The sequence below is a fragment of the Kogia breviceps genome, chromosome 11 (assembly GCF_026419965.1).
Source record: "Kogia breviceps isolate mKogBre1 chromosome 11, mKogBre1 haplotype 1, whole genome shotgun sequence".
Taxonomy (NCBI): domain Eukaryota; kingdom Metazoa; phylum Chordata; class Mammalia; order Artiodactyla; family Physeteridae; genus Kogia; species Kogia breviceps.
The window spans coordinates 5,571,823-6,508,492 of record NC_081320.1 but is presented as its reverse complement, the minus strand read 5'-3'; the positions used below and the strand labels follow the sequence as shown (position 1 = coordinate 6,508,492).

Here is a 936,670-nt window from a genome sequence, read left to right as displayed (position 1 = left end):
TTGAATGAGGTATTCAGGTAGTTCTAGAAGAAACAGGGTTTGATGAATACAAGCCAGAAGTGAGTCTATGATATCACGTAGACATGCCAGACAGTTAATTAATACAAATATTATGTCATTTTCTGAATTTTGTGATGTTTGTGGTATTTGCCAGCTTTTGAAAATTGGTAATTTGTAACTATTACTTTTTCCATTCTAAATAAATGTTCACGTTCATGCCTACTTTTATGTTCATAATTTTGTACTGTTATTTTTTTGAACTTTGTATTTTTTAATTTGGTCAAATGTCATCATAACATTTGTATAGGTTGATCTCTACTCAACACAGAAATTGTACTTTATTTCTCTTTCTTGTATGCTTACATTGTATCACTTAAAAGTTATAAGGACAGGAAATACAGCATTGTAAAATTACTATTCATACCATATCACAGCTAATGTTATTTTAAAAAACATTTATTGAACGCCTATTCTGTGTAGAAATTATTCTAGAAGATGATATATCATTTAATCTCTATAACAACATTTCTCAAAATCCCTCAAATCCCTCCCTCATTCTTATTTTTCTTTTTCCTTATAGTTTTTTTTCCAGTTTTATTGAAAAGTAATTGACATACATCACTGTATAAGTTTAAGGTGTGCAGCATGATGGTGTGATTTGCATGTATTGTGAAATGATCACTACAATAGGTCCAGCTAACATCCATCATCCCATATAGATACAATAAAAAGAAAAGAAAGAAGAAAAAAGGGAAAAAGAAAATTTATCCCTATGATGAGAACTCTAGGATTTACTTTCTTAAAGACTCTCCCATAGATCCTACAGCAATGTCAGCTGTAGTCCTCACTGTTGTATATTACATCCCTGTTACTTATTTATCTGATAACTAGAAGTCTGTATCTTTTAACCACCTTCATCCTTTCCCTTCTCCCCCTACCCTCTGCCTCTGATACCCACAAGTCTTATTTCTTTTTCTGTGAGTTTTATTGTTTGCTTTTTTAGATTACACATGTAAGTGCCTTAAAAAGAGACTCCAAGATCAAATGTGTTTCAGGCCTCACAAAACTTATCTGCCCCTAAATAAAAGTTTATCAGAGGATTCTCAATCCCAACTTTCTGTTGCTACCACTTGATCTCCATGCCCCCTTATCCTACAACAAGGTAACCACTTCATGAATTTCTGATTTCTTCTTTCTGTGAGTATTTTTGCAAAATTAAGCATATATGAATATACACACACATATATTCTTATTTAACCTTTTATTTTACATCAAAGGTGGCATGTATGTATTCACTATTTTTATGCAAATTTTTAAAATTTAATTTTTATTTTATATTAGAGTTGATTTACAATGTTGTATTAGTTTCAGGTATACAGCACAGTGATTCAGTTATACGTATACATATATCCATTCTTCTTCACATTCCTTTCCCATATAGGTTACTATAGATTATGGAGTAGAGTTCCCTGTGCTATACAATAGGTCCTTGTTAATTATCTATGTTATATATAGTAGTATGTATATGTTAATCCCCAAATCCTTATTTATCTCTCCCCCCACCTTTCCTCTTTGGTAACCATAAGTTTGTCTTCAAAGTCTGTGAGTTTGTTTCTGTTTTGTAAATAAGTTCATTTGTGTCATTTAAAAAAATATTCCACATATAAGTGATATCATATGGTATTTGTCTTTCTCTGTTTGACTTGCTTCACTTAGTATGATGATCTCTAAGTCCATCCACGTGCTGCAAATGGCATTATTTCATTCTTTTTTATGGCCGAGTAATATTCCATTGTATATATGTACCACATCTTCTTTACCCATTCCTCTGTTGATGCACATTTAGGTTGCTTACATGTCTTGACTAATGTAAATAGTGCTGGCAAATCTGTCATTTTCTAAAATTTGATTTTCTGGATTTTGAGTAATAGTTATCAAAGGCTTTTTGCATTTTTAGGTTATAAAGAAATCATCCCATGTTTTAATCTAGTACTTTTAGCTTTTAATTTTTAATCTAATATACACTGTGAAGTACATATCCAATTTTATCTATTTTCAAATGGCTATCCAACTGCCCCAATACCATTTATTAAAGAGCCCATCCCCTTACCCCAGCAGACTTGAGATGCCATCTAAAGCAAACACTAATGTTTGTATGCACTTGGCTCTATTTCCAGACTTGTTCTGAACTTGCTGCTCCATTGATCTATTTGTCTATTCCTGCATCAATACCACATTGTTTTACTATCTGGTTGGGCTAGTTGTCCCCTCAGTCTGCCATTCTTGTTGTTTATTTTATCATAAAATCTTTAGAATCAACCTGTCTAGCCTCAGAAAGTAGTTTGTTAGGTTTTTAAAGTGAGATAGTGTTAAATTTTACACATTGACTTGGGGAAAATTGATATCTCTGTGATGCTGAGTCATTCCACCCCAAAATGAGGGATTGCTTTCCATTCATTCAAGTCTACTTTTGTTATCTTCAGGCATGTTTTATAATTTTCTCATGTAGGTTTTTGTGTACTTCTTGAGTTTATTCCTAGGTGCTTATTTTTCTTTTCTGGTGTTATTGTAATTAGGGTCCATTTAATCTTCTAGTTTGTTATGATAAATACAGACTAAGGCTATTTTTGTATATTAATTTACTATCCTGCTCCTATACCGAATTCTCAGATTGTTAGTATGAATTTAAGACTTGATACTCCCAGGGTTTTCCAAGTATGCTGTCGTATCATATCACCCACAAATAGAAATCTTTTTTTCCAATTCTTTTCTCTTTCCATTCTTACAGTTCCAATTTTTTCTCCTGAGCCCTAATTATTTTCTCCAGAGCTAAGAGTGATGGAGTGATGGACAGAAGTTTCTGGGGAGGTGGGAGGGACGGCAGTCTGGAGCACAGGAGGATAGAGTCTCTGACCAAAGTGGGAGAGACACCTTTCTCTGAGAGAGGAGAAGGCAGTAGAGTTTGAGTCTTTGGCTTGTTAATCTCCTCTGGAGAGAGGATCACGGGGTGGAGGTGAGTGTCGGCCTCCGGAAGTAACAAGGCTTGGAAAGAGAAAAGGGTAAAACAGCACCTACTCTAGTGCTGTGGAGGACACTAAGCTTAGCATCGGGCCAGACCCGCTCCAAACTAGCCTGGGTCCTGACTTTTCTGGTGAAACCAGGAAAATTCATTCACAGTTTGCTGCCAAATAAATGAATAACCAAATGTTTTAAGTGACCTATAATTCTGTGGGAAGGAGTTAGGTAATCTTAAGAATCCTTATAAATGATTAAATCAAAGCTCCTTGCCTTCAAGGAGTCATTTGATTCACTTTATATCAATGGTTGTGTATATTAACAACACCTGAGGATCTTTAAGAAAACAATCAGTTCCAGGTCCCATTGCTAGAGATTTAACTTGGGGATGGAGCCCCAGGCTAGCTGCAGTTTTGGAAGGCTCCCAGGTGGTTCTAATGTAGCCAAAGTTGAGAGTCCTCGCCTACCCTACAGATGGGTCTGTGTTACCTGTGGCTGCTTAAGCTGCCAGGAGGCGGCCACCTAGCTCAGATGTGCAGGGAAGAGTACTGCTTTCTTAACTCAAATTCCGAGTGCTGCATACACAGAAGCCTGGGGCCCAGCTCCTGTATCTTACAATTCAGATTGCTGAGTCCTACTCTCCAGTGTGCCCCGCAAAGGGCTAAGCACTTCTGCAAATATGAAACGCCTGAGGCTCAACCAGGTGATGAGACTTTCACCTTTCTGTTTCAGGTAACCCTGAATCGTTTTTAGTCGTAACACTGAATCACTAAAACGCGTTTCTATTCCCGACTTCTCGGGCAGAGACCTAAGACACCTCCGGGCCTGCGGCAGACGGCCCCTCGACCCCTGGGCTCCGAGGCCAAAGACCTGCCCTAATAAGGTAGCGCCCGGGGATTGGCTCAGAGTCACACTTGTAGGCGTGTCCTGCCTCGCGCAAGCGCACAGCTTCCGCGCCAGTCTCTTGAGAAGCGGGCGCAGGCTCAGAGGAGAGAGTTCGCTTCCCGCTGGCTCCGCCCAGCTCGCTCCCGGGGGGCGGGGCGAAGGCCGGGCTGGGAGAAGAAGCGGGTTGGCTGCTGCGCGCGTGCGCGGAAGAGAGCTGAGGGGCGGATAGGCCGTCGCCTGCCGGGTTCGAGGGAGTCGTGAGAAAATGCAGGTGAGCAAGCCGCGGGGCGCGACGTCTGGAGGCTGCGGCCGCTCGTTTGCCCCGCTGGGTCCGCGCCGGCGGCGGGCTGTCCTTGCCGGACCTGTGGGAAGCGCCGGGCCCCTCAGGCACGGGGAGGCCACACGAGGCGAGGCCGGCGCAGGCGCGGTGCGGACGGGCGGGCGTGGTCCCGCGAGTCCGCGGGCTGGGCTTCCCCACGCCGTGCGTCCCACTCCGGAATCTCAGCTTTGGGGGCTGCTTCTCCTTAAGCTCGTCTCCCGTGCGGCCTGCGAAGGCCTCTCCGGGTCTTACCTGACAATTACTTCCTACTTGTTCACTCTCTTGGCGAGCGCCTGAGCAGGTGCGTTGTGGACCCCTTCGCGGGTGGAAGCTGAGGCTTGCACGAGTGGAGGGTCCCGCCTGGGGGGCGGGGTGTCCCATAACATAACCCGTGTTCTGACTCCACCTAGAGCAGGGTGAGGGATTATTACACCCGCCCCCCCAACGTTGGTGTTCAGGTTGAGGTGCGCCCCCTCTGGACTCCCTGGCGTCCAGAGCTCAGCCCGAGGGTCCCGCAGCCCAGTTACTTTCCATCTTACAATGGATAAAACCACATCCCCCAGTTTTGTTCTTGCATTGTATCAGGAATTTGCTAACGGAATTTGACTAAAACCCACGGACAAGTGGAAAACAATGACACCGTGGAAATGGATGCTTTTATGAGAAAATCTCTGGCAGCTCAGTTTGGTCAGTGTGGAAGGACCCTTCTCCAGAGGTCATCCTGCTGCCTCCCCGATCTCGCTGTGGTCAGGAATCCTGAGGGACTCGTCTCTGACTCAGTGGCAGAAGGGAGGTGGAGTTAGTACGGGTTTGGTGGGGGGCTGGAGAGGACGATCAGCTCCAAATCCAGTGCGTCTGGTGAAGCGGAAACTCAGGGCTGCCCTGGCCTCCTTTGCATTCTCTGTCGTTCAGGTCCCGGCTTAAAAACGTCACCTTCCTGACCACCCTGTGGAAAGGATTCTGTTAGTTTTTCTTTTGACGTATTTCAGCGAGACTGGGATGAGGAGCTGGGGCTGGACTTTCCACCGCTCCCCGGTTTCATATTCCAGACCAGGTCCGTTAGCAGTGTTCGTGCCAAGCAGTGCCAAACCAGGGTTTGGGCAGTTGGGTTCTGGAGCCAAGAGCCCACTTCGACACGTGTCCTTCTGACATTTGATCCTGGTAAATTTGACTTGTTCCAGCCTGGCGCTGTGGCTGTCCCAGGCCTGTGAGGATTAACTAGGTAGATACGGGTAGAGGGCTTCGCAGGGTCCCAGCACCTAGGACTCAATAAGCGTCAGCGGCTGTGAGCTCTTCCACGGGGTCTCAGCTCTTCCTCTCAGGTTTGGCCATTAGAGAGTCAGTCAGGCTCTTTTCCCTCTGATTTTCCTGCAACCACTCAGGACTTGAGGACGCTTGATCTCTGCACTCAGGCCCTTTGCACAGGCTGGCCCCTCTGCCTGGAAAGTAATTCCCTAAGTTTTCACTCCTCTTTGTGGTTTCTTCTCACCCTCCAGTCGTGGTTAGATGTCACCTCTTCTGAAAGAACGTCCTTGGCCACCCTGTGGAATGCAGGCCCCCTGGAATTCTCTGGCTCAGCAGCCTGTCGGTCATTGCATTTGCCATAATTTGTAAGATATCTCTTTGTACCTTTAATTATTCATTGCCTATCTCCTCCTCTCACCTGTAAAATAGATGACTTTGGCATTCACCATGCTTCCCTGCCATCTAGTACAATAATTTACATATAGTAGGTACTTAGTGAATATCTGCTGAGTGAGTCACTCCAAGTCATTAATGAAAATACCAGAAGCCAGGTCAGAGCCTTGCGGTCAGCACTGATGCCGATCTGCACATCATAGCCTGATTTTTACCCCAAGACAGGAAGATTGGAACAGGGGTTGTGGGTCTCTTGACGCTTTCTCAGAAATAGGCCACAGAATAATTTGGTGTGAATTCCCCTTCTCACCACTTTCCCGTTTGACCCCTCCTTACCCATGGCGCCTTCCACAGTGGACTTGGCGCTCATGGTATCCTTGGTCCACCTGCTCTAGGACCCCAATGCAGACACCGAGTGGAATGACATCTTACGCAAGAAGGGCATCTTGCCCTCAAAGGAGAGTTTGAAAGATCTGGAGAAGCAGGCGGAAGAGGAGGAGCAGCGGGCCCTTCAGCAGTCCATCGGTGAGCGTGCCGATACGCTTTGTTGCGCGTCTGTCTGCTTAGGAGACGACTTGCCGAGCCTCTGGCTGCTTTGGTAGAAGGGATCCTCTGAGCAAGAGATGGGAGGCAGGGATCGGAGTGCTGAGCTGGATGCTGCCTCTGGGATCTCAGACGGGTCACAGGGCATCTCTGGCTTCAGCTTGCTGGGCCACAGAATTAGGGGGACTTCAGAGGCCCCCTCCTTTTCCACAGTTCCTCGTCGGTGTCGGATGAGCACGTGATAACCCCGAGGAAAGTATTTCCAAGTCTTGACTTTCCAGGTCTGTGATTCACTTTGGATAATGTCATGGAAATCTGCTCAAAAGTTTTTAGTGTTTGTATTCTCATGAGGGTATACTTTATCTTTGTAGTTTGATTACGAATATTAAAATAGCTTGGTTTGGGGAAGGATAAGATGTTTGCAGTCTACAGGGTCTAGGAGAGGGGCTTTCTCACATGTAGCTGTATCACCTGAATCGGAATCCCTTGGGGTGCTTGTCCCCAAAAAACCACCCAAACAAAAAACACACAACAACACACAGACCCTAGTGAAACAGAATCTCTGGGGGTAAGGCCCAGGACTCCGCATATTAAACCAGTGCTTCAAAGAGTTTCTGATTTACACCAAAGTTTGAGAACCATTGACCACACAGGGGCTAGGCTTTTTGTCCCCTGTTGACATGTTAGAGCTAATTCAGAGAAGGATTTATTACAAAGCGTTTATCCTGCGAATGTTTACTGAAGGATTGCTGTGTGCTGGGTGTTGTTCTAGGCAGTGGGGCTTTAGCTGTGCGCGGGTTGGACAAAACCCCGTCCTCTTGGAGCTTACATTCTAGCGGGAGAGACAGACAGTACATGATACGTGAGTGAAATGTAGGAAGATAAGGCAGGAAGAGGCCGGAGGAGGGGGGGTATAATTGCAGAAAGGGTCAGAGAGGGCCCCCCTGGCAGTTGAGTAGACCTGAGAATGAGAATGAGAATGAGAAGTGGAAAGCATGTTGGAGAATCCGCCAGGAAGCCAGCAGGACTGGGAGACAGTAGTAGGAGGTTCAAAGAGTCAACTAGGGCTCGGACCATTTAGGACCTTGTAGCTTCTAGTATGGACCTTGGCTTTGCTGCCGAATGAGGTGGATGTCACTGGAGGTTTGAACAAAGGAGTGACGTGTCCTCTGTGTTGATAGCACCGTCCTCTTGTTGCCTGACTGAGTGCAGACTGTGGGAAGGCAAGGCAGGAAGTGGGGAGCCCAGTCTGGAAAAGGCTGCAGTGGTGGCATTGGCAAGTGGTGCCGTTGGCTTGGAGCAGCGTGGTGGGCGGAAGTGGTCAGAGCTGGATGTATTGTGAAGGTAGGACTGACAGGATTTGCTTCTGGATCCTGTGATGGTTGTGAGGGAAGGTGAGTCAAGGATGATTGCAGGGCCCTGGGCTCGAGCGGCCAGAAGGACGGAGTTACCACCAACTGAGGTGCGGAAGGCTCGGGGAAGAGCAGGTTTGGAGGTGAGGTCAGGAGCTCTGTTTGGGACATGGTCACTTCGAGACTTTTGTTAGACGAACAGAGCTGGTAAGGGAGCAGTTGGGGATGCTGTCCCAAACCAGAGGGATATGGGCTGGAAGCAAAACTTCGGGAGTTGTCAGCGTGTTGCTAGTGTTTAAAGCTTTGAGATGTGGTCAAGCGAGGGAGTGGGTATCGATAAGGAGGAAAAGGAGTCCAGTCAGCAAAGGGCCTGAGGGAGGGGCAGCCACAGAGGGAGGAGGAGAGGGGGCCAGAGGAAGATGGGCTTTTGGGGAGGAGCTGGTGATGGGTTGGGTCAGATGTGCTCATCCGTTGAGAAGACAGAGGTCATTATTGACCTTGATGAGAGCAGTTTTGGGTAGTGATGGGGTGGGGTCTGGGGACAAAAGCCTCATGTGATGTCAAGAAGCAAGGGTGTTTATGGCAATAAAAACAAAATACAGATTTTTTATTTTTTTATTTTTTTAATTTTATTTTATTTATTTATTTTTTTTTTTGTGGTATGCGGGCCTCTCACTGTTGTGGCCTCTCCCGTTGCGGAGCACAGGCTCCGGACGCGCAGGCCTAGCGGCCATGGCTCACGGGCTTAGGTGCTCCGCGGCATGTGGGATCTTCCCGGACCAGGGCACGAACCCGTGTCTCCTGCATCGGCAGGCGGATTCTCAACCACTGCGCCACCAGGGAAGCCCAAAATACAGATTTTTTAGCAGTTGATTAAAAGAAAAGGTAGAGCTGCCTAGCACTCACAAGAGAAGACCAGGGGATAGCCCTTTCACTCTAGGAAGGGTGTGCTGGGGAGGACCTCAGTGGGTATCCTCCCATCTCCGCAGAGGCATGAGAACTGTTATGCACCTGTCCGTGAAAGTCTGTGCTTGAAGGTCCGGCCAGGTTAGCTCAGGCAAATACAACTCTCCTCTTTTATAAACTTGGGAAACTTCCCGTTTGTATCCTTATTGTGTGCAGGTAAGAGAGCCAGGCCGGCAGCTGTCTTTTAAAAACACCCTCCCCTTCTTATTTACTAGTGTAACATCTTAAGTACTTTTTATTTGGGTTTTGGTGGGCTGGGGGTGGTCTCTCGGTGTTGCATGCACTCCTTTAGGAAAAGAGTGAAGGGAGGAAAACCAAAATGTGTGTTTGTTCATCTTTTACATTTCTGGTTTCTTGCCACCTCAATGACATTCAGTGAAAACTTATGAAGACATGACTTTGGAAGAACTGGAGGATAATGAAGACGAATTTAATGAGGAAGACGAACGTGCAGTTGCAATGTACAGGTTAGTGCCACCCAGAGGGACTGCTTGGCTTTTTGTGTGGCCCTAAAATGTGTGACCTTTGAAACACTAATAAATCCGACAAATCAGTAAATAAACCTGGACCTTTACAAAGGTTGCTGTGTGAAAGGGGTGTTGTGTGTATGTGTGTGTATGTTTGTAAGATGTCTCTCTCTTCCTTCTGTTGTGCAGGCAGCAAAGACTGGCCGAGTGGAAGGCAACCCAACTGAAGAATAAATTTGGAGAAGTTTTGGAAATCTCAGGAAAGGATTATGTTCAAGAAGTGACCAAAGCCGGTGAGGGCTTGTGGGTCATCTTGCACCTTTACAGACAAGGGTGAGCTGATCTCATGACTGTCTTTAAATGTTAATTTGAATTTATATCTTGAACATCTCAGGCTTAATCCACCCAGGAGGTTTTTTTGTTTTTTGTTTTTTTAACTAGTGTTTTTGTTGCTGATTTGCCCAAACCTTATAGCCTAATTTTTGTCTTAAGACTTTCAAATTAATATGTGACTAATAGGAATGCCTTGGTTACACTGTAGCAGAGGAGACTCTTTTTTTTTTTTTTTTTTAATTGTAAATGAATTCCTCAGTCACTTGTCCCTCTGGAGAAGCTCAGGCATTTCACAGTTCCATGTAATGAATCACTCTCCTCGATGGTGAGGGTGACCTTTGTGAGAATTGTCCATGGCGAGTGAGGCAGTGGACCCCTGGCGCTTCTCACCTCCAATTTTATTCCCATCCTGTGAAGTCTAATGCTTGGGTAGTGAGTTTCTTTCAAGCAGGAAATGCTTTCTGAATCACACATTTTAAGCCTTGAATGCTCTCGCCTATAGAAGAGCAAGACAGTTGTCTTTTACACTGGAGCTGTGTTTCTGACTTATTCTTCAGTCAAATTAAGTTGGGCTTTGGATTTTGAGTTCCTCCATTTGCCTAAACATGTTAGAAAGTTTTTTCTAAATGTTAGTTCATCTTGGCTGGAGTAGCAGAATCACTTGTGAAGTCATTATGAGGTTTTATGTAAGGCAGAAGGGTAGTTGAGATTTATTATGTACAAATGCAGAATCACAGTTGGCTTCTGTTTCTATTTTTATAGGATTCCCCTTTGTGCCCTGATAAATCAGCACTTTAGTGGACTTGCCAGGAAGTTTCCTGATGTCAAATTTATCAAAGCCATTTCAACCACCTGCATACCCAACTATCCTGATAAGAATCTGCCCACAATATTTGTGTACCTTGAAGGTGATATCAAGGCTCAATTTATTGGACCTTTGGTGTTTGGTGGCATGAACCTGACAATGGATGGTAAGGGCCTCTTTGAGGTGCACGTGGGAGGTGGAGAGGAGATGCTTCTGTTGACGAGGGTGCCTGTTTCCTAGACACACATTAGGATGACTTGTCAGATTCACCTTTGCCCCCACGCGAGTGATTGTAAAAAGGGAAGAAGCACGTTGAATCTGTCATCTTAGACAAGTCATTGGGGGCAGTTGCAGCTGGGCTCTAGTAATTCTCAGTTAAAAGGGGGCACAATGGACTTTAAAATATTTAATATTGATGTCTGATGTGTTTTATCTGTCCCTACAGTTGAATATGTTCGTTTTTACTGGCAGCTCAAGATCACATCATTCATTTCTTGTTCAGTTCACGCGGACGTTATTAGTGATGCATGCTTATATGTATCTACATGTGTACAAATGTACATATATATAAATCTATAGAAATTTTTTCTCAGTTGAATAGTAGCTTTTAAATTAAAAGTTTTTTCTCCCTCTTAACTCCTGAAAGATATGGTATTTTTTTTTCCTGCCTGTTACACAGGAGGTGTTAAAATACATATGCACACATAACATGAGAGAGAAGCTGAGGCCTGCTGGTTTCTTGATAAGTCGAATTCTTTATCTCTTTAGTGAAATAATATGTCCAGCTGTGCTTTAGTTAGTAGTCTTTAAAAATATGTGTTAAAATATGACTTTATATTCTACTTTATGTAACTCTTTATGTAAGATATTCAACTGGGAAAAGTATAAACATATACATACATACATAGACACACATATATGTTACATCAGTTATGCATTATTCCAGTGTTCAAAGGCATATGGCGTTTCAAACGAAATATGGGTTTGCTTCTTATTTTGGTCTTTTTGCACATACCATGAGGGAAGAGAGGTATACAATAATAATTATAGTTTTTATTTCTAGGAAAAGTTTCATTTGAGGATTAGTGAACTTATAATGATTACTGTATATAAATGAACAGTAACATTAAATACATTCGTTTATACAGATGTGTGAATTTAAATATATTCTTAAGAATCAGAAATCCTAAAAAAAATCATTTTTAAGAAATTTGTTGAATTTTTATCACACTGAACCAAGGTACCTAGAGCTGAACATACTGGTGGAGCACTTTGAAATAACACGACTTCAGTAAAATTGGTGTTCAGATTTTAACAGAAGTTTCCAGTGGGTAGAGCATCACTTTAACCAGGCTGTTTGTAGTAGAATCTCTCAGCTGTCCCTCAGCCCTGCCTGGGGTCTTTTCTGCAGTGGAAAAATACATCTCTTGATTGTGCTTCACAAGGTCTCACACCCATGTGGAGTTTCACTGATTACAAGAGCATAAAATACAGGAGCTGAGCCTTTAGTCACTGATTCTTTATTTTCTGGTACTTTTAAAAATTATTACTTGGAACAAATGTATCAGACCTAGGATGTCATCATACATTGAGCCTTTGACTCTAATAGGTTGAGATATTGGACATGAGGTTTAAGAATTTCCTTTTGTTAACTAAATTTAGATTTAATGATTAGAGTGCCAGCAGGACTGTGAAAAGTTATTTCCTTTACATGTTTCATGCTGATTTCTTTCCTGGGAAATTGTGCAAGCTGAGAAACTAGCTGTTAGAAGATAGATTTAGTCTGTGTTTTATTTTAGTTATCATAGAGGTTCAAATGTATGTAATATCTCATTTGATCTCATCTTCTGAAAAAGTGTTTGCAGGTATTTTTTTTCCTTCTTAAGGGTCTGATTTTTCCCTTTCTTCCAGGCACCTTATAAATATGGCCCTCAAATTAAATTGTCAGCAAATGTTGATGATCGTAGTTTCTGCTTAGAAAAGCACTGGCTTGAGGGCCCCATGCAGACTGTGTCTTCGGTGATTTGCTTTTTCTTTATCACGTAGAGTTGGAGTGGAAATTGTCTGAGTCTGGAGCAATCAAGACAAGCCTGGAGGAAAACCCTAAGAAACCCATAGAAGATGTGCTGCTTTCGTCCGTGCTGTGTTCCATCCCCGCCAGGAGGGACAGTGATTCCGAGGATGACTAAGGCTGCGGCCCTGGTAACCTGATGAGCTTTCTTGATGTGACACATCAGCTGAATTTTTTTTAAAAGGAACAAGTAGGAATGTGTACTTTGGTTTTAGCCTTTTATAATTGTTTCAAATCTCATACATCTCAGAAGTAATCATTGCTGGGAATCCTTTTAAATTTCTTGGAGCTCTCTTTTTAAATTAATAATATTTCCTTAAGGAAAAAATAAAAGCCAGATATTAGTATGGCAGGTGTCTATGTTTTCTTCACTTGTATTTTAGGTAAGCTGTAAAGATGTTCACTATTTGTTCACATAAAACTATAAAAGAAGAAATATGGAGGTTTTTTTTTTTTTTTTAGTAATGTGAATTATACAGTGGAAAATGGCAAGGTAAGCTTTGCATTTATATTATTATTTGTTTTTATTCTTTTATAGAGGTAGCAACAGGATTATTAACTAAAATAAAATAAAGGTATAATTGCTAGGAAGAAGTCTTAGTATTTATCCTATTTAGAAGAAATAGGCAATAATTTTTGGGACACCAATACTGCCTTATCAAAGCAGTAACTAAGAGATTCCAGTTTACTGCCATTTGAGGTAAAATATTTTTTCTGGTTAAAGTAATTTTTTGTCTCAGGCTGTTGAGATGTCAGTCTCAGTTACTGTAAAAGGTCACCTTAAATTCTTTTTTGGAAATAGATATAAGCACACACATAAATAGATAACATGTATCTCAATCAGTCAGTAAAAAATATAGCAAGATGTTTTCTGAACCAGAATCCTCTTAGCATTTACCACTTCTTGTCAAATTGACATTAACAGAATAATTAGGGGAACTGTTATTCCCTAATGCTTGTGTTGAGTGATGCAGTACTCAGTGCTGGTTTGAATCTTAAAAGTATGAATCAGTGAGGGCACAAAGTTCCTTCAGATTATTGTCGGGTTTTTTTTCTGTAATTTGGAAAATAAGCAGCTGTGACCCATTTGATCTGTCAGAATGATCTGTGTTAGTGACTTTTTCTATACATGAGAGCCAGCACTGCTGATGAAAACATACTCTGTGTCACAGTCTTCCTTGAAGGATTTCTCACGAAATTTTAGTTGCAGGTTGAAATAAGCTTGGTCAGTTCTCTACTGGTCCCATGGGTTAGATTTTCTGTTGTCAGCTGCCATCAGAGTGCAGTGCGGTGGTGCAAGCGTGGCTGCTGCATTGGCCTGAGGGCTGCGGTGCACACAGCTCCTGGGGGAGAGATCTGGGCCTGAATGTGGTCGGGGGCCACGTCCACCGAGACAGGGCAGCAGACTTCATTCCACTGCGGAGCCCCTACAGGGTGTGATTCTCAGCATATGCTGTGCCACTTTGATCTGTGTTCCTGTGAAATCTTGCCTCCCTGCCAGACTCGGGCACTTGGTTTGCTCTCAGAAGCTCAGGTGTCCATGGACTTGGTTGATGAGCTTTGTCTGGCCACATGGCTCCCAGGCCCCAGGAAGCTGTTCACTCGTTCTGACTGAACTTGATTTTAAAAGAGCGAGAGAGCAGCATGTCTGTCGTAGAATTAGTATCGTGATTTCGAACCTGTCATTCAGACTTCTGCAGCTTAGTTAATTCTGGGAGACTTCGCTGTGTTACTTACCATTAACTTCTTTCTGTTTCATTTGGAGCATTTGTGATGTGGTAGAGGTGATACAGCTTGGCTCTTAAGCATTGAGTTTGTCTCATTCCACAGCAGAAACACACAGTGACCAGGGAAGACCGGCAAGAAAGATCCTGAGATTCTGTCTCCTGGTGTTGGCAGGAAAGGTGTATGGGGAAGGGTGTGGAGCAGGTGCTAGGAAATCCTTTCTAGTGATTGGTCAGAAATGGTTCCAGGAAGTTGTGATAGTAAGTAACTGGGAGAAGTGAAATGGAATAAGACTCTTGCCCCTCAGCATCGGTGGGTATTGGTTCCAGGGGCCCCGTGGGGTATCCTCGGGTGTTCAGGTCCCTCGCAGCTCGCTCTCCAACCCTCAGAGTGTTTTCAGTCCGTGGTTGGTTGAATCCGCAGATGTGGAACCTGCAGATACAGAGGGCTGATTATAATCAAATACAGTTGATTCTTCTTTATTTTCCTTATTTTGTAGAGGAGAAAAAGGATACGGTTAGGTTGTATACACCTACCTCATTGCAAACCTGAATTTACACCCTCTTGTGCCGAGGTTGCAGACAGAAGGGCTTCCTGGGGCATCTTCTTCCCAAAGTGCCTCAGAGAAGTCGTCCTGGATGCAGAAGACACTTTATGAGATATGCAAAAGGGCTGCTTAGAAGGGGGTCCTCTGTTACTAATGCCTCAGTTTTTCGTCATTTATTACCTCCAGCTTTAAATTCTCTTTCCTTATATAACAAGCCCAGATTTTGTCAAAGTGCTTTTCAAGTGTGCCAGGCCAAATGTGTTTTGACTGTGTCACCTACTTTTTTTTGTTTAATTAATTTATTTATTTTTGGCTCTCTTGGGTCTTCGTTGCTGCGCATGGTCTTTCTCTAGTTGGCAGCGAGTGAGGGCTACTCTTCATTGCGGTGCGCGGGCTTCTCATTGTGGTGGCTTCTCGTTGCAGAGCACGAGCTCTAGGCGCATGGGCTTCAGTAGTTGCGGCGCACGGGCTCTAGAGCGTAGGCTCAGTAGTTGTGGCGCACGGCCTTAGTTGTTCTGTGGCATGTGGGATCTTCCTGGGCCAGGGCTCGAACCCGTGTCCCTTGTGTTGGCAGGCGGATTCTTAACCACTGCACCACCAGGGAAGTCCCCTGTGTCGCCTACTTTAGAAGCATGCTCCTATGGAGGTGGTTTTGTCCTGTTTATGGAAACCAGTTGTTCCTCATAAATAAACACAGCCTTTTCGACAGGTGTTCTTGATGTTTACGTTCACACAGCCAGTGGTCTGGGCTTTCCACCCTCTGCAGACTGCCCCCGCTCGGTGACTCCACAGGGGAACTGTCACTCATGTGCTACCAGGAGTTCCCTGGGGCCAGTCTCACCGCCCATCCCTGCAGTAGCCTCGTCTTCTCTGTGTTCAGTGTCCAGTCAAGATGGGTCTGCTCTCCATGGCTGAGCCGTACCTGTATACTTTTGACCCCGTTCTCCTCCACATTCTTTAGGACTTTGTTCTGGTAAGTCTTCGTCTATCTCAGCCTTTCCCTTGGTGTGGGGCCTCAGGCATTAAGTGTTTGGGTCCAGTGTCAGGGACTGCCAGTTGCCTGACAAGGGCCAGATTCCCCAGCTCTGCTGGAGCAGCTGCAGGACCAGCTAAGGATTGAACTCCCAGCCTCCCTTGGAGCTACGGGTTCCAAAGCGAGGTGGGCAGAAGTTGGCTGGGAGTTCTGGGCAAGCCTCTTAAGAAGGACAGACACTGTAGATGCGATTGCAGCCTACGTGGGCTGTAGGGTGTGCTTACAGAGCCAGAGCAGAGAGGAGGATATTTTTGATGCCACTGTAACCCAGCTCTTGACTGCCCTCTCTGGATTCCTCTTACTGGGAAAGAAGTAACCTCCATCTTGGCTCTCTTAGAAGCAGCTTATGCATCTCCCGTTAAAGGCCCCTGCCCTTCAGCAGTCAAAACCACAACCGATCTAAGCTTTCTACTCCGCGCTTTCAAACTACTCGACGAAGCAGAGCAGTGTCTGTCCCCTACCTCTGCTTCATCATCATTGCCCTTCAGTAACTTTATGAACCAGACCAGGACTTCCATTTCCACCTGTGAAAGACCAGATACTCTGAACAGCCCACCTGATGGTAACTCAAAATGTTGGATGGAACTTTTAAAAACTGTTCTTAAGTGTGCTACTGAGCTGTCAGGAAAGGAATTCATCCTCTGAGGCCAAAAACAAAGTGAAAGCAGAACTGCGGAAAGATGGGTGAGCCTCTGTACCCCCCAGGGGCATGTACTCTTGGTGACACCGAGCTCCTGTGAGGATGGATTGTGGGGGACAGGTGGCAGGAGATGAGCCTTCAGGGAGATTCCCTTGCAAACAGCTGGACTCCCAAAGGACTGCCTTCAGTCTTGGGGGGAGCCAGCACTGGTTGGAAAGGAGAGCACAAGCATCCCTAAGAATTCACACAGGCCTTCCCTCATGTGGGTTTAAATTCTCATGGTACATGTGATCTAAACATTTTCCCTGTGAAGTTCTTAAAGAGGTCTTAAGTTGTAATGCCGCTGGGCTCTGGACCAAAGCAACTGCATATCCACATGAGGAGAACTCAGCTTCAGATACCTTCCACAGGGACATGAGCTCAGAGTCATAAATCACAAACCCCAAAATCACAGGATGCCTTGACTTCTGAATGAAAGCCAGCAGAAAAAGAGTACATTCAGATTGCAAAGATTGAGGGTAGTGGAATTTTCCAAGACCAAAAATATGAGCACATTTAGCATGTTTAAATAAATAAAAGAGTAAAGAACAAGAGTTGCTTATATAAGTCCCTTATAAAAATAAGCATTGGGGGACTTCCCTGGTGGTCCATTGGTTAAGACTTTGCCTTCCAATGCAGTTGGATGTGGGTTCGATCCCTAGTCCAGGAGCTAAGGTCCCACATACCTCGGTGCCAAAAACCAAAACAAAACAAGCAATATTGTAACAAATTCAATAAAGACTTTAAAAATGGTCCATATAAAAAATCTTTAAAAAAATTAAATCATAAAAGTAAGCATTGGAAGAATGAATTGGTAAATTGGAGAGTAGAGGCAAATAATTACCCTGTAGGTAGCACACAGAGACAAGTAGGTGGAAATATAAGAGTTAGATGAAGAGATGTGGAGGAGAGGCTGAGAAGGTCTAATGTATCTCTTAATATCTTAAAAGGAGAGTATTGGAAATATGTAATATTTGGAAAGATGAAGGTAGATTTTCCAGAACTGATGAAAGACATCAACCCTCAGATTCAGAAAGCTATACAAATTTCACGTGAGTTAAATGAAGTAAATACACACCTTCATGTATACAGCGAAACTGCAGAATATCAGAGAAATTTGTAAGTGCAGTCAGAAAAGTCAGATTACCTACAACACAGTAACAGTACGGTGCACTGCCTTCTCAGCAGTGGCAGAGAAAGCCAGGAGACTGTAATAGTATCTGTGGGCTAAGAAGATGCATCAACAAAACAGAAGCTATCAACCAAGACTTAATACCTAGTGAAGCTCTGTTTTAGGAATGAGGATGAAATGGACATTTCAGACGTAGAATAAGTACGTTTATCATCAAAAGACTCTCCCTAAGGAAATTTAGAGGATTTACTTTGTGCAGAAGGACAATGATGAAAGCTCTGAGATTCAAGAAGGCACAGCGACCAAAAAATTTATGGGTAAATCTGAACATTGACTTTACAAAACAATACAGATAATGTCTTATTTATGACATTAAGATGAAATAGAACTCTGAAAAATAGGACAAAGCACACAAATTGAAGGGGACTTAATTGGAGTTTAAATGTTCTTAGACCCTTAAAAAGTATTCAGGGGCTTTCCTGGTGGCGCAGTGGTTGAGAGTCCGCCTGCCGATGCAGGGGACGCGGGTTCGTGCCCCGGTCTGGGAGGATCCCACGTGCCGCGGAGCGGCTGGGCCCGTGAGCCGTGGCCGCTGAGCCTGCGTGTCCGGAGCCTGTGCTCCGCAACGGGAGAGGCCACAACAGGGAGAGGCCCGCGTACTGAAAAAAAAAAAAAAAAAAAAAAAAAAAAAAAAAAAAGTATTCAAGAGGTTGGCAAAAATATGGTTAAAAAAAATTCAAGTAACAGTAAAATAAAAGCATATAACTTTTAAAATAGTGTGTGCGAGGGTGCTCAGTAATTCAATAAAAGACTAGATTGAAGAATAAAAAGAAACAGAAAAGGCGGAACCATAGAAAATAAGATGCTAGAAATCTAAACAGTGAGCACAATAAGTGGATAATACTCTTAATACTTTTCACTGTATGATTCTGCAGTCATGCTCCTAGGTACTGGAAACTAAAGTCCGCACAAACACCTGCACACAAATGTTTATAGCAGCTTTGTTCATAATGACCAGAACCCAAACAACCAAAATACCTATCAATAGATAAATGTATAAACAAATTGTAATTTCATGCAATGGAATGTAATTCAGCGATCAAAAGAAATGAGCTACCAAGCCACAAAAAGCATGGGTGCTGAGTAAAATAAGCCAGTCTGAAAAGATGGTCTACTATATGACTAATTACAGGACATTCTGGAGAAGGCAAAACTATGGAGATGTTCAAAAGATCAGTGGTTTCCAGGGGCTCAAGGGGGGGAGGGTGGGAGAGTTGAAGAGGTAAAGCACATAGGATTTTTAAAACAATGAAACTATTCGGAATGATACAAATGAAAGTGGAGGTATGACGATATGCATTTGTCAAAACCTATAGAACTTTACAGCACAAAAATTGAATCTTAATGTATGCAAATTAAAAAAAATCACTTAGAGAAGCGGGATACGTGGATGGAACACAGACCGACAAAACAATTAACTGTATTATAAATGTATGAAACAACGTCGCGGAAGGGGTTGTGGGGGATGGTGCTGACCTAAGTAACCTTGGACATGAGTGGAGTCTGTAAGATGAAGTGCCAGAGAAACTGCATAAGGACTATACTGCAGCTCATAAAGTAATTTCTCACGTTGGTGTGCGTTAACAATTCTGACACTGCTGTGATATTCTAGATTTAAACAAATAAATGGCTGGCAGATGGTGGGAGCCAGGCTTCTCACCGTTCGAGTGTTAAGGTTACATACAGATAAGCTGGGGGAAGAGCCTAGAGTGATCCACGTGTAATGGATTAGAGTTGGCGCCATCAGTATGAACTCATGCAGACACCGTGGTTACAAATTTAGACAGTGTAATACACAGGTTACTAAACACATTTCCTTGCTCTGTCAGTCGAAAGGGCTTAAAAGCAGCGACACCCCCTTTGCAAAGACCACACCTACCACTCAGATATTGGTTTCTAATAACCATTCCCTAAAAAAGGAACCAGAGCTCTTTAGAAAAGTAGCTGATTGTAAAACCGGAGCAGGAAATAGATGAGATTTGCTTGGATCATCTTGTAGTGCCAGAAAGTAAAGACATGCTCAAAACAAAACCAAAAATCACAATGTAGCAATGAGTCACAGGGATGCAGGAGTTTCCTAATGGCTGGACGGTTTGAGCAACAAAGTAAATATTGGATAACAAGGCAAAGTGTAAAGTAAATATCCACGAGTCCATACAGGCAAATGATGAGATTAGATAAACAAGTGGGGAGAAGAGACCATCTCTGGCACAGAATTCTGAATAATTTATGTGGATGCTTCACACTTCAGATATTCCACTCTTCAAGCATGGGCTGCACATGGTGACCTCCTTCCAAAGTGACCCGTGTGGAAAGGGAGGAGTAGCTTTACAGTGCAGAAAGCTGGCAAGCTCGATCAGCCAGGTGACCAAGGTCAAAGTCACCAGCGATAAGGCATGTGGCTAGTTTGGCCCCTGGATATGATGGGATGAAAATGATACAAGGTAAACTCTTTGGTCTTCCCGCCCCAAACCCATAATTGTGCACAAACATCTGACAAATCCCAGTTGAGGAACATTCTACAAAATAGCTGATCACAACTCCTCAAAACTGTCAAGATTACCAAAAACAAGGGAAATCTGAGAAAACTGTGACCCCCCCCCCCCGCCGCCAGGAGGTGCCTAAGGAGACGTGACTACCTCATATAATGACGTGTCCTGATGGGATTCTGAAAGAGAAGAATGAAAGAGTTATGCAGTATGGACGTTATTAGCTAATAGCCGTGTATCAATATTGATTCATTAGCTGTAACGCACGTGCCATATTAATGTAAGATGTAACAATAGAGGAATTGGGGGCAGGATGCATGGGTACTCTCTACTATCTTGTTAATTTTTCTGTAAATTGAACACCGTACTACAGAACAAAGTTGATTTTTTAAAATATGGTGGTTCACGAATCACATCAAACCGGAAATTGTAACTAGTGTAAAAAGGTGGTGCTTGGTTCTCGACTTTCTTCTGTGATGAAGTGCCAGGATTAAAGGGCACAGCTGTTAGTTTGGATCTGCCCAAGTGTAGAGCCTCGGCCAAGGGCTTGGGTACAGAGTGAGAGGGGGTCCAGGAGGCAGGAGTGAGGGAGCTGAGAGGGAGGCTGGAAGGGGGAAAGGCCAGCATAAGGGTGGGAATCTGTGGTCAGTGCTGCGGGCGTGGGAAGTCCATCCCTTAGGGCCATCTGAGAAGTGCGCGGCCCTGTCCACCCACAGAGGGGAGGCTGGGCCACTTATCCCTCAGTCCTGACCCCCACCGCTTGAAGCCTGCTCCCAGGGGGGTAAACTCCCGTGCACTTCTGGGCTGCGCCTAGCCAAGGGCCGAGCAGGTGTCGACCTGGGAGAAGGACCTGGACAGACAGACATGGGGTGGGATGCTGGTGACGCAAAGCCAGTCTGAGCTTGCCCGGAAGTTCATTCTACTTTATATGTTTAAAGAGCTCGCTTAGACGTATTCAAACATAGATTTTTGTCACGTATCACTCTTGTGCATACATAAAACGAAAAACAGAAGCAAAATAAATCGGTTAATTAATCCTAAAATGTCCTTCCATTAGGAGTCCAGCTCTGATGCCCTGTGCTACTAGATTTGATGCTGGCACTTCCTCGCTTCTACCAGAAGGTGGCGAGCAAAGCCAAGTTGATCCCTGTAGCTGCCTGGCCGACAGACCCTTGCAGGATGCACCCAGACCTCAGAAACGTCAAAAATGAGGGGGAACGGTGCTTAGAATTGATGAAATGAGTTAGTTATATCCTATAGTGGATGAAGAAGCCTATTTTAACTTGACCATTCTAGCTCTTAATTTTGAAAGCAGATCATAAACTCTGAAGCCGGTCACTGACATTTAAAATGTTGAAAATACCAGCTTCCTGATAGGAAAAATGCTGTTACTATTCTTTGTATACCTGTTAAAGCAAATACAGTATTTTTTTTAAAAAATTAAAGACCAGTACTTCTTTTTTTGTAGGTAACTTTCTCTGAGATGGTGATTTTTTAAAACTTCAAGAGTAATTACAAAACATATATGTATAGTTCATAAAAAGTTGTAGTTAGTAAAAAGTTGACTCAGAAATCATCCTTTGCCCTTTTGCAAATGTTACAGAAAACAATAAAAAAAACTTGCAACTGTTTGTTCTATCCCTTGGATTTGAGATCCCCAAGTAAAATAGTGTAATGAACACACACACACACACACACACACACACACACACACACACACACACACACACACACACACACAAAGAGGCACGCAAACTGGACTGGACTGGTCTATAGTACTGTAACCACAGTAACTAGATCAAAGTTGGGACAGATCTGTTAGCCCCTTGTTACTAGCCCTTACTGACTTTGTGTCCCAAAGGTTTTCTCATTCTGTTTTGGTTTCCCAGTGCTACTGGGAAGAAAATGGGTGAAGTCCAATACACTTGGCAGTTGTATTTCTTACTATAAATTAATGCAGTTCCCAAACTGTGTGCCGAGGTACTCCAGATTCCTGCAACAGGTTAATGGGGGTGGGATATCCTAAGCTGTCAAGGGAAGCACAGCAACATTGCCCATTTAACAAACATGACAGCAACTCCTACCTCCAGGGAGTTCACAGCTTTGACATAAGCTTGCACTTCCCCTCTTTTGACGGTGTCGTATCTTTCCTAAGCAGGGTTTTTAGCAGTTGCTGTGCTAAAAGCAGATACAGCTCAAAATTCAACCTGAAGCAGGAAGTGAAGGTGACAGTGTCAAATTCCAAGGCAGGGAAAGTATGCAGTGCTTGACAGGCACTCATCCCATTAATAAATAATAAACTTATTTTTTCTTTCAATTTTCTCATGTATATATATTTTCAAACAGGTAAAAGTTTTTAGGACCTGAGTCCTTCTTAAGTTGTTTGGCCCTAACTACTTAATAAAAGAAACTGGTACATGGTTTTTTTTGACTTAGGGGCACAGTGAAAAATTTACTGAGCTGTGAACTAGTGGACGTTTGGGACCCTCCAGTAAATGGGTATTCTGGTTTATAATTAAAGCTGGATTATAGTGGTTTGTACAAATCCATCCCTGAGGCTCGATTAGCTCTAACTTAAAGGAGAATCTTGATTATGTCAGGCTGAGGACTACACCCTGAAACCTGCCTGGTATGACTCCAGATTATCCAAGGGACCGACCTTCGTGGAGCAAATAGCTTCATCTTTATCACTACCTGCCCCACCTACAGTGGCTTCTCATGGTGCCGTTAAAACGTGTTTAACCTCCCTGTGCCTCAGTTTTCTCATCTGTAAAAAGGATCCAACGCAGATGGTTATTGTGAGGACTAAATGAACTGAGACTTGTAAAGTGTTTAGAACACTTTTTTGATGTCTCATTGTTGTCGAGGCCGTAATAATAGTAGTCGCCGTTGCCAGCAGCAGCAACCTGTTTTTTGAAAGCACAGAGCCTTTGGCATCATGGTGGACTCGCTCATTTGAGATGAACTGCTCGGTCCTAGTACTTGTGATTTTAAACTGGGCCTCCTATGACCCAGAAACTCGTACAGTGTTTGTCAGTACAGTTTGGGAAGAATCTTAAATTCTTATTTGGGGAACTTCATGTAGTTTTCTTTCCTTTTTTATTTCCACCATTATATAGTCCTTCTGTGTAATCTATTTTTTCCTCCGGTCTTTTAAATTTTGCTTGGACTGTTAGGAAATAACATCTCTTTCTAGATTACCCCTTACTTTCTTGGTGTCCTAGTGAGTAAAATTCTCAGTCAAAAGCATATGAGGCTTTTATGTTCTCACACTGTTTCATTTATCACTTTCCAGGACACCTCTCCTCCACATGGATTAAATGCTGGGTTTTTTTTTTGCCTTGATTTTCCTCTGTTTGAGGTCTCTACTGCATAACAGTTGATTGTGTGATCTCAGACTATTCATCCGCCCTCTTAACGGATGCAGCCTCTCAATTACAGGAAAGGCATCATCGTGGAGAGAGGGCCCCATGCTGGGCTGTGTAGCATGTGCGCCGTTCCTGTCCTCTTCCGGGATCCTACATGTGAATTCTCTGGGAATCATGTACAGCTCATAGAGGCCTGTGACCACATTCACAGACAGTAGGATGAAAGTCACTGGGCTTCAAGGCACGTTTTTCATTTTGCATCGTGTTAGAATGAGTCTGAGGGAGAGAAATGGCATCAGCCAGCAGGACATGAAGCAGAATGAAAGTTCCCCGGACTTGAGAATTCCCTCCGAGGCTTTTGTTTAATCTCCCCTCGCTGTTCCTCGGCAGATCCCTACTGCTGATATTCAGCCAGACATGCCCTTGGCAGTGAGAGGTCTTGGGAGAATGAACTTGCAGTGTTACTGAATACATTTTTATGCTTCAATCAGTGAACAGTGGATTGGGGTTGGTGGGTGGCGAATCTCTTCAAAATGAATTCTGAGTCATATTTGATCTGCTCTTCTAGTGATTTTGTTGTTGTTGTTTTGTTTTTTGTTTTTTTGCGGTACGTGGGCCTCTCACTGTTGTGGCCTCTCTCGTTGCGGAGCACAGGCTCCGGACGCGCAGGCTCAGTGGCCACGGCTCACGGGCCCAGCCGCTGCGCGGCATGTGGGATCCTCCCGGACCGGGGCAGAAACCCGCGTCCCCCGCATCAGCAGGCGGACTGTCAACCACTGCGCCACCAGGGGAGCCCCTCTTCTAGTGATTTTGTAACACGTTTTGACGTATCAGACAGATACGGTTCTTCCCACCCTCTCCCAGCTTCCACTTGTGTTTGTGACCTCTCATAGTTCTCACCCTAAACCCAATAAGAGCATCATTTAAAGAAAGAAAAAAGGAAGGGGGGAGGGAGAGAGGGAAAGAAAGTTGGAAAGGGGGTGGGAGGGAAGAATCAATGTTATTTGGAGGCCCTGTGTTGGCAAATATTTTGAAGTTAGTGAGTTTGTCCTCTTTGCAAACAGAACATTAGGTGGGTCAGAAGCTTTGCCATTCTTGTTCAGGGCTTTTAATTGTTTGGGAAGGACCATAGGGACGGTTTTGTTAATTTTCAGTTGGTACCTAGAGTTGAGGAGACTATTGCAGTGGATTTTTGTACAATCTCATGGCACCACTATAAGGGTTTGATCCCATGGTTCTAGGAAAAACTTGTAAAAAGCAGAAGTGGAGTTTAAGAAAAAGTTTTTGCTAAAAGTCCACAAAGCATTATCCTTTATTGACCAGGGTTTGCTCGTGGGAGTGTATAAGTGTTTGCAGAAGCAAAGAAATTCAACATCTAAGAGCTCCCGAAGGCCTACCAAGGCCACTACCATGCAGTGTCCTCTTTTGGAGACAGCAGGCCTGCTGAGTTAGCACACAAGAACCCAGGGAACTCAACGTGTACCCAAATAAAATGACTGTTAAGCAGGGTCTTGCAGCTCAAGAAGCAATCTCTGGTTGCATGTGTGGCTGCAACAAAGTGAATTAGCCCCTGCCTGGGCTTGCGGAAGAATCAGGTCAGGGCCAGGAGTCATTGTGAGGCTGGTCTGAACGTTACCTAATGAACTTGCCCATTCCTAGGGAGGAAGTGTCTTTCTATTAGATTTTTCTTGAGGTGTACAGAACAGGTGAGTTTCCCTGGAGCATCTGATCACAGTTTAGCAAGGCCAGGCAGAAAGAAGCAAAGGATGCTGGGGCCTGTTGGTAGAGTCGATACATGAAGTTTAGGCTACAGAGATTTGGGCAGAACCAGCGTACCTACCAAGTGGTTGAAGAGTGTGTGTTCCAGAGTTAGATCACCCCAGTCTGGAAGCTACCTTCCTGCTTGATAGCTGTGTGACTTTGGGCAAGTTACTTAACTTTTCTGAGCTTCAGTTTCCTCAACTGTAAAATATAGATGGAAATGATACGGACCTCACAGTGCTGTTACGAAGGTCAATATTATAATTATAATACAAATTAACGTCTGTATCTTGCTTAGTAGAGGGCCTTGCTCTGGTAAGTGCCAGGTAAGCGTTTATTACGTGAATTCATTCATCAGACCTGGAGTTCCAGCTGTGATTACCGCTCCACAGCCCAGCACAAACCTAGTGGCGGAACAACCACCTTTGTGTTACACTCATGAATTCTGTGAATCCAGACCCAGTGGGCCTGGCTTTCCTTTGCTCCACAATGTTGGGGCCCTCGGCGAGGAAGACTCACGCTAGAAGTAACTCAGGTGGCCCGGGCTGTGTCACCCCGAGGCTCCTTCACTCACGTGAGGGGCTGGGTCATGCCGGCTCGAGGGCTGGGCTCGCTGGGACCATCCGCCGGAGCCCACTCATGCTGTGGTCACGCCCTGGCTTTGCCCATCCTGGAAGCTGGGTTCCGAGAGGGAGTGTCCCAAGGGCATGTGAAGAGAGCCAGCAGGAAGCTGGTGGCCTGTTGTGACTGAGCCCCAGACGTCACAGGGAGTCACTCCCACTACAGTCTGCTGGGTGAAGATGTCCCCCGCAGGCTGAGATACAAGGGGATGTGACATGCACTCCACGTCTCCACGGAATTTGATCCGACAGGAGAGCCTCACCAGCCCCATCTTCTGTGGAAGTCCCACGTGCATCGCTTGAGTGGGCAGAACTGATGCCCCGGCTTCTTCCAGAGGAGCAAAAGCCTCTGGTTGACGTTGGTTCTCACTGCTGGGTGGGCCTGACCAAGAGGAACCTCAGGATCAGTGTCCCTTTTTGTAGGGACTGAGTGCAGGATCTTGGAGTGGCTTCCAAGGCCACCAAGCCAGGGTCAGACCCTTGTTCCCCACTTCCTGCTTCTGACACAGTGGCTGATGGACCCCATTACCTGAAGTCAGTGCTGAATCGCTATTCTTATTCCATGAGGTTGCCTGTGCTCCGTTGTTTTAATTACAGGCTGTTACTTCATTTAAAAAATCAGCACTAGGATTAAGGGAACTGTCATTTAAAAAGCCAGACTCCTGGCCTAAAAACTCATCAGTGAATCAGAGGACAAATGTTCCCATTGTGCTGGTTAAAAATAGGAGCTATGGAAAAAGTGACAGAATGAGATGAATGCCATTAAAGTGTAATTACATTTACTGTAAATGTGAGCCTTGGGAACGGTATTCTAGGCAGAGAAGCTCTACCAGAGCCTGTGACACGGAAAACCCAAAGTCTCAGCTGAATGCTGCTTTTATGTTTTGAATCATAATCAGTATTATAGTGTATTATTGTGGATTGTTCTTAGCGTCTGTTAGCCTTTTGGGGGGTATTTGAAAGAACGGTGTCACTCCAGAGGGAAGTAAGAACCGTGCAGTTCACCTTGAACCTCAGAATGTAGCTCTTCTGTTCTCTCAAGGCAATGTTTCTAAGCATCTGTATTCTATGTATCTATAAGTTTCCATCTATCTCTATCTCCTACCTCAGTGCTTAAGTGTGGTCACTGGATTGGACATATTTGAAAGGCAGGGCTTGTGTGTATGTTTGGGTTTTTTTTTTCCATGGAAATAGCTTGTATTTTTCTGATTTTAAAACAATACCATCTTGCCATATAAGAATCTTTTTAAATGTTTGAAGAAAGTAAACTATCCTGAATCCAGCCACACACAGATAAAGCACTGTTAACATCTTGATGAATATCGTGTCAAATCACAATCTTTTTATGGATTGAGAGATAGTTCTCACTTTTCTGTTGCTGTTGTTAAAACTCAGAAATATATTCTGGTCCTATTTTATGATAATATAGAGTTACATGATCCTGTCTAGTGGCTAATAGGATAGGATGATATAGGGTTGGTATACCATAATTTATTTAATGAAGACACTATAATCGCATAATGAGCCAATTAAAACTTTGGCTCATAGCTAAAAATTATTCTTTTCCATTATTGAAAGACAAACGTTTTCAGGTTTATACCATGTATATACCGTGGTTCAATGAACATGTTGCTTTTGCAGCTGGCCAATTATTTTCTTGTTTTCCTAGGAGTGAGATTGCTGGGTAAAAGACATACACATTTACCATTTTGTTATCTCTATTCCAGAGATTTCCCTCTGGAAACATGCCAAATTTATACTCCCACAAACACCTTTGTCAGTATTAGGTATTGTAAATCCTACCAATCAAGAAAACAGTTTCATTTTCACATTTATATAATTGGACATTTGTATGTCTTTGAAAAATTACCAGTTCTCTACCCATTTTTATTGAGGTATTCCCTTTTTATTGATATGTGACTGCTCTTTGCATATTAAGGATACTAGCACTTTGTCATGTGTTTCTTGTTTTTTCTCAGTTTATCTTTGTCTTTAACCTGTTTATTTTTGTTTTGTTTTAGTCCATTTTTGCCATATAGAAGTGTTACAATGTTTAGCATTTCATTGTTTACAACTTCTGGTAGCACACAGACCTGCCCTAGGCCCAGGTGAAAAGCATCACGTGTGTTTGTTTCTGGTATTTTAATGTTTTCATTTTGTTTGATATAATTTTAGTATAAGAAACCCACTTCTATTTTTGCTTCCCAAATGGCTATCCAATTAGGATTTCTTTAAAAGCTTGTTTGGAGAGGTAGAAGCCAAAGAGAGCATAGAAAATAGAGGCTAAAAAGCAGGACTGGGTTCTCTATCTGACCTCTTGTCTTCAGCATCCTTTCCCCTCATAGTAGGACTAAGGGAAGCCAGTGTGGCTTTAGGCGTTGACTTTCCAGGAATGTTGGCTGAAGCCAGCAATAAAATTGGGACAATACCCCGAAACTTGGAATGCAGGTTAGCTTTAAAGAGAATAATAAACAGGATGATGATAAGAGGTAGTTTGTGTGATGGAGTTTCCAGTTCCCTGAGAGGCTGCCTTCTCCACGTCGAGTCCTTGACCATCAGAGAGCAAGTGTTCTTCCCCTTCCTCCGCAGTGGTGTGATGTTAACACCAGTGCTGACGCTCTGCTGAGCAGCAGTTTGTGCCTCTCGCCCCAAACCCCTTGAGGATAGGTGCTGACACCCACCCGTGTGTCCCCTGCACTTACGCGGTCCCTGGCACACAGCTGGCGCTTTGAGGGCCTTTACCGGAACAAAAGGAAAGGCGCTATGGTAGTTCCCCAGATTTTGTTGGGTCCACAGTGGAGATGAGTTATCACCCAGAGTTATGATGAGTCGAGCAGCGTTTGGGCTCAGAGCTACAGGTTATGCTCTTACTGGATTCATTTTCATGCCTGCGTTCACTTTTCCAGCAGGCATGGGCTGAGCGTCTGCTGCATGCCGGGCCTGTGCTGGGTACTGGGAACCTGCCCTCACCGAGCTCCCGGACGCACCGAGGAGAGAACCACAGTGGGTGTGGAGACCCGAGGCAGACCCCCGGGCGTCGGGCGTCAGGAGCGGCTTCCGAGGGAGGTGGCTTCTAGAACGAGCCTTGAAGGATAAGGGCAGGTAAGAAATTCCCTTCGTTAAAAACACTTTCTCCCAGGAAGCACAGAGAGGAAGGGCGGCCTGTAAGTTGGTCCGGGTTTTGTTCTTACCGAGGATGAGCTTTTAAACCTGCCAGGAAGCTTCGGCAGAGGTTGGCTTCTAGTTCCTTTACAGCCTGGACATGTGTTGCAGTTCATACGTTTTCATGCTGTCCGTCAGACGACCGTGATGGTTCCCTCGTGGGCTCTGACCGCTGTCGGGAAGCAGGGCAGGAGGTGGGGCTGGAGGGAGCTGCGTAGTCCACCTGGCTCAGGCTGGGGCCTGGGGGACAGCGCTGGCCTGGGCCAGCATCCTGGTGATCTGGTCCCCGCAGAGTGATGGAGAGCAGGCTCCTTGGTCCTGGACACTTGGCTTATGTACTTGGCTTACATTTCCGCGAAGTTTACAGTTTTGCCAGCAGTCTGGCATGTTCGTAGGGAGCTGTGTCAGTTCAGATGTGCAGGCCTTTTAAACAGGAGCTGCTGTGAGAGCAGAAACTCCCCAAGTCACTTTTACAGTTTGATTCCTTTTACGTTATTAAGTAGCATTTGACACAGACGCAGGTACCTGTGTAACAGGTGTTACGTTCGTGTAAATGATGAGGCATAGTAATCAAACCAATGCTCGTGAACTTGCCGTGAACACCAGAACTAGAATATTGTCAATGTACCTGAAACTGCCCTGTGCCCCCCACCCCATTCCACCCCCATCTCACCCCCAGAGGTCACCCCTCTCCTGGATGCCGTTTTTTCCTTATTTTGCTCATCTGAAAGTGGCTTCACCGTCCACGTATGTACAGGTAAACAGCGCACCATGTCTTTCTGCTTGATTGTAAGCTTTATGAGCACCTTGTCTTCTGCGACTTCTCTTGCCACTCAACTGACGTTTCCAAGACCCAGCCATGTGGCTGTGTGTGGCTAGAAACACTCATTTTCACTGCAGCCTACTAGTCCTCAGGTGTCTCTGCCACGCTTTATTTATCCCTTTGTTTATTACTAATTTTTATTGGAGTCCAGTTGCTTTACAATGTTGTGTTAGTTTCTGCTGTACAGCAAAGCGAATCAGCTGTACGTATCCATAGATCCCCTCTTTTTTGGATTTCCTTCCCATGTAGGTCACCGCAGAGCACTGAGTAGAGTTCCCTGTGCTGTACGGCAGGTTCTCAGTAGTTGTCTGTTTTATACATAGTAGTGTGTGTGTATGTCCATCCCAGTCTCCCAATTCATCCTACCCCACCTTCCCCCGCTGGTATGCATACGTCTGTTTTCTATGTCTGTGGCTCTGTTTCTGCTTTGCAGATAAGTTCATCTGTATCATTTTTCTAGATTCCACCTGTAAGCAATATTACATGATATTTGTTTTTCTCTTTCTGACTTACTTCACTCTGTATGACAGTCTCTAGGTCCATTCATTCTCTGCAAACTGCACAATTTTGTTCCTTTTTATGGCTGAGTAGTATTCCATTGTATATATGTGCCACAGCTTCTTTATCTTTCTTTATAGATGAGCATTTGGGGCTAGGTATCCGTGTATTGTTCTTTTTTTTTTTTGCGGTACGCGGGCCTCTCACTGCTGCGTCCTCTCCCGTTGCGGAGCACAGGCTCCGGACGCGCAGGCTCAGCGGCCACGGCTCACGGGCCCAGCCGCTCCGCGGCACGTGGGACCCTCCCGGACCGGGGCACGAACCCGCGTCCCCTGCATCGGCAGGCGGACTCTCAACCACTGCGCCACCAGGGAAGCCCCTGTGTATTGTTTTTCTACTGCAGACCCAGGCTTCTCTGCCCTGCTTTGTAATATTGGAGTTGGAACCTGTAAACATTCTTCTTTTGCTAGCTTTGTCACTAGAAGGTTCTGGATGGACATTGCAGAAGTAAGGGGCTTCTCTACCTGGTTCTGGATGCTCTCCCCTCTTCTGGCTTGTGTGATGTGGCTGCTGGTAGTGTGTGTGACACCAGGGACTCGCACCCTCTAACAAGCTTCACGTCACCCTGGGCTTCCTGCTCGCCACCCTCCGCCTTGGCTGCGGACCAGAGGGGGCCCAGAAAACCCTGTGAACACCCTCTCCGTGAGGTCCGAGTCCCAGCCAAGTCTGCTCCCTCCTTGGACCGCTCCCTCAGCTCTCGGGCATTCTTCAGAGCTCGTATCCCTTCTCCGTAGAGAAGCCCCTGGTACTAGTTAATAGGCCTTTATGTTAATGTTACATTTTCCCTGTTCAAATTGCTGGTGTGGTTTTCATCTCCCATCTGCACCCCGGGTGATGTAATTGTACGCAGGTCCTTTGGTGCCCTGTTGGTCAGGCCAGGCCGAGGGAGGTGGCGGGTACAGTGGCCCCAGCGCACACGGTGTTAGGTCTCCCCGACTCTGGGCCGTTAGAGCCGGTGGCTGGCACCCTCAGGCTGACTCTGAGCTCCAGGCTCTCGAGAGGTACATGTTTACTGTTGCCCTTTAACCTCAGTCATTACTGCAAAAACTAAATCATTCTTGTGATCATTTTTGAATTTCGAATTCCCAGTTTTAAAAAATAACTTCCTTTGTACTAGCTAATACCTGAGACTCACAGCTCACTGGGTTTTGGTCAGTCGGCAGTGGTGTGATTCACCATGTGAGGTTGAATTCTGGAAACATCAGCGAGGGGGGGTGGGGCAGCCATGCTCAGGTCCTATCATCTTCTGGAAGAGGTACTCCTTCCCACTTCCTGCCGGGCGGGGAGAGGAGAGGATTTCCAAACAAACTCTTCTCTCAGGAGGGCCAAGGAGATGCTCTTCTGGATAGAAATCTCCTCTTGCTTTGCTTGTAAGAGTGGAGTTCTGAGGTCACCAGCTGCCCTTGAAATCTTTCATCCAGAGTTTTTGTTCCTTGTCGGCTTAAGCGCCCGGATGTCTTACGTGTAGCCCAGCACCCTTTTAGAAATAACCTGTGGTACCCAGGCTCTGCTGTCTGACAGACATTTACACCTGAGCAAGTCGAGCTGGTCTCTGAGCCCCCCTTTCCCCGGAGCAGAGCGCATAATGGGATGAGCCTTCTTGGTAACTGTGCGGAGTGCAAAGGGCTTGGGGAGCCTGGCGCCCGACTCGGCACTGGCTTGATTACGGGGGCAGCTGAGCGTGCCCGGTGGCCAGCATCCAGCCAGTTGGGAACTTCTGCCTACAGGTACCACTCTGTTACTGAATTCCTTTTACATGAGCATCTTCATTGGAAAAAGAGACAGGAAGAAAGAAGGAAGGAAAGAAAGGAAGGAAGGGAGATGGATGTGTACCAAAATGCCATTTTATATCATTATTCTAGGAATCTATCCTTCTGCATATAGGTTTGCGGAGCCTCCAGAATAACATTCACAAAAAATTATTTCTAAGTTATTTCTAGGTGGTGGGCTGTAGGGTAATTTTAACTTTTCTATTTTGTATTTTTCCATTTTTTGAATAGTTTTACAGAAATAAAGTTAAATTCAGTAACCAGAGAGAAAGAGAAATAGAAAAGCCGTTTCCTCCTGGAGGCCAAGCTAGCTGGGGCAGCAGAGTTTGGGGGTCAGCGGGAGGAGGGGCGATGGGGAGCTTCGGGACGGCGCGAGATGCTCGCTCACCCCGTGGACCCCGGGAGCCGCATCCACTGCGCTAACTTCCCGCCCCCCCCGCCCCGCGGGCGCAGCTGTCATGCGGGAAGCGGCCGCGCGAGGGCGCGATACCCCAGGGAACCGCGCCGGCCCTCAGTGCCACGTTTCGCTCTCCCGGCTGAAGAAGGGCTTTGGGGAGCTTGGGGAAGCTTGTGACTCGCGGGGAGCGCGGGCAGCATCGTTTTCAGGCGTCCTCTCTGTGCGGTTCTTGATACCCTGGGTGTGTTTCGCACAGATTGCTCATAACTGATAGTGACGCGTAAACTTAACCTCACAGTGACACCCTGCACTCAGGTGGCGCCCTGACCCCTGAACGTGCCCTCATGGCTGTACCACATTTATCACAGGCCCCTCTGGCCCTGCAAGTAAACCCCACTTTGCAAGGGAGGGAATTATTATTTTTTTTAAACATCTTTATTGGAGTATAATTGCTTTACAGTGGTGTGTTAGTTTCTGCTTTATAACAAAGTGAATCAGCTGTGCATATACATATGTTCCCATATCTCCTCCCTCTTGCGTCTCCCTCAGGGAGGGAATTATTGATACATTTCAGGGATGAAGCGTGTCGTGGGGTCCTGAGCACAGATTACCTGATGGCTCGAGCAAACAACAAAATGTTTTTCATGACGGATTTTGTTCTTTAAATCTTTTCTTTGCTCGGTTCTCTCTGCTCAGCACACTCCCCTCTCCTTCCTGCTCTCAATTCTGTCTGTTCAGAGCCCACCTCTGTAGGCCAGTCTCTCATGTCCCGTCCCTCTTGGGTTCAGGACTGTGATGCTGTGCCTTGTGAATCTGGGCTCTGCCTCTCTACCGTATGTCATCCCTGGCTGCTCTGAGCTTCCCATTTCACTCCAAGTCCTTGTGGCTGAGCTTGGAACCGAGGCCACAGTAAAACCTATTTGGGAGTGAAAGGGCCGTTCGTTCCTCCCAGGTGCGGCTGGAGCAGAATGCAGTGGGCTGTGCCCGGAGCCCCCGCCAGCATTCACGGTGCATCTGTCTAAATGCGGGTGGTTTTCCCAGCACAGGCTGCCCTGCCGATCCGCCTTTACCATGGCAACATCTCTGCGGCCATCACCGGCGTGGGAGGGCTCCACTGGTCCGGATAGTCAGGGGGGACTCTGGGCCTTGCTACCTGGGCAAGTGGAGGGAAGCAGGCACCCACCCTGACTGTGGCAACCCCGGAACCCAGAGGGGGACCCAGGCCGAGGCCCACGCCACCAAGGCCTGGGGTCTTGCTTAGAAAGTAATACCGGCCCATGAGCTCTGGGCCAGAGGGTCTGTTCCACAGAGGCTCCTGGGAGACAGAATCACTTGATGGGCAAGGAAAGGTGGCAGAGGGGTGGATTCTGCCCCCTCTCCAGGCGTCCGTCTGGAGGCACTGGGCTCCCCGGGGCCGCCTGCTCCTCTGGGCCTGCAGGGGCTCTCCAGGGATGGAGCGCTGGGTGGGAGCATGGCTGCCCTGCCTGCAGAGGGAGTGTCTGGCTGAAGCCGAGACCACTTGAGACTGTTTTCTGCTTGGGGCGGGCTGCTCAGGAGAGTGCGAGGTGCATTAGGGAAACGCTCACCCCACAGCCAGAAGCTAGGGTCACAGCGTGCCGGGGAGCCCGTGCGAGGGGACGCAGACACGTGCAAGAGCTGGTGATTGCCCAGGGACCCCTCTGATGAGTTCCTGGACTCAGAGTGTAATGGAAAATCAGCAGGACAATCTTCCCTCTGGCGTTTGAGGACAGAGGCTCAGAAAGGTGCAGTGACTTGCCCGAGGCCACTCAGGCTTGGCCAGAAATCAGGTGTCCTGATGTCGCATCCACTCCCCTTTCTGCACAGCTCTCTGCCCGCTCACCTCACCCTGCTTCCTCCACTCCCTCTAGGGGCACCAAAGCTCAGCGCCTTTCAGCCTGGGAGCAGTGTGGGGCTGAGGCCTGGGCAGCTGGTGCCAGGCAGCAGTCAGGTGGGCAGTGGCGCTGCTGTCCCAAGGGCAGCAGCCTGTGGCTGTCCCGCAGTGATCCTTAGAATTTCAGACTCCCTGTGGAGGGGCCCCGGAAGGCTTTCTGTGCAAACTCCCTCTCAAGATGCGGGAAAGGCCATCAATTCCCAGAGCTCAGAGCAGCCATCTGGTTGCCTTCAGCAAGGACAGGAACAGGCAGGCTCGTCAGACCAGAGCCTTCCCTCGAGGAAACTGCTCACCTCTGGCCTGGACCGTCTGCCAGGTGTCCCAGCGCCCTGAAGACCAGATGCTTCTCAGCGTCCACGCACCACCCCTCCCCCTCCTCCCTGCCGATGTCACATCTTCCCAATGGCCTGGCGCCTGAGCTTCCCACCGCCTGAGGGAAGAGCTCTCACGGCCTCTAACTCTCTGACGTCTGTTTGACTGCTCTCCACCCCCCCAGGCCTCCAGATGACTCAGACCCACATCCTTCTTCCCTGCTTTCCTGCCGCTTCCTTGATTGCTTTCCTCCTTCCAGTTTTGTCCCCTTGCAGTTGCGTCTCCGCAGGCCACAGGGTGAGTGTCTAACATACACTAAAATCCACCTTTCACCAGGGGCCCCCGGGGCTCCTCTCTGGAAACCGGTCCTACCTCTGTCTCCCTGCTGCTTACCCTCACCAAGTGTCACCGCCTTGTCCTTGCCCGTTTGCTTCTCTGTCTCCCCGGCAGCGAGGGCCTGGGGGGCAGGGGTGGCCCGTCTCATCCCCGTGCGCGGCACAGTGTACCTGCTCAAGGGTGTCCCCCAGAGGCGTGACGGGGCAAGCGTGGGTTCAGGAGTGAGTCCAGCTGTCGGGGCCCGGCCTGGCGCCCCCAGGCTTCTCTGGTATTTGGTGTGAGGCCTGTGCATCTCCCTCAACACCCTCCTGACGGAGCAGGCTGTCCGGCCAGCCGGCCGCTGTTGGAAGTGCACGGGTTTTTTTTTTCTTGAGCACATTTAGGGAAGGAAACAAAGAAGGAGGGAGGGAGGGATGGAGAAGGAAGGGAAAGAAAAGGTGTAAGGATTGAAAGAAGGAAGGAGATACGTTGACTTCTAAGCTCTGGCTCTCCCGCTTGCCAGGGTTTCCTGTAGTCAGAAGATTCCAGGTCTCGAGGTCCCACACGGCTTTCATAGGCCCCGGGCACTTTTGTCTTTGTGGGCTCCTTCCTCCATAAAGAAGTATTAAAAATTAGATTTCGTGACTATGTTGGTATAAAGATGAATATAATCTGGGCTGGAGTTACTGTTTTATAGTCATTATTGTTATACTCACTTTCCCCTCTGATCTTAAAATAAATTAAAGCGTGTTGTGACCCCTCTCAGCGTTGTGGGCCCAGGCACTGGGCTTCCCACGCCCGTGGAGGTCTCCAGGTGGGGAGGGTCTGAGTGCCTCTTCATCTAGGGGTTCGCTCTCCCTGGAGAAGGAGAAGCTCCCTGCCCACGCCCAGCTCTGAATGGGGTCAGAGGACGAAAAGGCAGGCCCTGCCGGAGCAAGCGTGTGTGTAAATGCTGTAAACCTAGAAACGCAGAGACTGGCGCCGTGAGACCTGCCGAACCTGGTCCATCCGGTGTCCAGGCTCCTGGCCTCTGCTGGGAGGGCGGTCACCCACGTCTCTAACTGTACCCCAGGCGGGTCACCCACACCCCTGACTGCCAGTGCTGCAGCGGCCTGTCCCACTGAGGCTCCCAGAAGCAGTCGTGGCAAGTCATGGATCCCTGCCGGGCCCAAACCACGTGGATCTGATCACACACGTGGGAGGGAACCAGTGGTGGGAGCTGCTTTGAAGACCCTTGGGGATAAAGAGTGCGTGGGCCGGAGGGGGTGCTGTAGAGGGGGCGGGAACGGAGGGGGTGCAGGCACAGGAAGTCATTAATTCTTAAGATTCCATGAGTGAAGTTATACCTTGCAATCAGTAAACTCTGGTAGTGTCTCCTGAGCTGGGCATTGGACTTGTAAAAAGGCTTCATAGAGAAGTAATTTCCTCTTCAGATGGATGTTTTGGATGAAAGGAGAGAGGATGTAAACTCCTGTGCTCCGGAGCTGTACCCAAAACCGTGCGGTGTTCAGATTTTTCTGTCGAGGGAGGGGACACTCCTGTCATCATCCACCCGCTCGAAAATCCACTGAGCACGTGTAGTAGGGGAGCAGGGGGTGGGGCTGTGTCCCTGGTGTGTCGGGGGGCCTGAAAGTCAGAATTCCAGTGAGTTCCAGTCCCTCGCTGTGTCAGTAAAGCTCTATGCCTCTGGCACCCTCGTCCCCCATTTCCGATTCAGAGATGACTAACATTAGTACCAAAAAACCCACAAATTACCAGAGTGATAAAAGAAGAAAACAGTTTTACTGGGCAAATCTCCAATTGCATCATCTTTTGGTTTCAACGAATAACTGTAGGTCCCCAACTGGCAACCTTTTTACCTGGAAACTAAGTTTGGCAATTCCAAACAACTGGCGCTCCAACGAGAAGGACGGAACCTAACTCTACTTCCTTGAGACATTTCCGAGGAACGAGGATGATATTTATCAGGTCTTCCACCGTCTGAAGCCCCTCAGGATGGAATCCTCTCCACGGAGGCCCCACGCTGGGGTGACTGCTCGAGGCCGACTCCTCGGGACCCTCTCCCTCTTGCCCCACCCAGAGCCTGACACTGCAGAGCCCAGAGGGTGCGGGGCACCCGGAGCAGATCCCGACTGCCAGCCCCGAATCAGGTGACCCTCTTGTTGAAACCAGGGCTTGTTTCAGGAGATGATCCCGTTGGCCCTTCACTCAGCCTAGTGAAGCAGCTACTCAACTCCCACGTGCCCTGGAACAGAAGTAACTCCTAGTGGACCCAGCTGAGGGTCTCATACTCCTGGGCCTGGTGCCCAGCTCACCGGCCAGCAGCGGCCCCCCTTGGCGAGTCCTCATAGACAGGCGTAGATGATGACACCACCTCCCACTTGTTGATCAGAGCCTTCCAGACCGTGGAACCAGCAGAGACTACGTCCAGTGGGGAGGGGATTGAACCGAACTATTGGCATTGCCCCAACAGGAAGCTTAGGACCTGCCCCGAAATGAAGAGATTCACGAGCGAGGAAATCGCAGACTTTCCAAGAACCTCATTCCAAAGTCAGCAAGTTCACCAAGCTATATAGGTGAGGCTGCTTTTCTTTGTGTTGCGTTGATACATGTGTGTGTGAAGAATGAGATCTCAAGATGCATTACCAATTCCACCCTGATTCCTGCACAAACTTTGAAACACACCTCATTGTAGCTGAGCTGGGTCTAACCATCAGGTCAAGGAATGCTCCTTCCGTTGAAATTTTATCGACATGAGATGGAATCTAATTTGTTTGTACCTATTCATCTGTGAAAATGTTCTCTGATGTCTGAGGATGAGGCAACCTGAATCCACCGCCATAATCATCTGCTGACATTTTCAAGGAGAGAGGCCAAGGCCATTGAAGGCAGTTTATTATGAATATCGCCATCTGGACTTAATTGGATAAAATCATTTTCTAACCTAGGAGTCCTTTGTCTCCAGAAATGGAAATCGTGGTAAGTCATTCACTTGATTTTGTGATTTTCCAGGTTGGGTCACATGCCCACCGGAGCCTGGGATAGTCAGGTTCACCCAAATCAGATGAATTGGATCCGGAGTGGGAAAGAGATGGAGCTTCAGGGCGCTGCTGCCTGAAGAAGGTGGGGAGAGGGGGCTGCTGCTGAGGCAGAGTGAGATCCACCCCGTGCCTTCCTCCTGACCCCATCCTCCAAAACCTCGCGGGAAGATGCTGTCATGACTGCCATGCCCGACTCCGAAGACATGAGCTTTGTTCCCTCGTTCATTTATTCAGCAGCCATTCACTGAGAGCTCACCCTGGACCAGGACCTGGGCTAAATACTGCTGAGGATGCAAAGTAAGTCAGATGGGGTCCTGGTTCTTTTTTGTTTGGTTGGTTGGTTTTTTTTGGTGGTACGCAGGCCTCTCACTGCTGTGGCCTCTCCCGTTGCGGAGCACAGGCTCCGGACGCGCAGACTCAGCGGCCATGGCTCACGGGCCCAGCCGCTCCGCGGCACGTGGGATCCTCCCGGACCGGGGCACGAACCCGTGTCCCCTGCATCGGCAGGCGGACTCTCAACCACCGCGCCACCAGGGAAGCCTGGGGTCCTGGTTCTTAAGGATCTGAATTTTTTGCACGGCTCCTACTCCTATTCCTGTCATGAGCCATGAGCCGGGGTGACATGATCCCTGCCTTCTTGATGGAATGACCTGATTTCCTCTTTCTGGCAAAGAGGGATGGAGAAACCCGTCCGTCACGGAGAAGGCATTTGATGTTCTCTGAGGTAGCAAATTGTCCTCATGGCTCGCGGGGAAAGGCAGCTTCAGCGATAGTGCACAAGGTGATCGTCGTCAGGGGGCCGGGGCCGGGGTGGCAGCACAGAGAACAAGCTGGCTCCTCCGGTGCCCTGGTCTGTGTATCCAGGGCCACACCTGCCCCACCGTGGGGCGGGGCCGGCAGTGGGTGAGCGTCTGCCGGGACACAGCCGGGGTTTTCCCCGACTCCTTCAGTTTTTTTCTTCCCTTCATGCCAAGCACGTTTGATTTTTAAAAAATCAACTTTTTTTCTTCCAATGAACTTATTCATGCTCTTTGAACCTCGAGATGGAAAAATCAAAGTCAGAATCCGTAAGTTTCCCAGGAGCTCCTGACCCGCTTTGGGGGAAGCCAATTCTTGTCGGAAGTACAAACAAGGGAACTGTTTCCAAAGGTTCTGCACATGAGTTGTCCGAAGCATCCCGGAGGGTGGTACCTGGGGCCCCTCTGAAAGCCAGTGCTCGGGCAGTCCTGTCCAGCCTCACTCTCAGCTGGGTTTTACCTGCACGGTGTCCAGAGCGACACTGAGGTCTCAGGAGGGACCTGCCAGGTCACTCTCCTTCTTCCCTGTTCCCATGTCTCTCCGTACCTCCAGCTCAGCCCTGGGCTCTCACCGGCCTGGGTCAGGGGACCCTGAGAGAGCTCCTCATATGGAAACAGGGACTCGGTGTCCATGCATCTTGGACCTCAGGCCTAGCAACTGGTTACCTTGCTGCCAGCCAGCTAGCTGGGTCTTTGTGCGTGAACCCTGCCTGGGTGGTCTCCCGTTCCCCCAGATTCCCGGCCCTGCCCTGCCCTCACTTCCTGCCCCAGCCCGGGTGCTGGAGCCGGCTCCTGCACCTCTGCGTCCGGGGCCTTGCCCTCCACACGGAAGCTCTGACTTGGCCTGTTCTTGGATGCCTGTCGGGGCACATCCTTCTTCTCCCAGCGCCTTCCTGTGTTCCACGGCCAAAGCCAGCGAACTGACCCGCTTCCTCGTGTTATACTGTTAATGCACTTTGTAATCCTCAATGCTTCTCTCCTGGAGAGAAAAATTAATTTTCACATTTTGTGATTTCCTTTGATAGACTTGACTGTGCATGTCTCACACACACACACGCACGCACACACACACACACACGCACTCTCCCCGCCCCCCCCACCCCTCACAGTTCGAGGTGGAGCCAGGAAACAAACTGGCCAGAGAGGTTCGTGCTTGCTCAGGACCCACAGCTCCAAAAGCCACCCTACCACTGCAATCCTAGATGGAAGTTTGCCCCACTTCATGCTCAGCGGGGGTTAAATTGTTGCTCTGAGTTAGAGTACGTTCTGCCTTCCCGAAACTTCCGGGCACTGGGTTTCTGCCTATGAGATGGAGCTGGCCCGGACTCTGAGGTGGGGATCGTGCGTGCTCTCAGATATACCTACTCCGTGGCGTTCCCGTGAGGATTAGAAGAAAACTGGAGTGATGGGGCTGGACCTGGAGCTTGGTGCCTAGTTTGTGCTCAGCGATGCTGACATTTGCTGTCATCCTCCCTGAGGTGGGCGTCCACCGGCCCGAGGGGACTCGGGGAGGCTCTACCTAGGCTCCCACAGAGCTGGCTCTCCACGTGTCCCGCGTCTCTTTGCGGATTACACCCTGCGGGCCAGGCTTCGCTCGGGGGAGCTTTCTTGGTCTTTCCTACCTGACTCTCTGCCTTATTCCAGGGGTAGGGGGCTGTCAAGGGGCAGCAGTCCCAGTCTGGTCTGCGAGGAGCCTTCCGTTTCGACACGACCCTCTCTGGGTCTGGAGAGCTGCCCCGGAGCTGGAAAGACCCGGTTCAAATCCCAGCCCCGCCCCGTCCAGCTGGGAGGCCGTGGGAATGCCTTCATTTTCCCCATCCCATCTCCCCGTCTCTGAAACGGTGACAATAGCACTGGCCTGACTGGTTCGCTGAGGTGAAGGACTGTCCGGCGTCACGCAGCACTGGATTCCGGCTCCACCCACGACAGCCGCTGTTTTCGGGTTACTGAGTGGCTTTGCCCTACACGCGCCTGTCCTTGTCATCATCTGTGACATCTCTGTGAAACCCCTTGCCGAGGAGCAAACTAAGGGAGGTCCTCGAGAGAAACCAACATTACGAAGGAAGTCACAGATCCCTCCTTAGCGGGTCTGTCGAAGCCCAGCCCCAGCCCTTGCCCGGGCCTCCTGGGTTTGCGTGAACAAGCTCGCTGGCTGCCGCACCCCGGGGCCCCGCGCCGCGCCGCCGCTCACCCCGATCACATCCTTCCCAGCCGCCTTGTTTATTCCCTCCTGTCCTCCTCCTGTAGGACTCCAGGCTCCTTGAGGACAGAACCCCTCTCGAACAAAACATCCTGTATGTAGTCCCTGTGATCCGATCTGCTCTATGTGCAGCGACCTGCATCGCTGCCCCGCTGTGCCTGCGGTAGCTGAGCGATGCTGAGCCCGAAGGGGCCCTGATGACCGGCTCAGGCTCGCCCGCGGGAAACCCTCCAGGTCCCTGGCTGGCCCCCCGCCCCTGTCAGTTGTCGTGACGATGTCCTGTCATCATCACCACCACCACCGCCGTCTGTTGATAGGGCAGCCGAGTCATTTGTCCCTCAGACTGGCACACTTGTGGACGTGCTGGTAATCCCTCCAGGGTCACAGGTGGGCCCACTGGGGACAGTCCCCCCATTTGTGGGGCAAACACTGTGGAAGACTCCCCGCTAAGCATTCTGCCTACCTCACCTCTGGTCTGTCAGAGGCTCCGTCAGGTCAGTCTGTCTCTACCTACCGTATTGGTCAGAATGCTGAGGCCCCAGAGAGGAGAGGGCCCAGACGAGGCCGCATCTCCGGTGAGGGACAGAACTGGGCTCTCTGCGCCCAGAGCCTGGGCCTGTGGCCACCTGCTGGCCTGCCTGCTGCTCACTTAATTGGGTGCCTCAAACGCATGTGGAGGAGCCGCGTTCCATGGGCACTTGGTGAGGCCGGGGGGCCGCAAGGGTAGCGCAGAATCCTGGGGCCCCGGCCAGGCTAGCAGTCGGACAGCTGTCAGGGCCCTTCGTTTATCGGGCTCTGCATGGACATGTCGGGCTAATTCACCGATCCCGGTGTGAAGCGCCGAGCGCCCTGGACCTGGGCTTTTGCAGGCGGTGGTGGCCTGGTAGCCTTCCTGCGCCTCGGGTTAGTCCAGGGGCAGTTATATCTCCCGCTCGGCGCCACGGCTGGGGAGTAGGAGGCCCTGTCCCCAGCCAGGGCAGCTGGAAACAGTGCAGGTGTTTCTCGCTCTTGTTCAAAGCAGGGATCGACACGGTGGATCCTGGTGCCACCGTGTGGGCGCTGTGTGTGTCCAGGAACAGTGATTGACAGCAGGGACGGTGTCTGCATGGGGCCGTCACAGGCGGAGGCTGCAGGGTCTCTGCACACTCACCAGAACAAAGGCTCCCGGTGAGTCCGTGGTCTCACCTGCCGTTCCCTTGTTCCTCCGGCAGCCTTCTCCCTGCTCCCTTCGGGGCCCAGACAACTGGGGGGCCCGCACCCCAGGGCCATAGGGGATGCAGGCGCTACAGGCGTCATGAATGCCCAGGAGTTTCCGGAAATGAGCTTACCCAAAGAGCCAGTGTAAGAGTAGACGACCAGGAAAGAAAGACACGATGAGATTTTACTCATCGTATAGAACTTTTGTAACCGAAGACAATCCAGAATATCATGTGCCCTTCTACTCTGTGTTACTGAAAAATTGTGGGTCGTCTGGACCATAGTGCTACAGACTGGACAAGTGGAGCTCCACCTCCCCTGTGCCTGGTGGATACGTGGCATCGAGATATACCACATGGTTTTTGCATACGCTCCTCCCTCCTAATAACATGACGGTGTTGTATTATTTTCCTCACCAGTGCTCTTTGCTAACACATGTACAGTGCTGACTGCCAGGCACTGTCCTAATCCCTCTCTATTTCCGATCATGTTGAATTCTCCCCACACCTCGGAGAAATAGGGTTTTAGTGAGGATAACTATAGCTGCTTTAAGAGAGAGATGCAGGAACACGGCAGCTCTAACCAGGTTGAAGATTCCTTCTCCCTCACGTGACAGCCTGAGTTCCAAGTTGGAAGGCGGCGTGGTCAGGCGGTTGGCTACTCTGTCTGCGTGTGCCTTCCAGAATGGCTCTGGTTGCTGCTGCTCAGCCTTCAGAAGCAGAGAACAAGAGGGTGGAGGGAGACACCTGGAAACGGCACAAGGCAGTTCCTCCTCCTGTGGGAGAGGAGGGAGTCACGTGGCCACGCTGCCAGGGAGGCTGGGGACGTACGTGGTCCAGCGCCAGCCCGGCCACAGGTGGAGGGTGATGAGGGCAGTGGTGGACGTACTGATGGGGAAACTGAGGCCAGAGGAGTCAGGGGCTCCCCCAACAGCACAGACAGTCCGTGTGGAGCTGGGATTGGTGCTCAGGCTGTCAGCCTCAAGTCCATGCTCTTGGTCGTTATGCTGTATTGCATTTATGATTCAGTGTTAATTTCAACAGATGACATAGGTCTTCACATTTGACCACCTACTGTATCCTTCAGCCCCAAAGTATCAAAGCCACCCGTTTGTCCGGAAGGTACCCCGATGCATCTGATGTCTTGCTGGAGCGCTGGGTGTTACCCAGACTCTTGAGTCCGGAGCCCTGAGGAGCTGATGGGGTGGACGGACGAGACATTGGCTGGTGGGTAGGACCGGTCCCCAAGGGCCGGGAAGGGACCTGCTGCTCAAGGCTTTGCAGGGACCGCGGCCTCGTCCTCCATCAAGTCTGGGCGGCGGGGCTGCTTCAGCAGGAGCTGCCGAGGTTGCGGCCCCAGGGCCGAGGGCAGCCAGCAGCTGCAGGTAACACTTCCTTCTGCCAGGCACCTCTCCTCCGCGGGATTTCCAGAGCCTCTTTGCATCTCAGACAGCTCATTGCTGCTCTCAGCAACTTCATTCATCACGGTCCCTTTTATAGTCCTCTTTTCTCCCTTTGGACACCAGCCTTCGGACAGGATTGGGAGATGGAGAGATTGGGAAGTCAGAAAAACAAAGCAGCAGGTGCCATTTGGTGGCAATTTCCAGTTACGGAGGCGTTTCCTGCGTGCAGCTTGGAGGCACGGAGGCCTCCAAGGTCATGGTCAGGACGGGGGAAGAGCCTGGCAGAGGTTTGGAGGCTGCGTAGAGCACCAGGCAGTTGTGGCAGGTCCCCTGCCCCAGCTCTGGTCCCCTCGCCTGGAATGCACGGCCTGCAGGCCTCTGGACTGATCACAGTGTGTTAGTCTCAGTTGGTTCACTGTCCCTGCTAGGGGTTGACAGGGACAGCACGGCGGGCGGCCTGGGTCAGTTTAAGCAAACACCCCGATCCAGCAGTTCACAGCTTCCAGGAGGTTACGAAACCAGCGTTCCCGAGGACAAGTTCTGCGTCGTCGTCACGTACCTTGGCAGCCTCTCACACACACCCTTTTAGGGTTTCCAGACACCTTGAAACCCATCCACGGGTTGCCTAGGCAAGGACCAGAACTCCTCTCCTAAACTTCTCCAACTGAATTTAATTGTTAGTCACACCTATGAGAATGGATCAACTCAATTGTTTATTGATAAGAGGGTAGTTAAGAGGGAGTAGTTAAATAATCAGGGCCAACCCGCGGCATGAAATATTTTGTAGCAATTCCAAAGTGCGAGATAGGTGCTACAAACAACAATATGGAAAAATCTCCAAGACGGTAAAGTTTGAAAAGTAAAATAGAAATTAATTTGTTTAGTTTGAGTTACACTCATTGAGCATGTGCCATGTGCTATGGCTGTAAGCAATGAACAAGCCAGAAGTCCCTCCCTGGGAGCCCACGCCTCTGAAGCCAGGGTGGGAAATAGGAAACGGGACGGAGAGACGTGCTGGGTGGGCCACACAGGGCCGCTGGTTCTGTGTGGGGGTGGTTTGAGGCGGGGAGAGCCGGTCGGGAGGCGCGACAGTAGGTCAGGGTAGGCAGAAGTGTGGCCTGACCACGACGGGGGTGCGGGTGAGAGGTGAGCAGGTTCTGGGCGGTGGAGGCCCGGGACTTGTGGCTGGTTTGCAGTGTGAAAGAAAAGAGAGAAACCGAGGAGGATCTCCACGTGGCGGGAAATGCTAGTCAGCTGGGGAGAGGAGCAGGTTCAGGGGACGCAAAACCAAGGGCTCTGCTTCGGCCCCGTCTGCACGGCCGACCAGGGGTCCAGGCTGAGCTGTCAGGCGGGCAGGTGGTGGTCCAGCTTCAGGCTGGAGGAAGATGTTGAGAGGCATCATCTTCTAAACACGATGCATGGCCGTAGGACTGGTAGAGGTCAAAGGGGAAGAGACATGGTCCAGGACCGAGCCGGGGACCGTCCCTCACTTAGAGGAGGACCCAGCCTGGGAGGCGGAGAAGGACCAGACAGTGAGCAGTGAAGTAGGAGGAGAGCCTGGAAAGGAAGATCCTCAGAAACAAGGGCAGAAAGAGCCTCACGAGGGAGGGACCAAGTCTCACAAGTGCGCCGATTCCACTCGTGTAAGATTGTACATATATATATATAATATATATATATGCATAATATTATATATGTGTGTATATATACATGTATACACACAGACCTCGGAGATATTGTGGGTTTGGTTCCAGACCACCACAATAAAGTGAATATTGCAGTAAAGCAAGTCACACACATTCTTTGGTTTCCCAGTGCACATAAAAGTTACGCTTACACTATTCTGTAGTCTGTGAAGGGAACAATAGCATCATGTCTAAAAAAGGAACAATGAAAAATACATGAGCTAAAAAATGCTAACCATGCCCTGAGCCTTCAGCCAGTCATAATCTTTTGCAATAGTAACATCAAATATCACTGATCGCCGATCACCGTACAAATATAATAACAATGAAAAAGTTTGAAATATGGTGAAAATTATCCAAATGTGTCCCAGAGACACGAAGTGAGCAAGTGCTGTTGGAAAAATGGTGCCGAAAGATTCGCTCGGCACAGGGCCGCCACGAACCTTCAATCTGTAAAAAGCGCAACATCTGCGGAGAGCAATAAACTGATGTATGCGACACCAGACGTGTAAATGCATGGGGAGTTCTGGAAGTACACACACCAAAGGGTTGGCGGCTGTGTTTGCGGGAGGGGGTAAAGGGAACTTCCTTTCACCCTCTTGTGTCAGGAGTCTCTGCGTTACTCGTGTAATTTTAAAAGAAGAACAAATTTAAAAGCAAGGGAGCATCTCCACTGGAGAGGGTCTCTCCCTGCGGGGCCTCCTGCCTGCACATGCCTTCCTGAAAGGGGCTCGAGGTGCCCTGGCCTGGACTTCTCCCGTCCACCCCTGGCGCCCACCACTTCTTGTCCCTGACCCAGGGCCGACTCCATGTCCCAGTCCTCTCAGTGCTTCCCCATCCTGAATCTTGTCTGCCTTCCTTCCTTGGCAGCTGCCTGCTTCCAGACCAGTTAACACAGGCAGCAGAAAGTAATTACACGATTGGTTGCAGTTCTCCGTGAAGGTATAAATTTTATGTGACGCTGTGACATTTGGGACAGACTGCCACATTGATTTGGTTCTGTCTGCGGTGCTTGTTTTATCAATGCGCTTTTTTTCCTGAGCAGTTTCAGACTCTGTTTTGTGCAGATGATTGAACATTCTGGAAATTTCTTTCTTTTTGAATGATCCACTCCATCCAGACATCCCAAACCTTTGAGGTGTAACAAATACAGTGCACACGGTCGCACACGCACACACACACACACACACGCACACGTGCACACACACGCACACACACACACTTTCGATCTCTGTCAGGCTGAGAGTCTCAGGGTAAATGAGCCAATTTGTTTTCATTTAAATATGAAAGTGGGAGAAGTAAGCCTAACGGACACGCATGAGCGAACACAGAGCCATAAGCTGGAAAAACACAAAGATGAATTTGTCACTTCTCTCATGATAAATGATGTCTGTGCAGTTAAACAGGCCCAGCCCGGCGGCCGTGAGCACCTTGGTGCGTTATATTTTTATCTGTAGGGCCATTACCCTCATGTTTCCTGTCATAGGCTCTAAACATCAGGGATCCGTGGAGGAGGAGTTCTCTGACCGTAGGGATGCTGAGAGTTAGGCCAAGAGCTGCACAGGAAAGTAGGCCATTGGGTTACCCGTGAAAACCGGAACAGAAAGTGAGTTTGTCTGACCCCTGCGAGCCCAGCGCTCCCCGAGCCCAGGCGGTGGCTGATGGAGCCCCTCGATGGGGGAACCTGGATGAGGGGCAGCTGCATCCCAGGGAGCAAGAAACCTCCGAGGAAGGACCGGTGTTCCGGTGGAGACGCAGGAAGAGCGAGAGGTGGGCCTGGAGGCATCCTGCTGGGGCTCACAGCTGGGGACATCTGTGGCACAGATCAGAAGAGTGCACATGTGTTTGGAGCCCAGAACAGTGGGGCTCCCACATTTGCAGGGCTTGCCCCTTATGGCTGTTGACCCCATGCACCCTGCTTGGAGCTGACTGAGAGCAAGTAGACAGACGATGACCTTTCAGTGCTCTGGGGGCGCTTGGGGTGTGGGGGGGGCATTATTGAGCTTGACCTCCTATCTTGAGCGGGAATTCCTTCCCCCAGGACCCTGGACAGAGGGCCTGAACGTCCAGCCCCACCCAAACTCAAGGAGTGGGTGGGCGCTCAAGAGTATGTGGCTTCATGGTGAAGGTTCGAGGTCCGGGTGGATGGGCTGATGCGCTGGACTGAGCGGTGGCCTGTCCTCACTCATGTGCCGTGCACGAGCTTTCTGTCCCTACGGCTTCCCATAGCGACGTCATCCTTCTTGGGACCAGTATGTGCAAGTGACTGCTCTCCCCTGTGGAAGCCAGTGACATGCTGTCAAGGCCCACTTACGTGACACCGACATCGGTTCCCCAGCCCGCCAGGTGGCCACCCGTTGGTCCCGCGTCTGCCCTGGGAACCTCAGGGGGAGCCAGCAGCAGCCCCCGGGCCTTGCCATCACTGAGCTGCGTGGGGGCGGGGTGGTGTGTTCTCCCACAGCGTGGTTTCGGGCACCTTCAGCACCCTGGTCACCTTCAGATCTGGCTGTGCCTCCTTCGAATTCCCCAGCGGTGGCCTGGGGTCGCTGGAGAGGGCGGGGAAGCGTTGCCTTTATCCAATCAGTACCTCGTAGTTGAACTCTGGGAGCTCAGATTTTAATTTTTTAAACAAGCCGGGAACATTTAAAGCTCCAGAATGGCGTTTGGACTGGGACAATGTAAGCAGTTTTCGCGATTTTCCAGGACAGGTGGAGGAAGGCTGGCAGAGTCCCAGGAGCTGGGGAGTCGTGGCTCAGAGCAGGACCGTCTTCCAGGCAGGGACACCAACAAGGGGACCAGAGGCTGGGACCGCCCTGGGCCCTGGGGGCTGCTCAGCGGCGGGGAGGCCAGCCTTGACCTCAGCTGTGATGCTCCTCGGGGCTGCTTTGTGGTCAGCTGCAGAGTCTCTAGGCCTGGGAGCGGCTCTCTCTCAACCAGGAATCGCTCTTCACTCCTGGAGAAGATGCTCCAGCTCTCGAGTCCGGGGCCTCCGGAGAACCTGCTCCCTGCATGCGGTGGCGGGACAGGGTGGGACTCCGGGCTCGTCTCCTCCTGACACCCACCTGGAGAAGAGAGCCCCAGGGTTCCTGCTCTAAGCCCGCCCTCCGCCGCTGCCAAGGGCCCAAGTCTCTGCGGATACGGGGCGGCCCCCTCTCTGCCCCCAGGCCCCTGGGCTCTGGGCAGTTACTCCTCATCCTCTGACCTACGTGCTTCCTTGGAAGGCCGTCCCAGAGCTCGCCCTGGAGGAGTCGCCTTTTCTTTGCGCTCACTTCCATGGCCCCCGCCTGCCCTCTGCGAGATTTCAGGGGGCAGAACTTAAGCGGCAGTTTCCTCACAAATGTTTTACCTGCAGTTACTGCCCCCAGTCCCCAGGGAGAGGTTGGCCTCGTGGGGGCCTCGGACCCCTCACCAGGTTTCCTGCACACCGATATCAGTCAGGAAAGCAAGTACACGGCATGCCTTTCCACTGTTAATGTTCCTTCTGAAAAATATATCTCTTTATTACTATGTGTGGACAGAATTTACTGGGACTTCAAACTGACGATGCTAAAAGTTTTTACCTCAGATTTTAAGCGATGACTGATCATGCAGAAGACGACTGACTCAGTATCTGGTGGACACCGGAACTGACCACACCGGCTCTGCCCAGTTCCAGGGTCCGAGGTGGGGCTACTAGACACAGGATTTGTACCTGGATGCCGTCTGGGCCACAGGACAGTGAATCCACGGAAGGAAGGCACGCTCTTCTGTCACAGGCCTCCGCAAAGCTGACTCAAAGCAAGGAGGAAAAAGATGCTTTGAGCTGCAAGATGCGATCTCTCTGCCTCCCTGCCACCCCCCAGCCCAGGAAACGGGGACCCTTCCTTGAGATCAGAAGCGGTAACGCACTGACACTGTTCTTACCCGAAAGCGGTGAGCTGGGAGCGAGCTGGATGCACCCGTGCCTGAAGGGGGTTGTGGTGATGATGGGTCCTCAGCCGGTCTCTCTCTGCGATCATACTTGTCCCAGGGAACCGGGGGGAGAAGTATCCCACAGGGGACCCCACATAAAACACTCCGCCTTCTGCAGCTCTGCAAACAGCCAGCGGCAAGGAAAAACCGGCAACCAGGAGGTGAGCACAGCACAGTGAGGGGGCAGAGGCGACGGGCGGACTCAGCCCACCTTGCGTTCGTCCCTGGTAAACAGCCGGTACAGAAGCCGGTGGCGGCCGTGTGACGAAGACCCGCTCTAGGCAGCGATGAAAGGCACCGCGATGACCACGAGGTGTCTGCTGGTGGCTCCCTGCGGCCTCCCGAGTGAGATCCACACGGGTCTCGTCCGGTCTGTAATAGCATGGGTCCCACGGCCCTGTGATCTGTCTGCAAGCATGTCTACCATCCCCACTGGACGGAGAGCAGCTCAAGAAGAGGACGTGTCTGGGCTTCCCTGGTGGCGCAGTGGTTGAGGGTCCGCCTGCCGATGCAGGGGACGCGGGTTCGTGCCCCGGTCCAGGAGGATCCCACGTGCCGCGGAGCGGCTGGGCCCGTGAGCCATGGCCGCTGCGCCTGCGCGTCCGGAGCATGTGCTCTGCAACGGGAGAGGCCCCAACAGTGAGAGGCCCGCGCACCGCGATGAAGAGTGGCCCCCGCTCGCCGCAACTAGAGACAGCCCTCGCACAGAAACGAGGACCCAACACAGTCAAAAATAAATAAATTTTTAAAAAAAGAGGACGTGTCTTATTCATCTTTTTTCCTACCAGCTGAATAATAATAGCCAACATTAATGAAGCAGTTGCTGTATGCCAGGCTTTGTGCTAAAGAGGTCACATACCTTTAATTCACACTGATCCTGAGTGGCTGATAGTATTTTCCTGATTCTAAAGATGGGGCACTGGCCCAAGATGACCTGCTGGTAACGGCTGAAGCCAGGATTGGGATTAGATAGGCTGATCTGCTGATCAGGCTTTTAACATCGTAGCCACAGCTCTCTCAGTAAAGCTTCTCTGCCTCTCCCCACCCCACTTTCTGAACAGGAAGTCATCTCTCCCAAGGTCCCAAGGCCCCAAAGCATCAAATCTGTCCTCATTCACAGCTCATACCAAAGCTGATCTTTTATTGCGTCATTGGCACAGAGACCCGCCGTGTGATGTTGTCAGCTGCCTGGGAGCAGGAACTCCTCTTTATTCATCTTTGTTGCCCTAGAAATCCCAGGTTAGTGCCTTGTATATAGAAAATGCCAACACTTGTTTAATTGAATCAAATGTAATCATTTCTCATCTAGGGTTATAGATGGGCCCAATATAGGGTCCTTTGAGACTAAATAACATTGTTTATTGAATGGTAACCACGATATAGTTGATAATAAGCTAAAAGGTGAACACAAGAAAGAAACATACTCCTGGCAAAAGCTGGGTTGCAAACATGAGTCATGTCTAGTGATTTGGCAGGTACACATGTGAAGTGGCTCATTGATGGTTGCTATGAGAACCGTTACTTGGGACTCCTGTCGGACCATAGTAATAACGCCATCTCTGTAGCTGTGCATGTGATGTATGTGAGTGACAAATGCAGAGCGTGTACCGAGAGCGTATGCCAGTGGCTGTTACATGGAAGATTGTCCTTGGAAAAGGTAAATACCAAATCACTGAAACTCTTCCTAGTCTCTGTTGATGAAGCTGATAATCTTTCATGCCTACTTCATCAGGTGATAACATCAATTGTAAGGGGATTCTCAGGTTTCATTGAGAAACTACTGTGTGAAGGGTTCTGGAGCTAAGTATTGTGTGAGAAATAAAGAGCCAAAGCAGGTGCCCTTGAACTTGAGAAAATTTTAGTCCTATTGAGAATCTCCTTCTATACTTTGCCATTTCCTCAATAGTAACATTTTGCAAAACTATAATATCACAACCAGTATACTGACACTGATACAATTAACTGGCTTGATCAGATTTCCCAAGTTTACCTTGTATGTGTGTGTGTGTGTGTGTGTGTGTGTGTGTGTGTGTGTGTGTGTGTGTGTTAGAACGTATGCAGTTTTATCACCAGAGTGGGTTCATGTATCCACCCCACAGTGGAGATGTTGAATAGTTGCAACGTTGTAAGTATCCTTCACATTGCCCTTTTACAATCACACCCACCTCCCCTATCCCTAACCCCCCTCCTTAACCTCTGGCAGCCACTAATTTGTCCTCCATCCCTAACACTGTGTCATTTCAAAAATTTTATGTAAGTGAATTCATACAGTATGTAACCTTTTGAGATTGGCTCTTTTTCGCTCATCATAAATCACTGGAAATTCATTTCGGTTGTTTAGTGTACTAATATTTCGTTCCTGTATACTGCTGTGTAGTATTCTGTAGTACGGATGTACCCTAGTTTGTTTAACTAGTCACCTATGAAAAGGTATGAATTTCAGTTTTTGGCTATAGCAAATAAAGCTGCTATGAACATTCATATACAGGTTTTGTGTAAACATAAGTTTTCATTTCTCTAGGATAAAAGATGAGAAGGCAATTGCTGAGTCAAATAGTAGTTGCATGTCTAGTTTCATAAGAAACTGCCAAACTGTTTTCCAGAGTGGCTGCACTGCTTGACATTACCACCAGCAATGTATGAGAAATCCAGTTTTAACTCATCCTTGCTGGTGTTTGGTATTGTCACTAATTTTTATTTTAGTCATGAGCATACCTGTGTATTAGGATCTCACTGTGGTTTTCATCTACATTTTCCTGATGGCTAATGATGTTGAACACCTTTTCATATGCTTATTTACCATCTCTAGCTCCTCTTGGGTGAAGTGCCTTTGCATGTCTTTTGCCCATTTTCTAATTGGATTTTTTGGTATTTGCTGTTGAGTTTTGTGCTTTCTTTATATATTCTAGATGTTAGTCCTTTGTCCAAAATGGGTTGCAAATCTTTTTTCCCAGTCTGTAGCTTGTTTTTTCATCCTTTAAACATGATCTCACAGGGCAAAGGTTTTTTAAATGTTGATGAGGTCCAATTTGTCAGTTTTCCCTCTTGTGCATCATACTTTTGGTGTCCAGTCTAAGACCTCTTTGCATAGTTCTAGTTCCTGAAGATTTTCTCCTACTTAATAAAAGTTTATAGTTTTGCATGTTACTTTAAAATTCTATGATCCATCTTGTGCTAATTCTGTATAAGGTCCGAGGTTTAGGTCGTGGTTCATATTTTTGACCTACAAATATCCCACTGCTATAGCATAATGTGTTGAAAACTCTGTCTTCTATTGAACTGCCTTTGCATCTTGTGAAAAATTAGTGACATATTTGTGTGGGTCTATTTCTGAGTTCACTGTTGTTCCATGGGTCCACGTGTCTATCTCTCTGCCACTACCATGCTATCTTGATTACTGCATTTATATACAGGCCTTAATGATGGGTCGAAGGATGCCTCCCACTTTATTCTTCTTTGTCAGGTTGATTTTAGCTCTTCTAGGGCCTGTGCTGTACCATATGAAATTTAGAATAAGATTGTCTTAATGATATCTCATCTACCTTGCTGGGAAAACCTTGCTTGGATTTTGAGAGCAATTGCATTAAAGCTATAGATGGGACTTCCCTGGTGGCTCAGTGGTTGAGAATCCGCCTGCCAATGCAGGGGACACGGGTTCTTCCCTGGTCCGGGAAGATCCCACATGCCACGGAGCAACTAAGCCCGTGTGCCACAACTACTGAGCCTGCACTCTAGAGGCCGCGAGCCACAACTACTGAGCCCGTGTGCCACAACTACTGAAGCCTGCGTGCCTAGAGCCCATGCTCCGCAACAAGAGAAGCCACCGGAATGAGAAGCCCGCGCACCGCAACGAAGAGTAGCCCCCGCTCGCTGCAACTAGAGGAAGCCCGTGCACAACAACGAAGACCCAACACAGCCTAAAATAAATAAATTTATACTTTTTAAAAAGCTATAGATCAGGGCTTCCCTGGTGGCGCAGTGGTTGAGAATCCGCCTGCCGATGCAGGAGACACGGGTTCGTGCCCTGGTCCGGGAAGATCCCACATGCCGCGGAGCAACCAACTAAGCCCGTGAGCCATGGCCGCTGCGCCTGCGCGTCCGGAGCCTGTGCTCCGCAACGGGAGAGGCCACAACAGTGAGAGGCCCGCATACCGCAAAAAAAAAAAAAAAAAAAAAGCTACAGATCAAGTTAGGGGGAATTGACATCTTTACTCTGTTGAGTGTTCCAATCCATGAACACAGTATGGCTCTCCATAAATTTAGGTCTTCTTTGATTTCTTTCATCAGCATTTTATAATTTTCAGCACAGAGATCCTGTACATGATTTAAGTGTACACCTAAGTATTTTATTTTCTTTGCAATGATTGTAAATGGTCTTGTATTTTTAATTTCATTTTCCACATGTTCATTGTCAGTGTATAGAAATGCAATTCATTTTTGTGTGCTGATTTTGTATCTTGTGACCTTACTGAATTTACTTGTACGTTCTAGCAGGTTTTTCTTAGATTTCCTGGGAAGTTTTTACAGAGACAGTTATATCATCTATAAATATAGTTTTATCCCTTCCTTTCCAGAATATATGCTGTTTATTTCTTGTTTTTGCCTTATTTCAGTGGGCAGAGCTTCCAGTACTATGTTGAATAGGAATGGTGAGAATAGACATCATTGTCGTGTTCCTGATTTTAGAGGGAAAACGTTTCCTTATTAAGTATGATATTTGTCATAGTTTTTTTGTAGAAACTCTTTGTCAAATTGAGGTGATTCCCTTCTATTCCTAACTTGCTAAGACTTTATTATGAATGGTGTTGAATGTTGCCAAATGCTTTTTTGTGTGTCAGTTGACACGATTATATGATATTTCTATATTAACTTATTGAAATGGAGCCTAACACTGAATGATTTTTTTGAACGTTGAACCATCTTTGCATACCTGAAAGACGTCCTACTTGTTGATGGTGTGTAATTCTTTTTATACATTATTGGATGAGGTTTGTGAATACTTTGTTGAGGACTTTAACATCTAACTTCATGAGAGTTGTTAGTCTGTAGTTGTATATGTTTGTGGTATTATTCTTCTGGTTTTAGTATTCGGGTAAAATATTGGCCTCATAAAATGAGTTGAGAAATGTTCCCACCTGTTCTACTTACTGGTGGAGATTGGGTAAAATTGGTGTTAATTCTTTAAATGTTTGGTAGAATTTTCTAGTGAAAACTTGTGGGCTTAGAGATTTCTTTGGGGGGAGTTTTCAACTACTAATGTGATTTCTTTAATGGCTATAGGGTTATTCTAATTATCAACTTCATCTTGGTTGATGTGATGGTTTGTGGTTTTCAAAGAATTAGTCCATTTCTTATAGTTTCACATATACAAGTTTAATGTTATTCATAATATTCCCTTATTATCTTTTTAATGGCTGGAGGATCCATAGCGATATACCCCGTTTCATTCTTGATATTGATGATTGGGATCTTCTTTCTTTCTTTTTTTTTTTTTTTTTTTGTCAGTCTTGCTGCAGGTTATCCATTTTATTGATTGTTTTTGAAAAACCAGCATTCATTTTAAAAATCAGTTTTCTCTATTTTCAATTACATTCATTTCTACTTCTTTCCTTTTGCTTCCTTTGTGTTTATTTTGCTTTTCTCTTTCTAGTTTCTTGAGGTAGGAACTTAAATTGTTATTTTTTTAAAGCTTTTTAAAAATAAATTTATTTATTTATTTTTGGCTGTGTTGGATCTTCATTGCTGCACGCGGGCTTTCTCCAGCTGTGGTGAGCAGGGGCTACTCTTCGTTGCGGTGCGCAGGCTTCTCATTGCCGTGGCTTCTCTTGTTGTGGAGCACGGGCTCTAGGCGTGCGGGCTTCAGTAGTTGTGGCACGTGGGCTCAGTAGTTATGGCTCGTGGGCTCTAGAGCACAGGCTCAGTAGTTGTGGCGCACAGGCTTAGTTGCTCCACGGTATGTGGGATCCTCCTGGACCAGGGCTCGAACCTGTGTCTCCTGCATTGGCAGGCAGATTCTTAACCACTGCGTCACCAGGGAAGCCCCAGGAACTTAGATTACTGATTGGAGATCTTCCTCTTCTCTAATGTAAGCATTTAGCGCCATACATTTTCTCGAAATACGCCTTTAGCTGTATCCAACAAATTTTGATACGCTAACCCAGCCTTCTTGCTCGCTCCTTCCTCCCTTTGTGAAAGAGAGAAAAGCAAGATTGCCAGCGATAATGCCTGTAAACCGCTAGGCATCATCCCGAGAGCCCAGCATGGTTACGTCTGGAAGGCAAGAGCAGCAGCAGCCGCCATTGCAGTCGGGGCCTGGGGCGTACACACCCTCCCAGGGCAGCTGGGGCCCGGGCTCACACTCGCTCACGCCCAGACTCCAGGCCTGTGCCACACTCCTTACTGCATCCCTCCTTCCTTCCAGGAAACCCTAGCTCAAGGCTGTCTTCCTCCAATGTATTAGGATTATCCAGAAAATCAGAACCAATAGGCTATCTCTCTCCATGTGTATCCCTATCTATCTATCGATCTATCAATCTATAGAGAGAAAATGGGAGATTACTTATATCTTCTTTGTTATCTAAATGATTACAGAGGCTGGCAAGTCCAAAATCTGTAGGGTGGGCCCTCGGGCTGGAGCACCAAGGCAGCTGCAGTTCAGGTCCAAAGGCCCTTGTCCGAGGAATTCCCTCTTCCGGAAGGGGAGGTCAGGTTTTTGTTCTAGTCAGACCCTCCACTGATTGGATGAGGCCTCTCCGCATTCAGGGCAATCTGCTTTCCTCGAGTCCCCTGATTTCAGCGTTCACCTCGTCTAAAACCACCCTCACAGAAACCACCAGAGTGGTGTTTTATCACATAGCTGAACTCATGGCCCAGCCAAGTTGACACAAAATTAACATTAATTCACATGCCTTACGGCCTGTCCCCTTGATCCTAATGAGCCTTGTATTTGTCCTGTGCTCGTTTCAGCTGCAAAGCTTCCGGCACGAAGCAGGTGTGTATGTTAGAGCAGAAAAAGCTGCAATGTTTCTAGAGCCTCTGACTTTCTAACCCTGGGTGGCACCTGTCCAGAGGGTCAGGCTCCCGTTGTTTTCTCTCATTCTTCCTGTCCATGTACAAGGAGTTCTCAGATTCCCTTGTCCCTGTCCAGCTGGGGATCCTCAAGGTGGCCTCGATTGTATAGGACCTGGATTTAGAGGCTGCTCATCCCACTGGGCAGAATTATCTTTTGAAAATGGAATTCTGAGGTCACGCGTCTGATGTGTGAAAGGCTCAGGGATCCGCGTCCGTCCCTAAGTCAGCTGTGACAGCGGCCATCCCTCCCCAACGTATTTCCCATTTTAAAAATCTCACGCAAGTTCAGAATAGCTTTACACAATACTAGTGCTTCTCCTGGAGATGATTTTTTCCTTGTTCCTAATCCTTGACCTACTTTTTCCTGCGCTCAATATACCTAATGAGTAATAATGACTTCAGAGAGAGTAGCGCCAGAGGAAGCCGCGTTGAAGGGGTGCCTTAAGAGAACGGCCCTGGAGCCCTGGAACTCAGCCAGCTCTGCTGTCGGGGCAGAAATGAGGGTGTCCATCCGAAGGGCAGGTTTGCTGAAGATCTCTACAGCTGTGTTGCACCCCTGTTCATTGTCGGGGTGTTGCAGAGGTGGCTGATGGTGGAGAAGGCAGAGGGGTTGCCATACACACACAGACTCACACACACAACCACATACGCACATATACACATACACACACACCACACATACACACATATATGTACGTACACACACATACACACACGTTCACACACACGCTCTCACACACCACACACATTCACTCACACATATACACATACATACACACATTCACACACACATATACACATACATACACACATATACACATTCACAAACACACACTCTCACACACTGCACACACACCACACACACATTCACACACACATATATACACATACATACACACACGCACACATATATACATACATACATACTCACACACTGTACACACACACTCACACACACAGACACACATTCACACACATATATACACATATACACACACACTGTACACACACACACACTCACACATGTACACGTTCGCAAACCCACCCCACCCACACCCAAGCTGTATGGTGCTGTAAGAAGAATGCTTCGGGGTCTGGAACATCAACTGCTCTAGAGGTGTTCTTCTAGAACGGATTCATTAATACTGTGATCTGTGCAGGAAGGGACTAGGGCCACTTCTCTGCCTCTGGAGCCATAAACCCAAATTGTACAAGGTTGTACAACAGTGCATTCAACATGTGAATTTGGGCAGGGGTGTCCTGTAGCAGCAACACTGCTCTGCACCCCCAGGGGCTCCATGGTTTCATTTTTTTCATGGGGCAAGAATCTGGGCCATCTAGAAAGTTCTGCCTTTTTCATTCCTTCTAGGTTAGGTCTGTTGTGTCATTAGGGCAAACACCAGAAAAAGAGGGAGTGAATCACGTATGTATGTGTATTTAGGGGACTTAGAAGACATCGAATAGTCCCAACCATGCTTTTTTCCAGCCGCAAATGAGGATAGGTCACTGCTAACTGACTCTTCTAGAGGGATTTCTTTGGTCCACAGATTCATGTTTCAATCCCTACCCCACCAAGACCTCCATTCCTATTATTTCTCACCCTCTTAGCATTAAATCATCCCCTGCCCCCCTACTATCTCAACCTCTTTGGGACATTCCCTTCCAAAAGGGAGGCCCCATCCCACCATGGGAATCGGCCCATATAAGAGCAAGTGACCCTCCTACCCACCTTGTCTAGACCATTTCTCTGCAACTTTTTTCTCAGCATCAAAGCAGCGCTCTCATCAGAAGATGTTCGAATGGTGCGCTCGACTTTGAAAATGCTTTCAGGCCCATTTGATCTTTGTGTCTGGGGGAGGGGGAAGGAAACAAACGCGTTGAGCTTGCTCCACGTTTCTGGCTTATTGTGAGTGGTTTCTTTAATCATCACATCAACCTGTGGCATGGCTGTGCATCAGGAAGAAAGATGTCATTACGATGTGTAAACCTGCCAACCCCAGTCTCACCCCACTGAGGGGCTGCACAGAGAGAGGGTGGGGTAGAGACCAGAGAGGCCTGAATATCAGGTTACAGTGATCTACAGAGCAAAGGGCACAGAGATCTCAGGAGGAGGAAAATATTCTTGAAGCTGGGGGGAGGGGAGGTAGAATAGAGAAGTGGATAGAGAGAGAGCTGGTCCTGTGAGAGTTTTAGAAAGTTGTGCTGGGTGTTGCTGGTGGACTCACCTCCTCGTGCTGTAAACAGCTCTAGTGCCGTCTCAGGAGGTGTCAGGAGAGCTGGGACTGGCCTTGTCTCTTTCAGGTATTGTTGCTGTGAGCACCACTGTATAAATGAGGAAATTGGGGCTCAGAGTGATTGAGTCACAGCTCATCAGTGACAGACCCACACGTTTAAATGCGGGTTTGTCCGACTGCAGTCTGGTACCTAGTTGACACTCCATTGATGCTTACGTGAGTCTGTTTACTTTTTCCCATTTGGGCCCAAATAGGAAACAGAGGCACTGCTTAAATTTGACTTTCCCCTGGCCAGCCGGCTTTCTAAAGTCATCAGAGGCGAGCAGGACCATCTCCTGCACTGCATTCAGCCTTGCACTCGCTGTGCATATTTGCACGCAGAATTCCTTACTTCCAGGTACCTGCATAGCCCCCTCGTCTTCTTGACACTGAAGAAGAGGACCTTCTTCAGTGTCAAGAAGGCTGTAACCCACTGACTTCATGCTGTAAAATTCCCAGCCTATTACTTCATATCTGTTCACATTTCCAAGTATTTCCCACTTGCTTTGTATCAACAACAATGTAATAAAACTCACCTTACCGGGTTCCATCTCTAGGGAGAAGAATGGAAGCTTTGTTTTCCTCTCACAGCTTGGCCAGAAAAAACAAGTCCTAAAGCCAGCATTCTTTAATTTCAGTGGTTATAATTTCCACTCCTTATTGGGTTTTCAAACCAAATGGTCAGGTTAAAGAGCAAAGCAAAACTGCTTTTTATCCCTAAATCCAAACGGTGTGAATTTCATATTCAGAGCCCTTCAGGAACAAAGCCTTCCGGGATAAATGATGAGGTCTCCCACACGAACGGATTAGGCTGGAGCCAGTGCTGTGAAATACTGCCTTCTGACCCTGAGCCTCGTCCTCCTCTCTCAGGCATCATGGGGAGAAAGAATGCCCAGAGATAAACCCATGCACATCTGGGCACCTAATTTATGACAAAGAAGGCAAGAACATACAATGGAGAAAAGACAGCCTCTTCAATAAGTGGTGCTGGGAAAACTGAACAGCTACATGTAAAAGAATGCAATTAGAACGCCACCTAATACCATACATAAAAATAAACTCCAAATGGATTAAAGACTTAAATGAAAGACCAGATGCTATAAAACTCTTAGAGAAAAATGTAGGAAAAACACTCTTTGACATAAACCACAGCAAGATCTTTTTTGACCCACCTCCTAGAGTAACAGAAATAAAAACAAAAATAAATAAATGGGACTTAATTAAACTTTAAAGCTTTGCACAGCAAAGGAAACCATAAACAAGACAAAAAGACAACCCTCAGAATGGTAAAAAATATTTGCAAACGAAACAACTGACGAAGGATTAATCTCCAAAATATACAAACAACTCATGGAGCTCAACATCAAAAAAGCAAACAATCCAGTTGAAAAATGGGTGGGAGACCGAAATAGACATTTCACCAAGGAAGACATACAGATGGCCAAGGGGCACATGAAAGGATGCTCAACATCACTAATCATTAGAGAAATGCAAATCAAAACTGCAATGAGATATCACCTCACACCAGTCAGAATGGCCATCACCAGAAAATCTAGAAACAATAAATGCTGGAAAGGGTGTGGTGAAAAGGGAACCCTCTTGTACTGTTGGTGGGAATGTAAATTGATACAGCTACTATGGAAAACAGTATGGAGGTTCCTTAAACAACTAAAAATAGAACTACCATATGACCCAGCAATCCCACTACTGGGCATATACCCTGAGAAAACCATAATTCAAAAAGAGTCATGTACCACAATGTTCACTGCAGCTCTATTTACAATAGCCAGGACATGGAAGCAACCTAAGTGTCCATCAGCAGATGAATGGATAAAGAAGATGTGGCACATATATGCAGTGGAATATTACTCAGACGTAAAAAGAAATGGAATTGAGTTATTTGTAGTGAGGTAGATGGACCTAGAGTCTGTCATACAGAGTGAAGTAAGTCAGAAAGAGAAAAACAAATACTGTATGCTAACACATATATAGGGAATCTAAAAAAAAAAAAGGTACTGATTGAACCTAGTTGCAGGGCAGGAATAAAGAGGTAGACATAGAGAATGGACTTGAGGACATGAGTGGGAAGGGTAAGTTGGGACGAAGTGAGAGTGGCATGGACATATATACACTACCGGATGTAAAATAGATAGCTAGTGGGAAGCAGCCGCATAGCACAGGGAGGTCAGCTCGGTGCTGTGTTACCACCTAGAGGGGTGGGATAGGGAGGGTGGGAGGGAGACGCAAGAGGGAGGGGATATGGGGACATGTATATGCATATGGCTGATTCTCTTTGTTGTGTAACAGAAACTAACAAAGTATTGTGAAGCAATTATACTCCTATAAAGATCTATTAAAAAAAATTGTACCTGGATCATAGGGTTGTTGTGGGGATGAAGGACTTGATGTATATAAAGTAATTGGAACAGCACCTGAATATGTGGATTACCTCCTGGGCACGTTTTTCCCTTTTGATAGTTACGTTTAAAAGTAAACAACATTTCTTTAATGTAAATGTTAAATTGATGAATATTCCCTTATCTCTCTCTTTTTTTTTTTTTTTCTTGGATGGGATGTCTTTGGTATCTGTTTGGTCTATATTCTCCCCTCCCCACCAAAATACCCATTGTTGATAACCTATTGAAATGACTCAGCCTAAGTCATAGAAGTCAGTAAACTTTCTCACAAGAAGCTCACAGCATTTCTGAGACTGGACAGTCTTACAGCTGCACACTGGAATTACATGGCACATCCTGTACATCTTTAATTTAATGCCTAGAGGGATGGAGCAGCAAATATTACTCTTACCCACTGCCAGACCACGTAGCAGCGCCTGCGTGACATTGGGATCGATCTCCGCCTGCTCTTACACACTCCTTGCCTGTCCCAAAGATGTGCATCTGACTTGTGAAAAAAATGGCAGAAGCTGTCCAGGTGAGAGTTTGTGGGGACAGATCTGGTCTAGTGCTATTTTTTTCGAACCATGTTCCCTCGGATCTCTGAGGTTCAGGGATAAATTTCAGGGATTCTTGAAAATGAAGCCTGATTGTGACAGACAGGACTCAAGTGTCTCATTTTACCACCACGAAACTATCCCCCAGAGCCCAGTCTATGAAGTAGGGAAAGTTTGTCCTTGGCACGTTCACACCCTCAGACCCCCTTTTTTTTACCCCCCTGGCCTGGGCAGGACAAGCTTTGGAGTGTCTGCCCCATCTACAGCCTCTTCTATGAGTTGCTCCCATGTGGGCAGCCATGTTGGAACCATGATCACATCACCCGGAAGCCACAACCGATTGGACAGAGGCGTAGCTGTAGCCGATAGCTGATTGGTAGGCAACCATAGGGGCACCAGAGGACAGACCAGCTGGGAACTGAGTGAACGTAATGGCAAAGGGCTTCTCGGGACTCCTTCTGTGACACAGTGACTGTCCCCCACCCCCAAAGGCCCTCCACTTCCTGCACTACTTTCCTGTCTCCGTGAGGCCTGGCTCTAAGAATATTTCTGCGGTTCCATTGAAGCTCGCCCATGCAGTCTGTGTTCTGGCTTCCTTTATTCCAGAACTATCCTTATAATGAAAGCAGCTAACCTGAGAGGCCTGAGGGCAGCTCAGTTTCTTGACACCTGAGACGAACACACCTGTTGTATACCCCTGTGGGCACTTCTCCTCCCCTGCTCTTGACCCGTGACCTTCACCTAAGTGCCACGCACAGCGCAGCTGTCAACTACACCCAGTCCATGATCACTTGAGATTCAACACGGGACCCTGTCTCTCAAGCTCAGTAACCTCCCATCGATGCATTATCAACTCTCTCTTCTGCCCCCTAAGCCCAGCCCTGGCCCAGTCCCCTCCGCAGCACTAGAGTGGAGCTTGGAAAGTAGCCCAATAGGAGTTTGTCCCATGGTGGCAGAAAGATGAAAGAAAAAAATCTGACCAAATGGGTAGAGGGGTGACGGAGCAGTCCTGTGCTTCTTGGCCTTTTCTTTCACTGGAGTTCGAGGCTTTCCCCTGTTTTGTGCTTCAGCTTCTCCACGGGAAATGGGAGCAGTGATGGCTGATTCACGCTGAGCTAACGCTTGCTGGGCACCTCCCATATCCAGGCACTGTCCTGAGCGTTGACTACACTCTGACCCTCACAAGAACCCTGTGAGGTTGGCCTATAGTGGCCCCACGTAGAGATGGGTTCCTTGAGGCACAGAAGGGTTAAGTAACTGTCCCCAGATTGCACAGCTGGGAAGCCACGGAACTGAGATTGGACCCTGAAGAGCCTGACTTTTACCTGCAGGGTAACTGCAGGGGCAAAGCCCTTCTCATCCAGCCACATGGTTCCCAGGTACATCGAGGAACCAGCCCCAGGGAACGCAGGTGCCGCCAGCCGGCGGGTCCTCAAAGTGCAGCAACAATCGTCGAGAGGGGGTAGGGAACGGAAAGCACCAAGGTATGGGGTCAGAAGGGCACAGACAACTGATGGTTGCAAGGCAAGTTTAATAGCAGAGCATAGCCATACATATACCCCTAAAGCGGGGACTTTGCATAGTCATTGTAAAGCAGGGACTTTGCATAGACATTGTAAAGCAGGGACTTTGCATAGACATTGTAAAGCGGAAACTTTGCATAGACATTGTTGTATAGAACTGGTCCAGCGGGTTTATCGCTTGTTCCACAGAGGCACCAACTTCCCCTCCAGGGTTGCTTTTCCTAGCTGTAGGGAACAACCAGGGACTCTCATTATCTGAGCAGGTCCCTGGAGCGATCTGGCCAAAGGCCATCTCCTTTTTTACGTTCATACCATAAAGTCCAGGATGCAGACCAAGGAGAGTACAGTCGGGCCCTGAGGCTTATGAGGGTCTTAGTGGCGCCTTCCTCAGAGGGCAATGCTCGCCACACTCAGGTGTCTTCAGAGGGAAGCAAGAGAGAGAGCCCTTTTCTCAAAGTTGTAAAAATCTGCTCCCAAACATATTTTCTCGTGGCCGACATTCCATCGCTTTAGAACCGTTTCCCTAACATGAAAGCTTCACATTATTCCCGAGTTTTCCATATTTCCCGTGGGGTCACCTTTGTGCGTGCACGGTGGTCTGCCAATCTCTCTCACTCCTCTGAGGCGGGTGACCCCCGATCAACCCCGGGATGGAGATGACTTTCCCTCCAGACTCGCTGCAGCCTCGCTGGGCCACCCGTGGGTGCGGTCCAGCACCTCCCAATCCTCCTCCGTTTGTCCGCTCTCTGCAAACACAACGCTCTGTGGAGATTCAGCAGCAGCCTTTACCTCTCAGAGATGGTTACCAGCCAGAGTACAGGCCGCCCGGCCAAATGGGATTTTCCAATAAACAAGCAGTGATTTTTACTATAAGTATGTCCCCAATATTACATAGGCTATACTTACGCTCAGATTTTTCCTCGTTTATCTGAAACTCACATGAAACGGGGCACCCTGTGTTTTTCTTTGCTCTCAGAGGGCTTTCTGCTCCCTGCAGCTTTAACCAGCTGAACACTTGGTTTCAGTTTTGTGACAAGCACGATGTGACTGGCTTTCCCTCTGCTGAAAGTGGAGCAGTGAGGAGCTGGGGCATTTCAAGAATTAAAAGGAATCATCGCTTGAGTCTCTTCACCCTGGTCTTCCTCTCGGCCTCAGAATTGCTGCTGTTCCTAACCTCGCTCTGTCCTGGCTCTGAGCTCAGATGGGTGGGAGCTTGTGGGGTTGGGAGCTTGGGTTGGCTTCCATCAGGGGTCGTTCATTGAATTCTCCCAGGTATAGCTGTCTCCCGGGTCATTGGGAGGTGGATGAGGAGAAACGTCCACGGCCCTGGTACCCCGTCCGGTGGCTCCTTGACTCTGGAGTCACAGGCCCTGCTGGTGAAGGTCAGCCAGGACGGGCGATCCTTTGGAAATCAAGGGAACAGCAGGCCTTGGAGAATGGAGGCGTTAGCATAAAGGAGGAAGGGAGGAGAGAGGACAGTGAGGCCCACTTGGTAGCCTGTCAGGTTCATTGGAAGCACAGAAGTGCCCAGAGCCCCCCGGCCCACCTGGCTTCGTGTGCGAGCTGTGTCTGTATGATCATGATACCTGAATACCCACTATATCCATTCACCTCAACACATCTCCATTGAGCACCTACTTTGTGCCACGTACACTACTGGGCTCATACTACAAAGATGAGAAAGATTCAGTCGCTGCCTTCCAAGGACCCACGTCTTCTTGTGAGGGACACGTGAAGAGGACATTTCAGCCCCCCGAGGTGGGTGCTATGAGAGGGATATGCCCGGGGCACCGTGGGCCAGGCAGCGGGGCGGGGACACACATCTGGGCTGTCCTGCCTGCCTCATGGGGTGAGACCTCCCCCGACACAGACCCCAGGAAGCAGCCAATACCTGACATTTGAAGCCATGAGGCTGTGGGGAAATACTCTTTTTTAAAAGCCCCCCTTTTCAGGAAATATCTTAGCCCAGTCTATCCAGAGGAACCCTCTGACCTTGGAAATCCAACACAGGAAGCTGTTGGTTCCAATGCTCATTACACAGAAGCACCTACCACTTTCCCGGGCTCCCTTCCCGTGCCTGGCCCTCCTCCTCTTCACCAGAAAACTCATCTGCTTGAGCTAGTTTGGGCTAATTACTGAGCAATAAAGGGTCTGATCTTTACATATTGGCTCTGCTCAGAGCTGCCCAGAACCTTCAAAGTGGGGCCGGGTGGGAGAGAGAAACATGTTTTTTCGTTATTTTACCTACAAGATTCATTTGAAGGGGGTGAAATCGGCCCGTTCGCTAACTAGCTAGTTGTATGGAAACAGATTCCTCATTAATTTTAAGTGTGTCAACTGGAGAAGGTGATTAAAGTGAGAATGGCTAATGAGTAGTGTTCCTGGGAACAGACGAAAGCACACACAGGGAATGGGACAGGGCCCAGCAGGGCCTTGGGATACACAGAGCTGCCCTCACCAGCTCTGCACGGGGAGCAGGCTCCGGAGGGCCACGGAGCTGGGGCGCCATGGCTTCTCCCTCCCATGGCGGGGTCTGGGGCTGCTGGTCAGTGGGCAGTTGCTATGCAGTGACTAGGACTGTGCTCCCATGACGTAGGGGCAGGAGAGGAAACACTGCAGGCTCTTGGCATCCACCTAAGTGGCCTTGGGAGCCTGAGCCACTTAGGGATTACGTATGGCCATCCACAGGCGAGTTGCGATGCCGTTGGCCTGTATTAACTCATTTGTCTTCTAGCCACTCTGTAAAGTAGGCATGTCTACGGTGTGTTCAGGAGAGGAGTGCTGCTTGGTTTCTTAGGGCAGCTTAGGCGACTAGCCCCTGGTACCATCCTCAGATTGTTGTATGGATTCCAGGGAAATCCTCGGCCCTTATAAAAGGGGCAAGAAGGGTGTGAGGAGGGCATATCAGCAGGAGAGGGAGCCAGTGTCAAAGGAGAGCTGGGCTACTGCCTATTATCTGGTCCCTTTGTGGGAAGACCTCCAACCTACCCCAGAGTTTCTATGGGGTCTTTTATAGCATGTTCTCTCTTCACTCAGCCTCCTCTTTGGGGACCCAGTCCTTCCCACTCTTGGTCCAGATGATTCAGTCAGGAGTGGGCATGTGACTCAGACCAGACCAATCAGAAGAGTCCATTCTCCTGGGCATGTGACTTAGCTGGACCAAACAGAATCAATCTAGGACTTTTCTGGAGGTATTGGAAGAGAGAGATGCTTTTTATGGGGTTGCTAACCTGCTGGAATGTAAGTTACTTTGCCATCATTGAGGAAGATTCTGTCTGGGACTAAAACCAATGCAAAAGAAGGCAGAGCTAAAATGAAGGAAATGGAATCTTGGCAACATGGTTTTAGTTCCTGGGTCAAGCTTTGTCTGAATCCCTTGGATTTTCAGTTACCTGAGCCAATGCCACCTTTTTCCTTAATAAGCTTGGGTTCGATTTCTGTAATTTGCAACCAATAGACTTCTGTCCAATAATCTCAAGATATAACCTTGGACAAGTTATATTTCTGAGATACAGTTTCCTCATGGGTAAAACAGGGATAATAATGCCCTATCTATAGTTATTGAAGAGGCCTGGCCATACAACTAAAGGTATAATATTTCCTTGGCCACATTAACCATTTTTGCCCTAGTTTCCCCTCGTGAAATAGGGCTCAACCTCCTAGGAGTGGGAACAATTTGGATAATGGCTATGCAAAGGAATCTGTACACTTATATGGGAATATTTTCCCCCAAGGATGATTGCACTTTTTAAAACGTTTGATTTTGAGATGATTGTAGATTCCCATGAGTTGATAAGAAGCAATACAGGGAGATTCCATATCCCCTTCACCCAGTTTCCCCAATGGTAACATCTTACATAACTGTAGTATAATATCACAGTGAGAACAGTGACACTGATGCAATGCACAGAACTTAACGCAAATTTCACCACCTCTACGTGCAGTTCTGTGCGCGCGTGTGTGTACTTAGGACTAGGCGATGTGCAGATTTGCTGACCACCATCACAGTCAGAATACAGAACAGTTCATCACAAGGATCCCTTGTGCTATCCTTTCTTATTTTTCCCCCATCACCTCTCTTTCTGCCCAACCCCTGGCAGCCACTGCTCTGTTCCATCTCTATAATTTAATAATTTCAAGAATATTATATAAATGGAATCATATGGTATGAAACCTTTGAGATGAGCTCCTTTCACTCAGCATAACTGCTGAGATCCATCCAACTCGTGTGTATCAATAGTTTCTTCCTTTTTGTTGCTGAGTAGTATTCCACGGTTGGGAAGGATAACAGCTTTCTTAACCATTCACGTACTGAAGGACATCTGGGTTTTTCCCAGTTTTTTGCCCTTAACAAATAAAGCGGCCACGAACATTTGCGTGCAAGTTTTTGTGAACGTAAGTTTTCATTTCTCTGGGATAAATGCCCAAGAGTATAACTGCTGGATAGTATGTTAAGTCCATTTTCACTTTTAAAAGAAATTGCCAGATTATTTTCCAGAATGGCTGAATCGCTTTACATGCCCACCAGCAAGGTATAAGAGATCCAATTTCTCTGCATTTTCACCAGCATTTGGTGTTATTACTATTTTTTATTTTAGCCATTCTGGCAGGCGTGTGATGGTATCTCATTGTTGTTTTAATTGGCATTTTTCTAACAGCAAATGATGTTGAATATTTTTTCATGTGCTTATTTGCCATCTGCATATTCTCTTCAGTGACATGTTTGTGCACCTGTTTTGCCATTTTTGTCCACTTTCTAATTGGATTTTTGAGTTTTGAGACTTGTTATAGATACTAGATACTCATCTTTAGTCAAATTTGTGATTTATAAACCTTTTATCCCAGTCTGTAGCTTGTTTTTTCATCCTTTAAACATGAACTCTCACAGAGCACAGGTTTTTAAATTTTGATGAGGTCCAATTTGTCAGTTTTCCCTCTTGCGCATCATACTTTTGGTGTCGGTCTAAGACCTCTTTGCATAGTTCTAGTTCCTGAAGATTTTCTCCTACTTAATAAAAGTTTATAGTTTTGTATGTTACTTTGCAAACGGAGTCCATGATCCCTTTTGTGTTAATTCTGTATAAGGTATGAGGTTTAGGTCGTGTTTAATGTTTTTGACCTACAAATGTCTAGTCGCTGTAGCGTAATTTGTTGAAAACTCTTTCTTCTATTGAATTGCCTTTGCATCTTGTCAAAGATTAATGGCATATTTGTGTGGGTCTATTTCTAAGTTCACTGTTGTTCCATGGGTCCACGTGTCTATCCCTCTGTCACTACCACACTATCTTGATTACTGTACTTATATACAGGCCTTAATGATGGATTGAAGGATTCCTCCCACTTTATTCTTCTTTGTCAGGTTGATTTTAGCTCTTCTAGGGCCTGTGCTGTACCATATGAAGTTTAGAATAAGATTGTTTTAATGATATCTCATCTACCTTGCTGGGAAAACCTTGCTTGGATTTTGAGAGCAATTGCATTAAAGCTATAGATCAAGTTAGGGAGAATTGATATCTTTACTCTGTTGAGTGTTCCAATACATGAATGCCGTATGGCCCTCCATAAATTTAGGTCTTCTTTGATTTCTTTCATCAGTATTTTGTAATTTGTGGCATAATGATCCTAGACATGTTTTGTTAGGTTTATTACTAAGTATTTCATTTTCTTCAAAGCAACTATAAATTCTGTTGCATTCTTTATTTTGCCTCCCACTTGTTTGTTGTCAGTATATAGAAACACAACTGATGTGTGTATGTGTGTGTGTGTTGATCTTGTATCCTGCAACCTTACTGAGCCCATTTCTTCGTTCTAGGAAATTTTTTGGTAAATTCCTTGGAATTTTCAAAGTAGACATATTCCATGTTTTCTGCCAGTAATGATAGTTTTATTTCTTCCTTTCTACTCTGAATGCCTTTTATTTATTTTTCTTGCCTTATTGCAGTGGGTAGAACTTCCAGCACTACGTTGAGTAAGAGTGGTGAGAGAAGACATCCATGCCTTATTCCTGATCTTAGAGAGAAAGCATTCAGTCTTTTACCATTAAGTATGATGTAAGCTCTAGGTTTTTTGTAGATGCTCTTTATGAGGTTGAGGAGGTTGCCCTCTATTCTTAATGTACTGAGAGTTTTTATCATGAATAAGTGTTGAAGTTCATCTAATGCTTTTCTGTGTCAGTTGGTATGATCCTATTTTTGTTCTTTAGCCTGTTGATATATGATGGACTACATTGATTGATTATCAAATATTGAACCAGTTTTGCAAATGTGGAATAAGGCCCATGTGGTCATGGGATTTATACATAAGTAAATATACACACACACACACACATTGGTTCTGTTTCTCTGGAGAACTCTAACTAACCCACCAGATGATATCTGTTTAATCTCCTAAGAGTCTTTGAGCCACAGAGGTCTCTAAACCTTAGGCTCCAAAGGGCCATGAGAAGGGGGTTCTGGTACCTGAACCCTGGCCTCCCCTGGCACAGCCTCGTGTTCTTTCCCCTGAAATGAGCCTCCAAAAAATTCTTATTTCGCAGGCAGCTGCTCCCTTGGAAATGAAGGTTCTGTTGTTGTAAAGCAGAAGCACTAGCCTTCAACAAGAAACGGCGTATTAGTATGGCCATCAGGGTCTCCTCACTCTATAAAGTACCAAAGACAAGATGGATAATACTCTAGAAACTTCTTTCTCTAATTTTAGAACAGTGGAAGGAGCCTGGGAAACATTTCAGAGGAGTGTGTTGGTCTAGTGCCCCAGGATGATGGGGAGGGTACCTGGAGGGAGTGAGAGTGTGCCCTTGATGTCTTTGGGCTCAGCGTGGGCACACTGTGGGGTGCAGAGGCCCAGGCTGCTGTGCTGAGCTCGGGACCCCTGTTAACAGGTGCTCTGGACGGCGATGTGGATTAAGTTTGACGAAAGCTTGTCTGCAGAAATGACAGTGAGCCCTCACGTACAACATTTCCAAAGGAGCCAGACTTAGGTTTAAGCTGATAAACAGAGATCCTGGGTTTTCATAATTATCCTATGGATACTTTAGGAACAGACTGATCACGGCACGCTAGGAAGTGAAACCCATCTTCTCCAGCTTAGTTGTCTGCGTGAGTAGCCTCTTTGGTCCCCCGGAAAAAAAAGAATTTCTTAGCACCAGCTCAAAACCACTAAGAAAACGACACATTTATGGGGGTAGTTGGGGGAGGGGATGTTTCCTTCCTGTCTTAAGGGAATTTCTTAGAATCACAGAATCCCAGATTTGGAAGTTAAAGGCCACCTAGTCTAGTGGTTCTAGACTCTGGCTGCACATGAGAATCGTCTGGGGAAACTTGTGGAAAACATCGGTGCCTGCCCCCCACCCGCAGAGATTCTGAGTTTAAATGACCACAGCTGGGGCCTGGGCTCCCGTGTGTTTGAGAAGCTCCCCTGGTGATGCCAACGGGCGGTCAGGGTCGAGGAGCCCTGATGGAGTCCAGTCTCTGCCCCATGCCTCAGCCTTAAAAGATGCAGGACACAGGATTTCTGAGCTTTTTGCTCAGCATAATAGGATGCCTGCTGTCCTCGGGAAGCTCACTACGCCCCGAGGTAGCCCCGTTCTATTTCTGGTTGCCTGTTGGAAGTACTTGCTGTGTGTTGAGATGTTCTCTGTCCCAGGAGCCCTCTGTTCTCTTCTCCCCTCCGGCATCCTGCGGAACAACCCCGGTCCTTCTTCCTCAGTCCAGCTCCTCAGATACTAAAACACTGTGCTTCCAGAACCTTCTCTCCGCTGCAGTCCTCAGGTGACTTATGGGTTCAAGGGCCTGGTGGACTTCAGTTTGTCAATATAGCCTTCTCCTAGGTCTGCCCTTGGGAATGATGTACTGGGAAGCTCAGAACTTGAGGCCAGAGGTCCTCGCTGGCCAAGCCATGATCCTGCCACCCATCCTCTGTGTCCTGGGGCAAAGCAAGCCCTTCCCTGAGCCTCCATGTCCTCATCTGTAGAAGGAAAGGAGGTGACTGAAATCGATGGGTCCTCTGCTAATACTGTGAATTTCTAACAGCTGCCTGTGGTCCGTGCTCAGGGTTGGAAAGTAAAAGCTAATAAATAATAATATCATCTTCTGTGTACGTCATGCTTTGTAGTTTTCACAAACATTTTCTCACTCTGTACTCTCACCTGCCCTCAGAAGTGGGTTCAGTGTGACTGTCCCCAGTGCAGACCTAGGGAGCTTACGTGACCTGCTTTAGGTCACCCAGGTAAACGTGGGCACAACAGAAAGGGTGATGTTATCAGTCCTTACCGTTAGTTCTTTGTTCTTAATTTAACACCTAAATAAATCACACCGCTCCTGAAAGAACTGGTTGTATCTTCTATGCCTCTAAGACCCAGGAGGACACTGAGGTCATGGGCCCACATAAATATTAGCTGAATTAACCAGTTCTTGCTATAAGACTCGGATGCCTTGCGCTGTAAGGGACCCCAAGTGGCCACAGAGTGATCCGCCTCCAGGGTGGAGGCGGGCTCCATCTCCCCATGGGAGGCGGTTTCAGGCCGAACTGCCTATGAATCCCTCAGGGAGCTTTCAAAAATACCCATGCCTGGTCCCTTACGGATAACTAAATGGGAATCCCTGTGGGCGAGGCCAGGCATTTGAACATTCTTAAATCACATCAGATGATTTTAATGTGAAGTTAGGGTTAAGGAGATCAGGGCTAAAGCTGTGGTTCTCGGCATGCTGGGGCCTCAGAATCACCTGGAAGGGCTTGTTAAAACCCAGATCACTGGGTACCTCGCACGGTTTCTGGTTCAGTAGGTCTGGGGTGAAACCTGAGAATTTGCTTTTCTAACGAGTTCCCGGGTCATGCTGATACCTCTGGTCCCAAGGCCACACTGATAATAGATGATAATATCTAGACCCTCAGAATATAAGAAAAGCCAAACTCAAGGAAGATTGATATCTTCTCCCACCTCCCCCTCTGCTCCATCTTCCTACGGCCCACGGTAGCCATCTGAGGAGATGCCTTGAGCGTGGATTGGAGCCAGGAGGGCCACCCAGAAGCTAGAGTCCCTGCCGGGCACCCGCCGGCAAGGTGCACTCACCGCTGGCACCAGCAGCCTCATTCCTGCGCCAGTTTGGTCGCTGATTCAGCAAAGATTCATCGAGAGCTTCCTCTGCCCCAGGCGCTGGTCTAACTCTGGAGCATGTAGTACACAGGACAGGCAAGACTTTGCCTCCGAAGGGGACAGAAAGAGACAAAATCATTTTAGCTGGTGATTTTTGAAGGCCTTATGAAGCAGATTTGAAATGTCAACGTTACGGTGATTAACTTCAGGGAACAATTTAAATTGGGAGGTCAGGAAAGGGCTTTCCGAAGAGGTAACAGCCGAACAGCAAAAGGAATCAGCTGTTGGAAGAACTGGGGGACGAGAGGCCTAGAGGAAACAGCCGGTGCCAAGGCTATAGCAGCGGAAGCCAGCCTGGGGTCTCCCAGGAAAGCAAGGCTTTGCCGACGTGGCTAGTGACAGTGACGTCAGAGGACGGAGAAGCGGGAAGTGGCCAGGTCGTAGGGCCGTGCGCGCACAGGGTGTGAATTGTATCGTTGGTGTAACAGGAGGCCGGGAGCGGACAAGAGCACGGTGTGATGTGGCCAGGTGGCTGGATAAGGGGCCGACCGTGGCGCCAAAGCAGAGGCCCCTGGAGCTGTGGACAAGGAAGGCGCTTGCGGACCCGGGCAGAACTCAGGCCCCGCTGCAGATGCACCTGTCTCTTTGTGGGCCTGCTGCCAGGTCCCTCTCCCGTCTCTGCTCACAAAAGCGTCTTTGCAGCCCCCTGGGAAATGTCACTTCCTTTTTGGCAGTTCTGAAGCGAGCTTGTTTGCCACTCAGCAGCTCTCTGATTTATGAACTTCACAGCTCCGCATCTTGGCACGCTTTGAGACTGTAGAGGGTGCTCTTAATGAGGTCAAGAGGGGAGGGGGCCCCGGGATGGAGTCTGGTGACGGGGGTCCTATTCCTGATGCATCCCAAGTCCCTAACCCGAAAATGCCAACCCCGTCGTTGACGATGGGCCCAGACTCCCACCGCCCTGCAGACACAGCTGTGCCCACAGCGGAGCCCAGAGGTGTATGGAGGCGGGGGTGAGGTCCCGCCGCTACTCTCTCAGGCCAGTGAGTCTTCGGAAAGTTGCTTAAACCCTGAATCTCAGCTTCCTCTCTTGGATGGGGTCTTTGAGAGGAATAATTCCGTTAACGCGTGTGGGGCATGGCACGGAAGCAGCTCTGGGTAGAATTATTATTACCGGTTTTTTTCTCAGCAACCCTAGTCAGAGTGGTCAGACGCAAGTCACAGATCAGTTGTAGGATTATAGCTCAGGGTACTTCTTCATCCCCTCCTTCCCCAGCTGCCCCTCTCGGGAGCAGTAATTAGTAGCCGTATAAGATCAGCCAGCCGTGACCTCCCCTTTCACGCTCTAAGCACTTTATACACCTCGTGTCACTTCATCTTCACACCGTATCATTGAATCTTTGCAAAAGTGTATCAATCTCATTCTGTCAGGAAGGGAACGGAGGGCTGGAGACAACCAGTAACTTGTCCAGGGTCACCTAGCTAATATGTGGCTTGAGTCTGAGGCCATCAGTTGTGACCCTGAGCAGGACATGGACGTTCTCGGGGCCCCGGGCTCCTCAGCCGAGCTTTGTAGCATTGTTGTTCGCGCTAAATGGTGCGGCGCACGCTCCTGCTGTGGGCAGGCAGAAGGCGGGACTATTCCTGGCCTCGCTTGTACGAGCAGCTCCACTTCTAGGTATCAGATACCCCTTTGCCTTGATCAGCTCGGCAGGCCTGCATTGCCAGGGCCTGTGCTAAATGCAGACGGAAGTCAGGGTGCTTCTGTGTCAGGAATCCAACAGTTCATGTCAGTGGGAGAAACTGGATCCAATGCTGGGTGAAGAGAACTTGCTAGAAAGGCTCCTATAGGCCCAGCAGTTCGGGGCACAGCCTCCCTGGCTGTTGGTCTGATTTGTCTAAAACCCCCAGGTCTGACTTTTCTGCTCGAGGCTCTTTAAGGCAATGGCTTCTCACCTTTGGGGGGGATGATGTGTCCCTAAGGACCGTCTCCCCAGAACGATGCACGAACGTGCACAATTTCAGGGCTCAGTCACCCCAAAGCTTCCCCATAGCCCGGGCTGACGTGGGGTTTTAGAGGGAAGGAAGGGAACTTTGACCCCATGACAGGGCTCAGGGGAGGGCTGCCCCAGCCCCTTTCATTTGAGGACCTGCCCTCACAGAATGGGATTCACACGAGGCGTGCATGTCTCAAACGCATCCTTCCTCTAATTTTACTTTTTTTCAGGGGGGCGTGTTAGCTTTGCAGGAGACCATTTCACATTCAGTGTAACCGTGGGGCAGCATCCAGCGGGCCTGCGGCCTCTCTCCAGCCTCGGTGGCCTTTGCCCATCCCGGGCCCCATAGCCTCCTGTGCGCCCACGCTGCCCCAGGGTTCACGACGAGCCCGTGCTGGGGCCTGGCCATAGCGCTTTTCAGCACTCCCTTCCAGAGCCCTCGCCCACATTACAACGCAGCCATGCCGGGCAAGGCTCAGACAAGCCTCCGTGACGGCCCCTCCTCCCGAACCTGAGGCAGTTCTCGATAACGTTCCACAGGACCGTGCTTCCTGAAATTCCCACCCAAGAGCCCATAGCAACAGTGAACCCCGCAGGATATGGGGAGGTCGGCCAAAGCAGCCAAAACCTCAGAGTTCTTGGAAGTCTTCTGTTTTATATTTGGAAGAGATTCAATGTTTGCGTCTCATCCCATGATACTTCCAAGTTCACTTGAACATTGAAAGAAGTAAAACGGATGCTGCAGGATGTGTGCCATGAATCACCTGTAGCTTGTCTACACCTCCACCCCATACCCTGACTCCCCACAAGAATCAGCACCCAGTTAGTAGGAGCTTCTGGCTTGGGGGTGACTCTTTATTCATTAGTCTATTCCCCGAATATTGGGGGAGAGTTGCCATGGGGAGGACGGCACAGAGTTAAGCCCTGGAGTCTGAGTCAGCTGGACTTGAGTTCAAAAATCTGTTTACTGGGGCTTCCCTGGTGGCGCAGTGGTTGAGAATCCGCCTGCCGATGCAGGGGACACAGGTTCGTGCCCCGGTCCGGGAAGATCCCACGTGCCGCGGAGCGGCTGGGCCCGTGAGCCGTGGCCGCCGAGCCTGCGCGTCCGGAGCCTGTGCTCCGCAACGGGAGAGGTCACAGCAGTGAGAGGCCCGCGTACTGCAAAAAAAAAAAAAAAAAAAAAATCTGTTTATTTACTAGCTGTGTGACTTTGGGTAAGTAACTTAACCTCTCAGTTCCAGTTGCATTTTCTGTGGCTATAACTGCATCTGTCACATTGGACTTTTGTGACAATTAACCGAAATAATGTCTACAAAGCTTTCAGTGCCTTTCAGTACATTGTCCAATACAATGCTGTTTATGTATTGGACCCCTTATATGTCCAATACATATAAGGTGGCACCTTATATGGAATTGTTCATATCTTTGCTATTTTCACATTCATGTTTCATTAATTTTGTAAGTATTGAAAGAAATTATGTAAAGGTGAGAGCAGGGACATGCAGCCAGAATGGGTTTGGGAAGAATCCCTGTGACTCTGGGTGAAGATCACCACAGCTAGTGGGGCAGAGGTAGGGGTCTAGAGACCCCACCCCAGCATTGCATGGGTGACATTGAACCCCAGGGCATGAGCACAAATGGGGGGCCACGTGCCATTCTGCTAAACACTTAAAAGTTCGAAGTCACGCTAACATGAAAGATAGTGGATCTTTCTCTCCTGACAAACGCAAAAGCCAGGTTTTCACATCAAATTCTCGGACTCACTGTTTCAGCCTGGAACACGGTGGCCTGAGAGGGCCGTCTGGAGGCCCCGGGACCAGATCTGCCACTGTTACCTTCCTACCCTCACTCCTTACCCACCGAGGGGGCCTGGCCCTGACGGCGCCATCCCAGCTCCGTCTGCACCCCCTGCAAACAGTCACCCCTGGGCCGCCTTGAGGAAGAAACCCAGAGGAGAGGCCGTGCGGACAGAAGGGCTTTGGAGCCCTGTGGGCAGCGCATGCTGGGTCTCAGGCATGCTAAGCAGGGGTCTAGCCCCGCGGTTGGCAAGTATTTCTGTAAACGCCCGTGGGTCTCTATCATAACGGCCACGTCTGTCGTCTTGTGTGAGAACAGCCACAGTCAGTGTGTAAGTGGAGGAACATGGCTGTGTTCCAGGAAAACTTTACCTACAGACACCGAAATTTGAATCTTATGTAATCTTCACGTCATTCTTCTTTTGATTTTTTTTTTCCAACCATTTAAAAATAGAGAAACCATTCTTAGCTCCTGAGTTGTATCCGGACAAGTGACAGGTGCCCTTGGCACTGGTCTAGAAGGTGAGCTGGAGCTCTGGGTGGACACGTCGCATGGAGCCCTGGACCTCTGACCTTGTGGGGTGTGGAGCAGGGCCCTCAGGGCACAGGGCCAAGGACAGGAGCCCTCCTTGCCCAGCAGCAGGCTGGCGCTGAAGCAGCCCGCCAGGCAGGAGCTGTGGCGGTGATTTGCTCAGGTTAATGAGGGAAGCTGGTTGAGGGGAGCTTGTACCGTCAGCAAGAGTGGTTTGATCGTGATGCCGGCCAGGCCTCTTCAGCAGCATCCCCGGGAGCTGTCACGCCATCACCCACCCCTCACTTTTCTCTCTCTGACCCACTGTTTCCAATATCCCAGGCCTCCTCAGGGATGTGAAATGTGTGTGGGGGGGGGTCCCTCCCTCTGATCTCTCTGATCAACAGAGCCGCACGTCATAAACTCCCCGATCTCTAGAAAACTCATTCCGGAGCCCACTGTGGAATCGCGGCTCTCATCTCAAGGCCCTGCCCCTTCCCCGGGGACACACCCAAGCAGGAATCATGGCCACAGCAGACCCAGTCCTGAGGGCACCTCTGTTGCCTTCTTCCCGCTCAGGCGAAGCGCTGACGCCAATCTGAGGACAGAGCATTACTTTTCATTTCAGTTCAGCTGCTGGATTTCGGCTGCTGTCGCAAATGCTGTTGATGCAGTTGCTGGATAATCTGTTTTCCGTTTGCTCACTTACCAGCGGTTTCTAAGGCTCTTATGGAAATCATTGTTTGTCATTCCTGTATTTAGCCTTGAGCTGAACCAATCTGCTGGCTTCAAGGCAGGAGGGGGAGGGAGGGAGGGAGGGAGGAAGAGAGAGAGAGAGAGAGAAGAAAAGAGAGGTTAAATATGGACTTTTCCACAATTTTCCCTTTTAAAAATAGCAACATACACTCCAGAGGTGGATGTGATTTTTGATAACAGATGCAGTCAAAGAAGACTATTAAAAAATCACATTGTATGTCTAACTGACCACGCGGTGATGAGCTACTTCGCCCACCGTTTGACTCAAATTACCATGGGAACAAGCTGCATCTTCAGAGAGGTGCTTCGGGAGAAGGGCTCCGGCAGCCTGTAGCTTCTGCCTCAGCCCTGCCCTCCCCCAGGAAGGTGAGAAAGGGCTCAGCTGAGCCCTTGGTTGAGTTATTCATCCAGGGTCTCAGTTGCAGCCCCCGGTGTCTAAAGGTCAGGACACTTCGGGATCCTTTTATCATTTGGTGCAGGATCCGCAGGAAGATACATCTGATTTTAGTCTTTCTCTTCCTTTAGCACCTAAGAATCCAAGCTTAAAATGGACCATCCTTCCTCCTGCCCCCCCTGCCCAGCCCCCAGCTGTCCTTTCCCCCTCTTCACAACACTGAACCCCAGACCCTTACGCCTCAGGGTGCCCTCCAGAGGAGCTGGGCCAGCCTGTGCCCCTGACCCCCTGTAACAAGGATCTCCCCGATTCGAGCAGTTTCCAAGAGTTGGCTGCATATGAGATGCACCTGGAGGGGAAACGTTCCATGCTCATGCCCAAGCCAGACCTGCAGACCGGATAAAGCAGGCGGTCCAGGGGCGGGGACTGGGCCTCAGCTATTTGTAAAGGCTGCCTGGGGACTCGCATTCTGTGGTCCCTGAGGGTGACGGCTGCTGTGATGAATGACTCGTACTTAAGTCTCACCCCAGCACACCCTGCTCCAGACCTGTGGTCCCTCCCTGCCCGCATCTCAGTGAAGAGCACAGACAATCCACGAACAAGGCATCTCTCCGGGGCCCTCCTGTTTCCACTTCTGCATCCCTCTCTAGGTGATAAAGTCCACGGGGCCAGGGGCTGTGTTGATTTTGTTCACCCAGCACAACACCTGCCGCTTAGCGAGGCCTCTGGCATTTTCTGTTGGTACCAATCACTGAGGGAAGGAGGACTTTGATGAGAAGCCATACTAGTAACCTTGAAGCACTGGATCTTAGACAGAGACGAGTTTCTGGATTCCCAAGTTGAATGGGTCAGCTGCTTGGAACAGAGCCCCTGGGAGGCTCATGTTTGCACGGGCCAGCTGAACAGGACTCTGCCCTCCAGCCTGAGTCTTCGGTTGGAGTCTGTGGTCGCCATGATTGCTCCTTGGCTCGACAGCCATCGGAGGTCCTGGCGGGACCACATCTGGGACTCTCAGAGGTGCTTGTACCCCCCTGGTGTCAGAGCCACTGGGCATTTGCTTTCTCACCTACCGTATCCACTATGTCACCTATGAGGTCCTCTCTACTGTGTCACCCATGAAGGCAGTGGCTCTCAGCTCTGGCCGCCCACTGGAATCACCTGGGAGGCTCTGAAACGTCCCGATGCCTGGACTACAGCAGATGGTTACGTGGGGGCCTCTGGGTGGGGCTCAGGCACCTGTAGCCATTAGAGCTCATCCAGGCGACTCCAAGGCGCTGCCTAAGGCTGAGACCTGCTGGGCTGAGACGAGACCCAGACATGGGGACGTTTCAGAGCTCCCCCAGATTGATTTAATTGCCAGGCAAGGCCGTGAGACTGTCTACAAAGTGAGGGTCCCTGTGTCCTGCTGGTTTCCAGGTGATGCATTTGTTAAGCATTTACTGTGTGCCAATCACTGTTCACATGTGAATTAACTCGTTCAATTTTCACAGCCGGAAAGGCTCTGATATGGGCGCTAGTCCCCGTGCTGCACTGTACTGGCTATTTAAGCTCTTTGGACCTCAGTTTTCTCATCCATAACATGAGAACAATACCACCCACCTTACTGGCCACTGAAATAATGAAATACGTTGATTTATGTCAAGTGCTGGCAAATGGTAGGTCTCCAATAAATGTTAGTTCCTTTTCCCGGGTTTCAAATATAAAACCAAAGTCTGGATCTCAGAGACACAGCGTGACATGTATTAAGGGAAGATGTAAAAGTGTAACAAAGTGACCCTTGCCTCAGGGAACAGAAGGTGGCCCCCAAAGTTCAGTTAGTGAGACCCAGAAAACTCAGAGCCCAGTTAGGAAATTAGCAACTGTTCTGAGCTATCTTAGAGACACTCCCACGACCTAAATTCATAGGTAGGATCATTTACTCTATAAAAGGATCCAGTCTTTTAAACACAGACACCGGTGAACATTGTCCGCAGGGTGAGGACTTGGGGGAAGAGGTGATTTCATTTCAGTCCTTTTCCTGCGGGGTCTTTAGTTGCCAGTGTTGATGTTGTTTTGTTGCTCTTGTTATCGTTCTTGTTTTAGTCATTTTTCTTTCATTCAAGACTATTTCCTTTTCAGTCTCTCTGGAGATTTATACAGACGATAAGCACAACATTCGTCGACTCTAGTGAACAAAATATCAATGTTGAATTTATGAAAATGGACTTAACTGGAGATTTATGTTTCAGTTATTAATGGAGCAGAGACTCAAAATGTCCCTTGTCAGAGCTAGTGTGTGGAGAAGCAGAACTTACACCCAGTCTCGTGGGGGCTGACTCACTCTGGCTGGGTGTTGGGAAAAAGGCCCCAGAAGGCACTTGACCTGCGTGGAGGATGCAGACCCTCAGGCTTGAGAAGTTAAGTAGCTGGGCTGAAGCCCAAGTTCAGGTCCAGAAGACAACGAGTGCGGGCTTCTTTATTAAAAGGACATTGTCTCTCAGGCCTGAGGGGCTCTGAGTCTGGAGAGGCTGCTGGAGCGCGTGGCCCCTCGTAGAGGACAGATCCTCTTTACGGGGCGGGCGACGGGTCTGGGGTCCTGGTGAGCTCAGGCCCCAGGAGGGTCATAGCCAAGGAGGTCCAAGGGGCTGTATATTGTCATGGTCTAGCCCTTGGTCTCTGGTCACACTGTTTGAGTTCACGTTCTCCTTGCACCTTTTCTACTTTGCTTGGCATATACAGTGTGTGCGCCCAAGGAAAGGCAGCTTTTCTGATTACCTGAAGTCAATCCAGGAGTCGTGTACACACAGCACCTGCTGTGTGTCGTGGTCAGGGCACTGGAGACTCAGAAACGGACAGGACAGACACGGTCTCTGCTCTCGTGGAAAGTGGCCAGAAAGCCGGGCGGGGAACGCTGGTTAAATAAGTAACTATAAGGCTGGTGACGGGGAAAGACGTGGATGCTGTGTGTTTTATAGTTCGGGACCCCCTTTGCAGTCTGGCGTCCAGGGCAGACCTCCGGGAGGCAGGGATGTTTGAGAGGAGACGGGAAGGATGGGCTGCCCTTGCCGGACCTCCAGGAGCCCACAGCCCCATGCGGGCAGAAGCCGGTGCTGGGCCTGTGTTCAGTGGAGGGCAGGGAGGACGGTGGTCCCCAGCAGCAGCGGTTTGGGCCCAGCTGGGGCCTCTGTCCTCAGAAGAGTTCATACCCCACACGGAGCAGTCCCTCCACAGCACCCACCCGCTCCATGAGTCTTCCATGCTCCTCCTGGCGAGACTGTCAATTGTCTGGGTTTCCCGCTGCTACCCACGAAGCAAGGGAGTTTTCTTTTTTATGGATAATGGTGTTCCATGCGATGCGGCAGCCCTGGCAGGCACTTTCCTGAGTTTGTGCATTTCTTGTGGGCAGGCTGTCTGCACTTTTATCTTTGAAAAGACTCTTCAGAGGGTTTACTGTCTAGGGGAGGGGCTCGTGGGCCTCGGTTCAGGAAGCTCTGAGTGGGCTTCCAGGTGTGTGTGTGTGTGTGTGTGTGTGTGTGTGTGTGTGTGTGAGAGAGAGAGAGAGAGAGAGAGAGAGAGAGAGAGAGAGAGAGAGAAGAGAGAGAAGGAAAACACAGCCAATAATCGTGCCCGTACTTGGTCGTGGGTACGACCTGCTTTAATTATTGGAGGGTCTGGCATCAGAGGAGATACCAGAGGCCAATGTCTCTTCACACAGATGTTGCAGTTCAAAATCATAGCAGCCCTGGGGTCTGGCAGGGCTCCTCCTGCAGTTATTTCTAAGACATTTGATTGAACTGGGCCCATCTCCTCCCTAGCCTGGCGCTGAGATGGCACAGTGACAATGGACTGGGGTCTGATGCAAAAGAGGGAGCCCCTGAAGACCAAAAGAGACCCCGGAGTGAAGGAGAGGATGCTTTGGACGCCTCCTCTCTGGGCCTCGGTTTCCTCATCTGTAAACAAAGAATAGTAGGACCCATTGCAGAGACTTGCTTTTGTTATCGCATTAAGTTGTATGGACCCTGCCAGGCCAAGGCTTTCTGCCTCCGGGCGGGAGGGTTCTTTTTTTTTTTTTCTGTTCGGGTTCCAGTAGGCGACGAATAACAAAACTGAAGCAGAGATCAACACAGCACAAGCTGTATTCAGTGGCCAAAGACTGGAGAAGCGGGAACAAAGTTCACGATCAACTTCTCACCCACGTCATCGGGAGAGGGATTTAATTTTAAAGACTAAAGGCAAAGGGAGCAGGGGTGAGGCTAATGATGGGAAGGCGTATGCATTTGTCTACGGGGCAAGGGGCAGGGCTTTTGGGGGAGTGGGGTGCTACCTCCTTTCCATCCTTTTTTTGGTCCTTAATGTCTGGTCAGGGCCACTGGTAGGTATGTCATTTAATATGCTAATGTAATAAAATCAGTGCATAATGAGACTCAAGTTCTGCTGGAGGTCAGATCCATCACCGTCTTGATCCCAGCTGGTTCCATATGGGTTTTTGTTTCTTTGTTGGTTTGTAGTTTCCTTTCTTATCTCTGGACCCTTTAACTTAAAGATTTGTGTTCTCTCTCGGTAAAGGGTGTGGGAGGTTGATGGGTTTTGAGCAAAGACCTGAAGCAGCTGTGGCACCACTTTGAAGATGAAATGAGTTAATAATACACGTAAAGTGCTCAGAAAAGGGCAGGCACTTATCAAGGGCTTGGTAAGTGCTATTATTATTGCTGCTGCTGCTGTTGTTGTTCTGCTGTAGTTGTCGCCAACTTTTCTTCTTCCTCTCCTTGCTATTAATACTCTCAAGCCTGTGGAGGGTGGTCAGTGGCCTTCATCTGAGCAGCTCCAGCCCTGGAAGGCCAGGTCAGGTGGGGAGGATTCTATAGACTCAGCCCTCTCTGAACCTCTAATGACAACACCACGTAGCCTCCAAGTCCCTCCAAGCCCAGAACAGAAGGCCTGTGCACCCTTGAAGCACATCCCAGAGCTCAGCACTCAGGGGGTGTCTGCAGCACCAGGGACCATCCATCCTCAGGGCGGCAGAGCCAGGGGAGCCCAGGAAATGGCCCTTGATGTTGGAGGAGACAGGAGATGAGCTGAATTGACACTTGCGTTTCTAAATTTCTGACGGCAAATTCTGTTTTGATTTATGCACTGCTGCCCTTAGCATCAGATTTAGCTCTCCTCCCTAACCCAGAACATTTGAGATTTACCAGTCGGAAAATGGATGGGTTTGCATCCTGAGACAGTCTTACAGCCTCTTCAATAAATTCTTCATCAGTGGCTCTAAGCTCCTAGCCACTTCCCTTGCATTTGGCTGCTCTGTGAATTATAGGTGAGTAAATCATATTTTATAGAGCTCCATTCCTGCAGATACAGTCTGCTCATTTGTCTCTCTGGAAAATACGGGCTTGTGCGTTTTGTGAAAATTAGCGGAGGAGTGTGTCATCCCCTTGGCGGGTCAGACTTTCTTGCTGGAATCCCTCCTTCCCCAGGATGCTGGAGCCTTCGCCCCCCAGCCCCCGCCCCATCACTCCGCATCTTGCCCCCTTGAGGCCCCTTCCAGCCGGCCTTCCTCTTCTTGCGGTGGGTTGCCCTCCTAGCTCCCGTAGAAGCCTGCTTTGCAGCATTTCCTGGGAAGTGAATCCCAGCTTGAAGGGGCTTTGCCTCCTGCCTTTGAGATCAGCTGGCTCAGTGGGTAGCCACCTGGGTGCAGAGAGAACTCCTTCTCCTAAATATCTCCCAAGACCCGAACTTGCCAATACACACGAAGGGTAACTCACGCCGGATGTATCAGCTTCCAAGTAGAGGGCAAGAGCCATGCAATCTAGGTACCCCCGGTTCGCTGCCTCTGCAAGCTTCCAATAAATAAAGTGCTTTCCCCCCCAAGATTAGAAGGCTCCTGTGATTCATCTCCTCAGGCCTTTTGCCAAACAGGATGGGGTGGGGGTGGGTGACAGTGTGAGGAGCCAGGGTCACCAGCCTGGCAGGGTGAGATGGGGGTTGCATCTAGAAGTGCCACTGTGGCTTCCTCTGCATTTACTCACTTTGACCGCTCTTTAACTATTCTGTCTTCTGCCGGAAGTAGTTGTTTAAAGAGTCTCAAGAAGATGCAGTCACTCTAAATGCTGCATTGCTGTAAACAGCTCTGGAATCCTCTGAAAGCCTTAACCTTTTCCTAGACACCAAAATTGCTGTACAGGGAAATGCATTTGTACTGCACTAAATAACTGTAGAGTATATTGATACGCATTCTCACGTGAGGTAGACAGGGAAGGAATGTCTTTTTTCCCCCTCATTTCTTCAATGAACTTGCGTCACTTTAATTAATCTCACCCCCTGTGTAATGTACAGATCTCAAGTGCTCCGTCAGGTGACTTTGGACAAACGCGTACAATGGTGGATCCCACGCTCCTATCAAGTTCGGGAACCACTCATCTCACCCCAGAGACTCGCTCATCTCCCCCACCCACAAGAAGCAACATGGATCATTTGTAGATTGGTTTTGGCTGTTCCGGAGCTTCGTAGAAATGGAATCATACAGGATGTGCCCTTTTGTGCCTGGCTTCTTTTGTTCAGGATCATGTTTTTGAGGTTCACTCTTGTCGTTCGGTGTGTTAGTAGTTCTTTTTATTGCTGAGTTGTATTCTTTCCTGTGGGGATCCTACAGTTTGCTTACCCCTCAGATGGATATTTCTGGTTCTTGGCTATCAAGAATAAGCTGTTATAAACATTCTGTGCAGGTGGTTTTTGGTGCACATATGGCTTTTATTTCTCTTGGTATAATACCAAGGAATGGAATGCTGGGTTATAAGAGAGATAGAGGTTTAATTTTTTTTTTTTTTTTTTTTTGCGGTATGCGGGCCTCTCACTGTTGCGGCCTCTCCCGTTGCGGAGCACAGACTCCGGACGCGCAGGCGCAGCGGCCATGGCTCACGGGCTTAGTTGCTCCGCGGCATGTGGGATCTTCCCGGACCAGGGCACGAACCCGTGTCTCCTGCATCGGCAGGCGGACTCTCAACCACTGCGCCACCACGGAAGCCCGAGGTTTAATTTTTATAAGAAACTGCCAAAGAGCTTTCCAAAGTGACTTCATCATTTTACGCTTCCTCTACTTACGAATGAAAATTCTCGTTGCTCCACATTCTCACCATATTCTCTCACTATTGGGTGTTGTCAGACTTTTAAAATTTTAGCCATTTATAGTGGGTAAGTAGTGTCATCTCACTGTGGTGTAATTTGCATTTCTCTGATTACTAATGATGTTGAACAGTTTTTCATGTGATTATTGACCATTTGTAGGTCTTTGTTAAGTATCTGTCCAAGTCTTTGGTTTCTAAAAAAGTCTGAGTTCGTTTTTTAAAAATATTGAGTCACAAAAGATTTTGTGTGTGTGTGTGTGTGTGTGTGTTTGTGGTACGCGGGCCTCTCACCGTTGTGGCCTCTCCCGTTGCGGAGCACAGGCTCCGGACGCACAGGCTCAGCGGCCACGGCTCACGGGCCCGGCCCCTCCGCGGCACGTGGGATCCTCCCGGACCGGGGCACGAACCCGCGTCCCCTGCATCGGCAGGCGGACTCTCAACCGCTGCGCCACCAGGGGAAGCTCCATAAAAGATTTTTAATAGATACTATATACAGTTCGTTGTCAGATATATGTGTTGAGAATATTTTCTCCAATCTATGGTACTTTTTTAGGACAAGTTTTTGATTTTGATGTAATTCAATTTTAAAATATCTTTGCTTATTCCCATGGTCATGATGGTAATCTTCCATGTTTTAGCCTAGAAGGTTTATAGCTTTAGTATTTATACTTGGATCTGCAATCAACTTTGAATTAATTTTTATAAATGTCGTGGGGTAGGGATCAAGGTTCATTTGTTTGTCCTGCATGAATATCCAATTTAGCTCCATTTACTGAAAAATAGGTCTTTCCCCATTGAGTTGCTTTGGTTCTTTTGTTAAAAATAAGTTGACCATATGTGTATCTGTCTATTCTTTTCTTTTCTTTTTTCTTTTTTTTTTTTAGGCTGCACTGTGCAGGATCTTAGTTCCCACAACCAGGTATCGAATCTGTGCCCCCTGCATTGAGAGTGCAGAGTCGTAACTACTGGACTTCTAGGGAAGTCCCTGTGTCTGTCTATTCTGTTTCATTGATCTATGTGTTGATTTGTATGTAGATATCATATCATTATGATTCTGTAGCTTTATAGTATGTCATGAAATCAGGCAATATGCATCCTCTGACTTGTTCTTTCTAAAAATTGTTTTGGCTATTCTAGGTCCTTTATATTTCCACATAAATTATAGAATAATTTTCTCTTATATTTTCTAGCATACTATTTTATTGATTTCTACAATAAAAGATCTGCTGGATTAGGGAGAATTGATATCTCAGTAATTTTGAGTCTTCCCACCCATGAGCCTGTTATTTCATTCTGTTTATTAAGGTCTACTCTGTCTCAGGAATCTTTGAAGATTTTAGTGTATAGGTCTTGTGCATCTTTTGTTAAGTTTATGTTGAAGTATTTTTATTTCAACAACTATTGTTAATGAAATTGTTTTTCTTAAATTTCATTTTCAATTGTTTAATGTTAATATATAAAAATAAAAATAGGGCTTCCCTGGTGGCGCAGTGGTTGAGAGTCCGCCTGCCGATGCAGGGGACGTGGGTTCGTGCCCCGGTCCGGGAGGATCCCACGTGCCGCGGAGCGGCTGGGCCCGTGAGCCGTGGCCGCTGAGCCTGCGCGTCTGGAGCCTCTGCTCCACAACGGGAGAGGCCACAACAGTGAGAGGCCCACGTACCACAAAAAATAAAATAAAAAAATTTTTTAAAATAGATTTTTATATATTGACATTTTATCCTGTGACCTCACTATTTATTCTGGTAGCTTTTCTGAAGATTCCTTTGTATTTTCTATGTACATAATCCTGCTGTCTGTGAAATGAAAACAGTTTAAGTTCCTCCTTTTCAGTTTGTATGTCTTTCTTTTTTTTTTTTTTTTTTTCTGGCTTTATTCCATTAGCTAAGAGATCTCATTCAATACAAAGCTGAATAGAAATGCAGAGAGCAGATTTCTTTTTTTTTTTTTAACCTGTTTCCAATCTTAGGAGAAGTGTTCAATCTTTCACCAGTAAGTCTGAGGTTAAGCAGAGGTTTTCCACAGATGCCTTGTATCAGGCTAAGAAAGTCCCCTTCTATTCCTAGTTTGCTGAAAGTTTTCTTTTTTCTTTTTTTTTTTTTTCACCATGAATGGATGTTGAATATTGTCAAATGTTTTTTCTGCCATTTTTTAATGAGGGTAGGATTTTTCTTTTATTCTGCTAATGTGGTGAATTACATTCTTGATTATGCTAAATTAACATTGAATTTCTATGATAAACCCCACTTGGTCATGATGTATTATCATTTTGTATATTGCTACATTCTATTTGCTAATATTTTCTTAAAGATTTTGGGTTCTATGTTCACACGTAATATTTGGCTGATATTTTTCTTCTATGTAGCATAGTTTTCAGGCTTCAACAGCCATATAAGTTGAGTCAGGAAGTGTTTACTTCTTTATTTTCTGAAAAAGTTTGTGTAATATTGGTATTATTGCATTCTTAGATGCTTGATATAATTCATCAGTGAAATCACACAGGCATGAACTTTTCTTTGAGGGGAAGTTTTTAGTTACAAGTTCAATTTCTTTAGCAAATAAGGGAAAATTCAGATCTTCTATTTCTTCTTATTTCTGTTTAATATTTGTATCTTTCATATAAGAAGTTAAATTTATTGGTATAAAATTTCCATAATATTCTTTTATTATTATTTTACCAGCTGTGAGGTTTGTAGTGATGACTCTTCTTATATTCATGGGATTGACAATTTCCTTCTCTCTCATTAGTATAGCAATGGAGTTATCAATTTTATTAATATTTTTAGAAAATCAACTAATTGATTTCCTCTATTTGTTTTCGCTTTCATTATTTTTGTTTCTTATCTTCCTTATCTTTTTCTTTCTACTTTCTTTCTGTTTAATTTGCTCTTCTCCCTAATGCCTTAAGGTGGTATATTATATCATTGGTCTTAAATCTTTCTTCTTTTCTCACATAATCACTTCATGCTGTATATTAATATCTCTCTCGCTAAGAACTCCTTTGGTTGCATTGCACAGATTTTAATATGTAGTATTTTTATTGTCATTCATTTAAAATATTTCTAATTTCCCTTGTGATTTCTTCTTTGGCTCATAGAATATTTAGAAATATGTAGCTTCATTTCTAAATATTTGGAGATTTTTAAATTTATTGTTACTGATTTCTAATTTAATCCTATTGTAGTCAGAGAAGATGCTCATTATGATTTCATTATTTTATCATCTATCTTGGTAAATGTCCCATGTATTCTTGAAATGAATGTGTGTGGTGTTGGGTATTGTGTCTTTTAAATACCAGTTAAGTTGGTTGATATCCTTTTGCCTACTATTTCTATTATACATCTAACTATGATCATGGATTTCTTCTATTCCTTTCTTTTTTTCTGAATGTATTTTGAAGCTCCCTTACTAACAGCACGTACATTGTCATGTCTTCTTGATGAATTGACCCTTTTATTATTATGAAATATATATTCCTCATTATCTCTGGTAATATTCCTTAAAGCCTATCTTGACATGTTAATATAGCTACTCAAACTTTATTATAGTTAGTGTTTCCCTGGTATATCTTTCCCTTTCTTTTGCTTTTAACTTCTCTGTATCTTTATTTTTAAAGTGTTTATCTTATAAACAGCATATAGTTGAATCTTGTATTTTTATCCAGTCTCACAAGCTCTGCTTTTTAATTGAAATGTTTAGCCAACTCTGCTATTTGCTTTCTATTTGTCCCATCTGTTCTTTGGTCATTTGCTCTCCTTTATTCCTTTCTTTTGAATTAATTGAATAATTTTTAGTATTCCAGTATAACTGCTCTATTGATTTTGAGTTTTATAGTGGTTGCTCTAGAGATTAAAATATGTATTCTTAAGTTATCATTTTTAGATAAAATTATACCATGTCGTGTAAAATGCAAAATCCTACAATAATATTCCATTTATTTCCATTCCATCCTCGTGCTATTTTTAACTACATTTTAATTCCAAATACATTGGGTTGGCCAAAAAGTTCATTGGGGTTTTTCCGTAACATAACCCCAACGAACTTTTTGGCCAACCTAATATTATAGGCCCTATAATATATTCTTAATACTTTTGTTTTAAAGAGTCAATTGTCTTTAAAGAAATTAAGAAACAAAAAGTTTACCATTACTTCTCTCTTTGTTCCTTTGTGTAGATTTTGTGATTCTATCTGATTTTATTTACCTTCACCAGATGAACCTCCTTTAATATTTCTGGTAATGCAGTACATTGATGAATTCTTTCAGTCTCTATTTAGTTTGCAAATGTTATAGTTTCACTTTATAAAAAGCATATATTTACAGAAAATAGAATTCTAAGTTGATAGGTTTTTTCATCAGCATTTTAAAGATAGCATTCTATTTCCCATTATCTTCATTGTTCTCTATCAATGTATCTTTTATATCTTCCTGGTTAAAAAATTTTCTATCATTGGTGTTTAGAAATTTTACTTACCCCAAAATGTAGTCTTCTTTTTGTTTATAATACTCAGGATTTTTTTACCTTGTTGGATTTGAACTTGGGTTGATATATTTCATCAAATTTGGAAGATTTTCCACCATTATATTTTCAGTAGTTTTTTGCTCTAATATCTCTTGCCTCTCTTTCTGAGACACGGTTACACATGTGTTAGAAATGTGTGTCAATTTCTTTTCTGAACATCCCATCTGTTTGCTTATCATGTCCACATTTTTCTTATAAATCCTTGAACAAATATGTTACAGTTGTTTTGAATTGCTTGTCTGCTAATCCCATTACTTGTGTCATCTATGTGTCTGTTTCTGTTGACTGTTTTTCTCCTAGTATTAGGTCATATTTCCTGCTTAGGTCATTTTTCTGGCTTTATTTGTCTAGTGATTTTTGAGTGTATGCTGTACATTGTGAATGTGATATTGTTGAGGGCCTTAATTATATTTCCTTCCTTTAAAGAAGGTTTCATATTTTTCTGGCTGACAGTTAATTTACTGACAGTGCAGCTTGATTTTAGACTTTGGTATGATGGGCAAAGAGTAGATAGGGTAAGAAAGAGTAGCCCTTAATAATTTAGGACATAGCTTTTCTGGGGTCTTAACTGAATGCTTAGGGCGTTAAGTGAAGTTTCTCCCCTTTGGAAACTTGGACCTCCAACATTTCCCAGCACTGTGCCATCTCTGGAATCTCCATTCAGTTCCCAGCTCCCAGTAGTTGTTCTCTGCCAGGTCTTTCAGAGTCTCACCTGTGCATGTGTAGCTTAGCATTTATCCATAGACTCAAGAGGTCCTTTATGCAGATTTCTGGGACTTTCTTTCCTGCATAGCTTCCTCTTCTTCGGTATCCTGCCTCTAAAATTCCAGCTGCCCCACCAAGAACAGACTCTCATATTTTTCCTCCACCCAATGAGAACACTGCTGTCTATTTCAGTTCCACGTCCGCGCCATGATTTAGAAAGTGTTCCCAGGCAGAAAGCTGGAAAAAATGTGAAGTTATGCCATGTGTTCTTCTTCTCACAGGGTCATAGCCCTGCACTGTTTGTTGTGGCTGAAAACATTTATTTAAAAAATTTTCCAGTTTCGTAGTTGCTTATGGTGGAAGATAAATCCAATACCCAGTATTGTGTTATGGCCTGGACCGGAAGCCTCCACGAGCCCCCATCTTACAGATGGGAGTGTGGAGGCTTATAAACTCTATATGTTTTTGCCCCATTAAGGTCACTCAGGCTATGAGTGTCAGAATCCTGAGCAGAGCCCTGATTTCTATGTCTACTTTCAAATCTCTCTGTATCACATCTCACCTTGTGTGAGAACATGGCGGTTCAGGCCATGGGAGCCTCCTGTTCTCACCTCTGGTGTGTTCTGTATTAGTGCTTCAATCTTTTGGAGACTCTGGATAGCAAAGTGTGCCAGGAGGGCTTTGGGTCTGGCAGGCCTGTGGCAGAATCAGAATCTTCACTTACCAAGGAGTTGACTTTAAACAAGTTTCTTCACATACGTATCTTCATTTCCTTATCTGTTAAAAGAGGATAAAAACACTCACCTTGCGAGAGATTTATGATGATCAAATGTTTAGAGCTCAGCATTGTGCCTGGCAAAGACACATGCTCCATAAAGGTGAGCCAGCCCCATTTAGACTCTGTGAACTGGGGGTTGATCACCAACAAATGCTGCTCTGTCTCTTTCCATGCACATGGCAAGCCCAGTTGTTTTGTTTATTCAAGCATTTTGAGGCAATAGCACTTGGCAAGTCCCAGGTGTTATTAATATCTCTGAATCACTATGTAGTTCTATAAATACCTTTCCTAGATGTTATTGTTTCCCCTTATCTCACTAAAATGTAAGTCAGCAATGAAGTTATGAATTACCAGCTCCCTTATTCTCTGCTCTGTAATTAAGGAAGTGCTAGGTGAGAGCCCTGCTGAGGAAAGGGGGTGGGTTAGTGCAAGCAGGCAGCGTGAATGCAGGAGGCTGCCTGCCACATAGGCGCTACCTGGAGAGAGAGCGCTGTGGAAACCGCTCGACTCAGAGTAGCGGAGCTTGGTACCCAAAAGGCTGAAGGGTATACTCAGTCTCAGTCCACGAGCATTCTCCCTGTTGGGCATTAGCCTTGTAAAACCCAGTTTCCCAGCCTGGCAAGCACTTTGTTTTAGGCCTTAGCATTTCATCAGCATCTCTTTTTGTTTACGCATGCCTACCAGAATCAACCAGCCCATTTCAGGTGTACCGCGTGTTCTTTATTTTAAGTTGGAGAAGGAATATCTTCAGTGGAATTTGATCTTTTACAGAAATCTAATTTCTTAGGACCCAGGGCAGGCAATCTTGTAAAACTACTCTGCCTCTAATCCCATGGATTTTGAAAGACCTTAAAAACATGAAAAATGCTCTTAGGAAGGGGGAAAAAACCCATAATTTCTGGGGGAAAAAAATCATTGCATTTATTTTCTTTGACCAACAAGATGACTTCTCCCTTAATTACCCCCAGTTCTTAGAAAGAGAGAAAGCTATAACCAGTCAGAATGGCATCATCAAAAAGCCTACAAATAATAAATGCTGGAGAGGGTGTGGAGAAATGGGAACCCTCCTACACCGTTGGTGGGAGTTTAAATTGGTGCAGCCACTATGGAGAACAGTATGGGGGTTCCTTAAAAAACTAAAAATAGAGCTACCATCTGATCCAGCCATCCCACTCCTGGGCATATATCCAAAAAAGATGAAAACTCTAATTGGAAAAGACACACGCACCCCAATGTTCATAGCAGCACTATTTACAATAGCCAAGACATAGAAACAAACTAAATGTCCATCGACAGAGGAATGGATAAAGAAGATGTGGTACATATGTACAATGGAATATTACTCAGCCATAAAAAACAAATGAAATAATGCCATTTGCAGCAACATGGATGGACCTAGAGGTTATCATACTAAGTGAAGTAAGTCAGACAGAGAAAGACAAATAACATATGATATCACTTATATGTGGAATCTAAAATTAATACAAATGAACTTATTTACACAACAGACATAGAAAACAAACTTATGGTTACCAAAGGGGGAAGGGGTGCCAGCTCCAGAATATGACTTAATGTGGCCTGTGTATCGGAGTTACTTGACGTATCCCATCCTTGACGCTAGTGAGGACCCTTTCTTTACACGGGAACAGGGTCGTGTTCCAACTTTCAGGAGATTGTCTGAATAAGAAAATAACGCAAAAGGCACGAGCTGGGAACTTCCAAAGTGTCAGAGTGAGGAGCTCAGTGGATCCTCTTCCCAACGAAACCACGTTTAACTGGAGAAAATGGAAAAACAAGAACAAGGATCCAAAAGTCTCTGAAAACCTCCATAAGGACATACAGAAAATGAAAAGATATTAATTCAAGAAATCCATGAATAGTGGATCCACTGTTCATGGATTCCTTGAACAGTGGGTGGTTCTTCCTACACCCAGCCTCATCATGCCCGGGGGCCTTCGATTCCAGGGTTCAGACCCTGAGCCACAGCTCCCACGAGTATGGTCACATCCTGGACCTTCCGCTTATCTGGAGCTACTCCTCCTCTGTTACCACCGCCACCGAGCCTTCCTCCTCCCAGTCCCACTGCACCTGTCCATCTTGCCACCTTTATGCCTCCTCAACACCGTTAAACCAGCACCTTTGAAGAGGAAACCCTGAGAGGCTGAGGGTCCACTTTACAAATCTGGGTTCCACGTCCCTGGTCAGACATTGCTTCTCACCCACTGCTTCGTCCTAGTGTCCACTTGGCCCTTGACCTCAGGCTTGGCCGCCCCGCCCCCTTGAATAAGACCACAGATTCCACCTTTTGGCTTGACTGTGATTGTCCTCTCTGTAGAGTTTTTGCATTTACCCCCAGGCTCCACTTTTCCCCACATCCCACTGCTTAACCAGACCCCCCTACATGGCCCCAGTTAGCCCTGTGAGTCTGTACAGCTGGCCTCTCTCCACGGTGGGATCAGGCAAAATCGACTCTTTTGTGTCCCGAGACCCTGATCCCCCGACCCCCCGCCTCTCAGCTCCCTTAGCGGGTCCTCATTACCTCCCACACCATCCCTAATTATCTTGCTTCCCTGTCCCTTCCGGCTGCTGCTCCACCCTTGACACTTTCTCCCTAACAAGAGATACCCCCCCCCACTTAACACAGGGGGAAGTGCGTAGCTGCCTCATGATATGTATTGTGAGAGTGGGAATGCGTGTGTGTCAGAGACTTCTGAGCAGGTCAAAGCATTGTTGTGGAAGGAAGAAGGAGCCCCGCGATGCTCATTTCTGGCAGAAGTTCCATTTCCAGGCCAGGGGCTGAAGAGATGCTACCCTTTCACAGTCCCTGCCACAGGAAGGGGAGCATAGGAGCCTGGAGCTGAAACTCAGCCTAAGACCTTGAAAGCTTCACAAGAGGAATAGAGACCATGGAACCTGGTGAGCAGGGGAGAGGTAGGCTCAGAGGCCAGCAATGTGGCATCTCAGGGACCATGATTTCTCTTGGTGGACAAATGGGCTCCTGCTGTCAGCATCTTTGGGAAATGTGCACGGGCTCCTCTGTTAGCATTGCTCACTACAGGTTTCAGAATTGTTCTCAGGTCAAGTGAGGTACAGATCGGAGGAGAGGGCCGTTCCATTTTCTGGTGCTGAACCTCAGGTCTTCGGGGCACCTGGAGACAGGAGGCTCTGGGAGCACCAGGGAACGTCATTGTCACGCCTGATGCTGGTGTTCCCGTGCAGGGTGGCATCAGGGCTCACGCAAGCGGCTGGAGAGATGTAAGCTCACTCGAAGGGCAGTAGAATCCAAGAGGAAGAGGTGGCTGCCATCGTGGGATGGACGGCGTCATTTGCTTTCTCCAGCCTCACTTTACTCCGTCCACGTTGAACCCTTCCATCCACACACCCGTGTAGCCACACACACACACACACGCACACACACACACACGCGCGCGCGCGCGCGCGGCGCCACTCACACACGCCGTCCTCAGGGCCCTGCTCCAGTTGCCACCCTCCTCTGGCACCTCCAGACTTTCCCACCGCTCAGCTCCGTTGCCTCCCCGCTACAATATAGTCCGGCCTCCCCCATCCAGGGACAGCCACCTGTCAGTATTTTCTTTCCAACGGACCATTGGCCATCCCTCATCAACACATGTCCTTTAAGAGCTGTCTTCTCTCCTCGTCCTCCACCACTGCAGCCTGAACTTTGATCCTCAGCAAAATCACACCCAACTCCGAGCGCCCGGATCCAGGGCTCTCTCCTGGGTTTTTGTCATTTCCACATCCTCGGCCGCATTTGACCGACCACTTCTTGCAGCTCCAGACACCTCCCCCTGGTTCTCTGTTTCCTAACTGCCTTTTCCTTGTCCTCCACCTGGTCTGCACAGGACACTCCCCTCCTGACATCCCATAAAAGCCTCTCGCCTCTTTTCTCTACAACCTTGACCAGAGAGCTTCCTCCCTCTTGCAGCTTGAAGTCCAATCAGAATCTCCCTTCTCAAAAGCAGCTGAGCTCCAGACACCAGATTTCTAACCGCCCTCTGCACACTTCTTCCTGGAGGCTGGGAACCATTCAGGTACCTTCAGCTCAACTTGTTCAAATGGAACTTTTCTGTACGACCCTCCAGTGAAATGATTAGGCAGAGAAGAAGGAACCCCACACCCTCCTCTCTCGCACCTCCAGAACCAGTGTGCCGTGTGGGGCTATAGGTGCATCGAGTGACAACGTCACCCATACCGTTTTCTAAGCACAGGTGAGCCACGGTGCATACCAGCCAAAATGAGACCAAAATTCTGACTGTAACTTTTATGGAAAAAAATTGACCGTGGTGAAAGGCTTTCAAACTATTCTATTCTCTAGGTAATTACATGTTATGTTACTACTAAAGATTGTCCCAATCATAAAAACAATGCTCTGGTTGGGTGAAATGTTGTCTCTGTTGTACGCCAGCTCCGTTGTACAGCCCTCTTCTCCGCCTCCACAAGCATCAGCAACTTGGCCATCCAAACCCTTCTGGCACCCTTGCCTCTCCGTCTGTGTTTCTGTACAGCACCCGAGAGCACCGAGTTATTCCTTTTTTTACTTTACCATCCGGGGTGTCAGTCACAGACAGATTACAGGCGAGCCTTCGGCATAGGTGACATTTCTGTTCTGCATCCTCACGGCGAAAGGCGTGGTTTGACTTTTGCTCTAGTTTTCTTATTGATGTCGGTGCGGGTCGGAGCATAGAAATATATCCATGTTACGAGTCACAGTGCCTCCAGCAAAAAACCACTGCAACAACAAAGGAAATTCATTTTCTCACCCTACTCATTGGGGCATGATTTGTTTACTCATGGAGAGACAAGCACACAGCGGAAAGTGAACGCCTGCAAGCCTGCCAAAGGATTTAGATGGCGTGTATATTCCCATTAAAGTTCAGTCTTAATGTCCCAGCAGGAAGGCAAAATCATAGAAGTAAATGATGTTGTTTAGAGATAATAGAGCTGCTGTGGGATGAAAGAAGGATGGACCAGGAAGGGGGAGAAGGAGGGCTTGGGGAGGCGAGAGAAAGAGGCTGGAGGGGACGGGGGTTCGTGGACAGCTGAGACCTGCAATGCTCACCCAGGCAAGCTCAGCCCCTCTGTGCTGTGTGAGTGCATTCCTGAAAGCCTTACCTTTTCCTTCAGAGAATTGTAAACCTTATGACTATGAAGAGAGCAGTGAAAACTGGGGCAGAGATGAATTCTCTAAATCTGCAGCCCCCTTGAGGTTCTCACTGGATCTCCTAGCGACTCTCTTTCCTGTGCTGTGAAATAACAGTTGTAATGAAAACAGAAGTTCCCTAACCCTCTAGAACACCTTTCCATAGGTGTTCCGTCTGTGAGTGGATGCGGAGGTGCCTCTGGTCCCTTCAAGCCTGTGAACGAGTCCACTGTCGGACGCACAGCCGGCTGACCTGCTGGAGGGGCGCCCAGGGCTCGTGTCGGGGTGGAGTCGAAGGTGGTTTGTCCGATTCATAAACTGCTAGGCGTCGACACCGCCATCAGTGCTCCTCTGGATGCTTCGAAATGAGGGAGCACCGTTGAGGTCAAAAGAGTAAGAAAGAGGTGGTGGTCAGCCAACGTTCCCACGGGTGGCCAGGGGAGGGGGGAAGCCACGGGGTCAGACGGTCTGGAGGCTGAGCTGTTCTGTCCCCTTGATTCCGGCTTCCACTGGCCCCGAGTTCAGTTCCCAGCTCCACCAGTGACTGGTTAGCACCTCTCCAGGCCTCTCTCCCCCAGTCTAGGGAATGAGAGTGACAAGGGACACATCTTGTGAGAGCGTTGATAGACTTTAAAGTGTTGTGTGTATAAAGTGCTTATCTCACCATGCCTGATGATGGACACGTGCTCAGAAAAGCGTTGGCTATTCCCGTGGTCCTTCTGGTCTCCAGTAGATGCCACCACTCCTTAGTCTCCACTTCTTTTCCTTCGCGCATCTTTCCCTCCGCGAGTGGCTCCGCTTTGCTCACCGCAGAGGTGGACACCCAACTAGCCTGGCCAATCAGCATATCCTCCCACTTCAACACAGACATAGGTCAGGTGGGCTCGGGACCCTCAGGGGCCAACGAGAGCCCTCTTCAGCCATGCCCCTGTCGAATCAAAACAGAGCACCCACAAGTTTTCTTGTAAAGAAGTCAGAGGAGGGCCATCCTATGGTCGTCTTTGTTTTACTTGGTGACACCGGGGCTCTTTGTGATAAGAATCGTGATCTTCCATTTTGATGCAAACGAAGATCTAATTATAGCATCTTAAAAGTAGGAAACCATTTCTACCAACCCTTAATTCAGGTTCACGCTGAGTCTTAGCAGTGGTTACTTTCTCCCACTGGTGTCACCCCACCAAATGTCATTTGTGTGCGGGCGCTTCCTGTTCGCAAGCCCCTCCCCCAGCCCCTGGAAGAGACCTGCCAACCCTTGCTGAACCGGTGTGTGTTGCCGTTCTCCATCCGGTGGGGACTCTCCCCACCCGCTCCCCTCTCCTCTCCAAAGGGCACTGGCGCTCCTGACAGCCTCCTTGTTCAGCCAAACCCTCCTCACGTTTGAAGGAGAAAAAAGGAAAGTCTTCTGTGCTGTCACCCTGTGTAAGATGAGGAAGGAGAAAGGATTTTGTTTCAGTTCAGGCCTGATTTGATTAGCCAGTGCTTGGAATGAATATCTTAAGGCTGGTTTTCCTTAAAACCAGCCCCAGCCATCCAGCACGTGGGACTCAGCTTCTAAGCTGAAACCTGGGGTCCACTGTTATAATTCTACACCCAGTTCCAGCGTGTGTGGCTTTTCCCCGCACAAGTAAATTCTCTGAGCCTAACTGGGTGCTGTACAATTCTACTCAGTTCTGACACTATTTACCAGAAGATGACGTCAGATCCTATAGATCAGGGGTCCCCAACCCCTGGGCCGCGGACCGGTAGCGGTCCTCGGCCTGTTAGGAACCGGGCCGCACAGCAGGAGGTGAGCTGCGGACAAGTGAGCAAAGCTGCATCTGTATATACAGCCGCGCCCCATCCCTTGCATTCCCCACCCTGCCAACCCGTCCATGGAAAAGTTGTCTTCCAAGAAACCGGTCCCTGGTGCCAAAAAGTTTGGGGACCGCTGCTCTAGATTAAGAGCTCAGTCCTACCAGACCACCCCCCAACGCCTTCAGATGCCAGTTGCAAATCCAGGTCATCACCTGTGCTTCTGACTATAGATTGGAGGTTCCAACCAGCCCCTCCTTGGGTTCAGTTAATTTGCTGGAGCTGCTCACAGAACTCAGAGAAACATTTTACTAACCAGGTTACTGGCGTGTTATCAAGGGTATAACTTCTACCCGGAACAGACAGAGGGCAACGTTTATGCATAGGGCAAGGTCTGGGGGAGAGGCTGGGAGATTCCATGCTCTCCAGTGCGTTCCTCTCCCCAAATCTCCACGTGTTCACCAGCCCAGAAGCTCTCCGCACCCAGACCTTTTGGGTTTTTCTGGAGGCTTCCTTACAGAGACTTGATTGATGAAATCATTGGCCATTGGTGACTGAACTCCAGCCCTTCCCCAGAGGTAGGGAGTTGGGACTGAACCTTCCGGCCTTCTAATTACATGTTTGGTTCCAGTGACAACCAGCTTCTCTCCTTGGGTGCTTGCAAAAGTCACCTCATTAACATAACAAGAGACACCTTGATCGCTCTTAGCACTTAGGAAATTTCCAGGGTTTTAGGAGCTCTGTGCTAGGTAGGGGACAAAGACCAACTATATATAATCACCATATCACAGGGGTCTCGCCCTCACCCCTTCAGCCTTATCCAGTCCTATGGTCAGCGCCTTCTTGCTCCAAACTCCTAGACTCCTCCACGATCGTGAACTCATGAGTGTAATTTCTAGGCACTGGCTTCAAGGGGAAGTTTCTCAAAGAGAGGTCCAGGGACTGTCCACACCCAATCCCTGGAGATGCTTGGTTTGAAAAAAAAAAAAAAGAAAAGAAAAAAAAGCCAGATCTGTATTCCTAGACCTCTCCCAGAGCAGTGGAATCAGACCCTCTGTGGAGCTGGGGCTGGGAATCTGCATTCTATGCAGCCCCCAGGGCATTCCAAGGTGCAAAGTTTGAGCATCTCTGTGGTTGGGGGGGGCCTCTGATGCTCCTCCTTTCTTCCCTCCCGTGTTAAATACTGGAATTCAGACAGCTGGGCCCCGAGCCGGGCACCGGGAGGAAGCCGGGGCCGCTGCCTGGGCTCCCCGGTGAGTGTCATGTGTTAGGAGACCAGGGCTGAAAGGCAAGAGGGAAAAATGGTTCTTCCACTAGGCTTGGCATTTTAGAAAACCGTGTTTCAAACACCCTGAATTTTGAGGCCTGAAAATAGTTATTATTTTTGCCCTCATTACCTTCTTTCCCTATTTAAAATGGAATCATTGTCAGAAGAAAACTGCAGCTCTGCACACCCGTGCCATAGCCTCACACAATAGACACTAAAAATAGGGCTCTGCCTCCGAGCTCGGCGAAACTCTCCAAAATGAAATATATATACGCAGGCGTATTACCGCAGGTCTGTCCTGTCTTGTCTACTGACATCCATTTTGCCTCCTCTTTCCCCAAAATAGCTTCTCCTTCTTTTCCGGATGACCTCCTTTTCCTGATGTGCACTGGTCAGCGGGCAGTACACGGGCCTGGACTGGCCCCCTTGGCCACTCTTCTTGGGTTTTCTATTCTGATTCCTGATCTAGTTAACTGGGGAGAGAGCCCATCCATCTGGAAGCTTCTTGGCAAACATCAGCCTTGCCCACAGCTGTGATGACACCATCCCATCCTACCCACCCTCACAAGAGCCCAGGAGGTGAAAAGCACTTGGAGATCGACTTGAACTTGGGCCTGCCCACTGGCTGCCCAGGGTCAGAGCGGGAGCCAGGTGCTGAGAGGCGGGTGGAAGGGAGGGGGCCACACAGCGACTCCCCAGAGGAGCACCCGGAAAGGCGGATTACTAACTGGGAGCCCCAGATCAACTCGGTGTCTGGAGAGCGGGAATTTCACTAGGGCAGACATATTGCTGCCTTGGCATTCTGGCAGATCCTAACACCCGAAATAGCACGACTTCTTTTCAATTCCTCCTGGCATCTGCCCACAGCACCCACACCCAGGAAATGGTGGGTGGGGTCTGTTTGGCCCCGCTGCAGTGAGCTAGAACCATTTCACTCGCTTGGGAAATGAATGCGGTGCAGCCCTGGGCAGGGCTTTCACGGAATGCGTCCATTCTCTCGGGCTTTTCCTTCTGTGACTGGGGCCCTGCTGTCGGTGTCCCATGTGCTGTCACACACACCCTGGTGGGGCTCTCCGTCCCCCACTAATGTGAAGCCCCGTCCCCATCAGCTCCACAGCTCCCTGACCCGGCGTCTAGAAGCTGACTTGTCCCTGTCCTCCCCCCGGGCCAGGGGTCCCATCACCTCCGCAGCCTCCCCTGGATCTGGACCGGGTTTTCTTGTCTCTTCAGTACCACCCTGAGCGGCTCTCGTTTGCTCTGTGAAGCGGGCTGAGCAGCCCAGGGCTGACTCCCCTGCGGTGTCTTATTCTGCTGAGAAGCCAAGGTCAGTCATGTTAGCCTCAGACTTTTCCAGCATCACCTTCTCTGGGCCCCTCTGGGTGCGCTATCTCTTGGGCACTAACAGCTGTGTTCCAGAAAAGTGACGTGTGAGAGGGATTTTCTAAATCTGACCTCGCGCTGAAAGCAAATAATGATCTTAATAGTTGCAGAAGTTCCGTTCTCGGGACTAATTCTCTTAAGCTGCAGCTCACCTGCAAATTTTTAGTGGCTTTCCAGAGACCTGCACAGTCAAATATACGCGATTCTCTCAGATACCCCTGCTGTATGAGAAGCCACTCAGATCTACTGGCTGAAAGTAACCATTTTATTATTTCTCATGACTCGGTGGGTTGACTGGGGCTCCTCTGGAAGTTTCTTCTGCTTGGGGGCTTGCATGGGGTCTCTCATGGGCTTGCAGTCAGATGGCTGGGACGTCCAGCGTGCCTCTGCTCTGGTGCTTTGCCAGGCCGGCCGGAAGGCTGGGCCCTCTCGTTGAACTCACGTGGTCTTTCCACGTGCCTGGCCTGGGTGTCTTCAGAGCATGGCGGCTGGTTCCCAGAGCAAGCCTTCCAAGAGGACGAGCCCCACTTTGCAAGCCTCTGCTTTCAGCCCTCTTGCTGACGACCCTTTGCCCAAAGCAAGTCACATGGCCAAGCCCAGGGACATCGTGGACAGTCCTGGCGGGCAGTGATCCCTTGGAGACAGAAATGTAAACTGTTCACCCCACCAGCTTTTCCACTGAGGCAGCCCCCTCAGGGATAACCAACTCTGACATACATGCACCGCCATAAGCAAATCGTGGGGTCTGCTTTTCACAGAGAGGAAACTGGAACAAATAGAGAGCCATTCAGTGTAAAAGGAGGAGCTGACCAGCTCTCCCTAACAGGCAAATTCTCATTAACGCCAAAGGAAATTGGAGCACTTTTTTGGTCTGTTTCTTTTGGTCCTTTTGGTTTTCCTAACTTTTTAAAATAACACTTTAATAATAAAAAAAAAATGCGCAGACATCATGGTTCATTGTTTACAATTCTTCCAGTCACTGGATTTCATTGATAGTAACTACATCCCCTCCAGCCCACAATCTTCCCTCACACTTCCTTCCCCTGAGAAGCAAGACCCCCGTGTTGGCTGGCAAATCCCCCGCTTCTCCTGTACGTTATGTCTCCCCCTCAGAGGGATGTCTCGACCATCAGAGGCCAGTTTTTTTTTTTTTTTTTTTTTTGCGGTACGCGGGCCTCTCACCGCTGTGGCCTCTCCCGTTGCGGAGCACAGGCTCCGGACGCGCAGGCGCAGCGGCCATGGCTCACGGGCCCAGCCGCTCCGCGGCACGTGGGATCTTCCCGGACCGGGGCACGAACCCGCGTCCCCCGCATCGGCAGGCGGACTCGCAACCACTGTGCCGCCAGGGAAGCCCTCAGAGGCCAGTTTTGCCCTCTGTGTCCACAAGACACAAAACATCTAGTTGTCCCACACGTCCCCTGCCTCGGCCATGAGTATCCGTGATGTCTAGAAACCAGCACTTTAAACACTTAAATCAGGAGGAGGGTTTGTTTTGTTTCATTTTGTTTTGAAGAGACGTGATTCACTGTTTTGGAGACCAGCAGACAGCAAGTTTGAACTTCAAAATCTCAGAAAAGTAGATTCAAGGGAAATTACTTTGAATGATAGTAATAGAAAAGAATTCAAGACATGGAGTATAACATGAAATAGCAACCGGTTTGCAAGGCAGAAATAGAGACACAGATGTAGAGAGCAAATGTATGGATACCAAGCGGGGAAAGCGGGGGGCAGGGTGGGGAGATGAATTGGGAGATTGGGATTGACATGTATACACGGATGTGTGTAAAATGGATACCTAATGAGAACCTGCTGGACAGCACAGGGAACTCCACTTCGCTGTACAGTAGAAACGAACGCAACACTAAAACAACTCTACCCCAATTAAAAAAACAAAAACACGAAATAGCACAAGAGCAAGGTGGAGCTGAAGAAGTAATTTTTAAAAAACTTTTTCTTAAGGAAAATTTGAAATATTTATGTAAGTAGCTAGAATAGTGTGATGAACTGTCTGGTGCTTGTGATTCAGCTTCAGTAATTATCACTTTGTAGCCAATCTTCGTTCACCTTCACCTCCACCTGCTGTCTCCAGTCAGGTAAGTTTGAGGCACATCCCAGACATCACATCGTTACGTCTGTAACTAGTTCAGTGAATCTCAAAATAATTATGCTGAGGGAAGGGAGCTAGACAAAAAGAATATATACTTTATGATTCTATGTATTTAAGATTCTAGAATGTGCAAACAAATTTATATTGACAGAAATTAGATCAGTTATTGGGGACAGGAATGGAGAGGAAAGGGGGGACGATTACAAAAGAACCTCAGAAACTTCTGGGGGCTGATGGATAGGCTCATTATCTTGTTTGTGCTGATGGTTTCACAGGTGGCTACATAAGTCAACTCGCCAAATTTCACATTTTAAATATGTGCTGTTTATCGTTCGTTAATTGTACCTTCATAAATGTATCTTATCACATTAGGGTTGAAGGTTGGGTTTAAAAATAAGCAGAGTTTAAAAATTGAGTTAGATGTTTAAAATCATTTGTTTTCTTCTTTCCGTTTTTATTAACATAAATATTTAAGGATATACATTTTCCTTTGAGGCTTGCTTCAGCTATAACTCACAGGTTCTGTTGTATAGTTTTTTAAAATTGTCATTGACCTAGTAGATGTTTAGGAGAGAGTTGTTTATCTTTTTTCAGATAGAAGAACCTCTTCTGTTGCTCTGTTTTGTAATCGATGTCTAGGTTGAGCATATGATCAGAGGATCTTGCCCGGTACTCTTCCTACTTTTGGGAATTCATTAAGATTTTCAGTATGGTCTATTATGATATCCGTTTTCACTGACCCTCGGAAAGAAGGTAAATCCTCCGTTTTCAGGAGATAGATTCTGACATGTATCAGTCAGACCAGCTTTCTTAATTTTTACTTATTTTTTCTACCTGATATAAATTCTGATATGAATTAATAGAATTGAAAAGTTTCCCACCACAGTGTGTTTCTATTTCTCCGTATCTCTCTTCTAACTTCTGCCTCATGGATATTGCTGCTACGTGATTTTACACATCGATCTTCATTAACTCCTCTCTCTTCATTGTGTGACGTAGCCCTTAGTGTCCTCCACCGCACATAATGATTTTTATCGTGAGTTTCCCTTTCTTTGAAGGCAGTCTGACAATACGTGCTTTCTTTTGGTTTGTGCTTGCCCAGTACACCGTGTCCATCCTCTTCATTTTGAAACGTTATGGTTCACTGTTTTAGATATGTCGTGTCTAAACAGCATAAAACTGGATTGTGCTTTATGATGTAATCCCATTTATATGAGTTAATCCCATTTATGTCTGTTGATGTGATAGACGAGTTTGGTTTTTTTTTGGCTGCGTTGGGTCTTCGTTGCTGTGCGCAGACTTTCTTCAGTTGCGGCGAGCTGGGGTTACTCTTCGTTGCGGTGCGCAGGCTTCTCATTGCGGTGACTTCCCTAGCTGCGGAGCACAGGCTCCAGGAGCGTGGGCTTCGGTAGTTGCAGCATGCAGGCTCAGTAGTTACGGCTCACAGGCTCTAGAGCACAGGATCAGTAGTTGTGGCGCACGGGCTTAGTTGCTCTGCAGCATGTGGGATCTTCCCGGACCAGGGCTCGAACCTGTGTCCCCTGCATTGGCAGGCAGATTCTTTTTTTTTTTTTTTTAACAATAATAGCCTTTATTTATTTATATTTATTCGGTACGCGGGCCTCTCACTGTTGTGGCCTCTCCCGTTGCGGGGCACAGGCTCCGGACACGCAGGCTCAGCGGCCATGGCTCACGGGACCAGCTGCTCCGCGGCATGTGGGATCTTCCCGGACCGGGGCACGAACCCGTGTCCCCTGCATCGGCAGGCGGACTCTCAACCACTGCGCCACCAGGGAAGCCCTGGCAGGTGGATTCTTAACCACTGCGCCACCAGGAAAGTCCTGTGATAGATGAGTTTTATCATATATCTGTCATATTTTTTTGTTCCCTGGATATATTGTTTTAAAATGTTTCCATATAAGGTCTATTTGTTTCCTGAGGGGTGGGGGGTCAGGGTGAGGAAAAAGAGAGGAGAAAGGGGTGGAGTAGAAAAGGCCTCAAGAGAAGAGAAGTTCTGGTATTTAGAAAGATTTGTAATGTCATTCTATTGATTATCTTTATAATCACATCATCATATAACCCCCTCGGACATCTGCTTTTTAAACAGTATTGAGCAATGATAAAATTAGTATGTACTTTCTTCCCTTTCTCCTGCCGTTCCTCCACTTCCTGACTTTACTCCATAACATTATCTATCAGTTTTTACTTTGGACTCTGTGGGATAGGGAGGGTGGGAGGGAGACAGAAGAGGGAGGAGATAGGGGGATGTATGTACATGTATAGCTGACTCACTTTGTTATACAGCAGAAACTAACACAACATTGTAAAGCAATTATACTCCAATAAAGATGTTAAAAAAAATGTATGTATCTACTATTTGATTCTTTAGCTTTAAATTCTTTCCTTTGTCTCCCTGGTTTTGTAGGTATGGCAATTATCAACTTCCTGCCATCTTTACCGGTTTCCCACCCCAGTTTTTATGATTTGTACTATTTCTGCACTGTCAGAGCACATAACCTTTACATTCTGTGTTGTTACTCTAATTGTCACATTTCATTTGCTCTTGGATCTAAACTCAATATAGTCAATGCTTACAGTGAGACTTCAGGCTAAAGTTCCCATAGTTGACTCTCGGTGGGCCGAAGTTCATTTTCTGGTGTTTTCCTCAAGAAGGGCTCATGGGAACCATGTTTTCTGAGTTCTTGAATGTTCAAGTGGTTTGCTCTAGCCTTTAGAATTGTCTAACAGCTTGGATGATATAAACTTTTTGGTTTACGCTTGCCTTAAATATCTTCTAAATGTTGCTCTATTCCCTTCTAATGTGAAATGCTGTTTTTGTGAGGTCTGAGTTCCACCTGATTTTTTCACTCCTTGTAAGCGACTTGATTTTTTATGCTTTACTGCCCAAGGGATACCTTCTTTAAGTCCAGTAACTTGAGAAGGCATGTCTTATGGGGTAACTGTCCTGGATCAGGTTTCCCTAGTAAGTGTTGTGAACATTCAATACGTAGATTCAAGTCTTGTTTTATTTTAGGAAATGTTTTGAGTTACATTTAAAAATATTTGTTACATTGCATCGCCTTGATCCCTTCAGGGACTCCAGTTTTGCGTCCGATGGTTTTCCTTAGACTTCCTGCCATCCTTGTCATTTTCTCTCTAATCCTTTTAAACTCCTTAACTCTATTTCATTTAGTTTGCATTTCACATTTCTATCCTTTGCTTCCCTTACAGTGTTTTCTGCAGTGACTCTGCTCCCTTTTTCTCCTTCCAGTTTTGTCTTCATTTGTGTGATGGCTTTATTTTTTTCTACTTCTTTTCTGAGTCTTCTAGTCCTACTTTATCACCTCACATTGCCTTGTCATCTTTTGAGTTCCTGCTTTTGTGCTTTGTGGTTTTCCTTCAGAGAGAAAATCGTTTTGTTAGGGTTTTTTTGTTCTGTTTTGCTTCTAATTCATGGCGAAATGTTTGATCATAATTTTATGTCCTCCGGGCTGTATTTTTCTGGTGCATGTTCTTCTGTTGACATGATTTGCTGCTCTTTGTCTCTTATGTTTTATCAAAAGTATCCTGTTTCCTTTTTCATTACATATGGAACATATGGGTTGAACTTTCCTAAATACAGCTTTTTTTTTTGCAAGAAGTTCTAACCAGAGGTGGGGCAAGAACAGCTTTCTAGAATTCTTAAACCCAAAGGATCCCTCTTTCTCTGTTTCCACAGAGATGGATGCTCTCTGAAAATATTGTGAGCCTCTTTAGAGGGTTCTGCCTCTTCACCTTCTCTGAATCAAACCTGGTCCACAAGGCTTCCTGCCTCCCATCTTAGGACTTCCAGTTCCTTCACCAGACAGCGCAAACAAGAGCAGATGAGCACCCCACCTGCAGAAGTGTAGTTGTGCTTGCACTTTCTAAGTCCCACTGCCACAAGCCCCTAGACACTCCTGTACCTCTTCCTGTGAGGTTTCTGCTCTTGGCAGCCCTTACACGTGTTTTAGAGGCTACAGATTGTATCCATCTCTCAATTTCAGTGCAAATTAAACCCCTTGAAGCTGTGTATGATTTCCATGAGGAGAAATAAGCAGCACCACCGTGCTCATTTCCAAATCTGATAATTTGGGGGAGTCAACGCTAAGCTTCCACGCTCTCCTTCTCGAGGCATTTAGCCAGGTGCTGCTTGAGGCATGATGGGGGGTCCAGTCTTCCTCCATCACTCTCCTTCCCCATCTCTGACTCCTGTACCCCTGTTCCAGCAGGTAATGTGGTAATGTACATTAGTGAGGAGGAGGGTAGGAGCTTTAGCAAAGTAGAGAACACACGTGTCATCCAAAAGCCTTCCATATCAGCTAAGGGGAAGCACGCACGCACGCACATGCACACGCACACAGAACACATCGGCAGGCCCTTGGTGTACCACCGGGTCTGGACTGTCTCTAGGGTCCTGCTCTGCTCTCCTGCATTAAGAACCCTCACCATGACGGCATACTGTCTTGGTGGCTTCTCTACCCCGCACCAACCCCAAGGCCGTCCTTCATGCTGACTTTCTCTGGTCACAATGAGTCTGTGAAGACACCTTGTTTTTTCCACCTACCCTACCACCCCACCTTTGGCCCTGCTCCAGTCCCATCTCATTCCCTTTAACAGGTACCCTCCTAATCACGCAAGGCCTTAACCCAAGCAGCTCTGTGCAGGCTGGAGTTGTCCTGGGTGCACGCACCACCCCAGGGGCTCTGGTTGATTCCAGAGTTAGACTGTGGCCACCCCGACCTCCCAGTGCCCAGGCCCACATGCGGAGTGAGGAGACATTGGCGTGGGCCAGCCCTGTGCAGAGAGAGAAAGCTGGGTGAGCTTCCAGAAGGGGACGGGGATGCTAACATGACAGAGTGGCCTGGGTGGGCCTGAAGGAGAGCTGAGGACAGGCCCGGGAGAGGAGGCCTGTGCCCCTGCATGTCACCTGGGGCCCTGCACGGGGACTTCCAGGCTGCTGTGAAGCTCCAGCAGCTCTGGAACAAAATTGGAATGTTGCTGGAGAACAGCCTTGTCGGGACTAGGGGCCAAGTGTTCTTGGACACTTACCAGCAATAAACAGACGGCCATGAAATAGATCAAGAATCTTTTCCAATTAGGACAGTTGTGTGGGTTTAAAAAAATTTTTTTTTTCCTGAAGTAAGAAAGGGAACAAAATGCAAAAATCTGTTCTTTTCTTCCAAAAGTCTTTAAGTAGCAAATAAGCAAGGTGTCAGGACTGGGAAAACCTTCTGTCTAGGCTCCCGAGTAAATGAACTTGCCTTTTGATAAAGAGCTTGAGTTAAAATTAAACAGATACATATGCATCGCTTGCAATAGAATGATCCTGCATGTGGCGCCTTAAAAAGAAATCTGAACATTTTTCTGAGTAGGGCAAGCACAGAGAATCAGACAACAGTCCCTCCTCCAGAAATCCATAAACAGCCCTCTTCTTCCACAGCAGAGGAAGTTTCTCAGAGCGCCCACCAAATGTCCTCCTGATCTTAAACCAGATGGCCCAGGCCTTTCCCTGGGCGCTTCCAGACAAAGGCACTTAGGGTGCTTCTAGAGACAAAGTCAACATCCAAGACAAAGTCAGGTATCTAGGACTGCTGCGCCGACCCGAGGTCCAGCCCCATCCCTGGCGGTGTCTTCAAAGTCTGCGGAAACGTCTCCAGTCCTTATACCAGTTACCTGTGTTGGCCCATTTTAACGTAAATTTGAATCCAGTCTCAAATTCCAAGTTAGATCCTGCGTTCTCAAGACATAGAATGGTGCCAGGCCCGTGGTTCATGCTCAGCGTACATCTAGAGATGATTGAGGATGTTGTTATAACTTCGCGTAGTAGATTTAGGAGAACTATGGAAACTTTGAAAGCATTTCTAACACACACGGCTTGGCTGTGGGAGATGGGTAAAGTAAAGACAATGAACCAGCATTTAGTCCAGTAGTTCTCATTGCTTTCTGGTCTTAGGATTCTTTGATACTGTTAAAAGTTATTAGCAGAGGGCTTCCCTGGTGGCGCAGTGGTTGGGAGTCCGCCTGCCGATGCGGGGGACGCGGGTTCGTGCCCCGGTCCGGGAAGATCCCACGTGCCGCAGAGCGGCTGAGCCCGTGAGCCGTGGCCTCTGCGCCTGCGCGTCCGGAGCCTGTGCTCTACAACGGGAGAGGCCACAGCAGTGAGAGGCCCGCGTACCGCAAAAAAAAAAAAAAAAAAAAGTTATTAGCAGAAACTAACACACCACTGTAAAGCAATTATACTCCAATAAAGATGTTAAAAAAAATAGTTATTGAGGACTCCAAAGAGCTTTCGCTTATAAGGGTTACATATATTGCTAATACAGAAAATAAAACTAAGAAGATTCTAAACTATTCTTAATTTATTTAAAAACGATCATGATAAACTCCAGAACATTTTTCCTTAGGAGAAATAAAACCAAAAATAGCGAGAAAAGTGGCATTGTTTTACATGTATCCAGAAAAAAAAAAAAAAAGAATGAAACTCATGCCTTGCTGCTGCATCCTGTCTTCTAACTTCCTTTCCTTTCCTCTTTCCAACCGTAGTTGACTCTGAAAACCTCATCTCAGGGAGGTCAGCTTTTTCAACATGGCCACAGGCATCGCCCAGCAGAAGGCCACCAACAACCTTAGGGAGGGCTCTTGGGGCGCTTGGGTGACGCCCCAGCTCTTCACTCTGTAGAAGAAAGGGCCCTGTCAGGTTGACTCAAGGGATACTGGCAGATACTAGAAACAGTCTGAGCAATGCAGACTCAGGAGGATAAATCACTTTTGGAGTGAACTCCTCACCGAGGGCAAGCTGTCTAGAAGTACGGTGGCAGGAGGTTGTCCATCCCTGACCCCTGGGTGAGTCACAGGGAGTGGACCACCCCGTGCATTTTTCTTTCACACACTTGCCTGTGTCATGAGCCCGGCATTCTTATTCATTGCCTGTCTAGGTAGACAGACCACTTGAACTTCACTGTAGGGTCTGGACTGACTGGGCCCAGGGAAGGGAGGTGTCCTGCAGCATCACACACGGAGGTGAGGAAGAAACCAAGCGCCCCAGGACCACTGGTGCAGAGCACAGCTTCTTTGTCCCTGAGCAGTGCCATGGAATTGGATTTTCCCCCTGAAGCGGCAGCACAGTCAGGCCCCAGAGATAAGACCATCTGCTTGACACGTGGACCCCCAATTCCATATTGTGTGCCTCCTGCCCTCAGGGGCCCCACCCTGTCCCCAACCCTTTCCCTCCGCCTTTGCCCTTTAGCATCTGGCATTTTTTTTTTTTTTTTTTTTGCGGTACGCGGGCCTCTCACCGCTGTGGCCTCTCCCGTTGCGGAGCACAGGCTCCGGACGCGCAGGCGCAGCGGCCACGGCTCACGGGCCCAGCCGCTCCGCGGCACGTGGGATCTTCCCGGACCGGGGCACGAACCCGCGTCCCCTGCATCGGCAGGCGGACCCTCAACCACTGCGCCACCAGGGAAGCCCGCATCTGGCATTTTTGCCAGTAGAAACGCCCACCAGGTGTCACAGGCACTGGCCGTCTTCTCCTCCTAGTCCCCCTTCTCAGAAGCACGGTTTGGCTCCTTTGTACTTTTCCTCTGTGTGCCGGGTGATGACTTCTCCCTCCGCGGACACCATGCTCATCCCTTCTTTGCTGTGCGTGCGGGAGTGGCCCATGGGATACGGATCTCAACTAAAACCTTTGGTCAACAGCGTGAAAGTCTGCATGTACAGGGAGGTGCTTCGCGACTAGTTGTGGGAAAACCAGAGGCCCTTTTTCAACTGCCCAAGCCTCTCCAAACGTCAGTGCAGCTCCCTGGGAAGCAACATTAACTCTTGTTCCTGGAGTACCGCGTGGGAGCTGGGTGGGATGCTGGGAGATGATAGAAAATATATATTTGTCTCTGCCCCCGGTTCCTGGCACAGAGCTCCTAAAACTCTTCTAATTTCCTACGTGATAAAAACACTAGGAGCATCTTGTTCTAATGAGGCAACTCTGAGTGGGCTCCTAGAAGGGGGCTGGTCCTGGAAAGACCAAGGCATGATTAGAACCTTGGAGTTTTCAGCCCCACCCCATCCACCAGAGAGCGGGTGGAAGTGGAGTTAATGATGGATCATGCCCGCGTGAGGAAGCCTCCATACAATCCCAATAGTAGGGGGTTCAGAGAGCTTCCAGCTTGGCGAATACATCCACGCTGGGAGGGTGATACACCCCCATTTCCCCCCACACCTCGCCCTGTGTATCTCTTCATCTGTATCCTTTATCATATCCTTTAATAGACTGGTAAACATAAATAGGCGTTTCCCTGAGTTCCGTGAGCCACTCTAGCAAATTAACTGAACCTGAGGAGAAGGTCATGCGATTCTCCGATTTGTAGCCAAATTGGACAGAAACTGGGAGAATCCTGGGGGCCTATGACTTGCAACTGGCATCTGCAGTGGGTGGGAGTGCTGAGCCTCAGGGGCGCTGAGCCCATACCTGTGGGATCTGACACTATCTCCAGGTATTGTGTCAGAACTAAGCTAAATTGTAGGACACCCAGCTGCTGTCACAGAGGATTGTTCGGTGCGGGGAAACTCTGCCACCCGCTGCTCTCAGAAGTGTCTCGAGTGTCCTGTGTGAGCAGTAAAGGAGACTCACAGAAAGAGAAACACAGGAGGACGTGGAAAACTGGGATATGCCCTACAAAGGAGACTGAGTTTTTCCTTTCTAGGTGCATTTGTGATTGGCGTGACGTGTGTCCATTTCAGAGAGATCTGCCAGGAATGTTGAGGGGACTTGATTAATTCTGACCAGGTTTGGTATTTGCTTTAAGTTCCATTAAATCTACCACCTCGAAATATAATTTTCTTAATTAGGAATCTGCAAAAGGGTTCTAAAATGGGTTTTAGTGCATTTCCAGGATGTTAATAAGGCAAGAGCTCGCAGTCACAGCAACTGCGGGCTATTTCTGACGCAGTTATTATTTCCATTGTTAAAACCCCACTCATTGTCCTCATAGGGAGACCATTCAAACCCTGCTGTGAAGGGGACACAGGGTACCATACAGTCCTCCAAGACAGAGCTTCTAAACTTTTATAACGCAGGCCCCTTCTTGTGAAGGTACAGATCTCACCCTGTTCCCACCCCACCCTCAAATCCTGAAAGGTCCCCAGCTGAAAATCACTATACATTTGCTATTTCCTTCACCCAGAAAACTTCTGTTGAGCTTTACTTTCTTTGGGTCATTTACACCGCAAGGACCAATAGCTTTTAAAATCCGCTTTATAATACTAAATGTTTCTAGGCTTTTTTCACACCAGCACACATGGCTCCTTCCGTGTCCCTGAAATCTGCCGGTGGACACCCTCCTCCTAGACAATCTCTGCCCTAAGAAACAACTTCCCGAGAGCAAAGCGTTAGGGCCTTTAGTGTTGGTTTTGCAGATGGTTAAGCCTGGACCACCGCCGCTTTCTGCGGGGAGACAGGAGGGTAAGGGAACATTGGGGCTGGACATGGGGAAGTAGCTGTTGACAACACCATCCAGAATTTCCTGGAACAGTTGAGTCAGGAAAATCATCAGCAAATTAGATACATTAGAATGGGGGCGAGTTACCCAGGGCCGCTGGACCACTCCAGCCCACCCCACTTCTCCCTGCTGCCTGGGTTTTAGTTTCAGAATGAAAGGTTAGAAACATGCTCAGATACTGTGGCATCGGCAGCCTTTTCATTGTCCGTGTTCTCATCCATATTTGCAGGGATCAGTTGTTGCCGCCCCACCAACTACCTCAACACTCAATGGCTTAAAGAGATATTGATTTACTGTTACTCACGGCTGAGTAGTCCGTGCCTTTTATTGACTGATGCTTTGATGTCTGGGGCCTCCTCGCTGACCCTGCAGGGACCGCCCCTCCCAGGGTGGCTAATTCCTAGACACAGTAGGTGACTCACCCGCATGTGTACCTTTCCAGGTGCAAACCCACCAATCCGGAGCCCACACCCTAACCACCATCTTTACGGGGCTCCCACACTCTGGGCCACTGTCCTCTGCCCTGACCACCACAGGGCCAGGTGCCAGACAACTAGGGACACAGCCCTCATGCCCCGGAGCCCGCTGAAATTATTCGAACTAGCCAACCCTAAGCCGGGTTACCCTGCCTCAATCTTTCCTTCCATGGAAACCACAGTACAGCCTCGTTCTCGCTTCACCCCCAACTCCCGGCTGACCCCGGTGCTTCCCCACGTGACCCCACCATAGCATGGCGGGCCCCCCTTCTCTTGGGGTCTGTAAGTGCAACACTCTTTCTTTTCAATGGCAGTTATCTCCCGCTCTGTTTGCCTCGCCGTACCTGAGTCACAGTACGACCTATATTTTAAATCTACAGTTTACAAATCAGTGAGGCAGCCCTTCTGCACCCACTAGAGTACCTGCAGTCAGCCATGGGTCCAGCAGGCAGCTCTGCTGGTCTTGACTGCACTGCCGTGTTTGTTTGGGGCTTAGCTGCTTTCTGGCTGTAAAATTCTAGAATGTCCATGGCCGGGCCAGCTGGGCTCTCCCTCCTATGGTGTCTCTCCCTCCAGCAGGCCAGCCTGGGCCTGGTCACAGGGCAGTGGGCAGGGAGCCAAGGAAGTAGACTGGGCAGGACCTCTTGCAGCCTCAGCTTGGAATGGGCACTTCGCACTTTCCCTGCATCCTGTTGGCCAAAGCAATCGCAAAGCAGCCTAGATTCCAGGGGGCAGGACATAGACTCTACCGTTTGAGGAAGGGGCAGCGGGGTCACGCTGAAAGCGGCCTGGACGCGGTGGAGACATTTCCCAATCGCTCCACCACCACGTGCCTCTGCTCAAAAGAGCAAATTCTCTAAATACAATTTTCCCTTGTGGGCTCAGATAAAGCTATTGACATTTTAAATTAAAAAAGAAAAAAAGGAGGAGGCGGCCTGCATGTGAACAATTCTTCAGTGTTCCATTAGAACTAGAAACTAGATGGTATTTCATCCTCTCAGTGGGTGGAATCACATAAACATGAATGATTGGGACAAAATGTGGGAATCACTTGGAACACTTGTTAAAAATGCAGGTTCCTGGCCCCCAAACATCTAATTCAGTAAAACTCAGGATGAGGTCGAGGAGTCTGTATGCTAACACACACTTCAGGGGACTCAAGGCAGGTGATCTAATTATATTTGACAAATGCTGGTGCCAAAAAATGTGTGTGTGTGTGTGTGTGTGTGTGTGTGTGTGTAATAACATCTCCATTTTACAAAAAAGGAGACTAAGGCTCTGAGGCCTAGACCTGTTTAGTGACCTGTCCAAGTTCACTTAGAAGATTAACTGCGATTACTACCCAAGTCTCTTGGCCCTTGACCTATGACGTGGGGTTCGAAGGGTGCAGAGAGCCCCCATTCCCCTTAAAACATTTCCTCTTGGGTGTCACCACAGTGCCTGGGAGTCTCCCATCCGCCCTCCTTGGGCTCCTTTTCGGTGTGAGCAGACCTCGCAGGGGGTCTAGAATTACTCAGGCACTGGGAAGGTGGGGTAACAGGGAAGGAGAACGTGTTAAAACCTGCTGCCCTAAAAGTCTCACACCTTAGCTTAAATTGGGGTGTCGTATTAGTTGCTAGCTACCAGCTTCGTCCTGGGGGAGCCTTTTTCACCCCTTGAAAGCAAGCAGTGAAAAGAGAGCAGGAGGGAGAAAGGAGGAGGAGGAGGAGCAAGGAGGACATTTCTATGTCCTCTATGTCGTCTCTCTACACAGTGACCCCCGTACTCCCATGATGACGGGGCTAGCGCTGTGCCCATTTTACAGACGGAGAAACCAGGATGCCCAGGGGCCCACCCATACTTCCCGATGGAGACGGGACCCTGCCTCTCCCGCCCTCCTCCCGGAAAATGACGATTTGACAAGTAGAAATCCCCCAAAGGCTCCGATTTGGTGTTGTTCCTCAGGACCCTGGAAGAGGTATTGATGGGTTTCTCTGGAAGGAAAGTGAGGAATCAGCTCAGCTGTAAGAGGAACTAGGTCTTCGAGCTTTGATGTGGCAAATGGCACCCGGCACATACCCCCAGCTGGGAATGTGTGCTAATAACACAGTTCTACCCCGACCGCCCTAAGACATAGCGCAGTGTCGTCAGGAAGACAAAGACGCAGCCCTGTGCCCAGGCTGCTGAGAACTGTAAGCAGCCGTGTCCGGTCACTGCTCAGACTGACGAAGGAAAACAGTCCCCATCAGTTTGGCACCGGCCTCATCTCTGAGTTGTTCCCCTGGGGCTCTGGGGCCACTTCAGATGGTGTATTAGTCACGTTCTCAAAGAGGATGTCTGTGGGTGCTACAGTATTACTTCTCAAGAGATAGACAGATAGATACATAGGTAGGTGGATAGGCAGAGAGGTAGGTGGATACATAGGTAGACAGGTGGATACATAGATGATAGATAGATAGAGGGATACATGGGTAGATAGATGGATAGGTAGATAGGTAGATAGATATAGAGAGATTTATCTTAAGAAATTGGCTCATGCCACTGTGGGGCTGACAAGTCCAAAATCTGCAGGGCAGGCTGGCTGGAGACCGAGGGAAGAGCTGATGTCGCAGTTCAAGTCTGAAGACCAATCAGCTGGCAGAATTCCTTCTTCCCCCCCAGGTACCTCAAGATTTTTTCTATTAAGACCTTCAACTGGGGCTTCCCTGGTGGCGCAGGGGTTGAGAGCCCGCCTGCCGACGCAGGGGACGCGGGTTCGTGCCCCGGTCCGGGAGGATCCCACGTGCCGCGGAGCGGCTGGGCCCGTGAGCCATGGCCGCTGAGCCTGCGCGTCCGGAGCCTGTGCTCCGCAACGGGAGGGGCCACAACAGTGAGAGGCCCACGTACCGCAAAAAAAAAGGATAAAAGTGGCAAAACCAGGATTTTCAGGACCCCTGAAAGTAAAATGACCAAGAATTCTGAACTGACGTGTGGTTACAGGGCGGACAAGCACCTATCTCCGGGACCATATCCTCTCCCCGGCAGTCTAGGGAGTGGGCTGTTCCCATGGTAACTGGATGGTTTATGAGATATTCATTCAATCTTGTTCTTACTATCAGTGCCAATAGAGTTCTTTTTTCCTTTGCCAGGCCTCTGAGTCCTGCAGATATGTGATGCCCTGGCCAAAGGAGAGAAGGATCCAGCCTTTGATTTCTAAGTCTTACGGGGCTCTTTATCTGAAAAGGGAAAGTTCTGATGAACGAGTGACACAGGGCAGAAGGTATGGCTCAATCTTGGGGGGTGGGATTAATAAGCAGTTTGGTGACGGGGGCGGTCCAAATGTGCTGGAGACCTGAGCCCCAAATATTCAGAGTGCCCATAGGGAAGGATGGCTTCTTGGAGGGCCAAGGGAGCCTGGACTCTAGGGTCTTTCTACCAAAGTGTGGTCCATGAACAGCAATGACCGTCATCTGGGGACTCATCAGAAATGCAGCATCTGGGGCCCCTACCAGACCCATCGGATCAAATCTTATCTAACTACATGGCCATGTGTCTCAAGTACACATTAGAATGTGAGAACTTCTGTAGGTTCCACTGCTTGGGGCCTTGGCAGGGAGGCCAAGACAAACTCAGAGCAAAGGAAGAAAATGGGGGCTGCATCATCAGAATGCTCCCCACTGGCCTTGGACAGGATGCCTTAGAGCGGCAGGCAGAAGCCATCCTCCAGTTTCCTGGGCTGTGAAAGCACTCGTGTCTCCTTACCGCCAAAGCGGAGGGGTCCTCCAAGACGTGACTGCGATGGAATTTCCCATCCACCCTAAAGGTGATTTAGTGAATTTACACAATGTGAAGACGCCTGATGTGTCATCCACCTGAGTGCCGTGGAGTCAATGTATAGCCTTCAGGTGGTTAAATGGATTTCCTGGCAAGTTGTGTGTGTGAAATACCTGTTCCCTACTCTCAACGCATTCAGTAGGTTTTAATTCTTTTTGTTGAAATTTCACCAAGATACGTGTAAGTAGTTTTGCTGCATAACAATCTCAAGATCTTGGTGGCTTAAAACAAATGTTCCTTTCCTTGCTCACGGCCCTCAGGCTCCCTGGCTCTGCTGGGACCGGCTGGGCTTGCCTCCGAGCCACAGGTGGAGTTCAGGTCTACTCCCCGTGTCTCCACATGGCCACAGCCATCCAAGGCATATTCTTTTTATTGCAGATGGCAGAAGCCATCTGCAGTAAAAAGCAAAATAAAAAGCATCCAAGCGGGCTTCCCTGGTGGCGCAGTGGTTGGGAGTCCGCCTGCCGATGCAGGGGACGCGGGTTCGTGCCCTGGTCCGGGAGGATCCCACATGCCGCGGAGCGGCTGAGCCCGTGAGCCATGGCCGCTGGGCCTGCGCGTCCGGAGCCTGTGCTCCGCAACGGGAGAGGCCACAACAGTGAGAGGCCCGCGTACCGCAAAAAAAAAAAAAAAAAAAAAAGCATCCAAGCAAAACCATAATGCATCTGCTAGCATCACACTTGTTCACATTTCATTGGCTGAATCAAGTCAGATGGCCACGCCCAGGTAAGTGAGGAAGTCTGCTCCACCGAGTCTACTGAGAAGCAATGCAATCGCATGGCAAGAGAGGAGAGAAACGGGAACAGAAATCCCATCTCGCACAATATCTTAGCCCATTTCCTGCCTTGGTAAACCTAATGCACCCAAGCAAGGCTGTCTGCAATGCCGAAGGCTCTGAGCAGCCAGGGTCAACCCAGGACCAAGAATGTGGGCAGGAAGAGGAGGCTGCTCTCTCCACAGAACGCTGAGGGTGTCATTTTAAATATGCCCTGCTCATTTCTTATTAACCTGATTTGAAAACAAAAAAGCCAACCCCCCCCCCCAAAAAAAAACCCAGTTAACTTTGGGATTAATTTGTGTAGTTCCGGTTAGTCAAGACTTTCCTGATTGAAAGCAAATGGATTTATTTTCTTTAAATATTCAATAATGATGAATTTTAAGGAAATTTTAGTACAAGTTCAGAACATGCTTTCTTATAAAAAAGTTTCAGATAAATAATATAGGATGGCAAAATTTATTGAATGCTTACTATGTGCTAGACGTATTTAATCCTCAACCAACCCTATAAGTTAAGTTATATTATTATCCTCATTTTACAAATGAGGAAACTGAGACTTAATTAAGTCATTTTCTCAGGGTCAGACAGCCAGCCAGCAGCAGGAAAAGGCCTTGAACTGAACATCTCTTAGCCTCATTGTTCTTGTCCATGAAATGAAAATAAGAATCCCCACCCTGGGGCTTCCCTGGTGGCGCAGTGGTTGAGAGTCCGCCTGCCGATGCAGGGGACGCGGGTTCGTGCCCCGGTCCGGGAGGATCCCACGTGCCGCGGAGCGGCTGGGCCCGTGAGCCGTGGCCGCTGCGCCTGCGCGTCCGGAGCCTGTGCTCCGCAACGGGAGAGGCCACAGCAGTGAGAGGCCCACGTACCGGAAAAAAAAAAAAGAATCCCCACCCTGATATTATTAGCTATAAAGATAAAATCTATAACAGCTAGGTATATTGTAGGCTTTCTATAAATGATGCCTGCTTTAAAGGAACACAGCTTCTTGATCTATAAGAGGAAGGAAATCCCTGCACCCCTTCCTCACTGTAGGAAACAGGCTTAACTCTTCTGAGAATCAACTCCCTAGAAGGAATAACAACAGATTACAAAATTATTATTTTCTTCCACGCTTCTCTCCAAAATGCTAAATAAGGACTTGAAAACAATATTAAGGTAAGTTGGAGGAGTTTCTAAGAGAGAAGTACCGTGCGTTCATCTCTTTCCTCTGGTGGGGGGGGGTGGTTCAAGACGAGGGTGGAAGAACTGAAGAGAGGTGGTTAAACCTGTATCAGTCTTTTCCTAGGAGCTGGCTGGTGGGATCTCTCCCAGGCTGGGGAATGGGGGCCTGACAGCAGCAAAGAGCCCACAAGCCAGAGAAATCAGCCATCACCCTACGTCTGGTATCTAGACTAAAGGTGCCATTCCTGTTGCAAATCCATTTATAATCCCTAAAGACGTATAAAATCCAAAGACCATAAGAGAATGTCACCAGCAAGTTGAGAAGTCATAAGAAGGAACTTAACATGCCTCTTTGTGGAGTGTGTTTACAAGAGAATCAACCACAGACCCCATAGCCATTGAAAGGATAATAAAGAAATACTGTGAACAAGTCCACATGCATAAGTTCAACAACTTGGATGAAATGGACCATTTCCTTGAAAACCACAAATTATCCAAACGCAACCAAGATGAAATAGACAACCTGAATGGCTCTATAACTATAAAATCAATTAAATGTATAGTTAAAAACCTCCCACAAAAGAAATCTCCAGGCCAAGATAGTTTCTCTGGCACATTCTACCAAACATGTAAGAAATAACATTAAACGCACACAATCTATTCCAGGGCATAGAAGAGGAAGGACATGTCCCAACTAATTTTATGAGGCCAGTTTTATCAAAACCAAAGACAATACAAAAAATTAAAACTGTAGACCAATATCTCATGAATTTAGGTGCAGAACTACCCAAGAAAAGATCAGCAAGTTGAGTTCAGGGTTATATAAAAGGGGCTGAGTCGGGAAGAGGGTGTGACTTGGGCAGGGCAGAACGAGAGGGTCTTTGGGGTGATGGGATTGTTCTACATCCTGTGTAGTGGAGGTTTGCAGATCAAAGGTGTGTTTAAATTCATGGAACTGTACATACAGAAAAAGTCAATTTTTTTTTTTTTTTTTTTTGCGGTATGCGGGCCTCTCACTGTTGTGGCCTCTCCCGTTGCGGAGCACAGGCTCCGGACGCGCAGGCTCAGCGGCCATGGCTCACGGGCTCACCCGCTCCGCGGCACGTGGGATCTTCCCGGACCGGGGCACAAACCCGCGTCCCCTGCATCGGCAGGCGGATTCTCAACCACTGCGCCACCAGGGAAGCCCAAAAGTCAATTTTGATGTATCTTAATTTTTAAACACACTTAAAGTCCTATTTCTTGGGGGCATAGATTTCTTAATCAGAAGAAAATACACACTATGGTAGGCATGGTTATTGTCCCCTAATATCCATTCTCCCTGTCTCCTTTGTAATAACGAGTTCTCTCTGTGGGAGTGTTGGACGGGCACACAGCTGCCCAGCTAGAGCCTGGCTCCCACCTCCCATGCAGCTACATGCAGCCCTGTAACTAACTAGGTTTTGGCTAGTGAGATATGAGTACCTCCTTGAAAAAGAAGGTTAAGTACACCCTCCTTAACCTTCCCCGTCTTCTCCTGGAGGTGGTGCTGGTGAGCTACTCTCAGCCACAGGATGAGGCCAAGAGGAGCCGGGGCCATGGGTCAAAGGACAGCCATCCGTTGACGAAGGCAGCCGTGCAGGGTAGCTGGGAAACTGGATGACTTCACGGACTGGAGCCCAACCTCCTGTGCTGGACTGGTAACGTGCGATAAAAAGAAAGTTGGAACTTGTATAGATTGATGTGTCTTGCCGTCTCTTTGTTAGAGCTGCTTAATCCTTCCCATAATTAATATACATATTCATTGTTGAACATTTTCAAGGGTGAAATAAAAGTCATCCGGAGGCCTGGACGTGGGAGACGGGATATGGGGATAGATGTCCTTTTCAGCCCTTCGATTGAAGTAACCTGCGCAGGAAACAGGACTGTCTGCAGATGCCACTGCTAACACACTAATATTTAGCACCAGAGTAAAACCAGATTTGCCACCAAGTCGTGCTGAGGCTATGTTCCTGTACCATCCCTAGTGAAAGGAATGAGTACGATCGAGTAGTTAAGAGCTTGGTCTTTGGAGCTGAAAAGCAGTGGGTTCAAGTCCTAGCTCCACTTCTTACTACCTCTGTGACCTTGGGCAGGTGCCTTAGCGTCGCAGAATTTCAGTTTCCTCTGCCCTAAAATGGGACTAAATAATAGCACTTTCCTCGTGGAGTTGTCATGAGAATTAAATGGGGTGATCGACAGAAAAGGTCCCGGCACATCGTAAGTTCTCAATAAGTGGGAACTAGTGAATCATTTCTTCACACGCTGCATGTCAACTAAGTGCCTACTGTGTGCAAGGCACATGTCTATGCACTGGGCTGCAGAGTGACACACAAAAAGGTCCCTGCACCCCTGGAGCTTACCTTCCAGTGGAGGCGACAGACGCTAGGCAACATTTTAAAACAACAGACCTGATGAAATTAAGGTAGATGGGGAGTGACGTTGTTGGTTGTAATCATCGCTCTGACTTGCGTGGGGATGTTTGGATCCAGTTTCCTCCCTGGGTTCTGTAGGTCGTGCAGAAAACTGTGCAGGTGGGTGTGGGCAGTGAGGACATTCAGGGACTCGCGCAGGAGAGCCCATGCAGTGCTCCACCGCGTGGCCCGTGCCAGGCGCCCGGCTCTGGGTGGCGTGTGCACCCTCACTGAGTGTGGCCAAAGCCTTCACCTGCCAGAGCCCTGGGCTTACATGGCAGGAGGACGAGCCTGGAATTCTAAGGACAATGGCAGGAGACAGAAGCCTCTGGTGCCGCAGCGAGGTTTCAGATCTTCCAGCCCCTCTCCTGGCAGCATAGGTGATCCCCTTCAGGGACCACCTGCAAACAAAGTTAACTTTTCCGACCTAACGGATGGCAGGCTGTTTTCTTTGAGATGAGTTTGTCTCTCGATGGATCAAGAACTGAACAGCAGTTCTCAACGCTGTTGTTCATCAGAATCACGTCTAGATCTTTAAAAAGCAGCAACCCTCAAGTCCTCACGTTCCCAGACAGTGAGCTGCGGTGCAGCTCTGGGATGAAGACTGGGTTGGCAAATGTTCCGAAGTAACTTAGATGTGCCCTCAAGGTTGGGAGCCACCCGCTCTAGATCCGATTTTCATCCCTAAACCAATCACAGGCCACCTGTTGCCCCCAGGCGAGAATGATCCAGATGCTGTGACTTTGTACGGCCGTCCCGTCAGTCTCCCCCCCTCCGAAGTTTAGAGAAAGGTGGCCATGATAGAGAAGGAGCTAGGAACGTGCCCAAGGGAGAAGCAGGCTGCTTCCCAGTGGTGAGGAGTCCTTCAGTCATGCTATCCCTATAGCCTGGAATGCCCTCCTCCATTTCTCCGCGGCCTCTCCAAGGCCCAACCAAACTTCAGGATCTGCACTTCCAAACCTCCTCTCTGGCAACAGCAGCCCACGAGAGAGCCTCTGCTTTCTTTGGCCCCTCTCAGTAGTGACTGGGTTTTACAGTTTGTAAAGAATCATTGCATATGTTATGTCATTTGATACTCTCAACACCCTGTGAGACAAATGTTATAACCATTTTACGGAGGGAGAAGCCACACATTTAGATGGTTTTTAATGAGTCGCAACTGGCAGGTCTGGAGCCCAGGTCTTCTTCCTTCACAGTGCTCTTAACTTCTACCCGACCTGGCAGATTCCTTTAGGCAGCGTCCTACCACTTGACCTCTTAATTTCTGCGGGTGTCAAGGTTGTTAGCTTAACCTTCCCGAGTACCTGATTATAAAATTTACATTTTGTTTTCCTCCTGTGCTGTCTGTTGTGATAGAATGGTTTATTCATGATAGGACCAATTCGAATAAATGTATTAAATGTATTTATTAAATATATTGTTCACCTAGTGCCTAATTGAAAATGATATTTACCGAAAAAAAATTTTTTCATTTTCTTGGAAATATTGACCACACAAAGTAAGGCACACTTTCCTAGCTTTAGTTCTAAGTTCCAGATTTTGAGAACTAACACAAGACATGGTCCAGGCTGAGCTGGTCTTCCTGATTGGTTTACTGTGAGCATAGGAGGCTCAGGGTAATGAGGGTTTGCGTGCTGTTATATCTTTACCAAGGCTCTTCTTGGAGTCACATTTTTCCCCACATCAGCTTCTGTGTGGGCGTTCACTTCGTGTAGGTGCCAGAAGGTCTCAAGATATAGCAATAAGTCACTTTTTCCGGAAGGACAGTGGCCTCATCACTTTCACATTTTCTTGCAGGAGAATTGCAAATGATTAACTGAAGGTACAGAGTCATCTGGAAGAGACATTCAAACGATATGCACATTGAATAAAAAACATTACCTTCGCCTCATCCTCAGAATGAATTTCTTTAGGGCCCATCACTGTAACATGCATTGATAGAAATGATCAGATCGCAAATCTTTAAGCAATTGTTAATTTCATTTGAATATCCCCCGGATACCAGCACCGAAGATTTGGCAAACGGCATTTCCTATTGTCCTCTCACATAGCTCAGATTTCTTCATCTTTCACAGCAGTCAAGTGAAGCAGCTCTGTTGGATGTGGAGGGAACTGGTGGGCTGCCAGCTGTGGCATTGTGTGGACCTGGAGATATTTCCAATTAGAGGAGAGTAGGAGGCTGCCTCTGAGAGAGATGACTACTCCGTTTGTGCTGTGAAAGGGAAGAGAATTTGACCCTCTGGGGAGAAAGTTCACAGTCGAGAAATAGCTACATTCCCATTAAGTTTCCCACAAGGGATCCATGCAGCAGACTAGACTGTAGACCTTCCCTCTCCATGGCTGAGCTGAAGCTGAGCGTGGCGAGACCACACTGGAGCCCTGTGGTTAAAAGAGTTCCCACAGGTGCTTCCCATCTCTGTACTTTTGCACAGTATCTCCTCCTTCCCCAGATGGGAATAGTAGTGGACTAGACACCGAAGAAGGAAATATATGAACCTGAAGGTGAATGCATAGCAAAATAAACTATCCAAAATGTATATCAGAGAGGGAAAAAACTTTTAAAAGTTAACTTTTAAAGTCATCAGTGACTTCTGGGTTAAATCAGGAAGTCTAACATACATGCAGTTGGAATCCCCAAAAAGAGGGAAAGAGGAAAAAGGAAAAAAAAAAAGAAGAAATAATATTTTCAAATTTTATAAAAACTATAAACCCAGACGTCCATGAATAGCTACAAAACTGAAGGAGGATGAACACAAAGAAAACCATATGAAATCACAGCACAATCAAATTCCTGAATCCCAATCATGGAGAGAGATCATCTTAAAGGAATCCAGACAAGAAAAGATCCAGACAAAATTTTAAATACAAAAAAAACAAAGATGAGAGTGACTAGGTTTTTCGGAAGAAATGGGAAAAACAGAAGAGAGTGGAACAAAATATTTAACATACTAAAACAAAGAAAAGGATCAACCTAGAATTATGTGCCCAGTAAATGTCTTTTAAATGAAGAAAAATGGAGACTTTTCAGACAAACAAAAGCTAAGATATTCTTTATCAGCAGACTTGTACCATGAAAAGTGGTAAATACAGTTCTTCAAGGTGAAGGAAAAAGAAACCTAATGGAAACTTGTATTTATACAAAGAAATAAAAAGCAACAGAAATTTTAAACGTGTGTAAGTATGAAAATTTTTTTAGTTAAAAAATACTCCTTAAAAGATAATTGGCTGTTTAAATCAAAAATAATAAGAATATATTGTGGGGTTTATAGTATAGAAATAAAATGCATGACAATAGCACAAAAGATGGGAGGGGAAATGGAAGTCTATTTGTAAGGTTCTTATATGTAAGAAATATCATTTAAAGGTAGGCTATTATTATTATTGTTTTTTTGCCACACCACGTGACATGTGAGATCTTAGAATTCCAACCAGGGATTGAACCCATGCCCCCTGCAGTGGAAGCACGGAGTCTTAACCACTGGACTGCCAGAGAATTCCCAAGTAGGCTTTTATTATTAAAAATGAATATGATAAACTCTAAAACACACAAACACACACACCCTAAAACAAAAGATACCGCTAATAAGCCAATGGTGGAGATAAAAAAAAAAAAGAATAATAAAGTATATTCAATACAAAATGAGGAGGAAAGGAGGGAAAAAAGAAGCAAAGAAGAGATGGAAAATATTGTTTAAAAATAGAGAACAAATAAGATGATAAACTTAAACCCAACCATATCAATAATTACATTAAATGTGAATGACCTAAACCTATGCTGTCAATACACTAACCACTAGCCACATGGGACTCTTTAAATTAATTAAAATTTTAATAAAATGAACAATTTAGTTCTTCAGTCACACTATCAATACTTCAAGTGCTTAATAGCCACCTAGTTAGTGGCTAGCCTATCAGACAGATCATTTATAACATTTCCATCATCACAGAAAGCTCTATCGGAAAAGGCTGGTCTAAATGCTCCAGTTAAAAGCAAAGATTATGAGACTGAATTTTTTTTTAAAAGCCATCTTCCAGAAGAAAATATACACACACGAACACATATATATGAGGGTGGGGTAGGGTCAAAAGTTACAAGATAGAAGAAGATTTACCGTGTAAATATTAACCGTAAGAAAGCTAGAATGGTTCTATTAACGTCAGACAAAGCAGATTTGTGAACAAGGCACATAACCAGAGATAAAGAGGACCCTTTCAAAATGATAATCGGATCATTTTACTTAGTCTTTATGATATTAGAGAAGACTTAAACATACTAAACACGTTTGTACCTCATAACAGAGATTCAAAGCCCATGAAACACTGCACTGGACATACCCTCCTGCATGAAACAACATATGAACGAAATACATGAAACAACATATGAACGAAATACATGAAACAGTGGTTTTCAAGCATTGGACATCAGACAGCAGAGGATAGGGAGCCCTGAAGGACAGGAAATGAACGAGCTGAGCCCTGTAATTGTCTCATCTACAGGCCCTGCTGCAGGGATGGGGAACTCAGGTGGAGCCTGGCGGGCTCCCCGAGTGGAGGAGACAGAGCTAGTGGTCCAAGGAGATGAAAGTGGCTGCGGATTACAGGGCAGATGCCAGAGGAAAGAGAGACTCCGGAGATGGACAGCACTCCCCATCAGTCAGTAAGCAGTGCACTGATCAGCGAAAATGTGTAAGCCTGGGGAGAGAGCCACCCATAAAGATTAGGGGAAACATTATCTGGAGCTGATACAAAACCAGGAATAGCGTCTGCTCACCAGACAGGAAAACCTCATAGCTGAGAGGGCTTTGGATAGAATCCTCAAAGGGTCTTGCCTACATAGTGTGCAAAAGCTAACCCTAAATTGATTTCACAGGGCTATACACGTGTCAAAACTGATCAGGTTGTACACTGATATGTGCACAGTTTACTTCATGTTAATGATAGCTCAAAAAGCCACTTTTAAAAAAAGATACATATGAGTGATTTTATGCCGGTAAGTCCAACAATAAGGATAAAATGAATAAATTCCTTGAAAAACATCAAATACTAAAACTGTCTCAAAAAGAAATAAACAGGGCTTCCCTGGTGGCGCAGTGGTTGAGAATCCGCCTGCCGATGCAGGAGACACGGGTTCGTGCCCCGGTCCGGGAGGATCCCACGTGCCGCGGAGCGGCTGGGCCCGTGAGCCGTGGCCGCTGCGCCTGCGCGTCCGGAGCCTGTGCTCCGCAGCGGGAGAGGCCACAACAGTGAGAGGCCCGCATACCGCAAAAAAAAAAAAAAAAAAAAAAGAAATAAACAACTGAAGAATTGGGTATGTATTTAAGAAATTGAATTCATGATTATAACAGTCTCACAAAGAAAATTATAGACATAGATGACTTCCCTGACAAATTTTCTGAAACATTTAAGGAAGGAATACACCAATCCTATTCAAATTCTTTCAGAAATTAGAGAAGGGAACACTTCCCAGCTTATTTCACGGGGCCAGCATTATCCTGATACCAAAACCAATAGGCAAATACATTACAAGAAAAGAAAATTACAGACAAACATCACTCATGAACATAAATTCAAAAATCCTTAAAGAATTTTAGGAAATCAATTCCAACTATATGTAAAAATAATAACACATCATGACCAACTGGGTTTTATCCCAGGAATGCAAGTTTCACTTAACATTGGAAAATTCATCAATGTAACTTACCATACCAGCAAACTAAATAATAATGAAAAACCAGTAGGTTCAGGAAAATCATTTGACAAAATTTAAAACCAACTTGTGTAAAAAACTCTCAGCAAACTAGGGATAGAAGAGAATGTCCTAAACCTAATAAAAGGCATCTATGAGAAATGTACAACTAACATCATCGTAAGAGTAGTGATGAATAAAGAGTATGCTGCCTCCTAAGTTTAGAAATAAGGCAGCGTGTCCATGTTTATGGCTTTTATTCAACATCATACCAGAGATCAAAGCTGGTGTAATAAGGCAAAGAAAAAAAGATATAAAAGGCACACAGATTGGAAAGGAAGAAGTTCAACTGTCATTATTTGGAGACCGTATATTTGTATACAAATAAAATCTTTAGAATCTGTAAAAAAGCTATTAGAACTGAATGAGTTTAGCAAGATCACAGGATAAAATTCACAGATCAGTAAACAAAATTAATTGTACTTCCATATACTAGCAACAATTGGAAATTGACATTTAAAAATAATACTGGGCTTCCCTGGTGGTGCAGTGGTTGGGAGTCTGCCTGCCGATGCAGGGGACGCGGGTTCGCACCCTGGCCTGGGAAGATCCCACGTGCCGCCGAGCAACTGGGCCCGTGAGCCACAATTACTGAGCCTGCGTGTCTGGAGCCTGTGCTCCGCAACAAGAGAGGCCACAATAGTGAGAGGCCAGCGCACTGAGATGAAGAGTGACCCCCGATGCTGCAACTAGAGAAAAGCCTTTGCACAGAAATGAAGACCCAACACAGCCAAAAGTAAATAAATAAATAAATTAAAAAATATAGATATACTATTTACAGTACCACCAAAACCCAGACATAGTTAGGGATAAATTTACACAAAATATTTCAAAGAAATATACAATGTATACCATGAAGCACTGCTGACAGAAATTAAAGATCACCTAAATAAATGGATAGTTATATCATGTTCACTGGAAAAAAGACTCAATATTATTAAGATGACAATTCTCCTCAAACTGATCTATAGACTTAATACAATCCCTAATTATCAACTGACTTCTTTTGTAAAGTTAGGTAATTCTGAAATTTATATAGAAATGCAAAGAATCTAGATTATCCCAAGAATTTTGATAAGCAATAAGAAAGTTAGAGTACTATAAAATTTACAGTTATCAAGACAATGTGGTATCAATGTAAGAGCAGATACATTAACCAATAGAGCCAGAAAAGTGTCTAAATATTATATACCCACATATCAATTAATTGTTAACTAAGGGGCCAAGGTTATTTAATAGGAAAAAGAGAGTCTTTTCAACTATATGGTCTATAACAACTGGATATTCATAATGAGAAAAAAAATGAAGTTCAACCCCTTCCTCCCAGCATGAGCAAATAAACTCGTAATAAAACTCAAAATGGATCACAGACCTAAATGTAAAAGCTAAAATCATAAGGCTTTTAGAAGAAAATATTGGGGAATATCTTACTGACTTGGGAGTAGAAAATGGTTTCTTACAAAAGACACAGAAAGCAATAACCATAAAAAGAAAAATTGAGATGTTACATAAAAAATTGAGACATTTAGGGGCTTCCCTGGTGGCACAGTGGTTAAGACTCCATGCTCCCAATGCAGGGGCCCCAGGTTCAATCCCTAGTCAGGGAACTAGACTCACATGCATGCTGCAACTAAGAGTTCGCATGCCACAACTAGGGAGCCCACATGCTGCAACTAAGAAGCCAGCGAGCCGCAACTAAGGAGCCCACGTGCCACAACTAAGACCTGGTACAACCAAATAAATAAATATTTTAAAATAAATAAAATAAAATATAAAATAAAAAAGATTGATGATACCAAGTGTTGGCAAGGACGTGGAGCGTGGCGGACAGACTTAAAGATGGTACCCAATGACCCCCTCTTCCTGGTGTTTCAGCCCCCGTGTACTCCTCTGCCTTTGAGTGTGGATAGGACCTATGACTTGCTTACAGCCAATAGAATATGGCAAAGGTGATGGGGTGTCACTCGTGTGTTTACATTACATAAAATTGTGATTTCCATCTTGATGGCCAGCTCTCCCTAATGACCATCTCCTTTGCTGGGTTTGATGAAGGAAGCCTCCATGGGAAGATGCCCATGGGGCAAATGACTGAGGGCAGCCACTAGCCATCATCCAGCAGGGAGCGGGAGCCTCACAGCCCACAGGGAAATGAATCCTGCCCACAACCACATGCGCTTGAAAGTGGATCCTTCCCCAGTCGAGCCTCAGATGAGCCCCAGCCTGCCAACACCTTAAGTGCAGCCTCATGAGAGATCCCGAAACAAAGGACACAGTCAACACTGCCAAAATTCCTGACTTGCACAAACTGTGTGATAACAAACGTGGTTTTTTTTGTTGTTGTTTTTTGTTTTTTTTTGCGGTACGCGGGGGTTGTGGCCTCTCCCGCTGCGGAGCACAGGCTCTGGACGCGCAGGCTCAGCGGCCATGGCTCACAGGCCCAGCCGCTCCGCAGCACGTGGGATCTTCCCAGACCGGGGCTCGAACCCGTGTCCCCTGCATCGGCAGGCGGACTCTCAACCACTGCGCCACCAGGGAAGCCCAAACATGTTGTTTTAAGCCTCTAAGTTTGTAGTAACTTGTTAGGCAGCAGTGAATGGAACAAAGGGACCCATCATACATTTTGGCGGGAGCGTAAAACGTCACCACTAAGTTTGGAAAAGAGTTTGGCAATTTCTTATAAATATGCATTTACTTGAAGACCCAGCAATTGCACTCTAGGTATCCATCCAAGACAAATTTTTTTATCAACAGCCCACTCAGGCAGGGTTATAAAAAAGGTACATAAAGTAAACCCTTCACATTTTTCTCCCGGCCCCTGCTTTCCTGGGAAATCCAAGTGTGGCAAAATAAAGGCAATCTAACTGCTTTTCCATCGCCACAGCTACTTACCACTCACCTTGGCCAAGCAAGTGAGCAGCGCTTTGTCAAGCTTACCCCAGGTATTCCTGCAGGTATGTAAGCAGGTGTGGGAGGCTGAATGTTCATCCGCCCATAGACCCTAACGTTACAGGTGGGTGGAGAAGCCAGAGTTAACAATCCAATGCTTTGTTTCCAATACAACATGAACGTTCAAAATTAGCTTTAAATATCGATCCCTCCTGCATTTAAAACAGTTCAGTAAGATTTCCATCTACCCTGTTTTCTTCTGATCGCTGAGCAGCTGCCCCATGTGGCTGGTCTGGCCCCTTCCCCATTCTGGGGTGGAAAGCTACTCATCTTTCTATCAGAGACATTGCTAAGTTTTCTTCTTCGGTGTTTGTAGAGCACAGGAAGGAAAAGAAAGCTGCTTTCGGGGTGCTGTAGGTCTGTGTGGCTCAACCTGGGAGCAAAAAAGACAGCTCGGTGGGGATGTGAAGGCTGGGGGTCGGGTCGGGGGCCGGGAACAAACACTGCTGTGCTGCTAAATCCTCCTCCTCCTTTGTTGAGTCCTCAGTGGGGACAGACACGGTACAGCCAAGGGCCACACCGGATTCAGTCACGCCTCTCACATTTTTTTTTTGCTAGCTGCAGGAAACTTACTTTATCTTTATTTATTTATTTTTTTATTGAATTACAGTTGATTTACAATATTGTATTAGTTTCAGGTGTACAGCAAAGTGATTTGGATATATATATATATTTTTTTTCAGATTCTTTTCCATTAGAGGTTATCCCAAGATATTGAATATATAGTTCCCTGTGCTATACAGTAAATCCTTGTTGTTTATCTAACACATTTTTAATAATGCTGCGAATCTCTCCCAAAGCTCAATTCAAGTCAAAATGTGGGTGTCCCCGTCTACCATCAGGGGTCCTGGATACATCAAAGGGCAGAGTGGGCTTTCTCCTGGCCCAAAATGTCTGCGTCATAAAATTTGTTTTTCTATCGACTTGCCACTTCACTCCCTTGATCTCCAGCAAGGCGCATCACACCTTTCTATAACTCAAGACCAAGGAGGGTGTCCCTTGAGGTACGCAGCAGCCGCTGAAAACGGAAAAGCCCTCACTGGGGCTCACGGAGACCCCGCGAGCAGATGGTGAAGCAGCTGTCAGAATCAAAGCCAGCTGGCACTCAGCGATCTCTTTCTCGTCTGACCCTCACATTTGCTGGGCAGCTCTCCTGACCCTGACACAGTGCCATCACTGCTGAGACGGCACAGGACAGGCAGACGCAGGCCTGCCCCGGGAAGCTTAACACTGGGATTTCCGTTTCAGAACCCGCCTGCGCCATTCAGTCCAATCTGACTGCCCTGAGAGCAGCCCCTTTCTTCTTGGTTACAACTGCACCGACCCAGCCCCATGGGCCTGTGGAGCTGGCTGCTCTGTTCCCTGGCCCCCAAGTGGCTGCCCCGCAAAAATAGCCCAGAACTGAGAGGTTTCCCAGGACGCAGGACTTTTAGTGCTAAAAGCAGAGCACCCCAGGCAAACCAGGCTGAGTCGGTCACCCTACTTCAGAATGAAACATTACCTTACAGGGAAGGAAAGGAGAGGTGGAGGAGCCTGGAGCAGCTCCCCACCTGGACCGCACAGTGGGTCCACGCACCCCGCACAAGCTGCACTTCCCTGCAGCACCTGTGTTCACACACAGATGTGGTAGAGCGGAATTTCACCAGCTGTAGCCCAGAAAAAACAGGCCTCGGTGATGGCTGTAGCCCGACTACACAGCGGTCCAGTGGACCCAGACCACAGTGGGTCCCGGTGGCCTGGCCCACACCCGCCCCCCACTCCCTGATTCTGCCCTCAGAATTACACCCATTCCACCCTCCACCCACCTGTCAGTCCCAGAGCCTGCCAGATCATTCTGGACCTCTGGATATTTGTTTGGATGGTTCCCTCTACCTGCCCTGCCAGTTCCTCATGGATACCCACTTCTTCATTTCTGCCCCTGCCTTGGCCTTCACCCCTTTTTCCCTCACTGTGCCCCCTGCCCTGGGAGGCACTAGAGGCAGTGGTTAAGAGCCCCTAGTGGGACTCAGACCCATTTGGGAAACTCAGGGGTTTCCCATATTGCTTCTTTCCAGGGGCAATTGGCGAAATTAGGCTCTTCAAGCCTCAGTTTGCTCATCTGGAAAATGGGAATCACAATGTCTACCTAAGCCCTCAACTGCCGTACACACTCATTTGTTTACAGGCCTTTATCCCTTGGTTCTTATATCCTGAGTGCCTGGCACTGAGATGTCTGTTGAACGAACAAAGTGGGCTGAAAAGATGAGGGTGTGACTTCTTCTAGAACTGGTTCCTGAGAGCACACACTCGGTAAACTTTGGAAGCTGTCGAAGTGACAGGTTTTGCCTCCTCAGCTCAGAGGGTGAGTGACCAGGACATTCTCGCGCTCCCCGCATCCAAGGGTGGAATCCAGTTTGGCACACACACACGGAACAAAAGCTTTCCAAAGAGTCCACTCGACCGTTGCACTTCTAGGAATTTTTTGCTAAGGGAATCATCGGAGATTTATACAAACGTGTCTACACAGGTTGCTAAAATCAGTGCCGTTAATCAGAACGAGGGTTATAAATAGCCTAACTAGCCACAGTGGTTGGTAATTAAGTCAATTAAACATGGCGGTGAAGAGGTGCTGCAGCCGCAGCCGAGGGACGGGGAACCCGGGTCCTGAAGCCAGACTTCCCAGGCTCCGTCCTGCTCCTGCCATGGACCAGCTTTGCAGCCCTGGGCGAGTACGTCACATTTCTGTGCCTCTGTACCCTCACGGTAAAGTGGAATGCATTCGGCTTTTGCTGTGGATTAGCTACTTTAATTGTTTCCTACCATTGAAAGTCATATGGTAGGAGGTTAATGACATGAGAAAATTTTCACAAATATATTATTAATTTTTCTAAAACAGGATACAAACGTGAATATTTAGCACAAGCCTCATTTAAATGCTAAAATGTAGCTTTTAGAACTAGAGGAATAGGTGTGGTGACCATCGGGTTATATCTCTGGGCAGTGGAGTTACAAGGGACTTTTCTTTTGGTGGTCTTCTGTGTTTTTAGTTTTCTGCAGTAAACAGTGTCTGGCCACATTCATGCTAAAATGATAAGGTGGGTAGCACGGTGACCGCAGGAAACCTTGAGTGGGGAAGGGTGCCCAGGGGCCAGCCCCTGCTCCCCGCAGCATCTGTGGGTCCGCGTGAGCCCTTCCCCTCCCTTGTGGCGTGAAAGGGGGGCAGAGGCAGGCCTCCCAAAGCCCCTCCAGCCCCGAGCTCCTCTGAAGGGTACAGTTCCTGTGCAGAGATGTGCCAGCTGCTTGTAGCGAGAGCATACAAGAGCACAGAGAGCAAGCTGGGGGGAGAAACGTTATCTTTAATTAAATGACGTGAAAGTCATTCTCCACACAAAGGCTGATTCTGACCTCTCTGTTAGTCGGACATGAAGGCCTGGGAGGAGCCTCCCACCCTCGCCTACGGGAGTTTGTAACCGATTGTTGAAGCATTTCATGAAGGCTGCTTTAAGATGACGCCAACATCTGATTCATCTGGAGGTTGGCGTTAGTTCACAGTCTTTTCTCACTCAAGTGGAGGTTCTTCTGCTTCTAGGGTGATGTCACAATGAGTGGTATTCGATTGTATTCTGGGCACGTTGTCTGCTTGGTTTGGAGATTCTGCTTCCTCGTTAACTCTTATATTTCAGTAGGCAGTCACCTGTCTGCATTTAGCAGGAGGTCCTGGCCTACTGGTAAGGGCTGTACTTCCAATGAGAGATTTTTCTGAGCATTTGGGGTGTTATTTTGACGCTTGATTTAGTAGGTGCTGCTGGGGCCACCTGTGCTGTTTGGGGGGGGCGGGTGTGGAGTTGGGTGGAGTGCCTCTGGGTAAAGGATGGAATCTTAGGCCTGTGGGGACAGAGAGGCTTCCTGAGCCAGGCTGCTTGTTGTGGTGGGTTCCCCCTTGCTGGTGTCCCCCAGAGATCCCGCCATCGCGCCGTGGGCAACTGGAGTCCCAGGCCTGATGGGGGCGAATGCCAAGGAGAAGAACTGGAGGTGAAGAAGGAGTGATTCTCGGGAGGACGCTGCAAGCAGACATGTAGGCAGCCTGCAGGTGTGAGGTTCACAGCAGCTTCCCTCCGAGGACCCCTCGCCTAAAAGTGTAGGCAGTGGACCTAGTAGGTGGCAGCTTCTGAAAATGCTGTCGGCTGAGGCGGTTGGCAGGAGCTCCCAGGGTTTCCTGGGGCTCCCAGGTGAGCTCCTAGAAGCTCTGGCTGCAGAGCTGCAGGCTGAGATCCCCTGCTCTCCCAGTGACTGCAAAAGTCCCAATTCTGTGCTAAAATTCTCTGCTGCTTCATCTTGAAGCTGTGGCTTCTGCTTTCCTGAACTGTGTTTCCATTCACCGTATGTTTCTGGTTTGGTCTTTTTCTTCTGGGCTCAAGGAAGGAATGTATGGCCATGCACTTGGGGTTGACCACTCAAATGTGAGGCAAATTGACACATGACCCTTAGAGGAAGAAGCTGGAAGAGGCACTGCACCATATTCACTACGTTCTCTTCCCTCTACATGTGCCCTGATGGTGGCTCTGTCATCCAGACCATCACTGGGCACGTAGCTCGAGTGAGAAGTAAACGTGCCACGTGCTTGAGTTTGTTACAGCAACGTAACCTCACCTATCCTGACTGATACAGAAACAATAAAGATGGAGATAGGCCAGGACCCCAGTGCAGACACTTCACATCACTGCCTGGGTTATGCAGTTGGAAGGTGACACATAATTTCAAATTACAGCCTGAATGAGAAATCTGAAGGGGAATCTGCCCGTCTGCTAAGAACAACAGCAACGTATGACTGAATCGCTTTGCTGTACACCAGAGACTAACATAACATCGTAAGTGAACTCTACTTCAAAAAAAATAAAACAAAAACAAAAACACGGTTCCTCAACTGTCTACATTTGGAAGACTGGAAGTTTTGGATTCATGAACCTTTTTTCCTCCATTCACTCAAAAAGTATTTCTTGGGCAACACCTATGAATCAAGTACAGGGGTGGATGTGAAGAGTAGAAAGATGGATAAGTACAGCTCCTGTTCTCCAAGAGCTTGTCATCTAGCTCTGCAGATGGTCTGTAGCCAAGTGGAAGACATGTGATATATGGGGAAGGAATCACATTCATCCATTTCTCCAGCATCTGCCGTGCACCAGCTCTATGTGCGTTGAAGCCTCACCACAGCCCCATTCATTGGGGGTGATGGTCCCAGTATTAGACTCGAAGGAATCGAGGCTCAGAGAGGGCAAGTAACTCATCTAAGATGACCCAGCTGTTGAGTGGCAGAGCCAGAATTCAAGCACAGATTGGTGTACCTCCCAAGCCTAAGCTCTTTCAACACTCACGGCAAGGTGAGTGTTAGAGACATGGCCCTGGTGCCAAGGGAACTGGGATTGGGTCCACTGCTCTTCTCCTATGGTTTGGGGAGTGTCAGATCAAAACACTCTGCCCTCAGACCAGCGACAGAAAGCCTTGTTGCAAGAGAAAAACTTCGCTCCTTAGGATTCCCAGAGGTCCCCAACCCTTCAAAGGTGGAGACCTGGGGCACCAGCCCTTCCTGTGGGTCTGCGTGTATCTCTCAGGGAGGGAGGCTACAGAGTGGACATTCCCTGAGAGCTAATCTTCCACCAGCCTCTCTCCAGCAGCACGGATCTGCCTTCAGTTCATGGAAATTCCAAAAGAAAGTGTCCCTCTAACACCCAAGGAAGGAAGCATGAAGGCCCTTCGGTGGCCTCACAGTAAGACACTAGGTAGCTTCCAGAAGCAAAAAAGAGAGCTGGAGGTCAAGACCCTGATGGGTCCTGAGCCAGTGGGGCTTGTTGAGTATATGTCAGCTGACCGCTTGTCAGTGGGCAGTGACACCAGGCGCGTCACGAAGCCCACACTCCTGAGAAAGTTCAAGGGGCGCCTTGTCTGCATGGTGCCTCCCGGTGTCCAAGGTGGTCAGGGCGGGCTGGTCATCCTCATTTTGCAACCCAGGAAAGCTTGCCCAGACCAGTTAAGTGGCCTGCCCTGGTCCAAGCCAGTGTGCTCGCCTCTGCACCCGGAGACGACCTCTCAGGCTTGAACCAGGGACCTGAACTTCAGAGTGAAGTTTCCATGATGGTTCAGACAAAGATGGGGTGTCCTGCGCTGGGCTTCTCGGTTCTCCCGGGTCCTTCAGGCTTTATCCATTAACGTTTAGCTAAAGAATCAGAAACGAGCATCAGTTTCCCCAGTGAGAGGGCTACGAGACCCACAGCATCCCATTTTTCAAGTCCTTGGGATCAATTAGTGAGTTGCAATGCCCAGTTTTGCATGGCCCAGACTCTAAGACTCATTAAAGGCCAAAGGGGGAATTTTCATTGTGGAAAAAACTGCTTGTACCTAGCTTGCAAGCGACTTTCAGGGACCTTGGCACAGAAAAGCCAGCCTTTCAGATACTTGTATGATTCTTGCAGCACGATTCCAATGTGGGTAGATTTGCTTCGCGATGCAATTGTATTTGCTTTATTTTTTGTTTATCCAGAAGCTGAAGAGGAGAACTTTACTGACCCTAGGGGTTTCTCCAGAGATAGTTTGGCAGCCTCTTTTATTCAAACGTTATCCATTGATTTTAAAATAAAACAAAATAAACAAACCAAAAACAAAACCGAGTTTATTAACATTCAGTAGTCACCAATCACCAATCCAAGAGTAGCCTCCCTTTATTTTCCTTGTTCTGGTTTTATAATTTTTCTATTTTTGCTGTGTTCTGTGAAAATAAAACCTGCTGGAGTTTTAACAAGACACCGTTTCCAGTAGATGGTATTGGTGTGAAGTTAAACTTCATGTTTATTTGTATTTTCTCTTTATTTTTCAAATATTTCTTATAGCACCATATGGGCTGCATTTATCACCTACTCTATCCTTTGTCTCTGACTGATTTTCTAATTCATAATCAGCAAGCTCTCCAAAAAAAAAAAAATTGTCAAGTTATAAAGGTTTTTCTTTTCAAGTCTATTTTAATTTAGTTAAGTATCATCCTTTCCAGTTTTCTCAGATATTCTCATCTAGGAATTATAAGAAAGCACTAAATGGAGTATAGTTTTATATTTGTACAGTATGTACATGTGCTACACACTCTAACGATAAAGATGCTTTCAATGCAATAATAAACTCAACTGTAGATGGCATAAACAATCAAGGAGATTCACACTCGCATATCATAGAAGTCCCAAGGTAGGGTAACTCCACGTTGGCTAATTCAGCAGCTCAGTGATATCAAAGCCATGCTCCCTCTTTGCCATCCTCCGGCTCCCCGTTGCCTTCATAATACGACCGACTCGTTCTCAAGATGACAACACCCAATAGAAGAAGAGATTGGCTCTTCCTCTGCATCTCTTCCTATGAATGAGGAAACCTCTCCAAAAATATCCCAAGCAGATATTCTCTGATATCACATCAGCCAAAATTCATTGCCAAGCCTAGACCCACCACCAGCAAGAGGAAAGGGACAAGCCAAGGAGCTTGGCAGTTATCCTGGTCTCCTAAAGTTGAAAGATTATCTGGGCTAAAGCAGGAGGAAAAAGAATGGATGTGAGTGCACACTCAGAGGGAACGGATACCCGTAACTTATTTCATTCAGTCCCCATAACGATCTTATGGGCTACCTATTGTTATCCCTATTTTAGAGATAGGAAATGAAAGCCTAGGAATTTCAGATCATTTACCTGATTACCCACACATAGAGAATATAATGGATCGGGAATTCAAGAATCGTTTTCCCAATGAATTCAAAGTCAGTTGGAACCATTTCACAACTTAGAGGTGACAGTGTTTCTCTGTCCTGGATCATTAATACAAAGTTAGGCACTCAACATATAAAAAGCTCACAGCACAAAACCCACAGAATTTTAGAGTTGAGAAGGATCTTTCGTGTCCTACCCCCTACAGCATTCATCCAAGTGGTTTTGAGCATCCACCCTGTTTGGAGCAGCACATTAGGAGCAGCTAGATGTGCCAAGATGAATAAGGTATGGCCTCTGCCCCCAGGGCTCACAGACCAACAGGAAGAATGAGAAAGGTGTGCAAATAACAATACCATATGGCAGAATATGGTAAGTGCCGGGAGAGTCACCCAAAGGCATGAGCGTACTATTCGGGGAAAAAAAAAATGTTGACCATAGTGGCAAGTTTCCTTGGAGATAACATTTCAACAAGCAAAGATAGGTGGAAGAGAAGTGGATCCCAGGATGGGAGACCCAGGCAGGAGCAGTAAACTGCAGGTCATGTGAACAAAACATCAGGAAGTTAAATCTGACTGGAGGACAGGAAACAAATTACCTTGGAAAGCAAAGCTTGATCTTGAATTGAAGAGTTTATTTTTAGTGTGTGGAACTGAGGGGGGGAAAAGGAAGGTTTTTGGTCAGGTGTGGCATGATCAAAATTGCCTTCTATAAAGATTAACCTGGAAATAGTATATATAGGAAGACGTTCTGTATATTGGGATGCTTGGTCTGCAAGCAACAGAAAACCCAACTCAACAGAGCTTGATCAACAGGGACATGTATATACACTACCAAATGTAAAATAGAGAGCTAGTGAAAAGCAGCCGCATAGCACAGGGAGATCAGCTCCGTGCTTTGTGACCCCCTAGAGGGATGGGGTAGGGAAGGTGGGAGGGAGGGAGACACAAGAGGGAAGAGAGGGCTTCCCTGGTGGCCCAGTGGTTGAGAATCCGCCTGCCAATGCAGGGGACACGGGTTCGAGCCCTGGTCTGGGAGGATCCCACATGCCGCGGAGCAACTGGGCCCGTGAGCCCAGTTGTCTCCTGCATCGGCAGGCGGGTTCTCAACCACTGCGCCACCAGGGAAGCCCTAAATAATTTTTTTTTTAAAAAAAGAGGGAGGAGATATGGGGATATATGCATATGTATGGCTGATTCACTTTGTTATAAAGCAGAAACTAACACACCATTGTAAAGCAGTTATACTCCAATAAAGATGTTAATTAAAAAAAATGCGCCCGGAAAGTTGGCTGGTTATTTCAGCAGCAGCTTTCCGTCTGTCCTTCTGCTCTCCCACTCTCAGGATGTGAGCACCGTGCTCAGCGAAGCTCCCCTCGAGAAAGATGTTGCTGCAGTTTCCAAGCCTCTCAGTTGTAATCAGTAGCATCCGGGGGAAGAAGAGACGATCCCGTCCCGTTGTCCCTCTCGGGAAGGAAGGAATCGCTCCCAGAAGACTTCCCCTCTCATCTCATTGGCCAGAGCTGAGTCACATGTCCTGACCTAAGCCAGTCACTGATAAGGAGAATGGGGCTGCCATGACAGGCTTCATCAACTAATGAACACCCAGAGGACCAGGGAGAAAAGTAGACTCCTCATCCAGATTAGGAATCTGCAAATAGGGAAGAAGAGAGGAATGGATGCTGGGGAGACAATGACTAGGGCCTCCTCTGTGTTCCATAAGAGGAACCCGAAGCAAAAGGGCCAGCTAGAAGGCTAGGGCACCATTCCAACTGAGAAAGAGTGACTACTTCGACTGAGGTCCTGTCTACGGAAGTGGGAAGCTGCTCTTGTTCGTGTAGGACATAGAATCCCTTGATTCGTCATGTGCACTGCTTGATTATCTTCAGTGATCGAGAGCTCTCAGCCTCCTGGGGCTACCATGTTCCATTATTTAACAGCCATTGGTGTTGAGCTGAAACCCTCACTCTTCATAGGAACAGTTTCCAAACCAAGAATTCCCCATATTTATGCAATTGAGGTTTTTTAAAAAAAATCTTAAATGGTCTTTACTTTTCTTACCATAAAATGTAGTTTTGCTGGTTCTAGTGCAGCATTCCAGCCTGACTTTTCAACCACCATTGGTTAACTCTCCATGGTGTGCAGGTATTGTCGCAGGCACTAGGGGTAGACAGAGAATAAGGAGCTCACAGCCTGGCGGGGAAGCGGACACACGGACAAGAAATTGTAAATCTAGTGTGACAATGCTATAACATGCAGTGCGTTGTGCAAAGTGTGAGGGTGACAATGACCGATAATGAATTATAAGATTATGACGAATGTTAGAGTAGTCTTGAGAGTGATGAAACAGCATCGTGGTCCCCTGACCCCCACCTCCCAGCCCTTAAATTCCCTTCGGAATTGTATCCCATCCGTGACTGTGACCACAATTGTCCTAAGTTTAAGTAGACACAACTGTCAGTGGTTGATTTGATCGGGGTTGGGACAGGCTGAGTCAGGCCCCAATTGATGAAATTACACTGAGCAACTTAATTTTCACTTTGCTCTGGGTGGAGCAGACAATACTCAGCTCAAGTGGTTATTTCAACCTGGAGAAGAAAGAGATGGGTTGTGGTGCGGTTGTGGATGGGTTGAGAAGGGGGTGAGGTGAAGGGTAGCTGAACAAGAGTTAGCAAAGGGCCAGAGGACCCTGGCGGGAAGAGTGGTTTTCAAAATCTTGTTTTTCGAAGAAATGGTATTTCAAGTGGCTGACCTCAAAATTTGTCCCAAGTCTCTGGTCCTTCTAAGTGCTGTGCCTTATTGAACATTTATATGGGCGTGAACCTGTAAGTTTTCCAGGCAATGAGGAGACTCGTTGTGTAATATCTCATTCAGTATATTATTGTTGATGCAGGTTTAATTGTCTGACCTCTCAGTTCATCTATTCACGGGAGGATTGAGTGGCTGGGTCAGCATCTTGTCAAACAAGTGACTGAAAAATGAAAACACAGACCCGTGAGCCGGGTTTTGTTGTCTGTGACGTTTGTTTATGTGCATGACTGAAATAATTGGCTGCTTTCTGAGTAAATGACTCATTGTCTTGGCGATGGACTCAACCTAAGAAGGCTCCAAAGAGCTGTTGGAGCTTGGTTCCTCTCTCATGTTTAGGACAGGACGACGGCAATGGACGGCCAACAGGTTAAAAAGAAAGTTAAGGCATCGGGAGAGGGGTGAACATACATGATGCTCTGAGTAAGTGGTGCACAGGGGTCCTCTTGATAGAGGTTTTTTTAATTTTAATTTTTAATTTTTAAAATTGAAATATGGTTGATTTACAGTATTGTATTAGTTTCGGGTGTACAGCAAAGTGATTTGGTTATACACGTATACATGTGTGTATACTTTTTTGGGATTCTTTTCCATTATGGTTTATTACAAGATATTGAATACGGTAGTAGAAAGACGAGTGATGCTGTGAATATGAGAGGACACGACAGACCATGTTTCCCGAAGCCTCAGTTCAGGTCACTCAACTTCCCTTGACTCTAGGCTTCCTCACCTGTAGCCCAGGAGTGAGAACACCACATTCATATCATAGCATGGTTATAAGAATATGTGTGGGAGCTTTGTAAACTGAAAAGTTCTCTCCATGTGCGAAGTGATCCACTTCCTACGAGGCCTTCTGTGGGGTTGATTTATTGCTGAGACTGCCAGAAACTACAGATGGTCCCTCTGAGTCTGCAGTGGAAGCACAAACAGGGAGGCTTTCCCTGGACCAGCCGTTAAATGAAGTGTCCCTGTGCTGGCTTGTGGCCTGCGTGGCTAAAGCTAGTTTTACCGTCATGTAAGGGGGGCAAATACAACATAGTGTTCATTCATTCAGTGCATTTCTTGTGTATCTATCATTGCCAGACACGGTGCTTGACCCCAGCCCTCATGTACTTGATCATCTAGTCGGGAAGAGAGACATTATACTCATAATTACCTGTAAGTAAGGTGGCCCTGTATCTCAGTCTGCTTGGGACCGTCCTGGTTTACTCCTGGGACTTGGTATAATTAGTCTTGAGTGTCTAGGTTTGAACAGGAAAGTATATGGTCCTCCTACCTATACATCATCGGCGTGTTATCTGATTAACAAACTCTAAGAGGCTAACATGTCTCTAAAACACACATCATTCATTCATTCAGCATACATTTTGAGTGTCTACTCTGTGCCAGGCATTTGGCACAAGGAGAATCTGGGAAGGCCACCTGGGGAGGTGAGAGCTGAGCTGAGGCTTGGGTGGGAAGGAGGGGGAGGAGACAAGCCATGCCAAGAGCTGGGGGGGGGGACCCCCTGGGGAGTGGGGCGAGCGGTGAGTACAACGGCCCCGAGATTAAAGTACAGAGAGGTCAGTGTGGCCAGAGCACGGTGACTGACGGGACAGGGGCCAGAGACGAGGTCAGAGAGTGACCAGGGGCCAGATAAACCCTGAAGGCCATCTCAAAAGGTTTTTTTCATAGTTGATTTACAGGGTCGTGTTAGTTTCTGCTGTACAGCAAAGTGATTCAGTTATACATATATACATTCTTTTCTAAAACATTCGTTTTTAAAAATTTGATTAATGAATTAAGTTTTGGCTGCGTCTCGTCTTCGTTGCTGCGCGCGGGCTTCTCACTGCGGTGGCTTCTCTTGTTGCGGAGCACGTGCTCTCAGCGCGCGGGCTTCAGTAGCTGTGGCTCGCGGGCTCTAGAGCGCAGGCTCAGTAGTTGTGGCGTACGAGTTTAGTCGCTCCGTGGCACGTGGGATCTTCCCGGACCGGGGCTCGAACCCGCGTCCCCTGCATCGGCAGGCGGACTCTCAACCACTGCGCCCCCAGGGCAGTCCTAACTATTCTTTCCCATTATGATTTATCACAGGATATTGAATCTAGTTCCCTGTGCTATTATAAGAGTTTCCAGCTGCTATAACCCCAACCTTCCACCGCATCTCTCTCCCGTCCCCCCACCCCCCTTGGCAACCCCAAGTCTGTCCTCTGTATCCGTGATTCTGTTTCTGTTGCGTAGGTAGGTCCATTTGTGTCGTATTTTAGATTCCACGTGTAAGTGACATCACGTGGTACCTGTCTTCCTCTTGCTGACTTCCTTCACGTAGTGTGACCGTCTGTAGCTGCAGGTGTGGCTTTAATCGTGCTCGCAGTGGAGAGCTGTCGGAGTGCTGTGCACAGGCTCTCTGGCTGCTGAGTGGAGAGTTGACCGCAGGGTTGAGAGTGGCCACAGAGGCGCCGATGTGATTTTCCAGGTGCCCGATGACACATGGACCAGGGCAGCACTGCACTTGCTTCTCTTTTGTTCAGATGGTAGATAGTTTATGAGCTCAACTACTTGCTTTTCATCTTTCCAGCCCTACCTCCAATGTAAAGGCCACAGAAGTTAGATTTCTGGTTACCAGTCTGAGTCTCTGTGTAACTCAGAAGTGTCAGGGGGCAGGGCAGGGTTGGGTGGTGTCAAGGAAAATCCAACAGAAGGTTCTTTTCCATGGAGTCAAAAGCAGAGTGTCTGAGGCTCAAAGAGCCGGGGCGCATCCTGGATGCCATCAATCTTGGCTTCTGACATCTGACACCGTTTCCCATGAGCCCTTTTGCATTAAAAGGGTGAAATGTCGTCTGAATAACGGTACAGTGAGGTGGACTCATTACTGGTTGGACTTCTCTACTGGAGGGTATTGATTTGTGGTTCTGGGAAGTCTTGTGGGGGGCACTGCTGCCAGTTCATCCTGGTCATCATTCTCCTTAAGGACTTGAGAGGTGTGGATGTTTGTTTATCCTTTTTGCAGACGCCTTAGGCCAGGAAAGAGGAGTCGTGTTTGGAAGACAGACTCACCATTCAAAGAGTCGCCGAAGTTCACGTCCTCCTTTGTACCAAGCTGTTCCCTCCATCTCTTAGTAGGTATCCAACATAATGTGCGTGAGAATCGACCAGAATGCGGTTTTAAACGCAGGAGTCTGGATTCCACTCCTAGTGTGTCTGGGGAGGACAGGAACATGTGATTTTTCACAAGTGCCAACAGGATGCTGAGGAAGGTGGTCTGGAGTCCACAGTCTCCTCACTACCTTCGAGCTCCTTGAAGGCAGGGATGGTCTTTTCCTTTAGCATGTGCTGCACACAGTAGGTGAGCACGCCGCTTGGCTATGAACATCCTAACACCCCCTTCATCCTGAGAAGGGGTGAGGCCCTCTGCCGGGGTTCTCCCAGCTTCCTCTCCTCCTACCTCCAAAGGGATCGTAACCTCACAGAAGACACCCGTGTCATCCCCTCTTATTTCAGAAGAAGAGTGTGGACTTCGGAAGCTTACAGGTCTGGGATCAAATCCGAAGTCTACTATTGATTATCCAGGCCAACATCTCTCAAACCGTGGCCCACGCCAATCAGCGGGGGAGCTTGTTCAAACAGATTCCGATGCAGGAGGACTGGGCTCTGCGTGTCTACGAGCTCCCAGGTGATGCTGAATCTGTCCAAGGCCACACTCTGAGGACCCCATCTCAGGGTCTCAGGCTGTGGATGACCTGCTCAAGTACCTCCATGCAACTCTCTGAGCCCATTCCTTCCACTGGGGAAAAAGAGAGGGTCATGTTGGTCAGGTCAAGTGTGCGTTGATTCCATGTAATAGGAGACGAACAGTGGAAACAATTCACGGGTCTGTTTTTCTCACTTAAAAAGCAGCTGAGGGATAGAGAGGCCGGGGCTGGTGTCCGTGCTCGTGGAACCAGGCTCCTTCACGCTCCCTGCTTTGGCAGCACACAGAGTTGGAGACTCCAGGCCATGAGACGGCAGGCAAAGGGCAAAAGCCATGTGCCAGCTGACCCTATTTTTTAAAAAATCAGAATATGTAATAACTTACCCAGAACCCCACCTGGACGACACACTGGTGAGATCTGGGTCAGAGGACACTCCTGGCAGCTCAGGAGTGTGACAAGGTGAGTATTCTAGCTGGGCACGTGGCGGCTCTGAGCAAAGTTGGGGGTTATCAGTGAGAAAGCAGGGAGGAGTGGACATTGGATGGCCTCTAGCAGAGTCCGATGCAAGTATCTATTTTGTGCCATTGTGATGGGGTTTGGTGGGGCTTAATGGGGCCCGGCCTAGCACCTGCCCCAGAGTAAAACTCAGCAAACCTGGGTTTCCTTCCTGTCTCTCCTGCGGTCCTGAGTGCATCTCCTCCAGGCATTGCTGCAGCCAGGATTGCTTCTCTCTGGTGTCCTGAAAAATCTAATGTGTTGGCTTTTTCCCTTCAGCCTTCTTGACTTACCCATCTCTCCTAGACTGAAAAACCCTCTCTTCCTGGCTTCCTCCTCCCACCTCCCCACCATTTTGCACCCCTCCCCATCTGTCACCCTGACAACCACCTTCATTTAATGGGCTTAATTGCCCATCTCGCCCCTAAAACTGCATTCTCAAAAATCAGAAATATCATCCTCCCAATGAATTCCAGCAGTCTCTGTTCACTGTTTGTCCCAGTGAACTTCCTGGCAGTATTCTAACATCACTGCACACACCTCCTGCTTGAAGCACCAGCCTCTTGTCTCTGAGGCACTCTGCTCTCTGGTTCCCCTCCTTCCTCTGGAAATGCTTCTCTTTCCTTCTCCAGCTCTTTCTCTGCCTTTTCCTTGGAAATAAACATTTCCCAAGGTCTCTTTTGCATACCAGTCACCCTACACGCTCATTTCATTCATCGCCCGTAGTCTAGAGCGGAGGTCAGCAAACTGCAGCCCGCTGGACAAATTTCACCCTCCGCCCCCCTCCCCCCAACTCCCACTCCAACTCCAGTTGTTTAAATAAAGTTTTATTGGGGCCTAACCACACCCAGCTCATTTGCATATTGTCTGTGACTGCCTTTGCACAACAATGACAGAGGTGCCACAGTGACCCTATGGTCCATAAGCCCCAAATATTTACCATCGCCCTTTACAGGAGAACCTTGCCAACGCGTGCTCCTGACTCTTGACGATGTCCAAACACACTTTGCTCCCTATAGCGTTCCCTCATGCACTCCAGACTGGACAATCCAGCAGGATCTCCTCCGGCACAGCTAGTCCAAGGCCCAAACTGTCTTCCACCTCAAACCTGTTTCTGCTCTTCTTGGCCATCAATTTCTATCAGTTACCCCATCCATGACCTACCTGTGGTGAAACTAAACCTTTGCAGCCAATTTGGGGCTTCAGGACCATGGAGGGATGAAAGACCCCCAAGTTCAGGCTTTCAATAGTATCCATCATGGACACTGAACTGGTTTTGTATGTAAAAATCAGAATGGCATTAGCAAAAAAACAAACCCCCAAAAAATGACACTTGAATTCAGCTCCTTTTTCCTTGAAATCTGCCTCTCAGTCACAGTGCGTACTCACTTTAATGAGGTCCCTTCATGACAATAGGGGAGGCAAAATTCCATAAACACGATAGTCTTTTCTCTCCATTGACCTAAAGAGCAATCATTCAACATGTAAGTGCTTCCTTCCTAACTTCTAATTGTTTGATTTGCTGCAAGACTGAATTATATGTCACTGAAGAAAATGTAAGGACCAACACGTAAACGATACCACAGTCAAGTTTGCTGAATAATTGACTTTTTCTACTTCCCCCGAAGAATGCCCTTCTCAGTGCATTCCTTCTCAAGTTATTGGAACGAAATAGAAATTATCTGGCCTATTAAATTCTGCAAAAGTATCGAGTGCACATACCAAGATCGCGGGCAATGGTGGGCGTCCCCTGTGAAAGCTCTTTGAACTTTGCTGGCTTTTTAGCAAAACGGATTCAGAAGACTTTAAAAGCATTAGCAAAGACAAAGCGCAACAGTTGCTGGCCCTTTGATTTGTCCTGTCATCTGTCAGATTCCCGTACATCTGCTATTTGTTAGACACGCGTGATGGCTGCTGGAGATGCCAAATGAATGACACGGCAGAGCCTCCCTAGAAGACGTAATTACAAGGGCTCAGTGAGCCTCGCTCACTTTGTAAAATCAAATCCACGGAGCCACAGAGCAAGTGATTCATGATATTTATAGAATAAATGAACGTAGGAATGACACTCCCTGGTTATGACTTGCCATCAATTACAGAAGGACGGAGGTGACCATTTTAGTGCCTGTTACATGACAAGTGCTGTATTATTTCCTCAGTCAGCAGTATAGGCTGGATAAAATCCTGAGCCTTGTCAGAGACTGATGGCAAGTCAAGAAATGGGTTGTAATAATCAGCTTTCTGCGCACAGGGACCATATCATCCTTTGTTATACGGTGGAAACAGTCTTCGGTGCCAATGAGCTCTTGTTTGTATTTGAATGATTGTTTGCAGTTTCAAAGCACTTTAAAGTATTCCACCCCATAAAGCTGTGGCCTATGTGTTTTCATCCCCATTTGGTAGCTGAAGAAACTAAGCGTCGGAAAGTTGCAGTGGGTTGCCCGCGCACAGCTAGTGAGTGGTGGGTCAGGCGCTGAAGCTAAGGCCCCTGCCTCTGTGTCTGTAAACCTTGTCACCTGAATTCTCCAAAGAGCCACAGAGCTCATGAGACAGCAGGGGAATCACCACCCTCAGCTCGGGCCCAAGCTACTTGCCATGTTGGAGATGGCACTTTCTCTCTTACTTTTATTTATTTGTTTTTGGCTGCGTTGGGTCTTCGCTGCTGCGCGCTGGCTTTCTCTAGTTGCGGTGAGCAGGGGCTACTCTTCTTTGCAGTACGCGGGCTTCTCATTGCAGTGGCTTCTCTTGTTGTGGAGCACAGGCTCTAGGCGTGTGGGCTTCAGTGGTTGCAGCACGTGGGCTCAGTAGTTGCGGCACGGGCTCTAGGGAGCGCGGGCCTCAGTAGTCGTGGAGTGCGGGCTCAGTAGTTGTGGCGCGCAGGCTCAGTAGTTGTGGCGCACGGGCTTAGTTGCTCCGCGGCATGTGGGATCATCCGAGGCCAGGGATCGAACCTGTGTCCCCTGCATTGGCAGGCGGATTCTTAACCACTGCGCCCCCAGAGAAGCCCCCTCTCTACTTTTAAAGTTTAAAAGTAAAGTTTGAAAATGAGATCTGTGATCCCATAGCAAATCCCTTCTTCATGGCTAGTGAGTAATAATGAAAAGGAAATAATAAAACAGTTAAGGAACAAGCAAAGCTCCAACACTGGGTGCCTTTAGGAGAGAGCTTCCCAAGGGGCTGTAGTTTGGGCCCCAGCACAACCCAGCCACAGAGCAAAGAGCAGGGGTCTTTCAGCTTGTACCTCAGGTACCACAGGCCCTAGGGACAATGCAGGCAGCTCCCCCAGCAAAGCAGCCACAGGCCAGGCAGGAGGCCAACGACCTCACAGCTGGCTTCCTTTCCCTCTCTCCTCGGAAGCAGTCCATTCTTGGCCAGATTTAATATGCTGTCCCAGAATCCAATCTCTGACTTCCTTGCACGAATCATCAGCGCTCCCTTCTCCACAAAGTGCAGCGGGGACCCTGGGGCCCTGCCCACCTGACGCAGCCATAACCCCCCAAGGCCGGAGATGCTAATGTCGGCTGCCCCGCCAGGCTTCCTGGCTAAAGGTGACTGATCCTCACATAAACTGAGACGCGTTCCTGAAAATGGAAAACAACTTCATCAAAGATAAATAACAAGGAACCTGGTCTTCGTGTCACATCCCCCACTGGAGGGAAGCGAGCGTGCAGTGATGCCCGTCTCCCGTGGGCAGGCTCCTGGATCTTCCACACCTACAAATAAGGAGTCTGCTCAATGAACTGGTCACTTAAATAGGCTTCTTCATCTGCCGAGTTTCCATTTAAAACACCGACAAAGCCATCTTTGCAAAATATTCTCTGGTATTTATCTCTTCCAATTCACTTAAATCAATTAATCTGCAATTGCTCCCAAAGCTGTGTGATGGGGAGAGTTTCTAAGAATTGAGTTTCTTCTAAGAACATGAGCTCTCTAGCTTATTTGATTTGCCAAACACAGCAAAGGAGCATTTTCTCGACACTTTCCCAAGATTTTATGGGGCCACTAATTTATTCTCTGTTAAATTGGGCATCTCTAACCTGAGAAAGTTGTTGGAAAATGAATAGAAGAGAGGGACATGTGATCATCCTCTGTCAACAGAGTTCACTTGAATTGATGGAAACTGTTAACAAAGTTTCCCCAGAATTTTAGGAATAGCGATGAACGAGCAATGGAGATGGAGAGTGAGATGATACTGCTCCCGAAAGGGTGGTTTTCTCATCTTTACGGACATGCAATCAGCAAGCTCATTCCACCTTACTGCACCCCACCAGGCAGACAGAGTCAAGTTCACGAACTCACATGTAAGGAGAAAAGAGAAGGCAAGGTTCTGGCTGTATCAACGCCAGCCACTGTCAGTGGTTTATAAGAAGAGCAGAGCTGTTGGCTCAAGCCCCCTCCATGGTGGGAAGTGGTTAAGAGCAGGAGCTTGGGAGCCAGACTGACAGGGTTCAAATCCCAGCTCCAGTTTCTCAAAAAACTAAAAATAGACCTGCCATATGACCCAGCAATCCCACTCCTGAGTATATATCCAAAAAAACCAAAAACACTAGTTTGGACAGATACATGCACCCCAATGTTCATAGCAGCATTATTTACAATTGCCAAGATATGGAAGCAACCTAAGTGTCCATCAACAGATGAATGGATAAAGAAGATGTGATCCGTATATATCCAATATGTATACACACACACACACACACACACACACACACATTACATTGAAATACTACTCAGCCATAAAAAAGAAACAAAATTTTGCCATTTGCAGCAACATGGATGGACTTGGAGGACATTACGCTAAGTGAGATAAGTCAAACAGAAAGACAAATTCTGTACGATATCACTTATATGTGGAATCTAAAAAATACAACAAACTAGTGAAGAAAACCAAAAGAAGCAGACACAAATATAGAGAACAAACTAGTGGTTTCAAGTGAGGGCAGGGAGGGGCAGTATAGGGGTGGGCGAGTGGGAGGTACAAACTACTGGGTGTAAGACAGGCTCCAGGATGTATGGTACAACACGGGGAATATAGCCAATATTTTGTAACAACCGTAAATGGAAAGTGACATTAAAATTTTTTTTTTTAATTAACACCTGAAATACAAAGACTTCATCACTTAAAAAAATAATCCAAGCTACTACTTACTGGGCAGCTCTGGACAAGTTACTCACCTCTTTATGCTTCAGCTTCCTCCATGGAAAAATGAGAATAATAACAGTCCCTGACAGGATAATTGTGAGGACTCCTTGATTAATATGTGTGAAGCTGTTAGAACAGTGGCATAAACCACCATGAGTTTGCTAGTATTCTATGCACATAGTAACAGAACAGAGATATACAAGTATTGCTAAGAAGGGGTGCTCTGAGACCCCCTTTGATGAATACATCAAGGAGAGGTCATTTTTCACATGCAGACATGACACTGCTATGATGGAGTTCTGGTGTTTTTTCTTTAAACATTTAGAAACTCTTTGGGGTTTTTTTGGAATGTATAAAAGAAATGTATTTATCACATATTTCTCTTTTTCTTAGCTTTGATGTTTTTCTTTCTTTTGTAATTTTTATTTTATATTGGAGTAGAGTTGATTTACAATGTTGTGTTAGTTTCAGGTGTACAGCAAAGTGATTCAGTTATACATATACAATATATCTATTCTTTTTCAGATTCTTTTCCCATATAGGTTATTACAGAGTATTGAATACAGTTCCCTGTGCTCTACAGTAGGTCCTTGTTGTTTATCTATTTTATATATAGTAGCGTGTATATGTTAATCCCAACCTCCTAATTTATCCCTTTCCCCTACCTTTCCCCTTTAGTAACCATAAGTTTGTTTTCTATGTCTGTGAGTCTGTCTCTGTTTTGTAAGTAAGTTCATTTGTATCATTTTTTTAGATTCCACATATTAATCGTATCATATATTTGTCTTTCTCTGTCTGACTTCACTTGCCTAGTATGATCATCTCTAGGTCCATCCATGTTGCTACAAATGACATTATTTTATTCTCTCTTTTTTTCTTTTTCTTTTTCTTTTTTTTTTTTGCGGTACGTGGGCCTCTCACTGTTGTGGCCTCTCCCGTTGCGGAGCACAGGCTCCGGACGCGCAGGCTCAGCGGCCATGGCTCACGGGCCCAGCCGCTCCGCGGCACGTGGGATCTTCCCGGACCGGGGCACGAACCCGTGTCTCCTGCATCGGCAGGCGGACTCTCAACCACTGCGCCACCAGGGAAGCCCCATATTTCATTCTCTTTTATGGCTGAGTAATATTCCATTGTATATATACACACATCATCTTTATCCATTCATCTGTTGGTGGATATTTAGGTTGCTTCCATGTCTTGGCTATTGTAAATAGAGCTGCCATAAACACTGGGGTATGTATCTTTTCGAATTATGGTCTTCTCCAGATATATGCCCAGGAGTGGGATTGCTGGATCTATGTTTAGTTTTTAAGGAAACTTCATACTGTTTTCCACAGTGGCTGCACCAATTTACATTCCCACCAACAGTGCAAGAGGGTTCCCTTTTCTCCACACCTTCTCCAGCATTTATTGTTTGTAGACTTTTTGATGATGGCCATTCTGACCAGTGTGAGGTGAAACCTCACTGTAGAAACTATTTGATATTTAAAGTAGACTAGTATGGAACTGGTTTGGATGTAAATTTACTTTGTTAACCCTGTCTCTTCATAGAAAGTGTGAAGAATCATCACAAGGTTCAAATCACCCAGTTCTGAATAATGGAAATTTTTTTAGGTTCCTATTTTACCTGGTTTACATGTAAGAAAAGATTTTGAAGCAGGGAAGGGACAGCCTCACCCCAGAAATTACCGTCTCTCCCAGGATATTTTAAAGACACATTAATTTTATTTTCATTAGAACAGTAAATATGCCCACTATAGAAAATGCAGGAAACTCAGAAAAGTAGACAGAAAAGTAGAAAAAATTTCTAGTACCAGCTTCCAGAACAATTACCACAAATATTGTAATGTGCTTCCTTCCAGTCTTTTTTCCATACATGGAATGTACAACTTTTGTTGTTTTTACACTATGTTAAATAGAAGACTTGTCCTCTTCCCTTTTACCATAAGCATGTTTCCATGTTAGGACCATGCTTCAGATCCTGTCTCATAGCTCAGGATCCCATCTCTGTCTCTACACCAAGACCTCATTGTTCCATTAGAAATAAACAGGCAGCCTGGCTCCATCCTTCTGATGTGTGTGTGGGGAAATATATAGGCTTGGGTATAATAAAACTAGATCAATAAGATGTTATCTTTAGGGTTCCTAGAACTATAAATACATTTATTAGTATTTCAACATAAGAGTTAAATACCCACAGTAATGCTCTTTTTTAACCAACTGTGGCAGTCCTAGTGTCCCAAGTGGTCAATTCCAGTGGAGATTGTATTGATTAGCTTGGGCTCCCATAACAAATTACCACAGGTTGGGGAGCTTAAACAATAGAAATGTATTTCCTCACAGTTCTGGAGGCTAGAAGTCCAAGTCCAAGGCGTGGGAAAGGGTTGGTTTCTGGTGAGGCCTCTCTTGTTGCCTTGGCGATGGCATCTTCTCCCTGTCTCTGCATGACCTTCCCTCTGCACATGTCTCTGCCCTAATCTCCTTGTCTTCTAAGAGCTCCGGGTGTGTTGGATTTGGGTTCGCCCTAATGACTTCATTTTAACTTAATTACCTCTTTAAAGACCCTGTCTCCAAATACAGTCACATTCTGAGGTACTGGGGGTTAGAACTGTGCCATATAAATTTGGGGGAGTGGGGGGCAATGTGCAATTCAGCTTATAACAAGATCTGTTAGGCCATGCTACTACACCTATGAGTTTGCATGTTTGATTGTTTCTTTTAACACAGGAATAAAATTCTTTTTAGTGATGTCAACTTCATATCTAGGCATCTGAGAGCTGAGACTGGGTCTGAGGTCACTCTTGGCTACTCAGATCTCACCACAGTGCTTGGCACTTAACAGGCAATGAAAGAGAGAAGTAAAGGGGGCAGGAAATTAAGTGCATGGACCCAATGCATGTAATCAGTCTGCTCAGGCCTTCAAAGCTAAAAGAGGAGGGAGGCTAAAATACCACTGATTTGTTTTCTAATTCAGCTCCTCACTTTATCCTCAGTCGTGAAGATATGCAATGACTCATTTGTCCAGAGTTAGGGTGAACTAAAACATACTAGTTCTTATTTAGTCTGTGGGAATATTTTCATCAATTCATGTGTGCCTTCAAAGACTTTTTCTTGTATGTGTTTAGTTTTTACATTAAAAAAAAAAGAGTAAAGAAAAAGAGAAAAAAGGAAAGGGAGGATGGAAAGGAGGGAGAGAGGGAGGAAGGAAGGGAGAGAGAGGGAAAGGAAGGGAGGGAGGGAAAATATTTGAAAAACAGAAGAGTCATTGTCTTGTATAAGTTTTTTTTTCCCACTCTTGCAGCTGTTAAGAACATAAGTATGGAGTTCATACACATTATTTCACCTTACCATCCAAAGTACCCAGTTGAGTAGATGTTTTCATCAACATTTTGCACTAGAGGACCTGAGGCTCAGAAACGTGAGGGTAACTGAACAAATCACACAATTATTAGTGGCAGAATCAGACCTTAACTTTTGTCTTCCAAACCTAAGCCAGTGCTTATTCACCTCTATCCTTGGCTCTCCCTCCAAAAATAGAGATTCACATGCTAGGCTCCCATGCCTTTTCTACTTTGAAGAACAGTAGGAAATTAGGGGAGAACCATAAACTAAAGGACATGAAAGTCAGACTCTGCATTAAACTGTTTGACTCTGAGCACATTACTTCCTGTTACCCTGGGTTCTCGTCTGAGAGAGGATACATTGCACATGAACATCTTTAAGGTCCCATTAGTTGTGTAAAGATTTATGGTGAACAGGTAGGAAGTCCACATACTGTTGGGAGGGCAGCATTTGATAATTCTTTCAGTTAATTTCTAACAGGTGTGTAGGCCTTTTGCTATGACCACATCTATCTTATCCCTACTACAGCCCCAGTGAGAGACACATCAAAGATAAGCTTTGCCTGTTTCACACTTTTGTCTCCATTCTCCTGGATCTTTGTGAAGAAACTCTGTGTAGGATATAGATGAATCTGTACTTCCTTGGAATTTTCTCCACTATTAATTTAATAAACATTTATTGGACACCTGCTACATGCCCATACTTGTCCAGGTAGAGAAGATAAAACCATGAGTTAGAAATGATTCTCACCTTCAAAATTCTCACCACTTAGTGGGGAAACATCCATGTAATGGAGAAGTGAGATGTCTTGAATGGCTAATTGAGGAACTGTAAGTTTGCCCATCCAACAAAGCAATGAAAGTGCTGTCAAAAATGGTCAAAATCAACATTTTAGAACTACAGATATTAACCAAAGACTTACAACAGTCTGAGAAACATTTGTTGAGGAAAAAACTGAACCTCTATAAGAATGGCTCAGGGTGTTGTTGACCTACTCCCATTCTTCCCTTGATCTACTCCCATCCTTCCTTCCCTAACTCCATGAAACCTTTGAAAACCAGCAGCCTCACAACCACAGTGGCTGTGAAAACCAGCAGCCTTGAAGCTACCAGACGGAGCGGATCCTGTTTGGGCACCTCAAGAAGTTTCATTCAGAGCATTGTCTCTATTTGATCTGTTTCAACATTTCCTGGAAGAGGCCCATTCACAGCGTTTTCTCATTGTTTGGCCCGACTTGCACCTTGTTCTGTGGTAAAGAGCCCTACCCTTAAAACATTTTTTGAAAATAATCAGCAACATCTACCTAACATTGCAGCTTCCTGAGGCTTCTAAGCCACTTGGGGCAAACAAGATCCTGGCTAAAAACTTAAAAGGAAGATCAGGAGCAGGATGTCTATAGGGGGTATTGAAAAGTTCTGAGGGATGTGAAACATTCTTTCTTGGGGATCTAGAAGGTTGTACCTCTACTTGGGTCTGTGTACATGCCTAGGAAAGACCTGTGAGGGCTCCAGTCTCTCACCATGGGGTGACCCAGAGACCTTGCACAAGCAGGAAGTAGAAGGCAAGGCAGAGAACAATCTAAGTATTGAAGGTATGCCTCAACACACAAAGAGCCCCTTGGCAAGGGGTGGAAGACAACGGTTCAAAGCATTTAAGGAAATCTCTGATCAGTCATTAGCTAAGCATGAAGCTAAGCAAGCAGAGACTTCAGTGACCAGACACTAGAGGGAATATAGACTTGAAATAATTAGTCCAGGAAAGTCACTAAAAATAAAAACAGGGACAACAAAACCCGGGGAAAGAGGAGATATGATTCCCAGAGTTGCCACATTATATTATCAAAAATGTCCAGTTTCTGGGGAATTCCCTGGTGGGTCCAGTGGTTAGGACTATGTGTTTCCACTGCAGGGGGCATGGGTTCGATCCCTGATTGGGGAACTATGAGCCTGCATGCTGTGTGGTGTGGCCAAAAAAAAAAAAAAAAAAAAAAAGTCCAGTTTCCAATGAAAGATTATGAGACACAAAATGAAATAGGAGAATATGGACCATGCAGAGGAAAAAACAAACAAAAAAAACACAGCCAGTAGAAACTGACCCTAAGGGGGCTCACATGCTGTACTTGGTAGTCAAAGACTTTAAATTATCTATTAGAAATATGTCCGAAGAACAAAATGAAACCATGTCTAAAAGAATGAAAGGAAAGTAAGACAGTGATGTCCCACCAAATAAAAAATATCAATAAATAGAAATTATCTAATTCTGAAGTTGAAAAGTACAGTAACTGGAAATCATAAATTCACTAGTCGTGCTCAATAGAACATTTGAGCTGACACAAGGAGGAATCAATGAATAAAGATCAATTGAAATTATCCAATCTGAAAAATAGAATGAATGAATAAAAGTGAGCAGAGCTTCAGAAATGTATGGGACTTTATCACGTATCCCAATATATCCATAATGGGAGACGAGAGAGAGAAAAGGGGGCAGAAGGAATATTTGAAGAAATAATGGCCTAAAACTTCCCAAATATGATGAAAGACATAAATCCACACATCCAAGACATTCAGTGAACTCCAAATAGACAAACTTAAGGAAGTCCACACCTAGACACAGTCACACTGTTGAAAGATGAAGACAAAGAGAGAGAATCTTGAAAACAGCATGAGAAAAATGACTAATTGTGGGAACAAGCAATCCTCAATAAGATGAATAGCTGACTTCTCACTAGAAACCATGCAAGCCTGAAGCAGCGAGATGATGTATTCAGAATATTGGGGGAAAGAGGAAGGAAGAAAAACTGTGACTCAGAAATTCCATATCCAGAGAAATTATCCTTCAAAAATGAAAAAAAAATTAAGACTTTCTCAGATGAACAAAAACAAAGAAATGTGTTGCTAGCAGACCTATTCTACAAGAAATAGTAAAGGGAGTCCTTCAGGCTGAAATAAAGGAGAGTAACCAGTCATTTGAATCCACACAAAGAAATCAAGAGCACTGGTAAGGGTAACTACAAGGTAAATATAAAAGAGAGTATAAAGTTTTTGTACCTCTTTTCTCCTCTTATCTGATATAAAAGACAACTCCATAAAGCAATAATTACAGAAATGTGTTGATGAGCTTATAATGTATAATGATGTAATATGTATGACAGTAGGGCTTTCCTGGTGGCCCAGTGGTTAAGAATCTGCCTGCCAGTGCAGGGGACACAGGCTCGAGCTCTGGTCCGGGAAGATTCCACATGCCGCAGAGCAACTAAGCCTGCACGCCACAACTACTGAAGCCTGCGCGCCTATGGCCTGTGTTCTGCAACAAGAGAAGCCACTGCAATGCGAAGCCCACGCACCACAACGAAGAGTATCCCCCGCTTGCTGCAACTAGAGAAAGTCCACGCACAGCAACAAAGACCCAATGCAGCCATAAATAAATAAATTTATTTAAAATATATATATATATGACAATAATACCACAACAGTGGAGGAATAGAATGGAGCTATATCAGAGCAAAGCTTCTGTATACTATTGAGATTAAGTTAGTATTAATATGAATAAGATATTTTTAAGATGCTAATTATAATCTCCTGGGCAACCACTAAGAAAATAATAATAGTAATAATAAATGAAAAATAATTGCATTAAAATGGCACACTAGAAAATATCTAAAAATCTGTTTAACACAAAAGAAGGCTGTGTTGTTATGTGTATATTTGTTTATAATCTTTCCGATGAATTGGCCTTCTTATGATTATATAATGTCCCTCTTTGTCTTGAGTAACATTTTCTGTGTTAAGGTCTCTTTTATCTGGTATGAGTATTGCCTCTCCAGCTCTCTTAGTTCTCTTTGGTTGCTATTTGCATGTTTTCCATTCTTTTACTTCAATCTAACTGTGTCTTTGAATCTAAAGTGAGTTTCTTGTAGATAGTGTATAGTTGGATCCTGTTGTTTATCCATTCTGCCTTTTTAAAAAAGTACTTAAATTTAGTGTAATCACCAATAAGCAGAATTTACATCTGCCATTTGCTACTTGTTTTCTTTATTTTTTATGTCTTTGTTTCTCTTTTCTTCTTTTTTATCTTATATTTCTTATATGTCTACATTTATCCTATTAGTCCTGTTTCTTTGGAGAACCCTAATATGCACTACAATGGAATTAAATTATAGATAAATGAGAGAAGGAAATTTGAGAAGCTCACAAGTAATGTGGGAAATAAGCAACACACCCTGCGTATATACCAAAGGGAAACGTTTAAAAAAAGGTGCCCCCACAAAAATTATACATGAATGTTCATAGTCATATTATTTATAATAGCCCAAGGATGGAAACAACCCAAATGTTCATCGACTGATAAAACTGATGAATAGATAAATAAAATGTGATATATCCGTACAATGGAATGTTATTCAGCAATAAAAAGGAATGAAGTTGACACACACCGCAACACGTACGACCCCTGAAAACATTATGCTAAGTGAAAGCAGGCAGACACAAAAGACCACATATTGAATGATTCCATTCGTGTGAAATGTCTAGAATAAGCAAACCTATAGAGACACAACGTAGATTCGTGGCTGTCTAAGCCTGGGGTTGGGGAATGACTGCTGATAGGTATGAGGTTTGGTTTGGTTTGGATATAATGAAAATGTTCTAAAATGACATTGTGGTAACGGTTGCACAACTTTGTGGATATACAAAATCCCTGAAGTGGTACCCTTTAAATGGGTGAATTTATGATATGTAGATTATATCAAAAGAAAGAACAGCAAACTCCGTGATAGGAAAGGAAAGGTGAGAAGGAAGAGATGCTATTTGGCTTTTTCTTCACAATTTTGCTGGGCCAACTGTATCTCTGTCCCGTGTCTACAGCCCCAGCCTGAGGAGGGCTGCGGAGAGAGGAGTGAGTGACACCCCCCCCACCCCCGAGGAAAGGAGACGAGGAGCTGGTGTTGGAGTTGGGATGTGAGGGATGCCTTGACCTAGGAGGTGGAGAACGGCAGGAAGGCTGTTCCAGGTCAGGAAAAGAGCTGCACTGAGGAACGGATGAGGCTGGGAGAGAAATGAGTCTCGAGTGGGGCAGGAGGGACGTGTGGCCAGGAGCAGGGAGAGGAGAGCTGAAGGTGTGCTGAGGAGGCCAGATTTTATCCTGGTTTGGAAGAAGCCAGCGACAACAAGAGCATCAGAGCTGCTCCTTTTTTTTTTTTTTTTTTTTAACATGTTTATTGGAGTATAATTGCTTTACAGCGGTGTGTTAGTTTCTGCTTTAGAAGATATACAGATTGCCAACAAACACGTGAAAGAATGCTCAACAGCACTAATCATTAGAGAAATGCAAATCAAAACTACAGTGGGGTATCACCTCACACCGGTCAGAAAGGCCATCATCAAAAAATCTACAAACAATAAATGCTGGAGAGGGTGTGGAGAGAAGGGAAGCCTCTTGCACTGTTGGTGGGAATGTAAATTGATACAGAGCTGCTTCTTGAAAGCTCCTCTTGGCTTCAGAGTAGATGATGCATTGGAACGGGGGAGGGGTGGAGAGACCAAATGAGCGAAACTTGCTAGAAGCCCGACGGTAACAGCCCGCGAGAGAGAGCATGGCTGTTCCGCCCTGATCACGATGCAGCATTAGAAAAATTCATTCTTCTTATTCAGGCATCCATCTGTCATCTGGAAGATTCTAGTTCGGGCTGTCAGAGGGTGGTATTCAATTCTATTACTCAAAGAGAACATCACTCCTCCGACAAAAAGATTTGAGGGCGGAAGCTGTGATGAGAACATAACAAGCTGAAAGAGAATGCACTGCTACACATCCCCTGCGTCTTATTTCACTGGATACATTGAAAAATTCTATCCTTGAAATAAGTTTCAATTCTATGATGGAAAGAAATGTCATTTTCATCACCGCTTTAATGTGGGCTCATCTTAGAGGCAGGGAGATACTTAGAAAAATGGATGAAGGAGTCTTGTTGTCTCTAATTTGGGGAGGTGGGTACGAATTTTGCAGCTATGGTCTGTGCTGTTCTATTGAACTGCTTCATTTCTAAAGCCTCTGTTTTTCTAAATGCTAAATAGATCGTGGTCTCTTATCACAAATATTAAGTAGCTTTGTGAGAATTAATAAACTTCCATTGGTCAGAAAGAGAGTGTTGGGGCCAATAAATAAAAGACCTTAGCAGACATGACCATCCTTTAGGAAATTTGGCTCCCAGAGAAACTGTCCGTTCACTGAAGGGCCCTATGGAAATTAATGGAAGCATTCTAACTGCTGTTCAACACAGAAATAGAATTCCAAATGCATTGGAAGAGAGGAAATCGACGGTCAGAAAAATACTGCTAAGTAACTAGACTCATTTTTTCCAGGAGAAGTAGTAGACATTGGGAGCCGAAGCATTAGGAACTCTGATTTTCCCATAAGAATCCGTCCAAGGGGAAAGGATCGTCCATCACACCCCATGTTTTGATTTGTTATAGCCAGAAACCATCTGAATGACCTCAAGAAATAGAGGAGTTAATAAAAAATATTATAATACTATCTAACATTTTAAAGCCCTTACCATGTTCCAGAAACTGTGCTAAGCCCCTCCTGTATCATTGAGGCCTCACAATAACCCTATGAAGTTGACAATAGTTTTCTCTCTACAATACAGCTGGAGAGATTGAAGTTCAGAGAGGTTAAGGGGCTTGCCTGAGGTCACACAGCTCCCATGAGGCAGAGTCTCCGTTCAAGTCAAAGTCTTGGAGACTCTGAGCCCCAAACTCTCAATGACTTGGTTAATGCCTCAAATCTTAAGATGCGAACGCCCTGGAGCTGGAGCAAGAAAGCCACCCAGGCCCCAGGCAGGGCTAAGGGATGTCTCTCTCTTGGCCTTCACACTTCTGTCCACACCTCCTCACCCTGTACACCCCCACTGCTGCTCCCTCACAACGTCGACTCACAAGGGGTCTGGCTCGTCCTGGCCCAGAGTCAGCCCCGCAGCACCCTGGCCGTTGGAGCCCTGCTGCCCACCGGTGCTGTCTCTTGGGACCCAATGCCAAATTCCTGTGAAAAGAACCTTCCAGGTCCAGCTCATCCTCTCATGCCGTCTCACAGGTCAGAAGCCCCTGGCTGATCTACCCAGTGCTACTCTACCCTCATGTCACCTGGTCCAGTCCGTAGGGCAAGGCAGGGTCCTGCCCAAGCAGCAGGAGGTGGGCAGGGCAGGCAGAGCTCAGAGCTCGAGAGCCCACCCGGAGGATGGAGCATTCCTCACCAGGACCTCCTCACCGCATCCAGGCTCCTGCTCAAGGAGACGTGAGCGTGAGAAACTACAGGGTCTATTTTTTAAAAATTTAGATCGGAGTAGAGTTGATTTATGATGTTGTGTTAGTTTCAGGTGCACAGCAAAGTGAATCAGTTATACATATACATATATCTGCTCTCTTTTAGATTCTTTGCCCGTATAGGTCACTGCAGAGTATGGAGTAGAGTTCCCTGTGTCGTACAGTAGGTCCTTTTTAGGTATCCATTTATACATAGGAGTGTGTCTATTGATGACAGATGACCGAGCATTAGGAAGACGGACCACTGAGGACTGGTCAGATTCATGCACACCCGACCTCACCCCAAACTCAACAACTCCATCCTGTGGACACCTTTTCCTCTCATCACTCAGACCTATACCTACAACTCTCTCTTTCCCCTCCTTCCTGGGCCTCCAAGACTAATCAAGATTATTTGTCAATTCTTTCTAGTAAATATTTCTAGAATCCACACTTGGTTTCAGAACCCAGACCCCTATCTCAGGGTGCATCCATTGAACATATAAGAGTAATGTAGCATCACAATTCTATAAGGAAGGACTGTTATTATTACTCCTTATTACAGATAAGAAAACTGAGGCCCTGGGACTTCCCTGGAGGTCTGGTGGTTAGCACTCGGTGCTCTCACTGCTGAGGGCCCAGGTTCAATCCCTGGTCAGGGAACTAAGACCCTGCAAGCCACATGGTGCAGCCAAACAAACAAATAAAACTAAGGCCCAGAGAGGCGAAGGAGCCTGTCCAAAATCACGCAGCTTGGACCCCAGCAGACACCCTTCCGTCTGCCAAGAGCCTGCATGTGCTGGGCGCTGGGTCTAGCTGGGAGCATGGCAGGTGGGGTCCTGCCTTCCTGCCGTGTACAGCCTAGTGCACAAAGCACCAGGGCTGCAGAGTTGGTCTGTGTAACCTACTGGTCTTGTGGTGATGTTGTCAGGCTTGGGCAAATGTGCAGTCTAGGTGGCCAGCTGTCCTTCTCAAAAGTATTGTCCTTTATTTTGACCTTTCATTCTTCCTCATTTTCTCTTCCCAAAGGGTGTTAAAATGTCTTTTCAAAGAATGAAATTAGAACACTCCCTAACACCATACACAAAAGTAAACTCCAAATGGATTAAAGACTTAAATATAAGGCCAGACACTATAAAACTCTTAGAGGAAAACACAGGCAGAACACTCTATGACATAAATCACAGCAAGATCCTTTCTGACCCACCTCCTAGAGAAATGGAAATAAAAACAAAAGTAAACAAATGGGACCTAATGAAACTTAAAAGCTTTTGCACAGCAAAGGAAACCATAAACAAGACGAAAAGACAACCCTCAGAATGGTAAAAAAAATATTTGCAAATGAAGCAACTGACAAAGGATTAATGTGCAAAATTTACAAGCAGCTCATGCAGCTCAATATTAAAAAAACAAATGACCCAATCCAAAAATGGGCAGAAGACCAAAATAGACATTTCTCCAAAGGAGATATACAGATTGCCAACAAACACATGAAAGGATGCTCAACATCACTAATCATTAGAGAAATGCAAATCAAAACTACCGTGAGGTATCACCTCACACCAGTCAGAATGCAAAAAATCTACAAACAATAAATGCTGGAGAGGGTGTGGAGAAAAGGGAACACTCCTGCACTGTTGGTGGGAATGTAAATTGATGCAGCCACTATGGAGAACAGTATGGAGGTTCCTTAAGAAACTACAAATAGGGGCTTCCCTGGTGGCGCAGTGGTTGAGAATCCGCCTGCCGATGCAGGAGACACGGGTTCGTGCCCTGGTCCGGGAAGATCCCACATGCCGCGGAGCAACTAAGCCCGTGAGCCATGGCCGCTGAGCCTGTGCGTCCGGAGCCTGTGCTCCGCAACGGGAGAGGCCACAACAGTGAGAGGCCCGCATACCGCAAAAAAAAAAAAAAAAAAAAAAAAAAAAGAAACTAAAAATAGAACTACCATACGACCCAGCAATCCCACTACTGGGCATATACCCTGAGAAAACCATAATTCAAAACAAGTTATGTACCACGATGTTCATTGCAGCTCTATTTACAATAGCCAGGACATGGAAACAACCTAAGTGTCTATCGACAGATGAATGGATAAAGAAGATGTGGCATATATATACAATGGAATATTACTCAGCCATAAAAAGAAATGAAATTGAGTTATTTGTAGTGAGGTGGATGGACCTAGAGTCTGTCATGCAGAGTGAAGTAAGTCAGAAAGAGAAAAACAAATACCGTATGCTAACGCATGTATATGGAATCTAAAAAAAAAAAAAAAAAAGATTCTGAAGAACCTAGGGGCAGGACAAGAATAAAGACGCAGATGTAGAGAGAGAATGGACTTGAAGCTTTAGGACACCGGGAGGGGGAAGGGTAAGCTGGGACGAAGTGAGAGAGTGGCATGGACACATATACACACTACCAAATGTAAAATAGATAGCTAGTGGGAAGCAGCCGCATGGCACAGGGAGATCAGCTCGGGGCTTTGCGACCACCTAGAGGGGTGGGATAGGGAGGGTGGGAGGGAGACACAAGAGGGAGGGGATATGGGGGTATATGTACATGTATAGCTGATTCACTTTGTTATAAAGCAGAAACTAACACACCATTGTAGAACAATTATACTCCAATAAGGATGTTAAAAAAATAAAATAAAATCCCTAAAATAATTAATTAATTAATTAATTAATGGGATGTTAAAAAATGTCTTTTCATTAACAAAAGCACTGGACTAGGTGATGGGATTAGTCATGTGTGCATGTGTCCGCACGTAGCAACATAAAGTTGGTAGCCCCCTTTCATTCCTTCCCACCCTAGACCTACTTAAAAAAAATAAAATCAATGGTCTGTGGAATCTAGAGGTCTGGTGACCACTTAGTCGGGGCCAACTCCTTAGCCTGTGTGGTGCTGTCGACCACCTTGCCTGCACCTTCCGTTACCTTCGTCCTCGCCTCCTTCTCCCCTACCCTTGACACCTTTTCTTTCTTTCCCTTGCTTTTTAACCATTTTATTGTTAAATAAAAAGTATACAGAAAACCGCCGGAATCAAACGTGCAGCTGCGTGGATTAACAGCAGATGGGCTCCTGCAACCACGCCTCACCCTGCTCCCTTCCGGCGGCCCCCCTCAGGCAACAGCAGTTCTCCAGAAGCATCTTCCTTTGTTCTGCTGTCCCCTGCGGACGCCAAGGCCACACTAGGTGCTGAGGATTCCAGCCCCGCCCCCCCACACCGAGACCGTCCTCTGTCTGAGCCTGAATTCGGCCCCCCGGGGGTCCCCCCTCCCACACTTCCCCAAGCCATCGGAGGCCGGTGGGCTGGGGGCAGGGAGCCTTGGGCACAGTCAGGGGACAGCGCCTGTGGTCCAGTGGTCGTGGCTCCCTGCCTCCCCGCCCTCGGCCCGCCTTCTCAGCTCCTCTCCCATCAGCGTACCCAGTCTCGGCGTTCAATCCCCTCTGCCGTAGCCGGACACAGTCCACCCCCTGCCCCACCCCCAGAGCCAACCCCTCCCCCCTGCCATGGCCTCCAGAGCTTCTTCACTCTCACCTCCCAACATAGGTGACACGTGTCTGGATTGACTGGGACAGTAATAGTTTGTACATTGTCCCTGCGTACGTAATCACAGATGCCTCTTCAAACTCAAAATTATCCTGGTCGGGATGCTAAGTTATGTCCACTTCATTCACACGGCAACCAGAGGGATCCTTTAAAAACACAGAGCAGGGCTTCCCTGGTGGTCCCGCGGCTAACACTCCGCGCTCCCAATGCAGGGAGCCGGGGTTCCATCCCTGGTGGGGGAACTAGATCCTGCACGCCACAGCTAAGAGTTCACATGCTGCAACTAAGAAGCCCGCATGCCACAGCTAAATATCCCACGTGCCGCAACTAAGACCCAGCACAGCCAAGTAAATAAATAAATATTTTTTTTAAACCCACACGAAGCAGGTCATGCCACCCCCCTCCTCAGACACACCCATTGGGTGGCTCTTATAAGAAACAAAAAACACAGAAAGTAACAAGTGTTGGCAAGGACGTGGAGAAGTTGGAACACTTGTGCACTGTTGGTAGGAATGTAAAATGGTGCAGCAGCCATTGTGGAGAACAGTATGGAGGTGCCTCAAAAAGTTAAACACAGAATTACCTTATGATCCAGCAATCCCGCTTCTGGGTATAGACCCAAAAGAATTAAAAGCAGGATCTTGAAGACATATTTGCACACCCATGTTCACGGCAGCCTTATTCACAATAGCCAAGAGGTAGAAGCAACTCAAGCGTCCTTCAACAGATGGGTAGACAAGCAAAGTGTGGTCTGTACGTATACTAGAATGTGATTCAGCCTTCAAAAAGAAGGAGATTCTGACACAGGTTACTGCACGGATGAACCTTGAGGACATTATGCTGAGTGAAATAACAGACGCAGAAAGGCAACTACTATATGATTCCACTTACGTGAGATCCCAACAGAAGTAAAATTCAGGGGCGGAAAGTAGAACAGCGGTTGCCAGGGGGTGGGGGAGGGGACATGGAGAGCAAGCGTTTCATGGGGACAGAGTTTCAGTTTTACAAGATGAAGAAAGTTCTTCTGCTAAAGGTTATGTGGCAGCCTGGATAGGAGGGGAGTTTGGGGGAGAATGGGTACATATGGATGTCTGGCTGAGTCGCTTTGCTGCGCTCCCGAAACTATCACAACATTGTTAGTCGGCTATACTTCAACATAAAATAAAAAGTTTTTTTTTTTTTTTTAAAAAAGAAGGCTAATACTTGGGAAAAAAGAAAAAGATGAAAAAATTTCCAGAGGTGGATGGTGGTAACAGTTGCACAATAATGTGAACGTACTTACTGCCAGTGAATTCTCTTCTTCAAAGTGGTTATAGGGACTTCCCTGGTGGCGTAGTGGTTAGGAATCTGCCTGCCAATGCAGGGGACACAGGTTCGAACCCTTGGTCCAGGAGGATCCCACACGCCGTGGAGCAACTAAGCCCGCGCGCCACAACTACTGAGCCTGCGCTCTAGAGCCCGTGAGCCACAACTACTGAAGCCCGCACGCCTAGAGCCCGTGCTCCGCAACAAGAGAAGCCACTGCAATGAGAAGCCCGCGCATCGCAACGAAGAGTAGCCCCCGCTCACCGCAGCTAGAGAAAAGCCCACGTGCAGCAACGAAGACCCAACGCAGCCAAAAATAAATAAATTTATTTTTTTTTAAAAGTGATTGTAAAGGTACGTTGTATGCTGTTTCTATTTTACCACCATTTAAAAAAACTTTCCAAAGGCCTTTCATCGAAACTGGAGTAAAATCCACGAATGAAGGCCTGAAGGGCCTGCACTAGCGGCCAGCCTGTCTCTCGGGAGCGTACCCACCCCACCTCCCTCACCGCAGGCCCCTCGGCCTCTGCTGTGACACGTAGGCCGTCCCTGGTCACCCCCTCCCTTATTTCTAGCTTCATTTGTTTCTAACTGAATTGTGTGAAAATTGCCTGTGTTACAGGAGTTTCGGGGTACATGGTCCAAGGCCCTCTTGGGGGTGGGGAGATGGGATTGATCCCACGCCGGGGGCAGGGGGTGATGGAGAGGAGAATGAACTGGGAGGTGGGGGTGGGGGAAGGGAGTGGGGAAACTGGGAGGTCCGTGGGGCGTGTACTCACTAACCTGCCTTGGTTGTGACTATAAAAATTACTCAGAACACAGCAGACGCCCTTGCTTGGTTTTGTTCATCTGACTTCAAATTCTCGGTTTTCTGCGTAGCCTATCCAAAATAACTAAAGAAACAGTTTTCAGTCCCAGAGCCAGAAATAACCTTCCGGGGAGCATGGGTCTCCTTGTAGGCTCCCTTCTTGGAAGGAGGGCGGGAGGGAGGGGTGACACCTGGCGAGAAAGGGTCTGGGATGCAGGTCCAGGAAAGGATGGAAGGGTCTGGGTCCTCCAGGGCTGACAGTCACCCACGGTCACCGTCTCGCGTGTCGGCTGCTCTTTTACCCTTGTTCTGAAGGTCGGCCTGGCCCATAGCCTCTGAGCTGCTCACCCCTAGGAATGGTTTGTGATTTTTTTCCCCTTTGTTTACTTTTTTATTGAAGTACAGTTGATTTACAATGTTGTGTGTGTTTCAGGTATACAGCAAAGAATATATATATAAATCTATTCTTTTTTCAGATTCTTTTCTTTATAGGTTTTTGCTGAATATTCACTATAGTTCCCTGTGTCCAGGAATAGGTTTTTGGGGTTTTTTTTAAAAAAACATCTTTATTGGAGTATAATTGCTTTACAATGGTGTGTTAGTTTCTGCTGCATAACAAAGTGAGGCAGCTATAGGCATACATATATCCCCATATCCCCTCCCTCTTGCGTCTCCCTCCCACCTTCCCTATCCGTCCCCTCTAGGTGGTCGCAAAGCCCCGAGCTGATCTCCCTGTGCCATGCGGCCGGTTTTGATCAACTCCCAGTTGCCCTCTCTTCCTGTGGTTCTTCGGGGTCAGCGTCTTGTCGGATCTAATGACTAATCTGGAACATAAAGAACATGAGGGGGAAACCTTGCCCAACTGGGTATCAAGCACTGCAACGTTTGCTTCGCAGTCAGAGCTGGAAACCATTTGACCTCCAGAAACCAAAAAGCAGCTTGAGAAAGAACAGTAATAACAGGCGTTGTCAAGCCTCCGTTTTCTCATTGCGTGAAACCCTTGCTACTTGAGGGTTATTGATGCTGCTTATGGATCAGGGGACTGAGGCGTGGAGGGTTCACAGACTTGCCCGAGTTCTTACCCCAGTGTTTCCTTCTGGCTCTGGCCCAGATCCTGGCCTCACGACGGAGGCCGTCTATTAAAATCACACACTCAGCCCCTTCTGGTCCTTGAGATAGAAATAACCAAAATAACGAACTGTGGCGGTTGATTTCTAACTTCTTGAGTGTGACTCAGCTGAGAGGCCTAGGCCAGGCCTTAGGAGCAGGTGCAACGGCAGGGAAGGTGTTCACTGGGCGTTCGCTCTGGGTGGGGCCCTTGCCCTGCACACCCAGCGGCTACCCTGTCCTGTGGCTGGTGAGGCCGGGACTGTCAATCACGCTGTCCCAGGTGCCAGGCCGGGCTGGCTCTGCCCTTGGCCCGGATGTGCCATGAACTTCATCTGAGCCTCAGCTGCTTTCCCCACAGACTAGGCCCCGCCTGTCTCACGGGGCCACCGGGAGATAAAACGAGGCACCAGAGGTGACAGCACTGCAAAGTAGAAAGCATGTGACAGTCCTGAAATGATAGTGTAATTCATGACTGCAAGACGCTGCCTTCTGCTGAATTGCCAGTCTTGTTTGGTTCTGGTCTGAGCCAAGCGCTGTGGACATTACAGACCAGACCCCCGCGCGCTGAACCCCTGGTTTGTGCCACAGCCACCTGGACGATCTCGTTTAATCGGCGCAAGAGCTCTATGGCCTGGGGACTCCTGTGATGATCCCTGTTTATCCAATGAGGAGACTCAGAGGCAGAGACTCTATGTCGCTTGTTTCTGGTCCCAGAGCTGCGACGGGGCAGTGGATCCGTCATCCCAGAACCCACACTGAGCCACCAGGATCCAAGATCTTGGAAGAAGCAGCTGCCTGAGGACTGGGAGGTGCGGGACGTTTTTTAACCCACTGGACACGTCAGCCCTAAGGCAGGCCCGGGCCCCCTTGCCCTGGGAGCTTGCTAGAGAGGAATCCTCCCGGGCAGGAGTGGTTCTCCAAACACAACACCGCAGATGAGCAAAGGACACCTGGATTTAGTAAAGCAAAACTCACCTTGTTTCTATCTCCTCCCAAACCCCAGGGTTGGGTGTGAACAGTGACCCTCACTTAGCGACAGAGACACCAAGGCTGCCTGGCTGGCACGATCTTCTCAGGTTACTCAAAAACTATTCTGTGTGTGACACCTTAGATGTCTGGTTTTGCTTTCAAGCTGAGTACAGTTTGGGGGCCGGATTATTTTATAGCCCTCACAGGTAAATGCCATTTTCCCATTAATGAAAGGTAATCTGCTGTCGGAACCGTCCCGCAAGGCTCCTCCCTGTGTGCTGGGTCCCTTCTTCCTGCCTGAATCCGCTCAGCTATAGAAAGATTCCCCCTGGGCTTCGAAAAAAAATCAAGTTGATATTTTGCCGAATTTGAATAGCAACCAGAAAAGAAGGTCAAGTTTTAAAAGAAGCAGCAGGGGAGGGGAGTGTAATTAAATCCGCTCTGGGCTGGGTACGGATGATTCATCTCACATAACATTCTGGAAACCACGTGACCGAAGGTATTTTTCTAAATAACCTCAAGTGCTAGTCAAGTTATTTTTTAAATTGTACGCCAGCGACGTCTCCCAACTGGTATTTTGCTTGGCAGGCGCGGAGCCTCTGCCACAGCCCGGATTTTCCTGCAGGCAGAGGCCGGCCTTGTTTTGACAGTTGTTTCTGCGGCTTTCCACTTCTGCCTGGAAGGGTGACACAGCCGCACAGGCCCGGGCGGGGGGTGGGGGGGGCACACACTGGGCTCCAGAAAGACAAAGGCACCTCTGCTTGGGTCGGAGGAGCTGGTCAGGGCCCTCAGTGTGGGTAGGCTGAAGCCTTAGGTCTTTTCCAAATGATGGCACTGCTGAAATTCCCCTTCCAGGAAAAGCTTCGACGGAAACAGAGAGGAGCCCCCTGGCGACTGTCTGCTCAGAACCTCCTCTGCCAGCAAGCGACCCCTCCCATCGCACCACGCCTGCCATCCAGAGGGTTCCAGAGGTTTCTCTGGTTAGTATATGGTGATGCAGCTCTGGGTAGGTCCTGGGCTAGCAGCCTGAGCCCAGCTGAGCCCATCAGAATCCTTTCTTTCTTTCTTTTTTTAAATCGAAGTATACTTTAATTGACAATGTTGTGTTAGTTTCTGGGGTACAGCAAAATGATTCAGTTATACATCTATATATCTATTCTTTTTCCTATTCCTTTCCATTATGATTTATTACAGGATAGACTATAGTTCCCTGGGCTACACAGTAGGACCTTGGTGTTTGCCTATTTTATATATATAGTGGTTTGTATCTGCTAATTCCATATTCCTAATTTATGCCCCCCGCTTCTTTCACCTTTGGTAACCGTCAGTTCTCTATGTCTGGGAGTATTTTTCTATCTCGTAAGTAAGTTCATTTGTGCCATATTTTAGATTCCACGTGTAAGCGATATCATATGTTATTTGTCTTTCTTTGCCTGACTTGCTTCAGTTAGTATGATCGTCTCTAGCTCCGTCCATGTTGCTGCAAATGGCATTATTTCATTCTTTTTTATGGCTGAATAATATTCCATTCTGTATATACACCACATCTTCTTTATCCATTCCTCTGTCGATGGACAGTTAGGTTGCTTCCATGTCGTGGCTATCGTGAATAGTGCTGCTGTGAACATAGGGGTACATGTATCTTTTTGAATAGTAGTTTTGTCTGGATATATGCCCTGGAGTGGGATTCCTGGATCATATGGCAATTCTACTTTTAGATTTTTAAGGAACCTCCATACTGTTCTCCGTAGTGGCTGCACCAATTTACATTCCCACCAACAGTGTAGGAGGGGTTCCCTTTTCTCCACACCCTCTCCAGCGTTTGTTATTTATCGACTTTTTAATGTTGGCCATCATGACAGTCCTTTCAAAACCAGGCTCCATCTTGGCCACAAAAGTGGGGAAAGCTGATCTCAAGAAGGGGGCTATGGGACTTCCTTGGTGGCGTAGTGGTTAAGAATCCACCTGCCAATGCAGGGGACGCAGGTTCAAGCCCTGGTCCTGGAAGATCACACATGCCATGGAGCAACTAAGCCCGTGTGCCACAACTACTGAAGCCCACACATCTAGAGCCTGTGCTCCGCAACAAGAGAAGCCACCGCAATGAGAAGCCCGTGCACCTCAACGAAGAGTAGCCCGTGCTCACCACAACTAGAGAAAGCCCACGCACAGCAATGAAGACCCAATGCAGCCAAAAAAAAAAAAAAAAAGAAGAAGAAGGTGGGTGGGGGTGGATTGGTCAAATATGCAGAGAGGAGCAGCACTAAAGCAGAGGGAGTGTGTTTGGATGGTGTCTAGGCGCCAGGTCCCAATTCTCCCTGAAGCTTAGCTATCCGGAAATCCTGGCAGCAGAATAACCTTAAAATTAATTTCCTTTTCCTTTAGGCTAGTCCAAGTGGAGCTTCTGTCACTTGCAACCGAAAGATTCGTCTTGCACTCATGACCTCACTGTGAGGGCCATGAGGGAAGGATGTCATCTAGTCCTCTTGTAAATGTTGGTCTTCTCCCTGGGCCTCTTCATAGTCTCTTCCTTCTGTGTGTGTCTCTGTTCAAATTTCCCCTTTTTATAAGGACACCAGTCATTTTGGATTAGGGCCCCACCCTCATGACCTCACTTTGACTTGACTGTCTCTGTGAAGACCCTGTCTTCAAATGAGGTCACGTTCTAAGTTACTAGGAGTTGGGACTCCAACATATCTTTTGGGGGGAAGATACAATGCAACCCATAACCCCATACAATGGAATACTATGCAGTCAGGACAAAGAAGGAGGTGTATCTGTATGTGCTGAGACCACACATATGTGAAAAAGCCAGTCTATATGTCTGTATCTTTTTTTGTTGTTGAAGTATAGTTGATTTACAATGTTGTGTCAATTTCTGCTGTACGGCAAAGTGGTTCAGTTAAACATATACACATTCTTATTCATATTCTTTTTCATTGTGGTTTATCACAGGATATGAATATAGTTCCCTGTGCTCTACAGTAGGATCCGCTAATCCCAAACTCCCACTCCATCCCTTCCCCACCAACCCCCTTGGCAGCCACAAGTCTGTTCTCTATATCTGTGAGTCTCTTTCTGTTTCATAGATAGGTTCATTTGTTTCATATTTTAGATTCTACATATAAGTGGAATCATATAGTATTTGTCTTTGTCTGAATTACTTTAATTAGTATGATCATCTCTAGGTCCATCCATGTTGCTGCAAATGGCATTATTTCATTCCTTTTTATGGCTGAATAATATTCCATTCTGTATATACACCACATCTTCTTTATCCATTCCTCTGTCGATGGACATTAAGGTTGTTTCCTTGTCTTGGCTATCGTGAATCGTGCTGCTATGAACATTGGGGTGCATGTATCTTTTAGAATTAGAGTTTTGTCTGGATATATGCCCAGGAGTGGGATTGCTGGATCATATGGTAGTTCTATTTTTAGCTTTTTGAGGAATCTCCACACTGTTTTCCATAGTGGCTGCACCAACTTACATTCCCACCAACAGGGTAGGAGGGTTCCCTTTTCTCCACACCCTCTCCAGCATTTGTTATTTATAGTACGTCTGTATATTTTGACCCCTCTATAAATTGTGTACATGTGAGCGTGTGAGCACTGACATTAACACTGACACATATAGGTGTATTTCTTTAATTTCTGGAAGGAATCAAGGCAAGTTGACAGTAGTAACCTTGTTGAAGAGAGACCTGATAAAGAAAGGAAAGAGGCTTTGACTTTTCCTTCATATTTTTGACTTTCTATTTCTATATTGTCTGAATCTCATGTAGAGATACACATACATGTGTGTTTGTGAGTGTGTATATATACATATATATATATAGACTTCTTTTCTTTCTTATGCTTTTCTATATTCTATTAACAATGTAAGCTATGTATTGTCTTAAAGTTGTGAGTTGATTTACACATACGTTCTCAGGAATAGGTTTTATATGCGAAGCATAACCTACGTTCTGTGTATCTGTCTGTACTTGTGAGCTCTTAAAAGCTTGTGTTTGCCCTTGCCCTCATATGTGGTACGTAGCATGATCAGCCAGGAAATCAGGTCCTTTCTAGTGTTCTGGAGTCGGTGATGGGGAGGGAGTGACGGGGAGGAGGACGGTAAAGAAAACAAGGTTGGTCATGGCTTGGCGTTTGGCTAGAACTGCTTCCTTGGATGACGAAAGGCTTTTTTTTTTGTTTTTAAATACCAGAGATTCATCAGGCAAGGCCTTGGACACACCACAGGCTCTCACTCTATTCTGATACCTGTGGTATTTCTGTAGGTCTGGGAGAAATGTCTTCGGAAGGAATGAGAAGGCTGAGATTCAGTGCATCCTTTTTTCTTTTTAGAGAAGTCTCTTTAGGTCAGTCTTTCTCAACCGCAGTTCCAGAGCCCTAAGGTCCTGAGACACCCACTGAGCATAATCAGTTCACTTTTCCCACAGGTACCTAGAGCGGTTCTAGACACGCGCTGCTCTTGGGAACATTAAGGGAACAAGCGCTCCCACTGTATTCTCTGGGGTCTAATTCTCTTGCAGAATCCAGTTTTAAAAGGATGCCTTAGAACCTGCCACCTCCTTGCAATGATCCCATCCCACAGAATCAAACATCAACTTCCAAGAAGGAACCAGGACTCACTGTGGCCCATGTAACAGATAATAGCCAGGCCAGGCCCTCTGGAGGGTTCCAGCCCCGTCCAGAAGGCAGGGAACTGTGTGGCAACCCCGACTCTGGGACCTAGAATCTAGCCTGTGCTGTTCAAAATGGTAGCCACGTGGCTACTTGGACTTACATTCAAAATTCAGTTCCTAAGTCGCACTAGCCCCGTGTCAAGTGTTCAGTGGCCACCCTATTGAACAGCGCACATTGGAGGACATTTCCATGACCCCAGGAAGTTTTACTGGAGACGCTGACAGACTATGATTGTAAGAAGGGCCCAGAACCATACCTCAAGGGGGTCCTTGCTCCAGACACCACGAAGTACACACGGGGAATCCCTGAGAACATCCAAGCCCACAGCATGGAATGAGAGCTCGACCCAGCTGATCCAATAGTTCTAATAATAAATAATGATAACATAATAATAAGTAGTTAACCTAAGCATAGATGTGAATGCCAGGAATTATAAATAGTCCGTGGAGAGAAATCACTCAGTATTAACTCCCCACCTCTGAACCGTGAGTGGGTATGTGTTCCCTGACGGTTCTAGCACATTTGTCTCCCCTCACCCCTCTGTCCCCAGCCCAGCAGCTCTTTCCCTTCCTCTCCATCTTCATGGGAAGGACTCTTTCTCATGCACACTTTAGAGAGAGTCTGTTGGTCTCTCTTTTCCCAATCGCTCAAAGTGATTTTTCTCTCGCCTTCATTTGTCAAAGAAATCTGGTAAGTGTTTTGTAGAAATGTGCACACTCTAGCTCTTCCTGAAGACATCCATATTTTTTTTCCAATTTTCTTTCTTTCTTTCTTTCTTTTTTTTTTGCGGTACGCGGGCCTCTCACCGTCGCGGCCTCTCCCGTTGCGGAGCACAGGCTCCGGACGCGCAGGCTCGGCGGCCACGGCTCACGGGCCCAGTTGCTCCGCGGCACGTGGGATCTTCCCGGACCGGGGCACGAACCCGCGTCCCCCGCATCGGCAGGCGGACTCCCAACCACTGCGCCACCAGGGAAGCCCTCCAATTTCCTTTATTGTGGTAAAATACACCTAACATCAAATTTTACCATTTGGACCATTTTTAAGTGGTATTAAGTACATTCACACTGTTGTGCTACCATCACCGTCACCCGCCTCCAGAACGCTTTTCATCTTGCAACGCTGAGACTCTGCACCCATTAAACACTACCTCCCCCTCCCCTCCTCCCCGCAGCCCCTGGCAACAATCCTTCTACTACCTGATCACTCCCGGGACCTCCTACGAGTGGAATCGTCCAGTATTTGTCCTTTTACATCTGGCTTATTTCATAGCACAGTGTCCTCAAGCTTCATCCATATTATAGCGTATGTCAGAATTTCCTCCCTTTTGAAGGCTGAATATTTCATTGTATGTATGTGAAAAAGTTATATTCTTAAAGCAAAAATGTATTTATGAATTCATAGACAGACCATAGGAACATCGCAGCTCATCAGAGACCTCTCTCTACTTGCTGTTACCCGTTTCCCCAAAAGACCCAGCTCCTTCAGGGTCCATCCAAGGAGTCAGGCTCTAGCAGTGACTGCTCCCAGCCAGGGGACAAGTCAGCCAAAGCCTGTAGCAAGTTCCGGGGCCATCGGGGAAGCCGTGACCACGTTTAAGATGAGCAAAGGGCATTCTCTGCACTGCCATCCAGGACACTCATGGGACTTGACATTTTGTCCACCCTTGGACAGCTCGCAGTTCCTCAGAGTTTATGGGTTCCTGACTCGCTGGAGCTTGGGAGCATTGGTTTCACCCATTAAGACCCGGCACGTTGTCTGTCACTGCCTGTGGGCCAGGAATGGCCCCTCTGCTGGTACATTTCCTAATCTGTGACACGAGCTGCCTGCCTCTCAGTCTCACGGTGGAAGACGCATCGTGGTTCTGGCATCTTTACAGGAAGCGATCCACTTCTGAGCGGAGCTGACCCCACCTACTCTCCCAGTCAAAAACAATCGGCATATATCCAGAAAAGACGAAAACTCTAATTCGAAAAGAGACATATCCCCCAGTGTTCACTGCAGCTCTATTTGCAATAGCCAGGAGATGGAAGCAACCTAAGTGTCCATCGACAGGTGAATGGATAAAGAAGATGTGGTACATATATACAATGGAATATTACTCAGCCATAAAAAAGAAATAATGCCATTTGCAGTAACATGCATGGACCTAGAGATTATCATACTAAGTGAAGGAAGTCAGACAGAGAAAGACAAATATCATATGATATCACTTACATGTAGAATCTTAAAAAAAAAGATACAAGTGAATGTATTTATGAAACAGAAACAGACTCACGGACAGAGAGAACAAACTTATGGTTACCGAAGGGGAAAAGGGTGGGGAGGGATAAATTAGGAGTTTGGGATTAATAGATACACACTACTATGTATAAGATAGATGAACAACGAGGTCCTACTGTATAGCACAGGGAATTCTATTCAGTATCTTATAATAACCTATCGTGGAAAATAACATATATATATATATATATACACACATATATATACATATATATATATACACATATATATACACACATATACACAACTGAATCACTTTGCTATACACCTGAAACTAACACAACATTGTAAATCAACTCTACTTCAATAAGATAAATAACAGCCCCCCACTGTGCGGAAGTTAAGGGCTCTCTGAATGCCGGGTTGAGGGGCCCCAACTCAGTCGCTCACTGCAACCCTGCACTCCCTGTCTCTGTGACCCCACGCCCCGCCCAGCTGCAAGCCAACATCACAGGGGTGTCCTTCACCCTCTTCTCCACCTCCAGGACTATTACATCCAACTCAGACGATGGCCCCAGGCCCCGCCCCGCCCCATGGCTGCCCCGTTCATCAACCTATCATAATAACTGGGTGCCCTCTGTGTAGCTGACACTGGGCTGTGTCCTGAGGAGTGTGAGCAAATACCATTTTTCTGAAAACTGACTCAGAAACGGGCCATTTCATTGTGGCTAATGCTCTGGCAGGCTAGGAGGGGGAGGAGGGCTTCCTGGAGGAGGTGACAGCCAAGCTGAGATCAGAGGGGTCATCAGGAGTTCTCCAGACAGAGCAAGATTTGGCAGGGGGGGCAAGTTGGGGGCGGAGTGGAGAGGGATGCTTGGGCTGAAGAAACGGTCAAGGCAAAGGCCCAGCAGCAAGTGGAGCTGCAGATGGTGGCTGGAGCTGGTGCTGGAGAGCCCGTGCAGAGGAGGCCCAGGGAAAAGGGTGGGACAGGAGGGGCCGCGTCCTGCACACAGCGGAGGATTCTGAGCGCCAGGCCTCGGAGAGGGGCAACACGTGAAGATGGTTATCTTGGAGAGACCAACTGCATCCGTTCCCTAGGCCTGCTGTAACAATTACCTCAAACTGGGTGACTTGAAAACAACAGAAATATATCTCTATATATACCGGACTTATACTTCGAGGGGCCAGAGTCTCTCCAAGGGCTCCAGGCGAGGATCCTTCCTGCCTCTTCCAGTTTCTGGCGGCTGCAGGCACTCATGGCTTGGGGACTGCAGGCCTCCAATCTCTGCCCCATCTTCACATGCGCCACTGCCCCCCTCCCCGATTCTGCCTTCTCCCCCCTCTTCTCTTAGGATACTGTCAGCGGATTTAGGCCTCACCCCAATCCAGGATGATCTCACCTTGAGATCCTTAATTGCGTTCCATTTGCAAAGGCCCTCTTCCCAAATAACGTCACGGTCACATGGATACGTCTCTCTCGGGAGCTGCCACCGAGCCCACTCCAGTCTCTCAAGCAGCAACAGGAAGAAATGAACTGCTGAGGGGACCAGGTCCCTCCCCAGCTTGAGCCTGTCCAGCGGCCCCCCAGCTGTTGGGACACAGCCTCAGGGTCTTTCTGGCCTCTCGAGGTCCTTCAGGACCCCGCCCCACACCCGCTCTCTGCTCTAATCTGTCAGGCACTGGATGCCACCCTCGCCCACTGCCTGCTGGCACAGGCTGTATGCATCCCTGCTCCCCGTCCTGCGTCCCTGGAAATGTGGCTTCCTTGGGAAAAGCCCTCAGACTCCTTCTCATGCCCTCCCCGGCCCGTCCACGTGAGGGGCGCGCCTCAGAGCACCTGGGACCCCGGCGGTCAGCCTTCTTGTTACTGATCTGTCTCCACTGTGTTTTATTTACACCTGTCCCAGAGCAAATGCACACAGTTCCTGCGTGTTGAATTCATCAAGTGAAGTGTAACTATCCCAGTGATTAAGTAGGTTAGTACATCTGCCCCCTTCATGTTCCCCCTTGGGGCTGATGTGTGTTTTTGTTTTTGTTTTTGTGGGTTTTTGCGGTACGCGGGCCTCTCACCGCTGTGGCCTCTCCCGTTGCGGAGCACAGGCTCCGGACGCGCAGGCGCAGCGGCCACGGCTCACGGGCCCAGCCGCTCCGCGGCACGTGGGATCCTCCCGGACCGGGGCACGAACCCGCGTCCCCCGCATCGGCAGGCGGACTCTCAACCACTGCGCCATCAGGGAAGCCCGGGGGCTGATGTCTGTAAACACCGTCTCCACTGGAGGCCCTTGCTGGTCAGTCCTCCCATTCACAGGGCTGCCTCTTTCCTCTTGGCCGCCCCAATCCCATCCTTCAGGTAAGTCCCAGAACAAGTCTGAGACAGACCTGGGACCTGGGACCCTTTACTGCAGTGCTTGCACCTGGACAAACTCTCCTCTAGCAACAAAATACAAAGAAACTCTAAGGGACTAAAAATAACTGCACGCATGCGCAGTTGGGGCAAAGGCTACAGAAAGATAAAAACAACAACAACAAAAACTAACCAACTGCCAATTCTGAAGAGCCAGGAGCACAAACTTAGCACGTGCCCTGCACACCACACACAACCAAAGCTTGACGAGACTGGTGGCCAAAACAGCGGTAGCAGCAAAAGCAAAGCAAACAGGCTTGCTCCCCAAGTCTTTGAAGCGCGAACAAGATCTTTTGGGTGAAACATGAAATACTTCGGGAAGAGAGGAGTGGACGGCAAAGATATCCATCCATCCATCCCTCCCTCCATCCATCCATTCCTTTTGGAGCTCAGGTGCACAGGGCTGAGTTAATCACATTACTCGGCTCAGGGGGTACCGCCAGCGCAGCCCGGGGGAGGGGCCGCTCTTGTTCAATTCATTAATGCCCTTTATCCCTTTTCCACACTCCCATCCCCTTCTCCCTCCTAACCTGACATGACCATTCTATTTAAAATGTGTGCACTTGGGCTTCCCTGGTGGCGCAGTGGTTGAGAATCCGCCTGCCGATGCAGGGGACGCGGGTTCGTGCCCCGGTCCGGGAAGATCCCACGTGCCGCAGAGCGGCTGGGCCCGTGAGCCGTGGCCGCTGAGCCTGCGCGTCCGGAGCCTGTGCTCCGCAATGGGAGAGGCCACGACAGTAAGAGGCCCGCGTACCACAAAAAAAAAAAAAAAATGTGTGCACTTGTTTGCACGGGCCCTTGAAGGTAGAAGATATGAACTGGTATTGACCCAAGACAGGCCAAGAACCGAAGGCTGACAAAGGATGGAACTTCCCTGAGGAGGCAAGGATGATTTCGAGAACAGAAGCAGGTGCCCGAGCTGCACAGCTTCCACGGTTCTCCTCCACCTGGGGCCTGGCCTCCTGGGCACACAACACAAATGCCAGCCTGTCAGGGAACGTGCCTGGGCTGTCGAGCCAGTGGGAGTTTCGGTCAGGTTATCGCATCATTTCTGTCCACTCTTCCTTCTCTATCTCGGTCATCCTCCTTCCTGCAGAGAATTGTTCAAGCCTCACCATGCCTGTCTCATCCTCTTCTTGTCCCATCCCGGGCGTGGCCCTTTCCAGGTTTAGGGGACAATCCTCCTGGCCCTGCTCTGATTCTGTGTCCCTGGCTTAAAAATCGAGTTACTGATTTACCCAGGTGGCCAAGCTCCCCTAGTTCCACTGACTAGGCTCCCTCTGCAGTTAACTGAATCACTGTTTACCAACACCAGGTGCCCCTATCTAAGAGAAGATCTTCCCTGCTGTGTTGAATTCAGGCAGTGCCACGCGACAGCGGCCAGTGAAATGTGAGCCAAAGTGACATGTGCTACTTCAGGGCAGAAGCTGTAAAAGCCACCATGCTCTTTGCCAAGCGCTCTTTTCCCGCTTCCACCATGACCACCAGAGGCTTGGGGTCCAGAATGAAGATGACGTAGGTAGAGCCACAACCAACCCATGATGCACCTGCCGCTGGAGTGAAAAATAGACCTTTGTTATTGTAAGTCACTGAGGTTTGGGGTTGTTTGTTACTGCAGCATATCCCAGTCCAGCCTGACTGATACAACCTCCACCCAAGTCTTACCTTCATGGCCATGTGAGTGCGACTGAGACTGCTGTTGCTAACAGCTAACGTCCACTGAGCACCCACTCTGTCCTTGCCTAGGCCCTTTACATACTTCCTCATGGTCAATGCCATTTCATACTGTGTCGTCATTTTGCAGATGAGGAAACTAAATGCCAGCTAATTGAACTATCAATAAATTGTCCAAGGTCACAAACACAGTAGAGCTGGTTTTGGAACACAGATCTGACTCTAGACAGTCAAATCTGCTGCTTGAATTTCTTCCAAGACTGACCACGTGCCTTCCTCTCACCAGTTTCCATCCAGCATGATGCCTTCAACCATCATCCCAAGCATCTGATTCCTGCCTCCCGGCAGCAGCCACGCCTGGGGTACCAAACCCTGCTTTAACTCAGTTCTCGCAGACCTGCAGGATACTGAGAATCCCCTGCTCTCCCATCCCTGTCCTCCCTCCCTTTCTGCAGCTGGGGACATCCCCAAGCCCTGTCCTCATGGGGGGCCCGAGAGCTATGTCTGATCTCCAGGACTTGGACACCTTGTCTGGGTTGCTTGCCACTGGCAGGGCTCTAGCCCAGATACCACTCTTCACCCCATCTCATCCTTCCCCTCTGACCCCCCACTTTCCCTACCATCCCCTAAATGTGGACAGTTTCCACTGGTCTGTGTTCAGCCCACTTCTTTTCTCTCCGTGTACAAACTCCCTCAACAATTTCAGCAAATCTATCATTTCAACTATTACTTCCATGTGAATGCCTCCCAAACTAGAATTCCATGCTGACCTCGCTCCTGAGCCCTGGCCTTGCTTTTCCCCCTCCTGGAGCCGTCTTTCAGGAGACTCAAGATCGGGATCTCCAAAATGAGGCTCACTTCTTCTACCCCTTTCTGGTGCAGTCCATTTCTCCTGCCTTCTCCATTTCCAGCAAGAGCACCTGCAACCGCGTGCACTGCATTACCGCTCATTCATTCACCCAGCCTCTCCTGAGCACCCACGTTCTATGACCCCCCCTTTGTCCCCTCTCCCACTCCCTACAGCCCGACGGCTGCCACATCCCGTGGCAGCTCATCACTGTTTTCAGAATACATCCCCTAGTCATCCATCATTCTGTGCCTTTGAAAGGAACTCTCTTCACAACTGCACTCAAAAGAATTTCAGCTCTCTCTTTCAGAAAGGAGAATCTGAAATCAGAAATAGGAGTCTCTACTGAAGAAGGCAATTTGCTTTCAGTTAAATGGAAATGACAAAATAAGTCACTTAAATGGAAAAGCACTTCACTTATTTGGATTCTGCTAAAGTTTCTGTATCTTACTTTTAAGGAAGCTGAATATATAATCTAGTGAATGAAAGTGCTGTGTTTAGCCAAGTAAGCAGTCTGAAACACAGGACTTTCAATCCGATTAAATGCCCTTTTCACCATCACGAGTGATGGATTTTCCTCCGTTGTTTCTTCCGTTCAACGTCAAGCGATAAGGACTGTCTTGCTAGCAAATTATTTTTTACGAGACTATGTCTATCTGCCTGCGTTAATAATCATATTGCTACAGATGTCAAGATTCTTGAGACACACTTTAGGCAACTGTGGCGAGTCCTAAAACACAATGTATTCATGTTCTGGTTCATCATCACCCATCCCTGAACTTAACATGAACTCACAGCGTATGTTTGCTTTTTCTTGTCTGCGGCTAATACCTCTCATCCTTTTCTTCACTAAAATCTCCAGTCTGATTTCCCACGTTTGAAACTGCCCCTTTGCACTCCTCACTGTGCTTGGACACTCAGAAAACTTTCTGTTGAACTGTGTCCCCCTAAAAAGCTATGTTGACCTCCTAAGCCCCAGGACTTGTGAATGTGACCTTATTTGGAAAGGCGGTCTTTGCAGATGGAATCAAGTTAAAACGAGGTCATACTGGATTAGGATGGGCCTAATCCAGTGGCTGGTGTTTTTATAAGAGAAAAGAGAGAGAGATTTGGACACAGAGACACACGGGGAAAATGCCATGTGACCGGAGAGGCACAGATTGCAGTGATGCGTCTGCAAACAAAGAACACTCCAGCAGAAGCTAGGAAGAGGTGAGGGAGGGTCCTCCACCAGAGCCATCGGAGGGAGCGTGGCCCTGCTGACGGCGTGACTTTGGACTTCTGGCCTCCAGAACCGGAGGACAAGAGAGTTCTGGTTTTTTAAGCCACCCAGTTTGTGGTCATTTATTACTTCAGCTCTAGGAAACGAATACAGTTGTTGCTATTTTCCGAGCGTCTCTCAATGTAAAATACAACGTCAAGGGTTTTTTAAGTACTTCAACACTCCCCACTCTACTCTCCCAACCCCACCTGACTTTGCAGGCTCCACCCGGCACCTGCCATTTTCCTGACTGTTGTCGAATTCTGCCTCCTATCTTAGAGCATCAGGGGAATTGTCAACCTCAGTCATTCCCTGGGTACCTAACACAGACGTGAGGGTCTCTTGTGCCCCCTCTTCTTGGTGGTGGGGAAAGATTCACCCTCACATTCCACCTTCGATCAGCAGGGGGTCAGGTCCATGCCACAGGCCCAGGACACTGTATTTTGCGCAAGCCTGTGGCCGGAACGTGACCTTCCTCTGACCTACCCTCCCGGGTGCCTCAGAGCCTGGTGTTACTGACCAGGGTTCTTGGCCTTCTTAATCAACAGAAACTGACAAGAGGCCAGACAAGAAATTCAGGCAGGGCTTCCCTGGTGGCGCAGTGGTTGGGAGTTCACCTGCCGATGTAGGGGACGCGGGGTTCGTGCCCCGGTCCGGGAGGATCCCATGTGCCGCGGAGCGGCTGGGCCCGTGAGCCGTGGCCGCTGCGCCTGCGCGTCCGGAGCCTGTGCTCCGCAACGGGAGAGGCCACAACAGTGAGAGGCCCGAGTACCGCAAAGAAACAAACAAAAAAGAAATTCAGGCAAGGCCTGATTGGGGTCTCTGCTGCAGTAGAGGGGGTGAGAACAAACACCAGCTGCCCTTGCTTGCTCTCTGATGGGGGGGCGAGCTGATTCCTTAAGTGGGGTGAGGGTAGGGGTGTGTCCAGCGGTCGGACTGGAGGAGGGGCTTAGGTGGTGTGCCCACCCCCTCGGTGGTGCCGTGCGCAGGGATCGTGCTCAGGACCCGGCTTTTGCTTCCAGCTCCTCAGAAGCGGCGGTTGGGTTTTTGGTCTTTTTGTACCTTGTTGTCCATAACGTGCCCCAGTTACTTTAGTCCCTTATAGTGTCTCTGTATTCTGTTGCTGGAGGAGACATTTGTCCAGGGACAAGCACTGCAGCAAAGGGTCCCAGGTCCCAGCCTGTCTCACTGGGAGGGGTCATTCCTCCCACGTGGCTCAGTGCCGTGGCTTCCTCCTGAGGCCACACACAGAGGACCGGCGGAGAGCGAAAAGCCAGCAGAGAATTTTTGCAGGAGGGGATAGCGGGAGGGGACACGACACGGGGAAGCCACAGCTGCTGGGCACGGAGACTTAGGAGAGCAGCAAGCCTCACCTGAAGTGGGCCAGGAAGGGGTGCTGGGTGCCATGTCAGGGGGAGGGAACTCCTGGTCACTGCTGGGGAAATAAAACCTTATATCTCACCTACAGTGCTTTCACTGTTTTCCTCTCCCTCCCATGAATACAGTCTACTTCTGGCTTGAAACCATCATTATTAAAATAAAGAGTGTTGGTATGCAGGGCAGGAAGAATATGTTTGAGTCTGACTTCTCTGAGCCTTAGAGACTCTCCCTAGGAAATGATCACCTGCCCACTCCTCCTGCCTCGGGAAATTGTGCCTAAGAAACCAGGCACTGCAGGTGAAAATGCTTTGTAGGTATAGAATGTTACACACGTGGACTTGTTATTTATTATCGTTGTTGTTATCCAGCTGTTAATTAATAGAAGCTCCTCCCAAGCAGGAAGAGCTGGCTATGGGGTGATGCAGGGGGCAGCACGGTGTCCTGTGTGTCACTGGCACGTGGTACAGAAGAAAGCTGCACGAGCGGGTGAATTTTGCCAAGAGTCAGCCTCCCCCTGGTCCACTCCACAGCCTCCCGACATGCCCGCTGAGGCTTCCCTTCCGACTCTGCCCCCTGTTTCCGGGGACCAGCCCTTCTCAGGAACCCAGGCTGGAGTCCACCCCTCTGGGTCCAGGCAGGACCAGAGAGATCCACCGGGGCTACCCACTTACCGAAGGGCCTTGGGCCAACCTCGCCGTCCCCTTCTTCATTTCATTCACCCACTCTATGAGGTGACAAAGAGAAATGCCGGCCCCGGGTTGGTGTACGGCAAAGTCAGGGCATCTTCATTCTCGTAGACAGATGCTGCCTAGTGTCTGACCTCGTGGGGGGCTGATCAGCGTTTTCTAGTTCCCTGGACCATCAACTCTCTACAGGCGTCTTGCCAATCAGCCCCATGTGGCAAATGAAAATCATGTGTCCCATCCTGGCCTGAATCCCCCCACTACCCTGGCTTTGTAAAGTAGAACAGGGGATAACTGTGGTATAAACTGCTAAGTTGTAAGATCTCAATTGAAAAATGCCACATCCTAGCTGCCATGCGCTGTAGGTGACGTATACACATTTATGTAAAAATTCATAAAATCTGCATGAGCACTTCACACACACACGCAACACTCACCCCAAAACCAAACCTCCCACCTCCAGCTACTTTTTTTTTTTTTTTTTTTTTTTGCGGTACACGGGCCTCTCACTGTTGTGGCCTCTCCCGTTGCGGAGCACAGGCTCTGGATGCGCCGGCTCAGTGGCGACGGCTCATGGGCCCAGCCGCTCCGCGGCACGTGGGATCTTCCCGGACTGGGGCACAAACCCGTGTCCCCTGCATCGGCAGGTGGACTCTCAACCACTGCGCCACCAGGGAAGCCCCTCCATCTACTCTTGTTTGTATCTTTATGCCCAAAGAGTAAGATATGTGGATAAAGAACCTCTTCCTTGAGAGTCACCAGACCAGAGTTGCTGTGTTACCTTAAGCAAATCACTTAACCTCTCTGAACTTCAGTTTTCCCATCATAAATTGAGGATAATTCAACCTAGCCCACAGGATGGTTATATATATGTAGTACAGAAGCACAGGCATAGTAAAAATCTAATGATGTCATTGCTATTACTTGCCTCTTTCAAATAGATCCATAATTCTCTTAAAACCTTGGGATTTTTATGAAAGCCAAATAAGAAGAAATAAGCAAAGAAAACATAAAAGGAGTAGCTGTACCATCACAACGTGGCTTTCTCAAGCTGCATGTGGAAACAAGCGAGTCTGACCTTGTACATTGCACTTGAGACCCTGAGGTAGCACCCACAGGGGTGCAGCTTGGAGTAGAAGCAGCTGCCACCTTCCCAGAGCCAGGGCCACCCAGGGGAAGGCCTGGGCACAGAGGAGGCAGAGAAGGTGGTGGGGGCATTCCAGAAGCCCCCAGATCCTTTGCGGGTTGGGGGAGAAGAGTGCTCTCCAGACAGAAGACCCAGGCGCTGAAGCCATCCTCTGGCCTTCCTGCAGCTTTGCTTGGGAAATGGGCCCAGAGGGGTGCCAGGTGGCCAGTAGGCACCACTAGTTAGACTCCTTCAGGGTGCCAGGACCAGGGACCAATGCCAGCTTCTCCACCAACTAGTTTATACCAAACTGCCTAAGCCAGGCAATGTGAGCTGGAAGACTGAGCTGCAAGTTGTTTCTTTTGGTTCCTCCCCCTCCTCCCCACATGGCAGTCTGTTTCACACGTGGTCGCTACTGTGAGCTGACTTCAAACTCCACTCCTGTCTCGTTCGAATGTGCCTTCCAGCGCGGAAGGCGCTGGAAAGTTTACATTTCCCAGACTTCTTGGCAACTAGGGTTCAGGCTAAGACTTGGGACCTAAGGGTCAGATGGAGACCCAGGCAACTGGATTGTGAACAGAGTTACACGGAGAGGGGGCACAGGTGCCTGCAAGTACCGAAGGAGGCAAAGGTGACAAGGTGCTGGGCCCAGCAGCTGAGGCAGCATCTTCCTGGTCAGGAAAGGAGCATCAGCTTCCTTGGCAGCCTGTTCTGTGTATGATTTTAAATATTATTCCTGTTAGTTTATTGCACAGCAATTTTTCACCCTTCCCAGTGATTCTGAAGGCTACCTTTACCCCTGCGTAAATCTCCTCGCGCTCAGAGTGGACTCTGTTATCTGCAACTAAGAGTGTGGACCAATACGGTCAATTACATTTCGCAGACCCTGAGATAAAACACACGCTTCAGGGTGCCAGGGAAGCTCTTGCTTATGCTTTTCTTTAAAAGAAACATAACCTGGCATCAGCAGATTGATATATTAGGACATGTCTAGTGCCCAGTGTAAATACAGTAAGTCCCCTACATACGAATGAGTTCCATTCCGAGAGAGCGTGTCCGTAAGTCCAATTTGTTCGTAAGTCCAACGAAGTTAGCCTAGCTACCCAACCAACACAATCAGCTCTATAGTAGCGTACTGTAATAGGTTTATAATAATTTTCACACGCATAATAATACATAAAAAACAAACACAAAAAATTTTTTAAAACTATTTTTAATCTCACAGTACAGTACCTTGAAAAGTACAGTAGTACAGTACGAGAGCTGGCATACGGGGGGTGGCACTGAGTGAAGAGGCAAGAAATAAAGATCTCTGTTCAGTACTGTACACAAAAGCACAGCCCAGCCTCTTGTAGAGGATGCAGGCACGTGACAACGTACGCCAGACACGTGAACTAACGTACACGACTGGACGTGTGAACGCACGTTCGCATCTCTGAAAGTTCACAACTTGAAGGGTCGTATGTAGGGGACTTACTGTAAGTAAAACCAAGACTTCCAAAAAGCATCATTTGCCTCAGCCGGCAAGCTGAAAATAGTTTAATTCACAGAAGCAAGTGGGAAAGAAAGAAGTCACAAAAGTGAAGGGTTGCACAAAATAGCCTCTGAAGAGACTGGTTTTCATTTACCTTTTATATTAGGTGGTCATTCAGGCTAGACCTGTAAGTTGCCTTTCATAAAAGAGACTTCACAATTCCGATTGGAGAGAGTTGCAAATCATTTAGGCCCTCATGTCAGACATCCAAATTTGCATCATTTCCAGAGCTAATATCATCTTTACGATCATCTGCCTTATTTCGATTAAGTACATGCACATAATTTCTTCTGCTGTCAATACCAACCACAAGAGGGAAAACAAGTGATACTAAATAAGTTTTGAAAGAGTCTTCTTTGATATTTTTGGGAAAAAGGCATTTTGAATATTTTAAGTTGTGTGAGACAGCCTGCTGTCGGGTGGGGAAGGGAGCCTTGCTTGCGTGAAATCCATCCCTGCATGGAAAAAAGGGTTCTATCCTCGGCCTGGCTGCATCTACCTTGGCAACGCTGACGCACAGAGTGTTATTGGAAAAGGTAACCTGAGTAAGCTTAGCGTCTGGGTCTCTGAACCGTGAGAATGACATGCCCATTAGGGAGCCTTTGCACCTGTAACCCTCGGTCTTTGATGAACCTGATGCCACGTATGAAAAGATGCGATGACTCAGACAGAGATGTCTATTCACTATGAATAAACAGAGAAGAAATAACGACTTCCTCTCTGAAAACTTAACCGGTCTTACCGACTGAAAACCAGACGAAATTCTGCTGACCGTTCGGAATTTAATGTCAGAAATGGCCTCGCCGCTGACCATCATAACAGAAAATTTCCATACGGAGAAGTTATCAACGTGTCCTTTTGGGAAGCAGGAAATCACTGCAACATGTTCAAGCATCAAAAAATCCATTAAACATGTTTCTGGGCATTTTTCCTCCCATCGGGGTGAGAATAGCATTCCCATTAACGACAGAGTGAACTGTTCTTGTTCTCAGAATGGGCTGATCGCAGAGGAGGGATATAAATCCCGCTCAAGAGCCCAGGCCCGGCTCCCATGCCCACACAGGCCCGTTCTTGTGGCTTCAGGTACTCAGATGGGGGCCTTACTTCTTTATTCCAGAAGCCTTAGGGGGTTAGTCCAGGGCCCACACATCAAGGGGCTGGATAACTATAATTTGCCAGCAGTTTCGGTAACCTTCTCCCAGATCCGACTGTTAGGGAGTGGGAGGTGCAAGCGGTTGTGTTGGGTGCGTGTCAAGATTTCAGTCAAGTCTCACTTCTTTAAACTGGCCTTATTTTCTTTCTATGGCACCAGTGCCCTGCAGGTTACTTGGATCTATCTTTGCAACAACCGTAGGTTAAGGGGCAGAGGTGTGATACCTAATAATTGCCTAACGGGGCCTCCATCAGAAGAGAGAGGCTCAGTGGGGGGAGAGGCTGGGGAACGAAGGCACACACGCCAGTCCCCCGAGAGCCCCAGAGCCCAGGGTGCGGGGTGTGTTCCGGGGTTCTCGGGGTGGCGGGCGGGGCCGTGGCCGTGACAGCCCGTGGCTGCTGCGGGGACGGGCGCTCTGCTCTTCCTGGTTCCTGCGATGTTCTCCATTTCACTTCTATTCCAATGAAAATGTGCGGAATTTCCCTGATCTTTCCCCCACGGGGCTACAAACGCAGCGGGGAGAGAAGATTGTTGGGGAACTCTGGGGAACAAAGACAGGAGAGGGCCCAGAGCGGGGTTCTCAGTGGAAAAGTTCTCCAGCTGCTAGGTCAGAACAGACGGCAGATAACTGACATCTGATGGCAAAGCCGTGTCCCAAGAGCCAGGGTCCCAACTCCAGGTACCAGCTGGGGCTGCTGGGCTTGGAGCCAAGAACAGAGCCTGGGCTGCGATTCACCCCCAGATGCCTCTTCTTGGGGCCGGGCATCCCGGGCGTGCACACCGCCCAAACCTCTGATGTCCTGAGTCTGTGACTCCTTAACCACAATGCACGAGGATTCTCTGAGCCAGTTGCAGGCTGCTCTGCGTTCCTGTCTTTCTTTCTGGCGAGAATTCAGAAAGCATTTGATGAAAACAAAATTAAAGAAGAGGAGGGTAGGGGAAGGAAGGAGGAAGAAACAATCTTATTCTAGGAAGTAGGGTATTACAATGCGTCCAGACCAAAAAAAAAAAAAAAAGGTTAAAATGGTATATTTTATGTTATGCATATTTTACCATGATAATATATATGTGTGTGTGTGTGTGTGTGTGTGTGTGTGTATATATATATATATATATATAAAACATTTGTACCTGCCTGAAGCCCTTTGCATTTGGATTTGGGTGGTAAGGGATCTTTAGCTGGGTCACTGACCCCCTTCCCGGCTAAGGAAAGGTAGAAGGATGCAGGAAGCCACAGGCCTGACAACTAGCCAATAGGCCCCCTGGGCACAGAGGGTCAAGGAGGAACCTCCCATCATCCCTTTTACAGACTCAGAGAAGTTAAGTAACCTGCCTGGTGACCCAGCTACTAAGTGGTGGTATGGTGACAATGGGACCTGGTCTGGTCTGCTTCCAAAGCCCTGGATCTTGCCACGGGCTCTATTTGTCCCCTCCTGCAACATATATCACCCCCCTCCCAAATCCTCTTGCAGAGTTACCCACTTGCCATCATTTGCATCATCTCCCTAAGGGCTTCCTGAGTTCAAGTGCATTTTTCATGAATCAGTAGTCTGTGTGACTACAGGCCCCGAGTTGTGCAGTGCACGACCTGCACAGCTGAACGCTGGACCGTTGATAATACTTGATGTTACCTGAGAAAGGTAATATACTAGTTAACCAACGTTACCAGCATTCCTTGACTGCAGAAGCTTCTCCTCTGGTAGAAAACAGGGCCTGCCTTAAATGGGATGCCCCATGGCCTCAGTGCCCGCTTTTAGATCTGACACGACACGCCTCAAGTGGCCTCTTGTGCCCCTTTGCTCTACCTCACCCCCACTTGCTTCTCTTTTGCTCAGTAACGAAAGCAGGATTTAGGTGCTGCTTCAGGGATTTCTCAGTTCCTTCATTCGATTTCAACACCATTTCCAAAAGTTCTCAATCCGTGTCTGCCAAAATCCCAGCGTTAGGAACCCTGAACCAGGACAGCCCCCATCTCACCAAATGATTCTGGGGGCGACCTGGGTGGAACCAGACATGGAGGGCCCGTGGCTGGACCCCAGCTCCTCTTACAAGGAAAACGAACCTCCCTGGAGACAAATAAGCAGGTCGATGCTCTGTGGAGGTTCTCGGGCTGAGGGGGTCAATTGAGCTGATGCCACCAAGCCCCCCAGCCCCAGAGGCTCCAGGAGGAGAGAGGAAGGCAGTGGGTGAGCAGCCTGGGGGTGGGATGCTGTCCCCCAGGGAATCAGGGACCAGAACTCAGGGAGGCTGAGTGCATAAGTCACGTACAGCTCGTGATGCCTCCTGGTCTCCTGCGTACGCGGGGGTTAGACTGGGAAATGACTTCACCTCTCCGAGCCTCAGTTTCTCGTCAACAAAAGGAGAAATGCCTACTGCAAGAGGTAGGAGGAGTATTCAGTGAGAATATCCTAACACCTGGCATGTAGTAAGAACTCAGGAGTTCTTAAAACAGTCTCTGGGTCTCCTCCAAAAACCAATAATCATGCGTATAGCGCTCCAGGCCATGGACTAACCAGGCAGCTCCATAGGAGAGGAAGTCATCCATGACTCCTCTGACCCTGAGATGCTGGAACAGGTCATTGAACCTAAACAAACTCTAGAATCCGCAACTCCGTGTCTGGGATATGACATGTGAGCTCTGGTCCACTGGGAACCCCACGAGAGAGTGCTGGCATTTTTTCCCCTCTTGTTCCAACAGAGCATTGATTTTTACAAGAAACATCCAGAATCTGCTAGCCAGTTCAGGAGAGCTACAACAGTCCCTACTTAAAAAAAAAAAAAAAAATAGAAGCTGTTGAAATAAAACGTTTCGCTCTCAGACAGGGTACAGCTTACAACCCAAAGCACATGAGGTTTAATTTAAGACAAGACATTTAAGTATGAGGTGCAGCAGGAGAGGCTGTGAATTCTGCATCTATTGGATGCCATCCTCCCGCTGCCTAAGTTAGGATTCAGGAAGTTTCCTTTGCCAAGTAGGCAAAGGGGGTAGATAAGCCTGGAGTCGCCCACCTGGGAGCCATCGGCCTACGGAGTGGACAGGACTCACAGCCACGAGGCCGTGTGGTGGCTACAAGGGAGATGCAAGTTTGGGGAAGCAGAGTTTTTTCTGTTCCTACATCCAAAGGAACCCTAATTGATACAACAACTTGAAGGTACTGGGCTATAAAAATTGAATGTAATAATACACTCAATTATATATATATAAAAATATATACACATAAAATAAAAATATATTAAATACATATATAATAACATGCATGAAATATACATGGATATGTATAAAAATATAAATATTATACATGCATATGTATAATAATATAAATATTATTTTTTATGTACCTGAAAATAATCAATGAGGAAGGAAACATTCACACCCGGCCAAAGGGCTCTAGGATGACTTCTTGATAGCATATGAGCAAGACCCCGGGAAAGAGAATTTCAGCAGAGTAAGGAGGGAAAGGCGAAAGCAGAACTTGACGCGGGCCAGCACGTGTCACATGCGTGGAATGCAGTGTGAGGAGTTATGGAAAATAGACTTGGAGAGCTAGGCTGTGGCTGGATTAAGGTGGGTCCTGGGGATACCAAGGAGTGTGGGCTTGATTTGGCGGCCACTGGAAAAGCACCGAAGTTGAGACCAGGTGGTTATAGAGTCAGAGCCATGTGATAGCACAGCCCCCAGCAGGGTTTCTCACCATCCCTGTGTGGTGGGGAGTTTCAGGCAGTCCTGGGGGAGCAGCAGGGAGATGGGGGGGGGCAGTCGGTGGGCTCGGGACAGTGGCTGCTTAGCAACGAGCACAGACATATTTTATTTTTAGTACATCCACCACGGGCCTGGCTGTACCGGTGTCCACTGGCTCAATACGAGTGAGGCCTGTCGCGGGCTCTCTGAGCCCATCCCCCGCGGCATATGTGTCAATTTCCCCTGAGATGACCTGCTTCCTTAGCTCATGGGTTTCTTTCCAGGCCCTTGGGTTTCATCTTCTTTCGTACAACTCTCTTACAAAATCTCCTGCATGGAGTTCAGGGCACAGAGTTTTGAAGCCCTTCCTTAGGTCACGACTATGTTCCTTTTCTTCCACAATTCATATTCTGTAGTTACCTCTGGCCACTTAGAATGCTAGTGAGCCCCCCTCCTTCGGGCTGAACAGCAGAAGAGAGAGACAACGGGCGCGGGAAGGAAGAGGGGAGTGAACGAAACACCAGGAGACAGGCGTCTATCAGCCTCGGCTGCAGAATGACAAGGGCAGACGAGAGAGGAAGCGTTTAAAAGGAGAATTCAGCTTTCAAAGCGCAGGTAAGCGGAAGAAAAGTTACATCATTCATGGGACTAGGGCAGTTGGGAGAATGAGCTGGGGTGGGGAGAAAAGGCAAAAGGAGAAAACAAACTGGGTTTAGACAAGTGAAGTGGGAGACATCCGCGTGGAAATCTCGGCGGGCGCTTGGCAACATGGGAGGAGAGCCGTCCCAGAACCAGAGATAAAGATTTGAAAGGCTTTGGCATAAGAACCACAGGACTGGATTCTCCCAAGAAAGAAGGAAAAGAGCCGGAGGCTGAGGGGAGAGCCGTGGGAGTGTGTTCACTTCCGGAGCAGCCGGAAGCTTGGATGGAAGAAGGAAGGGGGAGGGGCACGGCGGGGAGGAGGAGGTAGGTCAGGCCCTTGGTGTGAAAGAGGCAGGATGCTGCACGAATGGAGGAGGCTTCCAACGGGAAGACACGGGCAGGTATGGGGCCCTTAATGGACTTTTCTCATTTTTCTGTTAACAGTCTTCTGCCGACAGCGCTCACATCCGGTACAATTAACCCACTTCCCGGGTACAACTCAGTGGTTTTTAGCATATTCACAGCGTTATACAGTCATCACCACGATCAATTTTAGAACATGTCATCACCCAAAAAACCCTATACTCTTTATCCATCACATCCCAAACCTAAATGCCCCCAGCAGTAGGCAACTATAATCTACTTTCCATCTCTATAGACTTGCCAGATTTGGAGTTTCCTATAAATGAAATCCTCAGTTATTAGTCTTTTTTAAAAAATAAATTTATTTATTTTATTTATATTTACTTTTGGCTGTGTTGGGTCTTCGTTGCTGAGCGTGGGCTTTCTCTAGTTGCGGCGAGCGGGGGCTATTCTTTGTTACGGTGCATAGGCTTCTCACTGCAGTGGCTTCTCTTGTTGTGGAGCACGGGCTCTAGGCATGCGGGCTTCAGTAGTTGTGGCACGTGGGCTCAGTAGCTGTGGCTCGCGGGCTCTGGAGTGCAGGCTCAGTAGATGTGGCGCACGGGCTTAGTTGCTCTGCGGCGTGTGGGATCTTCCCAGACCAGGGCTCGAGCCCGTGTCCCCTGCATCGGCAGACGGATTCTTAACCACTGCACCACCAGGGAAGCCCCAAGTTTTTACTTTAAAAAAAAAAATTTTATTTATTCATTTATTTAGTTTTGGCTGCCTCGGGCCTTTGTTGCTGAGCGCAGGCTTTCTCTAGTTGTGGTGAGCAGGGGCTACTCTGTTGCGGTGCGCGGGCTTCTCATCGTGGTGGCTTCTCTTGTTGCAGAGCACAGGCTCTAGGCGCATGGGCTTCAGTAGTTGTGGCACGTGTGCTCATTAGTTGTGGCTCGCAGGCTCTAGAGCGCTGGCTCAGTAGTTGTGGTGCACGGGCTTAGTTGTTCCACGCCAGGTGGGATCTTCCTGGAACAGGGCTCGAACCCGTGTCCCCTGCACTAGCAGGCGGATTCTTAACCACTGCACCACCAGGGAAGTCCCAAGTTTTTACTTTTGATGAAGTCCAACTTGTCTATTTCCCAGCCTTCAGTTGTTTCTACTTTTGGTATCATGTGTAAGAATCCTTGGACAAATCCAAGGTCATGAAGATTTACCCCTATGTTTTCTTCTAAGAGTTTTATAGTTTTAACTCTTACATGTATGCGTTCGATCCATTTCAGGTTAATGTGGTTTTTGTTTGTTTGTTTGTTTGTTTTGTGGTACGCGGGCCTCTCACTGCTGTGGCCTCTCCCGTTGCGGAGCACAGGCTCCGGATGCGCAGGCTCAGCGGCCATGGCCCACGGGCCCAGCCACTCCGCGGCATGTGGGATCATCCCGGACCGGGGCACGAACCCGTGTCCCCTGCATCGGCAGACGGACTCTCAACCACTGCGCCACCAGGGAAGCCCCAGGTTAATGTTTTATATAGTGTGAGGTTGGGGTCCAACTTCATTCTTTTGCGTATTGATATCCATTGTCCCAGCACGATTTGTTACAAAAGACTATTCTTTCCCCATTGAATTATCTTGGCATCCTTGTCGAAATCAATTGACCATAATTGTGAGGGTTTATTTCTAAGCTCTCAGTTCTATTTCTTTAATGTTTTATACTTGCCATCCATGTACTATCCTCACGTTTTAATTTTTATGTTAATTTAGAGTATGAACGTCTATTTCTTGACTTGTTGGCTTAGGTCAGTATCTTAGACCTTAGACCTCTAGCTCTCTGTGAGTTCAAACAATGCCTACAGAACCCACCTTGCACAGCATAGGTACAGCTTGCTGTGTCTAATAAACCCCCCTGGGTAATATGCCTTTTAACTTAATATCCCTCCCTGCCAGCTTCACTTTCTCTGAAGACCACAGTCAAGCCAACTGGCTCTCAACACAGCCTGAAGTCACCAGATACTGGCCCAGCTCTATGCTTTAGCCTTGGCCAGACTGGACTCTGATGAAGAGCTGAATGAGAACAATGTGAAAGATGGGCTGTAATATTTTAAAGCAGTTCATTTCCATGGAGCAGGAGGAGGGGGGAGGGAGAGAGTGAGAACAAGAGCAAAGAAATGACTAGAAGATACTGAGAGAAAGAGAAGGAATAAAGAAATCGGAAAATAGGGAGAAGAATTGAGGAAGGGGGCTTATTAAATTCTTATCAGTCACCTGGCCAGGTGTGCCCATGGCCAGCAAAAGTGCAGGGTGGTCAAAGCATCAGCTTGGACCGCAGAAAGAGCCCCGTCTCCATCCTGCCTCTCCTCCCTGCTGGCACCGTCCCCTGTACCAGTAACGTAACCCCTCCAGATCCCATTCTGTCATCTGCCAAAGGGGCTAATAACAAAACCATCCTCAAAGGGTGATCGTGAAGATTGAATAAGTGAATGCCCGCTTGCTCTTAACCCAGGGGCTAGCACAGGAACAGCAATAAACTTAGCTCAAACCATATCATTGGGGAACAGTCCCCTACCTGCAACATCACCAATGGTCTAAATCAGTAGTTCTCAAATGTTATATACATTAGAATCCCCTGGAAGTCTTCTTGACCCACTTTGCTGGGGCCCATTGCCAGGGTTTCTGATTCAGCAGTTCTGGGTGGGGCTTGAGAATTTGTATTTCTAGCAAGTTCCCAGGTGAAGCTGATACCGTTGGCCCGAGGAACACACTTTGAGAACCACTGGTCTGAATCATTCAGGGCCAAGGAAACAAAATGCCACCCACTGGCATCTCAGATTCACAAGTGAAAACTCTTTAAAGAAAAGCCCTAGTATTCAGTCAATCCCAGACATAGACACTTTGCCCCATCTGAACCTCGCTAGTATCATAAAAAGGAAAAGTGGCTTTAATTAGAAACTTCTGGAATGCAAAAATACAGTCAAGCCCCGTTGCCATGAGGAAAGCATCTTTCATTTCAGGGCAATCCCTCCTTTGCCTTGAAAGGAAGAAATCTAGAGAAACAGGCAATAGCACATGTTACAAACATCGAATGAGGTTGTCTTTATTAGAGAAGCATGTTCACTGTCAGTGCAAGTGTTAGAACCAAGCCATTGAGAAAAGCTCTTTCTCACCAAAACCTTGTAACAAAGCTTACTGAGAAAATAATGCTTGTCCATACAGGAAATGCATCTCCTCTGCCTACTTAGGAGGGGTTATAAATAGCTCCTTGGAGAACATTTTTCTATCATTAGCTGTTCACTTCAAGTGAACTGTGTGTAATGAATCTTGGATCACTAAATGTTGTTCCTGGGCAAAGTACATGGTAGATTATGCATCTGTTAGTATAGAAACTTAACTAGTCGAACAGCATTGCTCCCAAGTCAGAGAATTTTAAAACGAGACAGAAATGGAAACCACTCTGAGAAAGGAGCTGAAAATGCCCATTTTAAACAAACAGACACACACAAATACAGTAAGTGGCCTCTTCTTAGTTGAGTTCAATAGGACCTGAGCTGAGAGCAGCAAAAGACAGCAGCCACGTGTGTGTCAACACAGCCGTCTTTCTGCTCTGTGTTCAAAGGGTGCTTCTTGTGCAGGTTGGAAAAGCGCATGTCTCTGTAGCTGGCCAGTCCCTTCGTGTATGCAGGCTAGGAGCAAATGCCTTACAGAGTGGCAGTGATTTCTTCTATACTGTATGTGCTTTAGCTCTGACTCTACAATTGCTTCTGAAATCTGCTCAGCTAATCGCAGGAGCTGAGAGACACCCCATCCTCCTGGCACATTTACAGCCCACCCACGTCTGCATCCCAAGGACCTTCCTTCCTCCATCTCTTGGCATCCTGTACACAAAAGACTTTTCCTCCATTCAGTTTTCTGCATGCTTTGAAGGCACGGTTCCTTCCACATTTCACAGTCTCACCACTTTCTACAGGCTGTGAAAGGTGGGGTTGCTTAAATACTTCCTGGGAGCAAATCTGAGCTGAGCATCTCCCCAAGCAAACAGTCTGGTTCCAGTGAGGAAAGGCTACATCCCCGGCCACAGCCTTAACCAGAAGGATGGCCAGAGGCCACAGCTGAGCAAGGCGTCCTTCTTGGGCTGGCCCATCCTGGTCCCACTCTCGTGGGCCAAGAGAGGACAGCCTGACTGTCACGCAAACTTTCCCTTTCAAGGGAGGCTTCCTTTCCCAACCTGTGACCTAGAGCCGGTTTGAAGATCACAGATGTTGACAAAAGGACACTTCCATCCAGGCCATCACCAAAGTCCAAACAGTGCCCTTGGCAAGATGCTGATATGCCAATAACACACTGTATCGACCCAGTGATTTTATTTCCTTCTGTGGTTTATCAGGACTAAGTGTTGCTCTTTTGCCAACCCCAAGCCTTCATCCTGGAATTCTATTTCAAGTGCTTGGAAGAGAGCTGATTCAAGAATGGAGTAAAGATATTAATAACTGATGTATTGAGAGGAGAACAAGAGAAAACAGAGACAAGAAATGTGCATCCACAGAGCAGCACATGCCTGCTTTGGCGCTAGTTCATTATCCAGCAAGATCTCATGGCGAGTGAATGATGCCATGAATAGCTCTGTGTTGGCATCTGACACAGCTGAGTGCTGGACCAGGTGGGAGGGCGGGAGCACAGGAGCAGTGGTCTTCAAGCAAAGATCAAACCTCGGTCTGCCATGCATCTGCCAAGAGACTGAAGGTACCTTGGGCCTAAGTCAGATTCCTTATCTGTCACCTGGAAATCCTAAATCACTTTTCTTTGGGGACTTCTGAAGAGGAAATGAGGTCATGTAAATACCTGGCATGTAAGGATTACACAAATATTACCTGTTACTACTGAAAGCATTACTTACTGAAATATCACCTTAAAAACCCTCTTATCCAGACCATGGAATATTATTCTGTGCTAAAAAGAAATGAGCTCTATGAAAAGACATGGTGAAAACATAAATGCATTTTAATAAGTGAAAGAAGCCAATCTGAAAAGCTAGATACTGTGTGATTCCAATTATATGACATTCTGGAAAAGGCAAAATTGTGGAGACAGTAAAAAGATCAGGGATTGCCCGGGGTTTAGTGGAGAGGGCGGATGAATTGGTGGAGCACAGAGGATTTTTAGGGCAGTGAAAATACTCTTGTGTGATACGATGATGGCAGATGCAAGTCATTATACTTTTATCCAAACCTACTGAAGTATAACCCCAAGAGTCAACCCTAATGGAAACTAGAAATCTGGGTGATAGCGATGTGTCAGTGGAGGTTCATGGACTGTAACAGACGTACCACTCTGGTTGGGCAGGGGTCCGGGAGTATATGGGAACTCAGTACTTTCTGATGAATTTGGTGCTCACCTAAAAGTGCTCTAAAATGAAAGACTATTTTTTTTTTGGAAACTAGCTAAATTAATTATATTGCATATACACAATAAAATACCATGAAGAAAGCAAACACACATATAGTCTTTGGTTGAACCATATACCATTCTAAGTGCTCTAGATTACATATACTATCTCACATAATTTCCCAACAATACTACTACTATCCCATTTTACATATGAGACAAGAAGTTAAGTAACATGCCCAAGATGACACACATATATATATATATATATATATATTTTTTTTTTAAAGATTCTCTTAGAAGAGAAATAAATGGGACCTAAAATCAAACTTTATTAGAGAAAAGGTATATGAAGGGACTTCCTCAGGCAGCTTAACTATAAGGAAAGATTTTTCTCAAGTGCCTATATTGTCAATAATCTTGCCACCTCTTTTTCCAGTGTGTGTGTGTGTGTGTGTGTGTGTGTGTCTGTGTGTGTGTGTGTGTGTGTGTGTGTGTCTGTGTGTGTCTGTGTCTGTGTGTGTGTGTGTGTGTGTGTGTGTGTGTGTCTGTGTGTGTGTCTGTGTGTGTGTGTGTGTGTGTGTGTCTGTGTGTGTCCTCAGAAGCACTGCAATTAACTATTGGGGATTAGGTGAGGCTTTAAGGCTTTGTCACCTCCAGACTCCACCAGCCCAGATTTCTCCCTGGGCCCTCCATGCCAGCTTTGTAAGGAAATCTTACTTCATTCTTTGGTTTCCAGCCACATGATCTAACAGGCACCAATGCCAAGTCCAGTCCTCACTCTCCCAGGCAAGCTGCACAAGGCCTTGATTCTCTCCTGGTAGCATCCTCAGGCCCAGCCTGCTGCAGTGACCGAATCCCTATCCCGTACTTTTCTCTCGCTATGAAGCTTCTGCAGAACCAAGGCATTCAAATTCTAACCTCGGTTATTTCAAAGGCAAGTGGACATTCTTTTTTTTTTGCGGTACGCGGGCCTCTCACTGTCGTGGCCTCTCCCTTTGCGGAGCACAGGCTCCGGACCCACAGGCTCAGCGGCCACGGCTCACGGGCCCAGCCGCTCCGCAGCACGTGGGATCTTCCCGGACCGGGGCACAAACCCGCGTCCCCTGCATCGGCAGGCGGACTCTCAACCACTGTGCCACCAGGGAAGCCCCTGGGTGGACATTCTTGAGTCTTTCTTCTCTCGGTGCTCATCAGCCCTGGCCTCTGAGTATTTAGTCTCCAGTTAATGGGCTCTGAGGTCTCTTCTTCATCCTTATTCTAACCCAACTTTCCCTTCTGCCTCAGTTGCAACAATTTTCTTCCCTAGCGTGATGTTATTCTACTTAATGATGCATAGAATTGTGGGTACTTTTCTTTTTAAGTGAAAACCACTACTCAGAGGTAAGACTCCATAAAAGGACTTCGGGGCATTCGTACAAAAAAAACAAAAAACAACAACAACAACAAAAAAAACGAAGAAGAAGGCTCTTCTATCTTAAAATTAGTAAAAAAAAAAAAAAAAAAAAAAAAAACCACGAGATGACGTCATCCAGCATAGAACACTGTCCTTGCAGTTTCTCCTAAAGTGTGTGTTTAATTTACCAACTATACCTGCCTAATATGGATCCCTGAGCTAGTGCTGTAGTTCTTGCAACCATCCACACATTCTCACCTGTGTGTAGCACTATATATGGACACTTCTACTGTACATATTTTGAGAATTTAATTGGCTAAATATTTTTAATTAGGATATACCACAACTTCTATGAGGGAAAAGAATATCTGATTAGACTGAAAAAACTTTCAGTTGTTTCTCTGCTATCTTCATAGATTGACATAACCGACTAGAGTGAAACAGTTTGATCCTCCCCTCCATAAATATTTACTCTTTGAAAAATAGCTGCGGTTCCTGGACATATCACTGCACCATACACTCAATAAAGCCATGTTCTTTTAAAGGACGAACCACATGAAACTTCAGAATTTCCCCAAACTGGCAATGCAGTTTTGAGATGGTTCCTTTGTTCCATGCTGTACATTTTGAGTAATGCACAGATTTTGATCCCATGAGACTTTGTTATCTGGTCGATGAAAAATTCTAGCAGCAATGTCACCTCCTCCAGGAAGCCCATCCTGATTCTTCTGGCCTCATCTTTATCCCTGCCTTTACATTGTAAACCCTTCTTGTACAGACATAAACTGCTATCAAATTTCCCTCCATCCCTCACAGGCCAAGCCCAGCCTGATTCATGACAAGCCTTCAACAAATGCCAATAAAAGGAACTGAACTGCCAAATGCAAAGAATGAACAGGAGGTAAACTTCCCACTTTGACTCTTGTCTACATTCGGGGAAAGGGCATGATGTGCTCTGGTCCTGACTGGGTTCTCTGCTGCAGACTCCACTCCCCCTTATGGTCAGACAGGTGTCCTACCCCAGAGGAATTAACATTAGGAGATGGGATGGCATCTGAAATAAGTACAACTACGTATACAACATCTCCATGATCAAAAGGCAGGAACCACACACTTAATAGGATATCCTACCAGGCAACAGGTAAAAACAGACCATAGCAAAAATATCTGTTGCACTGTGGCATTACTTGCTGTGTTATTTCTGTAGGCCATTTGTTTCCTAAAAGATCGTTTAACAATTGTTCAACTAGTTCCCAAAAGGGAGAAGGAGGAGGGAGCTGGAATCGTTTTCAAAGCAAGAAAGGAAGGGAGGTGGCTTTAAATTCTGCATTAAATCCGGTTAAAGGCACACAACTTTATCCTTTCGTAGATATTAGTCATGGCCATGCTTTAAGGGCAGGGCAAAACATACTTGCCCGAAGTAAAGGGAGGGGGTAAAAGAACAAAGCAAAATAAAGTTTTAAAATGTTCTCCTTTTGGAAAGGGAGGTACTTCAAGACCACAACGTGCCAAATGCGTCCTCCTCCTTCTTGAAAAGCCCTCCAAGTCAGAAGCAAAGCCTAAGAATAACAGCTTCTCAGGATGCGCAAAGCTCCTGCAGCTGATTATTTTTCAGGAGGAGAATTAGACAAAAATAATACAAGAGGGAAATAAAGAGAATGACCTACTTTACAGGGGGGAAAAAGGAGCTCTGTGTGAGCGTTTTGATCTAATTGACAGTGCGGCGCTGCATGCCCAAATAAGGCGTTGTGGGTCGGGTCTGCGCGGTAGAGGGTTTGTCTTGAACTCGAGCGAGGAGAGAATAAAGCCAGGGCCCTGGAACCGAGTTGGGGGCCCCGTCTGCTGTTCAGAGGAAAGGCCCTAGGAGATTCCTTCTGGCCGCAAAGCAGGAGTCCGACGGAAAAGGACCGGTGGGGGCGCTTTCCTCTCCGGGGCTCCTGGCAGGGATGTGCGAAGGACCCAGGGACATCCGAAAAAAGGCTGCTGGGCGCAGAGCGCTGCGCCAGGCACTGTACCTCTAGTGATGTCTGGGAAGGGGGACCTCCCGGGGGTAGGAGACCTCGCCCCTCCTTTGGCCTTCTCGCCAGGCGCGTCCACGTGGGGAACGCCGCCGCCGAGGATGGAGTGGGGTCTGCTAGACTAGGGGAAGCTTGTCACCGTTCCGGGCCTCGGCGGGGCGCGGGGTCTCCCCTTCCCACCCGACTCTGTCTCGGAGCCCAGCAGACTATGGAACAGCAGCTCTTGGCTCCTGGGACTATTTATGTGCACGTGTCTGTGTTCGGTGAAAGCTTCCCTGTCTCCTCGCGCGCGCGCCGCTCCAGCTTCTCCTTTTCTTGGATTCTCGCCTGTCTCCTCCCACAGAGGGAAAAAAAAAAAGGTCACGTATGTTTGGAAAAATATGTAGGTCAGTGGAACATTTCCTGCACTGGTGCAAAAGGAGAGGAGGGCAGCGGGGGAGGGGAGCGAGCGGCCGCGTGGAGCTCCGGGTGCGCGCTCCTGGCCACGGTCCCCCACCCCTCGGGCCTCTGCTTAGGAGGGGGGCATTGAGCCCGCTCCTTTCCATCCTTGACCCATTTTCCGGACCAGCTACGTTCGCCTTGGAAAAAACAGCGATCGTTCCTCCCCAGCAGGCGCCGCGGTCCTCCGCGAACCGCGCTCGCCGGCGTCTACCCGACCCTCGCTGCCTCTCATTGCGAAAGTGCAGTGGTCGGCGCGCAAAGACGCGCCCGGTGCCCTGGCTGGGGCTCCGCGAGCAGGCCCGCCCCGCGAGGACGGCGTGCAGGGGACCGCGGTGGCGCGCTTGCCCCCCAGCGCACGGGACAGCGGGGTGGACGCGGGCAGGGCGAGGGTCGGCACGGGGCAGGGGAGGAAGATTCCCCGCCACCCCCACTGATAACTTTGACGGGACCTCAACCGGCGGCCCCGCATCTGCTGGCCTTCCCTCTGGCCAGTGTCCCTCTAAGCACACCCCGCCCCCGCCCCGCGCCCAGTCCCGACCCCGCGCCCCCGGCCGGACCCCGCCGCGCGTCCCCGGCAGCCCAGCGGAGGCGGTGGCGGCCTCGGGGCGCGGGTGTCTGAGCCGCCCAGGGAAGCTGGGGGGTCCGGGGCTCCGTCTGCCCTTACGGCGCGCAGGGTGCGTGGCCCAGGCTGGGTCGCGGCCAAGGCCCGGCGTGCGGCCAGGAGAGACCCGGCCGGCGGCGGCGGCAGCGGCGGCGGCAGAGGGAAGGAGGAGGAGGAGGTGGAGGAGGAGGAGGAGGACCGCGAGGAGGCGGGAGGAGGGAGGGGAGGAGGCAGAGGCGGCTGCGGCTCTCCCCGCCGGCTCTGCGTGCGGAAGAGTTTGCCGCGCGAGCAGCGGGCCTCCCGCAGGAGCCGAGGGAACCCGCGGCGGCGGCGGCCCGGGAGCCGCGGCCGCGTAGCTCCGAGACCCGCAGCCGCGGCGGCGGCGGCGGCGGCGGCGGCTCGAGCAGCGCCTCCCGCCGCCGCCCGGGAGGAGCTCGCCGCGCCCGCTCGCCGCCTCGGCTCCCAGCGGCGGCGGCGGGAGGCGCGTCTCCCCGGCCCAGTCCGCGCCCGGCCCCGCGGGGCCGCCCCGGCCCGCTCCGAGGTAAGGGCCGCACCCCGGGACGCGGGTGGCCCGGGTGGGAGGACGTGCGCGCAGGGTCGCGGGACTCGGTCACCTGCTCGCCGGCGCGGTGGACACGCGGGGTGGGGAGGGACGCTTGGGCCCGGGGCTGCGCGGCGCGGGGGTCGGGGGCGCGGGGCGGTTGGGTCCCCAGTCCCGGGTCCCGCTGCGGGGACATCGTGTTCTGCGGGACCGCAGCGGCGGCCGGGCGGGTGGGCGCCGGGCGCGTCTGGCCAAAGAGGCAGAGGACGAGACATCCCCGAACCGCAGGATCTGGGGTGCTCTGAGAGTACCTTCGGGGTGGGCGGAGGCCGTGCCCGGGTAGCAGCCTCGAGGGTCGCCCATTGGCCTCCCCGAGCCCCACCGCGCGCCTCCCCCCCCCCGGAGCGTGGGGCGCCGCGGACCCCCGGAGAGAGTGCCGTGCGCGCCCCGGGCACCACCTAGGTCGGAATTGGTTCCGGGCCGGAATGGGTGCCGAGCGTGCCCCCTGGACGCCCGGAGAGCGCGTGGCCCGGCCCCTCGCGCCGCCGTGCCAACCGGAGCTCCTCAGGTTGGATGCCAGGGGCTTGTTTTGTTGGGAGGTGTGCCCCCTCCCAGAGCCGAGGAGGGAGGCTTACCTTTGACCTTTCCGTAGAGCGCCGCGGGGTCGGTAACGAGGGGGGTTGTGGTGGAGGGGGGTAGGGACGGGTACCAAGGGGCCAAATTAAAAACCAGCCCCTCTCCTCTGCCTGCCCCTCCTTAACTGCTCAAGGTAAGAAAGTTTGTTTTCTGCCCTGTGGTTCATAAATAATTAGTAACCAGTTTTGTCGATGAAGCAAGATGGAAACCTTAAAAATACGTACGCACTTCCAGAAAGTCTAAAAGCTCCCAAGGTTATATCCGGGAGGCTTTAGTTCGGAAAGTTAAAAGCCCCTGAGTTCAACAGGTGTTCAGAAGGGGTCCGAAAGGGGAGAGCTTGGCGAGTTTCGTCTTTTTAGTACGTGCTCCTTTGACTCATTAAATTGATTGGCCTATTTCTTTAAGGTAAAATATTGAGTAGTTATTAACTTAATTAGCAGAGACGAGCTGGTCATTCTTGGTTATTTAGAACCCAAACCTTCTTTTCCTCAACAGAAGGGTTTTCCCCATTTGGACTTCCCAGATAATTAGCTCTGAGGCAGTTCCTGGCAGGGTTCGGCCCCGTCCATCCCTCTGTCTGTGGGACAGTAGCTAACTCAGTCCCTGATCCGTCAATTGACCAACTTATTATGACTTGCATGAAAACACAGCAAGTTTTAATTGCTCTTCCTTGGGAAGTGCTAGTTCAAAATTCAAGGGCAAGTAGTAGCTGTGTCTTTCTGCCCAGAAGATTTCTTGAAGGAGAAGTTTGCCAAAAATAACCCCCAAATGTATTTTAGAATAACTCCCCAATACATATGATGTTTAAATGAGCTATTCAGACTTGGGCCACTATTTTGCAAAAGCAGAAAATCTGTTTGACTGCACAGCTAAACCAAGACTGGTAGAAGTATTGGCATTTCTCAGCAGTCTACCTAAAGATTTAGTTAAAAATAAAGTGTGCACCGTAAAGGTTTTCAATAATTGTCTTCCATCTCACAGAGAGATGTGGAGCGTGGATTAGAAGAATTGTAAATATGCCGTTTTTAGCCATTTTCTTCTTGGAAATGGATGCCTCTGTTTATTTGCTGATCTGTCCCACTGTAGCAGAGGTGGAATCAGCTTTATTCTCACTGCTCCCCGTACTGACTCCCATGGAGGCCAGAGAAGGGAATATATTCCAGAGGAAATATGTTATTAATGAAACGTTACCCCCCAAAGAGTTAAACATGCCAAGAAAATAACCAAGTGAGGCTTCACTAATTAGTGTGATGAAAAAAATTCCCTGATTGGAGAAATGAGTGTTCAGATGGTGACTCGACAATTCATCTTTTTGTAGCAAATGACAATTGTTTTTAAGCTCGTTTGATTCTTGTAAGCGTTTGGGCCCCTTTTGACTATTTCTGGATATTTAATTTTGAAAACGATTTTAAAAATAGTAAAAGTAGTTTAAAATGACGACATCATCTGATGTGTGTCGTTATGAAGTTGAATTCATCTTATTTTTGAAACAATCTTTCTTGACTCTTGGTAATCGCTTTATACCTGGCTCTTAGCACTGCTACTAGTTTTTAGGTTAAACATTCAAAATTAGTGATTTCTTTCAGATTAAAATAATAACGCATGCATGTGCTCTTTATATCACCACCTTTATAGTAATTGTTCATAAGTTTGGCTTTTGAAGCTTAAGCCTCCAGAGGGCTAAGTCCTTTTTCTTAATTTCTAAAACAAGTATGTATTTTATTCTTTCCGTGAAAAGTCAGTTTTTCCATGGTGATCCAGGCGCCGACCGTCCCATGCCAATGCCATGCACAGGGTGGCATCTCTTTCCCAAGAGAGGTCAGATTATGAGGCGTCGAAAATAGCACAGTGACACCGTATTCCTGGCTTTCTTACAGCAACAGTATAATTGGCTGCATCAAAGAAGCATCTAACTGAGTTTTGCATTTAAACAGTGGAAATGACACGCATTATTTGCTTACAGAAATATTTGATTAGCATGTTCCTGATCTTCCTTCTATGGGTAGCAAAGAGATAGGAGGTCAGGGGCTGCCACATTCATACCCGCCCCCCCCAGCATCTCATCCTTCCGAGGCCTGGTTCATCATCAGTGCTCAGTAATAAGTAGGTGTAGGAAATGAGCTGACTTGTCGATGACAGTTATCCAAAGGGTAGGAATTGCTGAATGCTAAGCGGGTACTCAACTCTGAGTAATTCTAGTTTAAATCTGAAGATGATTCATAGCACCTTAGAGCACTAAATAAACACTTATTAAATGTGAACATATTTAAAGGGGGAATTTTTTTTTAATGCAGTCTTTATCTAAGGCACTCCTGTTTCTCACTGAATTCTTTGAGGCTGGGGACCACTTGGCATTTTAAGCAAAGTAATGTCTTGGGTAACGTTCCCCCAGAGATCACTTGACCTTTGGTGGGTCACAAGACAATGTGTGGTTTCCATACGATGACTCGGAGTAGAAACGAAAGTTTATCTTCTACGTTGGTGTGAACAAACAAACAAACAAAGGTATATTTAAAAAAAAAGTGGAGGGTGCAGAACATCACGTGTCAAACTTTATAGCGCGTGGCATTGATTGTCTGGGGACCTTGGGTCTGGGTTGGGACCTGAGATTCTGCATTTCTGATACAAGATCCCAGGTGCTCCGGAGGCTGTGACACACTAGAAGTTTCTGGAATATTCTTAATTCAGTTCAGCCTGTGTTGACCAAGCATCTGTTGCGTAGTAGGCCCAGGTGACAGGGAAAGAAAGCACATGGGTCCTCCCTGCCCTCAAGGAGCTAAGATGAGGAACGGAGATTCTTTCTAGACTGAAATGAGGCCCTGGAACACCACTCTTCAGCGGTGTGGCCCGAGAGGGACCGAGGAAAGGGGACTTTTCTGGTAGGGCTCTCACATCGGTCATCCTTGATCTCTAGTGTTCTTTAAATGGAAAGCTCTGTGACTTGCCAGGAAAGAAAATGCAGATATTGAAATCAGACAGACCTGGCGTAGCCTCCCTGCTCAGCTACTGTGTGACTGGGGGCAACTTTTTTTAACCTCCCTGAGCCTCAGCGTCCTGGTCAGAAGAAGAATGGGAATAATGCTTGCCTGGTCCAGTTGGTAGGATGACCAGTGAAGGACACATGTAAGGCATAACAAAAGAGATTGCTTTTATTACTGCTGATGGCTGCAAGGCAAGGAGGAAGAAGAGGTTCCTGAAAATATTTTTGTGCGTATTTCACCAATTAGAGATTCCATTTGGTTAATCAACAAACCCCAGGTGGGCAGTAGAGAACCCCGCCTGGAGATGGAGGGCGGGCAGCTGTGCAAGTTAGTGGGATGCAGAATGGAATGATGGGAAGCACCCACATCTCCACTCTTGTCCTGCAGGGCCCTGGCTTCTGGCAAGCCTTGATGACACTCTTCTAGCAATATATTTACCCGAGGCTGTTCCTGGTCCTCACCCTGTAGGTTCTGTTGATCAAGACCTACTGGTGTTTGTGGCAATCAGGCACGCCTTCAAAATATGTTTTGGAGGGAAGGGCATTGGTGTGTCCCTGGCCAGGCCCTTTTAAGGGTCAGAGCCATCCATCAGCCCTCTTCAGTTTAATCTGAGTTCCCTGAAGGCAGTGCGGGGCGGGTGGGAATTCACCACCCAGTGCTTTATACTTCATGCTCTGAGGTGACTGCTTCCTCCTGACGTCTGGGGAAGATGGCTGTTCCAAGGTAGCGGTCTCCTTCCCCCCGATTTTAGGAGGGGTAATCTGGGTAGCCCTCTAAGTGCTTCAGCCCACGTTGCTCTTTTGTGTATGCCTGAGAGTTCCACTTATCATTTGCAAAGGAGATTTCTCTGCTTCCACTCCTACTCCATGCCCTGCCCAAATAAACCTTGAAAACCAAGTGCAAGAGAATGGCAACGGCCTGTGTGACCCTGTGATATGCGTGAGGGAAGGGCAAGTAGAGCAGTGATTGGAGCCCAAGCAACCTGGGGGGAGGGGTACGGTAACAAGGGAGAGAAGGCCGGGGCAGGGCGCATCTGAACGCTTAAAATGGAGATAAAATATTTTCTCCCATTCTGAGGGTTGTCTTGTGGTCTTGTTTATGGTTTCCTTTGCTGTGCAAAAGCCTTTAGGGGCGCGAGGGTAGGAGGTGGGACCCACGGCCCTGACTTTATGCATTTCGCTACTTTGCTGAAGGCCGTGGAGGGTTATGTCCCAGGTCACTGAAAATCGTCTGGGCTTCCGGTGGACACAAGCCCTCCTAAAGGAAGGCAGGTGACAGAGCCGAGCTGCGCGATACTTCCAGCCTCTTGTGAACCAAAAGTGGCGCTGTGCAATGTCTCGAGGGATATTTGCGCCCCTTTGAAAGTCAAAATACTGAGAACTGGAGAACATTGTAAAAGTTATTTTTCTGTTATAAAAGTATACTTAATTTTTGGCAAATGTAGAAAAGACTGAAGAAAATGAAATTACCCACAATCTCGAGGTATGTTTCCCTTCAGTCTTTTTTCTATGCATTAGAATTATTTTTTTAATGTTAGATTTTTTTAAAAATAATATATTAAAATTTTCAAATAATCCACAACTACTTCTTCGTAAAAAGAAAAAGATCTGCTTTGCTGTCTGATCCTACCTAACCATCACCCGCTTTTTTCTGCTGGGTAGAAACCTGATTTTGCTCAGGAGTCAACCCTAGTCCACGTGTCTCAGGGGTAAATCCTGATTGGCTGAGCAACCATGGGGCGGGGCCTGTTGTCCTCGCCAGTGATTGGCTTGAGGTGAGCAGATGGCCCTCATCCTGGCCAATCAAACGTGAAGGTGGGTTACTGGGGGGCTTCCCTGACTCTTAAAAAGAGGCGTGGGAGGAAGTGGCAGCTTTTCTTCTTATGGACACAATGCCTGTAAGTGGGGCAGCCGTCAGCCACCAGAGCAGGCTGGGCCAGGTCCCAACTGACCTGGGGAAGAATGCAAAGGTGAAGAATGGGGCCTCCACAGTGCCCTTGACCTTCTGAATTACCCAAGAGGAGTCTCTGATTTAGGACGTTTGGGAGATCCTGAAACCTTCCTGACCCTTTAAAGCAGGTCGAGTTGGGTTTTTTGTTAGTTGTAGCCAAAAGCATCCTAACTGACGTATCCCACAGCTCTCCACCCCTCTCAGGAGGTGATTGCTGTTAGCCATGTGGGTGTAACCTGCTAGTCATTTTCGCTGCATTTACATATATACCCATATATGCATTTTCTTTTTAAACCAACAGAACTAATTCTATGCGTTTTATTTAGTGACTTTTTTGTGTGTGGCATGAGGTGTTTTTTATGGTCATTTCTTATATCTATTCTTTTTAAAGGTTACATAGTAATATTCAAAAGTATGGCTGACACATAATTCATTTAACCCATTCCCTGCTGTTAAACATTTATGGGGCTTTGCTTCCACTTCTTGACTATTGCAAACATTGTTTGTATTAACCTCCTGATCTGTATATCTTCAGGTACATTTCAGATTTTTCTCAGGGACTACCAGTGGAGGATTCCTGGGTGAAGGGGCTCACCTCTTTGAAAGATTGATAGATGCTCTAGGTGTATGGCTAAAATAGTGTGGAAGGGTGCTGTGCCTCCATGTCTTAACCAAACTCCAGTTCATTGAACATTCAGGGTAAACATGATTTTAATGGCTGTGTAATAGTCCACGATAATTGTTTGTGGAGTGTTTCAGTGGTTTGTGAGGACACACAAGAGAATATCTGAAATGGAGGCTCTCCATGAAAGCTAACTAGACATGATCAACCTTGCAGTAATCTCCAAAGAGTCCTGAAGTGGTGTTAGGAGACACACCCCTCCAGTGATCTGTTTCCAAGAAAACTTGGAGGAGACAGCCTACCAGACCCTCCTCAATCCAGTCAGACAGTGGGCTGCCCAAGCGTTTCTAAGAAGCTTTGTTGTTTCTGGGATCCACAGAGTTTTTACTCTGACGGACGTTCTATCTCTGAATATACAGGAGTCATTTAAACAAAGACTTCATGCATTTCATGAAGCAGAACTGAAATATGAGTTTGCTGTATGAAATTTTCCAATTCTGCAAGAGAAGACAGGAAAGCAAATGGGATGGATGAAACACATAAAACATGTTAATCACATTTTTTTCGCCTTAATTCAGAGAAGAAAATCTAATGTTTCGAGGAAGTTCCCAGGGACAGGGTAATTCCATTTCGAGTCTGGTGCCCAATCATTGATCCTCACCAATAGTCCATTTCAGTGAAATTCAGATTTATCTTAAGTGCTATCTACAGAATACCAGTATTATTTCAATTTCAGAACTAGAAGGCTTCAATTTTTCCTCTGTTTCGTTTTGCAAGGTTAAGGCCTATTTAGAAATAGGCAGCATGGGAATTCCCTGGTGGCGCAGTGGTTGGGAGTCCGCCTGCCAACGCAGGGACGTGGGTTCAATCCCTGGTCCTGGAGGATCCCACGTGCCTTGGAGCAACGAAGCCCATGCGCCACAACTACTGAGCCTGCTCTCTAGAGCCCGTGAGCCACAGCTACTGAGCCCACGTGCCACAATCGCTGAAGCCCACGCGCCTAGAGCCCGTGCTCCACAACAAGAGAAGCCACCACAGTGAGAAGCCCGCGCACCACAACAAAGAGTAGTCCCCGCTCGCTGCAACCAGAGAAAGCCCGCACGCAGCAACGAAGACCCAACGCAGCCAAAAAATTAATTAATTAAAAAAAACCTGTATGCCCTTAAAAAAAAAGAAAGAAAGAAATAGGCAGCATGATAGATGTACACATCACAGTGTGAACAGTCAGCCTGTGTGTTGTCACAGTGGGGGAAGGGTTAGACGTTGCCTCACAGCCTGAGAAGTTTTGGGGAGGAGGTGGGTTTTGGGGAGGAGGTGGGTTGTGGTGAGACAGGGAAGAGCTCATCCGGCTGCTGAGTTGATCCAACAAATCATGGATTTTCCACATCAACACTCCCATTTGTACCATCTATAAGAGACGTGGCCTGAGGGGAAGGGTCCAGGGAGGGATAGATTGGGAGTTTGGGATTGACATGTACACACTACTATATATAAAATAGATGACCAACAAGGAACTCTGTTCAATATTCTATAATAACCTAAATGGGAAAAGAACTTGAAAAACAGTAGATACTTGGGGACTTCCCTGGCAGTCCAGTGGTTAAGACTCTGCGCTACCACTGCAGGGACATGGGTTCAATCCCTGGTCAGGGAACTAGGATCCCGCATGCCAAGCTCCAGAAAAAAAAGAAAAAAAAAAAAGAATAGCTACATGTATATGTATAACTGAATCACTTTGCTGTACGCTTGAAACTAACACAACATTGTTAATCAACTCAACTCCAATATGAAATTTGGAGTGTAGTTGGCTTTGGGCTTCTCACCGCGGTGGCTTCTCTTGTTGCAGGAAAAGAAAGGAAACTAAAAAAAAAAAATAAAAGAGAATTCCTTAACAAATTTTTAAAAAAGACATGGCCCATGGTATCATCATCATTTGCTACATGAGATGCCTGTTTCCCTGGAGATCATGTTCTACTAAAACTATGAAAACAGTTTAAAACCTCCAGTATTGGTGTGTGTTTGTGGTGGGGTGGCATGTTGCCAAGAACAAATTGTTGTGTCGCTGTGGACTCTCAGTTCCTCCAAAGACCCAAAGCAGAGATTACTCTTGACCTCACCACGGCGTTCTTAATGGTCAGGGAGGATTTTATTTCTAAAATCCTCCCTTCCCCTTTTCATTGATTGTCAGAGAGAGAAACTCATTCACAGCAAATTTGCATGGGGCTTTTGTCGAGGTTTTACTATCTCTCCAGCTAGAGAACTTTCTTCTATTGCCGATGCTGTGTAGGAGCCCTTGGCTGATGATAATCACTTGGATTTATGGCTCAAGACAAACTGATTTCATTCGAGGTAAGAGAGCTTCTGATTTTTGAGCTACTTTTGGGACTTCCCTGCAGTGTGTCCACTCCAGCCTCTGCCTCTCAGCTCTCGACCCCGAGGGGCCGAGGCGGCCTCCTCCTCCTGCCTGGTCCTGGGATCCTGGAAGCACTTGTCACCCGCCACAGTCCCTCTTTGGGAAGTCTGTCACTCACTCCACACACCAGGTTTACCAACATGGGGTGGCAGCTCAGAAAAAAACCTCTGCCCTGTGAGTGTCAGCTTTACTTTCATTGGATCTGGAAAGGCTCCACTTTTGGAGGCTGTGTCCAGGGGAAGCATAAGACCCCTCGACTTTAGAGTTAAATGAAGGTGGCCTTGATGAACACAGACCCCCTCCCCTGCATCTCACATCCCAGTCCTGACTTCTCCACTAGCTCAGGTTTGCGTTTTCACCTTCTTGGCCGTCATTCACCCCTCAGCAGGCTGACTCTTTTTATTTTTATTTTTTTTTTTGCGGTACGCGAGTCTCTCACTGTTGTGGCCTCTCCCGTTGCGGAGCGCAGGCTCCGGATGCGCAGGCTCAGCGGCCACGGCTCACGGGCCCAGCCGCTCCGCGGCACGTGGGATCTTCCCGGACCGGGGCACGAACCCGCGTCCCCTGCATCAGCAGGCAGACTCTCAACCACTGCGCCGCCAGGGAAGCCCTGTGTCATATTTTAGATTCCACATATAAGTGATATCATATGAGATTTGTCTTTCTCTGTCTGACTGACTTTGCTTAGTATGATAATCCCTAGGTCCATCCACGTAGCTGCAAATGGCATTATTTCAGTGTTTTTTATGGTGAGTCAGCAGCATTTGACAATAACTTAGTGAAGACAGCTTGTGGCCCGCAGCGGAAAGCCCTGACACCCTGACACGGTCGCTGTAGCCAAGTGACCTCGGCAAGTCACATACACACCAAAACTTAAATCACTTCATCTTAGGGGAGGTATTGATACTGAAGGGGGAAACCAAGAGGAGAGAATGTTTGTGAACGAGTTCCATAAAACTGAAGAATTGTAGTACTCTTCTTATTGTTTGCTGTCGTGACTAGCTCGTCATTCAAGCTCCTCCACACCCAGCTGGGTAAACGCCAGCCCCAAGGTGACTTCTTTCTGAATGAAGTACTTGGTTTTCTTTCACACAAGGTACATGCTAGCAATTAAAAGCACAATATAGGCCAGTGTTCTCTTGAAAGCTAACGTCATGGGAAAAAGTGAAATCCTTCAACTATAGAAGCCAAACACTTAGAACATCTTGGCAGTAGCTTGGGGTTGCAGTTTGCTTTCGAAAGCTTTTGCCATTTATAAGAACAAAGTAGCCTGATAACATTTGGTGTCTGAAAATTCAAACTAAATCAAATAGACTCAGCATATTCCATGAATTCTAAGATTTTATGGGACGTGTGGGGCATTTCGCCATGATAAACGTGATGTGCTATTTCTTGTGACCTTTTGTTTCTTTCTAAAGAGGGCTGGCCTGTGAAATTGGGTCTCAGCTCTGACCACCCTGGAAGAATCCTGTGACTTTCCTCCTGTGTCAGAATTCCTTACAGAGCCAGGATCTCCTGATTTTCAGTGGAACCAGGAGTTTAGTCTTTGGACTGGACACACACAAATATGCCGATTCTGGTTAATAAGTTGGTTTTCATTGTGGAGAACTGTGTGGAGGTTCCTTAAAACACTAAAAATAGAGCTACCATATGATCCAGCAATCCCACTCCTGGGCATATATCCAGAGAAAACCATAATTCAAAAAGATACATGCACCCCAATGCTCATAGCAACACCATTTACAATAGTCAGGACATGGAAGCAACCTAAATGTCCATTAACAGATGAATGGTTAAAGAAGATGTGGTGTATATATATATATATATATATATATATATATATATACAGTGGAATACTACTCAGCCATTAAAAAGAATGAAATAATGCCATTTGCAGCAACATGGATAGACCTAGAGATTATCCTATTGAGTGAAGTAAGTCAGACAAAGATAAATATATGATATCCCTTATATGTGGAATCTTTTCTTCTTGTAAAAGATTTAATTTTATTTATTTTTGGCTGTGTTGGGTCTTCGTTGCTGTGCGTGGGCTTTCTCTAGTTGTGGCGAGCTGGGGTTACTCTTTGTTGTGGTGCGCGGGCTTCTCATTGCGGTGGCTTCTCTTGTTGCGGAGCACGGGCTCTAGGCACGCAGGCTTCAGTAGTTGTGTGCGGGCTCAGTAGTTGTGGTGCACAGGCCTAGTTGCTCTGCGGCATGTGGAATCTTCCCTGACCAGGGGTCGAACCCATGTCCCCTGCATTGGCAGGCGGATTCTTATCCACTGCGCCACCAGGGAAGTCCCATGGCATCTTAAAAAGTGGTACAAATGAACTTATTTACAAAACAGAAATAGAATCACAGATGTAGAAAACAAACTTATGGTTACCAAGGGGGAAAGGGCAGGGGAGGGATAAACTGGGAGACTGGGATGGACATATACACACTACTATATATAAAATAGATAACTAACAAGGACCCACTGTATAGCACAGGAAACTCTACTCAGTACTCTGTAATGACCTGTATGCGCAAAGAATCTAAAAGAAAAAAAATGGATATATGTATATATGTGACTGATTCATTTTGCTGTACACCTGAAACTAACACAACATTGTAAATCACCTATACGCCAATGAAAATTAATTTTAAAAATAAGTTGGTTTTGAGATGGAAGGAAAGGAAGGGCCTACAATGGACTTAATATTTGTGCCTCCTCAAGAATTCATATGTTGAAACCCTGATCCCAATGTGATGGTGTTTGGATGTGGGACTTTGGGAGGTGATTAGGTCATGTGGGTGGGGCTCTCGTGGATGGGATTAGTACCCTATGAAGAGGCCAGAGAGCTCGGTAGCCCTCCTTCCACCATGTGAGGACACAACAAGAAGGCCCCCACCTGCAGGTGGCAAGTGAATCCTAACCAGAACTGACCACGCTGGCACCTTGATCTTGGATGTCCGGCCTCCCGAACCGTGAGAAGTAAATTCTGTCGTTTAAGCCCCTCAGCCTCTGGTCATTTGTTATAGCCGCCAGAATGGACTGAGATAGGACCTCAGAGATCATCCAGCACAAGGTAGCTCACCTGTTCCAGATGAAAATTAGAGGTTCAGAAAGCAAAGGGGCCTCTCCCTGCTCCTGGAGCCCCAGGTCCCGCAGCCAGGCAGACCTGCTGACCCTTCCAGGAGGTTCTGTGCTTCCCTTTTCCCCTGAGACCTGAGGATGTTGTTTCTCAGCTGAAATCCAGCCCGTGCAAGGATGAGGCTTTCCCCAGCCTCGGCCAGTACCCTCAGGCCCAGAAGTACTGGGAGGGGGAATGCCTGCAGCTTGGACAGTCAGCCTCCCGGGACCCAGATCCGTCCTGTCTCTTGGAGCACCACGCGGTCTGCTCTTCCGCGTGACAGATAAGGGAGTCAGAGTCCCCGGGTTGCTGGGAATGGAGGAACAAGCACAGGCAGGACACAGACTGTCCACTTTCACTTCTGGAACCCACTGGCTCTTGGAGCTGCTGACATCCGACTTCCTTCCAGAGAAACAAAATAAAAGCACAGAACTCGCTCCCTTCCAGGATGAAGCATGAAATGCCTCTTTACTTGAACAACCTCCCAAAGTGCTTCTCACAGCTGGGGGGCCGGGGGCCGCGGTAGGACTTTCCCACCTGCGCGTCTTTTATGCCTTAACTTTGTCCCCGGCGCCGCCTGGGCCTCTCTTTATCCTGTTTCCTTAACAAATGAGGCAAAAGGTGAACTATCATCGGGTCCGGGGTCAGGGCTGTGTCCACTGTCCCTGCAACACACATTAGCGCCTTGGATTCGACAGCAGTCCCTGGAGGGAAGCGCTGTTTTATCCCCGTTTTGTGTACAAGACGCCAAGGCTCAGAGAGGTTAGGAGACTATCGCAGGGACATTCAGAGCAGGAATTTGGATGCAGCTCTTTAAAGAAGGACCAAAAATAGAACAGCCGGTTTTATTTACTTTTTCTGAAATGCCACTTCTGAGAAGCTAGGATACGTATAAGACGAATTAAGCGTCTTACATGTGACTTTTTTTTTTTTTTTTTTAAGTGGGTTTTCTCGAGGATGAGGTTATCATGGGGCCGCTGGAGTAGAAAACAGCTCCTATCTGGGGTCCGTCTTCAATGCAGCTCTTTGGGGGAGGAGGCTGTGTGCGAGAGGGAACGAAGGGGAAGCCTGGCAGGAAAATCTTTTTTAGGGCAAAATCATTATTCTGTTCCTCGCCATCTTTTAGTAGCGAACCCGCTTTTCAGGATGGTTTCTTTTGCTGTAATAAGGACTCTTAAATCAGGACACCCCTTCCGCCTCTGCTCGTTTTGTCTGGACTCGGGGACATCTTTCTTTGGCCGGACTCAACATAGAGTCAGCACGAAAAGGTAGGGGCCGCCTGGCACCACATTTGCGAAAACACTTTCACGTGAGCCTCGTCATCCTGGACCTAGAAAACCAGCAGCTGCCTTATTGACGCACGAGCCTCCTGGAAGTCACCTGGGTTACCCTGAAGTGTGCCCCTCTGCCACACACACACACACACACACACACACACACACACACACACAGAGGCAGGAACCTCAGCACCCAGCAGATGCCAAAGAAAATAGATGCAGGAAAGGTATTAAAGACTGTTAAAGGCTCCTCTAAGTTGTTTCTTCTTGATTTGACTCCAGGGGAGGTATCTGCAAAGCCCGTGCACTTAACTTACGAAGGGCGATTCAGAAAACCCCAGCCTCCCACCTTCCTCCAGCTTTGGGCAGCTGTGGGCAGAGAGCCTGGGCTTGCCACGTGGGCTGGGTCAGATCAGTTCTGTCCTCGCCTGTCCCCACCATTTAGGGAAACAGAAGCAAAGCCCCAACACGCACATCCGTCCGCTAATTCGGTCTGTCCTAGGGTTGGCACACATAGGCACAGGCAAAAGCAAATGTGTTCCAGCCGCTGCGCTCAGATTTGTACCACACTCACTCCAAAGAGGAAGGGTTAGCCATCCAGCACCTTCTCAGAATGAGTGCGTGACCCTACCCGAGAAATGTCTGTCTTTCTCCACGATCCTTTAATAACATCCATCTGAATTATTCTGGGCTGTGTATCAGTTCAGAGAGTTCTACAAACAAACTGATTTAGCATTCTTTTTTTTTTTTTTGGTGGGATCCTAGTTCCCTGACCAGGGATCGAACCCGTGCCCCCTGCAGTGGAAGAACAGTCTTAACCACTGGGCCGCCAGGGAAGTCCCTAAAAACAAACTGATTTTCGTGTGCCTCGGACGATGAGGATGGAGATTGTGGGCTTGGGATTACTTGCTATCGGGACCAACCATGAGCCAACAGGGCCAGGAGTTAACTCTGACTCAGGGGGTTCTGCGTTGTACCAGTTATGCAAAGGGTGGGCTATACCAGGTAAATTCCCTTTTTCATCAGTTCCCCACACACAGAACTTTTGGCATCTTGGTTTCAACGCTTTCCTGCTGCTTTGGTCTTGCCTTTTGCTCCTATCGTGAAGGTGGGTCTCCTACCCCAAGCACGGTGTCAGGGGAAAGAGGTATACAGGGTTCGGGAGGAAGGGTTCACCCCAGCTTTCCCAGAGGGTGAAAAGTTTGATCCAAACTATGAAAAAAAACTTTGCAAAGAACATGAGATGAGGTCAGTGAAATGTGGGGCTTCTCTTAGTTCTGGGGCAGATTTTTCAGGATCCAGAATTAAAACCAAGAACACCTTTGAGCCCTTTAGTGTACGCTTGCCTGGTGGCAGCCCTTGTGTTGCTATTTCTAGGAAATTATGATGCTTCCAAACACCTGAGTCATTCAACAGTTGGTCTCCATCCTTCCAGAATTAATGAATGTTCTAGGGCAAACCTCGTATCCCAAAGAGTTGTGTGGTTTTTCCCAGCCCAAGAAGAAGCTGGAATTCATTTTAATTTAGGCAGAATGAAGAATTCATTCAGATAACTTGAGGCCCACAGTGGATCTATTTTATCTCCTGTCTAAAAGTTAGATTGTCAACTGCCGCCTTTATCCTACTATCCTAGTCTCTTCGTTATACCTAACCGCGGGTTGCTGTTTTTTAAGACAGTTTACATTTGACTTCAGCAATTTCGGCTCTCAGTAACTATCCGGAAACTTCTGGGAACTATCTGGGGTTAGCTTCTAATCTGAGTGAAGATAAATTACATTCCCTTCAAACTGGTCCTTTTCTTCTCTTCAAGCTGAACTGAAGAAAAACTGGGCGTGTGTAGAGAAGATGGTGTGGAAGGGACTTGGATTCTTCTGGCAGAGTCTCCCCGGGAATTTGTCCTCCAAAGAGGAGAGTCGGGGGCAATAGACCTGGAGGGAACCTCAGAGTCTCAGGCCACCAGCACCGTCACGTCACAGGTGGGGAAACTGGGCAGTGGCAGGGTCCAGCGTGGAAGCAGGTCTCAGCCCCGTGTTCTGAGGTCATCGTCTGCTTCCCTTCACCTCCCTCCCCTTTCTTGCCCACCTGCCTTTCAGGGTACACGTTGATCATTTTTACAAAAAGGAACGGGATTACAGCTGTGAAAGGAAAGACTAATACTGCCTAGTTTAAGTCCCCAGATCGCCACCGTTGGTTTAGCCCATTTGTACGATTCCCATAAGTTGGATGGATAACAAGAAACATTTTAAATTTGCTTTCTCATGACTGCAATGCACTGATTTAACTTCTTCTCCTTGACAATTAATTTGCATACTCAGTGAGTTGAGACAGAAGGCGTAGTGGCCCCAGGGCCAGCAGACCCCTGGTCTAGCCCCCTTTTTCCCGTGGGGAAGTTTGTTATGTCTCTGCATCCTCTGAGAAGTTGAGGATACAAGGCCCACCTTCCGACAGGAAGACAGTCTTTGAACAGCAGTTAAAACAGCTATTGAACGTTTAAATAACACCTTTTTCTTCTTGATGGAATTTAGGATTTATTGAGAACTGTGCAATGTTAGTACATGCAAAGGATACTAAGGCAAACTGTTCTCGTCTGTATCTGGGGTGTCTATATTTTGATATTTTACATGAAAAACAAACGTTAATGGCCTTATTTTGTTCACCTCTCCAGACCCCCAGGCCTTTGCCCGTGCTGTTTCCCCCCTACCTGGAACACCCTTCCTGCCTTTATCACCTGCTGACTCCTGTTCACCCTTTTGGACTCAGCTCTGGCCTCCAGGATCCTTCCCTGAGGGGGTCTAATGGCTGTGCTCCGGAGTCTTACAGGACCTCTTGCGTGTCTTTTTCGTGGCAGGATCTAGATTTTACAGTTTGGAAGTTACCAGCTTCTCCGGCTAGTAGACTGTGGGTCCCTGGGAGTAGAGATCAGAATTTCCCCTTTGTCTTGCAGGAGCTGCTGTGTAGCAGACATGCTCCATCAGTGTTTACTGAACTGAACCGAAGGACAGAAAACCGCTCATTTGAACTGGGTCGCGGGACCCACTTTAATAAAGTTACGTCGTTTAGTCTGGGGTAGAATGGATACATGTGTATGTATGGCTGAATCGCTTTGCTGTGCACCCGAAACTATCCAACATTGTTAATCACTATACTCCAATATAAAATAAAAAGTTAAAACAAATAAGTAAAGTTACATCCTTTAGTCATTTTAGGTCCTTGAGATCCTGTGTCGTATTAAGTGCTCTCCTCAGCCAAGGGCTAATCCTACACTTGTGTTTACAGGCCCTGGTTCCTCAAAACGCAATCATCTACCTTCTGGTGGCCACTAGACCATCTTTCCGCTGCAGCCTTTCTTCCTGTCTTAATCCTTTCCAGCCCAATCTCCCTGAGGCTTTAGGGTTCAGAATCTGGAATTCCACATCTGGTATCTCAGAGAACATCAGGTGCCTGTGAAGCCGCATGTCCCATCCCGGTGGGGCGAGGAACCCTGCAAACCGCGTGCATCGGGGAAGGTCACAAAGGCTGGGTGAAGAGAGCACGTGACAACGGATGGTCTGATTCCACTCCAGTTAGAACATGGAAAGATGAAAGGAGTGATCTCGCTGCCCAACTGAAGTGTGGGGAGGTGGTAGAACACAGGGCTTACAGGTCATGGGGATGGTGTGTAGGCTGCCTGGGTTCAAATCCAGCTCTGCTCCTGGCCAGCTGTGCAGCTTGGGAGAGTGGCGTACACCCAGAGCCTCCGTGTCTTCCTCTGTCCAGTGGGGCTGTGGCGGTGCCTAGTCTATGCTGTTGTTCTGAGGATCAGCTGAGGTGCTATATGCGGAGCCCCTAGGATTGTGCTGGCCATACAGGAAGCAAGCAGTGGTCACTCTTCTGTTCTCTACAGTGAACATGTTTGCCCCGGCCAATTATACCTATGAAAATTTTGGAAAAAGTATGCAATGTTTGGAGAAAGCCAGCCAGCATAATCCCTACCTGCGTGGCTGGCACTGCTACAGGGCTGTGTAGTAGAATAGGAGACAGGCCGGACCAGTGACTGATTGCTGTGTGCAGTGACTCAGTCAATAGCCAGACTGACCCTGCAGAATTACACACACGCACGCACACGCGCGCGCGCACACACACACACAGGCTCGCGGAGTTAAGCCCCCAGGCGGCAGGAAAACTGGAGTGTAGTCTCCCTGGGTATCTACACGCCCAAAGGGATGAAGCCCAGACTCTGGAAACATCTCAAGGTCATAAAAACCCAGACACAGGAGACTCTCTGACTTCCAGAGATATTTTATTTACATTCCAAAAGGTCAAGGTGAGAACCCAGGGTCCTTTCCCTCCCATCTCAAAGGAGCAAAGGTTCCTCTCCTTCCTTTCTAGACGGGGAGGGAGGCACCTGCTTCTCTCCTGCACAAAAGCAGACAGAATCCTTTGTTTTCCATCCCGCGTCTCTGGGGCGTCATCGGCACGCGTAGAAAGTTCCCATCACCGCGCCCAGGGATCTGGGTCTGGGGGGCGCACACGGCAGGCTCGCTCTGGCTGCCTCGTGTTTCTGCAGTGCTCATTTATATAAAGCATATAACTGTGAGTTGGCGACGTCTCAGACCTTGCACGATTTGACAAACAGGCCCGTATAACGGGGTGTTTTCCTGGCCCAGAGAACCCTGGGTCCCTGTCTGTAGGGCATGTCTGCGGACCGAGGGAGCTGGGTGAGCACAGCACCCGGGGTGCATCGGCAGGACCAGGTGACTGCAGGTGACCCCACTGGCATTCCTTCTTTTACCAGAGAGACCCCGTACATCAGTAAACAGCCAATTTGTACAAATCGTAGCTGGATTCTTTGATAGTAAAGTACACTTCTAATGAAATGACTCTGCCCCAAGCTGTTCCTGAAAGGAGTGAAAAAATGCTGCGGTCTCCTGGTGTTACCACGTTTGATCAGCCTCATCTGGGAATTTAATACATTTTCTGATCAAAGTCCTAAGTCTCTGCTTTGCTGCAGCTTTAATCTTTGCCTATAAAGCGTCCTTCTGTTACACACACACACACACACACACACACACACACACACACACACACACACACATCAGGTTACAGCCAAACGGGGGTTGGAGGGGGTGGGTAGGGAATACATATCTAGATAAAAGAGGTAATCAGTGCCTTCATTATGGGAAGGTGCTTGGACAGTTCAGGTAAATGTTAACAATTTTTTCAATGTAACCTTTCAGTATGTTCGAGATATTTTCTTCTATATACTGAATTTTGTTCATTGTTGAAATGGTGCTAAGCCATGTTCTGTTATTTTTTGATGTTTATGTCAAGAAAAAGAAGAAAAATAATTTAAATTCAAATGCTTTTTGAACTCCAGTATTTAACTTATTTTTTTAAAATTTTTATTCAAATATAGTTGATTTACAATGTTGTATTAGTTTCAGGTGTACAGCAAAGTGCTACAGTTATACATATATATAAATATGTCTTCTTTTTTCCATTCTCTCCCACAATAGGTTATTACAAGATATTGATTATAGTTCCCTGTGCTATACAGTACGTCCTTGTTGGTTATATCTATTTTATATATAGCAGTGTGTATATGGTAACCTCAAACTCCTAATTTATCCCTCCCCCACCCCCCTTTCCCCTTTGGTAATCATAAGTTTGTTTTCTATGTCTGTGAGTCTGTTTCTGTTTTGTAAATAAGCTCATCTGTATCTTTTTTTTTAGATTCCACATGTAAGCGATATCATATGATATTTGTCTTTCTCTGTTGGCTTATTTCACTTAATATGACAATCTCTGGATCCATCCATGTTGCTGCAAATGGCATTATTTCATTCTTTTTCATGGCTGAGTATATGTGTACCACATCTTCTTTATCCATTCATCTGTCAATAGACACTTAGGTTGCTTCCATGTCTTGGCTATTGTAAATCGTGCTGCAATGAACATTGGGGTGCATGTGTCTTTTCAAAGTATGGTTTTCTCTGGATATATATGCAGGAGTGGGATGGCTGGATCATATGGTAGCTCTATTTTTAGTTTTTTAAGGAACGTCCATACTGTTCTCCACAGTGGCTGCAGCCATTTACATTCCCACCAACAGCGTAGGAGGGTTCCCTTGTCTCCACACCCTCTCCAGCATTTATTACTTGTAGACATTTCGATGATGGCCATTCTGACTGGTGTCAGGTGATACCTCATGGTAGTTTTGATTTGCATTTCTCTGATAATTAGCGATGCATCGCTAATTATTAGAGACATGCTCAACATGAAAACATGCTTAACTTCTTTTTAATTACAAAAAAAACCGTCTCTGTGTCTGTTAAGGAAATAGAGGACATTTATCAAGGAGTCTAGAGGATCCCTTTATCAAGGAAAATGGATGGGCTTCTGAAGGGGTCCTGTGTTTATGAAATCGCTCTCAGAACATCCTTTGTCTCCCCCATCAATGAATTGTGCAGCGAGGTGGCAAGATGGGGTCCTGTGAAGCCACACCAGAACTAAGCAGGTCCAGCCCCAATGTCCTACATTCCCCAGAGGGAGACACAGGTGGGCGATTCAGGAGGTTAGATACCCCCGAACAGAAAAGAGAAAGAGGCCCGCCCGGTCTGGTTCGGCCTGATCCGGCCCTGACATTCACGGAGAAGTTCACGTCAGCTTCCCTGTCTTGCCAGAGCCTTGCCTTAAAGATCGTTTTTTTTTTTTCTTTAGCTCTGACCTAGTTAACCTATGGTTTGTGTCATTAGGTCCGTAGTCAGTAAAGTAGTTTACCCAACCCACCCAGCATTTCCCGGGTTCCCACGGTGCCGGGCCCTGCGCTGTTGCTGGGACGCCGCTGAGGATAAGCACCCGGATGGGGAGGCTTGGTGCTTGGAGGAGCCCGAGGGCCCTTTCACCCAGGATGCTTGGAGACTCGGGGGCTCAGACCAGCAAGTGTTTTGATAATTCTCCTTAAGCACATACTTCATAATCGGAACACCAGTTTTCGGAGAATTAGAAGCATTGGGTGCGCGCAGACGCTACTGAAAAGCTCACCTGTCTTCACTCTCTCGATCTCCAGCGGGGCTGAGGACCTGATGGTTATGGACCGCGTTCTGCGTGATTCCCTGTTGGCTCTACAGGTAGAAGTTGCGGGGCACAGTACAGATCCGCTCAGGCCCAAAGGTGCATTGTGAAACGACTCCTTACTATCTTCCCTTTTCATTTAGCTCTCATACTTGATGAGTATAGAGGAGCTTCCGGTGGCTCCAATTCAAGCGAGTGAGAATTCACCATTGATGCTGTGTGGGAAAGTCACATACACGACTTGGAAGTAAGGAGGGACTGTCTTGTGATTCTCTGTGTTGGTTCTGTAGATGCACCATTTTCCAGAGCAGTGGACGACCCCTTCGTGGAAAGGCATTCATTCTCCTGATGCCGCTTTGATTGGAGAAGGAGATAGGGAGGCATGGATGGGGAAGGCATGGGAGACCCTGGACTGTGGAAATCAATGAAGACCCGCCAGATGAGGACAGCCGAGGCTATTTACTCCGAGCTGGCAAAGCGAGGCAGTCAGCCACCATCACTCGGGTTTCGGCAGAGCCTCAAAGGCAGGCGGAGGGGTGGGAAGAATTTAGGGTGGAAAGAAGGCAAAGCCTCCGGGGCTGCCCTGGTTGGAGGCTGTTAGGGCAGCTGGAGATGGGCTCAGGAGAAGCTGGCCACCCTATGTGAACGGCTAGCGGTATGTATTTTATTTTTTAATTTAATTTAATTTATATTTTATTTATTATTTATTTTATTTTAATTTATTTTATTTGATTTACAATGTTGGGCCAATCTCTGCTGTACAAGAAAGTGACTCCGTTATACACATATAGACACTCTGTTTTTTATCTTCTTTTCCATGATGGTTTATCACAGGATATTGAATATAGTCTCCTGTGCTCTACAGTAGGACCTTGTTGTTTTTCCATCCTATGTGTACTAGTTTGCAGCCGCTAAGCCCAAACCCCCACCCACTCCATCCCTCTCCCAGCACCTCCCCCTTGGCAACCACCAGTCTGTTCTCTGTGTCTGGGAATCTGTTTCTGTTTTGTAGATAGGTTCATTTGTGCCATGTTTTAGATTCTACATGTAAATGATATCATATGGTATTTGTCTTTCTCTGTCTGACTTACTTCACTTAGTACGATCATCTCTAGGTCCATCCATGTTGCTGCAAATGGCATTATTTCGTTCTTTTTCATGGCTGAGTAATATTCCATTGTATATACGTACCACATCTTCTTTATCCATTCCTCTGTCGATGGCCATTTAGGTTGTTTCCATGACTTGTCGATTGTGAATAGTGCTACTATGAACGTAGGGGTACATGTATCTTTTCGAATTATAGTTTTGTCTGGGTATATGCCCAGGAGTGGAATTGCTGGATCATATGGTAGTTCTATTTTTAGTTTTCTGAGGGACCTCCACACTGTTCTCCATAGTGGCTGCACCAACTTACATTCCCACCAACAGCGTAGGAGGGTTCCCTTTTCTCCAGGGGTGTGTATTTTAGCTTTCTCTGGTAGTTCCTAAATTGGAAGTGGGGGGTTGGAAATTAGGGGCACTGTCAGTTGTTAATCAAATCCTAGCCATTTGGGGCCACTTGTTATAGGGGTTGTTTGACTTTTTGGATTTTTGCTAAAGATCACGGTCTGACCTCCTACAAGGGATAGCGGGCTGGCTTCCTGGGCTGGTTACTATAGATGATGGGTCAGTTTCCCGGGCAGATTTGCTGCTGGTTGTGGGTCAGAGTTCTGTTTTTACATATTGTCTGGCCATTGTTGGTTTGTACATTTAGTAGCTCGGTACCAAACTAACGCTGGCTAACGACAAGTAAGAGACCCAACGCACCCGTTGGTCCGGGGCTCTCGGGCTGACCAGCTTCCGCCAGGCAGCAGCATCCAGACGCCACCAGTGGTCGCTGGACAGGGCCACACTGTGACCACACTGAGATCAGCCTGGTGAGCGGCTGAGTCCTTGGTCCCGGGGCCGTAGACACTGCGGCATTTGCATGCCGTGTCTTAAACTTGGGGTTGACGTCAGCGAGCTGTTTCTCTGAGGGGCTCACGGTTCGTCGGGCCAGGGCCAGCCCCATCCCAGCTTTTACCCGCTTTGGTAGTGACTGGCCGAGTCCCCTGACAGTAGAAGACTCTCTTACGTGTCATTTCACCCCTGCTCTCAGCCATGACACGGCAGAGGCTTCTCAGGTCAGGAGTGGAGTATTCCAGATGGTTCTGGAATTTCTTTAGCAATCTCCTCCTTCTTTAGTCAATGTCTTGCCACTCCTGGAAGTTTGGTGCCGTGGCCTCCCTACTGTGCGCGCTGCGTCTGGCCTGAGGAGGATGGGTGCTGCCCCAGGTGGCTCGGCAGGGTCCGTGCCAGCGCTCGGTGCCACCACTGCATCCTGGCAGACCACGTGGGGCCTTCTGAGGTGCTTCCCCACCCACCCCCCAGTTTTGTTTTCTTTTTTCCCAGTTTCCATTTTCCTCTTTTTTTTTAAAAAACATCTTTATCGGAGTATAATTGCTTTACAATGGTGTGTTAGTTTCTGCTGTACAGCAAAGTGAATCAGCTATACGTATTTTTTTGTTTATATGTTTGGTGTGTGTTTTGTTTGGGCATTTACTGAAAATTCCTAGGTGGTGACATCATGGATAGCCAGTGACGATCCTGGAATCTTTGACTTTTCTAGAATTTAAAGAAAAAAGTGTTCAGAGTCTATAACGTTAAGTTTTATATCAAATGTGCCTAAAGTATTTAAGTTTATAAAGAGACTCAAAATATTACGTAGGGTTTTGAAAGACATCTGCAAGTTCTGAAGAAGAGATAGTTTTTTAAAGGCATCTCTTCTCTTGCCTTTGTGTGTGTTTGCGCTTTTGCAATTAAACGACATCCTCTGAGTGTAGGAGTTTAGTCAAAGCTGTCAAGTTTTTCCTCTCTCCTAATAACAACTCTTGTGCCATTGACTACCAAGAATAACAATAAGCCTTTTCTTAAGTTGAAAAAGAGTATTTATTTTTGTCACTGAAAGAACAACAATTATCCATGTCCTTAAGTTATTTAAAGTATTTTTGTGAGTTCTGAGAATAAGTTATTTGGAAGTTCAGCCACACAAAATAAAAATGCTTTAAACATATAAGTCTTCCACCTGAAATGTTTTGGTTGGTGGGTCTTGGCCTTTCAATAATAGTTAACTATTTAGGGAGGACTAGTGTGTGACATTCACTGTTGGAAATGCTTTAAATATATTCACTCCTCTGCCTCTCATATTACCCTCACTTTATAGCTTGCACACTGAGGCCCAGAGAGGTTCAGCTACTTGCCCAAGGTCACACAGCCACGATTTGGACCTGGGCCATCAGACATCTATGGCCAGCCTGCGTTGACCCTAGAAGGTTCCACCTGCACGCTGTCAAGGCATTTAGTTTCTCTGTGGTTTTCCCCCAAAACATAACCTTAGAAAGGTGAAGAAATATTTCCTATGAGTGTATCTAGCTCAGAACCCTTCAAGCTTTTGGAGTTTAAGAAATAATGATCATTGGACCCTCTCCTGAAATTTGGCCAAACTATTGCATATATGGTTGCTGCTGCTGCTTTACTATTCCTAGAGCTAAATCTGAGGAAAGACAAGTGAAAAAAACAGGGAGGATGATGGTGGTAAAAATAATTTATGATCACCTTCTTATCTTGGAGTTCTTTTTTTAAAATACATTTTTAGCAGACTTGCTTTTTTTTTTATTGTGGCAAAATACTTAATGCCACTTAACTGTGCACTTAAAATGGTTAAAGTGGTCAATCTGTGTTATATATTTTTACCACAGTAAATAAATCAGTAGGTTTAAAAAACTGTTTAATCCAGTGAGCTCATGGGTGACTCCTCAGTAAAGCGTGATGTCTGTAGGTCTCGCAGCTTAGATTGGCCGGTGTGAGATTTTCCTCAGTTTGTTACTGCTGTGCCTTGATCTCACAAGGAATGAGAAAGCCTTAGTAGGATATGAAGACTTTTAGAAAAAAGCCAAGAATAGTGTAGAAGTACCTTCTTTTGGAGCAAGAAATAGCTGATTTAGTAGCTTCAAGAACCACTTTATTTCCTGCTGTGTTTGGAGAGCTGTAAGTGCAAAGACACTGGGAAGACATGTCCTCCTTGTGCTTACAAGAAGGAAAACAAAGGCTTGCTGAAGAAGGGGACCCCTGAGCCAGATTTTTAATCTTGATGGATCTAGTCTCTTTAAAAAGTGAATGTCTTTAAGCACTTTCCTCCCCAAGGAAGAAGCACAAACTCCGGGAGGAAGCCTGTACAGGTGGGGGACCGCGATGCCTCCCATGGGCCCGGCACACTCAGCTGGGCTCACGTTCTTACGAGGATTTTTGTGGATTTTGCGAGATTCTAGTTACAAAGTCACACGTGTCCTTAATAGTCTGCTCCAAACCTATTTTTTTCATAAGTCGTGGTTTTTCTTTGGGTGCATTTTTTCAGCATCACATAGATCATGTTCTAGAAGAAACACCTGCATCACACTGAGGAAGGTAATGCCCTGAAAAGTTCTTATAGTAACAGGGAATGGTCAAGATCTGAATCAGAGCTTGAGCCGTTGCCATTCTGGGCTCCAAGCGAACTCAACAGACAGTGAAAAGAGAATTTGCAGAGCCTTGAATTCCCCCTCCCACCCCCCAGTTTGGCAAAGAGCTAATAAGTCAGGTCACCTTATCGTGGTCACTTCCATATCTAGACCACAAGCATCCTGGCAAATGATAGGCGTACACACATGCTGTCCTGGGTTGAAACAGTGATCTTTTGCTTAAATATGTGGCTGTTTGAGAGAGCTCCTTGCATCATCAGACACCGCAGAGCTGGAGACACCTCAAGCGACAGTTCCCTCTACTCAGTGAACACGTAGAGCTAGAGCTGGGAATTATTTTAGTTTAACATTCACGTGGTCAAGAAATGTGCCCATAGGTCCAATAAGACTTTCTCTACTTAACTTTAGACTGGATACTGGTAAAAAATAATTCTGTTTGCGGAAAAGCTTGTTGTTTGTTCCGAACTGCCTTGACACTTATACTTCTGCCTTGAGCCACTTGGCCACAAGTCCGTGGGCCAGGCAGACGGTCAGCACACAGGGCCATCCGTGGCAGCTCATCTGACAGCCTTTCCCGTGTGTCTGTCTCAGGAATATGAGTTTCCTCCCACATTTTAATCTAGGCGCAACCTGAGTTTAGAGACTTACTGGGGAGAGGAACGCAGTCAGTTTCCTTCCCCAATAGCTGTTACATGATGCATCTCCTCTAGGTGGATTCTTCTAGATGCATTTCTTCTAGGTGGATTCTTCTAGAAGCATTTCTTCTAGATGCATGTCTTCCAGGTGGATTCTTCGAGAAGCATTTCTTCTAGACCAATTGGGTGCATCAGCTGAAAACCAGCTCTCCTTTCTCTGGTTTGGAGGGTAGTTGGGTGTTTTGGTTTTGTGTAGCTGAGAGCCTGAACAGAAGTAATTAAGACACCATAACTAGTGTCTTTAAATACACGGTCACCTCCTGCTTAATTGTGACCACCAGTAAACCCTGGAAAGGAGAGGACGGTGACAGCGTGTCAGGGGTGGGAACACAGTCGTAAGCAGGGACCAGCTGTGAATTCCAGCCCTGCCTCCCACTGGCTGCAGGAACTTGAGCAGCGGGTTTTATGTCTCTGGGCATCAACTTCCTCATAGGGACTGAACTACAGGTAGATGATCCCAAGGGTCTCTTCAGCTTTAAAAACCTCTGCCTCGGGGCTTCCCTGGTGGCGCAGTGGTTGAGAGTCCGCCTGCCGATGCAGGGGACGCGGGTTCGTGCCCCGGTCCGGGAGGATCCCACGTGCCGCGGAGCGGCTGGGCCCGTGAGCCGTGGCCGCTGAGCCTGCGCGTCCGGAGCCTGTGCTCCGCAACGGGAGAGGCCACGACAGTGAGAGGCCCACGTACCACAAAACAAAACGAAAAAAAAAAAAAAAAAAAAAAAATCTCTGCCTCAACTATAATTCAAATCACAAGATTCTTAGAAAGTGATAAATATGACTTTATAATCCCTAATATAACAGAGTATCTTTAAAAAGCATGGTTACATATTATAATGCATTTCCTAATCATCTGTAGGAAGAAATTAAAATTGTTAAATTCTTAACTTTGCTTTAAAGCAAGGTTGCAGAAGGCTTCGGGTGCTAGGAGTTTTCTCAAGGCTGAAGTGCGGGGCAAAGAGGTTTTGAAAGCCTGGAGAGAGGCGGGGGAGAAGGAGAGCACACAGGGCATGGTTCTGCCCTTGTCCGAGGCCCCACTGCCCGTTTAGGGTAAAGGGAGGATGTAAACTTCCAATTTTGTTTTCCAAAATGTCTAACTACTTTCTCTGACCCACACAGGATAATCTGTCCCTCCCTCAATGTCTCTTGATACCTCTTTTTGCCTCCATCCAATTTTTGCTGACAGTAGTTAGACATTTTGGAAAACAAAATTGAAAGTTTACATCCTCCCTTTACCCTAAAGAGCCAATTGAAATTCCAAATAAACAGTGAAGCTTTTTTGAGAAGCAGGAGAAAAATAGAAAAAGGAATATTCGCAAAACTCTGAGAGTAAAGAATTTCTAAGCTGAGAAGAACAAAAAGAGATCGCAAAAGAAAATATTGACAGCTTAGACTTAAACTCCTGTACTTCATTAAAAAGTGATCCAGATGTAAAGATGGCTACATCTAGAGAGGATATTTGCCGAAAAGAATGAAATCTTCAGCATAAGAAAAACCCTAGGAACAGATTTTAAAACTAACCCTCTAACCCAGAATTTTTCCAATTCTGGCCCAGGAAGCACTTGCATCAGCACTAATTAAAAACATAGATTCCCGTCATCTGCCAAACGCTTCCACCAATTTCCAGTGCACTAAAGGAGTCCATTGCCGTGCACAAAAAGGAATGGCACACGGTCAATGGGAAAACAGTCTCTTGAGAATCGAGGAAGTGCAAATAAAAATGATAAGATCATTTTCCTCAATTAAGTTATCAAAAAAGTACTAAAAGGTGATCCCTAGGGATGTGAAAAGGGCTTCCATGGCGTCGCTTGTGGGGGTGAATGCAAGGAAAGCCACCTGCAGGACGTGTCAAGAGCCATTTCCATCCTCACACTTTGAGCCCCGTAACCCTTCCGGAACCTCTTGTAAGGGAATAAGCCCGACTGAAGAAAAGGCCATGCCCACCACAGTGCCGCTGTGCTGGTAAGAAGTTGGAAACCGAGATGTCTGGAAAGCTGGGTGTGGTTCGGTCAACCCCGAGAAAACACCGGGTGGACTAAAACGCAGCTATTACGAGGATTGTTTCTGGCGATGACAGAGTAAGATGGGAAAACGCGTATCATGTTAAGTGAGAAAAGGATGCTACCAAGTGATATCCACAGCATGATCTCAACTCCAGAAAATGTACCCACACTTAGGAAAGGAAACACAAATTGTTCATCGTGGTTATTGTGGGTCGTGAGTCAGTGGAAGAGTTGAAATTTTTATTTCTCTACTTTTCTGGGTCCTCCAGGTTTTTGAACGAGTATTCTTATTTCTGTGGGAGGAGGTGGGAACACCCTCAAAAAGACATTCACTGAAGGTAAAGGAGCGATGACCTGCTGCCCGCAGGTCAGTAGAGCAGGCAGTTCAGGGGATCCTGCGTTATCTCGGGTGGTCCTTGGGGCTGCTGAACCAGGGAGATACGACTGTGCTCCCACTTTGAAGATGAGAAACTGAGGTTCAGGCAGGGTAGATAACTTGCCTTGGGCTCCTCAGCAAGAAAGCGTTTTGTTATTCCCCCACAAGAAGGGATGCCCTTGCCATTTGGAGGAAAGAACTTTTCCCAATGGTCTCTACAAACCAGCGTAAGAACAGAACCCAACTGGACAGATGATCGCAACTTCAGAGATCTCAGAGCAGCACAGGGTAGCCCGTCAGTGCCGCAATCCTGTCCTCTCACTAATGTAGGGAAGCAGGGAGCCTGTGATGGGACAAGGCAGGAGGACATGCAAGCCCCCAAATTGCAGCTGCAGTGGGGAGTTGGGAGGGCTGCTCCTGGCCTGTGTCTGCCCCACCGTTCACGTCCGAAGGAGGATGGTATGCAGGACAGAAAGAGCGACCGTTTGTGGCCTTCACTCTCCAGAAGCCTCAGACCTGGTTAGCGCTGGTTCCTGGCAGGGGAGTTCAGTGGTGAAAAAAAGCACTAGTGGCTCGATATGAATTTCTCTCATGATTTCTGCATATCACTTAAAACATTAAGCACACTGAAGCACTCATTAGCTTGTGGAACTTCCGTCAAGGAACAGGAATAATCTGAACCGTGGATTTTAATCACCTATCTGTAAACTTGCTGCCACGCAGGGTGGAGAGAAGAGGCCCCATCTACCTCCCTGTGGACTTCATGGGGCTGGTTCCGATTTCCTAAGACTATGGCGGTAACTGCGGTGAGTGGACTGCTGTCGTTTGAACCAAGTGGTCCAGCGCCTGAAGGGAAGGCCCTCAGCTTTCTCTGAAACTTTCTTGGGAAAGAATAAAACCTAATCCGGGGGGACAGTTAATAAATACTTAGCTTAGCCCCGAAGTCTAGTAGAATTGATCACACTAAAACTCGCGTAGTATGTCAACTTAACTTTACATTTCTTAGAATCCGCTCAGTAATTCATTCTCTACAATGGGGTCAAGACCAGGCTGGGCTTCATCCTCACAGTCCCCCAAGGGGCTGCTCACCGGGACCCTAGGTGGCTACTTCCTGATGAACGTGTCTGCTGTCAGTGCTGGGAGTATGCGTGCAAACCCCATGCATACGCAGAGGACAAGACTGTCGTCTCTGTGTTTATAACCTCGGGCCTGGAACAGTCTCCTGTTGTGCTCGGTTGATTCTAAAAGGTCAGTGCTTCAGAATAGGCCTTCATGCAGTTCACGAGGAGGCCAGTGAGATCCTGGCGTGGAAAGGCAAACTCAGGGTACCATTCTGCTTCTGGAGGCGGGATGCACAAAGGGGGACAGGAAGTGAGACGCAGACTCGTGGGGGAGCACAGGCTTCTGTAGCAAAGCGGGGCAGCTCAGCTGCCTGGCGCACATCTGTGCCCCGGGTGGAGGTGTAAGGGTGAAACCCAGGTGACCCAGGGAGGGAACAAGAGCTCCAAAGCACTGATGAGGTTTAAAAGATGAAAGTCCACCTCTCAGGTCTGGCCCGTGGGCCCTCTGTGTCCTGGAATGCTGTCTCTGAGACGGCCCTAGATGCATGGCGGGAGAATATGGCAGTGGGCCGGCGTTGTGGCTTGGCCTGAATCATGACTCTGTCTAATGAGAGTGGCTGAAACACAACTCAAATTAGCAGAAGCAAGTGAGAGCAAGTACTGAGAGGATGTGGGGTAGATGCAGTATCCATGAGAGAGAGACCCCAAACCAGGGTCTCAGGGCTGGCATTCACGGCCCCATCCTGAGACAGGCTCTCCCTGTGATGGGGAGAACCCCCAAATCACACCCAAGCAGCACCAGGGGAAAGAGAAAGCCCTTTTCCCTGGCTTCTGGATACTGGTCCCAGAGAAGATTCTGATTGGCCTGGCTTGGTCATGTGCCCTCCTCTTGGACTATGGCAGTGACGTGAATTCTGATTGGAAAACCAGGGTCATGGGCTCAGCCTGGGGGTCAGGGGTCAGGGATTACTATGAGTTAAGTCTCCTCAAAACCATAGGGCAGGAACCCCAAGGAAGTAGGAGTAGACCAGAATGACTGGAGCCCCGCAATGGGGTGTGCTCCAGACCTGCTTCTTCAGTTGAGGCCCACTGTTTATCCATCTGTCCTGCTGGACCTGTGCTGACAGTGCATGGCCATTAGCTACATGTGGCTATTGAGCCCCTAGAATGTGGTGAGTCCAGACTGAGATGTGCTGTGACTGTAAAATACATCCTAGATGTCAAAGATTTAATAGGGCAAAGAGAATATACATTATCCTATGAATAACTTTTTAAAATGTATTACATGTTCTCATGATAATATTTTGTGTATATTGGGTTAAACAATGTATATTATCAAAATTACCTCTCTCGTTTTACTTTTCTTTAAATTGAAGTACAGTTGTTGTACAATATTATATAAGTTACAGGTGTATAATGTAGTGATTCACAATTTTTAAAGGTTATATTCCATTTATAGTTATTGTAAAATATTGGCTATATTCCCCCATGTACAGTATATCCTTGTAGCTTGTTTTATACCTGATAGTTTGTACTTCTTACTCCTCTCCCCATATATTGCCTCTCCCCCCTTCCCTCTTCTCACAGGTAACCACTCGTTTGTTCTCTATATCTGTGAGTCTGCTTCTTTGTTGTTATATTTACTAGTTTGTTGTATTCGTTTTACTTTTTTAATGTGGCTACTAGACACTTTAAATTATGCAGGTGGCTCATGTTATATTTCTCTTGATGGCACTGTTGCCCACTATGTTCCTGTTTCTATCTTGGGGGGGAGTTCATGGAGCAAAACAGCAGTTAATCCTTACATTTACTACCCACTGGGTCATGTACTTTTATTTTCCTTGACCTCATCTCCTGAAACGTCAGTGTGTGCTCCCTGTTGAAATGTTTGAGGATTTTAGTAAGTAAGTCATTGTTTGCCCTGCGTGATTTGTAGACAGAAGTCTCCCAAGTTGTTTAGGCTGTCTCCCCAAGGCCCAGAGTGTAGAGGAAGCTGGGACCGCATCGGATTCAGGGAGAGAGCAGTGACGGACAGATGTCACAACTCAGGTGTGGAATCTCATTCTTGGATCCCATCAGCGAAGGCTTGCATCTCCATGAAAACCACTAGCATTCAGAGTTGCTTTGTTCCCACTCTTACAGATTTTTTTTAACCTCCTTTGTTGAGTCACCATGTATTTAGTCTGTAATCCAGATGTGAGAAAATGTTTCAGAGCTTAATCACAGTGGGAGCTCTCTGCCCACTTGTAGGCCTCATTTTTGCCTCCATCCATCCTTCCACCCTCCACCCATCCATTTCTCCATTCACAGGTGGTCACACCCCTGGCGTGCGCCCAGGCGCCGGGCAGGCTGCTGGCAAGAGCAGTGAGCCAACCAGGCCATCCCCCGCCTCTGTGTTCCTTCACATCTGGTGAATCAGTGGCTCGAAGCCGATTTCCCCCAAAACTCTTGCAGAAAAAGTATAATGTCTCTTATGGAAGGTCTCAGAATAGCTCAGCTTGAGTAGGGAAGGTGGGGAAAGGGCAGAGGTCTGGGCCGCTCCCCTCTTCAAGGGCGCCTCTGAAAACCCCTGCTCTAAATCACCCTTCTCTCTCCAAGCACGTTTTAGTTATTATGTCTTCCCATAATATATTTTGATTAGATGGATTAGAGCTCAGATCCCTACTTAATCAAGTAAAATTAAGGAGCGTTCCTGAAATTGACATATTGAGAGAAATGCATCCCAAAACAAAGAAAAATGGATCCAGGTCTGTCTGGGTTCTTAGGAATCTTTTCTCTACGACAGGAAGTAGATTTCAGGTAATTCTCCCTCTGAGCTGTAAATAGCCAATAAAAATCAGGTAAGGCTATAAGTTAGGATTTCTTTTAAGTGACACACAGTTCGTTTTTTGCTTGCTAATTACTCATCTTTCTTCTCCTGAATTAAACACATAGTTAATTTGCTCAAGTGATGGTAACTGATTCATTAAGCTGTTGCCGACTTGCTGAGCAAAAGCTTCCAGTGCTGTGCGCTCTGCCTCCTTTCCCACGGGCCCTGGTCAGCTGTGCAGATCCCATCACAGGGCAACCTTTCACCTGCTGCTGGAAGGGGACTCCTTTGATGAGCATTTAAATACATCCCATTTAGACCTTAATGAAATTAAATTCATGAAGACTTGGGGTGATGAAAAAAAGGAAAGAAAACATTTTCCCCTTTCTTTCCCTTTAAGACTATCTGAAACTGATTTTTTCTTTTTTTGCGGTACGCGGGCCTCTCAGTGTTGCGGCCCCTCCCCCTTTGCGGAGCACAGGCTCCGGACGCGCAGGCTCAGCGGCCACGGCTCACGGGCCCAGCCGCTCCGCGGCACGTGGGATCTTCCCGGACCGGGGCACGAACCCGCGTCCCCCGCATCGGCAGGCGGACTCTCCACCGCTGCGCCACCAGGGAAGCCCGGATTTTTTTTTAATCTAACGTTTTCAAAGAAAAAAATGGAAATAATAACGCTCAGCAGAATTAAGCCCGTTTAGCACGCTCTTTAGCAACTCAGTGTATTGTGTCTGCTTAACTACCAGGACATCAGAAGCAACATAGAAAGAACCTGTGGATGTGCCTGGGGAAGGGGTGTCAGAATCATGATTAATTTGAATCAAAAGGAAGCCTCCGAGGGAGACGGGTCCATACTGCACGGCGGCTGGACTACTGCACCCTGACCTTTGTGGTTTCGTTTTGAGTCATTTAAAAATTTCAGAGCTGGGAGTAAGAAGACACCTGGGCAAATAGGCATTGCAGGTGCTGGCAGGTGCTGGGGTGCCTTGTGGCTGGAATTAGGACGGCATGGGGTAGAAAGAGCAGGACATCCAAGCACAAGCTTAAGATATTGTCCTTTCCTGGGAGGCCCCTGAGTTTTCATTCATTGGAGTCGTTTGCTAAGCCGTACTGGAGACCGAGTGGCCAGGACGTAGACATGAGAAACTCGGCCTGTGTTCTCAAGGAACGGGCTAGAGGGATGGGGCAGCCGTGTAGACTGTCCCTCACGAGGCAGCTGCCCTCTGATGTGGCCGCTGGGCTTCCTGGGTCCACGCCTATCAAGGCGGGACAGGCCCAAGCCGCCCACCGCCATGACTTGGTAAACTGCGGGCAGGGGTAGTGGAAACGCGGCCACGTAGGAGTATGTGCTACCACACGCCTGTGTGTGTTCCTGCACACCGGTGTCTGCTCCAGACTTCACCCTGCAGGTCGGCTCTCCTTGGTCCCCCTGACACAACCACCTGTGCGCGAGTATCTTGTTCTCTCTGTTACATCTTTTTTGGAGAATTCAAGCTGTCCCCCTCCCTGCGTTGGAGAGCCAGCATGTTGCCCTAATATTGTGTATTTGGCCGTTACCTGTTCCAGCTGGGTTGGAAAGTTGGTTCTTTTCTGTAGGAATCTCCAGGAAAAAGTTGTTACTCAAGAAGAGGAAACAACGTAGTTTTTAAAGAAGTCACGATTTGCCCGGTGTTAACCCACGTTTGCATTACGGGCAAGAGTCGGGGGTTGAGGCATGGGGACAGGGGGACGGGGCTTGTTTGCTGTCTGTCAGAGCTTTTGCTGCAACTGACAGTACTTCTCACCATGAAAGCCACAGGTCATCGGCCTCGGCCTCTGTCTTGCAGGGCTCAGGGTGCTGTCCACATTTAAAAGCCATGACCTAGGGCTTCCCTGGTGGCGCAGTGGTTGAGAATCCACCTGCCGATGCAGGGGACATGGGTTCGTGCCCCGGTCCGGGAAGATCCCACGTGCCGCGGAGCAGCTGGGCCCGTGAGCCATGGCCACGGAGCCTGTGCGTCTGGAGCCTGTGCTCCGCAACGGGAGAGGCCACAACAGTGAGAGGCCCGCGTATCACAAAAAAAAAAAAAAAAAAAAAAGAAAAACCATGACCTAGAGAAAATGAGATCTGGAGAAAGGACGTGATTTTCCAGGCTACCAAAGTGGTGGCAGTCATGAGTCTTGAACTTGGATCTTTTGCCCTTCTGTTTATTGAACACTGTCTTTCTCCCTTGCGTCCTCCCCTTTCGACTTTTTAAAAATGCAGAGAAAAACCCACGATTTCCCAAATATGCTCTTGCGTGTTTTAATTACCTAGTTTCCTCTCTGAGGAAAGAAAGCATTGTCACACTAAAGTTCTGCTGCATGGGTAGCTGTTTCCAGTTCTTTGTTTCCCCTTTGTTTACAGGGAAGGCTGGCCTGATGGATGTAGACAGGATGGAAGTGTTAGGCTCAGGGATCAAGGAGTAATTCCAGAGAAGGTGACGGGGAGCCCCGAGGATTCACATAAAAATTAATTACAGGAAAATACATCATTAACGGCAGCTCTCACAGTAGGTCCCAGGGCGGCTATTATGTGAAGTTAATTAGTGCTTAAGTTTTTTTTAAGTCACCTTCTCTGTACTATGAAAAGAGTCCTAATTACTGACATGGGTTGTTTTAAGTCATTAAGGGTCATCATTCTACATGTCCCTGTACTCATTCAGTCCTGTTTATTTGGATTCAAAGAGCCCCTTAAGCTCTGTGGGCTGGTTTCCCTGTGCAGTAACTTGTTTGGTAAAACGAAGTAAGGCTGGCAAGATTGAGGTCTCTAGAAAACAAGGTGTAGGGGGTCAAATAACAAAAACCCACTCATTTGTTGTTGAGTGGCTCCTTTTCTCCAGACACTGTGCGTGGACCCTGGGCAAGGAAGGGGAGGAAAACCAGTAGAACCCAGAGCTTATTGACTGGTGGGGAGTCGGGGGGGGGGGTATTAAACGGACGATCCCTAAAACCAGCGTAGGGTATCTCATAGTGATGGTGAACTTGATCCAGTCTAAGGACAGGGATAGCCTTTCTGAGGAAGTGACGTTTAAACCGAGACCTGAATGGGGCCGTGACACAGAGAGGGGGTGTTTCCAAGCAGAAAGAACAACATATACAGTGGGCTGGGGTGGGGGGAGACGGAAATGTGATTTATGGGGCGGTTAGACTTACGCAGGGACCAGATTACCAACGGCCTGCTGGTACTTCTTTACCATTTTGTCCCGCGTTTAATGGGCAAGTCATGAAAGTTTGTGTTTGAATTTTTTATTCTGAATAATTTCAAACTTAGAGAAAAGTTGCAAAAACCGTCCAGCTAGCTTCCTCAGAGCCTGCACTAAGAATTCCTGCCAATGTTTTATCACACCTACCTTACTGTGCTCTCTATGTACGTAGGACTATTTTTTACTAAAGCATTTGGAGGTGAGTTGCTGATATGGTGCCGAAGGACACATTCCTCTCTGTCCATTGTACAATCATCCAACTAAGGCAACTAACATTAATACAGTAGGGCCCTCAGAGCCTCAGACCCCCGCTGAAATTTTGCAGACTCTCCCACTCATGTCCCTGATGGTCTAGAGTCCAATCCGGGGGTCCCATCTTGCATGTCCTTGTCCCTTCCACCTGGGACGGTTCCTAAGTCTTCACTTGTTTTTTTTTTTTTTTTTTTTTTGCGGTATGCGGGCCTCTCACTGTTGTGGCCTCTCCCGTTGCGGAGCACAGGCTCCGGACGCGCAGGCCTAGCGGCCATGGCTCACGGGCTTAGTTGCTCCGCGGCATGTGGGATCTTCCCGGACCAGGGCACGAACCCGTGTCTCCTGCATCGGCAGGCGGATTCTCAACCACTGCGCCACCAGGGAAGCCCCTTCACTTGTTTTTTATGGCCTAGACATTTTGGAAGATGACAGGTCGTTTACTTTCTAGAATGACCCTCCATTTGGGTTCGGCTGATGTGTCCTAATGGTCTGATTCAGATGATGTATTTTGGGCAGGAATACACAGAGTGATACAACACAGCAAAAGGCCGGGCCATCCATCAGCCCCATTTTACTAGTGACATTAACTTTGATCGCTCAACGAAGGCTGTGTTGCCGGGTTTCTCCACGGAACTCTTTTGTCCTTTTAACTAATAAGTATTGAAAGCTATTTTGAGGCTAGCTAAACACACTGTCTCTTATGAAGTGTTCACTCACTAGGTTTAGTAGTATCCATTGATGCGTCTTGCTGGAAACAGTGATTACTAGGGCGGTTGCCAGGTGGTGAGTTTCAAATTCCTCCATCCCTTCTACGTGTAGCAGTTGACAATCTACTTGGAGGAGGAGCTCTCCTTCTGCCTTGTTCATGCCTTCATTTGTTCATCTGTTTCTTTGTTTGCCCAGTCCTTTGTATCAGTAAGATTTCATGGATTCCTGCTTTATTCAATAAATTATGACTTGGACGTTCAGATTGCCCCTGGTTTGGTCAGTGAGAGCCCTCTCTAGCTGGTTTTGGGCACGTCCCCGTCCATCTGTGAGTACGTCTTACTTTCTGACACAATAAGCTGTTCCAGGCCCACCCTGTCCTTTCCCTGCTCCGGCCCTGCAATCAGCCTGCTGCTGTTTAGCGAGGTCCATCCTGCTGAAGGGCTCTGAGCTGGAGAGTGACCTGATCGGATGCGCATTTTTTAAATGTTACTGTGGCTGCCTTTGAGGGGTGCCATGAAGGCACAGGCAAGAGAATCGGGGAGGCCACGGGGAGGCTGTTTGCTGTCGCTCAGTCCAGTGGCTCGGGCGAGATCGTGATGACATTGCAGATGGAAGGTGGGGATGCATTGAAGGAAGACTTTAAAGCTAGAGCTGACAGGTGATGGTGAGATGCGGGGAGTGACCGAGTGGGAGAATGGAGGTGTCCCTTCCTGGAATAAGAAAAATGGGGCAGGGCAGGTCACGAGCTCCCGTTTGGGGTCTGCGACCCTCGAGAGCTCTGGGCAGCCGGGCAGCCAGGGAAGGGGGGCAGGTGGACACAGGAGCCCGGAGCTCAGAAGAGAGACCTGGGCTGGAGCTGTGGACCCGAGACTCGTGAGCTTTGGCCACGTATATGAGGGCCTCGTGGGCAGGCTTTGTATCAGCCCTTCCTGGCTGTAACAGCTTCTTCCTCACGCTTGCAACCCGCCTTGTCTTCTTCCTGCAGCTCTTGGCAAGCGCTTGGCATTTTCACAACAGAGTTCAAAGCCTGGGGGCCCGTTTTCTGAACTCACCTTTGATCCATTTAATCAAGGAGGAGGAGTGTAAACAGATTGCCTCCCTGCGTTACTCGTGACAACCCAACCCCAGCAGACTGGAAAGACCTCGACAGTAATTGTCACACTTTGCGTGTTAGGGATTCTGTACCGAACTGTACATGTGTTTTAAAAAATGTGTGTGCACGTACGTGTACATACATGTGTAATATGCAGTACCTAAAATGATTGCCGTCAAAAAACCCATTTTCTCAAAATTAAGGTTGACAAGGGATTACTGAAAACAGAATGGAGATAAAGAATCCCTAATAAGAAGACTTCTAATCATGGCTTTCCTACAGCCCATCAGAGGGTGAAAGGAAAATACTGGAAGCAGAATGCCTGCCAACCCCAGAAGGCCGGCATCCGATCTGCTGCTATGTAGATGCTTAGTGAGCAAACACACAGTGGTTTTGTCACCCAAGACTTGCTCCTCAGACAAGCCATGAGACAGGGCTCCGGCTTTCATGCACTAAGTTCAGTCATCGCAGTAGAGATGGATGTTGTTTGCTTTGGCAGTTTTGCTAATGTTTACGGAGTGATTTTTGCCTCTACATCAGAAACGGCCAGTTTTACTGCTGTTCGTGGGGCTGCTTTTAACTTTGGCTTTTGTCTGAAAAGCAAAGTTGAGAACTTGCAGCGCCTCTTAAGTTAAATTTTATTTAAAAATCAAGGACCGGCATTAACTCTAGCCAGGAAGCTGGGAGGCCAACCGGAAAGCTAGTGCCGTGCCAGGGCTGGTGCCATGGCCAGACGGTGGTCCATGTAGAACGCATGGTAGTGGAGGGGGTCCCGGGGATGCTGCAGCCCACGGCCCAACAGTCACATCCCAATGCTTCCTTATCGTGACCCTCCTGAATCCTTGGGAGACTAGGAAGGAGGGTTTCAGATTTTGCTCAGAGCTTTTACATTGTCCACAGGCATCCTTTTTTCAGCAAGTCCCCTGTCACTGTTCCTGTTCATCACGCCTGAACCGTGTGTAGGGTCTGGTTTCTACGCATCGCCAGTTTGGCTGAAGGTCTGTGGGGAAGGCTGTAGACGTTGCGCCGCTTACCCTTAACGAGAGCCTTCCTTGACAGGGGTCACCATGTAGAGCTCCCATTTTGTGCCCTCACGACCCGAGGAAAGGTAGCTGTCTGAGACCTGTGTGACTGTCTCCTCGCACCAGCTTTTAGCGGCATTAGTAACAGCTTCTTGTCGAGCTGTTAGTGAAACGGTGTTGTTGGGTCACAAGGGAGAGAGCCCAGCCTTGGGATGGGAGCAGCGCCTGCTCCCCGCTACTGGAGAAAGCCCGCGACCAGCAGCAGCGAAGACCCAACGCAGCCAAAGCTAAATAAATTAAATAAATTAAAACAAACAGAAACGAATGGCATGTGAAGAACTTTAAATAGCTTTTCTGTCTTTCCTCCTGCAAGTCTAAACGCAGGAGTGGGAAATTATGGACGCTAGGGTGTTGCATATTTAAATACAGCTGGACCATTTTCATCCAACAGTGATGAAACGCTTATGGTGCACGTATTTTATATCTTTGCCATTTTGCCTATATCCTTGTGTGAATCTCTTCCATCTGTGAGCTCTAATAGCTCCTACTAAGTATCTGATTCATGCAGAGCTCCCTAGGTTTCACTTTGTAATGTGATCATTGCTGTACGGCTCTCTCTCGTAGACTCTACCCTCCCTGAACGCACACTTTGGCCCTAAAGCAAATCTTAATTTGTTACCCTCCCTACCCTGAGCTGAATACAACCCAGCACTGAGGAGTTGCAAGAAATGAATGAATGAAAACATTTCTACTGCATTAAGACTGGTCTTGTGAAAATGCTTTGCTGAGATGTTGTCAAGATGGGATGCGTATTGCACTTGAAATATCAGAAGCTAGACGCTTAGTTGGGAATTTTGTTGACTTACGTTATTATGACTTAGCATCATATTTCTTTGGAAGTTACAAATAATTCGGAGCACACGTGGGATTCCTTTTATCTTTTCTGGCTTGTTCATTTGTGGGTAGTTTTTTTAAAAAAATTAATTAATTTTATTAATTTATTTAATTTTGGCTGTGTTGGGTCTTCGTTGCTGCGCACAGACTTTCTCTAGCTGTGGCGAGCGGGGGCTACCCTTCGTTGCGGTGCGCGGGCTTCTCGTTGCAGTGGCTTCTCTTGTTGCGGAGCACAGGTTCTAGGCGCGTGGGCTTCAGTAGCTGTGGCACGCGGGCTCAGTAGTTGTGGCTCGCGGGCTAAGTTGCTCTGTGGCATGTGGGATCTTCCTGGACCAGAGATCGAACCCATGTCCTCTGCATTGGCAGGCGGATTCTTAACCACTGCACCACCAGGGAAGTCCTTTGTGGGTAGTTATTGGTCCGAATAAAATATGAAAAGAGGAACGAGGTCTTATCTGAATGTCAACCCAACATTTTGTGGTTATTGTTTAGTAATTGTCAAGTTACCTTAAATCCTAGAGTCAGTGGTCCATCGAGATAAAACATTAGGAGTATATCTGAATGGCTCATAAACTTCCTTGATATTTTCCAAAATATTGTGATATAGTAAGATTCTCTGCTTCCGAAGAAGATATAAATAAAACCTCTACAGCGTCTGATGGTGATGAGTTGAGAATTAATTTCCCATATGACCAGCTAGCAACTCCCTGGAATAAATAATTCCCCAGGGACCTTGCTTTAGAACAGAGGCCAAGCCATTTCTGAGGCAGAAGGAAAATGACATTGAAAAATGGTTGCCGAGTCATTTATAGTGTTCGTTCATCTACATAACAAAAAAATGTAGCATAGCACTACTTCATGCTGTAAAGAGACTGCTAAGTGTTTCGGGTAACTGTCAAGGCTTGTAAATGGGGTTTACAGTGAAGATAAAGAGCAGAAGTTCTCAAATTTATTGATCTTGGGACCCCTTTACAGGCTTGAAAACTGTTGCGAATCCCCTAGTTTTTGTTTATGTGGCTTGTGTCCATGGATACTTACCATCTTGGAAATTAAAACTGAGAAACATTTAAAATAATTTTTTTTTTTTTTTCTGTACGCGGGCCTCTTACTGTTGTGGCCTCTCCCGTTGCAGAGCACAGGCTCCGGACGCACAGGCTCAGCGGCCATGGCTCACGGGCCCAGCCGCTCCACGGCATGTGGGATCCTCCCGGACCGGGGCACGAACCCGTGTCCCCTGCATCGGCAGGTGGACTCTCAACCACTGCGCCTCCAGGGAAGACCCTAAAATAATTTTTAATTCATCAAAAAATAGTGAACCTGAGAAAACCATCATTCAAAAAGAGTCATGGGGTTTCCCTGGTGGCGCAGTGGTTGAGAGTCCGCCTCCTGATGCAGGGGACACGGGTTCGTGCCCCGGTCCGGGAGGATCCCACATGCCGTGGAGCGGCTGGGCCCGTGAGCCATGGCCGCTGAGCCTGCGTGTCCGGAGCCTGTGCTCTGCAACGGGAGAGGCCACAGCAGTGAGAGGCCCGCGTACCACCAAAAAAAAAAAAAAAAAAGAGTCATGTACCAAAATGTTCACTGCAGCTCTGTTTACAATAGCCAGGACATGGAAGCAACCTAAGTGTCCACAGACAGATGAATGGATAAAGAAGATGTGGCACATACATACAATGGAATATTACTCAGCCATAAAAGTAAATGAAATTGAGTTATTTGTAGTGAGGTGGATGGACCTAGAGACTGTCATACGAATTAAGTCAGTCAGAAAGAGAAAAACAAATACCATATGCTAACGCATATATATGGAACCTAAAAATAAAAAATAAAAAATGGTTCTGAAGAACCTAGGGGCAGGACATGAGTAAAGATGCAAATGTAGGAATGGACTTGAGGACACAGGGAGGGGGAAGGGGGAGCTGGGACGAAGTGAGAGAGTGGCATGGACATATTTACACTACCAAATGTAAAATAGATAGCTAGTGGGAAGCAGCCACATAGCACAGGGAGGTCAGCTCGGGGCTTTGTGACCACCTAGAGGGGTGGGATAGGGAGGGTGGGAGCGAGGGAGACGCAAGAGGGAGGGGATATGGGGATATATGTACATGTATAGCTGATTCACTTTGAACTAACACTGTTAGCAGAAACTAACACAACATTGTAAAGCAATTATACTCCAATAAAGATGTAAAAAAAAAAAATAGTGAAAAGTGCATTGCATTCTAACATAAAAATACTGTGTTTCCTCAAACAGTATAATTTAGTGAGAAGGGTGGCATTGTTTGAATTTTTGCAAATCTTTTTATTGTCCGGCTTACCAGAAGGGAGCTATCACCTGTTAATATCCTCTGAAAGACCCCACTGCACACTCTTGAGAAAATGAGATTGAAAAAGACAAATAATGTCTTTGTATTATTATAAAATAGCTTTGACTCTGGCTCTTCTGAAAAGGTCATGAGCACCCCAGGGGTCACTGGTCCACTCTTTGAAAACTGCTAACGTGGAGCAGTTAGTTGAACCAGGATATTCTTGAACGTAAGAACCCTGAACTCAACGAAAAATCTGTTCTCCGTGCCAAGGTGTGGACAGTCCCTGTGAGGAAGTGTGCTATGCCACCTGCCCAAGCTGGTGTGATCCTTTGGCCACCTTCAACCTTCCCTCTGTCCTGGGGACACAGTCTGGCCTCCTGTCTGCTTAGATGGCGTGAAAGCTCTACTGACCTGCTCTTGCCCTCTGGGCAGCTCACATGGTTCCCTGACCAGGGGTCACTGACACGTTCTACTTGCTACGACACCTCTGCTCAACCCGGGCGACCTAGTCACACCGACCACCACCACAACACCAATGAAAAGAAGAAGGCGAGCTCTTGAACAAACAGAACCCTAGTCAAAAACCCAACCCTTTGGCCCCGTCTCAGAGAAGCATTTAGAAGAGGGGCCGTTCCAGGAGCTTGGTGCTGTTGACTGAATCTTCAACCACACGCACCACGTCATGCTTCCACGGACTTGGCAACCAAGGGCACTCTGTACAGGAAGGACAATTGGCATTTGAGGAACAAGGGTCTCCTGTTTGGACCGAGACTTCGTGCGTTTTAGAAGGCTGGAACCTGGAGCAGTGCCGCAGAGGGAAATCTTGAGCTGACTCCAGATAGAACTGTTGACCTGCCCAAGTGCTTGCTTAGGCTCTGGCCCTGATACCTGCTTATTCCTGCCTCTGTACCGACTTTGACTCCAGCCAGTGACCCAACCCCCAGCCTGACCCCCCCCCAGTGTCCCCTCCACCCCCTCATTTGTGTTCACACTCAGCTCTTCCCCTTATGAATGCAGTGTTTCTCTCCTCATTGCCTGGCATCGATCCCTGCTGTCTAAACACACACTCAGCTGGAACCGGGCTGTGCCATCAGTTAGGGCTGGAAGATTGGACCTGGAGTGAGCAGCGTGACAAAGGAGTCGAGGCCAGAAAGGATAAAAGAGAACAATCGATTGGTGCAAAGGATTCCTGTCTACCTTCCGCTTTTCTCTTTGAATGCTCCTGACACAGTGTGTCAAGAGCAGGCCTCTCCTGAGTCACTTGTTTACTGTGTGATTTCATTCCCCTCCCTGGAAAAAGAAATACTAGGGAAGTAGAGCTGAGTTCATTTTCCTCCTGTCCAGCCCCCTTTCTGCTTTTTTCCAGCAAAGCTTACCCCCAGCCGCAGGCCCAGAGATTTCCATCAAGGAACCTCTACGTCCAGCAGTCTCAGAGTTAACCTGGCACGTTGAGATGAACACAGATGCTGGTGCTTTCTTTTCGCAAATCGCGTCTGAACCTGAATGCAGGATGATTAGGCTACACTCGCTTGCCAAGTAGGACATACGCCACAAAATGTTCAGAATTATTACAGTGCCCCAAGGAAAGGCAAGAGGACACCTAGTAGTAGGGGTATCGTTTTTGTTCATGTATGCATCCCATCATTCAGGCATAGTTACTGAGTGCTGTAATGTGCTGCCAGACATTGATATATCTGTAAACAAAACAAAGATTTTTGCTCTCATTGTACTTACATTCTAGACAGTAACAAGTCATCATCCGTCCAAAATTCTGGATGAAATTAGTCTTTTCTCTAGATTCTCGGTGGTCACTTTGGTTGTTGTAGCTTCTATACTGTTTCTTGTTTGCCTTGGGGGAGATGTCCAGGGAGCTGAGTATGAGTGAGGAAAACAGAGCTTGTTCTCTTTGATGATATCAGGCACACTGTTCTAAAGGCAATAGTTTACAGATTAAGTTATTTTGTAACCAGCATGATATCTGGTCACCTTACAACTAGTTGAATTTGAAATAGTTGCTCCAAATCCTCTGTTAGGAACACTGAAAAATAGTGTACTCTGACCTAAAAAAGCAACTTTCTAGATGGTCAATATTTGTTTTCTGTATGCTTGAAAAGAGTGTTTAGTCTTCCATTATTGGGTGCAATATGTCATGTATGTCCATTAGATCTCTGCCGTTCGATTTTATATATACTAATTGTTGTATTGCCTGATATATCATTTATGAGATGAGATATGTCAAACATGTGAGTGTGATAGAAGAGTTGTCAGTTTCTCCTTATAGTTCATTACTTTTTGCTTTATATATTTTGATGCTCTGTTGTTAGGTGCATACAAGTTTAGGGTTCTTTTCTCTTCCAGGTGAATTGAAACTTATAATATTCTGTGACCCTCTCTTATTTCTAGTTGTGCTTATTGCCTTAAAGTCTATCTATCTGATATTAATAGAGGTACACCATATTTCTTTTGTTAGTATTTATCTGGGATTTGTTTTTTCTCCTTTTATTTTTTAGTTCTCTGTCCTTACATTCAGAAATGTTTCTGGTAAACAACATTTGCTGGTTTCTTAATAAGCATGTCTGGTGATCACTTTTTTAAACTGGAGAGAATAGTCCATATCTTTATTATGATTACTGAGATATTTTAATTAATTTATTTTTTAAGAACTCTTTTTTTTTTAAACTCTTTTTTTTTCTTTTTTTGTGGGACCTTCCCGGACCGGGGCACAAACCCCTGCATCAGCAGGTGGACTCTCAACCACTGTGCCACCAGGGAAGCCCAGAACTCTTTTTTTAAAAAGTATTTATTTGGCTGCACCGGGTCTTAGTTGAGGCATGCGAGATCTTCGTAGCCTTGTGTGGGATCTTTAGTTGTGGCATGTGGGACCTTTAGTTGCAGCATGTGGGATTTAGTTCCCTGACCAGGGATCGAACCTGGGCCCCCTGCATTGGTAATGCGGCGTCTTAGCCACTGGACCACCAGGACAGTCCCTTTAATTTATTTTTAATCATTTTATAATATACTTGATATTTGTCCCACTTTTTCTGCTTCCTTTTTTCTCTTTTTCTTCCTCCTTTTGGATTTTTCTTTTTTGCTTCATTACATTTTCCCTCTAATTTGCATTTATAATGTCTATGCCTCTGAGTTTAATAACTACCCTAGTATTTTAACATGAATACCAGAGTTCAATATTAATAATATTTTTCTTCTTCCCACCAAACACAAGGACCTTAGAATGATTTATTACGTACATGCTGTTGTTATCCACCATTTTATTTCCATCTTTTTGCTCCCTAAATTGGTCATTATTATTAGTGTAAAGCACAATATCTTTTCCCACCATTTCTTCTTGCCTCTTAGAACTCCCACCTGGGATAATTTCCCTTTTTCTGAAGGATATCAGTTAGAATTTAGTTTGCTGAGAGCTTGTTAGCGGAAACTCCTTTCTCTCCTGCATCTGAAATCTCAATTTTATCTCAATTCTTGAAAGACATTTTTGTTGGGTAAACAACTCTAGAATGATGGTTATGTTCTCTCATCACGTTGAAGTTAGTATTTTCCTGTTATCTGGCTTCCACCGTTGTGCTTGCAAAGTCTGGCACCAATCCAGTTGTTGTTCCTTTTAGGTGATCAATGTTTTCTCTGTCTGGCTTCATGTAAGATCATCTCTCTGCCTTCGGTGGTCTGCAGTTTCATGGTGATTGTCTCTAGGAGTAGATACATTTTTATTTATTCTACTTAGGATTGTTGGGCTTTCTGAATCTAAAGATTCATGTTTTTCATAAATTTTGGAAATTTTTCTTTTGAATATTTCCTGTTCACCGTTCTCTCCAGTATCTCTCACTAGAACCAGTTTGACATGTATTAGGTCTCTGTCTGTTAGACCTCATTGCCCTCTGTATCTCTTAAATTACCTTTTCTGTTTTCCATCGTTTTGTCTCTCTATTCTGCAATCCAGATAATTTCTTCAAATCTGTCTTAAACTTTACTGATTCTTGCTCTACCTGTGTCTCAACTTAATTTTAACCAATCCATTGGGTAATTTAAGTTATTATATTCTTATTCTTTCTTCCTTTGTCAAAATTTCAAAATGTTTTGTCTTTCTTTTTTAGTAGTTCCTTGTTCCTTGCTTTTATCTTCAAGCCTCTTGTGTATATCTTTATACATTGTAAACATACTCATTTTATAGTTTAGGTGTGATCCTTCCAATATTTGGAATCACTGCAAATCTGATTGTGCTCTTTATTGTTTCTGCAAGTGTCCTTTTTCCTTGCACATTTTGTAAATTTTGACTGGGCTCATATTCCTTGGAACTTGATCTGTGAAAATTTTTTGAAGCTTGGGTTAAGGTTACTTTCCTCTAAAGAGGATTTGGGTTTGTTCTGCTCTGCACCTGAGTCCTGTCAACCTGAAGCCACTTAAGTTCTCTTATAGCTTTTCAAATCGCACAAGTGGAATCTGGGCCTGAAACCTATGTGAAGACCATCTTGTGATTATGACTGTTTGGGAGAGATGATTCTTCTCCTTGGGATTGAAAAATGCAAATTCCTTCCTGTCCCTTCTGTGTAATCCTTCTCATTCCCATCCACACTGATAATAGCCCTCCTTTGAGATCGAGCTTTATGCAAGGGTCTCCTATTGGTTTCCCAACATGGACAGGCTTTGTCTCTTTCCTTCTGCCTCATCCTACACAGTGTCATATCAAAGGTCAAGGTCACCAGGATTCGCCTCCTAGGAGAACCTAGCTTCAACCTCATTTACTCCCAGGACCCTGGACTCCACTCTGTGTTTGGCCTGTACAGACTCCTGTTTTCTTATCAGCTCAGTAGTGATTCGGATTTTTTTTTTATTCTTTTATCCTTCCTTTTTAGTTGACTTCAGCAGAGGGTTGTCCAAAGTATCTGGAATTAGAACCATGTACAGTTAATCCGCATTCTCTGTTTTGAAGGCCAAGGGTCGCCATCTTGTCTCTCGCAGATGCCACCTCTTCCATCCAGTTGCTCAACCGAAGGGTGGCTTGGACAGGCCCCGTCTTCTTCCACATCTTTTGTCCTTCAACACCCCTGGCCCGGCCATCACTCTAGTGTGAGGGGCTGTACGGATACCAGCAGACATGGATGTGGCAAAGGCTGATGCTGTAGACTCTCCTCCAGGTGATGATTCCCGTAGGGGCTCGGTGCTTCCTTTTATGCCTCTGAATTGAGCTGTGTGACCCTTAGTGGCACCTTGGACTTTGGGTCAGGTCAGGGTCACGTCCTGTATCACTCAGGCCCGAGATCAATGACTCTTGGCTCTTTGTCACTGCTGTTCTGGCAGCCTCCTCCCAGGAGAGGCTAGTGTCCTGCCACACTGCCCCAGGCATCCTGTCACCCCTTTTCAGCCCCCTGGCTCTAAGGCAGGGGCCGGCATACAGCCTGCAGCTGCATCTCACTCACAGCCTGTTTTTGTAAATAAAGTTTTATTGGGACACAGCCCTGACCATTTGTTTTGCACTGTAATGTCCCACCCACAAAATTGAAAATATTTACTATCTATCCCTTTACAGAAAGCATTTGCTGGCCCTGCTCTGGGGCCTCACTAGGCTACTCTCCACTCCTTCAGCTCCTCTCTGGAGCATCCTGTATCCAGATGCCCCTTCTGCATTACCTGCACTCACAACCCCACCAGCTCAAGCCTTGCTCCCCCGATGGCTCCCTCCTTTCCTAAGCCTGGTCCTCATTTGCCCTTTGAAACACTAGAAATGCATCTCTGCTTTGTTAAAAGACAGTGAGTGGGGCTTCCCTGGTGGCGCAGTGGTTGAGAGTCCGCCTGCCGATGCAGGAGACACGGGTTCGTGCCCCGATCCGGGAAGATCCCACGTGCCGCGGAGCGGCTGGGCCCGTGAGCCGTGGCCGCTGAGCCTGCGCGTCCGGAGCCTGTGCTCCGCAACGGGAGAGGCCACAGCAGTGAGAGGCCCGCGTACCGCAAAAAAAAAAAAAAAAAAAAAAAAAAAAAAGACAGTGAGTGATGTGCCCTGAGAGACCCTCCCTTAATGAAGTTAGACTCTGATAGTCTCCGTGCCCCACCGGGAACCTTCCTCCACCCTGGAGTGGGTCTTCAATTTCAGACCTCTTGGGGAAGACAGGTATCTTGCCTCCATCTATTTACATATTCACGGCAAATACACGTTTCAAGCAGCAGACGTAGTCTTGGAAACAAGACAACAACAAACACGTAAAACACTGTTTTAGTGAGACGTTAAATAGCCCTTAATGGCATTAGAGGAGCTTTTCTTTTAAAGCAAAATCTTGAACAGTGGAGAATTAGTTTATACCGAAAACAATGCCTGTTTAGCAGAAGAGGCTCCTCTATGGCTGAAGGGACACAGGCCGTTGATGGCCTCATGGCCCGGAGCACGGACTGTGGAGCCAGACCGCTTGGTGGCGGTGCCACTCACTAACGGTGACCGTGGACAAGCCACTTAGTCTTGCTGTGCCTCGGTTTCCTCATCTGGGTAAAGGGGTCAGAGGGCCACTAGCATGATAAAATGAGATCAAATGTTTTAAAGTACCTAGAACAGTGCCTGGAACCTAGGAGGTCTTCACGTGTTAGCCATGATCACGTTATTTAATTTTTCTGAGCTTGTGTTTCCTCATCTGTAAAATGGACATCACAATAACAAACTTCTGTTTTGTTTGAGGAGTAACCGTGATGGGTTCAAAGCACCAAAACAGGGCAAATAAATGGTAGACAGATACTATTTTTTCAGGTTTCATTAATATTGATAATTGTCCCATATCTCTTTTTCCCTGCTGAGGCTATCTGTAAGTTCCTTTTTTAAAAAAATGGTTTCTTGGGCTTCCCTGGTGGCGCAGTGGTTGAGAGTCCGCCTGCCGATGCAGGGGACGCGGGTTCGTGCCCTGGTCCGGGAAGATCCCACATGCCGCGGAGCGGCTGGGCCCGTGAGCCGTGGCCGCTGAGCCTGCGCATCCGGAGCCTGTGCTCCGCAACGGGAGAGGCCACAGCAGTGAGAGGCCCGCGTACCACAAAAAAAAAAAAAAAAAAAAATGGTTTCTAGAAACATCCTCAATATGGTGGGCCTTCAGTGACTGCTTTTGGCTTGTTCTGTGGCTGAACACTGCATGAGAAGCCCAGAAAGGTGACTGTTATCTTTTCTACCAACTCTGTTTACCCAACACTCAGCCACCACCTCCAGGAAGCCATCCCAGATTTCTAAGCCCCACCACCTTGGCTCTTCTGTTACATCACACAATGACTTTATCTGTCTGCAGAGACAGAGACAGAGTTATTTGTCTGCCTATCTGTTGTGACTGGCAGACTGTTTGGTTCCAATAGGTACCAAAGACCTACTGGTTCTGCGCACACAAAAATAATTAACAAATAAACAGATGCCAATTAAAACTTCTTTGAGAATACACAATGAATATACCTATCTTAAGAATTGTTCATTATGTCTCATTTTCTCAACACGATTTCAGTCTCACAAGAGTACTCTATAAATAGATGCCTTTTTTTCTACCTGGCTCCAAATTGCAGAGTTAATGGAAATACGCACGCAAGATCACCAACGATATATGCCAATTCAGCCACGTTGTCCTTCAAGCTTCTGTGTTTTCTCCTATTCTTTACATTTTGTTCAAATGCCATTTCACTTATTAATGTCACCTCTAAATATTTTAGAATTATATTATTAAATGTTTAATTTTATAATAAGTCAATGGGGATTTGTTTGGTTTACACAATAAGCAGGGTTGCTGGACCCATGTCATGGAAGGTCTAAGTAAGCTCATAATCCCAATCACCACGCTTTATACAGGTGTTGTGTCTTCTCTGTTGCTCCTTGTTGGAACTTTCTACAGCTTTATAGAGCTTCAGAAGTGCTTAAGGACAGAAAGTAGCTTTACAGTTCAGTGAACCTGAAAAAATGGGAGGGGCTACTGGATGCTTTTTATCAGAGGGCGGTTTAAAATACGTAATCAAGTCTTGATTGTCTAGCAAGTAGAGAAGAGTAGTGGAATAAAACCCACACAATGGAATGTGACAAAGATTGATTACACTTGAACTTGTCATGTGCTGAGCACCCCACCTTGCCTCACCCAGGCTGGAGGCTTGGTTTCTGCTTCAACAGAGAAACTGGGAATTCTTATACAGCAATTACGATTTTAAGAGATAAAAATAAAGTAAGACATCAGTTTTCTACAAGCTTTCTTACAGCCCTGCAGTGTGGTAAAGGCAGGGAACGCCCAGAACCCGGGGGCTCTTCACCACAGGCTGGCTGCTAACCTGGAATTTCGGGTGCTCTAATACCGGGTTCCGGGCCGCAGCCTCAAGTGGGATGGATAGACTCTTGTGACCATGCAGTGGGCCTCCTGCTGGATAATTTGTTTGTCAAGTTTGTAGTTATTGAAACTGAGTTTGGAATCCTGGACATGTTGGCAGGTTGAAAAGAGTTCTTTTCATCATTTGTAGAATCAAAAGCTTAAGCACGCATGGCATATACACACACACACGGGACTATTTTGCAGCCATGAAAAGGAAGGAAATTCTGACACATGCTGCAACATGGATGAACCATGAAGACATTGTGCATTTTGAATGATGGTTTTCTCAGGGTTTATGCCCAGTAGTGGGATTGCGGGGTCATATGGTAGGTCTATTTTTAGTTTTTTAAGGAACCTCCATACTGCTCTCCGTAGTGGCTGTATCAATTTACATTCCCACCAACAGTGCAAGAGGGTTCCCTTTTCTCCACACCCTCTCCGGCATTTATTGTAGAATTTTTGATGATGGCCATTCTGACTGGTGTGAGGTGATACCTCATGGTAGTTTTGATTTGCATTTCTCTAATGATTAGTGATGTTGAGCATCTTTTCATGTGCCTCTTGGCCATCTGTATGTCTTCTTTGGAGAAATGTCTGTTTAGGTCTTCTGCCCATTTTTGGATTGGGTTCTTTGTTTTTTTAATATTGAGCTGCATGAGCTGTTTATATATTTTGGAGATTAATCCTTTGTCCGTTGATTCATTTGCAAATGTTTTCTCCCATTCTGAGGGTTGTCTTTTCATTTTGTTTATGGTTTCCTTTGCTGTGCAAAAGCTTTTAAGTTTCATTAGGTCCCATTTTCTTACTTTTGTTTTTATTTTCATTACTCTAGGAGGTGGGTCATAGTTCAAAAAGTCACATGCACCCCAGTGTTCACTGAAGCACTTTTTACAATAGCCAGAACATGGGAACAACCTAAATGTCCATCGACAGATGAATGGATAAAGAAGATGTGGTACATATATATATATAATGGAATATTACTCAGCCATAAAAAGAAACGAAATTGGGTCATTCGTAGAGACGTGGATGGACCTAGAGTCTGTCATACAGAGTGAAGTAAGTCAGAAAGATAAAAACAGATATCATATATTAATGCATATATGTGGTATCTAGAAAAAATGCTACAGATGAGCCTATTTGCAGGACAGGAATAGAAACGCAGAGGTGGAGAACGTACATGTGGACACGGGGGTGAGAGGGGAGGGTGGGATAAATTGGGAGATTAGGATTGACATGAATACACTACCCTGTGTAAAACAGCCAGCTAGTGGGAACCTGCTGTACAGCGCAGGGAGCTCAGCTCGGTGCTCTGTGGTGACCTAGATGGGTGCGATGCGGGGATGGGCGGGAGGTCCAAGTGGGAGGGGATATATGTACACATATAGCTGACTCACTCCATCGTACAGCAGAAACTAACACAACATCGTAAAGCAATTATACTCAAAAAAAAAAAAAAAAAGACATTGTGCTGAGTGAAAGAAGCCAGACACAAAAGGACAGTATTGCACAATCTCACCTGTACAAGGTTCCCAAGGTTTGTCAGATTCGTAAAAACAGGAAGTAAGATGGTGGTGGCCGGTGGCCCGTGGGGAGTGAGTGCTTAATGGCTACAGAGTTTCAGCTGGGGGGAGACGGGTGGTGGCGACGGTCACACAACACTGTGAGTGTGTTTAATGCCACTGAAGTGTACACTTAAAAAAGGCTAAGATGGGGCTTCCCTGGTGGCGCACTGGTTGAGAGTCCGCCTGCCGATGCAGGGGACGCGGGTTCGTGCCCCGGTCCGGGAGGATCCCACGTGCCGCGGAGCGGCTGGGCCCGTGAGCCGTGGCCGCTGAGCCTGTGCGTCCAGAGCCTGTGCTCTGCAACGGGAGAGGCCACAACAGCGAGAGGCCCGCGTACTGGAAAGAAAAAAAAAAAAAGAAAAAAAAAAAAAAAAAAGGCTAAGATGGTAAACTGTATGTTATGTATATTTTACCGCAGTTGGAAAAAAAAAAAAAAAGCTTAAGAGAACACATACCCGGCACTGGGGGGTCATGCAGATGTGGTTCTGAAGCCTCGTTACTTGGGCTCTCAGAAGGGTGCGAAGGGGCAGCTCCTTTCCCGAAGCTGGACAGAACCAGACCTGTGTGGTCCCTGGAAGCTTACACTTGTTGAGACCTGAAAGTGTGGGCAGGGCTGTGTTCTGCTGGCTTTGTAGACCGGAGGTGATTTACTTTGGCATTTTTAACAAAGATTTAAAGCTTGTGGAATTTGCCAGTCGGCCTGGCGTTAATGCCCCGGTTAAGCGGCGTATACTCTTTTACTTAAATACAGAGCAATAGCAGGCGGCATAAAAGCTTTCCCAGGGCTTTTTTTCCCCTTGAAGTAAAACACAAAGGGAGATGTGGATGAGGCCAAAAACACCCACGTGGAATCAAATACTCCGCAGAAAAAGCAAATTTCAAACCACACGATGTTAGCACAGAAGGGAAACGGAGACAGGTGAAAACGGTGCGCAGTGCACAGGGTTCGCAAGTGAGGGCTCTTGAGGTATTTTTAGCATCAACAACGCTATAAATCCTGTTTTCCCGGGACACTCCGGTGAATTGAATTATTTGCGTTTCTCTGCTCTTGCCACACGAATTGTTGGGTTTGATGGAACCAGGGCAGGCCTGCCTGAGCGGCGGCTGACCTCAGACAGAGAGGCCTACTTTGGGGTCAACTGGGCATTGCTGTTTCGTTGATCTGGCCCTTGTGGTGACACACTGGAGCCACAGATGCACTTCTCAGCATTTCTCCGGGGCAGACAGGACAATTGAAATGTTTGAACCGAAGCTCGTGGCTGGTACCATTTTGGGGGGCCAGAATGCGCTGCGTGGAGAAGTGTGTGGTCCCAGGCCGGCCTCTCGGGGCACCTCCACCGCTCCGGACACGCGGTCAGCGGGTGTCACCGCTGCGCTCCCTCCTGCTGGGCCCTCGGGGCACATGACCTCAGGTGTCGGCCTCTTCCTTTGGACCCGGCTTCCTGGCGAGGCTGTGTGTCTGAATCTCTCAGGGCTCCAGGGCTCTGTATTTTAGTGGCTCTCCGGCTTCGTTCAGCCACCCAGGCGGATCTGGGAACCACAGCTTTCCTCAGTTCTCTTCCATCAGTGGTAGCAAATAAAGAGCTTAAGTGGGAAGCTGGTGCATGATGGGTGGAGAGGCTGGGAGGGAGTGGCTGTTACTAGGGGCAAAGGGCCTGCGTGCCGGTGGCACAGCTCAGCTCTCGGGAAAGCCACACGGCGCCGACACCCATCTCCTCGGCGATCTCGCCTGCCTGGAACACGCAGCCAGACAGGGCACAGGACCACCCCCGCTGAGCTCCTCAGGCCTTGGAGGAGGAGGAGGAGGTCACCTGCTCTCCGGGGCTCAGGGAAGAAGTGCTGTGAAGGTGGGCAGGTAGCCCCAGTGACCAGAGAAGCTGCTGGCAGAATAAAGAGGCTTGGCATTCCAGGTGCACTTGACTTTGTACCCAGTCCGCCGTCAGGAGCCCCTCACCCCGAACGTCACTCATCACTATCATCTTGATGACCCTGAACCGCCAGGCAGAGGGGAGAGTTATGTTCACTTCACTCCGCGGAGGCAGACAGGGAGGTGCGAGGTCGCTGTGGGAATTGCTACAAACAACACGGAGAAAATAATTAGAGAACCTTCTGGACCACTTTGGCTCTGAGAACGATTTGTTCTCCTACACAGCTGAGCCACGTAAGGGCTGGCACAGCTGAAATTCATCAGCCCGCCCCTGGGTGGGCCCTGCAGCCCCGCGCCTTCCCCGGGACTCTCAGTTGAGAACAAGTGCGGCGACCCTCTCACTATCTCGCAGGGCCCCGCGTCCGCGTTTTCTGACGCTTTTGCACTCTGTGGTCGTCGCTGCAACCTTCAGCGGTGAATATGCCATGAGTCTTGGTTCAGCACCCTTCCTAACGTGTCTCAGGGCGTGCCATCGTTTTACTAAGATGCAGCTTTATCTTCAGTTGGTGAACCCTCCTGATTTTACTCCAGCCTGTAAGAACAGTACAGCACCAGAGACCAAGGAAAACAGATTTATCAAACAGGACTGAAACACGGTGGAATGTCTGAAAACTCTTATACAGCCTGGAGACTTCAGAATTTGTAAATTACCGGTGGTAGAGCTGAGCCCAGAACGCCGTGTGTTTGTGGACCCTCTGGACTCCTATGCTGATTGCAAAAAGTGGTGGCGACTCGGAGTTACCCAGCGTCCGTGGAAGGTTCTTTGGCAGCAGCTGAGATGGGCGGCTGGCAACAGAGGACAGTCTCCAAGAACTGGCTCAGTGCACGTGGCCGTGCAGGGGTCAGTGGCCCCCGGGCTCCAGATGCCAAGGAAGGCTGAGCAGGAGGAAGAAAGAATCTAGAGGGCTGTCCCAGGAGCTCAGCAAGGAGACGGAGGCAAGAGGGAGGAAGTTTTCCCTGATATTCATGCCTAATCAGGACTTCTACGGGCCGAGAGGAGATGGCGTCCCCATAACAAAATAGGCATGCTTTGGAAACAGCTGAGAACCCAGAAGACTAGTGGCTCATCTTAACAGCGTTGGGTGAGAACATGAGAAAGATCCACAGCCATAAGCTAGGGAAAAAAACACCTACCTGAGCAAAGAAATGAGAGAGAGATTTGGCTGCTTCATTTCTCCTTTAAAAGGATCACCTGGCTTGAGCCATCATCGGAAATGTACATTCGGCTCAATAGGAATACACACCTACAGTGATCTGCCAACAGTATCCAGGTAACAGCCTTGCTTTGTTGCAAGAAATGTTTGCTAATGTGGTTGGTGTTGAGTTCGTGGATTCTCACTGATACCCAGCTCTGATGGCGTGATGTTTACTTGTCTGAAATTTATCTGAGTTCAAATAATACAACCTGGGTTTTAAATGCTCACCACTGATTTTTTAAAAAAGCTATTGTGAATTTTTTAGAGGAAAACGCCCTCTCACCCTTTTCATGGAAGTCAGGAGAAAGTCTGGGGCACATATGGGTAGATAGGAATAATTTGCTTCTTTGATAATATTGGAATGCTGACGATGTTGTGGATCACGCTTTACTTGAAGTGACCTTAAAGTGAAGTTAAGTGAATTTCACCTCAATTTAAATGATAATCTGACCTGAGGGCTGTCATTCTGTGTAGCCCTTGGACACATGAGAAGAAATGGGTAAAAGGACCAGGAGGAGAGATGGGGGGACAGTAGTATTCTGGCTCAATAGGGAGAATTTTCTAGTAAGTTCAGCTAACAGGAACTAGAAGAGGCTGCCAGAGAAAGCCGTGCGTGCCCTCTCCGTGGAGACGGACCCCTCACTGGCTGGGACGCCGTGGGTGACATCCAGGCTCCAGAGCAGGGGTTCCCCATCAGCAGTGGTTCTGGGTGGACGGGAGTCACCTGGGGGTGTAAAGAGTCAGGCTGGTCCCACCCCCAGAGCTGCTAATGCCACTGGTCTAGGACACAGCCTGGGATTCTGGTCAAAGGCGCCCGGTGTCCATCCGCTTTAGGTGGAAGCAGGGGACACTTAGCATCCTGTCTGCCACCCATGCCTAGCAATCCTTGTCTACCTGCAGCTTTGTGCCACCAGGCGCTGCTTAGAAATGCGGGGTCTCAGCCCCGCCCCAGACCCACCCGCTCAGAATCGCACTGTAACCAGATCCCAAGGTGATTGGTGTGTCCGCTGGCGTTTGAGAAGCACTGCTGTAGACCTTTATTTGTCAAACACTTTGAACGGCTTCTTCTCATTTTATCTTGCGAACCATTGAGAGTAGCCACCAGGGCAGGCCACAGTCGCTGTTGCCAGATCAGATGTGTTTGCAGCTGGGGAAGTCGAGGCCCCGAGGGCATCTCTCCCTCCAGGCGATGCGAATCTCCTGATGCCTAATCCAGGCACAAGTCCTGCGATGCCCTGCCCTCGGCGCCCCGAGGGCGTCTCTCCCTCCAGGCCATGCCAATCTCCTGATGCCTAATCCAGGCACACATCCTGCGATGCCCTGCCCTCGGCGCCCCGAGGGCATCTCTCCATCCAGGCCATGCCAATCTCCTGATGCCTAATCCAGGCACACGTCCTGCGATGCCCTGCCCTCGGCGCAGGCTGGGTAAATATTTGATGTGCTGAGAAGGGAGAGACAAAGCGTGGAGGAACCTCGGGGGGCACTTCTGTATCAGGCTCTCAGGCCAGAGGCGCCTGAGCTTACCCTGAGCCCAGCTGCCTGTTTCCTGATCTCAGTTCCGTGCTCGGGGCTCTGGGTTGTGATGTGAGGGTCCCGATGAGGCTGAGGATGGGAGTGTGTGCACACGGTGTCTCCCTCAGAGGTGAGAAAGGATGGAGGCGCATCCTCGGCCGGGGCCGGAGAGCGTCTTGTTTCTGAAGCGCTCGAGTGGGGACCCAGGGCCCCTTTCCAAGTACTGGCACCCCTGCTTGGGGAAGTATTGTTACTAGCTAACATCTAGGAAACATTTTCATGGTATGTGACCTTCTCAACCCCTCTCTGCTCTGGCTTCCTCGTTGGTAAAATGGTGAGCATTCCCATAGAGCCCTCTGGGGCCCAAGACGCAAGGGGAGAAGGCCTGGGGGGGCTGGTGGCCGGCCAAGCACCCCCAAATGAAACCAGTTCCTTTCCCTGCAGGAACTCACTGAAGAATCACGAGGGCGCTAGAGGCTGCCCTGCAGGGGAGTGGGCGGGGAAGGGTACCTAGAAGAGGGGCCTGGGAGGAGGCCCTGGCGGCCCGACGGTCACCAGGCTTCTGCCCTTACGGTGTAAGCCGTTTGCCCTCCACGTGTGAATTTGCAGCAGCGCTGGTTTGCCAAGTTAGCCTTTGAGAGTCTGCAGGTGCTGGCGTGCTGGGTCAAACCAGGAGGGGGAAGGTCAGTCCGTGGAACAGGCAGCAAAGGCCTGGCCGGGCCCCAGATCTCGGGGTACGGCCTTTCTCACCCGTGTTCACGGCGTCCGGCATCCGCAAGTAGAGCGACAGATGTGGGCATCTCAGTCCTCCCCCCACCACCACCGAGGGGTTCTTGCCTAAAGGAGCTGCAGGGTTCTTCCGGGGGCCGAACCTGCTGGAGGAGGGGGCTGGAGGGACAGGGGGAGCCCGGCCCAGCCTTGGGGCTCAAAGCTCTGCGGGTCCTCTCTGCTCCTGTTGTCATTTGCTGTTTCCTTCCTTTTTTTTTTTTTTTTTTCCCCTAAACTTGTTATTTTTGAAATAATAATGGGCTCCTAGGAAGTTGCAAAGAACTGAGTTCTGTGTGCCCGGCACCCTTTCCGCCCCACCCCCCGCCCCCGGCGGTTAATCTTGCATCTCTAGGATACAATGCCAAAGCCAGGAAATGGCCCCGGCACAATGTGTGTGTCTAGTTCTGTCATTTTACCACATGGGGAACTTAGTGTGACCACCCTCGTTCCCTTGATTTTTTTTTGTTGTTGTTGTTGTTTTTAAGAATAGTTGTGGGATCCTGACAAACTCCAAAAAGACGGATTTCCCGGTGGCGGGAAGGAGCTATGTACATTTCAGATGAAGGAGACACAGTTCACGTTGTGTCCTGGAGTTGTGTGGTGCAGCCACGCTCTGCCTGGCCTACGTGAAGTCACGCACTTAGACACACACACACACACACTGTGCACACACAGATGCGTGCTTTGTCTGTGGAAGACGTGGATGTGTTTGGCAGTCTTGTCCTAAGGCTGCTCCCTCCTTGGAATGGAGAGGAGCCTGCTCTGTTGACCTGTCTTCCTTTTTAGAGGAGAAATCACGAGGTCAGAGAGCGATAGAAACGGAAGTCGCTTTCACGTGTAAGGAAAAGCGACCCCACCCCACCATCGGGAAATGACTTGGAATCATTTGTGTCCTACACTTCCAAACACAGACATAGCCCTCAAGGACCCGGAGTCTGCAGTGAATCGGAATCTAAACTAGAGGAAGCATTTGCACCCAGAAACCATAGAGCAGACAACGCCCAAGTACTGCCATTTTACCTGTTTAAATTTCGGATAGAGGGGTTAATTTTGTTTTAACCGCAGTCCAGAAAGCAAAGGCTGGGGCCCACTGGGGCCAGATGTTGTCCTCAGTGACTGAGTTTATACCAGACCATCAGCAGACTCAGTCGCAGCTGGTGCGGATGAGGTCCCGGGGTCTCAACGGGTTCATGGCCACTGACAGCATCGGTACCTGACAGGAGACCGGAAGGCAGGTCCTTGACCCACATCTGACTCACTTGCTTGCAGACAGGCATGTCAGAGCCACAAACGTGGACTTCAGGCACCACATGCTCCAGCATACTAAGGATTTCCGTGCTCACTGTTAAGAGCAGAGCAAGCTAGCACAGATGGCCCTGATTGACACCATGGCACAATCGTGGATGGAGAATGCTCTGTCGTGGCCAGGCTTTCCTCCTCCTGCCTCCTTGTCACCTGTCTGGACACCTGGGCAGGTAGTTCTCACCCAGAAGGGTACACGGGCTAAATGGCCATCTTCAAATAGTTAGAAGACCACATTTTTTAAATTGAAGTAGAGTTGATTTACAATGTTGTGTTACTTCCTGCTGTACAGCAAAGTGATTGAGTTATATGCATACATTCTTTTGCATATTCTTTGCCATGATGGTTTAACACAGGATATTGCATATAGTTCCCTGTGCTCTACAGTAGGATCTTGTTGTTTATCCATTTTATATATAATAATTTGCATCTGCTAACCCCGAACTCCCACTCCATCCCTCCCCCAGCCCCTCCCCTTGGCAACCACAAGTCTGTTCTCTATGTCTGTGAGTCTGTTTCATAGATAGGTTCATTTGTGTCATATTTTAGATTCCACGTATAAGCAATATCATTTGTCTTTGGCTTAGTATGATCATCTCTAGGTCCATCCACATTGCTGCAAATGGCATTATTTCATTCATTCTTTGTATGGCTGAGTAATATTCCTGTGTGTGTGTGTGTGTGTGTGTGTGTGTGTGTGTGTGTGTGTGTGTGTGTGTGTGTGTACACCACATCGTCTTTATCCATCCATCTATTGATGGACATTTGGGTTGTTTCCATGTAGAAGACCACATTTTACACAGCATTTTAGAGTTTACGAAGTTATTTCTTATTCCACCAAAGGAAGAAACCACAGTCCGAAAACAGTGGGTGAGTCCCCCAAGCTCATTGTGGGCGCCATAGGCCACTGCATCCTCTGATTCCACGTTCCCACTGATAGAGGCCCGTCCCTCACAGAGCAGTCCTCCTGTTTGGCCCTGGAGAGTGGCACGCAGCCCTGCAGCATTTTGTGAGCTTGTGGGAGATAGAGGAGCAGCGCCTGCTTCCATGGGGAGCCCCGCTCTGGACTCATCTCTGCTCATCCTGCCCCTTCCAGGTCCCCCAAGGGCAGGCAGGGGCTTGACAGAGCTTGACCCTGGTTCTGGATTCTGGCTTCCAAACCCAGCTCTGGCTACAGCTCCGTGGGGCATCTGTCAAGATGTTTGCTTTTGAGTAAAACCATGATATTTTTCAGTATTTTAAAGTTTCCTTGAGGCTGTTCTTCCCGAATTCAGTTCCTTCCTCTTTGTCTAAATCCAAGCCATGCCCTCGCCTTCTCCCTGTGGCCGTTTGAGGGCACTTAGGAGCTTATCAGAAAGCAAACAGGACCTTGGGAAGACAGAAAAGTCATTCATTGCACTGGTTGCATCTTTTTCTGCAACCAAGGTAAGAGACAACGGAAAGAGGAAAGCATAGGCTTTGTACGACTCACCATGACCCCACCTCTGATGCAGATGTGTTCTTCCTGCCCCTGGGATTCTGGGTGTGGATTCTTCTCCACACCCTCTTGGCCCCTGGGATACTTGGTGGTATAAATCCTCCAGTGTTGCTGTCTTACTGTGTTGCCATGCAACACTTACGAGCACGCGGCACACACACACACACACACACACACAACCATACGTTGTTAAAATCGTAGCTAAGCCTTTGATGTTTTTCATATAATTTTTCATGACCTCAAAATGTTTGCATGCATAGGGCCACAGACAGACCACTCCTCGGGGTGAGCTGACCTGGTGTCATTCTGACATAGACATGAACTTAACTTGTACTCTGGAACGAGGCAGAATAAACAGTTTAAATCATGTGAAGGAGGAAAGCAACTCAAGTGAGCAATTCAGTGAGAGTATAGGTAAAAAAGAGAGAAAATATTTCTAGAAGAAAGAGTTAGGAAGGACTTAATATTCCTTACTGCCATATAATTTTTTACAATAATATATATTAATAAGTATAGGGACATCCCTGGCAGGCCAGTGGTTGACTTCGCCTTCCATTGTCTGGGGTGTGGGTTCGATCCCCGGTCAGGGAGCTAAGATCCCACATGCCTCGCGGCCAGAAAACTGAAACATAAAACAGAAGCAATGGTGTAACAATTTCAATAAAGACTTTAAAAGTGGTCCACATCAAAAAAATCTTTAATAATTATATATGATATCTATAATAGAGAACTTGACTTTGCCTAATGAAACATAGCCTAAGATCTTGACCTTTTCATTCTGAATGAAAGAAGGAAGAAATTAGAATGAATACGTATTGCTTCTCCCTCTGAAAACAATGAGATAACTTGTTTTTAAGGTTCTGATCTTTTTTATTTTTTTAACATCTTTATTGGAGTATAATTGCTTTACATTGGTGTTAGTTTCTGCTGTATAACAAAGTGAATCAGCTATACATGTACATATATCCCCATATCCCCTCCCTCTTGCGTCTCCCACCCTCCCTATCCCACCCATCTAGGTGGTCACAAAGCACCGAGCTGATCTCCCTGTGCTATGCGGCTGCTTCCCACTAGCTATCTGTTTTACATTTGGTACTGTATATATGTCCATGCCACTCTCTCACTTCGTCCCAACTTACCCTTCTCCCTCCCCGTGTCCTCAAGTCCATTCTCTATGTCTGTGTCTTTATTACTGCCCTGCCCCTAGGTTTTTCAGAACCAATTTTTTTTTTTTAGCTTCCATGTATATGTGTTAGCATACAGTATTTGTTTTTCTCTTTCTGACTTACTTCACTCTGTATGACAGACTCTAGGTCCATCCACCTCACTACAAATAACTCAATTTCATTTCTTTTTATGGCTGAGTAATATTCCATCGTATATAGGTGCCACATCTTCTTTATCCATTCATCTGTCGATGGACACTTAGGTTGCTTCCATGTCCTGGCTGTTGTAAATAGAGCTGCAATGAACACTGTGGTACATGACTCTTTTTGAATTATGGTTTTCTCGGAGTATATGCCCTGTAGTGGGATTGCTGGGTCATGTGGTAGTTCTATTTTTAGTTTTTTAAGGAACCTCCATACTGTTCTCCATAGTGGCTGCATCAATTTACATTCCCATCAACAGTGCAAGAGGGTTCCCTTTTCTCCACACCCTCTCCAGGATTTATTGTTTGTAGATTTTTTGATGATGGCCATTCTGACCAGTGTGAGATGATATCTCATGGTAGTTTTGATTTGCATTTCTCTAATGATTAATGATGTTGAGCATTCTTTCATGTGTTTGTTGGCAATCTGTATATCTCCTTTGGAGAAATGTCTATTTAGGTCTTCTGCCTATTTTTGGATTGGGTTGTTTGTTTTTTTGAGATTGAGCTGCATGAGCTGCTTGTAAATTTTGGAGATTGATCCTTTGTCAGTTGCTTCATTTGCAAATATTTTCTCCCATTCTGAGGGTTGTCTTTTCGTCTTGTTTATGGTTTCCTTTGCTGTGCAAAAGCTTTTAAGTTTCATTAGGTCCCATTTGTTTATTTTTGTTTTTATTTCCATTTCTCTAGGAGGTGGGTCAAAAAGGATCTTGCTGTGAGATAAATTTTTAATATTTTCATTTAAACCAGACCATCTCGTTTTGTTTTATTTATTGGTAGGTTTCCTTTCCTTTCAAAGAAGTTTGTGGAAATGAAATGTACTTCTGTTTACGTTCATAACATCCAAAAATCTGAGCATGGCCATGGAATGATTTCATTCTGTCCTAAAGAATCTGATAGCTTTTTCACAGACTCGAGAATTTAGCATATTCTAAGGATTGAAGACTGCATGACTTTTTGAGGCAAAGATAAGAATATAACCCCATTATAGGAAAGGAATCTGAAAAAGAATATATATATATATATATATATATATATATATATATATAAGTGAATCACTTTGCTGTACACCTGAAACTAACACAACATTGTAAATCAACTCTACTTCAATATAAAATAATTTTTTTTTTTTTTTTTTTTTGCCGGACGCGGACCTCTCACTGTCGTGGCCCCTCCCGTTAGGGAGCACAGGTTCCAGACGCGCAGGCTCAGCGGCCACGGCTCACGGGCCCGGCCGCTCCGCGGCACGTGGGATCTTCCCGGACCGGGGCACGAACCCGCGTCCCCTGCATCGGCAGGCGGACTCTCAACCACTGCACCACCAGGGAAGCCCTAAAATAAAAATTTTTAGATAAACAGTGCCTCTAAAAAAAAAAGAATATTAACACCATTAAATACACTGAGTTGCTTAGTTAAGTAATCAGGTAACTGGACCATGCTTTGAGGTAATGCTGCATTAATTAATAAATGCATTGAAGAGTAGATTGGACTGGCAGAGTCAACTGCTTTTAACAGCATTTCACTTTCACCTTTGCTAAATTTGGCTAAACGTATAAAATTAATTATTTAAAAATTTAAAAAAGAATCCAAACTTCCTCCCATTTTACCTAGAATTTCAAAGTTAAAAAAAAAAGTAGTTAGTTGTGGCCTCATGGAAACCAGGTGTATGATAGTCTGTTAAGCAGACTCACGGGTGGTGAGGAGCTTTGCTTTGCAGAAGGATCCAGAGGGAGGGTGGGATTCTGAGCTCCTCCAGTGGGTGGGCCGTGAGCCGCTCACACATGTAAAGTATGATTCAGTTCCCAGAAATGTTGTTTATCACCAGCTCTTCCGGAAAATTCTGTTATGCAAGCTGACGCCCCCTGTACAGGAACCTTTCGGATTGCAAGGGAAGTTTAAAAGGGCTTGCCTTGCAGGCTCCCTGCTTGCTGGTAAATATCTTTGGAATTTGAAAATGAAGCTGATTGACGTCCATGGTTAGCATCTGTTACTGAAATGAGAACCTTGTGAAGGGTTCCTGGATCGCTCTAATAATCCCAACCACCTGAGCTAACAGTCGTTGAACTTTTACCCTGTGGCTCTCAGTCTAGGTGCTTGACAGGCATTATGTCCTTAAATCGCAGCCACCCTGTGAAGGTGAAAGACGGGGCAGAGGGAGGTTCAGTAACTTGCCTGAGGTCACTCAGCTAGTCAGACGACAGAGTCGCAATTTGAATGTGTTGGATCTTCCTGGACCGTTGCCTTTTCGTCAGTGGTGGGGGTACCCAGGGCATAACATGTGTGCTGAATAAGCATGTGAACAAAGGAGGAGGAGGAAGGAAGGCTTGCTGTCGAGGCCCAGGGATGCCCTGGCCTCTGCCTTTTCGTTCTTGAAAATGCCAAGGAGAAAACTTTTCAGAGAAGGTCGTGGCTGAAAGAGGCTGGGTGAACATTCCCAAACTTGGGGGGTTTTAGATCTGAACACATCTCCATGTTTTATTGTCAAAGCCTTCTGATACCTTTGTTACATAAATGAAATACAGGGGAAACAGCGTCCAGCATCTTACACATCTGCGTTTTTAGACTCGGTCACTGTGGCCTGGCCAGGGCCACAAGGCCACCGCTCTCTTGGGAAATTTCTGTGGGGCTTCAGGCTGACTTGGGTCTGCTCCTGCCTCCAGGGGCACCGGTGAGCTCTTTGAGGGGTTGAGCTAGGGGCCCTGTCACTCCTGGGAGCCCGGGGGGAGCAGGACCTGGGCCCCAGCGACCCCAGCATCAGCCTCCAGGTTTGTGCTGGGCCCTCCTGAGACCTGATTTCAGACACGGGCTCCTGGAAGTAGGTTAAATCACTCAGGCCTCGGGGGAGACTCCCTCAAGGTGTCTGGTGCTTTGCTCGACTTCTGGGCCCGACAGGCCGGAAGGGGTGGGCTTTCTATCTGCACAGCTGCGAGCACAGGCATCGAGGGGACAGTGCGGCAACTTCCCCTCCAGGCCGGGGGCCCTGGGACGTGCCAGACCTCTGACTCAAGTCCGTCCTTGCCCCAGCAAGCACCCAGTTACTACCAGTAGTCAAGGCTGGAGGGAGCCTGCGAGCTGGGAAGCAGCTCCACGGATGGCTTGCAGTATCCGTGCACATTGTCAGGAGGGCACACCTTCGCAAGAGCAGCCGGTGACTTCACCGCCATAAAGACACTAACTGGTTTGTCTTTGAAGACAGGGAAATGGCAGAGGGCGTCTACACTCTTTACTTCCTGCAGTTTGCTTTTTTTTTTTTTTTTTTTTTAAGAACCATTTCCCCACACTTTCTTTGAGTTTTCCTCATTCCCTGGGTCCTCTGTCTGCCCCCGAAGGCTGCCTGAGCCCCCCAGGCTGGGGCCAGAGCCTCCGAAGGCCGGAGTGGTGGGGGAACTAGGGGTGAGAGGGGACCGCCCCCTCCCCCGCCGGCCCTGCCTTCACGTCGTTAGTTCATCACCGGGGAAGAACCGTGCTGCGGAGATGACCTACTTTTCCTGTTTGCCCGCAGCAGGCTAAGCCCGTTTAGCATTGTCCAGAGGGGCCGGGCAGAGCAAGGAGCTTTCCGAGTCGTACAGATGGCAGTCTTCGGAGGGCACGCGATTTAATCTGGTTGCCCTGTTTTCCGTGAGGCTAACGGGTTAGGACCCGGGGCCCGAGGTGACCCGGGGGCACGATCCAAGCGCGGGGGCCGCCCGGCTCCCAGGGCAGCCTCCCCGCCGGGGAGCCTGCGTTACGGCGAATGACTGCTGGAACCAGAGGCCCGGGCTTCTCCCTAAACTTTACAAACAGATTCCTAAATCTAAGCTCTCGCACTAGGCATCTTCTCTACTGGGAATCTGCACTGAGCCCAGAATGTCTGCGGAGATGCAGAGGGCGGGCGCCGTGCTGGCCTTTGAGGAGGTTACCATCCAGTCGGGGTGGAGGCTGGACAGCCGAGGCCAAGGCGGCAGAAACAGACGAATGTTACAATGAGGCGAGAATGGCGGAGGTGGGGCAGGCGGTAGGACCCAGACCTTGGGTGGCAAGGGGAGGGCTGGAGGGATGAAGAGGGTGGTGATGCTGGTGGAAACGGGAGGATGTCACGGCAGTGCAGATGTTGGGGGGCACGGAGGGGGTGGGAGTAGCTGAAGTCACAAAGGCAGCTCGTTGCTGAGGGCTTTGGATGCTGTGCTTGGGGGTTCACATGTGTCCTGGAAGCCGAGGGGTGCCTACCAGTAAGTGTACGCGCTACACACACTTTTATTCTTTTTTTAAACTTTCTTTTGCTGAACTATACTTGGTTTACAATGTTGTGTTAAGTTCTGCTGTACAGCAAGGTGATTCAGTTACACATATATATATACATTCTTTTTCACATTCTCTTCCATGATGGTTTATCACAGGATTTTTTTTTTTTTTTTTTTTTTTTTTTTTTGCGGTACGCGGGCCTCTCACTGTCGTGGCCTCTCCCGTTGCGGAGCACAGGCTCCGAACGCGCAGGCTCAGCGGCCACGGCTCACGGGCCCAGCCGCTCCGCGGCACGTGGGATCCTCCCGGACCGGGAAACGAACCCGCGTCCCCTGCATCGGCAGGCGGCCTCTCAACTGCTGTGCCACCAGGGAAGCCCTATCACAGGATATTGAATAGAGTTCCCTGTGCTCTACAGTAGGACCTTGTGGTTTATCCATTCTGTATATAACTGTTTGTATCTGCTAAGCCCAACCTCCCCCTGCATCCTTCCCCCAACCCCCTCCCACTTGGCAACCACAAGTCTGCTCTCTATGTCTATGAGTCTGTTTCTGTTTTGTAGATAAGTTCACCTGTGTCGTATTTTAGATTCCACATATAAGTGATATCATGTGGTATGTCTTTCTCTGTCTGACTTACTTCACTTAGTATGATAATTTCTAGGTCCATCCATGTTGCTGCAAATGGCATTATTTCTTTCTTTTTAATGGCTGAGTAGTATTCCAGTGTGTGTGTGTGTGTGTGTGTGTGTGTGTGTGTGTGTGTGTGTGTGTGTGTATGTACCACATCTTTATCCATTCATCTGTTGTCGATGGACATCTAGGTTGTTTCCATGTCTTAGCCATCGTAAATAGTGCTGCAGTGAACTTTGGGTTGCATGTATCTTTTCGAATTAGAGGTTTTTTTCCGGATATATGCCCAGGACTGGGATTGCTGGATCAGATGGTAGTTCTAATTTTAGTTCTTTAAGGAACCTTCATACTGTTCTCCATAGTGGCTGCACCAACTTACATTCCCACCAACAGTGTAGGAGGGTTCCCTTTTCTCCACACCCTCTCCAGCGTTTGCTATTTGTAGATTTTTTAATGATGGCCGTCCTGACGGGTACACACACTGTTATTCTTAGCTGGATGTCTCTGCATTGCTGCTTGTGGGTGCAGGATAATGTTTGTTAGAGCAGGGAACACACATAGGATGAGATAGTCATGATTGAATAAGCTGATATGGGAAAACAGAAGCTGAGCTTTACCTGTAGTTTGTTTCACTAATTCATGTATTGTGGGCCCAGCACGTGCCTCCTGGAAGGTGTTCTGGGCCTGCGCTTTCTCAGCCCTGGCTGAGCGTCTTGATGAGGGGTCACGTCTTGCACGCTCCCTGACATCCTGAGGCCTCCACCCGGGCTTCAGAGCTGGCGTAGAAGGGGTGTCGGGCCAGTGGGCGAATTGTGCATTGATTAGGGTCACCTCAGGATACGTTTGTAGGAGGAGAGAGCTCAGTCTCTTTTTACAAAGAAAATATACCCTTCTCGCTCCCCTTGGGTTTCTGCAGTGCTGTCCAGGGGTGGATGTGAGTGAGGAGAGAGGTCTTCTAAGATATCTTTAACTTACACCATGAATATCTGAAGGTACAAAATGGGGAAACTGGACATTTCCAGTCCTGCCGGGTTGACCTTTAAAGGTGTGAAAACCAGACATTTCTGGACCTGCTGATGCTCTGCTTCCTTGATGAACAGGACTGGGTCTCAGTCGGTGGCTTTCTTTCTGCCCGTGGCCGGCTCTTCCTGGTAGAGACAATTCAAGTCCCCGCTCCCGGGGGAGGGTGCTGGGGGCTTCCTGCCCTACATGCTGTTTGCATCTGGTCTGTATCTCATCTCCCCTTTGTGTCCGGAGGGCAGGCCTTTCTTCACACTTCGTGCGAAGGGTCTGCGAGTGTTTCTTGAGGAGAAAGGCCAGCTTCCAGGACATTTAGGGCCCACCTGCGACCCCCTGTCCTGCAGACCCCGCTGTGCATTTGACAGTGGCAGCCAGGGATGGGGAGGCAGAGTACAGGATGCTGCTGGGAAACCCCAGGGAGACTCGGGCCACTGGTGCCCTTACCGTGGGGACGCTTGGAGGGCGGGCATCCGGTGGGAGAGGGGAGAACTGTTGTAAACTGTCCCCTACCCAGAGCCCATGGCGCATCCCAAGATGTGACCCTGGTTCTGGGGCCTTTGATGGGTCCTTAGGCTCATGAGTGCGGTCGTTCTCTGGTGGTTGGTACCCCCTCCCCTCATCAGGGGCTGCTTCCCGCTGGGTGGGGCTGGGCCCCTCGTTGAGGCCCCTGGGGGGTAGCACGTTGAGCGCAGCAGTGACCTGGAGTGGGGACACAGCACTCTGCACAAGGAGCCCACCTCTTTTTTTTCAGCACAGATAGGTCCGGGAATCAGCCACCAAGGCCGGTTTCCCAACAATGGGCTCCAGGTCAACCCAGACTCTCATGTCATGTGAGGGGGTGTGTCCAGGCAGCTTGGGTGGACCTTCCAGCCTCACCCCACCCGGGGCAGCCCCCGCTTCCCCCAGGGGAACTGAGCTCAGCTGAATTGTATGTAGGGAGTGTGTAGCATAATCTAACTTCATGGGCACCTGGGAGAAGTGAGCATGGAAAGTTGCGGTAGAGTTGGAAGCGTGAGGAAGAGCGTGCTAGGGGCCCCTGCAGCCCCTGAGCTCTGAGCAGAGGTGGCAGGCTGGAGCTCTTTGCGGGGAGGGCCGTGCTCTCTGTTTAAACGGTAAAGAAAAGAGGTGATTGCACTGATGGGAGAGGAGGGAAGGCAACGCTTGGTGCCAACCAGGTGTGCAGCGGTAGGTAAGTCACCTGCTCACTGCACCACGGAAAGGAGGCAGTTCGCCTTTCTTGCCCAGCCCGCCCTCTGCTACGTGCTTTACGCAGATGAGCTGTCCTGTTGGGTTCTCAGGAGGGTGGTGGAAAGTGGGGGTCGTGCCCCGTTTACAGATGAGCTCAGCATTCCCCGGGCTCTGTCTGGACCACCGCCCTGAGGGAAGGAAAGAGGCAGGACACACAAACCTAGATCTCATCCGCTTGCAAACTAATTTTGCTGCGTCCCACCGTTAGCAGTTACAGAAGCGTCCCACATTTTTACCAAATGTTATTTGAAGCTCTGATATTAAAGCACAGACTCCACAGCCTGGGTGTCCCAAACAAACTGACCTCTCATCTCGAGGACATCTTCTTTTTCTTGTGCTCTCTTTGCAAACTTGAGCCCATTAGGATGAGCTCCCACGCGCAAAAGAGCGTTAGGACCAGTGGTTAGGTGGCCGGAGATGCCGGCCTGCAGCAGCGACTTACGGATCCGTCTCGGTTTGTCTGTGGCAGCCGAACGGCGGCTCCCAACAAAGGCCTGCACTGACTCAGTTCCGAGTATGATGACTCATAAATCTCCTTTTCCCCCTCTTGCTGATTTTTACAGGCGTCTGTTGTCCACATCCTGGCCACGTGCTGTCACCCGTCAGATTCTCTAGTTGATTCGGTTTACACTGTGCAGTCTACATCCTTTACAAAGGGGCCACCAAAAGGAATCGTGTTTGGAACATAAGTTCCACAGGTTGCAAGAATCACATGTCATGTTAGATGACCCGTCGATCAGGATATGGTAACGATTTCTATTTTGGAAATTCTTTGCCGACCAAGACGATGTCACTGCAAATTCACTTAATACCAAATTTTTAACTCTCTCCTTCCATTCCTTCATTGCTTATGTCACTGTTTCCCTGAGTAATGAAAATCATCAGACCCTTGGGAAAAGGAAAGCATGAAGGGGGCATTGTGATCTTAACACAGGCAGATAAAGCCTCAGCCTTGACCTTGGAGATGCTTGTGGGGTAATTCTCATAGGGTCACGGAAGTTTGCTGTGTGAGGGTCTCTCTTTGGTTTCTCCTGGGAGTCTGGCTCTGAGAGTCCCCAGCCAGCCGGGGGGAGGGGGGAGGGGCAAGCTTTGGTAAAGCTTCGGTGAAGGATGGACCCATCCACCTTGACTTTCCCAGTTTGCAGAATGTGGGAGATCATGCTGCGAATTCCCCAGGTGGAGGGGGAAAGGGTTGCAGGAGCGGGCAGCTCTCAGGTTGGCTCTGTCCATTTCCTTTAGAAGAACTATTATTTTTCCCAGTGAATGAATCATTGCAATCAAAATGATGTGCCCTGGAGAGGAAGAATTAAAATGTGGAAGTTGTTTCCTAGCCTCCCCCAAAGGACAAAGGGGAGACAAGTCAGCCCTGTATCTCATCAGTGACTCTTTTTCAAAGCCTTTTTATTTCTTAAATATAATCAGGAAAAATCATTATCGAGCTCCCACGTGGGAGATCCAGATGTTAATCCAAAGCGACATGAGGTGCCTTCGCCACGGACAGGCTGGGAGGGCGGAAGGCACACTCGCTGTTGACAAATAAATAAGCCCCAGCCGACTGGGGAGATATCTGCCCGGCGGTGCCCCCCTTTGGATTTCCATTTGCTCTTGTTTTGCAGTATTTTTTCTTTTTCATGATCGAAAGTCACCAGGTTTGGTCGGTACGGTGAGGAGGAATATTCAGATTTTCCAGCTACCTTGGGGCCTGTGATTCAAACCATTTCTCCACCAATTTTAAAAGGTCATGATTTTAGTTTGAAAAAACATGGGCCTTGCAATACAATAGGCTTAGGGTAGTCATTTCAGGGGAAATTCATGATGGTGTGGAGTGACCCACTGGGCCTCCTTAGGCTGTACAAAAAGTTCAAGATTTAAAAAGACACTGAAGAGGAAGGCTGAGCCCTGATTCTAGTGACTCTTTCCGGCCCCCATCTTGTCTTTACAAATAAAGTTTTATCGACACAGCCATACACGCTCGCTGACACACCATCTGTGGCTTCTTTCACACTGTGGTGGTGGAGTTGAGTGGTTACAGCAGAGGCTGGATGGCCTGCATCTAAACTACTCAGCAGCAAATTTAAAAAAATAATAATAACAACAACAACAAAAATAAATAAAATACTCAGCAGGTGGCCCTTTAGAGAAAACTGTTGCCAGCCCCTGCTTTAGGAGAATGACATACCTTTCCATGTAGGTTGCGTTAACCTTCTCTGGAGCCCCAGGAGTGAGCTGCCAGTTCCCCAGGGGGGGGTCCCTGTCCCCTGTAGGGTACATTAATCTCTTGTCTCCCTGCTGACACACTGTGCTACCCACAGGGCAGACGTGGCATGAGAAAACGGTCACACTGCCACTTGCTGGTCCCTGTTCAAGGGCCAGAGCTGTGATCCATGGTGTAGTAGGTGCCTGTGAGAGAGAGAGCCCTTGGGGGTGGAAATGTCACTCAGGCAATGGGGATGTCATTTGCCGACCTCATTTGGGTCTTTCCATTCAGTTAGGTCACTGGATGCTCATCGAGGACGTCCTCGGTCATTTCAACCTGTGTTTCTTTCACCCCCTCCCTCCCTCCCTCCCTCCCATCCTCACAAGGACCAAGTTTCTATTATCACTAGATGCTGCAGGCAGCAGCCCCTGGGCATGTGTGTCTGTCTGTCTTTCCACCATACACACACACACACACACACACACACACACACACACACACACACGTGTTCGAGGCTGACTAGCAGGCGGGAACAGTAACCGCACTCCGCCCAAAGACCTATTATAGGCTTTAGTAGCAGTTTCTACTGCCCATTGCCACTAATGGTATTGTGATTAATAGTAGCTAAAATCTTCCCGTGCCCCTTTTGCGCCAGGGTCAAATGAGTGAGGGACTCCACAGCAGCCCTGCTGGCCGGCAGCCATCGGTGGTCTCTGGAGGTGGGACGGGAGCACGTGTCTGGTGCCTCTGCTGGAAAAGCTTCCCCCCCCCCCACGCAAAAAAAGAACAGCCCTTTCTTCCCTGGTCAGGAGTGTCCTCTGAAACCTGAGGTCTGTGGCACCCCGTTCACCCATGGTGACCTTCTCACTGAGCAGAGAGTGTGTGCGTTGAAATTTAAGGCAGACAAGGATAACAGATGAGGCTGGACGCACCTGCCTCCCGGAGGCTCAGGACCACAGAGGGCATACAGAGGGGAGGGTGCTTACACAGGGCAGAAGTGGGGTGAACGGGGGGGGGTCTCTGTGCTGTAGGGGGCGCCCCGGCCCTCCTTGCACACATGCACCCTGTCACGGACGCCTTACATGCTCTCTGCCTGGTGACGTCGTGGAGTCTAAGGGATCTGCTTCAGGTCAAATGGAACAAGTGGGTCGGAATTGAAATGGAAATCGGGCTGCCTCTGAGGTCAGGAGCCCACACATCCCGAGCAGGCAGTGGGTCAGCTCAGCCCGAGGAGACGCAGTCCAGGGTGGGCTCCATCCGCAGGGCCGGGGGTCCCTGGGCAGCTCAGGGACCCGTTATTAAGGGGAGGAGACTGTGGCCCATTCCACCCGCAGAATGGATGGAGAGGGAAAAGGAGATGATGCTTTTCCGGAACGCAGCGGCGGCCGAGGGTTGGTGAGGGAGCCGTTGGCTTCTCCCGAAGGTGCTGTTCAAAGTGGGTTTTCCCTTCAGCCAATAGCTCCGGCACACATGGCAATTTCTGTTTTAACTTTTGGTCATCAGCACGTCACTGTACCTTCGCATGTACCTCGTAGGTACTGGTGCCCTGGATTAACCGTGATCGTTGAGGGGTTCGTGGGAGTCGGTATTAGTCCGTACTGTGGGAATTCAGACAGGGGTTTGGTCCTGGCTGTGTCCCCTCTCTTCCTCCCTCCCTTCCCTCCTTCATGCCTCATATGTTTATGGAGCCCCCGACACGGGTAAGGAGCTGGGCTAGACATCGTGGCCTGGGTAACGGGTAAAGACGCCTCGTACCTAATCCCTGCCATCCCACTGGGGAACCGGATGTGGAGTGTCTGCCAGGCTCACGCCGGTGCTGTCGTATGTGCCGACTTAATTAAGCTCATCTGAAAGGCCCGGCTGTCCTTGGAGGTAGGTCTCCATCACGCCTCCGATCCAAACCTGCAGTGCTTTCCCGTCTCACTCCGAGCAAAGGCCAGACTCCATCCAGTCTCCCTGGCGTGTCTCCCCCTCTCTAACCCCACCCGCCACGCCGGCCTCTTGGCTGTTTCTGGCTCTTGTTGCCGTCTGTACACTCACGCCCCCTCTTCTCTCAGGCTGTGGCTCGCATATCGCCTGATCCGTGAGGCCTGCGGTGCTCTTGAAGCACCAGAGCACCGCCCCAGCCCGCCAGCGCACTCCCTGTTCCCCCAGGTTCTCCTGTATCTTTCTCCACACCACTTAGAACCAAAGACAAGCCATATGTTTACCTTACTGACGTGCTTGTGGCTTGCCCTCACCGCCTGCCCGCCCGCTACCACCGAAGCGCCATGCGAGCAGGGGCGTTGCCCAGGCTCCCAGGGAGCATCTCTTGAATCATAGAACATCGCGTGTGGATGTCACCTTAGTGCTTCGGTGACTATACCTCGGTGTCTCTTCACAGAAAGACAATCCCAATAAACCTCACAGCAGGCATTTTTATAGAAATTGACAATGTCAGTTCTAAAACTTACTTGGAAACGCAAAGACCTAAAGTAGCCAGGAATCTTGAGAAAGAAGAACAAAGTTGGAAGGCTTACACTCCGTTGATGTCAAGAATTCCTACAAAACTCCAGGAGTTGGGCTTCCCTGGTGGCGCAGTGGTTGAGAGTCCGCCTGCCGATGCAGGGGACGCGGGTTCGTGCCCCGGTCCGGGAAGATCCCACGTGCCACGGAGCGGCTGGGCCCGTGAGCCGTGGCCGCTGAGCCTGCGCGTCCGGAGCCTGTGCCCCGCAACGGGAGAGGCCACAACAGTGAGAGGCCCGCGTACCACAAAAAAAAAAAAAAAACAAAACACTCCAGGAGTTAAGATAGTGTGGTTCTGGCATAGAAATAGACAAATACAAGATGCTGCAGGATCAGGAAACTTATATAAGGTAACTTCACCTAAACAGCAGGTTGGTTACGTTTGCAAATAAAATGCTCAGTGTGTTTCCAGGTGACGTACCTCTCAGTGTAAACATAGGTCCAACTGTTAACCTGATCAGAGTTCAGTAATTATATCTCAAAACACAGGGAAAATCGTGCATTTTGTGTACTTGTTTTGAGACTAGTAATTGGACCTGCCATTTTCAGTTTAGAGATTCTTCATCTGAAAACAGGATACTTGGAAGTTGAAGAAAAAACACGTTGTGTATCTATTATGTGTAAATGTAACTACGGTACGATTTGAAGGTAAGTTTATCGCTACTTCCGCAGGTGACTGTAGTCAACAGTGATGCAGCCTCTTAATAGCCTTGAGATACTGTGCTGAGAATGGTACTTTCGGACTTCCCTGGCGGTCCAGTGGTTAAGACTCCGTGCTTCCAATGCGGCGGGTGTAGGTTTGATCCCTGGTCAGGGAACTAAGATCCCACATGCTGTGCGGCCAAAAAAGAAAAAAAAAAAAAAAAGAATGATACTTCACCTCTGTGGGCTTTCTCCTAAAAACCCATCTGCCCAATCTGGGAACAACATCAGACAAACCCAAACTGAGAGACAATCTACAAGTATTCCTCAAAATGGTCAAGGTCGTAAAAAACAAGGAAAGTCTGAGAAACTGTCATAGCCAAGAGGAGCCTAAGGAGACATGACAGCTAGAAGGAGTGTGGTTTCCTAGATGGGATACTGGGACAGAGCAAGGACATTCGATTAAAAGCTAAGAAAATATAAATGAAGTGTGGACTTTACTTAATAATAATGTATCAGTATCAGTATTGGTTCATTAATTGTGACAAATACACCATAGTAGTGTAAGGTATCTATAGCAGGGGAAACTGGGTGCGGGATATGTGGGAACTCTCAATACTGTCTTTGCATTTTCTATAAATCTAAAATTGTTCTAAAAAATAAAGTGTATTTTTAAAAATAAGTTTAGGGAATTCCCTGGCAGTCCAGTGGTTAGGAGTCCGTGCTCTCACTGCCGAGGGCCCAGGTTCAATCCTTGGCTGGGGAACTAAGATTGCACAAGCTCTGTGGCATGGCTAAATAAATAAAAAATAAATAAGTCAACTGTAGTTCAATATACTAGCAATGAGTACCCCAAAAATGAAATTAAGAAAAAAGTTGTATTTAAGAAAAATGTTTATCCTATGTGTCTGAACTTTAAGGACACCCTATAGATAAATAGAACTGAACAGAGATTCTGTAAATACACACACATATAGGCTCACACAAGATATTTGACAAAGTGACAATGCAATTGGGAAAGAAATATCTTTTTAGTAAATGATCCTGGAACAAGTGAGTATACAGATGGGGGGAAAAAAGGTGATCCTTGACTGCTATCTTACACCACACATAAGATTTAATTTGCCATGGAGTGTAAATCAATGTAAAAGCTAACATGATAAAGCTTCTAGAAGAAAACGTAGGATAATTCTTCATGACACCGAGGTGGCAAAGACTTCTTAGGACACAAAAATAAAAAATATATAAATTCATCAAAATTAAAAACCGTTCATCAAAAGACGTCATCAAAAAAGTTAAAAGACCAGCCACAGGCTGGGAGAAAATGTTCACAATACATATGTCTGGCAGAGTACTTATATCCAAAAGAGAGAAGCGTCTACAGATTAGTATGATGAAGATAAACAGCCCAATTTCTTTAAAAAAGAAGAAGAAAAAGAAAGAAAAGTGGGCAAAACACTTGAACAGACACATCACAGAAGAAGCTGTCTAGACAGCAAATAAGTCCATGCAAAGATGCTCGACATCATTAATCATCAGGGCAATGCAAAGTCAAATCCCGATGAGATCCCAAGACATACCCACTAGAATGACTAAAATTAAGAAGACATACCAAGCGTTGGGTGAGGATGTGGAGCCTCTGGAACTCTCGTGTGCTACTGGTGCAAATATAAACTTGTACAGTCACTTTGGGAAACAGTTGGGCAGTTTGTAATATAGTAAGCGTATGGCTATACTGTGATCCAGCAGGTACACTCTTAGTTGTGTATTTCCACCGAAACACTTGGATTTAACTTATCCTGGTGATGTTAATTTTGACCCTGGGTGAAGGTGGTGTCTGCCAATCTTCTCTACTTACAAAGTTACTATTTTTTTTTTTATAATTAATATCCCGAGGGAGATACTTGGAACTATGCAAATAACCTGATTCTCCTCAAACTTTCACCCATTCATTCCAGCATCCATCAGTGGATTTTGCCTGCAACACTTATTACTTTGGTGTACTGATGCTGATCTTCGATTTCCCTTCTTCCTTCTACATTTATTAATTGAAATTCTTCTGTAAGGGAAACCTGTGCCCTCCTCCATTTATTCATTCATTTAATTATGTACCAATGGACTCATGAATATTTAGTTTATTCTCTGGGTTACAATCTATCATTACAGATTTTGTTGTTCCAATAGTTCCGGGCTCTCTTTTCCTCAGCCTCTCATCATTCTCATTGGTTATTATTTCTTGAGTGTTTAGTTAGTAGATGCAGATGCCTATACTTGAAATTTGGGGAGATGTTACAAGGTGTAAAAAGACTCCAAATAGTTTGTGTTCCAGAAAAAGCCAAGAAACCCAGAACTGGAAGAGCCCCCAAGAAATGAAATGTACTGGGTGTGCTGGGTCTCCTCCCTGTACCCCTTTCCCCGTCCCCGCCATTCTGTCTGCCCCGGAGGCTCCCCTGTGAGGATGTCGTAAGTAGCCTCCCTCTCTGTCTTCCGGGTGGTGTGGCCAACAGGAGGCACAAGTGGGATACTGGGGAGGGCGGACAAGGAGGTGAGGTATTTATCCCCTCGGCTCCCTTCTTACAAGGTTTCTTCAGGCTGACACAGCATCCCTCCACCAAATGCCACCTCTCCTATACGACACACTCCTTCCAGGTCCAGGTAACCATTTCCCTCTTGTCCCTTGATGCACAGAGGTGTCAACAGCTCTGCTGACACCAACCCTAGGTACCTGCACCATCTCTCCTGGTTTCCCTAGCCACCCCACCTCCACACACCTTTACAAACAGCCTCCTTGCAATTAGGTCCTGTTTCCTGTTGGGACTGTGGCAAAGAAACCCCTAAATGTCTAGCCCATCTAGGCTGTGTGGTTATCTGGAGTAAAAATACTAGAGCTTTCGACCGTTGTTCACTTTGGGGGTTAATCATATCAACAGTTATTTTCTCAGCTCTAAACGGAATCTCCTTTGCCTTCACTGCAGCTCATTTTCTCTCCCTGGCCTTCTGTGGTCATTAAAAAAAAAAAAAAAAAAACTGCTCAAAATCCTTTTTAATTGGAAATTCTTTTTTAAAAAAAATTTTGTTGAAATATAGTTGATTTATAATGTGTTAGCTTCAGTTATACAGTAAAGTGATTCAGATTATAGATCTATATAGATATATGTATTCTTCTTTTACATTCTCTTCCATTATAGTTATTACAAGACATTGAGTATAGTTACCTGTGCTACACAGTCGGTCCTTGTTGGTTATCTATTTCATATATAGGAATGTGTATCTTTTAATCCCAAACTCCTAATTTATTCCTCTCCCCTCCTCTCTTAACTGGAAACTCTTTATACAACTGGGAAAAGTCGCCGTCACCCCTTAAACTTCTCTGTTGTTCCTTTAACCCAGCCTCACAGGACTGCTTTTCTTCCCCTTTCCCCTCTTTCTTGTGTGCTTTGGGCCCCTCCAGCTCCTCCACATCATGAATTAAAAGAGTGACTCAAAGCTACGAGGGGGGAGGGACCCCCATGTTCCTCATAAATAGTCAAAAGGTGGAAGCAACCCAGGGTCCATCAGCAGAGGATGGATAAACAAAAGGTGGTCCATACATACAGTGGAATATGATTCAGCCTCGCAAAGGAAGGAAGTTCTGACACATGCCAAGACATGACGAGCGTTGGGGCGTTATGCTAAATGACACAAACCCATTACAAAAGGACAAATCCTGTATAATTCCACCTATATGAGGGCCCTAGAGTCATCAGAATTGTAGAGACAGAAAGTAGAATGGTGGTCATCAGGGGTTGGATGAAGGAAAGTGGGGAGTCAGTGTTTAATGGGGACAGAGTTTCAGTGTTGCAAGATAAAAACTCTGGAGATGGATGGTGCCGATGGTTGCACCACAATATGAATGCTTAATGCTTCTGAGCTGTAGAGTTAAAAATGGTAAAGTTTATGTTATGTGTACATTACCACAAGTGTTTTTTTATGTGCACTTTTTAAATTTTTAATTTAATTTTTATTTTATATTGGAGTCTAGTTGATTTAAAATGTTGTGTTAGTTTTAGGTGTACAACAAAGTGAATCAGTTATACATACACACATATCCATTCTTTTTCCGATTCTTTTCCCGTATAGGTTATTACAGAATACTGAGTAGAGTTTCTTGTGCTGTATTGTAGGTCCTTGTTGTTTATCTATTTTATGTATAGTAGTGTGCATATGTTAATCCCAAACTCCTAATTTACCCCTCCCCCCAACCTTTCCCCTTCGGTAACCGTAAGTTTGTTTTTGAAGTCTGCGAGTCTATTTCTGTTTTGCAGATAAGTTCACTTGTATCATTTTTTGAGATCCCACATATAAGTGGTATTGTAGGATATTTGTTTTTCTCTGTCTGACTTACTTCACTCAGTATGATCATCTCTAGGTCCACCCATGTTGCTGCACATGGCATCATTTCGTTCTTTTATATGGCTGAGTAGTACTCCGCTGCATATATGTACCACATCTTCTTTATCCATTCCTCTGTTGATGGGCATGAGGAAGGCATGGGAGACAACAGGTGTGACAAAACAGGACATCGGTGTGAAGCTTCTGGGGCAGGTGCTCCTGGAGAGCACAGCTCAGGTGTGCTCTCTTCCCTCAGGTGCAGTGGAGCAGAGGGACTTAGGGCTCAAGTGAGAGGAATCGGGCAAGGACACGGGAGGGATGGGAAAGAAGAGAAAGTGAGTGTAGAACATCAGGGCTTCGTGGATTCAGGAAGCGTTTAAGAACAGAGAGGGAGAGGAATCAGGGCTGCCGCAGTGGATACAGAGTAGCTATTAGTCATCTGTAGGTGTTGCCACAACATTTCATATATGACAAAGCACCCCCCGTCATCCAAACAGGATTCCAGATCCTCAGCAAAGCAGGCCGCAGCCCACATCCTCCCGTAAACGTGCTCTGTCCAGGGGTACCTGGTAAGGGGCATGGCTTTTACCCGTTTACCGTGGCTGGATCCTGGCTTGTGCCCTCAGCACACGGGTAGCCACCGCTTTCCATGGAGTGCAGACCTGGGATAGCACATCATTAAATGAATGGACTGCATTTTTCATGTCTTAAAGCTTTGAACAGATTCCATCTGGAAAACATTAAGCAGATGCCTGTTTGCAGATATGCTAACCCCATTTTAATTATGAAACAAGCCTCAACTGCTGAATGGTGTTTCTTGCGAATCTATCACTAAAATATGCCTGCTCTTTACCGAATGGGGCTTGTAAGTAAACAGGGGCTGTGACTGCAGAATGCCTTTTCCTCTTGGGCTCAGACTCATGCCTGGGCTCACAGCAGACTAAAAATCACAAAACAAAATTATCTCAGAGAAAAGACTCATTTGTCCCATTAAAAATTCTTACCTAATGTTACAATTTTTGTGTATGGTTCTATTGGTTTTGCTGTTTGGCTGAGAATTCTTATATTCATGTTCGTGAAGGAGATTGACCTATAATTATTCTTTCTGTTGATATCCTTGTCTACTTTTGTTACAAAATTCATACTGGCCTTTTCATAAAATGAGTTCTTTTCATTAAGAAAAATTGTGATCGGGAACTTGGAGTTTTGAGAGTAAAAGGTTAGTGCATTTGCAAAGTGTTCATTCTGGAGTTCTGATGTCAGGCCCTCTGTTTAGAAACCAGAAGCGCGTGGGTCACGGTGATTCCATTTCTCTGTGGTCCCCACCCTTATCTCCACCACACTTGGCCTCCAGTTCCCCCAACTCTGGCCTCAGGGACACCTTGAAAGTCTTTCTTCATGGAGGGGCTGGAGGGGGACCCCCGCCCCCCAGACAGATGGGACTCTGGGAAACGTGTGAAGGAAGAGTAATCGGGGATGTGACTCTGAGGGGTGAAGGGTCACAGGCCTGCGTGTAGCAGGGGACACTGGGTCAGTGGGCCCAAGAGCCTTTGAGCCGGTGGCCTAGGAGAGTTAGAGGCCCAGGCGATGAGGTTTGGGGCTGTGAGAACATTCCTGGATTACTTCATTTTTCACATCTGTGTACCTTGACTATCTAGGGGGTGTATGTGCCTTAAAGATAGGAGAGCAGTTATACTCCTTTGGGGCCCCGACCCCTCCAGGCTGCCTAAGAGGAGTTTGTGTATTTAAATGAACAGATAAACAAAGAAATGCTCTCCTTTAGAACGTCCCGGGCAGCTTGCAGGTTTGAAATAAACAGACGCTTTGTTGCGCTGGGTCCGGAAAGCAGTTCCCAAAGTGTAAGTGTGATCTAGGGGGCCAGGGGGGGTCCTTGAGGTCCAAACAGTTTTCCTAATGTTAACGTATCATTTGCCTGTTTACTCTCCTGAGTATACAGTGGTCTCTTCCAGAAGCTCTTGGAGTTCTGTTGATGGCATCTCTCTGATGCTTAATGGAATATTGTATATTTAAGATTTCGCAGTTTTCACCCACATACACAAGAGGTCTTCAGAGTCCTCAGTCATTTTTGAGAGGGTGCAAAGAGTGGCTGGAACCAGAAAGTTTGAGACCCTGTGGATTAAGGCATGTGATTGAGATCAGACCAAAATGATGGTAGCCGGAAAGACCTGTGAGAAAGTTCGAGAATCAGAGGGTCATCATCTGTTCTTCTTTGGTTTTTTTGCAGGAAAAACTGCAGAGACAATCTAATGGATGAAGATGAGAAAGACAGGGCAAAGAGGTAAGAGGGGGCGACTTGGCCGCCCTGGCAGTGTCGTGTGGTCTGCCGTCTGGACCCTCCTGTCCTCACTCTACAGCGGAAAAGCTCAGCCAGGCAGGCGGCTCGTGTACTCCTTGATATACGGCATCGCTTTGCTCAAAAATTTCAAACCAGTTCCCTCAATTTTGTTCCTTACCCAGAAATTACTGATTGTTTGGGACTTGCCACGTGGTTTATAGTTTTCACATGTCCATGTGGTGACCCTGTGGCCCGGGGCCTCCTTTCAGAAGCCTCCAGTTACTGCATTTCCAGGATGGACCCTGCTTGGCAAGGCAGCCTGATTGGAGCCAGGCCAGCCTGGGTTGAAATCCTGGATGTGCTGTCAGGGAGCTGTTGGCCCCGGACAATAATTGGAATAATCGTCAGTGCGCACTGAACATGGAATAACCATCCTCACTGGGCTAAGCTGTTCCGTATATGGTATCTCAGCTTCCTCGTCGGAAAGTGGAGGTATCACAGCTGCTTGGCCCTGTTGTCAAGTTGACCAGAAAGCCTAGCCTGGTCACTGGCAGGTCTGCACTATTAGAACCATGTCCATGCTTATTCCTTCACTGGACATTTATTGAACACCTGCCGTATATGAGGTGGGGTCATAAAGTAGATATTTTGTATTTATTTTATTTTACTTTTTGGCCTCACCGCGGGGCACGCGGGATCTTAGTTCCCTGACCAGGGATTGATCCCGTGCCCCCTGCGTTGGAAGTGTGGAGTCTTAACTACTGGACCGCCAGGGAGGTCCCCCATCAAGTGGATATTTTGAAGGTAGAGGCCAGTCGGATGTTATCTATCTCGCACGATCAGACCGAGTTGGCCGTGACCACACCAGGCTCTGGGGAAATAAAGATGAATAAGAGGCGTGCCCATGAGGAGGGGCCACGTGAATGGTGGTGATGTGGGTAGGTGACCACCGATCATTAGGCTGCAGGTGACAGGCCCAGCCGTGGTGTCCTGGGGCGACACAGGATGTCCTGTCTCAGGAAGGCCTTGGCTCAGGCCCGGAGCACTAGCCTCCTCCCTCCGGGCTCTGTCCTCTCCGCCGCCGCCACTGTCTGTGCCTGGCAGCTCCCCCCGCCCTCTGACAGCCTCTATCTTTTTCTTTTTTTAAATTTTTTGCATTACGCGGGCCTCTCACTGTCGTGGCCTCTCCCGTTGCGGAGCACAGGCTCCGGACGCGCAGGCGCAGCGGCCACGGCTCACGGGCCCAGCCGCTCCGCGGCACGTGGGATCCTCCCGGACCGGGGCACGAACCCACGTCCCCTGCATCGGCAGGCGGACTCCCAACCACTGCGCCACGAGGGAAGCCCTGACAGCCTCTTAAACACCTACAGGGCTGAAGCGTTTGCCCACCTCCCTTCACAGAGCCCACCTACAGAATCCTCCACTTTCGAATGACGGAGCCCTCCGAAGTCGCCCGGTTCAGCAGCCCCGGGGGTGTCTGTCCTTCCACGTCACCTGGTGCGGGGGCAGCCATGAGAACAGTAAATCCCCAGCCACTCAGACCTATGAGACCTGAATCTCCCCCTGTGGGGCGCACGGGGAGTGTGCACCGGTTGTTAATTTCCCAAATATTTCCTTAAGAATATCAGGGAGCTGGGGCAATGCCGGAGGGGTAGCAAACCAGGTTGGTGTGGAGTGAGGACCGGCACTGGCGGTTCATCACACTCTAAACCTCTACTTTTCCATAGGTTTGCAAATATTCCGTGATAACAAGGTAAACAATAATACGAGGAACTCCCCGGGTTATTCTGGACTAACAGGCCCATCACTTGGCACTGGGGACCATGGCTCCCTTAGGCCACCACCTACAAGGGCTGTAAGAGCCACGTGGGTCCCAAGCAACATGCAAACGAATAGATCAGACGAGACCAAACTGGAACGGAGTCCTTATACCCTCTCTCCCTGGCGGGCTTCCAGCTCTCTGCTCTGGGCCATCTCGCCTCTTGGTTGCCTGCCAGGTCGCTGTGGAGACAGGGCAGGAGGCAGAGGCCTGAGCTGCATTCCTGGCTGGCCCTGTCCTACCTGATGGATTCCAATAAGCCCCTTCACCTCGCTAAGCCTCCACCTTCTCGGCTGCAACACGAGGCTCATCATTTCTGCCCTGCCCTCCTCTCGGGCTATTTTGGGAACAGCCACAAAATACACCAAGAAGCTTTTTATTTTTTAAGTATTAATCGCTGCCCGTATGTGAAGATGCAGGACATTTTCCGTTAACACATTTATAAGCTATTCCCATTAGCAATAACGAAAAGGTCAGTGGTGCCGGCCAGTGGTCACTGGGCGTGTCCTGTGTGCCCTGGTAACTTTCGGGTGCACAGTACAAGGCTAAGTACTTTTCTCTGCATTATCTCATATCAAGTCCTCCACATTCCTCTGAGGTGTGTATCATCGTTATTCCCATTTTACAGGTGAGGAAACTAAGGCCCAATAAGGTTAAGTAGCTTGTCAAACACCCTAAAGCTCTAACAAGTAGCAGAAGTGGAAGATAAATACAGGCTTCCTAAACCTTGGACTCTTGTTCTTATTCTCCAGACCACACACATATCTCTTCACATGAGAACTAATTCGGTCTCTCCGGCAGGTCCAGACCGTGTCCTGATGTGACTTTGAGTCCATAGGAGTTTGGCTTTTGCCATGGCATCATCTTTAATGTCACCCCCAGGCCCACAGTCTTAGCCCTGTCTTTTTACTGCACGGCTTACCTCCAAATCAAGAAGAGGTAAAATGCATGTTTAGGCTCTACCATACTCAGAGATCATCCAATATAGATATGCCAATAAAATCTTGGCTAAAAATTCTTAGAAATCCAATTGTATGCACTTCCTTTCCATTTATTCCCATCCCCATTTGCTGGGCACCCATGCCGCCAAATTGCCTATTTGGAAACCTCCCAGCACAGACACCGGGCAGTGAGGCTGCTTGGACCTCACTCCCCTCCTGTCCTCAGATGGGGAAATGGGTTTTAGAATGTTTAGGAATACCCAGATCTCTTTGCCAGAATAGTAGCAATAATGCAGTATTCTTCCTAACACTTGGGGGGAAAAAAACAAGGACAAAACGAACACAATCCTAAAATTGTATCACTTCCAAAGCCTCTAGCTATGTGGGTTTTATAGCAGCAACATGGGAGGCCCTTCCTCTAATCCCACCTGGAGGTCTGATATGAATTGTTTTCACTCTTGGTGTTTTTGATGAGATTAGAAATGTTTAGCTTCAGATCAGATCTCTCGTTGTCTCCAGAAAACATGAGCTATATTAGACAAGGTTGTCAAAGCTTTGGGGAATTCATGGTTTATTTGGATTGTTTGATCAAGTATTCTAATCCAGGACACGGATCCACTTTCTGCTGTGAATTTCCATGTAAATCCAGTGAGTATTGAGTGCCCTATTGTGTGTACAGGACTATGTGCTTTTTCTTTAGGGAAGATGTAAAAACATGGTCCTTGTACTCCGAAAAGAAACAGTTTGATTGAGAGACATTTGGATCCCTAGATAATGAGGCACAGTTTACCAGTCATAAGCACATTTTTTCTAATTCTGATGTGACACTGTTTGGCGGTGTGTGTGTGTCATCCAGGAAGTAGTGTGGTGTGGCAGGAAGTGCATGGGCTTAGAATCAGACAGTCCCAGCTTTGATTCTTGCCACTTTTACTTTCCATCCTTAGACGAGCTAAAAAAACCTCTCCTAGCCTCAGTTTCCTACTCTGTAAAATGGGGGTGTTGATAGCAGCACCCTCTTCCTAGGGTTATTGCAGGAACTCAGTGGAGCTCAGTATAAGACCCTAGCACAGTGCAGTGTACACAGTGCTAATAAGAAAAGCTAACACTTCCGGGGCACACACTGTGTGTCTGCAGCGTTTTACGTGCATTAACGCTAAACCTCGACATAGGTTATTTTTAGTCGCATTTTACAGTGGAGAAACCGGAGGCTGAGGGGTCACGCAGGCAGGCAGGGGCAGGCAGGGATTCACATTCAGGCATCAGTTCCTAAAGTCTGGGCTCCTGACAACTTCTCATGACATGATTCACCCACGTGCCCACGGGGTAGGGACAGAAAGCACTGGTAAGAATCTTCACTTTCCAAAGAAAGCAAGCTTCTGTAACTGGACAGTATTATAAAATACAGCTCACTCCATTTCTTGATAGAACTGAATGCTAAGAAGAAAGTCTTTCATGTGAGCCCCCTTTAATCCAATATTAAATGGTCAGTTCATTGGCATTAATTAAAATTACATTATCTCTTACCAGTGAAGGTCTATTTCCATAACCTCGTGCATTTTCATGGAGGGAGGGAGGATGGGTGGTGAGTTTAAAATTGTGCTGCCCCTTGCAGGACATTTGGTCCTGTCCAAAATGTCCATGAGACACTTGGTCCATAAGATATTTGGTCCACGCCCAAAGGCCCTTGAAATTTGGTCCTATCCAAAACATCCATGAACATATTTGGTCCATGCCAAATGGTTTTGGACAGGACCAAAATGTCAAGGACCTTTTTGGCATGGACCAGATGTCTCCCTGGAAGTTTTGGATAGGACCAAATTTCAAGGATATTTTGGCGTGGACCAAGCATCTTATGGACCAGATGTCTTATGGATGTTTTGGACAGGACCAAATGTTTGCTAACCATGTCTCCTTTTTTAAAAATCATTGTATAGTTGATTTCCAATGTTGTGTTAGTTTCAGGTGTACAGCAAAGTGACTCAGTTATACATACATATATATCCATAATACATACATATTTTTTTCAGATTTGTTTCCCGTTTTCAGATTCTTTTCCATTTTAGGTTATTACAAGATATTGAGTATAATTCCCTGTGCTATACGGTAAATCCTGTTGTTTATTTTATATATAGTAGTTTGTATATGTTAATTCCAAATTCCTAGTGTATCCCTCCCCCGCTTCCCCTTTGGTAACCGTAAGTTTGTTTTCTGTCTGTGAGTCTGTTTCTGTTCTGTAAATAAGTTCACTTATATCATTTTTGAGATACCACATATAAGTGATATCATATGGTGTTTGTCTTTCTCGTATGACTGACTTCACTTAGTGTGATAACCTCTAACCTTCATCCATGTTGCTGCAAATGGCAAAATTTCATTCTTTTTTGTGGCCTTTTGTCAATAAGGATCAAGAGTGTCAGGCAAGAGTAGCTGCTTCTTGGAGTTCTCTACTGGGCGAGTGCTGGTTCTGAAACACAGGCTAGACCATTATATTATTCTTTGACCCTAATCCTTAGTCTCAACACCAGTGAAATGGTTCAGGCAAGAGGGAGGGGTTAAAACACAACAAATAAGAAGCTTATACATGCAGGTTTTTTAAGAAATTTATTTATTTATGGCTGCGTTGGATCTTCGTTTCTGTGCACGGGTTTTCTCTAGTTGCGGCAAAAGGGGTCTATTCTTCAGTGCGGTGTGCAGGTTTCTCGTTGTGGTGGCTCCTCTTGTTGGGGAGCACGGGCTTCAGTAGTTGTGGCACGCAGGCTCAGTAGTTGTGGCACACAGTCTCAGTAGTTGTGGCTCGTGGGCTCTAGAGTGCAGGCTCAGTAGTTGTGGCACACAGGCTTAGCTGCTCCACAGCATGTGGGATCTTCCTGGACCAGGGCTCGAACCCGTGTCCCCTGGATTGGCAGGCGGATTCTTTTTATTTTATTTATTTATTTATTATTTTGGTATTCGGGCCTCCCAGTGTAGTGGCCTCTCGCGTCGTGGAGCACAGGCTCCGGACGCGCAGGCGCAGCAGCCATGACTCACGGGCCCAGCCTCTCCGCGGCATGTGGGATCCTCCCAGACCGGGGCTCGAACCCGTGTCCCCTGCATTGGCAGGCGGACTCTTAACCACTGTGCCACCATGTGAGTCTCTACGTGCGGTTTTGCAGAAGCAGGCATTGCAGAAGGAAAAGCTTCAGCATTGGGAGGCTGGTTGTTACTTCCGGTTCCTCCTGGGGGTGTTGGTTGATGTGGACCAATGACAGCTGCCGTTCCATCACCCTCGCATCAGGATTGGTTAACTGAGCATGTGAGCAAGTGTAAGACACCGAAGGGGATACGTAGCATTACCCCGCCCTCCAAGAGCTTTTAGGCAAGTTGGAGGCATCCTCCAAGCATAAAGGGGAAAGAACATACCCGAGGGGTCTGTGTTGGGCAGAGCAGAGGATGATCAGAATTTGTGGCTCTGCTTTCTCAGCCGGGTGTCCTTTCGTGGAGCGGGACTTGGTTAAGAGGAGAGACTGACCCCATTGTTTCATTTCTCTGTTGTAAATTATGTAGGTGTAACAGGAAAGGCCGGCCTGCACCGTGAAGGTTGTAGCCCACTTGGAGGACTTCTGCCCTGGGCACACTTGCCGATGCCCCCGTGTCAGGCTCAGTGCGAGTGAAAAAGCCTGGCCCTGGGCAGTGCATGTCGCTGTTCCCAGCTGGAGCCCATGCTAATTTTGCTGTGTTTTTCTTTCTTAGGCTCCTGACTGGGTGTTACCTACATCATCATAAGCCCACACACAGGGAAAAAACGGCAGTAAAAAATTTGAGACTCCTTTCTGTCTGTTTTATTTGGTGATTAAGGCGGCAGCAGGCATTGCGAGAACATAGTGGTATCAGGACACACGATTCATTCCTATTACCCTGTAGTTTCCAGATGAGTGACTCTGCATTCAAAGCAAAGGGGAGGGTAGCAGTATACTTGCAGGCAGAATGCTAATTCTTACTGTGGCCCAGTAAACAGAGATGGGAACGGTGCCTCCTTCTGTTTGGGGCTCTTGGCTTTCACCCTAGTGGGGTCCCTCGGTTGACAAGAAGACTTGTCAGAAGGAGAAGTGTTTTCCTGGTGGGCCTAGAAACTTGGGACTGTCCCAGCTCAGGGAGACCTGGTACCTTCCTGGGGACATCTGAGGCAAAGGGCAATTTCCTAAACTCCCTTTCCATCATTTACATTTTACGTTTCTAATTTTCATTTTATACTGGAGTATAGTGGATGAACAATGTTCAGTTGCAGGTGTACAGCAAAGTGATTCAGTTATACATATACATGTATCTACTCTTTTTTTTTTTGGCTGCATTGGGTCTTGGTTGCTTCGTGTGGGCTTTCTCTAGTTGCGGCGAGCGGGGATTATTCTTCGTTATGGTGCATGGACTTCTCATTTCAGTGGCTTCTCTTGTTGCAGAGCACAGGCTCTAGGCACTTGGGCTTCAGTAGTTGTGGCGTGCAGGCTCAGGAGTTGTGGCTCGCGGGCTCTAGAGCGCAGGCTCAGTAATTGTGGTGCATGGGCTTAGTTGCTTCACGGCATATGGGATCTTCCTGGACCAGGCATCGAACCCGTGTCCCCTGCACTGGCAGGCGGTTTCTTAACCACTGTGCCACCAGGGAAGTGCCGTACCTACTCTTTTTCAAGTTCTTTTCCCATTTAGGTTATTACAGAATATTGAGCAGAGTTCCCTGTGCTATACAGTAGGTTAGGGTTGGTTATCTATTTTATAAATATAGCAGTGTGTACATGTCAACCCCAAACTCCCAGTCTATTTTTTTTCTGAATGCTTTATTTTTTTTTCAATTGGGGTATAATTGATTTACAATGTTGTTAGTTTCAGGTATACAGCAAAGTGAATCTGTTATAAAAATACATATATCCACGCTTTTTTTTAGATTCTTTTCCCATATAGGCCATTACAGAGTATTGAGTAGAGTTCCCTGTGCTATACAATAGGTCCTTATTAGTTATTTACTTCATATATAGTGGTGTGTATGTATCAGTCCCAATCGTCCAATTTATCCGTACCCCCCTTCCCCGCTTATCCCTCAGTAACCATAAGTTTGTTTTCTACATCTGTAACTCTGTTCTGGTTTTGTAGATAAGTTCATTTGTAGCCCTTTCTTAGACTCCACATATAAGCAGTATCATATAATATTTGTCTTTCTCTATCCGACTTACTTCACTCAGTATGATAATCTCTAGGTCCATCCATGTTGCAGCAAATGGCATTATTTCGTTCTTTTTTATGGCTGTGTAATATTCCATTGTATGTACGTACCACATCTTCTTTATTCATCCCGCTGTTGATGGACATTTAGGTTGCTTCCATGTCCTGGCTATTGTGAATAGTGCTGCAGTGAACATTGGGGTACATGTATCTTTTCAAATTATGGTTTTCTCCTGATATATGCCCAGGAGTGGAATTGCTGGATCGTATGGTAGCTCTATTTTCAGTTTTTTAAGGAACCTCCATACTGCTCTCCATAGTGGCTGCACCAGTTTACATTCCCACCAACAGTGTAGGAGGGTTCCCTTTTCTCCACACCCTCTCCAGCATTTATTGTTTGTAGACTTTTTGTTGATGGCCATTCTGACTGGTGTGAGGTTATACCTCATTGTAGTTTTGATTTGCATTTCTCTAATAATTAGTGATGTTGAGCATCTTTTCATGTGCTTTTTAACCATTGTCTTTGGAGAAATGTCTATTTAGATCTTCTGCCCATTTTCTGATTGGGTTGTTTGGTTTTTTTTGATATTGAGCTGCATGAGCTGTTTGTATATTTTGGAGATTAATCCCTTGTCGGTTGCTTCGTTTGCAAATATTTTCTCCCATTCTGAGGGTTTTCTTTTTCATTTTGTTTATGGTTTCCTTCGTTGTGCAAAAGCTTTTAAGTTTAATTGGGTCCCATTTGTTTATTTTTGTTTTTATTTCATTATTCTGGGAGGTGGATTGAAAAAGATCTTGCTGCGATTTATGTCAGAGAGTATTCTCCCTATGTTTTCCTCTAAACGTTTTATAGTATCGGCCTTACATTTAGGTCTTTAATCCATTTTGAGTTTAATTTTGTGTATGGTGTTAAGGGGTGTTCTATTTTCATTCTTTTCCATGTAGCTGTCCAGTTTTCCCAGCACCCCTTATTAAAGAGACTGTCTTTTCTCCATTGTATATTCTTGCCCCCTCTGTCATAGATTAGGTGACCATAAGTGTGTGGGTTTCTCCCCACCTATTTTATTTTATTTATTTTATTTTATTTTATTTTATTTTTTTCGGTATGCAGGCCTCTCACTGTTGTGGCCTCCCGCATTGCGGAGTAGGCTCCGGACGCGCAGGCGTAGCGGCCACGGCTCACGGGCCCGGCCGCTCCGCGGCATGTGGGATCCTCCCGGACCGGGGCACGAACCCGCGTCCCCTGCATCGGCAGGCGGACCCTCAACCACTGCACCACCAGGGAAGCCCTCCCCACCTGTTTTAAATTGAAAAAGGATGCTCAGAAGTCCACCATCTTGAAAATGCAGCCTTCCTTCAGAAAAGTCTAAACATTTCTCTTAGAATTTTGGTAACAAGTTCCTAAGGATTGTGCTCCCATGAAATCCTCCCCCCACCAGGTAAACATTAAGTAAGAATCACTAGGAAGTGAGGCCAGCTTCCCATTTAAGCCTCAGCATTTTCTGATAACCCTGGTTAAGAGTCAAGGTGTCCCCGTCGCATCTCACGAGAGAAGAACAGGCTCAGTGGAGCTCATTCGTGCCCCAAGTGCTTCGTCGGGGCTGTGCAGTAGACAACAGACTGAGTTGCCGGGTGTTTCTGAGATGAGGGTGGCACCAGCCTGACCCATCTTGGTCCCTGTGGGGTGACTCTTCCCCTCCCCCCACCCCGCCACACGGATGACGTTCTCTCTCTCTCTCTCTCTCTCTCTCTCTCTCTCTGTTTTTGTTTTCTCTTCTGATATTCTCTCCTTGAACCAAGCTGCTGAAGGCTCCTGGGTTCGGTGGTGCCCACAAACCCCGCTGCCTTGGTGTGCAGGGATGCTGCATGGTTATGGAAATGAGGAGGGGTGAGCCGGGCCTTAAATGGACCTTGCTTTACGCGAGAGTTTCCCAAAATGTATTCTAGGAAAACTCCAATCCCAGGACGTGCCCTCAAAAACACGTTTGAGCCGTGCTGTTTACTGTTTCCCCCCCTTTTGGAAAGTTTCAGGGCGTCTTAGCACATGAAAGGTACTATGGCTACAATTAGCACATAAGCAAACCAAACCTTGTTCCATTTTATGTCACCCTGCATTGAAAAAAAATTATCTGGAAAATATTTTAAAAAATAGTAACAACAAAACCAACTTCTCTGTCTACAGTCCTTCCCCTTTCTCCAAATAATACTTCATGATTTTCCATGGAAGGCCCTTAGCCCAATACTGTCTTATGCAGTAGGCATGTCAACTTTATTCCCATCATTTTAGGTATGTTTTCTTATACATAAACAATACCAAAACAACACTTGAAAAATCCTGAAATGTTGGGACTTCTCTGGTGGCACAGAGGCTGAGAATCCGCCTACCAATGCAGGGGATACGGGTTCGAGCCCTGGTCCAGGAAGATCCCACATGCCGCGAAGCAACTAAGCCCGTGTGCCATAACTACTGAGCCTGTGCTCTAGAGCCCATGAGCCGCAACCACTGAGCCCACGCATCACAGCTACTGAAGCCCACATGCCTAGAGCCCATGCTCTGCAACAAGAGAAGCCACCACAATGAGAAGTCCGCACATCGCAGTGAAGTTTTTTAAGAAAGAAAAATACTGAAATGTTTGAAGAAGTAAACAAAGTTGATTTATAATCATACCACCTAGAGATACAGACACTGTTAATGTTTTGACATATTTCCCATCATGTTTTTCTACATTTCCATCAAATTCTAACAGGAACACTCTTTTTAAAATTTATTTTATTGAAGTATAGTTGATTTACAGTGTTGTTAATTTCTGCTGTGTAGTAAAGTGACTCAGTTATATGTATATATACATTCTTTTTCATATTCTTTTCCATTATGGTTTATCACCAGATATTGAACATAGTTCCCTGTGTAGGACCTTGTTGTTTATCCATTCTATATATAATAATAGTTTGCATTTGCTAACCCCAAACTCCCACTCCATCCCTCCCCCACCCTCCCATCCCCCTGGCAACCACCAGTCTGTTCTCTGTCTCTGAGTCTCTTTCTGTTTCACAGATAAGTTCATTTGTGTCATATTTTAGATTCCACATCTAAGTGATATCATATGGTATTTGTCTTTCTCTTTCTGACTTACTTAGTATGATAATCTCTAGGTCCATCTGTGTTGCTGCAAATGGCATTATTTCATTCTTTTTATAGCTGAGTAATATTCCATTGTATATGTACCACACCTTCTTTATCCTTTCATCTTTTGATGGACACTTAAGGTGTTTCCATGTCATGGCTATTGTAAATATTTCTGCTATGAACATAGGGGTGCATGTATCACTTTGAATTATAGTTTTGTCTGGATATATGCCCAGGAGTGGGATTGATGGATCATATGGTAACTCTATTTTCAGTTTTCCGAGGAACTTCCATACTGTTTTCGGTAGTGGCTGCACCAATTTACGTAACAGGAATATTCTTTTTTTTTAATTTAAAAAAAATTTTTAATTTTATTTAATTATTTTTTTATACAGCAGGTTCTTATTAGTCATCAATTTTATACACATTAGTGTATACATGTCAATCCCAATCGCCCAATCCATCACACCCCCACCCCCACACCCCCTGCGGTTTTTCCCCCTTGGTGTCCATACGTTTTTTCTCTACATCTGTGTCTCAGCTTCTGCCCTGCAAACCGGTTCATCTGTACCATTTTTCTAGGTTCCACATACATGCGTTAATATACGATATTTGTTTTCTCTTTCTGACTTACTTCACTCTGTATGACAGTCTCTAGATCCATCCACGTCTCCACAAATGACTCAATTTCATTCCTTTTTATGGCTGAGTAATATTCCATTGTATATATGTACCACATCTTCTTTATCCATTCATCTGTCGATGGGCATTTAGGTTGCTTCCATGACCTGGCTATTGTAATGAGTGCTGAAATGAATGTTGGGGTGCATGTGTCTTTTTGAATTATGGTTTTCTCTGGGTATATGCCCAGTAGTGGGATTGCTGGATCATATGGTAATTCTATTTGTAGTTTTTTAAGGAACCTCCATACTGTTCTCCGTAGTGGCTGTATCAATCTGCATGCCCACCAACAGTGCAAGAGGGTTCCCTTTTCTCCACACCCTCTCCAGCATTTGTTGTTTGTAGATTTTTTGATGATGGCCATTTTGACTGGTGTGAGGTGATACCTCATGGTAGTTTTGTTTTGCATTTCTCTAATAATTAGTGATGTTGGGCAGCTTTTCATGTACTTCTTGGCCATCTGTATGTCTTCTTTGGAGAAATGTCTATTTAGGTCTTCTGCCCATTTTTGGATTGGGTTGTTTGTTTCTTTAACATTGAGCTGCATGAGCTGTTTATATATTTTGGAGATTAATCCTTTGTCCATTGATTCGTTTGCAAATATTTTCTTTTTTTTAGGATTTTTTTTTTTAACATCTTTATTGGAGTATAACTGTTTTACAATGGTGAGTTAGTTTCTGCTTTACAACAAAGTGAATCAGTTATACATATACATATGTTCTCATATCTCTTCCCTCCTGCGTCTCCCTCCCTCCCACCCTCCCTATCCCACCCCTCTAGGTGATCACAAAGCACCGAGCTGATCTCCCTGTGCTATGCGGCTGCTTCCCACTAGCTATCTATTTTACATTTGGTAGTGTATATATGTCCATGCCCCTCTCTCACTTTGTCACACCTTACCCTCCCCCCCCCATATCCTCAAGTCCATGCTCTAGTAGGTCTGTGTTTTATTTCCGTCCTACCACTAATCTCTTCATGACATTTTCTTTTCTTAGATTCCATATATATGTGTTAGCATACGGTATTTGTTTTTCTCCTTCTGACTTACTTCACTCTGTATGACAGACTCCAGGTCTATCTACCTCATTACAAATAACTCAGTTTCATTTCCTTTTATGGCTGAGTAATATTCCATTGTATATAGGTGCCACATCTTCTTTTTTTTTTTTTTTTTTTTTGTGGTATGCGGGCCTCTCACTGTTGTGGCCTCTCCCGTTGCGGAGCACAGGCTCCGGACGCGCAGGCTCAGCGGCCATGGCTCACGGGCCCAGCTGCTCCGCGGCATGTGGGATCTTCCCGGACCGGGGCACGAACCCGTATCCCCTGCATCGGCAGGCGGATTCTCAACCACTGCGCCACCAGGGAAGCCCCACATCTTCTTTATCCATTCATCTGTTGATGGACACTTAAGTTGCTTCCATGTCCTTCTATTGTAAATAGAGCTGCAGTGAACATTTTGGCACATGACTCTTTTTGAATTATGGTTTTCTCAGGGTATATGCCCAGTAGTGGGATTGCGGGGTCGTATGGTAGTTCTATTTGTAGTTTTTAAAGGAACCTCCATACTGTTCTCCATAGTGGCTGTATCAATTTACATTCCCACCAGCAGTGCAAGAGGGTTCCCTTTTCTCCACACCCTCTCCAGCATTTATTGTTTCTAGAGTTTTTGATGATGGCCATTCTGACTGGTGTGAGATGATATCTCATTGTAGTTTTGATTTGCATTTCTCTAATGATTAATGATGTTAAGCATTCTTTCATGTGTTTGTTGACAATCTGTATATCTTCTTTGGAGAAATGTCTATTTAGTTCTTCTGCCCATTTTTGGATTGGGTTGTTTGTTTTTTTGTTATTGAGCTACATGAGTTGCTTATAAATTTTGGAGATTGATCTTTGTCAGTTGCTTCATTTGCAAATATTTTCTCCCATTCTGAGGGTTGTCTTTTAGTCTTGTTTATGGTTTCCTTTGCTGTGCAAAATCTTTGAAGTTTCGTTAGGTCCCATTTGTTTATTTTTATTTTTATTTCCATTACTCTAGGAGGTGGATCAAAAAGGATCTTGCTGTGATTTATGTCAAAGAGTGTTCTTCCTATGTTTTCCTCTAAGAGTTTTATAGCGTCTGGTTTTACATTTAGGTCTTTAATCCATTTTGAGTTTATTTTTGTGTATGGTGTTAGGGAGTGTTCTAATTTCATTCTTTTATATGTAGCTGTCCAGTTTTCCCAGCACCACTTACTGAAGAGACTTTCTTTTCTCCATTGTATATCCTTGCCTCCTTTGTCATAGATTAGTTGACCATAGGTGTGTGGGTTTGTTTCTGGGCTTTCTATCTCGTTCCATTGATCTTTGTTTCTGTTCTTATGCCAATACTATATTGTCTTGATTACTGTAGCTTTGTAGTATAGTCTGAAGTCAGGGAGTCGGATTCGTCCAGCTCTGTTTTTTTCCCCTCAAGACTGCTTTGGCTATTCAGGGTCTTTTGTGTCTCCATACAAATTTTAAGATTATCTGTTCTAGTTCTGTAAAAAAAAATGCCATTGGTAATTTGATAGGGATTGCATTGAATCTGTAGATTGCTTTGGGTAGTATAGTCATTTTCACAATATTGATTCTTCCAAGCCAAGAACATGATATATCTCTCCATCTGTTTGCATCATCTTTAATTTCTTTCATCAGTGTCTTACAGTTTTCTGCATACAGGTCTTTTGTCTCATTAGTTAGGTTTATTCCTAGGTATTTTATTCTTTTTGTTGCAGTGGTAAATGGGAGCGTTTCCTTATTTTCTCTTTCATATTTTTCATTGTTAGTGTATAGGAATGCAAGAGATTTCTGTGCATTAATTTTGTATCCTGCAAGTTTACCAAATTCACTGATTAGCTCTAGTAGTTTTCTGGTGGCATTTTTTAGGATTCTCTATGCTTAGTATCATGTCATCTGCAAACAGTGACACTTTTACATCTTCTTTTCCAATTTTTATTCCTTTTCTTTTTCTTCTCTGATTGCCATGGCTAGGACTTCCAAAACTATGTTGAATAATAGTGGTGAGAGTGGACATCCTTGTCTTGTTCCTGATCTTAGAGGAAATGCTTTCAGTTTTTCACCATTGAGAATGATGTTTGCTGTGGGTTTGTCATATATGGCCTTTATTATGTTGAGGTAGGTTCCCCCAATGCCCACTTTCTGAAGAGTTTTTTTTATCATAAATGAGTGTTGAATTTTGTCAAAAGCTTTTTCTGCATCTATTGTGATGATCATATGGTTTTTATTCAATTTGTTAATATGGTGTATCACATTGATTGATTTATGTATATTGAAGAATCCTTGCATCCCTGGGATAAATCCCACTTGATCATGGTGTGTGATCCTTTTAATGTGCTGTTGGATTCTGTTTGCTAGTATTTTGTTGAGGATCTTTGCATCTATATTCATCAGTGATACTGGTCTGTAATTTTCTTTTTTTGTAGTGTCTTTGTCTGGTTTTGGTATCAGGGTGATGGTAGTCTCATAGAATGCATTTGGGAGTGTTCCTTCCTCTGCAGTTTTTTGGAAGAGTTTGAGAAGGATGGGTGTTAGTTCTTCTCTAAGTGTTTGATAGAATTCACCTGTGAAGGCATCTGGTCCTGGGCTTTTGTTTGTTGGAAGATTTAAAATCACAGTTTCAATTTCATTACTTGTGATTGGTCTGTTCATATTTTCTATTTCTTCCTGCTTCAGTCTTGGAAGGTTATACCTTTCTAAGACTTTGTCCATTTCTTCGTGGTTGTCCATTTTATTGGCATAGAGTTGCTTGTAGTAGTCTCTTATGATGCTTTGTATTTCTGCAGTGTTGTAACTTCTCATTTTTCATTTCTAATTTTATTGATTTGAGTCCTCTCCCTCTTTCTCTTGATGAGTCTGGCTAAAGATTTATCAATTTTGTTTATCTTTTCAAAGAACCAGGTTTTAGTTTTATTGATCTTTGCTATTGTTTTTTTGTTTCTATTTCATTTATTTCTTCTCTGAACTTTATGATTTCTTTCCTTCTGCTAACTTTGGGTTTTGTTTGTTCTTCTTTCTCTAGTTCCTTTAGGTGTAAGGTTAGATTGTTTATTTGAGATTTTTATTGTTCCTTGAGGTAGGCTTGTATGACTATAAACTTTCCTCTTAGAACTGCTTTTGCTGCATCCCATAGGTTTTGGATCATCGTGTTTTCATTGTCATTTGTCTCTATGTATTTTTTGATTTCCTCTTTGATTTCTTCAGTGATCTCTTGATTATTTAGTAACGTATTGTTTAACCTCCATGTGTTTGTGTTTTTCACGTTTTTTTCCCAGTATTTCATTTCTAATCTCATAGTGTTGTGGTCAGAAAAGATGCTTGATATGATTTCAGTTTTCTTAAATTTACTGAGGCTTGATTTGTGACCCAAGATGTGATCTATCCTGGAGAATGTCCCATGCGCATTTGAGAAGAAAGTGTAATATGCTGTTTTTGGATGGAAGGTCCTGTAAATATCAATTAAATCTATCAGGTCTATTGTGTCACTTAAAGCTTCTGTTTCCTTATTTATTTTCATTTTGGATAATCTGTCCATTGGTGTAAGTGAGGTGTTAAAGTCCCTCACTATTATTGTGTTACTGTTGATTTCCTCTTTTATAGCTGTTAGCAGTTACCTTATGTATTCAGGTGCTCCTATGTTGGGTGCATATATATTTATAATTGTTATATTTTCTCCTTGGATTGATCCCTTGATCATTATGTAGAGTCCTTCCTTGTCTCTTGTAACATTCTTTATTTTAAAGTCTATTTTATCTTTATAGGAGTATTGCCACTCCAGCTTTCTTTTGATTTCTATTTGCATGGAATATCTTTTTCCATCCCCTCACTTTCAGTCTGTATGTGTCCCTAGGTCTGAAGTGGGTCTCTTGTGGACAGCATATATATCGGTCTTGTTTCTGTATCCATTCAGCAAGCCTGTGTCTTTTGGTTGGAGCATTTAATCCATTCACGTTTAAGGTAATTATCGATATGTGTGTTCCTGTGACCATTTTCTTAATCGTTTTGCGTTTGTTTTTGTAGGTCCTTTTCTTCTCTTGTGTTTCCCACTTAGAGAAATTCCTTTAGCATTTGTTGTAGAGCTGGTTTGGTAGTGCTGAATTCTCTTAGCTTTTGCTTGCCTGTAAAGCTTTTGATTTCTCCATCAAATCTGAATGAGATCCTTGCTGGGTAGAGTCATCTTGGTTGTAGGTTCTTCCCTTTCATCACTTTAAGTATATCATGCCACTCCCTTCTGGCTTGAAGAGTTTCTGCTGAGAAATCAGCTGTTAACCTTATGGGAGTTCCCTTGTATATTATTCGTCGTTTTTCCCTTGTTGCTTTCAGTAATTTTTCTTTGTCTTTAATTTTTGCCAATTTGATTACTATGTGTCTCAGCGTGTTTCTCCTTGGGTTTATCCTGTATGGGACTTGCTGCGTTTCCTGGACTTGGGTGGCTATTTCCTTTCCCATGTTAGGGAAGTTTTCAACTATAACATCTTCAGATATTTTCTCTGGTCCTTTTTTTCTCTCTTCTCCTTCTGGGACCCCTACAATGCTAATGTTGTTGCATTTAATGTTGTCCCAGAGGTCTCTTAGGCTGTCTTCATTTCTTTTCATTCTTTTTTCTTTATTCTGTTCTGCAGCAGTGAATTCCACCATTCTGTCTTCCACGTCACTTATCCGTTCTTCTGCCTCAGTTATTCTGCTATTGATTCCTTCTAGTGTATTTTCATTCCAGTTATTGTGTTGTTCATCTCTGTTTATTTGTTCTTTAATTCTTCTAAATCTTTGTTAAACATCTTGCGTCTTCTTGATCTTTGCCTCCATTCTTTTTCCAAGGTCCTGGATCATCTTCACTATCATTATTCTGAATTATTTTTCTGGAAAGTTGCCTATCTCTACTTCATTTCGTTGTTTTTCTGGGGTTTTATCTTGTTCCTTCATCTGGTACATAGCTCTGTGCCTTTTCATCTTGTCTATCTTTCTGGGAGTGTGGTTTTTGTTCCATGGGCTGCAGGATTGTAGTTCCAGGAATATTTTTATAAGCTCTCAGTTAATGTGGTTGATCAGACTCTTATTTATCCTTCACGGAAGTTCTTTCATGGACAGGACTATCTTCGTGTAGAGGACACTTGAAATTTATGTTGTGTCTGAACGTTGCACGTCACAGTTGTCTCTCTGGACATTGATAATGAGCCCCCACTTGGCATATTTCAGTTCTACATGAAATTTGAGTTCCTTCTACAACCATCCCCTCTGCTTCAGGGGCTACAAAGGACTTTTGTGGAGGCTACAAAAGAAGCAAATCTAATCCAGATAACCTTCTCAGACAGGTTCCTTCTGCTTGCGTTTATAACACTCAGATTTGGGAGGCCTAGTCTGCACTCTTATCAGTTTCTGTCTCATCCTGTAATGTGGCACCAGTTAATCCCTTTAAGACATGTCAGAATTCCCGCCTGGAAGGAATGTGGGCCTCAGTGAGCCTGTGTTTTAAGCATTAGCTATCCTGGGTGTCTGTTGCTGTGTAACAAACCCCTCCAGAATTGACGGGATTGAAGCAAAGACATTTATTTGCTCATGGATCTTCAGGTTGGGTGGGGCTTGGCAGGGAATGCTTGTCCCTGTTCTATGTAGTCTCAGCTAGAGTGGCTCAGAGATGATGGGCAGAGCCATCTGAAGACACACCCCCATGGCTGGCCGTGACATTAGCTGTCAGCTGGCACTGTGGCTTTCCACATGGAGGTGTGACCTCACAACACATGACTGGGTTCGAGGGTGAGCATCATGAGGGAGAACTGGGGGAGGAGGGGGAGCCGTGTGTCCCATTAGTACCTGGTCTTGGAAGTCAGGCAGGGTCACTTCTGCCACATTCAACCCACTAGAAGCAAATCACTAAGGCCAGCCAGCCATTCTCAAAGGGAAAGGAGTTACGACTCAATCTTTCCATGGGGGGAGTTTCAGAGAATTTTTAATTCTCTGGTTTACAATGACCCTATCAACTCTACTCAGTAGTCTGTAATAACCCCTATTGGAAAGGAATCTGAAAAAGAGTGGGTATATGTATAACTGAATCACTTTGCTGTACACCTGAATCTAACACAACATTGTAAATCAACTATACCCCCAATATAAAATAAAAATTAAATTTTAAAAATAATTTTTTTAAGCGACCCTAACAATATCATCACTATTTTACAAGAGGAACCCGAGGCCTGTGGAAGGGGGATTGCCTTGCCCACTCTCTCCTGGTACAGGTGGCAGAACCAGGGTGAGAACTTGAATCTTCTGTCTGATGCCCCTGCAGCTAAGCTGCACTATCCCGATTCTGCTGCTCCCCAAACACTCTTCAGCTTGCAGTGGTGACTGTAAATGTGAAAATCACATGCCTCATCAAATGGCTTTAGCTCCTCACCATGGAGACCCTCCGCAGGTAAAACGCCACTCTTCATGGAACTGCATACTTACAGACTCAGTTTTACACTTATCATTCAAAGCCCCAGCTGCTCTTGGCAGCCATGGAAGCCCACTGGTGCCTCCGTCACCAGTTCTGTCCTTTGCTTTCCAAATTTTATTAGGAAGTATTTGATGTTACCAGCTTTTACTCCATTTAACCAAGTGCACTGGAGTCCAAGAGCATCTTCTGTTTCCCCACCAGCTTTGTTCTATTGACTCCTGAACAACTAGAGTTATTGGGGCCAGTTTAAAAGATGGCAGCCTTGGGATTGAAGATCAGAAAAAGATCCTAGTATGAAAGTCTCTGAGGAGTCATGGATGTTTTCCCACTGGATGCTGGGGAGGGTTGAGCTGACACATCGCCAGCCCGGCTGGTCTGCACATGAAGTGGATTAAAAGGAAGTGCCCACTTGTGATAATAGTTAATTTTTCCTCTTTTCATGAACTTTATCCTCACTCCTGATCTGACTCAAAGATCAGGAGTTCTGATACAGTGATTTTTAATTTCTCCCCTAGGGACGTGGGATTTGGGGTGACGTTTAAAAATGCACCTGCACCACTGTCACGTGCCCATGTGCTTTTCAGGAGGAGAGAGGCCGAGCACACAGACTTGGGGGTGCACAGTTGCATTCACCTGCTCACTGAAACTCCCTATTCTTACCTCGGGGCCTCGCCCAGAAGGATGGGAGATGAGCATCACCCTTCCTGGTCTATGCCTGCAGGCTCCTCAGAGGGACCGTATACCCACCCCAGTGACAGCCATGCTTCCTGAGTAGTTGGGTGAAGCCCAGTCTTGCATGCTACGAGTACATGCCTCTGACCATTTCCCCACCAAGAATGAGAGGCATTGACCATGGTTTATTAATACATGTCTGTCTCATGAAATCCACCAACAGAAGGGCCTTCAAGGGTCTACCTGTTGGAGAAACCCAAGGGCTGTGTGTGTGTACGCACATACGCACATTTCCCCTCCACAACACTTGGCCTTGGAACCATGGTCCTCTCCCGCCTTACTTTCTGCAGCGCCTTTCCTTCCCTGAGTCCTCCTGACACACCATAAACACGGTCGCCTTGTAAGAACACAGGCGGCTGTACTAAATCTCACTTAGATCCTGAGCTACACGCACAACCGTCCTCTGGAATCCCGCAGCTCTGGGGGCCCCACCCCTCTCCCCTCACCCCAGATGCGCCAGCTAGACCAGGAGGGGTGCCCTAATCTACCCTCGGTGGGTAGGGAAGCATGGGGGAGTAGTTTTATCGGTTTAATAGAACCCCATGGTGATTTACAGTGACAGTTTCTATTTGATGCTTTTTTTTTTTTTTGCGGTACGCGGACCTCTCACTGTTGTGGCCTCTCCCGTTGCGGAGCACAGGCTCCGGACGCGCAGGCTCAGCGGCCACGGCTCACGGGCCCAGCCGCTCCGCGGCACGTGGGATCTTCCCGGACCGGGGCACGAACCCGTATCCCCTGCATCGGCAGGCGGATTCTCAACCACTGCGCCATCAGGGAAGCCCTATTTGATGCTTTTTTAATGTTAGGTCATACCAGAGTGATACATTCATGCCCAGGGAAGGAGGACCTGCCCAATTTATCTGTTCCCAAGAACCACCCAGAAATATGTCTCCTCAAAAGTCTGTTGTGACCATTGTCCAGCTCAGCCCTATATGCTTTCCTGCAAGAGGGCCTTATTTACGGACCCTGCCATCAGGTTTTCAGAATCCGTGTTCCCACCTTTTGATTCCTATGGGTCTCTTACATACTCATTTAAAAAGTGTGAAAAAAGAACAAAAGAATGCCATTTGCAGCAACATGGATGGACCTAGAGATTGTCATGCTGAGTGAAGTCAGAGAAAGACAAATATCATAACGATATCACTTATATGTGGAATCTAAAAAAAATAGTACAAATGAACCTATTTACAAAACAGAAATAGGGTCACAGATGTAGAAAACAAATGTATGGGCACCAAGGGGGAAAGGGGGGGGGAAGGATAAATTGTGAGATTGGGATTGACATATCCACACTACTGTATATAAAACAGATAACTAAGAAGGACCTACTGTAGAGCACAGGGAACTCTACCCAATACTCTGTAATGACCTATATGGGAAAAGAATCTAAAGAGTGGATATATGTATATGTGTAACTGATTCACTTAGCTGTACAGCGGAAACTAACACAACATTATAAGTCAACTATACTCCAATAAAAATTAATTTTAAAAAATGAATAAATAAGTCTGAAAAAACATATGGGGGTTTTGGATTGGGGTAAGAGGAAGTCAGCCTACTCCATCCTGTCTGTCATACTGAATACATCCTTCACACCTGCATCTGGGAAGAATGCATGGAACAGCTATTTGAGGACCCTGAGAAGTCAATAGTAGGGGGCAGGTTGGGGAAGTATCAGAATCTGAGGTACCACTGAACTGGTGATGAGCTCAGCATTTTCTTCCCTTCAGCATCCTCTAGTCTAGACTCAAGGCAACTCCAAACCCAGAAGCAGGCATCTGTGCCATTGGAGAGAGGACCAGGAGAAGCCCTCTAGTACTGCGTGAGGAACAGAAACAGGGTCTCTAATGCTCAGATTGAGGGGGAATCTGTCTTTTTTTAGTTCTTTTCTCCATTTTCTTGCACCCTGTAAGCAATCCTCTGATAGTGGCAACAGCAAGTGCCAAAAGGAATCCACAGGAACCTAAAATGCTGAGGGAGGGGGACCCATCTCTCCGAGCAGAGGAGCTCTAGTTCTAAGGGGATGGGATGAACCCTGTGGCTTTTATTTTCCTCTGTATCTTCCTACTGCCCCAGATGAAGATGCAGCTGTAGGGAGCTTGAGACTGAACAGAAGAAATAAAGAACCAGCTTTCTGACCAGAGGAAGAAAAGGGAGCCTTGGGAACCAGAGAATACCAGGCAGAGATCTCAGAGAGGGAGGAGCTCAGGAAAGTGAACCTGTAAAGAAGTTGGTGAGTCCCTGAGCTCACCACTGAGCTGAATATGCATGCATCTGACCTTAATGTGTACCATAGACTTTCGGATCTGAAATTCAGGCTAGACCACCACCCAAGGTCCAAGACTAGCCACATGGGATAAATTTAAATGGCACCAAGGATTTCTTTTTTTTTTTTTTTTAACATCTTTATTAGAGTATAATTGCTTTACAGTGGTGTGTTAGTTTCTGCTTTACAACAAAGTGAATCAGTTATACATATACATATGTCCCCATATCTCTTCTCTCTTGCGTCTCCCTCCCTCCCACCCTCCCTATCCCACCCCTCTAGGTGGTCACAAAGCACCGAGCTGATCTCCCTGTGCTATGTGGCTGCTTCCCACTAGCTATCCACCCTACGTTTGGTAGTGTATATATGTCCATGCCACTCTCTCACTTTGTCCCAGCTTCCCCTTCCCCTTCCCAGTGTCCTCAAGTTCATTCTCTAGTAGGTCTGCTTCTTTATTCCTGTCTTGCCCCTAGGTTCTTCTGACCTTTATATTTTTTCTTTTTTTAGATTCCGTATATATGTGACGGCATTTGTTTTTCTCTTTCTGATTTACTTCACTCTGTATGACAGACTCTAGGTCCATCCACCTCACTAAAAATAACAGTTTCATTCCATTTTATGGCTGAGTAATATTCCATCGTATATATGTGTCACATCTTCTTTATCCATTCATCTGTTGATGGACACTTAGGTTGCTTCCATGTCCTGGCTATTGTAAATAGAGCTGCAGTGAACATTGGGTACATGACTCTTTTTGAATTAAGGTTTTCTCAGGGTATATGCCCAGTAGTGAGATTGCTGGGTCTTATGGTAGTTCTATTTTTAGTTTTTTAAGGAACCTCCCTGCTGTTCGCCATAGTGACTGTATCAATTTACATTCCCACCAACAGTGCAAGAGGGTTCCCTTTTCTCCGCACCCTTTCCAGCATTTATTGTTTGTAGATTTTTTGATGATGGCCATTCTGACCAGTGTGAGATGATATCTCATTGTAGTTTTGATTTGCATTTGTCTAATGATTAATGATGTTGAGCATTCTTTCATGTGTTTGCTGGCAATCTGTATATCTTTGGAGAAATGTCTGTTTAGTTCTTCTGCCCATTTTTGGATTGGGTTGTTTGTTTTTTTGATATTGAGCTGCATGAGTTGCTTGTATGTTTGGGAGATAAATCCTTTGTCAGTTGCTTCATTTGCAAATATTTTCTTCCATTCTGAGGGTTGTCTTTTCGTCTTGTTTATGGTTTCCTTTGCTGTGCAAAACCTTTTAAGTTTCATTAGGTCCCATATGTTTATTTTTGTTTTTATTTCCATTTTTCTAGGAGGTGGGTCAAAAAGGATCTTGCTGTGATTTATGTCATAGCGTGTTCTGCCTATGTTTTCCTCAAAGAGTTTGATCGTGTCTGGCCTTACATTTAGGTCTTTTTTTGGTTTTTTGCGGTATGCAGGTCTCTCACTGTTGTGGCCTCTCCCGTTGTGGAGTGCAGGCTCAGCGGCCATGGCTCACAGGCCTAGCCACTCCGTGGCATGTGGGATCTTCCCGGACCGGGGCACGAACCCATGTCCCCTGCATCACCATGTGGACTCTCAACCACTTCGCCACCAGCGAAGCCCTGCATTTAGGTCTTTAATCCATTTTGAGTTTATTTTTGTGTATGTTGTTAGGGAATGTTCTAATTTCATTCTTTTACATGTAGCTGTTCAGTTTTCCCAGTACCACTTATTGAAGAGGCTGTCTTTCTCCACTGTATATTCTTGCCTCCTTTATTAAAGATAAGGTGACCATATGTGCGTGGGCTTATCTCTGGGCTTTCTATCCTGTTCCATTGATCTCTATTTCTGGTTTTGTGCCAGTACCATACTGTCTTGATTACTGTAGCTTTGTAGTATGGTCTGAAGTCCGAGAGCCTGATTCGTCCAGCTCTGTTTTTTCCCCCTCAAGATTGCTTTGGCTATTCGGGGTCTTTTGTGTTTCCATACAAATTGTGAAATGTTTTGTTCTAGTTTTGTGAAAAATGCCAGTGGTAGTTTGATAGGGATTGTACTGAATCTGTAGATTGCTTTGGGTAGTATAGTCATTTTCATAATGTTGATTCTTCCAATCCAAGAACATGGTATATCTCTCCATCTATTTGTATCATCTTTAATTTCTTTCATCAGTGTCTTATAATTTTCTGCATACAGGTCTTTTGTCTCATTAGTTAGGTTTATTCCTAGATATTTTATTCTTTTTGTTGCAATGGTAAATGGGAGTATTTTCTTAATTTCACTTTCAGATTTTTCATCATTAGTGTATAGGAATGCAGGAGATTTCTGTGCATTAATTTTGTATCCTGCTACTTTACCAAATTCATTGATTAGCTCTAGTAGTTTTCTGGTAGCATCTTTGGGATTCTCTGTGTATAGTATCAAGTCATCTGCAAACAGTGACAGCTTTACTTTTTCTTTTCCAATTTGGATTCCTTTTATTTATTTTTCTTCTCTGATGTGGCTAAAACTTCCGAAACTATGTTGAATAAGAGTGGTGAGAGTGGGCACCCTTGTCTTGTTCCTGATCTTAGTGGAAATGGTTGGTTTTTCACCATTGAGGATGATGTTGGCTGTGGGTTTGTTATATATAGCCTTTATTATGTGGAAGAAAGTTCCCTCTATGCCTACTTTCTGGAGGGTTTTTATCATAAATGGGTATTGAATTTTGTCAAAAGCTTTCTCTGCATTTATTGAGATGATCATATGGTTTTTCTCTTTCAGTTTGATAATATAGTGTATCACATTGATTGATTTGCATATATTGAAGAATCCTTTCCTTCCTGGGATAAACCCCACTTGATCATAGTGTCTGATCCTTTTAATGTGCTGTTGGATTCTGTTTGCTAGTATTTTGTTGAGGATTTTTGCGTCTCTGTTCATCAGTGATATTGGGCTGTAGTTTTCTTTCTTTGTGACATCTTTGCCTGGTTTTGGTATCAGAGTGATGGTGGCCTTGTAAATTAGTTTGGGAATGTTCCTCCGTCTGCTATATTGTGGAAGAGTTTGAGAAGGATAGGTGTTAGCTCTTCTCTAAATGTTTGATAGAATTCGCCTGTGAAGCCATCTGGTCCTGGGCTTTTGTTTGTTGGAATATTTTTAATCACAGTTTCAATTTCAGTGCTTGTGACTGGTCTGGTTCACATTTTCTATTTCTTCCTGGTTCAGTCTCGGAAGGTTGTGCATTTCTAAGAATTTGTCCATTTCTTCCAGGTTGTCCATTTTAGTGGCATATTGTTGCTTGTAGTAATCTCTCTTGATCCTTTGTATTTCTGCAGTGTCAGTTGTTACTTCTCCTTTTTCATTTCTAATTCTATTGATTTGAGTCTTCTCCCTTTTTTTCTTGATAAGTCTAGCTAATGGTTTATCAATTTTGTTTATCTTCTCAAAGAACCAGCTTTTAGTTTTATTGATCTTTGCTATCGTTTCCTTCATTTCTTTTTCATTTATTTCTGATCTGATCTTTATGATTTCTTTCCTTCTGCTAACTTTGGGGGGGGTTTTGTTCTTCTTTCTCTAATTGCTTTAGGTGTAAGGTTAGGTTGTTTATTTGACACGTTTCTTAAGGTAGGCTTGTATAGCTATAAACTTCCCTCTTAGAACTGTTTTTACTGCATCCCATAGGTTTTGGGTCTTCGTGTTTTCATTGTCATTTCTTTCTAGGTATTTTTTAATTTCCTCTCTGATTTCTTCAGTGATCTCTTGGTTATTAGGTAGTGTATTCTTTAGCCTCCATGTGTTTGTATTTCTTACAGATTTTTTTTCCTGTAATTGATATCTAGTCTCATAGCGTTGTGGTCGGAAAAGATACTTGATAAGATTTCAGTTTTCTTAAATTTACCAAGGCTAGATTTGTGACCCAAGATATGGTCTATCCTGTAGAATGTTCCATGAGCACTTGAGAAGAATGTGTATTCTGTTGTTTTGAGATGGAACGTCCTATAAATATCAATTAAGTCCATCTTGTTTAATGTATCATTTAAAGCTTGTGTTTCCTTATTTATTTTCATTTTGGATGATCTGTCCATTGGTGAAAGTGGGGTGTTAAAGTCACCTACTATGATTGTGTTACTGTCAATTTCCCCTTTTATGGCTGTTAGTATTTGCCTTATGTATTGAGGTGCTCCTATGTTGGGTGCATACTTATTTACAATTGTTATATCTTCTTCTTGGATTGATCCCTTGATCATTATGTAGTGTCCTTCTTTGTCTCTTGTAATAGTCTTTGTTTTAAAGTCTATTTTGTCTGATATGAGTATTGCTACTCCAGCTCTCTTTTGATTTCCATTTGCATGGAATATCTTTTTCCCTCCCCTTACTTTCAGTCTGTATGTGTCCCTAGGTCTGAAGTGGGTCTCTTGTAAACAGCATATATGTGTGTCTTGTTTTTGTACCCATTCAGCAAGCCTGTGTCTTTTGGTTGGAGCATTTAATCCATTCACCTTTAAGGTAATTATCGATATGTATGTTCCTATGACCATTTTTAAAATCATTTTTGGTTTGTTTTTGTAGGTCCTTTTCTTCTCTTGTGCTTCCCACTTAGAGAAGTTCATTTAGCATTTGTTGTAAAGCTGGTTTGGTGGTGCTGAATTCTCTTAGCTTTTGCTTGTCTGTAAAGTTTTTAATTTCTCTGTCAAATCTGAATGAGATCCTTGCTGGGTAGAGTAATCTTGGTTGTAGGTTTTTCCCCTTTATGACATTAAATATGTCCTGCCACTTCCTTCTGGCTTGCAGAGTTTCTGCTGAAAGATCAGCTGTTAATCTTATGGGGACACAGGCTCCCGGGAGGGGAGGTGTGGAGAGTGACCTGTGCTTGCACACAGGATTCTTGGTGGTGGCAGCAGCAGCCTTAGCGTCTCATGCCCGTCTCTGGGGTCCGTGCTGATCACAGCAGCTCCACACCTGTTTCTGGAGCTCCTTTAAGTGGCTCTCTTAATCCCCTCTCCTCGCGCCCCAGGGAAGCAAAGAGGGAAGAAAAAGTTCTCTTGCCTCTTCAGCAGCTCCAGACCCTTTCCCGGACTCCCTCCCAGCCAGCCGTGGTGCACTAACCCCCTTCAGTCTGTGTTCACACCACCAACCCCAGTCCTCTCCCTGCGATCCGATCGAAGCCCGAGCCTCAGCTCCCAGGCCCCGCCCGCCGCGGCGGGCGAGCAGACAAGCCTCTCGGGCTGGTGAGTGCCGGGCGGCACCGATCCTCTGTGCGGGAATCTCTCCGCTTTGCCCTCCGCACCCTGTGGCTGCGCTCTCCTCCGTGGCTCCGGAGCTTCCCCCCTCTGCCACCCGCAGTCTCTGCCCGCGAAGGGGCTTCTAGTGTGTGAAAACCTTTCCTCCTTCACGGCTCCCTCCCACTGGTGCAGGTCCCGTCCCTATTCTTTTGTCTCTGTTTATTTCTTTTGTCTTTTGCCCTACCCAGATATGTGGGGTGTTTCTTGCCTTTTGGGAGGTCTGAGGTCTTCTGCCAGCGTTCATTAGGTGTTCTGTAGGAGTTGTTCCACGTGTAGATGTATTTCTGATGTATCTGTGGGGAGGAAGGTGATCTCTGCATCTTACTCTTCCGCCATCTTGAAGCTCCTTCGTCGCACCATGGATTTCTCACCAGAAACCATGGGAGCCTTCTAGTAGTGGCAGGATATTTTTTAAATGTCAAAAGGAAAGAACCATTAGCCCAGAATTCTATATCCAGTGAAAATATCCTTCAGAAATAAAGGTAAATGAAGATATTCTCAAATGCAGGAAACCTAAGAAAGCTTCTTGTCAAGAGACCTGCTCTGAAAGAATTGCTAAAGGATTTTTTTTTTAACAGAAAGGCAGTGAACCAGACAGAAACTTGGGATATGAAATAGGAAGATTAACAGAAATGGTAAATATCTGCCTAAGTATAATATTAATAGATAGTCTGACATTTGGGGAAAAAAGTAATCTGATCTGATTCAGTGTATGTAGATCTGATTCAGCATATATAACATAACTGCAACATAAAGATGGGGAGGGTAAAGGGAACTATTAGGAGTAAAGTTTCCACCTTCCACTTGAAATGGCCAAATATTCTAAGTAGGCCCTGAAAAGATGTTTTTCTATTATAATCCTTAATTACTAAAAACTACACAAAGAAATATAGTAAATAAAAACACAGTGGATACTTTTTTTAATTGAGGTATAGTTGGTTTACAATGTGTTCATTACTGCTGTACAGCAAAGTGACTCAGTTATATATACATTCCTTTTTTTAATATTCTTTTCCATTATGGTTTATCATAGGATATTGTATATAGTTGCCTGTGCTACATAGTAGGACCTTGTTTATCCATCATATATATAAAAGCTTACATCTGCTAACTCCAACCATCCCTCCCCCAACACCTTCCCCCTTGGCAACCACCACTCTGTTCTCTGTGTCTAGGAGTTTGTTTCTGTTTCAGAGATGGGTTCATTTGTGTCATATTTTAGATTTCCCATATAAGTGGTATCATGTGGTATTTGTCTTTGACTTACTTCACTTAATATGATAATCTCTAATTGCGTCCATGTTGCTGCAAATGGCATTATTTCATTCTTTTTTATGGCTGAGTAGTATTCCGTTGTGTATATGTACCATATCTTCTTTAACCATTCATCTGTCAATGGACATTTCGGGTGTTTCCATGTCTTGGCTATTGTAAATAGTGCTGCTATGAACATAGGGGTGCATGTATCATTTTGAATTATAGTTTTGTCTGGATATATGCCCACGAGTGGGATTGCTGGATCATATGGTAATTCTATTTTTAGTTTTCTGAGGAACCTCCATACTGTTTTCCACAGTGGCTACACCAACTTATATTCCCACCAACAGTGTAGGAGGGTTTCCTTTACTGCACACCTTCTCCAGTATTTGTTATTTGTAGACTTTTTGACGATGGCCATTCTGACTGGTATGAGGTGGTCCCTTGTAGCTTTGGTTTGCATTTCTCTAATAATTAGTGATGTTGAGCATCTCTTCATGTGCCTATTGGCCACCTGTATTTCTTCTTTGGAGAAATGTCTATTTAGGTCTTCTGCCTATTTTTTGATTGGGTTTGTTTTTTTGTTGTTGAGTTGTATGAGCTGTTTGTATATTTTGGAAATTAAGCCCTTGTCAGTTGCATCATTTGCAAATATTTTCTCCCATTCTGTAGGTTGTCTTTTCATCTTGTTTATGGTTTCCTTTGCTGTGCAGAAACTTGTATGTTTGATTAGGTTCCATTTGTTTTTGTTTTTATTTCTATTGCCTTGGGAGACTGACCTAAGAAAACATTATTATGATTTATGTCAGAGAATGTTTTGCCTGTGATCTCTTCTAGGAGTTTTATGGTGTCATGTCTTACGCTTAAGTCTTTAAGCCATTTTGAGTTTATTTTTGTGTATGGTGTGAGGGTTTGTTCTAACTTCATTGATTTACAAGCGGCGGTCCAACTTTCCCAGCACTACTGGCTGAAGAGAATGATTTTTCCCATTGTATATTCCTGCCTCCTTTGTCAAAGATTAATTGACTGTAGCTGCATGGGTTAGATAAATTTAAATGGAATAAACCCAAAAGAAGGCAAGAAAGGAGAAACAGGAACAACAACAAAAAAATGAACAAACAAAATTGAAAAAACAGAAAACAGATGGTAAGATGGTGTACCTAAATCCAAACATATAAATAATTACATTAAATGCAATGGCCTAAACATGCCAACTAAAAGATCTTCAGAATGGATATTTTTAAATGACATGACATTCACTTTATATATGATGATATAGATAGGTTAGAAGTAAAACTATGGAAAATGATATACCACATAAGTTAATTAAAAGAAAGCCAGAGTGGCTATAAAATACTATAAAGTAAAGTGTACTTCATAGCAAAGAAAATTGCCAGGAATAAAGAGTGATATTACATAATGATAAAGAGTCAGTATACTAAGAACACATAACAATTCTATATGTGTATACACCTAACAACAGGGCTTCAAAATACATAAAGCACAACCTAAAGAACTGTGACAAGAACTTAATATGCCTTTCTCAGTAATAGAACTAGTGGATAGAAATTCAGTAAGGATATAGAAGAATTAAAAAATGCTGTCAACCAGGCTTCCCTGGTGGCGCAGTGGTTGAGAGTCTGCCTGCCGATGCAGGGGACACGGGTTCATGCCACGGTCCGGGAAGATCCCACATGCCATGGAACAGCTAGGCCCGCGAGCCATGGCCGCTGAGCCTGCGCGTCCAGAGGCTGTGCTCCGCAACGGGAGAGGCCACAACGGTGAGAGGCCTACGTACCGCAAAAGTAAAAACAATAAAAATAAAAAAATATTATCAACCAAAAAGATATGCTTGACATTTGTAGAAAACTCCACCCAACAGTAGCAGAATACACATTATTTTCAAGTACATGTTGAATGTTCAATAAGATAAATCAAATCCTGCTTCACAAAGCAAATGTAAAAAAGTCTAATGAACTGAAATTAAATTAGAAACAAATATAGTGGGGGAGAGAAAAAGATAGCACTTTTTTCACAGTACATTTTTAAGAAATCCAAGGGTCAAAGAGGAAGTCTCAAGGAATATTAGAAAGTATTATGAACTGAACAAGAGTAAAATTATAACATAGCAAAATCTGTGGGTTGCCTCTAAAGCAGCACTTAGAGGGAAAGCTATAGCATTAAGTGTTCATAATAGAAAAGAGAAAAGGTCTTAAATCAAGACCTTAAGCTTCCACTGTAAGAAACTAGAAACGAAAGAGCAAAGTAAGCTCAAAACAAGAAGAAGAATGGAAATTATAGATATAAGAGCAGAAATCAATAAGAGTGAAAACAAAAATAATAGAGAAAAATCAGTGAAACCAAAAGGTGATTTTTTAAAAATCAGTAAAGTTGGTAAGCCTATTGCAAGAATGACAAAAAAAGAAGACATAAATTACCAATAACAGGAATTTTATAAAGGAGATGTCACTGCACCACCCTTCAGACATTAAAAGGACCATAAGGGAATTCTTTGAACAACGGAACCTATTGAACCTAAGTTCTGTTCAACCTAAGTTGAACAGAACCTAAGTTCTGTTGAACCTAAGTTCAACAACTTAGATGGGAGAAACCAATTACTCAAAAACTATAAACTACCAAAACTCATACAAGAAGAAATAGAAAGCCTAGAATCCAATAACTAATAAGGAAATTGAATTTGTAGTTTAAAATCTTGTGAAAGAGAAGTGTCCATACCCAGATGGTTCCACTAATGAATTCTTTCATTCATTAAAAGAAGAATTATCACCAATTTTACACAGTCTCCTCCAGGAAATACTTCCCAACTTATTTTGTGAGACCAGCATTACGCAGAAAAAGACAGTACAAGAAAAGAAAACTATAGACCAATATTCTTCATGAACATAGATGCAGAAATCCTCAACCAAACATTAGCAAATCATATCCATCCGTCTGTCTGTATCTATCTGCCTATCAAATACGTCATGACCAAGCGGAGTTTTATCCAGGGAAAATAAGGCTATTCAATATTTGAAAACCAATCAGTGTATCAGTGTAACCCACCAAATTTGAAAGCTATGGAAGAAAAACCAAACCACATGATTATATTAATTGATGCAGAAAAGGAATTTGACAAAATTCAACTTCTATTCATGATATAAACTCTCAGCAAACTAGGAGTAGGAGGGAATTTCCTCCTATTTATACATTTACATAAAAGGCATAAGGGCATTTACATAAAACCTATGGCTAATATACTTAATGGCGAAAGACTGAATGTTTTCCTCCTAAAATGGTAAACAAGGTAAAAGTATCTGCTCTCATGACTTTTTTTTTTTTTTGTGATATGCGGGCCTCTCACTGTTGTGGCCTCTCCCGTTGCGAAGCACAGGCTCCGGACGCGCAGGCTCAGCGGCCACGGCTCACGGGCCCAGCCGCTCCGCGGCACATGGGATCTTCCCCGACCGGGGCACGAACCCGCGTCCCGTGCATCGGCAGGCGGACTCTCAACCACTGCGCCACCAGGGAAGCCCCTGCTCTCATGACTTTTATTCAATGTCATGCTGCTAGTTCTGGCCAGAGTAGTGAGACAGTAAAAGAAATCAAAGGTATATTGATTGGAAAAAAAAGAAACACCACTTTCCTTATTCACAGATGACATGATTGTGTATATAAAACATCTGGAGAGACGTACCAGAAAAAACAAATCTCCTATAACTAATAAGTGAATTTAGCAAGGTCACAGGGTACAAAGTTAAAACACGCAAATCAATCATCTTTCTATAGGTTAGCTATGAAAACTATTAGAAACTGATATTAAAAACATAATTTATAATCAATCCCCCAAAATGAAATAGTTAGGTATAAATCTAATAAAACATGTATGAAATATGTATGTAAAAACTGCAAAATGCTGATAACAGAAATCAATGAAGACCTCAATAAATGGAAAGACATTGTATTTATGGATTGGAAGACTCAACAGAGTAAAGATATCAATTTTCCCCAAATTGGTCCATAGATTTAAAAGAATTCCTATCAAAATCCCAGCAGAACTCTTTGTAGATAAAAGCAAGTTACTTGTAGAATGTAATGGAAAGGCATAGGCACCAGAATGGTCAAATTAAAAAAGAATGAAATAATGCCATTTGCAGCGACATGGATGGACCTAGAGATGATCATACTAAGTGAAGCAAGCCAGACAGGGAAAGACAATATAATATCACTTATATGTGGAAACTGGGGGGAAAAAATGATACAAACGAACTTATTTACAAAATAGAAACAGACTCACAGACTTAGAAAACAAATTTATGGTTACCAAAGGGGAAAGGTGGAGGAGAGGGATAAATTAGGAGTTTGGGATTAACATATACACACTCCTATATATAAAATAGATAATCAACATGGACCTATTTTATAGCATAGGGAACCCTACTCATTACTCTGCAATATCCTATATGGGAAAAGAATCTGAAAGAGAATAGATGTATGTATATGTATAACTGAATCACTTTGCTGTACACCTGAAACTAACACAACATTGGAAATCAACCATACTCCAATATAAAATATATTTTTTTAATTTAATGGAAAGGCATAAGCACTAGAATGGTCAAAATAATTTTGAAAAAGAAGAATAAAGTTAGAGGAATCACATTATTAATTTTAAGACTTACTACAGTAATTGCACAGTATGGTACTGGTGGAGGGAAAGCTCCACATATCCCTGGAACAAACAGAGAATAGATAATCCAGAAACTGAATCACATAAAGTTGACCAATTGATTTAAAAAATTTTTTTAAATTAATTAATTTATCTGTTTTTGTCTGTGTTGGGTCTTCGTTTCTGTGGGAGGGCTTTCTCTAATTGTGGCGAGCGGGGGCCACTCTTCATCGCGGTGCGCGGGCCTCTCACTATCGCAGCCTCTCTTGTTGCGGAGCACAGGCTCCAGACGCGCAGGCTCAGTAGTTGTGGCTCACGGGCCTAGTTGCTCCATGGCATGTGGGATCTTCCCAGACCAGGGCTTGAACCCGTGTCCCCTGCATTAGCAGGCAGATTTTCAACCACTGCACCACCAGGGAAGCCCCTGATTTTTTACAAAGGTGCAAAGGTAATTCAGTGTAGAAATGTCATTTCAAAAAAGTGGAGTTGGGGGGCTTCCCTGGTGGCGCAGTGGTTAAGAATCCGCCTGCCAATGCAGGGGACACGGGTTCGAGCCCTGGTCCGGGAAGATCCCACATGCCGCGGGGCAACTGGGCCCGTGAGCCACAACTACTGAGCCTGCGCGTCTGGAGCCTGAGCTCCGCAACAAGAGAGGCCGCGACAGTGAGAGGCCCGCGCACCGCGATGAAGAGTGGCCCCCGCCCGCCACAACTAGAGAAAGCCCTTGCACAGAAACGAAGACCCAACACAGCCATAAATAAATAAATAAAAATAAATTTATATAAAAAAAAAAAAAGTGGAGTTGGAACAACTGGACCACCATATACAAACAAACTTTCACCTCAACCTTACATGTTATAAAAATAACTCAAAATGGATCATAAGTCTAAAGGTAAAATGTGTAAAACTCTTAGAAGAAAACACAGGAGAAAATCTTCGTGGCCTGAGGTTAGGCCAAGGGTTCTTAGATCTGACACCAAAGCACAATCCATAAAAAGCAAAAAATGGTTAACTTGGGCTTCATCAAAATTTAAAACTTTTACTCTGTGAAAGACACTTATTAAGAGGATAAAAAGGCAAGCTGGAAAAATACTGACAAATCACATGTCTGACAAAGGATTGTATCAGAATATACAACGAACTCTCAAACCTCAACAGTAAGGAAACAAACAGCCCCATTTTAAAATGCCGAAGGGCATGAACGGATGCTTCACCAAAGAGGATATACAGATGGCATAAAAGTACATGAAAAGATGTTCAACATCATTAACGATTAGAAAAATGCAAATGAAAGCCCAGTGAGATAGCACTGCACATCTCTTAGATGAGCTAAAATAAAAAGTACTGACAATACTAACTCTCCTTGAGGATGTGGAACATCTGGATCTCTCCTACATTGCTAGCAAGAGATAAAATGGTACCGCCACCCTGGAAAACAGTCTGGCGGTTTCTTAGAAAGTTAAACATACACTTTCCACATGATCCAGTCATCCTCTTCCCAGGCTACTTACTTCAGAGAGCTGATAACTTATGTTCACACAAAAACCTGTACACAAATGTTTACAGTATCTCTACTTATGAACAAAAATGGGAAACAACCCAAATCTCCTTCAGCAGGAGACTGGATAAGCCAGCTGTGTTACATCCATGCAATAGAAAACTACTCAGCAATGAGAAGGGGAAGGTGTTGGTAGGTGCAGCAACCTGGACGAACCTGAAAGCCATCGTGCTGGGTAGAAGCCAGCTCAGAAGTTTACATGCTGTCTGATTCTGTTTATATGACATTCTCAAAAAGAGAACACAATGATGGAGAACAGAACCGGGGCTTCTGGGGGTTACAGATGCAGAGAGAATGAGGGAGTTGTAGATGGAGGTGGGAGAGTGCAGTGCTTCGTAGCATGGGCACCTGAGGTGGCCTTCTCCACCACTTCCTAGTCCTGTGACGTCAGGGGTTATACAGCCTCTCGGTGCCTCAGCTTCACCTGTGAAATGGGAATGATAACAGTACCTACCTTCAAGGGTCATTGTGAGGATTAAAGGAATGAATACATGTAGGGCACTTGAAATAGTGCTATTACATGGTAAGTGCCCAGCAAGTGTTATCTGTGTCACCAGTGTCCCGTGGGAGACATCAGAAAAGATAGCCTGGGGCTCTTTGAGCCCTGCATTCAAAGTCAAAGGCTGAGGCTTGTATCAATGTATGTTTAAAACACACACACACACACACACACCCCTTCCCTTCCTCCTAGACCTCCTTTCTCTTTCTTTCTCTCTCTTAAACTCAATAAAAAGAAGACAAACAACCCAATTGAAAAATGGGCAGAAGATTTGAACAGACACTTCACAAAAGAAGATAAACGAAAGAGGCGTAAGCATGTGAAAAGATGCTGACATCACTCATCATGAGAAAAATGCCAATTAAAACCACAACGAGATAACGCTACCGTGGCTAAAGTGAAGAAAGGCTGACAATGCCAAGTGTTTGCAAGGATGTGGAGCAACAGGAACTCTCATACGTTGCAAGTGGAAATGCAGCAACAGGACAGCCGTTTTGTATAACTGTACAGTACTGTCCTACAATGTTAAACATACTCTTGTGATATGACCCAGCAATTTCGTACCTTTTGTATTTACTCCTGTGTCTACACAAAGACAAGGAAATGAATACTCAGAGCAGTGGTATTCTTTTTATTTTAATTTTTTATATAAATTTTAAAGGTTACTTTCCATTTACAATTATTCCACAATATTGGCTACATTCCCCGTGTTGTATAATAAGGGCAGCATTATTCTTAATACCCCCGAAGTAGAAAGAAACCAACTGAACACTAGTCAGCAGTCAAAAGGAGTGAAGTATGAACATATGTAACAGCGTGTATGAATCGCCGAAACTTTACGCTAAATAAAAGTCAAAGACTGTGCTTTCTGATTCCATTTATATGAAATCCTCGAAGAGACAAAACTACAGTGACAGCAGACCAGTGGTTTCCCGGGGCTGTGGTACAGGGGAGATCAACAGCAAAGATGCAGGAGAAAACGTTTTAGGATTGGAGGAGCTATTTTACAGCTCAGTTTGGGTGGTGGTTCCACGCTTACCAAGATTCATCAAACTACACACATAAAAAGGATGAGTTTCACTGAACACAAATAATGCCTTAAAGGAAAAAACAAACCCAAAGGCTGATTGTTTTAAGTGTCTTTCAACCTGTTTTCCCAGTGCCTTAGGCATGGTGGTCCCGGGGCCTGCTGAGCAGACCTCCTTATCAGAAATAAGGTCATTTAAGGCTTTTTTTTTTTTTTTCCTTCTTGGCTCAGAGCTGTGGATTCAGCTGACACTGACCAGTTTCCAGTGGGCACCATCATGTGTCCCAGGCGGAGGCTGACAGAAACAAGCTTGTGTTCCTGTCACTAATGATATAAGCCTTCATCATTGTCTCTGCCAGGCCGGGTTCATTGTCAATTATACCCACTGAAGAAGAGAACAGAGTCATAATGAGCTGGGTGTTATCTGCTCACCAATAATTTATAATGGGCAAACTAGGACAGGAACAGAGCTTTTTTTGACTAAGGAGGTTGCATGTCACTCTTCAAATCTAGGCCAAAAAATTATTTATAATGCATAGACCGTCGCTCAGAAAGTTAAAAGGTTCCTTTCTTCTCTCCCATGCGTTTGAACAGTATGCGTTTTACCTTGAACTAGCACAAAGGCACCTCGGCGTCTTACTGCTACACCTGCAGCCAGACCGTGGGAGAGATTGGGAGAGAGTATACTTGAGGATAGTGACTGGCCTGGGAATGAGGCCTTTGTAGAAATGCCTTGAGGATTTCAGGTCCTCCCCCAAATCCAAGGAGACAGAGGAAGGAGGGAAAAGTCGGGAAAAGGAAGAGACCCTTAGGTAAGGGTAGCTACCACGTGCTTTAGGTGAGCCTTGAAGAATTACCTCAGATGTTATCAGGAAACCCCCCAAACTGAGACGAAATCAGCAAAAGATGACTTGCAAATGGGTGGGTTGAAGCCGAGACGGGTCGTGTGCAGTTAGGCGGTGACAAGTGGAATGGTTGTGCGGCCATCACAGCGTCTAGGGAAAGGGTGTTTGGGGGGGGGGGGGGCGTGCCTCTGTTTCTAAGGGCTGTTTGGGGAAGCTGAATCTGTGGTGATACTGACACCTGTGGATATTGGTACCTACCCTAGGGGGAGGTGAACCCCTCTGAGGGGGACCTGCTGAGGGGTCACAAGCCACCAGCATCCTGTCCTGACCACCCATTGGCCAGTGGCCTCCTGGTGGGTGATTTGCTGCTCCAGGCACCTTGACCCCGGGCCCCAGGGGGTCTGGACCAGCAAGTTCAATGGACCCTGCAGCTGTGGCCCTTGTTCTCTCTCGGTGAGCTGACTTTCTGCAACGAATCCATCTGGGGTGAATTTGGGAGGGGTGGGTCAGCTTTCCCGGCCCTGGATCAGCTTTGAGGAAGCTGGCTGTGGAGGAGCACCTGGCCTGTGGTGTGTCTAAGGATCAAGGCCTCTGGGGTGCCACAGCTTCTCAGACTTCTTCAGGCTATGGGGGGCGGGGTGGTCCCTTGTCTAGTAGAGCAGCCCCTGCAGCCGCGATTTCCTATCCGAGTTCCTGGGCTCCTAGGCTTCCTCAGTGCCCCAGTGGCTCAGAGCAGATCCCCTCCCCTCAAACTGAGCAGCTCCACTTTGATCTCTTCTGTAGGCGTGCAGTGTAGCATGTCATTTAAAAAAAAATCAACTCTATTTTTAGAGCAGTTTTAAGTGCCCAGCAAAATTGAGTGGAAGGTACAGAGATTTTCCATATGCTCTCTGTCGCTATATATGCACAGCCTCCCCGTTAACAAACACCCCACCAAGACTGGTCCATTTGCTGCAACTGATGAAGCTACGTCGACACATCATTGTCCCCGAAAGACCGTAGTCTACTTTAGGGTTCCCTCTTGGGGTTGTACATCCTCTGGGTTTGGCCAAATATATGACACATGTCTGTCATTATAGTATCACATAGAATAGTTTCACAGCCCTAAAAATCCTCTGTGTCCACCTCTTCATTTCCCCACCACCTCAACCCCTGGCAGCCACTGATGTTTTTACCGTTGCCGTAGTTTTTTCTTTTCACACCGCCTCTGGACCATGCGTGGCTTGCAGACGGTTTTGTGTGGGGTGTGCCTGGGCTCCCCAACAGGATGATGAGATCTGACGTGTGCCCTGGGTGGCACTGGCTCTCGACTGGGCACTCAGGATGCCCGGCTATCCCTCGGGACTTGGCATCAGGGGCTAGGCGCTCTGGGTTGGAGGGGACCTGGTTTGGGCCTGAGGACAGACTGTCAGAGCAAACCCCTCGGGGCTGTTTATCTTGATAATCAGCATGTCGTTTGTTCTCTGGAATCAGAGCATCTGGCTGCAGAGCCGATCTGTCAGATTTTGCATCTGAGTCGGGACTCACTGATACTGTCTTTCTTTGTGGCCAGGAGCCTAAGGTCTCTGTTACTCAGCTCGGACATGTGGCGCATGTTTCTTTCCTTGAAAAGTTTTGATTAGATGATCTCAGCAGAACACACTCTGACCGAAAGTGCCTCCGTCCCGTAAGGAAGGCTTCCCGAAGTGGAATGTTCCAGTAACCTGTGTATTTTGCGTTGACAGAGCTTCTCGAAACAAGTCTGAGAAGAAGCGCCGGGACCAGTTCAATGTTCTCATCAAAGAGCTCAGCTCCATGCTGCCTGGCAACACGCGGAAGATGGACAAGACCACGGTGCTGGAGAAGGTCATCGGGTTCCTGCAGAAACACAATGGTAATGGTGACGCCTCTCTCCGTTCTTACTCCGTTCCTGCCATTTCCATGTGGCAGTGGCTTCATCCAGTTGGTCTTCCTGCTTGGTTCTCTCTCCCCGGCAAACCCGATCTCCTCCGTCATAGGTTTCCTCTTTCCAAGGCACTCCGCCCTCTGGAAAAACCCTATCCCCAGCAGGTTTGGGACAGGACACTCACCTCCCAAATTGCTTTCTCAGCCAGAGGAGGGAATCCAGAGCAGACTCACAGGTCGCACCCAACCCAAGCAGGGCGGCGCTAACAATGGGCGCTTCTTGATTAAAAATGTCTGGAGCAGGCCTTTGCGTCTAGCCCTGCCATGCCCAGGTATTCATTTTCCAGTGGATCAGACAGTACTGGTGTCTCCATCCATTGCTGCCACCGCCCCTAAACTCTTTGGCCTTCTACCAAAGAGTTTAGGTAGAAGGAAAAAATTAATACCATGGAAAAAAATTAATCAAAAATAATTAATTGCCGGGCTTCCCTGGTGGCGCAGTGGTTGAGAATCCGCCTGCCCATGCAGGGAGCGCGGGTTCGTGCCCCGGTCCGGGAGGATCCCACGTGCCGCGGAGCGGCTGGGCCCGTGAGCCATGGCCGCTGGGCCTGTGCGTCCGGAGCCTGTGCTCCGCAACGGGAGAGGCCGCAGCGGTGAGAGGCCCGCGTACCACAAAAATAAATAAATAAAAATAAAATGTATTAAAAAAAAATAATTAATTGCCTTCATATCAAATCCATTTTTTAATTGAGACGTAACTCACATAGCATAAAATCCACTACTTTTAAAGTTTATAGTGCTCTGGCTTTTAGTATACTCACAGGTTGTGCAACCATAGACACTATCTAATTTTATCGTCCCCCAAAGCAACCCTGTACCCCACTAACAGTGAAATCCTGTTTCCACCTTCCCTCCAAGTCTTGGCAACCACTGAACTATTGAATACTTTCTGTCTCTATAGATTTGCCTGTTCTGGGCATCGCATACAAATGGAATCATACAATATGTGGTCTTTTGTTTCTGGCTTCTTTCACTTAGCGTCCTTATTTTAGCAAGTATCTGTGTTTCATTTCTTTTTATGGCCAAATAATATTCTGTTGTGAGGATATACCACTTCACTTATCTGTTTATCAGTTGACAGATATTTGGGCTATTTTCTTTTTTTTTTTTGGCTGTTAAATAATGCTGCTGTGAACATTCCTATATAAGTCTTTGACTGGATATACATTTTCAGTTCTCTTGGGTATACCTAGGAGTGGAATTGCTTGGTCACATGGTAACTTGGTGTTTAAATGTTTGAGAAACTGCCAGACTGTTTTCCATAGCAGTGGTAGCATTTTTACATTCCCAGCAGCAATGTATGAAGATTCCAGTTTGTCCACATCCTCACCAACACTTGTTATTGTCTGATTGTGTGTGTGTGTTTATTATAGCCTTCCTGGTTGATAAGTGATATTTCATTGTGGTTTTGATTTCCATTTCCCTAATATCTAATGATGTTGAGCTTTTCATGGGCTTATTGGCACATGGCAAATTTGTATGTCTTCTTTAGAGACTGTCTATTCAAATCCTTTGCCCATTTTTAATTGGATTATTTATGTTTTTGCTGTTGAGTTGTAAGATTTCTGGAGACTAGACCCTTATCAGATATATAATTTGCAAATACATTCCTCATTCCGTGGGTTGTCTTTTCACTTTCTTAATGATGTCCTTTGACATAGGAAAGTTTCAAGTTTGATGATATCCAATTTATCTTTTTGTTGGTCGTGGTGGTTTCTTGTGCTTTAGGTATCATATCTAAGAAACTGTTGTCAATGAAGGTCATGAAGATGTAAATCTATATTTTCCTCTAATAGTTTTATAATTTTAAGCTATAATTTAAGCAGTTAGATATAAGCCATTGGTTAAACATTTAGATATTTGATCCACTTTGAGTTAATTTTTTGTATATGGAGTGAGGTAGGGAGTCAAAATTCATCCTTTTACATGTGACTATCTAGTTATTCCAGCACTCCACTCTTTTTTTTGAACTTTTCAATACTTTATAAAGGTATATCACTCATACAGAAAATAGATCATAACTGTACAGTTGAATTAGTAATGACAGAGTGAATACAGCCAGGAAACCAACACCCAGGTCAAGAAATAGAAGCTTCCCCAACAGTTGCCCCTTCCTATTTCTTTTTCTTTCTTTTTTTTTTTTTCTTTTGTGGTATGCGGGCCTCACTGTTGTGGCCTCTCCCATTGCGGAGCACAGGCTCCGGACGTGCAGGCTCAGCGGCCATGGCTCACGGGCCCAGCCACTCCGTGGCATGTGGGATCTTCCCAGACCGGGGCACGAACCCGTATCCCCTGCATCGGCAGGCAGACTCCCAACCACTGCGCCACCAGGGAAGCCCCTCTGGCTGACTTCTAATACCAGAGATTGATTTCGTCTGTTGGGCCCTTACTCAGATGAAATCATACATGATGAACATGATGTTTGTGTGACTAATCTGTGTTCTTCCAGTGCAGTGGCTAATTCATTTTCATTGATACCTAGTATTCCATTATATGAATTTATTATTTGAATCCATCCTTGAACTTATGTCTTTCTCAAATCATCCTGTCTCCATTTTACTCTCCTTCCAACCCTTTTACCTCTTAGCACAGCCCATCCTGCACTACTGCTCCCCTGTGGATGGTACCAAAAAATTGAAGAAGAGTTAGGAGAGTTCAGGAGCTACTAACAAGCAAGAACAGAATTCTTTTTTTTTTTCCTTAGCCATGACACCAAACATATTAAAGTCAGAAATGTCAGATTACTGAGGAGATAATTACAGTTCTTCTGTGCTTACCATGATGCTTCTCCTTCACTGAACATTTTCCTAGACGAGATGATTTCATGGAAGAGGGCACAGCAGGAAAACTAGAAAGTTTCATTATACTTGTTATTCTTTTATTATTTCTGTAATAATTGTATATACCTATTACAAATGTGACAGTAATGATTGATATATCTCCTTTTTTACCCCAAAGCTGCCCAGGGGAGAGTAAAGAATATTTTAACTGCTTTTGTTAAAAGTCAGGGAAGAACAATCAAGCCAGGAACAAGAACAATAAAGTATTTGCAGCAATATTTGATTGCCCCCAATAATTTACGCAGAATGGTTATATTTCCTAAATGATGATTTAGCTAAATGAAAGAGCAGGTTGTTTTGATTACCAAGGTATTGTGTGCAAATTACTCAAACTAGGTCAGTGCCACTGAGAAATAGGACAGCTGAGATCAAGTTCATCAGTGTGACATTTATGCTGGGCTCTGTCCACTGTGGAATTACAGAATTGTCAAATCTGGGACCTGGAAAGGATCAGTCAGCAGAAATGCAGCCTCCTACCACCAGGAGTGCCTGTGTCCATCTCACCTTTTTCTTGAGACTAAGGCCTACTCCACACAGCCCCCTGAAATGCAACCAGGATCAACCCCAGATCTCCCTCATCCTTATTCCACATTCAAAAGAAAATAGAAAATCCAAGACAGATTTTATTGAGAAACATAATGGTTGGACCAAAATTTAGATTAAAGCAAAAAACAAAAACAAACAATAACTTAACTTATAATCCAAATGGACATGAACTCCACAAGCATCTGCAGTGGAGTGGAGGATAGCATGGTTAGCATTAATTCAGGGCTCACCTTGAGCCAGGCAGGCATTGTTCTAAGGGCTCCATAGAGTAACTCACTGGAGTGTAACTCATCTGAGCCTTACAGTGGCCCTTTGGGTTGGTACCTTTTCACAGATGAGGCAACCGAGGCACAGAGATGTTAGGCCACTATTATCAGACAGCCAGGAAGGTACAGAATCTAAACCAGGCATTCTGTCTCCAGAGCCCAAGTTTTTAACATTACATCGTACTGCTTCTCCGCAAGACATGATTTATGGGACTCTTATAGATAGAGACATCATAGCTGCACTATAGCTGTTTATTAGTGTGGCCATTTAGACTACTGGCTCTCACCCTTGGTGGCCCCTTAGAATCACCTGAGGAGCTTTTAAAACTACATGTAACTGGGTCACACCTCACAGGCCAACACCTCAGAATTTCTAGGGGTAGAACCCGGGTTGTGAGCTGGAGCTGGCTCGAACCAGCTTGCAAAAGGTGATTGTTAAATTTTCAAGAGTTTTACAAGCCAGTTGACATCAAGTTGGCAGCTTGAAATCAGCCAGGGTCTGAGTATTTACACCATAAAGACAGGCAAAGACTATTGTTGTGGGTGTGGAGAGCCTTTTACCAGCTCACCCCTGGGTCAGGCCTAAGCATCAGTATTTTTAAAGCTGCCCAGGTGATTCCGGCATGCAGCCAGGGTTGAGAGCTGTGGATTTAGACGTGCTTTCTGCCTTTACGCTGAAGGTAGGCCACGTGATACGTCAGGCGTGATGATTAGGTGCAGGTAGTCGTTATAATTATTTAGCTCTTTCCTCAATAATCTGTCAATCATCCCTATTTTCTCAGCTTGGGAGACACACCTTGATCCTGAAATGCATACTTTTTCTCTTTGAAGTAATCCAAATCAAAATGAGAATCTGACCGTGTTTCTCTGTAGGGAAATGTGTCATCGGTATCTATTACCGGAGAGAAACCCCTAAACTATGTAAATAGCAAGGCGTATTGGGTAGCCTGATCCACACCCGTCGAAATGTTACTTCTACAAGAGCAGGCTGACCTGTGTGCTTTCCTCTTCCTGTGTGAGTCTCAGCTGATTCCATGTCATTTTCTCCCAACGTCAAATCCTAGTCCTCACCCTTGCCCCTTCAATACGTCTGCCTTAGTGAGCAGGGGTGGGTGGAGATGGCAGCAGAACAAGGGAAAACGTCCCTGTTGGACAGGGTAATAGTTACCCCATCCAGCCTGTCTTGTGCCCCATTTTCCAGACTCTTCCTTGACCATATATAACCCAAAGTCGTACCTGCTTGTTCATGCAGAGCAGGAGCTATTGGGAGGTGAGCGTTCTAGGGCACAAGTACAACTTAAACTGCGGTAGACTTTGGGGGTTCAGCTTCTGATTGCAATGTTTCCCTGCCAAATTGCTCCCAGCTGGTTGTGCGTCCCTTGCTGTTTAGAAACCACTCTGACGATATTGCTTTGCTAATCCTGCCCTGTCACCTATAGCTTGTAATATTGTTCCCATAAAATGCCAGTAGAGATGTGATTATAACACTGAATTAGATTTCCCAGTTTAACTTGCTTGGAGACATTTTATCTGTATATTTTTTTAACATGCTATGGATGGAGCCTTAACTTGCAACGGATGTAATCAGATTATTGAAAATCAAAGTGAATGAAATGGCAGCTTTCACTATTATTATGCTGTTGTTTTAGAAAGTATCTAGTCATACTGAATGATCTAAAAGAAATGGGTCTTTCATTTCCTTTACCATTAAGTTGGGTTGTCCTTGTCTATATCAGATTTGGGCTGCTAGAAAGACTCTTCTCCTAGACAAATGATTAATCTACAGTTTGATCCTAATGGTCGAGGAATTTTACAGATGAGCGTATGTGCTGGGAAAAGGGGGAGGGTATTTACGGGTTAGTTGATGAGCATAGCTGCAGTCCATCTCTTTTCTAAGTGGTGAAAGGGTCGCAGTCGTTGATCTGAGGAACTGGGAGTTTCACCCTCTCCTCTTTGGCTCAGCCGGGACCCCAGCACAATAACTGGCCCAGATGTGTGTGTAGCGCCCGGCCTCTGCTTCCCAGGATGCCTTTCACCGGGCACAGCCTGTGGCCACGGTGGCATCAGCTGAGAGGGGTCCCCATACTGGTCCCCGCTGGTGGCCCTTCAGTGCTGTTGGCTGACTACCTGTCCACCGCGGTTTCCTTTCCTGGGTTTCTTCCTGTGTTCAGTGACCAACAGCTGTTAGTGGCTCTCTTGTGCTCCTTTCAGATCATGAAAGACAAAACTTCAGTTGTGTGCAGGAGCAGCAGATATTCTTTCAGAAATCAAGAAGGGAGATCTCTTCCCTGCAGGGAGTGTGGGGTGACTGAACTTGGGAAGGTTGACAGAGTCACATGTGTAACTCACCCTTCACAGCATCTTCATTCAGGAGGAACCACTGAGTTCATTCACATCCATTCACTCAGATGGCAGGATGGACTTGCCAAACTCCCTGCGGAGAAACTACCAACAACACAGCGTCAAAGGAGAAGGCCTTTAAATGTCTCTCCTCGTTTAAGTTTATAGATTATCTGCCTGGACAATTTGCATTTTCTAGGAAGTTGTTGAACAGAATATGATTCTCTCTGAGGTAAAGAGATAAATCATAGCTACGTGGGGTTTTTCTTAGCACCAAGAAAATAACCCCTAAAGCAACCTCTTACTACATAAAGTGGAGCAAAACATTGGTTAAAGATGGAGGATAAACTGAAGGAAAAACAAATATATTCAGTATAGCATTTGAGCTCCCTGTAATAATCAGAGATATTTTATTAATAAAGCACCCTCTTTCAAAAAGGCAGAAACCAGACATGGAAACAACCTAAGTGTTCAACGACAGATGAATGGATAAAGAAGATATGGTATCTATATGCAGTGGAATATTACTCGGCCATAAAAAAGAATGAAATAATGTCATTTGCAGCAATATGGATGGACTTGGAGGGCATTATGCTAAGCGAAATAAGTCAGACAGAGAAAGATAAATACTGTGTGCTATCACTTATATGTAGAATCTAAAAAATACAACAAACTAGTGAATATAACAAAAAAGAAGCAGATTCACAGATACAGAGAACAAACTAGTGGTTACCGGTGGCGGTGGGAGGGGATAGACAATACAGGGCTGGGGGAGTGAGAGACACAGACTATTGGATGTAAGATAGGCTCCAGGATGTACTGTACAACACAGGGCATAGAGCCAATATTTTATAAGAACTGTAAATGGAAAGTAACCTTTAAAAATTGTATAAAAATAAAAATTAAAAAACAAAACAAAAAAAAGAGCTTTGAAGATTAGTCAGTAAACCAAGAAAAAGTGAAATGCCCTGAAATCTTACAGTTTTTACAGGAAAGAAACTTGATTGGTGTTTTCCCAAACTTGACAAAAATCCTAAGAATTTACATGAAGTTACCGAGTTGTGAGGCAGAAGGAAATTATTCTAAGTCATGAATAGTAAAAACCAATTTCAGTCAACTATGATAAAGAAAAGAAAAGACAAGGGCAGGAGATAGAGTGTTTAAGGAGTCCTGTGTAGACCAATGACTATTAAATTTACAAATATGAAAAACATCTTCCAAACAAGGTAGGTACTTGAAACGGGCAAAGTACAGATTAACCCAAAAACGTTTTGGGAAGAGTAAATTCTGGCCTTAAAAGCAACTAAGTAACATGTATTTGTATAGCACATTATACTTCAGGAACTGGAAATGCTGAAAAATACATTACAGTCTGCACAGACACAGTAGGTTAGATACTATGCACCTAAGATGTTTCTGGAATTTTGAAAATACCAGCTGGCTAAAGCATTTTGTTTCACCTTGACCATGAAGAAGCAGCTTAAGGATGTGACCCTGCACCCCCGTCCTTGTTCCTGTTGCCTTGAGAGGTGGCAACCACCTAACTCCAACCGCTGATGCTGGGCTTTGTCATGTAGAAATTGGAGGGCACGGTGCCACCTGCTAATTGTAGGCACTGCACTCAGTGCAGAGGGTGGGGCTGTCTCCACACAGAAGCCTCATTAAAGGGGTGTGAAAACGTAGAGAGGTGTTTTTAAGACCATTGTATCCAAAGCACCCAGTCCTCAGAAATCAGAGTGACCTATGTCCTTATATCAGCTCCTTTCATTAAACCACACATTTACACAAAATCACATAGAGATAATGTGTGCTTCATCTGTTAATTCCAATTTCTAGGTGCCTTCCCATCTAAAAGCTTGTTTATGCTTTTTTTTTTTCAGAAGTCTCAGCGCAAACGGAAATCTGTGACATTCAGCAGGACTGGAAGCCTTCATTCCTCAGTAATGAAGAATTCACCCAGCTGATGTTGGAGGTGAAATGCTCTTTCCAATTAGCTTAATGGGTTGCAAATTAAAATGTAACTGCTTTCTCCAGATAAGACCCTGTGCCCAAAGTAAACAACTGTTCTTGACCCTGCAGAGAGGGCTGGGAACAGACAGGCTCTTGAAAAATCTGCCTGCTCTTGCTTATGTTTTGGCTACCGAGTTGGGTGGTGCAAGCAAAGATATCCAAACTCAATGCAAGTGTGTACCGTTGCCATGGTGACTGCCGGGGCGGGGTGGGGGGGGCCCTCACATCTCCCAACCAGAGGATACCTAGTAGGGGAGCCAGGCAGGAACAGAGTTGGAGGTAGGGAGAGTGAGGGGATTACGTCTCTGCCCTGTATTCATGTAGAATATAATGCAGCAATTCTATATTTTTCCCTTAGTAGGACACATTTTGAAAGCAAAAGTCTTCTTTTATAATAATGCTTTTAACCTGAGCTCCTATTCCATCAACATGGCGTGTGGATATCAGCCATGCGTGGCTACGCCCTCCCCACCCAGCACGTGGTCTCTCTGTGCCAAGAAGGATGCCCACATTTCTTCCTCCGGAAAGTTAAGGGCCCACGCCCATCTGCTGGGCTGGATTTGAGGAAATCTGACTGATCTGAGTGCCTGGCCTTCTTCAGCATCACGTTTCTCTATGGGTGAAACTTCTCAGTACAGATGAGGATAAGTCACTGCAAAAACATCCAGATGGCGCTGACTTCTGAACTGGGGATAAGACTGGGAGTGTTTGGATACAATGGTGGACAGAGAGAAAGCCCCAGACATGGCATGTCTGGGCCCTTGAATTAGAAGAAGAAACCTGGGATGGATGGCTTCAGCCAGAGGAAGTTAGACACTGGCTGTGTCAGTGGTTCCTGGCAGGGTTTTAGAGAATGGCTCTTTGGGATCTGTCTGTCTAGATCTCATCTTATGTGCCTATGTAAGACTGATGTAAACGTTAATTTACATAGATTAACTGCGCAGAAAACAGAAAGTTACTGGAGTAAGAAAATGCCAGAATGAAGATGTCCAAATATTATGAAATATAAAAGCATTAATGTACATTTGCATGAAATGAAAGATACTTAAATCTGCATGTGAACTATATTTAAAGAAAATACAGAACTTTCTCCAGAAGCAATGCATTTTAAGTATGTTAAATTTAGAGGAGCTTGTGAAATATCATGTTGAATTAATGCATCATTATGCTACTTCACAGAAATCATTTTATCTTTTAATTCTTAGGGAAAAGTAATTAAAACACATAACCCTCTAGCATATAACCCTCTTAAAAAGTCTGTAGCACAACCTTTTCCCCCCCAAGAAGTTTCAGGGTATCAAAAGTATTTGAGGGAACGGGACTTTTATAAGGTTAACAATGTATAATAGTTGCTTGTAGTAGTCTCTTAAGGTCATTTGTATTTCTGTAGTGTTGGTTGTAACTTCTCCTTTTTCATTTCTAATTTTACTGATTTGGGCCCTCTCCCTTTTTTTACTTGCTGAGTCTGGCTAAAGGCTTATCAATTTTGTTTATCTTTTCAAAATACTAACTTTTAGTTTCATTTAGCTTTTCTGTTGTTTTCTTAGTCTCTATTTTATTTCTGCTCTGATCTTTATGATTTCTTTCCTTCTGCTAACTTCGGGTGTTGTTTGTTCTTTCTCTGGTTGCTTTAGGTGTAAGGTTAGGTTTTTTATTTGAGATTTTTCTTGCTTCCTGAGGTAAGTTTGCATCGCTGTAAACTTCTCTCTTAGAACTGCTTTTGCTGCGTCCCGTAGGTTTTAGATCATCGTGTTTTCATTTTTATTTGTCTTTAGGTATTTTTTGATCTCCTCGGATGTTTTTCAGTGATCCATTGGTTGTTGAGTAGCATATTGTTTAGCCTCTGAAACACGTGTTTGTGTTTTTTGCAGTTTCTTTTTTCCTTGTAGCTGATTTCTAATCTCATAGCGTTGTGGTCAGAAAAGATGCTTGATATGATTTCAATTTCCTTGAATTTACCGAGGCTTGCTTTGTGGCCCAGCATGTGATCTAACCTGGAGAATGTTCCATGTGCACTTGAAAAGAATGAGTATTCTACTGCTTTCAGATGGAATACTCTATAAATATCAATTAGGTCCATCTGGCCTAATATGTCATTTAAGGCCTGTGTTTCCTTGTTGATTTTCTGTATGGATGATCTGTTGATGTAAGTGAGGTGTTAAAGTCCCCCACTATTACTGTCAATTTCTCCTTTTATGTCTGTTAACATTTGCCTTATGTATTGAGGTGCTCCTATGTTGGGTGCATATATGTTTACAATTGTTGTATCTTCTTGGATTGACTCCTTGATCATTATGTAGTGTCCTTCTTTGACTCTTGTAACAGTCTTTATTTTAAAGACAAAAATTGGGGCTGAACTGAGACTTAGGAGACTGGAATTTCTGAAAAAGAAGATTTTAGATTTGTATGGATATGCTTTATGCACTTTCCTCTGCTCCCAGTGTAGACTCCCTAAAGCCAGTCTAAAGGAAATCATGCTAGATGAGTGAATTGGACCCCAAATTAAGCCTATACCACAAGTGGACCTTCTGGGTGAATTGCATCTTTGAGGCATATGGGAAACCCACCGACTAGAACTTTTGACTTATCTCTGACTGTTTTAGCCTCCTCTTCTACCCTCTTGCCCCTCAGTAGACACACACCACTTGATGGGTGACTGGAGCCTCCTGTACCTTCCCCATGATGGTTCCCACAGGGTGATGCTCTCATTTTCCAGGATGCAACTTCTCCATAGTGTGTGTCCCATTCCAGCTGCATATCCCCCTCCTTTGTTCAGAGCCATTTCAGGGAGCATGAGGAATCAGATGCCATGTCTTCATAACCAGGAGGTTCCTTTTTAAATGAAGATGAAACCCAGGACAGAACCCATCAGGCCCCAGGGAACTGCACTGCTGGTGCCGTCTGGATGTGACTCCCTCCTTCTTCCCTCTTCTCCCAAGAAAGCCCCAAACCAGACTCCATGAGAACCCATACAGTTATGGAATTTGAAAGAACAAAATGACTTGGTCGCAGACCAGCCAAGCTGGTTGAGTGTAAACTGGCCAAGATGGTGGCTATAAGCACTGGAACATGTAAACTCAAAAAAGGGAAAGCTCTTATTGACTGGCAAATAGGGAGTGTGTGGTATTTCTGAATTTTGTTCAGAAAAGCTACAGCCATCTTTTCTCTTAGCCCAGATGTTGTCCCAGAGAAGACAAAAAACATTCTATCAGAGCCAGGAATTGGCAGGAAGGGGTGGTTTCATTTCCTTCTGGTGTGTGACAGGTATGAAACTCGGGCCATTATGGCATCTCTGGCGTCCCTGAAGCTCCTGCCCAAGTCCCCATTGCAATAAGAGGGGCACAGCGCTTTTCAATCACGTTCTATTGAGTCCCTCTCAAATGCTGCTGATGGGACTTCTACAGCCATCGCGAGCATTCTTAAAGCAGTGACTCGGGGTAATTCTTGTGCATTTGATGGAAAACGCCAATGGGCTGATGAGCGTTATCTTCCATCTATAAATACCTTCAGCTTTTTAACACCCACTTGCTTTACAAATTCAAGAGGGCATGGGCTCCCCGTGCAAGAAGAGAATTTATGTTGCTCCTGCTTTTCCCGATATTCTAATCTACTTTTTCTAAAATGGTCCAGATGACGTCATCAACAGTGCCTCCACCTCTTCAAAAAAATTCACTTCCAGGAGCACTGCTAATATGATTTTTTTTTTTAATTTAGAAAAATACTTAAGGGAAGAAGAAATAAAGTTCACTGGGATGTACCTCGGTGTTCACCATGAGCCATAAATCGGATCCAGGATCTCTCCAGCTCAGCACTATGGGCATTTCGGACCTGATAATTCTTTGTTGTAGGGACATCCTGTGTGTCGTAGATGGGATGTTTCAAAGAATCCTTGGCCTCTACCCGCTAGAAGCCAGGAGCATCCACCCCAGAATTGACAACCAAAAATGTCTCCAGACATTGCCAGATATCCCCAGGGGGGCAAAGTTGCTCCCAGTTGAAAACCACAGATAAATTCCAAGAGGATGAGGTCCACCACTTAAGAAATGTGCTTTAATATATTTTTCAGTCTTTTTTTTTTTTTTTTTTTTGCGGTACGCGGGCCTCTCACTGTTGTGGCCTCTCCCGCTGCGGAGCACAGGCTCCGGACGCGCAGGCGCAGCGGCCATGGCTCACGGGCTTAGTTGCTCCGCGGCATGTGGGATCTTCCCGGACCAGGGCACGAACCCGTGTCTCCTGCATCGGCAGGCGGATTCTCAACCACTGCGCCACCAGGGAAGCCCTATTTTTCAGTCTTAAATCCTACAGTACGTAAGTGTTAAACAGTAAATGACCCACATGTTAATTTTCCTGGTGAAAAGAACTCTTTCCCACTTTGGTGCGTGGTGATGGTGGGTGCCCTTCTCTGCACACTTACTGGACTATTTCCACTTACTGCTGCCGTGCGCTTGGCCACATCCTCCTACCCTGAAGGAATCCATGTCCTTTGGCTGTGCAGAGGCTCAGTAACACCCTAGGAGGATATAGCTGAGTGCATACAAAATGTTTCCAGAACTTTCTAAGCACATATTTCAGTTTGGGGGGGTTTTTTTCCCCCCAAAGTGGAAAAATTCCCATATTCGCAGAAGATGCTATTTTAACAATACAGTCAGTGAGGCAACAGTGATAGTTGACAGGGATGGTCTGCCTGAGCGTATTACGTCCTCAAAAATTTGTTTTGGGGGAGGTGGACTTTGTTTTTAATCTCCTCCATCTCATCAATGTGCCCATGGAGCCAGTAACCAGGATGACCCCATTCTCTGCTGAATAGGGTCTGAATTTTAGAAATCACCTTTCTCATGTGTCTTATGAGAACATCTGATAAGGAATCTGAAAACAAAACAGTCAGTGAGTCTGTGAGAAAACATGGATGGCCTATATCCTTTCTCTCATGAAACACCCGGAGCAGTGCATCTAGCATAGAGCAGGCACTCAGTAAGAACCTCTAAACAAATGGATTTTCCAGTTATTTTGAAATACAGTGGGCCCTCCGTGTCCGTGGGTTCCGCATCGAGTTTGGTTGAATCTGAGAATGTAGAGCCCACGGGTATGGGGGCAGCTCTCAGGGACTTGAGCATTCGTGGATTTTGGTGTCTGTGGGGGTCCTGGGACCAATCCGCCACGGATACCGAGGGACAGCTGTTCTCATGGATCTGGTTGAGTTACACAGCACTTCCCCATCGTCCTTCCCTTTCACGTTGGTGGATTCATGTGACTGTTCTTTACAAACAGTTCCTTCCGGAGGTATGGCAGTGGATGTAAGCAGAGGTCTACACCAACCAGCAGGCACAGTTTTTCTTTTTTTTTATACCTCTGTGAGGTCTGGTATCTTTTAGTCAATGTTTACCAGTGAACTCAAAGTGATATTGGTGGTAGGAGGACAAGGACTGTAAAATATCGCTGACATCTTTTAACGGGTAATTGTGATATTTCTGATTCGGCCCAAAGGTACGCTTATCATTAAAACTACTTAGGTACAGGGCCGTTCAGAGGCCGCCGCGATGCTCCCCTCCTCGCAGGAATCGCTGGATGGGGATGAGAAGGCGCTAGAGAGCAGCGAGGGGGGGGGGGGGGCCCACCGAGGAGCGCAGACTCAAGCCACTGCCCAGCAGCCGCTGCTGTGTCTACAGCTACCGTGGAAGCAAATTGGTACAGCAGCACAGCGGACGGTGATGGTGGAAGCCCAAGTGGCGCGGCTGCGGAAACTCCCCCTGGTGATGATTTCAGCCTCTCCTTGGCGGATCCTAATCTACCCTCTGCAGTGGAGCCAGGGCTGCACGGTCTCATTGCTAAGCGTCTTTCTAAGCGAGCAGTCTTGGAAGGGCTGGGTAATGTTGCACGTGTGGAACTGAGAAGTCCAGGTTGCAGAGTCAGTTGTTACCACTGCCTCTTCCACGAGAAAAACTGCTTCCCTAAACAGCAACAGCGGGCCCCAAACATAACTCTCGAGTAGTATACGGTCTGCTTTTTAGGAGGGTCTGAAAAAGGACTTGAGCTTTTCAGGCTTGAATTGGACAAGTATATTCCAGGGCTGAAAAATAACATGGATTGTGAGGAAACGGGTGGGGAGAACCACAGAGAGTCCTCCCCGAGCAGCTGTTTTGAGGATGTCGTAGGCCCGATCCAAAGGGTGGTTCATCTCTTTCAGAAGAAGCTTACCTTTCTGCTACATGCCGCTCCGAGTTATACTCCTGTTGAGGTTAAAGAATCAGATGAAAAAGCAAAGAGAGACATTCACAGGTCTCTGAGTGTGGCCAGTCTCCAAGGCCTGATTCACGAAGCCACCGTGACGTCTCTGCGTGGCCACGAAGCAGCGGCCTAAGTCCGTGATCATTGACCGTAGTAGCTCCCAGACTCAGTTCCACGGCGCAGGAAGCAACCGGCCTCGCGAGGATGGATTGCAGGCTTTTTTGAATGGTGCTGACGGAGGTAACCCTTTTCTTTTGCGACAAGTCCTGGAAAACTTTAAACTAAAGGCCCTACAAGACACAGATGATTTGAAGAGATTTATCTGGCAGACTGAAATGAATCATTACGCTTTGCTTCAGTGTTTCATGTGCCTAAAGAACTGTGGTAGTGGAGATGTCCTTCTGGAGATTGTTAAAGTGGAACACGAAGAAATGCCCAAAGCCAAGAGTGTGGTAACTATCCTCAAAGGAGCTGTGAAAGAGGCTCCCGCCCAAAGTTTTTGATCACATGTTTTGAGATGATTATATTGTGAAGTTATGCAAGCCTTGGTGTTTGAAATTGCAGTTGTTGTAACTGTCATAAGATTGCTATTTCAGATTATTTGAAACACATTCTAGATTTTTTTCATTTTGTACTTTTAAGCCTAATTAGACATTTAAAAAAAAAAAAAACAAAAGTTAGGTCATTTCCATGGCTAAATTCTGTTTCATGGTCCCAGTAGGTCCCATTTCTCACCAAGCCTTTTTTTTTTTTTTTTTTTTTTTTTTTGCGGTACGCGGGCCTCTCACTGCTGTGGCCTCTCCCGTTGCGGAGCACAGGCTCCGGACGCGCAGGCTCAGCGGCCATGGCTCACGGGCTTAGTTGCTCCGCGGCATGTGGGATCTTCCCGGACCGGGGCACGAACCCGTGTCTCCTGCATCGGCAGGCGGATTCTCAACCACTGCGCCACCAGGGAAGCCCTCACCAAGCCTTTTTGTGCTTTGCAAGCAGTTTGCCTGGGCTAGACAAATTCTGTGTAAGAAACCGCCTTATGTGCCAGACAGGAGAGTGCTGTGAGGTTAGTCGTGAAAATATTTGAAGGGTTATGAAATAAAGGCGGCCTCCTAACCCGGGGTCCTTGGATCCGGTGACCCTCTCGTCCATAAAAGAGTGACTGAGGAGCCCTCACCTGTTGTGTTTTCCGCAGGCGTTAGACGGCTTCATCATTGCTGTGACGACGGACGGCAGCATCCTGTACGTTTCTGACAGCATCACGCCTCTCCTCGGGCATTTACCGGTGAGTTTCTGTTCTGATGGCCTTTGCCAGCACGTGGGGCCCTCTTTCCTCGAGAACCATTCAGATCTCAGAGGCGGGGCGCTGCAGGTGTGCGGGAGTCTGTGTGTGAGGAGGGTCGAGGAGTGCCCTCCACCAGGCTGCGGCCAAGCCTCGGAGGCTTCCTGAGGGAGGCGGGTGCAGGCCTGTGTCATCCTGGAACAAGCAAGACCTGCAACGGGGGCTGTGGTGCAGGTCCTCGCCCCCCGGTGCCCCAGAAACTGCCCAGGAGCCGTGAGCCGACGGCACGGTTAGCAGAGCTCAGAGCCTTTACGGAGGCTGACAGACACCTGCAAAGAAAGATGAGGTCCCCTGAGGGCTGGTGGAGGGGTGTGCACCAGACAGCTGGGGACAGAAGGGGGTTTGGGGGTCGCTGGAGATGTAACTGAGATGCAGTAGGTTGTGGCGCTTGCTGGTGGTAAGGGTTCAGTGCCAGGGATGATGGCGGGAGGCGGGGCAGTGAAATACTCTGGGAAGATGTTGTTGGACCAGGAAGGACTTGAGGAACAAGGAGGGTTTGGGCAGGAGGGCAAGCTCTGCTGTCCTGTCCCGTGGAGCCAGGTGGGGTGCGGAGGAGGGCGAGTGCTGTGTGGTCCCGGGCTCCCCCTCCCTCCCCCTCCCCCTTCCTCCCTCTCTCCCCTCCCCCTTCCTCCCTCTCTCCCCTCCCCCTCCCCTCCCCCTCCCTCCCTCCCTCCCCCCCTCCCCTCCCCCTCCTCCCCCTCCCTCCCCCCTCTCCCTCCCCCCTCCCATCTTCCATCACACTCTCTCCTCTCAGCCTGAGCCTCGCTGGCTCCCTGGTACCCCCATCAGGATGCTCTGACTCACAGAGCAGCACCTGACTGGTGGAGGGTCCACCTTGGAGGGCCCCTCGGAGGCGTCTGGCCAGCCTTCCATTTCCCGCCACACCATCGTTTATTCCCACAGAGACCGACCTGGAAGGAAGCTGTACCAGGAGCACCTGTGGGACTGATTGGGCTAAAACGTCCTCTCTTCTCTCTCCTCCCCCAAAGCCCCGCCAGACAGCTGAGCCCACCCCCGCCCCCCGACTCCCACACGTGGGTGGATGCGCGGCCAGGACACAGATGAGGAGGGTGGCAGCTGCCCTGGGTGCCTGCTCGTAGGGCACCGCTGGCCGGGTGATGCCGGAGGACCATGGCGGCCTCCCCCTAGCCGCACCCGCCCGGGAGCGCTGTGGCCTTGCTGTGTGGGCAGCTCAGCCCCCTCCGCCGGCGGTGATGACCCCAGCTTCCCTAATGGCCCAGGGTTCCACACCGTCCTGGGTCATTCTTTTCCTCAGAAGCCACTCCCCGCTCCCGTTGCGTCTGCAGACGATGCTGTGTGTAGACCAAAACCACCGTCCACGTTTTTCCTTCGTGGGCCACTGTGTGTTGTAGCCCAGAAAAGCAGTTTTTACTTTGCAAGGCAGATACCTTCGCATGACTCTGAACGCATCTGAGCTTTGTGGTTCAGCCCATTTCCAGGGTGCACGAGGCTGGGGCTTCTCTCCTCTGAGAGCCGTCAGAAGAGGCTGGTTCTCACTCAGCCCTAAGGAGTCGGGAAAGCAGTTTCATCTCGATTCTCGTCTCATGCTGCAGTAGTGACGAGACCCCCATCGAATCGGCACGGCTTCTTTGGGCTGATCTGAGGAGGTGGGGGGCTTCTTTGGAGGGGGTTGGGTTTTGCACTGGGTGGCATTGCGAGGTGCTGATGGAAAGCAAACAGGTGTCAACTCCAGGGTGGCCCAGAGCGGTGTGGGGAGACAGGATTTGCACTGTTCTGATTTCTACTCTTGGAATGACCTGATGACCCAGGTGCCACACGTAGCAGAGCGGACTGAGTGAGGTGGGAATTTGGATCTGAAATTCTGGAGCACCTTAGGATCACCTTTATGGATTATTTCCTTACTCTGGAAGGGCCAGAAATGACCCCAACTCTCATCTGTCAATGCCCGGCCCATTTGCATGCTTATGAAGTGCCTTTCCGTGGACCCAGACACACACCGAGTCTGCCCTCACGCTCCCCAGCGGAGGTGAGGCCGGGATGGACAGTCTCCACATTTAACTTCTATTTACTCGTAGCCGGCATCGTCCGGTTTTTACCCAAGTCGTCGTCATCGTCCCCCTTTTCCCTTTGCGTTCGCTGTATCCCCGCTGGCGGGTGGACGAGAAGCTTCCCCGGTGCCCATCACACAGCTGCCCCGTCACCTCCACTTGACAGAGGATGAGACCACGGCGGCCCAGCCGGCGAGGAGCAGAGCAGGGCCGAGGCCAGGCCCGCTGAGCGCAGAGCCCAGACTCGCCGCCACGCTGCCTACCGCTTGTCTGATGCTCAGGATTCGGGTTACCATTTACGAATTCTGCTTCCGGTTTAGTGTACTTCAATTCAAACCTCCTTGTTACTAGTACAAGCCCAGGACCTGCCCACAGACAATGCAGTGACTCAAATGGCCCATATGAGCTTCTTTTTTTTTTTTTTGATTTCTATTGGAGTATAGTTATTTACAATGCTGTGTTAGTTGCAGGTGTACAGCAAAGTGATTCAGTTAAACGTACACATATAACCACTTCTTTAGATTCTATCCCCATATAGATCATTGGGGAGCACTGAGCAGAGTTCCCTGTGCTCTACAGCAGGTTCTTATTAGTTACCTATTTTATATATAGTGGTGTGGATATGTCCATCCCAGTCCCCCAGTGTATCCCTCCCCCACCCTTTCCCCCTTGGTGACCATAAGTTTGTTTTCTACATCAGTGACTCTATTTCTGTTTTGTAGTTAAGTTCATTTGTACCAGTTTTTTAGACTCCGCATGTAAGTGATATCATATGATATTTGTCTTTCTCTGTCAGACTTCACTCAGTATTACTGACAGTCTCTGGGTCCATCCATGTCGCTGCAAATGGCATTCTTTCATTCTTTTTTTATGACTGAGTAGCGTTGCAGTGTATATATACCACATCTTCTTTAACCATTCCTCTGTGGATGGACATTTAAATTGTTTCCAGGTCTTGGCTATTGTAGATAGTGGGGCAGTGAACATTGGGGTGCGTGTATCTTTTCAAATTATACTTTTATCCGGACGTATGCCCAGGAGTGGGATTGCTGGGTCAAGTGGTAGTTCTATTTTTAGATTTTTAAAGGAGCCTCCATACTGTTCTCCACAGTAGCTGTACCAATTTACATTCCCACCAACAGTGTAGGAGGGTTCCCTTTTCTCCACACCCTCTCCAGCATTTGTTGTTTGTAGATTTTTCTGATGATGGCCATTCTGACTGGTGTGAGGTGATACCTCATTGTAGTTTTGATTTGCATTTCTCTAATAATTAGTGATGTTGAGTATCTTTTCATGTGTCTCTTGGCCATCTGTGTGTCTTCTTTGGAGAAATGTCTGTTTAGATCTTCTGCCCATTTTTTGATTGGGTTGTTTGGTTTTTTGAGATTGAGTTGCATGAACTGTTTGTATATTTTGGAGATTAATCCCTTGTCAGTCGCTTCATTTGCAAATCCGTATGAGATTCTTTAAACCTTAAGGGTTTGCAACTTTGTTGAGAGATTTCATCTGTTAAGCCATTAACGACTCATAAAAAAGGTAGCCAATATTTATTGAGCATTTACTATGTACCAGGCACTAGGAAGAGTCCCTTCTATGCATTAATATGGTTAAAGCACTTGGAAGGTCCATTCTCCTTTGGTCCTTATGATGACTCTATGAAATAGGTACTTACTCCTGTTCACAGATGAGCAGACCGAGGCCCAGAGCAGCTGAGGTCCCACAGCCGGCACGTGGCGGGGCTGGGATTTGAACCCGGACACTTTGAGCCCAGAGCTTGGTGCTTACCCACCGCTCGGACATCTGCATGTGACCGAGTGAAGCTGAATGCTCTCTGGTGGGCTGGGTGTTGAGCAGAGGTAGGATGAGGACCGGGGAGGCAATGTCCTGTCTCGGGGAGGAGGCAGCCATCAATCGAGGCATGGCCAGCAGAGACAGCGGGCTGGGGCCAGGAGGCCAAGGGCCTCACAGTAACAGGGACGCCCCCTGTCAGCATCACGGGCTGGCGTGCCAGGCGTTGGGTCCCACCGCGCCCCGGGTGGCCTGGGTTTGGGGGAACCATTGGCGATTGGGGGGCGGGGGGAAGAGCAGCGAGAACTCCTTTCTTCTTCTAAGTCTGTCAAAAGTCTCAGTATCTGTGTGTCCTTCCTACCGCTAGAAACTCAGACACTCCAAAACTCACACGATAGATTTTTGTACAGCAGTTTCCTGATGAAAGATCCTAGAACTTTCTTTTCCAGTTGGACAGAGAAAAGAAAGAAGAAAATAGCTCAAAGCAGAAAATGATTTTAAGGGAAAGTCAAAACTTTTCCGTGGTGGTGACGCCCGCACATTTTGGCATCTAGAATTAACAGAGGCGGTCAAGGAAGAGACCCGGGCTGGCAGATGAGCATGCTGACGGAGGACCGGGGGCCCAAGGGGCTTCTGCATGAAAACCTTTCAGGAAAAAGATCCAAGGGACTAGCATCACATGCCTTGGACAAAATTGGGAAAGAGTATGGCTGAGGCAAAGCCAAATGACACCCACTGCGGGCACAGTCCGTGTTTCCTGTTTGGACGTTGACGTTTTAGAAAATTTAACTTCCCGGATTGCTTTTCCGATCTGCTGATGAACGTGCTGTTGGCCTAAGGGGCTGGATCACCCTTCGCTCGTCAGGCAGAAGCCCTGTCCCCGGCCCCGGGCAGACACCCTAGTGCCCGGATGCTCACTGAATGAGGGACTGGGTTTGCAAGTGGGGCTCCTGCATCGAGAGCGGTTGCAAACAGCTTGGCACCGGTGGGCAGTGCCTCAGAAAGTGAGAAATACAGGCGTGGATAACACAACTCCCCCCCGCCCCCCCCCCAAAAAAAATCTAAGGCACAGAGTGACTCTAACTTTGGAGAAATCTACTCACCAGAAGAATACCTCTGTGTAATGCTGTTTCTCCAAGTGAAAGCTCTGGCTGGAAGTACAAGGTCAAAGGAGACAGTGGGCCAAGTTCCTGGGGCAGGGGTCACAGCAGGGAGAAGAGGCCACAGAGGAGGAAGACAGAGCGCCTGGCTTATGATGCCATGAAATGCAGCAGCAAGCCCCTGGCCGCGCAGGGCTTTCCAGGAAGCATCCATCTACCCTCTGTCACCCACCTGTCCTCACCTGCTGGGAGAACCCACCTGGTCCAGGTCAGCTTGTCGGAGGTGGCTTCATGTCAGGGCGGACCCGGCTGGATGCTGTGTCTAGGAGGGGCCCCGACAGGGAGGTGTGGCTGCAGCTCAGAGCTGATCCCGGGTTAAAAGGGTCCAGGTTGCCAGTTAGATTTGTTTGATTTTTATGTGCCTTTAGATCTTCCTGTATCGTACCTGCAGAACTATGTGTAAAACATAGGTTCCATTTTAAAACTAACGATAAGGTGAGCGCAAGCGTACATGTAGCTGTCACCAAGGGGATGAAACGGAGCGTGACCAGGCCCGCAGAAGCTCCTGTCTGCTCCTTTCCCATCACACCACCCCCTTCCACACCTAGAGATGACCAGTAACACATCATCGTGTCCTTGTTTCTCTCTGCAGTTCTGCCAGCTTTGCATTCATCCTCAATCACTGTAGTCTAGTGTGACCTTTGGTTTAGCTTTATGTAAACAGAGTCATAGGAAGTGTAGCCTGGTGGCCGCTCCTCTCGCTCAGCTCTGCTGAGGGATTTGCCATCTCACACCGTCCAGAGTAGCTGTCGTTGGTTTGTCCTCATTGCTGTAGGCACATGCTACAGTCCCTGCCCCCCGGCCAGTGTGGAACTCTGAGAGGGTGTGTCTGTGGATGTCTGCATGTATTTCCTGATGGACATTTGCAAGCATCCTTCAGAGGGCTGACTGTGTGTAAGATCGCTGGGTTGCGGGGTAGGTACCCGTCGCCCTTACTAGGTGATACCCAGTGGTTTCCATGGTGATGGCACCACCCCACCATCCAGCAGCGGGGTGGAGGGTTCCAGCTCCTCCATTTCACCAGAACCTGGTATTGTCAGAATTGTCAGTTTTTGTCAGCCCAGCATGCGAAGGCATGTCATGGAGGCTCGATAGGCTTTTCTCCCCAGTTGCTGGCGTGACTGGGTGTCTTTGCGTAGCTTGCCGGCCATTTGGATTTCCTTTTTCTATGAAATGCTCTTCCAGGTATTTTGCCGTTTTCCTACTGGATTGTCTGGTCTTTTGTGTGATGATTTGTAAGCGTTCTTTCCACGCTAGCCCTCTGTCGGGTACGGTTTTAATCACCTCCCCGTCACTCTGCCGTAGGGTGACAGGGATGGCCAAACGCACAACAGCCGATACTGGACAGGTGAGACGGTGTATTGACTGACGGTGGATTAACCACATGTACTTACAGCCCCAGGGAGGAGCGTGCCGCGGGCCGTGCAGGGCTGCACGGGGGCTGCACTTGGGAACAGAGTGAACAAGCAGGGGGGGGGGGTGCCCCCTGGTTCCCACAGAGGATGTGATTGGCTGGGCACTGAAACCCGCTTGCAGGATGAACAGAGACTGCGCCTGGTTCTCTCTACCCCCAACAGTAAGGAGGCTTGTTCAGCTAGGGGACCTTATCGGTGGCAAGAAGGAACGTTCCGTTGGAGTGGGGAGGAGGATTTTGGTTGCTGCAGTCAAGGCCCTCTCGATTTTGCCAAAAGACAAGGCAGCGTATCCCACTGACCCTTCGTTCCGGGCTCATACCACAGGTCTCTGTGTCGCCAGTATCTGATCTCGCCTTGTGGTTTGCCTTTCCCTCTCTTTAGGGTCTTTTGATGAACAGGGAGAGTCTTTAGAGTTGGTCCCTTTTCTACCTGAATTCATTCTTCCCTGCCCCCGGGTCGAAGCGCTTCTCTGTGCTGTCTTCGGAAAGCATTGCTCTTTGGCCGTCAGTTTGAGTCTGCGTCTAAACGGAATCCAAGCAGATCACGTGTGCCTCCCATGCCCTGGTCGTTGGGGAGCCCGAGGCCCTCTCTGCTTGCCAAGCCCAGTCCTGCCTCTTCTCAACATGAGGCTTCTCACCGATCCCCCCTTCTAACTGGGGCCGACACGGATCTCCGGTCGGAACTGCCGGGGCCCCTTGGGGACGTCCTGGACTGGATGTCCACACAGGCCGCCTCCAGCTCAGCCGGCCCGTCTGGGGACTCCCGTGCAGGCTCATTTCACTTTGCTGACGCTACTGCGCTGGTGCTGTGGGTTCAAAAGGCAGAGAGAGGAGTACGCTTCCTCCCCGGGCTGTCCCAGGGCCTCCAGAGAAAAGGTAGGAGAAGTGCTGTCGGGGACGGAGAGCAGGCATTTAGTGCGAAACTCGGCAAAGGGCCAGATTCTTGACAAAGCAGCCAAGGGCGTAGCAATAAGTTTGGGTGGAGCAGCTCCCGCCTCCAACAGGTAAATGATGTTGCTGATAAGGTGATTCAGCTGTGAGGATGGTGCCTTCCCTCCCTTGTCTCTGTAATTGCCATGCTTTTCATGAGCAGAGCTCGGCGCATTCAAGGGACAGCTCAGGTGCAGATACAATTTACTCTCCTGTAAGCACTAGGGTGTAAATTCTCAAAATACCGTCGTCCGTGCTGGTTTCCAGCACGCGGAAGCGGCCTCACAGGAGCATAAGAGCAAAAGGCATAGAGAGAGCTTGCGCTTCGCCCAGTGTGTCCTGGGCCCCCTCCTCGCGCGTCCACTCATACTCCTCACGACCCCCACCTCCCTCCAGTGTTCGTCTTGATTCTGGGCAGAACCGGTCACCCGAGGCGCCCCGTGACCTGCCAATCGTGTCCCACAGGAGCAGCGAGGCCAGGCGGCGGCCCAGCCCGCGCCCTGCCACCCCCTCCATCAGGGAGGTGGGCTCCTGACCGGCCCTCCGAGAAAAGACCATGTGGTGACGGAGTTAGCATTTTGAAGCATCTGAAATGTCTTTGAGAAGAGAGAGTACTGTCATGTGTGAGCATTAGTCATGTTCTAAAAAACTAAAGGGATGGGGCTTAAAATAAAGTCAAGAACATCAGAAGGAACTTGGAGAAAGCCAGAATGAGAAAATGGTAGCACAGCTAGTGGGGCGGGGGCGGGGGGGGCGGATAGCAGAGCCTTTGTCCACAGAGATCAAAACAGGTGCATCCAAGTGGGGAGCCTAGGGACCCCCAGAGTCCCTCCCTCCACTCCTGCCCGGCCCCTTCCTCGGCCACCAAGCACACGCCACAGTCCTGGAACCCTTTGCTGTGCTTCCCTCCGGTGCCGGAAGCCGCGGTCGGCACACGGCGCCCTGCGTTGGTGGCAGTTGGATGCTGGTGTTGGCTGAGTCGGCTGGACGCGCCCCCTTCCCTGGGCCTGTTCAGACTTCGACCACCTCCAGCCTGGTTCCTGCGCTCCCTTCCTCCCCAGGCCGCTAGAGGGTCCGAGATACAAGCACAGCCCTGCCCGCCTTACGCCACGTACCCCAGCGGGTCCCCTGGCACACGAGCTCAGCCTTGACTCCTCTGTGGGCTGCTGGCCCCGAGCCCTGCTGTCCTCCCCCGCTGCTCCGCCACCCACTGTGCTGTCGGGGCTCCCACCCTCGCCCCCACCTCTGTGTGGGCTGTGCCCCTGCCTGGCACCCCCAGGCTGCCACCGCCTTGTCCGCAGACGCCCCCACCGCAAGGACCCCTCCCCACCCCGTCACCTTGGGTTCCGACCCCATGCTCAGAGGCCCCCAGGCGCCTGGTGTTTACTTCCATCACAGCACTTGCCATGTTGTTCTTTCAGTTCATCATGTTTTTCTTGAAGGCCGAGCACCATCCGATGTCAGGGGTACCGGGGTGAGGCAGGCAGGGGACACACGTTACCACGGGCAGGAACAAAAGCTGGAGTTGTTTCCTACGTGGTTAGTGAACCCCTGTGACGCCTGGCGTTTGCCGTGTGCCCTTGTATTGGCAGCGGACTCAAAGCAGCTCTCGGGTCACCCTCACAGCGTCGTCACCTTCCGGTCGAGCAGAGTGCACCTTGGAGGGCACAGCCGGCTCTCAGCTGCCTCGCCGGCCCTCCCGGGGGGCCGCACCTGGGAGGTCACAGATGCGCCCTTCCCCAGCGGGTGCAGGTGACACGGCCGCAGCGGCCAGAGGAGCAGGGGCAGTGATCCTGTTCTGGGTGAGGGGCTGTCATGGATGCTTTCTCCGAGGAAGTGACATCAAAGCCGGGACCTGAAGGACGCACGGGAGTTCCTGAGCACAGGAGGGGGTGCCCAGTGCTCCAGCCTGAGGGTGCAGCCGGAGGGAGAGTAAAGCTGGCCATCGGAGAAAAGGCAGTGTGGAGGGCTGGAGACGCGCTGGAAGCGGAGGCTGTGCTGCGTGGAGCCCGACTAGTGAGCTCGGGAGCTTAGCCTTCATCCCAGGAGCAGCTAGAAGCCCACGAAAGCTTGTGTTTTTAAAATATTTGGTTTATATTGGAGTAGAGCTGATTTGCAATGCTGTGTTCGTTGGCAAGATGGTGACTTGGTCTGATACGAGGCTGCTGGCGGAGAGCAAATTGGACAGAGGCGAAAGGTGATGTGGGAAGGCCAGTTTGGCCAGTTCACTGCCCAGAGGACATGATGGCCTGGACTAGGGTAGAGGCCAGAGGAAAAGAAGTGAATGGATCTGAGAGAGTTCGAGGGAGGAAAATCTCACAGCACTGGGACACTGTTTGGATGTGAAGACCACAGGGAGAGGTCAAGGACGCCAGCTGGGTGTCGGGTATGGGCGGGTGACCGCTTGACAGCACCACACGTGGGGACAGAGAGCACAGCGGGGGGAGGAGGTAATGAGGACATTGGAGGTGTATGTGGATCTGGGGTCCCCAAGTACATCCGGGAGGCAGATGGGATGCGAAGCCGGGACACCCAAGAGCCAGTTGCCTTGGCGTGCAGATGAAAGGGTGTGCACAGACGGTGTTTGAAGCTGTAGGAGGGGGTGAGTTTATTGAGGGATAGAAAAGTGCCTGTCTCCTCTCTCTCCCCACCATGATCTCCAACCTGCACTGTCCAGTATGGGAGCCACCGGCCACACGTGGTGATTTAAATTTCAATTAAAATAATTAAAATTAAATACAATTAAAAATTCTGTCTTCAGGGACTTCCCTGGCAGTCCCGTGGTTAGGACTCGGTGCTTCCACTCTCGGGGCCCAGGTTCAATCCCTGATGGGGAAACCAAGAATCCTACAAGCTGTGCGGTGCGGCAAAAAACAAAAAAAAAAAAAAAAAAAAATTCTGTCTTCACTCACGTGAGCCCTGTTTCAGGTGCTCCGAAGCCACGTGGCTGGTGGCTTCCCTAATGGCCTGTGCGGGTTACAGACCATTTCCATCATCACAGACCGTTCTGTTGGACGACACTGAGTCTAGACTCCATTGTATTTATTTTGTGTCCACGGGTGCCCAGGTCCTCAGAAAAAAAATACAATTCCTTTGATTAGAGACCTTCAGAAGTAAACAGTCAGCCATTTGCTGGCCTAGAGGTCGGAAAAGGAACCCATGGGCTCTTCAGGGGCCTTCACTGCGTGGTTGGCCTCGAGCTGGGGCTCCCCGCCAGCCACGCCACCCCAGCCAGAACACGGGGGTGTTGTCAGCACACGGGGCTCCAATGCGTGTTTGTCTGGCTTGAGTCTTGGTTCCTTCTCAGGCCCACAGGCAATAGCGCGTTTGCATTTGAGCAGGTAAACCCTTTTAGATTACAGTTCAAAATTAGAGTCTTCACAGAAAGTCAGATCTGGAACTTGTCATTTCAGAAACCAGTTCTGAATTGTCACGAAGTTTCAGGTTTTGCTTTTGCTTTTATTTTTCGTCTTTGTGGAATGTGTGCCTTGGTTCTTTCTTTTCTTTTCCAGTCGGATGTCACGGATCAGAATTTGTTACGTTTCCTTCCAGAACAAGAACACTCAGAAGTCTACAAAATGCTTTCTTCCCATATGCTTGTGACGGACTCCCCCTCCCCAGAACACTTAAAATGTAAGTTTAACTTCACTGGTTTTATGAGATAGAAAGATGAGAATGTCACTTTTGAAAGGAGGTTAGAATGAATTAAGAAGGGAGGACTAATTTTAAAAATAATTTTCCTTGTGACTCAGAACATTTCCAAGATCCTTAGAGGTATATTTTAAGTTCAAAGCTAAAACCGGAGTTTGGAATATGTAAGACGTTGAACTTTTATGCGGAAAATTTTAAAGCACAGAGCTTAAGAATAATAACTTGTTTTGCATGTAATACAAGAGATCCCTGTTTTTTTTTTCCACATGAGAGCCTTTTAGTAATAAAGGGTACAAAAATAAGTGAATAATCTGCTTATTTTGGAGGACATTATGAGGCTAGATTTGTATTTATGATACTAAGTAACCAACGAAAAACTGAATAATTAGGTCAAAACTCCAAATTCTCTTCTGAGGCTGTCATCTGGTTATTTATATACATTTGCAGGTTTTACGGAATTTTAAAGTTTTTGTCAAAATTGGCAACCTGGATAGAAAGCTGGTCTGGTCACTTAATGAAGCATGTGTTTTGATGGCAGTAGCAAAGGTGCCTTGTACTTATTCGAGCCTTAGTCCATTTTCCGTGAATAATGTGTCCCCTTGTACATCTGATTTTCCTTCAGAGCAAAGTGGAAAGATTAAATTAAAGAGAGCAGCTCTATCTGAGCGGCTTTATTTTAATACACAGTATGAAAATAACCAGAACTAATTAAGGCCGACAGAACCAACCACAGACATCTGCGAGCAAATTAGCACTAATCGGGTCCGAGTATGGAATGCGAAACATCTATAAACTACGGAGGGGAAAAACCTGTGTTGCAAAGGTTATGAAACCGTGTCCGCAAGTCAGTCATAATGAGAGAAATAGCCCGGCCATGTGTTGACCAAACCCTGTGAGTTTCACAAGATGCGGCTTGTTTAGTCTAGAATCGGTGTAATGCTCTCATTCCCTGTTTCTCCTTTTTTTCCTTTAATGGCCCAGCTGACAACGATTTAGAGTTTTATTGCCATCTTCTCAGAGGCAGCTTGAACCCAAAGGAATTTCCAACTTATGAATACATAAAATTTGTAGGAAATTTTCGCTCCTACAACAATGGTAAGCATTCATTGTCATATAATTGTGGCAGTGGCTTTTCTCATGCAAACGTGCACGTAGGGGCGGGAGGGAGGGGCAGCATATGTGCTTTCCATATCTGCGTTTGGATTTCTGTGTTCCCAAGATGTGGTTTTTTTTGTGCTCCTAAATGGTATCTCCCGTTCGGGAAGAACACACATCCTCACCTGTTTATGCCAGCACATGAAGTCCCACTGAGAGGCACCTTATTCATTTATTTATTTTCAGGCTAATGGACTAGTTCTATGCTGTCAGAAACAACTTACGGTTAATAGAGAACAGGCCCAGCCTACACACAGCCAAACAGGGCTTCGTTGTGACATGAAGATCCCTAACCTTGGTTTCTGCATTTTTATCCTCCTTTTTACGGAACTGCTGGGAGCCTGTTTCCATAGCTCTAGCCCATGGCCTTTCTGCTAAGTCTGGCCCTCATGCACAGGACATGGTCCTTTTCTGAGGAGCCAGCCATCTCCATTAGATGAATTAGCAGGCAGCATAAGCCAAGCAGTAAATCTTTAATTACCCAGATAACTAATTGTCCAAGCCCATCCTGCAACTCTCAAGCAGACTGAAACAGTCCGTTTTACTTTGGATCCAGGCAAAATGGGGATATGCGGGCCTGATGCCAGAGATTCAGAAACACCAGTCCCAACACGCAGCCCCTCTGGGGAGCCCGGCACGGAGTGGCCGGTCCTCAAAACCCAACACAAAACACCTAACTTTGAAAGCTCCAGGGCTTCCCTGGTGGCGCAGTGGTTGAGAATCCGCCTGCCGGTGCAGGGGATACGGGTTCGTGCCCCGGTCCGGGAGGATCCCACGTGCCGCGGAGCGGCTGGGCCCGTGAGCCGTGGCCGCTGCGCCTGCGCGTCCGGAGCCTGTGCTCTGCAATGGGAGAGGCCACAGCAGTGAGAGGGCCGCGTACCGCAAAAAAAAAAAAAAAAAGAAAGAAAGAAAGCTCCAACGTTTCATAAAATAGCAAAGATGGGGCGGGGCGAATAGAAGGAAGTGTTGACAGGGAATGGTAGAGAGAGAGAAGAGGGAAGGAGAGAAAATGGCAAAGGGAAACAAATACAGAAAGGTGAGCCACGGGAAGGAGGGGGGGGGCCGGTGGGTGACACAGGGGAGCGGATGCTGGCAGCTGACCTGTGCTGCTTCGCTTGCTGTTGTTTAACTCTGGACCCACGGTCCAGTCTATTACCCCCGTTGAATGAGTCCCAGAGTTTCCATTAGAAGCAGCCAAAGTAATGGCACTGAGTCCTAATGACGGTCCGGTCCCTGTGGTGTGTTATTTGCGTAAATATACACGCTTTGCTTAAGAGGCTCCAACGGTTTGCTAAAGAGCATGATCCTCCAGGCCCAGAGTTCAGGGCTGACGCCTGGATGATGGGCTCCGTGGCCAACTCGGGGCCCTTAGCGGAAGCTCCCCACCTAGGGCTCGGGGTGCCCGAGTGGTTGGGAGTGGTGGAAGGTCAGCCTTCCCAAGGGGGCCCCTAAATCTGGGCAAAGCGGGCTGAAGCCAAGACCTGCCCGTGTCTAATCCGACTCGTCTGAGAGGCTTTCCTGAACCTCACGGGACACGTGGGTAGTGAACCACACAACTAAGTAAAGAAACTGACCTACGGGGCACCTCGTGGGAAACTCAACATGGTGCCAGCCCGGCGCTGCGGTTCCCTGGGTGAGGCAGCCTGTTACAACAGGCAGATTCTCAGATGTCCCTGGAAGATTCTAGCGCAGCACACCTGACGGCGCGCCTGGGACTGAGCAGTTGCAAAAGAACCTAGGGGCTCTGATGCCAAGGGTCAGGGACTTTGAGAAACGCTGCCCCGTTGTAATACCACATGGCGTTCCATAGGAATTTTCATGGCACCCCTCTTGCTTATGGTACCAGGCACCTCTATCCTTGAATTAATAATAAGCAGTGGTTTGGAATTGGCATAAAATGTGTGCCCTGGCCATAATGGCAGCTGCGGGGGTGGCAGCCTATCCCAGTTGGCCTCATGCAAGGAAGGGTCCCCGGAGTGTCGAGACTGGGAATTATGGGATGCTGCTCCCACGTGTCTCCGTGACAACAGCACACACACTTAATGAAGGGTACCGGGTTGTGATTGGCTGGTGAGCGGCGTTATCCTGTGAATGTATATTTCCACGGCTCTCATTAAGATGCTACTGGACGTTACTTTGAAGCTTCCGGTCGTTTATCACGGTTTAGAGCATTTCAAGGAAGTAGGCAGGCTTCATTGTGAATACCTGAGACGTTTTTTTTTAACCAGCAAGGCTTTATTTTCTCTTCAAGTTGAGACAATGTTTATTGGCCCGAAAGAATGTGTGGAAGATATGTGTGATTTTTTTTTTTTTTTTTTTGGTGGGGGGAACTGTTACTGCTATAAACACACAGCATTGAAAGTGGAAATTTTAAAACCAAGAGTTTAAAACCAGAGTGTCTTTGCAGAGCCTGCTAAACAAACCAAAGTTAGGGGAGCTTTCTTGAGACAAGAGTCTCCAAATGTGATTGTGGAAAAACTGAAATATAATTCTCACTTGGATTAAAACAGCACAAAATGTCAGACAAATGAATTTCTAAGATGGAACCCTGTGAAGTCACCAACATTCAGCCATTTGTGGCCGCTAAAGTAAGGTTTAACATAAGAAATCATTCAGATTTGATTCTGTAGCTTTATTTCTCAATGAACACGGAATGATGGGATCATAAAAATAGCTCACCTTAGGAGTGTTTCCTCAGTACCCGGCCCTGGGCTCAGTCCTGACACTGGTTGTCTCGTTGAATCCTGGCAGCAATATCATGAGATGGTCCTAATAGTATCATCCCATCCTTTTTTTTCTTCTTTAATTGAAGTAAAGTTGATTTACAACGTTGTGTTAGTTTCAGGTGTACAGCGCAGTGATTCAGTTTTATATATATATATATATATATGTATGTATATATATATGTATATATGTGTATATATATGAATATATATTTTTTTCAGATTCTTTTCTCTTATAGGTTATTACAAAATATTGAGTATCGTTCTCTGTGCTGTACAGTAGGTCCTGGTTGGTTATCTATGTTACATACAATAGTGTGTGTCTATTAATCCCCATCTCCTAATTTATCCCTCCCCCACCCCTCACCCCTTTCTCCTTTGGTAGCCATACGTTTGTTTGCTATGTCTGTGAGTCTGTTTCTGTTTTGTAAATAAGTTCATTTGTATCTTTTTTTTTAGATTCCACATATAAGTGATACCATATGATATTTGTCTTTCTCTGTTTGACTTACTTCACTCAGTATGAGAATCTCTAGGTCCATCCATGTTGCTGCAAATGGCATCATTTCATTCTTTTTTATGGCTGAGTAATATTCCATTGTGTAAATATACCACATCTTTGTTACCTAGTCATCTGCCAATGGACATTTACGTTACTTCCAGGTCCTGGCTATTGTAAATAGTGCTGCTATGAGCATTGGGGTGCAGGTATCTTTTCAAATTATTGTTTTCTCTAGATATATGGCATCATTCTATTTTTTTTTGAATTTTTGAATTTTATTTTTTTATACAGCAGGTTCTTATTAGTTATCCATTTTATACATATTAGTATATACGTGTCAATCCCAATCTCCCAATTCATCACACCCACCCCCCAGCCCCTCCACTTTCCCGACCTTGGTGCCCATACGTTTGTTCTCCACATCTGTATCTCCATTTCTGCCCTGCAAACCGGTTCATCTGTACCATTTTTCTAGGTTCCACATATAAGACCTCATTCCATCTTAACAGAGGAGGAAATTGATGCATAAAAGAGTTCAGTCTCAAGTGCACAGGTGGGATGTGAGGGCCCCAGATTCAGAGCCATTCTGACCCTGAACTCGTACTCTTAACCTCATGCTTTGCTGCTTCCCACAAGTCGAGGCGGCGATTACACATTTAGATGCAAACACAGGCCTCTGCCCGGCGCGTGGCATCCTGTTGGTCCATGACGTTTGCACCTGTGCACATCACGTGTCCTGCACCCATATACCAGGCTGTTTTAAGAGTACCCTAGATTTGTTTTTTTTTTTTTTTCAGTATAACCACAGCAATTTTATTATTACATTTGAAAGCAATACAGGCAACATATCAAACAGCAGAATGATTTAACTAGCACATGGAAAAATCCTGAAAGCTCTTAGTATTAGTTCATTTATTTGTATCCCCTTTTAACAATAGCACGCCATGAAAAAACTTAGCATACCATCATAGCCATTTTAAAGGTAAAACTTTACTTTTGCATGGTGTCTGGCTGTGTCAACTACTGATAAAAAGAACACAGTATTCAGCCAGGCCTCCTAGATTTGTTTTAAATCAAATATGGTAAGACACACAGGCATGGAAAGGACTGAGATGAAGGAAGAGGCTCACAGATCCCTAGAAACGGTCACAGCGCGCTGTGCAGGGCCACACACAGGGGCACTAGGACAGGCCGGAGCAGCGGAAGCTCGGGAGACATGGGCAGGGCCTCCATTATGGTTTCTGCAGAAAAGAGCAGGCGAGGTAGAGTCAGCAGGCTTGGGTCTGGCTGGTGTGAATGATTACAGCAGGCTCTCGGGTGTAAGGGCTGCCCCTGGCTGTCTGGTCCTGGCCCTGGGGGCGTTAGGGCAGGTGGGTAGTGGCTCAGAGTGTGAGAGCCGGGTAGAGGAGAGGGTGCGGGCTGTGAGCTCTGGATGGGTTGGTTTTGCCTCTGAAACGTACACTGGAAGTGAGTTGTTTACTATCTCTAGGAGTTGTCTGACCCTGAGAGGAGCAGTCCCTCTAGAGTCAGCAAGGCCCCAAATGCCAAAGCATCAAATACAGAAACGTGACGATTGCACAAGCCACCCCATGCAGCTGCCCCAAGGTCCCAGGCAGGCACAGGGTAAGGAGCAATGTGTAACGGATAGAAAATAGGACCGTGAACATCACTTTTATTTTCTTTTTTTTAAGACTCTTTTTTATACAGCAGGTCCTTATTAGTTATCTATTTTATACATATTAGTGTATACATGTCCATCCCAATCTCTCCCAGTTCATCCCACCACCACCCACCCCCGCTTTCCGCCCCCCCTTGATGTCCATACATTTGCTCTCTACATCTGTGTCTCTATTTCTGCCTTGCAAATCAGTTTTATTTTCATAAAATACCTGCTCATCCTTCAGAGGACTATGCAGAAAACCCTACTTTGGTCCGTTACCATGAAAAGGCCCGTCATTTCTGTAGGGCTGATGAGTTTGAGGAGTGTTGTCTGATGCCTGTCAAGAGGAAATAATGGATTGGAAGGGGTGGGGAGCTTTACTCACCTGTGGACTCATTACACCCCTTCCCGGGCCCACACGGTCTGTGCCTGGCGTATAAATAAGTGCCCAGCGGAGTCAGGTTGACCTACCCTGAGGCTCAGTCCTCAGCCCTGGGTGCCCAGGTGCAAGGGGGCAGATCCAGGGTTCAGGCCGAAGACTTCTGACCTGTGGGGAAATAACGCCCTTCCCTGGGAGCTGAGGACGGAGCGTGCCTTGACTGAGCCCAGAGCACGCCCCCGGGAAGGAGTAGCGGCTTCCTGGAGGGGCTCCCGCCACTTCTTTGTCCCTAAATCCACTTTCGTACACACTGGGTAAACTGGGGTGTGTTACTTTCTGCTGCCCTGTGAGCTGCCTGCGCTGGCCTGCCTCTGGAGCAGTGCTGAGCCGTCAGAGAAGTTGACCCCTGGCCTCCATTCACTCCCCACTGACCCCCTCCCACCTGGGGTCTCGGGGTGCTGGGAGGCCAGTGGCCCCCTTCCTGATGTCCTTCCCAGGCCCCTCACTCGGGAGCCCCCCAAGAACTGTCCTCGACACCCTCTCCCAGCCTAGAGCTCATCTCGGCAACCCATCTGATAGACAGAAGGAACCCAGGCTGATAGGTGCTGCTGGCTGCTACCCCAAACTTACATCCATGGGAACCCTTGGGCCTTAAGCCGAAAGGCCCCAAGTGAAACGTGTAGGCTGCAGGGCAGGGAAGAGAGGGTGGGACGGAGCCAGAGAGGAGACGCTTACACCACGTAGGTGAAGATGCCATCGGCTTCACCTGCTCGGATCCCTCTGGCCCTATGACCCCGGGAGGCCGGGGCAGGGGAGGACAAAGCACCTTTGCCCTTGTTGATGGGCTTAAACTCTCTAACTGGATGTTTCCAGATTCACCCATCAATTGTGCCGCCTTACCCCACCCCCCCACTCCTGGCCACTGGGACAAACGCAGCAACCATTGCCTGAATGCTCGAGCAACATGGAATTTCCCTACATCCGTATCCTCACGTCTTGGTCACTCCTTAGGACTCCATCATTTGCCACAGATGTTCTAGGGGGCAGGAGGGCAGACAGGACTTCCCATCTTTAACCTAGATTTTTAATCACTGTGAAGACGTATGTGTCAGGAAATGGGATGAGAAAGTAGTTTTCTTCGAATTGTTTCACTTCGGGACACTTTCTGTCCTGCTCTGTGAGAAGCTTCCTGTAGGAATCTAAGCTGGGATGTAGAATCGCATGTCTCATCCTGTCCCCATAAAAAAGCCCACTCTGACCCCAGCCTTGCGGCCTGGAGTTCCGGGGTGGACCACTGGTTAGAGCAGCCCCTGGGCCACCTCTGCCCTGCCCACTGTTTCCAGAATAGAGTTGAAACAAAATTACTTTATTTGGGGCTATGCTTGCCTGCTGACAGATTTTTTTTTTAAGCTTTCGAATAAATACACCCCCAACCCAAGTCAGGTAGCCCTACCAGCCCTACAGTCTGATTGGGAAGGAACCGTCCAGATGATATTCAAAGAAGGCATAATGAACAGCCCTAAGAAGGGGCAGCTTGAAGGGGTCCTAAGAAGCAGGTTCCCCACTCCTCGGAGAACTTGGTGTCTGGAAGCAGGCTGTCCTCTCTGTGAGCTGACCTCCACCCCCAGACTTGGATTTAAGTGTGCATCTGACTGAAATCCAGAAAACAGTATTTCAAAAGTGGCTGGTGTGGTTCCAAATAGGTCACCCTCAGCAAACATTCCGCTCTGGGCTTTCCAGAAACCACACACCAGAGGATAAAAGTTTCCCTGCCCTCATTTTACCTACTCACCTCTAACCACGCAGCCAGATTTGAAAAGCTGGCGGAAGTGGACGCTCTCCAGCTTTCAACACTTGATGCCGTATGTTCTGTGGGATTTCTGTAGGTTGCCTCACTTTACGGCTTTGGCGTTTTTTTTGTTGTTTTTTTTGGTTTTTTTCCCTGAGCTGAACTAATTGAGACGTCTCAGTGAAAGGAACCAACGCACGCCCACCAGACCTCACCGGGAGTGGGGACGTGAGTTTCGCACAGAAGGACGGCTTCATGGAGGGAAGTGTGATCGGTGGGTCCCAGGCCTCCAAGAGTAAGAAGCAGAGTCTCCCTGCCACCCGGACGGCGATGCACCGCGTCCTTCTCCAGCACCGGTCATTGCTGCCAGATTAGATTGCAAAGGGATCGCGATCGCGATCAAGAACAAATTGTTACCCGAGGGCATCGTCCCGCGTGAGCAGCTATCAAAACGGAGTGGCGAGGAATGGTCAGACCTCTATCAACCCCATCTTTCTGCTTGTTTCAGCCCCGGAGCGGGAAACTTTTGTCCGGGTTGTCGGATAATTGTGAGAAAAATGTGCACAAGGTATCCACTTGGAGGAGGGGACGAGGGCCTGTAGGAAGTTCACTCTGCTGACCATCCAGGAGTCAGGCCCTGTGGACACCAGCCATCGGGGGAGATCTTATCTGTGCCCTCACAAGCTTCTGGCCCCGACAAGTACTCACTTTAATAGACGAATGCCAGGGGAAAGAAGAAATTCAAGTGAGACATGTATTTTCCCATTAGGGTGATTTTTTTTTTTTTTTTTTTCAGTCCAGCACATTGCAAACCCCCAGCTCCTCCGTATGGCTCCCAGCCTTTCTCCGACATTGGTTTTTTCCAAATGCCAAACAGAAGTAGCGGATAGGAAAGAAGAACCGTGTGTCACCCCAGCAAGATGGGTGGTGGCCCAGGCTAAAAACTGCGTGGGATTATTTTGCTGCCGCTCTCCTAAGAGACCAGTCACCTGGCTGGCTTTTCACAACACACTGGGGGAAGGATGCTGCGAAGACAGAGAGAGAGAGTCTGAAAAGAGTGCGTCATTAGCGAGAGGTGATTTCTCATGAAGGTGCAGAAAATTACTTTTCCCTCCACATTCTAACTCTCCACCTCAAACGTTTTGGACAGTTAGCACCAATGAAATGCAGGGACTTTATTCTTCCTTTAACAAACCTCCTCCGCGACTGTTTCACGTCTTCCCAGACACCTACCGGATTTGTTTCTCGTTTGTTCCAAGAAGTGCAGAGAAAGCTATCTGTCACTCTCCCTGTGGACTCAGTGTGCTTTCCTACAGCTGTTGCGACTAATTTATTAGCCGGCCATCTCTGATCAGAATACTCCATTGTGTGGGCCTGATGGCTGAACCGATGCTGAGGAGAAAAAGTTGCCTCTTTCTCCATTTATTCCCGGTTTGTGCTGTTGGCTGAGCTTCCCTGTCGCCAACCCTGCCTCTCCCTCCGTCTTTCCTGTCCCTCTGGAAGCACGTTCTCATACCCGCTGGGGTCTCCCTGCCCCCATGGCATCCTTATCTCCTCGTCATGACTGATTTGGGAGCTCACCTCTGGCATCAGGCAGACTTGGAAGCCAGCCCCGGATGCCAGGTGAGACAGACCTCATCATTCTTCTCCTCCAGAGAACCTTTGGGATCTCTTGGTTTTGCAATCCTAAGAATGCCAGCCCAGGCAAAGTTCTTTCCGGATCTCTGAAACCAGAGGCTTCAGTGACAAACGCTCTGGGAGTAAAGAAGGGAATCCATAACCCCGTAGACCCTTTTAACATCATGCATCTCTGCAAGCACGAGGCCCACGACGGGCGCTTGACTGTTTTCCACGGAGTGGTGATGGCCGCGTGCTGGTTCGCAGCTCATCTCGCGCAGGTGTCCTTCTGACCGCTGTCGGTGCTTCACAGGGCAGCGAGTCAGCCTGAGCCCCAGTGGAAGCCGCACCGTGTCCGTGGGCCACCCTCCCGCAGCGCGCCAGCCGCCGGCAGCAACAGGCTGGGCTGTGGAAGGGAAGCCACCTTGGGGTGTTCAGCTCTGCGTGGTGGCTGCTGGCGAGGATCAGGCGGTCTCCTCCCGAACTAGGCTTTAAGCTGTGAGGTGGAAGGTCATCTCGTGAGAGCATCATTCAGTAAACACAGGTTGGACGCCTGCTTTGGGTAAGACGCCCACTCAGAGCCGGAGACAGAAGCCTCGCCCCTGTCCCGCGTGGGGAAGGCTAGCTCTTTGGCTTTGGGAAGACAAGGGCACTTCTTCTTTTGGATACTATAAAAGCTATTTATTCACTCTACACAGAGCGTGTCCCCTGTAAAATGTACATGTAAATCACTAAAAAGTATAGTTTGGTGAACATTTCCTCCATTCCAGAACATACTAGATCAGTTGGGAACAACAGCTCTCTGTCTGCCTCGAAATAATCTAATTATGGCACCCAGAGTCTCCTTTACATCTGATGCAAAGTTAAATGCTTATTCTGGGGATTGTGTCCTAATATCTGTTTGAGGAAGGCAGAGGTAACAGTGAAATATATCTCTAGTGTATTGCAGTCCCTGCAGGATAAATCAGTTTATTACAGTTTAAAACAGATCGTCTTTCATTATTTGTATGAATGGGATGCAGACAAATACTGGATCCTTTTACATGGCAAATAACCACAAAATTACTTATCTTTGATAGTATATTGGGTTTTATAATTCCACAAGATATAAATGTTGTAAAATATCGTTATGAATAATACACCTTAAAACAGTCAGGTCGCACTGTAATGATTCACTAGGCTGTGCTCAGATCACTTTTGAGTAACTGTGGGGCGGGGATGGGGAGTGTATCGATAGCAAAAGCGTTCATACTTTCGTTGGTTGTGAGTGCCGTGTGTGCGCGTGCGTGCGCACGTACGTACGCGCGTGCGTGCGCACGTACGCCTGCTGGGTGGCGGGGAAAGGAAAAGTCTGGAAGCAGTCAGAGATCTGGTAAGATGGGGCTATGCTGCAGTGAGTGGTTAATCTTTCTGAGAGGCTAGGGAGGCCAGTTGTAATTAGATCTATTTTTTCCTGTGACTTAAATCGAAACAACTAATTAAATCCTTAATTAATGTTTTTAAACCACCTCGGGATAACAAGTGCCAGAGAAGTTACTCTAAGTATCCCCTGTTACCGGGAGGTCCCAGGGCACAGCCCGCTCTGGTTGACTCTAGGATTTGTGAGGGGCTCCTGCTGAGAGTACAAGTCATTTCACATGCAACTGTGGCCAAAGGTTGAAAGTGTCCTCTTGCCCCTGGTTTTCCCCTTTGCCCTCTGTTACCTCTTTCAGCTTTGATTCACTTTCGCTTTTGATCACGCCTTCATCTGCTTCAGCTTTTGTGGGGGGAGAAGCTCGTTTAGAAGGAATTTGCTCAGTTCCAGGCCCCTCTGGAAAATATCTGGCTTATCAAGTGCAGACTATAAGCCGTCATGAAATTTCCCTCCTGGGTGCATTTCCATCTTTAAAGCCTTCGAAGTTATCAAAGGACTGATAAAACCATCTCGGGAGACACCCAGGCCAATGGCAAGGTCTGCAAAACATCCACTTAATGTCCATGATCTGAGGCTCTGCCCCTTGAAGAAGTGGTCGGCGGCTGGTGTACCCGACCTTGTCCTCCTCACTGTAAATCACTGAGGAAGGCGCTTCCTGACAGCACGTGAATTTTGCAGCCGAAAGGATCAAACCAGCTCATGGTTTAGAGACGGATTAAAGAGACTTTCTCTTAAATTCCTGGGAAGTCCTCAGATGTTTACTTGGAAGGCCTTGCTGTCCTGAAAGAGAGAATTTTATTAGGTTGTTTTCTGGCGGGAGATGTCTGTTAGATTCAAGCAGAGAGGATATTTCACATCTGGGGAATTTTAAATGTCTTTTTATTATGCAGATGTTCACATCTGCAGGCCCTTCCCTTATGTGGACTTATTTTCCTTTCCCTTGATGACTTCCTTGGCTCACCCTACAAATTAATCTGTTGAACCCAACAACTGACAGATGTAAACTCTCTCGGGCCCACGATTTTTTATTTTACCCACTTTATATTCATGTTTGGAAACCTTTATTAGTATTTATGTGAATGCATTCAGAGACTATGTTTGGTAAAAAGAATTTATTCATGTTAGTGGGTAGAAGACCACTATAGATAGAAGACCCATTATAGATAGAATCACTTGGAAACCTGTAAACACAGAAAACAAAAGATTACTGGAAAGCCAAAGTCCAAAGAGAGTCACGCAGATTTCATTTCAGAACGCAGTTAGTTTTCTGACGCTTTATATGTTCTCAGATTGGAAAACATGACTCTTGCCTTAATCTACAAGTTCAGAAATGTACAGGATATAATCAAATACATTTTAAAAAGAAAGAGGTGGTATAGTTTATCTCGAATAATAATCCTCAACCCTGGCTGCATGTTAGTAAATCTGGGGGGCTTTTTTTTTTTTCGTTTTTTTGCGGTACGCGGGCCTCTCACCGCTGTGGCCTCTCCCGTTGCGGAGCACAGGCTCCGGACGCGCAGGCCCAGCGGCCACGGCTCACGGGCCCAGCCGCTCCGCGGCACGTGGGATCCTCCCGGACCGGGGCACGAACCCGCGTCCCCCGCATCGGCAGGCGGACTCTCAACCCCTGCGCCACCAGGGAAGCCCCTGGGGAGCTTTTAAAAGTGCCGATACCTGGGCTTCACCCCGAGTTTCTGAATTAGCTGACCTGGGATGGGGGCAGTCACGTAGAAGGTTCTGGGGAATCTGGAGAGAATTCAGTGAGTTTTCTCATATTGAACAGGGCTCTTCTTCCCACCTAGCAAACTCCACCTAAAACAGCAGCATTTTTCTCTGGCCTGGAAGGTAAAGCAGTTTTTCACAGGCACCATGAAGACAGGTATTCAGCTCCCAGGGAAACTGCTGCTAATGCCAAGTGGTACTTCCCCCAGGTCTCTGGGGGCCTGGTCTCAGCATCCTGGTAGACAGGAGCCCAGAACAGCCCCCTCTTGGGAGTCCCAAGACCTGGGTGGAGGCGCGGCTGCATCATTTCCACTCTTGAGTCACCTCAGTTAATATACACAGGCTTCCTGGCCCTCAGTATCCTCATTAGTAGAATAAAGGGAAGTCACACCTTCCCAAGACTTGTAAGAATACATAAGACACAGTGAGCAGGTTTTGTCGCCTGTGCAGTGAGTTTTGTTGTGGATGCTGTGTGCCTGTTGGGGCCGTCCTGAATCTTGAGTCGATCTCCTCAGTCAAGCCCCTGCATCAGCATGGGCTCCCGGGGATGGGGAGATGGGGGGTTTCAGGACAGAAGCCCTAGAATCCCAAGTGGGCCGCCCCAGGGCCAGGGGCAGAGGTGGGGTCACCGTGTGTCAAGACCCGCTGCTTCCCCTGAGCCCATCAGTATCAGAAACACCGCCTGACGATGCAGCTCATCCTTTAGGACGCTGGCTGATGTGCGCTTCCAGGCTCTGCTGCAGCTTGGGGCCGGCTGCTCGGTTGGCAGAGAATTTTCCCCGGCACGGTGGCCGCCGTGGCTGCAGGACCGTGGCATTGGGGGCCGGAGCACTGGGTTGCCCGCTGGAATCCCAGCTCTGTTTGGCCTTGTGCGAGTTGCTTCCCCGTCTGAGCCTCGGTTTCCTGTGCAGTGGGGATGAGGGTACCACCTAGGTCCCCGAGTCGCCGTGAAAATGAGGTAGTTGATGGACCTGAGGCCTCTCGGTTAGTGGCCAGGGGGGCTTGGCTCTGCAGCAGCCGGGGCTGACCTGTGTCTCTTCCCCTCTGCCCAGCGCCCAGCCCCTCCTGTAACGGCTTTGACAGCGCCCTTTCGAGGCCCTGCCGAATGCCCCTGGGAAAGGAGGTCTGCTTCATTGCCACCGTTCGCCTGGCAACACCACAATTCTTAAAGGCAAGTACCCGGAGAGAATTTATCATGCAGAGCGAGTACCACTGAGTCACACCGAGTGACGGGTAATTCATTGTCTTTCTGGGAAAGAATAAGATTTCAACGAGCTCGTCACTGATGCTGCGAATGTTAAATGTCTGATTTCTGTATGGTGACAGCCCCACAAGCTCTTTCCCCGAACTTTGGTTCCCTGCGAGCCATTTTGTTGGAAGGCAGCATGCCTTGCCGGTCAGCCTGCAGAGATGCTCTTCTAGAACTCTGTAAGCCTCCCTACCCTTCACGTCCGTGTTGACACCACTCAGGGCAGGCGGAGGTAAAATCTGAGTCAGATTGAGGGCTGGCCTGTGCTCTCTTATCTGTGATTGCTTTCACATCAGAATTTAACATCATGAATTCAACGTTGCAAATTCAACATTGCGTGAATGTTGAGTTAAATTAGTAATTCAAATTCAGATGAAAAGCCATTTCCCACATAGTTACCACACGTCTAGATAATAGGAAGGGAGTGGTGTGACATTTTGGCTCTTAGGTATTTTTCCCCAGCTTGTGAAATGAATTTAGCCTCATCTAATACCAAAATTAGCTACAGATGCGGAGTTGCAGTCCAACACAACTTGGAGACTTGCTCTAAACGATTTTAACTTCTGTTGCTGACCATGCATTCTTGAACGAACTGGGGGTGAGCATCTGGCACCCCAAGTAATATCTTTCTCCCTCTTTAATACAGGAAATGTGCATCGTTGACAAACCTTTAGAGGAATTCACTTCAAGACATAGCTTGGAATGGAAATTTTTATTTCTGGATCACAGGTTTGTGAAAAGAAAAACATATTTGGGTTGGGTGCTTTTCAAGTGCTTGTTTCCATGAGCCAGGCTCTCCTTGGGGCAGGAAAGTCAGGCCTGGTCTCTGCAAGAAGGGCTCTCTGGCAGTGGGGAAGGCGCTTCCCAGCCCGGGCCAGGAGGTTTCCCTCCACTGCATTTGCCCCCTCTGAGGATATGTCCTGGGTGTGGGTCAGAGCATCTCAGGAGACCCAAGCATCAGAGCCCGGGACGTCTTCGGGATACCCTCACCCGCCACCCGACTCAGGACCCTCTCCAGCTCCCATCAGGCGGGACCAGATATGAGGGAAACTCTCATCTTATTTCTTTCACCACCCTTCTGTCCCTTTAACCCAATCTTCTGACTTTCTTCCGTGACATTTTTCACAGTTTAAGAACAAGAAATCTCCCCTTCCCACCCTTTGATTTTTTGTATTACACTTTGGGGTTGGGCTGACCCAATCTATAGCTGTTTTTAATTATTCAGTAGTGGCAACATTTATGATTATCGGGGCCAGGTCAGGCCAAGGGAGCTGAGTATCTCAATGCCAAAAACAATTTGAGCGCTTTGGAAAACACAGCGTCTCCGGTGTTGACCATTGCAAAATTATTTTCCTGCTCTTATTCTCGAGAAATGAGGCCCCCGGGTTGATCATTACACATGCAAACTGCCCCGACGGCAAGCCCTGCGGTACTGCCTCTCTGATGAATGACCCCCCTGTGCTCGGCAGAGCTCCTCCCATCATAGGATACCTGCCTTTTGAAGTTCTGGGAACCTCGGGCTACGATTACTACCACGTGGATGATCTGGAGCTCCTGGCCAGGTGCCACCAACACCGTGAGTACCTCGCTCCAGCCCCAGCCAAAGGGCCCCCCACTCTCTCCCCGGAGCCCTGACAGCAGGACTCCTAGGCTTTGGAAGTCAGCTTATTACTTGGTTTCTTCTGAGGTGGAGAACTTTGCCTTCCCTGAGATGATCTACGAGTAGGTGGAGGTCCCTATCTGGCTTCCCCCATGTTTCGCTTTCCCCCGGAATTGACTTTGGTCTGTCTGCTCCCACCTCCAGCCCCCCCCCGCCAGCACCCCTGAGATATGCAAGCTATTTGATCTTAAGAAACTAAGGTGACGCTGCTCTGTGTTTTTTTTCCTACGTGTTATGCAATACGTTGCAAAGACAAAATACCGAATTCACTGCGCTCTTCTTCAGTCAGCAGACATGTGTGGGTCACAGGCAACAGGTCAGATACTGAGCGAGGCCCACAACAGAAAGATGACCAGAACCTCCTTCCTGCCCTGCAGGAGCAAGGTTTGATGGAAAAGCACAGTGACTTGATGGGATGTTGGTGTCTGGAAGGGGCTGTGCGCAGGGTATCGAGGGGCTCAGAGGCGGGTGCCTCGCCCCGCTGGGGGACGGGGTCAGGGAAGGCAATCTGCCACAGACCAGGGGAACACACTGGCGACGGGATGGGGGGGCGAGGCTCACGGTGGGACGGAGGGGAGACCACAAGCGTATCTGGGTTCTCACTTAGCAAGAGGGGTCAAGAATTCACCATCTAAAGCCACGGTTTTGGTGCCACGTTCTACCTTTGAGTAGGAACGTTTGTAGTAATACTGACCTACGGCTCCTGCTACACGGCTTGACCACCAACACTGCATTTTGCCAGATGCCCGTCTCTCGGACCCGCCGTAATCTCGTTGACACGAGAACAGGCGTGAGTTCCATCAGGAGCCGCTCTTAGGTGTTAAGCCTCACCTTTAAAACGTTAACCCCTTGCTTCTCCAAGGTGGTCCTCCGGCAGAGCGTGGGTGCCAAAAGGAGTTGGTTAGACGTGTAGACCCTGAGGTTCCCCGCCGCCAGGCCTGTGGGATCAGAGCACTCATTTCAACAGGGTCCGCTAGCGCTCCGCGGGCCCGCGAAATGTGAGAAGCACGGCTGCTTGCAGCCTGGGCCGCTTCTGACTCTTCCAAGGGAGAAAGGCCAGCCTGGGTGTAGAGCCACCTTCAGCGTCTGAAGGACTGGGCAAGACACTCTCAGTTTGCCGGGCCCCTACCCTTACCCGCCCTGCCTTTTGAAGTTCCCTCCTTTTTTTTTTTTTTTTTTTTTTTAAGCTTTAGAACACTTTCTTAATTACGACGATCAGGCCTTTTAAAATGACCTCAAGATATCAGTCTCCTAGAGAAACAGAACAAAGGGTTTTGACGAGGACAAACTATCCATTGAAGAGGTTTTTCTAGGCACCGTGGAAGACAGTAAACAGTATGATTCCTGTAAAATATCAGGAAACTGTTTTCTGAGCACGCTGGGATATATTTTAGGTAGTCGAAAAAGTCCTTCCTATTGTGTTGAGGAGAGACGGAAGGCATCTTGAGTTTAATGATCCAGTTGGATCTTCGTGTGAGTAACTTTGTTGTCTACCTGAGTCTCCCAACTGTCCCCTTAGCAACGTCTTGGTACAATCTTCGTTTAATCATGTGTCAGGCTCAAAGAATTTACTGCAAATATTATTTTATTGGTAGATTCAGTGCCTCCTTTTGTCGCTTGAGTCTCCTAGTTAGGCTTTCTCTTGACCGTTTGCATAAATAGGAGCTAAATTCCGGGCACTGAGGCAATCAGCTCGGTGCTTTGCGACCACCTAGAGGGCTGGGATAGGGAGGGTGGGAGGGAGACGCAAGAGGGAGGGGATATGGGGATGTATGTATACACATAGCTGAGTCACTTTGTTATACAGCAGAAACTAAACACCATTGTAAAGCAATTATACTCCAATAAAGATGTTAAAATATATATATATACACACACACATACCCAACTGCTGGGACTCCCCTGGTGGCGCAGCGGAGAAGACTCCGCGCTCCCAATGCAGGGGACCCGGGTTCGACCCCTGGTCAGGGAACTAGATCCCTCGTGCGTGCTGCAACTAAGAGTTCCCATGCCACAACTAAGGAGCCCCCCTGCCGCCACTGAGATCTGGTGCAACCAAATAAACAAATAAAAATAAAGCCCAACTGCTCCTCTTCCTGGGACCCACGGCCCAGCTTTGTGACCTGCCCAGGCTTAAACCGGCAGCGTCCGTGTGTGCGTGCTGGGCGCCCCCAGGGAAGCCCGAGGAGACTTAACCGAAGGGGCTCCACGCCGCCCTGCACGGGGGAGCCGTGGTGGAAGGCACCTGTGGCCGATTCTCTATTTAGAACCGCGTAGAAGGAGGGCACACAGCAGACGGGCAGCCACGGGATCGGTCCAGAGGCTGCTGGCTGGCACGTCTATTTTCAGTCTAGTTCTCCCGGCGTCTGGACTGCCTTTCCCACGCTGGGCTCCTGGGGCTCCACCTGTAGCAGGAGGATGAGCCCCAGGAAAGCCAGGGCCTCTCTTGAATGCAATTCCAGTTGGAGAATCTGCCCTGATTTAAGGCTCTCTTAAGCCTTTGAGCGTTGGGGAAAGCAGGCGAAGCGTTCCTCCGCTGTTTCAGAATTCGTTACCATTTACCGTGACCTTGGTAATGACTTGAAATCCATCACAACTGGGGAAGTGAGCAACGTGTGGCGCTGTCGTTTTGAAAGCTGGTGTTTTTAGCGGTAACTCTGGGGCAAAGGGATCCGTTTCGTCTTAACGTTGGTGACGTGCAGGCTCCATCTTCCGTTCACAGTGATGCAGTTTGGCAAAGGGAAGTCGTGTTGCTACCGGTTTCTGACGAAAGGCCAGCAGTGGATTTGGCTGCAGACTCACTACTACATCACCTACCACCAGTGGAACTCCAAGCCCGAGTTCATCGTGTGCACGCACTCCGTGGTCAGGTGCGGGCGGGCGGGGGGCTGGGAGGGCGGGCCAGGTCCGCGGCAGCTCCGTCGGGGCCCCATCATCCTCAGGGGACCCCGTTTCTGAGGAGCGAGCCACGGGCTTGAATCCTTCGGCGGGGCCTGGGCTGTGCTCTGCAGCGAACAGGATAATGCGCAGAGCTCAGATCCCTTCCGGCTCCACACCCAGCCCTGTTCTCCCAGGGCTGAGACTTCCTCCCAGCGCCCCGTCAGGCCCCTCTGAAAGCCTCGTTGAGCTCTTCCAGGCGGCCGGCATGTGCCTCAGTAAGTTACTGCTTCGGTGACCTACTTACATATTTTCCCCTCATCTCCATCCGGCCCCCAGCCTTCCCTTGTTGCTGTTTGGAGAAGAAGATTAAAATTTTGCCTCTAAATAACTCAGAGACATAGTCCCTTTTCTTTTGAACACTTAAAAAAAAAAAACCCTGCTGGCAACCGAGGCAGGGTTGGTACAAGAGCCAGGCTGCGGGTGGCCTCGGGGGCGGTCCCGTGGCCTCGGGGGCGGTCCCAGCCCAGCGTGGGTGGGCGGCGCTTCCAAGGGAGGCAGCACACCGGCCTTCCCTGGACGCTGCCGTGCGGGTCACAGTCCCTCCCAGAGGTAAAGGAGAGGGGCTATTTGGGGGTTTCCCAACTACAAAAATTTTAAGAACGTAGATCGGTTTTAAACTGGTCTAGAGGAGAGCATTGGAGGAGAGCAAAGAAAGAAAGATTAGAAGGACTGCATTTTGTATGTGTGCATAACAGATAGATGATAGATAACAGAGAGATGATAACAGTTAGATACATACCTACTGCATTATATACACGTACATAAGAGGTGGATGGTTGATAGCAGATAATGGTAGGTAGGTAGGTGGAGAGATGGATGGATGGATAGATAATAAATAGATGATGGATAGATAATATATGGATAGGTAGATAATCTATGGATAGATAGATGATGGATGGATAGATAATGGATGGATAGATGATGGATGGATGGATAGATACATAGATAATAGATGGATAGATAATAGATGATGGATGGATGGTTAGATAGATGGATAGATAATAGATGGATAGATAGGTAGATAATAGATAGATAATAGATACATGGATAGATAATAGATGATGGGTGGATGGATGGATAGATAATGGATAGACAGGTAGATAGATAATAGATACATGGATAGATAGATAATAGATGATGGATGGATAGATAGATGGATAGATAATAGATGGATAGTTAGGTAGATAATAGATACATGGATAGATAGATGATGGATGGATAGGTAGGTAGATAGATGATGGATAGATACTATACACACACACGCACTCACACGTGCACACGTGCGCACGCGCGCGCACACACACACACACATGTAAATCCCTCTTCTTTAGTAAGTGGGGAAAGAGGAGAGATAAGAAACACAGGTATTTCTTGGCCAGTGACCACGATCGTCACGCTGCGGGGCCCACTCTCAGGGACCTGATCCTGGCTTCCCAGCCTACCCTGGGCACGTCAGCAGCCAGTGGTTTCTGGTTCCATGGCCAGGCCCCCCGTCTCTGCCTGGGCCCTTGCCAGAGGGTCCCTTTGCGCCCAGGGAAGGCTGGACATCATCAGCACCTTTCTCCTCAGACCTGCCCTTGACCCTGTTCTTCCTCTCCATCTCCTACCTCCCAGATCCCAGATTTTCAGAGAAAGTAGGGAGTGACCTAGTGAGTAAACGAGGTCACAAGCCTTCTATAGGCCCAAGACCCCTCGCCCAGCCTGCGTCTCCACATGAGGCAAAAGCCACAGCTGAGTCACTCAGCCATCACCACGGTGAACTGATTTACCCACGCTATTCAAAGAGTGGGTCCATAGACTCATCGACAGTCTGGGTCTGGTTAGTTCTAGGTTTGGTGGAAAGAAAGCTTCCGACCGTTTCGTAGTCTGTAATTACTAAAAAAAAAAAAAAGTTATGTGTCACTTCCTCCTATGCATAGTCCAAACAGAGTAGGTCTTAAGAAAGTCTTCTAATTATTTGAAGGCTGGGGCTCATTCTATAGAGGAAAATAGGTTTCTAAAGACAATTATGTTTGGGGGTTTGGGGGTGAGGGTGGGTAGAGATCAGTAAAGGAGAAGGAAATAAAAGCATCCTGGAAAGGAAGATAATTCTGAATGTCACAGTGGAAGTGACTGCAGTGGAATTGAGGCCCAGGAAGAAACTCCATCCTCAAACAAGTAACAGGGCTAAGCTCCTTGCCGGTGGCTGTTCTGGGAGGGCCATCACCGGGGAACCTGGACCTGTCACACTAGCCCTCTTTGCTGGTGTCGTCCTGGAACGTCCCCCCTCCAGCTGTGCTCTCTTGATTTCCTGAGCAGTTACGCGGAGGTCCGGGTGGAAAGAAGGCAAGAGCTGGCCCTGGAGGACCCGCTTCTGGAGACCGTCCACCCTTCGGCACTGAAGGTATTCCGATGCCCGGCAGGGGATAAAGGCAAAGTCTGGCTAAGTAGAATCTTCCATGAGTTGTGATCATACAAGCAGTCATACTGAAAATGGCAGGTCGTATTTATTGAGCTCTTGCCACGTTCCCAGTACTATTCAATGTAACTTTGGGGTATTTGCCTGTCTCCCCCTTGTGAGGTTCCTGGGAGGCGGGCACTGTCACCGTCCTTCTTCAGGTGAGACAGCAGCACACAGAGGATGTAGCTAACGTACCCAGAGCCACCGAGGCTAGGAACTCACAGAGCTGTGCAAGAAACAGCCTCTGGACTCGGAGCAGGGTTTGGCACTTTGCAGCCTTACGAGAACGGCCGTGCAGACACACCTCAGAGATACTGTGGGTTCCAGTCCACCGCAATAAAGCAAATGTCGCGATAAAAGCTAGTCACACAAATTGTTTTTGGTTTCCCAGTGCATGTAAAAGATCTGTTTATACTGTATCCTATTTAGTGTGCAATAGTACTAGGTTTTTTAAAATTGTACATACCTTAATTTAAAAATACTCCATTGCTAAAAAAAACATGCTAAGCATCATCTGACAAGGCAGGGTTGCCACAAACCTTCCATTTGTACCAAATCACACTCCCTGCGAAGTGTGATAAGGTGACATGTGATGAAACAAGGTCTGCCTGTAGTACCTCCATTTTGTGTCTGTCCCACAGATGAAGAGTTCGGGGTTACTCCGTCGCCCCATCGAGGCAGGGAATAGTCTGAGTGCCCTGCCCTCCCCTTAGCCTAAGGCTGATACTCTGCCTACAAAAGAGCGTCCCACACGCACGCCGCCCCTCTCACACCCTCTGTGGCTTCAGTAGCAGGGTGTACTTTCCATTGCTGTGTCTGGGGCTCTGAGTTGACAGCCTTGTTGGAGGCAGATTTGCATCAGGGAGCTCCGAGAGGTGTGGGGAGGCATTTCTCTTCCCGAAGCCCAGACCTCCTTCCTCGCCCAGCCTGAACTCTCTGGACCCCTCTGCCTGGGCTGCCCCCCGTCTCTGCCCCTGGCGTGTCAGACAACTGGAAGGGAACTTGCAAGTAGACGAGAGCTCTGTTTCTCAAAGGTCATTCTTCAAGCAAACACAAATGCTGGGAGAAAAAGAGAGAAAGCAAGAAAGGGAGTGTTGTATTTCATCAAAGCTAAGAAGCCATCAATTAATTGTAAGGTCTACCATTATTTTATCTCCACTGAGAAAGAGAAAATGCTGCCAATCTGTGAAGTCAGGATTTCTTATCATTAGTTGAAGGACACATCCCAATTTCAGATATGTCAAAATGTGAGAGGGAAAGGGCCTCGTAGAGCTGATGAGATAGGGTTCAAGTTCCAGCCTGCCCGTGACCTAGAATCCAGAGTCTCTGGCCAGAAACTGACGCAGCAGCAGTGGTCCAACAGAAGCATCTCTGATCCACTGAGAACTCAGTTAGGAAGAGGGAGAAATCCCCTTTAAAACCCAGACAGCGGTTGCCTCTTTGCTGAGCCTCCCCTGCTGGCAGGCTACGTGGTGACGCGTTGTGCAGTGATTCATGGGCAGCACGCTGATGCAACACCCCTGTCATCGTTTATGGATGTGTTTATCGCCCAGCTGTGTCCACTAATGCATCATGTATCACGTCCAAGGGTGGAATTAAGCTGTTAATAGGCAGGTGTTAGACACACCGTACGCCACAGCTGAAGATCGGGCAGAGTGTATATCATCCAGTCGGAAGCTGATCATTGAGGTTTCCGATCCTTTGGGAATATTAGAGCCCAACAGAACTTCTCATCGACCTGCACTTATGTATAAGCACACAAATACAATCTCAGGCTGCCAGATTAAGAAGCCCCTTTGAAAGGAAAAGCTCCAGGACCATGCTTTTCAAACTCTCAGCGGTAATGGACCATTTGGTTTTTTAATCTCAAACCTGTCACTGATGGACGCTTTTTAAAAATGCAGATCCCCCTGCTTGGCTGGGATGTGTGGCTACGTCAAATGGCTGTAAAAGTTTCTCAGCTCCTACTCTCACTTCCTGTACTTACTTCTCCGCTGACCAGGAGCATGCAATTCGCCCGCAGCCATGGGCCAGGGACCCCACTCTCAGGGGTGTGATCTGGGGGAGACACTGACCAAGCGGCAGGACCTCAAAACGGATATTTAGCACAGCAAACCCGGGCACGTCACGCGTTTCTGTTTTGCACAGAGGGCCCGTAGGCCTCGTAGCAATCGTTTCAGCCGTACTCGGGCACACGCGGTGTCCACCCTCACTGGAGCCACGACTCAAAATACAGAACAGCCATGTGGAGTCACACACAGAGATTTAGGAACTGAGACCAGGAGACGTCAAGCAGCCCAGGAATCTCACCACCCTTCTGAGACGAGGTAGAAGCCTAGCCCAGGAGAGTAAGCATTATGTTTTCTTCTTTAGTTTAAAAATCATTGTAATCCCTGTTTTCTTAGGCTTGTGACACCCACACCAATGCAGGATGGAAAGATGGTTCCTCAGGGTTGGAAAGTCACCGCTGCTTTCTCACCATTCTGTGCTCAAGGCAGAGGCATTCTGGGGGCCCAGCATCAGCTGGAATCCAGGGGTCAAGAACTGGAGACCGTTGGCCCTTTGCCTGTTCTCCCCTCGGGGGCCCTGAGGTTGCAGAGGAAGAGCAGTGAGGAGATAGTGTCCGGAAGAGTTCAAAGGCGTTTGATTCACGGGAGTATGAATAATCCAGCACCACCAGCAACCTTATTTCCAGAACCGGCCTCTCCACCTGCTTCTGGGAAAGCCGAGATTCTGGGCATGAGGTGACAATTTTAAGGAAAAAGCAAAATGCCGAATCCCTTATGAAAATCTAAACTATCAGACTACAAGGCGAGAAAGTATAATAAACACCGCGTACAGGCTACCAGCCTCCCAAAGATGGTGGATTACGTCTTTGTATAAATAGTCCACACGAACGTGTTTGGAATTATCTCCAAATAGTTACAGTATTTCTGTCAATACCCTTCAAAGTTTCCTAAATATTTAGAACACAACTGAAGTCACCTAGTTCGTTGCCATGATCTCGATGCTGACAGGTGGAGCTCTGTGTGCGTGTGCGTACGTGTGTGTGTCTGTGTGTTTCAGCACAAGGGCTCCAGCCTGGAAGCTCAGCAGCACTTCAGTGTACTCGACGTGGGCACCTCGGGCCTTAACACCAGCCACTCACCCTCGGCGTCCTCAAGAAGCTCCCACAAGTCCTCGCGCACGGCCGTGTCCGAACCCACCTGTGAGTGTGACACCGCGGAGGGAAGGGGTGGGCGCCTGTTGGGCTGGGGTGTGTGTGGGGGGGTATACAGAGAGTCCCACGAGGGGCCCCCGAGCTTGAGGAGAAGCAGGGCAGTCCGCGGTCTGAAGCAGAAGTTGCCATTCGGTTCCCATGCCTTCCCTTCCATCCCGCTGGTCTCCTCCTCTCCCCGCCCCGGCTCCACGGGTCTCCTCGCCCCCCTCCCCGGTTCCACGGGTCTCCTCGCCCCCCTCCCCGGCTCCACGGGCCTCCTCGCCCCTCCTCGCCCCGGCTCCACGGGTCTCCTCGCCCCCCCCGCCCTGGCTCCACGGGCCTCCTCGCCCCCCCCCCCCGCCCCGGCTCCACGGGCCTCCTCGCCCCCCCCCGCCCCGGCTCCACGGGCCTCCTCGCCCCCCCCCGCCCCGGCTCCACGGGCCTCCTCGCCCCCCGCCCCGGCTCCATGGGCCTCCTCGCCCCCCGCCCCGGCTCCACGGGCCTCCTCGCCCCTCCTCGCCCCGGCTCCACGGGCCTCCTCGCCCCCCTCCCCGGCTCCACGGGCCTCCTCGCCCCGGCTCCACGGGCCTCCTCACCCCCCCCGCCCCGGCTCCACGCTCCGGTCCCTCCACTGGCACGCACGCTGCCGACATAAAGCCGGCGACGTGCAGACCCGGTGAGGTATGTGATCAGGCAGCTGGCTGAACCATGTGGCGGACATAAAGCTCGTGGATGCTCGGCTGTCATCCACCTGCCCCCAGGTGATGCTGCACGCGGGCAGAGCCTCCGTGGTTCTCAAAACCACCAGCACTTCCGCTGGGCTTCCTTTTTCAGATTCCAGCCAGGCCCGTGTTTCGTGCACACCGTGGTCACTGCTCCCCTCTTTGGATAAGAAAGCTGTAAAGTGTGTGCAAGTCTGAAAGGTGATGTGTTTCTTGCAGCTACTCCAGGCAAGCTGAGGGCAGAGGCCGGCACCACGGCTTTGCCAAGATCGGCCCAAGAGCTCCCCGCGCTAGGGCTCAGCCAGGCAGCCACGATGCCGGTAAGTGAGTGACCCCAAACTTCTCACCCAGCCTGTGCTACGGCGTCGCAGGGGCCTGCAGGGCCACAGGACTGCATGCTGCATCTTCGCAGAGAACCAGCCGTGCTTAGAGATTGCTGGTGGCAGGTGGGGGTGGGAAGCTAAGGTGTTTGATTGGCAACAAGTGTGAAATATTTTCATTCCAAAATTAACATGGATGTATATCCGTAGAATTCAAAATCCAAAAGAGTTTTAAAGATAAAGGTCAAAACTTCAAATTTGGGGTTACACCCCCAGAGCCTCTGGGGGTACGTGATTAGGACCCTCCTATTTTAGATCCCATTTCACTCCAGTGCAAATGTCTGAGAAGCTTGAGGTCAACAAGAAGGTCCCCCTGCATATATCAGGCAGTGTCCCTCATATATGCCAGGTCTCTCCAGAACATCAGGGAACGTGTGGCCTCCTAGAAAGCACGCTGGCTGGATGCAAAGTCAGTGATGTACCTACCACGCTCCCGTTATCCATCGCCATGGAACAAACCACACCAAACTCAGCGGCATAAAGCAACAGTCATGGGGCTTCCCTGGTGACGCAGTGGTTAAGAGTCCGCCTGCCAATGCGGGGGACACGGGTTCGAGCCCCGGTCCGGGAAGGTCCCACATGACGTGGAGCAACTAAGTCCGTGCGCCACAACTACCGAGCCCGCGTGCTGCAACTACTGGAACCTGTGTGCCTAGAGCCCGTGCTCCGCAACAAGAGAAGCCACTGCAATGAGAAGCCCGCGCACCACAATGAAGAGTAGCCCCCGCTCGCCACAACTAGAGAAAGCCCGTGCACAGCAACGAAAACCCAGTGCAGCCAAAAATAAAATAAATACATTTTAAAAACAGGAAAAAAAAGAAAGCAAGCAACAGTGATTTTCCATGTTCATGGATTCTGGGTCAAGAATTCAGAAAAGGCACAGTGGGAGTGACTCCTCTTTGCTGCCTGGTGTCAGAAGCCTCCCTGATCAGGGCTGGGAGGTCCACATCCCCAGTGTGTCTGCACCCCCGGCTGATGGGCTCAGCTCAGAGCATCCTCTGTTGACTTGCGTGGACCTCTCCATGCCATCCTCCCGGCATGCTCCTGGGTTCCAAGAGGAAATATCTGGAGAGGGACTTGCATGAGAGCCAGGCAGAACTGCGTGGCTTTCTGTGACCTTGCCTTAAAAGTCCCACAATGTCGGGGCTTCCCTGGTGGCGCAGCGGTTGAGAGTCCGCCTGCCGATGCAGGGGACGCGGGTTCGAGCCCTGGTCCGGGAGGATCCCACGTGCCGCGGAGCGGCTGGGCCCGTGAGCCGTGGCCGCTGCGCCTGCGCGTCCGGAGCCTGTGCTCCGCAGCGGGAGAGGCCACAACAGTGAGAGGCCCGCCTACCGCAAAAAAAAAAAAAAAGAAAAAAAGCAGGTCTCCTGCTGTCTCTGCTCCTGATGTTGTTCTGGGGACAGCTTTCCAGTGGGGCTGCTTTTTGTAGTCCCCAGGGCCTGGGGCAGCTTTGGGATAACTTCAGAAGAAGCTTTTCACTTTTCTTTTTAAAACTCTCAAGAGCCTGGTGAAGCTGAGGGCTGCCTTTCTTGTTTCTCCACATTGTCCCGCCCCACGCCTGCTCCCCTGACCCCCTGTGTGATCAGGGCACAGAGGCTCGGACTCAGCTGACCTTGCAGCACTCTCTCCACCAGATTGCAGGCAGAGTCTGGCGAAACTGCGGCCACATTCACTGCCTGGGTGGGTCAGCGGGTAGAGACGTGCGGGGGCCTGTCCGTCTGCATTAGCGTTGAGCAGGAAGGCCACGCAGAGCAGACGTGGGTTATGCGTTCCCATTCTTCGTGCTGGAAGAAGTATTGATCTGGGAAAAGAGCAACCAGATCCACCAAGAACGGAACCTAGAACAGGAGGCGAGGCAGGGTGGGGTGGAGATGCCCAGCCCCGGCCGGTGGCAGCGGCTCTGCAGAGCACACCGTGACGGAAGGCATCGGGCCCGAGCGCCCCCCGTGCCCCCCACCCTTCACCAACCGTGTGACTCCGTGCCCTGCAAGGGCAGCAACCTGTGGCCCCACCTTTCCTGGGGAAAGTATGCCTTCCAGAAGTAAGCCATCCACTCGAGAGCAGAAGGGCCTCCTTGAGGCCAGAGGACCCAGCTGGCTGAGAGGCAGCACCCGGTCCTTTCTGTAGCGGCCCAGAAGCTGCATTTGACAGCAAGGCCCCTTTCCTTCCCCCAGGCTCCCCTGCCCGCCCCGGCGTCCTGTGACATCACACAGCAGCTCCTGCCTCAGACCATCTTGCAAAGCCCACCTGCCCCCGTGACACAGGTGAGTCTGGGACTCAGGGCAAGGGAAACCCGGGGCAGCACTTCCCCGAGACAGGATGCGGGGGTCCTCTGGAGGGTGTGGGTGCCCTGGTGCCGACCTACAGGCTCCACACCAAGGCCCCCAGACGGGACTGTTTCTCCCCACGCGGGTGCAGGTGGGGCGTGTGGAGCTGTGGACGTTGCCCCTCCCCCGTCCTCACCTCCGTCCATCCTCTCCCACTGCTCTTGTCTGGCGTCTGTTTCTCAATCCTTTTAACAATCTTTCTTCATCTCTCCGCCACTTTTCCGTGTTCCTCTCATTTTTCATGACTCCTAATTGGTCACGATATTTTAGAAAAGGTCTGAAGGAAGCCAAATGTTACAGGAAGGCTTTGCAAGGGTTTAAAAGCTCTGAGTCCAGTATTATAAATACCACATTTTAAAAATAAAGGATCAGGGCTTGGCTGAGTAATTCCTTCTATGTTGCAACAACATTCAGCGAGTTACTGTTTGGGTCAGTCAGGAAGTGAGTGTGAAGGATGTGAGGATGCTTGTGGCGCAGCCCTCGCTTTTGGGCTTGGAGTTCAAGGGCGAGATGGGCATATAAACAGAGAAACCGCCACGGCAGGACGTGTGTTTTTATAGAACCAGTAAGAAAATATTCTGTCTACCGAAGTCCAAGGGCAGTTGAGCTGACAGGCCAGACCTCTGATTTCCATTCCTTTATGAGATACTGAGCTTTGCCCCCTTTCTGGCCGCAGCGGGGGGGGGGGGTCCCAGGGGGGCAGTTCACCAAGATGTGTCCCTGGCCACACACTTGCCAAAGTGTGGACGTCTGTCTTGGTGCAAGTCCGTCGCCATTGGTGAAAACTCTTTCAGAACATACATCCTTCCCACTAACAGTGGCCTCACATGTTTTCCTGGAATAAGAAAGACACATGCTGCTAGCACGTGCTTCTTGCCAGAGTTAGGCTTAGGTAAGGATATGAAGCCTCCCCAGCCGGAGTTGACTAATGCAAATGATCTATATTCATCCCCGTTAGGAAAAAAAAGAAAAAGAAGAATTCTTTTTCTCTTCAAATTTCCAAGGCACATTGGGTATGAAATGAGTAACTCCTTCAGTCCAAAGGCCCGTGAAATGAGAATTCCTTCATCTTGTGGGTCTTGCACTGTAATAAGTCATGGTGTGATAAAGGCCCCTTTGGAATTCTAGTTTTTTATATATTGATCTTCATTTTAATTAAGTTACAGTTCTTAGTCTCTTAGGCAGATTATACTTAATAAGAACCATATTTTTTTTATCGGAGTCCAGTTGCTTTACAATGTTGTGTTAGTTTCTGCTGTACAGCAAAGTGAATCAGCTCTACGTATACACAGATCCCCTCTTTTTTTGGATTTCCTTCCCATTTAAGTCACCGCAGAGCATTGAGTAGAGTTCCCTGTGCTGTACGGCAGGTGCTCATTCGTACTCTATTTTATACATAGTACCAATATATGTGTATATATGTCAATCCCCATCTCCCAATTCATCCCCCACCCCCCTTCCCCCTTGGTATCCACACGTTTGTGCTCTGTGTCTGTGTCTGTATTTCTGCTTTGCAAGTAAGATCATCTGTACCAATTTTTAGATTCCACATATATGCATTAGTAATATGATATTTGTTTTTCTCTTTCTGACTTACTTCACTCTGTATGACAGTCTCTAGGTCCATCCACCTCACTACAAATAACTCAGTTTCGTTCCTTTTTATGGCTGAGTAATATTCCATTGTATATATGTACCGCACCTTCTTTATCCATTCCTCTGTCGATGGGCATTAAGGTTGCTTCCATGTCCTGGCTATTGTATATAGTGCTGCAATGAACAGTAACCGTCTTCTTTAAGACGTTCTTGTGTAATGCTGGCCTTTCAAATCAGATGGTTCTCATACCCACTCACGTGAAATAATGAGATTCTACAATTTTCTCTCTTTCCCCTCACTGATGTTATCACTGTGGTACCCTATCAAGGGAAAGGGGAAAAGAAAAAATCCAAAATCTGGGCAATGGTTATCTGGCTAAGTGATGGTTTTGCTTCATAGTGTGTTGCTAACGTGTCTCTAAGTTAGGGGAGATCTCTTTATCAGAAAGGTCACAATCAAGAATATAACAAGAGACTCATGCTTGGGTGTCCTGGAAGGCCTTGGGAAAATAAGAATAAATAAATAGAGGAACTAACACTCGTGAAGCTCGCTGCGGGCGCCTTGCCGACCACCGGCCCCCTCACTGGTTCCCTTGGGAGCCAAGGGACAGCCCAGTGCATCTGCCCCTGGATGTGGATGTCATAGCCTGAACTGTCTCCAGACTTGGTAGAACCCAGCACAGATGCTTTTGTCTTTTGTTATTTTAATTGAATACCTGATACAGCTTTTCTTTCTCAATCGAATTCTCTTTCAAAATCCCAGCTGGTACTTTGATGAGTGAGATTCTGATCGAGACTTTTGGGATACAGTCTGGTATAGGTCTTTTTTTTTTTTTTTTTGCGTTATGCGGGCCTCTCACTGTTGTGGCCTCTCCCACTGCAGAGCACAGGCTCCGGATGCGCAGGCCTAGCGGCCATGGCTCACGGGCCCAGCCGCTCCGCGGCATGTGGGATCTTCCCGGACCGGGGCACGAACCCGTGTCTCCTGCATCGGCAGGCGGACTCTCAACCGCTGCGCCACCAGGGAAGCCCTGGTATAGGTATTTTTAAGCCCATGTTTAGCAGCAGGATTTTTCAGTGAAGTCTGAGGTCAAAGCCGCTCTGATTGGGGGGTGGGGAGGTGTCATTGGCAAAGTGTCTTGGCCTCTCCCACCTCCTGAGACTCTGGGTTCACACTGGGGCCGCCCCCCACCTTGCTGTGGACCTGGAGCCAGTCGCAACCTCTCTGCGTGGCGTGGGCGTGTTGCAAGGAGGTACGGGGTCCCGCTTTGCTGACTTGGCAAGGGTAGGTCTCCACAAGTGGTGGCACCTGCCACTAGTATTCTTCCTGGTTCTTTTTCTTATTATTCTGCTGCTACAAAACTGCAGTCGGTGTGATTCCATCCTCCGGTTTATCCTGCCTGTATTCTAACCTCTCCCAGGCTCCCTGCGCTTCCATGGATGGGAGGGCAAAGGGCAAAAGAAAAGAGACAATCTCTGGAGGTGTTTGCAAAAGACAACGGGCTAGAAACGACTCAGGAGGTTGTCGGAGATAGAGATTGAGGGAATGCAGATTACGTCACTGTAAAAAGAAAAAAAAAAAAAAATAGGTGGGGGGTGGCAGGGGACAAAATAAAGAACAGAAGCCCCAGCCCAGCAAACTCACTTTCCTCAATAAGCAGGAGTCACCGACAGCCCCAAATTGCCCAGAGCAGGGCGGGCAGCCCACGGAGTGTCAGCTTCACCTCCCATCTCATGACCTCCCCCCTCCCCTCCACATTTCCTGCAAGGAAAGAACCTTGTGTCAAGGTAGACAGGTGACACAGGGCAGAGATCAGCTGGGAAATCTTCCTAAAGCCAGCCTCTGTCCCAGGAAGGAGTCACAAGGCAGGAGGAAGGGGACGCTTGGGCTCTTGCACACAGCAGACGTCAGTGCTCCTGCAAGGCCACCTCCACCAGCGGTACCCCCCGGGGTGCACATAAGGCGATTGGACTGTTTGTCTCCTTAGCTCTTTTTTACGCAGATTTCCAAGAAGTGCAGGGACAGCCTGCAAGTGAGCCTGAGGGAGTGAGGGAGGGTGATGAGGCTTCCATGGCCCTAGGAGGGTTTAGAGTACCATGAGATCCAAGCTTGGGAATTCCCTGGCCATCCAGTGGTTGGGACTCCGTGCTTCCACTGCAGGGGGGCACAGGTTCAACCCCCGGTCAGGGAACCAGAGTCCCGCATGGCGCATGGTGCAGCCAAAAAAAAAAAAAACGATCCAAGCTTGTTTGTGAATTGTTCCAGAAGAGCCCTGCTCTCTAGGATCAGTTTTAGGATAACGATAGGATCCCAAATTGCATGTGAAGCTGCCCCATGCAAATCGTCATGCCCTAGATGAGAGAAAAAAGAGAAGGGGGCTCTCTGATGCCTTGCTTTTTTTTTTTTTGAGATATAGTTGCTGAACAATATTGTATAAGCTACAGGTATACAACACGGTGATTCACAATTTTTAAAGGTTATACTCTGTTCATAGTTATTATAAAATATTGGCTATATTGCCTTTGCTGTACAATATATCGTTGTAGCTTATTTATTTTATACTATGATTATACCACTGAATCCCCTCCCCCTATCTCGCCCCTCCCCCTTCCCTCTCCCCGCTGTTAAATTAACCACTAGTTTTAACCACTAAATTAGCCACTATATCTGTGAGTCTGTTGCCTTTTTGTTGTAATCACTAGTCTGTTTTATTTTTTAGATTCCACCTATAAATGATCTCATACAGTATTTGTCTTTCTCTGACGTATTTCTCTTAGCATCATGCCCTCCAAGTCCATCACGATGTTGCAGATTCTCATGCCCTGCTTTTGACATTCCTCTCCAAAACCATTTGTCCGTCTAACCGAATTTAGAATATGAGTTTGTGAGCACGGCACTGCTTACAAAATCGTGTCCCGGTTCTGTGGCCCTCCCAGACTCCAGCGCAATAAATGAGACCTGCAGGTTCCCGTGGGCCTAAGACAAGCTCACGGGGGGTTGGCGGGGGTGGGCAGGGGGCCCTGGGCCACCCAGCCCTGAGCCAGAACCCCTGCTCCCTGGAGAGCTCCTCAACAGTGGGTCACTCACTGCAGCAGTGGGTCGGGGATGCTGCAAAGGGTGGGTAAAGGGCCAGAAGCGAAAGTGTGCAGGGCCGCTCACAGCAGCAACATCTGTCTGCAAGGCTGAAATAACTCTTTCATCGGGTTCTGTGTTTTGACCCCGCCTTCAAGTTTTCAGCACAGCTCAGCATGTTCCAGACCATCAAAGACCAGCTGGAGCAGAGGACGAGGGTCCTGCAAGCCAACATCCGGTGGCAGCAGGAGGAGCTCCACAAGATCCAGGAGCAGCTCTGCCTGGTCCAGGACTCCAACGTCCAGGTGATGCCCCTTCCTGGGCCGGTGGTGCGCTGAGCCCTGTCCTCCCCGATGCTCTGTGATGTGTCCTTATCCACCCTTGCAGGGGCAGGCGGGACTTCCTCCAAAGTCCTCTGTGCTGCCTTACGGAGCCCTGCCTCCTAAACAGATCGAAACCTCCACCAATGAAGGGCGAGGAACGAATCCTACCTCCTTCATCCCCAGCTCCAGGCCAAACCTGAAATGCACACGACATCCTCTTCACTCACGCCTCACTCTGTTGGGCACATGTTTCCTGCATCACATGCACTTTCTTTCACGTGTTTGGTGGTTGGTCGCCCTGCCCTGACTCCGGCCTCCCTCCTGTGGGGATTTAAACTCCCAGCACACGTGTAACTACTTTCTGAGCCCCCAGCGCAGGCTGCTGACAGAGAGATGGAAGCAGGTCTGCTCTTTCCTCTCATCCAAAGCATGAATGCAGGGAGATATGGGAAATGATCTGTGCTGTGCACCCTGCACCCTGCGGGGGGCGGCCGAGGAGGTGGGAGCTGGAGGTCAGCACCCTGGCACCCCCGGGCCACCGCACTGCGGCATAGCGATTGGGGCACCATTCCGCGTGCTCTGACAGCAGCTACTTTTAACTGTGACCCCACCCCACCCCACCCCAGATGTCACGTCTTTGAAGGCTTTCGACAGATTCTTTCTGGAGGAAAAACTTTATGCGTTGGATCTCTTTCAAGGATAAATTATTTTCACTTAAATTAGTCCAGGACTATTTTTCTTCCCAAGTGCATGCCCTTGGTTGTAAATGTAGCCAACCTTGGAGTCTGCCCTGAGAGAGGTAAGCATTGGCAGCCACTTGGGGAGACAGAAGGAAGAAGAAGTCACCCTTGGGGGAAACGGCTGGAGCACTGGCCCTGCTGCCCCCTGTCCCAGCATCCACACAGCCCCTCGTGTGGACACAGTAACACCCCGACGGGCACAGCCCTGAGTGGAGATGAACGCAGGATAGTGTAGAGGTGCCGCCTACAGCCGGCCATCCTGCCTCCCTGGCCCCCGTAGGTGCTCCCAGCGGGCTCTCCAGAAGCTCAGGGACCCCAAGCAGCCTTCTCTGTCCAGTGGGGACCCTCCCCTCCCCAAGGCAGGGGAGCCCAGTCAGGTGCACCTGCACAGAGCCCTGGGCGCCAAGCCCCGCCCACAGCCCTGCTTCACCCCGCCCACCTCCTCTGCGACACCCCCAAACTACCTAGGGGCAAGACTGCAGCATTTAGGTGAAAACGCATGGAGTCATCAAGGTGTCAGTCCCTTGTTATGTATTCATTCCCAGCAGTCTTATTTTCTCACTGATCCAGTGTCCGATGGCTAGAACTCGTGACTCCAATTACTTGAATGGAATTTTTACATTAACAGGGAGGGGGCCCTGAGCTAGAAGCTGCTAAAAGCAAGGTAGGCGGGTAAACAGCCGCCTCACAGCCTGGACTTTTCTATTTTCAACTTTAAAGCTGAACTCTTATTAAATAACCGGGACACAAGGCTATCTCTTTCACTCCTTGACATGAAGGGTTATTGCTTTTCTTCCTCCTGACAGTGCATTTTGGTGACCCCCAACGTCTAGCACCTGAGCTTTGTTAAGGGATGACGTGGGAACCAAGCCTCCTGCGTGTACCTCTCGTGGTTCCTTCCCTGTGACCTTATCTTTGCGGTGGAATTTTCCAATGAACTTGGAAATCCACAGAGAGTCAAACCAGAGAATGATTCCTCAAGGAGTCTTTCTTCATGTATTTTTGCAAGTCTAAGGACTTAAAGAAATACGTTCTGAAATGTTTAGCCAAAATGTGACGTTTAAAAACACAAACACGTGAGTCAAGCATAAAGGATAAGCAAGTAAAAATTACTCCACTCCTCCCCCCAAGAAAAGTGGGGGGATAGATTAACTAAGAGCAAAACGTTGATAATTGCTGAAGCCTAGTGACGATACATATGGGACTTCATTATACAATATCTATTTTCTGTACTTCTGAAATGTCCTGTAATAATAAGTATTTGTAAAGCTAAGCATATAAGAACAATGACAAACCATATGTGAGCGTAGGATTGGTTTGTTCTGGAAAATGAGAAGTATTTTTTTCCTCTAATGACTTTTTCCACTTGAATTCGGGAACTGTTTTTCTCGTGCTTTCTATAAAACTGACCCCAGAGCCTAGTTAAGAAGTCATCTTCTTAAGCTATAAATTATCCTTTATTGTCGCTAAAGCAGAGGCAGGAATGTGTACCCAGTAGCGATCCCCCTCGCCCTTCCCCCCCCCCCCCCCCCCCCCGCCCAAGTCCTTTATCCCAAGTTCAGCGGACTTTCCTACCTAGTCCGTTGGCTCGGAGCTTTCATGGAGGCTATACTAGGTGTGCCTGAGATGCTTGCTAAGTATGATTTTTTTTTTTTTTCCAAAAAAGATCGGGTTATGAGGGAGAGGGTCTCAGGGTGTTGTGTTTGCACCTAGATGGGGTCATGAAGGGCGCTACACAGAGAGCTGTTCTGTTGAAAAGTTGTCACCCCTTGGCGTCCGTGGGAGGCCGCTTCTTAATTTATTTTTGAGAGAGCATTCTCGCCCTCTACTGGCGGTTGAAAGAAATACCGAGAAAGACACCTGTGACAGTGGTGTCTTTGATTGGTTCTTTAACCTATCCTTCCACCCGTCCATCCTTCCACCTTTCCTTCCATCCCTCTATCCACTCACCATCCATCTATCCACCATCCATCCATCCATCCACGCACCCCCACACCCACCCACCCCTCCATCCATCCACCCATCTGGCAGACACCCAGTATGTACCAGGCCCTTGATTAGGTACTGTGGGGATACAGAGACACACAGGACAGGGTTTCTGCCTTCAGAGAGCATACATCAGTGGGACAGAGTAGCAGACCAAGCAGTCTCTGCCATAACACAAGCATAAACAGTTTCCCTTCTTTGAGCAAAAGCTTAATTTGTTGATTCATTTGTTGATTTATTTGTTGATTCATTTATTTATTCTATTCATTCCTCAGATAGTTTTTATATGCCCAGAGAGGCAAAGGAGCTCCTTTTTTATTTTAGTATTATTGTTATTGTCTAACATTTATTGAGCACTTAGTACTATGCCTCAGCATAAATCCCATTTAATCTTTTATGAGGTCCGTACTGTTAATGTCACTGTTTTATTAGTGAGGAAACTAACAGTGACTTTGAAAAGTTTTGAAAATTGCCCAAGGTGATACCACTAGTACATAGTGGGGTTGCAATTTGAACTAAAGTCTGTCCGATTTAAGCTAGATTATACTGCCTGTCATACATAAAGGTTGCATTTATTTGAACTCTAATTAGAAGGTAAATTGTATCCCACCAGAAAAATGCAAGTTATTTAGTTTGCATATTGGGTTTTTGCTGAAGTGTAAATTACCCTGTGTGCGGGCTTCCCTGGTGGCGCAGTGGTTGAGAATCCGCCTGCCGATGCAGGAGACACGGGTTCGTGCCCTGGTCCGGGAAGATCCCACATGCCGCGGAGCAACTAAGCCCGTGAGCCATGGCCGCTGAGCCTGTGCGTCCGGAGCCTGTGCTCCGCAACGGGAGAGGCCACAACAGTGAGAGGCCCACATACCGCAAAAAAAAAAAAAAAAAAAAAAAATTACCCTGTGTGCTATAAACAAGCCAGGTCGCTGAGATTGCATAAGGCACTAATCCTAAAGGTTTGGGTGTTGGATCTGAGAGGATGGAGACCCAGAATATTCTTCTTCACTTCTAAAGTGACAAAGAGCCCTCATTCAAAACTGCAGGCTTTTCTGGTGGGGGTGGGGTATGAAGGAAGGGAGGGAGACCTGGTGATGTGGCAGGAAGGGCGCTAGATGGGAACCTCACTCAGGTCTCTGGGAGATGACTTGACACCCGCTACGGAGCGGATGCTTGAACTAACTGCCTGGCGTGATTTCACATCTGTTTTTCCAAAACCACTCTGTCACTCGGGAAATGTTGGCATGTCAGTTCCATACTGGGTATGAGGTTATGCTAGACCGAGTACAGGAATCGGGGTTAAAGCTCCAGATGCTTGGAAGGAGAGAGCCTTAGCTGTCAAAGCTAAGGGCCTAAAATGGAGTGGAACATTGCTTGTCAAGAGTCTGGTACAGATAATACCAGTTTTTAACACCCAAGGGGAGCTTTTGTTAAAAGAGCTAGCGACAGGCCTTAGGTTTAAATTATTATTGAAATTACTGAAGTTGTTTTTCTTAAGCCTTTAGCATCAATTCACAGACTGTATTTTATTCCCAAACCTACTGATTTGGCTGAAAATAGCAATGCTTTTACTTGTGTTTGTTCACGTTCAATCGGTTTATAAATTTAACAAATGGTAAATAATCAACATTCTCTGCCAAAACCATTAACTTACAGATTTAATATATCTGAACATTTCAAACATTTAATGTACCTAACAAGGCAGACTTATAAACCTAAGAAGTAAAATCTTTCTGGGAACTTAAGGAATTCTTTTAAATTGAATAAACCAAACTTATAAACAAGGTGGATCAAGATTCTCAGAACCACTTAAACACTCTTTATAAACGGGATCAAATTCTCTTACACCCTTTCCCATTAAAACAACCAGGCTGATATATCGCAGCCTGTTGAATGCGTGAGACATCTTAGATAACAAATAGAGATTAGCGTGGTGATTGTAAAACGTATTCTTAAACATCATTTTAAAGTACATGGGCTTGATGTTATGTCATCCTTTGGATTTATTTGCTTTCCTGGGAATGCAGAGGCAACTAATTAACCAGAGCAGATCTGCCCTCTCAGCTGGAAGCTGGGGTAGAAGATGCTAATCGTAGGATGGGTACAGACCATGGTCACGGTCAGAGGTTCCAGACCAGGCACAGGTCCTACTGCCAGGACGATGTGTCCCACACCAGGGGTCAGCCAGCCCTCTGCCACTGTGATTGCATCATTCCCTCCCTTCACAAGATGTTTTTCCTTCTAATAAGAAATGGATAAGCCAACCCAGACTAAACAAGCATATCAAGTGACATGTCTGGGTCTCAGCATCTTTCACACTGTCAGAACCCCAGTCGCTCAACCGGAACCTTCTTGAGGGCAGGGTCAGCACCCGTCTGACCCACTCCCCCTCTCTGGGCCGTGCACTCTGCTGGTGGCACCCCGGGCACTCAGTCCAGTGGGCAAACCTCCCCAGGCAGGTCATAGAGAGCGAGAAAGCTGCCATCTTGCCGTGGACAGGCCATGCAAAGAAGGTGCAGGCCTGTGAAGGCACCGTGATCCCAGCCTAAAAAGCGTTTTGCTTCTGTTTCCAGATGTTTCTGCAGCAGCCAGATGTATCCTTGAGCTTCAGCAGTGCCCAGCGGCCCGAGGCTCAGCAGCAACTGCAGCAGAGGTCGGGCCCAGGCCCCCAGCCCCAGCTCGTGGCCAGCCCTCAGCTTCTGGGGCAGATGGCCTCTGCCCAGGTCACAAGCCAGCACCTGCTCAGAGACTCGAGTGTGATATCAACCCAGGTAAACATGCTCGTCTCCAGACTCAGTCCTTGCCACCAGCACAGCAGTCTTTGTGAACCAGAAAACTGCTTCCCCTATGACCGGAGCTGGATGATGACGGTGGGGTTTTTCTTTTCTTTATTGTGTCACTTTGAAGCCCCAAGTTCTATTGGTTTCCTTCTGTGTTTTATCAGTATATTAAAATACCTTAAAGGTATCATGCAGGGAATTCCCTGGTAGTCCAGTGGTTAGCACTCTATGCTTTCGTGCTTTCACTGCCGAGGGTGTAGGTTCGATCCCTGGTCAGGGAACTAAGATCCCGCAAGCCGTGCGGTGCAGGGGAATTAAATAAGTAAATAAAATGAACAACTTTATTTAAAAAAAAAAAAAAAAAAAAAAGGTATCATGCAGCTGAAACTTTCAGCTCTGATCCTGAGCTGGGCTGGAGGTGGATATGGCCATCCCAGACACGCGCGCTGAAAGCCACACGCCCCCACGTGCATGTCCTTGGTACCCGTCAGCGGCCGCTGGTTTTAGCCGGTATCCGTGTGAGAGCACAGCCGTCCACTTCCGCTCACCATCCCTTTCCCCAGGGCCACCACCAAGCTTCTCCCGGTGCCCCAGATTCCCTGTCGAGCCCCGTCCTCACAGCCAGTACCACTTACTGCAAGCCACCCAGTGACCTTACAGTCTGACAGGGTCACCCGTCAGTCAGTGGCACTGAATCCAGTGGAATCGAGTTCTGAGCCCTCGTTTCCAGACCATCAGAGCTTGGAAGGCAGGATACAGCCTCTCCTGAAGCCTCTTATATTTACATGGATTCAGTGACATCTGCTGGGCTCCCAGGGGAACAAAGATAAATGAGAGCTGTCCTTGACCCCAAGGAGTTTCTAGTCTATCAGGGGTTCTGGGACGTAAACGTGGACGTACAATAAAATATGGAGAAGTCTATGTATAAGAGAGTTCCTCCCTCTTTGCCCAGACTTAAGGGTTTTACGTTAAAATGCAGCCTTTTGGTTCTAAAGGTTAACAGGAAAATTAATGGATGAGACTAGCCAAGAACATTCTGGAGAAGAAAAAAACTGAGCTAGGATTTACACCACGTTCAAAGATTTTGTAAAAGCTCTGAGAATGTGGCGGTACCATCATTTTAACGGTGTCAGTGAAACAGAGTGGAAAACCCAAAAAGCAAAAGCACATGCTAGCTCATTCCCTCATTCATTTACAATTTCACTCAACAAATGCGTGCCAGGCACGAAGTCCTGAGCCCTGAGGGTGCGGCAGTGAACAAAAATGAAAAGGAAAAAAATCTCTGATCCAAGTGGGGAGAGAGAGAAACAAACAAGTGACAATTAACAGTGTGACAGTTGGTGATGTGAGACAGCTTAGGAAGGTGGGCAAGGGGCTGGAGGCTCACTGAGGAGGGGCTGGAGGTTCACTGAGAAGGTAATATGTGAGCAAAGAACTGAGCTGGTGAGAGAAGGAGGCATACTGGTACCAAGGAGAAGAGCATTCCACGTAGAGGAAGTGCAAAGGCCCTGGGGCAGGGGTGGGCCTGGTGACTTAGAGAGTCTGCAAGGAGACCCACGAGCCGGAAGTGGAATCTATGGAGCAGAAAGTAGTTCCTAGTTCCGTTCAATGCACGTCGGTTGCTTGCCTGCCGCAAGCCCGGCACCGTCCTAGCCCCAAAGGATTTAAAGAATTCTTGAGATGCTTACAATCCAACGGGGAAGACAAGTTCACAACAACTCAATCAATAGTCATCGGGTCGGTCCTAAGCGAGTACAAAGGCCAAAGTGGGTAAAAGACAGAGGTTCTGGGGAGGTGATACCTGAGTTGACTTGAAGGTTTACCTTTCTCGCTGCAATGGCTGCTCCAGGGTCCAAAACCATTGAGGAGCCCGCAGATGATGCAGGGGAACAGCCTGACGCCCCAGTTCAGCAGCACCTCCGCTGTGCTCCCACCGGCTCTGAGCCTGACCACGCCTGCTTCCGCCTCCCAGGAGGCCAGCCAGGGCCAGCCCAGCCCGGACTTCAGCCACGATCGGCAGCTCAGGTGCGGAGACTGTCCTTGTTGGAAAGATAACTGAGACGTAGTTTCATACCATTTGTTTCCGGTCGTCTTTCTGCCCGAGATGGAGGCAAAGCTCAGACCATTAGCCTTTAAAGCCTCTGCAGCTGATCTCGGCTCAGGAAGTGGCAGGACAGGGCTAGGGTCTTGATGGCCAGAGGAAGTGACCTGCTGCCTCAAGGATCCTCTGAGGACAGAGCAGGCCCAGTGGGCATCCGGGTCAGCCAGAAAGGGCGCAGGCAGGCTGGGCAGGCGCTGGGTCGGCCGGTGGGTCTGCAGCGTGGGCACTGCTCTCAGCCGCCCGTTTATCTCTTCCTCTGCTCGAAGGCTGCTGCTGAGTCAGCCCATCCAGCCCATGATGCCCGGGCCCTGCGACGCGAGGCGGCCCTCAGAGGTCGGCAGGCCTGGACGGCAAGTCAGGTAGGTGGCCCGGGGGGCGGAGGGAGGAAGAGAGCCGCACCGGGCGGTCTCCGGCTGCCAGGCTTTCACCTGCCTGGACCAGCTGCACCCCTTGTGAGTCTGGCGCCCCAGACAGGGTCCAGGTGTGCCCACACCCTGGGAAAGGACTCCTCCTCTCAGCTTTTCTTCCTCCATATTCCCCGTGGCGGGAGAGGAAACTCCGTGGGCAGCCCATGCCGAGAACAGGACTCAGGGGAAAACTATCAGTTATACATCGGGTTTGTCACCACCTTCCGATCTTTGCAGGTCTAAGTAGTAACATCCCAGGTAGGTGGAGCCTCCCCCACCTTCCCGAGGGCGGCCCCGCAGCCCCAGCTGAGCAGCAGACGCTGGCAGATTCCAGGGGCACACCCAGCTCGCCTGCTCTGTGCTGCCGGCGCCCTGCCGGCGACTGGAACCCCCTGCAGATGTGGGACCCTCCTGCCCTCCCAGACACGCAAGCTTCTCTCTCTCTTCTCTCCCCGGGCTCTTTGCTTGCAACCCTCGGGACCCGGAAGAAGCAGCTTTGCTTTGCCGTTGAATTGTTAGGGACAGAGGTTTCTAAAGACAGAGGAGGGAAGACTTGAAAAGCTCCTGGAAAATAGTTTCTAGCCCTTTGAAGTGAAGCAGACACCATTGTCGTGTAAACCCTGGTTTCATTTGTGTCAGAAGTTCACTGGGACGGTGCTAGCTAATGAGGCCTGCCCGCCCCCGTGCGGGGGGCCTTGCAGCCATGCCCTGGGGCCGTGCCCTCCGCTTCCTTCCTCCTGTGTCCTCCTTCAGCCAGCAATAATAGTAACATCGGGGGGTTCCTGCGTCTTCTGAGGGTGGGGGCCTGTACCTACATCCATGAAAACCCTGTGATGGTAGAGGCAGGCAGGGGCTGGGCACCGCCGAGAAACCACCTTCAGATTCTCTGCTGATGCTCTCAGTCAGGCAGGGGTTGCGGGGAATGTTGGGTTTGGCTTCTGACTGTTGTTTCCGAGTGATCCAGAGAAGGGGAAACAAAAAAGTCTTGTGACATCGCTGTCCAGAGATGCTTCAAATGAAGTGAACTAGGCAAAGCTGGAAATTGTTTCCTCTGGGAACTCTAGAGGAAAACTGCCATCTTCAGTGAACCCAATAATTTATACCGTGTCCCCACCTTCCCCACCGTTTCCTCCAGACATGACCTAACGCTCCATCTTCCGGGGCGGGTCAGAGTCTGCCCGCCACACACAGAGGCCCCTTCCGGGGAATTCTGGAACCCCCAACGCCTGTTCGCAAATGACGCATACAGAGATAGAACATTTCTAAAAATACAATGCTAAATGGACTTCTCTGGAGTGTCTTTAAATATCTGTTCCTGGTCTGGGCTCTTCCAGAGCTTTCCCAAACAGCCCTCCCCTTGTTATTGGACCGTTTTCATTAACTACTCTTTCTTTAAAAAAAAAAAGTATATTCTACGTAACAGGAAATTTACCATTTTATCTGGTTTTGAGGGGCATTAAGTACGTGCACGTTGTTTTGCAACCATCACCACTGTCCGTCTTTAGAACTTTTTCATCATCTCACACTGAAGCTCTGTCCCCGTTAAGCCCTAATTCCCTATTCGCTCTTCGCCAGCACCTGGCAGCCGCCCTTCCGCCTTCTGTCTCTGTGAATCTGTCTCCTCTAGGTGCCTCATCTAAGTGGAATCGTACAGGATTTGTATTTTGTGACGGGCTTATTTCACTCAGTGTAATGTCCTCAAGGCTCACCCATGTTGCAGCAGGTGACAGAATTTCCTTCCTTCCTAAGGCTGAATAACAGTCCACTGTCTGTATAGACCACATTTTGTTTATCCATCATCCGTCGACAGACACTTGGGTTGCTTCCACTTTTTGGTTATTGTAAAAAAAAAAAATGCTGCTATGATCATGGATGTACAAATACCTGTTTTAGTCCCTGCTTTCACTTTTGGGGGGCAGATACCCAGAAGTGGAATTGCTGGATCAGATGGTAATGCTAAGTTTAATTTTTTGAGGAAACGTCATACTGTTTTGCACAGCAGCTGCACCATTTTACTTTCCCACCAACAGTGCACAAGGGTTCCAGTTTCTCCACATCCTTGCCAACCCTTGTCATGTTCTGGTTTTTCTCATAATAGCATTGTAATGGGTGAGAAGTGGTATCTCATTTTGATTTTGATTTCCATTTCCCTGATGATGAATGACACTGAACATCTCTTCACGTGCTTATTGGCCATTTGTAGCTTTTCTTTACAGCGATGTCTGTTCAAGCCCTTTGCCCATTTTTTAATCAGGTTGTTTGCAGTTGTTGTGATTGCTGAGTTATAGGAATTGTACTTATAGTCTGGATATCGATCTCTTATTAGATATATGATTTGCAAAGGTTTTTCTGGCAGCCTTTTCCCTGCATGGATAGAGTGACGCACACGTCTTTAATTGTGATGAAGTCCCGTCTCTCTCTTTCTCCTCTTGTTGCCCATGTTCTTGGTGTCATGTCAATAGCTTTTTTTGTTTAAAGGTCTTTCTTACGTGTCACCAAACAGGTATCCACAGAGCCAGGCCGTGTGTCCAAACCCAGACGTGCACACCACCACCAGCAGCACCTCGACCCCTGTCCTGCTGATGGGGCTTCACCCCCACTTCCCCACCTCCCAGCCGTCGCCGCTGAAGCCCGCGCAGACCCAGCAGCAACCTCCGTGCTTCCTGCAGGTGGGGCCGGGCTGCACCCGGGGCGGGGGAGACGGGGCCGAGCCCCAGGCCCAGGCCTGACAAGCCCTCCCTTCCGGGCTTTCAGTAGGGCTCTGGTCCTCAGTATCAAAATAAGCCCCAGACAGATTCATAGTTGAATCTTCATAGTTTCCAAAGTTTCAATGCTCAAAGTTGGTAAAGTCTATGTAGATACAGTGTGAGAAATTTAGGAGCAGCTCTTATGCGTCACGTGGTTATGTGCTAAAAGGTCCATTTTTTTTTAAGTGATTTTTATTATGGTGTCTGGAGTTTTTAGAGCAAAAATCAGACACTGATTGCTATGTTTGTTGGACTTGTTAGTGTGTTTATATTGCAGAGTCTCACACAAATATAAAATTAAATCATGTTTAAAGATTCATCAAACTTCCTTTAAATGAATGAGATGATATGGCGTGGAATTGGGGCTGTCCAGAAAAAATGGGGGGCATGTTTCCTTGTGGTCACTTCTTACTTCCAGCAAGTGCCACGTACACTGGAAGGAAGGAGAGGGAGAGCCAGTGGCTGGGGGTTCAGATGGGACAGAAGTGTCTGCTGGGGCTCTGGCCTTCCCTCCCGCACCTGCGCGGGTGCCCCTTCCTGCCCCAGCCCGACCCTGTCATGTGGGGCATCCTCCCCGGCCTCCAGCCCCTGACCGCACCCTACTCCCGGCTTGGGCCCCTTCAAAGCCACAGGGGCCGAGCAAGGTGACTGCAGTGCAGAGTCTTCCTTGACGTCTAGAATGTAATTGAATTCCAAAGCTGCTCAACTATGGTATCGTGTTCAAGTCTCCCTGACGCCAGGCCTAGTGGGTTCAAGTCTCCCTGACGCCAGGCCTAGTGGGTTCAAGTCTCCCTAACGCCAGGCCTAGTGGGAGTCAACTCAAGGCGTCAGCTTTGCCTGTCCCGTCAGCCCGCAGGACCCTCGAGGGATCTGGGCTGGGAACCGATGGGGTGTGGGAAGGCAGGGAGCGTCTGGGGGTGAGTTAGAGGCCACCCATATATTCCTTCATCGGGAGTGACAGATGGCGTTGGCAGGGCTCAGGGTACAAAGGGCGCTCGGGGGCCTTGAGCGCAGGGGGACAGGGGACATCGCAGAGGGCGCCCAGGCCTGGGTCCGTGTGGGTGGAGCACTGTGGCTGGGGCGGCCGGGCGGTCCAGTGGTTACGACTCCGCGCTGCCACTGCCGGGGGCACAGGTTCGGTCCCTGCTCGGGGAACTAGGATCCCTGCATGATGTGCTGCCGGCTTGGCCAAAAAAAGGGGGGGTGGGAGAGGAGCTGGTGGAGAAGGGATGGGGGCTGGGGGATGCTCCAAGGCGGGGACGGCTGAGTGGGGGCGGAGAGGACAGTGTTCCAGCAGGTTGCCAGAGTCGGGGAGCAGCCGTGCCGGGGTGGCTTGGGAAGCAGGGCAGACCAGATCGCTTGGCAGAGGAGATTTCATGGATGGGGACCGTGGGAGGTGAGATGGAAGGAGTCAGAGTTAACGTTTGACCAGTTGAAGGTCGTGAGCTGCAAATTAGGGTGCTTCCTGGTGGATGCCGGCCAGCGACAGTATTGGGAAGTAGTTCTGGGATCAGGGGCCACGGTGAAAAGTAGGCAGAGGGCACGTGGGCTCAGACGCTGCCCCATCCATTATGTGCGTGTGGTCTCAGGTTACAACATCCCCAAACCCACAGGCGACCGTCCCCCGGCAGCCTAGGCCCCGCCGCGGGGCCAGGAGGAACCCCTAGCGCTGGCAGAGCTGGGCTTCAGAATTCACACCCTTCTGGCAAAGCCTCAGCTTCCTCTCTCCGCACCGGGCGCTCCCCCAGGCCCCGGCCGGGAGGAGGGTCTTCATTCTGACCACATGACCGCCCCAGCCGTGCGTCCGAGGGAGGAGTCCCTGAACTGCAGAACCTCCCTGGAGCCGTTTCCTTTCTTTCCAGGCGCAGGCACCAACCTCTTTGCACAGTGAGCCGCAGGACTCGCTCCTTCTCTCCACCTACCCGCAGCAGCCAGGGACCCTGGGCTACCCACCTCCCGCACCCTCGCGCCCTCCCCGAAGGGTCAGCAGCCTGTCTGAGTCCTCAGGCCTCCAGCAGCTACCCCGGTAGTGCCCTGGCGCCTCAGTTGGGTCACATCAGCTTTAACCAATGGACGGTCGAGGGGGGATGGCCAGGGAGTCGGGGAGAAGAGTTTAAAGGACACCCCGGCTTTCGTGCGCACCGCATCCGTTTCAGAGCTCCTGAACGGTGACAACGTCTGAGCACAGCGGCCGGCCCCTGGAAGTGGGCAGGGACACTGGCCGCGTTTCCCTGTCCCTGCACTTCACGGCCCCAGTCTACAGCCATACCTGGAAGGGACCGCGGTCCCCACGGGAGTGCATCGCTTAATTCACCTTAGTGATGGCTCATCTCGCTGCATCCTGCCCCGCCCCCCGGGGCGCGCCGCCGCCGCTCACCGCTGCCGCCCGTGCGCACGTGCTCATTGGCCTGCGCTCTCTCGACTCTCTTTCCTCTTGCATTGCAGAAGCACCGGGTCAGGGATTTGTTGAAGAGAGAGAATAAAGAGATTATTTTTTCTTTATTTTTAGATGATTGCTTCTGTTTTAATTTGCACAGCTGCACAAGGAGATAACTTAGGCACCTTCCTTTCTTAAAAATACTGTTGTCTCCTCTCATGACTTCATTTGGAGACCCCAGTAACAAAAACAGCCCACCGATCAGATGGCACGATCAGACGGCAAAGCTGGTGGTCAGTCACCAGGCTGCAGCGCCACACCCTCCGGCCTGACCCTAATGGAATAAGGCTTTTCACCCCACACCGTTCCGGTGGGGTTTGCTTTGGTTTGGTTTGGTTTTGGTTTCTTTTTTTGCCCCTGGATATAACACTGGACTGTTTCCTTTTTACTTCGGCGATTACAACCACGAAGGCGGACTCAAAGCAAAGCACAATCCCGCAGCTGACGTTCTGGAATTCTAGCTGAGGACTTGAGGACTGGGAAGGCTTTACCAGCCAGACGGGTCTGTGGAGCGGCGGGTCCCCAGGAAGCCCCACCACGCGCTGGCCCTTTGAGTGAGAATGCTGCATCTTTCTACGTATCTTTCCTGATAAGACCGAGGATTGGATTTTCCTTTTCAAAATGCACTTTGCTTTTTTTGTATGTTTTGTTATGTTGAGATGTTTCTAAAGAAAAGATTTTATGTAATTATAAGACGAAGTGTAGTGAATTGTACAGCTGTTGTAATAAGGACCTATTTCTATATAAAATAAAATTGTATGGATTATGTGTAAATTATTTTGTATCTGAGATACCAGTTCCTTTCCCAAATATAAGAGGATAAAAGTTTTCTTGTGTATTTCTGTGAGTGGACATTTTGTAATAAATTAACAAATTTGTATGATTTCCTTTGGAGGCAGTTTCTGTCCCTTGTTCTAGATGCATACATCTTTTCATCAATAAACTTTTTAATTTCAAGATGTTTTTAAGGATAATCAAAGATATGGAAAAGGTGGGAGCAAGCAACAAGTAAGCCGGGTAATGACCTTAGGTTTTTTGATTTCAACATGTGCTTCAGCCTGTCGGGATCCTGATCTTCATTTGAGAGATTGAGCCAGAGGAAAACAACAGTTCATTGTAGAAATGACAGCAAAACAAAGTGACCAAACCAGAGAAAGTTCCTGGAAACATCTCCACCTTAGAGACACAGGTAATCCATGGAGATGAGCAAGCTGTTATCCACCAAAGCAGGCATAGCCCATAATTAAACTCACCTGGGCTGGAGTTGCATGGGCTCTGCCTGCTAGCACTTAGGTATCAGTGATGTGCCCAGGGTTTGTGGGTCTGTGTGGGAGATGTGTGCCCACGTCATGTGGACGGGGGAGATACAGCAATAACAGACATCCCCCCCCCTTTCCCATAAGGCTTCAGCACGCTGGAGTGAGGGTACCCTGGCACACTGTGATTGAGAATCACTGAGGTGGCCATGCTCAGCAGAGCCCTTTCTACAAGCATTGGCCCAAGAGCACTAAGCTCCTTTCCTTGCTCCATCACTGGAGTTCCGTGCTTCTACCTGCTTCCCTGTAAAATAGGGGAAACTCCTCTCCGTTCTCTGGCCAGGATCAGTTTTCAGTGGCATCAGAGGCTGCCAGGTAAATACATCAAAAGGAGTTTTATTATTCACACAACTGCAACGTTCCTGAAAACAGGTAAGTCTAAATATTTTGCATGTATTAGGATCATTTACTCTTTAAAGGAACCCTCTTTTTAAAAAGTCTGTGTGACACTGGATTATCTTTTTTGTAATTCAACTGTTTTGTAAATTCACAGGTTTACAGATCTGATTTTTCTGTAAAAGAATGTGTATTTTAATTGGTTGTCAGACTCTGCACTTCTAAGTGGAACAACTTTTTTAATGGAAACAGCGTATTTTCCTAGGATTTTCTAGCTGGAAGCCATTAGAAAAGGGTGGAGTATGTCACGCTACTAATTTAATTTAGTATTGCTTAAACCTTACACATGTTCAGAGTCTGGATAAACTCAGAAAACTCTTATTGGGTAATATTTCTTTAAACCCACATAACATCAGGGGAAGTTTAATCCCTTAGCTTTTGATTCATTTAATTTTGCTGTTTAAAAGACAATCCTGTTCTGTTTCGAGAAAAGTCATTACCTTTCTATTTGGAAAACTATAAAGTCTTGGCTCATGAGAAGTGACTGAAATATGAACTCCGGAATACACCAAGTTTTAGAATATTTTAAACTAACTCAATTAAAATGTAGTATCTTCTGTCTCTAATGGCAACTAACGTCCATTAAATTAAAATTTTTGTTTATACAGGCAACACGGTGAACTGATCAACTAGGAGATCATTCTAAGTCGTGACATGTTGGACTCTTGGCAAAATTATCTGGTAAAATGTGGGTGTTGGGTAGAAAATTGCTTCAACTTCTCTCTTCACTTTATGTGAAGCTGGAAAGTTTTTAAGTCATCCCTTAATCTAGACAAATAACTAATGTGGATCCTCCAGAGACATGACATATGTGGCTTTTGGACACAGACGTGTGAACTTCATACAATGCCTATGCGCGATAGTACAGACGATAGCATACTTCTGTAAGCATAACATGGTTGACTAAATAGCTGAAATATACAGTCTCATGGTATCTGTGAAGCAGTTGTGTTTTTTTTTTCCGGGTGAAAAAAGCTCATCAGAAAGAAAAAAAAAATTTCCTTTAGGATTATTTCCTAACCAGCCAATGTCTAGTTATGGGAGAAGCAGGGTACCCGTCAGCACATTCACTGAAATAATACAGGCCTTAAAATATATACTCCAATGTTGGGTTACCACTTTATACACACTTAAAAGGTCCTGAATTTAATTCAGTATGTGACTCAACTTCCTTCAAAACCATCTGCCCCTCCCGGAGTCCCCACCTCTTTCAGTGGAGCCACGATCCCACCCATCGACATAAACTGAAAAACTTTATCCTGCATGCTGGTAAATTCCTTTCTGTCAGAGGGGATTTTGTACGTGGAAAGATAGTCACCACTAACTGTAAGTCATTTAATGTCCAACTGACTAATTATAAATTTATCGATTAGCATTCTTTTAACCACTAAATAGTCAACATTTCCCTTATTAATCACATACTGCTTAAACAACAAATGAGTCAATATTTAGGAGTTTACCCCCCAAATTTCCCCAATTATGAAGAGATTACAAATAATAAACCCTTGTACGAATTAAAATCTCAAGTCTGATACAGCTTTCTTAAAAGTTCCAAAAGGATCCACAAAATATAACAATATATATGTATATAAAGATATATCTTTACATCAAAACTGGTTGCAAAATGTGAATATCACAGATTTAACGTGTTTTGTATGTTACTCCATGCTCGTTCTCACACCTTCTCAGCGCTCCAGTTTTAACATACCGTTCTAGGGTTTCAATAACTCACTCAGTAAAGTTTTTACACCTCCCTAGGTTTAAGGATCTTATCATGCCCTCGCCCCCTCCAAAAGAGAATGCAATTTCTGATCAGCAGACTGAAGGTCCAGAGTCGTGAACCCGCGGGTTTAGCATGGGGGACGCGGGACTTGGCTCTGTAGTCTGTCAATTCACAGCCGACCTCCTGGCGTCAGGTTCCTCCCGTTTCATTCTCAAGGTACGTATCTTACATCAGGTGTTGGATAAAAGTGCTGCTTCTGTTGCTATTATTGGGCCATTTTGTTGTGATAGAGCGAAAAACAGGTATGTCTTTGTCATGAAATCACATTGATTTCTCCAATATAATAGATTGTATATAGTATTTTACTCTCCCTTTCTAAGGTGATTTTGTCAACTACTAACAGTCTCCTAAACTGACAGTTCATATAGTCAGTTACAAACTGGCGATTTTGATTTCGAAACACTTCTTGTGCAGGCCTCTGCTCTGCCCCCCTCCTGGCCCCTAGCCCAGGTCCCTCTGCGGCTGATCGCGGCCCCCCACCCAACCCCGAGAGGCTCCCCGGTCCGGGCAGCGAGGACGCCCTTCTCGCGAGCCCGCTCTGCCCGACCGGAGCCCCTCCAGGGCGGCAGCCGCGTCAGTCATCTCCGGGCCTCCAGCCGGGAACACAGGGTCAGACACCGCTGGCCGAATCACTGAGCGAGTGGGAAAAACAGAAGAGCCACTTCCCTCTCCGCCCTGCTCTCCTCCACCTGGACCAAAGTCCGGTTTCCTCTGAAGAGTAAGACCGCAGGCGCAAGCCCCTCCCACACTCGTTCGCGCGCAGGCGGCGGGGACGCGCGGCAGGAAGCCGGGCGCAGAGAGCGCGACGCTCCAGGTCCCGCGCCCGAGGCCCGCTCCCTTTTCCCTCCCGGCGCGCGCCGCTTACGTCACAGCCTCGCCTCTTCCCTCCTCTCACCCGCCCCCTCCACCCGCCTCCAGGTGACCCGGAAGTTGTACTTGCGACCCTGCTTTCCTTTTCCCACAATCCCTCCCGCTCTTCCTTTCTCACCCCGGCCGGGCAAGGTGAGTATGTGCGCTGGGTGCCGGCTTCAGGAATCCGGCGGCATCCTCGTCCCGGATTGTGCCGACTAAGACAGCGGGCTCTCTCCTGACCCGGCCCGGGGCCCCGCGTTCCGAGGGCACGGGAATCTGCGCTGCGTTTAAGAGCTCCCGGAGACTGGGAGAGAGAGTGGCCAAGCTTAGGGGAACCCGGGCCGCAGGGGTTTCCGGGGCGGGGGCACCTAAGGGGCGCGGGTACTTGGGCCGCGCGGGGTGGCCGGCTTGGCTTTGCCCAGACCTGGGGCTTCAGGGGCCTGGCCGGACCCTCTCCGAGGACGGCTGCGTGAGGCCGGGCCGGGCGGGAGGTCTTGGCTTGGGTTTGTCCCACTCGCTCTGAGCCTCCTTGTCGCCTGGGCTTAGATGGCTCCCGCAAAGAAGGGCGGCGAGAAGAAGAAGGGCCGGTCCGCCATCAACGAGGTGGTGACCAGAGAATACACCATCAACATTCACAAGCGCATCCATGGAGTGTGAGTACCCCTGCGGTCGTCGATGCCTTGCTGATGGGGGCTCCCGAGATGGCGGTCTGGTTGTCCCTGGGGTCAGCCTGGTCGTCTGGATGCTGTGTGATCTAGAAATTACGCATTTCTTCAAAAGCTCGTCTGTATTCCGTGGACCCTGTTTAAGGCTTACAGGGGTTAAAGCGTTATGCTCAGAGGTTAATACCTAGACAGATTAGGTTTCTGGGAGAGCCTACTTGGTGAAATACGGTAATGATAAAATCGTTTCACTCTGCTTCGCAGATACACCTTGGCAGGCCTGAAGGGTGAAAGATGTGTATATGAGGGAAAGCAAACTTTGTCGATGTGTCTAGGCCTCAGTAAAGGTAACCAGTTAACTAAAGCTGTGCCCGGCCCAGAATACGAACACTCCGATGGGCTTCCTTTAGTTCTCTGACCTCCACAGATGCGCCGTAACATCGGTAAAGCTGTAATGCCGGAAGTGCAGCTGCTGGAGGGACCAGAAAAGAGCCTATCGGTGGGGTTATAGGGCAGTGTTTGTGCAGGGGACACCTGGAGGTTGTGGATTTGTGAGGTACGGGAATATTGGGAATGATTTACGAACGTGCTGGTTCTTGGTTTTCGTCTCTGGGGTTTGGTTTTTTTCTCTTCTTAAGCTTGGTGAGGCTTCCCCTTTTTTCTGCACATGGTGCTTACTAGTGATAATGGAGACCAAATCTCTTCTTGAATAGTGTTACTTGGGGTATTTTTGATAGCAAATGTTGCCCTGCAAAATATTCAGGCACCAGTCCGTGGAGCAGAATTTCGTGGGCTTGCTTGGGCAGGCTCGTATCTGGACAGCCGATTTTGGGAGGGAGTTAAATGTGCAGCAGCGTCCGCGTTGGGCCTGGCGTTTCCGGGCAGGTGTTGACCATGTGTGAGCCAAGGAGTATCGTGTACGTGGGGTCTCTGGAGGCTTTTGGGTCAAAAGTCCAGTTCCTTTTTTGTACATAGATGCTGCTTGTAACCGTGTTCTCTTCCCCTCACCCCTTAATTTGGGGGGCGTGCGTATATTCATTTGGGGAGCATATCGGGCACTCACTGTGTCCTGGGCTCTGTGGATTCAACAGGGAGCCCAAGAGCCTGCCTTCCTTCCTAGTTAACTTAGTAGGGGAAGTGAGACAAGCCCCCAGATATAAAATGGTGAAAAGTGCCAGGTGGAAAGTAAGTCACAAGGTGAAAGGGGTGGTGTTTAAAAGGCCACATAGTTAAGCGGACATTAGAAGAGTGGGTGTGAGCCACTGCGGGCGGGCAAGTTTTTCAGGCATTTTGGGCTTTGTTACAGAAGCCCTAAGTGAAGAGCTTCACGGTACTAAAACCTTTGGTCATACTTGATGGGCAGCAACTGGCAGCTCTTGGTCCATTCTCCGTTTTACTTCCAAGGATCCCACAGCGGTGTTTTTGGCGCTTTTGCAGCTGCTGCCCAGGCCCTCTCTACTATGCTTGGTAATAGCAACGAGCCTTAGGGTCTCGTGTATCCAGCTGCTACTAACCTGTATGCTTGGGTGTTTCAATGGGTATCTCGAAAACTGTACATGGCCCCAAACCAAACTCCTAGCGTCCGTCTCCACCCCTGACCTTCCCATTTCCCTGGGGCCTGCCCGGTTTCAGCTTGCTGGAAGTGAGTGCGTCCTCTTGGCTCTGCCGTCCCCAGCCGGGTTGCACTGGCCCCAGCAGCGTTCTCCTGACGTCGTGGTTGGCGTCGCAGTTAGCGGCTCCTGCTCCCGGTTCCCTCTTCCACCGCCGACCCCCGGGCTGCTCTCGGGCCCTCCATTAGCTTCCCACCTTAACTCAGATGAGAAGCCAAAGCTCTGGCTGTGATTCCACGTGGGTTGGCCACTTTCTTTCCTTGTCAAAGCAGGCAAGTACCTCATTCAAGCTCGCAGTTTGGTTTTAGCTTTACCTTTTTTCCCTGCCGTAATGCTTTTTCTATCAGGTAGGTAAATAGTCGCCCCCGTCATCTTTGGGTCTGGACTTCAGTATCTCAGTGGCCATCTTACTTTAAACCTGCAGCCCCCTTCCGTCCCTAATGCTCCCTCTTTTCCCTGGTTTATTTTTCTCTGTGGCGCTTGATACCATCTGACATACTCCATGTGTCAACTACGAAAAGCTACGTGGGAAACGGGCTTTTGTCTGTTAAACCTACTGCTGTTATCTCCGGTGCCTTTTATTTCTAGGTGGTTAAATATTTAAGTGAACGAAGCGAGCTTGCTTGATGGATTCGAGGAGGCTGGTGAGGGGTAGAACAAGGGGGACGTGGTAACTGGCGTGGCTCCTCTGACATTCACAGCCCTGGGCGGGCTGGGGGAGGACACCTCTTTAGGCTTCGGTCTCTGCCCGGCTTGCAGTAACCTTTGCTAATCCAAATGCTTGACCATTTCAGCCGGTAGTCAAGTTTGGCTTTTTCACATTTTGTATTTAACTGAAAGCGTGAAATTCAAAGGAATTTACGTATCCTCATCTAAACAACAGGTTAATGGTGCCTAACACATGCCAAGAGATCCGTAGCATTAACTTTTGCCCTTGTTTCTTGAGAGGGAATTGGTACATTTCAGGCCCCTGCTCTTTAAGCATAGACCAAGTTATTAAATCCATGTCTTAAGATGTGGCAAATAATCTAATAATATTTTGACCCGAGGACACGGTATTTACTTCAGTGTTGTGTACTTTATGTTCAAGCTTATTCTAACATCATTCTTAGATTATATTCTCCCTGGCAGATGGTATTAGACCTTGGGGGTGTTTTTGTTTTATCGGGAAAGGGTTGGCCAGTGTATACATTAGCATCTCTTAAGGATCGGATGCGGAGTCCTTGTTCTACATTACTGAAAGGAGATTGTGTGTCTTCTGTGTCCCAAGTATTCTAGTAGTTGCTGGGCATTTCAAAGTGGTGGAGGAAAGAATTGCTCCTGCCCTGTTCAAGCTTTAGTTTAGATGTGTTTTATGAAAATAGGACATGGCATATTGTGTATTTCATTTAACTTTGTACTTGATTGATTGATTTGCTTACGTTTGAATCTCAGGGGTTTCAAGAAGCGCGCCCCTCGGGCACTCAAGGAGATCCGGAAATTTGCCGTGAAGGAGATGGGCACCCCGGACGTGCGCATCGACACCAGGCTCAACAAGGCCGTCTGGGCCAAAGGAATAAGGTGCGCACGTCGTCCGTGTCACAGGGTGAACTTTCACAACTCCGCCAGCTAATGCGCGTGGAGGTCGAAAGAAAATAACCGGCTCAGAGAGTGGGGTAGTGTCTGCAGGGAAGCCCTTTGAACTGAGACCCAAATGACGTAGGAGCCAGCGGTGTGGGGGTCGGGTGCGAGCATCACGCAAAGCGAGAACAACTTCACGTGACTTGGGGACAGGTTGGTGAAGGTGGAGCAGTTGTACGGCTTGAGAACAGTGAGGATGGAGAGTTGGGCGGGGGCAGATCTTGTAGAGGTGGTGGCACAGAGTTTGGATTTCTGTCTGGACATACTGGGAAGCCGCTGGAGCAGAGTTGCTGGGGGGCGGGGGCGTTTTGGTTGTCGGTAGTGGGGGGTGGTCACGGGCCAAAGATTCTGCTAAACGTTGTACCGCGCACAAGGCAGGCCACCCACATACACGCAAAAGCAAGTAGCCAGCCCAAGTATCAGTGGTGGCAAGGTTAAGACCTGCTTATAAGCAGGGAGCTGGTTTTGCTGTGGAGGACGGTGGAAGTGGGACCGGCCACGGGGCGTGGAGCTGGTGGGGACCAGGTGAGGTGTGAGACGAGTGGGGGGTGGGGGAGTGTCTTAACATTGGAGTCTGATGCGATGACAGGGACCAGAGATTCAGCCCTGCAGTCGGCTGGCATGGGTGCCTGTGAGCTCCCTTGAGATAGGGGAGGTGTGGTATCGCATGAGCCGAGAGAAGTTTCAGGACACCTTCTGTCCTTGGATCAATAAAAGGAGGGGGTGCAGTGGCCTGCGATGCTGCTGAGAGGTTGGGGGAGCGGGGAGGAGGAGTTGTGTGTGAGGTGGGGGGGCCGAACGTTCAACAGTTGCGCGTGCTCAGTATATCCCGCAGAGTCGGTGCTGCTCCGGCGTGGCGGTGGTGGCTGCCTACTGAGACCAGCACGTCCTGACAGCAGACGTTTCCATGTTTCAGGAATGTCCCGTACCGTATCCGTGTGCGGTTGTCCAGAAAACGGAACGAAGATGAAGATTCACCAAACAAGCTCTATACGTTGGTTACCTATGTACCTGTCACCACTTTCAAAAGTAAGTAGGTTGTCCTGCATCCCACAAAGCTGTTTAGATTTTTTTTTAAGTCCTCAGCCTTTTTATAACCTGAATTCATTTGTTCAACAAATATTGTGCACCTATATCCCTGGCATCCTTCCAGTAGGGGATATAAGTTCAGGTAACCTTTTTTAAATTGTGTCACCGTGTGGGAAAATGCAAAAGGATACAGAATAGGTCTGTTATCTGGGTTGTGAAAGGTCACGTGGCATAGTAACGTTTACCGAAACCCTTGAAGAAGAGGTTCTTGGAGTGTGAAAGTATGAGACGGGGTGTGGGTGTGGAAGGTGACGGGCCCGTCTTCTTTTGCAGATCTACAGACGGTGAATGTGGATGAGAACTAACTGCTGATTGTCAATAAAGTTATAGAGCTGCCGCCTTCGCACCTTGACTTTCCTTTTCTAGTTGCAGGTAAAATAGGCTTGTCTGTTTTAAAGCACTTCCCAGTTACCGGAACCTTTGGCGAGCGTTTCCTAACTACTGTGCCTGGGCCCCTTCTCCCCGTTCCCTGGACTGTCTGAATATTTGCACAGGGCCTAGGCAGGTGTTCTAAGGTGGTTTTGAAATGCATCCTGGCTTGGTAACGGCTGTTCAGGTGGTTGGGACGTGGGGGGTGTGCTGTGAATGCTTTTACATGTGTGTCTTGTGACTTCTAAGATAACATTTTTCCAGACGCTGGCATGTAGAACTTGATTGCCATTTTTCACATTTTAACATGCTAAAATGGTACGCTTTTGACACTCTTAGATTTAATGAAGTGTGCACACTTCCTTTTTAGCTCACTTATTTGTGGCGGCCTCATGAGGTGTTTCTAGTCCTGGCTTACGTGGAGTTAAAAGCTCGGGGGTAACCCTCCTTAAAAGGTTGCTAACAAAGTCTGCTAAATTCAGCCTGAAAGCAAGGTGTTGCAGGGATCATATTTCATCAGTGCTTGTACCACTGATACGAATTAAATGCCAGCAAGAGGTTCCCTTTTGAAGCCCTGCTGGTGACAGTAGTGGGGCTGGGGGCCACCTGCAGTGTAGTGTACTATCCTCCGTGAACATGGGGGGACAGAGGAATCTCCAGGTTATCCATTCACCGGCACAGCCCAGACCTCAGACACTGCAATAAGCAAAGATACAGTACAATACAAAAATTTCTTATTAAAAAAACTTGGAGACCAACATTGGAAGCGTGGTTGTACACATTTTTTGGAAGGACACAAAGTGAATACAACAAATATATTAAAATGGTTTCAATTACCAGCATTGAAACGAAATTAGTGCAAAAAAGCCAAATACAATTGCACAGATAGTGGCTCGTAAATCTTGAAAGTGAACTTGATTCTCAATCCCGCCCATGTGAAGTGAAGGACGAGTGCTTGGGCTTTTCTCCTCTCTGGGTTAGTATCATACATTTGACTTTCTCATATTCCGTCTGAGAACAAAATACTAGCATCACAGCAGAAGGGCCCTTTATAGCAAATCTGGTAACAGTGAGTTGCAAGTCACAGCATCAAGGGAACTGATGGGAGACACTCTCTAGCACTGACAGTGTCCAACTGAATTCTTTTAAAGAATAAATAGAAATGCTGGAGGGTTGCATCAGTTCCCCTGGCCACAGGTGTGGCTGTCCGGTTGCTAATCCAGATGCTCAGCTTGTAACATGCACTCAAAATGGGCTGACAGCCCACAAACCTGGACTGTGCTTTGGTATGGAGACCCGTCTCAGCCAACCACTGCCCTGCTACGGGCTACTCACCTTGAGTCCAGGCTGTGATTGGCGGCTCATTTCACAAGCTTTGAGGCTGTACTGATTGATCTTGGCATTTTCAAGTTTGGATTTAAGGTCCAGTGGCTTTTCAAAAAAGTTGACTAGTGACTGTTCAGTCAGAAGTGAAGCTAAAATATGTTCAAGGGAGACAGTCCAGCCCCCTTGTGCCTCTTCAGGAAATGCCTGGGACTCTCGGGGACTCTTACCAGTGTGGGTGTCGGCAAAGACTGAGTCCTGCTCAGGAGAAGGAGCCGACGCCTGCGGCTCCTCCCCTCCTTCCTGGGAGCAGCTTCCAGAGCTGCGGCCTCGCTGGCCCACTTCCCCGATCTGCAGCAGCAAAGTGGTGACCGTGGCGATGGCCTGACACAGGTCATTCTCTTCTGGGTCTTCATGGAACATACTATACAGGGTTTTACAGAACTGGATAAATTCTCTCTGGAATTGAGAAAAAAGAAGCCTGCATGTAGCAGCATAACAAGAATAGAAGCATATCGTGGGCTTTTTTCAAACTTAACACCTAGTTCTTTGAAAAAAACCACATAGTACTTTCTGAAGCAGAAAATAGGAGGCATTCTCTGCCCTTCCACTCTGAAGGCACACCATTAATAGTCCAGGGGATTTCAGCACACATGTAGCCTCGTGCTGTCTATACAGAAGTGTTAGACCCTTTAACCCAGCAGGGCAACTAATGTATTCAAAAGCTGTGCACAGAGATTTGTTTATAAGGATGTTTAGGCTAGGGTTTAGTACAGCCAAAGGTTGGAAACAGCCTAAATATTAAGCTTGAGCGAGATGATTTTGGTAATCTGGTGGGAAGGCCAAGCAGCGACTAAAGAAGGCCGTTAAATGAAGCAGAACAGTGACGCCCGACGCGCTGTCAGGCCGCCCAAACTGAGCATCTGTGTCGCGTGACAGAGGTGCCTCAGGCGGAACTCAGCTGCGCAGTTACTCCAGGAGCAGGAAAAAGGTTGAGCCACTAATTTAGTATTTAATGACTTGGGAGAAATATCGACTGTTAACTGAGGTATGACTGACAAACAACACTGAGATTTTACTGACTTTCTATCCAAAGAGTAGAATATTTGACAGCAACTCAACAGAGTTGAGCAACACTTCTTTGTTTTGTGGAAAAACAAAACAAAACAAAAAAACCCTGCTAAAGGGATTTAAGTCCTATAATAAAGGGACGTTTTCAACTTGAAGCCTTATCAGGACAGTATAATATGTAGTCAGCGATTTTCAAGAAACTGGAAAGAGTGCACTATTACGTGAAGAATGCTGTACACACGATCCCCCAAATAGCTTCCATCACTCTAGGGAATAAACCTGCATCGCAACCTGGGTAAATGAATTTGATATAAAAACTTCAGGGACTTCCCTGGTGGTCCAGTGCAGGAGGTCCCTGAAGTGACTCCACGCTCCCAATGCAGGGGGCCCAGGTTCGATCCCTGGTCAGGGAACTAGATCCCGTGTGCCACAACGAAGATCCCGCGTGGAGGCAAATTTTTTTTTTAATTCTCTTAATTTAAAAAAAAAAAAAAAAAAAAAAAAAAAAAAAACCTTCAAAGAATGAAATGTGTGGCAGCCTCCTGAAGAGCTCTGAATATTTGGACAGCTGAACGGATCACAATTTAAATATTTCCCATTTCAACATCACAATGTTCAGCTCCCAGGACTTACAAGATCTTTCTTTGATTATAGCTTTGGAGGTAATGGGGGAGGGGGTGCAGCTGAATTAAAAAGCCTACCTCTGAACCAGTCACTTGGCAAAATGGTGAATTCTCTGCACAGAATACAGTCCATACCTGGCTCATTTTGGGCAACTCCTTCTCAGTTTTGTCTTTCTCTTTGGCTAAATCTTTAATCATCTGCTTCAGCTGTTTCTGATAATCAACTGTATCACCTTGAGACAAAGGAAACACAACATATACTTTAGTCGAAGTAAATTCTATGAAAGCAAAAGGAAAATAGGTGGAAAGGAATGGTGAGGGGGTGAGGAATTCCACTAAGCAAATTCCGTATACAAACTGAAAAGCAGAGATGAGAAGTCTCTGTTACAAAAAGTGGCCACAAATAGATGATGGTAGCCGAGTTACCTCTTGGTACAAGAGGAGCCCTGAAAGATGAAGAGGAATAAAGTGGCGGTGGTGTTGAAGGCAGTTTGGAAGGTTTCTGGCCTCTGAAAGCAGTGGTCTCAGTGTTAAAACTCCCAGGCGGGAGGGAATCGATTAGTCTGCTTCTAAGAAGAGCCGTGAAATCCACTGCCTGCCCACTGCAGCGGTGTGCCTGACAGAAGATAATGAAAAGAGGTATGTACCATTGGACTTGCCAATAACCAGGGGTCTTGACGTCGACAACAGAGGATTCTTCAGTGGTGACTGGCTGTCTCGGTCATTTTCAGTGAGTGCTTTTTAAAACAAACAATAAAAAATTTTTTTAAATTAAATTGAAGAAATTATTGTGTCTTCACCAAAACTGACAGTAATTTAGCTTTTAAGGTAAGAAAACTAAAGGTGAAGCTAGGAGCCCCCAGCCCCATGGCTGCAGGGTCTTTCCAGGGTCTATGAACCTTGTGTACTTCAAGAAAATATCACACACCAGTAATGCCTTTTCCCAGATGTCTGCAGATGTTGTAATGATGTACAGATTCACAGGACATTGCTGACACTGACCTAGAAAAGTGTATGTGTGGTAAAATCCCATTTTGTCAAACGAATATAAGTATGTATATACATACACATACGGAATTCTAGAAATAAATACACTTAGATTTCTGGATGGTGAATTAACAAGTAATTGCTTTAAACTGAGGGTATTTTTTTTTTCAGTAATTAGCACATACTGCTTTACTTACATAACTCCTAACAAAAATTGAAAAAAGCTTAACTGAAAGCATGTTACCATTACGAGTGCTCTTGAAATATACAAGAGTACAATTACATCAGAACCCTCACACACTGCGGGTGGGAATAAGTCTGGCGGATCCTCAAAAAGTTGCCATTTTAACGCAGAAATTCCACTCCTAGGTATATATCAAAGGGAAATGAAAACATATCCACTCAGAACCTGTACACAAATGTTCACAGCAGTTCCAAAGAGCCAAAAAGGTGAAAACAAACCCCAATATTCATTAAGTGATGCATAAATTGGGATGCCCACCGGAGGAGTATCACTTCAGCCGTAATAAAAGGAGTAAAAGCACCGACACGCTACAGCACGGGCGAGCCCTGAAGACATCCTAAGAGAAGGCAGTGAGACACAAAAGGGCTCATACGGCGCGACTTCATACAGTGTGAAAAGTCCGGAACAGGCAAGTCTACAGACAGAAAGCAGGGGCGGGGAATGTGTGGACTGGGGACGACAGCCACAGGGCACAGGCTGGCTTTCTGGTGTGGTGAAGATGCTCTAAAATTGTGATGGTGGCTGCATAACTGGATATACTAAACACCATTAGACTGGATTATAGATCAGTAAAGCTGTTACCAAAATTGTAAAAGGGATTGCAGATGAAGGATCCTCATTTTTAAAAGGTTGAAGCTTAAGAGCCAGTCACTGAGAATAATATCCACAAGATGGCGCCAAAGCCTTGATTAATCTACCCTCCTTCCTACTTGGGAAGTAGGTTCCTGCTGTTTGGAAGGTGGGAGGCTGTTTAGGATTGTTTTGTTTTTCCTGTTGGTCCTTTTTTTTAAACAAAGTTATTGAGTCGTTTTTTTCCAACTTTACCCAAAACAAATTCTATGCAGTGGGCACATGTGAGAATCCACTCAAGCTGAATAGGAGGAAAATTACAAACCCTGGATGGTACTTGGGGCAGTCGCAATAGAAATGGCTTCCCAAGTAATAGCCTCTGGGATGTCTAGCGGATACTGGGTCCCTATCCTCAAAGAGCTCAGCGTATCAAACAGAAACGTGTATACAAGTCACTCTAAGAAGATGCTCTAACAGAAGAACCAATACACACAAATATCATGAGAGCACAGAGAGGAACGATTAATTCAAGGGGTGGGTGAGTATCCAGAAAGGAGGCAGGTCAAGTGTCCACAGTGACAAGGAGCCAGAAAGCCAGCCAACCTCTCTCCAGTCCCTGCACACAGCACCAGCATCCGGACTGGACACGGGACAGTGGAGGAGTCTTGGCGCTCACTGGAAAACACTCATGCTGCTATCTATTCCTATCAGAAATGTAAGATACAGTGCATAAGGAAAAACAGCAAACACTGAGTCTATACCACCTTTGAATGTACTTTCAACCTTTTAAAATGAGATATTTGAGCTTTCATAAATGTAACATTTTGACCTTCCAATATATGTGTAATTCACAATTCAAGACTATAAATGGATTGAGAGTTCTATTGAAGCTTTCACCGTGTCTCACTTCAAATTCTGCACATGTTAAAACTGGATGAAGGGGCTTCCCTGGTGGCACAGTGGCTGGGGGTCTGCCTGCCGATGCAGGGGACACGGGTTCGTGCCCCGGTCCGGGAATATCCCACGTGCCGCGGAGCGGCTGGGCCCGTGAGCCATGGCCGCTGAGCCTGCGCGTCCGGAGCCTGCGCTCCGCAGGGGGAGAGGCCACAGCAGTGAGAGGCCCGCGTACCATTAAAAAAAAAAAAAAAAAAAAAAAAGAAAGAAAGAAACTGGATGAAGGATTTGTATTTGGTGATCTGAAGCTCCCAATCTCACGTCTGTGTGACTGATGGGTAAGTACATCGCTTCAACAGACACAAGCACGACACCCTCCTCGCGGCTTCACGCACTTCCATCAGTTGGTGCACATGTTCCTTCCCTGTAACACTGTCTCGACACTTTCTAAATGGGATGCTGGTGGAGGGAAAATCCAGTTCCACTCAAAGTTGCTTCTCGGGCAGAAGAGTACATAGACTGCCTTCAACACAATTTGGCCTTCAGACACAGTTGACACCACAGTCATCAAAATAATACCATTTTCCAATATGCTTTCTTCTTGGAAAAGCCATACAGTTCCCCCCTTCTACCCCTCCAATGTTGGCTAGAAACAGCAATCCATTTCTAAGGGAACAGACTTGGATTTGGATTAATTAGGAATTCCGATATAACCAAGTCATTGATAGGAAAATCAACCAAAGTTTCCAACTTGTGTCTCAGATATCTACTATAAGAAAACCACTTGAGCTGCAACACGTACTGGATGCTGGGACTGTAAATCCCATTTTAGTGGCTTCTTGACGATTTGGACGATACAGGGGATCTTTTTTTTTTTTTTTTTCCGGTACGCGGCCTCTCACCGTTGTGGCCTCTCCCGTTGCGGAGCACAGGCTCCGGACGCGCAGGCCCAGCGGCCACGGCTCACGGGCCCAGCCACTCCGCGGCACGTGGGATCTTCCCGGACCGGGGCACGAACCCGCGTCCCCTGCATCGGCAGGTGGACTCCCAACCACTGCGCCACCAGGGAAGCCCCGATACTAGGGGATCTTAAGCACCTAGCTTTTCTCTTTTAAAAAGCTCAGTGCAATCTTCTAATTTCACAAAATGTTTCTCAGGAGGTTTATATTTTACACTTTTCATATTTTGTAAAACCCTCAAGTGACATTTTCAACTCGGGACCCCAGTACAAAGAACAGACTTTCATCTAGCCTAAGCTGTCTCTCACCAAATCAAATGTGCCTGGTATCATTTCTGATGCAGCTGACATCAGTACTGCCTAAGTTATCAGATGTCAACTATCATTTTTGGGTCCTGTGAGAAGTTGACCTTTGCTCGAATTTTATTAGATTCAGCATTTTAAGAACGTCACTTACCATGGACCCAGACGAGGAGGGACACCGTTTGGGGAGCTGCTCTGCAAGTCCAACAACATATTTCCTAAGTCCCAGAGTTTCCGGGGTGGGGGGGGGAGGGCAGAACTGTGCTATCAGCTCTGCTCACAGTAATGCTGTCTTTACAGGAAGCCTCCAGTGCCGCACGCGTTTGTGTCAATTTACCAATTCTGATATGTCGTTCTTGGTAGCTTGTTTTGATGCTTCTTCCTAATGAATCTAATGTTCTTCCGGGAAATGGTCTTCCGGATGTCCAGTTAGTGTAATTAGCTGAGTGAAATGACCGATACTTAGAGATTTAGCGATTTTCAGTGAAAACTGCTGATTCAGTAATCTAGAATACTGTTCATCCGTCCATCACCTAATCTGCTAGCGAATCATCTGGAATATTTCTCTTCTATTTGCTAAACAGTGCTGTAGTTACCATGGAGCCAATAAACTGAGCTCTTCAAAAACCGCGAGGCCTTTGCTTCCCGAGATGCATCAGATACCTTTGTAAGTGATCTGACACAGCCCTCTGCCTCCTGCGTGACCCCCCTCTGCACAAGGCGGGTGTTTGAGGCCAGAGGCTGACGTGCTTTGTTTGGTTTTCCACCTCCCTTCAGGGAAATAAGACCTCACTCTTCAGGCACAAATTCAAACCTGTAATCCTCAGCGCACTTCCTAATTAGTGACATAAGCCTTTTTCCCCACTACTGTGTGTGTTCCACCTTTAATCAAAATGTTACTCATGAGGGTGGAAAGTAAATCTTTGTTAAATCTATTTAAATGAAAAGTGCCTAAATGTACTGTGGATCTTCATGGCCCTGTCAAATTGATGCATTTAAATAGAGGTTTTAGGTTGTCTGCATTAAGACTTTTTTTTAACTGCATCAAAAATTCAAATACTAAATATAGGTAAGCAAGGGAATGTAAATTGCTATAGTCACTATGGAGGTTCCTTAACCTAAAACTAGAGTTACCATATGATCCAGCAATCCTACCCTTGGCATATATATCTGGAAAAGACAAAAAGTATAATTCGAAAAGATACATGCAACCCCAATGTTCATAGCAGCACTATTTACAGTAGCCAAGAAGACATGGAAGCAACCTAAATGTCCATCAATAAATGAATGGATAAAGAAGGTGTGGTGTGTACGTATGTGTGCGTGTGTGTGTGTGTGTGTGTGTGTGTGTAGACACACATGCACTGGAATATTAGCCATAAAGAATGAAATAGCATTTGCAGCAACATGGATGGACCTAGAGATTATCATACTAAGTGAAGTAAGCCAGATATCACTTATATGTGGAATCTCAAAAAATAATACAAATGAACTTATTTACAAAACAGAAACAGACTCACAGACATAGAAAACAAACTTACGGTTCCAACAGGGAAAAAGGAGGGGGGGGGTGAATTGAGATTTGGCGATGAACAGATACACACACCACTACAGTGTATATAAACCAGACAGACAACAGTGATTTACTGTAGAGCGCAGGGAACTATATTCACTATCTTGTAATAACCTACAATGGAAAAGAATCTGAAAGAGACTGTGTGTGTGTGTGTGTGTGTGTGTGTGTGTGTATGCAAATTAAGTGAAAAACAAAACTCAATAAAAGGCAAGGAACTTAATGACGCTCAAGCGTCTGCACTGAAGTAATGAGTCCACGAGAGAGCAGAGGAGGAGCTGTGTGTGGCTGCCAGAGGGTGTTTCCATGAGCATCGCGTGCACAACAGATGCCAGCTCCGTAACGGCTGAGCTCTACTCAAAGCCCACAAATCACGTCCACACGCATTTTCAACTTCTGTATAGCTGTGAGTTTTAGAAGCCACCAGGATCCCGTGGACCTGAAAACCTCACAGCTCGCCACCTCCCCAGGGGTCCCTTGTTAGAAGGTTCTATCAGAGAAACCGTCCAACACCAGATCCATGGCACTGGGGTCCAGAGACCCTCTGGGATTCCTAATCTACCTCTGTCAGTTTCAGAGATCCAAGGAATACCTTAAGGGAAACGCCAAGCCTGATCTCACAGGTTTCGAAACTGCTTTCTCTGTGTCTGGTTACCACTGCCTAGATTTGGAGGAAGCAGGGTCTTAACACGCTGGGCAGATGACATGTTCCTTCAAAACCAGTAGCTGGGGCTGCCGAGGAGCCAGAAACTGTGTCTCGTTGGCACAAAACCAGGTCACAGAGCTTGAACCTACTCAGATTGGGGGGTGGCGGTGGGGGGGCAAAATCCAAGATGGTAGCACAGAAAGTTCCTGGACCCACCTCCTCCCATGGACTCACCAAAACTACAGCTACATACAGAGCAATCACTGCTGAAAAAGAACAGCACTAGCTGAGCAGCTCCTCCACAGCAAGAGGTAAAAGGGCTACATGGAGATGGGTAGGAGAGGCAGACACAGAGTCTCACCAAAATCGCACCCCCGGCCAGGCAACCCTCAACAGGGTGGAGTCTCAAAGGTCCAGAGCTATTCCCTGAGGAGCAAGACGTTTGAGCCTCACATCACGAATTGAAGGAGAGGGGGCTTCCCTGGTGGTGCAGTGGTTAAGAATCAACCTGCCAATGCAGGGGACACGGGTTCGAGCCCTGGTCTGGGAAGATCCCACATGCCACGGAGCAACTAAGCCCATGTGTTGCAGCTACTGCACCTGCACTCCAGAGCCCGCACGCCACAACTACTGAAGCTTGCATGCCTAGAGCCCATGCTCTGCCACAAGAGAAGCCACCGCAATGAGAAGCCCGCGCACCGCAATTAAGAGTAGCCCCTGCTCGCTGCAACAACAGAAAGCCCACGCACAGCAACAAAGACCCAATGCAGCCAAAAATTAATTAAAAATAATTAAATACAAAGAAAGAACATTTGAATAGTCCTATGTCAACTGAAATGAATTTTTAAAAAAGAAAAGAATTGAAGGAGAGATAAAGAGTTTTAAAACAAGCAAAAGCTAAAGGCATTTATCACCACTGAACCAGCCTTCCAGGAATGTTAAATGGACTTCTTTAAGAGAAAAAGAAAAACCCCTAGCTAGCAATAAGAAAACATGAAAGTCAAAATGTCACTGATAAAGGCAATATAAAGGTAAATCTAGATCAACCACTTACAAAGCTAGTATAAAGGTTAAAAGACAAAAGTATTGCGTTGGCCAAAAAGCTCGTTTGGGGCTTCCCTGGTGGCGCAGTGGTTGAGAGTCTACCTGCCATTGCAGGGGACACGGGTTTGTGCCCCAGTCCGGGAAGATCCCACATGCGGCAGAGCGGCTGGGCCCATGAGCCATGGCCGCTGAGCCTGCACGTCCGGAGCCTGTGCTCCACAAAGGGAGAGGCCACGACAGTGAGAGGCTCGCGTACCGCAGAAAAAAAGAAAAAAAAAAAAAAAAGTTTGGAGTTTTCTGCAACATTTTTCAGAAGAACCTGAACGAACTTTTTGGCCAAACCAACAGTACAATTAACTACACCATAATTGGTTAAGAGATATACAAAATAGAAATATGTAAACTATCACAGCAAAAACAAAACGTAGGGGGAGGGAATAAAAATAGAGTTTTTAGGATACACTTAAGTTGCTATCAACAAATAGACTGCTATATATATAGGCTGTCATATAGTGAACCTTGTGATAACCACATAGCAAAAACCTACACAAAAGATAATTAGAGAGGAATCTAAATATAACACTGAAGAATGTCATCAAACCACAAGGGAAGCGAAAAAAGAGAAAAAGAACAGAGAGGAACTACAAAAAAACAACAAAATAGCAATAAGTGTATACCTCTCAATAATTCCTTTAAGTGTAAATAGACTAAATTCTCCAATCAAAAGACAGAGTGGCTGAATAGATGAAAAACCAAGACTCATCTATATGCTGCCTACAAGAGACTCACTTCTGATGGAAGGACACAAACTGAAAGTGAAGGGATGGAAAAGACAGTCCCTGCAAATGAAAACAAAAAGAAATCTGGGGTGGCTATACTTTTATTGGGCAAAATAGACTTTAAAACAAAAACTGTAATAAAAGACAAAGAAGAGCATTACATAATGATAAAAGGATCAATCCAACAAGAAGACATAACATTTGTAAATATTTATACACCCAAGAGAGGCACACCTAAATAAATAAAGCAAATATTAACTGGCCTAAAGGGATATAAACTGACAGCAATACAGTACTAGTAGGGGACTTTAATAATACCCCACTTACATTAATGGATAGAACATCCAGACAGAAAATCAATAATGAAGCATCAGCCTTAAACCACATATATACACAAAACATTCCATCCAAAAGTAGCAGAATACATATTCTCAAGTGCACAAGGAACATTCTCCAAGATAAATCACATGTTAGGCCACAAAACAAGTCTCAATAAATTTAAGAAGACTGAAATCATATCAAGCATCTTTTCCAAACACAATGGTATGAAACTAGAAATCAATTACTGGAAAACTGGAAAAATCACAAATTATGTGAAGATTAAACAACATGCTACTGAACAACCAATGGGTCAACAAAGAAATCAAAGAGAAAATCAAAAAATACCTTGAGACAAACGAAAATGGAAATTCCAAACTCTATAGGATGCAGCAAAAGCAGTTCTAAGAGGGAAATTAATCGCGATAAATGAAATAGAGACTAAAAAGACAATAGAAAAGGTCAATGAAACTAAGAACTGGTTCTTTGAAAAGATAAACAAAATTGACAAGCCTTTAGCTAGTCTCACCAAGAAAAAGAGAGCTCAAATAAAGTCAGAAATGAGAGAAGTTACAACGTACAACAGACAAAAGATCACAGGAAACTCATATGAACAATTATACACCAATGAAACGAACAAGGTAGAGGAAAAAGAAAAATACCTAGAAACATACAGTCTTCCAAGACTAAATCATGAAGAAACAGAAAATCTCAATAGACCAATTACTAGTAAGGATATTGACTCAGGAATTAAACACGTCCCAACAAACAAAACCCCAGGACCAGATGGCTTCACTAGTGAATCCTACCAAACCTAAACTTCTCAGACTCAAAAAACTGAAGAGGAGGGAATGCTTCCAAACTCATTTTACAAGGCCCAAATTACCCTCATACCACAACCAAACAAGGATACAATAAAACAAAATTATAGGTCCATATCCCTGATAAAAATAGATGCTAATACTTTGAGGGTTGTTAAAAATTTAATTCAACAATACATTAAAAGGATTATATACCATGACCAAGTGGGATTTATTACAGGGATGTAATAAGGATGATTCGGCATCCACAAATCAACATGATACACCACATTAACAAAATGAAGGAGAAAAAACACACAACTGTCTCAACAGATGCAGAAAAAGCACTGGACAAAATTCAACATCCACTTATGATTTAAAACTCTCATCCAAGTGGTTATTTAGGGACCGTATCTCAACGTAATGAAGGCCATATGACAAACTCACAGCTAACATTATACTCAATGGTGACAAGCTAAAAGCTTTTCCTCTGAGATCAGGAACAAGACAGGGATGCCTACTCTTGCCACTTTTATTCAACACAGTATTGGAAGTGTTAGCCTGAACAATTAGGCAAGAAAAAGAAATAAAAGGGAAGGAAGAAGTAAAACCGTCAGATACCATACATATAGCAAACCTTAAAGGCTCCACCAAAAACTCTTGGAATAAATGAATTCAGTAAAGTTGCACACACACACATACATACACACAGTGGAATACTGCTTAGCCATAAAAAAGAAGGAAATCTTGCCATTTGCAACAATACAGATGGACCTTGAGGGCATTATGCTAAGCAAAGTAAGTCAGAGAAAAACAAATACTGTATGATTTCAGTCATATATGCAATCTAAAAAATGAAACGAATGAACAAGTAAAACAACACCCATCGACTCTTGGTTACCAGAGGGGAAAGGCGTTGGGGGATGGGCAAAATGGGTGAAGGGGGTCAATTTTATGGGGACAAACGGTAACTAGATTTACTGTGGTGATCACTTTGTAGTGTATACAAAGATTGAACTATCATGTTTTACATCTGAAACTAGTATAATGTTATATACCAATTTTACCTCAATTTTTCCAAAACCAGTCAGCTAAAATAACCATCTGCTAAGGCAACCAGGGTTTGTCTTCCCCCACATTCCACAGGCCCATGGTTCTCAAAGTGTGGTCCTCAGACCTCGCGGATTAGAAACTGGGGTGGGCCAGGTACCCTGTATTATAACAAGCCGTCCAGATGACCCTGATGCACACTCGAGCCTGGGAACCCCTGCCATAGGCCATACAATGTGGTACTCAAAATCTGTCATCAGCCACCCCAAACTAGAAACATCTGTTGCCTCAAGTCTAAATAAATTTAAAAAGAGAGGAACCTCAAGGTCATGCACAAAGCTGATTTATGTCAAGGCAGAACAGAGCCTAACTTTTCTACTTGGAATTTCTTACCTGGAGGGATATGAAGCCTATATAGCAGTTTAATTTTCTCATTCATTTCTCCATTATACATAATATCTGCAAAATTAAAAGAGAGAGAGAGAGAGTGACTGAGTACATGCAAATGGTTAAAGTACATGTGTCAGGACACAAAGTCACTGTAGAGAGAACGTAGTAAAGGTCAGTGTCTGTTGACCTGACACTTCATCTGCTGCTACCCAGACAGTGTGTGTCTGAAAGGAAAATGTGAAGGGTAGTGACTGGTGACTGCTAAGCAGCAAGATAACCTCAGGAATTTTGTGTGGCCTCATACCTTCTGAAAGGTTTTAATTTCAGCTGTAAGAGTTAGGAATGTGCGGACGGGGAGGGATAAATTAGGAGGCTAGGATTAACATATACACACGACTACGCATAAAATAGACAACCAACAAGGACCTAAGCACAAGGAACTATCCTCAATAGTGTGTAATAACCTATAAGGGAAAAGAATCTGAAAAAGAATATATACACACACACACACACACGTATGTATAACTGAATCTCTGTGCTGTATACCTGAAATTTACACGATGTTGTAAATCAACTATACTTCAATTTTAAATTTTTTTTTTTTTAAATGTGTCTCAGGACACATTCCTAACAAGACACCACCACACCCTGGGTGCCCAGGAGAACGAGGTCAACAACCATGTATGCTGAGAGCCTGGGCTGCCCTCCCCACCACCCCCTTAGGAAGCATAACAGTGGTCACGGGAGGAGCCTGCAGAGGGAATTTTGAAATCCCCAAATCACGTCAGGCGAGCCCCAAACCCATTTCGTTGAGCGGATGTGCCTGCCTGACGGGCTACTTGTCCTGGGTTCACAGACTCACAACCCCGAATGAGCTCGCTGCAGGGAAGACCCACAGAGCCATACCGAGACAGCTCACGAATGCTTTGAATTCGATCAGATGGTCCATGTTTTCATCCAGGAGCCTGAAAGTCCTTTCAGCGAGGATTTCTGTGTGGGCCCCGCAGGTCCACGGCGAGACGAGCTGAAACAGGCGCGCAAACTGCCGGGCGTCTATGCGGTACTGCTCCGCGTAGGGCCTGCTGGGGTCATGGCGCAGGGCCACGGGCCTGGGCTGCTCCCAGTAGCAGCTCATCATGTGTTCTCTCTAACAGGGGAGCAAGAGGGGTCTGTGAGGGGTGGCAGCCCCCATGGGAGGCCGCCCACGTAAAGGCCAAAGCCAACACAGCCTTCTCTCCTGACTTGCTTTGCCTCGTAAAATTAAGTATTGAATAAGCAACATTATAAAACAAACAAATGAAAAAATTAACTCACAATCTCACCACTCCAACCAGAAATGTAGTTACAGGTAACTCTGTAGTAACAAGCAAAAACTTTTTCCTTTTTATGAAGGTTTCTTTTTTCATTGTAGCAGAATATACATAACAAAATTTACCATTTTAACAATTTTTAAATGTTCAGTTCAGCTGCCATAGTTTTGTTTTAATTTTGGCCACACTGCACAGCTTATGGGATCTTAGTTCCCTGACCAGGGATTGAACCTGGACCCACAGCAGTGAGAGCACAGAGTCCTAACCACTGGACCGCCAGGGAACTCCCCTGCCAAAGTTTTAATTATTGAAATCATACAATTTTTATTCTGATATTTTTTCTTAAATCATATTATTTGAAAGTCAGAAAGTACTAGACGAATCTGTAGGATACAGAAGAAACTATTTACCCTGGTAACCTGTGAGGATGGAAAACGGGGGCAAGGACCCAGATGGAGAAACAAGCCTTTTTACTGTGTGCTTTTTCATATGTTCTGAATTTTGAACCACATGAATATATTAACAATTCAAAAAAATTAAAAGTAAAAAAAGCTAAGGCAATTTGAAGTCTTGGGAAGAGACTGAAAACTAAAGCAATCAAAACTGGCCCTGTCGCCTAGGACCAGGTTAGCCTCTTTAGAATGTTTCTTTTACACCTGTACTAAATCACCTCTTGGGACATCTCAACTCACTTGAAATAGTTCCCAATGACTGCAGGGTTCTTCACGACTTCAATGCCCTCTGCCCATAAGGATGGCACAGAAACAAGTACAGATGCTATAATATCCAAGTGCCTATCCTTGGATGGAAGCCAAAATGCCATTTATAATTTTACTGCATATTATCTGGAGCCGTGTTCCTTAAATAGCCTTTGCAGAATCATGAAAAGTACCATAAGAACGTTCAAGTGTGAAACAAAAGGTCTGATAAGTTCCCATTCCTCAAACCCAAGACACACTGTGAATTTGCGTGTATATTTGCCATCCTGTGGTGCTAGAGGCCCTCAGAATCCTACCCAGAAGAAAACAGTTATAAAGGCCAAGGACTAGTACAACCCGTTTACACACAGAATCCTACAGAAAAACAAGTCAATATAAAAACAGGCAAAGGATATGAAGAGGTGATACAAGAAAGTATATGATTAGCCAATAAACTTATGAAAGGGCAACTCAACCTCACTAATGAGTAAACAAATGTAAGTTAAAATGAAATGCAGTTTTCTACACAACTAGTAAAATTTTAAAAGATCCATAATGTTAAATGCTGGGTGAGCGTGGAACATAGGAAATGAGCACTCTTAGACATCATCAGTAGAACTGAAATTTGAAAAATCTAAAACGCTTTAGCAATAGTGACTAAAATTTGGTTTGTGCATTCCTAAGGAACCCATCCTACAGAAACGGCAGCACAGGTGTCCCGAGAAAGGCACAAGGATGTTTGCTACAGCACTGTTTATAAAGCAGAAAAAATTGGAAATGAGATCAATGTCCCTCAGCAGGTGAATGGTTAATAAAGTATGGTTAAGCCCTACCATCAAATTCTGCAGCCATTAAAAAAGAATGAGAGGGCTTCCCTGGTGGCGCATGGTTGAGAGTCCGCCTGCCGATGCAGGGGACGCGGGTTCGTGCCCCGGTCCGGGAAGATCCCACATGCCGCAGAGCGGCTGGGCCCGTGGGCCATGGCCGCTGGGCCTGTGCGTCCGGAGCCTGTGCTCCGCAACGGGAGAGGCCACAACAGTGAGAGGCCCGCATACCGAAAAAAAAAAAAAAAAAAAAAAAAAGAATGAGAAAAGATCTGTAGATACTGAATCTACAAAAATGTCCATGATAAAAACTGCAGACCACTGTGTGTAGCACAATCTCACTTTTTTTTTTTTTTTTTTTTTTTTTTTTTTTTTTTTTCAGTACGCGGGCCTCTCACTGTTGTGGCCTCTCCTGTTGCGGAGCACAGGCTCCGGACGCGCAGGCTCAGCGGCCACGGCTCACGGGCCCAGCCGCTCCGCGGCATGTGGGATCTTCCCGGACCGGGGCACGAACCCGTGTCCCCTGCATCGGCAGGCGGACTCTCAACCATGCGCCACCAGGGAAGCCCACAATCTCACTTTTATATGGAAAAGAAAAGAGTAAGAGTACGTTGCCTTTGTGTGTGTCTGCAGAGAGATATAGTATAAGGAGAAAGAAATCAGGAAAGACATTCACCATACTGTTAACAGTAATTACTGCACAAAGTGGAATTGCAGGTGCTGACAGGATAAGACCCTTCAAATTTTGCTTAAGATGGTTATTTTTCTTCTTTTAATGGTGATAGTAGGTATAATCTTGTATATTTTTGTTTTGTTTTGTGTTTTTAAATTAAATTTTGAAAATAAAAGTCTTAACTAGTACATGGAGGCAAGCGAAACAATATTAAAGAAAAAAGCAAACGCTGCCTAGGGCCTGATAATCCAGCAACAGTGAATAAATTTAGCTGATCATTAACAAGAGCAGGTTTATGGAATACATAAGGCACTGTTTCAGGTCCTGAGTATTTCCAAAAGTAGCCTATGACATAAAGTGTGTATTATATTGTTCCCATCTTACTTGAAGAGAGAAGACTAATGAAGCTGTTTTCAATTTCAGAGGATAAGGGACAGACATCGCAAATCTGAATTTATGTAATTTAAAACATTGCTTTATAACCTGCATGGACCTCAAGGACATTTTGGTAAGTGAAATAAGTCAGAGAAATACTATATGATCTCATATGTGTAATCTAAAAAAAAAAAAAAAAGCAACATGGGCTTCCCTGGTGGTGCAGTGGTTAAGAATCCACCAGCCAATGCAGGGGACGCGGGTTCAAGCCCCTGGTCCGGGAAGATCCCACATGCCGCAGAGCCACTAAGCCCGTGTGCCACAACTACTGAGCCTGTGCTCTAGAGCCTGCGAGCCACAACTACTGAGCCCGCATGCCACAACTACTGAAGCCCGCGCGCCTAGAGCCTGTGCTCGACAACAAGAGAAGCCACCGCAATAAGAAACCTGTGCACCACAACGAAGAGTAGCTCCCATTCGCTGCAACTAGAGAAAGCCCTCGTGCAGCAACAGAGACCCGACGCAGCCAAAAATAAAATAAATTCAAACAAACAGACAAACAAACCCAAAGTCATAGAAAAGGATCAGATTCGTGGTTACCAGAGGCTGGGGCTGCCAGTGGGGACGGGTTACAGAACAGGATGAAGGGGGGGTCAAAAGATACAAATCTCCAGTTATAAGTCCTGGGGGTGTACGTACAACATGACAACTACAGTTATCACTGCTGTGTGGTGTATATGAAAGTTGCTAAGCGAGTAGATCCTAAAAGTTCTCGTCACAAGAAAAAAATCATTTTTGTTCTTTTTTTTTTTTTGTATCTATCAATATATGACATGATGGATGTTAACTTACTGCGGATCATTTCGCAATACATGTAAGTCATTATGTTGTACACCTTAACTTAGTGCTGTAGGTCAATTATACATCAATAAAACTGAAAGAAAAGAAAGAATCGCATTAAGGCATAAAAGAAAGATTGCTGGGGCTTCCCTGGTGGCGCAGTGGTTGAGAATCCGCCTGCCGATGCGGGAGACACGGGTTCGTGCCCCGGTCCGGGAAGATCCCACGTGCCGCGGAGCGGCTGGGCCCGTGAGCCATGGCCGCTGAGCCTGTGCGTCCGGAGCCTGTGCTCCGCAACGTGAGAGGCCACAGCAGTGAGAGGCCCGCATACCGCAAAAAAAAAAAAAAAAAGAAAGATTGCTTTCCATTCAGAATAAAAATAGACTTCATTAAGTACACACTGTTCATCTTTAATAGGAAAGAGTATGCAAAGAAGACAGAGCAGACTATCTCTTGTTAACACAGAGAATGGTCACACGTGTACGTTCCAGGCTTAGGGAAGGAGGCAATGAAGTTAAGGAATGGACTCCTTAATAAGACCCTATCACATATTTATACAACAATGTAAGGGTATCTCTTTGTGGCCCTTTCCCTTGGGAAAACGAATTTCCGATTCAAGAGACAAGAGATGCATGTGAAACCCAACTAGGGACCATTACACCTCCACAGTACCTAAAGGAGCATTAAAATATAAGAGGTCAGGGCTTCCCTGGTGGCGCAGTGGTTGGGAGTCCGCCGGCCGATGCAGGGGACGCGGGTTCGTGCCCCGGTCTGGGAGGATCCCACGTGCCGCGGAGCGGCTGGGCCCGTGAGCCGTGGCCGCTGCGCCTGCGCGTCCGGAGCCTGTGGTCCACAGCGGGAGAGGCCACAGCAGTGAGAGGCCCGGGTACCGAAAAAAAAAAAAAAAAAAAAAAAAAAAAAAATATATATATATATATATAAAAAAGAGGTCAGACTGTGAAAGCCGAGGAAATTCAGGGAAGGTAAGCGGCAGGCGGGCGGAGGGGAGGACAGCCTGAGGGGGCCTCTGGGCACATAAAGGAGGTACCTCAGGTTGTACGACGGAATTAGACACCACGATGATGACGCTATTTTACTGGAATTTCTTTTGGAAGTGCAGTTTGAAATTGGTCTTGTATTTATAGTTGAAGTTTACAATCACAGTTAGCCCTACACAAATGAAAGGCCTGCAGAGCTAAAAACAAATACGAAAATAAATTTCACCCACATTGTTCACAGAAAAGATAGAAATAGGACACAGGAAATAGCTGTCTGTCTTCTTTAAATACTCCTTGCATGAAAGATTAATGATATAGTTAGTACTCAACGAAACTTATTTTTATGATGAATTTCAGGCAATCTCTTAAGTCATATAAATTCAGACGTGAGACGTGTCTTATTCTCTCAAATTGAGAAGTCAGCCCTAAATAAATGAAAGACTTTTTATGCTAAACACCACGTTTGTTTACCTGCTTTTGTGTTTCTAGTATCCCCTGTTTTTTCCTCCTTGAAAGTCAAAGAGAGGTGGCGGTGTGGGACTCTAAGTCACCTTTGGCTTCATATTTTCTCTTCATGCAACAGAGGAAACTACAAAACTTGAAACCCGGTGATGTTTACAGGAGACGGAGCCTGAGGACCCGTCACGCATCCTGCTGACCGGGCGTGAGGAGTGCCAGGAACCTACTAAGCGAGCCACCCGTGTCAGTGACCACAGGGAGATGTGACACGACAGCCACACCAAGGGTCAGACGGTCTCTGCGGCTCTGCTCGGGAAACCTAAGCGCTGCTTAGGACTATGTGGAGCGTGCAGCAATTTGAGTGCAGAAGTGCTGGCGGCCCAGAGTCCCCAGCAGAACAGCTCCGGCGGCCAACTCCTCAAGGCGGGCCTGCTCTCTGCGACTGTCTTCACCCCCTTCACGGCCAGGCTGTCAGGAGTGGGGCCACTGTCTGCCTCTCTTCCCCATTTTTATTGACTGTTTCAAGCAAGAAAACTCCTAGGACGGCACTTGAAAATGGTCTTTGCAGGGTGATTTAATTCAGCAAGGCTTCCACCTAAATATCCCAATAGTCGTATGTTAAGTGTTACCAACGTGACAGGTTTTAAATGATTTAAAAATGAGTAAGACCATAGGGCAACATGAAAAAGTGTTAATGACAGCATCAAGGGAAAACAGAACATAAAGTAGCAGGCAGACCAGCCACACAAACACAAGAATATGTACACACGTCGTGTGGGTGAGGTTATGATTAAAAAGTATTTGAGGTGATACAGGGAACTGTACTCAATATCATGTAAAAACCTATAATGAAAAACAATATACATATTGGACTTCCCTGGTGGTCCAGTGGCTAAGACTCCACGCCCCCCATGCAGGGGGCCCAGGTTCGATCCCTGCTCAGGGAACTAGATCCCACGTGCATCCGCAACTAAAGATCCCGCATGTGGCAACTAGAAAAAAAGAAGATCCCACACGCCGCAACGAAGACCCCACACACGGCAACGACAAAGATCCCGCGTGCCGCAACTAAGACCAGCCACAGCCAAATAAATAAGTAAATTTTTTTTAAGAAAAGTATATACGTATAACTGAATCACTGTGCTGTATACCAGAAACTAACACAACATTGTGAATTAACTATACTTCAATAAAAAATAATAATAGAAAAAAGTATACGAGGTGATCATTTCAGTAAGGGTCACTGTTGCATCCACTATTTTTTTTTGTATTTTTTAAAATAAATTTATTTATTTTTGGCTGCGTCGGGTCTCTGTTGCTGCGCGCGGGCTTTCTCTAGTCGCGGTGAGCGGGGGCTACCCTTCGTTGTGGTGTGCGGGCTTCTCATTGCGGTGGCTTTTCTTGTTGCGGAGCGCGGGCTCTAGGCGCGCGGGCTTCAGTAGTTGTGGCTCGTGGGCTCAGCGGCCGTGGCTCACGGGCTTAGCTGCTCCACGGCATGTGGGATCTTCCTGGACCAGGGATCGAACCCAGGTCCCCTGCACTGGCAGGTGGATTCTTAACCACTGCACCACCAGGGAAGTCCCTGAATCCACTACTGACTGGGGACTCGGCCTAGGGCAGTGCATGTCACCAGCACTGAGGGCCTCTCAGCCGAGCGCAACAGCATCCGTGCTCGGGCCAAGCCAGAGCTGGCCGGGGGGCCGGCTCCAGCCTCGCTGCCGCCCAACAGGCACATGCTGACCCCTCCAGCTTCTGCACCCTCCTGCACGCAGGCGATGACATCAGCTGGGGCCTGGCTCGGGGCCTGTCACTCCCTCTTCCTCCCAGATTTTCCTACCTTGAATAAATCGTAGAGTTCCTCTAGGTCTTCTGGAAGGACCGAGACTTCTGGGATAACGACTCGGAGCTTGAGGAAAGAACAAGCGGTCATGGTAGAGCGAACTCTCTGCCTGCCCCGGGGAGGACCAGAGGCCGAGAGGGTGCGTCCCGCTGGGGTGGACGCCAGGCGCCCAGCTCCTCCCGGGACAGTCCGTTCCCAACACAGAGATCACTTTACGGCGACTCCCTCAGGGCTTTATCCTCAATTTTTCTGACTCACACACGTCCGTGACTCAGGACAAGCATTTAAGTCCTAATGGGAGTAAACAGTAGCAAGGCTAGAGCTTGGGCAGGAAGTTCCTCCTGCATAACCATCAACACCACAGGCCCTCGGTGCCGGGCATGTTCTGTATTGTCCCTCATTTAAGCCCATACGGTGGGCGGTGTTATCCTCATTTTACAATCGGGGAGGCCGAGGCCCACGGCGGTTGGTTTGCTCACAATCTGCCTGACTCTCAAACTAAACCCACGCTCTTTCTCCACCGGCTCACCCTGTCAGGTTGTTAATTCAATGCAGAAAAAAAGCTGGCTTTCTCCTGTCAGGAGACCAGCAGGGGACCCAGCCCAGGTCAGCACCCGGCCGCCAGGAGCAGTGGTTCTCAGGAGGCCTCTACTCACCACATTCTGCTTTGTGGTGTCTTCGTGGCCCTGGAGGACCCTGATCCTGTGCTTGCAGCGCATGTGCTCTATCTGCGCCACAGACTGGTCTCCGAATTTCTGCAGGGAAGGAAGGGACCACTCGCTCACAGAACCCCTTAGGCGTCCAAACAGGAAACAGAAGCAGCCCGGAGAGCCTCCCTGGAAGTCCATCTCCCAAGAGAGCTGGGATGGGGCAGGGATGGGGTCCAGGTACCTCGTAGGAGTCCCGGATCAGGTCGGCAATGTCGGTCATAGGACAGGGCTCCTGGTCATCCGAGAAAAAGGCATGGTGGCTGCTTAGCGGGGGTCCAGGGCTATCCTCGTTCTTGATGCGATCCAGAAACCTGGGCACACCGTCCACCGGAAAAGCACAGGTTCACCCTCCCCTGGGCACCACGCGACACCTGCCACCCTCACAGGGGCCCCTGGACACGTGGCAGCAACTGTCCAACCAGCTCGTCTGCCTCCAAACACTGGGAGGAGTGCCAGGCAGCAACTGCTACGCCCATTTTAGAGAAAACGAGAGGCGTGCGTGAAGCCAGACTTGTGGACCTGGGCGCCACGGGAAGGTTTCCAGGGGTCTGTGACTCTCCAGTGACATAAATACAAAATCCTGTGCATATACTGCAATTTTAGGCTTCCACAGTATTCTGAAAAGGAACTTTTCATTTGTCATCCAACTTTCCCTCAAGCTCCGAGGGACCCAGGTTCCCGTCCTCAGCTTCGCGGGACTCTGCCTTCCCTGCAACACACCATCCCCTGCACACGAAACGTCCAAACCCTCCAGCTGGCGGCCCGAGGCCCGCGTTTCCCCGTGTCCGCCTGCCCGCCCCCGCTCAAGGCCGCTGTGAGTCCCTCTAGACTCAGGACACTCGAACCTGCTCAGAGGGAGGCGCCAATACCCTCGCCCCTCCTGCCTCTCACTTGGGGGAGGGGAGCGAGGGAAGGCGGACTCCTCACCGCACACGGGTGACGGGGCTGCCTGATGACCTGGCCCCGGGTGGCGGCGGGGGGTGGCGCAAGGGGTGGCGGGTGGCAGAGTGGAAGAAGTCCCACAGCGACAGCCCGGCCGCCGGGACCCGCCGCCTGGCTCCTGGAGTCCCGCCGCTGTGTCCCTCCACCCCGGGCGGTCCCCACCTGCTGAGGACCATCAAGGCCTGGCTGTCGTCCTTGCTGCTGCACAGGTCCTCGGCGTTGGCCTCCAGCACGGCCAGCCCCAGCTGGAAGATGGCCTTGATGCCATCGTAGAAGAAGCAGTCGACCACGTTCACCGCGCTCTCCAGGGGCATGATGCTGAGGAAGAGCGTCAGGAACCAGGAGAGGGAGATGGACGCCAGGGCCGAGAGGTCGCGCATGTGCTCCGCCAGCTCGGGGAGCTGCTCCTTGATGAGCTCCTCGAAGACCGACTGGTCCACCTGGGCCCCTGGGAAAGGAGGCCACAGAGACGTGGCTGGGGAGAGAGTCACTCCCTCCAAAGTCAGCCCCCAATTAAAACGACTCTGAGATACACGCAACGATGAAACGGGGCTGGAGGCCAGAAAAGGACTCACACTTAGTTCACTGGTTTTTGATGTTCTGACCAAGGCAAAACATCAAAACCTATGGGGAGAGGACAGTGTTCTCGAAAAATAGCTGTGAACTGGGAATTCCCCTGGCGGTCCAGTGGTTAGGACTCGGCGCTTTCACTGCTGTGGGCCCGGGTCCGATCCCTGGTCAGGGAACTCAGGTCCTGCAAGCCGCACGGCATGGACAAAAAAAAAAGAAAATCATGCCGACTCAAGTGGATATCTGCATGGCGTGGGGAAGAAAGAACCTTACCTCCTACTACACACCATACAGAAGAATACATTTGAAATGTGTCATGGACTTAAGTATAAAAGCTAATGCTAAAAAAATGTCTAAAAGAAAATACAGGGAAAAGGCAAAATTTCTTAGGACACAGAAGCATTCACCATAGAAAAATATTATAAATTGGACTTCATCAAGATTAACGACTGGTGTTCTTCAAAAGAGACCATTAATAAAATGAAAGTGCAAACTTCAAGCGTGGAGGAAATATTTGTGATACACATACCTGACAGAGGTTTTGTAATCACAATAAAGAACTGATGCAACTTAGTCGTAAGAAATCAATAACCAAATCTTTTTCTAAAAAGAGGTAAAATTTGGACACTTCAAAAGTGACGATAAACAAATGGCCAGTAGGCACAGAAAAATAGGTTCAACGCCATTAACAATTATCAGAGAAATGCAAATTAAAACCATCATGACGTTCCACTTCTTACCCACTGGGATGGCTAAAATTAAGAAGACAATTCCAAGTGCTCACAGGGATGTGGAGCAACTGGAACTCTCACACACTGCTGGCGTGAGATAATATGAAGGCATTTCATCCACTTTGGAAAACTGACAGTTTCTTACAAAGTTAAGCATACTTCTAACTATGACCCAGGAATTCTACTCCTGGGTAAAGACGAAGAAAACTGACAGTATACATTCCAAAAAGACTCATACATGAATGTTCATTGCAACTCTACTTACAAGAAGAAGAAACTGGAAACTCAAATGTCTATCAACAGGTGACTGGATGAACAAATCATGGTATGAATGTAGTGAAATACTACTCAGCAATGAAAAGGAACTGCTGATGCACCAACAACGTCACGTTATGCGAAGGAAGCCAGAACATTCTCTACTATTGTGTTTATTCCAAGTTCAAAAATAGGCCAAGCTCATCGGTGGTGACAGAAGTCAGAACCGAGTGTTGCATGTGGTGGGGAAGAGGCAGAAGGGAACTCTGTGGGTTACAGAAACGTTCCAAATGTTCTACCCTGTATTGCGGTGGTGGTCACATTATCATGGAGGGTCTAGCGATCACTGTTGAGTACCATCTGCCCCACAGCAACACTCCTCACCTAATGAGGGCCTGGACAACATGTTTCCCAATGACCGCGAGGTTCTGGTTATTCCTTGCTGCTCTGTACAACACTAAATACCTCACGCGATGTGAGGTGAAAAGGGACGGAAACCAATTAACCACTCAGACACAGGAAGGGGGCCGAGGCAGACAGTCAGAGGCCACCAAAAGGCCACCTCCTTCCCAGCCAAGCCCCACCCCACCTTCCTCCCAATGGTGGTCACACTCCCTTGGTTCTTAAGACTTCAGCCTTCAAGCATCTTCTTCCTGCCTTGTCCCTACATCCACTCCTTTGCCAAATTCCATCTCCAATTGGTTCTTCTGTTTCTGTTCCCATGGCTGCCGCCCTAATTTTAGGCCATCTCCAGCTCTCACTCTGGATGACTAAAAAGTGTCCCTAAGAGTATCACCAGGCCAGAGCAGTTTTCATGTCCTTTTCTCCACAAGGGGGCTGCTGGACCACAGAGAGGATGCAAATTCCAATCTCAACCGCACGAAGGACAGCGGCTCAAGTGCTTGAGCACTGATGGGTCAAACACAGGTTCGCCCAGAGCCCTGGCAGCCACAAATGTGCTTTCTTACGATCAAGCTGTAAGTGAGGGGTTCTCCTCCTCTGCCCTTCACGTCGGCCCTCAAGGGTCTCCAGTATCACTCTACTCCCCTCCTCTCCTGTCTGCACAAACTCCCTGGGTACCAGGAGAAGACCCCCTCCCCTTTCCAGGCCTCAGCCTCAGTGAAAAACCTCTTTGGTTTTCACTTTTTGATTTGCTTTTTGAGCCTAGGTTTTTCTTTCCTCAAGTTCAGCTATCCACGTAACTCAATTGTTCTTTATCCGAAATCTGCAAGAGTTTGTGGCAAGAATGTGGCAATCAGGTTGCCACATTCCACCCTTTTGCCAAAACTGTGCAGAGAATTACACCAGTTAGTTTTGCAAATTCAAGAGTCAAAACAGTGCTTGTGCAGAGACTAGCCGAGCGGCACGGGGGACTTTATAACCAGGACTGGTGATCCGCATCTCTGCCCCGGCTCCGTCACCACCCCCGGGTACAGAGGGGGAGGAAGGAGGCAGTTACCAATGACTCGGTGGTTGAAGTAGTCGGGCAGCATCCGCTCACACACGGCGACCAGCAACCAGAAGGCTTCCTCCTCCTCGGCGTAGAGCAGCAGAAGGGAGGTCAGGATGTTCATGGACTGCTCGGGGGGTTCGCAGGGGAGGGGACCGTTACTGACAAGGCCACACAGTGCCACAGAGACATTCAACAACACACAGGCCCAAGTGATCCGCAGAAGTCAAGACTGCACGATGAGAGACCCAGCGTACCCACCCCCGGCGACACCGAGCTGGAACGGCCACGGCGTCACCGTGGCCTCACAGGACACACCAGGCTGAGCGACCAGCCACCGCTCCACCCCTGAGCCCATAATGTAGTGCTGGACTGGGCGGTGGAGCACGCCTCAGGCTCAGATCCCACCCAGCTGTCTCTGTGTCTACGTTCGCACAGAGACACACACACCCACACTCACCCGCTAATTTCGCTTATGCACAGGAAACAAAGTTTAAAATCCTCTGTTTCTGAGGGTCAGTAGCTTCTCTCACCCAGCCTCGTGCCGGGGTTCTGTTTTGTGCTTGTTTACCACTCGGAGGGTGTCTTACCTCCACTTGTGCATATGCTGGAGGAAAGTGATCCACCCCCAAACAGCTTTCTCCTCCCCAAACAGCACTTTAAAAAGAATCGCTATGGCTTCTGTACGGTCTGCAGGGAGAGAGCTCCACGGCAGCTTCATCGATACCGTGCTGCAGTGGAGGCCTGGAGACCGCGAAGACTGCGCGGCCTCCCGCGGACAGAGGCCCAGCCTGGGCAACGCTCTCCCCGGGCACCGGGTAACGTTGCTCCTCCTGCATCATCAGCCTGACTACACGAGGTGGATTCCCTCCACACGACAGTCCTCGGTACAGACGGCTGAGAATACAGCACCCGAGGCGTGGGTGGTAGCCCGGGACGGGGGCTATGACCTCCACCCCGCAGCGCACAGCTCACCTGGCAGTACCCGATTCTGGGATTCCGGTGGGCATAGGCCGTCAGGACTCTCCTCAAAGCAGCGATCCCCGTTTCGTTTTGGAAGGCAGGGTGCTCCGGTAAGGAGCGATGCAGGTCCCGTTCTATCTCCTCTGTCACCAGGCAACACTTTCCCATGGACTCCTCCACCAGGTTGCCGTAGTAACCGGGATGCGAGGTGAGGTCAGTGACGGCATCTGATGATTTAAAAGTAACGTTTCAAGGGGGACTGATTACCAGGAGAGAGTCCACGTGGGGAGGGAGGGGCCTGTCCGGTCAGAGGATCTCAGCGGGGTCCTGCTACCTGAGGGACATAAAAAATAGTTTGGGACCACACACAACCAAAAGGAACTTCAGTTCTGCTAAGAAAAAAGAAAAAAAGAAATAACATGGCTTTTCTAAGAATAACCTTACAGAGAGGGGGGAAGAGTTCACGCTAGAAATAGCTTTATTACTATGCTTTTAATCAGTTGTATTCCCTGGCAACAGAACTCTGTGTGTGTGTGTGTGTGTGTGTGTGTGTGTGTGTGTGTGTGTGTGTGTGTGTGTGTGTGTGTGTGTGTGCATGCGCACGTGCGTGCACGTTCAATAAAGAGACCTAGAGGACGTCATGTCAGTGGCAACAGCAGGTGTCAACTTTAGGTGGTGGGATTCTGGGCCGTGTCACTTTCTTTGCTTGCTGTTCCATATGAATATGGACTTTTTACTAAACACAAAAATACTGGGAGGATGCTTTTTATAAGTCCCCCGTATTTTATGAAATACAAAAATACCCTCATCTGACAGAGGACGAGTTTCACCGGCATGCTGTTGCTGGGCAGTGAGAGAGACAGGCCGGCAGGCAGCGGGGAGACTCGGCCTGTGGAACGAGGTGAACGCAGGGAGGAGAAGGACCAGTAAACACCCACTCAGTAGCACCACCGCCCAGGAGCTGGGCAGCATCGGGCCTGGGGCTGGGCCTCTCGGGCAGCAGAGGAGAGGGGCTGGGCGACTGCAGGGAGAGACGGGCAGGATGGGGGAGAGAGGTGACCGAGGGGGAGGCCGACTGAGGAGGAACGGGGACAGGCAGCGGGGAGGATGGGTCCCCAGGCCTAGCCTCCGGGAGAGCACGGCGGAGCCCCCGGGGAAGGCGGAGCCCTGGCCACCCTGCCCCTAGCACCCCGAAAGGGGCGGCAGTCACGCTGTCCCGGACCGCAGGGCCTTCCCTTCTTGCTGGCAGGGCCCCAGCTGCTCCCCTGCGTGGCACCAAACGGCGGCCAGAGAAATGCCTGCTTGGAACGCCTCTGGGGACCTCGGCCCCAGTCTCAGCTCATCCGTCGGCCAGTGTCCCGATGAGACACGCAGCAGCAGCAGCAGCAGCAGCAGCAGAGCCCCCGGCCCAGCGGTGCAGGAGGAGGACGCGGGCAGGACCTCGTGGGGCCGCTGTGTGTCCCCCCGCCAGGGGAGCGGCCGAGAGGAAGTGTGCATTGAGGGGTTCACTACAACGCACGCACTGAACAACTTCTGAAGGTGTTTTCGTTTCGTCTACTTCAGGACTCACGTCCTAGAAAGACACTGCACGTCAAGGACGTCCTGAACAGAATTCCGAGGACAGCGAAGAGACTCGCAAAGTCATTTCTAAAGGAGAGGCGATCACTTGGCCAGACCTCGCACCGACCCAGGACACCACAGCCAACATGGGAAGGTCCTGAGGTCCCCGGTCGGACGCGTCCCAGGCAGAGGGGACCCGTCTGCACACACACACACTGCCCGGGTCGGGGCCTCTGTCCCGTGTCTGCTCCAGAAATAAAAGTTGCCCTGGAGACCCCGGAAACGCTCACCCGAGAAAAGGAGCCAGAGTTTGCCGCGTAACGACTCGGGGATCCCCATGGCCACCAGCTTCCGGATCTTCTCCGTACGGAACATGCACACGGTCCTGCCGTACTCCACGAAGTGGTCGTTCCACAGTCTCAGCTTGACCTGTTCTCTGGACTGCAAGTGGAAACACGCTGCATGTACAGAGAAGGTCGCCCGCACCTTCCACAACCCGTCACGGGGAGACGCTCCTGCTCACGGACGGACCAACAGCGACAGGCAATTCGCTCAGCAGATACTTCTGAACCTCCACCAGGCACAGAGCTCGTAAAGGTCACCAGCCCTTCAGGGGTTCAGGGCCCAGTGGGAGCGCTGACACAAATATTGATGAATCGCCCAGGGCAGCTGGGAGGGTGGGGCAGGGCGGGGTGGGGAAGCCTCTCCGGATGGATGGCTGACGCCAAGCCAGCTGCCCAAAGAGGCCAGCTCAGAGGGCAAAGGGGAGCAAGGGCTCTCATGATTTGCCTGGAGCTCCCTGCCGGCCGGGGGAAAAGCTGCCAAAAACTTCCACTGTTCTCACTAGCAGAGATGAAAAAGACACGACGTCTCTAGGTGACTGAAAATCTTTCAAATTATGGATTTTTAAAATCCTTTAGAATTCCTAGCTGGCAGGAATTTCTAGTGCCTTTTGTGTGTGTGTGTGTGTGTGTGGTATGCGGGCCTCTCACTGTTGTGGCCTCTCCCGTTGCGGAGCACAGGCTCCGGACGCGCAGCCGCAGCGGCCACGGCTCACGGGCCCAGCCGCTCCGCGGCATGTGGGATCCTCCCGGACCGGGGCACGAACCCGTGTCCCCTGCATCGGCAGGCGGACTCTCAACCACTGCGCCACCAGGAAAGCCCTCTAGTGCCTTTTAAACGAGATGTTTATAGGTGCTTTTAATTATCTGTATTCTCTAGTAATGGGAGACGTTTACAGAATATTGACATTACATACCGTCAACATTCTTACGTGCTTCATCGAGCGTTCGTTGAGCAGCTCTGTAAAGTCATCAGAAGGCTCAGTTCTCAATGAACAAAGCTAACGATCTATGATACACGAGCCATTAAGTGGCCAAGGGGCAGCAGCCATGTTCACGGCCACCCTGGTACTCATGGTCCTAACACAGCACCCCTCCTGCCAGGGCACCATCTCAGAGCATGATTTCTAGTCTATTTACCATACAGGCACTGCCCTCAGACTCTCCCTACAGAGGAGAAAACTACAGAAATGTGACAAAAGTATTTTTAGTTCAGTAAAACTAGAAGACAGCCAGGGTACAAAAAAGAAACACTGTACCAAAGAGCCACGCAGACACCACTGGAAAAAAGGAGATCGACTTGTTCTGCACCTGGAAACCCCACAAGGGCGGCAAGGACAGATGCCACCGGAGGGGCAGGCGGGGAGAGCCATGGCCCTCGGACGTCCCACCACATCCATCACCCACCGGGACACGCCCAGGCCACTAGCCACTAGCACCACTGACCACTTCCCCTTTCTGCCAATGAGGAAAAGAGGGAGGAAAAGAGGGAGGCAAAGCAGGCGCATCACGTGTCCCCAGGTTGCCTGGTAACCTGTGCCACGCCAGGCCCGCCCTCCAGGGCCTGCGGGAAGCCACGCCCCTGACACCTCCGCCTGTGCCCCGCGGTGGCGAGGGCGGAGCCTCATCACCCACCAGTCTCGAGTCGGGGCTCTGGCTGCCTGACCGCCGGAAACCAGCGACCAGGGCCTCGCGGTGCAGATGCGGGCTCATCTCTTTCTCCCCTTCCTCGCTATTTTGAGAAGACACCATCTCAATACGCCCAAACCTGTGGTCACTGCACATGCTTGTTGAATGAAACACAGATGAAGTCTGCATGGGGAGAGAAAAAGAAAAAATGAGAGAGAAGTCACTGCCTTCGTTATAAGAGACAGTCTTTGTTTTGCCTTTGGACGCATGAGCGTTTTAACAAACTTCAACACGCCTCTCTGTTTAGGACTTACGGGAAAAACAGACTAACACTAGACCCAAGAGGTTCGATCCTCAGTAAGGAATACGGTCCACACAGCGCTTTCCCGGCGAGGCTGCTCACGGCACACAGAGTACAGCCCCAGTGGGGCTGGGAAAGCACCATCACGCCCTCAGCTTCCAGAACTGAGGGGGGCCATCTCGAGAAAACTGCTCTCAGGTACTGAGAGACTTTCCCTCCTTTCCTCCCGTCACTACTCGGATGAAAAGAGGTCCAGAAAGAAGGGGGATGGGTGTGAAAGAATTAGGGACTAGGTCCCAGCAGATCCAGGTCTATTTTTGCAGCTGTCCCATCTTAACGACAATGCAACAGCTCTTTTGGCAACTTACATCTGCTCCCAAATAACATCATCCCCTCCAACCTCGGGGGGTGGGGGGGGCAGGGGATGGGGAGGGGGCCCTGACCTCTCTAACTAGTAAAGAGGGTGTCCACTCACCTGTGGGTTGACTCCCCATCAAACCCTCCAACCTCTGAGGGGGTGGCCTGTCAATCCCTCTGACACATGGGTACAGCCCATCTATCCCTGTAACCTGTCGGGGGGACATCCTCCCACCTGTGGCTGAGTCCCCATCAACCCTCCAACCCAGCCACACCCACTCAGGACACCGGTGCATCAGAGGTGACGCCACACCGTCTGCTACATGGACCCAATCATCGCTTACATTTTTCTGGTACCCAAGTGGATCATCGTTACGTGCACACCCCTCTGGAGACCCCTGCCCTCGAGGTGCCGAAGAAAACGGGATTTTCAATGTACGGGCTCCCACAGCGTCCAGGAATCATACCAGGTCCTCGTCCCGTGCGGTGTCATAGTGCACGGGGTGGTCGGCGTGCACCTGCTTCAGCCTCGCCAGCAGACTCTCCACCAGGCTGTCGCGACCCGTGAGCTCAATGAACTGGAAGGCCATCTTGCTCCTGATGCTGACGATGATGGGGTTCGGCAGCAGACTCGTGTCCTCCATCTTCTCAATGCTCACGACCTGTTACACGCAGCCACGCACACGAAGGCACAGCAAGAGAGAAGACGGGCCAGCATTCGATCGCATACTCGGAAAATATCCCGAGAGAGCAGGCAAAACCCGTAACTGCAATAAGGAACTGGCACGAAGTCAGAAAGGCCGGGACGCGGCATACGCACCACGGCGCAAAGCGGGAGTTAACTCAGGGGCCCCTGGATGAACGCATGAATGGACAACCAAAACGTGAGCTCTGCACACAGCGGAATATTATTCAGCCTTAAAAGGGATGGATGTTCTGGCAGGTTAGCTACAGTCTGGATTCACCTTGAGGACGTTACGCTAAGTGACATAAGCCAGTCACAAAAGGGCAAATACTGTAGGATTTCACTGATACGAGGGACCTAAAGGAGTCAGATTCATCGAGACAGAAAGCAGAGTGGTGGGTCCCCAGGGCTGGGGGAGGGGCACAGGAAGCTACTGCTTAACGGGGATAGTGCTTCAGTTTGGAAAGACGAAAAAATTCTCATGCAGCTTGCACAACAGTGTGGATGTACCTAATACCAGTGAACTGCAACAGTTAAAAATGGTTAAAATGGTAAATGTTATGTATACGTTACCACAGTTCAAAAAAAAAAAAAACTACATAAGGCAAAATCCAAGATTTCTTGCTCCACTCATAAGTAGGACTATTTGTAAAATGAAGACACCTGCTGCAGAAAAATGGAGGTCAATCACATGAATGAAAAAATTGAGTTTTTCTGAATAGTGCTTAGTTCATATGTTATAATAGCAAGAATCTGGAAGTCTTGACATGTGACAGAGCCGTGGGTCCTGTCACAGCCGACATGCCCTGAAACCACAGTACTGACTGAGCTCGTCAGATGTGGAAGCAGACTCCACTTCCAAGAAGAGAACTGCAGACTTTCACAGTTGAAAGGAAGCATTTTTCTAAATGTTTACCTAAAGTTCCAGGAGGGTCTAAAAACCAAGCAATTTGACATTTATTTTCAAAAGATGATGCTTTAAGTCCCCTTTTTTTCTTTTCCCTTTTGTGGGTGGAAGGGAAGGATTCATCCCTAAGGGCTGTTGGAAGAGCTTTCATTGCTAAGCAGGTACTTTATAATAACAGCTTTACCGATAACGCGGAGGCCAGGGTGCCCTGTTCTCACCATTCACTTCTATGCAAATTTCAGGTTGCCAGGCAACAACAGAACAAGCAAAGGCCCCTGGTCAATTCAGGCCATGCATCTCTCCAGACCCGCCCACCCTCGGTGGCAGAGCCTTGCACTGTGAGCATCCAGCCCCGCCCACGCCCCGTCTCACAGCAACCAGGCCCCCCCCCCCCCGTCTCACAGCAACCAGGGCCCCCCCCCCCTCGACAGGAGGAAGGCAGGCCTACCTCTCGGAGCGGGAGAATGACTTTGCAGCAGCCAGCTTCCTTGCTGGCAAAGCAGATGTAACTGTCGGAGGTGAACATCCGCCCGGCGGTGTGACAGCGGCTGAACGGCGTCCAGAGGGAACAGTCCAGGACGGCGTGCAGCTTCTCCCGCCTCGGCAGCCTGAAGAAGGCCCGGAAGAACTCGTTCTGTGCCCTGGCTTCCAGGTCCCTGGCAAAGGAGGGAGGGGAGAGAGAGAGGCAGGAACGGTGACTGAACACACTAGGTTATAGAGGAAAACACTCGTAACCCCCCGGCACAACCTGTCATAGAAGGGTCTGCAGAAAGGTCCTCCCCGGGGCACCCCCCATACCCTGAATCTTGGCTCAAACCCAATCTAGCAACAAGGCAGCCAAATCACAACATTTAAAAATACCAATGAATTTATGTCATAAACCAGAATTTTAGGAGAGGAAAAATTCCAAAGAACAGAAGTAAAAATTTGTCTTTGTCACATGGAATAAGCGTTCTAGATTTATCTGACAGAATTAGACTTTGCTCAGAGTCAAAATACGACCTTGTGGCTTCCTTAGTAACTGTGCAACCCTGGATGAGACTTGGTGTCTCATCCTGACATCTGCAAAATGGACGGAAGTAACACCTAAACTTTCTGCTGCAGGGGATCCCTGTGAATATAAAATGATGTCCACAGTATTGTAAAAGAGAAAAAGCAGGTTAGAAATAGCATCTACAGTATGATCCCATTTATATAAATGCTAGAAAGTTTGCAGAAAGTGACACGTAGAAAGACTTGCCCTAAAATGTTAACAGTGGTTATCTCCGCATAGTGGGATTTCTGCTTTCCACTCTGATTCTGCTTAAATTTTCCACCTGACCACATATTAGCTTTAAAGAAAAAATTAAGGTATTTTCTTCTAGGAAAAGAACAAATCTTCAAACGTTGTGTAAATGCAAGATATTAAACTCCACACCCTGGACTCTGCACGGCAGGCCAAGTGATTTTTTAGACACAATCTGGTCGTGGAGCCCCTGAGATGGGACCTCACCTCCTTCCCACACAGATGCCTATTCCGCCCTAGCTCTCACTTCCAACCCAGACCTCATTTCAGACCCTCACGCAAGTGCCTTCCCAGGAGACGTCATACAGAGATGCGGCAGTCCACGGAATTTACCCTCCAAGCCTCACAAAGAGAAGATATACACATGTCCAGAAAGCCCTCTGGGCATAGAGAGAAATGATACAAATTCCACAGATCAAGGTGGGTCCAGTCACTACGCTCCGAAGCTGCAGCTCCTTAAATACCTGCTACAACGTGGATGGCTGTTTCCAAAGGGGCCTGAGAGGTGATGGATGAGTTAAGGAACTTGACTGTGATAATTATTTCACAGTGTATGCAAGTATCAAATCTTCGTGTTTCTAACTTAAATATATGCAGTTTTATTTGCAACTTAGAGCTCAATAAAGCAAGAAGAAAAAAAAAAAACTTCAGAACTTCTGACTCAATCTATAAATAGCTTAAAAAAAACCCTATCTTTTAGCTTAAAAAAAAACTTCTATATGAAAAACTGGAAGATAATCTTTGTGAATTGGTTTACACAAATACTTCCCAGGAGAACCTGAAACACAAACAAAAAAATTCAAAATTGAATTGCATCAAAAATTAAATTTCTGACATATGTATGCATATCATTGATTCCCTTTGTTGTACAATAGAAACTAACAGCCTTGTGAAGCAATTATACTCCAATGAAGATGTATAAAAATAAATAAATAAAAATAAAGACAAAAAAATTAAATTTCTGCTTTTGAAAAGTGATGTTAAGATAATGAAAAGACAAGCCACAGGCCATAAAAACTATTGTCAAAAGACACATCTGGAAAAAGGACTTGTATCTATAGCAAGATCTTTTACGATGCAATAGAAAGTGGGCAAACAATTCAGTTTGTTTTTTAATGGACAGAAGATGTGAACAGATATGAGGCCCCCAGAAAAGAGATACAACAAATAAGTAAATAAAAATGTGTTCAATACCATTAAGAAAAAAAGGGGAGGAGGGGGTGGCCTGAGCATCTTCCAGAGAGGAGCTGGGAGAACACAGGAAAGCACCGTGGATGCCCTAGAAGTCTGTGCTCTGGGAGAACAGAAGGCAAGGCCCCTCCAGGTGAGCCCCGACCCCTGAGAGCAGACCTCCGTCCAGCACGTTTGACTGGAAAACTTACACCCTTGTCCTCACAGTATGCGGCTCTGGTGGAAGTGAGGCCAGTGCTCCCACCAGTACACGTCTGGCACACGTAGCTGCAGCCACTGCCAAATCCAGCTGCTGGCTTTTTCTTCTGGAAGCACATCCCCGCCTCCTGGGGAGATGGCTGGAGCCGAGGTGAGAACAGGGCAAGTAACACGGATCACGGCAGCTTGTGTGGAGCTACAGGGACGTCAGCTCGGTTCAGCCCCCTTCTCTGCGGCCTCGGCACAGCTACGCGCAGCGTCTGTTCTCCTTTCGGGGCTGTTCTCCCTTCCCTGTAGAGGTCTGTCTCTCCCACACTCAGTAGCCCGAGCCCAGTGACCTCAAGTTACCAAAAGGAAAGCAGCAGGGGAGGAACTCTCCTAAATTATCTTCCTTCCTCCCTACTAGAAAGCTCTCTTCCAATCCCGCCTTGAAATATGACTTATATGTGATATTTAATGTTCTAATGTAGCTGAGATGACGACACGACACCTTGAGAGGTGGGGGACCCACGAGCCCCAACCCCGCACCCCTGCCAGCCCTGAGGGCCCTTTCCCAGTGGGTGGTCGTTTTGACGCTAAGTATATCACCTCCTCTTTCTGAACAGCATCAGAAACAAAGCCCACTGGTCACAACTGGCCTTTCGGACCTTGCAACGCTCAGTAAATATCTCCACTCTTCCTCCATACAGACCACCAGACGCGGGTCATGACCTAACCCGCAGAAAGTGGCAGCCAATCCCAGGCGTGTGGCCCCGGCGGAAGCGCCCTGCGAGGGTGGAGTGGGCGGAGCCAGCAGCCCCAGAGACACGCCCCGCCCGTGCTGCTCACTGCCGGGGGCGGCGGGCACAGGCCCCGGAACAGCAGGGGGAGGGGCCACGAGTCATCCCACCTGGATACATGCCGTGTTAGGAACCGGGAACCACGGGGGCTGACCAGAATACAGAGCAGTGGACACCAAGTTTGCTGTCGAAGACGAAACTAACGTGTGCAATCGGACATGACAACTATGCAGAAAACTCTAGGCTACCTGCACACGTTTAAACAACTCAGGGCACTTCCCTGGCGGCGCAGCGGTTAAGACTCCGCACTCCCAACGCGGGGGGCCGGGTTCAATCCCTGGTCCGGGAACCAGATCCCACACGCGTGCCACAACTAAGAGTTCGCATGCCACAACTAAGGAGCCCATGTGCCGCAACTAAGAAGCCGGCCTGCCGCAACTAAGACCCGAGGCAACCAAATAAATAAATAAATAGATTTTCTTTTTTAAAGTTCAGGTTCCAGTCCTAAGACCTCAGACCCGAGAAGTTAAGCAGTAGGTAGTTCTTCTGTTTCTCTGCATAACGTAGAATGAGACTTCTCTTTCCTGGATTAGGTACAGATGGATCAGAAACAGGTGTGGCTCTCTCTCTCCCCTCATAACCTTTTCTGGGGGAAGAACTGTGTCGGGCCTCACGCCAACTCTCACTCCCTCACATCGTTTATCCCACACAAAGACAAACCTATGGGAGTCTGCAGACCTACAGCTGCTTCAAGGCCCCATGCTTTCCCAAACTCAGGCTAAGAGACGGGCTGGGGAGGCGTGAAAGGACGTCCCATCCCTGAAGCCACCTCCTGCCTTTCTGGAACACTCAGGGCTCTGCAGCCAGGCTGCCTCATGAAGAAACACAGAGACTGCAGAGGCTCTCAGTTACGTGTCTGCCTGTGCATTTCAAACTCCGGGAACTACCAGGTACCAGCAATGTAGAAACAAGGCAGAAAGGCCAGACACGTGCCTCTCCTTCCCACCCAAGTCTGCACAGAAAACACTGCCTTTCTCAAATGTGTGTTTATTCAAAACATCTTTCCCCTGATGCCCCACAAGCACCAATGAAATGACGGCAGCCGTTGCCATGCGGCGTCCTGCACGGAGCACACGGCAGCCCAGGACCTCAGGGGGCGGGAGGCCGGCCTGGCCCTCAGACGACGGGCAGCCGTGTGAAGGACTCAGCTGGCTCCACGGTCCCCCCATTTTCCCTTGAAAATCCACCCCTGGGGCCCTGACAGACCAGGACTCAACAGGCCTGGACATCTATGAGGCTCTTCCAGCTGAGAAGAGTCTCCTGTCGCCATCCTCTGCTCTCCGTCCTGCCCCAGAGAGAGCCAGAGCCCCCCCGCCGAGCCCGAAGCAGCAAGGGCCCTGCAGGGAGCGGGGCGCGGACGTCCCCCCGGAACGCGGGCTGGGACCTCTGGGACCGCAGATGCCCCTGGAGAGGACTCTGAGCCAGAAGCGGGACGCAAAGTCGACTACGTCACACTCGCAAGCCTGGGCCTTCCTGGAGGGATCACAAGGAGAAGAGCAGGAAAAGGGGTGAATCTGGGTGGGAAAGGCCCCGGAGGGTCTGCAAAGCCAGTCCCGAGAGTGAAGGGTCAGCCAGGTGACGGGGAGGAGGGGTTTCCACCGAGGACATCGGCCCCCAAGGCCACCACGGTTCACCTTTAGATACTGACAGCCTGGGAAAGGGAGTCCATTTACTGCACTGCCTCCAGTCTCCCTGTGGCATTCTCAGCCTGTCAGAATGAATTTCAACGAAGATTACTGCGTTAACCGAGTCTTCGTGCAGCATCCTCAGCCAGTCGAAATACATTTCAATGAAGATGTTATTGAATTCAGACTCAGGGAAGCCCATCACCTCTCCCTTCTCACCCCCCTAAAACAGTGGGCTACACTTTTCTCACCCCATGCTTCACACCTTCAGAATCGATATTTCCTGGTTGAAGTATCAGGGCCAACCAATCTGTCCCCTCACTCCCTCCAATCTCCCTCCAGGAGACCCCTCCCCAGCCTCAGCGCCCCTGCCCCCCCGGATCCTGTGGCTGCAGCTGGAGGGTCCCCGGCCAAGGGCGTCCTCTGGGGAGTCCCGCCAGCCCTAACGTGCCTGCTGGGCCACGGTGAGCGTGCCCTGGTTCACCATCCCTGCTCTCCCGGGAGGTCTGAGCTTGGTCTGCTCTGTGCCCCTAAGTCCCAGGGAGGCGACCAAGCTGCAGGCATAACTAATCCGTAATCAGACCCCAAGGCACCTTTTAAAAGCAGTTACCTGACACTTCCCTGGTGGCAGAGTGGTTAAGAATCCGCCTGCCAATGCAGGGGACACGGGTTCGATCCGTGGTCCGGGAAGAACCCACGTGCCGCGGAGCGGCTAAGCCCGTGCGCCACAACTACCGAGCCTGCGCTCTAGAGCCCGCGAGCCACAACGACTGAGCCTGCGTGCCACAACTACTGAAGCCCGCACGCCACAACTACTAAAGCCTGCACGCCTAGAGCCGGTGCTCTGTAACAAGAGAAGCCACCGCAATGAGAAATCCATGCACCACAATGAAGAGTAGCCCCGGCTCACCGCAAAGCCTGCGCACAGCAACGAAGACCCAACGCAGCCATAAATAAATAAACAAATGTATTATTTTTTTTAAAGTGGTTATCTGGGAAGGGAAGTAAAAATACATCAACAAAACGGGGCCGGAGGAACATTCCAGACCCTGTGATTGTACCCTTAGCATGAAGAGACTGCTTTCCTCAACGTTCAACCTGGGCTATCTTGGCAGGAGGTCAAGTTGACTGAGTCATTACCTGTTTATGTCCACAGGCCAATGTCTCCAGGACAGAAAGCTTCAAGCGAGAACCCGCCAGGAACTGGCGGGAATGGCACGCCTTTCACTTGTGGAGGAAGTCACTCAAAGTGCTGTGACCAGTAAAACATGCCACGGACCAGGACTCTGCCATCCGCCTTGGGGCCCCAGGCACCCATGGGCCAGGCAGCTCCACCACTGGCCATCACTGGGGTCCTTTTTGCCCTTTCTCTCCTCCCCTTTCTACAAGTGTCCAAGGCTGGGGGCGGGGGGTGGACAGCCTTGTAGAATTCACCTGTTTCTGGAAGATTCCCAACACTGCTGAGTGTTCTTCCAAAATGGATGACTTTTCCCAAAGGGTCTGAAGTGCTACAGACCTTCCACTTTACTCTCCTTTCCTCACTTCTAGCCCAAATTAAAAATGCCACATCTGGAAGTACAGCTGTGCTAGAACATCAGGAAATTTGTGAAGAATCACCTGAGATCCCCAAGCCCAGGGGACTGACCAGAACACAACAGCTATGAGCTGGCCTCCCCTTCCAAAAGCCACTTGGTTACAATTCCCTCACCTACACATCTACGTGCAAACACGGTGAAAGAAGTCAAAGCTCTAACTGGTAGTTTCCATAAGCCCTTTTAACAGCCTATACAATGGAGATGGGTTTCTTCATCTTTTTTTTTTTGCGGTACGCGGGCCTCTCACCGCTGTGGCCTCTCCCGTTGCGGAGCACAGGCTCCGGACGCGCAGGCGCAGCGGCCACGGCTCACGGGCCCAGCCGCTCCGCGGCACGTGGGATCCTCCCGGACCGGGGCACGAACCCGCGTCCCCTGCATCGGCAGGCGGACTCCCAACCACTGTGCCACCAGGGAAGCCTGGGTTTCTTCATCTTTAACAGATCTTTGTAAGCTGGACTAAAAGCACGGAGGTACCAAACTATGTAGAGACAGCTGAAGAAATATGGGCAAGAGTGGCTCCCTTGTACTGGGTTGTCTTCTTGAGGCAGGAAGTAGCTGGGCCCCAGGCTGAGCAACTGCAGTCGCTCCCCTGTGGACAGACACTCCCAAATGGCAGGCTCAAGAGAAGAGCTGAGCCCCGCCCGGATGAGAGTTAAAGAGACCACATATTCCTCATTCTCAGTCAAGGAGACCTTCCCGACTACACATGCATAGAAAGGCTCCCTGGAGGGCAGAAAGGGAGTGATGTCAACCTACCCATAGGCCTCTTTGCTAGAATCCATCTTGGCTGAGAGATGTGCACGTACACAGATGGGAGGACCCTGAGATAAACCAAATATGGACTCAGAATCAAGCAAAGCAAGATGATTGGCCAAAGGAAACCTGGAAGAAACGCCCTATAAAAGTGATTCAAACTACCACGAGGGCAAGACTCTCTCTCTGAGCCCCCCCATGTGTCTAGCCACATGTACACTTCTTCCTCCTAATAAACACTTTACTTGTTTCACTACTTTCCATCTCTTTGTGGGAATTCATTTCTGCAAAGCTGAAGGACCAGGGCATTGTCACTGGCCACTGGTCTAGTGGCTAGGATTCAGCACTCTCACTGCCGTGGCCTGACTTCAATCTCTGGCCAGGAACCGAAAGCCTGCTTCAAGCCACTGCAGGCCAAGGGCACCCGAGATCATTCTCAGCCCTGAGATGAAGCCAGAGACAGTGATGGGGAGCCTGGGGCCGGAGGTACAGGGAGGAGCTGGGGACTGGGAGTCGTAAGACCAAAGGCAGCGCTGGCCCTGGGGTCCCCTCTCATAGGAGTGGTGAGCAGCAGCCCCAGCCTACAAAGGAACTCTCAGGTTACCAGAGATGACGCAAAACCAAGTGACATTCCGTGGAGTTTTACCCCAAACTCCACTTATATACATGATCGATTTAAAATATACACTCACAGCAGGGAGGGTCTTTGAACTCTTTCTGAATGCATGAAAACTCTTAGACACTGCCATTCAGAGAACATTAGTTAGAAAGACACACATTCCCCTAAATGTTCAGAGAAGGCAGTAGACATGTTTAAGGAATAATAGGAATGGTAAAATAGATGAATGAATTTTAAAAAAAGTTTTAATGACTAGTGGTTCCTAAAAACTTAAACTAGAAACACCATAAGATCCAGCAATTCTAATTCTGGGCATGTGACCAAAAGAATGGAAAGCAGAGTCTCAAAGAGATATCTGCACACCCACGTTCACAGCACCATTATTCACAACAGCCAAAGGCAGAAGGAACACAGTGTCCACTGATGGATACACAGGTAAGCAAAGTGCAGTATAAACATACATTGGAATATTATTCAGTCTTAAAAAGGAGGAAGATTCTGACAATCTACAGCGTGGGTGAACCTTGAGGACATCAGGTCAAGCAAAGTAAGCCAGTCACAAAAAAGACAAATACTGTAGGATTTCACTAGAGGAGGCAGATTCAAAGAGACAGAAAGGAGCAGGGTGGGTGCCAGGGGCTGGGGAAGCAGTGGGGAGTTAGTGTGAGTGCAGACCGAGTTTCAGTTTTGAAAGATAAGAGCTCTAAAGATGGATGGTGGTGATGGTTACACAACAACACGAATGTACTTAATACCACCAAACCACAGGCTTAAAAATGACTGCTAATCATCGGGAAAATGCAAATAAAAACCACAATGAGATATCACCTCGCACATGTCAGAATGGCCATCATCAAAAAGAATACAAATAATAAATGTTGGCGAGGATGTGGAGAAAAAGGGACCCTCGTACCTACCCTCCTACACTGTTAGTGGGAATGTTAATTGGTGCAGCCAATATGGAAAACAGTGTGGAGATTCCTCAAAAAACTAAAAACAGAATGACCATATGACCTAGCAATTCCACTCCTGGCTATATATCTGAAAAAAAAAAAAAACAGACACACTAATTCGAAAAGATACATGCACCCCAATGTTCATAGCAGTGTTATTTACAATTTCCGATACGGAAATAACCTAAGTGTCCATCAACAGATAAGTGGGTAAAGATGTGGTGTATGTATACAACAGAATACTACAAGAGTGAAATTTCGGCTCGTCCTCCACACGGCGCAGGCCACGTGCCAGGGGCGTGTGTGTCACAACACAGGAACCTGCAGCACCATCCTCCTCCCGGAGGGGGCCTTCTCCTTCCAGTGTGAACATCCACTCCATTTCGCCACCCGGTTCTGTGAACTAGCCGTGTGGCTGACACGGCCTTTGTGCTCCGGCCAGGTGTCAGGCCTGAGCCTCTGAGGGGGGAGAGCCAAGTTCAGGACACTGGACCACCAGAGACCTCCCAGCCGCACGTAATATCAATCAGCGAGAGCTCTCCCAGAGAATTCCGTCTCAACGCCAAGACCCAGGTCCACCCAATGGCCAGCAATCTCCAGTGCTGGACACCCTATGCCAAACAACTAGCAAGACAGGAACACAACCCCACGTATTAGCAGAGAGGCTGCCTAAAACCATAATAAGTTCACAGACACCCCAAAACACACCACCGGACACGGCCCTTCCCACCAGAAAGAAAAGATACAGCCCCACCCATCAGAACACAGGCACCAGTCCCCACGACTGGGAAGCCTACACAACCCACTGAACCAACCTTACCCACAGGGGGCAGACACCAAAAACAACAGGAACTACGAACCTGCAGCCCGTGAAAAGGAGACCCCAAACACAGTAAGTTAAGCAAAATGAGAAGACAGAGAAGTATACAGCAGATGAAGGAGCAAGGTAAAAACCCACCAGACCAAAAAAATGAAGAGGAAATAGGCAGTCTACCTGAAAAAGAATTCAGAGTAATGGTAGAAAAGATGATCCAAAATCTCAGAAATAGAATGAGAAAATACAAGAAACGTTTAACAAAACAAGGACCTAGAAGAACTAAAAAGCAAACAAACAATGATGAACAACACAATAAATGAAATTTAAAATTATCTTAAAGGAATCAATAGCAGAATAACTGAGGGAGAAGAATGGATAAGTGACCTGGAAGATAAAATAGTGGAAATAATTACCACATAGCAGAATAAAGAAAAAAGAATGAAAAGAACTGAGGACAGTCTCAGAGACATCTGGGACAACATTAAACGCACCAACATTCGAATTATAGGGGTCCCAGAAGAAAAAGAGAAAAAGAAAGGTTCTGAGAAAATACTTGAAGGGATTATAGTTTAAAACTTCCCTAACATGGGAAAGGAAATAGTCAATCAAGTCCAGGAAGTGCAGAGTCCAAAACAGGATAAATCCAAGGAGAAACACACCAAGACACAGATTAATCAAACTATCAAAAATTAAATACAAAGAAACAATATTAAAAGCAGCAAGGGAAGAGCAACAAATAACATATAAGGGAATCCCCATAAGGTTAACAGCTGATCTTTCAGCAGAAACTCTGCAAGCCAGAAGGGAGTGGTTGGGCATATTTAAAGTGATGAAAGGGAAAAACCTACAGCCAAGATTACTCTACCTAGCAAGGATCTCATTCAGATTTGATGGAGAAATTAAAACCTTTACAGACAAGCCAAAGTTAAGAGAATTCAGCACGACCAAACCAGCTTTACAACAAATTCTAAAGGAACTTCTCTAGGCAGGAAACACAAGAAAAGGAAAAGACCTACAAAAACAAACACAAAACAATTAAGAAAATGGTAATAGGAACATACATTTCGATAATTACCTTAAACGTGAATGGATTAAATGCTCCAACCAAAAGACACAGACTGGCTGAATGGATACAAAAACAAGACCCATATATATGCTGTCTACAAGAGACCCAATTCAGATCTAGAGACACATACAAACTGAAAGTAAGGGGATGGAAAAAGATATTCCATGCAAATCGAAATCAAAAGAAAGCTGGGGGCTTCCCTGGTGGCGCAGTGGTTGAGAGTCCACCTGCCGATGCAGGGGACACAGGTTCGTGCCCCGGTCCGGGAAGTTCCCACATGCCGCAGAGCAGCTGGGCCCATGAGCCATGGCCGCTGAGCTGCGCGTCCGGAGCCTGTGCTCTGCAAGGGGAGAGGCCACAACAGTGAGAAGCCCACGTACCGCAAAAAAAAAAAAAAAAAAAAAAGAAAGCTGGAGTAGCAATTCTCATATCAGACAAAATAGACTTTAAAATAAAGACTATTGGGCTTCCCTGGTGGCGCAGTGGTTGGGAGTCCGCCTGCCGATGCAGGAGACGCGGGTTCGTGCCCTGGTCCGGGAGGATCCCACATGCCGCGGAGCGACTGGGCCCGTGAGCCGTGGCCGCTGAGCCTGTGCGTCCGGAGCCTGTGCTCCACAGCGGGAGAGGCCACAACAGTGAGAGGCCCGCATAACGAAAAAAAAAAAAAAAAAAAAAAAAAAAAAAAAAATAAAGACTATTACAAGAGACAAAGAAGGACACTGCATAATGATCAAGAGATCAATCCAAGAAGAAGATATAACAATTGAAAATATTTATGCACCCAACATAGGAGCACCTCAATACATAAGGCAAATGCTAACAGCCATAAAAGGGGAAATTGACAGTAACACAATATTGTAGGGGAAGTTAACACCCCACTTTCACCAATGGACAGATCATCCAAAATGAAAATAAATAAGGAAACACAAGCTTTAAATGACATATTAAACAAGATGGACTTAATTGATATTTATAGGGCATTCCATCCAAAACCAACAGAATGCACTTTCTTCTCAAGTGCTCATGGAACATTCTCCAGGATAGATCATATCTTGGGTCACAAATCAGGCCTTGGTAAATTTAAGAAAACTGAAATCATATCAAGTATCTTTTCTGACCACAATGCTTTGAGACTAGATATAAATTACAAGAAAAAAACTGAAAAAATACAAACACATGGAGGCTAAACAATACACTACTTAATAATCAAAGGATCACTGAAGAAATCAAAGTGGAAATCAAAAAATACCTAGAAACAAATAACAGTGAAAACACGACCCAAAACCTATGGGATGCAGAAAAAGCAGTTCTAAGAGGGAAGTTTATAGCAATACAATCCTACCTCAAGAAACAAGAAACATCTCAAATAAACAACCTAACATTACACCTAAAGCAATTAGGGAAAGAAGAACAAAAACCCTCAAAGTCAGCAGAAGGAAAGAAATCATAAAGATCAGATCAGAAATAAATGAAAAAGAAATGAAGGAACCAGTAGCAAAGATCAATAAAACCAAAAGCTGGTCTTTGAGAAGATAAACAAAATTGATAAACCATTAGCCAGACTCACCAAGAAAAAAAGGGAGAAGACTCAAATCAATAGAATTAGAAATGAAAAAGGAGAAGTAACACTGGCACTGCAGAAATACAAAGGATGACGACAGACTACTAGAAGCAACTATATGCCAATAAAATGGACAACCTGGAAGCAATGGACAAATTCTTAGAAAAGCACAACCTTCCGAGACTGAACCAGGAAGAAACAAAATAGAAACAGACCAATCACAAGCACTGAAATTGAAACTGTGATTAAAAATCTTCCAACAAACAAATGCCCAGGACCAGATGGCTTCACAGGCAAATTCTATCAAATATTTAGAGAAGAGCTGACACCCATCCTTCTCAAACGCTTCCAAAATATAACAGACAAAGGAACCCTCCCAAACTCATTCTACGAGGCCACTATCACCCTGATACCAAAACCAGACAAAGATGTCACAGAAAAAGAAAACTACAGGCCAATATCACTGATGAACATAAATGAAAAAATCCTCAACAAAATACTAGCAAACAGAATCTAACAGCACATTAAAAGGATTATACACCATGATCAAGTGGGGTTTACCCCAGGAATGCAAGGATTTGTCAATATACACAAATCAATCAATGTGATACACCATATTAACAAACTGAAGGATAAAACCATATGATCATCTCAATAGATGCAGCAAAAGCTTTCATAAAAATTCAACATGCATTTATGATAAAAACTATCCAGAAAGTAGGCATAGAGGGAACCTACCTGTTGGCTGTGACAAACCCACAGCCAACATCATTCTCAGTGGTGAAAAACTGAAACCAGTTCCTCTAAGATCAGGAACAAGACAAGGTTGCCCACTCTCACCACTATTATTCAACATAGTTTTGGAAGTTTTAGCCACAGCAATCAGAGAAGAAAAAGAAATAAAAGGAATCAAATCTGAAAAGAAAGCAAAACCATCACTATTTGCAGATGACATTATACTATACATAGAGAATCCTAAAGATGCTACCAAAAAACTATCAGAGCTAATCAATGAATCTCATAAAGTTTCAGGATGTAAAATTAATGCACAGAAATCTCTTGCATTCCTATACACTAACAATGAAAAATATGAAAGAGAAATTAAGGAAACACTCCCACTTACCACTGCAACAAAAAGAATAAAATACCTAGGAATAAACCTACCTAAGGAGACAAAAGACCTGTACACAGAAAACTATAAGACACTGATGAAAGAAATCAAAGATGATACCAACAGATGGAGAGATATACTATGTTCTTGGATTGGAAGAATCAACGTTGTGAAAATGACTATACTATCCAAAGCAATCTACAGATTCAATGCAATCCCTATCAAACTACCAATGGCATTTTTCACAGAACTAGAGCAAAAAATTTCACAATTTGTATGGAAACACAAAAGACCCCGAATAGCCAAAGCAATCTTGAGAAAGAAAAACGGAGCTGGAGGAATCAGGCTCCCTGACTTCAGACAATACTACAAAGCTACAGTAATCATGACAGCATGGTACTGGCACAAAAACAGAAATATAGATCAATGGAACAGGATAGAAGGCCCAGAGATAAACCCACACACATATGGTCACCTTATCTTTTTTTTTTTTTTTTTTTTTTAAATTTATTTATTTATTTTATTTTTGGCTGCGTTGGGTCTTTGTTGCTGCTCTCGGGCTTTCTCTAGTTGTGGCGAGCAGGGGCTACTCTTGGTTGCGGTGCACGGGCTTCTCATTGTGGTGGCTTCTCTTGTTGTGGAGCACGGGCTCTAGGCACGTGGGCTTCAGTAGTTGTGGCTCACGGGTTCTAGAGCGCAGGCTCAGTAGTTGTGGCACACGGGCTCAGTTGCTCCGTGGCATGTGGGATCTTCCTGGACCAGGGATCGAACCCGTGTCCCCTACATTGGCAGGCGGATTCTTAACCACTGCGCCACCAGGGAAGTCCTGGTCACCTTATCTTTGATAAAGGAGGCAAGAATATACAATAGAGAAAAGACAGCCTCTTCAATAAGTGGTGCTGGGAAAACTGGACAGCTACATGTAAAAGAATGAAATTAGAACACTCCCTAACACCATATACAAAAATAAACTCAAAGTGGATTAAAGACCTAAATGTAAGGCCAGACACTATAAAACTCTTAGAGGAAAACATAGGCAGAACACTCTATGACATAAATCACAGCAAGATCCTTTTTGACCCACCTCCTAGAGAAATGGAAATAAAAACAAAAATAAACAAATGGGACCTAATGAAACTTAAAAGCTTTTGCACAGCAAAGGAAAACATAAATAAGATGAAAAGACAACCCTCAGAATGGGAGAAAATAGTTGCAAATGAAGCAACTAACAAAGGATTAGTCTCCAAAATATACAAGCAGTTCATGCAGCTCAATATCAAAAAAACAAACAACCCAATCCAAAAATGGGCAGAAGACCTATATAGACATTTCTCCAAAGAAGATATACAGATTGCCAACAAACACATGAAAGAATGCTCAACATCACTAATCGTTAGAGAAATGCAAATCAAAACTACAATGATGTATCACCTCACACCTGTCAGAATGGCCATCATCAAAAAATCTACAAACAATAAATGCTGGAGAGGGTGTAGAGAAAAGGGAACCCTCTTGCACTGTTGGTGGGAATGTAAATTGATACAGCCACTATGGAGAACAGTACGCAGGTTCCTTAAAAAACTACAAATAGAACTACCATATGACCCAGCAATCCCACTACTAGGCATATACTCTGAGAAAACCATAGTTCAAAAAGAGTCATGTACCACAATGTTCACTGTAGCTCTATTTACAATAGCCAGGACATGGAAGCAACCTAAGTGCCCATCGACAGATGAATGGATAAAGAAGATGTGCACATATATACAATGGAATATTAGCCATAAAAAGAACAAAATTGAGTTATTTGTAGTGAGGTGGATGGACCTAGAGTCTGTCATACAGAGTGAAGTAAGTCAGAAAGAGAAAAACAAATACCGTATGCCAACACATATATATGGAACCTTAAAAAAAAAAAAAAGGTTCTGAAGAACCTAGGGGGCAGGACAGGAATAAAGATGCAGACGTAGAGAATGGATTTGAGGACACGGGGAGGGGAAGGGGAAGCTGGGGCAAAGTGAGAGAGTGGCATGGACATATCTACACTACCAGATGTAAAACAGATAACTAGTGGGAAGCAGCCGCATAGCACAGGGAGATCAGCTCGGGGCTTTGTGACCACCTAGAGGTGTGGGATAGGGAGGGTGGGAGGGAGGCTCAAGAGGGAGGGGATATGGGGATATATGTATATGTATAACTGATTCACTTTGTTACACAGCAGAAACTAACACACCATTGTAAAGCAATTATACACCAATAAAGATGTAAAAAATAAATAAATAGAAAATAAAAGAGTGAAATTTTGCCATTTGCAGCAACAAGGATGCTTGGAGGGCATTTCTCAGACAGAGAAAGACAAATACCATATGATATCACTTATATGTGGAATCTAAAAAATACAACAAACTAGTGAATAAAACAAAAAAGCAGCAGACTCAGAGAACAAACTACTGGTCACCAGCGGGGAGAGGGATAGGGAGAGGGGTAATATAGGAGTAAGGGATTTTTAAAAAGGGTTATTGTGGGATTATATGAAATCATGTGTGTGAAGCTTTTGAAAATTGTAAAGCAGTATAGAATTTAAAGAATCTTTCATTCTATTAAAAAAGTTTTTAAAAAATAAAATAAAAATGGTTAAGATGGCAAATTTTATGTTATGTGTATTTTACCACCAAAAAAAAGTTTTTTAATGACAAGTAGTATGCAGATTAGCAGTGGTGATTCTGTAACTACATCAAAAACATCCAGCCAGGGCAGCACTTGATGGATAAAGTGTTTTTCAAAGGATACAAAGGTGAACTTTTACAAAGGCATCAGCTCTGCAGTCACCCAGTTTGAACCACGAAGCCAGAAATCACAGTCAAGCTCAAACACCACAGTTAGAATTTTAGGTAATAAAATTGAACTGCTTTAAAGTGGCAAATAATTCAAGCAACTACCTCATGACCAGTATCAACTGCGGGCAAACAACAAAGAATGCTGACTTACTATCAGTAAGGCACATTTCTTATGACAAACTGGTACCAAAAATATATCCAGTGCTCCTGAAAAAGTCTTCTACAAAGTAATGTGATATGAAAAAACAACATTTCTCAGTGTGTACTAATAAAGCCCCATGCTGAATAGAATTCTATCATGAGGCTACCTGTATTGTATTTTCTGGAAGTTTGGGTTTTTTTGGCCACACTGCGTGGCTTGTGGGACCTTAGTTCCCCCACCAGGGATCAAACCCAGGGCCATGGCAGTGAAAGTGTGGAGTCCTAACCTCTGGACCACCAGGGAATTTCCTGGAAGCATTTTCTTTTTTTTTCTTTTTATGAAAACTTTGAAATACTTTCTGGAAAAAAAAAAAGGGGAAATTGTATCCAGGAATCAAAGCCTAGTGCATAAAGGAAATGAATAACCATCATTGCCAATTATTATCTCTCTGTTATGATTAACGACATAGGAAAATCTGGATTACGCCACGAGGGAAATTTCAAACTAATACGGTGAGGTTAAAACAAAGCACATGTCCGGGACTTCCCTGGTGGTCCAGTGGGTAAGACTCCGTGCTCCCAATGCAGGGGGCCTGGGTTCGATCCCTGGTCGGGGAACTAGATCCCGCATGCACGCCACAACTAAGACTTTGCACGCCTTAACTTAGAAGTCCGTATGCCTCAACTAAAGATCCCACATGCCACAACTAGGACCAGCGCAGCCAAAATAAATAAATATTTTTTTAAAGTACACTTATAAAAACAAAAAGAAACCCGAAACACATGTCCATGAAGGTGGCACACGGGCCGTGGTCCCCTGTGAGGTTCGGGACACCTGTGTATGGAGGTTCCTACCTCTTGGTGATCTGGCTGGGCTCCTGCAGACCTGGGTCCAGGTCAAAGCCCTCATTATCCAGCAGCCTTCGGAGCGTCACGTCAGCCAGCTGCTCCATGATCCTGAACACCTCATCTAGGTTCAGAAACATGGAGAAGTCCCGCTCCTTATTCTGTGTGGTGATGCGGATGGTATCCGTCAGAAAGACGTTGGATGTCCTCTCCAACTTCTGGATGTCAACCCAAGGCACTACGAGTTTAACTAGAAGAGAAAAAAGGGCAAATACAGATTTTAACCTCAAATGTAACCCAAACTTGGATGCACCAGCAACAGTGCGCAGCTTTTCCCGCAGCTGAAATGCAAATCGCTTTCAAACCAGAGCAGGAAAGAGGAAACACAGGAACTGCTTCACAGCTGTTCGTTAGAACCCAACCCGCGTGCTAACAATTATCTTAAGATGTAAGTAAAACTTCCCAAGTTGCTGGCTACCGCACACACACAAGGGACATCATTCGGCCATACCAAGTTAACAATGTGAAAACTTTCCCCCAAACAGTTGAACTTAAATATTTGCAAAATACGCAGATGTTTTTTGATCCACATAAATTCTGGTTTCAATAGCAGCATTCATGGCATAAACTATGAAAAAACAGAGGTCAAAAGAGGATTCGTGATCTGGTTTAGAGGCACGGGCCTAACATTTAGATTACGTCAAGTGACAGTTGCTCAAATCTTAGAAAACAGAGCACAAGTAGTTTTTATTGAAGTACTATGGTACTAACTGCACAGTTTATAAACTAGCGTTCTGTTCTCAGAAGTGTTTCCAGTGCAGCGGTAATTAGGCTAGCGGGCTGGTGCAGAGCAAATGGGGAGGGACGTATGTAACAAGTTCAAATGATAAATGTTATCAAATATTAGGAATCATTTCTTTTTTCCAAGTTTTATCAACTTAACAAAATCAGGTTTAGTGATGATGAGTGATAAATATCAGAAAATAACTCATTTTCCTTTTCAAGTGAAAAAGGGAATGGTGAACTGTTTTTTTTTTTTTTTTTTTTTTTTTGCGGTACGCGGGCCTCTCACTGCTGTGGCCTCTCCCTTTGCGGAGCACAGGCTCCGGACGCGCAGGCTCAGCGACCATGGTTCACGGGCCCAGCCGCTCCGCGGCACGTGGGATCTTCCCGGACCGGGGCACGAACCCGTGTCCCCTGCATCCGCAGGCGGATTCTCAACCACTGTGCCACTAGGGAAGCCCTGATGAACTGTTTTTATTTCTATCATGTCTCTCCATTTATTTTGCAATAATGTCTCCAGTGCTTTAATCATTTAAAAGTCCACATTTCTACATTAGGCATGAGAATAAGCTTCTTCAGCTACCTCTAGTTGCTTTCCCATAGTTTTTTTTCACACACACCGACACACTCCATCTATGCTTTCTCTCATTAAGCATCTACCTTGTGAAGAGCCCTGCACTTAAGAAGCGCGCCTACAATAGGAAAAACAGACACGTAAACAAAGAAGCAACCAGGGACTTGACAGGACCCAAAACAGATGCAGAGAGAGGACAAATTACAAGCGGACCAGGGAAGGCTTCCTGGAGGTGAAAAAAATGTGAACTGAATTTTAAAGGATGAACAGGAGTTCCCAAATGGGCCTAAGAACGGGGAAGGCCAAGGAGAGACAGGGGGTTCATTTTGCGAAGCATTTCAGAAAGCAGAAGAGCAAGGATGGCAAGGGTTAGGTAAGAGCACGTTCCAAGGGTGAGGGAGGCTGTGCACACAGGCGGCATGCGCTGGGGTGTCTGAGCCCAGGCTGGTGGCGTAGGGCCAGACAAGGGGTGACCAGGTGCAGGACGCCGGCCACAGCAGAGTGCAAGAGGAGCCCCGCCCACAGGTTCCACGTGAAATATAAACAAACGCAGGAAGAAAAAAATATATACTTAAATATATAAACACAGACACAGCACATACACCGCCCTGTGTGGGCCCTTGCAACAATATTTGTTACGGAACAAGTTTCAACGGTAATGACTTTGAGTGTTTCAATATACAACTGACCCTGTGGCTTCCCTTTCTCACCCTGGAATCCCATTTGCCCAGAACGATGATGATGGAAAAATGTGTGAGAAGTGAATCCCTGCCTGGATCTCGGGGGGGGGGGGGTCCCACGTGAGGAACCCCCTTCTAGGAACAACTGCTAGTCTCCCAGGAGCAGTCGGGACCTTCAGGCCTGAGAATTCTCTAAAAGGCCCCCCCTGGATTCAGAAGCACAACCTTTCCCATACCTTTAGAACTCCTGGGCCATCAGTTATAACACTGTTTTCAAAGTAGTAGACAATATAGTAGCAAAAACCCTTCAGTACGGTTTTTGCATGAAGGGAGTTACACAGAAAGGATCCTTAAGGCAGGACGAGGAAGGAATTCCCGCAAAACCAAACCTCCTTAGACTGGGACTGATGTGTACACACTCCAATATATAAAATGGATAATAACGAGGACCTACTGTAGAGCACGGGGAACTGTACTCGATACGCTGCAATGACCTCTATGGGAAAAGACTCTAAAAAGGAGGGGATAGATGTATATGTATAACTGATTCACTTTGCTGTAGAGCAGAAACTAACACAACACTGTAAATCAGCTATGTTCCAATACAAACTTAAAAAAGAAAATCAAACCTCCTTAGTGGCGGTAGTATAGGTAATACAATATGGTCGTCTGCATAGGGCATTTGGAAATTAATTGTGTGTGACCTGCTATGTCCCAACCACTTATTCACATCTTTTGTCGTCTAACTAGTCACGTCACGAGTGGCCTCAGGACCAGCGCTGAGCATCCCAGGGGCCAGCACCACCTGGGAGGGACCCAATCGCCCCTCACTTACGCTCCTTGCCCAGGAAGAAGGAGTAGAAGCAGAGGTGGTTGATGCTGAGATAGAGCCAGCCTTGACGGGGCACCCTGCCCTTCCAGCAGCAGCACGAGTAATAGGTGACCAGCTTCTCGGCCTCCGGGAAGTTGAACCTGGCCTCGAACTTCACCAAGGCCTCTCGGAACTTCTCCGGCTCCTCCTCCTGCCTGGCCAGCCTGCCGCTTGTCTCCTCGGCGATCAGAGCCTGACGCACAGAGAGAAGGGTCCCCGGGTCAGGAGAAGGGCGAGGACAACCGCGCATGGGCAGCCGGGGAGCCAGCCCCGCTCCGACAGACCCACGGGGTGGAGGAGGAGCCCACGCACCCCCCAAGAAACGCGTCCCCGGGGGGAGAAAGCAAGCCGGTGGTGGGGGGAACCTCAGCACCAGTCTCTCTCTTGGCCACTCTCCAGCCATCAGGCTTTGGAAATCTCTGACTCCCAAGCCCCAGTTCTCAAACACGTTACTATTTTATAATCTCTCCCTGCTCCTCCCTCCAGAGACACGAGTCAGAGAGAGAGTCAAGTGACTGTCTCGGGCGTGTGAACTCAATGCATCGACCCTGAAGAACCACCCAAGTTGGAGTTTAAAAGTTGGTCTTTTTACAGAAATGAACCCATCTGCGAAACAGAAACGGAATCATGGACGTAGGGAACAGACTGGGGGAGGCGGGTGGGGGAAGGATGGAGTGGGAGTTTGGGGTTAGCACATGCAACCCATTACATATAGGATGGGTCAACAACAAGGTCCTACTGTATAGCACAGGGGACTGTACGTCCAATATCCTTGATACACCATCATGGAAAAGAATATCTTTTAAAAATGTACATATAACTGAATCATTGTGCCGTATGGCAGAAACTAACACAACATTCTAAATCAACTAGACTTCAATAAGAATAAGTATATAAATAAATAAGTGTTGGTCTTTAAAAAAAAAAAAAACCAACAACTCACAAATGTCTTCCTCACTGGGTTCAAAAATTGGGTGTAAAGCCAATAATGCCTGCCTGTGTGACCCCTGATACATTCCACCACCACTGTATCACCTCTGGTCCTCTGAGCCAGAAAAGGGGCAGGGTGGCCAAGGTTCCTGAGGTACCTCCCAAGCACTTCGGTATGCGGGGAGGCAAGATGGGAGAGAAGAATCCGAATCTACAGTTGTTTTGTTGATGACAAAGAACAGTGAGCATCCTCTCTAAATCTGGGGCGAGGGCGTAGACGTGCCTAGAATGTAAGCTGTGGCCCGATCCGAAGGGTGACGGCACAGTGACAGTATCAGAATTCTGATTCCCATTCCTGAGAGCTCACTGTACATTTTTTTTCACCCAGAATTTCTTCTGTCCAAGAACTCCCCGGCCTCAGGCCTTACATGTGCTACTCGATTTTTAAAATACACTGTAATTCTATCTTTTTATTTATTTTTATTAGCATCTTCCTTTCTATTCTTGTATGGGTGGTTTCACAAAAGGCTAATAAGATAAGGCCACTTTGGGGGGAATTGCTACCCAATCTGCATTGCAGAAGCGGTTTTACAAAACATCCTGGGCATTACCATTGAAATAAAAATGTAATTTAATGGGCTTCCCTGGTGGCGCAGTGGTTGGGAGTCCGCCTGCCGATGCAGGGGACGCGGGTTCGTGCCCCGGTCCGGGAGGATCCCACATGCCGCGGAGCGGCTGGGCCCGTGGGCCATGGCCGCTGGGCCTGCGCGTCCGGAGCCTGTGCCCCGCAGCGGGAGAGGCCGCAGCGGTGAGAGGCCCGCATACCACAAAAAAAAAAAAAAAAAAAAAAAAAAAAAATGTAATTTAAAATTACTTTAAAAGTCAATCTGAAATTTCAAGTGATTTGCATTTCCCTCATTATGTTTTTCTTCCTCTTCCAAATTTTATTTAACAAGACGTTATAAAATATGAATGTTATACAATTAAGAGAGGAGGTATTTTTTTAAAGCATGTCTAATATATAGTAAATGCTCTGCACCTTGAAACGCGAAGGGGATTTTTTAAAATTTTTATCTCATTTTTTTCACCGCACCACACAGCGTGTGGGATCTGAGTTCCCCAACCATGGATCTAACTCGCACCCCCTGCATCGGAAGCATGCAGTCTTAACCACTGGACCGCCAGGGAAGTCCCCAAAGGGGAGTTTTTAAGAAGCCTCTACAGCAAACAGTCACGGCTCCAGACAAGGGTGGCCACACAGACTGCTGGCTTCCTTGTCTGCTGGGTCTGGTTACAGCACAGCTCAAAGCAGGAGGGTTCCTTTAAAGCTCCACAGAGCAGGAGATGGTCAGGTTTTGAGTAGGAAAGCCCCAATTCCCAGACCCTTCAAATCTGCCCAGGGCAAAGGGGGAACCAGTGCCACGTGGTGGCCCCAAACGCTCGACCAGCCTCCGACCAGACAGACCCCCCGATCCCCGGCCCCCGCCCCAGGCCAGCAGCCTCCCTGGGAAGTAAAAGGCATGTTCACTATGAAGGGTTAAGGGATCAGACTATGCCACCCCATAATATGCCGCTCTGGTATAAGAATTATTTTGAGCTAAAGACACTTGACAAACGGCAGATGCCAAAAAAGCTCTCTGCCCTCCCCCACTGTTTGCCTAAAAACAGGACACAAATGCCCATTTCTAAAGGTGTCTCCCCATCCTGTGCCAGAAAGAGGAAAGCAGCTCTGAAACTCTCTGAATCACCAGAGACAACTCTGGACTCTGACCAACTCCAGAGGCACCAGCAGGAACCTACAGGATGAACCCGACTGGAGCAGTCAGTCTCACTCCAGTACCCAGGGTGCGGCAGTTTGCTGCCCTAAAAGGCCACACTCCTGTTCCTTTGACTCCTTACTTCTCTACAAATGCACTGCTCTTCGTTACCATGCTGCCCAAGCCCCAAGTCCTAAGCATCCCCTTGAGTTACTCATCAGAGTTTCTCCTACCTGTCTGTGGGCCGCAAAGGCTGATAAACTCTCTTTTTCTCATTAATCTGTCTTCTGTCACTTTAATTTCCAGGCCCCTGGCACAGAACCTAAGAGGGTAAATGAAAAGTTTTTCCCTCCCCTACAGAAGCTTTCTGAAAGCCACTGCAGCAGAAATGCATTTCCTTGCTCCCAACTAAGAGGAGAAACACCTAAATCAAAGAACCACCACAGGGCTTCCCTGGTGGCGCAGTGGTTAAGAATCCGCCTGCCGATGCAGGGGACGCGGGTTCGTGCCCCAGTCCGGGAAGATCCCACGTGCCGCGGAGCGGCTGGGCCCGTGAGCCGTGGCCGCTGAGCCCGCGCGTCCGGAGCCTGTGCTCCGCAACGAGAGAGGCTGCGACAGTGAGAGGCCCGCGTACAGCAAAAAAAAAAAAGAACCACCACAACCAATGTGAGACCAAGAAAAGGGGGTAAATGTGAAAAATAACTGTGAACCGGGAATTTCTGTTGCTAAGCCCCAGTGCAGCCTGACCCAAGTTACCAAGTTGGACCAGGCTGTGGCTGTAACACACGAGACGGACAAGACCCGCCAGGCCTTGCGCCCACGTGCTAACCCCACAGGCCAGAGGCAACAGCAGGAGACATCAGACAACGCTGTCATTCCACCTGGACTCAGAAGACTGGTCTTCTACCTGATCCCACAAGTATCCCCAACCCCCAAAGGAAAAAGGTGTTCTTGTGTTGTCCTTTTAAATTCGAGAATTCACTGTAAGACCCTTTACTAAAAGCCAAAGCACATGGGGTGCTGGAAAGGCACACTTTGGGGAAGAAAAAACAACACTCTAGAATGTTTTACCCTAAGGGATGAAAACTGTATTACAGGCTCATGTGTTAAAGTGTTTAGTAAGACAGTTAAATTTAGAATGAGAAACGGTCTCTCCCTGCCTGAGAGGGTTTTTAAAGCACCGGTTACCAATCATGCTTTTGCAGTGAGACCTGTCACATAAGACATAGCTCACAGCAGGTATGTAGGGAGACCTCCCCAAATAGTCCTCTCTTTTCTCAAAACTTATTTGGTTTTAATTCTTCACTTAACATATTTTAAGAATAAATATCCACTTTCAGAAGGAGGAAAGTGCTAGGTCCAACAAAATAAAAGAGGGACAAGATGTCACAGCTGCAAAAAAATTAACTAACTTCAGGAGTCAAATGACATTGTTGCAAAAACATGAATCTTAGCATTTTTTTTTTTTCCCTGAGATAAAAAAGGACCTTCACTTCTGTAAAGGGTAACGAAACCTCAGGCCTGAGAATGGGGCTTTTGTTGGGTTGGTTTTTTTTTTTAATTTCGGGAGAATTTTGTCAGACTGACTCTGCAAATTTTTTTTTTTTTTTTTTTTTTTTTTTTTTTGTGTTACGCGGGCCTCTCACTGTCGCAGCCTCTCCCGTTGCGGAGCACAGGCTCCGCACGCGCAGGCTCAGCGGCCACGGCTCACGGGCCCAGCCGCTCCGCGGCACGTGGGATCTTCCCGGACCGGGGCACGAACCCGCGTCCCCCGCATCAGCAGGCGGACTCTCAACCACTGCGCCACCAGGGAAGCCCCTGACTCTGCAAAATTTGACTGATGACACGTCAAACTCATTTTGCTTGAGGTGTTAAGCTAAGAAGTTCAATTATAGTGGAGAACACTGTTAAAGGAAAAGAATATGATTAAAAACGCTGCAGTGTCTAGCGTGCTGTAAGGATGTGATAAGAAAGATGGGGAAACGGGGAGAAACATCACAGTCCAGGGACCTACCTTCACCTTCCCTTTGACAAAACTGGCAATGTCATCTTTGTTATCAAAGACGGACAAGGTGTGGAGGAGATTTTGCTCCAGCCAGTCCCAGTGCTGGTTTATTTCCTCTAACGTGGCACCTGGGTTACAACAGAAGAAGACACAGAAGTTAAGAGACAAAAGCAATTCCTAGAATATGAACTCACTTTCCAAATACGAGTCCTGCATTTATGTCATTAAAACATTCCGGTTTCTCACGTCCCAGTCTGCCGGCTGACAAGGCAGGCACCCTCCACTGGGGCCCTGGTCCCGCTCACCACAGTACTGGGGTTTGGGGACACCTATCCCTCCGCCACATGGATGGGCCGGCCAACCAGCCAAGTCCTCCCCGGGACCTCTCTGTGGACGTCCTGCCAGCCTCACCAACGTGTGGAATTCTGACCACCTCCACTCAAGTGACGGAAACATCTACAATTATACAGCCATTCCAGGGGAAACAAGCCCCAGGGTGACCAATTCTGAACATTCTCACAGAATTTACCCTCAAAAGGGACCTCAGCCCAAGTTCACAGAGAGAAGACCTCTTGAGATGGCTCTGCCAGGGGCCCGAGGGCATTGCCACTAGGACACTTCCAGGTTTATCAATCTGTACTTCATATCTTTTATTTAAAAATCCCTTAAAACAGATATAAAAAAGAGGTTTTATTGTACATGTTAAAACAAAACCACAGAAACATTAAGTGGTACCCAGTAAGTTAATTTCTTTCAAAGTCAACTAAAACCACAATCAACCTATTAGTGAAGCATTAAGCAACATTGTTACCAAAAAGCTTAGACATCTTAGTTGTCATTATTTCCTCCTAGTCCTCCCCACTGGACATGGACACCTTGGCACGGGGACTGTGCCGGCTCCAAGTGGTGTGACAGAGGTTTGATCAAGTCCATGACTTGAAGCAAGCATGATCCCGCACAAGAAGAGGCGTGTGTACATCGGGTATGTCTAGCGTGGAAATAGGTGAACGCCCGGCTAGGAGGGCCAGGTTTCCCAAGTGGAAAGGCGAAGATACTCTCACCCCAAAGGGCTGGCGGACAAGCAACAGTGCAGAATAATGTAGCCAACGTGAGAGGCATAATGACCAACAGTCACGTACCACTTACAGAGAAGCCAGACGTGCATTATGCTACCTCTGAGCTTTCTCTCTCTCTGCTACCTGCAGCGTTCCTCTCCCCAGAGTGTGAACGTACGTGAGGACCTTATAAATAGCCCCCACATAGAAATGCCAGAGAACTCACCTTGGACCTGTGGATTTGGGGTGAATATGGAGAACATCTGTAGTAGGACTATTGTTCAGATGGGCACTTTGGGAAGGAGTAAAAAGAAGAATCTAAGAGAACTCTCATTTTTCCTCATAAGGAAAAATGAGAGTTTAAAACAATGGTATTTATTTCCCCGTATTCTCCAATTTTTAGGCATGGCATTGCCAAAGCAATGTCCTTTGGTCATCACTACAGCAGACTTCTCGTCCGCCTGATAAGGGCACTAATCCCATCGGGGGGGGCCCCACCCTCATGACCTCATCTAAACCTAATCACCTCCCAAAGGTCCCACCTCCAAATACCACCACACTGGGGGTGAGGGCTTCAACATTTGAGTCTGGGGAGTTGAGGGGGACACCATTCAGTCCATAACAACCAGTGACCCTACCCAGTTCTCCATGAGTCCTACCTCCTCTGTCTTGCTCTTTTGGAATCATAAACCCAAGAAGCAACCCACCTGGGGTAAGTGGCCACGAACTCGATCTACTTACCATCCACCTAGGAGGGTCCTGCAGTCTCAGGAAGCCCCTGGCCCTTCAGGCTCCCTACCCCTCTTATGGGAGGGAGAGATCATTTTGAAACAACGGCCTCACACCACAAGTTTCCAGGCTCCACAGCAGGGCTCTCTGGAAGTTTCCAAACAATGTCTCCCTGAACTGAGGACCCACACCGTCTGCTCCTCATGTTCAGCACTGACGTGGCTGAGGTGGGCACCTAATTTACCTGCCTCTGGCTTAATTCTCCTTGCCCGTTCAGTGTCCTCGGGTGGCAGCTACATAAGTGTCAGTCACCAGGACACCCCCTAAATCTCGTTGGTCAGCAATGGTTTCTTTGCAGGGTGGGTGGAGGGACAGCACATCACACGGTTCATCTCAGGAGAGAGTCTCTGGGCCCCTGAAGCCAATAAGTTTGCACAGGCTCCTTGGGGTGGGCAGCTCTCTGCTCTTCTCCGGCACTTTAAGGTTTCCTCTCTCTAGATCTTTTCTTTTAAATTTAACTTTTATTTTATATTGGAGTATAGTTGATTTACAATGTTGTGTTAGTTTCACGTGTACAGCAAAGGATTCAGTTATACATGTACATATATCCATTCTTTTTCAGATTCTTTTCTCATATAGGTTATACAGAGTATTTAGTAGAGTTCCCTGTGCTGTACAGTAGGTCCTTGTTGATTATCTTTTTTATATATAGTAGTGTGTGTATGTTAACCCCAAACTCCTAATTTAACCCTCCTCCCTCCATAGATCGTTATCCTTTATTATGCATCATAATAAAACCAACTGGTCAGATTTTTTTTTTTTTTTTTAAAGGGCAAGGAATACGTGGAAAAAAGAATATCTGTATCGGTCTTCAATCTTTTGCCATATGTTTTCATATACTTCCTAATTTACCAAAAAAAAAAAAGACTTGGAGGACTGAGGAGGAACAGAGAGGGGACAGGATTCACTCTGTGACCTTTCTGTCCCAGACGTGGTCTCACTGATGTGAAATGAAGGCTGAGTGAGGAAAGGGGGCCTCAGATACATCTCCAAGGTCACTTGTATCGAGTAAAAGGCAAACCAGGGTGTGAGCTCATTCTCTATGACCTTGAAGTGCCCTGGGGTCCTCCCATAGAAGCTGCATTTCAATTTTCAAGTAACACTTACATAATCCAGTCCAGCGGCTCAGTCCAGTAGTTCCTAGGGCTTGACACTAAAAAAGCTACTTTGTGCCTGCCGGTAGAGCACCCACTCTCCCCGCCATCGCACTTTCCTGAGGGCATCTTCCTGGATGACGTGAGACAGCTTTTCATTGATCCTGTTCCTAAGCTCACAGGGCCAACAGTTAGCTGTGAAACCACGTGTGCCTTCTCCACCTGCGAACTACAGACGCTGTGAATAAAATTCCAACCGAGCCGCACCACAGTATCTCATGTGGAATTAAGACCTGAGATCACATCATCCAAAAACTTGACTTTTATCCTTTAAGAAATTCTTCTACCTCCTGGGGAGGAGCCTTAAAATAGGGGGAAACCACCCTAGAACAAAAGTAAGCTCACACCTTGAGAGAGAAAATCAACACACGTGTAAAATCGATCACTGAGCCGCAGTTAGGGGAGGCTGTAATGAAACCCATCACCCTGTCCTGAACCTGACGTGGCTGTGTGCCTCTCCCAGCAAAGACAATCACCGTGACGGAACTTTCCCTCTCGACTGTCTTCTACTTCCTATGAAAGTTGCCAAATGGCAGGGAAATTTTCCAAACTATAATTTCCTCTGCAGGGAAGTCTTATGATGGGCTTCAAAAACACCGTAAATCAGTGCAAGCCGACTGCACACCGATGACTCAAAGGACCAGAAAGGAAAGTCATGGGCTTCCCTGGTGGCGCAGTGGTTGAGAGTCCGCCTGCCGATGCAGGGGACGCGGGTTCGTGCCCCGGTCCGGGAAGATCCCACGTGCCGCGGAGCGGCTGGGCCCGTGAGCCGTGGCCGCTGAGCCTGCGCGTCCGGAGCCTGTGCTCCGCAACGGGAGAGGCCACAACAGTGAGAGGCCCGCGTAACACAAAAAAAAAAAAAAAAAAAGAAAGTCATGAAACACAGATCACACATTGAAGCTCTGAACCCACATGGCAGCCACGTTTCTCAGCTACATGAAGTAGCCCACCAGAAAAGAGCTGTTTTTTAAAAAATGAAATATTTAGAAAATACATGCCACTTTATAAGGGCAATGACTGACTTATGAAATATTTGTTACGAGTTATGCACACATAACTCATAATTCTGCCTGTGGGTCACGGTCAAAATGTTTGAAAGCCACCACATTACAGACATACAAGTGGTGAAAAATGAAAGAGGAGAAAATAAGAAAGTGAGAATGTGTCATCCATTGAAGGGACAGAATGATAAAAAGGCTACACATTGACTCAACACTATAGCAACATTCCCACTGCTTCTGCTGTGGGCGTTCCAAAGCCAAGATGGAGGAGAACTGTTATGGCCTGAATTGGGTCCCCCCAAATTCATATGATGAAGCCCTAACCCCCAATGTGACCATATTTGAAGATTAGGCCCTCTAAGGAAGTAACGAAGGTTAAATTAGGTCATGGGGGGGGGGGATCATTATAAGGACTGGTGTCCCTGTAAGAAGAGGAGGAAACACCAGGGATGCACCATGTGAGGACCCAGCAAGAGGGCAGCCGTCTGCACACCAAGGAGAGAGGCCTCAGGAGAAACCAACCCTGCCGGCACCTTGATCTTAGACTTCCGGACTCCAGAACTATGAGAAAATAAATTTCTGTTGTTTAAGCCATCTAGTCTGCTGTATTTTGTTAAGGCAGCCCTAGCAGGTTAATACAGCTTTCTAAAACCAAAATGTACAGGCTTATTGTGGATTGTAACAGAAGTCCAATTAGCAAAATTACATCGATACTTTGTTTCACTAAGGCCCCTAATTTTTCCTGAAAAAGACTTCCCTCTTTTCTAATAAAATTCAAGTTCAGTGGATCTTACACATTACCCACACAAGAAGTCAAAAATCAAATTTGTAGGGTTTCCCTGGTGGCGCAGTGGTCGAGAGTTCGCCTGCCGATGCAGGGGGCGTGGGTTTGTGCCCCAGTCTGGGAGGATCCCACATGCTGCGGAGCGGCTGGGCCCGTGAGCCATGGCCGCCGAGTCTGCACGTCCGGAGCCTGTGCTCCGCAACGGGAGAGGCCACAACAGTGAGAGACTCGCGTACCGCAAAAAAAAAAAAAATCAACTTTGTAAATGGCAATGCAAAACTAAAATACAGTATTAGAAACATCAGTTATGACCACAAAACAAAGCACACTGATGGATTTATAAATAACCAACTTGATGGTCTAAGAAAGAACTGCCAGAGGTGCAGGCATAGGACATTTTCTGAAGCCAGGCATTTTGTTAGGTATGTTGTACACTTAACCTTGTTTATCTTCATGAAAAGCATCACAAGATAGGTATAGTTATTTCCATCTCCTAGGTGGGAAATCTGAAGTGCAGACAAGAGCCAACCTTGAGGCCTGTTCTTCTGGCTCTTTCTGTAACGCAGGGTGGAGACTGGAGCCTGGGGTGTAGGGTGGGGTGGGGGGCAGCTCCCAACAGCTGAGTCACTTTGAAACACACACAGTATTTATTATCTTAGGTTTTCCCCAGAGGTATTTTCAGGAAATAAAACAAGCATCTCATTGTCTATACTTACAGCTTCTGCTCGGAAAACAGTCATACATAACTTGATCCCAGCTTCAGTTTTAAAAAGCAACTGTTTCTCTCTGCATAGTAAATATCCAACTGAATTAAGTATCTTCTCCTGATACCTAGATCCTACTTTACAATGACATGGGCATTGCATGTGCATCCTTCAGATCTGTTCCTTTGCAATAGTCAACGTTTCTCTACTGTCCAAACACTAAAAGGCTTCTGTCTAAATGCCTGGACTAAAAGCCACACAGACCACAAAAGGACTAATTAAAAGTTTAACAGTCAAGGCAGTATCATTCCTAAATTCCACTCAACATTCATCCTACACCGAGAAACACTGAGGCAAAGAAGCTAGTAAAAATTACAAATGACAGGGCAAAGGGTTGGACCAAAGCTTTAATTTTCAGAAATCTCGCATTCTTCAAGTGGATACTCTAACATCTAATCTATATTGTCGGAAGCAGTATCTTTACAGGAACATGTAAAAGTTCAGTATCAACATCACATCATCATGCTTTTGTTTTTTAAACCTGTGTATACTTCTCACTACATAGTTTAAGAAAATAAGTTCTAAACATTTCCTTTTACATAATTTATCCTTCTTTGCCTTCACATTAGAATGAGTCCCTAAAATTATTTGCGATAAGTGAAAAACAAACTCAACTTCCTTGACACTGAAAGTAAAATAGATTTTTAATTTATAATTGACGTAGTCATTAAAATGTCCTTGTACTAGTGCCATTAGAAACACTTCTCAGAAACAGAAGCAGGGATGGTAGCAGAGATGTAGGAAATTTTGACCTACGTAAACAAAACAAAAATCAATCAATAGAAACAGAACCAGATATGATGCAGATAAAATGACAAAGACATACAACAGCTGTTATAAATATACTCCATGTGTTCAAAAAGTGGAGGAAAGCAAGAGGATGGTGAGGAAGTAAATGGAAGACATTTAAAAAATTCCAAATCAAAATTTTAGGGATGAAAAAGAGTGTCTGAAATCAAAAGTATACTGATACGATTAAAAGTAAATTGGACATTGCAGAGAAGAGGGCACTTGATAGCGATAAAAACTCTGAAATAAAAAACAGAAGAAACAGGATGAACAAAACAGAAAGGACAGAGCATCAGTGAACTGTGGGACAGTAAAAAGCAGCTTGTAATCTGTGTAACTGAGGTCCCAGGAAAAGGGGACGGGGGAACCAGAGAACAGAAAGAAAACTTTTCTTAAGTATATGTGCTACCAAAGTGAGAACAGAACATTTTTTTTGAAGAAATAATCGTTGAAATTGTTTTCAAGTTTGATGAACACTATAAACTCACAGATTCAAGATTCTCAACGAACACCAAGTGGAAAAACCTTTAAAGAAAATTACAGGAAATCATATCATAAGCAAACTAGTGAAAACCAGTGATAAAGAAGGAAAAAAAAAACCACAATATTTACAGTGGAACAAAGATAAGAATGATAGTAGACTTCCTATCAGAAACGATGCAAGCCAGAAGACATGGAACGACAGCTTTAAAGTACTGAAAGAAACTTAATTTCCAAGTAATTGAAGAAAACATGAGTGGATTCCTGGGTAACTCAGGAGTGAGAAAACCTTACAACCATAACTCAAAAATCACAAACTATAAAAGAAAGGTGTGCTAAATCCCACCACATGACAAACTGGGGAAAGATTTTGTAATTTCACACCTCAAATAAAGGGCTAAAATTCCTAATATACAGACAGCACCTAAAAATTGAGGAGAAAAAAGAAGCACCCAATAAAAAACTAGGCAAATGATAGGAATAAAGAGTTTCTGAAGATGGTCCTTAAATATGAAAGATGTTCAACTTCCTCAAAACAAAAGGAATGAGAATTAAAACTATGGAAACACACCATGTCTTACCTATCAGTTTGGCAAAAATCCAAAAATTTGACAATAGATCTGATGACAAGTCTGAGAAAACAGGCATTTTTCATCCATTGCTGATTGGAATTAAAAAAAATAATACAACGCCAATGGAGAGAAGGGAATTTAATACTATCTAATTAACACTTTGATGCAACAATCCCACTTCTAGGAATCTACCAGGTTATTCGTTGGGGCATTTTTGTCATGGTAAAGTCTGAAAACAACAGAAATACCCATCAGTAGAGAACTGGTTAAATAAACTATGGTACTTCTAGGCAATGAAAGAATAAAAAACGAAAGAGCAGGAGAAAGCAAAAAAGGAGGAGGAAGAGTATCTCTCCTCTCTGATGTGGAATGATTTCCAGGATACGCTGATACGTAAAAAAGGCAAGGCATAGAGCAGAATATATGTGATCTTTGTGAAAAAGAAAGTGGGTGTGGGGGGGAAGGATGGCTTCTCTACAAATATTTTGTTTTTATAGATTTTATAAATTTGATTAATCATGACAGTGTTTTGTATTTTTTGAGTCAAATCAATAAGGGAAAAAATATCCTTAACAATTAAAAATTAACTTTATTAGGTTATTAAAATAATTACCAACATAATTACAAAGAGAAAATAACTGTTTTAAACAGTATTTTGACTATACCTCCATAGTTAAATATATTCTAAGGCCAAATAGAGCTGTAAAAACTTTACTCTCTTTCACTACTCATTCTTTTTTTACATCTTTTTTTTTTTTTTTTAATCTTTTGGCTGCACCACGCAGCATGTGGGACCTTAGTTCCCCAACCAAGGATTGAACCCAAGCCCCCCTGCATTGGAAGCACAGAGTCTTAACCACTGGACCACCAGGGAAGTCCACTACTCTTACTCTTAATAGCAGTATTGATATTATTTAGAGACAATATGTTTGTGTGCACATACATTAGAGAACAATTATGTGAATATTGTTAGAAACCAAGATTTTCAGTGAATAAAAGGAGATAAATATAATATCAAAGCTAAATTATAACTACGTAGTTTTACAGCCAAATTAGAAAGCTAAGTATGAACTCATGATTTATTTTTCTTTTTCATACCTCTTTTTTCTTTTCTTTCACATACTTCTTAGCTCATACCTATTTGAAGAACCTCAGAGGCAATGACAACCCAGTAACAATAAGCAACCCCACACCCCAGACAGTGGTCGCTAAATACCATTACCCACACAAAGGAACCAGGGCTACTTGGAGGAATGGCTGATTCCAGATAGGAGGCAGGAAGTGCACAAGATGAGCACTGAACATCTTACTGGCAGAGAGCAAGCAATCACTCAAAGATGAATGAAAGTGAGACAAAGTCACAGAAGGCACAGGAAGGGGTTCTTGTAGGCAGAAGGTGGCATGATCTGCGTAACAAAAAGGACAGCAATTAACTGAGACACAGTGAACGTATAAAAACCCCGGGCTTAGAGTGTTCACTGTACAATCCTTTCAACTTCTCTGCATGTTTGGAAAATCTCATAATAAAGTGTTGGGAGTGGGGAACAGGGACATTGAAATGATACTGAAAAGGGAGGGAGGAGGAAAAGAGAAAACTAAAACAAGACCAAAAATAACTCACTTGTCACCACGGCAGACAACCAGGGAACCAGCTACTTACACAAACCACAGGCAACTAAAAGGCAGAAGCGAGCATTCTCTCCCTCCCTTTCCTAAATGTTCTCGGGGTGACCAGACAGCCCTAGGTGATAAGGTAAAGTTCTTTACAGACAAGATCAAGATCAAGCTGACAGCGGTGAAAGTACTGATCAAATTATAAAATCACCACTTTGCAGTATGCAGAGAAAAATTATTCAGGCAATATCGAAATGGGTAAAACCATTAGATGAAAGGTTGACAAGGGGAGAATGCAATGGAAGCTGTCACCTGAGCTTATCAACTAATCTAAGCATCACTAAGAGTCAGACACCAGAGGACACATGTCCCCCAGGCAGGATACAGGCCAACCACCTGTTCAGTATTCTTCTTTACAAACCTGGATTCAACTGAACCTTTGTAATTACTGCCCAGTTTTCAGGAAATATGAGGAACCATGTAATGGGTGAGATGATACCTTGAGGAAGGAAACAGACAAGTGTCAGTGGGACATTCTGCATAAAAACTGACCCCGTTTCTTCATCCAGTGAATGATGTGGGGGAAAACAGTAGGGTGGGAGTGGAGGGATGGAGATTTTCTTGACTAAAAAAGACATAAGCCATGCACAATCAAATGAGCGGTGTGTTTCTGGTTGAACACGGATGAGAACAACCAGATCCATGAAGGATCTTGAAAGCAGCCAGAAGCCCATGTCTGCACCAAGTGCAAGTGACGGCACGGAGTCCGGTTACCTCTAGCAGTTTAATGATGCTACTGCAGTTACAAAGAATGGCCCTGGATTCAGAGACGTTCACCAAAATATGTGGGGGTGAAATATCATAATTTCTTGGATTTGCTTTAAAATACATTAGTGGGGGGGGGGGGAAGACTCAGAGAGTAAGAGATAAAGCAAGGTGGGCAAAACCTTGATCCTAACGTACCTGCGTAAGGACCCAGGAGGATTTCATTACACCGTCCTCACTACTTTGAGGTATGTTTGAAAATCTTCATAGTGAAAAAAATTTTTTAATGTTCTTAACGGAAAAGGCGTGGCAGAAGACTTAAATAGACATTTCTCCAAAGAAGACATACACACGGCCAACAGACACACGAAAAGATGCTCCACATTGCTAACTATTAGAGAAATGCAAATGAAAACTTCAGCGAGGTACCACCTCACACTGGTCAGAATGGACATCATCCAAAAGTCTACAAATAATAATGCTGGAGAGAGTGTGGAAAAAAGGGAACCATCCTTTTTTCCTACATTGTTGGCGGAAATGTAAATTGGTGCAGCCACTACGGAAAACAGTATGGAGGTTCCTTAAAAAAAAAACTAAAGGTAGGACTTCCCTGGTGGCGCAGTGGTTAAGAATCCACCTGCCAAGGCAGGGGACACGGGTTCAAGCCCTGGTCCAGGAAGATCCCACATGCCGCGGAGCAACTAAGCCCATGCGCCACAACTACTGAGCCTGCGCTCTAGAGCCTGCGAGCCACAACTACTAAGCCCACATGCCACAACTACTGAAGCCTGCATGCCAAGATCCTGTGCTCCACAACAAAGAGAAGTCACCACAATGAGAAGCCTGTGCACCGCAACGAAGAGTAGCCCCCGGTCGCCGCAACTGGAGAAAGCCCGCGTGCAGCAACGAAGACCCAACGCAGTCAAAAGTAAAAATAAATAAATAAATAAATAAATTTATTTTTTAAAAAACCCCAAAAAACTAAAGATAGAGCTACCATACAATCCAGCAATCCCACTGCTGGGCATATATCCAGAGAAAACCATAATCCAAAAAGATACATGCACCCCTATGTTCACAGCAGCACTACTTAACAATAGCCAAGACATGGAAACAATCTAAGCATCCATCAACAGATGAACGGATAAAGAAGATGTGGCACATGTACACAGTGGAATACTACTCAGCCATAGAATGAAAAGAATGAAATGATGCCATTTGCAGCAACATGGGTGGACCTAGAGATTACCATTCTAAGTGCAGTAAGTCAGAGAAAGACAAATCTCATATGTTAACACTTATATGTGGAATCTAAAAAAAGGATACAAATGAACTTATTTACAAAACAGAAACAGACTCACAGACTTTGAAAACAAACTTACAGTTACCAAAAGGGGAAGGGGGGGCTAAATTAGGAATTTGGGATTAGTAGATACACACTACTATGTATAAAACAGATAACCAACAAGGACCTACTGTATAGCACAGGGAACTATATTCAATATCTTGTAATAACCGATAATGGAAAAGAATCTGAAAAAGAATATATATATATGTATTAACTGAATCACTCTGCTGTACACATGAATCCCTGTCAATCAACTATACTTCAATTTTTTTTTAAAAGGCATAAACCTGGATAATTAACCTCCACTTATGTGAACATGTTGTAAAGTCAGAAGTGAAAGCAGGATAAGAACATGAAGCAGAGAATTTCACACTCCCTGAATTTCCTTCTTATTTTTTAAATGCAGATCACTCCCCAGCCCAGGGCCACTCGGGCATGCAAGGTTCTAGCAGATGTCAGAGAAGTGAGGGACGGCGACAGCTTCAGTCGTGGAAGTCAGCGTGACCTGAGGATGAGGACACACCCAGACCCCGCAAGTCCAGCAGGGAAGGAGGGCTCTGGACACCACGTGAGTCAGGACGCCTCATGACACTCTGCCTTCATCCACTGACCGCTAAGGAGTCAATTAGTAAAAAGTCACTGTGTTCTGAAACCCAGCTGCGTTAGTCACTCTCTCATCTTCTAAAATGGAAGGGACAGAACGGGATGTTTGCTAAAATCCCCTCCAGACGGTTTCTTTTGTCAAAGAAGCCACGCTCTGTGCAGAAGTGAGGCAACCCGTAAGATACTAGAGAAAAGTTTGATTCCCAGCTTTCAAACTTTATGGTTTTGTTTAGGTTATATTTATTCTGAAGCATGTCAAATAAAAAAACAAATCGGGATTTGTAAGGTAAGGAGAGACTTTATGCAAAAGGATTATTACAAGAGGGAGAAAAGGGGCAAGTTTTTTCCTCCCAGTTTTATTGAGATATAACTGACATAAAGCACTGTATAAACTTAAGGTGCACAGCAATACTGATCTGACTTACATACGTCATGAAATGATTATCACAATGAGTTTGGTAAACATCCTTCATCTCATACAGACACAAAATTAAAGAAATAGAAAACAAAATTTTTTCCTTTTAATGAGAACTCAGGATTTACTGTCTTAAAAACTTTCATCTATTTATATATTTTTATATACATTTCATATATTATCATATATAATGATAATACATTTCATATATATTTCATACATAACACACAGCAGTGTGAATTATATTTATCATGTTGTACATTACATCCCTAGTACTTAGTTATCTTATAACTGGAAGTTTGTACTTTTTTTTTTTTTTTTTTTTTTTTTTTAATGCGGTACGCGGGCCTCTCACCGTCGTGGCCTCTCTCCCTGCGGAGCACAGGCTCCGGACGCGCAGGCTCAGCGGCCACGGCTCACGGGCCCAGCCGCTCCGCGGCACGTGGGATCTTCCCGGACCGGGGCTCGAACCCGCATCCCCTGCATCGGCAGGCGGACTCTCAACCACTGCGCCACCAGGGAAGCCCAAGTTTGTACTTTTTGACCCTCTTCATCTAATTCCCTCTCCTCTCCACCTCCCCCCACCTTCCATAACCACAAATCTGGTCTCTTTTTCTATGAGTTTGTTTGTTTTTGAAGTATAACTGACCTACAACACCGTTAGTTCCTGTCACACAACATAGTGATTTGCTATTTCTATTTGTTTCAGAAAAGGGACTATTGCAACAGAGAGAACTCAGACCGTGGGGTCTTCAACAATCTCCCCAGTTTAAAAGCATTTTACAAAAATGACTCGTGACCTTCAAATTCACCAAGTCTGAAAGTTAGACTCAGCACTTGCCTGCTTTTTTTTCGGTTTGTTTGTTTTTTGCGGTCCGCGGGCCTCTCACCGTCGTGGCCTCTCCCGTTGCGGAGCGCAGGCTCCGGACGCGCAGGCGCAGCGGCCACGGCTCACGGGCCCAGCCGCTCCGCGGCACGTGGGATCTTCCCGGACCGGGGCACGAACCCGCGTCCCCCGCATCGGCAGGCGGACCCTCAACCACTGCGCCACCAGGGAAGCCCTTGCCTGCTTTTTAAGTAACTACAAGCACCATCGCTAATGCAAGAACACCTTCAGTGAGTTTAATTATTTGAGCATATGCAAAATTACTTTACTGAAAACAGTAAGAGCCTGGTGAGGGAAACATCCTAATAGAAAAGAAAGGTCAACCACGGTCCCCCTCCGTAACTTCCAAGTGTAAATCCACGTGGAAAATGCCAGCCAGTGTTGTTCTGAGGAATCCCAAGCAACCAAAAACAAGTGTGACCACTCATACTGAGTGATCTTAGAAGTGCTCACAAAAACGTTCTAACTTTCCTCCTGCAGGGCTGCCTCCCAGACTTTCCCTGAAGTGCACAGAAAGTTCTGTTCTTGCAAAAGGATCTGGCTGGCACGTCCTTTGCTGCCCTGGCACAAAGGTCACCAAGACACCAATCTGATCCACCCTGGAACATTTCCTCCCGTAATAAAACTCTCTCTCCAAAGACAAAGCAAACTGTGATGCAGAAAACAAGAAACTAAAACACCAGCCACGGTCAAGGGCAGAGATAAGGGATGACACAGCAGAAAGCACAGTCTGACAGAACGTTCCATTCCGTAAGAACCCTCACCTGGGCCACCAGGGAGGTCCCCCTGACGCAAGATGTGCCCTTGGCAAGTCGTGAGGAACCTGTACGTTGCTTCTTTCCTCTCCAGGGCCAATAATTACTTACACGTTGCTGAGAGGCTCAAACAAGGAAAGTACAGGAAAGGAAGGGATTTTTTAAACTGGAAAGCATAACTCCTGTGATTCTCACTTTTAAAAAAAGATATCCCACATGTTGTTAGCAAAACTATCATAGCTTCCTTCAACGACCCTTGAAATTTCAAAATGTTTTTTCATTTTCCAAATCTAAGATATTAACAAAGTTTTATTCGAACTATACACATACCTGCTGCCAAGATGCAGATGTGCTTCTGCCCGTCCAGGCTGTATCTCCCCCTGGTCTGCAGGAAATCCACACTCTGCTGCCAGGGAGGGCTGTCACGGCATCACTCTCACCTGCTACCATTTGGCTCTTTTTTTTTTTTTTTTTTTTCTGTTTTCCTGCTCTCCCTCATTTCACTCAAGACCAGAGACAGACCTTGCTAGGAACACTAAAACCTTGCACAACACTGTCATAAACAGTCACAAAACTAGACGGGCAGGGGCTTCCCTGGTGGCGCAGTGGTTGAGAATCCGCCTGCCGATGCAGAGGGTGCGGGTTCGTGCCCCGGTCCGGGAAGATCCCACGTGCCGCGGAGCGGCTGGGCCCGTGAGCCATGGCCGCTGAGCCTGCGCGTCCGGAGCCTGTGCTCCGCAACGGGAGAGGCCACAGCAGTGAGAGGCCCGCGTACCACAAAAAAAAAACTAGCCGGCAAAATGACTCCGGAGTCCAAACGCAGACCATAAGGATATGAGCATTATTAAAAGGCCACCTGGATAAAGATTGTATGAGCTTGGGCTTCCCTGATGGTGCAGTGGTTAAGAATCTGCCTGCCAAGGCAGGGGACACGGGTTCATGCCCCGGTCCGGGAAGATCCCACATGCCGCGGAGCAACTAAGCCCATGCGCCACAACTACTGAGCCTGCGCTCTAGAGCCCATGCGCCACAACTACTGAAGCCCGCGTGCCTAGAGCCCGTGCTCTGCAAAGAGAAGCCACCGCAGTTAGAAGCTTGCGCACCGCAATGAAGAGTAACCCCTATTCACCGCAACCGGAGAAAGGCCACGCACAGCAACAAAGACCCAGTGCAGCCAAAAATAAATAAATAAAAATTAAAAAAAAAAAATATATATATATATATATGCTTCTTTAAAAAAAAAATTTTTTTGATCTTCTCCTGAAGCTTCTGCTCTCTTGGCCATGTTCTTCACAGGACACCACCCTGGATGCCTCTAAGCATGGCAAGTCCTCTGTCTGTAACCAGAAAAGACAGCCCACCCCCCATCTCAATGAACTGACATGAAAGGGACTCAAATTATCGCATGATCAATTCAACTCCTGCAATAAATAGTCCAGGCAGATAATCCAGAGTCTTGCCTCGGTATTTTCTGCTTCCTAAAAGCAGGCAAAGAAAAAACAACTATCTCACTGTTTGGGACCACGGTCAAGAATAAAATGTATGTGTGGATAACACAGCAATAGCTCTGAGCATCCCCTACCAACAGGAACACGAAATAACACATCAGTAACTCGCCGCGTGGCACGGCCTGGACTCGACTGCAGGACAAAGCACAGCTGAGGCCACCAGACACAGAGAGACGGTGACACCGTCCTGTTCCTCCAGGGCCCCAAAGAGCTCTTGGCAGGCTAGGCGTCAACTCAGTCAAAGGCCGCCCTCCCCCACCCCCGCAGGCTGGAGCCCCGTCCCTGATCCCCTCTCCCTGCTCTTTTCCCCTCCCCTCCTGTCCCTGACTAGGGGTTGCCTCCCAGGAGTCTCCTTTCCTGGTTCTACACACTGTGTGCTTGGTTTCTACTCACGCACCAATCACTGCATATCTGATTTCAAAAAGAAAGCAGACACACATTATTCAGCCTTAAAAGGAAAGAAATTCTGACACACGCCATGACATGGATGAACCTTTTTTTTTTTTGAACTTTTTAATCATTTGCATATTATTTCCTAATTTGTCTCCAGCTTCTGACATGGGTGAACCTTGAGGACATTACGCTAAGTGAAATAAGCCACAGCCACAAGAGGACAGACACTGCAAGATTCCACTTACAGGAGGCTCATAAGGTCATCAAAGTTAGAGAGACAGGAAGCAGAGGGTGGTTTTCAGGGCCTGGGGGAGGGAGGAATGGGCAGTTAGTGTTTAATGGGTACAGAGTTCCCATTTGTGAAGGTGAAAATTCTAGAGATGGATGGTGGTGATGGTAGCAAAACAGTGTGAATGTGCTTCACGCCTCTGAATTATACACTTAAAAATGGTTAAGCTGGACTATTCACAATAGCCAAGACATGGAAGCAACCTAAGTGTCCATCGACAGAGGAATGGATAAAGAAGATATGGCACATATACACAATGGAATATTACTCAGCCATAAAAAAAATTGCAATAGCGCCATTTGCAGCAACATGGATGGACCTAGAGATTATCATACTAAGTGAGGTAAGCCAGAGAAAGACAAATATCATCTAAAAATCTACCTGGAATCTAAAAAAAAAATGATTAAAAAAATAAATAAATAATAAATGATAAAAATGAGCTTATTTACAAAACAGAAGCAGACTCACAGACACAGAGAACAGACTTGTGGTTGCCAAGGGTGAGGAAGGTAGAGGAGGGATAGATCAGGAGTTTGGGATTAGCAGATACACAACAAAGGTTCTACTGTATAACACAGGGACTTATATTCAATATCCTATAATAAACCGTAATGGAAAAGAAAAAGAAAAAAAGAAAGGAAAAAATGGTTAAGCTGGTCAATCTTATATTTCACCACAATTTTAAAAATTTTATTTTTTTAAAGAAAGCAAGTAAGACCCTGGCTTTGCAAGTTCTTCTACTGTTCAGTGGCCCTGGTGGCTGGTGACAGGGCTCAGACTCAGACCCTGCACAGCCCCGGGCTATCCCTGGCCCTGGTTTCCCAGAAAAGGGCTCATGAAGTCTTATCTGTGATTACACGCACCACCTTCCTTCCCCTTCTTACAAACAGGAGTCTTGACTGCTGAGCCCTTGACCTTCTCTTGCACACTTTACCCCTCATTCACCCGCCGCTATTTACTGAGCTGACCACACTCCAGGCTCTGCCCTGGGCCCTGGAGGGTCAGCAGTGAGCACGACTCAGAGAACACGTGGATTTTCACGAGGCAGGTAAGCATTTACATAAAAGGGAAACCTTCAAACGGCCTCCTCCGCTCTGGCCCTTGCCTCCTTCCAGTACTCAGCTCTACTAATGTTTCCCTTTTACAAAGCCTTGGGATTCTTTGGTCCATGTCAGTTAACAAAATACTAGTAATGGCAACTTCCCTCCCCCTCCCACCCCAGCCACCCACAGATCTGATCTCTGTTGCCAAATAATAATCATGTTCACCCACGAAATTATCTCCTCAGCTCTTCCACCTCTGCTTCAAAAGAAACAGAAGACGTGTTCCTGGATATGCTCCCCTTACCGCCGCGTGAGCAGCCAGAGAGACAAGTGAAGATATACATCATTCCCGCGGGCCACGCTTCCTGTTCCTACCACGTCCCGGTGCCGCCCAGGACCTTCCTACAGCTCCTGTTTGTGCTTTATCGGAGACGCGAAACCCTGGGCAGGGAGCCTTTCGCGATGCTCAAGACACAATAAAATACTAAGTGTGGTGAGTCAATATCACTGTGCAAGATGCCCAGGTGACTCCCAGAAGAGGGCTAAGTACCTAAGTCAATACCACAAGCCTGAGGCACAAATCCCCTTCCTGTCCTCTCTTCCCTAACCCAAGAAAAGAGGGACTGGAACAAACAGTTGCCGACTCGGACCTTCTGCGGGCAAGAGGACAGAGGAAAATGAAGCATCTGCAGACCTGCCATGGGTCAGGTCCAAGGCAAGCACCTACTCAAGTGGAAACCACAGGAAGCAGATCTCTTTAATTTATTTTCTAAGGGGAGTCTAGTTGACTTACAATGTTGTGTTAATTTCAAGTGTACAGCAAAGTGATACAGTTATACATATAGGTATGTATCTATTCTTTTCAGATTCTTTTCCCTTATAGGTTATTACAAGATATTGAATGTAGTTCCCTGTGCTTTACAGTAGGTCCTTGTTGCTTATCTATTTTTTTTTTTTTTTTTTTTTTGCGGTACACGGGCCTCTCACTGTTGTGGCCTCTCCCGTCGCGGAGCACAGGCTCCGGACGCGCAGGCTCAGCGGCCACGGCTCACGGGCCCAGCCGCTCCGCGGCATGTGGGATCTTCCCGGACCGGGGCACGAACCCGCGTCCCCTGCATCGGCAGGCGGACTCTCAACCACTGCGCCACCAGGGAAGCCCCTGCTTATCTATTTTATATATAGCAGTGTGTATATGTTAATCCCAAACTCCCAATTTATCCCTCCCACACCCCCTTTCCCCCTTGGTAACCATAAGTTTGTTTTCTATGTCTGTGAGTCTGTTTCTGTTTTGTAAATAAGTTCACGTGCATCATTTTTTTAGATTCCACATGTAAGCAGTATCATATATTTGCCTTTGTCTGGCTTACTGCATTTAGTATGATAATCTCTAGGTCCATCCATGTTGATGGAAGTGACTTTATTTCATTCTTTTCATGGTTCAAGGAAGCAGATCTTGGTTCAACAGAAAGAACGGTCCAGGAATTAAATGTGCTGAGAACAGCTACACTTCCGGGGGTGGTGGGGGTTCAGTGTAAGCTGCTGCAGCCTTTACGGAAGGCAGTTGGGCAATATACATATCAATGGTCTTATAAACGTACATCCATTGGATGCAACAACTCCCTATTACAGGCACACCCCAGAGATACCGTGGGCTGGGTTCAGATAGCTGCAATAAAGCAGATATCACAATAAAGCGAGTCCAAAATTTTTTTTTATTTTCCGGGGCCTATAAAAGTTATGTTTACACTATCCTACAGTCTGTTAAGTGTGCAATAGCATTACGTCTAAATAAACAATGAATATTGGTTCAAGATGGCAGAGTAGGACGTGTGCTCGCTCCCTCTTGCGAGAGCACCGTAATCACAACTAAATGCTGAACAATTATCAACAGGAAGACAGTGGAACTCACCAAAAAAGATACGCCACGTCCAAAGACAAAGGAGAAGCCACAGTGAGATGGTAGGAGAGGGGCAATCACAGTGAAATCAAATCCCATAACTGCTGGGTGGGTGACTCACAAACTGGAAAACAAGTATACCACAGAAGTCCACCCACTGGAGAGAAGGTTCTGAGCCTCACGTCAGGCTTCCCAACCCAGGGTTCTGGCAACGGGAGGAGGAATTCCCAGAGAATCAGACTTTGAAGGCTAGCGGGATTTGACTGCAGGACTTTGACAGGACCGAGGAAAACAGAGACTCCACTCTTGGGGGACACACACAAAATAGTGTGCCCATCGGGACCCAGAAGAAGGAGCAGTGACCCCACAGGAGACTGAACCCGACCTACTTGCTAGTGTTGGAGGGTCTCCTGCAGAGGCAAGGGGGGGGGGGCATCTGTGGCTCACTGCAGGGACAAGGACACTGGCAGCACAAGTTACTGCTTGGTGTGAGCCCTCCCGGAGGCGCCATTAACCCCACCAAAGAGCCTGTAGGCTCCAGTGCTGAGTCACCTCAGGGCAAACAACCAACAGGGAGGGAACTCAGACCCACCCATCAGCAGACAAGCCTATTACAGTTTTACTGAACTCTGCCCACCAGAGCAAAACCCAGCTCTACCCACCAGTCCCTCCCATCAGGAAGCTTGCACAAGCCTTTTAGATAGCCTCATCCACCAGAGGACAGACAGCAGAAGCAAGAACTACAATTCTGCAGCCTGTGGAAGGAAAACCACATTCACAGAAAGACAGACAAAATGAAAAGGCAGAGGGCTATGTACCAGATGAAGGAACAAGATAAAACCCCAGAAAAACAACTAAATGAAGTCGAAATAGGCAACCTTCCAGAAAAAGAATTCAGAATAATGATAGTGAAGATGATCCAGGACCTCAAAAAAAGAATGGAGGGAAAGATCTAGAAGATGCAAGAAGTGCTTAACAAAGACCTAGACGAATTAAAGAACAAACAGAGATGAACAATACAATAACTGAAATGAAAACTACACTAGAAGGAATCAATAGCAGAATAACTGAGGCAGAAGAACGGATAAGTGACCTGGAAGACAGAATGGTGGAATTCACTGCTGCAGAACAGACTAAAGAAAAAAGAATGAAAAGAAATGAAGACAGCCTAAGAGACCTCTGGGACAACATTAAACGCAACAACATTCGCATTGTAGGGGTCCCAGAAGGAGAAGAGAGAGAGAAAGGACCTGAGAAAATATTTGAGGAGATTACAGTCGAAAACATCCCTAACATGGGAAAGGAAATAGCCACCCAAGTGAAGGAAATGCAGAGAGTGCCAGGCAGGATAAATCCAAGGAGAAACACACCGAGACACATAGTAATCAAATTGACAAAAATTAAAGACAAAGAAAAACTATTAAAACCGACAAAGGAAAAACAACAAATAACATACAAGGGAACTCCCATAAGGTTAAGAGCTGATTTCTCAGCAGAAACTCTACAAGAAGGGAATGGCATGATATACTTAGAGGGATGAAAGGGAAGAACCTACAACCAAGATGACTCTACCCGGCAAGGATCTCATTCAGATTCGATGGAGAAATCAAAAGCTTTACAGACAAGCAAAAGCTAAGAGAATTCAGCACCACCAAACCAGCTCTATAACAAATGCTAAAGGAACTTCTCTAAGTGGGAAACACAAGAGAATTAAAGGACCTACAAAAACAAACCAAAAACAATTAAGAAAATGGTCACAGGAACATACATATCAATAATTATCTTAAATGTAAATGGATTAAGTGCTCCAACCAAGAGACAAAGGCTTGCTGAATGGATACAAAACCAAGACCCATATATATGCTGTCTACAAGAGACCCACTTCAGACCTAGGGACACATACAGACTGAAAGTGAGGGGATGGAAAAAGATATTCCATGAAAATGGAAATCAAAAGAAAGCTGGAGTAGCAATTCTCATATCAGATAAAATAGGCTTTAGAATAAAGCATGCTACAAGAGACAAGGAAGGACACTACATAATGATCAAGAGATCAATCCAAGAAGAAGATATAACGATTATAAATATATATGCACCCAACATAGGAACACCTCAATACATAAAGCAAATGGTAAAAGCTATAAAAGAGGAAATCGACAGTAACATAATAATGGAAAGGGATTTTAACACCTCACTTACACCAATGGACAGATCAACCAAACAGAAAATTAATAAGGAAACGCAGGCTTTAAATGACACAACAGACCAGATAGATTTAATTGATATTTACAGGACATTCCATCTGAAAACAGCAGATTTCTTCTCAAGTGCACATAGAACATTCTCCAGGATAGGTCACATCTTGGGTCACAAATCAAGCCTCAGGAAATTTAAGAAAATTGAAATCATATCAAGCATCTTTCCCAACCACAATGCTAAGAGATTAGAAATCAATTACAGGGGAAAAAAACGTAAAAAACACGAACACAGGGAGGCTAAACAATATGTTACTAAATAACCAAGACATCACTGAAGAAATCAAAGAGGAAATCAGAAAATATCTAGAGACAAATGACAAAGAAAATATTATGATCCAAAACCTATGGGATGCAGCAAAAGCAATTCTAAGAAGGAAGTTTATAGCAATACAATCCTACCTCAAGAAAGAAGAAAAATCTCAAACAAACTAACCTTAGAGCTAAAGGAACTAGAAAAATAAGAACAAACAAAACCCAAAGTTAGTAGAAGGAAAGAAATCATAAAGATCAGAGCAGAAATAAATGAAATAGAAAGAAAGAAACAATAGTAAAGATCAATAAAACTAAAAGCTGGTTCTTTGAGAAGATAAACAAAATTGATAAACCTTTAGCCAGACTCATCAACAAAAAGAGGTAGAGGACTCAAATCAATAAAATTAGAAATGAAAAAGGAGAAGTGACAACAGACACTGCAGAAATACAAAGCATCCTAAGAGACTACTACAAGCAACTCTATGCCAATAAAATGGAAAACCTGGAAGAAATGGACAAATTCTTAGAAATGTATCACCTTCCACGACTGAACCAGGAAGAAATAGATAATATGAACAGACCAATCACAAGTAATGAAATTGAAACTGTGATTAAAACTCTTCCTACAAACAAAAGTCCAGGACCAGATGGCTTCACAGGTGAATTCTATCAAACATTTAGAGAAGAGCTGACACCCATCCTTCTCAAACGCTTCCAAAATATAACAGACAAAGGAACCCTCCCAAACTCATTCTATGAGGCCACCATCACCCTGATACCAAACCAGACAAAGATACTACAAAAAAAGAAAATTACAGACCAGTATCACTGATGAATATCGATGCAAAAATCTTCAACAAAATACTAGCAAACAGAATCCAACAGCACATTAAAATGATCATACACCATGATCAAGTGGGATTTATCCCTGGGATGCAAGGATTCTTCAATACATGCAAATCAATCAATGTGATACACCGTATTAACCAACTGAAGGATAAAAACCATATGATCAACTCAATAGATGCAGAAAAAGCTTTTGACAAAATTCAACACCCATTTATGATAAAAACTCTCCAGAAAGTGGGCACAGAGGGAGCCTACCTTGATATAATAAAGGCCATACACGACAAACCCACAGCAAACATCATTCTCAATGGTGAAAAACTGAAAGCATTTCCTCTAAGATCAGGAACAAGGCAAGAATGTCCACTCTCACCACTATTATTCAACACAGTTTTGGAAGTCCTAGCCACAACAATCAGAGTAGAAAAAGAAATAAAAGAAATACAGATTGGAAAAGAAGAAGTAAAACTGTCACTGTTTGCAGATGACATGATACTATACATAGAGAATCCTAAACATGCCACCAGAAAACTACTAGAGGTAATCAATAAATTTGGTAAAGTTGCAGGATACAGAATTAATGCACAGAAATCTCTTGCATACCTATACACTAACAACGGAAGATCAGAAAGAGAAACTAAGGAAACAATCCCATTCCCCACTACAACAAAAAGAATAAAATACCTAGGAATAAACCTACCTAAGGAGGTAAAAGACCTGTACTCAGAAAACTATAAGACAATGATAAAAGAACTCAACGATGACATGAACAGATGGAGAGATATACCATGTTCTTGCATTAGAAAAATCAATACTGTGAAAATGACTATACTACCCAAAGCAATCTACAGATTGATTCAATGCAATCCCTATCAAATTACCAATTGCATTTTTTACAGAACTAGAACAAGAAAATCTTAAAATTTGTATGGAGACACAAAAGACCCCAAATAGCCAAAGCAATCTTGAGGGAAAGAAATCTGGAGGAATCAGACTCCCTGACTTCAGACTATACTACAAATCCTACAACAGAAATATAATAGAAATAATACTACAACAGAAATATAGATCAACTGAACAGGATAGAAAGCCCAGAGATAAACCCACACACCTACGGTCAACTAATATATGACAAAGGAGGCAAGCATATACAATGGAGAAAAGACAGCCTCTTCAATAAGTGGTGCTGGGAAAACTGGACAGCTACATGTAAAAGAATGAAATTAGAACACTCCCTAACACCATACACAAAAATAAGCTCAAAATGGATTAAAGATCTAGGGACTTCCCGGGTGGCGCAGTGGTTAAGAATCTGCCTGCCAATGCAGGGGACACAGGTTTGAGACCTGGTCCGGGAAGATCCCACGTGCCACAGAGCAACTAAGCCCATGCATCACAACTACTGAGCCTGCGCTCTAGAGCCCACAAGCCACAGCTACTGAGCCTGCATGTCACAACTACTGAAGCCCACATGCCTAGAGCCCGTGCTCCGCAACAAGAGAAGCCACCGCAACGAGAAGCCTGTGCTATGCAATGAAGAGTAGCCCCCGCTTGCCGCAACTAGAGAAAGCCCATGCGGAGCAGCAAAGACCCAACACAGCCAAAATAAACAAATAAATAAATAAGGTGTTTTTTTTTAAGTGGATTAAAGACCTAAATGTAAGACCAGACACTATAAAACTCTTAGAGGAAAATATAGGGAAAACACTCTTTGACATAAATCACAGCAAGATTTTTTTTGACCCACCTCCTAGAGTAATGGAAATAGAAACAAAAATAAACAAATGGGACCTAATGAAATTTAAAAGCATTTGCACAGCAAAGGAAACTATAAACAAGATGAAAAGACAACCCTCAGAATGGGAGAAAATATTTGCAAACGAATTAACAAAGAATTAATCTCCAAAATATATAAACAGCTCCTGCAGCTCAATATTAAAAAAACAAACAACCCAATCAAAAAGTGGGCAGAAGACCTAAATAGACATTTCTGCAAAGACAACATAGAGATGACCAAGAGGCACATGAAAAGCTGCTCAACATCACTAATTGTTAGAGAAATGCAAATCAAAACTACAATAAGGTATCACCTCACACCAGTTAGAATGGGCATCATCAGAAAATCTACAAACAGCAAATGCTGGAGAGGGTGTGGAGAAAAGGGAACCCTCTTGCCCATCAAACATGACACTGTGTCGCCGTGGAGCCCGGACTGGCTCCCGTGGGCCTGCGGGCTGCGTGGACTCAGGACCCGAGCAGGCTTGTATACTAATTCCTCTCAGCTGCCGACTCCCCAGAAGCCCATCTAGCGAGGAGACAAAAATCCAAATATTCTCATCAAAAGCCTCAAATCCTGAGCGAGCCCACCTCCCTTGCCCGGGGCAGAGGAGAGAAGAGGAATCCGGGGAGAAACTGGAGAGAAGACAGGGTCCTGCCCCTCCCATCCCACGTCCCAGCCAGCAGCATGCCAGCCCTCCGTGCTCTGTCCCCAAAATACGCGTCAAAAAAACAGTTATCCCCACAAAAAGCACATCACCCACAATGGCGGGGGCAGGAATCAAACCAGCCTGAGATTTCTCCCTTTGCCACTTAAGTACTGAAAGACCCCGAAGTGATGGCCACCAAGCTCCAGTCTGGCCAGAGCCCATCATACCCAGCCAAGGTGTCATTCGAGTCCAAAAGCAAGGCACAAACACTTGCAAATATGAGACGTTATTAGGAGAAGAAAACAGGAATGTAGCCAACTAAGAGAGGAACCAAAATAAAACACTCTGTGTTGGGAAAGCTGTACCTGATGGAAGCATTAAATCAATTTACACAGAGAACTGAGCCAAATAATAGTGCAAAGTGTGGTTACAGAAGAGAATGGAAATTACAATGTACAATGAATAGTAAGACTTAAAAATTACAATGTACAATGAATAGTAAGACTTAAAAATTACAATGTACAATGAATAGTAAGACTTAAAAATGAGAGCCTGATGGACATATATACACTACCAAATGGAAAATCGATAGCTAGTGGGAAGCAGCCTCTTAGCACAGGGAGGTCAGCTCGGTGGTTTGTGACCACCTAGAGGGGTGGGATAGGGAGGGTGGGAGGGAGATGCAAGAGGGAGGGGATATGGGGATATATGTGTAGCTGGTTCACTTTGTTACACAGCAGAAACTAACACACCATTGTAAAGCAATTATACTCCAATGAAGACGCTAGGAAAAAAAAAAAAAAAGAGAGCCCGGGGAAGCAGGGAAGGGATGAGAACACTGGCATCCCTGTCCTTCAGGAACGGAGTCAATGACCATCGCCAGACGGAAACACTGTCTTCAAAAGCCACAATTCTGATCTTGTCATGCTTTTAAACATCTCTCCTCTTGACCTTAAGTGAACCTTTTAGAAAGTAAGTGCTCGGTGTTTATTTGAAGTTTAACAGTTCTTTCGTTTCACGTCAGCATCTTTCCTTTTATTGAAATCCACTAAAAACAATATTTTTATTATAAACTAGCACTGTCAGACAAGCTGCACTTTTAGAAAGCATGTCTATCCTTCTTCATAACTATCCCTGGACTTGTCTAAATACATTAGAAAGTTGTGTTGGGAATTCCCTGGCGGTCCAGTGGTTAGGACTCAGCGCTTTCACTGCCGCGGTCCCAGGTGCAATCCCTGGTCAGGGAACTAATATCCCCAAGCCACGCGGTCTGGCCAAAGAAATACAAAAAAAAAAGAAAAAAAAAAAGTTGTCTGGATGATGTGACCCCAGTGTCACTGGAGGTACCTTTGGGTGCCTAGGATGTGGGGCGAGATATATTTTCTTCTCTGTACCTTCCAGTATTAACTGGTTATATCGAGCAGGCATCATTTCATCACTTAATGCAAATAGAGAATGATTTGTTCAAACAAACAAAACAAAACAGACTGGAAAAAACATGCCAAGATGTGAAGAGTTGTTAGTAATGGTGGGTATGGATGACAATTTTCTTCTTTAAACTTTCCTGTATTTTTTCCAGGGAAAAAAAAAAAAAGTCATCAAGTGTTGTTCAAGAATGTGAGGTGACAATGAAAGTTTATGGTAGTTAGTAAAATGTTAAGAGGGAAAAAACACAACTAAAAACCTCTGTGGATAGGCAGACACAAGAGTGATTAGCACCAGATAAAAGGTTATATAGGTGATTTCTTTCTCCTCCTTTCTTACCTATTTTCTAATTTCTGGAGGGTGAACATTTATTACTTGCATAATTAAAAAGACACATCTTGGTTTTTCTTTTTTGCTGTACGCGGGCCTCTCACCGCTGTGGCCTCTCCCGTTGCGGAGCCCAGGCTCCGGACGCGCAGGCTCAGCGGCCACGGCTCATGGGCCCAGCCGCTCCGCGGCACGTGGGATCCTCCCGGACCGGGGCACGAACCCGCGTCCCCTGAATCGGCAGGTAGATTCTTAACCACTGTGCCACCAGGGAAGTCCCTTGGTTTTGTTTTTTAATAGAAGGGGCTTCTCAGGGTACAACGATTCCCAGCCCCAGAGGAGCCAGAGTGACAAGGCAGAGTATTGGACAGTGCATGCGAGGAACTGAAGCTCCGCTGGAGAGGATGCGAAGGTGATTTCTAAATTCCCGTAGGACTCAGCCGTCCAGTGATTCAGTGCACGCATGGAACAAGGGTGAAGGCTGGCCTAAGACAGACCCAGCCCCAGACGTCTCCCCTGCCCTGTTACGGTGTACGCACACGCCCCGGACTCGTGTGTCATGTCAGACGCACGGTGAAGAAAACAGCTGGATTCACAGCCCCCTGGACCAACACACCACTTGAAAGCCTGGATGCCCAAGCTTAGAGCCTCTGCACGCTTCCAGTGGTTGGAAAAAAAGAAAAAAATGAAAAAAAGAAAGGAAGAACAAAGAGCTCATGGCAGCAGATGAGGTTCTAGAAGCAGTTACCTTCCAGCGTCACGACCATGCAGGCTCTCATGCTCAGACCTCAAGAGGGGGAACACTCCACCGGCAACAAAACTCACCCGTGGCCAGGGCCCAGTAAACGTCCGATCCACTCAGTAACTCACCACATGCTATGGGAGAATACACCTGGGAGCCGGGGACCTGGAGCAGAATTCGAAACGGAGCAACCCGGGCGTTGGAATCCAGCACCGCGTCCAGGGCACCCACCAGGCGACCTTCAAGAGACAAGAGGACAACGCACGCGTGAGCACAGGAGCAGACAGGCCAGCAGTCCACGCGCAGCCACCCGCTCCCCGCGCACGCGCCCTGCATCTAGGCTCGACCCCCAGGCAGCAGGCCTGGTGTCCAGCTCGCGAAGCCCAGAGATCCAGCTGCCTTGTCCCGTTTCAGAGCATCTGGAACAGAGCCTGGTGTCTGCGGCCACTCAGTGCAGATTTGCAGAGTCAATGAGTAAGTGAACAAGGGGCCCCCGACAAGCCACCCAAACGAGCTGAGTCTTTGACTCCCCCAGTGGCACGGTACAGGAGGCCACAGCATGCAGTAAATAAAGGCTAGGGATCCAGGGTCCGACAGCCTGACTTGAATTGCTCCACTACTTTCCGGCTGTGTGACCCTGGTCAAGTTGTTTAACTTCTCTGTGCCTCAGTTTCCCTGTTTGTAAAATGGACTAACCACAGTGGATCTTCCTCACAAGGTAACTGTGAGAATTAAACCAGTTAATGTATGCAGCATTCAGAGGGCTCAGACTCTCACCTGGCCGTGAGAAGTATTACCTAAATGTTGCCCTTTATTATTATTATATCGTCTTCGCAAGGGTAGAAGCATAACCCAGCAGGGAACTGTGAGAAGCAAATAAGAAAACATACTGAGGGACTTCCCTGGCGGTCCAGTGGCTAAGACTCCACGTTCCCAATGCAGGGGGCCCAGGTTCCGTCCCCGGTCGGGGAACTAGATCCCACACGTGTGCCGCAACTAAGGAGCCTGCCTGCCGCAACTAAGGAGAATGCGTGCTGCAACAAAGACCTGGCACAGCCAAATAAATAAATAAAATAAATATTTTTTTTTTAAAAAAAGAAAACATATCCAAGTCCTTCACAGACCATGAAGCACACAAACGTTTACCATCCTGTTGTCATGAAAAGCACCATGAATCGACGGCAGAGGGAAAAAATGACACCACCTGCTCCTGCCTGATCTTCTATTGCCCGGAACTCAAGACGGCTGAGAGGATTTAGACCCTCTAATTCTTACATAACAGGCCCTGAGGAAGGGCCACAAGTTTCCGCAGAATGTCCCATAGTTTGGTTTTGTCCGGTGCTTTATCATAATTAGAGCATAATTCGATTCAGGTTCTACATCTTGGCAATGAGTCACAGAAGTGACGTGGTATCCCTTTTGTCCCATCCTATCAGGTGCCAGGCGATTCTGTTTTGTCCCATCACCGGTAACACTTCTTTGACCAGTGGATGAAGAGCGTCTGTCAAACTTCCGTCCTGCGTGGTATCCCCTTTCTCTCTGTCATTAACAAGCGCTCCGTGCAGAACTGCTCTGAAACTCTGCTTCTCATTAACTTTTCAACTTATTCATTTAGCCACATCGGTCTGGGTTCACGTTTCCCTCCTTCATCCAGTGGGTTTGAGGCAGGAGGGAAGGGGGCAGGGCACAACCCTTAAAGAAGGACACAGCCCTTGAGAAAAAGTAGATACAACACAAACTGGTCGCTACCGCTGTCCCCTCCCTGGCAGATGCCCTCCTCATTCTAACCAGGCTGCAGCTGCCCACGCACCCCACCCCTCCACTCACCATGATCTGTCCCACTTAATGGCTTGAGGGGAAGAAGGGAGAAAGGGTGTGTGGGTGTTTAGGGCAATTATTCCTTAGGCTGCCCACAATTTTTGCCTCCTTACTGGTTGGCTGCTGACTCACAGATAACCGAGAGGCCTGAAAGCTCTCTGCTTCAATGCAGAATCTGAGCAGCAGCTTAGGGGAGCTCTGATGGAACACACAGGTCGCGGGCAAGGGACAGAGGGTGGGGTGAAGGTTGCATTTGTGTAAGACTGATGAAACGCATTTGCCTATCAAATATTGGGGGGGGTAATACGGAGGCCGATGGAGACTAGAAATGGACTAAAGACCCTCACCGATGCCACACATGTACCCTTGGCACTCCCACCAAAACTCAGAGCTCCGTTTGGTAAAACCCTGAGCAACAAAAGACGGAAGTGGACAGGCTGGGCAGTAACTCAGAGCAGAAGTATAGTTGATTTATTATGTTGTGTTAATTTCTGCTGTACAGCAAAGTGATTCGGTTTATATATATATATAAATTCTTTTTCATATCCTTTTCCATTATGGTTTATCACAGGATACTGAGTATAGTTCCCTGTGCTCTACAGTAGGACCTTGTTGTTTATCCAGCCTATATATACTAGTTTGCATCTGCTAATCCCAAACTCCTAATCCTCCCCACCCCACCCTCCCCCTTGGCAACCACAAGTCTGTTCTCTACGTCTAGGAGTTTGCTTCTGTTACACAGATACATTTATTCAGATTCCACATGTAAGTGACATCATATGGTATTTGTCTTTCTCTTTCTGACTTACTTTACTTAGTACTGATGCCAAAAAACCTGGTCTCTGTGCACCGGTGCTGGATTGAATCTCAGAGGCAGAGTTTTGGGTGAAGTAGAAAAGAAGAGCTTTATTGCTTTGCCAGACAAAGGGGGATACAGCGAGCTCGTGCCCCTTAAAGACTTTAGGTGGTACAATTGTACATTACCACAACATCAACAGGCTCTGGTGTTGACAGTAGATGACATCTGAAAGAACAGCGAGACCCCATCTGAGAAGGAGCCCAAAGACAAAAGAGATCAAAACCAGGACATCTGAGGAATCTGAAACCTCAGGCGCCTACAGCTGTAGCTATAGGCACCTACAGCAAACCTTAAACACAGCCCAAGTCATAGTAAGAATAACATACAATTCACAATAAAGAACCACTCTTCAGTTCTTATTACCCGACACATCATGTCTGGCTTTCAACAAAGAATACTGAAAGGCAAGAAAAAACATGATCTGAAGAGCTAGCAAGATGGGCATCATACATGGCACAGATCTTGGAATTATCACACAAGGAATTTTAAATGACTGTGATTAATAGGTTAAGGGCTCCAATGAAAAGGTAGACAATATGCAAGAATAGATAGGTAATGTAGCAGAGAAATGGAAACTCTAAGAACTAGTCCCAAAAAAATGCTAGAAAGCAAAAACACACTAAAAGAAATGAAGACTGCATTTGGTGGGCTCATCAGTAGACTGGACACAGCCAAGGTGAGCTTGAAGATAAGTAAATAGAAATCTCCCAAACTGAAACACAAAGAGGAAAAAAAGATGAAAAGACAAAAAAGAGCATCCAAGAACTGTGGAGCAACTTTAAAAGGTTTAAGATATACATAAATGGAATACCAGAAGAAGAAAGAGAACTGTCTGAAGTTCTGATGGCTGAGAATTTCCTAGAATTAATTACAGACACCAAGCCACAAATACAGGAAGCTCAGACAACATCTAACAGGTTAAATGCCAAAAAATACACACGTAGGCATATCACATTCAAATTGCAGAAACCAAAGACAAAGGGAAAATCAGAAACGGAAAAAACAGCTTACCTGTAGAGGAACAAAGAATTACAGCAGACTTCTTGTTAAAAATCATACAAGCAAGAGTGTGGAACGAAATATTTAAAGCACTGAAAGAAAAAAACACCAGCCTAGAATTCTATATCCAGTGAAATTATTCATCAAAAGTAAAGGAGAAATAAAGAATTTTTTAAGCAAACAAAAACTGAAAGAATACATTTCCAGTAGACCTAACAGGTAATGAACGTTAAAAGAAGTTCTTCAGAGAGAAATAAAAATGATATGTCAGAACTAAGACCTACATAAAGAAAGCAAGTGGTGTGATGGAGAAGAAATAAAAGCAAACTAAAATATTTTCTTTCTCTTATTTGTAATTGATCTAAAAGATAACTGTTAAGGTAATAATAGTGAAAATGCACCGGGTGATCACAGCACGTGGAGGAAGTGAATAGCAGCAATGTCAAAGGATCAGAGGGGAGACTTGAAAACACTCTAAGACAGTGTTATTTGAAGGCAGACTTAGATTAGTTTGAAATGTACATCGCATACTCTAGGGCAACTCCTACAAAATTTTTTTAAAGAAGTATAATTGATATCCTAAGAGGAGAGAAAATGGAATCATAAAATAGTCCATTGAAACCAAACAAGGCGGAAAGAGACTTTTTTTAATGTGATGAAAACAAATATGGTGGATATTAATCCAACTACAGTTCACCCTTGAACAACACAGATTGAACTGCACGGGTCCACATGATACATGGATATTTTTCAATAATACATACTACCGTGCTGCATCATCCCTGGTTGGTCGAATCCATGGATACGGAGGAACCACAGAGCTGGAGGAATCATGGTATTTGGAGCACTAACTATAAGTTATACACAGACTTTTGACTGCATAGAGGGTCGGGACCCCTAACCCCTGCACTGTTCAAGGGTCAACTGTATATTATAATCACTTTCAATGTGAATGGTCTAAACACACCATGAAAAGACTGAGATTTCAGAGTGGATTTAAAAAAAAATTTTTTTTAATCTCCGTTGTATGCTATCCCCAAGAAACCCACTTTATTAAGAGTCAGATTAAAGGAAAAGGGATTGGGGGGGCGAGGGGGAGGCACAGTAAAGAAATGGAGAAAGATATACCATGCTAACATTAATGAAAAGAAAGATGGAGTAGCTATATTAATTTTCAGACAGAGTAGACTTCAGAACAAGAAAAATAAAGGGGGGCATTACATAATGATAAAGGGGTAAATTGTGCAAGAAGACACAGCAATCATTGTTTGCATCTAACAGAGCATCAAAATACATGTAGCAAAAACTGAAAGAACTGTAAGGAGAAATAGATTAATATACTACTATAGTTGGGGATTTCAATACCCACCTTTCAGTAATTGATAGATCAAGCAGGTAGAAACTCAGTAAGGATCCATCAACTGGATCTAAATGACATGGATAGAACATTCCATTCAACCACAATAGAATACACATTCTTCAAGCTTGCATGGAACATTCACCAAGATAGAGCATAGTCTGGGCCATAATACATACCTTAACAAATTTAAACAGAATATAAAATCACATAAAGTACATTCTCAAATTACAGTGGAATTAAACTAGAAATCAGTAACAGAAAGACAGGTGGAAAATCCCCGAATATATGGAGATTAAACACACTTGTAAACAACACATGGGTCAAAGAAGAAGTCTTAAGTTTTTAAATATTTGAACTAAATAAAAATGAAAACACAACTTAGAAAAAAATGTACAATGTAGCAAAAGCAGTGCTTAGAGAGAAATTTATAGTAATACAAGCATAAATTAGAAATGAGGAAAAAACTGAAAATCAAAAATCATATGATCATATCAATCGATGCAGAAAAAGATGTGACAAAAATCCAACATCCATTCATGGTTAAAATCAAACCAACCATCTTTGGGCAAACTAGGAATCAAGAACCTCTTTCGTGTGATAAGGAATATCTACAAAACACCTACAACTAACATCATAATGGTGAGAAACTGGATGCTTTCCTACAAAGATGAGGAACAAGGCAAGGATGTCTCCTCTCAATACTCCTACTCAACATCATACTAAAAGTTCTAGCTAGTGTAATAAGACAAGAAGAGTAAATAAAACGTATACAGATAGGGAAGGAAGAAATGAAACTATCTTTGTTCACAGATGACATGCTTGTTTTTATAGAAAAATCCCAAAGAATCATAAATAGACAAACAAACAAAAACTCACAGAATAAGCCAATATAGAAAGGCTGCAGGACAGAAGGTTAATATGACAAGTGCTTTCCTAAATACCAGCAATGAACAACTGGAATTTTAAAAATGTAAATACCACTGACAATAGCAAAAGGTCTTTTTATTAGGTAGAAATCTAACAAAATATGCACAGGATCTATATGCAGAAAACTACAAAACTCGATGAAAGAATTCAAAGAAGATCTAAACAAAGGGAGAGATAGCCTACGTTCATGGATTGAAAGATTCAATACTGTTAAGATGTCAATTCATCCCAACCTGATCTATAGATTCAGTGCAATACAATAAAAATCCTGGCAAGCTATTTTGTAGATATTGACAAATCGATTATAAAGTTTACTTGAAAAGGCAAAGACCTAGAAGAGCCAATAACAATACTCAAGAAGAACAAAGTTGGAGGACTCACGCTATACAATTTCAAGACTTAACTACAAAGCTACAGTAATCAAGACAATGTGGTATTGGCAATAGGATACACAGGTCAATGGAAAAGAATCAGATCATATCTCAGAAATATATCCTACAAATACAGTCAACTGATCTTTGACAAAGGAGCAAAGGTATTCAATGAAGGATAGTCTTTTCAACAAATGGTTCTGGAACAATTGGACATCCATATGGAAAAAATTAATTAACCTAAGACATAGACCTTACACCTTTCAAATATTAACCAAAATGAAAAACATATACCAAGTGCTGACAAGGATGCCAGCAACAGGAGCTCAGTCATTGCTGATGGGAATGCTGATGGTACAGCCACTGTGGAAGACAGTTTGGTAGTTCTTGCTGAGCTAAATATATAGTCTTACAGCATCCAGCAATCACACTCTTAAGTATTCATCCAACTGTTTTGAAAATTATGTCCACACAAAAACCTGCATATGAATATTTATAGAAGCTGTATTCATAACTGCCCCAAACTGGAGGCAACCAAGCTGTCCTTCAACAGGTGAATGGATAATCAAACTGTGGTACATTATTCAATGGAGTATTATTCAGTGATAAAAAGAAGCAAACTATCAAACCATGAAAATGGAAGAGAGAGCGAACTTAAATGCATATCGCCAAGTGAAAGAAGCCCTCCTGAAAAGACTGCATTCTGTATGATTCCAAGTATTGTGGAAAAATGAAAAGGGAAAACTACAGCAAGGGTAGAAAATCAGTGATTGCCAAGAAGAAGCTGAATTAGGCGAACATAGGGGAATTTCAGGGTGATGAAACTGCTCTGTATGATATTGTAATTGTGTATACATGCTACCATGGCTTTGTCAAAATCCACAGATGTTTCCAGCATAAACAGTGAAACTCAATGTCTGCAAATTTTGAAAAAAAAATCATTTAGGAGGTCCGGGGGTTCCCGAGTGAATGCAGAATATGACCCCCCCAAAAAATCTAACTGTATTACAAATGTATGAAACAAGGGAGTGAAGGCGGTAAAGGGTAACGGCGTTGACTTAAGTAACTTTGGAAATGAACAGAATCTTTAGGAAGTAAGGCCAAAGAAACATACATAAGTTCTGTACTCCATGGAGTCTACCTTAACAACTCTGATACATTTCTGGTATACTAGAAATGAGCAAATAAGAAAAAGGATGATGGAAGGTGTAAGCCAGGCTCCTAACTGGAGCGGGAGTTTACAGATAAGCAAGGCAAAGAGGCAAGAATAATCTATACAGTAATGAATCAGAGTCAAAGGCACAGGTATAAACTGATGTTTAGTTTACTATAGATACAAATGGCTACATATAGAAACACTTACTGATGTGATATATATACAAGGGTAATATATATAATTCCTTTCTCTGTCAGCTGAGAGGGCCCAGACGCCATGAGCACACCCCACACCCAGATCTTGGTTTCTAATACCAACCTCCAGAAAAAGGCGATTAGGGCTCTTTGGAAAAATGCTTGATTCCAGGACTGGAGCAGGAAATATACAAGATGATCCTGGAGCATCTTGTAGTGGCTGAAACATAAGAAAGTGCTCCCCAAAAAACCCCCAAAAAAACAAAAAAGCCCCACAGTATGGGAAGTGGAGGGAGTAACTTTTCAGGGGAGAAACCTGACAAGTACTACCTTGGCCAGGTGATCAAGGTCAACACGTCATAAATCACGTTAATAGCACGCACTCTTGATATGATGCAATAAGAATAGCATTTTACCTCTGTTCTTCCTCCTAAATACCCTTAACCCCACTCTAATCATGAGAAAAACTTCAAATTCCAATTAACGGCGCTTCCCTGGTGGCGCAGTGGTTGAGAGTCCGCCTACCGATGCAGGGGACGCGGGTTCGTGCCCCGGTCCGGGAGGATCCCACGTGCCACGGAGCGCCTGGGCCCGTGAGTCACAGCCGCTGGGCCTGCGCGTCCGGAGCCTGTGCTCCGCGGCGGGAGAGGCCGCAACAGTGAGAGGCCCACGTACCGCAAAAAAAAAAAAAAAAAAATTCCAATTAAGGAACATTCTACAAAATACCTGGCCAGTACTCCTCAAAACTGTCATGGTCATTTAAAAACAAGGAAAATCGGGCTTCCCTGGTGGCGCAACGGTTGAGAATCTGCCTGCCAATGCAGGGGACACGGGTTCGAGCCCTGGTCTGGGAAGATCCCACGTGCCGTGGAGCAACCGGGCCCGTGAGCCACAACTACTGAGCCTGCGCGTCCGGAGCCTGTGCCCCGCAACAAGGGAAGCCGCGATAGTGAGAGGCCCGTGCACCGCGGTGAAGAGTGGCCCCCGCTCGCTGCAACCGGAGAGCCCGCGCACAGCAACGAAGACCCGACACAGCCATAAATAAATAAATAAATAAAATTTAAAACCAAGGAAAGTCTGAGAAACTGTCACAGCCCAAAGGACGACTAAACGTTAACATAGTATTCTGAATGGGATTCTGGAGCAGAAAAAGACCAAGGAAATCTGAACAAAAGATGGACTTTGGTTAATAATCATGTTAGTTTTCTACCGCTGCTGTGACAAGTTACCACATAGCAGCGTGACATAAAACAAACGTAGCATCTCACAGTTCTGTGGATCAGAAGTCCGATACGGATCTCACGGAGTGGAAATCAAAGGTGCCAAGCCGTGCGCGCTCCTTTCTGGAGGCTCTGGGTGAGAACCCATTTGCCTGCCTCGTGCAGCTTTAAGAAACCACTCCCTTTACTTGGCTCATGGCCGCTGCCTCCATCTGAAGCCAGAAACACGGGGATGAGTCCCCCAGGCTGCCAGCTCTCTGGTTCTCTCTTCAGAGTCCCTCTTCCAGCTTTAACAGCCCCTGGTGGTTCCACTGCAACCACCTGGATAATCTCCCCAGTTTAAGGTCCACTGATGAGCAACCGCAATTCCACTCTGCGCCCTTAACCCCCCCCTTGCCGTGTAACCTAACACAGTCCCAGGTTTCAGTCGTGACTATGCCCGTCGCAGTAACTCATCTGTATCAGTTGGTTACTTGCAAGGGTAGCACATGTATTTCCCTTACTAACATACTAACATGTCCATAATAGGACACACTGGGTGAGGGTAGATGAGAACTCTCTCTACTATCTTCCCAATTTTTCTCTAAACCTAAAACTGTTCTAAAAATAAAGCTTATTGAAAAGAAAAGGACAAGGAGAGTCAGCCCGGCCAGTGGCCACCTGCAGACAAGTGCGGGGGGGGGGGGGTGACCCCCGCTGTCTGTGCAAATGCAAACTCTCTCGCAGGAACCCCAGGAGGGGGCAGGGACACTGAATGGGGGAGGGGCGGGGCAAGCCAGAGCACTCAGGGTGGAACCGAAAGAAGCACGGACACAAAAGAAATCAAGAGACAAGAGGCCAAGACCGAAGAGAAGATGCAAAGCTGGGAGAAAGGGCGGCGAGAGTTCTCAGCGGGAACACCGAAGTGAAAACTCCGCAGGAGAAAACTATCCTTCAACTCCTGTTGTTGCACAGGTGCAATAAAGAGGTTAACATGGCAAAGACATCCTTCAAAGTTATTCGAAAATAGAGTAAAATGTCCGCAAATTTCAAATGGGTCAAAGACAAGAACATATACCCATAAATAAAGCAAATACAGGGGGAAATGTTTAGGCGCGGCTCCTAACGGCAGGGTACACAGCCCTGTTTATCCAGCCCTTTTATAAAGACGCTGAAGAGAACTTACACGGATGTCTTTCACGCAATATCTATTAGCCAGGCGCAGGCTCATTAAAAAAATATATACAGTGAAGTTGTACAGTACTGTGTCTGTTTTCCATGAATCGTCACAAAATCCTCACAGAAATGCACCGTCATCCACAAAGCTGCACCTCTATCTGCATTCACACTGAATGCAGAGCTGTCCCTGTTCCTCCAGAAACAGCCCCCCAAAGGCAGGGCAGCGGGCGTGGAGTTTTCTGGTTTCCCTTCCGAGCCAGCTCCATATGGCTTGTCTGGCGCTCCAAGGAGCCCAACGCTCCTATTTTTAACCGATTAGAATAACAACTCAGGCTGAGATAGCTGTCGAGTGACATGTTTTATAATTAGGGCCCAAAGAGGGACCTAGGAATAATTTGCTCCTAAGCGAGAAAGCTGTAATTCTTTCATCCTGGCTGCATTTCACGCACGTGGATGGAACCAAGCTTAAGATGAAATGACAGCTACTGACCTGGGAACAAGCAAGGATGCTAGAAGAAGCCTTCCCACTGTAATGAGCGGGGACCCCATGGGGCCTTCTGGGGACAGGCCCCCCCGCCCCCATATCCTCTGCTTCAGCTCCTCTCTGAAGTACCTAGATAACAGCATTTGATGCACATTTCCTAAGCTGCCTTACAGATGTGAAACCCACCTCGCCACCGAATGGAAGATGTTAACTACTTGACCACCACGAGCACACAGCCCCAGGCCTCCTGGAGCCTAAGGGCTGATCATGTGAACCCCTGTGGCACCACCCAGTTACCCAACATCAGCCAGAGAATTGTGCATGAGCTGCGACACCCCTCCCTCACCTGGCTTTTAAACATGCTTTGCAGGGGAGATCACCTCGGTGCTTTGTGACCCCCTAGAGGGGTGGGATAGGGAGGGTGGGAGAGAGGGTGACGCAAGAGGGAAGAGATATGGGGACATATGTATCTGTATAACTGATTCACTTTGTTGTAAAGGAGAAACGAACACACCATTGTAAAACAGTTATACTCCAATAAAGATGTTAAAAAAATTTTTTTTTAATTTAAAAAAATTAAATTAAATTGCAGGAACCCTTTGGGGAGCTCAGAGCTTTTTAGGGTCCAAACTCTGACATTTTGGTATGTTTGGCCTCTCTGTGCGTTGGATACACGAACTTGCGCTAACACCACTGCCTCCTGGCTCTTATAACCTCTATGCTGGGCCTGGAAACTCACCACAGGCAGCAGTGACAGTTCTCCACTCTTAATAGTAATAGCACCAGAGTGTAATGAAACCCATTTTGAAAACCAGCAACACCCATCCCCCCACGAAAAGCATTTTAATGGAAGTCAGTAAACCAGAAAGCCGAAGGTCTTTTTTTTCCCTCCTGCATTAAAGAAAGCAGATCCTCCTAATGGCCTTGGGCTTAGAAACAGTATACCTAAGCAGCCCCATGACAAAAACTTCTGTTTCTCCAGTAAAGGCCTTCTCATCACAGCTCACAAGCACCAGTGTGACAGCGCATTCACAGGGCACCAGCTCAGCACCGTAACCCCCATTGGGAAACCAATTTGGGCTACATCTCTGACTTCATGTTAGGGCTGTGTGGTTTGGCTATTTACTGTCTCTGTCTTGGAGGCTTAGGGGGAAAAGCAAATAAAGGACCAGAATAAATGCGAAAACTTTTAGTTGCGAAAAGTAACAAATAACCCAAAAGGATCGCAGCGGAAAGTCCTCTGTACTGTCAAAGAGAGAAGAGAAAGGTTAGGGTATGTGCATTCTCAACACGAGAATGTTGACAAGTCCCCTGTTCAAAACATATAAAATTCAGAACCCGAATTACTAAATTTCGAGCTCCTTCTTACAAAGAATTTGATGCAGCTTTTCGTGTGATTCCCTTATGAGTCCCACACATCTCCACCAAGCCAGGAGTTGCCTGTGCTATTTTCAGAGAACGCAGCAGCTTGGTGGGCAAAGCCACAGGGTAACCAGTCACTCAGTGGGTAACACGGGCAGTCACGTGCCCATCACGGCGGCAGGATGAGCGTGCCAAGTCCGCAACACAGGTCCACGAGCAGGTGACGGTCCAGAGACGAGGGCTCCAAGGGCCTCGCGAGAGAGGGATTCCAGGGACTTCCCTGGCGGTCCAGCGGTTAGGACGCCTCACTTCCACTGCAGGGAGCACGGGTTCGATCCCTGGTGGGGGAACTAAGACCCCACGTGCCACATTATGTGGCCAAAAAATAAATAAAAAATAACAAAAAAAGAAAAAGGGAGCGAGAAGGATTCCAGCCCCGTTCTCAAGAACAGGAGAGGCAGCCACTCAGCCCTCACCTGCTCACTGCGTCCCAGATACATGGGAACAAGGACAGCCACACAATGACCCCCGGTTTCTCAGGAAACCAAGAGACGACAGACAGCGCGTACAGCTGCTAGCGCTGATCAGCCAGAGGGACTCACACTGCCAGACTGGCTGGCTGTTCACGCTGGAATTTAAGGAGAGATTTTTTTCTTTTTGTCTCGAGTCCAAAACTGTGAAAATTCTTTATTGGGTACAGAGTTTCCGTTTTCTAAGATGCAAAGAGCTCTAGAGATAGGCAGTGATCGTGATGGTTGCATAACAATGTGAATGTACTTAACACCACTGAACTGTACACTTAAAAGCAGTTAAGGCAGGGCTTCCCTGGTGGCGCAGTGGTTGGGAGTCCGCCTGCCGATGCGGGGGACACGGGTTCGTGCCCCGGTCCGGGAAGATCCCACGTGCGGCGGAGCGGCTGGGCCCTGAACCATGGCCGTTGGGCCTGCATGTCCGGAGCCTGTGCCCCGCAACAGGAGAAGCCACAACAGTGAGAGGCCCACGTACTGGCCAAAAAAAAAAAAAAAACAGTTAAGGCAGTCAATTTTATGTTATGTGTTTTTTACCACAATTTTCTTTAAACTGTGAAAATTCTAATGGTCAGAAATTTCTGTGGTTGGGCTCCTAAGTAAGCATAAAAGCTTTTCCTAACCCCATCCCCCAAGTGACTAATCATAAATGCATCTGAACGTAAATGTCCACGCTGTTGAACCCTGGCACGTTCTTCTAGAAGCTCCATAAATAACCCTTGGATGGAGACCAAACCGTCTGCTTTGGCTCACACTTAACGTACGGATCCTGCCATAGTGAACCTCCAAGGAGGGTGACGAAATACTCAAAATATGTGACAGCAAGAATCCTGCACTGAAACGCCATCGTGACAGCCAGTTCCAAAGCAGGGGCTGCCCTGCCTTACAGACACGGGTTCCTGTGCATATGACGAAGCGCTCTTCTGAAAACTGCCCAGAATATCCATCCACTTGGTCGTCCGTTTCCCTGGTTTTCTGGTATGATGCTTATGCATAGCAATTAGCATTCAATTCTTGTAGAACAGAAGTGAAAGGGCAAGGGAACCCACGAAAGAAGGGAAACCAAGACTCAACAAAGGGCTTGGCTTTAAGATCTGATAACAGTCGTCAAATGAAACACCAGCCGCCAGAGCATCTGGGGTAGACAGGGATGGATACTTGGTCCACCTCCACCGCCGAGCCCAGCACAATCCAGGGGCACCCAGAGCTCTTCCCTGGACACTGACTATGAAATGAAACTCTATAAAAGGGGGCCTGACTGCTCCAGGACTGCCCACTCACCCGCCTGATGGGTCCACCCCTGTGCTAATCCACCCTTTCCATTCTGCTTGGCTCTTTCCAGAAACCTCACTGCCACCCTCTTTTTTTTTTTTTTTTAACATACAAAAAGCCGTGCATAATTAACATATACAACTTAAGGGTTTTGAAGATAAGTATACACCCATGAAACCATCACCAAAATCTACGCCATAAACATTGTCCATCACCTCTAAAAGTTTCCTCTCGGCCTTTTATTAATATGTATATCTATAATGTGATAAGAACATTTAACGTAAGATCTACCCTCTTAACAAATGTTTAAGTATACAGTATTGTTAACTATGGCTGTTACATGCTGTGCAGTAGACCTCTAGGACGTATTCACCCTGTATAACTAAAACTTTGTGCCGTTTGACTAACATCTCCCCATTTTCCCCTCCCCCAGCCCCCAGCCACCGCCATTCCACTCTCTGCTTCTCTGAGTTTGATGATTTTAGATTCATCACATATGTGGTATGAGTCCTTCTGTGGCTGGCTTGTTTCACTTAGCATAATGTCCTCAAGGTTTATCCATATTGTTGCAAGTGGTGGGATCTCCTTCTTTTTTAAGGCACGGTCACCTATTTTAATCCTGGACTTTCCTTCCTTATATTCCCTAACCCATGAAGGTCTCCTAATCCCTGAAGACTAGACCGTCCCTAATCCATGAAGCCTAGAAAAACAAGTCGCAAAATTACATCATACCGTGTTGCAATCAAATACAGCAGAAGAGGCTGTATTCCCTTGCCAGTTTCTGCTACTTCAAAACAACCAAAATCCTTTGGCAAAACATTTCTGATCTCTCAATTCTGTGAGCAACTGTCTTGGGTCAAGTATTTTAACGGCCTGATGCATGTGGTACCTACAGCCAATGAAAGGACACTTTCCTTTTTTTTTTTTTTTTTTTTGGCCACACCTCTAGGTATGCGGGCGCGATCTTAGTTCCCTGACCACGGATGGAACCCACACCCTTAATAAGCCCAACAGGTATCACCTGTATCCCCCAAATCACACAAAGGTTAAAAAGAACAGCTTTTCCAAAAATCTTCCCTAAAAAATAAGACCCAGTCTCAATTTGTCCTCCTAAGGCAATCTATGTTTTTTGGTTTTCATTTTCTTGATTAAGAAATGAACACATTTTTGCTGTAGAAATTTGGGGAAATACATAAAAGCACAACGGAGAAAATTAAACTTATCTCACATCTTGCCACCTGATAATAGCCCTTGGTATATGTCCTCCTCATGGAGTCTTTTCTAACTAGTCACAGATTTAGACGATTAAGTTCCCACACTGGGGATATCGCGGCTTGGAAGTTAAAAAAAAAACGACTGAACCTGAAACGCAAAGAAGTCTCCTTTCATGCTGGGAGACGGTTGCAGAAAGGCAGGTCAACTTGCTGAACAAGACTCCTGGGTGCTGCACAAACCAGTTTTACCAGCCGAATCTAATCGTTAAGTACAGCCTGCCAGCACCTGGAGCTGCTATATCCACGAGTTGACCCGCACCCTTACAAACCTCACTTTTGCTTAATGGCCCTGAACATAATTAAAGGCAGGAAACGGAGCTTAGGGGCAGTCAAGGAGCACAGAGAAATAAATAAGATAAAGCAACAGTGCCTCCTATGCAAAATGGAAATCAAGAGGAGGGTCAAAAAGGTCAGCGGAGCAAGACAGTTCCATCGGCTCAAGTTCAAAGTAAAAGACAGTACCCGGTGGATTCCAGCGCCTCACGTTGTAAACACAGCCCCCAACTCCCACCGGACCCCCCCACTCCCACACCCCTGGTCCAGGGGAGCCTGTAAAACTGCAAACAAGTCTTTAAACGGGATGAGTGCGCCTGTTTCATCAGGCTTACCGATACAGCAGCTCGTGCACAGTTTTGTTTTGTTTTGTTTTGTTTTGTTTGTGGTAAGCGGGCCTCTCACTGCTGTGGCCTCTCCCGTTGCGGAGCACAGGCTCCGGACGCGCAGGCTCAGCGGCCACGGCTCACGGGCCCAGCCGCTCCGCGGCACGTGGGATCCTCCCGGACCGGGGCACGAACCCGCGTCCCCTGCATCGGCAGGCGGTTTCTCAACCACTGCGCCACCAGGGAAGCCCTTTTTTTTTTTTTTTAATTAATTTTTTTTTCACAATTTTTAAAACACACTTTTATTGACCGCCTACTACATGCCAGTGTTGTCCGTGTTTGTAAACTGCAGCCAGTGAAGCCACAGCAGGTTCCGTTCAGCTGGGAAGTGAAGGGTGCAGGTGTGTGGACCGAGAGGTCAAGTTTAGCACACCGGTGTTTGCAACAACGGTCTTCCACAACCCCTTGCGACCTTCGCAAGCAAGCCCATACTTACTTCTGACTTTCATTTTGACACTTGTGTCCTTGACCATAACAGAGTCTTTTCAGGCATCAAATTATAGCTAATTCGCTACAACTAAGTGTTGGATGCTTACAAAACGCCCAGGAGCCCTCTTACTCTAAGTGCATGTTTAAGGGGATATGAGGGGGCGGGGCAGAGACCCTGCATCAGCTCCCAACACCTGGTGCACCTGGCTCCTCTCATGCCCTGAAGAAACATCTGCTGAATGAGTCCTTTGACTAAAATCAAATCCGAGAACAAGGTCCTTTAAGCTCACTTGGGGGAAACTGTCTCCATACGCCACAAGTAGCTGGAGTTTTGTTCGCTGTGGATTCTGATCTTGAAATCCGATTACTCAAAGCCGGCCATCTGTCACCCCCTTTCAGCGACTGGCAGGTTCTGTTACAGAACTCCACTAACCTTATCTTGGGCTAAAGCAGAAGATAAGTGTTTCGGTAACTAAATTTATCGCAGGGATTAAGCAGGTTTTCTCGTTTTCTGGTTTTTGTTTTGCCTGCCCTCAATGTGTACTCAGAAATGCTAAGCATTCCATTCTATAGGGTCCTACAGATTCAGATTAATGAACCATTGATTCAGGAAAGCAGAAAACAGGAGGAGAGAGCAGGGGGGTAAGGAGAATATACTCCTTCCCCAAGGAAATAAAGAAATGGATTTACCCCCGTCACCCATGGTTGGCCTTCCCCTAGGGTGACACTGTTGCAGACCTGGTCTGTAACCAGCGACTTCAGGTCCTAAGAAAGCCGTGGACCAGGCTCAGCCATGTGCGGGGTCATAAGCGGTTCTGTGGCAGAAACAGGAGGAAAGGGAGAGCGGGTAAGACAGCGGCTTGGGCCCCGGCTCTAAGGCCATCATACACCATGGGAACAGGGGTTCCCTCACCTGTCTTTAGAAAATCTTTCTTTCTGGACCCCAGATGCACATCTGCCCACACGAATGGGCAGAGACCCTGTGGGAAAAGCAACCTTGGAGCCAGTAATCAGAAAAAAAATCAAACTAAAATTTAGTAAGTCAGAATGGGGGAGACTTAGCAGGAGCAACTGACTTCCTCAGACTCACGGACGTCTCTTTATTCCAAGGAGTTTTCCACTGGGAATTCTGATCTTGAAATCTGACTGTTCCAAGTCTGCCATTGCCAAAGTCACCGCAGCCTTCAAGGCTCTGGGTCCCGACGACAAGCCAGTGCAGGGCACTTGCTGGCAAAACGCTCTGACATTTACTCTGCAGATGCACGCCCGGCAGTAACCATGGAGGCAGGCCATCTCACGGCTGGGGGGCCCTTCCACTCTGAGCACTTTTATGCTGCAGAGGCCACTCCCCGGCAGAAACCGGAAACCGGGGCAAGTCCATGTCACCTAAGGCTGATGACATACGAGGATCCCAAGAGACAAGCAACTTTCAGCAGGGTGTGGGTTAGCCAAGCGCTAAAAAGCTCTCTTTATACATTCAAGACAAGTTTAAGCTGTTAAAGTAACGAGAATGGAAATGGAAATAAAAATAAACACAATCCGGGCTTCCTCAGTGGCGCAGTGGTTAAGAATCCGCCTGTCAATCCAGGGGTTCAAGCCCTGGCCCAGGAAGATCCCACGTGCCGCGGAGCTACTAAGCCCGTGCGCCACAACTCCTGAGCCTGCGCTCTAGAGGCCGTGAGCCACAACTACTGAGCCCACGTGCCACAGCTACCGAAGCCCGCACGCCTAGAGCCTGTGCTCCGCAACAAGAGAAGCCACCACGATGAGAAGCCCGCGCACCGCCACGAAGGGTAGCCCCCGCTCGCTGCAACTAGAGAAAGCCCACGCACAGCAGTGAAGACCCGATGCAGCCAAAAGTAAGTAAATAATTTTTTTAAAAAAAGAACTTTTAAAACAATTTTAAAAATAAAAATAAACACAATCCTACCACCCACTCCATCCTACCACCTCAACAAATCAAACGAACGTCTTATTTCCACGTTTCCTTCTATTAAATGGGTGGTATCTCTTTTATTCAGAAAGGCAAGGAGGGCAGGAAAGTGGTACTTTAGCGCTTAGAGCTTAGTACTTAGAGCTGCGTAATGTCTCCGATGCCCTGAGAAGGCCCAGAAGAATCACGGACTCCATTCCGCTGGATACCCCCAAAGAACCATCAGTCAGTCTAAATCAGGGAAGTCGTATGTTGTTCCAGACTCACAAAGTCCTGGCTTCAAATCCTGACTCTGTCCTATGTTAGCTGTGTGCCTCAGTGTCCTGTCCAATAAGGTCTGCATGGATGTTGAAATATGTACAGAGCACCTGGACCACACATCTGTTACAGACTGAACTGTGTATCCCCCCCAAAAAAAGATGAAGTACCTTAGGGTGTGACCTTATTAAAATAAGGTCATTGCACGTGTAAGTATTAGTTAAAATGAGGTTATACTGATACAGGGTAGGTGCCCCTAATCTGCTCTGACTGGTGACCCTGTGAGAACATGGCCACGTGAAGACATACAAAGGGGGAGAAGGCCTCATGACGATGAAGGCTTCATGGAGCGATGCAGCTGCAAAGGGAGCCTAAAGAGCTCCGGCCACCACCAGAAGCGAGAGGCAAGAACGGATCCCCCTAGAGGTGTCGGGGAGCCTGGCCCGCTGACCTCTTGATCTTGGACTTCCAGACCCCAGAACTGTTGTTCTTTTAAGCAACTCGGTTTGTGGGTCTTTGTTACAATAGCTCTAGGAAACGAATACACGGCCCAACTGGGGAGACTTCCTGGTGGTCCCTGCACACCCGCACAGAAAGTAAGACGGCTTCAAACGTGCAACAACAGGGCCTCCTCAAGCTCCCACAACAGACCAACCATCGCACCCAGCGATCTTTCTGGACCCAAAACGGACTTCATAACTAATCTTTACTGACTAGTTGTTAACGTTTTTTATTTCACCCATTGCCCTGATTTGTCAATAATCTAAATCCAGCAAAAGGCAAACTCAGGGAGGAGGCGCCCATGCATTCAAAGTCTTTAGCAGAGGCTGCCCTGGTGGCGCAGAGGTTAAGAATCCGCCTGCCAATGCAGGGGACACGGGTTCGAGCCCTGGTCCGGGAAGATCCCACATGCCGCGGAGCAACTAAGCCCGTGCACCGCAACTACTGAGCCCGTGTGCCACAACTACTGAAGCCCGTGCGCCTAGAACCCGTCCTCTGCAACAAGAGAAGCCACCACAGTGAGAAAGCCGAGCACCTCAACGAAGAGGAGCCCCCGCTCGCCGCAACTAGAGAAAGCCCACGCGCAGCAACGAAGACCCAATGCAGCCAAAAATAAATTAATTTTAAAAGAAAAAAAAAAAAAAAAACCCTTTAGCAGAGTCAGCCTTTAGAAGAGTGAGCTCCAGAGACTTCCCCGGCGGTCCAGTGGTTAAGACTCCGCGCTTCCAATGCATGGAGCATGGGTTCGATACCTGGTCGGGGAACTAAGATCCCACATGCCACGCAGCTCAGCCAAAAAAAAAAAAAAAAACAGTGAGCTCCTTAGAATGTCTGTGGATGGAGGAGTGGAGCTGGGGACCCGCCCCCAGAACAAAAGCTGGAGTGTCTGCTCTCGACAGCTTCCTCCTGATCTACGTGAACACAAGGCTTATTTGCTGAAGTTCCTGAAACAGCCAGCGTCACGCTTATCGTGATCATCATGGGTCACAGAGTCACACGCAGTGAGGACCGGGCCCCCCGCCTCCCCAGCTGCACCCAGGAACTCAGGTTCTTCTGGGTCAGGGAGTTCCTGAGGCTCCCCAGGGACCTCTCACGTGTCGGGGGTGGAGAACCACCGGTGCTGCATGTTTTCCAGCGGCAGGTCCAAACCTGCAGGTCCCCTTGGTACTCCACATGGCCCCAAGGGACGGGGGAGCCAGGAAGGGGGGATGCAGAGCCCTCGCGTGGCAGGTTACTTCCCGTCAGGCACCTGCTCCCCACCTCCTGCCAGCCTCAGAAGACAGACGAGCCCCCCCATTCACGGTCCTCACCCCTTTCCTCCTGGGCCTGGCTGCACTAAAGGACCCCTTTCCTCATCCCTGTGAGATGGGACTTCCCTCCCAAACTCGAGCTTCGATGCAGAGTTGCCCGGGGAGCCTCCAAAATCCCGATGCCTACACCCCCCCATCCCCGGGTCTGGGATGATTGGTCCACGGTGCTGCCCGGGTCCCCACACTGTGACAAGCCCCCCTGTGATTCTGCCATGCAGGCGAGACTGAGACACGCCATTCTAGGACTTTCTCTGGCTCCCTGAGGCTCCTGACCCTGCTGGCCTGGAGATGCTACTTCATTGCTCTGGTTACTTTCCCCTTGAAAGTTACTGAAAAGCAGGACACACCGGCTGCACCCCTTCTTCTCTATCCATCCCGCACAGCCTCCATCCCGACGATTCTTCTGCGGCAGGGCCTTAACAGGACACCAGCCGTTTCTTTGGATGCATCGCTCATTCCCATCGAGCCTTAGTTTTCTTATCTGTAAAATGAGGATAAGAATCCCTCTCACTGGTCAAGGGAAGGCCCAGATAAAACGAGGTGACATTCTGAAGATGTCTCTCTCCAGGGAACGGGCCAAATAATCCACATGAGCAGATGTGGAGTCCTGGCCTCCCGGTTGCCCTCAGCCTCCCTCGTGCCTCCGTTCAGGGGTCCGTCCTCACCGTACAGGGAGGGTCTCCGACTCCTGCCATAGCCAACACCAAGGACAGGGGCCGGAGTCGGGGAGGGGCAGGGCGGCCAGCAGCAGGGAGGCTCTCTCATCTGAAAGCCTTCTCCTCAGACCGGGACGGGGGGGACATGAAAACCCACCCGCACATGCCTAGGGCCACCCTGGCCCATCCATCCTGCACATCCCAGAAAGTGGGGGTCCCTCCACTGGCTCTCAATCCTGCCTAAGCACTGGAGTCCTGCAGAGCTTTCAAAACCCTAAGCCAGGGCTTCCCTGGTGGCGCAGCGGTTGAGAGTCCGCCTGCCGATGCAGGGGACACGGGTTCGTGCCCCGGTCCGGGAGGATCCCACATGCCACGGAGCGGCTGGGCCCGTGAGCCGTGGCCGCTGAGCCTGCGCGTCCGGAGCCTGTGCTCCGCAGCGGGAGAGGCCACAACAGTGAGAGGCCCGCGTACCACACACACAAAAAAACAACCCTAAGCCAGAGACACGAGGAATCCGTGGCCTGGCCTGGCATGAGGGCCGCTGGAAGTTCTCCAGGATCTTGAATCCCTGGTTCTATCCTATTAGTTGAACAATTAAGCAGGGGCCTTCGTTATATGATGGAGCCACCCACTAAAATCTCCCTAAGAAGTCAAGAAGTACAGGTGAGAATAAACCAACCCACAAGGGCCAAGACATGGAAACAACCTAAGTGTCTATCAATAGATAAATGGATAAAAAAGATGTGGGACATACACACACACACACATACATACATACACACACACACACACACACACTAGAATATGATTTGAGAAAGAAGGAAATCCTGTCATTTGCAACATGGATGGACCTTGAGGGCGCTGTGCTGAGATAAGTCAGAGAAAGATAAACAGCGTATGATCTCACTTACATCTGAAAAAGCCAAACTCATAAAAACAGAGAGTAGGATGGAGGTTACCAGGGGCTGGGGGTGTGGGGAATTGAGGAGCTGCTGTTTAAGGGTACAAACTTGCAACGAGCAGACCAGTAAGTCCTGGAGATCTGATGCACAGCATACGTGGTTACGGCCCACAGCACTGTACCAGAAATTTCAAAGTTGCTAAGAGACTAGATCTTCATTGTTCTCAGCACAAAAAGGAAATGATAATTGCATGAAGTGATAGAGGTGTGAGCTAACACCACAGTGGTAATCACGCTGCAACACATAAATGTAGCAAATCAACCCACGTTGTATACCTTAAACTTACACCACGTTATATGTCGGTTATATCTCCATAAAAAAAAAAAAAAAAAAAAAGAAAAGAAAAAGAATAAACCAAGCCACAGTTAAAAGGAAACCAGTCTCCTTGGTAAAATCACTCAACACAAAAGCACAGAAGACCCAGGCAAGATGCTGATCTCAGGGTCAGGCTGGATGAGAAACGAAGTCCCAGAAAAGCTCCGGACGGACCCAAGGACATGACGGGCAGCTGATTCCCAGGTGACCCTAACAAGAGCTTGCTCACAGCCACCTGCAAGGGCACGGGGCTGGGGGCACAAGGCCTTGGAAAGAAGGCGTTTGGAGGGTGTGTGTACGCATACGCGCTCACGGGTCCTGAGAACTTCTACATGGGGCAGTCAGGCCTTAAAGCTTAGAAGCTAAGCCCTATTACTACAGTAAATGTCACCAATCCACTGAAGGGTTTTTTGTTTTGTTTTGTTTTTTAACTTCTTGGCCCTTTTGAAATTCAGCAGCCCAGAAATATTGAACCATATTCGGGCCTCTATGAATTGTTATCAGCTATGCCTATATGAACGCGAGTCAAGTCATTTCAGTCTCCCCCCCAACACCCCCCGCCACGCTGTGGACGTGGTCACAAATGTCATCACCTAGCATACATCACACATAGAGCATGTGCCAGGGACTGCAATGAACTCCACCCTCTCATTACCCCTGCTTAAGCCTCACCACCTTAAAGGTGCGCAGGCTTTTATCCCCGAGGCTCAGAGAGGTTATACAGCTAGCACCAGGTCACACAGCCGGGACTCACAACCAGGGAAGTCCTCCCCAGACCAGCCTCTCTTACCCACAATGCTTAGACTGGCAGCCTGTGCTTCTCCAAGGGCCAACTCGTGTTCCCAGCAGGGAGAGCAGAGCAGCAGCAACACGGGCCCTGGCACCAGTAGCACTGGTTGAGAAAGAAATACACGGCAGGAGTCCCTGCAGGAGTGGGACGGGGCCTGCAGAGTCCACCCTGGCACAGCCCCGGGCCGGTCACTTCACCAGAGGAGGGAAAGTGTCCTCAGGAAACGTCCTCAGGCAGAGCCCAGGCCATCACAGAGATCCTGAACCCAGGGAGAGCCCGTGGGGAGACGTGGCCTACACCCCCAGGTCCTAGGAGTCCAGGGTCTGAGGGCGGCCCACACACAGCACCTTCCACTGACGGGTCCGCTGGGCCAGGAGGACCCGGGCTGAACTTCCACCACCGACGCCTGAACTGGACTCTCTTAATCAACCGAGCAAACCTGCCAATCTCAGGTTGTCTCTGCAGGACTGAATTCCATATCCCACAAGAAATAACAGAAAATGTGAACACTGTCCTGACAAGAGGCAATGTTTCTGATAGGACGACGCATGAAATCGAGGCCCCTGCAGCTTGGCAAGTTGTCAACATTGCCCGCGACTGTCACTGCCAAGGAGACGGTGGACAGGGACACGCCACACGCACTTTACAAAGCTACACTCGGCATCACTCACGTCCTAAAAGACGGAGACAGGCAACCTAGCAGACAGGCGGTATGTCTGCTTAGGACCACCCAACAGGAAACAGGGCCCACGTTCATCAGCACATCCCTGCTGGATCTCCCTGGTGGCGCAGTGGTTGGGAATCCGCCTGCCGATGCAGGGGACACGGGTTCGAGCCCCGGTCCGAGAAGATCCCACATGCTGTGGAGCAACTAAGCCCGTGCGCCACAACTACTGAGCCCGCATGTCACAACTACTGAAGCCCGCACGCCTAGAGCCCGTGCTCCGCAACAAGAGAAGCCACCACGATGAGAGGCCCGTGCACTGCAACGAAGAGTGGCCCCCGTTGGCCACAACTAGAGGAAGCCCGCCCGCAGCAACGAAGACCCAATGCAGCCATAGGCTGGGGCTTGCTCTCTAACTGGATGACGGTGAGCAAGTCGCCGTTTTAACAGCTTGGCACAATCTAACCCTAAGTGTCAGGAAAAGCCGAGATGCCGGCAGTGGCACAGAACACCTCTCCAGTCCCAAGTTCCTCGTCCAAAACACGAGGGTCTCACCCATTCACAGACAAGCCTGAGCTAGGGCTCAGGAATGTTCTTCAATGCCGACGCTGACATGAGGGCACTGTGTCGGGGTCCCCAGGCAGCCTGGGGGGTGAGGCAGCATGTCAGGGGCACGCACAGGAGGTAGGTACCAATGCAGGACTCAGGTGAGAGGCTGCAAATCATGACACAAACGCACAAAATGTATGGGTGGCACATCTTCCAATGCTGTCATTCCGTTTAGTGAAAAACAGGATACAAAACTGCATATACACTATGAACTCGATAATATCAACGAAATTAACAGATAAAGCTGGAAAATCAAAACAAAAAGGTTAGCTGAGGGATTAAGGGCTGTTTCTTCTTTTTCCTCTCCTTTTCCAATTTTCTACCATTAGCATTGATTTATAAGATCATGGGAGAAAGCATCATTACAAAAAAACATGTTTCTAGTGTTTTGTTTTCTAACTTAAAGAGCTAAATCATGACGGGAAATGGTCTTTTTAATACTACTCTACTGACTGTTTTATGACGTTTTCCTCCCAAGGAGAACCAACTCTTGTGATAGCCTGTTAGTAGACGCTCGTGGAACCAAGATGAACTTCCAGATCAGTCAAGATTCTGATTGTTCAAGGCTTTAAAATCAGTATTTAAATAAAATAGGGGGCTTCCCTGGTGGCGCCGTGGTTGAGAATCTGCCTGCCAATGAAGGGGACACAGGTTCGAGACCTGGTCTGGGAAGATCCCACATGCCATGGAGCAACTGGGTCCGTGAGCCACAACTACTGAGCCTGCGCGTCTGGAGCCTGTGCTCCGCAACAAGAGAGACCGTGACAGTGAGAGGCCCGCGCACTGCGATGACGAGTGGACCCCGCTTGCCACAACTAGAGAAAGCCCTCGCACAGAAACGAAGACCCAACACAGCCAAAAATAAATAAATTTAAATAAATTTAAAAAATAAATAAATTAAATAAATAAATAAATAAATAAAATAGTACCCCCAAGTTTCGAAGATGGGTCCACCTGTGCTTTCAACCAGTGCGTTGTCACATCAGCCTGTCACAAGCCCTTCCCGGCAGGTCCGAACGCCAGTCAGCGTGTAACGTGTTCTGCTACAGCCAGGAAGGTACACATACTTATACGGCGGCATTTGTCAGACAAGCCATCAGGCCGAGCAGGTCACGCAGCGATGCGACCTGGGTAGTTATGGCGACAAATAAAAGGGTTAGGGGGACGTCCCTGGAGGTCCGGTGGTTAGGATTCCGCACTTCCGGTGCAGGAGACACGGGTTCGATCCCTGGTTGGGGAACTAAGATCCCACATGCCACACGGTGCAGCTATGAAAGGAAAAAAAAGGGTTGAGGGGCACAGGAGAATGTCACGGCAGCACCTGTGTCCACCAAAACACATGCGGTCAAGGCCTTAAGAAGCCATAAAACAAGAGCAGGAGAGTCAAAGACTGACGGAAGGAACAAAGGGCACACGAGCCAACAGCGTGTGACCCTAAAACAGGGATCCGGCTGTCCCCGAGTCTGATGTGGTCAGCTACATTCCAGCCATGTCCAAAGCCTGCATGACCCCAGAGATGCTAGGGAACCAGTGCTCTGGACGGGGTTCTCTCAAGCATGCAAAGCCTGGTCAGTTATGTCCCTCAGTCTCAACCTGTCCTGTAACAATCTGTGAAAGCTCGGTGGTGTTGAGCTGCTCTTCATGCTGTGATTCTAACCCCTATTCCTGAGAGAGAACACATTGCCTTTCCCGCGTGGTATCATTATACTCTCCCAGATGCCGCTCTACCTTATAAAGGAGAGGGGGGTTCATTGGCTTAACAGACAGCTGGTTGTTGAGGTTCGGCCAGGTGCTTACGGAGTTAGCCCCGAAGTGTTAAGCCCTCCACAAGCCAGAGAAAACCTTCCCCTCCACAGCCAGGGCCCCCTCTCCTTCTAGAACCTGACAAACGCACCCTCCGAAGCTGCCAGAAACAGCAGGAGAGAAGCAGGGGAGGGTTCACTGCAAAGCAGTCTCCAAGAAGAGCAGTACAATTCAAACCTTTTTCCTTTCTTTATACACACATTTTTTTAAAGTATTTTCATCGTTACCTAAATACAGCTTTTAAGTGCTGTGTGTCTAAGAAAAGTTCATTTGCTCTTTCAAGGCTCTATGAGAAATGCTCTCAAATTTCCTAAAAACAATTTCTAGAGAGTCCTATAAGGGTTGTTTGCAGGCTAACCGAGGTAAAAAAAAAAAAAAAAAAAAAAAAAAAAAAAAAAAAAAAAAACTACCATATTTCTATTCCCCAAATCCAAAACTACATTAAAAAACAACTCTTCAAATTTAAGGAAAAACTTCACGTTAATTCGATATATATTAGGTTGGTACAAGTGAGTGAATAGATTTGGCCAGGGTTTTACGTAATCGGTGGATAGGAGGTGAGCTAGGGTTATTCCCCGAGAGAACTCACCAAAGGCAAGACTGAACTTGAGGCCCAGCCTCAATGTAACTTTCTTCCCCAAACCTTCTTGAGGACATGGTCCCTTTTTGGGTCCACAGCCTAGACCTACCAGCTGCCAGGAGTACTTGCAGATTATTACTGAGGAAGCTTGGTGGCAGGAGGGGCGTGGGGGAGGGGGGGGCGGATCCAGAGCGTCACGAAGGGCTGAGTGGGCAAGAGTCCTCTTCCAAGCCCTTGGAGACATGGTACAGCTCCCGCACAGCGGCAGGACAGGACAAACACTCCCCCAAACGGGCTTGTGAGCAGACCCAGAGCCCTTGGCCTCGAGTGCCTCGGAACTAAGCTCCTCAACCTGCAAACCGCCTCATGGGTAAACAATACGAGATCACCAAGGAACAGGTTCATGACATTTGTGTGCGGATTCATTTCCTCTGAGCAAGTGATATTTTTATGCCTATTTAAAAGACAAGCGCTCTCCCATGACAGATGCATTCACCATCCAAACAATCCAGAAGCCTTCCGACCACTCCTCTGGCCAGCATCTCTCTCCCTGCCAACAAGTGCAGTTGGCAACCCAGTGCCTCCGGAGTCCGCCCCCCTCCCCACCCCACCCCACCCCGGGTGCCCAGGGCCAGAGTTCAGATTCTGAAAACACAGCCCCACATTCCTGAACCTGCTATTCACAGCCGCTCCCTGCCAGGAGTCGTCAAGACAGCCGTTCAAGAGACACTGTAGAAAACACTCCATTTCCCGTGTCCTTTGCATCCAGATCTGACCACTACCGTCTTGACAGATTTATTAAACACTTGCAAAGTCAGGAACTTGAGGAAATATACACACAGACATTCAAAAAAGAAAAGAAACAAAGCTTCCTTCCAGAAGTTTTATTTCCATACATCCTGGTAGATTCTAATCTATTCCAGTTTCAATTATTTTAAAAATCCTTATTTCTGTTCCAAAGAAAAGTCCTGGGTCAGCCCATGCCTTTACTGCCAGAGATCAACCTCCCAGACCACAAGCCCTCAAGATTAGAAACAAGTCCAGATAAACAACGAGGTCCTGCTGTAGAGCACAGGGAACTATAGTCACTATCTTGCAATAAACTCTAATGGAAAAGAATCTGAAAAAGAATATAACTGAATCACTTTACTGTATACCTGAAATACTGTAAATCAACTAGACTTCAATTTTAAAAATGAGGGAAAAAAGATTAGAAATAAGTCATGTTAGGCAATGTTTCCTGTCTTTACCCTAATAACAGTGTGAAATGGCTTGCAGAGATAAGCTATAGAAGTTTTCACGATGGACCGCCCAGAGGTTTAAGGGTATCTGAACCCATTGTTTAAAAACTGTCCCCTTTCCCTAATGCCAGCATCAGGGAGGAGAACCCAAACTATGAATTCATAGCGCTTCCTTCACCCATCAGACATTTTAATTACTGGCCTTAATTACATGACCTAAATAACTACATTAATCACAGCTAACAGACTGGAACTCCAGCCTCTTCCCCTTAAGACCCTATCAGGTCATAATGGCTTGAAGGTAAGAATTCTCTACCACAAGCATCTCCGCTGGGCACATACGGACTTTCCATAAGTACTTCTTGAGTGTTGCTGACTGACTGATCAACTTCATAAAAAAGAAAAGTCAAGGTGCCAGGTCTGTGCTACCAATAGCTGGGCAAATCAGATGGCCACACCCACTTCAGTTTGCAACACGAGGATGTCAAGCGGCCCGGACAAATCTTTACGTACACATTCAATGAGGTCAAGTCGGTGAAAAGTGCAATACAGTACACAAAAATACTGCAGCATTATTACTGAGCTAATAAGCAATTTTTTTTTAAATAGGAAGATGGGAAGAAAAAAGCCATTACCAGCTGGCTGTTCTTTCTTGGAGAAAGTGAAGACTGGTAACCGTAAGTAATACAGACAGACAAGGGCAACTGCAGACAACGGGCCAAGTCTTGAAGTGGGCAGAGGGAGAGAGCTCCCCTGTCCAATTCCTTGAAGACAGCGTCACTCTCCTTCTGAGCAAGTGAAAATTATATCCACGACCCCTTCTACCTTCTCCCCATCCCTTTCCTTTCTCTCCTCTCCCTGCTGGGAAGGACTCCCCCATTCCCTTGCTACATGTGGCCAGCCCCCAGGGACACGGGCCCAGGGGTTAACTCTTCACAGGTATTCGGAATTCTGCGCTAGAGCCAGAAACTTGGCACCCAAGCTGCTAACAGGAAATTCTGGATCCCCCACTGACCCCGAAGCAGCAGAGCTTGAAATGCCAGAAATTCTCAGCTTACTTCACAACCACCCACCTCACCCCCCAGGGGATATGTCCACCAACTGCAGAGAACGGACTTGATTTTATAGAAAAGAAAAAACTCTGCAGTCAGGAGAAGACTAGGCAGGGTGTGGAGGGAAGGGGTGAAATGGGTGAAGGGGGTCAAAAGGTTCAAACTTCCTGTTACAGAATAAATAAGTCCTGGGGATGTGACTACAGTTAATAAGTCCTGGTGACTACAGTTAATAAGACTGTATTGCATGTTTGAAAGCTGCAAAGAGAGTAGATCCTCAAAAGCTCTCATCACAAGAAAAAAAAAAAAATTGTTAACTCTGTGAGGTGATGGATGTTCACTAGATTCACTGGGGTGACCATTTCCCAATATACACAAATACCAAATCATTATGCTGTACACCTGGAACTAATAGCATGCTATATGTCAATTATATCGCAAAAAAAAAAAAAAAAAAAAAGAGGATCAGGTATAAACAGAAGCCTTTGGAATCGCTGATCCACAAGGAACCACAGAGAGGAGAGGGTCCAGCTTCCTCGTTTGACAGGTGAAGAATCTGAGCCTGGAGGAAGCTGGGTGGGCAACTCGGGGGTCACAGGGAGTTAGTTGCCTGTGTGAGTCTGGAACCCAGCTCCTGGTTCTGCTCCAGGCTCTACCCACGGCTGCTGTCTTACCCTGAAAAAGTCAAGGACCACTATGGAGCACAGTATGGAGGGGCTTCAGAAACTAAGGAGAGACCTACCGTATGATCCAGCCATCCCACTCCTGGGCACACAAACAGAGAAAACCATAATTCAAAGACATACACGCACCCCAGCGTTCAAGGCAGCACTATTCACAATAGCCAGGACATGGACGCAACCTAAGTGTCCATCGACAGAGGAATGGATAAAGAAGATGTGGCACACGTATACAATGGAATACTACTCAGCCATAAAAAAAGAACAAAATAATACCACTTGCAGCGACACGGATGGACCTAGAGATTATCATACTAAGTAAGTCAGACAGAGAAAGACAGATATCATATGATACCACTTATCTGTGGAATCTAAAAAAAAAAAAGATACAAATGAACTTATTTACAAAACATTAACAGACACACAGACATAGAAAACAAACTTATGGGGACTTCCCTGGTGGTCCAGGGGCTGGAATCCACCTTCCAATGCAGGGGACGAGGGTTCGATCCCTGGCCGGGGAACTAAGATCCCACATGCCGCGGGGCAACTAAGCTCACACGCCACAATTAGTGAGCCTGTGCGCTTTGGAGCCCAGGTGCCACAACTACTGAGCCCACATGCCGTGACCACTGAGCCCACAGCCCCAACCAGAGAGAAGCCTGCGCACCGCAACGAAAGATCCCGCATGCCACAGCTAAGATCCAATGCAGCCAAAGGTAAATAAATAAATAAATAAATAAATATTTTAAAAAGAAAATAAACTTACAGTTACCAAAGGGGAAAAGTGGAGGCGGGGTGGGGGGAGATAAACTAGGAGGTTGGGATTAACATACACACACTACTATATATAAAAGAGGTAAACAATAAGGACACACTGTATAGCACAGGGAACTATACTCAATATTTTGTAATAACCTAGAAGGGAAGAGAATCTGAAAAATACAAAAAATATACAAATATAAAAATATATAAAAACTGAATCACTTTGCTGTACACCTGAAACTCACATAACGCTGTAAATCAACTATACTTCAAAAAAAAAAAAAAAGTTGAGGACCACCATACTCCCCCCCCCCCCCCACATACAGCTTCCAATTATTCCATAACAAGCCGGGGAGGACAGACTAATACTGACTAAGCCCAGTGGCTGTCAAGCACTGTCCTAGTACTTCAGATGCATTTTTCCCCAATTACTATTATAATTACAACAATTTGTGTTATGAGGTAGGTAGTATTAGCCCATTTTACAGAAGAGTAAACTAAGGCCCAAGGTCATACAAGGAGTAAGAACAAGACTTCCTTCCTTTCCTACATCCTCATAGTCCTATTCTTTTTGCCAACAATGATGAAGGAAATGAGGTATAGATGTAATTGAGGACATATTAGAACAATCCACCAAAACCAAATTAACTTTAACTATTCCACTCTATGGCTTAGTTATAAAACACAAAAGTACATGAAACCCAAAACAAACAATCAAACAATAAACGTGAAGATGCCCCGAAGTCAAATTCTAATTCTTCTTCCTCTTCTTCTTCAACGGACTGCCATGCTCCTCTAAACTAGCTTCAGTTCTCTGCAGTTCTCCGCTCAGCCTTAATGGGAAGAGAAGCGAGGGTCTCTAGAACCAGCCTGAGGGTGCTCAGGAAGCTGGGGACCCCAGCAAACTGAGTACGGTCGCAGCCATACGGTCAAGTCCACAGAGGCCCAGAGAGACAGAGAATCAGATGCAAAAATCGTGTCTCCTCAAAAAATTAAATACGGAATTACCATATGACCCAGCAATTCCACTTCTGGGTATACACCCAGAAGAACTAAAAGCAGGGACTTGAACAAATATTTGCACACCTACGTCCCCAGCAGAATTACTCATGACAGGCTTAAAAGGCAGAAGCAGCTCAAGTGTCCTTCAATGGATGAACAGGTAAGTGAGACGTGGTCTGTACACACAATGGAATATTATTCAGCCTTCAAAGGGAAGGAAGCTGACACAGGCTGCAATGTGGATGCACCTTGAGGACATGATGCTCAGTGAAATAAGCCAGTCACGAAAAGACAAACACTGCATGATTCCACTTATACGAGGGAACTAGAAAAGTCCGATTCACAGAGACAGAAAAGCAGAACAGCTGATGCCAGGGGCTGGGGGAGGGAGGAATGGGAGTCAGTGTTAATGGGGACAGAGTTTCAGTCTTGGGAAGAAGAAGAAAATTCCAGAGCCACACAGTGGTGATGGATGCACAACGATATGAATGTCCTTAGTGACACTTAACTGTACACTTAAAAATCACTGAAATGGAAAGCTTTGTGTTATGCATATTCTACCACATTTTTTTTTAAATTCTGTTACTTAAACCATTTTTAAAGGAACAAAACAAAGCAAGGGTCTTGAGAGACACCAGCCCAGCCCAAGAGGAGGGGAGCAGATCTGGAGGAGCTGAGCTGGGGGAAGGTGGGAACTGAGTCTCAGGGGCCCCCTAATCTTTCTAGAAAGGGCTAAACTCAGTCAAGTGACAACAGAGCCAGAGCATCTCTGCCTCGGACCAGACGGCTCCTGATCTGTAGTAAAGGAATACGGGCCGGTAGTCTCCGAAATCCCATCCCAACATCGCCGCCCTGTGACCCTCCGGGTCTGACCAGCAGGTGTCCCAGCAGAGAGATGAGGTCGTCCTCGTGATGTGAAGACTTGAACCCACAGCTGCGGAGGTTATTCTTTTTTTTTTATTGGTTTTTTTTAGCATTCTTGTTTTTTCTATTTATTTTTGGCTGCATTGGTTCTTTTTTTTTTTTTTTTTTTTTTTTTTTTTTTGTGGTACGTGGGCCTCTCACTGTTGTGGCCTCTCCCGTTGCGGGGCACAGGCTCCGGACGCGCAGGCTCAGCGGCCATGGCTCACGGGCCCAGCCGCTCCGCGGCATGTGGGATCTTCCCGGACCGGGGCACGAACCCGTATCCCCTGCATCGGCAGGCGGATTCTCAACCACTGCGCCACCAGGGAAGCCCTGCATTGGTTCTTCGTTGCTGTGCGCGGGTTCCTCTAGTTGTGGCGAGCGGGGGCTACTCTTCGTTGCGGTGTGCGGGCTTCTCATTGCAGTGGCTTCTCTTGTTGTGGAGCACAGGCTCTAGGCACACGGGCTTCAGTAGTTGCGGCACGCGGGCTCAGTAGTTGTGGCTCACAGGCTCTAGAGCGCGGGCTCAGTAGTTGTGGCGCACAGGCTTAGTTGCTCCGCAGCATGTGGGATCTTCCCGGACCAGGGCTCGAACCTGTGTCCCCAGCATCGGCAGGCAGATTCTTAACCACTGCGCCACCAGGGAAGCCCGGAGGTTATTTTTAAATAGGAAAATGAGTCCATTTCATCCCAGTCACCTACAGAAGGTTGTGGAGCTGATTCACAAAAGGGAGAGGGACCGGGGCACCCGGAAGCACCAGGGAAGCCAACGGTGTCAACACTTCACAGAGCGCAGGAGGGCTGGGCCCCCGGACACACCCGCACCCGAGGCCCAGGGCGGAACCCCAGGCCAGCTGTGCTCACGGTAGGTGCTCTACCTGCCGGTCCCCAGTGACGAGAAGGAGGCAGAAAGACTTCAAGGGGGCAGGAGCTACTTCAAGTCTTTTGGCCCCAACACGGAGCATATAAATAAATGTGCCCAAAGCAGGCAAGAACCTCAAAGATTTGGTTCAAAGGTCCTAACTGCCTGGACTAAATATTTCCGTTTTTAAAGGCAAAGACCACAAAAGCCAACCTCTTACGGTGTGGTAGAAACATCACAAAATGCTTTAATGAAGTAAGTTTAAAATGATGCCCAGGTTGACATAGTCAAAGGGATTTGCGTGCACGCTTGAGAATTCCAGTCCTAGGTTAATTACTAGAATAAGAATGTAATTATGAGAGCAGAGATGTTCTAGATTAATTGCTAGACTAAGTAATCACTAGAGCAGAGCTGCTCTAGATTCATTACAAGAGTAGAGTACATACCATGAGGGCAGGACTTTGTCACGTTCACTGCCTGGAAGAGAGCTAGGCGTCAAGAAGCACAGTAAATACCCATTCAGTGAACTTGCTTTCCAAGAGCTTCATGCTCTTAAAATTCAACTGTTTACTGACCACAACCAAGGCCTGACCTAACACTGAAACACGCACACAGGATATTAAAATGTCCCGTGTCTAAGTCACTTCAAGCCCAGGGCGGTGTGGAATCCCGACCACCTGTCCTGCTGCACCTGGCAACCGGGACCCCAAGACACCTCAACTCTTTAGAAGCCGGTGTACAAAAATGGTTGTTTCAGTGAGAAAAGCAGAGGGTGGTTACTTCGCACAATAACAAATATAACAAAAATAACAAAGTTATTTTTCCTGCAGAAATTTCCTAAATAAAGGTTTTTTTAAAGTTCTACTTTATATTTTGTTATTGCAGGCTCAAAATACCCCAATCAAAGTGGACAAGTACTTCCGGGCTGACACTTAAACGTATTTATTTAACTTTTTATTTGGAAATAACTGCAAGCTTAAGGAAAAGGTTCAGGAGTTAAAACAGGACCAAGAACACCCATATACCCTTTGCCTAGAAACAGATTCACCAACCGTTAACAGCTCACCGCATCTGCTCTAACACTGCTCTCTCTCACCCTCTCTTTTTCTCATGAGATATGATATATGACCAGTATGATGTGATATGGTGCGCTATGATATATGACATAATATAATGTGATGTGCTATGGTATGATATGATGTGATATGATACGATATTGAATACGGATATTCTCTTAACACAAGAGCCCAGTTACCAATGTCACTCAATTTAACACATACTATGCTTTTATCTACTCTTTGTATTCCAGTCGTGTTATGTTACCCAATAACAAACACCCATTATAGCATTTTCCCCTCCAGCCCAGGACCCTCTCTAGGGCTGGGTATCACATTTAGTTATCAAGTCTGCTCACTTTCCTTTAATCCACAGCCTTCCTTTGTCTTTTAGGACTGATGTTTTAAAGACAGAAGTCCCCCTCTCCCTTTTTTTGTTTTTGACAGTTTTGATCCAAAAAGCTGTTTTCAGCTTGTAATAAAAATATTCTGACATCTGAAATACTACGATCTGATTCAAATTTATAGATTTTTCTATACATTTTTAATAATTTACTCTGTTCTTAAAATGGAGATCTCTCTGAGGCTTAGGTAATGGGGAAACTGTCTAATTTATACAGGTCTGATTCTAAATAAAACTTTTCAGGAATGCATATCACAATATGAAACATGTAGCATATTAGAGCACGTCTTCCCAAAGCTTCTGCGATTAGGATCTCTTACTGTGTGAGCACATCAGCCATTCAAGTCTCTCTTTGAGGTTCTCCCTCCCTCTCCTTCTCTCTCCCCCTCCTGGCAAGGGGCTGAAAGACAAAACAACATCCGCTTAATGCAGACCTTTTCACAGCAAGCCACCTGAGCACCAGACTTCGGAACTGAAGCCCTCGGCCACGCCACCATCAACCTCACCTAACAGCGATTCCCAGGTTAACACACCAAGCTGTATCGCCCGCCATCTCTATTAGCCTCACCTGGCCACGGAGCTGGCTCAGGGACTTGACCTCAACCAGCAAGTGGTGGTACAGCAAACACGCATCTCACTCTAATTTATCAAATTCAACCGCCTGCATGGACCGAAACGCAGAGGGGACAATAAATTCACCTGGACAGCCCACAACTCCAGGAGCACATGCCCTGGTGTGAGCCCCCTGGGGGGCTGGAATCTCCCGGCTCCACTGAGGCCACCACCTCGCAGAAACTCCTTGTACCGGGAGCAGGTTACCAAGACAGGTGACTCTGCTGGTTTCAGGGTAAATTTAACCGCAAGCAATTTCTGTCCTTCATGTTGATTTCGGAACCCAATCCCCACATTGAGAGACAGCTCTATTACATGGGGATGAAAAACACAGGCACACGTATGTACACACACACACACACACACACACACACACACACACACGGTTTTGTTACACTGGGTTCACCCAAATCTAGTCTCTCCAGCCAAATCCTTGCTGTGACTGAATCCTTGACACATGCAAGATCATGAGCTATATATTCTGAAAGTAATCTTAAGGGCTTGCTTACATTTTACATTTATTTTTAATTATAACAGCAAAACAGCAACATAACAGAAACTCAGAACCCACCTTGGCTCTCCAGGTTCCTGTAGTAGATGAAATATCTAATCTCTATCTAAGGTGCGCTAACCTTTCCTGCCGTTTTTTTTTTTTTTTTTTTTTTTTTCAAACGAAGTGTCTCTGTCACGTAAACACTGCTTCTCAAGTGAGAAACTCCAGAGGTTCCTTCCACACCTTGCATCACTAGGCCCATCCCATTTTAAGAATGTTACCAACTTTCCTCATGAAAACATTCCCACATCCATCACTGGACCACAATTCAAAACCCTGTTAGACGGACTCAATCATTCAGGGCAGCCAAACTTCCCGGGGAGCCTTTGTAACTCACTGAAATAATCTGCATTTTCCATCTAGCAATAAATTCTATTTTTTGAATCCTGATAACATGATTTACAACAAAAGACTATTTAGCTTTATGAATCTGAGAAATAAAGTCTGGTCAAAACACTTAGTGAAGCCAGATCAGATTCCCACCAGCACTGACCCCAGACAAGAGGGTACAAGGGGCGTGGCACCAAATGCCAAAAACAAGTCACGTTACCCAATTTTTTAAGTTGCCACGGTCTCCTCAAAGGGTATCTTTTGCCAGGTGAAGCAATCACTGTCCAGGGCTAAGCCAACATCCTTGGGTTCCATCTAAATTAGTTAAATTCTCTTGGTGGTCAGTTACAGATCCTCTGAGGCATTTTTGTTGTTGTTCAGTCCTGAATACTTAACCTCATTTCCAAAACAAAATTCCTTGGGAAATGCTCCTGAGGTCTCCCTCCCCGGGATGCCTTACCTACTTCCTTGACCTCTTCAAACCCTACCCATTGTCCATCTCAAGGACCAGCTGCCCTTCCGCAAGCCCACAATACCTACAGGTCCATCATTCAGCAGACACTCTGTTGACAAATAATAAATTTGTAACAGTGACAACAACAAAAACCAACCAGCCAAGGGGGCTTCCCTGGTAGCGCAGTGGTTGAGAGTCCGCCTGCCAACGCGGGAGACGCGGGTTCGTGCCCCGGTCCTGGAGGATCCCACGTGCCACGGAGCGGCTCGGCCCGTGAGCCATGGCGCTGAGCCTGTGCTCCGTAATGGGAGAGGCCGCGACAGTGACAGGCCCGCGTACCGCAAAAAAAAAAAAAACCCAGCCAAACTCCACCTTGACAAAGCTGTACCCACAGGCAGTCCCTACCTCCTCACCACCCACCAGCAGCCTCCAGCCCACTCCTACACCGCGCCAACCGGCACCCAAACTACTCTCACTGAGGTTGCCAGCGTCTTATAAGCCTCTTCCACATGACGTTGCACGGTTGATCCTCTTCCCTCCCTCCTTCTTAAATACACTCTTCTCTTGCCTTCTGGAAAAATCCACTCTGCTGTTTTCCTCCCCTCCCCAGCCACTCCTCACCCCCCTCTGTGGTTTCCTCCTCTGTCCAGGCCTTACTGGACAGCTCACAGCCCGTCAAAGCTAACTTATCCAAAGCAGGCTCTCAGAGGCCACAGGGCTTTTGCACATGCTGTTTCTTCCACTCGGAAGGCTCTTTCTCTCACTCTGCAGCAGGCTAGCCCCATCCTATACACCCTGCAGGTCTCAGCTGAGACCACAGGTCCTCAGAGAAATGCTCCCTGACACCTCAAGCTAAATTAGCTTCTGTGTTACTCCCTCTCACAACCCTTCACTTACCACCATTGATAATTCTGTATTTCACGGTTTCATACCGCCCCCCCACCAACCACAAGCACCTTGCCCCCTCCAGACCGTACGCTTCATGAGAACAAAGGGCCTGGCATTGTTGGATGCAATAGTCTTTGGGCTTTTTCTTCTTCTTTACATACAAATAATTAAGTGGATTTTGCCAACATGTCTATAAAATATAACAGTTTGAAATACAAATACTTCCACAAAGCAAAAACTGCTGTTGTTTTTACATTGTTATATCACAACATATCGTGTTGTTGTTATATGTTATCTTGTTATATTGTTATGTTGTTATATCACTGTTTTGCAGGTTAAGGAACCAAGACCCCAGAAGGAGTGGGATCCAGTTATAGTACCCTACCTATAGGAAAGGGACAAAAATTATAAATGTATTATAAGTGTATAACTCTAACCTGATTTCTTCTCTGGAGGAAAACAACCAGCCAGAAGAGATATATTTTAATTTCAAATAAAAGTACCTGGCTAGATTAGATGCATTTCTGAAAATAGGTTTTAAGCCTCTGTGAAACTGCTGTGAAACTGACATACCCCACATATTCCAGACACTTTGAAGGCTAAATATAGTTCGCTGAGAGGACAAATATGTGAAGCAAGGCATTCAGGACTCACGGCCCTGAGGCACTAATACGACTCTGCTTCAATGCCTCTCCTGACCCCGTTACCCACGGGATCCCCATTACCCAGAAAAAATGCCAAGCTCTCCCAAAGTTTGCATTCTGTATTTTACCCAGTTTACATGTGCATGGAAAGAAGCATCTACCTGGACAAGGCCCAAGAGAAACCCAGCAGCCCCTCCTGCTCTCACTTCCCAGCTCCCCTGAGGGCAACCGCTCCCAGTTCTTCACTGTTTTTTTTTTTCCCATTTACCTCCACTTCTCCGGGAACATGCTGATACGACTACTTCTTCCATTTTCCACGCGGGCATCGGCTGGCAACTTCCAGAAGTGGAGGATGTATCCCCCGTTCACTCAGCAACCCCACCTGCCATATTCCTCAACTAGGCAACAGCCTGGGTTAGACCCCGAGTCGATATTTACATTATTGGAACGATGTAAACATTAGTGCAAGCTGAGCTCTGTAGTAAAAGGATGAAACCTTTTCTAACCTACACAGCTTTTTACGTCCCCTGGAGTTGACGACGGTCCTGGAATTCTTGGCTGATTCAGCTTTCTATGGGTCAAGAATTCACCCCCAAGCTCTCCCCTGGTGAGCGGATGTTCCTCCAACACGTGCAAGTGCAAGCGTATCCCTGCTCTATCAGTTTCTCTTCTCCTAGGAGTTGTCCTGGAGCCTCCGCCCTGCTCCTGTCTGGACTGAGGACCAGAAGACTTTCATCTAAGGCTCCCCCTTCACCGGCATCCCGACATTCCCTTCTAAAGATTTCTTCTTAAACAAGTAAGAAAAAGCACAAACTATTAGAAGACAAGAATGGTACATGTGGCCGCATGAAAATTAAGAATTTGGTCCTTCAAAAGACCCACAGCAAAAATACAAAGCCCAGGCATGGAGTGAGAGGTTTTTCAATACATATAATTGAAAAAGAATACAGAACACACAGACCCATGTGCACACATACACAGACACAGACCCACAGCTCCTAAGATAAGAAAAAGACACAAACCTTTCTCAAAAGGCAAAACAAATACTCAGTAAACACACAAGAAGATTCTTATCCCTATGAGGGAAACACCATCTCGGTGGTTCGCAGATACTATTGTAATACCTACTAGATTGGCCAAAAGTAACATCTCTTGACAATGTTCACAGCAGCAATATTTGTAATCGCAAAACAACAGAAACTAGAAACCCAAATATCAACTGACAGGAGAATGAATGAATAATCAATCAATAATGGTATATTCATTCAATGGGTCACTACCCAGCAATGAAAATAAACAAACATGGTTTCATGCATCAGCATGGTTCAATGTTAGAGAAACATAATTATACATATAAAACTATAACTATAAGGGGGGGCAGAAAAATAAGCTTCGGGAAAAATACATAAAGTATGATTTCCCTTGTAAAGAGTTGAAGAAAAAAACATACAAAACTAAACAATGTGTTGATTAGCGATACACATAAATGTGTCAAAACTATAAATAAAAGCAAGGGAGTATTAACACATAATTCAGGATATTAATGCCCACAAAGGAAGGAGGGGAATATAATCAGGAAAACACACAAGAAATCTCTCAAGCACTGGAAACATTCTAAATATTTTTTAGTAACAGCCGGTGGGTATGATATTACTTACACTTTACATTTGCATTATATGCTCCTATGCACATGAAAGATTTCATAATTTAAAACTTCAGGCAAACTATCATCCCATTATATTGGAATATCCATTCTCTACTAGTAACTATTTATTCAGAATAAAACCAAAGTACAGTACCTTTTCCTAAGGAGACCTTACTGGGTGGGGGCTGTTTATTTTGTTGATTTCTCTTTCCCTTTTTTTAAAGTTAAAGAAAAAAAAAAGGAAGCAGAAAAATAATAAAATCTAATGGTTACAACACACCCACCAAATGTTCAAGAATATTTATGACTCAGATTCGTAGAGCTGTGTTAGTTGGCTGGTGATGTGCCGGGAAAATCATTCTGGGTCTGTACAGGATCATTTCCATAAAGGTTACCAACAGGGAGTTCTAACAGCTGGGCTGGCGCAGCCGACAAACCACCTCCAGTCCTTACAAGCACACAGGGCGGGTGTGAGAAACAGCAATAACGACCCTCTGTATTATTTACTCCAGTTTACTTCATAACTTCCATTTTCAGGATCATGCGAAACATTTCTCAACCTCAAAGGCTCACGGCTATCAGTTCTACGTGGGCATCTGTGTATTCACTAAATACATATCAACAGTGCTCCAGCAACAGTGACAGCATGGATTCCAGCGCAGGCGGCACGGTGGTGAGGGTCGCAGACCTGGGACCTCCCTTCTGGAGCTCAAGGTCTGGTTTGCTCGAAACAGATAAAGGCACAAAGAGCCACATCACAACAAACAGTGGTCAGCGTTATAAAGGAAAAGTAGAGGGCGGGGCGAGAGGATGGGGGCGGGGCGAGAGGATGGGGGGCGGGGGGGGGGGGGGGGGAGGTCCATGTCCAAGCACTGGAGCTCAGGCTGAGACTGGAAGGCGAGGTGTGAGCACCCCCAGGCAGCGGGGACAGCCCGCCAAGGCCCAGGAGAGGAAAGTGACCGACACTGGAGGGTCTTTGCTCGAGAGCACAAGGCAGAGGAGAAAGAGCCTTAGAGGTGGTGCAGGGGTAGCTCACGCGAGGCCCCAGGAGCCGTGCAACTACGTTCAGGGCCGTGCAACTACGTTCAGGGATGCTTTTTAATGCAATTGATTAAAGCTTTACAAAGTAAGGGGGGAAAAAAAATCTGTGCTGGAAATATGATCAGATTTACTACTTTCATTTTAAATAAAACCCTCCTTGATCCAATGCTGCCAGAATATGGCTCAAGTAAATGAATTCTTTAAACTCTCCAAGCCTCCCAATCGTTTTCAGCTCTTCTTCAAGAGCCCCAATTAGGCTGAAATAGCCTTCACTACCCACACGTTTGTACCTCCTATTATTTCCCGGAGTGACACAGCCCAGGCCTTGTTTGATTATCTAATTACAAATGCATGGCCCTTATTATGTTCTCATTAAATGCATCTGTTGGGAACCCCAAAGCTTTTGTTAATGGCTTATCAGCCCTTAGAGATAACACCAGTTATTTTACTTATATAAACCTTCTGATTTATGCTCCTGAAATCAAGGTACTTCCGTTGTTGGTGATTTCTTCCTTGTGCTTCTGGAAAACAAGACCAAAGTATGTAAGACTCTAGAGCCAATATGTGGGGAGTCTGCACAATGCGACGGCCGCCCTGTTGAGCCAAAGGGGTTTTGCTGGCGGCGGGGATGAAATCCACCACCAACTTCAGCTACCTGAGCGGGACTCCAGCTGATGTCAGGCGGACTAGCCAAGAAAGGCCACACTGGTGGCTGGGCTTCACCTTTCCAGCCACGGAACAGAGCCACTCTGAGCAAGCTTCGGGAACCCCACGGGAACCCCTAGATGAGACTCCCCCAGTCATGGGGACGCCGCTCCAAAGGCAGGAGACGATTCACCCTGGGTACAGCCGGCCACTCACGCTCAGTTCCCTTTATTTACTAGGATTTAACGTGGTCAAAGACCCGCTGTACCCAAATCCTGCTGGCACAAATTGCTATTTAAATATTTAATCTTCTAATTACACTCAGTAAATCCTGCGCCACTAGATAAATGCGGCTTACATCCTTCACTACAATGCAAACTACTTTACGAGACTTTTGTTCTAAGGAGCGCTCCCCTTCTTCGGTTTTTTAAATGTTACTTTGCTTTGCTTTGCTTCAAACCTACCAGGTGACAAGCACAACTTAGGCCTTCACGTATACTGTTTATTTTCATTCTAACCCTTATTATCATTGGAAGCCTTGTGCATTGCTGATGGGAAAGTAAGATGGGATAGCCACGCTGGAAAACAGCTTCTAACCCTCTAAAGTTAGTTTTTGTCTGTGCCTTAAGGCAGAGTTATAACGAAGGCTCAAAGAAGCCAAATAAACTGGCCCAGGTCTGTATCCAACAAACTTATCTTGACTCCAAAGCCCATATTTTCCACTTCCACTCCATACTTCCTCCCTTGACCCTGTTAGGAAATCGGTTAGCCCATAACTGCTACAAATGCGGTGACAGGAACAGGGGCCAAAGGGAAACACTCTGAAAAGTAGAAAACATCAATATGTGATTTAAATTACAACTTTTAAACTGCCAGCCTCTTTGGGGAAAGAACTGCAAGATTATACAGGAATGTGCATAATAAAACACTGAAAAATAAATAAAATCCTTCAGAGGGGCACATTTGGGTGGTGATATTCAGTCTTTTTTTATTTTTATTTTGTTAATTTATTTTTGGCTGCATTGGGTCTTCGTTGCCGCACGCGGGCTTTCTCTAGTTGTGGCGAGCGGGGGCTTCTCATTGCAGTGGCTTCTCTTGTTGCGGAGCACAGGCTCTAGGCGCACGGACTTCAGTAGTTGTGGTGCACGCGGCTCACAGGCTCTAGAGCGCAAGCTCAGCAGTTGTGGCGCACAGGCTTAGAGGCTCCGCAGCGTGTGGGATCTTCCTGGACCAGGGCCCGAACCCGTGTCCTCTGCATTGGCAGGTGGATTCTTAACCACTGCACCACCAGGGAAGCCCATCAGTCTTAAAGTTTCATTGATGATGCTCATTTTAAGTGCATCAGAGACCCCCGGGGGAGGGGGCAGTGATGCTAGGTGCCCTTCGGCCACCACCTCCCAAAGGCTAACTGCTCCCACTCTGTTCTCCCAGAGCTGCACATTCTTTTTTTTTTCTTTTTTGCGGTACGCGGGCCTCTCACTGCTGTGGCCTCTCCCGTTGCGGAGCACAGGCTCCGGACGCGCAGGCTCAGCGGCCACGGCTCACGGGCCCAGCCGCTCCGCGGCACGTGGGACCCTCCCGAACCGGGGCACGAACCCGCGTCCCCTGCATCGGCAGGCGGACTCTCAACCGCTGGGCCACCAGGGAAGCCCAGAGCTGCACTTTTATAAGAAATATTCCCACAGGCTGGAGGCCGTATCCAAGGGAACACTGTATAACTTCACTTCCTCCCTTCCAGGGCAGCAAAAATCACTGTCAGGGGAGTTGTGGAAACATCTTACAATGCTGTGTTCAGACACACCGCGTTCAAACTGGAAGCGAAGGCCACTGCCTTCCACCACCGCCTGCCCCCTCCCCAGCCCAGGATCTCCTTCTCGAAGAGGGTCGCTGGGGCTGGTAATTGAAGCCACCTGAGAGGCTGGTGCCCCCGCTCCTTGGCCCTCAAAGGAGACGCTACAAAAATACACAGGAGGTTTCAATTCCCACCGACTCTCTCCAGCTTTCCGGTGGGTCAGCCTGCAGGTACACAGGAAGCCGAGAAGAGAGAGGGCATGTTTCCTGGCCCATGTGATCAGCTCAGTCTGAAAGCTGGGCCTCCACACCCACCCAACTTTTGAGAAAAAAAAAAAGTGGGCTCCATCATTCATGCATGGACTCCACCATCCATTCATCCTACAAATGTTAAGTGAGCATATCTGCAGGGCTAGGCACCATCACAGGTAAAATACCTGCCCTCATAGACCGGACCATTTAGTAAGGGAAACAATGCAAAAAATTAGTATTTTGTATATTAGAAAGGGCTGTGGAGAAAATAAACCTGGAGATGTGCATAGGGTGTGTGTTTGTGTGTGTGTGTGTGTGTGTGTCAGCAGGAGGACAAATTACAATCCTCAGTGAAACAAAACCTTCTATTTCTGAGGGTGGGCATGTTTTCAACATGTCAGATTACTTTAAACGCCAATGGAGACCTCACATTTTTAAGCCCCGACTACCTAATCTCAAACTCAGCATCATACAAGAAGAGACACTTCCTTTTACTGCGCCTATACATTTTATCTCCGGCCCTCTTAATCATCCTCTACTTGCTTCTCTCCAAAGAAAAGCCTCACACTATTCAGAATGCACACCCATTGATTTCACAGATAAACTCAGTTTAAGCTTTAAATCTTTGAAATAAATTGCTAAATATCTGCCAAATTAGAATTCTATATGTTTTCTGACAACCGCCACCAACATGGAGCTGGCTTCTGTGTCACATGTTTTGATTTTACAACATTCGTAAGGGCCCCAGTAAGACCAGCCATCGGACGATGTGGTAACAGGGTTGCCTAACTGGTACAGCCATTGGCTCCCCGGCGAAACGTCCAAAGGTGGAGGGTTCAGCTGCCGTAAGGGATGCCACCCTTTCACAATCAGCAGGAGGTTCTGAGTCTCCAAGAAATAAAGCAAAGTGCCAGGGGTCTTTTTGTGGGGAATTTTCCTCCCTTTTTTGGCCAATCTTACTGCCTTCAAGAATAAGAAAATTGGGCTTCCCTGGTGGTGCAGTAGTTAAGAATCCTCCTGCCAATGCAGGGGACACAGGTTCAAGCCCTGATCTGGGAAGATCCCACATGCTGTGGAGCAACTAAGCCTGTGCGCCACAACTACTGAGCCTGCGCTCTAGAGCCCACGAGCCACAACTACTGAGCCCATGTGCGTAGAGCCCATGCTCTGCAACAAGAAAAGCCACCGCAAGGAGAAGCCCACGCACCGCAACGAAGAGTAGCCCCCGCTCGCCGCAACTAGAGAAAGCCCGGGCGCAGCAACGAAGACCCAACACAGCCAAAAAATAAATTTAAAAAAAAAAAGAATAAGAAAACTGTGCATACTCACAGCAAGCCCAACACCAAAGTAAAGCCCAAAGGTACAGGCGCTACAGCCCTGCTTGATTTTGGAATGCAGCAAGAGTGGGAGCATGATTTTGAGTCCATCTCAGACAGACTGGACCTCAAAGCAGGCTCTCCAGAAGGGAAGGCGTCCTGAACCTCCATCAGGCACGGGATCTGAGGCTTTGCCCTCCAGGTCTGGACCCACCTCCCCTGCTGGATGGTAAATAACCTGAAGTCCTTCCCAAAGCAGCCACAGGAGGAGCATCCACAGTGCGCTGAACTAAGTCAATGAACGTTTTTTTGCTCGACCGACGTTCCTTAAGTTTCCTGTTTCACAAATCTTCAAGCCCTGTCCTCACCCTCTACTCAAGGAGACCAATTATAGGCCAGGTGCTGTGTTTAATGCACCAAAGATTAAGATACACAGCCTTCAAAGGACTGGGGAGATGAACCACTCCTCCGGCCTCTTCGCCTCTGATGAGCCCCACAGGGTGCCACCAACCTCCATTTCCCAAGAGCCCAGGCACTAAGTGCCACTGTGCTGCCCAGGGGCCCAGAGGGCCCACCCAACCTCCTACACTAACTCCCCCACTCATAGTTTCAAACAGCTCGCAGAGCAGGCCCACCTGCTGCCCACCTGTTCCCCATGACCACAGGTAACCCCACCGCCCCTTCCCTCCGGAAATGCCACCAACTCCGGCTGACTCCTTGAGGCTCGGTGAAGTCTACCCTCCCTGCCGAATCCAACTGCCTGCTTTCCGGCCTCCCAGTTCTAAAGTATGGGAAGGGTAATGCCCTGGGACTTGGTTCTGCCCTTTCAGGACGTATGAATCGCATTTCCCCGTAGCCTTTACTCCAGGAGGGCCTCCCCCAGAATAAACAGGCAGCAGTCACCAACAATGAGCCCAGGGACCCAAGCTCGTCACCTTGGTGACCGCCCCCTCCCCGGCCTTGGGATAAAGAGGGACAAAATGGGAAGATCTAAAGTCCCTCTTATTTCAGATTCCAAAATCTAAAATTCCATATAGCTTCCCTAGATACAACTGGAAAAGGCTCATATTGTTCCTCTGTTGACCTTTTAAACAGGTGTCCCAGCGAATGCAAGTTATCCAAAGGCCTGATTTTCAAAGAGTTTTGGACCATAACTTTTAGAGGGAAAAAATGCTTTTTTTTTTTTCTTTTAAATAAATTTTACAAGCCTGAGTTTTTTTCCTCCTTTCATTCCTAGGAGGAACGTGAAGGGATGGGGGCGGGGAACCGACCTGCTCAGTTCTGCGATTAAGATCACGAGCTCGGAATTCGTACCACCTGCGTTTCTCCTCCGGTCGTGGAGACCGTCCCAGGCCCGCCCGGCCAGCCCCGTTCACCCGCCCGACAGTCCCGGATTGCCAGCGCCTCCCGAGCTGCGCCCCGCCGTGGGCCGGCCGTGTGTCCCCAGCCGCGACACCACCTGGAGCCTGGGGCGCGTCCAGATGGCCGGGGCGCACCCGCTGTCACCTGGCCCCGCACGGCGGCCTCGCTCCTCCCCGGGCGGCCCTCGCTCCAGCCGGCGTCTCTCCTTCGCTTCCCGAGCCAAGCCTGGCCTCCGGGCGGTCACCGGGCCAGGCGGCGAAGGCACCTGCCCCGCCCGGGAAAATGCACGAGCCCGCAAGTCCCTTCTGCCACCACCTCGACGGGAGCTTGCAGGAGAGGCAGGAGAAAGGAAAACAAGCCCGAGGCAGGGCCGGCCCGGCGTCTCCCACAAAACCGCCACCTGCGCCGCAGCCCCGGACTGGGGCCGCGGGCCCGGCGGGGAGCGAGGTCCGGGCCCGGCCGATGCGCCCTCCCGCCCCGGCGCGCCCCTTACCCGTGAGCCGGCCGCCCCCCTCGCCGTGCCCGCGGCGCCGCTGCAGGATGAAGTAGCAGCTGCTCTTCTGAGTCACCCAGAGCTTCAAGGCGTTCTTCAGCAACACCTCCTCGGGCTTGAGCCACATCGCGGAGGTCCGGCCGCGCCCGCGGGCCCCGGCTCACATCGCCCCGGCCGCCGGGCCGAGCCCGCTCGGGAGGAGGAGGCGGCGGCGGCGGCGGCGGGGAGCGCAGCCAGCCGGCGCCCTGCGCTCGGGAGTACGGAGAGCGCGGCAGGCGAAGCTCGCCCCTCGCGGCCCGCGCAGCCCGCGCGCAGGCCCCGCCCCGGCCCCGCCCACGGGTCGCCGCGCCCCGCCCACCCCGCCGGCTCCTGCGGCGCCGCCAGGGTTTCCGAGTCCCGGTGGCTCCAGCGCAGTTCCGGAGTGGAGGGAGGAAGTCCAATCCCGGCTGCCGGGCGCCCCGCCTCTCCCCCTGCGCTCATGGGGGGCGCCGCGGCCCCTCTCTTCTCCAACGCCCGTGCGGGGAGGCAGCCCGGAGAGCAGGAGGAGGAGGAGGAGGCGATGGTGAAAAAGACATCTTGTTGTCCCGGAGGCAGGTTGCCGACCTAGGGCATTTATCTCTGGGGGGACAGAATGCACCCCAGGAAATCCAGGTGTGTTTGGAATAACACGGCACTTAACATAACAAGAAACGTTTTTACAAATAACCAAAAAGCAGCGTTAAAAGCTAAAAATTATTTTCTGATTTTTTTAAACGCTGAGCGTGCGTTTTCCGTGATCTCACGAGGGATCCCTCGGAGCTGCTGAAGAAGAGACGATGTTGTAGGACCCTGCGGCAAGGTTCACACCAAACTCAACACTGGACGCCCCTCGTGGGCACAGAAGATGCCGATATTAGGGCTCCCCTGCAGGTCCCCTACGCAGGAACGAAACAAGGCACATTGGTTCTCAGAGAATTGAAAAGCTGGGAAGTATGGAGTAGGTGATAGTAAAGAAAAGCTATAGCGAATATGCAGGTAGGGCTTTAAAAGTGAGTGTTTCCTCAAAGCGTGGTGGAAATAGACACGTGGACACTGACCTTGAACAGCTGACGGGGCCTCCGAGGCGTCTCCTCAAGGAAAAAGTTAAATCCAACATCCTAGAAAGAGAGGGAAAGAAACTCCAACATGACCCTCGCGTTTTGACAAAGGGACCCCCCTGACAACATGTGACTTAATTAGGACAAAACTGAAGTAAAGCTCACACAAGATTGCTGGGAACTGAGTAGAACTGCTTCACTGGAAGCCAAGGAATCTGTTTGGAGAGGATCAGAAACCCAGATCTGACCCAGCAGGTGAGAAGCCAGGTAAGAGCCCTGGGCCCAGGACAAACGGGACAGCCCACCCAGGGGGCAGGGGCAGCTGTGGTCCAGAACTGCAGGCCATGGACAAATATCCCCTGAGCAAAACTGAGGGAGGGAGTCAGCTGTTCTCAGGGGGACTCGGGTGCCGCAGAGCACTCAGGGTGGGCAGGGATGGCTAGAAAATATTCCTTCCAGAAATAGTTGCCGGCACCCACCCCGACGGTCAGATGCGCTGCCAAGCCCTGGAACTGCGGACATGAGTGGAACAGGGTTCCCTGCCCTGAAGGACCCTCAGGTAGGAAAGCAGGCACAAAGTGTCGTGGGCGTCATGCTGGGGACAGTGAGGTGCACAGAATGAAGGGTCAGTTCCTCTGGGAGGGGACTGAGAAAGCCCCACAGAACAGCAGTGGTTTGACTGGGGCTTGGAAAATGAATGTGTTTGGCGCAAGGTCAGGTCAGGAGGGCAGGTCTGGTGAGCGGATCAGCACATATGTCTTTGTGGTTTAGGGCATACCTCTAGGGACAGACTGCCCTAGATCAAATCCCATTCCTGCTACTAGTTCACTGTGCAACCTTGACCTTGGGCAAGATAGGAAGCTCAGGGAGTCTCAGTCTACTCAGCTCTAAAATTGGGATAATCCTAGCACCTCCTTTATAGGTACTATCCAGTGTATAATATATTCAAGTGCTTAGAACAAACATGAACACTCAGTAAATGTCAGCTATTATTACTAAATGTACAGAAGTTCTTGGAAGTGAAACAAATCACACATACACTCTCCCATATTTTACCCATATTTTAAACATTATTAAGCTCTTATTATCTGCCAGATAGTAAATATATAAACTATATGACATTAAATCACGGAAGGTGATCTATGAAAGCAGCTGGGAGAGGATGGGAAGGGTCCTATGGGGTATGGTGCCCTGACCTCTCTCTCCTCCCACCCATGAGGCTCCGACCTGTGCCCATTAACCAAGTCAAATAGAAGCCAAAAGGCAAGGGAGCCCAGGCGATGCTGTCTGCAGAGATGGCGCTCCTGGGCACAGGGCAAGGTGAAGGCTGGAGAGGGGAACTGGAGGGGCCAGTGGAGAATTATCCAGCACAGGTGGTAACAGCTTTGCACTGTCACTCATCTCTGGGCACTCAAGGTTGGTGTTACAGGAGTGTCCCCCAAAACACTCATATGTTGAAGCCCTAATCCCTAGTATCTCAGAATGTGAGCTTATTTGGAAATAGGGTCATTGAAGGTGTAATTAAGTTACAGTGAGCTCGTTAGGGCGGACCCTAATCCAGTATGACTGGTGTCCTTATAAAATGGGAAATTTGGACACAGACAGGCACAAAGGGAGAGCAGCATGTGAAGATTACATGTGAAGATTGGAGTTAGGCTATCCTAAGCCAAAGAACTACCAGAAGCTAGGAGAGAGGCCTGGTACAGATCCTTCCCTCAAAAGGAAGCTACCTCGATCTCGGATTTCCGGAGGTGTGAGACAATGTCTGTTGTTAAGCCACATAGTTCGTGGTTCTTTGTTATGGCAGCCCTAGCAAACTCATACAGGTGGCTCCCTAGTCTCGCCCACGCCTGCTTAGTCGCAGGTCTCTTGAGTTGGGTTCTGTTTCCTGCCAGGACCTTGACTGATGCCAGGAGGGTCCCCAGCACACACAGTTCCTCAATATGGAATTCTGGCTGGGCTACTCACATAGTTGTGCATATGCATTGGCAGCAAAAGGGGTGTGGTAATCTGTGACACAGAGCGGCCACAGGATTACTCAAGTGAGCGCTGGTGGTAGTGTGACGGGTAGATGGAGGACAAGGCGTGGGGGGCCGTTGCTGCCGTTACACTGCTTGCTGTGACAATGATGATAATTATAAAGAGTGTAGAGTGAGATGGCTGCTTCTGACTGCCCTGAAGAGTTTTTTTTTTTTTAATAAGAATGAAGTTTTAAATTTCAACCTCAAGATACAGATATGGTGACATTCGAAGAATCCTTTATAGGGTACAGCTGCAGGACACACAAGGGTCATCCTCAGATCCTAAATATAATTGTTCAGGTTACAAAGTTGTTGCAAAGTTGGGGGGGGGGGCGGTTCTTTTTCTTTTTTTTTTTTTTTTTACTGAAGTAGAGTTGATTTATGATATTGTATTAGTTTCAGGTGTACAGCACAGTGATTCGGATAGATAGATACGTTCATTCTCTTTCAGATTCTTTTCCCTTTATTGCAAAGTTTAAGTGTTCAACCTCAGCAAATTCTCTTACTAAGATTAGGACACTGACCAAGAAGGAGCAGGACCATAGATTGTGATGGGAATATTTGCGTGGACACAGACAAAGTGATAATTATGTGATGCCATAGAGGTGTTAGCTAACGCTACGATGGCTATCATATTGCAGTATAAATGTATCAAATCAGTATGTTGTACACCATAAGCTTACACAGCGTTTCATGTCAATTATATCTCAATTTTTAAAAAAGTTGAATGCAGCGAGGAAATGAAGAGGAGACAGAGAACAACAGAATTAGAACATAAACTGACAAAATTATCCAAAACATTATCAACAAAAGTTATTAACACAAATGTGTAATAGAGGGACTTCTATGGTGGTCCAGTGGGTAAGATTCTGCACTCCCAATGCAGGGGGCCTGGGTTCAATCCCTGGTCAGGGAACTAGATCCCACGTGCATGCCGCAACTAAGAGTTCACATGATGCAACTAAGTAGTCCTCATGCCGCAACTAAAAGATCCCACATGCCACACCTAAAGATCCTGCGTGCTGCAACAAAGATCCCACATGCCTCAATGAAGATCCAACATGCTGCAACTAAGACCTGGTGCAGCCTAAATAAATAAATAAATATATATATATATATAGATAGATATTTAATGTGTAATAGAGAAAACAGATAAACCCAAAGGTTGGATATTGAAAAAGTAATACAGTCTCTATAAAGACTGATCGATAGAAAGAGAAAGAAGGGGGGGGAAGATTCACAATAGAGCTTCATAAATGCAAATTTAAAACATACTTGTAGATTCTAGAGATGCTGAACAAACAATACGAATGTATTATTAAATTTTTTTTAAAAGCTGAGCTCCTGAACCCCAAGCCTCCCCTGCCTACAGAAGCAGCCCCTCTTCCCCTGTTTAAGGAAATTAGCAATCACTCACAAGAAGACCTTTCACCTGGGGCCTTTGTCGCCCATTTGGATGCCCGTTCTCAAAACCTGCCCACACTGCACCTCACTGGCTCCAGGCCCATAGCAAGAATAAACCCCCAGCTAAGCCAGCTGAGCCCAGAAGAAAATTGCAAGTTCTGCTGGGGACGATGTGGAGGTAGATTATACACCAAGGAAGTTGGAATATCTTGCCCATGTGTATTGAGAGGAAGCTTGAGGGTTATGTATGGGAATGGAATCTACAGTGTTACACCAAGAGGGATGAAATGTAAGGTTGGATTCAGCAAGATTTACGGACGGATATACACTCACTCAGGACTCCTGATGTAATGTGTTATATTCAGCACATCTGAGTGGCTCTAAGGTTTGATTCCTTGGTTTATTGAAGCCTGGATTTAACAATGGCCTAAATTCAATGAGGATGAGATGCTAAGACTTCTCTGGCATATTGTAGACTAAGGAAAGGGTTTGAAGGCTTAGGAGATTAGAATGTTTGAGTTGATATACACAACCTACTCAACCAATACCCCACAAGCATACCATACCCCTGGCCATCAAGACCACCACCCTACAACCACAGCATGCATCTTCATCAAGACATGGAGAAATGTGGGAAACTTCTTCTAGTAACGGGAGTTAAAGACCAATCCTCCTGCCGAAAACTGCCATAAAAGCTGGACAAAGTATTGTTTTTAAATCTGTTTCTTCAAGTCATGAGAGAACTACTATAGCAGCAAAGGACTTGAGGTGGCAAGAATCTGAGGAGGTGAGAGCCAGACGTATGATCAAGTTCTTCCCCTCTAAGTATTTGCAGATTCCAAGTGGCAGCTCGGAGACTAAGAAGCCAAGCACACCTTCTGGACATTTACAGGGCCAGAGAGATAAAAACTGGAGTTAGGATCCCCAAAGCATTACATCCTCAGAGTAGAGAAGAGCCAGAAGAAGACAAGCCTTCACAAAGACTAGACCTGCCCAGCCCACAAGCATCCCAATGCCTGATTCAAATGCCTCCCCCAACCTTAATGACCCACCAGGAGCAAAAGTAAATTCTCCCAACAGATGATAACACCATTCAAAGACTCACTTTTTTTCCATGGTCTTTCATACTCCATATTCAGCATCAATACATTACCAGGCATAAGAGGAAACAAGACCACATGACTAAAGATCAAGAGAAAAGAACAAAATCTATTAGTAACAAATTCATGAAATAGCCAGATATTGGAGTTACCAGATACAGAGTAGAATATATGTAAATAATAAGTTCAAGAATTGCAATGAAAATATAGAGAATTTCAGCAAAGAAGTGGATATATATATATATATATATATATATAGACACACACACAGGTCAAATAGAAATCCTAGAATGGAACAATACAATACCTGAAACTGAGAGCTCCACACATGGGTATAACAGTAGATCACACAAAGTGCATTGGTGAACTGGAATATTAAAAGAAAATAGCCAGAGATTTCTCCCAAGAATATACGCAAATAGACAATAAGCACATGAAAAGATGCTCAGCATCATTAGCCATCAGGGAAATGCACATCAAAGCTACAGTGAGGTACCTCATTGCACTCGCTAGGATGGCTGTAATTCAAAGAAGAAAAAACATGGACAATAACAAGTGTTGGTGGCACTGGAAGTGTCATACATTGCTGTTGAAAATGTCAACGGTGTAGCCACTTTGAGAAACAGTTTGAAAGTTCCTCAAAAAGTTAAACATGAAGTTACTATTGACCCAGCAATTCTACTCCTAGGTATATATACCCAAGAGAATGGAAACATGGAAGACCTATGTTTTGGATTCCCCGGGTGGTCCAGTGGTTAAGAATCCGTCTTGCAATGCAGGGGACGCCGGTTCAATCCCTGGTTGGGGAACTAAGATCCCGCATGCCATGGGGTATTACTAATCCCGCACGCCACAACTACTGAGCCCGTGCTCTGGAGCCCACGCACCACAACGAAGAGCCCACTAAGACCCAACGCAGCCAATAAATAAATAATTTTTAAAAATGAAAGAAAACCTATGTTCACACAAAAATTTACATGAAGGTTCATAGCAGCATTACTCATAATAGTTAAAAAGTGGAAAAAACCCAAATGTCCAACCACTGATGAATAGGTACACAAAATCTGTTATATCCAAACAACTATCATTCAGCCATGAGTGAAGTACTGGCATATGCCTCAGTGCAACATGGATGAATCTTGAAAACCACTCTACAAAATGAAAACCAGACACGAGGAAGCACATATTATATGATTCCATTTATATGAAATGTCCGGAATAGGCAAATCCATAGACACGGAAGGTAGATTAGTGGCTGCCATGGGCTGCGGGGAGGGATGAATGGGAGAAATTAAGAGTAACTGCTTTATGGGTACAGGGTTTCCTTTGGAGTGATGAAGATGTTTTGGAAAATAGGGTGATGCTGGCCCAACATTGTGACTATACTAGAAACCACTGAATCGTACACTTTAAAAGCTATAACTTGTAGAAAATGGATAGTAATACAAACAATTCTTGTCCAAAGCAATGCAAGTAAACTTCGGTCCATAGAGATACCCCCTCTAGGATGTTAATCAGTTTTGCACGTTAGCAAATTCACTTCAGCATTCTTGACTAATATCTGTGTCTGTACCTATTTCAGATTCTCCTTTGAACTAGTCTTCACATCTTACTGGTTTCATCATTAATTAATGAGTAGAATAAAATTGTTGGCCTGTGTTCATTTTATGTTTGCAATAAGAGGTATGCTTTTAACTTTTTGAAAATTATACTTTAGCAGTTAGAAGAAGGGCGACGTGATTGCTAGATGCTGAAATTATTTCCCTATAGTAGAAAGATGGAAAATGGAGAGAGAAGTTAAGAGAAGAGGAACTTCAAAGATACTTGTGCTCCCCTACACGGGACACAAACACCCCACTAAATATACTCCCTGGCCTTAAGGAAAGATGCTAGTCCCTTAATCTAACACCCTTGGCAAAGTATATCTGTAGATGCAGACCTGACATGGTCTGCATGAATGCGTAGAAGACCCTGCATGGTCTCTGACACATGTCTCTGCTCTGAGAGCGCCCAAACCCCAGTGGCCATCTCCTCCGCTCTGACTGGCCGTCTGACAAAACATGGGGACACCGGCACAGAAGCGTGTCCTGCTGTGCAATGATGGGCATTAAGAAATGAAAGCACGCCCCTCATCAAAACGTCATCACCATGATTTGCTTAGATTTAGGGTCAGGTTATGGTTAGAGCTATAGGGTTTTGTCAGGTGACTGACCAAGTTGGCCACAGGTTTGTTAAGAAACACTAAAAGCCTCTTCTCCAGGAGTTGGGGGAGCTGCATGTACACGTCCGTCTATGTCATCATTGCTTCTGCTTGGGGTTGGCTCTGGGCTGGGAATCCTGTCTAGACCCCCAGCCCTGACTCCTACGTCCCTGCCAAGACTGCCATGTCGGTTTCCTTCTGACCTCCTCTCTTGCCCCTTGATCTTCACACATGCAATGGATAAAAACTGAAAACGAAAGAGGAATTGGAAATGAAAAACTGAAAATATTTCAAGACTTAGACCTGAAGCACTGAGGAAAGCCTACGAGAACATGTTTGGTTTCTGTTCACAACCATGCTATTTAAGTCTTCATAAAATTGTCAGTTTTGTTATCTATAATCCTCCATTAGTTTCCAATCAGATACTAAATGTTATAGTTTAACATTTTTAATCCTAAACAATATATGTTCGTGAAATTACTGATTTTCTTTCGGACAGTACTTCGGGTCCTCCTCTTTGGCTTGACTGTCGGCTCACATATTTAGCTTTACGACTTCTCCAAATCACGACTTTGTTTCCTCCTAGATCAGGAATCCTGTGAAGGGTGGCCCTGTCCTTTAGGGCATGGATTCTACTTCCACTCCTGACTGCCCATTGGATCTTAACGTGCAGTGAAAGTCCCCCCCCACCCCGAGCTTGTCCGCATATTCCTGTAACACTGCCTTCCGCCCCGTGGGCTCAAAGCCCTGCTCACAATCAGTCACAGAACAAGTTCTAGATCAGTTAAATCAAAAAACATTCAGTGAGAACGTCCAACAGGCTAGCGCTGTCTGAAATTCCTGGGATGCAAAGATGAATGAATTTAATATCTGCCCCCGTATCTTACCAAGGGGACAGTCCCCCAAGGGAGAAAGAACACAGAAGGCGGACCGCTATGCGTTAAGTACAGTGCTTGCTGTTTTTCCAATATCACTCATTTTTCACAATAAATTTGAAAAGAAAGTAAAATCAGTCCCATTTTACAGATGAGGAAACTCAGGCCCATAGAAAAATGGAGTACTTGCCAACAGCACGCATCTGGCAGGCGGCAGAACCAGCATTTGTTCCTGGGCTTTTCTGAATCACAAACTAACACTTTCTCCGTTAATGTGCACTTAGTTGATTTCAGTGTGATTCACAGAAGAGTAACATCACTTTTTTTCCTTACCATTACTTTCCATGAAGATTAGAGCCATCACCCAAGTTCCATGGGCTTCAAAGAAGGCAGACCTGGATTCCAAATTCTGCTTCCCCACTTCCCAGCCGTGAGACCACAGGCAAGTTCCTTAACCTCTTACAGTTTCCATTTCTTGATTGGAATATGCGCGTCTCACTGAGATGTTACAAGGCCTAAATGGGGTAAGCTAAGTCTCACACCTACCACAGGGCTTGCCCCATGTACATCTTCCAAATGGCAACTGTTATAATCACCTCTGGGTTCATCCCACCCTGGCCCTGGCCACAGGTGCGACATCTCTTTTCTCTGCCTGCAGTTCTGAAGGTGCTTTCAGGTGGTGAAGACATTCTCTCAAGCACAGGGGAGCATAGAATAGCAGAGGCCACTGGACTAATTTCTCACTTTTAAATCCAGGAAAGGAGGTTAGTAAGTCACAAATCATGACCTATCCACATGAACTACTATTGAAAACAGACCTCACTCAGTGTGGTCATATGTAACTGGTAGATTCTTTTTTGGTAAATGTCAGTAGCCACCACTGGTTTGAGATAAGTCAAGGCTGAAGGTCCCCCCACCCCACCCCCAGCCCCATACACTTAACAAAAGGTAATTTGTTTGAATGGAAGCAAGTCACAGACCAAATGCAAACATGTATTGAACATAAAAAGAAAGCCCAATATAGTGCTATACCGTGTTTTTTTTGGGGGGGGTTTTTTGGCTGTGTTGGGTCTTCGTTGCTGTGCGTGGGCTTTCTCTAGTTGTGGCGAGCAGGGGCTACTCTTCGTTGCGGTGCATGGGCTTCTCGTTGCGGTGGCTTCTCTTGTTGCGGAGCATGGGCTCCAGGCGCTCGGGCTTCAGTAGTTGTGGCACGCGGGCTCAGTAGTTGTGGCTCGCGGGCTCTAGAGCGCAGGCTCAGTAGTTGTGGCGCACAGGCTTAGCTGCTCCGTGGCATGTGGGATCTTCCTGGACCAGGGCTCAAATCCGTGTCCCCTGCATTGGCAGGCGGATTCTTAACCACTGCGCCACCAGGGAAGCCCCTACACTGTGTTTTTTGAGCTCCCTACGTCTCAGGTCTCACCGCACCTGGCATTATATGTTAATGTCAAGACAAAACCACAACCATGTCCCAGAAGTAATTTCCTGGTTGACATCAGTCAACCAGAATCCTCTGAGTCAGAAGTTGGACATAGGACCATTCAGTTCAAGCCTTAGATACCGTTCCAGGGATGAGAGGTGAAGGGCTTGCTAAATTTTAGCCAACCCACCTCTCAAACTAAACGAATGTCAACAATAAAATCACTTTTCTAACACCCATTGGACCAATTAACAAATTCTCTGTTGTGGATTAGAGACAAAGATAGCTGGAGTGTGGCATTTGATTATATGCTCCCTAGCCACTCCTGGAGTTTGTATTTGTGCTTAGAATTAGGGTGTCTGTTGCTGTATCTAGAGTAAGGATTAAAATATACATATATATATTTTTTTCAAGGTAAGTTACTGCCAACACTACAACCACTGTCTGCCCTCCAGGGATCACAGGACTCTATGGATCTGTGGCTTAGTTAGAATACAGCCATCAAGAATTTGCTGGCGGTCCAGTGGTTAAGACTCCATGCCTCCATTGCAGGGGGCTTGGGTTCGATCCCTGGTCGGGGAACTAAGATCCCTCATGCTGCGCTGCATGGCCAAAAAAATAAGTTAATTAATGAAATAAAAGCAGCAGTTTAAAAAAAAAAAAAAGGAATGTAGCCATTAAAAGCACCCTCTTCAGGGACTGGTGCAGTGGGAGGGTCCTGGCATCTGCTTCTAGACTCTAGGACAGTTCATGTAACCTCCGCTTGCATTTTCCCCCCATGTCTGTACTTACATAAAGAATGTTAACATGTTTGGAAAGAGTCCAACCAAATACAGCTCACGTCCATCTCCTTAGAAATTCCCCTCGTAGGGCCTATGCAGCCTCAACCAGATCAGACTCTTCTCCCTGGAAAAACAAGGCACAAGAATGAGGCCAAAAGAGACAGGAGAACTAGGGAGGGAAAAGTAAATCTTATGTTCTTAGCTCTTCTTGCATTTCAAAAAAAAGTTATAATTGGAGAAATTGTATCAAATGGCAGTGCTTATGAGTCTGCACATGTGCCAGCGAAAATGACACAGTTAGGAAATGTACAAAGGAGCCATGTCCTGTTCCAGATTCTCTCCCTACTTTCCAACTGGTTTGTTTCATTTCTTTATGAGACAGAGAACCTATACTAATAACCCCCACAAAATAGATGGTCCTTTCATTTACACCACAATAGTATTAAATCAAAGGACAAAGCCTTGAAACCCTCTCATGAACTCTGAAAGATTGCTGATCTACATCTGATACATACTCTGCCTTCTATTTCAATAATAGGCTTCTTAGTAGAAAGAGGATTTTGATGAATTAGAAGAATCTCCATAAACTAGAATCCTCCCAAGGTACAAATTATACTGTTCTTGCTGAGTCCCCAGGATTTGGCTTAAAAATGTTTTCTTTGCATGTTCATCCACCACTGGACCAATAAGAGTAGGGGTCCTCCTCTTATCCTGGCATGATTTCTGATCGTTACTCACTAGATTACATTGTGAATCCCCCTCTTTCACTTCATCACCACTGTTGATGTTAACAAGGCCCCACTTTCAATGAAAGCTAAAATTTAAGGATTCCATTTAAAGGGTATAGCCCAACAAGCAAAAAAAGACCTTTGCTGAGGCACATCATCCTGCTATTTCAGAGGACCCAGGGTAAAAGTAAGACCCTAAAACCTTCCAAGGAGGAGAAACAGATCACAAACAAAAGAGGAGGAATCAGAGCAACATTACACTCCTCAACCACAACACTGGAAGCTGGCAGACAGTGGAACAAAACCTTCAGAAATCTGAGAGAATGATTTTAGACTAGGAATATTATACCCAGCCAAACTATGAATCAAGTATAGTATATTAATCCAGTAGAGACATGCTCAAATATTTCAAAAGCTTTGCTTGCCAAATATACTTTATCAGGAAATACTGAAAATTGTGAAAAGAGGGAGGAGATGGGAGCCAGGAAGTAGAAAACTCAAGAGAGGGGAGTCAAAGGGAACTCTCCGGACAAGGGTCAAGGTGGTCCCAGCACAGCAGTCCTGCATGGTGCAGGCAGCCCAAGGCAGCAGGACACTTATGAACCTAAGGACCATCATCTGATTGAAAGGACCTGGGTTGAGAGGAGCTTGATGGCTCTGGCAGAGGGTTTGAGAAAGAATTTACATTGAACACTTAGAAAACTCAGCCAGTTTTTTAAAGTTAATTTTTATTGGAGTATAGTTGCTTTACAATGTTGTGTTAGTTTCTACAGTGCAGCAAAATGAATCAGCTATACATATACATATATCCCCTTTTTATTGGATTTCCTTCCCATGTAGGTCACCACAGTGTGTTAGGTAGAGTTCTCTGTGCTCTACAGCAGGTTCTCATTAGCTATCTATGTTATACATAGTATCAGTAGTGTATATGTGCCAATCCCAATCTCCCGATTCCTCCCCCCTCCTTTTCCCCTTAGGCTAATTTTTAAAATGAAGAAATGTTTAACACAAGGGGGATTAAGTTTTACAAAGAGAGAGATGTAATCATATATAATTATGGCTTGGCTGTGATTAATTAAAATAACATACTTATATTATTGTATATAATAATATGTAACATATATTATTCATATATTCTTGATTATATATTAAAATAACATGCTTATACTTTAGTATTAATTTAATCAAAGTAACATAATCACTGAGTGTTGATTTTAATGAAATATAATACGGCTGTGGTGGGAGGATGTGGGGCCAGTGTAGAGTTTTTTGTTTGTTTGTTTGTTTGTTTGTTTGTTTTTTCAGTGTAGAGTTTTGTGGAAAGGGAAGGGTAGAAAAACTTCTCATCTTTCATGATAGGAAGTGAATTGATAATATATACATTAAAAAATAAAGAATTTGGGGCTTCCCTGGTGGCACAGTGGTTGAGAGTCCGCCTGCCGACGCAGGGGACGCGGGTTCGTGCCCCGGTCCGGGAGGATCCCACGTGCCGCGGAGCGGCTGGGCCCGTGAGCCGTGGCCGCTGAGCCTGCGCGTCTGGAGCCTGTGCTCCGCAACGGGAGAGGCCACAGCAGTGAGAGACCCGCGTACCGCAAAAAAAAAGAAAAAAAAAAAGAAAAAAAAAAAAAAGAAAGAAAGAATTAGCAATATAAGCCTATTATTTAAAAATAGGGATGTAAATAGCAGAAGAAAGTGCAAAAAGAGTTGAAAGAGGTTATCTCTGGGGAGTAGCCATGACCGGTGGGGGGGGTGGAGCATGGGGGGGGTGTTGTTATAAGTTTAAAGAAAGATGTGTCAAATAAAATTATGTATTCTGTTAAATATCGGTTTTTTTTAAGGAATGAGCAAGAGTTAGAGAACGGGTAGAATGAATTTAGGAAAATCACATTTAGACATAGGAATGATTAATTTAATTCCTGATGGCTGAGGCCAATAATTGCCTCAGTTTACCAAGACAAATAGCCAACCTTAAATGATCTATTTCCATTGCTGAGAACATGGGAAGATAAGCAACCAAAATCCACAGATTCCTCCCCGTCACCTAGTAACAACAAGGAAGCACCTCTGGCAGCACTGATTACCATTTCTTAGGTTAGTGCACCCACAAACCCTATCCCAAGGGACTGGGCATTGTTTTAGATGCTTGGAAATGAGCCAAAGAGATTACTAGGGGTTCCTTCTTTTCAGCACACTAGCCTTGGCGTTTCCTTGTTTTATAAGGCCGTAGGAACAGAGGTTAACTTGTAGATTTTTCTCTAATGGAAATGCAAATTAATTTCTCGCCCATGGAACAGACAACCCCAAAGGCTTTGAAAGGCTTATGGCCCCGTTGGACATTATCCAGTTCTGTATCTAAACTAGCAATGTATTAAATTGCCGATATAGTCCTAGTCTGGCAAATGCTTATAGCATCTGCTTAGTCACAACATCTTAATTGTTCCCTCATTAACTGAGTTGACTAAATCTTTGACATTTTCATTTTATATCTGCATGAGAGTAATGATGTTACCTTTTGGAAAATTATACTTTAGCAAAGACTAAAATGAAACCTGTAGAAACATTTTAAAAGCTCCTCTTCTGGGCTTCCCTGGTGGCGCAGTGGTTGAGAGTCCGCCTGCCGATGCAGGAGACACGGGTTCGTGCCCCGGTCCGGGAAGATCCCACATGCCGCGGAGCAACTAAGCCCGTGAGCCGTGGCCGCTAGGCCTGCGCGTCCGGAGCCTGTGCTCCGCAACGGGAGAGGTCACGACAGTGAGAGGCCCGCATACCGCAAAAAAGAAAAAAAAAAAAAAAACCTCCTCTTCTGAAATTATAAAGGATTAAGACACATATTAAAAGATGCTCAACTTATTAGTAAAAAAGTAGAACGCAAATTAACTTGACATGTTTATTCCCATCAGATTGGCAAACATTCACATGTGTCAACGTAGGTCCTCTCATACATAGCTGGTGAGATTACAAATGGATAAAGTCACTTTGGAGACCAATTTGGCGATATCTGTTAAAATTTAATATGGGAAAAATAAATAAATAAAAAATAAAATTCCTACTCTTGGAACGAGCCCTTCAAACCCATACTTAGAAAAATCAAGACATTTCTTTTAAAAGCAACTAAGTAGATGGAACTGATGGGGTTTTATCTTCTTTGGTCTTCTGATTGGAGGTAACTGCTAGACTCAGTCAACCAAAAACAAGTATTTCCAGGGAGAGCCTTCTAGACTCACAGGATGGGCCCAGTCTTCACAGACCTGACAAAATAAATGGGACTAAGACAAAAATCTTTTTCAAAATGAAGCTTGGAGGCAGTGATTTCTCTTAGAGTCTAGAGGAAAACAAAATTATGCTCTGGTTGGTAGGAAAAGCTTTTCCCCAAGCAGGTGCCCCTGGAGCTGGGACTTTGAAAGGCAGGATGGGGAGAGGAAGGCACAGGGTGGACAGAGCCAGGAGGCCTGGCTGAGGAAGGCCTGCGGAGGAGAGAGCTTGAGGGCAGGAGAAGGAGATGGCTATTCCCCCCGTCCACTGACTTGCTAACTCACAATGTATCACCTCGTTTCGTTCATTCATTATCTTTTCGTGTATCGTAGTCTATTCGGGCCGGTGTAACAAAAATACCATAGACTGGGTGGCTAATTAAAAACAGAAACATATTTCTCACAGCTCTGGAGGCTGGGCAGTCCAAGACGATGATGCCTACAGATTTGGAGGATTGGAGTCCTGCTTTGTAGACGGCAGTCTTTTCACTGTGTTCTCACTTGGCAGAAAGAGCAAGGGGGTTTCCTGGGGTCTCTTTTGTAAGGTCACTAATCCCATTCGTGAGGGCTCTACCTTCATGACCTGATCACCTCCCAAAGGCCCCACCTCCTAAAAGCAACACATTGAGGAATAGGTGTCAACAGATGAATAGGGGGGTGGGGGGCAACAGAAACATTCAGTCTATAGAATCGTGCTTTTGAATTAGATTGCAAGTTCCTTTGTATTACCGTAATTATTCTCATGGGATAAACAAAGGTTGAAAAAACATGCAAAGTGTACTGCTTTGCTAGGGCTGCCGTAACAAGATACCACGGTGGCTTTGAAACAGGAGCAAAGGGGTCAGAACACAACCTTTAAAACAATGACATAGCCCTTGAGGATACAGCAAAAACTGGTTAGAACCAACTAGGTCCAAGATGGCAGAAGGTTCAACTTCCAGTAGACTATGAGCCTCACTATACGCTCACTCTAGTATTATACCTTAGCTAAATGACACACCCACAGGTGCCATGACAGTTCGACCATAAAAGGCCAAAAAGTGGGCGGTGGCCCAATTCCTGGAAATCTCCGCCCCTTCCCCGAAATAGTTGGAATAACCCTCCCACTCATTAGCCTATGAAATTACCCAGCCCATAAAAACTAACCACCCCATATTTCAGGGCCTCTCGCCTTCTGAAACGGCCCACGCTCTGCCTGTGGAGTGTGTCCTCCCAGAGCCATTCTCGCCTTTTGAGACAGACCGCATTCTGTCTCTGGCATGTGTCTCTCTCTAAATTAATCCACTTCTTACCTATCACTTTGTCTCTCACTGAATTCTTTCTGCAATGAAACATAAAGAACCTGAGCTTCATTAAGTCCTGAGGCCAGCTGTGCGATCTCAATGAAAAGACAGTGGGTTCAGGTCCCAATCTGGGTTCTGGCCAGGTTTGAGTCTCCACCCCACGGGTTCAAGTCACAATCTGAGTTGTGCGGTTTCAGCTTAAGCAACATAAATTTTTTTTCTCATGGTTTTGGGGCTGGAAGTCCAAGATCAAGGTGCTTGGAAGTTTGGTTTCTGGTGAGGTTTCTCCCTTGACTTGCAGGTGGCCGCCTTCCCGCTGTGTCCTCAAATGGCCCTTTCCCTGTGGGCTCGCATCCCTGGTGTCCCTTCCTTTTCTTATAAGGATACCAGTCATATTGGGTTAGGGCCCAACCGTATGATGTCATTTAACCTTAATTACCTCTTTAAAAGTGCTGTCTCCAAATACAGTCAGATTCTGAGGTGTAGCAGGGGTCAGGACTTCAACATATGAATTTCGGGGGTACACACTTCCATCCATAACACATGGTAAAAACAGTACAAAAGGATACACATTGAAAAATACATCTCGCATCCACCCTGCCTTCAGTCCTGTGTCCTCAAATGCACGTTATCATTCGGATTTTACATGCCTCTGAATGTAAGTTTTCTTTGTTTGGTTTTTTTTTTTTTTTTTGGCTGAATTGAGTCTTCGTTGCTGCGCGTGGGCTTTCTCTAGTTGTGGCGAGCGGGCGCTACTCTTCGTTGCAGTGCGCGGGCTTCCCATTGCGGTGGCTTCTCTTGTTGTGGAGCACGGGCTCTAGGTGCACGGGCTTCAGTAGTTGTGGCACATGGGCTCAGTAGTTGTGGTGCACAGGCTTCGTTGCTCCGCGGCATGTGGGATCTTCCCCAACCAGGGATCGAACCCGTGTCCCCTGCATCGGCAGGCGGATTCTTAACCACTGCACCACCAGGGAAGTCCCTGAATATGAGTTCTTTGAAGACTGAGACCATGTGATGTAATCTCTACAAAAAGGAGCCGTGGGCCACATGCTCAGGCCTGCAGACGGAGGTGAGCATCAGACCTTATAGGGCAGCACTGCCCTCTGACCTCTGCCCTCTTCAGAACGCATGGAGGAGGCGAAAGAGGAGCACATGCTGTTTGCTGAGAACACACCTCTGGGTGCAGTTCTAGACAAAGGAGAATATTGGGAAGGAACCATCATCCTACAGAACTCACAGGGAAGGGGGAGAAAGACCAGGGAAGCAAAAACAACAACAACAAACAAAAATGAAATTAACTGGCCTGGAGATTTTCCAAAGTATTTTAACCTGGACAAAATAATATGTTGGCTACTGTATTTACATTGTGAAAATTCCTTTAATTTATATGTCTGCATAAATGTTTTTAGTTTTTTAATAACAGCTTTATGAGATGTAATTCACCCATCATAAAATTTACCTGTTAAAATACACAATCCAGGGACTTCTCTAGTCATCCAGTGGTTAAGACTCCGCACTCCCAGTGCAGGGGGACTGGGTTTGATCCCTGGTTAGTGAACTAGATCTCACACACGGCAACGAAGATCCCGCAGGCCACAACTAAGACCTGGCGCAGCCAAATAAATAAATAAATAAATATTTTTAAAAGTATACAATCCAGGGGACTTCCCTGGTGGCGCAGTGGTTAGAATCCGCCTGCTAATGCAGGGGACACGGGTTTGATCCCTGGTCTGGGAAGATCCCACGTGCCACTGAGCAACTAAGCCCGTGCGCCACAACTACTGAGCCTGAGCTCTAGAGCTCGTGAGCCACAACTACTGAAGCCCGTGAGCCACAGCTACTGAAGCCCATGCGCCTAGAGCCCATGCTCCGCAACAAAGAGAAGCCACCGCAATGAGAAGCCTGCTCGCTGCAACTAGGAAAAGCCCGCGCTCAGCAACGAAGACCGAATACCGCCAAAAAATAAAAAATAATAAATAAAATTAAATTTTTTTTTAAAGTATACTATCCAGGTACTTCCCTGGGTCCAGTGGTTAGGACTCCATGCTTCCACTGCACAGGTTCGATCCCTGGTCAGGGAACTAAGATCCCACATGCCGTGTGGTGTGGCCAAAAAAAAAAAACCAATTTAAAGTGTACAGTCCAGGGCTTCCCTGGTGGCGCAGCGGTTGAGAATCCGCCTGCCGATGCAGGGGACGCGGGTTCGTGCCCCGGTCCGGGAAGATCCCACATGCCGCGGAGCGGCTGGGCCCGTGAGCCATGGCCGCTGAGCCTGCGCGTCCGGAGCCTGTGCTCCGCAACGGGAGAGGCCACAACAGTGAGAGGCCCGCATACAGAAAAAAAAAAAAAAATAAAGTGTACAGTCCAGTGGTTTTTAGTAGATTCACAAGGTTGTACAACCTTCAGTGCTATCTAATTCCAGAACATTTTAATCAGATATGCTAAAAGAAAACCAGTGCCCGTTAGAGTAATTCCCAGTCCCCATTCCTCCCAGCCCCTGGCAAACACCAATCTGCTTTCTATAGATTTGCCTATTCCAGACATTTCATAAAAACGGGATCATACAATATGATGGCTTTTGTGTCTGGCTTCTTTCAATTAGCGTGATGTTTCCAAGACTCATCCACGTTGCAGCACGTGTCAGTACTTCATTCCTTTCTATGGCTGGATGTTACTCCATCATGTGGATTGACCACATTTTGTTTATCCATTCATCGGTTTATGGACGTTTGGGTTGTTTCCACGTTTTAGCTATCATGAATAGTGCTTCTATGCACAGTCACGTACAAGCTTTTTTCGTGGACATATGTTTTCAGTTCTCTTGGTATATACCTGGGAGTAGAATTGCTGGGTCAAATGGAAACTCTAACATTTTCAGGAACTGCCAAACTGCTCAGCCGCATTATTTTACATCTCTATCAACAGTGAATGACGGTTCCAATTTCTCTGCCTCTTTTTCTTTTTAACATCTTTATTGGAGTATCATTGCTTTACAATGTTTTGTTAGTTGCTGCTGTATAACAAAGTGAATCAGCTATGTGTATACATATATCCCCATATCCCCTCCCTCTTGTGTCTCCCTCCCACCCCTCTAGGTGGTCACACAGCTGATCTCCCTGTGCCGTGCAGCTGCTTCCCACTTGCTATCTATTTTATTGTCTTTTTGCACAGGCTCCACGGCCATGGCTCACGGGGAGCATGTGGGATCCTCCCGGACCGGGGCACGAACCCGTGTCCCCTGCATCGGCAGGCAGACTCTCAACCACTGCGCCACCAGGGAAGCCCTATTGTCTTTTTGATTGTAGCTATCCTAGTCATTGTGAAGTGGTATCTCCTGGTTTTGATTTACATTTTCCTAATGGCTAGTGAGGTTGAGCCTCTTTTCAAGTGCTTCTTGGTCATTTGTATATTTTCTTTAGACAACTATCTATTCAGAGCCATTGCCCATTTTTTAATTAGGCTGTCTTTTGATTTCTTCTTTTTTTTAGATGTGGACCTTTTTTTTTTTAAGTCTTTATTGAATTTGTTACAATATTGCTTCTGTTTTATGTTTTGGTTTTTTGGCCACAAGCCATGTGGGATGTTACCTCCCCAACCAGGGATCGAACCCGCACCCCCTGCATTGGAAGGCGAAGTCTTAACCACTGGACCGCCAGGGAAGTCCCTGTCTTTATATTTGAGCTGTAATCATTCTATATACTCTAGGTCGAAGTCTGTTTTAGTCTGCTCAGACGGCCAAAACAGGATACCATAAAATGGGTGGCTTAAAGCATAGGAATTTATTTTCTCACAGTTCTGGAGGCTGGGAGTCCAAGATCAAGATGCCAGCTGGGTTGGTTTCTGGTGAGACCTCTCTCCTTGGCTTGCAGACAGTGTCCTCACATGGCCTTTCTTCTGTGGATACACATCTCTGGTGTCTCTTCCTCTTCTTATGAAGACATCAATCATGCTGGATTAGGGCCCACCCTTCTGATCTCATTTAACCGTAATTACCTCTTTAAAGGCCCCATCTCAAATACAGTCACATTGGGGGTTTGGGCTTCAAAATATGAATTTTTGTGGGAGTTTGAGATTAGCAGAGGCAAACTATTATATATAGGATGGATAAACAACAAGGTCCTACTGTATATCACAGGGAACTATATCCTGTGATACACCATAATTGAAAAGAATAAGAAAAAGTGTATATATATGTAGAACTGAGTCACCTTGCTGAACAGCAGAAATTAAACACAACATTGTAAATCAACTATGCTTTTTTTTAAATAAAATTTTTAAAAATATATGAAGTAAAGAGGGAAGAGATATGGGAACATATGTATATGTATAACTGATTCACTTTGTTGTAAAGGAAAAACTAACACACTATTGTAAAACAGTTATACTCCAATAAAAAAAAAAGAAAGAAAAAAAAAATATATATATATATATGAAGTATTGGAGAACACAATTCAGTCCGTGACAAAGTCCCTTACCAGAGGTATGATTTGCAAAAGTTTTCTCCCATTGTGAGTGTCTTTTCACTTTTTTCATGATGTCCTTTGAAGGACATAAGTTTTTGGGGGATTTTTTAATGAATTTTTATTATGTCCAGTTTACCTATTTTCTCTTTTTTGTTGCTTATACTATTGGTGTCATATATAAGAAACCACTGCCTAATCAAAGGTCATAAAGATTTATACCTATGTGGGCTTCTAAGAGTTCTATAATTTTAACACTTAGATTTATGGTTTCGCTCCATTTTTAGTTAATTTTTGCATATGGTGTGGGTTAGGTGTCCAGCTTCATTCTTTTGCATGTAGATATCCAATTGTCCCAGAACTAGTGGTGGTAAAGACTATTCTTTCCCCATTGAATTGCCTTGACATGCTTGTTGAAAATCAATTGACCGTAAAAGTAAGCGTTTATTTTGGGACTTTCAGTTCTATTCCATGGATTTATATGGTTCCTTTTACACGAGTACTACACAATCTTGATCATTGTAGGTATGTAATAGATCTTGAAATAGGAAAGTGTGAGTCCTCCAACTTTACTCTTTTTTTTAAGATTATTTTTGCTACTTTGGGTCTCTTGCATTTATGAAGGAATTTGAGATCAGCTTGTCAATTTCTGCAAAAAAACAGCTGGGATTGCCTTGAATCAGTAGGTCACTGTGGGTACCATTGCCATCTTAATAGTAAGTCTTCCAATCCATGAACATGAGATGTCCTTCCCCTTATCTCCATCTTTAATTTCTTTGAACAATCTTTGTAGTTTTCAGTATGCAAATCTTGCACTTCTTTTTTTTTAACATCTTTATTTGAGTATAACTGTTTTACAATAGTGTGTTAGTTTCTCCTTTACAACAAAGTGAATCAGTTATACATATACATATGTTCCCATATCTCTTCCCTCTTGTGTCTCCTTCCCTCCCACCCTCCCTATCCCGCCCCTCTAGGTGGTCACAAAGCACAGAGGTGAACTCCCTGTGCTATGCGGCAGCTTCCCACTAGCTATCTAATTTACATTTGGTAGTGTGTGTATGTCCCTGCCACTCTCTCACTTCGTCACAGCTTACCCTTCCCCCTCCCCATATCCTCAAGTCCATGCTCTAGTAGGTCTGTGTTTTATTCCCGTCCTATCACTAATCTCTTCATGACATTTTGTTTTCTTAGATTCCATATATATGTGTTAGCATACAGTATTTGTTTTTCTCCTTCTGACTTACTTCACTCTGTATGACAGACTCCAGGTCTATCCACCTCATTACAAATAACTCAGTTTCATTTCTTTTTATGGCTGAGTAATATTCCATTGTATATATGTGCCACATCTTCTTTATCCATTCATCTGTCAATGGACACTTAGGTTGCTTCCATGTCCTGGCTATCATAAATAGAGCTGCAATAAACATTTTGGTACATGACTCTTTTTGAATTATGGTTTTCTTAGGGTATATGCCCAGTAGTGGGATTGGGGGGTCGTGTGGTAGTTCTATTTGTATTTTTTTAAGGAACCTCCATACTGTTCTCCATAGCGGCTGTATCAATTTACATTCCCACCAGCAGTGCAAGAGTGTTCCCTTTTCTCCACACCCTCTCCAGCATTTATTGTTTCTAGAGTTTTTGATGATGGCCAATCTGACCGGTGTGAGATGATATCTCATTGTAGTTTTGATTTGCATTTCTCTAATGATTAATGAGGTTGAGCATTCGTTCATGTGTTTGTTGGCCATCTGTATATCTTCTTTGGAGAAATGTCTATTTAGTTCTTCTGCCCATTTTTGGATTGAGTTGTTTGTTTTTTTGTCATTGAGCTGCCTGAGTTGCTTATAAATTTTGGAGATTAATCCTTTGTCAGTTGCTTCATTTGCAAATATTTTCTCCCATTCTGAGGGTTGTCTTTTGGTCTTGTTTATGGTATCCTTTGCTGTGCAAGCTTTTAAGTTTCATTAGATCCCATTTGTTTATTTTTGTTTTTATTTCCATTTCTCTAGGAGATGGGTCAAAAAGGATCTTGCTGTGATTTATGTCATAGAGTGTTCTGCCTATGTTTTCCTCTAAGAGTTTGATACTGTCTGGTCTTACATTTAGGTCTTTAACCCATTTTGAGTTTATTTGTGTGTGTGGTGTTAGGGAGTGTTCTAATTTCATTCTTTTACATGTAGCTGTCCAGTTTTCCCAGCACCACTTATTGAAGAGGCTGTCTTTTCTCCACTGTATATCCTTCCCTCCTTTATCAAAGATAAGGTGACCATATGTGTGTGGGTTTATCTCTGGGCTTTCTATCCTGTTCCATTGATCTATATTTCTGTTTTTGTGCCAGTACCATACTGTCTTGATTACTGTAGCCTTGTGTATAGTCTGAAGTCAGAGAGCCTGATTCCTCCAGCTCCATTTTTCGTTCTCAAGATTGCTTTGGCTACTCAGGGTCTTTTGTGTTTCCATACAAATTGTGAAATTTTTTGTTCTAGTTCTGTAAAAAATGCCAGTGGTAATTTGATAGGGATTGCATTGAATCTGTAGATTGCTTTGGGTAATAGAGTCATTTTCACAATGTTGATTCTTCCAATCCAAGAACATGGTATATTTCTCCACCTATTTGTATCATCTTTAATTTCTTTCATCAGTGTCTTATAGTTTTCTGCATACAAGTCTTTTGTCTCCTTAGGTAGGTTTATTCCTAGATATTTTATTCTTTTTGTTGCAATGGTAAATGGGAGTGTTTTCTTAATTTCCCTCTCAGATTTTTCATCATTAGTGTATAAGAATGCCAGAGATTTCTGTGCATTAATTTTGTATCCTGCAACTTTACCAAATTCATTGATTAGCTCTAGCAGTTTTCTGGTAGCATCCTTAGGATTCTCTATGTATAGTATCATGTCATCTGCAAACAGTGAAAGCTTTACTTCTTCTTTTCCTATTTGGATTCCTTTTATTTCTTTCTCTTCTCTGATTGCTGTGGCTAGAACTTCCAAAACTATGTTGAATAAGAGTGGTGAGAGGGGGCAACCTTGTCTTGTTCCTGATCTTAGTGGAAATGGTTTCAGTTTTTCACCATTGAGAACGATGCTAGCTGTGGGTTTGTCATATATGGCCTTTATTATGTTGAGGAAAGTTCCCTGTATGCCTACTTTCTGCAGGTTTTTTATCATAAATGGGTGTTGAATTTTGTCAAAAGCTTTCTCTGCATCTATTGAGATGATCATATGGTTTTTCTCCTTCAATTTGTTGATATGGTGTATCACGTTGATTGATTTGCGTATATTGAAGAATCCTTGCATTCCTGGAATAAACCCCACTTGATCATGGTGTATGATCCTTTTAATGTGCTGTTGGATTCTGTTTGCTAGTATTTTGTTGAGGATTTTTGCATCTATGTTCATCAGTGATATTGGCCTGTAGTTTTCTTTCTTTGTGACGTCTTTGTCTGGTTTGGGTATCAGGGTGATGGTGGCCTCATAGAATGAGTTTGGGAGTGTTCCTCCCTCTGCTATCTTTTGGAAGAGTTTGAGAAGGATAGGTGTTAGCTCTTCTCTAAATGTTTGATAGAATTCGCCTGTGAAGCCATCTGGTCCTGGGCTTTTGTTTGTTGGAAGATTTTTAATCACAGTTTCAATTTCAGTGCTTGTGATTGGTCTGTTCATATTTTCTATTTCTTCCTGGTTCAGTCTCGGCAGGTTGTGCATTTCTAAGAATTTGTCCATTTCTTCCAGGTTGTCCATTTTATTGGCATAGAGTTGCTTGTAGTAATCTCTAATGATCTTTTGTATTTCTGCAGTGTCACTTGTTACATCTCCATTTTCATTTCTAATTCTATTGATTTGAGTCTTCTCCTTTTTTTTCTTGATGAGTCTGGCTAATGGTTTATCAATTTTATTTATCTTCTCAAAGAACCAGCTTTTACTTTTATTGATCTTTGCTATTGTTTCCTTCATTTCTTTTTCATTTATTTCTGATCTGATCTTTATGATTTCTTTCCTTCTGCTAAATTTGGGGGTTTTTTGTTCTTCTTTCTCTAATTGCTTTAGGTGCAGAGTTAGTTTGTTTATTCGAGATGTTTCCTGTTTCTTAAGGTAGGATTGTATTGCTATAAACTTCCCTCTTAGAACTGCTTTTGCTGTATCCCATAGGCTTTGGGTCGTCGTGTCTCCATTGTCATTTGTTTCTAAGTACTTTTTGATTTCCTCTTTGATTTCTTCAGTGATCACTTCGTTATTAAGTAGTGTATTGTTTAGCCTCCATGTGTTTGTATTTTTTACAGATCTTTTCCTGTAATTGATATCTAGTCTCATAGCATTGTGGTCAGAAAAGATACTTGATACGATTTCAATTTTCTAAAATTTGCCAATGCTAGATTTATGACCCAAGATATGATCTATCCTGGAGAATGTTCCATGAGCACTTGAGAAAAATGTGTATTCTGTTGTTTTTGGATGGAATGTCCTATAAATATCAAGTAAATCCATCTTGTGTAATGTATCATTTAAAGCTTGTGTTTCCTTATTTATTTTCATTTTGGATGATGTGTCCATTGGTGACAGTGGGGTGTTAAAGTCCCCTACTATGATTGTGTTACTGTCGATTTCCCCTTTTATGGTTGTTAGTATTTGCCTTATGTATTGAGGTGCTCCTATGTTGGGTGTATAAATATTTACAATTGTTACATCTTCTTCATGGATCGATCCCTTGATCATTATGTAGTGTCCTTCTTTGTCTCTTGTAATAGTTTTTATTTTAAAGTCTATTTTGTCTGATATGAGAATTGCTACTCCAGCTTTCTTCTGATTTCCATTTGCATGGAATATCTTTTTCCATCCCCTCACTTTCAGCCTGTAAGTGTCCCTAGGTCTGAAGTGGGTCTCTTGTAGACAGCATATATATGGGTCCTGTTTTTGTATCCATTCAGCCAGTCTGTGTCTTTTGGTGGGAGCATTTAATCCATTTACATTTAAGGTAATTATTGATATGTGTGTTCCTATTACCATTTACTTAATTGTTTCGGGTTGTTCTTGTAGGTCTTTTCCTTCTCTTGTGTTTCTTCCTTAGAGAAGTTCCTTTAGCATTTGTTGTAAAGCTGGTTTGGTGGTTCTGAACTCTCTCAGCTTTTGCTTGTCTGTAAAGGTTTTAATTTCTCCATCAAATCTGAATGAGATCCTTGCTGGGTAGAGTAATCTTGGTTGTAGGTTTTTCTCCTTCATCACTTTAAATATGTCCTGCCACTCCCTTCTGGCTTGTAGAGTTTCTGCTGAAAGATCAGATGTTAACCTTATGGGGATTCCCTTGTGTGTTATTTGTTGTTTTTCCCTTGCTGCTTTTAATATGTTTTCTTTGTATTTAATTTTTGACAGTTGGATTATTATGTGTCTTGGCATGTTTATCCTTGGGTTTATCCTGTATGGGACTCTCTGTGCTTCCTGGACTTGATTGACTATTTCCTTTCCTATATTAGGGAAGTTTTCAACTATAATCTCTTCAAATATTTTCTCAGTCCCTTTCTTTTTCTCTTCTTCTTCTGGGACCCCTATAATTCGAATGTTGGTGCGTTTAATGTTGTCCCAGAGGTCTCTGAGACTGTCCTCAGTTCTTTTCATTCTTTTTTCTTTCTTCTGCTCTGCGGTAGTTATTTCCACTATTTTCTCTTCCAGGTCACGTATCCGTCCTTCTGCCTCAGTTATTCTGCTATTGATCCCATCTAGAGTATTTTTCATTTCATTTATTGTGTTGCTCATCATTGCTTGCTTCCTCTTTATTTCTTCTAGGTCCTTGTTAACTGTTTCTTGCAATTTGTCTATTCTATTTCCAAGATTTTGAATCATCTTTACTGTCATTATTCTGAATTCTTTTTCAGGTAGACTGGCTATTACCTCTTCATTTGCTAGGTCTGGTGTGTTTTTATCTTGCTCCTTCATCTGCTGTGTGTTTTTCTGTCTTCTCATTTTGTTTAACTTACTGTGTTTGGGGTCTCCCTTTTGCAGGCTGCAGGTTCGTAATTCCCGCTGTTTTTGGTGGCTGTCCCCAGTGGCTGAGGTTGGTTCAGTGGGTTGAGCAGGTTTCCTGGTTGGGGGGACTAGTGCCTCTGTTCTGGTGGATGAGGCTGGATCTTGTCTTTCTGGTGGGCAGGGCCACGTCTGGTGGTGTGTTTGGGGATGTTGGTAGCCTTATTATGATTTTAGGCAGCCTCTCTGCTAATCGATGGGGCTGTAGACCTGTCTTGCTCTTTGTTGGGCATAGGGTGTCCAGCACTGTTTGTTGCTGGTCCTTGAGTGAAGCTGGGTCTTGGTGTTGAGATGGAGATCTCTCGGAGATTTTCGCCGTTTGATATTACGTGGAGCTGGGAGGTCTCTCGTGGACCAGTGTCCTGAGGTTGGTTCTCCCACCTCAGAGACACAGCCCTGACGCCTGGCTGGAGTGCCAAGAGCCTTTAATCCACGCGGCTCAAACGGCGCCGGCTCCCGGGAAAGTTTGGTGGCGAGGCGGCCGCGGCGGGGGCGCCGAGGCGGGGTGCAGTAGGAGGAGCTGTGCCGAGCCTTGCACTTCTTTTGCGAAATTTATTGCCAAGTATTTTATTGTTTTAATGCTATCCTAAATGGAATTTGCATAAATATTTTTAAATGGAGTTATATTGCTGAATGTTTATGAGAAACAGTTACAGTTTTAAAAGAAAAATAGTTCCCTTATAGTGGCGATCATTAAAACTTCCCCACCAAATCTCCCCATTAGCTTTTATCACTTCACTTTCATTTTCCTTTCCTTTCTGCCCACACCTTTACCTGAATACCGTACTCAAGACACGTATAAACAAACTCAAACCAACCTCTCGAAAGTGAACAAAAGACAAGGGAGATGGAATAAAGAAGGAGACCAGCTGTCTGTTTGCTTAACCACTGCTTCCAGTGGAGGGTTCCCTTAGCTTTGTGCACACCAACTGCAGCTTCTATTATGTTGCATCCCAAGCTTCTTTCTGGAAAAAAAGATTATGGGAAAAATATTGCCTAAACACAGAAACATGCTTGCAGAAGTCAAGGACTTTCTGGGATTTGCATTAACGCTGGATTGTCTGGTGATTGTTAATAACAGCCGAGGCTGACGTCAGGCATAGGAGAGAAGGCTGCCGTCCATGTAGCCCGTTTTCAGGGACTTAAAGCAGGGCTCCCCAACCCTCGGGCCAGAGACTGCTACCGGTCCGTGGCCTGTTAGGAACCCGGCCGCACAGCAGGAGGCGAGCGGCAGGTGAGCGAGCGAAGCTTGATCTGTATTTGCAGCCGCGCCCCATCGCTCGTGTTACCGCCTGAGCTCCGCCTCCTGTCAGCATTACGGTGAGTTGTATACTTATTTCATTATATATTACAGTGTAATAGTAATAGAAATAAAGTGCACAATAAATGTAATTTGCTTGAATCATCCTGAAACCATCGCCCCACCCCGCCACAGTCCGTGGAAAAATTGTCTTCCATGAAACCAGTCCCTGGTGCGAAAAATGTTGGGGACCGCTGACTTGAAGGACTCCCTCCTTAGTCATTTATACCCTTTCCCTGATAGAACTTGCTACCTTCAGACCCTAACTTCTGGAATAAGAGGTTCATTCTTTTGGCTTGAGACATTAGGGTTAAAAAGCTATTACCTCAGGGATGGGTCATTTACTAAGTGCTTTATGCCCATGTGTATTTGCCCCTCAGATCAGGTCTCTAGAGCGTGATCTGATAGAGAGAAGGGCCGGAGATATCCAACAGTGAGCAGGGCAAGGTGCCCTGTGATAGAGCAAAAGCTCTTGTTTTCTCTGAAACACCCGGTCTGATCCTGGCTATAACTCATGTATCAGATCAGCCTCAAGGCACAGAGGGCGGTGCAAGGACTCGATTTAAACCACTGGATCCGGGCTCCTCATCCTCATAATTCGCTATTGATGAACAACTCTTCTAATCAGAGCTGAGTATCTGCAGTCTGGCCTTTCTTGGTCCCTGTCCCCGCCCCAGGTGTGTTGATTACAAAGAACCCACAAAACGTCCTAACAAGGAGAGAGGAGAGAAACAAAGTTAGACAATCCACAGCCTGGCCTTTCTTCTGATATATGAGGACTGACTGCCTTAAAAGAGTCAGACTGGATTTACTGGAGTTTTCTATTGGATCCCAGGTGTCAGTACTACAAATGCAGCCACTTACCCATATTCTAAACTGAAAGGTCACATGCCCCTCCATAATGTGCAACTTGGAAATAACATCTAGATGTGACCCCATGCCTGTCCGAGGTGTCATTATTTTGATACATTCACCAAAATTTTGGCACTCAAAATTTATCTCCAACCACTTTCCTTCAGGAAAAGGCCAGGCAAGCTTGTGGGTGAGGGAAAAGCAGAAACTCCCTTAAAAAAAAAAAAACGCTCTAGGATTGAAGTGTCAAGATTTTTTCCTAGTGTTACGTCAGATGAGATGTATGTGTTGGTCTTGTCCCCTGGCCCATCATCTGAGGAGTCCTGCTCAGGATGTTCCTGGGAACTCTTGTGTAGCGAGTATATTTGTAATTTTCATTACCACGAGGGTGGGCATTGTCTTCTTGGACAATTGCAAAAATAACATTTTAGTATTACTCATGGGAAAGCTGTTTGTTGAGTGCTTTTCTTTAACTGGACATCTAGCAAAATTGATCCCAACACTCTCACAGAAGAAGTACGTGGCTTTAAAAGCAGAGCCACAGGGCTTCCCTGGTGGTGCAGTGGTTGAGAATCCGCCTGCCAATGCAGGGGACGTGGGTTCGATCCCTGGTCTGGGAAGTTCCCACATGCCGCGGAGCTACTAAGCCCGTGCGCCACAACTACTGAAGCCCATGCGCCTGGAGCCCGTGCTCCGCAACAAGAGAAGCCACCGCAATGAGAAGCCCGTGCACCGCAACGAAGAGTAGCGCCCACTACTCGCCACAACTAGAGAAAGCCCGTGCGCAGCAACGAAGACCCAACGCAGCCAAAAATAAATAAATGAAATAAATAACTTTATTTTTAAAAATAAATAAAAGTAGAGCCACAGACATATACCCAGAGAAAACTCTCATTGGAAAAGATAAATGCACCCCAACGTTCATAGCAGCACTATGTACAATAGCCAAGACACGGAAGCGACCTGGATATCCCTCAACGGATGAGTGGATAAAGAAGATGTGATATATATGCAGTGGAATGTTACTCAGCCATAGAAAAGAAGGAAATAATGCCATTTGCAGCAACTTGGGTAGACCTAGAGATTATCATACTAACTGAAGTCAGAGAAAGATAAATATCATATGATATCACTTATATGTGGAATCTTAAAAAATGATACAAAACGAACTTATTTACAGAACAGAAACAGACATAGAAAAACTTTCGTTTATCAAAGGGGAAAGGGGGTGGGGAGGGATAAATTAGGAGCTTGGGATTAACAGATACACACTCATATATAAGATAGATTCACAACAAAAACCTACTGTAGAGCACAGGGAACTATACAGTATATAGACTATATACATATATATACATCCATATACATATGTATATATGTGCATATGTATACGTATGTACATATATATGTATAACTGAATCACTGTGCTGTATACCTAACACAATATTGTACATCAACTGTATTTCAATTAAAAAAAAAATCAGTCTGAAAAAAAAAAAAAGCAGAGCCACAGGAAGCTCACAGATGATCCAAAGAAATAAACGTCAGACGTGGCCCCAGAGCTTTGATTCACTGCTCTAGCATCCCTGGGAGATGAGGCAGGGACAGTCCTCTCGGAGGTAAAGTCTGGTCCTCTAGGGAGGCTTGAGGAATCTGAGGGGTCCTAGGCATGTGGGAGGTGAGCTGAACGCTGGAACCCGGTTTGCCTTCCCAAGGGCAGAGACTGTTTGTTGGCTGTCCACCAAAATCCAGTCTTCTTTCCTCCTGCACTCAAGGCTAGAGCACCTTTCTCAGCCTCCCGCGTAGCCTGGAGCGGCCATGAAACTAAGTGCTCACCGGCAGAAGTGAGAAGTAGTGACAGCGCCACCCAGGCCTGGTCTGTAAAGCCACCATGAGCTCTTCTCCACGCCCTTTGCCCCCTGACCTCTAGCTGGATGGTACCACCCAGGGCCTCTTTGGAAGCCAGGTGGAAGTGGCAGGCGACCTCAGCCCAGGCCCCTGAGTGAGGCAGAGCCCCTGCTGACCCTGTGTAGGACTATTAGAGAGAAAGGCGTTTCTCCCCTGATCCACGGCATGGTAGGGCCCCTGGGTCGCAGCAGGTTCGCGTTTTAGTCAAGTCAAGTGCATCTTACTCGTCGCTCACGTCCGTGGTTTACCCTCCTCCTTCACCCCCTCCCCTCTCTGCCGTGTGAGGCCCTCGCCCTTTCTCATCTGGACTGTCACAGCGGCCTCCTCACTGGGAGGTAAGGGCTCCGTGGAGGCCACACCAGGACGCAGAGGCCTGTATACGTGAGCCGGCCGGCCCTCTCCTTGCTGCTTCCTCAGCCAGAAATGCCCACCCCTCCCCAGCTGTGGCCAGAGCCCCTGCAGGTGTTTGCTCAAAACCCTCCACGCCCCACGCCCCACCCCCCACCCCTGTAGCAGGAGTGAACATAAATCTTTAAGTTAAAGGGTCCAGAGATAAGAAAGGAAGCTACAAACAAAAAACCAGGTGGAAGCAGCTGGGACCGAGATGGTGATGAATCTGACCTCCAACAGACCCTGAGTCTGATTATACGCCCGCCGACTTTACCATATTTGCATATTAAATGACGCAACCTGCCAGCGGCCAGGACCAGACATTAAGGACCAAGAAAGGATAAAGAGGGTGCCACGCCCCTCCCTCGGGAGAAGCCCCGCCCCTTCCCCATAGACTAATGCATAGGCCTCCCCATCATCAGCCTCACTCCTCCTCTCCTTGTCCTTAAAATTAAACCCCTCTCCCCACATGGGAGAGAAATTGATCTGGGAACTGAGTTCCCGCTTCTCCAGTCTTTGGCCACTGAATACAGCTTGTGCTGTGTTGGTCTCCGCTTCGGCTTCGTTATTGGCTGCTCGAAGCCGAATGCAACAGGAAGCAGAGAGCCTGGCCAGGCTTGGAGCCAAGCCGGGTCCGTAGGACTTAACTCGGTAACACAACCTTCATCTCCTCCATGTCTGGCAAACTCCTGCTCATCCTCGCGTTATGGACGCCTTCCCAGGTATCCCATAACTCTACCACGTGGCTCCTGCTGTCCTGTCAGCTCCAGAAGGCAGGTCTGTGTGCTGGACACTCCTCGCCCCGGTGCCTTGCCCACTGCGGGTGTTTGACAGATGAACCGGTGAATGAGTGACAGTTTCTAAGCCCCCTGGGGCCCTCTCTCTCCCCCTCCCGGATGCTGCCATCTGAAAAGCCAAGGCTCTTTCCCCTAGAGTCAAGTGCTCAGACATTGAGGCACAAACAATAGGATAAGGAAAGCTTCAGGGGCAGGGCTGTCAAGCCACCAAGTTCCCCCTTGGCATCCTCCTCACTTCCCCCCTCTGGTCTCAGTTCCCTTGGCGCCTCGTGCACTTGGAGAAACAAGAGGGAGGGAAGGGCAGAGGTCTGAAACATGGGGTACATTCCAGTCTGTCAAGGGTGGTGGTCTCCCTCTGCAGGAAGCCATAAACCGTCAGGATGTCCCTCCTGTCCAACTGAAACAGGAGGGAAGGGGGCAGGGCACAACCTTTAAAAGATTGACATAGCTGTTGAGGACACAACAAATACTGGTTAGAACCTGCCAGGCCCAAGATGGCAGAAGGTTTGGCATCCAGTAGACTTTGAGCCTCATTATATGCTCATTGTAATACATTAGCTAGGGGGCTGCCCTGGTGGTGCAGTGGTTAAGAATCCACCTGCCAATGCAGGGGACATGGGTGTGAGCCCTGGTCCGGGAAGATCCCACATGCCACAGAGCAACTAAGCCCGTGCTCCACAACTACTGAGCCTACGCTCTAGAGCCCACGAGCCACAACTACTGAGCCTGCGAGCCACAACTACTGAGCACACGTACCACAACTACTGAGCCTGCGCTCTAGAGCCCGCAAACCACAACTACTGAGCCCGCGTGCCACAACTACTGAGCCCGCATGCCACAACTACTGAAGCCCGTGCACCACAACTACTGAGCCCATGTGCCTAGAGCCCGTGCTCTGCAGCAAGAGAAGCCACCGCAATGAGAAGCCCACACACCACAACGAAGAGTAGCCCCCACTCGCCACAACTACAGAAAGCCCGCGCAGCAGCAACGAAGACCCAACACAGCCAAAAAAAAAATACATTAGCTTAAAAAAATATACTCCGGACACTATCCTGAAAAAAAAAAAAAAAAAATTAGCTAAATGACACACCCACAGGTGCCATGACAGTTCTGAGGCTGACCATAAAAGGCCAAAAAGTGGGCGGTGGCCCAATTCCTGGAAATCTCCGCCCCTTCCCCGAAATAGTTGGAATAATCCCCCCACTCATAAGCCTGTGAAATTACCAGCCCATAAAAACTAACCACCCCATATTTCGAGGCTCTCTCTTGCCTTCTGAAACGGCCCACACTCTGCCTGTGGAGTGTGTTTCTCCCAGGGCCTCTCTCTCTTTCCGAGATGACCCCGTGCCCTGGGGCTGCTCTCGCCTTTTGAGACGGTCTGCATTCTGTCTGTGGAATGTGTATCTCTCTAAATAAATCCACTTCTTCTTTTTCTTTTTTTAAAATTTATTTTGGCTGCGCCAGGTCTTAGTTGCGGCATGCAGGATCTTTAGCTGTGGCATGCGGGCTTCTTAGTTGCGGCATGCTTGTGGGATCTAGTTCCCTGACCAGGGATTGAACCCAGGCCCCCTGCACTGGGAGCACAGAGTCTTACCCAGTGGACCACCAGGGAATCCCCTAAATAAATCCACTTCTTACCCATCACTTTGCCTCTTGCTGAATTCCTTCTGGGCTGAGACATCAAGACCCTGAACTTCGTTAAATCCTGAGACCAGGTGTGTGGTCTCAAAGACAGTGGGTTCAGGTCCCATCCTGAGCTGTTCGGTTGCACAGCTGTTCGGCCCCACGGGCACAGGGGGGGCAGGTAGTTCCCCAGCTCCGCCTCCAGCCTCTGCGGAGGTAACAGTACTGTGAGCTGAGGGGCTGCCACGGTGACCAGGAGTCTGAGAAGAGCCCGGTGGTCCTGAAGCCTCCTGTCTCCCGGGGGTCCTCACCACTGCACCTGTACGGGAGGCCACAGTGACAGGCTGCTGGGGCCGAGGGAGGACCAGAACCACCTTAGTCTGGCAGCATCCTCCATGCTGAGCCGAGAAACTCCTGACCCCAGAGTCTCCACGCTGGGGAGGATACTCAATAATGGCTTTATCTGGGAGAGGAGGTGACACGATCCGACCTGCTCAGGAAAGCAGTGGAGAGAAACAGGGAAGGCAGACATTTCACGTGGCTCCAACCTACTGACCTACTCGTTAGAAACGCCCCCTCCAGTATCATTGAGAGATGGAGGCCGGTCCCTCTTCTTTGACCTCACGGATGTTTTTTTCTGTTCTGTAATAGCAAGAAGTTTTTATGATGTGAAACTGCCCATAAGTCATTTTCCCCAGGTCTCGTGGTTATGCTGATCATTTGTGGGTTTGCAACAAATGACCAGAAAGAAGCAGCTCAACAAACACAACTCACTGAACGTAAGCTTTTCTTTTATGGAAAAGAAATACAGCAACATCTAAGTACTAGCTTTCTGAACTCTCCATGTGAGCGAGTCATTTATAAATATGACTCAGAATGTAGAAATGTCCTAGAGTTTTCCCCAATGCGTCAGCTTATGTTTATGTAAAGGGTAGCAAGGGCAGACTCGGGGCTGGAAATCCAGAAGCGCGAGCTCCAGCTGAGCGCAGCTCTGCCACCTGCTCTGAGTACAAGGAGCCTGTGTCTTCTGTCAGGTTGTTTGCTTCTCTGTTTATCTTGGGTTCTGCAGCCTGTGTTGTCCCCTTGCAGGAGATGTGGGACTCCAACCCACTTGGGTACAGAAGGATACATGCAGAGATGCTGTCCAATGTCTTAAGATTACTGTCATAATATGCGTTTGAATTCTTCGGGGGAGAAATATTTCTAAGACCTGGTCTTTGCACTCTGATTCCTTATGAAAGTACTCCTGGACCTCCTTTCCCCATCTCCTGACCTTTAAGTATTCCAGTAGTTTCCCCAGCTCTCCTTTCCTCCGGAATTTTTCTGCAAAGTCTTTAATTTGAATTTCACAGTCAGTTTAAGGTTACGTGCAGGATTATCTTACGGCCTTTCTTTGGCTGGTGCTTCATTCTGGTCTGGAGAAAAACTACCCTTCCCCGTTTTCCCCGCCGCACAACACGGCAGACATAAGACATTTGCAGAATCATCAACTTTTAATGATTCTGCTGAAATTGGCCTCCTCAGAGGCGGCGATAATGGCGAATGTGTGTCTGCTTTGAGATTCCCAGCCGGGCCACGAGGCGGCTCGGGTTCTTACCTGGCCCCTTTATCAAATCTGGCCATCAGATACCATCGGATTGATTTCACCTGGGGCCCTCCGACGGAGGAAGCAATCAGAACGGCTTGGCTGAGGGTTAGGGTGAGCTGCGAGGGGCAGGGCCTGCACGCGCTTCCAGGGCCATTGGAACGGTTCGAGTCCTAGAAAGAAATATTAGGAGCTCCCAAATGTGGAGAGAAAGTGACTGAGTCAAATCGATATTAACGTTTCTAACACCACATCGTGAAGTCTTTGACATGTTTTGTAGCAGGGTGCACTTAGCACGGAATATGGGCTAGCCGACAGAATGTTCCTGATATGGTGTGGTGGGGGGAACCCCGGCCTGGGCAGCGAGAAGGCAGCCAGGTCCCTGGTGGCGTCCAGGGCTGCTTTTGGCCCCCGGAGGAGGCCCAGCCAGACCGGACTAGGGCGTGGCAGGCGAGGCGCCCAGGACTCACACACTAGACCGAGGTCGTCCTCCTGGGCGTGGCCCTGCTCTTGCACGAACCTGGTTGCCTCCTGCAAGCGTGCACCCCAAGCACCCCCGTCTCAGTCCTGGGTCAGCCTGGGGTTCCGTGACCCACGCCTGGATCCTTGGTATGAAGTCCCCCTTAGTGCTTAATCCTGCTTGAATTGGTTTTTGTTACTTGTAAACGAAACTCTGAAGGCAAGAATCCGGGGCCCCTTGGCCACCCCCCTTTCCGTTTCCACAACAGGGCAATCTAGTTCGTTGATGAAAGAGAGCAATAAAATATCAAAGCCTTTAAACCGACCGCCACAGGTTTAGGGTATCTACTTGAAGAGCGCTTTTGCTGTAATTACCCAAATAAGTACTTTGTTGCCTATTTTATGTTTTTATTATGTTGCCTATTATATGTAGTCATTATGTTTGTCATTTAGGGTCTGTCTCTTTCTGCTGGGTTCCATGCAAGGTAGGGTAGGGACCTTTGTTTTCATTACTGTTCTACCAAGTGTCTGGTAGGGGCTCTATATATCTCAGAAGAATGATAAGCACAGTCTTGCTTCAGACACCCTTAACAGGAGTCCTACTATTAGAAATAACCCTGCTAGGTCACTATCAATTCAATTCTTTACCTTACCTCCAAAGGGATGGAAGAGGCTTCACAGGCCATTTGATCTGGTGTCACTTTATAGATGAAGGAAAACGGGCCCAATGGCCTGTCCCAAGTCTCACAACCACAGAGCGACAGCCCAGGATTAGAGCTTGGGTCTCCCTGCTCGGCTCTCTTTCTGCTACAGCAAATAACCCTCTCATTCTTGGTCCTTGTGGGTGAGACATGGGACAAGGGCTGCTTTTCCCTCTACTTCCTAATGATGAGCATACCACAGGACACAAAAGTAACCAGATGGGAGAGGGTTCAGCTTTCCTGCCCCCGAAGCACCAGCGAAACAGAAGCTGCAGACCCAAGAACTGTGGCAGTCCGTTATCTTTCTACTCTAATCTTTAGAACAGGGGTTATTGGACTAGCCTGAAGTTGTATCTTGGACCCGAGAAGAGGGGACAGCCCAGGCAGTTTCTAAGATGAGTCACACTGTTTTTCTGAGCCCTGATTTCCCAGATTCAACTGCTTCCTTGATGAAGTAATCAACCTCCAAACTGCTTTGCCCTGGCCCTCAAGATAACTCCCAGGAGAAAATCAGATCCCCTTTTGACAGATAACAGAGTAAATGGCCATGAATATTCACAGCATGCTGAAACCGCTGTGGTTTAGCACGGGGAAAATAAAAACAAATCCAGGAAATGCTGGTGGTGTGTGTCTAACTCCTGAGGCTGCCCAGCAGATAGATCATTGGGAGGAATTCAGGAATGGAGTGGTTAGGTGAATGTATCGGAACAATCCAGCCATATGTCTCATTAGCAGACCAAAGTGTGCGTCTGTTCACCAAGGCTGCAGTGAGAAAGTGCAATGCGCTGCTGAACTGTGATCATCTCAGAGAATTTCCATTTTATTTCTCACCCATGACTTATAATAGCTGAAAGCATAGCAATGTACATACGGTGGTCAAGGTATAAAAAGAAGTTAGAAATAAGATGTAGCAATAAGATGAAAACTCTGATAATCTGGCATGAAATTAATTCTATACATGTATTTTTTTCTTAATATCCAAAAACTGGGAAAAGCTAGATGCTTGGCATTTGGAGAACTCTGGAAATGGAGAAGAACCAGTCCCAGATGCCAGAAGACGGATGGTTACTCTGGAAATGTACAACTGGGGTACACTTGGAGAGGTTTTGCTTCGAAAAACAAAAACTCCCTTGATTTATCACTACCAGGGGGTGAATTTTCTTTCACAGAAGTCCGTGCCACAGACCTTGTTATCTGAGATAGCTAGTCAAGACAAACGCTAGCTGTGGTTACCCTTGGCTGGAGAATAATTTGGCATCCCTTCCAACTGACATTCTTTAAATATTTTTTCAACATTTTCTTAGCTGGGGCAGAAAGTACAGATCGTCTACTAAGGAAAACTGTATACCTCTTTCTTTATGTTCGGAATAAAAGATTTATTCTATGCCTGTGAAAGACAAAAACGCACCGGATAATTAAGGAGATGATTTTATTGGGGCTGTTGCAAGAGAAAGAACATAATTAATGAGGAACGTCTTGATGTAAAGGAAGGGGGCCTGGTTTTATAGAGGCAGGAGGACCAGGAGGTAATCCACCAGGCCTGTAGCATCCAGAGAGTGGACAGCAGATCTTATCTAAGTCAAGTGGAGAAGACAGGTTCTTTGCAGTTAAGGTCAGCTGTTTCCCAGAGCACAAGAAAGTGGGGTGGGGGAGATTCCGGGATGCAAAGGGGTGGGGTTTCTTTCCATGGCTTTTTTTTCCAGGAGCACAGGGGCTCCGGTCAAGCCATACATCACCATGCCCTAAACGACAACATCTGAATTTTTTTTAGAATTGGCTTTCCTGTCACCGTTTTCCCTGATATTTATAACTGGGCAGCGTAAATCACTCACACTCACAAAGACCTGCTCAAATCATCTTTCATGTGCTTTCTTCTGGCTTGTATGTAGCCAGCCCTACCCTCTTTTCTGAACTTCTTGTTCCCCAGTTTTCTTTTGCTATTTTCTCGATCTGGCAATTGTGTGGCAAAACTATTCGAGAGCTTACAACGTAGGTAATAAAAGGAACCACTCGTGGACGTTAGGCATTATCTTAGGTGGCCATGATCCAGTTAGTCTGAGGTTCAGGGCTGGGTCTGTGCAGGTCTCTTCAGGACGACTGCATACAGCACGGTACAAAAGAGTTCTGCAGAAATATGTTGGCACTGCTGAGGAACGGTGGCTGCTTGATTGGGTTTTTTTGTTTGCTTTATCCCCCAGTGAGGATATTTTACATTTTGCCAGTTATGTGAAGAGTCCTGTGTGCAAGCTGGCCTATCGATGGGCACCCTACTTCCCATTTATTCTAATGATTTCTTAAATTATTGTCGAGATGTAATTCACCAATCATAAAATTCACCCTTCTAAAGTGTATAATTAAATGGTTTTTAGTATATTCACAGGGCTGTACAACTTCCACTACCATCTAATTCCAGAAGATTTAAAAATACCTCAAAAAGAAGCCCATGCCCATTTAAAAAAAAATATTTACTTATTTATTTAGGCTGCGCCGGGTCTTAGTTGCGGCACGTGGGATCCAGTTCCCCGACCAGGGATCGAACCTGGGCCCCCTGCCTTGGGAGCGCGGAGTCTTACCCACTGGACCGCCAGGGAGGTCCTGAAGCCTATAGCCATTTACAGCCATTCCCCATTGCTCCCTGTCCCCAGCTCCTGGCAACCTATAATCTATTTTCTGTCTCTATCGATTTGCCTCTTCTGGGCATTTCCTGTGAATGCAATCATAGAATATACGGCTTCTTTCTGCGTGTGTGACGTCTTTCACTTGCCGTAACATTTCAAGGTTCATCCGCGTTGTGGCATGTATCAGTACTTCATTTCTTTTTCTTGCTAAGTAATATTTCATTGTATGGATATACCACATTTTATGTATCCATTCATTGGTTGATGGACATTTGGATTGTTTCCAGCTTTTGACTATTATGAGTAAGACTGTTATGAACATTTCTGTACAAGTGTTGGCTTAGACATATGGTTTCATTTCTCTTGGGTGTATACCTAGGAGTAGCGTTTCTGAGTCCTGTGATAATTCTATGGTTAGCTTTTTGAGGAAGTGCCAAGCTGTTTCCCAAAGCAGCTGTACTGTCTTATATTCCCACCAGCAATGTAGCAGGGCTCTGATTTCTCCACATCCTTGCTGACGCTTGTCACCGTCCATCCTCTTTAGCACAGACACCCTAGTGTGTGTGAAGTGGCATCTCGCTGTGGTTTTGATTTGCATTTTCCTCAGGACTCACGACTTGAGCATCTTTTTCTGTGCTTCTTGGCCATTTGTATATCTTCTTGGGAGAAAAACGATTCTCATTTCTTACTTGGGTTATCTTTTGACTGCTGAGTTGTAAGAGTTCTTTATGTATTCTGGATACTAATCCCTTATCAGATAGATAACTTGCAAATACTTTCTCTCACACTGTGGGTTGTCTTTTCACTTTCTTGATAGTGTTCTTTGAAGCACAATAGATTTTAACTTGGATGAATTTCAGTTTATTTTTTGCTTTTCTTGCTTCTGCTTCAGATGATATTTTAGTACCACTTAGAGCTTCTTGCCCCAGGCAGCTGGCTGACTTGTTCTGCTCCAGGGTAGTGCCTTGAAAACTTTAGAAAACACCATTATGCAATGTATGTTGCTATAATTACAGTGATTCTCCTCAAAGATGGCATTGATGACAGCATCCAAATCCCTGAGCATCAGCTCAGAAGCCTCCAAAGACCCAGACCATGGGGCAAAGTGGCACCAAATCTTCCTGTTTGAAATTTCCAAAGACCTTCACCATTCCCAATTCTCTAATGAAGAATTTTTTGGAAAGTTCTTCCCACAAGACACCTGCAGAAAAAGGGCCCTAGGGTCCAAGAGGGCTTGCCAAGCCTCTCTGGAAGATTCACAATACGTGTTAGGATAATAAAGCCTCTGAGAAGCTCGGCAATGCATAAACAAGTCTCGACCAACATTTCTCAGATTATCTGAGCGAGAAACTGTTACAGACAAGGAACTTAACACGTTTTTGAACAAGTGCACATTTGAATGGTCAGGAAAGGATAGGCTGTCAGAGGGAACTCCTAATGACCTAACACAATGCACGTCTGTTAGTAGTCACGTCAGAGTGTGGGGTGGATCCCAGGGCCCTCCGCCGCGACGTAGCCACGCCATCGGGAGCACGTGGCCTCCAAAATAGTCAGGGAAGAGAGAGAGTGTAGAAGCTGTGTGGGAGATGTTTATGGGCTGGACCTAGACGTTGCCCACGCTCCCTTGGCCAGAACAGTCTCGTTTCTCAAGATGCATTCGGCCTCTCTGTGCGCTTAGAAGGAAAAGTTTAGTGACCCATCGTGTGGTACCGGCCACACACGCTTTTGGAAGCACTGCTTGACTGGCCTATGTGGCCTCAGAATGGGCATCGTGTCGGTTGAGGGCACAAACCTCAGCAGCCCCGAGGGCACTTTGACCTTCACTCCTGGACCAGCTCCGCCTTGCCTCTGAGCTCCGCCCTCTTTGCAGAGCCGGGAAGAGCATCACCTACTCCCTCCCTGCACTTCCACAGCCATCATTCACGTGTACTTCTAGAAAACACCGAGGGATGTTTGGAAGATCACATGCCACAAACATTTTACATTTTTATTTTATCAGAAACATTTGACAGCAGCCATTGAGCTGATGACTCTAGAAGGCTCCACCGAGAACCAGGTCAGCGGGTTACTAACATGGGCATCTGGCTCACGAACAGACCAGACGGGGTCCTGAAAAACTGACACAGCGGATGCGTGAACACTGCCCACCTATAGCCTTTATCATTTAGACAGGCAATAAAAATGAGGAGGGCGAGGGGAGGGGATGCTAGTGGTAGATATTTGATGTTTTCCCAGAAAAAAAACCCTTAGGTCTTGGTGTGGCATCAGGTGACATCCAGAGCTCTGCGGTCTAAGGGCATAAATAGCCTGAAAGACACGTTAATATTTGACACCAAAAAATCAATAACTCCCTACTGAGCGCACAGGATGCTATTATGCCTCATCAAAGTGTATTTAAAGTCTTTCCAGGGCTTCCCTGGTGGCGCAGTGGTTGAGAATCCGCCTGCCGATGCAGGGACGCGGGTTCGTGCCCCGGTCTGGGAAGATCCCACATGTCGCGGAGCGGCTGGGCCCGTGAGCCACGGCCGCTGAGCCTGTGCGTCCGGAGCCTGTGCTCCGCAACGGGAGAGGCCACAACAGTGAGAGGCCCGCGTACCACAAAAATAAAAAATAAAAATAAAGCCTTTCCAACGTCAAGTGGTGTGGCAAAGGCGAGTAAAAGCCGCTGGGTGTGAGGCGACGAAAAAGGAACCTGGGAATAGGTGATAAACTGGTTTAGAAAGATGCTGTGTGCACCTGGCACCTGCGGTGCTCCGGAAGGCCCGCCAGGTGGGAAGCAGGCCTGGCAGAGCCTGTCTGTCCATCTGTCCGTCCGAGGCGGCTCGGCCTGCCCCGTGCCCCAGGCTGCGGCCAAGGCCAGCCTGGGTCCTGCCCGACAGCGGGGGCTGCGGAGGATGAAGCGTGGTCATGCATGTAAGTGTGAATGCGCTGCTGGCCACAAGCAGACGCTCACCACATACCAAGGACTGGCGTTCGTTACTCATGTACCCGGCGGTCCCAAGGCAAACAGAAGAGGGAGCTTCCAAGAGCTGGTGATGGGGACTGTGTTCAGGGTTACGAGGAAGGAGAGAAAACACGTATCCCGGGCTTCCCTGGCGGCGCAGCTGTTGGGAGTCCGCCTGCCGACGCGGGGGACGCGGGTTCGTGCCCCGGTCCGGGAGGATCCCACGTGCCGCAGAGCGGCTGGGTGCGTGAGCCGTGGCCGCTGCGCCTGCGCGTCCGGAGCCTGTGCAAAAACACGTATCCCATGGCACTGGTTAGTGCGGAAGGTATTCTGTCTACAGCAGAGGGCAGCTTCAGGACAGAAGGTGGCCCTTCCACATGCTGCTTTTCTCCCACAAATATTTCCCCAATAGCCCCTCATTTGTTGCAAATACTCATGTATCCTTGTTAGAGGCTGAGCGGTCTTTTCCAGAGTGTCTGCTCAGCGACCTGGTATTACCCTATCATTGCGCAGTAGGATACTTCTGGGGTTCCAACATTAATACTGTAACCCGATCTGACCGGTTTGGCTGTCACCCTGTACTCTGAGGCCAAGGTTGTACAGCTGTACCTTTGTAAAAACCCCGAACCCACGGAAAAGCATCCACAAATAACGTGGATAAAGTTTCAAGGAGAGGAAAAGGCAAAGGGTCCACTTACATCCCGTCGGAAAACATCAGAAAAATCTGCTGTTCACATCTCTCACCCAAAGTTCCACTTCCTAAGGCGGTCACGCATCTCTTCTGGTCCAGCTCGTCCCCTCCCTTTCTGCGCACTCCTTGCCCCGCTCCACCCACAGGCTCTCTCTGCACTCTCTGCTCATTTGCATCCCTGCTCGGAAAAACAAAGTTTCTGCTTTGGGTTATACCCACAGGAAAGCAAAAAAGGAGAAATTAATCAAGGGGTGATATGTTCCTAGTCACAAGGAAAATGTAAATTCATCTTTAACAGTGTTTAGTTTTTATATGCTAAGATTTATTTTTCTCCCTTCTAGTAGCAAAATAGCAAGAACTGAAAGTCTCCGGCACAAGGAAAATGTAAATTCATCTTTAATAGTTTTTAGTTTTTATATGCTAAGATTTATTTTTCTCCCTTCTAGTAGCAAAATAGCAAGAACTGAAAGTCTCCGGTCTGGTTAGGGAAATGTAATTTACTTACTGTTTCTCTCCTATAAGTTCCTAGTCTGGAGAAAATACTCTCAGAATGTCTAAAGTGAAATTTAGTTTTTATTTCGCTTTGAGACTAAGTAGCCTAGTAAAGAAATACAGAGGAGGGCTTCCCTGGTGGCGCAGTGGTTAAGAATCTGCCTGCCAATTCAGGAGACACGGGTTCGAGCCCTGGTCCGGGAAGACCCCACATGCAGCGGAGCAACTAAGCCCATGTACCACAACTACTGAGCCTGTGCTCTGGAGCCCGCGAGCCACAACTACTGAGTCTGTACGCCACAACTACTGAAGCCTGCGCGCCTAGAGCCTGTGCTCCGCAACAAGAGAAGCCCGCGCACCACAACGAAGAGTAGCCCCCGCTTGCCGCAACTAGAGAAAGCCCACGCACAGCAACGAAGACTCAACGCAGCCAAAGATAAATATAAAATAATAAATTAAATTAAAAAAAAAAAGAAATACAGAGGAGTTGAATTTTCTGTAAGATTCATTTTCCTAAGGATTCCACTCAATTTAAAATGCACAGGGACTGGGCTTCCCTGGTAGCGCAGTGGTTGAGAATCCGCCTGCCGATGCAGGGGACACGGGTTTGTGACCCGGTCCGGGAAGATCCCACATGCTGCGGAGCGGCTGGGCCCGTGAGCCATGGCCACTGAGCCTGCGCGTTCGGAGCCTGTGCTCCGCAACAGGAGGGGCCGCAGTAGTGAGAGGCCCGCGTACCACCAAAAAAAAAAAAAAAAAAAAAAACCAAAATGCACAGGGACTTCCCTGGTGGCGCAGCGGTTAAGAATCCGCCTGCCGGGGCTTCCCTGGTGGCGCAGTGGTTGAGAATCCGCCTGCCGATGCAGGAGACACGGGTTCGTGCCCTGGTCCGGGAAGATCCCACATGCCGCGGAGCAGCTAAGCCCGTGAGCCATGGCCGCTAGGCCTGCGCGTCCGGAGCCTGTGCTCCGCAACGGGAGAGGCCACAACAGTGAGAGGCCCGCATACCGCAAAAAAAAAAAAAAAAAAAAAAAAAAAGAATCCGCCTGCCAACGCAGGGGACACGATTTCAAGCCCTGGTCCAGGATGATCCCACATGCCACGGAGCAACTAAGCCCATGAGCCACAACTACTGAATCTGCACTCTAGAGCCCGCGAGCCACAACTACTGAGCCCATGTGCTGCAACTACTGAAGCCCGCATGCCTATGGCCCGTGCTCCACAACAAGAGAGGCCAACACAATGAGAAGTCCGTGCACGGCAATGAAGAGTAGCCCCCGCTCGCCACAACTAAATTTTTTAAAAAAATCATCTAAAATGCACATAATTCAGAACTAATAATAGAGGGTATTTTTATTCAGCAACTAAAGTATGACACTTCTCCCCGAATCTTGCAGAGCAAGGCACTGACTACCTTTGTTCTAGGCCATCTTTCCAAGAATCTGACTATAATGAACAGCGAGGGGAAAGGGTAGGTGTGACTAAAGCTGTCCCTCTCTGTAATAAAGGTCAGATATGCTTGTTGTCTATTATAAAAGATGTGGCTTTTCCATGAGCTCGGGGGCCTTCTCCTGCATTGTAACCCACCGTGGTACAGGGGTCACCTGGCCGTCTCTGTGTGGCCCTGGGAGCTGGGGCTCTGGGAACTGGCACAGATGCTGCTGCTATTGCTGTGAGGGGTAAACCATCCTCCAGTTCTCACCCAGGAGTCCCCTTCTCCACCAGAGCCGTGAAAGAGTGGGAGCTACCTTGGAAGGCAAAATCTCAGGCCCTTCACGGCTCTTGATCAGGTGATACTCTCCCAGGGAAACTCGAGTAAACACGGTTCACGGTTCACCAGGCTCACCAGCTTGGAAATGGTGTGTCTGAGCTCCCCTCCCACCTGGACTCAGGGGCAGGGTCCCTGCCAGACACACAGTCAATGATGGGCCACCTCCAGGCTGCGGTGGTGCACTCAGAGCTGCTGTCGGCAACTTTGATGGACGTTAACACTGCTTTTGTTTACTGTATTTTGAAGGCCAGTGGACTGGTCTCTATTACATTTGGTAGCTTTTTCTGTTTAAAGAAATTCTGTGACTTAAATTTTCTCTACCTGAGGCCAGTAATGCACATCATTGTCTGCTGATGAGTCAGTCCCAGAGTGATGGAAGAAGGAGAACGAGAGAGCTGGCGTTAAGCCTCTTACGATGGGAAACCTAAGGTGCAGAGCTCGCTCTCCAGGAGGTACGGGGTTGCTCTGCCTCCCTCGGGCCCCTCCTGGCATTTTCCATGTAGGAAGATGAGAACTAGGCAAATGCTGGGGAGAGATAAGGCTTGAAAAATTGTTTTAAACTGAAAATAATAGACACACCATTTGTGAAACTTTCTTTTTTTTTTTTTTTTTTTTTTTTTTTTTTTTTTTTTTTTTTTTGCGGTACGCGGGCCTCTCACCGCTGTGGCCTCTCCCGTTGCGGAGCACAGGCTCCGGACGCGCAGGCTCAGCGGCCACGGCTCACGGGCCCAGCCGCTCCGCGGCACGTGGGATCCTCCCGGACCGGGGCACGAACCCGCGTCCCCTGCATCGGCAGGCGGGCTCTCAACCACTGCGCCACCAGGGAAGCCCTGTGAAACTTTCAAACAATACAGAACCTCATTAAGCATGCCACTGAAGTTCTCCCCAGTTCCCAAGAGCTTGCTAGCTGTTCCTTCAGGCCTTTTTCTTTGCCCATCTGGGGATGGGGAAAAAGTGGGTGTGGGGAAGGAGATTGATGGCTCACCAGGAAAGCCATGGAAGCAGGTGGCAGCTTCACACACGGTCAGTTTGGAGGGAGTCCGAGAACATCTCTGAAGAAGAGCCCAGAGCCCCTTATAGAAAGTAGACCCTAAAAGAGAAGGATTCCATATGCAACAGTGTTGACATGTACAGTTCAAGTAGGTGAATTGTATGGCATGTGAATTATATCTCAAACTGTTACTTAAAAAAAGGATTTCAGGGCTTCCCTGGTGGCGCAGTGGTTGAGAATCCGCCTGCCGATGCAGGGGACGCGGGTTCGTGCCCCGGTCTGGGAAGATCCCACATGCCACGGAGTGGCTGGGCCCGTGAGCCGTGGCCGCTGAGCCTGCGCGTCCGGAGCCTGTGCTCCACAACGGGAGAGGCCACAACAGTGAGAGGCCCGCGTATCGCTAAAAAAAAAAAAAAAAAATAAGGATTTCAAATCAAGTCAGGTTCCTTGTACACTGTTGGTGGTGCTACCAAACCAAACTTGGGTCCACTTGCCCAAGCACAGCCAAGCCCATGTACTGACGCCAGGTCGTGGTGAAGGAAAGTGCAGCGTTTACTGCAGGGCCAAACAAGGAGTAAAGGCAGCTAGTGCTTAAAAGACCCAAACTCTCTGAAGGCTTCCAGGGAAAGGGTTTTAAAGACAAGATGAGAAAGGGGTGGTCATGGGGTGTATGGTCAGCTCGTGGACACTCTTCTGATTGGCTGGCGGTGAGGTCATCGGGAGCCGGCATCATCAACCTTCTGGCTCCAGTCGGCCTGGGGTCTGCGTGCTTGTGGGTAGCAGACAGTTAACTTCTCCCGCCTGGGGGAGGTTTCAGTATCTGCACAACAGCTGAAAGGACGTGGCTCAGAATATTTCCTATAGCCCTTGAGGAGGAACTAAAGGCGCTTGACTGTGTTTAATGGCTAAACTATTATTATTTGTCTTGCTTGACTGGTTTCCTTTCTTTCGGCATGTTCTCACCTCTCTGATTAAATCTGTTCTTTGACTAAAGTTTTTCTATAGACAAAAGGCAGGCGAGGACACAGGAGAGTTGGGTCCTGTTCCAGGAAGGCCCCCTAGGGTCCTGCTTGGTCACAGTGGGGATGGGAGTTGGTGCAGCCTCTGTGGAGAACAGTATGGAGGGTCCTCAGAAAACTAAAAGTAGAGCTACCATATGACCCAGCACTCCCACTCCTGAGTATTTATCCGAAAAATACAGAAACACCAATTTGAAAAGATACACGCACCCAATGTTCATAGCAACATTATTTACAATTGCCAACATATAGAAGCAACCTAAGTGTCCATCAACAGGTGAATGGATAAAGAAGATGTGGGGCGTGTGTGTGTGTCTGTGTGTGTGTCTGTGTGTATATGCACATATATAGAATGGAATACTACTCAGCCATAAAAAAGGACAAAATTTTGCCATTTGCAGCAATGTGGATGGACTTGGAGGACATTATGCTAAGTCAGACAGACAAAGACAAATACTGTAATGATATCACTTATATGTGGAATCTAAAAAATACAACAAACTAGTGAATATAACAAAAATGAAGCAGACTCACAGATACAGAGAACAAACTAGTGGTTACCAGTGAGGAGAGGGAAGGGGGAAAGGGTAAGATACAGATAGGGGAGTAAGAGGTACAAACTATTATGTATAAAGTAATCTACAAGGATATATTGTACAATACAGGGAATATAGCCAATAGTTTATAATAACTGTAAATGAAATATAACCTTAAAAAATTGTGAATTGCTACATTGTACACCTGTAACTTACATAATATTGTACATCAATTATACTTCAGTAACATATTTTTAAAAATCAAGTCAGGTTAGTAAAAAGAGAAGAGAGATGCTTTCAAAACCTGGATATAGGCTTACATTTTTTTGCTGTGTCTATGGCACTGAGAGATCCTACGGATATATGAGCTTGCTCATAAATTTAGCATGAATAGGAGAGGTGAGGTAGGGAAAGAAGAAACATACCCTGGGGGTGATAATTGTATTTATTTCTGATTTCTTAGTCTGGGTGACAGGCATATAGATACATAATATGGTAATGTTGTATAATTCTTTGTATGCCTGAAGTGTTTTATTTTTTTAAGGAAAAGTGATGAGAGATGGTTAAAATTCATTTGGAAAAATAATTTTACATACCGTAGATTTATATTTGTTTCATCAGACTGGGGTTGGTGTTTATATTGGGAGTAATTGCATAACTCTGAATTGCAGTGGATCTTCTGGTAGTTTGCTTCATTTGAAAATAAAAGGAAATGAAATCATGGGTTCATCTGGCAAAGGGCTGGGCTTTAGGGCTTGGTTGGTGACATCTGAACGGTTTCTGATGCCATCTAGTGGAAATGGCATGTACTGCTTCAGTCATGACTGCTTTGCGGGCAGCACTGACAGCCTTGGAAACACTCCAGGAACTTTTAAAAAAAAATACTGATGCCTGGGCCCCACCCCCAGAGATTCTGACTTGATTGGGTCTTGGGTGCGGCTTGGGCATCAGGACTTTTTTTTTTTTTTTTTTTTTTTTTTTTTTGTGGTACGCGGGCCTCTCACTGTTGTGGCCTCTCCCATTGCGGGGCACAGGCCTCGGACGCGCAGGCTCAGCGGCCATGGCTCACGGGCCCAGCCGCTCCGCGGCATGTGGGATCTTCCCGGACCAGGGCACGAACCCGTATCCCCTGCATCGGCAGGCGGATTCTCAACCACTGCGCCACCAGGGAAGCCCCCATCAGGACTTTTTAAAAGCTCCTCGGGTGATTCTAGTGCAAAGCCAAGATTGAGAACCACCAACCTAAAATGAATGAGAGAAACGTTTAACTCCTCGAGTGCTGTACTGACAAGTGCGGTTCATTCCTTCCTCTGTCACTCAGCAAATATTTACTGAGCACATATTATATGCCAGATAATTTTCTAGGTCCTAGGAAAGTAAAGTAATTAAGACTTCATCAAAATCCCTGTTCTCATGGAACGTATACTCTCTTGAGAGGAGAAAGGCAAGAATCAATAAATAAACCGTGAAGAACGCTATCAGGAATGATAAGTACTATGCACAGCATTGAAAGAGGGTGATGGTATGGAAGCTGGTGGGGTGGCTGCTTTCCTCGGGGCCAGACAAATCTCTGGGGAGAAGCTGAAGATGAAAGGACAAGAAGGAGCTAGTGCAAAGGCCCTGCGGTTGGAGTGAGTTTGGTCTCTCTAAAGAACAGAGGAAAGGCTGAGGTGAACAGAGCATGGGGGGGTGGGGAGAGGGCCAAGTGTGAAATTCATTAGTATGGTTTCAATTTCACATCATAAAGAACCTTCAAGAGACTTCACTTGTTGAGAGTTGGTGTTGTATCGAAGAATTGCCACAATTATGTAAAAAGGCTATTAAAATACCCCTCCCTTTTCTTTTCAACTCAATATCTGAGTGCGGCTGGATCGTCTACATATATATCAACCAAAGGAACGTATTCCAACAGATTAAGTACAGAAGTAAACATGAGTATGTATGGAGCTTTCTTCCATTAAGCCAGACGTTAGACACTTGTAAAAACGTAATGCTACTCTTTTCACGAAATGTGTTGTATTTGAGAATATGTAGCCATTTTCATTGCTGTTTTTAAGAGAATAAATATTTTAACATTTTAGCAGTTTTAATTTGTAATATGGTAAATCTCGATAGGTATAACCCATATACACAAAAGCTCTTTGGGGTGTTCAATAACTTTTTTTTTAAATAATTTTTTTAATTTTATTTATTTATTTTTGGCTGCATTGGGTCTTCGTTGCTGCACCCGGGCTTCCTCTAGTTTCAGCGAGCCGGGGCTACTGTTCGTTGCGGTGCGCGGGCTTCTCACTGCGGTGGCTTCTCTTGTTGCGGGGCACGGGCTCTAGGCGCGCCGGCTTCAGTAGCTGTGGCTCGCGGGCTCTAGAGCGCAGGCTCAGTAGTTGTGGCTCACGGGCTTAGTTGCCCCGCGGCATGTGGCATCTTCCCAGACCACGGCTCGAACCCGTGTCCCCTGCATTGGCAGACGGATTCTTAACCACTGTGCCGCCAGGGAAGCCCCTCAATAACTTTTAAGAGGATAAGGTGTTCTTGAGACCAATAAATTTAAGAACTCCTGGTCTGTGAAAGGGAAATCTGGAAGTCCCTTGACAGTGAGGCAGCGTTTGGAAGACAGAGGTGCTGGGCAGTCTACAGGCCCCAGGGTGTGGATGGACATGATTTTGAATATCGCGAAAGCCAGGGTTTTGTGTGCTGGGCCTTTATAGTCATTAACTTCTTTACAGCAACTTTCTGAAGTTGGTGCTATTTGACCTGCCACTTACAAAGGAGGAAACCGAGACACAAATCTCAGTGCACAAAGCTGGCAACTGGAGTAAGGACTCAGACCCAGCCAGCTGACTGCAGGCTCCGTGTTCTTACCTGTGACACCATGTGCCCTGGACACAAGTCTCTTTTGCTTCTGCTCCTTTCCCAATACACTGGAACGGTTCGTGGAAAACCCTGTCTCACTATTTACCACCCTGCCCATGCCAAGGGACAAGCGCTGTATCTCTTACCAAAGTACCTTCAGTCTCGCTGAGCGAGTTCCAGCACAGCTAAATGAAGCCAAAGGCAGTCAAAGAGTCCAAAATTATCTTCAACTGGGAAATGAAAACAATAAGCACTTAACTTCTTCATTTGTTTCCCCTCTGAGTTCTTACACAATCTACAGTTTGGAGCCGTTTTCAATTCTCTTCATGCCATTAGTGAGCTAAAGGCACCCCCGGTTCTCTTTGGCTGGATCATTTATTGCCTCATGAACAAAAGGGGAGTTCAAAGTCCCTACATTCACAGGTTTGGTCTTTTTCATTGGAAGGGTTTAGAAATGCTTGAAATTAATTTCATGTCAGGTGTGTTGAAATCATCTAAAGGCTGAAATAAAAGTTTTATTGAAGGAGGCGAACAGTAAGGCCAGATTTATGCTTAAAAATCCAAAAAGAGGGGCTTCCCTGGTGGCGCAGCGGTGGAGAGCCCGCCTGCCGATGCAGGGGACACGGGTTCGTGCCCCGGTCCGGGAGGATCCCACGTGCCGCGGAGCGGCTGGGCCCGCGAGCCGTGGCCGCTGCGCCTGCGCGTCCGGAGCCTTTGCTTTGCAACGGGAGAGGCCACAACGGTGAGAGGCCCGCGCACCGCAAAAAAAAAAAAAAAAAAAAAAAAAAAATTAAAAATAGAACTACCATATGATCCAGCTATTCTCCTTCTGGGTATTTATCTGTAGAAAATCAAAACACTAATTTGAAATGAAAACACTAATTTGAAAAGATGCACCACCCACCCCCAGCCATGTTCATTGCAGTATTATTTACAATAGCCAAGATATGGAAACAACCGAAATATCCATTGGTAGATTAATGGATAAAGAAGATCTAATATGTATGTTATATATATATTATACATTGTATAATATATATATTATATTATGTATATATGCAATAGAATACTACTCAGCCATAAGAAAGGAAATCTTGACGTTGTGACATCATGGGTGAACCTTGAAGGTGCGCTAAGTGACATGAGCCAGACAGATACCATATGATTTTATTTATACGTGGAATTTAAAAAACAAAACACAACTCAAATGCAGGGAATAGACTGGTGGTTATCAGAGGGGAAGGGGGTTGGGGGAGTGAATGAAACAGGTGAAGGAGGTTAATTATATGATGAGGGGTGGTTACTAGACTTACTGTGGGGATGACTTGTACTGTATACAAAGGTCAAGTTTTTATGTTGTACCCCTGAAACTAATGTTATACAACAGTTGTACCTCAATTTTTAAAAAAGCTCAGATCTGAGAGGACAAGTGACTGGCATGGATGTACCTGCCACTGACATGTTGAGACCATCCGGGCCACAACCAGCTGGGAACGTCATCTTCAGGACTGACCTGCTGTTTGAATTAAATCAACTGATTTGGGACCCTTGTTGTATCATTAGTGATATTAATCAGCTAACCTCATGAGTGAAAATTGATTCCTAAAGGCACCTCATCCACCTAATACAGACATCTCTGAAACACTGACATTCTTTGCATACAAACAATTGAAAAGTTTTGGTTGAAGATGCTCCCGTCTTACCTTCCTGGGTTCAGTGCTGTGAGCAGCCCCACCCTCACCACAGGACATATTGATAGCTCTAGTCCAGGGAACTGTAATAAGCTCTGACCTGCCAGGAATCTGGAGCCAGTGGGGGATGACTGACCACTGCTACAGGGAACCTGGCAAACCCAAGTCGGGGTCCCTTATCAGGTCCCGGCACACCATCTCTGCTTAGAGAAGGCAACGGCTCTCAACAGAGTTGGGTGTCTTCCTTGTCAAAGAGATCCATTTGGACCCAGGAATTGGAACTAAGGCATTAGGGTTTATGGTTCAGCTCATGTAAGTTACTGCAACATGCTTCACGGAAGGTCAGCTGGATTGCAGCGAGAGAAGGTTACAGCCAACATATGCGGCCACCTTGATCTCATCTCCCCTGACTTTAAGAGGTGTAGCTGCAGAAGTCAGCAGCTAGACGTGCTCAGCATTGCTTGGACCACTCGGGACTGAGGTGGTCCTAGTCCCCTTGGAGTAGCTGGGTTTTATACCATGTTACAAACATCTTATAAAGTCCTGTGTGTGTTGGTACCACAGATTTGGCAACAAGAATTCAGGAACTTAGTCATAGGAAACCACTTATAAGTAAAAAGCAATCACAGAGTGGGAGAAAATATTCATAATACTTGTATCTGACTTGTATCTCATATACCCAATATACAAAGAGCTCCTACAGATCAATATGAAAAAGTCAGGCAGCTGAATGCAAAAATGGGCCAAAGGCTTTAATGGGAACTCTACAACAGAGAACACCGAATGTCCAATAGCAAAGGAAGAAGTGCTGAACTTCCTTAGTCATCAGGGAAGTGAGAATTAAGAGAACGATGCGATACCACCACACACCCACTGGAATGGCTAGAAAAGAGAAGGAAAATATTGATTGTTGGTGTAAGGAAAATCTCATTCACTGAATTCTTCTGTACTCCAAATGGGGAGCTTTTCTCCACACCCGGCAATTCTCCAGCTCCCTGGCAGACACCAGCTGGGTGTGCTACAATTTAAATCAGTTCTGACACTCTCTACCTGGAGTTAGCATCAAACCCCACTGGTTAAGGGCTCAGTCCCATGAGACTGCCCCCCCCTCCCCAAACTATACACACTAAATGCAGGTCCTGGTTGTCACCCAAGCTTTTGACCAACTGGATATAAATCAGAGGTTCCTATGACCCCGTCTTTTGGTTCAGTAGTTTGCTAGGATGGCTCACAGAACTCAGGAAAGCAGTTTACTTACTACTTCTGATTTATTACGAAGGATATTTCAAAGGACACAAATGAACAGCCAGATGAAAGAGATGCTTAGGACATAGGATGAAGGAAGGGGCACGGAACTCCCGTGCTCTCTGCAGGGGTGCCATCCTTCCAGCACCTCCCCGCGTGCACCAACCTGGAAGCTCTCTGAGATCTGTGCTTTTGGGTTTTTATGGAGGCTTCATTACGTAGGCATCCTTGATTAAATCATTGGCCATTTGGTGATGAATACAACCTCCAGTCCCTCTGCCCTCCCCTGAGCTTGGGGTGGGGACTGAACTTTCCAACCCTCCAATCACCTGGTGGGTTCCCTTGGCAACAAGCCCCACCTTTCTGGGCTTTCCAAAAGTCAGCTCGTTAACCTAAACGCGGGTGTGGTTGTATTGCGAGGGTTTTTGGAGCTCTGTGCCAGGAATGAGGACAAAGACCAAATACATATTTCTCATTATAAGTTGCCATATCACACTTGGTGACCATGTCACAGACAGCTGAGGGAAACAGAAGCTGGTGCAATCAACTTTGGACAACCGTTTGGCCGAATTTACTGAAACTGAACGTGCACATAGACTGTGACCCAGCAGTTCTACTCCTGGGCGTGCAGTCAAGAAAAGTCAGCGCTTATACCCCCACAGCTTGCATGGCCACAGCTGCTGTATTCATTATAGGTTCCCGAACTGGAGACCCCCTACATGCCCACCAACAATGGAATAGGTGAAGAAATTCTTGTATAATATCGTCACACAATGGACTATTGTATCCATTGTACCACCAACTGGGTGGCTTAAAAGAACCCAGAAATTTATTTCCCCAGTTTTGGAGGCTAGGTGTCTGAAATGAAGATATTACCCGAAAACTGGGTTCACCTCTTGGTGGGTGTCGAGCCAATAGACACAAGCCAAAGACGCGGAGAAGGAAGGATTTATTACTTGCGACAAGTAAGGAGACACCGGGGATCCTTCCCCGAGCAGTGTCTCCCGTAACCGCAAAAATGGGGAAGTTTTAAGCTAAGGCACATGCATATTCACGAAGGGGCTTGAGCAGAGAAGAACTCGGCATGGAACTGGGGCAAAGGTCGACAGAGTCCAAGCTTTAGTTGATTGAAGTCAAGACGGTCAACGTCATCTTTCGATCCTCCACCAGGAGGTGGAGGGGGGCTTAGTTCCTGCAGAACTCAGAGACTGTATCAGATTGTGATGTATATTCCTAGAGCAGGAAGTAGGACTCAGTTTTATCGCTGAACTATAGTTTCTTGACTGCTTTCCCTCTGGCCCTGTGTTCCCTCACTTTCCTTAAGATCAATGATTATTGAGACCTGTTACAAATATCTTATAAAGGGCAAGCATTGTGGCCAGGCTTAGATCACCAAGTGGCTTCGACCAAAATGGCTTTTCTTATGTCAAGAAAGCCATGCCTGGTTCTCTTTCTCGGGGGACCCCCGGCCGTATCTGCTGACAAAGGCTTTGGCGGGGTCATGCTCCAGGATGCTTCCTTCCCTCTTCCAGATTCTGGTGGCTCCAGATGTGCTCAGCTTGTGGCAACACCATTCCAGCCTCTGCCTCTCCCCTCCCTGTGGGTAACTTTGGTGAGAGCCACCTGTTCAGTTGTCTCCCTTTTGTTTTGAGCTTCCTGGGATTCTTGCAGCCAACAAGGAGACACGGAAACATTTCCTCGCCTCAGGCCAAGTTACTGCTCCCTCCTTGTCACAGGTCGTGGTGTTGTCCCCTGCCTCCGCCTCCCTGCCCCCCAAATGCCTATGTTGAGTTGTAACCCCCAGTTAGAAAGTGACCGTATTTGTATAGGGTCTTTAAAGAAGTAATTGAGTTCAAGTGAGGTCATTAGGGTGGGCCCTAATCCACTATGATGGATGTCTTTTTAAGAAGAGAGGGCTTCCCTGGCAGTCCAGCTGAAACCGTGCAACCCAGATTGGGACTTGAACCCACGTTCTTTTAAGTGAGCTCACATACCTGGTCTCAGGACTTAAGGAAGGTCAGGTTCTTGATGTCTCATTGCAGAAAGAATTCAGTGAGAGACAAAGTGATAGGTAAGAAGTGGATTAATTTAGAGAGAAAGACACTCCACAGACAGACTGTGGGCCACCTCAGAAGGTGAGAAAAGCACCAGGGTCTGGGGTTGTCAGCTTTTATAGGGGTGAGTAATTTCATAGGCTAATGAGGGGGAGGAGTATTCCAGCTATTTCAGGAACGGGCGGGGATTTCCAGGAATTGGGCCACCGCCCACTTTTTGACGTCACGGTCGGCCTTGGAACTGTCATGGCGCCTGTGGGTGTGTCATTTAGCTTGCCGATGCGTTACAGTGAGCGTATACTGAGGCTCAAGGTCTAGTGGAAGTCGACTTGTCCGCCATCTTGGATCCATTTGGTTCCAATCAGTTTATGTCATGTCCTCGGGCTGTGTCATTCTTTTCAATGTTGTGCCCTGCCCCCCTCCCTCCTGCTGCCTTGCCTCCTTCCCGCACTTCCACTGCTGGGGGCATGGGTTCAATCCCTGACTGGGGAACTAAGATCCCACATCCCGCATGCCACTGGGTGCGGCCAAAGATAAAAAAAAGAGAGAGAGATCAGGACATAGAAGGAAGACCTTGTGAAGATACAGGGAGAAGGTGGCCGTCTACAAACCAAGGAGTGAGGTCTCAGAAGAAACTGACCCTGTGACACCTGAATCTCGACATTCTGACCTCCAGAATTGTGAGAAATCAATTTCTGTTGTTCAAGCCACCAGTCTGTGGTACTTGTTATGGCAACCCTAGCACAGTAATACACATTTCAAGCTGCCTTTGAAAGGAAAATCCCTTGCTGTGGTGCCCAGAAGAGAGAGTGATGGAAGAAAAGCATGGGGATTTCTACAAAAGGATGAAAACAGAATAAGGAAGCAAACATCTGGCAAGATTTTAGCTCAGGTTTGAAAGCCAAATATGCATCAACCTCAGCTCCCTGCCACTCAGCTAGGAAGCAGCAAATGCCCAGGAGAGTTTCTAAAGCAGCGTCACGAAACAAAATCAAGTTCCCTGCAACCACACGCCCTCTCACGCACATCACTCTGTGTGAACCCCAACTGCAAGGCTAAGTCTCACGGGAGAGTAACAGCGACCCAACAGGGTAAAAGAAATAGAAAAACTGTAAAAGGCACAAGAATTAAAAGGTATAGCAGTTGGAGGACACTTTGTGTAGGGCGACTAGTTCTCAACGCCTCATTGGCCCTGGCGGTTACTGCCTGTGAGCACCATTAGTCATAATGATAGCAAGGTGAAATGGTGTCTGTACACTTGGTCTAAAGAGAGAGGGAAACATGTGATCCATTTTAGAAAGAATTTAAAACAGTTTGAGCAGGATGTTTCAATTATATGGTAAAGTCAGTTATCAGGGTGAGGCCGCACTGAGAGTTACCATGGGGCTGACCAAGAGGCCGTCAAGTTCCTCCAAAGCAGGGCTTAATCTCTTCTGCTCACTGCCTTCCAGAAACGCCTACAGCACTGCCCGGCACATAGGAGGTGCTCAAAACAGTATCTGTTAAATGCACAAATGCTGGGGGAGAGTCTAAGGGCAGAGATGAGGTGGGTGGGAAGGAGAACGGCCAAGACGTATGCCCAGGAGAGCTTTGGGTCTCTACTGGTGGAATGGTGTCTCCTCAAAACTCATATCCACCTCAGAATGTGACCTTATTTGGAAATGGGGTTCTTGCAGATGCAGTTAGTTAAGATGAGGACATACTAGATTAGGGTGGGCCCTAAACCCAGTGACTGGTGTCCCCATAAGAAAGCTACATGAAGCACAGACACACGGGAAAGCAGGCCACATGACTGCAGAGGCAGAGATGGGAATGGTGCAGCATAAGCCAAGGGACGCCCGAGACAGCTGGGCATCTCGGGAAGCTAGGAGGAGACAAGGCAGGATTCTTCCCCAGAGCCTTCAGAGGGAGCCTGGCTCTGCTGACACCCTTAGTTTGGACTTTTAGCCTCCAGAACTGTGAGAGCACAGATTTCTGTTGGTGGTTATTTGTTACCAGGGCCTGAGAGTTGTTTTCGGGGAACACGTAGGAAACCCTGGATCACCATTGTTAAATAATGAAAAGTCAACTGTGTAAATTTTAAAGATTTCATTGGTTTTATTGAGCAGTTCATGAGTTGGGCAGCATCCCATCTAGCAAGCAGAGAGGAGCTCCCAAGGCTACAGAAAAGAAAAGGTTTTCAAAGGCAAGACAAAGAAGTCTAAGCAAGCAAGATTTATTTCAGGCATAGGTAACCTACTTATGCGGGATGGAAGAAGTCTTTGTGGCAGGTTACTTCATCTTCCTTTGGGGCATGGTGACCGATTAGCTCATGGGTGCTGACCAGAAAACTCCTAGTTAAGACCACATTTCTGGGGGAGGGTGAAGCTTCAATTAGGTTAGTAGTGTGACCTAGCATAAGTGACTCCGTCTGGGGCCTCTGGTTTTCTTTTTAACACCAACCTAATTTTGAAAATGCTCCTACAGAAAGAAAAATATTTAGTTTTTGGGGGTGGTGGGGCACATAATGTTCACATATTTTGAAACAACTTTTAAAAAACCCCAGTAAAACCTATGCAGGTAAGCTCATTGCTGTAACAAACAGACCTCCCAAACACAATAAAGTTTATTTACTATAGTAAATAAATGAGAGTACTTTCAAGATAATTCGAATCAGTTTCCCAGGAGTCCAAGCGTTAGCAAGTTATATCTGCTGCTGTTAGTTAACTGGCAGGACCCTTCTAGAGGGATATCTAACAGTCAAGTGAAGAAGCCTTCAGAATATGCATGCCCCTTGACCCAGCGGTTTCCCTTCCTTCAATTACACTTTAGAATTAAGGTGGTGCGCAACTAGATAATTCTCGAGCTGCTAGCGTGAGTTAGCGCAGACTGTATCTCCCAAACTTGCCTGCTGGGAATCGCTGGTGAAATCCCTGTAGGGTTTTGTCGGTCTAAGGGAGGAACCGGGGAAGTCTGGGACACGCCCCTCGGTGATTAGGCACTTGGGCAGGTGTTTTTGCTTTCTGTTTGTTAATCCCTAGCGACCAGGACCAGGCACTAGCATTTTTAAAGGCTCTCGGGGAACTTCCAATGCACAGCTAAGGCCCAGAATCAGCGACCTTGGGCAGGCTGCGTAAAATGTACAACAATTTTGTAAATGAATGTTTATTGGTAACATTTTACGAAAATCTTGTTAAGTAACCGTGTACAAAAACTCGTGTGCGTATGATTCCATCTCCTCAAATAGGAGTGTAAGGCTGGAAATTAACTTTGGTTAAGAGAAATGCGTGGTCTTTATAGCTATTAGCACTTAAAAAGGTTTCACCATGAACAGCCAGGTGTGTTATATTAAGAAAACTTCAGATTTTTTTTATTTGGCTGCATTGGGTCTTCGTTGTGGCGCTTGGGCTCAGTAGTTGTGGCGCGGGGGCTTAGCTGCTCCACAGCATGCGGGATCTTCCCGGACCAGGGCTCTAACCCATGTCCCCTGTCTAACCCCTGTGCCACCAGGGGTTCCTCCAACTTTTCAGATTATAAGATGCATTTTTCCAGACAACAACGTCACCCAAATTTCTCGGGACCTTCTAGGCAGGGTACCACGCTTGGGGCGCTCGAGGCGCGGACGTTGCTCGCCCATGCGCAGACTGCACCACAGCGCGGGGCTGTGGCACCGCGAGACTTCCGCAGCTCCCCACACAGGCCCCGCCCCCACTCCCGGCTTTTCGCCCCGCCCACTCGGCGTCTCGGGATCTTCTCTCTGGCCCGGCTCCAGCAGCCTCACTCTGGGTCCGCGCCACACTCTCCTCTGCGGGCGGCTGGCTTCCCGGCGGGTTTTGTTTGCGACGCCGTCGTGCCACAGCGCGCTTTACGGCCGCGGGGACGGAGCGAGCCGGTGCCAGGGCCCCTCCGGCCCGGAAACAGGACAGGCGAGCGAGGTTGATGCCCGGCGGCGGGGCGAGCGCGGCGTGTGGCCGTCTTCTTACTGCCGCGGAGCAAAGCGGGGCCCGGGAAGCGGCGGGGTCGGTGTCTAGGGGCGGGCCAGGCGGCTCCGGCTCCGGCGGCGGCGGCAGAGGCGGAGCGGGTGGCCCCGGGCCGGGTTGTGGAGGCCCGGGGGGCCCCGTGTGCAGGATGAGCCTGACCCCAAAGGAGCTCTCGAGCCTGCTGAGCATCATCTCGGAGGAGGCGGGCGGCGGCAGCACCTTCGAGGGCCTGTCCACCGCCTTCCACCACTACTTCAGCAAGGCCGACCACTTCCGCCTGGGCTCGGTGCTCGTCATGTTGCTGCAGCAGCCGGACCTGCTGCCCAGCGCGGCGCAGCGCCTCACGGCGCTCTACCTGCTCTGGGAGATGTACCGCACCGAGCCGCTCGCCGCCAACCCCTTCGCCGCCAGCTTCGCGCACCTGCTCAACCCCGCGCCGCCCGCCCGCGGCGGCCAGGAGCCCGACCGGCCGCCGCTCTCAGGTAAGCCCGGGCCCTCCCGCCGGGAGCCCGGTGTGCGGCGTGGAGGGTGAGATCCGGCGGCTGCTGGGCCTTCACCCACACGTGAAATGGATTGTGTCCTTTTGAAATCCCCTCCGCACCCCCTCCACCGAGTAGGGACAAGTGGCAGCTTCACGGCACCGAAAATTACTCCTCCCAACACTACGGGCCGTGAAAACGTGCCGCTTAGTGTTGGCCTTGACGCTTCAGTGCCTCGTGATGCAGTTCGTGCTCGTCACGCGCGTCTGAGGTGTGTGTAGTTGTAAGTAATGACACACAGGATCTGCTCTCCTACCCCCAGCTTTAAGACTCAGAGGAGTCACCGAGAAGTCGTTCAGAACCCGAATACGTTGTTGAGCGGAAATGCACATTCAGCAGCGTTTCAGGACTTTACAGCCGCCTTCTTGCTGTTAGGTGTCCTTGGTTAACGCGATTGGGGGCGGAGGATAGAAAGTAGTCTCAATTCACGGCCTAGACTAGAAAACGCAAGAGTACTGCACATTATGTAAAATGTATGCTCGTGCACCTTTAGTGAGATCACTGGGTTGGATGCGAGGCCGCTTTTGCTATTTTTGTTTGTTTGGCTTATAAACAGAAGTTTATTTCTCATCGTTCTGGAGGCTGGGAAGTCCAAGGTCAAGGCCCCAGCAGACTGGGTGTCTGGTGAAGGCCTGGTTCATAGACAGCTGTCTTCACGCTGTGTCCTCACATGGTGAAAGGGATGAGCGAGCTCTCTGGGGTCTCTCTTCTCAGGGCACTAATTGCATTTATGAGGGCTCTGATTGGGAGTTAGGATCAGCACTTTAACATTCAGCCTACAGCCCAGGCTTAGCACAGTAATGGATGATTCTTTGAACCTGAATTCAACTGAAATTCAAGTAGAGCAAAACCCAAAACCATATACGTACTCTACAGTTAAAAAAAACCTGTTCGCTGTCATCTCCTCTACTGGAGGGAATTAAAAGCTGGCCTGAAAAGTTGCCCGACGGGACCACTAAATGTCTAAATTGGGAATCAACTATTTTCTATCCAGTTTAACCCTCTCTGTTAACACGGGAAAACAGAGGTCCAGGGAGTTCGAGAAACTTGCCCAGAGACAGACAGCTGCTTTGGGGCTGGGCCAAGTGTAAGCGCGGGGTTCCTTTCGTTAACACCGACATCGTTTCATTTACGTGGCCTTTCACAATTTACCAAGCACCTCTCAGCTCCATGACCTCGTTTATTGTACTATATCCGTGAGCTTACAGAGGTGACTTTTGGGAGATTTTTTGCATCCTCAGACCAGTGTTGCAATAGCTTATTCTATACTGACCCTTAAATTTAAAAAATATAGATGTACACACACACATGTATGTGTGTGTGTACATCTATATGCACATATGGAAGACACGGCACCACATCTCCCTGTGTCACCCCATGCGGGCCACCCCCTGGCAGTCCCACAGCACCAGAGAAAATGCTCTTCGGTTTGAGAATTCCCGAGTTGCCGCTGATGCTTCAGTACCAAGGGGCTCACAAGTGTTTACACTTCCGAGGGGAGTAGGAAGGTTTTGGGCTTCCCTTTCACGAGCCTCATTTTGAGACCAGGCGGCGGGCTGGCCAGCCGCTCTTCATGCGGTTTTTGTGGTCAGTCTTTCAGGGAATGAGTGGCGACGCCAATTCATTTCTCCTCCTGGAATTTGTCCTTCTTCTTCTTTGTTGTGAGGTTATACATTAAAGGTATGGGCATACAGACATTACAAAAGATAAAAGGGCTGTCACGTGAGGGAGGAAGTCAGACAATAAATCCAAGGAAACCTGTGGAAATTAAAAATATGAACTCGGGGGCAGGGCGGGAGACGACACGGTCTTTTCACAGAGCCGTTATACAGAATGCAACCGTCCTCAAAAGCAGGAATGGAAAAAACTTGCCATTCAGCTGCAGAGCAAAGCTGGGGTCTTGGCTTTAGAGCTTTTTATGTCTTTGGCATTTGGCTGGGCAGCAAGTGCTTCTTCCAGAGTAGGCCAGAGAAGATAAGTCCAGTTTGGTTTTCAAGGCTTGAGTCAGCTCTGTGGCCAGCAGCTCGTGGAGGGACACACCGTCATGGGAGTGCACCCCGTTTCTCCCAGTCCAGTTGTAATGTTTGGGGCCACTGGATGGTGAAGATAACCAGATTTGCTTGTTTGGGGTCTGCTTGTTGATCACATATGTTCCTAGATCTCCACCCAGTTTAATTGTTAAAACACCATTCCCAAAGGAGACATCATAGTCGTCAAGTGTGTAAGGTTTGTCTGCAAGGTCTTCAAAAAAGTCTGCTAAGGAATCCAGCGTCTCCTCGGCCAGTTTTTCGAAGGTGGTATGGTCCAGAGGGCCAGCGTCACCCAAAGTTCCCATTGTCCTCAGATTCATCAAGCAGATGCTCTGCTTTTTGACATTCAGGATCTAGTTGAGGCAGCAGAGGCTCAGACTGGGCTGGCTGCCTGTGCAGGCCCTGGCGGCTGTAGAGCAGGGAGTCCTTTGTTGGCCTTGGGGCCCCGGCGTGGGCCTGGACATAGCCCAGGGGCGCCAAGCGGGGCAGGAGGCTGGCAGCTGCGTGGCGCTCCAGCGTCCACATCTGTTTGTTTTTTAAACTCAAGAGATGCTTTATGAGACTTGATTTTGGGAGAAGACCTGAAGCCAGGAGAGGAGAAGGGCAGAGGAGATGGTGATGAGTGATAAGGGTACCTGGAAGTCTGCGAGGAGGACAGCGGTTGGTCGTGGGCGGAGCGGGCAGTAACAGGTGGGAACCAGCTTGATCTCACAGTCCTTGAGCAGTGAGCTAACAGGCGAGTGGCCCCTTTAGGTGGGACTGCTATTCAGGGGGCCAGAAGGTAAAGGCAGTGGACTTCGAGGTAATGCCAGAGAATCTTTCCTTGCAGGAGAGGGCTTCTGCATTTAAGCTAGTCATTGTTCCTGCTGGCAACTCCTCTGGATCTAAAGCATCTTCTCGTTGATTTCCTGCACTGCACTGCCCTTACCTAAGAGGGGCAATGTGTGTATTCCATGAGACGTCTTTAGGGTACAGGTACTGAGCCTGGTTTTCAGGAAGTTTGAGAATGCTGAGAAAGTCGCTGCAATGTGTGTGTGTCACCGAGATGGATGGGGCAGTGTGGGATTTGGGTCGGAGAGCCCTTTTAATTCTGTAGGATGGGTTACGCAAAGGAACCATGACTTATATAATGTCATTCTTGAATGCGATGAGTTTAACCCTAGATGTAGGCCATAGACTGCACTGTAAACAGATTTGCCAGGGAAATCCATGGATTGGTTATTTTGCCTCTCTCTGCCTCAATTTCTGTGTCTGAAAATTGCAGATAATAAATTATGAGAAATAAAAGTATTTACAATAAGCTTTATACATTACTATCGTTACTAGGTAGGGATGGTGCTTAAATATACAACACAGGGAACGTCAATGTCAAGGCTGTGCGTCAAGGGGAGCATCTAAAGGGTATATGTTTTCAAAGTTGTTCAGATGATTCTGCTGCAGAGCCAATGTAGAGAATGTTATCTGGAAGTAAGCAGGATGGCTTTCTTGCACTCAAGAAGCTTGCAGTCTGGTTGAAGAGACATAAACATGATTGTAACCCAGTGTGGTTAAGGGCCGCAGTAGATGTCGCATGCACAGCACCTCGTAGCACAGGAACTACAGGTGTGTAGCTGGAGGAACTTTCAGAGGGGGTGATGTTTTTGCTGGATATTGATTAGAGATGGTGGGGAGAGAAGGGTGTGGCCCTGTCACGTATTCTTAAAGAGCTGCCTGTATTGGATGTTTTGAATTCAGGAATCAGAGAAGGTGAGAGATTTTGTGCAACGGGAGTGTAGAACACATGGATTGGAGGGGGGGGGTCAGGAGACGGGATTAGGAAAGTGGGTCAGGACCACGGTAGGAAGGTCTTATGAATGGTGCGGAAGTTTGGGTTTAACTGTGTGTAAACAGAATTAAAAATCTGCGAGCAGATTTGTACCTAGAAATATACCTCAGTGGGAAGTGGGCGTGTGGGCTGTGGGCAGTGAGTGGGTAGGCATCCAAGCTGGGAGCTGGAACAGGCTCTGGCCGTGGTGCTGCGGTAGGATGGGTGCCGCCGGGAAAGCGGGTGGCTCTGGGGTGAAAGGGAAGCATCAACGTCCAGCACTCTGGGAATTGTAGCCGTGCTGTGGACTGAAACAGGTGTGTGAAGTGTATTTGCCGAGCTAGTGATTGCTTCCTTGTCTCTAACTTTTACACAGTTGCTGGTAGCAGCAGAGAAGAAAAGCATTTCTGAGCACTGCAGTGTTTGTTTTTTGGTTTTGCCTGCATATGTAAGCTTCAGCCTTTGCAGGAATTGAAGCATGTTAGAAAACAAAGTTGGTTGTTTTGTTTTGTTTTGTTTTGGCCGTGCCGTGCCGTGCGGCTTGTGGGATCTTAGTTCCCCTACCACCAGGGATCAAACCCGGGCCCGGGCAGTGAGAGCGCCGAGTCCTAACCACTGGACTGCCAGAGAATCCCCGAAAACAAAGTTCTTAACAGTTACAAAACCCTTAAGTTTCATTGCCACAAATCATAGAATTTCAGTTGACATACAGTTAATCTAGAGATTATTTGAAGTATGAGGGAGGATGTGTGTAGGGTACATGCAAATACTACACCATTTTATATAAGGGACCCAAGCATCCTTGGATTTTAGTATTCGCAGCGTGTCCTGGAACCAGTCCTCCTCAGGGACACTGTTTAATTACATTGTGATGAATGTATCTATTTGGTTTAATGAATCTTCAATTGTAAGTTTGTCTTTAAAGATACATGAGTTGAGGTGACAAGTCGCAAATGCTAATTTTACCAGACTCAAGATAATTTAAAAAAATAACCGTTAGAGAAACTGTTGTGCGTTTTTGTGTTTACAGGATTTTTACCTCCTATAACTCCACCAGAAAAGTTTTTTCTTTCCCAGCTGATGCTGGCACCTCCACGGGAACTCTTCAAAAAGACACCGCGGCAGATTGCCTTGATGGACGTCGGAAACATGGGCCAGTCTGTGGACATTAGCGGGCTTCAGCTAGCCCTGGCTGGTAAGGAGGGAGACGGCTTCGGGCATCTTTGTGTGCTAGCATTAGGCCTTTTTTCTTGAGGTACTCCATTTAAATGAAGGTCTTTGTAACTGTATGAAAAAGTTAGTATTTTCTGTGAAAAACATAGCTTCCGTACTGGATCCTTGCTATTATGGGATATAAATTTCATTTTGAGTTTTCACTTCAATTGATTGCTTTTCCAGTTTAAGAATGCTGAGTAAAACTTGGTCTGTTTAAAATTTTCCTGATGTCATTTCTACTCAAAGCGATCTACAGATTCAGTGAAATTCTTACCAAAATCCCAACGTGTTTTGCAGAAATAGAAAATTCATATGGAATCTCAAGGGACCCAGAATAGCTGAAACAGTGTCGTCCTGGCACCTTTATCGAAAATCATTTGAATATATATATGGGAAGGTTTATTTCTGGGCTCTCTAGTCTACGTCATTGGTCTATTTGTCTTTTGTTTTTAATTTTTATTTATTTATTTATTTGGCTGCGTTGTGTCCTCATTGCTGCGCGCGGACTATCTCTGGTTGCGGCCAGTGGGGGGCTTCTCACTGCGATGGCTTCTCTTCATTGCGGAGCATGGGCTCTAGGCATGTGGGCTTCAGTAGTTGTGGCGTGCGGGCTCAGTAGTTGTGGCTCACTGGCTCTAGAGCGCAGGCTCAGTCGTTGTGGCGCACAGGCTTAGTTGCTCTGTCGCATGTGGGGTCTTCCCGGACCGGGTCATGAACCCGTGTCCCCTGCATCGGCAGGCGGATTCTTAACCACTGCACCACCAGGGAAGCTCGGTCTATTTGTCATTATTCTAGTACTACACTTTTGATTAGGGTGGCTTTTTTTTTTTGCCTTTCATGTAAAAAGGGTTTTATTTGCAGGGAAGCAGGATACTAACCCAAGTCATACAGTAGCTCTTGTGAAATTGAGAGGTGTGGGACCTCCACCCTGTTCTTCTGTTTCAAGATGATTTGGGCACCTTCTGTTACACGTATATAAGCAAACGAATGGGTGGTCTTGAAGCAAACTCGTGTTGTGATAGAAATTAACGAGACCTTGAACAGGGTGGCCAGGGAGGGCCTCTCCGTATATGGATAAAGAAGAGCAGCTTTTGCTAACCTGCTGTAAGCAGAAGTGCAGATGCATGGGTCTCATCACCTGAGAGCCCTTCATTAGGGAAATTCTAATCTGGAGCGAGACTTGTGAACCCTTGACCTTGTGATTAAGTGAACTGCAGGGTTAATTTGACAGTGCCCCATCCTCAGACTTCACGTTGGCATCTTATATACGGTGACATCTAATCTTCTCTTTCTTTGGGGCATTCTGAACCTTATTTATTTATTTATTTTTAAAATAAATTTATTTATTTTATTTATTTATTTTTAAAATAAATTTATTTATTTTATTTATTTATTTTTAAAATTTTTGGCTGCATCGTCTCTTCGTTGCTGTGCGCAGGCTCTCTAGTTGCGGCAAGTGGGGGCTACACTTGGTTGCAGTGCGCGGGCTTCTCACTGCAGTGGCTTCTCCTATTGTGGAGCACAGGCTCCAGGCGTGCGGGCTTCGGTAGTTGTGGCTCGCGGGCTCCAGAGCACAGGCTCAGCAGTTGTGGCGCACGGGCTTAGTTGCTCTGCGGCACGTGGGATCCTCCCAGACCAGGGCTTGAACCCGTGTCCCCAGCATTGGCAGGTGGATTCCCAACCACTGCGCCACCAAGGAAGCCCTGAACCTTATTTTTAAACTACTAAATATTAACAATATAACAATGATTATTTTCTGAAACTGAGAGAACTCTTTTCCAGACTTTTAAGATTGAAGATACACAAAAGTACTTGTTAGCTACTAGTGCCAGGTGCAGTCTATTAACAGAAATAAAATAATTATTTTCTTAACCAAAGACAGTATGAAAACTGGTTGCCGAGGTGATGGGCAAGTTCAGTCACCTTACCTTCAGAAGTGATGTATATTCTGAGGTTTCAAGCTTTGTATTCAATAAAGTAAGAATCAGATCTAATTTCCTTTTCAACTTGTGATGACTTGAATCAGCCCATGAGAAAGTTTTTTGTTGTTTTTTTTTTTTTTTTTTTTTTTTTTTTTTTTTTTGCGGTACGCGGGCCTCTCTCTCACTGCGTGTGGCCTCTCCCGTTGCGGAGCACAGGCTCCGGACGCGCAGGCTCAGCGGCCACGGCTCACGGGCCCAGCCGCTCCGCGGCATGTGGGATCTTCCCGGACCGGGGCACGAACCCGTGTCCCCTGCATCGGCAGGCGGACTCTCAACCACTGGGCCACCAGGGAAGCCCCATGAGAAAGTTTTTAAAGTACATCAAGCTCAGGGACTTTCCTGGTAGTGCAGTGGTTAAGAATCCACCTGCCAGTGCAGGGGACACAGGTTCAAGCCCTGGTCTGGGAAGATCCCACATACCGCGGAGCAACTAAGCCCGTGCGCCACAACTACTGAAGCCCACGAGCCACAACTACTGAGCCCATGCGCCTAGAGCCCATGCTCTACAACAAGAGAAGCCACCGCAATGAGAAGCCCGTGCACCGCAATGAAGAGTAGCCCCTGCTGGCTGCAACTAGGGAAAACCTGGGCACAGCAATGAAGACCCAACACAGCCAAAAATAAATAAAATAAATTTATAAAGTACATCAAGCTCAGAGAGTTAGGACTGAGAGGCTTGGCACAGTGGCTAAGCTGGCTGTCCCCTCGAGCTGTTTGCTCTCCTCTGCCCAGACTGAAGATGTCTTAATCATTTTCACAAGTGCTTAAGAAAAAAGGAAGTACACCTGTCTTCTCTGGAGCTAGCAACACAGATCATCTGTACGGAGGCTGGCCTGAAATTCAGATGTCTTTACAGTGGGATCCAGGGACCAAAGGTGTACTTATGGATGATGCAGTTGCATTTTCCTAACTTTAAGAAAACAGACAAGTTAAACATCAGTAACCACAAGGGGCAGTTATAACTACAGTGTGTATGCAATAGTATCTTATTTTAACAGATTTTCCCTGGTTCCTAATAGGATTGAATATCTTTTCAGATCTTTATTGGCCATACAAGCTTTTTTTTTTTTTTAATTGTTTTTATTTTGGGCTGTGTTGAGTCTTCGTTGCTGCGCGCGGGCTTTCTCTAGTTGCAGCGAGCGGGGGCTACTCCTGCGGTGCATGGGCTTCTCATTGTCGTGGCTTCTCTTGTTGCAGAGCACAGGCTCTAGAGCACAGGCTCAGTAGTTGTGGCACATGGGCTTAGTTGCTTCGCGGCATGTGGGATCCTCCCGGACCAGGGATCAAACCCGTTTCCCCTGCATTGACAGGCAGATTTATAACCACTGTGCCACCAGGGAAGCCTCAAGCTTTTTAAAATTTTTATTATTTTTTATTTAAAAAAAAATCTTTGTACTTACAACTTTTTATTTATTTATTTTTGTCTGTGTTGGGTCTTCGTTTCTGTGCGAGGGTTTTCTCTAGGTATGGCAAGCGGGGGCCACTCTTCATCACAGTGCACGGGCCTCTCTCTATTGTGGCCTGTCTTGCTGCGGAGCACAGGCTCCAGACGCGCAGGCTCAGTACTTGTGGTGCACGGGCTTCATTGCTCCGCAGCATGTGGGATCTTCCCAGACCAGGGCTCAAACCCGTGTCCCCTGCATTGGTAGGCAGATTCTCAACCACTGCGCCACCAGAGAAGCCTAAGCCTCAAGCTTTTTAAAAATAAAACACTTGTTGAAGTCATTAGCCCCTTTTTTCCTATTTTTAAAATTGATAATATATCCTGAATCTGGCCCTTTGTTTATGTGTTGTAGATAACTCTACATTTAGTAGCTTCTCTTTTCACTCTCCTTGTGGTGCCCTCAATTTTGAAATGTTTCCTATTTTAATCTATTCCAGAACGCCAGTCTGAATTGCCAACTCAAAGTAAGGCCAGCTTCCCTAGCATTCTCAGTGACCCAGACCCGGATTCTTCTAATTCTGGATTTGACAGCTCTGTCGCCTCTCAGATCACGGAAGCTTTAGTCAGTGGACCAAAGCCACCTATTGAAAGTAGGTGTATCTAGTTTTATATTCTTTGTTTTATGTTATCAGTGTCCCCGAGACTTTCTGGTTTTCTGAAACATCATGTTGTTTTCGTTGATACTTAAACGTGAATTTTTAAAAATTTATTTCATTGAAGTACAGTTGATTTACAATGTTGTCTTAATTTCTGCTGTACAGCAGTGATTCAGTTATATGTATATATGTATATATATGTACATTCTTTTTCATATTCTTTTCCATTGTGGTTTATCACAGGATATTAAATATAGTTCTCTGGCCTATACAGTAGGACCTTGTTGTTTATCCATTCTCTGTAATAGTTTGCATCTCCTAATCCCAAACTCCCAATCCATCCCTCCCCAATCCCCTCTTCCCCTTGGCAACCACAAGTCTGTTCTCTGTGTCTGTGAGTCTGTTTCTGTTTCATAGATAAGTTCATTTGTGTCACACTTTAGACTCCACATATAAGTAATATATGTGTCTTTCTCTGTCTGACTTCACATTGTATGATAATCTCTAGGTCCATCCATATTGCTGCAAATGGCATTATTTCTTTTTTATGGCTTAGTAATATTCCATTGTATAAATATACCACATCTTCTTTATCGTTTCATCTGGCGATGGACATTTAGGTTGTTTCCATGTCTTGCCTATTGTGAATAGTGCTGCTATAAACATAGGGGTGCATGTGTCTTTTTGACTTAGACTTTTGTCTGGATATATGCACAGGAGAGGGATTGCTGGATCAGATGGTAACTCTGGAATCCTCCATACTGCTTTCTATAGTGGCTGCACCAATTTACATTCCTGTCCATAATGTAGGAGGGTTCTCTTTTCTCCACACCCTCTCCAGCAGGATTTGTAGATTTTTTAACGATGGCCACTCTGACCCGTGTGAGGTGGCACCTCATTGAAGTTTTAATTTGATTTGCATTTCTCTAATAATTAGCAGTGTTGAGCATCTTTTCATGTGCCTGTTGGTGATCTATATGTGTTCTTTGAAGAAATGTCTCTTTAGGTCTGCTCATTTTTTGATTGGGTTGTTTGTTTTTTTCTGTTGTTGAGTTGTATGAGCTGTTTGTATGTTTTTGGAAATTAAACCCTTGTTGGTCGTACCGTTTGCAAATGTTTTCTCCCCGTCTGTAGGACGGGAGAGCCTGGGAGACTGACCTAAGAAAACATTGGTAGGATTTATGTCAGAGAATGTTAAACATGAATTTATTGAGAAACTCCCTAGTATAGTGTCTGGAACATAGTAGAGATGCTCAATAAAAGTTTCTTGGGCTTCCCTGGTGGCACAGTGGTGAAGAATCCGCCTGCCAGTGCAGGGGACACAGGTTCGAGCCCTGGTCTGGGAAGATCCCACATGCCACGGTGCAACTAAGCCCATGCGCCACAACTACTGAACCTGCGCTCTAGAGCCCACAAGTCACAACCACTGAGCCTGCGTGCCTAGAGCCTGTGCTTCCTAACGAGAAGCCACCACAATGAAGAGTAGCCCCTGCTCACTGCAACTAGAGAAAGCCTGCATGGCAACAAAGACCCAATGCAGCTAAAAATAAATTAATTTTAAAAACTTAAAAAAAAAAGTTAGTTTCTTTTTTAATAGAAACACCAAGTTTTGGGGAATTCCCTGGTAGTCCAGTGGTTAGGATGGATATAAATTCTCTGATTTTCCTGAAACAAGTTTATTTTTGTAGATTACTTTTGTTATACTTCGTTAATCTTATTCTCCATTGAAGTTTTACTGATCTTACAGCTCTTAATTTACCTTAATTCAAAGATAACTCCTATTGAACTTGAAATAATAGAGCTGCATTTTTAATTTTTTAAAATTTATTTATTTTTGGCTGCGTTGGGTCTTTGTTGCTGCACGCGGGCTCTCAAGTTGCGGCGAGCCGGGGCTACTCTTCGTTGCAATGCATGCACTTATTGCAGTGGTTTCTCTTGTTGCAGAACACGGGCTCTAGGCACGTGGCCTCAGTTGCTCCACGGCATGTGGGATCTTCCTGGACCAGGGCTTGAACCTGTGTCTCCTGCATTGGCAGGCAGATTCTTAACCACTGCACCACCAGGGAAGTCCTGCATTTTTTGGTTTTATATGATTCTGTGTGGTTTTAATGATGAAGGCATGCTTTCTGCTTAGGGATAAGAACATGTTCTCCAGACCGTAGTGTCACCTTGAGTTTAAAACTTAACATTGTGACTTTTAATGCCATTTACAGTAGGCCTTTGGAATAAGTAAGTCTCAGCTAGTCACAGTGTGTGGGAAGGTCCAAGGCACAGATGGGTTGTATTTAATACTTGCTCGGGCACATCTTTGACTTGAATGGGCCACTGGAAAGGTGTGTGAGAAGCAGATCAATCAGATATTAGGTCTGAGTCTAGCTCGACACCAGGCATCCTTACCTCATGGGAACTTTCTCTTTATCACATAGGTATAACTTCTCATGAGATGTTAAAAACTTTCTTTTTGCAAATGGGCTGCAGAGATTCAGGGGCTAGTTCTGGTGATATATGTGAAGAGGTGGCGTAGTTTAAGATAAAGGGGTGATTCTTAGCCAGGCACAGACATTTTCAGTAAACTAGGGGACCTGGTAATCTCAGATTTGGCCGGGGCTCGGTCCATGACACAAGTTCACCATCTTAGGCCCTATGTGGGAACCAAAGTGGGGGCTGAAAATTGCTGAGAAGTCCCAGACAGCATTTATTTTAGTGGGTTTATAACTTAGGGATCAATCTTGTTTTGTTAATAGTTGTATTAAATTGAGTCACTTCACTGTTCTGTTGTGTTTTTGCTGTTTTAAGAAAATGATATAGTATTTGTGAATTTAAGGGTTTATGAAAGTCTCCAGATTCATTTGAGAATGTCAGTAGTCAACCGTACCTTTCCCCCGCCGTTTCATCTCCACGTGACTTGCTACTTCAGCGTTATAAGATGCAAAAACAAAACCAGTACACGTACACATCATATGGTCTCTGAATTAAACAGTGCTGAGAATAGGATGAGTGAGATCAGTTAGTGTTTTATTTTTCCCATCCAGCATCCAGACTCACCCATGGAGTAAGTTGTGTCCTTCTGCGATTGAGTGGTGATCTGCTTGAACTAGGACTTGTCAGGTGGTGGTAGTGTTTTCCTCTCCCCCCCCCCAAAACAGATTTGGTCTCTGACATAATAATGTTATGTCAGTGTTTCATTTTCTCGTGTTCTGAATAAAACCCTGCCTCTACGTCGTTTCTGCTTCTGATTTTCAAGTCAGAGTGTTGCTGTGTTGTCCTTATCGAGGGTGGCGTTACTGCACTTCACTAAGCCGAGTCTGTGAGGCTTATACAGACATGTTGGGGGGGGGCAGCCGAGGGACAGAAGCAGTCAGACAGCTACTTTGATTACAGGCCACTTTCGGCCGGAGTTTATCCGTCCACCGCCCCCGCTCCACGTGTGTGAGGATGAGCTGGCGTGGCTCAATCCAGCCGAGCCCGACCACGCGATCCAGTGGGACAAGTCGATGTGCGTGAAGAACAGCACGGGCGTCGAGATCAAGCGGATCATGGCCAAAGCCTTCAAAAGCCCCTTATCTTCTCCTCAGCAGACTCAGGTACAGACTTACTGTAAACACTGTCCTGTATTGAATCCACCAGGCGTTTTCCTTTTTCATAAAGCGGTAAGTGACCACAAACATGATGCCGGCGGCAGGAGCCCACGGCAGGAGGCGTGGCCTCTCAAGCTCTGTCCTGCCCTCCCACCCAGCTCACTTCGCTCTGGCGGGGCTCCACTCCGGTGCCTGAAAACCTGGCGACTTCTGTTTGGGGTCAGTTTGGCTCTGCAGTGTGGGGTGGCGCTCGCTCCTGCTCTGCGCTGCTGGCGCTTTATGTGCGTTGTTACTGAGCTGGACGGGACTCCAGGAGGGTAAGCGGAATCATTGACATTTAACCAGGAAGGTAAGCTAGCAGCCATCACACAGCTGGTTAGCGGTGGATTCAAAATAGCCCCCGCACCCGACTGTGACACTTCCCTCGGGGGAGAGGCAGGGTGCTGCGGGCCGTTCCTGCTGGTGAACTTGATTCTGCAGTTAGCACACTTTCACATTAGCACTTGCCAGGAGATACATCTCCAGCGTAGTTCATTTTGGTTACCAGGGCATCCTGAAACAGTACATGTATACGTACGAGGAGACAGGGGAAGGAGCACAGAACATTTAGAAGAAACTGCCAGTTTGGCAGGAGAAACTGTCTTTGAGGACACCTGTTCGAGTGACAGTGTGCAGTGTGGCGGGCAGACAGGACCCCCCCCGCCCGGCATCTGTTCCCCTGGGCGCTGGCTGGGGCTTTGGTTCCTGATGTTCCCTGATGATCTCTGTGATCTGTGCTTTTTCGTGAGTACTAGTGGGTAAGATTATTTTTAACAAATGACAGGGAAAAAAAAACCTACAAAGGACTTAAGGATGATATTGTTAAAATCCAGACAATATTGTATCCAAACAATACCGAGTCTAGTTTAATGCCCAGGATGCACTAGTGTCATTTATAAACTGTTGTGAAGGTGCCTGATTTTAATATCTGACAATTCAAATGTAAATTTTCAAATATCACAGAATGATGATCATGGATTTGAAGGAAGACATGTATAAAGTTGGTTCAGCGCAGATAATTTTATAACTTTTCTTTATAAAATACTTGTTTTGGGGTATGCATGCAGGAAAGAATTTCTGATTTGACTCAGGAACCTCTCTTTTTCTCTTGCTAAAAATTTGATTATATTTAGCTCCTTGGAGAGTTGGAAAAGGACCCCAAACTTGTGTACCATATTGGCCTCAGTCCAGCCAAGCTTCCTGACCTAGTGGAAAACAACCCGCTAGTCGCCATAGAAATGTTGCTGAAGTTAATGCAGTCCAGCCAGATCACGGAGTATTTTTCGGTTCTGGTCAATATGGACATGTCACTACATTCCATGGAAGTCGTAAACCGGTAAGTCTCTGTGTGCGATCTAATGCGGACAGGGGTGTGCAATGCAGATCTGAATTACATGACTAGAAGGGAAAAACCAACAATTTTTTTCCCCCTGATACTGTTAGTCTGAGAGAACCCATTAACTAAATCATCTGAACCTTAAAGGTGTTGAGTGCATGTGAGTTTAGCGCCCACTAGTAAGAACCTGGAGAGTAGTTCAAGTACTTAGCACTAGCAGCAGCATCAGGGAAACTTAGCTGCTAAAATTTATTTCCTGTATATGTTTGTATATTTACACAAATTACAGATACTCCATGATTTCTTGTTAGTGGCTAACAGCTGTTATCAGTATGGGTCTAAGAGCGGAGAAGATTCCGGGAATGCCTTCCTAGAATCCGCTGTGCCTTGCACTGTTCTCTGAACCTTTTGATCTGGTCTCCTTGCTCCCTTGTCATCAACTGTCAGGGAAACCGTACGTTCCCCGTCTCGACGTGCTCTGCATAGTGGTTTCTCACTTTATTTTGCTTACAAACGTGTTTTAGGTAGATTACACATTTCACAGGCTTGGGGGGTTAGCTTGGGCGCCTACTGTTTATTAAGCTGCCTGTGGATAGTGTAGCCGCAGGTGCCGGCTTGCCTGATGTCCCAGTTCAGGCTTCTCATCCTCAGCTCCCCTCCATGTGGTGTCCTGTTTTGGGGGCTAAATTATATAGTTTTTCCGCTTATTGGGAGGTCCATTCTGAGTGCTAGGCAACCGCACTTCAATTAGAGCACATCTTTTGAACACTCACTCGTTTGTAAGTTGGGGATTGTTCTGTAACCTACTTAAAGCTGTACTAAAGGATATGTCCTGGGCATCCCTGGCGGTCCAGACTGCCAAGGGCCCGGGGTTCCATCCCTGATGGGGGAACTAAGATCTTGCAAACCACACGGTGTAGCCAAAAAACAAACCAAAAAACCCACAATGAAGTTAATCAGCTGGTGGGGAAAGACTGGCTGGAAGCCGAGGGACCCCAAGTGTGCGTGTAGGAGAGCGCAGACCTGTGGGAGGCAAGCACCAGGCGTTCGCCTTTTACTTCCGGTGCCGGCAAAACCGGCTGGCCGCTTGCTGACCTAGGCCTTTGGCCTTTCCCCGTTGCTAAGACTCACTCCTCTTCGGGGGCTGCCTCCTGCTCAGGGCCTCCGGGCCGACCATGCTCTGAGTGCCCACTGACTGTCTAAACCAGCCGTGAGGCACTTAGTCCAAGAATACCCGCACCATTTTATCGGTGGCGCAGAAGTGATTTCAAGGACGGGGTCTGCTCTGTGTGCACCACCCCCATCATGATGCATCACCCACAAGTGTGTCGCCGGTAGCCTATGGCTGCATTTCCTTGGAGCACGGGTTCCTCAGCCTTGTGGAAAAAAGTTCTATAATCAAGTAAGTTTAGAAGATTTTTGGAAATTCATACTGTATAGTTAGCATAGCACACACCTTTATCTGGGCATTAAATCCCTACTTTACCCTTCACCCCTCGCCGCCCCCACCACCACCCCGCCTTAAAACATTTCACAGAATCCTTTGGAAAACACCAGCCACCCCTTGAAGACTCTAGACCAAGGTGCCTTTTGCTACCTTCCAGCCAGGTCTTTCCCACCAGCTCCTGAGTGGGCCACGCCAGTCCGTGCTGCCACAATTCACTCAGATTATTTACTCGGTTGGAAGGAACTCCACTTCTCTCCTTGGGTTTCGATTTAAGTCATTTGCCCTGATGACTTTCCCCGAGTCTTTCACTTACATCACTCTTTGTGCAAACGCCTGTTAGCACTTAGTTACACATTGTGCTGTTCAGTTACTACCGTGCCTTTCTTCACATGCGTTCCTCGCATAGCACTTGTGTGTAATCAGGTTAGTAAGTGTTACTTACGTGGACAGAATAACTGCCCGGGTTGTTAAAGCCTGGACGGTAACTGCGAATTCTGATTCAGCCAAGAACACACAGGGGCATATGGTGCTCAATGCATACTGCATGAGCAATGCTAAGTGCAGACCTAAGTAAAGGAAGTGTCACTTACTAACGGCAGGGGGAGGGGGGCCCTCCGAGGTTTACTTGCATAAACTTATTTAAAACTAGGTAACTGGACCATATTTTTTCACTAAATGACCAAAGGAAATTGTATGGTTAAACGGTGTTTTAAAATGTTACTAGCAAATAAAATTAACAGCCCTGACTTTCTAACTTTATGAAACAGACTAACTACAGCTGTTGATCTACCTCCTGAATTTATTCACCTTTATATATCAAATTGCATTTCTACCTGTGAACAAATTAAGGATAAATATATGCAGGTAAGTAATAGAAATTTTTGTAACTTTTATAAATACCTGCCCAGAAAACACACACTAACATTGGTTTCTTTTTCAGAATCGTCTGGTGCGTCTCGTGTGTGTCTTTCTCCAGTCCTTGATCCGTAACAAAATCATCAACGTGCAGGACTTGTTTATAGAAGTGCAGGCCTTCTGTATTGAGTTCAGCAGGATTCGAGAAGCTGCAGGCCTCTTCCGGTTGCTGAAGACCTTGGACACTGGGGAGACACCTTCTGAGACCAAGACGTCCAAGTGACACCTCGTCGGGACCACCTGTTCATCGTTCAGCTATGCTGTGCTTTTCATTTTTAAAACTGTTCAGACCCTGAGTGATCGCTTGGCTTAATGTGTATAAACATCACTTTATCCACTTAAAGCAAAGTTTTGCTTTCCTGGATGACTTTTTCTTTTAGGTGAATTTCTGGTAAGAACTTGGACGAAATGTGTCTTGTAGGTGTCTTGCTGATGCTTATCCGTTGGGGCTGTCACTGCACAAAGTAGATGAGGTCTTCAGCGCTGCAGAGCACGGTGCCTGGATGTAAGTCACGGGCTTCAGATGAGGCACGGATACCGTTTTCCTGAGGTTCCAACATGAGAGTAAATGAAGACACTCTTAAGAACCTGCCTTACTGCCCCCGAGGTCTTGAGTCATCATCACGTGACAGTATCCTGACCCTTGAACTTCTCACTGGGTGCAGTGTGAGCCTGGGACACCCACGTACCTTATCCTTGCCTGTCATGGGGACCTGAGAGACAGCAGCGGGCTGCCTACAGACGTGGGGGTTCATGGGAACCTTTTCCGAGACTGTGACTGCTGGCAGTTTTCTGGGCCTTCTCTCCTGTTAGAAGAGCGTCGGTACTTCGGGAGGAGGACGGCACGGGGGCCGCGCTCCACGGCTGCTCGCCGAGCGGGCTGGGGGCCCTTCCCGTGGCGTTCTGTGGGCTGTTTAACCCCTCACGGAACTCTGGACAGCAGTGCCTTACATTAAAGTTTCCTGTGAACTCTGACGTATTTTTAATAACTCTGACGTATTATCTGATGTATTTTTCACTCGACGACGTCATGAAACTCCCCATCTGCTGAGGTACTTTCAAAGCATATTCTTCATAGGACCAGGAATCGCCTTCCAATCCAACCCTGAGCAAAAGTTAAAGGATACCAAGCCGAGGGGTTTTAAGATGAGTACAAATTCCCACCTGTAACACTGGCAAAACAGTACTCTTTAGATTGATGAGAAATTTTAGCTTAGTTATTCTTATCTTGAAGGGCAGGGATTTATCAATACATTTGCTTCAAGGAAATAAGGACCCAAACTGGGATAACAGGTGCACCTGCAGACACCTCAACGATGGCAACAGTTGACTTCTCTCAACACCTAACGGCTGGCATCACCGTTTTGCGTGTTAGCACCGGGCAAAGAAACGGTGGAAAGGGTGAAGTTTCGACCACGCTTTGCCACAAGCCTCCCAACCTCAGGCTCCAGGCCCTGCTGATTCCTGGTGACGCTGAGCCTCCTGGCCGGCAGCCCCGGGACGCACGCACGTACGTAGCTCACCCAACGTGCGTTTCCTCGGTGAGGTGCCTTCACCAGCGCTCGGGAGCAGCGGCCAGGGCGGCAGCGCTGTGCCTGGGGTCCGTTCCGAACCGAAATCACCAACAAGCAGCGCAACATCCCGGAAACGCGGGACTACGTGGGCCACGAAAGGACACCTGTTGACAGTGTGAGCTGAAACTAGAAGACGGCAGCACCGCCGGGCAGCGCGCGCGCGTGCCGGCAGCTCGGCACGGTCACTGCCCCCGGGGTGTCCACGAGCCGCCGCAGGTGCGCTACGCACGCTGACTTGGAGCTGCAGGCGCGCCTCCCTGGGCAGATCTGCACACACGGCCTGTGACTAAAGACAGACCCCTGTGCGTCGTTTCCAGACTACAGCACTGGCGTTCACTTGACGGAGGAAAGGTTTTCACATTTATTTTAAATAAATAGCTTACAAAGAATAGTAACTATATTTTAGAGAACGTTAAAAAAAAAAGTCAAGATACACAGTTACACCACCAGCAAAAAGTTCTTCATCAAACATATTTAAAAGTAGAAGAAAGTTTACCTGAAATAAAAGAAACAATAATCCTGGGATTCAGTCAACTGCAGTCAACTTTTAAGTGTCATCAAACGAGTTCAGTTTAACTGTCATGTTTTCTGAAAACCACACCTTGAATTCTCTGGACTTGCAGTTCCAATTTGCTGTAGCTTTAATATCTTCAAATTACCTGTTAAAAAGAAGACAGCAAGAAGAACTGTTAAGAAGATGACATCTTAGGGTAGAAAGTTCAAAAAAGTATTTGCAATCCTAATATTTAACTATTTCAGATACCTCTCTTTAACAGTATTATTTCATTAAATAACTTTAAGGAAATGGTATCACTCAATTTTTATTCTTATAGAATACAGATACACTTTCATAAATTTTAAGTAGCGTGTACTACTGTATTATGCATTTTGTGATGTTTCACATTCCCATGGTGAACAGTGGATCACATACCTATTTTAAATGACATTAGGGTGGTATCCCTAAAATATTAAGGGTTAAAATGGAAAATTAACACATGGGAAGAACTTTTTACATACTTGTTAAAATTCCTGCACCCTGGACCAAGAGATTTTGCTAATTTCCTTTTGTATCTGGTCTTTTATTTTTATGCAATCACTACTGTTCTTACGAGGAAAATCCTTGAGGAAAGGACTTCCATGATCCTGGGATTCAATGACTGTAATCAGCCAGCCCAACAGAAAGTACTAGTGTTCCCAAGTTTCTCTTTAGCCCTTAATACACAAGCCTACAACTCATCAAAAAGAATGCATTGACTTTTCTTGTACTAATTTTAAACAAATGCAGTGCAAATACTTTTTTTGATTTACAACTTATTTTATACTTCGCTTTTAGAACAAGGGCAGATCTCTGGCTGCATGGCTGATGATGACATTGTAGATGTTTCACTTTCATAACCAGTAATACAAGTACTAGTATTTTTGATGAATGAAATGCTTATAAGTGTTTTTAAAACTTCAGAAACGAAATGAACTGGGAAAAGCGTAGGTGGCTTTTCTGGTTGGTGGTTGCGTGACAGAAGCACAGCGTGTGCTACACAAGACGAGCTCTGGTTCAGGCCAATGTCCCACGCTCTGTACATCCCAAAGCAGGGCTTACAGTGAGCCCAAAGAAATGCTTTTGACTAAAACACGTCACTACCGCAGGTTCTAGTTAGTGATGTATGCGTGCTGACGTAACAACTCAGCCCTCACTGACCCACATCAACTTCAGTGTACTCAAAAGGAGACTATAGCCAAGCTAAGCTATCTTACTGGGGAATCTGGTTACGCTGGGCATTGTGTCCAAGTAAAAACACACCCGGTTCCTGAAGGTCTATTACTGTTATTGTTTTCCTGATTCTAGTGGTCTTTGATTCAGCAAGTATATCAGAAAGCATGTAGAGAGATACTTACTGCATGTTCAAGGCCCGAAGTTGCCCCAAGGTTCACTGATTATCTTTTCTTAAAAATATCTGAGCTCGCCGGAAAGGCCTATCTTGGAACTCTTGCCCTGACGTTACTGAGGTCAGACCAGAGGTTCGCTTCGGGAAGTTTTGTCACCGTGCGCCCACAGAGAGCCAACTGCTGAGGGACCCACTGCAATTCGGCCTTTTAGTGTCATCATTCCTCAGTAACTACAGGGAGGGAGCAGTCTTTCAGGAGAGGCTCTGCGGATTCAACATCCCTAAAAGGACAGCGTGCGAGGAGCTATTACCTGTTCCAGGTGCTCTGTGTACACCTCCCCTCTGGGCGTCGCGTCGTGGCTTTCTGATGGGAAGCCCGGAAGCAGCATGGCAGGCAACAGCCTGCAGGGTGTTCACATCCGGGGGTACACTGCCCTCCTCCACGCGCTGCCTGAAGCTCTCAGTTAAAGAGAAAAAAATACTGTCTCTACATTGACAATTGTCAGAAGGAAACTGATTACTGCCATAAATAACTACCTCTCTCATTTACTAATCTGTCCTCATTGACATTCCCCAGATTCCCAGCATTTTATCAACTTTGTATTTCAGCAAAAATTCTAGTAATATTTGACCCTTTATCATGTTTATTTCCACCTAAGAAAAGCGTTATCAAAGGAAACCTTTTCCTTTCGAAGTACCAAAGAGTTTTCTGTCTTCTCTTGCTAATTTCTTTATCTGCTGTTAAGACTTGTGTTTCTAGAGGTAAGAGTACTGTAATTTTTCCAATCTCTTCTATTTATAATTTAGGGTTCAAACTTCTGAATTAAGGAAAGTTCCAGCTGACAGCCACTGATTAAGAACTCACACTTCCATAATCATCAAAAACAATTTACCTTGATCTGTCACAGTATTCTTTTTAAAAGTCAGCTTCATTGGCTACTGGGAAGAATTAAAGCATCTTCCCCTACTGTGTGTGTTAAAATACAAAGAGCAAACAGTCTACTCAGTATAAAATCAAGGACATATTTTCCTGTCCACAATGCACCACAGAAGGCGGATTTCAAAGATAATTGCTATTGTGGAAACGTACTGAGGCTGTCTGTTGAAATGAGAGCTCAAAGTAAGAGGACTTCTATTCCAACAGCTCCTCACATGGCAGCTGGCCACAGTTTACTTCGCTCGGTAAACACTGTTTACTCACCTAGTATTTCACTGAGTGGCTGGAATCAAAGTGTAGAAAGTAGTTTGAAAAAAAATAAGCTATATAAACTTTACATCTTAGATACAGCTGTAAAAATAAATTATTTAAATTAAAGACATTATATATTCTTAATAAACATTTATTTTTACCCACAAAGATACACACAGTAACTAGTATTCCAAACTAGTTAGTTTGGAAACGACAAAGGGCTAAAATCTCAAGTTCTAAAAAAATCTCTTCCCCATCCTTGACTTCCACGTCTAAGAGGTGAGAACAGACAGGGTGTGTGCGTGTCTGTTTAATCGCTCTATCAATTGAGAAAGCGGCCCCCGAAAGCTGGACAGCCCTCCCCCTCCCCCTCCGCTGCCAAGGAAGAAGAGCAAATGAGAGTAAAGAGGAGAGATGATTAAACAAGGTCACCGCCATTAACTCTGCTTTAAAATTAATCAAGAGAACTGGTTACTTGTATATTTTGTTACAACAGCAATGAAAATTATAATTGTAAAGGTTAAACTGCAGTTGGAATCAGTATATTCATCATTTACCCCAAAAACGCCACGTCAGAGTCCGTCTACTCCGTTTCTTTAACAAGCAATGAAGAACTTCATGCTCGTGCGCAGTACGGAAGCGTAGCTTCTTTTATTTGTATAGAAAAAAAATGGACAAAACTTCCCTCCCCATCAGGGTGCTTAGAAGCAAATTGGTAATGAAAGGGAGAAATGCAAATCCTAAAGTCAACCAGTGCTTTTCCCATAACTCCAAATAGAAAACAATGAAAGTGCTCTAAGGTTTGGAAATCTCTCTAGAGTACAGAGGTGCAAGGAAGCGATAGATTTCTCTCATCACATTTACAAGTTTAATGTTCTAAAAAAGTCTTTCCTCCAGGGAAACTCATGTGATCAATCACTGAATATAATCACACAACTCCATTTCAACTAGTCTGAATTCAATGTGCTTAGTCTAGAACCATCCTTGAGAAGAAAGAATGAATCTTATGATACATTTTAGTAGATAAATATATGAAGACTAATCAAAAATTCTCTTTAAGAATAAAGTCTCTTAGAGCCCTTTGTATATCAAATCAGAACCTGAAAGGTAAAAGAATGTACATTATTTTCACATATACAAACTATGTGCTAAAGTAAAAAAAATAAAATGTCCTCTAATTCAAGCCCAGGCTCCATCCGTGACACTGCCGGCAGGTTATACGCTAGGAGACAGGTCCTTCACGCTGAGGCTCACTCCTGCTGCTCTCTGCAACAAAGCAACAAAAGCCAGCGTTGGTTGGTATATTCTGAACTTTAATTACATAAACACTGTTAGATTTGGAGATCATAGTTCAAGAAACAAATTACGGAAAATTTTAAATAAAACTTACATGGAAAAACGACAACCTATTCCGGACAGTCAAGAAAATATATAAACACCCTCCTCACATACAGCATGAGAGGTTTTCTGGCCATTAGCCTAATCAGTATTCATGTGGTCAGCACGGTGCTATAGAAAAGACACAGGCTGAGCTGGTGGGATTAATTAGAGTGTGTTTTCAAACACAGAGCGACGGTGTCACCACCCATGAAAATAGCAGCTAGCATTTACTGGGCAATAGAGACCCTACGAGCTAGAGACAAGTATGGTCTTATCCCCAATCTAGAGACCGGAAACTGAGGCACAGAGAGGTTCAAACCGGCCTTCGAATCCAGTTGGATATTACTAGGAAGAGGAGTGCAAGATAATTTCAGCACGAAAGGTTTCTTACAGTGACAGGATACTTCCTCAATCAGACCTGCGGTCAAGCAGACAAGAGGAGCCCCCTCGGGCAGATGCGTCCTCCAGGGAGTGGGCTCCCGTTAACAGCCCCCCCGCGTCCATTTCCTAGGCGGCCCCTGAGCAAATGTCAGCTCAGCTAGGAGTAAAGCTACAGTACGCTCATTATACTAATTATAAGCAGACATTATACGAAAGTACTAACGCTACACTAAAGTACTAATGTCTGCTTAAAAGAATTGATTTTTTCCAGTACTCAAACCATCCAATTATAGGGTAGAAAGAACATTAACATATAAATTACCTGTCAAATTACCTGAACGAATTATGAATTACCTGAACAAATACTTGGAAATTTAGTCTAGGATAAGAGTTTTACCTGTCCTGAAATATCTCAAGGGTTGTCAAGTACTAAAGGAAACAAATTTCTTTCCTTTCTGGAGCCTGAAGGCAATGGTAAAAAAAAAAAAAATAACAATGGTATATGCACTTAGGCACAAAGCAATGGAATTCCTAAAAACAAGAACCATTTATAAACATTTATAAATGGAACTCTTCCTCACAGAGGCAGAGTCCCAGCAGGAGAGCCGGTTAGGAGAACTCCTACACAATCCACCTTTCCACTTCCTCATTCTCTGAAATTCATTTTCCCTTTTTCTTACACAACGCACTCTTTCTTCCTCTGGTACTGGTTTAAAACTTAAGTTCTCATATTTTTGTCTTTGCCTCCCAGATTCTAAAAATGGGCAAAAAAGACAAACCGATTCAGTTTGAATACTACTGATTTGGAAAAATACACTTCCTCTTACAGGATGGCAAAATTCAAAATTAGAAGCATCAATTCTTCCCAGTTAAAATAACGTATAAATTAATTCAACTACAATAAAAATTCTCATGGGAGTTTCTTACACATGGCAAGTTGATTTTAAGATTAATCTTAAAAAACGAAGAATAGTTCAGAATTTTTTTAAAAAGAATAAAGATGAAGGAATTTGCCTTGCCTTTCAAATATCAAAACATATTATTCACAAGTAATTATCACTAAACAATGGACAAGTGGTTAAACATTTGGGGAAAATAGGTTACTTAAATCTCCCCTTAAACAATGCGGATTAAAGATTTAAATGTAAAATACAAAGCCACAAATAACCCTCAGGTGAGACAGATATCTGTTCCTAAGTTACGGAGCATGCTGTCAAAGGCAGAAAGAATCATGAAAGAAAGAGAAGCTAGACTAGATGAAAATCAAAGACCAAGAGCTCTTAGAATCAATATGAAAAATTAGTTCTCCATAGAAAAAGCAGCTAAGGATGAAATAATGGGCAACTCAGAAAAGAAATATAACCAACAAATATGAAAAGAAGATAATTGCATCAGTAATTTAAAACAATGCAATTCATTATTTTACAGGCAGGTGGTAAATGTATACACAAAATGATTTCAGTGTTACTGATGACAAAAGTCCATCAGCAGGATGTGGTTTACAGAAATTACAGTGAATCCAAAATGTAATACTATGCAGCTGTACCAAACCATGTGTCTTGTCTACTGATACAAAAAGAGCTTCACACATTAAAAGGGAAAAACAGGGCTTCCCTGGTGGCACAGTGGTTAGGAATCCGCCTGCCAATGCAGGGGACACGGGTTCGAGCCCTGCTCCTGGAAGATCCCACATGCCACGGAGCAACTAAGCCCGTGCACCACAACTACTGAGCCCACATGCCACAACTACTGAGCCCATGCAACTAGAGCCCGTGCTCTGCAACGAGAAGCCACTGCAGTGAGAAGCCCGCGCACGGCACGGAAGAGTAGCCCCGGGTCGCCGCAACTAGAGAAAAGCCCGTGTGCAGCAACGAAGACCCAACGCAGCCAAAAATTAAAACAAACAAAAAAAGGTCACCTAACGGCACATGAATGACATTCTCCCCATCCTTAAACACAGAAAAAACATCTGAACTATATTTATGGAAATGTTAAAATGGTATTTGCAGGTGTGAGGTTATGGCTGTCATTCTTCCTTTATGCTTTTCTGCACCTTATGTATTTCTTCACCTTCTTTCAACCACTGATCACGTCATTTTGCTTGAGAACCCGCAAAAGACTCACCCAGCAAGGCCGTGTTTTCACCTGCATCCTCTTTAAAACCGGCCTCGCAAGGCGGCGCGGAGTCGCCGGTGGTGGGCAGTGCTGAGCTGCCCGCCTCGCTTCTGTCACCATCTGGTAAAGTAAGACTCAGCTCTGCAGTCGAAACGCCCCTGGGGGGTGATTCTGGGGCGGGCGCCTCCTGCACGTCCTCAAGCTCTCCCTTGAGAGTTAGAGCAAAGAAAATACCTTTTCTCAGTAACGCGATCAGGCTTATCTATCATCTTTTGCTCATAATTCATACAAAATATTTACTTTTATACACGAACATGGCAAAAAAGCACATCAGTGTCTTCTTTATTTAGCATCACCAGAAAATGAGCACTCTTCAATAAGCAGCCTTTCAAGACCTAAATCCTTTTCCTCTAAAAACCATTTTTTCCCCTTGAGGCAAACGATGGCACACCGCTTAAACTACTTATCGACAGAAAGTGGAGCTCCATCACTAACGCACTCTCCTGCCTTTCTGAACAGCCCGGCTGGGCGCTCATCTCTAAGGCTGGAGCCCTGAGCTCGGATGACTCTGCCCTAATGGCTGCCAGGTGCCAGGGCTTCGGAGACGAGCAGGCTGCAGCCGCATTCACTTCAAGATAACCGGCTCTGCTCCGTCCTTACGGAAAGGGTGTGTCTCCCCACTGCCCGTCTGCCTCGCTTCCCCATTTGCTGCTTCAAAGAAGAAGAGGAGAGATCACGAAAGTCAGAGCGGGAGACTCTCCAAGCGTCACTACGTCGAGTCTCAAAATTCAGGGGCCGTCCAGAAACCTTTCTTGATTCACGCCAGGGTCAAGGCTGTGTCGTGACGGCCGAAGCTGCTGCTAAGTGACCGGCCGAAGGTGTGTGTGTGTCGGGGGGCGTCCCTGCGAACCCTGGCTCAGGCTGAGGGCGGCGCACAGCCCTGCCGGCTCCGCACGCGTTCCGGAACCCTCTCCCCACTCCCGGGCCCCGCGTGGCCCCCTGCCTTCTCACAGGCAACCGAACAGCCCCAGAACAGACTCGCGACGCACCGACCGACAGATCCCGCTGAGCTGCCGTAGCGTCCGGACTGCCGCACAGCCCACCCCCGTCTGTCCTTCCAGGTACTTGTCTAAATACCTGCCAGCCCTGTGCCAAACGCTACCTGGTCACCCCCTGCGATACCCTAACCCCTGAACACGCAGCTCAGACGCGCCTCTAGAAACCCCTCCCTGTCCCTTCCCCCATGCAGCTGGCAGGGTCGGGCTGCCTTCCTCTGTGCCCACTCTTCTTCCAACAGGGCCCCCTGGCCAGCGGGGTGGGCTGCAGGCCCGGCTCCCACCCACCAGTCCAGAAAGCAGAGTCTCCGAGGGGCCTGCGAGCCGGAGGGCTGAGTCTTACCCCTTCATCTCCCTGGAGCCAAGTTCAGACCCAGCACCTCACACATCACTCCCCGGATGAATGCCTGCGCCCCACGAGCGGACAAACACAGCAGGGACAGGAGGCACAGCAAACCCGCTCTCACCGTGGTCACTTTCTTGGAAATGAGAACTAGTTCCCATACGAGAGTCATAACTATCTCCACAGTCCAACGCAGGAGGGGCCCACGGGCCCAAAGAAAATGGCAGATTTGTCAAAGGATTAAAAAAAAAAAAGTTAAAGGCAAGACAAATTAATTTCTTAAGTTTGATTTAAAGTTACTGTAGGTTTCTTCAAAAAAGCAAGCAAGCTTTCTGGGGACACATACTCTAACTTTCTGAAAGTAACATTCTGAAAGCAATCCAACCTGATATAAAATGAAGAGTCTTGATTTTTAACACACGAAACATACACATGTATTTTTCCAAAAGCAAAACCCACGAGGACTAAAGTCTCAACGCTAAGGTCAGTGAAATGCCTTTTGCACAAAGGTTTAGAAATGAAAAGGGGTTTAAAATGACTGACTGACGAAGAAAACAAAAGCAGCTTCAGACTGTATCTACGAGAGGAAAAGACAAAGAAGGAAAACCGCCAAGAGAACGCCCGTCTCGCTCCCTGGGTGCTACTGTTCCAAACGCGGTCCAGGAAGGCGTGAGGCAGTCCGGGGTGAGCCTCCACGCTGGGGAGAGCCGCCGGTTATCAAGACTACGCACCAACGACTGTTAGAAATTCTACAGCAAAGGCACAGTTTCCAGACATCCAGGCAGATGAACTGCCAACAAGACAGTCCTGCTGCCTCCCGCTCCGTGTACCTACGGTGAGGCCTCTGGAACTCACACTTGAAAATTAGAATTCACAGAAAATCACACTGGTTATTAAGGCAGTGCCTGGTCCCTCAGCTCTCTTTTGAAGATACGCTGAACTAGAAAATGAAAAATACTCCGAAGGGGGCCTGCAGTCTTGAAGGCTGTTATGGCTTTAAGTCACATAAAATCATTATCATAATAAAAAAAAATCTCTTTGTAGTTTCTACCTCTGTAATAAAACCTCTGTTTAGCAACAAGAAACATATATTTGATACTTAAATTACTTCCTTCAAAGATCTCTTTCAAAACTGTATTTAATCAAGAATATCTTGAGACATTAATAGATTATAGGAAGACTCTTCTAAAAATGTAACAATCTAGGAAGATCTGGGTTTTTTTTTTTTCCCCATCTATGTCCCTCCCCTCTTTTGGGTAGGAGGGTAGTTTAGAGCTTGGACACTGGAATTAAACAAGCTTGCACCTGAAAGCTGATTCCCTATTACCTCCCCGTGTGACTTTAGGTGAGCTACTTCTCTCTGAGCTCGAGTTTCTAGTTAGTAAAATAAGGAGAGTCACAGCGCTTCCCTCCCATAGGGGCTGGAAAGGTCAATGTAATAACTCGTGTAAGGCATCAGCGCATGGCGACCGTGACACGCTCTCTTTCCTTCTGCCCTCCCGTCTCTATTTTCTGAGGAAGGTCTACGACCATCTCAGTATCACAAAGTGATGGAGCACGTTCAGCGCAGGATAAATTTCCCCGCAGCATCTTGACTCTGAAACCCAAGTATCGGGAGAGCTGGTGTCAAGACATATGGGCTTTAGCTTCCTCGGTAAAATGTGCACCTGTGTGCGAGGCTCCTTCCGTTTCAAACATTTTATAATAATTCTTGTTTATGTGACACTGACTAGCATCTATACACCCTGCGGTGTATCACACCGACATCTATCAAAGATACTGCTCTAAGTACAAACTCTAAGGAAACACCTAGCATATTATTCTGTAATCACAAATTTAGTTCATTGATTTTGGGGAATGTCTTAAGAATTCACTTTTAATAAAGAGGAAAATTTCTTCAGGAACCACCAGGATACTAGAAGGAGCATTCAGTCCACTCCTGCCTCTGGTCAGGAACAGAACTGAATCACTCAGGGAGAACGGGGGTGCAGAGATTGAATATAAACAAAAATGTAACAAACCCAATATCCCAGGGCTTTGATGACATCAAGTTTACACATTGGACACGTTCGGTGATCCAAAAGCCATGGGTCAATGCATATTCTATGAAAAATATGCCTAAAAAAATTAAGTATGTGTTAATGTTTTAAAATAAATGTTTATATCTTATATAGGAAACAACACATTCCACCAACTCATCTTCTCATTACAAGTTAAATGCCGTCAAATCAACATTCCAGTCTATCCATTTACCCTAGGTAGTCATCTATCCTATTTTTCCACGTTAAACAGAATCTGGCACGTAGACGGAAATACCCCCTCTGCTGCACAAAAAATAACATGGTTTATTTTCACATCATGCTAGGATGTATTTTTATTTGGGAATAAACGTGGCCTAAGTAACCCAAGAGTAAACTAATAGTAACAAACTAATACTAAACTGATAGTATCTGATAGAAGTCTCTAAGAGGACTCCAATGGAAATACAACAAAATATTAACAAGTCATCTTTGGCTTGCAGGCTAAAAAAACACTTATTTTTTTGTCTTATATATTTTTGTAGCATCTACATTTTTCTAGAATGAACATATCGCTTTCAGAATCAAAAAAAGAAAAACCACGTATGAATTTTCTTCTTTTACTGACTGTCCTCATTGGCTAACTTCCCCTCCTGTGTGATGAATCTACATTTTCTACCTGTGCTGCAGGTAAGCAGCTGTGGGTATCAGAGCCACACAGATCAGGCTCAGACACCAGCTGTGCGTCCTGATGCTGTGACTTTGAACTAGATCCTGAGGCCACTCTGCACCTGCCCTGCAGCTGTTCTGAGGGGCAAACGTGTGATGTGGTTACAAGGGTGCTGGGCGCAATAAAGCCTCAGTAACTTTCCATTATTATTACTGTCGTCACTGTCCGAAGACCTCTCCTTCAAAGGGAGATCTGCCAGTGCAGTTAAAAATCACAGCATGTAAGGACAGGACGTGGTCCGGCCCAGCTCGTCTTGTGACCTTCCTGTCCTCAAACTGAAACGGACCCACTGGAATCCTTCTGAAAAAAACAAAACCAACACGTGGGCTTTATTCGGAAATCTGTTGATATAAATCACAGGAGAAAACGGGGGTGGACGGAATGAAACCCCACGAAGGAGACCAGGACATGCGCACACGTATACTCGTCTGTTTATGAAGCTCCAGTGCAAATCCCAGGTCGGCCTTCAGGAGTATCTGGATTTCCTATAAAAGGAAATCGGCCTCAGGCTGCTGCTCACTGTATGACATCCAAGTCACTAACCCGTGCCCTAAGCCCGCCTAGAGTAAAAATTCTTCTCTATTTTAATAATTTTCTACAGGACACCATCACCCGACACTGACCCCAATTCACTGAGTATCCACCACACCAACCCGTGTAAATGCCTGTAGATTTAAGTTCACCATCTTCATGCGGGAAAATCAGTTTTGTTTTCTGATCCTAATTCCTTCATTTCCTCTACAGAGGTCCTGAGAACTTAATCTGCCATAAAGTGCTGGGATATACACAAAAACACTTTGCAAACATAAAGCAAGACATAATTATATTTTAACTTGTTCTAATAGGTGGGAAGTATAATTAAAATTGACCAGCCTTTAAAACATAATCTGCTAACAGAAATTTTTTTAAAAAGTTAACAAAGTATCTTATTATTAAAAAGGAAACATAACTTCCTGTTGCTAAAGAAAATAAATTAATGAAATAAGGGAGGAATATTTATTTCACACAACCCCCGAAAGAACCCAAACCCAGGGTGCAAGTAACAGCAGAGGCAGATCTAAGAAAAAAGGTATCTTGGTTAGAAAATAATAGACAAAGATACATAACCAGGAAATGTCTTTAAAAATAACATTTCTAATAAATGTCTGGGAAAATGCTCACTAGTTCAAAACATTAAGTATTAAAATATTTAAAAGTAAAAAAACCAGCAAAGCCGGAGCCACATCTGCTGGCTGCTCCTGGCCCTCACCCCCGGGGCCTTCACCTATCCAAATCGCTCAATGTATAGAACAGATTCCCAGGACCCTCATGAAACCTTGCTTCAAAGACTAAAAGCCAATCTATGACAAAAGGACAGAACAGGTCTTAATGGTCACCTAAAGTCTCCAAGCAAAGCAATTTTAAAGTAAAACAACACAGGAGGAGCCTTGAAGACTCGAGCTTCTTTTCTAAAAGGTGAGATGATCGCAGGATATCACCTGAGAGCAAGGTCTTCGTATCATGAAAAACATGTTCATCTTTGGTCAGAAACCTGAAACTTGTCAGTAATTTTTAACATCTCAGGAAGTAAGAGAACGTACTTGCATGGCAGGATTCTGATAACATCCTTTCCTTTAAAATTTTCAATACACACTGCACAACTTTCAGCATCAACATCAAGTCCCTGTAGAAAGAAGAGGAAAAAATTTACTATATCCTTAGTATACAGTATACTCTTCGTAAAACTCACTACAACAACAAAACCAAAACAAAACCAAAACTCACCACAACCTGGGTAAAACAAAGATGAATTCTACTCTACATTGGTACATCCTGAATTTAAACACAGATAATTTCTACTTGGTATTTATTTTTACCACTATCAAGGGATTTTTTTTTTTTTTTAAGAATTTGGCTGAAAAAGAAAAAATTTCATCGTCTACCTAATCAGATACGAATTATGTTTAAATTCTAGGCTACTGCTCACTTTTTTAAGTGCTCATATTTTTTAAGGGCTGTAGAAATGCAAATGCCTGCTTTCTTATAATAAAATAAATTATTTTTCAAATGTAAAACAAAGAGAATGAATATCTAATTAGCTACTTGTTTCCTGGAATCATTAAAAACACAAAACAAAAGCACTTTCATTAGAATTTGTGAAAGAACAGAGTTATAACCTACAGATTAGAAAATTGCAAATAGCTAAATATCTGAATGTATTCACCTCACTAGCAAAAAAAGAACCGTAAATTTTAAAAAGTTACCTTTTTCATATAACCAAGTTAATAAAGGTAAAAAGAAACAAAAACTGCTGGGGAAGAACCGGTCTTGTGACAAAATTTCAACTTCTGAGAATCTGGGTCACAGACCTTTTTGGTGGTGTCAGCCCTTCCCCCACTTCCCTGGGTACCCCCTGGACATAGACATACCCACCTGGCTTCAGCCCATCAACCAAAGTAGGCATGGCCAGGCTGATCACCTGACCCAAAACAGGCCAATGAGACTCCCTCTCCCAGGACTCTGGGGTGGGGCTTCAGGAGCTACCAATCAGTGTCTGCAACTTTAGCAAGTTAATTTTATGGGACACAGCTTCACAGTCATCATGGAATTCTTTAAAAATATCTTTAGCCACGTGGGTCACGTGTTAACAAGCAAGCAGTAAAAACTGATTTTACATGTAGACACTGCTATCAAAGATGTATTAAAATTAACTTTGTAACAGCACTTACAATAATATGTTGCAATGGTACATTATCCCCTTTGTTCACATGCCATGCCAGGATGATGAAATAATTATTTCCCTAATGGTTTACAAGCTTATACATTACTGTGATCAAGTCCACAAGAAAAGAAAAATTAGAAAACAAATACAGTCTCCAGAACTGGACAAGGTGTAGATTTAAGAAAAAACACAGTATTTTCCTGTACAAGTTTAAAATGTAAAATTGTCAGAAAATCCACGTGTGTACCTCATGGACCATTTATGGATCTTTTTTTTTTTAACCATTATTGCTGACAACTTTCAAAAAACAGTCCATAGAAGCCTATTTTCAAAAATGTTCTGTACACAAAGAGGATGATATCAATTAATTTATGTTCTCAAAGACTCCATGCAGTAAATGACACACATATAAATCTATGTCTTCTCATATTTAAGGACAGATTTCCTGCCACAGAGAGTAGAAGACACACTTCAAGAAGAACATAAAACTCCACGCTTGTCACGGAGCTGCCAGTCTAACGCAGTCTGTCCCAGGCATTTGCTGGACTCCCTCCCCAGGGACCCTCGTGATTTGTAAATCAGATGATAATCTTCCCATGAGATGGGAATTTTTTTTTTTTTTAACTTTTCCTGTTTAATACATCTACACGGAAAGAAAGCAGGACCTTGCACCAACTATGAAAATTCACTGTTATTATAACGTAAGGCATTCGGGCAAGAATGCAGCAAACAATACAACTCCAAGAGTAGAATGTGTTACCTATTCCACATGAACCATTAATATCAGATTCCAAAGTTTTAAAATCAAAGGTTTATAAATTTAATGAGTGTTATTCTGAAGCTTTAATCCTTTAAGTAGGTCAGAGGAGGAGATGTGGACCCAAATGCACTTACAGGGGAGTGGAGACTGGGGGGTTGGCATGGACTAAATCTCAACAACTCGGGGAGATCAAACGGAAGTCCTAACAATGGAACCACCCCATAGCTATCTATGTCAACACAGCCATCAACATTTCCCAGCAAAGTAAACGGACCATTAAGAGAATAACTATTCCTGCATTAGCAACTGTTTTCCTTTAAGGAATCTATCCTCTAAGAACCTGAGGTTCTGAGATTTCGTTAGGATTTGTCCTATACCAAAAATGCTTCTGAACTCTGGTACGATTTTGGCCTTTTAGAAGTCTTTTGGCCATGTGAAACGTCTCTTTTTTAAAAAGTTTTAAAAACATCTTTTCCCCCCTTCTCCACAAAGCCCTGTATTTTCTCCCTGTAATTAACGGAGTCTCAGGAGAGAATGGACAGAGAGTATGAGATTTAATGGAGACGGATTTAAGCTTCAGGGTCTCCGGTAGAGACCAGAGCTTCTTCAGAGTTACCTGTGTCGGAGCGGCAGGCGGAGGACGGACGTGTGGGCGCTGTCCAGCCAATGCGGCCACCTGAGCAACCGACATGTAGCCAGTGTGACTGAGGAACTGAGTTTTCAGTTTCATTCAAACAAACAAAAAACTATGAAAATATTACCTTTTCTCCATGCTTTACAGTATGAAGAGGAAGCTGCCCAATAAGTTTCTTTGTTTCTTTTCTATGGCTCTTAGGGAGGAAAAACATTCTTATTACTGAAAATTTTAAGTCACTATTTTAAAAATTCATATAATATAAGCAGCTGTGGAAAAATTTCATTTGAAAAGCAAAGTTAGATGACTACAATGAAACTAATTTTAAGAAATTACCACTGAAGGGCTTCCCTGGTGGCGCAGTGGTTAAGAATCCGCCTGCCAATGCAGAGGACACGGGTTCGAGCCCTGGCCCTGGAAGATCCCACATGCCGCAGACCAACTAAGCCCATGCACCACAACTACCGAGCCTGTGCTCTATAGAGCCCACGAGCCACAACTAGTGAGCCCACGCGCCTAGAGACCATGCTCTGCAATGAGAGAAACCACCGCAATGAGAAGCCCGTGCACCACAACCAAGGGTGGCCCCCGCTCGCCGCAACTAGAGAAAGCCCGCGCGCAGCAGCAAAGACCCAACACAGCCAAAAATAAATAAATAAATTTAAAAAGAAGACATTACCACTGAAGTCCTAATGTACACAACAGCCACATGTTAACTTAAGAGCTGTTTTGTTGCTCAAGAATACTTATTTTCAACTCCATGTCTGAAGAAACCTTTTTTTAAAAACATCTTTATTGGAGTGTAATAGCTTTACAATGGTGTGTTAGTTTCTGCTTTATAACAAAGTGAATCAGATATACATATACATATATCCCCATATCTCCTCCCTCTTGCGTCTCCCTCCCACCCTCCCTATCCCACCCCTCTAGGTGGTCACAAAGCACCGAGCTGATCTCCCTGTGCTATGCGGCTGCTTCCCACTAGCTATCTGTTTTACACTTGGTAGTGATATATGTCCATGCCACTCTCTCACTTCGTCCCAGCTTACCCTTCCCTCTCCCCGTGTCCTCAAGTCCATTCTCTACGTCTGCATCTTTACTCCTGTCCTGCCCCTAGGTTTTTCATGACCATATTTTTTTTTAGATTCCATATATATGTGTTGGCATACGGTATTTGTTTTTCTCTTTCTGACTTACTTCACTCTGTATGACAGACTCTAGGTCCATCCACCTCACTACAAATAACTCAATTTCGTTTCTTTTTATGGCTGAGTAATATTCCATTGTGTATATGCACCACATCTTCTTTATCCATTCATCTGTCGATGGACACTTAGGTTGCCTGCATGTCCTGGCTATTGTAATTAGTGCTGAAATGAATATTGGGGTGCATGTGTCTTTTTGAATTATGGTTTTCTCAGGGTATATGCCCAGTAGTGGGATTGCTGGGTCGTGTGGTAGTTCTATTTTTAGTTTTTTAAGGAACCTCCATACTGTTCTCCATAGTGGCTGTATCACTTTGCATTCCCACCAGCAGTGCGAGAGGTTCCCTTTTAGGAGAAACCAAGCGTATGTTTAATTACTGGTAAGAACGTCGTCAGCTGAGGAGGGGGCTCCAAACACTCACCTGCTAACACCCCTGAAAGGGCAGAGGCTTCCTAGTCGGCGGTGGAAGATGACCCAGAGATGAGCATCTACTGCCTGCAGAGCCAGCAAGGGGGTGGTTCTCATGACAACAGGTGAGTGGGGAACCCAGAGGGCCCTGCTCTCCTCTGTTACTGAACGAGTGTCTCTGCAGATAAATGGCTCTGAACACGGCTCCACCGTGGAGAGGCCTGTCCTCTCTCGAGACACAGAGCCAGGTCCCCGACCTCATGCCTTGCTTTTCTGTCATCCCTTCACATCTGGGAAGGACACAGGGTCTCTGCAGGAGTGAAACATGACCCGACTTCCCACAGGACAGAAAGTTTAACATATTCTAATTTAAAACTTATTTCACCCCCACCCCCCCCAGCCCGGGGCTTCCCTGGTGTGGTGGCACAGTGGTTAAGAATCCGCCTGCCAGTGCAGGGGACCTGGGTTCAAGCCCTGGTCCGGGAAGATCCCACAGGCCGCGGAGCAACTAAGCCCGTGCGCCACAACTACCGAGCCTGTGCTTTAGAGCCCGCGAGCCACAACTACTGAGCCCACGAGCTGCAACTACTGAAGTCCACGCACCTAGAGCCCGTGCTCCGCAACAAGAGAAGCCACCGCAGTGAGAAGCCCGCGCACCGCAACGATGAGTAGCCCCCGCTCGCCGCAACTAGAGAGAGCCCGCGCGCAGCAACGAAGACCCAACGCAGCCAAAAATAAATAAAAATAAATTTATTTTTTAAAAAACCATATTAATACTTAAATATTGTGACAATGAAATTAAGAGTACTGTCCAATAATTTCAAGCAATATATATAGGAAATATTTACAAACTATCTTTTAAAAAGCAAAGTTAAAGAGAGACAATTACCTGACTTCCAAACTGTGAGCCAGTGTATAGGAAGCGCTGTATATAGTAAAATATTAGCCAGGCTAATGAGATAATCATCATGGTGATGAAGGCGATGGCCACAAACACCACGGACTGACCGCTGATGAACTCCTGGACGTGCCGGGTGCCGAGCCCTATCGTCATTGTGACCGGAATGTCTTTCTGCACCAGATCCACAATTTCTCTTCCTTTGGGGTAGCTAACCATAATGACTACTATATTTCCTGTTCCTGTAGAAAGAACAAAGGAATCAATATGAAGAACACCAAGGGCGATACAGAGAAAGTATGGCTCCATGCACATACAACCAAAAACTGTGATAACATGGATCATTTTCTAGGAAAACCCAAGCTACCAACACTGGTCTCCAAGGAGAAAACACTGACTGCATAAGAAGTAGAATAAATCACTAAGAACTACCCCCTAGAAAGCAAGAGCCGTCCCCACCCCCCGTTCAGTTTCACAGGTGAGTTCTACCCCCAAACCTTTAAAGAGCAAGTAACATCAATGACATTTAAAGTGCTCCACAGCAGATTGAAAAAAATAAAAAGAAATCTTAAAACTATTTCTAAGGTAACAGAACCAAGCATGGTAGCAAAAAACCAACATAAGAACCACACAGACCAATTTCAACTTGTGACTATTAATACGAATGCCTAAGCACACCCATTAACTCAGGGAGGCAATCAGAGAAGTTCCACTATGTTCGATATTACTTCATCTTGTTCTGAGGACATCAGCAGACATAAGACAAAAAAATAACAGAAATAAAAAAGGGATAAAATGGCCAATTTTACATGAATCTATAAATTAATTTTTAAAATTATCAATGGGATTTTAAAAACCTTAAAGGTTCTGCTTCTAAAGCTCATTTAGGGGAAAAATAATAAATAACAATCAGGAAAACTCTGTAAACAGTAAAACCTGGACTAGCCTTTGTTGTCAAAGTAATTAAAACAGTGTGGTAGTAGCATATGAAGACATCCAGAATGGTGCAGAATAAGAAGCCCAGAAACTAGACCCAAATACATAACAGAATTCAGTAAATGATAAAAGTGGAATTTCAAATCAATGGTGTAAAATGGATTATTTTTTTAAAAAACAGTGTGGGTGCAACTCAGTATCACCTGAGGCTAAAAAAGCTGCATCCCTTCTTTGCAACTTAAGCCAAAATAAATTCTAACCAAATCCAAGATTTAAATATATAAAAAAGAGAAAACAGGGCTTCCCTGGTGGCGCAGTGGTTGAGAGTCCGCCTGCCGATGCAGGAGACACGGGTTCGTGCCCCGGTCCGGGAAGATCCCACATGCCGCGGAGCGGCTGGGCCCGTGAGCCATGGCCGCTGAGCCTGCGCGTCCGGAGCCTGTGCTCCGCCACGGGAGAGGCCACAACAGTGAGAGGCCAGCGTATCGCAAAAAAAAAAAAAAAAAAAAAAAAAGAGAAAACAGAAAACAGCCAGAAGAAACATGGGAATTAAAAAATAAGTAATACTGGGCTTCCCTGGTGGTGCAGTGGTTGAGAATCCGCCTGCCGATGCAGGGGACACGGGTTCGTGCCCCGGTCCGGGAGGATCCCACATGCCGCGGAGTGGCTGGGCCCATGAGCCGTGACCACTGAGCCTGCGCGTCCAGAGCCTGTGCTCCGCAGCGGGAGAGGCCACAACAGTGAGAGGCCCGCCTAGCACAAAAAAAAAAAAAAAAAAAAAAAAAGTAATATTGAAGGAAAACCTTTCCAAGTGTGAAAAATCATCTTGAAACTTCTTTTAAAAAAAAAGATTTGAGCAACTAACCAATTATATAAAAACAAAAATTTTCTGCACTGGCTAAAAGGGGAAAATCAAGGACTCAAGATCAAAAGAGCAACTGGTCAATGGGGGAAAAAAATACATGGAACATAACAAAGACAAAAAGCTAATTTCCTGTAAGAAAAAGAGCAACAGAAAAACAAAGAAAATTAAGTCAGTTTGCAGAAAACACAAATAGGTTTTAAGAAAAAAACCCAGCATCTTCATGACATATAATTCACATGCCGTAAAATTCATTATTTTAAATAAGTGTACAACTCAATGGTTTTTAGTATATTCACAAAGGCTGTGCAACTATCACCACGACCTAATTCCATAACATTTTCATCACCCCCAAAAGAAATCCTGTACATATGAGCGATCACTCCCCCCAGAAAAGATTTAAACACATGAAAAGTCATGGTACAAATGAAAACACACCTAAAAGATTAGCAAACATCAAAAAGTCTGATACACCATACCAGCAAGAGCAAGTACAAACGGGCACTCTTTCTGTGGGAGTGAATTATTACAACCTGGTATGGAGAACAACAGCTACTAAAAGTTTTTAAATGCACATGTCTCCCTGACCCAGAAATTCCAGATCCAAGACACTAATTCCACAGATATACTTATGTACGTACACAGAAGGAATCCATAAAGATATTTATTGCCAGTGTTTTTCCTAAAATTTTGCTATCACAGCCTAAATGTCCATCAATGGGACTTCCCTGGTGGTGCAGTGGTTAAGAACCCATCTGCCGGGCTTCCCTGGTGGCGCAGTGGTTGAGAGTCCGCCTGCCAATGCAGGGGACACGGGTTCAAGCTCTGGTCCGGGAAGATCCCACATGCCACGGAGCAACTAAGCCTGTAGGCCACAACTACTGAGCCTGCGCTCTAGAGCCCGCGAGCCACAACTACTGAGCCCGCACGTCACAACTACTGAAGCCCGAGTGCCTAGAGCCCGTGCTCCGCAACGAGAAGCCACTGCAATGAGAAGCCGCGCACCGCAACGAAGAGTAACCCCAGCTCGCCGCAACTAGAGAAAGCCCACGTGCAGCAACGAAGACCCAACGCAGCCAAAAATAAATAAATAAATTTATTTATTTATTTATTAAAAAATAAAAATATAAATGTTCATCAGTAATAGTTATATAATTTACAGTATGTGTACACAGTCTGAGGCAGCAGCTCTGTTAATAGTGACGGTAGTCAAGACACAAGAGGAAAAAAGCCGCACATAAAACTGTGTGGACAAGAGGTCTACGTGGCGCTATCAGTACAGATCCCCCTGAAGGCTACTCTAGAGACCGGGGACCCTGACTGCCTCCGGGCGGGGGGAGAGCTGGACACAGGAAAAATTCTCTATCAGGTGTACATATTACCTATTCAAAAACTAACTTACAAAATACACTTAAAGACTGTTCTCTGGCATTACACTGAAACCACATTCTAACACTATTTTATTATAGAGAGAAATTTAATCTGTAGCAAATCCACCCTCGGCCGTGGGGATTTAGTTACTGAAACCCCAGAAGGGCACCCTTCTCAGGTGGCTGCTGTCTGGAGGCCGATCCTATGACCCAGCCCTAAAAGTGTTTCTTGGCAAGTACCCTAGTTGTCTGAGCGCTCACACAATCTACTACGTCATCACTGGGGAGACTAATAAGGAGCAAAAGGCATTTCCTGCCTTCAGGGAAATAAACATCTCCTGGCCGAGAAAGACAAACACAGAAACAATTAGGAGACTTTATACCACTTATGATTATGTGGTGCTTTATAAGCTGAAAGCCCTTTTCATAAATTAAGAAAAGTTTCCTTTTGTGGAAAATTTCAAGCACATGCTAAAGTAGAAAAGAGAGTATAATGAACCCCATGTACCTGTCTCACTTTTATACAGAAAACAAAATGCTGCTATGCTACAGCTGCAGTTACAGTTTCTGGTACTGATGATAGAATGACCTTTGTGTGTTAATGGGGAAAGCCAACTCTGAAGCACTTTCACTCTGTCTCTCACTTGAGGCAGAAAGAGTCGAGTAATCGTTTTACAGACGAGGGCTAAATCCACTACCCTGTGTAAAACAGCCAGCTAGTGGGAACCTGCTGTACAGCGCAGGGAGCTCAGCTCGGTGCTCTGTGGTGACCTAGATGGGTGCGATGGGGGATGGGCGGGAAGTCCAAGCGGGAGGGGATATACGTATACACACAGCTGATTCACTCCATCGTACAGCAGAAACTAACACAACATTGTAAAGCAATTATACTCCAATTAAAAAAAAAAAAAGAGTTGCTCAATGTCACACGACACCTGGAAAAGCCAGTTCCAGGGCCTGAAGCCCCAGCTTCTACGCGTACCTCTGCCCTGCCCCCTCATTCGGGGGGGTACGCAGGCTTCAAGGCCACCCGGGATCACATCTCCCGCTGACAACCACTGCCTGGGTGCTCTGAGAGTATCTGTTCAGCTGTAAAACGGGGATGAGCATTTTTCTATTTGGGGCTGTCGCTTATTTAACGAGAACGTGGAATAACAAAAAACTGCGGAAGTGAACTGATCATTCTGTCTGGGGTGGGAGGGAACTTTTGTCCCTGGGAAGTCAGTGCATCTTGACGGACAGGAAGAGTTCCCCAAGCAAAAGAAGGGAGATTTCTGGGCTGTGAAACCATCATATAAGAGCATATTTGGAATGGTGACTGGCCCAGTTTGGTCAGTGACTAAATACACATAAAGGTATCCTGCTTATCTCACTAACCCCAGTGCCTCACGTAGAACCTAGCACATAGTAGCTATTTAATAAATATTTGTTGTCTAAATGAGTGAGAGATGGGGGATGAGCTGAGAACACCCGGAACCTCAAGGCAGGGGCTGCAGACAAGCAGCGATTATATAAGAAGGACACCTGGGACGGAAAACATCTCCCGTATCAATCTGGAATTTTTTACCTAGGAAATTCTTAGCTCATTAAGTTACAAGAAATTTAAAAAAAAAAAAAACACTGAGTGCTAAATTTTGCTACACTCTATAATTATAGCAGCAAGATTGCTTCTGGGAACTATTTTAGATTTAAAAACTCAGAATGAAGACTTCTCCGATCCCGTGATTGGCTCTTCTGGGGACATGTGTGGGATGAACTGGAGGCCGGGCAGTTGAGTAAACACGCACTAGCTCAGGGTCACTGGGTGCACAACCCCAGGGGGTGCTGAGCACAGGCCCCACGTCTGGCCCTGCCCTCCCCTCCGGATGTCCCGGGGGCCAGTCCTAGAGAGCCCTAGTGGCACGAGAGAGCAAGTCACCGCAGACTGCCAGACCAAACGTTTTGCCCGTGCCTTCATCAGGCACAGAAGCTCAGGGTCTTGGGACAGGGGGAGAAAAAGCCCTTTGAATGTTTTTCTTCCCCAGGCCTCAGTGCTACCAATCACACTTGACCAAAAAAGGTCACCTTGTGCAATGCCCGCGCTTCCCCAAAAGAACCTACAGACCTCACCACTAAACTCCTTGAAGACAGTCTGTTGTATTGCTGTCTTACACATAGGCGTCGCGTAAGTTCTCCAACAGAGCACACGATCATAAACCTACTTGAGAAATAATAGTTCCCCTTACCACCTTCTGTCAAAAACAAACTAAAAATGTTAAAAAGAAAATCTGTTTTGGTCAATAGCTTCAACATTCTGGAGGGTCACATTTGAGTCTAGTGTACCATTCCTCCTCCCTAGGACACAATTTAAAGTAGATTTCAACATTCTCTTGAAGGAGATGGGAACTACTAAAATATTTAAAGTAGTGGCTTAGATTTCTGTTCTAGAAGACTGATGCAGGCAGCGAGAAATACATTTAAATCTCCCACGAGAGAATCCCATGACCTTTCAGGTTTTCTTTTTTCCAGTAACTTAACTTCCATATTCTCTCCATCCCTCCCACCCGCCTCCCCAAACTTGGAGAATTCCTGGTCAAATCTTTAAGATGCAGCAGGGCCTCTGAAGTACACCTCTTTCTGCCCTCCTGCTAGAACGTCTTCCTGGGCCCCTCCCCCTCACTAGACAAGGACTACAGTTCTTATTTATTAGTTTTTGCACTCAGCATCACACAGTGATGGCCCAACAGAAGGGTTTCTGTACAAATGAATCAACCTGAAAAACTGGTTTATCTTCTGGTATTATCCTTGAACTGACCCAATAAGGAGAATTATCAGAGACTCCCTTTGCAGGGGAAATAGTACGCCAAATATGAACGGAAACGTCTCCAAAATGTGAAGCTATCATGCGAACAGAAATGTCTTTACGGCTGGCTAGAATGAGTTAGGAGGACTCAAAAATATATGCAATTCTCTTCTTGGAATTTCACATTTTGTTTTGCATAATCTGGCTTTGCTCAAGAATATTTTGTCTTTGTTGAGTACCGTACTCAGCAATCTTACTGCTAACTCTTTGCAGTCTTCCCAAACGCCTCACTTTGTCGCCTCAGGCCTTCAGTCCTTTCCGAGGCCACTCCCTTCACCCAGAAGGTTCTACGGCCCCCCGGCCGGCCCCACTCCACCCAGCGTACCACACACACACTCAGATACCTTCATCAGCTTAAGCTGTGCTCCAACACTCCATCTGTCTGGGAACTGTCTGAGTTAATCCCACCTGCTATGAGGCTGTGAGGTACCATCTCTTCCCAGGGCACCAGAATACATTCTAATCTCAAATCTAAACGTTTAGATCATTTGTGAGAGCGCAGCGTTCAAGATCATCGAGCATCATTCACTCATACAAGACTATTTACCATGCTCCGCAAACACAAAACGCACATCTTTCCTGAGGTAAGGATTTCTTATCACCTGTGTTATCTCCCTCCACCCCAACTCCAGCCTTCCCCAAACACACCTCTAAGCCCTGCCGGTACTTGGCACTCAGTAAACTGCTGACAGAACTAAAGTGCCAGTCTCAACAGCCACTCAAGATGTCAGCTAAAGGATCAGCCCAGTGTTAACTAACAATCGCCACATCGAGGCCGACCCTCTCCAAAGCTTTCATTGCAATGCTTTGACTTACGTCAATTTTTACTTTTCTTGGTCAAACTGACTTCTAAGCATCTTTGCACCATCTCTGCATCTGATGCCCTTCCTTTATGCTTTCTAAGTACCTGTGCATATAATTCTGTCGAGGTCCAAACCACATCGCCTGGAAAGGTCTGTTTATCACTCCCGCTAGGCTGGGAATTCCTCAAAGTCCAGCACACGTCTTAGGCGTTTCTACCCCCAAGCAGGTGCCATACTTGGCCCAGAATGGCCGCTGTATATCCATCTGCCAAAGTAAAGGGAACTGACCTTGGGCATTAGGGTAAAGGTCCTTAAAGTTGTCCTGATAGAATATTATCTTAAAGTCACGATTTATTTTAGAACCACCATAAAATACTGATTTAAATCCAAAATATCTTTTACTGGATTCTAGTAGTCAAGCAACAGGTCTAAGAAAAACTGGTGAAATTCTCTCTGAGACTTGGGAGGAGGCTATCATGATTGGAGTTTACAAGCAGCCACCTTGACCTATTCTGTGGAGCCGCGGTAAATCAGTGCTTTACACTGGCCCTGTCCACACTCTGACAAAACACAAGAAAGCAAAGTCTGAGCTGCCATCAACGCTCTGTTTAACGTTTCCAATTCAAGTCCGTCAAAACTGGCTCCTCTTCTGACTTAATTCCACTCACTCCATTCTTAATTCTAGTCCATTCTCAAAAAGCCGTGAAACATCGGTACCCTTGTCCCCAGTGGGGCCACCTTCTGCGAATGAGAGTCATTCTTTTCCATTTCTAGTGGCCACTACAGTATAGGCCTTTACATTTCTACCTGGACTAGACACTGGTCTATGTGGATTCCGTTTCCAGCGTCTCCTTTGTGTAACCCATTGGTCACACCGCACCAAATTCACCTCCTTTTACGTCAGTGGTTCAAAACATTGGATGCTACTGCCCTCCCCTCTGCCCCCGGACATCTGGCAATATCTGGACACATTTTTGGTTGTCACAACTGGAATCTCGTGAGTAGAGGCCAGGAAAGGCCCCTGCAACAAAGAATGATCTGGCCATAGATCACCGTGTTACCATGGGCCAGTCATTTAAATTCTTTCGGCATCGGTTTCCTCATCTGTAAAACAGGGTTAAACTACCCACCTCGAAGGGCTGTCAGGGGCTTCCCTGGTGGAGCAGCGGTTCAGAGTCCGCCTGTCGATGCAGGGGACGCGGGTTCATGCCCCGGGCCGGGAGGATCCCACGTGCCGCGGAGCGGCTGGGCCCGTGAGCCGTGGCCGCCGAGCCTGCGCGTCCGGAGCCTGTGCTCCGCAACGGGAGAGGCCGCGGCGGTGAGAGGCCCGCGTACCGCAAAAAACCCACAAAAACAAAAACCGGCTGTCGGTAGGAATAAGTGGAGAATACCAACTCTGCACTGGGAACTTTCATACATTTTTAAAAAAATTCCTAATGCTGTTACTTTTGTCTTTTTTCTCAAACAGAATTATTCTCACAGTAAAAAGGCTAGAATGGACACTGATAATGGCAACAGCAGCTCACAAGAAGAATATGTAAAATAAATACCAATTTGGTGTTTTCTGGGCCTGGATAGATTATATGTCAATAATGTAAACAAGCAAGGTTACTGAACCATGGTTAGAACAAGTGCAATTAGCCTGGAAGGACGTGAATGTCACTACCAAAAAAATGCAGTAAACAGATTTGGAAAACTGTAGGCTGATGGGCCTGCCATGGAAAAGAAAAAGTCCCTATTACGATGTCACTCAGAAGGGACGGCAAGGACCCAGCACCAGAGAACCCGCACACACTGCCCTCTTTCCTTCGGCAGATGCCTGTCCACAGGATGCATCTGGAACGCTGTGTGAACTCTGACAGAACTGCTCACGAGAGGCTTGTAGACACATGACTTGGGTACACTTACAACTGGAATAGCTGCACCAAAGGTGGTGCACCGCTCAGTGGCACCACGAGGACATCTGCTCCCGTTTCCTGCCCAAACCCACTTCCTCTCTGTTGCAACGGAGGAATTTCCCCTCTCTTATCTAGGGGCAACCCCTCCACGAGTATCCTGGACCCAGCCGCTGTCCTTCTCAAAAACGTGACTCTGCTACCTCTTCTCCATCCTACACCTCTACCGGATCACTCCATCCAACTTCAATATGCCTCGCTGCCGTCCAGCCCACCCTTCGCTGCCCTACGGTTTCCACCCACGTTTTAGCACCTCCCCAGCCCTTGCCGTCAACGATCTTGAAAGCGTGGTTCTTTCTAACAGTCTTACTTCCTCACCTCTCATCAAAATTCCGTTCCCTCGTTCGGCTAAAATAGGCCAAAACCAAAGTCACTCTCCTATCCTCATGGTACAGATATTCTGAACTTGCATTCAAGAAGCCAAAACAGAAAAACCAAAAGCACAGGAAAAAGGATGTCTGACTTGCAGCAGCAGCAGAAACTCTCTAAAGAGATTTTAAACCCAGTAAGTTCAGAATGAGTCGTGTTCTCAGGCGGCCTTCCGACTCTGCCGTGTATTGGTAGAACATCACTGGGAATCCAGTTCTGAGGGTAACTTTGCAAAATGCACCTTTTAAACTTTCATGACTGCTTGACGATGCAACCCGTTGCCCCAGAGAACAGTGTGTGGGAAGGGTCACCCGGCAAAGAGCAAGATTTCTTTTTTTTTGGGGGGGGGGCCAAGCCATGTCTTGCGGGATCCTGGTTTCCTGACTACGGGATCGAACCCGTGCCCTCTACAGCGAAAGGGCAGAGTCTTAACCACTGGACCACCAGGGAAGTCCCAAGAGCAAGATCTTTTCCTGCATAATCACAACTTTAAAATTTTCAACTAAACACTCAAGTCTCAAGCAATCTGATTGGCAATGGAGCCAGTATTATAACCATCTATTCAGCAAGTGAGAAAACATACCCCAACTTAAGGCCAGGTTTTCTGACTCAGTTGAACCCAGACTGTCCCACTCAAAAGTTCAGAATATTGACATGTTTTATTAAAGTGAAGACACCAGAGTGTCACCAAGCCACCACCTTACGTGGTGAAGGGAGAGCCAGACTCTGGAATGCCCTGGGAAAGTTTCCACTCCTGCCCCACCTGACTTTAGGGAACGCCGAAAGGCGAGGGATCCATGATTAGGAATCATGAGACCTTCTGCCGGCGAGAACCACAATCCTCCTCCCGCGGGTTTTAATTTCTTCTGTTCTCCCCATCACCCTCCTGCACAGCGCGCCTCCCTCCACTTGGAAGGGCCCAGGGAGATAAGCTAATCTTGTCCTTAGGCTCGCCTCCCTCCTAAGAGCCACCGGGGGTCACACCGAGCCAACCTAGCGCTTCCCTCGTAGTTCCCTTCGGCCAGAGCCCATCGCCGCCGCCCCTCGCGGTCCCGCCGGAGGACCGGGCTGTCGGCCGGGACCGCAGCGCACGGACGCCTCGCCCGTCCCCGCGCCCCGGCAGCTCACCCGCGTGGGACATGGGCGCGGTGAGGTTCCCGTGGCGCTCCTCGTTGTACAGGACCACGGCCGAGGCGTTCCGCCGCGCCGCGGCCAACACCTTGTCCTTGAAGGTGCAGCCCCCGCGCGCCACCAGCGCGACCCAGGGCGCGGCCCCCCGGCCGCCGGGCACGAGGAAGCGCGTGCGGGGCGCGCAGCCCTCGGGGTCGCGGTCCTCGGCGCGCGGGACGCCCACCAGGCCCCGCGCGCCCTCCTTAGGCGAGCTCTCGCCGAAGCGGCCGCTCTCCGAGACGCTCCGCACGCTCCGGTTGGTCTGCGGGTCCACGTACTCGGTGCTCACCACGGCCGAGTACCACTCGAGCGCCCGGCCCCGGGCCCCGGGCGCACACAGGACCAGCGCTAGCAGCGCCAGCGCGCCGCGGGCTCCGCCGCGGGCCTCGGGCCGCCGCCACGCCATGGCCCCCGCCGCCGGGCTGACCGGGAGAGGGCCGGGCGGGAGCCGGAGGGCGCTGGCGTGCAAGGCCGCCGAAAAGCGCGGAGTAGTCGACACCAGCCGCCGAGCCCGGGAAGACCCACTCCCGGTGGCGGGAGGGGTCGCGGCGCACGCGCACCTGAAGGAGCGGCGGGCTGGGCGGAGCGGAACGAGGGCGGGGCAGGCGGGCGGGGCCGTGGCGCACGCGCACCTGGCGGGGCGGCGGGGGTGTGGCCTCGACTGGCCCCGGCCCCCCGCGCAGAGCCCGGCGCCACGCATGCGGGCTCGGGACCACCGAGTGCTTTATAGAGTGTCGCGATTCCTGCGGCCTGACGGTCGCGGGACCCCAGGACCCTGCGGGCCGAGGCGGGGGTTTGGGAAGTGACCGCCCGAGAAATGGGAAACTTCTCCGCGAGCCGGCCAAGAGGCGCGGGAACATTGAAAAACAGCTTAAAAACTCCAAAGCTGCACAGATTTTCCAGATACTTTTTGTTACCGATTTTGTAATGCTAATTGATTTTGGTATTTTGTGTATAGTCTGTAACATTGAAGTGAGTGCATCAAACTACTTGTATAGATGAGCATTGGAATGGTACAGCAATAAACATATAAAAAGAGAAAATGTATTGTTTGGAAATAAAAACTGGGTGACAGTCCATATGAAACTGCCTTGGAAAGGAAGCCTTACTGCTACAGGAAAAGAAGTTTAGAACACTGATTTCTGAGTGATTCAGCTTCCTTCTTTGCACAAGAAACTTCTTTGCAGGAGGTAGGTTGCTGTCACTCACACCAGGCGTTTTGTTGGGCCTGACACCCTCTTCTGTGACCTCTTTGTTATAAGTCTTTCTTGGACTGCATTTTAAAGCTCTGCTCCAAAATGCAGCCCACAACCCGTAAGTTCTCCTTGAAGCTGGATCTCCTCTCCCTTTTCCATTAGGAAGTTAATTTTAAAAGGCTGAAAGAACCCTAAGGCTTGAGGCCTTCCCCTTGTCCCAAGCCTCGAATAAAGGAGGTAAGTTGTGGTCATGGCAGGCTAGGGAACAGGTCCTAGGACACCACCCCACGGCCACTTCATGATATGCTCTACAAGCAAAACAAATACTTGTAGTTCCCAGAACAGGTGTTTGCCCTTTCATGCTATGTCTTGCACATGGATTTCCTTCTTACTGAGATTCTCCTGCTCCTGGCTCTTGTCCTGGCAAATGCCATCTTCGCCTTCAAGGTTTAACTCAAAAGCTATTTCTTCTGTGGAACCTTCCCTGGTTCCTAAAAGCAAACTTGGGCGCCCCTAATTTCTCTGCTGCTGGCTATGTTTTGCTTATGCATCAGTGTTGTACCGGCAATACCGCTTTCCAAATACAGTTTTTTGCCTTCTTATAATACTGCGAGTTTCCTGAGGGCCAGGATTGTGTCTTCGCTGGTTTCATGAGCCAGCCTCAGCTAACACAGCATCCTGTGTGTAATCCACGTTTGCTAAACAAGCAAAATAGCTCTTTTGTCCTGTTTGAGTTAAAACTCTTATGATTACTTACAGGTTTGTTGCTCAGAGGAGTTCACAGACTAATAGGAACAGGCTTGCAGCTGTTGAGCCCTTAGACCCACCCCAGCTTCTTGGTTTTAATTTTCCCTCTACCAGCTTCAGGCCTCAGCTAGTTCCCACCCCCAGCCCTGTCCAAAGCTGCAACCACTGGCAGCACTGGACATTTAGGTTATTATCAATCTTGTCATTACAAACAATTTTGCACATATGCCAGTTTGCACATTTATCCATAGGATAGATTTTTAGAAGTAGAATTGGTGAGTGCAAAGGTCAGTACAGGGGCTTCCCTGGTGGCACAGTGGTTGAGAATCCGCCTGCCGATGCAGGGGTCACGGGTTCGTGCCCTGGTCCGGGAAGATCCCACATGCCGTGGAGCGACTGAGCCCGTGAGCCATGGCCGCTGCGCCTGCGCGTCCGGAGCCTGTGCTCCGCAGCGGGAGAGGCCATAGCAGTGAGACGCCCGCATACCGCAAAAAAAAAAAAAAAAAAAAAAAAAAAGGTCAGTACATTTGCAATTTTGGTAGATATTACCAAAATGCTCCTCCACAGAGGTTTTACCAAACTCCGTTCCACTAGCAGTGTCTGAGAGTACCCTTCGATGTAGTGTGTTAGCAAACTTTTTGAACTTTGCCAACATGACAGGTCAATAATATCAGAATGGTTGTGTTTGGGTATGCATCTTTTTACTGCTTTTTATTCAGATTGACACCCTGCTCCCTTTTTATTTTGCTGTTGACCATTACTGAGAATCAGATGAGGAATTAAAAAAAATAACAATCATGAGAAAGTTCTCAGTTATTTTGTTCCTGATTCCTGGTTAAGTCAGTCGTTCTCAGCTTGGCTATACCTATGAATCTCCTGGGGTGTTTTTTTCAAAAAAAATACTGGGACTTCCCTGGTGGTCCAGTGGGTAAGGGTCCGTGCTCCCAATGCAGGGGGCCCGGGTTCTATCCCTGGTCAGGAAACTAGATCCCACATGCTATGCCACAACTAAGACCTGGTACAGCCTAAATAAATAAATAAATAAATAAAAATTTAAAAAAACTTTAAAATACCAGAGCTGAAACCATTGTATGTGATACTGCAGTGGTGGATATGTGACATTACACAATTGGCAAAACCACAGAATGTACAACACAGAGTGAACCCTAATGTACACTAGTGACTTTAGTTAATAATAACGTATCAGTATTCATCAATTAATCAATCATCAGTTGTAACAAATATACCACACCGATGCAAGGTATTACTACTAGGGGCATGGTGCAGGATGGGGGACGGAGTATATGGGAACTCTTTGGACCTTCTGCTTCGTTTTTCTGTAAACATACAAGTGCTATTAATTAAAAACAAAAACAAAACTCCAGGCCCACTTTCCTTAGAGATTCTGGTCATTGGGAGTGGAGCCAGGCCGAGGTAATCGTTTAGAAAAATCTCAGGTGTTGCAAATAGCCAGCATTGAGCCACTGCCTTAAAATGATAACTGAAGCTCCAACAAGCTTTTATCCAGGTCGCAGCCCAGACCAGTTAAATCAGATTCTCCAGAAATGGGGCTGAGGCATCCTTAGTTTACAAGAAGGTCCCTAGATGACTGTAATGTGCAGTCAGTTCTAGTTGTTTTTTGTTTTTGTTTTTTGCCGTACGCGGGCCTCTCTCACTGCAGTGGTCTCTCCCGCTGCGGAGCACAGGCTCTGGACGCGCAGGCTCAGCGGCCATGGCTCACGGGCCCAGCCGCTCCGCGGCACGTGGGATCCTCCCGGACCGGGGCACGAACCCGCGTCCCCTGCCTCGGCAGGCGGACTCTCAACCGCTGTGCCACCAGGGAAGCCCAGTCAGTTCTAGTTTGAAAGCAGCTGGGCAATGGTTCAACCCTGGCTTGAGCCCATTAGACCTTTGAGGGGGGCATGTACTTCCTCTTTGCAAGTACATAGGTCAGAGCAAGCAGCAGAGGGGAGCCGCAGTTGGTTCTAGTGGCTCTCAAAGGTGGTCCTTGGACCGGCATTATTGGCGTCACCTGAGAATTTGTTAGAAATGCAAAGTCTTGGGCTCCACTTACTGAATCCTAAACTGGGGAGTGGAGGGCGGTGCGCAAAGAGGGCCCAACTGTGTTTGGATAAGCCCTCCAGGTGACTGATGCACACCCACATTTGAGGACCACTGCCCTAATGTCATAAAACAGTTTTTTCTGCTACCTGGATTTTGACCTTGCCCCTTGGGAAATGATAAGCGGTAGCGTTACCCTTATACTATATATGACATCCTTTCCAAGAGCCCCCATGTTAGCTGTAATATTATTCTTAATAGAGTTCCAGCTTCAAAGTTGTAATTAAGAAACACTTATTTAAATGTGTAATATACCAAAGTTAACTTTGTTCACACCAGAGACTTTAGTTGTGTTACCTAGATAGCCCTTTTTTGGCCTGTATCTGGATAAAGAATTTTTTCACCTCTATGGATATTTTAACTTTTTCAAAATAGTATTAATCAGGAAAGTTGTAATTCTGCATAGGCCCTACTCAAATAACACTGTATAAATGAACCTAGTACTACCTATCAGTGTGATTGAAGATTTTCTTGTTCAAAGTGTGCAAAAAAAATCCCTAATAAAGAAATACCTGAGAGGGTGAGGTTGTTAAAAGAAAGTGTCAATCATTACCCCCATTAAAGAATTTTGTATTCATTGAGATGGTTCTTTTTCTCATTTTTTGACTTTATAATACATGTAGTGGGGAAGTATCTCAGTTTACAATTTTACAACCTCAGGTATGCAAGAATTCTTCAGTTCTTTGTTCTTTTGGGTGGTGGTCTAATTAAACAATTGCTCTAGCTATAGGACTTCCAAATACTATGTTGGCTAAAAGTGGCAAGAGTGGGCATCCTTGTCTTGTTCCTGATTTTAGAGGTAAAGCTTTCAGCTTTTCACCTTTCAGTATGATGTTAGCTGTGGGCTTGCCATATATGGCCTTCACTGTGTTGAGGTATGTTCCCTCTATGCCTGTTTTGTTGAGAGTTTTTATCATGAATGAATGTTGAATTTTGTCAAAAGCTATTTCTGCATCTCTTAAGATGATTATATGATTTTTGTCTTTCATTTTGTTAATGCGGTGTATCACACTGACTGATTTGTGGATGTTAAAACAGCCTTGCATTCCCGGAATAAATGCCACTCGATCCTTTAATGTATTGTTGAATTTGGTTTGCTAATCTTTTTTTTTTTTTTTTTTTGGCTGCATTGGGTCTTCATTGCTGTGCGTGGGCGAGTCAGGGCTACTGTTTGTTGAGGTATGCAGGCTTCTCATTGAGGTGGCTTCTCTTGTTGCGGAGCACGGGCTCTAGGCACACGGGCTCAGTAGTTGTGGCGCACGGGCTTAGTTGCTCCGCGGCATGTGGGATCTTCCCTGACCAGGGCTCGAACCCGTATCCCCTGCATTGGCAGTCGGATTCTTAACCACTGCGCCACCAGGGAAGCCCCTGGAAGCCCCTGGTTTGCTAATGTTTGTTGAGGAGTTTTGCATCTATGTTCATCAGGGTAACTGGCCTATAATTTTCTTTTTTCTTAATGGAGTCCTTGTGTGGTTTTGGTATCAGGATAATGCTGGCCTTGTAAATGAGTTTGGAAGATTTCCCTTCTCTTCTATTTTTTGGAAGAGTTTGAGAAGGATTGGTATTAATTCTTCTTTGAGCGCTGGATAGAATTCACCAGTGAAGCCGACTGGACCTGGACTTTTGTTTGTTGCGAGAGGTTTGATTACTGATTCAATCTCCTTGGTAGGAATTGGTCTGTTCAGATTTTTTATTTCTTCATGATTCACTCTTGGTAGGTCATATGTTTTTAGGAATGCATTAATTTCTTCTAGGTTGTTCAAGTGTTGGTGTATAACTGTTCCTGGTAGTCTCTTATGATCCTTTGTATTTCTGTGGTATCAGTTGTAATATCTTCTCTTTCATAGAAAACCCTAAAGACTCCATCCATCAAAAAACTTACAACTAATAAATGGATTCAGTAATGTTGTGGGATACAAAATAAATGCACAAAACAACAGTGCATTTCTAAAAATTAATAATGATCTATAAGAAAAAGTAATTAAGAAGAAAATTCCATTTACAATTGCATCAAACAGAATACAATTCCTAGGAGTAAATTTAAGCAAAGAGGTGAAAGATCTATATATTGAAAGCTAGAAGACATTAAGGAAAGAAATTGAAGAAGACATACAAAAAAGGAAAGATATTCATGCTCACGAATTGGAAGAATTAATATTGCTAAAATGTCCATCCTACCCAAAGCAATCTACACATTCAATGCAATCCCTATCAAAATACCAATGACATTTTTCACAGAGCTAGAACAAAAGTTGTATGGAATCACAAAAGACAAATAGCCAAAACAATACCGAGAAAGAGGAAAAAAGCTGGAGGTATCCTGCTCCCTGACTTAAGACTATGTTACAAAGATACAGTAATGGTATGGTCCTGGCACTAAAACACATGGTTCAATGGAACAGAATAGAGAGCCCAGAAATAAACCCACACACTTATGGTCAATTAATCTGCAACAAAGAAGGCAAGAATATATGACGGGGAAGGGACAGTTTCTTCAATCAATAGTATTGGGAGAACTGGACAGCCACATGCAAAACAGTGAAACTGGACCACTACCTTATACCATACACAAAAATTAATTCAAGATGGGTTAAAGACTTGAACGTAAGACCTGAAACCTTAAAATTCCTAGAAGAAAACGTAAGTGGTAAGCTCTTTTACATAGGTGTTGGTGATTTTTTCGACTCTGATACCAAAAGTAAAAGCAACAAAAGCAAAAATAAACAAGTACGATTACATCAAACTAAAAAGCTTGTACCCAGCAAAGGAAACCATCAACAAAATGAAAAAGCAACCTATGGAATGGGAGAAAGTATTTGCAAATCATATATCTGATAAGGTTAATATCCAATAAAGAATGTATACAGCTCAATAGAAAAACAATCAGATTAAGAAAAAATTCAGAAGTTCTGAACAGACATTTTCCCAGAGGAGACATACAGATGGCCAACACGTACATGAAAAGATGCTGTATCTGGGAAATGTAAATCAAAATCACAATGAAATATCACCTCACACCTGTTAGAAGAGCTATTACCAAAAAGACAACAAATAACAAGTTTTGGTGAGGATATGGAGAAAAGGGAACCCTTGTGCACTGTTAGTGGGAATGTGAATTGGTGTAGCCACTATAGAAAATTGTATGGAGGTTCCTCAAAAAATTAAAAATAAAGCTACCATATGATCCAGCAATTCCACTTCTGGGTGTTTATCCAAATAAAACAAAAATACGAATTTGGAAACAGACAAGCACTCCTATGTTCATTGCAGCACTATTCACAATAGCTGGGCTATAGAGACAACCTAGGTGTCCATTGATAGATGAATGGATAAAGAAGTCGTGGTGTACATACAGGATGGAATGTTATTTAGCCATAAAAAATGAAATCTTGCCATTTGCAGCAACACTGATGGACCTTGAGGGCATTATGCTAAGTGAGATAAGGCAGACAGAGAAAATTGCCTTTCTTGTATGACCTGTCCTATATGTGGAATCTAAAAACAAACAAACAAACAAAACCAAGCTCATAGATACAGAGAACAGATAGACGGGGGCTGCAGGGGTGGACAGAGGTGGCAGTCTGGGGTGGGAAAGATGGGTGAAGGAGTCAAAAGGTTAAATAAAATTTTTAAACAAATTATAAATGTACGTACTCAGCATTCACTCAGTACCGCTCCTAGGTAGTTATCCTGCAGATAAACCTCGATATGGGTGAAGGGACCAAAAGAGAAAAAAAGAGAGAGAAAAAAAAATAAAAGCTCATCTCAAGGCTTCAGGGCGGGCAACCTAAGCCTTGCATTTTCTCGGCACTCCCAGTTATAACGTGACTCCACATTTTCAGCCTTGCCACCCCTGTTACTTGGCCCACCCTGCAAGTATCTGAGTCTGTGGCCCCTATTTGGGGCGTTCTCTCTTGTTAGCGGGCAGCCGTGAGCCAGCCCTGTGGTTGGAGACCCTCGAGAGGGAAATTTTGAGCCTGGCCAGAGGGACCAGTTAAGGGAGCAGGAAGAGAGAGGGGGCCTCGCTCCTTCCTCGTCGCCTTCCCCGCGGCCTCCCCAAACCCCAGTTCTGCTTTCAGGTTGGACTGTAGGCAGGACACGTGGCTGCTGGAGCCCGAGCGCAGTTTTCCAAAGTGAGTCGCAGCTATCTGTCCATCAGTCTGCGGGATCGGTCCCAGGATGGGTGTCTCGGTCTGCACAGGCGCCCAGCAAAATGCAGCGGGCTCCAGTGGGGTCCAGAGTCCAGGGCTGCAGGCTGAGGACGAGCTCTGATGAGCAGTCCATTGTGGACACCTCGACCCTCGCCGTCAAGGTCTCTGGTGGTGCCTTGAAGTCCGTTCACACACCGCTTCCCTACCTATCACGGAGGGCAGGGAGGCTGGGCTGGCAGGGAACCCGAGGCCACCTCACCTAAGGTCTCAACACCTTCCTGGGGCCAGCCCTGGAGGCTGTTCCCTCCCTTCCTCCTTCCTTCCCTCTGCCTCTGGAAACTTCCTCTAACCGGTGGCTCTCTCACCTCTCTCACCGTGTGTGCCGATCGCCCGAGGAAAAGCTGTTGCAAGAATTTCCTGGGTCTCACCCTCAAAGGTTCTGATTCCAGAGACCAGGTGGGACCCATGGATTCGCATTTCTAACAAGCACACAGCTCCTCAGAGGACCCCTCTTTGTGTAACACTGGTGAGGACCGCTTCAAAGGGTGGAAGAGCCTTAGAACGGCTTCCGTTGTCTGTTCTGCAAAGCTTTCTGAGGCAAAGGAAGACCAAGCCCTGGACCTGCTTGAACTGCGGAGGGTGTGGGCTGATGTGGGCATAGAGAGGGGAACAAACAAACTAGTATTTCAAAATAGATATTGCCAATTTGAAATTATGAAATTAGGTTCTGTGACTAAAGCATCACTTATGGGGGGGGATGAATTGGGAGATTGGGATTGACATATAGACACTATTGATACTAGGTATAAAATAGATAACTAATGAGAACCTGCTGTAGAGCACAGGGAGCTCAACTCAATGCTCCGTGGTGACCTACAAGGGAAGGAAATCCAGAAAAGAGGGGATCTATGTATACGTATAACTGATTCACTTTGCTGTACAGTAGAAACGAATACAACACTGTAAAGCAACTATACTCCAATAAAAATTTTTTTAAAAAGCATCACTTATCTGATTTCTGTGTGGATTATATACATATCGGAATTCTGTTGAGATTCAAAAAAAAGTTTCTAAAGAAGCTTAAAACCCCTTTTCCTACACCAAGGACCTTCTTGATGGGAGGGGCTGTGCCTTTTAGATTCGTGTACCCAGATAATCATGATGATGGATGAATGAACGAATAAATAATAACTCACTAAAAATTTTAAAGACGTATTCACTTTGACACAACCCAAATATGTCTAAAAAAGGACTTGAATGGAAATCACATAATTGTTAATAGTAGTTGTTTTTGTGGTAGGTACTATTGTAAGTGAATATTCTGAAATTAGCTTGATTTCACTATGATTTTTAAAACTCTGTCCTCTATTTTAGACATTTTCTTTAATGCACTTGCTTGACTTTATTGGTAGTAAAATAAATATTACAAGCTTAAATGAAACCTGGATTGCCAAGTCTGCAGAGTCTTCCTGGTTCCCTTTAGGGTGTGTAGGAGTGCATTGAGGAAGGAGCACAGGGCTTGACCCCTGGGGCAACAGAGGACAGAGCTTTGCTAGGCTCCCTGGGGCGAGTGTGGGTGGTAGACGCCCTGGAGGCACCTGCCCCAGGGTGAACTTCTATGGGATGCTATTCAAAGCAGTAAATTCCAGATGGCTCCTGAGAAGAAGAGATCTCTCTAGGCCCCTCTGGGTCTAAATCTAAGCCACAGTGGCTCTGAAATGGCTCTCATGTGGGTCAAAGGTGCCTTGGGGCCTTTCTCGACTTGTCAATCACTATTTGAAATAAGTGATTGAATGAAATGGAAAAGCCCATAACTATGGCACTGAAGCATCGATGGGGGTAATCTGGCAAAGTTGGTCATTAGGCCATTAACGAGAACATTATCAAACATCCTTTCCAGGCACTGACTCAAATTATAATTAGATCCAGGCCTGGGCATCCTTTATACAGTAGCCTGGTTTGTTTGTTTGTGTGTTTGTTTTTTAACCTACAAACTACCTCTTCAGTCTTCTGAACGCTGCCAGCATTAAGAGATGATGGATAAAACCTGACTCCATTCTCCAAAAGATTTCTGTGATGAATTTTCAGGAAGATTTCTGCAGGCGTTTCTGGGGTTCCTGCTATCTGTGATGTTAATTTCAGCCTTCTCCCTTTGGATGTGTCAAGCTGTCTGTAACACATTAGGTCTTCACTGTCCAGAAAAAAAACTCAGTGTGAGCCACGCATGCAAATTTGAATTTTTTTAGTAGCCACAGTTAAAAAGTAAAAACAGGTGAAATTAATTTTAATAATATATTTTACTCAGCCTAATACACTCACAATATTTCAACATATAATCAGTATTAAAATAACTGAGATGGTTTACATCTTTTTGGTACTAAGTCTTTGAAATACAGTGTGTGGTTTTTTTTTTTTTTTTTTTTTTTTTTTTTTTTCTGTATGTGGGCCTCTCACTGTTGTGGCCTCTCCCGTTGCGGAGCACAGGCTCCGGACGCGCAGGCCCAGCGGCCATGGCTCACGGGCTTAGTTGCTCCGCGGCATGTGGGATCTTCCCGGACCAGGGCACGAACCCGTGTCTCCTGCATCGGCAGGCGGATTCTCAACCACTGCGCCACCAGGGAAGCCCCAGTGTGTGTTTTATACTTCTACCCCATCTTAATTAGGACTAGCCACATTTCAAGTGCTTGGTAGCTAAATGTGGCTAGTGGCTATTTTACTGGGCTGTGTAGGACCAGGTGAATACAAATAGATTTCCTGAGACATTGCTATTGTGTCCAGCAAGAACATGGTATTTGGTATTTGGTGATGGGCTCCAAACACAACTGTGTCTCAATTCTCACACGAGGTCTTAAAAGGTCTTTCCTGACATTTGCTCAATCAAGGTTCTTTCTCAAGTACCAAAGATCTTAGTTCTCAGGAATTTTATGTACCTAGTAGCTCCTGTTTTCAAACTATACTTCAATAAATTTAAAAAAATGATTCTCCAACAAATTTTCCTAAATGGATCAATAGAAACTTTGCCTTACTACCATCTGAAAATTTAGCACCAGTATATGAAACAGTTTACCAGATGATGAAAAACTATGAGGTTGGATATTTACCAAACAATTGTATAAACCTTTTTTATCCTACTGAAAAAAGCAGGCTACAGCATCCTACAAACTTAATAAATGCACAGATTTGTAAATGGTTGCTAAAAGCTCATCAACAGGGGTGTGTGTAAGGCTTTGCCTGCTGGTGCAGGCCGTAATTTGTAAGTTCTTAAGTGCATACCTAGTACTGGGTCATCCAGTAATTACAGCTTGTGTCAGCAGAGCCTGTTATACAATGTCATAATTCACCATGGTGAGAAAATCTTCCATTTCCTCAAGCTTGTGGGTTGCACTGCTCTTCTGGAAACAAATAATACATTTATTCATTTATGCTTATATAATGAGGGGCCCTTCTGAGGACATTTAACAGAAGAGGCAAGGTTCTTCAACTCTCCTTCATTAATCCTATTTAGATAATCACTTGTACTTTTAGAGGGGAACCTAAGAACAAAATAAAGAAATAAAAGAAGGCATATGACAGACTCATTCACCAATATTCAAAATGTTCTGTCTCCTTCCTTAATTTTCAGTTTGTTTTTGGAAATATGTATTTTTGGACAGGCACATAAATATAGCACCATTTTGTTCATAATTGCTATATTTGTCTTTCTAAGAATTTTTCTGTTTCATTTAGTTTTCTGTGTTGACATATAATTGTTCATAATATTCTCTTATAATTCCTTTTATTTCTGTAAGGTCAGCAATAATGTCCCCTCTCATTCCTGATTTAGTAATTTGAGCTCTTTTGTCAGTCTAACTGAAGGTTTGTCAATTTTGTTTGTCTTTCAAAAAGCCAATTTTTGGTTGCCTTGATTTTCTCTATTATTTTTTCTATTCTCTATCTCATTTATTTCTGCTCTAAGGTCCATTACATACTACTTTCTGCTTGCTTTGGGTTTAGTTTGCTTATTTTTTCTAGTTTCTTAAGGTGAAAGTTTAGGTTATTGATTTGAGATCATTCTTCTTTTTTAATAAAGGCACTTACAGCTATAAATTTCCCTATAGGCACTGCTCTACCTGCATCCTGTAAGTTTGGGTATGTTTTATTTTTCATTTTCATTCATTTCAAAGTATTTTCTAATTTTTCCTTGTTTTTTTATGCTTTGACCCATAGGTTATTTAGAAGTGAGTTGCCTAATTTCCACATATTTGTGAATTTCCCAAATTTACTTTTTTTTTTTTTAATTCAAACAACAGGTTTTTTTTTTTTTTTTTGGCTGCATTGGGTCTTCGTTGCTGTGCGTGGGCTTTCTCTGGTTGTGGCGAGTGGGTGCTACTCTTCGTTGCGGTGCAGGGGCTTCTCGTTGCGGTGGCTTCTCTTGTTGTGGAGCACGGGCTCTAGGCACACGGGCTTCAGTAGTTGCAGCACGTGGGCTCAGTAGCTGTGGCACACAGGCTTAGTTGCTCCGCAGCACGTGGGATCTTCCCAGACCAGGGCTTGAACACATGCACCTCGTGTTGGCAGGCGGATTCTTAACCACTGCGCCACCAGGGAAGCCCCCAAATTTGCTTCTGTTACAATTTCTAATTGAATTCCACTGTGTGTGGGGAACATACTTTATATGATTTCAATTAACTTTAAGCCACTTAAACTTATTGAGAAGTTTAAAACAAAAGTGTTCTTTCATTTCAGTCTAAAGGACCCTCTTCAAATTTCTCGTAAAGCAGGTTTGCTGATAAATGCATTCTCCTAATTTTTTGTTTGTTTATCTGGGAATGTCTTAATTGCTCCTACATTTTTTTGAAGTATAGGTTTTCTGAATATGTAATCCTTGGTCTGTTGATGACTGGTCTGAGATTTTAAGTGCCTTGAACCATTAAGTCTCCTAGCTTTGCTTAAGGGCTCTGTGTGCACATCAGGGCATGTTTTCATTGTTCCAGAAGGCCATTTACAATTCTGCCTTAATTTTCCCTTCTGGGTTGTGCAGAGCCTCAAGGTTATCATAGGTGAGAGATCAGGGCTTCTCAGTCTTTCCTGAGCATGCACACAGCTCTGCACAGGCCTGTGTCTTTAGATTCCCAAGAATATTTTGGAGGTTTTCAAAGTCCCTATGGACATTTCATTATTCAGCTTTTCAAAGTTTTTTGGTCAGCTTCTCATTTGCCCCAGCTATTAGTACTACTTTAGCAGCTGACAAATTTTAAAATTGCTGGTTATTTTCAAGAAATGCCCCTGGGGAAAGGTTATTCTCACTGAACAAGCTCTGAATTAGGTCCAATAAAGATCAACTCTTGTGAGTGTTTCCAGGGAACTTCCAGACAGGTCAAATAATGCAGTTCTCTGGGAATGGGGCATTACTGGGAGCTCTGAGCCCATTATGATAGACTGGGTTGGTTGCCAGAATACTGGTTTTCATGGTTAACACAATCGCAAGGCTGTTGGTTTTAAAGGCTGCTGTGGAGCTGGAAAGAGGTGGGTGGAGGAAGGGCGGTTAAAACACCACAAAGCTTGCTGTTCTCACCGAGATTCAGCCATTTTTCTTGAATTAATGCTTCTTGGATTGTTGCAAGCCTTTGGTTAAATTCCAGAGGTCTGAAAAGTTGATTCTGACCATTTTCTGGCAGTGTTTCTATTGCTTTTGTAGAGATTTTTTTTTTATTGCTTTTGTAGGTTTGCAGAGGTCCTTAATCTGCTAATCCAGAAGTTTTCTTTCTCTGTGTATTATATTTGATATACTTATCTTCATGTTAACTTGCCAAGGCGAAAGACTCTATATCAAGAAGCAATGAAAAAAATTACAGGAAACTAATATAGATAGATAGGAACTAGCTGGTGACATTAAGTGAAAAGTATTGAGTTTGTCAATAAGATCACTGGTAATGACTTTTAATAGAGAAGAGTAAGACTGTCCAATGACCAGAGTATTTATTCATTTAAAATATATATTGGGGGCTTCCCTGGTGGCGCAGTGGTTGGGAGTCCGCCTGCCGATGCAGGGGACGCGGGTTCGTGCCCCGGTCCGGGAGGATCCCACGTGCCGCGGAGCGGCTGGGCCCGTGAGCCGTGGCCGCTGGGCCTGCGCGTCCGGAGCCTGCGCTCCGCAATGGGGGAGGCCGCAGCGGTGAGAGGCCCACGTACCACAAAAAAAAAAAAAATATATATATATATATATATATATATATATATATATATATATATATATATTGGAAGGTACTGTGACCCAGGTCAGTACTACCAGAAGTGTGGTCTGTGGTCTGGTCCCAGTCAGTGAGCTGTTTGTTGATGGTCTGCCACAGGACAAGGGACTTGTTCCAGAGGGTAAATCCATCTACTGTTCCCTTTATCCAAAAAAAGTCTTGGGACTTCCCTGGTGGCGCAGTGGTTAAGAATCCGCCTGCCAATGCAGGGCACGCGGGTTCGATCCCTGGTCTGGGAAGATCCCACATGTTGCGGAGCAACCAAGCCCGTGCGCCACAGCTACCGAGCCTGTGCTCTAGAGCCCGCGAGCCACAACTACTGAACCTTCAAACCACAACTACTGAAGCCCGAGCACCCTAGAGCCCATGCTCAGCAACAAGAGAAGCCTCCGCAATGAGAAGCCCATGCACCACAACGAAGAGTAGCCCTCACTCGCCACGACTAGAGGAAGCCTGCATGCAGCAATGAAGGCCAAGGCAGTCCAAAAAAAAAAAAAGTCTTGATATAAAAAGAAAAAATTTAGCTGAACTGAGCAGTGTGCTTAGTGATGGGAACCATACTTTGTATGAGGCACTGTATGGGGAGATGCAAAGACAGGTCAAACATAAGCTTACTTACAACCGAGGAGCAGAGTTAAGGTGCACATTTTTCTATGTCTTGTTATTAGGTAAATTGTAACAGGTTCCAGAGAAGGTCCAAACAAGAAGAAGAGAGCTTCCTAATTGAAAAACCTGGGGCTTCCCTGGTGGCGCAGTGGTTGAGAGTCCGCCTGCCGATGCAGGGGACGCGGGTTCGTGCCCCGGTCCGGGAGGATCCCACATGCCGCGGAGCGGCTGGGCCCGTGAGCCATGGCCGCTGAGCCTGCGCGTTCGGAGCCTGTGCTCTGCAAAGGGAGAGGCCACAGCAGTGAGAGGCCCGCGTACCACACACACACACAAAAAAAGAAAAATCTGGCAATGCTTCCGGGAAGCACTGAATATGAACTAAAATTTGAATGATGGTGAAAAAACTTTTAGGGAGAAAAATAATTTTTCCAGCTTTATTGAGGCATAACTGACAAGTCAAAATTGATATACATAGGGTGCATAGCATGATGATTTGATATACATTGTGAAATAATTACCATGGTCAAGTTAGGACATCAGTCATCTCACATAAGTACCATTTTATTATTTTTGAATATAAATTTATTTATTTTTGGCTGTATTGGGTCCTCATTGCTGTGCGTGGGCTTTTCTCTAGTTGTGGCGAGAGAGAGCTACTCTTTGTTGTGGTGCATGGGCTTCTCACTGCGGTGGCTTCTCTTGCTACGGAGCACAGGCTGAAGGTGCACGGGCTTCAGTAGTTGTGGCACGTGGGCTCAGCAGCTGCGGCGCACGGGCTTAGCTGCTCCGCGGCACGTGGGATCTTCCCAGACCAGAGCTCGAACCCATGTCCCCAGCACTGGCAGGCGGATTCCTAACCACTGTGCCACCAGGGAAGCCCCAAGTATCATTTTAAAAGCAATTTTCAAGTACACAATACAGTATTATTAACTATTTTCACCATGTTGTACATTAGATCCCCAGAACTTATTTACCTTATAACTGAGAGTTTGTACTCTTTGACCAACATCTCCCTATTCCCCCACCCCTCAGCCCCTAGCAACCACCATACTCTGCTTGCATGAGTTCAACATTTTTACATTTCAAATATAAGTGATACCATATAGTTTATCTTTCAGTACCTGGTTTATTTTACTTATACATAATTTCCTCCAGCTTCATCTATGTTGTCACAAATGGCAAGATTTTCTTTTTTATGGATGAACTACATATATTCTTTATCCATTCATCTATTGACAGACACTTAGGTTGTATCCATATCTTAGCTATTGTGAATCGTGTTGAATGTGATGAAGCTATCTATCTCTTCAAGATATGGATTTCATTTCCTTCGGGTATATAACCAGAAAGGGGATTGCTAGATTGTATGATAGTTCTATTTTCAATTTTTTGAAGAACCTCCATAATATTTTCCACAGTGGCTGTACCAGTTTACACTCCCACCTACAGGGTTCTCTTGTCTCCACATCCTTCCCATCACTTATCTCTTGCCTTTTTGTTTTTTTTGCCTGGCCCTGTGGCTTGCAGGATCTTAGTTCCCCCACCAGGGACCGAATGCGTGCCCCCTGCAGTGGAAGTGCAGAGTCCTAACTACTGGACCACCATGGAATTCCCTTGCTTTTTTTTAAAAAAAATTATTTTATTTATTTATTTTTGGCTGTGTTGGGTCTTCATTGCTGCATGAGGGCTTTCTCTAGTTGTCGTGAGCGGGGCTACTCTTTGTTGCAGTGCGTGGGCTTCTCATTGCGGTGGCTTCTCTTGTTGCGGAGCACGGGCTCTAGGCACGTGGGCTTCAGTAGTTGTGGCTCATGGGCTCTAGAGCGCGGGCTCAGTAGTTGTGGTGCACGGTCTTAGTTGCTCCACAGCATGTGGGATCTTCCCGGACCGGGGCTCGAACCCGTGTGCCCTGCATTAGCAGGCAGATTCTTAACCACTGCGCCACCAGGGAAGCCCCTCCCTTCTCTTTTTGATAATAGTAATTCTAACAGGTGTGAGGTAATATTTCACTGTGGTTTTCACTTGTATTTCCCTGATGATTAATCTTTTCACACACCTATTGACCATTTGTATGTCTTCTTGGAAAAATGTCTGTTTGGGTCCTCTGCCATTGTTTAATTAAGGGTTATGAATGATGATTAAGATTTTGATGGGCTTGATAGGGTAAAACAATAAGACATTTGAGATAGGACACAGTATAAGCAAAGGTTTGGAGCCCAGTAAGTAGTCAGTTTTGAATGGAAAATAGGGTGTAGAAGTTAGAGTGAGGTAAGGTCAGAAAGTATTTGAAGCCATATTAGAAAGGACTTGGATCCCATACCATGGAGTTTATCCTTCACTTGGTGGACAATAGGGACCCACTGATATTTTTTTTGGACCAGGAAGTGACATGATTCTGCCTCGATTTAAAAGAGTAACTTCATATCTTTGGAGGAACGGGCGTCTTAAAAGGAAGAGACTAGAGTGAGGGAGACTAACTAGGATACTATTTATTTATTTATTTATTATTTATTTTTTTATTTTTTTTTAGTAGTTGTGGCACATGGGCTCAGTAGTTGTGGCTCGCGGGCTCTAGAGCGCAGGCTCAGTAGTTGTGGAGCACAGGCCCAGCCGCTCCACGGCATGTGGGATCTTCCCAGACCAGGGCTCGAACCCATGTCCCCTGCATTGGCAGGCGGACTCTCAACCACTGCGCCACCAGGGAAGCCCTAGGATACTATTTAAATAATGAGACCACTATGATGGACTGAACAAAGGTGTTGGCCCTGGGATCTGAGAGGAATGACAGTGTATAAAGAGTCATGATTGAGGCAGCATTGATAGGTCTTAAAAACTGCTCAAATATGAACAACAAGGGGAAAACAAAGGGTGCTTGGAAGGATGACGGTGTCAAACCAAGGTAAAGAAAGCAGCAGGAAGAACTGGTTTGGTGGGACAATGATGAATTGGCTTGGATTGAGTTTAAGGTGCTTGGCAAGCCATTCAAGTAGAAATGCGCCCTGGCAATGTAGGTCAGCAGCTAGAGAGAGAGGTGAGGGCTAGTGATCCTAATTGGAGAGGTGATGGTGCAAAGATGATTAGGGAGCCATGAGGTTTGAGAGGCCCAGCAAAGGAAACTATTTCAAGAGAGAAGGCAGAGAACCTCAGGGGAAGAAGGAGTCGTGGTTGGGAAGGGCTAGAGAATGAAGAAACATTGAAAGGAAGAAGACCCCAAGGATACTACTGACTGAAATATCGGGGGCTTGTAAATATATACCTCTTTAAATCGTTTGAGGGGAAGCAAGACTGGTAATGCTAAGCAGTAGTAGGATTGAGGGAAGCATTTTCTTTCTCGGGGTGGGGTAGATGGGAATGTTTGTAGACTGAGGGGAAGGAACCAGCGATACGTGTAGGTTGAGGATGGAGATTAGAAGGAGTGGTTGATGGATCAAGTCTGCAAAAAGTTGCACAAAGGATGGGATTGAAGTAGAGGAGGAACCTTAGAAGAAAAGAGGGATATGTCTCTCCTCAACACAGGGGAGAAGGATGAAATGGGAAGTGTGGATACAGAGACAGTTTCATGCATACAGGCAGGAAGCTGAAGGCGTTCTCAGTGGGCAACTCACACTTCTCAAGAGAATAGAAAGTGAGGTCACCAGACACCAGGATGGGCAGGTGTTGGGTTTTGAGAATAAGGGCAGGGATTGAAGTAGCTGCTGGGGAATGAGACACAGAGTCCACCAGACATGGGTAAATAGATTTCTGAAGACCACTGGGAGCCCAGTGGCATCTAAATCCAAGGAGGTGTGGTAGAACCAGTTGGCATGATCATCTATGTGGGGTCCCTGGAGGGAGAAGTAAAGGAAGCAGAGAGTGGGGTCTTCTAGAGATATAATCTAGCCAGTTTTCTGTATATTTTCCATGATCACTGCAAGTGAAGAGCCGGTTCATGCCTTACTCAGCTGCTAATGCCTAGTCCTCATACCCAGTACAATTACCATGCTCATACTTCATAAAAGTTTATTGAACAAATAAGTGCAACAAGATAAAAATCCTTATTAAATGGCTACCATACAGCAGAAGGAGAGAAGCAGCGTTATTACTAAGGCTGAGTCAGTGCCCTGTCAGCAGCTGTCCTATCTCCACTTGCCAGAGAGAAGATGACAGAACCTCGGCTCCCTTTCCTCTACAGAAACTTCTCATGCCTGCTTATGGCATCACAGAGATCCAGAAAATTCCCTCACCCTCCTTTCTTTCGTCATCAGACTTACCATGCTCCCGAATTTGGCTTCTCCAGATCCAATAGTTCTAATATCAAGGCCACGATCATGGTTTACTACAAATATTTTATCTTCTTTTAACATTAATAAATTAGCATGATGGCTTATAAACCAGTCTTGTGTGAATGCAATGCATGGGAAACATATTAATTCATGGATGAGTTAATAAAACAAGTTCTAAACCTGCAAAGTTGGCCATCAACATGGTATCAGAGGAAATTTACTGTAATTATACTTCTTCCAGAAAAACATTTTATGCTGCTGAGACTGAAGTCAAGACATATAGAACTTAGGAGAAGATTGGCTAAGAAGGCAGAGTAGAAAGACCCCGAGCTCACCTCCTCTCACGAGCACAACAAAATCACCCCTATCTGCAAAATAACCATCGATGAAATAGACCAGAACCTACCAGAAAAGATCGTCTACAACTAAAGACATAGAGAAGGAACCACAACCAGATGGGTAAGAGGAGCAGACTTGCGATATAACCAAGTCCCACACCCCCAGGTTGGTGGCCCACAAATGGAGAAGAGTTATATTGCAGAGGTTCCCCCACAAGAGTGGGAGTTCTGAGCCCCAGGTCTGGCTCCCCAGCCCAGGGGTCCTGCAATGGGAGGACGAGCCCCCAGAGCATTCAGCTTTGAAGGCCAGCGGGGCTTGATTTCAGGAGTCCAAAAGCACTGGGGGAAGATTTCACTCTTACAGGGCACACACAAAATCCTATACACACCGGGACCCAGGGGAAAAGCAGTAATTTGATAGAAGCCTGGGCCAGACCTACCTGCTGGTCTTGGAGAGTCTCCTGGAGAGGCAGGGGGTGGCTGTGACTCATTCTGGGGACATCGACACTGGTGGCAGCCATATTTGGGAGCTGGTGGCTTCCATCTTGGGATCTTCACGCTAGCTCATTAGCCCAAGACCTGGCCCCCCCCCAACAGCCTGTAGTCGCCAGTGCTGGGACACCTCAGGCCAAACAACTAACTGGGTGGGGACACAGCCCCACTCAGTTTAGGGCAGGCACACTGCCCTACATCTTCCTTAGCCCACAACCACCTCTAGACATGGCCCTGCCAACCAGAAGGCCAAGGCCCAGCTCCACCCACCAGCAGGCTGGCGCCTGCCCTGCCCTCCAGGAAGCCTGCACAAGCCTCCAGACTAGCCTCACCCACCAGCGGGCAGACACCAGATACAAGAAAACCACAATCTCAGCCTGTGGACCCAGCCAGCCCAAAGCAGGCCAGACCCTACCCTAGGACCAGCTGGGCCCCAGCCCAGTTCACTAGGAGGCCAACACAACCTTCAGGACACCCCAGACCCCACGCCCAACGGGGTCAGGAACCAGCCCCCTCACCAAAACCAGCATGACACCAGCTCTGAGATCCCTGAGTCCTGCAGCCAGACTCAGGACTTGGCTCTGCCCGCCAATAGTCTGGCAGTGACCTCAGGTGCTGGCTCACCCACCAGCGGGAGGGCAACAGGCCTGGAGTCTTCTGGTCCCTGACTCCGCCCTCCAGTGAGCCAGCATTAGCCCTGGGCCCCACCTGGGGCTCTGTAGTCATCTGCTTCGTGACCAAGCACTGATGAACAGCAGCCAGCAGTGTCTGCACAAGGCAGGGCCTGACCACCAACTGGGCTAGGGGCAAAGCAAGACTGCAAGACCACCCACATGGTCAGAAGGACCCATGCATCCCTCTTAGGGGAAACCCCTAGAGCAAACAGCTTGGGTGATGAGAGGGGAGTGCAATGTCGGGAGGCATAGGACGTCTCCTACAGGAGGCCACTTCTCCAAGGACGAGAACCATTACGAACCCTACTACATACAGAAAAGCACAAATAGCAACTTCGACAAAATGAGGTGGCTGAGGAACCTGTTCCAGATAGAGGAACAAGATAAAACCCCAGAAGAAGAACTAAGTGAAGTGGAGATAGGCAATCTACCCAAGAGAGAGTTCAGAGTAATGACTGTGAAGATGATTGAACACCTCGAGAGAAGAATGGATGCCCAGTGTGAGAAGTTAGAAGTTTTAAACAAAAGGTTAGAAAATATAAAGAACAACCGAACAGAGATATGGAATACAATAATTGAAATGAAAAATATACTAGAAGGAATCAACAGTAGACTAACTGATACAGAAGAACAGATCAGTGAGCTCGAGACAGAGTAGTGGAAATCACTGCTGATGAACAGAAAAAAGAAAAAAGGATGAAAAGAAAGGAGGACAGCTTAAGAAACCTCTGGGACAACATCAAGCACATCCATAGTCACATTATAGGGGTCCCAGAAGGACAAGAGGGAGAGAAAAGGGATGAGAACACATTTTAAGACCTAATAGCTGAAAACCTTCCTAACCTGGGAAAGGAAACAGTTACCCAAGTCCAGAAAGCACAGAGAATCCCGAACAGGATGAACTCAAAGAGGAACACACCAAGACACATTGTAATTAAAATGACAAAAATTAAAGATAGAGGGAGACTATTAAAAGTAGCAGAGGAGGGCTTCCCTGGTGGCGCAGTGGTTGAGAGTCCGCCTGCCGACGCGGGGGACGCGGGTTCGTGCCCCGGTCCGGGAAGATCCCACGTGCTGCGCAGCAGCTGGGCCCGTGAGCCGTGGCCGCTGCGCCTGCGCGTCCGGAGCCTGTGCTCTGCAAACGGGAGAGGCCACAACGGTGAGAGGCCCGCGTACCACAAAAAAAAAAAAAAAAAAAAAGAAAAAAAAAATAAGAAATAGGGCTTCCCTGGTGGCGCAGCGGTTGAGAGTCCGCCTGCCGACGCAGGGGACACAGGTTCGTGCCCCGGTCCGGGAGGATCCCACGTGCCGTGGAGCAACTAGGCCTGTGCGCCACAACGACCGAGCCTGAGCGCTAGAGCCCGCGAGCCACAGCTACTGAGCCCACAAGCCACAACGACTGAAGCCCGCACACCTAGAGCCTGTGCTCCGCAACAAGAGAAGCCTGTGCACTGCAATGAAGAGTAGACCCTGCTCGCAGCAACTAGAGGAAGCCCGCACACAGCAACAAAGACCCACTGCAGCCAAAAATAAATAAATTAAAAAAAAAAAAAATCAGGGACTCCAACAAGGAAGGTACAAGACAAAATTAATGAACATTTAGATATTGTATGAACTTTGTAGTCTACTTGAATTCTCAGAATTTCATATTTCTGGGCAAAACCCTCCTTTAGGAATAGATGGCTGTGGCCATAGAATACCTCTAACAGACCTCAAACTATGGGGGTGTGATTGACCAGCGCTGCTGGCCTGCTCACAGCCAATGACTGATGTTTCAGCCAGCGATGCTATAAGGCAATTCCCAGGAGACACGGACCCTTCTGATGGCCGACTTTGGCTTAAGGGCTCTCCTTTGGTCTTGCGGAACGTTACATCACACAGAGGCCCAGGACATCTCCAGATAATCTTTCTTGCCTGTCTCTTTGACTCTGGGTCAAACTTGCATGGGGTCTAATGTTGCTTCCAACCTTTCCCAGCTCTCTCCCAGTTATCTCATGGGAATAGTAAAATCCTTGAACCACTCATCTCATCTTGAAGTTGTCTTCCTGGAGAACCTGGACTGATACAGAACATCTGCATCAGAGCCCAGAGGCCTAGAGGGCTGATGGCAGGTGAGTTACCATAGCATTGCTCTAGCCACTGAAGAGGCTGATTGGAATATAAGAAGAAATATGCGTTTTGGTCTTTGTCCCTGAGAGCTGATGCATGCAATCTGAATCCAAAAGCTTGAGAATTGGGAAGCTGATGGTATAAATTGTGGTCTGAGTCCAAAGGCCGTGAGAGCCACGAACACCAATGTTCAGAGGCAGGGGAAGAGGGACATCCCAGCTCAAGGAAAGAGAGAAATATGTCACCCCCTCCTCCTTTTCGTCCTATTCAGATCTTCAGTGGCTTGCAGGATTCCCACTTGCACCGGTGAGGGCGCTCTTCTTTACTCAGTCTATGAATTCAAATGCTAATCTCTTCTGGAAACACTCCCACAAACACTCAGAAACAATGCTCACCCAGCTGTCTAGGCACCTTTTAACCCAATCAAGTTGACGCATTAAATCAACCATCACATGCAGGTTTCCTCTTCGTCATTTAACTGATGAGGAGACAAAGGGACTGTCTCAGCGAGTTAAGATTTGATTGGGGGGTGCATATCCCGGACCAGACCACTGAGCCAAGTGTAGTGGACATCTGTCGGGCGTGCCTGCCCAGGGCCCATTTCCTGTTCTTCTGCCAGGAGCACCACCATTTTTTTGTGGAACTAGCCTTTTATTCTGGATACGGTCTTTTTTTTTAGTTTTTTTTGGTTTTTTGCGGTACGCGGGCCTCTCACCGCTGTGGCCTCTCCCGTTGCGGAGCACAGGCTCCGGACGCGCAGGCGCAGCGGCCACGGCTCACGGGCCCGGCCGCTCCGCGGCACGTGGGATCCTCCCGAACCGGGGCACGAACCCCTGTCCCCTGCATCGGCAGGAGGACTCTCAACCACTGCGCCACCAGGGAAGCCCCCCTGGATACAGTCTTGATGGGAGTCTCACTTGAGATGCTTCCCCTCTCTCACTCAAGGGTTGGCAAGGAATTCAACTTAGTCCAAAAGGGGGCTCTCTCCCAGAACCTGAATTGGAAGAGCACAAAGCTGGAAAGGGTTGGAGAACATTTGTTCAGAGGTCAGGGCTCTGAAGAGACCTTCCCTTGGCGCCTGCACCAGACTTCCAGCTGCTCTGCGTCCATCCTTCAGAAGCCAGCAACTTTGACTTCCTTTCGAGTCTGTGTCCACCCCTGAAGCTTACCAACTCTTTCCTTTGCTTAAGTTAAGCAGAAGTGGTTTCCACGGATTCCACTGTATTCTTTCAGGAGATTCCCTTAAAGACAAAATCAAGGCTTCCCTGGTGGCGCAGTGGTTAGGAGTCCGCCTGCCGATGCAGGGGACGCGGGTTCGTGCCCCGGTCCGGGAAGATCCCACATGCCGCGGAGCGACTAAACCTGTGCTCCACAACTACTGAGCCTGCGCTCTAGAGCCCGTGACCCACAACTACTGAGCCCGCGTGCCACAACTACTGAAGCCGGCGCGCCTAGAGCTCGTGCTCCGCAGCAAGAGAAGCCATTCCAATGAGAAGCCCGCGCACCTCAACGAAGTGGAGCTGACGCTCGCCGCAACTAGAGAAAGCCCACGCACAGCAACAAAGACCCAACGCAGCCAAAGATAAATAAAGAAATACATTTTAAAAATAAAAATAAAACACTTGGCTTCCTTAAAATAAAATAAAATAAAAGCACTGTCACGTTTGGGGTGTCAGTGGAACTTCTCAAGATCTTCCTCTTCTTCCTCATGGGTTAGCAGAGCCGGCTCAGGGTCGTGTAATTAGGGGGGGATGGAGTTGGCACCTATATTTGGTTGTGTGACTCAGTAATGTTGTGCTGGGGTCGCTCAAATCACTCTTAGGGGTGTTCAGCCTGGTCTCAGGTTGTGATTTGGATGCCACCACTTATACCCTGTGGGATCCCGGAGGGCCTCCCCTGGGCCTCTATTTCCAAGTCTGTAACATGGAGATTGTTAGGCTGTATATATGTATATATGTTTGCCTAATTAGCCACAATGGGAGAAAACTAATCAGACAAGCTCAGAGGTATGTCAATGGAGAAACACTTTAGAGGCTATACATTTTCGCAATTATACCAAATTGTTACACAAATATTGTACTTGTGCTTTTAGCAGTGGACTTAAAGCAAGCATTGTTATACAGTAGTTATTCTCGGCGACAAGTTCACTAGAGGATTCTCTTTGTATCCTGAACATTGGGGGCAACAGTACGGTTAGAAGTAAAACAATAATTTTCAATATTGAGAGCAAGAAACAAGAAACAGCTCAATTAAATTAGTAGGATGGGTCTAACAGGTCTGGTACGGGTTTTTGGGTCAGTTGCTTTTGCCACTGTTGTCATCTTTTTCTCATCCTGGATGTCATTCGGGGATATTTTTTTTTTTTTTTTTTTTTTTTTTTTTTTTTTTTTTTTTGCGGTACGCGGGCCTCTCACTGTTGTGGCCTCTCCCGCCGCGGAGCACAGGCTCCGGACGCGCAGGCTCAGCGGCCATGGCCCACGGGCCCAGCCGCTCCGCGGCACGTGGGATCCTCCCGGACCGGGGCACGAACCCGCGTCCCCTGCATCGGCAGGCGGACTCCCAACCACTGCGCCACCAAGGAAGCTCCATTCGGGGATATTTTAAGTAAATATATACACTTAATATATATTAAGTCCTTTCTTAATATAAAAGGCAACAGCCAGCCCACAGTTGCAGCTACTACCTTATTGTCTAGCTTCTTTTTTCACTATAATGGCAGGGGTGTCTGAGTTCTCTGCACTCTCCTGGTGGCCTCCATGCATCAAGAACAGCCACCAGGGGGGCCCACATATTAATGGATGGCCACCCATGATTCCCCCCGCAACGTCCCATTCCCCTCCCTTATTTCCCGATGTCTCCGTGCTCATGGGAGTTTCCTCGGTCTCCTAGCTGGCTTGACAATTGTTGGGCTGCCCCCTACAGGCCTGCAAGCCCTGTAATTGCCCAGCCTCAAGACTGAAGAAAGAGGGCTTCCCTGGTGGCTCAGTGGTTAAGAATCTGCCTGCCAATGCAGGGGGCACGGGTTCGAGCCCTGGTCAGGGAAGATCCCACGTGCCATGGAGCAACTAAGCCCGCAAGCTACAACTACTGAAGCCGATGTGCCTAGAGCCCATGCTCTGCAACAAGGGAAGCCACCTCAATGAGAAGCCACCTCAATGAGAAGTCCTCGCACCACAATGAAGAGTGGCTAGCCCCCACTCCCCACTCGCCGCAGCTAGAGAAAGCCTGTGTGCAGCAACGAAGACCCAATGCAGCCAAAAGTAAATAAGTAAAATAAATAAATGAATAAAATAAATTTATTTAAAAAAAAAAAAAAGAGAGACTGAAGGAAGAGCCTGGAGAGCAACAGAGACAGCAACAGAGACATCAATGGTTCTTTAGATAGGGGATCTTACAAGTCTGAAGCAAGGTCCTGGAGACCCCCCACCGTGTACTGTAGACCACAGGCAGGAAAGGCAGCAGTCTTCCGTCCTGGGGGGGGTGGGGGGGGGACTGGAGGCTACCAGTTACAGGGGGAATTGACATCAGGTTGGCTCATCCGTTACCAGGGGAACCAGCGGCTGGGGCAGAGGGCAAGCTTGTAGGCAGTTACTGATTAAGTCCTGTAATTAAGAGGATTGGACAGTCATGTGAGTCGGGGGTAGGCGAAGCAGGGACTGGTCGATCAGGGGATGGACAGAGAGCAAGAGAACAGCCATCTTGAGTTGCCCGACCGTACAAAGAGGTTGAATTGCCTGACCCTAAGGCTTCTTCCCCACTCTCAAATTTTCTCTCTTTCTGTGTGAAATTGTGGGTAGAAAATTGAATGTAAGAATAACAAACATTTCCTCTGTGTTTACTATGTGCCAGGTCCTATTCTACACACTTTATTTGTATTAACTCATTTCATCCTCACAACCACCAGCCTCTATGATAGAGGCCCGGGCTTTATTTTATTCACTGTTGTATCCACTCTGGGCTTGGCATAAAGTATATGATCAATAAGTGTTAGAGCAGATGAATAAACAAGTGAAATAAAAAATCCATGAATGAATAGAAAGGGAAGAGAGACCAATTTTCTCCAAATATAATTCTATGGTCTTCTGGCCTTCTTGAAATTCATTTGGGTTCTCATTACTTCTCAGGTAAGCTCTAGTGTTTTAAGGAAATTCTTGAATTAGTTCCTCTTTTTTTTCAGCTGCTTGTGAAGATATGACTTCTGAATCTTTCTTCTTTCACTTTTTCTTCCTTCAAGTAGAACCAATAACTGAGCCCAATGGTGCAAGTACTTAGATGACAATCGGACATCATTTTTTAAAAAAATAATTAATTAATTAATTAATGGCTGAGTTGGGTCTTTGTTGCTGCGTGTGGGCTTTCTCTAGTGGTGAGCGGGGGCTACTCTTCGTTGTGGTGTGCAGGCTTCTCATTGCGGTGGCTTCTCTTGTTGTGGAGCACGGGCTCTAGAGCGCAGGCTCAGTAGTTGTGGCCCACGTTGTGGCGCACGGGCTTAGTTGCTCCGCGGCACGTGGGATCTTTCCGGACCAGGGCTCAAACCCCTGTCCCCTGCATTGGCAGGCGGATTCTTAACCACTGCACCACCAGGGGAGTCCCTATAGCACTTTCTTGGCTTGATCAAAAACCATATTTCCTTAATAGTGATGGCAATTTTTATCAAGAAAAGCTGTTTTTATTGTATGTGGGAGGGAGGGTCTATATCAGACTTTCTCTCATTTCTCCCCAGTTTTTACTGCTTAGGTCTCTGACATAAAGAATAAAAATCAATTAACATTATTATTTTAAAAAAACTTCCAAGGTCACCTCCTTTAATTGAATTGAGCAAGGTCCAATTCATTCATGTAACTGAGTTTTGTTTTTAACTGAATCCCATTCTTCACATTTTACTAATTTTTCATGGGAGCTAATCTGTCATGAATATGTACTGTATTCGTTTCCTGTTGCTGCTGTAACAAATTACTACAAATTTACTGGCTTGAAATATCATGTATTATTGCCTTAAAGTTCTGGAGGTTAGAAGAGGTTCTCAAAAATCAAGGTGTCAGCACAGGTACACTCTTCTGTGGAGGCTCTGAGGAGAATAGCAGACTGGAAACTCTCCTAATTCATGGCACATTGAACAGAGGACTCAGGAGTTTACTGCCTCCGTAATGGAGTAATTAACTTTAGACTAAAGGCTGTTCCAAGTTATCAACTTAAAAAAAATTTTGAAAGAATCAAACTGTTTCTAAATAACTTTATCCCAGAACAAAGCTCAATAATATTTATAGGAATACAAAAATATCCAGCACCCAAGAAGATATAATATTCACTTAAAAATTCCAGTATTCTGGTATTCAGTCAAAAATTGCAAAGCATGCAAAGGAGCAGGAAAACATGACCCAGAGTGAGGAGAAAAATAAATCAATAGAAACAGACCCAGAAATGACCAGATGATAGAATTAATAGACAAAGCAAACAGCTAATATAACTGTTTAATATGTCCAAGAAGGAGAAGACTGAACCTGTTCTGTAGAGACAAGGAAGATATAAAAAAGACACAAATGGAAATTGTATAGATAAATAATACACTGGATGGAATTAATAGCAGATTAGACACTGCAGGAAAAAAAAAAGGCGTAAGTACAAAGGTGACCACCAGAACAAAAACATGAACCTTCCTAAATACCAAACATATTTAAATAAACAAGAGTAAAGAATGCACATCTTATAGAAAAAGAAGCACAGCAAATAGAATACACATCATTATAAAATATTACAACAGATTTGAGACCAAACATATCAGTTACATCAATAAATGTGAGTGGGCTTAACTCACTAAAAGAATAAGACTTTGGGTAACAAAACTAGACCCCCAAATAATAATTCAGTTTCCCTGGTGCAAACAAGAAACATACAGAAACATATTTTTAGTTTTTCTAAAAAGATAGACAAAGGTATATCAGACTAGTGGAAAAATGAAAGAAAGAGAAAAATAGAAGAGATGAAGACCGAGCTTTTTTCTTATACTTACTTATTTTGTGTTAACTGAATTTTTAACTTTTCAAGTTGACCAATGGACATATAAAGTTGCTCCATATTTGTACATGGCTACACTCCCTTTGTGATGTCCTGATAGACTGTAATAATTAGAGCTATTACTTAAAAACCAGTTATGATACACCAGGCACAGTGCTAAGAGGGTTTTACTTACACATCTCATTTAATCTTCAAAACAATCTTATGGCATTTATGTGTTATTATGCTCAGTTTACAACTGAGAAAATGAAGGGTCAGAGAACTTAGGTTATCCAAGGTCATACACCTGTAAGTGGCGTAGCCTGTCCTCAAGCTCGTCTGTTTGAGTCCATTGCCCTGGCCTCAGTCAGTACACACTGCCGTATCTTTTATTAAGTCCTGATGAGGTGTTTGAAAAATATTGACAGGTTCCTAGAATGCATGATAAATTTTATGTCACATATAAAAATACCATTTGTCTTAGAAAAGACTTTAAAGGGTCTTTCCTCTTTACCTTTTCAATTTTTAATAAAGAAAACCTATCAGAAGAAAGGGGCTGATTTACATTAACCAACCATTGCAACAGAAGTTACTATATAAAGTAGAAGGTTACTCCAGGATCCTAAATTAGTGACACCACTTTATATATGTATATGTATATCTATATTTATATTTCTCTCTATATATTTCCCACTTAGTGTTTCTTTGGTCACATAATGAGCAGTTAAGTGATATGTTTCCTAAAATAATTTAATGTTATTATAAACTTGCTCTGCTTTTGAACTGAACAATTTCCATGAGTTACGGATCCCAACATGAATTGTTATTTGTATTCTAGACCTGAGGGGCAAGAATACACAGATACACTCAAACATACACAGTAATGAGGCCAACAGCAGTGAAAGCTTTCACAAGGCTGCATTCATATTAACATAATTTAAATAGATAATATCTCCATTCACACAGGAATAGTAGCAACTTTATTTTTAACTGGATTTAAATTCCCTAAAAATTTTAGCAACATGCATGAGAATTTCTGGCCTCAGAAACTGTGTGAGACAATAAATACTGTGTTAAGCTGCTAAATTTTGGGAAAATTTGTTACACAGTAATAGATAACTAAAACACTGAGATACAATCTGCATCAGCTAAGTAGACTATACAGAAATTGCGGGTCGTGGTGCCAGGACATCCTAAAACTTACCGAGTAATTCTCATTAAATCAGTAGATAATAAATTGTTGGAGACAGAATGTCTCATGGCTTATAGAACAGTACCTTGGGGCTTCCCTGGTGGCGCAGTGGTTGAGAATCCGCCTGCCGATGCAGGGGACGCGAGTTCATGCCCCGGTCCGGGAAGATCCCACGTGCCGCGGAGCGGCTGGGCCCGTGAGCCATGGCCGCTGAGCCTGTGCGTCCGGAGCCTGTGCTCCGCAACGGGAGAGGCCACAACAGTGAGAGGCCCGCGTACCACAAAACAAACAAACAAACAAAACAAACAAACAAACAAAAACAACAACATAAAACACCCCAGTACCTTGAAATATAGCTACGGCAGTGATATTAAGCATTTAGCCATCGCTGTCTCATAGGGAGAGAACCACCAAATCTGGTTATGGAACCAAGCAGAACCCTTCCCCCACCCCCCCACCAAGTGCAAAGGCCCCTCCTGTCCCCTGCCTCTCGTTTATAGAAAAGCTGAAGTCTCTCAGGCCTCCCTGAGTCACAGAAGATGAGGCTCAAGTAGCTAAAGATTAGGACAATAGAGTCACAGACTCAGTGTCTGATGCACATTCCTGAGCTGTCTTACAGATACTATAAATGACACCAGAGGGCCAACTGCACGATGACCAGACTGCAGCCATGACACAAGCTGCTCCATCTCGAGCAGCACTGAGTCTAGGGCTAGCACAATTCCAGGAACTGGCCTTAAGACAATGGAATTAACACTATTGCTCATAATAAACTGTATCTTGGTGGGCATCAAAATAATTGTCGCTTGTTTTGCACATATATGTAAGTGGGCAACTAAAACTGTCAGAAGAGAGATGCTTCAAACTCATTTGATATCTTTCACGGTAAGACATCGACACTCTTTCTCAGCATGAAGAAATTACAGAAGCCAGACCTTCATCCCTAATTCCATGGCAATGGAATAATATCTGATGGAGGGGATTTGTAAGCAGCTCTTTGCCAGAAACTGCGCTCAGCAGGAAAACCCTTTTCTTGTCAATTTAGCAAAGCTACATTGTAACTAACTTTTTTTGTGGTTTTTTTTTGTAACTAACTTTTAAATCAGGAACCTGCATGCTCTGCTCATCTCCGGCCCTAGCAAATCTTTTGATCATGCAATACTTTGCCTATTCTGTCAGTTCTTTCGGTAGATCAAAGAAGTAGAAATGAAGAAGAAGTAATTCACAGATGACCAGATCCCGTCCCTAGCTTCCTCTTCAGTAATCTCATGAACAAATCGTGTGAACTTGATAGCATCTAAAGAAAGAGCTCAGGAAGTCAACAAGCCTACGAGTTTGACCCCCATCTCAATGATTAACTGAGACGACTTCCCCTTTTCCCTTTAAAATTTTCACGGCTGAGCAGACTTCTGGGAGATGATTTTGGGGGGACTCTGAGTCCACCCCCTCGTCAGATCGCCAGCATTCTGATTAAAAGCAACTTTCGGGCTTCCCTGGTGGCACAGTGGTTGAGAATCTGCCTGCCAGTGCAGGGGACACGGGTTCGAGCCCTGGTCTGGGAGGATCCCACATGCCGCGGAGCAACTGAGCCCGTGCGCCACAACTACTGAGCCCATGAGCCACAACTCCTGAGCCTGCGTGTCTGGAGCTTATGCTCTGCAACAGGAGAGGCCGCGAAAGTGAGAGGCCCGCGCACCGCCATGAAGGGTGGCCCCCACACGCCGCAACTGGAGAAAGCCCCCGTACAGAAACGAAGACCCAACACAGCCAAAAATAAATAAATAAAAATTTAAAAAAAGAAAAAAGCAACTTTCGTTTCTACCAAATTTTGCCTCTCTCAGGTATGAATTTTTGAGCAGCAAGCAGCCAGATCTGAGTTGGGTAACAGTTATAAGGGTAAGTTGGCTGCATTCTCTGTTGGGGAATAAAGACGATCTTGTTTGACTCTCTCTGAATTTGGGTGAATAACTCCTTTCAATCCATTCTACTCTTTTGCTCTGTTTGTATGCTCACGAAATAACTCTGAATAATAATTCAGCTTCCCTGGTGGCTGGGAAGGAGGGTGGGGCACCCTGATTGTGCAGTGGAAACGTTGGGGCCTGTGGAGGCCATCCTAGTGACACCAAGCAGGACCCTGTGGGCTCCTGGGCACGAAAGCCTTTCCGCCTCCCCCATCCATTTCTGGATTACAGGAAATGGGCTTCATTCAGCCTCCAGGACCTTCCCTGCGTTCCACTGACAGGTTCAAACAGTTGCTAATCAGGGAGACAATGGAGGAACAGTCAGGAAACAACAGCGCAGCCTTGGGGCAGGGTCCTGGTTCCCCCTCAAGGGATGCACATAACGGGAAAGGGGGGTTGGGAGAAATTGGGAGATTGGGTTGACATATATGCACTACTGATACTATATATAAAATAGATAACTAATGGGATATATGTATACGTATGGCTGATTCACTTTGCTGTACAGTAGAAACTAACACAACATTATAAAGCAACTATACTCCAATAAAAATTAATTATTAAAAAAAGAAAGGGATACACACACAACAATATCTTTGAGCCGTTTTGCAGATACTGAAACCCCCTCCAGGCGGGAGAAGTTAACTGTCTGCTACCCACAAGCACGGAGACCCCAGACCGGTTGGAACCAGAAGGTTGATGATGCCAACTCCCGATGACCTCACCACCAGCCAATCAGGAGAGTGTCCACGAGCTGACCACGCCCTGCTCCTTAAACACTATAAGACTCCTCACGACCCGCTCCAAGTTGGGAGACACAGTCTTGAGGGCATGAGCCCACTGTGGCCCCCTTTGCCTGGCAAGGCAATACAGCTATTCTTTTCTACTTCACCCAAAACTCTGTCTCTGGGATTTAATTCAGTGTTGGGGTGCAGAAGCCAGATTCAGCTTCACTAGCTCACTCAGCCAAAGGCATTAGGACAAACCCCAAGTCCAGCAAGGTCAGGTTTATCAGCTCCTGGAAAGGGAGACTGCATTCCAGCAGAGCCTGGGCATTTCACCAAAGAAAGAAAGAGATAAGGTTGTTATGTGATATTGGGGAAGGGAGTTGAGGTAAAATTTTAATGAAGCCATGTTTGGATAGCCTCAAGGCAAACGGGGGTCAGCTTTGGGTCTAAACTGCAAAGTGAACTAAGGGCCCTGTTTCTTGGAAATGACAAGTTAAGATATCAATACAGAGTCTCTTCTAGAACGCCCCATGTCCGGAGCCTGCATCTGCTTTGGAAATCAAGGCGGCTTCTCCATGTTAAAGACATAGATCTTCATGAGAATTCCCTGGTGGTCCAGTGGTTAGAACTCCGTGCTTCCACTGCAGGGGGCATGGGTTTGATCCCTGGTCAGGGAACTAAGATCTCACAAGCCTAGCGGCCAAAAAAAAAAAAAAGACATAGATCTTTCAGGTGAAGTGGAATATTTCCTTCTTAGTGTAAGCAGATAGGGGGTGGGGGGCCCGGGGGCCCTGGAGGAAAAGAACCAGATGTAACCTTTTTACACAAGAGAAGCCATTTTGTGATCTAAGCTTGGACACAATGCTTACCCTTGAACAGGTCTCAGTGATAATGATCTTAAGGGAATAAAAGAACAAAGGACTGTTATCAGGCAAGAGAAATAACAATAGCAAAGATAGTAACAGTTGTAAAGACTCCAAGTTCTGTTTCAACGGTAAAGATTAGCCTGAAGCTCTTTCTTGAGCTGTCTTGCAGACTTTAAATGCTGGAGCGCCCAACCCACCAGATCAACTGGAATGTAAGAGATGATGATAATGACCTTCTCTGACCCTCTTGACTTCAATCAACTAAAGCCTGGACTCTGTCCACCTTTGCCCCAGCTCCATGCCGAGTTCTCCTCTGCCCACGCCCCTTCATGAATATGCATGTGCCTTAGCTTAAAACTTCCCCAATTTTGCTGTTAGGGGAAACACTGCTTGGGGAAAAATCCCCGGTGTTCTCCTTACTTGTCGCAAGTAACAAATCTTTCCTTCTCCTCATCTTTGGCTTGGTTATAGCTTTCAGCTCAACACCTGACCAAGAGGTGAACCCAGTTTTGGGATCACATTACTGATTAGATTTCAAACGTGGACGTTTCTGACAGCTGCTGATTCTAGAACACGATTTCTCACTAAGAAATCAGTAAATAAATATTAACCTTTTTGTGAATGAAAAAAAATACAGTGTGAGCACATTCTACATTTCATAGTTGCCACATTAAAAAAAAAGTTAAACGAGATAAATATTCATAGCTACTTTATCTGTAATAGCCCCCAAATAAAAACAATCCCAGGGTCCACCAACAGGTAAATGGGTAAAAATCTATGATAGATTCATATAATTAAATACTACTCAGCAATAAAAAAATGAACGCCTGCTATATTCAACAGCGTGAGTGAATCTCACAATAATTATGCTTTGTGAAAGCAGTAAAAAATTATGCATACTGGGCTTCCCTGGTGGCGCAGTGGTTGAGAATCCGCCTGCCGATGCAGGGGACACGGGTTCGTGCCCCGGTCTGGGAGGATCCCACGTGCCGCGGAGCGGCTGGGCCCGTGAGCCGTGGCCGCTGAGCCTGCGCGTCTGGAGCCTGTGCTCCGCAACGGGAGAGGCCACAGCAGTGAGAGGCCCACGTACCACAAAAAAAAAAAAAAAAAAAAAAAAAAAAAAAAAAAAAAATTATGCATACTATGTGATTCCACTTACATAAAATTCTAGAAAATGCAAACTATTCTATAGAGACAGAATGAGCATCAGTCATCATCTTAGGATGGGGGGTGGGAAGGAGGGGCTACAAAGGGGCGTGAGAAAACCTCTTGCGGGTGATGGACGTGTTCATTATATTGATGTAATGACGGTTTCACTGTATATACATCGTCAAAACTTGTCAAACTGGATACTTTAAATACCTGTAGTTGATTGTATGTCGATTATATTTCAATAAAGTGATAGAAATGAAACAAAAAAATCAGCAGTTACTCATAAAGGGGTTTGTTAGGATGTTTTACAGCCGTAGCATGGCGTGGGGAGAAATATTGTTTCCAGTTAACCGTGCAGCTGGCTTTGTCTGTGTCCAGTGCGCCAGCCAGATTCAGGGCAGAGTTTTCCTTTTTCAATACAGTGTCTGGAGAGAGAATTATTTGAGTCTTTATTAAAAACAAATCATCAGCTCCTTTGCAGAAGTACACCATGAGTACAATAAAAACAACTGCTACGTTAAAAAACAAATAAACAAAAATCCCTCTTTTATTATTTCCAGACACTTCCAGACACTCTTTTTTTTTAGGTCCTTTCAAAACTGTCTATAAAAAGTGGCATTCATATAAGACAGATCCCGAGCATGGTTTTATTAAAATATTATATGATGATTTGGGAAATGTGAGATACAGTCTTGATAGAACAAAGGTTTTTTCCTTCCATGAGAAACTAAGAGATCAATGCCACGCACATTTCTTTTCTGTTGAAAGCCATGCCAGTCAGCATTCAATCACTTAGGATATTTCAAGTAAAGAGGGGTTTAATGAGGGGACTTAGCTATGAAGAGGCTGGAAGGGTAGCAAGCGTCGAAGACCCAAGAGGAAGTGTGTGTGGTGTGAGGCTGGATGGTAGAAGCTCCTACTGCCTAGCTGGAGGCTGAGAGTCCACACTTGACTTATTGTTCTTGGAAGTATTATATTATTGAATCAAAATAAAAATGTGAATCACAATTTTTTTTTTTTTTTTTTGCGGTACGCGGGCCTCTCGCCGCTGTGGCCTCTCGCGTTGCGGAGCACAGGCTCCGGACGCGCAGGCGCAGCGGTCACGGCTCACGGGCCCAGCCTCTCTGCGCGGCACGTGGGATCTTCCCGGACCGGGGCACGAACCCGCGTCCCCCCCATCGGCAGGCGGACTCTCAACCACTGCGCCACCAGGGAAGCCCGTGAATCACAATTTGATACTAAAAAAGACACAAAGAAGCCTGGGTAAGCCTGTTGGGTGGTGGTCCAGAGTATGGACTTGGAAGTCTGGGCTCACATGGGTGCCACGGCTGACCTAAAACAAAGGTCAGTTATTTCTCCAGCCAAAAAATGGGTTTATTAGGGATCAGCAGAGAATCGCAGTTTGGGGTCTGCAACCCCGGGGAGCCAAGGGCAACTGCCTGCGTGGCAAGGGAAGGAGAACTCTTTAATAGAGGCAAGAGGAAGTTGGGAGGGTTAGGGGAAACAGAGAGCCCATGGCTTTCCTTTGGCTGAACTGTTGCCAGGAGAGAAGAATCTGCTACCTGTTGAGCTGTTTCCTGGTACGGCGTGGGAGCGCCCACCTCTGGTCACCTGACTCTATTCAGCTGAGGGTTCTGTTTATTAATTTTTTTACACCACCAGTTACGCGCTGGGGGACACTGGTCAGGTTTTCTCAGTAGGCAGTTAGAGAGAATTCTCCGCCTCCCAGGGCTGGCCCGAGGACTAAACAAGGTACAGTCGTGAAGAGCAACACAGGGCACTCAGTAAATTCTCCGCTAATTTACAGTCCTTGCACCTGCTGGCAGCTGCTCCTACCTGAGCCTGAGGCCACGCCAGGGACGGCCACTCACCCGGGACCAAGGACCGAAGGCAGGGAAGAAAAACAACGCAGATGGTACCGCGCTCTCCTCCAGACCCCTAAGCACTGAGGAGAGGGAGAGGAGGGTGGAATCAGACAGACCTGCGTTTAGTACCCACTGGGCCTCCTACCTGGTCCTGGGTCCCAGGGATGCTGGTCCGAGAGCTGCTTGCTGAGCGGATTTCCCACGTGGAAAATTGAAGCCTTTTCTTCCTTGCAGGGCAGATGTAAAAACTAAATGAGATTTTTTTAAAAAAAGTATGTAAAATACCTACCTTATAGGACGAGTTCAATTACAGTAACTGCTGTAATCAAATAATTATTTAGAAAGAACTAAAAATAAATAAGTAACAAAATAGTTAAAATGTCACTATCAAAATGTCATGAAGTATTTGCATTTGTCCCGCCATCATGGGCAGGAAAACATTGTATTTTCAAAGCAGAGTACTCGGTGTGCGTATCTGTGCGGCCACCACGGATACTTTGCTGACCGTAGCTGGTGGCTCCGGGGACAAAGTTTCATCCTGGCCTGGATTCAACATTCTGGGTTCTTTCTCGCCAGAATTCTCGTCTGAACAAGGTGAGGGTCCCAGCTACAGCCACCAGGGGGCGCCACGGCTCTTTGCCGAAGCTGTTGGGACAAATCGCCAGGACTAGGAGTTGGTCAGAAGCTCCGGGAGGGTCAGTGGCTTCTCTGGAAGTGGTCAGGAGGCTGCAAGACCTCAGTGAGGGGCAAGCAGGCCAGCGAGGAGAGTCACAGCCGGAGGAGGAGAAAAGGAAATGTGTCAGTGAAAGGTAGGGGCTCTGGGCTGAAGCCCACAGCTCATTTATCCATTTGTCCAGCACTTGCTAGGAGCCGCAAAAGGGCGGTGAGTGAAATCAGCCCCTCACGTAGCTCACAGCCTTGCTGAGGAGGCTGACACATGGGCAGATGACTAACATACACGTGAAAATATTGAGACATATAAGGCCACCATCTCTAACCCTTACGCTGTGCCAGGCACTGTATTGTAATGACCCCATTTAACACACGAGGAAACTGAGATTCAAAGGATTCACTAGTTTCCAAAATTCACAAAGCTGAGAAACAATGGACTCCTGCTATGCCAGTCTGTTTTAAAGGCCACGTTTTAAAAATCATTACTCCTGCAGTAAAACAAGGAAAACCAAAACAGCTCTGCTCCTTGAAAACTCGCAGCTTTGGACTTCCGGTGAACCTCAGCGTGAGTTGACAACCAGGATGGCAGGACACTCCCTGGTGCCCCTCCACCCCGGCTGGCAACTCCACCTCCCGCTCACCCTTCACTCTCCATGACATCACCCAGCCACCATCTTCTGGTCACCTGGCCCTCCACTCCCACCACCACAGCCTGGCCTTTGCCATCACCGATGTTGTTGCTTGGCAGAGCACTCGTCCACACACCTCACTCTGTTCTCAGTGACCTGCCTTCCAGCCTGTGGGCTCAAGTACCCCCACTGGGTCCCCTGATGGTCCAGCTTCTCCTACATTACCCTCTCCTGCCATCGCTTCCCTCCCTCCTTTCCTCCCTCCCTCCCTTCCTTCCTTCCTTCCCCATCTTAGTTCCCACCATGCGGCATATCAGCTACTCTTTTTTTTTTGACCACCTGGCATGGCTTGCAGGGTTTTAGTTCCCCCACCAGGAATTGAACCCAGGCTCTTGGCAGTGGACGCACCAAGTCCTAACCACTGGACAACCAGGGAATTCCCTCAGGTACTCTTGAAAACACCTTAAACCCTCCCTTATCTGACCCTCTTCCGTGGCACTGGCTTCTACCTCCCACAAATGGGATGCTCACGCCTGCATCCAGGCAGCCAGAAAAATCATCCAGCAGCAGAGAGCGTCAGGAGAGGAGGAGGAACAGAGGAACAGAAAATTCTGTGGTTGAGGGGGTGCTCATTTGAAGGCTTCATGGATCTCCTGGAAGTGTTTTTTTGTTTTTTAGCTGAGAGTGAAGGCATGGAGGGGTGGGCTCCAGGGGCTGAAGACTGTAGACAGTCCTGGAAACAGCTGCTTACGAGAGTGGGAGAGAGCTGGACGGAGAGCCATGCTGGGGTCCCCGGGCAGCTGGAAGGCCCAGTTAAGGATGAGGATGCCTGATGTAAGGTGAGACCAATTCTTGTGGTTGTGGCTTTTCTCTGTTACCATTCAGCTGCAGAGATGATCGCGGAATGTATCCAGGGCAGGCTTTGCCCTGTGGTTCCAACAGAAGACAGTGGGGTTTCTGAGGATACTGGCTGATGCGATAGAGCAGAATCCACAGACATGACCAGGTCACCTGGCTTCAAAATCTGCTTGTTTACTTATTATTTACAAAACATAAGCTTCCTGAGGTCTGGGCTTTGCTCTCCACTGTAATCCCATCATGTTGTCTCTCACCTGCTTGAAAAAGGAAGTCAGATGATGACAGAGAAGCAGCTCAGGGCTCCAGAGCAGGAGAGAGGGATGGAAGGAGGGAGGCGAGGTTGGAGGTGCCTGAATATCCACATGCACAGTTTCCAAGGTGGGCTGGATCTGGAGGTGACCCGCTCGGGACCTGGGGCGTGAGGTGGAGTGAAGGTAGTAGGGTGACAAATCCATCTCGACTGGCCCTGGATTTTCTGACTTTACCACTGAAAGTCCCGTGTCCCTGGGACCCTCAGTCCTGGGTCATTTGGGCCACTTGGTCTCTCTCTGCCTTGTCTCTAAGATAAGACCATCTCTGAGACGCCGGAGTGTTGGTGGTGGTGGCGGTGGGGTCTACGGAAGCTGCAGTATTGATGACTCTTGTGGGCATGCGTCATCTTCTGCCACGGTCTTCAGTGTGACCCCGTGGCATGTTTTCTTATTAGCAAAAGGAGCTTTTTTGTAGACCTGAGTTCGAAGAATAACGACTATGCTAAAAATGGCAAATACTTCCAAGAGTGGGAACACCGAAGTGTAGTTACTTCAGCATTTTCCAGTCTGCAAATTAAGTGCATTGTACTCAGAGCCTTAAAAAATCATATCAACAACAGTCACCCAGCTAGTTCTTTTCTTTCTATTGGAAATGTAACTGCTGATGTATTGTAATAGCATTTGTTTTCTTAGAAATCTCATCACGTCGATTTGTCATATTACACAAAGGGACTGTGTAGAAATATTATAAATTTATTTAATCAAGCATGGAAATCATATCAGGAGTAAAATAGTCTTCGGTTAGAGAGACATATCTAGTTTCGAAAATAGATTTTACACTCACATGCATTACATAGCACAAACCATAGCTTCATGACAATTCAAATTTTATAACAATTGACTTGTTATAAGCAATCAAATAAGCATCAATAAATTATCCTAGAGAAGGTTTATTTTCAGAACAGCATTTGATGGTTAAATTATTAAATATGAAATACAGACTTTCTGGAAAAACTGTAGAAATACATTTCAACCAAAAACCAGTCTTTTATAACGAGTCAATATATACAAGGCATATTGAAACAAGTCACATCAGAATTATACTCTCCGTGTCAACACTATGGATGTGTACAATCATGGTAAATAAAAATGTGGAGGTCAGGATATAGCTTATTCATAGATACAAAAGAAGAATTCTTTCCCAGAATATTTAGAGGAGGACTTACTGGAAATATGTTCTTTGCTATGAACATCAGTGGAGAATCACTGTGCAGACTTGGATACCTATATACACCTGTAGCGTAACATATTTATTCCAGAAACTGAAAGATAGCCTCCTCTTCTAAGCGTCCCACATAAAATCTATACAGGTTTGTTGAATTCTTGTTAATTTGTATTCAGTAGTAAATTGAATACATTTTGAAAACTTTCAAAGAAATTTTTTCTCTCTTCCAAAAACGCATATATTAATGGTTAAAGAAAACAAATGTCCGTTCTGCTAGGTTTTGGTATGTAGCTCAGTTCTTCATTTCATTAGGGACCAAAGAGAGGGCATAAATGCCTTATTTAAGCTAAGCCTTAAATTTTGTTTGTATTAAACTTTTTTACTCTGGGTTAATTGTATAATAGATTCTGAGAGAATTGCTGAAAATCGTAGATTCACGTGCAGTTGTAAGAAACAATATGGCGATTCTGTGTGCCTTTTACCCACTTTCCCCCAATGGTAACATCTTGCAAAATGATACAATATCATAACCAGGATTTTGACATTGATACAGACAAGCTAGGGAACATTTCCATCACCATAAAGGATCCCTTTTACAGATACACCCACCTCTCTCCTTCTCCACCATCCTCCCTGGTGACCTTTCATCTGTTTTCCATTTCTAGAATTTTGCATTTCAAAATGTTATATAAATGGAATCAGACAGGACATAACCTTTGGGGATGGGTGTTTTCACTCAGCATAATTCTCTGAAGACTCATCCAAGTCGTTGCTTGTATTGGAAATTATTTTTATTGCTGAATCGTATTCCATGGCGTGGATGTATCACAATTTGTTTCACCAGTCACCCGTTAAAGGACATCTACAACTGTAAAGCAACTATACTCCAATAAAAATTAATTAAAAAAAATAAAGGACATCTGGTTGTTTACAGATTTGGAATATTATGAATAAAGCTGCTATGAACATCTATGTGCAAGTTTTTGTGTGAACATAAGTTTTCATCTCCCTGGGACAGATGCCCAGGCGTGCAACTGCTGGTCATATGCCAGTTGCTTGTTTAGTTTTGTAAGAAACTGTCAGCTGGCTCTCCAGAGTGGCTGTTCCATTTTACTTTCCCACCAGCTGTATAGATTGATCACGTTGCTCTGCATTCTCGCCAACATTTGGTGTTGTTACTGTGTTTCAGCCATTTTGCATCTATTGGGGTTTTAATTTGCAGTTCCCTAATGACTGATGATGTTGAGTATCTTTTCACGTGCTAATCTGCCATATCCTCTTCAGAGAAACATTTATTCATGTTCTCCGTTGTCTCACTGGATTTTTTAAAAAACTGTTGAGTTGTAAGAGTTCCCCATCTATTCTAGATGGTAGTCCTTTGTTGGATATGCTGTTGGCAGGTATTTCCTCCCAGTATGTAGCCTGTCTTTTCATCCTCTTAACATGGTCTTTTGCAGAATAAAAGTTTAAAATTTTGATGAAGTCCAATTTATCAAACTTTCCTTTTATGGACTTCAGGTTTTCGGTGTCAAGTCTAAGAAGTCTTTGCTTAGTTTAGCCCTAGGTCCCAAAGATTTTCTATTTAAAAAAAAAAAGTTTTATGGTTTTACATTTTATGTTTAGCATTATGATCTCTTTTGAGTTAATTTTTATATAAGGTATGGGATTTAGCTTGAGGTTCTTTCTATTTGCCCACGGATAACTGATTGCTCAGCACATTTATTGAAAAGACTATCCTCCCTCCAGTGAATTACTTTTGTACTTAAAAAAAAAATCAGTTTAGCATATTTGTATGGGTCTATTTCTAGATTCTCTGTTCTGTTTCATTGATCTTTTATGTCTATGTCTCTACCAATACCACACTGTCTTGATTAGTGTAGCTACATAATGTCTTTATACTGAGTAGATGGTTTCTCCTACTTATTCTTCTTTTACAAGATAGTTTTAGCTATTCCAAGGCCTGTGCCTTAGAACTTCTAGAATAAGCTTGAATATGTCTATGTCTACAAAAACCTTGCTGGGATTTTGATTGAAAGTGCATTAAACATACAGATGAATCTGGGGAGAATTGACATTTTTACTATTTTGTGTCCTCTAATCCATGAACACGGTATGTCTCCTCATTTATTTAGGTCTTTGATTTCTTTCATTGGCATCTTTTAATTTTCAGCATATAGATCCTATACACATTTTTGTTAAACTTACACCTAAGTATTTTCTTTTCCTATTGGAGTGATTGTAAATGGTATTGTGTTTAAAATTTTGGTTTCCACTTTGTTTATTGTTAATATATAGAAATGTGATTAAATTTTGTGTTCTGATCTTGTATCCTAAGACCTTGCTAAAATCAGTTGTTTTACTTTTTTTTTAATAGATTTTTTGGAATTTTCTATGTAGACAGTTACATCATCTGTAAATAGGGATACTTTTATTACTTTTCAATCATATGCATTTTATTTCTTTTTATTGCCTTATTGCCATGTCCAGAACTTCCGATACAGCCTTTAAAATTTTAATCAATGTAAATTTCTAGAGATTTGCTAAAACTTACTGCCCTGAATGGGGTCCATCATTCTCAAACAGATGCCTTTTCTTTTTTTGCTTTGTTTTGTTTTGTTTGAATTTTATTTATTTTTTATACAGCAGGTTCTTATTATTTATCTATTTTAGATATCTATTTTAAATTAGGTTCTTTTAAATTAGTTATCTATTTTATACATATTAGTGTATATATGTCAATCCCAATCTCCCAATGCATCACCACCCCCCGCCACTGTCCTCCCTTGGTGTCCATACGTTTGTTCTCTACAACTGTGTCTCAATTTCTGCCCTGCAAACCGGTCCATCTGTATCATTTTTCTAGGTTCCACACATATGTGCTAATATACGACATTTGTTTTTCTCTTTCTGACTTGCTTCACTCTATATGACAGTCTCTAGATCCATCCACGTCTCTACAAATGACCCAATTTCGTTTCTTTTTATGGCTGAATAATATTCCATTGTATATATGTACCACATCTTCTTTATCCATTCGTCTGTTGATGGGCATTTAGGTTGCTTCCATGACCTGGCTATTGTAAATAGTACTGCTGTGAACACTGGGGTGCATGTGTCTTTTTGAATTATGGTTTTCTCCGGGTATATGCCCAGTAGTGGGATTGCTGGGTCATACGGTAATTCTATTTTTAGTGTTTTAAGGAACATCCATACTGTTCTCCACAGTGGCTGCACCAATTTACATCCCCGCCAACAGTGCAAGAGGGTTCCCTATCAAGCAGATGCCTTTTCAACACTCTTCTTATCATCCAACCTGTTCAGATTCCATTCCCTGTAATTTGGATAAATAACTGATAACCGTTATCAGTGGTTAAGCCGCAAAGCTCCTTGAGGCAGCTGAATGAGCTTTAACGAACTAAGTGAAACCTGATTGTAAAAGCAAAACTGGAGTTAGGAAAATTATCTTTCAGATGGGACTTGGACACAGAGACCTTCAGAGAATTACAATCTGAGGTTGACTTATGGAGTATGTAGTTTCTTCTTCCAGTTTTCCCCTCTTACCTCTAAATGGGGGTAGTAACAATTTTAAACTCTGAAAATACGAAATACCCTCAAAGTTACTTTATTCTTATATATTAGAAACTGCTGTTGTTAAGGAACACTTTCGTGATTTGACTTTTGATAAAGAATTCTGTGCATCTTACTATGCTTTTAGTAACAGGCACTTAAAAATATTTTGACAACTCAAACTCTCTTCGTGTCTTAATTTTTTAAACAAAAGTGTAACCATTAATAACACTATTCTTTATTTTTTAAATGTATATTTCCTATATTTTGTGTGTTGTATTTTTATATTTATAAAATATACCTAACTGACCAAAGAGGGTTTAGAGCCATATAAAATATAGGCAGAAAACTGGGTAGTGCTAGATCCTTTATAAATTTCAATATAAGAGGTCTTGGAAGTATACACATAGGTCCTTGTAGGCCTTAGGTATATACACAGGTACAACGCAGGTGCTCCTGCATATAATTTGTAGAAAATTTAAAATCTGTAATAAGAATCAAATTTCAGAGACCTTGTTTCTTTTTTGGTAGAAAACAGTGGCCAATCTACAGGCAGGTTAGTCATCGCTTTACTGATTTTACTGATTCAATGACTACCAGTAACTCTTTTGTCTTGTTCTTAGAATTGGAAATTGTCTGGGTACCACTCTCTCCATTGTGTGTCCATTGAGTGGTGGAATCTCAGACCCTGGGATGTTGACTTAGCCTCTCTGAGCCTCAGTGTTCTTGTCTGTAAGTGGCAATGATGATTCATCTCATTGGCTGTAAGGCTTCAGTGAGGTGACCCTGTCAAGGGCCTGGCCCACGGCTGGGTAGGGAGCGTGCCTGCACTTACTAACTTCTTTCCTTCCTTTTCTTATACGTTGCCTTTGCTTCCTCTCCAGCCTCTCCCTGTCCCCCTCTCCTCTCTCTACACCACAGACTGAGTACCACTCCCCATGCCTAAGAGAAGGGGACCCTCTATCCCAGCACTAGCAGAGGGGATCTGGGGAGCCTGTCGCCGAAGCTGCCCCTCCCTTCATGTACCACCATGGCCCGATTACCTAGAATAGGGCTGTGCACCAAACTCGGGGGGTTCTCACATGGTTTGTCCTGTTGCAGAGGGAGAAAAGCTTCATGAGTGACCAGTACATTCTAGCAAATGGGGCTCAATAATGCATTTGCCATTCTGTAGCAGGATGGTAACCCACAGACAAAGAGTCCTGCACCCTCACCCTAAACACAAGACGGCAGCTGTGTGATGCGTATTTAGTTCTTCTACGGTCGCAATGAGCTTAGAACCAGGACGCTGCTTTGGGTATAACAAGCCACAAACATACTCTCACGATACAAAGCAATCACATTGTACATACAGGCATAGGTTTTTGTTTTGTTTCGTTTAATCTTAAAGAACGGAACAGCAACTGCCTCCCCATGTCACTTTGACAACCAACGGTGATTCCACATAGGTGAGTCTGGCCTGATCACAGGTAAACAGACTCTCTGTGTGAAGTCCCTGTGTAACTTGGGCATTTGCACATGGCCACTTCAATCTCCAGCTAGCACAGGGGTCCCTGGTGATCCACTCTCATTCTGCTGGAAGGCTGACAGGCTGCAATGAACCCTTTCACAAAGAGACAGCGGTCAACTGCTGTCTGGCAGCATCGCTCAGAAGGTTTTCATTTTACTCAGACATCAAGGACTTTCTTCTCACTCCATCAGGCCTTTCTTGGAAGTGCTTTGAAATATTCCTCCCTGGAAATGTCAGCTACTCCTCCATACCATTTCTGAAGCCAGATATGTTCTATCTTCATCTTCATAAAGAACCATTCATACTGACGAGGCCACTTCCTCATAACTGGGTGTCTGCAGAAATAAAGACGTCACATTAAAGCTGTTCTCATCAGAGGGTGGCCTCTCCAGAGCACAGTGCCAGAGGTATCACCTTGGTCAGGTCATAGGGGCCCTCCAGACTCCAGGCTTTGTTTAGGCTGAGACCTGCGCAAACCAGCTAGAGGCAGAAGCCAGGGAGCCAGGGTCAAGGTCTGGGGCAGCCTTAGGAGGGCAGGAAACTGTTGTCACCACAGAGTGGCAGGCAACTCAAGTCTTGAGCCGGGCAACTTTGTTCCAACTCCAGTTCAGCTGCTGGGGTGCCTCACGGGCCGTTTGCTCTCTTAAGCCTGCCCGGTCTCCTTCCCAGTCATATGGGGCGAGAGGGATGGTGCCCCGATCGCAGGGCTGCGTGGGTAAAGCACCTACGTAGAGGAAGTGCCCAGGGGACGGGGGCCGTGGTTACCAGGAAGCATCACGAAAGGCTCTAAGCATCTCTATGTGAAATGCTGAATTTTAAGTCCAGGAAACAAATCTGTTCACGGGAAGGTTTCCACTCCTGTAGAGGCCTAGAACTGTTGCATCACGCTGAGAGCCAGCCAGCGTAGACAGGGAACAGCCCTCACATTCCGCCCTCTGTTTCTGACTTGCCTTCTCCCTCAGGCGCAGGGCTAAAAACACGCATCACCCTTGAGGGCGGGGTCTGGCGCTCGCTTTTTAAAAACTTCATAAAAATAACAGTTTTATTTATATCTAAAAATGGTATAAACAAAATTCAAAGGCCAAGTGTAAACTGGGGAAAACATTTGCAACGATGCCAGTGCAGTGATAGGTTGATGCCTTTAAAAAAAAAAAAAATTTTTTTTTTTGTTTTTGGAATCATTGCAAATTGACAGAGGCTGAAAGCACGGTATAAAGAACAATTTTTTTTTTTAAAAAACCATTTGAAAGTAAATTGCTGATCTGAGGCCCCAACGCTCCAAACACTCATGCAGCTGAGACGATAACATGATTGTTGTTATTTTATTTTATTTATTTATTTATTTTTTTGGTTTTTGTGGTACACGGACCTCTCACTGTTGTGGCCTCTCCCGTTGCGGAGCACAGATTCCGGATGCACAGGCTCAGCGGCCATGGCTCACGGGCCCAGCCGCTCCGCCGCACGTGGGATCTTCCCGGACCGGGACACGAACCCGTGTCCCCTGCATCGGCAGGCGGACTCCCAACCACTGCGCCACCAGGGAAGCCCTGTTGTTATTTTAAGCCAACTAGTTTTGTATTTATAACTGGAACAAATTTTGGCCCCTGCAAGGGGAACGTAGGTACAGCAAATCCTAGTCCGTGAGGCCCTGGCTTGGGGTCCAGGCAGTAGGATTCTGGAAGGACCTTAGGAGACCGACCATGAGCGTTTAAAGAAGATAAAGATAAGGTGGTTGGATGTGGGTGGTAAAGGGACCCACATTATCCAGCAGTGGAAATTTTGGCAACACTGTTACCTGCGGTAACGTGCAAAATAGGAAATGAATTTAATGAACGCAAATGTCTCCTGAGGCTTTGGCTTCATCTCACTGCCCATTATAACATGGAAGAGGAGAAACTAGAACTAAAGAGTGACAGCTGCGATGGAAAATAAAGCACACAGGCACACAGACACACGCACCTACATTTATCTCTGTCTGTATATTGAAAAGCACAAGTCCGTGTGGATAAGTCCAATCCCGATCCAATTCCAGATTGATCCAGTGTCCTCCTGTGCGTGCTGCTATCTCGCTTCCGTGGCAGTGAGAAAGCAGGCTTCCTCTCGCTGTGTTTACTTATTACCACACCAAGTCCCCTACATGCGAACCTTCAAGTTGTGAACTTTCAAAGATGTGAACAACTGAATCCAGCTGGGAACCAGAACCTGTGCCACCCACGTCAGGCGTGAGTGAAATGGCAGCTCGCCCTCCGTCTCCTATCGCTGACGAGCCTTCAGCTCTACCATCTCCCACCTCCTCTCCCTCCTCCAGGCAGTAACTCTTCCTGCCTCTTTACTCGATGCCAGCCCCTGCGTGCCGGCTGCTGTGCTGGACGACTGTACTTTTCGAGATATTGTACTGTGAGATTAAAAATGTTTTATTTTTTGTTTGTTTGCTATGTATCATTTGTGGAAAAGTATTAGAAACCTATTACAATACAGTACTATACAGACGATTGTGTTGGTTGGGTAGCTGGGCTGTTTTGGACTTATGGACAAATTACACTTAGGATCGCACTCTCGGAAGGGAACTCATGCGTACGTAGGGGACTTGCTGTATGTTTACTTATTTCACGACTCCTCTGTATGTACGACCATCCCATCTCCATAGGGATGCGGATGGCTTGTCTAACTTACCGCCTGCTTTCACGTTACTCTCCCACTAACTTAGACAAGTACTAATCTGCCAGCTTTTGTGGCCCACACCCCATGTGGATACCCGCCCCCTCCTCACTCGAGCTCTGACCTCCCACCTCAGGCCTCCCCCTGCACAGACCCTCTCCTCACCCATGGAGACAGACTCCAGCACCCCTGCAGGACCACTCTTCTCACTTTTTGCAAACGCTGATCTCCTCCCCCGCTTCCCGGGGCTACTCTGTCATTCATTTTGACCCTAGCAGCATGCATGCCGATTTCCTAGGATGTCCTTTTAAAATTTTGATCGAGTGTAACCTCCAGAGCATCCAATTCGGGAAGCAGGTGGGGGGGGGCAGTTAGAAAGCCGCATCCTAAGTGGTTCGGCTATAAAAGGGGTGAGGGGCCCACATGAAGGAACACTGCTGTCACTTCTGGCGCTGACCTCTGCTTAGAGTGGACATTTGGAAATGTCTGCTGTATTGACGGGAGTAGGAAGCCCCCTTTACCTCCAGTTCAAGGCAGGGCCGTTGTGAAAGGCTGTAAGTACGCGGGGAACAGTGCCTGCAACCCTCAGCGTGGGGCGCCCTCCAAAGGCGCGGACAGCCCACCGCAAGGTCACGTGCATGGCCCCCGCTGCCACCTCAGGCGACCAAGACTTCCAGCGTCAGGTGGCGGTGTTGCCACCAAAGGACAGCTCAGACCATTACTGCCATCACCTCGGAGGCATCAAATGGCATAGCCCCGACCTCTGCTTCTTACACTGGATGTTTCTGGGCAAAGCAATCTTTTTTTTTTTTTTTTTTTGCGGTATGCGGGCCCCTCACCGCTGTGGCCTCTCCCGCTGCGGAGCACAGGCTCCGGACGTGCAGGCCCAGCGGCCACGGCTCACGGGCCCAGCCGCTCCGCGGCACGTGGGATCCTCCCGGACCGGGGCACGAACCCGTGTCCCCTGCATCGGCAGGCGGACTCTCAACCACTGCGCCACCAGGGAAGCCTGGGCAAAGCAATCTTAAAGCAGATACCAACCTTGAAAACATGGCTTGCTTGGCAAATTCCACTTCTTCTGGAGACACCGCGACCATCTGGCCAGTGAGCGTTAACCGGGCACAGCGTGGATCTTCTGGGTCGACGATATTTTTTCTGCATTCGAAGGACATTTTTCAGATATTAAAATGATGATGGAATGACAGCTGGACACACTAAGGATTTTATTAACAATAGAGGGCGTTCCCTGGAGAGCCAGCGGTTAGGACTCCGCGCTTTCACTGCCGAGGGCCCAGGTTTGATCCCTGGTCGGGGAACTGAGATCCCATGGGTTGCACACCGTGACAAAAAAAGAAAAAAGAAAGAAAATAGTGATCACGTTGCTGGTTATATTGTTCAGGTTTTTACATTTTCTGGAATTACTTGAAAATACTTTAGCATATATGATCCTGCAATCTCACTCCTGGGCATATATCCAGACAAAACTCTAATTCATAAAGAGACATGCACCCCTATGTTCACAGCAGCACTATTCACAATAGCCAGGACATGGAAGCAACCTAAATGTCCATCGACAGATGAATGGATAAAGAAGATGTGGTACATGTATACAATGGAATATTACTCAGCCACCAAAAAGAATGAAATACTGCCATTTGCAGCAACATGGATGGACCTAGAGGTTGTCATACTAAGTGAAGTAAGTCAGAAAGAGAAAGACAAGTCTCACGTGATATCCCTTAGACGTGGAACCTAAAATATGACACAAACAAACTTATCTACGAAACAGAAAGAGACTCACAGGCATAGAGAAGAGACTTGTGGTTGCCAAGGGGGAGGGCGGGTGGGGGAGGATGGATTGGGAGTGTGGGATTAGCAGAGGCAAACTAGTACACATAGGATGGATAAATAACAGGTCCTACTGTAGAGCGCAGGGAACTGTACTCAGTATCCTGTGGTAAACCATAATGAAAAAGACTGTGAACAAGAATGTATACATATGTGTACTTGAATCACTTTACTGTACAGCAGAAATTAACACAATATTGTAAATCAACTCTACCTCAATAAACTAAAAAATAATTAAGGTACTTTGGTACAGGCAGTGTGGCAGGTGTGTCTGTGTAGGCTGGATGTCAGTGGGCATCCTCGCGGGTGGCAGACAACCCCGGAAGTACCCTAGTCGAGAGGGCACAGGCCCGGGCAAGGCTCTGCAACACCCCGTGGGGAGCCGCTGTCCAGAGTCAGGTTGCTGTCCTGCACGACAGCAGGGAGAGCCGCTCCCTCGAGATCCTATGAACGGCGTCCCCGGACTAACGCAGCACATTTGCCTGGATCCAGCAGTGGCCAAGGTAAAGGCTTTCAGGCATCCCCGTCGTCAGACACAGAGGTCCCTTACTGAATGTAAGGGATGTTAGAAATAACACTGTGCGACAAGCGTTTCCATGGTGGCAGGATTCTTCTATAAACACCTGCTTTCCTTGTAAGAGTCACCCGGCAGTGAAAGTGTGGGAGGGCAACGTAGAGCTCCCACCCCCCTCTCATCACGCGAGGCTGCCTATTTCTGGAAGAAGCGTAAATGGGAGAATCTGAATCTTCGTGTTTCAGATCGTGGCTTCATCTTAAGCCAGGGGAGAAACCTCCCCCAGGTGACAGCTGGTGCCTGACGCATTTCACAGTCTCTCCACGTGTGCTTGGCAAGGTGGTTCCAGGATGGGGCAACAAGATGTGTCTGTACGTCGCCTCATTGTGTTTCATCTTCAGGACGACCCCAGGAGGGAGGCGTGATTATTGACCTTGTTTTAGAGATGAGGAGAATAAGATTCAGGTAGAGCTTGCAGGGCCCGTCGGAGCCCAGGTCCTCTGGCCTCAAGCAGGAAGGCAGCTGCCTGGCAGCCTAGCACTCGTATCTGGCTGTATCCCAGACTGGCCATCTCCTTCACCTCCTGGATCCTACGAGTCCTCAATGTTTATGGATTCTCTCTCTTATTATCTGACTGTGGACTCTTAGATATCATGTTTAATAACATTTTAATTTTTGGTGAATGCTTTCTCAAAAGCTCAGCTTAGGGGGAAGAAAAAAGTTCACCTTAAGGGTAAAAAAAAAAGTATCACATGACAAAAAAAGAGTGTGTGCAGAGATATCTGTTACAGCATCATTTATGATGGCAAAAATGGGAAGTAACCAGGCTTCCCTGGTGTCGCAGCGGTTAAGAATCCGCCTGCCGATGCAGGGGACACGGGTTCGAGCCCCGGTCCGGGAAGATCCCACGTGCCGTGGGGTGGCTGGGCCCGTGAGCCGCAGCTACCGAAGCCCACATGCTGGAGCCCGTGCTCCTCAACAAGAGAAGCCACCGCAGTGAGAGGCCGATGCACCGCAACGAAGAGTAGCCCCCGCTCGTTGCAACGAGAGAAAGTCCGCATGCAGCAACAAAGACACAACGCAGCCAAAAATAAATATAAATAAATAAGTAAAAAAACCCAAAAAACAAACAAAAAAACCGAATACACCATCGGAGGGAAGTTGGACTCCAATCCTATCCTGAGCCACGTTGAGTGCAACACACCCGAGGTTACTGCAGCTGTTGCCCCCAAATGGCTAGCCAGTGCACAGCAGCCAGGTAGGAGGGTGCTGTGCACCTCAGGACCCCGATCCACGGCTTTTGATTTATGAGAGCGTGCTTTGATGAACAGCTGCTGTAGAAGACATTCCCCAATACCTTGTAATAAGCTATAATGAAAACGAATTGAAAAAAAAAGAATATAGATATATACATATATATGTATAGCTGAATCACTTTGCTGTACACCTGAAACTAACATCATATTGTAAATCAACTATACTTAAAGTGAAAAAAAAAAAAAAACCCCAAACACCCCCCCTCCTCTTGGCAATGCACGTGGAATACAGTTTAGGCATCCACTTCTCCCTCACACGGTTTCAGGGAACCCTATTCCACCCCTAGATCCCGAGAGCTGGGATTACCCAAGCCAACCAGCCAATTCCGTCCTCTGGCCATAGTGACGGACTCGGGGTGGGCACAAGAGCAAGTTTGCTCATTAAAGCTCAACGAGCTACTTGCCGGGGACTTCTGGAATGGCAACCCCTCCCTCTCCTTTAGGGTCTAACTGGAGAGATGCTCGCTGCTGCTGGACATAAACGGAGCACGTGTACCCGGAAGTGGCCGGCAGCCACAGGGGATCACAGGTGGGGGACGGGCTGGGGTGGGAGGGTGTGGCCCTTAAAACGCAGCAGACGCTGGAGAAGGCAGTGAGGAGGGATGGGAAAATCTCACTTGGGCTGACCTTGCAGAGCTCCTAAAAAAAAGCCTACCTCTGGACTTTTCAAATATGTCAACTAATCAGCTTCCTTAATTCTCCAAGCACATCTGAGCTTAGTTTTCTGTTTCGTGCAACTGAGAGGTTCCTCGCTGTAGAAGGGCTTCAAGTTTCAGGAACTCTGCCTCTGCTCTTGGACTGGATCGTATGGCTGAGGCATGTCCAGCTAACGTTGGATGGTATTAGTAATGATCCATGAGAAGCAAAGACGGCCTGTTTTTTTTAAATTTTTTTGCCGAACCACAGGTGGGATCTTAGTTCCCTGACCAGGATCGAACCTGCGCCCACTGCATTGGAAGCCTGGAGTCTTAACCGCTGGACTGCCAGGGAAGTCCTGGCCTGCATTTTTAAAAAATTACTTACTTACTTAATTTATTTATGGCTGCACTGGGTCTTCATTGCTGCGCGTAGGCTTTCTCTAGTTGCGGCGAGCGGGGGCTACTCTTCGTTGCAGTGCGCGGCTTCTCATTGCGGTGGCTTCTCTTGTTGTGGAACATGGGCTCTAGGTGCGTGGGCTTCAGTAGTTGTGGCTCACGGGCTTAGTTGCTCCGCGGCATGTGGGATCTTCCCAGACCAGGGCTCGAACCCGTGTCCCCTGCATCAGCAGGCGGATTCTCAACCACTGCGCCACCAGGGAAGCCCCCTGGCCTGTCTTTTTAAAATATTTGCACATTTATATATTTCCTTGAGGTAAGACTGTATCTACCATGTATTAGGAAGCAGTTTTCCATGGTCTCTCGTGTTTCTGAAGGTCTTGTAAGCACAGGACTAGCTCCCTTGGCTCTGAACTATCTTTTCACAAAGATGTTTACAGAGCCAACAGCTTTGGAAGACAGAGCATCTCCCCACGGGGCGGTGGCCTGTCCAGAGGGGTGGGCTCCCTCTGGGGGCAGCAGGCTTGCTTTCCACTGTACAGATTTTGGTTCTCTAGGCTCAGGGTTCCTCTCCTGTAATGCAACCCACCGTGTGTGCAGACGACCCCGGCCCTCTTCACATCCCCCTGGGGGAACGAGGGCTCGGGGGAAATCCCACTACAAACTGCTGATGCTCTGGCTGCTGCCATTGCTGGCATAACAAAGTCCCGTGCCTCTGACCCAGGAGGCTTGCGTCTTCTGCTGCCATCCGTGACCCACGGCAGGCTGACTCGTTACTTAGAATGAACCAGGTGAGCTTGCTTGCAAATAGGGTAAATCCTTAGAGTCTTCAGAGTCTTTGACCCATGTACAAATATTCAGTTTCTCTGTTTTGGGTTGGAATTGAATCACTTTGGAAACAGCGAGGGAAAAATAATTAAAACATGCTGAGCAGAAGCTCTGATTTGCATACGTATATCTTTGAGTAATAAAGATGGGGAGGGGCTTCCCTGGTGGCACAGTGGTTAAGTACCTGCCTGCCGATGCAGGGGACACAGGTTCGAGCCCTGGTCCAGGAAGATCCCACATGCCGCGGAGCGGCTGGGCCCGTGAGCCACAACTACTGAGCCTGTGCTCTAGAACCCGCGAGCTACAACTGCTGAGCCTGCACTCTAGAGCCCGCGTGCCACAACTACTGAGCCCGCGTGCCATAACTACTGAGCCCGTGCACCCAGAGCCCGTGCTGTGCAACAAGAGAAGCCACTGCAATGAGAAGCCCGTGCACCGCCACGGAGAGTAGCCCCTGCTCGCCACAACTAGAGAAAGCCCACACGCAGCAACGAAGACCCAACGCAGCCAAAAATAAACACATAAATTTATTAAAAAATAAAAAAATAAAGATGGTGAAATAAATTATTTTAAAATGCTATCTGTTCTTTAGACAAAAGTGTTTCATATTACATGGATTATAGAGCAAGGTAACGAAAGAGCTCTTGCTGGTACAAAGTCTGGAACCCCTGTGTGGCCTTTGCTCTTCCTGGACTAGCCCAGGGGATGTGAGAAGCCCGGGCACAAAGGAAGTCCCGCTCCGTCTCCTTGAACCTCCCGAGTCTGTCTGTATTCTTCTTGTTTCCTGTTTAGCATGTGCACAGTCCCCCTGGTCTGAGACACCATCTGCTATTTCCTGGCTTCTGATTCTAGCTGAACTCCATTCCTTGACTTCTAATGGGGCGAGACAAAAATCACTGTTCAGGAAACAATGACAGCAGCTGATTCTGAATTCGTGCATCTCTGGGTGATTGGGGTCGAGGTGGTGATGGTAACGGAGGGCGGCTCTTTTGTTTAGGAAAGCATATTAGTGGGTCTTGATTATCAGGGCAAGGCCAGGCCCCCCTCCTCAGGGCACCCAGGCCAGTGTCTGCAGGGGGAGAAAGGGGAGCTGAGTGTGTGAGATGCCTGCCTGAGGTTACTGCGTTTTGAATTCCGGTACCGGCAGAGGACACAGAAGGCTTTGTCTTGCTGTGTTTGTCTGGGGAGGTCGCTGAGACTCAGAGAAGAAAAGAAAGGCCCTGGGGTGAGGCCTGGAGTTTGGAGGGGGTACCCAGCCATGTGGCAGGGGCGTCCTCCATCCTTGTGATGAGGGGGAGCCAGTGATGGCGCAGGGGTGTCCCGCGATGTGGCTGTGGTCCAGTGCTGCACCTGGAGTTGCCAGATGCAGGAGGTATCAACACGGATGCCCGGTTACCTCTGAATTTTAGATAAACGATTTTCTTTTTCAGTGTAAGATGTCCCAGACAATACTTGGGACATGCTTATACTAAAGGTGTATCTGTTTATCTGAAATTCGCATTTGACTGGGAACCCTGTATTTCACCCGACAACCCCAGTCACCCCTCCCACTATTCCCCCAGACCCTAGTTATACCCAGGGTCCCTGCACGGCAGAGGAGAGACGCCACCAGGTGTGGTGATAAGACATCCAGATGTGGCCGAGGAGGGGGAAGGGGGAACGGGGGGTGGTGGTGACTGTCCCCGCCTGCGCCATCAGCACCTCTCTGGGTTCCTTGGAAACGTCCGGGCAGGCCCGGACCGACGGCTCCCGCAGTCGGTGAGAATTTGGTTGCTTTATCTGTGTGCTGCTGCAAGGGCTGCCCCTCGGGGCTGGGGGCCTTGGGCTGCACTGTTTCCCTTTCTCTTTCAGGTTAGGGGACGTTCTTTGGGGCACTGCTCTCCTTTCCCCTTGTCCTCGGAGCCTGCCACCTGCACTCTGCCAGAAGGGCAACTAGTGATCCCAAAGGACTTCTGTGTCAAGGGCAGGGCCAGAAAAGCCTGGTCTGCTCAGGTGGGCACCTGGAGAACCCAGAGGATGACTGAACCAGCTTGAGGACCCTCTAGAGAGTGGAAAAGCTGTCTAGGAACTGCCCCCTCTGCCTGCCCTGGCCCCGGGCTGTGTTCATTACATTATGCTACTGCTCTGTGTGGCCTCTGCGAGGCGGAATGCTGGCACACCCCAGCCTGGAACTTCGTTTCATTTCATTTCATTTCATTTCTTTATTTCCGGTACGCGGGCCTCTCACTGCTGTGGCCTCTCCCGTTGCGGAGCACAGGCTCCGGACGCGCAGGCTCAGCGGCCATGGCTCACGGGCCCAGCCGCTTCGCTGCACGTGGGATCCTCCCGGACCGGGGCACGAACCCACGTCCCCTGCATCGGCAGGCGGACCCCCAACCACTGCGCCACCAGGGAAGCCCGGGAACTTCTTTTTAACCTTTTTATTTTAATTTTTCCTCCAACAGAATCATTTTTTTGGTTACTATTAATTTATTACTCATACATTGATGACATGGTTTCCTTTACATTATTGCTAGGGTAATCTTTCTAAAATAAAAAATTGTCACCTTCTAATTTCATGTACTTTTAATACCCCTCTACTTATACAAGCACAACCAAAATCTGAAAATACAGTACAAAATGTTCCTAATGATCAGGCATTTGTCTGTTTTCCCGGCCTTCTCCTTTGCAGCTCCCTGGACATAAATAATTACTTTTACGCCAAGATTCAAACCTCCCAGCCTTTCTCACACCATTCTATCTTCCTAGAATGATGAACCCTCCACATGCATGAACACACATATGCATGTTCACGTGTGTTTGCACGCACACACCTATCACTGGTTGCCTAATAAACATTAAAACTTAGCTCATTCCAAGTAACTTTTGCTCCACCCTCATATAAACTTGTGTCCTATATATAATTTTATCACAACACACGTAATACTTGTAAAACATTCCACATTTTACAACAATGCCAATGACGCCCCAGGAACAGTGCAATATAATGGCCCTTAGGACTTAATTTCACACACTTATTTATTTGTCTACCTCTGCCTGGCGGGTGGAATGTAATGGTAGAACATGTGCCTCATTCACCTGTGTGAAAATTTAGCCCCATGGAAAGCACATTTTTCGTCCTGAATAAATATTCATTGAATGAATGGACAGATGATGATTTCCTTCTTCCTGAAATTTTAGATCTTTGGTTATAACCTTCATATACCTCCTATGATGGGCCCTTGAACAACAAGGAAAAAACAACTATGACCCAGAAAAGCTTATGAGAACACCGCCAATTCGTGCTGACCATTCATCCACAAGTCTTCGTGTATGCGTATCTGATCTTGGGTAATACACGACAGCAGTACTTTTTTTGCATGAAAGTAAAAATAGTGTAAAAATGTCTTTAAAACTCTTAAGTCTATCTGATAAAAATACATTTTAAATTCACTTGAAACATTCATCGCCATTCTTTTGGCAAGTACTGCTACGCCCCTCCTGAGTTCTGAAAGTGACTGTTTTGTTGAAGGATCTGTTAAACTACTGAGTAAACAACACAGCTTTTGAAATGATCATAATTACACATATTTACATAACAGACCACGATCTCTTCAAGAAATTGTTACCTTAATTACATAAAATCTCACATATAGGGTTTCTGTTTTCTTTATTCATGAGCTTTTTTTTTTTTTTTTTTTTTTTTGCAGTACGCGGGCCTCTCACTGCTGTGGCCTCTCCCGCTGCGGAGCACAGGCTCCGGACGCGCAGGCTCAGCGGCCACGGCTCACGGGCCCAGCCGCTCCGCGGCACGTGGGATCCTCCCGGACCGGGGCACGAACCCGCATCCCCTGCATCGGCAGACGGATTCTCAACCACTGCGCCACCAGGGAAGCCCCATGAGCTATTTTTAATCTTCATAGTCTATACTCAGTATAAAATAAATAATGATCTATTATCTCTCCATGGAATTCTGAAAGGAAGTAAATTATTATCATGAATAAAATAACACTGAATCTTCCTAGAACAAAATGTGCTTTCAACTAGCTAATCTATGGGATATTGATTTTATAACTTTTGTTGGCCTTCAATTCTATGTCATGGCCTTATTTTTCTCTGGGTAACCAAACTGATCTGGTTGTAACTGTACTAGCTTAGGATTTTATTTGCAAGTGTATGAAGAGATGGGGCCACTCTCTTTTTTAAAAAAATATCTATTTACTTAGGCTGCGCTGGGTCTTAGTTGCAGCACGAGGGATCTAGTTCCCTGACCAGGATCGAACCCGGGCTCCCTGCATTGGGAGCGCGGAGCCTTAGCCACTGGATCACCAGGGGGATGTCCGTCCTCCAACAGAATCTAACATAGAATTTGACAGTTTAAGCGAGGGGACTCAGGGACCAAAAGATAAAAAGAGTCTGTTCTTTTACAGGGAGAGGGCTTCAGGCCCACAGGCAGAGACCCAAAAGGCCACACTGTGTCAAAGCGTGGGTCCATCCGCACCTGGGTTCCAGAATGCTGTTACATAGAAAGAACAGTCAGCTCTAGCACCCTGTGGGTAAAAGAGTGGATTAGGTGACCCAGGGTCTATAAAGGAAACAATGAGACAGCATGGAGCGCTTAGATGACTTCCAATTAATTACATGAGAAGATTGCTTTAAAGCAATCCTTTAAAATAAGTAATCCTCCTTTTGCTACAGTTTTGTTTTTTTTTTTTTTTTTTTTTCCGGTATGCGGGCCTCTCACTGTTGTGGCCTCTCCCGTTGCGGAGCACAGGCTCCGGACGCGCAGGCTCAGCGGCCACGGCTCACGGGCTCAGTTGCTCCGCGGCACGTGGGATCCTCCCGGACCAGGGCACGAACCCGTGTCTCCCGCATCGGCAGGCGGATTCTCAACCACTGAGCCACCAGGGAAGCCCCTACAGTTTTTTTTATATTCACATTTTTATGAGCTACAATTTTCTAAGAGCTTCACAAGGGATGCATTTTTCTAATAAATTTACATGCAACCTTCCCGAACACTTTATGTCTTGCTGGTTAGTATGATACATTTAAAGGCCTGTCTTATTTTGATGTATTTGTGTTCAGTGGTAAAGGAAAAATGTTAGAGAAAAGCAGACAGTATGTTCTTTTTGGATTTAGGAAGTTAAGCCAATGCGCATAGACATACTGGGTGAATGACATTAAAATATTCAACTTTGTTTCGATTCTTTAAAATAGAGAAAAAAAAAATTTGTTTCACGCAATCCAAAAGAATTTGTTTCATGCAGTCCCCGAGTGACAGGGATACAATGTCAATCACCATCGGATCCAAGTACAGTGGTTCTCAGCCAGGAGTGTTTCTTCCCCGTAAGGGAAACTGGGAAATCTGTTGGAGCACCTTTGTTCCAGTGACTGGGCTGGGGGCTCTACTTGCATTTAGTGGGCAGGGACTGGGAATCCGAAATGTCCTGTGATGCACGGGACTTTCTTGCAAAATGAACTGTGCCACCCAAAACACAGCAGAACCCCCCCCCCCCATGTAAGCAGCTCCGCAGGAAAGAGCTCTTTGCAGGAGGCCCCTTTTTATCTCCTCACTAACTTTGGTACTAACTAACTAAGGTACTATTGCCTTTCATCTCTGTGCCTAACACTGCTTAGCACAGTTCACTACGCAGTAGATGCTGAAATGGATGTTTTATTGCAACAGACTGCCAGCCTGCACCTGTATGAATTTAAAACACATTTCATGTCTTGCTTCTATCTCAATGCAACTCACACAATGGAAGTTATATTTGAACAACTTAAAACAGACAACATTTCTGTATTTTTGTAGATTTTACAGCTTCTGACTCAGAAAACTTTCTCTGAGAGGTAGGTGGGGAGGTTCCCTGCTTTCAGGTGGCAGCTGCTGTGAGGGGGCAGGGGGTACGGCGGAGCAGCAGGGCTGAGCAGCCCAGGTGTCTGGCATTGAATCTCAAGCCCCCATTAGAACTTGGACTGTGGCCCTTTGTACAAGTTCCTCATTCTCTCGGTGCCTCGGTTTCCTCATCTGTAAAAAGGGGCTAACAATAGCACCTCTCTCATGAGCATCGTGAAAGGGTCACACGGGTTATGTGTCTCTGGTGCTTAGAACACTGCTTGGCACAGAAAAAGTGCCAGCTACACGATTGCTACTGTGCTTCTGAGGGATGCAGTGTAGGTAGGGCATGGTCAGTTTTCTCCTCCTCTCTGCTCATCTCTGTCACCCCAACTCCTGCACAGAGGAAACAGCTGTCCATGACAATAGCTACCACTTATTAGTACTGACCACACACTGGAAACTTTACACTCACTGAAACATTTCACTCCCACAGCACACGGGAGTACCGTTATTCCCATTTTAGGGTTAAGGAAATTGAGGCCTAGATAAGTTAAGTGAGTTGTTCAGGACAGTCAGGTATTTTTTATCTATTTTATTTATTCATTAATTCATTCATTAATTCATTTATTTATTTGGCTGCGCTGGGTCTTAGTTGCGGCACGCAGGATCTTCGCTGCCACCTGCAGGATCTTTAGTTGCGGCATGTGGGATCTATAACAGTTCCCTGACCAGGGATCAAACCTGGGCCCCCTGCATTAGGAGCACGGACTCTTAACCACTGCACCACCAGGGAAGTCCCAAGTTCCTAGGCCAGAGGGTTCCAGCATCAAACCTCAGTCATGTTCCCAGGCCAGAGGGTTCTAGCATCAAACCTCAGTCATGTTCCCAGGCCAGAGGGTTCCAGCATCAAACCTCAGTCATGTTCCCAGGCCAGAGGGTTCCAGAATCAAACCTGGTCATGTTCCCAGGCCAGAGGGTTCCACAATCAAACCTCAGTCATGTTCCCAGGCCAGAGGGTTCCAGAATCAAACCTCAGTCATGTTCCCAGGCCAGAGGGTTCCAGCATCAAACCTCAGTCATGTTCCCAGGCCAGAGGGTTCCAGAATCAAACCTGGTCATGTTCCCAGGCCAGAGGGTTCCACAATCAAACCTCAGTCATGTTCCCAGGCCAGAGGGTTCCAGAGTCAAACCTCAGTCATGTTCCCAGCCCAGAGGGTTCCAGCATCAAACCTCAGTCATGTTCCCAGGCCAGAGGGTTCCACAATCAAACCTCAGTCATGTTCTCAGGCCAGAGGGTTCCAGCATCAAACCTGGTCATGTTCCCAGGCCAGAGGGTTCCACAATCAAACCTCAGTCATGTTCTCAGGCCAGAGGGTTCCAGCATCAAACCTGGTCATGTTCCCAGGCCAGAGGGTTCCAGAGTCAAACCTGGTCATGTTCCCAGGCCAGAGGGTTCCAGAGTCAAACCTCAGTCATGTTCTCAGGCCAGAGGGTTCCAGAGTCAAACCTGGTCATGTTCTCAGGCCAGAGGGTTCCAGCATCAAACCTCAGTCATGTTCTCAGGCCAGAGGGTTCCAGAGTCAAACCTGGTCATGTTCTCAGGCCAGAGGGTTCCAGAGTCAAACCTTGGTCACGTTCCCCGGCCCTGAGCTAGCAGCCCGATTGGGACCATGGGGTCGCGGAGTCACTGGGGAGCCTTCGACCCCTCATCCGCACCCTCTGACGAGCTGGGGTGCAGGCTGGCGTGCCCTGGCAGCCTCTCCCCGGCAGTGCTGGCCTCCTGGCCAGATGCGGTCCTGCAACCACTTCCATGATCCAGCCAATCTCCCTCCACCATCTGCCAGCGCAGCTGAGGCCCCGCCCTGGGCCGGCAGGGCACAGCACTCAGCTCCGGCCACCGGAGAATCTTAACTCCGCCGTGGTCCCCCTGGCTTCAGCCCGGATGATGCTGAAATAGGACAGCAGGGAACTCCCTGGTGGTTCACTGGTTAAGACTCCACGCTTCCACTGCAGGGGACATGGCTTTGATCCCTGATCTGGGAACTAAGATCCCGCATGCCGTGAGGCACAGCCAAAAAAAAAAAAGAAAAAAAAAGAAAGAAATAGGATAGCAGCTCCCCACAGAGTCACACACAGACCACAGGAACGCTCAGAGTGCGCTCTGCTTTTTTCCTTATCCCGCATCACGGCGCATCCAGGGGCTGTCTCTCTAGTCTAACATGTAACACACACATTACCTAGCGTCCCCATCCCTGCACTGAAGGTTCAGTTGCTCTTTTCCAAAATCCTATTGTCTACCTTGCTGAGGGGTGTGCAGCAAACGATGAACTAGAAGAGGGGAAGCTGCCTGGTGCTGGACCACTTCGTTCACTTGAAAGGAAAGAAGGGGTCGACAGGGAGACCAGAAGCCAGGTGGCAGGGGGTGCTGGACCAGGAGGAGAGCCAGCTGCAGAGACGGTGCGGTGGAGACAGGGGATGTTACGGAAACTGAATACGGAAGCTGTCTGTCTTCCAGCTTTCAGACCCTCAGTTTCCCAACCAGGAAAATGAAAGGCAGGAGTGGATGGACCGGGCTCTGCCAGGCTGAAAGTACTTTTAAGTACACTGGAGTCTTGTCCCATTTCACAGGGAAAGCTTTGCTGCTGCATGAGTCACATTTGCCTGCAGCTCAGTCAACCAGGAAAAAAAAGGCGGGAAAGGAAGTGAGTGAACCAGGATCAGCAAGGGGGCGGGGTACGTGTGCAAACACCCCCTGTCCTGGCAGACTAAGGGGGCCGAGTGGTCTTCTCGGAGGGAGGGGTCTGGATCTGGGCCCAGGGGCTGAGACCCAGGCAGTCCACACGAGTGAACAGAAAGAAAGTCAGACAGAAAATGAAATGCATCCTGGAGAACAATTACTGGGACTAGAAAATTTGAACCCAGCCTTAAGATGGGGATAGAGCAGCAAAGAATGGAAGGAACTTTCAGGAGGTTAGTATCTTAACATTTGAAGGCCAAGTCAGGTTGAGTTGGATGAGACGGAAAGGATGGAGAGGTGGATGGAGGGACGGGAAGTAAAGATGCTGAGCTGGTGGAAATCACAGCTACAGTGAGGAATTCTATTCCTCCCCTGTTGTGGAAGGGCATGGTTTTAACAAAGGGGGGCCCTTGACGTATGTGGTCATGTGCTAGATCTCACTCTCTGGATTCAGATGACTAACGAGAAATAAGCAGGGAGGAGCCTGTGTCTCTTAAGTCTTACCTGTGCCTGCCTGGCGTTAGTGAAGCGCTCAATGAATATCACCTGAAGGATAAATTCTCATTCTCAATGCCATATGTAGTATGTTCCTTGGTACAAAGGATGCCTGATTCAATTAATGTTTAATTGAATTCATTATCAGTCTCTCCTACTTTGTCTTTACATTATTAGAGTATCAGCTTTCCTTCTCAAATCCCTTCGTAAGCCAATTAATTAAAATCTTTCTTTTCCTTGGTCAGACATTTTCTTAGTATTTCTACACACTAGATAATTTAGGTACACTTCTGTATTATCTCAGGAAAGTTACTTCAATTGTGTGTTTTTCTCCTGGGGAAGGCCCAGCTTAGAGAAGCAAAAGATACTTCAATTTTAAAAAGTTGTTTTTAGGGCTTCCCTGGTGGCGCAGTGGTTGAGAATCCGCCTGCCGATGCAGGGGACGCGGGTTCGTGCCCCGGTCCGGGAAGATCCCACGTGCCGCGGAGCAGCTGGGCCCGTGAGCCATGGCCACTGAGCCTGTGCTTCCGGAGCCTGTGCTCCGCAACGGGAGAGGCCACAACAGTGTGAGGCCCGCGTACCAGAAAAAAAAAAAAAAAAAAAAAAAAAAAGTTGTTTTTAAAAAAAAACCCAAAATTTAAAAGTTAGGGAAAGAAAAAAAAAAAAAGGAGGAAGCAAAAGGACATGGACCAAGAATACGTACAATTGGAATGTCATATTGAATCTTTAGTTTTTCTGTTTCTTCCAATGACAAAAGAAGAGAAAATGAGATTAAAATGCATTAGGAAAATACTTGCAGATTATATGTCTGATAAGGGTCATATCCAGAATGTATAAAGAACTCTTACAATCTAATATAAAAAGACAAATAACCCAATTTAAAAATAGGTAAAGGCTTTGAACAGACAGTTCTCCAAAGAAGATTTACAAATCGCCAATAAACACACAAGAAGACGCTCAGCATCATCAGTCATTAGGGAAATGCATATCAAAACCACAATGCGACACCACTTTTCACCCATTAGGATGGCTATAATAAAAACGGCAGACAATAACAAGTGTTGGCGAGACTGTGGATGAACTGGAGCCCTCACACATTGCTGATGGGAATATAAAATGGTGCAGCCATTGAGGAAAACAGTTCTGCACAAAGTTAAACATATAGTTACCATGTGATCCAGCAATTCCACACCTAGATCTATACCAAAGAGAATGGAAAACATATGTCCATACAAAACTTATACACAAATACTCACAGCAGCATTCTAATAGCCAAAATGTGGAAACAAATTTCCATCAACTGATGGCTGGATAAATAAAATGTGGCATATTCATACAATGGAATACTATTTGTCTATAAAAAGGAATGAAGTACTGATAGATGTTACAACATAATGAACCCAGAAAACATTGTGCTAAGTGAAAGAAAGTAGTCACAAAAGCCGCATAATACGCGCCAATGTTCATAGCAGCACTATTTACAATAGCCAAGACATGGAAGTAACTCGTGTCCATCAACAGATGAATGGATAAAGGAGATGTGGTATATATATACAATAAACCATCACTCAGCCATAAAAAAAGGAATGAAATCTTGCCATTTGCAGCAATATGGACGGATCTAGAGATTATCATACTAAGTGAAATCAGACAGACACAGACAAATAAGTATTATATGACATCACTTACATGTGGAATCCAAAAAAATAATACAACTTATTTACAAAACAGAAACAGACTCACAGACGTAGAAAACAAACTTATGGTTATCAAAAAGGAAAGGGGTGGGGAGGGATAAATTAGGAGTATGGGATTAACAGATACACACCGCTACATAGAAAATAGGTCAACAGCAAGGATTTACTGTACAGCACACGGAACTATACTCAGTATCTTATAATAACCTATAATGGAAAAGAACCTGAGATGTACACCTGCAACTAACACAATATTGTAAATCAACTACAGTTAAGTTTAAAAAGCCACATATTGTATAACTCCATTTATATGAAATGTCCAGAACAGGCAAATCCACAGAGACAGAAGATAAACTGGTGACTGCCAGAGGCTAGGGGCCTTGTAATAAAACGCTTACATCTATCTTAACAACTCTAAAAGCTTTCTGGTGGGTGGATATTTATGGGACTTACAACCTCATTGTTAATTCATGTCATTTCAGCTCACAATGGAATCAAGCCTAACAGGTGAGTAGAGCCTTTGTGAGCTGGACGGCAAGAAGTAGCTGGGAGATGCAGGAAAATGGTAACATAAGGACAGAGAAACTGGGGTCATCAGTGGCTTCATGAAATGGACCCCCTGGGAACCATGGGGACAAAAATTCATGGAGCTGAGCTGGGACGAAGTGAGAGAGTGGCATGGACATATATCCACTACCAAACGTAAAATAGATAGCTAGTGGGAAGCAGCCGCATAGCACAGGGAGATCAGCTCGGTGCTTTGTGACCACCTAGAAGGGTGGGATAGGGAGGGTGGGAGGGAGGGAGACGCAAGAGGGAGGGGATATGGGAACATGTGTATATGTCTAACTGATTCACTTTGTTATAAAGCAGAAACTAACACACTATTGTAAAACAGTTATACTCCAATAAAGATGTATAAAACAAAAAAAATTCATGGAGCTGAAACAAAATAAGGGAGAGAGAAGTGGTGGCAGGTTGCGAGGTGAGCTGGCCAGAGAAATGAGTAGAAGGAAGAGAATATACTCAAAACACCTGCTCACTAAGCTTTCTCTCTGCAGGGTTCTCTGACTCTTCCCAGACAGCTCTTTTATTTTATTTTAAATTTTATGTATTTATTTATTTATTTATGGCTGCGTTGGGTCTTCGTTGCTGCGCGTGGGCTTTCTCTAGTTGCGGCGAGCGGGGGCTACTCTTCGTTGCGGTGTGCGGGCTCCTCACTGAGGTGGCTTCTCTTGTTGCGGAGCACGGGCTCTCGGCGCGCGGGCTTTAGTAGTTGCGGCACGCAGGCTCAGTAGTTGTGGCTCGCAGGCTCTAGAGCGCAGGCTCAGTAGTTGCGGCGCACGGGCTTAGTTGCTCCGGGGCGTGTGGGATCTTCCTGGGCCAGGGCTTGAACCCATGTCCCCTGCATTGGCAGGTGGATTCTTAACCACTGCGCCACCAGGGAAGTCCCCAGACAGCTCTTTTAAAAGCTACTTGAGGTCTTCCCTGGTGGCGCAGTGGTTAAGAATCCGCCTGCCAATGCAGGGGACACGGGTTCGAGCCCGGGTCCGGGAAGATCCCACATGCCCCGGAGCAACTAAGCCCACGTGCCACAACTACTGAAGCCCGTGTGTCTAGAGCCCGTGCTCCGCAACGAGAGAAGCCACTGCAATGAGAAGCCTGTGCACCGCAATGAAGAGCAGCCCCCGCTCGCTGCAACCAGAGAAAAGCCCGCGCGCAGCAACGAAGACCCAACACAGCCAAAAATAAATTAATTAAATAAATTAAAATAAATAAATAAAAGTGACTTGAGTTAATGTTAGCTTTCTGATTACAGGAATGTGTGGGCATAGGAGAAGAGGTGACATGAACCCGGACAGAGAGCAATTTATTCAGAAGATTTATATGTTGCCTTCAAGGGGAATGAACAAAATTCAGAGAAGAGAAATTGAACTCAGCGTGTTTATCTGATTAGGGCTGGGCCCTGTACTTTGAAATGCTCATCACGTCCCAGGTGGACGTGAGCTACATCGTGGCTGTTAGAAGGCAAGCTGCTGCAAGCACAGGCTTATTCTGTACGTTCACTTGATGGGGCTCATCTAAAGAACGATGGAAGGGTGCCCTGCGCGCAGTTCTAGGGAGCAGCCTGCAGAGCCTGCGTCTGGAATTAGGCTGGGCTGAGCCTTTCAGCTATCATGCAACAATATCTTTGCTTCTGACAAAAACAGCTAAAAAGATAGAGATGGGTAAGGGGCATTTAGATTTCTGGAATCTCTTTTTATTTTCAGCACAGAAAAAAAGGATTAAACTCAGTGCATACAATTTGGTTGTCTGTGCTAAGTGTTCAGCCGGTGGCCACGGCACATAACGGCACATAAAGGCAGGCCCACCCTCCCACCAACAGCCTCCTCTTATTTATCCTGTTTCACCAAGGCAGTTTCTTCTCCTGTCAACATGCCTATAAAATGCAGGGCCTGCTCAGAGGCTAGGACAGGAATCTATGCTCAAGCACACTGCCCGAAACTGTATGTGAGCAACACCTTTCGGGTTTTTTTGGTTTTGTTTGTTTGTTTGTTTGTTTTTTTGCGGTACGCGGGCCTCTCACTGTTGTGGCCTCTCCCGTTGCGGAGCACAGGCTCCGGACGCGCAGGCTCAGCAGCCATGGCTCACGGGCCCAGCCGCTCCGCGGCACGTGGGATCCTCCCGGACCGGGGCTCGAACCCGCGTCCCCTGCATCGGCAGGCGGACCCTCAACCACCGCGCCACCAGGGAAGCGCAGCAACACCCTTTGATGTGTGATTCTTCAGCGCTGAATTGCCTCTGTAACAGGCACCCCTTATGGGTCATTCTGAAAGGCTCCCGTTCTTGGGCCTATATGCCCACAGGGCTTCAATCTAGTCATGGTCTGGCACCTCCCCTTGAGAAACTCGATGCCTTTAAAAGCTAGAATCTTAGCCTCTCCTCTGATGCCAAATCACAGAGGCCCGGTCAGTTAGAGCTCTGACCGCTGCTTGGGCAGGGATGCTTTCGGCCTGGGACGGGAAAGGGGCCGTGACCCACGGCAATGGCCACGACCACGTTGTCAAAAGCCTTTTGGGGCAACGGAAAAAAAGCGTCTTCAGATCTTCCTTTCTTGACAATCAACTCTGTCTTTCTAGAAACGTAGCATTTGTCCAAACTATCAAATGAAAGCATTTTTTCACTTTAGGAAAAGCCTCTGGATTCCATTTATTTCCAGATCTTTAACACGAAAGATGAACCTATGCCAGCAGAATGTGGTTCGCTCTGGTCCTGAGGGCTTGCTTTGCTTTGGCTAAGAAGATGCAAAACCTAAACCCACGGCATTCAGGCCTGCGGGCTCGGTAAGGAAAGACGTTTCAACGGAAGAGAAATTTCTCCAGTGGGCTTTCTTTGTCAAGTCAATTTTCAGTGAATCTCTATACAACTGGGCTCCCGGTCTGAGCATAAATTCAGAGTCCCAGGAGCATCTGTACATGCTGATGTGTTGAAGGGAGAGGAAATGGGAAAGGAGAGGTTGCTGGTTGCTGGTGAATCTTGCAAACGGGAATCTTCTTCTCCACTTGTCATCTTCACCTGAGCTAGGAAACAGATTCACATCCCTACTTCATCTACTGAATTAAATGAAGAAATCACAGCACACAGGGGTAAACAGAATTAAGTGAGTAAAACAAACTGTAAACAAACTAACAATAATTAGGCAAGACATGTTTGTGGGTTCTGGTTTGGATGGACGTAATGAACGGTGAGGTGGAAAAGCCACTTCCCTTCCTACCATTCTCAGACTGTAATCTTGACTTTGTTTTGTAAAGGATGTGAGTCATCCGGGGGCTGGACCTCGGCTCTCAGCAGCCTTCACTGGAAACCCAGGAAACGCCTATCAGACCCACCCCGCGTCCTAACGAACCTAAAGCGGCGTCAGAACTCACCTCGGGGCTCCTTCCAACTATGAAGCCTTGTCCCTCAAGTGGTTCTCGTCCTTGGGCTGGGGGAGGGGCAGAGCTGTCCAGATCATTATGATAGGTCACCCTCACTCCGTCTCCACGGAGTTGAAAGTCACTCTACTCCTCTGATTTGTGAGCGTTTGCTCTTCATAGCCTCCCTGTAGCAATCTAGACGCTGTTCTCACTTATTCCGTCGTTTCCGCTCTTGGACTATCTTGACTCCAGCCAACCATGAAGGCAGAAGGCCCGCAGATTTCCCCTTCCCTCTCCAGCACAAAGCGAGGTGCTGAACAGGTAAGATACTCCGAAACTTTCCTTGGTTACTCTGTCCTTTTTCAGTCCCGAAAGTCATTCTCTACTTATCATCCTCTCTGATTCACTTTCCAAATGTTCTCCTCCGGGAAGAAGGGCAGGATAAGAGCACCTAATTCAATATGTCCTGAGATGGGAGTCAAGACGATTGTACCCCCCAGAAATGGACAAGTAGATCAATGGAACAGAATCGAGGGCCCAGAAATAAACCCCCACACCTACGGTCGATTAACCTTCGATAAAGAAGGCAAGAATAACAATGGAGGAAAGACAGTCTCTTCAGCAAATGGTGCTGGGAAAAGCTGGACAGCTACACATAAATCGATGGAGTTAGAACACCCGCACACACCATACACAAAAATAAACTCAAAATGGTTTAAAGATCTAAATATAAGACATGACACAATAAAACTCCGAGAACAGAACATAGGTAAAGCATTCCCAGACATAAATCATAGGAATATTTTCTTAGATCAGTCTCCAAAGGCAAAAGAAATAAAAGCAAACATAAACAAACGGGACGTAATCAAACTTAAAAGCTTTTGTACAGCAAAGGAAACAATCAACAACACAAAAAGACAACCTATGGACTGGGAGAAAATATCTGCAAATGATGCGACTGACGAGGTGTGAATCTCCAAAATATACAAGCAGCTCATACAACTCAGTATCAAAAGAATAAACAGCCCAATCAAAAAATGGGCAGAAGACCTGAATAGACATTTCTCCAAAGAAGACACACATATGGCCAACAGGCACATGAAAAGATGTTCAACATCGCTAATTACTAGAGAAATGCAAATCAAAACTACCATGAGGTGGGCTTCCCTGGTGGCGCAGTGGTTGAAAATCCGCCTGCCGATGCAGGGGACGCGGGTTCGTGCCCCGGTCCGGGAAGATCCGACGTGCCGCGGAGCGGCTGGGCCCGTGAGCCGTGGCCGCTGAGCCTGCGCGTCCGGAGCCTGTGCTCCGCAACAGGAGAGGCCACAACAGTGAGAGGCCCGCCTAGCACAAAAAAAAAAAAAAAAAAAAAACATAAAACTACCATGAGGTATCGCCTCACACCGGTCAGAATGGCCATCATCAAAACGTCTACACGTAATAAATGCTGGAGAGGGTGTGGAGAAAAGGGAACCCTCTTGCACTGTTGGTAGGAATGTAAATTGATGCAGCCACTACGGAGAACAGTACGGATGTTCCTCAAAAAACTAAAAATAGAGCTACCATATGATCCAGCCATCCCACTCCTGGGCAAATATCCAGAAAAGATGAAAACTCTAATTCGAAAAGATACAAGCACCCCAATGTTCATAGCAGCACTATTTACAATCGCCTAGATGTGGAAACAACCTAATGTCCATCGACAGGTGAATGGATAAAGATGATGTGGTACCTATATATACCACTGAATACTGCTCAGCCATAAAGAAAGGGTGAAATAATGCCATTTGCAACGACACGGATGGACTTTGAGGGCATTATGCTGAGATAAATCAGACAAAGACAAATACTGCACGATATCCCCTATATGTGGAATCTAAAAAAGCCAAACTCGGGCTTCCCTGGTGGCGCAGTGGTTGAGAGTCCGCCTGCCGATGCAGGGGACACGGGTTCGTGCCCCAGTCCGGGAAGATCCCACGTGCCGCGGAGCGGCTGGGCCCGTGAGCCGTGGCCGCTGAGCCTGCGCGTCCGGAGCCTGTGCTCCACAACGGGAGAGGCCACAGCAGTGAGAGGCCCGCGAACCAGAAAAAAAAAAAAAAAAAAAAAGCCAAACTCATAGAAACAGAGATTAATGGTGGTTACCAGGGCCTGGGGGTTCGGGCACTGGGGAGATGTTGGTCAAAATGCACAAACTCGCAGTTAGAGGACAAATAGGTCCTGGAGATCTAACGCACAACACAGTGATTATAGTCCCTGTACTGTGTTACAGGGACGTCCCTGGTGGTCCAGTGGTAAAGAATCCGCCTTCCAGCGCAGAGGACGTGGGTTGGATGCCTGGTCAAGGAACCAAGATCCCACGTGCTGCTGGGCAACTAAGCCCGAGTGCCACAGCTATTGAGCTCACGTGCCTCAACTAGAGAAGAGAAAACCCGCACACCACAACTAGAGAGAAGCCCGAGCGCAGCAGCTAAGACCCCGTGTGCCGCAACTAAGACCCAACGCAGCCAAAAAATAAATTAAATTTAAATAAAATTTTAAGAAACAACAACAAAAAACCCCGACAAAAAAGCCCCCAATACCGTATTATAAACTTCAAAGTTGCTAAAAGACTAGATCTTAAATGCTCTCACCACACGAAAGAAATGATAATTATGTGACGTGACAGAGACGTTAGCTAAGACTTCAGGGATAACCACATTGCAATATACACATGTATCAAATTAACACCATGTACACCGTTATACATCAGTTATAGCTCAATTTTTTAAAAAAGCATTTCTTAGCTGTATGCCAGACACATACATCAGTTTAGATGACAAGTTTTCAGGATAAACCTCTCCACTTAATAAAACTAGGGTATAAATCACATACTAAGTCAATCAGCAAAGGATTTAGTCACTGTTATTTATTCTGAGAGGGAGGCAGGTGTCCTCCAGGCAGGGCCTCCTAGGCCATATTCAGGATTTTGCTCTTTTTCCTAATGAAAGAGTTTTAGCAGGGGAATCCCAGGGTCTTGCATGGGTTTTGAAATAATACTTCAGATATTGGATTGAGGATGAAATCAAGGTGAGAGACAGTGAGCTGGGGAGACCAGCTGGGGCCAACTGTAGTATATGTTCTCAGAATAGATAATAGTGGAATATGTGAAACCACACACACACATCTACCTATCTATCTATCTATCTATCATCCACCTGTCTCTCTCCCTCCCTCTCTCTGTCTTGTCCACCCATCTGCTTATTAAACACATACACATTACATGTACAATTGTCCTGTACACCCAGTGGAGCTCTAAAGTGCAGAGGGTCAGTTCAGTCTGCCCTTGCAGTGGAATCAGACTTACATTCGCTCCTGTTTGTTGGACGGCTTCCTTCTCAAGCTACGTCCTGTCGGTGGAGGCCGAGCTCACCAGACTGCCCCAGTCCAGACTCTGCAGGAACCAGGGCTAACCCTGATGGGTGCAGAGGCAGGCCTGCAGCTGAGAGGCCGAGTGGACCCTGCAGGAAACGGCAGGGAAGGCACCTTTTTCCTCCTCTCGGAGCATCAGTGGCCACGCGGCTTCCTCTCTCTCTCCGACCTTGGCTTATGGTTCCGGCTCTGAGGGCTCCTCAGACAAACATGGCCCCCCCAGGCCTACAGGAGTCTCAGGATGCATCGTGTAGACAGGCCTGGTCCTGGCTTTGTCTTCCCGCTTGGGGAAAATCCACCTCCACCCCAGCGCGCAGACAGGCAGAGCGACGTGAGGGCCCAGGATGCCCCAGATCTGATGGTAAAAATGCTGCTGCTGCAAGTTTGCAGTTCCCAAGAACACCTGCTTCACAGAGCGGAGGCGATTCTCATGCCTTCCAAAGCTCAAAAAGGATCAGGTGTCCTTGATTTCCCGTCATCGCCGTGAGAAGTGGGTGCTTTTCTGGATCTCCCTGCTCTGTGGGAACCTCTGCAGGCCGGGATCAGGCGGGAGGGGCAGCTTCCCGCAGCCTTGCAGGCGGCCCCTTGAACTTCACGCAGGTGCTGGTCAGGGAAGTTCTTAGCCGCGGACGTTTCCACCTGATGCTTCTTTAGGCTCCCGTGGCCCGAGGAGCGTTGTTCAATTCAGGGCCCTGCTCTTTGCCCGCCTTTGACTTGTTAAGTCTCTGTGCTCAACGTTACCGAGATTCTGGAGGCAAAACCTACAGGGTGATGCTGCACTTGGAATGTGAGCTTCACGCAGACAGATCCCGCCTGGGCTGAAGCAGGTCCTGCACAGTAGTGGACCCTGAGGGGGCAACAAGCCTCATTGTCTGATAATCCCTGCTCCAAGGCGGAGTAATGCTTACTAAGGCCGCAGTTAATTTTGTAGATATTTATCTGCATTGTATTTTAAGACTTCAGAAGCCGGCACAGCCCCAGGGAGTAGAGTTTCACCTGAGGGCTTAGACAGAGGGGCACCAGTGGACTGAGGCTCATCCCTCCTCCAGGCCAGAGTTACAAGGGTCTGGGATACTGACGCCCTTGGCCCTGGGGGTGGGGGGGGGTGGGGGGGGGCTGGGTGGTCCCCTCCGCCGTGAGCTGCCTCATCCAGGTACCCTGCTGTGCTGCACGGAGGTCTGCAATTCCAAGTGCGACCTGCTGTGAAGAGGGTCCAGTCCGGCGCACATGGCCCCAGGCGGTGGAGGCAAGAGTGCCCAGCCCCGGCCCCCGGCCCCCGGAGAGGGCCTCTCTAAGCTGGATTTCTCATGGCCCAAAGCTCCTGCTGACGGCTGCCTGGGACCTTCCAGTAGGCAATTCCCTCCACAACCTGAGTGCTGCAGTACATCCTCTGCTCTGTGTTCTGTGCCCACGATCAACGTGTCCTGCACAAGGGCTGCTTTTAGGCTGCCTGAATGAGGAACACCTCAGACGTCTAGCAAGGTATCTGGGAATATACTTCTAGTAACAGCAAGCTTGACTGGCCAAGAACAAGGAGACTACTCCATGAAAAAAGGAGGCACTCCTTTTCCTGGCTTCCTGCCATCCCCGATAGGGCACTGGGTCAGCTGAACTGCCTCCACCCGGATGGATGGATGGATCTCCCAGCAGCTCCCAGGGGTAAGCGACAGGGTCTTATCCAGGCTGCATTTTATGGCGCATTGTTGTTTGGATTATTACCACTTCCCCGCCTCAAAGAACTGACACATTTGTTTGCTTAATATGTTTTTCATATTTGGCATAAAGAGTCATAGCATTTTGGAGCTGGGGTATCTCATCCCAGCTCTGAAAGCATCACTACATTACAGGTGAAGGGACTTGCCCAAGGTCCCCCGCCGCCTCTGCCAGCTCCTGCAGGGGTGCCCCCCCACGTGCGTCCTGCCCCCTGCCCTGCCCAAGCTCGGCGCAGACACGGCGGTGGCAGGATTGGACCTCAAGCTCCGCGTTTTGATTTCAGACAAAGGTGTTGGATACAGTGTTCCATTTTTGCCCAACTGTCCTTTCTTTGAGAGAGTTTTTGAGAAAGTGATTTAAGGGACTCTGGGTCTTTATTGCACACACCTCACTGGGGCAGGTAGAAATTAATTTGAAAAACAATAAATAGATTCTATGCTGCGCGTGCCTTGGGAGACAAACCACTGGCTCTTCCTTCACTGCCCTCCTCTCCCCCACCCCCGCCTTTGCCGTAACAAAGAGAGCTGCCATTTACCCACCCGGTGTTGTGCAAGACGCTGCAAATCTTTCCAACTCTCCCCATCACCCTAGGAGGTAGAAACCGCTATTCCCATTTTACAGATGAGGAAACTGAGGCTCCCAAAGGTTCAATAACTTGCCCCAAATCACACAGCTTGGTGAGTGGTAGAATTCTATTGATCTGATTCCACGGCTATATATACTCTTTCCACGTGAAAATACATTTCTACAACATACATTGCCAATGTATCTGGAACACATTGGCTCTAGGTTTTTAATTGTTTGAAATGACTTGTGTTCTAAACCAAGATCAGCTTCATATTTAAGTTTTGCATCTTCTGGAGACGTGTCTTAGGAGCCTAAGATATAACGGTGAAAAACCATTTGGAAGCCGCATAAGAGGTTAAGACCACTGCCGTCATCAGAATAAAGTCGTCATTTCAATAATTTTTTTCAAAGCAAAAAAGAACCTTCAACACTACCTAGTCCACCACTTAATTTCACAGATGAGGAAAGCAATGTGGAGAACCCAGTGACTTGGCCACAGTCTCGGAGCTGGTGAGACCCACAGCCGGGCCCAGAACCTGCCCCCTGGCCAAGTGGCAAAGACATTGCCTTGCATCTCAGGGCCCCGTTAAAGCCACAGCCTCCCTGCCTTGCGCAGAGGACCTGGATGGGGGAGGCCGGGCCCTTGCCTACCTGCAGAACTCTTCTTCGGATTCCGGCAGCAGGAGGGAGGCCATGGGGTTCTTCATCAGATCAGCCACCAGGAGGTCCTTGGGTGTCACATAGAAGAAAGGAACGCCCGTGCTGTTGTCGAAGGGGCCGTCACTGACCGGCAGGCAGTTCCCAAACGGCAGTCCTGGGATCTAACAAAGACCAGAAAAAGGCCTTTTCGATGCAGGGTTGTGGATTGACTTGAGCTGGGAGCTCAGTCTGTGTCTCTGACCAGGAAATATAGCATTGGGGGTGCGAAGGCAGCACAGTATCACCGTGGTTTTGACAGGTCGTGAATCAAAGCCAAGTGGCTCCCAACCTGCCCACTTCACCAGTGATGGCTCCAGAATTTCTACAGAGGAGCTTAGCAGTGGCATCTGTAGAGGAGGGATGGTTAGGGGATTATTCTTGAAGCTGCAGGTACATAGCAAACACACTATTCAACTGAAAGTTACTTGGGGGAAAGGCAATGAAAATCGTGGAAGGGTGGAGGGTTGCTAAAACCTTTCTCACAAGCTAGCCCTTGGGAGCCCCCCATATTTTTGGCAACTTCGGGGATAGAATCTAAGTCTTAACCTAACATCTGACCTGGTCTTTGGACTCCAGGAACTTTCTGTTATTGTTTCCTTTAGGGTCACACCACTTTCTCACTGATTAGTCACATTTTAAAATTGTAATCAATAATATTTTAATAGTATAACTCAGCAACTGATGGGAATTTGGTTTCTTACCCGTCTAGCTTCAAGGAAGACACATGAACACGCTAAACCTCTTTTTTGCTCACGGACATCCGGTAGAGCAGATGAAATTCTCAGACATGTACGCAAATACTTCTTCGGTTTTTCCCAAGCCCTGCTGGGTCCAGCATCCTGAACTTTACCCTTCACAGAGCGTTCCTCATTGTTACTTAGCTCAGAACGTGGGGCTATCTTTGTCTTTGAAGTGTCGCATGACAACAGTGTGTAGAATTGCGATCGGGGTGGTTTTAATCTTTAAGAAAACCCAACGTTAAGAAATCCTACAAAATGTTAATATGTCATTCCCAGATCCCGTTTTTCAGCTGGTCACTCACAAACTGAGTAGAGTCACGCTTTGCACACATGCCAGGCACGTGGTAAATGTTCTCTGAATTTATTGCATTTGGAGTATACGTCAATACTGGAAAAGGGAACTACTAACAGAGCTAAGAAAAGGGATGTTGAAAGTCATAATACCTTGAATACACTGGCACTACAGTTTTAATTGCTTGAAGTGATCTGTGTTTTAAACCAAGATCAGCTTCATAGTTAAGCTTCATATCTTCTGAAGGTATGTCTTAGGAGCATAAGATATAGCTGTGAAGAACTATTTGGAAGCTGTGAAAGACCTTAAGATCATTTCTCATCAAAATAAAGCTGCCATTTAGGTATATATTTTTTCAAAGCAAAAAAGGACCTTCAAAACTACCTAGTCCACCGCTTAATTTCACAGATGAGGAAAGCAAAGTGGAGAACCTGGCCACAGTCTCAGAGCTGGCGAGACCCCAGAGCTGGGCCCAGAACCTGCCCCTTGGCCAATGACTTACACACTCCATAAAACAGTATTTTTTTTTTTTGCATGAAGTAAATAGGCGTTCAAATTACTGCCCTGTAATAAAACCCTTACATCTATCTTAACAGCCCTAAAAGCTTTCTGGAGGGTGTACACGTATGGATGTTACATCCTCATCACGTATCCACGGCATTTCCACTTCAGGTGGAATCATGTCTAACAGGTGAGTAAAACATCTGTGAAACGAACGAGGAAAGCTGCAGCTGACACAACAGCGCTCTCACTCCAACATTTACACGCTTCGCACAATAAATCTCCTTCCCAGAACAGTTCTCGAATTCCATTTTTTTAAATGCAAATTTCCACCAAAGCCCTGGTTCCCACTCGGGTTCGGGGTCAGTAAGTGATGGGGCAGCTCTGGCCTATGGGCGGGCAGGGGCTGGACGCGCTACTCGGTGATGCCAAAGGTGGCTCTGGCTTCTTTTGTCCAGGTCTCTGGTCGGGCGCTGGTTATTTGCACACCTCTTTGGCCAATTCAATACTGAGCTTCTCGACTGCGCTTCGGTCCCCGTCCACCTGGCAGGAAGCCTGCTTGTCGTCCCCTCCCCCAGCACCACCCCCCACCCCACCTGCCTTTGCCAGGGTGCCAGGGTAACCGAAGCACAATCTGGCTGCATTAATTACATGCTGTCCACGCCGATCCAGCCCCCAGCGCACGTCTGCTAGACCTGGATCCGAGCGCGGGAGTGGCCCCAGGCTCTCCCTGTCCCCTGCACGCCGCTCCCGGCCGCGTGGCTTACCTTCTCGTGGGCGGACACGGTGGCCAGACAGCCCCAGGCGCTGGCGTGGGCCAGGAAGCGGGCGGTGCCCGGGCGCAGCCTCGCGCTGCCCTCGCGCCGGTAGGAGAACATCCCGGGCGGCGCGGGGGGCGGCCTGGCGCGGGCGGTGCCCTCCGGGGGCGGCAGGTGAGGGTCCTCCTCGTGCGCCGAGGCCGGGAAGCTCCGCTGCCAGATGCTGCCCGAGTCTTCCAGCAGCGCGGGCAGCGCCTCCTCGGTGGAGGCGCTGTCTAGCTCCTCGTCCACCTCGTTGGTGACGGCCCAGGACACGGAGCTCACGATCACGTAGCCCGCGGCCGGGGACAGCAGGGCGCTGCAGCACAGTAGCCAGGACAGGCGGGGCCCGGGCTGCCGGCCGCGGCGCCCGGACATCTTGCGGGGCGCGCCCGGCCCCGGGGACCGCGGCCAGCGCCCCCCGACGGCGGACCCGGAGACGGACCCGCTGCCCGCGCCGCAGGCGCCCGGGGGCGGGGCCCCGGGGCCGCCCTCGCAGCCGTGCGCCGCGTGGGGAGGTGGGGCTCCGCACGCACTGCAGACCCGGTGCGCAGTCCTCTCTGCGCGCCGGGGGCGGGGATGCGCTTCTTTCCCGCTGGGTGGCGCGGGCTCTGCAGCCAGACCGGGGGGCGTTCAAATCCCGGCTCAGCGCACTCCTCCACTCACCAGCTGTGTGACCCTGCCGAGTCACATAAGCTCTCTGTGCCCGGTTCCTTCATTCGGAAACGCAGAAAACAGTGTTTACATCATGGGAGTGAGGGATGGGAGGAAGGAACGGGTTAATATTTGCAGAGGCTTAGAACAGTGCGTGGTGCGGGGTAAGCGTTATGTGCTGTGAAATAGACACAAGGGAGGGATGGTTATCATTTTATGCAAGAGGAAGCCGAGCGAATGATGGAGATTAGCACCAGGTCCGCCTGAGGCCAAAGCCCATCGTCTTGCTCTGCGAGGACCGTGACCATCTTACACTTCGCTGTGACAGGAGGGCATTGCTTCTGCTTCATCTAAAAGCAGAATCAAATTGCTCACTACACATACACTAAAATAAAGTGGAGTCAGCAGTACCCAGGGAGAACGTGGCCAGAATGGTGTGGCAGAGGATTGTCTGAAGGCACCACCCTTAAACACATTCTCGTATTGATGGGAAGTTGGCTTGTTTCCAATAATAAAGTTTTATGAACAGTCTTGTGTTCTGATGTGTTGGTATCTTTTATGCTCCGTCTTACTTCTCTGGGCTCCTCTGTTTTCTCCTGTTGTTGCTGTGGTAACCAACTAATGGTGGTACAGACGGCAGCAGGTTACCTCACCAATCTGCATGTCCCTTGCTTTCTGTCTCAGGGCCTCTGTGCCAACTGCCATGTGGGACATAGGTAGGATTCCACTGAGCCATGTGAAAACCCACGAGTGCAGGGCATTAACCCCCCCATTGCCACGACCTTTGGCGAATGGGTACAAAACCCAGAGGATAAATACTCCCCACTCCCAAGTCACAAGTGGATGATTCTGAAGGCCGCTCTCCACAATTTCTCGGAGGGTCTCCAACAGGATTGAGCCCCGGTTACTCACAATGGTAACCGACCCCGTGATGCACCCTTAGAATGGCTTTCCGTCCTCCGTGTTCCAGTCATTCTAGTCGGTCCCCCCACTTGGGTTCTGTAGGACTGCATCCCAGAATGACTAGCTAGGTGCAGGTCCTCTTCTCAGACTCGGTTCTCGAGAGGATGCCAAGCTCAGGCACAGGTGCGCACGCGCGAGAGCTCTCTCGAGTATGTACCTTGCAGTGGAGTTGCGGGTTCTGGGGCGCGAGCCCGTTTCATTTTATTATATAACATCACGCTGATTTCCTCAACGATGGGACCAATCTGTTGCTACCGTCGGTATGTGGAGGTTCCTGTCACTCCCCGTTCTCATCGGCACAGGTTTTTGCGAGGTTTTCTGCCCCCCCTTCCCAGCAATCTGGCGGATGAGTACTGATAACTCATGTTTATTTTAATGGCGCATGTGGCTGATCACCTTTTCACCCAAGTACGGGCCAGCTGGATACCCTCTTTTGTGAAACGCCTGTTAATGTCTTTTGTCCGTTTTTATTGGGTTGTCTGTACTTTTTTGTATTGAGGTACTAGAATTAATTTTATTTCCTATGTTCCAGGCTTTGGGTGTTCAAATATGTCACAAATTGGCTTGTTTGAATGGTTAATTTCATGTGTTAACTTGACTGGGCTAAGGGATGCCCAGATAGCTGGTTAAAACCTTATTTCTGGGAGAGATTAGCACTTGAATCGGATTGAGTAAAGATCTCCCTCACCAATGCGGTGGGCGGTCATCCCAAGGCCTGAATAGGACAGAAAGGCAGAGGAAGGGCCAGTTAGCTCTCTGCCTAAGCGGGACATCCTGTGCTGCTGCCCTTGGACAGTGACACTCCTGGTCCTGGAGCCTTTGGACTCAGGCTGGGACTCACTGCACCGGTCGCCCTGGTTCTCAGGCCTTCGAGATGTCAGGTTTGAGAGCCCTCACCAGAAACCGGATCAGCTGGAACCTTGATCTTGGACTCCCCAGCCTCTGGAACTATGAGAAAATAAATGTCTGCTGTTTAAGCCACCAGATCTGTAGTTTATTGTTATGGCCGCCCAAGCAGATGAATACAATAAACATACTGAAATTAGCTTATCCATTATCCTAATGATGGTGATTAGTATTGTTTTCAGGTGTTATCTGTTCGGAATAAAATTGCTATAAATATCCTTCTACAAGTCTTTTTTTTTTTTAAATTAATTAATTTATTTATATTTGGCTGTGTTGGGTCTTCGTTTCTGTGCGAGGGCTTCCTCCAGTTGTGGCAAGCGGGGGCCACTCTTCATCGCGGTGCGCAGGCCTCTCACTATCGCAGCCTCTCCCATTGCGGAGCACAGGCTCCAGACGCGGAGGCTCAGTAATTATGGCTCACGGGCCTAGTTGCTCCACGGCATGTGGGATCTTCCCAGACCGGGGCTCGAACCCGCGTCCCCTGCATTGGCAGGCGGATTCTCAACCACTGCGCCACCAGGGAAGCCCTTCAAGTCTTTTTGTGAATGTATGTTTTCTTTCCTTTGGGTAAATACCTAAGAATAGAATCACTGGGTCATAGCATAGGTATGTGTTTAATTTTATGCAGAACTTTCTGTTATGGACTGCACGTTTGTGACCCCCAAATTCACGTGTTGAACTTCTAACGCCTGATGTGACAGTATCTGGAGATGGGGCTTTTGGAAGGTAAGTAAGGTTAGATTAGGTCATGAGGGGACTAATGGCCTTATGAGAACAGGGAGAGTCCCCGCACCCCCCTCCCCACTGTGTTTCAGCAACAGGGAACGCCCATGCAAGGACACAGCAAGGAGGCAGAGGTCTGCAAGCAGGAGGAGAGCTCTCACTAGGAACCCATCACCTGGCACCTTGATCCTGGACTTCTAGCCTCCAGAACCGTGGGGAATAAATGTCTGGTTTTTTGTTTGTTTGTTTGTTTGTTTGTTTGTTTGTTTGTTTGTTTTTTTGCGGTACGCAGGCTTCTCACTGCTGTGGCCTCTCCCGTTGCGGAGCACAGGCTCCGGACGCGCAGGCTCAGCGGCCACGGCTCACGGGCCCAGCCACTCCACGGCACGTGAGATCTTCCCGGACCGGGGCACGAACCCGTGTCCCCTGCATCGGCAGGAGGACTCTCAACCACTGCGCCACCAGGGAAGCCCTAAATGTTTGTTTTTTAAAGCCACCCAGTTTACGATATTTTGTTATGACAGCCCAGGCAGATGAAAACACTGTCAAACTGTTTTCCAAAATGATCTTTGGCCGTTTTATAGTTCTACTAGCAATATGTGAGTACTTCAGGAGGCCTCTAAATGATGCATGAGGTGATTTCACAAAGAAGGAGCTGTTTTGAATTGGGGCTCAGTTACTTGGCTTGGTAACATTTCCCATAGATTTCAGATTTGTTTTGTAAGCAATCCTGAACCACCACGTATGGGCTGTTACAGAAAAGGACTCCCCCACTGGCAAATACTATGAGGTTTGGCTGCAGGAAATTGGTACTTGGTATATTTACAAGCAGATTTGACTTGTAATGGGAGAAAATGGATTGCAGATCTGCTGCTTATCTATCACTTCCCATTAACAAACTCTTTGTCAAGGACAATGAGAGGCACATGGTCAAAGGTACCAAAGCACTATTTAAAGTTTGGGGCTGGAAATGTACCAGAGGAGCCTGGCATGTCTTCTCCAGTCAAAAAAGCAGCAGCAGCAGCTAGAAAAGACCAATGAAACATGTCAAAAGAAGCAACTTGAAAGGTCCTCCACTGGGAAAAGATGGAATAATTTAGGCATCAAAAAGAAAAATGATGGCAGTTAAAGAAAGACCTAAATGTACATTTACCATACTTCCCAGCAATTGCACTCCTGGGCATTTATCCCTGGGAAGTAAAAACATATGTTCCCCACAACAACCTGTACACACCATTGTGCATAGCAGCTTTATTCATAATAGGCCCACACTGGAAACCACCGGAATGTCCCTCAATATGTGACGAAACAAACAGCAGTGTGTCCATACCATGGAATACAGCCCTCAGCGCTAAAAAGAAACAAACTTTTTTTTTTTTTTTTTTTTTTTTTTTTTTTTGTGATACGCGGGCCTCTCACTGCCGTGGCCTCTCCCGTTGCAGAGCGCAGGCTCCGGACGCGCAGGCGCAGCGGCCATGGCTCACGGACCCAGCCGCTCGGCGGCACGTGGGATCTTCCCGGACCGGGGCACGAACCCGTGTCCCCTGCATCGGCAGGCGGACTCCCAACCACTGCGCCACCAGAGAAGCCCGAAACAAACTATTAATAAATGCAACAACTTGGGTGTATCTTAAGAGCATCCTGCTGAGAAAAAAAAGCTGGTCTCAAAGGTTACATATCGTATGATTTCATTTATATAACATTCACAAAATGACAGAATTATAGGGGTGGAAGACATTAGTTGTTGCTAAGGGTTAGTGATGGTGTGTGGCTGTATAAAGCAGTAGCATGAGGGAGATCTCTGTGGTGATCAACAGCTCTGTATCTTGACTGTGGCGGTGGTTACATGAACCCACAGGTGATAGAAAATGCCAGGACTCTACACATACATTGCATCAATGGCAAATTCCTGATTTTGATGTTACAATCCAGTTGCTTAAGATATAAGTGTTAGGGGAAACTGGGTAGAGGGGAAACTGGGTAGAGGGTACACAGGTCTCTCTGAGTGAATAATGATTAGAAACAAAATTAAAAACAAATCCTCATAAGTCATCACTAGAGGCTGTTAGGACATCCAATTTATTCTGAAAAAAAACTTTTTCAGAAAATTCTAAACAACTTAAAACACTTTTATTTTATATTGGAGTAGAGTTGATTTAAAAAGTTGTCTTAGTTTCAGGTGTACAGCGTAGTGATTCAGGTATACATATACATATACCTATTCTTTTTCTAATTCTTTTCCCAGTTAGGTTATTACAGAATATTGAGCAGAATTCCCTGTGCTATACAGCAGGTCCTTGTTGGTTATCTATTTGAAATATAGTCGTGTGTATATGTCAACCCCAAACTCCTACTTTATCCCTCTCTCCCACTCCTCAGTGTATATACCTAAGAGAAATGAGGGCTTCCCTGGTGGCGCAGTTGTTGGGAATCCGCCTGCTGATGCAGGGGACACGGGTTCGTGCCCCGGTCCGGGAAGATCCCACGTGCCGCGGAGCGGCTGGGCCCGTGAGCCGTGGCCGCTGAGCCTGCGCGTCCGGAGCCTGCGCTCCGCAACGGGAGAGGCCGCAGCAGTGAGAGGCCCGCGGACCGCAAAAAAAAAAAAAAAAGTATTCTCCATATTAGTTTATATGATTCATCAAAACCAATTCCTTGAAATACATATAAAACAGAAAATCGTGCTACCTCTATCACGTACATAAAATCTTCTTTCTTATCAATACAAAAGCTTTAGCATTTACCGTAATCTTAAGAATGAAAAATCTATGTTCTCTCAGGTCCTAGTCAAATAAATAATCTTAGGTGTCAGCATTACTGTCCCTAAAATAAATATTCTCAGAGCTCTGGGATACATCTGATACGTGAATCACAAATTTTTGTCCATCTTTCAGGGTCATGAGGGTTTCTCGTTCCAGAGGAAGGTTGGGTTTGATGGTTAACTTCCAATAATAACCGGATGAGCTGTAGGGGGAAAATGTTGAAAAGAAACGATGGGAAGAGAGTTACATTATCCCCTGTTTCAGAACCCACCGCTTGAACTCTTCTACCCCACACTTGTCCCACCCTGGGACCTACTACAGGGGACCCTGATTTCTCCGGGGAGCGCTCAGGGGCTGGTGAGGAATCTCAAACCCGGGATGGTGCAGGAGAGAGGGGTCGGGGGGAGTGGGAGCAAGTGGGCTCCCTTTAGGGACAGGAATGGGGGTCTGGAGTTGTTTGTGAGGCCAGAGAGCAAAAGAACGCTGCCATTAAAGGCACGGAGAGCCCAGGTCGGTTCTGAAAGTCAGGAGTAATGCTCATCGCCTTGGCTGCCTTCCAGACGGACATGGGTCCCTGCTTTCTTGGCAGTTCTGAGCCAACAGAGTTGGCTCAAGTTCCCACGTAGACCCTCCCCCAAACACCCATCAAGTAGACCAGTATATAAAGGGGCAAATCTGTGAAAACCGTCATCGGTTAAATTAACACTCTACCGGGTAGTAACTGACATGAGAGGTTCGCAGAGTCTGATGCTGGAGCAGGTGCCAGCCCTCAGTCACTATCTAGTTGCCTGAGCCGGCCTTCCCGTAGGAGAAGCGAGGGTAATATGCCACCCTCAGCTCCAAGGGTCCTCAGAAGATGGGCAAATCCTCCGACGTGATTACTTTCCAACCGGCAGAGATGCATTTTCTTGGTGTGACTTCTTCAATAGCCTCCCCGCTTCCCATAAGCTAACATATTGTGACAAAGTTGCCCACGAGATAACTTTGAACGTGAGGTGAATGAAAGTACATTTCCCACCCATTCTCTCTAAACTCAACAATAACCATCACCAACCAGTGAAAAGATATTTTTCTTCTCCCTCTGTCTCTCTCTCAAAACACTGTCTCCATCTTTACCCTATAACTGAAGTCACTTATTTTAAAATATTTTTGCCATGCTTTAATACTTCAGTACACGGCCTCAACTGAAAACCGTGTAGTAGGTTTTTTTTGTTGTTTGTTTGTTTTGCGGTACGCGGGCCTCTCACTGTTGTGGCCCCTCCCGTTGCGGAGCACAGGCTCCGGACGCGTAGGCTCAGCGGCCATGACTCACGGGCCCAGCCGCTCCGCGGCACGTGGGATCTTCCCGGACCGGGGCACGAACTCGTGTCCCCTGCATCGGCAGGCGGACTCTCAACCACTGAGCCACCAGGGAAGCCCCGTGTAGTAGGTTTTTAAGAAGCACAGCCTTTTCTTAGTATCAGCGTAATTTTTCCCTTTATTCTCAAAACAGGTCTTGGCATCTTGGTGTTTTGAGCATCACTAGGATGGAGAACAGCGACAGATGCGTATGGCAAGGGGGACCGCTGACTTGAGCCGTTACCGTTGGTGCAGGGCAGCCCCAGATGTGCAGCAGAACGGGCGATAACCGCGGCACACGAATGCAGACGGGCCGTGGAGGGTGTGCCTTTTTGTTGACGGTGAATGCAGTGAAAATTAGATGAGCGTAGCTGTTTGGTGTTAGATTAAGTCCTCATAGCTACTTCGGCAGGCTCGCCCAAGCGGAAGCACGTTCAGTTAACCTCTAATGCCTATCGCCCTGGATTATCCGACGTTCACCTGTTTGTATTGCTTTATTATGTCGTTCAGTTAAACGTTTAATGTCTCCTCTACTGTTTGCACCAATGAAATATAGATGGAACGAACCCCTCGCCATGAACTTCAGAGTGGCTAGGGCACTGGGTAGAGAGTGTTCTGGAAAGGTGTTCAGATTAGGAGGTTCTGGTGGAGAAATAATAATGATGGCTGGAGCTATGTCGGTGCTTACTGTGCTCTAAGAATTTTACAATAATTAACTTATTTAAACCTCATCATGGGCCTGTGGAATTAGATATGCTGATCTCCACTTTGCAGATGAGGAAACCGAGGAGCAGATAAATTAAGCAACTTGCCCAAAGGTTCTCAGCTAATGAGTGGCTGATGGGGAACTTGAACCCAGGGAGTTATGTACCAGAACTGCCTGCTTATTTTCCCAAGTCATCAGACTTGAAGAATTTTTAATCTACTCCCCACTCCCTGCTTTTGGAATTAAAGCACACGGTAGGTAGTAGCCTCTGGGGAGAGAGGGTACTAGGAAACAGCAGCCTGGGAAGGTCTACGGAGCTCTGGAGTCCTGCTCCGCCAATTATTAGCGAGGTTACCTTGGGAACATGACTCAGCCCCGCATGAGCCTCAGCTACGCCATCTGTGAAATGGGGGCAACGAAGACAGCGTCTCACCGCGTTGCTGAAATGGTGCCTTTAAATGCCCAGCACGGGGCGCTCAGCAGGGTCTGCTCTCCACCCGCTTCCAACTGTGGCCCAAGAGGTATAAGCTGGCTCCCTGTCGCCTTGGTGACCAAGGGGCATGTCAGCTGGTCCCCCGCCCCAGCCAGTGCGCAGATACTGTGCAGGGTTGTATGGCTTTGAGAGAATGTGTGTCAAGGGTACCTAGTAGCTGTTCGATAAATGGCAATTCTTATTTTTACTATCTTAATTTCTCTGGCCACGCTGCGTGGCTTGCGCGATCCTAGTCCCCTGACCAGGGATCGAACCCAGGCCCCGGCAGTGAAAGCGCAGAGTCCTACCTACTGGACCACCAGGGAATTCCCGCAATTCTTATTTTCATATCTTTCAAGATGGACCCCAATTCCATCTTTTCAGTATCCTTTCTATTCAGACTGCTCAACGTTTCCTCTCTTTAAACGCCGCCAGAGGCGTTTTCAGGGCATGTCACTCTTTTGAGTGGTAGTGATCTACTGCTCAGCGGGTCTAACCATGCCAGGCGGGCTCTGGGAAGGCCAGGCTTGGGCCATCCCCATATTCCACGCCTCTAATCAAGCCGCGCCCGTCTCAGAGCTGACCAGTGGGCAACAGACGTGCTGCTACAATCACCCCTGGCGAAATCAGCTCAAGCTGAGATGAGTCTAGGATCCTTGTTTGGACAATGTATAGCCTTTGTGGGCTTCCTAACCATCTGGTAGTTCTTTTTTTTTTTTTTTTTTTTTGCGGTACGCGGGCCTCTCACTGCTGTGGCCTCTCCCGTTGCGGAGCACAGGCTCCGGACGCGCAGGCGCAGCGGCCACGGCTCACGGGCCCAGCCGCTCCGCGGCACGTGGGATCTTCCCGGACCGGGGCACGAACCCGCGTCCCCCGCATCGGCAGGCGGACTCCCAACCACTGCGCCACCAGGGAAGCCCACCTGGTAGTTCTTATTTCTCTGAAAACACTACGGAAGTTGGGGCTCCGGCATGTGTGCCCCGTTGCCCGTGGCGATGTCCACCAGGAAGCCCGGGACCCTGGCGACCACACCGCCCCCCTCCGTGGCTCCGTGGCTCTGACCCTCGTGTCTCAGCGCCACCAGGGGGGGATCTGCACTCGGGCTTCTACGCTCCTGAGCTGGGGAGGGGTCTGGAGGGCAGGGGAGTTCCTGGTCTGGTGGGACAAGAGGCTGGTCATCTGGTAGCATCTCCTTGAGATTTCCCAGGTCACCGTCCTCCTCGTCCTCCTCCTCTATGCACGACTGAAGTATGTGAATCACATATTCCAAAAGCAGCAAACGAAAACAGATGCCAGGAGCCTACATTGAAATAACAACCCCAAATGAGTAAGTAGATAGACAGACGCACAAGTAAACAGATCCCTGTGAAACTAACAGCTTGTCTGGGGCCTTGAACTCCTGGGCACTCGAGCCTCACTCCTACTGGCTGATCCTGAGGGCCCCGGGCAGCGTCCATCACCTGCGTGGCACCCCGTACCCAGAGGACCCCAGCAAGGCGGCTTTCGGACAGAAAGCACAGGGAGCTTAATGGCCTGAGCCATGGAAGGGAACGTAAACCCAGCTAGTGTGAGATGGGCGGAAAGCAACCCTACGGAGAAATGGGAGCCGTTCCCAGAGCTGGAGGATGTGCCCCTCGGCTGCTGGTGGTTGGCACGTGCCGCGTGGCTGCATCTCCTGGAGGGAGGTGGGGAAGGGACGCATTCTCTCACGCAGGCCTGCAAGGGCTGTCCTTAGGGAGTTTGGGGTGGGGGACAGTAGGGCGTGTGGCTCTGCTGGGTGCTCTGAATCCTAGGGCCTTTGGTTCCAGAAAAGAAAAGGATAATTAATGTTCATCTGGGCAATGGGGGTGGGGGGAGATCTGGCCTATTATAATCGTTAAAAGAGAATTACTTAATGAAGGTAAAACCACGACTCTTACACAGATATAAAATGAATGTGTGTCAAAGATTTTACGGGACTCAATCAATGAGGGAACTAGTAAGATGTTGCAACTGATTTAAAAGAGAATTCAGGACTTCCCTGGTGGCGCAGTGCTTAAGAATCCGCCTGCCGATGCAGGGGACATGGGTTCGAGCCCTGGTCCGGGAAGATCCCACATTGCCGCGGAGCAGCTAAGCCCGTGCGCCACGACGACTGAGCCTGAGCGCTAGAGCCCGTGTGCCACAACGACTGAGCCTGCGTGCCACAACTACTGAAGCCCACGTGCCTAGATCCCGTGCTCTGCAACAAGAGAAGCCACTGCAATGAGAAGCCCACACACCGCAACGAAGAGTAGCCCCCGCTCACCGCACCTAGAGAAAGGCCGCGTGCAGCAATGAAGACCCAACGCAGCCAAAAATAAATAAATAAATTTATAAAAAAAACAAAGCGAGAGAATGCAAGACACTAAACATACAATAGACAACAAAGCATGCCACTGACAGTAATCTACAAACAGACGCCACACAGCTCTGTGCTCAGGGCAGCTATCAACTGCATCCTGCTGACCCGCTAGTTTGCATTTGTGTGGAGGAGGATCATTTGCATTGTTATCTGTTTGATACAACTTACAAGATTTGTAAAATAACTCGAAGACCAGAAGGGTGTGCTGGCCCTTTCTGTCCATTTCACAGCTTTATACAATATTCACTATTCTCTGCTAGATCTCAGGTGAGAGAACCTGGTTCCACGAGAGGCCTGGCCTGGTCTGGAATAAGCCTGACCCACAAACAACTCCTGGCTTGTTTAACTTTGTGAAACCATGGTCCACGCGAAGAGGGAAAACTAGTGGTGTGGATACTCTGACTTCATATGAAGGTCCAAGAAGGAAGAGGGGGGAAAAGCGCTGTGACCTGAGAGTGCCACCTGCCTTATCTTTAGTAAACAAAGGACTTTGCAGCCATCTAGCCATCACATGATAGCCACCCCGAGACCGTGAGCCCTGAGGGAACTCAGGATAGAGGTAGGATGCCTCCCCATTTAGCGATACGCTGCTGCAGCCGCCCCCAGCCGTGCACCCTGAGGAGACTCAGGAAGAGAAAACGGACGCTGGCCCCAGAGAGCTGAGGAGCCCATCAAAGGAATGAGGCCAGAGAGCTCAGGCTCGCATCTTCCCACAAGTTGAAAAGTGCTAAACTCTTTAACTTGAGATGTCCGGTTTTCCTTAATTAACGGTCATCTTTTGATGTTCCGACTACCTGGTCTTTGCTGCAAAACCCGCTCCTATCTGCCCCGGCCCCCACCTTGCCTCTTCGGAGCTGTCCCTCGGAGTGATCTGAGATGCCGTGTCCCGGACCTCGGCCCTCAGTTTTGTCCTCCGAATAAAACACAACTCGCAACTTTCAGGCTGTGCGTTTTTTTCGGTCCACAGCACTAACTACAGAGCTGGCTTTCCTTCTGTGGTTGCACCTGACCTCTGCCCTGATCTTCATCTGCGGGGAGAGCCTCACGACGAATGGGGGTCACATATATGGCTGTGTACAGCCACAACCCTCCAAAGAGCCCCAGGGTTTGCAGAACGGTCTAGAACAGGGCTTGTCTGCTCTTCCTGTTCTGTGTACCCGCTGCAAGGGTGTCTGGCAGCCCTGGGGCAGGGATTCCTTGCCCGGATAGGTGTGTGAGTTTGTGGGCTGGAGGCCCTGTCTGTCTGTCTATCCACGGCTGTGTGTCCAGCGCCCAGGGAGGTGCCTGGGACTTTGCAGGGACGCACGACATCTGCTGAAACGAGTGATCCCCCCCGTGGGGCTGGGGGGCTCAGTGGTGACTGTCCCTCCCCGCGACTCTCCTGTGCTGTGTCTGTACCACAGCTGTGACAGATGGGAAAGAAAGACCCTGGGCCCAGAAAGACCCTCTACTGGACCAGAAAGTTGGCAAAACAGACACTGCTTGACTCTTTCCACCATCTGCACGCAGTGGGGACTTTATCAACTCTTATTCCTGAAGGTTAAATCCGGGTGCCCCCAAAGAACCCACGTTTTGGTCCATCTCAGCTGGGAGATGGAGGAAAGAGGACACTTGCTGCTTTCCTCACGATGTCTGAAAGCGCACAGTTCAAAAGCCAGGGGAGGTTCCCTGCGCGTCCGACAACGATGGCGGGGGAGTGACAAGAGACATGTCCGCATGTTGAGATACAGGGAAGTCATCCTGGCTTATACATGAGTGAACTTGAATCTGATGCTAACTAAAATAGCCTGGGTGTGGCCTATCAAACCTACTCTGTACCTCTGCTTTAATTATTAGAGAAAAGGACACACTGACCAGAAGTAAAGAATGCCCATGTTAAAAATAAAGATTAGGGCTTCCCTGGTGGCGCAGTGGTTGAGAATCCGCCTGCCGATGCAGGAGACACGGGTTCGTGCCCCGGTCCGGGAAGATCCCACATGCCGCGGAGCAACTAAGCCCGTGAGCCATGGCCGCTGGGCCTGCGCATCCGGAGCCTGTGCTCCGCAACGGGAGAGGCCACAACAGTGAGAGGCCCGCATACCGCAAAAAAAAAAAAAAAATAAAGATTAAATGTCTCCCTTCCTGGGACACTGATACTGATTACTCCTTTGATGGTTAAGTCCCCCTTCCCAGGAGACAAGGCCATACTGACTCGCTGGGTACGTGCTGGTCTGTTTTTTTTTTTTTTTTTTTTAAATAACCTTGAAGAAATGAAACCCTGACTTGTTTAATGTTCTCTGTTTTGACAGGATATAAAACTGTGCTGCTCTCCGGAGCAGCTTCTCAGAGTCATCTGGGAAGCTGGCTTCCAGGCTAGTCCTCAGTTTGGCTCAAATAAAAAACCCTTTTCTATTCTTATTTTAGATTGTTTACTGATCATTTTCATTGACAGGAGAGTGAGGCGTGGGCCAGCTGTTTGATGAACTACCATATTGCCATAATAAAAAGATTAATATGTTTGTGTGTGTGTGTGTGTGGTTCTCTGTGTGTTGTATTTTACATAAAAAGGTGAGAACAAGACGAGCGGGTTCCACGTAGCGACGTGGAAAACGCTTAGGCTGTAGTAACATCTGTAAAAGGTAGAATACAAAATGCTGTGCGCTCTCGGACTTACCGAAGCTGTCTCTGTGCCAGAGGGTCATAGCTTTGCTCACGGCCCGTGAGCAGGAAATTCCATCTCAGCTGGAAGCTGGCGGCCCATCTGATAAACTCCGCTTTGCTTCTGCTCGGCTGTAACATTTTAGAGAGAAAAAAAATGCCGGGGTTTCTGATAAAAATCAAGGCGAGCGTGTTGCCCAATGCACCCACGGGCGGCGCACAGTCTCACGAGGCCAAAGCGGGGCAGGAAGAAGGAAAGAGGAGGTGAGAGGAGGCCCAGGGCTGGGCCCGGTCTTGCACCATCTCCTGTGGGGATGGTTCCAGGCGGAACCCTTTGCAGTGGGTGGGGAGAAGGCAGGAGGTGGGAGAGCAGCTTACTTCTTGTTTTTAATCCCACACAATTTTTTCAGAGAAAGGTCACTTGTGGGGAGCGACGGGGGCGGGGGTGGGGGGGAGGCCTGCAGGACGGCCTTACTGCAGCCCCCCTGGAAGTTGCCTCCGAGAGGGTCGGGGGCTAGTTTACACTTGGCGAGTCTGACACCGTGAAGAAGGGATCCAGAGTCCCAAAGTGATGGAAGGAAGGGTGCCAACTTTGCAAGGCACAAAGCTGGCCCCACTGCACCGGGTGAATTATCTGAGGCCCGGAAGGCCCGCCCTGGGCTCTGGGTGGGTGTGGACCTGTAACCAAGCGGGACCCTACGGGGCCCTCCCAGGACAGAACCCCCCACCCCCCAATATCCTCTGCTGTAGCTCCTCTCCGAAGTACCTAGATAATAGTATCTCGTGCATATTTCCTGAGAGTTTCAGATGCTAAACCCCTCCCCCCACCAAATGGAAGAAATTAACTGCCTGGTGATCATGAGACCTACTGGGGCCTAAGCACTGATCACCATCAACCAATCAGAGAACTGTGCACAAGCTCATCACACACCCTGGGACCTGGCCCCTCCCCTCCCCTGGCCTTTCAAATTGCCTTGTTGAAACCCTTCCAGGAGTTCCGGGGTATTCTGAGCACAGTTCACCCATCCCCTTCCTCTCTCCTTGCTGGGCCCTGCAATAAGCCTTTCTCTGCTCCAAACCCCGGCCCTTCAGTTTGTGTGGCCTCACTGTGCGTCGGGCACGTGAACCGACTCCCCTCAGCAGCGGCATCCTCCCCCCACGACTTGGGACCTCCTGGAACGGGGCTCTCGGGGGGAGCCCTGCGGGTGTTCAACACACACGGGGATGCTTCCTAAAACCATCCAGAGAAGGAGCTGCGGGCGATCGCCGCACAAACGTTCACACGTGAACGTAGACGTTACCCAGCTTTCCTCCTCTTGCCGGCAGCGTGATACCTCAGGTTCCTGCATTTAGAAAGGGACTCCTGGGCCCAAACTGCACGAGAACCAGGGGGAGGAAATGAAGCACGACCGAGCTGAGCATTTCTCCCCTGGGGCTCTGCCGGATGCTAACGACCTGAGGCCATCGGTCATCTTGGACAAGCCCGAGCCTTCACATTTTAACAGAGTCTCAGTGACAATAGTCTGTGGGTGTTTTTTTTTTTTTTTTTTTTTTTTTTTTTTTTTTATCAGCCAGGTTGTTTTACAAAAACAAGCCCTTCAAAGGCAGGCAGTTACAAAACCACCATTTTTCGAAGACGCCTCACTCGTGACGCTGCACGGGTGAGGTCGGAAACACCGCGTTACGCGGTCTTGCACGCAGGACCGGTACCAACGGTCTCAGTGGGCTCAGCGGGGGTGAAGTGGAGGCTGCGTGAGTGTCTGAAACAAGGACCGGAGGATGGAGAGCTTCGTCCTGTCGAATGAATCGCTGTCTCTGCAGCTACGCACCCACGCACGTTACCACTGGTACAAGTGAGCTTTGCCGAGGGCCAAGGAGGGGGAATCAAAACCACACAGAATCTGGAAAGACTATATCCAAGGAGCAAAGAATGGAAACAGACACCTGCCAAGGCTTGGAACCAGCTTTCAAGCTCCTTCCTGGGTTTGCTGGGGGAGATGGAGGGGGCAGGAGGACACGTGGCTGGAGGCGTGAGGAGAAAACCCGAGTCACGTTCTGGCCCCAGGCCCTCCAGGTCCTTGCTCTCTGCTGCAGAGACGTCCCCTTCTTCCCTAGACCGGTCCCCCACTTTCCCTACGCCCACTCCTTTCCTGCCGTCCTGTCTCGGGAACGGTGTCTCCCTTTCTCAGCTGATGTTAATCCTATCTGCCTTTCACCTCCCCGTGGAACCCAACTCCCTCGGCCTTCAGGGGATGAGGCCTCGAGGGGCAGGAGGCCCCGTGTTTTGGGCCCACTGGGGCCAGGGTGCCGGGGCTTCCCCTGACAGCATCCTGCGCTCTTACGGGGTGAGTGTAAAGCAGCTCCGGGCAGGAAAGAGCTCTCTGCAGGAGGCCCCTTCGTCTCCTCACTAACCTTCAACCACGCACCCCCCATGCTCTACTCAGCTCTGGCCCCAGCACACCTTTCAGGCCTTTGGATCACACCGCACTTTGCCTAACTTGTTGGCTCTTTCCGTGGGTCAGAGAAGTGGAAATGAAGAATAAGTAATTAACAGATGACCAGGTCTCCTCCCCAGCTTCCCCTTCAGTAATCTCAGAAACAAACGGTGCGAACGCGATAGCATCTAAAGGAAGAGCACGGGGAGTAAACAAGCCTGCACACAGCGGGGCGTGGGGACCACTCTGACCCCCCGTCTCAGTGATTAACTGAGATGACTTCGCAGTCTTCGGAGACGGCTTTGGAGGACGCTGCGTCCACCGGCTCCCCGGGCTGCCGGCATCCTCTGCTCCAAGCCAGTTTTCCTCTCCGCCCACATCTGCCTCTCTTGGGTACTGATTTCTGAGCTGCGAGCAGCTGGGCCTGATTTGGTAAAGTGACTGCTTGATGAGGGTGAAGGTGACAGTCAAGCCAACGGGCCTACTGAGAAGTCAGTGCAAGTGACAGTCCAGCAGAGGGACCCAAACCCGCCCGCGTCCAACACCAACTCATCTTGGCTTCTGTGAGCCCAAGCCTGACACCCTACTGGGACTGTGTGCAAAAGCCCCGGATGAGCACCGTTCTCCCCAAACAGACAAACCCGCCTCCCTCCTAAACACTCCTGCTGGGTGAACACATCCTCAGCTGCACACCAACGCCTACCTGCCAGCACCCACTCCCACGCCCTCCCACGCACAGACGTGCTCACATAGGCACACATGTGCTCGCTTGCAAGCACACACACACACACACACACACACACACACACACACACACACAGAGTTGCATCACATGCCAGCCTCTGAGACACCACTTCCCCATCCTGAACCCCAGTCCCGGCCGTGACACATTTCTGTCCAGAGCGCCAGAGAAAAACTTCTCCTTTGCACCAGGTCCTGGGCACTCAGTGCTATAATGTAGCTAGAACGACCCACACCCACTTCTTGTCTTTAAAAAAAAAAAAAAAAAATCGTGGTTTTGTACCTGGAAGACAAATGTTTGGAGATTTGAAGACAGACAATCCAGGAGCACGCTGAGGTCTGTTGACGTCCCCAGCAAAGAAATTAAACTGCTCAAACCTATCGACAGACAAAACAAACCCAAAGGTAGAGCAGAATTTCCCAGCAGGTATTTGTATCCCAGGTGACCTAGGGGATAACGTCCGCACTGCAGTTCAAAGGAATTCCCTGGGGCCTCGCCCTCATTTTGAACACAAAGGCTGCCTTGGGCTGGATCTGTCACCCCAGGTCGTCTGGTTCAGAGCTCTGTGGTCTTGCCTTCTGGCAGCCAGCCCCTCGGCTCCTTGTTGAAATGGGAAGAAGTAGTCTGAAATCATAACTGCACCTTGTAACCACACAGAACCCGGCTCCAAGTGAGCTCACTGCAGGATACAGACGCGACCTCACCCACCCCTGCCATTTTTATAAAGCGGGTAGTCTGTTCAAGTCCTTTAACTGATGGGGGACATCCAAGCCGCCGAGGGATGTTAGGTGAGTTGCCCAGGGCTACAGACCCTGCCAGTACAGGCCCGCGGGCTGCAGCCCAAGTGCGCAACACTGGAACTTGGGTCCCGCGCCCGTGCAGGCAGCGCTGAGGGCGGAAGGACGGCCTCGGCCCCTCCCGCATCTGTCTGAGTGCCCCCGCGTGGCAAGGAGACTCAGAAAACCCAGCGGGCCGCACGTTTGCTCAGGCTCCGTCTGGAAGATCCTCTGGGCACATCTCAGGCATTCGTCTGCCAGGGCTCATGCTGTCTCCCTGCCGGCTCCGTGCCCTCCGGAAAGGACACGCAAGGATGCCAACAGGAGCCCAGGAGCCCCTGGCAGGCTGGCGGGCACCTGGGGGAGGGGTGTCCTCCACCTACCTTTCGTCTGTAGAAAAACTTTAGCCAAAGAAGAAGTTTAATCAGAGAAGTGAGAAAATGCAGAAAGAAAGGAAAACAGGCAAAAGCAAGGCAAAATAATAATACTTTAGCCATTCAACACAGTCAAGGGCCTTTAGTTCCTCCTCAAGGACTCTAGAGAATATTCTCAGCCCTGTTCCTTGAGCTGTTTTGCAGATACTGAAACCCTCTCCAAGTGGGAGAAGTTAACTGTCTGCTGCCCAGGAGCAGAGAGACCCCTAGACCGGTTGGAACCAGAAGGGTGATGATGCCGACTCCCGATGACCTCACCACCAGCCAATCAGGAGAGTGTCCACGAGCTGACCACGCCCTCTTTGAACCATGACTATAAGACTGCTCACGACCCCCTCCAGGGCAGGACACACAGCCCTGAGGGCATGAGCCCGCTGTGGACCGCTGACCTGGCAAAGCCATAAAGCTATTTCTTTCTACTTCACCCACAACTCTGAGATTTAATCTGGCACCAGTGTACAGAGGCCAGATTTTGGCATCAGAACGGAGATTTTCTTCCTTAAGATTAACTGCAATTGTCAGACAGTGCCGGGGCCCAGAGTAGGCGGCTCCAAAATGGGCCTCAGTGGCATATTGGTTAATTTGATTGCAAAGTTACTTAAGAAACGGCCAACACAGGAAGGACACGGACTCTCCCCCTCGGTCTCCCTGAAAACAGGAAATAAATCTCCCGTGTGAAAGGTGCCCTTCCGGCACCAGGATGTAAAGAGACACCCTTATCCCCAGAGACAGGGAATTCAGGCTAAGAACAAACCATGTTACTTTTTCTTTTCTTTTTTTTTTTTTTGGCTGTGCCGCCGAACTTATAGGATCTTAGTTCCCCGAGCAAGGATTGAACCCAGGCCCTCGGCCATGAAAGCACGGAGTCCTAACCACTGGACAGCCAAGGAAGTCCCAAACCATGTTAGTTCTTTAATTTACTACCTAAGCCCCAATTCTGTTTAGCTTCTTCACTCATTGGGCACCCCAAAACCTAAGTTTCTTTGTCTACTTCTTAGGTCCCATTTCTATAAGACCTCTGTGCACATGAATTAAAATTTGTGTCTTTTTCTCCTGTGAACCTGTCTTGTGTCAGGTTGACTGTTAGTCTAGCCAGGAGAACTCAAGACAGGTAGAGGGGGAAATTCCCCCTTCCCCGGGCAACGGCAAAGGGCAAGAATATTCATGGGCTTATATGGCACTTGTTTGCAAAGTAGTGAAATAAGGTCAAAGCACCACCGTTAAACTTCACATTGTTAAAAATGACACTTGGTGCAGGAACTCCCTGGCGGTCCAGGGGTTAGGGCTCTGTGCTCTCTCTGCCGTGGGCCTGGGTTCCACCCCTGGTCGGGGAACTAAAATCCCACAAGCTGCGAGGGTGCGGAAACAAACAAACGAACAAAACTACAGTTAGAGCAGAAACTGGCAAGGCAGAGAGCTGAGTCAATCCCACTCAGGCCCAAAGAGGCGATCTGTGCATCTACAAGAGGGAGGCAGGAGGGTTTTCCAAAGGAGACAAGAAATACGGTCAATCGGCAGCCACACTCGCTCGGCAGATTATGTCCCGGCACTACGGACCCCAGGGCAGGCCCTGGAAGAGGGTTCTCGGGGCACTCCTCACCTTCTGCAGGAAGAGGTGTGTGAGCAGATAAATTATCACGTCAAAGAGGAACGTTCTAATTCCATTAGGAAGTCTATCAATCAGTGATAGCCACACCAGCCCTGATTATATACCAAACACGGCGACCAGGCAGCTGAGGAAGGAGGGTTACATTTCATCTCCGTGTTCTCCCCCAGGCCGTCAGTGCCGCGCGCGCGTTGCTTGTCAGGGCTTTCTTGGAAATATCCAAAGCGCCCTGATGGACGATGGCGTGTAGATCCAACCTCAGGATGCTGACTCTCCTGCTGTTTTTCAGCACCATTCTCCTGGTCTAAAGACAAACGGCACATGTTACACTTAACGAAATCTCGTCATCTTATCTTTGGCCTAACGCCCCCTCTCCAAATTACCAAAATTTTCTTGCTGTCGAAGAGAAAGAAGAGTGGATTTGGGTGTTTTTGCCCGTTAAAACTGAATCCTAAATGACAATCAAGATGTTCAAATTGCACACACTCTAGAACTGCCTTTCTGAAACTCAGCATTTCGAACACTTCTGCTCACGGGCAGATGTCTCAGGGCCCTGCACCTCCTCCTCCCAGTTCCTTCTTCTCTGCACCCCGAGCAAGGAGCCTAAATTCTCGAGATAGGGAAACAGTGGGTAACTGGGCTCTGCCAGGCAAGTGTGGTTCTGGAGAAGCAACAGGCCGGGTGGACTCTGCAGGACGGCTGTGGGGACTCAGAGGCTCTCCTGTCCTTCCTCGGGGGAGCCTTGGGCAGTGAATCGGGCCTCCGCTGTCCGACGGGACAAGCCTGTCCCGTACGTGTTCGGGGTCTGCAGGACGAGCGGTGAGTCACGCTCACACCAGCCCCAAGAGTAGGCACTACAGCCATGTCTGTTTTACGGAGAGGAAAGGGACCCTTGGGCCTTAAGTAAACTCTCCTGGAACAGTGAGTGGAGAGGTACGGCTCCCAGCAGGGCAGGCTCTGGACCCTGAGCGGCCACTCCAGTGGGTAGGGATGGAGGTCGTGCTGCAAGGTCATTGCCGTCGCCCCGGTCGGGAAGGTGAAAGTGCCAAGGACCGGATGGGCCTCTAGCTCAGAAGAAGAAACAACCCTTGTGGTGAAGGATGGAGATGGTCAAAGGGCGGGCCTGGCTGGGCGCCCCCCTGGCCGGGGCTGATCTGGGGCACAGGGCCTGTCCCAGGCTCTGTCCCCATCTGCCACCGTGGGATTTCAGAACAGATGCTAGACCCTCTCCTTCAGCCCCTCTCTCCCCTCCCCTAACACCCAGGAGCGAGAAGGTCGGAGCCGAGGACCTGGTGGCCCCGACACACAGAGTCCGCAGGGCCATATGCACAGGGTGCAGGGTCTGCCTGCCTGCCTGTCTGTTCTAGGCTCTGCTACAATGCCCTTCCACCTCTGACGTTGGCTTGCCCGGGACGCCACCCCTGGGGGGCCTCCCTCTGGAACTTTAGAACCTTGACCTGCTGGCCCTGCCGTCCTCTCCTCCACGAACAGAGCCTGGAGGCCGGCGGGGAGGAGGGGTGGCTTCCAGCTGAGCACCTGGGGCCCAGCAAGCTGTCCTCTGCCCTCCAGGCGGGTGGGCCGGCCTCCCTGCACAGGGCCCACTGCCCGCTCTGAGGGACACTGGCGGCCCTCACTTTTCGCTTTGGGAAAGCTGCTTTGCTCCCTCCTGTCTGGCTGCCTGAAACCTACCTTTGCCACGTTGGAAAGGTGTGTCTTTCTTCTTAGTCTTTTGACAAACACAGTAACTTCTGTGAAGAACAACAGACATGGCCATTACTGGCACTGTAACTTCAGGTTTGCACGCAGGAAGGCAGGGACGAGGAGGCGCCTGCAGGCAGCGCACGCATACGGCTGGCACACCCATCCGCCCAGGAGGGCACAGCCGTCCACCTGCCCCACCCAGCCAGGCCCCCAGCCTCCCCACCCCACTGCCCGCTCGCCCCTTCCCAGTGGCTCCGAGATCCCGGCAGGGGCGCATTGACCAAACCGCCCCCCACTCGCGCAACGCCAGGAAAAGGATGTCCTCCAGCGTCTGTCGTGTGCTCCGTGAAGTTGAGGATTTTGCCCAGGAACCCTGACTTCCCCCAACTTCTCAGCTCTACATGCTCTCCTCGGCAAACGATCAGAAATGAGAAGACGTGAGAGAGGAGGTGCTCCCCTGGGTGTACGCATTTATTCATTGATTCACACATTCACTTGCCGGGGACACTTGTGCAGGGTCTGCCGGGTGCTGGCCGCACGGCCGGATGAAGGGGAATGACCTCCACCCTCCAGGGGCTCCCCACGAAGGGCAGGTTACCAGGAGCACAAACAGCGTCCCAACGGCAGAGTCAGTGCTCCCGGCAACGTGAGACACGGGGAGAAGGAAGTGGGCGGTTCTAGCGGAAGAAGGTATCAGGGACGGCTTCATCCGGAAGGGGACATTCTGCCTGGGCCTTAACGCATAGGTAGGAGTTGGCGGGGAGCAATGGCGGGGGGCCGGGGACGACGAGGCACAGACAGCAGTAGGAATAAGGGCCTCTGGGGGACGACCAGTCCGCGGTGCTGGGGAGCCCCAGTGGGTCACGGGGGGGGGCGTGGGGACAGGGTCGGGCCAGAGGCCAAGCACTGAAGGGGGGAGGACCATGCGGGCAATGGGGGCCACGGACAGTCATTAACTGATCGAATCGCTGTTACAGAGCACTTGCTGGGAGGGGAGGGGCGTGTGACCGAGGCGGGGCAAGGCTGCAGGCAGGCCCATCAACTAGGAAGCTACTGAAGATCCTAGACAAGGTTTGGAGGGCCGAAGGGCTGGGATTAGCGCAGGTGGCGAAGGGGCCGCCGGAAAACTGGGCCCCTTTCATGCGGCCCCTTTCCCAGCAAGTTCCAGACCTCACTTTCTCTCTGCAGGACCCTTCCTGCCGCCTTCTTGGCTGGCGATCACACGGGCCCAAGGGCCCAGCCTGGGCACGTGAACTTTTCCAAGTGGGTCAGACGGGGCTTAACACAGCCCAGGGTGCTGGGGATGCCAGGCGTGGGTGAAGGTTAGACGCGGCCTGCTCTGCGGGCCCTCGGGGGAGGGAGCGCACAGGGTGCAAGCGGGGCAGACCTGCAGAGGGGAAGGGAAGGAGGGGGTGAGGGCTTGGCGGGCGGGGAGAGCTAGAAGCAGCGATGGAGAACCTCCCAAAGGCCGGAGGGAGAAAGCCGGGAATTTCCAGGACCGTGAGACACGCGACCCACACGGTGGGTGTGTGCTGGCGTTCACAAGGGCCATGGAGCTGGAGGGATACCAAGGCGTCAGATGCAGGGAGGCCGGGGACACAGCCAGCAGAACAGTCGGGCTCCCAAGAGGAAGCCGTCGCAGGCTCGCAGGCGCAGGCTCGAGCGGACGAACAGCCTTCTGCGACAGCAGAAGTGTTCAGACGCTGCGCCCTGGCAGCCGGATGGAGGGGCAAGTCACCAGGGTGTCTGGGACCACGTGGGTGTGAATGCCTGGCGGCCTGGAGTTGAGCAAGTCAGGCTATGGGCGGAATTCCTAAGGGGGGCGAGGTAATCTCTGAGCCTCTCGGGAGCCTACCCAGAGCACAGAGAGGCGGGAGGATGCCGGGGGGGTTGGAGCCCTTGCCGGCCCTGCTTGGGTGGGCAGAGCTGAGGACTGCAGCTGGCTCCAGGAGCTGTCTCAAGAGAGGGGAGGCACGGCCACCCCCCCCCTTGCCCTTTCCTACCTCCCTGCTTCCTTGGCCCCGCTGCGATTCACCAGGGGGAAATGGAAAGAGGGAGCTGATGTATCTGCACAAGCATCCCTTGTGGGCACTACAGGAAAAGCCGGGAGAGCCGAAGCGGCCAGGCCTTGCGGACTGCAGTTTAGTGCCTGAGGACACAGTTAACAGGAGAGGGGAGGAGGCCTGCCCCACGTGGGGAGTTCATCTACTCTCACAGCATTTATGCTGTCCCTAGAAACCCACCTCTGAGCTTGGAGATCTGTAAGAGGGCTGGAAAACCTTCCAAAACCTTTAAGCTGTGAGGAACCACAGCTTAAACTTCTTACTAAACAACTGGACAGATTTCAGATGCTGAACAGAAACATCTTCCAAAAAGTCATGCAGGAGAACGTCCTCAATTCCCTACAACAGAAGTGTCAAGACAGGGACTTCCCTGGTGTTCCAGTGGTAAAGAATCCACCTTCTAATGCAGGGGACGCGGGTTCGAAGCCTGGGAACCCTGGTCCGGGAGCTAAGATCCCACACACCACGGGGCAATTCAGCCCGCGTGCCGCCACCTAAGACACGACGCAGCCTAAAAGAAGTGTCAAGACACGTGACTGCCGGCCGGTGTGGACGGCCTCTGGTTACGAGTGGCCGCAGCTCACGTGAGCCACAGACAGAGAGAGAGGCCAGGTCTCCACCTGCCGAGGGCTTGGCCACCTCGCAGCCCTGGCCACTGCCCACTGGGCAGGACATCAGGCTGGAGAAGCTGGAATCGGAATTCTTCCCAAGATTTCCAAGTATTGAAAACTGATTCAAAAATTTAAACACCCCAAATGCTGGCCAGTACGGGGTGGGGGGCAGGAGGGGAGGTCAAACCAAAATATTTAAGGGTTGGACACAGCCTCCAGTTTTCAACCTTCGTGGTAAAAATTTAGAAGCCCTGGATTTTTTTTTTTCCTAAGAAAATAATAAAATAAAAGGTAACAGTTCATGACTAGCTTAAGGGGAGCACATTTTCACTGTAGAAATTATATAATTGACCCCAAAACTATAATAATCACTCCGGAGCTCAAAAAACAAACCCACAAGCCCTGGCAGTTATACACAAGGCAAAGCAACTACTCCAATTACTCCTTTTAAAAAGCTCTCTTTTGCTGAAATATCAGAGGAAGAACTCTGACTCAGTTCAGGGCTCGCGGGTCACCGGAGCCACAGGTCACCACGTGTACTGGCTTTTTCTCTACATGAGGTAACTCAGATCCTCAGTGAATTCAGAAAGAAAAGCTGAGTCTTAGGGAAAGATCCAAGGCTCACGGTCCATGCGCCCCACGACCGACTCCTCAGAAGGTCTGAGGTCCACGGACACCGCCGAGAGTGAGGACTGCGGGTCTAACCCCAGCATCTGGTACCAATTTCTGGGCAGGATACAAGCCAGCACCTCGAAGGAACTTCCTCCTACCTTGTACAGCTTGTCCGTCGTTGCATTTAAGGAGCTGGCGCACGTCAGGCAATGACGTGAGCATGACTGTGTCCTGCTGCAGAGATTTCCAGAAGCGCGGGAGTGAGTCCTGCACCTGATGTAAAGAACAGAACGTATCTCTGAACGCTCGCTTTGCGCCTGGTGAGGCCAACGCAGCCCACCTGCCTCCGACTCTTCATCAGCCCCAAATGGTAACAGAATGAACTTCATTCCAACCCACATAAAGCTCTGCCTATTGGCTTTTCCAAGCCGTATCTCAGATGTCATTTTACACCCATCAGAGAGACCACCTGCCAGTTGGGCGGGAGAACGCGGACCTCCTTCTCCTGGGGCAGTTTTCTGGAAGGAAGGCTGTTTCTGACCACAAGGGGGCTCCTACTGATTACAATAGGATGAGGATCAGGCCCCAGGGGTACAAACCAGAGTTTCGAATAAATTTTCATTGGCTGATTGACCCCCCTCAATTATTTTTCAGCTCAGGAAGAGGCGTAACAGTATGAAATCAAAGATCCCTCGGGACTTCCCTGGCGGTCCGGTGGGTACGACTCCACCTTCCCAACGCACAGGGCCCAGGTTGGATCCCTGGTCAGGGAACTAGATCCTGCGCGCGTGCCGCAACTAAGACCCAGCGCAGCCAAAATAAATAAATGAAAAAAAAAAAAAAAGACACTTCCTCCTCGACATCAGGTCAGAATTCACCTAAGGACGGTGTAGACTAAAGGGAACTGGTGCGCTTCTCTTGCGCAAAGGCGCCTTCTTTAAAGACTTCTGTGGACAACTTTTGTTTTGTTTTCCCCCACGTTGACCTTGCAGAGTCCATCTTTGGACCAGGTGGCCAACCTGAGTTGTCAGCTGCCTCTGGGCATTCCTGCAGCTCAGATATTCTGAGACATCACAGTACTGACCCCAGGCAAGAAGCTGTTCCTTCTGCGCAGGCTGGCAGGGGAGTGAGGCCCGACCCTGGAGTCACCTGATTTTTTTTTTTTTTTTTTTTTGCGGTATGCGGGCCTCTCACTGTTGTGGCCTCTCCCGTTGCGGAGCACAGGCTCCGGACGCGCAGGCTCAGCGGCCATGGCTCACGGGCTTAGTTGCTCCGCGGCATGTGGGATCTTCCCGGACCAGGGCACGAACCCGTGTCTCCTACATCGGCAGGCGGATTCTCAACCACTGCGCCACCAGGGAAGCCCGAGTCACCTGATTTTAAACTCTCTTCTAGAGAAGACGTCTCCCAAGAGACTCACAGATATGTAACGAAAAAGACAAGCGTGGGAGGAGCAGGATGTAGTAACCCTTCGGCTCGCGGGTCTGGACGAGACAGCACCATCTCCGCTCACTCCCCCAGCACCCGCGTCCCCGAATCGTCTAACCCCCATGCATCTGCTTCAGCAATATTTCTGATTGGTCCCTCTTTCTCTCTGATGTCACTGTCATTGGATCTCCCGACCCAACGCTCCTTCCTTCTCACCTTGACCGTGACAAAACCTCCTCCGCACCCTCTGCTCCAGTGTGGCCCTTGGATGTCACTGCCAACCCGTCTCCTCGGTAAGTCAGGGTCTGCCAGAGGCCCTTCCTAGCACCGGCCGATTCCCGCCTCGCCTCTGGCGTCTCTCCTTTCGAGATAAATCCGGCCACAGCGACCTTATTGTCCTGTGATGCCGGTGACCACCCTGCTGCCTTTGCCTGCACCACTGATTCCTCCTGGAATCCCTTTTCTACCCCATTTCGAGTCTGTCGAACTTCTGCTTTTCTAAGAGAGTTGCCAGCAACGTGGCCTCCCCGGGGGAGCCTGCTCCAGCCGTCTCTGTTCCTCTTCCCTTGGGCACCCAGAACGGTCCATCACACTGCGTTCTAGAACTTTCCATATGGCATCCTATTCATTGGCTTACATCGTTCCTTTCAGTGCCAGGCTATAAGCTTCTCCAGCCTCCTGGGGAATACCTTCCTAGTTCCAGAAACGGTGCTGGTCACAGGGTAAGAATTCAGTTAGTACTTGATGAAGCAATGAAGGCAAGAAGAAATAGACTTTAAAAAAAAATTTTTTTTGGCCACGCCATACAGCATGTGGGATCTTAGTTCCCTGACCAGGGATCAAACCCACGTCCCCTGCATTGGAAGGGTGGAGTCTTAACCACTGGACCGCCAGGGAAGTTCCAAGAAGGAATGGATTAGCTCTCCAACGTGCATGGATGTTTATAACATGGCATTAATAGGCCAGGGTCCACTCTGAAGACAGCGTGGTCCCTCCCTCACTCCAGTGCTTTACACAAAGGACAAGATGCTTTCATGCTGAGTGAATATTATCTCCCAAAGCTGAAGTGCTTAGAACACGGAGGCCTCAGAGAACTTTTCATTTAAATGTGCACTGGCTTCCCTGGATTTTCATTTCATACAGCAAAAGACAGAATTCATAATGGTTAAGAGATTTACTCGTGTCTTCCACAGTCAATTCTAGACTAAAATCCAATCATCATGATACCCGTGTCAGAGAGCCCCGCTTCGAACTGCTTCTTGTTCAGTTAGCAAGTATCAATAACGGTTCTGAAGCAACACTGAGAATTCCAGGGTAAATAACGTTACCAATACTGTATTCCAAATCAGCTGGAATTAGGGTCTAAAAATAGCTGAGCTTTTATTTAAGGCGTAAAGTGATCCATATGAGCACACTGGAACATTTCCAGATGATTAAACTGAATAAAAATAGCACCTTCAAGAGCTCACTGACTATAAAATAGCTGCATTCTAAGCACTTCAGTCAATGAATTCCCACTAGACATCCCTCGAGGGGTCTTTTCAAGTAGAAAGGTTAAGAACAAGTCATAAATGCTGGTATTTTGCAGATAAAACCTACTCTCTCGAGTTCTTGGCTCCTCACGTTCTGCAAAATGTCTTGACGGTCGTTGCAGCATCCATCAGCAAGAAAGGCCATCTAGGAAGCATATGGAGAATCATTTCAGTCTGCAGCCCGCTTCCAGAATGAACTGCTCCTCCAAGACCTTTCCAAGGCCCTACGATGCCGCTTGTGTTGCCATTTGGCTATGACAGCGGCCGGGCTCTTTCCTGGGGCCGTGTGTTTTTTAGCTCCGCGGAGTAAATGCGTACCTTATTGGCCTGAAATTGATGTAGTTCCATTTTTGATGCCATAACTCATACGTTTCCAGGATCTGCACCCCCCACTCTAAAGGCCACCGATCTTTGACACCTGTCTCTCCTAACCCCAATTTCTCCCTCCACATCCCCCAGCCCAGGTTCTAGGACATGCACACATGTGTTCCCTGCTCTGTCACGGGGAGGCCCTCATTCTAGAAGACAACGTGGCCCCGCGTGGAGCCTTCCTATAGGACGTGCACAGAAGCCCTGCATTTCCTGAGCACCACCAAGCCCGGGAGGGACTGCTGGCTCTCCCTGGTCTGGGAGAAGGCAAACACTAGTCCATCTGCTACGACTACGATCACAGGCAAACTAAGAAGCCATTTACGGCCCCCCGGCCGCCAAGGCGTGAACGTTAGTGTCCCCGATGCACGCAAGCCTACTGTTTTGTAGGAGTACTTCTTTGCCAGTTCCTGCTCCCCAAACGGACATCTCCTGAATTCAGACAAAGGCGATCCGACGGGGTCTGTCTTATTCGGCGGATGACTGTCACCCTAAAAACCACTTACACACGGGTTATTTCTTTAAGCCAGGTGATAATTACACTGCCGCTGTGGGGTAAACTTTTATCCGCACCTCTGGACACACTATTGATCCCAGCAATTCTCCCTTTCATTTCATTGCAGAAAATACTAACCTTCCTCTGTAAGTCTATGCACTAGAGTCATCGGGGAGGAATTAGGATTTAATACATTGCACTCTTACTGCCGTGTATTACAAGTGCTGAATAATGCCGTACAATAAAAATATTACGTACGAATAATCTGCTGCCGTAAATACATTCTACAGCTCTTGTCTATCTCATCGTCCCTCCCTGAACTAAAACCGTATCCTGTCTGGGTCACCGTGCCTGGATTATACAAATGGTGAGTCACAGAAAAACTCTCAGGGCCTAACGGACAAGGAAAATGAGGGGTCCAGACCTTGTTTTAGAAGAACAGATTACAGAATGTAAAACCTTTCCAACAAGGGTGGAAAAAGGCAACACGGCGGGAAGCGAATTCAATATTCCTGCCTTTTGTCATCCTCTCTGTTCTCCGCGCCTCCCCTCCCCTCCCCCCCACCCCCAGAGCAAAAGGGGAGGCATGGTTGCTCCTGGTGTGAATGAAGGACATCAACTGTACTTGACATTATTTCTCCAGGATCTTCCCAGACTCCTTTTGAATAACTTCCATTTTAACAGAGTAGGTGAAAGCATCCCTGGGGGTTGGAAGTTCAGCAGCGAAGCCTGCTGGACTGCAGCTGGGGGTGGGGGCTGGCTCCCCTTCATTTTCTCCGACCTAATGGCCCGCTGTGTGGCAGCACAGTTCCAAGGTCAGCAGTTCCTCCTTCGCTCTCTCCGTTCTTAAGCGCTCAGAGCCTTACCGAGCTACCCGCTTGTATCTTGCTTACTAGATCGTTTATGTGGGTTCGCAGTAGGCTCTTGTCTACAAGCCACTGGAGGCCAGAGCGGCCTTCTGTACCGCCAGCCCCTATCCTTAGGGCTAGGAGTGCCCCCAGCTCCGCGCTGCACCCACAGAGAACAGCCCGCGCCAGCTTTCCCCTGAGCTGATGCTTCCTTGTTATCAGCCAATATCACATTGAAGTCCGGGGGCGTTTAGGGTCACACTCAACAGTCTCCTTAAGGACTTAAAATCTGTTACTTCTCAACTCTTTTGTGGTCCTGAACCCCTTCGAGCACGTGATGAAAACAAATGACCTTCTCCCCAGAAAAACGCACATTATGCACTACAGATTGTGAAGATGGCAAGTTACACTCCCGCTGTTGATATTTTTGGAAGAAGGTAGGGGTGTAGACGTCTAAGTAAGTAAAGCAGTAGCACACAAAGGTGACAGATCAAGAGGCATCACTCCACGGGGTGCTGTTTGGTTTCCACTGGGGGCTGTTCCACCCTCAATCCTACCATTAACGCTGGCAACATTCAGGATCCTCTGATGGGTGTGCGTTTCCAGAATGTGGGCTGGGGGCACGATGCTCGGGCTGGTCATCAGGAAGGACGGGGCTGCGGCATGGCCTTCACTGGCCTGGCCACCAGTGCTTCTACTGGAGCAGAACTGAGGGATCCTCCTTTCCAAGCCTGGGCTACTTACTCTCCTCTCGCACTGCACGATCCTAACCACGCCCACTTTCTCCGCAGCACACGTGACCTCCCGCGCTCCGCAATACTCTCTCGACACTGATTCTGCCAGTATCCAAGCCTGTGTTTCTCAAGGGTGGCCCTGAAACCACCTACATCAGGATTCCTGGGATGCGTGAAGTTCATATCGCTAGGGCTCTCGTGAGTCACACGAAGCCAGAAATCTCTCGCTTGAACCAGCTCCCCAAGTGAGCCTTGTGCATCTCAAGCTGAGACCGCAGCTCCGGGCAGGCTGTGCTGGCCACCTCTGCAGAAATCCCTACACTAAACACGGCGACTTCTAATTAGAATTCAAAATTCTAATTTCTGATGCTTCACAGTTTCACCTGTGCAGAAGAAGTCATCTGAAAACATCGTATTGTCAGCATGGAAAGGGAAGCTATGACCAAAAATAATAATAAGTAAATTCACTGCGTTCCTGAAGTCAATTCCTTTCGGGCTTTTCCTGTGAAAAGAACTGATCTTTCAGAAAAAAAAAAAAAAAAAGAAAATCATAAATTGAAATCTTTTCTTCATAATATAAACAATCAGAAATCTAAAGGGAGCAAGTGTCTGGTGCAGAGCTACTAAAGTCTGAATCTCCGCGGGACAAGGCATTCAGGAAAGAATCAGGGGGATTCCTGTTCTGGAGAAATAATTCAGCAAAATGACAAAGGAAAAAGAGAAATTCTATTTTGATTTTTTTAGGTGTATTAAATACAGCTTGGGATCTTCGGGAGATCCAAGAAAAGTCATTGGGCTTATTATCATTCATTTATTCCACCCGCCTTTAGTGAGCAGGTACCAAGGGGGTCAGCCCCTGGAGAAATGCTGGAGGGCCTTCCCGTCATCACCTGTCCCTTTAGGCACCAGCTGCCACCCTGAGTTACTCTATCGATTCTCTTGATGCCTTTTGTCCTTCCTGCATTCTTGAAGATACTGCTCCCAGAAGTATCACCCCCAAAGCAAATGTATCCGGTCATTCTCCTTCTGAAGATGTCTCGGTGGTTTTCCCACAGTCTCTCGGGCGACCCCCAAATTCCCCCGCCCGGCACTGACAAGCTGTCCACCACCTGGACCTCACGTTGAGTCTACTTCTCCCTGACATCCTCACGTCTGGTTCTCACTGCCCGCACACCCCCCAGCAAGAATGCAAGCTACATATACCCTCAAGATCAACACCTCCTAAAAAGAGGATCTCAGCAACTCTGTCCAGGACCAGCTCAAGGGCAGCAAGATAGGTGGAATGACAGCCCCTCGAAAACGCCCACATCCTAGTCCCTGGAAGCTAATGTGGCAAAGGGGCTTTGCAGATGTGATTACGGTGAAGGACCCTGAGATGGGGAGATGATCCTGGGTCCTCCAGGCGGCCCCAGTGTAATCACAAGGGTCCTTACAAGCGGAGAGGCTTCCCCAGCTGCAGAGAGCCAGAGAGATGGTGTCATGAGAAGGACTCAGCCTGCCTTTGCTGGCTGAGGAAGTGGCCACAAGCCAAGGAATGTGGGCAGCCTCTAGAAGCTGGAAAAGGCCGGGAATAGATTCTCCCCTCCAGGTCCCCCAGAAGGAATGTAGCCCTGTCAACCCCTTGCTCTTAGCCGGGTGAGAACTAGTCAGACTCATAACTTCTAGAAATTTTAGATAATAAGCTTGTGTTAAGTCATGAAATTCGTGCTAGTATGTTACAGCTGCAACAGGAAACAAACACAGGCCACCTCCTCCATGAAGCCTTCCCTAATTACTCCTGGTCCACATCCTCCCTCCCTGTGGAGTTCCCAATCCCCCTGCAGCGGGCACGGGCCTCTCATAGCACACCCATAGTTTTATGTCTGTCTTAGCTGCCCAGCTACGAAACTGTATTCTATTCAAGTATAGGGAATATGCTTTTTGTTTGTTTGTTTTTACTTTTCTTTCACACCCCATTCAGCCCTCAAGAGGGCTGGTCACAAAACAGGCTTTTCAAAGGGTGTCTACTCAATGCCCCTTGTCGTCTCAAAGTGTTATCCTGTCACCCTGGGCGACCAAAGGAAAGTTCACCTCGTGATGTCACAGATTAGCTATTCATAGTTTTGGTGTCCTAATTCAAAGAGTTATAAATGTAACTGGAGACACTTTCACACAGATTTATTGCTAATAACCTATGCTTCTTTTCTAATTACAGCAGAAGAAACACTGTTAAACAGCTGATGGGTAGCTGGGTAGTTTGTTCCTGAGGACAGGGACCTCCTCTGTCCCTACACAGCGTGTGTACACAGTGGACACACAACAGTCCTGGCTGGAGGGGTAAGTGGTTGAGGGCTGCCCATAATAAGAATGTTACACACAGGAAAACAGTTGCATCTAATTCAGCAATTTCTGAATATTCCAGGGTCTATCATACAAATCTTTTTTTTTTTTTTTCTTGTGGTACGTGGGCCTCTCACTGTTGCGGCCTCTCCCGTTGCGGAGCGCAGGCTCCGGACGCGCAGGTCCAGCGGCCACGGCTCACGGGCCCGGCCGCTCCGCGGCACGTGGGATCTTCCCGGACCGGGGCACGAACCCGCGTCCCCTGCATCGGCAGGCGGACTCTCAACCACTGCACCACCAGGGAAGCCCATACAAATCTATTTTATTCAACACTCACTGCTCTTTCTTCTTGAAGAATGCTGTTATAGGGCTTCCCTGGTGGCGCAGTGGTTGAGAGTCCGCCTGCCGATGCAGGGGTCACGGGTTCGTGCCCTGGTCCGGGAGGATCCCACGTGCCGCGGAGCGGCTGGGCCCGTGAGCCATGGCCGCTGCGCCTGCGCGTCCGGAGCCTGTGCTCCGCAACGGGAGAGGCCACAGCAGTGAGAGGCCCGCATACCGCAAAAAAAAAAAAAAAAAAAAAAAAAAAGAATGCTGTTATAATTAGTAGATTTTTCAGAGGCAATGACGTCTCCACTGTGACATAACAGATAACAAAGAAATAATTTCAGTTAGACACGCGTATAGTTTCTTTTGCAGTGAGGTTATTTGTTGGGGGGTAACTTTGATTTCAAAACCCTCCTCCAAGTTTCTTTCCACAGCTGCTGATTATCACCTGCTTAGTTTTTTTTTTTTTAAATCCATTTCTGTAACTGGGACAACCACGTATTTATTTTTATAGGTTTATTCCCTTCAGAAGCGAGAATATGATGTCATCATGGGTAGGACTTGCTCCAGTGAGAAAAGAAAAATTATCATGGAAATGAAGGCTTCTATTTTCTGATTTGGGGCTTTGAAAATGATCTCCTCAGAAACGACAACATCCTCTGAGTTGATGGGTGAAGCAGGGCAGCGTCACAGAACAAGGAAACTGAGAATGAATAATAAGATGTAAGTTCCACGTCACCATGCCTCTTGGCTTCATATATCGCACTGGAGACATTTATTTATATGTCGCAGAGAACAGATTCAGTTCTATCCGTGCGGTGTGGTGCATTTCCCCTTTAATTGTGGGCATCGAGAAACTGGGAGCCCAGGGTCCCCCACTCTGCACAGGAAACGTGCATCCTCCAGATGCCGGAGGTGGTGGCTTCTCCACGCCCTGCCCAGAGCTGTGGCCGTGCCTTCCACTCCCACACACGTCCTCACGCCGCCGGACTCTTTGAATGCTATGTAAATATGCAAAGAGGAAGGTAGCAGGCGAATGCTCTGCTTCTGGAAGCAAGACCAGGGTCTTCAAGGCAGGGATGGCCTGGGGCGGGGTGGGAGTCGGAGGGGAGTGGAGGAAAATGGCTTTCATCTCACACTGGAAGATCCTACGTCCCCTCCAAGCCTCTCTACAGCCCTGGGAGCTCTCTTCTGAAGGTTTGGGTCAGTCCATTCTCCATGGAAATCTGGACAGAACACTTGACACCCATGTGATCAATGTTTCTGCAGGATATTCGATTTCAAAACAGGGCAGATAGATTCAGGGTCTGGCTACGTGCCCACTAGAAAGCCACCCTCTTCACTGTTCAGTAAGAGCTGTTATCACAACAGGAAGTGTACTGTGGACTGCTCATTGGCAAAAGGGTTTCAGGACATGGAATCTGTTCAACCTGGAGGAGATCCAGGATGAAGGACTGACGGAGAATCTGAAATGTCTCTGGAGTTCCATCTGTCATGTCTCAGTGATAAATTGGGTTAGGTGTGGACAATGATGGAGTTTCTCCAGGTAAAATCTACGAGGGCCTTCCCTGGTGGCGCAGTGGTTGAGAGTCCGCCTGCCGATGCGGGGGACGCGGGTTCGTGCCCCGGTCCGGGAAGATCCCACGTGCCGCGGAGCGGCTGGGCCCGTGAGCCGTGGCCGCTGAGCCTGCGCGTCCGGAGCCTGTGCTCCGCAACGGGAGAGGCGGCGATAGTGAGAGGCCTGCGCACCGCGATGAAGAGTGGCCCCCGCTCGCCGCAACTAGAGAAAGCCCTCGCGCAGAAACGAAGACCCAACACAGCCAAAAATAAAAAAAAAAAAAACCTTCCCCGAGCAAAGGTGCAGTCTAGGGCAGGATCCTCTACACCTATGTTTTTTGAGCTGCTAGACAACGATCAGGTAACGCCTATTTTTTTTAACCTTAAGAAGTTCTAACCTGCCTTGCAAAGCATAGGGCGGACAAGGCCCAAATGTGGGTTGCAACTTGGACCCCTGATTATACCTGAGAGGGGGGCTGCACGGGGCTCGATAGGGCCCTGGCCCCGGGAGGGTTCAGCTCCTGCAGGTAGCAGGGCTGCACGGACAGACAGAAAAGCTCTGAGGTAACTGCTGATGTTCTGACATCCTTGGGTCCTCGGTGCCCACGATGGCCCAGCTGACGGCTCCCTGTCAACTCACCCTCCTGGGGTGGCGAGTCTGAAAGATGAACCCCGAGCCTTTCTGCTTTGTCAGCACAGCTAGCCAGCTGTGGACCCGCAGCCCTGGGTTCTGTGGGCGCAGGGCTGCCGGGCAGCCCCCTGGGCTCATGAGCTGACAGAAGAACAAAGGCGCAGAGAACAAAGGCGCAGACTGGGAAAGGCCCCATTTTAGAAGCTTTCTAAAGGCCTTTAATATGCTACGTTGGAAAAGCTGAGAGAGACAGACACACACAGAGAGAGAGAGAGAGAGAGAGAGAGAGAGTGTGTGTGTGTGTGTGTCTGTGTGTGTGTGTGTGTGTGTGTGTGTGTGTGTGTGTGTGTGGTGTGTGTGTGTGTGTGGTGTGCTGTGCTGGGGAAGGAATGAGGGCAACGGTTAGTTTCCATATATCCTGAGAGAAACATGAGCCTCTGTCCCATTGATGTCAGAAGTCACATGAGATAGAATGGGGAGTCATCTGTTAAAGTTTTCCTTGTAACATATGAGCCAGGGATTTGGCCTAAGAGATAGAGAATAAACCTGAGTTAAGCAGAGCTGTTTCTCTAGATGTGACAACACACACACACATTCTCTCTCTCCATTCCCCTCCCCCTCCCCTGATGATAATAGAGCATTTTATACTTTGGCCTCAATTCTCCAGTAGGTTCTAGGTCAGCACTTAGACTCAGGTCCAGGACTCAGCCTGGATGCCAGCTAAACAAGGATGGGATCTGGGGAGGCCGGTTTTCTGTAAAATTATGTTACCCTGGAGCAGGGTGGGAAATGTCCTGGATTTGGGGAAGGGGTCCTTTTCATCTGGCACACCCTGCATATATATATTTTTAAAATTTATTTATTGGGCTGTGTTGGGTCTTCATTGCTGCGCACAGGCTTTCTCTAGTTGCGTCGAGCGGGGGCTACTCTTCATTGCGGTGTGCGGGCCTCTCACTGTCACGGCCTCTCTTGTTGTGGAGCCCGGGCTCTAGGCACGCGGGCTCAGTCGTTGTGGCTCACGGGCTCAGTAGTTGTGGCACGCAGGCTCAGTAGTTGTAGTGCACAGGCCTAGCCACTCAGCGGCATGTGAGGTCTTCCTGGACCGGGGCTCGAACCCGTGTCCCGTGCATTGGCAGGTGGATTCTCAACCACTGCGCCACCAGGGAAGCCCCACACTGCATATTTATAGTCATTTTCCTCAAAAAAAAAAAAAAAAAAAAAAAAAAAAGCCTCAAGCTTCTCATTGGTTTTGAAACTCAAGGCTTGGTCTCTCCTGGGTTCAGGGCAGGCGCTGCCTCAGCAGTTTTCAGTGGACTCCACCACAACCTGCCCCCCTCGCGCCCCCAGGGCAAACAAATGCTGTCGACACCAGGCCTCCCGGTGTGCTTGCTCCTGGGCCACGTGTCAGGTGTCCAACAAAGGGGTCCCCTGGCTGGGGATCGTGTCCTCCTGCTGCTTCTGCTGGCATGGGGGAGGGGGCGCGGGTGGTAGTAGGGAGCTGAGCATCAGAATTTCTCCACTGATGGGGCTGCAGGGGCAGCGTCGGGGAGACAGGGGCTTACCTCGAGGCTAAACTGATTTGAATTAGGTTACATGTTTTTTTGCAGCACCTGGTGGTGGCGGTGATGAGAAAGCAGACCCCAGAGTCCCTTAAAGCCACCAGCCCGGGCTCCTGGCCAAATCTCTATGCTGATGCCCTCATCAGTGGCTCCATTTCTTTCCTTAACACGGGGTCGAGGAAAAAAAAAAAAAGGAGCAGACAGGACGCCCTTGAAAAATTCAGATGCCTACTCCTCCCTTAGGCAAACATTATCAGGAAAGTAAATCAGACTTCAGTGGCTGCACCCGCGGAGAAATGCCTGCCTCACTGGGGCCATCACTCTGGGAAGTCCTCATCTGGGTTCTAAACACTGGCGAGCTCGTGCTCTCGGAAGCCGGCCCTGAGCGTGTGCCCTGGGCAGACACAGCCACCTGCCCGTGGGGCTGCCTGCTCCCAGGTGTGCGGCAGGGCGGGCCCTGGTCAGGGTACCACGTGAACAGCTGCGCTGCCTGTCCCGCCCCTACACGGGCCGGAGTGAGGAGAGCGCTCCGGGAAACAGGAAGGAGCCCGACTCTGCGGGAAGGGGGACCGGGCGCGAGCCCAAGACAGGGGCAGGGGGAGACCAGCTACTTCAGGGGACCCGCCATCCGTGTTTTCCTGGACTGCAGGGTCAGCCTTGAGGCATTATTTGTAATCGCGGTAGCAGTGCTGAGACATGATTCAGAGAGCTCCCTTTTACCCTCTGCCCCGTCTCCCCCGACGGCAACATTTTGCCCATCTCCAGTACAATGCCACAGTCTGGTTTTTGACACTGACACAGATTCACCGATCCTACTCGAATTTCCCAAGTTTCACTTAAACTCCTTTCTGCATATGTTCGACACAATGTTATCACCTATGGAGATTTGTGCATTCGATGCCACAGAACATCTGTGTCATCACAAGAGTCCCTGGCGCTGCCCCTCTGTAACCACACCCATCGCTTGCTCCCTCACCCCCAGGTCCCTAACTCCGGGCAACCAGGAAACTGTCCTTCACTTCAACAATGTGGTCATTTCACAAACACCATGTATCACTTATGACACAAATGAACCTATCTAAGACACAGAAACAGACTCACAGACATAGAGAAGAGACGTGTGGTTGCCCAGGGGGAAGGGGGCAAGGGAGGGCTGGAGTGGGAGTTTGGGCTTAGCAGATGCGAACTAGTACATAGAGGATGGATAAACCACAGGGTCCTACTGTAGAGCACAGGGCACTGTATTCAGTATCCTGTGTTGAACCACAATGGGAAAGAAGATGATACATATACACATACATGTATCACTGAATCACTTTGCTCGACACCTGAAACTAACACAACACTGTAAATCAACTATACTTCAATTAAAAAAAAAAAAAAAAAGAAAGAAAAGAAATTTTGTCATTTCAACATGTTTTATAAATGGAATCATACAGTACGGAACCTTTTGAGATCGTTTTTTCACTCAGTGTAATTCCCCGGGGTTCATCCCAGCGGTTGGATCAACAGTTCGCTCCCTTCGCCGCTGCACAGTATCCATGGCGTGGCCATACCATCCTTTGTTTGAAGTGCCCCGGTGAAGGGCGTCAGGGCTGACTCCAGTTTTCGCTTATGATGAAGAAAGCTGGGCTTCCCTGGTGGCGCAGTGGTTGAGAGTCCGCCTGCCGACGCAGGGGACACGGGTTCGTGCCCCGGTCCGGGAAGATCCCACGTGCCGCGGAGCGGCTGGGCCCGTGAGCCATGGCCGCTGCGCCTGCGCGTCCGGAGCCTGTGCTCCGCAACGGGAGAGGCCACAACAGTGAGAGGCCCGTGTACCACAAAAAAAAAAAAAAAAAAAAAAAGAAAGCTGCTATGAACACCTATGTACAGGTTTTTGTGTGGACGGAAGTTTGCCTTCCTCTGGGATCAACGTCCAAGAGTGAAACTGCTGGTTTGAACGGTAATTGTTATGTTTAGTTTCAGAAGAGGCTGCCAGACTGTTTTCCACAGTGGTTGGACCATTCTGCATTCCCAGCAGCAACGTGCGAGTCTCTCCGCATCGTCACCGTCATTTCGTGCTGTCGTGACTTTTCATCTTAATCAACCTGATAGGTGTGTGTTCACTGTGGTGTTAATCTGCATTTCCATGATGAGCAATGACGCTGAACGTCCTTTCATGTGCTTATTGGCCACCTGTAGATCCTCTTCGGGGAGATGTGTGGGTATGTCTTTTGCCCATTTTCTAATTGGCCTTTTTTTTTTTTTTTTTTTTTTTTACTGTTTAGTTTTGAAAGCTCTTTATACGTTCCAGGTACTAGTCCTTTGTCGGATGTGTGGCTTGTAGATATTTTCTTCCAGGGTGGAACTTATCTTTCCTTCCTTTTCACAAGGTCACACACAGAACCAAAGTTTTCACTCTGATGAGGTCCAACTCATTAGTTTTTCCTTTTATGGATCATGGTTTTGGTGTCAAGCCTCAGAACTTTTTGCCTAACCCTAGGGTACACCCCAGAGATTTTCTCCTATTTTTAAAAATTGAATATTTTTATGTTTTAAATGTAAGTGGATGACCCATCCTGAGTTAATTTTTGTATCAGCTGTGAAGTTCACTTTTTTGCACGTGGATGTCTAGTTGTTCCTGCACCGCTTGTTGAAAAGCTAGTCTTCTTCCACTGAATTACTCTTGCACCTTTGTGAAAAAATCATGTGAGCATATTTGAGCGGGTCTATTTCTGGTTCTCTACTCTGTCCCTGTTCTGTGTCTACGCCTCCACCAAACCACAGTCTTGGTTACTATAGCTGCATAGTGAGCCTTAATAACAGGTAGTGTTTTCTCCCACTTGATTCTTCTTTGTCAAGGTGGTTTGGACTATTTTAGGGCCTTGCCTTTCCATGTAACTTTTAGAACAAGCCGTCTATGTCTACAAAAAAAAACCTTGCTGGGATTTTTTTTTTTTTTTTTTTTTTGCGGTACACTGGCCTCTCACTGTTGTGGCCTCTCCCGTTGCGGAGCACAGGCTCCGGACGCGCAGGCTCAGTGGCCACGGCTCACGGGCCCAGCCACTCCGCGGCATGTGGGATCCTCCCGGACCGGGGCACGAACCCGTGTCCCCTGAATCAACAGGCGGACTCTCAACCGCTGCGCCACCAGGGAGGCCCTGGGATTTTTTTTAAAAAACAACTTCATTGAGAGATAATTTACACATCATGCAATTCACCCTTTTAAAGAGTGCAATTTGCAGCCAAGGAAACTGTAAACTATGAAAAAGATGACCTGTGGAATGGGAGAAAATATTTGCAAATGATGCAACCAACAAGGGCTTAATCTCCAAAATATACAAACAACTCATACAACTCAACAACAAAAAAACCAAACAACCCAATCGAAAAATGGGTGAAGAACTAAATAGACATTTCTCCAAGGAAGACGTACACATGGCCGAGAGGCACATGAAAAGATGCTTCACATCGCTAACTATCAGAGAAATGCAAAGAACGACCATCATCAAAAAGTCTACAAATAACAAATGCTGGAGAGGGTGTGGAGAAAAGGGAACCCTCCTACACTGTTGGTGGGAATGTAAGTTGGTGCAGCCACTATGGAAAATAGTATGGAGGTTCCTCAAAAAGCTAAAAATAGAGTTGCCATCTGATCCAGCCATCCCACTCCTGGGCATATATCCAGACAAAACTCTAATTCAAAAAGATACACGCACCCCTATGTTTATAGCAGCACTGTTCACAATAGCCAAGACAGGGAATCAACCTAAATGTCCACCGACAGATGAATGGATAAAGAAGATGTGGTATATATGCATAATGGAATATTACTCAGCCGTAAAAAAGAACGAAATAATGCCATTTGCAGCAACATGAATGGACCTAGAGATGATCATATTAAATGAAGTAAGTCAGACAGAGAAAGACAAATACCATATGATATTACTTGTATGTGGAATCTAAAATATAACACAAATGAACTTATCTATGAAACAGAAACAGACTCACAGACATAGAAAACAGACTTGTGGTTGCCATGGTGGGGTGGGAGAGGGACGGACTGGGAGTGTGGGCTTCGCAGATGCAAACTCGTATACGGCTGGATAAACAACAAGGTCCTACTGCATAGCCCAGGGGACTCTTCAATATCCTGTGATAAACCACAATGGAAAAGAAGATATATTAAAAAAGAACATATATATATATGTATGTATAACTGAATCACTCCGATGTACAGCAGAAATTAACACAACATTGTAAATCAACTCTACTTCAATAAAAATAAAGAGCGCAATCTGGTGTTTTCTTAGCTTATTCACAAGGTCACGCACTTGGGCAGAGAAGACAGAACACGGCAGGCCTGAGACCGCTATCCTTAGAGAGCCTGCCTGCCAGACTGGCCCTCGGCTGGCGTCTGAGAACTGGGCTCCCGGAGTGTTTCCAGTCAACAAGCAACGAGTAAGAGGGGTTCACTGTGCTGGACTGTTTCTGCACACAAGGTAGTTGATGCTGAGTAAACTTTCTTGGTGGTTTCGGCACATGCTAGGAAGAAGGTGCTGATGGGGCCAGCCCTCAGCAAAGCCTTTGACAAGTACAGTCTCCAATGGGCTTCCCTGAGCTGAAACATCACGCGCGTGTCGCTGTGTTTTTCCTGCACAGAGGCCTGTGCTCTGGGTGAGCCCTCGGGGGGCGGGCGAGAGCGGATCCCTCCAGGCAGCGCCTCTCTTTCCCTTCTGATCTGTGCATCCTCACTGCATCTCTGTAGTCAATCTTAGCCTGGGCTGAGAGCTCCCTGTTGGTGTGGCCTGAGGGGCTGGAGAGCTTTTCTCAGGCAGGGCAGGGATTTCCCTGGGTAGCGGAGGGATTCCATCAGCTGGACTCCTTGGCTGCTTCTTGGGTGGGCTGGGGGACAAAGAGGCCTCCTGGACCAGGCTTCTTGCTGTAGCTGGGCCTCCCCTGACAGGTGGGCTCACATTCCCGGTATCTCCTGGTGGAAAGGGGATGTCTCACACCCAGAGAGGAAGGACAGTGTTTCCTCTGGCTGCTTACATTTGGTGGGAATCTCCCTAGCGCCTCCCCTTGCCTGGTATTGTTAGAAGAATGAGTCTGTCTGGGATGCTTTTTCTTGCTCGGTCGGGGGTGGGGGTGGGGGAAACACTGGGTGTAGGCTCGGGGGTCGCGGGCTACCCCGCCTCTGTGCTGTGTGTAGCCCTGGCGTTCCTGGTCTGCTCACTTTCTTCTTACCACCTTTCAGAGTTCTCCTCTGGTTGCTTCTTGCATTATTTCCAAGGTTTACAGTCACGCTGAGCAGGGAGAAGCAGAAAGAAATGTGTCTACACCATTCTGTCCCAATCCAAAGGCTCCATCATCTTTTTTTAAAAAAAGTTTTATTGGAGTATAGTTGATTTACAGTGTTGTGTTACAGTGTCTCATTCTTCTTCTTTTTTTTTTTTTAACATCTTTATTGGAATATAATTGCTTTACAAAGGTGTGTTAGTTTCTGCTTTATAACAAAATGAATCAGCTGTACATATACATATATCCCCATATCTCTTCCCTCTTGCGTCTCCCTCCCTCCCACCCTCCCTATCCCACCCCTCTAGGTGGTCACAAAGCATCGAGCTGATCTCCCTGTGCTATGCGGCTGCTTCCCGCTAGCTATCTGTTTTACACTTGGTAGTGTATATATGTCCATGCCACTCTCTCACTTCGTCCCAGCTTACCCTTCCCTCTCCCCGTGTCCTCAAGTCCATTCTCTAGTAGGTCTGTGTCTTTATTGCTGTCCTGCCCCTAGGTTCTTCATGACCTTTTTTTTTAGATTCCATACATATGTGTTAGCACACGGTATTTGTTTTTCTCCTTCTGACTTACTTCACTCTGTATGACAGACTCCAGGTCCATCCACCTCACTACAAATAACTCATTTCCGTCTCTTTTTATGGCTGAGTAATATTCCATTGTATATATGTGCCACATGTTCTTTATCCATTCATCTGTCGATGGACACTTAGGTTGCTTCCATGTCCTGGCAATTGTAAATAGAGCTGCAATGAACCAGTGTCTCATTCTTAAAGTGGATCTCTGGACTATAGATTTCTACTTCATACTTTTTTTTTTTAATTTATTTTTTTTGGCCGCTCGACACATGGGATCTTAATTCCCTGACCCGGGATCGAACCCTCTCCCCCTGCATTGGCAGCATGGAGTCTTAACCACTGGACCGCCAGGCAAGTCCCCCATCGTCATATTTTAATTTATGAGGAACAAACATATAAGTAAGCATTTCATTCACCGTTAACACTGATTTATAAAGTATATATGGTCTGTTTTCAAAAAGACCATATGGAGTATGGTCTGGAGTAGCTTGAATCGTGTCCAGGGAACAGGCTGTAGATTCACTTTTCCTGGCTCCTGCCCTCCAATCCAAACCGATACCCTGGAGATGACTCAATCGCCCACGAGGAAAGGGCTCTGAAAGCCGGAGAGAAGACGGTGGAGTGCCTGCGAGCACAGGACTGGAGAAGCAACCATGTGACGAGTCCGCTGTTCTGTTCTGATCGCCCATGTGTATCTGGACCACACACGGGGGGGACCTGGAACCCAGAACCGTCAGCAGGCACAGGCCTGAATCCCAAGAGGAGCGGGAGAGGGAAGTCTGACAGAGACAGCAGGAGCGGGCCACCCCGCATGCCCACAGCGGCAGCTCTGAGTGCTGGTGGGCTGAACCCCCCTACCACCCCCGGGACACTGACGTAGGGGCAGTATCGAAGCCCCTCGCCAGCTCAACGCCCAGTCCACACGTGGAGCTCAGCAGGGCAGACGGTCTACCCACCAGCAGAGACTGGTGTCTCCCTGCCCTACGCCAGGCGGCATAAGGGGATGAAGGCCCAGCACTCTGGCTCTCCCAGCTCCCCAGGGAAGGTGGCCCACGGAGGTGGGTTCAGCCCCTGCAGGTGGTCCAGTAGGTAACTGATCACCAGCCCCAGCAGGGCCAGAAGAGTGAAACAGATCAGAAGAGCACGATCAGAAAACTAAACTGTCACTGGAACTACAGCCCACAAAAGTAGGCCAGATCCTATATGCTAAGCCTAAATCAGGTGACTGACTGCTAAAGGAGAAGATTTAAACAGGCTCAAGTCTCCTAACATAACCCAAATGCCCAGGATAGGAAAGAAAATCACCCCTAAAATACAAAGATCACTGGAACGGAATAGAGAGCCCAGAAATAAACCCACACACATATATGGTCAATTAACTTATGACAAAGGAGCTAAGAATATACAGTGGGGAAAGGACAGTCTCTTCAATAAATGGCGCCGGGAAGACTGGACAGACACATGCAAAAGAATGAATCTGGACCACTCTCTTACACCATACACAAAATTAACTCAAAGTGAATTAAAGAGCTGAATGTAAGACTTAAGCCTAAAAGAACTTCTAGAAGCAAACATAGGTGGTAAACTCCTTCACATAGATCCTGGTGACGATTTTTTTTGGAAATCTGACCCCCCAAGAGTAAAAGCAACAAAAGCAAAAACAAAGAAGTGGGATTACATCAAACTAAAAACCTTGTACACAGTAAAGGAAACCATCAACAAAGTGAAAAGTCAACCTATGGAACTGGAGAAAACATTTGCAAATCATATCTCTGATAAGGGGTTAATATCCAAAATATAAAGAGCTCATACAACTCAATAGCAAACACCAAACAATCCAATTAAAAATGGGCAGAGGGTTTCCCTGGTGGCGCAGCGGTTGAGAATCCGCCTGCCGATGCAGGGGACCACAGGTTCGTGCCCCGGTCCGGGGGGATCCCACGTGCCGCGGAGCGGCTGGTCCCGTGAGCCGTGGCCGCTGAGCCTGCGCGTCCGGAGCCTGTGCTCCGCAACGGGAGAGGCCACGACAGTGAGAGGCCCGCGTACCGCAAAAAAAAAAAAAAAAAAAATTGGCAGAATATCTGAACAGACATTTTTTGCAACAAAGACATGTAGATGGCCAACAAGTACGTGAAAAGTACAACACCAATCATCAGGGAAATGCAAATCAAAACCAAAATGAGATCTCACCTCACACCTGTGAGAATGGCTGTCATCAAGAAGACAGGAGAGAACAAGTGCTGGAGAGGGTGTGGAGAAAAGGGAGCCCTTGTGCACTGCTGGTGGGAACGGAAAAACACCGTATGATCCACCAATCCCACTCCTGGAGATTTACCTGAAGAAAACAAAAGCACTAACTTGCGAAGACACACGTACCTCCATGATCACTGCAGCATTATTTACACCAGCCGAGATATGAAAACGACCTACGTGTCTACTGACAGGTGAACGAATAAAGCAATTATGGCATATATACACAGTGGAATAATATTCAGCCATAAAAAAGAAGGAAATCTTGCCATGTGGGACAACATGGACGGACCCTGAGGGCCGTATGCTAAGTGCAATAAGCCAGACAGAAAAAGACACATATTGTATGATCTCACTTACACGTGGAACCTAAAAAGAAAAGGAAAAGCAAAAACCAAGCTCATAGATACAGTGGCTGCCGGGGATGGAGGGGCTGGCGGTGCTGGAGGCTGGGCAAAAGGGGTGAAGCGAGACAGAAGGTACAAACTTCCAGGTATGAAATAAGTAAGTCCTGGGAACGTTATGTACAGCACGATGATTACAGTTACTACTACTGTGTCATATATTTGACATTTGCTAACAGAGTAGATCTTAAAAGTTATCATGACCAGAAAAACTTCTGTAACTATATATGGTGACAGACGACAACTAAACTTATTGTGGTGACCAGTTTGCAATATACACAAATATCCAATCATTATGTTGTACACCTGAAGCTAATATTATGTTGTATATCAATTATACCTCAATAAAAAAGAAAGAAAGGAAGGAAGGAAGGAGGGAAGGGAGGGAGGGAGGAAGGAAACCACCCATAATACTAAGAGTTAGGTAGATCACAATTAATTTGCATCAGAAAAGACAATCTACTGACGCTGACACTGAGATGAACCAGATGTTGGAATTATGTGACAAAGATTTTCACACAGTCATTATAAAAGTGTTCCAAGTAATTATGAATTCTTTTGAAACAGATTAAAAAAATAGAAAACCTCTGCAAAGAAACAGAAATTATACAACAGAACCAAATGGGAATGATAGAACCGAAAAACACAAGAGCCAAAATAAAAATAATATACATAACACTATGAAAAAAATCATGCAGATATATTAAAATAAATACATCAAAGCCAAGGGCAATATGCTGAAGAGTCTTATTAAATGTTTACCATGTGCCAGGTACTGTTTCAAGCATTTTCCTTGTATGAACTCATTTAATCTTCACAACAGCCCTGTGACGTAGATATTAGTATCCTTGTTAATGGGTGAGGAATCTGAGACACAGAGAGGTTGAGTGACTTGCCTAAGATCACACAGCTCACTAGAGGTGGAGTTGGGGAGTCTGTCCTCGAGTCTCTGCTCCTGTCCACGTGTAGTGTTGCTTGTTATTATGCTGCCTCTTTCAGAGAACGAATCGAATTCCAGTGAGAAGTGTCAGTGGGTATTTCTGCCAGGGCTGCTGCTAAGCCTCCTCACCGGCCCCTCCTCCTCCTCTTCCATCTCCTCCTACAGCCCAGAATTGGCACAGCTGCCAGAGGGTCTCCACTTGACATGCCAATCAGCCTGCTTCACTCCCCCGCCTGAGTCTCCCCAGCGGCTCACATCGCACTCGGAATAACTTCCTGCCTCCTTCCCAAGACCCGTGGGCCCTGCCTGTGTTTTCAGATCCCCCTCGGCCCACTCTCCTGTTCTCATGCCAACCTCCACCCTCAGACTTCCTCGCTCTTCTTTGCACCCATCCCTGCCCCCAGGCCCTTTGCACTTGCCCTTTCCCCTCCCAGAATGCTTGTCCCCCAGATCTTCACTTGGCCACTTGCTTTTTTCACATTTCTGCTCCAAAGGCATCTTCCCAGGGAGGCCTCCCATGACTGCATTTTACTGTCTTCAGATCAATCTCACTATTGATCCTTTTTGACTGTCTTTCTCCCCAACTAAAACTGACCAGAGGGGGACTTCCCTGGCGGTCCAGTGGTTAGGACTCCACACTTCCACTGCAGGGGGCACGGGTTCGATCCCTCGTCGGGGAACTAAGACCCCGCATGCCATGTGGCACGGCCAAAACCAAAAAAAAGCTGGGGCAGAAAAAGAAAATAATTTAAAAAATAAATAAACCTGACCAGTGGGAAGGCTTTGTTTATCTTGCTTACTGCTTCATCACCAGTGGCTAGAACAGGGCCTGACTTAGTGTAGGAACTTAAATATTTGTTGAACGAACAGATAAATGAATGGATGAGAGATATAGTTTTCATTACCTGGAAAGCAGAGAGAAGTTTTTATTTTCAGACCTAATTTTTAAAAGGTCACACAGGTCCTAATGTAAAAGATGTCGTATAATAAAATAGAAGACAGTTTCACCAGCATAGTTCATAGATTAACAACAGTATTAACATTTATTATATTCTGCCTTCAAAATACACATGCTGTATTTCTTAAAACATGGCATCGGTAAGAAACTTACCTTTAAACCTTAATGCTTTTTAAGCTACAGTAATCAAGACAATATGGTACTGGCATAAAAACAGAAATATAGATCAATGGAACAGGACAGAAAGCCCAGAGACAGACCCACACACCTACGATCAACGAATCTATGACAAAGGAGGCAACGATATACAATGGAGAAAAGACAGCCTGTTCAACAAGTGGTGCTGGGAAAACTGGACAGCTACATGTAAAAGAATGAAATTAGAACACTCCCTAACACCATACACAAAAATACACTCAAAATGGATTAGAGACCTAAATGGAAGACCGGACACTATAAAACTCTTAGAGGAAAACATAGGAAGAACACTCTTTGACATAAATCACAGCAAGAGCTTTTTTGACCCACCTCCTAGAGTAATGGAAATGAAAACAAAAACAAACAAATGGGACCTAATGAAACTTAAAAGCTTTTGCAAAGCAAAGGAAGCTACAAACAAGACGAAAAGACAACCCTCAGAATGGGAGAAAATATCTGCAAACCAATCAAAAGACAAAGGATTAATCTCCAAAATATATAAACAGCTCATGTAGTTCAATATTAAAAAAACAAACAACCCAATCCAAAAATTGGCAGAAGATCTAAATAGACATTTCTCCAAAGAAGACATACAGATGGCCAAGGGGCACATGAAAAGATGCTCAACATCACTAATTATTAGAGAAATGCAAATCAAAACTACAATGAGGCATCACCTCACACCAGTTAGAATGGGCATCATCAGATAATCTGCAAACAACAAATGCTGGAGAGGGTGGGGAGAAAAGGGAACACTCTTGCACTGCTGGTGGGAATGCAAATTGATACAGCCACTGTGGAGAACAGTATGGAGGTTCCTTAAAAAACTAAAAACAGAATTATCATATGACCCAGCAATCCCACTACTGGGCATATACCCAGAGAAAACCATAATTCAGAAAGACACATGCACCCCAGTGTTCACTGAAGCACTATTTACAATAGCCAGGTCATGGAAGCAACCTAAATGCCCATCAGCAGACAAATGGATAAAGAAGATATGGTACATATACACAATGGAATATTACTCAGCCATAAAAAGGAACGAAACTGGGTCATTTGTAGAGACGTGGGTGGATCTAGAGACTGTCATATAGAGTGAAGCAAGTCAGAAAGAGAAAAACAAATATTGTATATGAATGCATATATGTGGAACCTAGAAAAATGGTACAGATGAACCGGTTTGCAGGGCAGAAATTGAGACACAGATGTAGAGAACAAACGTATGGACACCAAGGGGGGAAAGCGGGGGGTGGTGGGGGGTGGTGGTGTGATGAACTGGGAGATTGTGATTGACATGTATACACTGATATGTATAAAACTGATGACTAATAAGGACCTGCTGTATAAAAAAATAAATAAATTAAAATTCAAAAAAAAAATAAAACAAAAACCTTAATGCTTTCCAAAAAAAATCTCTTAATTGGCCAGGACTTTAGAGTTTATCTATTATCAGACTCGTGTGGAGCACAGGACATGAAGAGCACCTCTGCTGGGCTGATCTCCAGAATAAGCCAATGTCATCCTTGTCCTGACCGTTGTCCCCTGAAGCCCTCCTCTTCTTCGATGAGGGTAAAGCCTGTTTTTTCCCCACAAAGACCAGTTCCAGCCCCTTTCTCTGTGACATCAACGCAGAGGCCTCAGGACACTAATGGCCTCTCAGCCCTGCACAGTTCTTGCCCTGTTGGTTGTTTTCCGTGTGTGTGTGTGTGTGTGTGTGTGTGTGTGTGTGTGTGTGTGTGTGTGTGTGTGTGGTGGGGGGGGGGGGCGCACGCAGGGCTCTCCACACCGCCTGCTGGGTGCTCTGGGCAAACAAAGGCACACACACATCGGCAAGTGAGAGATCCCCTTTGCACCGGGAAAGGTCCAGCTGTGACTGAAACAAATCTCTCATCCTTCCGACCCCCTTCCCGAACTTCCCTATTTTTGCTGCTCTCGTTTTTTCCATCTCTGTGACTAAGGGCTGAATAAGAGGAGGAGCTGGTGGGAAGCGGGTAATAAGGACTGGACGTGAGGCTGAGCTTGAGGTTTCGGCGGGACGGGTTGGCCTGAGTCACCTCTGCCGCCGTCTGTCTGCGGTCACGGACGGGCTCCACCCCCTGAAGGCCCTGCCTTCGGAGGGTCCTGCAGCTCTGCCTTCTCTGGGTCCAGGCGTTCAGCACAACGACTGAGGGCCACCTCCCGGCTGCCGTCACTCTCTCCTTCCAGCCTAGTCTCTTGAAACCTCAATTCCAAGTTTCGCATTCTTCAACAGCTATTTCCGGGCCGACACTGTGTTTCTCCAGGCAACGTTGGGGACAAAACCAGCTCCGTGGTCCCCGGCCTTGCAGAGGTTCGCACGATGACACCACCCTGTTTCCCAGAGGACGGCTCCAAAGGCTTACAGACGCCCCGCCCCCAGCATCGAATTCAAGCCCTCAAGCCCCTTCCCCGGGCCGGTGCTCCACCCCACCTCCGCGTCCTGCCCGCACACCTCTGTGTGTGCTCCCCTCCCTCCCCGAGCCCGGCCGTCCTCTCCCTCCCGCCACCCTCTCCACCCGTCAACGCTCTGTCCTTCACAGCTCCGTTCAAAGCACGCCTCTCTCCCAGGCCCCTCTGATCCCCCGGCCCGGGACGTGCACCCCCCATCTCTGAGTTCTCACGGGACCTTGTGTACACGTCCCACACCTACCACGTCATACTTGCTATCAAGCAGAATGTACATTTAGTTCCTCTGGGAAGCCGTCAGAGAGAAGGGTCCACGTCCTACCCATACTGGTGGTTCCTCAGGGCTCCCCCTCGGCCGCCGCCTTACCACACAGGGTACCTTACACAAAAGGGATCATGTAATCCGTTATAGTTTCTTGTCCGCACTAGAACCCTTTGGAGAGTGAAGGGGGCCTCCGAATCATTATGCTGGGCTAGGAGTAAAGGTAAAATTGACCCCGGCTACTTGGATTTGCGGTCCTCTCTCTATGCCACACGAAGGCTCCATGAACAATGTATGAATTAAGAGGAAACACTGGCTGCGTCGACAGCCAGTGAGCAGCATGGGGCAGTGGAGGAGGGGGTCTTCCCTGGAGCTGGGGCTGCTGAGGACGGTTCCCTGGAGCAGGTGGTCCCTGAGGTATGTCCCAGGGAAGGAACAGGATTCAGGAAGGTCCAATGAGACAGAGAGAAGAAGGAATGACGTCGTACGCCAGGACGACGATAGGAGCAAAGACAGAACCGCATCTGACATTTTCAGGGAAAAGTGAGTATGGCTGAAACTGGCAGTTTACATGGGGGAGAAATCGGCAACAGGGCTGGAAAGTGCAGTAGGAAGGATCTGGGGGGCGGACACCAGTCTGGGAAAGGGGGGTGTGTAGGCTTCACGCAGGAGGTAAGAGCAAGCTCCCGAGTGTTTCTGAGCAAGAAGGAGACAAAGAAAATGCAGAATTGTGGGGAGGTTAGACTCACAGTTATGTTTGTTTATTTATTTCCTTATTTTGAAATTTAGGGGTTTGTATTTATATTAATGAGTAGTGCTACAAAAACAGTTTTCATAGAATTCCTTAAGGTATTAAGGCTTCTTGATGTGTTTCGGAATTCATGTTTCTCTTTTTTTTTTTTTTTGCGGTACGCGGGCCTCTCACTGTTGTGGCCTCTCCCGCTGCGGAGCACAGGCTCCGGACGCGCAGGCGCAGCGGCCACGGCTCACGGGCCCAGCCGCTCGGCGGCACGTGGGATCTTCCCGGACCAGGGCACGAACCCGCGTCCCCTGCATCGGCAGGCGGACACTCAGCCACTGCGCCACCAGGGAAGCCCACATGTTTCTCTTTTTTAAATATCTCTTTTTGGTTTTGGTCCTGCTGGGCTCTCAGCCTTCATATGGATTAACATGAATATTTTGCTCTTAAGTATTATATTTGTTAAATTATATCTATTATAAGAACGTGGCCCACAGATACATGGAATTTCCCTTTAATTATTTAAGATAAAGAAGTTTTAAGTTTTGCCAAATCAAGATTATCAATTATTTTCTGACTCCTTCCATTTATTTATCTATTGTTATACTTTTAATTTAATTTTTAAAATTAATTTTTACCGGAGTGTAGATGCTTTACTCACGGCTGTGTTTACAGAGAGGTGAGGCTGAGGAGAGGGAGGTCACGTGGGATCCACGGAAATACTCTTGATGTGAGATGACCGGGGCTTCAAGGAAATATCAGTAACCATGAAGAGCGGTCAGGAGACCCGAAAGGGAAGAATTAACAGGACTTGTGACCCGAGGGAGTCAGGGATGGCTTTCGGGTGACACTCTGCACAGGTGATATCTACCGGGATCACGGATGGAACTCTGGACGTCAAGAGGCAGAGGTGACTGGAGGGAGAGGATGAAGTTAAATTTCTGCACCCTCAGTGTGAGGTACCAGTGGGTCTTCTGGATGGACATGTCCAGTAGACAGCCAGAGAGAAAAGCCTAGGAGGTGGGAGCGATGAGAAGCAGAAGTGATGTAGGAGGAGGAGTCATCCGCGGATGGGGAGACAGGTGGGAGACAGAAAGGGATGAGGTGTCTTGGGGCCAAAGTGTGGGAAGAGCATCATGGATTATGCAGGGTTGGGTCTCAGGGAGATGCATGCCCTGGTGGGGAGGGGAGAGATAAGGAGTCCAAGAAGGGCTCATGCTGGGGAAGGAGCTGGATGACACAGAGTCCTGAGGGCTAGAGGAAGTTCCGAGCAGAGGAAGCGGCTAATTCTGTCCAATTTGACAGAGGGGTGGAGAAGGACAAAGACTTTGTGCAAAACGGCTTCGGCAACTGAGATGAGGATGAAAATGAACGGTACCCGAGGAAGTGAACGCGATATGCATTTCTCCGGCCAACTATGTGGCCCGTGTCAGAGGCAAGGTGATGTGATGTGTGTGCTTCCATCCTTAAAGAGGATGAATGGTGCAACAGCCAAAAAGCCAGTTAGGTTCAACCGAAGTACGAACGGTCCTAATATTGATCGGGCTGTGACCTAGGACCCAAATACCTAAATGACAGGTACTAACCTGTGACATCTTTTTTCACCCAGAAGGCAGCAGTACCGGGCACCGAAGAAAGAACTTTTCTTGATACAGATCCCGTCGTAATGATACCTGAAAAATAAAGGTTGTCTTCAAGATGATGTCAAACCACTGGCGTGCTTTAGAGAAGACACAGAACGGACTAGCCAAGGAAGACGGATTTCTTCTCTGGGTTTCATCATGGACTCCATTTATTAGGAAAAGCTAATCAGTCATGAGGCCTGACCAAGCTCTGCTAGGTGGACAATTTCATGCTATTTCACACGCATCAACTTTGAAACGGGCTTGCAGATGTTCTCCTCTGCTTTCCCGACTTACGACACTCAAATCTTAAAGAGATGCCACAGGGAAAGCCTCCGGTTGCCTCCACCATTGACTTTCTCAAAGGGAGGTGGATGGATGCCCGTGTCCCCGCTGCTGAATGGACTCAGGTTCTCAGATCCCCCAGTAGGAAGGCTGGTTCCTCCTCTGCTGAGCCGGGGAAAGGCAGAAGCTCATATGGGCTCCTAGCAGCCCAACAAAATGTTTTCAAATTAACTGCTGCCCAGTGTTTAGCTTGGCAAACTCTTCCATGCCTTCCACTCCTTCAAGGGTGGCAGGCTCCTTCCCTAGTTTGGCTTCCATCCCTTCTTACTGATTTCCTGATCTCACTGATTTCTCCTGATTTTTCTTGATTTAAAACAAACAACAAATAACAATGATAATTGAGTGACAATTATAACAGGATGCACCCGATAACACTGGAATTTCCTTTCGAGTTAAAAATATCACCCGGGTACCTTCCCGTCTCCTGAATAGAATCCAAATATGCGAATTAGAGGAATGCTTAGAAATTTTAGTTCAAGGAGTCATTAAAACAGTTTTATTGTTCTAGGGATAGAGTTACTTAACTATTTCAACAATTAGACATTTACATGTCTAAACGTTGGAAGTGTCAGAAACAGAAAAATACACTGTGACTTTTGTATTTCAACAAAATCTCTCAAGAAGATAGAGACTCATATTTGGTCCTGGCATCACCTGAATTATATCAGGCACTGGGAATTTCACATAATTATAGGAACTCTTTGGTAAGAGTTGATATTTATCGCTTGTTTAGTTTTGCATTTCTTTGGCCACCCATTTTGTGATTTTTCAAAATGTGTGTTCTTAACATTTAAAATAAGAAAAACAAACTGCTTGTGATGATGGATGACTGTTTTTTGCTTCTTTTGTTTTCTGGTTTTCTATTATGCACATGTTAACTTTTAAGAAATAAGTGGGTTTTTTTTGTTTTTTGGGGGTTTTTTTTGCGGTACGCGAGCCTCTCACTGCTGTGGCCTCTCCCGTTGCGGAGCACAGGCTCCGGACGCGCAGGCTCAGCGGCCATGGCTCACGGGCCCACTCGTTCCGCGGCATGTGGGATCCTCCCGGACCGGGGCAAGAACCCGTGTCCCCTGCATCGGCAGGTGGACTCTCAACCACTGCGCCACCAGGGAAGCCCTAAGTGTTATTTAAAAAAAATAATAAAACAAAGATGATCGACCTACCTGGCACTCCCTCTTGTGCCCGGCCTCCAGGTGCCAAGATCAGGGAAAACCAAATGCACGAGCTAAAAGAATAAGCCAGGTTTAAAGCTGCAATTTGAAAATGTAGAAATAGAACTTCCAGCTTCGTCTCTTACCGCGTTTAAACTGTATTCCCTCTTTTCTGATCACTAAGAAAATGTATGTAACTGAAATTTGGAAAAGTCAGACAAGTATAAAGAAGGAAACACACCACCCAGAGGGATACTGCCATGTAAACCTCAGTGTGGTTCATTCCCACCTTTTTTCCAAAGCCTCACTGTGTCCATGGATTCTGTGGGTCCACATAGGAAATACCAGCATCGCACAATTAGCACGGCTGCAGCTCTGCTTTCCACTTTCTTCCCTACAACTTGTACCATAAACACTTCCCCTTGTCATTAAAAATCCTCTGAAAACCGGGAAGTATCAATACTAACTCTGCAAAATGGTCCAGCACGCGAGTGTGCCATGATTTTACTAGTTTCTTTTTTCCAATGTGATTGGCATTTTCACTTTTTAAAATTATTCATTTGTTTACCTAATTTTTTCATTTTAATCGTTTTGTTAGCAAATGCTGCTAAATATTGAATAGCAGAGCTACTTCTGACTCAACGTTTCATCTCTCTCCGTTATCTTTTTTTTTTTTTTTTTTTGGCCGTGTCACGCGGCAGGCAGGATCTTAGTTCCCCGACCAGGGATCAAACCCGTGCCCCCTCCATTGAGAGCGCGGCGCCTTAACCACTGGACCGCCAGGGAAGTCCCGAACCCCACCATCTTTCTGACGTACGTTTTGTGAGACAGCACTGATATGGTGTCTATGACCAATTACATTTTAAAAAACCAGAAGTCTATTTTTTTTTTTACAGGTTTACAGGTCGTTCACAGGTCCATGACAAGCATGGTATCCAAGTGGATGTCTGTTGTAAAATTACAAAAATAATTGGGGTAAAATTACACAAAATACAAAGCAGGAAGGCAGGATGTTCCAAGCTGTCATGTAACGATTTCTGTGATTTTCTACAATTTGCTCTGTAGTCACTCAGCCTCCGCTTCTGCCTTCCTCCTTTTTTTTAATTCTTAGCTTCCAAAAGCAGCAGGATTTGACAGTGTCTTGAAGCGTTTCTCTTGGCTGGCACCAGGCCCCACCTCTTCCTCCAGGAAGCCGCCCAAGCCCAGGTGGGAAGCCACAAGTTAGGGACGGAGAGGCAGGTCTTGGCACATCGAGGTCACGAGGCCAAATCGAGGCTCCTTCAGGGAAGGAGAACCAGAACGTACGACGAAAATAAGTGACAACAGGAGTTAAAAGAAAACGTCAGCCACGTCTAAAGGCAGAATTCGGAGCCAGAAGTTCCTACTTTCAACCACAGATTGACCATTTCATCTTCTCTTGAGAAAATCACTTAAAACCTTCCCTCTAGGTCTAGTTGTAAAATAATAGCTACCGAAAAGAATGATCCTCAAGCATGCAGCAGGCTCAGATTCAAGGCGCTGGCATATCATCTGGTGTTTTGGAGGGAGACGCAGAAACAAATTCCTAGTTGCCTGGCAGGGCAGTAATCCACACGGCTTATTTTACTGAGCATTGCCAACCCCAGACTGTCCTGTGATTTCATTTTATAATCGGGAACACCACGGTTGAAATTTAAAAAGCAACTGAGATGATTGTTTCCAAAAGATGTAATAAGTAAAAAAAAAAAACTTATCTACCTAGTCCATAGAGCTCACATAAATCAACAGGAAAAACACTAATACCCCAATAGAAAGTGATCGGATAATACTGTGCATACATGAAGGATACACAGAACCAAAACACATGCCAAAGGACTCCCCCTCCCTAACCATACAATAAATGCAAGCTGAGACAGCTAAATGTAGTTCTTTTTTTTTTTTGGTGGTATGCGGGCCTCTCACTGTCGTGGCCTCTCCTGTTGCGGAGCACAGGCTCCGGACGCGCAGGCTCAGCGGCCACGGCTCACGGGCCCAGCCGCTCCGCGGCACGTGGGATCCTCCCGGACCGGGGCACGAACCCGCGTCCCCTGCATCGGCAGGCGGGCTCCCAACCACTGCGCCACCAGGGAAGCCCTAAATGTAGTTCTTACCCAACAAATTCCCTAGGTCAAGGATATTATGGATTTGGGTAAGAATATCAAGAACTATCACGTGGGCTTACAATTGTCTAGAATCTCTCTGAGGGAAATTACCAGATACAAACGGAGACTTACGTTACTCAGAATAGAGAAAAATGGTAAACATCATAAATTTCCAGTAGGGAAAATGGTTAAATGAATTCTGGAACAACCAAAAAAATATTTCACAGCCATTCTACACCATGCATTTAGAAATATTTTAATGTGAAAATGTTTATGACATTCTAAGTGAAAATACGTGTGTACGTAATTATGAAACTTCACGGCCCTTGGCTGCCTCCTATGTGCCAGCACTGTCCAATTCTCTCTACGTGTGTGCTTCTCATTAATTTCTTAAAAGCCTCTCATGAAGGAGGTACTATTATTAACATTATGAATATTCTCGTTTTACAGATGATGAAGTTGAGGCACAAAAAAGTTACATAACTTGCCCAGGACTATAAACTAGTTAGTCTGATTCTAGGCTTAGGACTACCTGTCTGTCTGTCTGTCCATCCACCTGTTTGACCATCCACATGTCCATTCATCCAGCCACACACTGGTCTTTCAACCCATCCATCCTTGTGGCGTCTACACAAGAGGCTGGGGCGTGAAGACAGAGGCAGACAGCAAGGTGAACTGTGACACTCCCTGCCAGGGGACTTGCACCTTCAGGCTTTCAGCTAAAATTTGGTTATAAAATTCTAAAAAGTCCGCGACTCAAATCACCCACCACGAGATGGAGAGAGGAGGACAAGGGGGGATGTGGAAGGGGGTTTCTTGCAGCAAGACCACTCCCTGACCTATGAAGGGTGTGCAGGATGGGATGGTCCAGCCCCCTGGGGCCCAGGGGAAGGGGGTTCACAGATTTGCCTGAAGGGCTGATCGTGAGGCCCTCGCAGTCAGTGTCTGGCTTGGGCGGAGGACTCTGGACGGACGAGAGACGGCTGGCCAGCCAGTGGCCTCGGGGGGAAGGCAGAGGAGCACGGCTGCTGCCCTGGCTCCGCACACCCACAGCCTGTTACACAGGCCAAGGGTGGCTGAGACGTTTCGATGGCCGGACACTGGTCGCCTGTGATAAAGGGCTGACAGGTGGGAGAGCCCGGACTCTGCCCAGCAAGGCCCCCCAGGATGGGGAGTCAGGCTTCAGAGTCATGCACCAAGGCCAGGGATGCATTCTAGGACGTTCCCAAGGGCTGCCCGGCAGAAGCCAACAAAGGCACCGGGAGACAAGGTCTGCCTGGCCTCCCAAAGTGTGAAGCTGTGCAGTAGGAACTTTGCAGCCACTTTTACCTTCCCCTCCCACGGGGTCCAACCAACACCCAGCAAGGTGGTAGGAAGGATGGGGGGGGAGGAAGAGGAGACCCCCGCAACTAGTTCTCTGCTGGCGAGAAGCCTCGCCGGAGGACTGCGGAGGCGACTCCACGTTACACCCAGCTCGGAGTTCGGACGTTATACGGGGCTGGACACTCGAAGTGTCGGACGGGTACTGTTTGGTAAGCGAGAAGGGCAGTGGGGCTCTGTGTCACCCAAGGAGCTCTAGAGGGGTCAGGCTGCTCGCTGAGGTGCTCCGTCGGGGGGGAGGAGGAACCACCGCGTGCGCAGGACCCAAGGGACGCGGGAGAGAAACAGAGAGGCCTCCGTGATCACGCCCCGCTCCTGCTGGCACGTGTATGTGAGTGTGTTGGGGACCTGCAGATAAACCACACGTGTGCTCGCATCTCTGGACAGAGAGGTCGCAGCCGGCATTTATCTTCTTCTTTTATACCCTTCTCTCGAATTCCCACATCTTCTATAAAGGGAATGTGTTCTTTCACAATCAGAAAAACATCAGGAAATGTTACTTTTAAAAAAAGGAAGTCAGCCTTTGGGAAATTTCCTCATCCACATAAGCCATCCCTTGCACTGGGAGTGAGATGACCTGTCATACACCCGGGACCGCCGGGCAGAGCAAGAAACACCCCCAACACCTGCACAGGAACTTGGTGTGGAGTCTGGAATCAACCCCAATCCCAGGGGGGAGGCGGGAAGTGAGAAGTGGGTATTTTGCTGTTTCTCTTGTAAACAAGCTTTGGGATCACATCCTCTTCCCCTTCCTCTCCTGTCTCTCCACTGAGTCACAGACTCAGCAGCTCACGGTCCCTTTCCAAGACCAGCACCACTGAACTGACTCATTCTTCGGGCAAATTCCCAACGAGAACTGAGAGCTAGGACCTCAGTGTCTTGGGGGATGGATTCAAAGGGAAGTGGGAAGATCAAAAATGCTAGACTAATGCCCACCACGGTCACGCACCGGAGGCTCTTTTTAACTCTTTTTTCGGAACACCCTGCAGTAGCACTGCCCTTGAGGGGAAACCACTAAGAAGAAAATCTGAGAGAGGTTTTGAAAAGGAGCCTTTGATTTCTTAAAAAAGGAAGCAGAGATCATCCAGAACCGAGACGTGTCAAGCTCAAGTCACACCACTCCCTTCTGCAAAGGCTGCCAGATAAGGAAACGGCTTAGTGCCAGGACACCCAGACTAGCCAAGCCCTTGAGGAAGTGCCTCAGTGTGCCTAGTGAAGAAAGGACAAAATGTGGGCTGAGTGATAAGACAGCCGGGGGAATTCCTGGCTGGTTGGAAAACCTTCCAGAGACACCTCGCGGGCTCCAGAGCCTAACACCTTGCACGTGTCCCCACTGCTTTTGATTGATTGAAGGAGGGATAAGGGGTGTGCTATTCCCACGTGTGAGTCTCAGCAGGCTGAGACGACTGGGTGCCTATGAGCCTAGACGAGACGGCGGGTCAGCACGAAGAAGCTGCAACTCGGAATATAAGGGAACTGCCACTCCTGGGTTCCCAAGGTCACGGGCATAATGACCACAGTCTGATAACAAAGACAACATACTGTATCTGCGTGGAGTGCTTTACAGTTTATAAAGCAGTTTGGGGAGGGCTAGCTGACTTTTAATGCGTGTGAAAAAAAATACCGAAGGGTTTTTTTTCTCTTTTTTTGGATCACAAGCTTAAAATGAAACCAGCAGAGTGGCATGGAAGCGTGAAAGCCAATAATAGTAGCCCAAAAAGTTAAAAAAGAAAAATAAAAGCCCCGTCCTCTGAGCCCTCCTGAGACACTGGGTTGTACCCTTGGGGAACCTACCTTTGAAGAGAAACACCAAAAAACTGAAGTCAAAATGAAACAAGTAGTCAGGGAAGTAAAAATTTGGGACCGAAGAGTACTCAATGAAGAAGGGAAGACACGAAGGTTTAAACAATTGTTTCCGATATCTGAGCAGCTGCCGTATTCGAAGATTCTACTCCTTATTTTATGATTATCCAAAGTGCAGAGCTTCCACCAATGACTGTGTTTCAGGGATGACGGCTGTGGCTAGAGAAATGGGTCTAAAAATGTCAGTGTTTTGGAAACATCGTTGGAATCTACAGAATTGCCGGTGGGAGGGCAACGGAAGCCATCATTTCAGAAAATGATCTGGTCCCATCCCCTGACGTCATGGTCACACAGACCGCCAGCCTGCAAGTTCACCCCTGGACACGCACGCCCAAGAGAACATCTCCACGTGCATAGCGGGAGATACACACGTGAACGTTCACGACAGCAAAACTGGGAAACAACCCAAGTGCTCATCAGAGGGAGAGAAGATGGGTAAACTGAACTACTACACAACAGTCAAATGAATGTAGAGGAGTCTTGATATAATAATAAGTGGAACAAGTCCCAAAAGATGACAGGTAACATGACCCTCCTTTTTAAAAAGTTAAGCCACAAAAATAAAAAATGGGCTTTTAAAAGAAATACATTACATAAAATAAGACAGAGAAAGCCAAAGATGGTATCATCTTGTTATATATGCAATGTAAAAAACAACAGTAAAGCAAAAACACCAATCTCACTGAAACAGAGAACAGATTGATGGTTGCCAGAGGTCAGGGATGGGGGTGGTCAAAATGGGTGAAGGGGGTCAAAGGTTGGGCTCCCCTGGTGGCGCAGTGGTTGAGAATCCGCCTGCCGATGCAGGGGACGCGGGTTCGTGCCCCGGTCCGCGAAGATCCCACGTGCCGCGGAGCGGCTGGGCGCGTGAGCCGTGGCCGCTGAGCCTGCGCGTCCGGAGCCTGTGCTCCGCAACGGGAGAGGCCGCAACAGTGAGAGGCCCGTGTACCGCAAAAGAAAAAAAGAGGGAAGGGAGTTAAGATGGGAGGGAGAGGTTGAACTGGCATCTCTGCGGCCGTGAGCAGACTCGTCTCCCAGGTCATTTCAGCACCGGACAGGTGGCCCCTGCAGGGGTCTGACCCTGCAGGCTGTGAGCTGTCCCCAGGCCTGCAAGGAGTTGGGTGGCTTTCCATCCGCCTGTGCTCTGTTTGCCAAGCATGGATCCTGGGGAGGGACCGTGTCTGCCCAGGGGAAGAGCAGCTTCCTCGTTGCAGAAACGCGTTGCCCCTCCCAGCTCTGAGCCCCCATGGCTGTCTCTGTCCGGAGAGGGCATTTTGTTCTCATAAAAGCTCCCAGCCAGAGGTGCTTTTGAAGGGCTCTTGCATTGGGTGTGGAGTTGGACCAGTGACCTCCAAGTTCTCTTGGAAGTCCAGGATATTTTTGAGGGAATAGCAGGTGGAAAGAGCACTGACCCGTAAAGAAGGAGACCAGATTTGCCGCCCAAGCACTGTAACTGGCTGTGGGACCCTCCACCGTCATCACTCCTGGTTTGTTCCTTGACTTCTAATGCTACCAGCCTCTGCTGATGGCTGTGACACAAGACAAAGCCTCCAAGATGCCAACTGTTTCCTCCCACCCACCTGTCCTTCCTGTGGGCCTCTCTCACCTAAAGACCATTACAGGGTGGGACCCTGGGGCAGGTGGTCACGGACAGCATCACGGGAAGCACAGGACAAGCAGCCACCTTGGGAAGTCGTGAAGTGGTGGCAGAAGCTAGCTTCTGGGACGGGGCCTCCAGCAGCCCAGCGCGGAGAAGCAGCGTCCCAGTGGTCTACAGATGGATACACCAGAGGGAGAGAGAGGAGATGCCTGGTGACGTAGAGGCTAGTCGCGGGCTGTCTCAGAGGGGACCCACCAGCCACATGTGGCCACTAAGCACTTGAAATGTGGCTGGTCCGAACTGAGATGGGCCGTACGTGTAAAATGACGTGTCGGATTTTTGAGATCTAGCACGAAGAAGAGAATGCAAAAAACAACGCATTCATTTTTAAATACTGATTCCATGCTGAACGATAGTATTGTGGATTGGATTTAAAAGTTATAAAAAATTAATTTCACCTTAAAAAAAACTTTAAAAATGAGGATCTAGAATATTTAAAATTGTATCTATGTCTCCTATTACATTTTTATTGGGAAGTACTGGACTAAATTCTATAAGGCCCAGTCAAACTTCTTGCAGCTGGATTAAATGAGATATCCCTTTAAAAAAATTCTCCTTTTAACTTGTTTTGAGTGAATGTCTGTCTATTCCTGAAAACCGGATTGAAAATAAATACGATGCGATATACGATTGAAAGTTATTATTGTTAATTTAGTAACAATCAAGCCCCGTGATTCTATTAATTCTTTCCATCAACAAATCCTATTGGTTCTCTCTTCCAAATATACCCGGATTTTGACCCCTCCTCACGACACCCACTGCTGCATCCCTGTCCACTCCCTGCACACCTGGGCTCCTCTCACCTCCCTGAGTTGTCTCTCCCTGGTCTCTGCCCTCCAGCCACTGCAGCCTCCTTGCTACTTGAGCCCCCTCCTGCCTCAGGGCCTTTGCACTGGCTCTGTCTGCACTGCTCTTCGCTCATATAGCCCCATACTCACTGCCTCATCTTTTGGAAATCTGGACTCAAATGTTACTTCTCAGGGAGGCCTTCCCTGTTTGCCTTTCCTCAAATTACAAGTCCTCCCCTAAAACACACACACAGTCACACACACACTGTCCTTTCCTCCTGCTCCATTTAGCATTTATACCACCTAAGAGAGTGCATATTTTATCTTCTTTCTCTCCGTCAACTATAATATAATAAATGCAGTAAAGGCAGGAATTTTTCTCTGTTCTGTTCACTGTTGTACGCTCAGCACCTAAAAGAGTGCCGGCACATAGCAGCTGCTCAATAAATATCTGTTTGATGTGGAGGGTCTCAGATAGGCCATCCTTGTGCTAACGTTTGCTGTGTATCGCGTGGGCTAAACAAACCCCTGACAGAGTTCTTAACCTCCAGAGTAAACCTTTGAGTGCCCGTGAGTTCTCTACGAACAACCGAATTGTGGGAAGCATAAGCTGTCTGACACGACAAAGTGGCTCTGTGAGCTTGTGGGGTCCTGAGCTGTGGCATTTCTATGCAGGGAATAATGGCCCAGCAAGCCTGGCTGAGAATTGGGGGTATCTGAGGCTGCCACAGCTGCATTCTCTTGGGTGAATGCCACCCCATCCTTGAACTTTCCTGGCCCCTCACTATGAAGTATGGACAAAGGACGGAATGGCTTTCAGATGGAGATGAGGATGTATGAACCAGCCATCAGGCTGGTTCCCAGGGTGAAGCCAGTTATATCCACTGAGAAGCCATCAGACCCAAATAAATCCCAGCATTTCCTCATCATTAACTTGCGTGCTATTTTTACTCAGTGGACATGTATTTTTATCTTCACAACCTACCTTCCCAAACGTGGCTGGGTTGACTTGGTTCTGAGCACTTTGCCCGCAGGTCTCCACATAAATCTCACGCATGAGGAAGAGAGGCACGCCGTACCCTTCGCAGACGCAGAAGTTGTCGACCAACCTGGGGGCGGGGAGGAAGAAGAGCAGGAAGAGGAGGTTGGCATCGGTTTTTCTAGAGTGGGACACTGATAAGGGTCAGGCACAAGCAAGGGACCCAACAGGATGAAATACGCTTACTCTATCGAATGCAAAGTCTCACCCATCAGCATCTGTAATGTGCTGAGCCCAGAGTTAAGAATATTGATTTAGACTGTGGTGAGGTTTCGTTGTCGTTTTTAAATCTTTTTGGTGTACAGGCATATTGAAAAGAAGTCCAAATTACTGGGCTCAGCGAACGCTGCTTCATGTAACTTTGTAAAGGTGGCAGCCAAGGTCTCGCACTGTGACGTAGAGATTTACTCGCTAAAACACAAAACAATGCCCCTCCCACCCCTTGTAGAGTCGATCACCCCTGCAGGTGACAGCTGGAGCCCGTGTGGCTTCCCAGTGACAGGCGTGCACAGCTCCTCCCCCTCCCCCCACCCCCGAAGCAGTCATCTGCACGACTGTTGAACCCGAGTGATTTAGGGAGGGCCGCACATTTTGATTCTTTAAATTGTAATGAGATGGAAGACGGAAGACACCAAGGGACAGGGAGGCAGGCCACCCTCCCTGCCCTTTACTTCCTGTTGGGTGCAGAGCTCTGTAGCGTTCAGATGTGATCTGCAGCCCCCAGGGTGGGACCTTCAATGGCCCAAGTGTTCCTGGGCCCCGGGGCAGGTGGGGTCCTCTGGCAACGAGGGGCTCTGCCCGAGGCTCACAGCCCAGAGTCCAGCCCCGAGGGGACAGCCAGGTGCCTGCTCGAGCAGCAGGATGGGAGCGAGGGGGCAGGTAGTGCAGGTGACGGGGCTCAGAAGCTGTGCTCCACACTGACACCCAAGCACAGCCTTCCCCTTTCTGGCTGGGGACGGACTGGCAGGTTTCTCCTCATGTTTTTAAAGAAATACATAAAGCAAGCCAGCATAGTTTTTAAACACCGAAGAATTCCTTAGCAGGGAATTTACCAACAACGCGTCTCCTCCTTTCTTACTGACGGCCTACAGCTTATTTTCTGGGCTGAGGCAGGCTGAGGCCTACATTTACTCCCCTTGAGAGCAAGAGACCACAGATGTTAACCCCATCTGCTTCCTGGAAGGAGGAAACGTCAACACACGGTGGATGGCGGGGCGAGGGGAAGCTGTGGCCCTGTATTGCTTTCCTCAGGTAACCAATTACCATAGGCCAGGTGGCTTAAAGCAACAGAAATACATTCTGTCACAGTTCTGGAAGCTGAAAGTCCAAATCAAGGTGTCAGCCAGGTTGGTTCCTTCCAGAGGTGCTGAGGAAGCATGTGTTCCACGCTTTCCTCCGGGCTGCTGGTGGCTGCCAGAAACCCTCGGCATTCCTTGGCTTGTAGATGCAGCACTCTAGGGCCCTCGCCTTGACCTGGCTGTCTCCTCGCCTCTTCTTCTTTTTTTTTTTTTTCTTGGCTGCGTTGGGTCTTCGTTGCTGCGCGCAGGTTTTCTCTAGCTGCGGCGAGCGGGGGCTACTCTTTGTTGTGGTGCGCGGGCTTCTCACTGCGGTGGCTTCTCTTGTTGCGGAGCACGGGCTTTATGCGCGCGGGCTTCAGTAGTTGCGGCACGCAGGCTCAGTAGCTGTGGCACTGGGCTTAGTTGCTCCACGGCATGTGGGATCTTCCCGGACCGGGGCTCAAACCCGTGTCCCCTGTATTGGCAGGCGGATTCTGAACACTGAGTCACCAGGGAGGTCCCTCCTCATCTCTTCTTATAAGGACACGCATCACTGGATTTAGGGCCCACCCTAATCCAGTGGGGCCTCCTCTTAACTGGTGACATCTGCAAAGACCCTATTTCCGAAGTCATGTTCTGATATTACATACAGACATGCATTTAAATTGTACCCCAATTTGATACAATGGGGACACCATTCAACCCAGTCCAAGCCCAAGGAGGGGATTTTCTGAGACTCTCCCATAGCATCAGCGTGGGAACCTGACACTTTGGACACCTCACAATGGATTAATTACAGCTGCTGGGGCACCAACTATTTGCTTCATGGTTGAACACGGGGTAATGTCACTGGTGGTGTGTGGGGCAGTGGCAAATTCACAGATCCATGAGATATTGACATTTATTTTATTAAGACGTTTGCTGACATAAAAAACCTACATGTGAAGTGTCACAGGAAAACACTGGCTAAGTTTGGGGAGGGGCAGCAAAACGTGACCAACGTTAAGTGCAAGCTCACTTTTGTTTATTCATAGCTACTTCCGAAGTAGTCATGGAATGGTCTCCTTAAAAAAGAAATGTGCAGGGCTTCCCTGGTGGCGCAGCGGTTGCGAGTCCGCCTGCCGATGCAGGGGACGCGGGTTCGTGCCCCGGTCCGGGAAGATCCCACGTGCCGCGGAGCGGCTGGGCCCGTGAGCCGTGGCCGCTGAGCCTGCGCGTCCGGAGCCTGTGCTCCGCGACGGGAGAGGCCGCAGCGGTGAGAGGCCCGCGTACCGCAAAAAAAGAAAAAAAGAAATGTGCAAAATACTCTCCAAAATGAGCTTGAGTGTAAACTTTTGCCAGTTGTTCTTCCTTGTCACTGAAATTCATGTGCTCTGGGCCTCTTGTCCTCCTATATCAAAATGACACTGCTGAGTCTGACTGCCACCTGGGTGGACAATTAAGACCAAATTATACCATCAATGATATCCCACCAAGGTCCAGGACCGGAGACTTTTCTCCGCCCACACTCAGAGAAAGGGCTGCCTCCTGGTGGCGAGCCCAGCGCCAATGCTTGGTCCTTTTGCTGCCCCAGGAGATTCAGCCCAGGGCCTTTCATCTTCTCCCCAAAGTTCACAGCCAGGTCTCACGGATGGCCCGTGGGAGGAGGCAGCACACGCTAAGTGGACAAGTGGAAGGTCCTGTAAGAGCGTCTATGTTCAGATGGTGCCTTTACTTCAGCTTAAAGAGTACGTGCTTCCGCATTTAGTCTCCACGCCCAGAGCAACTTACGACCATGACTCTGACCCAGGGCTTCAAAGCTCACAGACCCAGGTGTAGGGTCTGACTCTGAGACGTCTCTTGGAATTTTTGTGATGAGAAAACCAGGCATGGGATGTGGCTGGTACACTGCCTGGCACACGGCAGCTCTTACGGTTATCATTTCTACGTCCACCTCCAAAATCCTGAATGGAAGCGAGAAAGGCGTGCACGTCGGCAGACCGGCAGCACAGAAGCACCTACCGCAGGTGAGCCTGACTTTGAACTACGCGTGGGTCCGGGGTGGGGGGCGCGATGAGGAAGTGCAGGCAGTAGGGCTGGCCAGGGCTCCTGGCAGGTGAGACGGGCCAAGGCTTGCTTTCACATGGAGCCACCGATACGGTTTTTGGTGATACCTGATTATAAAGCCCGTCCAAGGCGGGAGTCGATCAGATCACTCAGTTCCTTGCTTGGGTGCGTAATCACCTTCCCCAGGTCTCACCATCAGACGAAGCTGACGGCTAAGAGCCTGAGAACCTCATGACGCTCCCCTCGTTTTGAGTGATGGACGATCTGAGCATTGCCAACTTCAGAGCACCCACGCCGGGTCCTGCAGCTCTCACACTCCTGAGGGCTCCTTCTCCTCATAACGAAGAATGTAACACTGGGAGTGACTGTACCCTTTGATTCAACCTGATCAAAGGCTATTACGAATTCTGTGCCTTTCAAAGTAAATTTCCACCTTATGAACCACAAGAGTCTGCAGAAATCTGAAAGCCGTGTTTACATGCAGGAGACAGTTCTCTGGTCTATAGCCAGGCTCGGTGTGCGTAGGGTTAGGTGACATTTAGATTTTTTGCCTGAGGTCTGAGCCAGGGGTCCCACCTGTCCGACCTGCCGGATCTGTACCCTCAGCAGCGGAAATCAGGTCACTTCACCCTTCTGCGCTCCTCAGAGGTCTGACCGCTTCTCTCCCCATTTCAACAATCCTTCCTGTCCGTGAAACAGAAAACCTCTAGTACTTCGGTTTCCAGAGGTGGGACCTTTCTTGTTCCTTGCGGGACCTTTCTTTCTCCTTGCAGGACCTTTCTTTGTCCTTGGAGAACTTATCACAAGTTGGTGGCAGAGGCACTGAAGTCTCTAAGGAACACTGGAAGCCCAACCAGGACTGACTGGGAAATGAAACAACGAATATGCTAAGGACGGAGCGTTTCTTTCGCGCAACAACAATCAGTCCCTCCCTGGGCTTTCACTTGGAAGCCTGAGCTGCTTCTGGGCATCTGGACACCTGGCGTACCGGTACCCACCGCCACTCTTCCAGGAAGCTGGTCTCCCTGGCCATCTTCTAACACCTTCCAGGACGCCAAGCTGTTACAAACCGAGGGGCTCTGCTGTGTTTGGTTTTTTAAAAAATTGTTCATGTTTCAATTCTGGTAAAATATACGTAACATAAAATGTACCCATTTTAAATGCAGAGTTCAGTGGCATTAAGTACCCTCCCACTGTTGTGCAATTGCTGGTGCGTGACCACCCCTCCAAAGAATTCTGGTTGTCTCGCAAAACTGAAATTCTGTACCGGCCAGAAACGCTACTTCCCGTTCCCTCTCCCTCAGCCGCCGGCAACCACCATTCTCCTTTCTGTCTCTATGAAGTTGACGCCTCTTGGTGCCTCGTATAAGTGAAATCATATATACTCTTTGTCCTTTTGTGACTCTGGCTCATTTCATTTCGCACCATGTCTTCAAGGTCCGTCCGTGTTGCAGTCTGTATCAGAATTTCCTTCCTTTTTATATCTGAATAATAGTGCATTGTATGGATAGACCACATTTTGTTTATCCATTCATCTGCTGATGGACACTTGGGTTCCTTCCATCTTTGGCTATCGTGCATAACGCTGCTGTGAACATGGGGATGCGAATATCTGCTCCAATCCTTGCTTTCAAGTCTTTGGGGCATATGCCCAGAGGGGGAATTGCTGCATCACGTGCTGGTTCCATTTTCAATTTTTTCAGGAACCACTATCCTACTTTCCACAGTGGCTACACCCATTTACGTTCCCACCAAGAGTGCGCAAGGGTTCTAATTTCTTCACATCCTCACAAACAGTCGTTATCTTCTATTTTTGTTTGTTTGATAATGGCCATCCTAACCAGCGTGGAGCGGTTGCAGTTGCTTTTTTTTTTTTTTTTTTGGTATGCGGGCCTCTCACTGTCGTGGCCTCTCCCGTTGTGGAGGGCAGGCTCCGGACGCGCAGGCTCTGTGGCCACGGCTCATGGGCCCAGCCGCTACGCGGCACGTGGGATCCTCCCGGACCGGGGCACGAACCCGTGTTCCCTGCATCGGCAGGCAGATTCTCAACCACTGCACCACCAGGGAGGCCCTGCAGTTGCTTTTTTAATGCCAACGTTCAAACCACCAGCACCAATTGAGACAGGCTGGGACCTGGGACCCTTTACCAGAGTGCTTGCCCCAGACAAACGTCTCCCAGAGCACCAGAATACAAAGAAACTATTGACTTAAGGGACTACACGTAACTGCATGCACACGCAGCTGGGGCAAATTGTGAACAAGAAGATTCAAAAACGTCAAAACCCAACTGCCGCTTCTGAGGAGCTGGGAGCAAAAGCCGGGTCCCGCACACGATCCCTCCGCACGGCACCACCGAGGGGGTGGGGCACACCACCTAAGCCCCACCTCCCGGCCCGACGGCCCGCCCCCCTCGGAGAGCAAGCAAGGGGACCTGTTACTTGTTTTCCCTCCCTCTTGCTGTAGCGCGAGTCCCAAGAAAGCCTTGCCTGAATTCCTCCTCTGGAGTCTTATCAACTTCTATTGCTTAAAGAGTCCAAGGACCCAGGTGGGTTGCACAGCGACCTCTCAAGCGTCGCACCTCACATAGATGGGATGCCTAAAGAGCAGTCTTCCAAGGGAGGCTCTGCCCCTCCTCACCACCATGGCCCTGCCTTCCCCCCACCTGAAGAGCATAACCTGGCCCCCTGGATCCGAGGCCTGCAGGGACAGGAGTTTGTGACACAGGACTTGAATACCATCCTAAGTGATTTAGGGCATCTGCTTCGTGGGCAGCCTGCACCCTGGTCAGTTCACAAATGACCTGAGGAGAACATCTAGGTATTTTCTGAAACCCTAATCATTCTTTCGAGTCTCTGGACTTATTCAAGTCCTAGAAACTCTGATTTACTAAATGGTGACCTGAAACTTGAAGGTGCAGATATGCTGAGGGGTCTAAGTGTGAAAGAAATAGAGTCCTGCTGTGCAACACTCTAAAAACACTGTGTGTGCTGTGGTTTTCTGTTTTTTTAAAAAAATATTTTTAGAATTATTTTAAAATATTTATTCTTTTGATTTTTTTCTCTTATGCAAGGGAAAATATATCAAAAATTTTCTTTTGGAGGAAAAGGGTGACCATTTAGGCCTTTTTGGGTTCTAATCACAAACACTCCCCTTCACTTTTCTATTTCACTCGTTGAACTTTTTCAGAAAGTATTTCTTTCTTGAGAAATACTCCTTAAAGCTTAAAAAAAACCAAGTAATCAGCTATCTACTAGTTATTCACCTTCTAAAACGAATGTTTTAGGACTGGTTTCAATTATTTTCCTATTTATGAAGCGCTACAAACCCATGAGTTCATCAGTCCCAAGGGCTGATGATATTTTTCTTTCCAGCTTTTTCTTCCTCTATTTAAAGAGCCAGAAGTGAATTTCTCAAATGTGGAATGCACTGTTAGAGCTAAAAACTACTTTGCTGTAAGTCAGGAAACATCCCATTCTGGATCGCACACTGAGAGAAAACATTTCCTCTCCTGGCCTAGCTCTCGCGCTTTCAGATGTATATGTAAACCCAGGCCCACCAACAAGCCCCCCGGTGGAGGGCAGGCTGGACTGCTTCCCACGGGAAGCGTGACCGACATGGGAGGCCCCAGGTGGGAAACCCACGCTGCCCCATCGCGTGTGCGTGTGCGTGCGTGTCCAGTCCCATCCCAGCCGGCATGAAGAAGCGCTGGTCCTGCGTGTGAACAGCTGTCCTTTTGAGCCTTTTACCAGGGCCCCGGGGGCGCAGGCGGCCGCCCTGGCACTTGGTCCGAGGTCCTGGGGACAGCAGCCGAGGGAGCCACGCTCCCCTTCCTCGCCCCCTCGCCCCTCCCATCCGCCGGGGCGGTCCCGCTCCCGCCGCGGTCCCGCTCACCACTGGATGACGCCTCCGTGCAGGCCCCGGCCGCCCGCGCCGCCCGATGCGGAGGCCGCCACGCCCTCGGCCATGGCTGGACCCGCCCGCGGCACCGAGGCGGCGAGCGGGCGGAGGCGCTGCACCGTCCGGCCGCAGCCGCTCCTGGGTGTTTACTTTAGAGCGGGCCGCGCGGGGGCCTATGGGGGGGAGCGCGTGGGTGCGCGGGGAACCGGCGGGGAACGCGAGCGGGGCGGGGCCCCGTGGCGGCGTGGGCCGCTGGGTCTGAGGAGGGCCTGAGAGCTCGTTTGGGGGCGGAGCTAGGGAGCGTGCACGCGGGCTTCGGGCTGGCGTCGGGCCACGCCCTGCACCTGCTGTGAGGGTGTGGGAGGCGGCGTCCTCTTTCCCAGGATCAAAAGCTCATAGGACAGAAACGCAAGTGCCGCTTCTTCCCCCCCTTACAAGCAGTCCAACAGGGAAACAACAAACAAAAACCAATGGACCTAAGCGAGGGTGGGGGGAGGGGAGAGCGGCACTTGTGTTTCTGTCCCATGAGCTTTTGAAGCAACCTAAGTGTCCACTGACAGATGAATGGATAAAGAAGATGTGGCACATACAGACAATGGAATATTACTCAGCCATAAAAAGGAACGAAACTGAGTTATTTGTAGTGAGGTGGATGGACCCGGAGTCTGTCATACAGAGTGAAGTAAGTCAGAAGGAGAAAAACAAATACCGTATGCTAACACATATATATGGAATCTAAGAAAAAAAAAATAACATGAAGAGCCTAGGGGTAGGACGGGAATAAGACACAGACCTACTAGAGCATGGCCTTGAGGATATGGGGAGGGGGAAGGGTAAGCTGGGACGAAGTGAGAGAGTGGCAGGGACATATATACACTACCGGATGTGGAATAGATAGCTAGTGGGAAGCTGCCGCATAGCACAGGGAGATCAGCTCGGTGCTTTGTGACCACCTAGAGGGTTGGGATGGGGAGGGTGGGAGGGAGGGAGACACAAGAGGGAAGAGATATGGGGACATAAGTATATGTACAACTGATTCACTTTTTTGTAAAGCAGAAACTAACACACCATTGTAAAGCAGTTATACTCCAATAAAGATGTTAATAAAAAAAATACGCCCGGAAAGTTGGCTGGTTATTTCAGCAGCAGCTTTCCGTCTGTCCTTCTGCTCCCCCACTCTCAGGATGTGAGCACCGTGCTCAGCGAAGCTCCCCTCGAGAAAGATGTTGCTGCAGTTTCCAAGCCTCTCAGTTGTAATCAGTAGCATCCGGGGGAAGAAGAGACGATCCCGTCCCGTTGTCCCTCTCGGGAAGGAAGGAATCGCTCCCAGAAGACTTTCCCTCTCATCTCATTGGCCAGAGCTGAGTCACATGTCCTGACCTAAGCCAGTCACTGATAAGGAGAATGGGGCTGCCATGACAGGCTTCATCAACTAATGAACACCCAGAGGAACAGGGGGGAAAAGTAGACTCCTCAACCAGATTAGGAATCTGCAAATAGGGAAGAAGAGAGGAATGGATGCTGGGGAGACAATGAGTAGGGCCTCCTCTGTGATTCTTTTACTAGCAGCATAGTTAAGGCTTTCATTTGGGTTGAGCATATAGCCACATAGACTGCTAAGTAGAATTAGGTATAAAATCCATTTTCTTTTCAAATAATGTTTCATTGCAACTGACATAACAAGAGTTTTCATGAGACAGCCAGACACAGGTATATGCTCTTTTGTACCTGAAAAGTCCAGCCTCCCTCTAATTCACGTTCAGCATCTTCACTCAAAAGGTCCTATATCATTACAAGGGAAAAGAAATCTTCAAGTTTATATCAAAAGATTTCCAATTCCTGATGTCACATTTTGTGCACACAAAGCTTTTTCTCCCTCTTCCAGAGAATAGATCTCTTTTAGGTGAACATCAATTTCTTTTGCCTACTTCAGTCTACTAGGTTTCTAGATTATCCTATTAGCCTCATTTCACCTTTTAAAAGGGCACCAGCTGTGCCTTATCCTCACACAAAACCACCTCTGATCCGGGGTGCTTAATTTCGTTCAATCCTTGCAATTATTCACTTTCCGTGGATGTACCAGGTGTCTGCAGACAATAGATGTATTTTTTTAAATACAGCTAATGAGTCTAATACATCTAGTCAAGAATGTAGAATGTAGTTAACATCTGTATGGACAGAGAATTATAGAGAACAGACAGCCGTATGTTCCACTTTCGCTTGGAAGAGACCTTTAAAGATCACTGGGCTCTAAACTAATAAGCCATGCAGACTTTCAAACTATGCCAGAGCAAAACAATCTCATTGGAGAGATTCCAAATCACTATCATATGTTAAAATTTTCCTTGGTCTAGAGTCGTCTATCTGAGTGTCTGGCTCACGTTCTAGTTGAAATTGATGGGGACACGACATTCCAGGCATGTGAGTGATGTGGGCAAATCCAGCTTCACATCAAGCACATCTCTGTCGTTTCCTGATCTGAAATCCATGATTCGGAGCATGGCAGGGATGTACCACTTCTGCACAGCTTGTTTTCCACCCATCCACGGTTTTCCTTCCTCCCATTTCGCAGAGGTCATGTGAAAGGCAGGCCACATGCTACGTGACGGACAGTATTATCTACTGGGAACTCTGAGAATGTGTGGAATGAGAAAGAACAGGCTTCATTCATCACTGAATGCTTGTAGAGTAACACGTTTGAACTCCTTTGTTACATTAAAAGTGGGATTTTTTTTTTTTTCTGGAAGTCTGATAGAAAACCAGGCGAAAACAAAAATGGAAAGTGGTTTCCTTGTTTGCAAAGGAACAGTAGGAATTTAATAAGTCCTCTTTTTAGGCTGTCACATAACCTCAAAGGGCACTTGTCCAAATCATGATTGTGTGCAAAATCATAAATCATTCATTTAATAATTTTCCAAGAGAATGGGCAAAGACACATTAAGTAATTACTTTGGGCTTCTGGAAATACTATTTTAAAGGTTTTCATGAGCACGCAGGAATTAATTTTTTAAGGCAGTTTAAAAATGGTAGCATGAGCTGACTTTCTGGCGTGACGAACGTTCATCTTTCCTAACAGTTCATATTATTCTTTGGTAAAAACATACTCTGACAGCTGCTTGGTTCCCACTGTTCTGCATGGAATCATCTCATGATATCCTCACCATGAAATGAATTTCACTAAAGCATCCCCAAACAAAGTCGATGTTTGACTTATCTTTCTGAAAGCTGCTAAAGGATAGTAGGTGCCTTTCAATTGGTTGTGTGACCCCCTCCTGCTAATTCACAATTGGAATTCCCCAGCAGAGAGGGGCAAGAAGTGTGCTTTATAAAGCACATCTGCCTGGGGCTTCCCTGCTGGCTCAGTGGTTGGGAGTCCACCTGCCGATGCAGGGGACGCGGGTTCGTGCCCCGGTCCGGGAGGATCCCACGTGCCGCGGAGCGGCTGGGCCCGTGAGCCATGGCCGCTGAGCCTGTGCGTTCGGAGCCTGTGCTCCGCAACGGGAGAGGCCACAACGGTGAGAGGCCCGCGTACAGCAAAAAAAAAAAAAAGAGAAAAAAATCTGCCTGGATGCTTTGTTACTGAACAAGGGTAAACATCCCAATAGGTGCCAAAAGATTGTTAAAGTCTGTTTGATGAAAAGAAGTATGTCTTCACCTGGGTTAAAAAACCACTAACATTAAGACCCCAAAGAGCCAGTCCAAGACCTCAACAGTTTATCAAGACCATCATTCTGAAATATAATTTTCACGTGTCATCGCTGTTCCAGAAGCTTAGAAGCTTGCCCAGTGCCTCTCAGCCTCGTCTACGTGCAGTTGAACGGTCCAGGGAGATCCGTTGCCCTCCTGCCTCTGATAATTCCCACCCCCGGCAACCCCACAGGGCTCGCCCAGACCACTCAGCTGGGCAACACTTCTTAGAACCTTGACCAGGAAGCAGATGAGCCAAGGGAAGCTGAGGTGAGAGGCCATGGATGCAGGTGGGGAGAGCTGGAGAGGGCAGATGTGTGAGAACCTTCTAGCCCCCAGGTGGCTCAGCTGTCCCTCCTGAAGTTGAGTTCCACAGGATTCCTCTGTGTTCTCCAACAAACTACCTTTTCACTTGAGCTACTTTGAGCAGATTTCCTGATGACAAATGGATGCGTTTCTAATACTTGTCATGTATTTTATCTTCTCAGGGAGGATTCTGGGGGGAGCAGGTTGACCCCACACCAACCTGGAGGTGACCTGTTTCAACCTGGAGGTGAGCATTTCAAAGTGTCTCGCGGCTCAGCAGAGGGACAGCTACGTTTGAGCCATCACTCAACGAATATTCATGAAGCACCTACATGAGCTATGCATGCTCGGGGCTGTGGGGACCTCAGGAAGGACACGTTGCGGTGGTACTTGCCCTGGTGGTACCCACAGCAATCACTGCCCCTAACAAAGCCACAGGAATGAAAACAGAACTACCCCCAAATAGTCTGTATAAGAGAACACGTTAGACAGTGGTTGAAGGTCTAGCTAGGGACCTTGTCAGAGTGGGCACGTAGCTCAGGGTCACAGGGTGGGCTCTTGGCAGGGAGCGTTGGGGAGATACAGCCAGACCTCCGGGACCCTCACTAGGGAGAGGGAGCAAGTCCCCATGGAGGGTGACAGAGGTCCAACCATGACCAGCTGCAGACATTGGCCTTGCTGCCACCAGAGGACAAGGCCATGGCCTCTGAGTCCCAGCGGCCAGGGAAGAGGGATCCCCTCCTGAGAGGGCATCCATGTAGGTGGGTTTGCCTGGAACACTGCCAGTTTACGCCTGCAGCCCTTGTGCAACTGTTTCTAGCTCTCTTTGCCATTCTCAAGAGTGGCCTGGCCTAAACTGTGAGTAATGTGATCCTCCCACACACAAGCCACCTCCCTCCGCATAAGGCCGAGGGTCATCCTGGGGAAAGGCAGGGGAAGGAAACAAACCTGAGAGATAAATCCTGTTTACCTAAGGAGACCAGGCGTGATCTCAGAGGGCTGAATGAATCATTACATGGGCTAACTATAGAAGATCACACTAAAATTTAGATTTCTCCCCTGGTACCCCGCACATGCAGGAGAGCACAGCGCCCTTAGGGTCTTATACATGAGGCTGTAAGTCCACTCGAGTTGGATTTTCTTGTTTGCCGCACTTTACAGGGAGGAAAAGAAGGCTCATAGAAACCAGATCCAAAGTCACACAGTGGATCAGTGGCCGCACGCACAGGGCTACGGGCTTAACCGCTCTTGGGGGAGGTCTGAGTGGCAGTTTCCTCGTCTGTGAAATGGGCCACTATAGTAGCTACCACCGAGTGTAGCTGTGAGGCCAAAAGAAAGCGGATAAAGTTTTTAGCATGGCGCCTGGCACATAGTAAGTACTCAATAAACTTGTGACTGTTGCCTATGTCCAGCTGCCCTTGAAAAGAAATTGTTAAAATGATTTCAGGGACTCACCTGGTGGTCCAGTGATTAAGAATCCGCCTGCCGATGCGGGGGACACGGGTGTGAGCCCTGGTCCAGGAAGATCCCACATGCCGCGGAGCAACTAAGCCCGTGCGCCACAACTCCTGAAGCCCGCGCGCCTAGAGCCCGTGCTCCGCAACAAGAGAAGCCACCGCGATGAGAAGCCCGCGCACCGCAACGAAGAGTAGCCCCCGCTCGCTGCAACTAGAGAGAGCCCGCGCGCAGCAACGAAGACCCAACGCAGCCAAAAATAAAAAATAAATAAGTAAAAAAAAAATTTAATAAAATGATTTCAGTTATTTCATATATATATATAATCACTATTCTGGGGGATCATGCATGAAAGACATTTATACACGCACACTACTTTCAGATCTGCCTAAAAAACTCTCTTCAACATGTCAGATACTCAAATACGATGCATTATTAACAGTATAATAAGCACTAGTGTTTTATCAATACGGCATTATGAGGGCTCTGGTTTAATGTTCTGCAGAAACAAAACAACAAGGTTCTTTTTTTGAAACTCCCCAATACTATCTCTGTCTTGGTGACTGAGGGGTGTATTATCCTATTAAAGGATCTGAGAGGTCCTGTGGGAAATAAGTCTGTTTCACTCCGACCCTTTGACTTAGTGTTTCCAAGTTTAATTGTCTACAGAATCCCACCCCTCCCCCATTTTGGGGCTCACTGGTCTGTTTTTGCATGACACTGATATACCATGGATGGACCTCTTAAAGGGTACTGGGGTTCCACGGCACCGAGTTTGGGAAACACTGGTATGACCTGCGGTGCACAGTAAGTCCGATCTTGCGGGCTGTCCCAGGAGTGTAGATTGGTTTAAGCGAATGCTCGTTGTCTCCTGCTTCCTGTGTCCACCTCTCTGCTCCCATTTCTCCTTCCCCGGGACCCACCCCACACCCAGAGATAGGGGGGCGCCTCCCGAGCTCATCACACCCACCCCTTCCACAGGAGCAGCGTGAACCAGAAGCTCTAGAAACGTTTCCTCTCCTTGGGGATTGGGGTGAAGGCCCGTCTCCCACCCTGCCCTCCACCATCGCACGTGGCTCAGTCGCTCCTGTGGCAGGATTTAAGTCGGCTGTCGGCTCTATCCAAGGAGAGGTAACCTGTGGAATTGAAAACACATATGGCGGCATGTTTTATGCGTTCTGTGTTCTGCTATGATACAAACAGACTTTCTCCTGTTTTCCTCTAGTCAGCGCTTGAACTCACGTGTTGGCTGTGTACTGGAAGGCCCCGTGGAACCCGAGTAGACCCATCAGTTTAGGATTTCCTTGCTCTGGAAGCTTTATTTCAAAACAGATAAAAAGAGTGTGGTCATAACTGCTCAGGAGATATGCTGAGAGTCACAGAATGTTGATTCGCAGACTCACTTTTTGATTTATCTGCCTGCCGCAGAGTGAGCCACTTCCCCTTCTGCAGCCTAGCCGAACGCCACGGCCACAGCCTTCCTCCGAGCCCTCCATGCTGGCTTCCCTCTGCTGGCACCCCCGGGCCCTCTGGGGTCTGGAGTCCCTGCACCTCCCCTCCTTTCCCCCTTCACTTTATCTTCTCCATGCTTCTTCCTCTCCATCGCTCATCATGCTGGAAAGTTAGTTATTACACTTGCCATGACGATGATAATGGTAGTCACATGATGGTTATGAAGATTGTGATCGTAATAACACGAATGGAAAACCCAGTGACCCTTAAAGCAATCATTGTTACCATTGTATCACATTTGCTCACAAAACAATTTCATGTCCATCCGTCTGTGGAATAGATAGGTTTATTGTTTTCTAGGTAAATCAACTGAGGCCTTAGAGAAGTGGAGCATTGAGCTCAAGATCGTACAGTTCCAATTTCGATTGCAACTGAATCTGTGCTTGTTCACATTTCTGTCGTACTCTGGGTCCTCAGTTTACCAAAAATGATGGCAAGTCCATGACCACACACCTGAGGGTTTCTCTTCTTCTCCACAGAGAGAAGCCTATAGTTCCAAATACTCTGAGAGAAATTATTCAGATTTGAACAACTGCTGCTCTAACCTCATCTCACCCACCTCCCCGAAGCACAGAACTTGCAGTTCCGTGAGGAGCTGCACGTTTGCATGGCTCAGGGCCTTTGCACAAGCTGCTCTCACTGCCTGGAGTCTCAGGACTTCTTCTCATCTTCTCCTGGCTAACTGGTGTCCAGCCTACTTCAGCTTAATCTCCCCTTGTCCCGGAAGGCTTCCCAGACCTCTTCTTCTTCAACGGGCTTAAGTGGGTGAGTGCCCTCCCATATGCACCCAGCATTGCCCGTGCTGGGCAGTCCCTCCTCTATAAAGTGAGTTCCTTAAGGCAGGGAGTACCTAGCATAGTGGTGGACAGATACTGGCAATGTTTGTTGAATGACTAATGAGAAATGTCCTCTAAGAAGAGATGAGTTTTGTGTTTCTTAAAAGGACCATTCCTTGCATCTTTTGCTCCAGCATAATATTTTCTATCTTGTTAGATGGGGGTGGTGTTTTTTTGTTTGGGCCCATCCTAGGAGACATCATTTGAACTTCCTGAGTTGGCTGCCTTTGCCGCCTCAGATACAGCCCCCCATAAAGAGTTCTGCTGCATTTGATTTCCTCTGCAAGGAAACAAAACAAAACAAAACAAAAGTCTCCATTTATCACAAAATGCAGCACAGGAAAGCTTAAACAATGGCCCCCAAACTCAGCTCTCGTGAAGCTGAAAAAACTATTTGTCTTTTACAAGGAAGAGAGTTCCTCAAACCCAAGAAAGGCAACTCTTCTTCCTGGATAAAGCAGCTTTGCTGGGAATGAGAGGAATATTCATAATACAGGTTGATGGTCAAGTGACTTTGCAAACCCACAGGCTGGTCAAGGGAGGAGGGGCTGTCAGGGCCCCACTGGAGAATGGATTCATTTAATTTTAAGGATGGGATAGACAACAAATACGAGTTATAGCATCTTTGGACAATACACATGTTTAAACACACACCATGAAATCATCAAATGTTTTAGAGGAAGCTAGGCGCAGTGGAGTCCCCCACATGCTTGTGTAGATGGTGAAACAGAGATTCTGTCTGTGATCTTATCTTATGCCTCCCTCTGATAATTGCTGAGAAAGAATGCCTGCTTTCATTTCATTTAATAGTGACCTCCTACCATGATGTCTGTGTTACTAGTTTCATTAACTGTTGAGCATCATCTATCATGATAAATTTAAAAATCATTTTCTCTCCTTTCTTGGATTTACTTTTAATTTTTTTTGGGGGGGGGGGGTACGCGGGCCTCTCACTGTTGTGGCCTCTCCCGTTGCGGAGCACAGGCTCCAGACGCGCAGGCTCAGCGGCCACGGCTCACGGGCCCAGCTGCTCCGCGGCACGTGGGATCCTCCCAGACCGGGGCACGAACCCGCGTCCCCTGCATCGGCAGGCGGATTCTCAACCACTGCGCCACCAGGGAAGCCCAGATTTACTATTTTCATCACTCCATTTTTTATTCTTTAGTAGTTTGGAAGTAATATCTTCTATTTTTTTTTTAATGCTTACCCTGGAAATTACAACATAAATATTTAACTTCTCAAAGTCGAAATCAGTTGATTTGTTTAGCCTAAAAGAAACTTTAAAATGCTTAATTCCTTTTACCTTTCTACTTATATATAAATGTCATTTATTTAAATTCTATCTTTTTACCACTTTCCAGTGCTAATATTTTTTATACAGGCAATCTTGCTTGATTTACCAATATATTCTGCATTTTCTTTTGTTGTTTGTTTTGTTCCTTCTTTCATCACACCACTCCCATCTGGCATCATTTCCCTTCTACCTAAAGATTGTCTTTTAGAATTATCTTTATTGAAGATCTGCTCTTGGAAAATTCTCCCAGTTTTTTTTTTTTAATATCTTTAAATTTCTCTTTATGGATTTTTTTCTTCTTTTGTTTAATTCATTTACTGAGTTTCTACTTCAATTATTGTATTTTTCATTTCTAGAAGTTCTGCTTGGTTGTTATTAATATCTGCTATGTCACATTTATACTTTGTTATTTCTTGCAAACATAACTTTATAGATTTTTATGAGCTTTTCTTTTTAAAAAGATACCAAGTATTTGCTATTTATTTTATCTGACAATTGATTATCTGAAATCTTGGCAGTTCAGTTTCTCTAATCTACTACTGTACTAGTTCTTGCTCAGGGTGTCTGGGTACTCTGCATCTTGTTTGCCTTGGCTATGTGTTGTCCACTGTTCTTGAAAAATCATCTTTGGAGTTTTATCTGCCCTAGGCGGAAGGTGCTTTTTTCTAGGGAGAATTTTTGCTTATTTTTGTCAGCAGTCTTGGACACTACTAGTCCAGGATATGTTTAAACTAACCTCAAGGCTTGAGTATTATTGGACCACTGGGTGATATGGTCATAGACTGCAAATCCACACAAGGGCTGGCTTGTGGTTATGACTCTAAGGAATTTTTAATTTTTTTTTCAGTACGCGGGCCTCTCACTGTTGTGGCCTCTCCCGTTGCGGAGCACAGGCTCCGGACGCGCAGGCGCAGCGGCCATGGCTCACGGGCCCAGCCGCTCCGCGGCACGTGGGATCCTCCCGGACCGGGGCATGAACCTGTGTCCCCCGCATCGGCAGGCAGACACTCAGCCACTGCGCCACCAGGGAAGCCCACATGTTTCTCTTTTTTAAATATCTCTTTTTGGTTTTGGTCCTCTTAATAACTCTTTCCAGATGTTTATTAGTTTTATTTCTCTTTCAAAGAACCAACGTTTAGCTTTGTTGATCTTCTCGAATTGTATTTTTCTATTTTTCATCTTTTATTTTCTACTTCAAAATAATTTTCTTTTTTGTACTTTTTAAGAGGGTTATCTTTATCTTCCTGACACTGACCCCTTAGCTCCCTAAATTCAGGCTTTTCTTATATTTGAATTCAAGACTGGAAATTTCCATCTAATTACTGCTTTAGTTGCATTCAGCAAATTTTATTATTTTTGTAGTATTTTTAATCATATAGCTCAAGTAATTTTCTACCTTATGTTATGATCTGTATTTTGATTTATGAGAAATATGTTTCTTATTCCAAACACATAGGGACTGTGTTTTTGTGATTTATTTCAAGTATAATTGCACTGTGTCAGAGAATACACTATGAATCATTTCAATCCTTTGAAATTTGATGAGACTTACTTGATAGCATAGTAAATCATGTGTGCTTGTAAAGAACATGAATTCTGCAGGTTATTCCTATTTCCTTCTTCATAAAATCTCACACTACCACTGTGTACTTATTTATTTCTCCCTGTACTTTTTCAATTGTTTCTTATATATTTTGATGCCATGGTGTTAGGTGTAGAAATCTTAAAGTCTTTTATCTTCCTGGTAAATCAATCAATACAGAAAATGGGTGGATAAAAAAAGATGTGCTAGGTAAATTACAATTCACTTTCTACCTGCCTGCATCTTTATATTTTACTTGTGCTTCCTGCAAAGAATATATGCTTAGGGTATTTTAAAGAAATTCAATGTTTATTTTTTAACTGTACCATTTGGTTAAAATGTTAAATTTTTGGGCTTCCCTGGTGGCGCGGTGGTTGAGAATCCGCCTGCCGATGCAGGGGACACGGGTTCGTGCCCCGGTCTGGGAGGATCCCACGTGCCGCGGAGCGGCTGGGCCCGTGAGCCATGGCCGCTGCGCCTGCGCGTCCGGAGCCTGCGCTCCGCAACGGGAGAGGCCACAACAGTGAGAGGCCCGCGTACCACAAAAAAGTTAAATTTTTACATTTAATTTAAAATTTAATTTTAAAAAGGTAAAATTTACATTTAGTATAATTACTAATATAATTTAGTTGAAATCTACTCTCTTAGTACTTGCTTTAACTTTCCTCCCTTTCTCTTTTCTCTTTCATTGCTTACTTTTGATTTATTATTTTATTATTACATATTTCCTAGTGTTAGTTTGAAAGATATTCAAATTTTGGTCATTCTTTCAGTAGTTACTCCAGAAATTATGACATGCAGCCATGATTATCAGAGTCTAATGACACCTGGTACGTTTATCCTCCTGAACAATAAAATTTAACCTTGAAAATTTAACCTCATTTGTCCTCCTCCCAACTTGTACGCCCTAGATGTCATACATAATTATTCTATGTGTTTTTAAATTTACATTGATTTTTGAGTTGATATGCATTTAACTTGGCCTAAGTATTTATCATTTGCATTGTACTTCATTCCCTCTGCATCTTTACCATCCATTCGCCATTATTTTCCTTTTGTCTAATGAGTATTTTCAAATTTTCTGTGGTGTAATTCTGCTGCTGGTAGACTCTCAGTTTTCATTTGGAAATGTTCTTATTTCTTGAAGATGCTTATAGGATGCTAAGTTGGCAGATATGCTCTTTCACATTGAAAACATACCCTCTGGTCCATACTTCTGCACTTCTGAGAAGTCAGCTGTCTAACTATTTTTTTTTTTTGCATTACGTGGGCCTCTCACTGTTGTGGCCTCTCCCTTTGCGGAGCACAGGCTCCGGACGCGCAGGCTCAGCGGCCACGGCTCACGGACCCAGCCGCTCCGCGGCACGCTGGACCCTCCCGGACCGGGGCACGAACCCGCGTCCCCTGCATCGGCAGGCGGATTCTCAACCACTGCGCCACCAGGGAAGCCCCTGTTCATCTTTTAAAGTTGTCTTTAGCAGGTGGGTTGGTCTGAATGATCTAGTTGCTATCAGCTGTATCCCAAGTGTTCACTTCTTTTTCCTCCATATCTAAGGTGTATTAAGGTCAGGGGCTACCTTGTTTTTGTTTTTTGTATCCTCAGAACCTGGCACTTACTGTTGGTGCCTGACATATTTTTTAGGAGCTTACTAAATATTTGTTGATTGAATGCGTCCTCTCCGCGTCCGGAGCCTGTGCTCCGCAACGGGAGAGGCCACGATAGTAAGAGGCCCACGTACCGCAAAAAAAAAAAAAAAAAAAAGAATCTGGGCCATAGTTAGTAGTAATTAATAACTCAAAGAAAGATATGTTCCCTAGAGAATCAAATAATCTTTGAGCAGGCCTGTTCAACAATGTCCCAAAATAATACTGAAACAAATACAAATACAATTCTTGGAGTGGGTTCATTCTCCTGATCTGGAGGAAGATATCAGAAGAACTCTTGTGTAATGTCAAAATCAAATTTGTGCAATACAGCAAAGGTGGACTTTGGGGACATGACCAGAGTCAGATAATAAAACAGCCATGCAAAAAATACCAAAGTAGGACAAATGAAAACGATCAAACCATGGGCAAAACAGACAGGAAGAAGGCATAAGCTGTAAGGTACAGAGGTAGAGATGCATTGGTTCTCCTTCAAATGTCGATGAACAGGTTTTGTTGATGATGATGATTTCCTTTTAAAAATGCTACGTATCATTGTTACCCTGTTGCTGAGGAGATAAAACATTTAAGAAAAACGCTCATTGGTTCCAGGTCATGCCTAATTCATTTGATGACTACATTGGAATTATTGGTGCCCATGGGTCCTAGCAGAGGATGAATTTGGGGAACTGATTAGACCAGAGTTCAGAATTTAGTGCCCAGCTTGGCCACTATGCGATTGTGAGCGAGGTTCCTAACTCCGTGATCTCTGTTCACTCACCTGTAAAGGGGAGGAGACTAGCTCCTCTTCAGCGTTGGCTGTGAAGACAAGGACCACCGGGTGCCTGAAGTGGACAGTGTTTACTCTTGTAAACATCCTAGCCCTGAGCTCAGCGGCAGGTCCAGCAGGTACACCCCCAGCCCCGACAGTGGACGGCACAGCACTTTCCAGAAAACAGGCACTTAAAATATTTACTGCTTTTTCCTCTTGGGGATGAAAGAAAATAAGCGTGGGAGTTTCTCCGTTTCCTGGCCCAGGGCCTACTCACTCAGGGCCAGGGTCCCTAGCCTCCAAACGGACTTCTACTCTCCTGTGCTCTCCCCAACCCAGCAGGCCTCTACATTCGTGCTTGCTAATTTTGCTAGATTTATAATTATAATGGAAATGTAATTTTTCTTATTTATTTTTAGGTGACTCATGAATTTTTAAGTGAATCATGTAATTACATAGTTTAATAACTAATTATTCCAGACACCCTGATACCATTTTCCACCCTGGGCTAAGGGCTTCCTCGTGGCCTCCAAGTCCCGTGAATAAGCTAATACCTGTTTTCCTTATTGAAAATTACTGAGTATCTTTCTTTCTAAATAGAAACAACTACCTCCCACTGCATTGTGAGGAATCAGGCCTGTTCCCTGTCTTTGGTAAATGGCCCAAATGTAATCCACCCTCGAGATGCGGCATATAGCTGTTTTTGTAATATACATAGAAGGGTGTCTTGCTGTGAATAAAGTGTCCGATTCTGATGGGTGAGATTGGAGATAAGGTCCCAGATGAATGGCAAAGGGGCTCTCTTAGACTGTATGTCTGCTAACATCACTGAAATGGGGCTGATACAGAATCTCCAATGTCATGCGCCCCGCAGAGCAGCCTCCCCTCCCCCATGATGGGCCAGGCAGGCTGCTCCCTGACAGCTTTCTTAAGCCTGAAAAGCCTCAGTTTCCCTCACCTGCTTGTCCTCTGTAAAAAGCCTTTCAGGGCCTGGACCTTTCAGGGGCCAAACTCCTTCAGCGACCTTTGACCTAAGATAGCAGAAAGAAGGAAGGAGAACTATCTGAATGAACTGGGAAAAGGCTGGCACAGGGCACTCTAACTGAAGTCCCTGCGGGGTGCTAAAAATAACATACAAAAACAAAAAATCAAAGCGGATCAAAATACTGGCTCACAACATACTGGTTGATATGTTATCAGATATCAAAAGAATTAACAACAGGACTTTTGGAAATGAGTACTCAGTGGAATAAATGTCCAATAGGAGAAGAGGGAGGTAATTTCATTGCTTTATGTCAAAGTATAATGTTCAAAAGGTTAAAAACCTGAATTTCATACAAATATAGAAGGTTTATTTAACACATTAGTGAGCGATTCAGCAAGATGTTAAAGCTGCTTCAGAGAATTCAAGACGTTATTCGGTTCTGAAAGGCATGCTGAAATGATCTTGCTAAGTGTATTAGTTTACTAAGGCTACCATAACACACTACCACAGACTGAGGGCCTAAACGGAAGAAATTTAGTTGTTCATGATCCTGGAGGCTAGAGGTCAGAGATCAAGGTGTCAGCAGTGTAGGTTTCTTCTATGCCCTCTCTGGTTGGCTGATAGATGGCCGTCTTCTCCCTGTGTCCTCACGTGGCTGCTCTCTGTGTGTGTCTGTGTCCTAATCTCCTCTTCCCCTAAGGACACCAGTCCTATCGAATTAGGGTCCCCCCCAATGACTTCATTTTAACTTAATTACCTCATTAAAACCCTATCTCCAAGTACATTCTGAGGCACTGAGGGTTAGGACTTCAACATATTCATTTGGGGGACTGTACAAAATTCAGCCCCTAAGACTCAGTGTCAGAGACAAGACTAGTTACTATCCTAATATGGCAAGAAAACTGTAACCTTTGGTGTAATTTTCTTCACCAGACAGAAATCTTTGCAAATCTACTGGACACAAACCTGTAATTAAGAATCTGGGCCAGGGCTTCCCTGGTGGCGCGGTGGTTGAGAATCCGCCTGCAGATGCAGGGGACGCGGGTTCGTGCCCCGGTCCGGGAGGGTCCCGCGTGCCGCGGAGCGGCTGGGTCCGTGGGCCATGGACGCTGAGCCTGCACATCCGGATCCTCTGATCCACAACAGGAGAGGCCACGATAGTAAGAGGCCCGTGTACCGCAAAAAAAAAAAAAAAAAAAAAAAAAAAAAGAATCTGGGCCATAGTTAGTAGTAATTAATAACTCAAAGAAAGATATGTTCCCTAGAGAATCAAATAATCTTTGAGCAGGCCTGTTCAACAATGTCCCAAAATAATACTGAAAGGAAATGCAGTCACCTTTTTATCATAATCCCAATTTGGCATAGTTTTTTTTTTCCCACACGTGTAACAAATACAACAAAATGTAAAAACAGACAAGAGACAATACAAGAGGTTAGGAAAATAAGTAATATACAGTATGTACTGGGAAAATTGTCAGTCTGGAATTATAGTCAATGGAATTTCTCCAAGATTAAGTTATTGGCAAAATCCACTTAATAACACTGAAGCTCTTATTGCTTCTTTCAATTTATATATAGATTGAAAAGTCACAACAAAACTCATAATAAATTTGTAAGTATTCACTCATTAATTTAGTCACTGGTTTAAATCAAACCATTGTATTGTGGGAAAAATGGATTTAAGAAACTAAAATTAATTTTTTCCATAGATGTTTAAATTTACTTTATAAGAGCTATTTTCACATGAATAATTAATGTATCTATTACAAATGATTCTGTCATAAATGATGATAGATCCAACTGAGCTTTCTTAGCTATTAACATTATGCTGGTTTAAATTGACCTTTGCCTTATTTTAATGTTTGATAGACACTCCCCAGCACTCAGCCACCTCCAGGTTCCCCAAATTATGTCAAGTGAATGAGGAATTACTGCTGCTCTCCACAGTATATATAATAAAGAATTCTCATTTTTGGAAAAACTTCAATCACTTACTTTATTTCCTCCTCAGTAATACTGGCTTCACTGTTGTTATTTAATAGGTAATATTTTTTGTCATTAAACAAACAGGAAATCTTATCCCCTCCCCTCATTTTAAACAATAGAGCAATGAATAAAATTCTACAGAGTTCTCTCTACAAGTGGATGATTCTTTTCTTAGTATGTTTTCTTAGACATGGAATTGTTGGTTTAAGAAGCATGTTTAAATTTTTAATAGATACCATCAAATTGCTTTTTGGAAAAGTTGTTCCTACTTTTCCTGAAACACACAATGCTTCAGAAAGTTTGCCCATGTCTTTGTATCCTGGTCAACATCAGATGTTTGTGGTTTCTCTTGGAAGCCAATTAAAAAAAAAAAAAAAAAAAGTTGTTAATCTAATCAATGTTTTTTTCCTCATTTCTATTTTAATATTTATTTCTTTGATTATTACTAAAGTTGTTTTCCTTTTTCACAGTTCATGCCTTTTGAATTTCTTCTGTGAAGAGTAACCGTATTCTTTACTGGTTTTTCTATTAGGGTTTTTGTTTTTTTCTTATTGATTCGTAAGACCTCTTACATAGTAAGTAAGTAATTTGGATGTTAATCATTTCAGCTGGATATTTTGCAAACATTTCCCTGTACCTTTCTCCTGCTTTGTTAAATATCTAATTAATTTATTGCTTGGGTGAATTTTTGCCATGTGCAAGTCTTATATTTTACATAGTTAATCTTTAAAAATATAATTTGTGATCCTAGTATCAAGATAAAATAATACATATACTTTTGCAGGTTAGAATTTCTTAGAAGGTAGGGATTGATTCTACCTCCTTATCTGTTCTGGATGCTGTGGAAGTTGGGTAATTTCTAAGCATCAACAAATTTAGGTGGGCAAGGAAAAATTAATTGCATAGTCATAAACAATGGCACACTAAGAAAGGGTTGACTTTACTAGAAAAACAAAAGATTGAATAATTTCCAAGAATGTATTTAAAGGAGAAGTTTAAAAGTTCACATGTGGGTAATGGAAGCCTCCATTAGTAATGTTTTGGAATTTGTTGCAAGTGTAATTGATCTTTAAAAAGTTGAAGCCCTTGAAAGAAGAAATGAAAGAGTCTGGGAAGTAGGATTATTTTGTTTAAAAATGCATGAAGCTCTTTGATAATACAGCGTGCCTGGGGAAATGTCAGGAATCAAGATTGAGCCACAAGAACAAAGCTCAAGTATTTTGTCATAAAATGAAATAAAAAATTTTAAAGGATAATTTCAGCAGCTTTATGGCTATTTTCCAGGAGATCACTTACAACCCCCGATCTGCAGCTGTGACCAGAAATTATCTGGGTTCCCCCGGCATGAGATGAGAAAACGAAGGAGTGCTCTGAGTTCACACACATCCAAGTGTACAGTCAGGAATAATTTAAGAACCTCGGCTATAAAAGATTAGCAGCCCACCTTTTAAAAAGTACGAAATGGGGCTTCCCTGGTGGCGCAGTGGTTAAGAATCTTCCTGCCAATGCAGGGAACACGGGTTCGAGCCTGGTCGGGGAAGATCCCACGTGCCGCGGAGCAACTAAGCCCGTGAGCCACAACTACTGAGCCTCTGCTCCACAATGGGAGAGGCCGTGACAGTGAGAGGCCCGCGCACCGCGATGAAGAGTGGCCCCCCGCTAGTCGCAGCTGGCGAAAGCCCTAGCACATCAACGAAGACCCAACACAGCCAGAAATAAATAAATAAATTAAAAAATAAAAACTAAAAGTACGAAATGGAGTGTGTTTGTAGTCTTAAAAAAAGAGAAAATATCAATGTATTGTTGCTATTATTGCCTTAATTCCCCAAGAGCCACGTGAAAATCCTGCAGGCACCTCCAGTGTCAGGTGTGCAGATTCAGCCTTCATGCCCTTCCTAGCCTACCCCCAAGCGCTTGGTTAGCTAGCCTCACCTGTCCTGTTATCCAGGCCAGAAAGCCTCGAGATATTTTGGGTTCCTCCCTTCTTGTTTCCCTGCCTTAGATCCAAACGGTGGACAGAAGGGATTTCCTCCCAGGACTCTTCTCAACTCCTGGTGAAAATTAGTTATTCCCTCCACTGTGTTTCTAGAAGGAAGGTACTTTGTCAGTGATGGAGCTTAGCACAGCTGCTCGGTCTTTATGGCCCATGCACATCCCTGGCACATAACAGGCGCTGACAATTGTGCTCACCTGAGTTGAGGTTAAATCCAGGGAGGCCAGTCAGCCATAGGATGTGTTTTCTACCGCTAAAATTAGTCGGACTGCTATTTTATTGTCGCTGCTCCTTAATCCTTGCAGATTCCATTGCTATAATTTTTATGATGATTCTTCTCCGCCCCAGGATTCACGGTGTTTTTTTCTGCAGCTGTTAGTAACGGCCTACAAAATTCTAGACTGTATTCCCAGGCTTGAAGTATCTCTGTAAGGGAATAGGCTACTGTGATCACTTTTTATTACCAAAGAGCCACCTATGATGCAAGGCATTTTGTAACCTTTGGGAGAAATATTTCTGCAAGTCATTCTCAGGCATCTTGTGAATGGCAAAATGAGAATACTTTTGCTTTAAAAAAAAAAAGAATTCTTTTTAGTCTGTTTGTAGAAGTAGCTTTCACATTATTTTATAAAGTGCACTTTAAACACTTTTGTGCTACATATATCGAAATAATGTTACTTGAGGCCAGTTTGGAAACAGTTATGGGAGCTGGGAAGCTAAGCTGCTCCCACCTCTGAAGAAAACCTAATTCAATCATCAGAGCCAAACAGCCAGGCTCCTGGCCAGGTGGATGGGATGGAAAAGCTGGGTAGATGGGTGGTCACGAGACAGACACTCCGCCCAGTCCCTAAGGGCAGGGACTTGACCCTAGCCACCATTTTATTCCAGAACATCATTCACAAAAGGCCCCTGAAGCAGTTCACTATATGCACAAACTTCAAACAGAGGCTGTCCTGGGCTCATTTCCTGGGGATGTACATGACTGGTCAGCAGGTGACAGAGGGGTTTCCTGGCTTTGGGCACAGAAGAAAGACTTGGGAGAAGTGGCAAGAACGAGACTAGGTTCCATGGCCCACATCAGGAGAGGGTGCTCAAGGTCTGAGAGGCACAGAACCCAGAAGATGGAGGATCTGAGTCTGCTCCACCGGTGGGTGGAGACACTGCCTATGTCGAGGGAGGCCAGGGAGGGGTGCTCACAGCGGACAGTTCCCAATAACCTTCCCGGTCCCCCTGGTCCGCCCCCTCCGCCGCCAGCCACGCACAAGAGCCTGCCCAGGGCACCTCGAGGCTTAGCTGGCTCCCCGGGCAGCCTCCCCATGTGGGCAGCTCTCCTGTTACCTGTCCTCCGGATGGGCCTCCAAATACCTCTGAGTCCAAGGATGGAGACAGGGCTATAGAACGAAAGTGCCCTACACTGCACTGCAGGCTGTTGGGAGACTGAATGGGGCCCAAGCCTCCTCCCAAGATGGGATGGTGGTTAATTGCTTGTTGCTGAATAATGCTGGAAGCTGAACAGCAAAAGTGGGAGGGGAAGGAAACAAATCAGCCAGCTGGTCAGGATGCAAACGTTTAAGGGGCATCACTATCTCCTGGGTGTTTGTTTGGGTGCTGATAACAGGGCAGTGAAACCCTGCCCTTGAGGAGGAGAGAGATAGGAAGATAGGAAGGCAGGCAAGCAGGCAGGAAGGGCCAGGCACAGGCTTAGAAAGAACGAGCAATGCCATCCATTCGTGCATCCATCCATCCATCATCCATCCACCCAACCACTCAGTGGAATATTACTCAGCCATGAAAAGGGACGAAGTCTGACACACGCTACAACACAGTGAGCCTCAAAAACATGGGGCTAGGGTTTCCCTGGTGGCGCAGTGGTTGGGAGTCCGCCTGCCGATGCAGGGGACGCAGGTTCGTGCCCCGGTCCGGGAGGATCCCGTGTGCCGCGGAGCGGCTGGGCCCGTGAGCCGTGGCCGCTGAGCCTGCGCGTCCGGAGCCTGTGCTCCGCGGCGGGAGAGGCCACAACGGTGAGAGGCCCACGTACCACAAAAAACAACAACAACAAAAACAAACAAACAAACAAACAAACAAACAAAAAACCATGGGGCTAAGCGAGAGAGGCCGGACACAAAACTCCTGGAGGACTTGGGATGCTCATCTAGCTGGATTCCCACCCTGCCTGGCCTGCCCCTCTCACTTCCTCTTGGATGTAGTATCTTCAATTTGTTTCTTTGAATCTTAAGCAATTAGTACCTGCTCTTGGCAAATGTGTGTGGTAGCTCAACTTCCTTCTCTTCAGCCCCCTCTCACCTTTTGGGGTTCTCTCTGCCCCCCACCTTTCCACCTCTCCCACAAGTATAATCTTGCGGTTCACCAGGTCATAAGGAACCCTCCCCACTTGCACCCACGCAGACGTACCTCCCATGACAGTGCTGTCTCCTTGGGTTCAAATCCTGGCCCTGCCCTTTCCTAACTGTGTGATGACAGAAAATCATTTTGTTGTCTAGATCTTCCACATGGGAAATATTGATAGAAAAGTACCGAATTAGAGCTGCCATGAGGAGCCCAGGAGACAGTCAACAGCACGTAGTGAGCAGGTCACAAGTGATTTCTATTATTAGTAACAGTGACCCCCTCCCCCCATGACTCAATATGCATTTTCAGGATCATCTGGAAAGCCATGTATTGTGACTGTCCACATTTTTGTTTGTGGCTAAAACATACTGGTACAGTTATTACTGGAAGATATGGCACTTGACTTTTTTTTAAAAAATAAATTTATTTATTTTTGGCTGCGTTGAGTCTTCACTGCTGTGCAAGGGCTTTCTCTAGTTGTGGCGAGCAGGGGCTACTCTTTGTCGCGGTACGTGGGCTGCTCACTGCGGTGACTTCTCTTGTCGCGGGGCAGGGGCTCTAGGCGTGTGGGCTTCAGTAGCCATGGCACTCGGGATTCAGTAGTTGTGGCTCGTGGGCTCTAGAACACAGGCTCAGTAGTTGTGGAGCACGGGCTTAGCTGCTCCGCAGCATGTGGGATCTTCCTGGACCAGGGCTCGAACCCGTGTCCTCTGCACTGGCAGGCGGACTCTTAACCACTGAGCCACCAGGGAAGCCCTGGCACTTGACTTTTACCATAGGGTTTCTCAAACTAGGAGCCAGGGATATATCCTCAGGTGTCACCAGGCTCACAGACTTGAGAAATGTTGCCATATACTAAACGGGTAATGAACTACATACGACTGACAAGCCACAGCTGGCCCTTGACAATGAGTTGTGACATAAATATCAATAATTGTGGCCATGGTGTCTCTAAATGTAAAGGGATTATGGCCAAGGTCTGTATGAGTGGTAACCAGCCTGCGCTGGGCCCCTGGCTCTCTGGACGTTGTTCTGGGTCCCTGAAGCAAGTGTGGAATAAAGGACCCTCACAGGGCCAGTGTGACTGATGATTTAGTGGAAAGAAACCACAGTGGGGGACACTGTGGTCAGAACTGGACACCTGGAGTGTAAGATCTCCAGGGCCCTTTCCAGCTGTATAATTCTGAAATAGCACATCCTTCAGAGGGTATGAAATCATATCACAGCAGAGAGGAATATGATAGTATTGGGGACTGATGTTATGAATGTTCCTCCGAAATGCATATGTCGAGGTCCTAATCCCCAGGTGATGGTATTTCGAGGTGGTATTTGGAGATTTAGCTATGGTCATGAGGATGGGACACCCTTGATGGGATTAGTGCCCTTATAAGATGAGGAAGAGAGACCAGAGGTCCCTCTCTCTGCCAGATGAGAACACATCAAGAAGATGGATGTCTGCAAGCCAGGAAGGGGGCTCGCACCAGGAACAGATTAACTGGCACCTTGATCTTGGACTTCCCAGCCTCTAGAACTGTGAGAAACAAATGCCTGTTGTTTAAGCCACCCAGTCTGTGGTATTTTGTCACAGCAGCTGAAACAGACTAAGGCAGACGGCAATCTAAGCAGCCCTATTTGGTATAAGTAGTATTAAATCAATTAAGTGTTCATGTTGGACAAAAGTTTGCATTCTTTTGCTGGTGATTACGGATGGATCCTAGCTGGTTATCTTACTAAGAATCTTACCAGAAAACTTGTAAAAGACTTGGCACAATTGTGCCCAGCACATCTGCAGCCTTAATTTAATGAAGGGCCTCTTAATAAGGGGCAGGACTGGGAGTCAAGGAGCCCAGGGTTGGGTTTCTGCTCTGCTGCAAAGTAGCTGCCTGATCTGGAAGGTTCTTCCTCCCTTTGGGTCCCAGGTACTCAGTGGCTTACCAAGAGGAGAGCAAACGGAGAGGCAGTAAGAGGGTGCCCCCTCTGCAAATAATTGTAAAATAATAATAAGACGGATTAAATGTCCATTATCTTTTTACTATCACCATACTTGAGCAATTCTATTTTTTTTTTTTTTTTTTTTTTTTTTTTTTTTTTTTTTTTTTTTTTTGTGGTACACGGGCCTCTCACCGCTGTGGCCTCTCCCGTTGCGGAGCACAGGCTCAGCGACCATGGCTCACGAACCCAGCCGCTCCGCGGCATGTGGGATCCTCCCGGACCGGGGCACGAACCTGTGTCCCCTGCATCGGCAGGCGGACTCTCAACCACTGCGCCACCAGGGAAGCCCTTGAGCAATTCTAAATGAAATCAGTGTTAAAATACTCCTTCCCCCCAACAATCTTTTTTGGTTTATGTTCTAAATGATTGGCGCAATTACTGTAGATTTTTAAATAATGTTTATGTAAACCTCAGCCCACTTGTGTTACTTATCCATTATATTCGTTTTCCTATTTCTGCATAACACATGGCCACAAACGTGGTGGCTTAAAACAACTCTCACTTCTGGACATACATCGAAAAAACTGAAATCAGTATAGATAGACTCATTAGAAGACACATCAGGGCTTCCCTGACGGCGCAGTGGTTGAGAGTCCGCCTGCCGATGCAGGGGACGCGGGTTTGAGCCCAGGTCCGGGAGGATCCCACGTGCCGCAGAGCGGCTGGGCCCGAGATGCCACAACAGTGAGAGGCCCGCGTACCGCAAAAAAAAAAAAAAAAAAAAGAAGACACATCAGAAGACATTATAGAAGACACATCTGCACTCCCCTGTTCACTGCAGCACTATTCACAAGAGTTAAGACATGGAAACCACCTAAGGTCTTTGATGGATGAATGGACGGAGAAAATATTCATGTATATATCTCTATATAGATATTATTCAGCCATAAAAAAAGAAAGCAATTCATTTGTGACAACATGGATCAACCAGAGGACCATTATGCTAAGTGAAAAGAAGCCGGACCCAGAAAGACAAATTTTGCATGAGCTCACTGACATGTAGACTAAGAAAAAGTCAATCTCAGAAGCACAGAGTAGAACAGTGGTTGCCAGGGGCTGGAGGGGGAGGGCAGGGAAACAGATGTTGGCCAAAGGGTACAGAGATTCCATTACGCAGAATGAATGTGTTCTGGGATCTAATGTACAGCTTGGTGACGACATAGTGAACAATACTATATGGTATGTGTGAAATTTGCTGAGGGGTAAATCTGCAGGGTTCTCAGCACACACAGAAGGTCACCCTGTGAAGTGCTCGACAGGTTAATTATCTTGATTGTGGTGGTCACATCAAAATGTATTCATATCTCAAAGCATCAAGTTGTACATCTTAAATGCAGACAATGTTTGCTCATCAATTATATTTCAATGAAGCTGAAAACCGACTAAACAAACCAAGCCCATCACCTGCTCACTAGCTCACAGCTGTGATATTTAGGCTCTGGTACAGCGGCGCTCAGCGGGTTCTCTGCTCAGCCAACCCGAGTCCTCGTCTGGAGGCTCCGGGGGATAAATAACCTGTCTCCAAGCTCATTCCTGAGGCAGAATTCCGTTCCTCGTTGTGGCAGGACTGAGGTTCTCAGGTCCTTTTGCTGATGGTCAGCTGGGGGCTGCTCTCGGCCCCTCCATCCTCAAACCAGCCACAGTGAGTCCAGTCTTTCTCCTGCTTCAAATCTCTGATTTCCTGGGTCTCTGACTCTACACCCAGGTTGAAAGGGCTCCTGTGATCAGGCCAAGTCCACCTCCATAATCTTCCTAAAAGGCCAACTGATTGGAGACCTTCATTCCGTCTGCAAAGTCCTTCACAGCAGCGCCTCAATGAGTGTTTGATTGACTAATGGGAGACGGTGCCTGGACACAGGGGCTGGAAATCTCGGGGCCATCTTAGAATTCTGCCCACCCCAATGCTGAATAACCTTTGTCCACTGTGGGAAAGTGGATCAGAAGATTCCAGTTATGCCGTTGGCCCTGGATTAGCCTGGGCTCAGCTACACCCTTGCGTCCCTTTTGAGCGAGTTCACTCTGAGTTTATGTCTAATCCTCTGTGGAATGGCATATTCCTGCGTTTAAGCAGTAGATTTGAAATAAAGGGTGATAGCAGTACAGTTGTGGAGACGAAGTGGAATATGACTTCTATTCTGGCATTCTATATGATCACATGGGGTTTTTATTTTTAAAATTTAAAACCACGAAGCTGTGCAAACTGCCAGGTATGATTGTTACGTGCAAATTTTCCATACATGAAATACGTGATTAAATGTAAGTGATATTTGAAAATGTGACTATTGAAAATTCAAATTTACTTTTTGTATTTGCCTTCCTGTTTTATTCAATTGCTCTGAAACTATAGTATTGTTCATTACCATGACGGGCTAATTTTTAGGTATACCTTTTCCTCCTTTATAAAAAAAATACATTAATGTAATTAAAAAGCACTAACCCATTGCTTCTTTCCTTTGCTGTACAGGAAATTTGTTTCCTTTGTTGTACAGGGTGTTTCTTTTGTATTTTACGTTTTGCTGTCATCATTATCTAGAAACTTCAGTAAAAGGAAAACTTTACTGCATTTTTCTGGCTATTATTATGATTTATTCCATTTCTTAATTACTACTGAAAACTGTTTGGTTGTCAAAGAGGGAGGGGGATAAAAACTCTTCCCTCCAGATGTCTAAGGCCCCGGTTGCCCACTGCAGGTGCTTGGACCCGCTTCCAGTGACGTTAGCAGAAGCTGACATTTCCCGGCACTGCGGTGAGTACTTGGTATATAGTATCTCATTTAAGCCTCACAGAAACGTCCCTTTACAGATGACAAAAGAGCCCAGAGAGTGGCCTTCCTGTAGGTGGAGAAGCTGAGACTTGAAGCCATGCAAAAGCATGTGTTCTATTTGTCCTGCCTCAAGTTGGGCGATGACACGATTTCCTGACCCAGCTTCTCTGCCTTAGACAACGGTGTGGGCTGAGCCCTCTCCACCGATGGCAGCTTCATTCCTGAGCACGGCTGACCCCTCTGAAGGCTGGGTTTCCAGACTCGCTCCCCTAGGATGCCTATCCCTACCCCCTGCGGTTCAGGGATAGTAAAGGAGGTAAGACTTGCTTCGGCTATTTTTGAATCTGCTTTGCTGCACGATAGTTCTTTCACAGCAGGGGCAGTGTGTGGTCGGTAGGTGTAACCCCGGCACCTCCCAGAGTCCTTGGCACAGAAAATGGGCTTAAGCAACGTTGGAGGATCTTCGTTGGCTGGCTGCATGAACACCACTGGCTGAGAAGGTGTCTGGAGACTCTCTGGGAATATTGTTTAATAATACGCCTCTTGATCTCCCACGAGTGATGGTCAGTTCCTTCCGCTGGCAGGAAGTAGCGGCCGGGCTTCCTCAGCCAGAGAGATTTATTCCCCTGCGACGATGGGCGGATGAAAACGGCAGACACAGGCAAAGCCGAGAGCTGGGCAGGATGGCTTATGTCGGCCTAGCTCACAAACAAGCCCAAGCACCCTGTCGGGAAAGGGAGAGTCTGGGAGTCAGTCTCCAAAGCTGGGCAGATGTTCCAGTTCTGCTGCCCTGCTGCCCATGGCAGGACCCTACGACACACCCACTGGGATGAGGCGTGGCTGTGTGGCTTGTCTGGCCAATGAGTTACGGCCAGGAGCTTAGGGAGCTCGCGTGTAATTTGCTGTGTCGCCTTCCTCACCCCGCTGCGATCGTGGGGTCGTGCGCGTGGGGAAGGGAGAGCCATCAACCTGGGCCGCTTAACGACAGTAGTGAGCAGAGCTCGTCCACCAAGCCAGAGTGGACATGTAGCATAAGCAAGAAATCAGCTCTTACCGTCGCGGGTCTCTAAGATTTTTAGAGGGATTGTTCTCGTAGCAGCACCTAGTGACACCGAGAACCCGAGGATGCTGAGAAGGGCATCAAGGGGCTGAAGAGTTAAGGGAAAGAGACGGGAAATGTGGACCAAGAGGTCGGTGGCAAGAGGGTCTGGGGAGACACGAATGCTGGGCTGTCCACACCCTGTACGGCGGGCTGGGTCCCTCTGGAGGTCCCGGGGGGGTGGTGGGGAAGGGAAACACAGGCCGTCGGGTGACACAACCCAGCAGGTATGCTAATGAGGGTTTTGCGGTACCCCCTGACTGTGGGTCACCGCCGCTGCCTGGAGAAGTGGTGGCCGGGAAAGGGTCAGGGAGAGTGTGTCATGCCCTGGACAACTGGAGCCTGGAAAGTTCTAATTCTCCTCCAGGGTGAGTGAGCTGGGATACCCACAGAGGATGCTAAATCCGACTTCCCGTGTAGGGAGTGGATGCCCAGCAGTGGGTGAGCTGTCACTTTATCACACGTGGCTGGTGACTGATGCACTTGGCTCTGTGGCCCCTTCTTGCACAGAGAACCGCTATGGTCGTTACTCGTACATTCCTTCTGCAAATATCAGATGTCCGAGGCCCTGAGACCACCACTGAGGTAGACAGGCTGCACGGATATTATGGGCTGCGTATAGCCCAATAATTAACAGCAATTTACTGTGGATTCTTAAGTCCTCTGACAGAGGTAAGTACAGGTTGTCCAGAAGCAGGGCACAGAAACTAGTCCAGGAGGTCTGCAAAGACCAAGGCTGCTGGTAACCGAATTGGGAGTCAGGTTCTTGCTGCTGCAGGGGGAACGCCCTCCCGCCCCACTTACAGATAAACACGGCCCTTCCTTCCAAGGGCCAGCTGCAGCAGGAAAATCCTGAGTTGCCTGTGGATTTGAATGCAATATAAAAAGTTCTGTAAGTCAGCGTTCTTGGAATAAAACACTCATGAGGTGAAGGCTTATGATTCATACTCTTAGGTTCACTTTGTGGTCAAACCAAGGAAGAAAAAAAAATCTGGGGAATTTGAAAAAAGCCAGGTATCTGGAATGAATTAACTAGTTCTTTTTCCTCTCTCTCTCTCTTTTAAATTATAAGTACTATCAGAAACTCAAGTGACCTGAGACCATCAGAAAATTAGTATATCACAATGATAAGGGGGTGGGTGCCTATCTGGAGTTAACTCTTCCCATTCCAAAGAGTCCCACCACCCCGTCCCTCTCCCATTTTCTTCCACTGACCAAACATTTTCATCCTTTAAGGTGCAGTTTAAAATCTCCTGGAGGGCTTCCCTGGTGGCGCAGTGGTTAAGAGTCCGCCTGTTAATTCAGGGGACACGGGTTCGAGCCCTGGTCCGGGAAGATCCCACATGCCGCGGAGCAAATGAGCCCGTGTGCCACAATTACTGAGCCTGTGCTCTAGAGCCCGTGAGCCACAACTACTGAGATCGTGTGCCACAACTACTGAAGCCCATGTGTCTAGAGCCTGTGCTCTGCAACAAGAGAAGCCACCACAATGAGAAGCCCGTGCACTGCAACGAAGAGTAGACCCTACTTGCCGCAACTAGAGAAAACCTGCGTGCAGCAAGGAAGACCCAGTGCAGAAAACATCTCCTGGAATTACACAAAGCAAACCCTAAACAGTGGTTACCTGCTGAGAATGGAAGTACATGGGAGTGAGAGGAACGTCCACTTTTGCTTTTTTCAAGTTTTATAAGTATGTATTATTTTGTTTAACTATAACCAAAAATAAACCCATGAGGAAAAAAATTCCACCTCCCCATGGAAGCTTCTTCTCTGATTCTCTATTGCAGGGGGACCTCACACCCCTGACACCTCACAGCCTTCTCCCATTAGCTAACTTTCCATGGGGAAGTCTTTTCCCTTCCTTTAGTTGGTAGGTCTCAGCTGGAGCCATCAACGTGCACGGCGTTGCTCGCACACTGAGAACTCAAGTGATATCTGGTGAACGAATAAAAGCCCACAACGTTGGCACCTCCATTTATGGGGATCGTGGTTGTGTGTGTGTTCGAAATTCATACCTTTAACCGAGTCCCCAACTTTGTTCAGTCTAGTAGACATAATAACCCTTTTCTGTTCCCTTCTGGTTTCCACACACCCGCATCAGTCCTATCGCCTCCTCCAAGAAATGAGACATGATAGTCCCTGGGAGCTGATGGGAGTTGGGGAGACTTACAGCTCTCCCTCCTGCGAGGAAACAGGACTCTGAGCCCTGAAGGGCCTGCTCGCCTCCCGAGGTGCCTGGGGAAAGGTCTCCCCGCCACCGCTCTGAGCCTTTTTCCCACGTGGATCCACTAGATGGCCTTCGATGAACACGGTGACGGGAGGAGGCCCTTGCTGGCAAAGGAAACACTTCCTTGCTTATCTGTTCATTTTGTTTGCTTTCCCTTTCACCCTGTGTCCCCTTAAACCCCTGGAAGTTCACTAATATTAAAAATAAATCACTTGTGGCTCTGAGAATGGGGACAGTGCTGTGTCAGCATCAGAACGGAAGGGTCTTCAAGCAGAGATTTCTGATTGTTGGCAGAACCATCTCACTGATTTTCTGAGTGCTGGCATCTTGTTCATCCCAGCGTAACTCTGTCTGGAAAGAAATATTTAAAATAAAGAGAGACGGCAGGACTTAGGATGGGTGGGTGTGAGAGGGGGTGGGCTCTTCCTTGCATGGCTGGCTCTCTGCTTCTAAGAGTTAGAAAAAAGTGACCGGTATCAAAATGTTCAGATCAGAAAACCTGGATCAACAGTAGGGAATGACTCAGTCACCTGCGAGGAATCAGTAGAACACGTGGGCATGAAAAGTGGTGGAAAGCGTGAACTCTGTCTGTCTCTGTGCACATGAAATCTGTTAGGTGATGTTTTCTCTAGTTAAAGATGAATTTTCTAGTTTAGAGAGTGAGACGAACAGCAGGTACTTTCCTCATAGTGAGACTTTATACAGACAGCAAAATGTCCCCACGTAGGAGTCAAACAAAAGTAAACTCAATAACCGCCTTCAACGGAGACCCTGGGAGGAAGTGGGCCGTCTCCAGATGGGAGAGAACACAGCGCAGACTTATGAGGAGGAGGTATTGGGGCGGAGGGGGGCGGGGGCGGTCTTAGTCTGTTTGGGCTGCTTTAACAAAATACTTCAGACTGGGTGGTTAAAGCAATAGAAATTTATTTCTCACAATTCTGGAGACTGGAAGTCCAAGATCAAGGTGCCAGCAAGTTCAGGGCTCTCTTCCTGCCTCGAGGACAGCCATCTTCTTGCTATATCCCCCTATGGCAGAGAGAGAGGGGGCTCTGGTCTCTTCTTCTTATAAGGCCACTAATCCCATCATGGGGGGTCCCATCCTCATGACCTCATCTTAACCTAATTACCTCCCAAAGGCCCCACCTCCAAAGACCATTGTGTTGGGGAGTAGGGCTTCAGCATATGAATTTTGAGTGGATACAAACATTTAGTCCACTAGTGGGGACAGTTCCACCCGTGGATGTTAGGCGGAGCACAGAAATAGCCCAGGCCTGGGGAAGGCCTGAGAGCTGATTCTTCTGTGGGACTAACTGGGTGTAGTCATGGCTCTGGGGAGAGAGGCCGGGCACGCAGGGGCTAGTCCGCACTTGCACAGATGAACTACCATCTATTCAGATTGCATCGCTGTTGGTCAATCACAGCCTTGTCATTCAGACCTAGCATTTGACCTACATTCAAACTACCGCACAGTTACAGGCCATACCATTTTGTATACAACTCAGGGCCCACAGGCTTGAACCACTGTAAGGGACAGTCTGGTGACCACAAGGAAAAAGCCAGCATTCCCTTGGAGGCCCAGGTCCCACCGGGAGATTTTTCTGGCATCCTTTCCATGCAGTAAAAATGGCAGAATATAAGGCAACACCAGTGAATACACATAAAAATGTGTATTTAAGTGCTGATAATGTTCAACATTGCAAATTAAGAAGGGTGATACAAACTGCAAGGTTGGTTTCCTTTCTCCTGTAAGGTTGTAGAGTTAGAAACACAATTTTAAAAACTGCTCCAAAAGATATCCTCAAATTCAGAGACAGTTTTTAAGATGATCACATCTTAAAAATATTTATAGAGCATCTACTGTGTCTGGACCCTATGCTAGACACTGGGGTTACATCACTGAACAACCCAGATGCTATCTCCACCTTGATCAAGCATAGACTCGCGGAGAAGCGCTGATAGTTACACAATTAATTAATGCTATTGTGAAAAGTAATACTGCAAAGGAGGATACAGCTGCTATGACACTGAGTATCAGGGGTCCTGTCCAGATGGGAGTGTGGCATGGGAGTGGGGAATCAGCAATTTTTTTTTAAGTGGTTTAAACAGAGACCTGAAGGACAGAGGTTAGTTGAGTGTATTCATCAGCTAGATCTGCCGTAACAAAATAAACAACAGAAATTTATTTCTCACAGTTCTGGAGATGAGGGTTTCAGCCAATTTAGTTTTTGATAAGGAACCCTTCCTAGCTTGTAGATGGTGTAGATGGCTGTCTGTCTTCTTGCTGTGTCCTCACCTGGGTGGGGTGGGGGAAACTCCAGTGGCCTGTGGTGTTTCTTTTAATATGGACACAAATCCTATTGTACTAGGGCCCCACCCTTATGACCTCATGTAACCTTAATCGCCTCCATAATGGCCCTGTCTCCAAAGATAGTCCCATTGGGGACTGGGGCTTCAACACATGAATTTTGGGGAGAATGCAAGCATTCAGTTTGGAGGAAGAGTGAGGCCCGGGGCATGAGGGGAAGGAGAGACCGGGTGGCTGGAAAGGCAAAAGTGGAAGCTGGAGGAGGGACTGGGTTAGCCTGGGCATGGGAAGCCAAGTTAAAGATTTTGTTCTAACCTAGAAGCAGTGGAAAACCACTGGAGAGTGTGAAGCAGGGGCGTGACACTGGAGAGGGCAGGCCGTCAGGAGGGAGGGGGCTGGAACTAGGGTGGTGGTTGTGGAGATGGAGAAGGATGGATTTGTCATATGGTTTGGAGATAGAATCGACAGGACTTAGTACAGGCTTGAGCCTGAGAGGTGAAGAGAGGGTGTCAGACACAACTACCTCTGCAGATGTTGGCCCTTTACCAGGACGGTTTTGGAGGAGGAGCACGTTGGCAAGGAAATGGCGAGTTCAGTCTGGACATGCTGAGCTGGAGATGCCACAAGACCTCCAAATCTGAAGTTGGACATGGAGGTGGGGCCTGAGCTGGAGACACAGGTTTGGGAACAGGTGAATAGGGTCAGCTGAGGACAGAGTGTAGAGTGAGAAAAGTAGGAAGCCTAGGATTGAACCCTGAGGAGCGCCAGGATTGGTAGGTTGAGCAGGGGAGGAGGAGGCAGCCAGGGATGCTGAGAAGTGGCCAGTGATGTAGGGGAGAAATTAGGAGAACAGGATGTCGTGGAAGCCAGTGCAAGAGAGTATTTCAAGAAGAAGGTGGTGTCCAACACAGTTGAGTGGTGTTGCTGAGTCAAGAAGAGGATTGAGATGTCTTTTGTTTATAGTAATTTCTACGCCCTTCCTTGGGCAGGTGCACTTGTGGGGGGGCGTTGTGAGTCATAAGACAGTCTGGAGTGGATGGAGAAGGAGAAGGTGAGGAAGTCAGCTCTGACGGGAGACAGGGTGGGAAGGGACTGAAGGAGGCTTCACGAGGTGGAAGGGACTTGGTGGCTCCATTGCTAGTTGGAAGGCTCTATTCTCTGACAGGAAGAGGTTCAAGGTGTCTTTACTGGGAAGATCCAAAGGGAAGGGTGGAGAGCCCCAGAGGAGTGGGGCCTGAGGTGGAAAGACACTCAGCTCCCTGCCTGTCAGAGGAGGGGAGGAGGAGGGGGAGGGGGAGGGGGAGGGGGAGGGGAAGATGGCTGAGCAGGGCGTAAAAGGCTGGCGGAACATTGTACTGGGCTTGGGAGGTGCTGTCAACTATCGGCTTCTTGGCGGGGTGAGCTGCCCGGGCCGTGCGCTGTCAGCATCTCTGGCATCTGAGCCCCCAGTATCCTCCATGGAGGGTGAGGACCCGCCTGTCGGCATTCTGGGAGATGAGGGAGAGGAGAGGGCTGCCCGCTGCAGCCTCCACTGGGCATAACGCGTGTGGTTTTCCCCACTTTTCAGTGCAGGACCTCGTCCTCGTATGCCTGATGGTCCGGTCTGCTTTCTCCATAGACTCGATTCCAGTCTCCGTACAGGGCTGGGGAGACGCAGTTGGGGTAGGGGGCACCTGCAGACCTAACCGCTCCTCCAACACCCTGCAGCCCTCCTCCTTCACCCCCACTCCCAGAAGTGCCTGGTCAGCCTTTTCCTGGGCTTTTTGAGGGTGTTGCCATGTCAATGGTGGAGAATCTCGTCTTTCTGCACTGCCGGATTTGGCTTTGTTCTGCTTTCCAGCTTCCAAAACCTTCGTATCTCTTCCCTCGTTCTCTCTGTTATAGTTCAGTGAGGTTTCAGGATAGACCAGACTCAGAGGCAGGGGTTCAGGCTGCCATCTTTCCCCAGAATCAGCACCATAGCAGTGGATCAGCAAGGAATACTTCTGCTTTTGTAAGAAAGGAAAAGACTCCAGAGCTTCTTGTTTCTCTGCTGCTGTTCGGATACCAACGCCTCAAACCTGCCCACCTGGCTGCACCAAACCAAACCAAGCAAAACAAAGACACACACAGACGGGAAACGCCGTCAACTCAGATTTGGAATTAGACGCACCCAAGGCCTTTGGACCCACTGATGGCCTATAGCCACCAAAGATGAAACGAGACAAATATAGAAACATGTCCTGAATCTTCCAAATATAGTGATTAATGAAATGCCCTCTGAGTCCAGAGAAATGATTTCTTTTTCTGAAGTCTTTATAAAGAAACTTTATAAAAATAGTCACAGAAATTAAAACAAAAGAGTAAAAGAAACTTAACCATAATCCCATCTGCTACCCACAACACGCGATTTTGTTGTTTTGTTGTTTCAGATTTTCAAACAGTTATGGTCCACAGACATTCATAATATCACAAAAAGAATCTATTTATGTGTCAACTCTTTTTTTTTTTTTTTTTTTGCGGTACGCGGGCCTCTCACTGTTGCGGCCTCTCCCGTTGCGGAGCACAGGCTCCGGATGCGCAGGCTCGGCGGCCACGGCTCACGGGCCCAGCCACTTTGCGGCACGTGGGATCTTCCCGGACCGGGGCACGAACCCGCGTCCCCTGCATCGGCAGGCGGACGCTCAACCACTGCGCCACCAGGGAAGCCCTATGTGTCAACTCTTGTTGGTTTGTAAAAGCGGGCATTCCTCTTGTCCTTTCAGTGCCTAAGCCAATCCTCTTTGGGAAAAGCATTAACTGTTTCAGGTCAATCACACACAGAACAATGCTTAGATTGTCTAATAGAGGGACGGGGTACTATTGCCTCTAAGAAGCCCCTTGGTCAGATGCTTAAGTAAACTAGGGAATAGACACCGCTCTGACAACGATTTGCAGGTTGTAGGGAACCCTGTCTCCAAATCTCCCCTGTCAGTCTGCCCAATGCCTACCTTGCTACCTATCACAGCCTCTTTCTGGGGGGTTAAGACATGGAGCCTGACAGCAGCACTGCATGTCAGGGTTAGAAAGGGCCTGGAGGCCATTTGGCCCAATACCCCATATGGTGCCTGAATCGCCCCTGATTCATGAGAGTCCACCTTCTGCTTGCATGCTCCCATGGCCAGGAAGCTCACTACCAGAAAGCTCCAGCGAAGTTCAGACACATCCCTGGGACTACGTCATTCATCAAGCCCTCAGCCCCTAATTTACATGTTCTTCTGGATTAACTCTTACCAGGGAGTATGGCTGCTGGGGTTGAGGGTTGCAGGGGGCATCGGGGTGCCCAGATGGAATGTGGGTTCCAGGCTGGGTGCCAGGCCTGGGCACAAAGAGAAACGTTGCCTGTTAATGTCACCCCACCAAGTCCTGCCAACTGCCGCCTCTGAATTCCCTCCCCCAGAGCAAATCCCACACAGTCCCCGGAAGGAACGTCTCTACCGGCTGTTCCGCAGCTCAGAGGGACATTCTGCTCTCCAGTTACTCACATCTGCTGACCTATCCTTACCCCTCTCCACCCAGCCCCCAGAGGAGGCCCCGACCCCTAGATCAGCTTGTCCTATTTAGGGCATCGTGAAGACTTGCCACCAGACTTGTGGTGGCTACTGTGACTGTCCCCGGCCACCCAGTCCCACCCCTCCCAGAGTGCCTCCTGGATCTGCAGCCACTGGAAGCTGACAACCACATTTCCCAGATCTCCTTGCAACCCGTTCCCACTGGGATCCAGGCTCCGCCAGTGAGATGCGCCACAGCGGAGACTCGGCTTGGACCAGAGCCAGGAGAGAGAGGGCCGAGGGCGAGTGGTGAGCTCGCGGGGGGTGGGGGTGGGGGTGGGGGTAGCGCAGGCTCCTGCAGGGCGGCGGGAGGATGCTCCTCTCGAATCCGCCTCTGACAGTGAGTTTTGTAAACCACCTAATGAGTGGTGAACACCATTAACGATGTTCATGAATCCCTTGAACTAGCCTGAGTGGTTTCTGGCGTTTGCAAAACTCTGTTTAATGTACCCTCAGACTCTGGATGACATAATATCTAATGTGGATATTAATATTTAATACGTACCTACTTATTGATGACCTATGACATTCCAGTCACATTGTGTATGTTTACACACACACAACACACACACACACACACAGTCTCATTGAACATCAGAACAACCTAGGATGTAGCTCTATTCTCTTTTTGGAGAGAAAGAAACTTGAGACCCAGAGAGTTCAACAACTTTCACATGCTTTTGTAGCTAGTAAACAGCAGAACCAGGATTGGAATGTATCCATCTCCAGAGACTGTGGCTTTCCTCTATCCCGCAGACCCTGGGACACAGCGTGACAGGGTGCGGTCCCTCCGTGGAAGCCCCTCTCCTCAGCACTTCACGTCATGCCCAGTTTCACCTCCCAAGAGCCCCACAGGGCCACACTCAACTCTCTCTGTTCTGCAGGGGTCACTGGAGAAGGGCTGGGTGTCAGTCAACGCTTCTCAAACCTCCTGATGCACTGGAAGCCCTGGAGATCTCGTTAACATGCAAATCCTGATCCAGGAGTCCCAGCTGGGGCTGAGATTGCATTTCTAATGAGTTCCCAGGTGATACTGAGGTTGCTGGTCCACGGACCTGTCTCTGAGTAGCGAGGGTGGGTGCAGTGTGTCTCCGATAGGGGAGGAAAAAGTGTTCCTGGACCCTCTTAGGGTCCCCGGCGGGGCCTGAAAATCAAACTGACAGAGACAAATTAACGGCAGAAAAGCATACACATTTACTGGATATAAATTTTACGTGACGTGGGAGCCTTCATAAAGAAATGAAGACTCGTAGAAACCGTCAGCCCTGAGTGCTTTTCTGCTGGGTTTGCTGAGACGCGGGCAGACGTGCAGAAATACAGAAGGTCAAAGAGGGCGAGGTAGGTGTTGTAAACTGGGGGAAACTTAGCCAGGCCTGTTTGCTTGGATTCTTTTCGGTGTCCCTTTGTCTCTGGAGAGGACACCTCTCCCATGAGGGCTTTATGGACTGTCTCAGGGGAGGATGGCTGGGGGGGTGTCAGTGACCTTTTGCACCTGCCATTTGCTCAACCGCCTTCAGCCGGAAGCGTTCACGACGCCAGGGTTCCATCACCAGGGGCAGCGTGTCCTGAACCCCATCCCATCTCACTGTTGGTTTTTCTAAAAAATAAATTTATTTATTTATTTGTTTGTTTATTTATTTATTTTGGCTGTGTTGGGTCTTTGTTGCTGCGTGCAGGCTCCCTCTGGGTGTGGCGAGTGGGGGCTTCTCTTGCTGCGGTGCATGGGCTCTAGGCGTGCGGGTTTCAGTAGTTGTGGCTCGCGGGCTCTAGAGCGCAGGCTCAGTAGTTGTGGCGCACGGGCTTCGTTGCTCCGCGGCATGTGGGATCTTCCCGGACCAGGGCTCTAACCATGTCCCCTGCATGAGCAGGCAGATTCTTAACCACTGCGCCACCAGGGAAGTCCCTCACTGTTGGTTTTTCTGTTTTGTTTTGTTTGCGTACGCGGGCCTGTCACTGCTGCGGCCTCTCCCGTTGCGGAGCACAGGCTCCGGACGCGCAGGCTCAGCGGCCATGGCTCACAGGCTCAGCCGCTCCGCGGCACGTGGGATCCTCCCGGACCGGGGCACGAACCCGCGTCCCCTGCATCGGCAGGCGGACTCTCAACCACTGCGCCACCAGGGAAGCCCCCTCGGGAAGCCCCCTCACTGTTGGTTTCGAACTTCATCTCTCTCACTTCTTCACACTGCGGTCAAGGGCAGTTTGTTGAACTGATTTAACCTCTGAGGCTCAGGACCCTCATCTGTAAAATGAGGACAATTATACCAGCCTCACAGGTGAATTTACATTAAAGGAGATGAAAACACGGGCGAGCTTCTCACTCATTCTCGTGAGAACCGGGGGGCAGCCTGCTCTGACCCAGTGCGTTAAGGCTGCTGTCCGCGTGCAGCTGCTGACATTTGGATCGGGGCCCAGATCTTGGACTTTGACGACAGCTCTCGGCGTCACCCAGGAAGCGGCTTTACATGCAGCCTGGACTTCTCTCAAACAAAGTGGCAGTGGGGAACTGCACACAGGTGGGCAGGACCCCGACCTGGGTCCACGTGTGCACGTGGATTACCTGGAGTTTCTGCAACAGCTCCTGCCAAGCGCAGGGGTCCAAACTCTCCCTCAGACAGAACTGAAAGAGGCAAAGTTAGCTCCCCCCTTTGTTTTTTTTGGCCACACCATGCTGCTTACTGTACCTTAGTTTCCCGACCAGGGACTGAACCCACGCCCTCGGCGGTGAAAGCTCTGAGTCCTAACCACTGGACCGCCAGGGAATTCCCAAGCTCGCTCCAGTTTTATCTGGAGAAAACGGGAAGATGGGATCACATTTCCTTGAGTCCCCAGTGCAGATATCAGGCTGGGCCCTGGGCCTGTGCAGACGCTTGATGGCCAGGCTGGAAAGAGGCGGCCCTACTGTGCACAGGTTGGAACCGTGCCCGCTGCCTCTGCGCGTGTTTCCTTTTCTGGAAGAGCCGTTGGTCCTCCCCACTCCGTGTCGTCAGCATTTCCATTCAAGTCTGTGGTGTCAGGGCTTTAGTTTTAAGTCAGGCATAAAAAAGGAGCTTGCAACTTGGAAGCAGGGCAATTAGCATATTTGAAAGGAAGCCAACTCGTCTTCTGTGGGGCAGGAGGGACTCTTCCTTCAGAGTGACAAAAAGGGTTTGTGTTGGGCATTTTAAAAACTAGTAGTGGCCATGGACTTGGGCTGTTTATACTGAAGTTCACAAGAAAATTTTCTCTGGACTCCCCAGCATGGTGTCCACTTAGAGGCTTCAAGACCCAGGCGTGCTCTCTGCTGACCAGAAGAGATCAGAGCACTTGAACGTGACCATTGAAAGGCAAGGAACTTTGTGTTTAAAGTAGAACTTTAGGAAGTGGCTGGGTCCACTGCTGCTTTCCAGGACACCCTTGGGAAAAATGCTGACCCGTTTCCTGATAAATATGTACTGAGTGTCTTCTCTTTGCTGAAACTAGAAGCCAGAGGTTTGGAGCTCGGACTGGGTAGTGATACGTGACCTAAGAAGGAGGTGTTTTGTATCTGGAGAGGTAACAAGACAGGTGACCAGTGCTCCTGGCTACAGGAGGACCCAGACAGTGGAAGTGATGGGGGAGTTCGGGAGGAAGGAGACCAGGAGACCTGGAGAAAGATCGGTGTGTGTGTGTGTGTGTGTGTGTGTGTGTGTGTGTGTGTGTGTGTGTGTGTGTGTTTATGTTTGACAAGGGTCAGGCGGGAGGAACAATGGATTTGGAAGCACTCACCAGCTGTTCAACCCTCGCACAGTTCTGAGCCTTGGGCAAGTACCAGAAACTATAAGAAACCTAAGAACAGTAATACCAGGACTGGCTGGTTAAGGAGATCCAACGAGATAATGCATGTCAAGAGCTTAGCATGTAATAAATGATGATTATCATTTATAAATGATAGGTACACTGGTTTCAGAGCTAAGTAATCAGAGAAAATGGACCTTTTCAGAAGACTTGAAGATACAGGCAGCAGGTATTCTGTGATCCTCTCTGCTCATTCTAAACACGTAATTGCTGGCAAAGTTTTCACAATGTACACGAGCAGGACAAGCATATTTTTCTTATATTTCAGATACAGAGATTAATATAACTAGGTTTGCCAGAAAAAAACACAGGCTGTCCCAATAGGACATATACCATATTAAAAATTATTTATACTAAAAATTACTTGTTGTTTATCTGAAATTCACTTTGAGTGTCCTGGTTTTTGTTTGTTTGTTTGTTTTCCTGTGTGCGAGGTCTGGCAACCTGATACCTAACACCTACGCACCCAACACTCAGAGTTCAGGAATAGTAATATTTTGCTATCTTAGTTTGAGCTATTTTTATGCTTTAAATAGAAAGTTACAGTTCACAGTTGAAATCTCTTTGTCATCTTTCCCGAGTAATCCCTCCCACCACCTACCAATTCTCCTCCAAAGGAACTCACTATTTATTGTATTAGTGAGTGTCTTGATGGGGTGTTTTTTTTTTTTTTTTTTTTTTGCTTTTCCTATTTGTGTGCGTCCAGAAACAAAATACACTCTTGTTTTCTGTGCTTAACTCTTACTGTACTTTACTTTCTGCCAAGTTTTTTAAAATGTAAACTTATAAAATATATTATGAAGACATTATATATGCAAGATACATATCACCATCAAAACCAAAGCCTACGTGCCTACCGCCCAGAAGTAGATCACGGCTGATACTTCTGAAGTGCCCGCGTGCCCCTCCCAAATCTCACCCCCCTGACCCCTGTGAGAGGTAACCACTTCCTTACATTGACTGCTTATTGTTTCTTTACATTTCTTGATGGTTTTCCATAATATATGTAACCCTGAACCATGTATTTCTTCATTTTGAATATGTTTAAACCATATACAAAATAAGGTGTCATGTTGTATGGATTCTTCTGAGACTGTTTTCTGTTGATATTAATGAGGTTCATTCCTGTTGATGAATGAAATTATGGTTCACTGATTTTTTACCCCAGTGCTGTATAGTATTCCATCAGAAAAACACACCATATCTTGTACTGCCATTGGATATTTCAGTGGTTTCAAGTTTTTGCTACTGCAGACATTGCTGTTATGAAATTATTGTATTTTTCCCTAGCATTTTATATGTATATAAATGTAGGAATTTCTCTGTGGTAAATTCCAAAGAGTGGGATTTCTGGGTCCTTATATTATTACATTTATTAATATAATTTTTCAAAGTGGTTCTACTGGTTTATACCCCACCAGGATTTTGACCAGTTTATACCTCTACCAGAGTGTATGAAGTGCTCTGGGTGTTTCACAGTCTTTTCAACATCTGTCAATCTACTCAGGACAAAACAATGTCTTGCTACAGCTTAATTTTCCATTCCCCTGATTCTTAACAAGGCCGATCATCTTTTCATATGATTACTGGTCATTTGCAGTTCCTTTTTCTGGGAAGAGACTGTTGCATTCTTTGTCCATTTTTCTGTTAGGTTTGTCTTTTTCTTATTGATTTGTCAGAACTTTTAACATATTCTGGATATTAATCCTTTATTGGTTATATATGTTGCAAATATTTACTTCTGCTTTATGTATTGTCATTTCATTTTTTATGGTGTTTTGATGAAGAAACATTCTCAATTTTAAAATATTCAAATTTATCAGTCTTTTCTTTTCTGGTTAGCACTTTGGGGTTTTATTTAAGATACCCTTCTCTATTCTGACATCACAAAGATATTCTCTTATATTTTCCTCTTAGAGTTCCAAAGTTTAGCCTTTCATATTTAAGTGTTTAATGTACCTAAAATTGATTTACCTGTTTGTAAGATGGTATAAGGCAAGGATCCAATTCCATATTCCTTCCTTATGGGGAAACATTGTTTCCAGTGTCATTTGTGGGGAAGCTACCTTATCCTCACTGATCTGCAATGCTGTTTTTTTCCACATATGTATGGGTTTGTTTCTAGGTTTCTCCTGTCCCGTCAGTTTGTCTGTCTATCCTTGCACTAATTCCATACTATTTTAACCATCATAGCTTTATTTATTTTTTTAATTAAATAATTTAATTTATTTATTTTTGGCTGCGTTGGGTCTTCGTTGCTGTGCATGGGCTTTCTTTAGTTGTGGCAAGCGGGGGCTACTCTTCATTGCAGTGTGTGGGCTTCTCATTGCAGTGGCTTCTCTTGTTGTGGAGTACAGGCTCTAGGAGCACGGGATTCAGTAGTTGTGGCTCGCGGGCTCTGGAGTGCAGGATCAGTAGTTGTGGTGCATGGGCTTAGCTGCTCCGCGGCATGTGGGATCTTCCCAGACCAGACTCAAGCTCATGTCCCCTGCATTGGCAAGGCGAATTCTTAACCACTGCACCACCAGGGAAGCCCCATCATAGCTTTATAATAAATTTTGACGTTTGAGGAAAGAAGCATCCTAAATTCTTCATAGCGTTTTAGCTATTCTCAGTTCTTAACTTGAAATATAATTTTTGATGCAACAAATTTTTATAGGATTTGTCTAGAAAGTATATCTATATATTCATTTTAACTGCCCTTTATTTATATTTATATATTTTTATATTTATGTATTCCATTTATAAATACTATAGATCAGTGGTTGGCAAACTATGGCCCTTGCCCATGGTCTGTTTCTACAGGACTCTGAACTAAGAATGGTTTTTACATTTTTAAAGGTTTGTAGAAGAAGATGAAGGGGGAGGAGGAGAAGGGACAGAAATGAATGTGGTCTACAAAGCATAAAATATTTACTAAATAGACATTTACAGAAAAAAGTTTGCTGAACTTGGTTTCAATTGTTCTCCAACAATTTCAGTATGTTTAATTTCAATGTACTCTAAGGTATTGTTTTTTCATTATAATATGATAGAATATTATGTGGCTCTGTTTCGGTTCTCTGGTTTCCTTGGTCTGTTCATCTATCACAATGCCAGTTTACTAGAGTTTCAAAATATCTTGATATCTGATAAGGCAAATCCATGCACTGACGCCCCAACATAACCCATTTTCTTCTTTAAATCGTCTCTATCACCCAAACATCCTCCCCACTTGGTCATGATGATCAAAGTTGGTTCATTGCATAGCTGATTTTATACTTACACATTTCAAACTGCCAGTACATAAGAATTAAAGGGTTTCTCCTTTTTTTCTGGCCCATTATTTTATTGTTATTCTTGAGAGGAAATGAGTATTTTCCAACCCATGGCACATGTTTGTATTATTTGTAATTAGGAAACTTGCTAGAAGAATCAAACTCATTTGGGGCACATCTGTTTGGCTTTCTTTGTCCGTCTGCTTTCTTCTAGCATGGGAGATGAGCTCTTAATTAATTACTACTTACATTGAGCAGTAATACCCCCTGAGTAGGGCAGTAGCTTGCGCTGAAGAAAGCATAGCAAATAGTAAATTGCTGTAGAGATAATGAAATTAACTGAATGTTTATTTCTTTAAAAATCATTGTGTACCTAAAACCAATCTTCTTGGAGATCTATCAATTAGATTCACATAATCATTCCAAATTCTAGCTTAACTTCAGCAGCAGAAATGTTTCATAGCAAAGTAGAGCCAACTGGATTGCAGTTGGATTTTTAGATCTCTATATTTCACGTTCTCAAGTTTTTGAACAGTTTTGTCGAGACATACTCTACATACCTTTAAATTCACTAATCATAAGTGTACAATTTAGTGGTCTTTAACAAATTTACGGAGTTGTCTGATGATCATCACAATCCAGTTTTAGAACATTTCCTTCAGCCCACAAAGTTCCCTCAAACCCGTTTGCAGTTAATTAGGTTAATTAGGCAACCACTAATCTGCTTTCTGTCTCTATAAATTTGCTTTTCCTGGACATTTAGAACAAATGGAATCATATAATAATTAGCCTTTTGTGTCTGGCTTCTTTCTCTCTGTTTCAGCAGTGTTTTGAGGTTCATCTATGTCACAGGATGTATCAGTAGTTTTTTCCTTTTCATTGCTGAATATTCCATTGAATGCAAATGACACTTTTTGCTTATCCATTCAACAATTAATGGGCATTTGGATTGTTCCTAGTTTTGGGTTGTTATGAATAATACTGCTCTGAACACTGCATATGCATCTTTGTGTGAGTATGGGTTTTCATTTCTCTTGGGCAGATTCCTAGGGGTGGAATTGCTGGATCAAGTGGTAAGTTTAAATTTCTAAGAAAATGCTGGACTATTTTCCAACGTGTCTGCACCATTTTAAATTTCCACTGGCAACATATGAGGGCTACAGTTTTGTGACATCCTTGTCATAGTTGATTTTGTCTTTTTTATTAAAAACATCCTAGTGAGTGTGTAGTACCGTCTCACTGTGGTTTTAATTTTCACTGGTGAAATTTTGGTTCACATTTTTGACCATTTTAAATTGCATTACTTGTTTTTTCTAAATCAACATGTTCAGAAAGTTCTTTATATAATTTGGATATAAGTCCTTTATAAAATATATGATTTGCAAATATTTTCTCCCAGTCTATGTCTTATCTTTTCATTTTCTTAATGGTATCTTTTGAAGCACAAATGTTCCAAATTTTGAAGTTCAGTTTATCAGTATTTTTATAGACCTTGCTTTTGGTGTCATTTGTAAAAATGTGTAGCCCAATCTAAAGTCACAAAGATTTTTTTCCTATGTTTTCTTCTATGAGTTCAATAGTTTTAGCTTTTGCATTTATGTCTATGATCCATTGTGGGCTTAATTTTTTTGTTTATACTACAAGATGAAGGTCTAAGTTCTTTTTTTTCTGGCATGTGGACATCCAGTTGTTGCAGAAACATTGTTGAAAGTATTACCCTTTTGAATATGGTCAATAATATTATAATAACTTTGTGTGGGAACAGATGGTTACTAGGCATATCATGGTGATCATTTCGTAATGTATGCAAATGTCAAGTCATTATATAGTACACCTGAAACTAACATAATATACTTAATGTATTTCAACTACATTTTAGTTTTAAAAAATACCCTTTCATCATTGAATTTAATTGTCTGGAACCTTCATAGAAATCAACTGGCTGTAAAAGTGACAGTATATTTCTGGACACTTAATTCTGTGCCACTGATCTATATGCCTATCCTTGTGTTAACACCACACTGTTTTGATTAGTGTGGTCTCATAGTAAGTTTTAAATTAAGTAATATAAGTCCTTAATTTGTTCTTCTTTTAAAATACTGTTTCGGCTACTCTGAGTCTTTTGCATTTTCGCATAGTTTTCTTATTGAATCAGGTTGTTAATTTTTACAAAAAGCTTACTGGGAGTTTGACAGGGATTGTGTTAAATTTATACATCGATTTGGGGAGAGTTTCCATCTTAAAAATATTAGGACTTCAAATTTGTGAGCCTGGAATATCTCTCCATTTATTTAGATCTTTAATTTTTCTCCACAGTATTTTGTAGTTTTGCAGTCCACAAGTCTTGTACTTCTTTTGTTAATTTGTTCCCAAGTATTTGACTCTCTGTGATGCTATTGTAAATGGAATTGTTTTCTTAATTTCCTTTTTGGATTTTTCATTGTTAGCATATGAAAATACAATTGATAATTTAATGTGCTTCTTGTGCCAGGCAACCTTGCTAAACTTGTTTTATTTTTGTTCTCATTAATTTTATGTGACTTCTCTGGCATTTTCTACATACGGAATCTTGTGTTCTGAGAATATGATTTATTTATCCCTTTCCAAACTGGATGAGTTTAATTTTTGTTGTTGTTCTTTTGTTTTCTATTTTACTGGCTAAAGCTTTCAGTACAATCTTGAAAAGAACAGATGAGAGTGGACGTTGCTGCCTTGTTTTTGATTTTAGGGTAAAAGTATTCACTTTTTCACTGGTAAGTATGATGTTAGCTATGGTTTTTTCCCAGAAACCCTTTATCAGGTTGTGGAAGATCCCTCCTGTTCCTAATGTGTTGAAAGTTTTTATCATAAAGGGGTGTTGGATTTTGTCAAGTGCTTTTCTGCATCTGTTGAGATGATCCTGTGGATTTTGTCCTTTATTCTATTAATATACTGTATTGTAGTCATTGTTTTTCAGATGTTAAACCAACCTTGTATTCCTGGGGTAAATCCCACTTGGTCATGGTGTGTCATCCTTTTTATATGTTGCTGGATTCAGTTTGCTAATATCTTGTTAAAGATGGCTGCATCTGTATGCATTAGGGGATGTTGGTCTGTAGCTTTCTCTTCTTGGGCTGTCTTTGTCTGGATTTAATATCAGGGTAATACTGGGCTCCCAGAATGAGTGGTTAAGTGTACCCCCTTGATTTTCTGAAAGAACTTATGAAAGATTGGTGTTATATCTTCTTTAATTATTTGAAGCCATCAAGTTCTGAGCTTTCTTTGTGGGATGTTGCAAACTAATTCAATTTCTCTACTTCTTAGAGTCCTAATGAGATTGTTTCTTTCTTCATGAGTAAGTAATTGTAATTTTTGTCTTCCTAAGAATTTGTGCATTTTATCTAAGCTTCTTTGGCATAAATTTGTTCATAATAGTCCTTTATAATCCTTTTCATCTCAGCAGGATCAGTAATGATGTCCCCTCTTTCATTCCTCATTTTGGGAATTTGTATCTTATCTTTTTTCCTCCATCAGTTCAGCTAAAGACTTCTCATTTTTATTGATCTTTTCAAAGAACAAATTTGGGTTTCATTGATTTTTCTCTATTGTTTTTCTGTTTCTATATCATTGATTTCACTTCCAGTCTTTATTACTATCTTTCTTCTATTTGCTTTGTCTTTAGATTGGTCTTCTTTTTCTACTTTCTTAATGTGGAACTTTAGGTTATTGATTTGTGAGCTTTCTTCTTTTTCTGCTATAAGCATTTAATGTTATAAATATCCATTTAAGCGCTGCTTTGTTTGCGTCCACATATTTTTATATGTTGTGTTTTCATTTACATTCAGCTCACTGTATTTTCTAATTTCTCTTGTGATTACTTCTTTGACCCATGGATTATTTAGAAGTGTGTTGTTTAATTTCCAAATATTATGGGATTTCCATATTTCTTTCTTTCCTTTTTTTTGAATTTTATTAATATTTTTATACAGCAGGTTCTTATTAGTTATCCATTTTATACATATTGGTGTATATATATCAATCCCAATCTCCCAATTCATTACACACCACCACCCCCCCACTTTCCCCCTTTGGTGTCCATACATTTGTTCTCTACATCTGCGTCTATTTCTGCCCTGCAAACCAGTTGGTACAGATGAACTGGTTCTTTCTTTTCTTGATTTCTAATTTAATTTCATTGTAGTCAGAGAACAGACTTTATATAATTAATCTGCTTAAATACATTGGGACTTGGTTTATGGCCTAACATATGTTCTTTCCTAGGGACTGTTCCACGTGCACTTGAAAAGCATGTGTATTCTGTAGTCAGAGTGTCCTGTATAAGTCAGAGCAAACTGGTTGATAGTGTTGTTCAGCTCTTCTATATCCTTGTTGCTTTTATATCTAGTTTTGTTATTGATTGTTGAGGGGGGTATTGAAAATATACAACTATTGTGAAATTGTTTATTTCAACTTCAATTCTGTCAATTTTGGCCTCACATATTACATTTGTAATTATTCTATTTCCTGATATATTGACCTTTTTATTGTTATAAAATATTTTTATAGCCCTAGTAATATGTCTTATATTCTAATCTATCATGTCTGATATGAATATACCTGCTTGAACTCTCTTATGGATACAGTATGGCAATCTCTGCCTTTTGATTGTTTAGACTTGACAGAGGTTTTGCCCAAGCACCTGGAGCCAGTTAGGCTTCTGTCCTCTACTGCTGGGTCTGTGAGTGGATGGGGTGGGGGTGGGCACATGCAAAGTCTGGGTCACTTTCAAGTCTTCCTCAAGCTTCTCCTTTCCACCTGGCCTTTTTGCAGTCCTTCTGTGTCTTGTGTATAACCTCAGGATTGGCCAGGAGTGTGCGGCTAGCTTGGGCTTTCTTCAGTCTGCTGTGTATGCATGCAGACCCAGCCACGAATATGCTGGCCCCAACCACAAATGCAACCCCAGTCTGATAGGATAACCAGTTCATCCACTGCCAGGATGGTTGTTTCCAGACTGTGCAGTTGGATGTGGGTGTGGCCCACGGCTCCAAATCAAGCAAGGCCTTTTGATTGCAGCTGTGAAGCTGCTGGTCCTCATGGCCTTCCTGCCCTGGTGGGACATTCTCCTCCACTGACCTGGGGAGGGGGGTGGAGCATTCCCAGGCAAGGATGCCAGACTTCCACTGTACTTCGCAGTTTTTCATGCATAAATATTTCTTAGATTTTTTTGTATGCCTTTGGTCAAATTCCAGGGCACTGAAATCGTTGTTTTTGTCAAATTTGCCCAGCTTTATAGTTGCTTTTTGAGGAGATTTGTTGATCTTCTTACTTGGCCATGGCCAGAAATCCCATGAACAAAGCCAGTGGCGCTGAAACCTATTTCCTTTAGGGCAACTGGAAGTTTCAGTTTGAACATCGCCTCTTAGATTCCGAAGCCTGCTCCCCCCTCACTTTTTACAGAGCAGAGCTGCCCCATACTGGTTTATCTGCCTGCCTAATCTAAGGGAGTTTAGTTAATGAAATGGTAAAAAACCTTCCCCTGGAGACATTTTCCCCAATGTAGGCATTCTCAGCAGAGACTTGTAGATGGAGCTCAATGTATGAGTAGATAGATGTTTGTCTATTTTAATAATCATGACTTCAAATTTTACAGCATCCCCCAGTGGGAGATAGAAGGTAAGATTTTTCATGACCACTTTACTGGCATAGCTGTGTCTTTAAAAGATGACTAACAATAACACGTGTTCAGTGCTTCAGTCCCTGGCCTTGTACTGTTTCACCTACATTAACTATTACGAGCCACATTTTGGAGTTGGGAAAGTAGCTCACCAGGAGTCACCAGCTAACCACTGGGCTCCGAAGGCTGCTGGTTGGGCACCAGAGCCTTAGTCATTTACTGCCCTCTGTGGCTTTGTGACAACTCTTGAAAGTTACAGGCCTGGAAGTGACACATCAAGGGAACAATGGTGAGTTGTAACCTAGCCCAACATTAAAGATGGAAAAGAGGAGACAGTTTCCATGTCCCAGGTCGAACATGGAAAGTATAACTACCCTGGTATAACTAATGCTTCCCCAGATGTGCTCGGCTGGAGTCATTCACGACAGATGTTAGGCATGTCCAGTCCCCAAATGGTCCGCGCGAATGTGCCGGCGGGTCTGGGGAGGGCATCATTTCCAAGAACGGCATCTTTCACCTGTGGGTGGGCCGGGCACCCCTTCCTGGGAAAGCCCTCCTCTTCTCAATGAGTCAAGCTAAGAAGGAAATTGAGGGCCATCCAGTTTCTTCATTTTAAAGATGAGAAAACTGAGGTTTAGAGAAGCGATCCTTCTGTAAAGACCCTGAGGGCCTAGTTCAAACACACCCTCTGCCTGGAAACCTTCCTTGTAAGGGACACTAGTCCTTTACTGCTGTCCTGTCTCTGAATTCTTTTAGTGTGGTCGGTATGCTTCACCCATGGCTGAGTGGTTTGCTTCTCATGGGGAAGTGAAAGCCAAAGCATAGGCTGGAGCCCAAACTGGGCAATTATCTTTGCCCAAAGAACAACTGTTCTATCCCCTGCCCACTGGGGTGAAGACAGTAGCGTGGCCTGTCCTGTTTCTGGGGAAGCATTTCAAACATGAGGCCTGCTAAGTGTGGACATTGCCTTCTGCTTCCAAGTCATGAGAATTCTTTCTTTCTCCCTCTCTCTTTCCTTCCCTCTCTCTTTCTCCAGCTCTTAGAAAACAGAGACAAATAGGACTGTGGGATAAAATAAAAGTTTTCCCAAATGGGGCCTCATCCCCCTGTGGCATTGGACAGATGGAACTTTTCCCTTCCCAGCCCTCTTCTCCTTACTGTGTCTCCAGATTGAGAATGGGCAGATAAATACATCATGGGAAGCAATGTCAGGGATCCTTCCCGGGAACTAGAGACCACAGGAATCTGTTAAGTAAAATTCCATCAAGAGATGGATTGGGGCTGACTTGTCCAGCTATTTGTGGTTAGTTGGTGTTGCTAATGCTGCTTCAGTTTCCTTGTATATTTCATAACCTAATGTGATGATGAGTAGGGGCAGAGATTTTCATTTTTTAAAGTAAAGAACCTCATTGTCTATGCTCTACTCCCCTTGTCCAGCTAGAAAAAGTCCTGCAGTGATTACATATAATACTATAGACTTGGTAAGGATGAGTCTATGCATATGTATGGCTCATTCACAACTTGTACCATTTTCTGAAGCAAGGGGACAGTGAGGTTGGTTCCACAGCTGCAAAGCCACAAGGATCGTTTGCAGCTGACATTTTGCCTTGTCGTGGACTCCCTGCCACACAGATTACAAATGAACTCTGATCCATCTCTCTTTGGTGCAATACTCCTCGGTTGACGTTTATGCCGTACAACACTCATGGGTGGGGTGTGGGAGGCTCTTTCCCATCATGCAGCATTTAGGAAGACATCAACAGTTCGTGGACGAAACCATTTCTCCCTACTTTCTGCCTTTGCCCCCCCCCCCATGCCCTCTCTCATGTGGCAACACAACATTTTCTTCTAAGAATTACTTTTCAAAGTTAGCACTACTTATTGGATCTCTAGAGTAAGCAGACCACTGCCTGGGTTCTTCTCTGTCTTGAACAACTCAGGGATGAACAGTAACCACAGCCTAGACTGAGGCTGAAGGAAGAGTAAACATGGCCAGGCCCTTTACATACACTGGTCATGGCTTTAGCTTGACATTAAGATAGATGGTTGTTTATTCTTTAATGAATCACATAGGCAGACATTAGGAGGAGCCAGATGTGACCCAGCCCTTTCCATTCTCCTAGAGCTCCTGTAAGTACTGGTAATATGGCTTCTGATGCTCTTAGGGAGAAAAAAAAAAAAAAAAAAACACTGACATGAATGTATAAAAGACAAGCTGGTCCATCCATGGCTGTTTTCTCCAAGGTAATGATTTTCAGAAGTCATGATCAAACAGTCCAAGATGTTCTGGTCATCTTCAGCCTAGGCATCCACTCTTTTGAGAAGGCTCATTGCAGAGTGAGAAAGACTTTAGATGTGGTTAAAGTGGAATAGGTCCTGGGAGGAGGTTCAGGCCATCATTCAAAGGCAGAGCAACAGTGACAGATAGGGGGCGGCCCAGGCAAGTAAATCACTGTTCCTTGCTGCTGCTGCTGGTGGTGGCACCAGCAGAGGAGGGGGTGGTGGCATTGTTGTTGATGTCAGGGATTGTCTAACACAAACTAATGGATATTATTTGACAACCAGGGAGAGTGCTGTTGGAGAGAAACCAGGACTGGGAAACTCTTAAACCTCCAGGCAGCATGAGGAAAGCCAGTGGGCAGAGTCTGCCGTTGTTTGGGGGCATCGGTTAGACCTGGGGCATGAGTTGAGGGTGCATTTCAGGAAGCTATGACGAACGGGCACATGGTCACAGCCAGGTGAGCAATGAGGGAGCATTGTGGCCATCGTCCTTAGCTTCTGCTAAAGGCAGCATCCATCTGATGCAGACCTCGCCCTGAGGAGTAGAGGCAGCTGGAGTTGAGGAAGATCGGTAGATAAGCCCAAGCAAATCTCAGTCCCGCATCGCAAAGTTCTGATCCCCTGTATCTTCACGTAACTGTCATGGCTTTGCATGGCTGAGAGTTGGCACAGAAAGAAGGTGGGCTGATCACAGTGGCCAAGTTGTCAACAGACAGAAGCTGGTTGGGCAAAACACAGTTGCCTAAAATGAAGTCTGAGTTGAGTGTGTCAGTAATGAGGAACCATGGCAGAAGAAGAGACTTAAAGCCACAGGTGTTGTGACATAAGAGGTTTGGGGACTGGAGGCTCATTGGATGAAGAAGGACCAGTTACAGATAGAGAGACTAGCAAGGGAAGGGGGCACTTGTGCCATCAGGACCTTGTGGGCTAATGGGTTACAGAACATCTGCCTTCTGGGGATGCAGAGTACAGTTGAGTCTTTTTGTTGTTTTTTAAAAATCTTTTATCTAACCCCAAAGTCTCCACCTTTTAATTGGACTATTTAGACCATGTATATATAATGTGATTATGAACATTGTTGGGTTTAAATCTACTATCTTGCCATATGTTTTCTATTTATTCCATCTGTTCTTTGTTCTTTTATCATTTTCTGCCTTCTTTTGGCTTAGTTGAACCTTTTAAAATAATTGCATTTTATCTCCTTTGTTGGTTTATTAACTATAACTCTTTACTGCATTTTTATGATGGTTGCTTTATGATTTAGCCTATTATGGTCTACCTTTCAGCGATAGCATACTACTTCACGTTTAGTACAATAAACTTTCAATCGTATACTTCTATTTCTCCTCTTCTAGCTTTTGTGCTATTGTTGTCATACATTTTCTTTCTACGTATGTCAAAAAGTCCACAGTGTATTATCGTTGTCACTGCTTTAAACAGTCTGTCATCCTTTAAAGAGATTAAAATAATAAAAAATTGTTACATTTATCTGCATAGTTACCATCTCAAGTGCTCCTCTTTCCTTTGCATAGATCCCAGGTTTCCCTCTGGTATCACTTTCCTTCTGCCTAAAGGAAGCACTTTACCATTTCTTGCAATGCAAGTTTACGGGTGATGAATTTTTTCACCTTCTGTATGTCTAGAAAAGTTTTTATTTCACTTTTGTTTTGTACATATATTCTTTGGATATAGAATTCTAAGATGACAATTTTACCTTCATAAATTTGCTCCACTGTCTCCTAGCTTCCCTTGCTTCAAACAGGACATCTGTTATTCTTATCTTTGCTCTTCTGTACATAATATGTCCTTTTTCTTCCCTGGTGGTCTTTTTTTTTTTTTTTTTTCTGCGTTACGTGGGCCTCTCACGTTGCGGAGCGCAGGCTCAGTGGCCATGGCTCATGGGCCTAGCCGCTCCGTGGCATGTGGGATCTTCCTGGAGCAGGGCACGAACCTGTGTCCCCTGCAGGGGGACTCTCAACCACTGTGCCACCAGGGAAGCCCCCCTGGTGGTTTTAAAAATGATTTATTTATTCATGTTTTAAAGCTATTTTATCATGATATGCCTTGGTGTGATTTTCTTCATATTTCTTGTGCTCAGGATTCATGAGATATCTTAGATTTGTGTGTTTATAGTTTTTATCAAATTTGGAAATTTCTTTTAGGCCATGCCACATGGCTTGTGGGATCCTAGATCCCTGGCCAGGGATCAAACCTGGGCCCCCTGCAGTGGAAACATGGAGTCCTAACCACTGGACTGCCAGGGAAGTCCCAAATTTGGAAATTTTTTGGCCGTTATTTCTTCAAATATTTTTTTCTGTCCCCTGCTCCCTTTGGGGCCCCATATACATGTATATTCGGTCGCTTCAGGTTGTCCCAGAGTTCACTGATACTCTTTTTATTTTTTTTCCCCAGTCTTTATTCTGTGTTTCATTTTAGATAATTTCTATTGCTATGTATTCAAGTTCACTAATCTTTTCTTCTATAATCTCTAATCATCCGTTAACACTATCGAGTATATTTTTCATCTCAGACATTGAAGTTTTCATTTCTGGAAGTTTGATTTGGGTCTTTTTATATCTTCCATGTCTCTGTTTATCATGTTCAATCTTTCCTCTAGGCTCTCAGGCATATGTAATATAGTTATAGTAAGTGTTTTCCTGTCCTTGAACATTTTACTGCGTCTATTAATTGCTTTTTCCTCCCTTCATTATGGATCATTTTTTCCTGCTTGTTTGTATGCCTGGTAATTTTTAACTGAATGCCAGACTGTGTATTTTATCTTTTGAGTGCTGGATATTTTCATATTCTTATAAATATACTTGAACTTTATTTTGGGATGCAGTTATGTTACTTGGAAACAGGTTGATACTTTCAGATCTTACTTTTAAGCTTTGCGGGGTGAGACTTGTAGTGTTTAGTCCAGTGATAATTTTGTTCCACTACTGAGGCAAAACTCTCCCGAGTTCTCTACCTGATGCTCCATGAATTGTGAGGTTTTCCACTTTGGCTAGTGGCAGTAGGAACTTTTCTGGCCCTATGTGAGCTTAGGGGATTGTTCCCTCTAATCCTTTTGGGTGACCCTTTCCTTGACTTCAGGAAGTTTCCTCACATGCGTGTGAAGGAAAACTTGAGGGGACCCCTTGAAGATCTAGAGAGCTGTTTTTGCATGCAGCTCCCAGATCTTTAGTTCTCTGCCCTGAGAACTCAGTCACCTTGGCTTCCTTGGACTACCTGTTCCGTCTAGTCAACATAGAGAGATTGTGAAGTTCTACTCAAGCTCTCCTCCTTGTGCTACAGAAATTGGGGCAAATTTTGTTTGCTTTTCCCTCTCAGGGATCATCAGTGCCTGATGCCCAATGTCTTGAAAAACTATATTTTCTTCTGCGTTTTAGTTGTTTCAAGTAGGAGGGTAAATCCAGTCCTTGTTACTTCACCTGGACAAGAAGCAGAAGTTCATTTTGTTTCTGAATGTTTTCCATCCAACAACAAAGACTTGTTTTTTTAGATGAGAAATTGATAAAGCTTCTGAGCCTCAATGCCTCCTGCTGAGCAGGGTCAGAGAACACATTACCTGATATCGCCAAGCCTGGAAACCTGTTCTCTGGTTTACGTCTAACCTCAGTGATGGGCCTGTTTCTCCAAGCCCAGACTAACTTGTCTGGCTATTGTCTATGTCTTTCTTTAACCTCTGATAATCAAAATTCTTTACCGTCTTCCTTGTCCTCCTAGAGAGCAGAAAATCCCTTGATAAAACCAGTTCCTAGTTTCCTACCCAACAATATATATTCTATCAATGCCCACTAACTTGACATTCATTCATTCATTCATTCAACAAGTATTTGCTGAGTGCCTATCATGTACCAGGCACTCTGCTAGGTACCAGGAATAAAACTGTAAGCAAAAGTTGACACCGCACCTGCTTACGTGGACTTACTGCAGATATTTTCTGACCACAATAATCAATAAACATTGAAATTTACATATTTGGCCTCATCTAATTCTAGATGTAATGACAATGATTACAGTACATAAGCACTTCACTTCCTTTTCCCTCTGTTGGAGTGAGACCATGAACATTTAAGTTAACCTTAGAGGTTGCTCAAAGCTGTGTCATTTCCTGTGTGTATCAGCTTACTGCCAAGGCCACCACAGGGTTAGTTATCCAATTTTGCTCCTAGGTCCTGAAGAAGAAACTGGATTTCCTTTTTCTCATCTGGCTCTGTGTGGGTTTTTTTGTGGTACGCGGGCCTCTCACTGCTGTGGCCTCTCCTGTTGCGGAGCACAGGCTCCGGACACGCAGGCTCAGCGGCCACGGCTCACAGGCCCAGCTGCTCCGCGGCACGTGGGATCTTCCCGGACCGGGGCTCGAACCCGCGTCCCCTGCATCGGCAGGCGGACTCTCAACCACTGCGCCACCAGGGAAGCCCTGGCTCTGTGTTTTAAAAACAATTCCCACTAAGCTTCCATTTTACCACTCAGGATCTATTTAGGCCTAGACTCAGCAAAGCTATAACATGAAAGGTCATCACTTAGTTAATTGAACCCATAAATAACTCATCTGACACCAGCCATTTCTTGGTCGTCCTTTCATTAAGCTTGTGATCCCCAGGACAGGGAGTTTGATACCTAGTTTTCTTTTTTTTTGTGTTCCTTTAACCTGGACCCTCACTGCCACCTCCCACCTCCCCCACCCCCAGGACACATCCATCTACTAGAGAGGAATGCTCATATCACTCCTCCCAGTGCCTACGAGGTGAGGCCCCATTGAGTGTCCCTCTGGGCCTGTTGCCCTATCCCTTACTCAGGCCTCCACAGGTTATGCGATTCATGGGTGACAGCCATTGGTCCACGCTCTCCACTGGGTGGATCTAATCTATTACAAGGCTCTAAGCACTGAGGTACCAACCTCTCTTCTTCCCCCTCTGCCCCAGACCAGTGTGAGGTACAATCTTGGCTAGGGCTGTCCATGACCAGGACATGTGGGTAGGAGGACGAGATGGAGAGTGTTAGGAAGCCAGTGGGGGCTCCTCGCCTGCACCCCATCCAGCCTAACTTTGATTGGTAACCAAGCTGATATTTTGATCGCTATCTACCCGACTGCCGCATCTACCGTTCAACTGGGTCTATACTCGGGGAGAAATGATCCCTTCTGGAGCATTGCGTAAAGTGAACAGGTGATAGATGGCAGTGATGAGCTAAGTAGTTGGACAGAGAAAGATCACGTACCTAGGTGACAACCACCTAGATTCATGGTCTACACGGATATGAATGGGGGGGTCAACAAAATCCATTTCCCCTGTCACCAGGAGGCAGGGACTGTCCCACGAAATTAGCTCCTCATTTGCTGCTGGCTGTTCCCCATCACACACCATCACACATGTCCTCTGACATGGAGGAGAGGGTGGTGCACGGTGAGGGGGCTGGAAGTTTGGACAGAGCACTGATGGAGCTGTTATCCAGGAAACACCTTGACCCTGGGGTCCCACCCTCCACTTACGGGGCTCTGTTTCCTGATGCAGCAGGAGGAATTCTATGTGACGCGCTAAATATAACGTTTGAGGTAGTGTTTCTGGACAGGAAATGCAGTTTGAAAGTGAGGAAGATAAACATATTGACAAAGGAGACACAAACATAAAAATTGAGCCAAAGGAAAAAATGATGGCCTTCATTCTGTAGAACTAAAAGAGCCTATTGGAAGTATGGTTGTTTTTTTGTTTGTTTGTTTCAGGTTTTCTTTTAGGGCGGCCTAAAGCAGGATGTGTGCAGAACTGGAAAATCGAAACTTTAAGAGTTTTTTTTTAGAAAACCATCACCTTTTACCTAGGTAGAAAAAGCAGAAACAAAAGTATGTAAGAGTTTCTTATAACTTTTGCTTCATATTTTGGTGGTGTCTTTTTTGTTTTTAAAAACCAGCACAGGGCTTCCCTGGCGGCGCAGTGGTTGAGAATCCGCCTGCCGATGCAGGGGACGCGGGTTCGTGCCCCGGTCCGGGAGGATCCCACGTGCCGCGGAGCGGCTGGGCCCGTGAGCCGTGGCCGCTGAGCCTGCGCGTCCGGAGCCTGTGCTCCGCAACGGGAGGGGCCACAACGGTGAGAGGCCCGCGTACCGAAAAAAACAAAAAAAAAAACCAAAAAAAACCCACATTTATTTCAGTTTCAATAACAGCACTTGAAGGCATCTGATGATAATGGAAGTTATATGGTTTTAGTGTGTCTTCAGAGACGCTGTTTATTTTTTTCTTTTCTTTTTTTTGATAGCTTTCTTGACTGTCCTCTGTATATCTTACTTTTCAGAGTCTCATGCAATCCTGAAAGCAGTGTGGTTCTCCTTTTTCAGCTGGTAATCTGTGTGTGGACATGCCAGTCAGCTCCCCATTAGCCATTCAAGTGATGGCTTAATGTCAATTCATAATCCAGACTTGAATCCATCATTTCATGACATTGTTTTTTTGTTTGTTTGTTTGTTTTGCGGTACACGGGCCTCTCACTGTTGTGGCCTCTCCTGTTGCGGAGCACAGGCTCCGGACGCGCAGGCTCAGCGGCCATGGCTCACGGGCCCAGCCGCTCCGCGGCACGTGGGATCTTCCCGGACCGGGGCACGAACCCGCGTCCCCTGCATCGGCAGGCGGACTCTCAACCACTACGCCACCAGGGAAGTCCTGCCTTCACTTTTTTTAAAAAGAAATTTTATTGAGGCACGCTTGTCATGTAAGAAACTGCACACATTTAAAGTGTATAATTTGGGACTTCCCCGGTGGTCCAGTGGTTAAGACTCGGTGCTTCCGCTGCAGGGGCACGGGTTCAATCCCTAATCGGGGAACCAAGATCCCACATGCCACGTGGTACCACCAAAAGAAAAAAAAAAGGGAAAAAATTAAAGTACAGCAACAGAAAAAAATAAAGAAAGTGTGTAATTTGGTAGGTTTTGACATAGGTATGTACTTTGAAACCATCACCACAATCAAGATAATAAATGTATCTGTCACCCCAAGATAACATTTCTGAATTAGGGCACACGCTTGAGTGTCCTGGTCTCAGGTCTCAGGTCTCTCCTGTAAAATGAGGGCCTGCAAAGGACAGGTGTATGAAACCAGATGATCATTAATGTTCTGTATGTGTCTAAATTTCTGTTATTGTTTCTTCCTCGGTTCATCACTTCTATCAGATGTTAGGAATGCATATAAGTGAGCCTCACCTCTGTATATAAAATCCACAGATGGAAACTCTGGGTTAAATTAGTTTTTTTAAAAAAATATTTCATAGGGTTTTGTTTTTCTTTCATTAAAGTGTGAGACTCTCTAGCTACTTTCTCTCCTGCGTACCAGAAAGGTCCATATATTGGTTGCTCATTGCTGGAAACTGGCATGTCTCTATTTAAGCTTCTGCATCACAAGTATCCCATTTTGAACCTTTCTGCATCATTGCCCTTCTTCAAACCAGACTGAATGTAATGTAGGTTTAGGGCCCTGCAGGCTCTAATCATCCTATAAAATAGGAAAGCACACGGGGAGGGGGGGTCAGTTGTCTCCTGGGGCTGGGCCAGAGAGGTGCCGATTTAAAAATGTTCAGGAGATGATCAAAATGGACATAGCAGGAAAGTGTTTAAAGCTGACAAAACAGAAGCCAAGGCCGATGAAATAAAACGGCCTCCATATACTCGGGTCTTGGCAGAAACGGCTGGCTGGGTGTGAGCATTTGGGGCCTATGGTATGAACAAAAGAATGGTGACATTTTTCTTGGAGATTTGCACATTTCAAAGACTCTAAACCTTCTGAGTAGCAGATTGTTCATTTACTTTTACCAGCTTGATGCTAAGTAGCGGGTAGGTCTCCGAATACTAAAATAAATAATTCATGGTCCCCTAAGGAGTTTGTTTTCTCAGGCTTCAGGATCTCAAGCAGAATGCCCCAGGACAATTCAGAGGGAAGCTAAAAGGTTCGTTTGCATTGCGTCCTGGAGCATATCTGTCCCCAGAAATCTTTTCCCGTCCTTTTCTCTGGTGCATACCTATTCCCTTTCACATCTCGATTTCGGTGTCTCTTGTTCTGGAATGTCCTCTCCCACCTCTAAGTCTTGGCTAACACCCTTGTCCGTGGAACTGTCCATGCTCTGTGCGGTAGGAAAGAGCCCTTGGCTACATCATCGAGCTGTTCCTGCATTTTAAGAAATTCCCCAAACTGAATGCCTTAAATCCACAGCTGTCTAGCCAGCTTGTAATCCATGGGGAGGTAGGCTGCCCTGGCCTGGCTGGCCTGGCCTGGGGTGCCTCACGCATCGGTGGTCAGCTGGGAACTGGGAGATCTCAGGGTCTCGCAGGGTGGCTCACGTGACTCTTCAGGGCATTCCGTCGGCCTATTAGTCACAAGGCACAAGGCCACCCCAGGTTCAAGGGGCAGGAAGTAGACATCACCTTCTGATGGAAGGAGCTGCAAATGCTGTGGATGCTTTGCAATCCTTTGCCCCAATTTCAAAACCCAGAGGGTTTTCCTTAGGAAAAGAGCTGTGCTTTGTATAAAATCAGGAAATGAGTCCTCTGGAATTGGTAGGATTGACTGGGAACGAGTGAAGAGTCTTATTTGAATAAAGACATCAAACAAATGTTTTTAAATTTCCGTGGGTGCCCAGGAGCTGCGAGAGCTGTGAGGGGAGCCGCTGGTTCTCCGTGAGGGTGAATGCAGCTTCTCACATGCACACACACCCCTCCAGACTTCCACAGAGGTTTTCCCCAAACAGCCAGGCCTGTGAGACTTCAGACGGTGAGGTGTGATGGAGGTGTCCCACGAGGTGGCATGGGCTGGCAAAGAGGACCTACGGGTGTCCAGAAACTTACACCTGTGTCACTTCCTTTTTTTAAAAATTTTACTGAAGTATAATTGACTTACCATGTTGTGTTAAATTCTGCTCTACAGCAAAGTAATTCGGTTATACATATATATGTATATATATTCTTTTCCATTGGTTTATCACAGGATATTGAATATAGTTCCCTGTGCTCTACAGTAGGACTTTGTTGTTTAGCCATTCTCTATATAATAGTTTGCATCTGCTAATCCCAAACTCCCAATCCGTCCCTTTCCCACCCCTCCTCCCCTTTGGTAACCACAAGTCTGTTCTCTATGTCTGTGAGTCAGTTTCTGTTTCGTAGATAAGTTCATTTTTGTCGTATTTTAGATTCCACATGTAAGTGATATCATATGCTATTTGTCTTTCTCTGTCTGACTTACTTCACTTTGTAGGACAGTCTTTAGGTCCTTCCACATCTCTGCAAATGACCCAATTTCATTCCTTTTTATGGCTGAGTAATATTCCATTGTATTGTATATATATATATATATATATATATATATATATATATCACATCTTCTTTATCCATTCATCTGTTGATGGACATTTAGGTTGTTTCCACGCCTTTGCTATTGTGAATAATGCTGCTGTGAACATAGGGGTGCATGTCTCTTTTTGACTTATAGTTTTGTCTGGACATATGCCCAGGATCTCTCCTCTATAAGTATTTCAGTGTGTATTTCTAAAAGACAGGGAATCGTTTTTAAAATGTATAACCACAATACTGTTATAACAACTTCAGATGAATGGATAAAGAAGATGTGGTATATATACACCATGGAATACTACTCAGCCAAAAAATAATAATGAAATTTTGCCATTTGCAGCAACATGGATGGACTTGGAAGGCATTACACTAAGGGAAATAAGTCAGACAGAGAAAGACAAATATTATATGATATCACTTATATGTGGAATCTAAAAAATACAACAAACTAGCGAAGAAAACAAAAAAGCAGCAGACTCACAGATACAGAGAACAAACTAGTGGTTACCAGTGAGGAAGAGGGAAGGGGGGAGGGGCAACAGGGGTAGGAGATAGAAAGGAGTTATTTGGGATTACATGAAATCAAGTGTATGAAACTTTTGAAAATTGTAAAGCACTATAGAATTTTAAAAAAATTTTTTTAAAGAGCCCTAGGAAGAAAATTTGAAAATACAGATAAGAAAGGAAACAACAAATGTTGCGCCAAAGCTCCTAGAAGAGGTGGGGTGAGTTTGAATCAAGAGCACAGATGGAGAAGTGAGCCTTGAATAAGACAGAGGATGTGGAAGCAAGGAGGTGGCTGGCTATCCTTGGCCGACCTTCAGATAGAGTGGGGGACTCTGCTCTGTGGCCTTGCAGATCCATGCTCATAGCTCTATGTTATTGTTGTTGTTAAGTGCTTTTCTCCCCCAATAAACTGCGAGTTTCCTGCAAAAAAAAAAAAAAATTAACAATAATTCCTTAAAATTATCAAATATCTGGTCAATGTTCACATTTCCAGTTGTCTCCATGCTCACGTCCACACATTGCCAGTGACTGATGTGTCGAAGTCTGTTAACCTACAGGATATGCCCCGCTAATATTCTCTGTCTCTCTCCCTTCTAATATATTTATTGAAGAAGCCAGGTCATTTGTCCTACAGAGTTTCCCCTGATCTGGATTTTTATGGATGGCAACCCCAGGAGACCATTTGACATGTTCATCTGTTTTCTGTATTTCCTGCAAATGGGTAATTGGATCTAGGGGCTTGATTCATTTCCAACTCATTTATTTTGGAAAGGCTACTTCATAAGTTTATTCTGGAAGGTTTTTTTTCTAGGTTCCTGGCTTTCAAACTCTGCACTTCAAATTATGTTCGTTTGTATCTCGAATCAATAAAATGTTCACAATCTTTTCCTCCCCATTAATGAAAAATGCTTGAGCTTTTCCATGTTTACTACTCTGGTGAAAAACAGGGAGTGAGGAATACATGTGATTTTTTGAAATGCCAAAGCAATAAATTTTCAAATCCGTTTTGTTTGGAAGTGCATTTGGTGTATATGTGATCTAATTCCAGCCCTCGGTAGTAAAACTTCATGAGACCTTGTGAAATGTCTCACACGCTGGTGAGAGCAGTAAAATAGAAGCAACTGGTTAGAGAAAAGGAAAGCTGTAGCCACAGGGAGGTTTGGATATTTCGATGGAAGAGTGAGAGACATAGAGGCTGTTGGTAACGTCTGACCCTTTGTCAACAGCAGCCATGTAAGACATCCCTGCCTCTGGTGGCCATCAGTAAATATCTGGTTAGTTGGCAAGCCTTTCCCATCTTATTGTTGGTTAAGACTTGGAAACTCGGCTGTAACGTGTTTGTAAATAAACACACAGGGCCATCACTGACATCATATCTTCTAAATAGAATTGCCTTTCCTATCTGAACAATGCAGCTATGCAGACGGTGAAACCAAGGCTTGTTTTGTTTTGTTTTGTTTTGTTTGATTAACTACTTCATCTAACAATCTTTTTAAAAAGAGCAGTGACTTCAGAGCTGGCGACAGCGCAAATATGAGGAGGGAAAGTGAGACACTCTAAGCTCCCGCAGATGAGTCTCTACTGGGGAGGGGAGGGGGCCCCCTGAGGAAAGGCCAGTCTCACTGACATGCTATATATAGAATCCAGGGAAAGAAAGCCACCACGTTCTCTGCATCCAAAGGCCATCAGGCAGCAGGCCCGAAGTTTAATATGCCCTCAGCTTCTCCATCCTGGTCCTTTTGTTTGATTTTTATGAGAGTCTGTATGGGGCTCTCTTCTCACTCCCTCTTTTCTTTATCCTTTTTTTTTTTTTTTAAACTCTTATGTTCTCTTATTTTTAGGACAGAGGAAGCAATAGACAGAGGTGACTTCCATGAAGAAGCTATAAAGGGCTACTGAGAAAGAAATACACAACCTAAAAGTCGAGAGTTATGTTTTATTTGGCGGACAAACCTGAGGACTTCAGCCTGGGACACAGCATCTCAAAGATGCTCTGAAGGACTGTTCCAGAGAGGTAAGCGGGGGTGGGTGGGGGGGGGGGTGGGGGCCAGGATGTATGGGAGTTTTGGCCACGAAGACCAGGTAGTCGGAACATCAAAAGATTACTGTTAATTAAAGAAAACCAGACATCTCAAGCGAAGGAATTTAGCACTTTTCTGTGTAGAGGAGGATGCAAGAGTCTGGGCTCACTGAAATCACTCCTTTGATGTGCACTGCAGCCATCTCTGGCCAGTGTCCGGTGCTTTCTCATCCTGAGTCTCCTCGGGGCGCCTCTGGGGCTGGGGCGGGGGGCTGCAGTGTCTGACTGCTGCACGGGGGGCACCCTGTTTCTATCCTGAGTCCCCTCAGGGCTCACCGTCGGGGTGGCTGTCCTGGGACGGCCTGAGGGCTTCAGCACCCTTCGTTTACCGATAAGGCAGGCAGCATTTTTTCATTGAAAATAAATACCGCGGATGTCGGGAAACAGATGGCGCTGCCGTTTGGTTCGTGGTTCCCGCCCACGTTAGGCGTGGTGCAGCGAAAATGCCCTCCGGCTCCACCGGGACCCCTGGCTTGCAGAGGACAGAGAGCAGCGTAAGGGGAACTGGCTGGGAGCCCGCACCCTCGGCCCAGCGGCTGCCGTCAGGGCTGCACTAGATCCTCCCCAGCCGCAGAGAAACTGGCTGCAACCGAAGGCTCTCTACGGTCCCGGCTGCCCTGCCTGCCTCTCTGCTCTTGGAAGCATTACCCACGGTGGTACGTTTCCTGCTGCCGCTGGAACAAGTTACCACAAACTTGGTGGCTTGAAACAACACAGATTTGTCCTCTTACGGTTCTGTGTGTCAGAAGTCCAACCTGGGTCTCGCTGGGCTAATCCAGTTGTCAGCAGGGCTCTTCCTTTCTGGAGGCTCTCGGGGAGAACGTTTCCTTGCCTTTCCCTGCAGTCCTTGGCTTGTGGCCCCTTCCTCCGTCTTCAAAGCCAGGTGCTTCTCCTGCTGCTACACATCTGTTCTCCGACCTCAAGGGCTCCGCTGAATCAGGCCCATTCCATGCATACAGGATCGTCTTCCCATTTCCAGGCCCTTAAGCTTAATCAGTGCTGCAAAATCCCTTGTACCACATTCACTGGGGACTAGGGCATGGACATTATTCTGCCTACTGGAAAGATCGTGTTTCCCTTAGGAAAATGGAAGGAAAACGCTGAGGAAGGAAAGGATTTCAGCAATCAGATCTGCCCTCCACACGTTGAAAGTTCCCGGTAGACGGTGGTGGTGACGTTCTTCCCAGTTCACAGAGAGAGGACAAGCTGGCGGGGCCAGCGGGTAAGACGCGGCCGGACGGGGAGACCCGCAAAGCCTGGCGCCCTTCAGTTTCGCGGGCCTCAGCTTCCTCCTTGACACCTTCCACCCCAATCCTCAGCCCTCCTTCCTGCTGGCTGTCGTGCTTCAGAGGAAAGAAAACGCGTCTAAGCTTGTGGTTCATGGCAATTCCATCAGTCGGCAGCGGCGGCCTGTACCAAACCACCCAACTGGTGGAACCTAGCTTATACCGATGTTTGCGGAACAAGTGAAGAAATAAGTGGATGAGCGAGTGACCGAGTGAGCCAACGAATGAACGAACGTACCTCTTGGCTCTGCAGACGAAGAATGTGCTCCCAGCAACCCCGTTCACAAGGAGGGTTTCGTTTGGCCCTCGGTGTCACCCTTCAGATGACAGGTAGGGACCTGACCTTCCATCTCAGATCCAAGAGATTTTAGTGGTTACGTGAGAAGGAATTATGTAAACGTGGAAACGATGCCCATGTACCAAGGCCCTGTGCCACGTTCCTTACTGAATTCAATAGCTAAACGTGACTTCCTAGCCTGACTCTGCAGAAACCCACCAACACTGGCCTTCCTCTCTCACTCACCCCATGGTTTTCCCCACACAGCATCCTTTGCTCAAGCCCAGCTCACCTGGAAACTAACCCTACCGCCCATCCAACCCCACTAACACAGACACGCATTTGCACTAAGACGCTTCCTGTCAGCACAAGTCTTGGGTCTCTGCTCCCCTCGGCATCTCCCCGAGGCTGCCACACCCACCGGAGACCTGAAAAAAGCAGAAGATAAAGCATCCTTCTCTTGGGATCAGATTCACGTCTATGTTTTTTAAACTTCTAATTCCATGTCCCTGGACTGCCCGGGCCTGTTTGCTCCATCCTGACTGAACCTGTCGCCCACACCTGTGCATGGGACCTGCAGGCTCCCTGCCTGTTGCTCCAGAGCTCTGCTCTGTTCTCTCACAGTTGGGCTCTCCCAGACCTGCTGCCCCCGATTCCAAGGGGAACTCACTCCCACCCGTGGACTCCAGGCGTGCTGTCCTCTTGGCATCCTCCCTCCTAGCCCCTAGTCTGACTCTTCACTTCCTTCAAACCCCTGAAAAATGTACCATCTCCGTTGTCCATTTCGGCTCACAGCTCCGTCCCCTCCCTGTGTGCCCTTGGCTTGCAGGACTCCAACGTCCGTTTATTATCCAGAACCCAGGAGGGCAGCCGCCTACTTTCCCATCTGGCCTATCTTCATCTTCAGGAGGACGGGCGCTCTTACTTTGTGCTCAATCATCCCCTGTTTTCTGTGCACAGCAGAACAGATTTGAAATGGATCAACGTACTCAAAGTAAAGCCAGGACCAGGTCTATCTCTGGAAAGGCAGATAGATATCCACCTGAGCGCCAGCCCTGGTGGTCTGCGCACTGTTGGAATGTGGAGGAGTCCACGTGGCCAGGCTCACACCCACGCTCACTGCGGGGGGACTGTGTTCAATCAGTGAGGTCTCTCAGGCACCGGAGAACAGAGCTGAGCGCAGGCCACCTGTTGGCCAACCCCTGTCCACTAGCGCCGTTTCCCTCCGTTCACTCACCTTGGAAAAGGGACACCGTGTGGCTAGCATGGGTTGGAAGCTTTTGATGTTGCCAGAGAACCATGAGAGTTGTTTAGCCGAGAATGACCTTTACCTCTAATACTGAACTGGTCTCTAATATTGTAGTCACCCCCATCTGAGGTCCAGGACTGGCAGGAAGGTGGGTGAGGGCCCGTGACTCCTGGGACAGCCATCAGTTCATCCTGGGGCCTTTGAACACGGTGACATCTTAGACAGAAATCAGCCCTGACAAGCCAGGATTCCTCAAAGCACAGTTGTCTCTAGACATTAGAATCTGGACCATCTGTCCACCCAGCCGGGGTATCTCTGTCTAATAACTATATCTAAGGGTTCTTTAACAGGAGACCCCAAGAAAGTTAAAAATGACTGACCTTGGGCTTCCTTGGTGGTGCGGTGGTTAAGAATCTGCTTGCCAGTGCAGGGGACACAGGTTCGAGCCCTGGTCTGGGAAGACCCCATATGTTGTGGAGCAACTAAGCCCGTGCGCCACAACTACTGAGTCTGCGCTCTAGAGCCCACGAGCCACAACTACTGAGCCAGTGTGCCTAGATCCCGTGCTCTGCAACAAGAGAAGCCACTGCAATGAGAAGCCTACGCACCGCAACGAAGAGTAGCCCCCGCTCGCCGCAACTAGAGAAAGCCCACGCGTGCCAACGAAGACCCGACGCAGACAAAAATAAATTAAATAAAATAAATTTTAAAAAAGAATAAAAAGAGAAAATGCATGGCATTAAAAAATTTTTTTAAATAAAATAAAAACGACTGACCTTTACTGTGTAAGGAGACCCGCTTTCTAAAGTAAACTGTAATTATCTAAAACACAGTGTGAAGGCTCTCACCTCGAGTTTCCCCAGGGACGGGGACTAGGTCTGGTCCAGTCCTGATGCTCTTGGGCTGTGCTGCCTCTTCCCACTCTTGCTTCCTGAGGTCCAGCCAGCCCTGGGCTGTTGGATCCTGGCGTCAAGCCCTCATTGCCACCCTGGACCACACTGACACACAAGCAGTGTCCGCTGTGTGAAGTGAACCTATTGGTTTATTTCTACACATTTTGCTTCCCTTCAAAGTCCTCTGCCAACGCCCGGCCGTGGCTGTGCGTGGCCGGAGCTCTGTCCCTCCACGTGTTCTGTGCCACCAGCTTTATGCTCTTCTGGGAGGGGCGTGCCGGAACACCTTTAGGCAGAGAGGGTCCTTTCCTCTTTGCAAGGGAAGGGGAAATTGATTCCTCCGTTTGCCCAGCACCCTGGCACTGGCTAGCCATGCTGTTCATGTCCCCCCACCGTAAGCCACCCCTCCCTGGTAAGACAGTCCTGCCTCTGCAATGGATTCAGGCCTAGTAACTAATATCTTATACCTGGATAAATCATTTCCATTTCCCCCTTTTGTCACACAACCAGGAAACGGGCCTGGGACTGGCTTGTGTGAAGAGGTCTGGAAAGAAGGCTGATGCATTAACTAAAGGATGCTAAAGAGTAGGGAAAAGAAAGAGAAGGGCCCTTTTCCCTGGCCTTTTAAACTCTTCAGCAGCAAAGAAGAAAAAAGAGAACTCTCCCCCTCCTGGCATAGTTATCCTCAAAGAGAAAAGTTTCTTCTTTCATTTTAGTGTTTTCAGTCGACATCTCTTCAATGTCTTTCTGGTTTGTAACGAAATTTCACTTCCACGTCAGCCTCACAAAGAGAATCTGGAAGTCGAAACCGAAGCTCCTCACCCTGCAGGCAGGGCCAGGAAACACCTGGGTGAGGGGGCCCAGCTCCCACCCACAAAGGGTCCTGATATCTGCATCCTCCTGTCACATGGCTTCCAGGCAGCTGCTGGTTCAGTTTTGGGTATGATTATTAAAATAATGCAATGCAAGGCGAAATCCTCGGAGTTTTCCAGCAATAGATCAAGTATCTGCTTTGTCTGAGAGGATCTCTGGTCCCTGCCTTTCGGTGATTCCCAGGGACCCACACGGACCCCTTTTGTCCTCGTCGCCCCCTAGCAAGGCCTGGAGCGGGGAGCATTGTCAGAGCCACAGGGGAGCTACTGAGTGTGAGGCCCCCAGCCCTGCTGCGGGGCGGTAGGGTGGTGGTGGAGCGGGAGGTGGGGGGTGCCTCAAGGTGCGGGAGGCCCAGAGTCCCTTCTGCCTTCTGGCTTGAGTACCTTTGCCGTCGAGGGAAAGGGATGCCATCACACACTCACTTTTTCCCTCAGCCACATACCTCGTGGTGGAGGTGAAACGGGTGCCTTTCCCACCATGCAGTCATGTGGAAAGGACCTTCCTGGGTCTGCCCCTCGGGGGTCCCGAGGCCTTGACAAGTTCCCTGCACCGCCTGAGCCCACTTCTGGCCAAACGTTATTCTGGGTGAGGGAGATCCTGGGTGAGGTTAACTGTTAAATCAGTAGCCTGAGTAAAGCAGATTTTGCCCTCCCCGGTGGGGGGGGCAATCAGGTGACACCTGAATAGAACAAAAGGCTGACCCCACCTCAGGCCAGAGAGAATTCTGCCTGCCTGCCTTTGAACTGGGACACCGGCCTCTTCCTGCCTTCCGACTTGCACTGAAACATCACTCTCCCCGCGTCTTGAGGGTACCAGCCTTTGGAGTGGAATTGACAACGTTGGCTCTCTGAGTTCACAGACCTTAGGCGTCGACTGGCCCCATCAGCTCTGTGGGTCTCCAGCTTGCCGACTCACCTTGCAGGTCGCCGGCCTCCACGCCTGTGTGAGCCAGTTCTTTATAATAATAAGTCTCTGTCTCTCTATCTCTCTCTCTCTACACACACACACACACACACACAATTGGCTCTGTCTCTCTGGAGAACCCTGACTAATACAGCGATAAATGAGACAAAAAGAGAAACGTCGTGGACTCAGCCTTTGGTAGGCTCAAGCAGTGATGGTGTTTTTGTCTTGGAGGTGTGCATATTCTAACTTCTAGGTCTGGACAAGGAGTGGTGAATTGCATGAATGGAAAGACATCACAAGAACCGAAGTCCTTAGGTGAGGAGGTCATTAGAATTCACAGGTGCTGAGGATTTGTGCAATACTCCTTTTTTCCAATGAAAAAGGAAGCTCTCAAACTTGGAACGTGGCCTAATGAGTCCTGGGAAGGAGGTCTGATAAAACCCAAAGGGCAGGAGTTAACCTTGCTTACAGAGAGTACTGAAAGCACCAGCTTCGCGCTAAGTAAGCACTGAGATGCTTTCTGTTTCAACTTCAAAGAGGCTCAAGGACGGTTCAGCTGTGCCCTGACAGCTTCCCCTTTGATGACGGGACCCCTCGCCCCCGCACACCAAGGGCAAGCCAACAATCTCTGTGCAGGGGAGCGGGCAAACATCACTGATGAAACACCTTCCAAGGACCAGAGTGAATGCAAATATGGCAGATCAATACCTAGATTCCATCTGATATGGGATCAAGGCAGACAGACAGTTTACACACAAGCAAATACAATAAATCAAAGCATAGAAGCAAGTTTAGAAATGCAAATATAAAATTTGGTGATAGCAGGAGGTATCTATAAAGCTCACAAATAAATAAGAATAGAACTACCCAGCTTGGTCAGAATCTAGATCAGTTTGCTCTTTCTGGACAGCAATGAGGCCACAAGCATAATAACAGCTACAAATTCGTTTTATGACTTCTAATTCAGTACTCTATCCTGGGAACTAGACCACATGAAAATTATTTATTTACAATGGTAAAAAAATAGGAGTCATTCCAGAAGCTCAAGGATGGGGAATTGGTTGAATACATGGTGGCACCTTAACCTAAACGCATGTCGACCTAGCCCGTTATTTTACACATGAGGACATCCAGGACAAGTTAAATCTAGGTGGTGAATAGTTTTCATCTTCTGCACCAGTTCTCTTGGTTGGGAAGTACGTCTCGGAGTCCAGGATTGAAAGGGTCCTGAGGCTGCATCTGGACCCCTCGGAAAGAAAACCCCATCAATTGGCGATGTGAGTCTGAGGTGGGGCAGGAGGTTCTACACAAGTGACCGTGGGACCTGTGGGTGGTAAAGCCAGTCTCCTCTCCTTGACACCGGTGCGTTCTGCAGAGCAAGTCTTCAAACCGGGTTTGAGGATTCCTGGGGGCAGGCAAAGACGTCCAGGGGCTACTCTGGGTGTTTCTGCATTACCTGACCCTCAGTGTCTGTAGGTATCCTTTCCTACAAAGGATTTGCTAAGATCTGGCCTGAGTTCCCAAAGCCTCCTCCCACTTGAAAAAAGCAGCCATGCTCCGTCACCATTAAATCTTGCCATGAAGCATTGCTCTGGGTGAGAAAGGTTCGAAGTGCAAAACAAAGGTGAAAACATTTAAAATAACGGAGTATCTATACCCACATCTAGATATAGATATATAGACATATATCTGAATTGCTGTGCTGTACACCTGAAACTTACATATCGTAAATAAACTATACTTCAACTTAAAAAAACTTTTTTAAAGAAATCCTGGTTATCAAGAAGTGCTTATTTTCACAAGTGCATATAAGCTATTCTTCTCAGCTATTGTCTATCTTCATCCCTAGGATATGACATTATCTGGAAAGAAAGTCACCATCAAACAGCCCGGGAAGTAGGGGGTCAGTGCCACTGATTATTTTAACTGCCACTGAAATGTTTTCTGGGACTGCCAAAGTTTTCACGATTCATGGGCTACAACCCAGAGGTAAAATGATTGCATAATATCTTTCAGATTTGGTTAAAACTATTTTTGTCAAGTACTATACAATATTACTGAAATTATGTGACTCTTCAAACTTTATTTTATAAAATTATTACATTTTTAACCTCCTAATAGCAAGAAATGAACAATACGATAGCTCTTGGCATAGTTTACCTTTCATTGAGTGCCTAGGGGGACGTTTGATCCTGATGTATCTGACTTTATATGCCTTTTATGCTTCATTACGTTTTAAAATTGATAATATATTTATGTTGTTTTGTTCAGTCGTGTTCTAGGATAGTAATTACAATGAAAACTCATCCTGGAAGAAAAGTTAATGTGTAGACTCTTATGATCACATTGAAATGCAAAATTTCAATTTCCACATGTTTGTTTTGTTTACTGGGATAACCAATAAGTCACTTTCAAGCAAAATGATGTAGCTTGAGGGTAAGAATTGTGGGGAAAGTGAATTGGAAGTACAGGTTCAAGAAGAAAAAACTACCTTAGTTCATTTTTTTAATGGATGTTGAATATCAAATGGTTATGGTTTTGAAATTCTACTGTAAACTTACTAAAGATGGATACGTTTTATTTTTGATGTTCAATATTCGCATCAATGCAACTGTCTAAACTTATGTGAAATTTTTGTGCATGTTACATTTTTTAATTTAAAAAAAATTTTAATTGAAGTACAGTTGATTTGCAATATTTCAGGTGTATAGCAAAGTGATTCGTGCATATATATATATACACACACATATATATATATACACAAAATATATATATTCTTTTTCAGATTCTTTTCCATTATAGGTTGTTAAAAGATATTGAATATAGTCCCCTGTGCTATACAGTAGGCCCTATTGTTTATCTATTTTACATATTGTAGTGTGTATCTCTTAATCCCAAATTCCTGATTTTTCCCTCCCCGTCACACCACCCCCTGCTCCTGCTTTCCCCTCTGGTAACCATGTTTGTTTTCTATGTCTGTGAGTCTCTTTCTGTTTTGTAAATAAGTTCATTTGTATCATTTTCTTAGACTCCACATATAAGTGATATCATATCTTATTTGTCTTTGTCTGACTTACTTTGCTTATGACAATCTCTAGGTCCATCCATGTTGCAGCAAATGGCATTATTTCATTCCTGTTTATGGCTGAGTAATAGTCCATTGTATATATGGCCTCTTGGCCATCTGTATGTCTTCTTTGGAGAAATGTCTGTTTAGGTCTTCTGCTTATTTTTTTTATTGGGTTGTTTGTTTTTTTGTTACTGAGTTGTATGACCTGTTTGTGTACTTTGGAAATTAATCCCTTGTCATTCCCATCATTTGCAAATATTTTCTCCCATTCCATAGGTTTTTTCGTTTCGTTTATGGTTTCCTTTGCTGTGCAAATGAACTTATGTGAAATTTTAAAATATCAGCTTAAAATATGCAATGGAGTGAACAGTTTACAAATTCTTTTAAGGAGTATGTAACAAAAATCTTTGCAGACTACTGTTTTTCAAAGGTAGCCCTCTAGAAATGCCTCACAAAAAAAGAGTATCTTGATCAAATAAATTTGAGGAATGCTTCAAATCCCCATTTTGAAAACTTACAACACATATCGAATACACTGAGAAATCCTATGTAAAGAAGCATGTTTAACTTGGTTTAATTCAGTGTCTCCCAAACTCACTTGCTCATTGAGGCATATTTTCTCAAATATCCCTTTTAATATCCATAGGATAGTTTTGGGGAAATCTTCCCTGTCACATCCCCCCAATTACTTAAAGTAAATGAATGTCCTGATAAAGAAATTTGTGAATGAAAAGAAAAATTTGTGAATGAAATAGTGAGAACAGTAGAACAAAATAAGACACACATTACCACTAGGCAATACTGTTTACTGGTTGAAACAATTTTGGGATCAATGTAAACAGCTTAGCACTTCCTGTTCTGTTATAAAGTTGCTTAAGACAAAGACGATAAGTAGGAAGAGAAAGCAGGGAGGGAGGGAGAGCCTCTGCCTGGATAGGAACGATAGCTGGTTGACTGACTGACTGACTCAGGAGAAAGTCCTGAGAACAAAATAGGGTTCTGGGCCCCAAGGGTCATATGGGTCCTGGAAGTCGTACTGGAGCCACACCAAACACCAGCCTCTGGGGAACTGTCTCAACAAGCAAGGAGGTTGTTTTAGCCTGTAGAACTCAGCTCTTGAGAATAATTACTCAGTGCAAGCTGGTGGACACGGCAAGCTTTACGTTGCAGGGGCAAAGGCCAGCTTCAAATTTGGATGTGACCATTTTATGCCATTTGGATAAACCATCTCCAGTACATGCCATTTCTCTAAGAAAACGAGTTGGGAAGAACTGGAGCAGCTGGCTGGGTTTGATGCTTTCCAGAGGAGCTATGTTTCTTCTTCCCAGAGAATTTATCTCTTGCAGGTGCTGGCACTTCTGTGGCAGGCTCGGCTTGTCACATCTTGGGGACAACATCAAAGCATCTGTAAAACAAAGCTTCTCAGCTTTAAAAGGAAGAAGGGATCTTAGGGGAACAATGCCATGGCAAATCCAACATGAGGCCCTTTGACACCCACGGGGTGGGAGCCCATCTGGCAGAGAGCCACGTGTCCCAGTCCTCCAAATGGACCAGCCTCCCAGACCAGGATGGTCCTACTGACAGAAGACCATCTTCACTCTAAGAATTGGTCTGCTTAGCTCCCAAAGAAAGCTGTTACTCCTTAAATGACAAAGTTGGAAGTAATCTACCCTCGACTATCTGAGGGTTTATCTAATTGCAGATTATCTATATCAATCGTGTGTGTGTGTGTGTGTGTGTGTGTGTGTGTATTCTGAAAATAGCCACAATTATCTACTATCCTAGATTTATATTTTTATTGAGGTGAAATTTACATAACATACAATTCACCATGTTTAAGTGTACAATTCAGTGGTATTTAGGATATTCACAAAGTTGTGGAAGCATCAGCTCTAGTTAGCTTCAAATTTTTCTCATTATCCCATTAAGAACACCTCATACCCGTTAAGGAATCACTCCCCACTTCCCCCTTGCCTCAAAGCCTGGTAACTTCTAATTTGCTTTCTGTCTCTGTGGATTTGCCTATTCTGGATTTCTTTTTTTAGTCTAAAATCGTAAAGAATATTGGTCTGTAGTTTTCTTATGGTATCTGTGTCTGGCTTTGGCATCAGGATAATTCTGGCATCATAGAACATATTAGAAAGCGTTCCCTTTTCTTCTCGTTTTTTTGGAAGATTAGGATTGGTGTTAATTCTTTTTGAACTGTTTAGTAGAATTCGGCAGGGAAGCTATGTGGTTCTGGATTTTTCTTTGTTGGGAGGTTTCTGATTACTGATTCAATCTCCCTACGTGTTATAAATCTGCTGAGATTTTCCATTTCTTCTTGAGTCGGTTTTGGTCATTTGTGTTTTTCTAGGTATTTTTCTATTTCCTCTAAGTCAACTAATTTGTTGGCATACAGCTGTTCATAGAGCTCTCTTTCCGTTCTTTTAATTTCTATAAGGTCAGTAGTAATGTCCTCACTTTCTTTTCTGATTTTAGTTTTGTCTTCTCTCTTTTTTTTCTTAGTTTAGCTAAAGGTTTGTCGATTTTGTCAGTCTTTTCAAGTAACTCACCTTTGGTTTTGCTGATTCTTTCTATTGGCTTTCTACTCCCTGCTTCGTTTGTCTCTGCACTCACCTTTATTATTTTGTTCCTTCTGTTGGCTTAAGGGTTAGTTTGTTCTGTTTTTCTAGTCCTTTAATACCTACATGTTCTGTACAATGAGAGTCCCTGTCCCTTCATCAAGATGCGGGGTCTATTTCTTCTTATCTCGCACCTGGGCAGCCTGTGCTAGTGAGTCACAGACGTTCGGAAGTGAGAAAGCTCCCTCCTGTCCTGTGTCTGCCATGCTCTCAGCATACAACATTTATAGCGGCTGTCATTGGGGTGCCAGCACAGCTCACAATAATTCTGCCCCCTTTTGTGGACTATTCCCTCCCACCTCCCATCGCCACATGCAGCCAAGCTTCTGTTGCAGGACGCCCTGCCCAACAGCTACAGCTAATTCAACTAAGTTGGACAATTGACCCACAGTGGACCAATCAGATTCCTTCCTCCAGAAACTTGGATCAGAGATTGGAGAGAGCCAGCCAGTTTCTTCATATGACTGGGACGGGAATGTGAGTGCATGCACTCTCTGAGAAGCAGAGGACCAGGGCCCAGAACACCAAGCAAACACTAAGAGATGGTGCAAAGAAAGAATTCCTGAGCTCTCCATAAAGCCTGATATCTAGCCCAGTTTTATCTTTCCCTTTGGATTCCATGGAATATCCCTGAATCCTTATAATACATTCAATTTATTTGTCTGTTTGTTGGAAATAACTGAGATCGGTTGCTGCCTCTAACCACGCATTTCTTCCTAGGCCCTCTTGGAAAGGTCACTTATGTTCGCTATGGTTCCATTTCTTCACCTACAAAACAAGGAAATTTGACCAGATACCTTCCTTCCTAGCTTTAGTATGCATCAGATGGCATCTTCCTGGAGCCTGGCTCCAAGATGAGGCTAGGGTTTTGCTTACCCTTGGCAGAGAGATGGGAAAGTACCACAGCGATCTTCTACTATGTAAGTCAGCTCTCTAGAAGTTACACAAAGGTAGAATCTCACTTCTTCCAGAGCATGCCAGCTGCAGAGAGCTCATCTTTACACGTATCATATAAGGGTTAAACTCACCAATAGAAATAAAAAGGTCAGGGCTTCCCTGGTGGCGCAGTGGTTAAGAATCTGCCTGCCGATGCAGGGGACACGGGTTCGTGCCCCGGTCCGGGAGGATCCCACGTGCCGCGGAGCAACTCAGCCTGGGTGCCACAACTACTGAGCCTGCGCTCTAGAGCCCGTGAGCCACAACTACTGGAGCCCGCGTGCCACAACTACTGGAGCCCACGTGCCTAGAGCCCGTGCCCCGCAACAAGAGAAGCCACCGCAGTGAGAAGCCCGCGCACCGCTATCCGCTCACTGCCACTAGAGAAAGCCCGCACACAGCAATGAAGACCCAAGGCAGCCAAAAATAAAAATAATAAAATAAAAAGAAATTAAAATGTCTAAGTGGGCAGGAGTCTTTGCAAACAGGTCTGGATAGAATTTTTTTTTCCAGATAGGAATTTGGGGTTTGACCCCATAAGCATGGAAACATTCTGGTCTCTCTATCCATTCTCTATGTTTAGTCGGTCCCATAAATTATATATTACATCCTGAATTGTATACATTCTTATGTTACTAAGTATGGTTTAGTGATCATAAATCTTGTCTTCCTAATTAGATTAAATACTCCTCCAGAGTAGAGGCCAAAATCGTATACTGCCTGGTCTGAACCCTTACCGCGCCCAGCCCCACTTTGGGTATGTGGTAGTTATTCTTGGAAGACATGCAGCTAAATTGCATTCAGCATCCAAACAGAGCATTGCTTACAGATGTTCTTACCTCATCAAGATGCTTAAGAGAAGTGTATGCCATTTCCCGGCTGAAGGGATAATTGATTGAATAAATGAACGATGCCAACAATTGTCCACTGAAGTCTTGCTGAGCATCAGAAAAAGTGCACCCACCCCTACGTACCCACAGGTCGGCTCTCCATGAGTGAGGAGCAAGGAACCAGGTGCACAGGCCTTCCACTCCCACTGGCAGAGGTTTATCGAATGTGTCACAGAAGAATATTTTGCTTGCAAAGCAGAAATAGAGACATGGATGTAGAGAACAAATGTATGGACACCAAGGGGGAAAGGGGGTGGTGGTAGGATGAACTGGGAGATTGGGACTGACATATATATACTACTATGTATACAATAGGTAACGAATGAGAACCTACTGGATAGCACAGGGAACTCTACTCAGTGCTCTGTGGTGACCTAAAAGGGAAGGAAATCCAAAAGAGAGGGGCTATCTGGATACGTATAGCTGATTCACTTTGCTGTATAGTAGAAACTAGCACAACATTGTAAGGCAACTGTACTCCAGTAAAAATTAATTTTAAAAAAAATTTTTAAAAAGAATATACTTTGCACACAGTAGATGCTGAGTTAACCCAGGTCACTGGAGAAACAGATGGGGTTAAATGTGCCTGTGTGAGAGAAAATGGGAAAGAAGCTGAAGAAGGCTGGAGAGTGATCCTAGTGTGACTTCAAGTGGGGGAAACATTGGGCGAGAGTCTCCTGGGCTGCCGTGCAGGGAGGATGCTCCCTGCATCCAGAGGAGTCCTGTGGCTCCGAGGCACAGACCTGCCTTAATATTCCTCCCAGCTCAGTCAGTGCCCGAGAGCAGCCCATGGGATGCGTGGTCCTGATGCAAACATGCACGGTGGATATCCGTGGAGCAGCTGGGTCCCTGATCATTCACACCTCCTGTACTTGGCAATCTGCAAGGCATGACCATCACAGATGTCTGTATCTTTGCTTCATTGAATTGATGATTTTACCTGAAAGAGCCACATGTGTCTTCTCTTACCACGTCCACTCTCAGCACGACAGAGGAGGCTACAGATCTCGGGATGTAAGCGGCCTTAGCCATTGTACACGCTGCGCAAATCCCTGTTAGGACGTCCATGAGGAAGGTTGCAGGATCCATGCTTTCTTCTTTTACATTTTATTGAAATATAGTTGATTTACAATGTTTCAGGTGTACAGCAAAGTGATTCAGTCATATATATATATATACACATATATATGTATATATATATTCTTTTTTAAGTTCTTTTCCATTATAGGTTATTACAAGATATTGAAGATAGTTCCCTTAGTTCCCTGGGCTATATACAGTAGGTCCTTGTTGTTTATCTATTTTATATACAGTAGTGTGCATCTGTTAACATGCTTTTTTCAATAGCAGAAAGTTCAGATCCCCGGATAAACATCTTATTTCTTTGGTATAGCCCAAGATTTGGTCTCTAAAAAATATAGGGTGCAACAGGAATATATGTATGTGAGAGACGGACGCATGACAGACACTTGGCCTGTTCAGAATTTGTTCCAGCGAAGCTTGGAATCTGAATATTTCCGTACTTACCCTCCTTTGACTAAAATGATAAAGTAGAGATAATGCAGCCAAATCCCCTTAATATCAAGTCATTACTAAAGAATCTGTTTCATAGATTTTTTTTTTTTTTTCTTCAGACTCCAGGCAATTTGGCAAAACTGCAGAACAACTAGCCAAATACTCACTGACATCAAAACACCCTCAAGATTAGCGTTAAGTAAAAAACATTGCTTTCTGGGACTAAAACTTACTTGCCATCAACCAAAGCAAAAAAACAATGATTTTAATGGATTAAAACTTGCCATTTTGTTCCTCCTCTATGGGTGTGTCGGTTACATACAACAGAACCATTTGAGCAGACCAGAGTAATTTCAGTTGTGTAGAATTAAAAGGCTGAGGACTTGCCCCTGCTTTGATGATATCGTTTTCTTCCACTTTTACTTTTAGAAAACCCTATTTACATTACTCTGGAAGAAGGAATCTAATCACATTAGAATCACGTTTTCTAGTAGTTCCTAGCAGATTAAGCCAGACTTGCAAATGGTCTAGAAATAAAAGTTTAATAATATTTGCAAAAGACCTATCTTTGACTGGAAAGCTAGACTCATTTTGTGTTCGTGTCTAATCTTCCTACATAGCCATGGCAAGAAAAATAAATTTTGCTCAGGGAAAAGTCATTTGGCTATTTTCCATGGACCCCCACGCTCAGGTCAAATTTGGTCGAAACCAAAGGCCACAGGAAACCAAAGGTAAATTTATACATAGCACCCGGGTCAGCTTCAAAAATGACCTTTTGTTCAGAATTCTCATTGAAAACAGGGAAATACCTTCTACCAAGTTGCATGGTTGTTCTCCTATTAGCATTTTGTTCTACAAACATATTCTTATTCAGCTGTTCCTTCCCACATTTGCTGGTTGGTATGTGCCTATCATTGTATTAGGGTCTAACAGGAGGATATAAAATATATGAAACGCATCTTTACTATCGCAAGACTTTCAATTTAGTTGGAGAAATAAGACATGTATAAATTCCTACAACATGCGACCAGAGTCAATCAGTGAAATGGAAGGTTAAGGTTGAGAGATAGAAATTTTGATCCAGTTCTTGGGTGGCATTAGAGATGGAGGTTGTGAAAGGTGTGTCTGAGATGAAAGAAGGCAAAGAGTATACCAGATGATGAGGAAACTATGGGGAGAGACAGAGGGGAAAGATTACATAAAGCACAATCCGTTTTGTTGAAGGCGAGGCCATTTTAGAGGAGCAGTGATTCATTGAGCTGGAAAGGTAGGCAGGGCCTGACTGTGGAGCATTTTAAATGCCCGCTGGAGAGTTTAGCCCTTAGTAGGAAGGCAGCAAGGAACCACTAATGGCTTTTAACGGAGGAGTGAGATAAAGAAATGTGTAGGAAGATTTTAAACCAGTGGTAACGTGCAAATTCCTGGAAGAGGCAAAAAACAAGAGGCAGGAAACTAGGACGGTAGCACAAGAATCGGATCATGACAAAAGGGGACCGATTAAGACTGTGGTGGTGGAAATGGAAAAGTAGGGTCAGAAGGAAAAGCCACTAGAAAAGAATCGACAGGAAGTGGCCACCCAAAGGGAGGAAGACGGCAAGGCAGATGATGCCGGTATGGACAGAAAGGATGTACGGGTGCTCCTCACTATGGCGTCATGACATCCCAATAAACCCATCTTAAGTGGAAAATATCCTAAGTTGAAATGCATTTACTTCACCTATCTGACGTCGTAGTTTAGCCTAGCCCACCTGAAAGGTGCTCAGAACACTCATATTAGCCTACAGTTGGGCAAAATCATCTAACACAAAGGCTGTTTTGTAATAAAGTGTTGAGTAGCTCACGTAATTGATGCAACACTGTACCGAAAGTGAAAAACAGAATGATCGTCTGGGAGAATGGCTGTTAAGTGTGTCAGTTGTTTACCCTCGTGATCGCCTGTCTCACCTGGAGCTGCGGCTCGCTGTCCAGCATCACGAGAGAGCACTGTTCTGCGTGTCACGAGCCCAGGACGACATCACAATTCGGAATTCAAAGCATGGTTTCTACCGAATGCATGCGGCTTCCCCACCATCGTAAAGTCAAAAACTCGTTAAGTCAAACCGTCTTAAGTCAGGGACCATCTACAGAGGAAACGTGAAGACACGAAGTTGAACCTTCAGCACATGCAGTTTGCAGAGTGAACAGTGGTCCCTTGGCAGGAAGTATGGGACTAAAATTCAGGAGAGAAGTTATGGGCTTGTGATCAAAACTTAGGGGTGAAAAGACGGAGGGAGAGGTTGAATCCATAGATGTATAATCAGCCCAAGGAAGTAGGTAACTCGGCGAAAAGAGCACAGGAGTCTGGGGGTTGAGGCAGCGAGGAGCGAGAGAAGAACAGAAGAGAGACTTTAAGGTAGAACGTTGCGAAGTCTGCCCCCGCCCTGACCCGTGCGGGTGTACCTCCCTCTGAGTTATTGGGGGGAGGGAGTGCGTGAGGCGTGCCTGACCCTCGATCACCAGGGGGGTCCCCTGACCCCCTCTCGGCACCGCCTTGGGCTGCTCACACCCCTCTTCCTCACCTGGACTCTGGCTCCTGTTCTCCCTCAAGGGATACACCTGAGCGGGGTGGGGACAGTGCAGAGATGTCAGCATGTCTCCTTCCTGGGCCGCCCCTTATTTATCCAAGAACCACTCAAGCGAGCCTCTGGGGCATGCTGAAACCTTTCTGAAAGCTTTGGAAATAACTACAGGAAAAGGCAATGCAGGAAAGAAGAAAACTCAAGTCTGTTTGCAAAGTAGATGATTATAGCCCAGAATCCTAGAGAAAAGGAAAGACGTCACCCCTTTCCCAGGGCCTCCTTGCTTCCTAATCTTGCTTCCATGACTTGAAGCCCATCCTTCTCTCTCTCTCCTTAAAGAAAAGCCCATCTTACCTTTTTTAAAATTTCTGTGCAAATCTCCACACCTCTATTCTGGACCCAGTGGATTCTCCAACACTGCTCCACACTGAACAATCCGGGGGCACACAGGAAGCTGCTGGGACATTGCCCAGAATGTGAGCTAATCAGTTTAGAATGACAATGCAGGTGCACAGAGGGCTTTCCTATTCCAAGTTCAGTCCCTTTTCAAACACCTTTAGGGGGAGGCGAGAAGCCCTCTGAATTGTCCCGCAGGTAACATGAAAACACAATCTCACACACCCTCTTCAAGGACAAACAATAATTCCCAGAGACCATGTCGTAGTCTAAACACACGTTAAGGAAGAGAAATATTTTCCTAAAGGCAATATAGCCCATAAAAATGTCCCCAGTCTATCACTGAAATTGCTCTTTACGGCAGGACAATTTTTTCCCCTTTTTTAATTCTCCTGCTCTAGGATATGTGCCTAGGGCCCACCTGTGAGACGCTCGACTTCCCAACAACAGAACCATTCATCTGCCCCAAAGACCCTGCAGAAACTCTAAAATTATAGTTGTTTTATAAGGAATGTGAGAAAGGCCACCAGCCGCAGTGGTAGAGACATAATGGTCAGAAAGGTAGAATAATAAGGGGACTAGAGTTATACTTTAGGTCTAGGGAAAAAGAAATTTAAGGAAAAGTAGGTCATAGTTTCATGTGCTCCAAAGAAATCAACATAGAAGAAAATGACAAAAATTCATTGCCTACTTAGATGTCATTGGTGACCATCTAACAAAGGAGTTTCCATAGAACAGGGTGAAGGTGGAATAGAAACCAGAGTGGCCTTCTCTTCAGGGAAGGATATCCATGTCAAGAAGGGAGAAGAGGAGCTGACAGCCTGAGATGGTAGGAAATTTGAGGTAAGGTTTTATTTGGGGGTAAGGTACCTAGAGATGGTTGGAAAAAGCTGGACAGGAGAGATTGAAGACAGACTCTCCTTAGATGGTGAAGCAAGATGAGATCGGACAGAGAAAGCGGAGGCCATGCTAACAAGAGTCCAACCATTTTATTTTGAGAAAGGGAGAAAGTAGACAAAAACATAGGAAGGTACAGAAACACACAATCAAATAATAATTTAAAAACCAATACTGAGGCAGAGAGGAGGGCTTTGAGAAAGATTTGCTTCCTTAGTTGAGCAAAAAGCTAACATTGAGACAGAAGAACAGACGTTGACTTAGAAGCTTGAAGGTTGTGGTGAGGGACATGGTGGCTCCCACGTGGAACCTGAGAGGCAGCAACAAAAAGGGTAGAATTTAAAACCCATGGAAAAGAATACGAAAAAGAATATATACGTGTGTGTAACTGAGTCATTTCGCTGTACAGCAGAAATTAACACGACATTGGAAGTCAACTATACTTCAATAAAATTAGAAAACAGACAAACAAAAACAAAAAGAAACTCAGCTTCCTTTCCAGATAGTTCAGACCAAACCTCACAATGAGTACAACTAGAAAAGCAAACGAAATAGAGGAAGCAACTATTTGAAGGGGGTAAAAGTCAGTAAGAATTACTCAGCTAGATTCAGGAGATAATAATCCAGACGGGTGAGCCTGGCATTTGGATTCCTTTCCCCTTGAGGGTGTTTGTTAATTCCTGCAGAGGCGTCTGAGCAGTGCTTTGGGCCTTATGGAGTTAGAAGGCAGACATAAACTCAATTAGTCAAATGCCCTAGGACGATATAAGGCTGCAGGACCAAAGACCACAGTGAGGGAGAAGGGTGGATTCCCGGTTGTGAGGGTCTGGAAGAAGTAAGGGGTGTTACACACCTCGGAGCGTTAACGTACACCCCAATGCAATGCAGTGTATTGATAATCCCACGAACACAAAACAAGCATCTTTTAGCGTAGTATTCACTCATTCATTCAACAAGTATTTACAGTAAGTCCCTTACATACGAACGAGTTCCTTTTCGAGAGCACGTAAGTCCAATTTGTCCGCAAGTCCAACGAAGTTAGCCTGGTTACCCAACTAACACAATCGGCCATATAGTACTGTACTGTACCAGGTTTATAATACTTTTCACACAAATAATACATGAAAAGCAAACAAACACAAAAATAAAGAAAACATTTTTAATCTTACAGTACAGTACCTTGAAAAGTACAGTAGTACAGTACAACAGTGGTATACAGGGGCTAGCGTCGAGTGAACAGGCAAGAAATACAGATACGGTACTACGGTACTCTGTACAGTGCTGTACAGTAAAATACACAAAAGCACACCACTTGTAGAGGATGCAGGCACGTGACGTGTACGCCAGGCACGTGAACTAACTTACACGATCGGACAAATGAACACATGTTCACATCTTTGAAAGTCTGCAACTTGAAAGTTTGTATGTAGGGGACTTACTGTAATGAGTATCAAGAACTGTTCTAGGTGCTGTAGAGGATTCAAAAAAGGTGTAAGACAATTCTTCTCTTTTGTTTCAACTAAGATAAAACATACGCTCATGAACACTTTAGTAATAATTTGAGATGCCAATGCCCAAAGGGTAAAACTCAAACTCAATCGCGCTCAGCGTATATAAACTCCACCCTAATTGGACCCCATCCGGTGGTATGGTTACCGACCCAGGCCCTTGGATTCTTTAATCAATAGAAATCGACAAGAGGCCAGAGGAGAAATTCAAGCAAGGCTTTACTGGGACTCCTGCTGCAGCAGGAGGGGGGAGCGAAAACAAGTAACAGGTGCCCTTGCTTTCTCTTCCAGGATGGTGACCTGGTTCCTTAAAGGGGTGAGGGTAGGGGCTGATGGGTAGGTCAGGCCGGAGGCGGGGCTTAGGTGGTCTGCCCGCCCCCTTGGTGGTGCCGTGTGCAGGGATCGTGGGTAGTTCCCTGCTTTTGCTCCTGGCACCTCCGAAATGGCAACGGGCTTGTGCCCTTTTGTATAATATCTTATTGTTCGTCATTGCCCAGACTGCACTTGCATGCAGTTATTTTTAGCCCCTTATAGTTTCTTTGTACTCTGCTGCTCCGAGAGACCTTTGCCCAGAGGCGCATGCGCAAGCGCTCTGATAGGGGGTCCCAGTCCCAGCCTGTCTCAGTGCTTCTCCCTGGGCATCTGCTCTTCCCCAGAGCGGTTCATTTTCACTGATCCTGTGACCACCCGGCAGGCACAGTTCTATGCACTTTACATCTATTCACCTCACTTTGGGAGGTACGTACGGCTGTTATTCACTGTCTGAGTGAGGTAACAGGCCCAGAGAAGTGAAGTAACTTGTTCATGGTCACACAGCTTGTAGGTGCTGGGGCCAGGACTCCAACCCTGGGAGTCTGGCTCCAGTGGCTGTGCTCTTAACAACCACGATTGAACCACAGCCATCTTTCTCTTCCCTGACAAGTCCAAACCCTTTCATCTCACTGTGGCTTTGGATTGCTCGCTGCTGGTTTCTCCACGGAGAGAAATCTATTGATCTCCCCAAAACCAGCTTGAAGGCTGCCTTCCCGTGTAGCCTTCCACGGCCTTCTCCTCAGGGTCGGGCTCTCCGTTGATCTTTCATGGGCCTCTCCTAACTCTGAACAAGTCCCTGGATGTCCTCAAGGGCAGAAACTTTGACTTGTTTGTCTATCCATCTTTTCCAGAATCTGTCATACCTGAGATCACTGGCAATGTTGAATTGGATCTGAAGAAGAATGTAAACCCTGAGTAAGTGTTGTCAACATTGACAGTCATTAGGGCTTCCCTGGTGGCGCAGTGGTTGAGAGTCCGCCTGCCGATGCAGGGGACGCGGGTTCGTGGCCCGATCCGGGAGGATCCCACGTGCCGCGGAGCGGCTGGGCCCGTGAGCCGTGGCCGCTGAGCCTGCGCGTCCGGAGCCTGTGCTCCGCAGCGGGAGAGGCCACAGCAGTGAGAGGCCCGCGTACCGCAAAAAAAAAAAAAAAAAAAAAATCACAACAAAAAACAAACAAACAAAAAATTGACAGTCGTTAAAGTTAGAAGAGAGCGGCTTCTGACCCTTAAGGAATGAGCAAAACATGAGTAGCTAAGGATGATGGAGAGGGTGACCAAGACAGGAAAGGCTGTGTACACAGGCCTGGAGGCTGCAGTGCACAGGTGTCTCTAGAGGTCGGTCTTCAAACCAAACCCACCGGAGCAGAGGCTCCAGGCAAAGCAATCAGGGTTCTGGAGGCAAGCAGCTCCTAATACAAATACCTACCCTGGGAACCTTCAAAAAGTTCTGCTCCTTAAGTAAACCCAGAAAACTGGACTACTTCTAAGTACAAGAGACCTGGGGCACCGTGTGTGTGTGTGTGTGTGTGTGTGTGTACGCGCGCGGGGGGTTGGGGGGGAGGGGACAGATTCCAATTTAATCAGATTTAGATTTTTTGGATACTTTTTATTGGATAATACGGTACACAATTAACTGCAGGGTTGGAACTGCCCTGAATTAGACACTGTGTTAAGTAAATCAATATCAGTGTGTGGAGATTTTACTGCAACCAGGCGGGCTGAGCTGTTGCCGTCAATCAGGGGTCAGCCCGAGATGCACACGGTGCCCACGTGATGCCCACCCAAGCCAAGAGCAAGCTTCACGCAGTCGTGGTACAAGCAGTCCTGCCATATACAGGCTCCAGCCAGGTAAGGCGGCACTGGCCATTCAAAAGGGGTATTTCTGGAGCGGGACTTGGCGTGGACTTCTTGTGGTTTCTTTTGGGGGGCCTGGAAAATATATGCCACTGGGTTTGGGTATGTATTTACTGAGGGATGGCTCTGCAAAGCACACTGAATGGACCGGGAGAGCTGATCTCTACTAGATGGATGGCACCTCCTGTCCTGTTTAGTCCTTGCTTTTGACTTCTAGGTGAAAGTTAGGAACATAAGGAATATATTAATATTATTTTCAGCAGATGTCTAAAAAAGAAAAGCTCTCTGCTGTTCCACAGAAGACCCCAGACCCATCACAACTTCCTTAAAGCATGTGAGAGAAGCCCCTGCCCCCGACTAAATGAGGATCAAATAGGTTCAGTCGGTTCTCATCACCTGAGAACATCTTTCCTTTTACTTCTACATATTTGCCTGAGATCCTTCACAAACCATAACAATATATTTCACTGGCTCGCCTACATCTACGAATTACCTCAATGACCTTGATCTCATTTAAGCTCATTGCGCAAACGAGCAAAAGTTTTATTGGTTTGCCTAAAATTGCCAAGTTACTAAGTCATGGAGGCAGGCCCAAGCCTAGGACCCGTGTCCAACTCTGTTTCACTTGAGAGCAAACACATTACAACATATTCCCATCCCACAGAATACATAAATCTTTGCTGTATAATTTTTATAATTCCAATTTGGAGTTTTCTTATAACATAAATGTTTTCTCATGATTCAAACGGCTCCATTTTTAGGTAATCACACAGGGTTTGAGTTGAGTAGCAGCTGACACTGATATCACGTTACATTTCACAGACTCCTAATTCAATATTTATTCCAATTTTCAACGTTCTATTTTCATGTTCAGGAGCCAGTACATTATTTCCAGGTCTGAAATATTGCCGTGGGTCCTGGAAAGGTCACAGGGCGCCGAGCCAAGAATGCCTCGTGGCAGAAAGAGCCCGACTCTGGCTGCCACATCACCGGGCCCCCAGCACTGGGGTGTGATGGGAACAGAGGCTTTGGAGGCTGGGATACAGAAGGCAGGAAAAGGCGGCTGTCACAGCCTCAGCTGGCAGGCACAGCAAGGACGGGCTCCAGTCACAGGCTGGCCTTCTAACAGCAGTGTCTCTCTCTGTGGATCTTCTCTGGGACAATCTGCCACCTGCCTTCAGGGACAGGCTGTGCCCTTATGTTAACCAGGCTATCTATCCGCAGAGTTAAGCCAGCATCCAGAAAAACTTCAGACGTGATCAAAGGGGGAGTTGATTCTAGATGTAGAGTTCTCCCTACAACAAACCTCGAGGGATTCGGGGATGCTAGTCTAGACTGACCTTGTCACCCAAAACCCCCAACCCCAGACAGCGCTGGGATGGGAGAGGAACCCGGAGCAGGAGGGAGCCCCTTCTTCTATTGCCATGGAGACACGCAGACCCCTCCCACCGAGCCGGGGAATTAAAGCTGTTTCCACTGCACCTCCCATGGCCCCGGCCTGGCTTTATAGGCAGCACATTCCCAATAATTCTGAGTAAGCTGAGATTTTGTAAGATCCGTTTGAAATGCACAGGCCTGGGAAACCTAACTATTTAAAGGCATACTGCTCCAAATTTGTTTAGGGAAAAAAAAAAAAAAAGAAATCTTTAATAGTGTAAGCCATCACCGCCTGAATTCTCTCTTTGGATGTCTGTATTTTTAGGTTCTGCAGAGCTTCATTAAATTAGAACACATGACCACAGTACTTGCTAAAAACCTATTGCGTCAGGCCCTGGAATTTAGAAAGAGAAGCGAGTTGTTGTTTATGCCACTTTGCTTCGGTAACTGAAACAAATTTGAAGGTAGAGAGAGACCTGGGGATTTGGGCAAAGCTCTGTACTCATCTGTGCTTCTCGTTGCCATGGAGAATAACAGTTTTCAAGGCATCTTTAAATAAAGTCAGCCCCGAGGTGAAACCTCTCTTCTTGAGTGAGGTAGGTAGGGGGAGACAAGGGTCTTCATGCTCCAAACAGCAAAATTATCCCAGGAAGACACTCCTGAAACTTGCACTTACTCAGGAGAGGAATCCATGTGAAAGGCAAAGCATGCTCCCGGGGCGGTGCACCAGTCAGAACTTTCCAGTGCCACCCTCTCTCCTTCAGTATCCAGTTCCTGGTCCTCAGAGCTACAGGCCTCCTTCTGAGACCTGGTTCTCCCCGTGTTCAAGAGGCTTCATTTACCAAAGCTTCTGCGTCTGCGACCCGTTGTCCTGGGACCCCCGAGAACATGGTCCACCCCGTCGCCTTGCCTACGGATAACTCTCTTTGCCCATCTTCCAAACTCTCCCCCTCCTCCTGCAAATTTCCCCTCCGATCCTTCATCCCCGGGGAGGAGGGGGGGCTCTTTTGTTCTGTCTACCTTAAGGAAGGAGGGGGCTAGCTAATCATCATCACAATCATAATAATAGACATCGATTAAGCACCTATGAAGACCTTAACGTGGGTTTTTATTTCATTTATATGTATTTCGCTGTGTCACGTGGCATGTGGGATCTTAGTTCCCTGACCAGGGATCGAACCCATGCCCTCTGCGGTGGAAGCACCGAGTCCTAACCATTGGCCCACCAGGGAATTCCCTGGATTTTTAATTCATGGATTTTTCTTAATGGATTTAACATTTTTTTACCTCATTTTAATCTTCCAGCAATCTTAAAACAGGTCCTAATTCTACCCCGTTTTACAGAGGAGGAAACAGTTTTAGGAAGCATGGCCAGCTTGGCCACATTGTTGGCAGACAGCAGAGCTAGGGTTCAGCCCAGACTGTCCAACCGCAAAGTCTCCACTCGTCGTTTCTCTCCATGGAATCATTCATTCATTTATGCACCCCAAATTGACCAAGTCCTTCCTCACTGTGGGCCAGACGCTGGTCAGGGTGTTTACAGCAGCGATCGAGGCAAAAGAGGATTCCAGCCTCATTAGGGTCCTTTGATTCTAGTAAGGGGAAACAGACAAGAAATGAACAAACAAATTAGATAATTTCAGAGTGATAGGAGCTGTGGAGAAAATACTGGAAGGAATGGGACAGAGCAGTGGTCCTCAAACCTGAGCGTGCCTGAGCTCTCCTGGGGGGCTTGCTGAATCGCAAATTGCTGGGCCAGCCTCTCAGAGTTCCTGGTCCAGGTTGGCAGTGGGGCCTGGGAACTTGCATTTCTAACAAGCTCCCAGCTGAGGCTGATGGCGCTGTTCTGGGTCCATGCTTGGAGAATCACTGGGATAGGGAGTCACTAGATTGGAGTGGAGGGTGGGGAAAGCTCTCTAGGGATGTGTGCTTCTGAGCTGAGACCTGACTCAGGAAGATGAGGAAGCCACCTGGAGTCGTGAGGAAGGGTTCCAAGCAGAGGGTCCAGGAAGTACAATAAAGTCCTCGTGGTGGAAATGAGCCCGGGCGTTGGAGAGACAAAACCAAGATCTGCGGGGAGTTGAATGAGAGAAAGAAGAGAGACAGACGAGGGCCAGCTTAGACCCAACACAGCTTCATCGTCTCTTTCCCTTCTGGGCTGTGTTGTCGTAACATGAAAACCAGACCGTCTTTTTGTGTTTTTTTTTTTTGGCTGCATTGGGTCTTCGTTGCTGCGCACGGGCTTTCTCTAGTTGCGGTGAGCGGGGGCTACTCTTCGTTGCGGTGCGCGGGCTTCTCACTGCGGTGGCTTCTCTTGTTGTGGAGCATGGGCTCTAGGCACGTGGGCTTCAGTAGTTGTGGCTCGCGGGCTCTAGAGTGCTGGCTCAGTAGTTGTGGCACACGGGCTTAGTTGCTCCGCGACATGTGGAATCTTCCCGGACCAGGGCTTGTACCCGTGTCCCCTGCATTGGCAGGTGGATTCTTAACCACTGCACCACCAGGGAAGTCCAAGCAGACTGTCTTTAACCAGCGAAACAGTTGCAGTTAGATGACTTAAAATATAAAGATCCCAGGAAAGATTACTTTAAGTGGGCTCCCCCTATGGCATGTTTAAAATATGATTTCAGTTGCTCTTCACTCCAGTGCCATTTTCAATTGTAATTTTTCAAGTAAAAATAATCTATCGTGTTCTATGCAATGTACACCGGCATTCTATATCTTTTAATTTTATTTTAAAAATCTGGGCCACTTGTCAAATCTGCAAGTTGTTGCAAAAGATCAAAGAGGGATCCATGCCTTTTTTTCCTCTCACTCTTCCACCTTAGTGCTTTCCACACACAAATGTACCTAGAATTGAACTCACCTACCTGGCACCCTGGAAAGGGGCATTTAGGAAGGAAAAGTGACCTGCGTGAAGCTCGTTCTTCCCAGAGCCCCTTGTCTCCAGACCTTCCCCCCACCCACCCCTGAGCTGCAGGAGTGCATAGCTGGGAAAGGATGAGGTCCTGGCTTCCGCTGGGGTCTCGGCCAAGGTGAGCCTGCCTGCGTCAGGATCTCTGTCTCCGCTCTCTCAGCAAACACACCTGAGCCTCCTTCTGCGGCCAGGGCTTTATTAACTTCCTCTGCTTTGATCTGTTCCGATGAGGCAATGATGTTCTGCATGATTGATAAAGAGAGCCTGTTTGTCTCATTCCGGAAGGAAATCGGGGCCATCTATCCAGCACTGGGAATTTCCCAAACATGGGGCAATGGATGGTCGGAGCTCCCAGAAGTTTCCTGTTGGTGAGTGCAATGGGCTGAAATGGGCTGAATTGTATCGTAACCCCTAGGACCTCAGAATGTGACTGTATTTGGAGGCTTTAAGGTTAAATGAGGTCAGTGGGTTGGGCCCTCTGTATGACCGTATGACCGGGGTCCTTATAAGAAGAGGAGATTAGGACACAGACACTCACAGAGGTAAAACCACGTGAACATGCAGAGAGAAGACGTCTATCCACAAGCCAAGGAGAGAGGCCTCAGAAGAAACCAACCCTGCTGACACTTTGATCTTGGACTTCTGACCTCCAGAATGATGAGAAAATACATTTCTGTTGTTTCAGCCCCCCAGTCTATGGTTCTTTGTTATGACAGCCAGAGCAAACTAATATAGTGAGTGTTCATGTCTTAGGTTTTTATGAAAACTTTGTTATCTTTTTCATTCCGTGCTGTAAATTTTTTTGCCTTTTATAAAATAAAAGTTGGGAAAAGCAGGCCCCTGCTCTGAGCATATCTTGAAGGTTTCAGTTCAGCAGGAAGCCTGTGGACCAGAATTAGCGGGAGAAACTCCCCTCCCTGGTCCTCCCCTCCCTGGGGCGGGGGGGTGGGGGGGTGGGGGGGGTGGGGGGTCTCTTGCCTCTGCTACAGCCCAGAGCGTTCATCTCTTTAGGCCTAAGACAGCACCATCCCTTGCCCTCAGTTTTACTGACTGGCCTAGTCAGCAGACAGAGCATTTCTGGGGTTTGCTTCTGCTTTGTAGTTCACATTTGGTTGAAATATAGCTGACCAGATTAGCCCACTTAGTTCAGGAGAAACATCCAGGGGGTGCTGAGGAGGGCCTTTGCCTCTGGGGGATGGGGAGTGCTGAAAATGAGCAGCCCTTCTCTCTGCTGACGATGACAAAGGGGTGGGGATCCAGGAGAGGAGGGCCAGCCAGGGTGTGGAGGGGACACCGAAGTTAGACCCAGGGTCCTGTTGGGGGGACTTCCTGTCCGGATAAGTCAGGATATTTGGGCAGCTGCCAGAAAACCAACTCAAAGTAGCTTAAAACAGAAAAGGGTTGTGGGTGGATTTAGGCCTATACAACTGGGGTGTTCCAGACATGATTGTGTCAGGGACAGTCTTCTCCTGGGTTCACATTCTGTCATCAGGAAGCTGCCTACCTCTCTCTAACTGGAGGCTCTGCTTCCCTACGTTGGGATCTATCCTTAGGCAAGAACTCCTGGCGTGTTAGCAAGGATGGCACAGATTTATTAGCCATAGAGACAGTGATCCCAAAGAAAAGAACATGTCTCTTTCCCCAGAATTAGAGCAAAATTCTGGGGGAGGCTCCCGCGTGGTCCAGCTTGGGTGGCCGGCTAGTTTCTAAATCCATCATTGTAGCCGGGATGGTAGAGGACTCTGGGCCACGTGACCCTCGTTTGGGGACTGAGAAGCGGGGTGGAGGTGGTTGGCCCCCACGAAACCACTGAGAATTCGGGGGGTTGGTTCTTCGGAGAGGTGCCAGGAAGAGAGAGAGTAAATCTACAAAACATTAATCTAGAGCTACATTAGGCTGGCTTATAGAAAGTGCTTAAGGGACAAATTAATTTAAAAACAGGGAAGTGTGCTGTTTCAAAAATCTGGAAGATTCCACCGTCACATGGAAGAGAGTGGAGCGGAAAAGAGGAGGAGGCTCAAAATTACATGTGAAAGCTATACAAGAGGCAGATTTCAGCCCAATGCAAGGAAAAGCCCTTCTAGAAGTGAGGACAACAGAAAGGGGTGCTCAGGAAGGGGTGGGCTCCCCTTTTCTGGACGATCCCAATGGGGCTGAACGGCCATCCACCAGTGAGGCAGAAGAGGGGGTTCGAAGTCGGGTGCGTTGGGGGACAGATGATCCCAGAGACCTCACCCAACCTCAAGGTCCAGTGATGCCCGAACTACTTGGGCATCAAGTAGAAAACACTGAAGCAGTGAGGAAGGTGCAGCCAAGGGCTCACAGCGCGCAGCCTTGAGGTTTGAGGATTTTTTTTTTTTTTTTTTTTTTTTTTGCGGTACGCAGGCCTCTCACCGCTGTGTCCTCTCCCGTTGGCGGAGCACAGGCTCCGGACGCGCAGGCGCAGCGGCCACGGCTCACGGGCCCAGCCGCTCCGCGGCACGTGGGATCCTCCCGGACCGGGGCACGAACCCGTGTCCCCCGCATCGGCAGGCGGACTCTCAACCACTGCACCACCAGGGAAGCCCGAGGATTTTTTTTTTTAAGTTAACATTTGCTGAGGCCTCACTGGGTGCGAGGCACTGGCTGTGTGCTTGTATCCCTCACCCCATTTCATCCTCACAGCCGATCTTGCAATGTTTTAGTGACCCCCCATTTAATGAACGAGGAAACCGGGGTACGGAGAGGTCGAGTAACTTGCCAAAAATGACACAGTTAAGTAGTGGAGCCCAGGTCCAATTTAATTTAATTTCAGCCCAGGCTCTTACCCTCTTTGGTCTTGGGGCGCAGGCAGGCCTGCTCCTTTCCAGAGCATCACACCCCTCCTTCCGTTCACCTCCTCCCTCCTGCCCGCTGGGGATCAAGGTCGACAGGGCCCAGATGGTGGCAGGCATGTCTAATGAGCTGTGAAGGGTACAGTCACAGGGAGCCAAAAGTGGTTGGGAGAGCATCCCAGATTCCCGTCTCCCCACTGGAGATGTCAAGAACACATGTTACAGCCATGCATTAAAAATGAGCCCCGCTACAGAGCCAGCCTCGTCACGGAACCCTTTCCAGCTCCCGTCCCTCTGGTCGCTGCGGTTGGTGCATCAGGTACGTCAGGCCCCTGTACCCCATCACCCTTCTGGGTTTTCAGAACGAGTAACTCAGTCTTTCAACACTTTCTCCTTTTTCCACCCCTTAAAAAACATTGATTTCAGTGCAAACTTAAAGAGCTATCGGAAAAAAAAAAAAAAAAAGGTATCAGGAAGGGAGCAGGTTATATTCTGTTTTCATTGACCTCTTTGCTTACCAAGCAAGTATTTATTTGGCACCTACTGTGTGCCAGACCCTGGGTTTTGCAGTAAAGACAGATGGTTGTTTCACTTAGCAGTTGAAAACACAAGTTTTCTTGAGTAAATAATAAAAGAATCCATAATCAAAAGCAATACGATTTACCCTGACAATTCCTGGTGGCATCAATAGTTTAAAAGATGAGAATTCATGTTAAAAGCCGTGATGGACGGCCTGCACGGTTGGAAAGAGCCTTCCCAGGAAATATTCAGCTGGGAACTGGACAAATGCTCCCTCGAATTGCAGACAGAGATGGAGGGCCTTGTGCTGCCTTCGGGCCTCACGACATCCCAGGTTTCTTTGAGATTCTTTTACACACTCTCCACACAGGTTGGTAGCTTGCTGTAGAGCAACACCGAGTGAGCAAGACAGCCTCCACATTCAAAACTCAAGCGGCCCCAGTCCAGGCTTTCCCTAGAGAGCACAAGAGGCGGGCTCTCAGACCCAGACGGCAACCGAGGAGGGTCGAGTCCGCCTGGACCCGCACTCCCGCCTCACACTCCCTGTGCCTGAGCCCCAGTGCCTATTAGGTCCTTTCCCTTTGTGGCCGCGGGATTACTGACCAGCCAAACTCTTTAAATACAGCATTTCATACACCAACTAGTAAAAGAGATGAAGAAGTAAACAGACAAAGAAAATACACAAAGCATAAAAGCATCCAAGCTTAGAGAGAACCACTTCCTGTCCTACTCATGGACCAGGTTCAGAAGCTCTATCCCAATTGTTCTCAACCCTGGATGTAGGTTAGAAGCACCTGGAGAGTTGTGTGCGTGTGCGTGTGCGTGTGCGTGTGCGTGTGTGTGTGAGAGAGAGAGAGAGAGAGAGAGAGACCAGTTTCCTGGGTCTCACTCTCCAGTGGTTTGGGAACTTGGTTGGCCGCCCTAAAGACTTGTGGACCTCCCACAGACTCTGAGTTGCTCGTTCAGGTGTGACCTCACCACAGGTATTTTTCAAAGCTCCCAGGTCATCTAGCATCCTGCCAGGTTGGGAACCCCTGCCTTAGACCGAATGAAACAGAACCATCTGGACACTTATAAAGCTCCCAGGCCTAGCTGAGTGTCCTTCTAAAGATGGTGGAACCTTCCCTCCTGGCTCTTCTACCCCGTGCCCTTGATAGCGCGCTCTCCTTTAAAGGCGGAGTCTAATTCCCCTCCCCTTCCCTCGGCTGGGTCGTGGGCTTCAGCCAATAGAGCGCGGCCCAGGTAAGGCCGTGTGGCTTCCAAGGCTGGAGCATAAAGACCGCGCACTCCCACCTGCTTTGCCTGGGATGCTGACTGCCCTGCTGGAGGCTCCAATTCCTCGTGGAGTAACGTAGTAAACACAGAAACTCCATCTTCTCAAGCCTGAGCCCTCAGTGACGCTCACCCTTCAGCTCCTTGAGGCCCGCTTGGAATTGTTTTACCCACGTCCTTTAGAGCCTTTTTCGGGATCCCGCCTGCCATTTCCTCTCAAACTGGGGGGAAATCTCTGCTAGGAGACCCACGTGGGAATTTCTATCGCCCTTTCTGAGAGAAGGCAAATCTAGAAATAAGACATAGACAATATGGCGGCCTCACGGGGTGTGGTCCCAGGTGTGTACTCTTAGTCGGTAGGGATGTAAAAGAGCTGGATGTAAACAGTCGCACCGAGGCTGCGCTCTGGGAGGCCCAGGTGTTGCTTTTCCCCACCCCTCCTGTGTCTCCTCCCCTCTGGGCCTGATGCTGATAACCAGGTTTCCAGGTTGGCTACAGCTCCAGCAGTTTCGCGGAGACATGGGGGGATCTGAGCTTGTGGCCTTTGTTCTTTCTTCATCAGAAAGCTCCGAAGTCAACGATGAACAACCTAGCGGCCACCTCATCAGGTCCTTGCTTCTGAAAGGCCACCCGTGATCGACAGGAGAGCTCAGCGGAGGCCAAGGCCACGGGCGTTTTACGGTAAGCGTGGGACGGCTTTGTCAGGAGTATGTTCTGAGAGGTTAACATCGCACGAGAGAGAGAGAGAGAGAGAGAGAGAGAGAGAGGGGTCTTAACTCAGGCCCACCAGCTTGGCGGCCTGAACTTAACAAAAGGCAAAGTGAGTTTTGGTCTAACAAGAGCCACTGAAACTTTCTTTCTGTAAATGCGAAAGCCTTAAAGGGAGGGTTCTGAAGAGAAAACATCCCAGTACTGTGTTGGGGAAAATTATGCAGGTGCATTATTAGAATACATCAATTAAATGTAATCACATCAAAACTAGATTTAAAATGAAATTCAGGTTTCCTGCTGGTAACAATGGCAATGGCCCATCTTCTGTGTCTTGCGTAAGAGTTCTGTTTCGGGAATACTTTGTTTTAAAACCACAGATTTGAGGATTTGACTCCCATTCAGTCACCTAAACAGTACACACTGCCCAGAAAGAATGCAATTGCATCTCAGGGACCTACATGATATGGTTAGAGCTGGTAAGGGGACTGTGTGGGTCTTAATGGCTCCTTCTGGTTTGTTCTTTCCTCAAAGCTGCTCCCAATGAGCTGCTCCTGGGGGACACAGAAAGACCCTTTTCCGTTTTGAAAAAAACTAACGCTTTTATAAAGAATTATTGTGAATATTTGAAGGAGACTTTACTGCAGCCTCTCCATCTTTTTTCCCCCCTCATTTTCCCAGGGGGAAAAAGGAATTTCTGTAATTCAAAATCTAGACACAAGGAAGGGAGCACCTAAGATCGATCTGGTGGTACCAGCAGTCAGGCAAATAGATATAATGCTCTTTCGATTTCCTAAGGTTAGTTCAATTAAAGAATAAAACTGTCAGGTAACATTCACAGGACACCTAAGGTGTGATCCTTAAGTGAGTCTAACATTTTCAAGATTAAAAAGATAAAATAATTCCTAGGTTCTTTCTCCAGGGATTACTCTGCCTTAGAAGAAACAGCTGTGTATCTTCATGGGTTAAATAGAGCTAAGAAATGGAGGCATCTCAATGCACCCGGACAAAGCCAACTCATCAGTTCTGGCTTAAAAAAATGGTGTTTTCACTGACGATAACATACATACAGAAAAATGCCCATACACTAGGTGTCCAGCTGAGTGAATTTCCACAAACTGAACACATGTGTTTAACCAGCACTCAGATGTAAGACACAGAATATAACTAGAAGTGCCCTCATTCTCCCACTCCAGGGGGAACCGTCATCCTACTTCTGAAACCATTGATGAGTCTCGCCTGTGTTTGTGCTTTTTATACGTGGAATCGTGTGGCATGTCCTCTTTTGTGCCTGCTTTTCCCTCACACGTTTCATGCCTGTGACAGTTCTCCAAGTACTTAGAAATGGTTGACTCTCTTTGTTGGCGGGTATTCCATCGTGTGAATGCGCTGCAATTTATTTCTCCATTCTACAGCTGATGGACATTTGGGTAGCTTCCAATCTGGGGCTGTTATAAAGAGCCAGCTGCATGGGTTTTTACACTGGTTGCAGTGTGCTGGTGTCCAGGCCCCTGCTTCAAGTGAATGCTTCGTGAGGCCGTTCGGAACGGCACTGGCCCCCGAGCCCTGGACGGCATTGTCAGTTGGGACCTTTTGCTGGCAGATGCAGACCTGAGAAGAGAAAGGCCGCGGCTCTCCACCTGTGAAAACTGCTTCTTGTTTTCATGGAAAAAAGGTTTTTAGAAAGATCAGCAGCTGAGAACAGAAGTAAGCATTGTTTGCATGATCGTAGAGACTCAAGCAGCTGGTCATGGGGAATTTGGATCACAGATAATAAGGTAACTTATCTTATTGAAACAGGATACAGCCTAACAGTCTTGAACGAGGGCCGGGGCATGCCCAGGGAACTGGGGGCGCGTATAAGCTGGGAGGGGAAACGTTGCCAAGAAAACTTAACTGAACCATCTCATCTCCACGGGTTACGGGTTTAAAATGAGGGCCAAAAGCCAAGATTCTTCATACGCAAAATCAGGAGCTTAAGTCGCCCCCGAGAGAGGAGAGTTCACGTCGCCACTCTGGACCGCCCAGGGGATGCTGCCCGAACTTTCCATAAACTTCTGCTCCTCACCTCCAAAATGGGGGTGATAAGCGTGCACTCGCGAGACGTCAGGGTCAAAGAGACACCAAAGGTGGAAGTACAGGGAACAACGAATAGAGGCTGATCAAGTGCTGGGTCCTCCGCAAGGGTCGTGATTTAGGTGGAACAGAAACTCGTTTGCTTAAATGGGTTATAATGTGGGAATTAGAGGAAAGTCAGAAGATCGACTGCTTGTTCCTTTTGAAAACGCAAAAGAAAATAGGTGAAAAGACCGCATTGGTGCCAGCCCAGGGCAGAAGGGTGGGTGGGAGGGGGTCTCAGTCCTCCAAAGGGAGCAAATGGTGGCTGGGGAGGCACGCGGGGGGCGGGAGAGGGCCGTGCGCGGCCCCGGCTCGGCTCGCGCTCTGCCCGTCAGACTCTGGTCGCCAAGAAAAAAGCCTCTATTGGTTTTTTGTTTTTTTTTTTTTTGCGGTCCGCGGGCCTCTCCCGTTGCGGAGCACAGGCTCCGGATGCGCAGGCGCAGCGGCCACGGCTCACGGGCCCAGCCGCTCCGCGGCACGTGGGATCTTCCCGGACCGGGGCACGAACCCGCGTCCTCTGCATCGGCAGGCGGATTCTCAAGCACTGCGCCACCAGGGAAGCCCGAAAAGCCTCTATCGTTATTTGCATCTTCGAGTATTCTCGCCTGTCAGGACAGACCCTTCTCGAGCGCTCGACCACCTGGCTTGGTTAACAGAGGGAGGCCTGAGGTGTCAGGATTTACGTGGCCCCTCCCCAGAGCTTCTCTGTGTGGCCCCCAAGGCGGTGGCTCCAAGACAGTCCTTTATCTTTCTGCTGCAGGTGGTGATGACATGTTTGGATTTTATGCAAAAGACAGTATTATCTTTGGAAATAAATGGCAGGCAATGCAATGATGCTCCAGGTCCTGCGGCCTGGAGCATCTCTGTTGCAGCGCTAGCTGAGCACCGGCCTCCACCGGGCCTGCAGACGCTTCACTGAGGTTTGCAGCTGGGCGTCAGCCCCGCCCTGTGAAGAGGCTACAGCAAACAGAAAGAGCTAGTGCTCTGCAGTCAGGTGGGGAAATCACTCCAGCTCAGCTGGTCTCCCCGCCTTAAGGGAGCCCGAGGTTGGGGTCCCAGAGGCAGTCATAACAATACTTCACACTCACTCAGTGGACGTGATGATGTTTTCTGGTCCTCATAGCTACTAATTTTATCCCAACGTGAAAGATAAGGTGCATCTCATCACACCCATTTTCCAAATAACCTCATGCAAACCCGGAGAGAGTAGACGATTGGCTCTTGTAGGAAGAGCCAGAGGCCGTAGGTCCAGGTTTCCTGGACGTGCTCACCAGACCACACCTTCCAGAAGGACAGACGTGAGTCTCTGACACAGGCGGGTGCGGCCACCTTTCAGGTTCTGCGTTATCAGACCCCAGATTTAGGGGTCAGCCAGTGGCGACTGATGCCCGTGCAGGGCAGATTAGCTAGTTACTTCCTATCTAAGAAAGCGAGGTGAACGGATTTGAGGGGTGCTTGGGTGGCAGGGCAAACAAGAGTCAGTGACAAACCGCTGGGGAGGTGGGAAGTCGAGATGGCCCTAGGTTTCCAGTCTGGTTCTGCACAATCAGGGCGCCCGCCAGCGCTGGGGGGAGGGGGGGGCGGTCACCCTCGATCGTAGGGAAAAACCAACCGGATCTCGGCAGCCATCGTTCATCTACTTCATGACAAACCTCGAGAGCTCTGAGTGGCAAAGCCCTCCATCCGAGGCAGAATCACGCGGGGCTGGAGGAATTGGTATCAGGAGCCGTTGCCCTGAGAGCTGACAGACGTGCTCAGACGTCATCCCTGGCTGCCCGCTGCGTTTACATAAAACTGGGGCTCCTCCCCCAAACCACACGGGAACCAGCCTCTGCAGACCGGCTCAGCTCTCCCTATTCTCCCTCTGACCCCCAGCCTGGGGTCACCTCCAACCCTGGAACCCTTTGAGCTTGTTCCCATCTCCGGGCCTCTGGATTTGAGGCGGGCCTGGAATCTTCTTCGACATCCTCAACTATCACCTCCTCAGAGAGGCACCCCCCCTCCCTCTTGGGTCGCCCTCTAGCCGCTTTCTCTGGCAGCCTTTTCTTCAGAGCACTCAACAGTCCAAGAAATTTCTTAAATGTGTTTGTCAGCCTGCCTGTTAACGACTTCCCCGGCCAGGTGTTTGTGTGTCTTGAATGGAAGTAGAGTTGACTTCGTTTCACGTGTACAGCAAAGTCATTCGGTTATACGTACACGTGTCTCCACTCTTTTTCAGATTCTTTCCCCTTAGAGGTTATTACGGAACACTGGGTAGAGTTCCCCGAGCTCCGCAGCGGCTCCTTGTTGGTGAGCCCTTCTGTATAAAGCAGTGTGTCCCAGCCAGGCTTCACGTTCCACATCAGAAGGCAGTGGTTGAGCAAGGCTATGGGCCCGCGGTCACCCTGGCAGAGATGGAGAGAAGTGAGTGGGGTCATTGGGGTGACGTCTGCGTGGAGGACACCCATCACTCACCCGGCTTGCCCCAGCGGGCTCGAGGTGTGGGTTTGGGAAGGTCTGAGTCAGGCTTTCCGCTTACGCACTCTGCGGCTCTGCAGGCGTCCGGTGGCGGAGGGGGCCCGCCAGGCATGCAGGGGCTCCCTGGGTCTGGAGCTCGGCGGAGAGCTCTGGGCTGGAGCGTCATGGTGTGAGTCGCCTGTACGGCTGCGGCTGGGCATGCGGGCCGTGGATGACGGGTTGTGTGAGGGCAGCAGAGGGAGAGGGCGCTGGGGACGGGCCTCGAGCTTGAAAGGGAATCGGGGAGGTGGAGGAAGGAAGCCAGGCACGGTGGCCAAAGACGGAAGAGTGCGCTGGGGTGTGGGCGGACTCGTGGGGCTCCCAGGTTGGACCCGTCGGGGAGGTCATCTCCGGCCCTGACAGCGGGACACCGGGGCTTTCCAGGTGATGGGTGACATGGCCTTTACAAGTGCTAGCTCACTAAGGACCCTGCCCATTACTTTTCCCAAGTCTTCAGGGGAGAGGGCCAAAGCACACAGAGAGTAAAAGACTTGCCCAAGTCACCAGCCAGTGAGTAGAGGCCTCAGGATTCAGCCCAGACTCCACGGTAATATCAGACAATTTGCAATTGCCAAACTTCATCTTTAGTAATCGAAAGAGCTCTGACTGCCAACACAAGGTATGAGCCAATCTTCTCTTAAGCCTTTGGTTAAGACCATGATGCAATCTTGGTTCCCCCCCCTCCTTTTTTTTTTTTTTAATTGCTTTGTCACACCATCTGGGATCGTTCCTGAGTTCTGGGAGGCTTTGAAGAAGCTTCTGAGGACCCGGGGCCATTTCGGGTCCTCCTTTCCCTCCCAGCTGGTGGCAGGAGCACCAGAGCCAGACCCACTGGCGCTCTTTGCGGTGAAAGTGGCCGTCCGGCTGGCCTGTGCTGGCCCCCCCCGCACACGGCAGCTGGGCTTCTTGACCAGTCTCCTTGGGCTTGTTTCAGGAATGGCCTGGGTGAAAAGGCACTAACTCAGCGAGCACCTCATGACTCTTCTTAACAAGCTGTCCTTCCTTCAAGGCATGTTCCTTTCATGTGACATTGACCACCAACATCTCTTTGCTCCCACTCCCCTCACAGCTTCAAGAGAGTGTCTGTAAAAGTTTGAAAACCTTGCACTGTAAATGAAAACAAAAATCCCAGTGGGCAACCGATCTTGTCTTTCACCAGACTAAACAGGAGTTTCCCTTTGGCTTCATCAAATCCCAGAACAGCCAGCCTTTGGGTATATTTTAGTCCCTTTGTATCCAAGTAACACTGTGTGATTTGGTGGAAAGCTGTGTGCTTATTATCATGAAATATAAATGTGTTGAAAACATCAAATTGCTATTGTGCAGGCTCTTCTAATAGCTCATTGGAACCTCCTTCACTTCAGAAATGACACACATTGGGGTAGAACTTCCCATTTTAAAAACCACATAAACTCCCCACCCGTTCCCCTTCCAACACTTCAGCAGTCAGATTACGTAGCGTTTTTCTCTCCCGCTTCAATTGACGCTTTACATCGAACATTACCAAGCTCTGCAAAATGCACAAGGATGCAGTCACGCTAAGGTAGAGTCACTTTGCTGTTTTTGTTTTTGCTCTGAAGGTCACCTGGTCACTATGTCCACCACAAAAGTGAGGATCTGTCTGGAAAATGTGTTCTTGCCCCGTGACCAGAACCCAGAGAGAAATATGTTTGCATTTAGATGGATGCGATGATTATGTGGATTGCGTCGTTGAAAAAGAAAGCAACTCAACTTTGCAGCTGCATTCTTTGTGGCAATCTGGCCTTTGGTTGACTAATCTCATTGACCAGTTAATCCCACACTAATTACCCTGCTCATTCATTCTCAGCCACAAAATGTAAGCAAAACTTGAGAAACTGGGCTTCCCTGGTGGCGCAGTGGTTGAGGGTCCGCCTGCCGACGCAGGCGACGCGGGTTCGTGCCCCGGTCCGGGAGGATCCCACGTGCCGCGGAGCGGCTGGGCCCGTGAGCCGTGGCCGCTGCGCCTGCGCGTCCGGAGCCTTGCGCTCTGCAATCGGAGGGGCCACAACGGTGAGAGGCCCGCGTACCGCAAAAGAAGAAAAAGTCTATTTTTTGTTTTTTATGTATTATTTGTGTGAAAGGTATTATAAACCTATTACTGTACGGGACTATATAGCCGATCGTGTTGGTTGGGTACCTAGGCTAACTTCCTTGGACTTGCGGACTTGCTGTCCGAATGGAACTCATTCATAGGTAGGGAACTTACTGTAAGGGCTCCTTTGAAAATGCAGATTCGACTGTGTCACCCTCCTGTTTAACGCTCCTCAAGGCCTTCCATCACCTGCAGGTTATAGCAGAGGCCTCTCTTCATCACCGTGCAGCCCCCTCCACGACGGAACCTGGTTGTCCCAGCACAGAGCTTATGGCCTCTAGAAGCCTGCTCTGCACTCCACCCCAGCCCTGCTCATTCCTCCAGGCCCCCCGAGTGCCTGTCTCCCGAGCTTCCTGGACACCCCTCAGTTGATGGAATTTCTCTCTGGGTCTACCTCCCCTTCCAGCCTGACCTCGTTGTGGATGAGGGCAAGCTCTGGTTTTTTTCCTTTATCTCCAGCCCAGGAATAGAATCTGTCACAAAGCAGGCATTCACTAAATGCTTGTTCCTTGGTGACATGGCTGGGGTTCAAGGTGGTTCTCAGGGTACTGGACTTCCATCTATGTCCCATGGGAGGCTCCATTTAGGGTTCCACAAATATTTGATTCAGATTTCATGTTTTAAAGATCGTTAAATTATTTTGCGTGTCGTAGTGTCGAATAGATTCAAACATGTGACACGCTGCCGATCGGAGAGCTAAGTGTGTGGCAAAGAAAAATTATCTTCATGAAGACTCTGAATGAATCTGTCATTTGTTGGTTTCTTAAATGCCAAGGTTATAAGGCTGGTTATTTTTTAAAAATTGTTACAGTGTACTGCCATTTATCTGTGCGAATTAGGAATTTCTTATTACAGTATGACCAAAGGAACCGGCGGAAATAAACTAGACTGAGGCTGACATCAGTTTGCAGTGGGCTCCCACAACTACAGTTCCGATTTTTTTCTCATTTATTAAAACAGCCTGTAATCCTTACTGGCTGGTTTCACAGCGTGTGAGTACCAGAGGTCTGAGGTTATCATGGAAATGTATACCGATGAAATGTACCGTCAGCCCCTGGGTATTTTAGGGCTTCCTCTAAGGCATTGTTTGAAAGATGGGCTTAGCCATTTTTTTAAAAGTTTGGAAACTACTGGCCAAGGGGAAGCACGGTGCTGGGCTGAGGCTGCCCAGAGATTCAGCTCTCCGTTCCCAAGGAAAGGAGGCACCTGCCCAGGGCTGGGCCGGGAGGGCAATGGAAGAGCTGAGGGTGCTGGGAAGAACTTAGAGATCTGCGGAGGACCGGGGAGGATCGGGGAGCAGCTCTGCGTCCCCTCTAGGGCATCCCTCACCTCCTCCAGCACCCTTGACCTCGAAGGTCTGTATGTCGGCTCAGCGCCTGCTTCACAGCGCCAGCGCCCGCTGCTCTGCTGGAGGGCAAGGGTAGGGGGAACGGATGCTCACAGCCTGTGTGCTGCCTTCTGGGAGGCTAGCCCCCTTCCCTCCAAATCTGCAAGCGGGCTTCCCAAGGGAAGGCGGGGAGAGGAAGCCAGGCCTCAGGCTCTTTACGGGAACCTGTTGGAGCTAAACGGAATTCAGCGGCGGCCAGCACAGAGCCCTTCCTCCTCCTAGACGCCAGGCCAAGCCACTGCTGTGGGCTAGCTGTCCACCTGGGCTTGGTGCCCTCCCCCTGGTCCCGGGAGTTTCCTTCTCACTCATTTAACAAATGGAGATTGGTTCCCTCTCTGGGGTTTCTACAGCCATGCTCGCCCAGGACTCGCCACATGCCACCCTAAAAAAGTCCTTCCCTAGGTTCTGGCTCCTCCTCAAGCTACTGTCCTATCCGTCCCTGCCCTTCATACTGAAACTTCTTGAAAATAAGGATTCTCCCTCCCTAGACCATCGTGTCACCTTCCCCCCACCCTGGCTGCCCCTGGTTTTCCCCTGCTGCACCAATGACATCTTTCTCAAAGGTCACCAGGGACTTCCTGGTGTTGAAGCCCAGCAGCTTTCCGTAAGCCCTGTATCCTCACCGACAACCGGCCTCCACCCTCCGCCCCCACCACGCAGACACTGTTTAAGTCGTGACCTGACCTCCTGCTTCCCCCGCTTCCTCCCTGACCACTTCTAGCCAGTCTCCAAGGACTTTTCTTTCTCTTGTTCTTCTCAGGGAAGGTGGCTGTGTTTGCTAGGACCTGCTGGAACGAGGTACCACAGGCCAGGGGCTTAAACTGCAGAAGTTTATGTTCTCAGTCCTGGAGGCTGCAAGTCTGAGGCCACGGTGGCAGCAGGGCGGGTTTCTCCTGAGACCTCCCTCCTTGGTGTGTAGACGGCCGTCTTCTTCCTGTGTCTTCACATGGTCTCTCCTATGCGTGTCTGTGTCCTGATCTCGTCCTCTTATAAGGACCCTAGTCTTATTGGATTAGGTCTCCCCTTAATGAACTCATTTTAACTTAATTACCTCTGTAAAGGCCTTATTTCCAAATACAGTCACAGTCTGAGGTTCTGAGGGTTAAGACTTCAACACAGGGCATTTGGGGTGGGGGACATAACTGAGACAGTAGCAATGATCTTGCAGATTAGGTTCTTGACCCTTTTTAAGGTTACTTCCTACACCCATTTCTAAAGCGCGTGTATTACTATTGAGTAAATGCTTTTGTCAATTTCATTTTTTTAAATTTTGGTTTTGCAATTTCTTTTTTTCTTTTTTTTTTTTTTTTTTTTTTCCGGTACGCGGGCCTCTCACTGTTGCGGCCTCTCCCGTCGCGGAGCACAGGCTCCGGATGCGCAGGCTCACGGGCCCAGCTGCTCTGCGGCACGTGGGACCTTCCCGGACCGGGGCACGAACCCGCGTCCCCTGCATCGGCAGGCGGGCTCTCCACCGCTGCGCCACCAGGGAAGCCGTGCAATTTCATTTTTTAAATTACAAAAGTAATGCCTCTTGTGAAAATAAAGTGGAGCAATCGTTGAGTGTTCAAAGAAAAGGGTAATCGGAGGATATGATTTCCAAGTAAATAACTATGTCTCAAAGTTCTTTTCTGAGCTTTAGGGTCCAATTCCCAACTTGTTTCCAGGCACCTCCCTGGGATGGCTGGACCATCATACACACAAACACCATCGTGTCCTCATCTCTTCACCCAGATCCCCAACTCTTTCCGTCACTTCTCCCCTCAGCCCCACTCCCTGTCCAAACACTTTCTTGAGCCCAAATGCCTGCCTCTCAAGCATATTTTGTGAGACTCAGTTCAAAATCGGTGGGGCTGTTTGTTCAAAAGCTATTAAGAATTTCAAGACAGTGACAGCAGAGCACTTGTTTTTTATTGACATAGAGTGGATTTGCAATGTTTCAGGTGTACAGCAAATTAATTTGGTTTTTTTTTTATATATATATATATTCTTTTTCAGATTCTTGTCCATTATAGGTTATTAAAAGATATTGAATAGAGTTCCCTGTGCTATACAGTAGGACTTTGTTGTTTATCTGTTTTACATACAGTAGTTTATATCTGCTAATCCCAAACCCCTAATTTATCCCTCCCCCACCCCCCTTTCCCCTCTGGTAACCATAAATTTGTTTTCTATGTCTGTGAGTCTGTCTCTGTTTTGTAAATGAGTTCATTTGTATCGTTTTTTCAGATTCCACATATAAGTGATATATGATATGTGTCTTTCTCTGTCTGACTTATTACACTTAGTATGATCATCTCTAGGTCCATCCATGTTGCTGCAGATGGCCTTATTTCATTCTTTTTTATGGCTGAGTCATATTTAAAACCGAGCCCAGGACCCCTCAGAGAAGGTCACCCATCCTAAAGGGGGCCAGCCCCCCTCCATTATCCCCTCTATATCCCACTGAACCCCACCCCCATCAATGCCCTGGGTCTCCACCAGGGCCTCCTGGGGCCTCACATCCATCCCCCTTTCCCCTCCCCGCATCTGCCCGGTGACGCCTGCCGTCACCGTCTGCACATGGTATACTTTGCTCAAAGCCTTTGGCGTGTCCTCACCTGAACACTGGGCACAGCTCTCCAGAACAGCACTTGAGGCCCTGATTTCCTGACTCGACTCCTTCTCATGCCTCATCGGGACACACAGCGTGGCGTGAACGTTCTGGTCTCTCCCCTGACTGTCCTCCGTGCAGCTCGCCCTCCAAGCCCTGTCTCTCTGAAACCCTACCCTCTCTCCAAGTGTTTCCTGGCCTCTGACCTCGGTCTGATGGCTTCTTTCCGGTCAGCCCACACGTCCTGCAGGGGCCGGTGTGCTTTCATCCTTTAAACCTCCCGCTCGCCCAGCGCCAGGCTCTGTTTCTGTTGCCCGAGGCTTAGCGGGTAACCTCGCACAAGGCTACTTGCACCGGTAAGCGGTGGCCTGGGGCCGCACCCGCTACACCTCCACAATCCGGCTCAGAGGCCGCTCCTGCCCCGTGCCTTGTGCCACGGCCGGTCCTCCTGCATTTCTCCTGAACCCACGCTAGTCGACGAGCTCTTTGAAGAAAATGGATCTTTTTCATCTTCCTTTTCCTTGAGGTGCTTTGTTTGTCTCTACCTTCAGCCCGTATGTTTCTGTGATGGAGCAGGAAGTTCTGAAACACTGGGTTAGCCCAGGAAGATGCAGTGACCCAATATATTATCTTACATTTCCGAAAACTCAACCAATTAACGATTCTTTGATGTGACAACAGCCTTTTTCAAAAGCAATGTCCTTTGGGGACCATGTAGGGAATGTGAATTTGTCAGTCACACTTAGGAATCAGTAGATGCAACTCTGTGCTGGTTTCTGGCCTTCCTTCCAAATGAGAGCCCTGCGGGGGCGGGGGGGCGGGGCGGGAAATCTCTGGTCCGGGTCCTCCCACTCTCACCCTTTTGTTGGGTTTTGCGATAAGCACTGTCTGCACCTCCCCCTCCCCCGAGGCTAGGCTCTCCAAGCTAAAGGAGAAAGCCAGATTTCTTAGTCTCCTGAAATTTCCTTTCTTCTCACTGGATCTGGGGGGAGCCAGCTTCTTCCAGAGCTTCTGTGAGGCCCAGATGGGATTGGGTCCCATCTCTCCTCCTTTGTCCCTTAGGACCAGTGATGCAGACTGAAAACTGAGGGGGGTTAGACAGAGGGCAAGTGGTCAACAGGAATCTAGAGGGTATGGGACTTCCCTGGTGGTCTAGTGGTTAAGACTCCACGCTTCCAATGCAGAGGACACGGATTCGATACCCGATGGGAGAACTAAAGTCCCACGTGCTGCACAGCCAAATAAGTTTTTTTTTAAAAAGAGATGTGCAACAGTTAAATACATTGTAAAATAATATTTAATGACATGGAAAATGTTCATCATATGTTATTGAGGGAGGGAAAAAATGGATTACAAAGCAGAATGTGTAATAGAGTCCCGTTCTTATATTTTTATATTTAGATAAATATGTGTGTACTGTACTTTACCCATAGACATTTGGGAAAATACTTATTGATAAAGGGACAGCAAACTTTCCAAAGATATTCACCAAAATGTTTTCAGTATCTGGGGTAGCACATTTTGAATGAAACCGTCTTCCCTTTTGAAAAATGTATTTTTAAAAATTTTCTCTGCTTACGGTGTGTTACTTTGGGACATGTGTGTTTTGCACGGAGCTGGAAACTTACAAGCAAATCTGCATCTGACACACGGGCTTTCTCTGCTGGCATCCTCTCCTCACCTCACCTCTCACAATCCCCCTCGCCCAATGCTGTCTGGAGGAAGTAGGTGCCCCCAAAGGCCCTTCCCTGCAGTCTGCAGGCTTGCTATTGCCTTGCAGGGCAGGAGCACACCACTTCCCCTCCTGGCGGGAATTCCAGGGCTGAGGTGGTGACGTGATTTGACCTGTGAGGGTGTGACCACCAGGAGGAAAAGGGAACTGAGCTGAGCTGTCCTGATTCCCCCATCTGGCATGGCCACCTCAGTGCCCTCCTTGCCTGAGCTGACTTTTGACATGCTTGGGGCTGGGTGACAGCCCAGGGCTCCCTGGCGGTTCCCTTCCTGGGACCCCGTGAGGTAGGGACAGGGAGTGATGGCTCGGGCGGGCCCCACCACCCTGCCAGCCAAGGCCCCTCCCTGACCCTCTAGCTCTCCTACTCCAAAGTCCCTCAGCCGCCCTGCTCCCACCAGGAGCTAGACCACGGTGAGCATTCTAGAAATGCTGGCTCCGAGCTCCACCCTGATGCCACCCTGCTCGTCTCACCTTCGCTGGGACAGAGATCTCTTCCAAACTCCGGCCCTCTCCCTCCCCCCTTGCTGGAAATCCAGCCTAAGGGACAAGAAGCGAGCTCACTTCTAAGGACACCCCATCCCCACATCTCCACATGCCCCAGCTGCAGATAAAAGGAATGGGGAGGGAAAGCATGAACACGATGAAATCAAACCCAGAGCATCTGAAGAGGTGGACCCTGCGTCCTTCTTGTCCCTGGCGGCCCCATCGGAACTGAGACCGGCCCGGGTCCGTGCTCGTGCCCCTTATCCTGCCTGGACGGCCATCCCCCTGACTTCCTCCGTCCCTTCCTTCTGCACAAAGCTTCCCAGCTCACGTCAATTCATGGTAGCTGCTCCCGCCAGGGCTTACACTATGATTTCACTGTTCATCTGTTTATAGCTCATCTCCTCCCCGATGTAAGCTCTTGGAGGATTGAAAGTAATTCCTGGATGCAGTGAAATGCACTGGTCTTGGGACTGAGACGGGGGCAAACGCCTGGCTCAGCCCCATGGTGGTTCTAAGAGCCTGGGTAAGTCGCTGCCTCCAGGCTTGGTTACCTCATCTGTCAATCAGGGAGCAATCATCTCCACCTGGTGGAAAGATGAAATGAGACAACAGGTGTAAGAGTTCTGGTCATTTAGTTATTTCCTGAACATCTGACACCTTGCCATCCTTCCCAATACCTTCCCTAGCGTGGGGCCTTTCGTGTAGTAAATGTTCAATAGATGTTTGCTGATTGAGTGACAGATCATGAATTCCACTCCATTCCTCCCTGCATCTTATCTGCATATCTCAGAGAGCTGGCCCCGAGGACTGCGTCACAGAAGGGTTTGGATGTATACTTCGATAGCCACCAGAAATTGGAGATAAATATTACTGATTTTTATTTAATCCACCTATAAAGTGGTCTAAGGGTTCTTTTGTTCCATAAGCTTAGTACACCCAGAGAAAAATATCATGAAAATAACATGTTCGAGAGAAACTCTATACCAGCCAGTCCTAATGGGGTAGGACTTGTATGACCGACCGGTAGTCTCTTCCACAAAAGAGATTTAAGACAATGGGATCTATTCAATGGAAAGTAGTGTGTGGGTCAGGGGGTTGTCCAGAAACAGATGGCATACCCAAAAGGGGTACCTGGAAAAGAGTTTGTTAAAACGCATTTTATTTACAAAGGGTAGTGAGAGACTAAAAAGGCATGTGAACCTCTCTGTGTTACAACGATGCAGAGTTTTAGCTCTCCCAGACCTGAAGGGGCCAAGGAAAGGAGGATTGGTTGGTACCCAGCAGGACCTGTGCCTGCCAGAGGGCCACCGACATGAGCTGCTTTCTCCATCAGAGGAACGCAGACCTGCAGAGAGGGAGCTGGTGGAACCGACAGCCCGACTTTCCTCTCCACTCGTCCTCCAATACCTGCTGGGGTTTCCATTGGCTCGACGCAACCAAAAGCCGAAGGGAAGTGGGCTATGTTGGCAATCCATGGAGGTTAGCCCCTAGGGCATAAGAGTTGGGTGCACGGTGAATCTGAAAGGCAAAGCAAGAATATCCGGCATGATAGGAAGAGGGAAAGAAAAGTCAAGAGAAATTATAGTAAATAAGAACACCATCACAAAATAGATGCTAGAAATGAATCCAAATATTTTAGTAATCATAATAAAAGTAAATAGATTAAAGAGATTCAGATTGAAAAAAACAAAATCACAGGCTATCACAATTTCCATTTAAAGGAGATAAGCCTCCAGCATAGAGGTATCAATAGGAGGAAAATAACTAGGAAAAGATATAGCATATAAATATTAACAAAAGGAAGGCTTCTCATAATATTAGTATCAAACCTGAGAGAATTGAAGGTGGAAATTTTTCATGTAAATGAAGAAACAAATACACCAAAAAGATATAAAAATCATGAAATCATACCTATTTAATAGTATAATCTTAAAATTACAAAGCTAAAATTGATGGATTTACATGGGAAAATTGACAAATCTATAATCACAGCAGGAGATTTTAAAGCATATCTCTCAGGAACTGACAGATAAAGCAGACCCAAAATTATAGGAAATTAAGGCCCTCCAAATTTGAAAAAAAACCACAAACATTTAAAACAGACTAACTCTAGGGGGTAACGTTTAGGCTCCCGCACCTGTCAAGTAGATGACACACATTTTTTCCAAGCACAAATGGAACATTGTCACAACTTGATCAGTCTAGACCACAAAGGAAGTCTCAACAAATTTAGCGATTCAATATCATGAAGGCCCATGTTCTCTGAAAGCAATGCAGTATTAGTGATTATTAGAAATCACCAATAAAAAGATATCTAAACCACTTCTCCCATGTATATTGAAACTAATGGCACATTTCTAAATACTTCCTAATTTAAAGATAAAATTCAAGGGAAGTTATAAAACATTTAAAACTAGTAGTTATGAAATTCAACATCTAACTCTTGGAACGCATCTAAAGAAGCGGTTACGGGGAAAATCAGAGCCTTTAATATGTATATTAGAAAACAAAAATACTAAGTTAATGAGCTGGGAGTTAAGCTCACAAAGCTAGGAAAAAGCAACAGTGAATTTAGTATTTGTCTTAAGGAGTGTTACGTTTCAATGGGATGACATGTATATACATATATTTTTCTATCCAACATGCAGCAAATTTATAAGGTGCACTTTTCTGTTGCTATAGCTGTGATGCTTACTTTGACTTAGCACATAATAGATGCTCAATACATTCCTTTTTTTTAACATCTTTATTGGAGTATAATTGCTTTACAATGGTGTGTTAGTTTCTGCTTTATAACAAAGTGAATCAGCTATACATGTACATACATCCCCATATCTCCTCCCTCTTGCATCTCCCTCCCACCCTCCCTATCCCACCCCTCTAGGTGGTCACAAAGCACCGAGCTGATCTCCCTGTGCTATGTGGCTGCTTCCCACTAGCTATCGATTTTACGTTTGGTAGTGTATATATGTCCATGCCACTCTCTCACTTCGTCCCAGCTTACCCTTCCCCCTCCCCATGTCCTCAAGTCCGTTCTCTACGTCTGCATCTTTATTCCTGTCCTGCCCCTAGGTTCTTCAGAACCATTTTTTTTTTTTAGATTCCATATTTATGTGTTAGCATACGGTATTTATTTTTCTCTTTCCTTTTTTTTTCATCTTTTTTTTTTTTTTTTTTTTTTTGTGGTATGCGGGCCTCTCACTGTTGTGGCCTCTCCCGTTGCGGAGCCCAGGCTCCGGACGCACAGGCCTAGCAGCCATGGCTCACGGGCTTAGTTGCTCCGCGGCATGTGGGATCTTCCCGGACCAGGGCACGAACCCATGTCTCCTGCATCGGCAGGCGGATTCTCAACCACTGCGCCACCAGGGAAGCCCTTTTTTCATCTTTTAATTCCTATGGTGTTGATCAATTCTTTATCAGTTAACATTCTCATTGACAAAAACCAATTTATATTAGCTATAGTTATATATAACATATCAAAGGAGTACATGGGAAAATCAGAACACAAGACTTCATCAGCTAAATAGAGTTCAACTCAGTTTGCTGTTATGGGGACAAACAAGATAATAAATACACTGAAGCATAAACAAAATATTACACTCAGAATAACAGCATTCCAGAAGAAAACGGAAAGCTGAAGATACAATAGAAGTCTTTAACTTACAATACGTATAATTATATAATTTATTCAAATCAACATAATTCATGTACAAAATATTAACATGGCAGTCATAAAGTTTGTTAAGCACTTCAAATACTGAACTGTTAAAACAGTAAAACTACACTAAGCAACTTTTGCATCAAGGGATCTAATCTAGCTCACTCGTTCAGGCTGAACATTCACTCTCCGAAGTATTCCTTCAGGCATGCAAAAAAACAGAGCTAACAGGTTTAATCTGTTCTCCTCCCAAAAGTGACAATCCAGCAATTCCAAATAGAGTATGAAAAGGATCTACCATATCTCCTGGCCTGTCCGCAAACCCTCCCGTTTCTTCATCTTGACGTGCTAAAGTGAAACTGCGCAGTTTCTCTCTGTCAATCCAGTGAAGCCTTCCGATTATCTTTAGGGAAGCCAACACCCACCAAGAACAGCATACATCTGGTAACTTCTCTGGCCTTCCATTGAGCCCACCTGATAGAAGCTGTCGTTCACAAAGCCACCAAGCAAGTAAATGAGAACTTACTCGATGCAACTGACTAGTAATAGCCAGGAATCCTGTGCAACGATAGATCTGCCCAGCATGGGATTCAGAACCTGGCCCGCAACCAAATCCACCATCAACGTTCATACATGATAAAACAGATTTGATTGCCTTTTCCACGTTAATAGCACCCAGCTTCCCCAATAGAGCCAAAGTTGCCACCGCACAAAAAGAGAATCTTGTATCAATTTCTCCCCAAATATCTCCAGCAAAAGAACCATCTTCTTTCTGTAGACTCTGAATATATTCTGCAACTTTATTTACATCAATAACATTAACACTATCATAGAGAGTAAGAATCTGGACAGCACTAAGAGTGTACAAAAGATGAGGATCGTGTCCAATACTAGTACTTATTCCACCTTTACTCATGTTGACAAGACTTAATAAATGTCAGAATGTCTTCTTTATTCATGTGATGTAGCTGTCCCATGAGACCCATTACAGTCAGACCCCAATAGATGCCACCCATTCTCAAATATTCAGATATATAGTATTCGTAATCATCCTTCTTTGAGCCATAGGATGCTATATAATCTGGATGCTTCTGCGCTAATAGGGTGTTGGGTGCATCTGACTTGATAATAACATCCTTCTGTGGTGTGCCCATGTCTGAGAGTGAAAAGAGCTATTTTTCTCTTTCTGACTTACTTCACTCTGTAGGACAGACTCTAGGTCCATCCATCTCACTACAAATAACTCAATTTCATTTCTTTTTATGGCTGAGTAATATTCCATTGTATATATGTGCCACATCTTCTTTATCCATTCATCTGTTGATGGACACTTAGGTTGGTTCCATGTCCTGGCTATTTTCAATAAAGCTGCAATGAACATTGTGGTACATGACTCTTTTTGAATTATGGTTTTCTCAGGCCATTCTGACTGGTGTGAGGTGATACCTCATTGTAGTTTTGATTTGCATTTCTCTAATGATTAGTGATGTTGAGCATCCTTTCATGTGTTTGTTGGCAATCTGTATATCTCCTTTGGAGAAATGTCTATTTAGGTCTTCTGCCCGTCTTTGGATTGGGTTGTTTGTTTTTTTGATACTGAGCTGCGTGAGTTGCTTGTAAATTTTGGAGATTAATCCTTTGTCAGTTGCTTCATTTGCAAATATTTTCTCCCATTCTGAAGGTTGTCTTTTCATCTTGTTTATGGTTTCCTTTGCTGTGCAAAAGCTTTTAAGTTTCATTAGGTCCCATTTGTTTATTTTTGTTTTTATTTCCATTTCTCTAGGAGGTGGGTTAAAAAGGATCTTGCTGTGATTAATGTCATAGAGTGTTCTGCCTATGTTTTCCTCTAAGAGTTTTATAGTATCTGGCCTTACAGTTAGGTTTTTAATCCATTCTGAGTTTATTTTTGTTCATGGTGCTAGGGACTGTTCTAATTTCATTCTTTCACAGGTAGCTGTCCAGTTTTCCCAGCAGCACTTATTGAAGAGGCTGTCTTTTCTCCATTGTATATTCTTGCCTCCTTTATCAAAGATAAGGTGACCATATGTGCATGGGTTTATCTCTGGGCTTTCTAGCCTGTTCCATTGATCTATATTTCTGTTTTTGTGTCAGTACCATACTGTCTTGATTACTGTAGCCTTGTAGTATAGTCTGAAGTCAGGGAGCCTGATTCCTCCAGCTCCGTTTTTCTTTCTCAAGATTGCTTTGGCTATTTGGGGTCTTTTATGTTTCCATACAAATTGTGAAATTTTTTGTTCTAGCTCTGTAAAAAATGCCATTGGTAGTTTGATAGGGATTGCATTGAATCTGTAGACTGCTTTAGGTAATATAGTCATTTTCACAATGTTGATTCTTCCAATCCAAGAACATGGTATATCTCTCCATATGTTTGTATCATCTTTGATTTCTTTCATCAGTATCTTATAGTTATCTGCATATAGGTCTTTTGTCTCCTTAGGTAGGTTTATTCCTAGGTATTTTATTCTTTTTGTTGCAATGGTAAATGGGAGTGTTACCATAATTTCTCTTTCAGATTTTTCATCATTAGTGTATAAGAATGCAAGAGATTTCTGTGCATTAATTTTGTATCCTGCTACTTTAACGAATTCATTGATTAGCTCTAGTATTTTACTGGTAGCATCTTTAGGATTCTCTATGTATAGTATCATGTCATCTGCAAACAGTGACAGCTTTACTTCTTCTTTTCTGATTTGGATTCCTTTAATTTATTTTTCTTCTCTGATTGCTGTGACTAAAACTTCCAAAACTATGTTGATTAATAGTGGTGAGAGTGGACAACCTTGTCTTGCTAAATACATTCTTTTTTTTTTTTTTTTTTTTTGTGGTACATGGGCCTCTCACTGTTGTGGCCTCTCCCATTGCGGAGCACAGGCTCCGGACGCGCAGTCTCAGCGGCCATGGCTCACGGGCCCAGCCGCTCCGTGACATGTGGGATCTTCCCAGACCAGGGCACGAACCCGTGTCCCCTGCATCGGCAGGTGGACTCTCAACCACTGCACCACCAGGGAAGCCCCTAAATACATTCTTGATGCATTAACGAATGGGTGAATGCCCAAGAATTTTCCCATTTTCTAGCAGCCATGTTAAAAAAAAATGTAAAAACACAAAACAGGTAAAATTAATCTTAATATTCTATTTTATTTAATTCACTATTTCCAACATATGATCACTTCAACATACAATCTATATAGAAGAATCATGGAGACATTCATGTTCTCTTTTTCATACTAAGCCTTAGAAAGCCAGTGTGTATTTCATGCTTAAAGAATACCTCAGTTCACATGCTAGATTTTCATCAGAAACACTTGACTGCTTTTTAGATTTCATAAAATTTACCATTGAAAAGTATTTTCACATGCCCAATTTGTTTGAAAATTACTTCAAAGTTTTCTAGTAACTGAATTGTCAGTTTTAAAATTTAAATACTAAAATTAAATCAAATTAAAAATTCAGTCCTTCACTCATACTGGACACATCTTACATACTCAATAGCCACAGGTGCCAGAGAATATACACTGTTGAACAGTGTAGGTCTAGTCCACATAGACATTCATGCAGCTAGGAATTGCCCTTTCCAAAGATTGCCACTTTCCCTTGTCTGCTGTCCTCTGTTGGGATCTGGAACTTTCCATTCCGACTTCAATATAAAGAAACTTTCCTGCCTAAGCTACTATGTAGAAGTGAGGTAGCCTGGGACTATCAAAGCCCTCCCTCCCCCAATAGCCAGTGAAAATTTCTGTTTAAGGGTAGCACTGATTGATGCTATTTTCTTAATTTGCCAAGGATCAGTGGACTAAACTTCCAAAAAATATTAAAAACCTTAACTAAGGGAAACAGAAAGCAGTGAGTATTCCCTGCGTCAACTCTCTCCCCAGCCTCTAAATTGAGAGCTTCTGAGAATGACATAGAAGAGAGCTCCACCCCCCCACCCTCCCAGAGCCAGGCCACCTGTCTCCTCCTCCCTCCGCTAGGCTCAGTCAGAAAGGAGGACTTATTTCAGCTAAGAAACTGAACACCACAATCAGGGCATTCTTTACACTTTGGCATAAACTCAAGACTTGCAGAAGCCTTGGAGTCTCCTCACCTCCAGGCCATGCCCTCCTAGCCTCTCAAGCCTGGTCCTTCCAGCTGGTGCAAAGAGAAATAGAATCAGTTCCAGGGCTCTGCCACTGCCAGGCCACTGCCTTGCAGTGAACCCAGGGCCAGTCTTTATGGCTGAGATTCTAAAACAGGAATCAGAAGGGATTCGGGTCTCCCCTACTTATTATCATGGACTCCTGTGAAGGTCAAAGGAGAATACATATTCCATGTAAAAATACCTAGAAATATGTAGAGTATTTCGTGTACCTAAAGTATCATTTTTTTTGAATTTTATTTTATTTAGTTATTTTTTATACAGCAGGTACTTTTTAGTTATCTATTTTATGCATATTAGTATATATATGTCAATCCCAATCTCCCTAAAGTATCATTTTTAAATCATATTGGGGTTTCACTGGGTGGTGCAGTGGTTAAGAGTCCACCTGCCAACGCTGGAGACATGGGTTTGAGCCCTAGTCCAGGAAGATTCCACGTGCTGTGGAGCAACTAAGCCCATGCGCCACAACTACTGAGCCTGTGTGCCGCAACTACTGAAGCCCACGCGCCTACAGCCCATGCTCCGCAACAAGAGAAGTCACCTCAATGAGAAGCCTGTGCACCGCAAGGAAGAGTAGCCCCCGCTCGCCGCGACTAGAGAAAAGCCTGTGCACAGCAACGAAGACCCAATGCAGCCAAAATTGAATGAATAAATAAATTAATTAATTAATTTTAAAAAAATAAAATAAATCATGTTGGCTGCAAGTCTGCCAGCATACGCCCAGGAAAGACTTAAAAGGTCAGCCCGACAGGTTTTCTCAGTTCTCGTTGGGGATGTAAATTGGAAAAAAACTTTTTGGAGGGAAATCTGTCAGTATCTACCAAAATGTTAAATGTTCATACCCTGGGAACCATAAATCTCACATTTGCGGGTAACCGGATAAATACTCTGTTGAAAAAGATGTATATACAAGGGTTTTACTGCAGCGTAGTTTGTAATAGCAAAAATTAAAACCTGCCTCAATTTCCAACTGTGAAAGAGTTAATAAAGAAATCTATGTAGTGGGAAGCAGCCGCATAGCACAGGGAGGTCAGCTCGGTGCTTTGTGACCACCTAGAGGGGTGGGATAGGGAGGGTGGGAGGGAGGGAGACACAAGAGGAAAGAGATATGAGGACATGTGTATATGTATAAATGATTCACTTTGTTGTAAAGCAGAAACTAACACACCATTGTAAAGCAATTATACTCCAATAAATATTAAAAAAAAAAAAGAAATCTGTGGAATGACAGAGACCTGTGTGTTCTGTGCAAATGAGGCCATAACGTTTTGGTGGTTTATAAAAGCGGATTACGGATAGAATGAATAAATATGTTATTCATATTGCACTAAAACTGTGGACAAAATAAGTAAATAACCTCTTAGGAGATGGACCTAGTTAGACCTTTCACTTTTTACTTTTTGTTTCTATACTGTTTAAATTTTACTTTGAGCGTATGCCACTTTTTGATAAGCAAAAGAAGTAAAGGTGTCTCCATCGTCAAAACAACGAAAGAGAAAAATGTAGGCCCCAAATGTGCTAGCCAGTGGGGATTCAAAATGATTTTAAAATATGGTCCGTTCCTTGAGGGAGTCACAAATTAGCCAGGCATATTGAAAGAAAAGAGCACTTCCTGACCTTCCAAAATCATTATCTCGGCTTTCCAAATCACTTTGTAAATTTTATTTTTAAATCATCACATGAGGCCTTCGTTCCACCATTTTTAAAGTTTTTTGTAGCTTTTGATGTTTCAAGATATACTTTAGTTCACTTTTTCCTTTGTTGCTCATTCAGGAAATATTTATCATACACTTCACAGCCAGGTACAGCCAAGGCACTGTACTGTGTGCCATGGTGGAACCAAGGGATTTCATCTCCTGGTGCTGGGGAGTTTGCCGTCGGATGGGAAACTCAGAGATTTATGTAAAGAATAATAATGCAAGACAGAAAAGGATAAGTACCCAAAGAGATGAACCAGCTTAAGAATTCCAGGGCCTCAGAGAGCCCGTCCCGGGGACTGTAACAGGCAAGAGATGGCCAAGGCTTTGTGAAGGGGGGTGGGAAGGAATGGTAGGCTTTGCAGAAGCAAACAGCACTTTCCAAATGTAGAGATGAACTGAGAAACGTAGAGTCGTCACAGCAAGTGCCGCTGGGGTAGCCGTGGCTGAGTTTGGGCAGTGTTGCTTCAGAGTTACCACCCCTCGTACCATAAAAGCAGCTCTTGGATAGACTTTTGTGGTCATTGGAAACCCCTCAGCAAACCTGATCTCTGAACTGAGTCAAAAGTCACGTGTGTGTGAAACCCACACGCCACCTCCTGCGCATCTGAAAAGAGCTCGAGTTCACCGGGGCCCTGACACCAGCCGCATGAGTGGAACCAGGCCCTTGAGCAAATGTCTCTCTGCGAAAAACAGCAACATTCTGGAACGTCCCTCGGTAAAGATGCTCATTGTCTCCTTTTTAACTCGTTGTCACCGTGGTTTAAAGGAAAGCTTGCCTGAAGGTCAGCCCTTCCTCTCCCGATAGCCAAGAGGAGCCGAGACATGCGGCTGGTGGCTGTGATGGAATAAAACAAACACTCTAGCAAACACTTGGGAGCCACTGAGACTGTGAGCACAGACGTTCCAGGGCACAGTTGCCAGGATGGTTCTCTTGCATCCTGTTCTGTAGACATTTGTTAAGCCGTGAACGTGTCCCAGGCACAGGGGATGCAAAAGTGACGACCTGGTAACCTCCAGGCAGCTGCGGGCTGGTGTCAGAGACGCAACAGCTGCCATTGTCTGGGGCTTCCTCTGGGTCCGATGCTGTGCCCGTGTGGTTTCAGTCCTACTCTACAAGCCCGCGAGGTCGGTTTTGTTAGATTCTTTCCACCAGTGAAGCAGCAGGGGGCTTGCGGAGCCCAGGGGAGGCGAGCGGAGCACGGGAGCGCGAGGTAGAGGCCGCGGGAGAAGGGGTCTGTCCCACAGACAGCTGAGGGGCACCCAAGGCCTGCAGTGAAGAGCAGGAGAGCACGCAGAGCCTGGGAATTCGGATAAAGCAGACAGGACTGTGTGAGGCAGGTGGACAGGCGGGCAAGCAGCCCTGAGACCAGCGAGGTCGACGGGGGCAGAGTCCCAAATCCAGGAGGCTGGAGAGAAATGGCCGCGCTCGTGACCAGGAAACAGGCAGGGGCCCTGCCTCCAGAGCAGAAGTGCCTTGAGGTCTGTCTTCTTCTCATCCGAGAATCTTCTGCCCCTCGGTAGGCTGCTGAGCTCGCGCATTGTGCGTTCGCCCCAGACCAGATTCTCCAGTGGGAGGGAGGGGACCCTTGGGCTGGTCGGCTGTGCGCTGGTCCCAGAGGTTTATTTACCTTTGCCCCCATCTCCCCAAAACTCTGCTGGCAGGGGTCAAACTCGACCTGGGACACCGGGCGAGACACGCTTCCTGTGGAGTCTTGTTGACTCATTTGTATAATGTTCAGGGCTGGACTCAATGATTTCCAAGGTCCCTCCCTGCTCTCAATATCCACAGGCCTCAGTCAGCATTTTGAGAAGCAAGATGCCTTCTCACACATCTTCACCTCTATTTGATGAGCTATTTTATTGCAATAATCAAACCGTACACATGAAAAGAGGTATCCTAAGTCCTAAGCATCTTGTCACACATGGGGGGAGAAAGGTATCCTGAGCCCTAGCGTACTGACAGAATATGGAAATGTAAGTGTTTTTTTTTTTTTTTTTTTTTTTTTTTTTGCGGTATGCGGGCCTCTCACTGTTGTGGCCTCTCCCGTTGCGGAGCACAGGCTCCGGACGCGCAGGCTCAGCGGCCATGGCTCACGGGCTTAGTTGCTCCGGGGCATGTGGGATCTTCCCGGACCGGGGCACGAACCCGTGTCTCCTGCATCCGGCAGGCGGATTCTCAACCACTGCGCCACCAGGGAAGCCCGGAAATGTAAGTTTTGAAGATTTTAAAAGTAGCTGGTGGGACTTCCCTGGTGGTCCGGTGGTTAAGACTCCACGCTCCCAATGCAGGGGGCCCGGGGTTCAATCCCTGGTCAGGGAACCAGATCCCGAATGCCACAACGAAGATCCCACATGCTGCAACTAAGACCTGGTGCAGCCAGATAAATTAATTGAAAAATATTTTTTAAAAAGTAACTGGTGTCGGAGAATGCAGGTTTTAATCCAGGTCCTGTCACCTATTGGCTACTGAACTTTAGACTCTGCCCGAACCCCAGTTTCTACATCTCTCAGTTCTAGGAAAGCATCCTACCGTGTAGAGCTGTTGCAAAGATGAAATAAGAGGATGGATATAGAAGAATTTTTGGAAAGATAAGAAACTAGACGAGTGTGTGTTAGGAATGGAATTTCCGGCGTTAAATTCTTGATGGCCCACGATTGGGCTGGCACACAAACGACACGAGGACTATGGGTGAACACAGGCAGTTATGGATCGGGACCCGGGGAAGAGGGGGAGAGCTTGCTGACGACATGAGAATTGGGAAAAGGTGATTCGATTTCAGCTGAGGAGAAGGGTGGGAGCACTGGTGAGCATACGGAGAATTTTAGAGGAAAGGTAGAAATTCATGAAGCAGGTTCTTCTTTATGTAAACATATCTCCTCCTCCGGGAAACGAAGCACGGGGGTCAGAGAGTGCTGGAGTTCGCGGTACTTCTCAGATTGCTCTCCTTGGGATCATATGACCACCCCAATCACAGCGTTCAAGGCTGAGGAAACAGACCAGGGAAGGTGAGGTGACTTACCCGCGGTCACAGGAGTGGAGCAAACTCAAGAGATCCGGGAAAGGAAACATGGAAGAGTGAGGGGGGCAGTCAGCACTTGAGCCGGCATCTGGGGTTAGACTGAGGGCAGATCTCACCTCGTGCCAAGGGGTTGTACAGGATCCCACCAGGAAAGGATTCTGACATCAAATATTAGAGTTAGGAGGTAACCTCCTGTGGTGTAAGAAGCAGGCTAGAACCAACAGGACTCAGGTATATGCCTCAAGCTGTGTCAAACTAGGTTCCATGACAAAAATGTAAGTTTATACATTACCCACCTCTAGACAGTATCAGTAGATTCCTCACATCACGGTGAAGTAATGTTGCACGCTATGTGGCTTCCCTGGCACTGGACGTGCAAATGACCCCCTGACAATTGGTTTGTTGTGTGTGTCTCCCCATTAAAATGGTAGAAATTGGGACACCCCTGGTGGTGCTGTGGCTAAGACCCCGTGCTCCCAACGCAGGGGGCCGGAGTTTGATCCCTGGCCAGGGAACTAGATCTCACACGCATGCTGCAACTAAGAGTTCACACGCCCCAACTAAGGAGCCCGCATGCGGCAACTGAGACCCAGCACAACCAAATAAATATTTTGAAAAATTATTTAAAAAATAAAGGAGCTTAAATACGAATTGAGAGGGGAAAAAGTGGTGGAAATTATTATTGTGTTATAACTATTATATACTCAGGGCCTTTGATGTGTCCTGTGCTGCATGCACTATTATCCATATAACCCCCAGTCTGCACAGGGACCCATTGACATAGATATTTGCAGACGAGGAAACTGATGCTCAGAAAAGTTAGGTAATTTGCCTGAGGTCACACAGCTGCTAAGTGGCAGAGCCCAGGTTTAAACCCAGTCATGCCTGGTTCCAAAGCCCGGCCACTGTTCCTCCCACCGGTGCATGATGCTCTAGGTTATGGTAATAGCCGAGAAAGCAAATGCGAGGGCCAAAACTCTGGACGGTCCTTGTATCAAAATCATTAAACCAATCAAATGTTTCAACTTAAATCAGCAATGAAAATCATCATTTCCTGGACTGGGAGTTTGGGATTAGCAGATGCAAACATATATAAGATGGATAAACAACAAGGTCCTACTGTAGAGCACAGGGAACTATATTCAATTTCCTGTGATAAACCATCATGGAAAAGAATATATATGTATAACTGAATCACTGCTGTACAGCAGAAATTAACACAACAGTTGTAAATCAACTATACTTCAATAAAATAAATTTTTTAAAAAATCATCATTTCCACACTGTATCTACCTACTGTTCTGTTTCTTTCAGTACATTACTTCCTAAGTTTGGTGTCGAGAGCAAGTGCCAAGGTAGCAAGCAGTCCATAAACATAGGACCTCAAAGTAGGTGAGGACCCATTTTTGGGGGGGGTGCTGTTCATTGGACAGGAAAATATTTATCCTCAGATAACATTAGCTGAGTAGTTCAACAGGCACTTTTTGAGCATCAGCAATTTCTAAATCCCATGTACACTACCTGGGAAGGAGTGGTTTCTTCATGAGACCTATAGGTGACACTTAAGAAGACAACATCATTATATTTGCCTAATGGTTATGAAGTGTCTTGGGACTCTTTTTAGAGATCATCTGTATTCGCGGACTCAATAATTTCATCCAGCTGGGCCATGGAAGAGGACTGATGAAAAGATGCCCTATTTTCACAACATGACTCAGAAGTCTAGAAGAAAAATAAAGAAAGAGTTAAATTCAAAGCGATAAGTTTGGAGACGAGAATAAGTGTCTTAGGCAAGGTGAAGGGAAGTGTCCCCAAGTTGCTACTGTGCGGATGGCCAGAGGTACTGGCCACGGAGGTGCCCCCATCCCTGGCTGCCCCAGGCCACTCTTGTTATCCTTTCACAAATGTCAGGGACCTGGAAAGAGAGGGGCAGAAGCCAAGCTGGAAACATTCTTGTGAGGGTAGTCCTGGGTCTTAGGGGTCCCTGACCTTATTTCAGGAAACTCCCCCTCTTAAAATATCCATCAATAAAAATAATTGCATTTATTAAATATCTACTAAGAGCTAGCCTCTACAGCAACGTCCTCAGATGCTATTTCTCTTTTTTAACCCACTACCTTGTGAAGTAGGTTTTGATATCTGATTTTTGGACATGAAGAAAACAAATTCAGTGAGGTTAACTTGACCAAGTTTACATATCCAGGATTTTCACCCTTGCTTTTCCAATTCTAGGACCCAAGCGTTTCCCTCCATTTCATGCAAACTTCCCCTCGTTAAGCCAACCAACATTTACTGAAAGTTCTCTCTGAGTAGTCGCAAACTGTTGTGGAATTCAAGAAAGCAAAAAACATACTTCTGGACAGCAGGGAGCTTCAAATCTAGAAGAGCGGATTTTAAGATTATAAGACAATAATAATTAACACTATTAGAGGCAATAAAGAGAATTAAAGGAATGAATGATATTGGCCTATAATTTTCTGGTTTTTGTAGTATCTTTGTCTGGTTTTGGTATCAGGGTGATGGTGGCTTCGTAGAATGAGTTTGGGAGTGTTTCTCCGTCCGCAGTTTTTTGGAAGAGTTTGAGAAGGATGCGACCGACAAGGGATTAGTCTCTAAAATTTACAAACAGCTCATGTGGCCTAATATCAAAAAAACAAACAACCCAACCAAAAAATGGGCAGAAGACCTAAATAGACATTTCTCCAAGGAAGACACACAGATGGCCAAGAGGCACATGAAAAAATGCTCAACATCACTAATTATTAGAGAAATGCAAGTCAAAACTACCATGAGATATCACCTCACACCTGTCAGAATGGCCATCATCAAAAAATCTACAAACAGTACATGCTGGAGAGGGTGTGGAGAAAAGGGAACCCTCTTGCACTGTTGGTGGGAATGTAAACTGGTGCAGCCACTGTGGAGAACAGTATGGAGGTTCCTTAAAAAACTAAAAATAGAACTACCATAGGACCCAGCAATCCCACTACTGGGCAAATATTGGGAGAAAACCATGGTTTGAAAGGATACATGCACCCCAATGTTCATTGTAGCGCTGTTTACAATAGCCAAGATGTGTAAGCAACCTAAACATCCATCGGCAAATGAATGGATAAAGAAGATGTAGTAGATACATACAATGGAATGTTACTCAGCCATAAAAGAGAAGGAAATAATGCCATTTGCAGCAACATGGATGGACCTAGAGATGATCATTCTAAGTGAAATAAGTCAGACAGAGAAAGACAAATCTCATGTGATATCGCTTATATGCGGAATCTTTAAAAAAAAATGATACAAATGAACTTATTTACAAAACTGAAACAGACTCACAAACTTGGAGAACAAACTTATGGTTACCAGGGGGGAAGGGTGGGGGTCAGGGATAAATTGGGAGTTTGGGATTGACATGTACACACTGCTATATTTTAAAATAGATAACAAACAAGGACCTACTGTATAGCTCAGGGAACTCTGCTCAATATTCTGTAGTCACCGAAATGGGAAAAGAATTTGAGAAAGAATAGATACGTGTATATGTATAACTGAGTCACTTTGCTGTACACCTGAAACTAACAGAACATTGTTAATCCACTATGCTTGAATACAAAATATAAACTTAAATAAGTAAGTGCATGAAAAGAGGGGCTGGAGGCTTACAGATGGGGAGTGTCACCCTACACAGAGCGGGAGTTGGGCAGGTCCTGGAACTGGTCTCTGAGGAATGAGTAGAAATTAGATAGGAACAGGAACAGAGGCGGGCTTGTATGCTCTAGCAGGAAATACCTCCACAGTGAGCTTCCTTGCTTCAGAGGAAGCAAGGGCTAAAATCTTGGTACTTTTGAACGTTTTTGCTCATAGCATGAGCATTCTGAAGATATTTTTGAAAGTCTTGCTAATTTTCTTTTTTTCAGTTAAAAAGACTATGGGAGGATAAAATTTACATAGAGTGAAATGCATAGATCTTAAGTATAAATTCGATGCTTTTGATAAAAGTACATACGCTTGCCTAACCACCACTCCAATAAAATTTAGGACACGTTTGTTACCCTAGAAAGTTCCTTCCTACCCCTTCTCAGCCAATCCTCACTACCTCATCACCACCCACAACAGGCAACCATTGTTCTGATTTCTATATCCATAGATTAGAACTTAAATGAAAAGAATCATATAGTCTGCGTTATTTTGTGTCTGGCTTCTTTTGTGCTGCACAATGCTTTTGAGGTTACCCCATGTTGTTGCATGTATTAGCAGTTCGTTTCTTTTTATTTCTGAGTAGTGTTCCATTGGATGGATGTTTTCTTTTCTTTTTTTTTTTAAAGAAGATGTTGGGGGTAGGAGTTTATTAATTAATTAATTAATTTTTGCTGTGTTGGGTCTTGGTTGCTGTGCGCGGGCTTTCTCTAGTTGCAGCAAGCGGGGGGCCACTCTTCATCGCGGTGCGCGGGCCTCTCATTGTCGCGGCCTCTCTTGTTGCGGAGCACACGCTCCAGACGGGCAGGCTCAGTAGTTGTGGCTCACGGGCCTAGTTGCTCCGCAGCATGTGGGATCTTCCCGGACCAGGGCTCGAACCCGTGTCCCCTGCATTAGCAGGCAGATTCTCAACCACTGCGCCACCAGGGAAGCCCTGGATGTTTTCTTTACTCATCGTTCTTCTGTTGATGGACATTTGTGTCATTTCCAGTTTGGGCTACTGTGAATGATGTTGCTATGAACATGTTTTCCCCTAATATCATTTTAAAATCCATGTTCTAGACTCTTCTTTTTCCCTCCTTTGTTTATTTTCCGAGAATTCAGATGATGTCCTGCGTAGACACCAAAAGATCAGGAGCTGAAGCCCCTTTCCTGTTAAGAGTAATTACACCCATGAAAGCCTTTATGTCCAGACCTATCCATACAAAAAAAGAAAAATCAATAATTTATATGTACTTTATTGTTTTTGTAATGAGTTTTGATGAACTTGGATGAAATTATTTGCAAGTTTTGGAAGAGTAGATCAGAGTGCTTTATAGGGACATTCAAAACTAGAAGACAAAGATGCTACACCTTCAAAATTCTAGGGGAAATTATTTCAAAACCAAAATTCTACCAAACGCCAGTTGAGGATGAGGGTAGAAGGAAATTTCTGAAACTTAACCTCACCTGTCACCTCCCATGTTTTTTTCTTAAGGAATGCTGTGCTATGCCAAAATGAGGGAGCGCTCCAAGGTGAGGATCCAGGAATAGGTACTCTGACCCAGGTGAGAGGGAGGGGCCGCCCCATACCAGCGGTGGGATGCCCTGCTTGTTGTGGCCATGGAGCAGCAGGCCAGCAGGCCACCAGGGCCAGCAGGAACAGGAGGACAGAGGGTTGCAGAAGGGCTGGCCTCAAGGGAAAAAATGAAATTGATAAATGACCTACTGTATTTGAACATATTGAGAGGCAATGTACATATTGGGAGATTTATAAGAAGTGAGAGAAATTAGTAATTGGCGTAGCGAAATCTAAATAGAAAAATTAAGACTGCTATTATTCTCTTAAGAAAGCAAAAGCAAAAAAACAAAAAAGGTGGGACAAGAAAGGAAATGTAGTTAATTTTAGTTAATTATAGTACACCACATGGCTAAGCTTTGAGTAATATTTCCATAGCCGTAGTAATATAAATACAAGATACTGACTTCTACTTAGTAGAATATATTTATTTTTATCGGGTGGGAAAGTATAATGTATGAGACCTAATTCTTTTCTTCCACAGAAGGGAGACAAAGGATAATATCAAAGCAGAAAAAAAATCAAAAAATAGCAGCATAAGCAAGTTATTTTCAACATATGGAGGCAAAAGTCAAAATAAACAACTAACCTAGTTGGAACTAGGAACCTCTTGAAATGGGAGTCAAGGGTGCGCAGGCTGGCACGGGGGCTGCTGCTTTTGTTACAAGCTTATACAGTGATTTCGCTTTCTGGGACTTCCCCGGAGGTCCAGTGGTTAACACTCTGCGCCTCCAATGCAGGGCACACAGGTTCGATCCCTGGTCAGAGAACTAAGATCCCACCTGCTGTGTAGTGCAGCAAAAAAAAAAAAAAAAAAGATTTCACTTTCTAATGTATGTGTATAACTTAAAAAATTAGAATTTTCTAAAGAAAAGGTAAAAGAGAGGTTTCCAGGCATCTTTAAGTGTCTAGAGACACGAGCACATTAAATGACGCAGGATATGACACATTTCAAAACCCCTGTCCTGCAGGACTCAGCCACCCATAAGTCCTCAGGGTGACACCCCAGCCTATCCAGACCCTCCTCTGGTTCCCCCTTCCAAGCTGGTCTTTAGGTCCCTAAAGACAGATGGATTTGTCTTTGGAGGTTTATACCCAGTGACCAGGATGCATGCTCTAGCAACAGTCCTCTGTTTATTTTTAGCATGAGAAAGAAATGCATAGGTTGCCGGTGAATGAACTAAATGTTATATTTAGCTGGGAAGATAACATATTCCTAATGTCTGGATTTATCAAAACAAATTCCAGATGGCAGGCAAGCCATAGAGAGGGGCCATCTGCTAAGTTACAGCAGGGCTTATTTTTTCTGAAGGTGATAAGTAGCAAATGTCAAAACTTCTGATGGTGAACATCTATCTATCTCTTGCTACTACTGGAGTAGCCATCCTGAGCCGTACACCCTATATGTGCTAATTTAAATATCTGTCACATTATGTTCTGTCAAATAACTGAGTGATGAACTATGTTTTTTACAAAAAACACAGTGGGGACTTCCCTGGTGGCGCAGTGGTTAAGAATCCACCTGCCAATGCAGGGTACCCGGGTTCGAGCCCTGGACCGGGAAGACCCCACATGCCACGGAGCAACTAATCCTGTGCGTCACAACTACTGAGCCTGTGCTCTAGAGCCTGTGAGCCACAACTAGTGAGCCTGTGCTCTAGAGCCTGCAAGCCACAACTACTGAGCCCACGTGCCACAACTACTGAAGCCCGCGCGCCTAGAGCCCGTGCTCCGCAACAAGAGAAGTCACCGCAATGAGAAGCCCGCGCACCGCAACAAAGAGTAGCCCCCGCTCGCCGCAACTAGAGGAAGCCGGCGCGCAGCAGCGAAGACCCAACGCAGCCAAAAATACATTAAAAAATAAAAACCAAAAAAAAAAAACCACACAGTGAATATAGTAAGGTCTTAATGTATACCTGCTAAACATATATTGTATGGCGACAGCCATAACCATTTCACAGGCTACAATTACACAAATTGAGAGTAGAAACCAGTAAAAACCAAAATTTTTTTCAAAATGATTTAAGATGTTGCTGCCATTTTTGATTTAGTGGAGCAGTGCTATTTTTAGTGCATTTTCTGTTTGACAGGATGTTTCTTGCACATATTTTCTGCTCTCCCCACTCCCACTGTTCAGTCTGAAACTGATCATTACGTGCCTGTGTTTATTCACCCCTCACCCCCAGCCCCAGGCCCTGCTTTGCACACAACTGCCAGCTTAATCTTCTTTAAACATTGCTCTGTTCATATAACTTCCCAGCTCATAAAAGTCAATACCTCTCCAACATCCAGAAGATAATGTGCAGGCTTCTACTCACTGACACCCCACTTTCCCACCCTGCGCCTCATGTAAATCCCCCCCCCCATCTCCCCAGGCTGCGGCCAGGCTCTCCTCCCCAAGAACGGGATGGAGCTCTGTCTCCAGCCTCAGGGCGTTTGGCAGGGACGCTGCTTCCCTCTGATGGGCCCAGCTGCCTTCTCCCCAAGCAGTCTGGGTGGTGCTCTCCCTCTACCATGAGCTGAATCCAACACGCCATGTGTAGCATGAAGTCAAGAATTCCTCCAACACGGAGGCTTCTGTGGCTGAGGCCACCTCCAGGTCAGCTTCCAAGGGGGATGTCAATATCCCAGGTCTAATGTGATGGAAAATGTTGGTCACCCCCACTGGTAGTCTCAGTAATGGCCTCCCAAAGATGTCTATGTCCTAATTCCTAGAACCTGTGAATATGTTAGCTTACACAGAAAAAGAGCCTTTGCTGGTGTGATTAAATTAAGGATCTTAGGGCTTCCCTGGTGGCGCAGTGGTTGAGAATCCGCCTGCCAATGCAGGGGACACGGGTTTGTGCCCCGGTCCGGGAAGATCCCATGTGCCGTGCAGTGGCTGGGCCCGTGAGCCGTGGCCGCTGAGCCTGCGCGTCCGGAGCCTGTGCTCCGCAACGGGAGAAGCCGCAACAGTGAGAGGCCCGCGTACCGCAAAAAAAAAAAAAAAAAAAAAAAAAAAAAAAAATTAAGGATCTTAGGACGAGGAGAGGAGCCTGGGTTATCCCAGGTGGACCCCATGTGATCGCATGGGTCTTTATAAGAGGGGGCAGGAGGGCCAGAGTCAGAGAAGGTGGTGGGATGACAGAGGCACAGGGCAGAGAGAAAGATAAATTTTGAAGATGCTAAACTGTTGGCTTTGATGAGAAAAGGAAGGGACCAGAAACCAGGGAATGGAGGCACCTCTAGAAGTTGGAAAAGGCAAGGAATTGATTCTCCCCTAGATCCTCTGGAAGGAACCACGCCTGCCTACACCTTAACTTTAGCCTAATAAGACCGACTTGGACTTCTGACTTCCGGAACTGTAAGATAATAACTCTGTGTTGTTCTAGGCCACTAAACTTGTGGTCATTTGTTTTGGCATCAGTAGGAAACGAACACAGCCTCTGCTGGCTCTCCTTGTTCCAGCCCATAATAATCCTGGCCTGTGCTCATCTCTCCGTAGGTCCTTAGTGAGGTCCCAGCAGGCTTAGGCTGAGATTGGTTAAAAGCTGCCTGGGGGCTTCTGCGCTGGTCCAGTGGTTAAGACTCTGCCCTTCCACTACAGGGGGCACAGGTTTGATCCCTGGTCCTTGGTCAGGGAACTAATATCCCACCTGCTGCACAGCCAAAAAAAAAAACCCCAAAACCAAAAAAAATCTGCCCAGTCCGATACAGTAACCACTAGTCCCATGTGGCTCTTCATATTTAAATTTCGCTGAATTAAAATGAAATAAGACATTCAGTTCCTCAGTTATACTAGCTACATTTTAAAGTGTTCAATTGTAGCATGTGCCTAGCGGCTACTGGATACTGAAGGCACAGAATCATTCCCTCACCACAGCAAGTTCTCCGGGACAGTGCTGGTTACAACGGTGCCCTGTGCGCCACTAGTTTTTCATAAGCCACGGAACCCTTTCACCAATCTGGTTTTATCTTTCTCCCAGTGGGCTATGGGGTAAATGGTATACGTTTCCTGGGGGACATTCCAGGCTGGGGAAACAGGTCTCAGAAGTGGCTGAAGTGAGCACACCTGGGTGAGCCACCACCTGAAATGCTCAAGCCCACCCACCTACCCGCCCCGCTGCTGAGGGGTGGGGTCTCGAACAAAGCTGAGGAGGTCCCTCCAGGGCATCTCCTAGTGCTGGGTCTTGGCCAGGGGCCTGCCACCTGCCTCCAGAGACCCCATCTGGTTTTTTTGAATTGCTTAGGAAATCTGTCCTCATTGTTAAGATGAGAAAAACATTCTTCACTATTTCCTTCTAATAAGCACAGAAGTTTTTACTTTAAAACTTTAAAAAATTCATCTGAAATTTATTTTTGTGTATGATATCAGATAGTGATCTCTAAGTTATCTTCCCCCTTGGATAGCAAATATCTTATCATTCTTTCCCCACAATTTGAAATGCCACTTTGGTGGTGTAATAAAGTCCCCCGGATAAACAGATGTTTTTCTACTTATCTACCCCTGCGTGACTAGGATCCCACTTTACCTGCAAGAGCTTTGCAGTTTATTTTGTCACCTAACAGGGCAATTCCCTCTCATTGTCCTTGTTCTTCAATATTTTATTTGTTCTTGTCGTTTCCTCTTCCTGATGCACTTCAGAGTCAGTTTGCCAAGTTTCACCTAAATGTCCAGCAGATAGTTTTTTGGCATCATTGTGGATTTAGACTCATGAGCTCATTGACATCTTAAAAGCATTGAGCCTCTCAATTTAAGAGCAAGATTTGCTTTTCATTTATTTAGGTGTTTCTTTTGGTACTTCTTGAAGGTTTTGTATGTGTCTTCATTTCACTGGAAGTCAACTCACAATGCAATAATAAGGTGTTTGTTGTTGCTAATGTGAAAGGGTTTTTTTCCCCCATGGGTTTGTTTTTTTTTTTTTTTCGGTACGCGGGCCTCTCACTGTTGTGGCCTCTCCCGTTGCGGAGCACAGGCTCCGGACGCACAGGCTCAGCGGCCATGGCTCACGGGCTTAGTTGCTCCGCGGCATGTGGGATCTTCCCGGACCAGGGCACGAACCCGTGTCTCCTGCATCGGCAGGCGGATTCTCAACCACTGCACCACCAGGGAAGCCCCCCCCCATGGGTTTTTAAATTGCTTATTATTAGTATGTAGGAACTGCTGATTTTTGTGTATGGCTCCCTTACTGAACCCTTTTTTCAATTTTAATAGTGTTTCTGTTGATTCTCTGGGATTTTCTAGATAGATTATCATCCCATCTACAAACCAAGGCAGTTTTCCCACTTTGGTCCCTGCAATCTTTATCTCTCACTTCTTTTTCTTGGCTTGACTCATAGGAATACCCAGTGCGCTGTTGAATAGGAGTGGTAACAGCTAGCGTTCCTGTATCTTCCTGGCTTTCTAATTGGAATATTTCTATTATCTCACCACTAAGTGTAACGTTGATTGAAGAAAATGTCTTTCTTTTTCTAATTTGCTCAGAAAGAGATGTTGAAATTTAACCAGGAGAAAAGGGGGCCCTCTTACACTGTTGTGATTCACTTTGTTGTACGGCGGAAACTGACATAGCAGTGTAAAGCAACTATACTCCAATAAAAAGAAAAGAAATTTAACCAAAATATTATTTTACATTTGAGATGATTACATGGTTTTTTCTTCTTTAAACTGTAAATGTTGAATTACAATAACAGATTTCCTAATATCAAGCTAGCCTTATATTTCTGGAATAAACCCTATTTGGCCAATCACGTTAGAATTAGCCTTTAAAGACACATAAACTTCTTTGAGTTTTGTCCAGTCCAGTTTATCTTAGCCTTGTACAATGATTTGGGAAAGTTCCACTTTTTTTCTAGCCTCCAGAACCTTTATAAGTCCTAAACTTCTGGGAGAGCTTTGTTGTAACTGTCTGGGACAAAGAGCTGTTTAAAGGTAAAGCTTTCACCAGTTTAACTTCCATAGTGATTGGTCTATTCTGTTTTCCTGCTTCTTTAAAAGTCACTTTGACTCTCATGTTCATTGTACCATTATTCCCAGTAGCCAAAATGTAGACACAACTCAAGTGTCTACCGACAAATGAATGGATAAATGAAATGTGGTCTATACATACAATGGGATATTATTCACCCATGAAAAGGAATACGTTTGTGATATATGCTGCAACACGGATGAACGTGAAAATATGCTATGTGAAATAAGGCAGTGACAAAAAGACAAATATTTTATGATTTTATTTATATGAAATATCTAGATAGGCAAATTCATAGAGACAGAAAGTATAGTAGAGGTTCCCAGTGGCTGGGAGAAGAGGGGAAAGGGAGATATTGTCTAATATTTACAGTTTCTTTTTGGGGTGATGGAAAAGATTTGGAAACACAGAGCAGTGCCGGTTGCACAGCAGTGTGAATGTAATTAATACACTGAATTGTACACTGAAAATGATTACAATGATGTATTTTATCACAATAAAAAAATTTTAACCCACATAAAGTACTTTGTGTTTTAAAAAGGTCATTTTTGGTAATTTGTATTTTCCTAGAATATCTTCCATTCCTCTAGATGTTTAAATGTATTGGTGTAAATTTATAGTTTTGTCCATTTCCTTAATTTCATTCATTAATATGTCTTTACTTTTTTGTTGTTCAGGCTTGCCCAAAGCCTGTCTTCTATACTGAATTTTTTAACCCCCAGGAAACAGCTTTTTGTTTTATTGATGAAAATAATACTGTATTTTTTTCTTTTCAATTAATTCTTCCTATTATCTTTATAAATTTCTTTTTTAGGAGTAATTTCATTGTCTTTTTTAGCTTCTTATTTTGGAAGCTAGTCCCTCACTGTCCTTTATTTCAAAATAACTCACAATTTTAGTTAAAATTTCTTTTTTTATCCTAGGGGTTAAACATTTTCAAAAATTTATAGCAAATTGATTTTTATTTGCTACCTTTTTGTTGCTGCTTATTTCTAATTTTACTGCCTTACAGCCAGATGATGTATCCTGATTATATAATTTGAATTTTTGAACTAGATTGAGATTTTCTGTGTAGTCTATAATTCATAGTGGCTTTTATGAGTGTTCTGAGGTCAACTGAAAAGAATATATGTGAATATATGTATGTATGTATTTGTAAATATATATACGTATGTGTGTGTGTGATTCAGTAGTTAATTATATTATTCAAATATTCCACATACATTCAAAATTAATTTTTTTGCCTGTTTAATCTTTCAATTTGGGGGGAAAGTATGTTAAAATGCCCCCCTAAGATTTTTGATTGTCATCTCTTTGTGTATTTGCATATATATTAAAGTTATGTTGTTAAGAGGGCAGAAGTTCGTGACAATGTGTTTTCTTGGCAGATAGCTTTTACCATTACGAAATATCTCTTCTCATTCTAATACTTTACTCTTAAATCCTGCCTTGTCTGATATTAATATTGCCATACTTACTCTCTTTAAATTACTTTTGAATCTCCAGAAATTTTAATTTATATGGGTGCATGGTTTTAAAAATAAAATAATTTTACAAAACGTACAACAAAATGAACTTCTTGCCTCACCCCTCCCACTCTGATTTTTCTCTCCCTGGAGACAACCACTTACTACCCTTTTCATTGTTTCTTCGATTAACTGCTTCCACATTTCTAAGTAATAATCTTCCTGCTACGATCACTTGATTTTTCAGTTTTAGGTTTTATCCATTTCCTGTGGTGGAACATTATGTTTTGTTTGTTTGTTTGTTTTTTGTTTTTTGGGTTTTTTTTTTGCGGTACGCGTGCCTCTCACTGCTGTGGCCTCTCCCGTGGCGGAGCACAGGCTCCGGACGCGCAGGCTCAGCGGCCATGGCTCACGGGCCCAGCCGCTCCGCGGCACGTGGGATCCTCCCGGACCGGGGCACGAACCCGTGTCCCCTGCATCAGCAGGTGGACTCTCAACCACTGCGCCACCAGGGGAGCCCAGAACATTATTATTTAGCTCTCTTCAATGATTCCATTCCCCTTTCCATTCCCAAATCCTCCCCAAATAATTATAATTTGGGGTTAGATCAGTATTCAATATTCATTATTATATTTATGAAAATATGATTCACAGCCAAGTTCTTTACTGTATTATAATTATATAGCCTTTTAGGTATAACTTTCTATTTTCCCTGGAGTTAATGTATCTTCCCCTTTGCGTGGTTGTTTTAAGTATCTATCATTATTTCATCCTCAATTTTTCAGCAGAAGTTAAACCTGTGTCCACATTACACAGTCTATTCTCTGCCCTCTTGTGATGTTGGTGGGTCTCAAGGCCGGTTGCATTGCTGGTCTCCTCAGACTCTCTGTACCCTCACCTCTGGCATTCCCTTGATCATCCTCCTCTGTCTTCATTCCCTAACCCCAGGGTGGACCTTATCCAAAGCCTCTTAGGACAGGGTACATGAGGGTGGCCTGTCTGAACTGTCTTTATTGTACTCTTACATTTGGTTGCTTGTTTGGGGGTTATGTGTAGGAATTCTAGGTTGGAAGTCATTTTGCCCTCGAGATTTTGAAGACATTGCTAGTTTCTAGTCTTGTTGTTGGGATGTGTTGCCAATCTGATTCCCGCTCCTTTGTCTGTGGCCTGTTTTGTGTCCTGGAAGCTTTTAGGATCTTTCCTTTGTCCTGAGTGCTCTGAAATTTCACAAGGAGTTGCCTTGGTCTGCATCTCTTTTCATCCACGGTGCTAGGCACTAGTTGGTGCTTTCCTTCTAGAAACTCATGTCTCTTAATTCTGGGATTTTTCTTGAGTTGATGACTTGATAACTTCTTCTCATTGATTTTCTCCCTGGAACTCCAATTTCTCAGGATCATGAGCCTGTTAGACAGGTGCACTGATTCTCTGTATTTTTAAATCCATCTTCACTCTCTTTCTTATGCTCTTCATTTCTTACTTTTTGGGAAGCTTTCTCAAATTTAACTTCTTATCCTTTCATTGAATTTGTCATATGTGCTATTGTTTTTTATTTCCAAGGCAACTTCTGAATATTCCTTTGTTTGTAGTCTACTGGTCTCTTTTTTCGTAGATACAATTATCTACGAATTCTACTGCTCTGAAAATATTCCTTTGTTTGGCTTTCTAAGTTTCTTATACTTCTGCATTGTTTGTCTTCCCCAAATTTCACTTTTCTCTTTGGTTGAGTTCTTGTTTTGTTTTCTGCCTTTGTGTGGAAGCTTTCTTCAAATATCTGGTGGTCCTGAGACAATTTTTCAAGGTCAAGAGGGAGTCACTTAAAAGCTTATTGGAAACTCTCTGAGTGGATGTGTCTTGTTTCCTAGTGGGTCCACTTTAAGGACAGCTGGCTGGGCGGTGTAGCTAGAGAACCCTAACCACCAATATTTGAATGTCTTTTCGCTTAGGTTAATCAGATGCCTGGGAGAGGTGATCTCTAATGCCTGGGAGTAAAAGTTCAGACTACCAGCGTTCTCGGATCCAAATGGAGGAGGGAGACTAAGGGTTTTACACTTTATACTGTGTGGCATTTCCTCTACCCCTGCTGCGTTCAGTATGGTCCCTCATTCTTCACCTAAGCCCTGAGTCAGTGTCACTCTAGTTCATTAGCTTTCTAGCGTTCTGTAGAGGTGGGGAGGATGGTTGGAGATCTAAGTACATCCTATATGAACTTCAGTCAATAATCCCATCTTTAGCCACACACAGACCCCAATGACCATACTCAGTGCTACCTCCTACTCGTGAGACTTTCTGATAGTTTGTGGCACAAAGCTGCCTACTTCTGTGTTTCCCATGGCCCAACAGGCATTAGCTTTTTCTGTTTTGTTTTGTTTTTTCAATCATTTACTAATTGGTTGTCTAACTGCTTTCCTTTTCCAAGACGTTGTTGCATCTCTTGATCCTTATTGGTCTATTCCTATATAAGACCATTCCTCTTAAGGCATCTTCAGTGGGTTTTCAGATGGGAGTGGGAGCACCTTCGATCTATCATACTTAACTCAATGCTCCCTGTTTATTTTCATTAGTATTTGCTTGCTCTATCTTTGCTTGTTTCTGTAGTTTCCAACTTTAAACCTGTCATTCTGTTTCAGGTGTCTCTTACAGTACCAAGATCTGACATTTATTGACAGTATTTGCTAGGCACTTTACATGTGCTGTACCTGTACATGCATGATCTTATTTATGACTTATGACAACACTCTGAAGTAAGTACTATATACTACTCTTATTCTCACTTTATGTGCACCTAGTAAACAGTGGTGTACTCAAGATGGAAACCCAGAGCTTGTACCACTGTACTAATCAGTATTGTAACAGTACTGGCACCTGGATTTCTTTTTTAATACATTAGAGTCTTTGTCCTTTAATAGGGGAATTTCAACCCATCACATTTATTGGGCTAAATGATATGTATGAGTGTATTCTTACTATCTGTGGTGAATTATGTCATTACTAGTAATTATTCTCTCTCTTTTCCAACTGAGAGATGATTATACTTCAGTAAGCCCTCTGATGTTGGGTTTAGATATGTCTTTGTTTTAGTCAACTGAGTGTAGGTGTGACTCTCCTTTCCCCTCTGCCTTGAACACAGGCGTAACTCAGATAAGGATGCTCCTTCATTCCCAGAGTAAGAAAACAAAGGAAGAGACCCATAGCCTGAAGTGGAGCCATAGCCAACCCATGGCTATCATGCAATGTGAGCTGGAAATAAATGTTTACTGTCATAAGATACTGAACTTTTTGAATTATTTAATATGGCATCTCATCTTCTAATTTCTATAAAAACTTGTTTTCTTTTGCTGAAGTACACTCTTGAATAGTATCTTTCTACGAGGTCCTATGGACTATAAACTTTCTTAGTCTTTGAATGTCTAAAAGTGTCTTTGTTTTGACCTCCCACTTGAATGTTAATTTGGCTGGGTATAAAATTTGAAGTTTGAAGTAATTCTCACTTGGACTTTTTAAGTTATTTTTTTCTTTTTTCCCCTTTCATGTCTATTGTTTCTAATGCCAACCTGAATATCATTCCTTTCCGGATAACCTGTTTTCATCTTCTGGAAGTTTTAGGAATTTCTCTTTATCCTTGCAGCTTTAAAATTTTAAGATGACCTTTCTGGATCATTTTTCCTTTCTTTCTTGCTCAACACACAGTGGACTCTTGAATCTGAAAATTCATATTTTCCATCAGTTCTGGGAAATTTTCTTCAATTATTTATTTGAATATTTCTTCCCTTCTTTTGTCTCTCTTACTTTAGAATTCCTGTAGGAAAAAATGTTTAACTCTCTCTCTTCCATGTCTTGTATTTTCTATCTCATAATTGATAATTATCATTACTTCAGCACTATATTGAGGGAGAATTTCTTGGGTTGATCAGACACTTTCCACTGAATCCATGCTTCTATTTAGCCCATCTAAGTTTTTAGTTCTTAAATCATTAATAAGTGTTAGAGCCAGGATTCAAATTCAGAGCCTGTGCTATTAATTACTACACTATTAGTAAATGGTATAAAGACTTTTTTATTTAGCCCAAGTAGAGTTTTTGTCCTTTAATAAAGAAATTTTAACCCACCTACATTTATTGGAATAATTGATATTTATGAATGTACTTTTACCATCTTGATTTAAGGACATGAAAACCTTTAAAATTTCTCTGAGGATATCATTTATAAGGATTTTTTCCCTTTCCTCTATTGAAGCTGTTTACTCAGGGTTTTAATTTTATTTTTCCAATGGGATGATTTTGATACATTTCTTTTCTCAGGGTTGCTTTTTCACAAATACTAGAGTGTTCATATTTGAGATTACCTCTTCATCTGTCATTTTTAAAAAATTTATTTATTTTATTATTTTTGGCTGTGTTGGGTCTTTGTTGCTGTGCGTAGGCTTTCTCTAGTTGTGGCAAGCAGGGGCTACTCTCTGTTGTGGTGCACGGCTTCTCATTGCAGTGGCTTCTCTTGTTGTGGAGCACGGGCTCTAGGCACATGGGCTTCAGAAGTTGTGGCTTGAGGGCTCTAGAGCGCAGGCTCAGTAGTTGTGGTGCACGGGCTTAGCTGCTCTGTGGCATGTGGGATCTTCCTGGGCCAGGGCTCAAATCTGTGTCCCCTGCATTGGCAGGCGGATTCTTAACCACTGCGTCACCAGGGAAGCCCTCATTGAATGTTTTGATTAGGATAGTCTGCCTCCTTCTGATTGCAGAGAAGGATCAGGATTTGGGATTCATTGGGTGTGGGAAGCTTGTCTTCTGGGTCTCCCTCCCTCCTATAGTTTGCTAATTCTCTGGAGCCTTAGCCCCATTACCTATTCTGTGGGTCTCCTGTGCCAGATTTCCCACTTAGGAGAAGTACTCTTGTACTTTGGAAACAAATACTGAGTCAGCATTTTCCATGTCTTTCTTCTGTCCTCCAATGTCCCTGTGAGGATCTGGAGGTCCATCAGGGTCCACCTGTATCTTTCCATAATTAACCCCAACATAATAAACATTTCTCTTTTGAAAACAGTTCTAAGGGCTTTAACCTGGGGACACATGGTACACTGGATGTGCACAGTGAAAGAAGGGGAAGAGAAAGGACTGCTCCAATTAAATTTAATGAATTGCCCTGCCAATTGCTGGAGAGTCCAGGCCTGTTCATTGTAATCATTTATGCTGAGTGTAGAGAAATTTCAGAATTGCTTTTGTGGCCCTGAATTTTAAACAAGATTTTCCTGTTCTTCTTTTGCCACCAATGCAGTCTTATTCATTCTTTGTCTACTAGGAATTCCTAAAATTTCTGGACTACGGAAATTTCTTTCTTGTGTTTTTTTGTGTTGTTGTTGTTCTATTTTAGTTATTTCTTTAATGGAGAGAGGGATAAAACATGTCTTCTGTTCTTCAGTTGGCCAACTTGATTCAGTACTCTCGACCTCATTTTAAAAACACATTCTTTGTCTCCGAAACAAAGTAAGTAGGGGATGGGAAAGAGGGTACCTTTGTGGGTAAATTGCCTCCTCATGGCCACTCCCAACAGGCTTAACCGAGGGCCCTTTTTCATCAGCCTCATAGCCCACCCCCAGTGGAGATTCTGGTGCTTGGTCAAACCAGTTAACTAGCTTTCTGATCACTTAGCACAGGCTCCCTTTTTGTTTGAACTTTTCACTCGTTCTCCTCTGTCCACCTGCCTCTCACTTGAACATCAGAGTTGTCAAGTAGCCTACTTTCTCCTGTATAGAAAATCATCGAAGACAGTAATTTGCATTAAAATGTTAGGAATTTAATATATTTTCCCTGCCAGTAATATGTGTACTTTAAAACTGATGAAAGAAGGAAAGCAGTGCTCAGCCTAAGGGGTTGCTATGGACTGAATGTTTGTGTCCCTGCAAAATTCACATGTTGAAATCCTAATGCCAGAGTGATGGTTTTGGGGGGCGATACCTTTGGAAGGCAGCTAGGGCACAAAGGTGGAGCCTCATGGATAGGGTTAGCGCCCTAATGAAAAGACGTGAGAACCCTTTGCTTCTGCTCTCTCTGCTCTTTCTGCCTTGGGGACACAGTAAGTCAGCAGTTTGCAAGCTGGAAAGAGGCCCTCATCAGAACCTTGATCTGACTTCCAGCCTCCAGCACTGTAAGAAATAAATTTCTGCTGGTTATAAGCTATCCAACCTATGGTATTCGGTTATAGCAGCAGAGGTAAGACAGGGATAAATAGGTAATAGTGGCACTAGAGATCATCAATGCACAATTTTCAGGCCACTGCCCCTTGGCCTGTTCATAAAGGTAGCCCTGCCTTCTAGAAATGGGATCCGCCTCTGTGTTAGCCATACTTTATTACTTGCCCTGCCCCCCCCGCCCCACTGCCCTGTCAGAATCAGAGCCAGTGTCAGGGGTCAACATGCTCTTTTCCCCTCCTGGATGCCACCACAGTTACTTCAGAGGCACCAAAACCCAAGCAGCATCCAAGTCCCTGCAGAGCTGCGGCTACAACTCACTTCTTTTATCAACTGTCTCTTGTACTTTAATACCGTGTAAGGGAAGTAGGTGTTTGGTAAAGTTTGGATCATGTGGGGTGTGTGTGTGTGTGTGTGCGCGTGCGCGGGTGTGTAATATATTAAATACGTCTGAAATGAGCAGGCAAATCTGGGAATACTCTCCAAGGTTTTCTTTTTCTTCATCTTGAATGAAATTAAGTGCACGTCACACACAACGATCCCTGACATTCCAAAATGGCGCGCAGGATCACACTTGGGGTTGAGCCTGTTTGCCTTTGTTTGGACCGACATACTGGCCGTCAGAGCTCTCAATAGCCGTCAAGAATGTGTAACCAGACGTGTAATTACCCAAAGTGCCCCCTTTTCAGACAGCATTGTAACTGAGTGCATTCCCTTCATTTCTCATGTTTGCCAAGCTTGTTGGCTTCTCAAGATTGAAAGCCCAAAGATCCAGAACCATCTGTATCTAGGACAGCACCTATTATGTGGCTGGAATTCAGCAAATGTTGATAATTACGTGCACAGCAAGTTCAGTCCTTCCTTAAGATAATGCCAAGTATTTCACCTGTCAACTGACAGACTCGCTGACGTTGAGGCTTTCTTCTTGAGGAGAGGCAGCCTGATGGAGCAGAGCAGGACAAGCCAGGTGTGGTCCAGGTGCCTCTGCAGAGAGAGGTGTGATTTTTTTTTTTTTTAATTTTTATTTTTTTATTGAAGTAGAGTTGATTTACAATATTTTGGGTATACAGCAAAGTGATTCAGTTATATGTATATGTTATATGCTTTTTCATAGTCTTTTCCATTTTGGTTAATTACAGGATATTGAATATAGTTCCCTGTGCTGTACAGTAGGACCTTGTTGTTTATCCATCCTACATATAATATTCTGCATCTGCTAATCCCAAACTCCCAGTCCAGGAAATGATGATTTTCATTGCTGATTTAAGTTGAAACATTTGATTGGTTTAATGATTTTGATACAAGGACCGTCCAGAGTTTTGGCCCTTGCATTTGCTTTCTCGGCCATTACCATGACCTAGAGCATCATGCACTGGTGGGAGGAACAGTGGCCGGGCTTTGGAACCAGGCATGACTGGGTTTAAACCTGGGCTCTGCCACTTAGCAGCTGTGTGACCTCAGGCAAATTACCTACCTTTTCTGAGCATCAGTTTCCTCGTCTGCATATATCTATATATTAATACATTCTTTTTCAGATTATTTTCCATTATAGGTTATTACAAGATATTGAATATAGTTACCTGTGCTGTTCAGTAGGTCCCTGTTGTTTATCTATTTTATATACATACAGTAGTACGTGTATGTTAATCCCAAACTCCTCATTTTTCCCTCCCCCGCCCCTTTCCCCTTTGGTAGCCATAAGTTTGTTTTCTGTGTCTGTGAGTCTACTTCTATTTTGTAAATACGTTCATTTGTATCCGTTTTTAAGATTCCACATATAAGTGATATCATATGAGATTTGCCTTTCCCTGTCTGACTTACAGAGAGGTGTGAACTAAGTAAGTCATGTTCCTCACCCAAATCTGACCATCAGGGCTTCCCTGGTGGCGCAGTGGTTGAGAATCCGCCTGCCGATGCAGGAGACACGGGTTCGTGCCCTGGTCCGGGAAGATCCCACATGCCGCGGAGCAACCAAGCCCGTGAGCCGTGGCCACTAGGCCTGCGCGTCCGGAGCCTGTGCTCCGCAACGGGAGAGGCCACAACAGTGAGAGGCCCGCATACCGCAAAAAAAAAAAAAAAAAAAAAAAAAAAAAATCTGACCATCATTCTCTGCAAAATGCCAATGGTCAGAAAGCTGCATGGGCAGCTGCAGCTCCCAGGGCTGTGATGTGGATCAGTGGGCAGGAAAACCCCTTGTGAACTAGTAAACGTCCCGCCATCTTCACTCACAGGCTTCTCAGGGGCCGCTGAACTCACAGCCGTGAGCTGGGCGGGCAGTGCAGAGCCCTGCTGTAATGCCCTTTCTTCCAGCTCTTCTCCACCGGACCAAGGGTCCTTACTGGACCCCACTGGGAGACATCAGGTGGCTGCCCATAAGGTATTGAGAAGTGATGGATGATCTACATTCCCCATGGTGTTATGGAGTCCAAACTCGTTCAGCTCACCGCACGAGAGGCCGATAAATTGGGAGACAGGTGCTGGGACAAGGAAAAGAGGCTTTAGTCGGAACGGCTGGAGTCTGAGAAGATGGAAGGCTGATGTCCTAGAGAGCCATCTTACCTGAGTTAGAATTCAGGCTTCTTTTATATTAAAAGGGGAAGGTTGTGTGGTTGGTTGCCGCAAACTTCTTGGTGCTGGAATCCTTTTTTTTTTTTTTTGCGGTACGCGGGCCTCTCACTGTTGTGGCCTCTCCCGTTGCGGAGCACAGGCTCCGGACGCGCAGGCTCAGCGGCCACGGCTCACGGGCCCAGCTGCTCCGCGGCATGTGGGATCTTCCCGGACCGGGGCACGAACCCGCGTCCCCTGCATCGGCAGGCGGATTCTCAACCACTGCGCCACCAGGGAAGCCCTGGAATCCTTTTTTCTTGCAGTCATCTACGTGGGTCAGGTGATGATATTCTTGTAAACCTCCAACAAAAAAAAAAGTTATCCTCCGTTCTGCAACTTTTTTATCTCTATATGAATGGAAAAGTGTCATACCCTGAAAGTTCAGAGCCTTGAGAATGGACTCTCCTATATATTTCAGGCTATAGGCAACATTCTGAACTTGAAGCAAAAGCAATAGAATACAAAGGTGAAGGTAAAAGAAACAGATCTAATAGGAACACGGTTTTGTTCTTCCCTGTTACAATGATATCTCCCTGGAAAGCCTGTACTAGAACTTGAAACACCCATCTTTAAACCTCCCCCTCTCTTAATATTTGGCAGAGCCAATTTGGAGGGAGTTTGACAAAATATACCAAGAACCTTACAAATGCCCATAGTCTTTGATTTTGCAATTCCGCTTCTAGGAATTTATCTTAAGGAATTACTAGCATATGTGGTATTTAAAACAGTGACTGATTAGAAACAACCTAACTATCCAACACCGTAAGATTGGTTAAATAAATTACATGGTAGTAAATACTGCCATTAAAAATTAGCCTGTAACAGGATATTTAATGACGGTAAATGTTTGTAATACATGAAGTGAAAAGAAGGAGGTAACCATACAATTCTGATTACAGTAAACACACACAGGCTTAAGAAAAAGAACAAAGGAAATATATTAAGAATTAATGATTGTTGGTAAGGATTCACCTATAGGTGAATTTTTTATTCTTCTCTGTATTTTCTTTATACTCTGTATTCTTCTACTTCTCTCTTTTCTTCAATGAATATGCATTATATTTACCATCAGAAGAATGTAATTTTTCTTTAAAAGTCCCTCTGTTGTGTTTGGAAATTGGCTCTTCCAAAACTTGGTTAAAATGCATCAGTTAGGGCTTCCCTGGTGGCGCAGTGGTTAAGAATCCGCCTGCCAATGCAGGCCACACGGGTTCGAGCCCTGGTCCGCGAAGATCCCACACGCCGCGGAGCAAGTAAGCCCGTGCACCCACAACTACTGAGCCTGCGCTCTGGAGCCCGCGAGCCACAACTACTGAGCCCATGTGCCACAACTACTGAAGCCCGCGCACCTAGAGCCCGTGCTCCGCAACAAGAGAAGCCACCGCAATGAGAAGCCGCGCACTGCAAAGAAGAGTAGCCACCGCTCACCTCAACCAGGGAAAAGCCTGTGCGCAGCAATGAAGACCCAACACAGCCAAAAATAAAATAAATTAAAGAAATTTTCAAAAAAGCATCAGTTACCTAAAACTTGCTGGTCAGAAGTAGGGGTTGTCCACATGAATCTGGCTTTTAAACCTGGATTTGCTACTTTCTGAAGGTGCGATCACGGCCAAATGACTTCATGCCTCTAGGTTTTGGTTCTCTCGCCTGTGAGATTAGGAAAACGGGAGGGCTGGCTACGTGGGGTTGCATGAGGCTTAAATGAAATAAGTCAGGGAAAGTGCTGAGCAGAGCAGCTGGCCCAACATCCAACAAGGGGGGGTGGCACATAGGAACGGGGCAGTGCTGGGAGAGCCACCCTCGTCCCAGTAGCACGCAGGTAGTTTGTCAGTTTACCTGTGGCCCTTCTTGCAGAGCAGAGAAGAAGGGTTAGGAGTGGAAGAGGCTGAGGACCCGGGAGATCCTGAGCTGACCCTGTCCCCATAGTCCTGTGCACAGAGTGTGAAGAAGCAATACTCTTTGTATCCCAACAGAATTCCTTTGGGGAAAACTGCCCCACGTTAACTTTTCTGGACATATCACGTTCCGAGTAGCCAAACACCAGCTGCTGGGAGAACAAATCCTAATTTCCTGATGTGTACGGTGAAGTTACATTGTACTGACATAGTTTTGTATTTAATTTCCTTAGCGTTTTAGACGCAAAGCATTCACCACAAGAAAATAGAAATAAAAGGCAATAACTGCACAAAGGGATACACGTGCCGATCTGAAGATGTCACTGAGGGTCTCATAAATACTCTATATAAATGCGTGTGTGTAACAAGTGAAGTAAATATTTTTGCTTCCTAAGGCATGCCTCAGTGTAATTGTCTTTAGAAATATAAAGTGGTGCTTGCTTTATCCATTCCACACTATAGTCCCTTATTTATATTTTTATGTCAAGCAATTCTGCCAAAGTTAGCAAAAGACAGCATTCTTTCAAAAAATTAAATAAGCATGGTTAAATTTCTATTTAAAACAATGCACATATTTCTAGCCACGCTGCGGGTAAAAGTCCCAAAGAATAGTTCAAAGCCAGTAAGACAATATTTTAAAACATTTAGCTAATTCCTAAATATCCCAACCAAACCAGAGATTACTGAATGCTGAAAAAATAGTCTTTCTGTCTTTAGAACAAGCAAAATTAATTTCTATTTGGACCTATTTCTACTTTAGTTTTCTTCCTTCTTTTTCCCATATCATCTGTTATATATATATATATATATATAAATAAAATTTTGTTTGTTTGTTTGTTTGTTTTTGTTTTTGCGGTACGCAGGCCTCTCACTGTTGTGGCCTCTCGCGTCGTGGAGCACAGGCTCCGGACGCGCAGGCTCAGCGGCCACGGCTCACGGGCCCAGCCGCTCCGCGGCATGTGGGATCTTCCCGGACCGGGGCACGAACCCGTGACCCCTGCATCGGCAGGTGGACTCTCAACCACTGCGCCACCAGGGAAGCCCCATCTGTTATATATTTGTAAGAAGGTCTAAGAAATTTTTTTTTACAAATCTAACCTAAAGGTAATTCTTTATAGTGATTTGCAGACTGAAGTCATTGATTATAAAGTCAATCTGTTTGAAAATTATTGTAGATGAAAGCAACTTGTTAGAAAAGAGTTTTGTGTGATTTTTTTTTTATTTTGATAGATCAACAGTGCTATGAACTCAGTATGTGCCTAATAAATACGTGTTTGAAAATGAGAGGGGTGACAAGAGAGAAGGTGAGGAAGTCTTAGCAAAAACTATCAAAGTGACCATGTTCCTACACTTACCCACGTGCTAAAATGTGGAAACGGTTACATCAGAATGAGGAAGGATAACAGTCTTCAACTTCTGTAAAAACATCAAAGTTGTTAAATTACTGTTATAGATTGAATTGTGCCCCCCTCACCAAAAAAATGGTATATTGAATTCCTAGCCCCTAGTATCTCAGAATGTGCCCTTATTTGGAAATGAAGTCATTGCAGATGTAACTAGTTAAGTATATACGGCGTGGAGTAGGCTGGGCCCTTAATCCAGTACGACTGGGGTCCTTATAAGAAGACTTGACACACAAGGAGAAAGCCCTGGCACCGGAGCTAAGCAGCTGTCAGCCAAGGACCACTGAAGATGGGCAGCCACCATTAATTACCTAGAGGAGGCAAGGAAGGCTCGACTCCCCTCCAGCTTTCAGAGGAAGCGTAGCCGGCCAGCACCTGATTTCAGACTTCTGGCCTCCAGAACCGTGGGACGGTACACTTCTGTTGTCTTAAGCCACCCAGATTGTGGTACTTTGATAGGTCAGTCTTAGGAAACTAATGCAATTAGTTTTACTTATTTAAATAGTAGTTTCTTGTATTTATTTAAAATTTCATTTTATTTTAAAATTTATGTCTATATTCTCTTTTAAAAAATTTTATTGAAGTATAGTTGACTGACAATGTTGTATTAATTTCTTCTGTACAGCAAAGTGACCCAGTTATATATATATATTTATATTTTTTCTTTTTCACATTCTTTTCCATTATGGTGTGTCACAGGATATTGAATAGAGTTCCCTGTGCTCTACAGTAGGGCCTTGTTGTTTATGCATCCTATATTTCATAGTTTGTTTCTGTTTATATTCTTTGTCATAAAATATCACATGCTCATAGAAGAAATCTGTACAATCACATGTCCTGAAAGAAGGAAAAAAAAATCACTCATAGTTTCCATCCATTGAAAGCCACTAAAATTTGATGTATTTCTTCCCAATTTTTCTTATGCATAGTTTTAAATTTTTATGCAGCTATGACTATAATCTCACACCAGTTTTGTATAGTGATATTTCCAATTAACATGACAACATACATTTCTACATTACTACAAACTTATTGTAAGTATCCTTTAAGTTTTTCGATATAAGCAATGTTGCCCAGATGATTGTTGGACAACTCTACTATCTTCATCATTTCAGTCAGTCTTTTGGTGTTCATGAATGAAAAATGTTTCTGATTATCTCATCCATTTTCTCTAAAGTGTGCTGTGTGAGAGACAGGAAGTAGGTTATTTCATAAAAAAACAGATCACCAAATTGACCCTAAAGGGCCGTGGTCACACTCACACAGTCAGGAACGGGGACACAGCTGTTCCTCACATCTGTGTATGAGATCTTGTTTGAGAGTGAAGCTTGTGCTACTTAATGAACGAGGAGTTCGTGAATACTTGGTCCCGTGACATCAGGCTGGGTGTTCTAACCACCATGACAGTGGAGATTCCGGTAGAACACATCCAGGGCCTAGGTTCCTAATTTCTCCTCCTGTATCTTCTCTACTGCTCTGCTCAGTTCATGGCAGTGATTTTAAAAGTGCCTCAAGTGCTTAGTTTTGAACTCAGCAGAACTAGATCTCCTAGATACCTGCCATGTGATCATGGAAATCTTGGTGCCAAATATACTTTAGCTTGTGATTTGCAAACTTTTCTTAGCAGTGAAAATCTTGTCTTAATAAACGATTACTCATATTCCCAATGTCTAAACATATAAAAGCAGAACTGGGGTGGTGGAAGGAGGAAGGGCCGGGCAGTGGGAGCTCAGGGGTCCCCTTTCGAACTCCTCCACCTCCCTTGGGAAATCCAGGGAGACCCTGGGAACACAGTTTGCAGAACAGAACCCATACTCCAGCTCTTTATCCACTCCGCCTGGAATGGCCACGCAGAAAGGGACTTTCTTAGGGTCCACGGTATGTAAAGAATTACTAGTTATCAAACATTGCTTTTCAATTTTTCCGAGGCCACTGGTTCCCTCTTCTGAGTGACTGCCTCATTCCCAGTTCCTGGAAATTTCAAAAGTGGGTGTATGTTGAGTCCGTACAGTTCACTCCCTTTTCAATTCCTCTTGCCAGTTACCGGCATCCCACATCCTCTGCATTTTCTCCTCTCTGTAGAGCTAAAAAGCTAAGCTGTGATTTTAAAGGCCATTTCTGTGTAGCACTTCTCCATGAGTACTGTTTGAACGCTGAATACATTTTTTACAAGCAAGGCGGCTAATAATAATAAGTTCTAAAGCAATAAAAGATGCAATTCTATAAGAATAAGTGGTCTTTCCTTTTTATGACTCTGAGATGCATTTCCAGGAGACGTCAAAGACTCCATGCTGATCCAGACACATTTTCTTGTTCAACTCTTCCCCTCCCCTGCCCCTCAACCTCCAACTAACCTCAAGGAGCTGTCTGTAGTCGAGAATTAGGACAAATCCAGGTGATCCAAGTCAGTCAGTCATGTCTGGCCTCTTGAGCTGGCCCTGACTACATTTTCTAAACTAGCTGGCCACCGAATATGGAATGCAGACAGGGAAAAGAAGATGAAGATGATAATTATGTTTATTTAAGAGAACAGGACAGGCCTCACATTTTGTAATTCATCCATGGCATTTGCAATTCATAGTTTCTCATTGGCATGTCACCACTTAATCTCTTATCATAGGGCATATTTTAGAAGATTTTTGAGGCTGGAGTCACTATAATTAACTTAGAACTACAAATCAATAGGCTGGACCAACTTGCAGGATCCCTGATGGAGACTTGTGGTTCATTTGTTGTTGTTTTTTTAAATTTTATTTATTTATGTTTAATACATCTTTATTGGAATATAAACTAACACAATAATATAAACTAACACAATACTGTGTTAGTTTCTGCTTTACAACAAAGTGAATCAGCCATATGCATACATATGTTCCCATATCTCTTCCCTCTTGCTTCACCCTCCCTCCCACCCTCCCTATCCCACCCCTCTAGGTGGTCACAGAGCACCGAGCTGATCTCCCTGTGCTATGTGGCTGCTTCCCACTAGCTCTCTATTTTACATTTGGTAGCGTATATATGTCCATGCTACTCTCTCACTTCATCCCAGCTTACCCTTCCGCCTCCCTGTGTCCTCAAGTCCATTCTCTATGTCTGCATATTTATTCCTGTCCTGCCCCTAGGTTCAACAGTATTATTATTATTATTTTTAGATTCTATATATATATGCGTTAGCATACGGTATTTGTTTTTCTCTTTCTGACTTACTTCACTCTGTATGACAGACTCTAGGTCCATCCACCTCACTACAAATAACTCCATTTCATTTCTTCTTATGGCTGATCATATTCCATTGTATACATGTACCACATCTTCTTTATCTATTCATCTGTCGATGGACACTTAGGTTGCTTCCATGTCCTGCCTATTGTGACGCTACAAAGGGATAAACTTGATTATGACTGACTCCTTTCTAATGGTGCTTCTGAAACACGTTGATGCACATTGGCCAGAATCTGATACAACATATTCAAACTCCAGATTCTAACATTTCAGTTGTGACCTATTCAATGTGTGAGCATCAGAGAGGCCCGCTGCTCTGGTCACTTTCTCAGATTTAGCTGCAGAGGCTCAGGACACAGATATGGGCTCAAGTATAAATAAGTCTCTTCAGCTAGCAGGCCTGGCTTGTCCTTCCCTCAAAGCCCCTGTTCCTGTTGCCAGACCACCGATCAAAACCCGACACACCTGATAGCCATTTAATGTCCCCATCTGGCTTCTCCCAACCACTCCCTATGGCTCCCATCTTGATTTCTAAAGCTGTCAGGCTACCTCTGACCTCATTTTTGAGGCCCCTTGCAGATTTTTGCAGGTTAAGGACTTTTCGTGGCTGAACTTGATTTAAACAATCCTTACATATAAAATATACATTTACAAAAAGGATAAGTTAAGGGAAGTAATTCTTTTTATAAAAGATTTCAAATAGGTCTCTAAATAGCAAGTTCCTCTGCATTTAGAATACTACTTTTTAAAAAATGTTGGGCTTCCCTGGTGGCGCAGTGGTTGAGAGTCCGCCTGCCGATGCGGGGGACGCGGGTTCGTGTCCCGGTCCGGGAAGATCCCACGTGCTGCGGCTGGGCCCGTGAGCCATGGCCGCTGAGCCTGCGCGTCCGGAGCCTGTGCTCCGCAACGAGAGAGGCCACAACAGTGGGAGGCCCGTGTACCGCAAAAAAAAAAAAAAAAATGTTGACACAAACCTTTACTGTGATCATAGGTACACATAAAGTAAGGTCCATCTGCATTGGCTCATTTCCCTTCCATCTAGGTACATCCGTCCCAGCTGCCCAGTGAACACTCTTCTCACTGGCTCATCTCCATCCCACATTCCTTTTCTCATTTTGTTTTGGGGGTCTTTTTTGGCCACACCCTGTGGCATGCAGGATCGACCAGGGATTGAGCCTGTGCCCCCCTGCATTGGAGGGCCCGGCGTCCTAACCACTGGACCGCCAGGGAAGTCCCAACCCATGTTTCTTTTTACCTTTTCGTTCACTTGTGCTTCCCGGGACCATCTCCCAAATAAACTACCAGCATCCAAACCTTTGTCTCCAGATCTGCTTTTGGGAGAGATCTGAGCTCACACAACTTACTCATCACAGCAGTGGTAACTGCACGGCCCTGGTAGCTGGGGTACGATGTCTGTCTCGTCTCTGGTCTGCTTCATCTTCTTCTTCCTTTTTTTAAAAAAAATTAATTTTATTTATTTATTTTTGGCTGCGCTCGGTCTTCGTTGCTGTGCACGGGCTTTCTCTAGTTGTGGCGAGCAGGAGCTACTCTTTGTTGAGGTGTCAGGGCTTCTCATTGCGGTGGCTTCTCTTGTTGCGGAGCACGGCCTCTAGGCTCACAGGCTTTGGTAGCTGTGGTGCACGGGCTCAGTAGTCGTGGGCCGCGTGCTCTAGAGCACAGGCTCAGTAGTTGTGGCACACGGGCTTGGTTGCTCCGCGGCATGTGGGATCTTCCCAGACCAGGGCTCGAACTTGTGTCCCCTGCATTGGCAGGCGGATTCTTAACCACTGCGCCACCAGGGAAGCCCTGCTTCTTCTTCTTTTGTTGCCCTTTGATCTGCTTCTGCACCCCAAGCCTTCCATCCTGTTGTGCACTAGAGCAGCTACTTCCTTTTAATTCAACTGATAGACTAGTTTAAAAAGATTCTCTCCCAGTGCTCAAAGATGGCCTTTAAAGGGCTGAGCTCGGCTGCTGAATCTCCAGCGTGCCACCTGTTCTACTAACTTCCATTGCTCATGTCAACCCTCTTCTACTCGGCTAGGAGGTGTGAACAGTTCCAGGGCTGAGGCCAGGTTTCTATAAATCTGAGTCTCTAACGTCCCAAGAGGACTCTTTTCAATCATTTCCACCCAATACCGGGTGTTAGAAAACTGAGGGGCAGGGAGGGTGAGCATCTGAACACTTTGTCCATCAGAACTCAGATCTCTGACTCCTAAACCTCTGCTTTTCCCTTTCTGAGCTTCTGAACATATCTCACCCTCGTCTCCTTGTTCGACTCAATTCTCCTTGCTGATCAGTACTTCGATCGTTTATTTCCAGTTGCTCTAAGTCTTCAACGACCCTGAACCCTTGAATTACATTCATGCAGTCCAGTTTCATGGCTCTGTGGCCCCCCTTGCCCTGCCCCATTCTGAGGTTGCAAATCAACTTCTACCAACATTTTTGCAACAAAGTAAAAACGAGGCAATAAGTAAAGTGTTGTCCGGGGGACTGTCAGTGTACACCTCTCGCATAATTAAGCTTCCTCTGGGATTTCTGTGACTGGAGGGGAGATGACTGCCAGTGTACCCCGGGAAGATGCATACTTGTATCCATGGCTTGCTGAACTCAAGAGCCTCTCACCTGCCCTCTGAGCTCTCAAACGCCAAGGCTTTACACATTTCCTAGTGTGTAAAGTTCTTGACTTGACTGATGATCTGGGTTCTGCCCAGGCCTTGGTTTTGTCTTCTGGTCCCACCTAACCTGCCTGGCTTTCTCCGAACTGAGTCCTCTTGTCTAGTGTGGCCGGTTTCCTCATTCTCTCAACTCCTCATTCTCTGTCCAAGCAAGCTATTTTTTCCTCCAGCCTAAAATGCCACATTGGTATTTATTTTCCCAATTATGATCTTGATCATCTTTTTGGGTGGGTTTATTTGTGTTCTCAGACAGATGCTGGAGGACAAGGCCCTGACAAATCTGCTTCCCGGTGTCACGTAGGACACATGGCTTGTTATGGACTGAATGTGTCTCCCCCTCCTCCAACCCCGTATGTTGAAACCCTAACCTCCAGTGTGGCTGTATTTGGAGATGGGGCCACTAGGGAAATAATTAAGGTTAAATTCTTAAGGTCATAGGGGTGGGGCCCTGATCTGATAGGATTGATGTCCTTATAAGGAGAAACACCAGAGAGCTTATCGTTCTGTCTGCGACGCTAGCACTGAGGACACAGCCAGAAGGCAGCCTTCTGCAAGCCAGGAAGAGAGCTCTCACCAGGAACCACATCAGCTGGAACCTTGATCTTGGACTTCTAGTCTCCAGAACTATGAGGAAAGAAATGTCTGTTATTTAAGCCGCGCCAGCTGTGTATTTTGTTATGGCGGCCTGAACTAATACATGGCTGTTGGCTGAGAACATGGTCCCCGGCCTCCGAGCTGGGCAGGTGTACACTGCTTCCTCATGAAAAGTTAACTATCTTTGCAGAGTCCAAAACCAAACCTTCCTTTGCTACCACGATTCAGGAGCTCCCATCCTTTCCCCTGTCTGTGACGGCATCCTCACAGGCGTGAACAAGGCTCTGAACCACAAGCAAATCTTTTAACTCTTCCTCTGTTCTGCCTCTGGCCTTCCACTAGATGCCAAGTCTTAAGAGCATCTCCTGGCCCAACACTTCTTGTATCTCCTTTCTCCAGGCCTTATTGCCCTGGTCTGTGCTCTTGAGATGGCCTCTTAACTGTCCTCACCCCCGTCTTTATCTAGTGTACAGAAGAGGAAACGACGGAGGCTCAGAACTTAAGTAACAGGTGTCAGCCTGCATAACTGATAAATAATAGAACTAGGTTCGGTTTTGCCCCCAATAGAGCATACTTTCCCCTAG

The 936,670-nt window shown here is 46.8% G+C and overlaps 8 protein-coding genes, 3 long non-coding RNA genes, 3 other non-coding genes and 4 pseudogenes across 32 annotated transcripts; 7 read left to right on the top strand and 11 right to left on the bottom strand.

Annotated features, from left to right (window-relative positions):
- The first annotated feature begins 3,981 nt into the window (after positions 1-3,981).
- PDCL3 (phosducin like 3) lies at positions 3,982-12,741 on the top strand. The gene is made up of 6 exons (XM_067007119.1): positions 3,982-4,171; positions 6,253-6,382; positions 9,095-9,185; positions 9,375-9,518; positions 10,281-10,489; positions 12,370-12,741. Exons 1-6 carry the CDS (start codon positions 4,166-4,168, stop codon positions 12,510-12,512), a joined length of 723 nt encoding a protein of 240 aa, XP_066863220.1. The 5' UTR covers positions 3,982-4,165; the 3' UTR covers positions 12,513-12,741.
- A 15,973-nt stretch (positions 12,742-28,714) lies between these two features.
- On the top strand, positions 28,715-123,817 carry LOC136792119 (uncharacterized). Its single transcript, XR_010835351.1, has 4 exons — positions 28,715-28,910; positions 115,596-115,726; positions 119,742-119,898; positions 122,449-123,817. It is a non-coding gene; the product is annotated as an uncharacterized lncRNA (long non-coding RNA).
- Positions 123,818-125,276: 1,459 nt separating this feature from the next.
- On the top strand, positions 125,277-393,961 carry NPAS2 (neuronal PAS domain protein 2). 8 transcript variants are annotated; one of them, XM_067007112.1, is made up of 21 exons: positions 125,277-125,337; positions 281,094-281,147; positions 320,192-320,340; positions 328,284-328,375; positions 335,825-335,914; positions 346,806-346,926; positions 347,926-348,039; positions 360,958-361,076; positions 361,801-361,883; positions 362,624-362,730; positions 365,537-365,684; positions 368,053-368,137; positions 371,261-371,402; positions 372,335-372,435; positions 374,670-374,759; positions 379,650-379,796; positions 385,108-385,305; positions 387,164-387,339; positions 387,682-387,774; positions 390,326-390,491; positions 392,432-393,961. In XM_067007112.1, exons 1-21 carry the CDS (start codon positions 125,285-125,287, stop codon positions 392,597-392,599), a joined length of 2,496 nt encoding a protein of 831 aa, XP_066863213.1. In that variant the 5' UTR covers positions 125,277-125,284; the 3' UTR covers positions 392,600-393,961. The 8 variants fall into 8 exon arrangements, with proteins under 8 accessions (XP_066863213.1, XP_066863212.1, XP_066863214.1 ...); XM_067007111.1 differs by lacking the exon at positions 125,277-125,337 and adding an exon at positions 168,125-168,533; XM_067007113.1 differs by lacking the exon at positions 125,277-125,337 and adding an exon at positions 199,753-200,358.
- Positions 245,486-245,560, bottom strand: TRNAG-ACC (transfer RNA glycine (anticodon ACC)). Its single transcript has one exon. It is a non-coding gene; the product is annotated as a tRNA-Gly (tRNA).
- Positions 333,939-335,141, top strand: LOC131765650 (protein Njmu-R1 pseudogene; annotated as a pseudogene).
- On the bottom strand, positions 352,239-352,378 carry LOC131766074 (small nucleolar RNA SNORA15). The gene has a single exon (XR_009338376.1). It is a non-coding gene; the product is annotated as a small nucleolar RNA SNORA15 (small nucleolar RNA).
- A 112-nt stretch (positions 393,962-394,073) lies between the features above and the next one.
- LOC136792118 (uncharacterized) lies at positions 394,074-396,790 on the top strand. Its single transcript, XR_010835348.1, has 3 exons — positions 394,074-394,195; positions 395,327-395,399; positions 396,477-396,790. It is a non-coding gene; the product is annotated as an uncharacterized lncRNA (long non-coding RNA).
- A 632-nt stretch (positions 396,791-397,422) lies between these two features.
- RPL31 (ribosomal protein L31) lies at positions 397,423-402,670 on the top strand. The gene is made up of 5 exons (XM_059079490.2): positions 397,423-397,503; positions 397,900-398,006; positions 401,060-401,185; positions 402,162-402,274; positions 402,608-402,670. The coding sequence occupies exons 2-5, from the start codon at positions 397,900-397,902 to the stop codon at positions 402,637-402,639; spliced, it is 378 nt and encodes a 125-aa protein (XP_058935473.1). The 5' UTR covers positions 397,423-397,503; the 3' UTR covers positions 402,640-402,670.
- Positions 402,671-403,420: 750 nt separating this feature from the next.
- Positions 403,421-534,650, bottom strand: TBC1D8 (TBC1 domain family member 8). Of its 10 annotated transcripts, none has more exons than XR_010835343.1 (21): positions 534,351-534,635; positions 487,995-488,150; positions 460,741-460,859; positions 456,004-456,232; positions 453,141-453,381; positions 436,143-436,350; positions 434,570-434,764; positions 433,451-433,627; positions 431,765-431,915; positions 429,927-430,141; positions 428,961-429,078; positions 426,108-426,420; positions 425,185-425,314; positions 424,950-425,048; positions 424,291-424,359; positions 422,466-423,048; positions 417,183-417,423; positions 416,280-416,345; positions 406,368-406,457; positions 405,856-405,953; positions 403,421-404,485 (listed from the first exon to the last, which is right to left on the bottom strand). XR_010835343.1 is itself a non-coding variant. In XM_059079478.2 (20 exons), the coding sequence occupies exons 1-20, from the start codon at positions 534,475-534,477 to the stop codon at positions 404,024-404,026; spliced, it is 3,432 nt and encodes a 1,143-aa protein (XP_058935461.1). In that variant the 5' UTR covers positions 534,478-534,650; the 3' UTR covers positions 403,421-404,023. The 10 variants fall into 10 exon arrangements, 4 of the variants coding, with proteins under 4 accessions (XP_058935461.1, XP_066863187.1, XP_058935460.1 ...); XR_010835346.1 differs by having other exon boundaries at positions 426,108-426,393; positions 534,351-534,633; XM_059079478.2 differs by lacking the exon at positions 422,466-423,048 and having other exon boundaries at positions 426,108-426,393; positions 488,040-488,150; positions 534,351-534,650.
- A 58,622-nt stretch (positions 534,651-593,272) lies between these two features.
- Positions 593,273-611,343, top strand: CNOT11 (CCR4-NOT transcription complex subunit 11). Of its 2 annotated transcripts, XM_059079480.2 has the most exons (7): positions 593,273-593,925; positions 598,847-599,011; positions 602,895-603,047; positions 606,435-606,637; positions 607,804-608,006; positions 610,221-610,317; positions 610,394-611,343. In XM_059079480.2, exons 1-7 carry the CDS (start codon positions 593,403-593,405, stop codon positions 610,589-610,591), a joined length of 1,542 nt encoding a protein of 513 aa, XP_058935463.1. In that variant the 5' UTR covers positions 593,273-593,402; the 3' UTR covers positions 610,592-611,343. The 2 variants fall into 2 exon arrangements, with proteins under 2 accessions (XP_058935463.1, XP_066863186.1); XM_067007085.1 differs by lacking the exon at positions 610,221-610,317 and having other exon boundaries at positions 593,340-593,925.
- LOC131765653 (frataxin, mitochondrial pseudogene) lies at positions 595,566-596,587 on the bottom strand (annotated as a pseudogene).
- On the bottom strand, positions 610,323-614,050 carry LOC136792117 (uncharacterized). The gene is made up of 3 exons (XR_010835341.1): positions 613,836-614,050; positions 612,439-612,601; positions 610,323-611,473 (listed from the first exon to the last, which is right to left on the bottom strand). It is a non-coding gene; the product is annotated as an uncharacterized lncRNA (long non-coding RNA).
- LOC131766079 (small nucleolar RNA SNORD89) lies at positions 613,941-614,054 on the bottom strand. The gene has a single exon (XR_009338380.1). It is a non-coding gene; the product is annotated as a small nucleolar RNA SNORD89 (small nucleolar RNA).
- Positions 614,055-615,646: 1,592 nt separating this feature from the next.
- On the bottom strand, positions 615,647-640,455 carry RNF149 (ring finger protein 149). The gene is made up of 7 exons (XM_059079486.2): positions 639,909-640,455; positions 629,635-629,885; positions 627,259-627,327; positions 624,617-624,699; positions 622,310-622,406; positions 618,900-619,098; positions 615,647-616,280 (listed from the first exon to the last, which is right to left on the bottom strand). The coding sequence occupies exons 1-7, from the start codon at positions 640,354-640,356 to the stop codon at positions 616,237-616,239; spliced, it is 1,191 nt and encodes a 396-aa protein (XP_058935469.1). The 5' UTR covers positions 640,357-640,455; the 3' UTR covers positions 615,647-616,236.
- A 44,735-nt stretch (positions 640,456-685,190) lies between these two features.
- CREG2 (cellular repressor of E1A stimulated genes 2) lies at positions 685,191-717,365 on the bottom strand. Of its 2 annotated transcripts, XR_010835340.1 has the most exons (5): positions 716,893-717,349; positions 714,545-714,714; positions 689,043-689,156; positions 687,303-687,738; positions 685,191-685,678 (listed from the first exon to the last, which is right to left on the bottom strand). XR_010835340.1 is itself a non-coding variant. In XM_059079488.2 (4 exons), exons 1-4 carry the CDS (start codon positions 717,298-717,300, stop codon positions 685,531-685,533), a joined length of 840 nt encoding a protein of 279 aa, XP_058935471.1. In that variant the 5' UTR covers positions 717,301-717,365; the 3' UTR covers positions 685,191-685,530. The 2 variants fall into 2 exon arrangements, 1 of the variants encoding a protein (XP_058935471.1); XM_059079488.2 differs by lacking the exon at positions 687,303-687,738 and having other exon boundaries at positions 716,893-717,365.
- A 5,601-nt stretch (positions 717,366-722,966) lies between these two features.
- Positions 722,967-730,629, bottom strand: LOC136792205 (DNA-binding protein RFX8-like; annotated as a pseudogene).
- A 3,901-nt stretch (positions 730,630-734,530) lies between these two features.
- On the bottom strand, positions 734,531-786,708 carry RFX8 (regulatory factor X8). The gene is given in 12 exon segments (XM_067007084.1): positions 734,531-736,644; positions 736,647-736,760; positions 738,146-738,204; positions 741,602-741,716; positions 744,471-744,548; positions 745,153-745,263; positions 749,216-749,238; positions 749,762-749,802; positions 768,863-768,949; positions 770,407-770,468; positions 779,191-779,314; positions 786,459-786,708. Coding segments are annotated over 12 exon segments (1,002 nt in total). The 5' UTR covers positions 786,533-786,708; the 3' UTR covers positions 734,531-736,530.
- Positions 786,709-896,124: 109,416 nt separating this feature from the next.
- On the bottom strand, positions 896,125-897,122 carry LOC131765651 (geranylgeranyl transferase type-2 subunit beta pseudogene; annotated as a pseudogene).
- Between the last annotated feature and the right edge of the window lie 39,548 nt (positions 897,123-936,670).

What these genes read in the sequence shown, in the direction of transcription:
- PDCL3 (XM_067007119.1), top strand. An exon ending in CGTGCAGTTGCAATGTACAG is followed by an intron (nt 9,186 to 9,374) that starts GTTAGTGCCACC and finishes TCTGTTGTGCAG; the next exon opens with GCAGCAAAGACTGGCCGAGT. An exon ending in TTGCACCTTTACAGACAAGG is followed by an intron (nt 9,519 to 10,280) that starts GTGAGCTGATCT and finishes CTATTTTTATAG; the next exon opens with GATTCCCCTTTGTGCCCTGA.
- NPAS2 (XM_067007111.1), top strand. Translation starts at nt 168,379, where the DNA reads ATGATGGCACTGCTGAAATTCCCCTTCCAGGAAAAGCTTCGACGGAAA. An exon ending in GTTCCTGCAGAAACACAATG is followed by an intron (nt 320,341 to 328,283) that starts GTAATGGTGACG and finishes TTTTTTTTTCAG; the next exon opens with AAGTCTCAGCGCAAACGGAA. An exon ending in GGCCAGGTGCCACCAACACC is followed by an intron (nt 362,731 to 365,536) that starts GTGAGTACCTCG and finishes TTCCGTTCACAG; the next exon opens with TGATGCAGTTTGGCAAAGGG.
- RPL31 (XM_059079490.2), top strand. Translation starts at nt 397,900, where the DNA reads ATGGCTCCCGCAAAGAAGGGCGGCGAGAAGAAGAAGGGCCGGTCCGCC. An exon ending in GTCTGGGCCAAAGGAATAAG is followed by an intron (nt 401,186 to 402,161) that starts GTGCGCACGTCG and finishes TCCATGTTTCAG; the next exon opens with GAATGTCCCGTACCGTATCC. An exon ending in ACCTGTCACCACTTTCAAAA is followed by an intron (nt 402,275 to 402,607) that starts GTAAGTAGGTTG and finishes CTTCTTTTGCAG; the next exon opens with ATCTACAGACGGTGAATGTG.
- TBC1D8 (XM_067007086.1), bottom strand. Translation starts at nt 534,477, where the DNA reads ATGTGGCTCAAGCCCGAGGAGGTGTTGCTGAAGAACGCCTTGAAGCTC. An exon ending in CCGCACGGGACGAGGACCTG is followed by an intron (nt 433,628 to 434,569) that starts GTATGATTCCTG and finishes CTCCCCATGCAG; the next exon opens with ACTTCATCTGTGTTTCATTC. An exon ending in AGTTGCCCAAAATGAGCCAG is followed by an intron (nt 404,486 to 405,855) that starts GTATGGACTGTA and finishes TCTCAATTCCAG; the next exon opens with AGAGAATTTATCCAGTTCTG.
- CNOT11 (XM_059079480.2), top strand. Translation starts at nt 593,403, where the DNA reads ATGCCCGGCGGCGGGGCGAGCGCGGCGTGTGGCCGTCTTCTTACTGCC. An exon ending in ACCAAAGCCACCTATTGAAA is followed by an intron (nt 603,048 to 606,434) that starts GTAGGTGTATCT and finishes CTTTGATTACAG; the next exon opens with GCCACTTTCGGCCGGAGTTT. An exon ending in CTTCTCCTCAGCAGACTCAG is followed by an intron (nt 606,638 to 607,803) that starts GTACAGACTTAC and finishes GATTATATTTAG; the next exon opens with CTCCTTGGAGAGTTGGAAAA.
- RNF149 (XM_059079486.2), bottom strand. Translation starts at nt 640,356, where the DNA reads ATGGCGTGGCGGCGGCCCGAGGCCCGCGGCGGAGCCCGCGGCGCGCTG. An exon ending in CGCGCCCATGTCCCACGCGG is followed by an intron (nt 629,886 to 639,908) that starts GTGAGCTGCCGG and finishes TTCTTTCTACAG; the next exon opens with GAACAGGAAATATAGTAGTC. An exon ending in ATCAGAATCCTGCCATGCAA is followed by an intron (nt 622,407 to 624,616) that starts GTACGTTCTCTT and finishes TAATTTTTTTAG; the next exon opens with GCATATTTTTCATAGAATAT.
- CREG2 (XM_059079488.2), bottom strand. Translation starts at nt 717,300, where the DNA reads ATGTCCGGGCGCCGCGGCCGGCAGCCCGGGCCCCGCCTGTCCTGGCTA. An exon ending in CCGTGTCCGCCCACGAGAAG is followed by an intron (nt 714,715 to 716,892) that starts GTAAGCCACGCG and finishes GGTCTTTGTTAG; the next exon opens with ATCCCAGGACTGCCGTTTGG. An exon ending in TCCGAAGAAGAGTTCTGCAG is followed by an intron (nt 689,157 to 714,544) that starts GTAGGCAAGGGC and finishes CTTCGAATGCAG; the next exon opens with AAAAAATATCGTCGACCCAG.